Source organism: Ovis canadensis, chromosome 3 (assembly GCF_042477335.2).
Source record: "Ovis canadensis isolate MfBH-ARS-UI-01 breed Bighorn chromosome 3, ARS-UI_OviCan_v2, whole genome shotgun sequence".
Taxonomy (NCBI): Eukaryota; Metazoa; Chordata; class Mammalia; order Artiodactyla; family Bovidae; genus Ovis; species Ovis canadensis.
Window position 1 is genome coordinate 8346198 of NC_091247.1, and position 1078052 is coordinate 9424249.

General features: G+C 49.0%; 20 protein-coding genes, 7 long non-coding RNA genes and 4 other non-coding genes across 82 annotated transcripts; 16 read left to right on the forward strand and 15 right to left on the reverse strand.

Moving 5' to 3' along the window:
• Positions 1-2392: 2392 nt before the first annotated feature.
• AK1 (adenylate kinase 1) lies at positions 2393-15401 on the forward strand. The gene is made up of 7 exons (XM_069582332.1): positions 2393-2662; positions 5869-5907; positions 7429-7464; positions 7649-7812; positions 8605-8721; positions 14718-14909; positions 15163-15401. Exons 2-7 carry the CDS (start codon positions 5901-5903, stop codon positions 15229-15231), a joined length of 585 nt encoding a protein of 194 aa, XP_069438433.1. The 5' UTR covers positions 2393-2662; positions 5869-5900; the 3' UTR covers positions 15232-15401.
• Positions 15402-16413: 1012 nt separating this feature from the next.
• LOC138436568 (uncharacterized) lies at positions 16414-27745 on the reverse strand. Its single transcript, XR_011255480.1, has 2 exons — positions 26412-27745; positions 16414-16678 (listed from the first exon to the last, which is right to left on the reverse strand). It is a non-coding gene; the product is annotated as an uncharacterized lncRNA (long non-coding RNA).
• ENG (endoglin) lies at positions 25594-56238 on the forward strand. The gene is made up of 15 exons (XM_069582322.1): positions 25594-26178; positions 34421-34563; positions 43593-43733; positions 46557-46719; positions 47626-47785; positions 48087-48216; positions 48668-48842; positions 49114-49256; positions 51449-51586; positions 51813-51851; positions 52464-52580; positions 52913-53164; positions 54170-54224; positions 55225-55326; positions 55453-56238. The coding sequence occupies exons 1-15, from the start codon at positions 26112-26114 to the stop codon at positions 55575-55577; spliced, it is 1950 nt and encodes a 649-aa protein (XP_069438423.1). The 5' UTR covers positions 25594-26111; the 3' UTR covers positions 55578-56238.
• Positions 42020-45211, reverse strand: LOC138436569 (uncharacterized). The gene is made up of 4 exons (XR_011255481.1): positions 45030-45211; positions 43847-43908; positions 42602-42657; positions 42020-42508 (listed from the first exon to the last, which is right to left on the reverse strand). It is a non-coding gene; the product is annotated as an uncharacterized lncRNA (long non-coding RNA).
• A 747-nt stretch (positions 56239-56985) lies between the features above and the next one.
• FPGS (folylpolyglutamate synthase) lies at positions 56986-84494 on the reverse strand. Of its 9 annotated transcripts, none has more exons than XM_069582329.1 (16): positions 84141-84236; positions 69573-69664; positions 68001-68129; positions 67856-67909; positions 67707-67771; positions 62999-63113; positions 62770-62850; positions 62579-62640; positions 62402-62504; positions 62009-62086; positions 61639-61786; positions 61435-61524; positions 60260-60410; positions 59859-59934; positions 58552-58618; positions 56986-57806 (listed from the first exon to the last, which is right to left on the reverse strand). In XM_069582329.1, the coding sequence occupies exons 2-16, from the start codon at positions 69582-69584 to the stop codon at positions 57397-57399; spliced, it is 1641 nt and encodes a 546-aa protein (XP_069438430.1). In that variant the 5' UTR covers positions 69585-69664; positions 84141-84236; the 3' UTR covers positions 56986-57396. The 9 variants fall into 9 exon arrangements, with proteins under 9 accessions (XP_069438430.1, XP_069438429.1, XP_069438431.1 ...); XM_069582328.1 differs by having other exon boundaries at positions 69573-69661; positions 84141-84223; XM_069582330.1 differs by lacking the exon at positions 69573-69664 and adding an exon at positions 75498-75793 and having other exon boundaries at positions 84141-84218.
• A 7635-nt stretch (positions 84495-92129) lies between these two features.
• CDK9 (cyclin dependent kinase 9) lies at positions 92130-97514 on the reverse strand. The gene is made up of 7 exons (XM_069582333.1): positions 96380-97514; positions 95818-95899; positions 94930-95020; positions 94411-94577; positions 94125-94296; positions 93813-93961; positions 92130-93068 (listed from the first exon to the last, which is right to left on the reverse strand). Exons 1-7 carry the CDS (start codon positions 96835-96837, stop codon positions 92703-92705), a joined length of 1485 nt encoding a protein of 494 aa, XP_069438434.1. The 5' UTR covers positions 96838-97514; the 3' UTR covers positions 92130-92702.
• On the forward strand, positions 97181-99089 carry LOC138436571 (uncharacterized). The gene is made up of 2 exons (XR_011255482.1): positions 97181-97686; positions 98315-99089. It is a non-coding gene; the product is annotated as an uncharacterized lncRNA (long non-coding RNA).
• Positions 99090-103013: 3924 nt separating this feature from the next.
• SH2D3C (SH2 domain containing 3C) lies at positions 103014-136320 on the forward strand. 3 transcript variants are annotated; one of them, XM_069582334.1, is made up of 12 exons: positions 103014-103923; positions 106320-106788; positions 117890-117929; positions 124720-124848; positions 126280-126734; positions 128246-128370; positions 129838-130373; positions 131330-131445; positions 132425-132596; positions 133173-133284; positions 133655-133861; positions 135672-136320. In XM_069582334.1, the coding sequence occupies exons 1-12, from the start codon at positions 103887-103889 to the stop codon at positions 135845-135847; spliced, it is 2574 nt and encodes an 857-aa protein (XP_069438435.1). In that variant the 5' UTR covers positions 103014-103886; the 3' UTR covers positions 135848-136320. The 3 variants fall into 3 exon arrangements, with proteins under 3 accessions (XP_069438435.1, XP_069438436.1, XP_069438437.1); XM_069582335.1 differs by lacking the exons at positions 103014-103923; positions 106320-106788 and adding an exon at positions 108704-108898; XM_069582336.1 differs by lacking the exons at positions 103014-103923; positions 106320-106788; positions 117890-117929 and adding an exon at positions 120319-120973.
• Positions 136321-139474: 3154 nt separating this feature from the next.
• On the forward strand, positions 139475-143701 carry TOR2A (torsin family 2 member A). Of its 3 annotated transcripts, XM_069582344.1 has the most exons (5): positions 139475-139774; positions 140367-140632; positions 141608-141783; positions 142472-142599; positions 142919-143701. In XM_069582344.1, exons 1-5 carry the CDS (start codon positions 139624-139626, stop codon positions 143161-143163), a joined length of 966 nt encoding a protein of 321 aa, XP_069438445.1. In that variant the 5' UTR covers positions 139475-139623; the 3' UTR covers positions 143164-143701. The 3 variants fall into 3 exon arrangements, with proteins under 3 accessions (XP_069438445.1, XP_069438447.1, XP_069438446.1); XM_069582346.1 differs by lacking the exon at positions 142472-142599 and having other exon boundaries at positions 139493-139774; XM_069582345.1 differs by lacking the exon at positions 140367-140632 and having other exon boundaries at positions 139493-139774.
• On the reverse strand, positions 143637-157949 carry TTC16 (tetratricopeptide repeat domain 16). The gene is made up of 14 exons (XM_069582350.1): positions 157862-157949; positions 157052-157224; positions 156630-156720; positions 156333-156476; positions 154699-154799; positions 154467-154596; positions 152469-152683; positions 151560-151804; positions 151046-151187; positions 149520-149685; positions 148249-148391; positions 147937-148096; positions 146016-146100; positions 143637-144955 (listed from the first exon to the last, which is right to left on the reverse strand). The coding sequence occupies exons 1-14, from the start codon at positions 157877-157879 to the stop codon at positions 143808-143810; spliced, it is 2961 nt and encodes a 986-aa protein (XP_069438451.1). The 5' UTR covers positions 157880-157949; the 3' UTR covers positions 143637-143807.
• Positions 157950-158049: 100 nt separating this feature from the next.
• PTRH1 (peptidyl-tRNA hydrolase 1 homolog) lies at positions 158050-163181 on the forward strand. 3 transcript variants are annotated; one of them, XM_069582349.1, is made up of 5 exons: positions 158050-158296; positions 159168-159387; positions 159828-159960; positions 160103-160148; positions 160252-160740. In XM_069582349.1, the coding sequence occupies exons 2-5, from the start codon at positions 159219-159221 to the stop codon at positions 160432-160434; spliced, it is 531 nt and encodes a 176-aa protein (XP_069438450.1). In that variant the 5' UTR covers positions 158050-158296; positions 159168-159218; the 3' UTR covers positions 160435-160740. The 3 variants fall into 3 exon arrangements, with proteins under 3 accessions (XP_069438450.1, XP_069438448.1, XP_069438449.1); XM_069582347.1 differs by lacking the exon at positions 158050-158296 and adding an exon at positions 158664-158793 and having other exon boundaries at positions 160252-163181; XM_069582348.1 differs by lacking the exon at positions 158050-158296 and adding an exon at positions 158664-158793 and having other exon boundaries at positions 159861-159960; positions 160252-163181.
• CFAP157 (cilia and flagella associated protein 157) lies at positions 160508-166576 on the reverse strand. Of its 4 annotated transcripts, none has more exons than XM_069582342.1 (9): positions 166385-166576; positions 164228-164499; positions 163410-163563; positions 162721-162988; positions 162198-162328; positions 161870-162020; positions 161341-161507; positions 160986-161175; positions 160508-160712 (listed from the first exon to the last, which is right to left on the reverse strand). In XM_069582342.1, exons 1-9 carry the CDS (start codon positions 166546-166548, stop codon positions 160641-160643), a joined length of 1569 nt encoding a protein of 522 aa, XP_069438443.1. In that variant the 5' UTR covers positions 166549-166576; the 3' UTR covers positions 160508-160640. The 4 variants fall into 4 exon arrangements, with proteins under 4 accessions (XP_069438443.1, XP_069438442.1, XP_069438441.1 ...); XM_069582341.1 differs by having other exon boundaries at positions 161341-161510; XM_069582340.1 differs by lacking the exon at positions 160508-160712 and having other exon boundaries at positions 160790-161175.
• LOC138436580 (uncharacterized) lies at positions 163875-165247 on the forward strand. Its single transcript, XR_011255485.1, has 2 exons — positions 163875-164504; positions 164818-165247. It is a non-coding gene; the product is annotated as an uncharacterized lncRNA (long non-coding RNA).
• Positions 166577-172169: 5593 nt separating the features above from the next.
• Positions 172170-242021, reverse strand: STXBP1 (syntaxin binding protein 1). 2 transcript variants are annotated; one of them, XM_069582338.1, is made up of 20 exons: positions 241744-241996; positions 207975-208024; positions 206231-206312; positions 203266-203342; positions 202232-202310; positions 200942-201045; positions 198840-198988; positions 197015-197099; positions 196151-196281; positions 194340-194447; positions 193044-193104; positions 191648-191713; positions 190347-190427; positions 188336-188474; positions 187371-187480; positions 185933-186034; positions 184348-184433; positions 181545-181699; positions 179910-180035; positions 173842-174132 (listed from the first exon to the last, which is right to left on the reverse strand). In XM_069582338.1, exons 1-19 carry the CDS (start codon positions 241778-241780, stop codon positions 179926-179928), a joined length of 1812 nt encoding a protein of 603 aa, XP_069438439.1. In that variant the 5' UTR covers positions 241781-241996; the 3' UTR covers positions 173842-174132; positions 179910-179925. The 2 variants fall into 2 exon arrangements, with proteins under 2 accessions (XP_069438438.1, XP_069438439.1); XM_069582337.1 differs by lacking the exon at positions 179910-180035 and having other exon boundaries at positions 172170-174132; positions 241744-242021.
• Positions 173848-174815, forward strand: LOC138436579 (uncharacterized). The gene is made up of 3 exons (XR_011255484.1): positions 173848-173967; positions 174083-174248; positions 174360-174815. It is a non-coding gene; the product is annotated as an uncharacterized lncRNA (long non-coding RNA).
• On the forward strand, positions 240985-249504 carry LOC138436582 (uncharacterized). The gene is made up of 2 exons (XR_011255486.1): positions 240985-241110; positions 247524-249504. It is a non-coding gene; the product is annotated as an uncharacterized lncRNA (long non-coding RNA).
• A 34737-nt stretch (positions 249505-284241) lies between these two features.
• On the forward strand, positions 284242-338547 carry NIBAN2 (niban apoptosis regulator 2). The gene is made up of 14 exons (XM_069582378.1): positions 284242-284491; positions 318268-318398; positions 321755-321883; positions 325055-325160; positions 326328-326495; positions 331894-332009; positions 332546-332650; positions 332747-332909; positions 334089-334276; positions 334987-335142; positions 335577-335693; positions 335818-335925; positions 336033-336144; positions 336561-338547. Exons 1-14 carry the CDS (start codon positions 284437-284439, stop codon positions 337142-337144), a joined length of 2238 nt encoding a protein of 745 aa, XP_069438479.1. The 5' UTR covers positions 284242-284436; the 3' UTR covers positions 337145-338547.
• On the forward strand, positions 315935-316006 carry TRNAC-ACA (transfer RNA cysteine (anticodon ACA)). Its single transcript has one exon. It is a non-coding gene; the product is annotated as a tRNA-Cys (tRNA).
• Positions 338548-340079: 1532 nt separating the features above from the next.
• On the reverse strand, positions 340080-374478 carry LRSAM1 (leucine rich repeat and sterile alpha motif containing 1). 5 transcript variants are annotated; one of them, XM_069582352.1, is made up of 26 exons: positions 374395-374478; positions 373848-374083; positions 372176-372279; positions 371609-371665; positions 371081-371125; positions 369799-369876; positions 368706-368774; positions 367533-367617; positions 366391-366512; positions 365458-365548; positions 363042-363172; positions 359050-359079; positions 358638-358760; positions 358150-358289; positions 357054-357098; positions 354915-354985; positions 352275-352374; positions 350901-350988; positions 349832-349906; positions 348217-348297; positions 346729-346824; positions 345439-345537; positions 344665-344796; positions 343329-343410; positions 341699-341835; positions 340080-340792 (listed from the first exon to the last, which is right to left on the reverse strand). In XM_069582352.1, exons 3-26 carry the CDS (start codon positions 372245-372247, stop codon positions 340667-340669), a joined length of 2175 nt encoding a protein of 724 aa, XP_069438453.1. In that variant the 5' UTR covers positions 372248-372279; positions 373848-374083; positions 374395-374478; the 3' UTR covers positions 340080-340666. The 5 variants fall into 5 exon arrangements, with proteins under 5 accessions (XP_069438453.1, XP_069438452.1, XP_069438454.1 ...); XM_069582351.1 differs by having other exon boundaries at positions 373848-374007; positions 374395-374463; XM_069582353.1 differs by lacking the exon at positions 371081-371125 and having other exon boundaries at positions 373848-374007; positions 374395-374466.
• A 31-nt stretch (positions 374479-374509) lies between these two features.
• On the forward strand, positions 374510-378745 carry RPL12 (ribosomal protein L12). Its single transcript, XM_069582404.1, has 7 exons — positions 374510-374672; positions 375202-375275; positions 376942-377040; positions 377348-377429; positions 377999-378085; positions 378421-378533; positions 378691-378745. Exons 1-7 carry the CDS (start codon positions 374636-374638, stop codon positions 378694-378696), a joined length of 498 nt encoding a protein of 165 aa, XP_069438505.1. The 5' UTR covers positions 374510-374635; the 3' UTR covers positions 378697-378745.
• On the forward strand, positions 377786-377914 carry LOC138438470 (small nucleolar RNA SNORA65). The gene has a single exon (XR_011256397.1). It is a non-coding gene; the product is annotated as a small nucleolar RNA SNORA65 (small nucleolar RNA).
• Positions 378746-379963: 1218 nt separating the features above from the next.
• Positions 379964-395020, reverse strand: ZNF79 (zinc finger protein 79). Of its 4 annotated transcripts, none has more exons than XM_069582384.1 (5): positions 394642-395020; positions 389589-389674; positions 387442-387568; positions 386822-386917; positions 379964-381938 (listed from the first exon to the last, which is right to left on the reverse strand). In XM_069582384.1, exons 1-5 carry the CDS (start codon positions 394655-394657, stop codon positions 380767-380769), a joined length of 1497 nt encoding a protein of 498 aa, XP_069438485.1. In that variant the 5' UTR covers positions 394658-395020; the 3' UTR covers positions 379964-380766. The 4 variants fall into 4 exon arrangements, with proteins under 4 accessions (XP_069438485.1, XP_069438487.1, XP_069438488.1 ...); XM_069582386.1 differs by lacking the exon at positions 387442-387568 and having other exon boundaries at positions 379964-381633; positions 381717-381938; positions 394642-395014; XM_069582387.1 differs by lacking the exon at positions 394642-395020 and having other exon boundaries at positions 379964-381633; positions 381717-381938; positions 389589-389644.
• A 3888-nt stretch (positions 395021-398908) lies between these two features.
• On the reverse strand, positions 398909-407962 carry SLC2A8 (solute carrier family 2 member 8). Of its 2 annotated transcripts, XM_069582389.1 has the most exons (10): positions 407791-407962; positions 407533-407695; positions 407073-407279; positions 405129-405228; positions 403502-403701; positions 402654-402797; positions 402435-402543; positions 401538-401711; positions 401045-401190; positions 398909-399514 (listed from the first exon to the last, which is right to left on the reverse strand). In XM_069582389.1, the coding sequence occupies exons 1-10, from the start codon at positions 407844-407846 to the stop codon at positions 399377-399379; spliced, it is 1437 nt and encodes a 478-aa protein (XP_069438490.1). In that variant the 5' UTR covers positions 407847-407962; the 3' UTR covers positions 398909-399376. The 2 variants fall into 2 exon arrangements, with proteins under 2 accessions (XP_069438490.1, XP_069438491.1); XM_069582390.1 differs by lacking the exon at positions 401045-401190 and having other exon boundaries at positions 407791-407947.
• Positions 407963-411959: 3997 nt separating this feature from the next.
• GARNL3 (GTPase activating Rap/RanGAP domain like 3) lies at positions 411960-577676 on the reverse strand. Of its 2 annotated transcripts, none has more exons than XM_069580126.1 (30): positions 577477-577676; positions 557015-557180; positions 530870-530939; positions 499210-499284; positions 485692-485791; positions 483954-484072; positions 475250-475314; positions 472824-472887; positions 471837-471863; positions 463946-464021; positions 463213-463311; positions 462052-462155; positions 455549-455657; positions 453419-453464; positions 452325-452431; positions 451195-451310; positions 448921-449025; positions 447692-447766; positions 445066-445177; positions 435836-435934; positions 435369-435485; positions 434641-434816; positions 432979-433137; positions 427028-427094; positions 421414-421521; positions 420096-420214; positions 417574-417712; positions 416385-416600; positions 414806-414932; positions 411960-412429 (listed from the first exon to the last, which is right to left on the reverse strand). In XM_069580126.1, exons 2-30 carry the CDS (start codon positions 557155-557157, stop codon positions 412252-412254), a joined length of 3117 nt encoding a protein of 1038 aa, XP_069436227.1. In that variant the 5' UTR covers positions 557158-557180; positions 577477-577676; the 3' UTR covers positions 411960-412251. The 2 variants fall into 2 exon arrangements, with proteins under 2 accessions (XP_069436227.1, XP_069436226.1); XM_069580125.1 differs by having other exon boundaries at positions 557015-557185.
• On the forward strand, positions 506718-506824 carry LOC138438393 (U6 spliceosomal RNA). The gene has a single exon (XR_011256332.1). It is a non-coding gene; the product is annotated as a U6 spliceosomal RNA (small nuclear RNA).
• Positions 518544-518619, reverse strand: TRNAG-CCC (transfer RNA glycine (anticodon CCC)). The gene has a single exon. It is a non-coding gene; the product is annotated as a tRNA-Gly (tRNA).
• Positions 577677-579579: 1903 nt separating the features above from the next.
• RALGPS1 (Ral GEF with PH domain and SH3 binding motif 1) lies at positions 579580-882078 on the reverse strand. Of its 22 annotated transcripts, none has more exons than XM_069582364.1 (21): positions 881763-882078; positions 867805-867883; positions 848274-848395; positions 845081-845188; positions 830799-830849; positions 781293-781376; positions 766000-766089; positions 763257-763349; positions 745023-745149; positions 633654-633791; positions 631214-631307; positions 626670-626737; positions 608039-608165; positions 606647-606804; positions 604471-604522; positions 592811-592894; positions 591396-591501; positions 589499-589591; positions 589215-589320; positions 588533-588624; positions 579580-580658 (listed from the first exon to the last, which is right to left on the reverse strand). In XM_069582364.1, exons 3-21 carry the CDS (start codon positions 848328-848330, stop codon positions 580656-580658), a joined length of 1731 nt encoding a protein of 576 aa, XP_069438465.1. In that variant the 5' UTR covers positions 848331-848395; positions 867805-867883; positions 881763-882078; the 3' UTR covers positions 579580-580655. The 22 variants fall into 22 exon arrangements, 21 of the variants coding, with proteins under 21 accessions (XP_069438465.1, XP_069438463.1, XP_069438467.1 ...); XM_069582362.1 differs by having other exon boundaries at positions 579580-581439; XM_069582357.1 differs by lacking the exon at positions 579580-580658 and adding an exon at positions 582583-582962.
• On the forward strand, positions 689192-725841 carry ANGPTL2 (angiopoietin like 2). Its single transcript, XM_069582388.1, has 5 exons — positions 689192-690057; positions 702986-703851; positions 719618-719811; positions 721418-721688; positions 724147-725841. The coding sequence occupies exons 2-5, from the start codon at positions 703035-703037 to the stop codon at positions 724344-724346; spliced, it is 1482 nt and encodes a 493-aa protein (XP_069438489.1). The 5' UTR covers positions 689192-690057; positions 702986-703034; the 3' UTR covers positions 724347-725841.
• Positions 882079-903396: 21318 nt separating the features above from the next.
• ZBTB34 (zinc finger and BTB domain containing 34) lies at positions 903397-926406 on the reverse strand. Its single transcript, XM_069582383.1, has 2 exons — positions 926293-926406; positions 903397-906463 (listed from the first exon to the last, which is right to left on the reverse strand). The coding sequence occupies exon 2, from the start codon at positions 906451-906453 to the stop codon at positions 904933-904935; it is 1521 nt and encodes a 506-aa protein (XP_069438484.1). The 5' UTR covers positions 906454-906463; positions 926293-926406; the 3' UTR covers positions 903397-904932.
• Positions 926407-926436: 30 nt separating this feature from the next.
• LOC138436598 (uncharacterized) lies at positions 926437-929853 on the forward strand. The gene is made up of 2 exons (XR_011255492.1): positions 926437-926710; positions 927058-929853. It is a non-coding gene; the product is annotated as an uncharacterized lncRNA (long non-coding RNA).
• A 19203-nt stretch (positions 929854-949056) lies between these two features.
• Positions 949057-977022, reverse strand: ZBTB43 (zinc finger and BTB domain containing 43). Of its 4 annotated transcripts, XM_069582382.1 has the most exons (5): positions 976851-976967; positions 970689-970812; positions 970087-970151; positions 952479-952532; positions 949057-952168 (listed from the first exon to the last, which is right to left on the reverse strand). In XM_069582382.1, the coding sequence occupies exon 5, from the start codon at positions 952143-952145 to the stop codon at positions 950598-950600; it is 1548 nt and encodes a 515-aa protein (XP_069438483.1). In that variant the 5' UTR covers positions 952146-952168; positions 952479-952532; positions 970087-970151; positions 970689-970812; positions 976851-976967; the 3' UTR covers positions 949057-950597. The 4 variants fall into 4 exon arrangements, with proteins under 4 accessions (XP_069438483.1, XP_069438482.1, XP_069438481.1 ...); XM_069582381.1 differs by lacking the exon at positions 970087-970151 and having other exon boundaries at positions 976851-976973; XM_069582380.1 differs by lacking the exons at positions 952479-952532; positions 970087-970151 and having other exon boundaries at positions 976851-977016.
• Positions 977023-1078052: the final 101030 nt, after the last annotated feature.

A 1078052-nucleotide genomic window follows, 5' to 3' on the forward strand; every position in this document is an offset into this window, starting at 1 on the left:
AATTTGACTGCTTGAGATCCTTTGTATAAATAGAATCATACAATATTTGTCTTTTTGTGACTGGCTTATTTCACTTAGCCTAATGTTCTCAAGGTACATCTATAGATACTTGTTGTATTTAAGAAACGGGTTTCGAAGCCTTTAAGGCAGAAGTGAAAGTCTCGCCTTCACTCAGAGGATCCTGTGCCCACGCTTGCTCTCTTTGTTTTGCTTTAGTTCATCAACTTTAAGATACCATTGATTTGATTATAAGACAGAGCTACTTCAGGGACTTCCCTGGTGGTTCTGTGTCTGAGACTGCGCTCCCAGTGCAGAGGGCCCAGGTTCAATCCCTGGTTGGGGAACTAGATCCTACCTGTTGCAACTAATAGTATGCATGCCACAGCTAAAGAGCAAAGATCCCATGGACTGAAAATAAGACCCAGAAAAGCCAAATAAATAAAGAAAAAAGTTGAAAAAACAGATACCATTGATTCAATTGTAAGACAAAACTATTTCAAAGACTTCCCTGGTGGCCCAGTGGCTAAGACTCCACACTTCCAGTGCAGGGCATCCAGGGTCGATCCCTGGTCAGGGAACTAAATCTCTCCTGCCACAATTCAGAGTTCACACGCAGCAGCTAAAGACCCTGTGTGCAGCAGCAAAGATCGAAGACCCCAGGTGCAGCAACTAAGACCCGGCACAGCCTAATAAATAAATATTAAACAAGCAAAACCCGTTTCAGAGATGGTAAAATGGAGAAAAAAATTATAGGGCTAGATTTTACACCACATACACACGTTTAGAATTATTTTCACTCGGGTGGGATAAGATCAATGCAGTTGGGCCCTTAGCCTCTTCCTCTTGCCCACTAGCTACATAGACCTCCGGCTTCCCTTCTTTCGCTGGCTCTAGGCCGGTTGCCAGCTCCCCACCCTGACTGTCTGTACCACTGCCCCTCCTACCTGTCGGTCTGCACTAGTACATGTTCTGTGGCCACTTGCGGGATTCCCAAGAGCAGAGAGTCACACGGATGGTTGACATCATCAATTTGCTTTCCCCAAAGGTTGCGCCCATGCACACAACCACCTACAGCTTTCGAGAGGGCCTTTCAAACAATTTCTAGGGTAGATTGTCTGACCCATGACACCCCTCCCACAGATGGGGAAACTAAAATCCCAACGAGTAAGAGCCTTGTCTGATGTCACAGGTGGCAGTGTTGGGATTAGATCCAAGCCTCCTGGTATCCAGGCTGCTGCTGTTGCTAAAAAGAAGCCACCATCTAAGGTGACCTCACTCTCCTGAGAGTCTTACCCTCTCGCTTAAACACCTTCCATGGCTCCCTAGTGCCTGCAAGACAAGTTCCAGATTCAGCCCACTCTACCATCTGGGGCTGCGGCCTTCAAGGTCGTGATATGGCCTAGCAGTCAAGTGCATGAGTTTTGCAGCTACGTGGCCCTAGGCTCTCTGCTTTGCTATTTCACTGAGCAACCATTGCTGTGTCCCTGTCTCATGAAGAATGCTGGGTAAATACTTTGCTCTCTACCTGGGAACCCCAGGCAAGCTCTTTTACAGCTGTGACCCTCATTTTCCTTCTTTGTGTTTAAGGATTGCAGATGTGGTCTGAGTCCAGTGCTCTGCCCAGCACCTGGTGCCCAGTGAGCCTCATTAATGGGAGCTGTTCTTTGCATCAGGACTATCAGTCCCCATTTGTGCCCACAGCATTCTTAATGTCCCACATCCTCAAGCTGGCCTCACTGGGAACTGCCTGGCAGCTGCATGGGGGCAGGGCTGTTTTTGTGTTTTAAATAATCTCTACACTACCACTGGCTCAGATGGTAAAGAATCTGCCCGCCAAGCAGGAGACGCAGGTTCGATCCCTGGGTCAGGAAGATCCCCTGGAAAGGGGAATGGCAGCCCACTCCAGTGTTCTTACCTGGAAAATCCCATGGACAGAGGAGGCTGGCGGGCTACAGTCCCTGGGGTTAGAAAGAGTTGGACACGATTGAGCATGCACACATGCACACCACCACTGGCTGGGAGATGGATATGTGGGTGATCTTTGGAGTTCTGGGGAGTTACAGTCCCAGAGAAGCTCTTGAGGCCCCTTCCAACAGAGGAGCAGGAATTCTTGGTGGCTGTTGGCCCAGAGACTTAGGGGCAGGATCTGAGGAGAGGCTGGGGGCTTGTCTGGACAGCAAAGCCCCCAGAACACATGCCTTGGTCCCCTCCACCCGGTTCTGGCCTCTCTCTCTGCCATCGATTTGCTGTGGGATTTTATGCAAAGAGCCTCTCCTCTCTGGGCATCAGCTTCCCCAGCGTTCATAGAAGAAGCCCGGTCCGGTCTCCCTGGAGTGATGCGAGTACAGTGGAAGTAACAGAGGAATGAAAAACCCTCGGGAAGCCGTACAGTGCAGTAAGCGTGTGCAGGCACGGCCACCTAGGGGTGCATGGCCTGGCTTCCCGTCAGGGCTCCGCTCCAGTCCAGTGCCCCCTCCCTTCCCGGTCCGCTCTCCCTCCCTGCCTCCCTCCCTCCCTCCCTCCCTGCCATCACGGAGTGCTGGCTCCCGGCATGCCGCGCGCTGCTGACAGCCTTATAAATAGTCGTCTTTGCGGGCAGGCGGCTGGCGAGGACAGGCAGGGCACGCACTGGCCCCTGTGCCCACACTCACCCTTCCCCCAGGTCAGTGTGTGCCCGTGTGTGTGCTTGTGCACGTGTGTTGGTGGGGGCGGCGCCCCTGCCGGGAGTGGGGAAGCTTCACCTGGGGGGATTGTGTGTGTGTGCGTGTCGGGGTCTCCTCAGGCTTCGTGTGGCTGTGTTCGTAAGTGTGGCTTGTGATCTGTAAGTATCTGCCTGGCGGTATTCCCCAGGCTCTGCACTAGATGTCTGTGCCACACTTGTGTATGTCCTGTGGATGGGTGTGTGTGTGTGTGTGTGTGTTGCTATCCCTCCTGGCCTCCGTGACAGTTACCCCTTTGTCCCGCTGGCAGTCCTGGGGCTCCAGGTCCCTGCCCTTGGCCCGTCTCAGCTGGGGACCTGGGAGGAGAGCTGTGGCTGGGCTCCCTGCCCCAGGACCTGGGAAGGGTCAGCCTAGGTGTTGGGAGGAGCTATCCTGGCATGTCATTTTGAGTGCTGGGGGGACGGGAAGCCCCCTGGATGTTTGGCCCCCTGCCCCAGCCTCCTGAAAGGTCAGGGGCTCAGAGGGAGCCCTGAGCCAGCGCGTGGGGCCTTTCCTGAGTGCCATTCAGCTACCTACCTGGGATCCTCCAGCAGCTGGACTGGGCTTGGGGGCTCGTGCCCAGAGAGGGCACCCCAGCTGCCCAAGGTCACACAGCTGAGTGATAAGAGTTGGGACTTGAACCCTAACCAGTTGCCAACCACTGAGAAGGCTGCTTCAGGTCAGGAGCTGGGAGGCCTGGCTCTTGCCCTGGCCTTGCCTTGTGATTGAGGTGAAGTCTCGGTCCCTTTGGGCCTCGGCCTTCTGGGCCCCTCAGCAGGCCACCCAGTCATGTGAGGAGTTGCCGTGGTCCTGAACTGGGGGCCTTATAAGGCCTGGGTGCTGAGGCCGTAACCCAACTCTGCCCTGGACCCTTGGCCTCTGTGAGGACTCCTCACAACACAAGTTATTTTGGACCAAGAAGCGGCAGGTGCCAGCAGGGCAGAGGGGCTTAGGTTACCAGAAGGGGGCGGGGAGGGGTGGGGTCGGGGTCCAGGCCACTCCTCAGGGCGTCACCGCAGGCTGTCCCTGTCCAGGGGGACCCTCTCCCTCCCCCACCAGCAGCGGAGGGCCACTGGCAGCTCTTAGTGTTCCTTCAGCACACTCAGCAGGAAAGAGGCTATAGCTCACACCCCACAGGAGGAAGGATGGTCAGCAAGCTGCTGAAGGACCTAGCAGATGCCAGGCCCAGGGCAGCAGCGAACACTGCCCCCAGTGTGACCCCAGCCGGGCCCTGGAGCAGGTCTCTCCTCCTCCCCAAGCCTCACTCCCCTCCCAAGATGGCTGTGAGGATGGAGTGAGGCCCCAGCCCCATGCTCAGCCAGGGCCAGGCCCGGAGGGGTGGGACACAGGCCTGCAGTACAGCAGAGAGGCTCAGTACAGTGTGGTGTGTGTGATGCTGGAGGCCGGTCACCTGCCAGTGTGGGAGTGGAGGGCAGAGTCCAGGAAGGCTTCTTGAAGGAGGTGGGACCTGAACTGAGTGCTCAACAATAGCTCCTTGGGGAAGGGCATTCAGGTGTTGGGTGCAACATTAGCTGGGACCTGCAGGTGGGACACGATTGTGGTAAGTGAGGGAGCTTCAGGCAGTTCAAGCAGCAGACCCCAGGGGAGGGTTCCCAAGGGGCCAGATTGCTGGGCTCGGTCAGCTACGTTATGGTTTATTTGGGGGATGGAGGGGGCCTCAGGTGGAAGTGTTTCAAGCAGGCAAGGATGTGGTTTGATGCTTGTCAGAGACAATCCTGCAGGTTGCCTGGTGGGGTGTGGAGGTGGGGAGGCCCATGGGAGGCCGGGAAGTGGCCAGTTTCCCTGCTTGGAACAAGGAAGTGGCGGTGAGGATACAGACCGGAGGGAAGTTCTGGAGCGAGAGGGCTGGGACGTGCTTGTGTGGGGTGGAGGTGGGTGGGGAGAAGGGCGTTCATGCTGACCGGCGCCTCTGGCTGGGCGATAGAGCATGTGGCTTCGGATGATGTAAGGGCTGTTTAGAGGCTGGGGCTCTCTGGGGTCTTTGGGCCTGTCCAGGGGCTGTGTTTGTGGGAGGCTGGGGAGAGAGGCCTGCGCTGGCTGGGCAGAGATGAGGGTCCAGGGCACCTGAGGCCAGCAGTGAGAGGGCAGAGTAGGGGCACTGGGCAGGGGTCCCAGGCAGAAGGAATACTGGCCCAGGCTTTGGGGTCAAAGGTTAAGGCAAAAAGGTTCTGTGGTGGTTGCTGGGAGCCTTGGGGAGGGCTGGCGGTGAGGAGTGAAGAAGTGGGAGCCAAAGATGTGTCGTGGCAACTCCAGAGAGACTGATGGGAAGGGGAGAGGGAGGGAGACCTCTGAGCTGTGGATGCAGAGGGGTGGGGTCCCAAGAGGCACTGGGCTTGATTGACAAGCTGAGGGGAAAGTGGGGTGCAAGGTCCTCAGGCAGGGAGGGAGCAGGGGCCATGTCAGGGTGGAAGTTGGGCCTTCCACCCAACTCTGCTCCAGTACAGCAGAGAGACCCAGTACAGCGTGGTGTGTGCGATGCTGGAGGCCGGTCACCTGCCAGTGTGGGAGTGGAGGGCAGAGTCCAGGAAGGCTTCCTGAAGGAGGTGGGACCTGAACTGAGTGCTCAACAATAGCTCCTTGGGGAAGGGCATTCAGGTGTTGGGTGCAACGTTACAGGGGTGGGAGCCGGGGGACCCACTCAGTTGAGAACCGTGCAGGCTGTGGACCAAGTACAGACTCACAGCTCTCTCCCCTTGGGCCTCTGTGTCCCTTTGAGCATCCTGGTCCAAACCACTCCTAGATGAGGACACCTTCCTGCCTCCCGGGCTTTCCTCCTGCTCTGGGGAGCGTTGTCAAGGTGTCGGGCAGACGCAAGACCCAGGGCCTGTTTTCCGGGACTTGGGAGGGAAAGAGTTCAGCACTTGCAGGAACCGCTGTTTATGCCTCCGGCTGTCGCCCTCGCTGTTGGGTGGGCGGGAGGGGCTGCTGCCTGCCCTGCGTGAGACAGGTGAGGCAGTGGAGGCACCCCAACGAAGGGTGACTTCCCTAAGATCTCCCAGCCTCCTGGGCCTCCCTTGCCCTCAGCGGCCCCTCCATCCTCAGAAGACCAGGCCAGGGCCTGGCCCTCACCTTGGGGGGCTGGCTGGGGTCAGAGGCTGGACATCCGAGAAATCCCCGTCACTTGTCTGCCTGTGCCCTTGTCTTACAGAGCGCTGACGTGGCTGCCTGGATCACAGCAGGATGGAAGGTATGGAAACGCCTCTCCTTGCCTGCTCACAGCCTGGGCCTCAGTGTGCCCATCTGTTAAAGGGCTGTGCTTTTGGGAGACATGCGGGGACGGTTTGGAGGTGGCTCTGGAGCTGCCAGAAGGACGTGTCTGGGGGCCTCCGGCATCTTTCTCGGGCCTCTCGGGCCTCTCGCACGATGTACGAGCTCCAAGATTAATTTTAGAAGGAATGAGGCTTCCTTGAGGCTTCTCAGGGCCCCATAGCTCACCTCCTACACTGGTATTTATAGAGCTGAATCTCTGGCTCTTTCTGGAGGGGGGCGCAGCGCTGGTAAGGGAAGGCCTGCCCTGTGGAGAGGCCCCAGGCCTGCAAATGCCAAGGCAAACAAGGACACGCTCCTGCCGCTCTCCCGGAGCAGTGGGGTTGAGTCTTCAGGGTGTCTTGGGCCCTCCTGGCTCCTGCGGGCTGGGTCCTGCAGGGAGATGTGGGCAGAGCGCCCGGCTGGCCCGCCTCCTGGCGACACCACCCATCCCATCCCTGGCGCTGGGTCCTGGCCCAGGCGGCTCTTAAAGGAGCCCAGTGGGCCTGGCTGCTGCTGCCACCTGAGGCTAATAGTCATCCTTCCACCCCCGGGTCTCTGAACATAGGTGTCGCTGGGCTGTGTGGGCACCCCCACCCCACTCCCAGGCTTGTACCCTTTCACATGGCCGCAGACGATGGAAGCCCACGGAAGTCATTCTAGCAGCTCCTCAAGACCCCCGGGAGCTTGCCAAGCTCACCTCCCCATTGGCACACAGCAAGCTCCTACTTCCCTGAGAGGCGGGGAAGCCCGGGCAGCTTGGAAAGAGGCCCCCGCCCCAGTCCCAGCAGGCGCCTGCCTCCAGGACTCAGTCCCTTCTGTATGGTGGGGCTGCGGTCCGGCAGAGTTCTGAGGTGGAGGTTGAAACGCAAGCTCCCTCCCGCCCTCTCTAAGCAAGGGTTCCATGTGCCCACCACAGCCCTCTTCCCCAGCAACTGTCTCCAGGGCAACGCATGTTGTGGTTGCCAACTCCACACTGGTACCGCCTAGGGGAGGCAGGCGATGGGCAGGCCCAGGGCCTGAGGGGGGAAGGCTGGGGGACACAGCAGACCAGGACCATGGGGGCCTGCTGCTCGGTGACAGACCCCCGCATCATGGAAGACTCTAGAGCCAGAGGTGACCTGGCGCCTTGGTCCAGCCGCCACAGGGAGGGGCCGTGAGGGTGGGCGTCCGAGGCCCTGAGCGTCACCCTCATGGCCTGTGCGGAGCCTGTGACTTCCAGGCCTTGGTCCCTGCGGGTCTTTCCGCCTGGATCAGCCTCACCGCCCCGGCCTGTCCCAGTCTCTGCGTTTCCCTCGGCCCGTATCCCTCGCTCCGGGCTGACTCATTTGCCTCTCTGACGCGAACATGAGCGGTATCCGTCCCTCTGCCTGGGACTCAGCACAGGCCTGGGACCTCAGAGGTGCCTCTGGCTCCTTGTCCAGTGACTCACCGAGCTCCGCTTCCCTCTTCTCTCCCACAGAGAAGCTGAAGAAAACCAAGATCATCTTTGTGGTGGGTGAGTCCAAGGCAGGCGGGTGAGGCAGCGAGAAGGGCGCGGCTTCAAACACCTCCCGGTGGGAGCCTGGGCCTGGGGGGCACCCTGGGCTCTGCCCTCCTCCTCGCTGGGTGGCCCGGGCAGACACCCCCGTCCCTGCAGGGGTCCTGCTTCTCAGGGCTTCTGAATGGGTGGGCGCTTGCAGGCGGGCCCGGCTCGGGGAAGGGCACCCAGTGTGAGAAGATTGTGCAGAAGTACGGCTACACCCACCTCTCCACCGGAGACCTCCTGCGGGCCGAGGTCAGCTCGGGCTCGGCGAGGGGCAAGATGCTGTCAGAAATCATGGAGAAGGGGCAGCTGGTGCCACTGGTGAGTGGGCCCCAGCGGGGTGAGGGTTGGGGGGCGGTGGTGGCCCTGTGTGGACACCAGCCAGCAAAGCCCACGGCACACAGGCAGGGACGGCCGTGACCTTCCCTGGCTCTGAACCCCCCTGAGAGTCCTCATTGCTGTTGGCAGAAAATTCCTTCCAGAAGCTCCCAAGAGCCTCTGGGACCTGCCTGCCGACCCTCTCAGCGCCCCTCCCCACATCCCCGCATCTTCACCCCCGGGGCCAACTCTCCACCCTCCCTGCACCCTGGCCTTTCTATCCCCTCACATTCATCACACTCCTTCCTGCCTGGAATGTTCCTTCTTCCTCAGCTTTCAGACCTTCCTGACTCCCTCAGACTTGGGCCAAGACCCGCCCCCCACTTTAGACTCCAGTCGCCCCTGCTGCTCTGCCAGCATATAGCCCATGTCATTCTTGGAAACTATAAACGAGCTGTGTGATGGTCTGTCCCCTCAGCAGACTGTGAGTGTGCTGCGGACAGGGAAGGTCTGCTTTGTTCAGACCTGTGTCCTCAGGGCTCAGACAGGAGGCTGGAAGGAGGGGCCCAGTCATATTACTGAGTGAATGAAGAAATGAATGGATGAATGAATGAATGGGCCGATCAATCAGTTAAGTCTTCGCAATTCAGAGGCTTCCTGGAGAGGGCGGCTTGTTTGGGGAATCTGTGTTAGGGCAGAGAGCGTTTCTGACTGTGGGGCAGCATGTGCAGAGGCTCGAGCGGGGCCTGGAGAAGAGGGGCTCATGACCCTCCCCTTCTTTTGCTGCGCCCCCAGGAGACAGTGCTGGACATGCTCCGAGACGCCATGGTAGCCAAGGTGGATACTTCCAAAGGCTTCCTGATCGACGGCTACCCCCGGGAGGTGCAGCAGGGGGAGGAGTTTGAGCGGAGGGTAAGTGCAACCTGGGGGAGCTGTTACGCCAAGCCGACAGGCAGGAGCTGCTGTGATGGGCAGTTCTGAGACGACAGAGAGATAGACTGACCATCGGACGGTGGCAGGGTGGGCAAGGAGGAAGCCCAGGATTACTCTCCGGAGGCCTTTCTGAAGTCTAGAGGAAATGAGTAGAAGAAGAGGAGGCAGCAGGCTGAGGAGTTCACAAACCTGGCCACGGGTTCCCGTTCAGCTGTCTGAGGCCTTGGGCCAATCATTCTGCCTCTCTGAACCTCCGTGTCTCCAACTGCAAAATGGGGACAGACGTTATCCTTGAAAGGTACCATGGGGGTTAGAGAGAATGCACCCTTCAAAAGTGGGGCTTGGCATCCCGTGAACACACAGTCAGAAGGGCAGGGAGCAGCATGGAAGGTCAGAGGATGTGGGGAGAACAGAATCTGTGGGGCAGGGCAACTCGGAGTACCGTGGGGAGGGAGGTTCAGGCCTGGCTGAGGTCTTGAATGCCATGGCGGGACTCTAGTCTCCTTCCAGGCACCACAGGAAGTCTGGCTGGACAGAGACAGCCTCGAGGAGGAGGACTCTGGGCTGCCTGGCACGAGTGCCCTCCAGGAGGATCTTCTCCAGGGTGGGAACACCTCACCCAAACACGCACATGTACAGGCAGGTGACCACAGGTACAGACAAGCACCGGTACATGCACACACACGTACCGGCAGACACACGTGCACAAGGCCAGAGGCATATGTACACATGTACACATGCACAGAGATGTATGCAGGTATATACAGAGATTGTACACATGTACACACACATACAAATGTACACACACACACAAGTGTGCACACATAAACACACCTCTGATATATGCCAGTATCTCTGATGTCACAGGCCATATGGGGAAACGGAGGAAACTGCGAGTTCCTAGGAAGAGGGAGAGGTCAGCAAGGATGGATGGGGACTCAGGGGCAATTCTCAGCAGCAGGGCCATATATGGGGAGGACCTGACATCTTAGGGGGCTGGGGTAGGACAGACTTCCATCTCCACTGCCTGTCTCTGTGAGACTGGGCCATCTTTGGGCTTCCACAGCTTTGAGCCTCACTCAGTAGGAATATACCATATTTCTTTAAAAAATTTTTTTGGCTGCTCTAGGTCTTAGTTGGAGAAGGCAGTGGTACCCCACTCCAGTACTCTTGCCTGGAAAATCCCATGGACAGAGGAGCCTGGTAGGCTACAGTCCATGGGGTCGCGAAGAGTCGGACACGACTGAGAGACTTCACTTTGACTTTTCACTTTCATGCATTGGAGAAGGAAATGGCAACCCACTCCAGTATTCTTGCCTAGAGAATCCCAGGGATGGGGGAGCCTGGTGGGCTGCTGTCTATGGGGTCGCACAGAGCTAAACACGACTGAAGCGACTTAGCAGCAGCAGCAGCAGGTCTTAGTTGCAACACACAGGATCTTTCAGTTCAGTTCAGTCACTCAGTCATGTCCGACTCTTTGCGACCCCATGAATCACAGCATGCCAGGCCTCCCTGTCCATCACTAACTCCCGGAGTTCACTCAGACTCACATCTATCGAGTCCGTGATGCCATCCAGCCATCTCATCCTCTGTTGTTCCCTTCTCCTCCTGCCCCCAATCCCTCCCAGCATCAGAGTCTTTTCCAATGAGTCAACTCTTCTCATGAGGTGGCCAAAGTACTGGAGTTTCAGCTTTAGCATCATTCCTTCCAAAGAAATCCCAGGGCTGATCTCCTTCAGAATGGATTGGTTGGATCTTCTTGCATTCCAAGGGACTCTCAAAAGTCTTCTCCAACACCACAGTTCAAAAGCATCAATTCTTCGGCGCTCAGCCTTCTTCACAGTCCAACTCTCACATCCATACATGACCACAGGAAAAACCATAGCCTTGACTAGACAGACCTTAGTCGGCAAAGTAATGTCTCTGCTTTTGAATATGCTATCTAGGTTGGTCATAACTTTTCTTCCAAGGAGTAAGCGTCTTTTAATTTCATGGCTGCAGTCACCATCTGCAGTGATTTTGGAGCCCCACAAAATAAAGTCTGCCACTGTTTCCACTGTTTCCCCATCTATTTCCCATGAAGTGATGGGACCGGATGCCATGATCTTAGTTTTCTGAATGTTGAGCTTGAAGCCAACTTTTTCACTCTCCACTTTCACTTTCATCAGGAGGCTTTTTAGTTCCTCTTCACTTTCTGCCATAAGGGTGGTGTCATCTGCATATCTGAGGTTACTGATATTTCTCCCGGCAATCTTGATTCCAGTTTATGCTTCCTCCAGCCCAGCGTTTCTCATGATGTACTCTGCATAGAAGTTAAATAAGCAAGGTACAGCCTTGATGTACTCCTTTTCCTATTTGAAACCAGTCTGTTGTTCCATGTCCAGTTCTAACTGTTGCTTCCTGACCTGTATACAAATTTCTCAAAAGGCAGGTCAGGTGGTCTGGTATTCTCATCTCTTGAAGAATTTCCACAGTTTATTGTGATCCATACAGTCAAAGGCTTTGGCATAGTCTATAAAGCAGAAGTAGATGTTTTTCTGGAACTCTCTTGTTTTTTCCATGATCCAGCAGATGTTGGCAATTTGATCTCTTGTTCCTCTGCCTTTTCTAAACCAGCTTGAACATCAGGAAGTTCATGGTTCACGTATTGCTGAAGCCTGGCTTGGAGATTTTTGAGCATTACTTTACTAGCATGTGAGATGAGTGCAATTGTGCGGTAATTTGAGCATTCTTTGGCATTGCCTTTCTTTGGAATTGGAATGAAAACTGACCTTTTCCAGTCCTGTGGCCACTGCTGAGTTTTCCAAATTTGCTGGCATATTGAGTGCAGCACTTTCACAGCATCATCTTTCAGGATTTGAAATAGCTCCACTGGAATTCCATCACCTCCACTAGCTTTGTTCATAGTGATGCTTTCCAAGGCCCACTTGACTTCACATTCCAGGATGTCTGGCTCTAGATGAGTGATCACACCATCGTGATTATCCGGGTCGTGAAGATCTTTTTTGTACAGTTCTTCTGTGTATTCTTGCCACCTCTTCTTAATATCTTCTGCTTCTGTTAGGTCCATACCATTTCTGTCCTTTATCGAGCCCATCTTTGTTTTTTTTTTTTTTTTTTTTTCTCCGCCCCTCCCCCGGCGTCCCCCCGAGCCCATCTTTGCATGAAATATTCCCTTGGTATCTCTAATTTTCTTGAAGAGATCTCTAGTCTTTCCCATTCTGTGGTTTTCTTCTATTTCTTTGCATTGATCGCTGAAGAAGGCTTTCTTATCTCTTCTTGCTATTCTTTGGAACTCTGCATTCAGATGCTTATATCTTTCCTTTTCTCCTTTGCTTTTCACTTTTCTTCTTTTCACAGCTATTTGTAAGTCCTCCCCAGACAGCCATTTTGCTTTTTTGCATTTCTTTTCCATGGGGATGGTCTTGATCCCTGTCTCCTGTACAATGCCACGAACCTCATTCAGTAGTTCATCAGGCACTCTATCTATCAGATCTAGGCCCTTAAATCTATTTCTCACTTCCACTGTATAATTATAAGGGATTTGATTTAGGTCATACCTGAATGGTCTAGTGGTTTTCCCCACTTTCTTCAATTTCAGTCTGAATTTGGTAATAAGGAGTTCATGATCTGAGCCACAGTCAGCTCCTGGTCTTGTTTTTGTTGACTCTATAGAGCCTCTCCATCTTTGGCTGCAAAGAATATAATCAATCTGATTTTGGTATTGACCATCTGCTGATGTCCATGTGTAGAGTCTTCTCTTGTGTTTTTGGAAGAGGGTGTTTGCTATGACCAATGCATTTTCTTGGCAAAACTCTATTAGTCTTTGCCCTGCTTCATTCTGCATTCCAAGGCCAAATTTGCCTGTTACTCCAGGTGTTTCTTGACTTCCTACTTTTGCATTCCAGTCTCCTATAATGAAAAGGACATCTATTTTGGGTGTTAGTTCTAAAAGATCTTGCAGATCTTCATAGAACCTTTCAACTTCAGCTTCTTCAGCATTACTGATTGGGGCATAGACTTGGATAACTGTGATATTGAATGGTTTGCCTTGGAAACAAACAGAGATCATTCTTTCATTTTTGAGATTGCATCCAAGTACTGCATTTCGGACTCTCTGTTGACCATGATGGCTACTCCATTTCTTCTGAGGGATTCCTGCCTGCAGTAGTAGATATAATGGTCATCTGAGTTAAATTCACCCATTCTAGTCCATTTTAGTTCGCTGATTCCTAGAATGTCGACGTTCACTTAGGTCTTAGTTGCAACACACGGGATCTTTAATTGCAGCATTTGGGCTTTTATTTGCAGCTTATGGGTTCTAGTTCCCTGATCAGGAATCAAACCTGAGCCCCCTTCATCAGGAGTAAGGAGTCTTAGCCATTGGACCACCAGGAGAGTCCCAACACTGTATTTCTCGACCTCTAAGAGGCTGCAGGACCTCAAGAAAGTGTCTATCCTGGCCTGGGACTCAGTTTCCCTGTCTGTGAGATGGAGATTGGCTGGGCTTCCTTCGAGCTAGGAGGCCATGTGTCCTGAAGTCCGATGCCAGGCAGCCCTAAGCATGTCCCGATGTACCAGCTTTGTGACGTCACTTCAGGCCGTGACAATCATGTCTAGAAAATGTGGTCAATGAAAGACCCCATCCTTCCTAGGACTGTTGTGGGTGATGTTGTGGGTGCTGGACTTGGCACAAGGCCCGGCTCCATTGTGTCGGCCAGCCTCTGGACACCTGGTCTGCTTGGCTCTGGTCACCAGGGGGCGCCTGGGCTTCACTGAAGGAGGAACGGTCGACCTGGTCCTTCCAAACCTTCTCTGCAGACGAAATGTTTGTTCCAATGACAGTGACCTTGTTGAAAACCCCCAGAGCTCAGCAGCCCCTCGCCCCTTCACTCAGCCCTTGTTCCTTTGTCAGGTTCCCATCAGCCCTGCAGGTATAAGATGCATCTACCGGCCCTCAGGGGCTCCAGGCCTGCCTGGGAGAGGGATGTTAAGTAAATAACCAGAGGCCCTCTTGAGGCAAGGCTTCCCAGGTGGCTCCATGGCTCTGCCTTCCAATGTAGGAGCTGCAAGAGGGAGGGTTCAATCCCTGGGTTGGGAAGATCCCTTGAAGGAGGCAATGGCAACCCAACCCACTCCAGTATTCTTGCTGGGATTATCCCATGGACAGAGGAGCCTGGTAGGCTACAGTCCATGTGGTTGCACAGTCTGAAGCAACTGAGCACACACACACACACTCCTGAGACAAGCTCAAGGCAGAAGTAATGGGGACTGATTGCAAGAAAGTGAAAGAGCGTGTTAGTCGCTCAGTCTTGTTTGACTCTTTGAGACCCCATGGACTATATAGCTCGCCAAGCTCCTCTGTCCATGGGATTCTCCAGGCAAGAATACTGGAGTGGGTTGCCATTTCCTTCTCCAGGGGATCTTCCCTACCCAGGGATCGAACCCAAGTCTCCTGCATTGCAGGCAGATTCTTTACTGTCTGAGCCACCAGGGAGAGCAATCTCAGAGAGCTAGGGCTGTGGTTGGGGCAGGGGAGGGGGCATCTGAGAAGACTGCCCTAGAGGAATGAGATTTTAGCTCAAATCAGAAGGCGAGCCCTTGGTGTTGAGGGAAAGGGTTTCTGACTGAGGTTCCCAGAATGAGCAGAGGCCTGGCGAGGAGGGGATGAGAGCCCGACCACACCCAGTCATGTGGCTGAAGCCAGGAGAGCAAAGTCATGAGGAGCACGAGATGAGGAGGGCAGGTCAGGTGAGGAGTTAGGCCTTTCTCCCGAGGGCACTGGGGAGCCGTGGAAGAGGCGTGATCAGGGGAGGGGCAGGGCAGATCGGTTTGAGCAAGCTTCCTCAGGCTGCCTTGGGGAAGGGCTGGAAGGTATGGGTAGGTTTCGGGTGGGCCTAAGAAGTGGAAAGTGGAGGAGAAGGTGGCCCCAGGGGGCAGGAATGGACCCTCTGTAAACAGCACCCTGCCCGCAGATCGGACAGCCCACGCTACTGCTGTATGTGGACGCCGGCCCTGAGACCATGACCAAGCGGCTCCTGAAGCGCGGAGAGACCAGCGGACGGGTGGACGACAACGAAGAGACCATCAAGAAGCGTCTGGAAACCTACTACAAGGCCACAGAGCCCGTCATCGCCTTCTACGAGAAACGCGGCATTGTTCGCAAGGTGCGGGCCTGAGAGAAAACCCGAGTCTTTGCCTGGGATGGCCTCCAATTGCTCTCACCTTGGGACAGCCCTCCTGATTGGGCCTTGGTTTCCCTCACTGGTTGGACAAGAGGCTGCTGCCCACTGTGGCTGAGCTTGGGGAGCCTGGCTTGGCTTCTGGGTGGGATTGTCAGCGCCCTGCCTTGGTGGGGTCCACCCGGCCCCCTCACCAAGCCCCGTAGTCATTCTGCAATCATGGCCCGTCTCCCTGCAGGTCAACGCCGAAGGCTCTGTGGACAATGTCTTCTCCCAGGTCTGCACCCACCTGGACGCCCTCAAGTAGCCAAGCTGGAGCCCCCTCCCCAGCGAGAGCCCCGCCCCACCCTCGTCCTGACTCGAGGCCTTCCTGGCCTGAGCTCAGCGCCTCCACCCTGCCCGGCTGAGCACAGGCAGAGGAAGCCACTTTATCCTGTTTTCATGGACAGCCGAGCACTAAAGGAGTTTCCAAGGACATTCAGTTTTATTCCTTTTTCTTTTCTTCCATCAGGGTTGATTCACAGGGCGTGGACGCCCCAGCCTTGAGCCCCCAGCCCCTCCCGCTCTGGTTCTTCGTCAGGGGCCCCTCTAAACCCACTTCAGCTGGCGCCCCTCTCCTTGTTCCAGTGGAAAATCCCCCTTACACAGGGGTGTGCTGGGCCCAGGCTGTGCCAGGCCAGGGGACGCTGGGTGATGGAGGTGGGGTCCTGGTTCTCAGGGGCTCATGGTCAGGCAGAGCTGGGCCCTGGCCTGGCTTCCCCTCTGTCCTTGCTGTGTGACCTTGGCCCTGAGCCCCTTAGCTCTCTGAGCATGTTTTCTGTCCCAAACCGTCGCTGGGGACAGGGCTGGAGCAGGCAGCATGGTCATGGGCTGGGGGTGGGGGTAGGGGCTCCCCGGGCAGGGAGGACAGCACACATCAGCTGGCTGGGTGGGCAGTGAACTGGCCTCCTTGGTGCAAGACGCTCTGAGGGTCTGGACAGGGCACTGGGAATGAAGGGGGGTCATGGTCAAGGGTGCCTCCCTGGAGGTGAGACCTGCAGGATGTCCCACCATGCAGCCCTGGCCAGGTCACAACCTACCCTCCCCGAGCCCATTTCCAAATCTGAATTAGGCTCAGTGCTCCTCCCTCTGCCCCCCACCAAGGTTAGGATGAGAACACACTGAGCCAGGGATGTGAGTGGTCAGTACCACGGCCTGTGGAAACACAGACCTGAGCAGCCTTGGCAGAATGCATTGGGAATGCCTCGGAATACCCCAGAGTCCCCCGGGAGAACTATCTTCCCTCTTCTGTTCTCTTTCATGCCTTGACCTCATCACGGAGAGCGTCTCCCTTGGTGTTCACGTGCCCCTAACACCTGTCCCAAGCCCAGCGACTCCCTTTAAAGCCAAGAGAGCCTCCAGCAGGGCACCCTCAGCTGGGACGGAATCCTGGGTGGGGTGAGGGCAACCCGTGTGTGTGTCCCCTTCTATTTATGGCACATGAGGCTGGTTTTCCGTTTACAGTCATTATTTAAACTTTCCTTTAAAATAAACATATTTAAGTTATAAAAAGTGAGTCTATTGAAAGAAGAACATGAAATCAGTAGATAATAGTATAGGGGAGATAGGTTCTAGAAGGCCCGCACCATGAGGCCCTGGGTGGGGTACAGATTGGTCTTCTGCGGCTGGTTAGTCTGTGAGCCACGCCAACCCGGGCACGCAAGGGAGTCCCTACTCTTTCTGTGACCTCTCACCTCGGGGTCTCCTTGTTGCATCTGTCAAAAGGAAAGTGAAAGTGTAGTCATTCAGTCAGGTCCAACTCTCTGAGACACCATGGACTGTAGCCTGCCAGACTTCTCTGTCCATGGAATTCTCCAGGTAAGAATACTGGAGTGGGTTGCCATTCCCTTCTCCAGGGGATCTTCCTGACCCAGGGATCGAACCCAGGTCTCCCTCATTGCAGGCAGATTCTTTACTGTCTGAGCATCTATCAAACTGGGCTAAAACACACACAGGCGTGCATGCATCTCCTCTGTCGAGGTTGTTAGGATCAGTGTGAGGGCAAGTGGAAAAACACACCCCAAATGATACAAAGCTAAGAGAAATCTACCTGACAAAATCATCTTCATTACCTTTATTTTTCAAGTACAGCTTCATTAATTCAAGTATGTCTTTAGTTTATGAAAACCTAAGCTGACCCCAACTATTCACCATGGAATCACTTTATTAATTAAAAAAAACCAAACCCTTGAGAATTTGGGGGAAAAAACACAAACTTTTTAACAGCTCCACCCCATCCTTGCCACCACAAACCTCCCTGTGAGGGTTTCCTTCGTTCACGTTTGTTCATTCTACTTTCCAGAGCAACTGCTATGCTCACAAGACGAGGTCACAAACCCCCTGGTCCATGTGCAGTGGCTCTCGGAACAAGGGCGGCCATATTCACAAAATTCCACCCTAGCTACTCCACCCAGACCAGCTCTGAATACAGAACTCAGAGGGGGTCTGGGTGGCGGGAGTTTCCTTGAGCTGGAACTCTGAAGTGGGGCCTTGAAGGAAACTAGGAGTATGTTTGATTAGGAATGAGAGGGCCTGGAAGGGCAGAGGGGACAGCTCTGCAGAGCCTCAGAGGTGGAGACAACCCATTGAGTGTGGGGAGGGCTGAAGCCTTAGAGGGACAGAAGCAGATAATTTGATTCATATATATTCTACTTAATTAATATATTTTAATATTTATGTATTGCTGCGTTGGGTCTTAGATGTGGCACGCAGGATCTCCATTGCAGCATACGGAACCTTAGTTCTCTGACCAGGGATTGAACTTGGGTCCCCTGCATTACAAGGCAGATTCTTAACCACTGGACCACCAGGGAAGTCCCAGAGCTTTATTTTTCAATGAACATTTTCAAGCAAACTGAAAACTGAAGGAAATAATATAATGAACCTCCGTACACCAATCACCAACATTTAGTTGGCACTATTTTTCCATACCTCATTGTTTTACTTTTGCCAAACCACTTTTAAGTAAATTACAGATATGAAAACACTTCACCCATAAAGTCTGACTTCAGTATGACTTTACAATAAGTAAGGACCCTTTCCTATGTAACCACAACTCAGAGGTCCAAGAACACTAGGTTAATAGTAGCATTGTGATAGGTAATAATCAGACCACATGCAATTTTCCCCAGTGGTCCCCAAAATACGTCTGTGTCAAACCAGAATGCAACCCAGGACCACACACTGCATTTGGTTGTGATTCCATGAAACCTCTTTTAACCTCGAAGGTGGCGCTGACTGTGAAGGGACCAGTTGTCCTACAGAAAATTCCTTTTTCCAGATTCTTCTGTTACTTCCTCATGGTGGCGTTTAACCAGCTACCCCACCCCTTGAATTTCTTGTAAACTGGAAGTTAGCTATAGAGGCTTCATAGATTCAAGAGAAGTCTTTGGGGGCAGAAATACCGAACAGACTAAGCTCACGAAGGTTTGTTTGTTTGTTTGGCCACACTGTGAAGCATGTGGGATGTTAGTTCCTCAACCGGGAATTGAACCCGTGCCCCCTGCTTTGAGAGCATGGAGTCTTAACCACTGGTTCGCTGGGGGAAGTCCCAGGAAGAGTTTTTAAACCAGGCAGGACAGTGAGACCTGCAGCGCTTCCAGCTGTAACCTTCACACACATCTCCCTGGGCTCTTAGAAAAGCTGACTCTGATTCAGCAGGTCTGCTTTGGGCAGGAGGCCCCAGCTGCGGGTCCACAGCCCCCTACTTTGGGGAGCTCAGAAAGGAGCTGCCCTGTGGAGGCGGGAGCCCAGGGAAGGCGTGGGAGGAAGGGGCATCTCTAGGGTCCGTGTGTGCTCGGCACCTAGTGGCGGGCTGAGAGGGCAGCGTGATGGCCAATCCGAGACTGTAGAAATGGGCACTCTTCAGGTCTCTGGGGACCCTCCCAAGATGCAGGAACATTTTAACCATCTGGAGGACGAATGCAGCCCCTATGTAACCTCAGGGTCTCAGAGAGGAGGTGCTCTCAGGTAGGGAGGTATCCTCAGATGCCCTCGCCCCCGTGGATTGCACCCCTAAGTCTTGGCCTCGGGGGCCCTGAGGCCTGGCCGGAGGCACTGAAGTGGGAGAGGAAGGAAGCGGGGAGCGGAGGAGGCCAAGGCTGTCGCCTCCCAGCCGCGAGAGGGGCCTCGAGTAAACAGGAAGGCCTGGCGGCTCCACGGTGGGGGGGCTTCAGAGGAGGGGTGCAGAGACCCACTGGACACGCGCAGCTGGCCAACACAGGGCTTCCTCTTTGGCAAGCCGACCCAGAGAGGTTGTGTGACTTGCCCCAGATCACACAGCAAGGCAGGGGCACCCCCACCTGCCTCTCCAGCTTCTGCCCCTTCTGGGGGTTGTGGTACAGGGTCTCCCACCTCTGTTGCCCACTGTGGTCCATGGGGTGTTGGAGAGTCTCATCTCTTCTTGGACCTCAGTTTCCCTTTCTATGAACTCGGAGTCCCTACAACACAGAGGTGCTAGAATCCCAGCCCAGCAGAATCCTTCTGCCTCTTAGATGGTCGTCACGGGCGTGGTCATCTAGACCTTGGGCATGGTCAGGTTTTATCAAGAAGGTCAGCACCACCCAGGAGGCAGCATGTACCAGGACCATTTCCCGGGGAAAGAGAGGGAGATAGAGATCCCACTCTTCTAGAATAGAGTCCAGCATGACCTCCGAACCTGGTCACCTCCCTCTACCCTTGGGAGTCATTTGCCCTCTTCAGAGACTCCCCCATCCCTGGGTTCAGAATGCCCCCAACACACACACCCTGGAAACCCAGAATGACAGCCCAAGAGACCCCAAGTTGTGTAGCCCAGGGGTTAAGTTCGTCCATTTATTACACGAACACTTAATGAACACCTGTCATGGGCGAGGCGCTATTCTAAGCGATGGGGATTCAGCAGCAAAGCTTAGGCCCTTACCCTTATGAAACTCTTGTTCTAAAGAGGGAAACAGACCAAATAAACAGTATATGATCTGTCAGAGGGTTTCCCAGGTGGCAGTAGTGGTAAAGAAGCCGCCGGCCAATGCGGGAGACATAAGAGATGTGGGTTTGATCCCTTGGAGGAGGGCATGGAAACCCACTCCAGCATTCTTGTCTGGAGAATCCTATGGACAGAGGAGCCTGTCAGGCTACAGTCCATAGAGCTGCAAAGAGTCAGACACGACTGAAGCAACTTAGCACACACACAATATTGTCAGAGGTTGATATGTGCCCAGGGGGCCAATTGCTGGTGTGGAGAGAGAGAGGGCTGCTTAAAATGTAATGGGACAAGCCCTAGAGCCCATGTTCCACAATAAGAGAAACCACTGCAATGAGAAGCCCGCACACCGCAACTACAGTGTAGCCCTCTCTCTCCGCAGCTAGATGCAGCAACGAAGACCCAGCACAACCAAAAACAAACAAATAAATAAAACGATTTTTAAAAATGCGATGGAAAGTCTTCATTGACCATGTGATATTTGATCAGCAACTTAAAGCGCGAGGAGCAAGCCCAGTGGTTATCTCGGGGGACAGAGTTTCAGGGAGAGAGCACAGCAGGTGCAAAGGCCCTGAGGTGGGCATGCGCTTGGTGCATTCCAGGAACAGCAAGGGGGCCAGCTGGGGTGGACTGAGTGAGTGGCGGAAGAGCAGAGGCCAGAGAGGGGACAGGGGAGTCTCAGGGGCCATTTGAGGGGTGCTGCCTTTCACACTGAGTCAGATGGTTATCTGCAGAGGGTGCTGAGCAGAGGAGGGCTGGAACCTGACTTGGTTTTAACAGATTCTCTTTATAGTGCGCAGAGTGGGCTGGGAGCAAGGGTGGGAGTAAGGAGGGCCAGTGACTGTTATATTCCATGAGGTGCTTGTGGTGGCCAGGGTGGTAGCTGTGGGGTGGTGGGAGCCCCACACACAATGGGAATTTGTCTGGGGAGGAGGAGCCGAAGGATGTGCTTATAGATTGGATGAATGATATAGCAGAGTCAAGGTCATCCTTAAGTCTTGAGCAACGAGAGGAGGGAGCTGTCATGGTCTGAGATGGGGAGACGAGGCAGGAACAGTTGGCAGAGGATGAATAGAGCCCAGTTTTGGACTCGTGAAGTCTGAGGTGCTTATCAGGGGCCTGGAGCCTGAGGGAAGAGTTCCGGCTGGAGACACAAAGCTGGGAGCTGCCAATGTATGAATGGTCTTTAAAGCTATCTGGATGAGGGCACCCAGAACAGTCCTTCCCAAACTGTAATGTACACGTGAATGTCCTGAGGATATTGATTAAACGCAGCTTCTGATTCAGCAGGTCTGGGGTAGGGCCTGAGAGAAGCTCCCAGGAGACGCTAAGATGACACTTTGAGTAGCGAGCATCTAGGGCGTTATATTCTATGCCCCAGACCCACAGTGGGCAATGAAATCAATAGGGTGTCTAGTGATCAGTATTTGAAAGAAAATGGAACAGGATGAATGCCCATCCTAAGGGTATATATATATATATATATAGGTTCACAAAATGTTTGTTTTAATTATTGGAGTCTGAGTCCCTCGGTTTGTGCTGGGACATGACATCATGGTCACAAAGATCTGAGAAAATCGGACTTGAGGGTGAGAATAAACAGAGAAGGGAAGAAGGGTCCAAGTAAGGAAGGATGGGGAGGTACCAGAGAAAAGGCAGATAAGGCAACCAGGGAGGTGGGAGGAAAACCAGGATGGAATGTTCTGGAAGTCAAAGGAGGAAGGACAGGCCCAGATTAGAATTAGCCTCTGCCCCTCCTCCTCAGCCCTGTTGTCCTGTGCACTTGAGCCTCAGTTTCCTCCACTGTAAAATGGGGGTGCGACTGTCTCAGCCCGTTAAAGTGGCCAGGAGGTGGCACTTGGCACAGGGCAAGCGTGTGAATGGTGGTGGGGTGATTCCGATTGTTCTCCTGGGCTTTAGGTTCCTCCTGGCCAGCAGACTGCCCTCCCACTGCACAGAGGTAAAAACTGAGACACAGAACATTTTTTAAAATTAATTCTCATTGGAGAACAGTCGCTTTACAGTGTTGTGTTAGTTTCCACCGTACAGCAGAGTGAATCAGCTATGCATCTACATATAGCCCCTCTTTTTTGAATTTCCTCCCCATTTAGGTCAACAGGAGCACCAAGCAGAGTCCCCCTAGTTATACGTAGATTCTCCTCAGTTATCACAAGACGTGGAGGTCTTGCCTGAAGCCTGGACACCCTGACTCCCAGGCCAGAGCTGTCTTTCCCCGCACCCACACTCTCCCTTGCCTGTGTGGGTCTGGTCCTACTGTTTTCAATAGTTCCTGGCTCCAGGCCGGTGCTGGAGACAGCCCGCCGCCTGGTGGGGGAGTCCCTGGGGGCCGCCTGAAATTCCTCTGGTGGCCTGCGGCCAGGGTAGACGTGCTCCATCCGCTCCTGCAGCCCCGGTCTTCCCGGCCAGCGGGGGAGAGGAAGGGGCACCTGCCCGTGGCGGGGGCCTGGCCCAGACGCCTGGCCATTGGCCGCCTGTCTCTTTGGCGTGTGGCTAGGCGGCACCTGAAAAACGTCTGTATCAGTCGGGGCCCCAGCAGGAAGCAGACGGCACGCTCCAGTGGGACAATTGGAGGAGAGCGGAGCGAAGGGTCTGTTGACACAGGTGTGGGCAGGGTGTAGGAGAGTCACGAGGGACAGTGCCGAAGCCCGGGGCTGGCAGTAGCCATGACCTGACTACCCACAGCCTGAAGGGCTGGGTGGAGAGGGCCAGGTCAGGGCTGTGGCCTCCGGAGCAGACAGGCCACCAATCTGCAGTGACCCTGCAGGTTCTGGCTCCTTCCTCTCTGAGCTGTGCAGGGCTGGCTTGGGGCTGGCGGGGGGGCTGGAGGAGGTACATGTGTCCCCTGGAATGGGGCGTGCATCTGGGGGGCAAAAAGGAGACCACTAACCCAAGGCTGCTCCCCACCTGCAGGACGGTGTCACAGTGACTGTGAGACTCCTTGGGGACAGGCAACCCGGCCCGGAGACTGGCCTCTGCCCCTGGGGACAGGAGCAAAGGCCTATCTCTCTGTGTCTCAGTTGCCCTATGCGTCCCCGGCTCCGCTCCTGCCTTACCTTCTGCAGAACTTCATGCTTTTAATCAGTGAGTCTTAAGGACCAGAAGGTCCTCCTGGGCTCTGTGCTGGGGAAGCAGTGGAGCAGAGACATCTAAGTCCCTGCCCTCGAGGGGCTGCTAGTCGAGCAGACTCACACAGCATGAGGCTGGCTGAGGGGTGGCGGCGTCAGGGTGCCATGGGAGCTTTGGGGTGAGTCCCTTCTCCAGCCCTGGGTGCCCCATCTTCCTCCCTCCACCGGGCCCCTGGGCTCAGGACTCTAGGCCCTCCTTAGGTTTTTCTCTCCCTGGAAGTCACAAACAAGCATGGCCTGGGTCCATCTAGGCCTCTCCCACTTTCTAGAGAAACCCAGTGGGTCTTGCTTACCGTGTGAGAGGGGATGGATTAGCAGCATGAGGGTGGATGGGAGGGCAGTGTTTTCTATTTTTTTTTTTAAAAATATTTATTTATTTCATTGCATGGGGTCTTAGTTGCAGCACGTAGGATCCTGACCATGGATAGAACCCAGGCCCTCTGCATCGGGAACTTGGAGTCTTAGCCGCTGGTCCACCAGGAAAGTTCCCGGGAGGGAGGTTTGAGAGGAGCCTCCTGTGGGGTCCCCGTTATGGCCTCAGATGCCCCAACACCCATTCTGGATAACAATCCCCCTCACCTAGGGCCATCTGTCCTCTCCAAGTTCAGATGGGAGCAGATGGGAAGGAGCAGAGCTTGGAGCCAGGCAGCCCTGGGGTCTCCAACTGGGGTCACTCAAACCTCAGGGAGCCTCAGGTTCCTCCTGTGTCTCTGGAGTGATTGAGGGGATCCAGAGCTGACAGAGGAAGGCCTAGGGTGGGGCCTGAGAGAGGGAGAGTTCAGCTCCGGGGGGACTGGAGTAACTAACTGTCCCTGGGGCATGGACTCTGGTTGGGAGGGTGCCTGGGGAACTTCACAGGCACCCAACCTTCCCCCACTGGAGCCACCCTGTGCCTGGTGATGCCCACCTCCCCATCCCCGAGGCTGCAGGAAAAGGCCGAGGAACAGTCACTCTCGGGGGTCTCCCTCTGCTCTGTCACAGCCTTCCTGGCCTTGCTGGACTGGGATGGGTCTCCAGTGACCCAAGACCCGAGCCTGGCCGGGCATGGAACGCGCAGCCGCAGGGCTGGGCGAGCAAACCTTTCCCCACCTCCACCCAAGGAGCCACACCCGCCCTTCCTGCCCTGGGGGTCAGCTCCTACAGACACAAACACGTTCCACTCGCCCCCGGTTTATCCGGAGGCAGCCAGGGCTCCCACCTTCTCCTTCTTCCTTGGGCCTCGGTTTCTCCATCTGTGACCAGGACAAGTGTAAAGGGGAAAGCCCCTGGCTCTGTCCCCACTGTGGGACGGAAATTCGTCCTCTCCAAGCCCACTCTGCCAGCACCCCCTCTCCAGAACCCTCTGTGACTCCCGAGGCCTTCAGGATACAGTCCTGAAGGCCCCCCACTCCCTGGGACTTCCCTAGTGGTCCAGCGGTTAAGACTGTGCTCTCGATGCAGGAGTCCCGGGTTCGATCCCTGGCCAGAGAACTAGATTCCCACATGCTGCAACTAAAAGTCTCTCAAGCTGTAACTTGAAGATCCTTGCTGTAACAAAGACTGGAGTTTGGCATACTGCAGCTGAGAGCCGGTGCGGCTAAATTCAAGTAAAAACTGCCCCCTCTCCCAGAGCAAGGCCAGAGTCTGCCTCTCTAGGTCTCTTTTCCCCGCCACACCCCTGCCTGACCTGCGGCTGTCAGGCCACTTCTTGCCTCTGTGTCTTTGCTCAGGCTGGTGCCCAGCCTGACTCGCCCTCCGCACCCCTTTTTCCACCCCCTCACCGCAACTCGCCCAGACTCCACAGGCCAGACCTAAATGGTCCCTCCTCCAGGCAGCGGCTTCCTCCTCTGAACCTCCTGGGGCTGATCCTAAAGTGCTACCCGTGACTAGCACCAAGGCGGACATGTAGTTGGTGCTAACTGTTTGCAAATGAGCAAGGGACAGTTCTGGGACTGTCTCCCAGGCTCAGGGAGCGTGATGGGCAAGCCCTTTCTGAGTGCCGGGCCCAGAGCTCTGTGCTATGGCACCTGGACCTACGGAAATCTCGCAACCGCCTGGCGAGGAAAGCATTGTTGTACCTGCTTTATTTCCAGGGCGACTGTGTGGCAGTGGGCTTGTCCTCTGCGCTCTCTGGGCCCTGAGATCTCAGCCCCAGCTGCCGCACTGTGCCAATTTTGGAGCATTGCTCCCCTATCCTGGGCCTCAGGCTCCCTGCTTACAAAACAAGGGAACGCCAGCCCAGTGTCGCACTTAGGGAAACCAGTGTTGGTGCCCGAGGAGACCTGTTCAAACTCCAGCTCCACCATCTTCTTGGGTCAGTGATCGCACCTCATCAAGCCTCTGTGCCCTCATCTACAAAACGGGGACAGCGAGTTCACAGAGCTGAATTCCCCGTGAAGTTCCAGGCCTTGGCCAGGCCTGGCCCCTGATGGTGCCCCTTGGTGGGCTGTTAGGATGGTTCTTTTCATCTGCCCCCCTGGGGCTGCCAGATGTACCCCACCAGCCAGCCGTTGGAGAGGGTGGGATGGAAGGGTGGGGTATGTGGGGAGACGAACCTGGAGCCTGGGTCCTCCCACCCCACTGCCTCCCCCCCAACAAACACCCCCGCCCCAGGGCCCCCCACCCAGCGACAAAGCCTGTGGCACTTCCTCTCTCTGCCTGGCAGGCCGCCTGGCCCGGCCCCTTCTCTAAGGAAGCGCATTTCCTGCCTCCCCGGGCCAGGCTGGATGAGCCGGAGCTCCCATAGCTGACGGTCAGACCCCAGCCTCCATCTGTATCCACAGGCCGGGACCGCTGCTGCCGCTACCACCATCCACAAAAGCCCTGCAGCCTCTCCCCGCTTAAGGCTGGGCCAGCAACCCCCCGGCCTGGCCCCACGCTCCCGTGCCCGCTTCTCCTGACCCCTCAGCCGCCACCTCAGAAGGCTGGAGCAGGGACGCCGTCGCTCCAGCTGCCTGCTGCCCTTGGGTCCCCGCGAGAGCCCACGCCGGCCCCCGCACCCGTCCGCAGCCCTGCCCCTGGACACCGGATAAGGCCCCGCACGCAGACCCCCGGAAGGACAGCATGGACCGCGGCGTGCTCTGCCAGGCCGTTGCCCTGCTGCTGGTCGTGTGCAGCCTCGGCCCCACAAGTAGGTGTCCAGGGACCCGGGTAGGGGGTGACTGGGCCCCCAGGGCACAGACCAGGCCCCGAGTGTTCCCGGCCTCCTCCCTCTGTCCCGACTCCTGCCCAGTGGAGCTGTCCTGGGGTCAGGGGGGTTCTGGACCACCCGAGACAGATGTCACAGGGTGACCAAACATCCCGGTTTGGCAGGATGAACTTTCCATCCTAAACGACTCGGGCAAACAGGGATGAGTTATTTACCTTAACTGGCCTCCAGCTACGTCCAGTTTCTCCCCAGGAAGCCCAGGTCCTAGAGTGCTGTTCAGCCCTTGGCGAGTCCCCTGCCCTCTCTGGGCCTTAAGTTCCTCATCTGAGGCATGGGTGGGACGGGAGGGTGCGCGGTCTCAGAGTCAGAACCTGGGCTCTGGGTTCAGATCTCACGTTGTGTTTCCTCGTGGTGTGATCTTGGGGGACTGCCTTCGGGCCGGTGAGCCGAGCAGAGGATGATAAGAGAAGCCCCCTCGGGGAAAGTCAGTGGCAAGCTGGTTTCTGTTTGTTGTGGTTTTATGATTACGTTCCTCCTCCTTCACCTTCCCTGGGGCCTGTGAGCGGCTCCTGGAATCCTTCCGACTGGGTGCTCCCTCCGCTTACACCCAAGAAGTGTGCGGAATGGGGGCTCAGCCCAGACTAGGGGTTCAGCCTGGGGGCTTCTCCAGGTGGTCATGGCCTCTGCGACCTTCTGAAATGACTAGATGAGAGTTAGCAAGGAGTCAGGGACCCTGGCCCCTCATGCCACTCTCCTTGGGCCTCTCTGTGCCCTGCCCCTCATTTATTTGAAGCCCCCAGATAGCCCTGTGGACACCCCCTCACCTCGGGCACATCCAGGACCTCCTTAAGGGATAGGGATGGAGGGGTGAGAATGGGAACAGAAGCAATGATGATCACCCCCTCCCTACCCTACCCTGTCATTACTGTTATTTAGTCGCTCAGTCGTATCCAACTCTTTGCGACCACATGGACTATAGCCCACTAGGCTCCTCTGTCCACGGGATTTCTCCAGGCAAGAGTACTGGAGTGGATTGCCATTTCCTTCTCCAGGGGATCTTCCCCAGTCAGGGATCGAACCCGAGTCTCTTTCTGTCTCTTGCTTTGCAGGCAGGTTCTTTATCACTGAGCCATCAGGGAAGCCCCTAACTCCAGCCAAGGCATGTTAAGGTCTCTAGTCCTGGGTCTCTAAGCTCTTCCCACTGCTTCACTGACAATACAGGAAACCGAGTCTCAGACATTAAGTGAACCAGCAGGGTTTCGCCCCAGGCCTGTGGCTCCTTTGAGCACTTGCTCCTGATCAGGCAGTGATATGGCAGCCACTCTCCATAAGCTCCCAGTTATCTTCCAAGACGGCTGCTTCTATCACCCCATTTTACAGGAGGGGAAGTGGAGGCTCTGACCTGCTGAGTTCCACACAGTTCTGACAGAAGCTGTACCTGAACTCCACAATAGGCCCCCAGCCATCTTGCCTTTCTCCAGCCTCCCCCACTTTCTAGTTTGATAACACTCTCTTCCTCTAGGTCATCAGAGAAAGACCCTCGCAGCTCTTTAGGGTCGGGTTTTATAGGATGGAAGGCAGTGGTATGCTGGCAAATAGTCAACAGTGGTTTGGGAGAGGTGGGTGGGGGAGGGGGGTTGTTAATGTTTGTTAATATCCATGGTGTCAATGTTCCCACCCAGCTGATTTCAAGCTATCAGCTCAGCAGACTTGGAGTTGGGGCGGCTGCGCCATAATAAAGCTTTATCTACTATTTCCACCACCCAGATATGACAGACGTAGATAACCTTAAGAACACAGATAATATAAGGGGAATAAAATAATTAGGGTTTATGACTTTCAATACAATAGTATACATTTGAAATATATTACACATAAAATATGTGATTTATTTAATGATAAGCTTATAAAATTTAATTTTTAATTATGGCTATGTTTAAGAGCCAGTTGGAAAAACTCCTGATAACATATTAATCTGCTCCTGCTGGCAGGTGCTGGCACCCCAGCGGTCAAAATAAGACCAAAACAGGTCCCCAGATGAATCTAGCCTTCTGGGAACACAACCTGGCAGAATCTTTCAAAACCCGAACTTGTGTAACATCCTTGCCTTCAGAAGTCAGCCCCAAGGGCTTACTTGCCCGACTCAGTAAGGATGTATGGTCCATGGGTGCCTGTAACAAAAGCCAGGCAGTGTCCACCAGCCTGGACTCCATGACATGGCTGACTACGCACTGGAATCTCACATAGCAGTTACCAAGAAAAAGATATTCCCAGATCTACACTGTTGTGGACATCCGTCTGGGACACACTGTCAGATGCTCCTACAGTACTGACTCCAGTTCTATAAAATAGCAGAAACACATACTGTGAGCTTCCCAAGTGGCTCAGCCAGTAAAAAATACTGCCAGCCAATGCAGGAGACACAGCTGACTCAGGTTTGGTTCCTGGGTCGAAAGATCCCCTGGAGAAGGCAATGCCAACCCACTCCAGTACTCTTGCCTGGGAAATCCCAAGGACAGAGGAGCCTGGCGGGCTGCAGTCTGTGGGGTCCGAGAGTCAGACGTGACCAAGCACATATGTGACGTACCGTATGCACGAAGAAAACCCCAACGTCACTGCTCTTTAGCACCAGGCTCCTCTAGACGATCTTCACTTTCTAAAACACACTTTCCTGTCATGCTGGAATTTCTTCTAAGAGCAAATACGTATAGATTTTTTTAAAGCAATTTAACCATATATTCACTCGAGTCCGCTCCTCAAAGAAAATAGATGAGAGTGGGGGAAATGACCTCCCAGCTCCTTCTATTAATTTGGGCCTTGTTAGCATGCTGGTGTCTTTCTTACTGGCTATTGTCTAGCTTTTTAAGGTAATTTCAATGCAAGTGGATCAAATCTGGAAATCTTATGCACCCTTTTTATGTCCCAGAAGTTTTCTATGTTGTCGTGTGGACTCCATGATCATTCCACTGTGGTTCTAGAATATTCTCTCCCTTAAACGTGCCATCCCATCATTTCCCTAATGAATCCTTTGTTGTTGAATACTTAGGTGGTTTCCCCTTGGGGACCAGTTATAAATACCACTTCCAAGCACGTTTTTGGTACATGCATCTTTTCCTGTATTTTGGAGTATTTCACTTGGATAGAGTCCCAGAAGTGGAGGTGCTGGGGTTCGTGGCCCGTGCTGGGTGGCTGGAATCAAAGAGTGTTTCCTAAGTGTGGGTAAGTGCTTACTGAAAGACAGGGTAGAGGTGTGACTTGGAGTCCCCTGTGCTGCTGGCCACCTGTGTGAGAGTCTCCCTAGCCCTGACCCCTGAGAAGGGGCTAGGGATGCAGGACACAGCCTACATATATCCATCCCTAGAGTGCATTCGGGGCAGCCTCTCGTTTGCCGGGAGGAAAGGTAGGTTGGAGCAGGAGCTGTGTGAACCAGGAGACAGGGGTTCCCTGGGACAGTGAGGGCAGGACCATTAATTGAGGTTCTCACTTTGGCCAGATAGTTGGTAACACTAAGCCCCAGAGAGAGAGAAAGAATCGATCTCAATTTCTCATGGGCACCACTAGGTCAGTGCTGGGCCCTCGGAGGACAAGCCTGGTCTATTTATTTGCTCAAGGGCCTAGTGAGGAATCAGGGTGAGCAGGAGGGACCACCTCTTCTGCGTCTCCAGTGTGTCAGGCTGCCTTTTGTCTCTATACCCAGATTACGGATGAGGAAATCAAGGCTCAGGACTAGTGACAGATCCAAGCTGTCTACTGAACTCAGCTTCTTTTCCTTGTACCATGGGTGGCCTGGGTGGCTGTGGGAGGCTTGGAACACTGATCGCCCTGGTTCTGGAGCCCCTTCTTCTAGCTCCAGCCCCAGCTTTGGGGCATCAGCTCTGGAGGCTAAAGAGGACTCTCATCCAGGGCCAAACTGACTTTAATACCTGTGACAAAGGTGGAGATGAAGGCCAGACCACTGCTCTAGGCCTGTTATGTGTACTATCAGACTTAACCTGCACAAAAGCCCGATGAAGCAGGCTCTCCTATTAGCCCCATTTCACAGCTGAGAAGACTGGGGCACTGGCAGGTGAAGGAATTTGCCTGAGTAACATAGCTCAGAAATGAGTATCAGGGGCTCGAGCCCGGGACCTAACCATACACCATAGTGCCTTGGGGAAGACAATGAGGCTCTCTCTGTTGCCAAATCGTCTTACCCCACACATTAGGTTTCTTTCCTGCACCTTAATGGGTCTCCTACCTAGAGAACAACGGGATGGGTTCTGATGAGATTTTCCCAACAGGGTTTTGAAGGATGAATAGGAGTTGAAAAGAAGTGTTCAGGGAGAGGGCACAGAAAGGGCAAGGAATAAGGTATGTTTGATGGAAACGTTCACATCTCCCCCCAGTGGACATAAATAACTGACAGCGGTTTCTAGTTCCTGAGCAGGAATCCTATTTAGCACCATGCTTGTGTCAATTTACCAATGTTTCCACCAACTCACCAAGGAAGGTATTTTAACTATGACCACTCCATTTTACAAGTAATAGCACTGAGGCATGGAAAGGAAGCTGGAAAGGAGCAGAATCAGGATCTGAAACTTCAACATCTCTCAATCTCTACACTTTATGTATTAATTTTTTTTTAGTTGCAACATGTGGGATCTTTAATTGTGGCATGAGAACTCTTAATTGCAGCAGGTGAGATCTAGTTCCCTGACCAGGGATCAAACCTGGGCCCCTGCACTGGGGTTTCAGAGTCTTAGCCGCTGGACCACCAGGGAAGTCCTGGATCCTGGCACTTTTTAACTCCACTCCAGGTTGTGGAGGGTGGCCTTAACCCAGAGACATCAGCAGCCCAGGACAGATTGGGGAAAGGAGTGCTGAGGTCTTGCTGGTGGCCAGGCCCAGGGAGCAGTGGTTGGGCTGGACGCAGAGAAATCTTTGAGGCCATGGTTGGATCCTGAAAGGAGCAAAGGGTGACTGGGTGACTGAAGAAGAGAAAAAGCAGAAAAAACCTCTGTCAAAGAGGACCTGCCCTGATTTCATAGAATGACCACAGCCTCTGTGTCCAGAACACTTACTGCATACCAGGATCTGTACGCGGGTTACCTCATGCAGCTAACACAGCCTGTGCAGCAGGTGCTGGGTGCTACAGCTGGATGGTCTGGGCTCCAGTATGAACCCTGCCACTTAACAGCTGGGTGCCCTCAGGCAAATTCTTGCTGTGGTTGTTCAGCTGCTCGGTCATGTCCAACTCTTTGCAACCCCAAGGACTGCAGCACGCCAGGTTTCCCTGTCCTTCACTGTCTCCTGGAGTTTGCTCAAATTCATGTTCATTGAGTTGGTGATGCCATCCAACCATCTCGTCCTCTGTCACCCTCTTCTGTTTGCCCTCAATCTTTCCAGCATCAGGATCTTTTCCAAATTCTTGACTCTCCCTAATCTTTGGTCTCCCCATGTGTCAAATGGTCATAATAATAGTCCCCATCTTGTAGGACTGCTGCACGCATCAAATGAATGAACTCAAGCAAAGCCTCTAAATAGTCCCTGATGCCCAGGAAACATGATGGCGGCTGTCTTGCAAAGGGGGAAGCTGAGGATCAGAGAAGTTAGGCTCTTGTTCACGGTGACCAGCTGTCCAAGAGGCAGAGCTGGGATTTTGCTCATACCCTCTGGCCCCAGGGCTGGTTTTGCTTGACTGTTATCCTCTCGGCCTCCCTAGGTGCTGGGGGTGGCCATTTGGAAAGCCCCCAAGGTGGCTCTGTGCTTGTGGGTGGGGCAGGAGAGGGAGCAGACAGGGCTGGAGAGGTGGCTCCCCAGTGCTGGGTCTCTCACTCACCCGGTCACCCAGGCCCCCAGCGGCGCCTCCTCCAACCCAGGTCCCAGGAGTTTCCCTTGGTGCCAGGGGATTGTTTTCAGCTTTGTCTGGGCCCGCCTCCGGCTCCAGGAGACAGGCCCCGGGCGTCACACTCCCTCCTGTCTCCCCATTCTCGTCTGCGAGGTGGGGGCGGCCAGGACTCGAAAAGGCCCCAAAATAAATGGACCTCTTATCTGATCTCCCAGCCTGGCCCGTTATCTGATCATTACATAATGGCCAGGCCTGTGGCCTCTCCCGCTGACGGCATGGAGGAGGTGGCCCCAGGCGGCCCCAGCGATCCGGGAGGAACTGGGGTTCCTGGAAGTCTGGGGAGGGGGCAGGGAAAGTCTGAAGGAAGGAGGAAGGCGCTGGGCTAATCTGCGGACCAGACCCCAGACTGAGAGCGGAGAGGTAGATCCAGCCTGGCCCAGTCAGCTGTGTGTGCTGTGTGACTCTGGACATCCTGCATCTCTGGACTATAGTCTCCCATCTGTACAGGAGGAAAAGCAACAGCCAGGAAGCCTGTGTGCTCACTGTCAGGGTCAGGGGGAAGGTGGGGAGCACTGAGGGGCTCGGTGGGTCCCCAGGTAGGGGGGACAGCAGCAAAAGGTACCAGCCCTTGAGTCTAGTTGAGCCTGAAACACCAGTGACCTCCCTCTCTGAAGCCCCACGCCTGTAAGCTGTCCTGTCCCACCACTTCATCGCCCACCTGGGACCAACTGTTCTTCAATGGCCAAAGTCGATCAAACAATTAAAATCAAAAGAACAACCTCTGCAGTCCAGCGGTTAAGACTCTGTGCTTCCACCGTAGGGAGTGCAGGTTCGATCCCTGGCTGGGGAGCTAAGATCCTACAGGCTGTGCGGTGGGGCCAAAAAGTAAAAACAGCAACAAACAGCCATATGCCTTGTCTCAACGGAGTCCTCTCAGTCACCTCTATGGTTTTGTGGATTCTATTCTTGTGTCCTTTTACCAATGAGGACACCGAAGCCCAAAGTGAAGTAGTTCACCAAAGACACATAGGCTAGTAAGTGTTGGGCCTTCTCAGACACAAACCCAGGTCAGCCTGGTTCCAGGGACCTTGGCTTTCAAATGCCCTATTCCACAGGCACTCTGGGGTCCCTGGCACACAGGACAGGGCCAGGGCGAGGACTTCTAAGCCAAATGTTCTTGTCCTGAACTTATCCTTCCCAAGTGGTTGCTGGCGGGTGGTGTGTTGGGGTGGGGGGTGGCCATCTTATGTCCTTCTCTGACCTCTGGGGGTCCTGAGCCAACCAGTGGAAAGTTGGGCAAGGAGACCGGGTTAAGCCAAAGCCAGACCAATAGCCTGGGATTCGGAAGAAGCCTCCCTCCCCCCGATCCTCTGGGCTGGCGTCGGCTGGACGTGCGGCCAGGCCCTCCGCGCCCATCTTTGATCTCCAAGAAAACAGGAAGTGAGCGCGACAAGATGGAGACACAAACTTCCAAACAGTCTCCCCTTCTCTGTCCTCCTTCCCTCCTCCGGAGCGCCCCCCCTTCCCCGGCACATTCCTTCGGACGAGGTGTAGGGGCCTCATTTCCTCTTCCTCCTCTGCTGGGCCGGGGTGAAATTCCATTCCCTTCCCTCAGGACCTGCGTTTCCGGGCAGCAGGCTCTGCGGCCTACTCCGGCCCTGCCCTCTGAACCTGGGCTCTCTCCGCTGAGGCCAGGAGACTCTCAAGCCTCCTTGAGGCTCATGAGGGGAAGTTTTTCCTCCTGATCCTTTGGAGCGAACCAGCCCAGAGGTTTGGGTGCGTGTACACGTGGGCCCTGCTTCACATGTTAGCGTTGCTACATGTAGCAAATAAAAATAGAGGATGCCCAGTGAAATTTTAATTCCAGATAAACACTGAAACTTTTTAGTCTAAGTAAATCCCGTGCAATGTTTGGGATATGCTTATACTTTAAATACGTATTTATTTATTCAAATTTGGACGTCCTGCATTTTATCTGTTGACCCTATACCTACTAGCATTGTGACCTCAGGTAAGAGATTTTTCATTTCTGAGGCTCAGTTTCTTCATCTGTGGAATGAATATTATGATATCTACCTTGCATTGGGAAAATCCCCTGGCGGAGGAAATGACACCCCTCTCCAGTATTCTTGCCCAGAAAATTCCATGGGCAGAGGAGCCTGGCGGGCTACATGGGGTCACAATGAGTCAGACACGACGGAGTAAACAAAGCACGCGCGCACACACACACACCCACACACACACACACACCCCTTGTAAAGTAGCTGTGAGGATGTAATGAAGACCTTAAACAGGGCCAAGCATCCAGTAGGCATTCAGAAAGTGGGAGCAGCTGTCACTACCTTGTTCTTAACTGGTTCTTAACTTGTCCCTCTCTCGCCCTGTGATTTCCCACAGGTCTTGCAGAAACAGTCTACTGTGACCTACAGCCTGTGGACTCCAAGGTGACATACACAATGAGCCAGGTTTCTGAGGGCTGTGTGGCTCAGATCCCCGATGCCACCCTAGAAGTCCACGTGCTCTTCTTGACATTCCTAGGGGTGAGTGCCCAATGGCAGGGTTGGGTGGGGACCCAGAGGATGGTCCAGGGTCAATGAGATGAGGACTCAGTCCCTGGGGTAGTGGGCTGAGTCCTCACCAGGACTTCTGCCAGGATAGTGACATGGGCATCTCACAGGGCCTGTCAGCAGAGCCATTTCTGGGGGTAATCTTCTTGTGGCCTCTGAAACCGTTAGGTCGCCCTGCACTTGTGCAGTGATAAGACGGTGCCCAGACCACCAATATCGGGGGTGTGTGGCCTGCTCCCCACCACGCTGCCTGCCACAAGGACTGTGGGCCTTGATAATCCCCAAACTGCACAAGACCCAGGTGGGAAGGGCTGGGTTTGGCCAGCAGAGGAGCGGAAAATCCAGGCGAGTGGTTGTTCGTGCACCGCTGGTGATGGGGAGCTCACTTCTTCTTAATGGATACGGCTTTGCTCCAGGCAGCCTTGACCTTGAAAAAGTGCTTCTCTCCCTGGAATGTCGCTCATCAAACCCCTGTGACCGGGTTAGGGTCTGGAAACCGATGATTTCACCTCCAAGACTCTCCTCCCCTTACCAAGAAGACCCGCCATGAGTTTGTCTAGGTCCCTCCTGATACTAATAACACATTTATTGAGCACTTACTGTGTGCTAGGTACTGTGCTAGGCCTACTAAGTGCCGGGAACAGAATTAAGCTCCTTACATGTATTAAGCCTCTCGAGGGCCCGTCTGTCAGGGCTCTGTCTCCCCATTTTTCAGAGGAGGGACCTGTGGCAGGCCGAGAAAGGTGAAGCAATATGTCTGAGATCAGAGTTCACTAGATCCCCGGAGACTCCAAACCAGGCTGTCCCCTGGATTCCTCAGTGGATCTCAGTGTTCAGGGGGCACCTGGCCCTCCTGGGCTGGTATCCACACCTGGCCCATGCAGCCTCAGGTCTTGATAGCGATTTAGTGGTATCAGCTCGGGGTGAACTTGTGGTCCCTGAAACTGTTAGGCTACCCTGCATTTGTGCAGTGATAAGATGATGCCCAGACCACCAATATCGGGGGGCCCTGCTCCCTACCACCCTGCTTGCCATGAGGACTGTGGGCCTTGATAATCCCCAAGCTCCAGATAGAGCCAAACACATGTTATGTGGTTTCGATAGCCATTGTAATTTTTTTTTTCAAATTTGGTAATGATAGGGAAAATGAGTTGCCCTCTGCGAGTTCATTTTGTTTGTTTGGATGTTCAGGTCTTGGCCCCTCACCTGGGTGGCTGGGACGCCCCCAGCCCCAATCACTCAGCAGCGGGCCAGAGTCAGAGAAGGCTCCTAGCCAAGCACCCAGGCCCATGGGAGACATGTGCAGACAGACAGCCAGGACCCAGATGACTGGAGCTTTCTCAGGGAGAACAGGGCTGCTCTGGGGTTAGGCAGGGCTTCCTGGAGATTGCAAGAACGCTAAGGGTGGCCAGAGCTCACAGAGTGAAGGAGGCCGTGGGGCTGAACAGAGGACACAGTGAGTGCGCAGAGCGAATGCATAGGCAGGGAGGCGGGCCTCGTTTGGGGTCAGCATCACATGGCTTGCTGTAGCGTGAGCATGCATTTCTCCTCGGGGCACAGCTGGGGAGGTTGACAAGGCCCCATTGCCACAGCAAGTGGCCTGGTCTTTATCTTGTGAACAGTGACAGTTGTTGGAGGATTTTTAGGTGCATGACAAGATGCTGCTGTAACCTGTCACCCTAAACTCATGACAACAGAATCTCCTTGTCACCTTCTGCCTCTACCAGAGAACTCAGTCCATGGAATGTGCAGCTTTTAATTCAAGGAGCCAGGCTGTAGGCTCTAGGACTGCTGAGCCTGTTTGTTTGAGGGGGTGATGGAAAGAGCTGGGGTTTGGGAGATGGGGGCCCCAGTTCTGCATCCATCACTGGTCAGCATCTCATATCGCACTGGGCAGGCAGGGGGCTCCTTCTCTCCAGGCTCCGATAGACACACATTTCTTGGGCTCAGGGACTCACCAAAGAATCACGGAGTAGTCGAATCTGGCCCAGGGCCTGATGTGCACCAGTGACTGTGTATACAAATGAATGAATGAATGAATGTATTGCTATGTGACCTGGAAGGTCAAGAACATGGGCTCTGAAGCAAGACTGTCTTTGCACTGAACCTCATCCCTTATAGGGGCATGACCTTGGGCTACATCTCCAAGCCTTGGTTTTCCATGGGAAATATGGGGCTGATGACCATAACTACCTCACAAGGAGGCTGTGAGAATCCAGGGGGGCAATGTAGGCATCATATTGAGCATGGTTCTGCCCAAAGCCGCTACTTAACGTACAGTAGCTGTGCCTGCCATTATAGCATCTCCTCCGCGGGGCCTACGTCTCTCATGTCAATACTCTCATTTGGCCCGACATGCTACAATGTACCGAGCATCTTCACGTCACTCAACTAATTGGATCCGCACAGGCAACTGCTACCAGGTGGCTGAAGCAGGGACTATGAACGCACTTGCAGAGGGACAGCTGAGGTCTAGCCTCCTGGAGCTGGATGCTCGTGGCTCTCTTGCCCCAAGAGAGCCCACAGTCCCATCGGACCTACTGCAGTAACACGGAAAGAACTGTGGTTTCCCTGGGGGGCACCTTCCTCGCCAGGCAGGCGCCAAGAAGGGGATCTCCAGTCCAACAGTTTCCCACAACCAGTCCTCGCCAGGTGCCTGCTCTGTGTCCAGCCTGTGTTGGGCACTGATGGTACAGAGGCAACGCAGCTCTGGCCATGGCCCTGGAGGCACTCGCAGGAGAGGCAGAGGTGGGCCTCGGCAAGCCCTGGTGCTGAGTCATGGACTTGGCAGTGGAGGGAAGGGGGTGCCAGGGGCTGTGGGCCCCAGGAGGATGATCACTGAATGTGTAAGGAAGGGGCAGTAGGGAAATGACTCCCAGCGTCGAGCCAGACAGAGGGGCGTCAAGGGCATTCCAGGCAAAGGGCATTGCCTGAGCAAAGGCCTAGAGGCAAGAAACACGAGCTGGCAGTGGTGGCGTGGGTGGCGGCTGTCTCAGCAACCAGCCCAATCCCTCCCGACCTATGGCTGCCTTCTGCAAACCCTGGCACAGAGAAACAGTTTCCTGTCCATCCCCGCGTGGCCTCTGAATCCTCAGATTTCCTGTGGGTGGGCGGCACATGAGCTGTGGCGGCCAAGAGCCTCGGGAAAGAGAGATTCAGGGTGTGTGTGTATGGTGTGTGTGTGTGTTCGGGACATTTGCAGACAGATGAGGGGGCCGCTGGGCAGGGGCTCTGTCTCGCTGGGTCCCCAAAGGGCAGGCCGGAGCCTGGATTCCGGGAGGGGGCCCGGGGTCACATCCTGACCCGTGGAGACAGGAAACCGGCCTGGTGTCTCAGCGGTTCCCGTCAGGCCGACTGCACTGATCTGCTATCCTCCTAACAAACCTCAGGCAGCCAGGGCACAGCCAAGACAGCTGCTGATTCACCCCACTTCTGGGCAAACTCAGAGAGCTGACACCGCCTCACCACCCCCAAGCAGGCGGAACTCACAGGGCTCTGGTGTTGATTGCGTCCTGCCAGAGGGGCAGACGAGGTTGCTCAGGCAGAGGGAGGGCAGGGGGCCCCGGGTTCCTCTAGGCCACCCTGTGCAGGGCTGTGGAAGGCAGTGCAGCCCTCAGACTTAGGCAAGGGGGCCCCTGCCTGGGACCTACAATGTGTAGCCCCTCTCCGGCCCTTTTCCAGTTGCACCCCTCTGCCATCCCTCCCCAGCCCCTGCCCTGTGTACCCAGGACTCCAGAACTCCCTGCCCAAATGCACTGAGCCTCCTCCCAGGGCTGGATGGGGCTCCTTCTTGTCCTTCCCTCTAGAGGGGACACTGTATGGCTGGGGTTAGCTCCCCCAGATCTGAGGGCTGCATGCGCTTACTAGAGTGGCATCTATGGTGCAGAGAGCAAGCAGACCTGGCCTGTGCTGGAGCCACTCCTGGAGGAGGCAGAGTGGGTGTCAGCAGTCCTGGCACTGAGTGATGCACTCAGCAATGGCAGGGAGGTTATTGGGGGCTGCGGGGTGAGCATGGCAGAGCTTGACCCTCCAGGATGGTTGTCCACATGTGTCCATGTGAAGAGAAGAGGGGTGGGTTGGGGCCAGGGGCTGTCATATGTGTTCTTGTCCCAGGCCTTGCAGATATTAGGGACAGGCTTGGTGGGAAGGGCATGGACTCGGGGCCAGACAGACTGGGCAGGGACTGCGTCTGCATCTCAGTGCTATATCCCCAGTTTTCAACTCAGGGGCAGTCCCAGAATTGGAAGGATGAGTAAATAGATGGATAGATGGATGGATGGTTGGATGGGTGGATGGATGGTTGGATGGGTGGATGGATGGATGGATGGATGGATGTTTGGTTGGATTGGTGCATGTAGTGGATGGTTGGATTGGTGGGTCAATATTGGAAGGAAGGGGAAATGTAACTGTGTATAAGCATTTGCTGATTGGCCACCTCCATGAGGTTAGCAGTGTTACTGGTTGTTTGGGGGTGTTAGTCTTGTTCTCAGCCAAGCTCCTGGAGGACAGAGTTGTGCCTTCTTTCCTGTCTCCCATTAAGAGCATAGCAGCCCCGGGCCAGGCCCAGTGCTATTCTCCCCGACAGACAAAGAAACTGGGGAAGTAGAAATGACATGGGCTGATCAGGAACCCTCAGCTGGGGAGAGTGGCGTGCCTCTCGTGGGGGTTCTGGAAGCCCACTCTGTAGCCACCTGGCTGGAGACTGACTCCCAGATGCCAAACACTGGGAGCCCCAAGGAGGCAGACGGAATCAAAGAGCCATATAATACTGAGCCTAAACAGATGGGGAGACTGAGGCCCAGAGAGGGGCTGTTGCAGGGAGGCCTGACTGGTCCCAATTCAGCCAACAGCTGCCCAGCCCACATACCCACCTCCTCAGCCCCTAAACTGTGGCCCTTCTCTGGATGAGTGAGCAGGGAGGGAATGGCAGGTCGAGAAAGCCAATCACTGCCATGTGTTTGGCTGGATGTTGGACCACCCGCTTTGCAGGCAGAATGTCACTGAATCCTCACAAATCTATGAAGTAGGCATATCATTCAGTCCATTTTCCAGATCAGGAAGCTGAGGCCCAGAGACAGGAAGTAACTGCCCAGGGTCACAGGCTAATGACTGAGCCCAGGTTTGACTTCAGGTCCGTCTGGCTTTGACGCCCTTTGCCTGCTACGCTGCCTGTAAGTCTGACTCCACTGGGGTGAGCAAAGGGACGGCCGGCTCCAATCTGGCCGGCTCCAGTCTGGCCCTAGGAGGGTGGGGGCTGCAGGCAGGCCTGAGGCTCCACTCCTAGAAGAATTGCTGGAAGCGACTTTCTATAAGTGGCTACTAGCGCTCAGGGCCTCCCCACTGAAATCCCCCTTCCCGCCACTGACTGCTGGGCCGACAATGGCCGCTGTGGGCCAGAGGCACAAAAATAGAAACGTGGTCTCCCGCCCACTGGCTCAGGGAAGGGGCCGGGCAGGCCCCGGCCGGCCCAGGTTGTAGAGCTGGGGGCAAGGGCGTGACTGGCCTGCCCACCTCAGCTGGGCTCCCAGAATTCCCAGGATGCCATGGGGAAGGCTGGGAGCTTGGGATAGGGGACAAGGCAGGCCCCTTTCTTTACCTTTGGACTCGGGGCTGGGAGGAAAGAGGGAAGTCTGCGTGTGAGTGACTGTGTTGATGAGTCAGGGCCACGGGATGGAAGTGTTTGCTATGGAAACCCTGGCTGGGTTTTTCTGGTAACCAGCTGGCCTTTGAGCTCAAGCCGGGAGCTCCGAGACCCCTGGAAACCCAGCTCTCCAGCCTCCCTGACGTTCGACAGGGCTCATTTGCTGTGTGGCCCTGGCCCCTGCCTGCCTCTCTTTGGGCCTCAGCCCACACTCATCCTCCCTCCCCACCCCTAACTCTAAGGGGGGAACTTGGTGACAAGGGAGTGGAGGGATTGGTATGTGAGCCCTGGGAGCAGAGCTGAGTGTCATGACAGATGTCACGAAGTTCCAGTCTCCTAACCCCCTCACCCTCAGCGTGACCCGACGCTGACCTCTGCTTCTCTTCTTTAACTTCCTTTATCCAGAGCCTCACTTGGTTTCGGTTTCCACTCTGTCCTATCCCTGTTTCTCAGATGGGGAAACTAAGGCACAATCAGGGACAGCTACTGTGGGGTGGCAACAGGCATGGATGGTCACAGCGCTCTTTCCTCCCACCTCGGGGGCTGTGCTCTCAGCCTGTGGGCGTCCACCGAAGGGCAGAGGTGGGATTATTCTCCTTGTCCGCAGCAGCCGTGGCACCTCATAACCATAGGACCCATCTATTCGCCATGCATGGGCCGTGAGGTTCACTCCTCTGGGGGAGGACAGACAGGTGGGGCTGGACAGTGATGAACTGTGGGGCAGTCTGGGGAGTGGCAGGGTTGAGAGGGAGGACACGGTCCAGGCGAGCTGCCCAGGGGTCCAGGCACCCACTCTGGCACCATGCTGACAGGTACTGGGTGTCTGACTTCAGCACTCACTTTGGCAGGGGCCCTCCCTGTGCCCAGCTGCTACATCTGTGGAAGGGGAGAATACCTGACCCCGCTTCGATAAGAGCGTGTGCAACACACACACAGCATAGGGCTGGGCACCCGTTAGACTGAACCCTGTGAAAGCACTGACATTTGGTTGTCGCATTTTAATAACTTTATTGTGAAAACATCTGCCCACTTACAGTGTACGGTTGAGGTGTTTTGATCATATACACAGAGCTGTGAAATCATATTTGATGGTTCAAGCTAATAATACATAGGCAATTAGGTAATGAAGCTGGGGTGGGTCCATTCTTGAAGATTCAGACAAGGCAGCAATGCCTGGGCCTTTCCTGACAACACCAAGGTGGGTCTCCCTTCACTTCAGTTAATTTCAAGAACTGATCACAATCCTGGAACAAAATGTCAGCTCTGACATTTGGAGTGGTATTTCTTATTTTGCCAAAATATGATATTAAATCCAATATTTAATCCATAAAGTGTCTAGAATGTACACTAGTTTTTAAAATTGATGACACAAGATATTTCAAAACCCCAAGGTTATAAACCCACTGGAAAACAGAAATTAACAAAAAATGTGAACTTACACAAACATAAATTCAAGATACATCACTCTACTATAAACTAGCGTAAAAGTGATCATTCAAAAATAAGCAACCTAATAGCTCACTAAAATGAAAAAAATATTTATGAAACATTGAAAATGAAATATTATTTGCTTTTATTTTGTTTCAAAGAGCAAACTTACAGAGCATGATCACGGTGTCATTATTAGGTAGTGGAAATATTTCTGTGCAGATTTTTCCAGCTGAAACACTCTGGCTGTCTGACATTAGCTGGGCAAATGGCCAGGAGATAATTAGAAGTTAAATCCAAAAACATTCCACTGATGGCTTCATCTTGAAATATCCATCTCCTTTTTGTTAAGTTTAAGGAGATATGGCGGGGCGGGGGTGGGGGTGTTCAGCTTTTTGTCTCTTTGGAGAGAGATGGCCAGCTTTTGTGAACAGCTGGAGTTTGTGTGTCAGTCAAATGTTTCCATCTGTCTTTGTCCTTATAAGTCCAAGGCAGGGCTTCTGACACTTGCACCTGTCTCAGTTTCAGGAGTCATCTGTTCATGCTCCATTGGTTCAGAAAGTCTTTGAGCACAGCGGGGGTTCTTCTTTCTTTCTTTCTGGCTGTGCTGGGTCTTCACTGTGGCATGCAGGCTTCTTCTTGTTGCGGTGCGTGGACTTGTCTAGTTGTGGCTAGTGGGCTTAGTTGCCCCAAAGCACGTGGGATCTTAGTTTCTCCAACAAGAGATCGAACCTATGTCCTCTGCATTGGAAGGTGGATTCTTAACCACTGGACCACCAGGGAAGGCCCAAAGAAGTCTATTCTTGCAATAGAAACTTTGCCTTGTGGATTGCTGTGTTCTTTTTCTTTCTGGGAATAAAGAGGTATAGAAAAACATGATGGGGCAGGATAGTAGTTGAGAGTAGAGGCCTGCCTAGGTCTAGATCTTAGTTCCATACTTACATGCTGTGTGTGGTCATGGACAAATGGCTTCACCTCTCTGTGCCCTGTTTCTTCATCTGTAAGGGAGAATAACAATGGTAGGGTTGTTGTAAGATTAAATGAGTCAATGTGTAAAGCACTTAGAACAGTCCAAGCACTTAGGAAGCACTGTATAAATGTTAGGTATTAGTTGTTATTATTGTTGTTACGAAAGCATTCTAAATACATACACCATGATCAATTAAATTTTTTAATGCAGTCAGTACCTCTTGAGACAGAAATGATTTCAACTTCACTCAAAATAATGATATTACTCGACAAAACATGAGTATTTAGTACTTTAAAATAGTAAGGCAAATAGGAATACTGCAACTGGGGAGCAGAGTTTGATGCCTCAACACTGCTGCACTGGAACAGAGAAAGGGCACACAGTGCGCTCTAAAGTCACACAGGCTGGTTCACAGCAGGTGTTTAATGGAAATAATAAACCTCAACTGACTACCAAATAAAGTTCAGGCTCATTGCATTTATTCATTTTAAAATATTTATTTATTTGGCTGCCCCAGGTCTTAGCTGTATCATGTGAACTCTTAGTTTCGGCCTGTGGGATATAGTGCCCTGACCAGGGATTGAACCCAGGCTTCCTGCATTGGAGGCATGGAGTCTTAGCCACTGGACCACTAGGGAAGTCCCAGGCATTTTATTTTAAATATAGCAGTGTGTACATGTCAATTTCAAACTCCCAATCTATCCCTTCCTCTGATCATTAAAAAAAAAAGTCTCCTTGGATTTGCTGAGACTCATCTTTCATTTGTTTAGCAAATATTTTCTAGGTACCTGCTTGAGGACTAGGCATTGTGTCGGGCTCTGGAAGACAGGAGTGGACAAGCTGGGCAGGGAGAATGAAATGGAAGCTGACAGTAAATGAGTCAATGCTGCTGACCTGGGTGGCACACAGCCTTTGCAGCCTGACTGATCTGTGTATGTGTCTCTCCCCTTGCCCCCATCCCAGGACATGTCAATGCTGGAGCTGACTCTCCAGACATCCAAGCAAGGTGGCATCCGGCCCCGAGAGGTGCTGCTGATTCTCAGTGTGAACAAATCCATCTTCCTGAAATTGCAGGCACCAGGAATCCCACTCCAACTGGCCTACGTGAGTGTGTTACCTCCAACCGCAGACTCAGGCATGGGCTTTGGGAGGCCCCTGCTGTCCACCTCTGTGGGCCAGGGTCCCCTGCTTCTCTTTTTCATTCTGACATTACTTACCAGGGCCCTTCCTGGTGAACCCCATGGGGCCCTGCCAGAGAGAACACAAAGGGCAACAGAACCTGGGGAAAAGAACACAAACCCGGAGGTGGGAATCAAACGCAGGAGGTGATATATGTGCGTGCGTACATGCTCAGTCGTAGCCGAGTCCAACTCTTTGTGACCCCATGAACTATAGCCAGCCAGGCTCCTTTGTCCATGGAATTTTCCAGGCAATAATGCTGTAGTGGGTTGCTATTTCCTCCTCCAGGGGACCCTCCTGACTCAGGGATCAAACCTGCGTCTCCTGCACTGGCAGGCAGATTCCTTACCACTGAGCCACCTGGGAAGCGCTCAGGTTGATGCACAAATTGGCCAAGTCCAACCCTCTCTCATAGCCTCAGTTTTCCCATCTGTCCAGTGAGAGAACTGGACTCACTGATATTCCTCCATAAAATAACCTTGTCACTGTCTTTGAAAAAGTTTACAAGATGTAAATGTAAAAATATTCAAGCACAGACAAATAAAGGCCAGAAAGAAACCTAACAATGTGTTAACAGTAGTTCTGGCTGGGGAGAGGGATGAGGACCAGAGATCTGCTTTGTTCTTTCCACTGTATTGAATTTGCAAGATTTGCTATAATTTACATGGCCTAAATTGGAGAAAAATTATTTTTTAAAAAATTCAAATTTTAAATGTCAGACACATCCACCAGAGAGAGAGAAGGTCCACTGGCTGGAACTACAGCCAGGGGGCCTCAGGGCTGGAGGAGGTCGGGTGGGCCGGGTGCACGGCCTCGGTCACGTTTAAGGCCCTGGGAGGTGGGACCCCCAGATGCAGCAGCTGTTGTTTACAGCCAGAAAAAGCAGAGGGGAGAGAGCCGGAGCTCGGGGGAGAGCAACGAAAACAAGTGGGAGCGAGACACAGAAAGAAATATGGAAACGGAAAGAGGGCCGGCCTGTTGTGGGAGGAACGACTCTGAGAGACTAAGAGTTCGAGGAGGGGCAGAGGAGGAGGGGGCCTGAAGGCAGGCCCCGGTCCCGGGCTGCCTGGGACGCGGGCCTAGACAGCGAGAGAGGCTGAGGGGGCGCGCGACTGGCGGCAGGAAGCGCAGAGTCAGGCGGAGCGGGCCGGCATGGAAGCCCCCCACCCCACGGCAGGGCAGGCCGAGCGCAGCCAACCGGGAGGACGGAGCGGGACCCACCCCGCGGCTCCCAGAGCGGGCAGCGTTTCTCCCCCTCCCCATTCCCGGACCCTCTGGCGGCCCAGCCCCGGCCTCGAGGCCCGGCGGGGCTCTGGCTGACGCAGGGTACATGAAAAGCGCCCGCCCGCCGGGCCGGAAGGTCGCGGCGGCCGCCGGCTCCGGCCTCGGCCACGCCTTCATCCCCGGGGCTAAGAATACACGGGCCCGAGAGAGGGGGCGGATGGACCGCCCGAGCGGCGCGCGACCTCGGCCCGCAGCTTCCGGAGCCGGCCCCAAAGAGCCGGAGCCTGGACGCCTCTGGAGAGGCCAAGAGTCTCAGCGGGGGAGGGCGCAGAACTCTGTATCAGACCCGGCGCCAAGAGCTTGACAAATGCCCTTTAATCCCTATTACATTCCCATTTTACAGAGCTGACCCTGAGGGTCAGATGGTAAAAGTCCTCCCCCTCACCACCCAACCCAACTCTCTAGCTCCAAACGACTCCCCCAGCCCTTCCATGGGGTGGGGGTGGGCACTGGGCTCCTCACCCAGGTCCTCATCACTTTGCCCCCTTGTTAAAGTCCTGCTCCATTGCAAGTGGACCTTTCTATGATGTCTTGCCTGTTTCCACTGTCAGGCAGTCCCCCCTTAGTATCTAGCCTGAAGCTCTCATGCTTCTGCTGCTTCAGCTTAATGCCCCCGCCTTTGGAGATGGGTGGAAGAGGAACTCTGAGTCCATGGCCCCAGCAGCTTCCTATGAATCCTTTGACTTCTACCCCAGGAAGTCTTTCCTATTTCCTTCTGTAGCCCACTAGAAATGGGCAGTGGAGGCAGTGAGGTGCTGGAGCCACCCAGATTCTCATCTCTGTTCATTCAAGGGACCTGTCTTGCTCCTTTTGTTTCTTATAGAATAATATCCTGTCTTCTGTTGTTTCAAATAACTTGAGGCATGACTGGTTTCTGGATAGTAAGATCTCCCAGGGCAGGGCCCAGTTGTGTGTCTTTCATGCGCTTATTTATTCATCATGTCTTCTATCTCCCCTTCTCCATTTCCATGTGCGGGGAGCACCTGCCGTGTGCCAGGTATCAGGATGAAGCTGCCATGTCAGGATCTTCATTGCTGGTCTCAAGACCCAGCACACAGTCAGACCAATATTTCTTAGTGACTACTGTGTGTCAAGCCCCATGCAGGGGTGGCCAAGCCAGCCACTGTCCCTCACAAGAGCGTGGGGGAAACCGACATGAGCCTCACGATAAGTGCGGACTGAATGAGGATGCTTATGGAGGGGTGGGAGGGTGATGGATGAACATGGATGTGTGTCCACCCAGCCCCCGAGGTGTGGAAGAAAGATGGGGCAGATCTGGCTCTGAGGGGCCCTAGTTACCGGCCTGTGGGCTGGCTTCGGCTCCGCCAGCCTCAGCCTCCTCAGCCCTGGCCTTCTCTGCTCAGCCAACTAGCTGCCTCCCCAAGTTATCTCCTGACCTCTGGCGTGGAACAGAAGGCATTCAGGCCCAGGGACAGCGTCCTGAGCTGCCACATGTCTCCCCAGGACTCCAAACTGGTCTTTCACGATGCCCTAGATGCCAACACCACACAGCTGCCATCCTTCACCACCAAGGACCAGCTCCTCAACTGGGCGAATACAAAGGGTCCAATCGCCTCTGTTGCTGAGCTGAACAACCCGCAAAGCATCCTCCTTCGTCTGGACCAAGGTCTGCCTCCCCAGTAGCCTCTCTGGGTTCAGGACTCTGCTCTTGAGGAATCTGAATTTCTCTGTCTCATTCCTCGGATGTGGACACTAAGGCACCAAGACAGGATGTGATTTGCCCCAGGTCACTTAGGACAGTGGTTACCCTTTCATCAAATGTTAGATTGAACCCTGTGAAACTGCTGCCATTTGTCAGTCTCTTGACCTACAAAAACAGCACTTTCATATTATTTATTGTGTCCCTAGTATGTGCCAAGCCCTATGCCAGGCATCTGGGGACCCTGTGGGGACGAACCCAGATCCTGCCCTCCTGGAGCTGGCACTATGGTAGGAAGATGATAAAAGACAGGTATACAAATTCTGTAATTTCAGGTCATGGTAAATACTCTAAGAAGGATAAAAGGGGGATGATGTACAGGCAGTTGCTGGGTTGCATCCCTAACGTACGCCATGGTTTTATACCTTAAATAAAATGTGTGCTGACAGATGAGGAAACAGAGGCCAGGGACTTGCCCTGGGTCACTCTGCTGTAAGTGGATTTGAACCCGGGTCCTCCCAAGCCCCCACTCTTTGCTGCTCCATCCTGCCTGCGTGCGTGCTAAGTCGCTTCTGTTGTGTCTCTTTATGACCCCATGGACTGTACCCCACCAGGCTCCTCTGTCCATGGGGTTCTCCAGGCAAGAATACTGGAGTGGATTGCCATTTCCTTCTCCAGGGGGATCTTCCTGACCCAGGGATTGAACCTCTGTCTCTTAGGTCTCCTGCATTGGCTGGAGAGTTCTTTCTTTTAAACCCTAGCACCACCTGGAAGCCATCCTGCCTGCCCCACCATTACTGTGGGAGAGGGTGGGCCTGTGTACTAGATGCTAGGCTGCTCCAAGAGGAGACAGAGGTGCGCTTATCTCCGCAGCCTCGAGCTCACCGTTCTCCTGCAATCTGGAACCCCAGAAGGACATGGGCCACACGCTCGAATGGAGCCCGAAAGCCTCGATCCGGGGCTGCCGCTTGGAAGGTGTGGCTGGCCACAAGGAGGCGCACATCCTGAGGATCCTACCGGGCCCAGAGACCGGGTAAGGGTACCAGCCCCGCCAGCCCCGCCAAACCCACCCTCTATAAACCCTCGCTTCTGGCCAAGCCTTAGCGCCCCGGCCTGGTTAGAGAACTGTCACCCCCGCCTATATCTGGGCCCCGCCCATTTCCACGCTCACCCGACAGACCCAGGACCAACCAGGTTAGGAGTGCAGCTGCTGCTCAACCGACCCCAGGTCTTGCTCTGGCCCGGCAATTCCTGGTCAAGTTCCCCAACACTGCCCCACACCCCGCACTACTGCCCTCGCTGATGCGGGGGGGTACATCTCCCCCCACATCCAGGCCCCGGACAGTGACCGTGAAGTTGGAGCTGACCTGTGCTTGGAGAGATACTGACGCTGCCGTGCTCATCCTTCAGGGTCCACCCTACGTGTCCTGGTTAATTGACGCCAACCACAACATGCAGATCTGGGTGAGTCGCTTTGAGACCCACACAGCCCCGTTCAGATCTTCCCGAGGCTCCTCAAAGAAAAAAAAAACAAACTTCCTGCACCATCACCCCAGCCCTGGGCCTTTATATACGATGATCCTTCTGCCCTCTGTGCTCTACCTATTCTTCCTTCAGACCTTCACCTAGATGGCACCTCCTCCAGGAAGCCTTCCATGATCCCTTAGAGAGGCCCCCTAACCCAGCCCACCGCATCAGGGAAGTTTCCTGGAAAGGTGAACTCCAAGCTGAGTTGAAAGACAGACAGGAACCAGTAGATGAGGGGAGGTGGTCCAGGCAGGGGAAACAGCAGGAGCAAAAGAGAGCCTGACTGAGGCCTGGCAGACCCTGGCCAGCCTGCAAGCACACCTTGCCAGGCTGTGTGGCCCCTGACTGTGTCCATAGCTGCCTGCTCTGCCTCTCTCCCTGTCATTAGGCCACTGGTGAATACTCCTTGAAGATCTTTCCAGATAGGATCAACCCTGGCTTCCAACTCCCAAACACAACCCAAGGCCTGCTGGGAGAGGCCCGGAGGCTCAACGCCAGTGTAGTAGCATCCTTCGTGGAGCTCCCTCTGGCCAGTGATGTCTCTCTGCAGACCCACAGCTGTGGTGAGCACCTGGCTCCCTTCCCTTGCCCACCGCCCCCGCCCCCGCCGCCCCCGCCCCCGCCAACCTCCCTTTCCTGGCCCTCTCCTGGGATCTATTGCTACGTCCAGATGCTGTGTGAACTGGGAAAGTTGCAGCAGCTGGTGGGAGCCCCATATTCCTCATGTGCATCTCAGGAATGCTGAGAGTACCTAGCTAGAGAGGCGCTTAGCACCTCAGAGCACAGTGAGCCCCACAGTGACTGTCTGCGGGGGCCCCCTCTGCTACCCCGCAGGCAGTGGGCTGCAGCCCTCACCCACACCAGTGGAGATCACCACTCCCAATAAGGGTTGCAACCAGGAGCTACTTCTGACCCTGATCCAGCCCAAGTGCTCCAGCGATGGCATGACTCTGGTACTCAAGAAAGATCTCATCTCGGTAAGGGAGCTCCTGGCCTCCAGTCCAGCTGACACGGGTAACTGGTCCTTCTTCCGTCCTAATCCAGGAAGGAGGACCAATCACATTCCTCTACAAAGCCTTAGTTTTTCCACCTGTAGAATGGGCTTGATAATGGTCCCTACCAGGTGGTGAGGATTACAGGAGGTCTCACGACCTCACCTGGCGTGGAGCAATGTGTTAGATGCTCAGTCGTGTTTGACTCTTTGTGATCCCATGGACTGTTACCCGCCAGGCTCCTCTGTCCATGGAATTCTGCAGGCAAGAATACTGGAGTGGGTAGCCATTCCCTTCTCCAGGAGATCTGCCTGACCCAGAGACTGAGCCCCCATCTCCTGTGTCTCCTACATTGCAGGCGGATTCTTTACTGCTGAACCACTGGGGAAGCCTTATGTACTTAATACTGAAAGTGACAGTGTTAGTTGCTCAGTCATGTCTGACTCTTTACGACCCCATGGACTGTAGCCCTCCAGGCTCCTGTGTCCATGAAATTCTCCAGGCAAGAATGCTGTTGTGGGTAGCGATTCCATTCTCTAGGGGATCTTCCTGACCTAGGGACTCCTGCATTGCAAGCATATTCTTCACCCTCTGAGCCACTAGGAAAGCCCAAGTTCATACGTACTTAATAATATCACTTTAAAAACACATTTGCTCCCATCATATTGAGATGCCATAATTAGCTCCTCCTCCTTCATTAGACATTTGGGTGTTTTCAATTCTGTAGTATTATAAATATGCAGGAAGTGTCATTGTGCATGAAATTCTTCTATAAATAGAATTGTTTTCTTAAGATAGGTTTCCACATCAGTGAGATTGCTGGGTCAAAAATGAGGGAACATTCTGGAAATTTTGAAACTTGTTGCCAACTAGCTTTCCAAAAGTTGATTCCAATTTTCACTGCTGATTAATAAGAACACTTTGACTCTATCTCCAAATTATTGTTTTTTTGTCTAAAAAACTTTGCTGATGTGGGAGGTAGAACTTGTCTTCCATTCTTGTTTGAGTTTCTACTTTGATTAGTAAGTGTGGACTTGATACCGTGTGACTGAATAATAATCAAAGTCTCTGTAACTTTGTGGCTTGGTATTTTTCTTAAAAAAATTTTTTTTTCAATTGGAGGATAATTGCTTTACAGCCTTGTGTTGATTTCTGCCGTACAACAACATGAATCAACCATAAGTATACATATGTTCCCTCCCTCTTGAGCCTCCCTCCTTTGGTATTTTTCTAATTTCTTTTTTTCCCCTTGATTATTTCTATAAGCTTTTTACATGAAGAAAGACATTTGTGGCCCTTTGTCTATCATTCTTATTGAACTAATCTCTCCTGGTTTGTTATCATTCTTTAAATTTTCACCAGAGTGTTTCTTAATTTGGGGGATGTTTGAAAACATTGGGCCATCCTAGCTGGCCATCTTCTCCTTTGTGATTTTTTTTTCTAGTCTTTCTGAGGCAGGAAATCTCTCTGCCAGAGTCTTGATGAGTCATGCATGTTCTCAGGGATTTTTAGAATGACATTTAACTCTATGTCCATGTGGAAGTGTTTTGGGGTGTGTGGTATCAGGGCCAAGGTGAAGCTCCATCTGTCTGCAGCCCATCTCCCCCTTCTTATCTGCCTCTACCTGGCCCAGCAGATGTCTGGGAGGTGGCAGAGGTGGTGCAGGGATCAGCAATGGCTGGCATTACCGCCATGCAGTCCCAAGGGGCCTGGATGCCATACACTGTGATCCACTGATCTTTGGAACATTACACTCAAGTTAAAAAGAATATTCTAGGTCTATAAATATATGCACAGATAGATGTCTGTGATTTATTATTCAGTGAGAAAACTAGGCTAAAGCCTGAAAGACAGTATGATGCCATTTGTTTAAAATGAGGGGGGAAAAAACCAAACCCACACAATTTCTCTGAATGCATATGTCTAGAACACACTCATGATATCACAGATATTATTGCTAGATACAGAAGTGTGTCAAGTTCAGGAAAAGTAGTAACTCTTAAACGCTGTAGGATGATGAGACCTAATAAAAATGGGGATGAGAGCAGAGGCATGGCTGTGATTCGAGACCCCTGGGGTGTGGTCAGTCCTTGGTGCTGGGGTGAGATGGACAGGCCCTGGGGAGCCCTGTGCCTCCTGACGGTGCCTCCCCCACACCCCCCGCAACCCTGGCCCAGACTCTGCTCTGCACCATCATAAGCCTGACCTTCTGGGACTCCAGCTGCCAAGCTGAGGAAACAGAAGATGAGTTTGTCTTGAGCAGTGGCTACTCCAGCTGTGGCATGGAAGTGATGGAAAATGTGGTCAGTAACGAGGTAAGACCTGGGGTGGGTAAAAGGGATGGTGCCCCCTCCAGGCGCCTCCTGGATCTTCCAGGCAGAGAGGCTTTGGGGAAAGCGGGTGTGGTGCTCAGTAGGAAGACAAGACAAGCTTCGCCATTGGTTGACTCAGTTTCCCCATCCAAAAAAATGGGTGCGTTGGGTGGGATACCCTCTGGCCTCCTCTTGGGTTCTGACAAGCTCCTTGGCTCTCTTCCTGCAGGTGGTCATCAGACTCCTGTCAAGCTCATCACCGCAGCGGGTGAGATGGACGGTCAACGTGCTAACCCATGTGGTCTGGGGGGAGCAGGCCTCAGGAGACTCATGCCCTGATCCTGGCAAGCCAACGTGTCTCCAGTGTGCCCCCATCTCCCCTTCTGTGCAATGGGGGCAGTACTGTTCAGAGTCATGTTCTCAGTCTCTCAAGTCAGAGGGTTCAAGCATGAATTGGCTGCATGGCCTTGGGCAAATCACATAAGATTTCAGGGCCCAAAGGTCCTGTTAATAGGAGGATAAGAAAGGAACCCCCTATGGGATGAGCTGTCACCAACAGGAGACATGGAAAGCACACAGGTCTTGTGAGGAGCAAGTTCTTTTTCTGGCTGTGTGGCTTGTGGGATCTTAGTCCCCCAACCAGGGACTCAGATCAGACACTGGGCCTTCAACAGCAAAAGCACAGAATCCTAACTGCTGGACTGCCAGGGAATTCCTGAGGGCCAGTTCTTGATAAATATCAGTTGTGGTGGGGAAGGGGGAGGTTTAAGGTGAGGAGGAGTGTCACGCAACAACTCTGGACCATGACTCCTGCTCCCACCCCTTAGCTTTCTCCCTGGGTGCCTCCCAGACCCACCAAGCCTCCCTCCCATCCCCACAGAGAAAGGTGCAGTGCATCAACATGGACAGCCTCTCCCTCCAGCTGGGCCTCTACCTCAGCCCGCACTTCCTCCAAGCCTCCAACACCATCGAGCTGGGCCAGCAGGGCTTTGTGCAGGTACTGGACTTGGACTTGACCGCTCAGGCCTGCCGCCCCCTGGGATTTCTCAGAGCCTTTCTTTCTCCCCAGTGGAACTTGACTTCCTAGGGGGAGGAGGGGGCCAGCCTGATGCAGGTTTGTAGGGGTGGGGAGAGCTGAGGTGGGGCTCAGACACTGGTTGGAATGTCACTTCTTCCTCCTCCTTTGCTCCACGCAGGCCAGTAACTGTCCTTCCACCATCAAAGTTCCTGAGCAGGAACTCTAGAACTCTAGCTTATTTCGCGAGAACAGGTAAGGTGGAGAGTTACGAGTTACTGACCGGGCCTCGGTCCCCTTACCTACCCATGCAGGTGAGCGTGTCCCCATCCATCCCTGAGCTCATGATCCAGCTGGAGAGCTGCCAACTGAACCTGGGGCCCGACATGGAAATCGTGGAACTCATCCAGGGCCAGGAAGCCAAGAGCAGCTGTGTGAGCCTGCTGTCCCCGAGCCCTAGTGGTGACATACGCTTCAGCTTCCTCCTCCGTGGCTACTTGGTGCCCATGCCCACGACTGGCATCCTCAGCTGCTCTGTGACCATGCATCCCAGGATTCGGTCCCTGGTGAGTGGGGGCCAGGCCCAGCCCAGCTTCAAAGGTGGCTTCTGGGTCTGGAGTTTCCAGGAAGGGATGTGATAGACCAGGAGGATGTGGAACCAGTCGGAAGAAGACAGCCACAGGCAGACACGTGGCCTCTGGGTACCAAGGGGACTCTTTCTGCCACCTGACAGCATTTGGATGGCTGTGCTATGTCTTGGGACATTGGTCGGATATGCAGCTGCAACCACTATCCATCTGTCCATCCATCTATTATTTCACCCATCTGTCTTCCCACCATCCCATTCAGTCATCATTTATTAGTTGATGCTTCTCACCATCCCACCCAGTCATTCATCCAGAGTCTGTCCATCAGCTCAGTCATCCATCTATCCTTCTACAGTCACACCCAGTCATCATCCATCAATCCATCCACCCTCCCATCTTATCCATATAGTATGATCGCCATGGTAATCTCAACAAGAGACATCAGGGAAGAGGGTTAGTACAAAGGACACAAAATTCTGATTTTCTGCAGTTACTGGTCACAACACTTATACCAGTTCTTAAACACTGGGCCCTGGACACACACACATACACACACATAGTCATCCCCAAGCACTTGCACACAAAAGGGTCTTCAGGATAAGAAGCTTCTGTGGTTGTATGAAGCTGGAGAAGCCTCGGGGACCACTGAGTGGGCTCTCCCTAGGCCACAGTGAGCCTGGGCTTCTGGGCATTCACAAGGATAATGGATGGAGTGCCCCCATAATCCTCATGGGAGTCGGGAGCCTTTCAGGAACTCACAGGAAACACACCAGGAGCAGCTCAGAACTGTCTGGCTGCCACCCTTCCACAGCACAGATCTGCCAGCATTTGCCCAGAGGCCCCCAGCCAGAAGGTGGTGCAGATGGGGCTCAGAGTCAAGGCCCCAGGGTGGGCTGTGGCAGGCCAGGATCACAGAGACAGGGAGGAAGCCTGGAGCTGCCTCTCAAAGACTGTGCCATACCCCGGGCTCTCTTCCTCCTCCAGGAAGTCCACAAGACTGTCTCCACACGCCTGAACATCATCAGCACCGGCCTGCATGGTGAGTTCTAAGTCTCCCCGGGGTTCCAGGGGCTGAGGTCAGAGTGGGGTATAATGGATGCTCAGAGGACCCCAGAGAGCAGGGTCCACAGCTACATCTTCCGCATGGACAGCATTTGCTTGTGACCACCCCACGGGACCATATGCCAGGCCTTTGGCTCTTCTTGATCCCCAGAGTGGCTGGCTGACCTTGCTGGGGGATGGAGCCTTCGGGAATCAGGACTAGACAGGACTTGGGGGCAGTGCTGGCCTCTCTTTCCCTAAGACCCCTAGTGTGGAGGGTGCCCCTCAGCCCAGCTCCCCCAGCCTGTCTTAGTTCCCCCTGGGCCCAGGTGCCCCCTGGGCAGAAGAGTCCCTGACACTGAATGCAGGTGGGAGAAGCATCAGCCCCTTGGCCATCCCACCTGGGCCCGGATGGAGCCCCTACGCCCAGCCTACAATCAAGAAGGCAGGCTAATGACCCCACTGAGGGGATGGGAACTCAGGGGCCTACAGGCAGGCTGCCTGGCCCATAGTCAGACAGCCATCAGGAGTGCAGAAAGAGTGAAGCTTGGGAAAACCCAAGAGAGCTGAAGGGCCTTCAGGGGCGCTCTGGCTTCTACTTTGGTAGCAGGCTCAGAGAGGAGTAGGGACTGACCTAAGGTCACACAGCGGGACTCTGGACTCTCAGGCCCCACTCACACTTTGCTCAGATTATACCATCCAGCCTCCCTAAAAATGTGTCTCTACCAGCCTCAGGAGTCAGAGGCATGGCCCCAAAGGCCTGGCTGGGCCCTTTTAGGGGGATGCTCATAGCAACACAACTTCATGCCACGTGTGGGTGTGATGATCCCATTGGCTAGATGAGGAAATGGGTTCAGAGAAGTCAGGGTCAGTGGCTGAGCTGAGGCTGGCACCAAAACCTGCACTCCTGGCTGCACAACAGGGTGGGGAGTGGGGGTGGAAGTTGCAGGGAGGAGACGGCGGTGCTGACCGCAGCCATCCTGTCCTTGGTGGTGCAGACAAAGGCCTCGTCCTGCCTGCTGTGCTGGGCATCACCTTTGGCGCCTTCCTCATCGGGGCCCTGCTCACCGCCGCGCTCTGGTACATCTACTCGCACACGCGTGAGTATCCCAGGCCCCCACAGTGAGTGCTCAGGTCCCCTCCATCACCACCTGGGGGAGCCCAGCGCAGTCTCTGGGGCAGTGGGGACCCCTGGCCGGGGCCCTGACCTCCACCCCTGCCCCCAGGTCACCCCGGCAAGCGGGAGCCCGTGGTGGCGGTGGCTGCCCCGGCCTCCTCGGAGAGCAGTAGCACCAACCACAGCATCGGGAGCACCCAGAGCACCCCCTGCTCCACCAGCAGCATGGCGTAGCGCCCAGCCAGCCCTCGCCCAGCGGGAGAGACTGAGCAGCCACCAGCTGGGAACCACTGGCCGTGGACTTACCCCGGAACCCCAGCCCCTCCACTTGACCAAGGATGAACCCTGCCCTCTGCACCCGCCCCTGCTGCCTCCCTCCCAGAGGCCTACCACCAGTGGGAGCACCAGCTCGGAATGCCTTGGGGTCCCCCCACCCCACCCCAATGAACCTTCAAACCCAGAGGGCCTGGGGTGCAGCTGCCCGGGACTGCAGAGTGAGAGTCCACTGCCCTGTACGTCCACATTGCTGTAAACACCCAAGAAAGTCCCTGTCATTGTAACCTGGATCCAGCACTCGATGACCCAGGCCGGGCAGGAGTTGAGAACTCCAGGACTCAGTCCAGCCCACCCAGGCTGATGGCGCCTCCTCTGTGGAAACCAAGCCAGCACAGAGCCACCGGCACCTGCTTCCAGCAGTCTCCGCATCAGAACTGGCACGACTCTGGCAGAAACAGAAGCCTAGGGGCACCCAGCCTGGGAGTGGAGTGGGGGAGCCTAGCTCCTCCCTGCAACTGTCACACAGAGACACTCCCCCCATGTCCCCCCCACCCCCCAGGCACTCTGTCCTGGGTCCTCCACTATATACTCACCACCAATAAATCAGACCATGAAACCAGAGCTGGGCTGGGCTGGAAAGGGGGAGGCACCTATACCAGGGAGAGGGGTGACTGTTCTGGGTTCAAATTCTGGGTTCAAATCCCACTTCTGGGCTGTGTGACTGTGGACAGGTCCCATGGCTTCTGTAAGCCAGCCACCATTCTCTTATCTGTGAAACGGGTGTGGGAATTTGTGATCACAAGGTCCCTGTGTTTACCATATGGTCAAGGGACACCAATCCATCCTTTTCATTTCACAGACAGGCCACCTGAGGCTCAGAGGGAAGGACTTGTCCAGGCCACACAACCTGGGCTCCTATGCAGGCCAGCTCTTGGACCAGCCATAGTCCTCATCCCCCTATTATCTGCTGAGGGAGCTAGAGGTCAAGAGTCAGTCAAATGTTTGTGTGTTAGTTGCTTGGTTGTGTCTGACTCCAAGCAACCCCATGGACTGTAGTCTGCCAGGCTCCTCTGTCCATGGGATTCTCCAGGCAAGAATACTGGAGTGGGTAACCATTCCTTTCTCCAGAGGATCTTCCCAACCTAGGGATTGAACCCAGGTCTCCTGCATTACTGGCAAATTCTTTACCATCTGAGCCACCCGGGAAGCCCATCAAATGTTTAGCCAGTGCTTTAAAAAAATTTTTTTGGCCGCATCATGCAGCATGTGGGATCTTAGTTAGCCAGGGATCGAACCCACGTCCTCTACATTGGAAGTGCAGAGTCTTAAAACCACTGGACTATCATGGAAGTCCCAGACAATAACAAAAAGTTCAAAGCTTTAAATCATTTCAGCCACCCTCTGCGCCCTGGGGGGCCCAGGCAGGGACCCTCTCCTTTCCCAGAAGGTCACTGGGAGGAGGAAATCGATCAACCAGCAGCCAACAGCTGGCAGGGACCCAGGCGGGCCCAAGACAGGAAGCAGGCAGGGTAGGAGTAGAGAAGGGCTGGACGGTCAGGGGTGCTCCAACAGCTGGAGAACCAGGAAGAAGAGGCTAGGGGCATCCGGGGCTCAGAGACAGAGCTCAGCATCCTGCCTCCAGCTCTCTATTTCACTGCCTAGAGCCCAAGACCCTGGGTCAGTCTAGACAGAATCAGGAAGGCACAGAAGGCAAATAGTTTAGGAGTTCATGGGAGATGCAGGGCAAACGCCCATCCCCTCCACCTCACTGCCTGGGCTACTGGGACAGGGAGGGCTCCAGCAGCTTCAGGACACCGCCCACCAGGTGCAGGCTGCCTGTGACCAGCACGTGGACGGCGGCAGCCTCTTGGAGTACCATGGCCCCACTGTATGCCACAGGGTGGGCAAGGAGGCCCCGTGGGGGATTGGGCGGCTGAAAGACAGGGTCCCGGCCTTGGGTGATCCACTGCAAGGCGTGGGAGATGCAGCTGAAGACGAGGGAGCTGGCACCGTGGGTGTGGGGTGGGTGAGGCGCCAGCAGCAGAGATGCGGGCCCACCCTGCTCCTGGCCCGGCGTGCTCCAGGGGTCCGGGCTGGCCTGCTCCTCATGCAGGCGACTCCAGTGCTGTTGGTGGGTGAGGCAGCGGAGCAGCACCTGGTCCAGTGTCACTGTGAAGTTCTGTTGGTCTGCGGGGCACAGGGACGGACACATCAGTGAGGCAGCCCGGGGTGGGGGAGGGGAAGCATGCTGTGAGCCCCTGCTCAATGCCAGGCTCTATACAAGCACCGTCCGTCCTTAGCGCTGAGGAAACAGAGGCTGGGAAAGTTCGGTGACTGCTCTTTGTCACAAAGATGGTGAGAAAAGGCCCAGGCAGTTTAGCTTCAATGCCAGGGCTTCTGCCCACGGAGCACCTCTTTCTGCCCTAACTCACTGCCTTTCCCAGACTATCCCCCATGCCCTCTGATGTGGGGCCTGGAGATCTGTATTTTTTAGATTATTAAAAAAAAACTTTTTACATAACCCACAGTAAAAAAGAATACATTTTATAATAGTAACCCAGGACTCACGTGTACACGTATACGTCTAGAAGAGAATGTCATCAGACAGTACCTACCCTTAATTTTGTGCAAGACACACTGACACTCTCTGTTCTATTTAAAATGCTGGTTGAGACCCACTAGGCTGATTTCAAGAACCATCACTGGGCTGTAACCTGCATTTTGAAAACTAGTTTCCCCAATAATTCCTTTTTAGTATTGTAGTCACATGCAACATTCAAAATGTACCAAAGGGTATTGATTTATACGATAAAACAAATCTAGTTCCTACCCAAGACCTCCAGTTTAAAAGCCCCCACTGTCACCAACACAGCAATCCACCTCAGGGCCCTCTGCTGCCTTCCCACCCCAGGGACCATGCCTGTCAACTCACCTGCATTGTCTGTTGATGCCATCTCTACCAGGTTAGGGCAGAAAATGGCATAGTCAAACTGGCAGGGCTAGAAGGCCAAAGGGAGAAGCTCAGTGTCAGGGCCTGAGAGGAGGCCCCCTACCTTGACTTCCACACAGCACCCCCAGAGTCCACATCCATGTCCCCATCTCTAGAGATGCACCCCCCTCCACACCCAGCTGAACTGGAACGCTGCTGCATAAACCCACCCACAGCACTTCCATGACCCCTGCCACCCCATCTGCCTCAGTGTACCCCATATGGCCTGCGGCCTGGGCAGCACGGCCCAACACAGACAGCGAGACAGACTGGAGGGGGCGTGCACATTGGCTTAAGGTGACCCATCTACTGAGCACAAAGGAGCGAGGTCGTGGATATGAAGGACAGATTTAGCATCCAGGTCTATGAAATGGGAAACGATCCCTAGGAACCCTTTCAGCCTTGATAGCCAGGGCAGACTCAGTTTCCCTGGGCACAGTGGGGCCCCTCCCTCTATGCTTAATAGTCCAGTGACCACTTAAACCAAACTTTATTATTTTTTTAATCTTTTCAAGTTAGTGCTTTTATTATCTTGGGATAAATCCCCAGAAGTGGAATTGCCAGATCATATAACATACCAGTTTTTAACTTTTTTGAGAAACCTTTCTATTATTATCCTATTATTATCCATAGCTGCTGTGAAATGATATCCCACTAACAGTTCATAGGTATTCCCTTTTGTCTCCATCCTCTCCAATGCTTACTTTCTCTTGTCTTTTTGATGACTGCCATTCTAACAGGTGTGAGATAATAATATCTCCTTGTGGTTTTGATTTGCATTGTACTGATGATCTGGCATGTTGAGTACACTCTCATATACTTATGGGCCATTATGCTCTATGTGTCTTCTTGGATAAACCAAAGTTTAGAAGCAGGTATCATAGTAACATCTCTGTTTTATGGCAAGGCAAACTGAGGCTCAGAGAAATGCCATCTCTTATCCAGGGTCACATGCCAGTGGCTGAAGGGAACCTGACAAGTGAATCCAGAGCCTGCACCTCACACCACTTACCTGGTCCTGCCTATAATCCTGGTCTTGAGTGTGACCACGGAGGAGAATGCGGGCAGTGACCTCTGACTTGACTTCCCTGTGCCCAGTGCTTTTATAACACAGTTCAGGAGGGGAATGAGCAATCAGTGCCATTCTCCAGCTGAGGAAACAGGCTCAGGGATGAAGGCACGGCTGCTGGGGGTCAGAGCCAGCACCCGAGCTGGCCTCCCTGCTGCCCATACCCCAGCCAGTTCCTCACCTGCAGCACTTTCAGCAGGGCCGCGGAATCCCGGTCCCCAGTGGAGTTGAAGAGCAAGACGCGCACCTCGGACCCACTGGGAGAGGGAAGAGTTAGAGGCGGGGGAGGGGAGGCCAGAGCGGTGACACCTCCCACCACTTCTCCGCGGGCCCCGCCCCATCCTTCTTCCAGAAACTGCCTCTCCTCCCCTACTGTCCCCATCCGACCCTGTCCCCTCGTCCCGCCCCATTCGTCCCCAAGGTTCCTCCCCTCCCCACTGACCCAGCCTCGGCCCTGCCCATGCTCCACCCCTCCTCAAGGTCCCGCCCCTCTCCACAGACCAAGCCCCGCCCCATCCTTCCCGAGGTCCCGCCCCCTCCCCCGGACCCCGTGTCCCCACACTGCCCCTGCCCGCTGCTCACCTGTCCGGCCGCTCGCAGCGGTGTAGCGCCTGGCGGAACCAGCGCACGCAGGCCTGCATGCTGCTGGTGGTGTGCGCGCCGTCCAGGTACCAGGTAAGGGGCCCACGCCGCAGCAACTGCGTCCGACCTGGCCACTCCGTGTGCCGAAGCCCTGGGGTTGGGGAGCAAGGCAGTCCTCCAGGAGCAGCCCCGAGGCAGCCCTCCCGTAATCTCCCACTCCGGTCCTCAACTAACTGCTTGCCCGCACGCAGAACCCTCATTACTCGCCACTCTGATCGGCACAGAAGCCTCTGGTTGGGCCCAAGTCGCTGGGATTAACTGTTTGGCTGCCTTATCGGGTAGAATCTTCCAGGAGGCCCTGAGAGAGGGGCTGCTGTCATATATTAGTCCCAAAATGCAGGCAGAGAACCCTGACTCAGAGAGATTAGGTCACAGAGCGAGTGAGTCCTGGGCTTGTGTGCTCAGCTGCTTCAGTTGCATCGGACGCTTTGTGACCCCCTGGACTTGTAGTCTGCCAGGCTCCTCTGTCCATGGGATTTCCCAGGCAAGAGTACTGGAGTGGGCTGCCGCTTCCTTCTCCAAGGGGAGCTTCCAGACCCCGGGATTAAACCTGTGTTTGCCACGTCTCCTGCATTGCAGGCATATTCGGCACCGCTGAGACCCCAGGGAAGCCCCAAGTCCTGGGGCTGGGATGTAACTCCCTGGCTCCAGGACTGTCTCACAGCCCTGACACAGGGCCTGGCACACAGTGGTCTCCCTGGTACCATCTGCTGAAGGGCTTTAACAGCCACGAGGTCCTACTATGTGCTGAAAGCTTTGAGGGGAAGCAAGAAACCTGAAGAGTATCATTGTCCTCAAGACCCTCATGGTCTCCTGATGATGACAAGCATAATAGTTCTGGCAGCTACCACGGGGCCAGCCAGGCACTTTATCCCATATCCACCAGGCTCTGGACTCAGTCCTTTAGTGACAGCACCTCTCTGTGGATCCTATCATAGTCTCACTTGGCAGATGGGCAAATGGGTTCAGAGAGACTTCACGGACTCAAAGTGCGGGAAGCTTGCTGCCTTCAGCAGAGTCCTTTCTCTTAAGGCACCATTGGCCCCACCTCTCTAATAGGAGACCAAAAGAAAACACCTGAAAGGGGCCCAGCTGGGCAGGAAGGTCCAACTCACCCTGCTGCATGTGGGGCGTGGGCTGGAACACAGGTGCTGGGGGCAGCTGCCCCGGGAGGCTGGGCCTGGATGCCTTCAGCTCCCCAGCATCTGGCAGGGAAGGGAAGGGAGAGGGAGGGCTTTAGTGGGCTTGGTCCTCACCTCTAAGGGCCCTCAGAGGCAGGTCCACCTGTCCCCTGCCCACCCACTGACCTGCCCACTTACCCTGGTAACCTTTCTGCTGCAGCCAGCAGCGGGCCAGCTGCAAGGCCAGGGCAGCATTGGACCGCTGGTGCTCTCCCTCCAGGCCCAGGGTCAGCGGTGGCCCCCCTTCCTCCAGGGCTTGTAGTGGTGGGCACAGGTAGAGGGGACACTGCAGGGGAGGTGGGAAGCAGCTGCTCAGGGGATGGCCCTTCCTGATGTCATCAGCCCTTCCATCTACCAGAACACACTGACCAGAACCCACCAAACCCTGTTCCTAGAATCGAGATGCATCCTAGCTGGATGAACACAGATGAGCAAACCGAGGGCCCAGAGGATAAAGTGCCTCCCCAGTCAGTCCTCCTCTGCCCCCCGGCAGTTCCATCAGACTCACTGAGATCTGCTGAGCCCTGTCCCTTAGCACTGCCAGCGGCTCGTCAGGCTGGAGCACGGTGAAGGCAGGGACGCCACTCTGTGCAGGACACAAACAGTGAGCCAGGGGCTGCCCAGGGTGCTCCACCGCCCATCTCTGGCCCCCACATCCCTGGTTCTGGGCAGCCCATTTAGCCTTCCCCCAGTGGACCTTTGGGAACCCCTCGATGGGGAGACTGAGGCCAGAGATGGGGCTCAACTTGTTCCAGTCCCACATAGAGCTCCCATGAGAATCCAGACCCCACTGATTCCAGGACCTAATTCTGAGTCAAGACACAAATGAGCACCCCCCCCCCTTCCCTGAATCTTGAGGGCCAGGGTCAGGCCATCCATTTACCTCCCCTCCCCAGGTCACCTTAAAAATGCCCCCTTTCTGCCATGCGATCTTCTCCATCGTGTCCCCCAGAAGGCCAGTGTGGTCAATGCCAAGAGAGGTGATCCCGCACACCACAGGCTTCCTGCAGGAAACGAAAGGGCCAGGATGCCCCTGGGCTCCTGGCCACCATCCCTCTCCCCAAGCCATCGGCCTCACCTGATGATGTTGGTGCAGTCGTAAGCCCCGCCGATGCCTACTTCCACCACTGCCAGGTCCACCTACAGAGGATCAGAAGGCATGGCAGGGGGCACAGGGACTCCTGGACGCCGCATGGGAGCCCTTAGCCTGCTGAGATTCCCCTCCCCAAGGTCTGGAACACAGGGTTTTGGGGAGGGGGCCACACACACCTTCTCTTGGAGGAAGACATGGAAAGCCATGAGCGTGAGGAAGCGGAAGTAGCCAGGCATGGAGACACAGCTACTGTCGTCCTGTGGACAGGATCACGTCAGAGCTCGGGGCCACTGCAGCCTCTGTGCTGGGGGAGATGGTGTCCTGGGATGCGCAGCGCCCTCTGGGTCTACCCACCCACTTGAGGTCCCCTACCCTGGCCATCCACCAGCCCTCTGGCACAGGCACCTTGGTCTCCTCCAGCCGGTGGTAGAGGCGCCAAAAGTGCTTGGTGAAGAGCTCGGAGCTTATGGGCTGCCCATTGATGCGGATCCGCTCACGCACCTGCACCAGGTGGGGAGAGCTGTCGAAAGACCCAGGGTCATCAGGCAACTCCCTTCCCAAGACCCTCAGGCTGCCCCCGCCTCCCGCCCCATAGTCAGACCTGTCTTTTGGAAAAACAAATCAGGCTATGTCACTGTCCTGCTGAAAACCCTTCTCACTCCTCATCTCGGCCTTCTAGGCCCCAGTGGGGCTGGTTCCACTGGCCTCCGTGCCTCACCTCTCCTGCATCCCTTGGAAGGTCCCTGTGCCCCCCACCCTCTGGACTATTTTTTAGCTCCTCCAGCCCTGCTTCCTCCCACCCCTGCCCACATACTTTCTATCTCCAGGCCTACCTGTGGGCCTGCCCACTACACAGATCTCAAGTAAGACCACTCCTCCAGCAGACAGAAAGGATCCTCCCCACCTGGCTGGTCAGGAATGCTCTCTGGGCTCCTACAGCACCGCCCCCAGCAGCCCACACCCATCAGCTACTCTGCCAACATCTGTCCCCATAATGTCTGTCTGTCTTCCTGCCCTTGAGGACAAGGCCTCATCAGCTGTGTTCAAGTTGCAGCCCCAGACTGGCCCATGAGGCCACATGGGCCCAAGTTGAAGGCTGGGTTTTTAACCCCTCAAATTATTTTAGATGAGCAATTTGGGGCTTCTATTTGAATCCTCAAAGACCCTCTCATATTATGAATCCTCTCCATTTCTCTATTTTGAACAAAGAACTGTGGAGGGAAAACACACTGATCTGAAAGGACCTCAGTCAGCTGGTTTCAGTTGTTTACAGAGGTCACTTGATAGAACTGGTAAAATAAAAGGAGGCACGCATCTTGAATGCCCCAAGACAAGGGAGTGAAACCTGAGCGATTCACTGGCATGTGAATCGCATGTTAGCGATTCACTGCTTTGCCAGCGATGGGTTTAAGAAAGGCACATATAGCTTCAGGAAGAGGGACCCCATCTATCCCCACCAGCTCACTCCAATCCTCTTTTAGATTTTAGATGCTTGAATGTGGCCAAGACAGGGCGCTGCCCAGCGGGCAAAGCAGCGGCTGAGGCTGGCACAGCGATAGGGTTCCCTTCTGCTGCCCACTAGGGAGAGCTTGACAGGGGCATCATACCCTATGCTTACTGTCTAAGCCCTTACTAGCCAGGCTTTTTGCTCCTTATGGCAAAGATACCCTAACTGATAAATATTTCTGTGTGATTTTAAAACTGTGTAAGGAATTTAAGTTAACAAAAAGATATCTGAGGGGGCTTTCCTGATGGTCCAGTGGTTAAGAATCTGCCTTGCAATGCATGGGACACTGGTTCGATTGCTGGTCTGGGAAGATCCCACATGCTGCAGAACTACCAAGCCCATGCACCAACTATTGAGCCTGAGTGCGGCCACTGCTGAAGCCCGCGTGCCCTAAAGCCAGTGTTCCACAAGAGAAGCAACTGCAATGAGAAGCCCCCACACCACAATGAAGCGTAGCCCCTGCTTGCCGTAACTAGAGCAAGCCCGCACAGCAGTGATGAAGACCCACCACAGCCAATAAATAATAAATAAATCTTAAAAATATATATATAATAATCCCTTAGAAGAAATGGAGTAGCCATCAGTTCACAAAAGAGTCCCAAATGTAGCACTTGGATGCAGTCTCAAAAATGACAGAGTGATCTCTGTTCGTTTCCAAGGCAAACTCTTCAGTATCACAGTAATCCAAGTCTATGTCCCAACCAGTAATGCCGAAGAAGCTGAACGGTTCTATGAAGACCTACAAGACCTTTTAGAACTAACACCCCAAAAAGATGTCCTTTTCATTATAGGGGTCTGGAATGCAAAAGTAGGAAGTCAAGAAACACCTGGAGTAACAGGCAAATTCGGCCTTGAAGTACAGAATGAAGCAGGGCAAAGGCTAATAGAGTTTTGCCAAGAGAACACTCTGGTCATAGCAAACACCCTCTTCCAACAGCACAAGAGAATACTCTATACATGGACATCACCAGATGGCCAACACCGAAATCAGATTGATTATATTCTTTGCAGCCAAAGATGGAGAAGCGCTATACAGTCAGCAAAAACAAGACTGGGAGTGGACTATGGCTCAGATCATGAACTCCTTATTGCCAAATTCAGACTGAAATTGAAGAAAGTGGGGAAAACCACTAGACCATTCAGGTATGACCTAAATCAAATCCCTTGATTATACAGTGGAATTGAGAAATAGATTTAAGGGACTACATCTGATAGACAGTGCCTGATGAAATATGGACAGAGGTTCATGACATTGTACAGGAGACAGGGATCAAGACCATCCCCATGGAAAAGAAATGCAAAAAAGCAAAATGGCTGTCTGGGGAGGCCTTACAAATAGCTGTGAAAAGAAGAGAAGCAAAAAGCAAAGGAGAAAAGGAAAGATATACCCACTGGAATGCAGAGTTCCAAAGAATAGCAAGGAGAGCTAAGAAAGCTTTCCTCAGTGATCAGGGCAAAGAAATAGAGGAACACAATAGAATGGGAAAAACTAGAGATCTCTTCAAGAAAATCAGAGTATCAAGGGAACATTTCATGCAAAGATGGGCTCGATAAAGGACAAAAATGGTATGGACCTAACAGAAGCAGAAGATATTAAGAAGAGATGGCAAGAATACACAGAAGAACTGTACAAAAAATATCTTCATGACCCAGATAATCACGATGGTGTGATCACTCACCTAGAGCCAGACATCCTGGAATGTGAAGTGAAGTGGGCTTTAGAAAGCATCACTACAAACAAAGCTAGTGGAGGTGATGGTATTCCACTTGAGCTATTTCAAATCCTAAAAGATGATGATGTGAAAGTGCTGCACTCAATATGCCAGCAAATTTGGAAGACTCAGCAGTGGCCACAGGACTGGAAAAGGTCAGTTTTCATTCCAATTCCAAAGAAAGGCAATGCCAAAGAATGCTCAGACTACTGCACAATTGCACTCATCTCACACGCTAGTAAAGTAATGCTCAAAATTCTCCGAGCCAGGCTTCAGCAATACGTGAACCATGAACTTCCAGATGTTCAAGTTGGTTTTAGAAAACGAAGGGGAACCAGAGGTCAACTGGATCCAACATCTGCTGGATCATGGAAAAAGCAAGAAAGTTCCAGAAAAACAGCTATTTCTGCTTTATTGACTATGCCAAAGCCTTTGACTGTGTGGATCACAATAAACTGTGGAAAATTCTGAAAGAGATGGGAATACCCGACCATCTGACCTGCCTTTTGAGAAATCTGTATACAGGTCAGGAAGCAACAGTTAGAACTGGACATGGAACAAGAGACTGGTTCCAAATAGGAAAAGGAGTACGTCAAGCTGTATATTATCACCCTGCTTATTTGACTTATATGCAGAGTACATCATGAGAAACGCTGGGCTGGAGGAAGCATAAACTGGAATCCAGATTGCTGGGAGAAATAACAATAACCTCAGACATGCAGATGACACCACCTTTATGGCAGAAAGTGAAGAGGAACTAAAAAGCCTCTTGATGAAAGTGAAAGAGGAGAGTGAAAAAGTTGGCTTAAAGCTCAACATTCAGAAAACGAAGATCATGGCATCTGGTCCCATCACTTCATGGCAAATAGATGGGGAAACAGTGTCAGACAATATTTTTGGGCTCCAAAATCACTGCAGATGGTGACTGCAGCCATGAAATTAAAAGACGCTCACTCCTTGGAAGGAAAGTTATGACCAACCTAGATAGAATATTAAAAAGCAGAGACATTACTTTGCCAACAAAGGTCTATCTAGTCAAGGCTATGGTCTTTCCAGTGGTCATGTATGGATGTGAGAGTTGGGCTATAAAGAAAGCTGAGCACTGAAGAATTGATGCTTTTGAACTGTGGGGTTGGAGAAGACTCTTGAGAGTCCCTTGGACTGCAAGGAGATCCAACCAGTCCATCCTAAAGGAGATCAGTCCTGAATATTCATTGGAAGGACTGATGCTGAAGTTGAAACTCCAATACTTTGGCCACCTCATGCAAAGAGCTGACTCATTTGAAAAGACCCTGATGCTGGGAAAGATTGAGGGCAGGAGGAGAAGGGGATGACAGATGGCTGGATGGCATCACTGACTCAATGGATATGAGTTTGGGTAGGCTCCAGGAGTCGGTGATAGACAGGGAGGCCTGACGTGCTGCAGTTCATGGGGTCACAAAGAGTTGGACACGACTGAGCGACTGAACTGAACTGAACTGAAAAAATAAAAAGACATCTGAGGGACTTCCCTGGCAGTCCAGTGGTTAAGTCTTTGCGCTTCCACTGCAGGGGGCATGGGTTTGATCCCTGGTTAGGGAACTAAGATTCCCTCATACCGCATGATGCGGCCAAAAAAGAAATAAAAAGATATCTGACTTTTCCAGCTGTGTATTTCATTTATCCATTCAAGTTGCTGCCCCCCTCCCCAAGTTCTTTGCATTATGAAAATTAGAGATTGCCATAAACTTGGGCTAATACGCTAAATGCTAACTGAATGTATGTTGAATAAATAAACACTGGGCAGAAAGACATATAGCTGAGTTCCTGTGGGTGACCCTGGCCCTGAGGTGCAGGTGGGATCCAGAGCCCCCCAGACAGCTAGGAGACACCACATCCCTCTGTACCTCAGTACCTAAAGAACCCCGTCTTCAGGCCATAGCTTCGGAGGATACGTTCAGTGAAGGCACACGTGGAGCCCTGTAAAGAAAAGGTCTTGTCTGGGCAGGTCCCAACCCCCGACCCCAGCCCGCGGACGCCCTACCCCTGGGTCCTGTGACTCACCTTCCCCTTGGTCCCAGTGATGTGGATAATGTTCAGTTGGTCCAAGTCCTCCACCTAAGACAGACAGACAAAGTCCCTGCCTCAGGCACAGGACGCACAGACAGAAGTGGGCAGTGGAGGTGGTTACAGGCCCTTCCCACCTTACCTGCAGCCCACTCCGTGCCAAGTACAGCTTCATGGCTTCCAGCTGTGTCTGGGGGTCACCCCGCTCACGCTTCACCATCTCCAAGTAGTTAGCATTGGTCTGCAGGGTGTTGAGTGTGCGCACGGCATCCTGGCGGTGAACCCCATGTAGCAAGTTAAGGCGCATTAGGGGCCCATAGGGACAGAGGCACACAGCATGCCAGTGGCTAGGCCAGGGTACCAGGACTGCCATGCCAGCCCTGGTGTCCCAGCCCAGAGGTTAGGCACCACTGAGAAAGAAGTGGCATCTTTCAAGCTCTGGCAGAAATGGGAGCCTGGGGCAGTTCAGCTTCACCTAGGGAGTGCCAGGCAAAAACAGGTAAAATGACTAGCAGGACTAGGCTTCACTCTCAGGCCTTTGCCCTAATTCCCTCCATGTGTGCATGCGTGTGTGCGTGTGTGCATGCTCAGTCATGCCCAGCTGTTTGCAACCCCATGGACTGTAGCCCACCAGGTTCCTCTGTCCATGGGATTTCCCAGGCAAGAATACTGGAGTGGGTTGCCATTTCCTCCTCCAGGGGATCTTCCTGAGCCAGGGATTGAACCCACGTCCCCTGCATCTCCTGCACTGGCAGGTAGATCCTTTACCACTGAGCCACGGGGGAAGCCCAATTCCCTCCATAGTTCACCACTGTATCAGGCTCCTCCTAAAGTAGGGCCAGAACCACAGAAGGCTAGGATCTTAGAACTGAAGGAATCAGAACTAGGAATTCCTGGAGGCTTCCATGCCTAACCCTGAGGATTGGGATCCCACATTCTGACCCAGAGAAGAGTTGCCTGAAGCAACCAGTTGGTAAAGAGGAGTCTCAGAGGGAGGAAGGGTGTGCCAGCGTTGCCCAGACAAGAAGGCAGGTAGGTATAGCCTCAGGACAGTTCACACTGGGTGGTGGAAGTGGGAGTGATATTTATAATCCTTCAGGGCCTCAATGGCTGGTTGCAGGCCCCACTCGTCAAACTGGGGCCACCTACCTGGCCAGCATCCTGTGCTGGTCTCTGGCAACTGGCCTTTGGCACAGAACCAGGAGGAAGCTTTTTGTTTTCCGTGTTCTTTCACCACCACCTCTGCTCCTGAGTTCTGCCTTCCCCCCAATTCTAAGCACTTGGATCTCCTTCTTCCTGAATCCTGGAGACTCCAACCCACATCTAGACTCCTGGATCTCCCAAGTCTGAACTCCCGAATCCCTCTACTCTCCTCCACCCGCAACTGCTGCTTCGGAGTCCGGAGACACTGTAATAACTCCAGCATCTCAGCTGAGCCGCTAGTCCTACCACCAGGCGTCCCTTTCCTCTCTTCCAACCGCGGTTCACTTCAGCCTCAGAATTTCCAAATCCGGTAGAGCCGGGCCCAACTTCCTGGTGCCTGTCCCCACCTCCAGACTCCAGAAGGTCCCCACCCGACCCGCCCCTCGACCCCTGCGAGTCTCTCGGTCCCAGGCTCCTGGCCACCCTCTCAGCTTGGCGCAGACCAGATGCTAAGTGACCTCAGGCTGGCTCACGAGTCATTGCGTGACCTCCCGCAGGCGGGCAAAGATACCTGATACTCCATGTCCGGCTCCTGCAGCACAGGCCACGCGCTCAACCCTCGCCGCGCTGCGACCCTGGTTGTTGCACCACGCGGAGAAACTGCTGCCAGGAAGAGAGCGTGGCAGCGTGCCCGAGACATAGTAGAGGGGCAGGCAGCTGCACGCTAGGCCCGGACTGAAAAAAATTAAGCTCCTGCGCCCGCCCCCGACACGCCTCCTCTCTTCGCCAATCAGCGCTGCCCATTGAGCCCACTGAGACCAATAAGAATCTGCGGGACGCCATCTTTGTGAGGGGCAGGACCCAGCGCGAGCCGGGGAGTTCGTTCATGTTTGTGAGGGGTAAGGTCCCGCGGGAGTCCTCTGCCTTAGAAAACTACACACTCTTTTCGTCGTCTTCTCCAGGATCTGGCCGCACTCCCCCTACCCCCACCCCCCCCAAATAGCCAGTGCCAGTCAGCAGCCCTGCTCCAGGCCAGAACCAGCTGCGAGCCGGGACCAGTTCAGTTCAGTTCAGTCGCTCAGTCGTGTCCCACTCTTTGCGACCCCATGGACTGCAGCATGCCAGGCCCCCTAGTCCATCACCAGCTCCCGGAGTTTACTCAAACTCATGTCCATTCAGTCAGTGATGCCATCCAACCATCTCATCCTCTGTCATCCCCTTATCCTGCTGCCTTCAATCTTTCCTAGCATCAGGGTCTTTTCCAATGAGTCAGTTCTTCACATCAGGTGACCAAAGTATTGGAGTTTCAGCTTCAGCATCAGTCCTTCCAATATATATTCAAGACTGATCTCCTTTAGGATGGACTGGTTGGATCTCCTTGCAGTCCAAGGAACTCTCAAGAGTCTTCTCCAACACCACAGTTCAAAAGCATCAATTCTTCAGCACTCAGCTTTTCTTCACAGTCCAACTCTCACATCCAAACATGACCACTGGAAAGACCATAGCCTTGACTAGATGGACCTTTGTTGGCAAAGTAATATCTCTGCTTTTCAATATGCTGTCTAGGTTGGTCATAACTTTCCTTCCAAGGAGTAAGCGTCTTTTAATTTCATGGCTGCAGTCACCATCTGCAGTGATTTTAGAGCCCAGAAAAATAAAGTCAGCCACACTTTCCACTGTTTCCCATCTATTTGCAATGAAGTGATGGAACTGGATGCCATGATCTTCGTTTTCTGAATGTTGAGCTTTAAGCCAACTTTTTCACTCTCCTCTTTCACTTTCATCAAGAGGCTCTTTAGTTCTTCTTCACTTTCTGCCATAAGGGTGGTGTCATCTGCATATCTGAGGGTATTGATATTTCTCCCGGCAATCTTGATTCCAGCTTGCGCTTCTTCCAGCCCAGCGTTTCTCATGATGTACCCTGCATATAAGTTAAATAAGCAGGGTGACAATATATGGCCTTGACCTACTCCTTTTCCTATTTGGAGCCAGTCTATTGTTCCATGTCCAGTTCAGTTGCTTGGAATGTTAGGTCCATGAATCAAGGCAAATTGGAAGTGGTCAAAGAGGAGATGGCAAGAGTGAACATTGACATTTTAGGACTCAACGAGCCAGGATACAATGACAGAACTTGTGGACCCCTCAGGGAGGTCACTGAATTGCAGCTCCCAAAACATCCTGACCCAACACAGAGACAACAAACTGCGGGGATGAGGCCTCTGCCCTCACGAATCTGACAGCTCGACTGCGGGATAACAGACCAAAAACCAGGCACCTACAGCTACTGGGCCCCCTAACTATTCCTGGGCAGCCTGGGAAGGCTTCCTGGAAGAGGTGACATCCTGACCTCATGAGCTGTGGAGACTGAGCACAGTTAGTGAGCCCCAGGGTGACAGGATGCCAGATCCAGCAGGATCTTGTGGCCGTATAAGAAATTGAGTTGCATTTAAATTTGGATTACAATAAAATGGTTCTAAGAAAGGGTAACAAGATCAGATTTGCACCTTTGAAGATGTGCTGTTTAGAGAGAGCTGCCCTCAGAGAGGGCAGTAATCTGTCCTACCTGTGGGTGGAGGATCCAGGTTTGTCCTGGAGTTTTCAGAACTTTTTTTGTCTATGACTTAATTTTTTTAATTAATACTTTGGCTCTTTATTTTAAAATATTTTGTTTTACTTTTCTTAATCTTTTTTTACTTTATTTTTTGGCCCCTCCATTACATCCCTGACCAAGGGTTGAACCTGGGCCCTCTGCATTTGTAATGCAGAGTTTTAACCACAGACCACCAGGGAAGTCCCTGTATATGACCTTCTTGGTCCCAACTGCTAGCATGGCAAAAAAGTAGAATGGAGATTCCCTTTCTACAGTTGAGACCTGGAAAGGTGTGTGTGTTTGGGTGGGGGTGGGGAGTTGCTGCAAGAAGCTTCTAGAGAAGTTTGCTCAGATAAAAGGCAGTCGCTTAACAACTGATGGTAGTAGTCTCTTCCTCTTTCCTGCAGACACTGGGTCTAAATATTTACCAGAGACTGTTTTATTTTGAAATAAACACATGTGTTGGAAGATTCTGTCACTGGCTAGACTTCCGCTCTTCATATCACTGCTGGGTGCCCCCACCCCTGCCGCATGGGAGATGGACAGGTCATTGTCTCGCTTAGTTTTCTTCTTTTCTAAAAATCATTGAAACTTTCTTTATACATTATAACTTAATAACTGCATAAAAATTATGATAAAATGGCATTAAATGTGTTTTTTTCCTTTGCTTAACCCTCTCTCTCCCCCCACCTTTGGTAATTCTTATTGACAGCCAAGGAGATCAAACCAGGAAATCCTAAAATAAATCAATCCTGAATATCCATGGGAAGGACTGATGCTGAACCTAAAGCTCCAACACTTTGGCCACTTGATATGAAGAGCTGACTCCCTGGAAAAACTTGATGCTGGGAAAGACAGAAGGCAAAAGGAGGAGGGGGCGGCAGAGGATGCGGCAATTAGACAGCATCACTACTCAGTGGACGTGGATTTGAACAAACTCTGGGAGACAGTGGAGGACAAAGATGCCTGGTATGCTACTGTCCATGGAGTCGCAAAGAGCTGGATGCGACTTAGCGACTGAACATCAAGAACACTGACGACCAAGTGTGTGTCCCACAGTGCGTGTCTGCTCATGAAATCAGACTCAACTAGGGCCTTGCGCTTTTTTATTTCTGGTTTTTCTGGGCCACGCAGCCCAGCTTGCGGGATCTCAATCCCCCACCAGGTATTGAACCCAGGCCACAGTGAAAGCCCCGAATCCTAACCACTAGACTACCAGAGAACTCCCTATAGAACCTTGCTGATGCAAATAAAAAGATAGCGGTGAAAAGAAGAGAAGCAAAAAGCAAAGGAGAAAAGGAAAGATATACCCACTGGAATGCAGAGTTCCAAAGAATAGCAAGAAGAGATAAGAAAGCCTTCCACAGCGATCAATGCAAAGAAATAGAGAAAAACAACAGAATGGGAAAGACTAGAGATCTTTTCAAGAAAATTAGAGATCCCAAGGTAACATTTCATGCAAAGATGGGCTCGATAAAGGACAAAAATGGTATGGACCTAACAGAAGCAGAAGATATTAAGAAGAGATGGCAAGAATACACAGAAGAACTGTACAAAAAATATCTTCATGACCCAGATAATCACGATGGTGTGATCACTCACCTAGAGCCAGACATCCTGGAATGTGAAGTCAAGTGGGCTTTAGAAAGCATCACTACAAACAAAGCTAGTGAAGGTGATGGAATTCCAATTGAGCTATTTCAAATCCTAAAAGATGATGCTGTGAAAGTGCTGCACTCAATGTGCCAGCAAATTTGGAAGACTCAGCAGTGGCCACAGGACTGGAAAAGGTCAGTTTTCATTCCAATTCCAAAGAAAGGCAATGCCAAAGAATGCTCAAACTACCGCACAATTGCACTCATCTCACATGCTAGTAAAGTAATGCTCAAAATTCTCCAAGCCAGGCTTCAGCAATACGTGAACCATGAACTTCCAGATGTTCAAGTTGGTTTTAGAAAAGGAAGGGGAACCAGAGGTCAACTGGATCCAACATCCGCTGGATCATGGAAAAAGCAAGAGAGTTCCAGAAAAACAGCTATTTCTGCTTTATTGACTATGCCAAAACCTTTGACTGTGTGGATCACAATAAACTGTGGAAAATTCTGAAAGAGATGGGAATACCCGACCACCTGACCTGCCTCTTGAGAAATTTGTATACAGGTCAGGAAGCAACAGTTAGAACTGGACGTGGAACAACAGACTGGTTCCAAACAGGAAAAGGAGTGCGTCAAGGCCATATATTGTCACCCTGTTTATTTGACTTATATGCAGAGTACATCATGAGAAATGCTGGGCTGGAAGAAGCACAAGCTGGAATCAAGATTGCCAGGAGAAATATCAATAACCTCAGATATGCAGATGATACCACCCTTATGGCAGAAAGTGAAGAGGAACTAAAAAGCCTCTTGATGAAAGTGAGAGTGGAGAGTGAAAAAGTGGCTTAAAGCTGAACATTCAGAAAACTAAGATCATGGCATCTGGTCCCATTATTTCATGGCAAATAGATGGGGAAACAGTGGAAACAGTGTCAGACTTTATTTTTTTGGGCTCCAAAATCACTGCAGATGGTGACTGCAGCCATGAAATTAAAAGACGCTTACTCCTTGGAAGAACAGTTATGACCAACCTGGATAGCATATTGGAAAGCAGAGACATTACTTTGCCAACAAAGGTCCATCTAGTCAAGGCTATGGTTTTTCCTGTGGTCATGTATGGATGTGAGAGTTGGACTGTGAAGAAAGCTGAGCGCCAAAGAATTGATGCTTTTGAACTGTGGTGTTGGAGAAGACTCTTGAGGGTCCCTTGGACTGCAAGGAGATCCAACCAGTCCATTCTGAAGGAGATCAACCCTGGGATTTCTTTGGAAGGACTGATGCTAAAGCTGGAGCTCCAGTACTTTGGCCACCTCATGTGAAGAGTTGACTCATTAGAAAAGACTCTTATTCTGGGAGGGATTGGGGACAGGAGGAGAAGGGGAGGACAGAGGATGAGATGGCTGGATGGCATCACCGACTCTATGGACGTGAGTCTCAGTGAACTCTGGGAGTTGGTGATGGACAGGGAGGTCTGGCGTGCTGCGATTCATGGGGTTGCAAAGAGTCGGACACGACTGAACAACTGAAATGAAGTGAACTGAACTGATGCAAATGATAATACTTTCTGTATCTTAACATTCATACTCAACAATAAGCCTATCGGGATTCCATAGACTTCCCTGGTGGTCTAGTGGTTAAGACTCCGTGCTTTCATTGCAGGGGGCATGGGTTCAATCCCTGGTCAGGGAACTAAGCTCCTGAATGCTCCAGGGTCAAATAATAAAATAAAACCAACCCCCTCAAAAAAAAACCTAAAAAATAAGGAGGGATCCCTTTAAGACCATTACATAGCAAACAGTTAAGTAGAACCTTTCTGGGCCAGGTACTGTTTTAAATCCATTCTACATAGTTACTCATTTAATCATCAAAACCCTGTGAAACAGGTACCAGTATTGTGCCCTGTTTCACAAGTGAGGAAACTGAGGCCCAGAGAAATAAAGGCACATGCCCAAGTCACAACGTCAGCATTTGAGCTCTACCCCAGAGTGCTTATTCCTAGCCTCTATACCTTCCTCCTGCCCCACCCCCACTGGAGGTGGGGGCACTGCTAGCTCAGAAGCAGTGGCTATCCCATGGTGCATTCCCTACTTGCCTGCAGTGCTCTGCTGCCATGGATAGCATCTACACCAGGGGCTGAAATTTCTGAGGGTGAGATTGCATGGGATGAGGAACAGTTGGGTCCAAGGGTATTTGCATTCCTTCCCCCCAGCATGGGAAACGTTGCAGCCCATCAGTTGTTTGTGCAGAGACAGCACCCCTATTCCAGAATGTCCCCCAGATGGCTGGGTGTAGAGTACCCTGTCATGCTTACTATGTATTTCCCTGGCTGCAGTGAAGTTGAGCTTCTTTCCAGGCTTCTATTTCAGTAAACTGCTAAAACTTCAGCACTTTGGTCACTTTGCGAAGAGTTGACTCGCTGGAAAAGATCTTGCTTTTGGGAAAGATTGAGGGCAGGAGGCGATGGGGACGGCAGAGGATAAGATGATTAGAGAGCATCACCGACTCAATGGACCTGAATTTGAGCAAACTCCGGGAGATAATGGAGGACAGAGGAGCCTGGCACGCTGCAGTCCATGGGATCACAAGGAGTCGGACGTGACCTAGCGACTGAACAACAAAAACAAGAAGCCTTGGCAAAGTCACCCAGTGGCCTTTCCTCCATAGTCTCTAAGGACCACTTCTTTTTTTGGCTGATCCCGTGACTGCTGCGGGATCCCAGCCATCAAAGCACCATATCCTAACCACTGGACCATCAGGGAATTCCCTCCAAGGACAATTTTTATACCCAACGACACCTGGAAATTTAAGAGGGGAAGGAATACAATAGATTTATCTTCTTTGTCATATTCAAACTGTTTCTTTTTATTTTGTTTTTAAATTCTCACTTTTTTTTTTTTTTGGATGGATAATACATCATATCATTTAAATAGTGAGAGGTATGAAAAGGTACACTGGGAAAAGCTTCCCTCCCACCCCAGGTCCTAGCAACCTAACTCCTCCGCCCAAAAGCAAAGTTATGCTTCTTGTGATTTTTCTAGAGACATTTTATGCAATTACAAGGAAATATGAATATATGTTGATTTCTTGTTTATACTCAAGTATTCTTGCCTGGAGAATTCCATGGACAGAGAAGCCTAGTGGGCTACAGTCCATGGGGTCACCAAGAATCGGACATGACTGAGCGACTAACACACACACTTCTTTATACTCAAAGATAGCAGCAGACTATATACATGAGTCTGCATTGAGCTTTTTCCATATAACTTTATATCCTAGACCTTATTCTGGACTGTGTTGCCACATAAGAGAGGCTGTATTGGCAAATTTGCTTTTTTTAAGCTGCACAGTACTCCTTGGTGTGGAAGTACTGTGATGTATTTGGCCAGCCTCTTACTGATTGATGTTTAGGTTTTCAATATTTAGCCATCACAAGCAATGCTATGGTGGGTAACATCACTCCTTCCACGTGTGAGCACATCTGATGGATAAATCCCAGGAAGTGCAATGGCTGGATCAAAGGTGATGTGCATTTGACACTTTCATACAGATTGCCACGTTGTCCTCCATAGGGACAAGGCCAGTTTCCACCCCCATGGCCCTGAGGGGCATGAGCCAGCTACTTCCTCACCAGCGCCCACCATTAGCCAACTCTGATCTTGCCAATCCCATTGGGGGAAACATGTATTCTCAGGGTAGCTATCGTTTGCATTTATTTTATGATGAAGGAGGGTGAGCATTTTTTATCTTTAAAAGTCAGGGGCTTCCCTAGTGGCTCAGTGGTAAAGAATCTGCCTGCCAATGCAGGAGACATGGGTTCGATCCCTGGTCCAGGAAGATCTCACATGCTGCAGAGCAACTAAGCCCTTGGACCACAACTATTGAGCCTGTGCTCCAGGGCCCGGGAGCCACAGCCACTGAAGTGCCCACGCCTCAAGCCTGTGCTCAGCAACAAAAGAAGCCACCGCAATGAGAAGCATGTGCCCTGCAACTAGAGGGCAGGCCCTGCTCTGCACAACTAGAGAAAAGCCTGCTTAGCAACAAAGACCCAGCATAGCCAAAATAAAAAGAATTAATTTTTTTAAAAGGTCATTTGTATTTCTTTAGCATTCCCCTCATCTCCTTTGCATTATGGCTTAAAAATTATTTTTTTATTTGACTGCACTAGGTCTTAGGCGAAGCTGCACCAGGTCGTAGCTGAAGCTTCAATATTTTGGCCATCTGATGCAAAGAGCTGTCTCATTGGAAAAGACCCGAATGCTGGGAAAGATTGAGGGCAGAAGGAGAAGGGCATGATAGAGGATGAGATGGTTGGCTGGCATCACCGACTCAATGGACACAAATCTGAGCAAACTCCGGGAGACAGTGAAGGACAGGGAGGCCTGGCATGCTGCAGTCCATGGGGCCACAAAGAGTCTGACGCAACTGAGTGACTGAAAACTAACAAGGTCTTAGTTGTGGCATGCGGGATCTAGTTCCCTGACCAGGGATCAAACCAGGGCCCCCTGCGCTGGGAGCCTGGAGTCTTAACTGCTGGACCACCAGGGAAGTCTCATCATTGCTTTTTATTTGAAAAGCCACAGATATTTGTGCAAGAAAGTAGCAAAAATATAAAGGAGAAAATCAAAAGCACTTTCATAGTGCGCCCGAAGAACCACTGTTGGTCTTTTGGCGATACTGTGAAGGGGTTCTCATTCTCCACAAAGAACAATAGAAACAAATCCATTGTGTGGAGAGCAGAGAAAACAAGGACTCAGGGAAACTGGCAAGCAGGCCAGTGTCCACCCATGGGAGGCAGGTCTGCAGGCATGCACGGAGGGTAATGAGGGGCCAGGGGGTCATGCTTCAACTCCCCACCCTCCCAAAGGGAATAGGTGTGATCGATCCATCCATCCATGCATTCATTTGGTGAGAAATTGTCTCTGCCAGACCTGGGCTCGGCACTGGAGACACTGGCTTGTGGGGACAGATGACAAGGCTCTGCTCTTGGAGCACCCTGCCCAGGGAGCAAGAGAAGAGTGAAGAATGAAACTTGCAAAGAACAAAGATTTGCGATCTCTGTTTAAAGCCTGTAGGGACAGGAGGCTGGGGACCACAGAGGGAGAGAGACAGCTTGGGGCCACACAGCAGGTCAGCAAAGGCATCATGCTGGGCTATCTAGACTCAGATCTGCCTGAGTTGCTGCTCTCTCTCCTGCCTCATCGGGACAGCTGGAAAAGACTTCAGGACCTGGTCTTGGCCAAGCTCATGCTCACAACTTTTACCTCTGCCTGAAACACCTTTCCCCTAAACTTTTCCTCTTTGGTCTTTTGGGTGGGTTCCTTTAGCATTTATCCCTGGGACTTGCATTGCAATCTCTTTTTAATCCTCCCAAGAATTATAGGAATGAAAGATTATCTCCATTTGACAGGCTGCAAAATGGAGGCTCACAGAGGGTAAGCAGCTCATTCAGAGTGAGCTAGTGTGTGGCAGAGCTAAGACACAAAGCCAGATTTGCTGGCTTTAAAACCTGCCCCAACTCGCCACCACTAGTCTGGTGGTTAATCTCTGCTGTCGATGCGCTGTGTGACCTTTGGCAATTTGCTTCCTATTTCTGATTTTGTCTTGACTTGCAGTCTTCTTAATAGGACAAGGCTGAAATGAGTTCTGTCCCATCTCATAATTTATAGGGGAGGGTGGATCTTAATGATGCCAAGAGTCTCCAAAGGCACTCCAAAGAGCCAGGACTAGAGGGGTTCCGCTGCCCATTCCCCACCCCCACCCAGGGTTCTGTGAAGACCAGAGGAGGTTCAAGCTCTTTGGCAGGTTTATATAGAAGACTAGCATTCAGAAGGGAGGGTACATTTCCAGTGGCCACATCCAGATTCAGACCCTCTGATACATGAGGACTCCCCTCACCTCTGAATGTCAGCTTATATCCAGGGACCTACATGGAAATTCTTTTCTGTCTCTGGGTGAGAAGAAACTTGCCTTAAACAGAATTCCATATCCTCAGTGGGACAGCCTCTCCTTATCCTCACCCTGATTCTGGCTCCAGACGTGTGAATGGATTTAGTGTATTAGGAGGGCAGCGGACCTTTAAAATGGGCCTCCCTCTGACCCTGCGGTTCTACTGCTTCTAATGTTGGCCCCGAGGAAACAAACAACTGGAACTGTGCTCCGGGCCCCACATGCTGTTTATCACCCTCCATCTCAGGCGGCAGGTGACACGGTTGATGACCTGATGACGCCCTTCTTCCTGAACCCCTTTGTTCTCAGCTTCCCGGACACCTCCCCTCCTGGTCCTCCTCTTTCCTGGCTGGGTGAGCCCTGCTGGCTCTGAGTTCTCCCTTCCAACCTCCTCCCATTGGCGGCCAGGGACTCACGCCCCTCTCCCTGAGGTGGTCCCTGCTGTCGCTGGTCACATGTCAAACATGTGACCATGTTTGACTTTCAAATGTCCCTCTTCTCTGGCTCCCGACATGAGCGCCTGGTGACCTCTCAGCATCTGCAGGCATCTCAGCGGCTCCCCAGGGCTTTTCAGTTTGGAGAACAGCTCCACCCAGGGGGCTCAAGTCTAAAGCTAGGCCTCGGGCCTCCCTGGTGACTCAGGGGTAAAGAATCCACCTGCCAATGCTAGAGACACGGCTTGATCCCTAACCCAGGAAGATCCCACATGCCGTGGAGCAACTACTGACCCCATGCCCTAGAGCCTGGGAGCTGCAGCTACTGAGCCCACGCGTCACAGCTACTGTAGCCCCCATGCCCTAGAGCCCATGCTCTGCAACAAGAGCGTCTGCCCCAATAAGAAGCCCACGCACGGCAGCTAGTGAGCAGCCCCTGCTTTCACCGCAACTGGAGAAAAGCAGCGAAGACCCAGCTCAACCATAAACAAATACAATTATAAAAGTAAATAAACAAACAAAGCTAAGCCTCACTGCCATCCCTCCAGGCCCAGGCCATCACTGCTGGTCTAACCTATTGCCTCCTTGCTGTTGTTCCTCTTGACCCCTACAACCGCAATTGTTTCCCCCCTTTTTTAACTTTTTTGTCTTTTTTTGGCCATGCCACATGACATGGAGGATCTTAGTTCCGCAACAAAGGATCAAACCCACACCCCCTGCATTGCAAGTGTGGAATCTTAACCACTGGACCACCAAGGAAATCCCTGTTTAAATCATTAAAAAAAAAACAAAAAACAAAAAACAGATCTCCTCTCTCCTGCTTCAAATCTCCCCATGGATTCTCACTGCACTTGGGATGAAGTCCAAACTTTTGATCTTACCATTGCCCCCAGCCCTGCTGGTCTCCTCTGATTCTCAAACATACCAAGCTCATGCCCATCTTTGTGAAAGTCCACACCTACTGAGCACTTAGCATGAAAGGTATTCATTTAATCCTCACAGCAGCTTGAGGAATACTGTGATTATCCTTCTTAAGAAGATGGGAAATTGAGGCAGAGGGGTTGCTCAGCCAGCCCGAGGTCATACAGAGTGAGCACGACAGAGCCTCAGGGCCTTTGCACTGGGATTCCCTCTGTCCAGAATGATCTTCCCCCTAAAGTTCATGTGACTAACTCATGATCATTTCAGATCTCTGATCAAATGTCCCCTTGCCACATTCTTGCCATCTACCCTTTTGTACCTTTTAGATTTTAAACCATGTGACTGTATCAGCATTTCAAAATAAATGTTTTCTAACAGAGCATTGTAAATTTTGATATAAGAAGCTTGTTAAGGGAACAAACCTTTTGATGACTCAGTATGGACACTGGGATCCCATTTTTGTTCAAATAATTACAATTTAGAAACTAGCCTGGGCATTTTTCTCCTAAAAGGTAACCATGATTAGCTCTGAGAGGTAAGGCTAGAAGTGACTTTTTTATAAGTATATATATATATATTTTTTTCTCTTAAAAAAATTTTATTTAGAGGTGACTGTTACCTTCCTTTCGCTTGTATGTATTTTATAATTTTTCCCCTGGTAACATGCCTAAGTGGGAAAAAGAATGAATGATTCCTTCCATGTTAGGTGACTGGCACTTCAGAGCTCTACTGTTTTTTTGTTTTTAAGATTTTTTGATGTGGCCATTTTTAAAGTCTTTATTGAATTTGTTACAATACTGCTTCTGTTTTATATTTTGGGTTTTTTTTTTTTTTGCCGAGAGGCACGTGGGATCTTAGTTCCCCTACCAGGGATCGAACCCTCACCCCTGCATTGGAAGGCAAAGTCTTAACCACTGGACTGCCAAGGAAATCCCTCAGAGCTCTTCTTGATCAACATTCCTGGTCAGCAGCTGGGAACGCTGAGGCCCAGCAAGGGGCCAGAACTGACCCGGAAGCAGGTGTGGCTCCCAGATGCTCCTGGGAAGTTTCTGGGGTCCCCACTCATAGCCAAGAAGGCCTTTCAAAGGGCACCTGGTGTGTGATGTGGAGCCTTGACATGGGACATGCCACTGAAAGGCTGGCTTCAGTTCCGCCACCTCCCCGAAGGGCCTGAGTGGTCTCTGAGCTGGCCGATCCTTTCTTTGCTCAAACCTGAGAGCAGATTGCCAATTTTCATAGAGGGAAAATAAAGTGTGGAACATGTTTTCTCAGTTTATGACACTCTGCAACCATGATTGTCCTTGGCACCTTCTCCCTGGAGATAAGATTTACAGAGCCTCCTCCTTGCCTGGTGCTGTACTGAGCCCATTTTACAGGTGAGGAAATAGAGGACAGGAGGCAAGGAATCACCTGGGAAGGTCACCAACTAGCAAGTTGGTTCAAGGATTCAGCTCAGTTCCAGCTCTTTTTGATTCCAAATTTAGCCCCTCTGATCAAGCTAGGGAAACCCTGGCTAGTTTTTTTTTTTTTTTTTGGTAACATGGGTTTTCTTAAATAACAATACAAGTTCTTCCTAGATATCAGCACTGTGCAAGGACTTTTACACACCCTGTGAGGGAAGGTGTGTTCTGGGACCCATTTCTCAGGGAAGACAACAAAGGCCTAACAGGGGAAGTGGTGTAGTCATTCTCAGGGGTCTGTAATACCAGGCCTCCCAATGGACATGAGTTTGCGCAAGCTCTGGGAGATAGTGAAGGACAGGGAAGCCTGGCGTTCTGCAGTTCGTGGGGGTGACAAAAAGTTGGGCACAACTTAGTTACTGAACAGCAACCATCGTGCACCCCAGGCATCCCTGGACCCTGCCCACAGCTGCCCTGTGCCCTTGGGGTGCCTGGTCTTCTGGCCAACTAACTGGGCTCTGGCCTTGAGCTGGCTCTCAGTTCAGAGGGAGATGAGAAGCTCTGCGAAATGCCAATACTCCCCAGCCCAGGAAGCCGCCCCTGGTGAGGGGACCACCCTGTGTGTCAGGTCACCTCCCCTCTCTAGGGTCCTGGCCTCAAGAGCCAGGGGGCCTGGCTGACCTTGAAGAAGCCATAACCCCCACCCCCTGGCTTCTGGGGCTGCTCCTCTGTTGCTGGGCGGAAGGTCCTCTCTGTCAGGGGTCAGGGGGAAGCGGCCAGCCTGGTGTGCAGCCCCAGTGGCTGAGCTGGCTGAGCCACAACAGCTGTGCGATCCTCACAGGACCTCGCACAGCCATCCCGAGAGGGCGGGAGGCAATATTGTGGTGCCCATTCTACAGAGGAGGAAACTGAGGCTCAAAGAGGCTAAGCAACTTGTCTAGCGTCTATAGACTCACATAGTACAGCCTGGGGTTCCCACCCCTGGCTCTAGCTGGTCCCCTCCAAGGATGATTCTGCCGCTTCTGAGCTGGTGGTCTCCTTGCCCCCTGAAGCCCTGTCTCCTCATCTGTAAGGTGGGGGTCACAGTCCTGCCGGCCTCAGAGGTCTGGAGGTGAGTAGGAAGAGGGGTGCTAGGCCCAGAGCATAGAGCAAGGGCTCCACACACGGATGAGGTTAGCACACGACTGGGCAACTTCACTTCCACTTTTCACTTTCATGCACTGGAGAAGGCAATGGCAACCCACTCCAGTGTTCTTGCCTGGAGAATCCCAGGGATGGGGGAGCCTGGTGGGCTGCACTCTATGGGGTCGCACAGAGTTGGACACGACTGAAGTGACTTAGAAGCAGCAGCAGAAACCTTCAACAGGCTGAGTCCTTACAAGCTCCTACCCACACCTTCCAGATCTTTAAAATGAAGACAATAATGGTCTCATCATCAAACACAGACAACAGTGGGCATAGGGCCCAGCAGGTAGAGAGCACTTTGATCAGTAGTGCCACTGTTATTATCATCATTAAAATAGAGCTGACCGCTCTTTCTCATAGATCAGTCCAGAGAGTTAAGTCAGACGAAACCCGGTCTGTAAACGGGGCATGGCTCACAGGAGGACCCTGAAGGCCGCCTCGGCCGCCTCCCACGCCTGCTGCCCAGTCCTCCTTCAGAGCTTCCCATCCCCACACTGGGTGGGGGGTTCTGTGGAGCCTCCCGTTGGTGAAAAGGGAGCTGTGAGGCCCATGGGGTTGGGGGCCCTGGACCACCCCAGGCCTTCAGAACAAGGTGTAGGATGACAAGGCTTTTTCCTTAGGTCTCCACAAAGTATGAGGTTATGATCATCACTAATGGCTTGGATCCCTGAGGTCTATCTACACTCATTGCACAGAAGGTAGCCTTAGGGAAGAAGGCTGCCTGTCCAAGGTCACTGTGTTCTCCTACCTGGAAGGAGGCAGTTTTAGCCGAGAGAGGACACCCGGATAGGCCTGGCTCCTCCATGGCTGCTTCCCACCAGAGCTTCTCAGCCACTGGCCAGCAAGTAGCCAGAGGCCTGGCACCTCTCATCCCTGGGCTTCCCGCTCCCCCCACCGGATGGGGCACGGAGTGACCCACGGGTATGGGTATCTTTGCCAAGCCTGCCCTGGGCTGGGCCACAGAGGGGCGGGGGAGCTGGAGGGATTCCCAAGACCTGGCCTTCTCCCATGCCGGCCTTGAGGGAGCATGCCTGGGTGGGTGGGCAGGGGGCTGGGAGAAGATCTCACCTGATAGGCCTCTGCTTTCATCCTGGGATCAGCCCAGGGATCTCTCAGCCTCCCTGCCGGATTTCTGATCGCAGGACTAAGTCAGAATCTTCCTGTGAGTTAAATAACAACCCGGTGAAGGTTAAAGGTGAGCAGGCAGAAGGGAGTACTAGGGAGGGGGCATTTGGAGACTTCCGGGCCTTGAGGCTGGGCTTCGTGCCCAGTGGGGCTGGTTTTATCTGCCTTCTCTTATCACAGCCTACCTCCCCTTACCGTTAAGGCTGTTTGCCCTGGCCCTGCCCGGCTGGGATCCCTGGCGAGGAGGGAGAGGCCCCAGGGCTGCCCTTGACCTAAGGCATCCAGGCCTGCTGGGGGGAGGGCTGAGTCTCCAAATCATTTGATCAGAAAGACGCCAGGACACAGACCCAATTCTCGGCCTATGGGGTGACATCGAGGGCCCAGCCAAATGAGCTGGTACAGGCCGTTCCCGTTTCCCCGGCCTCTCCAGTCATCCGCCAGACCACTGGCTGACTCGCTCTAGTGTTTAGGAGACTCCCAGGTGCAAGGCTGCCTCAGGTGATGCCCCCATGAGGTCCTGCCCTCTGAGAGCATTTATTCCTGGCAACACACCTCCCTTCACAGGTGGGGATGACACTTACATCACCCCAGGGTTCAAGGATAAAGGGGATTAGACTCACACCAGCCGACTTCATCTCAGCCTCCTTTCTGGGGTGTTCTATGGGGAGATGAAGGGTGGGGAGAGACAGGAGCCAGAAGCTCCAGGGTTTAGAACCTGTTTTGGTTGTTTTTGGTTGTTTAGAATCCACCCGCAATGCGGGAGACCTGGGTTTGGTCCCTAGGTTAGGAAGATCCCCTGGAGAAGGGAAAGGCTACCCACTCTAGTATTCTGGCCTGGAGAATGCCATGGACTGTATAGTCCATGGGGTCACAAAGAGTTGGACACGACTGAGTGACTTTCACTTGGTTGTTTTTATTTCAAGTTTAGATTTTTTTTTTAGCTGTGGTGGGTCTTCATTGTTGCACTCTGGTTGCGGCAAGTGGGGGCTACTCTTCGTTGCAGTATGCGGGCTTCTCATCATGCTGGCTCCTCTTGTTGAGAACAGCCTGGGCTCTAGGTGCGTGCAGGCTCAGTGGTTATGGTGCTTGGGCTTGGTTGCTCCAAGGCATACGGAATCTTCCTGGACCAGGGATGGAACCCGTGTCCCTTGCATTGCAAGCCTGATTCTTAACCGCTGGACCACAGGGAAGCCCTGGTTGTTTTTAAAATATGGTTTAATTGCATGAGTAAAAATATTATTTCAGGAAATATGAAAAAACACAGAGAAGCACAAAGGACAGTGCTGGGAGCTCAGTCCCTCAGTCATGTCTGACTCTTGGCGACCCCATGGACTGTAGCCTGCCAGGCTCCTCTGTCCGGGATTCTCCAGGCAATAATATTGAAGTGGGTTGCCATGCCCTCCCAGGAGATCTTCCTCACCCAGGGACTGAACCTGCATCTCTTACGTCTCCTGCATTGGCAGGCTGGTTCTTTACCATTAGCGCCACCTAAAGGCCAGAATCACGATGGTGTGATCACTCACCTAGAGCCAGACATCCTGGAATGTGAAGTCAAGTGGGCCTTGGAAAGCATCACTACGAACAAAGCTAGTGGAGGTGGTGGAAATCCAGTGGAGCTATTTCAAATCCTGAAAGATGATGCTGTGAAAGTGCTGCACTCAATATGCCAGCAAATTTGGAAAACTCAGCAGTGGCCACAGGACTGGAAAAGGTCAGTTTTCATTCCAATTCCGAAGAAAGGCAATGCCAAAGAATGCTCAAACTACTGCACAATTGCACTCATCTCACATGCTAGTAAAGTAATGCTCAAAGTTCTCCAAGCCAGGCTTCAGCAATATGTGAACCGTGAACTTCCAGATGTTCAAACTGCTTTTAGAAAAGGCAGAGGAACCAGAGATCAAATTGCCAACATCCGCTGGATCATGGAAAAAGCAAGAAAGTTCCAGAAAAACATCTATTTCTGCTTTCTTGACTATGCCAAAGCCTTTGACTGTGTGGATCACAATAAATTTTGGAAAATTCTGAAAGAGATGGGAATACCAGACCACCTGACCTGCCTCTTGAGAAATCTATATGCAGGTCAGGAAGCAATAGTTAGAACTGGATATGGAACAACAGACTGGCTCCAAATAGGAAAAGGAGTACATCAAGGCTGTATATTGTCACCCTGCTTATTTAACTTATATGCAGAGTACATCATGAGAAACGCTGGGCTGGAAGAAGCACAAGCTGGAATCAAGATTGCCGGGAGAAATATCAATGACCTCACATATGCGGATGACACCATCCTTATAGCAGAAAGTGAAGCCTCTTGATAAAAGTGAAAGAGGAGAGTGAAAAAGTTGGCTTCAAGCTCAACATTCAGAAAACTAAGATCATGATATCTGGTCCCATCACTTCATGGCAAATAGATGGGGAAACAATGGAAACAGTGTCAGACTTTATTTTGGGGGGCTCCAAAATCACTGCAGATGGTTGATTGCAGCCATGAAATTAAAGGACGCTTACTCCTTGGAAGGAAATTTATGACCAACCTAGATAGAATATTGAAAAGCAGAGACATTACTTTGCCAACAAAGGTCCGTCTAGTCAAGGCTATTATTTTTCCAGTAGTCATGTATGGATGTGAGAATTGGACTGTGAAGCAACTGAGCGCCGAAGAATTGATGCTTTTGAAGTGTGGTGTTGGAGAAGACTCTTGAGAGTCCCTTGGACTGCAAGGAGATCCAACCAGTCCATTTTAAAGATCAGTCCTGGGTGTTCTTTGGAAGGAATGATGCTAAAGCTGAAGCTCCAGTTCTTTGGCCACCTCATGAGAAGAGTTGACTCATTGGAAAAGACTCTGATGCTGGGAGGGATTGAGGGCAGGAGGAGAAGGGGAGGACAGAGGATGAGATGGCTGGATGGCATCACCGACTCAATGGATGTGAGTCTGAGTGAACTCTGGGAGTTGGTGATGGACAGGGAGGCCTGGCGTGCTGCGATTCATGGGGTCGCAAAGAGTCGGACACGACTGAGCGACTGAACTGACCTGAACTGAACTGAAAGGACAGAAACACCTCGAATAACCATAACAATGTTTTAGTGTGATTGCTTCCATTTTTCTTACCAAAGAGCGGAAGCAGGAGATACTGGGTTGGCCAAGAAGTTCGTTCGAGTTTTTCCGTACGGTCTCACGGTAAAACCTGAATGAACTTTCTGGCCAACCCAGTATTTTGTGACCTGCTCTTTCTACCTGTTGTCTTTGAAATGGCTTCCTGTCACAGTGCATATACTTCTTGTCCTTTTGCAAGGCCGCCCAGCATCCTGTCACAGGGCCCTGCTCTACCTGTGCCACCCAGATCCTGGGCAACAGCGTAGCCTTGGCCATCAGCTTGTTAGAGGTGCCCCACACAGACCTGTGAGTCAGGGATCGGCTATGTGCTGACCTTGCGGGAGTGCTGCTCTAACTTACTGAAGCTGATGGGGGCTCATGCTTTTCTACAAGCAAAGTTGCCCTGAACCTCATGGACAAATCAGGCAGAGGTGACATAGAAGAGGGTGGGGCACGATCTTTGAGGTTACAGCCCTGGTGTGGCCACAGTGCCCTGAGCCACGTGGCTCTTCTGTGTTCAGGACAAGAATTAACAGGCATCCTCTTCTGCTGGGCATTCTATGATGCGCTGGCTCCCATCTTAGAATATGCAAGACCAGCTCCTTTCCTGACCCTCCTACAGTAGATTGTTCTACTTCTTGTTTCGGATCCTCTCCTCCTTTTCTCCAGGGATCCTACTGCTCCCAGAGGGGTTTCATCTGAAACAATCCACCCAGCGGCTCTTGCCAAGGTCACCACTGAGGTCAGCATGGCTAAACCTGATGGTCAGTCCTCACCCTCATTTCCTGGGCCTATCAGCAGCACTTGTCTAAGTGACCGATCCTATGTCTCAAAAACACCCTCTGTCTCTTTAGCTCCTGGATCCCACTCTTACAGGCTCCCTCTCTCTCTTTTTTTTGGCCTTGCTGCCTGGTTTGTAGGATCTTAGTTCTCCAAACAGGGATCGAACCCTCAGCCTGGCAGTGAAAGCGCCAAGTCCTAACCACTGGACTACCGTGGAATTCCCTCTATGATCTCTTCTTCTTTTTTAAAGAGTATGACTTTTTTTTTTTAAGTCTTTATTGAATTTATAACAGTATTGCTTCTCCTTTTTTTTTTTTTTTTTTTTTGGTTGCACCGGGCCTTCCTTGCTTTGTCTGGGCTTTTTCTAGTTGCAGCAAGTGGGGCTCCTCTTCACTGTGGCGTACGGGCTTCTCATTGCAAAGTCTTCTCTTGTTGACAAGCACAGGCTCTAGGTGCTCAGGCTTGGGCAGTGGCAGCACGTGGGCTCAGTGATTGCGGCACTGTTTCAGTAGCTGTGGCACATGGGCTTCGTTGCTGTGCTCCATGCAGAATCTTCGAGAACCAGGGGTCAAACCCTTGTCCCCTACATTGGCAGGTGGATTCTTATCCACTGCACCACCAAGGAAGTCCTGCTCCTGTCTTCTGTTTTTATGTTTTGTGTTTTTTTGGCCACAAGGCATGTGGGATCTTAGATCCTCAACCTGCATCCTCTGCATTGGAAAGTGGTCTCAGTCACTTGACTGTCAGGCAAGTCCCCTATGGTCTCCGATTTTTTTTTAAAGAGTAACTCTTTTATACAGTTATTTATTTTTGGCTGTACTGGGTCTTCCTTGCTGGGTGGGCTTCCCTCTAGTTGCGGTGATCAGGAGCTACTTTCTAGCTGCAGTGCTAGGGCGTCTCATTGAGGGGTGACTTCTCTTGTTGGGGAAGACTGGCTGTAGGGTGTGAGGACTTCACTAGTCACAGCACGTGGGTTCAGTACTTGCGGCCCTCAGGCTCTAGAGCACAGGTTAACAGTTGTGTCACACGGGCTAAGTTGCTCCAAGGCATGTGGGATCTTCCTGGATCAGGGATTGGGCCAGTGTCTCCTGCAGGTGGGTTCTTTACTGTTGAGCCATCAGGGAAGCCCCCTTGGGTCTCTTATTTCATCTGTGGCTGTCCTCAACTCCCTGATAACACTGAACCTTGGAGTGTCTCAGTGGGCCTCGTCTCTTCTCCCCTCTTCCTGTGATGGGAGTTTAAAAGCCAACTGCGAGTTCTGACAGCTCCCAAATTTTGTGTGTGTCTAGACTTTGGGGGTCCCTGAACTAGACACCCGATGTATACCTGCCATCTCAGCCTGGATGCTGCAGCCCTCTCCGTCTTGGGAGTGGCAGAAAGTTTATAGGTCCGGTTCTGTACTAACTCTTGAGAGGTTTCATTCAGGCTTGTCTGTTCGTGGGATTCTCCAGGCAAGAATACTAGAATGGGCTGCCAAGCCCTCCTCCAGGGGATCTTCCTGACCCACGGATTTAACCCAAGTATCTTACGTCCTGATCCAGGGATTGAATCCGAGTCTCCTGCATTGGCAGGCTGGTTTTTTACCACTAGTGCCACCTGGGAAACCCATAGTTGAGTTACAGTGTTGTATTAATTACTGCTATACAGGAAAGTGACTCAGTTATATATGTATATACATTCTTTTTCATATTCTTTTCTGTTATGGTTTATCGGAGGAAATTGAAGATAGTTCCCTGTGCTATACAGTAGGCTCTTTTTGTTTATCCATTCCTCATATACTAGTTTGCATCTGTTAATCCCAAACTCCCAATCCAACACTCTCCAACCACTCTCCATCTTGGCAACCACTAGTCAATTCTCTACGGCCCAGATTCCATTTCTATTCCATAGGTGAGTTCATTAGCGTCATCTTTTAGGTTCCACATGTAAGTGGTATCATCTGGTATTTGTCCGACTTTTCTTAGTATGATATTCTCTAGTTGCATCCCTGTTGCAGCAACTGGCATTATTTTCTGCTTTATCCGTTCAGTTGCTCAGTTGTAGCTCTTTGCGACCCCACGGACTGTAGCACGCCCGGCTTCCCTATCACCAACTCCCAGAGCTTGCTCAAACTCATGTCCGTCGAGTTGGTGATGCCATCCAACCATCTCATCCTCTGTTGTCCCCTTCTCCTTCTGCCTTCAATCTTCCCCAGCATCAGGGTCTTTTCCAATGAGTCAGTTCTTAACATCAGGTGGCCAAAGCACTGGAGCTTCAGCGTCAGTCCTTCCAGTGAACATTCAGGACCGATTCCCTTTAGGATGGCCTGGCTGGGTCTCCTTATGGCTGGCGTTTCGCTGTGCATGTGCGCCACATCTTCTTTATTCAGTATCTGTTGATGGACATTAGGTTGCTCCATGTCCTGGCTATTGAACACAGGAGTGCATGTCTTTTTGAATTTTAATTTCATCTGGATATATGCCCAGGAATGATTGCTGGTTTATACGGTCATTCTATTTTCAGTTTTCTGATGAAATTCCATACTGTTGGGTGTTTTTTTAATAATTTTATTTTTGGCTGTGCTGGGTCTCTGTCGCTACTGGGCTTTTCTCTAGCTGTGCTGAGTGGGGGCTCCTCTCTAGCTGCACCGTAACTTCTAGCTGCAGAGCAAGGGCTCCTCGCCGCAATGGCTTCTCTTGTTGCGGAGCGCAGGCTCTAGGGCACATGGGCTTAGCGGCCGTGGCTCCCATGCTCGAGAGCACAGGCACCATAGTTGTGGCGCAGAGGCTGAGTTGCTCCGCGGCATGTGGATCAGGGATTGAACCTGTCTCCTGCACTGGCAGGCAGATTCATTACCATTGAGCCACCAGGGAAGCCCCATAATGTTTTCCACTGTTTTCTTTTTAAATCAGATTGTGGGAATTCCCTGGTGGTCCAGCGGTTAAGGCTCTGTGTTCCCACTGCAGTGGGGCACGAGTTCTATCCCTGGTCAGGGACCTAAGATCCTGACTACCATGCGGTACCATCAAAAAATAAAAACAAACTTGGGATTTTTTTTAAAATCACCAGATTGTGTTCCTCTTTGTACAGCGCTCTCTGAAGGCTTCCTAGGCTTGGGGCTAGAATAGATTCTCCCTAAGCCTCCAGAAAGAACCAACCTTGCTGATGACAACTCCAGATTTCAGACTTTTCTCCTCAGAACAGAGAGAGTAAGTTGGTTATTCTAAGCTGCTGTGTTTGGCAGCCCCAAGAATCAAATAGGCTAGTCATGATTTTTTTCTTCCTTTCACTTGCCCTTTGTGAAGCTGTGACCCAGGTTAATACCTACTAGGAAAGGACAGTTCAAGTAAAAGGTTTTGCCAACCTTTTTTTCCCAGGTCCCCTTTAAGAGGCCTCCACTGGACAGAATGTAGAAAGTGCTTCACATGTGCCCATGTCAGATTTCAGACTCACAGGAGAGGTATTCCCCAGAGTGTGCTGTTCCTGAGTGTCCCAGCTCAGAGCCCACATGGTCCAAGCTTCTGCTAACTGTTCCCTGTCCTCCTGCCCGCCTGCCACCCCAACTCAAGCTACCGCCACCTCCGCAAGGCCCTGGAGACCCTTCAGCTCGCCTGCTCATTTCCTCTTGCCACTCTCTGGCCAGCAGCCTGAGGACTCTTGCAGGTTACAGATCTGTTGTTATTCCATTGGCTAGAAGCCTCTCCAGCCTTCTGTGGTTGGAAGTCAAGTCTGAACACATCTGTCAGCCAAGGCAGACTCTGCCCCGCTGGGTCACCACTGTAGGTGCGGCTCACAGAAGGTCCCCCCAGTTTCCTCCTCAGCAGACTGAGTCCCGTTTCTCATCTGTCTCCCTGCTTTCTCTGACACTGAGTGGAGAGAAGAATAAGGGAGCATCGTGGTACCTGCCGCTTGGGTAGTCAAAAGAGAAATAAACAAGAGACAGAAGTCCCCTGAAGGTATGTCAGGGGACATGAACTGGGACAAAGGGAAGTACCATGTCCTGACAAATCAAGCCTCAGTGGTCAGCTACAGGGTTAAGAGCTGGCGGTCTGAACACAGAACAAAGCACACAGCCGTTTACTGAAAAAGAGTCAACTTTAATTGTAACTGACCAGCCTGTACCCAGGAATGTCTCTGAACAATCAAACAAAATCAACACGATAAAACTGTCCTATCGAAGAAACCAATAGCTTCCGTCGGCCCCAGAGATTCTGAGGGCTAGGCTGAGAGCAGCCCGTTCCCATTCCTGAGGCTGGTTCTGTGCCCCACAGAAGTTTCTCATCCCACAGGGAGGGCCAGGGTGGGTGAGGGACCAGTCCCCTCCTCCCAGCATGCTGGGGTCTCTCAGAGTCACCGGGGGGGCATGCCTCTCCCCCCACCCCAGTCCTGCCCTAAGGTAAAGGGAGGCCCTCTGAGCGTCACTGCCAAAGCCAAGGAACAAGGTGGGCAGCTCAGGTGCCTTCCTGGACTCTCCACCAAAGTTTTACTCCAGTCTGCTCGGTTGATGCCCGACGCCCAGGGTGCGGATTAAATAAGATATGCGCTAGAGGAAAAACTCACATGCCCCATAATCTCCACGCTGCAAGTCACAGAGCAGAAGAAAAAAAACCAAAACCACGGCCCTAACGAGAAGCAATAGCAGCCAGCCCTCAGAAGACGCGCTCAAACTCCGTCTGGTTGGTGGTGGCAGGATTCCGGCTCTGGTTGGTTGACTGCTGGGTGATCTGGCTGCCCTTCCGGCGTGGAGGTGCCAGGTACTCGAACATGGATGTCAGGTGGGTGGAGAGCATGCCCTTGAGGTCCGAGGGCATGGGGTCGGACCAGAAGAAGTCGTGGTTGAGGGCGTCGTCACTGTCGATGCGCTGGGCGGGGTCCAGCACCAGCAGCTTGTCGATGAGGTCCAGCGCGTAGGGGTCTCGCACGTAGGCCTTCAGCCTGTCCTTCACCTTCCGCTTCTGGCCCTTGACCAGCTCCACTTTCTCAAACAGCTCGTACTTGTCCACATTTGGCCACACCTGGGGTAGGGGGGAGGCATGGAAAGAGGGGAAGACTAGTTCAGCAGGGTATGTGACTGATCCACTGGTCAAGTATGTAGTGACTGGATACGTCTCTGTTCAGGACATCCCTGGTGATCCGATGGTTAAGAACTGCCTACCAATGCAGGGGACACGGGTTCGATCCTTGGTCTGGCAAGATTCCACATGCCATGAAGCAACTAAGCCCGTGTGCCACAACGACTGAAGCCCGGGTCTAACGCCAGTGCTCTGGAGCAAGGTAAGCCCCCCGCACTGCAACTAGGGAAAGCCCAGGCGCAGCAGTGAAGATCCAGAGCAGCCAAAAATAACTAAGTAAACACGTACAACTTGCTCAGATGCTTCCAGACCACCCCAGAGCCCTCTGCGGCCAAAGCAGCAGTAACCACAGATGGGACACAGGCACTGAATACCAGGCCCTTTGGTGTGAATCGCCTGGGAGATGTGTGCCAAGTGTGACAGAACCACAGATGTCTCACGGCAGAGATCAGCCCTGAGGTGAGGTGCTCAAGACACCTTGCCGGAAAACCCCAGGAACCAGGGACGCAGCCCAGACCTGACGTCGCCATGGCTAACAGCAGACTGTAAGCCTCCACCAGCCGCCTGTCCAGGTCAGGGTTTTGCCTCTGTTCCGTGTGCCCCTCCTCCCCTGCCAGGGAGCCTCCCCCACCCCTCTCGAAGGTGTGTGGCCTTGGGGGGGCCCCCAGGAGGCAGGCTGCGACGCACCTCGGGGGTGATGGAGCCGCAGAGCTGGCTGATGAGGGCGAGCTGGTGCTGCTCCGTGTTGCCCTGCATGATGGGGCTGCGGGTCCACATCTCCGCCATGATGCACCCAGCACCCCACAGATCAATGGGGGGGCCGTAGTCCCGCTCCCCTGGGAACAAGAGCACACCAGGGAGGGCCCCCTGAGCCCCATGGCCTCCTGAAAGGCCACGCCCCTGGGGCCGATGGCTCAAGAAGCCCTGGCAGTTGGGGTGCTGAGACTGAGCTGAGTGCCCAGCCCCTGCTCCCCTCTGCCAGCTCGGGAGAGTCCTCACCGAGCAACAGCTCTGGGGGCCGGTACCAGAGGGTCACCACACGGTTGGTGTAGCGGTTGGGCTGGCTGTTCTTGGCCAGGCTGAAGGCCCGGGCCAACCCAAAGTCCGCCAGCTTCAGAACCCCATCGCGGGTGATGAGCACGTTAGCCGCCTTCATGTCCCGGTGCAGGATCTGCAGGAAGCACAAGGCGGAGGGTTCCCAGGGATCCCTTAGCCATGCCCACCCCGCTGTGAGCGCAAAGGCCAGCCCAAGCCCTGCTCTCTCCTCCCCAACTAGGGCCCCCACCTTGTTCCTGTGGATGTAGTAGAGGCCGTTAAGCAACATCTGCATGACCCTCTTGATCTCAGATAGTGTGAACTTGACTAAGACGTTGCTCAGTAGCCCAGCAAGATCATGCTCGCAGAAGTCAAACACCAGGTATATACTGCCTTTGCAGCGGTTATAGGGGGAAGCTGAGGCAGGAAGAATGAGGAGGAGAGAGGGGGAGGCATTAAAAAAAAATCAGAAACCTTACATGTAACTCATTTCCTCCAAACTAGCTCCCAACCCCTCCAACCCATGGCCACCCCGAATATCCGGGTACAAATTCCTTCACAGGTAAAACATTTTCTGAGTGCCTTCTCTGGGCTGGGTGCTGTGGCAGGCCCTGGGGAAGCACCTGCTCCGATGAAAAGACCAGAGAAAGCAGTCACAGTTGGAATGTCTGGGTTAAGAAGAGGCAGTGTAAATGTGTCCAGTGTCAACTCCGCAAACAAAGCCTCAGTTTTTCCATCTGAAAATGGGGACATGATCCAAACAACTTACCTTTGGTTCGACAGATCTCAATCAAGTTGACCACATTCTCGTGTTTTAGAAGCTGGAGGATCTTGATCTCCCGCAATGCTGTAATGGGGAACTGGGTGGGAGAAAAGACAGGAGGAAGTCAAAAGTGGGTGAGCACACTACAGACCCAGGAACTGACCATGGGGTCCACGCGAAGGGTCATAGGCTGGGAGACAGTAAATGCACAGGCTCTGGAATTAGCTGTCTCAGATGTCACATATGTAAAACGGGAGTAACTATGTACGCCTCATAAAGAACTGAATGAATGAATCAAAATAATTCAATGAATGATCCGAAACAGTGACACTTCACACAAAGGTTCTGTTACCAGTCATCAGACGCTCCGCAGTTTCTTCACCCTTATAAATTTTAGCCCTATGCCTGCATTTAACCTGCTTGGCAGTTAACAAATATATAATTAAAGAAGCTGGTCTCTGGAAAGCTGAACCAGAACTAACACACGTGTGTGGCAGGAGAGACTGTTGCTTTTCAGCTGAATACCAATCACCTTTTCAAAGCCATTGCATGTAATTATCATTATCATATATATATATTTTTTGCGTTCAACAAAATTAAACCCTAAAGAAAAAGTCTTTAACGACTTCCTAACTTCAAAAACCTAGGGGCACTGGGTACAAGCATGGGCTCCCCCGCCTGGCACCAACCATATTCACCCAAGAATGAAGTATCAAAAGCTCTAAGACATCTGAATTCAAAGACTGAACTGGGAAGTCAAACTTCCTGGAATATGGAAATTTCCAAACACCTAATCTGAATCTATTACGTTGAGAGTCCCCAAACCAGAAAGGTGGAAACGCAACCTCACGCCCAAAGGAGCTGGGAGACCTGCCCACCCCACCCCATACTCACCCCCTCTTTCTCGTTCTCCATCAGTACCTTCTTCAGGGCCACCTTTTGGCCGGTCTTGCGGTGCTTTGCCTTAAACACCTCCCTGCAGGCGGAGAGGGGAGACCCAAGAGGGCTCTTAGAGGACGTTTCCGCAGAGCCCGCCCCTCCCCCACCAGAGGAGGCCCGGAAAGGGAATCCCGGGCGGGGCTGGGCCGGGTCCCTCACGGCACTCGGCTACCCCACCACGCGGTGACTCTGGTCCCTTCTCGAGTCTCAGCCTTCTTCCCTCTGCTCCTTGCGCCTCACTCGGGCGTCTCGCAGAGAGATCCCGCACCACTCACAGGCTCCTCTCTGCAACCCCTCCCTGCCCCCCCATTAAGGGCCTCAGGCTCCTCCCAGCCGGCCGACTCCTTCAGGCCCCGGCGGGGTTGCGGTGCGGCCTAGCGAGACCAGGGGATAAGTTTGCGTCTAAGTGGCTTCCCGACCAACCGGGCCCGGGTCTGGGCGTCCCGACGTCGGCCCGGAGGGGTGCAGGTTCAGGAGGCTCCCGGTCCCTGGGGGTTGAGGGGGGGCCCAGCCTTACCCGAAGGTGCCTTGGCCGATTTTAGCGAGCTTCTCATATTTGGTCACCTCATCACAAAAAGGGCACTCCACCGAGTCGTACTGCTTTGCCATGGCTGACTCCAGTGCGCCGCCGCCGCCGCCTCCAGCCACCACCGCCGCCGCCGCTGCTGCCGCCGCCGCTCCCGCTCCGGGTCCCGCCGCCGTGCTCCAGGCCCCTCCGCGGCCGCGCCACTTCCGCCTCCACGGCCACTTCCGGCCTCGAGGCGCCGACCCCGCCTCTTCCGCCCGCCTCCCGCCGCCAGGCCCCCTGGGACTTGTAGTTCCCGGGAGGCCAGGAGGAGCCGAAGCTGCAGAGGCGCCTCCGCCACCGCCGCTGCCCCCGCCTCCGCCGCCGCCGGCGCCGGCGGTGGCCCCGATCGGGGGCGCGGGGAGCCGGGGCGCCGGGGCTGGGGCTCGAGGTGGTGCGTCCCGCTGCATCGGCTCGGGCCGCCGCCGCCGCCGCTGCCGAAGCCGCTGCCGCTCTGGCGCCCGATCCGGGGCCAGCCGCAGTGCCCTGCTCCTCCTCCTCCTCCGACGGCGCCGCCTCCGCCGGGCTGCGCTGGGCGCCGGGCGCAGGGGGGGTGGGGGGGCGGCCCCCCGAGCCGCGGCCTGGGGGCTCCCTGGCCGGGCCCGGGCCCGGGGCGGCCGGGCGAGGGGGCCAGACGGAAACAGCCGATGAGGAGGCGGCCCGAGAGCCCGGGAGGGGGCGCGTTATAAAGGGGGAGGTGCCCAGGCCTCGCCCTCCCCTCCCCCTCCGCCCGCCCCCTGCCTCCTCCCTTCCACCCTCAGCGGCCGCACCTGCCGCCGCCGCCGCCTGCCTCCCGCCCGCCAGCCGCCCTCGGCGCGTCACCGCCCGCGGCCCCTCCTCCGCCTTCGGAGGTGGGGCCCCGCGCTCAACACCTGGCTTCGGGGCGCGACTTACCGCGTGCCTCAGTTTACCCGCACATGCCAGCCGCAGCGGGGAGTCCCTTCCTCCCCGGCTCGGGATTTCCCCACCCGCTCTCACACCCCACTCTACGCAGGCGAGGACTAGAGGTGCCGAGAGAGCGGCCTCGGGTCCGGGGAAGGGAGAACGGGCCCCGACCGCCGCCTCCCCGGGCCCCCGCCGACCCGCCGTTGATATGGCAACCGATAGCCGCCAGGGGGCGCGGCGACATTGAAGGTGGTGAGCCAGCAACGCCTGGGCCTTCCACTCCTGGATCCCCACCCAGTTCTCTGGGAGACAAGAGATGAGACCCACAGGACTTTGGTTCCTGCCGAGCTGCTCCCTAACTGGTCGCGCCCCGGGTTAGTAGTCACAAAGGTAGCCGGCATTTCGTCGGCCCCTCTTGTGTGCTCTGGAAGTGCTGGGCATTCCTACTGAATCCTGAATCCACCGCCCATAGTCAGGATCACTAACCAATTTTACAGAAGAGCACATTGAGGCTCGGAGAGGTGAGGTCATTTGCTCAAGGTCTCACAGTAATAAAGCTGGGACTTGAACCTTGTCTGTCTGAATCCGAAGAGGATTCTCTTGACTCCGGCTATTTACAGTCTGTCCAGCAGTATAGCAAGTGGTGCTGTTTGAGGCCTGCTGTTGTTATGCCAGGGTACCAAGCCCACCACCGTCCACCATCTCCTTTGATCCTATGCCTGCTTCTCCTACCCTGGCGCTTCTTCCCCAGCAGCTTTCTGATACATTCTGGCTCCAGGAGCCTCCTGTATCTCCTTCCAGCCTTTGACACCCAGCCCTCAACAAGGCTGCCTTCAGACCTCCTCTCCACCCCTCTTCAATCTGCACCCCCCACCCCAGTCCTCCACCAATGGATCTTAAGACCTGTCCTCCCCAGTCTGTCCCCTCCATCTGTCCCCCTGCCAGCACCTATCAGATCATTCTGAAGTGATGTCTGTATGTCTTTCTCTCCACTGTCATCAGGAAAAACCAAACTGTGACATTTGAGGCTCGAAGGAGATCAGCCCTGGGATTTCTTTGGAAGGAATGATGCTAAAGCTGAAACTCCAGTACTTTGGCCACCTCATGGAAGAGTTGACTCATTGGAAAAGACTGATGCTGGGAGGGATTGGGGGCAGGAGGAGAAGGGGATGACAGAGGATGAGATGGCTGGATGGCATCACTGACTCGATGGACGTGAGTCTGAATGAACTCCGGGAGATGGTGATGGACAGGGAGGCCTGGCGTGCTGCGATTCATGGGGTCGCAGAGTTGGACCTGACTGACGATTGAGCTGAACTGAACTGAACCGAACCTAGGCTGTGGCCACACTGCTTCCTACACGCCAGGGCCCCTTGCCTTCAGGGCTATGCTCTCTGGTTGCACCACTGCCTTCTCTTCTGCCAGGAAGGTTCCTGGGTTGCTCTCCAGCTCTTAGCTCACATTAGGAGTCAGGAATGGGTCTGGTAATCCTGGTGTCCCAAGAGACCCTGTTCTGCTGGGAAGCAGGGGGACTGCCCGGGAAGGTCTTCAGGATCAGGTGAGGAGCAGAGAGCCCTCTCCTGAAGGCAGTGTGGACCAGCGAGGGTTTGGGGCAGGTCAGGGAGTGATCTGGGGTCAGTTTCTTGGGTACAATATTAGAAGCAGGGTGACCATTGGCTAAATTGGGGGTGGGGAGAGCAGAGAGTGAGAAAATAATAATAACTGTAGTAATTATAGTTTATGGAGTGAAAATAAATGGTCCAAGCTGTACACTTAGCACTTTATGGGAATTATCTCAATTCTCACTCAGCAATATTATGCTATTATTACCTCTGTTGTACTTAGAAGAACACTGGAACTCAGAGGTGACGTCACTTATTGTTGTTGTTCAGTTGCTAAGTCATGTCTGACTCTTTGTGACCCCATGGACTGAAGCCCACCAGGCTCCTCTGTCCTCCAGTATCTCCTGGAGTTTGCTCAAATTCATGTCCACTGAGTCCGTGATACTATCTAACCAGCTTATCTCCTGGAGAAGGAAATGGCAAACCCAGTATTCTTCAGTATTCTTGCCTGGAGAATCCCATGGACGGTGACATCATTGGCCAGGGTCAAATACCTGGCCAGTTGCCACACTGATATGTAAAGCCAACAGCAGCCAAAGTCTGGTGCCAACCCCAAGCGGTTACCCATGTCAGGACTCTGCCCACCTGGGCTGAGGGTGGAGCAAGGGCACAGTCATGGCACAGCATCGCCAGCTGGGTGGCGGATGCCAGTGGGAGGTGTGGGAGGAGATAATCGCATTGGGTGGGAGGGGGGAGGTCTGCGTGGGTTTGGGTGGCTTCCACCATCAGATTCTCAGGCTGGGGCCCCTGCTTGTTTCTCACAAGCCCTCTCTAAGTTACATCCTGTGGGCAGAGGCCTCAGCAGAAGTTCCGGTGGTGTCATCACCTCCACCCTCCCCGATCCCTGGCCTGAACCCTGACATTGCCAGTCACTTCCCCTCAGGGCGTCGGGCCCTCATCCCTCCCTGCGGGATGATGGCAGGCAGGAACAGTCAGAGCCCTTCAGAAGGCTGCCCAGTGAAAGTGAGAAGAAATTAGATCCTAGCCAGAAACAACTTCTCACCAACTCTGACTTCTTCACTGGCTGGAGGGAAACGTTTCCTGTTTCCATGGATCGGTTAGGCTGGCAAGACCAGGCCTGTGGCCAGTACTCCGGAAATATTTGCTGACTGACTGACCAGGCTCTGAGAGAGCCTCTGGTCCTGCTGCCATTTAGCAGTTATGGAAACTGAGGCACAGAGTAAGAAAGGGAGCCCCTGGCCAGCTGTTTGACCTGGACCTTTGCTCTCTTCCCCTGACCAGGAGCAGGGTGCAGGGCATTTGGAGGGAAGAAGAAGGGCTCCTGGGGGGGTGCACTCTTGTTGCTGATCTACCTGGGGAGACAAGGGGTCACCGGATAGGGGGACATAGAATAGAGAATGGCTGGGTGATGTCCGCAGCAATTCCATGGACCTTCTGCCCACACCAGGTAGGTACTGACTGCATGCCTGGCCCCATGATGTATGTCAGACCTCTGGAACTTTACAGCACCCGTCTTAGAAAGCTGCTGTTAGGGGACTCAAGTTACAGAAGAGGAAACAGTTTCAGAGTGGTAAAAGTGGCCTGCCCAAGGCCACGCAGCCAGGAGCTATGGAGCTGGGATTCAAAGCCAGGTCTCTTTGGCCCCCCCATAGAAGACAACTGAGGCAAGCCATGAAAAGATATCTACTGAGTCCTACAGTTGGAGCAGGCCTGCGGCCAATGTGGAAGCTTGAGGCCAGTGCCTCTGACGATGCATGAGGTCTGTTCAGAACATGCATATAAAGACACAAGTGAGGGACTTCTCTGGTGGTCCAGTGGCTAAGACGCAGCTCCTAATGCAGGGGGCCTGGGTTCGATCCCTGATCAGGGAACTAGATCCCATATGCCTCAACTAGAAGATTCTGAATGCCACAACTTAAAAGATTCCTTCTACAGGAACTAAAGATCCCATGTGCTGCAACCAAGACCCAGGGTAGCCAAGTAAATAAAAATATTTTTTAAAATGACGACACAAGTGAATGTAATACAGATAGTATTCTCAGTGTAGACGTCTGTTTTCATGGCCACAGGATAGTGTGAGAGATGTTGAGTTTGTCCCATTTGATTGATGGGAACAATGAAGCTCAGAGAGGTGACATGACTTGCTTAAGTTCAGGCAGGTGGCCATCTGGACTCAGGTGTGCCTCAGTACAGTGACTATGACATTGAAAGGCTCCAGTCTCTAATTGTCCTTGGCCAGATTGCTGACACCTCTGTCATAGACTGGGGAGGGGAGGACGGAGGGGCTAGAAATCTGAGCAGGGTTCCTGGGGCACTGTGGCCCAGTCTAGATCACAGGGACTCAGTGGAGAGAAAGACGAGCTGGTGGAGGGGTGCATGCGTTCCGAGTGTGGGTCTAGCCCAAGCAGAGGCCTGAGGCTGGAAAGCGCTCGTGTGTTCAGGGCTGTGGAGTGGGGTTGGGCTGGCCTCCAGCGCCGGCTGAGGAGGGCCCGGGGACAGCCACCGGCCAGCAGGTCCCCAGCCGCACTCCCAACAGCCACTCGAGGCGGCACAAAGAGGGCTCTGAGCTCAGTGGAGCCGCCACACTGAGCAGTCACACTGAGCCCCATTCATTCTCCCAGGGATGCGGCAACTACCCTGGCGCCTGGGCCAACGGCAGGGCTAGCCTGGCGCAGGCAAGGCCCCTCCACCACAGCAGCACAGCCTCGCCCTGGCCGTGGCTGGGACTCCCGAGTTTCACCCAGTGTGCCTGCCCCAGGGTATTCCTGACCTGAGCCAGTCTGCCCCTGGCCTGAACCACCTCCATCCTTCAGCAAGAAGTGCCAGGGTGTACTGGCCCAGGCCATCATTTGCTCTTTTTGTCTTCCCAACAACTCCAGGAAGAGGGCGAGAAGGGGGATTACTGTGACCCCATTTCACAGATGAGGAAACTGAGACTCAGAGAGGTAAAGTCTCTCATGGAGGGTCACACAGCAAGTCCGGAATGGGCCTGGCCAGGAAGCCAGTACTGGCTGATGCCACCACTTCAGCAGTGAGCCCAAATCCCTTCAACTGTCTCCTAAGAGAGAAGCTGGGGGATCCACCCTCCAGCTCTCACCAGGAAGACCCCTCTAGCTACCACCAGGCCACCAGCCCCTCTCCCTCTTCTGACAACAACCAGAGATGGGAAGGAGTTAAAACACCTGGGTATCTGTCCAGCCTCTGCTCCTCCTTAGCCTCAGTTCCCTCATCTGTGAAATGGGACGGTGCCAGGATCACCTCACAGCTCTGTAATGATCTGGGGGGGGGGGGGGGCTTCCAGATCCATGTCTAGATCATGGTCGACACTCCGGAGAGGGAGCTGGAGTTGTAACCCCTTTTCCTCCCAAGTCCATGGTCCAGAAGCCCCATCCTTTCATTTGAACTTTGTTCCATCCAGCCCTGTCTGCTGCCTCCATCTCATGGGCTGTATCCCTTTCCCTTCCAGGGCCTCATGTTCCCCCCTGTCCCATCGAGAAAGTTTGGCAGGACTTTCTCCCACCAAGGTCTATCATCCAGCTGCCAGAGGGTGGCAGGCGCTCTAAGTGTGCACGCTAGGACCTCAGACTCCATGGCTGGACAGGCAGGTCCCAATTCCAGGTCACTTGATTTCGGGGCAGGGCCTCAGTTTCCACATCTGTACAATGAGGACAAGAAAAACAGTATTTGCCTCCTTAGGGCAGAAGAACTGAGCCCTTTGGCTGGCCCGTACTAGGTGATCAGAAAACGTTAGTCATTAGTAGTCATTATTTTTATGGAGGATGTACAAGGGGCCCCACCTGACCTTGAACTTCTCCTTTCACACCCCAGTGGGCCAGCCCTGGGGCCAGGATGATAATGTCCGATCATGAGAGAGCCCCCGTGGGTTGACTGTGTACCTTACGCTCGTGCCTATTCTAGAAATTAGGTGTCCAAGTCAGAGGCAGAAGTAATTCTGCACTCAGAGACAGGATCTGAAGCCCCTGGTCTTTCAGGTGCCCCCCAGCAGTTGCTGGAATCTTCCGCAGGTGTCAGGGACAACCTGTGTAGGGGAGGTTTCATTTCCTCATCTCTGTCCTGTACACACACACACACACACACACACACACACACACACACACACACACGGGGATGCATGGTAGAAAAACACCAGGCTGAGGGTTAGGGGCCTGAAAGGGCAGGTTGTTGCTCAGTCTGTGCTATCGACTTGCTGTGTGACCTGGGGGCCTTCTGCCTGCCTGTGTCTCGGTTTTCCTATCCTGTCCTTGTACAGCGGGGTGGTGGACTAAATTATCGCCATGTCCCTGCCAGCTTGAAAAGGACTGACCATGCCTTGAGGGCACTGATTCTGTGCCAGGCTTTTCACCGTGAGGTGGACATTGCAAATACCGCTCACTCACAGAGACAAAACTAAGGCTCAGGGAGGGACTTGTCCAGGATCACACGGTGACAGAGGGGGGCAGCTAAGACTTGAATTTGGCTGGCCTCAGGGCTCGCGGGCCAAACCATGGCACTCCCCTCGCCACCACCGCCAGCACATCCTGCAGCACTGAGGCTTAGAATAAACCCCTCTGCCCACAGGCCTGACTCCCTGCACCCTCCCAGCCCGCTGGCCAGACCCCCCGACAGCGGTTGTCAGGTCCCTGGAGGCCCCCAGCCCAGTAGGCTCTGTTCCCAGAGCCTGCGGTTTCTTTCCCAGACCTTCTAGATCTCACGCGCTTGTGGTCTGCCCCCTGCCTCCCCCCGCTGCCGAAGCCAAGGAGGAGGCCCACAGGGGCTGGGACTTGAGGGGGGGCGCCCTGCCTCCGCCCCCTATGGAGAGGATGGGGAGGGTGGGGCTGTGAGAGTTTCACTGGTTTAAAAATACACAGAGGAAGCTAGTGAGAGGGCGCGAGAAAGGGGAAGGGGAGGTGAGAGAGGCATCCCAGCATTGATGTCCAGAGCTTCAAGTGGCCACTTGCCTTTCGGTCAGGGGCTCTGCACGACTTGCCAAGATGACGGAGGGGACCAAGAAGCCCAGCAAGAAGTTCAGTGAGTGTGGGGTGCCGTTTGTCCGTCTCAGCCTCTCTGCATCCGCTTCTCCCCATTCTATCTTGTTCCTGTTTCTCTTTCTGCCCATCTCTGGCTCTCTCTGGAGGACTCTGATTCTGAGTTTCCATGGTGCTGTCTCTCCATCCCTCTGGCCTAATCTCTCTCTCCAGCTGATTTGGCTCTCCATCTCTGTTTCTCTCTTGTCTGTCTCTGTCTGTCGCTATTCCTCCGTCTCTCCCCACCCAACTGTCAGTCTCTCCATTCGTCTGTGTGTCCTCTGGCTCCCTTTGACCTCCAGGCTGGGCCAGGGAAGACCTCCACGCATTCCATTGCCTGCCTCTGTACTGGTTCACATAGGGGTCTCAGGTTGGGAGTTGCTGGGGCTGGGGTGGGGGGAGGGGTGTGTGCCATGGGTAATGCCCCATGACCCCACCAGCAGTGATGCTGGGACCTAGAGCAACTAAATGAGGGGCCACACTCACCCTTCACTTTCTTCCCCAGGTTGCTGATTCCTTCCTGGTCCCAGCAAACTTTGGCTCCCTCTGATTCTTTTTTTTTTTTTTTTTAAGATTTAGATATGGATTTAGCTGTGTTGGGTCTTAATTATCGCACTCGGGATCTTCAATCTTCATTGTGGCATGCAAGATCTTTTTAGTTACAGAATGTGGGATTTAGTTCGTTGACCAGGGATCGAATCCCAGGCCCCCTGTATTGAGAGCACAGAGTCTTAGCCACCGGACCACAGGGAGGGCCCCCTATGATGCTTTGGATCTGACAGCACATGAGGGGAGTGTACAGGGCAAAGATTATGACTGTATTCCACAGACGAAAGACCCAGAGACTTGCCTGAAGTCATATAGGGCTACGGAGCAGGGCTCAGTCTCACGTCCCTGGACCCTGGACTTCAGTTTCCCTCCCTGCCCACTACTGCTTCCTCCAGACCCCCGGTGCCCGGGAGACAAAACAAGAGGTCTGGAGAAAGGAGGCGATTTGCTCGTTGGCGTAGCTTTCTAAGAGCAGAGCCTCAGCATCTGCTGACAGCGCTTGTCAGGAGGCAGAGGCTATAACTGAGGGTGGGGTGGGGGTGGGCAGGCCCGGGAGGAAAGCCCCAGAGCCCTGACCCCAGCACTCCAGAGCCCCGGGCCCTCGGCCAGGCTCTGCTTGGCTTTCTGACCCTGGGCAAATTCCTGCCCCTCTCTGGGCCTCAGTTTCCTCTCCGTCAAATGGGGCCATCCCACCTATGTTCCACTATGGTCGTGAGGATCTGACGAGGTGGAGGATGCCAAGGAAGTGGGAAATGCCAGGGTGTTTTCGTTTTTGCTTATGGAGGGGCCGTGGTGAAGTCCGGCAGACAGTGGTGGCTAGGAGGAGGGGCAGTCCCACAGCTGAGAGCAGGCAGGAGGGCGGGCGCTCAGGCGCACCCCTGCGGAAACGCGGAGATGGTATCACCCGAGCACTGCCGCCTGAGTCCCCACTAGGGCTCAGCTGACAGGAAGGAGAGAACCGCAGGGAGTGGGACCCTCAGGGACCCGACAGCCCCCTTTTCATTTCATCCGCACCTCAGGGGCACCTCAGAGCCTCGTTCAAACACCCACTCCACACACCCCCCCTCCCGACCCTGACACGCACATCACACACACACGCACACACACACGCACACACGCACACACACATGTGCTCTCATGTCACCGATCTGAACCTCAGTTTCTTCATCTGGAAAATGGGGGATTAAACTTGTGTCATGGAGTTGTGCTGAGAATTCAGGGAAGTAATTAATGAAGGTGGCATGTTTGACAAATGCAAAGGCCTTTATGTGATCGTCATCACCATCTTTCTTCATTACTTCTGACGGCTATGAAGCATGTTATTTACATGCTGAGTTCATGCCTTTCTTCAGTTCTTCCACTGCCAGAGGACAGTGGTCCCCAACCTTTTTGGCACCAGGGACCAATTTCGTGGAAGACAGTGTTTCCACCATCTGGGGATGGTGGGGGGGATGGTTTGGGGATGATTCAGGTGCATTAGACTTAATTGTGCACTTTATTTCTAGTCTAATACCATTGCTGATCTGCCAGGATGTACTGGTCCACAGCCCAGAGGTTGCCCCTGCCCCTGCCATGGGGGATGAATACTATAATCTCTATCTTACTGATGTGGATGAATGGGACTCAGAGAGGTCAAGTGACTTGTCTAAGGTCACAAAGCTAGGATGTGGAATTCAAAGGCTATGGGATCCCAGTGGTGCCATATTATACCGTAACTCCTAGAGGGGGTGTCAGTGAAGCTCCCAACCCTCCTTGAACCCTCAGTAAGTGGAACTGCACAAATGTTTCATTGTTTTTATTATTACTGCTGGCAATGTCATTAACTCCTTTCCCTCCCCTCCCCCCTTCTAGAGTTCTTCAAGTTCAAGGGGTTTGGGAGTCTCTCCAACCTTCCTCGGTCCTTTACTCTGAAACGATCTTTGGCCCCCAACAGTATCCGGCCCCAGGTGGAGGCTGACACCTTTGATGCCACACAGGATGACATGGTGACAGTCCCCAAGAGCCCCGCAGCCTATGCCCGCTCCAGCGACATGTACAGCCACATGGGCACCATGCCTCGCCCCAGCATCAAGAAGGCTCAGGGCAAACGGGCCACCCAGAAGGCCCAGGAAGTTGGCCCTGAGCCCCAAGTGGTACCCCGAAGCCTGCCTGACCCTCCAGCAGCTGAGAAGGTGGTGCTAGAAACCACTGCCTCCAGGGAGGACACCCCAACAGTGGGACCCAGCCCTTCAGCAGTGGAAGTGGACCCCACGAGAAAACCTGAGGATGCCAGGCCAGATGCAGAAGAGGAGCGAGACCCCAAGAATGTGCCCTCAGAAAGGTAGGTGCCCACCAGGGGAGGGTGAGGGCAGAACCTGCGGGGATGGCATCTCCAGCCTCCTGCCAACAGAGCCTGGAGAGGACCGCCCAACACACACATCTGTAGAAAGAAAACAAAACACACACGCACGCATGCGCACACACACACCTACACATTAAGTGCTTACTATAAACCAGGCTTCCCTAGTGGCTCAGATGGTAAAGAATCTGCCTGCAATGCAGGAGACTCAGGTTCGATCTCTGGGTCGGGAAGATCCTCTGGAGAAGGGAATGGCAACCCACTCCAGTATTCTTGACTGGAGAATCTCATGGACAGAGGAGCCTGGTGGGCTATAGTCCATGGAGTCACAAAGAGTCAGACACAACTCGCAACTAACACTTTCACTTCACTTTTCACTACTATAGACCAGGCACTGTACTTAGCCCTTCATGTGTAATTAATTCTCAGAAAAAAAAAAAATCCAGGGAGAGGATACTGTTATTTCCATACCACAGATGAGGAAACAGACTCAGAGAAGAAATGCCATCTGCCCCAGTCAGATTACACATTAGCAAGTGACGAAGTTAGGACTTGACCTAAGACCCACCTGACTCCAACGCCCGAGGCAGCCTTCAGCATGAGCCCTCAGCACTGGGCCCAGCCCAACCACTGGATCCCTGCCCTGGGCCCTCACCTCTGAATCTCTGCCTTTAATTCTGCTGGACAACATTGCTCCCCTTGGTCTGGTAAAGCATTTGTTACCTAACTTGGATCCAGGGTGTGCTGAATTGATGCAAAAATACAAATAGTGATATATGACCGTAGCTCTCAATTAGTAAGTACCTGTTTTACTAGGTGTCAAAACAAATGTTACTCACTGAAAATTCTGTAAAAGATTATATCAGTACTATAACCTGTCCCCCCCCCCCATTTTACAGCTGGGGAAACTGAGACTCAGCCAAGGTTGCAGGGGTGGGATTTGAGCAGGAATCTGCCCGTCTCCAATGGCTGCACACTCATCCATCACATGGTACCCACCACGTTCTAAGCCCTACAGCCCTTGGGAGACCCCTCAGCCCCAACCAAAGCCTTTTCAACTCTCAGAGAGTTTGTCTAAACCACACTGGTTATAATAGATATACTTACTGAAATAAAGAGGGAAAAAGAAAATCTGAGCAAAAGTAAACTCTAGGGTTTGTTTTGGAACCTCTCTTGAGTGATTTTGCCCTGAGACACCAAGCATAGGTTCTGTGTGCTGGGATCATTGGTCCTTCAGTGGGGAGGAGGAGGACCTTGTAGAGGTGCAGAGCGAATCCAGACCAGACTGCCTCTTACTGGCCTTGGACAAGTCTGTTCCCTTCTCGGAGCCTAGCTTTTCTCATCTGACAAATGGGCACAACGATACCACCAACCTTGTAGGGCTGTGGTGAGAATTCAAGAATAAAGTACTTGTAAAAATCTTAGCACAGTGCCTGGCACACAACAAACAACGCAATAAATGGGAAGTGCCTACATTTATGATTTAAAGAACGAATGCTTTTCCACCATCTTTACCTATTCCAGGCTGCCTTCTCTTGCCATCCTCTTAAATTCGGCCTCATTCGGGCGTGCAACAAGGATTGTATGTAGGGGTCTGGCGAGGGTTGGGGAGCGTTGTGCAGTAACCCAAAGCCTGAGATGTTTGCGGAAGCGGGGCGGGCTGGGCGAAGGGGCGTGTCTGGGAGGCGTGGCCTTTCCATGCTGCTTGCGGACTGTTGGGGAAGCTGGCGTTGGAGAGGGGCGGGGCGAGGCGGAGGCGCGTGCTGGGGGCGTGGCCTTCCAACCCTCCCGGACCCTGACGGACGTGGAGGGGGCGGAGCAAGACAGGAGGCGAAGGGCGTGTCCGGGGGCGGGGCACGTCCTTCCCAGAGGGCGGAGTAGACGGTGGAGAACGCCCAGAGGGCGGAGGGGCGTGTCGGAGGCGTGGCCTACAGGCCAGGCTCCGCCCCTGGAGTCCTGCTGTGAGCTCCCCAGCTCCGTAGCCTGAGAAAGGCGGGAGCCTTGGAAACAGGAGGTCCCCGGGTTGCAGGCGGCGACGGCAGGGAACCATGACTGCAGTGGGCCGGAGGTGCCCCGCACTGGGATCCAGAGGGTAAGTGACTGAGCTGGGACCAAGGAGGGCCGCTGCCGGGGACCGGGAGTTGTCTGTGGGGGAAATCTGTGCCCTTGGGACAGCTGACAAACCTGGGTGCGAGTTTAGCATCTGGCACTTTTAAACTTTCTTTTGGTGCAACTACGACCCCGCTTCAGGCTGAGCATCTGCTGGTCACAACAGTCCCAGGAGAGAAGCACTATCACTGCCTCTAGTTTACAGATAAGGAAAGAGGTTTACTTGCCCCGTTTGACACAGCTAGTGAAAGTCAGAACTAGGGTTTAACTCCACCTTCCTGGATCAGACCCCTCAGCAGGTCTTGAGACCCCTTTAGAATGCCAGGTCTAGGAGCCAGCCATCCTCCGCTGTGGGCAGAGATAGTCCTGGCAGTGCCTTGGGGTATCAGGCCTGGCTTAGAGCTGACAGAGGAAATAGGTAGACTCTTCCTTCCTGCCCCTGATCACCTGGGATGTCCCGGGGTCCTGAGGAGGGTGGATTAGCAGATCGGATTGAGCCCCTTCCTGGTGCCCTGGGACCCAGTGTCCCACCTGCCTTAGGCCAAGTAGAAGGCGAGGAACTGTTGAACATTTCTTCTAAGAGCCTGTGAAGTTCAGCTCTATGCCAGAGACAGGAGAGCTGCTTTGCAGGTGTGATCTCAGGCTTGTCCTGCCCTGCTCTGGGCATCCATCTCTCCAGCAGCCAAGATGGGTCTGGGATGGTCTCTGAGGATCCATCCAGCTTGGGGCCGAGGGCATTTGAGAACTGCCACTGAGTAAGACCAGGGGCCTCGTTCCTGAGTGTCCCAACGGGGTCATCCCAGTGGCTGTTCAGCCTAAGCTTGGGGAGATGTGTCCCTCCCCTGCCCCCTAGGAAGCAGGGTGCACCTGGAGCAGAAGGAAGGAAGGGGAAGAGGTGAGGCTGCAGGAGTTTCCTGGTGCCCTGTACTCTGCTGAGATCATGGGGGATGAGAGGAAGGAGGGAGGAGGGGCCGACGACACAGGCAATGAAGGGCCTTTGGCTCCCAAAAAGGAGAGCGCCGCCCAGCCTCCCCCCAGTCCCCAGCCCCTCAGTTGCCTGCAGAGAAACAGTGGCTCTAGAGAGTCCTGACACTCAACCCTTCAGTTCATACTGTAGAGGAGGAAGTGGCTGCTTAGAGAGGGAAGGGAGGTCCCCCAAAGCCCCATACCATAGCCACACCCACACACAGGAATGGTCAGGCCAGGGTCCCACCCGAGGACAACTGGCCGGCCCTGCCTGGAATACTCAGTCCCCTCACCACATGGGCCCTGTGAGGTGGGAGCCTCTATTTGTGGCATTCTACCAGGAGGAGACTGAGATTCAGAGAGAAAATGGGACTTTCCTGGGGTCACGGAGAGATTAATTGTCAGAACCAAGGTTTGATTTTGACCTGACCAGCTCCCAAGCCCAAACTCTTAAAGGCCACGTATCACCTGTTGTAAATAAAAATCTCAGAGCTGTCTCTCTCATTACTTCAAATGGCTTCCCATAACCCTGGAAAGGCGGTAACAGGAGCCCATTTTACAGATGAAGACATCAAGGTTTTGTGAGGCTAACAACTTGCTCGAGATGAGACAGTGGAGCTGGAACTTCATTTTAATAGTTACTGGCATGCAGCTATGCCCTAGACACCCCTCTAGATTCTGGGGAGAGAGCAGTGAGCATAGCAGACAAAACCCTACTCTCATGGAGCCATTCCAGTGTAGGGGAGACAGATGAGAAACCAGATGAATTACCTGGTCGGCTAGAAGAGAAAAGCACTAGAGAGAAAGATTTAAATCAAGTAGGGAAACTGGTCTTGGGGTAGTGGCTGAAAGTTATCCAGGGAAAAATTCTCAGTGAGAAACCGATATTTGAGCAAAGGAGATGAGGGAACAGATCCCCCCTCCCCCCCCCCCACTTTTTTTTACTTGAAATATAGTCGATGTACAATATTATGTTAGTCTCAGGCATCCTGGGAACAGACCCTCTTGATGGCTGGGGAAGGGTATACTAGGTCAAAGGAACAGTAACTACAAAGGCCCTGAGGTGGGAGCATACTTGGCGTATTGGCGGAGCAGCCAGAAAGCAAGATGGGGGCTGGGGAGAGGAGGGGTGGAAATAAGGCCAGAGAGGAAATGGGTTCAGATAAGCAGGGCCTGGAAGGCCCGGCAAGGACCTGGCTTTGACTGTGAACGAGATGGCAGCCGTCGCTGGCCTTGAGCAGAGGACGGCCCCGCTCTGACTTATGTTTGACAAGCACCTCTCCTTTGAGGAAGATTCCCGAGTCTAACTCTTTTCTGAGGTGTCTCACCAGAGCATCCTTCCCTTCCTTCCAGAGACCCGGGCCCCTCCGCTCTCACTCAGGGCCGTTCAGCAGGAAACCTGAGACTTGGAGAAGGTAGCGCCCCATAGGAGAGCCGGGGCACCCTGAGCTGCCTGCTCCCAGCCCTGGTGCCGGGCACTGAGGATAGGCCAAGACGCCCCCCCCCCACCCCCATTTCCTTTTGGAATGTTGATTCTGGTCCAAGAATTCCCAACACTCCCCCGAGTCCCACGACCCTCTCGGCCCTGCAAAGTGACGTCAGTTGCTGGGCATCTGGTAGTGATTACCCACCAGGGGAGGGGGCTGTGGTGGGCCCAGCCCGTTCCGTCTCCTCAGGCTCTGGGCGGCTGGTCCTTGTCTTCCAAAGGGGCCCAGCTGCTCCTGGCTCTCATTTCCTGTGGAGACTTTCTCACAGCCCTCGAGACCCCCAGACGCCTCAGGCTGTGGGAATTGCGCTGGCTCGGGATAGAGGAAGGTTCCCCCATACCCAGCTGGAGCCACATCCCCTCAAACCCTCAGGGGACCCTGTTTACAGAATGCTGGACGCTCAGGGCGTGAGAGCTGGGGATGACGGGGAGCGGTGGGGGGGTGGGATACACCAGCTGCTCAGAGGCCTGCTGACTGTCTTTATAACGTTGAGAGACCCCCTCCCCTCTCTGACCCTCAGTTTCCCCATCTGCTTCTCCAAAAACAGCACCTGTTTCACAGGGTCATTGTGAAGAGTAGACAGAATAGAGCATTTTTCCTAGACATGCCCGAGAAGTGCCAGCACACAGGATGCACGGGCTCGCAGCACAGCCGTGTAGAGGAGAGGAGCCTGGGGCCCAGCGAGGGCGACTCACCCGGCGCCACGCAGCCTCTTCCACCCCAGCTCGGAGCCCTCTCCAGGGCCCCCCGTGTCCTCTTTCTGTTCATGCCCACTCCATGTCCTCTTCCTGATGTCAATTCGGGGCTCCTGGTCTGGTTGAAATATTGGTTTTCGTCGCTGTCCCCTCCCTAGTGTCTCCCTGTCTCTATCTGGGGGCATCCCCATCTCTGGGAGAGCCTGCCTAGCGCAAGGAGAAAAGCAGAACCAACGTGAGTCTCCTCTGAGTAGCCGCGTGCCCTTCTGTGAAGCTGGGCTTCCACACAGGCCCTCAGTCAGTGCTCAGCACTTGCTTTCCCCCTTTGCCCTTGGCCAGCAGCTGTTGAGTCTCAGCAACTTCCGGGACCCAGACCCCTCAGCTCTGCCCTGGGAAGAGTGGCTGCTGCTCTGGCCTCTCCCCACAGGTCTGGCGCCCTCCCTGAGCTCTGCTGGGAAGCTCACCCCTGTCCAGAAGACAGAGGGCATAGGATGGGGGAGGGGAGCAAGGCTGTCTCCAGGACAGTGGTGGCTCCTGGTTCGGGAGAGGGGGTGGGGCAGGGGCTAACGTCAAGGGCCTTCCTGGCAGGGAATCCCAAAGGCCCACGGCTGGGTGTCCCCACAGAGATAGGGCTTTCCACCCCTGGCTCTGTCTGCTCAGAGCCTTGAAAGACTAAGGAGCACAGAGCAGGGCTGTTGCTCTGCTCGGGTGAGTGAAGAAGGGAGAGAATCTCTCTAGCCCCGAGGAAGGGCAGGATGGGAGCTCTCTGGGGTCAGTGTGGGGTGGCAGAGGGAGGAGCCCCAGGGGTTAAGGAACCTTGTACCTTTTCTTCTCATAGGATCCTTACAGCCCTTCTATGAAGACAGTTAAAATATCCCCATTTCACAGATGGGGAAGTTGAAGCTCACAGAGGGAAGGGCGGGGGCAAGTTGAGAAGCAGGAGGCAGAGGCTGGGAAGTGTCCACCTTAAGGCCATATGACCACGCCTCAGGAGCAAACTGGGGGACAGATAGAGGGCAGGAAGACCCCACAGCTCTGCAGGGCAAGGCTGCCCATGGCGAGGAAGGGCCAAAGTGGAAGAGGACAGCAGCCTCTTCTCCAGGGTCCCTGCGGGAGCCTCACCCTTTCTCTCAGGCCAGGATGGAGACCCTAAAGGTAAAGCTCGGACTGAAACCTGCGTTGAGGAAATAAAGGGTAATGGACTGTAATCGCTGGTCATTAATTCAATTAATTAAGCTAATGTATGCAATAAGTGGTATCAGTTATTAGAACAAATCAGCTAATACAGGCAATTAAAGAGGTTGGTTATTTAAATAATTGATGCAGCTGATTAATGGAACTGATTTAGCTCAATTGTCACTATTATTTATTAATTGATTTTACCACTAATATTAGAGGGGAAATGCCTTTGAAATCCATAAAATAAGGGATTAATAAATGAATTAATTAACAGAGCTGACTTTTTAAACATGGAAGCTTCGATTCCTGGATTTAGTCATTACAAAAGGAGGGAGAAAATTCTAGAAATCTCCAAGCAAACTGAGATCTGCAGCCTGAGTAGAAATTCCTCTGACTCTAAGGGAGAGAATTCCTCTGGGCAGAAAGTATATCATGTGCAAAGGTCCTGAGGCTGGAGGCAGTAGTGCTCTTTGGAGGAAGGCTGAGGCCGGAGTGCCTGGAGGACCCTGAGGAAGAGTGGAGGGGTGGCTGACAGGGGCCTGGTCACAGAGGGCCCACCAACCAGAACTAGAGCTTGTCCTCAGGATTGCAGGGACTGCTATGACATTCGTTCATTAAAAAACATCTTCATGGGGTGCCTGGCACCATTCCAGGCAGAACCCAACCCCTACCCTGTGGAGCTGATGTTCTGATGAGAGGAGACAGCACAGGGCAAGTCAGATGAACCCTTACAGAGAACAATGAAGCAGGGCGGGGAGGTGGGGAGCCTTGAGTGGGCTCCCTTCACTTCCAGGTGGGCGGCCAGGGAAGTCCTCACTGAGAAGGGGACACTTTAGTAAAGACCTGAAGGAGGGAAGGGCAGGAGCTCAGTGGATATCTGGAGGGAAAGTATTCTAGCAGAGGGAACAGGAAGTGCAAAGGCCCTGAGGTCGGGACAAAAGGCAGTGAGAAGCTCAGCTTGGCTGGGGTAGCATGAATGAGGGGAGTGTTGTTGGAGAGTGGCGGGAGAGGTGGTGAGGAGCCAGTGTGCAGAGGCTATTATGAGGACTTCAGCTCTTACTCTGAGTGAAACCAGGGGCCACTCCAGTGGGTTGGAGCTGAGGAAAGGTGTGATCTGATTCATTTTAACAGGACTACTCTGGCTGCTGGGGTGAGAACAAGTCACAGGCGCACAGATGCAGGTAGGGAGGCAGTGGCGAGGTGGTGGCTGTAGTCTGGGCAGGTGATGGCCACGGTGGTAAGCAGATATGGCCACCTTAGGTCTTAGAAATCCTGGAATGTTGCAGAGGGGCAGGAAGGGGCCATGGTGAGTTCCCGGGCCTGGGCCTCGACCTGAGCACCCCACTGGTTCTGGCCACCTGATATCCCTGGAGCGGGCACCCCCTCCCCAAGACTCTCCTCCTGCCCAGTGCCTGAGGGGAAGTGGACAGGAAGCAGGAAGAAATGCTGGGGCAATCCCAGTGTCCTGGCCAGTCTGTTCCCAACAGTGGGAGGATTTCCGGGCCTGAATGGCCGGAAATGCTTGGACAGGACACCTCACCCAGGAAGAGCAGGGAGGTGAGCAAGGGGAGGGGTCCCTACTTTACCCCACCCCACCTTGGCTGGACAGAGAGAACTCACTTGGCTTTCGGAGCCTGCAGGGGCCGGGTTGCAGTTTGAGGGATGGTGGTTAGAGATCAAGAAGGACTTTGCAGGAGGGAGGAACAGCCCCAGGGACTCCAGAATGTCAAAACAGGGGGGACTGTTAGCCAGCATCCCAAAGAGGAGCCCCTGGCCTCAGGAGCTAGGGGGAACCCTACATGAAATCGCACCCTAGAAACACACCTCACCCACAGTTTTTATTTTGTCTTGTTTGTAGCTCAGCTTTTTTTGGTTTGCAACTTATTTTGTTAGATTTATCACATTTCAGTTTAAATTTGGGGCTTCTCTATTTGGGGAAGTTTGACCTCCCTCCCTAGTTTGCAGATGGGAATACTGAGGCTTGTGTCAACCAGAGAACCAGGGTCCAGCCTGACGGAATTAATAATAATAATAGTGATGAATATTGGTTGAGGGTACACTCTTCATACATCTCTTAGGCAATAAATGTGAGCTTCTCCGATGGCTCAGCAGTAAAGAATCTGGCTGCAATGCAAGAGACACCGGAGATACAGGTTCAGTTCCAGGGTTGGGAAGATCCTCTGGAGGAGGGCATGGCAACACACTGCAGTATTCTTGTTTGGAAAATCCCATGGGCAGAAGGAGTCTAGTGGGCTATGGGTCATGGGGTCACGACTGAAGCGACTGGGCGCACGTGCACGCATAGTTGCTTTACACTGTTTTTGTATTCGTTTCTGCTGTGATGAAGTCAGTCAGCTATGTGTGTATATATCCCCTCCCTCCCACCCCCACCCTCACCCTCACCTCCATCCCCCCCATCCCATCTAGATCATCACAGAGCACTGAGCTGAGCTCCCCGTGTTATGCAGCAGGTCCTCACTAGTGCATGCGAGCTCAGTCGTATGCAACTCTTTGCCGCCATATGGACTGTAACCCACCAGGCTCTTCTGTCCTTGGGATTCTCGAAGCAAGAATACTGGAGTGGGTTGCTGCACCCTCCTTCAGGAGATCTTCCCGACCCAGGAATTGAACCCAGGTCTTCTGCGTTGTAGGCAGATTTTTTACCCACTGAGCCACTGTGGGTCCTCATTAGCAGCAGTAAACAGCTCTCAAGCTCCTGCTGTGTGTTGGCGGCTCAGCAGTGAATGAGACAAAGTCAGTGCCCTGGTGGAGATGGCAGGTACCTGGACTCAACAAATAAATGGAAAGTGATTGTTTCAGGCAGAGACTGAGGAAAATAAAATGGGGTTGAGGACAGAGAGCGAAGGACAAGGGACAGTTCTAGGCACTGTGGTCAGGGAAGGCTTGGGGACATTAAGCAAAGCCCTAAATAAAGTAGGGGGAGGAGCAAGATTATGTGATAATCTGGAAGAAGAGCTTTCCAGGCAAAAAAACAGCAAGTGCAAAGGCCCAGTGGCCTGGAGCAGAATGAGGGAAGCAGGCATATTTTGGGGGTGGGAATTCATGAGGTGGGCAGTTGGGTCACCATGGGGCCTTGTAGGCTGGGGCAAATATAAGCCTGTTTATGCTTTTTTTTCTGGCATAAAAATGGCTCCTCTTTACTCTCACAAGGGAAGTCTTTGTTTAGATGATAAGTTACGTGGCTGGCTGTTTGCAAGCCATGGAGTAGGGTTTAGATTTTGTTCTTGAGAGATGGAAGGGTTGGGGGGTTGTTTTTGTTTTGCTTCATTTTAAATTAGATGAGATTGGATTAAAAAAATAAATTTATGCTTATTTAATTGGCTGTACCAGGTCTTAGTTGCTGGTTGCAGCACCATCTTGGTAGGTCTTTTTTCATTGCAGCATGCAGGATCATGTGGGATCTTTAGTTATGGCATGTGAGATCTAGTTCCCTGGCCAGGAATCAAATGGAGTCTGGAGTCTTACCCACTGGATCATAAGGGAAGTCCCAGGGTGGGAGGTGTTTGTGCACAGTGGCCTGCCTAGCTTTTTACATGAGCACCACCAGGGCAGCGGAGGGGAGGCTGACCGAGGGCTGTGAGGGCAGACACGGCGGGTGGCACGAGGTCTGCTATGTGCTTCAGGAGGATAGAGAAGGTGCCCCAGATGGGGCAGGTTGACACACAGAGAGAAGTGGTCAGGACCTATTTTGGAAAGAGACCCACAGGATTTCCTGATGGATTGGGCGTGGACTATGAGTGAGAGAGGGAGAACAGAGGACCACAGGGTTTTTGGCCAAACAAAGCAACACGAAGGATGAAGCTGACATCTCCTGAGATGGGAAGCGGATGTGGAGAGCAAGGGCATGGGGGATTGGGTGGGGTGGGAGATCTGTAGTCCTGCTTTGGATGCAAAAGTCAAGTTCAGACATCTGAGAAGAGATGCTAGGAAGCAGTTGGGTTTCTGAGTCTCGTTTTGAAGGGGAAGTCCAGGCTGCATCAGAGAAGGGAGGGCATTTAAGGCTGAGGATTGGGGATGTGGCTCATGGAGGTCCTCACCAGGAAGGATGATATTTATTTGGGAGGAATAAATATGTGTTTATTTGGGAACAACAGCCACCCCTGGCCTCTGACCTCTCCAGGCTCCATCCAGGCCACCCTTGAGGGGAGGGGAATCACGTTCATAGCCAGTTGTCACCAGCAATGACATGGTGATGTGCCGCTGGGTGGGTCCCTCTGATGAGGTGATGAGGGTAGTAGAGCTGCAGGGGAGGAGGTTGAGGCTCAGCCTGGGGCCACCAATGCGCGGAGTCAGGGAAGAGGTGGAGAGTGAACACTGGGAGAGCACAGTGTCCTAAAGGTGAGTCAAGACAGCAAGCAGGCGCTATGTTAAGCATGTGACATTCATCAGCTCCCAGAGGCCCCGAGACAACCCAATGAAACACAGGCTCAGAGAGGCGAAGGGACCTGGCCAGGGTCACACAGCTGGAGAGTGGAGAAGTACCCAGCCTGCCAATTCCAGCAAGTGCTGTCATCCACAGTGCTCAGTCTTGCAGGTGCTCAGTGCTGGCACCAGGCAGGTGGGCAGAGGCTAGCGGCTGAGGAGCCAGCAGGGCTGGGAACCACTCACCTTTCTCTCTCCTTCCAGGGCCACTGCAGAGCCGGAGGCTGGCGGGGACTATGTGAAGGTAAGAGGGGCTGGGCAGGGGACACTGAGGGGGCCCAGAGCCAGTTCCAGGAAGGGCAGAGTCCTTTTCTGGCCTCATTAGAAGTCAGACCTCACCCAGTGTTCTCAGAAGGAGAAGGTTAGGGGTCAGGGCAGCCTAAGGGGTCTGCTTTCACTCCAAGCATCTTCTTCCCAGGACTGCCATCATTCTTTCCTGGCCCAACCTCAGGACTTCCCAGTGTTTTTTCCCACCAGACTCCATCCAGCTGCCAGCTGGACAGGGCCCCAGGGGTGCCCCCAGGGGAAGACGGGCTCTAATCCTGCTTGGTCTCTGAGCTGGAACTGGGAAGTGGGAGCAGGAAAGGATGACTCAGTTCTTCATCACAGATAACACAGTCGCCTTGATCAGAAACTTAACTTGTCCTGAGCACAGGAAATGTTGAAAATGCAGTTTTGAAATAATAATGATAACCACCACAATATGACGGAACATTCTGAGTGCCTACTATGTGCAGAGTCCTGTGCTGGCTGTTGGCCCTGGAAGGGAGTCAGTTCTGAGCTGTTTATACGAATGAGGTCTTTGATTTCTCCCCTCATCACTGGGCCTTCTTGTGCACATGTATGGATGGGAAACTTGAGGCCTAGAGAAGTGCAGTGACTTGCCCACAGCTGCACAGCTACTGCAGGGCTGAACTGGGATTGCTGTTGAAGTTTATTTGCTGCCAAGACCATGGACAGAGCTCTTGGCCTTCCTCATCCGGGAGCACCACCCTGAGCCAGGCCCTCTCTCTGAGTACGGAGCACGGGGCAAGGAGCACCAGACCCTGTGTTTCAAGGGCACCTGGCCCATGTGGGATCAAAGAACCACTCAATGGTTTGGGCTTGTGTTTTGTCATCCAGCGGACCCAAATTTTAGAGTCAGACCTGCTACTTATTTGCCACATGACTTTAGGTGTGTGTGTCACCTCTCTGAGCCTCGGTGTTCACCTATGTGAAATGGGATAACAGTGGTACCTCCAACCCAGGGTTGCTATGGGCTCAATGAATCCATGCCCATTCAGGGGGGCATCTTGTCTGGTTCCTGACCCCAGGGACTTTCCATCACCCACAATACTGCCTGGAAAGCCCTGTGTAAGTGATCAGTAATGAGCACTGTGGGAAGTGCTCAGATTGCTGCCCCTTACCATCAGCAGAAGGTTTGATTAAGAAGCCATTGGGGCTGTGGAGGTAGGAGATGACTTTCAGCTCAGGAGCTGGGAATGAGGAGATCAAGGAAGGCTTTCTGGAGGAGGAGGCATTGAAGCCAAGCCATTGCAATTGACCAGGAATATGCACCAACAGCCTCTCTCCAAACAGAAAGCTGGGAAGGAGATAAAGATAAGCAGAGACGGGTGGTGGGATGATCCAGGCAAAGGTAAGAGTGTGGGTGAGGTCAGAAAGTGAGCTGAGTGAGCCCAGGAAATGCAGCCCAGGGCTATAGCAAGTTGAGCTGGAGCTGCTGCCAGGATTTGGGCCCTGGCTTCTCATCCAGAGCTCTGGCTCACAGTGGGACAGAGGCCTCAGGGAGAACCAGCCCCAAAGCCAGTGGTAGACCACAGAGGCATGTATTTCAGCACCTCACAAATCCCAGTGGCAAGGTAATGAGATCCCCATCACTGATGGTAGTGAGACCCCTGTGAGGATTATTAGCTTTGTATTTTTCCTTTAGTTTATGGGGCTGAAAAATGTAATTAAAAATGCTATAAAAGAAAGAATACCCACACACCAGAACTGATTGAACAGTCCCCTAAAGGATGAACTTAAAGGAATGTTAGTTTTAGCTTTAAGCCTCAGAAGAGAATGGAATCAATAGTCAGTTACCCAAAGTCCATTCCTCATCTTACATGCTCAGCTGCCAGAACTCCAGGGTTCTCAGACCATAATCCAAGTACTTTGATTCTAAGGCAAGGATTCTGAAGTTCCAAGACCATAAAATTTCATGTCCATGCTCAGAGCTTCAGATGTATTTACAGAAAATAATCAAACATCTGAGAGGTGAACAGAGAGGTGAACTCATCTACCTAAGGTCACACAGCCTGCCACAAGATTTGAACTCCAGGCCTGACTGATGCAGTCAGCAATGACTCTTTGCACTGAAGAGCCTATGGCCAAAGGTCCGGATTCTAAGACACTAAGCTTGAAAACAATAGCAGGCATTTCTTGAGTACTTGCTTAATGTCTGGCAGCTTATATGCATCAGCTCAGCCAGTGCTTACCAGAGTTCTGTGAGATCGGCACAGGTATGTTTTCCAGATGAGTAAGTCTGGGCTGCAAGAGAAGGGACTGGTTGGGTGGAGGTGGGGCACCGCTAGTTGAAGCCAGGCTGATTCCCAAACCCCAGAGCCTTACTGAGTTTTCTTCCCCACCCCCAGTCTGTCAATGACATCCCGCATTTCCCAGAAGAGTGTCTGATTCCAAGTCAGAGATGAGAAATCCTGGACTCTGGGAGATTTCCTTAGGCCACAAAGGATTTGGTCAAATGTCTACAGGGATTTTTCCAGCTTTAGACATGGTTTAATTCAAAATCCCTGCCCTCTCCGGGTCAGTAAGGGGAGAGGTGAGTGGGGGAGGCAGGACCCCCCGCCCCCCTCCCCCAAGCCTTTTGCCGGCCCGCCCCATCCTGCTGTCCTCTTGACGTCCCCCTTGGTAGGTCCTCAACTCCGGGCTGCCGGGGCGAGTGGGGCTGGAGGGCGGGGGACTGGGGGGCGAGGGGGCGGGGAGTCGGGGGCGGGAGGAGGGAGGAACAATGGCCCCCTCCCCTCCCGGGGCTGGCTGGAGGGTGGGGTCTCCCCGCCCCGCCTCCCTGCTCCTCCCCCGACAAGGCGATGAGGTAATCGCGCCGCCGAGAGGCACGCGCAGCCGGTGCCCAGCCCGGTCGGTCCCGCGCCCCTGCCCCGCCGGCCGCCGCCCCCTGCACCGTCCCAGCACCGGTCGCCCGGCCCCACCATGACCGAGCGGTGCAGCCTGTGGAGCGCCCTGTCGGCCGCCGCCTGCTGCTTCTACCGCGGCTCCTTCGTGCAGGTGCAGGTGAGGGGGCGGCTCGGCCCCCGCTAGGCGCTCTGAGCTGGGACCCCGGGCGCTCGCCGGGGTAGCTGGGGGAACCTCAGCCTACGGCGCCGTGCAGGGTCCGGCGGGGCAGGGGCTGCGGGCAGCGGGCTGCGGGAGGGGGCGGGGTCGCCCCAGCCTCACCTCTGGGCGCCCAGACGCTCCGCAGGGTGAAGGTCCAGCCGCCCCTCCCGAGACTCGGGGCTGCGGAGGCTGCCGTTCCGGTCGTTTCTGCCTCCTCCGCAGGGAGGAGCTGAGCTGGGGCACTGGGTACCAGGAGATGGGGTCTCCGGCGTTCTGCCGGTTCTCCCGCGAGCACTCCGGCCCCTGCATCTGACCCGGGCAGACTGACTCCCCCATTGTACCGAGGGGCGCTGGGCCGGGCTCCAAAGGCTGAGAGAGGGGCGGGAAGCTGAGGGGATGCTGCTGCGGCTGCGGCCGGAGCGCCCGCGACTCTCCTGCCCTCTAGGTGGGCTCGGGCATGCTTGGGGCGCGGGGCTCCTAGCCCAGCTGGCCGGGCAGTGCGGGACGGCGCCGTGGCGGTGAAAGGGTTAAACGGAAGGGGGTGGAGGGGAGGACTCGGACCCCGCCTCTCTGCGGAGCATCATCTGGGGATGGCTTTGCTTAGGGTTGCCAGACTGAAGGGAGCTAGAGGGGTCTGGCTGGTGCGAAGGGGTTAAGACCTTGACCCGGGGTCTCCACGCTTTCGCCTCCCAAGCCTCCTGGGGGACGCTGGGTGCATCACTTCTGCGCTCCCCCAGGCTCACACACACACACACACACACACACACACACACACACACGCACACGCACACACGCACGCACACTTCGAGCCCGCCTGAATGACTGCCCTGCCGGCGGCTGAGCACAGCATCCCCGCACCCGCCAATCAGGCGCTCGCGGGCCGGGAGGCGGTGAGATCATCTCTGGCCAATAGCAATGCTCCCGGGCGCGGGGATGCTGCATTTGCGCCCCAGCACCCACTCCTCTTGGGAGCTAGGGACCCCCGGGTCGAAGGTGAGGAAGAGGGCACAGGGACCCTAGGGTTCTCTAACTTCAGGTGTGAGGGACGACCCAGTTCGTCGGCCAGATTCTCCCTAACGGTTGACTATGGTTGGAAAAGCGGAGCCCAGTCTCCCACCCCCTATTTATGGCCCAGAGAGGGAAACTGACTGGCTCAAGGCCACACAGTGTCAGGCAGAGTCTTGGGACCCGTTTCTTTCCCACGCAGCCCCCTCCCCTTCTTTGCCCGCCCGGGCCTCCCCCCCTCCCCCCGTCCCTCTTGCTGCAGCTGTGGTCCTGGGGCAACTTCTCAACTGCATGCTCTTTATCAAGGAGGAATCTCCCCCATGACTTGCACTTTTCCCTCCCCAGGGTGTGGTGTGGTTTAGGAGAGGGGCCAGGACCCTGAAGACTAGGGAATGCCATGGAGAAGTGTAGGAACCTGAGAAGGCCCAAATGTCAGCTCACTCTGGAACTCCCTGCCTTTCTGGGGGATCAATTTCTACCCTGGGCAGGGGATGTTCAGAATCCCCGTCTCCAGGCCCTGCCTTTCCCTGAGCACTCATCTATGTCACCCACTCCCACCATCTGTCCCCAGAGCCTTACAGGCTCCTCAAAGCTCAGAATTTTATGAGCCCATGGCCAAGCTGCTCCTGCCACCAATCTTGCCCACCTTGGAGAGTATTTCTTTGTCTTCCCAAGCTATCTGCCTGGAATCCTCTCTGACCCCCTCCACCCTCTTCCCTGCACCCCATCAATGGTTGTCTAAACACCCTTCCCCCAGTCCCCACCCCAACACCCCACCCTGCCCTGCCGTTGCCTGGAACACACTCCAGGCCCTTTCCACACAGCTGATCGAACCTACCCCAATGCTTTCAAAACCCTTTGCAGCTCTGCTGTGGCCTCTGGGTTAATCTCAGCTTTCCAAGACAGATTCACAGCCCTGCCACGCCTGCCCCTGCCACCCCCCAGCCCTTTTGAAGCTTCTTCCTCCACCCCCAGGGCCTTAGCTCTTTCTACAGGGCCCCGACTTTGCCACTGTCTCCCCAGAGCTCTTTCTTGCCCACCTGGTTGCCTGTCTGTCCCCACTGTGATCCTTTTGCTTGGCTCATTCAGGCCTCGGTGGAGACATCACCTCTTCAGGGACTCCCTGACCAGATGAGGAGGGACATGCTCATCTCCTCCTGGAGCTCCCTGTGTGTCTCTGAGCATCCAGAAACCCTAGGATTGCTTGTCAGTATCTGCATAGCTCCTCCAGGGCTGAGGCTGCCTGTACTGATGACCTTGGATTCAGCCCCTGGCATAAGACTTGTCCTAGAGTTGGGGTTCCACCAGTGTGGAAATAATGGAGTCAGAAATTCTAGATCTCTCTGAAGCTGGGAAATGGGGTGTCTTGGCAGCAGTGTAGATTAAGGTAAACTGAGGCAGTAGAAGCAGAGGGGTAACAAATGAAGTGGAAGGGTTAGGCTCTGAGAACTGTGAAAGGTCAGAGGAGGCAGGGAGTGGACTGGAGGCTGCTGGACCCTGGTGAGGAGTGGCTCCTGGGGAGAGATTGCCCTTTGGTGACCCCCTTCATCTGTCTTGCTGCCTGGTCAGTTCTGGGCCAGATCTATCCATCCTGGACCAGCCATCTTTGGGGCCTGGAGTTGGGGAAGGGAGCAATGTTACATATTCTCAGTGACAAGCACGTCTATGGGCTGGTTGCAGTGCTTTGGAGTATTGTATTGTCTCCTTTCATCCTTGCAACCTGGGGAGGCAGGTTCTGCAATTGTACCCATTTTATAGAGGAAGAAACTGAGGCCCCAGGAATTCACACAACATAGCGAGAATTGGGCTGGGCTCTGTGGTGGGAATGTACTTGGCAGCAGGGACTCCCATCTCCCTGTTCTTAGTCGTCCAACCCCAGGCCACAGCAACCAGGAAACCAGGAATCTCCCTCTTGGGCAGGTGGAAAGGGGGATCCTGGGCATTATCCCCAATGAGTGACCTCGGGCTTCCCTGCTGGGCTGGTTGCCCCATCTAGCAGGGATTGGTTGGGATAGCAAGGAAGAAAGGGCTTTGTGAACGGTAAAGGACATCATCACAGATGCCTTTGGCATGGGCCTCTGCATCCCTCTTTGTAGCTGCCTCCTCCACCCCTGTATAATTCACTGTCCCAGAATGTATCCTCATCCACACAGCCCTGTTTTTGTCCACGATTTTACCTGAGTACTTGCTGTCTTATCCACTTGTAGAAATCCTCCCTCCCCCTACTTCAAGATCAGTTTGGTGTCCTTGGTACAAAATGAATTTCGTGAGTGCCATCTCCTCCAAGAAGCCTTCCTAGACCACTCTACCTGGCCTAGACTGCATCTCCCTTTTGAAAGCTACCCAGCTCTTTGCCGCTGTCCAGTACTGTGGTGCTGACTGCAGTCTGCTGTAATACTTGTGTTGCTTTTGCCTCCTGTCTTAGACAAGGAGCTTCTTTGAGGACAGGCTTGTTTATTTCCCTGTCTACCCTGGCAATAATGCAGTGCCCAGCACACAGTAGGCACTTTTTGGTGGATTTAATTGATTCCTCTACACCTACTGGGATAGGGACTCATGGGTGAGAACCTTTCTGGCATCTGTGCCTAAGTGTTCCCAGGGTCCCAGGATGGAGTGAGTTCACCTGGAGTGGGGGAGGTTGGGAAGGAAGGAGGAAGGGGCTTCAGACTGGATGCCAACTTTTGCTGTCTCCCGCCTAGTTCTCCAAGGAGAAGTACATCTTGGACTCATCGCCTGAGAAACTGCACAAGGAGTTGGAGGAAGAACTCAAACTCAGCAGCACAGATCTCCGCAGCCATGCCTGGTATCACGGCCGCATCCCACGTGAGGTGAGTGGGCCCTGAGCTGGGACCCCGGCCCTAGACCCTTCCCCCCACTGCCTTGGCCAATCCCAGACCAGAAAAGCTCTGACTATTGTTCGGTGGGTTCAATCAGAGTAGACTGGGATGAGGTCTAGCTCTGCCATTTAACTGACTGTGTGACCTTGAACAAGTCACTTCACCTCTCTGAGCCCCAGTTTCCTCACCTATAACATGGAGGGTATGGGGTTTCCCTGGTGATCCAGTGGTTTAGACTCTGTTTCCACTGCAGGGGCCACAGGTTTGATCCCTGGTGCTGCAAGGTGTGGCTAAATAAATTAATTAATTAAATGGAGGCTAGTAATAGTACCTACTGTAAAGGTTGGTTGTGAGGATTCCCAGGTGGCTCTGTTGGTAAAGAACTCTCCTGCCAGTGCAGGAGGCATAAGAGATGCAGGTTTGATTCCCGAGTCAGGAAGATCCCCTGGAGGAGGGCATGGTAACCCACTCTAGTTTTCTTGCCTGGAGAATCCCAAACACAGAGGAGCCTAGTGGGCTATGGTCCATAGGGTCGCAAAGAGGCAGACACAACTAAAGTAACTTAGCACGTGAGAATTAAATGAGTTAATGCATGTGAGGTGCTTAACATGATGTCTGGTATGCAGTGAGCTCAATGAACATTGTCCTTTATGGTGGTGGTGGTTGTTATTATTATTAACACTATTATTTTTAGGTACTGTTATAGGTCTATACATCAGCCTCTTATTTGTTTGGTTAGTAAATATCAGCACTTCAATGATTCAGTTTTGATAAGGCCGACTTTCTGGGCTAAGGCATAGGCTTGGGCTAACAGTCACCTGTTCTTCCATTTTTCATGCTTGCTATAAATCTTTGTCAAGTAAAAGCTCTGCCAGCTCCTGTGCTGGGCACCAAGGATGCAGAGATAAAATAGGCGGTGACTTCCCTCGACAGCTGGTAGTCCAGGGTGGGGGTCGACAGGCAGGCAGTCAGAACCCAGTGGGAGAAGCTCAAGAATGGATTGCCCGGCAGGGGGTGTGGGCTGCCCCAATGAAGGAGTGCTGAGGAGACAGGCCATTGTGGAATGGATAGGAGTTCACCAGGTGAGCAGGAATGGGAGGATATTCAGCCCAGAGACATGCCAGAGCCCTGGCTGTTTGGAGGAAGAAGGATGGGGAATTCACTCTGCCCAGTGAGATCCCTGAGAAGGAGTAGGTCTGAGACCTGAGTTTCAGATCTTGGGGACTCCCTTTCCAGAGTGCTATGTTGCTCCATGTCCGAGCCTCTGTGCCCTGACCCATGGCTTCTGGCTGAGATGCACCCTCTGGATCTGAGTCGTTGGGTCCCTCTCCAAAGCTTCAGCTGTCTCTGTTGACTGCGTGCCCCAGACCCCAGGTCTGGCCCTCTTCTACCCTGCTCCAGCCTGACCCTTGCCTCTTGCAGGTCTCGGAGACCCTGGTGCAGCGCAACGGTGACTTCCTCATCCGGGACTCACTCACCAGCCTGGGTGACTATGTGCTCACGTGCCGCTGGCGCAACCAGGCCTTGCACTTCAAGATCAACAAGGTGGTGGTGAAGGCGGGTGAGAGCTATACCCACATCCAGTACCTGTTCGAGCAGGAGAGCTTCGACCATGTGCCGGCCCTGGTGCGGTACCATGTGGGCAGCCGCAAGGCTGTGTCGGAGCAGAGCGGTGCCATCATCTACTGCCCGGTCAACCGCACCTTCCCGCTGCGCTACCTGGAGGCCTGCTATGGCCTGGGCCAGGGCGGGGGCAAGGCTGCCAGCCCTGCCAGCCCCTCAGGCCCCAAGGGCAGCCACATGAAGCGGCGCAGCGTCACTATGACCGATGGGCTCACTGCCGACAAGGTCACCCGCAGCGATGGCTGCCCCACCAGGTGAGTGAGAACCCGCATTCAGCCTCAGTCTTCCCATCTGTCAAGTGGGGGTGTCAGTAATGTGAGTGCTGGTGGGAAAAGGAGAGGCCCAGTCACACTGGTCTGGGGTAAAATGACTGCCCTGGAGCCTCAGTGTGTGCAGAACAAGAAGAGGAAGCTCCCGCCGTGCTGAGTGGGGTGTGGAGCCCAGTCGCTGTCTCAGCTCTGCTACAACTAGCTGTGCGCCCTTGGCCCTGACCTTCCTCCTCTCTTGCCTCCACGTGCTGACCTATAAAGAGCCCTAACTCAGAAAGCTCCCTCGGGTCTGAAGGAGCCCTGAGTGCTGTCCTGTCCCAGGCAAGGGCCTGATCCCTATTGCTAATGCTACGCCACCTCACCCCGCCTAACTTGGCCCAGGTGGGCATCAGAACAGAGCACTTTGCAAACCACCGCACAGGAAGTGGAATGTTTTCAGCGACATTTTTGATGACACCCAGATGTCTGGGGCTTGGTGACACTGGGCCCTGATCCGAGGACAAGCCACAGCTGCAAATCATTCCTGAAGCCCTACTGTGCACCCGGCCCTCTCCTGATGCTATTCTCATCCTGATTCCCACTTCCCCCTGGGAGGTGGCTCCTGTCCACTTTGTAGATGAGAACTAGGCTTGAAGAGGGGTAACTGCTTGCTAGAGAGTCATAGGACCAAGATTCAGACCCAGGTCCACAACTCTAAAGTTTGTGCCCCTAGTTTCTATGGCTTCCCTTGCTGTTTGCAGCAAGACGTGCCATCTTTTGGGGCTTCCCAGGTGGTGCTAGTGGTAAAGAACCTGCCTGCCAATGCAGGCAGACATAAGAGATGCAGGTTCGATCCCTGGGTCAGGAAGATCCCCTGGAATGGGAAATGGCAACCCACTCCAGTATTCTTGCCTGGAGAATCCCATGGACAGAGAAACCTGGCGGGCTACATTCCATAGGGTCACAAAGAGTCAGTTATGAATGAAGCAACTTAGCACTCACGTGCTTGCTTCAGCACTTCGATAGGTCCCATTTCCCTGGGCCTGGACTGCGTGCTGTCAGCCAAGGAACTGCTGGTTGGATACCCTGTGGGGAGTAACCACTTGGCCTGTGGTTTGGAACCAGTGATAAAACAGTGCCAGGATCTATAAGCCATGTGTGCCCAAGGCATCCTGAGTAATAGTGTGGGATCAGTGAGGAGAGACCAGGATGGTGGGTTTGGCTCCCTTGGCCTGGCCATCTTTCTTGCTAACCTCTCTCCCCAGGCCATTCTCCAAGTTGGGGGCAAGGTTCCCAGGGAAGAGAACAGTTGTACAGGTTGTAGACTGAACAAGTCCTTCCTCCTCTGGGCTTCAATTTTTGTACCTGCCAGGTGGGAGGTTGGATGTGATCATTTCTAAGCCTTTTCTGCCTCTGAAGTTCAGCAGATCTAGGATGGAGGCAGAGGTGGGGGTCCTAATGCTAGCTGAGGACCCTGACCTCTGGGCTCCTTGCTCATGAAGGTGTCTGCTCCACAGCACATCACTGCCCCACCCTCGGGAATCCATCCGCAACTGTGCACTCAGCATGGACCAGATCCAAGACCTGCACTCTCCCATGTCTCCCATCTCCGAGAGCCCCAGCTCCCCTGCCTATAGTACCGGTATGGCCAGTGGAGGGGGGCACATGGGGGGTCTGGTGGGAGTGGCCTCGTGTGCCCACATGTGCACTGTCTGACGATTTCCATTACAGTGTTTGATCCTGTGTGCTTCTTCCTCTTATCTGAGAGACATGCCCTGCAACAGTGGATACTAAAACGATCCATGTTGACATGCAAAACATAGCCATGGCTGGTTCATTCTGCAACAATTCATTGAGTCCCTGTTGGATACCAGGCACCGTGGATGTGGTTTCCATGCATTCTCTTGAATGTTACTGAGTCTGGTAACAAGTGAGGAGCCACTTGACCAGGCCCTGTATTGCCTGGGATTTAATGTATCCCTGATTCCAAATGGTGGGATTCAACTGGACTGGTCAAGCTTGCTTTATTTATTTATTTTTTCTTTTAAATAGATCTTTTCAGAGAAGTTCTACATTCACAGCAAAACTGAGCAGAAAGCAGAGAGCACTGTACACTTTTTTTAAAATACAAAGATTATTTCTACTGTAGAAACATGCCACTACTGAATGAAACATGTTCATTTCTGGAAGAAAAAAAAAATAATGTTTTCAACAGGCCATACCACATATTGTCCACATGGCAGGCAAAGCGTGCAGAGGGTCAGCCCAGGGGAACCTTTGCTGGGAAATGCCCTGTTGCCATATAGCTGTCCATATGGGTTGTCACAAATTCTTCTCTAACCATGGGCTCGCCAGCTTGTCGTAACTGCCAACTTGCCTTCCAAACAACACCGCTGAGTGTAAATGTTAAGACGCTGTGCCACAAATTATTTATTGGACAACTTCTAAGCAATGTGGCACAGGGAAGTACCCAGGAGTGAGGATTCGACACCTGGTTTTGAATCCCAGCTCTACCCTTTGCCGGTTGGGTGACCTTAGGCAGGTCAGCTGGCTTCTCTGAGTCTCACTTTTCTCATCTGTAGAATGAGGATCATAAAAGTACTCATGCACAGGATGTTGAGAGGGTTAAACAGATTAAGGGGCGGAGAAGGATCTCGCAGGCAGTTAGAACTCAATAAACATCACCTCTAATTTTGGATGATGGTTTTACTGTTTTGACCGGTGTAGCTCCAGCATGTCACCAGCTCCCAGAACACATGTCCTCAATAAATCCTTATTATTAATTCATTGAGAAATGATTCCACACAGTGAACTCCAGCAAGTGCTTAGCTTCTCTGAATCACAGAAAGCTCCTTCAAGTAGCTCAGTGGTTCCCCAAGGCTGCAGCAGCCTTAGGGTAAGAAAGTCTGACCCCCCGGGGTCCAGGGAATTTGAGAATATCACTGAGGGCTGGTCAATGTGCCAGCGTCAGCTGGGCCTGGCCTGGGTGCAGGGAGGTGGGATATTAGCCCTGTAGGGTGGGTGGAGCTTGTCCTCTGGGAAAGCGGTGGGGGAACCACACTGGCTAGGGAGTCATGGTAACTAGTTGTCTGTCTTTATTTCCCTGCAGTGACCCGTGTCCACGCCGCCCCTGCCGCCCCCTCCGCCACAGCGCTGCCCGCCTCCCCTGTCACGCGCCGCTCCAGCGAACCCCAGCTGTGTCCCGGAAGTGCCCCAAAGCCCCAAGGGGAGTCAGACAAGGGCCCTTACTCCAGCCCCTCCCACACCCTCTGCAAGGCCTCCCCATCACCGTCGCTCAGCAGCTACAGTGACCCGGACTCTGGCCATTACTGCCAGCTCCAGCCTCCTGTCCGTGGCAGCCGAGAGTGGGTGGCAGCTGAAGCCTCTGGCCGCCAGGCCAGAAGCTATGGGGAAAAGCTTAAGGAACTGTCAGAAAATGGGGCCCCCGAAGGGGACTGGGGCAGAACCTTCACAGTCCCTGTTGTGGAAGCCACCTCTTCCTTTAACCCGGCTACCTTCCAGTCACTGTTGATCCCCAAGGATAACCGGCCACTGGAGGTGGGCCTCCTGCGTAAGGTCAAGGAGCTGCTGGCAGAGGTCGATGCCCGGACACTGGCCCGGCACGTCACCAAGGTTGACTGCCTGGTAGGTGCTGGGTGCGCACTGGGGCAGGGGTATACCTCTGTTCTTTGGCTTTGGGACAGGGGTCAGGGTGGTGAGGAGCTGACCCCCACATCCCTAAGTAGAGCGACTGGTCCTGGATCCTAACTTCACGGCTGCCCTTTACTCGCTGTGTGCCTCTGACTAAGCACTTTACCTCTCTGGGCTCCCATTTTCCCCTTGAAAAAAAAAAAAAAAAAGCAAAAGCGGAGATATTCTTGCTTCCTCCAGATGTCAGTTTGGCACTGGAACTGAGGAGTCCTGAAAACTAGTGGTGTCTGGCTCCCTAGGACACTTTTTGAGCTCGGTGAGAGTCAGTTTGGCCGGTCCAGGGACTATAAGAGGCTGGACTCCCCACCCCCACCCACCTAGTGGACAAAACTCATTGTCTAGGTCCATAAATTGTTAATGCCTGAGCCTTTGCTTTGAATGAATCCTGCCCATCTAAGGACCCTAACTTGATCTACGCCTCAGTTTCTCCCTCTGAAGTTTGGTGTGTGTGTGTGTGTGCGTATTGGGGAGGGGAACACTGATTATTTGGTCACACTTGTCTCTGAGCTCAAGAAGAAAGAAAAGAAACAGTGCTGAGATGTGGCGCTGTGAAGAGTGCTAGGCATGAAGGAAGAAGCCCTGGGTTCTAGGTACAGTGTGTGATGTAGGACAAGCCCTTTCCCTCCCTGGACCTTATTTCTTCTGGAATAAGAGTGTCCTGGGCACCTCTGGCACATGTCAGACCCCACTGGGCATTTTCCCATTTATCTTGCGTTTCATAGATGGGGAGAGTGAAACTCATTTGCTCCATGTCAGAGGGTTAGTCATAAACCTGGAATTCAAAGCCGGCTTCCCAGCCAGGCTGCCCTGCTAGATAAAGCTCTCTGACTCCCAGATGGCTTGGGCCAGCCCTGACAGGAAATTAATCAGCCCTCTGGGCGTCCTTGTAGGTTGCTAGGATACTGGGCGTTACCAAGGAGATGCAGACCCTAATGGGAGTCCGCTGGGGCATGGAGCTGCTCACTCTCCCCCATGGCCGGCAGCTACGACTAGACCTGCTGGAAAGGTAAGCGCGTGCACATGGGACTCACCGGGAACCAACCCCCTGGACTACCTCGCTGCTCTTTACTGTGGCCGATTGGCCAATCACAGTCTCTCACCCCAGATCATAGCCACGCCCCCTATCCCAGTGACCAATCGTTTCTGATATCCAGTTCATTCAGTCAGTTCAGTCATTCAGTCGTTCAGTCGTATCCGACGCTTTGCAACCCCCCGTGGACTGCAGCACGCCAGGCCTCCCTGTCCATCACCAACTCCTGGAGTGTACTCAAACTCATACCCATTGAGTCGGTGATGCCATCCAACCATCTCATCCTCTGTCGTCCCCCTCTCCTCCCGCCTTCAGTCTTTCCCAGCATCAGGGTCTTTTCAAATGAGTCAGTTCTTCGCATCAGGTGGCTAAAGTATTGGAGTTTCAGCTTCAGCGTCAGTTCTTCCAATGAAAATTCAGGACTGATCTCCTTGAGGATGGACTGGTTGGATCTCCTTGTAGTCCAAGGGACTCTCAAGAGTCTTCTCCAACACCACAGTTCAAAAGCATCAATTCTTGAGTGCTCAGCTTTCTTTATCCAGTTCCAAGTAATCCTGGTTTCCCAAAGACTGAGTCCTTTATCTCTGAATTCACTTTCTGTATCCTCTTGACCGACCACAATCTGTGAGCCTTGGCCCGCTCATCAGCTCCTGCTTCTCTTCTTTCTTTTCTTAGAACAGCTCTGTCGAATGATTTCCGATGATTTCCGCTGATCGGTCACACGGTCCTCAGCCTGGCGCTCAAGGGTCTCTGTCCCCGCCCCTGACTTATACTGACCAATCAGAACCCCTTAACTTTGCTTTATCCCCGCCCACACTCTGGCCGCGCCCCCTAATCTCATTGACCGGTTACAACCTCTCACTTTTGGCTCTATCCTCCGCCCCTCGGTGCCCAACCACAGGGACCCCAACCCTAAATCCCTGGCCCCGCCCTTCTGACCCGGCCGCTCTAACAGGTTCCACACCATGTCTATCATGCTGGCCGTGGACATCCTGGGCTGCACGGGCTCTGCTGAGGAGCGGGCAGCGCTCCTGCACAAGACCATCCAGCTGGCAGCCGAGCTTCGAGGGACCATGGGCAACATGTTCAGCTTTGCTGCGGTCATGGGTGCCCTGGATATGGCCCAGGTACTGAGGGGCCCACGTAGCACTGGACATAAGCTAGTCTCTGTTGCGAGGAGCCCTGATATTTGTCCCTTTGGGACGGCTGTCTATTGAATCAGGAAGAACTTGAGGACCTTTTAGGCAGCATTGGTGACAGTAACTGGAAGAACTGAGTCCTCTAGGTGCTGACCTGCTTCCAAATAAAGTCTTTCCCTTTCCCTGCTCTCCGTTTCTCCACCTGTAAAATGATTGAGGAACATTATATGAGTTGAAAGAATAAATATAAAGTGGCTAGCGTTTAGCAAGCACTGACTATGCACAAAATACGTTGAGTACTTACAAACACTGATTCCTTAAAGCAGTCTCATGAGGGGAGTGCCTTTATTGTCCTCTCTGAGCCTTAGTTCCCTCATATGTAAAATGGGTTGTTGCAAGGACTTCATGGGAGACCTGTGAAAAGCCATCAGCCCTGTCCCTGAGACCTGAATGGTGATTATACTAATAATTATTATCCCACATCTGGGTGTTGGCTCAGCATACTGGCCTGTGGCCCCAGCAGGCCCCTTCCCTGGCTATTCTCTCATAGTCTGATCTCCCTAGATTGCCCGGCTGGAACAGACATGGGTGACCCTGCGGCAGCGACACACAGAGGGTGCCATCCTTTATGAGAAGACGCTCAAGCCATTCCTCAAGAGCCTCAATGAGGGCAAAGGTACCTCCCCCATCTTGCTGTGTGACCTCGGATGGGTTCCAGCCCTCTCTGGGCTGCCCAGACTCTCCCAGTAGGGAGGATGTTGAGGGCTTGACTGAGCTCTGTGCAGGCCATTCTTACGCTCACTTTCTGCACCTGGCAAATGTGTGTGCCATGTCCAGGTCCAGCCTCAACCCCGGGGCTAGGCCAAGGTGCAGTGGGTTCAGCTGGAGGAATCCAAAGGGGAGCGTTTGTCTCATGAGTCAGAATCCTGGGGGCTCTCTTTGGGACCTCAGGCAGGGCCCTTCCCCTAACAAATCCTTGGTTTCCGGACCTTGGTGGACGGTGGGTTCCTCTGAGACCTCTAAACGCCATGCCTCTCTCCCTGCAGAAGGCCCCCCGCTGAGCAACACCACGTTTCCTCACATCCTGCCGCTCATCACTCTGCTGGAATGTGACACGGCCCCCGCCGAGGGCCCTGAGCCCTGGGGCAGCACGGAGCATGGCGTAGAGGTGGTGCTGGCCCACCTGGAGGCCGCCCGCACAGTGGCACACCATGGCGGCCTGTATCACACCAATGCCGAAGTCAAGCTGCAGGGTGAGTCACTGGTTGCATCTGGGGGGCAAGCCACCGCTGATGGTGCAGCCTGGGCCTCCCTCCGCATAACTGGCTCTCCCTTCTCCTCCAAACATCCCTTCAGATTTGCCCATCCTTCTTTGCTGCCCCATCTCCTTGACTTCTTCTTCTTTGTTTAATTTGTAGGATAATTGCTTTACAGTGTTGTATTGGTTTCTGCCTTACAACAACATGAATCAGCCATAAGTATACATACGTCCCCTCCCTCTCGCACCTCCCTCCCCATCCCATCCCGCCTCTCCAGGTTGTCGCGGAGCACTGGTTGAGCTCCCTGAGCTGTACAACTTCCCACTAGCTCTCTATTTCACATATGATCATGTACGTGTGTCAGTTACTTTCTCAATTCGTCCCACCCCTCCCTGACTTCTTTTTCTCACCCCTTTTCTTCACAATTCAGCAATTGACAAGTAATTGTTAGTGGCAGGCACCAGGTCAGCTTGGGGGACACAGAGATGATTCAAAGAGCACAGTAGCTGTGTATCTTCGCTTCTCTGAGCCTCAGCTTTCTCATCTGTGAAGTGGGCATCCTGACAAGCCCACTTTACAAGGTTGTTTACAAAGCACTTGGCCTGGGACCCTGGGTCTGAGGCAGACTCACCCTGTCTTCAAGGAGCTCTCAGTTTAATCAGAAAACAGAATGCCTTCTCATGGAAGAAACAGAGATAATGGCTTCAGACAAGCTACCTTTTACCTCTTTAAGCAATATTTAAGTCACAAAAGTTCACTGTAGACAAACTGGAAATAACAGCTGAACAAAACCCAGATAAAACAAATCCCCAACAATTAGCTGATGATTGGTAAATGTCGTTTTGGTATACGTCTTTCCTGTCTTTCTTCAGAAAGAACAAAACAAAACAAAAATTTGTTTACATTTACTTACAGAATGTGTATATATTTCTTATGACAAGTTTTGGAGCTTACAGAAAAATACAAAAAAGAAAAGAATCACCCAGTATCTTACCCCAAGTTAGCAGTGATATTTTATCTTCTGGTTATTTTATTGTTTTTTAATATTTATTTATATACATTTATTTATTTGGCCACACCAGGTCTTAGTCAAGGCACACAGGATCTTCCATCTGCACTGTAGGTTGTGGGATGTTTAGTTGCAGCATTTGGAATCTTCTAGTTGTGCCATGTGGGATCTAGTTCCCTGACCAAGGGTTGAACCCAGGCCCCCTGCATTGGGAGTGTGGAGTCTTAGCCACTGGATTACCAGGGAAGTCCCTTTAATCATTAAAAATTATATATTGCAGGGACTTAGTTCCCTGGTCGGGGAACTAAGATCCCACATCCCTCAGGGCAACTAAACCCACAAACCGCAACTACTGAGCCCGCGTGCTGCAGGGAAAGAACCCACTTGCCACAATTAAGAAATATATTTTTTTTTAATTATTGAAAGTGAAAAGTGAAAGTCGCTCAGTTGTGTCCGACTCTTTGCGACCCCATGGACTAGTCCATGGAATTCTCTAGGCCAGAATTCTGGAGTAGGTAGCCTGTCCCTTCTCCAGCGGATCTTCCCAACTCAGGGATCAAACCCAGGTCTCCTGCATTGCAGGTGGATTCTTTACCAACTGAACTATCAAGGAACAGGACAAAGACCAGGTGTTAAACTGCTTGGTTATGTTCATCCACAAACCTTGTGGGATCCCTGGCAGAGATGGGGGGAGGTCCCTTGGAATGGGGCCCTGAGGGATGTGGTGGCTCCAAGTAGGAGCCCCAGCTTCCCTAGCTGGATGGTGGTCACCTGACCCCGTGCCTCTCCCTACAGGTTTCCAGGCCCGGCCAGAGCTCCTCGAGGTATTCAGCACCGAGTTCCAGATGCGCCTCCTATGGGGCAGCCAGGGCGCCAGCAGCAGCCAGGCCCGACGCTATGAGAAGTTCGACAAGGTCCTCACTGCCCTCTCCCACAAACTGGAGCCTGCCATCCGCTCCAGCGAGCTGTGACCCCCACGGACCCTTCCCCTCTGCAGCTACGGGCAGCAATGGGAACAGAAGGGCACAGACCTTGCCCCAGAGCACCCCAGGGACACTGTGACCAGCCTGAGAATATTCCAGGTTCAACTCCAGGATCTCCTGTGCACCTCCAGGGTCTACACAGACTCTGGGCTCCGTCCTACCTGCTCCACACTCACCAGGCTTCCCTTCAGGAAGAACTGGAACCCCTGTTTCTCCCTCCAGTTTCTGCTTCTCCCCTTCCTGCTGAGGGTGCCCTGTGCTTGAGCCACAGGAGGCTTCTTATACCTCCTCACTCTTCTCTGGGCATCTGTTCCCCTCACCCCCACCCCGCCCCGCCCCCTGCCCACAATCCAAGGCTGACACCAAGGCCTCCCTCTGGCTGTAAATACATCTGTCTGTTCTGTAAATATATGTATAGAAACCATGTTCTTTCTTTCATATAATAAACTTTTATGACTCTTTTTTTCTTTCTGTCTCTCGGGGCTTTGGGGTGGAAGTGTCTTTTCTCAGGTGAAAGGTGGAAACAATTCATTCAACAAATACTCATTTTGCACTTGACACGTTTCTAGGTTGTACCAGGAGCCAGAGTTACAGCCAATACCAAAACCCAATCCCTGTCCTAGAGTCTTAACCACCTGGACCACCAGGGAAGTTCCATAATGGGTTTTCAGTGATCATTTATTGATTACTTTGTGAGCCGAAACACTCCACGTGCCTGTACGTCACGGCAGTATCACCATTCCTCACAGGCCAGAAGGGGGATAAATAGCTAATTCCCATCCGGAGGAGAACTGCTGACCTGCGCCCATTCCTTCCCCATTCCCTGCCTCCAGAACCCGAATGTACAGTCCAGCATCCCAGATGTTTGGGGGTGGAAGGGCTTTATGAAATCTAAGATTCCAGCTTCCTTGAGGAAAACAGAACTGGAGGGAGAAGGGGCTTTCCCTGAGTCGTGGCAGCAGAATGAGGAAGGCTGGAATGGGGGCATCCTGACTGGGAGTTCTTGCTTTTTCTCAACAGTGGGAACTACTCACTTCTTTTCAAGTTTGGGAATATGGCCCCAAAAGTGTGTGTGTGTGTGTGTGTGTGTGTGTGTGTGTGTGTGAGGTGGGTGGGGCAGGAATCTTTGAGGAGGGCCTAGAAGGCAGTTGTCTTGATTCCATGGGCAGAGGAGGAGGGCAGTGTGCATCACTACCCCACAGTAGGTTGAGGCCTGGGGAGCCTGGTCACTGAATTTGAAATGTCTGGGGCCCTTTGCTTCATGAAACTTTTACCAAGTTCAGTTCAGTTCAGTTCAGTCACTCAGTTGTGTCCGACTCTTTGAGACACCATGAACTGCAGCACGCCAGGCCTCCCCATCCATCACCAACTCCTGGAGTCTACCCAAACCCATGTCCATTGTGTTGGTGATGCCATCCAACTGTCTCATCCTCTGTCGTCCCCTTCTCCTCCTGCCCTCAATCTTTCCCAGCATCAAGGTCTTCTCAAATGAGTCAGCTCTCCGCATCAGGTGGCCAAAGTATTGGAGTTTCAGCTTCAGCATCAGTCCCTCCAATGAACACCCAGGACTGATCTCCTTTAGGATGGACTGGTTGGATCTCCTTGCAGTCCAAGGGACTCTCAAGAGTCTTCTCCAACACCACAGTTCAAAAGCATCAATTCTTCGGCACTCAGCTTTCTTCACAGTCCAATTCTCACATCCATACATGACCACTGGAAAAACCATAGCCTTGACTAGATGGACCTTTGTTGGCAAAGTAATGTCTCTGCTTTTGAATATGCTATCTAGGTTAGTCATAAGTTTCCTTCCAAGGAGTAAGTGTCTTTTAATTTCATGGCTGCATTCACCATAGGCAATGATATTGGAGCCTAGAAAAATTCAGTCAGCTACTGTTTCCCCATCTATTTGCCATGAAGTGATGGGACCAGATGCCATGATCTTAGTTTTCTGAATGTTGAGCTTTAAGCCAACTTTTTCACTCTCCTCTTTCACTTTCATCAAGAGGCTTTTTAGTTCCTCATCACTTTCTGCCATAAGGGTGGTGTCATCTGCATATCTGAGGTTATTGATATTTCTCCCAGCAATCTTGATTCCAGCTTGTGCTTCTTCCAGCCCAGCGTTTCTCATGATGTACTCTGCATATAAGTTAAATAAGCAGGGTGACAATATACAACCTTGACATACTCCTTTTCCTATTTAGAACCAGTGTGTTGTTCCATGTCCAGTTCTAACTGTTGCTTCCTGACCTGCATACAGGTGTCTCAAAAGGCAGGTCAGGTGGTCTGGTATTCCCATCTCTTTTAGAATTTTTCACAGTTTATTGTGATCCACACAGTCAAAGGCTTTGGCATAGTCAATAAAGCAGAAATAGCTGTTCTTCTGGAACTCTCTTGCTTTTTTGATGATCCAGTGGGTGTTGGCAATTGATCTCTGGTTCCTCTGCCTTTTCTAAAACCAGCTTGAACATCTGGAAGTTCACGGTTCACGTATTGCTGAAGCCTGGCTTGGAGAATTTTGAGCATTACTTTACTAGTGTGTGAGATGAGTGCAATTGGGCGGTAGTTTGAGCATTCTTTGGCATTGCCTTTCTCTGGGAGTGGAATGAAACCAAGAGAGGCTGAATAACATACTGCATCAGAACTTACGCAGCAGCCAGACTTGGGTTCAGTTCACTAGTTGACTGGCCTTGAATAAGGGGCTTAACCTCCTGGGCCCAGATTTCCTCTTCAATAAAATTGGGTCAATAACAGAACTGATCCCTTTGGGCTATTGTTAAAGCACTTGGCGCATAGTAGCTGCTAGGTAAGGGGCCGTCATGTTTCATATGTAATGGATAAATATATATATTTTTGGCCGTGCCCGAGGGTTTCGTGAGATCCTATTTCCCCTACTAGGGATCAAAACTGTGCCCCGTGCAGTGGAAGCACGGAGTCTTAACCACTGGACTATCAGGGAAGTTCCATAATGGATTTTCAATAATCATTTATTGATTACTCTGTGAGCCAAAACACTTCATGTGCCTGTACTTCATGGAAGTATCACCATCCCTCTGATGAGAGGTACTGTTATCATAAGATATACAAGGGGCATGCATTTGTGCTAAGTCTCTCAGTCGTGTCCAACTCTTTGCGACACCATGGACTGTAGCCCACCAGGCACCTCCTTCTATGGGATTCTCCAGGCAAGAATACTGGAGTGGGTTGCCATGCCCTCCTCCAGGGGATCTTCCCGACCCAGAGATCGAACTCGCTTTTCTTACCTCTCCTGCATTGGCAGGCGGATTCTTTACCACTGGCCCCACCTGGGAAGCCCAAGATATACAAGGCACCATATGTTAAAGGCACATAATAGGTACTCACCAAAAGCTATTAGCGCTCTTTTCTCATATAAAAAGGCGGGAGTGGGGAGAGCACAGAAAAGGCGCTTTACAAGGTACCGCACAAGTTTTTGCTACAGTTGTTACGTCACCCTTGGTGATCATAATCCGTCATTTATTATTCTTTCGGGGCTGTGATGGTCCCCCAGTAACCGTGGCCATGGAAACGCAGTGCGCAGTCCCGGATTGGACGGTTCGCGGGCTCCCCCTGGAGGCCGCCTTGCAAAGCCTACGGGGGGACCACGGGGAGGGCTTTGGAGACGGGAGCGAGGGGAGCTGGGAGTTGTAGGCCGCAGGAGGTGGCCGCCGCGGAACGATGCACGTCGGGAGTCGTAGTTCTCGGCAGAAGCGGTTGGCGGCTCCAGACCCAGCTTCGGCCTCACCCGGATGGCGGCTGCGACGCGCAGCTGCCGGCCCTGGGGCTCGCTCCTCGGGCTGATCTGGCTAGTCTCGGCCGCGGCCGCCTCCTGGGATCTGACTTCGCTGCGCTGCAACTTCGGCTCATTCTGCGAATGTGACTTCCGGCCCGACTTGCAGGGTAAGGAGCCTAGACCGGAGAGCCGGGCGGACTAGGGGAGACCTTAGATCCCGGGGTTGTGCCGGGTCCAGACGTGGAGAGTAGACCCAAGGGCAGACCCCACGAGACTTCCAGACGGCCCGGGCTGGAAGTGGGCCCGGCGTTGAGGGACCCTGAGAGCCTGGGGCACAGGACTTGGGGCGAGGGTTTAGGGATGCCTGTTTGGAAGTCAGGATGGAGAGATGCCTTTGACAGCAGAACCCTGGGTGGTGGTCGAGGGTAGGTAGTTTAGACCTCCGCACTGGACTGGCCCATCAGGGGAGAAGCCTGCCTTGAAGGTGGGTAGGAGTCTGGGGCCGACCCTCTTGACAGCTGGCAACCATTTAGGGCTGAGCTGCGATCCAGAGGGCCACCTGTTGGGGGGGCTGCAGAGCTGAGTCAGCCTGAGGCAGAGGACCCCCGCCACCCCCCCCTCCCCACCGCCACCCCCGCCCCGCCAAGGACCTCACTCCCTTGGTCCCAGAACCCAGATTCCCAGACATGACTTTCCGCCTGAAACTGTTCCGCTGCGGACGTGTGTCCTCATCTCCGACAGTTATTCTTGTGGCCCTAGGTCTGGAGTGTGACCTGGCCCAGCACCTGGCGGGCCAGCACTTGGCCAGGTCGCTGGTGGTGAAGGCGCTGAAGGCTTTCCTGCAGGATCCAGCCCCCACCAAGCCGCTGGTCCTCTCTCTGCATGGCTGGACCGGCACTGGCAAGTCCTATGTCAGCTCCCTGCTGGCACAGTACCTCTTCCGGGATGGCCTCCGTAGCCCCCACGTGCACCACTTTTCCCCAGTCATCCACTTCCCCCACCCCAGCCACATGGAGCGCTACAAGGTAGGCGGGTGGTGTCCTGGCCCACCCTCTGCCGGCACTGTAGGGTGACTCCACTAGGGTGGGAGTGAGTCCTGAGCCCAGAGAGGGGAATCCCTTGGCTCCAGGCAACACAGCCAGTTAACAGCCTCAGCCTTCAGGACCCATCCTAAACAAAGCTGAGGGTGCTATCACCTGGCAGGGAGTTCTTGATTTAATACCTGGGGGCCAGTAAAGTACCTTCGTGCCAGGGTTGTTGTGAGGGACGTGGGATTATAGAATCACAGGTGTTATTTATCGAGCACTTACCTTTGCCAGACAACCTGCACTGTCTTCTCTCTGTAAAGCCCTTAGAGTAGGGGCTTTTGAGGCTCAGAGTAAGCACTCAGGAAATATTAGCTCTTTCGACTATTGTTGTTGATTGCAAGGCACATTCCAGGATGATCTGTCTCAGCTGTCACACTCTGTTTTGAAGGTCAGGGAGCAGGAAGGTGCCTTCCCCTTTTCTAGAAAGCAAGAGGTGTCAGGGAAGGAGCCGCCCCGCCCCCACCCCCCCCCCCCCCACAAGGCAGGTGTGAGGCCTGGGTCTGTGTCCCTGTTCTCTTGTTGACTTGCTGTGTGAGCTTGGATTTACTCTCTGCCCCTCTCTGGGTCACAGTTTCACCATCAGCCTCATTAAGGGATCAGTGCTCTTTGGGAGACCATATCTTCCCGAAAAGATGAATGCTTTTTAATATTTATTTTTAGTTATTTGGCTGCATCTGTCTTAGCTGCAGCATGCATGAGCTTTGATCTTTGTTGCAGCACATGAGATCTTTAGTTGTGGAATGTGGGATCTAGTTCCCTGACCAGGGATCGAACCTGGCCCCCTGCATTGGGAACACTGAGTCTTAAGCCACTGGACCACCAGGGAAGCCCCGTTAATTCTTGTTTTGGGAAGGAATCTGGGGTTGGGGAAGCAGCTCCAGGCCCCCTCATACTCTTGCCTCTCTCCCACAGAAGGATCTTAAGAGCTGGGTGCAGGGGAACCTCACTGTCTGCAGCCGCTCCCTCTTTCTCTTCGATGAGATGGACAAGCTGGCCCCAGGCCTGATAGAAGTCCTGCGACCTTTCCTGGGCTCCTCCTGGGTTGTCTATGGGACCAACTATCGCAAAGCCATCTTCATCTTCATCAGGTGGGGCCAACTTTGCAGTGGGCATTGGTGCAGGAACACTTGTCAGAGGTCTCAGCTATCCAGTCTGATCCCATGGTCCCATAGCAGAATACTGTTCCCCCCCAGGGCCCATTTGGGTTCCCCCCCAAAGTCCCCTGTACCCTCACTGGTAACACCGTCATTCAAGGTGTTTAACTCCCCTTTGACATTCTTAAAGCCTGGGTTCAGTCTCTTAATCCTAATTTTTTTTGTGGCACTCCTGCTGGGTTAAGAGTTTTCCCTCTTTTGTGGCCAAGAGGACACAGGCCTGGGAAAAACAGGACTAGAAACCAGTCCCATCTCTGAGAGTCCTAGCTGTGTTTCTTCAGGCAAATCACTTCACTTCTCTGAGCTCCCATCTCCTTTTCTGAACAGCAGGGCCAATCTTAATGCCCTACTGTCCTCCTCGTGGCTGAGTGAGGGAAAGTAGGTAAGGGACTTAAAAGTATCCTATTAATAGAAACTGTAAAGTGCATGGCACAGATAGGCAAAATTCCGGGGTCGTGGTTATGGATGAGCTCAAGAGAGGGAAAGCGGTTCCTGGGGCGTTTTGAATGAGTTTGGCTCCTGCTGGCACTGAGCTGGGCCCCTGGTTCAGGTCCCCTTAGGAGGCATGTGGGAAGCCAGAGCTACATCTTGCCCTCACTGTCTGCGTCCCCCATGGTTTTAGTAACACCGGTGGCGAGCAGATCAACCAGGTGGTGCTGGAGGCGTGGCGCAGCCGCCAGGAACGTGAAGAGATCGGCCTGCAGGAGCTGGGGCCGGTCATCTCCCAGGCTGTGCTGGACAACCCGCACCGTGAGTTCAGCTGAGGACCCCATGCCAGAGGGGCTTCCAGACTGGGGTCTCACTCTCAGATCACACCCAGGGCTGGGCTGGACTCCCTGGGGGTGGGCCAGGCTCTCCCAGGTCAGATGGTCAACCCACCGACCCAGTATTTTCCAGCCCAGGCTTTGGCGCTTGGGGATGAGGGACAGCCTCCCCCGAGCCCAGCACCCAAGCAGGGCTGGGAGGATTCAGGTCAGCAGCCTTCCTGCATTTCCTTCCCTTGAGGGGTGGGCGGGGGCCTGGCTGACCCCTGTGAAGCACAGCCTCTTCCCATGGCTCCGCCCTGCAGATGGCTTCTGGCGCTCGGGCATCATGGAAGAGCATCTCCTGGACGTCCTGGTGCCCTTCCTGCCACTCCAGCGGCACCATGTGCGGCACTGTGTGCTCAACGAGCTGGCCCAGCTGGGCTTGGAGCCCAGGGATGAGGTGGTCCAGGCCGTGCTGGACAGCACCACCTTCTTCCCCGAGGACGAGCAGCTCTTTTCCTCCAATGGCTGCAAGACGGTGGCTTCCCGAATTGCCTTCTTCCTCTGACTCTCCCAGGGGGCATCCCTGTCCTCCTCTACCTGGCCAGGCCGTGAAGGAAAGCCCTGGACCCTCTGCCGGAGGGTCTCTGGTCCTGCAGAGTGGGACCCAGAGCATACTGTGAAGATGAGGAGGGCTGTTGGCTGGGCCATGAGACAGAAGGCCGGGGCAGGCCCTGGCTCTTCACTGGTCTGAGGGCAACTTGGCCTTTGCCTCCTTCCTCAGGGAAATCACCGGTCACCCCAGAATTTCAAGGAGCCTTGACTGCAGCCTGAGCCTTCTTAAAGTGTGAATTGTAACTCAGGGACAGTGGCTCGTGGCTGCTCCCTCCTTTCTCGCTCTGTTCCTCTGGCCCTTGCCCCAGTACCATAACCCCATGCCCCACACCCCCCCCCCAACCCCTCCGTGTCCCCATATGGCAAAACCAGGCTGAGACTTCTGTCTCCGTGAACAGAGGGACTCAAGTTCACACTGGAGCTGAGCTTTTCAAGTTTTTAATTTTGTACATGAAGAAAACAAATACAATAAATTTGGTCACGGGACCAGAGGATGTTTGCCCAGGTTTGATTGCTTCTGAGGGAGGCTGCAGCGCGGAGCAGAGTGGGGAGAATTGCCCTACACTGCAGCAAGAAGTGAAGGGCTGAGCATCCCTTTCAGAGAGCAGCCTTACTGCCGGGGCTGGGCTTCCGTCTTGGGCCCTGGGCGGTCTGCATGTTGCTGAGACTTGGGTTCAGTCCCCAGGGAACCTCGGTCTTGCTGGAACCTGGGCTTGTGCTCTGGCTCTGGGCTGCCTTGGACTGGCTGGGCCTCTGACTCTGAGCCTGGCCCTTGGTGGCCTCAGTGTTGGAGGGGCTCCAACTTGAGTCATAGGAAGTGTTGATCTTGCTGGGGCTTTGGATCATTCTCCAGCTTTGGTCCTGGGTGGCAGCTGCCTTTCTGAGTCTCCAGCTCTGACCATCGGCACCCTTGGACTTTCTGAGCCTCTGCCTTGAGCCCTGGGTGGCCTGGGTCTTGTTGAGCTTTTGCCTTGGGCTCCAGGCAGCCTCTGTCCTGCTGGGCCTCTGGTTTTGAATCTGGACGGCCTCCGTCTTGCTGGGCCTCTGGCTGTGGATGAAGGTGGCCTCTGTCTTGCTGGGCCTCTGGTTTTGAATCTGGGTGGTGTCCGTCTTGCTAGGCCTCTGGCTGTGGATGAGGGCAGCCTCTGTCCTGCTGGGCCTCTGGCTGTGGATGAGGGCAGCCTCCATCTTCCTGGGCTTCTGGCTTTGAATCTGGGTGGTGTCTGTCTTGCTGGGCCTCTGGCTTTGAATCTGGGTGGCATCCGTCTTGCTGGGCCTCTGGCTTTGAATCTGGGTGGCATCCGTCTTGCTGGACCTCTGGCTGTGGATGAGGGCAGCCTCCATCTTGCTGGGCCTCTGGCTTTGAATCTGGGCAGCATCCGTCTTGCTGGGCCTCTGGCTTTGAATCTGGGTGGCGTCCGTCTTGCTGGGCCTCTGGCTTTGAATCTGGGTGGCGTCTGTCTTGCTGGGCCTCTGGCTTTGAATCTGGGTGGCGTCCGTCTTGCTGGGCCTCTGGCTTTGGATGAGGGCGACCTCCGTCTTGCTGGGCCTCTGGTGGTGGCCTGGGGTGGACTTCGTTTCTCTGGGGCTGTGGTTCAGGCTTAGGTCTTTCCTGCTGTCCCCCGAGTCTGAGGACTGTGTCCTTAGCAGTGAGGAGTCAGAGACTGTCACAACAGTGGTGGAAGTGCTCCTGTACTCCTGACCCATACTGGACGTCTCCGTCTCCGAGGTGGACCTGGTTCTGACTGGGAAGGATGTGTCCAGAGAAGCTGTCAGGCCGCCTTCCCCAGACAGTCCCAGGAAAGGGAGGCTTCTAGGCCTCACCTTTGCCTATGACCCAAAGGCCTCGTATGGCCAAGAGGGAAGGCCTCCCAGATCTCTCCAAGCCCAGCCCTCCTAGCAACCTGAGGCCTGCAGGGGAGTCATGGCCAGAAGATAAAGGGCAGAGATGGAGGTCCCCACTGTCCAGCGCTGGCCTCTGCTCTGCTGGCCGCCTCTCGTCCTCTGTGTCCAGCCACCACCAGCACCTGCAGGGGCCTGGCCCTCTGCCTGCAGCAATTCTCTGCTCTACTCCGCCCACACTTCCCCTGGGTCCTAAAAACCCTTCCTGACCCCACTCCAAGGGGGGCTAAATGCACCCCCAGTTCTCAGGACTCCCCTCCACGGTATGGCTCCACTGTCCTAGCTCTCTGTGTCCCTGTGCCCCTTCTTCCCTTCAGGACCAAGTGCTCCCTGGGGCAAGGACTCTGCCATTCATGCCTGCACCGGTGCCCTGCACAGGCTTAGCCCTGGGCGCTCAACACATTTGCTGAATGGCAGGAAGGGGACTAGACGCCCCTATGTCCATCCCTCCCAGACCGCCCACAGCTGCTCCTGGGACTCAGAGCTGCATTCCCGGATTTTTCATTTTGTCCCTTCCGTGCTGGCACCTGGCGGAACTGAGGATAGAAGCCCCCTAGACATGCATAGGCTCTGTGGGGTAGTTTCAGGGAGAGGCCAAGGGGACAGAGAGGAGAGGGACAGAGTTGAGCGGGGAATGAAGGTGGAGCAGGCAGCAACGATGAAGTGCCTCAAGTGAGAGCTGGCTGCGCAAGCTGTGTGCTGGGCATCCCCGAGGGTTCCCTCGCTCCCCCTCCCTGCACCTGCCACCCCCGACCCGGACCCCCAGCAAAGCTGGGATGAGCCCTCCTGCTCCATATATATACAGCAGTAAGCAGAAGAGGCCAGATTCACACCCAGGCCTGGGAGCCTCTGACCCCTGACCTTTGCCCTCCCTGCTGCATTGGCCCACGCAGGGGGACTTACAGCCCAAGGTGGAGCCTAAAGAGGTCTGGCTGATGTAGCTGTCGGTCAAGGATGACTCCTTGCTGGGGGCTGGCTTCAGCTTCTCCTAGGGTCAGAGACAGGCTGGGCAGTTGGCAGGCCGTGGGAGGCCACAGCTCTAGAAGGCCAGCCACTTAGAGCTCCTTGGGGGCTGCAGTTTAGGGCTGGATGGGGACATGGAGCAGTCGACTGGACAGGAGTGAGGGTGGACAGGTTAGACAGGTGTGGCGACGTGAGAAAAGCAGTGTCAAGAGGCTGCTTGGTCCTCATCTCTCTATCTGCAAAATGCAAATTCCAGTGTGGGAAAGGCTTCTGTACGCTGTGAAGTGCTGCGCCCTGCGAAATGGCTAGAGAGGGGCCGAGGAGCTTCTCCACACCTTCCCTGCCTCATCCCACTTCATCTCCCGGCACGTCTGGGAGGGAATGCCCATTGTTATAATTGCCTGGACCAGGAAACGCCTAAGCAGCCTGGCACTTGGCTAAGAGGCACACAAGCAGAGCTGGAATCCAGGTTGGGGAGGGCAGGAGGAGAGTCCATGGCCAGGCCCTTGGCAGCTGGTCACAGCTGCAGGCTATGGCGGGGAACATGTGGTAGTGAGATGGAATGGTCAGGGCTCTGGAGCACTAAGCAGGGAGCCCACGATAACTTCAGGGCATACACAGACCCAAGGTCTGTAGCTCTGTCTCCTAACATGAGCTGGAAAAATATAGAGTTCGCCTTTTCCATGTCTGACAAGGGATGCTGGCACTCCAAGGACTTCAATGGTTAAAGTCTCCCTTGGACATAATTTACTTGCTGTCCATCAGCAGTGGATCAATAAAATGGTAGGATAGCCACAGGATGGAAATGTCCACAGGAATGAGAAGGACCAATCAACTTGGATGCTTCTTACTAACTTGGAAGCTTAATGAACAGAGCCAGAGGCAAACAGGCAGGTACCATCCTCCACTGAGAAGGACCAGTGCACTTGTCAGCAGTTTAGGAATCAGAACAGCCCTGACGGAGGAGGGGCCCAGAGCCAGGTGAGAGGGGCTTCTGGAAAACTGGGAATGTGTTCTTTCTTGAGCTGGAGAATGGAGTCATGGTGGGTATTCAGTTTGTGAAAATTCATCAAACAGTTAGCTGAGGATTCATGTACTTTATGTTCCACTCAGTGAAAAGTTTTTAGAAATGAATCCAAGTGTTAAAATTCTGGGGGCTTCCCTGGTAGTCCAGTGGTTAGGAATCTGCCTGCTCATGCAGGGGACACAGGTTCAATCCCTGGCCCGGGGAGAGCCCACATGCCACAGGGCAACTAAGCCGGTGCACCACAACCCCTGAGCCTGAGCTCTAGAGCCATGACCTGCAACTATTGAGCCCATTGGCCTCGAGCCCATGCCCCGGGTCAAGGGAAGCCCCTGCGATGAGAAGCCTGCATACCGCAGCAAAGAGGAGCCCCCCTCACTGCAACTAGAGGTGAAAGAAAGGGAAGTTGCTCAGTTGTGTCTGACTCTCTGCGACCCCACGGACTGTAGGCTCCTCCATCCATGGAATTTTCTAGGCAAGAGTACTGGAGTGGGTTGCCATTCCCTTCTCCAGGGGATATTCCTGACCCAAAGATCAAACCCAGATCTCCCGCATTGCGGGCAGATCTTTACAGTCTGAGCCACCAGGGAAGGTGAGTGTGGACAAAGTGTAGGAAGCCTCCCTCTATGAGGGGCCCCCATTCTCACCTGCACTCCTTCAGGTGTACCCCTTTACTTGCACATTCTCCACCTCACAGCAACATGTCCCCAGCCCAAGTCACATAGCTGAGTGGTGGCAGAGCCAGCCTCTAGCCAGCCTGCAGCCCTCAGCCCTGGCTTGGGGTACAGTCCTCCCTGCACCTCCAGGAAACCCGGCCCTGGCGTGGGGTACACGTACCTTCTTCCCAGGAACCTGCACCTCTTCCTCTGGGCCTTCTGGCTTTGCCTGCGGAAACTGGAGAGGGGCCTCCATCTCCTTGGGGGTCTCCAGTAAAGGTGGCTCCTGCTTCCAAGAGAGGATCAGGGCCCGGGCCCTCTGTTCCCGATCCTTGAGCCGCCTGCCAAAGCGAGTTGTCAGGGCGCTGGGTAAGCCTCTCTGACTCACCCCGCCCTTCCTAGGACTGGATGGTGGCCTGAAAAGGCAAGTAGGTGCCTTGAGCCCCAGCTGTCCCCCAACTCTGGGCCTGTGGGCCCTCCTGTAGAAACTTACCCCAGGATGTCCTGAGGGGTGCTGGTGTACACCCTGTGCTCCACCATTCGCTCCAGCTGCAACCTAGCCAGGTTCGCCACCTGGCTGCTTAGCACCTCTTCCACTGACATGCCGGGGAAAAGGTTGGTCATCAGTGGAAGTAGCTGCCAGGAAGGAAGGTGACCAGAGTCAGGTGTGGGCCAGGACAGGAGGAGATGGTGTGGCACTGCCCTGACTGGCAGAGTCCCTTCTCAGGGCCGAAGAAGGGAAGAGTTTACAAATTCAGCATCAGTCGCTCAGTCGTGTCCGACTCTTTGTGACCCCATGAACTGCAGCAACCCGTCAGGCTCCTCCGTCCATGGGATTTTTCCAGGTAAGAATACAGGAGTGGACTGTCATTTCCTTCTCCATGGGATCTTCCCAACCCAGGGATTGAACCTGGGTCTCCTGCATTGCAGGCAGACTCTACTATCTGAGCCATCAGGGAAGCCCTTTTATAAACTGTTGTTTCTAAAGGGCCAGACCCTTTGGGCCCGAACTATTGGGAGATCTTGAGAAAGGAACTACGTGAGGGAGTTCTGAGTCTTATCATGGGTTCTAGAGTCAGCCAGAGGAGGGTGTGACCTCCAAGCTCTATGACCTGGGGCAAGGGAACTGACTTCTCTGAGCCCTACCCTCTTCCCTCTGTAGATTATGGGGTGACGATAATGTTACCTGTCTCGTAGGTGTTAAAGAGGGTTAAACGGGGGGATATAAGCTGAAGTGGTTAGAACGGTGCCTGGCTCTGGGTTACCTGCTCAGTTGCGTCCAACTCTTTGTGACCCCATGGACTGTAGCCTTCCAGGCTCCTCTATCCATGGAACTCTCCAGGCAAGAATACTGGCGTGGGTTGCCATTTCCTTCTCCAAGAACAGTGCCTGGCACATAGTAAATGCTCTGGCATCATTACTGTCTTAGCCACTCAGTCGTGCCTGACTCTTGTGACCCCATGTACTGTAGCCCATCAGGCTCCTCTGTCCATGGGATTTCCCAGGCAGGAATACTGGGGTGGGTTGCCATTGCCTTCTCCAGGGGATCTTCTGAACGCAGCAATTGAACTTGTGTCTCCTGCAGTGGCAGGCAGATTCTTTACCGCTGAACCACCAGAGAAGGTACATATACTATGTATGCTCTGGCATTAGCAGTGCTTATCACTGCTAAGAATCCAGGTTTCTTTTAGGGACAGGGTGTATCTTTAGGTGGTCAGAGGTATTGACTCTGGAGCCTACCCTCCTGGCCCAGCAAGAACACACCTTGGGTTGCTTGGGGTCAAGGAGCAGAACAGTGGCAACATCCTGGCGGGCTCCAAAAATGTTCTGCAGGAGCTGCCGGCTCCTGGCGCGGTACAGGTAGTACTGGGGCTTCTGGGGATTGTGCTGGATGGCCATTGAGAAGTGGTTCTCTGCCTTCTGGAACTGCCTGCAGGACACAGTGGGCCACAGGGTGCTCTGAGCTGGGCCACCTGGGAGGAATAGGGGCTGCTGGACCTCCCTGGGGAGTCTGGGGAAAACCAGGCTAGTTTCTGCTCCCTGCCACCAACACCCCTCTTGATGGACCCAACACTTAAATGCTAGTGTAAAGTCCCAAAATAAGTGAACATTTTTATGATCTTGGAATAGGAAGGACTTTCTGAATGTCATAAACCCAGCAGCTAAATATGAAAAAAAAAAAAAACTAATTTGACCACAATTAAATCCCATTATTTAGTAGAAAAGGCACCACAAAAGAAAGCAGCAAACAGGGAAGAATATTTTGCCACATAAGGCAGATAATAAGCAAACTTTCTAGCCTACAAAGAACTCTTATAACCCAAAAAGTTTTTATTGGGTAATTGAAAACCAAATGGGAGAACAATTTAGGCAGACCATAATGGCCAATAAACACATGAAAAAATGCTGTCCTGTACCCACAATTTAAATATGCAAAGTCAATCCAATGCAAGAGAACCATTTTTTTTTTTTTTTTTTGCCTACAGATTAGCAAAGTTAAAAAATAGTGTTAATACTCTGTGCTAGGGAGGTTTGGGGAAATGAAGACTTTCTTTTACTGGGGGAAGTTTATATTGGTTCGTTGTTTTTTTTGAGAACAATTGGGTATCATCTTTAAAATGTTAAAATTTCACACTCAACAATTTAACTTCCAGCAATCTAACTACAGAATTACTAGTATGAACGGATGGAAACGTATGTCTTTGGTCTCATTCCTGCATTATTTATAATTAAAAGAAAAGGAAAACAGCTCACATTCATCAGCAGACTATTGTCTAGAGAAGTTAATTGTGGTACTTCCGCTGAATGGAATACTTTGCAAACAATAAAAGAGAACGAAGTCATTCTATATGTAACAGCCATGGGAAGTAAAAAAGCCTATCAAATATTAGCTTAGCACGATCTGACTTTTGTAAAATGATAGCAATTGTTAATATATGCGTAGAAATCAATCTTGAGGACTCTTTACCAAACTCACCCAGATAGGGGAGGCGTTGGGAGACAGGTATTAGAAGGAACTTCCATTTTCTGAGTCTTATGCTACTGAATACTTACTTTAAAAAATAATAATAATAAAAGCCCAATTACCATAACAATATTCAGAGAAAAGTGAAGGATTTTTAGCGAAAACTTGGAAAATAAAATTGATATTTAGGAGACTTAACTGGGAGAGCAGAGACGTTTTGACCCAGGGAGCCCAAGCAGGCGGCTTCATCCCAGACTTCCCCGGCCCCGCCCATAGCCCAGTATGCCCCGCCCACGGGGCCGCCCCACCCACCATCGGCTCACACCTGCTCTGGTGCTCGCAGAAGCCCAACTTCTCCTGCAACAGGCCCATGCGCAGGTGGGCGCCCTCGTCCCTCGGACTCAGTGCCAGCGCCTGCTGGTAGTCCGCCTCAGCAAAGGTCAGGTTGCCCAGCTGGAAGAAGCAATCTGGAGCGCGGGGACTGAATGGGGATCGCAAAAACCCAGGGCGCAGGAGCAGCGGCCCAGTTGGCTCCACCCCCTAGGAGGCGGGGCCTGCAACTGATAATACCCGTGGGCGGTAGCCAGCCCCTGCAGCCGCTTTTCGGCGCAGCTGGGCACCTCTTTCTAGATACCTGATCTGAGCATTTTGAAGGACTATGTAGCGAGATGGTCTCTCAGACGTTTCCCCGCCCCCCCAACCCCGTAGTGTGTCCGTGGGACACTGAGACTCCTCTTCGGCCCCTTCTCCCTCCCTCCCTCCCTCGGGGCTCTCGAGCGCCCAGTCCAGGCCTTAGAGAGGCAAGGGGCTCACGCAGGGCTCCCCGGGACCCCACTCACCGCCGCGGTTGATGTAGAGTCCTTTCTCCTGCTGCTCGTCCTTGAGCGCCTTGTTGAGCAGCAGCACGCTCTCCTGGTAGGCGCCCTGCATGTAGCAGTGCACCGCGAAGTCGTTGTAGGCCAGCAGCAGTTGGCGCTGGGCCTGCTGAACCAGCTCCTCTTGGTGCTCGCTCATCATGTCCAGCGCCTTCAGGAAGTCCTCCACTGCCAAGTCAAAATCCTGGAGCCGTCGGTACATGGTGCCCCTGCGGGAGAGGCATATGAGAGCCAGAGCACCCCCACCGGCTTGGGGTGTCCCAGAGAGTGGATGCAGCTCTGGGTCCTCTGACCTCTGGAGGTGGCAGGGCGGCCTCCCTGCTCATGCATTAGATTTGGTCTGTGCGGCTCCCCGATTGCTACTGAGCTAGCTTGGTGATTCTACTTTCCTTTACAAATAACTTCTCTCTTTCTTTTTGGGAGCAACGTGCCTGCCAGCCTCTCTGCTAAGGCTTTTTGTACACAGGATGAATGTTTTACCTCCACTGTTTGTTTGAGAAAACCCAGGGTCAGGGAAGTTAAATGGCCCAGAATGAGGTGTTGAGCCCTTGCTGGGGAGGTAGGGGGTGAAAATTCAAACCTAAGCCTCCTCTCCTGGGCTGAGTTGGGCTGAGCCTCCCAGTATAAACTGCTCAGCAGGGTTGGGGGTCCAGGATTCCCAGGTTAACAGGCTGCTGCCTGCCCCTTCTCCAAAAGCGTAGCAGAAACCACCTCCCACGATCCCTCAGTTCTGATGGCGAGCAGGGAAAGACCCTTAGAGACTAGACGGGGAGACTGAGACCTGGGGAGTGTCATGGGCTCTCCTGAGATCACACAGCACATCTGAGGCAAGGCAGGGCCTGGGACCCAAGACAGCATTTCCCCACCCAATACCGGAAGAGGAAGAAGCTGGGGTCCAGAGGGTTGTTCTCAATGGCACAGTTGATGCACTGCAGCGCATGTTGCAACTTGCCCTGCACTGCCAGGACCCCGGCATCTTGGCGTGCCTGCTCGGCCTGGCCCACCATCACCTGGAGCAGCACCTTGGCCTGTGAGTGCTTGGGATCCAATAGCAAGGCACTGTGTAGGTCTCGATAGCAGAGGTTGGGCTGTGGGGGTGCAAGGCAGAGATGGCGTCAGGGCTGCACCCAAGCTGAACTCTTCCGTGTTCACTGTGGGGAGGCAGACCTCTGGGCAGGCCAGCATCATGCCACCCATCTTCAGTGCCCTGCCCCACCCCTCCGTTGCTGTTTTGCCTTTTTTGTCTCTTGAAGGAGGAAGGGAGCATTGTGGGAAAATCCTATCCAAGGGCCCATCCCTACTGGCCCCTTTCCAGATGTGACCTCAGATGAGCCAGGTCTGCCTCAGTGGTTTTTGCTGTAAAATGGGGCTACAGATGCCTCCTCCTTGCAGGACTTCTGCGAGGCTCACTTGAGGTAGGGGGAGGCCATGGTCTCCAGACCATGACTGTCATGTCCTCCCTGTCCTCCCCGGTACACCCTCCCCGACACCTCTGACCTTTAAGCCCAAGACAATTCTAACCAAGAACAGAGTCAGGCCTGGGCATGAGCAGAAAACATCCCTAGGCCAAAACCTTCCACTGGGTGAGCAGGTCAGTTAGTCAGTCAACAGTTTTAGCAAGCACCCCATGTCCTGTGGGGTAATTGGTTGAGGGCAAGAGAGGCAGTGTAGACACTGGGTGGGAGGTGAAAGATGGCAGAAGTTGAGACAGGGCTTTGGAATAGGTGGACTTGGGCTCAAGGGGAGCAAGTTAGCCAGACCATCTGAACCTGCTTCCTCATCTGTGAGAAGAGGACAGTGGGTTGTATCTAATCTCAGAGGGTTACTGTCAGCCTTAGAGACAAATGTGAGTAAAGTGCTTAGAATGTGTCTATGCATTGTAGGGAGCAGCTGCAATCCCAACACTCAACAATAATTGTCAATAATTACTAGTCTACTACCTTTGAAGGAGACTCTCCCATTGAGTCACCTGTGGGACACAAGAGCCCAGCCCCCAGCAGAGGGAGGCTCTTGGTTCCAGCACCCTGAGGACGCCCTGCTCACTTTAGCCCATCACGTTCCTCCCCTTCCCGAGTCTCCCTCCCCCACCCCCCAAGCACCCTGGCCAAACTGGAACAACAGGCCTTGTTCTGGATGCCTCTGTTTTCCACACTCTCACCTCTCCAGCCCCCTAGTCAGTCTCCAGTCCTGCTTCCAAAGGTCTGAAGAACTTGCCCCCCTCCTTGCCACCATCCTGCCATCCTCCCTAAGCCCCACTCCTATCCAGATGGATGGTACCCAGGCTTCCAGTCTCCGGATTTGCCCCTCTGCAACCACCCCCCCAGCCTATATGCTCCCTGGCAGCCAAAAGGACTTTTCTAAGGCCCGCTGCCCCAGGGAGCACCCTTCTGAGGTTCCTGCTGCTCCCCAGGAAGAAGTCAGGGTGCCCTGGGGTTCACGAGATCCTGCCCATCACTCACTCATCCCTGAAGCCCATCCTTCCTTGTGACCCCAAGTCTCACATCTAAGGGATGCCTGGTGGCCTCTGATGGTGCTTCACATAATTAGGAAGTCAGTCCTTGTGTAATTATTTGCTGGGGGCCATTTCCCCTGGCCTGTGAGTTCCGTGAGGGCAGAACAGGCTGAGGCTTCTCACCTTGTGGTCTTCAGGGATTGGTGCAGGCCTGGCAGAGAGCCAGGGCTGAATGATGCTGGAACAACTACCTGATTGGGCAGGAGTGGTCAGCTCTGGTCAGGGTTCAGGAAGGACAGGGCTCCCACCACACTGGGGGCTGTGGCCTCTGGGCTGGTGGATAGCCTAGCCTCCTCCTGTAATCTCAGCACCCAAACAGGGAGGAAGTCCACCCATCGGCCCTGCCCGCCCTGCTCTACCTTCTGGAAGAAGTTGTAGAGCCTGGCCCGGAGGATGTAGACATCCGCATTGGTGGTGCCTTGCTTCACCTCCTTTGTGACGAATGAGAGGCATTCACGATGCTTTTTGAGGGCCAGGAGACAGGCGATGCTGTGGGTGGAGGACAAAGGTGCTTGGTCTGCCCAGTGAGAGGAGCAGGAAGGGGATGCTGAGGGGAACAAAGGCTAGCAAGCTCTTGATCAGGGTGCTCACCATCGATACCGGAAGCAGAATTTCTCAGGCTGGAGCTCAGAGGCTTGGGAGAAGACGGTCAAGGCATCCAGAAAGGCACATTGCTCAAAAAGGCACTGGCCCTGGTGACACAGGGGACTGTCAATCCTGCTTGTGACCCCAGCCCAGCAGCCTCCATGAACTGAGGGATGGCCATCACTGGGGTGGAATGACAAGGGATGGGGACAGAGTCCTTCAGATCAGAGAGAGATTTTAAGAGAGAGAGATACAGACACAGAGAGATACAGAGCTGGGTAGACAGCAAGACACAGAAATATACAGTTAGTGACAGAGAGATAGCAATACAGACGTAGGAACAGGGAGAAAAGAGAAAACCCGAGAGGTGGATCAGAACAGCAGGTCTAACGGTAACAGGCTCCTTCCTGGACCAGGGCTCCAGGTGCCAAGCCCTGTATTAAGAATACAGGAAATTTCTGTATTCTTAGGGGTACATATAACTAAGGGAGTTCCCTGGCTGTCCAGTAGGTAGGACTCAGTGCTTTGACTGCAAGGATGTGTGTTGGGGAACTAAGATCCTGCAAGCTGCCCAGGTGCAGCAAAAAAACAAAAAACCCTAAATTTATCTCATTGGGACTAGGTAACATTCCCCTTTTAGATGAAGGAACTGAGGCTCAGAGAAGCGGAGTGACCTTTCCAAGGGCACACAGAAAGAACAAGATCGGCCTCAGGACCCCCATAGACAGTTTAAGCATGTGGTCTGGTTTTAAGAATGTTTCTTTTTTCAGAGTTGAATAATAATAATAATTATTCCTATTATTTTGGCTGCACAGCATGGCAGTGGGATCTTAGTTCCTGACTAGGGATCTTATCCAGGCCCCACCCCACCCTGCAGTGGAAATGCAGCATCCTAACCACTGGACTACCACGGAATTTCCAGAATTGAATTATTGACATTAAAAACCAAGACATCAAAGTTGTGAACATGGGGGAAAAATCAGGACTTTTTTGGGATTTTATGGCTTAATATCATCTTTATTATGCATTATAAATGGGGGATACTCTTGTCTTTTTAGTGCTGGGAGCCCGTGGACTCTAGGGCTGTGCTGTCCAGTACAATAGCCATAGCCATACAAATTCAAATTGATTCAAACTAAATATCAGTACAATTCAAAAATTAGTTCCTCAGTCACCCTCTTGTCTTTTTAGTGCTGGGAGCCTGTGGGCTCCAGGCCTGTGCTGTCCAGTACAATAGCCACCTGCTGCCCACGGCCATACAAATTCAAATCGATTCTAATTAAATATCAGTACAATTAAAAAATGAGTTCCTCAGTCACACTCGCCACATTTCAAGGGCTCAACAGTTCTACGTGGCTGGTGGCCATCGGAATGGACAGTAATCATCGTGCTAAGTGATCATTGTCACTTCTGCAGAGAGTTCTATTGGATGTACCCAGCCCTGGTGGTGGATGAACCTGGAAGGTAGGAGAGGTCATGAGAAGGAGTGGCAGAAGGGGACACAGACGCAGGGACAAGAAGGTCGCCAGGAAGTCAGGGCTGGCTCTGGGAGCAAGGAAAACCCCCAGAGTTGGAGGGAGAACCAGCAAGCCGGGGTGGGAGGTGGGTGCCTTGTATGGGCCTAGGGCAGCGCCGGGCACCTTCAGGTAAAGCACCAGGGCGAGCCGCTCCAGGTAGTTGTTGTTCTCTGGCTGGGAGTGGTAGGCCTTTCGAAGGTTCTGGGCAGCCGAGGAGAAGTCGCAGAGCTGGATATAAGCCTCGGCTCTTAAGGCATAGAATTCTACCTGAGGGAGAGGGGACCCAGACTGCTGTTCCCCTCCCCACGATCCGCCCTGAGGTTTGCCACTCGGCTACCACAGGGACTCTGTGGCCCTGAGAGGTGAGAATGTAAGCGTGGGACAGCAACTGCCCGTGCCCACCCAAACCCTCCCTCTCACCAGCTGGGGGTCCAGGTGGAGGGCGCGGGAGAAGAAGAGCACGGCCATCTCCCAGTCCTCTTGCTCCAAGCACTGATGAGCTCGATGGTAGCTGTGGGGGACAGGGGGCCACAGGCAGGGGGGTGGCTGGCCCTGACTTGGGACCAGCCCAAGACATAGAGCTGGGGCTTTGCAAATGGGTTGCAAGAATGGGGGACTTGGGTAGGAAGACAATAGGGGTAGACAGAGACCCAGGGAGAGGAGGATGGCCATTCTTGGAGCTCATCCAGCCTTGTTTTTTCGCTGCTGAGATGGAAGAGCCCTATTATACAGTTGAGCTCGCTGAAGCTCAGAGAGGGAGAGTAACTCGCCCAAGGCTGGACAGCATGTCAATGGCTCTGCAGGGAAGGTACCTGGGACCCCTGGGCAAGGGAGTCACTCACTATTCCCTGACTTTGAGGGGCACAGTTAGCCCTGTAGCCTTTGGTTTTACATCATCAAAGTTCTGGAAGATTTGGCTGGTCCCAAAGATGCGCTGGAGGGTCCCCTTTGGCACAGGAATCACCCATGGCTTTGGGATGTGTTGTGAGGGAGCTTTGTCACGCTCCAGACCATCCTGGAACCAAGGAACAGCAAGCTGGAGCAAGCCTCAAAGACAATCCCCACTCCACTGACACACTCTCCTCGGGTGTTTTACAGGATGGGGGAGGGGGTGGAAAGGCGGCCCGGGAGGAGACACAGTCTGGGGTCTGGTGGCCCTCCCAGCCCCATTCCCCTTAACCTCTCTCCGGTCCTGCCTCTCTTTCCTGTGGTCAAGATCTCACGTTCACACTGCTCTCTGCTCTCCTCCTGGTTCCCCTCAGCTTCTACCAGCTACCGACACCCAAAACTCTTCTCTGCAGCTCAGGCCCTGCCCCAAGCCAAAGGCCCTGGGGGTCCAGCAACCTCTTGTGAGAAGATCTGTGTTCCATTAGTCCATAAGTCCTGTCTATCCCACTTCCTACAGATCTCTCAGACACCTCCTCTTCTCTCGTCTGAGTCACTGCCATCTCTGTGTCTATGCCAGCTCCGGCCACCCCTCCGACCTCCCCTCCAGCCGCAGGTCCTAAGACCTCTGTTCTCTGCACAGCAGCTAGAGACTTTACAGAATCGCACAACTGATCTGGCCTCTCCAGAACGAAAACCTTCCCTGCGAAAGCATACGTGGTCACTTCTCCCGCACCCTTTGCCTTTGCCTTAGTCTTCTCCCGCACCTCTCCGGAGTCTGTCATGAGGCCCCTTCGGGGAGGACCCCTGGGCCTGGACCAGCTTACTCGCGATCTTCACTTTCCTCTTGGCCCCCTCCTCCCGACGTTGCTAGGCATCATCTCCAGGACGCCCACAGGCTCCGCCCCCCTTAGCCACGCCCCCAGAATCCCGAGGAGTCCAATCACTGAAATCCAGTTTCAAACCGAGACGGAAAGAGGCTGCGCGCTTAGTTGCTCAGTCGTGTCCGACTCTTTGCGACCCCATGGACTGTAGCCCGCCAGGCTCCTCTGTCCATGGGATTCTCCAGGCGAGAATACTGGAGTGGGTTGCCATGTCCTCCTCGCGGAGATCTTCCCGACCCAGGGATGGAATCCAGGTCTCCCACATTGTAGGCGGATTCCTCACCGTCTGAGCCACCAGAGAAGCCCAAGAATACTGGAGTGAGTAGCCTATCTCTTCTCCAGCGGATCTTCCCGACCCACAACGCTCTAAGAGTTGACACCTTGCAATGGCTTTAGCAAGTTTTTATTAGCTGGGGAAGGCAAGGAAAAGGCTTGCCGGCTTTCCGCAGCGAGGCAGGGTCCCAGGGGTGGGTCAAAACAAGGCACATTGCTTCCCAATCCAGTGGTCAAACAAGGGCTCCGCGAGCCCCACGACAAACCCCGCAGGAGGCGGTGACGCGGCACAGCGGAATGCGCGGGGATGCCCGGACTAGGCCACCGCCCCGCCACTTCCGCCCCTCAGAAGGGTGGCGGCCACGTGGCCCGCCCCGGATTGGGCGTTAGAGGCTAGGGGCTGGCTGACGTCAGGGGGCGGGGTCCGCGTCCTGAAAGCGGGCAGCATGGGGCTGCCTGGCCTCTCGCACGCAGGGCTGTGGCTGAGTCGAGCCATGAGCCGCTGCGTTTTGGAACCCCGGCCGGCGGGGAAGCGGTGGCTGGTGAGTGGAGTGGGGGAAAGCCCCATAGGGACTCCCGGGCCTTAGCTCCAGTTCTGCCACAGTCTCCTGGGCAAAGTTCTCCCCCTTCCTTGTCTTGAGTTTTCTTATCTAAAAATGGGTCAGACGCTCCGATGGGCTCCAGACTTCCAGGAACTCTGCTCCTGCACTGGGGGGCCCTGCCCACCCATACCAGGGGGCTCTTCCACTTGGCCTTCTGGAGTCTTGGAGTTTCTTGGACTCCTCCTCGTGGCCCTAACCCACTCCGGCCGTTTTCCATTTACCTTCCTCTACTCTGGGGCCCCTGGCGGGGGCGCGCTGTGAGATAGATTATGGGGAGAGTTGTCGGGCCTCAGTTTCCCTGACGTCCCCCGCAGGTGGCAGGCCTGGGAAACCCTGGACTGCCTGGCACGCGGCACAGCGTGGGCATGGCAGTGCTGGGGCATCTGGCGCGGCGGCTGGGGGTGGCGGAGAGCTGGGCACGCGACCGGCGCTGTGCCGCGGACCTCGCCCTGGCCTCACTCGGAGATGCCCAGCTGGTCCTGCTCCAGCCACGGAGGCTCATGAACCTCAACGGGCACAGTGTGGCCCGGGCGGGTAAGTTGAGGGCCCCATGTGTGTGCCGCCCAGGAGGGCGCAGGGGCCCGGAGGGGGCATTTCTGGACGGCAGCAAATCGGTTCACCTAGAGCTCCAGGTACCTGTTGAGCTCCAATTGCTGCCTGACCTTGGGTGACTGAGAAGTTGAGAACCTCAATTTCTTTATATGTAGTGGTGGTTTAGTCGCTCGGTCATATCCATCTCTTTGCCACCCTATGAACTGTAGCCCCCCAGGCTCCTCTGTCCATGGGATTCTCCAGGCAGGAATACTGGAGTGGGTTGCTATGCTCTTCTCCAGGGCATTTTTCCCAACCCAGGGACTGAACCCGCATCTCATGTCTCCTGCATTGGCAGGCGGGTTGTTTACCACTAAGTGGGGTTAATTGTGGCCCCTCCTCATGGGAGCCCAGAGTCAGGACAGCCTTCCTGGGCAGATCAGTAGTAACCGGGGCCACTGTTTCCCTGGGCCAAGCGGAGCTGTTTGGACTGACTGCTGAGGAAGTTTACCTGGTACACGATGAGCTGGACAAGCCGCTGGGGAAAGTGGCTCTGAAGTTGGGAGGAAGCGCCAGGTGAGGCCCTGAGCTGGTCAGGGTGGGATACAGAAGCTGACCTCCAAGTGGGGGTAGAGGTGCCGACCCCAGGCTCCGCGGTGGATGGGGTGAAGGGTGCTGACCCAAGGAAGCACTAACTGCCCCCTCCTATCCCTTGAAGGGGCCACAATGGAGTCCGTTCCTGTATGAGCTGCCTCAACTCCAGTGTGAGTCTGCCCCTCCATCCTGCACTGAGTTGGGTGGGCTGGCACAGGGCTCCCCCGACTCCTTCTTACCAGGGCTCCCTGGGCCCCTCTGGCTCCCCCACAGGCAATGCCACGACTGCGGGTGGGCATCGGGAGGCCGACCCACCGGGACGCAGTGCAGGCCTACGTGCTAGGCCGCTTCTCCCCGGCTGAGCAGGAGCTGCTGCCTCCAGTGCTGGAGCGTGCTGTGGACCTGCTCCTGGACCACATCCGCCAGCGGAGCCAGGGGTCTTCGTCGGGCCCCTGAGGCCAGTGGACTTGGCTGTTTGCTCAACTGTCATGTCTGCACCCATCCACCCATCCACAGACATGCCACGCCGGCCTGTGGAGTCTTTTATTTTTTTTTTAATATCACTCTTCTCTGGGCTGCCCCAGGCTGCCTGTGGACTAACGCGGGGACTGTGACCAGAACAGTCCTTCTCTAGGATAGGAGGTTGATCTTCTTTCCGTGTCCTACTTCGAAAGTAGGGAAACTTCGGGAAGACTAAGCTTTTTGAACCTTTTCTGAGGAGCAGAGGTGTGGATCTGTAAGAATAAAGGTGCCAGCTTAGAAGCTGAAGCCTCCATGGGGGGGGTTGGGTCCAGCAGGCTCCCCTCCCAGGGGATGTGTGGGTGCGTCTGGGTCCACTGAGGCCTTGACACACCTTTCTTCAGCCCATTTTACAGATGGGGAAGTGGAGGCTTAAGAGAGGTCCAGCCACATCCACAGAGCCACACAGCTTCAGTGTGGAAGAGCTGTGATATGCACCCAAGGGTGGCCCTCATTCGGCTGTCCCTGGGGCCCCCTGGCCCCCTCACCTCAGGGCTGCTGTACGCCTGTAAGTTGCCCATACGGGTGGTATGTGAGAGCAGCCTGAGGTCCTCAGGGTTGGGTGGGATGTGGATCCGTCGAGGTACCAGACCCAGGTCCCCAGGCCGGTAGGGTACGATGCCGGACAGCTGCTGCAGCAGAGACCCTGTCCTGAGTAGCTGAGTGCTGCTGCCCTGGCTGTGGGGAGGGGACTGGTGTCACCCCCTCCAAGTCTTAGACGAGGAAGCTGAGATTCAGAGCAGCTCCGGGGAGCCAGGCTTCTGGCCCCGGCTCAGCCGAGGACAGCCCTTGGACGAGTCCCGTAGCTGCTTCCTCTGGGGTCACGCGGGGTCATGCACTCACCCCTCCCTGGGCAGGCCACAGGGCTGGCTCTCCCGATGCAGGGCCTCGGCCATCTGGGGGCTCGAGACCACGGCCGAGCCGAGCATAAGCAGCAACTGCTGCAGCATCTCCTTGCGCTGCAGCTGGAACACGACGTCGAAGTCTCTGTCCTCCTTGTTAGGCTGCATCTGCTGAGAAGGGGATGGGTGGGCCTACCAGGTCAGGCCCTTTGTGGCCCCAGCATCCACCACTGGGAAACTCCAACCCCAGTGCCTATTAATCTCAGTATTCCCTGGCTGTGGTGGAATACCCATTCTCCAGATGGGAAGACTGACAACTTCCAGGGCCTCAGAAGCCTTCGTCCAGCTCCTTTGAGACCTCAAATGGCTCTTCAGCATGGAGAATCAGAAAAAGACAGATCTTCCAGGAAACTCTCAGGGGAGAGAGGGGCCCTGGGCCTGGCTTGGCCATCTCTGGTAGTCTGCTTATCTCTCTAGTCCTTGATTCGCCCCCTCCCCATCACCACCACTTTCACCCACTTCCAGTTCACCTGCACGATGTCCTGTAGGAAGGAGGTGGCCTGGGCCAGGGCCGTCTCCAGGCTTGCCCGGACCTTCTGCTCTTTGCTCAGTTGCTGCTGGAGCCGCTGCCCCTCGGCCTGCTGCCGCTCCAGCTGCAGGTTCAGCTGGTCTCTTTCATTCCTGTGCCCAGGACAGGACAGGTCAGCCTCCTCCCTGTCCTAGGACAAGGGGCCCTGCCTTTTCTCTCCAGCCAGCCCTGGGCCTCAGCTTGTGTGACAGACAAAGCCTCCAGGCCCCTGTACAGAGGGGGAGTCGCTGGCCCATGACCACTGAGGGGAGGTTCGCGCGGCTCTGCACCTCAGTGCCTGATTGTCCTGCTGCTGCTTCAGGAGGTCCTGCTCCAGCTGGCCCAGCAGGACGTGCAGCCTCTCGGCCTCGGCCATGCCCTGCTGCAGCTCGTGGCACTTCTCCGTCAGCATGAGGATGACCTGCAGTGTGGGCATGTGGCCATGCTCTGGGCCTCACCGCAGGCCCTCAGCCAGCCTTGCATCCCCCAGAGAGGCCGGCTGGGGCCCTGGGAGCCCGGCACCCGCTGGACTCACCTCAGGGATGCTGCGCACCTGTTAAGTCATCCATGTGGGTGGGGGCCCTGGGGATGGGTTCCCTTTCAACCAGTGATGGGGGCTCCAAGTCAAATACAAACCAGCGATGGGGGCCAGAGCCCTCCCAAGGAGAGCCCCATCACCTCATGGCTGCCTCCCCCATGCCCTGACCCCAGGTCCACCCTTGCAGGGGCCGTATTTGCCCCGAGTACAGGGCCCTAGGTTTCCTTCCTGCTCTCCGTGCCAAGCCTCCTGGGGTGAGGGCCGGGAGTACACACCTTCTGGTGTCCCCGGTTTTTCCTGGCCATGAGCTTCTGGGAGTTCTCCAGCAGCTCCAGCTGTTTGCACAGGTCGTCCTGGTGGCCCCGGAGCTGCTCATTCTCCGCCAGCAGCTGTGTGCCCTGTCGTGTAGTCTTGGCCAGCTGCAGGGTCACTGCGTTGTTCTCTGTGATGGCCCGCTTGGTTGTGTCCCACATCTGGCTCGTGGCCACCTTGCGGAACTCCGTGGCCACCATGTTCACACGCTGGATGATCTCCTTTCTCAGTCTAGGCAGGATGGGTGGGGGTGAGGCGGGGTTTGGGCAGAAGGGGGTCCCCAGAGCACCTAGACCTCTCTGCCCCGTCCCCCACAGGAGGGGCCAGGGCCACCAGCAGGAGCTCTTTATTATAGACTCTTTGTACTATTTTGAACCATGTCCATGTATTGATGAACCATTAAATATAATTTAAGTCGCAAAAAGTGGCACAAGGAAGTCCAGGGATTCTCCAGTGCCTGTGTGAGAACTGGGAACCTATTTCTTTTCTCTCCGCAAATCAGCCACAGTTTCGAGGAACAGCAAGCCAGGGCATCAGGGAGCTAGCATGGTTCCCCCCTGCCCAGATAGAAGGCAAAGGTGTCGGAGACCTGAAGACCTGGCTGTACTTGGCCTCAGTGAGAGGGTCCCGTGCCCGGCAGCAGCCGGCCCACCTGTCCTTGTCCAGCACCGACTTCTTCTCCAGGTTGTGCACATAGTCCTTGTGTTCGTTCTCCTGCTTCCGCAGCTGCTCCTCCAGCGACATGAACTTTTGCGTGAGCTCCTCTTTCTGTAGCCGGAACTCCTCCAGGGCTGCCAGCTTTCCCCCTGCCCCGCCACAGGGCACGGGCCTGGTGAGAGGCCGCCTCGGGAGGGCAGGGTCCCGGGGGTGGGGGCAGCAAGGCTTTGCGTGATGAGGCCCCCCACCCTTCCCCATCCACTAGGGCCAGTCCCCCGTCCCCACACATAATCCTGCCCGCCTTTATGGTTCAGTCTGGAATGCCCTTCCTCTCCTCCCCAAGTCTTCCTAAGCCTGGCTCAGGCTCCACCTCCTCCAGGAAGTCCTCTTTGACACTCTCTACTCTCATGAAGGTGGCAGTGATGACAGCCTCTGACTCCAGACACCTTCTCTGGACCAGGTACTTCTGCTGTCAACTGGAAGGCACAGCCCCCCTTGCCAGCTGGGTGACCTTGGGCAAGACACCCCACCTTCTCGAAGTGCTTCCTCACCTACCCAATGGCAGGTGGTGATGGTGTTTCCTGCCTCAGGATTGCTGGGACCGTTACCATCGAAGATAGTGTGGGAAGCTGCATGTAGCTGTTGTTGCTCAAGGAATATGTATCATCCCCATTTCCCGGGTGGGAAAACAGGGTCAGAGGGAACGGCTGGCCCAAGGTCACAAAGACAGTGGGAGAGCCCAGAGAGACAGAGCCTTGGGTTTCCCACCCGCTGTGGTGTGTGCCCGTAGGCTCACCGGCCAGTGCCCCTCACCAAGGATGATGTTCTCGGTGGTGAGCTGGTCCTTGGTCTCCTGGAATTCGTGGCGCACCTGGGCTAGCTGTGCCTCAAAGGCATCCTTCTCTATCTCCTTGGCCAGCTGCAGGCTCTGGAGCTGCTCATTGAGGTCGGTGATCTCATCCACCCGCTGGTTGAGCGTGCGCTTGAGGAAGGCCACGATCTCCTTCTTGTTGTTGGCCAGCTGCTCAAACTCCTGGCGAAACAGCTTCTCCTGCATAGCCAACTCATCCCACTTCCGCTGGTACCTGAGGTAAATGTGGGGCAGAGGTCCAGGGGCCCTCCAGGCAGTCAGGCTGCTCCCGGGACCTTCCCATAGTGGGGCATTGGAGGTTCCAGCCTCATCTCCCCTGGTCAGTGCTTGTGACCGCAGCTGTTGCCTGTGCTCAGCGCCTTACCTGCATAACATCACTAGGGTGTAAGCTCTGTGAGGGTGGAGCCTTTGTTAGTGTTCACAGTTGTGTCCCCAACACCTAGCGCCTACTATGTAGTAGGTACTCAGTGTGTTTGTTGAATCCACAACAACCAAGGAAGTAGGGACTATGATGATTATACCCATTTTACAGGTGAAGAAACTGAGGTGCAGAGGGATGAAGCATCTCTGAGTTAGTAAATGGCAAAACCAGAACTTGAACCCAAGTCCGTCTGATACCCTGAAGTTAAGGGTCTTAAGCATAATGCTTGCTGCCAGCTCTGTGCCCTGCTTAATACTTTCACACTTCATAACCCCAACTTCTGCACCTGTGATCTTCCCTTCACTGAGTGAACCCCTGTGTTGCCACCTCCGTGGAGCCTTCCTGGCCCTGAGGCAGCATTTGTGGTTCTCTCTTTGGGGCCCTCCTGTAGACTGACCCTTGTCCCACTGGGAAGTCAAGACCTAACTCCTCACATCTCTGTGTTTTGAGGGGCCTGGCAGGGGAAGTTGGCAAATAATAAGTGCCCAATAACCATCTCTCGAATGCATTTTTCCCAAATACATTCCATCTGGTGTTTCCAGCTTGAGGGAAGCATGTGAATTTTTAAGAGTTGTTGTGTAAGTGATTTTCTAGTTTCCAGTGGAATAATGGGTAGAAGCTGTTTGGAAAGATGTTTAACTTCACGACTAACTCAACCAACATCTTCTGAACGGAAGCATGGTACAGGGTGCAAAGCTGGCTGACCCGATCTGTGGAGCAAGGAGGCGGACTGGCTTAGGGAAGTCAGGGCCCAGGGCTGGCCCAGAGCCTCTTCCTTGGGGTGCCTCCCTCTCTCCCTGAGCCTCAGTCTCTCCACCACTTGTCATGGAGATGATTGGAGGGCCTCTCTCGTGGGACCGCTTTAGGGACACAATGAGCGCCAGTCCAGGAAGGTCTCAACATCAGCTGTGAGTATTTGTAGCAACATGTGAGGAGACCTGTCTGATAGTGCTAGTTGCTCATTCGTGCCCGACTCTTTGCAACCCCATGGACTATAGCCTGCCAGGCTTCTCTGTCCATGGGATTCTCCAGGCAAGAATACTGGAGTGGGTTTCCATTCCCTTCTCCAGGGGATCTTCCTGACCCAAGGATCGAACCTGGGTCTCCTGCACTGCAGGCGGATTCTTTACCATCTGAGCCACCACCAAAGGGGTGTGTCTTTTGAGGATCACCCTGAGACTGGGCTAGTGCACAAGTGGGCTTGGCAACTGGAAGAGCCAGTGGGGCCCATAGCTCAGGTGATCACAGCACAGGCATTGTGGGGGTAATGGGGGGCAGGTGGGAGGAGGGGCATGTGGTCACCCGCCTGCCAGGGGGCTGCCATCTCCAATTCGTCCCTCCAATTGAACTCTGCCCTCTTACGTAAAACGCCTGGTTCCAGGGGTCAACTGTGAGGCAGGAGGAATGTAGTCCTTGCCTGGGGAGGGATTAGGCTCTTAACTAGGCACTGGGCCCCTGGAAACTCTGGGAGCTAAGATGGGGCCAAGAAATCCATTTTTCTTCAAAATCATGAAGCCTCCCAATGTTATCTTTGAGGAAACTGAGGCAGGGATGGGGGGGTGGGTCTGGACATCCCCTGGGAGGCCAGAACACAGGGGTCCCCACCGACTGAACCTGCACAGTGGCCAGCTGTGAGTCACTCCCTGACCTGGCAGGACCACCCTGCCCGCCCACCCACCGGGCCAGCCTGTCCTCCAGGTTGCGGATCTGGGCGTGGTAGAACTCTCGGATCTCCTCGTTTATAGGCATTTCCATGGGCTTGTTGGCCAGGTTGGGATCCTTCTTGCTACCTTTCTTCTTCTTGAGCTCGGGCTCTTTGGCCCCCTTCTTTTTAGGAGCCATGGCTGGCGGCAACCACTACTCCAGGGCCTCTTTAAGAGGCCAGGTGGTTGCTAAGGAAGTTCCTCACATACATAGCAACAAGCTTAAGTTGTGAAGCCAGGCTTAAAGGGACCTTCCCTCTTCCTGGCGAAGATGGGCTTCAGGGACCAGCCTCCTGCTCCAAGGCCAACAGCGCCACAGAGGCCATAGGCCTGGGTGTCTTAGACCATGGCGTCTCAGAGACCAGGATGCCAGGCTCACTGGGCACTCTTTCGGGCTCTGGGAGACCCTTCCTTCCCTCAAGAGGAAATTGGTGACATGGGAATATTACAGTGGGTCAGAGCCCTAGAAGGGCTTCCCTTGTGGCTCAGATGGTAAAGAATCCGCCTGCAATGCAGGAGACCTGGGTTCAACCCCTGGGCTGGGAAGATCCCCTGGAGAAGGAAATGGCAACCCACTCCAGTATTCTTGCCTGAGAATTCCATGGACAGAGAAGCGTGGAGGGCTACAGTCCGTGCGGTTGCCAAGAGTCAGACACGACTTAGCGAGTGAACCAGACCACAAAGTCCAGCAGCCCCTCTGGCAGCCGGGTCTCCGGAGGGGAGTGGGTGCAGTACATACAGCCCAGCAGACTGCAGTGTTGGCCCAGGTCAGTGACCTGTGGACTCACAGCACTGCCATCTCTAGGAGGCTCTGGAGGGAGGAAGCCCAGCCCCAAGGGAGACAAGGAAGCCAGCTTTCTTTATAGTCCAACTCTCACATCCATACACGACGACTGAAAAAAACATAGCCTGGACTGTGGTTTCTGTTTTATAAATAAGTTAATTTGTACCTCCAGACACTTTAAATGATTGTTTCTTTCTTAAGAAAACATCTTTACCAATTGTTGTTTTGCCGGAGGGAGGTTGCATTGGGTTCCTTTCCTGTGCCATTCCAGACTCCCACCCAGGCTATCTTATTCAGCTAATAGATATTTACTGAGCACCTACTAAAGAGATCAAACCAGTCCATCCTAAAGAAAATCAGTCCTATTCATTGGAAGGACTGATGCTGAAGCTGAAGCTTCAGTACTTTGGTCACCTGATGTGAAGAACTAACTCACTAGAAAAGACCCTGATGCTGGGAAAGATTGAAGGCGGGAGGAGAAGGGGACGATAGAGGATGAGATGGTTGGATGGCATCACCGACTAGATGGACATGAGTTTGAGTAAACTCTGGGAGTTGGTGATGGACAGGGAAGCCTGGCATGCTGCAGTCCATGGGGTCACAAAGAGTTGGACATGACTGAGCGACTGAACTGAACCGAAGTTCACTGAAGAAAAACTAAACTGAACTGAACTGAACAAAACAGAAACAGAATCACAGATGTAGGCAAAGGGCAGGGGGATGAATTCCCTGGGATGCATTCGGAGATTGGGATTAATATACACTCACTCTCCAGGTAAGAATACTGGAGTGGGTTACCATGCCCTCCTCCAACCCAGACATCTTTCCAACCCAGGGATCGAACTCACATCTCTTATGCCTCCTGCATTGGCAGGCATGTTCTTTACAACTATGGCCACCTGGGAAGCCCCATATATAAGACAGATAACCAACAAGGACCTACTGCATGGCACAAGGAACTCTACTCAATACTCTGAAATAATTTATATTAGAAAAGAATCTAAAAAAGAATGACAGAAGTGTATGTAAGACTGATTCCCTCTGCTGTACACTTCAAACTGCTAACAGCAACACTGTAAATCAACTATACTCCAATACAAATAATAAAGTAGAAATTGTTCTAAGGCATGCAGTAAATGCAGAAACATTTAAGAAAAATCTATAGACTCTCTGCAAGTAAGAGTCTAGTATTTGAGCAACGATGCACTTCCTTCTCAGCTGTGATATATATCATTACATATTATATGTATACACATACACACACACATGCATATTTGCATTTTGCCTGAGGCCAAGGTGCAAACACAGACGCCACAAGATGACACCGTGTTTGACATCATCACAGAGGAGGGGTTGTGCCAGAGACAGGAGTCCGGCCCCTCCTTGCCTGAAACACCTACTGGGACTGATTCTCTTGACCCAAATGTGGCTGAACAGTGAGTAGACATCACCTCCATTTCCTGAGTTATCATTAAGTGCCTGGTATTGCGCCTTCTCTCTTTAAAAAAATAAAATACTTATTTATTTGGGTTTACGGGGTCTTCGTTGCAGCACACAGGATCTTTTCACTGTGGCATGTGAACTCTTAGTTGCGTGTGAAATCTAGTTCCCTGACCAGGGATTGAAGCCAGGACCCCCTGTATGGGAGCTTGAGTCTTAGCCACTGGACCACCAGGGAAGCCCCTGGCCTTGTGCTTTCTCATCAAAGGATTAGGAAAGCTTGGAAGCAGGATCGAAGCCTGTCTTTGGTTAAGGGAAGGTGCCTGAGAACAGTGCTCAGGGCAGGTAGTTCTTGAATGACACCAAGTGCTTGGGGAGTGGTCAGTGTTGAGCCTTGTCAAGTTTCTGGGCGTATCTGTCAGCAGTCCTCCTGATTTCAGCAACGCTATGAAGCTTTCCTTGCCTTGGGCAACTATATTAACCCACTTAGGCCGCCATAACAGAATGCCATACACCAGATGACTTCAACAACAGAAATCTAATTTGTCAAGTTCTGTCTGGAAGTCGAAGGCCAAGGTGTCGGCAGGCTTAGTTTCCTGAGGCCACCCCTTGGCTTGCAGACAGCTGCTCTCGTCCTGTCTCTGCACGTGGTCGGCCAACCCTGGGCATGCGCACCCTTGTCTCTCTGTGTCCTAATCTTCTCCTCTTATAAGGGTACCAGTCAGGTTGGATTATGGCCCACCTTATTGGCCTCATTTTAACTAACTTTTTTTAATGGTTTTGGGCTTCTCTGGTGGCTCAGATGGTGAAGAATACGCCTGCAGTGTGGGAGACCTGGGTTCTACCCCTGGGTTGGGAAGATCCCTTGGAGGAGGAAATGGCAACCCACTCCAGTATTCTTGCCTGGAGAATCCCATGGGGTCAGAGAGAGTCAGACACGACTGAGCAACTTTTCACTTTCACTTCACTGGATTTCTGGCACAGGTCTCCTAAAACCCTTGAAATTTCCTGAGAGGCATATTTTCTGCTCTTCATAACAAGCCCCTTCCCACATACCCAAGTTTTTGCTGCTGAGGTTAAGATGGGAGGGGCAAGAGCTTCAGGGTGAGGGCTGCTCATCAGAAACACGGGGTAGAGGATTAGAAGGTTAGAACTTCCTGCACCTCCCACCCCCAACCCTTAACCTGTGGAGAGGGCAGAGGGGCTGCAGACTAAGTTTCAATTACTAGTGGCCGATGATTTAATCAACTCTATGTAATGACACCTGCATAAAACCTTTTAAATAACAGAGTTTGGGGGGAACTTCTGGGTTAGTGGGCAAAGGGAGGTACTGGGAGGGTGGTGTGCCTGGAAAGGGCATGGAAGTTCTGGGCTAACCACCCCACCCCACCCCCGCCAAGTCCATACCTTGCCCTGTACGTCCCTTCCATTTGGCTGTTCTCTGGGGGTATCCTTTGTAATAAACCAGTCACAGCAAAGAAAGAGCTTTCCTTCATTCTGTAAGTTGTTCTAATGAACTATTGAACCCAAGGAGGGGGTTGTGAGACCCCTCGAATTGTAATCAGCTGGGCAGGGTAGCGTGGGCACCCCTTTGATGTCTGAAATGGAGGCAGTTTTGCGGGACTGAGCCCCTGATCCGTGGGACCTGCACTCCCTGAATAGTGTCAGAACTGACGAAACTGTCAGACACCTAGTTGGAGCCAGAGACTTGGAGAAATGGTGTGAAAAGCGTATTTGGTGTCAGGAAAAAAAAAGCTCACTCCCCTCACCAGTTCTGTGTAATGCAAGTACCTGCGTGTACTCCTCTGGGCAGGCATGGCCAGGAAGATGGGGGCTCCCTCTTCTCTCAGCTCCTAGTCTGGGGTTCATTTCTCCCTGGAAGGGGCAGACGGCCACCCTATCTCACCTTCCCCCTCGCCCATGTTGCAGGATGTCTGTTGCCTATAGGTAGGGCAGAGGGTGTCCTCATACCAGCCCAGAGGATAGAAGTCCCACTCCAGGTGTGGCAGGTTAGGAATACCTGTACCCTGATGGCTCTCACCTCAGCCAGCTCCTAGGATGGAGGTGCCACACCGGGAGGGGCAAGCTGAGAAGAGCAGGGACTGTACGCCGGAGCCCACTTGTACAGTAGGTGTCACTCCAGGAAAAGTAGGTCTGTCCCTAGTCTGGGTGCAGTAGCACATGGCTTCTGCTCTGGGGAAAGGCAGTCTGTAAGGACAGGGTGCTCCACAGCTCTGTCCGAGGGAGCTGATTTTATTTGGATCAGAGCTTTGAAAACTCCTTGTCTAAAGGTGTTATCAAAACCATCGGAGATCTTGGTGGAGAGGGGTTAAGAGAAGGCTGGTAGCCCTGTGATGCAGTCTGGTTTGCTTTAAAAAAAACGTTTATTTATCTGGCCATGGGAGGTCCTAGTGCAGCACACAGGATCCTTGGTCTTAATTTCAGGATGTGAGTTCTTCAGTTGCGGCATGCGAACTCTTTAGTTGGGGCATGTGGGGTCTAGTTCCCTGACCAAAGATTGACCCTGGGGCCCCCTGTATTGGGAGCTTAGAGTTTTAGCCACTGGACCACCAGGGAAGTCCCCAGCACCTGGTTTTTACAGGGTTCTGGTGGCTCAGACAGTGAAGCATCTGTCTACAATATGGGAGACCTGGGTTCAATCCCTGGGTGAGGAAGATCCCCTGGAGAAGGAAATGGCAACCCATTCCAGTACTATTGCCTGGAAAATCCCATGGACAGAGGAGCCTGGTGGGCTACAGTCCATGGGGTCGCAGAGTTGGACATGACTGAGCGACTTCACTTTCCTTTCCTTTCACTTTAGCAGCATTATCTTTGGTGCCACTTTTTCCTCCAAGGAGCGTAATTCTGCTGTCTGTTGTTTGGGTTTCTCCGCCACCTTTAGGGATGGACTTAATTGGTTTAATTCTAAAATGTATTCTTTTGTGATTGGTATTGGGGGAATTCACTTGGCTTATGGATGAGGTCACCATGCTTCATTTGAAATTGAAATATTTCCAGTGTTACCACGAGTCTAACGTAAGGGTCCCCCTCTTCACGCTGGGCCAAACTCATCACAGTCTCCCCAAGTCACCAACAGGCTTCATGCCTTCCAGATCTGAAAGTTCACTGGAAGGCTTGGTGGTGTGGCAGCAGGAAGAGAGAACTCTTAAGACTGATGCAGTGACCTCATCACATGCCCTGAACACACCGGCACCACAGGCACCACAGGCTCACGGAGGGCGCCACCTGCCGAGACGCAGCCTGCCGTCTCCGAGGCTGAGAGACAACTTACATATAGAGACCCAGGACGAGGGAAGAACTGCCCGTTCTCAGGCAGCGCGGTGCACACTCCGTGGATTGTCTGCAGACTCCAGACGGCTCCAGATCCTAGTGTAAGTCGCAGTGACCTGGATCCAGAAGGCTCCAAGCCATGTCAGGGGGCAGCTGGGCTCCTCCCCACTGGACCATCGATGAAGCCTTTCTCCTCCTGCTCCCCAGAGAGAAACCGGGCGGCAAGTCACCCTGGACACCATGAATGGGCGCTGATTTATTTCTTTATTAGACTTGAGTGCTTTAGTACAGAACGGTACAGAGATGATACACGTTTGTGCTTCAATACTTTCAAACACTGAGATTCTGATAATTTCAAGGTAAACAAGTTTCAAGACAGACTAGCTTTTTTTAAAATATCCTTTTGATAAATTATTTTTTATATAAATAACAGAGAAAGGAAAACCAACGTGTTGAACAAACAAGGTCCTGAAGCATGAGCGTCGTTTGGTCAAGGGCAGGGGACAAAACAAGCAGTTGTAACAGGAAGAAACCAAGGCAGGTCCTTACAGTCTGTCCTAAGGAAATAAGATCTCGTAAGGAAGGGGGGGCAGGGAGACAGACCTGAAAACTAATCTGAGTGCAAAGGGGGAAGATTTCAAAGCCTTGAGAAGAGAACGCCACGATGCATCTAACGGGGCGGGCGGAGGATATATTCTGAAAGGGAAGAGGGGGTGGCGGAGAACTAGCACACACACGTTTGCAACGACGATGCCGCAAGACAGTAATATACACACACGGGCTGGGGCGGTTCAAGGGCGTGGGGGGTGGGTGCGGGACATTTTTTGTGACTTCCACTGTCGTTATAGTTCACAGCAGCAGCAGAACAGAGTGCGCTCCCTTCCGGAGAACGAGCCGCTGAGTCCTGAGGATGAGGAGACATCCTTCCTGCGATGGCATCTTTGATTTCTGCATCAACAGCTAAGTTTCATACAGCTACGTCTTTATACAGAGAGTAAAATGATTGTTTTCTTCTTACAAGCATGACGACATATGACCCCACACTACACAAAATAAAGTATTAGGGAGTATCTTAAACAGAGGATGATCTGGGGTGGGACTGGGGTCTGTGTAAACCCAGCAGGCTACTCTTCGTGTAGTTTGAAGCCTCAGGGGCGCGGACAGGAAAGGGACCTCTGAACCAGGAGCCCGCGGGACCCTCCCAGTCCTAGTCCGTTGCTGAGCCATAAGCTCTATCCAGGCTGACCTCACTGAGAAAGAGGAGCTCTGGTGGTGTTGGCGGGTGGTGCCTGGGGAAAGATGGGGTCTGAAGGACCAGGTCTAACTGGAGACCCAGGTCCCCAGTGGAAGCCTGCTCCTCTCTCATGCAGGCATGGTGATAGACTGCAGACAGGACCACAGCGCTGTGGCCGTGGCCAAGGAGGGCGCTGAGACAGGGCACCCAGCCCGACTTCCCGTGGCCCAACCCCCAGCCCCCACCCTCAACACCGGGGGATGGGGGGAGCGAGCCCCTTGGGGAGAGAGAGCAGAGGTCGGCACCAGGGCAAACCTCTCGAGATGTCACCTGAGCTTCACTTCCAAGCTCATGTGAACGAGAGCTGGCACCAAGGGGGAGGAACTGGAGTGAAGAGAAGAGACACCCTCAGTTTGACATACTCCAAGAATGGAAAGCTCAGTGATTCCCAACACGAACAGGAGCGACCCCAAACGGGGTCTTAAAAACACCCAAACGTCTACCTTCCCATACGCAAGCAAATGTGCACACGTCACGCTGGGCTATGTACAAGGTCTTAAATCATGACTAATGGGGAGGAAGTGTCCATTCACCCTAAACGGTTCCAGAAACCCGGTGGCAGCATGGCCCACACCCCAAACGTCTCCTCCAGGATACACATAGAAGGGACTCTTTAAAAAAAATAAAATAAAAAAACAATGCATTCTTTTGTTTCAGACAAGAAGAGGGCATCACCAAACACGAGAACGCAGCGGCGACAGTGCCGGCCGGGCGTGCAGAGCTGGGGGAGGCGATGGAGGGAGGAAGGGGTCAGCGAAGGGACCGAGGCGGTCGGGGCTGCGAGCACTTCGGGGAGAGGGTTCGTTTTTGTTTGGAGGGGTGGCTTATTTTTTAACTGCTTATTTCTTCATCTGTTTTATTCAGTTTCTTCAGCGTGTCCAGCAGTTTCTGTGGGGTGAGAATGTGCGTGGATCCTGGGGAGGCAGAAAAGACCTGTGAGCTTGCTGCCTCTGGTTTCAAACACTTTTCCCCTCCCCTGCCCTTGTCCATTCCCACAGCGGCAGCCGCCCCTTCCCCTCCCCTGGCCTTGGTGAGTGGACAGAGAGGGGGGTGGGGGCTGGGGTTTGGGGCCACGTCACAGCTGGCCCAGGAGACATTTGGGGGCCGTAGGTGAACAAAACATCTCTTCTGGCTCGGGCAGGGTCCCCCGGGCTGTACCGATGAAGGCGCTGTCTCTCCATCCGGGCTCAGTGCTGTCTGCCAGGGGACAGGGCAGCCATCCTTCTAATTCTCTCCTGAACTCAAGGTGAAGCCAGGGAGAGAAGTGCCAAACCACATGGTGGGGGAGAGGGGGCTGAATGAGGCAGGGGTTTGCAGGGGGGCTGTGTGTGGAAAGAGAGGTCCAGGTCGGGAGGAAGGGGGTGGACAGAGCACCCAGGGGAAACCACTGCGCTCTGGGAGCCAGCTGTCTGGGGCTTCGCGGTGGGAGGGACCTCAGGTGTGAAAGGGGGAGGGCCGGGGAACCTGAGGCCTTACCTTGCAGAGACCCGCACATTGTAAGAGGTTAGAAATGCTTGCAAAAACTTAAGCTAATGGAATTAGATATAATTCTACTGCAAAAATAAAAATAAAAATAAATGAAGTCCTTTTTCGTAAAGAGAGAGATCTAATAAGTGCAGTAAAAAAAGATGCATGGATCGTGTGGTTTGGACATGGACTTACTCAAAAAAGCAACAGAAGTGACTGGTGTGTGAGCATGAGGCCTGCACGCATGCAGCAGAAGGCTTCAAAGAAAGAGATCCTGGTGGGAGAGAACTGAACAAAAGAGACCCATCCTTGAAAATGTGCCTCCCTGGAGACGCGGGCAAGGGCGCAGGCCTTCCTGGGAAGAGGGGCCCAGAAACCACAGGAGGCCAGATTTCCACCCTGAGAGTGGGCAGAAGAAGGCTTGGGCAGGCTCCTTGGGAGTGATTCCAAATAGCAGGGTCCGTACGCCTTTGACCGCTACTTGCGCAGCTGACCCCTGATGGCTGGCACTGCAGACCAGGAGAACACTGGAGAAGCCATCTCTGGTGTGAGAGGCTTCTCTGCAGCTCAAGCCCCAGCCACTGCTCTGAGTGAGGAACCAGTCCCTCCCTGGCTGCTTCCCCGAGGGGCCGAGCGTGATGTCCCGAGAGAGTGTGCAGCCTGTGCCAGCCCTGTGCCCAAAGCTGACTCTTTCTGCAGACTCAAGGCTCCTTTGGCAGAGGCGACACCAGTTTCAGCAGGGTATCCCCGTCTCCCTCGAAGACACTCATTTTTGTGACCTTATGAATGTTCCTGCTAGTCCTAAAGGTCAAAGGCTACTCCCCCAATGAGGAAACAGGAATAAATGTTACCAAATTCTGACCAGGACCACTGGCAGAATGAAAGTCTCCAAGTCTCAGCTCGATGCAGTTTAGGTGTCTACAGCTGAAAGATGGCTGCTGGGAACTCTGGGCTGGGATTACCTTGGGGGCTTCCTAGGCTATGCACATGCCAGAAAAACCATCCTTAATGTCCTCCCCCACAGCCATCTGCTGGATTCCAGGAAACAAGAGGAAAGACTTGATTTCGAAGGGAATCAAAAGGCCTCTGATCAGATGTCTAGACCATTTTGCTTCCTAACCTTGCTTCTGTGCAGATTCAGGGCTGGGTGGAGGCCAAAAAGAGGTGAAGGAATTCATTCTTTAGAACTGGATATTATCTGATCGTCTGGTGCTCCCCATCTGTCACTGAAAGCAGAAAACATCCAGGACCAAGGGAAACTGTCAGTTGTTCTGTCATGTCCTACTCTCTGCAACCCCATGGACTGCAGCCCTCCAGGCTCCTCTGTCCATGGGATTCTCCAGGCAAGAGTACTGGAGTGGGCTGCCACTCCTGTCTCCAAGGGGATTTTCTTGACCCAGGGATCAAACCTGGGTCTCCTGCATTAACAGGCAGATTCTTTACCATCTGAGCCAGGACCAAGAGTATCAGGTAACCAGTGAGGCCTCTAGGGCTCCTCACACAGGCAGGCTCCTGGTCCCTGTAAGGTCCCTAACTACCTGGTCCCTTTAAACGATGCAGACCAGCTGGTGTTAATCTGAAATCACCTGAGACCCAATTCCTGCCACGCAATCAGCGATATCGCTTTAATACCCTGGTCAAACTTCTCAGCACCACAAACACTGCAAACCTTCTCACTTGAACCCAAAGGTGGCCGACCATGCAGGCTCTCTAGAACCACTCCGAGGGTCCCCCTTATTCTACATAACTGCAAATCTGAAATGTGAACGGTGATCTTCAAAACAAAGTCATCCAAAGACTGCCAAAGCTTGCGGCCAGACACAGTGAGCTCTGCCAGGACAATATCCTTCCTCCTCACTGACAGCATCTGAAAACCAGAAGAATTCTGACAGATCAGCCGATCCAGCTGGTTCTGGAACTGCCCGAATCAATCCTGCAGACTCAGATTATCGAGGGCAGTGTCAGGGAGTAGCAGGTTTAAACTGCACATTTAAGAGCAGCCCAGGTGAGTGAGATGATCCGCCAGGTGTGGGAAGACACTGGCCTTGCCCACCGGCATCCTACAGATGGGAAAAAGATGCTCACGGCGGTGGGGCATGTTGGTGGCACAGCCAGGCCTAGAAGGCATGCCTCTGCTTTCGATTCTGGGGGCCCTGTGGCCTCCTGCCCCGGGAGGGGCTGTGGAAGGGAATGCTGAAACAGCAGCTGGGCACTGGGTCAGCTCTGAACTCAGATTCAAATCTGAGTCCCACTGAAAAAATGGAACTTATCTGACCCTGATCTAAAATAAAGCAAGGTATTCAACATAAAAGCAAAACAAAAACACTTCTTCCCCCTGTAAGTGCTGTGTAATAGGTCTAAGTAGGCCTTGCAGCCCCTTTCATTAGCTTCTGACCATCTTCTGGACATTCGCTAATAGTTAATCCTTTTAACATAAACCATCCACAGCACCAAGGTGCAGAGCTGATCAAAATATTTCATTTCTTATTTGGGAGGAATGATGGACTGATTAGTGGGGACTGAGCCGAGACTTGGTGGCATCTGTATGCTTAGTTATCCACGCCTGCCCCCTTCGGCCAGGGCCAGGGGGAGCAGGCCTCAGCTACAGGACAGAAAGAGGTCAGAAAAGAGCGGGGGGCCAGGAGGAGGAGGGTCCAGGAGGAGAGGGAAGGGCCAGAAGGAAGAGGAGCCAGGAGGAGAGGGAGGAGCTAGGAGGGTGGAGCACAACACTGGCATCCACACACAGTGCCCATGAGAACACTCGTGGGCCCATGTTCACTGCCAAGCAGGGAAAACCCATTTCTAAAAGCTAAGTTTCTGCTCACACTGATGTGTGGGACACCACCCTGCCTCACCAACACCAACACCCTGTACTGTTCTAGGCTTTAGTCACCTGGACAATTACAACAGAAGTGGGCATGTTGGACATTCATCTGCTTTTTCACTTCCCTGGGATGAGGACTCCGCGCCTTGCTTTTTCTTAACTGAGCTCTAAAATACAACGCTGCCCAACAAAGCATCTCAGAAGCCAAGAACACACAGTCTGGAGTGCTCTCTCTGCTCTAATGGCAGCCAAGGCACTCTGCTGACTGAATGTAAAACAGAACGCAAAGGAGAGGTGTCTCCGATTGCAAGGAATCCCAGGACGAATCCGAGCAGGAGCCCTTGGGGTCTGGGTTTGTGATTCTTTCTGACTCTGCAAGGGGTCTGCCGGGGCTGCGGCCATGTCCTTTGCTGCTGCTAAGTCACTTCCGTCATGTCCGACTCTGTGCAACCCCATAGACGGAAGCCCACCAGGCTCCCCTATCCCTGGTATTCTCCAGGTAAGAACACTGGAGTGGGTTGCCATTTCCTTCTCCAGTGCATGAAAATGAAAAGTGAAAGTGAAGTTACTCAGTCGTGTCTGACTCTTAGTGACCCCATGAATGGCAGGCTACCAGGCTCCTCCATCAGTGGGATTTTCCAGGCAAGAGCACTGGAGTGGGGTGCCACTGCCTTCTCCGCATGTCCTTTGAGAAGTCTCGAAATACAGCAAATGGTGTCCACCTACCTGCCATCTGCATGAGAACCAGACCTCTCTGATTACCATCCTATCAAGGTGCTTCTTAAGGATGACTTTTTTTAACACTTGGTTTTATTCATCACCCACTGGTCTCGTTTTCTAGGCAAAGGCAGCCTGGGCAGGATGGCAGGTAGCCCAGCACCACGGCCAGCTTCACTGTCCTGGCTCACAGGCCCTTGCTGCTCCTCACCTCCGTACTGCCCCGGGGCAGCCAAGGGAAAGAAAGAGGAGATGAACAATCCCGCCTCGAGGGCCAACCTTTAGAGCAGGTCCTTCATAGATGGAGCTCATTCTTTTTAAAATAAACAACCACACTTCTGACATTACCCAGCCAGGGTTCTGATGTCCACTCCCCAGAGAATGGAGGGAGGGCTTGCCAGAGAGTGGGGCAGGGCTGCCTGGTTTGAGTCTCCAACTGAATGACCACATCACAGAAGGTCAGAGTCCGAGGGGCCCTGCGATCCAGCCTCCCTGCGTTCTGCAGCCCAGTGGGCATCACCTCCCCCACTCACACAGGTGCTTGTGGACAAGCTGGGGCTAGTCCTGGTCTGTCTGCTATTCACTCACAGGTGGCTCACAGGGCCACATCTCAGCCTGGGGATGGGGTTGGGGGAGGGGACATTTCCAGGGTCCACGGTCAATGGAGTAGAAAAGGGCATGCACACAAGATGTGGCCTCATCACAGAGTGTGTACTGAAGCTGAGAAACGACTCATACTGCAGTGAGGTCTTTGGGGCTAGTCTGCTGTCTGAAGAGGTCAGGGAGGTTCCCAGCACGATGGAAGAGTGAAAAAGAGACAGCAAGGAACGCTTACTCTCTCAAGGGCAAAAATAAAACCTTGATAACCTACCAAACCCACAACAGGTTCCCAGGTAACTGAGATAAAGGCATGAGCTTGTGGGAGAGGAGACGCTCTTCCAAACAGCACATAGTGTTGAGAACAGATTTCTACCCAAAGGCTCTCAATCTGACTAGGAGACTCCAACTGGAGAGAGGGTAATGCTTCTCAACTCTTGGAAGGATCCACAGGAGAATTAAAAGCAATTACTGAAAGAGCAAATGACTAATAAGTGCCGCTTTCCCTAGACGAACAGGAGACACCAGCTCTTTCCACTGGTGGCTGGAGTTCACCACGAACCAGGTGGCTTACGACCCCATCACCCCTTTAGAAATTGTTCCTTGGGATAAGTGCCTGTCCTGGGCAAAATGTATTGACACATTTAGCTACCACAGACTGGGGGTCTCTTCTGGTGCCCTGTGCCAAGCCTTCCTCATCATCAGGAATTCACCCCACGGCCAGCAGGCTTAGGTGCCGTGCCTGCAGCATCCCTCCAAGTCCAGCCCCCTCCAGAGGGCTGTGCATAGCGGTTGTGATCATTTAAAGCTCAGGGGGCTGCAGCTGTCTGAGCAGCAGGTGACCTGTGGCATGAGCGAGCTGGCAAGCCAGAGCCCAGCGGCGCTCGGGCAGGGTTGGTGAAGGGCAGCGTCAGGACACATTTTCAATCGGTGTGAAGAACTGCAAGCATTTTCTCGTTAAAAGAAAATCAAATAATAAACTGAAAAGGGAAAGAAAAAGAAAAGAAAAGAAAAAGAGTGACGGAATAAATCAAAGAAAACCCTTCAGAGTGGAAGAGTTTCTTTTCTGTAATAAGCTGCTTTTACTTTGTTTCTTTGGCTCTCACTCCATTGTTGGAGCCTGATCCTCAAAAGATACCCTAGAGGACTCCCGGAAGTCGGGGTGTCTCAGGTCCATGAGAAATTTGGTGGGAGTGAGAATATGAGTAGAACCTGCGGGAGAACAGAGGCCGGCTGACTGCTTGAACACAGGTACGTTACAGGAGCATGCCAACTTAGGCCTACGTTTATACAGCCAATGAGGTGCGAGAGAGCGAGCCGCATGCGCACACGCGAGGTGCACACGCGGCGCACGTGCACACGGGCCGCGAGGACGGCGGGCGGGCATGCATGCACATAGCGGGCGGGGCCGCATAGCGGGCGTCAGCGGTCTGCACCAGGCCTCTCCACCCATCTGCACGGGCGACCGTGTCTCCCTGGGTCTCCACCTCCCGACAGGGACCCTCAGGTCAGGCCAGCGTGGAAGAGGGGGTTACAACGAAGCCTGGCTGGGACGCGTCGGCCCAGGAGAGCTGTTTGAGCAGAGATAATTAGCCAACACGTTCATGCAACACGTATGCAAGCCAAGAACACAGAGAGCTCCGCCACGGGGGGCCTATGTAACCAAAAAAGGAGAGAACCCAGGGAGAAATGGTGGCCAGAGAGGCTTCTGGGAGTGGGGAGGGGCAGGGGTGGGGTGGGGATGTGCGATCTGCCCCCTGAATGGTGGGATCTGGAAGCTGAGAGTTGGGAAGACAGTGCCAGGTCCATCTTAATACACACAGGAAGCACCACGTGGACTGATTCCCCCCAAAGTGGAGGTATAAAAGTGACACCTCTTACTGAGCTAAGGGGCAAGGACAGGGCCCAGCCAGGAGAGGAGGTGTGGGTCATCTCTGGTCAGTCAATGTCAAGAGGCACCCTGGGCAGAGGCAACTGCAGTTTGTTAAGGGCACAAGAAAGAAGGCATCTGGAAAAAGCAAAGATTTTTCTCAACGTTTCCTCTTCCGAGCGGAGAAACTGGGGAGGCTCCTGTAGACATGAAAAAGGGCAAAATCTTCTCCTGCTGCCTTAAGTCAGCTCTTAGGAGCTGCAGCTGCTTCTGGAAAACCAGCAGGGATATGATAGACCCTGAAGTGGTAGGAACTGGCTGGGGCAGCCCTCAGCAGAGCCTGGAAGCCAGGCGGATACGTTTTGAGCAGTATCTGCTTGCACGCCTGGTCTGTGTATCTCTAACTGACAGGTACAGGGGCCAGTGCTCATTGACCTGTTCACTGAGCATCTTCTGGACGTGAGGCTCAAGGCCAGGAAACTGATGTGCCCCTCCACCCCAGGGTGTAAGTGGGTGCCCTTAACCCAATTTTGGTGGGTGAGGAATTCACAGCATGGAGAGGGCGGCACTTTTGAGGGGACCCAAGTGGCAGTGGCAGAGCAGGAACATTGAGTCTGTCGGGGCCTGGGACCAGGCACTTCCCACCATGTGGGGCTGCCGCTCGTCAGGAAGCAGAGCAGACCTGAGGAAGGGCCCCTTCACCCCTCCGTGGCTGCCGTCCACAGACGTGTCTAGAGGCAAAGTGTTGCGGGGGCAGCGGAGAACTAGAGATAAGATGAAACACCAAAGCGTGGAATGGAGTCACAGTGCAGTGAAGCAGCCCTTCCCTCTAGAACACATGCCCCACTCACCTATGAGCACTTCCCACTTGCCGTTGGCTTGGGTCACCTCGTAAGCACAGCGCATCTCGTTCAGGCTCACGCCCCCCAGAATGAAGATAATAAGGCGTGGACCACTGCGGTACTCCCCGGGGGCCTTGTTCTTATGCCAGTGCCCATAGCGGGCGCTGGAGAGGGAGGGAGGGGAAGGGAGAGAGAAGGATGTTAATTGTGTATCTGCATATACAGCATTTATACTTCATTATTCCATGACATAATTTCCCTGGTGGCTTAAATTCCAGTAAAGAATCGGCCTGCAATGCAGGAGACCCGGGTTTGATCCCTGGGTCGGGAAGATCCTCTGGAGAAGGGCATGGCAACCCATTCCAGCATTCTTGCCTGAAGAATTCCATGGACAGAGGAGCCTGGCATGCTACAGTCCCACAGGGTTGCAAAGAGTTGGACACGACTGAGCAACTAACGCTTTCATTCCATGACGTAGGACTCATTCTATACACCAGTGACTAAAACGGAGCAGATGCTTAGCAGTGCTGTCTGAACTGGACTACAGTGCAAAATTATCAAGTGCTTTGGCTGCTGGGAGAAGAATCCTCAAGAGCGCCCGTGCTGTGACCCTGTCATTCTCTTAGGAACACGCAGGCAACAGACAGGTTCAGGTTGGCTTTAAAGCCAGGCTCAGTGGCTCCACCCACTGGATGACGGTCCTGGCGTCTCTCCCAAGTTGTAGAGTTCTGGGACACTCTGCTGGAAGGAGCAGCGACCGTAGAGTCCCAGGCCTGTCTGCAGCTGGCACATTGATTCACCAGGCAGATATACACCGCAGGCCTCACAGGGCCACCCCAGCGCTGAGGAGCTAACCTGAGTGAGATCCCAAGAGCTCGTGGCTTAACTGAAGTGGCGGGTCGAGGACAGTGCAGGGAGGAGGAGGGTCTGCCTCGAACTACACGGAGAGGAACTCAGTGCTGTGGGGACAGGCACAGGGAAGGGCCTTCTAGCACCACCCGGGTGTCACCGGGGAAGGCTTCCTGGAGGAGGTGGTGCCGAGCTGCCTCCTGAAAGACCGGCATCTCAGCGGCCAGACAGTTCCCCAGTGCCTCCTCCTCTGCCCTGGCTTTCAGTGGGCCTTCACCTTGGCCTTGGAAACAGTGAGAAATGGGCTGCTTCCAGGTTAAGAAAAATGAGGAAAACAAAAAACACAACGAGGAGAGCAAGGCTCCTCTGGACAGTGGAACCTTCACCCTTCTTCCTGACTTACAACAGCACTGAAGTTACTTCCCAAATCTTAAAGGCCCTGGGAGCCCATCTGGACCAGCCCCGAGGGTCACAGTCATTTTTTTTGCCTGTGAGATCATTTGTCTGCCTTAGTCAACAGTCTGGCTGTGACACCATGTGGGATTTTGTATTCTACTCCAGTGTTGGCAATAAACATTTGGCCTCCACTGGCGTCGGGGTGGGGGAATGTGCCATGCAGGCCTGAGAGTCCCGACGCAAGAGGGGTGAAGAGAGAAGACAGGCAGGGAAAGTATGCGTAGAGGGATGGAGATGCATGTTTAGAAAGTCTGACCTGGGAACCTGGGCCACACAGAAGAGGGCAACAGAGAGTCAAGGGGACCTGTGTTCATAGTGTGAGTCCCAGGGACTGGCCGTGGACACATGGCCCACAGAGCGCAGCAGAAAAGACTTCTGGATGAAGACAGCAAGGTGGTGAATGAGAGGAGGAGCTTTCAAAACACACACGAGGCATCCTGGGCAGCCGAGGAAACACAGAGGGCTGGAAGACTGGGAGACAGAAGCATGGGCTGCTTTCTGCTCACATCTGCAACCTGAGACATGTCTGAGCATCAGCAGGTACATGGACAAGAAGGGGCAGGGGCTGATTTTCCATTATTTTCTGTAACACCTTTATGGACAGGTAATTCATGTATCATACAATTCACTTAAGTTGTAGAATTCTCTGGTGTTCAGTATAGTCACAGAATTGTGAGCCATCACCACAATCAATTTTAGACCATTTTTAGACCATTTCATCACCACCCCCCCCACAAGAAACCCTGTACCTAGCAGCAGTAACCCCTATCTCCCAACCCTCACCCCTGTTCCCAGCAACCACTTATCTACTTCTCTCTTGAGACTTGCCCATTCTAGACATCTCGTATAAACAGAATGATGGAACAAGTGGGCTTTAGTGACTGGCTTCTTTCACTTAGCATTTTCAAGGTTCATCCATGTTGTAGCGTGGATCAGTATTTCATTCCTATCTTTGGCTGAATGATACCCCATTGTATGAATGTACCACATGGTGTTTATCCATTCATCAGCTGATGGACAGCAGGGTCATTCCCACTTTTGAGCTATTATGAATAATACTGCTCAGAAGGTCGGTGTACTGTCATTTTGAATGGGGTGGTTAGGGAAGATGGGAGAAAGTAATAACTGATTAAGGACCCGGAGGAGATAGCAGCCATGTGGAAGCATCTGGGGACAGATCATTTCAGGCAGTGGGGGAAAGCAAATGCAGAGGCTCCTGAGGCAGAATTGAGCCTGGCATGTTCCGGGGAGGGCAAGGAGGCTGATGTGGCTGAAGTGGAGGAGGAATGAGAGAGGAGTAAGGAGTGAGTCACAATGGAACAGGAAGCCACGAGGCGGAGGGCCTCCCGGGCCACTGCAAGGACGTGGCCTACACCCTGGCTGTGACGAGAAGCTGCGGGAGGGTTCTCGCAGGTCACGCGGGATCACGGCAGGATTGCCGTGTAGCGGCCATCCAGCCAGACATGGTCCTGCTCGGCCCTCTGCCCTTACTCAGATCCTCACTCACCTCACGGCGGTGGTGCTGAAGGAGGCAGAGGAGCGGGTGGAGATGTACGGGTAGTGCTTGGTGTCAAGTTTGTCTTCAATAGTGTCCTGGAAAGAAGAGACGGCTTTGAAAAGAGCTGATGGAACCAAGGTAAGACAATTCCAAGGACCAGTCACTTAGCCAAAATCATGCCCAGCTTTGCAGGAACTGGAGCTCCTCTGCCTGCTGGGGGGTGACTCCTGCCCTGCTGGGCGTGGAGCAGATACCCTGGGACCGGCGGATACAAGGAGATGAGTTTATAGGTCTGATTTTGAGAAGTTATTTTTTTAAAACCCTGACTTAATTTTTCTTGCTTCTATTTCAGTTTATTCTCTTTTCCCCCTTTTATATTCCATGTGAGGTTATAAATGTCCCATTCCTCCAGTAGGCTCCTGACCCTGGCACCCATCTAGTAGCCACTACGCACAGGTTTCCAAGGGCCTCTTGTCTGGTGGGTGGATTCGGCTCCCCACCCTCTGCTGCCGAGAAGTCTCCACTCCTGACAGCTACCGTGTGGCGCCCACACACCCCTCTCCGGGGAGAGGAAGGAGCAGAGAGCGAAGGAGGGAATGAGACGGGGGGTTGGCCTACTCTGCCAGGCAAAAAGATGTCACTGGTTTCTAGAAGTCTCATGTTCACCCATCCTTTCCGTTTGTGGGATTTAAAAATAGGAAGCTGACGCACTCTATATATTTAAAATATAGCTATTTTCGCATACAATTCAGTGGGAACACCTGGACTGCTATGAATTCACAAAGGGATCCTGGGCAAGTCTCTTCATTCTCAGGACCTCAGTCCTGTCCAAGGGCAGCAGCTGGACAGACCATCTCCAGGCCCCACTCCAGAGCTCCCGTGGGGCAGGGTTCCACACAGCTTTCTTGACCTTGAACTACAAGGGGGAGGGGAGGGGAGGGAGGGACACCTGGGCTACCTTCACTTCACAGACACAAAACACCTGCTATGCTCAAGGCACGGTGCCAGAGGACACAGCAGGAGAGGACGCAGGGCCAAGGCCTAAAACGAGAACCCAACCCAGCGAGCGGCACGCCAACATGCACAGAGCAGCTCTGACAACCGCTGCAGGAGGCCGGGGAGGCCTCTGTGGTGCTGGGCACTCAGCTACGTGGCGCTCAGTGTGCAGGGACAGTGAGACCGGATGGGGACTTTGCAGAAAGGCAGGATTCAGGAGGCGCAGAGCGAGAACGTGCAGGCAGGGGATGAGTCTGAACAGAAAGGTGCTTGCCAGGGTCTCTGGCTGACGTGACGGGAGCAGTGGGGGGCCTGGGGTCACTTTCTGAATGCCCGCCCTGCTGCTGTGCCCTCGGCGTGGAGCTCGCTACTCATATGACCTTCAAGCACTGCGATACCATTGAGGGGGCCCTACTCTGGGGCTGAATCACGTGGATCTGGGGAATCTGCATCTGGCTGACTGTCTCCTGGGGCCGCTCTGCACAAACCCTCCGAGGCCCAGACGCAAAGTCCCAAGTGTCACTGCCACCTGAGGGCAGGGGAGGCTGAAGCCCCTGGGCCCTGCAGGCCTCGCATGCTCGTCCCAGCCTGTGCTGACCTCCATGATGTCTTTGATGATTGGGGTCCATCGTGAGAGCTGGTAGGTCTGCTCGCTGATACGCTCCTTCCGCTCCGGCTTGCTCCTGCGACGCAGGGTGGACTGAAGGCAAACACATGAGAGGCGGCTCTGAGTCAGCACCTGGGGCCACATGGCCCCGCTGGTCCCAGGGCTCCCAGGGGAATCAGCCTTGGAAAAAGGCTAACACGTGGAGAAGTTTTCCTGGAAAAGCCCAGACTACGCCTGTGGGCTGCAGCCCAAGAATCCGCAGCAAACTTGGTTCTTTAAAGCCTTAAAAAACAGCCAATGTGGGTCAAACATATAAGTACCGTTTTTTACAAAGGCAAGAAGTTAAAAAAAATAGTTTGTTGTCAATTGCTGGCGAAGACTCTTTCTTGAGAGTCCCTTGGACAGCAAGGAGATCAAATCAGTCAATCTTAAAGAAAATCAACCCTGAATACTCATTGGAAAGACTGATGCTAAAGCTGGCACTCTAAAACTTCAGCCATCTGATATGAAGAGCTGACTCACTGGAAAAGACCCTGATGCTGGGACAGACTGAAGGCAGGAGGAAAAGGGGACAACAGAGGATGAGATGGTTGGATCGCATCACTGACTCAATGGACTCAATGGACAGAGAGACCTGGTGTGCTGCAGTCCATGGGGTCGCAAAGAGTCAGACACGACTTGGCCACTGAACAACAGCAGAAGAAAATCCTGCTCTGGTGAGACCTGTCCTTTGATTTTGCTTCAGCAGCACAGGGTGCACTGAGAGAATCACCTCCATTCTCGTTTGGCCCCTTTGTGAACAAGGGTCTGAAAACACCAAATGACTGCCAGTCACAGGTCTCTGGTCTGGTGGCTCTGGAACAAAGCTTCTGACTCTAATAATTAGATTCCAGAAGGAGCCAGCCTACAGCCTGGTTTTATCAGCACTGACTCCCTGCAGGAAGCAGGGTTCCTACAAGCGAGGTTCCTGGTGGGGGGGGGGGCTCCCACCTCAGCCTCTTCTATAGCTTACTGCCTGGGCCCCTAAAACCTGCCCCAACTGGGTCCCGAGTCATTGCCAGAGTAGCAGACTCAAAGGTCTCAAGACGGCCTGACAGCAACCTCACAGAAGATGCCGAGTCTAAATGTCCCAACGGCTGAGCCAGGCTGACTCAAGACACGCGGGATGGAGCTAGTGTGTCTTGGGCTGGTTCACGGGCACAGCTCAGCTTTGAGACCATGCGGTGCCTCTTTGATGTGCCCGCCTGGCTTCCTGACACTACACCTTGATTCTGTTTATACCTCTACACCTGCCTTCCTCTGATTTTATGTTTTCTCTTTCTCAGTGTTGAGTGTGTGTATCATAAGCTGCGTCAAGGAAGTTAGGGGAGAAGAGATGAGAGCCGCTGCCTCCCCCAGGCTTCCCCCACAACAAGAGGCTGGCGCTCACGTCTGTGACGATGGGCACCCCGAGGTGTGCCATGTTCGTGATGATCTCGCTGTCCTCCGGCGGGATCTGAGCGTGCTGGATCAGCTTGTTCAGGTTTTCCTCAGTGATGCCTGCGAGAACAAAACCCTGATCACCATACCAGCCACTGTGCATCGCACATTCAGAAGCAGAGCCAAGTGCCTGGGGTGGGGGATGGCGCCCCCTCTCCTCCTTGGCATCAGTGGGAACTAATCTGCTCATTGTATCTACTTAACTGTAAGACAAGGCAGGGCCAGGACTCCTGTTCAACTCTAGCCACTATGTCCTGGGCTATGACCACCAGCAACTGCTCCTCCTGATCTGTTTTTCTATCTGTCTCCTGCTTCGCAGCCATCCCGGGCCCACGTCACAGTCAGCTTGGACAAGAGTGTATCGGCGTCCATCTTTTTGCACAGTGGACACTTACGGGCAACTATATGTGGGTAAAGATCACTTATTTATGGGCACAGATTGGGGGCTTCCCTGGTGGTCAAGTGGCGAAGACTCCAGGCTCCCAGTGCAGGGGGCCTGGGTTTGATCCCTGGTTGGTGAACTAAAGATCCCGCATCCCACAGCAAGACCCGGTGCAGCCAAATAAAAAAAAATAAAGGCACAGATTACAAATGTGGGGTAAGTTAAAAGTCTCTGGCGGAAACGCTCCAATAAAGTGGCTACACAGCTGATAGACTCTCCCTGCTGTCCTCACCCAGCCCTCTTCTCATTATCCTGTCCCTCTGACTAACTCTAGAATCACTGGGGGATACACAGCCTCTAGCTGCAGCTGATCTGCCTACATTTCTCCGGTGGTAAAGAGCCCCTTGGACCTTCCTATTAGACACCCTTTTCCTTGTCTTTTAAGCTGTTTTCCACTTTGTTCTCTCCCTCCCAGCTGCCTCATTTTCCCCAAGAAAGGGCCTGTCTCCTCTGTCATATCCCACCGTTCCTACCATTCTTCAAAAAGATGTAGAGAAGGATGATGCGGATTTTGTCGTAAGTGCTGACATTTGCATCCAGCAGAATGGGGACAATGGCTCTCATGGGGTCCTTGATCTTCTCCCCTTCAGCATCCGTGCCCATGGCCAGGTCCTGCAGAAAACACACCATGTTGGCCCCATGGCAACAGTCTGGATAGATGGTAATTATTAGAAAACAGGCTGTCCGTGAATGTCTGGGATGTGTGGCTTGGTTGGGGAAGGTCAGTGACAGGTGCTTGAGCTCCCCCACATGCTGCAGTTGATCAGCATGGGTCTCCACGGCATTGGTAAGAGCTGAGGAAAGCCCAAGGTTTCACTTTCCAAAACCAGAGACCACACAGATTTGCCATGTTGTTGAAAGGCAGGCTCTTCCCTCCAGGTGAGTGCCAGTGAGCCTGAGCTGATTCCTCAGGGAAAGCCTCAATCCCGGTAGGTCTCCAGGAGGGACACAGCCCTGCAGAGGCCTCGGGGCTTCAGGGGATGAAAAGCGTCAGTATTGTGAGGTGCCTCTGCCTGGCTAGACTCCTCCTGCTCTGCTTCCCCTGGCACAGAAGGGGGAGCTTTTTTAAAAACTATTCTGGGTTTTTTGAAAACTCTGTTTTTAATCTTCCAACACTTTTAGGGGGAGGAGAAAAAACATGGGCTCCCAAACCTGCACATCTCACTGAGGGAGATGAAGGAAGGGGGAGCTGACAACAGATGAAGATAAAGAGTGGAGCAAGCACAGTCTCTGCCACCCCCCCATCGCCCATGACTCAGGCAAGAGGCAGATCTGTTCTCAACAGGCCTGAGAAAGCAGCACACAGGTCTCGGCACATCAAGAGCCATCTGGTCTTGTTCTGCAGCTTTCTCTGTAGCTCTTACAGAAGTTGCCGGAAGGCTGCCTTTTTTCTCTCAAAATCCCAGGAGTCCGCAACAAGTATGATCTCGAGTTGGGGGATCTCTGCCCAGTCTGGATCAGAGGAAGGCAGGGGCCCCCCCTCTCTGAGGCCCCTTCAGCCCTCAGTGAAGCCTCAACAGACATCTGCTCAGCACGACTGACCCTAATACTCCCTCAAAGTCAAATTGAATGTGACTAGTTCAACAAATACCTCTGGGTACTTATGAAAAAATGTAGACTTCCCAGGGTGAATCTCAACTGCATTTGTACTGGTCTAGGGATAACCTGTCTTCTGGAGAGTCATGTTCTGATGGTGAGGACGCCTTGTGTTTGCAGAGATCCCTGTGAAACTGATGGATTTCAGCAGGACTACTGAGAGAGTCCATGAATCACGGCTCATCTCAGAAACCTAAGCCCAGCCTGTCACATCAAACCAGGGGATTTAGATCTTAGCCTCACACTGAGAACATGAGTTGTTTTTTCTGTGAAAAGAGACCCTTTGGCTGAGGTTTCACGTCATGGGATTCCCCCCTTCCCTTGGACACAGACCCTGGATGAGAATTATCACACACGAGGAATGCAGTGCCAGGATTAGTGATTCCACACAACACTCCTGGAAAATGTGGCAGTTTTGTTATATCCCTTCACAGAGGAAAAAAAAAAACAAGCACATCAAATGAATCAGTGACAGGGACAGAACTCTGATCGTAACTGTGATCAGGGAGGCTGTGGGCGGATTTCTGTCCTTCGGCTGCACTGCCCCCTTTCGGCCTCTAGGTCTCCAAGCTGGTGCGGCCACAGCAGGAGGAAAGGACACTCAGGAGTTAACATCCAGCCAGCTCTGTCGGTGCAGGAGTCTCTTCTGCTATTCCAGGGAGCATCTGGAAAGTCAGACATGCAAACCCCAAGCGGCACGGCATTCCGGACCACTCTAGTCCCTACCATTGAGAGGAACTGCACTGGCTCCAGAGAGCTGAGACAGCAGGATCTAGCAGGCTTTCCCATTTCTGTTTCCTATGATTCTGCGGGGTGTTCAAGGTAGGACGTTAACATTCAGCTGGGCAAGTAAACCAGCCTGGCAGAAGGAGAAGGAAAGGGCCCTACCTGTTCCACCCGGCAGAGTTTATCCACAGTGCCTTGGTAATGCTTCATGCAGTCCTCGGCGAGGTGCAGGTGGGTCGAATACTAGGACGAAATAGAGAGTGTGTGGTCAGGGAATCTCTCGCTGACTCGTGCAGCGTTTGCTGAGTAGCTGCTGAGTATGAACACGGTGCTAGGTGCCTAGGAGTCCCCAGCCTCATAAAGGAGATGAAATATGCGTTCAAGTAGAGAACTGTGTGTCGGGCAGAGGGACAGAAACACCTTCGACAAGAGTCAAGAGGAAGAAGTCCTTTAAGGGGGCAGGCTGGTGTGACAGTTTCACATGTATCCACAAATCCTTTGATACTCCTCCCTCCAGCAGGTGGCGCTCAATGCCCCTCTCCTTAGGGCTGGATTTAGTGACCACTCAGGCAGTGAGTGACTAACACACAGGCAGAAGAGCGCTGCGAGACTCCCAGATCACCTGACCTCCTCTGAGCTCAATCTTGCAGGCCCATGGGGTAAGGAATTGGAAGGATACAGAGAGAAAAAGATGAGGAGAAAGTCTTAGAAAATAAACTCTCTATCCCCAACTTTCTTTTTTTTTTCCTAATAAAAATTGAAGATAGGGGCTTCCCTGGTGACTGCCAATGTAGGAGACTCAGGTTCACTCCATGGTCCGGGAAGATTCCACATGCCGGGGAGCAACTAAGCCTGTGAGTCACAACTACCGAGCCTGCGTGCGGCAACTACTGAAGCCCACACACCCTGGAGCCCGTCCTCTGCAACAAGAGAAGCCACCACAATGAGAGGTCGACACACCGCAACTAGAGAGCCGCTCCTGCTCACTGCAACTAGAGAATAGCCCGCACAGCAACAAAGACCCAGCACAGCCAAAAATGAGTGAGTGAAGTCACTCAGTCGTGTCCAACTCTTTGCGACCCCATAGACTGTAGCCTACCAGGCTCCTCCATCCGTGGGATTTTCCAGGTAAGAGTACTGGAGTGGGTTGCCATTTCCTTCTCCAGAGGATCTTCCCGACCCAGGGATTGAACCCGGGTCTCCCGCACTGTAGGCAGATGCTTTACCAACTGAGCCACAAGGGAAGCCCAAAATAAGTCAAAAATAAGTCAATTAAATTTAAAAGATTGCAGATGACTAAAAACTTGTGGATTTCCATCAATCCATGAGTGTCATGGGGCTTCGAGGAGTCTTGGCAGCTGTTTATATTCATAATCGAATGGACTGTTTTGGATCATCACCCTTGCTCTCCGGCCACAAAGAGTCTGGCGCGACTGAGTGACTGAACAGCAGTAACGACATACCTTGCTGAGCTCCTTCTGGTACTGGGGCATCTTCTTCAGCATCTGGGACAGGTCCCGCATGGTGGTCTGTGGGGAGAGGGAAGCATGTGGTCTCACTCTGATGGCCCTGAGCTAGAAGGGTGGGCGGGGGGTGGGCCCAGGACAGGACAGCAGCAGCACCGACTCCTGAGCACATGTTCTGTAACCACCCCCCCACCCCCCATGCATCTGTTAAACACAAGATCATGTGTTTAGATTTCCATGTCTCTGGCTCAAAAAATTACTGATCCAAATACTGTGACTGTCTTATGGGTGGGGAACTGACTTCCAAGTCTAGCAATTATGTTTTATTTATTGGACCATAAAGTAACTAAGCTTCAAAGTAACAGTTCTTGCCAGGAGAGAGCAATTTTTCATCTCTACACTGCTTTTCTGCATACTCGGCTCAAGCAGTCGTGGCATCAATTCACATTTCATCTCTGTAGAAGGGCCGGAGTTGTGCAGACAGGTAGGAAGCAGTGAGGTGAGAGAAGGCTGGAATCTCACCCTGGCAGGTGGAAGGGGTCTGCTGACTTTCTAACTGGGTGACTGACCTAATCCCATTCATGTATTCAGTAAAAAATTATTGAATGACTGCTACATACCAGGCACTTTTAGATCCTGGAGATACAAGGACAGAAACAAACAGAAAAGAATTTTTGCTTTCATGGAGCTAACGCATAGCAGAGGAGTCATTATAACTGAGTGGATTAGCACTTTGGAGGGACTCACAAGTGTGGGTGCACAGAGCAGGGGCGCCTCCCATTGTCAGAGAAGACAACGCCTGAGCCAAAGGACAGGGACCGCATAAGGCGAGGCTGGGGAAGGAGCTCAGGCATGGCTTCAGCCGTGGTGGGTGGCAAGGAGGAGGGCGGCAGAGATGAGAGTCCATGAGGCCTGATGACCTGGGTGCTGTTAAGGCACGTCCACGGTGGGGCTTGATTCTACTGGGATCGGGAAATCACTAAACGATCCTAGGCCAGGGAGCAGCACAACCAGAGTGGCGTTTCTAAGAGGAATAAACACCTCTGATAACCAGCTGGGAGGAGAGGCCCAGGTGAATTGGGATATGAATTCTGTTGCTACCACAAGCTAAAAAAGGTTTTAGCGAGTTCTTCTGGCAATGTGTATTGTGATCCAGAGCAGTAAATGTTAATCCTCAGGGTTTATAAAGAAGCTGTTTATAAATATTAAAAGATGCGGGTTCCAGGTCTCAATCTTGAATACAAAAATAAGACAAAATGGTAAGAGATGAAGAAAGGACCAGGAACCCCTCCGAGCCCCCAACTCACCAGTCCTATACTGAGGTGTCCTCCTTGCCCCTAGAGAGACAGCAGGGATGAACCCAAAGAGCACTGGAGTATGGGTATGGGTTTACCTTCTCACCAGTATTCATTCTCTTGCTGGAAGAAAAATCCTTCAGAGAACGGGTGACTTCCCTGGAAGAGAGAAGGAGGCAGCTAGGCTTCAATGCGGCACCAAGTGCCTCTATATCGGGGTCCCCAACCTCCGGGATCTAATGCCTGATGATCTGAGCAGGAGCTGATGCAGCAATAATAGAAATTAAGTGCACAGTAAATGTAAGGCACTTGGATCATCCCGAAACCATCTCCTGACCCTGCAGTCCGTGGAAAGATTGTTTTCCACAAAACTGGTTTCTGATGCCAGAACGGTCATGCAACATCCTTCCTTTAGGAGTATGTGGTGACTTTTCCTACCCTAAGGTATAGATTTAAAGTGATTTTCTAAGAGGAGAGAGAGATATGCCATTTTCCTAATACTCTAAACCAGGGGTCTCCAGAGTTGGGTGTACAAGACAATTTGTGAGCAGAAAAGAAAATGTTAGGACATCTATATATATAATTTTACTTCATCCTTTTCAAATTTATGTTTTTGTATATGCTATCAAATATACACATTAGTATGATAAAGCATATATGGAATGCATAAAGAAGGTAACTGGAACTGTGAAGTAACATTTTTCTGAAGTTGAATGACTCCCCCAAGGTTTGGAGAATACTTTCCTAAACAACTATCCCAGGCTATAGTATTTTCTCACTGTTCCTTGTGAATTTCCTGTGGATATTATCAACTCAATGTAGCAGAATGTGTCCTTCTGCAAAAGCAAACTTGTTATCTACAGTTTAACAGCCTATTAAAAACTTTCCAGAGTTAGAAACATTTTGAAACATTTTCAGAGCAAGTTTCTCCCTCCGGTATAGAGATTAGTATATGCATTGACTCTTGCTGAGAAAAGTTTAGGTATAACAACAGGGAGGAAGGGGACATACCAGCTATACATTTAAAAACAAAAACCCTGAACTGTATGTAGTAGATCTTTCAATAGAACAAACTGGCTTCAAGTGTTTAGTGTTTATAAAGCATCTTGAAATGAGAAAAGCTACAAACGCTTTCTAAAAACCCTAAAAGTAACCCTAACACAGAAAGGGTTTTCTAACTTCATGAGATCGGTATAGCCTGAGCTCAGATATCAGAAGGGATTCATCATCACTGGTTAGAAGGTAGGTGACTTAGCAGAAGCAAGGGACTCCTGCCTGCACTGGTGAGCTCTGCCCAAGGTGCCCAGAGAACGCACACTGGCACCCAGCACCCGCGATCCCCCGTGTTGGGGGGGAGCCCTGGGGCCCGGGACAGGTGCAGGGCAGGCTCTTACTGGGACACCTCCGCAATGTGCTTGTGGCGCAGTGCTATCCAGAGGTCGTCGTCCTCGTCCAGGAGCACCTCCTTCACCCGCGCCTCCCCGATGCCGCTCGTCTCGTACCTGGAAGGAGACGTCCCACACAGTTCACCCAGTGCCCTGGTCTGTAACGAATGACTGAACAGCAAGCACTCTGATCACCGGAGGCGTCACTGTCTGCTCCATCTAATGAAGCTAATGGTTTCCTGTCTTTTTTTTTTTTTTGGCCACACCACACATCTGGTGGGATCTTAGTTCCCTGACCAGGGCTGAACCTAGGCCCTCATCAGTGAGAGGCATGAAGTCCTAACCACTGGACAACCAGGGGCGACCAATTTCTAGGGCAGGAAGAGACCTAAAAGTCTGATCAGAGTAAACTGACTTGAAGTTCTGTTCTAAAACCCTCGGGGTCAGTTGATATGTGCTCCACTGGAGCCACCTGGCTCAGGTGCGAAGTCAGGTTATAGGTGGTTTTGGAGGTACTTGGAAAGGTGAGGATCACACTTGTTCCTCCCTGGAAAGGCCTGGGACACCATCCTTAATGTGTGGGATTGATATAGCCTTTGGCAGCTGCCTGCAACAGGCCCTCAGCAAACTGTCACAAGTACAACCGTGAACATATAAGGGAAATAGAGAATTATAGATACCAAAGGGGGAAAGCTGAGATTCAGTCATATTTTTAGAATCTTCATTTTGAAACCACTATCTTTATGGCCGAGGTTATAAAATCAATGACACGAGAACAATATAGTCTGTTCCCATAAAAAGAAAAATATGTTTTTAGAGACTGAGTTTCTGATGATTGCTACCAAGAAAACTGTTCACAATGAAGTGAAGTACAAATAAAACTCAGTAATACGGGACTTCCCTGGCAGTCCAACGGTTAAGATGCTGTGCTTCCGATGCCAGGGATGTGGGTTCAATTCCTGGTTGGGGAACTAAGATCCCACATGCCGCATGGTGTGGCCAAAAATAAATTAATTAATAAATTAATTTAAAAAAATTTGGTAAGTAACTCCTACCGGTATATTTTATCATCATATTTCATGGTCTGCAGTTAAGAAGTTTTAACTCTGAGTAAGATACGCTCTTACACAAGTCAACATATTAACACATCCAAACGAGCTGTGGTGGCTCCCCTGGTGGCTCAGACGGTAAAGCGTCTGTCTACAATGCGGGAGACCTGGGTTTGAGCCCTGGGTTGGGAAGATCCCCTGGAGAAGGAAATGGCAATCCACTCCAGTACTGCTGCCTGGAAAATCCCATGGACAGAGGAGCCTGGTACGCTACAGTCTATGGGGTTGCAAAGAGTTGGACACGACGGAGCGACTTCACTTTAAACCAGCTGTGAATTGAAGTGACATTAGCTGTGAACTAAACATCTCAAGTTCTTGTTCCCCCCAAACAGGCAGAAGTTTCTAGCTGATGGTGCAGTTGCACTTTGGGAACTCACAGAAAAGCATGCAGACTTATTAGAGAGACTGTATGGGGACGTCCCTGGTGGTCTAGTGGTTAAGGGTCTGCCTTCCAGTGCAGGAGATGTGGGTTAGATCCTGGTCAGGGTACTAACATTTCACATGCCCCAAGGCAACTAGGCCTGAAAGCCCATTCACCACAACTCGCGAAAGCCTGCCAGCCACAACTAAGACCCAATGCAGCCAAAACCAAGTTAAAAAAAAAAAAAGGCTATATGAATGTGCCTGCTTTTCCTAGGGTTAACGACATCTGTTTCCTTAAGTTAGAGGTGTGTCTGGTTCATTTGCAAAGCTGCAGTCACGTGTACTTACTTGTATACGTCATTTTCAATAGGCAGCAAGTCGTAACTCATAGCCTGAAAAGTCAGCTCATGCAGGACAGGAGAGCTGGGGTCAAAACCACGGTCCAGGATCAGAAGCTGGGAGCGTGCCTTGTCTGGGCCCTGGAAGGAAGGACAGCCAGGCGGGTTTCATGAGCCGCCCCATACAACTCCCACTTCTCTGACTAGCCCTCCCGTGAAACGTGGCAGCCGGATGTGAACTCTGACCCGGATAGCACTCAGTCCACTTACTGCTGGACAAGGAGGCCAGCACACACCATGTGAGAATCCAGTGTGTCTGTTTCCCAGGAAGAGGGTCCTTTGACGCAGATCCAAAATGCAGGGTGCAAAGTGAGTTTACGAAGGAGAGCATCGACCGGGTTCGGCTATCAGAAGGGGGACCCATCACCCAACCCAGCCAGCCTGGGACAGAGCGGGTTCCCAGAACCTGGGGCTATCAGTGTGTAAGTCACGATAGTGATGGGCTAGTTCTGTGATGCATGTGATAAAATTTCACAGAACTGCACAAACACACACACAAGCACATGTAAAAACTAGTGAAATCTGAGTAAGGTCTGGAGACATAGCAACATCATTTTTCTGGTTTCAACTCCATTCCACTGAGGAGATTCCCAAGACACAGGGCTTTCAGTGCTAACACTGGAGCTCGGCTCCACTGAATAGAACCTGTACCACCTGCCCGAGGGCTTGGGTGTTCGCTTTACTGGAGCTCAGTATGCACAAACAGGGGAACTCATGCACACCCAGTGAGCAAAGGAAGCCAGCTGTGCCCAGGCTGCCCCACAGACACTGTGGTCCCTCGGCAAGAGAACCACGCGGGCCAGGTCAGACTTACCTCCCCCATCGTCGGGTCATCAGCTTTGTAGGCGTCGAGCTTGTCCTGGATTAGCTGAGCCAGCAAAGCGTTGTCCTTGTATTCCCTGACAAGGGAGGGGGGATGGAGGGTGAGCCACCCTGTCCCAACGGATGGCACTATCTGCCCTCAGGGAGGAAGGCAGGACAGTACGGGAGTGTCAAGGGAGAGATGAGCTTCATCGGTATTATTCTTTTACATGAGAATATAATTCAGATTACATGTACGGTTAAAAAGGAAAAAACAAAATACTTAGCTCAGTGCCTGGAATGTACATGATTTTCTAGTTTCTTTAAAAAAAAAAAAAAAATCCAAGTGGAAACAGAGGGGGTCTTTCCAAGCAGCTCCAGATAAAATAGCCACACTTCAGCAGAGGGTCCTAACCACATGTCCTTTCCCCACCATCAGGCTATCTCAGCCTGACCTACTTGATCTTCACTTCCCTCAGTTCAAATTCCCTTGGACCCTGTTTTGTTTTGTTGGAAGTGACATTTCCGCCGGCAGAGCTAGAAAGATACAAGTTGAGAACCTCTGGACCCTCCCTCTTGGCTGAGCCTCCAGTGCCTCCTAAGTTCCTCTGGGTGACGTTTATCATGTAGCTGCTGCCCACCACCTGGCCACCCTTAGTGCAGAAGCAGCTCCACCCCCAGTCCCATCCTCTCAACAAGTGAGCTCCCAGCCCTCATTTCTTAACCTCTGCCGGGTGTCTGTCAGTGAGGACCCTGGTGGGAGGAGGGCTGTCCTACGGGTGCCCATCCCCAGGGACAAAGAGGTGATGAGGCGCCTTGGCACTTCCCGATCAGGCCCTCCGCTCCTCTGGCAGTGCCCCCCCTTCTGGTCGCTTCTCCTTGCATGACTGTGACCCCTGCACTCCCACACCACTGTGTTCACTCCCTCATAGGCTGCCCAGTGATAACCACTGAAGGGCATGACCCCAAACGTGGCACCCAAGGCCTCCAGAAATGGTTTCACCTTGCCCCGCTGCTTGCACGTATGCAGGGTGAGACTACCAGCCCTTCTCAAACCTCCCCTTTATTTTCCAGGGTCATGCTTCCGCTCATCCCAACCATCCACACAAAATGCCCCCAGCTCCTCATCGGTCTACTGAAATCCCGACCTGTCCTTGGCTCAGATGCTGCCTCTGCTCCGAAGCTGGGCTTGCTCCTGTCTGGATGTCCAGGCCCGTGGCCTGCACTGCCCCAAGGCACTGGTCCCGCAGGCCTATGTTGCAGGTGTGTACAGCTCGGCTGTACATTATGCCAGTACACATCTTACCTGCCCGCCTGGGTCAGGGGCTTCTAAGGGCCAGAGGCTGTGTCTTCAGGTTAAGCCCCTCAACCTAGCAGGTAAATGATGAGTGAATGACTCGATCAAATCTGAGGACTGTGTCCTTTGGAGAATTATTCTCCTTGTATTTTATCTTACCCTGAAATGTCTTTTTCAAAGAGTGTATTTGTTTTCAGACAGATTCTTTACCATCTGAGCCACCAGGGAAGCCCCTTTTTAAGGTTAGAAAGAGATAAAAAACTGAAGGAAATCTGGGTTACAGTTACGTGGAGGGTTGTGCTTGGTTATAACTGAATATATGTATTCCATGCCCTTTTCTGCATGTATTAGTATTCACATTAAAAATTTAGAAAATAACAAAAACATTGGAAAATAATCATCAATGTGAGATACTCAGATCTTGACCCTCTGGAGACAACTGCCAGAAAATGGGAAGGCCAGAGGAAGTTCCTCGCTTGGGGACAAGTTCCTTGCTTGGGGGGGGTGGGGTCACCGAAGGCAGCCTGGGGTGCAGCCTTACCCCCGGTATCGCACAGCTGGGTACTCCTTCAGGGTGGCACACAGAGTTGCGATCTGCTCTGCCAGGCGCTCCAGGATCGGATTCTTCATCTGAGCCTTGTGGGGACTGTAGAAGCTTTGGAAAGAGTCAGCAGAGTCCAAGGAATACACCTGAGAAAGGGGAAATATATATATGTATATACACGACAGAGGAGCCTGGCGTGCTGCAGTCCATGGGGTCGCAGAGTTGGATATGACGCAACTGACCAACAATAATAACAAATATATATATATATATTTCCAGAATGGTGTTCCTGCCAAGCCTCGTAGTGAGGCTACAGAACAAGTTTTCATTTATTCTACAAATACAGCTGGGCATCTGCTGCGTGCCAGGCCTTGTGCACTGGGAACTGCCAGTGGCCAAACCATTACTGTCCTCCAGGAGCATGCAGTCTTGCAGGAAAAAGCGGATGAATAAACAATGAAAAAAATGAAAAGTAAATTTTATGGTATGTGGGGAATGGGTAAGTGTATGAGAATAGAAGAAGCAGAGAAAGAATGCCCAAGGGCTGGACAGGGAGGACAGGAGGCCTCCTTGAGGAGGGGACATTTGAGTGAGGGCTTGAAGGAGGTGCAGTTTCTTCCCAGGGGGCTCCCTGAGGAGGGGCTGGTCAAGCCAAGGCCCTGAGGCAGGCATGCCTGTGTCTGATGACTGATGAGGAGCCCCAGAGAGAGCAGGGGAGGGGTCTTGTCGGACCACACAGGCCATTCATTTAAGTTTAAATAAAAGAGGGACAAGCTAGAAATTGTGCTGTGACTGTGGCAAACAAAGGAGCTTTGTATGGATTTAATAATTTCCTATCCTCAAAGTATGTTCTTAGTATTTTTCTCTTTTATCCTTTTTTGGAAGGTTTTGGAGGCTTAAAATTTCCTCTTAAACCAGCAGGCTACCAGCCATCAGTATTCTCTCAGAAGAATCTCTTGATGTGAACTACCCTCATCTTGAAAACCTGAGGTTTAAAAAAAATAATTATCACTTTTCAAAAACATATGGTGGAGAAGGGTATGGCTACCCACTCCAGTATTTTTGTCTGGGAAATTCCATGGACAGAGGAGCCTGGTGGGCTACAGTCCACGGGGTCATTAAGAGTAGGGCACAACTTAGCAAGTAAACAAAAAAATACGTGCACATGTGACATACAATAAACCAAACATAAAAAAACAAAAATAGATGAAATACAATATGGTTGAATATGCTCAAGTTGCATTTTGTTCAATCCAGGTGGTGACAGGGCTCACGGAGAGGAAAAAATAATTCCTGCCCTTGGCTGAGAATAGGCTTTAGGCCAAGTGAGAAGGGAAAGAGACTGTCTTTTGAAAACATTCACACTCTATTTTTTCCATGTCTTCTTACCTAAGAATTCGTCACTCTCTGGCATCTATTATTAGAAGCTGATCCATAAAACCAGGATATGCCACAACCATCTCTTACCTCCACAAAATGCACAGAAGTTGTGCTATTTTTTTGCTTCTTGACGAGGAGGAGGCATTTTAACAAATCTTGAAATACTATGGCATAAATTTTGTACATTCTCTCACAATCAGCTTCACTTTTACTGGTTTAACGACTTTTTTTTTTCCCCAAGGGGAGCAGTTTCGGCACGTGAAGCGTTAATGGCTCATGACGAAGGCTACCATCTGTTCCACGACACGTGACAACTGAGGTTATCTCTACATAAAAACAGCCTCCTTTGCAGCAGATGGGTGTTGTCTGATCCGTTCCCCTCCTCTCCTCCCAGCTCTTTCTGGATTGGCTACTTTTTACTTATTCAAAGAGTCAGCCAATAGGCGTGAACACTGAGCGAGGATGAAATGAACACCAAGAAGGACATGATGGCTGCAAAAAGTCAGAAATAACTGGAGAGTAAGAGTGAGGCACTTTGGGCAGACCCTCTAAGGACGACTGTTTCCATTACATAAACATCCACTCACAAGACATCATTGAGTAATCCCTTCCCCCACTCTCTTTACTGCACCCCTGCCCCACCCTCTCCGACCTGGCTGGAGTTCCTGAGAGAATAACCAGGACGCAGGCTTTCTCTGCCCGTCTCCTCGCAGGCTCACCTGGGATTCATATGGGAGAAATGCAATGTTGATTTCCGTCAGAGTCTTGATGACTTTGGCTGCTCGAGATTTTACCAGCTCGTTAAACAGGGCATCTGGACAAGCTGCCAGGATGACAAAGACGGTAGGGTTTCCTGTCCACTTGCTGGTTCATGTCAACGTTTGCACACGTCTGGTGAATTCTTTATCATTAGGATTTTTAAAAGGCAAATAGGAAGTTCATCCCATCCTACAACCTACTGCCTCTAGGGTATAAAAGGAATGCAAAACCACCTAGGAGGCCCTCCATGTAGAACAAAGAAACAACTGGCAATAAAGGCTGAGATATTGAGAGCTGATTTAAAAAACCACTTTCTGATATTTAGGAGAGGAGAAAATGAACCAGGAGAGGTCAAGAAGGGATCAGGAAAAGGTCTGTAACATAAACGAACACCCCACACCTGAGATATTTATGAAAAATAAAATAAGAAAATCATTGGGCAATGTGATGCAGACACTTTCGCAGGCCTTCTAAGGAACTCAGCTGCACAGGAGACCCACTTGGTGGGGGAACCACAATTTCTCATGACCCTCCTGGGCCAAACAAACAGCTTCAGGTCCCTAGAAATGTGTTACTGTTTTATTATTACTAATGCCATCTACCTGCCTCCTTTGCCACCCATCTTCAGAGCATATAAAACTGTTCTTTGCCAAGACCCTTTTCCCATTTTCTCAATGGTGAGTTTTGTGGGGTTTTCACCAGAGAATATGGGGTGAACTGTTATTTTCACACACTCAACCTATCCAGCCCTATTCATCTCTCTTTGCCGTTAACAAAGACTCACCAAGATGCTCCTGCTCTAGGTTCCATGCACAAAACCTTCAAAAAGCAAGAAAATGGATCCTAGGACAATGATAAATTCTAATACAACACCACCAGGTCAGACTGTCTTTGAATCTACAGCTGAAAAGTAGGTGGAAATGCGGCGCAGTTTATAGTGATGTCTGGAAGGCTATCCTGGGAGCACCAAGGCTGGCACTGGGAAATTCTTCTTGGCGTTAAACACGCTAGCCCTTACAAGAGGGGCTTTTTTTTTTAATCAGGAAGGACTGCATGACCTAGGTTTTGTATTTGTAGGCGTTTGTTTTTCTCTCTTACACAATTTGTCTTTTGAAGAGAAAATGAAAGATAAGGACAAATGTGGGAACAATTCATTTCTTCACTATTGGCCTGACTTGGTTTGGGGTCAGTCTGGCTGTGCAGGAATGCTAGCCTAAAGAGCCGGGGCGGCAGGTGACAGCCATACTCACAGTCAGTGAAGAAGACGTGTGCAGCCCGGTACTTGGCGGTCGGCGGGTCCTTAAAGTCACTGATGAGAGAGTGGACGGACTGTGAAGAGGCAAAAAAGGGAACTGAATCCGATTCTAGGAGCAAATGGGACCCACATCTGAACAGGGTCAAATCCACGCTGGTTTCGAGCTACATGCATAAGATAGCAAGGGATTTCTGATTATAATTCTAACTCATGTTAGGCCATAACTGAGTTCTGAGGACATGAGGATTATTTCAGAGTTTGCACTAACAAAAGCCTCTCTAGTTCATTCCAGAATGACAGCAGCCGTTCTCTGCAGCTACCATAACTTGGGTTCCTAAGAACTGACCCACAAAAGAGCAAAGTGCTCAGAAATCTGCTAGGAGACTCATTGTGATGGAGTCCTGGCAATTTAGTTGCATCTCCAGAAACTCACACATAAGGCATTTTATTTTTTAATGAAATGAAAACTGTGGGGAATTTACAGAGATCAAGACACCTAAGACAGCTAGCAAGCAAGAGCAAGGAGGTGGGCATTGTTTAGATGCTGATTTGAACCAACCACCCAAAATGGTAAGACAAGTAAATCTAAACTCTACTGGATATTGAGCAAATAAATCTGGGAACTTCCTGGCAGTCCAGTGGTTAGGACTCAGTGCTTCAACCACAGGGGGCCCAGATTAGGGAACCAAAATCCTGCAAGCCATGAGGGTGCAGCCCCACAAAAAAAAGAAAGAAAGAAAGGAGAAAAGAAATCTGACAGTGTGAAATACCCAAGTTCTGGAGGTGGATCACTAGATAACGTGATCTCCTACCTAGAAAGGAGTAAATGACATTGGCCTGGCCTGGCTTTCTGCAGCAAGCCTAATGCACTCTTCATTATTCACCAGCCCCCTCCTTCCCTGCTTGTGGATTGCACGCTTAAACAGAGCAATGTGTTAAATGCCTGCTTAACCCAGAAATGTCAGACACGGTGCCACACAGACACCAAGCCAGCACGTGTTTGACCTCAGCTCTTCTAGGAGGGTTTACCTTCTCAGAGGGAGTGATGAGATACACAGCCTCCAGGCTGGGGAGCGGCTCTCTGCGCTTGTTGATGTCTTCCACAACTAGACAACAAAACAGCAGCCCACGGTGAATAAGAGAACAGAACTGGTGATCATGAAACTAGAAGCCATAGAGAGGCCACCTTCCGGCTGGCGCGACAAAAATTGGCAGAGTGAGGAGGAGACTCGATGTCGCTTCCCCAGTGACCACATTTCTGTGTCTCGCCATGCTCAAGGTGGTAGAAAACCCCAAACCTCATCACATGAAATCCCGCACACTTCCCATTTCAGTTCAAGGAATTCCCCGATCTGCTCTGATTAAAAACGGAAACTGCTATCTCATTCTGTCAGGAACAGACTTTTGCCTCTTCCTTCAGTTTTTTTTCTTTTTTCATCTGTCCTGGATAATCCAAGTTCCTTTAGAATTTCCATGTTGGGTTTGTTTTTCAACAATTGGATCGTTTTATCATTTTCCTCTGTCTATCATATGAAGACATTCCAAACATACTCTCTGGATTAAGACGGTTCCTCTCAATAGTTCAAAAACTAAACAGCAAATTCTGCTTGAAGCAAACCATGGGTGTCTGATTTGCTGGTTTCTTTTACAGAATGTCAGCGAGGGGAAAGACAACTTTCTGGGAAAGGCATCATCTCACTAGTCACCTGATAAAGCCTAGGACGCATCCTCTATGCTACACTGTCCTCTGGTACAGAGCCAGCAGGAAATCTAATGGTGCTCTTCTTCCTATGAAGGTGATGTCAGCAAATAAAAGCATCCCTTTAGAAGCATCCCTGTAACACTTGCAAAGATTTTTTACCCTGAATAATATTCAAATTAAATACCAAAATTTCTCAACCATCTGTGTTATCAGGGGTTATAGATTTAAAAAAAAATTTTTAATTGGAAGAAAATTACTTCAAAATGTGTGTTTGTTTCTGCTGTACAAGGCTCATAGATTTTTGAATTTCATATGCCGGTAATACCTCCCCCCAAATATTTTAGGGGGGTGGTCAACAGCAAAATTTAAAATTTTGCCAAGTAAGGACATTTAAAAAAAAAACACAAAACTTCTGTGATAGGGAAGAGTCTGTGTGTAGGAGGGGAGAGGTGAACCCTCATCTACCACAGGATAATGTCTAGCATGATGAATCCAGAGATGATCGTATAAGCATTTATTTAGAAATATCAAAAAGATAACCGGAAGAAAGGCAGAGGGGCTGCCTCTGGGGTGATGCACACTGGGGGATAGTGGAGGAGGAGGGAGAGCAGGGCGGTGCTTTCTTCCTTGCTAGAAGCTCATAAGCTACATTTGGCTTTTTTCCTATATTTGCATTTTTTCCTTTGATAAAGAAAAAAAAAGTTTTAGAAGTTCAATGAAGAAAATAACTTTGCAAGCTCAAAACAGGGGCAAGCCAGGCCTTGGATCACTGAATGACAAAAGTCACACCAAAAATTCCATACTCCCATTTACAGGACTACGGCTTTTGGTGACAGATAAACTAGATTTGGAAATGTGTGTTTATTTTTTTGTTTTCTTTTTTTTTTTAACTTTTTTTTTGTAGAAATGTGTTTTTAAAAATAAAGGAGTCACATCCCAAGTGTGGTTTGTAGCTCACATATTGTTTTATATATATATATATATCTCGATGGGAGCTGCATTGTAAGACATATGTTTCACTCAACGTTTTTTAGGAGTAAAACAAAAAAGGTTAACTTCCTGGTTTGAAATAATACCTCAAAATAGACTGCTTTTCTATCAGTGCTGTTTCACAGATTAAAATACATGATCTCTCCTGAAAGGAGCCCCTAGGTAAAACTTGAGCTGTTCACAAATGTGAAAAAGAGCTTGGGACAGAAGCCAGGAGGGCTGTGTCCTAGTCTCAGGTATGGTGCTGCCCAGGGACCTTGAGCAGGGGATTTATCTTATTTCAAAAACCCATTATTGTGAAATTCTAACACACACTTCAAGGGGTGAATTAAACATAAATATACACGTAATTGCACAAGCACCACCCCATCAGGAAGCAGAACACATCAGCACTGCAGAAGTGCCCCCCCTTCCCCCTTCCCTCATCATCCACACCTCCCCTTTCCCCAAAAATAGAACCACCACGGCGACACGAATGGTGAGCACTTCCCTTATGGCTGTTTGACTCACTTATCCCTATATTTCAAAGCAGTATGGCTTAGCTCTGCCTGTTTTAGGATATTATGTGAATTAAAGCACATTGTTAAGGACTCTTTCGCATCTTGTTTCTTTTGCTCAACATTGTTTATCAGATTTATTCACATTTTGGAATGAGAGAGTAGTTAATATTCATTCCTTGTCTTCACTATGTAATATTCTGTTGTGTGACTGTCCCACAACTTATTGTACCATTCTACTCCTGATGGACCTTTTGGTTGTTCCCACTGTGGGGCTACTATGAGCCATAATCTGTGAGCCTCCTGAGCACACATGCCTGAGTTGTCTAGAACACACATCTAACCGCAGACATGCTGGCTTATAGGGCCTGCATGCCTGAACTCTCCTAGACACCTCCAAGGTTTCTGAAAGTAGCTGTACCAACTCATCATATCAGAGTTCCCTTTCTCCTATATCCTATCACTTGGCATTCTTGTAGTGTAAACACTCCAATCTGAGCACAGAGCAGTATCCCACTCTGGTTTTAATTGCATTCCCCTGACCACTAATGAGGGTGAGCAAGTTTTCATGTATTTACTGGCCAGTTGGATTTCTTCCTTTGTTAGGTGCCACTTTTTTCCCATTGGCTGGCCTGCCTTTTTTCTTAACTGAGCCTTCCTTTTGGCATCCTTTCACAGATACCTAACGGGCACCTAACATTGGATTGGAACCTAGGGATTTGGTGATGAACAAGAAAGCCTGGGGTCTAAAGTCAAGCAAGACAATAACAAACAGGGAGGAGAAAGAACACCCCACCACACTCACTTGTTATCCCCTCGGTCATGATGTCCGTCATCTTACAGCAGGAAGAGAGCATCCTCATGCTCAGCTGGTCTACCACCAGCACCTGGAAGCAAAGGGAATAGTTCACAACCTGGGGGGCACCTGCTGTGACGCTCGCCTCCGCTGACCACGTCAGACTTCAGGAAGAGCCCAGAAACACAGAAATCTGAGTAATCAAGGTTTCCTAGGGGCCAGAAGTTTGCCAAGATACACGCTAGCCTTTATTTCCCTACCAAACCTAGGCTTCGAGGAGAGTCTGCTCTCACTAACATGACTTGATTTTTTAAACTTAAAAAAATTGAAGTTTTTTTGATGACAAAGAAAATAATTACTCATAAAAATGCAAAAGAAAAAGAAATTTCATACACAGCACCCACACTCAGGGCAATCCATATTTTTTCAGTGCATAAACTTTCTCTTTAAGGGAGAATGAACACTAGTGCCACACTGACAGGATGGAAGGCGAGGACTCTGTTGCAGACATCATCAGCATGAACCAGCACATGTGTTGCCCAGGAGTAAACTCTACCTCAATCTAGAAGAGAAGGACAAGAACATGCCATCCTGGTTGAAAAGCATCATACCTGCAGTTCTTCAGCAAACCTTTCCCATCTCCATCTGACAGTGGGGAGAGGAAGCTAAAATAAGGTTATTTCTCTTCTCCTTCTTCAAAGATATAAACCCAGGCCACAGGAGCTAGAAAAATGCGGGCCCCAAAGCATTTTGCTGTAGCACGAGGACCAATCAGGTTTCATTTCATGAGGCAGCTTCCCCAAGGCTAGTTTAAAATTCTCATGTCCACAAGTCCATTACTGACGGGAAGGGTGAGAGAGAAAGGCAGGCAGAAAGAGCTCCCACCTGCTGGCCTCCCACCCTGGGTATGAAGATGGATGCTCTAGTTAAAATGTGATCTCAGGTTTATGAGGTAAGGGTGAGACTTTAAAAGCTTCCTGGTGCCAAGCTGTTCCAAGGCCCAATGAACTTGAGGCTCCAGACGGCAGAAAAACTTGGGGGCAAGAATAGTTAGCATAAGCCCTTCGACAACAACACGCAGAAGTCGAGTGTGCCCTCCTGGTCACTCCAATGCCTAGTCCCAGACGATCAGAGGGTCCTTCAAACTCTGACTTCCTGGATGGATGACAGCATGATTCTGACTTGTATCATCCACTTCCAGGACTGAGGTCATAAGCAGTTAGATTGACTTAAATATTTGTTTCAGGTACACAACAGTTTCCAGCATTGCTCTCAATGTTAAATGAACAAACAAGCTGACTTGGTTTGTCTTGTGTAGCTACAGACAGACAGGAATATGCCAGATGAGGGCTTTTCAGACTATTGCATGGGCTCCATGAGAGGCTTTAGGACCACTGGAGGGGCAAGAAGGGTCCCCTCTTGTCTCCCATAGCAAGCAGAATAATTCCACCTTCTGCTTTAATCAATGGGTTCCAGGTAAGATCCTGTTTGAATTAAAGGGTTCCACCAGGTGCTAGAATGCCCCACCAGGTGATCCTAAAGATAAGCTTCCTGACCCAGAGATTTCCTAACCAGGATCATATACACGGGAGGTACAGCAGATTACCTTTTGCGAGTTCAGAAGCTTTTTGTATTCTCTGGACACAGCAAAGGTCCTCATTTCTCCCCTGCATGCCTCTCCCCAATGCCACCCCATTCGTATTCTTCCCCATGAACTCACCTTCAAGGTCACTTATTGTGCTCTTCCACTTACCTTCCATTCTCCCTTCTTTTTCACCTTCTTTATCACATCATGCATGATCTCTAAAAAGGAGAAAAAAAGGAAGGAAGGAAGGAGGGAGGGAAGACAGGAGGGAGGGAGGGAAGGAAGGAGGAGAAAAGATTTAATGTAATTTCAAGGACTTCCAACCCCTGCCTATGAGACGAGGTCATCTTCCCTCCACAGACCTTGTTATCCTGGGTCGTGCAAGTCAACCAATCTGTCTACTGGGCCCTAATCAATCCACCATAAGGACAGTTCTCTTCCTGCGTCCTTGATTCACTGGTTCTCAGACTTTCTGGTCTCAGGACCCCTTTACATTCTTAAAAATCGAGGACCCCAAAGAGTGTTTGTGTATATGCATAAATAGCTATTGTCATTTGCTATATCAGAAGTTAAACTGAAAAATTTTTAAAATATGTATTAATTCAGTTACAATAACAAACCCATTCTATGGTAACACAGTTGCATGCCATTAAAATGCTATATATATTTTCCACAATAAAACAATTTTACTGAGGATACTGGCATTGTAGTACATTTTTGCAACACTCCCCAATGTCTGTTTTCATAGAAGACAGCTGGGTTCTCCTAGCTGCTTCTGCAATTTATGAATTATAGAGCATTTGGAAAACACTGTGTGTTTGCAAGAGAATAAGAGCAAAGAGGCAGATAACATTTTAGCATTATTATGAAGGTAGTTTTGACCTCAAATTCCCAAAGGGCCTAGTGTTTCAGAATCACTGCTTTAAGATGAGTGAGTAAAATTCTGTGACAATGCCCAGGCCACATAAACTACCCCCCTAAGCTCCAAAAACAGATGTGAAGAGCAGTTGTGATATCCTTCCAGTTCTAAGCACATCTGTGGGATGCTCTCAAACCCCCAAACAACATTTTTGTAAGCCACAGTTTCTGTAATGCCATACCACACCCAAGTCTACCTGGCCACGGAAAGTCACAGGAAACAGCGCTTTGCTACTCTTCAAACCCAGATCACTCACAGGCCTAGAAGGAGTCAGAGGCTAAGAACTGTCTTTAGCAAGTGTGCTTCAAACATTTAGCTTATTCTCCAAAGCACAACAGTCCCCTAACTCTGCTTCTATCTCCAGTAATCTGATATGTCATAAAAGTATTCCAAAAATTTTAAGAGCTTTTTACTTGATTATAAAAACCCACACAATTATTGCAGTAAACTTGGAAAACACAGAAAAGTATAAAGAGGAACACCATGTGTTCCTTGCATGCTATAAAAAAATCAAAGAGATAAATCATTTGTAATCTTGCCAACCTGAGAGGCATAATTGACCGTTTCCTACTCTCTTTTCCCATGAACTTTTACACAGCTGATAACATGCTGTATATATAATCTCATATCATGCTTTTTTTCTCATTACAAAAACTCATTTCTCCATGTTAATAAAAATGCTTCCTAGGATCTTAAATGCCTACATCAGTTCAGTTCAGTCGCTCAGTCATGTCGAACTCTTTGCGACCTCATGTATAGCAGCATGCCAGGCCTCCCTGTCCATCACCAACTCCTGGAGTTCACTCAGACTCACGTCCATCGAGTCCATGATGCCATCCAGCCATCTCATCCTCGGTCGTCCCCTTCTCCTCCTGCCCCCAATCCCTCCCAGCATCAGAGTCTTTTCCAGTGATTCAACTCTTCTCATGAGGTGGCCAAAGTACTGGAGTTTCAGCCTTAGCATCATTCCTTCGAAAGAAATCCCAGGGTTGATCTTCAGAACGGACTGGTTGGATCTCCTTGCAGTCCAAGGGACTCTCAAGAGTCTTCTCCAACACCACAGTTCAAAAGCATCAATTCTTCGGCACTCAGCCTTCTTCACAGTCCAACTCTCACACCCATACATGACCACAGGAAAAACCATAGCCTTGACTAGACGGATCTTAGTCAGCAAAGTAATGTCTCTGCTTTTCAATATGCTATCTAGGTTGGTCATAACTTTTCTTCCAAGGAGTAAGCGTCTTTTAATTTCATGGCTGCAATCACCATCTGCAGTGATTTTGGAGCCCCAAAAAATAAAGTCTGATGCTGTTTCCACACCTATTTCCCATGAAGTGATGCCTGCATAGTACTCCCTAATCTAGTTAGCAGTTTCTCAACAGTCATTCAGATTATTTCCCATGGCTTGGTGTGGTGAAAAACTGGGAACAAATATATCCAATAAGCCAGTGGTTAAGTTAATTAGGTTACATTTGTGCAATGGATACTATGTACCTACTAGAAATAATGATCTGGAAAATACACACTCCTTTACTCAGCATCACTGTTTACTGGTCACTGGACCCAGCACCAGGGATGAACAGCAGCAGACACGTCTCCTCAGAGCTCACATGCCAGTGACAGAAGCAGACAGGACAGAAGGGCAATAGCAGCTTCTCCTCACCAGTGCTGAGGCAGACAGGTAAGGGCAGCAGTAGAAAAGAAAAACCCTAGTGCGGGGAGCAACCTCTAAGAGGGGGTCTGGAGAAGGCGATGGCACCCCACTCCAGTACTCTTGCCTGGAAGATCCCATGGATGGAGGAGCCTGGTGGGCTGCAGTCCATGGGGTCGCTAAGAGTTGGACACGACTGAGCGACTTCACTTCCACTTTTCACTTTCATGCATTGGAGAAGGAAATGGCAACCCACTCCAGTGTTCTTGCCTGGAGAATCCCAGGGACGGGGGAGTCTGGTGGGCTGCTGTCTATGGGGTTGCAGAGTCAGACACGACTGAAGTGACTTAGCAGCAGCAGCAGCAAATGTATGGATACCAAGGGGGAAAGTTGGGGATGGGATGAATTGGGAGATTGGAATCCACATATATATACTATTGACACTATGTATAAAAAAGATAACCATTGAGAACCTAAAAAAAAGAGAGAGATACGGGAGGGATCAGGATTTAAAAAAAAAAAAAAAACAGGAAAAAAAAAAGGCGGGGGGCCAGGGGGGTGTGTGCGGCACTTCCCTGGCTGTCTAGTGGGAGGGTTCCATGCTCCCACTGCGGCGGTGCAGGTTTGATCCTGGTTGGGGAATGAAGATCCTGCATGACAAGGCAGAAAAAAAATGGGACGGTGGGATCCTGCTCAGCCGCTCTGAGGAAGACCCCAGCCCCTCAGAAGCTGGGAAGGAAGCAGGGGGAGGCACAAAGGCTGGAGGTGGAAAAAGGGAAAAGAAGTTGACAGCTTCTTGGAACTAAAGCTGGAGGCCAGATCAGGCGGACCTTGACGGGAGTCTGATCTTATCTGAAGGGCACTGGAAAGCCACGAAGGGCAGGGACGTCATCTGCTGTATTGCAGAGATGAGACTGAAGCGGGGGCGCGGTGAGAACTGAAGCAAGAGTACAGTCAGGACGCCTTCCCGAGGGCCCATCCATGGCTGGTGGCAGTGGAGATAAGGATTGATGCAGACCATTTTTAAAGCCTTTATTGAATCCGTTACAACATTGCTTCCGTTTTATGTCTTTGGTTTTTTGGCTGCGAGGCATGTGGGATCTTAGCTCCCAGACCAGGGATCGAACCCGCAACCCCTGCAATGGGAGGTGAAGTCTTAACCACTGGGCCACCAGGCAACTCCCAAGAAGTGGGTGAATTTCCTTTTATTTGGAGGTAAAGCCAATAGGGCTAGCTGCTGAATTGTGTGTATGGGAAAATAAAGAAAAGAAACACAAAACTCCTAGCTTTTTCATTTAAATAAAGAAATTGATGTAGACACAAAATATTTAGAGGGAGAAGAGAACTGATCTGTTGGAGAATACCCAGAGTCTTTTTTTGACTAAAGATTGAGATGACTAAGATGTCTGAGGCGGAGATACAGGATAGGGGAAGCTTGAAAGATTGACCTTTAGCCACAGTTTAAAATCTGCGTGTTATTATCAAATAAAGGTAGGAGGTAAGTTTGGAGAAAGTCCCAAACTCTTGGCCTTCCCTGGGAGCTCAGTGGTAAAGAATCTACCTGCCAATGCAGGAGATTTGGGTTCGATCCCTGGGTCAGGAGAAGGAAATGGCAACCCATTCCCATACTCTTGTCAGGGGTTGCAAAGTCGGACATAACTTTGCAACTAAACACCACCAACAATAAATATGCTGAGCTTTTGATAAATTCTACTGAATTTTTTCCCAAAAGCACAATTTATGCCCTCATCAGTGCTCTGACTGGCTCTCCAAAATAATGTACTATTAATAGCTGATAAAACATATCTTGAGTTTTGTTTGCAAACGTGACAGTGGAAGAGGGTATTATTACACTATCTTTTTTGTATTGCTGAGGGTTTTTTTTTTCCTGCTACACAAAATTAATTTAAATTCAAGTCACCTTTTGATAGGTGAAGGCAGAGATATAATCAGAAAATCAGAACAAGGATCACAAGTCCTAAAGACTGAGAATACACTCTGGGTTCAAGCCTTCTTGCCTGGTGATTCCTGTTCTGAAATTCTCAGGGCCTGTATTTGTTGTATTGTTGTCAGCCAGTTCTAATCCTGCCCTACATTTTTCTAATCCAATACCGAAAAGGAAACAAGGATTAGAGCCAATTTTAGCATTAAGAATCAAGTAGGTTGGGCTACTTCCTCACAAATAATCCCTGGCAATCACATTTCAACTCCCTTAGAAGTCCTCTTTGTGTGGAGAGAAACAATAAAGCCTTCCGAGGCTGGTCCAGCCAGAGGGTCTTATTTCTGCATTCCAAACCACGTGATTTCCAGGTAAACCATCCGCTCCACCACCACCTGGCCTGAGTATTTGGCACAGAAGACACCAGGGCAGTATTCTTGCCTGGGAAATCCCATGGACAGAGGAGCTGGACAGGCTATAGTTCATGTGGCAGCAAAGAGTCAGACATGACTTAGTGATTAAATAACAACGCTAGGGCAGCTTTAACTTCTGCAAAATTATGAGAACCATGGCCTTGGTTACTCCTTGGAAGAAAAGTTATGACCAACCTAGACAGCATATTAAAAAGCAGAGACATTACTTGCCAACAAAAGTCCGTCTAGTCAAAGCTATGGTTTTTCCAGCAGTCATGTATGGACGTGAGAGTTGGACTATAAAGAAAGCTGAGTGCCAAAGAATTGATACTTTTGAAGTGTGGTGTTGGAGAAGACTCTTGAGAGTCCCTTGGACTACAAGGAGATCCAACCAGTCCATCCTAAAGGAGATCAGTCCTGAATACTCATTGGAAGGACTGATGCTAAACCTGAAGCTCCAATACTTTGGCCACCTGATTTGAAGAGTTGACTCATTTGAAAAGACCCTGATGCTGGGAAAGACTGAAGGCAGGAGGAGAAGGGGATGACAGAGGATGAGATGGTTGGATGGCATCACCAACTCAATGGACATGAGTCTGGAGTGAACTCCAGGTGTTGGTGATGGACAGGGAGGCCTGGCATGCTGTGTCCCTCACAGCCAAAGGGAAAGAATGTAGATTCCTTTTCAACCATATCCTGCAGGTGCCGGGTGACTCCCAAACTCAACAAATTCCTCCCCAGTCCTGAGAAAAAGAGCAGGTGGTCTAGATTACCTGGGACCTGTTCAGACTCACCCAGTATACCAACTGGAGCCCCAAAGTGCAGGCTCTAGGGAGAGCTGCACACCCCTCCCAAGCCCCCACCCCCTGGAGAGCCCTGTCCTTACCACCCCAGGCACCCACGACTGCCCTTGGCAGTGACACGTCAGGGCACCTAAGCCCATGGCACACCAAGACGTCGGAAATAGCATGACTCATACTAGACGGGCTGGAAGCTTGGGAGAAGTGGAGGTGTCACCAAAACCCTCAGAACTATGGGGGATTCAAACAGTCTATGCTCTGTGCCCACAGAGGTCCACGCTGCCCTGCACTCAGCCACTGGAAGTTTGGTGCCTGACTGGAAGGAGGAGCGCCTCCCCTCTGTGGAGGGATTTAAAGAAATGTAAACTCAGGCCACAAGTGCCCTCCACTTTGACCAACACAGAGACAGGGAATTTCGTTAGTTATTTCAGCTCAGTAGTGGTGGTTCTTCTGAAACTCACCCTCTTAAATAAACCTTAGTTGTGTGACGGTATAAGGCTAGTTCTACTTGGACTTCATTGACTATGCTAAAGGCTTTGTGTGGATCACAACAAACTGTGGAAAAGTTTTAAAGAGATGGGAATATCAGACCACCTTATCTGCCTCCTGCGAAACCTGTATGCAGGTTAAGAAGCAACGGTTAGAATCGGACATGGAACAAGGACTGGTTCCAAATTGGGAAAGGAGTACCTCAAGGCTGTATATTGTCACCTTGCTCATTTAACTTATATGCAAAGTACATCATACCAAATACCAGGCTGGATGAAGCACAAGCTGGAATCAAGATTGCAGGGAGAAATATCAATAATCTCAGATATGCAGATGCTGCTGCTGCTGCTAAGTTGCTTCAGTCGTGTCCGGCTCTGTGCAACCCCACAGACGGCAGCCCACCAGGCTCCCCCATCCCTGGGATTCTCCAGGCAAGAACACTGGAGTGGGTTGCCATTTCCTTCTCCAATGCATTACAGTGAAAAGTGAAAGGGAAGTCGGTCAGTTGTGTCCGACTCTTTGCGACCCCATGGACTGCAGCCCACCAGTCTCCTCTGCCTTTGGGATTTTCCAGGCAAGAGTACTGGAGTGGGGTGCCATTGCCTTCTCCATCAGATATGCAGATGACACCACCCTTATGGCAGAAAGTCTTGATGAAAGTGAAAGAGGAGAGTGAAAAAGTTGGCCTAAAACTCAACATTCAAAAAACTAAGATCATGGCTTCAAGTCCCATCACGTCATGGCAAATAGATGGGGAAACAATGGAAACAGTGACAGACTTTATTTTCTTGGGCTCCAAAATCACTGCAGATGGTGACTGCAGCCATAAAATTAAAACACGCTTACTCCTTGGAAGAAAAGCTATGGCAAACCGAGACATATTAAAAAGCAGTGACATCACTTTGCCAACAAAGGTCCATATAGTCAAAGCTATAGTTTTTCAGTAGTCATGTATGGATGTGAGAGTTGGACCATAAAGAAGTCTGAGCACCGAAGAACTGATGCCTTTGAATTGTAGTATTGGGGAAGACTTGAGAATCCTTTGGACTGCAAGGAGATCCAACCAGTCCATCCTAAAGGAAATCAATACTGAATACTCATTGGAAGGACTGATGCTGAAGCTGAAGCTCCAATACTTTGGCCACCTGATTCGAAGAGCCAGTCCATTAGAAAAGACCCTGATGCTGGGAAAGATGGAAGGCAGGAGGAGAAGGGGACGACAGAGGATGAGATGGTTGGATGGCATCACTGATGCAATGGACATGGGTTTGAGCAAGCTCCAGGAGATGGTGAAGGACAGGGAAGCCTGTTGTTCTGCAGTCCACGGGGTCACAAAGAGTCAGACACGACTGACTGACTGAACAACAAGGCTAGTTACTCAGGCAGACGTCACTCCCACCCTCATGACCAAGAGAAAAAATGCCTAAAGCAGCCATGTGCTGTGCTGTGCTTAGTCACTCAGCCATGTCCGACTCTCTGTGACCCCATGGACTGCAGCCTGCCAGGCTCCTCTATAAGGATTCTCCAGGCAAGAATACTGGAGTGGGTTGCCATGCTCTCCTCCAGGGGATCTCTCCAACCCAGGTCTCCCTCATTGTGGGTGGATTCTTTACCAGCTGAGCCACCAGGGAAGCCCAAGAATACTGGAGTGGGTAGCTTTATCCTTCTCCAGTGGATCTTCCTGACCCAGGAATCAAACTGGGGTCCCCTGCATTCCAGGTGGATTCTTTACCAGCTGAGCTATCAGGCAAGCCCAAAGAAGCCATACTCCAGTGAAAATTAATTTTAAAAAAAGAAAGAGAAAATGCCAAGGGAAGCACTAAAATTAGACAGACCAGGGAAACTCCAGGTTCAGCCATTTGTTAGCTGTAGACATTGAGCAAGTGTAAAATTTTTTAGGTTTCAGCCTTCTCATCTACAAAATTATAATACTCTAATGACCTGTTGTGAGGGTTAACGAGACAATATGCCTGGGAAGGTATCTGGCAGGTCCGAGGCACAGAACAAAAGGCATCACTGTGATGTCACCATAAAAAATATGTGATTCATACAGACAATGAAATAAAAAAATTGTAACACTTCACTTCCACCAATTGAGATTTTTAATATAATATAAAAATCCTATAAAAATACATATTTAAAATACAGTTTAAAATAATCACCAAAATATTTAGGTACCAAACTCTACATGTATTTCAGCAGAAACTTCTAAACTTCCCTGACCCACAATAAACATGTGAATATGCTGTGGAATAATGGCACCAATGTATAAGATCAAATTGCCAACATCCGTTGGATCATGGAAAAAGCAAGAGAGTTCCAGAAAAACACCTATTTCTGCTTTATTGACTATACCAAAGCCTTTGACTGTGTGGATCACAATAAACTGTGGACAATTCTTCAAGAGATGGGAATACCAGACCACCTAACCTGCCTCTTGAGAAATCTGTATGCAGGTCAGGAAGCAACAGTTAGAACTGGACATGGAACAACAGACTGGTTCCAAATAGGAAAAGGAGTACGTCAAGGCTGTATATTGTCACCCTGCTTATTTAACTTCTATGCAGAGTACATCATGAGAAACGCTGGGCTGGAAGAAACACAAGCTGGAATCAAGATTGCTGGAGAAATATCAACAACCTCAGATATGCAGATGACACCACCCTTATGGCAGAAAGTGAAGAGGAACTAAAAAGCCTCTTGATGAAAGTGAAAGAGGAGAGTGAAAAAGTTGGCTTAAAGCTCAACATTCAGAAAACGAAGATCATGGCATCCGGTCCCATCACTTCATGGGAAATAGATGGGGAAACAGTGGAAACAGCATCAGACTTTATGTTTTGGGGCTCCAAAATCACTGCAGATGGTGACTGTAGCCATGAAATTAAAAGACGTTTACTCCTTGGAAGAAAAGTTATGACCAACCTAGATAGTATATTCAAAAGCAGAGACATTACTTTGCCGACTAAGGTCCATCTAGTCAAGGCTATGGTTTTTCCTGTGGTCATGTATGGATGTGAGAGTTGGACTGTGAAGAAGGCTGAGTGCCGAAGAATTGATGCTTTTGAAGTGTGGTGTTGGAGAAGACTCTTGAGAGTCCCATGGACTGCAAGGAGATCCAACCAGTCCATTCTGAAGGAGATCAGCCCTGGGTGTTCTTTGGAAGGAATGATGCAAAAGCTGAAGCTCCAGTACTTTGGCCACCTCATGAGAAGAGTTGACTCATTGGAAAAGACTCTGATGCTGGGAGGGATTGGGGGCAGGAGGAGAAGGGAACGACAGAGGATGAGATGGCTGGATGGCATCACCGACTCGATGGACGTGAGTCTGAGTGAACTCTGGGAGATGGTGATGGACAGGGAGGCCTGGCGTGCTGCGATTCATGGGGTCGCAAAGAGTCGGACACGACTGAGAGACTGAACTGCACTGAACTCAAATATTAATATAGAATTGAACAGAAAAAGCCTTATACCACTTCTAAAGAAAGAGACAGGGACCTCTGCTTATCCAGGAAGAGATGCATTAATGCTGAAGCACAAGGCAGAGGCCCCAGACAGTAAGATATTTCATGTCACAACAGGGACACTGGGCTGTATTTCGAAGTTGCCATTACTTAACACTGTTCTAAGAATTGCCTTAGACAAGAAAACAAAACAAGGTAAGAAGAACACAGAGTTATCTGCCTACAGAAATCATGGGAATCAACTAAAAAACTAGTAGAAACATTAAAACCTTTAGCAAGGTTGTTGTTGTTTAGTTGCTAAGTCATGTCCGACTTTTTGCAACCCTATGAACTGTAGTCCACCATGCTCCTCTGTCCATGGGATTTCCCAGGCAAGAATACTGGTTGCCATTTCCTTCTCCAGGGGATGTTCCTGACTCAGGGACTGAAACCAGGTGTCCTGCACTGGCAGGCGGATTCTTTACCACAGAGCCACCAGAGAGGTCACAGATACAAAATAAACACATAAAAACCAAGAGGACTTTCACACGGCAACAACAGGCAGACGCTAGGAAGGCAGCCCCACTGCTTCCTAGCGCACACGGGCTGGGACTCCGCGCCCCGTCAGTTCTGTTCCACCTGCTGCCGGCAATTCTGCTCTGAAGCAACAGCAAGTCTGTCCCTCTTTCCCCGACGGCACTTCAGACATCTGAGGACGGCAACCAAGACTCTCCAACGGTCTTGCTCTGGGCTGAAGATCCTCCCAGCTAAACAAGTGTATCTTCCCAGGGAGACTAAGTTAAGCCTCCACAAAACAGAAAGAAATGGTTCAAATACTTGAAAACAAGCCTTCCTGGTACTCTCAAGCTCCTTCTCTTAGGAAGACACATGCACACAGAAACTGTTGGCAACTAACCACAAACCTCTTTCATTAAAAAAATATATATATATTTGCTTGGCTGCGCCAGGTCTTATTTGCAGCATGCAGGTTCTTTAGTTACAGCATGTGGGATCTAGTTTCTGGACCAAAGATTGAACCCAGGCCCCCTGGGTTCATGAAGTCTTAACCACTGGACCATCAGGGAACTCCCCAAATCTAATTTTTTTTGTCTTTATGATGTTTTAAATAACATAGAAGCAGCACATTCTTGATGAAAAATTAACAACAGAGAGATGAATAGCAACAAAGTGACATTCTCCTCCCCATCCCTACTCCTGACGGGAAACATTCATGGTTTAGGGAATGCTCTTTCAGATCCTTTGCCAGGCACATCCAGGCAAGCACGGGACTCTAACACATAAACCCATGACTCCTTGGCACAGGCCTAGAAGGTAAAACAACTTTCAACGATTCTACTTCTTTGGTGGGTAAGAACACTTCTACTGGAAAGAATTTTAGAGACCATCTAAGGACAGAGTCTAGGTCCTCATTTTGGGATTGAGATGCTCCTATGAAACACAGCCATAGGGAGTGGCCAAGGCCACCAACTGGTCCTAGCGCACACGGGAAGCAGGTCTCTGGATCCCCATCCAAATGCTCTTCCCACTCCACATACTGTCTCTCAGGGGCCAGCATGGACTGGACTCCGCACTGGAACCCGGCGTGCTTTTCTTTGTTATACTGCAGTGATCACCCTGACAAAGTAAAGCAAACCGATGCAGATGGGTTTTGGAGCCAGATGGTTAAGGTTCACATCCCTGCTGCTCCTCCACTTCCTAGACTTGGGACAAGTGACTGAATCTGTGTCAGTTTCCACATCTATAAAATGGGGATGACCACACATGCCTCACAGAGCTACTGTGAGGAGTCAATGATTTGATGTGTGTGAGGCACTTAGTTCAGTCTTAAAATGGTCCTCAGCACTGTCAGCTACCGCCAGCACCATCAGCATCTTTTAGAGGTATCTGATTCTCCTAATCAGGGAGAATCCAGTGATTTCTAATTGGTTTCTTATTGCTTCCCCGTGCAGTTTGTGACACGTCTTCCGTTCTCCAGTTTGCTTCTCTCCATTCAATGACGATGGCTTATTGAACATTTCCGATGTGCCAGACATCATTCCAGGCATTGGAAAAAACCATGATGAACAAGCTAAACAAGATTCCTTCCCGTAAGGTGCTTCCATCTGGTGTGGAGAGGAGAGACAGCCAATTCACACAGGAGACAGGATCGTTCTAGAGAGTGGTGAGTGCTCAGGGGAAATTCTATCTTCTTATAGTTTTATTTACTTATTTGGCTGTGCCGGGTCTTCGTCGCTTTGCTTGGCCTTGCTCTAGTTGTGGTGAGTGGGGGTGACTCTTCGTTGCGGTGTGTGGGCTACTCCTTGCGGGGGCTTCTCTTGCTGCGGAGAGGCCCTAGGCTCGCAGGCTTCAGGAGCTGCAGCTCGTGGGCTCAGCTCGTGGGCCTTGGTTGCTCTGCAGCGTGCGGAATCTTCCCAAACCAAGGATCGAACCCACCTTCCCCTGCATTGGCAGGCAGGTTCTTATCCACTTCACCAGGAGGGAAATCCACAGAGGACATGTTAAAGGTTAAAGAACTAGAGCGTGATGAGGGTTGGGGAGAGAAGGTCCTCTGAGGGGGTGACGAGGAGAGGAGGGATCATCACAAGTGAAGATGTCAGGGGGAGAGTTCTCCAGGCACAGGAAGAGCAGGTGAGATGTCCTCAAGTCCGGGTCAAGGATGGGATGGACTAGGAACAGAGGGACTAGCAAGCTCGGTAGGGGAGACAGTAGCCCAAGGTGGTTGAGAAGGCAGCAAGTGCTCGCCAACGATTCCACAAGTCACTCACTGTATCTGGCTTCTTACTCTAGGCTTCACTTACTCCCTTTCAAACATGACGCCGCCCTCTCTCTCCCTGCACCCTTCCTCTGCCTGTCTCTGGTATCTGGCATAAAATAATGATTTAGCATATGCCTGCAGGATGAATGAACCCCTCCAAATGGCACAGCAGAGCAGTGCTTGCTGGGAGTGAAAGAGCAGCTCTGTTCAAGGCTGAGGAAGGTGAGCGCCAGGGCCGCCACTCTCCTGACAGCTCCCCAACAGACGTTCTTTCCGGGGTAAAGAAAGTGTTTGAAAATGGCTTGTGATGATGGATGCACAATGGTGCAAATTTGCTAAAAGCCATTGAACTGTTCCTTTTAAGTGGGTGAATGGTATAGTATGTGAATTGTATCTCAAGAAAGCTATTTTTAAAAAAATCATCAGAGGGACTTCCCTGGTGGTCCAGTGGTTAAGAATCCGCCTTCCGATGCAGGGAACGATGCAGGTTTGATCCCAGGCTGGAGAACTAAGATCCCACATGCTGTGAGGCAACTAAGCCTGCTTGCCACAGCTACTGAGCCTGAGAGCTGAAAAGAAAGATCCCAAAAGTGCAACTAAGACCTAACACAGCCAAATAAATACATATTTCTTAAAAAGTCATCAGCGAATTTTAGAGGAAAACTTTAAACTCAAATAACAAACGCAGGTTTGCTTAATATGGAACTGTTCCATAGCGTCTTCACCTGAAGACAGGTACCCTGGCATGCTTCTGTAAGGCATGTTATCTAAAATTATAGCCTATTATAATTTGTATCTGAATTGTACTTTGCAGAAGCGAGAGAGACCAAAACAGAGACCTCAAATTGTCAGGCATGGGGCAAGAACTGGGTCCTGCTCCCTATTAACTCAGGGCATGCGTGCTAAGTCGCTTCAGTCGTGTCCAGCTCTTTATGACCCTATGGACTGCAGCCTGCCAGGCTCCTCTGCCCATGGGATTCTTCAGGCAAGAATACTTGAGTGGATAGCCATGCCCTTCTCCAGGAGATCTTCCCAACCCAGGGATCGAACCCATGGCTCTTTTTTTGTCTCGTGCACTGGCAGGCGGGTTCTTTACCACGGAGCCCCCTGGGAAGCCCCCCTATTAACTGCTGAATGACACCTGCTTGATCTGAGAATATTCCTGCTGAAGTCTGCTTTCTGGGTGGCAGGAAGGGGAGAGAAGGGAGGAGGCCCTAAGCATTAGAGGGGGTGGAGATGGGTGGACGAGGGTGTGGTTGCATTGCTCTGGTGAGCACTAGGCCAGATGTTACAAAAGACGCACATGTTCAAAACTTGGGCCGCTGCCAGTATCTGAGGGGAGCGTGTGATGATAAATGCCTGCTTTCCGAGAAACCAAATCCTAACCTCACACCAGTAAAGATGCTGGACAGTGTTAGAGGAATGACTGCTTTCTCTTTCATAGGAAATCCTCATTTTCTATCTCCCTCCCTACCCTCCTTTCATAAGGTTTAGAGTCAAACGGTCAAGGGGCTAGAAGGTTTCTAACACACAGCTTCATGGACCTTAGAATTTTGATTGGTAGAAAGAAAATCTCAAACTGGGGACAAAAGAGGCAGAGAATAGGAGTTTCCAGCCACACTGTAGATACCATGGTCACTTCCCCTTAGCTCCAACCAGAGCTAGTTTCTTCCTAAGGTTGCCTGCACTATGGATAAAAGGAGCTGTGAAGTTACCAGATATACTCAGAAAAATCAAAGTGGGATTCCAAACAATTCATCTCATCTTCAAATCAATAGCTTAAGATAGTAAATACTATTTGTTTATATTAATATGTTGAAACAAAAAGAACAAAAACAGAAAGAAAAATGGTGAAAGGGCAATTAATCTTCCAGGACAGAAAGCACTACTGTTTTCTCGTGAAGTATTGTTTCCTGTTTTATTTTTAAAGTATTTTTATTCTGACTGTACCGGCTCTTGGTTGTGGCGCTGGGGATCTAGTTTCCTGACCAGGGATGGAACCTGGGCCCCCTGCATTGGGAGCTCGGAGTCTTAGCTGCTGGACCACCAGGGAAGTCTCATAAGTAGCACAGAATAAGGCTGTTTTAAAAGAAAAGATTCAAGAATGAGGGCCAATTTTTGTACAAGATGGTGATAAGCATGAAATTATTTGGGAAGGATTCTATATTTAAGAAAGAGAGAGAATGCACATTGCCTTCATGTGTTACCAACAGCAGCAGACCTCAAAGATTAATATTCCATTTCATCTGCCAGCCTGTATCTGTTCCTCTGTAAAACACCTTGTCCGCTATCTTTACAGACTGCAAGAATTCTTCCTTGAACTGCAGGGATAGAGAATAATAGATATTTACCTTGATCCTGGCAGGAACCCAAGATGCGGCTAGTATCTTAAATTGGTAGATATAGCATTTAATGGCTCCGAATCACACTTCTTGACTTAAATGGGAGTTACCCTAAGGACTCAAGGGTTAGGAAAAATATACTTTGGAAAAAAGGGGAGAAGAGTGTTTCATGTCATCCCAGAAACTCAGAGCAGACAACAGTCTAGTGGTTCTCAATGTGGAGTGATTTGCCCCCCAGGGGACACCCAGCAACATCTGGAGGTGCTTTTGATCGTCATGATTGGAGGGTGCTGGGGTACTAGCGGGGCTTCCCAGGTGGTGCTGTGGCAAAGAATTTGCTTGCCAATGCAGGAGGCATGGGTTCGATCCCTGGTTTGGGAAGATTCCCTAGAGAAGGAAATGGAAACCGCTCCAGTATTCTTGCCTGGAGGGTCCCATGGACAGAGGAGCCTGGCGGGCTACAGTCCATGAGGTCACACAGAGTCAGACACGACCAAATGGCTGAGCACGCACACCTATGGGCATTGAGTGGGGAGGGACCAGGAATGCTGCTAAACATCCCACACGCACACGCTCATACAGCCCAAGATATCAATAGTACCGAGGCTGAGAAGCCCTGATCTAGTCCATTTTATAAAGACACAGAACCAGAGAGCAATCAAGTGACTTCTCCATGGCAGCGGTGGTAGAAATCATCTCACTTCCAAAGTCTGAGATTCTGACCGGCTCTAGGATTTAGCGTGTCACAGATCTTCAGGTCTCAGATATTTAAAAATGTGTAATCTCACAGAGCATGACAAGGCCACAAGTGCAGTGCTGCCAGTGGATAGGTGTCCAACGGACAGAAGACAAAAACCTTGGGGGGAAGTTTCCGGAAGGCAGGAAGTGCTCCCCCCACCCACACCACCCCACACACACAAAGGTCTAGTTTCAGGAGGGCTGCTACCTTCTCCCAAATTCAGGGAGCTGCTTACAGTACGATGCCAGGAGAAGAAAACATCCTGCTGGACCCGGGCTCGGGGTCACGCACAGGAAGAGGGTGGAGCCCGGAAGAGAAGAAACACTGAAAATCCAGAGGAGATGGCTGGGTTTGTGCAAAATCTTCACCAAACAAGCAGACTGGGTGATCTTCTCCAGTCAGTCTTCCACACTCTATAGAAAACAGAATCTGCTTCTTACGTTTTCAACTGTTTATTAGTTCTGCAATCCCATTTTTTTAAAGCAGTTTTGAAAATTCATTTGCTTTTGGCTGTGTTGGGTCTTTGCTACTGCGTGTGGGCCTTTCTCTAGTTGCGGTCATCTGGGGCGGCTCTCCAGTTGTGGTGCGCCGGCTTCTCTTGTTGCAGAGCCCGGGCTCTAGACGACAGACAATAGTTGCGGCGCTCAGGCCCAGCTGCTCCAAGGCATGCGGGATGTTCCCAGATCAGGGATCGACCCTGCGTCTCCTTCACTGGCAGGTGGATTCTTTACCACCAAGCCACCAAAGCACCTCCAATCCCACTATTTTTTGTTTTATGTTTCCTTGGCCCGCTTTCCATTTCACTCTGCTGTTTCACATTACCTCCCATTTGAACTCTTGGTTCGTTATTTTTATGTTTGAGGGTGATTTAAATTATTTTCTTTATACCTGTCTTCTTCCAGAATAAATTCTTTACCTGAGTGTTTATGCCACAATTATGTCATTTTTCCATATCAAATGTTTACAAAGTTCCTGTGTAGAGTTTTTTTTTTTCTTTTTTTGCTCAAATTGCCTAGATCAGAGGTAATTCTCTCTCGCTGTCTACTTGTACCAAAATGCACAGGTGGGCTATTTTTGCCCCCTCCTCATTTACCGAGGCATGATTTGAAGACTGCCTTCAGAATACAAGTTGTTTCCACACTGGGCCAATGCCCTTTGCCCAGTCTTCCACTAGGGGATCAGTAGGGGAGAGATGACTTGTGAAATTTGTCTCTCCAAACTGTAATTCAGCAAAATATTCTGAGCCAAAGACCACTCCATTGAGGGTGTATATTGGGGTCCAGGAGCGGATACCCAGTATCAGAAACAAAGACTTTACACTTCACTTGATTTCCTGCTTCACAGTGAACTAATGAGTTAATTCAGCATGAAATTCCTGGATTTGGAATGTCCCAAATTTTTAAAAATTCATTTTTAATTGGAGGATAACTGCTTTACAATGTTTTGCTGGTTCCTGCTGTATAACAACGTGAATCAGCCATAAGTATACATATATCCCTCCCCCCTGAACATCCTTCCCATCCCCTCCCCCAGCCCACCCCTCAAGGTCCTCACAGAGCACTGGGATGAGTTCTCCGTGTTATAAAGCTACCTCCCACTAGCTGGTTAACACAGGGTAGCAGTTTAGATGTTTCAGTGCTACTCTCTCAACTCATCCCACCCTCTCCTTCCCCCACTGGGGCACGTGGGCCAAATTCAGCCTGCTGCTTCTTAGCTTAGACCTTAAGCTAATAACGGCCTTTACAATTTTAAAGGGGTGGAGGGAAAAGCAGCAGCAGCAGAGATCATAGATGGGTCACAAAAACTGAAATATTTAAACACACAGCCCTTTGTGGAAAAAGCTTCCTGACCCTGGTCTTGCACAATGGATAAGAACAGACAAGTATCAAGGCAAATTTCTATGAAAGCCCAGAATACCAGGACACAGTGAAAGATTCAGAGGCGACAATACGGGACATGTACGAAAGATCAGGAAGTCAATGATTCAAAGGCACCTTAAAGGCAACAATGAAAACTAAGATGACAGTGGAGCCAAGTTTTTAAAAGTCTACAGGCAAACAATTTCCAACGCAGAATTCTATGCTCCTCTGAACCATCAGATAAAATAAGTATTTTCACATATCAGATTAAAATAGGTATTTCCAGACATGCAAGGTGATGAATTCTTTCAACTTTTTTACAAATGTTTACCTTGATTTGTTGCTGAGAGATATATTCTCCGGGTATAAAATTCTAGATTAATATTTTGTATTTTTCAGTCCTTCAAAAATGCTCCCCTGCTGTCTTCTAGCTTACGTTGATTCTGACGAGAAATGCGCTGCCATCTTTGTCGCGCTTCTGTACACAACGTGTCTTTGCTCTCTGGCTAATCATTTCATTATTATTACTACTGCTTTTAAGCAATTTGGTGTGTGGTGTGCTGTGGTGTAGATTTCTTCATATTGCTTATGCCTGACATTCACTGAACCTCTTACATCTGAAAGTTCATAGCTCTCATCAAATTTGGAAAATGTTCAGCTAACACTTCTTCAAAGATTATCTCTGATCCTCCCATTCTTTTCATCTTTATATGTATTAGACTCCTTCACACCATCTCCCATCTTGCTGATACTCTCTTGCTTTAATTCCCTTGATCTCTTCTGTTTGCCTTTGAATATTTCCATTGAATGTTTCCATTGCTTTGACTTCAAGTACACTCACATTTTCTTCTGCAATGTCTAACCTGTAACCTTAACTTTTAACAAAAAGCATTTGTGTAGAGAGATAAGAACAAAGATGGAAAGAGGTTAACAGCTGTGAAATCTAGGTAGAAGGTAGATGGGTAATCATCATACTATTCTTTCAAATTTCCACTACGTTGGAAATTTTTCTTAATAAGGGATTGGGGTAGAGGAAAAATGAGGATTCCTCTCTATGAGAAACTGACCAGATCTTTAAGTCTCAGTGAAAGCTTGACGAAGCTTATTACTCTAACTAGATTCACGGGGTCGCAAAGAGTCGGACACGACTGAGCGACTGAACTGAACTGAGAGTTTCAAAGTTCCTTAAAAGGTAAGTAGGAAAAAGAGACAGAGACAACCCCATGATGCACTCAAAACATTTACGTTCAATGTGATCCCCCCGGCAAGATTATGTGAGGTAAACCAAATTTGAAAACTCTCAGTGACCACCTGATTGCCTCATCTTAAAATCCTGAAGCACTTTTATCCAAAACATGGTGAGGTCTGTCGACTGAGTAATTTTAAGCGGTCTGTCTCACAGCAGTCTGTTGTTGAAAGCCCATAGTGTGAAGCTCACACGGAGCAGAGGGAGTCTCTTGTTCAGCACTGTTTCCTTTTCTGCAAATCCCTAGCAGCTAGTACCAGCAATACCCATGTGTCCAGGGACCAGGGAAAGGCCTCTCTCCTTTGCCTCCTGGCTACACCAATGCTCAGGAAGATGGGTAAAAAAATCCATGACAGAAGAGGGTCAATAAGCTTTCTTCACCCTGTCACTCCCAGAGTAGGCGCTCTGAAGACCATCTAAGCTTAAAGGGTCTCCCTTCCGCCATCAGCTGACAAACAGAAGTGGCTTTGTTCCTACTGCCATTAAGGAAGTTCATGAGGATCATCTGAGACTAGAATAGAACCAGCTGGAAAGTCCTGAGCTCCCTCTAAGCACGGTATAAGCAACCTTCCTGCCCTCACTATTGTAACACTCCTAGTAGCTTATCCCTGTCATTGTGAATCTATGCTGGCACAGAACATGAAAATAATACTGTCTTTCCTCAACAGCCACAGATAAGGAAGACCTGCCAATGTCATTCATCAAGCAGACTAGGACAACTCGACTTCCTGCTCTAGATGAGTCTGGACCAGATGCTCCTACGATTTCTTCCCAGAGCCAACACTCCATGATTTGATGGCATCTTGACACAGCATAGCACACAAATCCTCAGAGCCTTGCCTTACAACTGGCTACAATCATTTCCTCTTTCCTCCACAAAACAATCCTGAATAATGAGGTTCAGACAGCCAGGGAATGACTTTAAGACACAGGGGAAACACCACAGTGAGAAGAAGCTCTGAAAAGTTTCCAGCTGCCAAGCCCCTCAGCCTGGAGAGTGGAGACTCATCACTGAATGAAGCCTCAGGCTTGCTCTGGGATGATCTGAGTGTGGGCCCGGGAAGCCACCAAATCGGAGACACGGTTTGGCTAGCCTCCCTTCCCACCTGACTCTCATGCCCCGCTGGCTACTCTTCTTGTGCCTGGGTGTAAATGTCGGAATCCCCTGGGATGCGGAGTGGGGGAACCCAGGCCCCCTTGTCACCCGGCACCCTTTCCTCTGTGATCTGACCCACCCCTATAGCTTCCAACAGCTGAGGACGCCCCAGCCCCAGTGTCTGGCCCAGACCTCCTACACCCCTGCCCTTAATGACAGTCCATAGGGTCCAGAAACACAACACCTACAAAAGGGAACCTTTCCCAGCAAACCCGTTTCTTCTCCTTCATTCATCTCAGTGAACCGCACGGTCTACCATGGGCTGCAGAAGCCAGAAAATTGGGAATCTTCCCCAACGCCATCTCCTCACCCTCTGCATCCGATCGATCACCATAACCTGACGTTTCTACCTCCGAAGACACCTTCAGGTCCCTTTACTTCTCTCCACCTGCCACTACTGCTCCAGCCCTGGCAGCGATCCCCACTCCCACCATCACCACCATAGCTCCTAACCCAACCCTCTGTCCAGTCTCCACACAGCGACTCGAGGTTTCTCCCCAGCCGAAAGCCTTCAGCGGCTTCCCAGTGCTCCTGGAATAGGGATATAGGTCCTTTGTAAGGACAGAAAGCCCTGAGCACCTCTCCAACTCCTGTCTGCATACTCCCTCAGCTCCAGCCAGGCTGAACCTTTCTCATATTCTTGCCAAACCTGGACACTTCTCTATGCGACTTTACTCTCTCCCAGACCCCATCAATATCACCCTCCTCCTGGCCAGCTCCCCTCACCTCCTCCAGGTCTCCCTCGGCCTCCCTCCCTCCCCTGGCCTCTCTGGGGGCTCCGTCATGTGCTGTACATCATCACACCACAGTACCCCCTCTTAAGGCATTTACCCGATGTATTGCCACAGCCTGTGTGAATCTCACTAGGACCAGGTCTCCTCATATACCATCACCTCTGCTGCCCTCAACACAGCTTCTGGCACATAGGAGAGAGTGCAGAAATATTGGTTAAATGAACAAAAACATTTGGTCCCAGAGGCCTCAGAAACATGATGAAATGGAAACAAGCCATGCCATATGGTCCTGGGTTTCTGTGACATCTCAGCAGTCCTCCGAACAGCAGTCCTCCGAACAAGGACTGACTGCTGGAGACTCTGATTCAAACCAATTTTTTTTCTAAAGACTTTTTTTTTTTTGGATATTTGGTTGCACTGGGTCTTCATTGCTACACGGACTTCTCATTGCGGAGGCTTCTCTTGTGGAGCACAGGCTCTAGCGCCAGCAGACTGCAGCAGCTGCAGCAGAACGCCTCGGTGTTTGTGGCTCATGTGCTCCAGAGCACAGGCTCAGCAGCTGTGGTGTTACAGGCTTAGCTGCTCTGCAGCCTGTAGGATATTCTCAGATCAGGGATCGAACCTGTGTCCCCAACATTGGCAGGTGGACTCTTACCCACTGTACCACCAGAGAAGTCCTCCAATGATTTTTTAAAATTTTGTTTGTTTTCCTATCTCTATAAACTTTTTTGTTCCTAAGAAGAAAATAAGCTTTCCCAGTATGGTAATTACTTAGTATCTCATTTACTTCCTACCAGTTCACCTCTTAGGCCAAATCATTAGCAGACATTTAAAGTGAAATGTCAATGGCCTGTGAGAAACAGAAGGAAAGGAATTCTGGAGATCTGCTCTGTGACAGCATGTAATTTGAGCCATTAGTAGTTCTTACTCTGCCCCAGAGACATATATTAAGATCAGATCAGTGTATCTCAGAAGCAATTGTTTTAACCAACACAAACTTTCCCAAAGAGCACTGAGTGGGCAACGACTGGCTGTTACCTGGCAATTATCAGACCCTGTGCCTATCAAAACTATAAGAGATGCGCCTCCTTGACTCTGCTAAGGTTTTATTCATAACCTTGAGCAGACAAGCTTATCTCAGTAATTATAACTGTAAAATAATAACAACCCCCTACAGAGACTCATTGTTTTCTGAGCAGTTGTTTGTATTATTATTTAATGCAGGCTTAAAAGAATTCTGTGATGCTGGGATTAGAATTTCCAATTGAAAAAGAGGTTAAATAACATGTCCAGGTTACCCAGTCACTAGGGGTTGGAACTGGGGCTGTCAGCTAGATGTTCTGTCTGACTAGAACTCTTTCCACTCCACGACACCACTTCTCATTGATTAAAAAAATTTTTTTTTAATTAAAAAAAAAAGCCTGGTGACAATAAGCAAGTAAAACTCATACTTGCTGAAATTCAAATGAAGTCTTGATGACTTCCTTGGTGGTCCAGTGGTTAAGAATCTGCCTTCCAATGCAGGGAATGTGGGTTTGATCCCTGGTTGGGGAACTAAGATCCCATATGCCAAGGGGCAACTAAGCCACAAGCTACAACTACAGACACCCACATGCGGCAAGGACAGCCTGTGCGCTGCAAGGACAGCCTGTGTGCTGCAAGGAAGACCCAGCACAGCCAAAAAAAAAAAAGATAAAAAAAAAAAAAGAAGGCTTGGCTATCTCACCCTAACTTTAGTTCCAGCAACAGCCCTGCTCAGAAGCAATTGACTGGAGCAATCAAATCAGAGGATGGCCCTGGGGGTTGTATGAGCACTTCTCATAGAGGCGAGCCACAGGACTAAGGTTCACGATTTATGGCTGTTGAGTTGCCAGTGATAACTGTAAGATTTGGCCTGACTACTCCACTAAAGAAAAGATTCTTCATTAGCAGCCAAATACCTGTTTGTCTAAGAGGTGCTGTGTGCCAAGAACGCCAGAGGGAAAATCTTTTAGTGCACATTCAAAAAGCCCTTTTTGGCTTTTGTGGCAGATATGCTCTCTTATATCTGATGGGTAACACATGGATGATCCCTGAGTCCCAAACCACTTCTTATGGGAATTTTACTCCAGATTAAACTACTTATCACCCTATCACAAGAGTAACAGCTAGTCCACAACTAAGAATACTGCATGTTAAGAGACTTGGGAGGGGTTATAGGGAGGGAGCCTATGGGATTCAGTCAAAGCTGTACTCAAATGAAGACTAATATCCTTAGATGCTTTTATTAGAAAAAATAACCAAGTGTTTGATTCAAGAAATTAGAATAAGAACACATACACACAGACACACACCACAGAAGGAAGAAACAGATTTTTCAAAAAGACAAAACAGACAAATCTCCTTCCATGAAAATACTACTACTAACAGGGTAGAATGAGAAAAGATCACAACTACTGATGCAGAAGATATTATTTAAATTATACAAATCTAGTTCAATGTTAATAAGTTTGAGAATTTTAGGCTGAAAGGCCTATTTTTATAAGAAAATAGAAATTGCCAAAATTGATTCAATTGATACTGAATAAATAAACAGTAATCAAATACATTTAAAAGACTGGCAAATATTTATCCTCTTTCCTCTAAAAAGCAGCAAATTCAAAAATTTTTATGGATAAATCATTCCTAACATTCAGGGAAAGGAATGTCCATATTATTTGATCTATTCTGGAACACACAAAAAAGATAAGAAACTTCCCAATTCAATACATTGAAGGAGTGAGAAATTCTGATGCAGAAGATCTGAAAAAGATGAAAGACAGAGAAAGAGACACAGAGATGGAGAGAGAGAGGAATCATATATATATAATATACATTATATATATATACACATACATTATATATAATATACATTATATAATATACATTATATACTATACATTATATATATACTATACATTATATATATACTATACATTATATATATATATATAATATACATATAAAATACATAGTATTTAGTTGTTCATTCCATTTATTGAGTGTCCATTATGGGCCAGCACTGTTTTAGATGCTGGGGCTATAGTAATGAACAAAACAAGTCTATGCTCTCATAGAACTTACATTGGGCTGGTGGAGGCCAGGATAAGCAGACAAAACAGTAAGTGTGAAATGTCAGATTTGACAATTCAGCATGGTGAGGGGGATGAAAATTATATAAATTTCAGTTTTACATAATCAGAGGAGAGCTCACTGGTGAGGTAGCCTTTGACCAGGGACCTAATTAAGGGAACAAGCACACAGATATGTGAAAGAACATTTTAGACACAGATAACAACAAATGCAAAGCCCTGAGATGGGAACATACTTGGAATGATCAAAGAGCAGCAAGAAGGCTCCAATACTAATGAATATAAATGCAAAAATATTAAGCAGAATTTAATAAGCAAAATAATAAGCAGAATAAATTCTGCATCAGAATTTCTCACTCCTGAAAAATAGTGCATTGTCTATCAAGAAAGTTTATTTCAGAATATAAGGATTGCTCAACATTATAATTAATTATATTAATTGCTAGATTAAATGAGAAAAACTATATGGAAATTTCAAAAGAAACTAAACCAGTAGTTAATCCTAATTTTACAAACAAAACAAATTCGGGGATGGGTAGGAGAGAAGGAGGGGAATATATGTATACTTATGGCTGATTCACAATGTTGTGTAGCAGAAACCAGCACAACATTGTAAAGCAATTATACTTCAATTAAAAATAAATTTTAAAAAACAAACAAATAGAAACAAAAACTCAAAATAAGCTGGAACTGAAAGGAAGTAAGTTGGACATCACTTCCTTACGGAAGCTTTCTCTAACCTCCCTACGCTTACATCAGACTAATGTCTTGTATCGTTGTAATTCTTATGACAATTGTTAACTAACAAATTACTTGTATTAACTGTAAGACTACCATATTAGAATCCTTTTTAAAAGTGAGGTATTTCAAAAATATGACACTTTTTTTTGACACTTTTAATTAATAAAACTCGGAATGAAGATTCAATTGGAGCATTCAACAGTTTTTAAAATTTAAATGAACTGTCTGAAAGGGCACAGGATGACAGTTGTAACAAGAATAAGTCATTTCTACTAAAACTAAACAGAAAAATAAAGAAGGTAGAAGATTAAAGAAACAGGCAAACTGGTCAGATTGAAGTGTATACTTAATCATCGAGGCTTTCCACCCTTACATTTAAAAGGTAAAGTAAAAACAGTAATTTCAAATGAAAATAACATGTGGATTAAAATGCAAATTGAACAATCTAATTTAAAAATGGGCCAACTGTTTGTGTAGACACCTCTCCAAAGAAGATATACAAGGTCAATGAAAGTGAAAGTGTTAGTCACTGAGTTGTGTCTGACTCTTTTGGATACCAAGGACTGTAGCCTACCAGGCTCCTCTTTCCACGGAATTCTCCAGGCAAGAATACTGGAGTGGGTAGCCATTCCCTTCTGCAGGGGATCTTCCCAATCCAGGGATGGAACTTAGGTCTCCCGCATTGCAGGCGGATTCTTTACCATCTGAGCCACCAGGGAAGCCCTAAATTGTCAACAAGTATGTGAAAAAATGTTCAGAATCACTAGCCATTCAGTTCAGTTCAGTCGCTCAGTCGTGTCCGACTCTTTGTGACCCCATGAATCGCAGCATGCCAGGCCTCCCTGTCCATCACCAACTCCCGGAATTCACCCAAACTCATGTCCATCGAGTCAGTGATGCCATCCAGCCATCTCATCCTCGGTCGTCCCCTTCTCCTCCTGCCCCCAATCCCTCCCAGCATCAGGGTCTTTTCCAACGAGTCAACTCTTCGCATGAGGTGGCCAAAGTATTGGAGTTTCAGCCTCAGCATCAGTCCTTCCAATGAACACCCAGGACTGGTCTCCTTTAGGATGGACTGGTTGGATCTCCTTGCAGTCCAAGACTGCAGACTCTCAAGAGTCTTCTCCAACACCACAGTTCAAAAGCATCAATTCTTCACCGCTCAGCTTTCTTCACAGTCCAACTCCCACATCCATACATGACCACTGGAAAAACCATAGCTTTGACTAGCCGGACCTTGGTTGGCAAAGTAATATCTCTGCTTTTTAATATGCTATCTAGGTTGGTCATAACTTTCCTTCCAAGGAGTAAACGTCTTTTAATTTCATGGCTGCAATCACTATCTGCAGTGATTTGGGAGCCCCAAAAGAGAAAGTCTGACACTGTTTCCACAGTTTCCCCATCTATTTCCACTGAAGTGATGGGACCAGATGCCATGATCTTCGTTTTCTGAATGTTGAGCTTTAAGCCAACTTTTTCACTCTCTTCTTTCACTTTCATCAAGAGGCTTTTTAGTTCCTCTTCACTTTCTGCCATAAGGGTGGTGTCATCTGCATATCTGAGGTTACTGATATTTCTCCCAGCAATCTTGACTCCAGCTTGTGCTTCCTCTAGCCCAGCATTTCTCATGATGTACTCTGCATATAAGTTAAATAAGCAGGGTGACAATATACAGCCTTGACGCACTCCTTTTCCTATTTGGAACCAGTCTGTTGTTCCATGTCCAGTTCTAACTGTTGCTTCTTGACCTGTATATAGGTTTCTCAAGCAGCAGGTCAGGTGGTCTGGTATTCCCATCTCTTGAAGAATTGTCCACAGTTTATTGTGATCCACACAGTCAAAGGCTTTGGCATAGTCAAGAAAGCAGAAATAGATGTTTTTCTGGAACTCTCTTGCTTTTTCGATGATCCAGTGGATGTCGGCAACTTGATCTCTGGTTCCTCTGCCTTTTCTAAAACCAGCTTGAACATCTGGAAGTTCACGGTTCATGTATTGCTGAAGCCTGGCTTGGAGAATTTTGAGCATTACTTGACTAGCATGTGAGATGAGTGCAACTGTGGGGTAGTTTGAGCATTTTTTGGCATTGCCTTTCGAAATGCAAATCAAAACCACAATGGGACACCACTTCAAGACAACTAGGATGACTATAATAAAAAAGACAGATAATAACATGTGCTAAGATATTATGAAATAGGAACCCTCATACACTGGTAGTGGTGCAGTCACTTTGGAAAACGGTTTAGCAGGGCCTCAAAAAGTTAGTTACATTTCCCAGCAATTCTGTTCCTAGGTATCTGCCCAAGAGAACTGAAAACATATTTCAAAAATAATAAATATAGCATAAATTTTTAAAATCCATGAATATAGTATATCTTTTCATCTATTTAAGCTTTGATATCTTTCATCAGTATTTGTAGCTTTCAGCATGCAGATCTGGAACACATTCTTTTCGATTTACACCCAAGTATTTCATGTTTTTTGTTCTACTCTAAATGATACTAATTTAGATTTCAATTCCTAATTGTTCACTGCTAGTATATAGACATACAATATATTTTTGTAAATTGACTTTGTATTCTGCAACTGTGCTAAACTATCTGCAATTCTGCTTACCATACTGTTGCTCCCTTATTTGTGAAGCTAATAATTTTTATTTTCACTCTGAAATATAGAAAAGAAACTAAGATACTAAAAGTAAATTAAAAATGTCAACTCTCAAAGTGATCTACAGATTCAAGACAATTCCAAACAGAATGGCAGAAGAATTTTTTAAATAGAAATCAACAAGCTCATTCTAAAATTTATATGGAAAAGCAAATGAACTAAAAGAACAAAACCAATTTTCAAAAAGAAAAACAAAGCTGGAGGACTCACAATCTCTGGTTTCCAGTCTTACTTTAAAGCTACAGTAATTGAGTCATAGTGGGTTAGTGAAAACATACATAAAGATCAAGGAAACAGAACAAGAAGTCCAAAAATAAACCCACCCAAAGATGGTCAATTGATTCTCAACAAAGAACAAAGACAATTCAATAAAGAAAAAGGATAGTCTTTTCAACAAATGGTGCTGGAACAACTGGACACTCACAGACAAAAATATTTACATGTACACAAAAATGAAAACCAAAAACATTTACATATACACAAAAATGAACTTTCATCATGATTCACAATATATAAGATTAACTCAAAATAGATCAAAGACTAAATATAAAGCCTACAACTATAAAACATCCACAGGAAAACAGAAAAAAAAAAACAGGAAATTTTTGTGAATATGGATTATGTAAAGATTTCTTAGATAGGATACCAAAAGTACAATTCATAAAAGAAAAAATGGATAAACTGGACTTCATAAAAATTTAGAATTTCTTCTATTTGAAAAATACTGTTAATAGAATGAAAAGACATGTCACAAACTGTGAGGAAATATTTGTAATTCATGTATCTAACAAAGACATATACCCAGAATACATAGAAAACCTCTCAAAAAATCAATAATAAGAAAACAGATAACCCAGTAAAAAATATGCAAAAGATTTAGATGTTCCACCAAAGAAGATACAGATGGCAAATAAATACAAGAAAAAATGCTTAACACCATTAGTCATTAGAAAAATGACAACTAAAATCATGCGATACAACTAACTAGGAAAAGGGCTAGAATTTTTTAAACTGACAATACCAAGGACTAACAAGGATGCTGGTAAAAACTGTAAAGTGGTTATGCCACTCTGGAAAATAATTTGACAGTTTCTTGTAAGGTTAAATACACACTTACCACACAACCTATTAATCCTACTCCTAAGTGCGTGCGTGTGTGTGTGTATATATATATCCAAGTGATATGTTCACACAACACCTGTGAATGCTTCTAGAAACATTATAGAAGTATTTGCAATTGCCCAGAGCTGGAATAATTCAAATGTCCTTAAGCTGAAGAATGGAGAAACAAATTGTTGCATATTCACACAACAGACAAGCAGCCAGCAATGAGAAGGGGCAAACTACGGATACATGCAATATGGATGATTCTCAAATGCGCTATGGTAAGTTAAAGAAGGCACATTCAAAAAGCTTTGCAGGGTATGACTTCACTGTTAACGACATTCAGTGCTCACCAGGGGCTGGGGGTGGTAGCACAAGGGAATTCAGGGAGTGATGACCTGTTCTGTATTTTGATTACTGTGGTGGTCATATGATGGCAGGTAAATCTGAAATTTGAAGAACTGTTCACTAAGAAGGGTAAATTTTACCTGGGCCAATTATTTTTTGTTGTTGTTTAGCTGTTAAGTCATGCCCAGCTCTTTTACAACCCCATGAACTGTAGCCTGCCAGGTTCCTCTGTCCATGGGATTTCCCAGGCAAAAATACTGGGGTAGGTTGCCATTTCCTTCTCCAGGGTATCAGGGCTGGAACCCATATCTCCTGCTTGGCAGGTGGGTTCTTTTACTACTGAGCCACCAGGGAAGACCTATGCAAATTATACCTTAAAATGGAAAAAATATGACATATATTTAATATATTTCAAGTATGTGATCTAAGGTTTCTTTTTAAAAAAAAAAGTATAAGAATGAATGAAAATTGCTTCAATCTAGGTGTTTTCTCAACTTCTGACACATCCTATGACTCATGGCCCCATCTGAAAAAGGCAGCATTTTACATACCCACAGTCTCCTCCAAAACTGAAACTACATTCTCTTCCCAAAGAATGTGATTCTTATAAACTACCTGGGGACAAACTGCTAATAGTTAGGAAACAAGAAAAGCAATACATTTTGTAATCCTTGAATCTTTGAAACACTCTGACAAAACTTCAGGGAACAAGAGTAAAATTTGGATTTGTAAATTACAGCATGGATTGACATAACTGAAACATCATCCATTAACATGAAGTAGACAGAGAATGCCTGGCGGGGCAGTGGGTGGCGGGCGGGTGGGTAGAGAATGAAATTCTCCTTTCTCTTGCAATCTCTTTACAAAGCAGAGAGCAGAAAAAACAAAACCCTACGTTTATAGACAGAAATTAAAGGGGAAAAAGTAAAGAAATGAGCAGAATGGGAAACAGAAGTTGCATGTGGTTACTAATCATCCATATGTTCTTCAGGTCTATTCTTCCATTTTCCAGCTCATCTGCACTTCACTCAGGAAGTTTACCCAAGACTTCACTTTCTCCCCCAAAACTGTGGCCCCACAGGATACAGGCAGCCTATCTCTTCTTGAAATCCTCTAACATTTGTACTGACACTCTTGTGGATCTTGTCATAATGATAAGATTGACTAAAAGAACTGTTTCATTGTTCAGTCGCTAAGCTGTGTCCGACTCTTTGCGACCCCCATGGACTGCATACAGCACACCAGGCTCCTCTGTCCTCCACAATCTCCCCAAGTTTGCTCAAACTCATGTACATTGAGTCGATGATGCCATCCTACCATCTCATCCTCTGTCATCCCCTTCTCCTCCTGCCCTCAAATTTTCCCAGCATCAGGGTCTTTTCCAACGAGTCAGCTGTTCACATCAGGTGGCCAAAGTATTGGAGCTTCAGCATCAGCCCTTCCAATGAAGTTTCATGGATGATTTCCTTTAGGATTGGCTGGTTTGGTCTCCTTGCTGTCCAAGGGACTCTCAAGAGTATTCTCCAGCACCGCAGTTCAAAAGCATCAAAAACTGTATTAGATGCTATGCCAGCACTATTTCTTTTAAAACTCATAAAACCACAGGAGGTAGGTGCTACTATTACCCATTTTATAGATGGAGAAACTGAGGCACAAAAAGATTCCATTATTTGCCAAAACCACACAGCTAACAGTAGTAGACCAGAATTTTATTCCAGGTGGTCCAAATCCAGAGTTTTTTCTCTGAATTATTATACACAAAGATTCATCCAACATTTATAAGGATGAAGTACTAATTGTCATACTAAAGACAGATTTAAGAATAAGAGGAGATCCTATTCTTCCCTCAAAGAGCTTCTGGTCTAGTTGGGTGAGACCACAAAGAAGCACGATAACTGGTTATACCCTAAGTGTGTCAGCAGAGTGACATGAAAGGGGGCACAGGATTGTCTGTGTCTGTCACAACAGTGTGAAATGGTCCCATATTTGAGTGTCCCTGTATTCCCTCATAATTGCTACCAGGCTCTGAACAGATCTCTGTTGAATGAACAGCTAACACTGACCCATATCCTCTACTTCTGTTGTACCTGTACCTATTGTCACCCACTGAGCATGGGTCTTTATCTAATATATTCATCCCTGTTCAGCTCAGTTCAGTTCAGTCGCTCAGTCCTGTCCAGCTCTGTGCGACCCCATGGACTGCAGTACGCCAGGCCTCCCTGTCCATCACCAACTCCTGGAGCTTACTCAAACTCATGTACATTGAAAGATATGACAAGAAAGATAGGACAGGAAGCCACAAACTACATTTATCTTGCTCTCGAACATATCCTTAAAAACACTGATTCATTCCATGAATATCTATTGACAGCCAACTATGACCAGCCACCGACAGTTTTTGGTATGGGATACAAGGATGAATCATGTAGTCATGTATGGATGTGAGAGCTGGACTATAAAGAAAGCTGAGTGCCCAAGAATTGACGCTTTTGAACTGTGGAGAAGACCCACAGAGATGTTATGGGGAGGGAGGTGGGAGGGGGGTTCATGTTTGGGAACACATGTAAGAATTAAAGATTTTAAAATTAAAAAAAAAAAAAAGAGTCCTTTGGACTGCAAGGAGATCCAACCAGTCCATCCTAAAGGAAATCAGTCCTGAATATTCATTGGAAGGAGTGATGATGAAGCTGAAGCTCCAATACTTTGGTCACCTGATGTGAAGAACTGACTCATTTGAAAAAACCCTGATGCTGGGCAAGATTGAAGGCAGGAGAAGGGGACAACAGAGCATGAGATGATTGGATGGCATCACCAACTCAATGGGCATGAGTTTGAGTAAACTCCCGGAGCTGGTGATGGACAGGGAGGCCTGGCGTGCTGTGATTCATGGGGTCGCAAAGAGTCAGACACGACTGAGTGACTGAACTGAACTGAACAGGGATGAACATATTAGATAAAGACCCATGCTCTCCCAGAAGCAACATTCAAGGGGATGAAACAATCAAACAAGTACCAAAAGCAAAAAACAACCCAAAAAACTAATTTTAAGTGTAATGAAAAAGATAAAATTAGAGAGTATGATAAACAGTGACTATGAGGTGTTAATTTTTAGACTGGGAAGACCAGGTTGTGAGGGTGACGTTTAAACTGGGAAATTGGTTAAAAAAAAATCTTTGCTTTATTTTTTTAGAGGAAAAAAGCAAAGCTAGAAACCCCTTCCAAAATTAGGAGTCAAAGTTAACAGAATTCTTTATGTCACTGACAAAGAATTGCAAAAATATTTCTTCCAAAATTTTTACCTAACTCAATTGTTATAGAAATGCTGTTTACACATTCACCAATTTCATGTAAAATTAGCCTTTTTTTTTTTGGTAAACAGTGGCTTTATTTCAGAAAATAAATTCTGACCATATGACATATTGGTGTTTTTTTTTTTTTTTCCTGATACTTGTTTCTAAAAAAGGCCATTGCAGGATGGGGGCGGGGTAGGTCTACCTGCATGAAGAAGCGTCACAGTAAAAGGCTACAAAAATGTGATGTCCAGAACACTTGCTTCCAGGACTTTGTTTTAAAGCACCTTATTCGAATATAACATTTGAAGGAATGTAACATTCAACATAACATTCCATATTTCACAACCCTTTAGAGAGCGTATTGGAAGGAAATGGTATACCCAGAAAAATGAAGAAAGTTATTATTATTATTTTTAACTAATGTTGCAAGGAAATGGACACCAGGTTTTAGGAAATTAATTAACGCTGATTTTGGCAAGTCATTTAACTGCTCTGAGCCTCCATTTCTTTCCCACGGGTAAAACGAGGGTATTGACATTAGAAGATCCCTAGGGGTCCTTCCAGTCCTAAGCGCTTTGATTGGCCTTTAAAATAGAAAGTACGTGATTTGGAACATTTACCGCATGGGGTAGGCAGGTGTTGTCATGAACACTTTTTTTTAAAACTTGCTCATTTGGGTTTCAGTGTTTATAACACTTTTCTCCTGGAGTAATAGGTCAGAGAAGGTTGTATAACCGGGAATATTTTGTATATACCAACGAAGAGAGTGAATAAGAAGAAACAGTGACGCCCAAAAGGACCATCACAGTCAAAAATCCCATCTGACAGCCAGAAAGAGACAGAGGAATTGCTCTAATTGGAGAGAATCGTTGGAAAGGAAACTGTCATTTCCACCATTTTCCTTCTATTTCCTTTCTTATCCTCTCCCGCAGAGAAAAGTCCACTTTTAATTCTCTCTCGATTCCAAAAAAGACGGCAAAACCCACAGCAATCCTCTCCCGTTTTCTGTTAAAGATAACGGCCAAAATATTGAAGAGGCACTATTTGCCTGCACAAGATCGCCAAGCTTACTTAGCACCAGAGACGCCGTTTTCCAAATATGACCACCGTCAGCCCTCACTCCGCTGCAGCCCCACAATCTCCATCATCCATTTTTTAAAAATCCATTTACGTCAAGCCTTTCATCCAAACCACGAACAACTATTTCCTCCCTGTAACAGGGGTTTGCGCGGCCCGAAATCAAGCCCCGGCTGAGTCCTGCGAACAGGGAGTCCGTAGACTGCGGTGCTGGGCAGGGCAACTTCTCCCGCGCACCCTAGCGCTCTCCCAGTCTCCCGGGTGATTGAAGACGGTACAGGACCCTGAGAAGATCCCGCCCTCGAAGCCAAGACCCCGGCTCGGGAGGAGGAGCCGGGTGGCCTCGGCCCCGGCAGAGCCAAGCCTTTGGAAACAAACAGGCTTCTCTCCCGCTGCAAGGAGTTGGCCCCTGGGCGGGCGAGCGGCGCGCCTGAGCGCCGCGGCGCGCGGAGCCGGCGCTCCCAGGTGGGTCTCTGCGGCCGGGGACCGCGGCTCCGGCTCCAGGGGAGGGATCTAGGGGGAAGCGGGCAGGAGGACGCAGGCCGAGATCTGGCACGTCACGACTCCACGGAGGAGGGTGGGAAAGAGGGAGGGACTGGGGATGGAAAGAGGAGTGGAATAGAGGAGCTTGGGGGAATAAAGAAGGCGAGAGGAAGAGAGGGGGAAATGGGGAGAAGGCACTCGGGGTGAAGGAGGGGGATAGAGGAGAGGGTAACAGGCCGCAGGGGGGTAAAGGCGAGGTGAAGGGGGAGACGTGGAGCGATGGGAGTGGAGGGAGATGCAGGTGAAGACCCAAGAGAGGGATGGGGAGAAGAGGGGAGGGGTGCGACGAGGGGTCAGGGATGCGGCGAAGGCGCGGGGGAAGGAGGAGGAATGCGGGAAGAGCAGAGCGGGGGAAGAAGGGACGAGGGCCGCAGGAGGCCGGGAGGGACTTCCCTCCGGAGAAGGCGGCGCCGGGATAACGGGACCCTCCCAACCCGGGAGCCTCAGGCCGAGCGGGGAGCGAGAGGCCAGCGCGGAGGCGGCGAGGGGGGCGCGCTGCGGGCAGGTACCGAGCCGTAGCCGCCGCCTGCGGGGAGGAAACCCGACTCCACTTACTCTCTCCGACCACCGCCTTGAGGCCGATGGGGGCCATCGCGCCGCGCGAGTCTCTGGGCTCCTGGCCTCCTCACGCGACGCCCGCAGACACCGCCGCCTCCCCGGGTCGTCGGCGCGCTCGGCTGGATGCCGCCCGCCGCCCCTGCAGCCGCGGCTCGAGAACGACTGACGCGCGGGCGCGGCGCGGGGGTGCGGCGCGATCCAAGCCAGAGCGAGGCTGGCGACCCGCCGGCGCGCGCTCGGGGGCCGGCCCGGCGGGAGGGGCGGGGTCTCGCGCCAGCCGTCGGCGTCACCCGCGCACCTCCGCCAATCGCACTGCGGCCCGGAGGCTCGGCCCCGCCCCCCGAGATGCGGCTGGACGCGAGGCGGTCCCTGGCTGGCGAGAAAGCCGCGCCCTCCCCCTCACCTCACGCGCCGCGCGCGCGGCCTGGCCGTCGCGCGCTCCCGGCGCGCTGAGTCCTAAGGTCCTCTCCGCAGCCTCCGCACCAGAATCCCCGGGCTCCTGGGAGCTTTCCATCACCCCCTCCTTCACTCCCCCTCGCCCACAAAAGGAACTCGGAAGCTAGATCTCTTATTAGTAGTACCCACTCCCCAAGACAACGTAACGTGAGCTTTATTTACCATCTCTATTTCTTTGGGTTCCCATATCCATAAATCCACCATCCACTGAGTCTTAGATGCATCAGCTTATTAAATCACAATAATTGGGCATTGTTTTTAATCCCCATTTTCAGGTGAAAAAAAAAATAGGCTCAGAAACTGAGCACTAGACTTTGTCTTAGGCTGTGCATCATTCATTCGCAAATATTTATTTTTCTCTCACTACTGTATGTAAACCACTGTTCTAGGCGTTGGATCTCCAACCATGTACACGGCAGACAGACATAATCCTAGTCTTTGGGCAACCAAAATCTAGAAATACCTAGGTCCCAAATCGAATAGGGCTATGCTGTGGAACAACTCTGGTCAGTATATCTTTCCTAGAGTCCAAGTTTACCAAAGTGGTCCCATGTCAGTTTTTGCTAGATTTAACTTATGGGGGAGATCGCTTCTGAAATATGAGATAGGGCTCCCCTCTGACTTCAAAGAAAAATGAGTTAAGCCAATCAAAAGTCAAAAAGGACAAGAGAACTAGTCTTAAAAATCAATGAATGCTTATTACATTCTTGGAATAGCTCTGTGAGCTAGGTCCTTTGCTTAATATTGTTAAGAAATATAACATTTTAGAGATGAAGAAATTGAGATTCAGGGAAGATAAGTGCCTTGCTAAAATCCGTCTAGTCAAGGCTATGGTTTTTCCTGTGATCATGTATGGATGTGAGAGTTGGACTGTGAAGAAGGCTGAGTGCCGAAGAATTGATGCTTTTGAAGTGTGGTGTTGGAGAAGACTCTTGAGAGTCCCTTGGACTGCAAGGAGATCCAACCAGTCCATTCTGAAAGAGATCAGCCCTGGGATTTCTTTGGAAGGAATGATGCTAAAGCTGAAACTCCAGTACTTTGGCCACCTCATGAGAAGAGTTGACTCATTGGAAAAGACTCTGATGCTGGGAGGGATTGGGGGCAGGAGGAGAAGGGGACGACAGAGGATGAGATGGCTGGATGGCATCACTGACTTGATGGACATGAGTCTGAGTGAACTCTGGGAGTTGGTGATGGACAGGGAGGCCTGGCGTGCTGCGATTCATGGGGTCGCAAAGAGTCGGACACGACTGAGCGACTGAACTGAACTGAATAGGTGACAAATGAAAGATCTAATTTTACAATCTGAATTCTGAACCATTATTTTCTACTGACTACTAAAGAAGTTGAGGCCTAGAGGAGGACATTCCTAAGGTCACATGGTGAACACTGCAGAAGCCAGGACAAGGGGCCACACGTCCTAGTTCAGCCACCAGCCCCAGGGCAGGAAGATCTGACCATCTTCTCATTCTCATCCCAGTCTACCCTAACAGAACCTTCCTGTGGGTTTCTAGAGAGGGACAATGTTTATGTGTCGTCTCTTAATATCTGGTCTCTGCTTTTTACCCAGGGAAGGTACTGATAGCCTTGGGCTGCCTTTGGAAAAGTAGGAGATAGTTTGTAAATTGCAGGGACCTAGGACACACCAGAGATGCCACGTAGTCCCTCCTTGACGTGTCAACAGATATTGCCCTCAAAGAGCCAGTAATCTAGCTTAGGAGACAGACAGGAATCAAGGAGTTACTGTTCTAGTAAGTGCTGAAGCTGAAGGACAGAGGTTCTGAGGGCGAATAACAGAGCACCTGACTCAGTGGACAAGGTAGGGTGCAGTCAGAGCAGGCTTCCTGAGATGAGCAAAGGGTGGCAAGAGGGAACTGGGAGAGTGTCCTAGGAAGATATACAGAAGGTGTCAGAAATGAGTTTGACTTTTCCAGGAGCAGAGAGGGGCTAATGTGACTGTTAGGGACAGTGTGGAAGGAAAACACCTGGGGTAGACCTTGCTGCAGAGCTCCAGGACTTTCTGGTAGCCTGGAATCTGCCTGGAGACCTCTGCAAAGGCCGCAGAAAATAAAACATAGCAGCTCCTATTTCCTGTAAAAGAAAGGGCAAAGAACTAAATTATTTCCTGCCGATGTGTGCCTGAGATGTTTACTAGGGATGGCAAAAATCAGAACGGATGTTGCTTTAAATAGGATGGTTGGAAAAGGGAGTAGGGTGACAGACTGTGGACTCACTCAGGAACCCCTGACTCAGGAGTGTCAGATTGGAATCTCTCTGTGAAACCTGGCTCAAGACCTCTTGACATCTCTGAGCTATCATTATTCCGTTTTTCTGGGGCACAGGGAGGTCAAGTCACTTGCCCAAGGTCACACGGCTCTAAACGCAAAAGCGGGACTTGCGATCTGACTTTCTAATGCCCAGGGGAGAACGTCCAGCGCCCAGGCGCAGCCCCAGTGTCCTGACTTAAGGACAGGTTTGGATGCGTGGACCGCAACCTCTTGGAAATCTGGACCCACGTGGGTCCACTACCCCGCGCCCCCGGCCAACCTGAGGGCGGGGCGAGGCTGCGGACCCTTGATGCCCTGGGCTGGTCCGAGGTCCCGCCCGCACAGCGGGCAGGTGCGCTGGCAGCTGCGCATGCGCGGCCTGCAGCCTCTGCAGAGCCGAGCGCCGGCCAGCTGCTGGGGGTGGGAAGAGTCCTGTGATTTACTCTCGAGTCACGTGACGGCGTAGAGCCTGCTTGCGGCTTGGCCACTGCGCCAGGAGCCGGGCAGGTGGGGAGACAGATGTAGAACGGAGATGGGAGAAGCTGGCAGTCAGGGAATGGCGACAGGGAGCTGCATGGAGGGACTGAGAATGAGGGAGGGAGGAGAGAGGGGCGGGGGCGGTGAAAGAGGGACCGAAGAGTAGGCATGGGGCGGACCAGGGAGAGACAAAAGCAACTGAGTGCAGCTGCCTCTGCCAAACCTGCTGATTTGGGCCCCCCACATACAAGGGGCCCATTGGAGTACCCTGGGTCCTGAGTCCGAGAATCCGCGACAGTCTCAGGCTTGCACCTGCCTCCCTTCTGCTTTTATGTTGCACCCGCCCCTCCATCCCGCGTTCACCCCCACTCCCTCCTCCTGGTGTCTGGGCCTTTATAGATTCTGCTGCATTCTTTTAAAAGCATTTTCTAAAGAATTCAACAAGATAATGTTTATAAGGTTCTTTATCTAGTAGCGGGAAACTATCAAGACCCAATACCCTTAAGCAACTTATATCGTTAAAAATGACAAAAGGAGTCTGCGTAAATCAGTGCTGAATATAGTTTTGGAGCGTTCCGGTGTCCTGCCTTTTTAGTTGCTGTAGTTCCACTGGCAGAGAATGAAAAAGTAATTGTTTCTAGCGCAGCCACCCCCCACCCCGCGCTGCCCCCCCCCCCCCCCCCCGCACACACCTACAAAGAGCCGTAGAGCCTGGAGTGCTTCTGTTTGGTACAACCTTGCTCGAAAGAATGTTAACAGTTAATAGTGTTTGTTTGAGGTCGGAACACAGTACCAAAAAGGCTTTGTTTTTCAAAGCTTAGGCCAGAGTATCAAACTCAAAGGCCTATAGGGGCCAGGCAGATGTAACCATAGATGTGGCTAAAAGGGAAACACACGCTTAGTGGGGGTGGGAAGGAAGAGGTCCTAACTCAAGCTCCAACCACGGCTGTACATCCAGTGACCAAGGATCATGACTGTAAAAATTTCAGCATCTCCCAGTAAGTTGAACTGTTGTAATGGATTAATTTTTTTTTAAATAAATCACACTGGCTAAACAAAACACATCTAAGGGCCACATTAAGCCCCCAGGTTACCTGCATGCAAACTCTGGGGAGCTAATACCTCTTCCCAAGGGGGAGGTTGGATTCCCCCAAACAGCAGGTTCTAAGGGGCACTGACTTAGCCCACATGCACATAGAGTCTCTGAGTGGTTAGGGCTTTTAGGGAGCAGGGTGTGAGAGCCTGGGCACTGAGCATCAGGACCTTCCTCCATGACCTTGAGAGCCAGGAATGAATCCCTCTGCTCAGCCTGCTCTGGGGCAGCAGATTAGGGCCAACCACTTTTGAATGGACTGGTGAGCACTGTGGTGGCAGCCTCTGAACACAGCGGGTGTGAACAGGTCAGTTTTGCCTGGACTGTGAAAGTCCCATAGCCCTGATACAGCCCAGTTTGAACAAGGGGAGAGCCACACGGAAGTACCCTTCAAATGAAGTCTCAGCAACCGCAAACAGCGGGGGGCTTCAACCAAATTGTATTCAATTCTGAGATATAAAGAAATGTGACATTGTTTACATCTTGTGTATCAGAGAACAGTTCTTGCTTTTTACCCATTAAATTGCCAGGGATCCCAGAGGAAGAAATGTTCATTCCAGCTGGAGAAATAATTTGGTGTAGATATGGTTTGCTTTTGACTGGTGGGGACAGAAAGCTTCACGGAAAAGGTGGCATTTGCGTTGAGCCTGGAGGCTGAGAGAGAACATTAAATCCAATCGAAGAAAAGAGCCTGGGCCCATGGTTCCCAAACTGTGAGGCAGCCTGGGGAGCACAGTGGAATGTTTTAAATACCGGAGAGAAACACAATGATACTTAGCATGTGTTGGACACTGGAAACTACTGGCTGGAAGCAGTTCACAGTTTAACCATTAGACTCTGCTACAGTTGTTTCTATGACAGTATGTTTGGAAACCCGAGTTTTCGACAATTGATATGGTTAAGAAACAAATAACTCACGATGATCTTTATGGAAGAGGAGTCCAAAGTCCACATCTGAGGAGTCCAATCAGATGTGATGGAGTCCAAAGTCTGAGAAGCTACAGATCTTTTTAGTAAGGAGTGGCGGTTAGTTTAGAATTATAATAAAATGAAAGAATACACTATGAGTCCATGCATAAGTTTCAGAAGCAGTCTAATCTGTGGCAATAGAAATCAGGATAATAACTATCTCTTGGAGGTGGAGAGCAAGAAGCATTGACTGGGAAGAGAAAAGTGGGAGCCCCTGGGGCTCTGGAAATGTTCTGTGTCTTGATCTGGGTGGTAGCAACGTAGGTGCATATTTATGTAAAAACTGACTGAGCTTCTCACTTAATTATGCACTTTATTGGATGTATATTACATGTCATTTTTTAAAAAGGGCTTCCTGGAAGATGTGTTGAAGTGCAACTTGAAACCAGTTTGGATGATTATTATAATCATGTATAGAATGCTTACCATATATCTATCAGGCATGCCATTTATTGAGTGCTTATGATACGTGAGACATTGTGTATTATATGTATTATTTTATTTAATCTTTACAGTGGTCCTAGAGGAGGTAAATACCCCTTCCATTTTATGGATGAGAAAACTGAGGTTTCAAGAACGCAGTTGACTTGCCTGGATTACACAGTCAGCCCAGGTTTGCCTTGTGGATGAAAATTCAATTAATAGTCAAAAAGGAAAAATAGAATTTTATTCAAGCCAAACTGAGGGTTGTAATGCAAGAGACAGACTCAGAAGCTTGGAGAACCATTCCACCTGTTAGAAGTCAAAGGTACAGTCATGTACATTTTTTAAGATGAAAAGGAGTACATCAAGGCTGTATATTGTCACCCTGCTTATTTAACTTCTATGCAGAGTACATCATGAGAAATGCTGGGCTGGAAGAAGCACAAGCTGGAATCAAGATTGCCAGAAGAAATATCAATAACCTCAGATGACACCACCCTTATGGCAGAAAGTGAAGAGGAACTAAAAAGCCTCCTGATGAAAGTGAAAGCAGAGAGTGAAAAAGTTAGCTTCAAGCTCAACATTCAGAAAACGAAGATCATGGCATCCGGTCCCATCACTTCATGGCAAATAGATGGGGAAACTGTGGAAACAGTGTCAGACTTTATCTTTTTGGGCTCCAAAATCTCTGCCGATGGTGATTGCAGCCATGAAATTAAAAGACGCTTACTCCTTGGAATGAAAGTTATGACCAACCTAGACAGCATATTAAAAAGAAGAGATATTACTTTGCCAACCAAGGTCCACCTAGTCAAGGCTATGGTTTTTCCAGTGGTCATGTATGGATGTGAGAGTTGGACTGTGAAGAAAGCTGAGTGCCGAAGAATTGATGCTTTTGAACTGTGGTGTTGGAGAAGACTCTTGAGAGTCCCTTGGGCTGCAAGGAGATCCAACCAGTCCATCCTAAAGGAGATCAGTCCTGGGTGTTTACTGGAAGGACTGATGCTGAGGCTGAAACTCCAATCCTTTGGCCACCTCATGTGGAGAGTTGACTCATTGGAAAAGACCCTGATGCTGGGAGGGATTGGGGCAGGAGGAGAAGGGGACGACAGAGGATGAGATGGCTGGATGGCATCACGGACTTGATGGATGCGAGTCTGAGTGAACTCCGGGAGTTGGTGATGGACAGGGAGGCCTGGTGTACGATTCATGGAGTCGCAAAGAGTCGGACACGACTGAGTGACTGAACTGAATTGAACTGATCCTACATCACAGGGCTTCCCGAGTGGCGATCGTGGTGAAGAAGCCACCTGCCAATGCAGGAGACATAAGAGACGAGGGTTCATTCCCTGGGGTGGGAGGATCCCCTGGGGGAGTGCATGGCAACCCACTCCAGTATTCATGCCTGGAGAATTCCATGGACAGAGGAGTTGGTGGGCTATAGTCCATGGAGTTGCAGAGTCAGACACGACTGAAGCCACTTGGCACATACACGTGCGTCATACATCAAAATGACACACTAATGTTTCACATCAAGTTCACCAAATGCATGTAGGCCAGGTAAGCCCAAACAAAGTGAGCAGTAAGTCACCATGACCCCTTACAGAACTGGGAAATAATGCTAGTCTTCTAAGAGGTTACACTGCTGGCATCAGAAGAAAAGAAAAATAAATGATTTCTATAATAAAGTAGGCACTCCCATCTTTGAGGAGGTCTGGTTAATGGATAATGCAGAGACACTGCACCCTGAAGGAAAGGGAGGAGGCCCACACAGACACAGAGAGAATTTTGTGTTTAAATTTTCTTGTCCTGGGGCTTCCCTGGTGGCTCAGCAGTAAAGAAAGGATCCACCTGCCAATGCAGGAGACACATGTTCGATCCCTGATCCGGGAAGATCCCACATGCTCTGAAGCAGTGAAGGCCCTGTGCTACAACTCCTGATCCTGGGCTCCAGAGTCCTCCGTTCTCTGCAATAATGAGAGCAACCCCCACCCGCCACAACTAGAGAAAAGCCCTGGCGGCAGCGAAGACCCAGCACAGTCATAACTAAATAAATAAAATTATTTAAACAAATTTTCTTGTCCTGCCTTAAAATGTAAATTCTCTTTCATCAGTCTGACCCCCAAGTCCAAGCTCTTGGGACCGCCTGCTCCCACCTCCCCAGCTCCTTGGAAGAGGTGGGACTTGGGTTGCAGAGGTTGAGGGAGGAGAAACCAGAGATGGCTCTGAGCAGAGATGGAGGGTACATGGCCCCTTGCAAAACTCTGTAATTAATTCTGGTTTTATAATTTTCTTCTTCTTCTTTTTTTAGCCCTGCCGTGTGGCATTCGGGATCCTAGTTCTCCAACTGGAGATCAAACCCAAGAGCCCTGCAGTGGAAGCACAGGGTGTTACTGAACCACCAGGGAAGTCTCTGTTTTATTATTCTTAAAGAGAGCCCCCCATATTTGTTGAAGCTTTAAGCTCTGGCTCTGAGGGTGTCTGGGAGAACCATTGCCCCGTCGCTGGATTGCAGTGTCACCTTAACCCCCATCCCAGCTCATGACAAGGTGCCCTGAGCTCTTCTTTAACAGATGCACCCCTCCAGAATTAGTATTTGGTAGAGCAGACCCTGATAAGCTCTCAGTATCCCCGGTGGCACTAGTGGTAAAGAACCCACCTGCCGACACAGGAGACATAAGAGACGAGGGTTCAACCCCTGGGTCAGGAAGATCCCCTGGAGGAGGGCATGGCAACCGACTCCAGTATTCTTGCCTGGAGAATCCCCATAGACAGAGGAGTCTGGCGGACTACAGTCCATGGGGTCACAAACAGCTGGACATGACTGAAGCGACTTAGCACACACGGCCTGAGAAAAGCAGGGATGCTTGCTCCCCCCACCCCCCACCCCCGCCCAATTCAAATTAAACACAAGCTGTCTTTCTGGTCACTCTGGCTTCTGGCCTCCTCTCCCCTCCCCTCCTCCCTCCCTCCTTTCCTTCTGTCTACTGTCTTCCCACCTCACTTTTCCCCACTCACTCCTCTCCCTGACAGCAGCTGCCTTCCCACCTTACTCCACAGAATCAGGGCCAAGAGACTTCCCCACCCTGGTACAGACGGAGCTGGACTCTGAGCCTTGGTGGAGCCAGGAGTCCAGTGCTCAGGGTCCCGCCTTCCTGGATCCTCAGCCAGTCATTTCTTTCCTCTTTCCTGGACAGCAGTTTCCCCATTTCCCATATGCATAATCTGGTCCTCAGGCTCCTTGCCCTGAATCGCACCAGCTGCCTCTCCCTCTCTCTGAGTCAAGGGGGTTCCCCTTGGGGATCTGACTTCACTACCTGCCCACCCTGAAGGTATCTTAGGTGCTTATCCCTGGGTCAGGAGGGGAGACAGGCTTTGGTCCTGGGTCTCATTGTCCAGAGGCTCAAGGTTGACTACCCAGACCTGTAGGGCATCCCCAAGTGGAGTCCCTTTGTGAGGTCCTCTTAACCCCTACTTCTTTCCTCCTTCCCTTCCAGACTGTGACCCTCCCTCAGCTGTTGAGAAACCCCTCCTTATATGCACCACAGCCGTGCCCTGCTTTGAGCAGATGTTTCATATACAAAACCAAAATAGCAGTTATTTTGGTGAATGGATCCCCAACAATTTGAAGCCACCTGTTTGGGGCATCCCACCCTGGGGCCTAAAAATGCCTGCCGCCTTCCTTGGCAAGAGCACAACAGCCCAAGAGCAGTTGGAGCATATTTATAAGCAGTTCTCTGCCCTGTTTCGCTGAAAGGCTGCAAACACCCCCTACGCCCCCAGTCCTCCTGCTGATGGGGCCTCACAGGAGACAGGAGGCAGAACTTTGCATTCTGCATCCTGGGTTACAGCTTGCTTTTTTTCTTCTTGGAATTTTCTTCGATGCTAAAAAAAAAAAAAAAAAAAAAAAAGCACCACCAAAAACCGCCTTTACTCTGAAGATGAAATCTCTTGCCATAGGACTCTTTCTCTGAAATCCACTTCTCACCACCTCACCATCCTTATTGCTGACCCAACTTTTGAACCTCATTCCTGCTAAAAGAGTGCCCATCTCCTTCCTTGAGAAGCAAGGTCAAATCCTTTGCCATGCCCAGCATCGTTCCTGATTCCTGTGATTTCCCCTCTGACTGCTGCAGGAAAATCCTGGAATGATGTAACTGAACTATAGTGGGGTTGGGCTTTGTATATTTTTTCCTTCACTTTTCATCACCCAAGTTGCACAGTATACTTTTATTGTTAAAAGTGTCTCAATAGGGAAATGAATTCTTCATGCTAAACCTGCCTGAGACATGAAGTTGTAACCAGATAAAAATTGACATCCTTAAATATTTTTTATTATTAATAAAAGACCAAAGATAAGTGAATCAAATATTCACTCTAAGAAATTAGAAAAATAGCAATCAAATAAAAGAAAGAAGGGGCTTTTCTGGTAGTCCAGTGGCTAAGACTCCATGCTCCCAATGCAGGGGCCCTGGGTTCAATTCCTGGTCAGAGAACTGAGAGTTCACATGCCACGGCTAAGACCCAGAGCAGCCAAACAAATAATTTAAAAATTAAAACATTCTCTTTTAATGTAAAAGAGAAGAGGAGAGAATGAGATGAAAGTTGACAGAAATGAAGTAGGACCGATACTAAAAAGATAAATAAAATTTGTTTGAAAATACAAATAAAATGAGAAAAATCTTTATTAAAGACAAATCAAAACAAAAGAGAAAGCAAAAATCTGCAACATTAGGAGTGAGAAAGGCAGTATAAAAACAGATATGAATGCTATTAATCACTTAAAATATTATGGTAACATGAAATATCGAAAGGAAATGTTTTTCAGCAAAATATAAATGATCAAAATTGACCTAAGAAGTAGAAAATTTTAACAGACAGAACTATGGAAGAGATTAGAAAGATAAGTAAGGTGATTACATTCTGGTGGAGAAATTCACATGTTGAGGTATGGGGACATCATTTTAGCTTATATATGGTTCACCCTGAACTTGGTGTGAATTCAATCAGATTGACTCAAGGCCTATCAAACACACACAGCACATCTACTTTATTTTATTTATTTTTTTTTAAAGGTTAATTTATAAGTTTATTTTATTTTATTTTTATTTTTATTTTTTTTTAATTTTTAGTTTTTTATTTTTTAAATTTTAAAATCTTTAATTCTTACATGCGTTCCCAAACATGAACCCCCCTCCCACCTCCCTCCCCAGAACATCTTTCTGGGTCATCCCCATGCACCAGCCCCAAGCATGCTGCATCCTGCGTCAGACATAGACTGGCGATTCAATTCACATGATAGTATACATGTTAGAATGTCATTCTCCCAAATCATCCCACCCTCTCCCTCTCCCTCTGAGTCCAAAAGTCCGTTATACACATCTGTGTCTCTTTCCCTGTCTTGCATACAGGGTCGTCATTGCCATCTTCCTAAATTCCATATATATGTGTTAGTATACTGTATTGGTGTTTTTCTTTCTGGCTTACTTCACTCTGTATAATCGGCTCCAGTTTCATCCATCTCATCAGAACTGATTCAAATGAATTCTTTTTAACGGCTGAGTAATACTCCATTGTGTATATGTACCACAGCTTTCTTATCCATTCATCTGCTGATGGACATCTAGGTTGTTTCCATGTCCTGGCTATTATAAACAGTGCTGCGATGAACATTGGGGTACATGTGTCTCTTTCAATTCTGGTTTCCTCGGTGTGTATGCCCAGAAGTGGGATTGCTGGGTCATAAGGTAGTTCTATTTGCAATTTTTTAAGGAATCTCCACACACCTAAAGAAACTAAAGACCTATATATAGAAAACTATAAAACACTGATGAAAGAAATCAAAGAGGACACTAATAGATGGAGAAATATACCATGTTCATGGATTGGAAGAATCAATATAGTGAAAATGAGTATACTACCCAAAGCAATTTACAAATTCAATGCAATCCCTATCAAGCTACCAGCCACATTTTTCACAGAACTAGAACAAATCATTTCAAGATTTGTATGGAAATACAAAAAACCTCGAATAGCCAAAGCAATCTTGAGAAAGAAGAATGGAACTGGAGGAATCAACTTGCCTGACTTCAGGCTCTACTACAAAGCCACAGTCATCAAGACAGTATGGTACTGGCACAAAGACAGACATATAGATCAATGGAACAAAATAGAAAGCCCAGAGATAAATCCACACACATATGGACACCTTATCTTTGACAAAGGAGGCAAGAATATACAATGGAGTAAAGACAATCTCTTTAACAAGTGGTGCTGGGAAAACTGGTCAACCACTTGTAAAAGAATGAAACTAGATCACTTTCTAACACCGCACACAAAAATAAACTCAAAATGGATTAAAGATCTAAATGTAAGATCAGAAACTATAAAACTCCTAGAGGAGAACATAGGCAAAACACTCTCAGACATAAATCACAGCAGGATCCTCTATGATCCACCTCCCAGAATTCTGGAAATAAAAGCAAAAATAAACAAATGGGATCTAATTAAAATTAAAAGCTTCTGCACAACAAAGCACATCTACTTTAATCATTACGGTAAAGAATGTCTGTTTGCTACCTAATAGCTCAGCGAACTTCACTCAATGCTCCGTCGCTGTTCAGTGGCTAAGTTGTATCCAACTCTTTGCAACCCCATGGACTACAACACTGCAGGTCTCCTTGTCCCTCACTACCTTCCAGAGTTTGCCCAAGTTCATGTCCGTTAACTCAGCGATGCTACCCAACCACCTCATCCTCTGCTGCCCTCTTCTCTTTTTGCCTTCAATCTTTCCCACTATCAGGGTCTTTTTTAAGGAGTCAGTTCTTCGAATCAGGTGGCCAAAGTACTGGAGCTTCAGCTTCAGCGTCAGTCCTTCCAATGAATATTCAGGGTTGATTTCCCTTAGGATTGACTTGTTTGATCTCCTTGCTTGAGGTCACCGAGAACTTGAGGCCACCCAGAATCCAATGCTCTGTGGCGACCTAAATGGGAAGGAAATCCAAAACAGAGGGGATATATGTTTACACATGGATGACTCACTTTGCTGTACACTGGAGACTGGTACAACATTGTAAAGCAAACATACGCCGATAAAAATAATTTTTAAAAAAGAATGTTTATTTGGAAGATAAGAATATAGCATTCATGCTAACACTCCCTTGGAAATAAGCTTCCCTTCCCTGATACCAGGGTCCTGCTGTCTTGCTGTGTAAGTACTAAATCTGTCTACTGCAACCTTGAAGGAATGTAGTCCTGTCAAGTTGATGTATGTTCTTTGTTCTGTAAGTTAGAAAACTGTACTGGAAACCCACTTCAACAGAGCAGTCCTCAGAGCTATTGAGAGGCTCCTCCTGTGCTGTCATCCTCAGCTTGACTCCAATCAAACTCTTTCCTTTTCTTTATTATAGATTGATTATTGATTATTTCTGTCGACGTTGCTTGGAGTGGGCTTCAGGGTATCAGAGATACCACCTGCAGTCACATAGAACCTACTTAAGAATTTTTTTTTTTTGGCCAGGTTGCTCAGCACTTGGGATCTTAGTTCCCTGACCAGGGATCAGACCTGCACCTGCCCCCTCAGCACAGTGGAAGTGAGCCCCTTGAGCTCCGGGCTTCACAGCGCCCTTCAGATGCTTGGGCGAGTTCTGTCTCATTATCTGAACCTCATTCTGGACAGCCCTGAGTCGTTCTTTTTAATTGAAGTATAATTGATTTACAATATTGTGTAAATATTGTTGCAGTTACAGGTGTATAGCAAAGTGATTCAGTTATACGTATATATGTATATATCTATATTCTTTTTGAAAAAATTTTTTATTATAGTTTATTGTAAGATATTGAATATAGGTCCCTGTGCTATATAGTAGATCCTTGTTGTTTACTTTATATATGTTAACTTACATCTGTTAATTCCACCGGACAGTCCTGAGTTTAATCTGAGCTATTAAAATTTTAAGACTTGGATTCTTAAGAGGTATCAGTACCTTTCCTGGATGGTAGGGACCTGAAAGGACTGAAGCTGAAACTCCAGTACTTTGGCCACCTAATGTGAAGAGCCAGCTCATTAGAAAAGATCCTGATCCTGGGAAAGACTGAAGGCAGGAGGAGAAGGGGGCGACAGACGATAAGCTGGTTGGCTGGCATCACCGACTCAATGGACATGAGTTGGAGCAAGCTCTGGGAGATGGTGAAAGACAGAGAAGCCTGGTGTGCTACAGTCCAAGGGGTTGAAAATAGTTGAAAACAACTGAAGCGTCTGAACAACAACAAAGGACTTGGGGAGAATTTCCTAGGCAGGGACCTGGGGAGATGTTCCTAGACAGAGGAAGCCTAGAAGGAACTTTGGAATGAACTGGGTTGGGTGACCTTATTTAATTTGGCTTAAATTGGAAAGACTGTGTATATATGGTCTGAATAAACTGCTGTGGTGGTCTGGACAAACTGCGGTGGTGGTGGGGGTGGTTTAGTTGCCAAGTTGTGTCCAACTCTTGTGATCCCATGGACTGCAGCCCGCCAGGCTCCTCTGTCCACGGGATTCTCCAGGCAAGAATATTGGAGTGGGTTGCCATTTCCTTCTCCAGGGAATCTTCCCAGCCCAGGGATCGAACCCACGTCGCTCACATCTTCTGCGTTGGCAGGCGGGGCGTCTTTACCACTAGCGCCACCTAGTGGGAAACCCTCGAAGAAACTATTTGACAACTGAAGAAGAGACTGAATTTGGTTCCGAAAAGGGTGTCCTCGGACAATAAGAACCTCTGTCAGTGTCTGAGGATTAACCCTGGTGATGAGCAGCGGTTCCAGAGGGTACCTGTTATTACACTTGAAGTTATTTACAGCTTTCTCAAGGATATACACACAAGCACTGAATATTCAGTGCTCGAAGTTCCTGCTGTGGATTTCGGCTGCAGGCTGAAGAAACCGAGGACGCAAAGAGCAGAACCAACTCAAGGGTGACACCTTGAGGAGCTAAGCTCACAAGCAGCACATGGATAACCTTGGAAATTGTTCAGACCTTATAAAAAGATGAAACTAAAAGAAAATGGGAAATCTCGCCTCTAAAGCTGGGCAGGAGAAGGCAATGGCAACCCACTCCGGTACTCTTGCCTGGAAAATCCCATGGATGGAGGAGCCTGGTGGGCTGCAGTCCATGGGGGTGCAAAGAGTCAGACACGACTGAGCGACTTTACTTTCACTTTTCACTTTCATGCATTGGAGAAGGAAATGGCAACCCACTTCAGTGTTCTTGCCTGGAGAATCCCAGGGACGGTGGAGCCTCGTGGGCTGCCATCTATGGGGTCGCACAGAGAAGGACACGACTGAAGTGACTTAGCAGCGGCAGCAGCAAAGCTGGGCAGCTTCTGGACAGGCAGCCACCCACTAGAACTCCAGCTGGCTTCCTGTACAACACCTGCAAAGTCCATACGATGCAAATAGTTGGTCAAATGGGAAGATCTAAAAGAAGATAAATTATGTCTCGGGTGCTCAGTCACTTCAGCCATTTCTGACTCTTTGCGACCCTATGGACTATGGACTGTAGCCCATCAGGCTCTTCTGTTCATGGAATTTTCTAGGCGAGAATACTGGAGTGGGTTGCCATGCCCTCCTCCAGAGAATCTTCCCAATCCAGGGATCAAACTCCATCTCCTGCATTGCAGGCAGATTCTTTAATGCTGAGCCACCAGGGAAGCCTAGTCTGAAGTGGTCAAAATCTGGAACATTTGACTCACCAAAATTAGGTAACTGGCATGCACAATAGAAAAGAAGTCCTCTATTAAAATCACACTGATAGGATGGGGAGTGTACTTCTGTTGGTAGTTAGAAGCTTCCAAGCATGGTAATGATGCTGGCATCTTTGCAGGAAACTACCCAGAAGTTGTTAGAAACTGCTATTAAACTGGAGAAAAGCTCAGAACCTACCCTCTCCCACTCTCCTCCTCCTTCCTCTCCTTCATTGCCTTCATAGTCTCTCCTTTGTGAACTTCCATATCCTGACTTGTCTTCTCCACCTGCTCCTGCACCTCCAAGGGAGAAGCTGACTGGAAGAGGTGAGCATGCCTTTATGTATATTCCTTGGACTAGAACTGAACCTAAAAATGTAAGGATTTCTCAGACCCTTTACAAGATCCTTTAGGATTTGCTGGGGAATTTGATCTGACATTTAGGACATGTGAGCTAGGATATTCAGATTTATCTCAGCTTGTACATTTGCTAGTATTTGAGAATGAAGCTGAAGAATGGCCACAAGAGGCAGAATGGAAGCTGCCTATGGAAGATTTTCGCAAGCATGAGCCTGCAGAGTTTCACAGATGTAGAGAACTTACTCATATCTTGTGCCAAGACAGCCCCAAAATTTTTCCTAGGAGAACAGATTGGGCAAAGATCCACCAATGTAAACAAAAGCCTGGAGAAGCTACTTTGCTCGGAGTGGTTTGAGAAAACTTTCAATGAGCACTCCAGAATGGCCCCGAAGAGTTTTCAAAACCATCAGAATGGTGCTTCCCTGGTGGCTCAGTGGAAAAGAATCACTTGCCAATGCAGGAGGCACAGATTCGATCCCTGGCCTGGGAAGATCTCATATGCCGAGGAGCAACTAAGCTGGCGAGCCACAGCTACTGAGGCTGTGGTCTGGAGCCTGGGAGCCCAAACTACTGAGCCTACACACCACATCTGCTGAAGCCTGCGTGCCCTAGAGCCAGTGCTCCTCAATAAAAGAAGCCACCGCGATGAGAAGCCAGCACACCACGGCAACTAGAGAGCAGCCCTACTCTCTGCAACTAGAGAAAAGCCCTCATGGCAGTGAAGACCCAGAGCAGCCAAAAATACGTAAATTTAAAAAATTATTTTAAAAATCATCAGAATGATCCAGTTCTGAATTTCATCTTTTTAGGGACTTCCCTGGCAGGCGAGTTGAAGCGGTTAGGCGTCATTTTGGGAGGCTCTGAAGAGCTCCGGTACCATATATAGACCTTTATGACTGGGTGCAGAAAAGAATTCAGCGAGAGGCCAAGTGATAGATAAGAAGTGACTCAGTAGAATAGGATGCTTGTGAAGGCTTCCGAGTGGGTGGGCGAGGGGGTGCTGCACCCTGAGAGCTTACTGGGCTACAGTTTTGTAATCAAAGGAAAAGCGGGGAGGGGGAGAAGAACTTCTGTGTCTTTCTTGAGCAGACGTCATGCTTCTATCATCAGTTCTACCTCCAAGTTGAGCAAGGGCGTTTTCTTGTCCCTACATGGTCAAGCTAGGTCCGCAGGTCATTGTTTATCACATGTGCGGAGAGCATGTCTGAGGGATCATTAACTTAACTGAGCTCACTGGGCAGGAAGTAGGGCTCACACCACCATTGTTTTATTCTTTGGGGGCATATCTTGTGCTTCTGTTGCGTGGTTTTGTTGCTAAGCCAGCCTGTTTGGTTTTGTGGTTAAGCAAACCTGCTTTCTTGAGTAATCCTTAACGTACAGGGGTCTCTCATAGTTTTCTACTTACAATCCCCTAGTGGGATTAACTATTTAATCACCTATTTGTCCCCTTACTCCATCCCTATCGCAGTGGTTAAGACTAAGTCTTCCAATGCAGGGGGTGTGGGTTCCATCCCTGGTTGGGGAGCTAGGATTCCACGTGCCTTGTGGCCAAAAAACCGAAACATAAAACAGAAATAGCATTATAACAAATTCAATAGATACCTTAACATGGCCCACATTTAAAAAATAAATAATCTTTTTAGAAGGATTAGATGAAGAATTGGCAAAGCTAGTTAAAAGGCATGAACCAGACTGGGCCACAGTACACACCGATACGCTTGTCACTATTACAGACAAGCTGTCTAAAATCTTCCGAAAGAAAGAAAGAAAGGAAAAGAGTCACTAACGTCAAGAATGTACAACTGCAACAGCTTAGGGGCTAATTCTGGCCAAAAATGAAATAACCATACTTGTTTTTATTGCAAGAGATCTGGTTATTTCAAACAAGATTGCCATAAATTTCAGTGGGATTTGGAACATGGCAAAACTGAAAAGGAATAGGTGTGCTCTGAGGATCATCAGAGGGCCTTCCTCCTCCTCCTCCTCCTCCTCTTTCTCAGTGCATTAGGGGAAATCAAAATAACAACTGGAGGGAAAACTTCAAAAGCCCTTGTAGATGCTGGGGCTCCGTTATCGATTCTTGAAAGTGAAAGTTGCTCAGTCGTGTCCAACTCTTTGCAACCCCATGGACTATACAGTCCATGGAATTCTCCAGGCCAGAAATACTGGAATGGGTAGCCTTTCCCTTCTGCAGGGGATCTTCCCAACCCAGGGATCAAACCCAGGTCTCCTGCATTGCAGGTGGATTCTTTACCAGCTGAGCCACCAGGGAAGCCCAAGAATACTGGAGTGGGTAGCCTATCCCTTCTCCAGGGGATCTTCCCTACCTAGGAATCGAACTGGGGTCTCCTGCATTGCAGGTGGAGTCTTTACCAACTGAATTATCAGGGAAGCCCTACCCTTATTCCCTATCCTCTCCCTCTGAGTAAACAATCAGTTCAAATAGTAGAGGTTTCTCATTTATCTATGCAAGTTTAAAAATCAGAATCTATGATCTTTCAGTTAGAAACTATCACAGGGAAATGTGTTTCTTCTAGCAAAATGTGCCACAATTCATTTAATAGGATGAGAACTTTTTAAAGCCTACAGTGCGCCTATAGCCTTTTCACTGGAAGGTGAAATGTTTCTAGACTCTGAAAGTTTAGATGCTGATCCAAATCTGTTACTGAAACGTTGATGATTATAAAATCAATGGCTCAAACAGACCAAGAAAAAAGTTGATGACCTGTTGTCACAAGTGCCTAAAGAATTATAATCTTCTTCCTCGGATATTAGAAAAATTAAACCAGCTACTCCAGGAAGATGAGGGGGCGACAGAGCATGAGATGGTTGGATGGCATCACTGATTCAATGGACATGAGTCTGAGCAAACTCTGGGAGATAGTGAAGGACAGGGAAGCCTGGTGTGCTGCAGTCCATGGGGTCGCATAGAGTTGGACATGACTCAGCAACTGAACAACAACTCCTGGTAAGATGACTGTTAATAACTCTAAACCTCTACCTAACATTCAACAGTAGCCACTTTAATCATGGGCATCAAATGATATATAGTGGTAGTGAAAGTCGCTCAGTCGTGTTTGACTCTTTGTGACCCCATGGGCTACCGTCTGTGGAATTCTCCAGGCCAGAATACTGGAGTGGGTAGCCTTTTCCTTCTCCAGGTGATCTTCCCAATCCAGGGATTGAACCCAGGTCTCCTGCATTGCAGGTGGATTCTTTACCAGCTGAGCCACAAGGGAAGCCCATCAAATGAAATAAGGCCTATTATTTACGAATTTCTTAAGAGGAGACTTGTAAATCCTTGTACCAGCCCTTATAATGCACTTACCTTAGCAGTCTGTGTGTGTGTGTTCAGTCGTGTCTGACTCTTTGCAACCCTTTGGACTGTAGCCCACCTGGCTCCTCTGCCCATGGAATTTTCCAGGCAAGAATACTGGAGTAGGTTTCCATTTTCTCTTCTGGAGGATCTTTCTGACCTCAGGGATTGAATCTGCATATCCTGTGTCTCCTGCCTTATAGGCAGATTCTTTACCATTGAATCATTGGGGAAGCCCCATCTTAGCAGTGAGAGACCCAAATGGGAAAGGCTGGAGATTTATTCTCAAGATCTGAGAGCTATAAACAATATTTATGGAACTTCCCTGGTGGCCCAGTGGTTAAGAATCCGCCTGCCAATTCAGAGGACATGGATTTGATCCCCAGTCCGGGAAGATCCCACATGCTGCAGAGCAACTAAGCCCGTGCGTCATAGCTACTAAGCCCACGCTCTGGAGCCTGTGTTCGGAAAGAAACGAGAAGCCACCGCAATGAGAAGCCAGCACACTGCAACGAAGAGTACCCCCACTCGCCGTAACTAGAGGAAGCCCTCGAGCAGCAGCAAAGACCAAGCACAGCCAAAAATAAATAGATATTTTTTAGGCCATGTGATTGAAAAAAGAAAATAGTGTGATTCCCTGACATCCTGTGGTCCCAGACTCACACACACGGCTCTCAGCCACTCCAACTGATAGCTATTTTTTAGTAATTGATTTATGCAGCACCTTCTTAAGTATCCCTGTGGGAAAAGATAGCTGATATCTTTTTGCCTTCACTTGGGAAGCTCCTTGGTGTACCTGGACAGTTATGCCACAAGGCTATGCTGAAAGTCCTACTTTGTTACCGTTGTTTAGTCGATAAGTCATGTTTGGCTCTTTTGCAACCTCAGGGACTATAGCCCGCTGGGTTCCTGTGTCCATTGGGGAAGCCCCACCAACACAGTTGGCAATTATTAAAACATCAGAGCATTCAAAATCTGACACTGTGGAAGCTAAAGGGAATCAGCTTGCTGATGCCACAGCCAAACAGCTTTAAAAACTCATCTTGTTCATCCTTGAGAATGTCCACTGTTCTCTGTTAATCCTGCTAATCCAGTAACAGACTTCCTTCTACAGGCTCAAGAAATTGTCCCTAAAGTAGAGAAATAGATACTGCAACAAAAGAGGGGAATTTTTGACCTTGTCACACAAATATGGGTTGGACTTGATTTATTAAAAAATTTTTTTTCCCCTGGTGGTACAGTAGAAAAGAATCTGCCTGCCAATGCAGGGGACACAGAGGTTCCATCTGGTCTGGGAAGATCCCACAGGCCACTGAGCAATTAAGCCCATGAGCCACAGCTATAAAGGCTTTGCTCCAGAACCCACGAGCTCCAACTAGAGAAAGCCCGCACACAACAACGAAGACCCAGAGCAGAACAGCCACCACAAATAAATAAATGTTAAAAATCAAAGGAAACTGAAACAACAACAACAGACCTTATGGTGCCTGGTGGTGGTGGTTTAGCTGCCAAGTCGTGTCCAGCTCTTTCAACCCCATGGACTATAACCTGCTAGGCCACTCTGTTCATGGGATTTCCCAGGCAAGAACACTGGAGTGGGTTGCCATTTCCTTCTCCATTATAGTGTCTGTTGGAGCACAATTGTCATTACTCCAGTATGTACTTTAAAAATGTATATATATTTATTTGGTCTTAGTTGTAGCATGTGGGATCTAGTTCCCTGGCCAGGGATTGAACCTGGGCCCCCTGCATTGGGAGCATGGAATATTAATTATTGGACCACCAGGGAAGTCCCCAGCATGTATATTATTTAACATAGGGCACCTGAGAAAATTGTCTTATGGAGAAAACAGTATTTTTGGAAGCTTTCTCCCATGGTGGCTGATAAAGTATATGCTCATTGTACTATATGCCCTAAATACCCTCTTGAAAAGCCACTTTATGGGTCACAAGGCCACTTGCCCCTTCCTAAGGGACCCTTTGACATATAAATGTCACCATCTCAAAGATATATATATGTCTTAGTAGTGATCTGTGTGTTTTTACACGAGGTTGAAGTTTTTCCATGCAAGAGACCAACAGCTTTAACAATAGGTAAATTGTTACTGGAGAGGATAATTCCTCTCTGGGAAATTCCTTCCAAGTTAGATAGTGACTAGGGAAACTCAGAAGGCAATGGCACCCCACTTCAGTACTCTTGCCTGGAAAATCCCATGGACGGAGGAGCCTGGTGGGCTTCAGTCCATGGGGTCGCTAAGAGTCGGGCACGACTGAGCCACTTCACTTTTCACTTTTCACTTTCATGCATTGGAGAAGGAAATGGCAACCCACTCCAGTGCTCCTGCCTGGAGAATCCCAGAGACAGTGGGCCCCCGTCTATAGGGTCGCACAGACTCGGACACGACTGAAGCGACTTAGCAGCAGCAGGGAAACTCACACTGCCACACACGTAATTAAATCTATTTGTAACATGTAGCCAACAATGCAGCATTTTCACTGCAGTCCTCACCCACAATCTTCAGGGTAAAAGGAACGAGCAGCACTATCAGAACTCAATTGGCAGGCTTCCCCGGTGGTCTGGTGGTTAAGAGTCTGCCTGCCAACGCAGGGGACACGGGTTTGATTCCTTGTCTGGGAAAATCTCACATGCTGCAGGGGCAGCTAAGCGTGTGTGCTGCAACTACTGAAGCCCTCCCTAGAGCCTGTGCTCACCAATAAGAGAAGCCACTGCAATGAGGAGCCCAAGCACCACAACTAGAGAGTAGCCCCTGCTCACCACAACTAGGGAAAGCCCTCGCACAGCAATACCCAGCACAGCCAAAAATGAATAAATAAATAAATTTAAAAGTATCTTTAAAAAAAGAAAACTCAACTGGCAAAACATTCAGGAGCTTTTAATCTCCCATGGCCAAAAACTCTTCTGTTAGTGCTTCTCAACCTTAGATCTTCATCTTTTGGTAAACACCAGCTGTCTCCTTCTGAAATGACAGCACAATGGCTTAAGTGCCTGGATGAAGGGATATTACGAACCAACCTCAGGCTTCCCTGGTGAGTCAGATGGTAAAGAATCTGGCTGCAATGCAGGAGATGTAGGTTCAATCCCTGCGTTAGGAAGATCCCCTGGAGAAGGGAATGGCTACCCACTCCAGTATTCTTGCTTGGAGAATTCCATGGACAGAGGAGCCTGGCAGGCTGTATGGGGTCACAAAGAGTCGGACACGACCAAGTGATGAACACATACGCACACATGACCAATCTTACTCAAGGGAGATGTATTACATTACTGTCAAAGTCTTATTAAGGTACTTACATGAAAAGTTGATAGGTAACTTCTTTCACAGTGAGTTTTCTGGAAACAAAGATCTTAAAGATCATGGATTATAACCTGGAGATTTTGTCTATTGGAAAAGACATCAGATAGGGACTTCCCTGGTGGTCTAGTGGCCAATCCTGTGTGTTCCTAATGGAAGGGGCCTGGGGTTCAATCCCTGGTCAGGGGACTAGACCCACATGTCACAACTAAAGATCCTGTGTGTTGCAACTAGGACCTGGTACAGCCAAATACATAAATAAATATATATATTTTAAAAAGACATCAGATAAAAGATTCTTTGCAGCCATGTTGGAAAGGACCTTACCTGGTATCATTAGCTAATCTGTGCACTGCCAAACGAAAAAGCGTAGACACATGGATTCACATTTCACATTGAAAAAACCCTCCCCCCTTGATTGGACTTTGACCCTTGTTTCAGACACCCAGTTTCAATCGATTAAGGCAAGTACCACCAAACAAAGATGAGAAGAAAACAATAGCAGCAGCAGACAGCTAACCCAAGAGTCCAGACCAGGCCTATAACCCTCAATCTTGTCAGTACTTTGGGACTGTTTTTAAAAAAATTTGTATTTACCGTACCTATACTCTTGACCCCTTTATAATAACAACCAGCAAGCCCTTTCCCATGTTCTCTTTAATCTTACAGCCTCTCCTGATTTCTTTGCTGCTTTGCATCTGTTCGGTTCCCTCTTGTCCTTAGGAAGGCAAAGCTATTGTACAAGTGTCTCAGCCTCTTGCTGCCTCTGGATATTTTCCCAAGTGCTCTTCCCTTACGGGATCCTTTGTGAGAAATGATGACTCCCTAGCTGTGGTCATCACCAGTTTCACCACGATACCTATCTTTACTGTGACTCATAAAGAAATAAAATTTTTCACATCTTGATATATAGGGAAGTTATTTTGGCCTATACGTGGCTCACTCTGAACTTTGTGGGAAGTAAAACAGCTTGACCCACAGCCTTTCAAAAGCAAACAGCATGTCTACGTCAACAATTAAGGCGAAGAATGTCCCTTTTGAAGATAAGGATAAATAACACCCTTCCTATGGCGTCCATGTTAACATTCCGTCAAAGATAAGGTTCCCTTCCCAGACTCCAGGGCCCTACTGCCTATTTATATATCAAATCTGTCTTTTTTGAAATCTCGAAGGAATGTGGTCCTGTCAATTTGGTGTATGTTCTATTTTCTGGTAAGGTAGGGGACTGTGCTGAAAACCATGCTTCAGTGGAGCGACCCTCAGAGCTCCTGAGAGGCTCCTCCTGGGTTGAAAGTGAAAGTGAAGTCGTTCAGTCGTGATCAACTCTTTGCGACCCGTGGACTGTAGCCCACCAAGCCTCTCTGTCCATGGGATTCTCTAGGCAAGAATAGTGGAGTGGGTTGCCATTTCCTGGGTTATTTGTCCTCAAATTGATTGGACCCAGACTCTTTCCTATTCTTTATTACAGATCAATTATTGTTTATTTCCACTGACAAGTCCAAAAGACTCCAAGTCAGTAGAGGTCAGACTAACAAAAGTACCTTCTAAGATGATGCAATGGTAAAAATACAACATCAGCCATGTAGTATTATAGCCCAAAGTATTCAACCTAAGTCCAATCATGTTAAACAGACAGACAAATCAAGATGGTGGGATATTGTGCAAGACAACTGACCTGGACTCTTTAAAAAAAATCAAAGTCATGAAAGGGGAAAATAAAAGGCAAAACTGTTCTAGGTTGAAGATTAAAGAGATATGACAACCAAAGGCACTGGAGAGTCTTTGATTAGATTCTGGAGTTAAAAAGCCATACCTGGCTTTTCACAATGTCCAGAAAAGGTCATTCTGGGGACAGTTCTAGACATCTGGATATAGACAGTATACTAGATAATATTGTTATATCTAGTTCCTGCTGGGTAGGATAACGGAATTTTCCTGTTGAGATAATGGAATTTTGTTTGTGTAGGGGAATGTCCTAGACCTTAAGAGATAACTTTTAAAAAAAATGTGGTTAGGTCATTTAATGATGTATGTAAGTCAAATCATTACAATGTACACATTAAACATACGGTGCTATATATCAGTTATATCTCAATAAAACTAGAAGATTAAAAAGTGAATTAAAAATGTAGTTAGGGGCTTACCTGATGGTTCAGTGGTTAAGAGTCCGCCTTGCAATGCAGGGGACACCAGTTTGATCCATGGTCTGGGAAGATCCCATGCGGTGTGGAGCAACTAAGCCCATGTGTCGCACCTACTGAAACCTGTGCTCTGGAGCCTGTGCTCCACAATAAGAGAAACCTCCACAGCCGGAGAAGGCTCCGCAATGAGAAGCCCGAGCACTGCAGTGAAGAGTAGCTCCCACGCTCCGCAACCAGAGAAAGCCTGCAAAGCAAAGACCGGTTCAGTTCAGTTCAGCTCAATCTTGTCCGACTCTTTACGACCCCATGGACTGCAGCACACCAGTCCTCCCTGTCCATCACCAACTCCTGGCGTTTACTCAAGCTCATGTCCATTGAGTCGGTGATGCCATCCAACCATCTCACCCTCTGTTGTCCCCTTCTCCTCCTGTCCTCAGTCTTTCCCAGCATCAGGATCTTTTCCAATGAATCTGTTCTTCACATCAGGTGGCCAAAGGATTGAAGTTTCAGCTTTGGCATCAGTCTTTCCAATGAGTATTCTGGACTGATTTCCTTTAGGATGGACAGGTTGGATCTCCTGTCCAAGGGAAACTCTCCTGCCAAGAGACTCTCAAGAGTCTTCTCCAACACCACACTTCAAAAGCATCAATTATTGGGCACTCAGCTTTCTTTATAGTCCAACTCTCACATCCATACTACTGGAAAAACCATAGCTTTGACTAGACAGACCTTTGTTGGCAAAGTTACGTCTCTGCTTTTTCACATGCAGCACAGCCATAAATAAACAGCTTTTTCAAAAAAGCATGTTTTAAAAAAATATAGTTAGGAATGAAGTGTTTGATGTTTGTATTTCACCTTTCAAGTAGCTGAGCAAAAAGTTTTTAAGTGTGTGTGTGTGTGTGTGTGTGTGTGTGTGTGTTTGGTCCAGAGAATCAGGGCCACTGTGAATGACATAGAATACAGGATTGGTAATAGGGACTAGATCTTATGCAATTGCAGATGCTGGTAGAACAGATTGTGCAAGGCCTCTATACCTGCCAGTAGTTGGAAAGGAGAAAAGGACATGAAGTGGGAGAGAATAAGAACAAACTGGAGCTCACATCTGTCTTCCTCCGTTTCCAACCTCAGTGATGCAGGTGACCTTAGGGAGAACTTGTGTCCTTACCTCAGAGCTGTACACATACCTGGCCCAGGACTCAGAGAAGCAAAAGGAGGTGGCCTAGCTGGAACCAGGGCAACTTTAAGTCCAGGTGCTGCCCCAAAACCAGCAAGGCAAGTTAGCAGCTCAGTGACAATCACATGCCAGCTATAACAGAGCCTGAGGCCTTTCAGTTCAGTTCAGTTCAGTTCAGTTGCTCAGTCGTGTCCGACTCTTTGCAACCCCATGAATCGCAGCACGCCAGGCCTCCCTGTCCATCACTAACTCTCGGAGTTCACTCAGACTGAAATCCATCGAGTCAGTGATGCCATCCAGCCATCTCATCCTCTGTCGTCCCCTTCTCCTCCTGCCCCTAATCCCTCCCAGCATCAGAGTCTTTTCCAAAGAGTCAACTCTTCACATGAGGTGGCCAAAGTACTGGAGTTTCAGCTTCAATATCATTCCCTCCAAAGAAATCCCAGGGCTGATCTCCTTCAGAATGGAAAGGAGATCTGGTTGGATCTCCTTGCAGTCCAAGGGACTCTCAAGAGTCTTCTCCAACACCACAGTTCAAAAACATCAGTTCTTTGGTGCTCAGTTTTCTTTACAGTCCAACTCTCACATCCATGCATGACCGCTGGAAAAACCATAGCTTTGACTAGATGGACCTTTTTTGGCAAAGTAATGTCTCTGCTTTTAATATGCTGTCTAGGTTGGTCACAGCTTTTCTTCCAAGGAGCAAGCATCTTTTAACTTCATGGCTGCAGTTACCATCTACAGTGATTTTGGAGCCCCAAAATAAAGTCTCTCACTGTTGCCATTTCCTTACAGTTTAGCAACAGACCACAAGGATCTTTGGAGATAGAGATTAGAATACTGCTCACCTTTGTGGAAAGAGGGAACTAGGTGGGTTTCCAGGGCTGGACATTTTCAGTATATTGATCTGGGTGGGTGTTACACAGGTGATTACATATATAAAAAGGTATCAAGCTGTACATTTCAGATTTGCAATTTACTGTATAATAAGAAAAAAAGATCACCCTAGTTTCTGCGTGGCTTCCTTTGTGCTTGCTCAGTGGTGTGGGTCTCTTTGCAACCCCATGGACTATAGCTCTCCAGGCTCCTCTGTCCGTGGGATTTCCCAGGCAAGAATAGTGAAGTGGGTTGCCCTTTCATCCTCCAGTGGATCTTCCCCACCCTGGGATGAAACTGGCATCTTCCCCACCCAGGGATCAAACCAACATCTCCTGTGTCTCCTGCATTAGCAGGCACCTTGGTAGCAACGGGCTCAGTGGTAAAAGAATCCACCTGCCAATGTGGGAGAGGTGGGTTCCATGGAGTGGCAAAGGGTCAGACGTGACTTAGTGACTGAGCACACAGCTTGTGCCTGTGTCCAGACAACAGAGACACCATCTGGGCAGCTATGGCAAAACGGAGGGGAGGTGGGGGGACCAGCCTGGTGGAACCACAGTGGGTTGAATTGAGAGCAAGAGGGGTCTTCAGGGTGAGCCCCAGTGGAACAGCTGGTCAGTGGCACCAGTGACCGAGATGGGAGGTCTGGGAGAAGAGTGGGACCTCTGGACACCTGCCCAGTCCGCATTTCCTGGGGTGCTGCAGAAGTCAGATTTCCCTTCACGGCTGCATCCAGGTCACCACCAGGGGGCAATGGGTTCCTTCGTGCCCCCCAAAGCAGCCTGAATCCTGCCGCCGCATTGTCTGGCCTGGGAGCAGCTGTGGAGCGCGGCGTCTGGGTGGCCGCCAAACCCCCTGGGGCCAGGACACCATGTACTCCTTGCAAAAGAATCTTGCGGGATGGGGAGGGAAGGAAATTAAGTCCTAAAACCCTGGAATCTGAAAGTTGTGACTCTAGTCCTTCTGCGGCCCCCGTGTTCGCTCCCAAGGGAGCCAGGCTCTGTAAGGCGGTCACAAGGTCTTGCTGCTGACCCTGCGCCTCCACCTCGTCTGCCTCCACTCAACCCCAGCCTCAACCTCGGGGAAGAAAGAGGCTTCCTGCCTTCCTCTCCCACACGTGCTGTTGCTGTGCCCTCTCTTCTCTGGGTATCCTACACATCCCTCAGGGGTCACTTCTTCCAGGACCCTTTCCTTTTTTTACCATGAAAATATATCCTGATGATCATAAGTCAGTAAGACCAGCACAGACAGACAGAGACAGGGCTAAGAATGGGTTGTATGTTTAAAGCACAACCACAGGCACATACTAGCTGGGGCTGGGGAGCTCAGGGTCTAGTCAAACCACCACCGGAACCCCAGAGACCTCCCTTCCCCGACCTCCTTCTGGGGCTGCCTCGCTTCCTCCGTATGCTGGTGTGCGCTCAGTCGCGTCAGTTGTATCCGATTCTGTGCGACGCCGTGGACTGCAGCCTGCAAGGCTCCTCTGTCCATGGGATTCTCCAGGCAAGAATACTGGAGTGGGTCGCCATGGCATTCTCCAGGGGATCTTCCCGACCCAGGAATTGAACCCGTGTCTCTTACTTCTCCTGGAGTGGCAAGTGGGTTCTTTAGCACTAGCGCCCCCTGGGATACCCTTCAATTCCTCCGGAAGCCTTCAAAATCTGAGCTCAACTCAGGAAGGACCGGGTGAGTCGGCATCCAGTGGCCTGAGTCAGAGCCTCAGTCCTCCTGTGAAGGACCCTTTCCTGACCCCAAATCTGGATCTGAGTTGCCCCATCTAATTTTCCCATCGTACCACCGCTTTCTCTCTAAATTAAATTAGTCAGTCTACCTGTCTGATCCCTCAGCTTGTCTGTGGCTCTGAAAGGCAGCGCAGGACCTGGAATGGGCTTCAGGATTCTTTGCTGAATAAATGAAGGGACAGATGAATCTGAGTGAGTAAGCAACCTCTTATAGGTAAGAGGATAGCATCTCAGTTCATCCATCTGGTGTTTTGAATGTTGGTTCAAGTATGGGCACTGACACTTCAAAAAGCTGTATGACCTTAGCAACCATCTTAACCTCTCTGGGTCCTAGTCTCTTTACCCAGATATCACAGTTATTGTAAAGATTCAATGATAGGATGTATGTCAGTCCCTTAGCTTCAAGTTGGCACATAGTATACACTCAGAAAAAAAAAAGACAATTTGTTTTGTATGTGTGGTTAGAAAAAAATGTAAGTAGATGTGCGTGTGTGTACGCAATTGTATCTGTTTATGTAGGCTACACAATAAATTGTTAGCTAATGCCAAGGGTATTAGCCATATTCACTGGAAGGAATGATGCTGAAGCTGAAACTCCAATCCTTTGGCCACCAATGTGAAGAATTGACTTCTTGGAAAAGACCCTGATGCTGGCAGGAGGAGAAGGGGACAACAGAGGATGAGATGGTTGGATGGCAGCACAGAATCGATGGGCATGAGTTTGAGCAAGCTCTGGGAGTTGGTGATGGACGGGGAGCCCGGTGTGCTGCAGCCCATGAGGCTGCAAAGAATCAGACACGAGTGAGCAACTGAACTGAACTGAATGCCAGAGGGGAAAATGGGAGGGAAAGTGAAAATTTTTTTCATTTTGTACTTTATAGGATGCTTCTGTAGTTGAATGTACATTAAGCTTGTTTTACTTTTGTAATAACACAAAATTTAAATGAAAAATGAAATCCAACAGCATATGACAGCATATCATTATTATTAGTCATACAGGAGATGCAAATAAAACCACCACGAGATAACCCGGCTCACCCCCAGAAAGGCTAAATTAAAAGGCTTCACCATACCAAATGTTGGCAAGAATGTGGAGCAACTGGAACTCTCATGCATTGTTGGTAGGGGTGTAAATGGTACCACCATCTTGAAAAATGCTTGACAGCTTCTAGTAAGAGGCATTCTTACCTATGAACCAGAAATTCCACTCCTCGCTGTGACCCAGTCAGCAAGAGAAAAACATATGTCTACAAAAAGCCTTATACACAAATGTTCACAGCATCTTTGTTTATAATAGCCGAAACCTGGAAGCAACCCAGATGACCATCAACAGGAGGATGGGTAAACACTTTGTAGCATATCCATACAGTGGAGTACCAAACAACCATAAAAAGAATGAGCTACCTATAGAAGTAACAACATAGATTAATCTTGGAAAGATAATGTAGAACAAAAGAAGCCACCACACAAAGGAACACGTGTTGCCTTGTTTAATTCCACTGATGTGAAGTTCTAGGATAAACAAGCTGATTTATGGAAGAATGTGGACTGGCCCAAGAGAACATTCTGGGGTGCTGGAAGTATCTCATATCTTGATCTGGGTGATGGTTAAGCCCACATATTTGTTGCTGTTGCCTAGGTGCTGAGTCGTGTCCTGCTCTTTTGCGACCCCACGGACTGTAGCCCGGCAGGTTCCTCTCTCCATGGAATATCCCAGGTGGGTTGCCATTTCTTCCTGACCCAGGGATCAAACCCTCATCTTCTGCACTGGCAGACGGATTCTTTACCACTGAGCCACCAGGGAAGCCCTATACCCAAGTATCTACATGGATAAAAATTAATCGAGCTATGCATAGATGTTCACAGTAGGTTTATTTGTAATAGCTCAAAACTGGAGAAAACTCAAATGGCCATCAATAGGTGAATTGATTAAAAAACCATAGTACATACACAGAGTGTAATACAAGCCAGCAATAAAAAAGACTGAACTATTAATGTACCAAACACCCTGGATGAATCTCAATGATACTGAGTTTGAAAGTCAGACAAAAAAAGAGTATACTGTATAGTTCCATTTTTAAAAAATTCTAGAAGATGCAGACTAAGCTGAAGTGATGGAAATCAGATCAGTGGCAGGTGGGAGAGGGAGGGGAAATCACAAAGGTGCAGAAGGAAACTTTTCGGGGTGATGAGTATGTTTCTTTTCTCTATTGTGGTGATGGTTCTGTGGTTGTGTGCGTACACCAAAGATCATTAAACGGTATGCTTTAAGTATGTGCAGTTTATCAATACTTCAATAAAGCTGCAAAAATATTTTAAAAAATTCAGTGAGAGTTTTGCAGCTGATGTACGTAAATCATGCATCAAGAAATAAAATAGGAAAAAAGAAGCTGTACTTCTGGCCCTGTTACCCAAATTGGCTGGAGAAGGAAATGGCAACCCCACTCCTATATTCCTGCCCAGAAAATCCCATGGACAGAGGAGCCTGGTGTGCTATAGTCTGTGGGGTCGCAAAGAGTCAGACATGACTGAGTGACTAAAGAAAACCCAAACTGGCACTTCCAGCCTCTCCCAGGTTCCACAGGGTCCTTCTTTCTCACCTGGAGGACGTCCCAGAGAATTTCTACAGATCAGTGCTCTGCAACTCAGCTGGTGCACCTGGGATGCACGACTTCTTTACAGTAAATCCTGTTCCATCCATCACAGCCCAGATCAGACAGTGCCTCCTCCACCAGGAAGCTCTCCTGCCTTGTGCCACACCCTCCCAGCACTCTTGGCTCTAAGCTTTATCATGCCATTGTCCACCTCGTATCATCAGAATTAGAATCCAGTGTAGACTGTCTGGTTTCCACTCTAGAGGCTGACAATCATCACCAGAGCAGCCAGCATCTGATGGGTGTGCCCCGCTCTGGGCCAAGCCTGTGTGTACATGGTTAATCCCATTGCCTCCCTACAGCAGTCCCTACAATGATAGGGATTATTAGCTTCATTTTACAAAAACTGAGGCCCAGGATGGTGAGTCAGTCCTCACAGAAAGTTGAAGGATATGCAGACTGCTGTTCACCTTGAGGGCAGCCCTGGGCTTTTCCAGTGGGCAGAGAACATTTCCCAGGATATGGCATCTTTGAAACTCTTCAAAGTGACAGGAAGACACCTTAAAGGGGTAAAGTCTCCCTGTACTTTATTTTTATTTATTTACTTTTTAAAAAGAAGACTTTATTTAAATTATTGCACAGACTTCCCAGATGGTCCAGTGGCCAAGGCTGCAAGCTCCCAATGCAGGGGCCCCAGGTTCAATCTCTGGTCCAGGGACTAGGTCCCACATGGTGCAACCAAGACTTGGTGCAGCTAACTAACTAAATAAATAAAAGAATAAGTGGCTTTACAAAAGAGACTATTGCAATAGGGGTTATGACTATCGCAGTAGGAAAGAGAGACTGGGCTTATTTTCTTTTTTAAAAAATTTTTTATTTTTTTAATTTTAAAATCTTTAATTCTTACATGCGTTCCCAAACATGAACCCCCCCTCCCACCTCCCTCCCCATAACATCTCTCTGGGTCATCCTCATGCACCAGCCCCAAGCATGCTGCATCCTGCATCAGACATAGACTGGCGATTCAATTCTTACATGATAGTATACATGTTAGAATGCCATTCTCCCAAATCATCCCACCCTCTCCCTCTCCCTCTGAGTCCAAAAGTCCGTTATACACATCTGTGTCTTTTTTGCTGTCTTGCATACAGGGTCGTCATTGCCATCTTTCTAAATTCCATATATATGTGTTAGTATACTGTATTGGTGTTTTTCTTTCTGGCTTACTTCACTCTGTATAATCGGCTCCAGTTTCATCCATCTCATCAGAACTGATTCAAATGAATTCTTTTTAACGGCTGAGTAATACTCCATTGTGTAAATGTACCACAGCTTTCTTATCCATTCATCTGCTGATGGACATCTAGGTTGTTTCCATGTCCTGGCTGTTATTAACAGTGCTGCGATGAACATTGGGGTACATGTGTCTCTTTCAATTCTGGTTTCCTCGGTGTGTATGCCCAGCAGTGGGATTGCTGGGTCATAAGGTAGTTCTATTTGCAATTTTTTAAGGAATCTCCACACTGTTCTCCATAGTGGCTGTGCTAGTTTGCATTCCCACCAACAGTGTAGGAGGGTTCCCTTTTCTCCACACCCTCTCCAGCATTTATTGCTTGCAGATTTTTGGATCGCAGCCATTCTGACTGGTGTGAAATGGCACCTCATTGTGGTTTTGATTTGCATTTCTCTAATAATGAGTGATGTTGAGCATCTTTTCATGTGTTTGTTAGCCATCCGTATGTCTTCTTTGGAAAAATGTCTATTTAGTTCTTTGGCCCATTTTTTGATTGGGTCGTTTATTTTTCTGGAATTGAGCTGCATAAGTTGTGTGTATATTTTTGAGATTAGTTGTTTGTCAGTTGCTTCATTTGCTATTATTTTCTCCCATTCAGAAGGCTGTCTTTTCACCTTGCTTATATTTTCCTTTGTTGTGCAGAAGCTTTTAATTTTAATTAGATCCCATTTGTTTATTTTTGCTTTTATTTCCAGAATTCTGGGAGGTGGATCATAGAGGATCCTGCTGTGATTTATGTCTGAGAGTGTTTTGCCTATGTTCTCCTCTAGGAGTTTTATAGTTTCTGGTCTTACATTTAGATCTTTAATCCATTTTGAGTTTATTTTTGTGTGCGGTGTTAGAAAGTGATCTAATTTCATTCTTTTACAAGTGGTTAACCAGTTTTCCCAGCACCACTTGTTAAAGAGATTGTCTTTACTCCATTGTATATTCTTGCCTCCTTTGTCAAAGATAAGGTGTCCATATGTGTGTGGATGGGCTTATTTTCTGTTTGTTACTTTACATGAAAAAAAATTTTTTTTTAGCTTGGCTTTATTTTTAATGAATTAATTAATTTTCCTGCAGATTACTTTGGGTAAAAGGAATTACCTTCAAGTTTTCCAGAGCAGGGTATCCTTGGGAAAAGAAGGCAGTATGGGTTGAGAGCAGACACAGGAAGGCCTTTCCTCGGAGCTTTTTCTTCTTATTAAACTGCCCCTCACTTACAGACGTGGGCCTTTGGCATAGGGGTAGAGTGGGCAGGTTCCTGATTAAACAGCCCAGACATCCTGAGTCTGCCTGGCTTTGCCAGTAGCTAGCTGAGGAGCCGTAAAAATGTCTGTGTGTCAGTTTTCCCCGTCTGTCAAATGGACCCAGTTTTGTCCTACTGGCAGGGAGTAGGGCTTTGAAATGAAGGAGACCCACTCCTGTGACTGCTTTAGCCTAAGTTCCCTCACTTGTGAAACGGGGATACTATTAGCGCAGCCCTCGTGGGACTGTCACGAAGATAAAATATCAGAAGTCCTTGCCCATGCCCGGCGTGTAGGGGCCACTCGGGGTCACGCCCGTGTTCTTACCATGATTGCTACTAGCGAGGATGCCAGCATCAGCTTCACTCCCTGGCCAGGGAAGCTTCAAGCCTAGTTAGTGAGACAGTGCATCTTAAACCCACCTGGCACACTGGGAGGCATTTCTACAGCCAGCACCATTCTCTCCAGAAGCGACTGGGCAGCAGCGGGGTCAGCTCTGGATGAGGGGACGAGGCAGGTGGGGTTGTTCCTTTGCAGGACTGGCCATCTCACCAGAATGCTTGGCATCACTGACCTTGAGGCACTGAAAGTCAGTAGACCTCCTCCTGCACCTCCGTGGACACTAGACGCAGCAGTGATTAAAAATGCCCTCATACACACGTTTCCAAATACCCGACTCCTGGCACTGCCTCTTCACCTCTGCATGAGTGTGCAGGTCAAACCCTTTTCAAAGGTGTCTGGGACTTCCCTGGTGGACCAATGGCTAAGACTCCACATTCCCAATGAAAGGGACCCAGGCTTGATCCCTGGTCAGGGAACTAGATCCCACATGCTGCAACTAAGACCCAGTGGAGCCAAATAAACAAACACTTTTAAAAATAAGTAAATAGGTGTGTCTGGTGGACGGAGTAACAGAGGCTGAATCCAGCCCATGCTGCCCTTGCCAAGCCAGCTAGAGCGGTGCCACGAGGCCATCCCGGTCTGTTGTTGTCACTGGACTGTCCCAATTCTCACAGAAGTGCTGAATGGGGTAAGGTGGCCCGGTCCTGAAAGCCCCCTGCCCCTGGGCCCCTGACCAGCCCTTTCTCACGCAGCAGTGGGGCACACCCAAACCCGGCTCTACGCTCTCCTCACTAAATCTCTCCCTCACCCCCACCTTCTTCTTGGGCCTCCTCTGTTCCTCCCCATGCAAGGAGGTGCCCCCAAGGGGACATCTCAGTCACCCCTCAAGTACTCAGGCACACAGAAGCCAGGATTATTCTCATCTTGTCTGGAAGACCCAGAGGACAAAAATCAGTAAGACTGAAGGGATAGAGGAAGGCCCCACCCAAGAAGCCCCGCCCAGCCTCACCGCAAGTTTAGTCACTCGCCGCGGTGGGGAGGCACAGCCAGCGCTGCCATCCTGGCCAGGCTCTGAGTCACCAGCTGGTGAGGGGCCGCCTCAGCCCAGCAGGAAACCAAGCTTGACTTGGAAGGGGTTGGGCGGAGGTTGGCAGAGCCGAAAACCCCTTCTGGCTGGTCCTGGAGGAACTGGGTGGCTATCAACGCTGGCTCAGCAGCCAAGCTCTCTCTGGGACGTGCCAGGAAGTCAGGAACTGGGCCAGCCTCAGGGTCCCTGCTCTAGGGGGGAGTCTCCCTCTTCAGGGTCGGGGGAGGTGGGAGTTTAGACTTGTGCACCAGTCACTGTGACAACAGAGGGTTCTTGGCAAGGGACTTAGGGCAGGCACATGGCGAGTGTCAGGGGATGCCGGCTGCTACAGTTATCTCATCAGGGCCGTTCGTCACCACGAGTCTCAAAAGGAGGCTTATACCAATCATCTCACTTCTAGAAATACAGCCTCAGAAGATAATTCAGAAGACAAGTGTCCAGTCATAGGCAAATAGTTTAATGGGTCATACGATGCTATACTGAAAGCAGTGAAAGTGTTAGTCACTCAGCCGCGCCCACTATTTGCGACCCCATGGACTGTAGGCCACCAGGCTCCTTGGTCCATGGAATTCTCCAGGCAAGAGTACTGGAGTGGGTTGCCATTCCCTTTTCCAGGGAATCTTCCCAACCCAGGGATCAAACCTGGGTCTCCATAATTGCAGGCAGATTCTTCACCATCTGCTTATACAACCATTAAAACTTGTAGAATTAACCATTTATTAGCATAGGAAGATGTTAATTTTACATATTACATTGTTAAGTGATAAACCAGTGGGTGAGTAAATAGTAGGCATAGTAGAGGATCCCTTTTGTGTCTGAGAACTTTCGGGACTGGGCCATCTGACCCCATTCAGCACTTCTGTGTGTAGCACAGTGTATGACTGCTCTGACGCTGGCCGAGCTGTGTGTGGGGCTTTTCTTCACCTCTTACGCGTTGTCATTTCACCTCACTGACACCGAATTCTCTCTCCTTGAAGATGAGTGTCCCTGCAAAGGGCCTCCTTCACAGAGTGGTAGCCATGACTCAGTGAGGCAGAGGGTGTAACGCCCAGAGCTGGGTATATATAGCAGAAGCCTGCAGTGAATGGGAACTTTTGTGGTCTTCATCATCTCGTTGTTATTATTTCTCACTCCCCACCTATTTGCTGGTACTTCAACACCCCCTCTTCTGACTTTGGGGTTGTTGGGTCCAACTGGGAGTCATGACCTGTGGGAGTGGTGAGCACTCGGTTCTTGGAGGTATGCAAGCAAAGACTCCGTAGAACCAACTATGCTATCAAATGGGGAGTGAAGTGGGAGTGGCCAGGGCAGGCACGTGCGCAGGCAGGTCAGTAAACAAGCCTGCTGAGCCCCAGGGACCAGGTGGGTGTCCACTGCCACATTCCCCTCCAGAGCCCACGATTCACCCAAGCTCCCATTACGTCTGGCACTAGGGATGTCGTTTTGAATGAGAACATCCTTATCCTCGGAGAGGAAGGTCTATTTAAACAAGCAATCATACACAAAATAATTATGACTGTACTGACTGTGAAGGAAGGAGTTAAAGGCCAGTGGGTGAGGTAGGGAGCTGGAGGTCGTTTTAGCTGAGGTCTGGGGGGTGAATTGTGCTGGATGTGGCAAGACAGGGAAAGGGAATCAGTGTGTGTGGAAGCTGTGACGTAGGATAGGGCCTGGCTAGTTCAAGGATGTGAAAAGTCAGTGTGACCTGTGAAGGGCGAGACGAAGAGATGCTGGCAAGGGCCCTAAATGCCATGGTCGGGATCTGACTTTATCACCAGGACAGTGGGAGCCACAGAGGTTATTTTTTGTTGTTGTTGTTATTGTTATTGATTGATTGATTTTGGCTGGGCAGAACACAGGAGTGGGTTCTGAGTTTCCTGACCAGGGATCAAACCCTTAACCCCTGCATTAGAAGTGTGAAGTCTTAACCACCAAACTGCCAGGCAAGTCTCAGCCACAGAAGGTTTGAATCAGGGGAAGAGCATGGTCATCTTTGTGTTTTAGAATCCGGCTGGCTGCCCAGTGAGGAACAAATGGGAGGCTGGAGGCAGGGAGGCCAAAGAGGCTGCTGGGCATTCTACCAGGCTGGTAGTCACGGGGCCTGGACTTGAGTGTGGCTGGGCAGCTGGCCACCGGAGGAGCAAGAAAGGACTTTAGCTGCAGGAGGCCAGGTAACAGTGGAATGGACTTTGAGCTGCATCTCCTTCCATCACCCAACAGTTAATAAAGAGGGGAGGTCTGGGCAGGGTGCCAGGGTCCCTTCCGAGCAACGGGCCATGCCAACTGGAGACACAGTGCTGGACACATGATACGCCTTAAAAACAAGATCCTGATTCATTCACACTCCCTGCTGTTTACCCGAGGTGTTTGTTTTTTTTTTCTCCTGGGCTATTTCAGGTCTGACAGGTTTGTGGGGAGGGCAGAGCTGGGGCTCTCAGCCAACTGGGAGGGAGAGGGACCAACAGGGGAAGGAAGGGACCTCCTCCTTCTTATAAGACCAGGAAGGAGCCTGTATGTTCAGGGGCAAATCCCTTCCCTTCTTCAGGCCTTTGTCCAAGCTCTGGCTCTGACCTTCTGGGCCCTCCCTCTCAAAACAGTCTTCTTCTTCACCTTTGGGTTCTTGTTTCTAAATGTGCTTTAGGGTGGGGTGGGGTAGCCCTAAGGGAGGCAGCTTGGCAGAAGCCACTTCCTGAAGGACTGATGAATCAAGGGCTGTAGGTGGCATCCTGGGACAGGCTGGGCGGGGGGGGGGGGGGGGGGGGAAGGGGGGTACAGCAGTGTAGAGAGGGGGTGGGGGGTAGGCAGGCCCAGCAGGTGGGTAGGAAGGATCCTCCCCTCTTGGCTCCAGGTCTGGACCATTCCTATCCTTTGTCCACATGCCTGTTATCTTCCACCAGGCTCTGGGGCCCAGGGCCAAGGAAAGGGTGTGGGCGAGCCTGGTGGATCGAGATGGCACCCAGAGCCCTGGAGAATACCCCTGTACCTGCCTCTGCCTTGCCAAGTTGAAAGATCCTTCCTGTAGAAAAAAAAGATCTTTAAAGTAAAAAAGAAGAAAGATAGACATTCCAACAGAAAAGCAGAGGACCTGAATAAGGAGAATAACCACCCACAGATAGCCAAAAGATGTATGAAAAGATTTTTTAGTTCAAACTAAAAACTGAACACCAAAACCTCATCAAGTAGGAAGGCAAGGGTTCCCAACCTTTATAGTTGAGAAATTCTCCTGATGGCTAACTTCCTGGGATCCCTTCCCCTTCCTCCTACAGGGCTGATGACTACAATCTTTTGTCTTTCCTTTCAAAAATAAATCATTCTTCCCCCACCCAAAGATCATCACTGGCCTGATTTATTACCTTAAAGTAGTGGAGAGTTGAGAACTTTTAAAGAATTTTACAATCTTCCCAGAATAAAGCTAAAAACTCCATGTTCTGGATGTTCGGGGAGTCTCCTATCTGGTCCCACCCAGCCAGGGAAGGGCTCCTCTTTCCTTGTCCCTGCAGAAGCTTGGGAATAGCCATCAAGCCCTGGGGCTCACAGGGACTCATGCTCCTTGCCTTTGCACACACTGACGTCTTTACTTGGTACTCTCTCTCCTTGCCCACCTATCCAGTGTTTAAATTGCTAAGTGCACACCATGAAGTATCATCTTTTAAAAATCCACTTGGGGCTTCCCTCGTGGCTCAGTGGTAAAGAATCCGCCTGTCAATGCAGGGGACATGGGTTCGAGCCCTACTCTGGGAAGATCCCACATGCTGCAGAGAAACTAAGCCCCTTGTACCACAACTACTGAAGCCCATGCTCCTAAATCTTGTGCTCTGCAACAAGAGAAGCCACAACAATGAGAAGCTTGTGTCCTGCAACAAGAATAGCCCCCGCGTACTGCAACTAGAGAAAAGTTGATGCAGCAGTGAAGATCCACCCCGCCCCCCACCCCCAAAAAAAGAATCCTTATGAAACTTCCTTGGGGGTCCAGGGGCCAGCTTGCCTGCCAATGGACCAGACCCAGCAGTCGCAACTGGAACCCTTTTGTCCCTGGTCTCCTCCTGACGCAGACAACGGGCCAGAATGCCCCGACTGGTAAGAAACAAGAGAATTTATTGACCTCTCTCCCCTTCCCTTTGTCTTTCCTCTCCTTAACCCTTCCTATCCTTCCCTGTTTTTCTAGTCCCCTGGTCCTGGATGCAGGAATCTGGTCGAAGGGCCCTCAGCCTGAGTTGAGGATTGGAGAGTGATCACCTCCTCTTGTTAGAGAACTCAAATTCTGGTTCTGGTCTGGTCTGATTTCTGGTAGGGCCGAGTTCCAGTCCTTCCTTCTCTGGAGGCCCAGGGTCAAGTCCCATAATGCCTGGGTATCTGTAGGTGGCAGGAGACGTCTGTAAGGCCACCCCTTTCACCCCCTCTCCCGCCTCCTCCTCCTTCTTCTTTCAACCTGGCATCCTTTCCTCCCTTGAAATCTTTGATGTTAGTATTTGGATCTGAAGTTCTGTGTCTCTATAGGAGGTTTTCTGAGAGACTGTATTCTTGTATTTAAGGGCTTCCCTGGTGGTGCAGAGGTTAAAGCGTCTGCCTGCAATGTGGGAGATCTGGGTTAGATCCCTGAGTCGGGAAGATCCCCTGGAGAAGGAAATGGCAACCCACTCCAGTATTCTTGCCTGGAGAATCCCATGGACAGAGGAGCTTGGTGGGCTACATTCCACGGGTCGCAAAGAGTCGGACACGACTGAGCGACTTCACTTTCACTTGGTGGCCCGGTGGTTAAGACTCCCAATATTGGGGGCACTGGTTCAATCCCTGGTTGGGAAACTAAGGTCCTGCATGCCACATAAGGAGGGGGAAAAAATCCTTGTAATTGATGATTCTTCCAACAAAGTCATTGTGAGGATTCTGTGAGACAAGGCAGGGAAAGTCTGGTGTGATGCGTAGATGTGGTGTCAGTGAAGTGAAGGTTGCTCAGTTGTGTCTGACTCTTTGCGACCCCATGGACTATACAGTCCATGGAATTCTCCAGGCCAGAATACTGGAGTAGGTCGCCTTTCCCTTCTCCAGGGGATCTTCCCAACCCAGGGATCGACCCCAGGTCTCCCACATTGCAGGCGGATTCTTTACCAGCTGAGCCACAAGGGAAGCCCATTTATTTTTGCTATGCTGTGTGGCTTGTGGGATCTCAGTTCCCCATCTTGGGATTGAACCCTGGAATCCCACAGTAGTGAAACCCTGGAATTCTAACCACTAGACCACCAGGGAACTTCCTGTTTTTCATTTTAAAATCAACTTTATTGAAGTAGAATTTACATGCAATCAAATGTACCCCCTTATAAGTCACATAGTCTGATGAATTTTGACAAATAAGTACTCTTGTGTAACTGCCAAGACATAGACTGTTTCCATTCACCCCCAAATCTCCTCCCTGATTTTTTCTGCAGTCGATTCCCCTCCACCCTGCTACAATTTTGTGTGGACCGAATGAATCTTTAATTCAAGGGGACGGGCCCTATGCTGTGAGGGGAGTTATTCACATGTTTACAGCGTCTTTCCTCTTTCACAAGCTCGTTTGTCTCACATGGGAGGTCATGGGTGCTCAGAAGGTCTAGGTGATGACACGTGACAGAAGGTATCCAAAGCCAAGAGGGGGAGCTCCTGGGCTAGGGGCCTGACACTGGCAAGTTTGTGGGTGTTTTGGGCTCACAGGCCTGTTTGCACCACAGAGGCTGGCAAAAGGCTGGCTTGTGGCCCCACCTTTACCCCAACTGGTCCAAGCCTCCTGGGTGTTCAGATGTCAGATGCCTCAATCTACCCACCTCTCAGGTTAGAGCAGGCCTTTCCAGTGTCTACAGTTTGGGTCATGGGAAAAAGGAAATGAGGCTAGTAGTATCATTTGCTTCTGGTGGCTCAAAGAGAAGCCAGCGTGTCTGCAGACTTGGCCTCTGGCTGGGTTCTGGCTCCGCCTTACTGTGTGACCTTGGCAAGTCACTTTCCCTCCCTGGGCCTCAGTTTCCATCTCTGTAGAAGGACACTAATCATCTCTGCCAGCCTGACTTCAGCTTCACCTCATAGTTCTCTGCTGCATGAATACATCCTGCTCTTCAAAGACTGCGCTTCTGCCCATGCTATCCCCACTCCCTGGAATGCTCTTCCTTAGGATCTGCTGTCAAAATTCTCGTTCTTCTAGCTCGTAGTTCTGGTACTACTCCTTCTGTGATTTTCCTCAAGACAGAATGCTGTGTTCCTTCCTCAAGCTTCTCTATGCTCTCAAGGGCAGGGACTGTGACGAATGACAGAATGGTAGGTTCTGTTTACTGCGATGACCCAACCTGTGCCAGGTGCTGTGTAGTCACTCTGTTATCTCATTTAATCCTCACAACAAAGCATCATTATTCTCAGTGGACGGATGAGGAAACTGAGGTTCTCAATAATGCCACATGTCCTGGGGGCCCAGAGCAAGTAGGACAGCTTGCATCCTCTCTTTTCATCCCCAGCATCTTGTAGAGAGCCGAGCCAGCAGGTGTTTATCACCGAACGCATGAAGAGTGCCTGTGTCCCATTAGTCAACTTCAAACCTACCTTCTGTTGGCGTTGGCAGGCCTGAAGCACCATGCTCAGCAATGTCAGCTTTTATTATCATCGCTTTCTGCTGATGTCACAGTTGCAGTGAGAGCTGTCCAGTTACAGGGTGGGGCACACAGAGAAGTGGGTAATTACGCAGTCACTGGGGTAAGCACACAGTCACTGGGGTAAGCACACAGTCATTGGGGTAAGCAAGAAAAAACGGGATGACCCCTAGGATGCAGTACAGGAGGTCTGATCATCAGCAGCCAAGTATGGCTTCTGCTACCCCAGTCCATTATCTGGGGGTCCCAGGGGTTAACCCAGCTCCCCTACCAGCTTGGGGGATAGTGGGGTAGAATTGAAACACATTCTCCTGGTACCTGTGACCCAACCATGCCCAGCCCCCAAACTCCATGCTGGTCCATGGGTTTTGAATCTGCATCTTTTACAAACCGTACTTTTTTTTTTTTTTCCTATTCCTGACTTGTCCTGTCCCACAAGCCACCTCCGAAGTGAAATACCCATATGCGGAGCCCGAGGAATGAGCGCCTGGCCTTTGAGTCGGAGCTCTCCTTGCCACCTCCCTTTTCCTTGCACTGTTGTGCAAGACGGGCGGGTACACCTTCTGGGGCAGGTCGGATCAAGGCCAAGGAACTTCCTGAGAGCTGGCAGCCGCGGGCGGGGCTGGGGGCAGGGGAGCAGGGGCGGGAGGAGTGCTCCTGGGCGTCGCCTACCGGCCCCGCACGTCCTTCTCGGTGTGGCTCTCTTCCCAAGAGGGTCGGGGAAGGTGGGGGGCGTTGACACCCAGGCTGGAACCCCGCAGGCACCCCCGTCCTTTCAGACGCCCCCCCCCCCCCCCAGCGCCATCTCTTTCTCCGGTTCGGTCACTGTCCGGTGCGCCCCGCTCCGCGTCTCCCTTCCCGGCCTCGCTTTCTCCGACCTCCTCTTTGTTTCTGTCTTGCGGGCGGTCCTTGCATACCCCGGCCCCTGCCCCGCCCGCTCGACAGCCACCGAGGAGGGGGCGGGGCTCGCGTCTGGGGGCGTGGCCTGGCGGGGCTGGGCTGGGTTGGGCGGGGCCGCGGGCTGGGGCGCGAGGCGGAGGCGGCCAGCTAGTGGACGGACGCTACTGGAGCCGGAGCGCGAGCCGGGCAGAGGCCGCAGCCAGGGGCGGCGGGAGCAGGGCGGGCCGGCTCCATGGCGCCAGCGGCGCCTGTCTGAGCAGCGCAGGCAGCGGCAGGCGGCGGCCGGATCGGGCCGCGCGGCTCCTCCTCACCATGGGGGACGTGCTGTCCACGCACCTGGACGACGCCCGGCGTCAGCACATCGCAGGTGAGTCCGGCGCCACGCAGCGCGCTCTGGGGGTCCGGCGGGGAGCCCCGGCCACGCCCCCATCGCTGCCTGCCTGCTGGGGTCTGCGGAGAGTCAGGCCCCGGGCAGGGCGGGAGTGGCCCAGGGCCAAGAACTGTTGTACAAGCTTGTTTCTCCTACGTCTGGGTGCCCCTTCCTGGCTCCTTCTGAGTCCGCCCTTCCCCCTCCCGAGGGGACTCGAACTTCCACCCACCCCTGGGAGCCGCCGGGTCTCTGGATTCCTGGGCACACTCCTGCAGCCTGAGCTGTGGAAGAGGGTCGCAGCCTCCCCACTTCACCTTGGGTATCTTTGCCCGGAAGCGATCCGGGCCCACTCGGCCAGCGTGTCCTGACCTTCCCTGACTGTCCCAGGTCCCGGCTTGCTCTGGCTCCAGACCCAGTACACGTGGCCAAGGCTTCCAAGGGACTGGCCCATCAGGGTCTGAGCCTGAGCCTGGGGAGTGGGCCTAGGAGAGATGGAGTGCACAGGAGGGGTGGGTCAGAACCCGTGTCCCTGGCCTCCGGCACAGCTGGGTGCTTCCGCGGAGGCTTGTTTAGGGGGCTGGTTAAGGCAAGAGCCCAGTCTCCTCAGCCCCCTCCTTCAACCGTGCCAGCTCCCAGCCCTGCACAGTGGCCGCTTCTCAGAGGGGCAGCTGCCCTCTTCCTCCCTGGGAAAGCACAGGGAGTGCTGTAGGGTCCTGGCTCCTCCTTCCCCAAACTCCAGGAATGGAGAGACAGGGTAAGACCCCCAAGCTGCCTGGGAAACTCAGTTCTGGGGGAGGCTGCCAGGGGGAATCCCAGCGTCTGTTTCCCATCTGGGATCTCTTGGACAAGTCTCCTAACGTCCTGGCCCCTTAGTTTCCCCCTCTTCGAAATGGGGTGAATACTTTCTTCTTAATCGGTTTAAGTGAGCTAATTCATATGGCTTACTTAACACAGCTCTGGTGTGGGGGAGACCCCAGTGTGTGGGGTGCTGGTCCATGTGCAATGGTGGGGGCCAGTCTGTGAGAAGGGAGCCTGTTGCTCTTGGCTGAACTTGCCTCTGTCTGGTAGATCTAGCACGCTGTGCCTGCCTACACTTACGATGTGTCCTGCCATCCTGTAGAGTTTCTGCAGCTGTGTTCTGCCCACTCAGACCTCTGGAGAATAGGAACCAGGGGTCTCCCAATGCTGTGCTCCCACCCTAGCTGGACACAAAGATTTGTCCTGTGACTGGGGTCCTGGGCCCATGACGGAGATCCCCTTTTGTGCCAGGCAGGCCTGGGGCTGGCCCAACGGTGGGGGTGATGTAGAAGTGAGTCAGACCCTCTCCAGCATCAGACCAGCAGGGGGTTAAGTCCTGGAACACTTGTTTGTAGGACAGGCCTGGACTCTGGGAGGAGGAAGGCTGGGGCGGAGTCTTCCTGTCCCCTCCCTGTCGGTGGCAGCCTCCTAGGGTTCTGTAACAGTCCATCCATTCATGACCTCCTCCTGGGGCCCTCTCACCCCCGCCTGGGTGGGGTGTGCTGCGCCTTCTTAAGGGGGGCGTTTACCCCCCCACCCCCACACACACACCCAGCTCTGGCTCTCCCCCCTTCCTGCCTCCTGGGCTGAGAACTGCCACCTTGAAGGGGAGGAGACGGAGGCCGCAAAAGGTGAAGTGTCCTCTCCTGGGCAGGCTTGGGTTTGCTTTGTGGATACCAGGCTGTGTGGAAGAGGGCTGGGCCCACTCAGAGCCTGCTGGCCTCTTTCTTCTCAAAACTTCAGTGCTATTAATAGCCCTCTTCAAATGCCTCAAATTCCTGGTCCAGGCTCACCTGAAGGGGCTCCTGCAGTACCAGGGGTGGGAGGGGAGGCAGCCCGCAAGCCTCCAGCCCCCCTCCCATGGGAGGAGGCTGCCTGAGAAATAAACCTCTGGGGATACTGTCGCATCCTCCTTGCCCCTCCCACGGAGCAGCCAGGGCAGCGGGGCATTTTCCTGCAGGACAATTAAAATTCCAGAGCCCTCCCCCTCCAGCCCAGGGCTGCCCTGTAAAGAAGTCAGCTGTGCTCTGATTTCTGAGGCTCCATTCCTGTTCAGGTTCTGTGGCTTGGCCGGTGGCTCTCAGGGCTCCTTGCGCACCCCGAGCAGGTGAGTGCCAGCCTGCAAGTCCTGGCAGGGGTCAGGCGCGCTCCTGCCCATGGTGCCATTTTTTTTTTCTTGCTGTCACGGCACCTTTCATCTTGGAATTTCAAAGCTCCTGGCAAGCAGGGGCTTGTTCTCACACCGGCGGGCCCCATGTGGCTGGTGGCAGGATGAGACTCCTTCGTTCACAGGGGAGTTTGCATGGAGGAAGAACCCTGGCCAGGGAGCCAGGAGGCCTGTGTAATCTCGGGCAGCCACTCGCTCTTACTCTGCTTTCTCGGGGTCTCAGTTTCCCGCTGTGACCGAACCAGTGTGCTCCCTGACGGCCAAATTCGCTTCCGGCTCTGAGGGCCTTGTTGTTCAGTTGCTAAGTCGTGTTTGACTCTTTGCTATCCCATGGACTGCAGGCTTCCCTGTCCTTCACTGTCTCCTGGAGTTTGCTCAAACCCATGTCCACTGAGTTGGTGATACCATCCAACCATCTCATCCTCTGCTGCCCCCTTCTCCTCCGAACCACCTGGAATGTTTCCCACACACCTCAGACTTGAGCCAGCTCAAGGTCTCCTAAATCTCCAGCTTAGGTGTCTAAATCTCAATTTTCTTATCTGTAAAATGGGAATAATGACATCATGCAAGTCTGAAACTTAGCCCAGTGCTTGGGACACAGTAAGTGCTTAGCAAACATCTGCCTTTGTTATCGAGATGGTTCTTTATTCTCTGTTCCCGAAAGGGGTCCAGTGTTTGAGTTTAAACGGAGCAGTTATAGCTGTGGTTAAGGGCTTGTCCAGGGTCTGTCCAGGGTCTGGGGTCAAGGTTGATGCTGGTTTCCTGGATGTAAGAGTCCACCTGGGTTTTGGGAACCTGTGATTGCCTTCTGCATTGGCATATGTGTGAGATGAACATGGGTTCTCTGGAGTGGGTCCGGACGGCAGTGAGTGATGGGGGACCCATGTGACAAGGAAGGAACTAGGACGTGAAGAGATGGGAGGTTAGGCCAGCTCATAGCTTCTTCCTGGTGCAGAGGCCAGGACAAGTGTGGGCGTTCTGGTGACTCCTGTCAGCACTGTGAGAGGGGTTCTTTGCATATGGTCTGAGCCACATAAACCAAGATGGGACAGGTGAGGGAGTGAGCTCACTGTTGCTCAAGGTATACAAGTAGGGGGTTGGGTGCTGCATTCATGGCAGGAAACCTGGCCCTGCCTGGCATAGAATAGTGGGGGATGGGAGGGGGGCTTCTGCCTCAAGGATGGCCTTAAAGGACTCGACTGATGCTCTGGAAATTCTGTTGACCAGGATGAAATTGTGGTGGTCAAGGAACTACCTCCCCCTCACTGCCTACATACACACAGTGCCCTGAGGTTTATTACCTGAGAGCGCTCCTGCTGAAGTTTGCCAGTGCCTGCCCACTTCCCTTCTGCTGGCCTCACCTTTCCCGTTGCTAATTCTTTTATTAAATAGCAGCTTTATTGAAACGCAATTCACCTGCCAGCCAGTTTGCCCATTGAAAGTGGACCAGTCAATGGTTTTCTGTATATTCAGGGTCGGGCAACCATCCCCATGATCAATTCAGAACCTTAGGTCACCCATGAAAGAAACTGTCTGCCCATAAGTCATCACCCCTCCCCCCTCCCTTGCTTCTCCTCCAATCCTTCCCAATTCTAGGCAGCCACTGCTCGTGTTGCGTGATTGCAAAAGTAAGGAACACACAGACAATTTGGGAGTGGCGAAGTGAAAAAAAAATGAGAGCTCCTCCACGTTCAGTCACTCTCCCCAGAAGAAACCCCTCCAGATTGGTGTGTCCGGGTCTCCAAACGCCCGTGGCTGTGTATATACACATTTAGCTCTGTTTACAAAAAGAGGTCCCATGGTATATTTCTGTGGTTTGACTTTTATCCCCCCGTCAGTATATTGTGAGCATCTTTCCATGTCAGAACACGAGCCTGCCCCCTCCTTCTGATGGTGGGTTTCCTTTTGTGCACGGCGCGGTTTGCTTATCCAGACCCCTGTCAACCAACAAGGGGTTGTTTCCAGTGTTTTGCTAGTAACCATGGTGCTGCCCGAACTGCCTTACACGCATCCTGAGCCAGGTTCCCCTATCAGAGCGGTCTCAAAACGAAAACACCTGAGTCACGTTTTGATGGATTGATGCAGAGCCTCTGAAAAGGCTCCCTCCTGACAGCACGTTGGACCATCAGATATGAGAAAAGGGGGTATCTTTTTAATTTATTGAACAAAGTAATGAATATATTTTTTTGTTTGTTTTATGAACTGATTTTAAAAGCCTGCCTTTCCTCCTTGGGCCGTGGTTGTGCCTCCCAGGAGTTTAGCGGTGGAGGCTGCGCCTGTCCAGGTGTGTGGTATCCTGATGCTGCCTTGGGCTTTGCAGGGAGACCACCAGGCCACCGGAAGCAGTGCGCCACCCCCCTCCCCTTCTGTGCCTCAGCTGCTGCCCTTAGCTTAGGTCTGGGTCAGCCCCTGGAGGTGAGGCGTCTGGGGAGATTCGGCCCTGCCCCTGTGTCTTCTTACATAATGTGCTATTGTTGGCGTTGACCCTGCCCTCCCCCCTCCCCTCAGCCTCCACTCTGTTCCTTTCCCACCGCTGGGGCCCGAGCTCCGCCTCGCCTGCTCAGAGCTGCCTCCCACCTCACCCCTCCATCCTTCCCACACACGCTGCCAAAGAGCCTTTCTGGACCCAAACTGGGCTGTGGGCCTCCCTCCCTGCCGCCTGAGGAATGAGGTTTAGAGACAAAACTAGGAGAATCAGTCACCACCATCCTGCAAGAATTCATTCTTTAGTGGTATTTCCCTTCTGTGCTTATTGTTACACACTGCTGAGACCGTGACTCAATTCGTGCCTTGCTCCTTGATGGATTAAGCGATGTATAATAAACATCTCTCCCCGGTCATCAGAACCTCCCTGGAAGCATTCCCCCAAACTCCATCTTGTTCCGCCCAAGGCCATCTGTGCAGACGTTTTTCTTAGCCTTTTCCCCTAAGGCAGGACATCGCCAGGCTCCCCTGTGACTAAATAGGTGGTTTTCAGGGGCACACTGAGTCGCTGTGTTTGTCTCCTTTCCCGCTCTGGTCAGCTTCCCTGCTGAAGAGAGACTCATCCACTTGCCCTCCCCTCCCCCAGCCCACAGCCTGCTCCCACCAGCCTGGGCATTTTGAGGGAGGTCCATTCCTGGGAGCCCCCTGACGCCTCTAAGCATCTTTCCTTGAGAGTGGGCTCAAAGAGGCTGCTGGTGAACTGGGGGTGGGGGGGACCACGGACTGATGTCCATGGCATCTGGGTGTGACCAACCGTATATCTCCTGCTGCTTCTCTGAGAGCAGTCCACTGATTTGTCTCCTGCCAGAGGATGAGAAGATAGAGGAAGGAGGGGCCGCTCCTAACCTGTCCGCTTAGCCCTTGTTTAACTGAGCACTTATTCTGTGCCAAGCCTTCCTTTGTCTCTTTGAATCTATACCCTCCACTTCCCTTCCCAGCATCTTACTGGCCATGGTTGGGAGCACAGGGACGGAGCAAGTCAGTGGCCAGGGAGACAGCATGGAAAAGGGCCCAGAGAGAGGCAGACGCTGAGGAGAAGGGGGCTGGGAAGGGAGGAGCCGAGTGGGAAGAGCGGCATGTGTCAGAGTCCCCCCTCCGGTCATTACTCAGCCCCGACTCAAGTCTGTCTTTGGCCAGTCCTGCCCTCCTGCCGGCGCCCCCTCCTCCTCCTCCTCCGCAGACCAAGCTCATGACTCACTCCAGCCCGGGTCCCCTCCTCGCAGCATCCTTCTGCGGTCGCAGAAATTCCTCAGCTGCTTTTCCTTCCCCTACCCCGCCCCCACCCACTTCCCTGCCTGGGGAAGAAGGGTTTTCTGAAGACGGTGCCGGCAGGGCAGCGTTGGAAGCAAAGATAGAGGTTTCACACCCTCGAGGGTGGAGCCGAGCCATGCCCCCGCTTCCCGGTCGGATCTTGGGGCCTGAGTCACAGAAACGCTGCAATCTTTCTGATCACACCGATTTTTCAAACTGGAAGAACAGGAAGTGCCCATCTCTCCAGGGCCCCTGGTTCCACCCCCAGCCCGGGAACCATCTCAGTATATAGTGTAGATGTGCTTGGGTGGAGGGACCTACCTGGTGACACAGCGGATGGTAAGACAGAAGAAGCAGGGAGTCCTGGGCAAGGCTGCGTAGCAGACTGCTTGGGTTCGAGCCTGAGCTTTGGCACTGGATGGCAGATTGGCCACCCTCTCTGAGCCTCTGTGTCTCCCTTCTGTAAAAGAGGTTGACAGTTCTCAGGGTATAGAATCAAGAGTGACAGCCCCTGCCCGGTGCAGCCCGGGGCTGGTGAGCGATGAGAACATAGCACGTGGTAGCTCTGATGACTGACGCTTCCCGGACAGGCATGGGTCAGGCCTGTCCTGCAGCCTCCGTCCCCCAGGCCCCTGCCATGTGCTCCAGGAAGCTGGCACGTCCCAAGTTGAGGAGCCCCCAGACTCTGGCCCTGGACAGCTGCAGCGGTCAGTAGACATCTGGGGGTGGAGGGCTGAGACAGGCTGTGCTGATGCACCGAGTGGCTCGGTGGCTCATAGTCAACAGCGTTGCCTGCGCTGTGCCCATTGTTGGGCAGGGCCCAGAGAATAAACAGGCAAAAGACAGATGGGAACGTGCCCCCCTCGCCTGGCCGTGTGTCCAGATTTACTTGCTTGATCTGGGTTTCTGTTCACTGATGGCTCTTACGACTCTGACCGATGGCTCTGCTTAGCTCTGTGCCTTTTCTCTCCATCTGTGACCCCAAGACCAGGATCTACTTACAGGCATTCTCTGCTCTGAAAATCCTTTCCTTGTGGTCTTGAGATGCCTCCTAAAGGCAGGGCTGGGTGGGTTTGGATGTTAGAAGTTGAAGGGGAGGGTCCCCATTTGTGTGTCTGTGAGACCCCGCAGGTTCTGCAATGGGCTCTGGCCCCAGACACACTTGGTCATTCTTTTTCATTAACTCAATAGTTATTGATCTCCTACTGTGTGCCAGGCACTGTGCTGGATACCAGGGGCATACCGTGTCCCAAGCTCTTCCACAGCCCCTGCCCATGTAGCACTGCCTGGCTGGCTGCCCCTCTGCAGGCTGAGGGGTATCCTCAGGGGGCAGACCTTCAGTGGGAAAGTGTGAGGGGTAACTGGTCCAGTGGGTGAGGAGGGATGGGGTGAAGAGGAGGGAGCCACAGGGGCTGGCCTTAAAGAAGAGGGGACCTTGTCCTGAGTGTCCTGGGGAGGCCTAGGAGGGTGGGTAAGAGGAGGAGGAGAGCCCAGTGGTGAGAGGGGTCCGAACCAGTATGGATGGGGTATAGTCAGGGTATGTGTGTGTGTGTGTGTGTGTGTATGTGTGTGTGTATTTGACTCTGTGTGTATGTGTATATGGGGTGATGGGGCAACAAGCCTTGGTGATGGTGATGTGTGAGGTTGGGAAGACCTGGTGCCAGTTCTTGATCCCGTGGGATTGATGGACCCCATCAATTTGTTTTGGGCTTCCCCCGTGGCTCAGCAGTAAAGAATCTGTCTACAGTGCAGAAGACGCAATAGACTCAGGTTTGATCCCTTGGTCGGAAAGATCCCCTGGAGGAGGGCATGGCAACCCACTCCAGTATTCTTGCCTGGAGAATCCCATGGACAGAGGAGCCGTGCGGGCTATAGTCCATAGCGTCATAAAGAGTTGGACACGACTGAAGGGACTGAGCACATAGGTTTTATTGAGGTAATCAGTGGTCCTGCAACCCTGCTTATCATTCCCCTGATTATGGGAGACTCCCTTCGTCAGCAACTCTGTGTATGAGAACCTTTTCTTCCAGGGGCAGAATGGGAAGAGGTCTGGGCCTGGATTCCGAGGACCTGACTCTGAGATCTTGTCTCAGTGCCCCTGTCATTTGGCAGATGGCGTCCCTTCTCCGGGCCTCAGGGTCCTTATCTGTCAAGTGGGTCTGCAGTAGCCTGGACGTGCTAGATGGTTGTGAGGCATCAATGGGATGATGTCCCCTTGTCGTCAGTCCTTCCTGTTGGGTATCGTCTGTGACAGGATGTTGGCTGAGGGAGTCCCTCCTCTCAGGAATCAAAAGTGCAGGGCGTGGGCCAGGGCGCTGGGGTCAGGGTCCACATGCAGGGCCAGGGACTCCAGTGGGTAACTGGGCACCCAGGAGGAGCAGAGGAAGAGTGAATTGTAGTTTGGGGACTTCCCTGGACTTCCAGTGACTAAGACTCTGCACTAGCAACGCAGAGGGGTCCAGGTTTGATCCCAGGTCAGGGAACTGGACCCCACATGCCACAGCTAAAGAGGCCACATGCTGCTGCAGTGAGGGTTGAAGCTCCCATGTCCTGTAACTAAGACCCGGTGCATAGATATACATAAATATGTATTTTTTAAAAGATTTTTTTTAAAAAACAATGAATTGTGGTTCAGAAAGTGTGAACCCCACTTCCACATCCACATATCTGTGGCCACGCCGGCCACAGCTGCTCTCCCTCCTTCCCATGCCCCATGCCGAATGGAGCTGATTTGTGTCCAGCCAAGTTTGTTAAGCCAGAACCTTCTAGAACAGGAGTCCCTTGGGCCAGAAGCTACTCACCCTCTTGTGCTTAACCCGCCTCTATTCCTTCCCACCTGCCAGGAGCCATTTACAGGGGCAGGCTGGGAGGCGAGAGCCTGAGGGCTGGTGCCAGGCGACCTTTGGCAAGCCCTGTCTGGCCTCCCTTTGCCAATCTGTGCAGCGGGGCGCAAGCACAGTCTCTAGTGGCTTCCTGGCTCTGACCTTACGGGAGCCTGTGGGCCTTGGGCTGTGTTGAAGGCAGGTGCCTAGCAATTATTTATTGCATAATGCCATCTTGCTGTGGAGGGACGTGCCTTCTCTGAGAACTGCCCTGTGCTGGGTAGAAGGGATGAAGCAGGGACACGAGCCCTGATCTCATGGGCCTCATGCCATCCAAGAAGCTTCCATCAAGCTGAAGGCAGTGTGGTTTGTGTTACAAAGACAGTGGGTCTTTATGTTTCCAAAGTGCATGTTGGTTTTAAACTTTGGTCAGCCCAACTCAAGAGGCAACACGTCCAGCCTTGACAAGGAGGCAACTGGCTTCTGCCCCAGAAAGCCCTGTGGCCTTGGGCAGGTTCCCTTCATAAAATGGGAAGGTGATCCCTGTGACGATTCTGGGAGGCAGTTGTTCCTGGCATGTGGAACCTGCTGGGTACATGGCAGCCCCCTTTTGGCTGAGTCCTGGGGGAGGAGCGGTGTCCTTGGCCTGCCTGGGAATTCAGGAGTGATGGGACTTCTAGAGGGGAGTGGGCTGACAGCCGCACTTCTGTTTCCATTTTAGCTTTTTCTTTTTAGTTTGTGTTTTTGGAAGTATTCCCTGGAGGTGCGGGTGGAAAGGGGGAGAAAAGACAAACAGGACTGGAGCTTGGGGGAGTCCGGGCTCCGCTGGGCTGCGGAGCCATGGTTAGCGTGGAAGGGGTGCTTGCGGTTTGCTTGTGGTCTGGGCTGCTCTGGCCACAGCGCCCCACTTGCCCACGTTCGGAGCTTGCCGACCGGCCGTGGCCGCTCTCCTTTCTCTGGCCCAATCCCTCCTCCCTCGTAGCCGGGAAGGCTCCTTTGTGGTCATCCGACCAGTTCCCTCCTCTGTTTTCGTAACTGAGTAAACTGAGGCCCGGAAGGAGGAGAGAGACATTCCCAGGGTCTCAGAGGACGGGAACCGGGGCCCATTCCATTCCTGGACGCCCCAGACAGCAAAGACAAGTCAGGAAGGAGCGCCAGGCCTGGGTGGGGCCGCGAAGGTTATAATTTTGAACACAGAGTAAACAAACAAGCCCTCCGGCCCTCCGTGAGAGAAGCGGCCCTGTGCTGGCCTCACAGATAGGCCTGTCCACACGCAGACAGCGAGGTGTTGTGGAGGATTAAAAAAAGCCAAGCTCCCTTCCCCTCCACCCCTGCTGCCATATTTTAAGCTGCCAGGAAGAGGAAGGAGGAGAGACCGGACCCCCTGGGACGACCACTGCTCCGGCCGAGGGCACGCTCTGCAGTGTCGGCTCCCTGTGTGGCTTTTGGCAGGACACTTCCCCTCTCTGGGCCTCAGTTATCCCCTCTCTAAAATGGGGGTGATCCCTCTCTCAAGGAGAGGGAGGGCCGCAAAGTGATTTGTGCTGAGTGACTGAACACAGCGAGCCCTTCCTCTCGCCCTGACCTGAGTCTTTGTGGCTGGAGGCGAGGCCCCTCTTGGGGCGGCAGGGTGACTTTCTCAGGCCGGCCTGCTCCTCCTGGGAGACAAACCTCCACTCTGGGTTAGGCTGTCGCTGGCTGACCAGCTTAGCTTTCCTGTTTTCCTGTTGAGGTGGTGGCAGAATTTGGGAGGAACTGCTTCTGGGGGCCTGCCCTGTGGGCAAAGGGGCTGGGCTACAGTCGGGCCTGGACACCCTGCCTCCCCGGGTGGGGGCCCAGGAGACTTCCCGTATGAGGAGGGGGCAGAGCCCCTCCGCTGCCCTCCCCTCTTCTTGAGTACCCCCACTGTGGCTTCTGAGAGTCCAGCGCTGTGGACGGGAGTTCGGCAGCCATGGCCTCCGCCTTGGGCCTCGGTTTACCCTGTGGTTCAGTGAAGGAGATGGATGAGAGTCTCTGGAGGGCCCACTGGGCCCAGTTCTAGACCTGGAGAGGCCCTGGAGGACCCACAGAGTAAGCCCACAGCCAGGAGCTCTGTTCCCTGGGGCCACTCTCAATAGCTGCGTTGGGGCCTCCTCTGGGCGCCTCCCCGGGGTTCTTGCCGGTGACATGAGCACCACGAGGTGGGGCCTCACAGGACAGAGCTGGCTCCACTAGCTGCTAGAACAGTTATTGTAGCTCTTGATGCCTTGGTTTCACCAGCTGTAAAATGGGAATGATGATACCATTTCACTTACATTAGCTATGATTTAATAATATAAAGGATAATTTGCATTATGTGCATTGATCAGTTATGTTTATGCATATTTAACACAGTGCTGGGCATAGTTAATGCTCAATAATGAATAGCTATTATTGACATTTGTTAGTTTAAATTAATTGCTTAGCAGTGAGTGAATGAGTAAATGTCCCGCAAGGTTTCCATCTCAAAGCACAAGATGTTATTTGGACCTGAAGTTATTTGGAAGAAGGATCTGGTGGGTGCTGAGAGTGGGCTCGGAGGGTGGGGCAGATGTGGGCAGGGTCAGGGCCCTGGCTGGTTCTGACTTCCCCTCGGCCAGGCTGGAAGGAGGGTTTGCCTTCCACCTCGTGTCTGAGACCGCAGGCCTGGAGCGCGTGCGGCCAAGCACACAGCTTCCTTCCTCCCGGCGTGTATTCCTCTCTGTCTGACTCACTGGCTTTGAGTCTTTTGTTCTTGTCCTTGAGCCCCAGGGGTGAGGCCTGGAGAGGCAGGGCCCAGGGACTCACTCTAGGATGGGCTGACCCTCCCCCAGCTCCTGACCGCTCTGTGCCCTGGGCCTCCAGGACTGAGCCCTGGTGTGACAGGTGGGGAATGCGACCCCGGGTCCTGGTGCCCCTGCTGACTCACTGTGTGGCCGGCACTGGAGCACACCTTTACCCCTGGCCCTGCCCACCTAGAGCTCAAGGCTCAGCTGGAGAGATGCAGTATACAAGTGCTTACCAGCCAGTCATTAATTAAATAATTATCAGAGGGCACATCATGATGAGATGGCCACGCTCCTAGAGAACTCACCTGCGTGGGCCCTGGAGGTGCTTGTCTGAGGGCTCTCTTGACAATAACTGTCTTTGGCTGCCCAGCTCAGCTTTCCTGTTTTCCTGTTGAGCTGGTGGCAGCATTTGGGAGGAACTGCTTCTGGGGGCCTGCCCCGTGGGCAGAGGGGCAGAGGTCCAGGGACTCACCCAGGGTCCGTCAAGTGACTCAAGTCCCTTCCCCTTTTGGTGTCTCAGTTCCTGGTCAGAAAAATGGACCCTTCCAGGATGGGTACTGTGACAGGCTGGGGTCCTGCCGCTGACCCCACCCAGGGCTTGGGTGGTCATCTGGATTTTAGGACAATGACCATCGGCATTGGGTGCCTCTATAGGCTGGGTGGGGAAGGGCTGCCCAGGGCAGGTGGTCCTCACCACCCGCCCCCACCAGTGGGAGTGATGGCAGAAAGGTGGCAGAAGCCCCTGGTGAATCCGCCTGGCCAGTCCACACCCTGAATTTACCTGAATGCAACCAGATGGTTACATTATAGCTGGGTTACAACAGAAAAAAAAAAGGAGAGCAACAATCTCTGAAAGAAAGTGAAAGTGTTCGTCACTCCGTCATGTCCGACTCTTTGCAACCCCGTGGACTATATAGCCCACCAGGCTCCTGTCCATTGGGATTCTCCAGGCAAGAATACTGGAGTGGGTTGCCATTCCCTTCTGCAGGGGATTTTCCCAATGTAGCAATCAAACCAGGTCTTCGGCATTGCAGGCAGATTCTTTACTGTCTGAGCCACCGAGGAAACTCAAAACAATGTCTATCAGTAAGTAATGTTCAATAGTGTAACGTGTGGCCATTGAAAGTAAAGATGAGCTGGGTGTCTGCAAGTGAATACTAGGTCTGTGTAGGTATAGGAAAAAAAAATGAAAGGAAATCCATCAGTGTGTTAATAGAGATTTGGGGTGGTGGTGGTGGTAGGATAATGGATTATTTAATTTTTTTCTTCCTTCTCTCTCATTGTCTTTTGCATGGTTAATATGTCAAATAAAAAAGAATAGCCTGTATTTTGGGGGAAAATTTTAGTATTTTAACTCCAGAATCAGAGCCATCTTGGCCTAATGAGAGCCTCCACGGGGTGGTTGCAAAGCACAAGGTGGTCCTGGAGAAAGGGAGAGGACAGAGAAGGTTCTGGAAGTTCTCGGGGGGTAGGGGGGTAGAGAAGGTTCTGGAAGTGCTAGGGGTAGGGAGTTGTTAAGCTGGGTCTCGAAGGTCAGGCTGGATTTTGGCCACCAGAGTTGGGGTACAGACAGGTGCCCATCTGTGGAGGGGAACAGCCGGACTGTGGCTGGAGGGGGGTAGGCAGGAGACCGCCTGTTGCGTCCTTGAGAGCCCAGCAGGGGAATCGGGGAAAGGAGCCCTTTCTCATCAACACTTCTTAGCTGGACTTTAACAAGAGGGTTTTATTTCTGCTACTGTGGGGAAGAATAGTGAAAGAAAGTGAAAGTGAAGTTGCTCAGTCGTGTCCGACTCTTTGCGGCTCCATGGACTGTAGCCTACCAGGCTCCTCCGTCCATAGGATTTTCCAGGCAAGAGTACTGGAGTGGGTTGCCATTTCAGTAGAAAGTGTTAACTCTGTGTCTAGCCGGGAGATGCCTGTGGCCGGGGATGGAGGAGTTGGGGTGGGGGAGGGGTTCAGCCAGTGGTGGTGGATTGATTCCCCAGCACAGAGTCTTTCTGCACCAGGCTATCCCCCTGCAGCATGTAGAAAGGCTCCAGAATATTCCATCATGGACCCAATAGCCTGCCTTTTAACTTGCTCAGCCAAACCCCTATTGCTGAACACGGGTTGTTTCTGTTTTCCACTGTTGCAAACAGTGCTCTGTTGAACAGCCTTAATCATTTCCATGGGATTAATCCATCGATCCCATCATTGTTCTCAGTGCCAGGTCGTGTGCGGGTCTTGGGGTGCTCGAGCTGGGGAGGCAGCTTCCCATCCTCACGTAGAGCCTTTTCTGGGAGGAAGGACTCAGCATGGAACCCTAGCCAAGATTAGGGGTGGGGTAGAGACCTTTCTGGGACCCCAGGGAGAAGTGACCCAGACTTGAAGGATCATGGAAGGCTTGTTAGGAGAGGGGGGTGTCTAGCTGAGACCCAAGGGATGAAGGCAGAAGAGTCATAGGCAGAGGGTCATCTCTGCAGAGACCCAGAGCTGAGAGAGTGCAAGCATTTGAGGGAACCGGAATTTCCCAGAAACTGGGGATTATTGCCATGGTTCCTGCTGCCCATGGCAGCAGCACCTCCATGGGCACTGCACGCTGGTGGTCGTTCCTCACAGTGCTGGGGCCTCTGTCCCTCTGTAGGGCTGGGATGTTCTCGTGAGGGACACAGGAGCAGGGTGACGTGCCTGCCCCAGATGACAGTCCTGCAGACACTCCCCCTTTCGCCCCAGCCCCCTCACTGCCCAGGCTCAAGGGTGGAGCCTGCTCAGCTCCAGTTTCCCAGGCCCTGTGCAGGTGCTGTATCATTTGACAGAATCTGCCAGAAGAGGAAACTGAGGATCCGAGCTTAGGTGACGGCTTGGTTTGCGTGCCGGGGTGGTGACCGCGTCTGCCGCTGATGTGTGACCTTGGACTGGCCTGGCTGGCTCCAGATGCAGCCTCACCTTTGTAGGAAGCATCCCATTGGGATGGGAGAGCCGCTGGCAAACACTCCTCCCAGGGCTGGGAAGGGTCTGTCCCCAGGCCTGAGCTGACATTTCTGGAAAACCCCAACCTCTCTCTGTGCCTGAAGATGCCCGGGAGACTGAGTCGAGCGCTCTGGTGTCATCTCACAGTCAGGGACAAGATTTCCTGTGCTCGGTTGCCCTGCTTGGTGCTGGAGATCAGTCATGAATGAGACAGACAGGGTCCCTGTCCTCATGGGAGTAACAGACACCAGTTAATTGCCAAGCCTGAGTTGTGCTGTTGACTCAAGGGGTTCTGCCATGAATGAGGGGTGTGGCTGCCAGTCACAGTTAGAGGAAAGCTTTGAGGGTCCAGGGAGATGAAATCCAGTTCCTTCGCTGGACAGACGAGGAGCTGGAGAGCCAGGGTCACCCGGTGGCCGTCAGGTGCCTGGACTCAGGCCCCAGTGATCTAAAGCCTGCATCGTTGCCTGGAACTCATGCTTAGAATCTATCATTACCGTCCAGGGAGAGATGGGCACCCCCTCCCCACTCATCTTCAAGGGACCCCTGGAGAAGCAGACACAGAAACGTGGGCCTGTTGGCCGAGAGCAGAGTTTCCACAGGCGGGGGACACGCTGGCACCTGGAACGAGGCATATTAGGTGGGGTCCTCTGGCGCTCAAGGAAACCTGCAGCTGCTGACCCCAGGGTGGGGTGGGACCCGTGTCCTCTGCTGGCTACGGGAGTCTTGTTATTTGAATAAACTTTCCATTTTCCATCTGCATAAAACCTCTCCATGCTGAGGGTCGCTGGCATTCCAGCCCAGGATTGGGTTTCCTTCTGGCTCAGCAGCAAAGCTCATGAGTGAATTTTCAGAGTTGATCGTCTTCCTTCTCCCTCCCTCTTTCCCTGGGCTTGTCTCCCTTTGTGGGCCCCCACCCCACTTCCCTCTGGACCCAGGCAGCCAGCACTGCAGGCAGCTGTGTGTGTGTGTGTGTGTGTGTGTGTGTGTGTAAGCGAGGGGTAGAGTGATGGATAGGAGGATGGATGGATGGATGGAAGATAGGTGGAACAGAGGAGAGGTCTGGGTCCTGAGGCAGCTTGGGAAGCAGCTTGGCTTGGTTTTTCCTTTAGGCTTTGGACACAGTAACTGGCACTTGCTAGCGATTGCTTGTTATTAGAACGGCAGCTGGCATTCACTGGGCTCTTCCAACGGTCAGGCAGAGTGCTAGACACGCACACATTCTCTGAGGTAGTCCTCACAAGAGCTGCTCTTGTGCATGCGGTTCTTACCCCCATTTTATGGATAAAGAAACTGAGGTTTGGGGAGGTCATCGGCAGTTGCAGAGCTAGGTCTGTCTGTGTTTTCACTGCCAACCTGCCTCCTGGGACAGGATCTTCTCTGCAGCCTCCTTGCCAATTGGCCATCAGGCTCCTGCTTGTATGCCTCCAGGGACAGGGAGCTCCCTACTCTAATAAGGTCACCTGTCCCACCCCTGGGCACCTGAGATACAAAAGCCCTTGTGGATCCTGTCTGCCATGGTGGGTCACTCAAAACAGGCTCCATTATGGCTGGGGCATGGCTGTGGCTGACTTCCCATAGCATCGCTTTTCCCTGGAATTTTCCAGTCCTTTTGTTGTGAGAGATGAGCTAAGTTCTCCCTCCTTGCCTGTAGCAGTCCTTACCTGGTACTCAGCCCTTTACAGTGTCATTCGTCACATACCGAACAAGCCTGAGCAAACTTGATGCTGACACCATAGAGGTATTTTCATTAGCGTTGAGCGGGATGTCTTAGCCAATTCAGTAAGACAAAAAAGGAAAAACAAAGCCAGTGGTATGAATAGGAGACACCAGGAAAGCAAGACACCGTGGTTCCTCCCTGGGAGAGCTCAAAGCACTTTCCCAGCTAGCCTCGCCCTTAGCCTTGTCCACCTGTGAGTCCACCTGCAGGAAGCAGAGGCTCAGAGAGGCAGGGAGCACGAGAAACTGCGTGGTGAGGAGCAGACACACTGTGGTCCCCCACGGTCTGGTAGCTTGAGGTTTGTCGGTGTTTGCTTTCTGAATCTTCATTGATGTTTCTCCGTGCACTTCCCCTTTCTCCGTGCCTTTGATTTCCCTCCTGCCCCCACCCCTCCCCCCTGGACCCAGGGAGCCAGCCCTGCAGGCGCGCACGTGTGTGTGTGTGTGTGTGTGTGTGTGTGTGTGTGTGTGAAGAAATAGAGGAAAACAACAGAGTGGGAAAGACTAGAGATCTCTTTAAGAAAATGAGAGCTACCAAGGGAACATTTCATGCAAAGATGGGCTCGACAAAGGACAGAAATGGTATGGACCTAACAGAAGCAGAAGATATTAAGAAGAGGTGGCAAGAATACATGGAAGAACTGTACAAAAAAGATCTTCACGACCCAGATATTCATGATGATGTGATCACTCATCTAGAGCCAGACATCTTGGAATGTGAAGTCAAGTGGGCCTTAGAAAGCATCACTACGAACAAAGCTAGTGGAGGTGATGGAATTCCAGTTGAGCTGTTTCAAATCCTGAAAGATGATGCTGTGAAAGTGCTGCACTCAATATGCCAACAAATTTGGAAAACTCAGCAGTGGCCACAGGACTGGAAAAGGTCAGTTTTCATTCCAATTCCGAAGAAAGGCAATGCCAAAGAATGCTCAAACTACCGCACAATTGCACTCATCTCACATGCTAGTAAAGTAATGCTCAAAATTCTCCAAGCCAGTCTTCAGCAATACATGAACCATGAACTCCATGATGTTCAAGCTGGTTTTAGAAAAGGCAGAGGAACCAGAGATCAAATTTCCAACATCCACTGGATCATGGAAAAAGCAAGAGAGTTCCAGAAAAACATCTATTTCTGCTTTATTGACTATGCTAAAGCCTTTGACTGTGTGGATCACAATAAACTGTGGAAAATTCTGAAAGAGATGGGAATACCAGACCACCTGACCTGCCTCTTGAGAAATCTGTATGCAGGTTAGGAAGCAATAGTTAGAACTGGACATGGAACAACAGACTGGTTCCAAATAGGAAAAGGAGTGCGTCAAGGCTGTATATCGTCACCCTGCTTATTTAACTTCTATGCAGAGTACATCATGAGAAATGCTGGACTGGAAGAAACACAAGCTGGAATCAAGCTTGCCGGGAGAAATATCAATAACCTCAGATATGCAGATGACACCACCCTTATGGCAGAAAGTGAAGAAGTGCTAAAAAGCCTCTTGATGAAAGTAAAAGAGGAGAGCGAAAAAGTTGGCTCAAAGCTCAACATTCAGAAAACAAAGATCATGGCATCCGGTCCCATCACTTTATGGCAAATAGATGGGGAAACAGTGGAAACAGAGTCAGACTTTTTTTGGGGGGGCTCCAAAATCACTGCAGATGGCGACTGCAGGCATGAAATTAAAAGACGCTTACTCCTTGGAAGAAAAGTTATGACCAACCTAGATAGTATATTCAAAAGCAGAGACATTACTTTGCCGACTAAGGTCCATCTAGTCAAGGCTATGGTTTTTTCTATGGTCATGTATGGATGTGGGAGTTGGACTGTGAAGAAGGCTGAGCGCCAAAGAATTGATGTGTTTGAACTGTGGTGTTGGAGAAGACTCTTGAGAGTCCCTTGGACTGCAAGGAGATCCAACCAGTCCATTCTGAAGGAGATCAACCCTGGGATTTCTTTGGAAGGAATGATGCTAAAGCTGAAGCTCTAATACTTTGGCCACCTCATGCGAAGAGTTGAATCACTGGAAAAGACTCTGATGCTGGGAGGGATTGGGGGCAGGAGGAGAAGGGGACGACCAAGGATGAGATGGCTGGATGGCATCACGGACTCGATGGACGTAAGTCTGAGTGAACTCTGGGGGATGGTGATGGACAGGGAGGCCTGGCGTGCTGCGATTCATGGGGTCGCAAAGAGTCGGACACGACTGAGTGACTGAACTGAACTGAACTGAACTGAGTGGTTAACCTCTGAGGGCCCAGGACCCAGAACGAGTGGACCCCAAGTATGTCACCTTCCCATCCTCTGAGCAGCCCACTGAGGGACCAGATAGCTGCTATTTTGGTTCTTCTTTTCTGGCCCCCATTTCATGGCATGAAACACATCGCAGAAAACGACTGGGAGCACAGGCGGACACACTGTGGGGCCCCTGAGCTTGTGAAAGACCTCCCTGCCCGCCTGACCACCCCTCCGGTGGCCACCCGCCGGAGTGCGTCCTCCTGTCAGTCGCTCAGGCGTCATCATTGATTGCACTGGCCCCCATCTGCTGAGGCTCTGGGGCTTCCCTCATTTCCCTGATCCTTATGAAACCCCGACCAGGTGGGTACTACTCTTCCTCCCACTTCACAGCCCAGAAAACTGCAATTGAGAGAGAATTAAGCCCCATGTCCCAAGTCCTACAGTTAGTGAGCCAGTGAGGCTAGTATTGGAACCAAGATTGAATTCCAGAACCTTGACACTACGCTCTGCTGTGAAAGTGCCCTTCTTGACCTAGGAAGGTACTCACAGATGTGTGGAACAGATGAATGTTTCGCTGAATGCGTGTCTGAATCTGTGCATTCCGTGTGTCTTCTGCTTGGCACGCTCCCCCTGCCCAGCCGTCCTCCTTCGCCTCACCAGCACCCCTTCATGTCTCGGGGGCCACCTCCTCCTGGAAGTCTTCTCTGATCCTGCAGACTGGGTTAGCCGTCCCTCCTCTGGCTTCTTTTGCTAACCCCAGCCGGGGACTTACCGTGTCCCGTTGTAGGTTTTGTTGACAGTCTGTCTCCTTTGGACAACAGGGACTGGGTGTGTCTGACTCACTCCTGAAAGCTCAGTGCCCTGTGGTTGCTGAATGAATGAATGAATGAGGACATGAAACCTTTCTCAGCCAGCACGATGGAACCCTGACACCCTCACCTGTCCTTGGCTTTGCCCCCCGCCACCCTTTTCATTGACCCTGAGCTGGTCGACAGAGAATGTGGACTGCTGCTTGGTGGCTGCAGGGAGGGGCTCGGTGGTGATGCTGGATGCCAGGCTGGTCGTGGAGGAAGGGCTCAGGCAGGGAGCTCTGCCTGGGCACCTCAGGGTCTTAACTCCAGTGTGGGCACTAAGGGGACAGTGGGCCTGTGGTGGGCACCTGCCAGTGTGAGGGTGCTGTGGCAGAGGGCCCTGGGTGCCCGGTCCAGCCTCAGCGCTCTGCACTTTGGGCTGAGAGCAGGCGTGTGTCGAGGGGCACCACGGCCTCGGGGTAGTCGTGACCAATGGGCAGGCCCCAGGTTACAAGGGTTCAGGCACCAGGGGGCATGGTGAGGAAGAAAAGAAGAGCATGGAGGTGAGGGATGCCGCTGAGAAGCCAGTAGGAACAGGGACTGGGCGGGTGGAGGTTAGTGTTTACAGAATCACCGTAATAGATGAGCAGCCTCTGTGCCTGGCCTGATGACTGCAGCTAATTATCCCCAGTCCACAGAGGAGAATATTGAGGCTCAGGAGAGGCCCCGGACCATTGGGATAGGACTTGTCCCACTTCTGTCCGGCTCTCAAGCCAGGGCTCTCTCTGGGCCAGGAGGATGGGGGACATAGAGCCGGGTGGGCAGAGTGGGGAGGTTGGTCCTCCAGGTGGCCTCTGACCTTCCTTTCCTCCCTGCGTGGCTCTGTTGGCCTGGGATGTGGCCTTGGCCGTGGCAGGTCTGGTGCAGGACACCAGACTGGGCAGCCCAATCCCAGACGTGCTCCCCGGAGTGGAAGGGCCTCCCCTCCCGGTTCTGCCCTGGGTGGAGGGTGCTGCGGGGGCCCTGGGCACCCCTTCTTCACCCGCCCGGCTTGCGTCTGTGTTCCCAGAGAGCAGGGACTCCTGGGTCTAGGCTCCCAGAACAAGCCACCAACTGTCGGGTGGTGCCCGCAGCCGACTCGGGGCTCTGCCAGGCGGCAAGGGAGGGGCCGGAGGGGATGAGAGAGCTTTTGTTTCCCTCTGTTTGTGTCAAGATGGGAATCGACTGCCTCCCACTGAGGCGGCCGCCTCCTCCTCCTCGAGGTGTCAGGGCAGTCCCCGGTGGCCGGGTCTGTGTTCTACCTTTCTGGGGTGGGGGGCACTTCTCTGGGCCTTCACTTCAGCCCCCTCCCTGCTCTCAGCTCTGGTCTCCCAGCACACACACTCTCCCACCAGAAGACCTGCATCGCTGAGCTGTGGTTAAATATTTGCTAAGTGAGAAGAGCTGTAAAGGCAGCTTTGTGAGCGCTCCTGGCTGGCTCCTCCTGGCCCGCGCCCGCCGCTTCCTTGCCCCAAAGCCGCCTTCACGATGGGGGACCCAGCTAGCCTCCTCCTCAGGCCTCCAGGGCCACTGTTTCGGCATCTGAAACCGGGTGACCACCCACCAGGGGCTGTTCCTTCCGCACCTGTTTGTTGAGCACCCACCTGGCCCAGATAGAAGCCTGGTGCTGGGTCTCTGTCTGTAGGGGGTGGTGTAACCGTCATGACACTTGCAAAAAGCCCCCAGGAGAAGCAGGGGCTGCGGTGGTGGAGTCTTCAGGGGACTAGGCTCGTCTGGGGGGGGGGTCCTGAGGGCCAGGCGGAGAGGGTGGGCTCTGGGAGAGCATTCCAGGCCAGAGGCCCCCAAGACCAGAGGCAGGCTTCCTTGCTGGACACTGAAGCCCCTGGATTTGACTCCCTCACTGCCCTCCCGGGAAGCTGGGCCTTGGCTGCCTCTTCTCTGCTCCTGCAGCCTCAGTCTCCCCATCTGCCCAGTGGAGAGCTTGAACTTGGATTTCACAGAGCCTTTCCCAAGTCCAGTGGCCTGATCAGCGTATGTGCCTGGCCCGTTAGTGAGGGAACAAGTCCAGGGCAGGACTTTCACAGGTGCTGAAGGTTATGATAACAGCCACGAACCTTCATAAGGCTCACGTGGCCCTTTGTTAGCAGCAAAACCCAGTATCTCCTGCAGGGCTTTCGTAGTTGCTGAAGGTTATGGTCATAGCCACAAACCTTGCGCTTTGACTGCGAACAAAAACTGTCATCTCCTGAGGGCCCCAGTGAGCTGAGGGCGAGACTCATCTTATGCCCATTTTGTTATTGTTGTTGTTTAGTCGCTAAATCGTGTCTGACTCTGCGATGCTGTGGACTGTAGCCCACCAGGCTCCTCCATCCATGGGGTTTATAGATGAGGAAACTAAGGCCCAGAGAGGCCATTGGGAGCTCAGATTTGCTTCTTGCTTCGAGCTCTGCCCCGAACACACCTGTCTCTGTAAGAAACCCACTCTCTTCTCCTAAAACTGGTGCTATGCTGGGCACCTGGCTTACAGACGTGACCAAGGTGCCAGCCTGACCTGCGGGGCTGCTGGGCGAGTGGGGAATGTGCCAGAAGAGTCACTGAGGACTCCTGAGTGCCTTCTCCATGGCCCGCACAGCTCTCGATACTGGGGTAGAGCAGTGAGCAGAGCCTGGCTGGGCTTCGCGTCCTGGTTTTGCTCGTACGTCTGAGATGCTGGGGAAATCACTTCATCTCTCTGAGCCTCCCTTTCCTCCTCTATAAATGGGTTTAACAGTTAACTCTGAAAGTGAAAGTGTTAGTCGCTCAGTCGTGCCCAACTCTTTGCGACCACATGTACTGTAGCCCGCCGGGCCCCTCTGTCCATGGGATTCTCCAGGTAAGAATACTGGAGTGGAGTGGGTTGCCATTTCCTTCTTCAGGAGGTCTTCCCGACCCAGGGGTGGAACCCAAGTCTCCTGCATTGCCGGCAGAATCTTGACTATTTGAGCCACCAGGGAAGCTCTGGGTGAGGGTTAAAGGAAATAACGTAGATGGTAATTGTTAACACATATGGCAGCTGCCTCTGTGCCTGGCACTGGGCTAAGTGCTGCGTGTATTACCTCATGGCCTGCTTATTATTATAATTGCATGCAAATGTGAAACTGCAGAGCATTGTGATGGAGGAAATGATGTCTGGCTAAGAGTTTGAACTGTATTAACGAGGGGCAAGGGAGCTTCAGGCAGAGGACACAGCACAAGGCATTGGGGAGGGAGGCAGGACTGAGAGCCTGGATCCAGTTTGGCATGGTGTGTTTGCTGAGGGCAGTGTTCCAGGCCCTGTGGCAGGTGCTGAGAGTTCAGCAATAGATGAACTTTGGTCTCCGGGGTCCAGTGAGATCCTTTAAGAAGGGCTTGGTGTGACTGTCTCCCGAGTGTTGCCACAGCCCGAGAGCCTGGGTTCAGGTCCTAGCTTGGAGTTGGGCTCCAGCACTTGACAGCTGGCTGACCTGGGACAAACCAGCAGGTCTCACAGCCTCTGTTTCCTCTGCGGGGGAGGGTGACAGATGTCCCCACCTCCCAGGGCTTGGCCAGGGCTCTGTGAAAAGTTCTCCTGCAGGGTGCTGGGTATCTCCAGTCGGCATCGTGCCTCACCAGGCGTGTGACGCCAGGTGAGCTCCCTAACTGCCCCCACGCTTCCATTTCCCTCTCTGAACACGGGGCAGGGTGGTGGGGTGGTGGGGACCTTCCCTCCCAGGGCTGTCTTCATCTCCACGTGAGGCGTGGATGGAGCTGGCTCATGGTCAGGGGTCGGTCATTCCCAGGCCACAGTGGGCCACGGGCTGCCAGGTTATGGGGAGATGCCTGGCCCCAGGGAAGGGGTACCCAGCAGAAGGTCCCTTCGGGGCGCCTGAGGCCAGTCAGGAGGAAGCTTCGAGGGTGGCAGCCCCCTTCCCCGGGGAGAAGGAGGGCGTTGGGCACTCTCGTAGTCCTGGGACCCCCGCTGTGGCTCCCGGGTTGGGCATTCCTTTCTGCGGTGAGAAATCTCTGGGGTGTGTGTGGGGAGCTGTGTTGCTCAATGGGGTGGCGGCTCCCTACCTGGCTCACGATCGCTGCCTCTGGCCTCTCCCTCTGGGTTTCCTCCTTGTTGGTTCCTCCTTTGTGCCAGGTCAGTTCTAGATGGGTGCTGTCTGGGGCATCAGAGAGGGAACAGGCCTTACCCACCGTGAGATCACTGGGGATGGGGGAGGCTACAGGAGTGGGTGGAGGTCCCATCCAGCCTAGGGACCTCCCGGGAGGAAGGGGCATTGGAGAGTGAGGAGGGAGGGGTGTCCCTGACCTGGGGGAACCCCATGGTGAGGAAGGGCATTCAGGGGTCTGTGGGTGCACTGAGGAGCTGGATCTTTGTCTTCAAGGCAGTGGAAGCCACGGACGCGTTTGAGCAGGGGAAGTTCAGGGTGAGAGTTCTAACAAAAAGATCCCTGTGGCTCCTGTGTGTGGGAAGGACAGGGAGCAAGCCAGGAGTGGAGGTGGGGGACATTTGGAGGCTGTGGCAGGAATAAGCTGGGAGGGGCCTGGGCTGGGGGCGAGGGTAGGCAGTAACTAGTGGTGTAGTCTGGGTTGAGCTCTTCTGGCCTCTTGACCAGCCCCGAGTCAGTTAGGAAGCCCACCACCCTGATGGCCGTGTGCTGGGGGGCACAGGCACCCAGAAGTGGGACGACCCTGGGTCGGCCCCTCGCCCTCTCTGGGCGCTATCCCCATTGGGGGTTCGGCTGTCCCCCTTGGGCGCCGCCCAGTTGTCCTGCTGTCTTCTTGCCTTTGGCTCTGCAGGATTCTAGCTACTGTTTCAGGCTCTTCTCACAGGCGGGCTGCCAAACCCCCTCCCCTGCTGGCCGATGGAGCCTGTCATTACCCCCTGCTTCCTGGCTTTGCCCCTGATTACAGGTCCTGAGTGGGAGCCTTGTCAGCCTTTCTGACCGTGGCCACCCACCCGGCCAGTGTGGTGAGAAGCCCCAGTGGCTGGCAGTCTGCAAGGTGGAGGTGAGATGCATTTGCCAAAACTTTGGTTCCCTGTTAACACTCAGACTGTTCTGGGGTCCATATAACTGACCAGCTGTGTGTCCCCAGAGGAGTCACCTCACCTCTCTGAATTGCAGTTTTCTCCTATATAGAGTGAGGACAACACATGAAATGACTCATGCGAACCTGGGTGCAGCGGGGCTGCCGAGCACGTGGCCTCTGCGGCTATGTGTTAATAATGATAAGAGGGGTGATGGAGCAGAGAAGCCCTGGGCCAGGCACTGGGGGCTGGCATGCTGACCCAGCTCTGCCGGGACCTGCTGTGTGGCCTTTGGAGGGTGTCCCCAGTGCTCTGGACCTCTCGCTTTCCCTGCTCTCCCCAGTGATGGAGATGGAGGCACTCTGGAGTGCTCTGACGCAGGCAAGCTCGGTCCCTGCCCCCACTCCGCCTCTCCTGGCTCTGGGGCGGGTGGGGTTGGTATCCCTGGCTGCCTGCCCACCTCCCCACCCTGGGTCTGCTCCCCCCACCCCCTCCAGCCCCCCCCCCCCGCCCCAGTGCTCTGGGAACCAGGCAGGCAGGTTGTGGGCCTGCCCCGCCCTGCAGGGTGCTGGTTTCAGTCCGCAAATCTCTCAGCCCTGAAACCTGGCCGGCTTCATGGGTGAGGTGTGGCCCCCGAACCCACTGGAGGGACCGGACGGGCCAGGGTCAAGTCTGGCACGGTGCCCTCAGCTCGGGCCAGTCCAGGGCTGGGACCAGCGTGAGGCCCCTGGGGTTGGGCCGGGGCTGATGCGATCTTGGCTGGTGATTGTCCCCTTCCTCCCAGCACCTTGTCAGAGTGGAGGTGGGTCCTAGACCTGGGCCAGATCTGGCCGCTGCCGCTCCCCAGTTGAGGGACTGGGCAGGGCTCAGTTCTCTGGGGCTGGGCCTCCTCGTCTGAAACATTCCTCCAGTTCAGACACCACCTCTCCAGGGCTGAGCTGAAGGTCTGGGGGATGGGCCACACGACACAGGTGTGGCGTGTGCTGGGCTTGGCAGGTCTACGAGAAGGCAAAGCATCTCCTAAGCTTGGCATGGAGGCTCTCGGGTTCACCTTTCTGGGCCCGTTCTCTGTGGACCCCTGTAGCCTTTCCTCCCATCGTCAGCTCAGCAAGCCCCTTCTCTCTGAGCACAATGGCCCCCAGAGTTTCCAGGGGACTTCAGGCCACCTCAGGGCCTCCCCAACTTCTTGCCCAGCCCCCGCTATCTGAGTGCAGGAAGTAGCGTGATCCTTAATGTTGTCAGTTTGGAAAATCAGAGATTAACATGCTTCCGGCTGCCTTGCCTGCTGGTGGTGCTGGCCCTGAAGTTGGGCCAGGCCAGGGTTGCCCAGCCCCTGTTTCAGGGGCCTCTCCCTGGCTTAGAGGAAGCTTGGACAGGAGGTGCTTAAAAGGGGCCCCGTTAGCGACACGCCTCCCCCTCGCCAAGATGAAGTGTATTCTGCTCGTTAGCCCATGAGTGCGTGTTGAGTTGTGTCTGACTCTTTGTGACCCCACGGACTGTAGCCGGCTAGTCTCCTCTCTCCACGGAATTCTCCAGACAAGAATACTGGAGTGGGTTGCCATTTCCTCCTCCAGGGGAATCTCCCCAACTCATGGATTAAATCTCTGTGTCTCCTGCATCTGCAGGCAGATTCTATACCGTAGCTGAGCCACCTGGGAAGCACTCTTTAACCCAGTGATCTTATAAACTGACTAGGCAGATACTGGTGTGCTGTTTGCAGAGGGAGAAACAAAGGCTCAGAGAAGGGAAGTGCCTTGATTAAGCCACACATCGTGTTGGGAGCAGAGTTTAAGCCTAGAGCTGCATGCCCAGTGGAGATGGTGCTGAGTTGGCAAGTAAGGGGTGATGCTGAGTCTTGCTACCCGCACCCCAGTTCTCCAGTCCAGCCTGAGGGGACTGTGGTCAGCTCCCATTCCAAGCTGACTCACCAGCAGCTCAGATAACGGTGCTGAGACCAGCACCCCAGTCAGCTTCTGGGGCCAGCACAGCACTGATGAGATCGTCGTTGAGATTTTAGATCAGCCGAGCTGATAGGAACCCACCCACCCATTTTGCCAGTAGGAAGGTTGAGGTCCAGAGAAGATGGACAAGCGAGTTTCCCAGGAGGTGTGAAGGTTCCCTGCTGGCTCCACCAGACAGGGGCTGGAGACCCCCAGACCACTCTTGGCTCTGATTGTTGCCAGCTGCGTGACCTTGGAAAAGTCACCTTGTCTTTCTGAACCTTGGTTTCCTTATCTGTAGAATGGGACTATAAAACCTGCCTTGCTCACCTCTGGGAGCAGGTGGAGACCCAGCAGGAAAGTGTAAGACAGGGCTTTGGAAATTGTGTTGGGAATAAAGAGGCTTTACGAGGTGGGGTTTTGTGCGGGCTTTGGTGTGAGACTAGGTTTAGAATCCACCTCTTTCACCTTCTAAGCTGAGTGTCTTTCAGAAGGTCTCCAAGTCTCCCTGCACCTCAGTTATCTTATCTATAAACTGGAGGTGACAGGATCTCTCAGCATTACCTGAGCTGTTGAACGTGCCAAAGTCCTACGTGGCGAGGCACCCTGGTCCCTTCTGGGAGTTAGTGCTGAGGGTCCAAGTCAGGAAGACTAGATGGTAAGGAGGGTCCCCCGGATCACCCTCAATGGTCCCAGAGGTGCTCAAGGAGCTTTTGTTGACTATGAGTGAGATGGCCTTTCGAGAGACATTAATCCACCGTTCCAGTCCTGCTAAGAATCAGAGATAAGGATGCAACCAACTTGCTTCAAGGCTTGACTCCAAAACAGCCTCCGGGTCGGGGGAGAGAGTTGTGTGTATTTCGCCCTGGCCCCGACGTCCTGGGCAGTGGCCTCTTCAGATCCCAGCGGAGCCCAGCGCCTTCCTGCTGCGGACATTGCCTGGAGGTAGAGGTCGTGGGTGGGCAGTGCCTCCCTGGGGTCACAGGACACAGTGGTGGCTGGGCACAGAGCCCCAGCCTTCAGGGGCTGCCCTCCTGGGCTCTGAGGAAACCACGAGCCCTGCAGGAGGTCCCAGGAAGGTGCTCAGGAGCTTTTGTGGACTGATGAGGGGCATGACCTTTCGTGAACCATTAACCTTTCTGGGCCTTGGTTTATTACCCTGTAAATAGAGGGTTTATTTACCTATATGCACCTCCAGGCCATTTGAAGACTGAGGGGGTGTGCGTGGGGCCCTGTGTCTGAGTGGGGAGAGCTTGCCTCCTTATTCGGCAGGAGGTGCTGGGAGGGGGCCCCAGGAGGGCCCAGCGATTGGCCCCGGGAGTCCCCCCAGGGTCAGGTGGGAGCCCGGGTTCCCGCGTGTGCCTTGCACAAGGCCAGTGTCCTCACCCCTCACCTCTGTCTGTGCAGCTCCTTCCTTGGGAGCCCTCCCTGTATCAGGTTTCTGTTTATTGAAGAGCTGCTGATCCTTATCATTTTGTGATTCTCTTCCGGGTCCTTTTTTTTTTTTTTTTTAAATGTCGCTATTGGATTTTTTCAAACTGTGAAAGCTATACCTGCTAATAATACTTCCAAGCAAAGGTGAGGGTGGGATGATTTGAGAGAATAGCATTGAAACATGTATATTATCATATGTGAAACAGTCGTCAGTCCAGGTTCCATGCATGAGACAGGGTGCTCAGGGCTGGTGCACTGGGATGACTCCGAGGGATGGGGTGGGGAGGGAGGTGGGAGGGGGGTTCGGGATGGGGAACACATGTACACCCATGGCTGATTCATGTCAATGTATGGCAAAAACCACCACAATATTGTAAAGTAATTAGCCTCCAATTAAAATAAATAATTGAAAAAAAACCCCAAAACTTCCAAGCAGTCTCTGAGCACCATGATTGTGGTTGTTTGATCGCTCAGTCCTGTCTGGCTCTTTGCAACCCCGTGGACTGCAGCACGCCAGGCTCTCCTGTCCTTCACCATCTCCCGGAGCTTGCTCAGACTCATGTCCATTGAGTCGGTGATGCCATCCAAGCATCTCATTCTCTGCCACTCCCTTCTCCTTCTGCCCTTAATCTTCCCCCAGCATCAGGGTCTCCTCCATGAGTCGGCTCTTTGAGTCAGGTGGCCAAAGTATTGAAGCTTCAGCATCAGTCCTTCTAATGAATATTCAAGGTTGATTGCGATTATAGCAGTCACGTTTGTGGAGGTCTGGAACTGGATTCTGGGTGTGCTCATTTTACACACGGGCAACTTGAGCCTCTGAGAGAGCTGGGTAGCTTACAGGGCCGAGGTCTTCAGGACTGGGATTCTGGCCACCTCACGGGGCCTGAGGCGGGAAGGCGGGCTCTGTCATTACCCTCGTATCTCTTCATCTGACAGCACCTAGGCCTGAGTCAGTGCAGGAAAGGAAGGAGGAGATGTGTGGGAAAGTGTGGAAGGTGGGTGAGGCCTGCACTCTGTCCCCTCCAGCCTCTCCCAGCAGCAACCCGGTTGCTGGGCAACCCCTCCCGCCCCGTCCTCTGGGGGAGGGATGCCCTGTGGGCAGTGGTCAGAGTCCGGCATCGGGAGGGGGTCAGCGGGCTGTGGACTAGAACCCTAACTGCTTCGGTCTGGGTATGTGATCTCAGGTGAGCCCCTCACCCTCTCTGGCTCTCAGCCCCCTTCGGGGTGTTGGTGCTCAGGCGCTTAGTCATGTTTGACTCTTTGCGACTCTATGGACTGTAGCCCACCAGGCTCCTCTGTCCATGGAATCCTCCAGGCAAGAATACTGGAGTGGGTTGCCATTCCCTTCTCCAGGGGATCTTCCCAACCCAGGGATCAAAGCCGGGTCTCCTGCATGGAGGTGGATTCTTTATCACTGAGTAATTGGAAAAGCCCTTTGGGATGATGAGGCCCTGAATCCCTGGGCTGTGGTGTCTCCAGAAGGTGTGAGGGGAGCAGGAAGAGCTCGTACAGGCAGGTGTGGAGGAGAGAGGGATGCCTCAGGTCTTGGGGACCACTCACAGACACCAGGAAGGGACACCGAGTCATAAAAGCCCTCTGGCAACTCCAGGGAGGTCACCGCTGCAGGGGGGCAAGGAGGGAGAGAGAGTGGGGTGCTGAGTGGGTCTTACAGGGAGAGGGCTGCCCAGGCTGTGACCCCCCCCCACCCCCACTGGAGCTCAGCAGGCCGGAGGAGCCTTCTCCAGGGCCGGGATGCCCACCTACATCCTCCTTCAGCAGCATCTGGCTGGAGGGGCCACTAGGGACACTTTTCAGGACTCCTCCTTGGGAGCTGTTTGTCCCTGGAGGGGACTGGACGCCCCTACCGCACCTTCCTCCCCAAGGTCTTTCCAGCCCCGACACCTCGCCCCCAACTCCTCATCTTCTGCATCAGCACGTGGCGGTTCCTCCAAGTTGTCTTAGGGTGTCTCTCAGGAATGGGCTTCAGGGCTGCCAAGAAGCCCTCCCATGGCCCTCTTCCCCCTCGGTCTTCCCTTTCCAGCGCCCCCTCTGCTGCCAGACCTCAGCTGAGCCCCCCAGTTCCCTGGCGCTGTGTCGGGACCCTCCTAGTCCCTGACCTCTCTCCCAGCCTGGTCCACAGCCCCCTGGGGTGTGGCCCAGAAGTGGGCACTCAGTAACTTCTTGGCTCAGCCCCTGCCTGTGCCAGGCGCCCCGCTCCTGGGGTTTGTACTTAGTCCTTAGAGACCAGCCTCGCTCCATCTCCCCATACATTAGGCTCCCAAGTTGGGGAGCAGATTTGGATCACTGAGAGATCCCATGTTCTCTGGTCTGTTTGCTTCTGGAATCTCAGGTGGCAAGGAATTTATCTGAAAACAGGCCCAGGTGTGTATGGTTCTCGAGTTCCAGTGGCAAGGCACATCTGTCATTGCAGCTGGGTGAGATGGGCCCAGGGCCCATGGGGTCGTCTTCTCCTTCCCTCTGAGTGAGGCACCCCACGTTTCTGCCTCTCCCCTCTCCACCCTCTGCCAGGTGACTTCTCCGCCCCCGCTGCTCGTGCCCTCCCCTCCTGGACTCTGGTCCCACAGCCTTACTTGGACCCATCTGCATCCCAGCGCGAGAGATCAATTTCCTTCTTCCCCCTAGCTCCAGTGCTCCAGGCCTCACCTTTGCCTTTTGGCTCCATCTGGGTCACCTTGTTCTGTTTTCACTTCTTGGCTTCCTCTCCAACCCACAGTCCCACTCGACATGGGCCTCGATGCCCCTTGAAAGGGTGATTCCTGGGCCTTTTCCTGGCTGGGCCCTCCCCTTCCAGTCCTCCCCAGTCCAGCCTGGGGCCTTCTGCACCCAACCACTCCCTGCCTGGATGTGATGTCTGGGCTTTGTTGACCTGGCAGCTAGGTGCATGCTATGAGTCAGGCAGATCTGGGTTTGAGTTCCTGGCACAGGGTGGGAGCTTCCTCCGGGGGGGTGTCTCCCCGAGGATCAGGGCAGTTGCTGGCCCCTCTGGATATGATGCTGTATCAGGCTGGGTGCACCATGGCCGAGGCAGGCATCCTGGAGCTGTGGCTAGAGGACCTTTGAGATCCAAGGGCCAAACCTACCCATCTTGCCTGTTGGGAGAGTGCCCGCTGGGTGTCTGTTGAGGAAGGGTTGGGACCAAAGCCTGGGCTGGAGGCTGAGAACCTGGTTCTCCTGTCCTGGGTCTGCCACCCTCCTGATCCCTAAAATGGGCAAACCATAGCACCAACTCCCTAGGGTTTTCATGAAGATTCTTTGGGGTCATGCATGTAAACCTTCCCACCCCATCGACTGGGGTTAACACTTAATAAAATGGAGTGACTGTGATGATGACTACATGTTTTATCAATATTATTATTGTCTGCTCTCCTTTGTCGTTCAGTCGCTCAGTCATGTCCAACTCTTTGCGAGCCCATGGACTGCAACACGCCAGGCTTCCCTGTCCTTCACTATCTCCCAGAGTTTGCTCAAACTCATGTCCATTGAGTCGATGATGCCACCCAACCATCTCATCCTCTGTTGTCCCCTTCTCCTCCTGCCCTCAATCTTTCCCAGGGTCAGGATCTTTTCTAATGAGTCAGCTCTTTGCATCAGATGGCCAAATTATTGGAACTTCAGTTTCAGCATCTGTCCTTCCAATGGATATTCAGGACTGATTTCCTTTAGAGTTGACTGGTTTGATCTCCTTGCAGTCCAAGGGACTCTGAAGAGTCTTCTCCAGCACCACACTTCAAAAGCATCAATTTTTCGGTGCTCAGCCTTCTTTATGGTCCACCTCTCACATCCATGGGAGACTTCCCTGGTGGCTCAGATGGTAAAGCGTCTGCCTACAATGCAGGAGACCTGGGTTCGATCCCTGGGTTGGGAAGATCTCCTGGAGAAGGAAACGGCAACCCACTCCAGAATTCTTGCTTGGAAAATCCCATGGACGGAGGAGCCTGGTAGGCTGCAGTCCATGGGGTCGCAAAGAGTCGGACACAACTGAGCAACTTCATTTTCACTCACATCTGTACATGACTACTGGAAAAGCCGTAGCTCTGACTTCGTGGACCTTTGTCTGTGATCCTATTTTCTCTATTTGGCCCCAGTTCATCGCCCCATCTCTTCCCCCACCACCCCCTCCCACCTCATCGTTTTTCAGAACAATTCTCATGGCCTTTGAGAGAGTTCTGGTTGTTTATGGTCTTTAAAAAATAGGCATTCAAAGCAAATTCCTCATTTGTTCTCCCCTTCCTCCCCTGAAAACAGAATCTGAACAGACATGAGCTTGTTCCAGGAAGGGAAGCGCAGGCCTGTGAAGAGGGACCCATGGGCTGAGCTGCCTCTGGAAGGGGTGGAGGGAGTGGGTCTGCCACAGACCCTTGGTGTGGGGTGTGGCACCTCCTCTCAGCCTTCTTCCCCAGCCACCACCTCCTGCCTGGGCCCCAGGACTGCATTCCAGCATCTCTCACTCACTAGCTGGGTGACCTTGTGTCAGTGTCTTAACCTCTTTGAGTCTCAGTGTTCTCTGTAAATGTGGATGACACCAACCACACCCCGCAGAGCGATTGTATGCATGCTAAGTCACTTCAGTCGTGTCTGACTCTTTGCAACCCCTTTGGACTATGGTCTGCCAGGCTCCTCTGTCCGTGGGATTCTCCAGGTAAGAATGCTGGAGTGGATTGCCATGCCCTCCTCCAGGGGATCTTCCTGACCCAGGGATTGAACCTGTGTCCCCTGTGACTCCTGCATTGCAGGCAGATTCTTTACTGCTGAGCTACCAGGGAAGCCCCATAGAGCTATTGAGAGGATCAAATGAAGTGCTGTTCTTGCTGGGTACTCTTGCTATCTAGGGGCCAGCCGTGGGAGGGATGGCGTCGTGTCAGCCCCTTTTTATTTGCGAAAGGACCAGTTCTTTGGAACCTTGAGTCCAAGACTGTTAGAGGTGGTAGGGCCTGTCCATGATTGAGCTGGTCCTCCCAGAGTACAGGGGGAAACTGAGGCCCGGTGAGGGGATCTGCACAGTGGGCCAGCATGGACCCCAAGTCCAGCTTCTCAGGACAGGGAAGTCTTGCCCAAGGAGGAGGCCCCTTGGTGTGGGTCATGACCCTCTCTGGACCTCAGTTTCTTCATCTGTCAATAGGGAGGCCTGGGCAGCGAGTGCTGGGCCTGCTCTTGCACCCTGGGTCATCCCCTTCTCTGTTTAAAACCTGCTTTAGCAGAAGAGAGAGGCCAACAGCCAGTGACTGCAAAGTGGTAGTTAATCCGGTAGATGAGTTCATTTTAGAATTTTTTTTTTAATTGCAAAAAGAGTCATGCTCATAAAATAATTCAAATGCTAAACAAATGAATAAAACAGAACCCGAAACTCGCCCTCTGCTTCTCATTCCCACACTCAGATGTGCCGCCCTTAACAGCCTGGAGTGCTGCCTCCTGGACCTCTTCTTTGAGGTCCCCAAGCATAAATAACTCACATGCACCTACAGGAATAATCTTAAATGCGATGCTGTTCAACGTGGGAGTCTGTAGAGCTCCTGACGCGGCAGAGTGCAGACACCTTCCTTTTGTTACGTGTACCCAGGTCCCCTTCATCTTCTGTCCAGCCTGAGTGAACTGTTGGGTATTGAATCATTCCCACCCCCCATGCACAATTGGCTTGTTTCTGGCAATTTCTGGTGCATTCTGTGGGCTGGATTCCTACAGGAGCAAGGGCCCCCATGCACACTTAGAACTGTGCACACGACCACCCTCCCCCTCCAAACACGCAGTCCCCTCTTGCCACTCCCCCAGCCCCGGTTAGAGTGCCTATTCTCTGCATTCCCGCTGGCCTGATGGGGAAAAGGAAACCTCCCGTTTGTGTTCATTTGCCGGCTGGTGAGACCGAGCGTCTTTTCACTTGTATGCTGGCTTCTGTGTCTCTGTTGGTTTCACCGTCACGGTCATCGCCTTTTCCCGCCCAGAGGCTCACCCAGCCGTGTGTGGGAAAGGCCCCACCCCGGCCAGAAATGCAACGCAGATGCAAGTGCGGAGCCCGTGTGGACGGTTTTATGAGCTGGGATTTGGGGCAAGGCGGATGCCCCTCCCTGGCGTAGAGTCACTGGCCGGAAGCAGTCATGCCAATCTCATAGCCCGTTTGTCCTTCCCTTTCAGAGAAGACCGGGAAGATCCTGACGGAGTTCCTCCGATTCTACGAAGACCAGTATGGCGTGGCCCTCTTCAACAGCATGCGACATGAGATCGAGGGCACTGGGTTACCGCAGGCCCAGCTGCTCTGGCGCAAGGTGAGAGGCTCTGGGCAGGGGTAGGGCAGCCTCCAAGGGCATGGGCAAGGATCCTTCCCTCTCTGGGCCTCGGTTTCCCGTGTTGCTGGATGGTCTCTGAGGGCCCCACCCTGGCTTCTGAATAGGGAGGTGACCTGGTTGTGGCATCATGGCCTCCATGGGCACTTCCTCCTGGGGCCAGCCCCTCCTCCTGCCGGGCTAGGGCTCTGAGTCATCTTGACAGGGCTGGTCCAAGCCCAGCTCCTCCTCTTAGCGTCTATGTGCCCTTGAGCTAATGACCTCACCTCGTGGGGCCTCAGTTTACTCACCTGTGAATGGGGATGGGCATACTTCCTGCGCCAGGTGGCCGCAAGGATTAAAGATCTGTGTGCTGGGTGCCTGGGGCTGGACAGATGCTTGACTGACGTGTCATCATCTCTGGCCTTGTCATGATCCTCTTATCAGTGGTAGGGTCATGTTTGCATAGTAAAGGTTTGTCCAGGAAGCTGCCTGCTCCCCATTGAGGGGTCAGAATGGGCCAGAGGAGGCTAGTAGAGCCTCCCAGGGTGGGGATCCTGTGCTCACCCCTGGCATCGGGGTGGGAATGGCACTGAGGAAGTGAGGGGCTGGCGGCACTGGTGGGGCTGAGCGCTTGGGGTGAGAAGCCAGGCCTTGCCGTTTCTGGGGGTGCTGCAGTGGGCCCTTGTCTGGGTGGTCTGGGAGGGCTTCCTGGAAGAAGGGCCATCTCAGCTAAAGACCTGATGGGAGAAGGAATATCAGACCCAGGCAGTGGCATGTGCAGAGGCCCAGAGGTGAGCCCATGGCTTGCTTGGGATGGTGGAGGGCAGGACTCAAGCCAGGTTCCAGATTCCTGACTTGATTCCTCTTTCTGCCTTGACCCCCAGCCTGGGTGGAGAGAATGTCAGGGCTGTGTGTCAGAGCATCACCTGTCACTTTGATTTGGGGCCCAGGAAATTCTGTCTGGCCTCCTGATATCATGGCCACCTCCCGACCTGGGACAGCAGAGGGCAGCTGTGGCCTGGGTGTCTGGCAGGGGCATACCTATGTGATAGTAGAGAGGGCTTTGGACCCACCTCAGGGAGCTGCTTCCTGCTGGCTGCTTGCTCCCCTGTTTGGAAGGAAATATCACAGGCAGCCTGAATTCCGATAACCCAAGACAGGAGCAGGGTCACCTGATGTGCTCAGCATTTACTCTGCACGAGAAACGCCTTTCACACTCATCAGGTTGAGTGTTCATGGTCAGAAAACAGACGCAATGTGTCAGCAGGAAGACTAATATGAAATCACCCACAGTTTCAGAAGAGGAGGGGTTTTGGGTCCCATTTGCCACTCAGGAAACTGACCATCATGAGGCTAAGTCATGGTAACAATAGAAATCATTCTCGTCATCACTTAAATTGTTTTTGTTAGAAATAATACTGCAATTAATATAGTAATAGTAGTGATAAAAACAACAGTTCTTTTGTGCGGGCGCTGCTCATCCAGCTGGCATGACATGGCTCAGTGGGACTGTGATTATGACCCGGTGCCCCTCCCAGAGGTGGACACCAGGGCTCAGGAAGGTAGAGTTGCTTGTCCAGGCTCCCGAGGCGTCGGCTGTAGGAGCCTGGGGGCCTGTGCTCTCGCCATCCCCCAGAGGTGCCCGTCAGCAGCATCAGAGAGCTTTGCAGAGTACAAAATATTTGGCCTGGGCTGTTTCCTGGGTTCCGCTTCCTGCAGACCTTCCAGTGGAAACACGACTCTGCCATTTGAAAGTCTTAAAAATAAAACCCAAACCCACAGCTGTAAACCAACCAACCAGCCATTACGGGCTGTCCAGGATCTGAGGGTGGACTTTAGGGGGCAGGGTGCCGAGCCCCACTCACCCGGGGAGGCCTGAGGGAGTTCTGGCTCTAAGCCAGAGCGGAGGCTGCAGACCCGGGTGTCTGGAGAGCTCTTTGTGCTCTTTCTTTCTCACAGAGATGGGAGCTCAGGAGCTGGGGTGAGAGTAGGCCCCAGTCTAAATATAGACCACACAGCCCAGGGGAAAGCCCACTGTCGGTGGTGGGGAGGGGGTGCCTGGTGGAGAGGGGGGGACCATTTTCTTTTCCTGTAAATATTTTTGTCCCTGGGTAGGAAGCAGTCTTCGGGGTCCTATTGTTTGAGTACAATGGGCCCTCATTTTCCAGGAATGTTTCGGCATTTCCCCTCGAAGAGTGGCAGGCAGGTTGCTGGGGAGAAGAGGCCCGGTGAGGAGACAGGCCTGGGGGTGGGGGATGCCTCGGGAAGGGCTGCTCACCTCTGACTGCAGCTGCAGAGCTCGAAGCTAGGAGGGGTTAGGCCCCAGTCAAATTATACCTTCTCCCTTTATTACACAGGATACATGTTGCTTTTTGCAGAAGGCCCCATATTTGTTGTAGAGCAGACAGAGGCTTCTGAGAGACAGGAACCTTTGACTGCTGTGCTCCTCCCACCCAGGAGCAGGGCTGTTCCCTCTTGGCCTCCTGTTATCTCCTTTCCGGAAGCTTCCCCGGTGCTCAGTCTGTTTACTCTCCCTTCCCCCTCCCCAAATGTCAGTCTGAGGAGCTGGGAGACTGATGCAGACAGAACCCCAGTAGTGGTCATGGGCAGCTCCTGTGTATTGTACTACCTGCCCGGTGCCAACTGCCTGCGTGATCCCTGCACATGTTGTCGCAGCTGTCCCTGTCCCATTTTACAGATGAGGAAACTGAGGCTCAAAGAGGTGATGGGGCAGGCCTGAAGTCACACCGAGCCTGTGGTAGAGTCAAAGCTAGGGCTTTGCAGGGAGGTCTCGGCGTTACTGCTACCCACGCTGGCCACGAGTCTGCCAGGGTGTTGGTCAGACGGGAACCCTCCGGGATGAAGTCCCCTCCTCCCCCATCTGGGTTCATGGAGACGATCTTGTCACCTGTCAGGGCCGGGGAGGCTCTATGTCAAGTCTGTGTTGCCCTGAGGGGAAACAGACCCAGAGCAGGAAGAGAGATGTGCTCAGGTGCCGGCAGGCGGGCCTGTCCCCTCCGGCCGGAGTGGCCGTGGCACAGTCACACTGCAGGGGGAGTGGACGGGGAAGCAGCCTGCCTCGGGCTCCGGAGACCTTCCCGAGGAGGCCGCCGTGTCTGCTGGGGCCAGGACGGGGCGGGGTCCTGTCTGGCTCCCCTGTCACAGTGCCTGGCCTGGGCTCTAGTCCGGCATCACCGGGCCTCTGGCTGGACCTGGAGTGGGGAGGGGGCCTTCGCTGCTCCCCAGCCTCATTTCCCCATCTGCCAAACGGGCGTTGCGCCGTGCTGCCTCAGAGACCTCAGTGAGGAGTGAGGTCAGGGTGGACAGCCTCAGTCCTCGCCCCTCGCCGCCCACAGGTGCCCCTGGAGGAGCGCATCATCTTCTCGGGGAACCTCTTCCAGTACCAGGAGGAGAACAAGAAGTGGAGGAACCGCTTCAGCCTCGTGCCGCACAACTACGGGCTGGTGCTCTACGAGAACAAAGTGGTGAGGCGCCCCGCAGGCCTTCCAGGCCCGGCCCAGCGCGTCTTCCGTGTCCCCACAGCCCCCTACTCTGCGATCGTTAATGCTGCACGCCCCCCGACTCCTGAACGTGAGACCCCATACCTCCACCCTCAGCCAGCCATCGCACCCGTCTCGCTGTCACCAGGCGCAAAGCTGAGCCTCAGCATCTTTCCCCCAGCCCTTTCCTGCCTGCCCAAAGCTGGGCGCCCCCTCTCTGCATGGCGTCTCACCCATCCAGGCACCCAGCTCGCTGGGGGTCCCCTTTCGCTGTGCCTCTCCTCCAGAAGCAGCCCATCACTGGCCCTGGCCCACCCCCATGGCCCTCCCAATCTCTCCACCACCAGGGCCCTCCTCCCCCCTCAGCCCCCTTCCTGCCTTGGGCTTCCACAGCCACAGCAAACTGGCCATTCCCCTGCCTCAGAGCACTCCTGGGTGCTGGTCCTGTCTTTTTTCCTTCCTGATGCCTCTGCTCGCAACTCCCTGCCCTGAAGCGGGGAAGCTGGGGGAGGACTGTCCTTTTTTTAAAGTTTATTTAGTTTTGGTTCCATTAGGTCTTTGTTGCTGTGTGTGAGCTTTTATCTAGCTGTGGCGAACGGGGCCTGCTCTCTAGTTGTGGTCCGCGGGCTGCTCGTTATAGAGGCTTCTCTTCTTGCAGAACACAGGCTCTAGGGTGCTCAGGCTTAGTTGCCCAGCAGCAGGTGGAATCTTCCTGGACCAGGAATCGAACCCGTGCCCCCTGCACCCTCAGGCGGATTCTTGACCACCGGTCTGGGGATGAGTGTCCTTTGCCTTGGGCCCTCGGGGAAGTCCCACCTGGTTGAACCACAGACCCAACTTCTGCCGCACATTCCTCTAGAAGAGCCAAAAGACAGGCTTGAGCGCCCTGTTTTGAGGCAAATCAGTGTTATTCAGTCACTCAGTCGTGTCCGACTCTTTGCGACCTCATGGGACTGCAGCGTGCCAGGCTCCTCTGTCGTCCACTATCTCCTGGAGTTTGCTCCAATTCATGTCCACTGAGTCGGTAATGCTATCTAACCATTTCATCATCTGCCATCCCCTTCTGCTCTTGTCGTCAGTCTTTCCTAACATCGGGGTTTTTCCAGTGGGTTGGCTCTTTGCATCAGGTGGCCAAAATATTGGAGCTTCAGTTTCGGCATCAGTCCTTCCAGTGAATATTCAGGGTTGATTCCCTTTAGGTTTGACTGGTTTGATCTCTTTGCAGTAGAGTAATACTTTGGCCACCTCATGCGAAGAGTTGACTCATTTGAAAAGACCCTGATGCTGGGAGGGATCAGGGGCAGGAGGAGAAGGGGACGACAGAGGATGAGATGGCTGGATGGCATCACCGACTCAATGGACGTGAGTTTGAGTGAACTCCGGGTGTTGGTGATGGACAGGGAGGTCTGGTGTGCTGCAGTTCATGGGGTCGCAAAGAGTCAGACACAACTGTGCGACTGAACTGAACTGAACTGAACATAAGCAGAGTCAGGAGCAACCAATGCCTCAGGGCAGCAGTTCTCAGTGCACAGAATCACCTGGAAGGCTGGTGTAGAAACAGGTTGCTGCCTGTGACTGATTCATGTTGATGTTTGACAGAAAACAACAAAATTCTGTAAAGCAATTATCCTTCAATTAAAAAATAAATTCAAAAAAAAAAAAAAACACCATGTTGCTGGGCCTACCCTCAATTTGATTCACGTCTGCAATGGGGCCAAGAATATGCATTTCTGACGAGTTCTCATGTGACTTTGATGCTGCTCATCAGGGACCAGTTTGAAAATCTCATTGGTCTCAGCCGCTCTCAAGAAATATGTTGAGTGGTGACACCTAGTGGCAAGGTGCAGCATGGCAGCCCTGCTGTATGAGCGCCTACATCAGAACTATTTTTCCTTCCCACTGGTGTAAGAAAGCAGTTGTTGTTCAGTCGCTCAGTTGTGTCCGATTCTTTGTGACCCCATGGACTGCAGCGTGCCAGGCCTCCCTGTCCTCTACTATCTCCTGGAGTTTGCCCAAGTTCATGTCCATTGAATCAATGGTGCCATCCAACTGTCTCATTCTCCGTCACCCCCTTCTCCTGCCTTCAATCTTTCCCAGCATCAGGGTCTTTTCCAGTGAGTTGGCCCTTTGCATCAGCTGGCCAAAGTATTGGAGCTTCAGCATCAGTCCTTCCAATGAATATATTCTCCTCCCAAGGGGCCTTGTGTGCTCAGGACCTAGAAAGTTAGTGGACAGTTCAGGGTAATCAAAGACCCTGGGCTCTAGAGGCTGACAGGCCAGGTTCATGTCTTAGGTTGGCTACCTTACATACCAGTTATGTGATGTTGGGGCTCGTAATGGTGCTCACCTCTGGATTGTGAGAATTCTGTGAAATACAGCATTCGGGGCCCATAGCACAGTACCTGCTAGGTAATGAACACTAGGCTGGTGTTAGCTGCTCCTTGTAGAGCCAGTAGTAGCAGTGGTGATAACATTAGGTTGGCCAAAAAGTTTTTTTCAGGTTTTTTTTCTGTAAGATGTTAACGGAACACCTCAAACGAATTTTTTGGCGAACCCAGCCGTAATCACATCAGCAGTGCTTACTGACGCTTGCTGTAGCAGGCACTGTGCTAAACCTTACCCAGTTATCTCCCTGGGTCCTTAGGGAGCCCTGTGAGGTAGGCACTATTATCACCCTGGTTTTGTAGATGAGGAAACTAAAGCATGTTGTTGTTACTTAGTTGCTAAGTGGTGCATAGCCTGCCAGGCTTCTCTGTCCATGGGGTTCTCCAGGCAAGAATACTGGAGTGGGTTGCCATTTCCTTCTCCAGGGAAATCTTCCTGAACTGGTGTCTCCTGCATTGGCAGGTGGATTCTTTTACCGCTGAGCCACCAGGGACGTCCAGACTAAAGCACAGGAGATGTTATCCTTGACACACATAGTACTTAGTGAAGCTAGGATTTGAGCCCTGAGCCTGGGTCCTGCTCAGGACACCATGTTGCCTCTAGTCACAGTAATGATCAAACTCCTTTCTTTCTCTTCTTTTCCTCTCCTCCTCCTCCTCCCTGTCTTGGGCAGGGAACACTGAGTGGGGCTCTGGGGCCAGGTAGAGACATGGGGTTTAGGGTTGGCCATACCTGTAGCTGCCTCCACCATCTCTCTTGCCCCCTCCTCAGGCTTATGAGCGGCAGATCCCACCCCGAGCTGTTATCAACAGTGCGGGCTACAAAATCCTCACCTCCTTGGACCAGTACCTGGAACTCGTTGGCAACTCTTTACCAGGTAAAGGGACCACCCATCCCAGGCCAAGTGCCCAGGGATTTGGCCGGAGAGTGTGGGGGTCATTCCTGGTTCTGGAACGCCAAGCTCCATGTTTACAGGAAGAGCAGCTGGGCTAGAGCTGTGGCAAGTGCTCAGCACAGCCTGAACCTCCAAGGGGAGGCCTGAGAGGGGTTTTCCTGAAGTCACCCAGAGAATTGGGGCCACACCAGTGTGAGTCCCACCTAGCCCCCACTTCCTGAGCCTGGTGATCACAGCTGTGCAGGGGGCTTACTCTGTACTCTGCCCCTTCCCTGGGTCCCTGAGGGGTTCCAGGAGAAGACGATCCAGGTGCCCCACTTTGTAAGCTGCCAAGTCAATGCTACATTTGTGGGGAGCCATCCTAGGTGACCCCACCCCATCAGAGACACCCAAAAGCTTTGTGGGATCACGTCTGCCTCTTAGCTGATCCCAAGGAGACCAAGGGGTAGTCAGACCCCCCTGTGTGGGACTTGGTGATTGAGGACTCAGCTGGAGTCTGGTTTTCCTGAATTCCAGCCCCTGCACTGGGAGGGCTGACCTTGGGGTGTTGTGGAGACCCCACGAGGTGCTGTGTGTGTGGTGAGCCTAGCACAGGGACCCAGAGCCAGGACCCAAAGAGCTGCCATTGTCCTGTTATTAACAGGAGTGACCAGGTCACAGCCCAGGACCACTTATCTCTCTGGATCTCAAATATCCATGTGGACAAAACAGAGAGAAAAAATCCCCTTTTATTTATTCTGTATCCCCTGCCCCCATGCCTCCCTCCTACTTTGGACATTTAAGCCACCCTTTGGCTTCTGCAGCTGAAATTTGAAGGGAAACCCAAGACAGTAATGCTTGGCCCTTGACCCTGAGAGTTCCAACCCTGTGTTATTTGTGCCTCCTGCATAGCGTTTAGAACCTGACCCCAGGGAGGTGTATGCATTACCAACTCTAAGAACTGGTGCTGGGGGGCCGGGGAGGGGGCAGGCCTTCTCTTAGCCAAGCTGTGGAGCCTGAGAGAAGCGGCCTCCCCGCTGACTACGGTCATTCTGGGACAGGCCAGCCCCCTCTGGACCTGGAGGGGCAGGGCGAGGGGTCAGCTGCTGGCTGTCCTCTGGCTGAGGGAAGCCACAGAGGGGGGCCGCTTAGTGGGTGCTGTCTCCACAGCGACCACACCGAAATCGGGCTCTGCCCCCATCCTCAAGTGCCCCACGCAGTTCCCGCTCATCCTCTGGCACCCTTCGGCGCGTCACTACTACTTCTGCATGATGACAGAAGCCGAGCAGGACAAGTGGCAGGCCGTCCTGCAGGACTGCGTCCGACACTGCAACAACGGTGAGCCGCCCCTGAGGCCCCGCGAGCTGGGAGGGGGTTACCCGGTGCGTTGCCGAGTGGTGACACCTAGTGGGCGACTGTGGAGTGGCACCCCTGCTCTATGAGCCGTTCTCCTTTTTCTCCTGGGGTTTTAGAAACCATGTTCAGTTCAGTTCAGTCCAGTCGCTCAGTCGTGTCCGACTCTTTGCGACCCCATGGACTGCAGCACGCCAGGCCTCCCTGTCCATCACCAACTCTCGGAGTTTACTCAGACTCAGTGTCCATTGAGTCAGTGAGGCCATCCTACCATCTCATCTTCTGTCGTCCCCTTCTCCTCCTGCCTTTAATCTTTCCCAGCATCAGGGTCTTTTCCAGTGAGTCAGCTCTTTGCATCAGGTGGCCAAAGTATTGGAGTTTAAGCTCCAGCATCAGTGCTTCCAGTGAACACCCAGGACTGACCTCCTTTAGGATGGACTGGTTGGATCTCCTTGCAGTCCAAGGAACTCTCAAGAGTCTTCAACACCACAGTTCAAAAGCATCAATTCTTTGGTGCTCAGCTTTCTTTATAGTCCAGCTGTCACATCCATACATGACCACTGGAAAGACAATAGCCTTGACTAGATGGACCTTTTGCCCTTAACGTCCCTGGTGGCTCAGTTGGTAAGGAATCTGCCTGCAACGCAAAAGACCCAGGTTCAAACCCTGGGTGGGGAAGATCCCCTGGAGAAGGAAATGACAACCCACTCCAGTATTCTTGCCTGGAGAATCCCGTGGACAGAGGAGCCAGAAGGGCTAGAGTCTGTAGAGTTACAGAGTCAGACGTGACTTAGCAACTGAACCACCAACCGCCACTTTTCCTTCTGGTTTTTGGAAACCATTGTCATGCTGCCCTTAACCCTCTCCCCTGATGAAGACTGTTCTGTGACGCTGAGAAAAAAATATAGGAAATTGTTTCCAGAGGGATGCGGTTGTTGAGCTCCTGAATCACAGAGGAAAAACCCTGATTCTGCCACTTCCCAGCAACATGATCTTAGGAGAGCAACTTGCCTCTTGGAGCCTCTGTAAAATGGGGATAATATTTTCTCCTGTCTGAGAGGCTCTAGGAGGATTCACAGTCCTTGTTAAAGATTTTTTTATGGTGTCATTTCTTTCTTATCACTGACCTGCCTGGTAGTGTAGGAACTTCGCTTTCCCCCTCAGGGCCTCTTCCTCGTCTGTAAAGTTACAAGGTCTCTTCCAGCTCACTTATTCATTCAACAGACCTTTCAGTGTTTCTCTGAACCAGACCCAGGGCTGGATGCTGAGAATGCAACGGGGAAGCAAGGCCTGGTCCCTCCCCTCCCCTGGTCCCTCACTGCCGGCAGCCTAGGGGTAGGGGCGACAGATGTTAAACAGATGAGTATACCAGGGGGTGGTGAGTCAGGACTGTGCTCGGTGCTGGGTGGGAGCCACCCAGGGAGCTTGGAGGGTATGTATATACTGGGGGGTTGCTGAGCTTGTATGGGAGGAGGGGTTGATGAGGGCGGCATCCTTGAGGAGGCAATGGTTCAGCTGAGACCTGAAGGATGCATAATTCTAGAACAGAGGGAGGCATGTTCTAGACAGAGGTCCCAGCGAGCATGAAGGGAGGCCTGGTGTGGGGGTGCTTCAGAGGAGGACGAATGAGGGCCTGAACTTGGGAGGGGGTGCCCGGAAATGGGACTGGCGGGGCACTGGGGTCAGATCCGGAGGGCCTCATGAAGCTCACAGGAGTTTGATCAGAAAGGCTTGATTGTCTCTTGGTGGCAGGGTGTGGGGGACGAGGGGCTTTCTGCCCCTGGGGGAGGAACAACCCTGTCCCAGACCCTGAACTTCTCTCCTGGTGACCAGCCGCCCCCATCCCCCACCCCATGCCTGCTCCACCCTCTGGCTGCAGGCACACCTCGGGCACAGGTCCACTTGGAGGCCAGACCATGGGCACCCACGCCTAGAGGCGGATTGTGTGGTGACTTGGCTCACCTCACCCGTCCTCTGTCCTTTCCACTCTCCAGGGCCGCCTCTGCCCCAGCTGAAATCTGCTGGGCGGCAGGAACCAGGTCTTCGGTCAGGCCAACCCCTGCCGCCCACAAAAGGCCTCCTGTTTCCAGGTCCCTGGGGGCCGAGGGGCCAGGACTGGGCAGAGCAATCTGGGTTCTGACCACCTGGCCCGGGGTACCTTTTCTCCTCCATTCCTCCTCCCCGCTCCCTCCCTCCCCTCCATCCCTGGCCCAGGCCCCTCCATCTCCAGGTTTCCAAGGCTAATGGCAGACCTGGCCAGGTGACCCCAGGCCAGGCTGGGTGGGGACCACCCAGTGGGGAGAAGAGCTGCCATTCATTTCCCCACTGCACAATGGCAGTTGTGATCAACTAGATTGCTAGATTATGGGGAGGAATCAATGGGCGGGTCCTGGGTAGAGCTCTTGGCCCTGTGCCTGGCACATAGCGAGCGCTCAGCTGGGAGGCTGAGTGGGTGGGTATGGGTCTGTGGGCAGGCGGGAAGGCCAGGGGAGAGCTGCTGGGGCCGGGTGGGGAGCAGGGGCGTCCTGCAACTCGGTGTCAGGAGCTGATGGGGTGGTTTCAGAGGAGCCTCCCCCACCCCCCACCCGCCCCAGAACTGTGGGAAAGTTCTCAGCTTCCTCAGAGGCTGGGTCTGGAATTTGTGGGGCCTGGAATTGCTCATTCCGGGGGCTGCCAGGAAGTGGGGGGGGGTGGCTGGAGGAGGCCAAGCTGGGTGGACGCCAGCTTGTCCAGGGTCCCCCTCACATCCTGCATTCCTGGAGCAGCTGGGGGCAGCAGGGGCACTGAGCTGGGCTTCGGGGTGGGCCGGGGGTGCTGAGGTCAAGGCCTCTTCCTGTCTGCCTGCCGTCCCCCCCTCCTCTGTGGGACTGAAGAGTGCCGCTTCCTTTCTCAGCCTGACCCCGAGAACCCCACGGGCGGGCGGGAAGCCTCCAGGTCTCGCTGGAGCCACTGGGCCCGGGTTCCAGCCTGGGGCAGCCACCCTCTCGTGACTGTGTGACTTTGCTTCCCTGAACTTTGAGAGCCACCGGCCCCTCTGAGAGCTGCGTGCAGGAACGCGCGTGGGGTCTCAGCCTCAGCCTACCGGGGGCTGCTGTAACAAAGGGCCACAGCCTGGGTGGCTTCAACAGCAGAAGTTAGCTTTTGCTCAGTTCTGGACGCCCCACATCCAGGTGTCAGCAGGCTTGTTTTCTTCTGAGTCTCCTTGACTAGGAGGCAGCCAGCGTCTCCCTGGGGTCACCGTGTAGTCCTCGCTCCGGGTGTGCCCTGTCTCTTTGTCCAGATTTCTTCTTATAAGGACACCAGTCATGTCGGACCACGGCCCGGCCTTGTCCCCTCCTTTCAACTCAATTACCCAAGTCCTGGGCTTCTCAGGGGGTGCTAGTGGTTAAGAACCCTCCTGCCAGTGCAGAAGATGCAAGAGACGCGGGTTCAGTCCCTGGGTCGGGAAGGTCCCCTGGAGGAGGAAATGGCAACCCACTCCAGTATTCTTGCTTGGAGAAGCCCATGGGCAGAGGAGCCTGGTGGGTTTATAGACCAGGGGGTCACGCAGAGTCGGACACGACTGAAGTAACAGCACGCACACGCACGCACCTAAGTTTCCGCATCCAGACACGGCCCCTTTCTGAGCAGCTGGGGGTCAGGACTTCAGTGCGGCACTTTGTCGGGACACAAGTCAGTCCCCAACAGCCAGGCTCAGGGGGAGGGCTCAGGAGGGGCCACCCTCACTTTTGAGTCAGCCCCTCAGCGTGCAGAGTAGGGGTGTCCTGAGGTTCTGAGGCTTCACGTCTGACCAGAGCCTGGGATGTCAGCCACCTCCTTGCTGCTGCCCAGCCTGTCCTGCCACCTGGAAAGCGGCCCCTGCCCAGCACGCCCAGCTTGCTGTCTGCAGAATGCAAATGCCCGTGCATGAGAGAGGCTGCATGTATAATACACAGCCGGATTTTCTAGGCAAAACCTGGTCTCAGGGAGACAGTGCCTCCCTCCTTAATTAAGCCTGCCTCCTCCCCCAGCCCAGCTGGGCAGCACCCACCCCAGGGCTCTGTGGGACCCTCCTGCTCTGCTCCCCCCGTCGCTCCCTCCTGGATGCAGGTTCTGAAATGCTCAGGGCCCCATCCCAGTCCTGGGAGCTGCCACCGCCAGGCTGGGTTCTGGGCCTGTTTGTCCACTGCTGAGCCCCCCTTCAGCCCTGAACGGCAGTGATTCCTGGGTCACCCGGATGGTGGGAGGAGAGGCCCTCTCCATGCCAGAGAGGGGCTTTTTCTCTGTGGGGGTGACTCATTCCATAGTCATCACAGTGGGAGCTGGGATTTTAGAGGCCCCGGCTGCTGTTTGGCTCCGGGGACACAGCGGTCAGAGGCACAAGGCCAGGCAGGGGGCCTCCTCCTGTCAGGCTCTGAGGTGTTTAACCACGTCTTCCCAAAGTCGGATGTTGCAACTTCCTGCAGCCTGTCTCCCCAGCACCCAGGAAGAGGTCCACATCTTGTTCAGCAACCCCCTGGTCAGCATGGGGGAGGTGGGCAAACTCCTCTGGCCCCCCACCACCTCCTCTAACAAAAGCCGTGGATTGGTATTCCCAGCCTCCCAGGTGCACAGCGGTGGTCACAGCGGACCCAGGGCCCCAGGAGCCAGTCGGGGCTTCAGTTTCTGATGCAGGGAGTGCCCCCCAGGCCTGCAACCGGGCCCACGGTGTGGTCCCTGCAGCCCCTCCATGGGTGTGTGAGGCCAGGCTGGTCATAGCTCCCACTGTTCAGAAGGGAACACTGAGGCCCTTTAGGGTTCGATGATCTTCCGCAAGGCTTGGCGAATGATAGCCAGGGAGCCAAACTGGGCCCATCGCCTGTCTGAGCAAATCCAGCTTTATTGGCCCGTTCGTTCACACCCTGTCCGCGCTAACTTTCCTGCTACAGCAGTGGGTGGAATGGCTGGGACAGAGGTCACCAGCCTGCAGAGCTGTGCGCATTTACCATCTGGCCCTCTTTGGGGGGAGTGTGCAGGCCCCTGATGGAGGAAGGGTCTCTGGGCGCCTCTGGCACCCCCTCTGCTGTGTTTTGAGGCCTCTCCTGGTTGGGGGGAGGGTGGGCTCCCCCAGTGGTCCTGGCTCTGCCACTCAGTGGCCTTGGCCCCTTGGCAGTGGCCTGACCTTGGAACCTGTTTCTTCATCTGGGAAAGCAGAAGCAACGACGGGGCCCACGTCTTGGGCTGGTGGGAGGGCTTAAGGAGATGAGGAGGGTACGAAGGAGGGTTGTCTTGCTGCTGCTGGCGGATTGTTACTGCTCTTAACTGTCACTGCAACCTCTCCTGTCGCTGTTACTGCAAGAGCGGTGGGGGCCTCGGGCGGGGGCCATCCTGCCAACCTGCTCCCTCCGTCCCTCTCCCCGGGCAGGGATTCCCGAAGACTCCAAGGTGGAGGGCCCTGCGTTCACGGATGCCATCCGCATGTACCGCCAGTCCAAGGAGCTGTACGGCACCTGGGAGATGCTCTGTGGGAATGAGGTTCAGGTGAGGCCGGGGAGGCTGTGGAAGTCCACCCGGTGCCCAGAGGGTGGACTGAGCACGCTGGCAGGGCCCCGGGGCACTGGCTGCAGGTTTGGACCCAGATGACAAGCTTAGGTTTGGGCGGGTGGAGGCTGAGGTGGGCCACGTAGGTGATTATTTTTGTTCAGCTGTTTCCCAAGCACCGACCCTGGACCAGGGGCTGGGTGCACTGAGAACAGGAGGGCACAGTCCTGACCCCTAGGGAGCTCTCTGTCTAGCAGGAGAAACACATTCGACTTCCACGTGCCGGCGAGGGGGGCTGGGGGAGCATTCTAGATGGGGAGGCTGCGTGTGCAGAGGTCCTGAGCTGGGGCCCCTGCTGGATCCTGCAGGACAGCCAAGCAGATCATCCAGGGCCTCTGGGAAGGATGCTTGGGAGACAGGGCAGTGGGGACGTGGAGCAAAGGGCAGCTTTGAGGGGGGCTTGAGTGGCTGGGTTTGCCGGAATGTGGAGAGGGGCTGGGCACGCTCCAAACCCTGCCCCTGCCTCCCGGTCCCAGATCCTGAGTAACCTGGTGATGGAGGAGCTGGGCCCTGAGCTGAAGGCAGAGCTGGTCCCCCGGCTGAAGGGGAAACCGCAGGAGCGACAGAGGCAGTGGATCCAGGTGGGTGGTCTGGGCGCAGGAGTGGGGGTGGGGGGCCCATGGGTGCCCGGCACCCCCAGCCTGACGCTGACCCCGACGCCAACACCCTGCCCACAGATCTCGGATGCCGTGTACCGCATGGTGTACGAACAGGCCAAGGCACGCTTTGAGGCGGTGCTGTCCAAGCTGCAGCTGGCCCGGCCGGCCATGGAGGCAGTCATCCGGACCGACATGGACCAGATCATCACCTCCAAGGAGCACCTGGCCAGCAAGATCCGAGGTAGGCAGGCCGCCTGCTCCGGCTGTCATCACGGGGCGGGCAGGCTGGGACCACCACCCTTGGGGGTCAGGGCCTCCCTCCTGCCTCTTTCAGGGACCCGTGTACATGTCACAGCGGTGACTTGATTCACTGATTATTTTTTAAAAGCCAGAATTAAATCTGAGCCCTTGTTCTTCCAACCCCTGTGAGTCATTTGGTGGCTGTTATTTCTTTTCTTCGGCCTCATGGTGCAGCCAGTGGGATCTTAGTTCCCTGATCAGGGATCGAACATGTACTTCCACTGCAGGAAGCCTTAACCACTGGGTCACTGGGGAAGTCCCAGGTGGCTTCTGTCTCTATAGACCCAGATCTTGGGAGGTCCCAGCCTTCTGTTCATCTTCGGGCAGTCAGATTTATCACGGGCCATTTTAGCAACATCATCTGGACTTCGGGTGACCCACGCTGAGCCTGCCTGTCCTTTCCCGGGTCAGCTGGTGCTCCTTCCTGTCCTGAGCCTGGTGGGATCCTTTTGCTCGCTGCCGCCTCCCCCCACACCCCCTGGCCATGGCTGTGGCGGTCATCAGTTCCCCGAGGGTTGCTCTCTACCGGTTGTACTCACCATGAGCTGGCGAGGACACTGAGTTGGCATTTATTGTATGGAACAAACAGCATTAGCCGGACAGAGGAGGAGGAGGGACGTCAGAACACCCTTGGGTGAAAATGCCTTGGTGGGACCTCTTGGAGATTGTCCCTGCCTGGGGGAGGTTGCCTTTTCCACAGTTTAGGCTGAGCCAGAGCAGAATTTGGGCTCAGGGTTTGCACAACCCAGAGACTCCTTGAATCCACTGGAGTGTTTTTCATTTTTTCAAAAAACAAAGGAGCAAGATCCCACTCAAGCCCCCAAAGGTGAGTTTTCTCTTCCTCCATCTAAATGGAGAAACTGTTGACCTTGAGACCTTTACATGGCCATTTTCTTCATTTCTTGACGTCATAGTTTCAGGAATTTGAGGATTCGACCTGAGAATGCCTGTTATCTGTGCTCCATTGTTAACCATTCCTCAAGAACCCTTCCCTTTGCTCATGTGGTCACCAGTGGTCTTCTCTAGAGAATGACACAGCCGCTTGCCTCTAGCCTAGGGACCTGGGACGGTGGGGGTTGCTCCTGGGGGTGCCGTCCACTAACCTGCTCCCTCGGCGCAGCCTCCATCCTCCCCAAGGCGGAGGTTTGTGTCCGGAACCACGTCCAGCCCTACATCCCGTCCATCCTGGACGCCCTCATGGTTCCCACCAGCCAGGGCTTCACAGAAGTGCGGGATGTCTTCTTCAAGGAAGTCACCGACATGAACCTGAATGTCATCAATGAGGGTGGCATCGACAAGCTGGGCGAGGTGAGATGGGCCCTGGGTTTGGTTTTGGGTCTGGTCTGGCCCCCGTCAGGCCCTCACTGTGATGAGGGCAGGCCCTTTCTCTCCTGGGCATAACTTGTGAACAGAGGGTCTGCAGGAGGCATGGAGCCGGCCATGTCCACAGATGCCATTTTTGTGCCCCTCACAGATGGAGCCGGCCCCTCTCGCTTCTGAGTTAGCTGGTTCTCGGGTTGAGCGGCCTTCCACAGGCCCCATATCGGGGTGGTCTACTGCCGGGAGCCCCACATGGTTGTCAGGTCTGGGAGACAGAATCGGCCCTGTGACCTTAGCTGCTTCTCCACCCCAAACTGAGGAGTTGCATTGACAATAATAATCATAGACTTTGAGAACCATAGAGGACCCTGGGGATCACAAAAACCCATCTCCAGATTTGGAGGCGGAGGAAACCAAGGCTCAGAGATGGTGAGCGACTTGCCCAGGGCCGCCCAGCACTCAGGCCGGCCTGTCTCCACTCGCTGCGCTGCTGCACCCCGCTCCTGCCTGCAGAGCCTCGGCTTTCCCGTCCCGGGTCCTCCAGCGCGTTCCCTGGCGATCACCACTGCCGGATGGTCTTCCCTGGCGCCAGTGCCAGCCCCGGAGCCTGTACTCAGAGGGCCCAGGGGCTGCGGGGGCTGCCCGGCCCCTCCGGCGGCCCCAGCTCAGGTCCCTCGTGTGTTCCTGCCTCCTTGCAGTACATGGAGAAGCTGTCCCAGCTGGCGTACCACCCCCTCAAGATGCACAGCTGCTACGAGAAGATGGAGCCGCTGCGGCTCGACGGGCTGCAGCAGCGTTTTGACGTGTCCAGCATGTCTGTGTTCAAGCAGCGAGCCCAGATCCACATGCGTGAGGTGGGCACAGGGCTTGCCAGGGCCCTGACTATCCCCGCAATCCTGCATGTCCTCTCCTGCTCCGATCTCTTGGCCATGCTCTCGGATCTGTTTGGATGCCTGTCCCTCTGTCCACCTGGTTAAGTCAGACTCACCTCTTGGGTCTCAGAGACCCCTTCCTCCAGGAAGCCCTCCCTATTCCCTAAACTCCTTCCCACAGGGCCCAGATGCTCTGTTCCCCTGGGGCAAAGAGGGGTGGCGCTGGTGCCTGGCAGTGAGCCAGTGCTCTAGACACAGCATAGGAGTGAGCAAGTGAAAGGGTGTCTGAGTGCCTGGACACCCCTTCCTCCCAGGGGGACACCCCTCCTCCCAGGGAGCACCCCACCTCCCTGGGGTCACCCCTTCTCCCCAGGGGGGCACACCTTCACATGCCCTATGGTACGCTCCACCTCCAGCAAATGGACAACGCCGTGTACACCTTCGAGACCCTCCTGCACCAGGAGCTGGGGAAGGGGCCCACCAAGGAGGAGCTGTGCAAGTCCATCCAGCGCATCCTGGAGCGGGTGCTGAAGGTGAGCTGCCCGGCCGGGCCCTGCCCCTCTGCCCCGGGAAGGAGACAGGGGCCTGGGTGAGACGGGGGTGCTGATGGAGGCCCCTGACCCAGAGCTCCCCTCGCCCCGGCCCCTTTCCCGGCAGAAGTACGACTACGACAGCAGCACGGTGCGGAAGCGCTTCTTCCGGGAGGCGCTGCTGCAGATCACCATCCCATTCCTGCTCAAGAAGCTGGCGCCCACCTGCAAGTCGGTGAGCAGCCCTCCACTCCCGCCCGCCGCCCGCCGCCCGCCGCCCAGAGCCTGACCCGCAGCCCTGACTGCCCCTCTCTCTGCCCCCACGCCCACCCCGGCCGGCAGGAGCTGTCCCGGTTCCAGGAACTGATCTTCGAGGACTTTGCCAGGTTCATCCTGGTGGAGAACACGTATGAGGAGGTGGTGCTGCAGACGGTCATGAAGGACATCCTCCAGGGTCAGTGCCGCCGGCTGCAGAGCCGGGTGGGGCTGCCCTGCCGTGTGGCCCCAGTTAGGACTCTCACTGCTGGAGGGTGGCGGAGGCGGGCGCCCAGAGGCTTCCTGGTGGGGTCAGCTAAGCTACAAAGGGGAGACTCAGGCGGTGGGCCCACTGTTCGTGGTATGGGTCTGGGGCGGTGTCCGGCCCAGTGCCTTAGGTACGTTGAGGGTCCTTGGTACTTTGGGGAGTGTCAGGTGAGTGATGGGGGTTAGGGTCCCACCCCCTGCTTCCCACACTGAGGCCTCGAAGAAGCCTGGTCCGGTCGCAGTGCCCACTCAGGCCGAGGGCTTGTGACGTGGGGCACACGGTGCGGGGTGTACTGGTGGCCGTCAGCACCCCCGCTCAGTGTCCCGTCACCCCTTTCTGCCCCGCAGCCGTGAAGGAGGCCGCCGTGCAGAGGAAACACAACCTGTACCGGGACAGCGTAGTCATGCACAACAGCGACCCCAACCTGCACCTGCTGGCTGAGGGCGCGCCCATCGACTGGGGCGAGGAGTATGGGGACAGCGGCGGTGGCGGCGGGGACCCCGGCGTCCAGGAAGCAGCCCCCGTCTCGGAAAAGCGCCGGCGTGCCAAGCAGGTGGTGTCCGTGGTCCAGGACGAGGACGCGGGGCTGCCCTTTGAGGCCGCCCCTGGGCCGCCATCACCCTCGTCCCCGGACAGCGTCACTGAGCTCCGTGGCCTGCTGGCTGGGGATCTGCGGGCCGAGAGCCCCCCGCTGGCTGGCCCCCTGCTCAACGGGGCCCCCGTGCAGGAGAGCCCCCAGCCCGGGCTGGCCCCCGAGGCCACCTCACCGCCCGCCTCACCCCTCCGGCAGCTCCCGTCCGAAAAGCTCGTAGGCCCCGAGCCTCCCAAGCCCAGCGACCAGGAGACCGGCGAGCAGGTGTCTGGCCCGGGTGGCCGCCCCCCCATCCACACCACCACCGAGGACAGTGCCGGGGTGCAGACCGAGTTCTAGGCAGGTCGCCCCTGGAGCCTCTGTTGGACACAGCACGTGGGCCACTCCCTCCGGGGCCCTGGCTTGGCTCTGGGCGGGGAGCACAGGATCTGTGCCTTCCTGGCGGGGCGGGGCGGGGGCAGGGCTGGTGTGGCACCAAGGGGGCTGGGCGAGGATGGGCCCACTTGAGTCACTTTATGGGTTTGGTCACACTTGGTTGCTCTGTTTTCTCTTCTGTGGGATGATCGTGGCTTTCCTGCTCCGGGGGGGGAGGGGGGCTGGGAGCACTCTGAGTCCGCCCTCCCCGCCTGCCTGCCTCTGCGGCCTGTTCCCCTCGTGGGTCTTGCCATCCATGGAAGGAGGGCGGTGAGAGCTGCGTCCACCGCCTGGCTTCTCCCATCACTGAGGGGGCCTGTTAGAACCAGGAGGCCTGAGCGTTGAGGCCCATCTCTGAGCCCCTGAGGCCAGTTTTGGAGTGGACTCAGGCCTGGCTCTCCCACCCCAGGTGAAGGGACGTGCAAGGAGGGGGTCTTGAGGCTGGGGGGGGGGGGCGGTGCTGGGGGAGGGCTGCCTCTCGAGGTGGGGTGGGAACAGGAACAGCCTGGAATGTGCTGGTCTGGGGCAAGGACGTGTCTGAGGGAAGGAGGGGTGACCTCTGCAGAGGTACTGCTGGCGGGGTGGGCGGGGTACACTTGAGGGGTTGCCGGAAGCTGAGATTCTGCTCGCCTCTACTTGTTGGCGTCTGATCTCTAGGAGTCCCTCTGTCCGGCTGGGCTGGGGATGGGGACACTGCTCAGTGGCAGGGCTGGGCGGGTGTGGACGCTCTCTTCTGTGGGCCACTTCCAAGGTACACGCTGTCCCTCGAAGGAGCTGGCGGGGCTCGAGAGGGGCCATGGTGCCCCAGGACATCACGAGCATTTGGGGCAGGCTGGGGCTCTAATGCCCCGCACCCTGACAACGCCAGGACTGTTCATGTGGCCCTGCTGTTCCCCGCCCCTCAGCTCCTTGTTCCTGAGGGTGAGCGTTAAGTCGCAGTCATCCCCAGGGGCTGGGGCCACCTGGTTTTCCCAGGCCCTCTCTTCTGCTTTGAAGGGAAGGCAGACAGGACAGAAACCTACTCCTTCAGGGTCCTCACCAGCCCCCCACCGCAGCCCTGCATCTCCCATCCCCTGGATCTGCTAACTGGGCCAGGGCCTGGGACCCATGGGACGTGCGGCGCTGGCTGGTGCTCAGGGACCCCCTTCGAGTCCCCTGCAGCCCCAGTCTCAACGCCGAACTAACCTCTGACCAATACATTCCGTCTGAAGATGCTCTCCTCTGGTGCCTTCTCTTGGGACTTTCTGATCATCCTTCCCAGATATTGTATTGAAGATATTATGCAAACTGTTTAAGCTTCTACTAATCAATAAAGTGCTTTATTTAAAGCCAGTGGCCCATGTGTGATGCTGGCTGGGTGGGAGACCTGGGCTGGAGACGGGCCTCTGCACCTTGACTTTCGGGGCTCATTGCTTACAGGTGCACGTGATCAGAGTTCTCCTATGAACCCATTTTCCAGAGGAGAAAACTGAGACTCGGTGAGGAGGGGCACAGCAGGTAGGTGACTAGCCTGATGGCAGCTCAGACAGCTTCCTCTGCTGGGGGTTCTGTGCGGGGTGGGCCTCTGGCAGCTTCGGGCAATGGGGAGGGCAGCTCCTTTATGGCCATGGTGGGCGGGCTCACACTGGATCCAAACAGTGATGCCAGTGTTTAAGGCTCCTGCTCACAAGGCAAGCACTCCTGAGTACTTACCGTGGGCTGTGCGCATTACCTGCAGGACGAGGTAGCCTCCCGGGGATGGGCACCATCATCACACTAGTGTGTAAACTGAGGCCCAGGGGCACGGGGAGCCTGGGCAGAAGTTCTGGGTCATGGGGACACCTCCCCCCTGCCAGCTGGTGGGGACAGGCTACCCCTGTTGGGTAGGCACCTTGGGGGATGGTGGCCAGTGCCCGAAGTTCTGTCAACAAGGGTGGAGATGAGAAAACGGGGGCTCAGCAGGGTTTTTTGCTGTTGACTTTGGCAGGTCATCAAACCCAGCCTCAGACTGCTCACCTATAAAAGGGGCCTCGTGGGCTTCAAGGAGACCCGCCAAATGCCCTGCTCTGCAACGTGGCCCTGCCCATCTCAGGCCGCCATCTCCCCTCTTAGCTGAGTGGAGCTCAGGAGGGGGGGGGTGTGGGGTGTGTGTGTGTGGGGGGGGTGTGGGTGTGTGTGTGGGTGGGTGGGTGGGTGTGTGGGTGGGTGGGTGTGTGGGTGGGTGGGGGTGGAACTTGGAAAGCAGGACTCGGTCCACAAGGGGCTGTTACCTGTTTCAGCCACAGGACTGCCCAGCCCAGCAAGGCAGGGAGAGGGCCTGGCCTGCGTCCCACCGGTTCTCACGCGGGGCCCGGGATGAGCCCGCAGAGCCCCCTGGTGGCCACCGGCCTGGGTCCGGGCCCCCTACTGTCCCTCACTGAATAGGTAGGGACATAGGGTCTGGAAGGCTGGCCGGGGTCCGAGTTATCTGGAGGCAGAGCAGGCACCCCAGCAGGCCTGCCTCTAGCCCAGAGAGAAAGCTGCCCTTGGCTCAAAATGATCTGCCCCCAAAATGCACGACCAAGTTCAGCTCTGCCGCAAGCACGAGGAGCACGGCTCCCTCTAGACTTGTGCAGCGAGCGACCTGCGCAACTGCACGGGTTCGGAGTCAAGATGCTTCTGTCCTGGTTGCAGGGCCCCGGGCCCCCTGGTCTGGGGTAATGGTTACACAGCACACAAGGTGGCCCACATGGCCCCATCTCCTCCGAGGACTTTCCAAGCCCGTCTCCTCCTGAGCCCGGTCTCTCCACCTGCAAAAGGGAGGTGTGGGTAAATTCACACACCTCACCCCCACTTCCCCCCTCCCTGGGCTCCACCAGGGCCCAGTGATGACTCAGGAGGAGCAGGCTAGAGATGGGTTTATTGACGTTCCTGCTTCAGGTCTCTGAAGCTCAGGGTCTGCTCCTGAGCTGCGTGGGGAGAGGAGGTGCAGGTCTATGGAGCAGAGGGGCCCAGAGCTCAGGGCAGGGCGGGGTGGGGGTAAGCAGGGAGGGAGGCCAGGAGGGGCTGATGTTGCCTGGGGCACTAGACCTGCGCTGAACGCCTCCTGGCCAGCTGATCCCAGGACAGGCCACAGCGGCCGCCCCTACCTGGGCCAGGGCTCCCACCACCGCTGCCGAGTGGGACGGCACTGCCCGGGTTCCCCTGAGGAGGAAACCAAGGCTCCAGGAGGGGCTGTGACCGCCGCGGGCAGCTGGGACCCTCGGTGCTGGCTCAGATGGAGGTGCAGCTGTTGCTGGTCCCATCCCAGACCCTGTGGTCCTGCTGCGAGGGGTCCCCCCACCCCCTCTACAGGATTTAAACTGCTCCGTCCTTGGGCAGGAACGCTCCTGTCTCAGCCTGGCCCAGGACGGGGTAGGGAGGCCAGACCAGCCTGTGGGGAACAGGAAGGAGTGGAGCCCCGGGCCCGAGGGTGGCAGAGGCCGGCGCTCAGCTGCTGTGGTAGATGCGGAGGCGCTGGGCGATGTCCTGGCGGCACAGCGGGCAGGTGCGCAGGGGCTGGGAGCACAGCTGGCAGCAGCAGACATGGCCGCAGTTGAGGAAGATCATCTGGGCCTAGGGGTTGGGGGAGTGGGGATGTCAGAGCCCCACCCCGGCCGGTGCCCCGGCCCCTTGTCCTTCCGCCTGAAGATCTGACCGCACGGTCGTCAGACTCCATTCCCCGTCCAACACAGGATCCCACCGCCCTCCCAGGACGTGCTCCATGCCCCCGCCCTCTGTAGCAGCCATTTGGGGTGGGGGGAGGGTGGTCCATTGCCTGTCTCACCAGCCCTGCTGTTAAGAGGATGTGCAGGTTGCTTCCAATTTAGGGATTTTTATGCACTTTGCCTCAAAATGACCCCAACCTTATGGATCACAAGCCGTGGATGTGTCCATGCTTTGCCTCAGCATTTCCTCTTTTTAGGAGAGACAGGAAGCCACCTCTGGGGCCCAGAGCAGGGGTTCGGTTAAATTCATAACCAAGTCCTCCCCAACCCCCGTATCATGGCATTCTCCGGGGCCATCAAAGACCATGGGGTGATCAAACTGTTAACATGTGGCCTTTTCCAAGTAGGATCATGGTGGAGGGAACAGGGGTTTATTTTATATGCTATGTTGTTTTTTTATAACAGCTGTTAATTTTGTTTTTAAAACTAAGAGTTTTGAAAAAAACCTCTCCAGAGAAAATTTTGTTGATATTTAATGACTTGGGAAATTTCCCTGCATGAATTTAAAAAACTCTTCTGTAAAAAAAAAGAAAAAAGGCCCAGCAAATGCTGTCAGTATTGCTCATGTTTTGAGTCTTGGGATCATGGGTCATTTTAATTTCCTGTATTTTCCAAAATTTCTAATGAACACAACATATTTTTAAACTCTCTGCAGAATGAATCACCCATGCCCGAGAGGGTGGCAGGTGCTGGACAGGCGGGTGTGGGGGTGGATGGTGGCCCCGGGGGTTGGGCCCATCACCCCTAGACTTACCTCCCGTTCCAGGCACACCACACACTCTGAGGTCTGTACCTCCAGCAGCTCTGCGGGGGGAGCCGAGGGTCTCACTGCTTCAGGCAGCTCCTCGGGGGCTGTGGGCAGGACCCCGCCCTCGGGTGGCTTCAGCAGCTCTGTGGGGAAAGACAGAGGCTGAGCCAGGGTTCTGACTATCTAACCCCGTCCCTCCCCGGCCCAGCCTGCCTTAAGTGGACAGAGAGCTGGAGGTGGGGGGGGGTGCTCCCACACACCCTCTTGTTTCTCTTTGCTGAGCCTCATTCCCCATCTATAGAGTGGGAGGGCCGGGACCCTGGGCAACTGAGTCCTCTTACCCCTCACACACCCTGAACCCCTCTGGGCTACCCTGCCACTGTCACAGATGAGAAATCAGGGAGGGAAAGCTGCTTGCTGACGGCCAGAGGGCCACCTGGTGGTGGGGCCGCAGGGCCAGGAACCCTGGGTGAGGGGCTCTGGGGGGCGCCCGACCTTGAGCACAGATTCCCCACCAGGGGCCCGGGCACAGGGGGCCCAGAGGAGCAGGGAAAGGACTAGACAGCTCTCAAGGCTGCGCCCCTGCCCTGGGAGAGCCCCCAGCACACCTGCTGCTCCGCCCTAAGCCAGCTTCCTCTGCCCAGGTCCCAAGCGCCCAAAGCAGGACGTGAGAATCCATCTCTCATCACACCACCTGCGCCAGTGACACCCGAGTCTCTTCATCCCTGAGCCCCCTCCCCTCAGAGCACATGTTGTTCAAGTAGTCTGTGGTTTAAATTACTAATTTCTGATAATCAGGGAAAAAAACCTTACGATTTCTTTTTTTTTAAAGCCTGTCACAACCACCCTAGACCTTCTAAGGGCCTCATGGTGCCCCCCAAACAACCGCTGTAGGCGTGGGGGGAGGCACATCTCTATTTCATGGAACATATGTCGAGTCCTGGGATTTGGAGAACTGTCAGGAAGATGCCTGAGGATCTGCTGCCCCGAGCTAAGAAGGAGATGTCCCGCCCCGGCCCCTCCCTGGAGGGCGGCCACGGTCAGGGAGAAGCCCTCAGGGTTAGGGTTAACCTCTCTGCCTCAGTTTCCTCATCCCTCAAAGGAGGGCAGCAGCGGCGCCCACCCCGTGGGGCTGCACAAAGGAGGCCTGACAGTCATCGTGTCAAATGCCTGACACCTGTCCTGCTCGGCAGGCAGGAGACCCTGACTCCTCCCCACACCCCTAACCCCACCCACAATCCCTCCTGCCCCCACTCAGCCACAGCTCCTCCCGCCTCCCAGTCCGCACCACACACATCTCTGTCCACACACACCTGCCCCGGGCGCAGTGCTGGGCACCTGTGGGCACTGGGCCCGGCGGGTTTCTCCCGCTACTCCAGGGCCCCTGAGTGTGTGGTTCCTGATGTCAGTAGGGTGGGTTTAGGGAAGCCAGGAGGGTCCCTCCACCACCATAGGAAAAGCTCATGTTTTCCATTTTGGGGCCTATTTTTCCCATTTATAAATGGCTTCTTTAGGAGATGAGCTTAAGGACTGGCAGGGGTTGGAAGTGGTCCTACTCGTCCTGAAAGGGAAAGAGGTGATGCTCCAGCCACGCCCCCGCGTCAGGGCTCTGCTAGGAGAGGCCGGGCGTCGGTACCTGGCTGGGTCCTGGCCGCGTCCAGCAGCTCCTGGGCTCTGCGCAGGATCTCGTGCTGCAGGCCGGCCTCCGAGACACCCACCTGCGAGGACCGAGGGGGCAGGTCAGGGCCTGGGCACGGCTGGGCAGGGGGCCTGCGGCGCAGCACAGAGCCGCCAGGACCGCCTCCTCCCTGACTTCTGGCACCTTCGACTAGACATGTGGAGGCTGACCGGCCCGGCCATCATTGCGGCGGAAAGACAGGGAAACCAGCACTGGTGACAGCCCCGGTCCAGCAAGTGCAGGGGCTAGGCCGACAGCGGTGGGCTGTCAGTTCACGCAGTCGGGTGGTTCACACCGAGGCCGGACTGCTGCAAAGTGGCCGCACCAGACGCTCAGTCCCTCAGCCTCCAGAGCAAGCGCTCCTGAACTTGGGCAACGTGGCCCACGTAGTCCTTCTGAGCCCTGGTGTCTGTGTCTGCCTCTGTCAAGGGACCAGGCAGTTCAGCAGAGTGGCCGACAGCACGGCCCCTGGGCTGGACGTGGCTCTGCCATGTGACCTCAGGCAAGCTACTACCTTGCTGTGTCTCCATGTCCTCACCTGAAAAATGACGATGACCGTACCTGCCTGCCCAGGTTATTGTGTATGTGCTCTTTGTGAGTCCATGGACCACAGCCGGCTGGGCTCCTCCGTCCATGGATTCTCCAGGCAAGAATGCTGAAGTGGGTTGCTGTTTCCTTCTCCAAGGGAGCTTCCTGACCCAGGGATTGAACCCACATTCTTGTGTCTCCTGCATTGGCAGGCAGACTCTTTACCACTGTGCTACCTGGGAAGCCCAGGTTATTATGAGGATCCGATGAATTTATATGTAAAACACGCTTAGATGTTTATCTAAAACATGCTTATATGTAAAATGCGCTTAACAGTGTCAAACACTGTTAAGTACTCGCCAGAGTCAGTATTTGTCTCTTCTGAAGAGTAAATGAATTCATGCAGAGTGTACCAGGCAGGCGCAGGCAGTGCTGCCGATAGAACTGTCAGCCCAGAGTGTGGGGCAAGGACGGTCCAGATGGCCTCCAAGGACCTGCCCAGCCTATGATGTGAAGATCCCATCTGACAGGGGCTGGCGGAGGGGACAATCTGGGGTCCGCAGCACCTGCGGCTCTGGCTTTTGTAGCCAGGTGACTGGGGGCAGACGGGGCAGGCGTCCTGGCCTGCTGGGAGCAAGGCGGCCCCAAGTCACCTGCAGGCGGCAAGCCTTGCCAAGAACTGCGTGAAGATCAAGTCCCCCCTTGGCCGTCGGGCCAGGGCCCTGCCCGCCTCCCTAGCCTCCCCCAAGGGGCCGCCGCGGTCCACCTTGGCCAGGTCCGCAGGGCCCATCCGGCTCAGCATGGCCAGTGAGAGGCGGTGGTGGGCGAAGACAGGCAGGTAGTGCTCAGCCGACAGCTCCACCAGGAGGGCCACCAGCGGGCGCTCCAAGCCTTCTTCCTGCAAGACACACCCGTGGGGGATGCCCAGTGCACCACAGACCGGGAAAAACCACAAGGCCGTGACTTACCACAGCACACACAGAGTTCAGATATGTGTAACGCGACAGGAAAAATGTATTCTTGGGACTTTTCCTACCGAGACGGCTATGGAAGGGCACAGAGACAGACGCGTGAAGCAGTTGGTTCACTGCCACTCAGTAAACCTGACAAAGCCAGCAACGTAAGTGCCCATCGAGGAGGGGGACTGTTGAAGCAAATGAAATCACCCAGATCTTACATCATCAGATCCAGACACACAAGGAGATCTACACACCCGGGGCTGGAGAACACTACTGTTGAGGCTCCATTTTTATTTAAAAAAAAAAAAAAAAAAAGGGCATGTGAGGAGGGGGAAGGGACCACCCCTGTCCTGTCCGAGCCCCTGCAGTGGTGAGCACACAGCGGGCTCCACCCGGCAGGAACTGTCTTCCCACCACCAGAACCAATGCCGCCCCCACCATTCCTGTGCCTGCCCAGGCCGAGGACAGGCCCCGGTGCACCGGTCACCAGAGATGGGAAGGGAATTCCACCAGACAGATCAGCAAGCTGGCACTACCGGGGCCCAGGGCTCCTGTGGGGTAGGCACGCCCGCAACTCTCACCTGCAGCTTCAAGGACAAGGGTTTCTGGTTCAAGAGCCGCTGATACTGAATCAGCCAGTAATTCTCCTGTTTGGTTTCACTTTGGGCTTCTAACTCTGTCTGCCAAGAAGGAAGCAGACACTGTTAGTTACGAGTCAGTGAACAGAAACGCTGATGGCATGGGCGGCTGTGAACGGCATATGGATGGACTTGGTGTTTTACCAAGAACATCCCTCTCCACTAAGTCTCACTGTTTCATCTGTAGGAACCTGGGCAGCTGACATCTGGCGCCCCTGCCCCCCGCCACCCTGGGCATCATGACTTGGAGGGGAGACACCTTCTCATCTCCCTGTGGGAAAAACAAAGCAGTAGGCAGACGTCCCCTCCCCCCGGGAGGCTCTGCGTGTCCTCTGGGTGCCAGCAGGGGGAGAGCTGGGATGCTAGGGGTAACTCAGCTTCTGGAGGGCACCTTGTCCACCTTCACCCACAAAGCCGGAGCATTGAGAACAGGAGAGAGGGGTGTCCACACAGGACATGGGCACAGAGACAGATGCACAAGGAAGTTGGCTATTCACACGGATTCCTCCACCCCGTCACTCAGGCACGATTCTAGGTGCTGGGGACGGAGGAGTAAGCGCAGCAACAGCAAGAGCATCAGGGCGCTTGGTGCCAGCCTGCTGTGTGCTGGGAGATGCCGTTTTACTCAGTTCTCACAACTCTGTGAAGCAGTCTCGACGTCACAGGTGAGGAGACTGAGCGACTGGCAGAGAGATTAGCAGCCGGCCCAAGAGCCAAGGGCCGCCCCGAGTCAGAGCCAGGTTCAGGCCCAGCTTGGAGCCTGTGCCGAGCCACCAAGCCGGGGCCACGGCTGCACGCTGCGCCGTGGGACTGCAACTTGGGCATCCCCCAGCTCCCTGGGCAGGCCCTCTTGGACCTAGCTAAGTGACTCCCCTTTTCTGGCCTGGCCCTCTCTGGACTGTGGACACACCTCTCTTCGGGAGCCTGTGACCCTGATGGTCACGTCCTGCTGCAGTGGACAGCGAGTCACCAAGGTCCCTGTGGGCGGGAGCCTGGCCATGACAAGGCTGGCCGTGCATAGCACATGTTAACGTGGTCTGTGCCCAGCGGCACAAACATACCACCCAGGCTCGTGCAGGGCTCGGGAAGAGACTGGCCTTGCTGTCATCTGTTCCCGGCACAGGGCCTGGCCCACGGTGGAGCTCAGGGGATGTCTAGGATAACGACGCGTTTCTAAGAACAGTGGGCTTGGAGGGAAAGCCACCCCGCGCACGACATGGATGCCACATGTACCAGGATCTCCCGGAGCTCCTCTTCTCGCTGCGTCTTCTCCTTGAGCAGCTGCTGGAGCAGTGAGCTCAGGGCCCAGCGCTGCTCCGAGATCATCTCCTGCGACAGAAGGCCGTGGCCAGTGCTGGGAGCTCACGGCTCCCCGGCCCCAAGGCACCCGTGGCGCAGTGGCAGGACACCCCTCCAACTGGTTCTCAGCTGGGGGCTGCGGTAGGCCTGACTCCCATCAAGGCTCTGTCCTTGATCTCAGGCTGAGGACCGGGGGAGAGAGTGGAGGTGCCCTTCTCCCCAGCCTGCACCTCCCTTCCCTGGAGGGCGGGCAAGGCCAGGCATGGGATCTAGTGCCCAATGACAGTGCGGTGATGAGAAACGCCAAACAAAGGAAATGACAAGCGGCAGGGACCCTGACTTCGGGCTCACTGACCACAGAGCACCTGGGCAGAAGCAAAGGGCAAGAGGGGTGAGGAGCCCACGCCAGCCAGCATGGTGGAACGGGCATACCCCAGAGAGCCCCATCTGTGTCCACGCTCCACTCCTCTCTTCCTCTTGGAATATCCCATGGAGACCCCAAGAAGGGGAGCTCCACAGCTCCACCAGGCAGGAGATGGGCACCCACCAAGCACAGAGGTTATGCTGGGGGTTGAGTGCCCCTAACCTCGGCAAGGCTGAGGCCTCTCCCACTGATCTCTGATGGCTCCATGACACAGGCTGGGTCTAGGAGACTCCTTCTATTTTATGCAGGGGCAACCTGAAGGCCTGGGGAGGGGAGGCAACCTACCTAAGGTCACACAGCGGCAGACCTGTGACCAGGACTCCAGACCCTAGCTCTCTTCCGCAGTGAGAAACCCATGGGATAAACAAAAACTTGTCCGCTGAGGACAGACACAGGGACAGGGGCAGACAGAAGGCTCTGCTCGAAAGCCGGGCACAGGGCACACGCCCTCTCACACCATGGACCCAGCCCCTCTGTGAACGCCTGGGAAGACTGAGGCACAGAACAGGCAAAGGGCCATCCCTCCGCCCCTCTTCCCCTCCCGGCCCAGGGCACACAGCAAGGGCCAGAGATCAGGGGAGCTGCCTGCAGGAGTGACATGGTTCCTTTCCTCCAAACATCCTGGGGATACCAAGAATGCTGTCCCCTCCGGGGTGTTAGCTGTGAGAACCAGTGCCCCAGAAGCATGGCTTGAGAGAGGCAGGGAGCTCAGTAGCGACCCAGCTCCAAAACAAAGACAACACGGAGATGGAGATGCAGCCTGGTGAGCCTTGGCAATGAAACCCTCCTTCCTCTGACCTTCCTGCCTAGCAACAGGTTGACCCACCCCTAACCTGGGCCTGCGCTGGGCCCGCATGAGCCTTCTGGGGTCGTGGCATCCTCCAGCATCACCGCCTTGTCTGCGGGAGGGCAGCTGAGAGGGGTGGGGGCGCCAGCGGGAGGTCTCATCAGTGGGGGTGGAGTGGGGGGACAGGCAGGCCGGGGAGCCCTAAACATACCTGCAGCGCCTCTGTGTCCAGGGATTTCCTCTTTAACTCCAGCTGTGTCAGCTGCAATAACTCAGTTTCTATTAACTTAATCTAAACAGAAGACGAGACAGGGTTTTTTTTAATTCACATTAACCACGGCTCAGTCCTGCGCCGCTGCTCCTGGATGGCCAAGCGGCCTAAGAATCCTTTCTGGGGGGGCAGGGGGAGGCTCCGGAATGAAGGGGGCTGAGAACCTGGTAAACCTTATCAGCAGGGCTTTAAACAGAATTTGTTAGCTCACGGGGCTGAGTGCTTGTCCTGGCCAGAACTGCTGATCAAAAGCCGGGCACAGGGCCAGCCCAGAGGGGGTGCCCATCAAGGTGCGTGGGACGAAGGGGCTTCCTTCAAGGTGCGGGCCAGAGTGAAGAACAGACCTGGAATTCTCAGAGCCTCTTGCGATCCAGTTCTCTTGCTTCCTCTAGACAGCTGTCCACAGAGGAGAGCGGAGGGGAGCGGAAGGAACTGGATTACAGTAACAATAATATAGTCGCTGACATTCATTGAGACGGCACACGCTAGGACTGTGTTGCGCACTTTCTACGCATCTTTTCCATCGCTTCTCCTCTGCCGTTGGAGGTATTATTGCCTCCATTTCACAGACAAGGAAACCAAGGCTCAGAGATATTAAATAACTTGCCCAAGGACTCACAGCGGGTAAGTGAGTGTGCCTTTTCCTCGAGGTTGTCCCTGCCTGTGGTCTCCAGGGGAACAGCTGGCCTGGTAGGTCAGAACCACCCATAGTGAGAATGTCTAGGGGATCACCACATACCTCCAGGGTGTGAGTGGGGTCTTTTAGTCCTGGGGGTCAGACCCCCACAGCCAGTGACTTCTCTACTCTGAGCCTATGACCTGCGACCTTTGCCCCTATGACCCCACCAACCCCTGGTCAGAGGAATGAGATTCATGTCCGGCAATGTGGGGTTGAAATTAAAGGGGAAATAAAAAGGTAAGTTGGTTTTGGCCAAAATAGAAAAGAAGAAAAAGAAGGAAAAAAAAAAAAAACCATGCAAAATGTGAAATTGAAAGTGTGCTGAATACAACGTGATATGCGTCCTGTAGCCTAAAAGCTCGCTTGTCTCCAGCCACCCTACCACCTGCCCAGGGAGCACAGTGAGCCAGACACAGCCCCGCTGGGTGAGGGCTCGCCCAAGGTCACCTGGGGGTCAGCAGCGGAGGCCACACGGGAGCACGCCCCGGGCTCCACCCACCCAGGTGGGGCGTCACCTGTCCCAGCTCCTCCATCTGGGCCACAGGACGCTGCAGTTCGAGCCGGCTGAAGGGTCCTGCCTGGGGTTGGTCAGCGTGGGGCTGCCCAGGGGTCAGGGCCTCCCTCCCTCAGCCCTGGGCGTCGTGACAAGCAGCAGGCACAGGTCCCACCAGCCAGCACCCACAGTGCTGTCCCAGGCACCTCCAGACACCCCAAGTAGGTGACGCCCCGAGTAGGTGATGCCCTGTGAGGCTCTGTGAGGGGAGGGAGGTGCTGGCGAGACTTCCTGCGGGCCTGGCCTGGAGGAGCCAGGACTCAGACCTGAACTGTGGCCTCTGAAAGCCCACAGGGCAGTCTGGGGGGCAGGGCCGCGCTCACCTGCTTCCGGATCTGCCGATGCATCAGGTCCTTCTTCACCTGGAGAGCCTCGAAGGCTGCCTTCTGCATGGCGCTCTGTGACAGACAGCATGGCTGCTCAGGGGGCCCAAACACAGCCTGCCTCAAAGACACCCTAACCTATGCCTATTTCCTTCTTAGACAACAACTTTTCAGCTCACTTGCTTAATTTTTTAACAAATAATACTTATTAAGCACGTATTACCTGCCGGCCACGTGCTCAGGGCTCTCCCTGTGGTGCACGTGGAACGACCAATGAAGGGGGTGGGGGGAGGCGCCCTCACTGCCCCATTTCACAGATGAGGAGAGTGAGGTTTGGGAAAGTGAGCTGGCTGGCACTGGGACGCAAGTCTGTCTAGCTCAGAGCCTCATCTTAACCCCAAGGCCGGACATCCTCTCTGAGAAATACAGCCTTTTCCTCAGACAGTCGTGCAAGGACTAAGCCCACAGCGTTGTGGGGGGAAGAAGAGAGAGATCGGAGTTGGGGAGGAAGGAAAGGGAGCGATGGGCCTGTGATGGGAGGATGACGTCACAGAGGGAGAAAGGAGAGAAGAGACGAGAGGGTGGGGGAACCCTGATAGGGCGCATGGGGAAACCTGGGGCCTGAACAATTTGGACAGAGGAGGGAGGAAGTCAAGAGGGGGCCTTCCTGGGCTGGTCCACACAGTAGCACCTGCTGTGCGACCCCTAAGCCCAAGGGAGAGCAGATAAAGGGTGGCGGGACTGGAAGGGAGAAGTCAGGGGCTTGTTCCGACTCTGCAGGGGGGGTGGGGGCGAGCACTGCCACCAGATCCTCATGAGGGAGCCCCACACAGCACGGGGAGGGGGTGCCCGGGAAGGACAGCTCTCCTGACTTCAGTAAGTGGAAACCACCACCCAGAGAGCCCTCTCCCTGCCCCTCATCCTGATGGTCTGTGCATTTCTAAACTCTCTGAGCATCTTGGTTCTTATGTTCTCCAGAACAGCACCTCCACATGGAGTTGAGCTGCCCTGCTCTCGGCTCCCTGCACCCTCCCTGTGCCCCCGCCCCAAGCCCTGGGCAAGGGCTCACCTCCTGCAGGATCTGGCTGATGGCTTTGTTCTGATCCATCTGTTGCCACGACAGAATCTGCTGGAACCGCTCATCCATATCAGCCATGCTGCCGGAAAGACAGCAAATTCACTCACTCTCTGAACATTTCCTGAGCACGTACTGTGTGCCAGGCACCTTGGAGGAGATGGGAGATAAACCATTTATTCACTCAGCAAGACTTATGGAGCACCCGCTGGGGGCCACGTCCTGGGCTGGGTGGACATGGGAGTTTTGTCTGAATCCCACAGCCCTAGCAGGGTGGTGGCAGAGTCTGTGTCTCTGGGGCTGGGGAGGTGATCTCTGGGAATCCTCTCTACGACACCCCCCTGGAGTGGTGGCCTGGCTCTGCCCACCCATCCTCCACCGACAGGGAGCTCACGACCTCTCAGGTTAACCTCACAAGCTGAGAGAAAGCTGTCCTTCCTGGCACTAACATCTCACCCTCCACCCCAGTGTTTCTCAGCCTGGCCGTGGACCTGCCCTCATCCCCCTAGAACAAGTCCAGTGGCACAAAAACCCAAACCCTACCACTAACATGCCCATTATTTAGGTACAAGCTTGGTTTTGAGTTTGCGTCATGATAACAGCTGCTATCTATTGCATCCTCATGTGCTGACATGATCACTAAGGTCCATCAAGTCCTCCAGTAACTCTAGTAATAGCTACTGTCATTTATCCCCATTTTAGTGATAAGAAAACCAAGACTGAGAGAGGGAAAATAACTTGCCCAAGACATCACAGTTAAGAAATAGAAGCGGGATGTGAATCCACATCTGTCTGTCCCAAGTGCCCACGCTCCTAAAAACAAAGTCACATCACCTAGAAGGCAGAAGAACCCCGTCTCTGCAGGAACGCAGGGTAGGCTGGCATGCTCCAGGTGCCCGGGGGGAGGAGAGACACAAGAGCGGTCAGAGCTGCTGGCCTGTCCCTGTCTGGGTCTCCTGAGCCTCAAAGGCACTTTGCTCACCTGCTGGGCACTGCAGCTCCTCCAGACACAAAAACAGTGCTGGGGTGAACTTGGAGGGCCAGGCCCAGAGTGGCTGTCAGCGTGAGACGACCCCCTCACCACACCCTTGAGTGCACCCCACTCCTGACCTGTGACCTGGGAGACTGAGTCGCCACAATTTAGAGCACACTGTTTGGGTCAAACCCTAAGCTCTGCCACTGGCTGGTGGTGCTTCCTTAGGGCCCAGTGAGAAAAGCCACAAAGACCAGCAGTCACTTACTCCTGAGGACCTGGCCCGGGGAGGGGTGGCCCACGCATGGCAGGGGATTCCTGTGCCAATGCTCACTCCACAGCTCTGAGCCAGCTCCCCCAACCTCCTCACTCAGGAAGCCCCTTCCTTATCTTACCTGGAGCAGGCCTGCTGGACCAAGTTCTGCCTCTGAGACTCGTAGGCCATCTGGATGAGCCGGCTCTTACAGCTTTCGGTCAGCATCTGCTGCATGGCGGCTGAAGAAACATGTTGGGGGCGGAGAGCACAGTGGGGGAGGGGGGCGGTGCAGGGCTGAGCAGCCGCTCCTGGTGGCCTGTGGGGTCACCTGGCCACCCACCTGACAATCACCCTTGGGAAAAAAATCTTTTTTTTTTAAATTATAGAAGTAACTCCAGCTTAAAAGGCTGATGAGTTACAAGAGACTGAACACACACACACACAATCTCCTACAGTCTTGTCACCCAGAAATATTATTTTGATGTATCTTCTACTGAAGAATTTTTAATGTATATTGATGGATTTACAAAAATTTAAATGAAAGAATTAAAAGCAGGAACCTGAATATTTGTATACCCATGTTCATAGCAACATGGATCACAACAGGCAAAAAACAGGTGGAAACAGCCCAAGTGCCCACTGATGGACGAATGAATAAACAAAACGCGGTCTAAGGACTTCCCTGATGGTCCAGCGGGAAGGAAAGCACCTGCCAGCGCGGGGGACACAGGCTCGATCCAGGAGGAGGCCACACGCCATAAGCAACTAAGCCCGTGCGCCACAGTTACTGAGCCTGCAACACCTAGGGCCCGTGCTCGGCAACGAGAGAGGCCACCGCAGTGAGAGGCCTGCGCGGCGCTCCTCGAGAGCGGCCCTCACTCGCCACAACCAGAAAGACGCCCTCGCAGCAACGAAGACCCAGCACGGCCATAAATAACATTTGTTAAAATGTGGTCTATCCATACATTGTAATATTTCAGTCTTAAAAAGGAAGGGAATTCTGACATAAGCTACAACACGGATGAACTCTGAGGGCGTTATCTGAAAGAAACTAATCAGGGAAGGACACACACGGTATGATTCCACTTGCACGTGGTCCCGAGAGCAGTCAAACTCAGAGACAGAAGGCAGACTGAAAGTAGAGCGGTGGCTCTACGGGGTCTGGGGAAGGGGAGGGGGAGCTCCTATTTAGCAGATGTACAGTTTCCCTTTGGGATGCTGAAAAGGTTCTGATGGGGGTGATGGTGAATAATGCACCATCAGAGCTATTAATGCCACAGAACTATTCATTTACGAGTGGTTACAAGGGTAAGTTTTATGCTTTGTATATTTCACCATAACACAAGAAAATTAAAACGCTTATCACATTAAATATACCTCCTTTCTCACCTTTCATGAATGGATCCCTATATCAACACAGCCATGTTAATAGCACCAACGGAGCACTATGGTGCGTGGACGGTGAAAAAGTGAAAGTGAAAGTCGCAGGCGTGTGCAACATTTTGTGACCCCATGGACTATACAGTCCCTGGAATTCTCCAGGCCAGAATACTGGCGTGGGTAGCCTTTCCCTTCTCCAGGGGGTCTTCTGAACCTAGGGATCAAACCCAGGTCTCCCACATAGCAGGGTGAATTCTTTACCAGCTGAGCCACAAGGAAAGACCATGGATGACTGAAGTTTTAAGATAATCCTCTGTTTCAGCGCATCCAAAGTCTTCTTGTGATTATCAAATGGTACTTCTACAAATATCCCTGCTCAGACATCTTTGTGCACATCTCACTATTTGATCACTTCCTAGAATAACTCTTAGAAGTGCACAGGGGTTCAAGGTCATGAATAATATATACAGGAGTTGCCCTTTCTGCCCGCCAGAAAGATCCAGCCGATTCACACTCCCTCTGGCAGCACACAGGACAGCCTGACACCATATGCCCTCCACCGCTCTAGGTTATTGCCTCTCCATTACTTTTGTTGACCTTTTTCAGTTATAAAAATAACACACGCTTTTTTTTTTTTAAGCTAAGCAATAGGGAAATTTGAAAAGGTGAAAACAAAAGCCCCCTAACACTAAGCCTATTTCCAACCAGCTATTTGATAAACATCCATCTGGCAATACAAACACAACGCTTCTCTATAAATGGTGGATGACTGTGACCTTCAAATTGGGAAATTAATGATCTGACACCTCACGGGGCAAGAGTGGGATGAGATGGTGTACGGGACTTGCCAGTCCACCACTGGGCACACGATGAACCTGGGCTGAGGGTGCATAGAACATCCCATCTTATCACTCAGGCTCTGAAGAACTGCGTGGCACCCACTGCCCTTGTTTGTGTGGACAGTGAAACACCCTGGGACCCCTCAGGGAGCAGCAGGAAGGCGAGCTCCTAGGACCACGAGAGGGGCTGCCGCAGCTCTCAAGGGGAGCAGCCCTGACAGCCATTGTTTACGAAATGCTCGCTCTGCGCCAGCATGATCTTATTGGACCCTCGTAATGACCTGACAAGGAAGATTATTACCTTCTTCCCCATTTTACAGATATGAAAACTGAGGCTCGGAAAAGTCAGGGATCAGTAATGTCCCTTAGGTCATATGGCTATGTGCCTGAGCTGGGATTTTTTAATCCAAGTCTAGCCTGACCCTAGAGCCCATGCCACGACAGGATTTGAAGGACCGTCTTGAGAGGCAACCCCTCAGCGCCCCCTAAAGGTGACCAACAGGGGGATGGGACGGCTGTCCCCTCTGCTCCCAGGACCCCGCCCTACCCCAAGGACTCACAGGCGATCTCACGGCGCCGCAGGTTCTCCGTCTCCTCCTGCGTTATGGACATCAACTGTTCCATTCTTATTCTAGAGAGAAAGCGATCCACGTGTTGAGCAAACGTAACATTTCCAATAGGAAATCTCGCCAGATGACCACCACCTCCTTCAAGAAGTCCTCCCTTATGTATCAAGCTGGACGTGCCCTCTGATATGCCCGTGGCATTATGCACCTCCCCTGGGGCCCTGTTAACTTTTACAGTTAAGAGCTTGTGACATAAAAAGATGAAGATTCCCTTAGGAAAACAGGCCAAGGATGCAGCCAATTCACTGATGCTTAAATAAAAGTGACCTTAAAAAAAAAAAAAAAGGAAAAATGGAAAGATTCTTAATACTGCTAGTGACGAAAAAAGTAAAACTTTCTTTTCACATGTTGGGTTGGTTGAGCTTAAGAAAACGAGATAACCGCTGGCAATGACAATGAAGGTGGAGAAATGGGTACTTCATGCTGCTGAGGGACGTGAACAGTCAAACGTGTTTTGGAAGGCAGTCTGGCAATACCTAGCTAAGTGTTCTTCCAATATTTCCTTCTAAAACGTTCACCCAAGTGCCTAAGGGTATATCTAGAAGACGTTTACGGTCATATTGTTTGTAGTTACAAAACACTGGAAGCCACTTAAATGTTCAGAGGGCTAATTACAATAAATTACGATATAATTATAAAGCTATAGTTATTACAAATAATGAGGTTTTTGGCATGGAAATACATCAGTGAAGTGAAAATTAAAAAGTAGCTGCACGTGTGTGTGTGCGCGCACGCACGTTGCTTGTGTGCACACTATTCCCCACCTCGCCCACGCACACCAAACTGGCACAGTGGTTGGGAGGCGGACAACCTCCTTTACGTTTCTTGCAGGGTCTGACTTCACCAGAAGCAACACGAATCACCTGAGCACTCAGCCCAGGCCCACAGGCTGCTCAAGGGAAGACCACCCCCGCTGCACCCCTGGAGCCCAGGCCCAGCCCAGAGGGCACCGGCTCAGTGTGCTGAATAGTCAATGCCGCCAGCCACAGCTCAGCTCGGCCTTGACCGCCCCCAGCTGCCACAGCCCCCAGCTGAAGCGGGCAGGGTGGTGGGGCCGCAACTCCACACAAGCCCCCCTGCAGGAGGCCTGCCCAGGCAGCCAGGAGCCAGGAAGGCTGGGCCTGTGGGAGGGGAAGCTCCCCAAGCACAGCAGCCAGGTTCACACTGACACTCTGGGGTCCCTGAGGACCAGGAAGGACTCACCCGAACACCCCAGGGAGTAGGGAGTGAGGCCACCCCACCTATCACCTTTTCTGATGACTAAAGTGGGCACCTTAACACAGCCAATTTGCAAAGTGCAGAAAACCCAAAGGGAATGAGACAAAGATCACCACCTCCAATTCCCACCACTCAAAGAGGTTCAGTGGAAACATCTGGGGTGGGTCCTTCTACTTTCTGAGCAGAGATACAAGTAAGTTGTCTTTAAGAAGTGATACACTGTAGATGCCACTTTTCCACCTAGCAATATAGTGCTTTCCTTAACAAGGAATATTCTTCTATAAGACGTTTAACGCTTACAGATTACATGAATTATGTACAGAGGAGTGAACAAATTTTTCTTTCCAGAAATTTCTTTTCTAACTATTTACACTAGAAATACAATTGGACATTAATATACGTACATTCTTATTCATGTCTGAACTTTTCTCAGGACGGTATGTTTTAACAAACTTGAAGGCAGCGATTCTTTTTAATTAAAAACTCTGTAAGGGGGTGAGTCTCCTCATGATAGAGTAAAAGTGTTAGCTGCCAGCTGGGCCGACTCTTTGTGACCCCATGGACTGTAGCCCCTCAGGCTCCTCTGTTCATGGGATTTTCCAAGCAAGAATACTGAAGGAAGTTGCTATTCCCTTCTCCAGGGAATCTTCCTGATCCAGGGATCAAACTTGTGGGTCTCCTGCATTGCAGGCAGAGTCTTTACCATCTGGGCCACCAGGGAAGCCTGAATCCCCTCAAAACTCGAGGAGATCTTTCTGACATAATCCTCGAGAATCACAAGACCTTCTCCCCCAGGTCTGCTCACCCACAGGAAGACAGGCAGTCATAGAGAACGTGCTAGAGCAGGACACTGACCTTTCGTTTTCCAGAGACTTCAGAATCTCGGAACTTTTCTTTTGCCTGTGAAGGAAACCATGAAAAGCCAGCAGTCATTGTTGGGTCCGTTTCCAACAGAACGGCTGAAGGGGGCTTAGGAACTGGGCATTTAGGGCTGTGTTCTCAGGCCAATTCCTCAACCACTCCAAATCCCAGCTCCTCATCTGTGAAATGGGAAGAATAATTTTTTTAAAGCTTTATGGAGTATTGGTAAAGTGTGAACAAGAAAACAGACATAAAGTGCTTCACATGTAAAAAGCAGCCAGCAGAGGGCAGTTTCCTGGGTGCCCCCGGGAGTGGGCACACTGCGCATGGCAGGCCAGCCGGCTCCCGCTGGCACTCAACTGCAGGTGAGGGAGGAGGACCCGGAGGACAGTGAACAGAAGGCTGGAAGCAGCAGAGGGTGTGGCAAAGCCTGTTTCTGGAATCTTTCCCCAAGAGACCCCCAGTTAAACTTTCTCAGGCTTCTTGAGACTTCTATCCAACCTGCTCTCTCCCATCGGAACTTGCTCCCTGCGGCTCTGGCCTTGGACAAGATCTGTTAAGGCGAATGGCTGACCTCAGAGTGACAGGTGACTGGAAAGCCAAAATATTAGAGCAGGATGTGATTTTAACTTGTTAAACCCACTAACTTTACAGATGGGAAACTTGGGAGGCAAAGATCCAATCAGTAGCATCCCCAAGAGGCAAACCTGGTCATCCCTGGATCAGATTCTTTTAAGCGTGTTACTTGCTCAGTCCTGTCCGACTTTTTGCGACCCATGGACTGTAGCCCATCAGGCTCCACTGTCTATGGGATTCTCCAGGCAAGAATACTGGAGTGGGTTACCATCTCCTCCTCCAGGGGATCTTCCCAACCCAGGGATCAAAGCGCGTCTCCCGTGTCTCCTGCACTGCAGGTGGATTTTTTACCCGCTGAGTCATCAGGGAAACCAGATTCTCTTAAAGTCAGTGCCAAACGCAGCACCGAGACCTTGGGTAGAATCAGAGACGGTGAGGGAGAGACTGAGCCCCATGTGGGCATCACGCTGAGGGAGGTCTCTGGGTCTGGGGACCGGGGAGATGGGAGCCTGACCTCTGGTTCTCCCGCAGGAGCTTCTGGATCCGGGTGGAGATGTTCTGCTCTGTCTGCTTCAGCTGCTCCTGCAGCCGCCGACGCTCTGCATCCAGGAAGCGCTGGTGCTCACTCAGGCCCTGCTCCAGCCGGGACTGCTCCTGCGGCAGGACAAGCAGGGGTCTGGGGTCTGCTGGGACCCGTTCAGGAACCGCAGAGCAGCCAGGGGCCCAGGCCCGAGATGAGGAGACCAGGTTTCCTCTGTCTTGCCATCTGTGTTGACTTTGGGCCAAGTCTTCCCCTTGCTAGGCCTCGGGGTATCCACGCACGGGAAGAGCCCGGGCTAGGTGACCTGTATGGACGACTCCTCCCCAACCCTGCGTCCTGTCGGGTGGGCCTGAGAGAGGTCACCCCCACTGCCTTCCCACACCAGAGGAACCACAGCCTGAGTCAGGAGGCCCCCGGCAGAGGGAGCAGACAGGCCTGACCCCACCTAGCCACTCACGAACCTCCTTGACCGTCTGAAGGATCTCATCCTTCTGGCTGCTGCTCTGCTGGAGGAGCTGGGCGTGTTCTCGCTGCCCGAGCTCCAGGCGCCGTTCGAACTCGAGTTTCTCCAGCATCTTCTGTTCCTGCAAGAACGGAGACTCTGGTGATGCTGGCACAGGCTTTAGGGGGTTAGGATGTGACAGCTGCAGGGGATGGGCTCAATCTCTCCAAGCCTCAGTCTTCTCATCTGTAAAGTGGGGACATCCTCCCAACCACCAAGGCTGGGTAGACTGTGGGGAGGTGATATACGTAAGGGGCAACCGTTGCTTCCCCCTCTGACTTAAGAGGTTGGAAGAGCTTGTCTCCTCAAATATAACAGTTGAGATGTTTAATGAGAAGAAAAGTGGCAGAGGACTAAAGACATTTTCTTACCTTCCTCCTCTCATAGTCTGAGAACCTATTCTGGGAAGCAAAAAAAAGATAGTGGTTAAGAGAAGGTGGGCAGCAGGGGTTCTCACTGGCCCAGAATCCCCAGGCAGCCTGACAGCCCTCAGATTTGCAGGTCCATCCAGAGGGACTGCCTTGGAGGGCTGGGTAGAGGGTGGGGGATGAAGGGGCTGGCTGTTTGATAAAGGGTTCTGGATGGTTCTGATGGACACTAGGGTTGAGAACCACGGGGCTTGGCTTAAGAGCTTGAAGTCTTAAGTTCTGGTGATGCAGCTCAGAGAAGGTGTGGGTGTTCAAAAAAAGAGACCAAGAAATGGGTGTCTGACCCCTGGTATGTCGGCACAGCACACCTGCAAGCTACCAGCTCCAGCCTCCAAAACAACTACAAATGCACCAAGGTGTGTGTGCAAGTTCCCTGCAGAATTGTTCAAAAGAGTGAAAACACTGGAAATAACTCAAATGCCCATCAGGATGCAATTGCTAAGTCGCGGTTCATCCACACAGTGGATTATTACACAGCTGTCGAACGATGGGGCATGTGGGCGCAGCTACTGAAGGATGTCTGCCATCTTTCACTGTCTGCACAGCACGATTCCTCTCTTGTAAAAGCACCACCACCAAAACTCAGCTCCCAGCTCTGGGGTGGCTGAGACAAAAGCCACGAAGAAGAGTCATTCATCGGTTCATGGTGACCGCCTCCAGGGGCTGGGACTGCAGGGTAGGAGGGGAGATGCTCACTCCATATATTTCTGTATTGTTTAGATTTATAACAAGGAGCAGGAATTACTTTTGTAGTCCAACATCAGCACATGCATGCACACACACACACACACACACACTTTTTTTTTTTTAAACCAACCAGCCTTTCTATTTAGTTATCTGGTTCTGAGATCAGGATCAAGTGTTGGAGCTGTAAAAGCAGCATCCTATAAAGAAATAAGATTTTCTCTATGCTGAGGTAGGAGTAAAATTTAAGCTTATCTTTAGTTATACAGATAATACCTGATTATATTCTCCTTGTAAAAAACTAAGCAAGGCATATAAAAGTATCCATTGACCACTCCCAGGCCTAATCCTTGTTCCCTCCCACCGTCCCTAGCCCTCAGTTCAGTTGCTCAGTCATGTCCGCCTCTTTGCGACCCCATGAATCGCAGCAAGACAGGCCTCCCTGTTCATCACCATCTCCTGGAGTTCACTCAAACTCACATCCATTGAGTCAGTGATGCCATCCAGCCATCTCATCCTCGGTCGTCCCCTTTTCCTCCTGCCCCCAATCCCTCCCAGCATCAGAGTCTTTTCCAGTGAGTCTCCAGTAGCATACTGGGCACCTATCCTATCATTTTGCCTTTTCATACTGTTCATAGGGTTCTCAAGGCAAGAATACTGAAGTGGTTTGCCGTTCCCTTCTCCAGCGGACCACATTCTGTCAGACCTCTCCACCATGACCTGCCCGTCTTGGGTGGCCCCACAGGGCATGGCTTAGTTTCACTGAGTTAGACAAGGCTGTGGTCCTAGTGTGATCAGATTAACTAGTTTTCTGTGATCATGGTTTCAGTGTGTCTGCCCTCTGATGCCCTCTTGCAACACCTACCATCTTACTTGGGTTTCTTCCCCAGCCCTGCTCCCATGTAAATATCATTATCAGACCTAAGTCCATGCATCTACCTACCTACAGTTTGTGCCTTTAGAAAAAATACATACGTTTGTATGTGTTTCCATATATAAACATAGTTTTTAACGGAGGTATAATTTATGTACTGTAAAATGTATCTTTTTAAAGAAGTGTACAGGTCTGAGTTTTGACAACTGCATATAGTCACGTGACCATCACCACACTCAGATGTGAAGCCTAGCTGGCTACAGTTGGTGCCCCCTCCCAACCTCAATTTGTGGGCTCCCATGGAGGAGCATCAGAGAAGGCAATGGCACCCCACTCCATACTCTTGCCTGGAAAATCCCATGGATGGAGGAGCCTGGTAGGCTGCAGTCCATGGGATCGCTAAGAGTCGGACACGACTGAGCAACTTCACTTTCACTTTTCACTTTCATGCATTGGAGAAGGAAATGGCAACCCACTCCAGTGTTCTTGCCTGGAGAATCCCAGGGACGGGGGAACCTGGTGGGCTGCCATCTATGGGGTCGCACAGAGTCGGACACGACTGAAGTGACTTAGCAGCAGCAGCAGTATGGAGGAGCATATGGGTAGGTGGGTGGGGCACAGAGGCGGTTTCTGTCTGGCCTCACCATCAGAGGCACCCTGGTTACTGTGGGCAACCCTTGCTGAGCTTCCTCCTGCAGCCCTGACCTACTCTAGGCCTCCCCCAGGGACCCAGGGGTCCACTCTCCTCAAGCTCCATCAAGCAGGGAGACAGACAGGAAGCAAACTCTTTCTTGAGTAATTCTTCATGTAATTAGAGCTGTGGTTGTAACAGAGCAGAGCTCTGTGGGGCCTTCCCAGGACAAATCCCCTCCTCCTTCAGTGTCCTCCACCTGCCTCTTGTCTGTAGAGATTTTAGCCAAAGAAGTAACTTAAGAGAAATGAGAAAACACAGAAGCAAAATAGTCAAGCAAGACAAAAATAACTGTTTAGCCATTAAACAAAGGCAAGAACCCTTAGCTCCTCCTCAAAGGCTACAGATAATGTTCTGAGTTGTATTCCTCAGCTGTTTTGCAGATACTGAAACCCCCACCAGGTGGAAAAAATGAGCTATACGATGCCCAGTCTGCAGCCATGACATAAACTGCTCCATCTCACGCAATTCCCAGAACCGGCCTCAAAGAAACGGGAACAAACCGACTCTGGAGTTACAGATGAACTGTACCCAAAACGATCAGGATGCTGCTGATCAGGCAGCCGGATGACCGACTTCAAGATGATGCTCCACACGCGGCCCCCTCCTCTGCCTCCACACCCCTGACACCCCTGCTTTAAGAACCCTTTGCCCCTGACCCATAGTCGGAAGTTGGTTCCTGGGGACATGCATCCAGCTTCTCCCCCAGGATAACTAGCTTCCCCAGTAAAGCTATCCTTCCTTTCACCCAACACTTGTCTTTCAGTGTTGGATTCTTGAGTCATGAGCAGCTGAACCCAAGTTCAGCAACACAGGAAAGAACAAGTTCAGTTCTCCCAGGAAATGCACAGGGCGCTCTGAGAACTTCCATAGATCTGACCTAGGCTGCTGCGTTGTGGAAAGCTTCTCAGAAAATGTGATGTTTCAGCTGGGAACTGAAGGATGAGACTGGAGCAAACGGGAGTGGAGAATCCAGCAGAGGGAACCCCCTATTCAAACACCCTAGACATTCAGGGACAGAGAGGAGTAGGATGAAGCTGGTGCTGGCGAGCTAGTGTGGCGAGGACCCAGAGCAGTCCACTGCCCCCCTCTGATGGTGGCCCTCCTGCCACTGCTCAGAGGCCTAACGCCTGGGCCTTAAATGTGGCAAAGCTAGCTAGTGGCAAATGAGCTAGTGCGCCTAGGAGGCCTTGTGAAAACTTCTACATGTATCTGCTTGGCTGAGTCACTCAGCTTCTGGGATCTCAGCTCCCCAACCAGGGATGGAACCTGGGTCTCGGTACTGAAAGCCCGAAATCCTACCCACGAGGCCACCAGAGAAAAGAAAGAATCTGCCTGCCAAAGCAGGAGACAAGGGTTTGATCCCTGGGTCGAGAAGATCCCTTGGAGAAGGAAATGGCAACCCACTCCAGTATTCTTGCCTGAAAAATCCCATGGGCAGAGGAGCCTGGTGGGCTACACAGTCCATGGAGTTGCAAAGAGTTGGACATGACTTAGCGACTAAACAACAATACCACCAGGGAACCCCCTGCATGTCTGTTTGAAGGGAGGTAAATCCTAGTTTGATGGAGCAATCTGGGGGCCAAAGCTCTGAATGCCCCTGCGTGTGCACAGCCCTCGCACACACACCCCGACCCTCGCCCTTCCTGCTGCCCACCCCACACGCCAGCAGGTGGTGCGCCTTACCTGCCACTCCTCCTCCTCCCTGCAGAGTCTGTCCGTGGGCCCGTCGGGGCTGTCCAGGGAGTTCTCAGCCCCATCCTGCTCCAGGACCGGCAGCAGGTATTGAGAAGGGGGGTAGTACTCCAGCCCCGACTCTGCGAGAGATGGACACAGGCTGACCAGGAGGGAAGGAGACCGCCTTGCAACCCAGAGCAGTCCACTGCTCCCCTCCGATGCTGGCCCTCCTGCCACTGCTCAGAGGCCTAACGCCTGGGCCTTAAATGTGGCAAGCACTCAATAAGCATCAGCTGAGTGAATAAATCTTCCCGCCCCTTGCCTCTTTACCATCCACGTGAGAATGAGATGAAAAATGCCTGAGCTTCATAGAGAAGCCTGGGTTTAAGACTCAGCTTTATCCACAATTTCCTGGGTAGCTGCCTCCTGTATATTTGAAAAGATTCATACACTTTCCCCATTTGGCCTTATTCTTGCTGATTTATAAGTGCTCTTTACATATGATGGTTAATAACCTTGGGTCTATAACATATGTTGCAGCTGTCTTCTTCCAGGCGGTAACTTATCTTTTCAACTTTTTCATTTTGTTGTGTGTGTGCTCAGTCATGTCTGCCTCTTTGCAACCCCATGGACTGTAGGCTGCCAGACTCCTCTGTCCATGGGATTTTCCCAGGCAAGAATACTGGAGGCGGTTGCCATTTACTCCTCTGGGGCATCTTCTCAAGTCAAGGATCAAACCAGGGTCTCTTGCGTCTCCTGCATTGGCAGGCAGATTCTTTACCATTAGCACCACCCAGGGAGCCTGTCTTTTTTAACTTTGATGATAGTATCCTTTTGAGGTAAAGGTTAGATTTTAATGTAGTCAACATCATCCTTTTTCCCCTACCAAAGGATATAAATAGGCAATTCACAAGAAATACTAAAAGTGGACAGTAAACATGTGAAAAAGTATTCTAATATTCAAGGAAATGACATTAAAATAATAATGTTGTTGTTCAGTCACTAAGTCGTGTCCAGCTCTTTGTGACCCCATGGACTACAGCACACCAGGCTTCCCTCTCCTTCACCGTTGCCCGGAGCTTGCTCAAACTCACGTCCACTGAGTCACTGATGCCATCCAACCGTCTCATCCTCTGTCACCCTCTTCCTCTTGTTTACCCATCAGGTTCAGGTCAGTTCAGTTCAATCGCTTAGTTGTGTCTGACTTTTTGCGACCCCGTGGACTGTAGCACGTCAGGCTTCCCTGTCCATCACCAACTCCTGGAGCTTGTTCAAACTCACATCCATTGAGTCAGTGATGCCATCCAACCATCTCATCCTCTGTCGTCCCCTTCTCCTCCCGCCTTCAGTCTTCCCCAGCATCAGGGTCTTTTCCAATGAGTCAGTTCTTCACATCAGGTGGCCAAAGTATTGGAGCTTCAGCTTCAGCATCAGTCCTTCCAATGAACATTCAGGACTGATGTTTCCTTTAGGATGGACTGGTTGGACTCTCAAGAATCTTCTCCAACACCACCGTTCAAAAGCATCAGTTCTTCGGTGCTCAAGCTTTCTTTATAGTCCAACTCTCACATCCATACATGACCACTGGAAAAACCACAGCTATGACTAGACGGACCTTTGTCAGCAAAGTAATGTCTTTGCTTTTTAATAATCCATCAGATTAGAAGACTTTTAAAGATCTCACCAATTGTTAGCGAGGCTGTGGGGAAGAAGAATCCTCTCAGATACTCCTCATGGAATGCAAACCGACGGAGCCTCTTCAGAGGCCATACAGAGCCAACCCTGCTTCCCTACAGGGGATGCTCCCAACAAGCCAGACAAGTGTGGGCTAAAGCGTTTGTTCCAGGAGCAAATGGGAAATAACTTCCAGTGGTTCCACTAGGAATACTCTGCAGCAGTTTACAACAGAGCCACATGTCATGGGACAGGAAAGGCCCGGGACCTGTTCTTAAGTGAGAAAGGTAGGGCACAGAATCACCTGGTGCAACATCTTCTGTGGGTGTTTTTAAATGTTTCTAAGACAGCAAAACCAAAAATTTTACATACACGTTTATACCTGCTATGCTGTGCTGTGCTTAATCGCTCAGTCGTGTCTGACTCTTTGCGACCCCATGGAGTGTAGCCCGCCAGGCTCCTTTGCCCATGGGGTTCTCCAGGCAAGAATACTGGAGTGGGTTGCCATGCCCTCCTCCAGGGGATCTTCCCAACCCAGGGATCCAATCCAGGTCTCCCGCACTGCAGGAGGATTCTTTACCATGTGAGCCATCATACTTCCTCACGTGACAGTCATCTTTCCCTGCTTCTCCTGCCAGATCTGCAGAGCTCTGGGCAGGCAGGGACCCTCAGCTGCCTCGCTGGCACAGAGCAGCCCCAGGGGCCATGGTCTGTGCTCGCTCAGTGAAGGAGGTGGGCTGCCTGGCTTTACCTTTGCAGAGGAACTGCTGAATGGCCTCAGTGCCAGCGCCACACACCTCCTGCGGGGGGTAGACCATGGACAATGCATCGAGGCTCAGGGTCTGCAGACACAAGGAGACCCCTCTTTATCTGTCGTTCACTTCACCGCTCAACACAATCAAGACATAAGATCTTTAAAGAGGTAATCAAGTTCAAAACAAAGTCACCAGTCTGGGCTCTAGTCCAGCATGAACTGGTGTCCTTAAAAGATGAGGCAATCAGGACTCAGACACATTCCAAGGAGGAGGATGGGAGGACACAGGGAGAAGACAGCCATCCAGAAGCCAAGGAGAGGAAGGCCTTAGAAGAACCAACCCCACCAAGACCTCGATCTTGGACTTCCGGCCTGCAGAAGTCTTAAGGCCCCAGCCTGGGGCGCTTTATTAGGACAGCACAGTGTCCCTGGACCGCCCTGCCCTCCACCCCCAGCTCTGACGATCATGGTTTCTGCAGCTCTGAGCTGAGGCTGCTCCCTCCCCGCCAGTGCCCTCCAGCCACTGCGGCTTCCAACCACATCGGCTCCCCTGCTCCTCCCTTAACACGTCCTGGGCTTTCCCGCCTCCTGCCTTTCCCCGACTGTGCCTCCACCTGGAACGCTCCCATGACCCCTATCGACTTCTCCAGGGCTTTCTCCTCTTTCAAGGTCTGGCTCAGACACCGTGTCTTTCTTAATGAACCCATCAGGATTCAGCATGAGCTTTTCACTCTACTAGGAATATGCTTTGCTGCCCCTATTATGACAGCAAGTCACCTAATTCGTCATTCACACTGTTCTCTGTGAGCCCAAGGACCTTGAGATCTCCATGACCCCCATATCCTGTGACCAGGGCAGGCCTCCAGGAACGTGGGAGGGGAGCGGAGGGCAGGCCAGGCAGGCCCCCAGGTGAGAGCATGGCCCACCTACCTCTAGGGTTCGGATGTGCGCCAGCATCCGAGGCAGCCTCTGAATCTCATTCTCACTGATGTCCAGAGTGCGCAGGCTCCGAAGCTCCCCCAGCGTGTCTGGCAGCTCCTTCAGCCTGTTGTCTGGAGGGGTCCCAGTGGCACAGCTCAGCACCCCACAGCCCCTTCACGAGCTTCCGGCCTGACACCTGCCAGGACTAGGTGGAGGTGGGTGCCTCCCTCGGAGCCTGGGGTATACCCCGGCTCCATGAGGAAAAGCGGTGGAGTTTCAACGACACAGGTTCAAGTCCCTGCTCCACCACTTATGAGCTGAGAGACTCTGGAAAACTGACTTGACCTCTCTGGACCAGTTTCCACATAAGTAAAATGGGGGTGCCCACACTATTTGGCCTTATAGGAATACTGAGGGATTCAAAGAGATGATGCATATGAAAAGGTACTCAGCATAGGGCCTATCACATGATGTACCCATGTGAGTGGTTAGTGATTAGTAAACTGTAATCACTAATTACTAATCACAGAAAGCGATTAGTAAACTGGGTGCTCTTATGTTCATCATTATTTACATGTTACAAATGGGTAAACTATGGCACCCTGTGCAGACAGAACTGAAGGAAAAGCAGAAAGGAGCGAGCTGGGGGTGCAGGGAGGCACGTGTTAGAATCCCGGCTCGGTCACTACTGCACTGGCTGGTCTTGAGCAAGTCACGGCTCCCTGAGCCTCGTTTTCCTCATCTGTAAATTGGGGCTAAGACCTCTTTCCTCTCTCACACACACTTGTGGCACCCCCGAGTGTGGAAGCGCTCGCTCCTCACTGGGTGGGAAGGGATACTAAGAATGGCTCTCACCCAGTCAGTCCACACTCTCACCGTCCATCGCCCATGGTTCTAAGCACCAACCTCCCTGTAAGACCTCTCCTCCCTGTAAGGTCCCACCCGGGAGGAGCTGCAGGAACCCTCCAGAAGCTCTGTCTGGTTACCATGGAGTCACACTGACCGCAGAGGAGGTCCGACAGTTTGAGTGACGCCTGGGGGCTGGCTGCTCTCCTGCTCAATGGGTCCCAGGACAGGCACCCTGGGGACACTAGCTGGGTCAGCTCAGAGTAGACCGAGGGTCATGTGGACAGGGCTTCCTGGCCCCCTACCTTTCACATTGAGGGTCTGGAGCTGGATCAGGTTCCCAATGGAACGTGGGAGACAGGTCAGTTGATTCCTTTCCACGTTCAAGACCTAAGAGAGAGGGAGAATGGCAAGAGAAGGCACACACGCAGACAGTAATGCCTACCCTGCTTCTGGCCAGGCGTCACCCGGGCACCACACCCACATCTTTATCTCCCGACAGCCCTGTGAGGAAGACACCAACTGTCACGATCCCATCCGAGAGATGAGAAGACTGAGGCTCGGAGTGGTGAGGTCCGGTGTCCAAAGGCAATGCTAGACTTTGAACCTGGTTCTTGCTGAGGCTGTACCATTTATACTGACCACAAACACCTGATAATAAGGGGATCAGGTGAGGGGGCACGTGATGAAGCTTTGTTATCCCAGAGTGAACAGAAGGAAGCTGAGCTGCATCCAGGCAATGGGACCTGCCCAAAGCTGTGGAGCCAGCAGCTGGTGGAGCCAGGATTGAAACCTGGGCTGACTGGTGGCACCGTGAGGTGAGCGAGGCCGACAGGATGACACATAAAGTAACCATTAAGAATAAACAGATACGATGGGAAGGCACGCACGTTAAAAACAATGTGGCAGATGAGTGTTCGATGAACCCAAGGATGGCTGTAAGTTATTCTCATCAGGCATCCCAAAGTTACAGAAGAGTGACGGCACCAGTTATACAAAACACGTGTGTGAAAAAGGACGGGCTGTCCTCCTCTGTGAACTGGGGATGATGCTGACATGTGTTCAGAGGGGCTGTGAGCAATTAGTTGACGACGCAAGTGAAATGCTTAGCTCGGTGCTGGCATGCAGCGGGCGCTCAATAAATGCAGGGGCTGCCACTGACAAGAAGCAGAAGCGAGACACTGAGCCGGAGAGCTGGATTCACCACTTGGAAATGGTGGACTCGCTGGGCGCTCTTTTTCTGTAAAGTTGTGGGAGCTAATGATGCAATCCCAACGTGCATGCCAAAAATTCGGTGGAGAGATGCCCACAGCCCAGACTGCAAGGCTGGCACCACCCCTGGGCACCTCAATAGTAAAGGCAGAGGAGCCAGCGGCACCCAAGCCCTGGCTGGAGCATGACCAGAACATTCTGGGTCTGTGCGGCTGCAGTTTCTTACTTAGGGGGTCAAAGGTGGGTTGTGTCTCCTGCAGCCATACCTGCAGGGCTGTCAGCTGCCCTATGTCGTCAGGAAGGGCTGTCAGCTGGTTATCATGAAGATCCAGAACCTGTGGAAGGGAGACAAGTGGAACACCCGAAGTCCCGACTGAGAAAGGCCCAGCGATTTCAGGCTCCAGGGAGACGGTGTGGTGGGGGTGCCCCCGGGCCTCTGGTGTTCAAGAGTACCAACCCCTTCCTCCCCAACTAAAGGACCACTCCATCTTTTGTTTTTGTAAGTATTATACCATTTCATTCTTATCTATCCAGTATGTGTACATATTCATGTTGAAAACTCCTCATGGTCTAGATATATATTTGCATAGTAAAAGACTACGAAATATGCAATAAAATATTGATAGCAGTTCTCTAGAGTGTGAAATTATGTTTTAACTGTATTTGCTAATATTTTTAACAACGAAAATGAGCAAAATGGGGTAGGAGATACATATATGTATACATATAAAATACATATAGATGAAATATAAATACACACGAATATGAAAGCTTTTTAATGTTATCTTTCTCCCGCTTATAAAAATAAAGCGTGTTAGACCAGAACAATAAAGAGAAGTAAGAACTACCCCTAGTCCCCACACACCAGCATTGGCTATAAAAATCACTTTGATGCCTCCACTGCCAGTCTCTACACTGCCGCGTGCATACCCTCGGTCACAGCTCAAGTTTATGGGGAACAGCCCGGGGGTCCTGCCTCCCGTCCACTGTGACCATGTCCCAGCCTCTGTCCTGGGGGAGCTGTCAGGAGGGAGTCACTCAGCTCACCGCGCTTCCACGCACTGACTTGCTTCCTCTTGCTTCCTGTCTGGGCCCATTGGTCTCCCTGTTCTCTGCCACTTTGCCTTTCCACGAGTTTACGGTTTGCCTTTCCACCTAGCGGGTAAGCTCCCTGAGGGCGGGGCTTGCGGCTGGTTCTCTGCAACCTCACCGCACACAGGCCCAGAGGAGGCACCTGATAAACCATGCTGATCACGCCCAGAGTCCCGATGACATGAGGCACGTCTGGCATAAACTCTGACAGCTGAGACGTGACGGGAGGGGCATGCTGGCTGCCCCCTGGGAGCAGGGCCCCAGTACCTTGATGGTGGCGAGACTCAGGAGGCTGCAGGATTTAGGGAGCAGGGAGGTGAGCAGATTCGTGTGGACGATCAACACCTGCGTGGGAAAGAGTTTCGGCATGTTAGGCTGAAGGAGAGCTGCAGGGAGGGAGGTTGGAGGTGGGGCAGCTGGCACGGCACTGGGCACCAGTGGTCAGCCTGGCCCAGCGCTCTCTCCTGTAGACATCACAAGCGACGTCTCCAAACACAGGAAAACCAGATGACCGTAAACTCTGGAATCTCAAGACTGAAAGGGACCTCAGAGGTCTAATTCTTCCTTCCATCCCGAGAAGCGATCCCCATGCAGCTGTCCCGACCTTAACGTCCCTCAGCTTCAACAGCATCTGTGGAAAATGTCGTTGTTGTCTAGTCTCTCAGTTGTGTCTGACTCTTTGTGACCCCATGGATTGTAGCCCACTAGGCTCTTCTGTCCACAGGATTCTCCGGGAAAAAATATTGGGGTGGGTTGCCATTTCCTTCTCCAGGGGACTTTCTTGACCCATGGATCGAACCCCGCATTAGCAGGTGGATTCTCTAGCACTGAGCTACCAGGGAAGCCCCTGGTGGAAAACAGAATGATAAATTCCTGCCTCTGAGGGCTGCTAACGCTAAGAGACAGAAAGCACTCAGTCCAGGGCTGGGACATGATCAGACGCTCAATCAGAGTCACATGCTACTATTTTTGTTAGGCGTTGGCCCTTACATGGATACTTTCAATGTCAAGCTCACTCCTCTGTTGGCATAGAACACATTTTACCTACTTGCTCTTAGACACTTCATTTAGAATACTATTACCTACCTGCATACAAAGCTGCAATGCCTTTCTGAAAAATCATTCATTCCACTCTTAACCTTCCCTAATTGACCAGAATGAAATGAGTGTGATTTTTACTATTAATAACAATGTGGTTATTCAGTGTCCACTATGTGGCAGGCACTCTACTCAGGCCATTTACATCTTTATCTCTACCTTCCTGTCACTCATTTAATTCTCACAGTAGCTCTGCGAGTGGAGAACGATGGATGTCTTCCTTTCACAGATGGAGAAACTGAGATGTAAGAGTGTAAGGAAGTTGCCCAATTCAGGAGGGGCCCAGCCAGAGCTGCCTGATGCCAGGGCCTGCTCCCCTGTGAGGACGCCTGCTGCAGGTGGAAAGTGTGCCATTCAGAGAGAAGAGGGATGTCTAGGCCAGGATCCCCACCTGATTTCAAACAAGCAAACATGCCATGAATACTTTTCTGAAAATGTAGATCCGTCTCACCTTCTTCTGCAGAACTTTACATGTTGCAAAAGCCCCAAATGGAATCTAAGATAAGATAAAGAAGAATCAGTGCCTCCCCTCCTGCCAGTGTTTAACCTGTCGAATGGCAGGAAGAAGGGGCAGGAAGTGAGTAAGTCTAAGCCTTGGGAAGGCTGGGAGGAAGCCGCACTGGGTGGTCAGCCCTTCCAATCAGCTGTCAGTGACTTCCCCAACTACCCACCCCATCCCCATCATGAACTCCAAGGGGCAAAAGACAGATCTCTGATGTCCTACAGAGAATCCCAGGCTCTCCCAAGGCCTCAGGAATCTGTGGGCTCATTTTCTGGACTCTGTGACTCTTGAAGACCATGCTGAGGCCAAAAGATCATCTCAGTTTTCTCTCACAAGAACAAAAGCTAAGGAAACATCTCTTGACTAGAGCTTCTGGCCTCTTAAAAGTCTCAGTCCACATCTATCCCAGGGACAGCAGAGCCAAGAAAGAGAGCAGATAAAACTTCACAAGCAGAACACCAACCACCCCCACTTTACCTCGGAGAGTTCACATTTAGAGATGTCAAGAATGTCATCTGCTCCAGCTTCTTTTGCCTAGGGAAAAAAAGAATTTTAAAAAAAAGCCAGGGGTGGGGGCAGTTTCCAGGACTTTACTGGTAGTCCAGTGGTTAAGACACCGCACTCCCAATTCAGGGGGCCAGGGTTCAATCCCTGGTCAGGGAACCAAATCCCACATGCCACAACTAAAAGAGGCAGCGTGCCACAACTGAGACCCAGTGCAGGCAAATAAATCGTTTTAAAAAGAAGAAGAAAGAAAAAGAAAAGGGTTCGAGCAAAACATCCTTCCAGGGTGGACAAATCAGGCAAAGAAACATAGGATTAATGGCTTCAAAGAATCGCAGACACCCTCCTGGTTCAACTAGTCCATTCTGAAGGTGCACCAATGATCCTGGCTTTAACTGGGCTTGAGGTCCGGCAGGGAAGAGTGTGAACAAGTCACACCAAGCGTGGTCAGTCTGCAGAGGGGAAGTGCAGCGTGGAGCCCTGCTGCCTGGGGCGGAGGTGGAGATGGGCATAGACTTGGAGGAAACCCATTTCCCTCACCAGACACATCTGGTACTCCAGGCGTTTCCGAGCCTCCTCGCTGGGTTTCCGCTTCCGGAAGAAGAGTGGCATCCTTCCTTTTTCCTAGAGCGATCTTCACCACACTAGGGTGGAGGAGAGGGGTGAGGCCCTGGGGCATCTGTCACAGCCCCCCAACACCCTGGACAAAGTACAGTAACAAGAGCACGGAGCTCATCTGCTGGATTATATGCTCCTTGAGGGCAGGGCCATGTCCATCGTGACCATCCATCTGTGCCCCGAGCCTGGCACAGCAGGTGCTCAATACCATTTGTTCTTTGTTGACTAAACAAGCAGCAGCAGGATGTGGAAAAGCACAACAGCAAGCCAGGTGACCTGGCTTTGAGCCCACATTTGCCCCTGACCCACTGTGAGCCCCTGACATACCCATTCCCCGTTCAGGGCCCCCATCTCTCCTCCACGTTAGACAAGGGGGTTGATCTGGAGACGTTTCCTCAGGTCCTCTTCAAGGAGGCTTTTTGAGGACTCTAACAGCCTTGGCTGTTGAATCACTTCTAACCCCTGAAACACTATCAGAGTGGCCTCAGGAAACCACCAAACGCCACATGGGTTTAGCCAGCGCTCTCCTTGGTCCTGGGGAACTCAACTACATCGTAACCAAAGGCGTTTCTGAATTATCAATAAATAAAAATTCAAAAGCAATTCTCAGGTAATTTGCCACTCTCCCAGTTATTACAATCCCATTTGATTCTCACCACTGCCCTCTTTATAGTAACAAAATTGATGCTCATCAAGTTCAGCTATCTGGTTATACAGCTAGACTGTAGTCCAAACCTGTAGTCTGGAACCTCTGCTCTTTCAAGTCCTGATCCCGTGGTGTTTGCCCAACTCCTTGGTGCTTCAGTAACTTAGCACACACCCAGTACACACTGTCCTGAACTCACTGCCTGCCCGGTATCAGAAAATGTCAGCACTTGATATGGAACATCAGTGGGTCAGGATGCACTCATACACAGAAGCTTATGGTTAATAGCATGGACACTGGGATGATTTTGCTCGTTTAACTGTTTTTGAATCCCAGCTCGGCCACCCACCAGCCATGTCCCCTTGGCTCACCTCTCTGAGCCTCAGTTTTCTCTTCTGTAAAGTGTGAGTAATATAATGTTCCCAACACCTGGTTCTATTTGGAGCCAGTGATTTCCATATTTGTAAAGCCCATAACACAGTACCTGGCACAGTGTTAATCACATACCACCACACATCTAACAAACATTTATTCAGGGCCTAGGACAGTAGAAAGAGCCAGGCAGAGAGGGGCCAGGGTGGAGATGCAGTTGAAGAAGACATATGCCTCCTCCTCAGGGGAGGGGCAGAGATCACAGGTCTCTGCCGACAGAGGTGTGGGCTGTCTGGGGAGCTGGCCTAGCCTGCAGAGCTGGCTCGGGCCCCTCTTGTCGCCCCACCTGTCTGCAGGGATGGGGAATAATTTAAGACCAGCCCTCCGCCATCTCTCCTTAATGACCAGCTCTTATCCTTCTGCTCCCCAATGGCCACCTCTCTTCCATCCCTCCTAGATCAGCTCTTCCCTATCTGCTCCCTGATGTCCATTCCTCATCTATCTCCTCCCTGACGTCCAGCCTAGATAGGAAGAGCCACACCCATCCTCCCCAGCCTGGAGTGGGCAGTGCCCAACCTTTCTGTGCAGATAAACAGGTCCCCGATGGTTGTTCCCTCGGGTGGACCTGAAGGCAGGCCGATCACTCGCAGGGCTTGGTCATGGACGTGGGGTGGCAGGCCACTGGGCACTGCACGTCCCCTGCGGAGCAGAGTCTGGTCTCCTCCAAACGAAGGAACTGGGGATCGAAATTCAGAATCTCAGAAAGTCATGCAGACCAGGATGACGAAGTCTGAGACTGAAGACCGCAGAATCTTAAAAGAGTTAAGAGTTGGACCGGATTTAGACTCTTAACAAAACTGTTCTAATAGCTAAAATGCATACATCACGAAGGAGTTAGAAGGTGGTCCGAGATCGCTGTGGCCGAGAGGTCTCGGAATGCGACGCGGACCTTAGGAGAGGGGCGGGGCTCTGGGATTGGGTGACTGGGACTATGGGGTGACCCTCAGGTTAAGGGAGAATGGGGAACAGCGGGGCCAAGGATCTCGGGAGCAGTCCTCTGTTGTCTGCCTTCTCAGGGACAACTGCCCCGAACCCCCCTTCAGACCCCCTAGCCACAGCTCACCGCGGTGCCGGGTTCTCCAGCCGCTAGCCTCAGGTGCCTGCCCACAAGCAATATGGCGGCAAGGGCGTCGCTGGAAGGTTGGGCGGAGACGGCAGTTCTCGCGACAGTCGCGCTTTCGGGTCTATATCCGGCGCAAAAGTCCCACCTTCCGGTCTTTCGGCTTTCGGCTCGGAGGAGGCAAAGGTGCAACTTTCTTCGGTCGTCCCGAATCCGGGTTCATCCGACACCAGCCGCCTCCACCATGCCGCCTAAGTTCGACCCCAACGAGATCAAAGTCGGTGCGTGCTTTAGATGTGGCCGGGGCTTCGGGATGCGGCATCCCTCCCCGTATTCCGTCCGGCCCGCGGCCCCTGCCCCGATGGCCTTTCCCACGTCGGGCCTCAAGGCCGCTGCCTCCTAGGGGCCTGCCCTCTGTTGCTGCGTTCAGGGCGCTGTGCGGTCGTGGCCGACTCTCTTATTCTTAATGGGCCTCGGACCTGTGGGGGCTTCGCAGCCCGCACGCCTTAGGGTAAGGTTTGTCTCCGGGCGCTTCTCCCTAGACTGGGTTGGCCGGCGGCGGAACTGCCCCCAAACCGATGCGGTGTGGGCCTCGGCAGCGGTGGCCGAACCCAAGGCCGCCGTCCCACGTGGCGCTTGGAGCGGCTCTCGCCTTGGCTGGAGGGGTGTCTTACTTTGCTCCCCGCTTTTGGCATTTTTCCCAGAAGAGGCAATCGGTGGTGCGGCCAGGCCCGCCAGGAGGACTGCGGAGGGGAGGCTGTGATTTGGGCAACCCCTTCTACGGAGGCACTAATTCTTTCTTTCTTCCAGTGTACTTGAGGTGTACCGGTGGGGAAGTCGGTGCCACGTCTGCCCTGGCCCCCAAGATCGGCCCTCTGGGTCTGGTAAGTCATCCCCGGGGGAGGGGGCCACTTACTAAGTAAGACTCCAGCCTGCGCAGACACGATTGCCTCTGAGGTGCCGTTGACAGGGACAGATTGTCATCCCCTACTAGGCCTCCGAGCCATTGAACTGGCACCAGCTGCCGCAGAATGGTTGTATATAAAGGTGGTTTCTGCTACTTGAACTTGGAGTTTTCGTGTGTCTTAGTTGCTGCTCTGAGGGTCCATGAGGGATGGGATAGAGGAGGTTTTTGAAGTCAAGAGTGAAAACTGTTGTCTGCTTGGTCTACTTCTTAGGGAAATAGCCATATGGCTGCTGGAGGATTGAATGGGGTGTGAAATGAAGACCTTTGTGAATGTTACAGTGAAGTCGCTCAGTCCTGTCTGACTCTTTGTGACCCCATGGACTGTAGCCTACCAGGCTTCTCTGTTCATGGGACTTTACAGGCAAGAATACTGGAGTGGGTTGCCATTTCTATAGAGGATCTTCCCCACCAAGGGATCGAACCCGGGTCTCCTGTATTGTGGGCAGCCGCTTTACAGTAACTAGTATTAACTCTGCTTTCAGTGTACTGATTCATACGGTTGGCTTTACCTGCTGTCCTGGAGAAGGAAATGGCAACCCACTCCAGTATTCTTGCCTGGAAAATCCCAGGTGGACTACAGTCTATGGGGTTGCAGAGAGTCTGACATGACTGAGTGACTAACACACGAAGGGTTGGACTTAATTCGTCTTTTTTTCTTGAATATAATTAGGTCTTTATTTTCTGGGCAGTGGTCTCCTGTCTGAAAAGTTATCCCATCATGGTTTTGCTTAAGCAGTGGCCGCCTTACTCTTTGTTGTCCCTTAGCTCAGCTAGTGCTCACTGGACACCTCTCCTGTTCAGTTCAGTTGCTCAGTCATGTCTAACTCTTTGCGACCCCAGGACTGCAGTACTCCAGGCCTCCCTGTCCATCACCAACTCCTGGAGCTTACTCAAACATGTCCGTTGAGTCGGTGATGCCATCCACCCATCTCATCCTCTGTCGTCCCCTTCTCCTGCCTTCAATCATTCCCAGAATCAGGGTCTTTTCAAATGAGTCAGTTCTTTGCATCAGGTGGCCAGAGGATTGGGGTTTTGGCTTCAGCATCAGTCCTTCCAATGAATATTAGGACTGATTTCCTTTAGGATGGACTGGTTGGAGCTCCTTGCAGTCCCAAGGGACTCTTTTAATAAGAGTCTTCTCCAACAGCACAGTTCAAAAGCTTCCATTTTTCATTGTTTAATCTCCTTTATATAATTCTCTTCAGGGAATTATAAAGTGCAGATGCCCAGACCGCATCCCCATAGGTTGACTAGGATTGGTCAGACACCAGGAACATGGTATCTTTAAAGATCCCCTGGTGGTCCAAATATAAAAGATACCACATAGATCTCTAGGAAAGGGTAGGTAAGCGACATGGCCCCATTGTGGCCTTAAACCTCAAGGTTACAGCCTTGGATAAACTAAACCCGTAGCCTCATTTTTCCAATTTAATTATGGTGATAGCCATACCTTGATTAGGTAGGCACAGTTAAACGTGTTTCAGAAAGCTTTCTTGTGTGCTGCCAAGTGAGAGGGACTGGGCAGATTTTCAGATCGGTTTCGGTTAGGGCACAGTGTGATTATATACCTTGTATTTCTACAGTCTCCAAAAAAGGTCGGTGATGACATTGCCAAGGCAACTGGTGATTGGAAGGGTCTGCGGATTACAGTGAAACTGACCATTCAGAACAGACAAGCCCAGGTACTTGGTTTGAGGGCAGGCAGAGGTGGGGATACCTGGGTGGCAGGTGCTAAAAGCAGTTTTATTTGTGGGGAGGGTTGTTTTAAGAGCATGATGTAAATATTAACTCTTCTCACTGTGGAGACACTGAGCAAATCAGCATTTGCTGGGGAAGGGTAGGCTGTGTTTCTGGTTGTGAAGATTAGCTTGAATGTATATTTGGTCAACAGTGTCCGGCCCCTGGTCCTGAGAGCCGAAGTGCACGGTATTATCGGTTCTTGCTAGAGGGTAGCATAGGGCTTATTCACATGGAGCATCTCTTCTGCAGATTGAGGTGGTACCTTCTGCTTCTGCCCTGATCATCAAAGCCCTCAAGGAACCACCAAGGGACAGAAAGAAGCAGAAAAACAGTGAGTGGTTTTTTCCCCTGGTAATTTGTGGGTGGTGGTGTGTCCAATGTAATAGACAGCTGTACTTGCTCCCTTTAAGGAAACAGGGATGGCACAGGTGTGTTAAGCTGTTACAGAGCCAGGCACTGCCAACAAGTGCCCTGTGGCTCTGCCCAATCACTGCTGTGGAACAGATCCCCTCAGAACATAGAGGAGGGAACTGTCAAACAGGGTGAAGAAACAGATAACCAGTAATTGGGAAGGGCAGCTTCCTAGCTAGATGACGTATGGACAGCTTTAACCAACCTGTCACTTTTTTCTCTTCAGAACAGTCCCTTCCATGTAAGGTTAGCAAAACTTGATTTTGTGTCTAGCCACCCGCCACTGCACCTGACCAGTTTTCTGTTGGCTGGTGCAATCCAGTGGTGAGCTAAAAATAACCCCAGCTTAGGAAACAGGGTTGTTCTTCATGTGGATGACTCTGTGCCGAAAGCATGGGAACAGGCTAGAAATGGATGAGAGAAGATGGACTGTGGTCTGCCCTGGCCTCAGGTGGTAACAAAGCTTTTGCTCTTTTCTGTTTTCTGCAGTTAAGCACAGTGGAAACATCACTTTTGATGAGATCGTCAACATTGCCCGGCAGATGCGGCATCGGTCTCTAGCTAGAGAGCTTTCTGGTAAGAGCAGAACAGTTTGGGGCACCTTAGCTGTAACTTGAGATGTGTTCCTTTAGTGGCCTTTTCCCAATTAGAAGGGGCTTTCTTAACTCTGTAAGACCTGGAATTAGGAGTGTCTTTTGGTTTGAGTCTGGGTATAATGGGATCTGTGGCCAGTTTTGCACTTGGAGATTTTAAATAATACTGAGTGCTGAGTTTTGGATTAGGGGAGCATATTATTCCCGTAATCCATAAAATAGTTACTCCTTATTCCTCTCCTCACCTGTATTCCCTCTGGTATCTGAGAATTGCGAGGGACTGACTTCCCCTCTGACTCCACCTTTTCTTAATGACAGGAACCATTAAAGAGATCCTGGGGACCGCCCAGTCTGTGGGCTGCAATGTTGATGGCCGCCATCCTCATGACATCATAGATGATATCAACAGTGGCGCAGTGGAGTGCCCTGCTGTAAGTCACTTCTGCACTGATATGGTTAAAATTAAGGTGAAGACTGGGGGCGGAGCTAATGTATCCTTTGAGATACTGTAAAGTTCTAGAAATGCTCAATAGTGGGGGATAAAGTTTTTTGTCCTGTTACTGAGAAGTTTCTTTTTTCCCCCCACAGAGTTAAGAACTGCAAAGGAAAAAGGAAAATAAAGGATCATTTGACAACCAGTGGACTTTCTGATGTAGCTTCTTCCTTGAGGGGTAGCCTAGTCTTTGTGGTCAAATTGCGGTCATTGGGCCCAAGGTGACAGATGAAGCCACAGTCTGGACAACAGCATTCTGACCTCAAGAAAACACTGTTGGGCAGAAAGGAAACTTGGGAGCTGAACGTACTAGAGAATATGTGTAGAAGGAGCTCTTCCCAAACCACTTTACTCGGTGGGTTGCAGGCCCAGGGCTTTGCTGTCCATCCCAGCACACAGCTGGGGCTCAGAATTACTGATGGGACAACCAAAGAACCTGATGTTTATGGTCCTTGATTGATCTCAAGTTGATGTAAAAGCGAGGTTAAAGTCTCCCATCCCTGGGTTGGGAAGATTCCCTGCAGAAGGAAATGGCAACCCACTCCAGTACTCTTGCCTTGAAAATTCCATGGGCAGAGGAGCTTGGTGCAGGCTACTATCTGATTTTCTATCTAGAGCTCCTCACTCACTTGATTTGATATGCAACAAATGAACATCAAACACGTAGGTGCTGAGACAAAAGCTTGAAATACCAACCTGGAAGGGGCTTTCTGGGGAGGAATGACAGCCCTAAGATCTTCATTTCTAGTTGCTTTCCTCTCCCATTTTTGCACTGTGTGCGCTCAGACTCGCTGCAGCCCCATGGACTGTAGCCTGCCAGGCTCCTCTGTCCATAGGATCTCCCCATGCAAGAATACTGGAGCGGGTTGCCATTTCCTTCCCCAGGGGATCTTCCTGACCCAGGGTTTGAACCTGGGTCTCCAGCATTGCAGGCAGATGCTTTACTGTCTGAGCCACCAGGGAAGCTTAGGTTTCCAAGAGGGTGTGGAAAACTTTGTTTACTGGAAAGGACCATCTCAGATCTCTGAAGTGATGAAAGGTTCCAGGACATGGGGCAAAGTCATCAAGGAATCAAAGCTGGAGGCCTGGGGTGACAACCATCTCACAGTAGACCACTACTAATCAAGCATCCTTATCAAAAAACACCAGGGAAGCAGCTTATAGCAGCTAGGATCTACACTGCTGGTGTAAAGGACAAAGAAGCAGGCCAACAGGCTAAAGAGCTTGATCCAAGATAACTGGGCTGTCAGGAAGGCGGGAAAAGGAAAAATGACCCACTTTGCTTTGAACCAGGAAAGTATGGCTGCTGTCAGTTGGCCCCAGTCTTGTTAGCCCTCCCTCTAAAGTGAAAGTCATAGAACACGACCATTGTTAACTATACATATTATAACAATATATATTATAGTTAATAGCCTTAGGTCTGTAACATGCTGTGGCTATCTCATTCCAGGTGGAAGAAGATACCTTACCCAGGTGGAAAAAGATAACTTATTTTGTTCTGTACTGGGTAGCCATTTGTTCTCCAAGGGGTCTTCCCAACCCAGGGATGGAACCCTGGTCTGCATTGTAGGGGATTCTTTGCCAGCTGAGCCACCAGGGAAGCCCTCCCTCCACAGGGATTCCATTTAAAGGCAGGCACCTTGCTGAGGGTGCACCCTCAATTGTGCTTTTCTTGACAGTAAATACTTGCCAGTTCCCTTGAACAGCTCAGAAAGTGCAGGCTGTGTGCAGCATCAGGGAGTCTCTTCCATCCCCATTCCAGCAACAACTGGCCCTGGGATCTTCATCCTCACTTGACTCCACTCCCCCATATCTGATACCTTAATGGCCCTATTATGGGGAGTACTTGTTCCCAGCCACTGTTCTTGGTTCAAGCAGAGATGACAGACCACTGCAAGACACCTGCCCTTTTAAGTACAAACCAAGTCCTTGACTCATTCTTTATAAACCAGTGTTTCTAAGTTAAAGGTAAATCTTGAAACCAGTGTAATTGGAGCTGGGCAGTCTATGCTTACCAAGTGTTGATAAAGGAGCACCACACGCAAGGTGTAAAATAGTGACTATTAAAAGGTGCTTTTGCATGTGGCTCTGGGCTAAGCCTTTACGTGAGATGTCCCCAGATGCCTTCAAATTACTGGTCAGGTCCCCATGCACTTCAGTTATGTTCCCAGTTACTCTCCAGCATGGAGTCTCTGATGTCTAATAAAAGCTGAACTACACCTGAAGGCCTTCCCACACGCTCTACATTCATAGGGTTTCACACCAGTGTGAATTCGCTGATGCTGACTAAGGGATGAGCTCTGGTTAAATGCCTTCCCACACTCACTGCACTCGTAGGGCTTTTCTCCTGTGTGAATTATATGATGCCGAATGAGGGCGGAGCTCTCACTGAAGAATTTCCCGCAGTCATTACATTTATAAGGTTTCTCTCCAGTGTGAGTCTTCTGGTGGATTATAAGGTTTGTACTTTGGCTGAATGCTTTCCCGCACTCACTACACGTGTAGGGTTTCTCTCCAGTGTGAGTCCTCTGGTGGTTTGTGAGGTTTGCACTCTGGCTGAAGGCCTTCCCACATGCGTTACATTTGTAGGGCTTCTCCCCTGTATGGATTCTCTGGTGCTGAATAAATGCCGCACAGTAGCTGAAGGCCTTCCCACATTCTTTGCACTTGTAGGGCTTCTCCCCTGTGTGAGTCCGCTGGTGGTTGGTAAGATTTGCACTGTGGCGGAATGCCTTCCCACAGTCGCTACACTCATAAGGCTTCTCTCCAGTGTGGATTCTCTGGTGCTGAACAAGGGCTGAACAGTCACTGAAGGCTTTCTCACACTCGGTACATTTGTAGGGCTTTTCTCCAGTATGAGTTCGCTGGTGTTTTGTGAGGTTTGCGTTTTGGCTGAAGGCTCTCCCACATTCACTGCATTTATAAGGTTTCTCTCCGGTGTGAATCCTCTGGTGCTGAATAAGAGATGAACTCTGGCTGAAGGCCTTCCCGCATTCATTGCACTCGTATGGCTTCTCCCCAGTATGGCTCTTCTGATGCTGAGAAAGGGAAGAACAATAACTGAAGGCCTTGCCACATTCGTTACACGTGTACGGCTTCGCTCTGTGAGGTTTAACTGTACCTGCATTATTCCCAAAGCTCTGTGTGTGTGTGTCACATTTATGGGATCTCACTTCTGTAGGAACTCTCTGTTGTGGAGAAAGGACTGGTCTCAGATTGAGGCTTTTCCCCAGTTCACTGTTCCTGTGCTCTGACACCCCAGAAGGCATCTCTGCACTTGGATCTTGGAATGATTCTTCAGAAATGTCTTGCTCAGGTGGTGAGTCAGATATAATCTTCCAATCTGAAGAAAATTTAGAAAAGTAATTTTTAAAATTCTTTGGGCGGTAGAAGATACTGCAATATGAAGGCTGAAGGAGCTGGGCTAAGCCTGTTTGCGGACTGGTTCCCTGCTTCACCCAGGATGTGTATGTAAGTGTTAGTTGCTTAGTCCGACTCTTTGTGACCCCATGGACTGTAGCCCGCCAGGCTCCTCTGTCCATGGGATTCTCCAGGAAAGAATACTGGAGTGGGTTGCCATTTCCTTCAAGGAATGTTCCCGACCCAGGGATTGCACTTGGGCTGCCTGTTTTCCAGGCAGATTCTCTACCATCTGAGTCACCAGGGAAGCTCCAGGATGCTTCTGTTCTAAACTGTGTGACCAGAAAACTTTTCAGAGACATGAGCACCCTCTGCTCCCTTTTCTAAACAGCAGCAGTGGATCCGGAGCCTGCCGCAGACACACACCTCTCCTGTGCTTCTGCCAAGTCCTGGGGTTGTCCTGAGCTGTCTTCTTACTCTCACAATTCTCAGTATGGTTTTGGGCAGCCTACTTAGCAGGTTTGGAAGCTTTTCACTTTAAAAAGCTTATGACTGATGCCAGCAGGATGAACATTTTCACCTTATCAAATCAGCAAGATTTCAAAAAAATGGTTAATCCTAGAGGGCTGGTAAGGGTGTAGCAGGTGGGATGTCACATACTGAGAGGCTGCATAAACAGGGATGAGCTTTCTGGAGAGCAATCTGGCTGCACCTGTCCAGAGTCTAAAATGCTGACATCAGAATTCCACTTCTAAGAATCTATCCTGAGGAACTAATGAGAAATTATGTAGAGCTGCACTGACATCATTTGTTCTCAACACTACATTATTTGTCAAATGAAAAGCAAATACCTAAATGTTTAATAACAAGGAATGACCATAGTATAGCCAATCAAGAGACACTATTTAGCAGTTAAGTCATGTGTGTAATCTGTGCACTGTAATTGCTTTTGCAGAAAGGTATTTATTGAAAAAACCCTGACAAACTATATAATGTGAAGGTAAGCTGTGTTGTCTTTGGGTTGTGGGGTTAGGCAGGGGTAATTTTTATCTTCTTCAATGCTTATGTATATTTCTAATGTCCTCCAATGACAGTATTATTTTTATAATAAGTTATTGATTATTCCTCTTTGGGACCACATTCATTTTAAGAGAAAACTTTAAAGTGTGAGTTAACATAATATTTGGCAAGTGTTAAAACTAATTGAACCCTCTGGTCCCAGACATCTCTGTCTGTCTCCATAGAGGCTCATAGCTAAGGAGAGTGGAGTTTTAGGGAGGGCAACGGAGCTTCTTTTCTCAAGGGTCAATTTTCCTGAAATGGTTCTTCCTGTTTCTGCCTTATTTAGGAAAACGGGTTAGTTTCAGGTGCCCTTTATTTGGATTTCTATAGAGAACCTTGACCCAGGCTGCCTGGGTTCAAATCTTGGCCCTACCTCCTACTATTGATACGACTTTGGGCAAATTAGTATACCCTGGATTTATTATCTGTGAATGTAGCTCTCTTACAGAATTATGAGAACTAAATGAGCTAAAACACAAATGACCCAGAACAGCAAGTGTTCTATGACTGCTTGTTATTATCTTGAACCTTTGTCTTGTAAATGTTTCCCATTAAGTAGTTTTCCCTGTAAGTTGCATGTGCATTTGAAGCCCAGTCTACCAAGAGCACAGAAGTCCCTGTTTCGGGTTGAAGGTATCTCTATGTCACTTGGTATTAGGCCTTAGATGACTCTGACAGCTCTCAAAAACTGACTGTCTTATCTGAGTCAAAGATGGAAAGAAGAAAAATGGTAATAGAAGAAACAGCAGGAGAAAGGAGCAATTAAGGTTAGGACAGGTTAGGACTCCGTGTTTCCATTGCAGGGGGCACAAGATTGATCCCTGGTTGGGGAACTAAGATACTCATGCTCGGCCACAGAGACAAAAAAAGAAAAGACCATGTGATGTTCATAAACTGTCTTGCCTCAGCTCACCTCCCTCCTGAGTGCTGGCTCCTGCATGCTGCTGCTAAGTCATTTCAGTCGTATCCAACTCTGTGACCCCACAGACGGCAGCCCACCAGGCTCCCCCGTCCCTGGGATTCTCCAGGCAAGAACACTGGAGTGGGTTGCCATTTCCTTCTCCAATGCATGAACGTGAAAAGTGAAAGAGAAGTCGCTCGGTCATGTCTGACCCTTAGCATGGACTGCAGCCTACCAGGCTCCTCCATCCATGGGATTTTCTAGGCAAGAATACTGGAGTGGAGTGCCATTGCCTTCTCCGGACTCCTGTACAAGACACTCTAATAATATCTCAAACCGAATTTACCCAAAAATAGAAGTGGTGATTTTCCCTTTCTAGTCGGTGACTTAGTCAGCCTTTCCATTCACCCAGCTGCTCCGACCAGGGTCACCGTTAATGCCTGTCTCTCATATCCAATTCCTGGTGAGTCTTGTTGGCTGTAACACCAAGTATGCCCTGAATCTTTGTCCTGACCCACCACCACCCTCTTACTGTTATGTCCTAACCAATTTCCCTGCTTCTGGTCTTTAACCCTGAAAGTCTAGTCTCCACAGGTTATCTTCTCAAACACAAATCAAATATTATCCTTTTTGTGCTCAACACCTTCAGTGGCTTCCTATCTTCCTGCCTGGATAAAACCTGAACGTCTTCCATGGCCTCTGAGTCTTATATGATCTGCTGCCCTGCCCAGCACTCTCTCTTGTTCACTGAGTCCTAGGGTCTTCTGATCCTAACACAAGTTAAACTAATTTCCACTCAAAGCTTCAACACATGGTGTGGCCCAGGATGTTCCTTATCCAGACACTCAAACAGCTGGCTCATTCTCTTCCTTCAGATCTCAGCTCCAATGTCACCTCCTCAAAGTGGTCTTTTCTATTCATCTAATCTAGAATAGCCTTCTTGGAGAAGGAAATGGCAATCCACTCCAGTGTTCTTGCCTGGAGAATCCCAGGGATGGGAGAGCCTGGTGGGCTGCTGTCTACGGGGTCGCACAGAGTCGGACACGACTGAAGCAACTTGGCAGCAGCAGCAGCAGAATAGCCTTCACTGGTATTCCCATTCTTACAGTACTCACCACTATTCAATATTCTACCAGTTACTTTGTTTACTCATTTTATTTACGTTCCTTGCAACTCTATAAGCAGGGACTCAATCTTCTCCTCTGTTGCACCTCCAGTAGCTATTAATAAAACAACCCCAGGCATGGACCAAGGAGTGACGCAAAGGCACATCCAAGCCCTGGGTCTGTCTGTTACTGTGGAAGGGTGGGATGGAATAACAGGGAACCCTGAACCCGCCCGTGAGGCTCAGTGATGCCCAAGTGCTCTGTGGGGCCTCAGAGCAGAGGCAGAACACCCCGGGGCAGTGTTTTAGTTACTCTAACAGCCGGATTTAAAACTCCTCCAATTACCTCACTTATCACAGAATTAATACAGTCCTACACTGTCAACACCTTTTTCATATGTATTAGTGTTGTCAAGTATGACAGGTTTTGTTATCCTCATTTTTGAGATACAGAAACAGATGATCAAAATTTAGTGATTTACTCTGAATCCAGGTACTTGATACGCAGCAAGCCAGCTCCTGGTGTATCTTTTATGGGTCCATATCCAAAGTTGCTTCCACACTAATACTCTACACTAATACCTTAGGGCACAGATTTTTCATAGTAACATCTTTTCCCAACTTTTGTTTCTCATAATTTGGTGATCTGAATCTTCTTCAGTAACCTTTTTAGGCTCTTAAACCCCTCTGAGACTGAAGAAACCTTTTCCCAGGAAAATGCAGTTATTGCCACAAAACCCTGCATTCCATCTCTGAAGTTCTATACAGGGTCTTGGGACTCAAGGGAAAAGGTCCTGCCTAACAAGGATGGTGAGCTGGGAAGGGGTGTGGCGAGGGGGAAGGAAGCAGCAGGGGAGTCAGGCTCCCTGTGAAGGGAAGTATTTCAGCAAGTGTGAATGGCGCCTGCAGTTACAACAAGGACTGAGGTGACATGTGACAGGCTGCTTAGAGAGAGGCTAAAATGGGAAGAAGAGAGTGCAGATAAACCCTGTGGAAAATAAGCCAGAGGCTTTGTTTTGTTTTCATTGACTAAGAGCAACCATAATCAGATATGAAAGCATTAGGCTGCATTTTTAGAAAAAGTTAAAATTTTGTCACCTTAAAGCTGTTAAGTTCATTTGTACCTCTGATGCTTTAAGTTTCAAAATATCAAAAGTAGCTGCCCTGCCACAGCTGGGCCTGACCACAGGCCCTGCCAGAGGTCATTTACCTGCAAGGACTGAAATATGAAGGTGAGGGTGGAGTAAGCAGCCTTAGATGAGCAGTAAGACCTAAACATACATAGTAACTATGGCTTCCTGTGCTTTTGTTTTTCCTGAGTTTCTTAGCGTCAGTTCTTTAGAAAATTCCAGCATGGCCATGAAGATGGGGTGCAGAATTCAATAAAGAGTCAGTCAGATAGGGGAGCAGCAGCAGGTGTCACAGGTGAAGGATGGGTAAAGGTGGGCACCCGAGATCCTCAGTGAGGTGACCCTGAAGCAGGGAATGAGCGGGGCCAGCGAAGACGACTCTCATTTCCTGGGGGCAGCACCACCACCTGTGCTTCCACATACCTCCCAGCTTGGGGAGACTGAGGCGACGGTATGGAACAGAGGCCTCTGGAGCCTGACTGGTGTTGCTTCAAACCCAGCCTGGCCACTTTCTAGCTGGGAGGCTCTGAACCAGTGAGTCAGCCTCTCTCAGCTTTATTTTCCTCATCTATACAAGTGAGATAGCAATACCTACCTCCCTTGTTGTTAAAATATTCAAATGTTTTCAAAGGGGCTTTTGCTCCTGAGACTCTGCCTTGCTCACTCACCTGGACAGGCGTTCCTTAGGCCGTCTCCCTCGAGCATCCATGAACCTTCCCTTTGTTCCAACTGGGAGTTCATACCGGGTTGGGAAACTGGAAGTCCTATTTAAAGGGGAAAAGGAGTGGACTTAAGAGATCTGCCCTAAGGATAAATAGCTACCCAGAACTGGGGGAGGGGGAGCAGGTCATTCATTTCATTCACTCAATAAATATGCTGAGCACTGACTTGGTGCTGGGCACTAGGGGACACAGCAGTAAATAAGACAGATGATGGTGCTGAAGTCTTTACAGCATTTCTGAAAAAGAGATAAAGAAACAGCCTCATGGAGGGGTCAAGTCAGAGAGCTAAGCAAGCCCATAAAACAAGTTACTTAGGAAGATGGGAACTTACTGACTATGGAGGACCCCTCCTGGGAAGTAGGAAAATGTGGAGGTATGGCCTCGAGGGGGAGCAAAATGAAACTGCCTCTTTCCCAACCCAGAATGCAGAGACCGTTCATTAGTGAACGAGGAGGAATAAACACTGTCCCTCTGGTGCATTAGAGCCACTCAGGCTCACTCAAGGCTGCGAAGTACCACAGATTTTCAGAACTGAACAGATCCTGAATTTTGAATGGTTTCCTTACCCAGTAAGACCAGGTTTCTGGACTTTTCTGGCATTCCTTCCTCGAACCTGTCCCTTGGAGCAGGGGCCAACTGCCTCCATCCCCCGTGGGTAAAATCTACAGTCACACTGCTGAAAGGTGTGGATCCCTGAAACAACAAGCACAGTCCTTCTTGCCCAGAGCCCTTAGAATGTGAGGGAGGGAGGCTGGCGGCTCTGGGTGTGGTGGTTAGCAAACCTACTAAAGGTCTCTGAAAGGACTTGGGGTAGATCCAGAAAAGCACCACTGATCACTTCCTATATGCCTAACGCTATACTGGACACTGATGCATGAAAATAAATAACAGTCTCTCTGTCTTCACATGTGTATAATTCTTGTAGACTTTATATATAAATAGTAAGAAATATATGTATATCCATGAGCAGTAATTGGGCAGAAACTAACAGGTGCTCGGGAATTAAAGGTACCAACACAGAGAAAACAAAATTAGAATGCGTGAGTTTATGCGGCAAGGAATCAGCTGCAAATCAGCAAAGAATGTGAATGATGAATGTCTGCAGAACGTTGAATAAATATTCCCATGAACTCAGACATCTTACAGTAAGCAGGAGCACCAGGCACGCTTGCAACCACCTGCAACAATGTGTGAAAAGAGAGGGATATTCTAGTTCCTAGGATAATGGAAGAGGAATCCTAGTTGGAGGGTAGGAGGAGGACACTCAGGGAAGACCGCAGAGAGAGAAGGCAACCACCAAGTTGGCCTTGAAGGAGCAGGTTCTTCAGATGGAGAAAGAAAAGGCTATCCAAGGCAGGGGAGGCATCGTGAGCACAGGCGTGGCGGCGAGGACATCTTTATCTATTGTCAGCCTAGGAAATGGTGCCTTCACGTACCTTGTTGGCCATGCCAGGCACCTGGGTGTTATCTCCCCGCTCCCTGCAGTTCCCCACAAGTCAGATGCACGTTTGCTCTCCCTCCGCAATAGCATGAGGGTTCACGCATTTCTGTCCATGCCCCTGCCACTGCCTGGTTTTAAGCCAGTAGCATTTCCCAAATCTTAACTAATCTCCTGATTTCTAATTTTACCTGTCCTTCCAATACATCTTCACACTGAGAAATGCTTTAAATGGGACAGAGGGTCATTTTTAAAAACAATGAAATATTTAAAAACATGGGGGTCTTTTTACAGAAATCAAGAGAGTAAAATCTACTATGAAGATATAAGGGTTATGAACCAAATAACAAATACATAACTCATAAGGGAAAAACTGCAGGAAATACAAGGAGAAATTTAAAATATGATAGCCGTGAGAGATGTTAAATAGCTCAGTTACTGACAGAGTAAATACAAAATAAACCAAAAAATAACGGTATGGAAGAAATGAGTAATTTAATAAGGTTGAGCTTACAGAGCTGCAAAGTGCTACACCCTGCAATTACACTATACCTGCATAATTTGTGTGGAGAAGAGACACAAACTTTATCCTCCATGGGGCCCAGACCAGCCACATGTGCAGACAAGAAGCCAAAGCCACAATTTTGGCATATCTAAAAACATTAAGACCACAGCCAAAAACATTCAATATATCTGAACAAAAAAGGAAGAAAATAAATTATGGATTCAACTCAAGAGGTTAAAAATATTAATTTTAAAATAAATCTAAGGAAAGCGGAAGCAAAAAAAAAAACTACTAAAAGTTTTTTAATAAAGATTAAAATTGATGAGGAAATCCAAGAACAGACTTTCTAAAAATGAAAACAGAGCAATTCCTAGTCTAGTCAAGAAAAAGAAAGGGAGAAGACAGTGCTTACCTTCACAGAAGGACTATGAAATGGAGTTTATTGGAAATAATTCTGTAGAATACTCTTAATGAAATGGGGGAATATTAATCCAATTCTACTAAGTAGAAATAAAGAGGTTTCAAAGCAGGACAAATCATCTCTGGGAAAACAACAACAACAAAAGTATCTAAAAGGACACAAATCGAAATGTTAAGTGTTATTTCTTTGTAGGAGTAAGGGGGACTCGGGGGGGATGGGTAGTATGTTGTCTACATTTTCCATGGTTTCTACAAAGAACATGAGTGCCTTTTGTAATTAACAACCAAAAGCACCCTTAGTTTTTTTTTTTTTTTTAAAGACTGCTTCTTGGAGTAAATTTCCAACTTACTTGGGGCCCTGCTGTGAGACCAGCTGCCATTCCTTCCTCCTCTGTGTCCTCCTCTTGGGGAAGGGCAGGGTCTGGAGAAGGTGGTTCTGGAGGAAGAGAAAGAAACCAATGAGGCAAAAAAGTTCACAGCTCACCAAACTAGAAAGCCTCACATTCTCACTCTGAAGAGCGTGTTCAGATGATATTATAGGTCCCAGGGCTCAGTGGGGCTGAATTTGTAGAACTGCAATGGGGTATAAATTTTCGCATTTCCTTTTCCAGCTCAGAAGTTCCATCAATCCACTCAGACACAGAGAGGCATTAAACTGTCATACTCACAAGCATTCCAGACCCACCACTTCCCAGCAACTTTTCTATGTGATCCCTTGTTAAGTTCCTGTGAAGATTTAAACGCAGACAGAGCAGCTGACACAATGCCTGGCGTGTAAATATACAGCTTACAACTATTATCAATTAAGTTCTTTGGAAAAAGCGGCTCTACAAATTAAAGACATTTGCTTAATCAAAAGAAGAGGTAGTGACCAGGTGGGATTCACCCCAGGAATGCAAGGTTGCTTCAACACATGAAAAGCTATCTATAATACACTGTATTAATACAAAGGAGGGGGGAACCCATGTGATCATCTCAGTGAACGCCAAAAGGCTATTTAAGAGAATCTGACACCTTTCGCTATAAAACACCTCCAGTAAACCAGGAACAGAAGCGGACTTCCTTAACTTGCTAAGAGCCACTTCCAAAAAGCCCAGAGCTAAAGACTGATGCTTTTCCTCTAAGATGAGGAACAAGACAAAGATGTCAGCTCTTGTCAGTTCTAGTCAGTATTACACTGGAAGTTCTAGCCAGAGCAATTAGGCAAAGTCAAGCAAACAAACAAATCAACCGCAGCCAGATTGGAAAGGAAAAATTTAAACTCTATTTGTGAATGGCATGATTTTGTACACAGAAAATCCTAAGAATCAACAGGAAAAACTAGCATAGCTAAACAAGTTCAGCAAGCTTGCAGGATACAATGTGAACAAACAATAAAAAGAGAACTCAATTAAAAATGGGCAAAGGATTGAGTAAATAGTTCTCCAACTATATTTCTATAACTAGCGATGAACAATCTAGAAATGAAACTTAAAAGAGCATTAAAACAACAAAACACCTAGGAATAAACTGAATATAAGAAGTGCAAGACATTACACTGAAGACTACCAAATTTTTAAAAATCTTTTGTCTAATTCTTTTAAAATTAATTTATTTATTGAAGGATAACTGCTTTACAGAATTTTGTTGTTTTCTGTCAAACTGCAACACAATCAGCTGTAAGTATACATATATCCCCTCCCTTTTGAACTTCCCTCCCGTCTCCCTCCCATCCCACCCCTCTAAGTTGATACAGAGACCCTATGAGTTTCCTAAGCCACACAGCAAAGTTTCCATTTTTAAAAACAGCTATCTTAAAGATGATCATGTAAGTTTTATGTTACTCTCTCCATACATCCCCCCTCGCCCCATGTCCATAGGTCTATTCTCTGTCTGTTTCTCCACTGCTGCTCTGTAAATACATTCTTCAGTATAATTTTTCTAGACTCTGTAAATATGCGTTAGTATGATGTTTATCTTTCTCTTTCTGACGTACTTCACTCTGTATACAGGTTCTAGGTTCATCCATCTCATTAGAACTGACTCAAATACATTCCTTTTTATGGCTGAGTAATATTCCACTGTGTATAAGTAACAGAACTTCTTTATCCATTCATCTGTTGATGGACATCTCGGTTGCTTCCATGTTCTAGCTATTGTAAACTGTGCAGCAATGAACAATGGGATATATGTGTTTTTTTCAATTTTTTTTCCCTCAGGGTATACACCTAGGAGTGGGATGGCTGGGTCATATGGGGGTTTTATTCCTAATTTTTAAAGGAATCTCCATACCGTCTTCCATAGTGGCTGTATCAATTTACATTCCCACAAACAGTGCAAGAGGATTCCCTTTTTTCCACACCATTTCCAGCATTTATTATTTGTAGACTTTGATGACAGCCATTCTGACTGGTGTAAGGTGATATCTCATTGTAGGTTTGATTTGCATTTCTCTAATAATGAGCGATGTTGAGCATCTTTTCATGTGTTTGTTAGCCATTTGTACATCTTTTTTGGAGAAACGTCTGTTTAGGTCTTTTTCCCACTTTTTGATTGGGTTGTTTGTTTTTCTGGTATTGAGTTATATTAGCTGCTTGTATATTTTGGAAATTAATCCTTTGTCAGTTGTGAAAACTACCAAATATTCTTACAGGAAACTATAGAAGATCTAAATAAATGAAAAGCCATCCAGGTTCATGGACTGAAAGACAATAATCCTGAGATTGCAAAAATATTCACTAAATTAATTTGGAGTCAATGCAGTCCTATCAAAATCCCAGCTGTTTTGTTAAATAAAAATTTAGGAGCTGCTCCTAAAATTCATATGGAAATGCATGGGACATAGAACCATCAATCTGGAAAAAGAACAAAAGGTGGAAGACTCATATTCACAATATCAAAACTTTCTACAAAGCAACAGTAATTAAAGTAGGGTGGTACTGGTAATGGAGAGACAGATCAGTGGAGAAGAACTGAGAGTTCAGAAATAAATCCATACATTTCTGGACAACTTATTTTCAACAAGAGGGCCAAGAAATTAAATTTCTTTTTAACAAAATAGAGCTGGGACACCTAGATATCTACATGCAAAAGAATGAAGCTGGACTCCTACCTCACATCATCTATAAAAACGAACCCAAAATGGATTAGACTTAAATGTAAGAGCTAAAACTTTTAGAAGAAAATATAAATCTTTATAACCTTTGATTAGGCAATAGGTTTATTAGGCATGATGTCAAAAGTACAAGGAAAAAAAATTAAGTGGGAGTTCATAAAAATAAAAAACTCTGTGCTTTAAAGGACACTATCAAAATGAAAAGACCTGCAAATCATACAACTTCTAAGGGTCTAATATCCAAAATATATACAGAATTCTCCATATTAAAAACTCAACAAAGAAGAACAAATAACCCAACTTAAAAATGAGCAATGGATTTGAGTAGATATTTAAATAAGATACAAAAAGCTAGTAAGTATATGAAAAGATGCTCAACATCTTTAGTTACTGGAGAAATACATATCAAACCACTGTAAGATACTTCACATTCGATTCCTGGGTTGGGAAGATCCCCTGGAGAAGGAAATAGCAACCCACTCCAGCATCCTCGCCTGGAAAATCTCATGGACAGAGGGCTGCAGTCCATGGGGTCGCAAAGAGTCGGGAACGACTGAGCGACTAACACGAAGATAGCTAAAATAAAACAGACGCATTAAAATAAAGTCCTGATGAGGATGTGTGAATGCCTATGTGCTCAGTCGCTAAGTCGTGTCTAACTCTGAGACTATAGCCCGCCAGGCTCCTCTGTCCGTGGGATTTCCCAGCAGTGGGTTGCTCTTTCCTTCTCCAAGGGATCTTCTGAACTAGGGCTCAAATCTGTGTCTCCTGCATTGGCAGGGGATTCTTTACCACTGAGCCACCAGGAAAGCCTGGTGAAGATGTACAGAAACTGAAATTCTCATACACTGCCACTGGAAATGTAAAATGCTGCTGCCACTGTGGAAGACAGCCTCATAGTTCCTCAGAAAGTTAAACAGAGTTACCACAGTTACACAGTAATTCCTCCTTTAAGCATAAACCCTAGCAAAATGACAATATGACCAAAAGAAAAGGTTTGCATGCATGTTTATAACATTATTCATAATAGCGCAAACTGGAAACCACTCAGATGTTCATCACCTGAGGCACAGATAAACAAAACATGGTATAATCCATGTAATGGAATATTATTTGGCCATAAAAAGGAAGTACACTTCATGTTACAACATGGATGAACCTTGAAACATACTAAGGGAAAGACCCCAGACACATATACTGTATGACTCTCCTTTCTTGAAACGTCCAGAACAGGCAAATCCATAGGGATGGAACGATGAATAGCTGGCCAGGGACTAGGAGGAAAGGAGACTGTGGAGTAGTGTGAGATGATGAAAATGTTCTGGAATTAAATAGTCGCGATGGTTGCCTAACTTTGTGAATATAATAAAAGCCACTGAACTGTAATCTTTCAAATTTAGTATTATAGCATGCAAATTATATCTCAATTAAAAAAAAAAAACAAGAGTGGTAGTGTAGTCTTCGGGAACAACTCTAAAAAAAGTAAACAGGTCTGAACACTGGTCTTAGTACAGACTTCATGTTACTGAGCTGTACCTACCCATTGTACGTATTTTCACCTTTGGTACTATGGGGAGGAGGATAATCATCCTGCTTGTGTTCCCGGGTCTCTGAGGGAAGACGACGTGAAATGTTGGATGTGAAATTGCATTTGAGGAGTGACAGACCAATTCCTGGTCTAGAGGAGGACGGCAATGCCTCAGTGGTTACTATTACATACACATTTGTTCTGTTCTGTAAAGCATTCAAGGTGCTTTCAAAAGCATCATCTTATTTGATGCTTACAGTTCTTAGAGGTGAACGAGGTAGTTAACGTCATTTTACCTTTTCCTCAATGAAGAAACACAGGTCAAGAGACCTGGCTGGTACCCCCCGGCTTAAACAGGAATCCTAGCCTTCTGATTCTAAACTCCCAGGATTCGCCAAGATTTCACAATCCAACTGGGCTGAACCCACCCTCAGTATCACAGGAAGCCAACAGGCTCCCATTCTGAGTATCCCTGGTTGCTTTAAGAAGGCTGGAAGATCAGAAGCAATAGAGCAGGCCCTGAGTACGTCTCATTTTCCTTTCCAGGGCCCACTTCTACTTTTTAATGCCATAGGTACGTCAACAAATCAGAGTCAGGAACAGGATACTCAGAGATGATTCAGGACTGAGCTCTTCAATTTTTTTTGACACCATAATTATTCAAAAAAGGACCGTCCCCAACTACTTGTGGAAAGGATAACCGCTGAGTTCGGAACCGGGTCACACAACAGTACTGGCGCGCAGGCTGGAAGCCACGAACCGCTCCAACACTCCTTCTCACCTTCTTCCTCCAGCATCTGGGTCGCACCTCGCGCCACCGCCTCCCAGCAGTTCTCTGAGCGTCGGCGTCGCTTCACTGCGGCCCCAGCCCCGCTTTGGACTCTTCTCGCAGGCCTCTCCCCTCAACGGCCGAATCTGAGACTGCGGGGCTGAGCCGGGTCCGTCCTGTCCGGTGGGTCTTTCATTGTCTCCACAGCCACAGCCGGGCCCCGGCTGGGGAGCCCGTGACACAATTGCCGACTCGGTCTCTAGTGGAACACCACTTGAAAAAGCCCGCTGCCCTCTACGTGAAAAGGCGCCAGGACACGGCTACCGCCCGAAGCTCAGAAAATGCGGTCGCAGGCCCGCCTGTGCGCGAAAGAGGGGCGCGCCTTAAAAGCGTCACTTCCGGACACGCGCACATGCCTCCTTGCGCACGGGACTCCATCTCCCAGAAATCGCTGCGCTCTGTTGCAGACCGATGGCTTTTTGTCGCTCTCGGTAGGAGGCTGTGACCCACACACCTTCGTGGACCGTATTTCCTAGCCAGGCTTCCGGCTGTTTCTGCTCCGAGAATGTGTTTCCCGTCACGCTTTGTTGTACGTGCCACGCAGAGGTCCATCCACCGAATCGAATAACCCGGGCGTCTTCGGTAGGAAGCGACTTGGCCGCTAAGGCTCCGGGAGCGGTGCTTTTAGCGCAGGCGCTGATACGCATCGTCGCGGAGCGCCTGGTTTCTCCTCAATGATTTGACTTGCCCAGGACTGCGGCTCAGCTAGTCCTTCAGCTCAGGGCCCAACCCCAGCCACCTTCACTGGTCTTCGTGAGTCCAACGTAGAGTTTAGGGCGGGGGATTAAAGGAAGTGAGGGCCCCCTCTGTGAACAGAGCAGTCACAGGTTGGGTTGGAACGCTCAAAGTATCCATCGGACGTTCCCAAGAGGGAACGTCTTTCAGTAATTTCAGGGGCAGGAGCACGCTTCATAGAGTTCGATCAGAATTATGGAGGAAGGAGTTTCCTGAGTAGTCGGCCCTTGGAGGCTTCTGTGCTGCCAATCAAAGTGGGCTTCCTCAGAACATTGATGAAAATTTCCCACAAGCCTGTTGATCTTCACTAATCAAGCAATTTTCTAATGATCAATTTAGTTTCAGAGATATTTTTTGACGTTAAGGAGAGAAGAATGTATTACTTGGGCAGCAGAAATGAGTTTGGGGGTCCTGAACCTCTTTCCATTTTGTCTCTGTCCCTCTTAATCACTGGTGGTAGTGTCTTTCCCAATATAATTCTAACTTTGTGGGGTCTTCTATGAACTTACTGGGATTCACTCCAAGAGACAACTCACACCCACAGACCTCTTTGAGATAAAACCTTCTCTACCTTAGGCTTTCAGTGTCATATCTTTCTGGCTTTTCCTACTGTTGATGGCATTCTTATGAGAAGACTACTGAAGTGGTTTGCCGTTCCCTTCTCCAGTGGACCATGTTTTGTTAGAACTCTGCTCCATGACCCGTCCATCTTGGATGGCCCTACACGGCATGGCTTATAGTTTTTTTGAGTTAGACAAGGCTGTGATTCATGTGACCAGTCCATGGCGTCGCAAACAGCTGGACACTACTGAGCAACTAAACTGAACTGAACCTTAGGCTTGTGTGATTTTTAGGCTTACAACTTTGGAGATCAGAAGGCTGAGATGGATCTCCCTGGGCTAAAATCAAGGTGTTTTCCGGGCTCTGTTCCTTCTGGAAACTCTAGGCAAAGAGTCTCTTTCGTTCCTTTTTCCAGCTTCCAGAGGCTGCCTGCATTTCTGGGCTAGTGGGCTAGTGGGCTAGTGGGCTCTTCTAGCTGATGTGTTCTGCCACAGGCTAAGCAGGTGCTAAACCCCTAATAGCCACTAGGAGGTAGAAGAGGGTTTCCTGCCTTACTCTTGCAAACCCACCTGTGGCCACCGGGAGGTAGCAGAGTGCTTCACGTCTCAGTTGGTTCAGTGGCTCAGTCCTGCCTGCCCCTTTGGGATCCCATGGACTGCAGCACGCCAGGCTTCCTTGTTCTTCACTATCTCCTGGAGTTGGCTCAGGGTCAAGTCCATTGAGTCGGTGATGCCATCCAGCCATCTCATCCTGTTGCCCCCCTTCTCCTGCCCTCAAATCTGTCCCAGCATCAGGGTCTTTTCCAGTGAGTCCGCTCTTCACATCAGGTAGCCAGCCACAGTATTAGGTCTTCAGCTTCAGCATCAGTCCTAAAGAATACTCAGGGTTGATTTCCTTTAGGATTAACTGGTTTGGTCTCCTTGCTGCCCAAGGGACTCTCAAGAGTCTCCTCCAACATCACAGTTTGAAAGCATCAGTTCTTTGCCGCTCAGCTTTCTTAATGGTCCAACTCTCACATCCGTTCATAACTACTGGAAAAATCATCAGTCAGTCAGTACAGTTGCTCAGTCGTGTCTGAATCTTTGCAACCCCATGGACTGCAGCATTCCAAGGCTCCCTAACCATCACCAACTTCCAGAGTTTACTCAAACTCATGTCCATAGAGTCAGTGATGCCATCCAACCATCTCATTTTCTGTCGTCCCCTCTCCTCTTGCCTTCACTTTATCCCAGCATCAGGGTCTTTTCAAATGAGTCAGCTCTTCACATCAGGTGGCCAAAGAATTGGAGTTTCAGCGTCAACCACAGTCCTTCCAGTGAACATTCAGGATTGATTTCCTTTAGGATGGACTGGTTGGATCTCCTTGCAGTCCAAGGGACTCGCAAGAGTCTTCTCCAACAGCACAGTTCAAAAGCATCAGTTCATCGGTACTCAGCTTTCTTTATAGTCCAACTCTCACATCATAGTTTTGACTACATGGACCTTTATTGGCAGTGATGTCTATTCTGCTCCGTCCACTGTGTTGTGTTAGGGAATTTCTTGCCATAGGTTCTTAAAACCCAAGATCCTCCTGGAAATTGTTCTGGGGGTGCTAGTGGGTGATGGGATGGATGTTGGTTGGCAGCACACTTTTCTATCCCAGGCTAGGTAAAGCACAGCTTCTGCACCTGTCCTCTGGGGACATTTCATCCTGCCCCACTTCATGGGTGTGTGCTGGACGGTCCTGGACTGGGTTCCTGTGGTAGATACAGGACTGTCAGCTGGGGCTGCCTTAGTCCCTGAACCGTCTTATGCTGTCATGGGAAGGCCTCAAGGAATGTAAGGGAACCTCTGAAGAGTGCATGTGTCCATAGTCCTTGGTACTATAAGTAGGTGCTAGTAGCAATCAGAGGTTGCTGAGGGAATAGGGTAGAAAATAAAAACTTATAAAGATTTCAAATATTCTCCTATGAAGTACCCCCTTGAGCCTCACATGCTACCTTTTTCTCATCTCCACCACAGCCTCCTACCCTCACCCGCACGGTCTCACCACCACCACACGAAACTGATTTGAGCACTTATTCAGTGCTATCCTCGCATCTAAGCGCTTTACATGATCATCTCCTTTCATCCTCGTAACAACCCCACAAGGGAGGTAGCATCATTGTGCCCATTTTACAGGTGGATAAACTGAGGTTTAGGGAGGTTAAGTGACTTGTCCAGGTCTCTCCACTGCTCTGCCCTGGACCACTCCACGCTTCCGCTGCCCTTCTTTCCAGTCTCATTTGGTCTCATTACAAAGCTTAATGTGTCAAGATGGGCATATGATGGAGGTTGCACAACCTGAACAAAGTGAATAAAACAGGTTCTGGAACAAAAAGTCCCCCCTTCTGTGTAGTGAGGCTGGGAAGTGTGTATGTCAGGGGAGAGATCTTTAAAGACAGAGCCAAATTCTAAACAGCGGTTCTGCTTGGAAAGGTGCAGGTGTGAATTTTTTTTATTTATCTGAATAAAGGAGTTAATGTAGAATAGTGCATAGCAGATGGTTAACTGCTCTAAAAACAATTACATTGAAGAAATCAGTGTTTTCTAATTTTCCTATAGTAAATGTGTGTTATACAACAGACAATAAAAGTAATTTGAAAAAAGACTTCTGGCTCCATTAAAGTTAATATGAAGAGAGGAACTGTTTTTTTTTTTTGGAGAGGAACATTTTTTTGCAGGAGGAACTCAATCAAATTTGCTGACTAATGGTTCAGGGGGCTGAACCTGAGGAAGGAGTCAGAAATGACCTCCAAGTGCCAAAGGCAAGCCTGGCTGACCACGAGGAAGCTGATCCACAGATGTTCCTGGCAAGAGTCAGTTCATGGGAGGCCTGCTTTTATGGGAGGGACAAGAAAATGCTCTTCTTGACTGCAGCCCACACAAAGAGCTCATGACCTGATTTTCTGAGTCAAATATTTATTTGGCAAAGTTCCTCCCTGATAATGCAGCCACGTGAGAGGAGATACCACAGGCCATCACCCATCCTCCAAAGCATCTCCAGAAAACCAGGAACCAAGAGCCCCCCTCCTCCGCTGTCACTTTTGTGTCATGATGGAGTCGGCGTGTGGAGGACTGACCACGGGACAGTGAAGCGTCTCCGAGATGTTCCTTCTCCCGGATCACAGGGCAGCAGTAGAAACTGGACCCAGCAGCTGGGAACCTTGTTCCCGTGCTTCACTGGGCAGGAAGGAGGGACCCCAGAGGACAAGGCTCCCAGGGGCTGCCGTCCTGGCTCCTGACTCCCTGGGGACAGCCAGGGATCTGGGCTCCCAGCAGAGGCTCAGTTTGGAGTCACAGGTAGGCCCCATCCCCTCTGAGGCTCAAAGCAGGTGCAGCAAGTTGGGCAGCCGCTCACAAGAAGAAGCTGTCATCGCCCTTCAAAGTGGGCTGTGATTTGCTCCAAAGTCTTCCCTTTGGTCTCAGGGACACAGGCCAGAGTGAAAAGGACACCGAAGATGCAGAAGGCAGAGGCCAGCCAGAAGGCACCATAGGGCCTGAGCACCTCCTGCGAAGATAGAGGCAAGGCTGTGATATGATGTGGGAGCCCACTTGGGCCAGGAACCCTCCTGGGCCCAGAAGCCGAGGTCCCGCCCCGCCGTGCCCAGGCTCGGGGATGTGCAGGAGGGCCTGGTGGGCCGTCCAGAAGCCCGAGCTGAGCACTGTGCAAGCTGTGGATGGTGTGCGGTGGGGACACTGAGCTCACTGTAACGAAGTGACTGCCCCCAGGTCAGAGGCCCACCATCAAGTGACAGCTGGCCTCCAGTCCCCAGGATCCGACTCCAGGGCCCAGAGACTCTCCTCTCTGCTTGATCTGGCCCTGCCCTCTGTGGTTCCTGACGCCTTAGGAGTCTCTCTCCTTGGTGCCAGAGGAAATGGGTGAGCTCTCAGTGGGTGGTGATGGGGTCGTGTGTGCACATGGGAACACTCAGGGCCCATGAGCGGAGGGGAGAGGGAGCAGCGGCCCTGGGCACAGGCGGTGCACCCTCCCCGCCCAGCCCCAGTGTCATCCCAGCTGCCAGAAGCAAAGGCTACCCGCTTCCAGCCCCTCTGCCTCGGGCACCTGGCCACCCCACCCCGCCCTCCTTGAAGCCTTTCTCCTGGCCTCTCAGTGACAGCCAGACCACTCTTAGGTCCCTTGCCACCATCCCCTCCTCCCCTGCCCCCTCCAAGCTCCTGGAATTCCCGTCCCCTCCAGGGCTTTGCTCTGGTCTTCGTGATGAGCTCCCTGGAGCAGCGCAGGCCCTGCGGGGTCCAGGCCAGCCCCAAGCATTCACGCCAATCATGACCGGCCTCCCCTTGCCCCAGCCCAGCCTCCTGGTGGTTCATCCTCCCACCACTGGCCACTGTAGTACCAGCCCTTGTCATAAAGGGGACCCTGTCCATCTCATTCACTGCTGCTCTGGCACCCTAAACAGGCCTGGATGTGGCAGGTACCAGGAGCCCTGGGGGGGAGCGGGGGGAGAACGACTGAACAGATGGCTTGACTGTCTGCACCAGAGCGGTGCCCGCACTGGACCGGAGGCCTTGAGGCTGGGACCACGTCTGCATCAGCCCATCCGCCAGCTAGCGGCAAAATGTGGAACCGAACTGATGCGCCCATCAGCTCTAAGAGGGAGGCACTGTGCCCCTTCTCCGCTCTGAGGCAAAGAAGCTGGTTCAGAGAAAGGGAAGCAGCGTACCCAAGTCGCACAGTGGGAAGCGGCCAAGGTGGGGGCGGGGCCCAGCCTGCACTCCAGAGCTGGAGCTTCTCACGCAGCCTTGCTTCCCGAAGTCCCCAAAGTCCAGTGGGGGAGGAGGTCAGTCCTGCTGTCCTTCCAGCTCAACAGCCTGGAGGGTCCCCAGTGGCCACAGCCTGGGTTCTGTGCCTGCTCCAGCCCGTCTGCTTCCCCACACCCCCGACTAGGATGGGCTCGCAGGCTGGTGGGGCTTCAGCCTGTAGGCAAGGCTGCCAACCCCGAGTCTGTCACAAGAGTAATTCTGAAAAGTACTTTTCTGCCAGCTGTGGCGGGGGAAGCCTGTCAGGGCCTGCACTTACCATGAGGCTGCTGAACTCTTTGGTCACCAGAAAGGCCATGAACCAGTTGGTGAGGACGCAGACGCCGGTGGCCACGCCCTTGACATGCAGAGGGAAGATCTCAGACATGAGGAGCCACGGGATGGGCCCCCAGCCCACAGCGAAGCCTGCAAGGGCAAGAAAGGCCTCAGGTCCGCAGGGCTGGGCGGCCCTCGGCTCGCCGAAGACCGCCCCTGGGCTGAAGTGGGGCCCGGATTCAGCCTGGGGGCTCAGGTCACTCCCCTCACTTCGGAAGCGTCAGGCCTTGCTCTACAGAACAGCACGGGGACGGGGCGGCTCGGAGGGTGCTTGTGGGGTGACGTCAAAGGAGCAGAGCGGGGCTGAGCCGGTGCCCGGCACATGGTCAGAGCTGTAAACCCAGGGCTGAGGCAGAGCAGGCCGGGACTCCAGGGAGCCACGGGAATCTGGCAGCGACAGGGCGGCCCCCTCAACCTCCCCTCAGCCCCCCACTCACCGGCGATGAAGAGGCACATGCTGCCCACTGCCAGCCAGGCCAGCCCCACGTTGGTATCGGCAGGCTCCATGGAGACAGGCGCTGGGAGGTCCACGTGCGAGGAGTTGCTGGGGCCGCCCTCAGTCAGCTTGAAGTAGGCACCAAAGGCGCTGGTGCTGAACACCATGACCACACCTGTGGGTGGAGGGCGGCGGTGGGCAGGGCCGTGGGAGGGCATGAGGCGGCGGCCTGCAGCCCGGGCACGGGGCAGTTGGGGGGCTGGCGGTCAGTGCATGGTGTCCCCGGCAGGCGGCCTGGGCTCCTCCGCGAGGGGCAGTGAGTGGAGACCTGCCGGGGTACCCTCGCTCCAGCCTGGCCCTCCCAGCCCTGGCTTGGCCCTCACACCTCAGCCGACCCCTAGAAGCTTCTGGAAGCAGACCCTCCCTGGCTTTGAGGAAGCAGGAGCAACCACCAGCAGCCAGGCCCACTTCCCCAGCAGCACCGAGGGCCCGGCTGCCCGCGAGGAGCTTCCCTTGCATTGCGTGCTGATCCTTGCCTTGGCCTGCCACCACCTCCATCTCTGTTTCAGAGGGGAAGTTGGCTCAGGTAGTCACTTGCCCAGAGAGGACCCAGGCTTCAAGGCCTCTTCACCCTCAGGCCGTCGGTTTCCTCACTGTAAACCGGGCCCTGGAGGGGCCTTCTCCAAGGTTCTCTGCCCTGGTTAAGGCATGCCTCAGCAGAGCAGTGAGCGCAGGCCTGGCCTGGAGCCAATGCTCCCCTGAAGTCCTGCCCGTGCTCTTGGGGACACTCAGCCCTTGTTCTCCTCCCACAACGTGCTGACCTCAGCAAAGGCCCTCCAGCCTGCAGTGGGAGGCCCCCCGTCGTGCAGAGGGCAGAGCCATCCCCCTGGGGCCTCACCTGACAAGGTCAAGAGCAGCCTCCGCCCGGCTCTGTCCATGATCAGGGCCGCTGTGGCGGTGAACAGCACCTGGATGACACCCACGACGACTGAGGCCAGGCTGCTGTCCTGGGGAGACGGGCCAGGAGGGTCAGGCGGACACCCCGGGACCGGGCCCCACCCACACAGCCTCCCACACGGGTGAGGCAGGCCGGGGCAGAGGTCAGAGGCCTCTTTACCTTGAACTTGGCCTCCTCAAAGATGGTCTCCGCATAGAACATGACGGCATTGACGCCCGACAGCTGCTGGAAGGCCATCAGGGAAATGCCGATGATGAAGGGCTTGTAGATGCCAGGACACTGCAGCTGGGCCACGTGGAAGCCCTGCTCAGACGGACACCAGGCATCAGGGCTTCTCTATACCTCTCCTGAGGGCACCTCGGCTCTGAGCTCCCCACCATTCTGGGGCCTGGTGGAGTGAGGGAGCCTCTGTGTTTTGTCCCAGCCCCACCTGTAGCCTCTGCTTCAGGTCCCCACATCACTTTAGCCTCCCTTCCTCATGGCCCTTCCTGATTTTCTGGGGGATCCACGGAGATGCTCTATGAGCAGAGAACCCAGGGTTCCCGAGTCCCACCAGCCTTGGGTCTGGGTCTGGGCCGAGCACCTTCACCAGCCCCACTGATCCTTACCACCACCGCCAGGCATGTGCTATGACCCCACTTTACAGGGGAAGAAACTCAGGTTAAAGATGGGATGGTCATACAGCAGGTAAGGGGCAGAGACTCAACATTCTCCCTGGTCCTACAGCTTCCTGTTTCAAAATTCCGAGTCCTCAAGTCCCCTGCATTCTCCTTTGATATGGCCTGGCCCTTCTCTTGCAGGGACAGGGAGATCAGGGCTCAGGCTTCCCCAGGGATGGCTAAGACTTGGATCCAGCCAAGTAGTGGCCCACAGGACATCAGTCCCAAGCTCACGGGCCCTTGTGTGTGTGTGAGCACACACGTGTGTAGCTGTGGTGCTGTGCTGTGTTGACCTCTGGGGTGATACTTCCAGGTCCCCCTCCCTGGTGCTGGCTCCCAGCCCCTCACCTGGTGCTCAGCCCCAGTGGGAGGCTCCTCCCAGCCCGGGGCAGAGCCCCACAGGAACTGCATGGCGGCCATGGCCTCCTGGCGCTTGTGCTGAGACAGCAGGAAGCGAGGGGTCTCGGGCATGAAACACATGAGCAGCAGCATGAAGGAGGGGGGCACGCAGCCCAGCACGGCCAGCCAGCGCCACTCGAGTACCCAGCCTGGGGGTGGGGGGGAGAGACGTTAGAGCGGCGTGAGCCAGCCCGGATCTTCTCGGGGAGCACCTGGCCCCTGCCAACCCAGGGACTCTGCTTAAAGGGTGGGGACCCCAGTGTCTTTGCAGGACCCCCCAGGGTTTGTCATTGATGTTGTCATTTTTATTGTTAAGTGTGGAAACAAGGCAGGGGGGTGTATCAGTGAAGGTTTATGCAGCCACTAAACAAAGGTGCTCACTCTGTATTGCTGTGATATACGTGATATACAGCACCATCGGTCTGAAAGGGAGTGGGGGCAAGAGTGTGCACAGGCCTCAGCCGGTAGACTGACTGAGAAGCAGGCAAGGCTGGCTCCTCCGGGAGGAAGGGGGACAGAGAGGAAGCGGGGGCTTTTCGCTGAAAAACGTCAGTCAGAACTCACAGAAGCTGATCAGTGAAAGTGTGGCTTATGATGACCTGGAAGAAATCCTATAGGTGTGACTACACCCAAGTGACCCTGAGTATCAGTGTCTACACAGTGGCTTTGGGACACTGCTGGCCCCACAAGGCAGCTAGACTGCGGCCAGGACTCTGAATGAGAGTCAGGATGCTAAGTGGGTAGAAAGGAAAGACCACAGACCTGCATGTTGTCCACTCCGAGGAACCAGAGGGCACGTGCCCCGGACCCTGCCACTGCCCATCTGGCCCCAAACCCCCATTCCCTCATGGTTCTCAGGCCATCCCTTGACAATTCTTACTGGGGCCTGCTGCCAGGCACTTTTTACAGCGTCAGTTAATTTAATCCCTCAGCAGCCTTGGACTAGGTAAGGTTAATCTCCACGTGAAGACAGGGAACTTGAGGCTCCCAGGGGCAGTTGACTAGGCCAAGGACACACAGCTAGTAAGGGGCATATTCCCCTAATCCGGGGCTGTCAGATATGAAGCCTGCCTTTCCTCTACCCCAGTTCATTCCAGGGTGCCTCTGGAAGCTTCCTCTTGCTTCTGGAAGCTTCCTCATGCTGGCTCCAGCTCTGACCCTTGGGTTCTCTGGAACCTGCCTCCTTCAGGCTGCAAACCCAGTACTGATTCTCAGGGAGACACATTTGCGCCCTCCAAGCTCTTAGGCTAAAGACTTTCCCTGCAGCCCCAGAATCCTCGTTGGTCACCATACAGGGAGGTACTGCTCTAACTCGTCAGCCTTCCCTACACTCCTGGAATGGGCTTCTGCTCTGGGGAGATGAGGACATCACCTTCTCCAGCTCTTCTCAGAATACTGTCACGAGACCCACATGACCCAGGGTTCTCAGGGAAGTGGTATGGGAACGTGGCATCCTGGGCAGTGGCTGTGTGACCTTGGGCAAGTCTCCTGACCTCTCTGAACTTCAGTTTCTACATCTGTAAGATAATCAGACATCCATGAACAGTCACCACAAGAGATAATAAGAAAACCATACCTGCCAGGTAGGCTAGGAGGATGCCTGTGACCACCATCAGCTGCACACAGGAGCCAAGCAGCCCTCGCACCTCAGGGTAGGCAATTTCAGAGATATAGACCTGTTGGTAATTAAGACGAGAGTGTACTTGGGGTCCAGGGGTTCTTAAAACTGAAAACTCTCAGCCATTCAGAGCTGAGGAGAGCCTCGACTGGGGTACTTGCAGGCCCAGGGGACCCCTAACTGCAGGTCCCTGGCCATCAGAGATCCCCACCATGTAATCCACAGCACATGTTTAAAGGGTATATATGTGGACACTGTGTGTGTGTGTGTGTGTGTGCGGGGGGTGGGGGGGGTGCAGAGCTTTTTAAACTTTCATGTAATTGTATACCCTTGACAAAAAGCAAATTCTAACATAGTAGGTGTGTAGAACTTCCCTGGTGGCCCAGTGGTAGAGAATCTACCTGCCAAGCAGGAGATACAGGCTCCATCCCTGGGTGGGGAAGCACCCCTGGAGAAGAAAATGGCAACCCACTCCAGTATTCCCGCCTGAGAAATACCATGGACAGAGGAGCCTGGCGGAGTATAGTCTGTGGGGTCACAGAGGGTCAGATATGAGACTTGGCAACTAAACAACAACAACAGATGTGTGGTGGGCCCACAATTCCGCCTTTCTAACCACCTCCAGGAGACACACAGCTGCTGACCCAAGGACCACACTTTGAGTAGTTCCCTTGGAGTGAAAGCAGGAACTCTCCACCTCACTTGCTACCAGTGACTGCCGCAGCTTCCTCTGGGCTCAGGAGCCAGAAAGCGCTTGCCCATGCTTCTGTGTTATTCCATGTCTTATGTCCATGACTAAGGCAGGTGTGTTTTTGCCCAGTAAAAAAAAACACCAAAAAAATCCAGATATAAAATCCAATCTAGCTGCTGTGTATTACCCAGCAGATGCAGTTGAAATGAGTGGTAGGTGCAAAGGGAGGGATTCTGAGCTACTGCTTTTAGTCTTGATTGCTTAGGGTGTGGGTGGTGGTGGATCACTCAAGCCCACGACGAGCAGCAGGTCACAGGACACCCAGCAATCCCAGCTGCCAGGGTCCAAGTCCTTCCACCGGCCATGCCAGGGCCAGGGCCGTGTATATAGGCTCTCGTGAAGCTGCACAGCCACAGCCCGAGCTAACACCATCATTCCCACCTTATGGGCTCACAGAGGTGCTCTGCCCAGGGCTGTGGTTTCACCCAGACGTGTCCACCTCCAAAGGTAGCCTGGGCAGTGCTGGGTCAGGAGGTGGTGAGAGAGGAGCAGGGGGAACGCCTGGAGGGCCGCTTCCTGAGCAGTGAAGGGGCGTGCCAGGTCCCAACAGCCTCTGCCCCTGGGGACAAACCACAGTGGGATTTTCCTGCTGAACTGTAGCCAGTGGTCTGAAGGCCAAGGGGGACCTAAGCCATCGTGTGAGGCTTCTGTTGACCATCCACAGAGGGCACCTCATTTGTAGAGCCAAAGAGAGGCCCTGTTAAGTGCCATCACTCGGGGTTCAAGAAATAGCAATCACCACTGACTTTGTACTTAAACCAAGGACTTGTGGCTCAGGCGGTAAAGAATCTGCCCACAATGCGGGAGATTTGGGTTCCATCCCTGGGTTGGGAAGATTCCCTTGGAGAGGGGAAAGGCTATCCACTCCAGCATTCTGGCCTGAAGAATTCCATGGACTACAGTCCATGGGGTCGCAAAGAGTTCGACACGACTGAGCGACTTCCACTTCACGTTCCTTTAAGCTTCATCTGTAACCAGGGACGGATAACAACAGCTCTTTCCAAGGCCCCATGGGAGTGTAAGGAACATGGAGCAGGGGAGGGGCATGGTGTCAGGCACTCAAGAGGCCGCAGCCAAGGAGAGAATCAGGCCCAGAGTTCTGCCCCTTTTCCCGGGTCCCAGGGCGCCTGACTGGGAGGAAACACACTCACCGGGGCCACGAGCGAGGCAATGCCGCAGGCCAGGCCAGTAAGTAGGCGGCCTCCAAGCAGCATCCACAGGTTCTGAGCCGCGGTGATGACGGCGAAGCCGGTCACGAAGGGCAAGGCGCAGAGGAGGAGGCTCAGCTTGCGCCCCGCGCGGTCCAGGAGCCAGCCGCCCAGCACGCCCCCGGCCGCGGCGCCCAGGGTCACGATGGCCTGGGGGCGGGGCGACCGCCGGCTGAGGGAGGGGGCACCGGGGGCCCGCGGCCCAACCTCGCCCTCCACCCCACCCTCAGCCGCTGAGGGGGCAGGGGAGATGGGCGACCCCTCTCAGGGGAGCCAGGACATACTCGGCGGAGGGTCTCCATGCCCGCCCAAAGCCAGGCAGCGCGGGGAGGGTCCCGGCACCCGTCTTAGGGGTGGGCGGTGGAAGGCCCCTGAGGGCAGGAGGGTGAGCCCAAGGCCTCACCCCAAACCAGGAGGCTGCATCTTCGTCGAGGTGCGGGGCCGGGGGCGCGGCGCGCCTCAGGCTCGGGATGGCGGGGGAGCTGTAGCCGAGAGCGAAGCCGAAGCTGAGCGGTCCCAGGGCAGCGGCGAAGGCAGCGAGGAAGACGAGGCGGCCGCGGGGAGCGCTGCGGAGACAGGGGCTGTAGGTGAGGGGCAAGGCCTGGGCGCAGAGGATGGAATGAGGCCGCGCCAGCGGACCTGGGTTCCCCCTACTGCTCACCTGCCGCCGGGCGGCCGCAGGAGCGGCTGGGTCTCCTCTTGGTCCTCAGGCGTCATGTCCGCGATCAACGCTTGCTTTGCGGGTTCCCGCGACACGTCCCGCGAGTGCTGCCAGCACCGGCCTCTCAGGCCAGGGCAACCAACAGACAGTGAGGAACGGCTCTAGGCGGGGTAAGGGAGCAGCCAATGGGAACGCAAGGCGGGGTTAGCGGCTGCTCTAGGAGCCGCCCTTCAAGTGAAAGCGGACCAATGGAAGTAAAGAGCCGGAGGGCGTCTCTCACTGGCACCGCCTCCAGGACTGCCATCCAATGTATAGGCAGGGGAGGAGCTTGTATGTGGCGGGGGCTCACACAGCCACCCAATAGGAGGGTGATGCGAGCTCGAAGGCGGGGTCATCTAAGAAACCGCGACCCAAACCGACCAGAAAACGATTCAGAAAACGAAGATCATGGCATCTGGTCCCATCACTTAGAAACAGTGTCAGACTTTATTTTTTTGGGCTCCAAAATCACTGAAGATGGTGACTGCAAGCCATGAAATTAAAAGACGCTTACTCCTTGGAAGAAAAGTTGTGACCAACCTAGATAGTATATTCAAAAGCAGACATTACTTTGCCGACTAAGGTCCGTCTAGTCAAGGCTATGGTTTTTCCTGTGGTCATGTATGGATGTGAGAGTTGGACTGTGAAGAAGGCTGAGCGCCAAAGAATTGATGCTTTTGAACTGTGGTGTTGGAGAAGACTCTTGAGAGTCCCTTGGACTGCAAGGAGATCCAACCAGTCCATTCTGAAGGAGATCAACCCTGGGATTCCTTTGGAAGGAATGATGCTAAAGCTGAAGCTCCAGTACTTTGGCCACCTCATGCGAAGAGTTGACTCATTGGAAAAGACTCTGATGCTGGGAGGGATTGGGGGCAGGAGGAGAAGGGGACGACCCAGGATGAAATGGCTGGATGGCATCACGGACTCGATGGACGTGGGTCTGAATGAACTCCGGGAGATGGTGATGGACAGGGAGGCCTGGCGTACTGCAATTCATGGGGTCGCAAAGAGTTGGACACGACTGAGCGACTGAACCGAACTGAAACCGACCAGTGAGAATGGAGGGTGGGGACTGCATTTGCGCCGGGAACCGCCTCTTAATCTAGCTTCCGCCAGTGAGGCTAGGAAGCCGAATGAAGGCGGAGCACGTGGGTCGCGTCCGGGACTGCCCTCCCTGTCTTTGTGAAGAGCCGCTGACCTCCCTGGGTAGGGTCTGCAGTAATTGCTCAGCGTTAACCTCTGCTCTGAGGCGTGGGCAGCTCTGCCCACCGAGAGCCGCAGGGCGGAAGGTCTCTAAACACCGGTTATGGGCTGGTCTGTTCTCGGATCAGCTGTTGCTGGAGGCGTGGTCCTGAGCGCCGCAGTCCAATTCTTGTGCTTGTGAAGACTTGGAGTGAGGGCGGGAGAGCCCAGGTTGCTGACTGCTACGGAGTCGCAGACTGATGATGACCACGACCTTCGGGTACTGAGAACCCGTTTTAGGCGGGGTCCCCCATGCCGCATAGCTGTGACTGATCTGGGCCTAAATGTTGAGCCCCATGCTGCTAAGTCTGCTAAGTCGCTTCAGTCGTGTCCGACTCTGTGAGCCCCATGGTCTCTGCTAAATTCCCCTCACTTCACAGGTAATCCTGACTTTGGAATCTTCATCTTAATACTTCACCTCCCAATTTTGAGTCCCCTGCGGATGTTAATAGCGTCTCTCTACGTGTGTGCACCCTGGTCACTGGTGGAGGTGAGTATGAAGAAGTCAGGGTGCTGTAGAATGTGGCGATTTGTATGCCACATTCCCTGGGTGCAGGCAGCTGCGGTGGAGTGCTGTGTAATTCTGGCAAGAACCAGGACTAAGAGAGTAACAGGCTTAGTTTCTAATCCCTCTCTGGGCCTCTTTCTCTTCATCTCCAAGTGGAAATAATAGTATCTGTCTTGCAGGAGGGTTAGTTGTAGGGGCAAAGTGAAAAGACCAAGTACATTCCAGATAACTCAAATATTAGGCAGTATAATTAGCGCAGTCACCAGATTGTATTATCTTTCAAGACATAGGCAATCACCCCTCGGTTCTTCCTCGGTGTCTTGTGCTCCAATCGTAAATTCTTATTACAGCGCTAATCATTGCTTGTGATTCACCTGTCTACTTCTCTCCCTTCCCCAATGGACATGATCTTCTGCTCCAGACAGTGGGTACTGGATGTTTGCAGAGGGGATGGATGCTTCAGATTCCAAGGGCAAACTGCTGCTGCTAGACATTTTACTTTGCAGTTCAGCCTGAGGGGTATGCAGAGAGGCTTCTGTAGACAGGGTGATCCAGTGAGCCTAGCTAAGGCCAGCCAGCCCTCCAAGCTATGCGTGTGCACTAAGTCGCTTCAGTTGTGTCCAACTCTTTCCAACCCCATGGACTGTAGCCCGCCAGGCTCCTCTGTCCATGGGATTCTTCAGGCAAGAATACTGGAGTGGCTGCCAAGCCATGAACCGTTCAAACCTGCTCCTGCCCTCTGGCTGGTCATCTCCCTCCCCATGAGTGTGCAGCATTCACTTGGCCTTTGTAAGCAGACACTGCTGCCAGAGCAGGCTCTCGCCTTCCTTTTATAAGCCAAGTCCATCAAACTGTTTAGTGGTGCCCACCCCTTGCCCATTCTACATCCACTCCTCAGATCTGTGACTCTTGTCAAATCATGGGGTGGTTCTGATGCTGCCAGTCTCTTTGGAAGAATGGTCTAAATAGCCCTTGGTTTTTCAATTCCAGGATGAGAAGCAAGAAACTTCAGGGGAAAGAAAAAGATGACAGGAAAAACACACATACAAGCTCATGAGGCTTACAAATTATTTTAACATGAAAAACACCAGCCAGATCCAGCTGACACAAGGTATTCAGCCTGGCTCTATAGGGTAGACAGGGGACAGGGCACAGTTCTGGGGTCAGAGAAATCACAGGTTCAAATCACTGCCTCCTTTTGAACCTCAGTTTCCTTATTTGAAAAATAAAAATAGTAAAGCCCAATCCACAAAGCTTTGGGTGAGGTCAAGACACAGCATGTAGTTGATCTTGTGTTTTCCCCTTTTATATGAAAAGAGCATAACAAAACACAGAAGAACAGGAGCGCTGAATGCTGCAAAGACTGTGAGGAGACTCCTTTGGTTATGGACCACCCCCCGGGTACACTAAAGAAGCACTGTCTTTAGCACTCTGACCTCCTGCCTTCTGCTGAAGGGGACCAGGCAGCCCTCAGCTCAGATGTATCATGTGGGACTCTCTGAGCCACAGGCGGAGAGGAGAGCTCTCCCCACAGGGTGCAAGGCCCACAAGGAGGTAGGGTCCAAACTTCCGTGAGATCTATCAGATCGAGTCATGTCCCGCACAGACCTCCGCAGTAAGTGAGAAGACCTGCAGAAGAACTCAGAGCCACTTCAACAGGGGAAACGGTCTCAAGTTTCTTTTGATGGGTGATATTGGCAAGACGAGATATAATAAAACAGAATGTTAGACTAAAGCCAGAAGTAAGTTATCTTCTTTACACAGATTAAAAAGTTTACAATGTCAGTGAAACTCAATTTTCCTCCTTTGATCTCCCCTGGCTAGATATCTCACTATTTCCTTCGAACTTGGCCAAACTCACATTTTCTTCTCACTTTGAGGATGGAGCAACAGAAGGTGGATACATGATAAGAGGAAGGCTACTCATTTGATTCATGTGAGAGACCAAAGCAGAGCTGAACAGGAGGAGGGAATTTGAGAATGATAATTTTGAGGAGGAAGTTTAACTGTTTCTAGGTTGTATGATTTCACAGTAACAATAAAACAAAAGAAAATCTTGAGACTCTTAACAGGCTCCTATACCTTATTATTTTTTTTTTTGTGAGACACAAGGAGAAAGAAGCAGGAGTTTCTAAGATCTAAAAATTTAGCTTTTCTCAAAAGTCTATAAGCAGGAATGCAGCTGGTTCCAGTCACAGTGAACTGAAACAGCAACAGGGGCTAGAGGTGCAGAAAGAAAACTTATTTATAATAAATTTTTAAAGCAATGGCTTTTCTTTATCTCAATAAAAGAAACACATTTATGTGACAAAACAAAACTGTAATGAAAAAATAACTTTTCCATCTAAGTATATAAAATATAAGAGAAGGTTGCAATAAATAAGAATGAATATTTTTGATTTATTCAAAGTTTCAATCTAAAACCTCAGTGAAATCTACCGCCTTTATTACAAGGGGACTGATGGTTCCTGAACAGAAAGAAAGAAAGGTCAAGAAAGATGGCACCGGACATTGGAGAGTGACCCAAACAGGCCGAGGGTGCAGAAGGTTTGGTCCAATAGATCACACACAGGCTAAAAGCCACATTTTGTTGAGAAATGATGTCAGAACTGGCTAAAGAGTATAAACCTCTGTAAGAAAATTAAACATGGCAAACTTGATTGGGACTCTGTTTACTTCAAATCAATAATGTCTTCATCCGAGAAAGCAGTGAGCTGAAAGGGGCAGCTGCCCCAGACAGGGCTGCCTTCTTGCTCGGCCACAGGGTCTGGGTCGGAGCTGGTCGACTGGTAACGGCCATTGGGATTGGCTTCAGAAGTGGAAGGACTTTCTAGGGAGCTCGATGTGATCCTAGAGGAGAGAAGTCACTGTGAACAGATCCTGGGGTGTACCACTGAGCTGGCTACTCTGCTTCCTGCTCCCCTAAATGCGAGAACCTGTCTTTCCCACCCCCACCATTGTGAGGGAGAGGTGGGCATGTGCAGGAGTGATGCCCACCCCAACAGAGCTTGTGTTCTGCAGGCAGACTGTCCAGTCTCCTGGGTTGTTATGGGTTTTAAAGGCCACTTACATGAGATACCCAGAATAGTCAAATTCATGGAGTCAGAAAGTACACTGGTAGATGCCAGGGGCTGGGGTAGGGGTATGGGTTGGGCAGATGGGGAATTAGTGGTTAACGGGGACAGAGCTGCAGTTTAGGAATGTGAAACATTCAGGAGACGGACGGTGGTGGACGTTGTACAACAGTGTGAATGTACTTGGTGCTGCTGAACTGTACAGTTAAATGTGGTTAAAATAGTATGTTTTATATTATCCGACTTTTACCACCATTAAAAAAAGGGAGAAAAAGGGAAAAAAGAAAGGTCAGTAGTGACACATATGTGTTTGTGAGGCAAACTGGGATAAACCCTCCCCTGGTTCCCCATGGCCTGAGGACAAGGCTGAAACACCTGGCCACAGGCCCACAGGCCCCACCCTGCTGACCCCTCTGGCCTCCTCCCAGCCCTTCATTGCCCTCTATTTTCTCTCTACTCTCAGACACCTGCAAAACCAGTTTGACCAAATTCAGGGAGTTCCTCTGTTCACCAAGGACTCACTGTAGCCTGTAAAAGCCCACGGTCCAGCCTCTGGTTGTTCTTGACCTCACCTCCTTGTCTGTGTTCAAGCTGACCCACTCACTTCCTTCTCTCTCTCTTCAGGACTTTTTCCCCCTGCCCGTTACGCTGCCAGAAGGGCTGTTCCCCCAGCTCCTTCTCATTCAGAGCTCAGCTCCATGCCACTTCCTCCAAGAAGCCTTCCTTGACTCCCAGCTCCCACCTTAAGTAGACCTTTTATCCACCCCACCCCCATCACTTTGTTTTAAACTTCCTTGCAGTGCTGGTCACTAATGGAAGTGATAGCAATTGCTTACTTGTTCACAGGTTTATTGTGTGTTTCTCCACACTAAAATGTAAAGTCCATGAGGGTAGGGGCCTGGTCACATGGCAGGAGCTCAGTGAAAGTGTTGGATTAAAGCCTGAGTGAGTGCCTTCCTCTCTGGGCCAGGCTAATGGCTGCTTGATTTATGAGACTTGGCTCAGCCTTTCCTGATTTTTGGGAACCCCCCTACCCCAAGCATGGAATGGATGGCACACCTCATTCTTCGGTATCACCTGCTGCCCTGGAATGCTGTAATTCTCTATAATTCCGGGGAAGGTTGGCCTTCCCCAGCAGCCTGTGAGCCCCTGAAGTTCAGCTCCATGTCCCCAGCTCAGTACCAGGTGCTCTAAGAATGTGCGTTGCATGAATGAATGGAACTGTTCGGGGAAGCACACTGACTGAAACCGCCCACCCTGGCCAGGCACCATAATAACCATCTGCATGAGTTGTTTTATGACAGGAGATCCTGATAAGGAATACGGAACTAATAAGCCACCACCAACCGGAAGAGTTCGGGAAAGGTCTAAAGGAGACACCACATGACCGTCTACTTCCCAGAATCCCTCTTGCTAGCATCCATCTTGGCTGAGCGATGTGTGCACCATCAGGAAAGACTCTGAATTACAATGATTGGCCAGAGACCACCCGGAAACTAATCCCATCACCATAAAACCCGAGACTGCGAGCCACGCAGCAGAGCAGTACTCCTGGGTTCCCTTACCCTATGCTCTCCACCCGGGTGCCCTTTCCCAATAAAATCTCTTGCTTTGTCAGCACATGTGTCTCCTCAGACAATTCATTTCTGAGTGTTAGACAAGAGCCCAGTTTCGGGCCCTGGAAGGGGGTCCTCCTTCCTGCAACAGAACCTGGACACATGCCCCCTTGGCCTCCACAGAGAAGCAGGCAAGGTGTTTTATGAGGGACACAGAGAACCTCAGGGGACAAATCAGTGGGATTCAACAAATATTCATAGATGTGTGATACTGAACGGCCATCCAGAAAGGATCCACCAGAAGTACTGGAGAGCACTTTTGTTTTAAAAAAGTCTCTGTCAATTTGGTGAGCAAAAGAAGTCTCTGTATTTCAGTGTGCATTTGTTGAGTTGCTAGTGAGACTGCCCCTTTGCCTGGGCCCCTTCCTGGCAGGCTGTACTCTCTGGGGGTCCTCAGAGAGGAGCCGGCCGCTGACCCTCTGCTGCGGCTTGCCCAAGGGGCTGGCCCACGCACCGTCACTCAGCAGAAGGGGCCTTGTGGCTGTCCTGTGACTTGAGGGGCCACCACCCTGAGCACGGGCTACGTCCCTCTTTACCTGTCACTGCTAGTGGACCGCACTGTCCCTGGCTTGGGACCTCCTTGGTTTTCTTCTAGCCGCTTCCGGGCCTTTGACTTGGGCTTTGGTGCTCCTTCTGACCTGGATCCACCGTCATCAGAGAGGCCTGGATAGCAGGGGAGAATCACAGGTCAGAGGGTCATTACCATCGGACTGCCAAGAGACAGGAAATGCCCTTTTTCTCCTGGTTGGGTATTGGTACATTAAGGGGATGGAGGCAGGAAGAACAATGATAAAAGTCTGTATTTGTAAATAATTGATTTTCTCGTTGTCTTGTTGGTAGAAGGTCTTTTGTTTCTGATTAGAACGAATATATGTATTGGGAAAAAATGACTCAGAAGAGTTTAATGAAGGAAAGAAAATCTACAGTCCTACCACTGGAAATTGTAATTCGTCAACTCAGAGATCCAATTTCTGAAAAGCACAGTGGTTTATACAACAATAGTTGGCAAGATCAAGCTTTCTTAGGGAATAATGGGTTAAAAATAGCAATACATACATTTGAAAAGCTCAGTGAGAGGGACCAACTTCAAGAGCCAACCGATTTTGCCAATGTCAAGGTTGCCCTGTCAGGGGGTCTGAATCCCCTTCTCCAGCTGGTCAGGAAGCGTGACCGGAGCACAGGCGTGTGTCCTTGTAGTTTTACACCATGCAGTTGCCAACTCAAGCTTTAAACCAGTTCTTATTGGTTTGCCATCACGCCTCCAGTTTTCCTCATTTTGTTTTCACAACTCTGAACAAAAACCTTTACAACAGTCTAGCCTCTTCACGATTATCATGGTGCTCTTTGTGTCTCTGGTCTGGTCTCTCACCTGTGAACTGGGAGGAGGGCATAGCAGGGACCTGACATTGCTCCCATCCCCACAGACCTGCCCCCTGGCCCAGGGGCTTCAGGAAGGGATGACGGAACTGCACCACAAACATGCAAAAAAGGGAACAAAAATATGCAGAAAATCCCAGACAGATTTACATTTTGGATATACAAGTATGAAATGTTACCTGAGAGCTGGCAGCTATAAGCCCTTCTAGACACTTTTCTAGGATCATACCTATTTAGATTACTTATATTTAAAAAATTGTTATCAGACTAGACAGACTATTTTACAAACTGCCTCCCCACCTGCCCTTCATATGGTTTGCGCACTTTCTATACCAATAAATCTAGACTGACACATCATTGTTGTTGGGTAGACTGTACAGTATTCCTTGGTGTGGGTGCAAGTTTATAATTTCTTTATAAATCCCTTATGATAGGGCTCTTTGCATTTGAGGATAATATCCACAAATGGGCTTCCCAAGTGGCACGGTGGTAAAGAATTCCCTCTGCCAACGCAGGAGATGCAGGTTTAATCCCTGGGTTGGGATGATCCCCTTGGGGAGGAAACGGCAGCCCGCTCCAGTACTTTTACCTGGAGAATTCCATGGACACAAGAGCCTGGTGGGCTATAGTCCATGGGGTCACAAAAAGTCAGACATGACTAAGCACAACCAATACGCGCAGATAAAATCAGCAGGTATCTTTACAAACATCACAAACACGAGAATGGACAGCCATTACCCAGCAGCTCCCTGCGGGTCCTGCTCGCTATTTCTTTGATCTCCATGCGGGACAGGGACAAGGAGTGAGTGACAGGAATGGCTGCGATGCCAATGCCGATGGAGGTGGGTGGGGTGATGACCTTGGAGACTAAGGGCGATTTCAGAGGCCGCTCGATGCTTCTGCCCACCAGGTTTCTGAGTGGAATCTTGTACAGATTTTTGGATTGAATTTCACCTGAAATAAGGGTTCAAAAAGAACGTTAGAACTTTAAGAAGAGCTCATGTTATTCATGAGAGAATATTTCCTGGTTCCTCAACATAATTAGCACGAAAGAAGAATTTATGTCACAGGCTGACCTCCCGCATTTCATTAGGGGCAATAAAGTGGTGGCACCTGCCAGCTCTGTCTTCTAACGGCATCCTGTTCATGGGTGAATGGGACAAAACACCCACTCCTGGTTATGCGTGGGCAGGAGGAAGGAGGCGGCAAGAAAGGCACAGCTGTCCTGCTGGGGAGCTCCGAGCTCTCCTGGCAGCGAGCCATAAAGACGACTCATATGGTGAGAAGTTAGGAAAAGCCTGAGGCAGTAACCATAGCAAAGGTCTGCAGGGTTCAAGGGCGAAGCCAGACAGAGTGAAAGCTGGGTGCTGAGTAATGTGTGGGTTTCATGATGATATCCTTTTAGCTATGAAATTCTATTATATTCTTAACATTCCTGAAGGGAAGATAACTTGCTGGGGCCAACTGCAGTCTCGCTAACCCTCAACTTCCTTCTCCCCTTTGAAACAAGTGTTTTCATAATGGGAATTGTTTGGGGGTGGGGATTATCACAAGGTTTCTTAAGAATGCAACCACACTGCAAGTTTTTTTGTGGCTTCAAATAGTGGGTTCCTTCAGCAGTAATCACATGTCAGTATTTGACAATGAACTACAGGGGCTTCCCTGGTGGCTCAGACAGCAAAGAATCTGCCTGCAATGTAGGAGACTTGGGTTCAATCCCTGGGTCGGGAAGATTCCCTGGAGACAGGAATGGCAACCCACTGCAGTATTCTTGCCTGGAGAATTCCATGGACAGAGAAGCCTGGCAGGCTATGGTCTATGGGGTTGCAAAGAGTCAGACATGGCTAAGCTACTAACACTTTCACCTTTCAGCGAAATCAGAATGGATCAAAACGTCTATCATAAGACAGTAAAAACTGGACTTCACCTTCCCCCAGGGAAGAAGGAAACACTGGAGTATCTCGGCCTGGGGGTGTCTGAGGAGAATTGTGGGCACTGGCCCCCTTGGAGCTGCCTCCGGACGAGACCTCGTTCGCTGATGCGGTTGCTGTGAAGTAGATATCCGACTGGAGAGAAAGAGAAGGCGTTACTGAGCTGTGTAGTTTTAAGGGCCCTGCACCCACCAGCCCTCCTGTCATCACTGCACAGACCCCCAGCTGTCCCATGGGGTCTGCAGTGCAGGAAGAAGCCAGGGAGGCGGCTGCCAGCTCTGGGCTCAGAAGGCTCCTGAGAGCTCAGTCCTCCTACTTCTTATCTACTGGTTGACACACAATAGAAAAGAGCCAATTTCCCACACGCCTTCCACAAATACAGACACAATACACTTCCTTGAAAGGGAGCTTCAGCACCAGAGGTTAGAACTGGGGAAGGTTTGGAATCTAGTCAGGTCTAGGTCCCGGGTGGGGTCGTGGGTCCTCACTCACGAATCAGCAAATACTCAAGCCCACCCACGATGGGCCGGCTTTGGGGCAATGGCGCTGGTGTGTGGCTGGTGGTGGGCAGCTCCTGCGGACTCAGGGCGCTGAGTTTCAGGGGTCTTGCAAGCTGGCTGCTAAACACGGCCATTATTCAACTTAAATTGTGTTAAAAGAACAAAGGAACTAAATATCAAAATTCAACCATTCCTCATTATTTTACTACATTGACAATTCTCCATACTCTTGAGGTAGTTTATACAGTGTCTGTGTGTGGGAGGGGGAGATTGTGTAATAGTGGCTCCTAATGCTGTGTGCTGAGGTGTCACACGGGAAGCTTGAGATCAGTCATGGTGGGACTATTTATACTGTGGAAATCGGCAAATGCTATAAATCAGAGGTTGATTTGTTATTTTGTTGATGGTCTGGACTTAAAGTGATGGAGAAAACATGAATAATGAAGATTAAAATTAAAAGAATACTGTCCAGTGCTGAAATTGAAAGAAGTTTTAGTTTAATAATTTGTATGAGGGTGAAAAATAGTTTAATAGATCACATGTCAGATTTAATGACAACAAACTTGGAAAAAGAATGAACGGGTTGAGATATAATTCCAACTGTAAAATTGTGGTTGAACTGCAGCCAGGGGTTGGCTATGGATAAAGGAAAATCAGTGAAAATTAAAAGAGTAGGACACGACTGAGTGACTAATTCTTGCTGCTTCTTAGTGAAAACAAAAGTGTTTTATGAGAGCCAGTTGGCTAAATGGACTTTGAGATAAAAAGCATTGTATATTTTATTATTAGTTATAAATCATAAGCTATCTATATTTTTATAATCAGTAAAATCTATTTTTAAATTTTAAAACATTTTTCATCAGAGGCTTGCTCTACAATGTTCTGTTGGTTTCTGCTCTACAACAATGTGAATCGGCCATAGGCATACACCGGCCCCTCCTTCCGGAGCCTTCCTCCCACCCTTCCCCATCCCACCTTCTAGGTCGTCACAGAGCGCCAGGCTGAGCTCCCTGTGCCATACAGCACCTTCCCACTGGCCAGCTGTGTTTCACATGGTACCGTATACATCTCAGCGCTACTCTCTCACTTCATCCTGCCCTCCCCTTCCTCCCCTGTGTACACAAAACTGTTCTCTATGTCTGCCCTACGCTGTTCCCTATTCCTGCCCTGCAAATAGGTTCATTAGTACCATTTTTCTAGATCCCATATATAGGTGTTAATATACGATACTATTAGTAAAATTTATAATCAACTGATGTCCATATATATATGAATGTGTGTATACACGCATACCCATTTTCCAAAGATTATTGGTTACACACTTACCAGCACTCTACTGGCACTACGTTAGTGCATAAGATGCTAGGGTCTGTCCTTACAGAACTGTCAGTGTGGGGGTGGGGAGTACGCAGCCTCCCACCACCAAATGTGATGCCCGTTAGGATGGAGCACCGGCTGGCCTGGCAAGGCCATGGAGAGGGTGTGGGGCTGACCCGGAGGAGGGAACCAGAACAAGACCCGGTGGGTTATGCGCCTGCGGTAGAAGACACCTGGGAAGATCTTTGTTCCTGCATCCCTTGGTTTTGCGCACATTGTCACTGGGCATGAATCTGTCCATCAGTCATAGTATGCGGGACACAAGTTCAAACTGAAGACAGACAGCAGCAAAGGAAGAAAGCACTACCTCAAGCTCTTAACTGTTCTAGCCTCGGACTGTCCTCCTGTGACCAGCGGCCCAGGCTCACATGGAGGACTTCCGTTTCCGGCTGCGGGCTGCTCCCCTGCCGCCACCAGTAGGGGTGACTCTGGGTGCTAAGGAGGGGTGTTTTGCAGCCCAGGGTGTTTTGAACCCACACAGGAAAACTCAACCTAGGACTGTTTCCAGCTTTCTCATCTCCACACACGTGTGGTGGTGTCAGCATCAGTCTCGCCACGAAGGTGTCCTCGCCCGCCTGAGACCTTGTGGTGCTGGGGCACCCGAAGCCCCTCAGACAGAAATAAACCCCAGCTCTACTCACCCTGGAGGCCACGAGCTGTAGCTGAGGCACGACGGCCGTGTGGACCAGGTTCCCGTTCACCACCAGGCGGATCTCCATGGAGTCGGTGGTGAAGGCCAGCAGGTAGGGGAACGCACAGACTGCAAGGCAGCGGGGCGTCAGCGCCCAGCCCGGGCTGCGGCTGGGGCGCTGCTGGGGCCCTCTCACACCCACCTCGCTTCTCTCCCCTTCCTCCGCTGCGTCTCTTCCTTCGGGGGCGCATGGCCCTTAGTTCTAGGAGAGCCTCCCTCAGCCGCCGAGCACCTGCCCGCACTGTCCCGGCTTCTCCCGCGTTCCTCTCCCACTGCAGTTCCCCACCTCATCTTCCGGGCACACTGCCCATCCGGGTCCCCAAGACCTTCCCCCTGTGGTCCAGACACGCCCTCTCCTGCCCACGTGCCTTCTGTCCAGGAACCTGGCCTTTACTCCTTCATTCCCTGTCCCTGAGTCACCCTCCCCTACGCTCCTCCTGTCTGTGTGTCTGGGCAGGGGCTGCGTCCTGTTCCTGCTCTCTTGGTTTCACCTGTGACTCTTCCTACCGCTCCCACATCTCTAGCCTTGAACTAGAACAGGGTCCTTAGTGCCCTGGCTCAGACCTGAGACCCATTTCTAACCCTCCCCTCTCTGTCTTACCATAACTAATCTGCACCCAAGCCATCCGGTCCTCCCAGTACCTGCCTCCATCCCTCTGCTCTTCAGTTAAAACTCTATCATGTTTACCTATCAACGAATGCTTTTGAGGACAATAATGTCAATATATGTGGCTCTGATCTGACTCTTGCCAGGCAGATTGCCCAGCTGTGGATCCTGAACCACAGAACCGAAGCACCACCAAAGCACGTCCTGACGTTTCAGTGGCAGGTCAAGTACCAGAGTTTCTGTGACTCTAGACTTTCAAGCTTCAGAATGTGTAAGAAGGCTGCTGAGTGCATTATGCTTCTCTCCCAAGTCAGTCAGAGGTTCAAGGATGGAATCTTTCTAAATTCTCATATATTAGAAGTCAGAAAGTGAGGCCCAGAAATGAAAGGGTACTGCAAGATACCCAAGTACTGAAAATAGATATTTAATTGCTCGCAAAGGCTCACATCCTCAGGCACTGAGGAGACCTGGGAGGAACAATGGGAGACAATAGTCCCTGAAGGGGAGCAAAATGAAAAACAGTTAAAGAAGAAGACTGTTTATATTCATCATACTCAGAGAATTCATGGAAAATTTAGCGGTAAGCCAGCGCTTACATAGGATGGAACAGTTCAGATGTGTCTTTCTGGGGGAAGACCATGATGACAAAAGGTTTCCTTACCAATCGCACAGGGAGCCTGGTTCCAACAGAACTGGAAATCTGACGCAGAGGGTTGAACCAAAAAGGAGCCACCATTAAACGGGCAAACCTTTTTGTAGATGCAACTGTCTGCAACAAAACAACAGCGGCTTATTTTTGTTGGAGACAACACTCAGGCAACTGTAATCAGATAAATGAGACACAGGCCACAAGAAGAGCATCCTATCTATCTGTTCTGAAAGCCAGCACAACCACTGCCACGCTGCCAGATTCTCAGGGGCAGAAGGCAGGCAGAGCCAGAGTAATATTTCTGCCACATGTCGTCATAGCTGCCATTTTTTGGAGAATTTACTATGTGCCAGATGCCAAGCTTTAAAACATTTTCCCCTTTAACCTGTACAAACTTATGAAGTAGATGCTGTTATTACGCTCATTTTGCAGATTAGAGAATCAAGGCAAGGGGCGGTGAAGTAGCTTGTTCACGGCCGCACAAGTCCTGCATGGGGGACAGTATTGGTTGGTTTGCAGACAAGAAGGGGCACTTGATGGCACCCCTGGATGGAGGAAGCTCTCCTACAGGGGATCATTCCCTAAACCTCACTCAGCAGGACATGTGAGGTGGGACTCATACACTCCCTGCAACATTTTATAATGAAAACTTGAAGCCATATGCCTGTATCACCTTCGTGAGCCTGAGCCAGCATTAAAGTAAGGCCAGGTTAACTCAATTATCTGGTTCTTGGCCTGCTCTGAGCTCTAAACACAAGTCCAGGTGGTTCAGACCCTCGTAGAGTGAAAAAGTTTACCAAGAAACCAGTTCAGTTCAGCCACTCAGTCATGTCCAACTCTTTGTGATCCCATGGACTGCAGCATGCCAGGCCTCCCTGTCCATCACCAACTCCCGGAGCTTGCTCAAACTCACGTCCGTCCAGTCAGTGATGCCATCCAACCATCTCATCCTCTGCCGTACCCTTCTCCCGCCTTCAATCTTTCCCAGCATCAGAGTCTTTTCAAATGAGTCAGTTTGTCGCACCAGGCGGCCAAAGGATTGGAGTTTCAGCTTCAGCATCAGTCCTTGCAATGAATATTCAGGACTGATTTCGTTTAGGATAGACTGGGTGGATCTCCCTGCAGTTTGAGGGACTCTCAAGAGTCTTCTCCAACACCACAGTTCAAAAGCATCAATTCTTCAGCTCTCAGCTTTTTTTAAGGTCCAACGCTCACATCCACACAAACGGAAAAACAAAGACCCCTTTTATTGCAAAAGTCTGCCACGTTTTAGCCATGCAAAGTAGTTTTTCAATTATTTTTTAAAACAGCTTTACTGAGATATAATTTATATACCATAAACTCATCCATTTTAAGCATTCAAGTCAATGAACTGTAGTCTGTTTATAGAGTTGAATAACATCACCGCAATCTGATTTGATAACATTTTCATCACCCTAATGAGAAACCTTGGGCCCATGAAGCAGTCTCTCCCTGTTCCTAGCGTCAGAATTGACAGCTGTGGCCCCTCTGTGAGAGGGGAGAGGTCACAGAGCAGAGCTGCTGCGGAGGCCTGCAATGTGGGGCCAGGCTGGGGCGGTGGCCGAGGCCATCTGAAGCCCTGCCTGTCTATCCCTTCGAGAGTCCTGCAGGGCTCAGGCGGAGAAGGCAATGGCACCCCACTCCAGTACTCTTGCCTGGAAAATCCCATGGGAGGAGGAGCCTGGAAGGCTGCAGTCCATGGGGTCGCTAAGAGTCGGACATGACTGAGCAACTTCACTTTCACTTTTCACTTTCATGCACATGAAAGGAAATGGCAACCCACTCCAGTGTTCTTACCTGGAGAATCCCAGGGACTGGGGAGCCTGGTGGGCTGCCGTCTATGGGGTCAGACACGACTGAAGCAACTTAGCAGCAGCAGCAGCAGCAGGGCTCAGGGGCTCCTTTGATGAGACCCCTGTGCCTTGTAAAGCAGTTTCCTTATGCTGTTTTATCATAGTTCTTCTAACAGAGTGAGTGATTAGGACAGAAATTCTTATCAGGGTCAGTTATTGCTTTTGCAACAGTGGACTCACTAGGGGAGGAAAACAAACCTCACTCTCAAAGACCTTGCTCCTGAGGAAGCAAGTGCCCACGAAGGACACCCAGGTCTCCCAGCAGTGCCCTGGACCTGCTGGGCTCACCTGAGGTTGGCTTACGCCTCTCCCCTCTGTCTTATTTTCCTTTCTCCAACGTATCTTTCCCAACAGCCTTATTCTTTCCCAACAGCCTTATGCATGCTGCTTATTCTACGTTTTAGAAAACAAAACCCTTTGCCCTCTCTTCCTCCTCTAGCTGCTGCAACCTTCCTTATTCTTTTCCCTTAATGCAAAATTCATTGAAAGGCTTGTCTGGACTCCCCAGCTCCACTTCCTCTTTCCCAAGCTCTCCTGACCTGTGCAATCAGGCTTTTGTCCCAGCCCCTGCCTGCCTCACAGGCAGTCACGCAGGCCTGGAGCGGGTGACTGGACTGCAGTCCAGAGGTCCTGTCTCCCCCTTTTCCAACGGGATCCGCCCCAGGGAAGTAGAGGGGTCTCCCTCCCAGTGACGAGAGCTGGTGGTCTCAGACCAGCAGGTCTCTAATTCAAAAAAGAAGCCAAGAGTGTTTCCTGAACTCCAGAGCTTGCAGCCCATTCACACCCGTGCACGGGCACCCATGCGTGGCTGGCCCCAGAAGGGTGAGCTCACTGCATCCCTGGCAGTGCCTTCCACTGTTGTATCTCCAGAGCCTGACACAGCCTGGCACAGAGAGGGCCGTCCCTTGTAGTTAAATGGGCCCTGAATGGGGATGAGGGGGACAGGAGTCTAAGAAAGTCACTGCCTTGGAAGCAGCTCAGTCTATGACCTTCCCTCCTTTGACCTTCCCCATCCAGCTGGTGAAGAACAGTATGTAGATTTTAGTTTTAAAACAAATTTCTGTGAAGAAAAGTCCCTTTTGGCACGTGCAAACATTTTTAACTTATCTGAGAGAAAAATTTATGTATAGAAAACTCTGGGTTTCTGGAAGTTATATTTTAGAAAGCAGCAAACTTTAAAAATCAGCTTCAAACTTGGGGAAAACAATCTCCTTCCACAGCTCCTGGCTGGAAAGGGCCTTTCCTGTGGGTGTCAGTGACCAAGACAAGAACGTGGACTGAGATAAGCAGATGGATGTGCACTGTGTGGGGGACAAGTTATAGAAGTCAGCTGGCCACTGGGGGAAACCAGCTCATTCCCTGGATCCCCAGGTACCTGCCAACCTGCCGAGAGAAAGAGGGAGATGGAAACTGAAAGCCAGATACCTGACCCAAAGCAACAGGAGGAAGTGGCGAGGTCTGGGGAGACTGAGTCAGGTCTGGGGACACCCCTGGGATTGCCAAGGTCTGACCCAAGTGAGGTCAAAGATCATCTTCTGATGGCCGGTGGGTCTGTGAGAACAGATACATGCTGATTAAATCCTGAGATGAAACCAGGGCCTGTAGCCAGGAGGTGATCAAAGCCCAAGGAGGTGGAACTTTTAAGGGGCTCCAGGAGCCAGAGGCCTAGTGTGGGACCACCCCCTCAAATCCCACCCCCACCTCAGCACTGCCTGCTAACTCGGCTTCTAATTTTGTGTAGAGAGCTTGCCATCCACATTGTTTCCATGCCCCTCTTTCATTTTGGGACTCACGTTCATGGTCTAAAACTTGCTCTCTTTCTGTTTTTCTTTACCACCTAAAATCACCCCCAGGTGAGCAGCTGGAAGAAAGAAGTATTAATATCTATATCAGTTTTTAAAGCCATAAGTTTTTCAAATAGGTTTTTCAATAAACTAAAAAGACCACACTTTAAAGAGATGAACATCTTACAGAAGTGGCCGCACACAGGTGCGCGCCTACTCTGTGTGTCCCTGGAGACCTGGGGCAGAGGGTGGCAGCAGCTGCAGCAGCCCAGCCCTCTGGGCGCCGGCAGCTGGGCAGCGAGGATCCACGCCAGAGCACATGGCCTCTTGCTGTCACCCTAGGTGTGGCCCTTCTCATCAGATGGGCCAGAAAGATCTGCTGTTTTGAGGAGGGTTTTGACAGATCTGTGGATGAAATATCCTAAAAGAGTGATTTATTGGTGAAGTTCTTTGCTGATTCCCCATAAATCTCAAATTTTGAAAGAGGAAGTTTACCCAATAAATTTCTCTATGGAAAATTACCATTCTTACTAATCAAAGGTTAGTAAGATTAATTAATCATTGTATCTATATTAATTAATTATTAATACATTAATTAATCAATGTATCTGCCCCATGTGCTATAACCAGCATCACCACTCAAAACTGATACAATTCTAGGCTGAAAAAAAGGTTTTATTTAGTTAGACTGCATAGCCTGGGTCCAAGAAAATATCTCACTATCTTTAGCTTTAAAAAGATCCTTTTTTATTGTGGTATCACATTAGCTTTTGAAAAGCTGCAAATCCTTAAGTCCTATTTGATATCTTTGGTCTGCCTGAAACCCATCTGCCACCTGACCCAAACTAATCCAGCTGAGGCCAGGCATGCCAGGCTGAGGCTGATTTCATTAACATCTGAGAAATAGCAAAAAGGGGAAGAGCAATTGTCAGGGCACTGGAGTCAAGAGGGCCCCAAATGTCAAGAGAACCTGGGCTCTGCCGTTTGAGAAAGTCTGTTCACCACTCAGGTGCCTTATCTCCAGATGACAGAGAGTAACAGAAACTGGGTTTTTTTTTTCACTCCGAAATCACTGCAGATGGTGACTGCAGCATGAAATTAAAAGACACTTGCTCCTTGGAGGAAAAGCTATGATTAACTTAGACAGCATATTAAAAAGCAGAGACATTACTTTGCCAACAAAGGTCCATCTAGTCAAAGCTATGGTTTTTCCAGTAGTCACATATGGATGTGAGAGTTGGACTATAAAGAAAGCTGAGGGCTGAAGAATTGATGCTTTTGAACTGTGGTGTTGGAGAAGACTCTTGAGAGTCCCTTGGACAGCAAGGAGATCCAACCAGTCAGTTCTAAAAGGAAATCAGTCCTGAATATTCATTGGAAGGGCTGATGCTGAAGCTGAAGCTCCAATCCTTTGGCCACCTAATCCAAAGAACTGACTCACTAGAAAAGACCCTGATGCTGGGAAAGACTGAAGGCAGGAGAAGGGGACGACAGAGGATGAGATGGTTGGATGGCATCACTGACTCGATAGACATGAGTCTGAGTAAGCTCCGGGAGTTGGTGATGGAAGGGAGGCCTGGTGTGCTGTAGTCCATGGAGTTGAAAAGAGTCGGATGTGACTGAGCGACTGAAATGAACTGATCAGAAACTGAGAAGTCAGTGAGCAGTGGCTGGGGCTGATGGAGCCCAGCGCGGGACACATGGTAGGGGTTCCCTAGATGGAAGCCCCTGCCATCACTTCCACGTCCCAGAGATACCCCAAGGCGACTGTTGTACCATCTCACTGAGAGGTCTGGGTATTGGGAGATACAGGTGGGAAGGCAATTTTTAGCTGCACCCTGGAGCGCAGTTAAGGATCCAGGAACAATGCACCAGATAAACCTAAAGCTAAGTCCCTGTACATTGTCCAGAAAGAAAAAACAACAGTGGATTTTAGCAAGTGGCGATCAAAACACATCCCTTACTTACAGTTGTAACACAGGAGCAGACCAGCTTCCCCGTCTTCGTACACATCAATAGCTGCAACGAAATTAACCTGCAATGAGAATGGGCAATGGTAGTGGGCAGGCTGGACACTGACACTAGGAAAAGATGTTCTCAAGTTTCTGTAAACTCAGGCAAGACCGCAGCCCATGGCGTGGACTTTCTCATCGTCTTTTCAAACCCTTTAAGAAGCTCTATAGGGGAGAGCTCTCTCTATTGGCAGGCCTCCCATTTATACAGCAGGCTCCAGTCCACCAAGCTTTTCTGGCCGGTTATTCCTTTCATTTCCACATCAACCCTGGAAAGTAGATGGGATTGCATCCATTTTACAGATGAGGAAAGCGAGGCTTAGAGAGGTGGAGTCACTCTAATCCCTCAGTGAGGAGGTGCCCCAGCCAGGATCTCCACCAGGTCCCTGGTTCTTTTCCAACCTCAACACCCTTGCCCTTCAGCCACACTGCCTCCTGCCTCAAACACAGTCTCTGTATCTCCAGATCACCATGTCTGCACTTCTTTTCTCCCTTTTTTACTTCTTTCACTTCCTGGGAGGCGGCTTGACAAGATGCAGAGGGTGTTGGAAGCCCCAGCTCTGTGGCTTTGGTGAGCCTCTGTTTCTGCTTTTGAGAAGATGGTTCTCAAGTTTCAATCAAAACTCCAAGCCTCTAAAAATCTCCTCTTCTTTCGCTGCCTCACTTGTCTTCTCAGCCCTGTAGTCTGGCCTTCAGTACCATCAGGGACGCTGCCCTCTCTTAAGCTCCAAGAAGGTTTCCTTCTCTCCAGACTGAAGGCCTCTGACCATGGCTCATCTCTCCATCCATATCTGCACAACCTCTGACAGGGGACAGCTCCTCCCTCTGGCTTCTCTCCCATTTCAGATTCTTCTTCCATTTATTGGCTCTTCTCTCATTTAGAAAAAGCCCCAGCTTGATAGCTTTGGATTTTACTCTGCTCAAAATCTCTAAATCTACAACCTCAGGCACACATTCTGAGCTCCAGCCCAGGTTCCTAAGTCTTTTGTTCTCTCAAATGCAGTAGGTTGAGAAGAACTCAAGGGGCTGGGTGGGGAAGCAGACAGGAGCAGGTCAGACAGCCCCCAGTTGCCAGTACCACTTGCTGCCTCTTGTGGTTTGTGGTAAATGGCCCTCTGGCCCCAGGTCTCCATCTGTAAACTGGTGTAACAGTAATCCTGACACTGCTGGATTTTCATGAAAATTCCATGAAACAAGGCAAACATTGTTGCACAGGACCTGACACAATCAGCATCCCATGGAGGTCTCCCATGACCAATTTCCTTTCAAGCCTCCTCCTTTCTTTTAGCAGAGCTACCCTCAAAGTCTCGGAGGGGTTCCTTTCTCACCCAAGTCCAGAGTATCCTCTTCCTCATCTCACCCCTGCTGCACCCGGGGCTCGACCCCGCCTCCTGGGCTCGGCCCCACCTCTGGACTCGGCCCCACCTCCAGGCGCGGCCATTGTCTCCCTCTAGCTCGGCTCTCTCCAGCCCCTTCCAGCCTCTGGGCTTCCCCATTTCCCAACCCAGGCCCTCTGCCCAGCTGGCCCTCACTGCTCTCACCTAAACACAGCCTTCTCCTCTGAACAGTCTGGCATTGTACGAGTCATCATTAAACACACAGAAATGAAAGGACAGGGTCTCACCCCTCAACAAAATGTCAGAAAAGCTTACAAGTACATAAAATAAGTTATAGTAGAGCCCATACCATAACCATGAGTTGCGGAGGCTCTGTAGGGGTGCAAAACAGTGAGTCCTAGAGGTCAAGGGTGTTGATTCTAGGGTCAGAAGGACCTGGGAGTCAAATGCCAAATACTTCCTCTGCTGCTATGTGTCACAGCCTCTGTTTTAATTATCTACAGGGCGTGCACTGCCGTCTCAGGTTTGATTGCTTGCTGGCACTCTCCTCCGTGCTGGGCTCTCAGCTCTATGAAGCAGTGGCCTTGCTCCGCTATGTGACCCCCTCAATCCCTGGATCAGGACCTGTCAAGTACCAGGAGCAGAGGGCATGCTACCTAGAGGCACGACCATGTAAATGAAATGCCAGCCCTGCCACCCAAGAGCAGTGGGCACGTGGTCAGAGGTTTAACCTCACGGAACCTCAGGGTCTTCATCTGTAAAATGGGAGAGGCTGGAACATCTGCCTCTAAGGGGGCTGAGGATTCCAGGAGGTCACACAGGGCCCGGTAAATGCTCTATAAATATCAGCTGCTGGCATGACTTGGCTCTGGAACCTGCACCACTGGGGCGTATCATGGGAGGGAACAGCCCTCAGGCCCCTAGAGGGAACCCTCTGTCCGTCCCCAGCACTCTGACTTGAATCACTGCCTCCTTCGTGTCCCCAGACTTGTCAGTTAGATGACACTGATGTCAACCAGTGGCTTCCAGCTCTCGTGGGTGCTGCTGTGTCTGCTCTGCACTTTCTGAGGGAGCGGCCGAGCACCACCAGCTGTGTAACCTGGACCTGTTCTCCTCTTCGGGCTGTTACAGGGCTGTGGCTGCCACGTGCTGGGTTTGAGGGCACAGTCCTGGGAGGCAGGCAGTCTGGGCTCAAGTCCTGCCTCTGCTACTTACTGGCTGTGTGGTTTGGGGTAAATAAGTGACTTCTTTCTGAGCCTCAGCCTCTTTTTCTGCAGAAACCGGGGAAAGAATAGCACCTGCCTGTCAGGGCTAAGGGGCCAAAATTTGGGGTCAGTGACCATAGCGTGGACTTAATCACTCCCTCCTCAGGCCCTCAATCACATTTCATCAGACCTTCATTAATACCGAGCATGGTGAGGCCCGGTTCACGTGTACATGTTATATGTACAGATGTTGATACAGATGTTGGTATAGATGTTAGCTCCCGGGCGAGGGACCTCAGAGGAGACATTCATGCAGGAGACATTCTTGACCAGGTGAGGACCTAAGAATTCACTGGGAGAGCTTTTAAAAGATATTCTGGGTTCTTGCTCCTGGACATCTTGATATATAGTAGGTCAGGGTAGGATAAAGACATTCGCCTTTTATTTTTTACTTGATTAAAAATATTTTATCTTATTGCATTTTAAAATAATAAAAGTAATATATGGTGGTGGTGAAAATTCGAAACACAGACTTGTAACAAGTGAAAGAGGTTGGCACTGTGAGGTCAATGTCCAACCTTCCCGCGTGATTCCAGGGTGAGCTCTCAGTGAAGACCAGCTGGGGTCTGGGCAGACAGTCAGGATGGGGACCTGGGCCCAGTGAATAAGCCAGAGACCCGGATCCTGTTACCTCCCTCCGGAGGGGGCCTCTGTTGGGGAAGGAGGCCGGAGCTGGCTGTTGGATCCGGGGCAGTACGTCGGAGTTGGCCTGTTGGTAGAACAAACTTGGTGTTGACTTTCAGAAGGCTGCTCTGGTGCTTCCTAAACAGCTCCTCTCTCAAGCTAGGATTGTCTTGGACCCTGAGGTGGATTTGAAACCTGCAACGGGAATCGAGGGGTCTTGGCTGAGACAAGAGGAGGGGCGGGGGCAGGAAACCAGACCAGCCTGGCCAGCATGGTGGCGCATGGAGGAGGTAGGTGTTGAAGGCTGCTTGAGGCACTAATCACCAGCGAGTCCAGGAGGGTTGGCCTCTCTCCTGCTCCACTGAACTCAGGGCTTGTCCTGCAGGAATGTCTTGGTGAGAAGTAACCCTGTTTCTGCAGGCCGCTTCTACCCGCTCATTAGTTTGCTCATTTCTCTAGGGCTTATCTTTCCAACTAAACAGTAAATTCCACCCAAAGACAAGCCACTGTCTCAGCACCTCTGCCTGCTCAGCAAACATAGCCACTGAGGATTAACTCAGTGGGAATATACACACTGACCCACTCAAATCCCCAGGGTAGTGCTTAACAACACAAAGATGTTTTTAAGTGTTTTTTCTTAGAGAAAAGCTTTGCATTTTTGTTTTACAAAGCATGTTGAAGAAAAGACAGAAAATTTTGGAGGTTTCTCATACCTTCCAGCAAAACAAAGCACAGAAGTCATCAAAGAAAACTGCTTTTAACTCTTTTTTCCCTGGATCTTCATGAATCTTAACAGAAAAAAATCCACAGACACACTCATAAATTATCAAGGTATTAAATATAGGTAAATAACAATAATTTCCAGGAAAAGTGGGTTCAGTCTTAGGAAACTGGTTGCCAGGGAAGGACCGACTCAACAAAGATCTTTTAAGCCATGCTTTTTCTGACTCCTATGATTGGTTGTACAGATTGTATTTTTTAATTTAAAAGAATTTAATTATTCACTTGGCTGCACTGGGTCTTGGTTTTGGCACTCAAGATCTTCAGTCTTTTTGGTGGCATGCGGGATCTTTCATTGCAGTATGTGAACTCTGAGTTGCGGCCTGTGGGCTCTAGTTCCCCGACCAGGGATCAAACCCAGGACCCCCTTTATTGGAAGGGTGGCCTCTTAGCCACTGGGCAGCCAGGGAAGTCCCTGTCCAGAGTTTTGAAAAGCAAGAAGGGGCTAGAACTTTTAAAGGCCAGATTGGGCTCTGAGTCCTTAGAAGACAGCCTTGGGAAGAGATGACAGGTTCCCAGTTGCTGGGATGGAGGGGACCCTCCTGGCCTTGCTAGGAAGAGTGTCAGGAGAGCTTCCATCTCCTGGGTATATAGTAACATCACCTGGGGGAGACTTACAGTCTACTGATTCCCATCCCATACAACCCAAGACTCCTGGTTTAACTGATCTGGGTGTATCAGAGCACCAATGTGTTTAAAGCTTTCTGGGCAATTAGAGCCACAGTTGAGAAGCAGTGTGTACCAGTGGTTCCCAAATTTGCCCACATCACCAGGGGACCATCTAAAAATTCTAAAGCTCATGTCACACCCAAGGCTGGTGAAATTGCTGGGGGGTGGGACACAGGGCATCGGTAGCTTTGAAGTTCCTCGATGACTTCAACGCCAGATGAATTTGGGTGCTACCAGTATACACACATGAAAGGGCAGACTGAGCTGTGATTGATAACAGCTGAAGATAAGTAGGCCTCTTAATTATATCTAGATGTTTCTTTTTCTGATTTTTCTATTTCTTAAAATTTTGCTCTCAGGTGTTTTCTTTAGAGTAATTAGCAACTTTAGTGAATATTTATGTAGGGCTGGTCCAAATTTAAATTGTATTTTTTTAGTTCTTGTAAAACATAATTAAATTCCTCACTCTCTGACACATCTGAACAGGACTGGGGGAAGCTCTCATCAGGAATGACACTCTCCCTGGGTGACATCCTTGTTCTGCCCTGTTCTTGTACCTGAGCTGGAGTGCTGGCCCTGCACCATGCAAACCTCCAGGGGCTCAACTGTCATCAGGCCTTGCCCTGGTTCCCAGCGATAAGTGGGCTGAAGAACTCTGTGAGTTGCTTGTCAGGTTTTGTCCAGATCCAGCACATGGCTGCCCTCTGTGCAGCTCAGGCCAGGAGGTGTAGACCCCCCAGTGCTGATCTGCTTTTCCTCTCTCTCCCAATGGTGTTTCATCCCATCTTCCTTTCCTAATGCACCTCTAAGGGAATGGAGACTCGGGCTATGCTCTCCCCCACCTTCCAGCCCTGTGCTGTGGGTCTGCAGTGCCTCTGAGGGTAACCTGACTCTCCAGAGGCCCTTCTAGCACGAATTACCAAACAAATGTTCTCATTACTGAGTTATTTACAGTGAGTTTTGACACTTCATTCCTCTTCTGTTGGGAAGGATGGAATGGCAGGAGGAGGTGTGGAAAAGCTAAAGAGGGCAGTAGGCAGTTATATGATATTGAACCCATTTGACCTACAAAGATGGCAGCTTCACATGGTACAGCCTAAATATGTATCACAGGTTACTGATATGATAAAGAGCACACAGTTTTAAAGAAACCCTTATTATGGTGTCACAAAGTTAGAAGGTGCAGCTCCAGTCCTTTTGGTTCCTGCTCACCCCCACGTCTGTCGACTCACCCTGCTGGCCTCCACGTGGTGCAGCCTGAAGGCCTCCCCCGTGCTCTCGTTCACCACATCGAACTGGTGCCGGTAAGCCACACAGATGAGGTTATCGCTCTCCTCCGTTGGCCCATCTACCAAGGTCATCACCGCGGGAGAGTCGGACAGACAGATCTCCTATGTGGTGGACAAGGATGGAGGAGAAAGGGGTAAGGACAGAGCAGCCACCCCACTGCCTGCCCCCATCCAGGAAAGGCCCCCTTGAAGAAGGAATTCATAGGGCCTGGACTCCATCTAGGCCTGTTCATGCTGATCATGCTCGGCCACCTTTCCAATGGACTCTGAACTCTGTGTTTAGTGCCTATGAAAACAACAGAAAGATAAGACCCCCTCCAGACAGGGGAACCTTGAAGATTGTATCTAGGTTACTTATCACCTAAGAGAAAACATACACTAATCACCCCTTCCTCCAGACAGGCCATAAATTTTTCTGTATCTATCGGAGTGTAACCTTGGGTTTATTGATTATTGGCTAATTGTTTGACTGTTTGAGCACATAAGCATATAGCACGTGAATGATGGGGTTATTGGGATTGTATTTTCCTTGGTTTATGTAACTCTCAAGGAATTTGGAGTGGTCGGTTCAGACACGTACACATGGGGTATAAAAGATTTTCATAAATGCTGGTCGGGGTCCTTGGCTAAGAGGAGACTCTGCCTTGGGCCCGCCGGTGTAATAAACTGCACTCCACTATCTGCATCGTCCTTCTGAGTGAGTTTGTTTCCTGGAACACGTGGCTACAACACCCTCATTTTCCCACGCCGCCACCCCCCAGGCCCGCTGCTTCTGCAGAGTCCTGTGCCAGACTGGAGCAGGGATAGGTTAGACTGCTCCTTTCTGCAATCTGTCCTCAAGGCTCAGACCTCTGTTCACTGCAAAGGGGAGAGGCCAGGAGACAATTTTACAAAAGGGATTCAACAGTGTAGTCTGTGTTAGCCCTCAGAATGTCCGGTCCTTGTCTTGAGATTTAATAATAATAATGAACATTTTGGCCAACCTAATATATACATCATGAAATGATCACCACAATAAATTTAGTGAATATTCATCATCTCATGCAGATACAAGATAAAAGAAAAAGACATTTTTTTCCCTTGTGATGAGCACTCTTAGAATTTACTCTAACTTTCATATATAACATTCATCAGTGTTGATTATATTTATCATGTTGTATATTATATCCCTGGTACTAATTTATCTTATGATGGGAAATTTTTACCTTCTGACCACCTTCTTCCATTTCACCCTCCCCCCAACCCCTGCCTCTGGTAACCATGAATCTGGTCTCTTTTTCCATGAGTTTGTTTTTGAAGTATAATTGACTTTATGGCTATGTTAGTTTCTGGTGCCCAGCATGATTCCATGTTTCTATATATTTCAAAATGATCCCCCCTAGAGCAGCATCTTTAGGTGTTTACTATGTGAATGAGCTGGATGGAGTCGGAAAAACTCTGTTCGCTTTAGTCTCCCAGGGAAACCAGGGCCACAGGTGAGGGCTTCCCCAGTTAGTTACTGAACCACAGGGCAGCCCCAGTGGATGACAGACCCTGGATGGAAGGAGGGAGTCTGCCTCGGGACACCTTGGCCAGGAGTGAAACAATTTGAAGGAAAAAACCTACCCTGATGTACTGGAATTCTTCAACAGGTGACTCTGACAGAGGAGATAACAGTGACATGCCAGTCACGCCACTTGGCTTGTTGTGTTTCCTTGTGATCAGAAGCAGTTTATTCCGAATGGCAACAACAATCCTCAGCTCTCTGCTATGGTGAGTGTTGATAGCATACAGGTGGCAGCCTAGGAAGAGAAAGAAATGATGCTGAACGTACAAGAGGCGGGAGCCCTCAGCTTTGACAATCTGGTGATATTTAAGAATCCTGGAAATTAAACCTAAGACAGTGAAATGACTAAGGACGTTTTTGCCATGAGGCAAAGTGGGGACTTGAAATAAAAATTAGGTTGAGTTACAGAAAAATTAAGGAAGTCATATTCCCCCTATTCTAGAGTTTGTGGACTTAGATTTACATCCACTGCATGACATGAATTAAACTAAAAGGTGAGCAGAGTTCCAGGAACAAAATTCTAAAAGTTTCTTTTCATAAGTTTGCTCACAGAGGTTAACTCACCTCCCAAACTTGTCAAATAAGACCTAAAACTTCCTCTAGCCCTCAACATGTTTCTCTATAACTTAAGCTTCTCTTAGGGAACAAGTGACACTACTTTTGTGATGTTTCCAAGTGAAAAAACAAATAAAATTCCTCCTCAGATTTTTTTTTTTCAGTAAAATCTGGGCAGTCTGAGAAAACGATTAATTGGATGAAACCAGCAAAATATGAAGAATTGAGTCACCTTTTGTTTTCTCGAGCTTGTTTTCTCTACAGTCACACTTGCCCTTCACGGCCTGCTTGCCCTCGATGCCCCTCTGCACAGCGCTCAGTCTGAAGACAAAGAGGCGGGCATCTTTCCCTGGTGGGATGAAGCAGATGGAGGAGATGGATAGAAAAGTAAGATGACCTGGAAGAACTGAAGGGGCGGACTGTGTAGAAAACTACTACTCAAGAAATCAGGATTTGAGATGTTCCAGAACTGGGACAACAACTGGGACACACCTAACAATGTGATCAAGGACGCCCACCCCTTCTCTCCCTCACCATCCCTGCCTCAGAGAACAAATGGGCTACCAAGGACCTAAGCCCTGGGCACCAGAAGAAAAAGCTGGCAGCGGTGATTCAGCCACAACCCCGAGACCCTTGTGTTGGCCGTAGGCTACACGCTCCCCTTCCTCCCAGAGAACATCCCTCGGGGAGGAGTAGCACCTTTGTCTGCTCTGAGGATCAGAAGGTCCAGCGCCTCCAGCACATGCATCTGCTTCACGGGCAGAGTCTTGTCAAACACGGGCACTGATGGGAGGTCGTCTGGAAAAGAAGCCTGGTTACCCAATGGTGCACCCAGCCCACACTCTCTAGAACCTATGAAATGTGCCTGTGGGTAGTTTTGGACCCCGTTTCTCCCTACGTGAGGAAGGAGGTCAGCTTCTAGATCCTTCCGAAGGGCAACACAGAAAGTTCAAGCACTAGTCCCCTCTCAACTCAAGGAGAACTGGCATTTCTTTCCCAAAGGCATTCACACCTCCATACAGGGAGCGCAACAGCAGGGCCCCGAAGCTAGAGTCTTCTCCTCAGTGTTCATCCAAGAAAAGGCAGCATCTCTCAGTCCCAATTTTGGCTGGGATTATTCCAAACAACCAAATACTAAGTTTTAAAAAGTGCTAATACACTTAGTCATTTCTCTTAAATATTTTCTGATTTTTTGTGTGTGTCATATTTGAAACCACGTCACATCTTAGGTTATTTTGCATACTTCTCAAGAAAGTAAAATTAGAATTTCCTTTTGTATTTAACAAACATCCTATTCCAACATGGCCTATGTCTGAATCAATAGTAGTTTACCTATCATTTTTCAGTATTTCTCCATATAGGAATATGAAATAGTTTTAGACAAAAATAAGAGAAATATCAATTACATTTCCAAAATAACACGAAAAAACTAATTTCAGTGGAAACATCTGGGAAGATCTCAGGGAAATGGATGATTTAAAGACACAGCAAGTACGTGTAGGATTTTAAAAAAATATTTATTTGGCTGCATTGGGTCTTAGTTGTGGCACACAGGCTTAGTTGCCCCACAGCATATGGGATCTTAGTTCCCTCAAACCCATGTCCTCTGCATTGGAAAGCGGGTTCCTAACCACTGGACCACCAGGGAAGTCCTGGGTTTGTTTTTAAGCTTACTTACTGGTATCTTTAATTGCTAGCAATTACTTTGCTGCTTTGGATGGCATCACCGACTCGATGGACATGAGTATGAGCAAGTTCCAGAAGCTGGCAATGGACAGGGAAGTCTGGTGTGCTGTAGTCCATGGGGCTGCAAAGAGTCGGACCCGACTGAATGACTGAACTGAACTTTGCTCTTGGGAGTCCCTTGAGCAAAGAGGACTTAACGAATTTAGCCAGTTCCATAAGCAAAGAGCTTCCCTGGTGGCTCAGGTGGTAAAGAATCAGCCTGCAATGTGGGAGACCTGGGTTCAGTCCCTGGGTCAGGAAGATCCCCTGAAGAAGGGAATGGCAATCCACACCAGTATTCTTGCCTGGAGAATCCCATGGACAGAGAAGCCTGGTGGGCTACAGTCCACAGGGGCACAAAGAGTCAGACATGAGTGAGGGACTAACACTTTCACTTTTACTTTAAGCAAAGGGTCTGTTCTGAACTTGACACAGAATCAGGGCAAGGCAAAGATGTCCCAGGACGTATAGACATTTTAGGCATAAGTGTCTAGGTGATTCTTCACCCGATTCTTTGAAGACACTTAGGTCTTCAAGTGTTCTGCTGTGGGTTTGGGTGTTTCCTTAATTATAATTTAAGTGCAGGAGGCCCTAACGATCTTGACTCTTCCAGAAACCTGTCTGTTTGGGAGTTTATCCCTCCCTGGATGGTGCCCAGGAGGGGGCAGAACTTGCGTCATTAGGATTAGTAACAACACCTACCCCTCACCCCCACCCTGGGGAGGAGTCTCCTGCTCCTGCAGCCCAGTGAGAACACTGGATTTGTCAGAGCACAAAGCCTGCTAAGCTCTTATGAAACAGATGGCTTGTCTCTAGTTGTCCTTCATGATGGGGGTAGCCCATCAAACACTCTCCTTCCTCCAATACCTCAGGCTTTCCCAAGCAGATTCATTCTGAGGCTCTTTGTGGTTCTGTCGGGGCAAGACTCCTTTTTTCAAACCAGGAGATGATCATTCATTTCAGTGCCCATCCCAGCATTTGACTAAATAACTATGATTGTTTCATTAAGGCCAGGCATTTATGCCCTGGGCTTCCTACATATCAGGCCTTAATGCTGTGTTGTAGGTGTCATTTAATGTAAATGTCCCACAATGACCCTATTAGGTAGGAATTTCTAATATTCCCATTTAACAAATGAGAAATCCGAGGCTCAGAGGTGCTGGGAAATTGTCGAAGCACGTGTCCTGAACTTGTGGAACTGAAGTCCATGCAAGGACAAAGTCTGAGCTCTTAGCCGGTGTTGTAACCTAAAAACAGCACTGCATACCCATGGACTGATGGGGTGAGCAAGGGAACAATCCTGATGTTCAGGTGGCTTTGTTGTTGCTCAGTAGCTTAGTCATGTCTGACTCTTTGCAACCCCATGGACTGTAGCACACCAGGCTTTCCTGTCCTTCACCATCTCCAACAGCTTGCTCAAACTCATGTCCATTGCATCAGCGATGCCATCCAACCATCTCTCCCTCTGTCATCCCCTTCTCCTCCTGCCTTCAATCTTTCCCAGCCTCAGGATCTTTTCTAAGGAGTTAGTTCTTCGCATCAGGTGGCCAAATTATTGAAGTTTCAGCTTCAGCATCAGTCCTTCCAATGAATATTCAAGACTGATTTCCTTTAGGATGGACTGGTTGGATCTCCTTGAAGTCCAAGGGATTCTCAAGAGTCTTCTCCAACACCACAGTTCAAAAGCATCAATTCTTCGGTGCTCAGCTTTCTTTATAGTCCAACTCTCACATTCATACCTGACTACTGGAAACACCATGATGCTGGTGCTAAGTCACTTCAGTCGTGTCCAACTCTGTGCAACCCCATAGATGGCAGCCCACCAGGCTCCCCAGTCCCTGGGATTCTCCAGGCAAGAACACTGGAGTGGGTTGCCATTCCCTTCTCCAATGCATTAAAGTGAAAAGTGAAAGTGAAGTTGCTCAGTCGTGTCCGACCCTCAGTGACCCCATGGACTGCAGCCTTCCAGGCTCCTCCATCCATGGCATTTTCCAGGCAAGAGTACGGGAGTGGGGTGCCATTGCCTTCTCCAGAAACACCATAGCTTTGACTATACAGACATTTGTTAGCAAAGTAAAGTCTCTGCGTTTTGATATGCTGTCTAGGTTGGTCATAGCTTTTCTTCTAAGGAGCAAACATCTGTTAATTTCATGGCTGCAGTCACTATCTGCAATGATTTTTGGAGCCCAGGAAAATAAAGTCTCTCACTGTTTCCATTGTTTCCCCATCTATTTGCCATGAAGTGATGGGACTGGATGTCAGGATCTTAGTGTTTTGAATGTTGAGTTTTAAGGCAGCTTTTTCACTCTCCTCTTTCACCATTATCAAGAGGCTCTTTAGCTCCTCTTTGCTTTCTGCCATAAGGGTGGTGTCATCTGTGTATCTAAAGTTATTGATATTTCTCTCAGCAATCTTGATTCCAGCTGTGCTTCATCCAGACCAGCACTTCTCATGATGTACTCTGCATGTAAGTTAAATAAACAAGGTGACAATATACAGTGTTCACGTACTCCTGTGGCTAGATAGGTTTATATATGGCACAGGAAGGAAGAGGAGGCAAGGATATGAGAAAGTGATGTGGGTTCAATGACTGTTTCAAAACTATGGATTCCTTCTTGTAATCTCTTTGTGAAGAAACCATCTTTTAGATGATCTGGCTTTTCTATTACCAAAACAAAACAAATGGTGATAGCATATTTATTCAGTATTTGGTCTCCCTTCAGAGCAGGTTTTGCTACACTTAGAAGGCAAAGAATTTTTAATAGTGACCTTGAAAGGAGCAGGTTCTCAAGGGGATGAGTCTAATGAAATTAAGCAGAGGCTAATCGGATAGAGTGGAACTTGCCCTGAAACGAAATGGGGAGATTCACTAATGGAAACAATTTGTAATAGAATTAAGTGCAGACAAGACAGAAGTAAACAAAGAAATAACAAGATAATTATGGCTTAAAAGCACAACAAAGAATACAAAGAAAGCCTAAAGGGTTATGCTCTTCTCAGCATAAGCGAATTCTGCATAATCAGGACATGAAAGTAATCTGAGTAATACATGTGAGCTGGTGGTGGATATATACGGCTACCACCTGCCTAGACAATGTCCCTCAAGTTTGAAAGGAAAGGATTTCCTGGCAATCACAATAATCCTTATATCGACACTTCCATTAGATTTTGTATCCATAAAGATGAAAATTTCATAAAGGGACTTGGGTAATCTTGGTTTGGATTTTATATTTACAAAGAAGCAACTCAAATAGAATTTTTTTCTGTTTTTAGACAGGTCTTACAAATAATCATGAAATTACTTTCTCTTTCCTAAAAAGGCAAACAGGTAGAATTTGACATTCTTTTCATTGTAAACATTTTCATAATTATTTGTCCAGGACTATGGTTTTGGAAATCTGCATCAAGCTAAAGATGGTAACATTGGTAGAGTTTAACTTAACTTTAATAAAATGTAGTTGGCTAAGAGGAGAGAGCACCAGACGAGGAATCACCTCTGGGTTCTGGTCCCAGAAATGCCACTAATTAGCTGTGTGGTCTTGGGCAAGTCACATAATTTCTTTGAAAGAAAAGTGAAAGTGAAGTCTCTCAGTCGTGTCCGACTCCTTATGCCCCTATGGACTGTAGCCTACCACACTCCTCTGCCCATGGGATTTTCCAGGCAAGAGTACTGGAGTGGGTTGCCATTTCCTTCTCCAGAGGATCTTTCCAACCCAGGGATTGAACCTGGGTCTTCCACATTATACACAGAGCAACCAGGGAAGTCCTTATTTCTTTAGGCCTCTTTTTCTTTATCTGCAAAACTAAGAGATTAGACTAAGCCTCCAATGTCTGTTTTTGTTTTGTTTTTAAATAAATTCTTTTGTTTGGTAATTTGCTACTATCCTTTAGTTGTCCAAGGAGCAGCGGCTGCGGAGGCACAGGAGGGCCAAGAGGAGCTACTCCACGTTCAAGGTCAGGAGAGGCAGCAGTGAGAAGATACCCCTTGTCCAAGGTAAGAAGCAGAGGGTGCACTTTGCTGGGGCGGCTGTGAAGTGATACCTCACATCCAAGGTAAGAGAAACCCAAGTAAGATGGCAGGTGTTGTGAGAGGGCATCAGAGGGCAGACACACTAAAACCATAATTACAGAAAACTAGTCAATCTGATCACATGGACCACAGCCTTGTCTAACTCAATGAAACTAAGCCATGCTGTGTGGGGTCACCCAAGATGGGCGGGTGATGGTGGAGAGGTCTGACAGACTGTAGTCCACTGGAGAAGGGAATGGCAAACCACTTCAGTATTCTTGCCTTGAGAACCCCATGAACAGTATGAAAAGGCAAAATGACTGACAGGATACTGAAAGAGGAACTCCCCAGGTCGGTAGGTGTCCAGTATGCTACTGGAGATCACTGGAGAAATAACTCCAGAAAGAATGAAGGGATGGAGCCAAAGCAAAAACAATACCCAATTGTGGACGTGGCTGGTGATAGAAGCAAGGTCCGATGTTGTAAATAGCAATATTGCATAGGAAGCCTGGAATGTCAGGTCCATGAATCAAGGCAAATTGGAAGTGGTCAAACAGGAGATGGTAAGAGTGAACGTTGACATTCTAGGAATCAACAAACTAAAATGGACTGGAATGGGTGAATTTAACTCAGATGACCATTATATCTACTACTGTGGGCAGGAATCCCTTAGAAGAAATGGAGTAGCCATCCTGGTCAACAAAAGAGTCTGAAATGCAGTACTTGGATGCAATCTCAAAAATGACAGAATGATCTCTGTTCGTTTCCAAGACAAACCATTCAATATCACAGTAATCCAAGCCTATGCCCCAACCAGTAACACTGAAGAAGCTGAGGTTGAACGGTTCTATGAAGACCTACAAGACCTTTTAGAACTAACACCCAAAAAAGATGTCCTTTTCATTATAGGGGTCTGGAATGCAAAAGTAGGAAGTCAAGAAACACCTGGGGTAACAGGCAAATTTGGCCTTGGAATACGGAATGAAGCAGGGCAAAGGCTAATAGAGTTTTGCCAAGAGAATGCACTGGTCATAGCAAACACCCTCTTTCGACAACACAAGAGAAGACTCTACACATGGACATCAACAGATGGTCAACACCGAAATCAGATTGATTATATTCCTTGCAACCAAAGATGGAGAAGCTCTATATAGTCAACAAAAACAAGACCGGGAGCTGACTGTGGCTAAGATCATGAACTCCTTATTGCCAAATTCAGACTTAAATTGAAGAAAGTAGGGAAGACCACTAGACCATTCAGGTATGACCTAAATCAAATCCCTTATGATTATATAGTGGAAATGAGAAATAGATTTAAGAGACTAGATCTGATAGAGTGCCTGATGAACTATGGACGGAAGTTCATGACATTGTACAGGAGACAGGGATCAAGACCATCCCCATGGAAAAGAAATGCAAAAAAGCAAAATGGCTGTCTGACGAGGCCTTACAAATAGCTGTGAAAAGAAGAGAGGCGAAAAGCAAAGGAGAAAAGGAAAGATATAAGCATCTGAATGCAGAATTCCAAAGAATAGCAAAGAGAGATAAGAAAGCCTTCCTCAGTGATCAGTGCAAAGAAATAGAGGAAAACAACAGAATGGAAAAGACTAGAGATCTCTTCAAGAAAATGAGAGATACCAAGGGAACATTTCATGCAAAGATGGGCTCGATAAAGGACAGAAATGGTCTGGACCTAACAGAAGCAGAAGATATTAAGAAGAGGTGGCAAGAATACACAGGAGAACTGTACAAAAGAGATCTTCATGACCCAGATAATCATGATGGTGTGATCACTCACCTAGAGCCAGACATCCTGGAATGTGAAGTCAAGTGGGCCTTAGAAAGCATCACTACAAACAAAGCTAGTGGAGGTGATGGAATTCCAGTTGAGCTATTTCAAATCCTAAAAGATGATGCTGTGAAAGTGCTACACTCAATATGCCAGCAAATTTGGAAACCTCAGCAGCGGCCACAGGACTGGAAAAGGTCAGTTTTCATTCCAATCCCAAAGAAAGGCAATGCCAAAGAATGCTCAAACTACCGCACAATGATTTTGCACTCATCTCACATGCTAGTAAAGTAATGCTCAAAATTCTCCAAGCCAGGCTTCAGCAATACGTGAACCGTGAATTTCCAGATGTTCAAGCTGGTTTTAGAAAAGGCAGAGAAACCAGAGATCAAATTGCCAACATCCGCTGGATTATGGAAAAACCAAGAGAGTTCTAGAAAAACATCTATTTCTGCTTTCTTGACCATGCCAAATCCTTTGACTGTGTGGATCACAATAAACTGTGGAAAATTCTGAAGGAGATGGGAATACCAGACCACCTAACTTGCCTCTTGAGAAACCTATATGCAGGTCAGGAAGCAACAGTTAGAACTGGACATGGAACAACAGACTGGCTCCAAATAGGAAAAGGAGTGCGTCAAGGCTGTATATTGTCACCCTGCTTATTTAACTTATATGCAGAGTACTTCATGAGAAATGCTAGGCTGGAAGAAGCACAAGCTGGAATCAAGATTGCCTGGAGAAATATCAATAACCTCAGATATGCAGATGACACCACCCTAATGGCAGAAAGTGAAGAGGAACTAAAAAGCCTCTTGATGAAAGTGCAAGAGGAGAATGAAAAAGTTGGCTTAAAGCTGAACATTCAGAAAACTAAGATCATGTCATCTGGTCCCATCACTTCATGGCAAATAGATGGGGAAACATTGTAAACAGTGTCAGACTTTATTTTTGGGGGCTCCAAAATCACTGCAGATGGTGACTGCAGCCATGAAACTAAAAGACGCTTACTCCTTGGAAGGAAAGTTATGACCACCTAGATAGCATATTCAAAAGCAGAGACATTACTTTGCCAACAAAGGTCTATCTAGTCAAGGCTATGGTTTTTTCAGTGGTCATGTATGGACATGAGAGTTGGATTGTGAAGAAAGCTGAGTGCCGAAGAATTGATGCTTTTGAACTGTGGTGTTGGAGAAGACTCTTGAGAGTCCCATGGACTGCAAGGAGATCCAACCAGTCCATCCTAAAGGAGATCAGTCCTGGGTATTCATCAGCAGGACTGATGTTGAAGCTGAAACTCCAATACTTTGGCCACCTCATGCAAAGAGTTGACTCATTGGAAAAGACTCTGATGCTGGGAGCGATTGGGGGCAGGAGGAGAAGGGGACGACAAAGGATGAGATGGCTGGATGGCATCATTGACTCGATGGACATGAGTTTGGGTGAACTCCGGGAGTTGGTGATGGACAGGGAGGCCTGATGTGCTGCGATTCATGGGGTTGCAAAGAGTTGGACACGACTGAGCGACTGAACTGAACTAAACTGATCCTTTAGATCCTTTATCACTCATTAGGAGTCTGGAAGAATCCAAGAGACCTGCTGCACAGTCCTTGAATCTAAATGAAATCCCCACCCAAAGTTGAATTCCCTCTAGGGCATGCTCGCCAAGGTCATGTCCTACTGGCGACAGGGAGTTGTCTGCCTTCCTGGGGCAGCTGACCCACCTGACTGTGAGAAGTTTGATTTAATATTGAGTTGAGATCTGTCTTCCTGTCAAAATCTTTTTCTTTCTCTATCCATCAAACAGGTTATCTAAGATCCTTATTGTTTGTTTTAGATACTGAGTATGTTCTGAATTAGAAACCTTAAAAAAAAATGCGCTTTGAGAGAGAGTATATCCCTGAGACAGAGGTTCTAAAGAACCATGTGCTCTTGTAGATTTAAAGTCAAACATTGGAATCATGACAAGTATTCCTGCAAAGGAGATTCTCCTTGCGGGTCATTTGATGTGCTCAGTGCTCAGTCATATGCGAAACTTGCAATCCCATGGACTGTAGCCTGCCAGGCTCCTCCTGTCCATGAGATTTCTCAGGCAAGAATACTGGAGTGGATTCTCATTTCCTTCTCCAGAGGATCTTCCTGACCCAGGGATTGAACTCGTGTCTCTTGCATCATTTGATATCCACAGATTAATCAGAGATTTGGGGAAGGGATGAAATTGTCATGGGTGCCTCCCCCTCTGGCTTGCGTGTTGAAAACAACAGAGTAGTTTTGCAAGGGGATGAAACTCCGCTAACCTCACCGCTGAGGACACATGTATCCAAAGGGAGCTGACCAGTGGTCACCCATCTTAGAAGTACGACAAGTTATACAGAGAGACAGCTAAAGGAGCAGCTACTCACTAACCATCCACTAGCAAGACGCCGGCATCAGTGGAAACCAGCAAGGCCTGGCCCCAGGGATCCGCACACACGGCCTCATGAGGGAAGTTACTGCAGAAACACTGTGGCTCCCAAGGCTGCGGGGCAACACAAGCACAGGAAGGTTAAGAGCACAGAGAGAGCACACCGGCCCATCAGGGGGAAATGCACACATACCACCCGAAACGGCAGCACAGATGCCCCAGACCCCGGGAGTTAGATGGGCTCTCACTCAGTCACCTTTCTTAAGAAAAAAAAGTCTTCTTCCAGAAATGTATGCATCAGGAGAAGGCTGAGTCACGTGTTTCTGGCACTTGTATTATAATGATGCCCTCAAGGGCTAGGGAAGCATCAGTAATGTTTTCTAAGCAAACGTTTCTTTTTAACACTTAGAAGTTGGACCAAATGGTGCCTATTCTTTTTTGGAGATTTCACAATAGTTCTTTATAAAAGGAAGTCCCACCCAACTCTCTAAAAAAGAAGTCAGATTCCTGTGCTGCTGATTCGGCAAAACTATTAAACCATACACAATGCAAGAGGTTGCTATCATCTTAACATGAAAAGGCTTATTGACCCACTTATGGCTATGAAATCTTCAAGAAAAAAATAATGTCTGTTCATAGGAATATGTCGAGGGCTCCGACGAAACCTACTAGTGTTCCCCCACTTGATATGTTCACATCATAGAGCCTTGGTTTCATTCCATGTTGATCGAGCAAGAATAAATAGTCGGCACTGCCTTACTGCTCCCTTGGAGCTGTGGCTGATGCCTGGAACCATTAACTCCCTCCAAAGCATGTGGCTTGGCCTCAAAGGACAAGGACGTCTGTAGAGATTCTCAGGGATGAGTTGAAGTCCAACATCTTCACTTTTACCTGATGCTGTACAAGAGCCTGTGTGCACATGTAAGGTGTGTACATAGGTGTGTTTGTAAGTTCTAAGTGAGCACATGCTGGCACACTCAAAGTAGGAGTGATGGCTCTGAGGTCACCTGCCAGGGTGCTGTTTGGGATGAGGGTAAACGCTGTGTGAATTATTCCTGTCTTGGAAAATCATGCTATACCTTTATGAAACCCACCAGCCTCAAAATGAGTGACCTCATTGCTGAGATAAGGCTCGGGCTGTTGTGAAAGGATCACACAAAGGACGTGAAGATATTTTATAAACTGAAAGAGGGCTGCCCAAGTGCAGGTCATTACTTGGAATGGCATTTCCCTAAGAACTTTTTAAGAAAGTTGGTGCTGCTGCTGAGTTGCTTCAGTCGTGTCCAACTCTGTGCGACCCCATAGACGGCAGCCCACCAGTCTCCCCCGTCCCTAGGATTTTCCAGGCAAGAATACTGGAGTGGGTTGCCATTTTCTTTTCCAATGCATGAAAGTGAAAAGTGAAAGTGAAGTTGCTCAGTTGTGTCTGACTCCTAGTGACCCCATGGACTGCAGCCCACCAGGCTCCTCCATCCATGGGATCTTCCAGGCAAGAGTACTGGAGTGGGTTGCCATTGCCTTCTCTGTTAATAAAGTAACTAAATCTTATTGGAATGTGCTGTCTATGAAGTCCTTGACAACACTACAAATTCTACTATTCAAATGAATAAGCAGATATTGGGAATTTTGGCAACCTTTGGAAAAGATACTTTGCCGTCGGTCTTGTCTTAAATTGGCTGTGGGTTTTCAGCACCGGTTGTATTTTGAGTGCATCATTTTCTTGAAACCAGACTTTGAACAGTGTAGGTTCTACAGTTCAGATATAGATCATCTATACCTTTAGGGCGAAAGTAGATATATTCATAATTCTTTTGCTTTTACAATGGCCACTTCTCCAGTGATACACTGTCTGTGGGGTTGTTCCATTTTATTATCTTTTACATATTCTGAACATAGATATAATGAAGCATGTAGGGTAAGACTTTACAATACAAAATAATGCAAACAATAAGCTCATACTGTGATTTGTTTTTATGTTTTCTCTTCTATGCTTGATGACCACCTAGTTCTTTTTCCATGGGAAGTAGAAATGAGTAGATACTCAGGCCATGAATGAGTTGTAGAGGAGGCAGTGATTGCTCAGCTGTGGTCCTCTGACCAACAGCATCAGCATCAACTTGGGAGAAATGCAAATTCTCAGGCCCACTCAGACCTACAGATTCAGAGGTTCTAGGGGGTGATTCCAACCCACACTGAAGCTTCAGAAATACTGCCCTAGAGCCTTGCTGTTGAGTGTGTCCATGGTCAGCAGCACAGGCACCACGTGAGAGCTTGTTGTAAATATAGGATCATGGCCCGGCTACAGAGCTGTTGATGAGAACCTGCATTTGGTCAGGATGTCCCAGCCGTCTGTATACACACAAGGCTTGAGGCGCACTGCTGAGCTCAGTCTGCCTGTCCAGGCCCGGTCCAGCAGCTCTGCCTCTTTAAGCAAAGGTGCAGGCACACCATGGAAGCCAGGAGGCTCTCACTAAATGCTGCCCAACCTTACCTGGGGCTTCGTCTGCAGACTCTGCCACAGACAAGCTCTTCTTCCTCTTGCCCCACAAAGCTCTTTCTAAGAATCTCAATAACTTCCCTAAAGACACAGGACATTCACAGTTGAACATGAAAGCATCAACAACTCACCTCTTTTTTACAGATCCCCGATGCCACCAAGCTTGATGGAGCGTCCCCTCTCACGATGGATTTCAGCTTTAGTGCCTTACAGAACAGAGATCTTTTTCAGTTTATCAGGCAGTAAAAGCATAAGAATCAACAGTTATGACTTGAAAAAAACTTTTAAAAATGAAACAGGAGTAATTTCAGGCTTGTTTCAGGTTCCCACGCTGCCCTATCACTGAAGATAAGGAAAGGAGTCAGCTGGATCTAATGACGTCAAATGCATTCTGTCATTTCAACTGATCAATATATCAGTACAGGGATTTCCAAACCACCAGTGCTGAAAAAAATCCCCAGGTCCTTCCTCAAACTTGATAAATCAGATTTCTGAAAGTAGAGTCGGGGTGCTATCTTTGAACATGGACCGAAGTTGGAGGCCCTGGTGACAGGGCTCCTGCTTTAGGAAAAGGTTATCTTTGCTGCTAAGCTTTCGTGACTGCCTTGCTGATTAGCTTCCACTTTCAGGTCAGAATCTTGTCTGCAGCAGACAGCTCTTCTCCTCCCTCTTGTGACATGGGACCAATGCAGAAGGCTGTGTCACCTCCAGAACCAAGAAACACTAATGTCACGGAGAAGCCAGGCAGAGAGGGTATGGCTTCCTCCAAAACCTGGAATAGGGTGATGCCCGGGAGCCACCTCCCTGTGATGACTGCTTTCAAGCGGTAGAGGGGAAATCGGGGTCTCCTGTGAGGACAGCTCCCTCCGTGCTGACTCCTGCCAGGGGGCAGTTCAAGGTGCTTTCCCTAAATTGGCTCTCTACTCTTTAGAAGATCCCCAGGAGTCAAGCAAATGGTATGTGCTCCCTTGACAAGAGGGAGCAGGGACTGAGCCCTGTGGCCTCTTGCTCCCAGCCAGCATCACCCCTCCTCATATAAACAACAAGGTCCTACTGCACAGCACAGGGAACTATATTCAATAGCTTGTGTTGAACCAGAATGGAAAAGAATATGAACAAGAATATAAATATGTATAACTGAATCACTTTGCTGTACAGCAGAAATTAACACATTGAAAATCAATTATACTTCAATAAAATTAAAAAAAAAATCTTCCTTATGGTTCCACAATGATCCTAAGAGAAGTGACAGAACTCCTCCAGGAGTGGGCAAACATAATGTTCTTCGCAGAAGGGCCAGCTGATTTGGATGGACTCACAACTCTGTGTCTTGCACAACAGGTGTCAGAAGAAAACCCACCTGTCCTATTCTAACAAACTCTGCCTGGCGGGCCTCCTCTTTCTTCCTCGCTGACTTGGGCGATTCCGGTAAGACATCACTGAAAGATCGTCTATTAAGCATGTTCTGAAAAAGAAAGACAAGTTATGAATTCCAAAGACAGTTATCAAATCTCATTTTTGCCTTCTCTTACTCCACAAACCTATTTGTCCAAATAGTCCTACTTCTGCTGCCTCTATTCATTCACTCAATAAGCATCTGTGGAGCATTGCTCAAGTGTCTGCCCAGGTCTGTGTGAGCCGTGAGGGATTAAGGAGACAACAGGGGGAGAGCTTGCCCCGGGAAGAGCTGAGAGCAGGGGCTCAGAAAGCAAGCAAACCAGCAGCTCCACTTACTAACCGCCTCCCAGAGTGATCAGCCACTATGCTGCACAGCTCCAAGGATGCCGTTCTCAGAGAGGGCACCCCCGGAACATGACATACTCAATTCCGTGTAAACAGGGCCCCCGGACTTGTCAACTCTGTGGCCTTCTGGGTAATTCTGGGCAAGGATGTTAATTTCTGAGTCTCAGTGTCTTTGTGCGGCTAATACCTGTCTCTGAGGTGTGTTACAAAGACTAAGGGAGGAAATGCATGGGAGGTGCTTGAGCACACACTCAGTAAATGTCAGTTTTCCTCCAGACAGCAGTCAGAGAGCTGGGTACATGCTTGCAGTTAGCACGTAGTGGCTGAGCACCTATGCTCTGCTGGATCTGGGCAATGTGGTGGACACAATCTCAGTCCTCATGCAGCAGAGTCTATAGGAAAGATAGATTAAGTAACTGACTACATGACTGGCACATGGATAATTTCCATGAAGGGGAGATACATAAAGCATCTGGAGGCATTAAACGGGGGCACTAGGCTTCAGCTGGGGGCTGAGGAAGGCCTGATAAGGCAGTGATGCTTCAGCTGAGACCTGCAAAGACATCACATACTCCTCTTGGTACCCTTTCTTCATTGGAAGGACTGATGCTGAAACTCTAATACTTTGGCCACCTGATTTGAAAAACCAACTCATTGAAAAAGACCCTGATGCTGGGAAAGGCTGAGGGCAGGAGGAGAAGGGGGCGACAGAGGATGAGATGGTTGGATGGCATCACCGACTCAATGGACATGAGTTTGAGCAAACTCCGGGAGATAATGAAGGACAGGAGAGCCTGGCATGCTGCAGTCTATAGGGTTGCAGAGAGTGGGAGATGACTTAGTGACTGAACAACAATAACTCTCTCTTCATCCTTCCTTGACTTTAAGGAAATAAGGAAATGGGCAGATTGCCAATTATGGCTGGCTATTTAGGGCCCTGGGGTTGGTCTGACCCAAGCCCTGCAAGTAGCTGGGTGCGGAGACCAGCTGGAAATCAAGGGCACCTATAAGATGGCGGTGGTTACTGTGCTGAAGGGAAAGGGTCATACAGGCACCAGTTTGTTCTGATGTTCTTCGTCTCCCCAGGGTGGGGGTGGGGGGCACTTGAGAGCAGACACTGCAGTTATGTTCACATTCAGCAGCAACTTCTGTTGCTAGAGTTTGTGGCCGCACTGATTCTAGGGGAGTGTTCCCACTTGTTTTGTGTTCTTTGTTAGATGTGAGAAATGCTTCTAAACAACGATGATTTCATTCTGCATTAACACTTGTTAGCCACCTTGACACACGGCGATCTTGTAGAATATGGAGACCTCCAAAGAATGTGGGGCCCTCGAGGTGCTGGGCTCCTCAAGGGAGGTGCTGGGCTCCTCAAGGGAGGTGCTGGGTCTCATTAGTGTGGTTACACCTTCAGCCTAGGAAGTGTCTGGCGCAAAGTGGATTTTCAGTAAATGCACAGGAATATTTCAGTGCCTAAATATGGTACTCACCAATAAATCTCCAGAAAACCTTAAGAGAGCGTAGTCTCTCTCCCAAATCCCTATTGGGCCTGTCCATCAGTTCCACAGCACAGGTAACGCTGAGCGGTACCCCTGGTGTCAGCCACCCCAAAGCACTCCACTGCTCCAAGGACTGTTGACTGCCACTCATGCCCCAGCCTGCATGGCGACTTCCACAAGCTTGTTTATGAAAATCGCAGTCTTGTATATGGACATTAAACATTCCCTCTTCCCGCGGTATCCATGAGAGAACCCCAGCCCCTGGTGGCCACGGTCCAGTGTTGACAGCAAGGATCAGGAGACTTTACACTCTTCTAACCAGGACTCATCACAAGGACTTGTGTTCTCAATTCAGACCCCGTGGGAAAGAAAGAAGACAACGGACCCAGGGTTACCTTGTGCACATCTGGCATCAAATCCTGGTATAAAGATCGAATCAACATATCCAGAGTTCGTCGACGTTTCTGGGCAAATGTTGGGGTTTCCAAAGTGGCTTTTTCACCGTTAATTACTAAAATAAATCAAGTTTCAAAGGGAATTACAAATGTTAGGTTATTGAAGAATGTCCTTCTCAAGGAAACTTCTCACAGTAAATCCCACCCATTTCCTAATGCTGTTATTACCCTTTCATGGAAGAATCCTTAAAAACTTGCTAAATTTATCTGTACAAAGCTATACTTCATAGGTATATCTATCTTGCCTTTCCTGTTGGATTACAAGATTCCTGAGCAGAGGGTATAACTAATTATTTGAAGACCTAACACGCACCCAAACCTGCCCTCATCCACCATTCCACCCACCTACTCACCCATCCACTAATATATCCATCCATTAATCCAGCTACCCACCCATCCACCCATCCATCCAACACATAGGCCAAACCATAGGATGCCATTCAATGGGATTAAATATATATTTGCTGGATTTTGTTAGAAAAAATAACACCACCATTGCCCAAGCAGAGTACTGGAATTCTTAGCCCAGTGAAAGTTTCTTCTGGAAGAAAAAGCTGGTGGTTTAGTGGACTACAGACACTGAGAGTCAATGAAGTGGAGTGTCCAGTAACACATTAGAGCACAGAATAGAAAGTGTGCAGTAGTTAGGAGCTTGTGGCTGAGGCAGTTATGGGTTTGAATCCAAGCTGTGCTGCTATCTGGGCAATCTTAAGCAAATTATTTAGATCCTTGGGCCTCAATTTTCTATTATGTAAAGTGAATATAACCACATTTCCTTATGGGGTTGTAAGAACGTGGTACAACACATAAAAGAGCACACAGCTAGGCCTATTGAACTGAACAAATATTAGTTATTTGTTGGCTAGGATGCTAGGTATCGATGAGAACCCAGGAGAGACCTCCAAAACACCATCAGAAAACTAAATACGTTTCTCCTGAAAAATTAACAGAACATGGAATGCAATCAGTGCTTAAACAATGATATCTTCTTTATGGTATCTTGCAAGAATTAGAAGAAATGTATTTTGATGTAGAACGAGGTACAAAAACATTTCAAAATAGAAACTTACATTTCACTAGCAAAAAGTCCCTGAATTCCTGGTGGTCTGTAAACACTGGTGGGGATGGCAAGGGTGGGCCAAAGAGTGGTACGCTTTCCTCTGAAAATATTTTCAGCCTGTGTAGAGAACATTGTAGAGTTAGTTGGTTTTTCTTAAAAGATCATCAACATCTAGATCTTAAATTTCTCCAGTTGCCTATGTGATGTCTTAGGAATACTTCCACAGGAAGAAAGCGTTCTCTGTCCTTCCAGAACCTCAGCCACCATGCAGCAATCCTATCTGCTTTAGGGCAAAGATCAGGTCTTCCTGGATCCTTCATGGTCCAACCCACCAAGCGGCGGGCAAGGTCACCCACCGCAGTAATGACAGCAAAGACCACCACTTGCACCCACTGCACAATAGGGAGCATACCTGGCATTTTAAGACAGAGTATCAGCTGATTCTCAGCAGCCTGACAAAGTAGAGCCGTTACCTTCCTTCCACAGACAAGCCTGAGGCTCGAAGAAGATAAACACTTTTCCCCTAAAGTTTCAAATTTAGTGAGCGACAAGAGCTGGGATTCCAACCCAGGTCTATTTGCCTCACAGTCCATCCTCTTTTCACAACATCATGATAGCTTTTAACAGATTAATTTTTGAGAACAAAAGGATAAACAGGCAAGGATGTAGCCTAGGAAGGAGGGTGCTCTGGGCAAGATCAAACATATCACATTTGTGCCCTCTGTGGAGCACAACCACATTCCAAACTATCCCTGACCCTCGGGTCTACTGCACAGAGCAACACTATATGAAACAGGGGACTTCCCTGGTGATCCAGCGGCTAAGACTTAAGGCTCCCAGTGCAGGGGGTCCAGGTTGGTCAGGGTGCTAGATCCCACATGCTGCAACTAAAGATCCTGAGTGCTGCAACTAACAGCCAGCACAGCCAAATAAAAAAACCCAAATCAAAACAAAACGGTATACAAGACAAGCTTTTCCTGAAGACACAGTCTTTCAAGTCAATCAAGAAATAGGTAATGAATCAAGAGTCTCATAAAATGAATGCCAAATTAACATGTAAACATGAGGATTAGAACAAGCCATCAAGATAAAGTTGTTACCAACCTGTAATTGTCCTTTTGCTGATCATACCTCACTAAGGCAAAAATATCTGTGGTGATGGTTAAGGAAATAAATTAAGGACCTGATGTGCACAGTCAAAAGCTTGTGTTTGGTAAACTCTGGGTACAGGATCATCTTGGACCTGCTCTCCTGGGGTCAGGACACCTGTCACCCTTAGGTTGAGATGGAACTTTGTCTTCTGTAAAAGAGACAGCCAGGGGAGACAGGTCTGACCTCTGCGTGCTCGTCCTTTTGGGAAAGGGCTTCACCTCCAAATCTGTCAGAAAAGCAATATAAATAATGCTATGAAACCACTACAACAAAGCAAAACCAGAACAAAAAGATCAGTTCCCTTGCCTGGAAATATATACAAGATCCCCAATGAAATTAACCAGATATGTCATCTCATACATTTTGAAAGGAAAAGCAGTTTAAATGTGTCCACTGTATACTTTCCCTCTCTCTCCTTCCGGCTTTTAGTAGACAAAACAAACCCAAACAAACCAGTGTAGCTGGTGGCAGTCTCTAGGCAGAATCTACTCTGCTCGTGTTGGGCACGTTGAGTCTAAAATAGTACCACCTCCACCAGCTTTTTTTTTTCTTCTCCCATTCCTTCTCCTCCCCCAGCATCTCCCAGCCCTAGCTTCTCTTAGCTAGGGTTGAAATACCATCCTCTTCAATTCCTCAGAGTGCTCCCACTCTTAGATTTGTCCCTTTGGAGAAACAAACGAGCCCAGTGCCAAATCTTAAACTTATAATGAAAGGAAATTCTAAAAATAATGATGATCTCTCTGTTACTCTGAGTCACCTCCCTCTCCCTCCTGGAATTTTCTTTCTGTTCTGTAAGAAGAACCGCTGCAGGAAGGGAGAAGTATTAGTCCTCCATCCCAGTGACCAGGATAAGATATCACTTATTATTAATGTGTATGTGCATACCTGCTTGATTCCCTGTCCTCATGGCAATTTTCAGCTTTTAAAAACTTACATACTGGGACTTCCCTGGTGGTCCAGTGGCTAAGACTCTGTGCTTGCAGTGCAAGCGGTTTGGGTTCAAACCTTGGTCAGGGAACTAGGTCCCGCATGCCGCAACAAGGATCAAAGATCTCGAGTTCCACAACTAAGACCCAGTGCAGCCAAATAAATAAATGTGCTCAGTTGCTTCTGTCATGTCTGACTCTGCGATCTCATGGATTGTAGCCCGCCAGGTACCTCTGTCAATGGGATTATCTTGGCAAGAATACTGGAGTGGGTTGCCAGTTTCTCCTCCAAGGGATCTTCCTGACCCAGGGATCAAATCTGTGTCTCTTTCAGCTCCTGTATTGGCAGGTGGATTCTTTATCTCTCTGAGCCACCTGGGAAGCCCCCAGATAAATAATTTAAAGAAAAACTTACATTCTGTAATGTTAGGACATAAGCAAACGAGCTAGAGGATACAGAGCAATCTACTTGTAGGTGCCGTGAGTCACAGTGGTCCTAGCTCCCAGCATCCTTACTGGGGTCTCCAGGGAACATGAATAACTAGACCAGAATTTATTGTGAAAAATGCCTGTTAGTTGTCTTTTACTTATTATGGGAAACCTGTAGGTACTGCTGCTTGCCTTTGACTTATTATGGGTGGCATGACAGCTGGGCCTCACTGTCGTGGCCAGTGGCCCAGGACAATGGGGCCATGATTGGGGATGTGTCGGGCTGGCCACGCTCATGCCCCAGGCCTGTCTGAGTGCACTTCTCAGATGTCAAGAGATGGTAATGCAGCAGCCATTCCCAGGACTTAGAATCAACAAAGACACATTATTTTGGCTTTTTATCTCAGCTTGCAAGTTTTTTATACCTAAAGCAAATTTCTCAGAGGATTCACTACCTATAATTCTTCTAATTCCCTTATTATCAGCGGAGGGTAGGAAGTTCCCCTCATTTCATAGACACTTGAGGAAAGGGAAGACAGTTCTGAAGTGAAGAATTCTCTGAGAATAAATAAGTCCATTCATCACTGCAGTGGACAGAGAGAGTGGCTCTTAGGGTCTAGCAACCAAAACAATCAGCACGTGCCAGTCCATCGTAACATCAGGCTTGAGGGTCATTTTAGGTCCAGCGAGGCTAACCCTTGGGAGGGTTCACACAGGCCCAGGATACGTGTAAAGTGGGAGCGGATCATGGAAGGCTTGAAGGCAGGAGAAGGTTCCTCCCCTTCCTGGAACACTATGGTGACGATGTCGTTTCCAATGTGGCGCTTCCTTTCCACCTGGATGTAAATGAACAGCATCACTGAGAAGGCCGCTCACACACGGCACGTTCCCAGGGTTAATGCACTAATGCAGCAAAACAAACTCCAATGCTCACAGAGCCCTGAGCGTCAGTATCTTTGACTCCTTGCCTCCCAACTTCTCCAGCCCATCTCCTGGCTCATCTGGCAGTCTCCTTCACTCCTCTTCCAACTCAGGCCTGCATTTAATCTTCACTGTCCTCCCCCAGGAGCCTCCAAGCAGTCTCCTTGCCTCTATTCTCTCCCACTTTACTGCTCTGATCAGGTTCACTTTCACTCCTGCTTCATCTCCTTAGCCTGGAGTTCAAGGTCCCTGGACCAGAGGCATTGCCCCAGAATTCCCTGGGGACTGGCTCAAATATGCATATTTTAAAATATAAACGAATGCCTTCACTCGTTCTGAAGCATATACTTGATGAGAGTAGTGGCCCTATCTAATCTGACCCCAGCTGACCTTTCCAAAATGATCTTCTAGACCTAGGGCCAATAAATCTTTTTTAAAAAATTAATTTATTTTTTAATTGAAGGATAATTGCTTTACAGAATTTTGCTGTTTTCTGTCAAACCTCAACATGAAGCAGCCATAGGTATACATATATACCCTCCCTTTTGAACCTCTCTCCCATCTCCCTCCCCATCCTACCCCTCTAGGTTGATACAGAGCCCCTGTTTGAGTTTCCTGAGATATACAGCAAATTCCCATGGCTATCTATTTTACATATGGTAATGTAAGTTTCCATGTTACTCTTTCCATACATGTTACTCTCTCCTCCTCTCTCCCCATGCCCATAAGTCTATTCTTTATGTCTGTTTCTCCATTGCTGCCCTGTAAATAAATTCTTCAGTACCATTTTTCTAGATTCTGTATCCATACGTTAGACTACGGTATTTATCTTTCTCTTTCTGACTTACTTCACTCTGTATAATAGGTTCTAGGTTCATCCACCTCATTAGAACTGTCTCAAACGCATTCCTTATTATGGCTGAGTAATATTCCATTGCATATATGTCAGTAAATCTTTTCTGTGAAGGCCCAGACTCTTGACAGTCCCTTGTATGGCAAGGAGATCCAACCACTCAATCCTAAAGGAAATCAACCCTGAATATTCATTGGAAGGACTGATGCTGAAGTTCCAATACTTTGGCCACCTGATGCAAAGAGCCGACTCATTGGAAAAGACCTTGATGCTGGGAAAGATTGAGGACAGGAGGATAAGGGGTGACAGAGGAAGAGATGGTTGGATGGCATCACTGACTCGATGGACATGAGTCTGAGTAAACTCTGGGAGTTGGCGATAGACAGGGAAGCCGGCATGCTGCAGTCCATGGGGTCGGGAAGAGCTGGACACGACTGAGCGACTGAACTGAACTGAACTGAGCAACTGAATGATAACAATGAAGTTCCAGACAGTAAGTATTTTGGGGTTTGCAGATCATACTCTTTACAACCATGCAGCTTTGCTGTTGTGGCACAAAAGCAGCTGTAGACAATTCATAAATCAATGGGCAAGACTGTTTTCCAATAACATTTTATTTAACAAACCACGCAGTCTACTGGATCTGGTCCATGGGCCATAGTTTGCCAAGCCCTGTCCAAGACCTTTGCATAACTGGCCAAGGAGAATGATTCACTTTTCTCCATGGGTCCCTCATGTGTCCCCTATTTTACACTGTAAGCTCCTGAGAACAGGATTTCTACCTGACTCATATTAGATATTACTCTCATTTTGCAAGTGACAAAACTAAGGATTAGAGATGCTCTGATAATTTTACTTCAGTTCAATTCAAGAAGATTTTTGGCAATTACTTCTTAGATATGACACTAAAGGCATAGCCAATGAAAGAAAAATACATAAATTTGACTACGTTAAAATTTAAAACTTCTGTTTACATTAAAGGATACTATCAACAAAGTAAAAAGGCAGCCCAAAGAATGGGAGAAATATTTACAAGTCATATATTCAGTCATATATAAAGAATTCCTACAACTCAACAACAAAAACCCCAAATAATGTGATTAAAATATAAGTACAGGACTTGAATACACAATGCTTTAAAGAAAATATACAGATGGATAATAAACACAAAAGATGCTCAATATCACTAATGATTAGAGAAATGCAAGTAAAAAGCACAATGAGATATCACCTCACACCCATCAGAATAGCTATTTTAAAACAACTCAAACAATAAGCGTTGTTACAAATGTGGAGAAATTGGAGCTCATGCATTGCTGGGTGGTGGGAATGTAAAACAGAGCCACTGCTGGGAAAAATATTCAAAAAATTAAACACAGAACTACCACATGATCCAGCAATTCCAGTTTTGGGTATATTCTCCCAAAATTGAAAGCAGAAACTCAAGCAAATATTCGTACACCAATGCTCTTAGCAGCTGTATTGATAATAGCTGAAAGGTGGAAATGACTCAAGCATCTACCAATGATGAATGGATAAAGAAAATGTGGTATAAAAATGTGGAATACCACTCAGCCTTAAACACGAAAGAAATTCTGACACACGGTACAATATGGACGACCCCTGAGGACACTGTGATAGTGAAATAAGCCAGACAAATAGGAAAGATGTATGATTCCACTTACATGAGATTCCTAGAATGATCAAATTCATAAAGACAGAGAGGAGTGCGGTGGTTGCCAGGGGCTGGGGGAGGGAGGAATGTGGATTTACTGATTAATGGGTACCGGCTTTCGGTTTGAGAAGATGATGAAGTTCTGAAGATGGACCATGGTGAGGACTGCACAACAATGCACTTAATGGAATTAATGCCACTGAACTATCAATTCAGAAGTGGTTAAAATTGTAAATTTTATGTTAAAATGAAAATAAATAAGTGCTGATCCATCAATTGATGAATGGATAAACAAAATGTATCTATAAAATAGGAAATTATTCTGCAATAAAAAGGGATGAAATACAGCTACAGGCTACAACATGGACAAACCTTGAAAACATGCCAAGTGCAAGAAGCTAGTTACAAAAGACCACATACGACCTGATTCCATTTATACAAAGTGTCCAGAATAGGCAAATTGAAAGAAAAAGCAGGTTGCTAGTTACCAGAGGCTATGCAGGGGGGAGTGGGAAATGATGGCAAAGCCATGAGAGATTTCTCTTCCGGGTAATGAAATACTCTAAAATTGACTGTGGTTGAATAGTTGAATAACCATGTGAACATACTTAAGTGGGTAAAGTGAATGGAATATGAAATATGTCTCAAAAAAGCTTTTATATATATATTTAAAAGTAATTATTTAGCTTCTACTCTATACCAGGAACAAAACAGACAAAATTCCTGCCTTCATGGGACATATACTCTAGCAGTAGGCACAGAAATTACATAGTAAACGTAAACAAGTGTTCTAAATAATATGCGTAATGTTAGGTGACAATGTGTGCCATGGAGGAACAGGAGCCGTGCAGGGGCCTGGGGGCGCTGGGGTTGGGTGGGTTGTGGCTTTAATTCAGTCATGGGGTCATTTTAGCAGCTGGCACTTGGGTGGATCTGAGAGTGGTGAGTGAGTCAGCCAGAGGATACCAGGTAGGAGAGAGTTCTGGGCAGAAGGAAGGGCAACTTAAAGCCATGACGTGGAGCAGTATCTGGTGACTTGGGACAGGAAAAGAAGACGATGTGACTGGAAGGGAGGAAACCAGAAGAGCAGTGGGTGAGGGGACCAGAGAGGTATGGAGGTCACTAGGGGCCTTCAGCCACTCTAAGGATCTGGCTTTGACTCTGAGTGAAGAGGAAGGCACTAGGGGTTTGGGAAGAGGCGGACATGCATTTTTAAGGATCACTCTGGCCAGTGGATTGAGAAACACTGTCAGGGCACCAGGGAGGCTGGAGAGGAATTTATTCAGCATGGTAACTGAAGTGTGACAAAAGCTCAGGTGTCACCTGAAGGTCGAGCCCACGGGATTTCCTGACAAACTGAATATGGGATGAGAAGGAAAGACAGGAATCAAGAATGATTCTAAGGTCATTTTGCCCCAGACACTGGAACAGCAGAAGAGCCATCATCAGAGATAAGAAAGACTTTGGGAGGAAGAGGTCTGGAGGAGAGTAGGGAATTCAGCTTTGGACAGACTGGGTGTGAGACGCTGAGCCCAGGGGAGGTGTCAAGAAGGCTGCATATTTGGTCTGGAGTTCCCCCTAGGCTGGCTGGAGATGTAAGTTTGGGTGTCTGTGGCATGGGCTGGGATATAAATGGGTTTGTGAGTGTAGAAAGAGAAGAGAAAGGAGCTAAGAACTGAGCCCTGGGGCTGTCATCACACACAATGAGTCCAGGATCTCAGAGCCACCTTGAGGCAGAGCTGGGCTGGGCCCAGGGCTGACACAAAGCCTGTGCTTTTATCTGGTCCTGAAAGCTACAGTCAGGTTCTGGAGCACTGGGAGACTGGGTGTTAGGGGCAAGGACACCACAGATGTTAGGGAGAAGATAAGCCCCAGAAAGACAAATATCAATACCCCTTTCCTTGCCCCCACTGTGGTTTACTTCGGTGATAGAAGATAGAGATGAAGGAGTTATTGTAAAGCCAAAATCTACAAAATCTTTGTGAAAGTTTGTTTCTTTACATCAGATTTGGGATGTGGCTCAGACTGTTCCACTAGTGTTTTAGATGTTAGGAGATCAAAGAGCCACCGATCTTATGAATCACCAAGATTTTCTGACTGTTACCTTAGGCCCCAAAGAGACCATGGCAGGTACAGAGAGAGGCTTGTGGTTACTGGTCCTTCTCTGCACCGAGAAGGTTCACTGTCATTCTGCACTTCTTTGGCTCTCTTCCTCACTGCTTTATCTTTCTGGTAATAGAGACAAGTTTCATAGTTGTGATTTTCTTCACATCTACTGATGCTGGGCAAGTGGAAGGCCCAAGCACTACCCACAGATCCAGCCAAGATGTTGAACACATCAGTTCATCTGGGAACATTTCAGTGCTCCTGGTGAGCCTGTTTTCTCTTAATATGCTAACAGCCCCTTTCAAAAAGATAAGGTTAAAGTCTGGAGTTGGGCAAAGGTTGAACTGTCGCATTCATTCCTCCTGTCTCCGGCTAATGCCATCATTTGTCACAGGACAGAGGCTATTTTGGTGAATGTACGGGGCTGAAAAGGTCAGGGTTGGGGGAGGAGGAGGGTTATGAAATATTTCAGTGGAATTGTTTCCCTATCATTGTTGAGATGTAAGAGGTCAACATAATTCACGGTGAGTGGGAGGGTCAGCTTGATCTCTCTTCTCCATGTGAACCCAGGATCCTAAGAGCTTCAGCTCCTGAGAGGTGGAGCCTAGTAGTGATAATATAGGTCACCTCAGCCACACAAGGGAAGAAAGGAACTCTTAGACACTTAAGCAAGCTTACTGGGCCGAGGCACTTCCTGCTATGCCTGTCCCTTACCAGCTAGCCTTCTAAAATCAGAGCAAGCTTAAATTCTCCAGAGGGTCTCTACTGCCTGTAAGACAATCCACCAGCTCCTTATTCCAGGCCCCAAACCATCAAACAGAACTAGCTCTTCCTGAGCCCACCACCTGCATGTCCCCAAAGCATCGCTATGTCTCATCATCATAACATCACTTTTTAGCCCAACGATCTGCTTTGTGTCTTTCTCCTACTGGAGTCTCATTGAAATAAGGATTATAAGTGTTTAGAAAAAAGCCCTTTTAGCCCTCACATACTGGCTCTAGGTTCACATTTCTCACAAATCTTTGCTGAACAACTGTTGATTTATGTTTGTGATATTTACTTACACAGATGCCTTCAATGTGTAAAAAAGGGATAAGAATCTCATACAAAGGTAAATGGAACCCCCCAAATCCTTAATAAACCAGCACCATGTATCTTTGTTATATCTAGATTTCATCAAATGGGCAAGTTTTCTCTTGGAAACGGCTAATCTCTGCAGTGGGCAGGGTGTTCTTAAGTAGTTTTTTCCGCAATGGGGCACAGGCCATTGGGGAAATGGTCAGTGTTAACCTCCTGCATTAACCTGAAAAAATCCTTGCAATCATTTTGACAAGACACAGGCACGTGGAGAGAAGTCACAGGATGTGTATATGCAAAACCGTCTGTCAGGGGTCTAGAAAGCCACACTCACACACAGGCACACACACACATGGTCACACAGACACACAGGTACATGACTGTCTGAGCCTTTATCTCCTGAAGGGGCCAGCACCAGTGAGGGTAGTTCTTCCTAAGCCTTGATGAAACTGCAAGCAAACAGCCTGGAAACAACATCCCCAAACTGGTCCTGAAATTCGGCTCGTGTATGAACATCCACAGTCTCTGGTTCTATAAAGTCAGCAATGTGCTCTCCACACTGAGGTCACCGCTGCGTGTTCTGCGTGTTCACACGTACCTGCTGTTTGTTTTCTTTGGAATACGGCAACATGGTAGAAACATGAAACATGATCTCATGCCCTTGGTAGATGGTATAAACAGAATGAATCCCTGTGGTGTCATCTGTAAAATACAATACGCATTTAGTGGGCACAGGGAATTCTGAGGCCATAAGGAAACAGTCTTTATTTGCAGGCTAGAGGAATACAGCACAGTTAGCACATTCCAAAGATCCTATGATCATCCACCTGAGTGGAGGCAACAGTACGGATCCCTCTCCAGCTGAGGCAAGGCTACTGCCCACATGGGGGCCTCTTCATCCCCCTCTAAGCTCTCTTGCTGTCTCATTCATGCCTTGCTTAGCGCAGAAGAGATCACGAGAAGTCTGAGCCCCAAAGGACAGCATGTTACAACTCCTTGCCTTCTAGTTACTGCTGGTGTCTAGGCCAAAGTGAACACAAGATGACATACAAGTAATTATCATGTCCATAAAACAAAAGGAGCTATATCCCTGGCAGCATTGTATAGTGACTAATAGCACGGGGTTTGGAGTTGGGCAGACTCAGATTCGAGTTCTCATTAGCTATGTTCCTTCTGACACATTACCTCACCTTTCTCTGAGCCTCAGTTTCTTAAAATTTGCAAATAGAGATAAAAGTAGTATCTAACTTCTAAGGGTGTCTATCAGATTATCCCAGGAAAGGGAAATGAGGCTGATGGACTCCAGGAGTGACCATGGGCACACAGAGCTTGTTGGGGGAGTCATGGGGATGGGAAGCTGGGCCTGACCACTGGGCCTGAATACTTTGTCCCAGCATCCACCAGTTAAGGTACTCTCAGGACAGCCCTCACAAACTGCCTGACCTTCCCGTATTCAGAATCTGTGAAGTGACTTCAGCATGGGCTGGTGGAGAGATGAAGCCCCCAGAGGCTCAGGATACCTGATTTGAAGTTTATCAAATTTAGGCCAGTCAGCTTCACATCACCTGCCTGGCTTACCTCCAGGACTGGCTGTGAAGAGCAGATAAAATGACAGAAGTGCAAGCACAAGAAAAAACCCAGAAATGCTGTACAGTTAGAAGACAGCATACTCCACCCTGGCTATAAATTCAAATTCAGATGAGGCTGGCAAACGAAACTTCTACAAAACACAGCAGAATGGAGGAGGAGGCAAGCTTACTTTTGGTGTCCAGACCACCACGGTAGCCTGTCCAGCCCTTGAGAGTGATGGTGTCACCCAGCAGATTTAAAAATTTTTGAAAAGCGTCACTTCCGATTTCTGTAAGAAGAGGTCAAGTGTGAACAAAGTGCAGTGTCCACAAGGTCCTAGTTTCTAGCTATGTACTGAAATCCTTTGAAGATTAACTAGGCTCCACGGACATTCCCTCTTCTGGAGACTGTGCAAGGGGCCCACAGTTCCCAGAATCTGAGGGAAGGAAAAACTAGAGTCAGTCTAAGCAACCTGAATGCTGCCAGGCTGGGGTCACAAGGATCTAGTAATGCAGAAGGAAAACATCATTACTATTCCTATTAATAAAGAACAGGTCTTGAATACGAAAAGTGCTAAATAACAGGAAAAGAGGGCCATTTTCTAATTCTCTTAAGCATAAAAATCCCAGAGAAAAATTTCCTCGTTGCTCCTGAGATAACAAATCCCCATGTAATTTTCAGTTACACTGAATCCCCCATGCCAGTGCCTGGCACAGATTCAGTGACCAATGAATATTTGTCAAATGAACGAAACTGAGCAAACGTGTCCTACCGAATTTACTCTGAAAATTTACCCTCCAACTTCATAAAAACTACTGGCTGTTTCTTTGCATTAAAGACTGAGCAGGTAAGATGAGTTGCAATCATCTAAATTGCAATGAGGCGGGGCAGGGTTTCTGTTAGAAAAAGGGGGAGACACTCACCATTGCTGAACATGTCATCATCTGTGAGCTGGCCATCTTTGGCAAAAAGAACCCCAAACTTGAAATTCACAGAGCCCTTACAATGAGACAACAAAAGGCACTGGATTTAATTTTCTCATCAAAGCAGACACAGTTACGAGATGTGCTGGTCATTATTTAGGGACCCTACAGTGACCTCAGTGGCTACTTGCTAGATTACTTCCTCCCCTCCACCTCAATTTTGACCCAGATTAACAACAATTATTTGTTGATTTTTATAGATTTTTATAGCTTATGAGGAAATCCTGTATTCTTCTGTGAGTTCACTGGAAATTTCATTACCAAGGGAGCCTGCAGGATGTCAGGTCCATTCTGCAGCAAAACAGTGCTCAAAGTAAACAGACCCCAGGAGCTCACAGGACTGGCACCACGCTCTGATTAGCCCAGCAGTGGCAGTCTGGAACCCAGCTAGCAGAGAGCTCAGGCTGATTCAAAATTTAACCCCACAATCTGAGGCTAAAAACTCGTGGGCTCTTTTAGAAATAGAAATGGAAACTGAAGACAATGTAGTCTAAAAGCTCATTTGCCCCGATTCCTAAAGCTATTTAATCTCAAGAAGTCACAAAACAGATGTGGGGAGAAAAAGGCAATCAAGAAGTAGCCAGTACAAATGTTCAGTCTACTATCCTCAACATTAAATGTAGGATTAAAATCAGATCCTGTGGGAGTGATAAAAACCAAATGCAAGATGGCAGCTTCTACAGGGAAGAGAGAATAGGATCAGGGAGCTCAATTGTATTTATTTATTTTTTGGCTGCACCACTTGCCTTGCAGAATTTTTCCTGACCCAGAACTGAACCTGGGTCACCACAGTGAAAGCCCAGAATCCTAACCACTAGGCCACCACGGAAGTACTGCAACTGTGTTTTTCATATAATTTTTTCTTAAACTGAGTAATAGGTTCGTAGGTCATCATATTATAGTCTATGCTTTTTTTGTGTGCCTGAAGTATTGCATAATTAAAACAAAAATCTGAGGTTGGAAAAGATCAACTTTTGCAAGGCTGTCTGATGAGGGGATTCTCAGTTGCCAGATAAGCAGCCAACAAAGAACAAAGGTGAGTAAAATATTGCTGACCATATTGGGAAAAAGGCAATCCTTTGATGCCTCTGCCATTTGACCTTACAGAGATCGTTTCTGAACTCAGGGGTCTGCTTCTGGAAAATAGGCCCTAGAGAAAGAGCACAATTCTTAGGCGGAAGAGGAAAGGCTATTTTTGATTCCTCTTCTCCAACCTGTCATGGCCTTAAAGGCCTAAGCCCATGGGTAGACTTGGCCTTGGGAAGTAGACTTGGCCTTGAGATTGTAGAAAAACTAGCCTTGTAGATTGTTTCCGTTGGAAACAGCTAGGGAATGGAATACAATAAGATTAAAATGTTTAAAAATGACACAATATTATAGTGATTTGGTATTAAAAGAAAATTAATATCAAAAAACTAATAACCCTAGTCTCCAAAAACGAAACTATACCCCACTTGGATTTTTAATGCAAGCCACTTCACTCCTGAGGCCTGGGAAGCAATCAGGGTGAACCTGGCCTTTGGCAGAACCTAACCTACTTTTCTCCTTCCCAAGCCTTTGCAGGGGATCTCTCAAGTCATCTAGGGAAAGACCAAATTTAGAGAGGTTTAGCCCATTTCTCCATCAGGGTGTTCCCCTGGAAAAGGAAATAGCAACCCACTCCAGTATTCTTGCCTGGAAAGTCTCATGGACAGAGGAGCCAGGTGGGCTAAAGTTCATGGGACTGCAAAGAGTCGACACAACTTAGTGACTAAACAACAACAGAGTATTGCCAATGGGTCAGAGGTGGATGGGTCAAGGCAGAGCACAGAATTCAGGATGGCTGGTCTGGGAGCATTCAAACTCTGAAAAGCTAAGGGGCTAAGGCTGTACTTCTAAACATTCTTCTGTCCCCAGTACATCTGAAGGACAGATGCATACCCATCAGTAGTAATAATTTTCTATCTAGTGGTTTTTTCTGTAGAGTGAGGAAGAGGGAGGTAGCTTTCAGGATGGTGCCTCACCCAGGGCTCTTGCCCACCATGTGGCCTCAGCTCACACGTCAATCCAGAGAGGACTTCCTGACCTCCAACATGGTCACCCTCCCAGCACTGTTATTCTCCTTCATGGTACTTTGTTTATCTTCTTAATACATCTATTCACACTCTGTAATTCTTTTTATTGAACTTGCATATTTGTCTGTTTCTACCACTAGAACTTGGGCTTCTCTGGAGGCTCAGTGGTAAAGAATCTGCCTGCAGTGCTAGAGATGAAAAAGACCTGGGTTCGATCCCTTGGTCAGGAAGATCCCCTGGAGTGGGGCATGGCAACCCACTCCAGTATTCTTGCCTGGAGAATCCCATGGACAGAGAAGCCTGGCAGTCTAAGCCTGGCAGTTGTGAAGAGTAGGATGTGACTGAAGCAACTGAGCACGCATGCACCACTAGAACTTAAGTCCCATGAAAGAGGGATGGTACATATCTTGCTCTCTGTGGAATCTCCAGGGCCCACTACCGTGCTGGATATTTTGGAGAGGGTTAATAAATATTCATGAACAACTGTGTGTGTAATAAATGAGAAAAGAAACACAAGTGGTCAGATACAACTTATTTTCCACAAGTTGCCTCCACCTCTTCCATATAAACCTATTTTTGGTAAATTTCTTGGGATTTTGTCAAGGATCTCTGTCACTTTGGGGTTCTATCTTTTTTGTAGCTCTTCTCTCTGTTTTTGGGAATGATGATAGCAATCATATGTCTCTATGACTCTGGCACCTTTTCCACTCTCAGTGGTCCCTTAACAAGCACCTACAGTGGTTTGGGGTCTGACAGATAATCTTCTTAGAATAACAGCACAGAGATTAAAGCAGTGGTTCTCAAACTTGAACAGGTATCAGTATCAGCTGGGTGGCTTGTTAAAATAAAGATTGCTGGCCCCATCCCCAGGGCCTCCAATCCCACAGGTCTGGGGTAAGGTCCAAGAATCTGTATTTGTGACAAGTCCACAGGTGATGCTGATGCTGCTGGCCCAGGGACCCCTGTCTGAGAATCACTGGACTGGAGGAACCAACCTGCAGAAGCAACCAGCTCAGGGTCATGTCCAGCTGGGCTGACAGCTAGTAAGCCAAGGGAAGAAGTATTGGGTCAATGACTGAAACAATGAGCCATGAACTAACAGCCCTGTGCTCCACTGAATCCACGCTTTCACTTTACAGACAGGACAACTGAAGCCCAGGGAAGACGAGATGTGCCCAAGCCTGAGACTAAGTGAGGGCAGGACTGGAGCTGGAGGTTGGGAGTCCTGACTTGCGATGCAGTGCTCTTTTCAACACAGGGCCACAGTCTTCTCAGGATGGTTTTGAGTTGAGTGAAGCTGAGAGTTACAAGCAGAAATAGGGCCCATTGCTGCCTGATCACTGGCTGAAGCTTTGGAAAGTTTTTCTGGGGCTGCTCTGTCATTGGCACCAGCATCCTTGCTGAGAGGACCCCACCCACTTCAAGTTCAGTTTACTTCAGTTCAGTTCAGTCACTCAGTCGTGTCTGACTCTTTGCAACCCCATGGACTGCTGCACGCCAGGCCTCCCTGGTCATCACCAACTCCTGGAGTTGAAACTCATGTCCATTGAGTTGGTGATGCCATCCAACCATCTCATCCTCTGTCATCCCCTTTTCCTCCTGCCTTCACTTTCCCAGCATCAGGGTATTTTCCAGTGAGTCAGTTCTTTGTATCAGATGGCCAAAATATTGGAGTTTCAGCTTCAGCATCACTTCAGCCTCCACTTCAGGTGGAGGCTCCCAAAAGACTGGTATTGCAAGGTCTTGGTAAGTACTTGAAATTACAGAGTCTCATTTAGGTAATTTTGTTTCCAGGGCTTCCCAAATGACGTCAATGACTAACAGGGTTGTCTCCTATCTCCAGAAATCAAGGTATCACTGAACAGAATGCACTGTATTTCTGGAGGAGATAGCTTTTATGAGGGGCTATTTGAGGAGGGCATCACTTGACTCGGGACTACCTGCCCATCACAGGTCACATTTTAGCAGCGTTGAACTTGCTGTCATCAGTGCTTCATGAGGCTGGCTGCTACTTGGAGCAGGGGGCCTTGAGGGATGGCTGGGAGTGCAAAGTCTCAAGACCATACCTGGGCTCCTGGAGGGAGGTGACTGGTGGAGGGAATCGTGGGAACTGGTTTTCTCAGGACTTCGGTCCTGCTCAGATACTCACCATAGAAATAAGGTCATATTTGTAATTCCTACTTGTATGGGACTTTACGTTTTTAAGTTCCAAATTTTATGAGACAAAACTCAACATGATTATAAACCAACGTATAGTCATGTTTTGGGGAATTAATAGTATGCTAGGAATTATATTTCTTCTGAGGAAAGTGAAGTGTGAGAGGAAAGAATAAAGGAGGAAATGGGGATGACAGAGACGAGATGGTTGGATGGCATCACCAACTCAAAGGACATGAGTTTGAGCAAGCTCTGGGAGCTGGTGAAGGACAGGGAAGCCTGCTGTGCTGCATTCCATGGGGTCACAAAGAGTCGGACATGACTAAGCGACTGAACAACAAGCCCTACTGATTCCAAAAGAATATTTTGGAATCAAGATATGATGTCTTAAATCAGAACTGCATACCCTCAGCTCCTCGTTACTCTTGTCTGGGCTATGCCTCCATATTTCTGTGTTTCACATGTTCCTACACGTCTGTCAGCCCCTCCATGCCTGTTTGCCTGGGACACCATGTTTTCTCTTGCCAGGGGGAGAGGAGGCTCTCTATACAATGGATTTCAGGACACCAACAACACTCTACCAAATAGCTAACCTTTCAGAAACATCACTAGTATTGTTCATTTTTTCCCTGCTCATCTTTGCAGCTGATTATCACTATAATTGGGAGGAACTGGGATAAATTCAAGAAGTGGGTGGGATTAAAGAAGAGTGCCTTGGCCACACAGCTCACAGGGAGGCTGTGAAGGATGCTGATCACTAGTCACACCTCTTCAAGTACATTATAATGAGTACCCTTGTTGCTGCTAGCAAATATGCCCTTAGTCAGGAAATAAAAATGAGAAATAAAGAGATGAGTTACTCCTTTTTCAAAATTTGGCAGGTCCAAAGACAAGTATGAGAGAATAAACCAAACAGCAAACAGGGGTTCTTCAAGAGAGGGTGGAAGTGGTGAAGTGGGGGAGCATTCGTGTTTCCCGCTGATGTGCATGTGTTCTTAGTTGCTTAGTCATATCTGACGCTTTGTGATCCTATGGACTGCAGCCTGCCAAGCTCCTCTGTTCATGGAATTCTCCTGGCAAGAACACTGGAGTCGGTAACCATTCCCTTCTCCGGGGGATCTTCCCAACCCAAGACTGAACCCAGTTCTCCTGCATTGCAGGCAGATTCTTTACCATCTGAGCCACCAGAGAAGCTCCTTCCTGTTTTCCACGGATACATTTCTGTATTGTTTGTCACAAAGGGCAGGGGCATGTACTATGTGGGTGTGCAATAAATATTTATGAATTAGTAATTCTGAGACATAGAAACTATACATGCATGCGTGCTAAGTTGCTTCAGTCATGTCCAATTCTTTGTGACTCTATGGACTGTAGCCCTCCAGGCTCCTCTGTCCATGGGACTCTCCAGATAAGAAGACTGGAGTGCGTTGCCATGCTCTCCTCCAGGGGATCTTCCTGACCCAGGGATCAAACTCACATCTCCAATGGCTCCTGTACTGCAGGCAGATTCTTTACTGCTGAGACATGAGGGAAGCCTAAAAACTATACATGGTATAACCCTAATCTTAGATAAAATACAGCAAATATATATCAAAATGTGATATTCTACCAATACTAGTTTTCTCTGTGATTTTAGGTGATATTTTCCTTATATTTTTTGTTCATTTCTGCATTTTTCAAATGTTCACCAGAAATGCGTATGACTTTTATCTTTTGCCTTTTACAAGTTGCACATGGAGTTCATGGATTCTTCAGCAACAAGCATGATTGTACATGGATAACAGGTAGATTACAATGTGCATGTCTCCTTTTGCCCATTCTCTGCCACATCCTGCCCGACACTTCCACTAACCTGCCCACGGCGACTCCTGCCAACAATGTGGGGGCAGCCGCTCGGCCTCCTTCTTTGACTTTACATTGCCATGTTCAGGAATCATGAGGTGTCGCTGCCTCAGAGAAACCTCTGTTTGGCCAGTGGGTAAAAGCTACTCCTTATGCTGTGTTACTACCTTGCTTACTTTCCCCAAAGCTCTTGGAATTGTCAGTAGGACTGTGCTTATGTTTGTTTATTTTCTTGCTTAGTTTGTCTTAGCCCAGCAGACTCTAGCTCCATGAAGAAGGGACCTTGCGTTCTTCATCAATGTATCCCCAGCGCCTCAAATAGTACACGGTACACCCATAGTCAGAGGTCAGTAAACATTTGTTGAATCAAGGAATGAATGAATATACATAGAAATCTTTGCCTATAGAAACAACTAGGCTTATACTGTATTGCCCCACAAGTTGTTTTTCTTCGGTAAGTACTGTGTTGTGGAAATCTTTCCCTGCCAGTAAATAAAGATCTACCTCATTTCTTTCAGTGGCATCATACGATTTCATTATTCACTCAGTCCATGAATGATTCACATATCCAACCAAATATCTACTGTGTCCTCTGTATGTGCTATTCTAGGCTCTGAGGATGCAGCAGGGAAGAACAATGGAAGAGTCCCTGTTCTAGTGGGGGCAACAGATAAAAACTGAATAAATGGAATCCATGTGTCAAGAAGATCAACAAACCAGTTAGAAGGGCAGTGGGTAAGAGATATTTTAGTTAAGGGGCCGGGACGTCCTCCCTGAGCAGAGATGCCAATCAAGAGAGGGTGTGACCCAGGCAACGTCTGGGACGAGCATCCCTGCAGTGGGAGCAGCAGGCTTCCTGCAGACGTGGAAGCAGGAGGCCCGGGGCTAGTGTGGAGCTGAGGGTGGAGCAGGGGATGGCCTTATTACACAGGCCCTAGCAGGCTGCAGGGAGGACCTTGGGCTTCATCTGAGGGGAATCGGAAGCCAGTGAGTTCTGAACAAAGGGAGCAGATGGCTTACCATGTTTGGATGCTCTATGAAAACTAGAAGAGAGGACAAGAGAGGAAGCAGGCAGAAGAGCAAGAGGCTCTGCAGAATCCAGGTGGGAGATGGTGGGGCTGGTGGACTAGAGTGGTGGTGGAAGCACTGAGAAGCATGTGAGTCAGGGCTATGTTTTGAAACAGTGTCATCGGAATGTGCTGATGGATTAGATGGGGTGTGAGAGACAGGAGGTATTAAGGATGTTTCCAAGTCTGGCCTCAGCGACTGGACAGGTGATACCGCCGTTTACCAACAGGAACAGTGTACACACAGTCATCGAGTAACTACTCAACAGTTGAGTGATAGTATTTCAGATATTTCTCTATGTTAATCATGCAGTTGTAAAACCTAACATATTCTTTTTTAAGTGGGACAACAGGGAATGGAAACATGCACATGATACGGCATTCTGAATGTGCTAACAGAGTACCTTAGCTTTAATTGAACGAAAATGAAAACCTCATTCCTCACCCTGACCATGGGATTAACATTTGAATGATTCCAAGCAGATTTAAGCAGCTTGATTGTTTCTCTATCTTTATGGCTAGCTGCACAGAAAATTCTGAAATACACCGGAGAAAATATGTCAGTCAAGTCTTTCAGTGATAAGAGACTCGCTGTGCAAATCCACGGAGAGGTGTGTCCAGGGGGAAAGGCTGTGTTCCTGGTGAAGGGGAAGCTCACTGACAAACATCAAGGTGGGGTAGCAGGACCCGGCATCTCGCAACACTACTTACCTCTTGTTCTTCAAGGACCAGCAAGTCCTGTCAAATGAAGTTCAAAAGGTTAAGTCAGGATGAATGGTGATCATTTTATGTTGACTTTCTGTGAAAGCCAAGCTTCATCTACTGTCACTGACACCACTTTTCTCCACGTCAAAATATTCCATTTTTAAGCTAATGTTTACTTTTACTGGGTACTTTTTGGATCCAGTGATTTGTCAGAACTCTTTCCCCTATGCTGGAAGCTGGTTGCTCAAGCTTCCTAAGGGAAGCCTACAGACACCTGATCACAACAGGGCAACTACTGCAGGTAAGTTTTACACACACACATGCACACACACACACACACAGAGGATGGAAGGGAAGCTCATGAGTGAAAGGGAGAGTGTGACAGTGTCTTTGGTGAAAACAGGCATAGAGGTATGACCTAAATAGGCAGAAGGTTGCTATATCTCGTTTTCAGATTTTCCTCTGCAGGATGATTCTACTGGCTGCCTGCTGCCTCCTGGACAGAACCCAGCCAGGCTGCCTCTCCAGCCTCTTCCCATGTCACCCTGCCTGGCATGCCAGCTCCTTGAAGCTCAGCTCTGACACAGAACTGTCACACTGCTAGTGATGGCTGCATTTATGAGTTTCAAGGGGAGAATTTAGAAGCGAAATTGATTGCAACTGTGAGACAAAAGTCTAGTTGCCATTTTTCTGATGGACCATTATTTTGATTATGACTAAACATTTTTCTCCCAAGGCAGACTGATTTCCTTTACCAGTAAGTCCTAAGAAAACAGGACAGCTTTCTGGACACCTGCTATCCTCTGAATTTCTGAAAACGACAGACTCCTAGCCTCCATCTCAGTTCCCATTGGACTCTCAGGTGGGAAGTTCTTCATGATGAGAACCACTGGTGATTCTGGTTGGGATCCTAGGCTAAGAATCACTGATAATTTGTCACTTCTAACACTGTGACCACATTATACAATTATGAAGCACAAAGTTCTGGGTTACCTTTTGTATCTCAGGGTGAAAAATTTCCCTGGGGCCTTTCTCGAATTTGTCCAGATTCATGGCACTGAAATAGAATGGACAGAGTGAGCCGCAGTGTGGTAGAAACTTAAATAATGTGGAGCCAGTCTTAGATCCTCAGCAGAGCTAAGTATTATACCCTAGAAGATCATAGCTGGATTCCTAGAGGGGCCAAAGGAGGTAGAAGTCAACAAGGAGCGATCAATGAAGGAACATACCTGAGTAACCAACCTCGGAGGCTGCCCCGGAGCACTCTCACAGAGAGAAGGGAGAAGTGGGGAGCACCTGCTATAGGCAACCCTAGCTAATCTCCATGATTCTTACTTTTATTTACCAAAAAAGAGATTCACTGACATTTACACAGTAATGAATGATAAGATGAAATGTAATTAAGATGACCTGACATGTTTTTCTTCCTTTGGTAATTCCTCTCTCACTAAGGGCAAAAGGTTGTTCTTAACAAGATTATTCTTTCACATTTTGCTTTAACCAAGCAACTTGAATTTTCTTGAGCTAAGTTCCTCTAGGGCAAAACAAGGTAATTGAACAAAATGATCCCTGACTTCTTCAGCAAGAATCCTCATATCTGTAAATAAAAGGTAAAGATAATAGCTATATTTACAGAGCATTTACTATATGCCAGGCACCCTGCTAAATATTTCATGTGGATTATCTCATTCAATCTCTATGAGGCAAGTACTATTTTATCCTCACATTAAGGATGGGGAAATTGAGGCTCAGTAGTTAAAGAACTAGTTAAGGATAACAAAGCTGTTAAGTCATGAAGCCAAGATTTGAACTCAGCTTATCTGACCCAATAGTATGTATATTTTAATTTTTAAGTTTTCAAGTTGATGATTGTAACAGAGAAAATCTTTTTTTCCATTGGCAGCAACTGTAGAAATTTTAATCTTTGCAACTTTAAAATACTTTCTTGCTGCAGCTTGCTCTGGCTGAGTGGTGGGCCGAAAAGTGAAGGTCTCCTCAGATAACTAAATGAAATTAAAATTCATTGAAATCCCCAGTCTTTAAATATACAGAAGAAAGGAGCTGGAGAAGCACCATTTTAGAAGAAGAAAATAAAAGGATTTTCAGAAATTTAGGCCAATATAATTCAAAGTATGACTCTTGAAGTTCAGATTTAGAAGCAGCAAGATACTTCAGTGCTCAACAAAAAGGTTAACCTCTCCATGGATTCATTCTTAGCTAGGGCTTCAGACTGGCCAGGAGAAAAACCAGGGGGCCTATAGCAGAGGGAAGAAGGTCTACAATTCAAAGACAAAAATCAAGCTTGAAAACAAGGTACAAATGTTTTACTTGTTAATCTTAGGACCCTTTCATCAGCCAGTTGCAATCACTAATGGACAGTCAGGTTCATCACTGTAACAGACATGCTGCCAAGTAACAGTAATAGATGGGAACATGGAAAATACCATTTCCGACCACCACCTGGCTGCAGATGAATAGAAACTAAACTACCAGGCCACCAGGATAAGCTCTCAGAGTCACACAGGACTAGTGTGTGACATTAGTGGTTGATAGCCCAAGCCCTGGAGTCACATGGATCTAGGTTTAAATCCAAGCACTGTAGTTTACCAGCTGTGAGATATCTGTCAAATCCCTTCACCTCTCTGAAGCTCCAATTCCTCCTATGTAGAGTAGTGGTAATAGGTGGTAATAATAGATCCACTTTATAGAGTCAACTTACAGATTTCCTAAAACAATGCTTATAAAACATTCAGCACAGTGCCTGACAAACAGAAGCTACTGTTACTGTAACATCTTAGCTGGTGACAAAGCACCAGGCTGATCTGAGTGGCCGCATTGCCAAGGGGAGGCTAACACCCGACATGGGGGAAAGAACAGAGGGAGGTGGAAAGGTGGGGGCATGAGAAGCAGTTGAGTGCTGAGCAGTGAGCAGTTCCTTCCATTCATTTAGCTTTCTGTTTGGTGAAGCACGTTCTTCTCTGAGAAGCATTTGCTGACATCTGAGTTTCTATTTCCAACAAGAAAAATGAAAGGAAAAAATATTTCTTGATTTTCTTCACAAAATCAAAGTATTTGCACACGTGCAGGAAAGAAACGGGCAACATATGCAGGACAGAAATGCTTGACAGCAAATTTCAGAACCAGCCAGACCTGGACTTGAGCCTCAGTTCCACTACATACCAGCTGTGGCTTTGTCCTCTTAGGCCTCCATTTCCTCATCTATAAAATGGGATAATAGTATACTACCTGCCCTACAGGGTTACTGTGACTACTGAATTAGGTACTGTGTGCCAAGTGCTTAGCAAAATGTCTAGTATATAGCCAAGGCCCAGGGAAATAGTAAGCTGACATCAGAATGCTCATAGGATAAAACCCATTTATGAGAGCCTGCTATTGGGTTTCTGCACACACGTACTCACCTTAAGATGGACTTCACAGAAAGTGTTTTCGTGGGGCTGTAGGGAAGGCATATTTTCTGAGTACCCTAGAAAGTCAAAACAGCAAACCAATGAGAAGCTTGGCAATCTCCATCCCTGGAAGAGTCTTACCTCGTCACATAAAAGAAACCCATGTCTAGTCTTGTTCATGTTTCTTCAAGCAGCACGTATATGAATAAATGTATCCTACATTGGAAAAATTCTTAATTAGGCTCAACAGCACTGGCTCAACAACACCCCCATCCTTCCAACCCCTAGGCACTTACGCTTTAAGCATCTGGACTGCTGGTCTCAGGTGTCTCTGGCATTGTAATGAGCAGATAAGCTGCCTAAACCAGAGAAGGGGTTTGGCCTCTGAGCCAAGGACTGGATCAGCCTCAAAGATCAGAATAAGAAGACAGTCTCTATGTGTTCAATAGGACGCAAATATGATTCCTCCAGGTCAAAAACTTTTCGAACTATAAATCACCTGGCTCTTTCTGAGTTTTCATAATGTATACTTTGATATTTTTCTGTGTTTACTTATTTAAAGTCTGTTTCCTCCTCTCTGAATGAGTACCCACTGTGACTATCTCATAGAAAGTACTCAGTCAATACTGGCTGAAGGAAAGGGACTGAAGGAGGGCTTGCCTGAATGGCTCAGTCCCACATCTAAGCACCCAGGACAGATGAGGCTAGCCTCTTTATAATCTCTCAAAAGTGGTGGCTCCGTGGCGCTGGAGCAGTAAGTGACTGAGAGGAGATACGCAACGTCCAAGGTCAGGAGCGAAGGCCATGAGGAGATACCCCACATCCAAGGTAAGAGAAACCCCAGTAAGACAGTACGTGCTGAGAGAGGGTATCAGAGGGAAGACAGACTGAAACCACAATCACAGAAAACTAGTTAATCTGATCACATGGACCACAGCCTTGTCTAACTCAATGAAACTAAGCCATGCCGTGTAGGGCCACCCAAGACGGACGGGTCATTGTGGAGAGTTCTGACAAAATGTGGTCCACTGGAGAAGGGAATGGCAAACCACTTCAGTATTCTTGCCTTGAGAATCCCATGAACAGTATGAAAAAGCAAAAAGATAGGCCACTGAAAGAGGAACTCCCCAGGTCAGTAGGTGCCCAATATGCTACTGGAGATCAGTGGAGAAATAGAAATAACTCCAGAAAGAATGAAGGGACGGAGCCAAAGCAAAAACAACACCCAGTTGTGGATGTGGCTGGTGATAGAAGCAAGGTCCAATGCTGTAAACAGCAATAATGCATAGGAACCTGGAATGTTAGGCCCATGAATCAAGGCAAATTGGAAGTAGTCAAATAGGAGATGGCAAGAGTGAACATTGACATTCTAGGAATCAACAAACTAAAATGGACTGGAATGGGTGAATTTAACTCAGATGACCATTATATCTACTACTGCAGGCAGGAATCCCTTAGAAGAAATGGAGTAGCCATCCTGGTCAACAAAAGAGTCTGAAATGCAGTACTTGGATGCAATCTCAAAAATGACAGAATGATCTCTCTTTGTTTCCAAGGCAAACCATTCAATATCACGGTAATCCAAGTTTATGCCCCAACCAGTAATGCTGAAGAAGCTGAAGTTGAATGGTTCTATGAAGACCTACAAGATCTTTTAGAACTAACACCCAAAAAAGATGTCCTTTTCATTATAGGGGACTGGAACGCAAAAGTACGAAGTCAAGAAATACCTGGAGTAACAGGCAAATTTGGCCTTGGAGTACAGAATGAAGCAGGGCAAAGGCTAATAGAGTTTTGCCAAGAGAACACACTGGTCATAGAAAACACCCCCTTCCAACAACACAAGAGAAGACACTACACATGGACATCAACAGATGGCCAACACTGAAATTAGATTGATTATATTCTTTGCAGCCAAAGATGGAGAAGCTCTATATAGTCAACAAAAACAAGACCGGGAGCTGACTGTGGCTAAGATCATGAACTCCTTATTGCCAAATTCAGACTTAAATTGAAGAAAGCAGGGAGAACCACTAGACCATTCAGGTATGACCTAAATCAAATTCCTTATGATTATACAGTCATCGTGAAGTTGCTCAGTCATGTCCGACTCTTTGTGACCCCATGGACTATAGCCCACCAGGCTCCTCCATCCATGGAATTTTCTAGGCAAGAGAACTGGAGTGGGTTGCCATTTCCTTCTCCAGGGAATCTTCCCAACCCAGGGATCGAACCCAGGTATCCCGCATTGCAGGCAGACACTTTACTGTCTGAGCCACCAGGGAATAGCTACAGACGATTATACAGTAGAAGTGAGAAATAGATTTAAGGGACTAGATCTGATAGACAGAGTGCCTGATGAACTATGGATGGAGGTTCGTGACATTGTACAGGAGACAGGGATCAAGATCATCCCCAAGAAAAAAAAATGCAAAAAAGCAAAATGGCTATCTGAGGAAGCCTTACAAATAGCTATGAAAAGAAGAGAAGTGAAAAGCAAAGGAGAAAAGGAAAGAAATACCCGTTTGAATGCAGCGTTCCAAAGAATAGCAAAGAGAGATAAGAAAGCCTTCCTCAGTGGTCAGTGCAAAGAAATAGAGGAAAATAATAGAATGGGAAAGACTAGCGATCTCTTCAAGAAAATTAGAGATACCAAGGGAACATTTCATGCAAAGATGGGCTCAGTAAAGGACAGAAATGGCATGGACCTAACAGAAGCAGAAGATATTAAGAAGAGGTGGCAAGAATACACAGAAGAACTGTACAAAAAAGATCTTCATGACCCAGATGATCATGATGGCGTGATCACTCACCTAGAGCCAGACATCCTGGACTGTGAAGTCAAGGGCCTTAGGAAGCATCACTACGAACAAAGCTAGTGGAGGTGATAGAGCTAGTAGAGGATTTGAGCTATTTCAAATCCTGAAAGATGATGCTTTAAAGTGCTGCACTCAATATGCCAGCAAACTTGGAAAACTCAGCAGTGGCCACAGGACTGGAAAAGGTCAGTTTTCATTCCAACCCCAAAGAAAGGCAATGCCAAAGAATACTCAAACTACCATACAATTGCACTCATCTCACACGCTAGCAAAGTAATGCTCAAAATTCTCCAAGCCAGGCTTCAAAATACATGAACCGTGAACTTCCAGATGTTCAAGCTGGTTTTAGAAGAGGCAGAGGAACTAGAGATCAAATTGCCAACATCCACTGGATCATGGAAAAAGCAAGAGAGTTCCAGAAAAACATCTATTTCTGCTTTACTGACTATGCCAAAGTCTTTGACTGTGTGGATCACAATAAACTGTGGAAAATTCTGAAGGAGATGGGAATACCAGACCACCTGACTTGCCTCTTGAGAAATCTGTATGCAGGTCAGGAAGCAACAGTTAGAACTGGACATGGAACTAACAGACTGGTTCCAAATAGGAAAAGGTGTACGTCAAGGCTGTATACTGTCACCCTGCTTATTTAACTTATATGCAGAGTACATCATGAGAAACGCTGGGCTGGAAGAAGCACAAGCTGGAATCAAGATTGCCGGGAGAAATATCAATAACCTCAGATATGCAGATGACACCACACTTACGGCAGAAAGTGAAGGACTAAAGAGCCTCTTGATGAAAGTGAAAGAGAGAGGAAAAAGTTGGCTTAAAGCTCAACATTCAGAAAACAAGGATCATGACATCTGGTCCCATCATTTCATGGGAAATAGATGGGGAAACAGTGGAAACAGTGTCAGACTTTATTTTTGGGGGCTCCAAAATCACTGCAGGTGGTGATTGCAGCCATGCAATTAAAAGACGCTTACCCCTTGAAAGGAAAGTTATGACCAACCTAGACAGCATATTCAAAAGCAGAGATATTACTTTGCCAACAAAGGTCTGTCTAGTCAAGGTTATGATTTTTCAGTAGTCATGTATGGATGTGAGAGTTGGACTGTGAAGAAAGCTGAGTGCCGAAGAATTGATGCTTTTGAACTGTGGTGTTGGAGAAGACTCTTGAGAGTCCCTTGGACTGCAAGGAGATCTAACCAGTCCATCCTAAAGGAGATCAGTCCTGGGTGTTCATTGGAAGGACTGATGTTGAAGCTGAAACTTCAACTTCAACTTTGGCTACCTGATGCAAAGAGCTGACTCATTTGAAAGGACACTGATGCTGGGAAAGATTGAGGGCAGGAGGAGAAGGGGATGACAGAGGATGAGATGGTTAGATGGCATTGCCAACTCAATAGACATGAGTTTGGGTAAACTCCGGGAGTTGATGATGGACAGGGAGGCCTGGTGTGCTGTAGTCCATGCGGTCGCAAAGAGTCAGACATAACTGAGTGACTAAACTGAACTGAACTGAACAGATTAATAATTTGCAAAGGATTTATACTACATGTTTATTTAGTGAAAGAGATTATGACATGGTCCACATGTAAAATTCCCTTTTTAACTGTAGAAGAGTCCGCCTGCCCGTGCAGGAGATGCAGGAGACACGGCTTCTATCCGTGGGTCAAGAAGATATCCTGGGGGAGGAAATGGCAACCCACTCCAATATTCTTGCCTGGAGAATCCCATGGACAGAGGAGCCTGGTGGGCTACAGTCCACGGGGGGTCACAGAGTCAGGCATGATTGAAGTGACCAAGTACAGCACCATGGAATAGGGAGGGAGGATTCAGCCCAGTCTGGATGCTGGTAACATCACCATGAGCTGCCAACACAGATGTGAAGCCCATGGGATTGTGACTGTATTTTTCTTCACGACAAAGAAGTAAAGCTCTTCTCCATCAGCTTTGTTTTGTGGCTTTCCAGGGTCACTCTCCAAGAAAAAACACCTTCCAGTCTATGTTTTCAGTGGAACAAACGCACAGGGAAAGTCAAGTACAAGTGCATATCCGGCTATACTAAGTGAGCACAGGAGGATACGTGCATGCGTGTCAACATCAACCCATTTACCTAGCCTGGGGGTGTGTGTGTGTGTGTGTGTGTGTGTATGTGTGTGTATGTATGTGTGTGATGTCAGGAAGGACACTGCAGTGATTATCTCTGAGTACTTCAATTTTGATCCTCTCCTGTTTTACTTGCTGTATTGTCTGGATGGAATTTTTACAAGGGTGAATCATTTTTTTCCTTTGCGTTTGGAAGGAACACATCCAGAGATGCGTGAGACAGTTTCGAGCAGGGTTTATCCATTTAGCTGTGTTTCTGTTAAACTGGAGAATGTGAGCTCAAGGGAAGAGGGAGGGAGCACTGAGTCACCTGCATCTTTGGATTCCCCACAGCCTCCAGCACTGGCCCTGGGCCAGCACGGGCTCAGTAACTCATCCCCATGCTGACATCCTGCTTTGAAGTGTTCAGCTCCTCACTGCTCTGCAGTGGGCAGCGAACACCTACCCAGCCCTGCAAGATTCAGGGCTGAGAGAAGAGTTCTGGATTTGGGTGCTGGCACTACTCAGAGGGGGTCGAATGCTCCTTCTGCCCATCCTATCTAATTCCACGGTGGTCCCAGGTCTCAATCCCACCTCCCTGACTTCTCTCACCATCCAAGAGTCGTCCCAGAAGGCTCCTGTTCCTTCTGACTGTCCCCCGCCCCTCCCCCAACTCTCTACGTGGCCAGTTCCCTTGCATCTTCTGGGTCTCTTGAACATCAGCTCCTCAGGAGACCTCCCTGGAGGAGCTTGCTTTGGCAGCCTCCCATATCATTCTCTGTCTTAATTTCCTTCAAGCGCTTACACAACTTATAAGGTAATCTAGACACTATCTTTGGAAATTAAAATCAGCAAAACTTTCCCTTGCATGTGCCCTACTCTTCCTCCCCAGAACCTGGCAACCTTCCCAGCGAGAAGGTGAAGGGACAGTTACTTCCTGAGGGAAGAAGACGGGATTGAGAAAGTCTTATTCCAGGCGGAGGCAGCACCAGTGTGGCACGACCCCTGGCTCCTGAAAGGGAGATGGAAGGAAGGAAGAAGGAAGACAGGCAAGCGGAGGGGTTAGGCCCTGGGGCCCTGGGTGCCTGCCTCCTGGGGACAGACCTGGATGGGGGTGGGGTGGAGAGGCCGAAAGGACATCAAGGTAAGGCCTGGAGGCACCTGGACTAGTGCTCACTTCCCAGGCATGGCCTTCCAGAGGATGTTCATGTATAACCTGTTTGAACACCCTGAGGGGCAGTAACTCAGTAGCTTCAGGCATGGCTGATCAACAAGATTAGATATTGGAGATGAAGGCTCTGGCCCCTCCCCTTCTGGCCCCAGGTGGAGAGGCTGGAGTACTTCCAGAAGGCGCAGAGACCTGGGATCAGGTCAGAGGGTTCATGCATTTGGTGACTTCACTACAAGGAGCAAGTGGCCAGGACAAGGACTTCACGGACAGGCGCTCTCCAATGACCCCCCTAAAAGTCAAGAGATTAGTTACATCTCAGAGGTTGCTCCTCTACAACAGAAACCAGAAAGAACCCAGAGGGTCCTGGGTGGACCTCCGGCCACTGTGAGGTCTCAGAAACCCTCTCTTCTCGTACCCAAATATCACTTTCAAGAGGAACAGGGTTAGTGGACAGAAATCCGAAAGGCTGATTATTTGTCCAGAAGAGGCAGTCATCCAAGGAAAACGTTTAAGCCAGAAGAGACTGGAATACTGTAGTAGGCAAGCATAAAATAAGTGGAGGAGGACAGAAAACAGCCTTTTTCTGCAGAAGATAAGAGGCTTTGGACGAAGGCACCCTCACTTCTCAGCAGGGAGCTAAGGAGAAGAGATGATCATGTACACTCTTGGGGAAAACTGGCTCATGTTCCCCAGCATTTTCTTCTAAAACTGTCATTCAAACTTGGTTCAAGAGCAGCCATGCTGATGGTGAAACTGACCCCAATTGCACTGGCATGGGGGGAGTGGTAAGGCCAAAACTGCAGGAAATAATTCATAAGATCTAACTTTATTTTATACCAGATTTTTACCTTAAACCTGCTTAAAATTTTCTGAAACATAGATGTTTATATAAATAGCAGCAATAGAGTACACTGGTTAAGCTGGACTTCGTTAGTCATTAATCATCTCATTAACATATTCAACAGATATTTTTTGAGCTCCTCCTATGTACCAGGCACTGGGCTTGCTGCTAGGGATACTGAGGACAAAGCAGTTAAGTCCCCTCCTTTCATGGAGCTCACAGTCTAGGGAGAGTGACCCCACGAGTCAAAGAATGACATGAGGATTCACTGGGGGCAGTGATGACGGCTCAGCATGGGCCCTGGGTTCTGCCTGGTCTGCCACCTACTGGCATGTAGCCTTGGCCATGTTGGTTAAGCTCCCTAAACTGTAATAACACCTATGTATTCGGAGGACTTAGCTAGCATATAGTAAGTGCTCAGTAAGTGTTAGATTTCACTGTTATTACTATTTTTAATCATCACAAGAAGTTCCTAGCCACAGTTTGTAGTGGTTACTGGAAATTCTTTTTGGGCTTTTTGAAGTTGCTACTTTATTGCTCTATATGTATGCATGTGTGCAAAAGTGTGTACATGTGTATAAAAGTTGCTGTTCTTTTAAGTTTCTGTTATGTCTTTTCTAAAAAGATCTACATAGCAATTTTGATATCCTATGTAGCTGAGACAAAAATCAGCATGTGATTATTTAAATACTGGATTTCAACAAAGGTACCCATCAAGTGGGAATACCAAATAAGAGAACTAACATTTTCTAAGTGTGGTTTGTTTTATTGCTTGTAAAATTATATGCTGTACTTACCAATCTAAGAATAAAATGTTTTAACCTTCAGGCATCTAACCAGTTTAAGATTTGATGACTTGGGACACTGGGTAAATTTTTAAGATCTCACTTAATGTAGTCTTGTTAGTACTCATCATTCTGTCAGCTACAACCCAGAACTTTCCCTACTTTACAAAGAAGAAAGTGGAGGCTCAGAGGGCATGAGAAATCTTCTCAAATCCAACCCAATGAACTTGTTACTGAGGTTTTTTTTTTAACCCTACTTTGCTTAACTCCAATGCTTTGCTCTTTCCAGGGTCCATATTATCTTTAAAAATTTCTCTGAGAAGCAAAGAAAAAAAGACCAAGAGAAGCAGAAAAGGTAAAAGATGAAAGACAGAGGTCAAATATAAGAATTACTAGAAAAAAAATCAGAACAGGAAAAGAAGCAACACTAATGAACATAGAAAAACTTTCTGTGCTAAAGAAAGACCTGTGTCCTTGAGTTGAAAGGGTCTGTTTTCAGCTCAGTCCAGAGCCCACCGTGGGCAGCAGGTATTTGTTAAATCTCAGGTTGCTTTTCTACCTCGTGATACTGATGAAAGGAGCTAAGCCTCTAAGAAATCCTAGGAGCACAGCTGATTCAGCGGTTGAGACTGGCTGGTGGAAACAGGGGTCCCCCAGGGACTGGGCCTGTGTTAGAGTATTATACTCCATTAAATTGTATTTATTTTAGTTGAAGGTGAGTCAGCTTATCACTTTCAGTACCAGTAACAGCAAAGGTTAACACAGTCCTGTATTCCCAGAGGGCAGAGACTGAGGGGGAGGTAATGTCTGCTTAGTGGCTTACGTGGGAAAAGCTGATGTTCAACTCAGAGCATGAAGGTCTCTCCTGTGAAACTCAGAGCAAGGTTTCTCCTGAGAATAATCCTCAATAGGCCCCCTCAAAAATCCTTGTAGGAAAAAAGCCAACAACGACACTGATTAAACTCTGGAGCGGTGCTGAAACTCCAGGGGCAGGTCAGATACTCACTGTTTTCCTCCAAAGGATCGCACGGTATTGAGGGACACGCTGATTGTTTTGGTCAGAGAGGGTCACGGACAGGAAGAAGGGGCTCTTCTCGGCATCGTTTCCAATGTAGTTCTGATGGACTGGAAAAGAGGCAGATTCAGAATGTGAAAATGCAGCTGGCTCCTCTGGGTGCTGGGAGCAGTGGGCGCTGCAGATGGAAGCCAGCCCTTCCCACAGGATCAGAGAATGGTAATCTCCAGCCCAGCTCAGGACGGAACCTGGTGACTATATCCTAATCATGCTTTCCAGGTCCCCCTGCCAGGGATGGGCTCAGGAATGAACATGTGACCCCTTCTGGCCAGTGAGACAAAGGAAGAAGTGTGTCAAGGGGTTTCTGAAAAGGCTTCCTCACTGCTGAAGATGGCCTTCCTTTTTCCCTTGGAGATGGTGGTGTCTAGAAGTGATGCCTGGAAGTACTGCAACCATCTTGTCGCTCTGAGGAGGGCCAGCACAGAAGACATCACTGAGCCTCTGACTCCAGCAACCCCAGAGCCTGCCCTACCCCTGGTCTCTGTTCTCTCCCTTGAAATTTAAGCCAGCTGAGGCAACTGAAGGCACCCAAACTGATGGCACCACTTTTCTCAGAAGTTCTCACCACTCCAGGCAAAGGCTTTCAAGTAATTGGGAAGATAGCAACTTTCCCTCCATTTCTTTCTTTATAAAGAAATATGTTTTGCCAAATAAATGAACTTAGAATAATACAGTGTCTGATTTTTAAAAAGATATCATTTAGGTCCAATTAAATAGCTCAAGTATCACACCTTCTACAAACAAATCAATAAAAATAAATTAATGAGTTAGCCTGATAAGCAATTTCTTCAACTCATTTCTAATCCTGCCATAGTGATGACTCTTCCATTCTCACTACCATCTGTTGCTAACCATGCTCCTGTTTTCATCTTTCCATGTATGATCACATGAGTCCTTCATGTCAAAATGTACACCACTATTCATGACAGAGTTCTTGGTATGTGCCAGGCACCAGGCTTACTGTGCCTCACTGACACTTCTGTTCAAATCTCCTAGGCATATATATATACTAGTAACATCCTTGCTTTAAAGATAAGGAAATTAAGACTCAGAGAAGTGGGAGTAACTGGTATAGGGTTCTATATGGATAATACCAGCCCCAGGAATCAGTCTGTAGTCCTGAGGGCAGGGATTATAACTACCTTTGCCAGAGCACAGTGCCTGGCACATGGCAGGTAACAAAGAAACCCTGGTCCCCAGAACCTATAGCATAATGCCTCTCTGTTCTGTACTGGCCCTGGAGCTCAGCAAATCGTTTCTCTCCTCATTACCTTGAATCAAGTGTTCAAGACCCACTGCAAACTGAGGACAGGCCTTGTTAAGTCTGAAGTTGCTTGTGCCCTGCAAATTTTTCTCATCTTGCAAATCACTTATTCAGACTACTTAATCCTCTGTAACTCCCCAGGGACAAAAACAACTGGCAAAAACTTAAATTAAAAAATTAAAAATATAAGTAACAAATTTAAAACTGAGAAAATCTGCTAGGGCTGAGACTCTGAATCGAATCTTCAAATCTATAGAGGTTACAACTGACCTTGAAATGAAGTGCCCTAACCTCAGTATCCTCTAATCCAATAAGTTTCACATATACAGGGTACCAGAAATTACACTGACACTAATTTTCATTCTGAATATCCTTTCTTCCCAACCACTGGAATGGCATAATTACCTTGTCCTAAAAAATACTTGAAATACCATCTGGTGTGGTATTCTGGGTTCTCTAAGTGCACGTCTGTCCTTCGCCAAGTACCTGGCAGAGCAGTTGCGTTCTGTAATGGAACAAAGTTATGTCATTAAGAGACTTAGAAAGTAGGCAAGGTAGCAATGAACCAGATGCCAAAGAAGCAGAAAAGTCACTGTTAAAAGCTTACAAACAGGGCTGTAACCACATGTTCTTATTAGAAAAGACACCCAGTCTAAACCCACATCATATAAATTTTCTGGAAGTCCTTGGGGTGGAGGAAAAAACACCAGGTGAACCAGTGAGCTAGGCGACTTCTAACTTAAATATAACTTGAATTGAAAGTTTTTTTCCTTTCTGGTACGAAGCTTCCAGGATATCTGGAAGCTGGTGCCCCCTAGAGGCAGGCCCTTCTGATTGTTATCCCTGAAACAGGCACATTTCACCTGGAAAACATCCTGGCATCTTATCTGTGTTCATATTTTTTGTAACATTTTAAAAAATTATCACAAGTAACTCAATTGATATGTAAAATGTGGATAAACATAGTGAATAATCTGAATAATTTGTCCAAAAATAATCATTATGATTGACTTGATATAGTTCCTTCTAATTTTTTCCCAACATTTTCTTACCAAAATGGAATCATACTGAATGTACAGTTTGAAACTCCACTGACATCTCTGTTGCACCATGTGCCAGACTACTGGCAGATTCTTTTCTCATTCTGACATGTCTCTAGAGATTTACTAGACATTTGTGGTCAGTGGTACGTTCTTTATCATGCAGAAGAAGTTCCCTTCAATTCCAAGTTTATAAAGAGTCTTTTCTGAGAAATGGATATTGAATTTTATTAAAAGCTTTTTTGGGGCAATGATTGAGCAAATAGGTTAAATGGGAAAATCACAGTAATGTAATGAATTACCCTAATGGCTCTTCTGATACTGAATCATTCTTAGATTTCTGGAATACACCCTTCTAGGTATTCTTCTGATACAGTTACTGCTACATTTTTTTAAATGGCTATGCATCATATTATTAGATGAATCTATAGTTTTCTTTTCTGTATGTATTTCTGGCATGCCTTCAGGGTTACATTACTTTATAATGTAAGTCAGGATGCTTTCTATCTTGCTCACTGTTCTGGAAATACTGATATTCACGGAAAAGAGCTCTACATGCCAGGTCCTAGCCCACGTACATCACTTTACGTACATCACCTCCATAGTGTCTCCACCAACTCATGAAACAGAGTTGATTTTAGCCCCCTACTTTCAGACAAGGAAATTGAGGCTTAGAGAGGCTAAGTATGTTGCCTAAGGTGGCAGAGATAATAAGCAGTGGAGCTGAAACAGAAATCAAATCCAATGTCAGAATTTTTCTTTTTAAAAATCTTAACCATTACATAATCTTCTGCATGCTTTATTTAATGTTTTGCCTTTTTAATCTATCAAGGGGTAAAAAGTAGGCTAAAATTTCACATATATATATATATACATATATACATATATATATATCTTTACACCGAGGTGTGCCAGTTGGCAAAGAATACACTTGCTAATGTAGGAGACACAAGAGATGTGGGTTTGATCTCTGGGTAGGAAATATCCCCTGGAGTAGGAAATGGCAACCTACTCCAGTATTCTTGCCTGGAAAATTCCATAGACAGGGGAGCCTAGTAGGCTATATTTCATGGGGTTGCAAAAAATCAGGCATAACTGAGCACACACACACATCCACACCCATGTATATAACTTTCTATTTGGCAATAATTTTAAACTTACATAAAAACTGCAAGAATAAGAAGAGTGCAAAAAGCATCTGTCTGCCCTTTACCAGATTTACCTACTGCTAACATTTTACCCAATTACCCACTTGTTCACTACTTTCTCTCCCTCTACACACACACACACACACACACATACTTCTTCTGAATCATTTAAGACAGTTGCATAAATAATAGCCCTTTATTCTTAAATACCGCAATGTGTATTTCCCAAGAAGAATATCTTTTTACATAACCCACGATACGGCTTTATCAACAATTGTAAATGTAGCCTTGATATAATCCTTTAATCTACCATCTGTACTCCAGTTTTGTCAATTGACTCAACAATGTTGCTTGAAGCACTTTCATTTGATGGTCACGTCTCTTTAGACTCCTTTAATCTGGAACTTTTCCATAGGTTTTCTTTGTCATTTATGACACTGACATTTCTGAAGAATGCAGCATACACATACCTCTTATTTTTCTTTTTTTTTTAAATAAAGCACTCCTCATTTGGGGTTTGTATGATGTTTCTCTATGATTAGATTCAGGTGATGCGTGCTTGGTTGGACTACAACATAAGCAAGGATTGTCCTTCTCAGCGGATCAGATTTCAGGATGTCCATCTGTTTCTCATTGGTGACAGTAATGTTGATCACCTGCCCAAAATGTTGCCTCTCAGTTTTGACCTTCTGGTGTGATTCGAGAAGAGCATATAATTGGATTTTGTTCCTCATAGAATCTCTGGCTGATTCATTGTCAACAGTTATTCGTTTTATAACCCTAAACCACAGGCAGTGCTCCTGGTCCACAGCTCTCTTCACTGCGCCACCATGTAGCAGGCAGCTATGACATCACCTGAGTCTAGCAGCCAGCCTCAGGCATCATCTGACCAGACATCGGTGGGGTCCAGCTAAGGCAACTGGCCTTACACCGTCAGACCCACAGTGTATGGTGTCATGGTTCCAAGGCCCTGGATAGGAGACTCTTCAGTCACCAGGACACTTAAGCCTCTGGAACCTCCAACACTTGCATGGCTCAGAGAGCTTCTTCAGCACCCCCAGTGATTTCTTATGGGCATTGAGAATCAATGCTCTATACCAAGGGTTCTAACAGAACCCAGAGGGAGCATGAACTTGGTTGGGGAAAAAAAAAAATCTTTCTTTTCCCTAGCTTTCAACTAAAATTCAGCATTTCATTCAATAATGAACATATGCAAAAAATAAAAGTAGAAGGATAACCTTCTGCTTGATAACCATGTCACCAAAAAACAAAAAAAAAAGGAAAAATCACAGATACTTTCAGAACTCATCCCAGTGAGTGCAGATATCTCAAAATACTGTTGATGCCATTCCCTGCTCAAAATTACAACAGTTATGAGATCTGCTGCTGAATTTGTTAATGTATTCATTGAAAAGCATGTATATTACAGTATTATAAATTAGGTTTAAAAGTAATTTTGATAACTATTTCAATACAACTGTTTTCCTTTGTAATTCCATGTATCTTGTTTCAAGCATAAAACAAATATTATTCTGAGAAGGGGGTTCAAAGGCAGAAGGTAGAAAATGTCCTCCAACTCTAGACCTTCTGCAGCCCTGAATCTGCAGACTTGCCTCCTAGCGCTCTGAGTGTTGGCACCAGCGGAGTGGAATAATGCAGGTGAGGCAAGAGGCAGCATGCTCCTGGGAGTGAGAGATGGGACTCTGGCCGGTGTCATACCCCAAACCTCTATTGAGTACAAACTGTCAATCATGTGTTCTTTTTTTAATGATCAAAAAGATACCTATTTAACTTTCATCTTCACAGAATACTAAACTAAACTGGGGAAAAACCCAACACCCAAAAAGTTGTGAGTCTCACAGAGCAAGACACTTCCTGTCCCTTGTTAAAAGCACATATTATGAGGTGTAAAGACAAGAAAACATGCAGGAACTGACAAAAGAAATGGAGGCTAAGCAGAAAACCAAAAAATCCCTCTGCTCAGGATCCCAGAAAAAAGACTCTGAAAACCAGTTCCAATACCTGATAAGCAGCAGCAATAGACAGGAAAGTGCACAACTCTTTAGTGTAGAGTGAAACGATTTTCAAATATATATATATATATATATACACACACATATATATATATATATATATATCTCGCAGAAGGCAATGGCACCCCACTCCAGTACTCTTGCCTGGAGAATCCCAGGGATGGGGGAGCCTGGTGGGCGTCCGTCTATGGGGTCGCACAGAGTCGGACACGACTGAAGTGACTTAGCAACAGCAGTCTATATATGTGTGTGTACGTATATATATATGTATATATATATACACACACACACACATATCCTTGTGGGCTTTGAAGTTGGCATTAGTGGTAAAGAAATTGCCTGCCAATGCAGGAGATGCAAGAGATGTGGATCTAATTTCTGGGTCAGGAAGATCCCCTGGAGGAGGGCATGGCAACCCACTCCAGTATCCTTGCCTGGAAAATCTCATGGACAGGGGAGTCTGGTGGGCTACAGTACATGGGGTCTCAAAGAGTTGGACAGGACAGAAGCAAATGAGCACGCATGCACATATACCTTTTGTAACTACCTGATCAAGACAGAGAACCTTTTCAGTATCCTAGAAGGTTCCTTCATGCATTTTCCCAGTCAACACTCAATCACACTCTGAAAGGTAAGCACTATTGTGACTTTTATCACCATAGACTTGTTTTACTTACTCTTGAACTTCATGGAAATGAAATCATATCATCTGTATTCATTTGAGTCAGGTCCTTTGTTCTGAGACCTTATGTATGTGACATTCACTTTATCCGTGAAGCAGTAGCTCATTCTTACCTCACTGCTACACAGCAGTCCACGTATGAACTCCAAAATTCATGTATTCACTTTCCAGTTGATGGACATATGAATGTTTTCCAGTTTTTGGTAATTAAGAATAAAGTCATGATAGGGACTTCCCTGGTGGTCTAGTGGTTAGGACTCTGTGCTTCCAGTACAGGGGCCACAGGTTTGATCCCTGGTCAGGGAACTAAAGATCCTACATGCCACATGGTGTGGCCAAATTAAAAAATAAATAAAAGTCACACACAGAAAAGAATAAAGCCACAGTGGACTCTCTTTTCTGTTGGGTGTACATCCTGGGACCCAGAGGATACAGACATTCAGTTTGAGTAGGTATTATCAACAGTCTCCAAGAGGAAGGCACCAATTTACACAATTAGCAATAAATAGAAGAGTTCCAGTTGTTCCACATTCTCTGATCAACTCTGAGCAGTTCAGTGCTTTAAATTTTAGTGGTTTTAGAGTGGGTGTGCATGTGTGCCTGCTACGTTGCTTCAGTCATGTCTGACTCTTTGTGACTCTACGAACTGTAGCTTGCCAGGCTCCTCTGTCCATGGATTCCCCAGGCAAGAATACTGGAGCGGGTTGCCATGCTTTCCTCCAGGGGATGTTCCCAACCCAGGGATCAAACCCACGTCTCTTATGTCTCCTGCACTGGCAGGCATATTCTTTGCCATTACCGCCTCGAATGGGTGTAGTAGTATCCAACTGTTGTTTTAGTTTTACAATAAATTTTAACTATTTTAAGTATGACCTAAATTTTAGAGAAGATTCCAAAGATACAGAAAATCCTACAGCACTTCAAGGTGACAATGAAACATTATTTACTTGATATCAATCAAAAAGAAAGTTAGGAGGAAATATTCTGATGAATACATTTATCAGACAGCTAAACTTTAACATTGCAAATACCCATACTAATTGTATCCCTTTTTAGATAATCATTTGCTAGAAGGTATTGTGGAGTAATTAACTCAAATTCTTCTATACTGCAGACTTGCCTGAACACCTCCACAGGGTTGAATGAGTCTTGAGACTGAATCATTTCTGCATTAGATTCCAAAGCTCACAAAAGCTCCTTGTTGTGTTCCTTGTTTTGTTTTCTTTAACCACATATACTTGTGGGATGTGAAGGACGATGACTGTATATGGCCAAGATACTGTGAGGAGAACTTAATCAAAATCCATGTGTAATACCCCGTTTTATCTGAATGCTCTCTAATATTTGACTTTAAGCAGGGAGTCCACATAACACAAGCACTCCAACTACAAATGAGAGCCATAGTTTCATATGATGCCCGTCATTTTTCAGAGTCCTTTCTAGAGTGAGTTTAATTAATGAGCGAATGTTTTAAAACTGACTTTCCCTCACTTTCTAGACTAAATTGCAAAAGAACACTGGCAATAAAAAGGTGGATCTTTAAAATAATAAATTTAAAAATGTCGACCTGCAAATATAAATATAAGTTGGTTGAAGAAAGTGAAATCACATGAAATTAAAATCCTTTCTTTCTCCCAACCCCCATGTCCTAATCTACTTTCTTTCCCTATAATAACTGTGTCATCAGATTGGTTTGGATAGTTTCAGGTCTTTTTATGCATTTACAAAAATGTGTTTATACATATGCGCATACACTCACATACATACATATGTACACAGACACACATAATCTGCTTTCATAAATGGGGCAGTATTATAGATACTACACTGAAACTTTTTTCCCTAAGAAAAAATCTTAGATTCCTGTCAGTACCTACAGATCTACCTTGTTCTTTTTAACAACTACATAGCTTTTTAAAAAAAATTAAACACTTCAGTTGAGTATAGATGTAAAACCTATGTAAACATAAAAGGGCCTAAAGTAAAAAGTTAAGGTCCTCTAACTTCTTCCCTGACCTCCCATTTCCACTCCAGAAGCAATTACTATTAAATTCTAAGGTGTCCCTTTGGAAATTTTCTTGCATATTAGCAAGCATGTTTACCTTTTTTGTTTGTTTTTAAGGAAATCGGATGATATCAAACAAACCATTCTGGAGTTTGCCTTTAAGTCTAGCACTGTATGGTAAACATTTTCCTATGGTATTACATTTACCACTACCTCATTCTAACAGCTACTAAGCATTCCATTGTATAAATGTATCATGATTTTCAAAATCACTCCTCTACTGAGGTTGTTTCCTGGTTATTTCTTTCCCATTTTAAAACAATGCTTCAATGCACATCCTAGCAGCAGAACTGCTGACCAGATGGCATATGAATTTTTTCTTTTTCTTTTCTTTTATATTTTGGCCATGCTGCATGGCATGTGGGATCCCAATTCCCCAACCAGGGATCCAGTTCACACCCACTGCATTGGCAGTGCAGAGTTTTAATCACTGGACCACCAGGGAAGTTTCAGTATATGTATCTTTAATAATTACTAATTGCCTTCCCAAAGGATTGTACTCATTTACATGTCCCCCAACAGTATGTAATCCCATGGACAGAGGAGCCTGGTAAGCTGAAGTCCACAGGGTCCCAAAAGAGTCTGACACGACTTAGTGACTAAAACAACAGCAGTACGTAAGAGAACCATTCCTGTGCTAAGGAAGATAGCTGTAAAAAGCTGAAAGGCTGTCCCCCTGATTCATCATATACTAATTGCTACACACAAGTGAGCTGTAAGGGAGGTCTCCAGTGATCTACCTGAGGGTCAAATTCATTTTAATTAATAACCTGAATGAGTACGCAGATGGCAGGATAAGCACATCTGAAGGTAACACAAGATTCTCAGGGAGGTTAGCCTATTGGCTAACAGATGACAGATCAAGATGTCAAAAAAACAAATTTGACAATTAGCAATTATGGGACACATGAATAAGATTAAATTCAGCCTGGACAACTGTAAAATCCTGCACTTAGGTACAAACACAAATTGCACAAGTACATGGTGGAGAAGGCCAGGTGCTCTAAAGTAGCAATTCTCTCTCTCTTTTTTTTTATCCAGCAGGAGATGGAGGCTCAGCAACCTTGAATCCTTATCTGGTAAGTGGTGGAGCTGAGGTCTGAACCCAGGTTTGTTTGACTCCAATATGTCTCCACTGCACCATGAAGTTGTCTCACAGAGAAATAACAGCACACATGGAAAAGACTGGGGTAGGGGTGGGGGTGGGGTTAGTATAGTGTAGGTGTCCAATGAGTCCTCAGGCTTTGTGAAAAGAGGAGCGTGTGCATAGCAAGGAAGAGGAGGAGTTGGCCTCCGTGGCGGTGTGGGGCGAGCCCGGAGCTAGCTGTTCATTCCTGAGCACTTCCACCTAAAAGATCTATTAACATGCTCCTCTCATGCGTCAAGGAGCAGCGGCAAGGGTGATGATAAGTGGAACTGAGTCCACATCTTAGGAGAAAACAGCAGATGTCCTGGAATGCTGGAAAGCCTGTCATGTGGAGGAAGGCTCAGCCTTACACTACAGGCTCCAGAAACCATAAATAGAAACTCAGAGTGGAAAATATAGACGGATGGACGCTGTTCAATAGAAAGAACTTTCTAGCAATGAGAGATGCCGAAAAACAGAATGAATTTAGAGTTGTGGTGCAATGGGAAATATATATTTGGTCTTTGGTTCCTGGCACAGAGCTCCCAAAGCCCTTGGAACTTCCTGAGTAATAAACGTGACAGCGGCATCTTTTGTCCAGATGAGGCAACTTTTGGTGGGCCCTCAGCAGCTTCAGGAGGGGCTGGCGGCTCGAAAGACCAAGCTTGATCAGAAGCTTGGAACTTCCAGCCCTACCCTGCAACCTTTGGGGAGGGGAGAGGGGCTGGAAGTGAAGTGAAGTGAAGTTGCTCAGTCACGTCCAACTCTTTGCGACCCCATTAACTGTAGCGAACCAGGCTCCTCTGTCCATGGGATTTTCCAGGCAACAGTACTGGAGTGGATTGCCATTTCCTTCTCCAGGGGATCTTCCCAACCCAGGGCTCGAACCCAGGTCTCCTGCATTGTAGACAGACGCTTTACCGTCTGAACCACAACCTTTGGGGAGGGGAGAGGGGCTGGAGATCGAGTTAATCGACAATGGCTAATGATTTAATCAACCCCACCTAAGTGAGTTTCTGGGCTGGTGTGACATCAAGGCGCTGGGACGATGGTGGACCCAAAGAGGGACAGGAGCTCTATGCCCCAACCCCCATCCCCTGCCCTCTGAATCTCTCCTGTTTGGCTGTTCCCAAGTTGTATCCTTTCTAATGAATGGGCATGGTAAGTAAAGTGCTTCCCTGAGTTCTGAGAGTCACTTCAGTGAATTATTGAACATGAGGAGGGGCGTTATGGGAACCTCTGACTTAGTAGCCAAGTCAGATGGATGTGTGGGGACCCAATACTTGACACCGGTGTCTGAAGTGAGGGCAGCCGGTGGAACTGAGCCTGAAACCCATGAAGTCTGATGCTAGCTCTGGGTTGTCAGAGTTAGAATTGAATTGAACTGTAGGAGGCTCAACTTAGTTGGTGTCAGAACTGGTTGGTATCCAAAGAGAACAAAAACCTATCAAGGAGAGATCAAGTTTCCATTCCTGGAGATAGTATATATTCAGGCAGGGACAGATGAGTTGACTGTTCACAAAGCTGTCACAGGGATTCATGCCTTGGGTTGGGGATGGGCTTAGATGAACTCTGGAGCAGGAAGGTATGGTCCATAGACTGTGCTGATCTGCCAAGAGTCTGTGATGGAGTCGACAGCAGTGGAGAGCAAGTCTTGGGGGATGCAGCCAAATAAACAAATACATATTTTTAAAAAGAACCATTTTTTAAAAAAGAGTGAACCAGAAAGGACCACCTCTTTCCCAAAGACTTCAAGCAAGGCTGCCACTGTGCTGAGTGGAGTGTCTCTGGGGTGCTGAGACCACAAGCCAGGCTTCATGTAAACCCGCAGCTCCATTCTGTATTACTTGAGTGGCTTAAAAGTCTCGAGCTGGGAATTTAGTTTCAAGGTGTCTGGCAAAAGCAAAACCAAACGCTTCCTCTGATTCTGAGAGCGATTCTAATATGCGGTTTTTCCCCACATGGCCTGGGTTCTTTGTGAAAGTGAAAGTTGCTCAGTTGTGTCTGACTCTTTGCAAACCCATGGGCTATACATAAGTCCATGGAATTCTCCAGACCAGAAAACTGGAGTGGGTAGCCTTTCCCTTTTCCAGGGGATCTTCTCAACCCAGGGATCGAACCCAAGTCTCCCGCATTGCAGGCGGATTCTTTACCAGTTGTAATTCAACTCAATTCTGACACTGTCTGCCTAGAGATGGGGTTGGATCCCGCAGGTTAAGGGATCAGTCCCACAAGACTGCTTCTTATCTGGAACTTCAGATGCAAACTGCAGATCCCGGTTGTCACCTGTGCTTCGGATTAACTGGCTGTAGGTTGAAGGTGACTCTCCCCTTGGGTTTGATTAATTTGCTAGAGCACAGACCTCAGGGAAACACTTTACTACCTAGATTGCTGGTTTATTATAAAAGAATATAACTCAGGAGCCGCCAGATGGAAGAGATGCATAGGACAAGGTATGTGGATGTGGCGGCAGGTGTGGAGCGTCCATGCTCTCTGAGCTTGCACCTCTTCTGGAATCTCCATGTGTTCATGCATCCACAAGCTCTCCAAATCCTGTCCTTTTGGGGTTTTATGGAGGCTGTGTCACATAGGCACAACTGATTAAATTATTAGCCATTGGTGATTCAGCTCAATCTCTAGCCCCTCTCCCCTCCTAGAAGGTTGGGGTTGAACTGAAAGTTCTAGCCCTCTAATCACGTGGCTTATTCCTCTAGTGACCAGCCCCTATCCTTAGGAAACTTAGGGGGTTTCCTAAAGACATCATGATCATCCTCACTAGAAAATCCCAAGGGTTTCAGGAGCTCTGTGCCAGGAAGAAGTTCAAGGACCAAATGATATATTTCTTATTAATGAATTGCAGTATCACACGCCCTACCAAGGAGCAACTCATCCTATGCCTTCCATTATTCCTAAAAAGTCATCTTCAAGAACAACAAACAGCACACAATTAGGCAGCCAAGCACAAAGAGAAATAGTACACCATGAGCGTATGCCAGGAGAAAAATCTAACAGACAGAGGGTCATCAAAAACCTCATATGGGAATTATCAGCCATAGATAATAAAACCATTATACTATGTTTAAAGAAATAAAAAACAAATTTGACATTAACTGAAGGGAAGAGCAAACTATAAAAAGTGACCACAAAAACCTTAGAATAGGCAATGGTTTCTTAGATACAACACGAAAAGCACAAGCAACAATACAAAAAATAGATGAACTAGATGTTATCAAATTAAGACACTTTTATGTTTCAAAGGACACAATCAAGAGAGTGAAAAGACAACCTACAGAATGAGAGGAAATTTTGGCAAATCTTATATATGATAAAGGCCTAGTATCCATACTGTATCGAGAACTCTTAAATTGTAATAATAAGAGGAAAATGACTCAATAGTGAAATTGCTTGTAATTTGTTCACCAGATTGAAAAACTTCAGACAGCTGTACTGAGGCTTTTAAAGCACTAACTGCTTTAACAAACTCAGAACCTGAGTCTCAGGTTCCTCCATGATATTTTATCAGGCAGGGTGCTAGCACTGTCCAGTGCTTTTAACTGAAGACCAGCTTGAGACTTTTTAAACCACCCAGGTGATACAGGATGGAGCTGCAAATTACAGGAAGGCTGGCCTGCGGTCATATAAAACCAGCCAAGGGGCTCCAACAGAGCACTCATGCTCATGGCTTTGATGGAAACAAAACGTAAGACGATAGCTAAGCCTTGGTATCGTACTTCCCACAGAAGCAATCCGAGACGGGACTATGTTTTAAACACAACAGACGACAAGGATTTATTAAATCAGTAACTCCACCAAACGGTTTCAAGGATGTTAAGTGAACCACCCAAGGCTGTACTACTGGTGAATTGTGCGGCAGGATTTGAACCCAAGCAGCCTGACTCTAGAACTACTGCTGCCCATGATCCACCATAGGTGAGTTCCAGTCCCTGACCTTGTCCTCTAGTGTGAGGCATGGCCAAGAGACAGGGCCAAGTGAGGAGTGTTTGATAACCAAAGTATGTGGCGATCTTAGGACCACACGTCTGGGGAGGTATGGATTTCCTCTAGACACTGGTCTCGGCAGAGGCCAAAGATGTGTGTATGTCTGACGGGGCAAGCCAGTGCAGTTTGTTCATTTCAGGCTGGGCTGAAGTTCTGTAAAATGTTGGAAGCAGAAAGATGTGCTGTGGGGTTTCTGGGACTTAAGTTCTCCAAGTAGATACTCGGTGTGGTGGCCACTAGATTTCTGAGCACTGGATAAAGAGCACTTGATGCTTCTTCTCCCGACTTAGCTCCTGGGACACCCTTGGTGGCTTGTCTTGTCTCATGAGCAGGACCACCAGGCGATGGCTGTTTCCAAGCTTCAGAAGCAAATTTCCCTGGGAGTTCTTTCTTCTCTGCAGGTCAACTGACATCATTCTGGACAAGAAGTATGTGGGCAGCTACTTGGAGGTTCAGTCCAAGTGGGGACTACCCCTTCTGCCTCCCAGCAAAGGCAAGGTACCACATCTGGGTGAAGGGCTTTGCTAAGATAAGGCAAAAGTGAAGATGAGCAACAACTTCCTGAATGCTGTGACTTTCAAGTTAAATTCACAGCCCATCACCAAAAACATGATTAAGGAGGCAGTCAGGAGGGCAAGGCTGGCCACCCAGCACTATTTATGGGATCGACAACAACCATGATTACTACTATAGCTCTCACTCACCGAACTCTTGGGCAGAGTGCTAATGGCTTTACAAGCTCAGCTCGCCGAATCCTCTCAACAATCCCAAGACTGTTTCCTTCCCCCACATGAAGAATCTGGGCTCAGAAAGGCTGGTTACTCGCCTAGGGTCACACAACTAGGAGATGGGGGAGCTGGCATGTGAACCCAGGCCTGCCTGATGCCAAAGCTGGGGCTGCCGAAACACTGCAGTGGGCTACCTCTCAGAAAGGTAGCAAAGAATAAAAAGCTGGGGGGCTTAGCACTCTGCAGTTCTGGGGGTAGGCACTTAGGGACGGAGCAGACAGTGGAAGATTTAATTGTTTTCGGCTGCGTTGGGTCTTTGTTGCTGAACGCGGGCTTTCTCTAGCTGCGGCAAGCAGGGGCCACTCTTCATGGCTCTGCACAGGCTTCTCATTGAAGTGGCTTCTCTTGTTGCAGAGCACAGGTGGTCTCAAGTAGTTGTGGCACATGGACTTAGTTGCTCCTAGGCATGTGGGATCTTCCCAGGCCAGGGATGGAACCCGGGTCTCTAGTATTGGCGGGTGGATTCTTTACTGGACCACCAGGGGAGTTCGGCAATGGAAGTTTTAACAGAGAAAGGCCAGTGAGGCAAGGCCCTGTGGCCTATGGCACGGATGACCAGCAGAGCCCAGGAAGAGGGCTAGGGCCCAGGCAGTGGCAGACAGGGATGGTCTCCTTTCCTGCTGTCCTCTGAATAAAGATGACACTTTGTAATCACAGTCATTTTTGCCTCTCTCCTGGACCTCGACATTGCTCACGTGGCAGTGCCAAGCGGACCAGTCCAGGAAAGGGGAAGAGCTGGGGTTCTGGGGACCATTCACAAAGGATTATGTGAATTTGTCTTTGGCCCCATTCTGGCAGACCATCTTCCTGTGTCTCCCTGGCTTTATTACTGATCTTTCAAAGGGTACCCTCACCCTATTAATAACACCTTCCATATAAAGAATGATGGTACTTTCCCTTCCAGCAAAGCTCTGGAGAGCCCTACTGACCCTTCCCGGGCTCCCCTCAGGCAGGTCTTCTGTGGAAATGAGGATCACAGGCTGCTCACGGCCATATCTCAGGTGCCATGATCAGGTGCTCAGTGATGTACAGGCCTCCTTACCTCATCTGAAGAGCCGTTTTCCACTCGAAACCTTCCGGCCCTTTGGATGGCTCCATCGGCATCACTGGAAATAAGCTGGGGAACAAAAGAGGACTCAGTTAGGAAGCTGCTTGCAACGCCCCTTCCATCTGTCTGTATCTGCCTAGAAGTAAGTCAGATCCAGCGAGAGCTGGAGGGCCCAATCTGGTAACTGACGGTCTCTTGGAAACTGTCAGTCACGTTCTCACACAGGTGGCCCCATAGTCTTTAGGAAGCTGAAGAGTGAGGAACACCTAGCCCACGAGAGTGGACAGTAAGAGCATCAAATCTAAGTTTGAACATATTCCAACATGGAAAAGCACTGAAAGGACGCTCCCTGAAAATCAACCTTAATAAGCATCATAGGCAGACAAGTGCAGCTCACAGATGGCAAAACCGAAAGCCAAGTCTCAAGTTCATCTGCCTTCACAGGAAAGCCTAAAAAACAATTAATGGCTGGCAGAAACTCAAGGCTCTACTAACATCACAGACAGCTCTTATGCTTCATTCAGTTTCAAACAGTTTCCAAAAGGCCAATTAGCCCTTTCCAAGGCAGGCAGACTGTATTTTAGCTCCAGAAACGTGATTCAGAAAATGAAGATCATGGCATCTGGTCCCATTACTTCATGGGAAATAGATGAGGAAACAGCGGAAACAGTGTCAGACTTCACCATCACTGCAGATGGTGACTGCAGCCATGAAATTAAAAGACGCTTACTCCTTGGAAGAAAAGTTATGACCAACCTGGATAGTATATTCAAAAGCAGAGACATTACTTTGCCGACTAAGGTCAGTCTAGTCAAGGCTATGGGTTTTCCTGTGGTCATGTATGGATGTGAGAGTTGGACTGTGAAGAAGGCTGAGCACCAAAGAATTGATGCTTTTGAACTGTGGTGTTGGAGAAGACTCTTGAGAGTCCCTTGGACTGCAAGGAGATCCAACCAGTGCATTCTGATCAGCCCTGGGATTTCTTTGGAAGGAATGATGCTAAAGCTGAAGCTCCAGTACTTTGGCCACCTCACGTAAAGAGTTGACTCATTGGAAAAGACTCTGATGCTGGGAGGGATTGGGGGCAGGAGAAGAAGGGGATGACCGAGGATGAGATGGCTGGATGGCATCATGGACTCAATGGACATGAGTCTGAGTGAACTCCGGTAGATGGTGATGGACAGGGAGGCCTGGCGTGCTGCGATTCATGGGGTCGCAAAGAATCGGACATGACTGAGCAACTGAACTGAACTGAACATGATTCTAGCTATTAGTCTTCATTCAAGGAGCTCGAAGCCAGAAAGAGACGTGCTTGTGTTCAGTCGCTTCAGTCCTGTCCTATTCTTTGTGACCCCATGGACTGTATCCCATCAGACTTCTCGGTCCATGGGATTTTCTCCAGGCAAGGATACTGGAGTGGGTTGCCATGCCCTCCTCCAGGGGATTTTCCCCAACTAAGGCTAGAACCTGCGTCTCCTGTGTCTCCTGCATTGCAGGCAGATTCTTTACCACTGAGTCATAGGGGAAGCCCAGGAGTTAAGAGGAAATCAGGCCTTGGGCATCAGTCCACAAATCACTGACTCAAGATTTAACTTACTTTCTCCTAAATTGTCTGAATTTCTCAGTAGCAACTTGGGAGAATGACATGTCTTTTTTTCAACTTTTAAAATCTGCCCACAACTTTGCAACAAAGATCTGCCAACGATTTCCATATCCCAGACCCATTAGAACATGCTTGCCCAGAGGGGCACTTCTCACCACTCTAATGCAAGACTCACTCAGTGAAAAGATACAAGGTTTCTTAAGAATGATTATCTCATATTCTAACTTGTATTTAAGAGACATGAAGATGTGAAAATACGTGGAAAATTTTCACTTATCTTCAAGGAAACCTGTTTGAAAATGACTGATAAACTTTCCCCATGATAAATACAAAAATAATAGAATATACTATTTACTGAGAGCTTCTATGTACCATATATTCCTCTGGCCTTAATATTTGAGTCTCATAAAACAATACAAAGTAGATTCTGTCATTATTCTCATTTGTGAGTGAGGAAGCTGAGGCAGAGGAAGGTTAAAATAACTAGGCAAGATTACATTTAGTCTGTGGTACTCCAGTACTCTTGCCTGGCAAATCCCATGGACAGAGGAGCCTGGTGGGCTGCAGTCCATGGGGTTGCTAGGAGTCGGACATGACTGAACGACTTCACTTTCGCTTTTCACTTTCATGCATTGGAGAAGGAAATGGCAACCCACTCCAGTATTCTTGCCTGGAGAATCCCAGGGACGGGGGAGCCTGGTGGGCTGCCATCTCCGGGGTCGCACAGAGTCGGACACGACTGAAGTGACTTAGCAGCAGCAGCAGGCAGGCAATGTGAACACAGGCAGTCAGATTCCAGAAGTCTGTTCTCCCCTGACCTCTACCCTGCTTAACCATCCTCCATGGAATGTCCATAATAAGGTACAGTTTTTATACCTAACCTATATCCTGCAAAATAACTTTAAAAACAAACATGAAGATTTATGTAAATGTTTAGCTTTGATGTCATCTGATCATTACACTGTTGATAAACTGAAAATGGGCAATAGAGGCTTTGTAGTAAAGAATTTAATTTGCCCAGAGAGAGGTCTGGGGGTTTCCCTGGTGGTCCAGTGGTTAAGAATCTACCTTCCAATGCAGAAGACTCAGGTCTGATCCCTGCTTGGGGAACTAAGATCCCACATGCTGCGAGGCAACTAAGCCCAGGTGCTGCAAAGTACAGATCTGCGCACCCAGGAATCCAAGGGCCAAAACTAGACAGAGAAGCCCATATGCCACAAAGAAAGATTCCGCATGCTGCAATGAAGATCCCATGTGCTGCAGCTAAGGCCCAACATAGCCAGATAAATAAATACTTTTTTTTTTTTTAAAAAAGAGAGCGACACCTTTGTTCTGACCTTTATTCTCGGCTCCTGGGAGGTGATCTCTAAGCCCTGGTAATGTCCTACATGAGTGTCTGTTTCCCTGGCAACTACTGAGCCACATGGGAAAGTACGGTGGGGGCTTTGGGTCTCTCGGTGTCAGATCCACCTCTGGATACCAAGACTGAGGTGGGCTTCCCTGGCTGTCACTACTCCACGTGTGCATCACACCCTGCTGCCAGGAGGTGGTGATGCTGCCCGTGACACCATGGGAGAGGACAGCTGGAAGACCTGCATTTGGAACTCTCCAGGCTCTGTCCCATGTGTTTGTTTCCTTGGCTGATTTTAATCTTTTGCTGTAATAAACAGTAAGTGAGCTTAACAGCTTTCTGTACACTCTGAGGTCACATCTGGATTTGGCAAGAGAAAGTGAAAGTCGCTCAGTCATGTCCGACTCTTTGCAACCCCATGGACTATACAGTCCATGGAATTCTCCAGGGCAGAATACTGGAGTGGGTAGCCTTTCCCTTCTCCAGGGGATCTTCTCGAACCCAGGTCTCCTGCATTGTGGGCAGATTTTTTACCAGCTGAGCCACAAGGGAAGCCCTGGCAAGAGAAGAGAGCCGCAATCAATTACTAACATCTGCCATTGGTGTATGAAGAGAGAGGGTGACAAACACATCCTTGCATTAGAAGTTGGTAGACATACTCCTCACTCTAGCAGCGAGTCTCATCAGGGACTCAGAGGCTTGGGAGAAGGGCTGATGGTCATTCACTGATTCACTCATTCATTCACATAACACATGTAAAGAGTGGTGGACTATATTCCAGACACTGCCAGGCACAGGCTATGATGACCTTTTCCTTGGCTGAGATTAGAACAAGAAGCTTATTGCTCATCTTGACCGAAAGGTTCAAGAAGAAGAAAGGGAGGAAATATTTAATGATTTGATGGTTAGAAAGAATTCAGCTCTCTCTGAACAATCATCACAAAATTCTCGAAGACCCTGAACTTCCGCCTCCATCTAACATGTTTAACGCTATCACCGTCACTCTCCCTACCACCAACCATCTCCATAAGCTTGCTGTCATCTCTCCCTTGGGTGACTGCAACCACCTCCTGACTTGCCTGAATAGCCCTTAGCATCACTTTTCTCCAACCAAACTTCACACCAAAGAGCAGGGATTTTGGCATCTATAAATCTGATTGCCCCGTGATCCCAGCTCCATCCTGGCAGCCCCTTCCTTCTCACCAGAGGATGAACATACATGGGAACCCCTCACTTAGAAGGTCTTCCTCTCCCACCTTCCCCTCGTGAACTCCTCATCATTCAATTCCACCACAGTCCCCACTTCTCAGACCCCTTCCCTGACCTCAATGCCTGCGAAAATGCCCCCAGTAAGGCTCAGAGGGGTGCTCAGGGTCCTGGTTGACGTTCTTTTGTGCCATTACCAGATTCATGCCAGATTCTCTCCTCACTCCCTCTGAGAAACTCAGGAAGACTATTTTCTCACCACTGTATACCCAGAGCTATGCTCATTGCCTGGCACAGTACTGATACTAAATATTTATTACACAGGAAACCCATCAATAGATGAATGCCAGATCCTATGGAAATGACCAAAGGGATAGAAGACTGGTGGCAAGATTACCTCCAATCCCGGAAACCAAAGAAAGTTCGTTACTCACATAAGCGATTTCAAAGAGATTCTACCCAGTCTGTCATGAAAGAAAGACCAAAGGGAAGGACAGACCAAATCACCGTGTGCAAGGGAAAGGCAGCCTGAGTAGCAACAGTCCAGCTCGGCAGGTCAGACTGCTGCTGCTGAGCTCACACTGCCAAGGCTTATCTGCCCTGAGGGCAGGTGTCCGGGCAGCAGGTGGGAAGGGGACCTACCAGTCCCACTGGGAAAGTGACTCTCGCTGGCACATGGAATGGCAGCCCCAGAGCTCCCCTGCCCTGCCACCCACCCCCGACCTCACATCAGGCTCAGGCAGTTGGCTAAAAAAAGCCGAGGGTGCCGCGGAGGCTGGTGCGGATGGGGACTGGTCCAGCAGCTGACATGAAAGGGAACAGTGCTCTAGTGAATGAGAGGTTGAAAAAAATAACACTGCAGGGGAAAAATAAATCCATTTAATATGACAGAGAAACTGTTTCCCTCAGTAGTTATCCTTCTATTACTCTTCATAAGCCTCTGATCCAGACAATTAAAACTTAAAAATCTGTAAACTCTTCCTTTTGTTGGAAGGAGATTGGACTTGGGAGTGACACAACATCTACCGGAACCCATCTAAATGTCCAATACTGCACCACCATGGCGCCTCCCCCTAGTCTCTCCATGAGGCACAGAGTCCTGGCTACCACCAAAATCCATTCTCACCATCTTCCACAGTATCGGAATTGTAGCCAGACACACAGCTAGACTACATTTCCCTCAAGGTGGCCATTTGACTTCATCTCCCCACTTGCAGGAGGGTCAAAGTCTCAGAGGCATGCAGGAATCCCAGCCCCTTAGAGAGGGAGTGCTCCCTGCCATGTGCTCTTTCCCTCTCCATGGTTAAACCTCAATGCTGAAACCAGAGAGACCTCCAACCACACTGAAGACAGAGGGTTCATTCCAAGCCTGACTATGTGGGGCAGAGGCATCTGACAACTTAAAATGCCTGGCTGGATGTGACAGATAAATATGCTTGTTTTAAACTGCATTTTGACATTCTAAACCAGCAAGGAACAACAAAGAAAAAAATAATTAAACCTATGACAAGTCCATAATTTAAAATGTGGAAACTGATCTGAGGTATATGAGCACATGTTCTAGAAAATATATTTACTACAAAAAGCAAAGGAAATTTGAGGCCATAGCTAATTGTAATAATTTGGGAAGATACTTGATCTATGAATACGAAACGATCTGTGATCAGCTTTCAGATATAAAGCACAGTTTCTGAATATGGAAATGGAAACCACATCTCACAGGGACTACAGTGAATTCAAAATTAGACACTGAGAAGAAAATGCCCTCCCAAAAGTAAATTAGAATATCAGTTTGAGATAAACAGAGAAAAATGATTAGCAAAAGCACAGAGAACATACCTGGGAGGAAAATGCAAGGAATAACGGACTCAGGTGTTATTAAGATGGTCTTTTGGGTAGACAATGCAAGACTAACTAAATCATTCCCTAGACCAACTACTCTCTGGTGGTCCCTTACTAGTGAGCTAGACCACAACTAGAGAATGCCTTTATTTGCTGCAGAACAGCCTGAGAGGTTCAGAAACAAAGCAGAGGGCAGGCAGTCTGAGGTCTCGCCCCTCCGAGGCCAGCAGAGAGGAGGGAGCTGGCCAGTCTCCTCACACAGGAATATATTTGGCTCTTTGTTATTCTTTGGGAGAAAGGTCCAAAAAGGACATTCCCAAGCATTCTCTGACCTTTGCAAGTGCTCTGTTGACCAGTTCAGTGACCAGTAAGATGTTTTTTATTGGATCAATCCAGACCTGCACTCCTGAAGGATGGAATGAGGTAGAGGGGTAAAATAAGGACGTGGATAACAAGGAGAAAGAAACTCCTTCTAGAGGTCATTAGAGAGAACAGCACAGACACTACAATAAATATCAGTGGGTTACTCTCCCCTGGTAAAGGGAAAAAGACTCAAGGGTTGGGAATACAAATGAAACCCAATTCGCTGGGAGAAGTAACAAAATGGAACAACACAATAAATACAATAAGACAATAAATCGTGAAAAAGAAAGGCAAAGTAATAAGTATTCATGGTCAGTTGGGAGGAAAATGGTGAGAGAATAATAAAATCAGAAGGTAGAACTTAGGAGAAAAGTATCAAAATTTAAAAGTAATGGTACATGGGTAAAGAGATCTACTCACTCCCAAAATATAATAATTATAGACCTTTATTCTAAGATAAAACTATTATAAATAGATGGAGTTTCTAAAATTATAATAGGGGATTTAGTATATTTTTCTCTGATAGGTCAAAGCAAAACTAGCAAGAAATTACAGAGAAATCAAACAATAAAATCAATAAGCATGATTTAGTAGACATATACAGAATTTATCAAGGTACAAACAGAAAATACATACCTTTTAAGGCCATCTATTAAAGCTGTAAAAACTGACCAAATACTGGATAGAAAACAAGCATGAATAAATTCTACAAAAGAAACTGCACAGATGATTTTTTAGTACAGTGCAACTAAATGAGAAATTAATGTCAAAAGGATACGGAAAGGAAATTTTAAAGCATACATCTGAAAAAACTCTTGGGTCAAGTAGGAAAACTAAGATTGGACACTATGCAGACATCAACGATAAGAACAGAACCTATCAAAACAGATAATGGGAGAGATGTTGTATTTACAGGAAAATTCGTATTTCTAAATGATTTCATTATTAAACAAGAAAGAATAAAAACAATAAACTAAAGCATTAACTTCTAGAAGATACAAAAAGAACAATGAGATACACCCAGGGAAAACAAGGGCAAGGAATCAATAAAAGATCAGAGCAGAAATTATAGATTTAGAAAGACAGTAGAAGCAATAAATACATCAGGCCAGGAAGCCTGATCCTGAAAAGCAAAGAGTGCTCACTTTGGGAGCACATATACTAAAACTGGAACAGTACAGAGAAGATGAGCATGGCCCCTGAGTAAGGATGACATGAAAATTTGTGAAGCATTCCATATCTTTATAAATTAAGACTTTGTGATTAACAGATACACACTACTGTACATAAAACAGAGAAACAACAAACGTTTACTGTATGGCACAGGGAACTATATTCAGAATCTTATAATAATCTATAATGGAAAATAATATGAAAAAATATATATACATAAATATGTATATACATAAAATGTTAGGTCTATGAATCAAAGCAAATTGGAAGCGGTGAAACAGAAGATGGCAAGAGTGAACATCAACATTTTAGGAATCAGTGAACTAAAATGGACTGCAATGTGTGAATTTAACTCAGATGACCATAAGGTCTACTACTATGGGCAAGAATCATGGTCATCATAGTCAACAAAAGAGTCCAAAATGCAGTACTTGGATGTAATCTCAAAAATGACAGAATGATCTCTGCTTGTTTTCAAGGCAAACCATTCAATATCACAGTTATCCAAGTCTGTGCCCCGACCAGTAATCCTGGAGAAGCTGAAGTTGAACGTTTCTATGAAGACCTACAAGATCTAGAACTAACACCCAAAAAAGATGTTCTCTTCATTATAGGGGACTGGAAAGCAAAAGTAGGAAGTCAAGAGATATCTGGAGTAACAGGCAAATTTGGCCTCAGAGTACAAAACAAAGCAGGTCAAAGGCTAACAGAGTTTTGCCAAGAGAACAAACTGGTCATAGCAAACATCCTCTTCCAACAACATAAGAGATGACTCTACACATGGACATCAATATATGGTCAATATAGAAATCAGACTGATTATATTCTTTGCAGCCAAAGATGGAGAAGCTCTATATAGTCAGCAAAAACAAGACCAGAAGCTGACTGTGGCTCAGATCATGAACTCCTTATTGCCAAATTCAGACTTAAATTGAAGAAAGTAGAGAAAATCACTAGACCATTCAGGTATGACCTAAATCAAATCCCTTATGATTATACAGTGGAAGTGAGAAATAGATTTAAGGGCCTAGATCTGATAGACAGAGTGCCTGAAGAACTATGGATGGAGGTTCATGACACTGTACAGGAGGCAGTGATCAATTCCATCACCAAGAAAAAGAAATGCAAAAAAGGCAAGATGGTTGTCTGACGAGGCCTTACAAATAGCTGAGAAAAGAAGAGAAGGTAAAGGCAAAGGAGAAAAGGAAGATATACCCATTTGAATGCAGAGTTCCAAAGAATAGCAAGGAGAGATAAGAAAGCCTTCCTTAGTGATCAATGCAAAAAAAATAGAGGAAAACAACAGAATGGGAAAGATTAGAGATCTCTTCAAGAAAATTAGAAATGTCAAGGGAATATTTCATGTAAAGATGAGCACAATAAAGGACAGAAATGGTATGGACCTAACAGAAGCAGAAATCAAGAAGAGGTGGCAAGAATACACAGAAGAACAGTACAAAAATGATCTTCAGTACCCAGATGACCACTCACCATTCTAGAGCCAGACATCCTAGAATGTGAAGTTCAGTGGGCCTTAGGAAGCATCACTATGAACAAAGCTAATGGAGGTGATGGAATTCCAGTTGAGCTATTTCAAATCCTGAAAGGTGATGCTGTGAAAGTGCTGCACTCATTATGCCAGCAAATCTGCAAAACTCAGCAGTGGCCACAGGACTAGAAAAGGTCAGTTTTCATTCCAATCCCAAAGAAAGGCAATACCAAAGAATGCTCAAAATACCACACATTTGAACTCATCTCACACACTAGCAAAGTAATGCTCAGAATTCTTTAAGCCAGGCTTCAACAGTACATGAACTGTGAACTTCCAGATGTTCAGGCTGGATTTGGAAAAGGCAGAGGAACCAGAGATCAAATTGCCAACATCCGCTGGATCATGGAAAAAGCAAGAGAGTTCTGGAAAAACATTTACTGCTTTATTGACTTTGCCAAAGCCTTTGACTGTGTGGATCATAACAAACTGTGGAAAATTCTGAAAGAGATGGGAATACCAGACCATCTGACCTGCCTCTTGAAAAATCTGTATGCAGGTCAGGAAGCAACAGTTAGGACTGGACATGGAACAACAAACTGACTCCAAATGGGGAAAAGAGTACGTCAAGGCTGTATATTGTCACCCTGCTTATTAACTTACATGCAGAGTACATCAGGCAAAATGCCAGGCTGGATGAATCACAACCTGGAATCAAGATTGCTGGGAGAAATATAAAAAACCTCAGATATGCAGATGACACCACCCTTATGGCAGAAAGCGAAGAAGAACTAAAGGACTTCTTGATGAAAGTGAAAGAGAAGAGTGAAAATTTGGCTTAAAACTCAACATTCAGAAAAGTAAGATCATAGCATCCAGTCCATCACTTCATGGTAAATAGATGGGGAAACAGTGAGAGACTTTTATTTATTTATTTATTTTTGGCTCCAAAATCACTGCAGATGGTGACTGCAGCCATGAAATTAAAAGATGCTTGCTCCTTGGAAGAAAAGCTATGATCAACTTAGACAGAATATTAAAAAGCAAAGACATTACTTTACCAACAAAGGTCCATCTAGTCAAAGCTATGGTTTTTCCAGTGGTCATGTACAGATGTGAGAGTTGGACTATAAAGAAAGCTGAGTGCCAAAGAATTGATGTTTTTGAACTGTGGTGTTAGAGAAGACTCTTGAGAGTCCCTTAGACTGTAGGGGATACAACTAGTCAATCCTAAAGGAAATCAATCCTGAATATTCATTGGAAGGACTAATGTTGAACCTGAAATTCCAATACTTTAGCCACCTGATGCAAAGAACCAGCTCACTGGAAAAGACCCTGATGCTGGGAATGATTGAAGGCAGGAGGAGAAGGGGACAACAGAGGATGAGGTGGTTGGATGGCATCACCAACTCGATGGACATGAGTTTGAGTAGGCTCCAGGAGTTGGTGATGGACAGGGAAGCCTGGTGTGCTGCAGTCCATGGGGTCATAAATAGTTGGATATGACTGATCGACTGAACTGAATACACATAACTGAATCACTCTGCTGTACACCTGAAACTAACACAATATGTAAATCAACCATATTTCAATAAAGTAAAAAGCAAAGAAAAACACAAATATATGGATTGATAATAAATAAAATTGCTAAAAAGAAAAGAGATTTTTTTAAAGATGTGAGAGAATATCATATGAGACTATGCAAATATTACCAAAAACTTCAGTGAAATGGAAAATTTCTAGGAAAATATACATAATGAAGATTATTTTAAAAAGAGAAAGAAACTTGAATATACTAATAACTGTAGAACTGAAGAGGTTGTCAGACCACTGCCCCAAAGAGGCAGCCCTGGCTCAGAGAGTCTTTGAGGAGGGGAAGGGTCTTGTCCTTACCTACCAGCCATACCCTCACTCACAGTAATGCAGTTTCCCTAGAGAAGAAGCAAATAGTCGAGTTCTTTTCTATTTGTTTTGGTACACAAGTTCAGGGAAATGTATTAACATACATATATACGTATTTTTTTTAATGTGGACTATTTTTTTTGAGCGTTTTACAATACTGTTTCTGTTTTGGTTTGTTTGTTGATTTTTTTTTTTTTTTTGGCCACAAGATGTGAAGTCATGGCTCTCTGACCAGGGATTGAACCCTCACCCCCTGTGTTGGAAGATGAAGTCTTAACCACTAGACGGTCAGGGAAGTCCCCTAACAAATATTCAACATCAGTAATGTTAAGAAGAAAAGACAAGCTCTTTACGTTATTTACTTTATTTTGTCTAACATCTCTAATCTGGTCATACACCACATACACCAAAGGCTCAGTGCTGGGGAGCACTGAGCCTGAGAGAGAAAGGGGAAAAAGCAAATCAAATCATCAGTTAGGCTCTGCCCAGCCCTGCAAGGGATTCCTTTAGAGATCCTGCACTGGCCAGTACTGGGCCACTAGCCCCATTTAGATCTAATTTTAAATGAATTGAGATAAAGTAAAAACCACCCAGTTCCTCTGTGGCACTGTCCAAATTTCAAGTGCTCAGTAGCCCCAGGTGATGGCCACACTGGACAGAGCAAATGACAAATTTCCACAGTCATGGAAAGTTCTAATGGACAGGACTGTGTGACATGCTGGACCTTGATGCAACTCTGGGTGACCAAGATCAATTCAGTTTCTCAGGCTGAATCACCTCCAGCTACTTGAGTACACTAAAAAATGGTGGAAATTCATGTAATTTAGTATCTGCAGTAGAGGCTTTGTTCCAATCTCAGCTAAATTGATTCATTGAACACTGAACAGTGTTTAATGTCTTACATGTTTTATTTCTGGAAAAAAGTAATCTCCAAGCGCTTATAACCATCTGTATGATTCAACTAATTAACGTAAAAAAAAAAACAGGAAGAATAAAGTGGTATTCATAAAGTACTATAAATAAAAGTATTATTAGCTTAATATTAGAGGCAGTTAGATGAGAATATTTCCTAAATTAATACAAATACATGAATTTTCAGAAACATAAGGCTCTTCTCCTCTCCACTGAATTGCTTTGTTTATTTGGGCTGATGTCTGTTTCTACACCTACAGAAGTGCTAGGATTCCCTGTGATTTCTGCTTATCACGCCCTGCGTACTTGACATTCAGGTATATATAAGTCGCAGAAACAGTATTTTAATCTACGGAAAGATCTTTTAACCGTTATGTAAGTTACATCTTTAAAAATAAGATTTCAGATTTCTATCCCCCATTGCCAACTCCTTTCTTTGACACGAGTGGTTACAAGTGTAGGTTTTAGCATCCAACTTATCAGGTTCAGTTCCACATTTACTAGCTGTGTGACCTTGGGCAAATCACTTGATTTTTCCTCTCTAAGTTTCATTTTCCTTATTTCTAAAATGAGGACAAAAAATAAAATAAAATGAAGACAATGACTGTAGCCACTTCTAGGTTTGGGGAGAGAATTCAATAATATAAAACATGGAATGATCCTAGAATAGTGTCTGGACATAGAATGTGTTCAATCATGTTATAACAACATGTATTTTAATAACAGTATGGTAATGATTAATATAAAAGGCCCTAATTATTGCTAGTATGATTAAAACATTTCAATGAGGCATTTAAACTCTTGGAAAGTCTGTTTAAATGTTTGTCGCTCTTCCAACATTATTGAGAACCTATTTCCCCAGGCCTGTACTAACTGCTGGATTTATAAAGACAAATGCAACATGATCTGTGCCCTAGAGGAACATAGAGCCTAATGGGAGAGACAGACACACACAAATAAACAGATAAATCACACACAACCTGGTTAAATGCCACAGTACAGAAGAAAGTACGGGGCACAGGGGGAGGTCAGATGCTGCAGAGATAACTCTGCCTGAGGGAGCTGAAGGTCTTGTTGTTATTATGCAATTTATTTATTTATTTTTAAAATATTTACTTATTTATTTGCTAGGCTATGACGGGTTTTAGTTGTGGCACTCAGAATCTTTTCAGTTTTGGCATGCAAACTCCTAGCTGTGGCATATGGCATCTAGTTCCCTGATCAGGGATAGAACTGGTCCCCTTGCATTGGGAGCACAGTCTTAACCACTGGACAACCAGGGAAGTCCTCAGTTCAGTTCAGTCGCTCAGTTGTGTTCGACTCTTTGCGACCCCATGAATCGCAGCACGCCAGGCCTCCCTGTCCATCACCAACTCCCGGAGTTCACTCAGACTCACATCCATCGAGTCAGTGATACCATAAAGCCATCTCATCCTCTGTCGTCCCCTTCTCCTCCTGTCCCCAGTCCCTCCCAGCATCAGAGTCTTTTCCAATGAGTCAACTCTTCGCATGAGATGGCCAAAGTACTGGAGCTTCAGGTTTAGCATCATTCCTTCCAAAGAAATCCCAGGGTTGATCTCCTTCAGAATGGACTGGTTGGATCTCCTTGCAGTCCAAGGGACTCTCAAGAGTCTTCTCCAACACCACAGTTCAAAAGCATCAATTCTTTTATAAATATAGCCAGGACTTAGAGGGCTATGGGTAGCAGTCTGGTTGGAAGAGGAATATTAATGTTTGCCTAGCTCTTTACATAACCTTGAGAAGACACCCTCTGTGTAAAGAATCGGTTGAAGATTACAAAGGTGGAATCCCCCCATACCCAACCACACTTTGGTCTGACCACTTGCTTGGCATATTGACGAAACTGTGTCCCCCAGGGTGCTCTGCTACCAGGACCCTTCCTGTCTCTCTCCCTGCCTATGGCCCTTCACTTATGAAGACTGCATTTTCTATCTTTTTATCTTTTTACTTGTTTGCACTGTGTCTTAGTTGCAGTACTTAAGATCTTTGATCATCAGCTGCAGCACACGGGACCTTTAGCTGTGGCATGTGGGATCTAGTTCCCTGACCAGGGATGGAACTTGGCCCCCTGCATTTGGAGTGCAGATTCTTACCCACTGGACCACCAGGGATGTCCCAAGGCTGCATTTTCTAACATAGACTTTGTCTCTCTCCCTGTCCCCATCTTACTCAATGTTTTCTTGGAGAGAAAAAAGAGGTGCTGGAGTGGCTAGGGCTACCTTAAAATGCAGTGCTCATGCAGTAAAAAGATGATTCCCAGTGTTTTATTGTTACTCTTTATATAGACCCAGGGTTTCTTAGCCCAAAGGAAATGGGGGAGAGAAAATAAATTGCCATCCAGCTTTCTGTGATGACCACAGATTTGTTCTGTTTCAGCCAACAGTCAGTGTCCAAATAGGTTTCCCTGTTCTTCTCCATTGGCCATAGAATAGGTAGAAAATGTCGTGATATTCTGGCCATAGGTTGGGAAATCAGTCTCAGATTCATGAATTGTCATCTTTTGTGCTGAATCTTCCCAGATATTTTACTGGGAATTTGAGTATCAGAGACTGCTAGTCAGATATTATTTTAATGAAGAAGCCAAGATGGATAGATATACTTCGAGATCAAAGGTTAGAGTAGAATACTCGTGCTGACTTACCTCAGATTTCTCAATAGAATAGGTGGAAAAGTCACTGCTTGGAAGAAAATGTGTTTCCAGAGTGATGACTTGGTGATTGATAAGTCAGGACCAAGATGGGAGATATAAAGGGAAGTAAAAAAGAAATGGGTAAAAGAACTGGAGAGTGGTCGTGAGGATCTAGCCATGGTCAGGGAGCATGAGCTTGTCGTAGTCCTAGCCACATGGAAACTTGATTCTTTGGACACAGAAGGAGAGAGTGAGTTTACTTAGTAGGGGGTGATTGAGAGCTGGGATTTGACTCAGGGGTTTGTAAATGCAGTGTTGACATGATTAACCACAGATCCCCAGCTAGCATGTGTACCAGAAAGAGCCAGAGTGGGTTCTACATCAGGTATTATGATGACAACACTCTACTAGTGTGGGTGAGAATGGGTTTGGGGTCTTGGGGATGGATGGCAGTCATGAAATCAAGTGAGGTCGTTAGATTTGAGAAAGCAGAAGGGTGTGAGCTCAAGACATCAGAGAGATCACTGTGATGGATGTAGAGTTTGCTGAGGATGGTGGCCAGAGATGTGGATGATAAGTCTGAGCCCAAATCCAGGACCCTGCTGGACCCAGCCAACGTTTATCATCCTTGTTGGAGACTCTTCTAACCGATGTAGGTACTCTGACATGCACCCTGGTACTCAGCACTCTAGCTACCCAACCTCCCAAGTCTTTTTCCTGCCCCTTTGCGCAGGCATAATAGGATGAAGGAAAAAGTGGGAGGAAGAGAACATCCCCTCTGACCTGTCCCTGCAGGCAGTGGAAGTGACCAAGAGTCACCAGGAGAAGGGATCCAGTCAGGGGATGGCTCCTTCCACCCATGTTCAGGCATCATCTCCCCGCCTTTTTTTTGAGGCAGACATTTTGAATCTCTTTCTTCCCTTCTGAGTATTTCTAAGTCAGATGTGTGTGTGTGTGTGTGTGTGTGTGTGTACATGTCTGATTTGCATATGCAGATGGTCTGCTGGACCAGTATTGGTAGTTTTTAAAATCTGCTTATGTTGGAAATCATTTCTTAAAGGTCCTATACATCTTCTAGAATAAGTTGCATTATAGTAGGACTTCCCTTACAAATAGCTGTGAAAAGAAGAGAGGTGAAAAGCAAAGGAGAAAAGGAAAGATATAAGCATCTGAATGCAGTGTTCCAAAGAATAGCAAGAAGAGATAAGAAAGCCTTCTTCAGTGATCAATGCAAAGAAATAGAGGAAAACAACAGAATGGGAATGACTAGAGATCTCTTCAAGAAAATGAGAGATACCAAGGGAACATTTCATGCAAAGATGGGCTCGATAAAGGACAGAAATGCTATGGATCTAACAGAAGGAGAAGATATTAAGAAGAGGTGGCAAGAATACACAAAAGAACTGTACAAAAAAGATCTTCATGACCCAGATAATCATGATGGTGTGATCACTAATCTAGAGCCAGACATTCTGGAATGTGAAGTCAAGTGGGCCTTGGAAAGCATCGCTACAAACAAAGCTAGTGGAGGTGATGGAACTCCAGTTGAGCTGTTTCAAATCCTGAAAGATGATGCTGTGAAAGTGCTGCACTCAATATGCCAGCAAATTTGGAAAACTCAGCAGTGGCCACAGGACTGGAAAAGGTCAGTTTTCATTCCAATCCCAAAGAAAGGCAATGCCAAAGAATACTCAAACTACCGCACAATTGCACTCATCTCACATGCTAGTAAGGTGAAGTCGCTCAGTCATGTCCGACTCTTTGCGACCCTGTGGACTGTAACCTACTAGGCTTCTCCAGCCATGGGATTCTCCAGGCAAGAATACTGGAGTGGATTGCCATTTCCTTCTCCAGGGGATCTTCCCAACCCAGGGATCGAACCTAGGTCTCCCACATTGGAGGCAGATGCTTTAACCTCTGAGCCACCAATGCTCAAAATTCTCCAAGCCTGGCTTCAGCAATATGTGAACCGTGAACTTCCTGATGTTCAAGCTGGTTTTAGAAAAGGCAGAGGAACCAGAGATCAAATTGCCAACATCCACTGGATCATGGAAAAAGCAAGAGAGTTCCAGAAAAAGATCTATTTCTGCTTTATTGACTATGCCAAAGCCTTTGATTGTGTGGATCACAATAAGCTGTGGAAAATTCTGAAAGAGATGGGAATACCAGACCACCTAACCTGCCTCTTGAGAAATCTGTAGGCAGGTCAGGAAGCAGCAGTTAGAACTGGACATGAAACAACAGACTGGTTCCAAATAGGAAAAGGAGTACGTCAAGGCTGTATATTGTCACCCTGCTTATTTAACTTCTATGCAGAGTACATCATGAGAAACGCTGGACTGGAAGAAACACAAGCTGGAATCAAGATTGCCGGGAGAAATATCAATAACCTCAGATATGCAGATGACACCACCCTTATGGCGGAAGGTGAAGAGGAACTAAAAAGCCTCTTGATGAAAGTGAAAGAGGAGAGTGAAAAAGTTGGCTTAAAGCTCAACATTCAGAAAACGAAGATCATGCATCTGGTCCCATCACTTCATGGAAAACAGATGAGGAAACAGTGGAAACAGTGTCAGACTTTATTTTGGGGGGCTCCAAAATCACTGCAGATGGTGACTGCAGCCATGAAATTAAAAGACGCTTACTCCTTGGAAGAAAAGTTATGACCAACCTAGATAGTATATTCAAAAGCAGAGACATTACTTTGCCGACTAAGGTCCATCTAGTCAAGGTTACGGTTTTTCCTGTGGTCATGTATGGATGTGAGAGTTGGACTGTGAAGAAGGCTGAGCGCCGAAGAATTGATGCTTTTGAACTGTGGTGTTGGAGAAGACTCTTGAGAGTCCCTTGGACTGCAAGGAGATCCAACGAGTGCATTCTGAAGGAGATCAACCCTGGGATTTCTTTGGAAGGAATGACGCTGAAGCTGAATCTCTAGTACTTTGGCCACCTCATGAGAAGAGTTGACTCATTGGAAAAGACTCTGATGCTGGGAGGGATTGGGGGCAGGAGGAGAAGGGGACGACAAAGGATGAGATGGCTGGATGGCATCACTGACTTGATAGATGTGAGTCTGAGTGAACTCTGGGAGTTGGTGATGGACAGGGAGGCCTGGCATGCTGCGATTCATGGGGTTGCAAAGGGTCAGACACGACTGAGCGACTGAACTGAACTGAACTGAACTGATATGTATAAATTCTAGAGCCACCAGTTCAGAGAAGCAAAAAAGCCAAGCATGGAGGACATCTTCTCCCTTTCCAGCAGAGCTTTACTAGAGAAACACCAACCAGACCCTGGATAGTGATCAGGGAGCTTTGCATAACCACCAGCCATCCAGATGTTTGGTTCAGAGAAGCTGCGGTACCCAAAAGGACAACGAGAGCTCAGGGTCAGTTGTACATTTTGTATGTTGACAATAAAAGGTCTGAATAACTCTTTGTGTTTGTCTCAAGATTCTGTATTATAAAAAGGAAAAAAAAATCACAAACATGGGAGTTATTTAAAATAATGCTACATATGATCCTGAAAACTGAAAAAAAGAAGCACATCATTTTTTACTATGAAACCAAAATAAAAGATTTAAAAAGCAGCTGTTGTCCTCAATAAGACAGAGGACAATTTTTACAATAAGTGGGTAAAGCTTGTGGAAGTGGGCAAGATAAATGAGGACCAAAAAATGCAAATATAGGATTAAAAAATGTAGGATTAAAATTAAAAATCCTCATCAGAGGAGGAAAATGAAATGTTTATTGTACAAAACAGAGACAGTAATATGTTTATCATTTGAGATGCCTTCCCAGAATGAAGAGGAACAAAATATAAAATAATGAGAACGAAAAGGCAGTGACAGAGGACAGAGGAAAAAGACCTTCCTTACTCTTTCAAGAGGGAAAATGAGCAATAATCAAATATACATCTGAAGAAACTATTCATCCATGACATAAGACCTAGGTTGAAGAATCACAAAGATGCAAGATTTTAGGCAAAATTGCTGAGAAGAGAAAGACATAGAGAAACTATGGGAAACATTTTAAAAATAAAAGAAGAAAGTCTGAGAAAGATCAAGATAGGAAAAGTTACTAAGAAAGAAAATAAACTAAACTGTCACAGGCTTCTTTCTGAACACTAAAAGGCAGAAAGGAACTGTTCTGGCTTGAATGGTGTTCCCTGTGCTCCCACCCCAATCCCCATCCCCCACCCCAAACACCTTTGCATCCACCCGGAATCTCAAAATGTGCCCTTATTTGCAAAGAGGGTCTTTGCAGATGTAGTTAGATAAGTTAAGATGAGTTCACTGGATTAGGGTGGGACTGAAGTCCAATGGCTGGTGTCTCTCTCTCTGTTTTTTAATTAATTAATTTGGTTGCTCCAGGTCTTAGCTGTAGCATGTGAGATCTAGTTCCTTGACCAGAGACTGAACCCATACCCCCTGCATTGGGAGCTCGGAGTCTTAACCACTGGATCACCAAGGAAGCCCCAGCTGGTGTCTTTATAAGAGAAAAGAGGGTGATGCAGATACAGAAATGCAGGCTAGGAGGCCATGTGATGCAGAAGCAGAAACTGAGTGGCGCAGCTACAAGGCAAGGATGTCAGGGATTACTGGCAACCCCTGAAGCTGGAGGAGGCGAGGGACGGTTTTCCCTCGAACCTTCAGAGGGAGTGTAGCCCTGCCAACATCTGACTTCAGACTTCTAGCCTCCAGAACTATGAGAGAATAAATCTCCGTTGTTTTAAGTCATTTCTGTGTTCATGCTAAGTCGCTTCAGTCATGTCTAACTAAGGATCTTTGATCTTTGTTGCAGCAAGAAAACTCTTAGTTGAAGCGTGTAGGATCTAGTGCCCTGACCAGGGATCGAACCTGGGTCCTCTGCATTGGGAGTGAGAAGTCTTAACCACTGGACCACCAGGTAGGCCCTTTATTGTTCTTCTTTACTTAAAAACAAAGTAGTCTCTGGACTTCCCTGGATATCAAATGATAAACCTATAAGAAGTTCAGTCATTTTCACAATGGAAGATTGTGGGGGGAAAAAAGCACACTATTTGGCTCATTCCAGATATGCCAAATCAGAGCCTGAACCTTAAATAAATTCCACAAGTGATTTTTATGCACAGTAAGGGGTACTAGAGGGCATCCCAGGTGGCGCAGTGGTAAAGAATCTATCTGTCAATGAAGGAGACACAAGAGATGGTGTGGGTTTTATTCCTAGGTCAGAAAAATCCCCTGGGGGAGAAAATGGCAACCCACTCTAATATTCTTGTCTGGAGAATCGCATGGACAGAGGAGGCTGGTGGGCTACAGCCTACGGGGTCACAGAGTTGGATACAACTGAGCATGCGCACATGATGACGACAACAAGGGGGCATTGGAGCACAGCTTATAACAATGGGGAGATCACAGAACTTTTAAATAAATGTAACCTACTGTGCAGAAGATGGGAGAGGGACAGGCTCAGCAACTTACAAGCTGTGTGACTTTGGACAAGTTAATTGATCTCTTTGAACTTCAGTAACCTCATCTATATAATGGGGGTAACAAAAGTATCCATAAAACTATCAGGTAGTTGTGAAATTCATATGAGTACATACGAAAAGTGAAAGTGTTAGCTGCTCAGTCGTGTCCACTCTTTGTGACCCTGTGACTGTAGCCTGCCAGGCTCCTCTGTCCATGGAACTCTCCAGGCAAGAATACTGGAATGGGTAGCCATTCCTTTCTCTAGGGGATCCTCCTGACCCAGGGATCCAACCCAGGTCTCCTGTGTTGCAGGCAGATTCTTTACCATCTGAGCTACCAGGGAAGTCCCATGAATACATAATACATATTTTCATTCATACATATATACAAATCTATGTCTATCTCTCTCTCTTCTCAAAAGACTGTCTGGCATTGTACATGCACATCCATGTGAATAAGAGAAACTTAGCCAGGAAATCTATTGAGAATATAAAACCAACAGGATTTGGTAAGAGACTGGATGTGGGCTTTGGGTGATTTCCTGGTTTCTGAAATTAGCAATGGTTAAGAAGGTAAAGCCATTCCCTAGCAGTGTGGTAGGGTAAAGAGGGACGACTGAGTTCAGTAGCGGCCCTTTTAAGGTTCAGTTGCCCACAGGGATGTCCTGTAGGCATATGAACAGATGGCCTTAGATGCTATGGATAGAGACCTGGAAAGCATATAGGGATCTGTGAGTCACCAGCCTGAAGACTGGTACCTGAAGCCATGAGGGTAGGAAAGATCACGAGGAATAGCAGATCAGGTGAGAAAGTTGTCTTGAAACAGTACCCTGAGAAGCATCCAAATGGGAGGATCAGATGGGAAAGAAGGACTCCCTAAAAGAAGCAGAGGAGGTATAGCAGAGATGCAGGGGAAAAACACGAGAGCGCAGAGGCACTGGGGGAGGGGAACGTGTTAAGAGGGCGCATGCGCAGAAAGGTCCGTGAGCTAAAGCCTAGATGCGTCATCTAGACTTGGTAGCACGAAGGTCTTTAGTGACCTTGGCAAGTGCAGGCTTAGTGGGAACAAGAAAGGAGAGAGTTCAAAGGCGAATTCAAAAGAGAATTAGTGGAACTATCGCAGGGATCGAAAAGAGAATTTAGAGTGGCTGAAATGTATTCCTAAAGTAATGATAAAGTCTTCACATCTATTCAGCAAACACAGCTTGAAACTATATTTTAAAACACTGCAACATAAAGATAACTGCAAAAGACCAATTAAAAGACTGAGGCCAAAAAATGTACAATCCTTTTCTTACACATAAAGGAGCCCAAAGTAATGGCTTTAATTAACTATGTAAAATACTTCAATATAAAAAGTTAGAATATTAGTTGTGGCGTGAAACTGGGGGCCCTTTTTGGTAAGTTGGTCACAGCAGGTGACACCAGGTTTGGGCATGATTTTTCCCTAAATTCACCCAGTGGGGGGAATTGGGGAGCAAATTTTAGACCTCACAGATCTTCTCTCTTTCTACCAAGAGAGTGAAGCTGCCACCTGGAGATAGAGGTATCCCCCAAGGAAACAGGACTTGCCCTGAGACAGAAGAAAGCTGAAGACAAGGGTCTCAGCTTGGGGCGGCTGAGAGAGACCCAGATGAAGCCTCAGATACTCTGGGTCCTGCAGCCCTGGGGGAAATCTGTCCCAAGTTGTCTGCCAGGAGGCTGCTAATAAGTTAAAACTGTTAGACTTAGTTCTGAGGGTCTAACAAAGAGCTATAAATGTTCAGAGACCATATGGTGAAAGGTTGGCAAAAAGGTAAGATTCCTTTTCAAGGTAATACCACTAAAAGAAGTAAAAGGATGGCTTTCAAATCCTTGGGTGTGTGTTCATGGCTGCCAAGTACTACATCAAGAAAAAGTTATTTGGCTGCACTGGGTCTTAGTTGCAGCATGCAGGATCTAGTTCCTTGACCAGGGATTGAACCCGGGCCCCCTGCATTGGAAGCTTGAAGTCTTAACTGCTGGATCACCAGATGAATTCCGAGTACTACATCTTTGATCATGCATGCAAGCATGCTAAGTCGCTTCAGTCGTGTCTGACTCTTTGTGACCTTATGGACTGTAACCTGCTAGGCTCCTCTGTCCATGGGATTCTCCCGGCAAGAATCCTGGAGTGGGTTGCCATTCCCTTCTTCAGTCTTTGATCATAGACCTGCCTAAATAAATAAGTAAATACTGGTTCTTAAAAATACCTTCCAGAAAAGAAAATACTTTGTATTCATAAAAACAGTGTTTGTTGTTCAGTCGCTCAGTTGTGTCCGACTTTTCGCGACCCATGGCCTGTAAAACACCAGGCTTCCCTGTCCATCACTATTTTCTAGAGTTTGCTCAAACTCATGTCCATTGAGATGGTGATGTCATAGTTTTGCTCAAGCTTCAGATTTATTTTGCTACAACTGATGATATATACCGCCAAGCCTTGTTGTACTAAAAGTTGAGGGGGTCACATGACAGGACTGGTGTAAGGCAGAGGTCACTTTGGCACGAGTGAGAAGTGAGAGGCAATAGATATTATCAAGCAGGCACCAAGAAAGACTGGGTGTCTGAGACACACATGAGAGTTTTCCTCCATAGTATACAAGAGATCACAGGTAGAAAACTCAATTTGCTGTGAAGAATTAACCAATAATCAGTATGCCAACAGTTTGTATATCTGGTTACAAAAAATATAAACTGTTGTATTAAACACTGAGCAAAATTTGAAAGTATTTATTTGTGTTTAAATATTTATTTATTTGGCTGTTCCAGGTCTTAGTTGTGGCATGTGGGGTCTAGTTCCCTGACCAGGGATCAAACCCGGACCCCCTGCATTGAGAGCAAAGAGTCTCAGCCACTGGACCACCAGGCAAGTCCTGAAAGTATTTTTATAGTGCACCAGGGACCTATATCCCACCAGCTGAAGACCACTGGAGTCACAGAACAAAGACCCCAGGGTTCCAGAAGAAGGTGCAGGAGCCAGAGATTGTGAGCTGATTTGACAGTGCAGTGGCAGGAGGGAGGGTCACCCTCAAGGAGGACGTGGGGGCACACAGGAACGGGAGACTTGTGTGGCCACCAGCAACCTGGCATGAGCTGCCCAGGCCTGTGGGGGAGGGAGTGGAACGTTTGCAGTTCTAGTTTTGAAACTAGAGAGCACACTGGTGCCAAAAATCCCTGGAGTGGCTGTTTCCAGGGTTGATTTTGTCTGGAAAAACTTGGAGGACTTGTCTGATATTCTTATCATAGTGTGTGTTTAGCTAGTTGATTTGGAAGACTTTTGGACCCCAATTAACACAGGGCTCAGTGCTTAAGGCAGTCACCAAATAGCTAGGCAGGAGATGCTAATTCTCCCCAGGTGTAGTTGATCCTAGGAAAATAGGTCACAGAAGCCCTGATCAAAAAGTAGGGGAGGGAGGAGACAAGGGTCAAAACCATTCTGTGAACTAGGTTACCCTCAATGGGGGACAGAGGATGTGCTGCTAAGAGCTAGAAGCTGAACACAAAAAATATATTTTTATGCTCTACCTTACTTTTTAGAAAAGATTTAAAGCATCTTACTGAGATATATCTCACTCAAAGGAGAAAATTAGATACAAAACAAATTTAGAACAAGGGAAAATTAGGTGTGGGTAAATAAACTGAAAACAAGAGAACAAGATTAGGCTGCCTGTTATAGAGTCCTTTAAGGCTGTTCAAGGCAAGCCATAAATAGGGTCCTGAGCGTCCTAGAGGCCAGAGCAAAGAGGAAAAAGCCCATTTAGAGGATTTCCACTGCATATAAGGTTAACAACGAAGCTGCTTTTTGGTCCTGGGAAAATTTTTCTCACAGGCTGTCTTAAAGGAGACACTGCAACAGACTGAGAAATCCTCAAGAGCTTCCTTGCAAGCGACATACCATCCAGAGTCACATGGCTCTTTTCTGATCTGCCCATCAGTGCAAGCTAAAGGCATAACACACAGGCACAGATCAAGAAAAACTCTTGCTTTTCTAAGAGAGGCCAAGAAAAGTGGTCCCTCTAAAGTGCAGGCCAAGTGTTTGCACCTACATTATAGTTGGGCCTAAACCAGGAATTAAATTTAAAACATTTCACACGGACATTTCTTGGGTAATTTTTTTTGAACATTCTTCCTAAAATCAAACTTTTGTTAAGATTTGGACCTAAGAGAGTTTGAAATTATATATTTCAGCTAAGACTTAAAGCAGAGCTACTCTATGCTGTTGATTAAGGACAGAGATGGGTTCCCCAGGTGGTGCTCGTGGTAAAGAACCTCCCTGCCAATGCAGGAGACGTAAGAGACATGGGTTTGATCCCTGAGGCAGGAAGATCCCCTTTAGGAGGGCATGGCAACCTACTCTGGTATTCTCGACTGGAGAATCCCATGGACAGAGGAGCCTGGGGGGCTGAAGTTCACAGGGTCGTACAGAGTCGGACACGACTGAAGCGACTTAGCACACACGCATCCAAGGGCAGAGACGTTTGCTCTAACAATCAACCCAATTTCCTTAGAAAACAGCCTAGGCTCATAGGCTGAGAGATTAAGTACAGGGGCTCTTAGAGTCAGACAGATCTGGGCTTAAATGTTACCTCTACTAGCTGTGGTATCTCTCTGCGATCATCTGATAAATGGGAGTCCATTCACGTCCACCAACATTTTCTGAGCAGCCACAGTGTGTGATGAAATAAAAAACTGTCGATGGTTGTTTGGGAGAATAGGTAAATGCATCTAAAATATTTAGCTCATTGACTGGTACATAGTAAACATTCAATAAACAGCAAAACTAATAAACATCATAAAATTTCTAGTTCCATTCTAACACATAAACATGACTAAGGTCTCAAAGTTCTGCATTACTAAAAATGGTTGCAATAATTTTAGTCTGGAAAATGTTCAATGTAAGCATTACCAACCAGCCACAAAGGCATCAAAATATCAAAAAGAGCACCACAGTTTCTAACCATGTTAACTCGCTGATGCACACATGTGTGCAAAGTTGCTTCTCACTCTTTGCAACCCCATGAACTGCAGCTCACCAGGCTCCTTTGTCCATGGTATTCTTGAGGCAAGAATACTGGAGTGGGTGCCACACCCTCCTCCAGGGGATCTTCCTGACTCAGGGATCGAACCTGAGTCCCTTATGTCTCCTACACTGGCAGGCAGGTTCTTTACACTAGCACCACCTGGGAAGCCCCAATTCATTGATAATTCCAAGATAAATGTTATGTCTTGTGGTACCTACATGAGTCAACCTGTTATCAAAGCCTTAGATATAAGCCAGTTAAATAATAGAGAACATCTGCCAAAATTATGATTCTAGTTGTAGAAGATAGAAGTCATGATGTTTTGATGTTCCTAGGGGAGATATTCTGGTACCTTCACTCATTTCTCAATTCGGTGATACTACATAGAATATAATTCTCCCATAAAATGCCTCTGAAAACAAAAAGCCTACTCAACCCTGAATAGAGAACAAAACTCTGCTGTATTAGGGATGCTGGGCAGGCAGCTAAATCACTCATTAGCCAAGAATCATCTAAAGCACAACAGTCCCACAGGCGTAATTCAAGTTCGTGCCTGAGCAAAAATATAAATGACTATATATCAGACTTCAAAAGCTGTCACACAGTCAAAACCTCAGATATTAAAATCTGCAGATGCCAATCAAGTTCATGACAAACCTTTCTTCTGGCTGCACTCAGTATAGCCAGGTATCCTTTGAGGCCACTCTGAGTTCAAAACAACAAAACCATGCTATCCTCATCGAGAGACATTTATACATTTCTTTCTGATATACCAGGGGAGCAGGCAGCTGGTCCAAATGCAGGCTTGACTCATTTGAGTGCAACTTTAAAAAGGAATGGACAATATGCATGTGTGCTAAGTTGCCTCAGTCATGTCTGACTCTTTGTGACCCCATGGGCTGTAACCCACCAGTCTCCTCTGACCATGGGATTCTCCAGGCTAGAATACTGGAGTGGGTTGTCATGCCCTCCTCCAAGGGGTCTTTCTGACCCAAGGATCAAACCCGAGTCTCTTACGTCTCCTGCACTGGCAGGCCGGTTCTTTACCACTAGTGCCACCTGGGAAGGCCAATGGACAATATACCCTCCTGTTTTATCCTGGATTTGAAATTACCTGCAGATTGTGGCTTCCCTAGAATTACCCAGATGTAGGCTTATGTGAGGATCAGCAGCTGGGCTTGGAAAGGAGAGGCCCATACGGTGCCCATACCATGCATCATTTGTAACACATCAGTTTCTTACCCATTGGGTCAAAGGCCAAGAAAAGATCAATAAAAGCTACAAATAATCTTATGCTTTTCCTGACAGATTTTGATATGAAGCGATGAAGAATGGTCAATGGGGTAATAGCTGTGCCTTGCTTAGAATGCTGCCACGAGAGACCAGACTTTCAATTCATCAAGAAGAAAAACGGCAAACATTTCAGACGGAATGCACTGCAAACTGATGAGTCTAACTATATTGGGGAGGGGGGAAATCATAGAAGCTTGTTTTTCCTTTTCTTTCTTTATTTTTGATGGGTTAGACTATTCTCTAATTCCAACCAAACTGAACCATTCATTCATTCAATTAATTTTTACTAAGTAACTAAAGCTAAGCACTGTGGTTGGTATGAGGGACACAGTGGTAAATCAAGAGCCTTGATTCCTGTTTTTAGAGGGTTTATAATTCATAACATTTTTTATGGAATTTAAAAAAGTGCCAGGGATAACAGTCTACCTGCAGAAGATGACATTTTAACCAGGTGCTTTTAGATGGAGCTTTTAAATCATCTACTCTATGAGGAAATATTATAGACATATTGGAGGCTTCCTTCTCAGCTCATGCTCTTTGAAACTGACTCTTCCCATATCCTTTCCAAAGAGAATCTGCCCACAAACTTTGCTGAGGGGGTCTAGGAGGCCACATTTATACCACATGACACTCCCCCCCCCCACCACCCTACCTTGAACTCAACTGTTTGAATCAAGGATAGATAACTGGACCTGCGGAATCAATACATAACATTCGTTTTGGAATTTGAAATTAGGGTCCGATGAATGGACTACAGTGGACACAGGGACTGTAACACTAGGGGTGGGGTGGGGGACTAGAAGTCAATTTAGTAATTTAAAAAAAACTGAATGAGAATTTAGTATATGCCAGGGCCTAGAAATCTCAAGAAAGACACAGTTTCCACCCTCCCCTCTAGTGGATGAGAGGATAGTTAGTAAACAAATATTGATTGTGATAAACACCATTAAGTAAATAAAGAGGATGCTGAGTTAGAGACCTCCATAATGAGGAGGATGATTTCAGCGAGGGTGATTGGGGAGGCCTCCCTGAGAAGATGGCATTTAAGCTGAGATCAGCGGTGAGCAACGCTGGGAAAGCCCATTCCAGGAAGAGGGAAGAGCACATGCAAAGGACAGGTAGGAACTCAAATTGTTCTAGAGGGGAAAATTAGGCCACCGAAGCACAGTGAGTGAGCAGCTTGTGGGAAGGTGGGAGAGGAAGGCAGAACAGGGACCATGAAGGATCTCTTTGGGCTTTGTAAAGGGTCTGGGCTTGCACTGCAATGGGCCACAGAAGAGATTTATAAAAGAAAAGATACTATATTGCCAACATTTTAAAACATCACTTAAGCACATATCTGTATACCAATGTTGACAGTAACATTATTCATAAGAGCTAATCAATAGGGGAATGGAAAAACAAAATGTGGTATATACACATGATGGAATATTATTCAGCTAGAAAAAGGAATGGAATTCCGATATATGTGACAACATGGATAAACCCCAAAAATATTGAAATAAATCAGACAAAAAAGGGCAAAAGGTGTATAATTCCACATAGAATAGGTAAATTCATTGAGACAGAAGATAAAACAGAGGTTGCAAGGGAGCAGGGGGGATGGGGAGTCATTGTTTAATGGGTACAATGTCTATCTGGAATGATGAGAAATGTTCTGAAAGTAGATAGTGCTGATGGTTGCATAACCCAGCGAATATATATAATGGGCCTGAATTGTACACTTAAAAATGGTAAATTTTATTTTGTGAATATTTCACCATGATAAAAAGAAGTATTAATAAAAACAAACAAACACCGCTGCTGGGAGAAAATGGACTGGAGAGAGGCAACTGTACTGTCGCAGAAGCTGGAGTGCAGAGAGGAGACTGGTACTGACATGCAGAGCAAAGTGAAGCAGAGAAACCACAGGGGCCGAGAGAAACAAGAAGAGCTGCCTGATGGCTTCCCAGTCACATGCAGCCCAGCTGTGATTCCTGCAGTGCATTCCAGCGAAATCCTCCCACACCCTTTCTGTGAATTACGTTATATTGGAGCTGGACTGAGTGGATCTCCATCCCTTGCAAGGAAACCATCCCTGATTCAGGTAGGGAACACAGCTAAGATGCAGCCTGGAGACTCAAAGTTTGAGGCCGCTGGATTCTAAAGCCAGACTACATCCAGCTCCAGGAGAGCAGAGCAGTTGGCTTTTTCCTCCCCGCTCAGTGTCGGGCACCGTGCCTGCCCCATGGTGGGAGCCTTCGACCCACAGCTGTTGAATTAGGGCTGAGAAACTCACCTGTGCGTCTGTAGAGTAGGCGTCTGAGTGCCATAGTCTCTCACCAAATGTATACTCAACTGAAGCCTAGGGAACCAAGCCCCTGCATCCCCCTCATTGCTGATCTGAATGGTCAGTTTCACCCTTCACAAGGACTTCTACCTAATTCACTGAACATCAGAAGAAGTTTATGCTAAAATTTTGATTTTACAGAATCCCAAGGACCCCTCTACAAACACCCAAGATCGACTGGGTTCCCAACAATATTCATCAAATCAAGTGTAAGAAAAATTGAACTGGCTTTCTCACGAACATAGGACACATTATATGGTTTTTAATTTGATAATAATCCGTGTTCATAGATGGGAGAAAACATCTCCTTCCTTAAAATGCTGGAGTCAGAATCTCAAGAGATCCTCACACGCAAAACTGGAACTTGCTCACTGCATCATTCCCAACCCTTGTAACCTCTGGTGGTGGTGTTCAGTCTCTCAGTAGTGTCCGACTCTTTGCGACCCCATGGACTGCAGCACGCCAGGCCTCCCTGTCCCTCATCTCCTGAAGTTTTGCAACCTCTAGCACATGTCATTTCCAACTTGGGAAAACTAGAAATGACCTGATTTTACATAAGGAGGAAAACTGTTCCACAGATCATTGTTGATCACCTTACTGGTCTATCTATCACACATGGATTAAAATGTTAACAACATAACAAGAAGATACTTATAAAATGCAGTTAAATGAAAAAGGAGGCATGCGAAAGTAAATACATAATTTGATTACAACCATGTAGAAATGGCACTTATAGCTATACAAGTTGGAAGGTATCAAAAGCAGATGAAAATACTTGCTGCAAGGTGGTGAAATTATACATAGAATTTTAAACTGTATTTAAAATTTACTTTAAAATATTTACAAAGTCAGTTATAAACACACACACACACACACACACACACACACACAAACTGAGCTGGTCAGTGAGCTGCCTTATCAAGCTGGGGATAACTGATGACCAGTCAGGGATTCTGTAAAGCAGGGTTTTTCCAAGGGTGGTTCTGGCAACAGTGGCATCAACCTTACCTGGGAACTTGTTAGAAATGCAAACTCTGAGTTAATCCCGACTTACTGAATTTGAAACTCTGGGGATGGCATCCAGCAATTTGTTTTAGTAAGTTCACCAGGTGATTCTGATGCCTGTTCAAGCTAGAAAGCACTTCTCTCATGTATGTTCCCAGTCTGATATTCTGTGATTTCCACAAGTCTATAAAGGGTCCATCCTACACACCTATGTTGTCTCCCCTAAACAACACTCTATTTATAAGAGCTCCATACTACTTACTAGATCAGGTTCAAAGTCTTCACCTGAGAGTCAACATCCTACTTGTGCTATCAAATTTCATCTTTTCCACTATGGTTAGTTAACAGGGACTGTGCTTCTGTGCATCATCTCATACAGTCCTCCTGACAACCCTATAAAATAGATAATACTAATAAACCCCATTTCATAGATAAGAAAACTGAGGCCAATCATACAACTAGTAAATGCTGGAACAAGAATGACTTCCAAGCACAAACTCTTAGGCACCACTGAGGTTCAGCGATGTTTACAGAGATAATAAGTAAGGGAACTGGTATATGAAGCCAGGCCTGTCTGATTTCAAAGCCTACCCACTGTGTAACCACTGAGCTCTTTAGCCCTGTACTCTCTGCTGGGCAGGACCATGTGCTCATTGCCCTTCAAATCATCGTTGCCAAGAATCATGCTGTTTGCAAATATCCTCTGTCTATCTTCCTTGTCGCCAACTCATATCCCACAGCCTCCAGAAGGCCTTCCAGGCTGCTTCCCTGAGATGCCTAGCCAGAAGGGGTTGCTCCCTCCTTCTCCCAACCCCCACCAGCGCCTGTCTGTGCGCTTCTCACAATATTTACCAGTTCTGAATTAGCCATGCACACGCTTCTTCAGTAGAGGTGGTGGTCTGAGCTGGCATGGTATCACCAGTGACTGACATAGAACACACACTAACCAAGTCAACCAGGGTGTCTTTTATGTGACTAAATGCATTCTTTAGGTATATTATGTATCTTATCTGCCCAGTAGGAGGACAGCAGGAGCCTTAAAAACAAGGACTTAATCTTTTACTTAATGCATATTTCCAAGAATATACCTGGGCCAGGTACACAGTCAAACCTGTAATATATACTTGAATTCAAGTAGAATGCTACTTGTACATGATTCCAGTACATAAATTTTTCTACTTTTTAAACCCTGCAATTAATGCAGCCTATATTAATACTTTACAAATGGATCCCATTAACTGAGTTTTTGTAAATAGAAATAATAAATTTAATGTTTTTAATAGTTAAATATTAACCAAGAAAATTTTATGAGCATATTTTCCTGAAAATTAGTTCAAATTTCCATGCAACTGGGGAAAAAACTCACAATTCTGTCTTTTAAAAAACTGAGGCTATGATAAAAAGAAAAAAACGAGGCTATGATATATCTTCACTATTCCTCTTTTAAAATGAAAGCATACCCTTTAAAAAAATCAAAACACAAACCCCAATCTCTCTCATTAAGAAAAATATGAATATTTTCAACCCAGATATCTATTACCTATCACAGTCATTTATCTAGTCCACCACATATACTTGTAACAGGGGGGAGAAAAAGAGCTCACAGATATTCTAACTCCTATCACATATCCAGAGATGAAGGGTACAGAAAAATTGGAATATGTATTATAATAATATATAAACCTCAAAAACTAGATTTAGAAACTTTTAGGAACAAGATAACATAAAAGCTAAACGCTACTTTTCCTAATACATAAATCATTTTATTTAATTACATAACACCATGAACAGAGAAAAATACCAAGCCACAACATATTTTTAACACACTGAAAGGCACAGATTAAAAGTACGTAACAGTAAAAACACAACAGATAAAGATGATCAAATTATTATTACAGCCTTTCAATAGTCATTCATTCCCATCCAGTCCTTATACTGTACCCACATGGTCTAACAGTAAATATACAACAAAAGATCTGAAGAGCTTGGCGATCCTCTCTAAATCGAAATCAATGTACTACCACTGAACAGACAGTGTAAACTTACCAGCTCCACAGATCCATAATGTTTCCTACTGAAATCCCCACGTCTACAGCCTAGGTCTTCCGAGACAGAGCTGGAACAAAAATGCTTCATCAGTATTATACATAGCGATCTGGCCACAAACCTTCTGCAAAAATCCACTACCATTTGCAAAAAGGGCTGCTATGGAACAGGCTTGCCCAGCTCCTCACTGCAGGGGAGCCTCCTTGCAACAGACACAGTCCTCAGCAGCCATTGCAGAGCCCGGCTCTCATGGAGCCCTCAGTAAGAAGAAAAACACCCGAGTCATCCTTGGAGGTATAGGCAATGACTGAATTAAATATTTAGTCATTTGGAATCGATTGACATTTCCCAGGCTACTGGTGGTTTATAATTTCATTTCTGTATAACCAGAGGGGAGAGAAACCCTGCAGTAAACTTGAGGCAAGGGACAAAGCTTGCAATTATCTTTCATTTAAAGAGAGCCTCTTTGTCCCAAATATTCTGCATAAAAATAACCAGCATTATGGGATGCTATCTAGGAGACATAAACTTTAAATAGGAGGAAAAAAAAAACTTCAAAATCCTGGTAGGCCCCACCCCCTCCCCTTTTATTTATGACAACATCACAATATGGAAAAAAGACTAGGACTAACAGAAAAATCTCAAAATCTAACTTCCAATTATATTTAGCTTTTTGGATGTGGCAGTAGCTAATACTTTCCTACTCCCTTCCCTTAAGAAATGCTTAAATCAGATAAGAAAAATCACATGCGTCTTTGAGGAAAAACAATTAAAACCAGGGGAAAATTGTTACTGCATTTGCATCTTGAATGCACAGTTACACACTCAAAAGACACATATCTTATTGAATAGTTGGTACAGAGAGGGCCCTGAGCAGTACTCATGAAACCACCAGAGATCCACAAATACAAACAGTTTTAATAAGTTCTGTTCTAATATGTCATGCAAATAACTCTAATAAAACAGAAAATAAAATTTCCCAGGAATGACACATTTAATATATCCCAAATATTTGGGAGTTAACATGCAAAGAAAGGTGCATTTAGTACCTTTTCATCCTTCCTTAAAAGGTAGGCTACATTTTCTAAATTACAGCCCTTCTGGCATGTTCAGAAAGAGACTGACTCTGATGCTTCACGGCCACAGAACTGACTCTCTGCCAGGACACTGTTTGATAGGCTCCAAGAAGGACAGCATGAGAGAAATGAGATTAGAGAGTCTAATGGTATTCCGCTTCCTCCATTTCACAGGGATGGCTGAGTTCATCGTATAGGAGAGATTTAACCTTTTGTAGTCCTCACTGCCTTAGAAGAAACCGTGCAACACATTAATGAAGGCAGCTTGGAAGGGTATGCTGGATACTTACCTAGGCTACCTTCCTGCTGCTAGTGACATGACTTTCCACCGAAAAATCTCTGAAAGAGGTGTAAAAGCTTCCCTCTGTGGCCAGCTCCAAGGTTAGCTATGTCCTCTATGCCCATTTTCTTAGCCCTTTTTGAAAACCCTCCTGGAGAATATTGCTGTTGCCTTACATAACAGTTTCAAGATCCTTCTCCAGCGGCCCTGAGTTACCAAAAGCAAGTGGGCTCCTGTGCGGGGTGCATCCACGCTCTTGAACAGGGGTTGGGCACAGAGCTGATGCTCAATGGTGGCTGACTGAGAGCTGTCTGCCTGGACCTCAGCCAACATCTTCAGTTAAGTTTGGCCCACGACTCACTCATCAACAGAAGCAGCAGCAGTGGTTTCTCACCCAAATGGCCAAAAACATGAAAAAGAGCAAGGATGTGGGGATCTGGGCCCCTCCCTGTGCTGCCCTCAGCACCACAGAGGGGGTTCCGAGACAGCGCCAGCTCCCTAACTTTGCCAATGCCAACACCCAGAAACAAACACAAAACAGTGTGATGACCCTACATCTGGAGCAACCATCTCCTTAGAAGCCTCAGAGAGGGCAGATGATGTCCTAGGGAAACAACTGACAGACATAAACAGAATATCTGCTGTGGGCTGCCCTTTTCCCCTTCTAATTACATTTCATCCAGTACACTGCAGAGAGGGTGCTTGCTGATGACAGGGCCACGCACAACTGTAAGGGAGGCATTTCTAGGGCTACAGGAGGCACTCAAACCAGCCGTAGTAGAAAACCCACCCTCTTCCCCAACTCCCTGGCCCCTTGGCATCCAGCACAAGGGCTGTGTTTAGGGGGACCACCCAGAGCTCTAAGAGGAGCTTGGTTCTCCCCCAAGTCCCCAGAGTCTGGCCCACTGCTAGGCACAGAATGGACACGCAGTAAACGTTTGCTGTTTACTTCACTCATCTTTTGGATCTCACTAGCTGTTGCCTGACAGTGCCCTCAGTGATCACTGAGGCAGGCCACCTATTGACCTTCTCCCTGATAAGCCCCTGGACGTCACTCCATCAGTCCAGACAGGCCTGACCCAAGAGGCAGATAGGGCCACATGCATGCCCAAACCTCCTTCCTTTCCTCTGGGACTTGTCGCTGGACTTCATCTCCTAGCCCCTCTTTCAGGGAGTGTGACCATGTGACTGATTTCTGGCCAAGAGAATACAGACCCAAGTGATGTGCCTATGGGCTCCCATGGGAAGCCTGCCTGCCTTCCCCGTGGCCAGCAAGAGAGGACCACAAGGACCCAGAGGAAGGCAGAGGTCCAAGATGGAAAAAAGCCAGGTCTCTGAATGACCAAATGGAAGGTCATGCCTCCAAGAACATCTGTATTAGAATGTGATGTGAGCAAGAAATAAACATTTAGTTGTGTTCATTACGCACAGTTTGGGGTTTACCTGGTGAAGCCTCTGTGCTACCTGGACTATTACAGAAGTCGGTATCTTGCACTGGGGGTGCTACCATGGCAACAACCTAAAATATGTGGTGCTTCATAGGCAGGCAGCAGCCAGGGAGGAAATGGTCTCAGAGCCTAGAGAGATGGAGATCTCCGTTATACAGTAGCAAACTAGGTGATAAAACTCGCACCTACAATAACTGAGGAGGTGGATCTGTGCTTTCTGAGCCTGTAGCCCTAAGGAATGTGGCTGGACAGGTCAGAGTGAGGCCATGGGCTGGCTCCTACTGACTGACCTTAATAAGGCTTTTTACAAGGAAGAGATGAGCCCAGGTTAGAAGTGGATAGATTTCAAGCAAAGATAGAAGGGACTAGAGAAAGTCTTGAGACCAAGGGCCTCACAGCCTTGAGAAATTGCTGTTTCAGGACCCCACGCAATGAGAATTCTGGCCAGTAAAATATGGGTAGAAATGCAGGGCACCTCTTCCAGACCAGGCCCATACAGGTTTCCCATGAATAATCCTGGCTCTCTTTCCTCGTCCACTGGCTCTGAGAATGGCTGTGAGAACCAAGAAGGATGAAGCTACACTATGAAGGTGCCAGATCCCTAAATGAAGAACACAGAAGAACCCAAGTAGGCACACTCTAACTGGGCTGTGAGATGAGAGGACAGAACTTGTACTGCTTTAAGTCACGAAGGTTCAAGGTTTATCTGGTAGAACAGGTGATTTTATCTTCATGGATATAGCTCTCCACAGGTAACAGAAAGTACTGTAAGAATAAGTCCCACAGAATGTAAACTGATAGAGCCATTATGGAGAACAGTAGGGAGATTCCTTAAAAAATTAGGAATAAATCTATCATATGGCCCAGAAATCTCTCTAATGGACATATATCCTGAGAAAGCTACAATACTACATGACACATTTACCCCATTGTTCACTGTAGCACTATTTACAATAGCCAGGACATGGAAGCAACCTAGATGTCCATCTACAAATGAATGCTTAAAGAAGGTATGTACATATATACAATGGAATATTACTCAGCCATGAAAAAGAATGAATTTGAGTCAGTTCTAGTGAAGTGAATGAACCTAGAACATGTTATACAGAGTGAAGTAAGTCAGAAAGAGAAAAATAAATATCATATATTAATGCATATATATGGAACCTAGAAAAATGGTACTGATGAACCTTTTTGCGGGGAAGAGATGGTGATACAGAGACGCAGATGTAGGGAATGGACTTGTGGACAAGTGGGGGAAGGAGAAAGTGGGACGAATGGAGAAAGTAGCATCAACATGTATACACTATCCTGTGTAAAATAGATCGCTGGTAAGAAGTTGCAATGTAATGCAGGGAGCCCAGCCTGGCACTCTGTGATGACCTAAAGGAGTGGGATAGGGGAGGGGAGGGAGGCTTAAGAGAGAGGGGATATATGTATAATTATGGCTGATTCGCACCGTTATATGGCAGAAACCAACACAACATTTTAAAGCAATTTTCCTCCAATTAAAAAAAAAAGAAGTCCCACAAAAAAGGGGTCATCAGAGGGCTGGTGGGCCAACAACTATTGAGGTCAGTACACTGTGGCCTCCCCTGCCTGTTTTTGAACACTAAGCTTTATTGGGATGCAGTCACACCCTCTGGTGACAGGCTGTCTGTGGTTGTTTCCATGTTTCAATGGCAGAGCTGAGGACGTGCAACAGAGACCTGCAGGGCCTGCAAAGCCCAAATCATTTACGCTCTGGCCCTTCCCAGAAAGTTTGCCCAACCCCTGCCCACAGACGCAAGAATCCCTTTTGCTGGTGTCAGCTCTACCCATAAACTGTGATTAGGATGCCAATGAAAATAGCAGTGTTTATTAGAGTCCATCAGAATCCCTGGGGGAGCTTTCTAGAAATGCAGATTCCCTGGCCCTTTTCCCAGAGGCTGTGATTCAACCTGACTGAGATTTTAATAAGCCGTGGTGGGAACTCTGATGCAGGTGGTTCACAGACAGTGTTTTGAAAAATACTGCTTTTCCAGATGACTCTGGAATCCCTGGGAAACCTGTTAGCCATTCTGTGGCATTTTTATAAGGAAGGACAAGGCCTTGATCAAGTTTTCCCTGAATGGGAGGAGGTGTCACATAGTGCCTCAGGGCAAGGGCCTCAGTCACAGACAGGGGTTCTTAAGCCCCCTGGGCATTAGTTCTCGTGTATAAAATGTGGCTGATCATATCACTTATTTAACAGGGTTATACAGAATAAACTAAAAAGAGCAGATAAAAGTTTATTCTAGGCATAATATCTATTACATGAAAACTACTCAATAAATGTTAGCTATTATTATTGCTCTTTTTATTAGTATGAATTCTTCTCTGGTTGTTAGAGAGTCCTGGAAAGCGGCTGCAGCCTACATGATTATTATTAATAACTTTTAAAGAACTTAAAACAAGATGCCTGTTTTTTCCCCCCTGTGGTGAAACGGGCGATCTAGGGCCAAGCAGCCCCCTAGGGCAGGGCTGAGGGCAGCACCACAGCTCAGCAGACCATCACCTACCTGAAAGTGTTCGCCTAGCAGTGCGACCTCACCTAGAAAATCCTTGGGCCTGAGAGCAGGTCACTAGAACAGGCAGGTGCAAAAAAGAACCAGTAGGTTCAAGTTCCTCACAGACAAGGTGGTCTGGCTCTAAATAGAAATTCTGTTTTAGCAAATTAACGTGTGAGGATGCTGGATCACGCTTTGCAAGCATGAACAGAGCTGAGGACCATCATGTTACATCTCTAAAGAAGGCCTGGGATGAGAGCAAAGATTTCCAGACCCACACAGAGGCTAGAGAAATGACCATTATGTAAATCAGGATCCCGGAAAGCAGGACAATCCCCTGTGAAGAGTAGATGTTATGGAAACTGAAAAAGGGGGGGAAAAGAAAGCTGAAACTCGGCGATACAGTTCCTTACTCAAGTGGCCCAGAGATTAGTGACTGACTCTAACAACTGGCCAGACCCCACTAATCCAGGCCTCAGTCATCTCCAGCCCTGTCGGCAGGGTTAAAACCAACAGAAGAATGAGATTCTTCCTGGATCAGCTGAAAGAAATAGTGAAAAGCAACAGGCTTACCAACAGCAGAGCTCAATGTCAGGAGTGCCAGGGCACCACCTCCACCCCCTTGATAAACAGATAGTAATAGACAGATGGAAGGGATCCCCCTATTTGAGGGACAGAGGAGCTGAAAAATGTGCCAGCTGACAGACTGAGGCTTGGAGGGAAAGCAGGGCCTCCTAACAACAGGTACTAGAATAGCTTACTGCACATAAGGGAGCAGTTGTCTCTCCTTCTGGAGATAATGACAAAAAAAGCAGAGCTGCAATTATACATTAACTTCTAATGATGAAATGGAAGAATCTTGTCCTCTTTTGAAAAGATTTCAGACACCAGGAAGTAGGAAGTAAGCAAGAGGATTTCTGGAGTGTTAGGGTCTCAGAAAAATCTAAGTCTCTGGATTCTTGCTCCAGACAGCATCCTGTCCCCGCACTGAGCATCTGGGTTCCCAGCATTATGTGCTCCTGATCTTAAGTTTAACATCCATTAGTGAACTCCACCAATCATAAAGTGGTCAGATATGCCTGGATCTGAATGTCAGCTCCATGGTACAACAGCTCTGTGGCCCCTGGCAAGTTAGTTATCCTCTCTGAGCCTGTTTCCTCATCTGTAATATGGGCTTAAAATAATCTGTTTCTGTGGGAGGATTAAAAAATATCATAAGGCACTTAGCACACCTGACACATAAATGAAAGCCGGCTATTCTATTCAGAGACCTTGCCTACCTTGGTCATGACCATGCCCCATGCGCCCGGTTCAGAGCAGGCTGCTCCATGAATAGTTATGAATTGATGATAGCTCTTAGGGCTTCCCCGGTGGCTCAGATGGTAAAGAATCCGCCTGCAACATGGGAAACCTGGGTTTGATCCCTGGGTTGGGAAGATCCCTTGGAGAAGAGAACGGCTACCCATTCCAGTATTCTGGCCTAGAGAATTCCACGAACAGAAGAGCCTGGCGGGCTACCATCCACAGGGTGACAAAGACTCGGACTGAGTGACTTTCACTTCACCTCTGGTGGCCTTTGCCCTTGCTGAATGCAGATGGGTTCCTGCCCCCTTCCCCCTTTCCCTCTTCCACCATCCATCTGCCATTGGATATTCTGACATTTCTTTCGGTATATTTGATGTTACTTCCACCATTATTCAGCCATCTTTCTCACTTTAATCTTCATTTCTGTAATATTCTGAAATGCATTCCTCCTACACTATTTCTGTGCCCAATTAAGTTTCTGGACATAGACAGGTGTCCCTAGAACTTACTGGATTCTCTGCTATTACTAAAGTCTTGTGGTAATTCACTGCAAGTTTCCTTTCAATAATGACCTCTACCAGTGCCCTTGGAGTTCTAACTAAAAGACAGCAACCACACCAAACACTGGTGAAGACACAGAGCAACCACACCACTCATAAACTCTGGGTGGGAATGCGCAAGGTAAGCCAAGCCTCTCTGAAAACCAGTTAGCAGTTTCTTATAAGATTAAACACGCACTTACCATATGACCCAGCATTTGCACTCCTGGGCATTTATCCCAGAGAAATGAAAATATATATTCAAAAATATCTATACACAAATGTTCACAGCAGCTTTATTCATGATAGCCCCAAACTGGAAAAAGCTTAGAAATCCTTGGAAGGGCCAATGGATAAAGAACCTGTGGTGCACACACACGTTGGAATGTCCCTCAGCCCAGAAAAGGAGCACAACACTGACAGACGCAGCAACTTGGGCAATGTCCAGGGAGTCGCGCGGAGTAGAAAGGACCAGTGCTAAAAGGTGACATACTGCTGTGATTCCATCACACAACATTCCTGAGGTGACATTCTTTAAAATTATAGAGGAGGGAGGTGGGTTATGAAAAGGTAGCATAAGAGATTCTGTGGTGATGGAGCCATTCTGTGTCATCTGTGATGATAAATAAATGAACCTACACATGATAAGATTGCATGTGACACCAGGGAAACCTAAGGCCAGCGGATTGCATCAGTGACAATTTTCTGGTTGTGACTGATCCTGCACTAATGTTATTATGCCAGATGTTACCACTGGGGGAAACTGGGGAAAGGATACCTGGAATCTCTCTGTGTTTTTCTGATAACTACGTTATAAGAATCTATGATGCTCTCAAAATAAAAAGGTTAAGTTTAAAAACACCTGTATCTGAGCTGAAATTCTTTCACTCATCCCATAAACAGTTCCTGAGCACCTAAGACGTACCAGGTATACTGAGCTAGGTGCTAAACCTAAGATGTGTGGTCCCCACAGTCATAGCACTTACGGTTCAGTGGGAAAATATAAAGGACATTGGACTTCACAGAACAAAAAGTGTGCAAGCACATCACACCTGTGTGTAGCAAAGCTGGTAACTGTACAACAGTCCCCTTTGGGATGTGGGTGTGCAGAGCAGAAGCCTGAAGGCCTGTCATTCTGCTCAGCTCAAGCCCCACCATCCAGGATTTCCCTGGTGACACAGTGGATAAGAAGTTGCCTGCCAATGCAGGAGACATGAGTTTGATCCCCAAAGATTCCACATACCCCAGAGCAACTACGCCCACATACCACAACTATAGAGTAGCCCCGGCTCACTGCAACTAGAGAAAGCCTGCACAGCAATGAAGACCTAAGCACAACCAAAAATTAATTAATTTTTTAAAAGACCCACCATCCAGAAACCTGGGAGCTGCTACCTACAAATGATTCCTACAAAGTGTAATGTCCACACGTCTGCTCCCTCCCTCTCCACTCTCTAGTGACCTTGGCTTCTTTCTTATAAGGTCAAGGCTGAAGGGATTTCCAGCTGAGTATAATTTGGTTTGGGAAACACTGCTCCACAAGACACCTATACGTGCATGACCACAAAGCGTTAAACAGAAACTTGTTTAAGAAGAAAAAATCAGCAGACAACATATGTTGCTGCAGACCTGCCTTGATCACCTGCAGATTTAACTTCTTTGGGGAAATCCCTCCAAAGTCTGTCTCCCTAGGTTCTCCAAGCTTCTCTTCTGAGATTGCCAAACTGTGCGTCCAGCTGTACCCAGACTCTGAAGGCAGGCATGCTGTCCAGAGCAGCATTTCTGAGCAGTACCCCGGCTAGCGGGAATCCTAGAGAATGGGAATCTCCCATCCTCGCTACTCAGAGTGATAGTTTTCCCTGATTTGGTTAGAAATTCAGACTCTTAGGCCCCACCCCAGACCTAATGAGACAAAATCAGCATTTTAACAAGATCCCCTGAGGATTCAAATGCATGTTGAACTTTGAGAAGCACTTGATTTTGGCTCTCAAACCTAGCTGTATATCACACTCATCTGGATTTCTTCTCCAATTTGTTTTATTATGAAATAGTTTAAGATGCAGAAAAATGAATATCATGAACATTATAGATACAATGAAAACCCCTGTGTACCTCTCCTTGATCTCATTTTCATCTCTCTCCTTTGACACAATTCGACTAAACAATTTGGTTTATACTTCCTACTTATCTTTGACATCTGTACCATGTAGTCATAAACCATATGCAGTATTGTTTAGCATGACTTTAAATTTTACACACTTGTATATCAAACCATGACTATCTCCAGCTTCTTTGAACACTTTGCTTTTGAGGTTTGTAAACGTTGATAGCCGTAACTCTAGTCATTGACTCACAGTGCTGTGTAGCCTCCTGCTGTGTCAATATCCCACTGATCCCCCATTCTCCTACAACTGGACATTTCATCAGTGATCATCTCCCATACTCAGCCAGCCAAGTCCTTCCATCTTATGGGTCCTCACTATTTGATGTCCAGATCCCTATAATAGCCTCGTCAGTCTTCTGGCCACCTCAACATACAATTTTAGGGTGGAAGAGACTTCCAGAAATGTGCAGAGACTTCCAGTCCAGAGACTCAAGGATCACTTGGTGTCCAACCTGCCACCTATGGTAATGCATTCTCTACCAGATACTTTAAATATAGCTAACAAGTCTCAATTACACGCTATCGTTTTTGTTATTGTTTAGTTTCTTAAGTTGTGTCTGACTCTTTTGCAACCCCATGGACTGGAACCCACAAAGCTCCTCTGTCCATGGGATTTCCCAGGCAAGAATACCGAAGTGGAATGCCATTTCCTTCTCCAGGGGATCTTTCCAAGCCAGGGATCAAACCTGTGTCTCCTGCATTGCAGGAGGATTCTTTGTCACTGAGCCACCAGGGAAGCCTATTACACACTATTAGTTGGTCCTACGTCTTCAACCTTTCACTTCTTAATTTCCTTATGATCACACCTGGGTCAGTGGTCCTGTCTGGCCCACTCTCTCCCTATCTCAGCAATCCAGCCACACTGCCCTTCTTCCTTTCCTTTAGCCTGCTGAGCATCGTTCTCATCTCAGGACCTGGAAAGCTCTCTACAAACTGCCTCTTCTTCTGATTCTTCTTCTGGACTTCATCCCTACTCCCCAGACAAGAAATTATTAATACAAAGAGGATACTGGATTAACATCTGCCACCCTTACTAGAATATAAGCATCCACAATGACAGGTTCTCTGTTGGTCTTGTTCAGTGCAAAACCCTTACATGTTACATAATACCTGGCACAGATATTAGCTCTTCAGTTCAGTTCAGTTCAGTTGCTCAGTCGTGTCTACCCTTTGCAACCCCATGAATCGCAGCACGCCAGGCCTCCCTGTCCATCACCATCTCCCGGAGTTCACTCAGACTCACGTCCATCGAGTCTGTGATGCCATCCAGCCATCTCATCCTCGGTCATCCCCTTCTCCTCCTGCCCCTAATCCCTCCCAGCATCAGAGTCTTTTCCAATGAGTCAACGCTTCGCATGAGGTGGCCAAAGCACTGGAGCTTCAGCTTTAGCATCATTCCTTCCAAAGAAATCCCAGGGCTCATCTCCTTCAGAATGCACTGGTTGGATCTCCTTGCAGTCCAAGGGACTCGCAAGAGTCTTCTCCAACACCACAGTTCAAAAGCATCAATTCTTCGGCGCTCAGCCTTCTTCACAGTCCAACTCTCACATCCATACATGACCACAGGAAAAACCGTAGCCTTGACTAGACGGACCTTAGTCAGCAAAGTAATGTCTCTGCTTTTGAATATACTATCTAGGTTGGTCATAACTTTTCTTCCAAGGAGTAAGCATCTTTTAATTTCATGGCTGTAATCACCATCTGCAGTGATTTTGGAGCCCAAAAAAATAAAGTCTGACACTGTTTCCACTGTTTCCCCATCTATTTCCCATGAAGTGATGGGACCAGATGCCATGATCTTCGTTTTCTGAATGTTGAGCTTTAAGCCAACTTTGTTGCTCTCCTCTTTCACTTTCATCAAGAGGCTTTTTAGTTCCTCTTCACTTTCTGCCATAAGGGTGGTGTCATCTGCATATCTGAGGTTATTGATATTTCTCCTGGCAATCTTGATTCCAGCTTGTGTTTCTTCCAGTCCAGCGTTTCTCATGATGTACTCTGCATAGAAGTTAAATAAGCAGGGTGACAATATACAGCCTTGACGTACTCCTTTTCCTATCTGGAACCAGTCTGTTGTTCCATGTCCAGTTCTAACTGTTGCTTCCTGATGTGCATACAGATTTCTCAAGAGGCAGGTCAGGTGGTCTGGTATTCCCATCTCTTTCAGAATTTTCCACAGTTTATTGTGATCCACACAGTCAAAGGCTTTGGCATAGTCAAGAAAGCAGAAATAGATGTTTTTCTGGAACTCTCTCACTTTTTCCATGATCCAGCGGATGTTGGCAATTTGATCTCTGGTTCCTCTGCCTTTTCTAAAACCAGCTTGAACATCAGGAAGTTCACGGTTCACGTATTGCTGAAGCCTGGCCTGGAGAATTTTGAGCATTACTTTACTAGCATGTGAGATGAGTGCAATTGTGCGGTAGTTTCAGCATTCTTTGCCATTATCTTTCTTTGGGATTGGAATGAAAACTGACCTTTTCCAGTCCTGTGGCCACTGCTGAGTTTTCCAAATTTGCTGGCATATTGAGTGCAGCACTTTCACAGCATCATCTTTCAGGATTTGAAACAGCTCAACCAGAATTCCATCACCTCCACTAGCTTTGTTCGTAGTGATGCTTTCTAAGGCCCACTTGACTTCACATTCCAAGATGTCTGGCTCTAGATTAGTGATCACATCATCATGAATATCTGGGTCATGAAGATCTTTTTTGTACAGTTCTTCCATGTATTCTTGCCACCTCTTCTTAATATCTTCTGCTTCTGTTAGGTCCAGACCATTTCTGTCCTTTATCAAGCCCATCTTTGCATGAAATGTTCCCTTGGTATCTCTAATTTTCTTAAAGAGATCTCTAGTCTTTCCCAGTCTGTTGTTTTCCTCGATTTCTTTGCATTGATCACTGAAGAAGGCTTTCTTATCTCTCCTTGCTATTCTTTGGAACTCTGCATTCAGATGCTTATATCTTTCCTTTTCTCCTTTGCTTTTCGCCTCTCTTCTTTTCACAGCTATTTGTAAGGCCTCGTCAGACAGCCATTTTGCTTTTTTGCATTTCTTTTCCATGGGGATGGTCTTGATCCCTGTCTCCTATACAATGTCACGAAGCTCATTCCATAGTTCATCAGGCACTCTGTCTATCAGATCTAGGCCCTTAAATCTATTTCTCACTTCCACTGTATAATCATAAGGGATTTGATTTAGGTCATACCTGAATGGTCTAGCAGTTTTCCCTACTTTCTTCAATTTGAGTCTGAATTTGGTAATAAGGAGTTCATGATCTGAGCCACAGTCAGCTCCTGGTCTTGTTTTTGTTGACTGTATAGAGCTTCTCCATCTTTGGCTGCAAAGAATGTAATCAATCTGATTTTGGTGTTGACCACCTGGTGATGTCCATGTGTAGAGTCTTCTCTTGTGTTGGTGGAAGAGGGTGTTTGCTATGACCAGTGCATTTTCTTGGCAAAACTCTATTAGTCGTTGCCCTGCTTCATTCTACATTCCAAGGCCAAATTTGCCTGTTACTCCAGGTGTTTCTTGACTTCCTACTTTTGCATTCCAGTCCCCTATAATGAAAAGGACATCTTTTTTGGGTGTTAGTTCTAAAAGGTCTTGTAGGTCTTCATAAAACCATTCAACTTCAGTTTTTTCAGCATTACTGGTTGGGGCATAGACTTGGATAACTGTGATATTAGCTTTTAGTGGGGTTTTATTGAATTATGAATGAATGAATGAATGAGTGAATAATAGTCAGCCAGCCAATCCTTTGGGGCCACATAAAACAAGATCACTTCTACAGGAAAGCCCTTCCAATGTCTGAAGAAAGCCACTGGGTCCTCTAGGATTTTCCTTCTTTGCAGGGGGCTGGGAGAGACACAGGAGGGTGAGGCCAGCCATACACATAGGTACCCAGAGAAGAGGCGGGGTAAGCACAGGGGCCGCTTCAGAGCTTTCTCAAGGATCAGGCCTGGAGAGACACTACCAGCTGCTCACAAGTCCACTGTCGGCTGCTGCTGGAAGTGAGCAGCGTTATACAGCATATTTGTGAAATTTCGTTTCTGAGTCAGACCTGAAAATACTGTAAATGTTGTCTCAGGTTAATCTCAGTAACTTCGCTTCAGAAGTGAATCCAATGCCAGTAATAGGAGCAAACAAAGAAAATGCTGTGGGGGCCATCACAATGAATACATTGTGACATCATTCACTAGCCATTAGCTAACGATGAGGCTGGCATTTCCTATGTCTAGTGGTTGGCATCTTTCAATAAACAGGTAATATAATTAAGTGCAACAGATCACACTGTAACATTACAAAGTGGATCAGCTGCAAGTGTCAAACTTATCCAACTGTGAACTTAAGATTCTTGCATTTTATTGCATGTAAATTATAGTACAATAAGAAATTACTTTAAAATGTTATACAGAGTAAAAAAGAAACTCTGATGCTAAATTTAAATAAGTTAACATCTGTATGTATAGAGAAATTCCATGTGCGTAAGGGTTGCCTGATATTTACTCAGCCCTGTAATAACCCACCACTAATTTACTGTCTGATTTTCGACAAGAAACAGCCTTTCATGGGGCCTCAGTTCTACAGCTGTAAAATGGGGCTTGATTTACAAATTAATTCAACAAATACTGATAAACATGGGACAGTTCTCATGGGGCTGTTGGATTTAAACAGAAAACACACACTAGCATGGTGAATAGTTTGGAGCTCAACAACTACTTGAAGAAACAGAGATTGTGCATCCATGTGCTTCATTAGCAATAAGGTATGTGCATTTGAACAACACAAAGAAGAAAAAGAAAGTCTCTTTGTGGAAATCCAGAGCTAAGCTAGGCTCTCCTGTGATCTAAAATGCTCTAACTTTAAGAAATATCAGTCAGGGAGGAGAAACTTTCCCTCTACTCTTCATGTTCTGTAGCTGATGCCTGGGAATTAAGCTGACGAAAGACAGATGAACAGAAGAAAAGGCATACAAATTTTATTTCTAATTTTACATGCAGAAGGGCTGCACAGAAAAGAAAACCCCAAAGAGCAGTTAGAGACTCATGTACCATTTAAACAAAGGGCAATAAATTGTGGAGAAGTGACTAGACTTAAAAAAGGGGGCCAGATTTGGGGATTCTGGGAGGGTCAGTCATGGGGAGGGAGCCACGTGGGGGAAAGCAGTGATAGACTGGGTTACTTAGAAAGGCTTTTTCATGTAAACTCACCTTGGTGCAGTCTCTGTCTCTGGTAGCAAGGGCTGTTCTCCTCCTTGGTAAAGAGAGGGGAGGGGGTACCTTCACATAGAGAAATTAATGCCCTGCTTTTAGGCAGATGGGGGCGGGCAGATGTTCTTCCTATATCTGCCTTTTCTCAGCTGCCTTCAGCTCAAAATAATCTTTATGCCAAAGTGGCATTTTTGGGGTGGTGTATCTTGATCTGCTTTATAGCCCATATCAATATGTGAAAAATTCTTAGTCTCAAATGTAAAGGTAAATGCTTGTGGAACTGACTGAATTTTCCCTGGAAATAACCTAGGAGAGGGGGAAGGCTCCTCCCACTGCTTTTTAAATGACCTGTATATTTTATTCTAATTTTTAGGACCAATTTAGATCCCTTGTTACTTAGTAAGTCATGTCTGATTCTTTGTGACCCCACGGACGGTAGCACATCAGGCTCTTCTGTTCTCCATTATCCCTGAAATTTGCTCACATTCATGTCCATTGAGTCGCTGATGCTATCAAACCATCTCATTGTTTGCCGTCCCCTTCTTCTTTTGCTTTTAATCCTTCCCAGCATCAGGGTATTTTCCAACAAGCTGACTCTTCGCATCAGGTGGCTACTCCATACTTACTTGTGCTCTGGTTTTCTCCAGATACATTCAGACCATGTACTAGAAGAAAAGCAGCTTACTCTGTGCTTTTAAGGTCAAACTATACTTGTGAAAGAGTTTCTAAAATGTTAACTTCACCAAGGTACTCTGATCCTGAGATGGTCTACAAAAATGAGACTTTGAGACCAAGGATGAGAGAGTGGAGGGGTGGGGGGATGTTTTTCAAAGAAAGCAAAATAATAGATAGACCAAATTCACAGAAATATAGAAGGCAAAAGGATTTTAACCAAGAACATTTGTTAATATAGGAGATGACAGGAAAACAACCAGCCTCCATCCAAAGCCAAATGGGATTTATAAAGATGAGGGTTAGTTTAGGTGAATTTAGGGCACGGCAGCCTGAACTATTTCCTTCTGCTTCTTATAAGCAATGATTAAAAAGACTATCTAACACTATTTATAGTGTGCCCTCATGGGGTGCTGTACTGTACTTCGAGATGAGGTGAGCACCAAAAATGGGTTGCTGGCCCTTGAGGACTGTAAAATTTGAAAGAATAGAAAATGTGAATAGTCAAAGGAATAAAATTTTTAGTAATGGCATAACCTCCTTGAGGAAAAATGACTGCTGTTAGTGATTGTTCCTCCAGGGGATGTGGAGCTCAGTGGTGTAGCTTCTGTTCCCAGAAAAGGACCAGGACATCCTGGCAGAGTGACACCATACTTCTCCCTGACTTACATCACACAGAGCAGCAAGGCAGTGCTGAACCTTAAGCCACCCTTGAAAGGTGAAGACCCACATTCCTTTCCCTTCCATTTGGGTCACTCACCTCCCTGGGGACCTCACTACTCCTGCACCTTCAAATACTGCCTCTCTGCTAACCCAAACCAAATCTCCAACTCAAAACTTTTTCTCCAACTGCAAGTTCTGACTTCCAACTGCTGGACGTGGTTCTGTGAACCCCCTGGGACCCCTAAAACATAACACGCCCCCCAGGCACCCTCACTCCCACTCCTCACTCACATCTTGGTCAGCAGCACTGCCATGTTCTTCTTAGTCACTTGAGGTTCAAGCTCAGGGTCATCACCCAGATTTTCTCCATATCCAACATCTAATCAGCCTCCAAGCCCTGGTACAGGCCTGCACAGTGTTGCTTTTGATTGGTGCATGTTTGTATGTGAGTACTTGTATTTCATTATTTTTAAAAATTTTTGGTCATGTATATTTTTGGTGTCCTTTTTAAAATTTATTTTTATTTGGAGGATAATTGCTTTACAATGTTGTGTTGGTTTCTGTCATACTACAATGTCAATCAGCCATAAGTATACATATATAAGTATACATATATCCCTTCCTCTTAATTCTCCCTGCCATTCCTCACTCCATCCCACCCATCTAGGTTGTCACCGGGAGCTTAACCTAACTCTATATGTCATTCTTTGAAGAAATAAAGCTCACTTCCTTCAAAATTCACAGAGTCCAAAGGGCCATACAAGAGAAAGTCTCTCCTCTCCTCCCTCTTGGCCCCACGCCCCCTCTCCCATTTCCTCTCCCCACCAGTAGCCTCTACTGTTTAGTGTGTGTCTGCCAGAGATGCTGTGTGCATTTACAAAGAAAGACAAACATATATTCCCTTTTGCCTTTGGTAAATACATTAGTAGTAAACCATTCACAATTCCATTCTTTTTGTTATTTTTTTCACTTAATGTACCTTGGCAATCTTTCCAAATCAGTACCAAAAGAGCTCCTGTAATTTTTTCTTTTGGCTACATACTATTCCATTGAGTAGACACACCATATTTTATTTAACCAGTTTCCTAGGTAAATGGTTTTAAACCTTTTGCTACTAATAATAAACTGCAATATATAACCTGGTACATGCCATTTTGCACTTGAGGATATTTCCAGAACTATACCATGTCTCGTAGTCCTTTGTCCCTCCTTCTCCTTTTCATTTCCACTTTCTCTGCTTTAGCTTAGACTTTCATTATTGCAGAAGGCTCCTAGTTGGCACCTTTGTTCTATTACCTTTAACTTCAGTTCAGTTCAGTTCAGTCGCTCAGTCACGCCTGACTCTTTGCGACTCCATGGACTACAGCACGCCAGGCCTCCCTGTCCATCACCAACTCCCAGAGTTTGCTCAAACTCATGTCCATTGAGTCAGTGATGCCATCCAGCCGTCTCATCCTCTGTCGTCCCCTTCTCCTCCCGCCTTCAATCTTTCCCAGCATCAGGGTCTTTTCAAATGAGTCAGTTTTTCACATCAGGTGGCCAAAGTATGACCTTTAACTTATCCAACAAATATTTAGTGAGCACTTTCTATGTGCCAGACACTTTGTAAAGACCAGGAAGAACAAGAGAATTAAAAAGTAAATAAATAAAACCTCCTTCTAGCCAGACCCATACAAATCCTAGCCTGCCTCACAACTGTCTGAGCTTTAGGAGGCTTTTAATAAATCAAACTGCTCTCTTCTCTGTATTTGGAATCAGTTGAGAATTAGTGACAGGAGTCAGGCAAATGGAAATTGAAACATCAATTTCCTTATTGTTGGAGTTTCATTGGCAAATGTGGCCAAGACCAACAGCCACCTGGGCTTCCTACTACTTCCCCTCATTTAAACCCAGAGGCTTTCTCTCCAGCTCTGTGTTTTTTAACCAAGGAGACTTTTATTCAGGAGCAAACTAGGTTTTAGATAGCTTCTGAGAGCTATTTTAGAATGTTAAATATGTACTGTGGTTAGCTGCTCAGTTGTCTCTGACTCTTTGTGACCGCATGGACTGTAGCCCGCCAGGCTCCTCCATCCATGGGGATTCTCCAGGCAAGAATACAGGAGTGGGCTGCCACACCCTCCTCCAGGGGACCTTCCCATGTTTAAATATGAAATTGCCTAAGTTTGTATAATGCCTTGATTATAAACTCTTTCAAACATATGAAAACTTTCTCCAAAAGATCAACAAGTAAACCACTGCTAATTCAGCCTAGTGATGGAAATGAATCTGAATTGTAGTTTTAAAAAAATCCACTTGTTGCTAGGATATTGTAACTAATCATAGGAAGGACTGATGGTTTTTAAAAAAATAGGCAGGGACTTCCCTGGTGGTCCAGTGGCTGAGATTACCCAGCTCCCAATCAGTTCAGGGGGCCCAGGTTCTGTGCCTGGTCAGTGAACTAGATTCTACATGCTGCAACCAAGACCCAAGGCAACCACATAAAGAAAGAAATACACATTTTTTAAAAAGAGTGGGCAGATAATTCAGATGGGACCCCAGAATTGATGCTTTTGAACTGTGGTGTTGGAGAAGACTCTTAAGAGTCTCTTGGACTCCAAGGAGATCAAACAGGTCAATCCTAAAGGAAATCAGTCCTGAATATTCATTGAAGGACTGATGCTGAAGCTGAAGCTCTAATACTCTGGCCGCCTGATGAGAAGAACTCACTGAAAAAGAACATGATGCTGGGAAAGATTGAAGAAAGGAGGAGAAGGGAACGATGGAGGATGAGATGGTTGGATGGCATCACCGACTCAATGAACATAAATTTGAGCAAGCTTTGGGAGTTGGTGATGGACAGGGAAGCCTGGCATGCTGCAGTCCATGGGTCGCAAAGAGTCAGACATGAAACTGACCAACTGCGACTAAACCGACTGACTTTGCTTCTTGTAGGGTCGGACACAGCCCTGAAATGAGGTTATGAATGAGGAGACATGAGGATGCAAAGAGACTCGTTGTGTGCCTTCTGCCCTCCCTTCCCAGCTGAACCTGCTTTCTCAGAGGAGCCCCATAGCTTCCCGAATCATCAAACTCAACAGAAGATATTGTTTTGATCTTCAAACTTTCTGTTACATTCAACACCTTCAGCCCCAGGTCTGGGTCCCACCACTAAGGATTCTAATTTAATCAGTTCCACGATCCATATTTTTAAAAAAACTTCCTAAGTTATTTTTGTGATTGGTCAGAGAGCACTCTCCTTTCTGAAACTGCCCCTCTGGCTTTTCTGACTCCTTCAAATTATGTTGTCTACTTCCTGAGCCCTCTCACTGCTCACCAGGGAAGCAAGAACTGCCTCCTCTGCCCTGGTAACAGACATTCCCCCCAGAACTAGGAATGGAAATGTGTCCCAGGCTGGGAAACTCAAGTCCTTTCCCAGGGTTCCTCTAACTGATGGGAAAATATATTTTTTAATTAATTTATTTTTAATTGAAGGATAATTGCTTTACAATATTGTATTGGTTTCTGCCATACATCAACATGTATACATCAACATGAATCAGCATACATACAACATGCCATATAGCAACATGAATCAGCCATAGGTATACACCAGGGCTTTCCTGGTGGCTGAGATGGTAAAGAATCTGCCTACAATGCAGGAGACCTGGCTTCTATCCCTGGGTTGGGAAGATTGCCTGGAGAAGGCAGTGGGAACCCACTCTAGTATCCTTGCCTGGAGAATTCCATTGACTGAGGAGCCTGGGAGGTTAGTCCATGGGGTCACAAAGAGTTGGACATGACTGAGTGACTAACGCTTTCACTTTCATACATATGTCAATGGGGAAGATTTGTCCTCTCAAGTAGCAAGTCTGAGAACATACCCCATGCCGCCCAAGATCGTACTCACTGCAGTGGTGAAAACTCGTGGATGGTAGGAGACACGGAGGTCAACAGGCAGAAAGAAAGCAGGCTAAGGAGTGGGAGCTTGAGGGTGTGGACTGACTGTTCCTGGATCCAGTTGACCCTGAGGCACGATCTGTCCCTTTCCTTAGTTTGGTCACATGAACCTACACATTCTCCTTTTACACCTAAACTATTTTGAGATGGGTTTCTGTCACAACCAACAAGCCCCTCTGTAGTTCATCTCTTAGTTGGTTTTTTGGCCTCCTCACTGCACACATCAGTGAAATTAACTTTTCAAAATCAGAGCCCAAACCATCACTTGTCTGTCTCAAAAACCACTCAGTGTCCCACTGTCCTGGGATTAAGTACAACACCTTTCACAATATGTCCCCCCATCTGACTTTCCAGACTTCCTACTACTTCGCCATACAAGTGGCAAATCAGGATCTGGCCATCTAGAACACCCTTCTCCTACCTCTGCTGATTAAAATCTATTCAAGAAAAAGGAAAGAAGGAAGGTTCTCCTCCTTTTTCAAGATCCACTTCACTTTACTCTAAGAAGACTCTTTTTACTAAGAACTTCCTGCCTCCAAAGATGTAATTATATCCCTCCTCAGAACTAGAAGTTCTCAGTTCACATATTATTGAAGCCTGCCCCCAACAGCAGTATCTAACAATCTCTGTCTCATTCTGTCTCAGATTTTGTGCTGCCTCATCTCAAGACCCTCTCTTTAAGGGCAAGACCATCACTCAGTTGCCAGAGTCAAAACTCTGAGGGTCACTTCCTCACCTCACCACCCATGCATTTACCAGGTCCACTCTAACTTTCCTCTTAATTATTCCTTAACCCAATCCCATTGTTCCTGCCACTCATCAGAACACTTAATATCTCTTACCTGGCCACTCTGATAGGTCTCCCGGCTGCTAGCTTTTTTCTTCTGCAATCTAGCTGCCCATTGATACCAGTAATCATTCCAGTATGCAAATCTGACCATGCTCTGCCCTAGCTAAGAGAGTCAAGACCAAACTTCCTAGCAAGGAGGTTAAGCCCCCCACTGCTTATCCCAGGCTCATTGCTCACCACTCCCCAAGAAGCACCAGTCAGACCAGACTATTTGTGGCTCCCCTCAAATCTAGAATGCTTTAATGCTGCTGGCCTTTGCACAGATGGTCCCCTCTGTCTGGGAACGCCTCCCTCGCCTCTGCCTGGTAAAGGTCTCATCCTTTAGGTAGTCCCTCCACTGAGAAATCTCCCTGGACTTCCCTAGGTAACAGCACTTCCACAAGCCCCAGCTTAATCTGGAAGGAGATGCTCCCTCTGCATGCTCAGTGCCTATAACAAGGCCCAGCGCAGCACACAAGTGCTCAGTAAGCTGATTTGTGACCACTCACCTAGACATCCTGGTGACATCCAGGATGTGTGAAGTCAAGACATCCTGGAGTGTGAAGTCAAGTGGGCCTTAGGAAGCATTACTATGAACAAAGCTAGTGGAGGTGATGGAATTCCAGCTGAGCTATTTCAAATCCTAAAAGATGATGCTGTGAAAGTGCTGCACTCAATATGCCAGAAAATTTGGGAAACTCAGCAGTAGCCACGGGACTAGAAAAGGTCAAGTTTTTGTTGCAATGCTGAAGAATGTACTCTACAACTGCACTCATTTCACATGCTAGCAGGGTAATGTTCAAAATCCTTCAAGCCAGGCTTCAATAATACATGAACCGAGAACTTCTAGATGTACAAGCTAGATTTAGATAAGGCAGAGGAACCAGAGATCAAATTGCCAACATCCACTGGATCACAGAAAAAGCAAGAGAATTCTAGAAAAACATCTACTTCTGCTTCATTGACTATGCTAAAGCCTTTGACTGTGTGGATCACAACAAACTGTGGAAAATTCTTCAAGAGATGGGAATACCAGACCACCTTACCTATCTCCTGAGAAACCTCTATGCAGGTCAAGAAGCAACAGTTACAACCAGACAATGAACTGGTTCCAAATTGGGAAAGGAGTTTGTCAAGGCTATATATTGCCACCCTGCTTATTTAACTTATATGTAGAGTACATCATGTGAAGTGCCAGGCTGGATGAAGCACAAGTTGGAAATCAGACTGCAGGGAGAAATATCAATAACCTCAGATATCCAGATGATACTACCCTAATGGCAGAAAGCAAAGAGGAACTAAAGAGCCTTTTGATGAAAGTGAAAGAAAGAGTGAAAAAGCTGGCTTAAAACTCAACATTCAAAAAATTAAGATCATGGCATCCAGTCCCATCACTTCATGGCAAATAGATGGAGGAAAAGTAGAAACAATGACAGACTTTTTTCTTGGACTTCAAGATCACTGTGGACGGTGTTGCAGTCATGAAATTAAAAGATACTTGCTCCTTGGAAGAAAAGCTATGACAAACCTAGAGAGTATATTACAAAGCTGAGACATCACATTGCTGACAAAGGTCCATATAGTCAAAGCTATGGTTTTTCCGGTAGTCATGTACAGATGTGAAAGTTGGACCATAAAGAATGCTGAATGCCAAAGAATTGATGCTTTCGAATTGTGGTGTTGGAGAAGACTCTTGAGAGTCCCTTGGACTGCAAGGAGATCAAACTAGTTAATCTTCAAGGAAATCAGTCCTGAATATTCATTGGAAGGACTGATGCTGAAGCTGAAGCTCCAATGCTTTGGCCACCTGATGTGAAGTGCCAACTCATTGTAAAAGACCCTGATGCTTTCCCTCATTGGAAAGACTGGGGGCAAGAGAAGGGGACGACAGAGAATGAGATGGTTGGATGGCATCATTGACTCAATGGAGATGAGTTTGAGCCAACTCCAGGAGATAGTGAAGGACAGGAAAGCCTGGTGTGCTACTGTCCATGGGTTTGGAAAGAGTTCAATACAACTGAAGAGAGTGAACAACAACAAAGATATAAGAATACTTTCTGGCAGAAAGCAGGCCTTGTATAACCATGGTACCTCACATAAGGCCCAACTTTGTGCTTGGTCAGCTTTATTGATGTGCAGTCAGGTCCTGCTGTATTATTCACTCCACAGAAGCAAGACACCCTGTGGACACTGACATGCCATAAACACTTTGCTCTTACTTGCACAGCTGAGGTTAGGAGAGTGGCACTGGGACTCAGTTCAGTTCAGTTCAGTCACTCAGTCGTGTCTGACTCTTTGCGACCCCATGAATCGCAGCACGCCAAGCCTCCCTGTCCATCATCAACTCCCGGAGTTCACTCAGACTCTCGTCCATCGAGTCAGTGATGCCATCCAGCCATCTCATCCTCTATCGTCCCCTTCTCCTCTCCTGCCCCCAATCCCTCCCAGCATCAGAGTCTTTTCCAATGAGTCAACTCTTCGCATGAGGTGGCCAAAGTACTGGAGTTTCAGCTTCAGCATCATTCCTTCCAAAGAAATCTCAGGGCTGATCTCCTTCAGAATGGACTGGGACTAGACAGGTGCAAATCTCTGCCCCATCACTTACAGAGCAGTGTGTTCTGAGCACGTGTTTCTAACTCTTTTGGACCTCGGCTTCCTCATCTGTAAGATGGAGCCAGCAGTAGTTACCTCGTCGGATTTTTTGGTGAAGACTAAAAAGAGAAAACGCATTTGGTATGTCTGCACAAGTGCCTGGCAGAGGTAGCCAGTAAATCTGTTGAATGAATGAGTTAGTGAATGAGCGGCCTGTAGAATGGCAGCAATAAAGACACATCTCTCTAGTCCGTTTTCCAGAAAACCCAACATCTGGCTCCAGTGAGTCCAGCCCTGACGCCCCTGAATCTGGGGTGCAGCCAAACCCCGCTTTCCCAAACCCCGCCTTCCCCGTTCCCGCCGCAGTTTCGCCAGCCCTGCGGCCGCCAATCACCAAGACCTGGTCCCACCCCTAAACATATTCTCCAATAGATCCTGGAAGGTCCCTCCTCAGGCTGCGGCCGCTGCATCTCATAGGCTGCCCAGCAGCGCTGCTCGCCCCTTTGACTACGTCATCCGCGCGGTGTACTGTGGGGCTTGTAGTAGAGACAGAAGCAGCGCCCCCTGCAGGGTTCGCTTTGAGGGCTGTTACTCTGGCCTGGAGCTTGGGAGGAAGGAGGAACACCATTCCCCTCATTTCACCTTTGGCTGATGAAGCCCAGGTTTCCCTGCTCTCCAGAGTAGAGCGCTAGGCCTGCCTGGACGCTAGTTACCAGCCACCTCCCAAGAAACAGGAGCATTTCGGTCAAATAATTCAGCGTTCACTGAAACTTTAGATTTCAGTTTACAGTCAAGGTGACATTCATTTCCCACATTCATAAATGGACCTACGGGGCCACTGTGGGAAGAATGGCGACATCTCTGAAACGCCAGCAGTGACTCCAGATTTCTCTGATTTCCTGGAAGAGCCCACTGCAGAACTAGCAATCCTGAATTTATCCAAACCCTGTGAACTTTGTCTATTTCAAACTGTATTGTCGCTTAAAATCATGCAAGCTATCAGTGGCTCCCCATTGCCTGAGATATAAAAATTTATACCCTTCAGGGCTTCCCTGATAGCTCAGTTGGTAAAGAATCCACCTGCAATGCGGGAGACCCCCGTTCCATTCCTGGGTCAGGAAGATCCCCTGGAGAAGGGATAGGCTACCCACTCCAGTCTTCTTGGTCTTCCCTTGCAGCTCTGCTGGGAAAGAATCCACCTGCAATGTGGGAGACCTGGGTTGGGAAGATCCCCTGGAGAAGGGAAAGGCTACCCACTCCAGTATTCTTGCCTGGAGAGTTCCATGGATTGTATAGTCCACAGAGCTGCAAAGAGTCAGACATGACTAACGGACTTTCACTTTCACTTTAGCTAGGCATATAAGGTGCTTCATAGCTATTTTGTATTTACTTATGCTAGGAAAGATTGGGGGCAGGAGAAGGGGATGACAGAGGATGAGACGGTTGGATGGCATCACCGACTCAGTGGACATGGGTTTGGGTGAACTCTGGGAGTTGTGATGGACAGGGAGGCCTGGTGTGCTGCAATTCATGGGGTTGCAAAGAGTCGGACACAACTGAGCGACTGAACTGAACTGATGTGTGGTTACATTTAACATTTCTCAACATTTGCTGCATATAAGAATTCCCTTGGGAGCTGTATAAAATATTGGTATCTGTGTCCCACCCTGACTTGCGAATCTTGGGTAGAATGTGCTGGCTTTCTGTTTCATAGCTCCCGGGCTGATTTTGTGCAGCCAGGGTTGCAGAACCACTGGTTTGAGAACCACTAGTTTAATGCCTGTCAACACTGCTGGGACCCATTTCCACGGATCCGAGCCTTTGCTCTTCAGTTTCCTCTGCTTCAGGTGGCTTTCTTTCCTTTTCCTGCCTGGCTGCCGCTCATCCTGACTGGCTAAGTGCAACTGCTTCTCGTTTTCCTCCCTGTCCTCCAGCAGATTCCTTCCTCCTGTAGCACTTTCTACATGCTCCTTTTCTAGTGGCATCAGAGTTATTAATATTTGGTTACTTGTCTGCCTTCCTGGAAAGGCTGTCCCTGGGTCAGAATCTCTGGGGTGGGCCTCAGGCATCAGCTGTTTCTTAAGCCCGATAGGTGATTCTGATTCATGGCCCTCGATGGAATTTAGGCTCGCAAAAGCACCAGGTACAGTAAGCACTGATCATTTTTGTTGCATGGAATCGATGAAGTATCTCTTGTTCTTAAGGCAATCATATTGTTGCAGCTAGTTGCCTTTGATTCCCCTGGAAAGCTAAGCACCCCTGTGTTGTAGTATCCTCTTCTTCATTCATTACTTATTCATTCATCCAGCAAATACTGTACACCCTAACAAAGCCCTGGGGACTCAGGAGAAATTTCATAAGAAAACATAGTCACCACCCTCTGGGACCTAGAATCTATTAATATATTAGTTATAACATAGTTATTATTATCATTTCTTCTGAATAGTAATTGGAATTTTCCCCTTCTAGATACTATTTGATAGCCACAGGTGAGGAGATATCTTATTTCCTTATATCCTGAGTATGTTGCTGGCACACTGAGGACATCCTGTAAATGTTTATTGAATCAAGATACCACATTTCATTGCACTTGTCACAATTTATTTGTGTGATTATTTGATTAATGACTAACTGTTCTATGAGCTATAAATCCCCTGAGAACAGGAGCTAAGTTCTGACACAAGGCCTGGCCAGAGTAGGTGCTCAATGATCATGGCTAAGTAAATACATAAATACATATAAGGCATCATTAAGAAATGGAAATGAAATTTCCCAATCAAGTATCCACTCCCCTCTCCCTCCATACTCTTCCCCCCAAAGATAATTTTCTTCCTGAGCATTAGGGGGTTTCAAGCTAGAGTGAGCATGAGCCCCAACTGAGATGATGCTTCTCTTACTTACTTACAGGTTGACCTGGGCCTCTACTTCAGGGTCTTTAGTTGGCCACGTCTGCAGGGGCTGGATGCCAAAGGACAGAGAGGACTTGGCTTTCCACATGAGGGTCTGTGTCATCTGATTCCCGCAGGGCCCTTTCGTCAGAGGGTCCATCAGAGGGCCTGGAGGCTGCAGTGCTGTACTGAAGCAGAGGGGTTGGGAAAGGCACTGAGGACAGAGAAGAACACGGCCCAGTGCTGGCCTGTTTCCTCCCTTGGGGGCCAGCCCGCCAGTAATAATGGGTGAAGACAAGACATTCCCAAGATCCAGGTGCCCCACCAAGACTGTGCCATACCCTTACTGCACACTGTGACATCACGGCCGTAGAACCATCCAAATCCTATCACATCCCTTAGCAATGAGTGGAGGCCTCCACACTCCCAGGCAGTGGAGTCGAAGGTACAAGGAGGACAGTGAGTATGTGAACCATCACAGACTTCTTTAGAAAAAGGCAGCATCCGCTGAGGAAGGGAAAGCTCGGTCTGGAGTACCTGAAGAGGGAGGACCTCATAGCCATTGTAAAAGGAGTGCCTGGTTTATCTCCCAGCTTCCCATTAAAACAGCCAAGAAGAGCCATAAAAAGAGCCTATGCTGGCAACAATGCTGTAGACAAAAGGACCAAAGTCACATTTCAAGAGTAATGGCAGAGAGGAAGTAAGCAGTAACCACTTGTTGAATTAACAAGTGGATGGTTTATGGGAAGAAACTGAGAAATGCATTGCTGAAACAAGCCTGTTTCTTTCTCCTGAGGAAGGTGGGAAGGTGATACTGGGACAAAAGAGGGCAGCTTTGTTAGCAAATGTAAACATCCCGCTTTTTCTGATTAGAATTATTTTCTGAGCCAATCAACAACATTCTTCCCTCATCTCTACTTCAAGTGAAACACAAATCCAAAGCAAAGAAAATCCATCTATTTGGAAATGGAAAAATAAAAATCAATCTTAGCTAGCACTTATGTAAAAAGGGACTCTTTATACTGTCTTCTCAATAAACGCTATGATGAGGCAAAAGACAAGAGCCTTGGCGGTCTTATTAGTGAGGAAAAGGCCTCTGACAGGGAGCCCCCATCCTGCTGCAGGGTTTAGATGCCAAGAGAAGTGACTCCACACAGCCTGGGTGTTTGGAGCCAGATGGGCACTACCCACTCCCAAGCTGCTACAGTGGTACCAATTATAGGCTGAGGCATGTTGCAAAAGAAAAAAAGGTCACTCTTGCCAGGTTTATAAGTGATGACCCAGCTCCCCCTATCACCCTGCCTGGGTTTGAGAATGCAAGCTGCATACCTGACCCAGGCTGCTGGATAATCTCACCCAGACTGCTGGATAATCTTACCACTTATCTTGGAAGCAACTCGACAGACATGAAAGGCTCAAGCCTTCCACATATGACAAATGGCAAGGAGGGAAGGTTCTGGTATGTTTGTTGTCAGTTATTCTTTATTCACTGGTACCTCAAGTCTTCCAAAACCCAGAGTCCTAGGGGTTATGGCTGCCTTAGCAATAATCAAACAAACAAATAATGAAGCAGGGATCTGGGTGAGAGGCACAGTTTTTCTTTGAACCCTCTATAGATTCTTCTAAATTACAAAAATAACAGTTGTATGCAAAAGATTTATTTTAAAAATGTTCCTTTCTCAATTATGGAAGGTTTGTTTTTTTTTTAAAAAAAAAAAAAAGGAAAGAGAGTGCTCCTATAAGAAACTGATAAGGGAATGAAGGAAGCCGGATGGGGAGATGAGGTTTCATTGTCAGGCGTGAAGGAACAGCTTCCACTCAAGTGGAGGCAGGCTGTCCCATGCAGCAGCATCGTGCCACACGTGACCACCGAGCAAGGAAACGCAGGCAGGGAAAGCAAGACATGTGCATGTAAGACACACACCGGACTTTGAAGACCGAGTACGAATGAAAAAGGATGCAGAATGTCTCAATAATTTTTATGTTGACTACATGTTGAAGATAAAGTGTATGGATTTTAATGTGGCTACTAGAAAATGTAAAAACATATACAGAGCTGGCTTTACAATCTGCTTGACGTTGGTTATGCATCAGAGTTGTCCCACCTGCGATGAGGAGCTGAGGGCCCTGGGTCGAGGGGTGGGGACTGTAAACTCCAGGCCCTCTGCACAGGTGGGCAGAGCAGCTGCAGTAAGCTCGAGGGTAGCCCACCTAGGAAGAGTGGCCACCCAGGTGTGGGTGTTAGGCCAAAGGCGCACTGAAGAGGGGAGGGGAGAAGATTCCAGAAATGGTGACGGGATCTGATGGTATGCATGACACCCCCACTTCCGATTCCTTACCTCTCCCAGTTCACTTTGGTATGATTTCCATCACTCCTCTGTCGATATATTTGCAACTTTTACGTGACATATGTACTGAGCCCGCGCTGTAATTTGCTCTTCTCTCTAATCCAGTCTTGGATATCTTTGTAAATCAGTAAATACAGATACATCTTTAACATGGAACATTACAGAGTAAATACCTATGTTGATTATATTCTTTTAATCTTTAAATACTAAGATTTTTTCATTGTTTTAGCATCTCTATCCCTGTCATCTTTAAAATTATGTTTAGAAACACTTAAATGCTAGTTCTTTTAAACCTTTCCCACTGTCTTTTTGCCTAACTTTACTCTTTGAGTTTTTGAGTTCTTTTTTTATACTCTTATCTAATTTTTTAGCTTCATTGTTTAACTGTTCAGATGCTGTCTCACCACTGTTAATTTTAATCCTTTCCCTCATTTCTGTTATCTTTTCTAGTCTTAATTTTCTAATTTAAAAAAATGTACGTTCCTCTTAATCATCTGACTTATTTTATCTTTCTTGTCTCACGGTTTAAAATATTCAGCAGAGGAAGAACTTGGAAAGATGGCAGAGGAAGCATGCATCTGCACAACTCCTTCCCATGGAAATAAGCAAAAATAGCCCAATACACAGAAGAAAACCTACTGGAAAAAGAGAAGGGAGAAACTCCATGCTATAATCCTGAATATCTGCTGTATGGGCAAGATCGTTCTAAAGGCCAACAGTGCCCGATCTGAGGCATGAGGCCCAGAAGCATGAGCAGCACTCACCAGAAGGTGTTTGTTCTTTTTCCTTTTTCACGGCCCCAGCTTTCTAACAAGAAGTGGTGGCCTAATCTGAGGAAAGGCTGAAGGAGAGAAGGAAGAGTATATCTTAAGAGCCATTTGAACCTCTCAAAAGATATTACCCAAGTACATTTGAGCCCGTGAATCATGGGGAACCCCACTGACCTAGGCCCTCTTTGGAGAAGCCTGTTTGCCCTGAAGTGAGTAGGGGATGGAGAGCTGAACATTCAAGGGGAGACCTGCCATGGGGTCATGTATACCACAGGCACAGGGGACTCTGCAGACAGGAGGACAGGGTGGGGAGAGAGTAAAACCAGATAGCATGTCCCCATTGCCTCTGTCCCCTTCTCACTTCCCAAGAAACATCAAGGCCAGACCTCCAGCGCCAGCTCTGAAAGAGAAGATTCACCATTGCTCAGGGAAGCAGGGGTCAAGGTTAATCTACCCATATTATCAGTTGGGTAAATGCAGACCCAGACAGAGGTGCTTCTACCCAAGATGATCATGCAGGAAAAAACTAGCCCAGGACCTGTGAAAAGAGGTTTATAAAAGACAGATGAGAGTATAGATGGGAAGTTTTTTAAAAAATAGAAATCAAAGGAAACATAACAATAGCTTGGTTTTCTCAAAAAAAAAAAAAAGAGAGAGAGAGAGACAGTAAGAACTCAAAAGAAAAGATCAGATAATACCATAGACAGACTTTTCAAGGTTCTAGGATAAAAATCCCAGACTTTGGCAGGAAAAGGGTTGATTCACAGTGTGGAGGTGCTTTCTGGGAGGGGAGTAGGCCTGAAGGGGAGGAAATGAGGGTGCCTGAGAGTGAATCTCCTTCATGGGCGCTGTGTGTGTGTGTGCTTTCTTCCTGGACTGGAGATGGTCCCCAGTGCACACAGCTTACAGTCTTCTCCTCTGTGACCCCCAAGCCCTCAGGACGACTCAAGCATCCGTATCATGAGTCTAAAGGGATTGCTGTTGTTGTTCAGTCGCTCGGCTGTGTCTGACTCTTTGCAACCCCATGGACTGCAGCCTGTCAGGCTTCCCTTCACCATCTCCCAGAGCTTGCTCAAACTCATGTCCATTGAGTCGGTGCTGCCATCCAACACAACTGTGGCACGAGTGCTGTTTCATACGCTGGGAGGTGGACCCCTGAAGGCAGCAACATGGCACACAAGGTAACAGCGTCTCAGTTCTGACTCCTTCCACAGGGCTGACAGCTCCCTTGGTGCAGGCTGCATGGATCCCTGAGCTGCACTCATAATTCCACAAGGAACATGGGAAACTTCTGGAAGACACACACACTCCTTTGTGTGCTATTTTATTTATTTTTTCTTTTTTTGACCTGGGCCATTTTAAAAGTCTTTATTGAATTTGTTACAATATTGTTTCTGTTTCATGTTTTGGGGTTTGGCTAGGAAGCATATGGGATCTTAGCTTCCTGACCAGGGATTGGACCAGAGATTGAAACTGCCTCACCCACAGTGGAAGGCGAAGTCTTACCCACTGGACTGCCAGGGGAGTCCTTCCCTTACGATCTTGATCTTGTATCTTATTTCCCGTTCAGATTGTTGGCTGAAAACAACCTTAAGCCAAGCACAAGTCTTCATTCTTGCTTATCGGAAAACCATGATCAGCTTTTGGGGTCTGAACTGGCTCAGCAGCCGAAGGAGCAGTAATCCCCACAGAGCTGGGGGCAGCGAGGAGACTTCTATCCTGAAGGAAACTGTCTCCTCCCACACAGTCACTCCCCATCCTGCCCCTTTCTTCCTCTGCAGCACTCAGTGCCCTGGGAGTCATCCCAGCTACTGGTACCCTGTCTGCCTCCCACCCCTCCCCCTACTAAATGTTAGCTCCAAGAGAACAGGGCCCCATCTGCCTTGTTCATGGTGTACCCCGAGTGCCTAGCACAGAGAAGGGCTCGAAAAATACATGTTGAATGCCTACGTGGCTATGTGAAAATGTAAAAACATGTGGAACAAGTTCATTCAGAATAGAGAGACTTCGTGGGGCTGTTTTAACGGCTCTTTTTGAATGAGGTCACTGGTGGCCCTGGTCAGAGCGCTGTGGGACCTGCTCTATTTCTTTATCCATCTCTGACAGGCAGCTGGTCTGTGAGGACTGTGACAAGTGCAGGGAGCAAAAGGAATCCATCTGCCAGGCATCAACCAGGCCTGATGTATGGCACTGATGCTAGGAAAGGCTTAATGGCTGGCAGCGCTTCTAAAGGCACTTTTCTCTCTGGTCATAAAATGTGAGACAGGAATTTATGTCCTAGCTTTCATTTGTATTAAAACTATGGAATCACTGACATTTAACGGTTGGAAAGTCATCTGAGGCTTGATTTCCCAGTTTGACCTCCTCACCCACTAAGACGGCTCCAAGATTGGCGTGCCAGCTACGCAGCAGCCCACTAGTGTGTACAACCAACTTTGGATCAGTGTGTCTTATTTATGTTTGCTGTGATTGAAGAAAGATGCTGTCAGTGGCAGATACTTTGGAACAACTCCCAAAAGTTGGAAGGCTGAGACGTAATTTCCTAACCTGCTTAGCAGTTGAGGGTTCTGGATGTGATTTAGAGTCCACACTCTAAATCAGAGGCACTCATGAGAGACTGATCGGAGCTGGGCAGATGAAGGGAGAGGACACAGGGCACCAGCTTGCTTTAGGAGATCATGACAGAGCTGTTGTGGTCGTGGAGTCAGCAGCGTCTTGGCTCTCTGGCTTTCTGAGGGAGCAGGGGCAGCTTTGGGGATCAAAGCCGAGTTGGTTCTGCTGCTGGCTTCGGTGGCAGCTGCTTCTTGATGGATCAGCTTCTTGTTATGCAGTGGCAGCCTCCCTGATCATCGCAGAGCACAGTGGTTCTAGGGACAGGAGTTGTGCCTAGGAGCTCAGGCTACAGTCTGCTCTCCAGCCCTGCCAAGAAGTCTGTAAACACTTAATTTCCTGTATTGCTATTAAATCTCATTCTGCTTCTACCAGGTGGAGTGGGTTCTGTTGTCTGCAACAGATTACTGACCGATAGGCCTTATATAGTGATGTCTGTCTCACTGGGTTTTGAGCTTAACAGTCTGCGTGATCCTGTGCAGAGGGCAGAGTATGCACAGTCTTCAGGTGGGAGCAGTGGCGCAATCTCCAGTGGGGAAGAAAAAGAGACTGTGTACTTTGAAGGGAAAACATAGGCATTTGGCCTTGAGAGTTTAAAAGAGAGCTTGCTCACAGCACTAGGCCTTTCTGCTCCAATCAGCAAAGAGGTGCTAAAGGGCAACCAAAAGAACATACACTAATTGTGGACACTTCTAATGTCACCGCTATGCTGGAGCAATGACTCTGTGACCACTACCCCTAACTTGCTTCATGTTGTCTTCAGCCTTTTCCAGGTGTGTCACCAAAAACTGTTGTATCCAAAAGTGTACCAAAATCACAGAAGAGCTGAGAAATACCAGTCTATCCTATGGGCTTGCTTCCCAGGCTCCCCAGGTGGCACTAGTGGTAAAGAACTCGCCTGCCAATGCAGGAGACATAAGAGGAAAGTTCCATCCCTGGGTCAGGAAGATCCCCTGGAGAAGGTAATGGCAACCCATTCCATTACTCTTGCCTGGAGAATCCCATGGACAAAGGAGCCTGGTGGGCTACAGTCCATGGGGTCACAAAGAGTTGGAAATGACTGAAGCAACTGAGCACACACATAGGCTAACGTATAGATGGTTTAATGTCTCCACAATAAAAACTTTACTGCATCTCAAGGTCCTGTTAGTTTAGGGTGCACTGGCCGCTAGACTCGTGTACTGAATCCAGTCTGTTTTATCATCCCTTGCACCCACTGTGATTTTAGGTCTAGCCCAGTGTCATGCAGAGAGAGGGCCTAATTCCTTGTTCATATTCAGTTCAGTCAGTTTAGTCACTCAGTCATGTTCAACTCTCTGCGACCCCATGAACCATAGCATACCAGGCCTCCCTGTCCATCACCAACTCCCGGAGTTTACCCAAACTCATGTCCATCGAGTGGGTGATGCCATCCAACCATCTCATCCTCTGTCGTCCCCTTCTCCTCCTGCCCTCAATCTTTCCCAGCATCAGGGTCTTTTCAAATGAGTCAGCTCTTCGCATCAAGTGGCCAAAGTATTAGAGTTTCAGCTTCAACATCAGTCCTTCCAATGAACACTCAGGACTGATCTCCTTTAGGATGGACTGGTTGGACTTCCTTGCAGTCCAAGGGACTCTCAAGAGTCTTCTCCAACACCACAGTTCAAAAGCATCAATTCTTCGGCGCTCAGCTTTCTTTACAGTCCACCTCTTACATCCACACATATTACATCCTTTCAAATGTGAGAGGGCAGCTATTAAGTCCTCTGTGAATTTTCTCTTTTTCAAGTAAAACACACCCCCCGCCCTGAAATTTTTTTTTCTTTACTGGATCATTCCCACCAGACATAAGTATCTTTATTAAACAAAAGCAGAGCACACCAAAACAACAACAACAAAAAAACAGTTTTCAATTCAGACCCCCTCCGGCCCTGCAAAGAGCTGACTGGGGTCACTGTTTCCAGTTCTATCCTTTCATTGTCTCTTGAAGCCAGTCCAGTGCGACTTTCATCCTCACTGTTCTAAAGAAGCAGTTTTGTCAAAGGCCACCTGTGACCCACATGATGCTAAGTCAATGGTCAATTCTTGGCTCTTCACTGGATGACCCAGCAGTAACATTTGACACAGAAATATCATAACCTCTTTCTGTTTTTTAAAACTATTTATTTATACTAATTTCCTCCCTCCTCCAAATTAAATTAGATTGTGTAGCCATGCTACACAGTGGTTTCACATATTAAGTCTCAAAATCTAACTTTTATTTGGGACTTATGTGAACAGTTAAGCTAAGTCTATCAAATCAGAGCCATCCTTCTCACTAATAAAGTTTGTCTATTGATTGCCTTTTCCTAAAATCTCCTGGTATTCCACACATTTTTCTCACAATGTTTTTACCTTTCCCTATTTCACTGTGATTCATAGTCACATTAAAGAACAAAACAAAAACCTTGATGCATTCTTTCAAATCTTTCCTACCTGAGGGTCCACATCTACACTGTCCAATAAGGCATGCACAAACCACACATGGCTCTTGAGTACTTAAAATGTGGCCGCTCTGAACTAAAATGCTGAAGCATAAAATACACGCCAGATTTCAAACACAGTACTGAAAAGAAAAGGAAATTACCTTAATTATTTTTAGTAATGAGTATATGTTAAAATGGTAATATCTGGGGTATATTGAGTTAAATAAGTTACTGAAATAAAATTTTACTATTATTATTTTTTTACCTTTTAAAATATGGCTGCCACTGAATTTCTCTGGTGGTACAGTGGATAAGAATCTGCCTGCTAAGGCAGGGGACACAAATTCAATTGCTGGTCCAGGAAGATTCTGCATACTGCTGCTGTTAAATTGCTTCAGTCGTGTCTGACTCTGTGCGACCCCATAGACGGCAGCCCACCAGGCTCCCCCGTCCCTGGGATTCTCCAGGCAAGAACACTGGAGTGGGCTGCCATTTCCTTCTCCAATGCATGAGAGTGAAAAGTGAAAATTTAGTCGCTCAGTCGTGTCCAACTTTTAGCAACCCCATGGACTGCAGCCTACCAGGCTCCTCCGTCCATGGGATTTTCCAGGCAAGAGTACTGGAGTGGAGTGCCACTGCCTTCTCTGAAGATTCCGCATACCGAGGAGCAATGAAGCCCTCGAGCCACAACTACTGAAGCCTGTGCACCTAGAGCCCATGCTCCGCAACAAGAGAAGACACCACAATGAGAAGAGCACGCACCACAACGAAGAGGAGCCCCTGCTTGCCATAACCAGAGAAAGTCCTTGCACAGCAACAGAAAACCCAGTGCAGCCATAAATAAAAACATAAGTAAAATCTGGCTACTAGAAAATCTGAAATTCCATATGTAATTTTACATACTTGCTATTACTGGAAGCCATTTATTCCTTTTCACTCAGTTCAGTTCAGTTCAGTCACTCAGTCGTGTCTAACTCTTTGCGACCCCATGAATCACAGCACACCAGGCCTCCCTGTCCATCATCAACTCCCGGAGTTCACTCAGACTCTCATCCATTAAGTCAGTGATGCCATCCAGCCATCTCATCCTCTGTTGTCCCCTTCTCCTCCTGCCCCCAATCCCTCCCAGCATCAGTCTTTTCCAATGAGTCAACTCTTCACATGAGGTGGCCAAAGTACTGGAGCTTCAGTTTTAGCATCATTCCTTCCAAAGAAATCCCAGGGCTCATCTCCTTCAGAATGGACTGGCTGGATTTCCTTGCAGTCCAAGGGACTCTCAAGAGTCTTTTCTAATACCACAGTTCAAAAGCATCAATTCTTTGGCACTCAGCTTTCTTCACAGTCCAGCTCTCACATCCATACATGGCCATAGCCTTGACTAGATGGACCTTTGTTGGCAAAGTAATATCTCTGCTTTTCAATATGCTATGTAGGTTGGTCATAACTTTTCTTCTAAGGAGTAAGCGTCTTTTAATTTCATGGCTGCAGTCACCATCTGCAGTGATTTTAGAGCCCCAAAAAATTAAGTCTGCCACTGTTTCCACTGTTTCTCCATCTATTTCCCATGAAGTGATGGGACCAGATGCCATGATCTTCGTTTTCTGAATGTTGAGCTTTAAGCCAACTTTTTCACTCTCCTCTTTCACTTTCATCAAGAGGCTTTTTAGTTCCTCTTCACTTTCTGCCATAAGGGTGGTGTCATCTGCATATCTGGGGTTATTGATATTTCTCCCAGCAATCTTGATTCCAGCTTGTGCTTCCTCTAGCCCAGCGTTTCTCATGATGTACTCTGCATAGAAGTTAAATAAGCAGAGTGACAATATACAGCCTTGACTTGGAACCAGTCTGTTGTTCCATGTCCAGTTCTAACTGTTGCTTCCTGACCTGCATACAGATTTCTCAAGAGGCAGGTCAGGTGGTCTGGTATTCCCATCTCTTTCAGAATTTTCCACAGTTTATTGTGATCCACACAGTCAAAGGCTTTGGCATAGTCAATAAAGCAGAAGTAGATGTTTTTCTGGAACTCCCTTGCTTTTTCAATGATCCAGGGGATGTTGGCAATTTGATCTCTGGGGTCCTTTTCACTAAATAACCACAAACATCCTAGTTATCTTTCCAAGTCAGAATACAGATAGGTATCAATCTTTTTAACAGATGATTAGTATTGTACTGACACATTCCTGATGGACTTTTTTTTTTTTCTTCTACTTTTACAAGCAATCCTACAGCAAACAGCCTTCTACATACGCCTCCTTGGGCAGTCACACCTCATTGCTAACTCATATTTGCTTCCTGTCCTCTCAGATCCTGGCTCTAGAGACAACCAGATGTGTGGTTTATGCTTTACAACATCTCTAAACTTGCGTGCTGCTTTAGAATTTTTTTGCCTAGGAAAACCAGCAGCGGGCCTCACTGTACAGGCCAAATCTCCTAATTTTCCTATAGCGTTGTTTGTCAGACTTCATCTCTGTTCAGATCTTCAGCTCTGGAAACCAGACAACCAAATATAATTTCTCATATTAACCCTCCAAAGCAAAACTAATTTGACTATTGTTTTCCTCCAAGAAAGGAAGCTGGTTTATATTAACTTAAACCCTTTAGTGAATAATAAAAGTTGTTTTTTCCCTTCTCTTAGGGGAAGAGACATAATATGAAAATTAATTTTCGTCTGTTGGCCCTAAGAGCTCATTATGTCAACCCGATACAAGACAGCTCTTAATAGCCTTTCCCAGGAAGACTGCTGTTTTTCCAAAAGAAAATTGACAGTGGCAGATTTATTTGTGATTAAATACTTAAGGGGCTGACATAAACAAAAAGAAAAATGACATAATATAGAGAAACAAAGGCTGTGAAAACAACCCACATTAAAATGCTTGTTTATACTACCTGGAAAAAAAGTTCTCCTGGAAAAAAAAAAATCTAAGAGTCAGGAGAAACATAAGGAAGAAGAAAAGGAGGCAAGCAAATGCATAATGGATAATTGTTCTTTTTTGATTCTGTCTTGGCCTAGAAAGCCATCTTCAGGAATAAGAAAGCATTTGTCTTGGCATCAAATTTGTTCTCACAAGGCATGGGCTCTATGCATTACTAATAAGGAAGTCACTCTGTAGGAAGCAGTATTTGGGAAAGTGAAAAATATGTTTTCTATTTGTAATTCAGAATCTTCTGTCTATGTAGGGCTTTTCTCTCACTGTGGCTAAACTTAGTAAGCATAATTTAACCACTCAACTAAGGTAGTCTTTTACAATGAGTATTTAAAAAATGCAGAAATCCCCATTCGGTGACTCTAGGGTGACATCTGGGAATCTGTAATTTGGAAAGCTTTCCAAATTTAATTGCACTTTTTTTTTTTTTTTGGATAGGGCGCCCATCCAGTATCCATTCCCCTTCTTCTGATGATAGCACTGTGATTCTTCCTTTGGGGAATCATTTCTTTGTGGTCTCTGTGAAGTGATCTAACCACCCCCACCCCCCCGCCCCATTCGCACACATACATACCCTCATCCTGCCCAGTTCTGGCTTGGGTACATGAGCCAAGCCCAGCCAATTAGCATGTTTTATCCCCTCTGATCAAAATGATTGATTCACAGATGAGCATAGAACCCAAGAAATCCAATGAATGTCAAGCCTGGGGTGTGTTCTAGAACCATTGAGAAGGAGGTCTTATAATATCTTTCTGCTAGGATTGTTCACTGATAGAAAGAAAGCCTGGAATCGTTCATTTTCTTTGTCTCCAAGTGGAAAGACTTTGAGAATCAAGTCAATCCAGAAAATGAAAAAAGACTCTTGAGGACATTATTTGAGCACCCGGTTCTATTCTTTCCTAAAGCCTGGTCTGGGCTTCCCAAGCACTGCCAGTGGTAAATATCCCTGCCAATGCAGGAGATGCGAGAGACATGGGTTCAGTCCCTGGGTTGGGAAGATCCTCTGGAGAACGGAATGACAACCCATTCCATTATTCTTGTATGTAAAATCCGATGGACAGAGGAGTCTTGCAGGCTACAGTCTATGGGATCACAAAGAGTCAGACCCTACTGAGCAACTAACACTTTCACCATGAGCTGATGATTCTCCTCTGCTTGCCATTCACAGCCTTTGATAATCTCAAAAAAATTTGAAAAAGTGCTAAGGTACTAATCAGAAAAAGTGTGATGTGTTACTAGTCCAGCCTGTAGCTGAAGAACAACTGTTCAGTGGTGATTATAATCAAGAGGACAGGAGTATGAATTACTTGACCACAATCCAGCCACCAGTTTTCACCTGGTATCAGAGCCACAGGCATTGCTACTGCAAGTGGCAGTGAAAGCAGAATTATTAATACAAATGATGGGTGGTAAGCATAGGGAGGCAAGCTTTGACTTCAGTATTAGGGAAAGATAATAAAGCTGCCCCAATAACAAATGTAGTTGTGGGCTCCCTGAGCTTAGATGTCATAAGCAGAAGTTGGCAAGGGTTTCTGTAGAAGAGATTCCTGTATTATCCTAGAGGAGTGGTTTTTAAATATGTCCTTGGACCAGCAATTAGGATGTTACTTGTGAGCTTGTTACAAATGCATCCACAGATCCATCCACAACCAGAGAATCAGAATCTCAAGGGGGGATGGGGGAGGGACAGGAAACTGTTTTAAGAAGCCCTCTGTATACAGTCGGCAAAAACAAGACCGGGAGCTGACTGTGGTTCAGATCATGAACTCCTTATTGCCAAATTCAGACTTAAACTGAAGAAAGTAGGGAAAACCACTAGACCATTCAGGTATGACCTAAATCAAACCCTTTACGATTATACAGTGGAAGTGAGAAATAGATTTAAGGGACTAGATCTGATAGACAGAGTGCCTGATGAACTATGAACAGAAGTTCGTGACATTGTACAGGAGACAGGGAGCAAGACCATCCCCAAGGAAAAGAAATGCAAAAAAGCAAAATGGCTGCCTGAGGAAGCCTTACAAATAGCTGTGAAAAGAAGAGAAGTGAAAAGCAAAGGAGAAAAGGAAAGATATACCCATTCGAATGCAGAGTTCCAAAGAATAGCAAGGAGAGATAAGAAAGCCTTCCTTAGTGATCAATGCAAAGAAATAGAGGAAAACAATAGAATGGGAAAGTCTAGAGATTTCTTCAAGAAGATTAGAAATATCAAGGGAATATTTCATGTAAAGATGAGCACAATAATGGACAGAAATGGTATGGACCTAACAGATGCAGAAGATATTAAGAAGAGGTGGCAAGAATATACGGAAGAACTATACAAAAATGATCTTTGGTACCCATATGATCACGATGGTGTGATCACTCACCTAGAGCCAGACATCTTGGAATGTGAAGTCAAGTGGGCCTTAGGAAGCATCACTACGAACAAAGCTAGTGGAGGTGATGGAATTCCAGTTGAGCTATTTCAAATCCTGAAAGATGATGCTGTGAAAGTGCTGCACTCAATATGCCAGCAAATTTGGAAAACTCAGCAGTGGCCGCAGGACTGGAAAAAGTCAGTTTTCATTCCAATCCCAAAGAAAGGCAATGCCAAAGAATGCTCAAATTACCACACAACTGCACTCATCTCACACGTTAGCAAAGTAATGCTCAAAATTTTCCAAGCCAAGCTTCAACAATACGTGAACAAGGAACTTCCTGATGTTCAAGCTGGTTTTAGAAAAGGAAGGAACCAGAGATCAAATTGCCAACATCTGCTAGATCATCAAAAAAGCAAGAGAGTTCCAGAAAAACATGTATTTCTGCTTCACTGACTATGCCAAATCCTTTGACTGTGTGGATCACAATAAACTGTGGAAAATTCTGAAAGAGATGGGAATACCAGACCATCTGACCTGCCTCTTGAGAAATCTGTATGCAGGTCAGGAAGCAACAGTTAGAACTGGACATAGAACAACAGACTGGTTCCAGATAGGAAAAGGAGTACGTCAAAGCTGTATATTGTCACTCTGCTTACTTAACTTCTATGCAGAGTACATCAAGAGAAATGCTGGGCTGGAGGAAGCACACGCTGGAATCAAGATTGCCAGGAGACATATCAATAACCTCAGATATGCAGATGACACCACCCTTATGGCAGAAAGTGAAGAAGAACTAAAGAACTTCTTGATGAAAGTGAGAGTGAAAAAGTTGGCTTAAAGCTCAACATTCAGAAAACGAAGATAATGCCATTCGGCCCCATCACTTCATAGCAAATAGATGGGGAAACAGAGGAAACAGTGACAGACTTCATTTTTTGGACTCCAAAATCACTGCAGATGGTGACTGCAGCCATGAAATTAAAAGATGCTTACTCCTTTGGAGGAAAGTTATTACCAACCTAGACAACATATTAACAAACAGAGACATTACTTTGCCAACAAAGGTCCGTCTAGTCAAGGCCATGGTTTTTCCAGTAGTCATGTATGGATGTGACAGTTGGACTATAAAGAAAGCTGAGTGCAGAAGAATTGATGCTTTTGAACTGTGGTGTTGGAAAAGACTCTTGAGAGTTCCTTGGACTACAAAGAGATCCAACCAGTCCATCCTAAAGGAGATCAGTCCTGGGTGTTCATTGAAGGACAGATGTTGAAACTGAAACTCTAGTACTTTGGCCACCTGATGCAAAGAATTGACTCACTGGAAAAGAACCTGATGGTGGGAAAGATTAAAGGCCGAAGGAGAAGGGGACGACAGAGGATGAGATGGTTGGATGGCATCACTGACTCGATGGACATGAGTTTGGATAAACTCTGGGAGTTGGTGATGGACAGGGAGTCCTGGGGTGCTGCAGTGCATGGGGTCGCAAAGAGTCAGACATGACTGAGTGACTGAACTGAACTGAACCTGGGCTTCCCTGATCATCCAGGGGTTAAGTATCCACCTTGCAATGCAGGTGACACTGGTTCAAGCTGAAGATTCCACATGCTACAGAGCAGCTAAGCCCGTGCATCACAGCTACTGAGCCCATGATCCAGAGTGTGAGCTCCACAAGAGAAGCCCTGGAATGACACGCTTGTGCACCTCAACTAGAGAGTAGCCCCTACCCGGCACAACTAGAGAAAGTCAGTGCACCGCAACAAAGAGCCAGCAAAGCCAATAAATAAATGATTTTTCTTTTAACAAAGAAAGGAATCCTTCTTGGTGATTCTCATATATGTCAGGTTTGAGAACAACATTATTAGACTTGAGAGCACTGATTCTCAGTTTCCTAAGCCTCCATCCCCAGAGATTCTGATTGAGTAAATTCGGGGCAGGGCTTGGGGACTTCCATTTCTAACAAATTCCCAGATAATGCTGATGCTGCTGGTCCAGGGACCACACTTTTGAGAACCACTATTTGAGAGGGTGACCTAAGAGATGTCTGAAGTTCCGTTCAGTGTTGAGATTCTCTGATCTTGAGGATTGATGCTGCAGATCCAGTCCTACTGCACAACCCTGCTAGGCTCCATGCGGTGTTGCCGCCAAAATGACCCAGCTCAGCAGTAGAAGAGTGCTTTAAAATAACTCAGGTTCCTCACTAAGTCACAAAAGATGACAGATGTATTTCTTAAAATATAACTTAGAGCAACCAAAACCATAGGGAAACCTATCAGCTACCCTCAGACAAAGTAGGTGTTTCTGTACCTCTGACTGGTCAACACTTCCTAAAGGTTTTTATTTGGGCAGTCCTAACCAGTGCCCTGTGGACCTACTGTCCTTTGCCTCAGTCCCTCTCTTCCTAAATTTACTGCTTCAAAAACTGCAAAAATGCTGGGCAGGACTTTGCTCTGAGGGCAGGGGAGGAGGAAAAACTGAACAGGCAAAGCTAGAATTTTAATGAGACATGGGAAGGAAAAGGTTGCGAACTTTCACGTAGACATTAATCATTTTTGTCCATAACAGTTATGATTTAGTCACGCTTTGTGCCAGACACTGTTTTTAGCACTTTGCATAAATCAGTTCACTTAAAGCTCACATCAATATTGTGAGAGTGGTGTTAACTGTCATTTTACAAATGAGTTAACCAAGGCTCAGAGGGGTTAAGCAACTTGTCCAAGGGCACACACAAAATAAGTGAGATGTTAGAAACCTGAACTTGGGTCTGTGTGGCTCCCAAGTCCTTGTTCTTGAACACTGCCTGATAAGCCTTCCTACCAAACAAGGACAAACACATCTAGGGCAAGCGGCTTCGCAGCACCGGGTTCTCAGCTAGGCCTTCTTACTGCCACCTGCTCGAACCCTCACACCTGGGCCCCTCCTTGCTCCTTTATATCCATTATGAGCTGTGTCTGCCCGCCAGTTCTTGGTGCTGATATGGGAGAGTCAGCAAAGATAGCTGACATCTTGAAAGTAATGCCTTCTTTGACATGATATCATCAAGATGAATGAGTAAATATGGTTAAACCAGATTCTAAAAGGCCCTAAACATGAGGCATTGGCTTTTAAACTCGACACAACAGGAAATGAGAAGCGGTAGAGGACTTTGGAGTAGGGATGGAGGCTCTCTCCCCTGGCTTTCCATCACAGTCACCTGCATCCCACGCCCCATCACCATCCTGGACTTTTGGGAACAACAGGCGGGGGGGTGAGGGACCCACACACCTGTTTGGTTAAGATGTTTCACAGGTGATTCTTCTGTTGGCCCTAAAAGTCCATGATGTCTGTCCAGTACAAGACTGCTCTTCATAGTCTCACTTAGAAGTGAGATGATTTGGATTACTGCATTAAAGAGGTAATTTTTTGTTTGTTTTTAAACTTTTTAGTGTTGTATTGGTTTCTGCCGTACAATCATGCCAATCAGCCATAATTATACGGCATACCCCTCCCTCCCTAGCCTCCCCCCACCCACCCGTCATCGCGTGCCTCCAGGTCACCACAGAGCACCAGGCTGGGCTCCCTCTGCTACACAGCAACTTCCCACCAGCTAGCCATCTTACACGTGAGAGTGTACTTATGCTACTTTCTCCACTCGTCCTCCTCTCACCCTCCCCTACTGTGTTCAAAAGTCCATTCTCTACATCTGCATCCCCACTGGTGGTGGTTTAGTCACTAAGTCATGTCCAACTCTTGCAACCCCATGGACTGTAGCCTGCCAGGCTCCTCTGTCCATGCAGAATCGCCAGGCAAGAATACTGGAGTGGGTTGCCATTTCCCCATTCCTTCCCTGCAAATAGGTTTTATCAATACCATTTTTCTACATTCCATATATATGTGTTAATATACTATATTTGTTTTTCTCATTAGAGAGGTAATTTTTTCCTAAAGGAACAAAAGCAACTGGAGAAATTGTAGATGAACCTTTAACTGTTTTAAGGCAGGGAAGCCTTTGGTAACTAAGAATAAACAAGATGAATAAATTAATAGATTTGACTAAACTTAAAAAAGTAATAGTCTGTCTAAAGCTTGTCAAGAATGTTAGAAGGCAAATAATGAACTGTAAAAATACTTGCTACATATTTGACCATAAAATTAATTCCCTTAATAAATAAAAAGTATTTCAATAAGGAAAGGATAAATAGTCCCAAGGAAAAATGGACAATGTGCATGATACGTATTTCATTTGAAAAACAAATACAGATTGAGTCAATGTGAGAAAAAAGTTTCACCTCACTACTAAATGTGGGAATTCAAGTTAAAATAAGGTACCACTTTGGGAAATATTTATAAATAATAATGCCTTATAAATAATGCCTAGCATTTGAAGATGAAAAAAAAACAAACAGGCATGTTTATATGCTCTTGGGAGAATTGTAAACTGCCACAACTTTCCAGCATTTTGGCCTTATGCTTCAAAGCCTTTAAAATGTTCATTTTCTTGGGTCCAATAATCTCCATCACTGCTATGAATTTCTCTGAAGATGATAACCTCTTACAGACTTACACACAGACAAATGCATGTGCATTCAATGCATCTTTAGTACAAGTGAAAAAGTGATAATAAACTGCATGTATAATAATAAAGTGTGGCTTAAATACATTGTCGTCGAATAAACAAATTATTTTTATAATCAGAAAAATGGTAATTGTTATTTCTAAGGTCTATATGGATAATCCTATTATAAGGATAATATCATGGAGTGTTAAATAAAGGGAAAAACCTCTGGAGGCTGTGAAGTCATTTAGTCTTTCAGGCATAAGGTCATGAAGACAAAGGAGGAGTAAAAGTGAGATTCCAAAGGAAGAGAGAAATTTTCTAAGCCAGTGCTGTCCACTATTAGAAACATTAGTCATAGGTGGCTATTTAAATGGACTCCCTGGTGGTTCAGATGGTAAAGAATCTGCCTGCAATGTGGGAGACCCAGGTTCAATCCCTGGGTCGGGAAGATCCCCTGGAGAAGGAAATGGCAACCCACTCCAGTATTCTTGCCTGGGAAATCCCATGGACAAAGGAGATTTAAAGTGAAATAAAATTTTAAATTCATTTCCTTAGTTGGATTAGCCATATTTCAAGTGCTCAATAGCCACAGGTGGCCAGTGGCCACAGAATCAGACAGCACAGATTACAGAATGCCTCCATCATCACAGAAAGTTCTATTGGACAGAGCTGCTCTAAACATTCTACCGCAGGCCTGGATCCAGCTTTTGACTCATCTCTTCAGCTTCATTTCTTGGTACACTTCCCATCCTTCGTGCTCCAGCAAGAGTGTAAGCATCAGAAGAGCAAAAACCATACCTGCCTCGTGCTCAGGGAAAGGTAATATCCCAGTAATTATCCACAGTGATGTGTGGAATAGCAGATCAATGTGTAGACTGCTGAGACAGCACAGAGCTCAGCCTGGGCTTCAGGGAAGACTTCCCAGAGGAGGAGGGGAAGGCATTACCCAAAGACTAAAGAAAAGACTATTTATTCTAAGAGCATGGTATCAGTCAAGGCTCAGATGAGAGACAGCACAGCATAAGGGAAGAATCACCAGCTGGTCAGGCATTTATTTATTCAACAGATAGTAAACGTCTGTGATGGGCTAGGCTTGAGCCAAGCTCTGATGACAGAGGAGTGAACAGCTACAGTCCCTGTTCTCAGGAGGGTGACACTTTTATCCGGTATTGTGGGAGCACCAAGGGTGACGTGAGGTGCCCAAGAGCCTGGCATCTCATATTCAGGGTCCTGTTTGTTTCTTTATCCTAGCTTTGCTGCCACAGGAGGGCCAGAGTCCCATTTCCTTTCTTTCTCCCGTTCCTCTGCCCCAGCCCCAGTGGAGGCCCTGGGGGATGGAGAACTCTCAGGAGTGGGGAGCAGGGGTAAGGCATGGGAAGGGCAGTGGACAGTGTGGTAAGGCTCTTCCAGCGGACAGCGAGGATGTGGATTTAAGAGGTGGAAGAGGGACTTCGCTGGAGGTGCCAATCCAAGGGCGCTGGGGGTTCGATCCCTGGTCGGGGGACTAGATTCCAACATACTTCAACTAAAGATAGAAGATCCTGCTTGTCGCAATTAATACCAGGTGCAGCCACGGGGGAAAATTTTTTTGTTTAAAATATAAAGAGAGAGATGGAAGAATAAAGACAGAAAAGTGTAGTTGGGGGGCTGCTAGAGTATTCTAGAAGAGACCAGGGACTGAAAAACGGGAGAGACCACTTCAGCGACGTCGGAGCGGGAGAGAAGGCACTCCAAGTTAAGAAGATGCCCTCCGAGGGAAGGAATCTAGCCAGGCAGACGGAGCGCCACAGAGGCCGGCGGGGGAGCGCGTGTCAGCGGGGCAAGGTTCCAGGGAGAAGGACCCGAACAGCTCAAACGAGTTCCCCAGGGACGCGGGCGAAAAGGGCAGGGCAGCCCTGGCAGAGGACAGGCTTCGGCGGGTCAGAAGGGTCGGGCACGTCGGGGGGCCAACGGCCAGGATGGGCGGGGCCCTGAGGCAGCAGGTGTGCTTACCTGAGGGGTCAGGCGGGGAGGCTGGAGCTGGCCCGGGTCCTGGGGCTGCTCAGAGGAACTCCCCCGGTGGAGGGAGACCTTCCTCCCGTAGACGTTAGGGGGGCTATTTCCCGACCTTGTCCTTGAGCATTTACAAGAGGCGGACAGGGCAATTCTCCACAGCCCGAAATCTGCCTAGAGCCAACGGCTTTGCTCGGGGCCTGCCAAGGGACCGACGCTTTTGGGGGCGTCTCGACGGGATGGGATTCTCGTCAGGCGCTTCTCTGAGGCGACTCCCTCCCGCACCTGCCGCTCGGGAGGCCCAGCCCCCCCTCGATTCCCAGCCGCTGGGCTCAGCTCCTTGCCGGATTCCCCTCCGACTCACCCAGTCCCCGCCGAGACCCCTCCTCGAGCCGCGGCCTCGCGGCCCTCAGTCCCCTCAGACCGCCACCCCCCACGTGGCTGGCTCCCCACTTCCGCCCCTCCCGGCCGCACCCCTCCCGGACCGCTGTACCTGGGGCTCTCGAAGCTGCACCCCCTGCGCCGCAGCGCCGCCCTCTTCTGCCGCAGGAGCGCAGCGGCCGCCCCGCCGGGCTCCAGCTCCATCGCCCCGGGCGGGGGCCGCGGGCTCGGACGCACTCGGGTGGGCTCGGGCCTCGGCGGGGCTCGGCGGGCCGCTCGGCTAGCGCGCCGCAGCCCACGCCCCGCCCCGCGCGCCTCAGCCCGGCCTAGGCCCCGCCCCAAACTTCAGTCCAGCCGGCTCCGCGCCCCTCGATGGGGGGGGTCTAGGCCCCGCCCCGGCCCCGCCCCGAGATTGAGTCCCTCCCATTCCCTGCCCCTCAGCTGGCTTCAGACCCCGCCCAACCCCGCCCCGAGCTGCAGCCCCCGCCCACTCAGCGCCTGTCTGCAGGGTCCAGGCCCACCCCTGCTCCGCCCCGCTCTCCAGCCACGCCCCTCTCGCACAGAATCCCGCGGGGTTCGCGAGGCAGGCTGTCAGGAACTCCTCTAGGCCCACCAGCCCAAGATGCCACCCCGATCCCCAGCTCCGTATGGTCCGTGGCCCCCGCTGCTCCCGCTAGGTGGCCCTCAGCACAGACCCAGGCCCTACACACCTCCCTTCCCACTACTGAGCTCTTGGTCGCGGCCTCTGCCCTCACCCCCAAGGATCGGCTCCTTAGAGTCTTCCCTCTACGTCTAAGACCCTCTCAGCTCTTTCTAATATAGCGCCGTCCCCGCTGCGGGCCGCCTTTCCCCGTGTCCCACCCATAGGCAAGGCCTTGCCTTTTCTCTTCCAGCACCCCCCACCTCCAACCCCACCTCCCCAGCCCGGGACTGAGATCTCCCAAATCAAGCTCTGGGCCCGCCTCAACCCAGCCCTAAGGCCCCGCCCACACCCTCGCCTACTCCCCCTCACCTCCGCGGGTACCCAGGTCCTGGCTAGCGGGCTACATTTCTGAGTACCAAATCGAAGCTAAATAGTAATTCTACCTTACCGTCTGCGTTAGCTCGCGGATCTCGCCATCCATCAAAAAACGAGTACTGCTGTCTCCAGGTGGCGTTTGTGATGCCTGCCTGCCTGCCTGCCTGTCGCAGTGAAGCCGAGGGGCTGGAGTTTTGCAGGCTACCAGTTGTGGTGGGCTCAAGTCTCGACTTAGTTTCCTGTACTGTCAGATGCATCCCTCTCAGAGCCCTCGAACAATGTCCTGCATCTGAGGGCAGAGACCCTATCCGGGTAAAGCTGGCGGTCATTGTACCACATAAGTCGTGAGGAGGAGGTGAGCTAGGGACCCTCAGTCAGGGGGGGCTTGTCATAGTGAGGGAGGTGTGGTCATGCTGGCCAGGAACTGGTGGAGCAGACGCTGAGGAGTGTGTGTGTGGGAAGCGTGAACTTGGAAGACACTAGCTGGGAAACTGCAGCAGGTGGGGCCAGGGGTCCCCACGATCAGCTTGGATCATGTTACCCTCTGGTGCACACTCCCTCAACAACTTCAAAGTGCTTTCCCAGGTCTGGACTCCTTCACTGCCGCATACTCCAGCTGACAAGTCAGTCTGGAGAATGCAGGGGAGAGGACAAAATGTAGGGGACTTCCCATTTCTCTTTCCTGCCCCTTGAGACTCCAACTTGGTCCTCCCTTCAGGTTTCCATGAGACAATCGTTGTAAGACAGTCTCCCCCACCCCACTTTTAAGCAAAGTGAGAGTGGGTTTCTGGGTTTTGCACAGCATCATGAACTTCCCCCAACACACCTTTTCAGTCTTGGAGCCCATTACACCCCCAAATCCTTGACTCAGCAATACTGGGTTGCCTCCCTCCCCAACCTTGTCCTGTTCTTTTCTCCTCTTACATCTTCCCACCTTTCCTGCCCACCACGTGTTCAGCCATCTGAAGTGAATCTGCAAATAGCACTGCCCTCTCTCTAAGGCTTCCCCCAATTCTCCGTGTTCCGCCCCCGAGTGCCCACAGCACTAACTCTGCCCCTCCCCGAGGGCACTGCTCCTGTATGTCATTCATGTTCTAGTAATCTCTTATCTGAGTGCCCTCAACTCCTTCACGTCTGTGTCTGGCACAGCAGCTGTTGGCTAAAGGAATGCACGTGACTTTAAAAAACTGAGCAATATTCATTGGAAAACACATTTAATTTCAAAGTAAACAAAAATGTTTATACACTAAAGTATTTAATTAGTGAAACAATTATTATCCGCGTAACAAGCTGAAAAATACAGCGACTTGATACAAGACTGAGGTAACAAAATACTTCACCAAAAATCTAAAGAATCCCACAGAGGGCTGATGTTCAGTGGTTACTGTGGATGAGACAATTCACAAGAATTAGGGAAAGTTCTTACACAACCGCATGCAGGGGGGTCTGCTGAAAAAAAAAAAAAAAAAGACAGCCCGGGAGAGTGCAACGGATTGAACAAGAAACAAATTGAAATGTAAAAATTGATTTTCAACTTACTTGGAGGAATACGTAAGAAATTGAAAACTACTCTCTATGCAACATTTTGAATGCTAAGTGAAAAACCATGCATTTTGGCACAAAATTTATTGAAGATTTTACCACACTAAATTAATCACTACTGTTACTGAATGGTCACAGTTGTTCAGAAACAGATAAAGAGATGAGTGATTGCAGAACTCACAGATGCTCATCGTTGCTGCTGCGAGCAGGGAGTTGGGGGCTGCCCGTGGCGCACACACGTTTGTGCAGCACCAGTGGTGAGGTGGTCCATGGGACAAGTTCTCGACACCCAAGGGAAAGCAGCTCTCGCTCAAGCTGTACTTGTATCTAACATTGAAATTAAAACCAAAGAACTTCTGAAGTAAATACTGTAAGCGTTCTGATGTGACTTTCTCGTTCCACCTTGGAATCCTCACTGTGTCCAGCCATAGCTCTGTACCTGTCTGTCCCGTGCCAACCGGCGACTCGGACAGTAACTGGACTTGCAAATTGAAGACTATTCAGTCTGTTGAGCCTTTCGAAGCCTTTCTGGAGGAATCCACATAGGGTTTCTACCCAGTGCTGGGTAGGGGTTGTCGGGGGTGGGGAGCCAGGGTCTTGCTGGGAGAGAGAAAATGGAGTGGTGAGGACTATTTGTTCATTGAGAGGTCAGCTCCATGAGGGCAGGGCTTAGGTTCATCTTGTTCTCGGCCACTTCAATCCCAGGGAAGAGTCTGGCACACAGGAAGCACTCACTAGAAATGATAATTGATGGACAAATGGGTGGCTTTACACAGAGGGTCTGTTATTTCAAAAGGACTCTTGTAGTTTTTTTTTTTTTTTTTTAAAAAACGTGAAATCACCCAACATGTCAGAATGATGTGGGACTGATTAAAGTGATTTACCAAGTCACAATAGGTAAGTCAGGCTGTGTTTTCAGCACTGTTCACCTGATTCTCAGCATCAGTAATGTGAGTCCAGAACTCTAGACTCTCCACCTATAGAACCAGAGCAGACCTTGCTTGTAAGGGCTTCCTGTTTCGTGAACCATCTTCCACCTGTCAAAGGCATCCTAAAAGACACACTTCTTGGGCTTGGAAGGTGGGAGGAAGACGATGAAAGAAATACTGGCCACATTGGTAAGGAAAAAAATATAAATTCAGTTGGCTAGAAAGAGAGGGTTCTTTCATAAGCAGAACCCCTTCAGTGTCTTCTCTTCAAGGTCCACAGGGGACTGGGTGATGAACTGGCTTCTCCAGGGAGGGGAGGCAGGCCACACTGTCCCACTGGGCACACTCAGATCAGTATTTCTACAGCTTCCCACCAAATCGGTCCTCCACAAACTTTCAGTTGTCAGAATGCACTTGGTTGACCTTGAGTTACAGAACACGTTTGACGGAGAAGAGTGAAAATTACTCCCGGGGAGAGGTGAGTGAGCTGTTTGCATGGCATCATGAGGACACAAGCTATCTACTCCATAGTCTGTAGATAGCACTCTAGAACGTTCTTTCATTCAGGGGTGCCATGATTTCTTTGCTTAAAAAAAAAGATACAACATACACATGCAAGAGACATCACCTTCAATGTTTTCACAGACATTTGTGTACAATGGCGAGTCAGAGAGCAAGACCCAGGAATGCTTCCTTCCAGGGTAAGAACCCACCTGGGGACTTTCCCCTTTGGGGTTTGTGCCTAGCCCTCCCTCTGCCCCTGGCTTGCTATGACTGGCAGCATGAAGGACAAACCAATGTTAGGAAGACAGCAAGCATGGCCCTGAGCCCCTGCTGGGAAAGCCAGGAGCCTTATAGCTTCATCTGCAGGGCTCTTCTGATAAGTTCAAGGTTCGTTACCAGTTCTATGGAGAGTCCAAGCTAAGAATGTTTCCAGGAGGGGACATGGGATCAATTTCAACTAGAGAGAAGACTAAACACTTTGACAGGAACTGCGATTGTGCTATTTCAAAATTGAGCTCAGAAGAAAACATTTGTGAAAGATAAGGAAAATCTGTAAAGGGCAGGGAATGATCTGATTTAGTGGAGCCTGAAATTTAGAGGTTTTTGGATTGGCTTCTATAATATCTCATGGTGGAAAAACCAGGACAGTTTGAAGAGTAGAGAAACTCAAGGAAAGTAGTTCAAACTTTGGACTTTAAAAAAAATTACCAGAGACAGTATCAGTTAAAGCATTAACACTGCATGGTTCTGGTGAGAGGTGTTGGGGTGTCTGTTGCGTTCATTCAGACTCCAGATACTAGTTTGAGCAGTTGTTGGTATGAATTAGGTGTGTGCATCTGACCCCAGCTGCGGGAGAGTGTGCGAAGCACCGATGATGGATAAGGTTTGATGGCCTCAACTTCCCCATTGGGCGTTTCTCCCACCACCAAAGTAGTCTAGACCTTGTTCCAAAGGAAGTTAGAAACTGAGCACAGTAAGGTGCCATCACAAAATAAGATCCCGATGACAATCACTTTCCTCACTAATTTATCTGAATTTTCGGAAAAGTGGTCACCTTTTGATCAAAATACAGGGGTGGGTTCTTTGGCAGTTTTTAAATTGAACTATTACCATTTAGTGGTTAAGGTGTTGTCTTGAAGCATCTTGCCCAGAAACTCTTTTAAGAGTAGTTTGCTGTCTGATCAGTGTGAGCTCTGAAACCACAAGAGTGACAAGGACCCAAAAATCCAGTCTCTTTCAAAAAATCATTCAGGTTTCCTTCTCAGAATCAGGACACCCAGATTAGAAAAAAGAGAGAAGGAAAGAGAAGGAGGAAGAGGGGAGGGGAGAGGGCAGGAAAGGGCTGGGGGGGAGAAGCTACAGTGATAAAGCTACCAGAAATAAAGCTAATCTTTGTTCATGACTTTAAATAAAAATGTATTTGTGCAAAGTAAGTCACTTAAAAACATGACAAGGAGTGACAGGTGAAGGACGTTGTTCACCTGAAGAGCTCTCAGCCGAAACCAGAGCTCTGTCTGCTTCGCAGGGCTTTATTCTCTCGTCACCATGGTCATCAACTATTGTGCCCTTGGACTTGGACGATGGAGAATTTGCTGGTGACTGTGTCTGGGGACAAGAATGGGGGAGCTTAAGGCCTCAGTGTCACTCCCAGGCTCCCCAGTGTAATCAGGAATCCCAGAGGCCCCGCCCTGGCAGTGGAGGCAGAGAGATGAGGAGGGGAGCGAAAGCCTGGCCCTGCGGGGAGAGGTTGGTGCAGAGTAGCTTCCGTGCAGCAGGTCAGGTCACCGCGTACAGCTGGCCTCGAGAAGCTGGCAGAAAGCGGCTCCCATGCTGGCACAGGGCAGGGTGGGGGGAGGGGGAGGAGCAATGGGGGTGGGGGTGCGCCTTCAGACCCTGCGGGAAGGGGCTGGGAGGAAGCAAGCAGGCCAGCGGCCGGCCCAGTCCATGGTTCCGAAGCTGGGTCCTATCTCAGAAGAGCCGACCGCAACAAGGCCTGGGAGGGCCCAGGGGCCCAGGGAGCAGGCCTTCCAGATGAATAGCACCCATAGGAACAGAAAACAAGACACAATTTAAGGCATTGTTTGTTTACAGTAAAAGAATGCGAGGGACCCTTAACACAGGAGGAATCTGGGCTCTCACTCTGACCTTCCTCGGTGGATGCGTCTATCGCTTAAGGTGAAAGCAGGGCCTCAAAGAGGATGAAGTGTGTGATGTCACGAGTCTTGTGCCAAAATGCATGTTTCTCGGATAGTCCACACTCGCTCGTTTGCACGCACACAGACACGGCACGCACACGCAGAGGACGCTTCGGGTGTACAAAATCTGAGGCAGCCCTGTGGGCGAGCGACCCCATGCGCTGGGGTGAAAAGAGCCAGTCCCTAGCCTGTCTCGTCCCTCTGGCCCTCAACATGGGGGTCGCCGTCCACTCTTTGTGCAGGAGAAAGCCCTGGGGACCCAACATGGGCCGGGTGCTCCTGATCGCAGCAGCAGCTGGTGGACAGACGCGGGTCCAGGCTGGGTGGGCGGGCAGGCAGGGTGTACAGTCTGCGGACGACCGATCGAGGCCCCGCGAGGTGGTGCTGCAGAATGGGGGGCATGAGGATGGCTGGGGATCGGCAGGTGGACCCCACACCAGCAGAGCTCTCCGGACTGTGAGGCCGTGTCCCCTCAAGTCCAGGTCTGAGTCTCCCAGCACCCCGCCAGCGGCCTGTGCCCCAATGTGCGCTTGGCCACCAGTCCCAGGCTGGGCTCCCAGAGGCCTCCGAAGTCACGCCAAGTCCTGCAGAGACTTATTCAAATGACATAAGGTTTGCAGGTACCTAGAAGAGAAAGCTCAATCTCTTGTCAAAGTTCCGACCTTTCGGAAGGGGACAGGGCTGGGGGTGGTGGTGGAGGGGTCCCTAAGGGAAGGGTTCAGGCCTCTCTCAGTCAGTTTGTGAATGAGTGGGTGGGGATGGGGAGAGGACACAGCAATAGTAACAGCCGCCATGTGTTAAGGGGCCACCATGTGCCAGGAAGGGCTCTGAGAACCCCACTAGTATTGTGCCCTGAGTCCTCACAACAACCCCAGGAGGCAAGTACTGGAATTATTCCCATTATAAAGATGAGGAAACAGAGGCTTAGGGAGGTGAAGGACACAGCGGTTGAGTGACAAGGCTGTGACATCACCACCCATGCTCTCAACCACTATCCCTGGATCAAAGCACAAATGCATTTGCAGGAAGAGGTGACTGAGCCTGTAGGGTAAGCCCATGCCCCTGGAGAGAAGAGGGGTGGTTAGCGGATGGTAGGAGTTGGCAAGTAGAAGCACAAGGAGAAGGAGGAAGTCTGGGGATGTCAGGAACCCCTAGACCTTCCCATGCTGTGTCCCCAGGACCAGCTCCCAGCTCCCTTTACTGGGGGACCCCCAGCCCCAAGATCACAGTGCTTCTCCTTCCCTTCAAAGCTGCTGACATGCCCCCAGCCCCAGGCCTCCTCCCCAGCATGGCTGTGGGGTTCCAGAAAATCCGATGAGAAGCAATTTCATCAAAAACAAATCCATCTTGGTGTCAATTTGGTCAAAAGGATGAACTGGAAAAAATGCATCTCCTCGCACCAGGAGACAGTTACAAGGATGGTCACGGCAGCACTGTTCAAAATAGTGAGAAGCAGGAAATCATTCTCGGCGTCACGGACAGGAGAAGTGATAAGAAATTACAGACAAATGGATCACAGCTACATACACTGACGCAGAGGAATCCTAGGATCATACTGTAGGAGAAAAGCAAGTCACAGAAGAAGCTATGCAGTAATGGCTCTGTGGTTTTAAAAGAAAATTTTAAAAAATGTACCCCAGGGACTTCCCTGGTGGTCCGGTGGTTAAGAATCTGCCTTGCAATGCAGGGGACATGGGTTCAACCCCTGGTCGGGGAACTAAGATCTCACAGGCTGCAGGGCAGCTAAGCCTGTGTGCTGCCACTACTGAGCCCATGCACCACAACCAAAGTCTGCGCGCAGCCAACGAAAGATCCGCGTGCTGCAACTAAGAGCTGACACAACCAAATAAATACATGAATGAATGAATGAATGAATGGTGAACACGAAAAAAAATCAAAAGTGTACCCCAGATAACACATTAAGAAATCAAATACGTGTGGTAATGCTTTAAAGGAACAGTAAACAAACAAATCAGGAATGCAGTTATGGGGTATAAGTAGGTGGGAGGGAGATAGAATTAGGAAGACACCCCTGGGAGGGAGGTGTTCTAAGGCCTGGGGAAGTCTTGCCATTAGGCTGGGTCGGGGGCACATGGTTATTTGCTTTATTGCTGTGGTTTACACCTTATATACATGCTATCAGTAAGTTTAAGCGTACTCGCTATTGGGCTTCCCCAGTGGCTCAGCGATAAAGAATCCACCTGCAATGCAGGAGACGTGGATGAGGGTTCGATCCCTGGGTCAGGAAGATTCCCCCGGAAGAGGGCATGGTAGCCCATTCCAGTATTCTTGCCTACAGAATCCCGTGGACAGAGGAGCCTGGCCGGCTACAGTCCATAGGGTTACAAAGAGTTGGACACGACTTAAGTGACTTAGAACACAGACGCGCGCACCTATTTCCTATTACCACAGACGATTTTAAGAAATGCAATTCCACAAAAAAGTCATCTCAGGCACTGAGAGTTTCAATGGGAGAAGATGCATTTCTGTATCATCCTTCTCTGCAGCCCCCTTGTATGCCATCGCAGGCAGGTATTGTGGCTTATTTCAGTAATCCCCTCCTGTGGAATATTTAGCTGTTGCCATTTTTATTACATACAGCAGACAGCAGGAATATTTGGTTGAAAGTAAATTAGAGATAAAAAGTATTAAAAAATAGAAGACCTTCTCCCTTAGGTCTAAAAACTGGACAAAAATACTTCAATGTTGCAAAACCTTGCTGCGGGAAGACCGCATTTGCCAGACATGGTATGCAATCCATTCGTCCACACCAAACACTTCCCCTGCTAAGTGGGTTTGACCCAGGTCCCTGCTACCGCTGCGGGGCTGCTGCCTCCCTCAGGCCGCCCCCCCCACAGCCCCCCAGATCAGGACATAGGCTCTTGTTCAGGGCAACCATCCCGCTCCTGCCTGCCCATCCCCTCAGAGCCACGACTGTCTTCGTGGGGCAGACACCGAGGAAGGGCCCGCCTCCCTCTCCGCCCCACCGTCTGTGTGGCCCACTTCAGGGCTTCAGTTTTTGTCACTCCTCGGGGCCCCCTGGGTACAGGTGAGCTTCAGGGCTGTGCCCTCAGAGCCAAGGAGGGGCCCCGCAGTCACCACCTGAGCAGAGCAGAGGGCAGGAGGCTCTTCCTCTCCTAAGGTGATCTGAGGTGGCACCTTGTTCATCACCTTGAGGTGACTGTCAACCCAGGACCCTGGTCTCCTCATCACGGGGATGGGCAGTTACATTTGCTTAATATGAAAAACATGCTCTAGGAACCTCAGAACTATAGTCTCCTGTGTGCTTTTTCACTAATGCTACACACACCACCATGCATACGATCAATACGCATGTGTGTCTGAATACAAATGAGATCGTCCTGACATGCATTTTCACACTTAGGCTTTCTCACTTGTGACTTGCAGCACCCACATCAGGGGCTGCACAGTAGGGACATACTGAGGGTCAGCAAGGTTTCCCGTGGCTTTTCTTTCTCTCTTTCTAAGGACAATGCTGCAGTGAACACTCTCACCACAAGCCTGTGTGTGTATGTGTGAGCATGTGCCTGGGGACAAATTCCCAGCAAGTGAGTGGAGGGACTCAAATGCAATTTATCTTGAGTTTCCCTGTGGGGCCTCAAGGCTATCCCTGTGTTGGTCTTGCCCTCCTGCTTCAGTTTGTCGAGGACTTTCTGCTGATTCTGCCCTTCGAGCTTCTTATCATGTCTAATTTGATCAGCTTGAATACATGTCCACATCTATGTTACAGAGGAAAATCCTGAATGGGCCCACACTGAGCCCAGAATCACGGGACATGCCACTAGAGACCTCCCTCTGCTTCGTGACAACCAGCCTGGGGGCTGAGAAGTCTGTGACTGAGCTGCAACCAGCACCACGGAAGCCCTGGCCCTCCCGGCCCCACACGTCTGATGTGGCCTCCACACCACCATCCTCCTCCTCAAAGCTGCCTCCCTCTAGTCCAGCCCCGATGCTGGCTCTCTAGACAGAAGAGAGGGACCCAGCTCCCCCGCCCCCACCCTCTTCCAGCTCATCCGGGGAACAGGTCAGGGAAGTTCAGGGCCGAGAGCATTGGTTCTGGTCCCAGAGGCCCACACACTGCCTGGGCTGGTGTGAGGGCTGGGCGGCCACCTCTCTCACAAGCCTGGACAGCGGAGTCTCTGCTTCCAGGCCTCTGGCTCAATGGCAGGAGGCTGAGGAAGTCAGGGACCCTGGGGATGCCTGCGGTGGAAGAGCTCAGCGGAGGCGGGTCTAGACTCTGGTGTCTGGCAAGAGGGGGTGAGACCTCACTCACCAGGGGGCTTTAAACCAGGGTCCACCACTTTGTGAGCCTCAGTGACCTCAGCATAAAACGGGGACAATTTGGGAACCTACCCCACAGGGATGCTGGGAGGATTTGGCCAATTCCTGCACGTAAAGCATCTCGCCTCAAGCCTGGTCCTAGGAGGGGTGGCATGGGGGTGGGAGCAAGCCTCAAGCCAGGGCCTGGCAAACCAGCAGTCCCATTGGTTCAAACATGCCAAGGAGTGGGGAGCCCCACTCACCAACAGCCATGGTTAGCCCTCAACAAGTTAGCTATTATCCTTATTCCTAAGGGTTGTGGAGTCAGGGAGACCCTTTGGTCAGGTTGGAGGATGCCCAAACATCAACTTTCAGGGGGACGACCTCAATAGATGCTGTAGCCTGAGCCATGGGGCAGTAGCCCACCTGCCACCTGTCTCTGATGGGATGTTTCTGTGGTGTTTCCTTTAGTAGGAAAGATACAGGAGACAGGTTCAAAGTTCTAGTCTGAAGCTGGGCTTAGTTGTAAGCCAGGTGGGGGGTGCCCTGTCTCATGGGGAAAAGCTGATCAAAAGAGAGTCCCTGGGAGCCTCGCTAATAGTCTCTGCAGGAAGGAGGAAGGCGTGTTTTCTGTGGCCCCATGGCCCCGAGGGTGGGAGAGGGTATTTCAGGGGATGAGCAGGACTTTGGTGACTTTACCTGAGGCCTGTTGCTTTTACAGGCATCATCCAAATGCTTGTGCCACAGGATTGCATGGAATCGGGAGCCAGTCTGGAACTTGTAAACATTGCCTGGTGGTGGAAAGGCCACTGGTTGAGAGGAAGGTCACATGGGAGGGTCTGCCCATGGTGTGAAGGTAAGCATGAACCTGGGTGACTGCTCTGGGGACGGTCAGGAGCAGCCAAAGTCGGGGCGTGTGGAGCAGAAGCCTTCTGTGCCCCTCCGCCCCCTTCTCTCTCAACCATTTTCCCCACCATGGTGTCTTGGGCTCTGGTGAAGCCCGTGGGTCCTTCTCAGAATAATGTGTCAAATGCATAAGATAAAACAGACTCCTCCAGCTTCAAAGTCACTGCCTCATCCAGCACGATGCTATTTATTCCAAGACCCCAAAGCCACAGCTCCAGGGGAGATGGGCCCCAGCAGCCATAGCTGAAAAGGATTCCGACAGCCACGTGCCATGCGCACTGCGCAGTGGACACGCCCACCACGGTCTAAGCAGCTTTTAGGGACTAAGGGGACCCTGTGAACATCAGAACCTAACGTGAAGGGAAAGCAGCAGCCTCAAAAGTCCCTACTTTTGTGTGTTTCAAAACGCACATTTAGCCGCAGAAGGAACAGGGCAGAGAGAGGCTGCAGGCACCAGCTCTGGCCTGCCGCCTACCTTTGTCGGGGTTATTCAGCTGGAATATGTCCGGGTGCTCAGGGTCGTCGGGCAGCTGCACCATCCAGCCCACGACGGAGACCTTCTTACCAGGTGTGGATTTATACTGCAGGGGAACAACAGCATAGCTGGGAGGCCTGTGCCCTCCACTCCCATAGGAAGGCCCACCTGGGCCAGGCAAGCTTCCCTCCCATCCCCACCACCTTTCCCCACCTTCCCCTCACACCCCTAGCAGTTCACACTACATGAAGGCCCAGCACAGGGAGTTCTTTCATGGAACATACGTGTTTTCTGTCTGTGCCCCTCAAGGACTTGGCTCCGTAGTACAGGAGGGTGGATCCTGAGAGTATGACCCAGTACCTGGTCCATGAAGACAGCTAGGGAGGAAGGGGAGGCAGAGTGACAATGTCGCAAGTGGCAGGGGTGGAGTCCCCAGGCTGCCTGATTAGAGACCCAGGCACATGGGCGGAAGGGCGGCCCCTTCTTCTGAGCGGGGCCAGCGTAGGCCTCCTCTCTTCCCTGCCCTCCACCCCTTGGTGCCACTCCACCAGGGCCCAGAGCAGCCAGCGAGACTCCTCAGCAGATCATCAGCCCCAGCCCTCCCTCCCATCCTTGGCTCCTTTCCTCCCAGAGCCTTTCCTTTTCCCACCACATTTAGTGCCAAGGCATAACTTCTATGAGTTCGGGTGACCTGAACCCAGGAATGTCCCAGGGAAAAATGGACAAGTGGAAACCACAGCTTGGAAGAATTGGATTGTCTGTGATGGGCACTCTTGGCTGAGAGTGAATGGCAGCACCTTGAGAGCATTTATGGCTAGAAGGGCTGATGCCCAGCAGGGCCAAACTGCTGGTGTAGCTTTTGTTTCTCTAGGCATAAGGCCTGGAATCCCCGGTTTGGGGCTCCACTCATTGGTTTGGAAAAGCCAGTTCTGCAAAAGCAAAGCAAATATCCCATCGTGGAAGGACAGGGGTTCAGCAGATCGCCCTGCATCACAGCCTGGGGGGCTCCTCTTCACACTGGTAGGGGCAAGGGTACTGCGTTGTCTCAGATGATGAAAGTAGTGGCTTTCAGACCTTTTTGACGACACCCCCACCAAGTGTGTACAACACACAAGCACGGTGTTGTGTGTTGAACCAAAAGAAGCTTCATGAAACCATACTCATCTTCATTATGTGTAAGAAACCCCAACATTTTCCAGTCTATTCTATTCAAAACTATGGGTCAGGACCCCCTGGACTGCCCTCATCGCTTTACCAGTGGGCCAACCAGCATTTGGGACAGCAGTGCTTTTAGGACATGTCTCACTCTGGCTTCAGGATGACTGGGGCCTGGATGCAGGTACAGAGGGTGGCAAGCAGGTCTGTACAGCAGACCAGATACAGGGCCTCACGTTGCAAGATGCTGCGTGACACTGAGTCCAGGGGGCAGAGTGTGGCCCAGGGCTGGGGCGAAGATGCTTCTCACCCGAGAACCTCCTGGGATCCGAAGATGGGGAGCTTTTAGATTGGCTCCCAGACTAGGGGCCTGGCATCATCATGCTGAGTGTCAGTGGGAAGGGGTGTCTCCAAGTGGCCTCATGGGCAGTGGACGGGGTCAAACAGCAACCAGAGACGCAGAGGGAGGCCAGAGCAGACACTGGCAGATGCTGCCTGGAGACTCAGCTCACAGGCGGGTTTGCGGGCAGCCAGTCATGGGTGTCCCAAAGAACGAACAAAGAGGCCTTTGCAAGGGGCTGAGGGGTCACAGAGCCAGGGGCCTCTGGGTTCGGCACAGGGTGACCTGGCGGCTAGTGCTGGAGCCTGAGAGGCCTCTCGATCCCTGGTCTCTGTCTTTTCCACCTCACGTTTCATGATGGTGCTGAGCAGGGAGGCTACTACCTGCACTGGTGATACTTCCCAGGCCGTGCTGACCATCTCAGGCACAGCATCCACCCTGACTCCCGGGGCCTCCAGGCTTCCACCTGCCCTCAAGATGATCACACGGCGACGTCCACCGCCTGCTCACTCTGTGCAGGGCCACACACATGACCTTCCTGCCCAGTCCTCCAGGAGGCAGGGACTATTTTCTCCCAATTTACAGATGTGGAAACTGAGGCCCTGCCCACCCTGTGGCGTGGCCAGGGCTGGGACCCTGGTTGGCCTGTCTCTGGAACCCTTGCCCTCCCTGCCCTCTGCACTCACCGCGGGCTTTCGTCCCTCCTTCAGCAGAGTTTTCCTTCTCAGAGGCCCCTCCATGGTGGGGGCCGCCGCAGAGCTCCCCAGCGTACAGATGCATGGACCAGTGGGGCTGGGCAGAGGGGGAGAACATGGGTCAGACATCACCCAGAGGAGCTGGGGTCAGGCACCCTCTCACCCATGGGGCCAAGAGGCCCCCCACTGCCAGGTCCAGGATGCCACCACAGACCGAGAACTCAACAGGGCTGGGCCAGGCCGGGAAGGGAGGGCTCTGCGGCCACAGAGAGCCTGAAGGAGGGCGGCTCTGGGCTCGCCCACAGCTCGGAACATGCCTCGCCCTTGTCCTTCTGAGCGCTGAGCAGCTCTAGACTTGGGGACCACGCTCGCTCCCTGTAACCCAGCTCCTAGCGTCACCCACACCGTATCCTGCTTCCTCTCCCCCTGCGGATCTTGGGACCGTGCAGCACCCGCCCCTCCTTGTGTTGGCAGGAGCTTGGGAGGAGCAGTGAGGAAGTAGGAGGAAAGGGGGCGGGTGGGGGGACCCTAAACCCCAGGCCCCCAAACCCCAGACCCCGCACCTTTGCCTCAGGGCGCCTCTCTCCCCTCTGCCACGGGAATTAGGGCGCCACCTGCAGGTGAGGAGGCCCAATGCAGCGCCGGCCCAGGCCTCCTTCCAAAGCCCTGGCCTCGGCTCCCTGGATGGCACCTCCTTCAACGCAGCACCTAAGCCAAGCTGCTATCCCTCGGCATCCCAGAATCACTGATCCCATGCCCTAAATATGCAGGACTGCCCAGCTCAGCCACCCCACCCCCCACCTTACGGCATAACTTGGTCATCCATTGAGCAACTGCCCGACACTCTACTCTGGCCTCCCTGCGTGCACTCTTGCCTTCCACATGCTCTGCACACCGCAGCCAGGATGACCTGGGTCCTGCCACTCCCTTCCCTCTCCATCCCTCACCCCTTCCACCCCCCTCCCCCATGCAACCCCCCCAGAGCCTCTGAGACCACCCTCCTCACCGCCTTCTGGACCTGGCTCTGGTCCACCTCTCTGGCCTCACCCGGCGCCCTCTCCCGTCTCTCACTTCTTACAACTTGGACTCTCCTTCACTCCTGGAATCACCCTGCTCCTCCTGCCTCCTGGCCCCATGGACTGTCCTTAGGCTGTGGGTCTTCTTACCCCGATGCCTCCTTTCCCTTTATCTGGCTAGTTCCTATCACTCTTCCAGGCTTTTCTCCAGGTTGGCCTCCTCTCTGGACTAGTGGCACCCATGATTTTCTATTCCATTTCTGTCTTAGCCCCATGGACCGAGGCAGAGGCTGTATCCCTCTCGTCGGCAGCCTCGAACACAGTGCCTGGCGCCCAGCAAGCGCCCTGGAACTACTTGTCGAGTAAATGCTCAGATGAGTAAATGAGTACCTGTAGACGCAGCTCCGGGTTCTGGGAGAATTCCGGACTGGAACGCGCCAGTTGGGCCCCAGCGTGGCATAGAGACGTCCCCTGCTTCAGAGGAAAAGAGCCGAGTTTTAGCAACAGCCTGGGAAGACGAGCCCCTCGTGGAAGAGGTGAGGGCATCTCAGGCCGTGTGATAAGGCGCTCCAGAAACCTCAGCCCCAACGCCTCCCCTGGCCTCCTCGTTCACACTGCAGCACATCCGGGGTCACCTGGAGCACAACATCCCTGGAGCCTCCGTCAGCGCGGGTCCCCAAGCCTCTGGGTAAGTGCTTCCGCAGCCTTCAGTGTTCAGCTTTCTTCCAGTGACAAGGGGATGACTAAAATCTGGGCACACCCCTCATCCCAGTGTGAGGAGAAGAGAAAACACTGTGAGTGAGTGTGAAAGTCGCTCAGTCGTGCCTGTAAAGTCCCAATATTCCATGGTCAATCCAATTAAAAGTGTACACTCATGGACACAGAACTGCGGGTTGTCCTGCATGTTGGCCCAGGGCGGAGGGGGCGGGGCACGTGTAGCATCAGTATCCACCAGGTGCTACTGAATTCCTCCATTTGCTGCATCTTTTCCATCGGACAGGCTCCTTGCTGGCCCCAGATGGTCCCCAGCAAACCTGCTCTGATCCGTTTCAGGGTCTAAGATTTGGTGCTCCAGAACCCTCCGTGGGCTCCTATCGGGCCTCTTTCTCACCCGTAGTTCCCCTGCAGTGAGCCTTTCCAGGGGAAGGTGTAGCGTCCAGGGCAGGTAGGGAGCTGAACCTATTTGGGGGTCAGGCTTCCATCTCTCTCTCTCTTTGCCCTTTCCTCCCTTAGCAGAATGGCTTCCTGTGTCTACTTGGTTCTCAGTCTTCTCCTGACCTCTGCAGTATGGTCTGCTGCCGCTCCTGTTTAGTTGCTAAGTTGTGCCTGACTCTGTGACCCTGTGGACTGCAGCCCACCCAGGTCCTCTGTCTGTGGGATTTTCCAGGCAAGAATATTGGAGTGGTTGCCATTCCCTTCTCCAGGGGATCTTCCCGACCCAGAGATTGATCCCCCATTTCCTGCTTGGCAGGTAGGTTCTTTACCACTGAGCCACCAGGGAAGCCCACAGCATCATAGTCTGTCCCTGGGCTATAGCCCTCCATTGGCCAAACAATGATGCAACTCAACTTATAAAGCCAGACAAGGTCCGCACTCTCTTTTCAGCTGTTCCCTCTACTGTCCACTGCCAGTCCCAGGTTCCTGCACGTTGCCCTGTGGCACTGGACACCTGGTGGTGCGGGGATGTCCTCATTCATCACAGCAGGCGCATCACGCCATCTCTGAGCTCAGGTTCCTCTGAGGGGTGGCTGCGTTGCTTCCTGCCCCCCCATCCTCTGCTCAAGAAGGAACCGTTCTTGATGACAATCTTGGGTTTGTTGTCCAGAGGCCCAAGTTCAAGGTTGGTGGGAGCCTGATGGTCATCCAGGTCGACTGCCCTGGGACCCTGTCCTTCTCATCCGTCAGCCACTCCTCTGTAGGTGACAAAGAGCTGCAGCATGTTCTCGGTCCCCCAAGTCCTCAAGTGTAACGAGTCTCAGCCCTTTCCCCAGCCAACCCTTGTGATATGATGGTTGCAGGCCCACCCCGCCCCCACCGTGCACTCAGAGGCCCTGGCACCTTCAACCCCCGGCCCACAGGCCAGAGTGCCTTCTCTCTTTCTTCACAACTGGGTGTGACACAGCCCTGTGCTTGAGCAGGCTGCACAGGGGCTTAGAGACTGCCTCCGGGCTTGCCTCTTTCCCAGCCATGGCCAGGATCCCTTATGAGGCAGGGCAGGGTCTGACAGTGAACTTTTCTGCAGCGATATTCCTGGGCCCAGAGGATGCCTCCTGGTTTGATGTGCATTCCTGCTCTGAGCTCTGATCTCTCTGGAGTTAAGAATGGAGCCTCCCCTTGCAGAGCTGGATCCTCTGTCCCCTTCTCCACATTTCTTCTTATGAATCTTTGCTCCCGGCATCCCAGGAAAATGTATAACAGTGGACTGTTCCAAGACAGGGCCACGTGGTGGTGGGCGCTGCCGCCTTCTCTCCCCTTTTGTGAGACAATCCGTGGCTGGCAGGACTGACCATTGATAGAGAGCTTTAAGACTTCTGTCCTCCCATGGATGGAGGAGCCCAAGGCTGCAGTCCATGGAGTCACAAAGAGTTGGACATGACTGAGCGACTTCACTTTTCTTTCCACTTTAAGACCTGCATCTTCCAACCAGTCTAGCCTTCTAAGCAGTCTTTTCTCCTTTTCTTCCTGAAGGAGTGAGTGACCCAGAGTGCAGTGGACTGGCAGGATGTGCAGGGATGCCAGGGGTCACTGGGGTGGCTCATGGGAGAGTCACTAGTGAGTGACCGCTCCGGCGCATCAGGCCATTGATTATCTCATGGGAGCTTTGTTTTAGCATCGCTGAACGGGGACCTGAGGCTGTTATGTGAAGACACTGAACCGAGGCACATTCAAAGCCAGGGTTTGAACTCAGGTGTGACCAACTCTCCAGGCTCCTTCCACACTGCTTAGGGTGGGAGCCAGGCTGAGTTGTCACATTTGGGGGAGTGTGCCAGGAGGACTGGGCCCGTGTTTGGAGCCAGCAGCCTGTGGGTGGCTCCCTGGCCTTCTTACAGGTTTCTGCCACAGCGCACAGTCAACGGGCTCGGTCAGTGTCTGTGAGGCGGGATGAGCACAGATTCTTAGACCCCGGGTCTCCTGGGGTTGGGGCCACCTCCCAGGTCCATTGGACCCCCCGACAGAGTCTTCCCCTGGTGGTCTGGGCTGCCTGGCACTTAAGAGCAGCTGCCACCGAGCGCCTGCTTACCATGAGATGGCTGAGTGCTCTCATATGCTGCTCCTCCCAGTTCCGTGGGGGGAGGGGGCACTGTTCTCACCCTGTCTTAGATGAGGAAACTGGGGCTCCAGGAGGGGAAGCCACCTCCTGGCCTGTCATTAGGGATGGGGACACATGTGCTTACAAAGGGAGGATGTCTTTCCCACAGGAAGCCGAGTGCCCCTGTCAGTAGAGCTGCTCCAAGTCAGGGGGCTGGGGTGGGGGTGGGAGTCAGAGCCCACTCCGCCTGGAGCCTGGGGAATGACCCTGGCCTTGAAGGGCAGTGGAATGATGACTTTTTGCCAAGGCCAGCTTTTAGGAGACTAGAGGCAGGGTGGTGGCTGACCTTTCCGCCCAAGGCAAGCCTCGCCAGGCTGGAGGAGGGCTGTGGCAGGTGGGTTGGCTCTGGCTAGGCCTAGTACAGAAGAGCCAGGATCTTCAGCCACTGGAACCAGACCATCTGATCACATCCCTGCTCTGAGAATGTTATTTGAATGTTCAGGACCAGAAAATGCAAAACAAGAGGGCAGTGGTATCTGGTGAACTCCAGAAATCATGGGACTTCTCCAACTGACACGGGGAGCTCCCAACTCTAGAATTACAGACACCTTTTCCAGCAGCACGCTGGGAACAAGTGGCTGAACAGAATGCATCCTAGGAAGGCCATTCTACAGGCCCCTCCTGGGGACAGATCTTGGTGGGGTGGAGGCCTGCAGTTGACCACCTTCCTCATGAGAAGTTTGGTTGGGGGAAGATGTGGGCTCGCAATCAAGCAGAACCTCAGTCCCAAAGGTGTTCAAGAAGATGATGATGAAGAGAAGGAGGATAAAGATGATGGGATGATGGTGATGATGGGATGGTGAGTACCAGGTGCTAAGCAGTCCTGGGTCGTTATCCTGTTTTATCACAGCACTGTTCTTCTCCCTGCCTTATAGATAAGGATTCTGAAGCTTAGAGAGGTGGAGTAACTTGCCCAAGATCACAACACTGGGAAGAGAAAGATGGGAGGTGCCAATGAGGTGGAAGCAGCCAGGGGCCTGCCTGGACCAAGAGTATTCTGAGAGTTCAGAGCGGCCGAGACAGGTCTGAAAGGCAGCTTTCCCTCAACACATATTAGGTGGTAGGTATCTCAGGGGTTAAATTTCATAAAGCTCTGAGTCCCTGTTGCTGGTCCAGGAATGGGGAGCAGGGAGGAGCCTTGGGTAATAATCACACTGAGGCCTCAGTAATCTTGTCTTAGCAGAAGTAGCACACCACCTCCCTAATTCTGTCTTACAAACACAGAGACCCTGGTCAAGGGTTCCCGTGGAAGGGTCCAGATGATGCTGTTCATCAGCAGTGTCGACCTGCACCAGCAAACCCTTGCCCACTGGGCCGGAGCTTGGCCCTGGCCACTTCCTAATGACTCATCCTCATCTGCAGGCAGGAAGCTGCCTTCCTGAGTGCTCAGCCATGCTAAGGACCACACATGTCCCCCAGCTGTCAGCCCCCTGGCGGGAACCTGCAGCAGGCTCTCTGCTCTGCAGGCTTTCTGCAACTCTCACCAAGCAGAGATGCTGAGCCCCGACACACAGGCACCATGAGATACCTCATGCTCCCTTGATGATGATCACAGTGTCCCGCGGCCCCTGGGATTTTCTTTCCACAAGGAGGCACTAACCGAGCTTGGGCAAACCAGCTAAAGCCCACAACTGCCTCCCTGCCCTTCCCTGCATGCCTCCTCCATCAGCTGCTGAGCCCCAGAGACCCATCACCAGTACACGGGCCACGCAGCCATGGCCACCCCCGCCCTTCCTGAGCCCGTGCCTGCCTGAGGAGGGGGCACCAGCTTGGGAGACCAAGAACGCCCATCAGCAGCTCCCAGATGGGCAGGGGAGGCCTGGGTGGGCTGACATCCCCAGCGCTCTTCAGCCCCCTCCCCATGCTCGGTCCAGCTCTGACCCCGGTGTCGGGGGCTCACACGGTCACCCACTTGTTGCCCAGGCTTAGTCCTCTGGGCCCTAGGACATCCCTTCCAGCAGCTTTTATTAAAGGACTTTTGCTGCCTAGGAGTCACATTCTTCTCTGGGTAGTGTCCCTGATCCACTGAGTGGGTCCCTAGGAGCTGTATTTGTACTGGATGCTTAAGTAAGGGGACAGAACAACCCCTGATCCAAGCCAGGTCAATCAGGTTTTATCTCTGGCAATGAGGAATCAGATAGGAGAGGCTGACAGTCAGGCTCTGCAGCTCGGTGAAGCTCTAACATGTAAACTTGGATGCTAAGAGGCATCCCCAATGCGAGCTGAGAGGTCTAGAAATCTGGGCTGCAGACACAGCGGAGAGCACAGTAGATATGCACAGAGAAGAGTAACATGAGATGGAGGAAGGGGCCTGCCCACCTTGCAGGTCCCGACCCTGAGGGGCTGTAGGTGCTGGACACAGAGGTCATGGGCAGAGATTTCTCAGCTACCTGGGAAGCCGTGGCAGCTAGCTGGCAGGGCCCAAGGACAGGGTCAATCAAAAGGTCAAGGACTCTGCCACTCTTCTCTCCCAGAGGAGCCTAAGCTCCTGGGTGGAGTCTCACTTGCCAGACTTCAGTGCCTGACACTGAGAGCAAGGCAAGCGATGGCGCCTTCGGGGGGAACCAAAATCAGAAGCTTGGCCCATCACCCAGCTGGGCTGCCACCCAAGGCAGAGCAGCAGGATGGAGGCACAGAGCGGGATGGGCCTGGGAAACCAGACTGAGGGGTGGGCAAGTGAGGGACACGAGCCCGGGGTGGGGGCTCCTGGGCCTCAGCCACAGGGGGATGGGGTGGGGTGGGGGTGGGGCAGCGAGGCCCTTGGTGAGAGTCATCCTGAAAACATCACTCTCACGCTTGCACTTCAGTTGAAGTGAACCCCTCGCCTCCAGGATCACCCCCCAGAACCTTGCCTCCCTCTCCCAACACGTGGCAGAGTTTGGGGCCCAAGAGGCACCCCTGAACCCTGGCCCATCCCAGGGCATCTGCCAGAGCCTCCTAACCTTCTCCAGGAGGGAGAGGACTGTTTTCAAAGGCTCTGCCTTGGGAGTGGCAGGCCTGGGGCTCTGCTGCCATGATTCCATTTTCCTGGGGCCTCCCAGAGGATGCCGGGAGATTTCAGAGGCGAAAGAGAGTACAGGGCAGAATCTGCATTATCGAATCTCGTCTACACCCCAGAGCACCTGTGGGCCCAAGTGTCGACAGCCCCCTCTTACAAGTGCCTTCCCCACAGTTCGCTCACCCTGGAGTCCGGCAGGCATGTGGACACCTACCTTCACTGCAGTCCATCCATCCCAGGATGACTGAACTGCCACATGGGGGACTCTCTCTTCCCCCTACCCAGTCTTAGACTCCAGTATCGCTTGCTTTCTGGCAAGAGGTTCCTACCGAGTTAAGTTCATACACATCTCAAAGTAAGTTCCCTGAACGGAGCAACTGCACCTACATACCCAGATCTTCCTGTGAGCATCCTCCCTGTAGAGTTGGGGGAATCCAAGGCTCAGAGAGGTTGAGAGACGTGCCCAAGGTCACCACAAGCGCAAGCAGCCCTGACCTCAGCGTCCCCCCTCCCCAACACGGCTGACAACATCCAGAAGCCACCATGACCTCCCCCTGCAGAGGCACACCCAGAACTCCAGAGACCAGGTTCATCGCGGACCCTACCACTCCTGCAGAGACTCAGGGATGCTCAGCATCGCTGGGCCACCTCTCCTTCCAGGACATGGCTCAGGCCTTGCAACCTCCTCAGGTCCCTCGACCCCCGCCTTTGAGGGCCCACTGTAGTTCTTTTCACTCGGTGTCTTTGGACTTCTACTGAGCCATCATCTCTACAGAAGTCACCCCTGAACCTGCCGTCTGACTTGATTCCCCCTACTAGACTTTGCCATCATGTCCTCTTCCCGACCCTCTGTGCACCTGGCGAGTCAACCAAATCTATCTCCCACCCTGGCTGTGAGCTGTGACCATCCCCCTGCTGCAGCCTCCCTCTCCCCCAGAAGGCGGGGTTTGGGAGGGCGGGGCGGGGGCGGGGCAGGGCAGGGGGCACAGGGCGGTGCACTTTCCCCTCCTGCTCCCTTTCCCTCTCCCACCAGAGGGGGCTTCCTCCACGGGTCCCTCTGCCTCCCAGGCTTTCCACCACCCGTATTTTGGCCAGTTCGTCCCATGAGAAGGCTCTTCCTCACAGGCTAGAGGAGACAGGAGGCTGAGTATTTTGTAATGAACTTTGTGACCTGCTTTCCTATTTTACCCCTTACAAGGTGACCCGTAAGCCTTTCTGATTATGTCCTGTTTTTAAAAAGCTAAATGTTATTTTTTCCTGGGTGAAAGAGAAACATTTACCACTTGTAGAAAATTTGGAGACTACAGGAAAAGAAAATAAAGAAACTCACTCAATAACTCTACAAGCAGGGATAGCCAAGATGAATGACCCCATGCACTTCACACACACACACACACACACACACACACACACACACACACGCACACACACTCACACACACACACTCACTCAATAACTCTACAAGCAGAGATAACCAAGATGAATGATCCCATGCACTTCACACACACACACACACACATGCACACACACACACTCTCACACACACATACACACTCAATAACTCTACAGAGATAACCAAGATGAATGATCCCATGCACTTCACACACACACACACACGCACGCACACTCACACACACACACACACTCAATAACTATAAGCAGAGATAACCAAGATGAATGATCCCATGCACTTCATACACACACACACGCACACGCACACACACATGCACACACACACACACGTGTTCATCCCTGTCATCCACTCTGCTTTCTCTAAAAGCCTCACTTAAAATGTTTAACTCCTGGGCTGATACTCTTGTTCTATCAGGCACAAAGAAGCAGCTGTTACCCCTTCCCAGACAGGCCTGCCTAACAATCCCACTCCCTTTCCCCTTTGTGAGGAGGCTGAGGTTGGCTCGAGGCCAGCCTGGGGCAATGTCCACAGCCCCTATGTTTCAAATTCATCAAGGACTCGCAGCACTGAAAATGCCTTCCAGGGCCGCCCCCTCCCTCCCTGGGAAGGCAGAGGTGATGCGGGGCTCTCTCGCCTTTGTGCCACTCCCAGGATGCCCAAGGTGAGAGGACAGCAGGTCGGGGACGTGAGGGGGGTCCCACGCTTGCCCCCTCCCCAATGACTCTCTGGCCTCTGGTTCCCCGGAGGTCCCTGAGCCAGGACCACCACTCTGTCCTCATTCTGGGCCCTGACGATAGGGGAGGGTCTTTGGGGGTCTCTGAGAGCTAAGAAATGACCCACACCGCCCAGGGTCTGGCCACTTGCAGGCTCCCATTTCTTCCAGTCTCTCCCCAAGCCTGTGACTCGCTGAGGCTGAGCTGGATGAGGGACAGGAGGTGAGCGGAGCTCGGAAGTGACCCTTGAACCTCCACTCCACAGGCCCAGCAGGAACAGGACCCAGTGGCCACACCTGGCCCACTCCCACAGAGAGCAGCCCGGAGGGTCCCCAGGATATTGGAGGCTCCACGGGCCTGCTCTTTAAGACTGGCCACTTCAGTTCAAGCTCTGGACTGCAGAGGATCACCCAAAGGCACCTTGGGGCCCTGAGGCTGAAATATCCAGGAGTGTGACCCAACCCGGGGAGACAAACTCACAAGATGGGCCACATGACCGCCCCCTTAGCCAGACAACAAGAACCATCCTGCCTGTCTGTTCACATGGCCTCCAGGCTGACTGATGTGGCCTCAGACCAATGGAGGGGTATGTACTGGTGGTGGTGGGGATCACTGGCCTGGGCCTCCCTGCCACGCATCCTTGCATCTGCTTCCATGTGTCTCCCTGGCCAAGGCCAAGTTTGTCACTAGGGTTGGGGGACTGTTGGGCAAGTGAATTGAAGGTTGTACCCTATAAGTTTCAGGGCTGTGGGGCAAGGTGCTTCCCCCCCGGCCCCTGCCTTGCCTCTGGGGACTGGAGTATTAGGACCTCTTCCCCTGCGGCCCAGCCTTCTCCTGCACCCTCATCTCTGGTTCCAAGGTCACCATCTTCTCATGCAGATATAAGGATGCAGGGAGAGTGCATTCTTACAGCATCTGTGGGGAACAGCAGGTGGGGGTCAGGAGGGGAGGCTCTGTGGATGCACCTGCTGGCCTCTGGGCCAAGGAAGAGTGAGACCTGGCTCCTGGGGAAGAGGGAATCCGCTCCCCTTCAATGAACAGGAGCAAAGTGGCATGGGGGAGGCCAGGGTGGAGAGGGGTCTGGTGGGTTGGGCTCCAGGTAGGCAGAGCCCAGGGGAACATGTGGTCACTGCACTGTGAGAGAAAGAGCAATGTTTTGCAAAGATTTCGAAGGTGAGGTAAAGCCTCTCCAGCTCTCCTGTGGGGTCTTCAAGAAAGTCTCGAATGCTCACATGCTTTTGAGGGAGTGGACTCTTTCTGGGGGACATGAAAAGAGGCCAGTGCAGGACAGCAGTGGAGGCCGGAGGCTGGGCCACGGGGGTGGGGGGCATCTGGTGTCGGGATTGTCAGGGCTGCCTTGAGTCTCCAGAGCAGGTGGTCTCCTGTTCCCCTCGGAAGGAGGGGCCGGACTGTCCCAAGGAGATGAGAAACAGGGGTGGGGTGCTGTTCTGAGGGCCCCGGAGCCAGGCTGAGCATCTGCCCAGGGGGCCGCGGGGGTGACAGTGCTTGCCAGGGAGCGCTCCAAAATGACCCATTAGAGACACTCAGGCGCAGAGTCAATCCACTGCTCTGAGTTGAACCTACCGCTAAATCCCAAGTGGAAGGGAAAGAAGCGAAACACCAAAGCGTGCGGAGTTCCCCTCTGAGTGGAACACAGCACTGTGCCCCTGAGGCGGGCATTCTCTCACCTCCTTCCTCCCTGGCAGCTCCCATCTCAGTCGTGGGGGCTCAGCAGGAACCGTGTCTGCCACCCTCAGAGACCAAACAGCTTTGAATGAATGAAGGAAGGAATAGAGGAGTGAATGAGTGAGCGAATGGATGAGCGAATGAATGAGTGAATGGAGGAATGGAGGAGTGAATGAGTGAATGAGTGAATGGATGAGTGGATGAATGAATGAGTGGAGGAATGGAGGAGTGAATGAGTGAATGAGTGAATGGATGAGTGGATGAATGAATGAGTGGAGGAGTGAATGAGTGAGTGAATGGATGGAGGAATGGAGGAGTGAGTGAACGAGTGAATGGATGAGCGGATGAATGAATGAATGGAGGAGTGAATGAGTGAATGATTGAATGGATGAGTAAACAAAGGAATGAATGCGTGAACGGGTGAACGACCGAAGGGATGAATGAGCCATGAGCGGTCCAGGTCTGGGTGCTATTCAGGATCACTGTCGCCTCGTTGGCCATGTGCGGTTGGGGAGACAGACGCTGGGTTGCCCCAGGAATCCCCTGACTGGCGCTGAGAAGAGTCAAACTTCCGCCAGTCAGATCTGATGTCTGCCTGCTATCTGTCTGGCTCTTGCCCCCCTACTGGGGTGGGCAGAGAGAGGGCAGCAGGCCCACAGAGAGGGGGCCTATGCTCCCCAAATCAGAGCCCAGCAAATGTCCCTCCAGGAGGCCTGGGGCGGGACAGAAAGAGGAGCTCCGAGGGCTCAGGATGTCATCTCCCCCCACCCAGCCACCCACCTAGGGTATCACCAAGACAGACAGACAGGCTGACGGACGTGGGGCCAGTCCCTGCAGTGTCACAGAGGCTCTGGATGAGGCATGGTGATGACCAGGTGGGTCCTGCAGTTGGAGGAGGTGGACGTGGGTCAGCTCTCCCCCGCAGGGGCGGGTGAGGCAGGACCACGCCACCTGTCTGCACCTTGCTGTCCACAGATATGAAACGGGGACATCTTACAGCTAACCCCCGTGCGGAGGGCTTAGGGACTGCACATGGGGAGCACTCAGCAAAGCTCACGGCCCCGGTACCCCGTCCCTCTGCCCTGTGCCCCCCAGCCAGGGAGCTGCACCTCCTCTCTGACCATTTACGATTGTGGGGCTGAGCACCACGGGAGGGGCGTGGGTGTGGGTGTGGATAACTGTGAGGGTGTGCCTGTTTGTGCCTGTCTGTGCATGCAGGCCCCTGTGTACACAGGCTAGAGGAGGGGCTACTTTCCAGGACGATGCAAGCCTACCTCTGTGTCACTGGATGCCCCCTGCTCCCGCAAGAACTTGAGTCCCCATGATGCCCTTCACTGTCGGCGGCACCGAGGTTGCGGGAGCTCCCTGTTCACAGGGTCCCTGTCTTCCCAGAGCCCACCTGGTGCCTGGCACAGAGAAAGTGCCAGCACGTGGAGGAGGGAGGCACGGGGAGGACTTCCTGGGGCGGACGGACTGGCTGCAGGGAACCTTGGGCAGAGACCCCTTGGCTCCCCAGCGCCCAGGACGGTGGGTGTCAGCCAGAGGCCACAGGGGTGCAATGCCCTCAGACCCCACCAGGCGGAGCCACGTGTCCATCTCCAGACCCATTTCTCAGGCTTCTGCTTTCGAGAACCTGCATCTCAGACCGAATCTGTGCTTAGAGGTCTCCTTGGCAGCTCGGCCTGAGGGAGAGGCTCCTGGGACGACTCTGGACCCGAGGATGAGGGGGCCCTGCCAGAGCAGGGGGCGGGACCCCCACCCCACGCCCATCCTGTACAGGCGGCCTCCCTGCCCCTGGGCTGCGCTGACCTGTGGAGCCACGGGGAAGCCCCCGACAGGCTGGGTGAGGAGGGTGGGGCTGGTCTCCAGCTCCCTGGGCAACCCCGAGCGACTCCCTGGGGAGGGAGGCCCAGCCCAGGCCACACTCACCTTTCCAGCCCTGAAGACATCTCTTCACTAAACTCTGAGCTCTCACTACTGCCTGGAAAAGGAACACAGATCAGTGAGCGGGGCGGCCTCACAGGAGCGGGGCCACCAGAGCGGCCTCTTCTCCACCGGGCCCAGGCCCTGAGCTGCACAGACGTGCCAGAGGGACACCGCCTGAGCCCAGGGGTGTCAGTGTGGCTCGGGCTCTGCTCTGCTGCTGCTCTGTCTCACACTCAGCCCACCCCATCCCACGGCTCCCAGGTGGGCCCTCCTCTCCCCTCCCTGCCCTCCTAACGCTGCGGCTGCCAGCACACCAGTCCCCTGGGGTCAGGACCTTAGGTCTCTGTCTTCCACAGGCTCCACCACTGCCCTCTAGGGGCCAGATGACCACTCCTCCCTCCAAAGGTCAGGACTGGACTAAACACGGGCCACGGAGCAGCTACCTAGCACTGGACAGAGGCCCCCACGGAGCGCCCTTTCAGAGCCTGGGGCAGTGTGCACGCAGAGGGCTCAGCTTTCCCATGGCCTGCCCCCCCAGGGCTGACTGGGACTCACCAAGGCCCAGCTTCGGCCACAAGGAAGCAGAGAGACTTTCCTTGGAGGCGCCTGGGTTCTGCCCTCTCTGCCTGGGCTGTCTCGCTGGCACCACGGCCAGGCAGTGGGAGTGGGGAGAAAGAGGGGGGTCCCAGGCCCCCTGGCAGTTCCAGGACACAAGGACTAGTTCAGCCTCAAGCAGGGCACAGGCACACAGGCAGCGAGCTCCCAGGCCCCAGCTCCAAACAGAAAAACCTCTGAGTGTTCGGAGTGGAGGAGCCGAGAGCCGCAGCATCTGGGGATCTCCCGCCTGGACGCGGGACAGCACAGCATCTGACTTGGTTTTCTGTCTCAGGAATAGCAAGCTTGGGCTCAGGCACAGCTCAGAAAGTTTCCTGGATGTAAAAGAGCTGTTCTGCTGCCCAGCCCAATGTTCTCGGGCCAGCATTTCCCAGGGAGGTTCAGAACCCCATCCCATGGGATTCTCCAAGGAGGAGGGTTCCGGCCCAGACAGTGTGGGAACCTTTGGGCTCAGCTGCCTCCTGGGAGACCCACGATGCCCATCAGCATGGTCCAGTCTCTGGGATGAGACCTGCCACCCTGGTTTAATCCAGCCTTTCCCCAACTCACAGACCCTGAACTCTTCTCCCCAGGCCCACCTAGGAACCTCGGGCTACACAGTCCCCAGCTGGCGGAAACCCCTGACCGGGTCCAAGGAGAAGGATCTCCTCCCTGGACGGACAGCAGACACGGGCCTTGCTTGTCACACACTTTCTAGGAAGTGGGAGCCAGGTGCCCCCTCGCGGCGACACTGCCTCAGAGATTGGCCCCATTTCACGGGACGCGAGATTCCTGCACGATTTTCCTGCCCATACCTCCTCTTCCCTCCCACGCGCTGGGGGCCCTCCGCCCTACTGGCCTCTGTCTAGCCTGCTGCCAGCTCCGGGAGGGCTCCCTGTTAAGACAGACACACAGACACACAGACTACAGAAGCACGGCACACTGGAAGGACAGCCGGTGGAGAGTACACCTGTCTGATGGCGGCCTGGACTCCACAGGCAGCGGGCCTGTGACCAGAGCTCACTGCCACCCGGAGGTCCGACACCGCCCCCCCCGGCCCCAGCAGCTCAGCCTCTGTCTTTCTATTGATATAAGCACCATCTCTGGATGGAGTTCAGACATACATTTTCATCCCAGAAGGTCAATTTCTCATCCTCCCTTACTTTGGCTTCTTGGTATGAAGACAAGCGCATGGCGAGCACCCCGGGGCCGCCTTGCTGCCGTCCCCAGGCAGCGTCTCCTCCTTTGCCCTGCGGGCCAGGGTTTGTAGCTCCCCAGGGATGGAGCCCCACGGGGGCAGCAGCCAGCAGGCTTTGGCAGTCGCCTGCCAAGGACGGTGGGTCTCAGGTACGTGTCCGTCCCCCGTTTCTTGCCCCTCTCAGGGCCACTGGCAGGATGAGGACCCAAGGCCCTTTGTGAAGCCTTTGAGACCGGGAAGCAAAGGCCTCTTTGGCTCTGGCGACGCCTGCGGGGAGCCCTCTCTGCGGGGGGGTGCGGGGCCCCCAGGCACTGCAATGACGGAGACAGACACAGACACGCCGGGCCATGGCCCACCCGCTGTCGTGTGCAGGCCGGGGACGCTTACCGAGGGAGAGTCCGTTGGTGACGGCGGAGGAGGAGGCGAGGGCGAGGCCCCTGCGGGGGCTGCGGGGCTCTAGGACACTGTCGTCCAGCAGGTGCCTCGCTTTTTCCGACGGGAATGTCGCGCTTTTACTCTCAACTACACTCAACTGACACATCATACTGGAAAATGGAAAGGAAGAAAGAAGGCACAGCTCCTTATCTACAGAGCAACCGTGGTTCCACCTGCCCCAGGGGCCTGAGCAGAACGGCGCCGCTGCAGGACAAAGACCTTCACCCAGAACCGTGGTCCTATCTCCCCATGCGTGACCTTGGGCAAGTCACATCATTCTTCTGAGCCTCAGTTTCTCTGGCAAACGGAGACTCATGCCCTCGCCCTGCCTGACTCCCAGGATGACTGTGAGGCTCAGGTGAGCAGATGGTGCTTTTGAGTGATGGAGCCGAACAAGCCAAAAGATGGCTGACTCTGTGGTCAGCACGTCTGCATCTGGAGTCGTACACCTGGTCCAAGTCCTTGCTCCAGCCTTACCCACCACCGCCAGGTGCTTCCCCTGTCAGACCTCCGGGCCTCATTCTTACAACACGGATCACGCAGCTACTCCGGAGGCCTGAAGGGGCCCAGTGAGAGGATGCTGGGCGGGCACGTGCCAGTGTATCCAGCACCGAGCAAGCCCCGAACTCTCAGAGAAGCAAGCCTTTTCTCCTCCAGGGCTAGCCTGGGCTGGCTGAGGCTTGTGTCCTTAACGGTAGGAGGACGAAAGGAAGGAAGGAACAGAGAGAAGGAGAGAGGGAGGGACAGGGCAGAAGGGACCCAACTGCTCAGGGATCTGTGCCCAACCCCCTGGGGACAAGCGCACAGCTGCCCACCCACGCTAAGGACCACACATGTCCCCCAGCTGGCCAGCCCCGTGGAGCCGGGGGAACCTGCAGCAGGCTCTGGGCACTGCAGGCTTTCTGCAACTTTCAGCAAGTGGAGATGCTGAGCCATGACACACAGGTGCCATGAGATATTACATGCTCCCTGGAGGACTGTCACGGTGTTTCCTGGACTCTGGGGTTTTCTTTCTACGTGGAGGCACTATCCAAGTTTGGGCAAACCAGCTAGAAGCCCACCACTGCCTCCCCGCCCTTCCCTGCACACCTCCTCCATCAGCTGCTGAGCCCCGGAGACCTGTCATCAGTACACGGGCCATGCAGCCACGGCCACCCCTGCCCTTCCTGAGCCCATGCCAGCCTGAGGAGGGAGCACCAGCCCGGGAGACCAAGAGCGCCCATCAGCAGCTCCCAGACGGGCAGGGGAGGCCCGGATGGGCTGGCATCCCTAGCAGCTCTTCGGCCCCGCCCCATGCTCAGTCCCACCCCGACCCCGATGTCAGGGGTTCTTGCGGTTACCCACTTGTTGCCCAGGCTGTGGCTCTTCCTGTGTCTTGGGACCGGGGGTGTGGGGAGGCTGCCGGCCACAGAGGCGTCCGGACAGGTGGGCCGCCGGCTGAACCTTGCGGAACTGGAGCCACTGGACGGGCCTGTGAACAGAGCACAGAGAGTGAGGTGAGGGCCTGGGGAGGCTCAGGGGAGGTGGGCTGGGTTTGCGGGGAGACCCCTGGCTTGGCTGACAGGAGCGGGCAAGGCTCCTCAAGCCCTGTAGCTGTCTACTCACGAGACCCTGACCCCTCACCCCCAGCTGCCAGGCACACTGTGATACACATAATAAGCCTGACAACAGGCCATCAGGATGGCCAGCATCCTGCTGTGCACAGCGTCCCTGGCCTGACAGCCCCTCTGTTCACGTGGAGGAGAGTGCCATGGATGGACAGGGCAGGGGTGGAGGCGGGGGTCGGCAGTCTGGCCTGTTTCCCCTGGGGCGGTACTTCTCCACGGCCACCCCGCTGGGGGACAGAGTTGAGCCTCAATAGTGTGACTTCTGAGTCCAGGTCCAGGGCCCATACCTCTGTGCCCTTCCAAGGCCAGACTCTCTTCTGAAGCACATGTCCAGCCAAAAGGGATGTGTGCAGGGCTCAGTGGGGACGGTGGATTAACTGGGCGAGAGAGCATAGCCACGCAGGCAGGGTGTCAGACATCCAGGCCCGTCCGTTATTGCCTGGGTGACCTTGGATGAGGTGCTTCCTCTCTGAGTCTCAGTTTCCTCATCTGAAAGTTGGGAACAACGCACTCACCCTGCAGGTGGCTGGGAGAGGTCTTGGGGTAACATATGCAGAGTTTCAGTTAGAGCTCACTCTGGTTTTATTATGATTATGTTACCCTGTCCTCCTCAGCCCCAGTCATGGGGCCAATGCAAGGTCATGAAAGCCAGGGGGTTGGGGTCACAAACCCCACTGAGCCACATTCACAGCTATTTTCTGTGGGGCGCGGTCTAGACCACTGTTGTCTCTTCAGTTTCTGCGGTTGTGATTTGGGAAGGGAGGTCTTCAGGTGTTACCAAGCTGGGTTCTTGGACTCGAATCAACAGAAACGGATAAGAGGTTAGACGAGGAATTCAGGCAAGGCTTTAATCAGACTCACAAGGGAGCGAAAACAAATAACAGGTTCCCTTGCTTGCTCCCCGTGGCGAGGCGATCTGGTTCCTTAAATGGGGTAAGGGCAGGTGCAGATCAGTGGGTCAGGCCAGAGGGGCAGCCTAGGTGGTCTGCCCGCCCCCTGGTGGTGCTGCACAGAGGGATCACGCGCAGTACCCTGCTCCAGGCACCTCAGAAGTGGCCGCTGGATTTTGTTTGAAATTTGCTCCAATTGCATATGCCTGCAGTTATTTTTAGTTCCTCATAGTTTCTTTGTATCTGCTTCTCAGGAGATGTTTGTCCAGGTGCAAACACTGAAGTAAAGAGCCCCAGGTCCCAACCTATGTCAAAGGGAGGTGACCCCAGATGATAGCTGAGAGCCAGGGTTTCCGCAAAGGGGCTCGGTTACTTCCTGCGGAGCACAGTGAATGTGGGGCAAACCAGGGGGTTACTGCCTGGCTGTGCTGGGGAACATCCTGGAGGGCCTGTGAGGCCAGAGGTCCACCCAGGGCTCCCGATCCTCCACCACAAGATGCTGCAGACCCACTAGTGACCTGAGGGTCCCTGGGTCCTCCAGCATGCTTGGCTCATTCTTATTTTGGCATCCACACCAACGACCCTTGTCCCCAGCCTGTCCACTATGGGAAGTCCAGCTTCTGGCACTTCGGAGGGTTCCCGAGGCAAAGAACTCACGAAAATCTCGGGCTCTGAACTCCCACTCCCAGAGACCGTCCCACCCCTCTGTGCCTCCTCCACATCCCACTCCCTGACCCCCACATCCTCTCCGTCACTTCCCTGAGGCCCCACCACCAAGCCCTGCACTAGGTCTCCGCTGTTCCCTTCAACAACTATTTCCAGGTGTCAACCCCTCCTTCAGCGCCCTGCACAACTATCAGACCCTCTCCAAAATGCTGCCACTCTCCTGCCATGAGAACACTGTGCCTGTTGGGTTTGGTTGCACCTCCGGTGATACCAGGCTTCCTGCCAGGCCCCCAGGGAACAGGGACCTCTGCCCCAACCTTCTGTTCCCTCCGAGAGTCCACTGCACTGCTTCCCCTTCTCCTGCCTGGTCCATTCCCCAGTTTATGCTTACACTCTTAATTTCTCACCTTCTGCCAAAGAAGGTTCCCTGGCCCGGCTCTCCTCCCAGGCGCCACACTTCCTCAAAAACCAGCCTGCCCCCTACTCCGCTGCCGCTCCCTCACTCACTCCTCAAGTCACTAAATCTGGTTTCTATTTCCTAATGACATTTCCATTGACCTCCTTTAGGCCAAATCGTCGCGCATTCATTGGCTTCCTCACCAGTGCCCTTGGCAGCTGATACAGGTGATCGCTCCTCGTAAGCCTCTGCTTCCTGGGTGCCTGTGATGTCACTCACGTCTGCTTCTCCCTGAGCCTCTTCGATTGCTGTCACTAAGCCTCCTCCATGGGTTCCTTATTCCCCAGTGGCTGGTATTGTCTACACAAGCCTCCCTCTTTGGCTCCTGGTTCTGATTTAATTCAGCAGGTTGGCTGATGACTCTTAAACCTTTACTGCCATCCTTTTTTGTTGTTGTTGTTTGTATTAAAGAGCAAGGGAGCTTATGGATATGCACAACAGTTACTTATTTTTTAAATATTTATTTAGTTACTTGGCTGCACTGGGTTTTCATTGTGGCATGTAGGATCTTTAGTTGCAGGCATGTGGAAGTTAGTTCCCTGACCAGGGGTCAAACCCTGAATGGTGAGCCTGAGGAGTCTTAGCCACTGGACCATCAGGGAAGTCTCCAGCCAACCTCTTTTTTTTTTTTTTTTTTTTTTTTGAGCCTGAGACCTGCATTTTCTTCTGTCGGCTTGATCCCTTCATCTGAACTTTCCTCAGTTCGGTTCAGTTCAGTTCAGTCGCTCAGTCATGTCTGACTCTTTGCGACCCCACGAATCGCAGCACGCCAGGCCTCCCTGTCCATCACCAACTCCTGGAGTTTACTCAAACTCATGTCCATCGAGTGGGTGATGCCATCAAGCCATCTCATCCTCTGTCGTCCCCTTCTCCTCCTGCCCCCAATCCCTCCTAGCATCAGGGTCTTTTCCAATGAGTCAACTCTTCGCATGAGGTGGCCAAAGTATTGGAGTTTCAGCTTTAGCATCATTCCTTCCAAAGAACACCCAGGACTGATCTCCTTTAGAATGGACTGGTTGGATCTCCTTGCAATCCAAGGGACTCTCAAGAATCTTCTCCAAGATATCTTAAGTTCAGCCAAGGTTGAACTTGAACCCTCTTTCTGTATTTCCAGCCTTGGCTGGAGGCCCTGCTGGCCACTCAGTCACCTGGCCTGGAAGGAGCAGTCATCTTGCTTCCCCAAGACTGTGACTTGCCTTTTCTCTTCTTACTCAGTTCAGTTCAGTTCAGTCACTCAGTTGTGTCTGACTCTGCAATTCCATGGAATGCGCCACGCCAGGCTTCCCTGTCCATCACCAACTCCTGGCGCTTACTCCAACTCTTGTCCATCGCTTTGGCGATGCCATCCAAACATCTTATCCTCTGTCACCCCCTTCTCCTCCCGACTTCAATCTTTCCCAGCATCAGGGTCCTTTCAAATGAGTTGGTTCTTCACATCAAGTGGCCAAAGTACTGGAATTTCAGCTTCAGCACCAGTCCTTCCAATGAATATTCAGGACTGACCTCCTTTAGGACAGACTGGTAGGATCTCCTTGCAGTCCAAGGGACTCTCAAGAGTCTTCTCCAACACCACAGTTCAAAAGCATCAATTCTTCAGTGCTCAGCTTTCTTTATAGTTCAACTCTCACATCCATACATGACTACTGGAAAAACCATAGCTTTGACTAGAGGGACCTTTGTTGGTAAAGTAATGTCTCTGCTCTTTGATATGCTGTCTAGGTTAGTCATAACTTTTCTTCCAAGGAGCAAGCATCTTTTAATTTCATGGCTGTAGTTACCATCTGCAGTGATTTTGGAGACCCCCAAAATAAAGTCTCTCACTGTTTCACCATCTCTTCTTACTCGGCACACACAATCGCCAAGACCCCTAGGTTTTGTACACCCCCTCCCTGTCCCTCTCTCTTGTCCCTGACTGGTCTGAGCTACCACACTTTCTCTTCTTCCTGCAGCCAGTCCGCTGCTGCTGCTAAGTCGCTTCAGTCGTGTCCGACTCTGTGCGACCCCATAGACGGCAGCCCACCAGGCTCCCCTGTTCCTGGGATTCTCCAGGCAAGAACACTGGAGTGGGTTGCCATTTCCTTCTCCAGTGCATGAAAGTGAAAAGCGAAAGTGAAGTCGCTCAGTCGTGCCCGACTCTTTGCGACACCATGGACTGCAGCCTACCAGGCTCCTCCGTCCGTGGGATTCTCCAGGCAAGAGTACTGGAGTGGGCTGCCACTGCAGCCAGTCTGAACTTCTCAGATCCAACCATCATACAGATTCATGAAAGTCTGATGAGTGAAAAGCCTGAAACTGTCAGGGGCATGGTGCTCAAATCCTATTATACTTGGTCATTTCGGCTGATCTTAAAATTCTGAAGACAAATTCTGTGACAAAGTAGTCACAACAAATTTTGAGAAGAACAGCGCAGGACTTGTCCTACCAGTTATCAGACCAAAACGTAAGACAAAAGTAACTCAAACAGTCTAGTGTCGGTGCATGGACAGAGAAACCGTTCAGTGAATCACAAGTGAGAGTCTAGACTTCTTCATGGTGGCGGTGGCATTACAAGCTAAAGGGAAGACAGGGTCTTTTCAGTACATGGGTCTAGAACCATTAGGTTCCATGTGGAGAAAGATGAAATTATTGAGTCCTCCTACCTTACACTATGCAAGTAGATTAATGATATATATATATATGAAAATGCAAAACTACTGGAAAGAAAAAGGAGACAATCCTTATGACCTTGGGGAAAGGAAAGAAACAAAAGGCATAAAACTTCAAGGAAAAAAAAATGAGGGGAGAGAGGCTCAAAAGGAAGGGGATATATGTATAATCATGGCTGATTTGTGCTGTTGTTTGGCAGCAACACAACATTGTAAAGCAATTTTCCTCCAATTAAAAAATAAATTTTAAAAATGAAAAAATTTGGTTAAACATTTCTGTACCAAATCAAGCCAATAAACAAAAGACAGGAAAAGCAACATTAGATGGCAAGGTGTAGTCTGAGAGAAGGAATGTGTCATCCACATCACCATCAAAGTTCCGATTTACAGAGAACTTCAAATACCAGTAAGAAAGAGACAAACTACACCCCAAGAAAATGGGCAAAGGAAACAAATCGGAAATTCACAAAAGAGGAAATGGCCTCAATGACCAATAACTATATGGAAAGATGTCTTAACCTCACTGGTAATCATGGGAATGCAAATTATAGTAAAACTGAGATACACTTTCAACTCACTAGATTGTAAAAAAAAAAAAAAAAAGATTAGCCTGACAATATCAAATGTGAATGCTAATTAAGGGCTCATTTTCGTGTCAAATACTTGAAAGCAATTAGCAATGCTGAGTAAAGATGCCTTCACGGAATCACCATGACCCAGGATTCCAGTTCTGGATGTCTGCCTTCAGGAAACGTGCATCCTTGCACAAGGGGGACACATTTCCTTTCCAAGGACGTTCCAAGTGGAAACAACCTGCATGCCCCTCGGTTAGAGAAATGGATAAGGGAGCTGCAGTGCATTCATTCAACAAATTCTGCAGAGCAGGAAGAAAGGAAGAAATTGGATCTGCAGGTATCCACATGGATACAACGCATATGCCAGAAACATAGGGTCAGCAGGCAGAGCGAGTTGCAGACGAATGTCTAGGTGAATGGCACGATGCCACTTGTGTAATATTTTTAAAAACTAGTATACATTTTTGTATGTATGTGCGCATGCTAAGTTGCTTCAGTCATGTCCAACTCTGTGGGACCCTATGGGCTATAGACCCCCAGACTCCTCTGTCCACGGGGATTCTCCAGGCAAGACTACTGGAGTGGGTTGCCATGCCATCCTCTAGGGGGTCTTCCCAACCCAGGGAATGAACTCGCGCCTCTTATGTCTCCTGCATTGGCAGGCGGGTTCTTTACCACTAGCGCTATCTGGGAAGCCCATATATAGGTATACACGTAGTAAAATACAAAAATCCACACAGGAAAAACACAAAATGGTATGGGGACAGTAGATACCTCCATACGGAAGAAAGGGAAAGGATGGGGTGTAATCTATCTGTAAACATTTTAGGAGATATAAAGCAAATATGGCAAAATGTTCACTTCTGTTAAATATGGGTGGGAGGTACCATAGATATTCTCTTTGTAGAAAGGTTTCATGATTTGAAATGAAATTTGAAAACCGAGTGGACACTTTCTCTGTACCAGGTGCTGTGCTAGGGGCTGTGCTAGAATCCAGGACTATCCTTCCCCACCCTGTGCCAGGAACTGGGGGCTGTACGATGGGGTCTTGGTCAGTGGGCTCCCTTCTGCCTGGTTGCCTAGGCCACCTGGCTAGGTGGCAGGAGATAGTGCTGTCAGAGATGCTCCAGGTCTTTGCTCAAAACCCATCAACCAGGACTTCCTGAGAGCTAAAACTCCATGCTCCCAATGCAGAGGGTCTGAGTTCTATCCCTGGCTGGGGAACTAGATCCCACATGCCCCAAAGAAGATACCTAGCAAAGTCAAATAAATAAAATTAAGAAAACAAAACCCATCAACCTCCACTGTTAGCAGAAGTGTCCTTGCTTAAAATTTCTCAACTCTCCCACCTCTAGCAGGATTGGATATAAATCTTTAAGTTAAAGGGTCCAGAGATAGGAAAGGAAACCGCACACACACACAAAGAAAAAACCAGGTGGAACCAGCTGGGCCCAAGATGGCGATGAATGTGATTTCCAACAGACTCTGAGTCTCCTTGTACCTCCATCTGACTACATTAGCATATTAAATGACACATCCACTGGTGGCCAAGGCTGGACATTAAGGACCAAAGAATAGAAAGGGGGTGGCACTCTACTCCCTTGAAAAAGCCCCATCCCTCCCCCCGGTAGACTAAGGCATCTGCCTCCCCATTATCAGCCCCACTGCTCATCCTTGTGTCTTTACTCTGTTAATTTAGTTGCCTTTTCTCCATTCTTCGGCCACTGAATAAAGCTTCTCATGTGTTGATTTCAGCTTCTGTTCTGTCATTTGCCCACTCAGACCTGAATGGGAGTAAAACCCTCCTCCACTGAGACAGAGAGCTCAGGCTCGGGCTGAACAGGGGGATCCAGAAGACCTAATTTGATAAGAAGAGGGGGCGCTGTCTGAGGTCCCAATTCCAGCCTGCATGTGGCATCATCTCAAGAACTGGGGCTCCGACAGACCAACCCATGACGCTGACGTCAGAGAGTCGTGTCCTGGACTTCGCCAACCCTGGGAGGGTCCATGGGAGCCAGCAAGGACTGCGGCTAAGCTTTGTGTACGCCTGCACTTTCCTGTGAGGGGTTCCACGTTGCTGTCAGCCTCTCTGAGACTGTCATTCTTAACCAGGCCATGTTTGTATCAGAAGCATCTGGAGGGTGTGTGAGAAACGGAGTTTCCTGGGCCCAACCCAGGAGGGTCTAGTTCTGCTGATCTCAGATGGGTCAGGGGTGCTGCTCTTTGGGTGATTCTGATGGGCACCCCGTGAAGAACTTCTGCTCAAAGCACAGGGATGAAAGCAAGTTCTGTCCCGTGTAGCTGCCGCGGGGAGGAAGGGCAGCGTGGAAGCACCCGGCTTTGTTTCTGTTTTGTACGTATTGCTCAATAAGTGAATCCGTGCGGAGGGTGGAATGCGGCTTGTTTATCAGCTGCCTGTACGCAGGATCACAGTCTCGATGCCTGAGTCACTCTGGCTCCCACCCCGGGCTCAGTAAGTATTTTGTAAAGGTCATCTCGCCTGGCTCCTCCCCGTGGTTGGAACCAGTGGTCTCCTAGCATTAATAACAGTGATAATTGAGCTCTGCGGGCCTGGTCTCTGGCTGTGTGTGGTGCTGCCACCCAGAAGGTGGGTACTCGGAGGCGGCCCGCTTTGCAGGTGAGAGAGCCCGTGAGCAGGACCTGGGCCCTGCGCCACTCTCTGGGAACCAGGGGAAGTGGGGGGGGGGGGGCGGGTGGCCCATGGTGGGGAAGGAGCTCAAGCAGTTAGTTCAGAAGTCAGGCGCTAGGGGAAACCTGAGGAAGGAGGAACATGGCAACACATTCGAGGTGATCTGATCTAAGCAGAAGGCACTCCTTGAAGGAAACGTGTGATAGATAAATGTCCAACTGCTGTTCCGGAGGAAGGGAAGGTGAGAGAGACTAACACCTCCATTGCTGAGTCCAGTGACTCCTGAGCCATTAGTACTCCTACAGCCGTCCTGTGGAGACCTCCCCGCCTCCAGCTCACGTGGCCGAGGGGAGCTGGGTTTGCTCCTTGAACCAGCCGCGTGTGCAGTGAGAAGTGGACACTCCGAGGCTCTTCTGGGAACCTCCCTGGCCTCGGCTCTCTCCTCACCCACTCCCTTCCCCACTTGTTTCCCAGAGGTTCCTGCGCCCTGGCTCCGACCCCAGTCAGGCTCTCCCGAGCCTCTGGACGCTTCCACTCAGCTCCTGACTCTCCCTCCAGGCCCAGGCGCGGATCCACCCCCTTCTCCTGGCTGCTTTGGATGGGAGGCAGGCCTGGCCTCAGATGCCCCTGAACTCTGCTGGGGTAAAGTGGGGGGCTGTGATCCCCCTGGGCCCAGGGTCAAAGCTGATGCTGCTCTCAGTGCCCCGGGTCTCTGTCGCTCCCATCCCTGCACCGCGGACCAATAGCAGGACTTTGACGCTGAAGCAGAAGAATTTCCATTCAGCTGGGACCTGGGATGGGTGGGGGGGTGGCCTCTCTTCCAGTAAGTGCTACTGAAAGGCCTCACGTGCCAGCCCCACCAGGCCTGGGCGGGGGGGAAGGCGGGGCATGCCATGTGACAGCACCCGGGACACGTGTCTTCTGGGACCGGTTCGGAGCTGGGTGCTGACAAGTTTGTTCCTCCGTGTCCTTGGGGCAGGGGCGGGGGCGGTGATAATGGGCTGGGGCTCTGGCCTGCCCTAGCAGAGTGTGGTCCCCACTGCCCGGCCCGATATGGCACAAGCAGCTGGAAAAACTGACCACGCGGCTTGACTATCTCAGAGGATTGCTCTATTTTTCCTCAGCATAATTTTTCCATGAATAATCTTTAAGTGGCTGTTTCTTTAGCAGTTTTATTGGAACATATGAGAACTGACAGTCATTGGGGAGCAAGATATCATGAACAAAATCTGGTTTTCATTACACTTCTCTCAAGAAACCAACATGCTGCCCAGCAGGCCACTCACTGATTGGAAGAGAAAAGAGCACAGAGCCTTCTAACGATGGCTCTGGAGTGGGCAGGAAGGATGATGAATGGTGACAGCAAAGAACGTGGGACCCAAAGGCAGACAGGCCTGCACTCCCACTGGTACCTGCCACCTCCTGGCTGAGCGACTTTGGGCGAGTTACCTTGTGCCTCTGAGCATGAATTTTACGTCTGCAAGACAGGGGCACTAAGCCGGCCTGGCAGTACCCTGGTGAGGAGGAAAGGAGAGAGCGCTAGCCTCTCTCCTTCCTAACAACAGCCGGGGGGTGCGGCCCAGGGACTCTGAATTAGAGAGCTGACGCTCTGCCTTCGCAGAGTCACAGTCAAGTGGGGACAGAGACAAGCATCCGGATAATTACACCCAGGAAAGACACCTCCTTTGATAAGAAAAAATAAAGAAATACGGTAATGGCAGGAACTACATCAATTGGATAACTATCACAACTGTGCCAGGGCTGGCGATGGTAATGGGTGACACTCACTGAGCATCTACCAGGGGCCAGAGACTGTGCTAAATCTTTTGGACAGAGGAACTGATGTCAGCGTCAAAGTAACACTGCCTCGCTGGCCCTGATGGCGGCATCTCAATGTTACGATATGGCACCTGCAGTCAGAAGGGTTAAGGAGCTTGCTGGGGCGAGGGGCTGGTGAGCGGTGGGCAACAGTGGCCCTGTGCTCCGTTTGTAATTCTAAAGGAAACGGCTCAGAAGCCACACTCTACTCTGACCTCGGCAGCCTCCGTCTCAGCCGTCACTTTCTCTTCTCAGAGGTGGCCTTGGCTGGGCAGCCAGCACCAGGACACTGCAGGGGCCACGGGCCTCTTCTGCCCACCCACGGGGGTCACAGGAGACAGGTCTGAAACGTCCCCAGTGCCTCCTGTTCCTTCTGTATGTTTCTCTTGGAAGAGAAAGAAATGGAGGGAAAGAACTGGAGGCCCCTCCCATCCTCAGGGGTTAAATTAGACCCTCACTGAGATACAGGGCCCGGTGTGGTGCAGAATTCACGGCCCCGAGGGTGGGAGTTCTCACAAAGGGGGTGACACCCCATCGTTCTGGGTGCACGTGACCCACGCCCGGCCTTCATGGCACCTATTCATCTGAAGCTAAGTAGCTGTGTGTGATTTCCTGCTGACTGTCCTTCCCCACCCCCCACCACAGGAGGCAGGGACCGTGTCCCCGTGCCCAGCACAGGGCTGGGTGGGCAGCTGGAGCACCAGCAGCGTGGGCCGAAAGCACTGGCATGGAGCCCACAGCTCTGCTGAGGAGGACACGCACCCGGATCGGGGAGCCTCGTTCCCACGGGTCCCGGCGGCATCGGAGCAGTCCTGCCCCGGGTTAGCGCTGCCCGATTCAAGCAACCTGGCAGCCCGGCCGCCGCTCAAGGGCTACGCTCCAAGTCTCGCACATCGGAGATTAATGGGAGGCAGCTGTGTCGGAGGGAAACGACTCAATCTGGAGTCATAAGACTCGCGTTCCATCCAGCCATGGCCCCGGGCTGAGCGGGGAGCCGGGGTCCATTCTCCTCGGGCTCTGAGCCTGCGCATCATCCCTGGAGGCCAGGATCACCACTGCCGCGATCTGGAGCTTTGAGAGCACCAGCCTGAGTGTCTGGGGCACAGGGCCCACATCCCTCCCAACTGCAAGGGGTTCCATGTCTCCCCGTATCAATTCATTCATTCTCCATTTCATTTTGTTCCCACACTGGGGCTCATCAGGTCTGCCAGAGCGCTCTGGGCCCTGGGGACCCCTCTGCAGAGGAAAGCCTGTTTGTGTTGAAAGCTTTCTCTGGCCAGGGTTCCTGGTGGAGCCTGGGAGCCGGTGACTTTCACGTTCACACGTGTTCTTTGTTTCTCATACATGCAACTCTTATGGGTCCTTACTGCAAGCCAGGCTCTATCTCACATGTCACTCGGTTTGCCCCGGTTCATTTCCTTCTGAAATATGACATCCGATCACCTTTCAACTGCAGTGAGGCCTGGACGCTTTCTTCTCGCAGCCAGAGGCCCAAGGTCCCAGCTGCAGCAGGGCAGCAGCTTTGAGTCTTGGTTTCTCTGCTTGGCCTTGTCCTTAAGGGGCTACTAGGATGGGAGACTGCAAGGACAGAGCAAACGTGAACTCCAGAGGGAGCCAGCAAAAACTGGTTCCCTGTCCCTGGAGTCCCTCACCTAGGGTCCTCTACCCACTCTGAGAATATGAGGGCAGAAAGAGGGGGGTCACTGCCCTCACCCATGGGGGTGCTCTCTCACTCTTCTCAACCACAGTGAGGGGTCTCCAGCCCCCTCAAGGAACTTGCTACATGTCTCCAGCAGCTGGGAGACCTGGGGACTCTGAGCGCCTCCCTCAGGCCTAGAGTCCACGCGGCTGTGGCCACACCAGGGTTAGCTACACTCACAGATTCACCCGGACCAGGACAGGTGTGGCCTCTCATGGGCCAAGGTGGTCCCTGTGAGTGGAGCTGAGGGCTGGAGAGGACTTCAAGCAGTAAGAAACGCAGTGGGCCCCGGCTGAGGGCCCATGCAGTGCCCCCACTCCGTGCCCTGGAAAAGATCTCCATCTGCTCAGGTCAAGGGGTTGTGGGGTCGCCGGAAAACCCAGGAAAGTGCCTGTGAGAGGAAACTGCACCTGGAGTCGGCACTGAGCGCACGCCATTCTTGGCAACCAGAGCCTGAGGTTAGCCCGACAAGGCAGGTAGAGAGAAGTCCAGAATAGGGGATGGCAACACCCCCACTCCGCAGCCACAGCGGGAGGTCCCTGAAGGGCAAGGGGAGGAGAGGCAATGCCAAAGCATGTTTAGAATCTACTCTTACACAGACTCAGCCTTCTGAGGACCACGCTGGGACAGCACGCCACTCACAGTGTGGCAACGTCATGGGTGCGCCAAGGTGGTCACCCAGGGCAGGGCGCTTCCTGCACTGCACCGATGATGGGGAGCCCAGGGAACTCCGGGGCCCTCTGGTGCATCCTGCTTCTTCTCTGTGCTGGGTACAGGCGACAACCAGTCCAGACCCCTGGGCTTAGCAACTGGCTCTGCCCCTTCCTCCAGGCGCGAGATAGGGGGAGCAAGCAGCCCAGTGCCTTCGCCTATAGGGCAGGTACACCTACCTCCCAAGGCGGGTGGAGATTCACCAGGCAAGCACATGGGGCGGGTTAGAGTGTGCCCGGCAGAGAGTACTCGCTCAATGTGTGTCAGCTATGACTACCCTTAACCTGTTTCCCTACCTGTGAACCAGCTGGTGTGGTTGGTTTTAACACAGGTCCACAAATCCTGACACTCTCTTTGAGGGCTCAGTCTCCCTGCCCTCTCCTTGAGCCTGGCAGGCCTTTGAGACTGCCTTGACCGACAGAAAGAAAGCTGAGCGCTGAAGAATTGAGGCTTCTGAACTGTGGTGTTGGAGAAGACTCTTGAGAGTCCCTTGGACTGTGCAAGGAGATCCAACCAGTCCATCCTAAAGGAGATCAGTCCTGAATATTCATTTGAAGAACTGATGCTGAAGCTGAAACTCCAAGACTTGGGCTACCTTTGCTGACTCACTGGAAAAGACCCTGATGCTGGGAAATTGAAGGTGAGAGAAGAGGATGACAGAGGATGAGATGGCTGGATGGCATCATCGACCCGATGGACATGAGTTTGAGTGAACTCCGGGAGTTGGTGATGGACAGGGAGGCCTGGCGTGCTGCAGTCCATGGGGTTAGAGTTGGACACGACTGAGCGACTGAACTGAACTGACCTACAGAGCATGGCAGAAGTGAGTTTAAGTGATTTCCGAGGTCGGTCGTGCAGACGGCATGATGCTTTGAGGACCTCTGCTCTTGGAGGGCAATACCATGCAACCTTTGGGTTCCACCCCAGCTGACAGCCAGCACCACGCACATCCCGACGGTTCCAGCCCCAACATCCAGTCCCTCTCAGCCTTCCTGTCTTTCCCACTGAGACCCTAGTTGTCATGGAGCAGAGACAAGCCACCCTGGCTGTGCCCTGTCCAGCCTCCTGGCCCGAAAGTCTGTGCCTGTAGTAACATGGCCGCTTTGTGCCACTGGGTCCTGGGGTGGCGGGTTATGTGGCCAGAGTGCCTGGTACAGCTGCTGAGTGTGAGCTGGAGCTGAGGTGAGGGCCCTCTGGCACCCCCGTCCAGTGCTCCACTGGCCATGCCATGCTGCCCCTCCATCTGGTCAGCATCAGAGCCCATCTGTGAGGGCCAGGAGCGAACCTTCCTGAGTGGTAAGCGTGTGCCAGGCACCGTCTAAGGGTTTCTCTGGCCCAGCCACAGTCCATGAAGTAAGCCTACATGAAGTATTTATGGTGCTTTAGTCGCTAAGTTGCGTCCGACTTTTGCGACCCCATGGACTGTAGCCGGCCAGACTCCTCTGTCCATGGGATTCTCCAGGCGAGAATACTGCAGTGGGTTGCCACTTCCTTCTCCAAAGTATTTAGTTATTCCTCTTCCCATTTCACCAATAAGAACACCGAGGATCAGAGGGACCACGCCGATCACCCAAAGTCCCAGAGCTAGGAAGCGCTGGAGCTGGCCTTGCACTCAGGTCGGCCCGACTCCAAGATCTGCCTGGCTTTTAACCACCGGGCAACAGAAGGAAGACAGAAAGGTGTGTTGGCGAGCAGTCCTGAAGGTATAGGAACCTGCAGCCAGCCTGAACTTCTCCATGGACTTGCTTTGCTGCCAAGGAATCTCAGAGAAAACCTGTCAGCTGGTTCAGCCACACGGAGGCGGGGCTCACGAGATCTGGAAATGTCTTCACCGGTTCCAAGGCACACACAGCACCAACTGCCCTCTCTCGGGGTCAATGTTCTTTACGATTTTTGCTCTCCAGGAAAATATTAGTTCATTTATATAAGCTAAACATTACATATGGGGGGAAATGGAAAACGTGGCATTCCTGGCCTTTTTTCTCCCCAGACCAGAAACTGGGAAGGTTTCTCCACTTCCTTTCTCACAGTCTGTCCATCTGCTGGTGTGGAGCTGCTGGCACGGCTCTTCCCCGGGCGGTGGAGAGGGGGGTGTGGGGGCATCGGAGGGACGCAGGGTGCAGCTGCAGCTCAGGGGACCACCTTGACACCAACCGAGGCCCCAGAGACCTCACAGGAGGGCTGCATCCGACACAGAGCCTGTGTCTCCCAGGCAGGGCCGGTGAGCTGAGAGGGGGAGCGAGTGTAGCCACAGAGCGGGGTCAGGCAGCTCATACTGGCCTCCTGGGGCTGCTGTTCCCCTCACTGCCCCAATCAGTTCCTCACACTGTCTGCTGCCCGCCTCCCCAGCTAAGGCAAGAATGAAGCCCACGAGGGCAGGTCTTCTCCAGGCTCCTCAGGGGGACTGGCTCACAGCCGGCCCCTGGCATGTGAAGCCTCCAGTGAACAGACTCTCCTGGGGCCTTTCCTCGGCAGGTGTGGGGTGCCTGCTGGCTGGAAAGAGGCCGGGACTGTAGCCCCAGCTCCCTCCTGAGGAGCCGAGGGAGGCTGCGTTCCTCCCATTCCTGGGACTGCAAGAGGCACATTCCTATCCCTGGTCTGGTCGGGCTCTTGCCACGCAGCCCCATCTAACTGCCAGATGTGGAAGACCTCCCTGGAGCTACCCTTCGTCCCGCTTGCAAGGGACCCCGCAGGTCCCCTCTGCTGTCTGGAAGCCGAGGCTGGGAAGCCAGGACCCCTGATGCATCTAAAGCCTTCCAGACACTTCTGGGCCCTCTGATGGTCCATGAAAACCTTAATACCCTGCTTCCAGGCTGGAGCTGTGGAAAGTCAGTGGCAGACGCGCGTGGGTACCAAGGTCTGCTGGCCTCAGCACTTTGCTGGGAGGAGTGTGGAGTCAGCAAGCAGCCGGAGAACCAGGTGCCCACAGACCCAGCTGGGAGCCCAGAAACCAAGCACCCCACATGCGGGGCTCCAGGAATTCCAGGCCTGGGAAAGGCAGACACGGGACAGAGAAGCACAAAAAGCTGTCTAGCTTCCACAAGAGAAGTGCCCTGAAGCACAGAGAGCTGCAAGAGGGTGTAATGCAAGGTCTCAGCAGGCTCTGGAAACCAGCAGGTAGTGGATTAGGTTTGCAGACCTCAGGGTCTCTGTCTCAACCCCAACTCTGCCGCCATAGCGAGCAAGTAGCCAATGTGTCCACGGCTGTGTGGCTGTGCTCAGATACAAACCAGAGTGGCCTGCATCAGAGCCACGTGTGCCATTCCCCAGTGTAACAGGGGGCCTGACAGGGTCGGGGAGCGGGAGGAGAGAGAGGAAGAAAGATTTCCCCAAACCCGAGTGATGATTCACCGACAGAGGCAGAATCATAACACTGCCAGTAATAACATCATCCTAATAAAGTTACAGTTGAAGAAGGTGTGCTGTGTCAGGCACACGTGATCTTAATAAATTCTCACAACCACTCTCTGAGGGAGGTATTACTATGCCCACTTTACAGATGGGGAAATCAAGGCTCGGTGGGTACACGGGGTGTTCTGTCTGACCCTTCAGATGAGTCCTTCACCCTGCTTGGTGCCCTTGGGAGTCTGGACCCAAGAGGCATCTCTTGGCTCCCTCACCCCAGGCTTCCAGCTGGGTTTGGCTGACGGGAGGCTCCAGCTGCAGATACGGTGGGAGGGCGGAGGAGAGAGGGCAGGGCAATTGGGCTTCGCCTTTCCTCCTCCTTTACCCTTGGCTACCACAATTCCTGCAGAGCTGACCCTGTCCTCTGCGACTCAGCACTTGTTGGAGTTGGTAACAGTTTTTCTTCCCCAAGTCCTTCAGCCTAGAGGTGCTGGGGACTCCGCCGTCCTTGTGTAAAGTATTTATTCCTATTCCCATTTCACCTTCATTAACCTTCTTCCGGTGAGTCATCTGGGGGCAATTCTGTTTCCTGCCAGGACTCTGACTGATGCTGGGGGTTAGTTAACTGGCTGGCTTCTGGTTTCACATGGCCAATAAGGCCAATAAACCCCAGAGCCAGGTGGGGATGAGGGGGGATGGGATGGAAGGAGGGTAGGGCTGAACCTTGAGGAGGCTGGACCTGGGGCCGGATCCCAGCCCTGGTAGCGGTTTCCATCCTAGGCAGGGCTCAAAAGTGAATGCAGGCCCTTCCCCAGTGGTCCCGTGACTAAGTCTCCACGTGCCCGGTGCAGGGGGCCCGGGTTTGATCTCTGGTCAGGGAACTAGATCCCACATGCTGCAACTAAAGATCCCATGTACTACAACTAAGACCCAGTGCAGCCAAAGACATAAGATCGTATTTTTAAAAAGTGAACGGAGCCCCTCCTTTCCTGACCCAGGGCTCGGGGAGTGGTCTGCTTCTGGAGGCCCCCAGAAGCAGTGTTAAGTTTTCTGTACCTGGCTCCTGTCTCCACCCGGGGCACTGGGAGACAGATAAATCCTCCAGCTCGTCGGGCCATGGGGACCTGATGGCACCTGGGGAAGGCCTGAGATGCAGTCATCCTGTTCAGGTGTGCTAACCAGACAGGGTGCAGGCACCTCTTATTCAGAATGATCAGGAGACGGAAGGGCAGAACCCTCTGTATCCAAGCCCACTCTCTGCTCCAGAACCCTGGGATTCCCTCCGGAACAAAGAGCCTTGAGTGGTTAGCATTCCTACACCACTCTGATGGACCCCATCCACCCCTACCCACGGTCGGGTAAACGTGAGCATCGGGAAGGAACACGGCTGACTAAGTGGGAGAAGGTTCTAAAACAAGAAGGCAGAGATGAGACCAGCGCTAGAAACTTCTCTCTGGTCACTGCTGGTGGGTCATCTGCCGTGTGTGGAAGGCACTGAGAGGAGACCATGGGAGACAGTTTCCTATTGGGCTCATGGAACCCTGTGAGGATCAAGTTTAGGCCAGGACTCTGTCTCTTGAGGTGTAGACAGCAGCATCCCCAAGCTGTGTGGATCAACCAGCGTCTCCATCTCTCTGGTAAGTTACCGTGGGACCCTGGGGGTGGGCTAGGGGCAGGGTCTAGCCTACACACTGGAGCTGGAAGAGGCTAGGAAAGGTAAGGCCCCTGGAGGAAACCCCGGAGTCAGGGCAGAGGCCTTGCCTGGCGGGGCCAGTGAGAGGCTGTGACATAGCCTCCTACGGCCCCAGGGTTCTGACACAGCAGCACCGCTGCACCAGCCTGGCTCCAGAAAGGGGAGTGAGTGGTTGGTTAGCAGGTCAACAGGTCAGGGGCAGGGGTCATGACACCAGGCAGCAGCCTGAGACAGCCACCTCCTCACCAAACACTCACCACCTGTCAGACTCTACACTGCATGCCCTGCATGTATCATTTATATTCCAGCGACTCTGGGATGGGAGGCTTATTATCCCCCTCTTATGGGTAAGGAAACCGAGGCCCAGAGGGTGTAAAGTTGCTTGACCAAGACTGCAGTGGCCTGGCACCCAGGTGAGTGTCACATAAGCTCAAAGCAGGAGGAGGAAGTGCAATTGGACCTCAGCCTGCAATCTGATCCTGCCCGGAACAGCAGCAGAGAGCAGCCCTAGCAAGAGTCGGACACGACTGAGCGACTGAACAACAACCAAAAGGAAACTGTCACAGAGACAACTCTGAAGCGGCTGATACCACGTACACGTGGGCAGAGTGCTTTAAAAGCGTGGGTGGCCCAGCCCTCCAGGTGAGAGCTGGTTCCACCTCCACTTTGTGGATGAGGTCCCTGAGGATCGGAGAGGTACGGTGACGGAGCTGGAAGCAGCACAGCTCGAGTCTGACTTCAAAGCCTGGGCCTCTTATCTCTACAGGACGCCATGTGCATTCCAAATATGGGAATAAAACCGATGCCCCAGGAAGGTGAGCCCTCTGTGTGTGGTGGGACCTCAGGCATCCTGTGCACCCCTCTGGGGCTTGTTACCCCGAGCCTGGGTGGGAGGCCTGATGACAAGCATCCAGCTGACCTGGAGAGTGTCCTAGGTTTCTCCACTGAGTGCAGGCCCCCAGCTTGGGCTCTGATCTTGCCTCTGTTGGGTCTCAGACTCTCCCAGGGAGCCCCAGCCCAGAGGTGCCCTACAGGAACCCAGTGTGATCAGAAGCCTGGGCAGGCTGCCGGGGGGGGTGGGTAGGCAGCTGTGAGCAGGGACACTGAGGCTGCCAGCCAGCAAACTGGACTCTGGTCTTTGGCTCCACAGGCAAGGCCAACCCTGGCAGCCATGTCTGGGCCATTGGCGAGTCTGCCCCCACCCGAGGGGCTACGATACCTGCAAGATCTTCCTTGGAAGAGACTAGTCTCGGGGAGCTGCTTCCTGGTTCAATTCGGAGTGACAGTCTGAAAACAAAGATTTTCAAAGAATTAGATGGGCTCCAGGCTGTCAGAGGGGGAACCGGGTGTGTGCAAGCTGGGAACTGGGAAACTGGACTGCTGCTAAGGGCTATTCGGCACGGAGCCAGCAGTGCCCTGAGGTCTGCTCCAGATCACAGACACAGCTTTCCAAAGTCCCCAGGGGATTTCCATGACCAAGAAATGATGGCTAGGGACGGCACAGTAAATAGTGTAATCGTGGCCCCTCATTGCCGGGCACAGATGTGTTCCTGCTCAAGACAACACTGTGAACTAGGAACACCATCCCCATCCTGTAGATGCAAAAAGTGAGGAGCAGCGAGGTTACACAGCTCCCCCCAGATGTGCGGGGCTAACAATTGGCCAAGCAGGAGATCGGGACTGTCTGACCCCAAGCCAGGGGGTTTAATCATTACACTACATTCTCAGATGCCTCCAGAGAGGCATGACATAGTAGTTATTACTGTTTTTCTTTAAAGCATCGATTGAGAAACTTCTGGCTGAAAATGACAGAGTGAAGCTGGATGTCAGAGTTTCCCTCACCCAGCAAGACCAATAAACAATTACAAACACTCAGGAGTAAAAGAGCTCCCCAGCTGCTACTTAACAAGGGAGGGGGCACGAACTTCAAGAACTTGTAGCCAGGGGAAAAAAAAGTGGATTGTGCAGCTGAACAAGAGCCATCACGTGGCCCAGCTCCCATCCTGACCTCGGACTTCTCGGGGGTCTGAGCGGCTTCAGATTCGAGATAGACACGGATGGGGTGGTGGGTGGACGGCGTGGGGGATGCTCTGATGGAAATGAAGGCTCCATGGTGCGGTGGGGGTGGGGGTGCATCATCTGAAACCTGAGGATATCCCTTTCTGGAATGGGATTCAGCCCCCTATTAGATGGAGGAAACACTGATGAAGGCCTTTTAACAGAGTCCCCTTCTCTAGAACAGATGGCTTGCTCCCTGCCTCCAAGGAGCCGGAGCCTTGCGTGCCCCCAGGCCGCACAGAGGGCAGAGACTGAGAACCCCTGTGCCTCTCAGCACAGCGGAAGGAAAACCAGCCCATCCCACACAGCGCAGCAGAACCAGACGGCGCCTCCTTCCATCAGAGCTGTGGACTAGCCAGAGGAAGCCTCTCACATGGGAGCAAGACGGAAAGAAACAGTGGAGCCAACTCAAACATCCTCACAGAAAAAGGAGACAGAGGGAGGAAGAGAGCACTGTCCAGATTGCTAGGCCCAGAGGGCAGCCCCAGGGGACACGGGGAAATCCCCCCAGGTGCTTGAGACTATGGGTTGTATAGAACCAAACCTGAAAAATGAGATGGGAACACAAAAGATGAAAGGGGAGACTGGAGACCCCAGGGAACAAACCAAGGGTAGAAACGAGAGGACTGAAGGATACCAGAGGAGAAACAGATCAACCCCAGTGACTGAGGATGAAAGAGATGGAGATTACAGCCATTATAAAGAAGTTGATGGACATGAAAGGCAGATAGCATCCAGTGTATGGATTCCTGGAATGCCGGAGAGAGAAAAGCCAGAAAATGGTGCAGAAGAAGTGGTCGAAGATAGAAACCAAAAGAATTCCTCTGTGATGAAGAAAGAGCATGTGCCGTTCCAGGGAAAGCTCCACTAGGAGGCAGTCCCCTTGCGAGACTTTTGAACTTTAAGGAATTCTTCCCACGAGGTAGAGAAAACAAGTCACTTACAAGAGGAAAAATCTAGACTGGCTTGAGACTTGTCTATAGCAGCACCCAGCACCAGACGGCAGTGGAGCAGGTTCTCTGTGTCCTGCGGGAGGGAAACCAAGGAGCCCAGCAAGTTAGAGGCAGATGTTTCCACGAAAGATGTGCACGAAAGACGTGCATCAGGGTGTGCGGGACTTGAGCAAACCTGCTTCACGATGAAACCCAGCTAAATAAGGGACTGAGTTAAAATAAAGACTCCAGGAATGGAGAAGTGACAGGTGGTAAGAACTGAAAATGTTTAACTAAAACGATTCCTAAAGAGTAGGAATCATGATTCCTGAACATGATGTGTGTGTTACAAACTTGGAGAAACAAGAAGATAACCAAGGAGGAGTTGGAAGGTGGCGCAGGGGAGGTGAAGGAGGCGGGTAGAGCTTGCTAACGAGCTCATCTTTTATGACCCGAGTCAATGGGCCCTGCTCACCATGGAAATCCAGTTAAAACAGAACTTAGGGACTTCAACCTCGTCATGTTCTTGCTGACCTCTTCTGTTAATCTTAGAAGGCTCTTTTAGGGAATAATATCTATTGTGGAGAAATGTTTATCTGAAGAGCAGCAATTCCTTATGTTTTATTTCAGTTCCTTTTTCTGGTTAAAATAAAATTGAAGTTGTTTTAATTAAAAAATAGCAAGTGCAGTATAATCCAATTTCAATAAATTCTATTCTTGCATCCATCTGTCTATCCATCCTTCTCCATGTGTATATATGCACTTTCTATGCACAGAAGGAGGCCCAGAATAATGCTCATTTCATGCCAACAGTCATGCTTTTTAAGTGGCAGGAATTTGGGTAATTTTTCTTAAATAAAGTAAAATAGACGTTAGACTGAGGAAAACAAAACACTGGTTGGGCTCCTTGGCACAGGGTCTTCAAGGTAAGAGGAAGCCTGAGTCCTCGGAGGTGGGGATCGAGCCGCTGGGTGTGCACTGGGCCATGGGGTGTGGGTCCCTCCAGCAGAGTCACAAGCCCTGGGCATCCTTTGTCACTCCGATCCAGGGCCCTCCTAGGAAGGGACCCCCTCAGTGGTCTGGGCCTGGGACAAGAACACAGCCTTTCTCCCTGGGTGTGCCCATTTGGACCACAACAAAAGGCCTTTATGAAATCCAGGCATTAAGTGCTAGGGGTGTTCACTGTCCTTCAGAATGGAAGGCGTAATTACTCACAATTTGCAGCTTGTCCAAGGATTAGCTCACAGTCAGAAGTATTTATGGACCATTTTTCTCCTTAAAGTATATTAGTGTTAATGAAAAACTACTGTCTTTTTAATAAAATTATTGGCACACGAATGGAAAATGTTATCCCAGAACCTAACTGGGAATAATTTCCCACTCCAGGGTACTCTTTTCAGGAACAGCAAATGCTTTGTAAGTGACAATGAGCAATTTGTGGCAAACATAATTTGAATGGTCATCTCTGGCCCTGATCTACTGTTGTTACGATTACGTAACAGATCAAAATGTATTATATTCTATTTTAACAAAATATTGTACAATAACAACTAAAGATATCACCTCTATATTTCTAAAGACAGTCAAGCATTAGGAGGACCATGTGGGGAGCTTTGGAAACAAATACAGATTTCCAGGCCCCATCCCAGACATGTGGGTGGCTAGAAGGCTTCCTAGGTATCTCTGGCCCATCGTCAGGGCTGAAATCCACTACCGCAGAGCTGGTGAGGGTGGTGTTACTTCAACAGCCATTCCCAAGGTCTTGGTGAATAAAAATGGGTAACCTGAAGGTGTCCCTAGAGGTCACAGTTTCCAACAACTTAGATGAAGAGCAAATCATCAAGCTGACCACATTCTAAAATGTAAAACTGGAAAAGATTACACAATATATTGGAGAGCAGGATTCAGAGAGATTATGCATGCTTTACTGGAAGCAACCAATAAGAAAAGATTTAAAAGAACACATGCAAAGCTGGCGTCTGGGGGGGAAATAGATCAATTACATGATGTCCAAGACTAGCCTTGATAATAGGCTGTGTGAGAAGCCCTGAGGTTCTGAGTTGACCTCAAGCTCAAAATGAGTCAAGAAGATGTCCAATCCATATGGGGGGACATGTAAAGGTACTATACTCCAATAACAACTCAGCAGGAAAAAAAAGAAAGTATGGTGGACAGACTCAACATGAAAAGTCCTCCTTCTCCCCCTAATCACATAGAAATGCTGGATAAATTTCCAGCTGCCACAGATGAAGAGAGAACTGAAAGCCAGAGCAAGTGAGGGGGAGATGAGGCCAGAGGGCCCACCGGGGTCTTTATGGGAACTGGGTGTATTCTATACGTGCTGCGTGGGATGGAGATGGAGCCTCCACTAGCGCCAGGTGGCGAGAGTCCAGCAGCAAGTGGGGGCCCCAGGGAGCTGCCTTGTCCGTGAACAGGCTCTTGAGAACTCTGTTTGGCAGCCCGGAGATGAGTCTAGAAAGCTGCCCTTCCGCTCAGTGCTCTGAGTGGGGAGTCCATCTTGAGAACCTGGAGCATGAAGCCTGCACCACATACTGTGGAGCCCCAATTTTACCCTCCCCACTGGAAAAAGTCACGCCGCGAAGCTGACGGAACACCGTCCTCTGTCCAGAGGGGCCGATGAGGGGCGACTGGGGTGGGAGGAGACGCTCGGCAGCCCCGCTGTGGGCTCTGCGGGGCCCGAGGCTGAGCACTCACGTGCTGGGGCGGGGCGCGGGCACTGCTGCCCAGGAGGCCGGGCAGGGCGGGCACTCACTTGTAGTTGTCGTCCTCCACGAACTTCTGCAGCTCTTCGATGTAGCGCACGGACTTCAGGTACTTCTGCACGTGGGGCAGGGTGGTGAGGTGGTCTGCAGGAGGAGAAGAGCCAGAGGCTTCAGTCTCTCCCCGTCTTTGCCTCTCCCTGTCTCTGGGCCCCACACGAGAGGGACTGAGACATCTAGGCAGTCTTTCAATAGTTGGTGACGAGCCCTTGGGCCGGGCCTGGCCTGGGCACTGGGCACAGAGTGGACCCTCGAGGCATGCCCCCTAGATGGCTGGGCCACAGACCCCACACCCCAAGGTCACCATGGTTCCTTGGCTGAGCAAAGATGGGTCTTGGTGCGGGGTGTGGTGAGGAAAGATGGCCTCCAGAAAAGACCAGAGCCAGATGCATGCCCTCAAACAGGTTTCCATTGGAATAATTGGACTAGTCTCCCTCACCCACCCCACCGGCTCCGTGTGACAAGAATGAATGGATCCTGTTCAGCCTGGTGAGCAACCCAAACCCAGACTCGGGCACAGCCTGAGAGCCTGGCTGCTGCACCCTGAGAAGATGGGGAGGGGCCTCGATGCTTGAGCACCTGCTCTGTGCCAGGCTCTGCCCCGGGTGATTTCTAGAAGCCATCTGGCCTCAACCTTTGCACCTGCCTCATTTCCAGGAATAAGATGCGCGGAGGAGGAAGCCACAATAACTTGCAAGGTCACTCCACTGAGAAGTTTTGACCCGAGTCACCTGTGGCCTCGGCCGCACTGCGCTGTCTGACTCTGTCCTGGGCTGATCCTCAGACCATCATGGTTACTGCACTCTTTCTGAGGGGTCCCCACACGCTCCCCGATCCTCTCTGCCATTCTCCACCGGTTGGGACAGAACTGGTTGAGGAGGGAGGTGGAGGCAGTGGAGGAGGCCCTGAGGAGGAGCGTAAAAGCGGGTGGGAAGGGCCGCTGCTTTCCTGGGGCGGGGGTGGGGGGTTGGCAGTGCATCTGGGTGCCAAGATGAGCCTCTGATGACTCTGCCCAGTAACCGTGAGATCCTCAGCGGGTCATTCAGTTTCTCTAGGGCCTCAGTGTTCTGGTCTCTGAAATGGGGATAAGAACCCCTGCTTCACAATGCTGATGAGGGGGAAGATACAGGTACACAGAACAGCGGTAAGAGTGAGCGTTTCCTGAGCTCTGATCAAACGCTGGGGCAAGGGCCTGGCACACACACACCTCCCTGTTGTCACTGATGAGAAAGCCTCAGAGGAGATAGACTTTTCAAGAAGCAGGGCTGAGACATGAAGCCGCATCTTTCTGACCCTGGAGCCGAGCCTATAATTGCTCTGCTGGCCAGCATGACCAGTGCTGAGGCCCCAGGGAGCGGAAAGGGCCCAGGGAACTCAGGCCCCTTCCTGCTCTCTGCGCAGGAGAGCTGGTCTTCCAGTGCGGGCCTGCCACTCCCCCGCCCCGCAGTGTTTGTTGAAGGGGTACTCCTGAGCGGACCTTTGGGTTTTGTGCCCCACCCCCACAGTGGCCTTCCCATGTGAAGGCAGCTGGCTTCTCCCACCCCGTGTGATGGAGGAAGGGTTGGTCTCTTCTCCTCCTATTTTGCTGCTTCCTGACTTCGACTCCTCCCCTTCCTGTGAAGCTCTGTTCCACGGAGACAAATTACCACAGCTGTACCACCCTTCCCCTCTTCCCTGTGACTTCTGCCATGAGGCGCCCAGGTCACTCAGGCCCATTCCTGGAGGACCTGGGTACCTGACTTCCGGCTGAGCCCATCCCCCAGTGTCCACGTGGCTGCCCCATCGGCGTCTTCAACAATATCTCCTCCATCCATCTCAGATGCACATCATCAGGGTCACCCTTTGGATCTGGTCACCTGTGGCAGAGCCTGGCTAGTTGTTGACCGAGTCAACACTCTTTTCCCTCTAGGCCCACAGCTACGTTGCATTCCTACCTTCCCCTGGACAGACGCAAAGAGTGCCATGTGCAAGTCTGACCCAGAAGTCCCGTTCTTATACGATTCTCTCTTCTTCTGCATCTGCCAGCTGGATGCAGAGTTCCGTGGAGGACTCGGCGCCGTGGGACGCGGTGGAGCCACGTGACAGAGGAGCCTGAGTGCCAGAGTCTACTTGGAGGAGAGCCACTCAGGAGCTGCCCACAGAGCTCTTCATGGATGGAAGACCTGGCTCTGCCACTGACTAGGCGTGTGCCGTTAGAGAGGAGACCGCAGTGTGTGCAGCCCCGGTTTCCCCACCTGTGATACAGGGATGGTGGCGTCTAGTCTGCACAGTCTTTGAAGATCAACATGCTGGCAATGGGTCCAGCACGCATTTGATGCTTAGGATATCAAAATGAGGAGCCTTGGGCGGGGACTACCTGGTCTCCAGAACTTTCTCACTGAAAATGTGCTGCACCCAAAAGATTTCACAATCCCACCAACCAGGGGGACTAACCATAGCTGCAGGAAACTTGTAAGTCAGCAATTATTCGGAGAATATTGTTCATCTGATTGGATCTTTGCTCGTTTTCCATGATGCTGCCTGAGGCAGGATACGCAGAATCTATGTAGATTAAATCCAGAAGATAGATGCCTAAAATCAAAGAAGATATTTAATGATGGAAGGTGTTCATTAATCAGACCGGCACAAAACAGAACTGCTCTGCTAGAAGGTACACGGTGACTTACGGAAAACTGCAATATGATTTGGACTTCAATTCCAATCCCGACTACTAACTGTTCACATAAACTACTCAACTGTAAATCAAACATCTGAGCAACAACCAAAATGAATGCTGGCAAGATTTTAGCATTTTGGGTTCGTACACTCTTCCAGCAACAAGGGTTATTCCCTGTAACCCAGCTGGAAAATAACAGGACATGAAAGGGATGAATGAATACTTGTGTTTTATCAACCACTGCAGTTTAATAGGTCTAAGGTGTCATACCCATGAGAACACTGCTTGAATTCAGGTTTTCATTTATTCACTTAACTGTTTGTCTATTTGTTTATCTATCTTTCCTTATATGCACACACACACACACACACACACACACACCCCAAATCAGAAATAAAGGAACAAAAGAAGAAATCAAAAAAGCAATAGTCCTTGGTACAAAGAAGTAAGGCTAGACAGAGAATTCTCCTGCGAAGGGTGCTTAATAAGAAAATAACGCGTGATGTAAAAACATTGCTGTGATAGGCCAGTAGGGAGCCTCAGCACAGCCTCACGGCATCACCCCAAGGGGAATTCGGGACAAGCTCACTAACCAGAGATGGGGGAAGAGGACTGGCTGTGCAGCGTGGTGCAGCTGACTGGCTTGCTGAGGGCCACACCTCAGAATCTCGAGGTGTGCGTGGACAACGGGTGGCATGGCCTTCCAGCAGCCCCCCTCCAGAGTACTGCCCCTAAACCCATAACACTGGTGAAAAGCCCGAGTAGTGATGCAAAGCAGAACTGAAGGCAGAAAACACTGAACGAGGCAAAGAGGAATGGCTGATATTAATTAAAGGCATGGGCGATTGAGAAGATCTAATGATTACTATCTTCTATGCACAAAGCAATACTGCACCAAAAAATACAAAGCAAAAAAGCGCCAAAAATCAGAAATGGATTCAACAAAGCCACAACTGTGGAGGTGGCTTTTGGTGTGTCTTTTCTAGAATGTGTGTGTGTGTGTGTGCACATATGTATATACATACAAAAAAATACATATACATGTATCTATAGATATATGTATGGATGTGTTCTATATGAATGTATCTAAGTAACAATTAAAAGCTTGGTGTTATATAAATAAAAAGACAATTATTTTAAAATACTCATGGAATGCTTACAAACACTGATTATATGCTAGTCTATTAAAAAAAAAAGCTCAATAAGTTCCAAAAAATAAATGTCATATTATATTCTCTTTGACCTTACATCTAGAATTTAATAATAAATATGGAAAAATTCTAACCATTTGTTAAACACACGCTTGTAAGGAAGTCTCACAGAAAAAATGAGAAATGTGAAATTAAAAGTCTACACAAAGACTGTGCAACGACAGTAAGAACACTAGGTAACAAAATTTATGAGATTAGACCAAAGTGGTAACCAGAGGAAAATTTATAGCCTTAGAAGTTTCCTATTAAACTACTAAGAGTTACAACAAATGTAACTAGCCAGGCAATTAATAGGCAAGGCATGGGTTTCCTGCATGGCTGGACAGCACTGTGCTGATTTTCACACTCACTCTGTCATTTGTCTTTATAAAACCCATTTCACAGAGGAGGAAAAGGAAGTGCAGAGAGCATGTGTAACTTGCTCCAGGTCACACAGCTGGTAAGCAATAGGGGTGGGAGCTGAACCCAAGCCTGCCTCCCCAGAGAACGTGCTTCCTGCCATCACAGTGGACTGCTGGATACCATGAGTCACTCGTCTGCTTTTAAAATAGCTACACGTTTTTTACGGGAAACTGTTAAATCACAGAAACATATGCTAGTACTTCTCCTAGGAGTCTTTCCACTTCCTTTCTTTCTAGTGGCACCATGTTTCCAAAATTTTAAAAAAGTAGAAATCATCTCCCTTGTATCGAAGCTCCGAGTTCGGAAGGTTTAACTCCACAGGTTCATGATTTCTCTTGATTGTTTTTTTTCTCTTCCCATTTGAAAATCTAACTTGGTCACCTCCCCAAGGATTCAGCAATGGCGATCCTGAAAATTCAGCAGAGAGCGTCCCCTAGTGCTGAGCAGGAGATGAGGGGATAAGGGACATGCTGTGCAGACCAAACCCACTGGCTCTGAGCCACAGAGTGAACCTCGGCTCAGGAGCAGGGGCCTCGAGGAGCAGGATATGGGAGACAGGAGAGGAACGATGCTTCTTAGGAATCTGCTACAAGACGGGAACCTCCTCATCTCCTGTGATCCTCCCAACGACCCCATGATGAGGGTTGAGTAGCAAAGTAAAGTTCAGGGAGATTAAGAAACTGGCCTAAGGCCTCAGGAGTGTGTTGGATTCGAACCCAGGTCTCTCTGGCTCCAGCGCCTGTTCGAACTCACTCACTGGTCATGGAATTAGTCATCTTTTCTTAAATAACACCCTCACGCGGAAGGCTTGCCCTCTGCCGCCCTGTGAGGACCACGGCTGGCTTCTCTGCGTCCTCTCAGGTCCTGGCTCTCCAAACAGAGGCGAGGAGAAGCTGAACAGCATCTCCCCCGCAGCCCCTGCCTGTTCCCTGGGGGCATGGAGAGCCCATTACTTCATAAGAGCAAACCCCACTGTACAGTCGTTCATCACCCCACTCCATGAAACATATCCGTTCCCCCAACCTGAGAGTCCAGGCCGAGGCCACCACATGTGAGGATGGAGAGGGCCTCCCAAAGGAGGCCCCCTGGCCAGACCCCAAACCTCGGCACCACCTGACAGAGTCTGCATCTAAACGGCTCATCACTCCCACAAAAGAAACTGCTTCCAAAGCAGGAAATCTACAGTTAATACTGCGTAAGTCCAGGAAAATTCTCAGTATTGTCATCAGTCCATAACTGGCGATATTTAAAAGCCTAAACTGTGATGAAATCATCAGAATAGTCCCTCCCACTTGGACTGGGCCAGTGCTCACTGCAATTAGATACTTATTGGGACTGTTCCTGTATCTGCTGTCTGATGCCCGCTTCAGACTTTATGTAAACCTTTCCGAAGAGGAAATGTCTTGCTCCACGAGCTCAAGTCCCAGGAGCTGGAACAGAGCACACAGGAGCTGCCTGGTGAACATCAGCTGGATGCAGGCCTACTTCAGTCCACAAGATAACTTTATGAAGTACATTCTTATCCTCATTTGGGAGCTAAGAAAGAGACACTGGGAGTCAAGTGATGATTATAATCTGAGTCTGAGCACTCACTATGTGCCAGCTCCTAAACTAAGAGCTTAGCCCTGTTGGTTGATTTGTAATAACCATTCTGTTTTCAGGGAGGCTTTATTTATATCTTTCCCTGGTGGCTTAGATGATAAAGCATCTGCCTGCAAAGTGGGAGACCTGGGTTCGATCCCTGGGTCGGAAGATCCCCTGGAGAAGGAAATGGCAACCCACTCCAGTACTCTTGCCTGGAAGATCCCATGGATGGAGGAGGCTGGTAGGCTACAGTCCAGAGGTCGCAAAGAGTTGGACACGACTGAGCAACTTTGCTTCACTCACTTTATTTCTACGGAGGAAGAGACGAGCTGAGAGCGCGGCACTGCTTGTCTGAGGCCACACAGCTGGGAAGGGGCAGAGGCAGGATTCGAACACATACCAGTCGGTGCAGGTGGCTATACCGTCAGTCCTTCTCTGACCCCAGCCCAGGTTCTCTGGAGCCTGGCAGCAGGCGAGGCAGGACGGGGCACAGCTGAACCCAGAGGCAACCCGGCCATGGCTCTCCCTGCCCGGTATCCCCCTTTGGGGTCAACATTCTCCAGGAGGACTGACCGTTACAAGGTGGCCGTGCTGTCCACCTCCTCCCGTGGTGGCATGTCTGTCCCAGGTCCCGTTGCCAGTGGCCCCCCCATGGGCTGAGGGCCCAGCCAGCTCTGCCACGTGACACGCAGCTGTGGTGGAACTAGGAGAGTGTGAGGCTCGGAGCCAGGAGACTGGGAAGCCTGGCCCTGCCACCAACCAGCTGGGTGGCCTCAGGGAAGCCTTTCCACCTCCCTGATGGTGACTGGGGGCAATGACAGTGGCTGTCAGAGCCTCTCAGCTCAGGGTTGGACCACTGAGGTGCCCTTGAAGCTGAGCCTGTCTCCACAACAAGGCCCCACTTGGAGTGGGTGAGATGCGCCCAGCCGGATTTGCCGTAAGCCATGGATGGCGCCCAGATGCTGACCACATGTGGCCACCCACCTCAGACGGCCAGCTCTGGGAGCTTTTGTCTCGACTGGGACAGCACAGCTGGACCATCTCAGCTCCTTTCCTATTTACACAGCATTACGGCGGCAGAGGACACTGTGTTGTTGACCTTGTTAAGATGGACAGTTACTGGGTCAGCCACTGGCCCTGGCGGCCATGAGGCTGAACGGTGCCGAGGCGGGGGAGGCTAGCCGCCCCTGGAAGGTGCAGACGTGCTGGAGGGACAACCGCAAGGGTAACAGCCACCATCTGTGAGAGGAAAGGGCTGGCTTTGCTTGTTCCACTGCAACCTCACAGCAGCTGGCAGGGCACAATAGGTGTTCTCATTTCTTTATTTTACAGATAAGGGAACGGAAGCTTTGAGAGTAAAAGTGACTTGTCCAAGACCACACAGCTTACAAATGGTAGGAATCGGGATCTGAATTCAGGCCCTCCTGACCCCATAAAGCTTTGGGACATGGATGCTGAAAGCTGGGAGGCACTGGCTGGCACAGGGATGAGGGTCCCAGAGTCAGAGCTGGCACTGTGAAGACCCCTCCTGTGGCCTGCCGCCCACCCAAGGACGCCGCTGGCAGCCAGTATCCACCCTGTGGCTTGCCTGTCTGCAGATTCGACCTCCTGGGAGATGCACAGCTACCCAGAACATGTTCTGTTCCCTCTGCCATGCCCCACCCAGGGCCTGGTGACACTGCGGTGGCTGCAACAGGGGTGCCAACCAGCCTGCCGTGGTGAGGCAGACGGCCCTGGGGGCCGGGGGTGAACAGCCCTCAGCTGGCTCTCCTGCGGACATCTCCCCAGCTGGACTGGTCCCAGTCCCAGGGGCGTGTGGCCAAACCTTCTTCCTGACGGTGAATCCAGGCTCTCCCACCAGGGGTGTCCACAAGACGCCCCGGCCCTGAAGCAGGGGTGTCATGTGGACAAAGGAGGTGCTCTCCTAAACAGACCCTTCTCTCAGGCTGACGGACACCAGGCTTGGTGGCGTGGAGCCTGCTCGGAGCTGGGCGCTCCCAGCCTCCCAGAGCCAAAGCCCGCGGCTGGCACCGGGCTTCACCACCAGCCCAGAAAGTCACTGCTCTCTTGTTCCTTCCATCGCCACCCGTCTCACTTCCATCCCAAGTCTGGTTTTGGTTTTTCTCACACAGCTATCTATTTAATGAGGAAAATTCTGCTGTGTTGAGGGGAAAAAAAAACCCTCCGCAGCATAAAAATATGCCACATTTCCATCTTATGCTTTCCATTTTCTCTCTCTCTCTTTCAAAGTTTCAGATGAAAGACTTTTTTCCATGTTCTCCTGTTCTGCTTTGAAAAGCACACTTTCAAACTTCAGAAATGAAGAGTGCTGGCACCCGGAACTATACTTACGTGGTTTGATCACATAAACTGTCCTGATAAATTTCAAATGAAATAACAGAGCAGCAGCTCATTAGGGTTTTTGGGTTATTTTTTTTTTTTAAAGAGAGCCCAAAGCGATGCCATCAACTGCAAAAGGAGATCTCCGCGGGCGGCTCAGGATCCCTGTCTGATGGAGAAGGCTCTGAGTGTTAATTGGGGCCCACTAATTAGTATCAACCCTGTAAAACATGGACTTCAGAACAAATCCTCATGGAAAGAATATTCCTCAAGTGAAAGGTGTTGGAAGCTGGCTGACATGAAGACAGATGTTTCCCAGGTCTGCAGAAAGTGGGTAGGGCCAGCAATTCGTGTCAGGTGGTCAGTGACCATTTTTCTTAGAGGAGTGTGTGGCCTGGTGTGCTTTTCTTGGTGTTGGGGCTTATGAATCACAAAGGCATGTGAGCGCAGCCTTGTAGCCCATGCAGAATTACCTGTGGCTCGAGGTCCAATGAGGGCACAACCACAGCCTCCCCCTGCCCTGGGGACTACCTGGTTACCTACAGGGACAATGGGATGACCTACTGTTTGCAAAGGTTCTCCTGGAGAGCTGCGTGATTGCTTGCCATGTGCTGGGATTCTGACCAGTAGTAAAGGAGGGCAGGACAGAGGGCATTATCCTGGTGGTTATTATTCCGTTGGTTCTGTACTGGACAGAGTGCTAAGTAAACTACATGTACTATCTAATTTAATCCTCCAGCAACTCTATCGGCAGTAGAGAAGAAACTGGCATGTCTGTCTGCCTAACACCTGTCCCCAGTTCTTTGGGGAACAGCCTTCACCTTTCCTTTGTGGAAACCATATCTTCCATACTTGTGACTTACATGGTAAGCCTGAGGCAATTTCATTCCATCCCCTGCCCCGGGCGGGGTGGGGCGGGTAGAAGCAAAATTTAAAAGTGAACCATTTGGGAAAGGAAAAGAAACACTCCAAATAATTCATAAGAAATTATAATCACAAACTCTCTACAGACAGGATGCAGTCAAATCACCTAATTCAGATAAAAATTCATAGTCTCAAATGCTTCTATTAATAACGAAGAAATATTAAAAAATGAATTTAGTGTTCATTATAGAGAACTAGGAAGAACAAGACACAGCAAAAGAAAGTAGAAGAAAGCAATTAAAAATATAAAACCAGAAATAATGAATTTTTAAAAAAGTCCTGTAGAGTGATAAATAAAACTGCAAGTTGGTTCTGTGAAAAAGTTAATAAAGTCGATAATCATTTGGTATGCATGATGGAGGAAAAAAAGAAAGGAAAAAAACGGATGTGCAATGACAGGGATGTGAGAAGGGATATAATTTCAAATATGGGGGAGATGCTAAAATAGTGTATGCGTGACTTTCATGCCAATGTATTTGAACACGTAGTTGAAATGTGTGCTTATTAGGAAAATCTGTTTTCGCAAAATTGCCTCAAGAAGAGGCAAACCCCCTCAACTAACCAAAGAGAAAGACAAGATTAAGAAAGAGACCATGATTTAAAAGTACAGCATCCAAATGGCTTCATGGAACCCATCCATTAAACCTTGAAAGAAAAATTGAAAGTTATTTAAACATTTCCAGAGCACAGGAAAAGTCAGAAATATTTTCAGTTCTTTTTATGGCTTGACTATGACCATGATACCAAAACCTGGCAGAGATGGAATAAAAAAGAGGCCAATATCATTAATAAAGATCCAAATAAAACACTGGCAAGTACAACTTACCAGTGTTTTAAATAATAATAGTAGCAAGTCAAATTAGCAGTATATCGAAGAACAATAAAGCAAATAGGTTTACTACAGGATTGCAATGATATTTCAACAAGTAATCTTGAGAGATGCTGAAAAGTCGCTGATAATTTCAATACCTATTACTGATAAAGCACTGAGCTAGCAACAGACTTCCTTAATATGATAAAGATACATGGTAGAAACACAAAGGGAGGAGCAACCCCACGTCTAAGGAGCGGTGGCTGCAGGGGGGAGGAGGACCTAAAGGAGCCATCGCACGTTGAAGGTCAGGAAGGGCGGCGGTGAGGAGATACCCTTTGTCCAAGGTAAGGAGCAGCGGCTTTGCTGGAGCAGCCGTGAAGAGATACCCACGCCCAAGGTAAGAGAAACCCATGTAAGATGGTAGGTGTTGCAAGAGGGCATCAGAGGGTAGACACACTGAAACCATACTCACAGAAAATTAGTCAATCTAATCACACTAGGACCACAGCCTTGTCTAACTCAATGAAACTAAGCCATGCCCATGGGGCCACCCAAGACGGGCAGGTCATGGTGGAGAGGTCTGACAGAACGTGGTCCACTGGAGAAGGGAATGGCAAACCACTTCAGTATTCTTGCCTTGAGAACCCCACGAACAGTATGAAAAGGCAAAATGATAGGATACTGAAAGAGGAACTCCTCAGGTCAGTAGGTGCCCAACACGCTACTGGAGATCAGTGGAGAAATAACTCCAGAAAGAATGAAGGGATGGAGCCAAAGCAAAAACAATACTCAGTTGTGGATGTGACTGGTGATAGAAGCAAGGTCCAATGCTGTATGTAAAGAGCAACATTGCATAGGAACAAGGAATGTCAGGTCCATGAATCAAGGCAAATTGGAAGTGGTCAAACAGGAGATGGGAAGAGTGAACGTCGACATTCTAGGAATCAGCGAACTAAAATGGACTGGAATGGGTGAATTTAACTCAGATGACCATTATATCTACTACTGCAGCAGGAATCTCTCAGAAGAAATGGAGTAGTCATCATGGTCAATAGAAGAGTCTGAAATGCAGTACTTGGATGCAATCTCAAAAATGACAGAATGATCTCTGTTCATTTCCAAGGCAAACCATTCAATATCACAGTAATCCAAGTCTATGCCCCAACCAGTAACGCTGAAGAAACTGAAGTTGAACGGTTTTATGAAGACCTAAAGACCTCTTAGAACTAACACCCAAAAAAGATGTCCTTTTCATTATAGGGGTCTGGAATGCAAAAGTAGGAAGTCAAGAAACACCTAGAGTACCAGGCAAATTTGGCCTTGGAATGCGGAATGAAGCAGGGCAAAGACTAATAGAGTTTTGCCAAGAAAATGCACTGGTCATAGCAAACACCCTCTTCCAACAACACAAAAGAAGACTCTACACATGGACATCACCAGATGGTCAACACAGAAATCAGACTGATTATATTCTCTGCAGCCAAAGATGGAGAAGCTCTATACAGTCAACAAAAACAAGACCAGGAGCTGACTGTGGCTCAGATCATGAACTCCTTATTGCCAAATTCAGACTCAAATTGAAGAAAGTAGGGAAAACTGCTAGACCATTCAGGTATGACCTAAATCAAATCCCTTATGATTATACAGTGGAAGGGAGAAATAGATTTAAGGGCCTAGATCTGATAGATAGAGTGCCTGATGAACTATGGACTGAGGTTCGTGACCTTGTACAGGAGACAGGGATCAAGACCATCCCCATGGAAAAGAAATGCAAAAAAGCACAATGGCTGTCTGGGGAGGCCTTACAAATAGCTGTGAAAAGAAGAGAGGCGAAAAGCAAAGGACAAAAGGAAAGATATAAGCATCTGAATGCAGAGTTCCAGAGAATAGCAAGAAGAGATAAGAAAGCCTTCTTCAGTGATCAATGCAAAGAAATAGAGGAAAACAACAGAATGGGAAAGACTAGAGATGTCTTCAAGAAAATTAGAGATACCAAGGGAACATTTCATGCAAAGATGGGCTCCATAAAGGACAGAAATGGTATGGACCTAACAGAAGCAGAAGATATTAAGAAGAGGTGGCAAGAATACATAGAAGAACTGTACAAAAAAGATCTTCACAACCCAGATAATCACGATGGTGTGATCACTCATCTAGAGCCAGACATCTTAGAATGTGAAGTCAAGTGGGCCTTAGAAAGCATCACTATGAACAAAGCTCGTGGAGGTGATGGAATTCCAGTAGAGCTATTTCAAATCCTGAAAGATGATGCTGTGAAAGTGCTGCACTCAATATGCCAGCAAGTTTGGAAAACTCGGCAGTGGCCACAGGACTGGAAAAGGTCAGTTTTCATTCCAATCCCAAAGAAAGATAATGGCAAAGAATGCTCAAACTACTGCACAATTGCACTCATCTCACATGCTAGTAAAATAATGCTCAAAATTCTCCAAGCCAGGCTTCAGCAAATACGTGAACCGTGAACTCCCTGATGTTCAAGCTGGTTTTAGAAAAGGCAGAGGAACCAGAGATCAAATTGCCAACATCCGCTGGATCATGGAAAAAGTGAGAGTTCCAGAAAAACATCTATTTCTGCTTTATTGACTATGCCAAAGCCTTTGACTGTGTGGATCACAATACACTGTGGACAATTCTGAAAGAGATGGGAATACCAGACCACCTGACCTGCCTCTTGAGAAATCTGTATGCACGTCAGGAAGCAACAGTTAGTACTGGACATGGAACAAAATGTTTCCTCTATTTCTTTGCATTCTTGGTTTCAAATAGGAAAAGGAGTCCGTCAAGGCTGTATATTGTCACCCTGCTTATTTAACTTCTATGCAGAGTACATCATGAGAAACGCTGGACTGGAAGAAACACAAGCTGGAATCAAGATTGCCAGGAGAAATATCAATAACCTCAGATATGCAGATGATACCACCCTTATGGCAGAAAGTGAACAGGAACTAAAAAGCCTCTTGATGAAAGTGAAAGTGGAGAGTGAAAAAGTTGGCCTAAAGCTCAACATTCAGAAAATGAAGATCATGGCATCTGGTCCCATCACTTCATGGAAAATAGATGGGGAAACAGTGGAAACAGTGTCAGACTTTATTTTGGGGGGCTCCAAAATCACTGCAGATGGTGATTGCAGCCATGAAATTAAAAGACGCTTACTCCTTGGAAGAAAAGTTATGACCAACCTAGATAGCATATTCAAAAGCAGAGACATTACTTTGCTGACTAAGGTCCATCTAGTCAAGGCTGTGGTTTTTCCTGTGGTCATGTGTGGATGTGAGAGTTGGACTGTAAAGAAAGCTGAGCACCGGAGAATTGATGCTTTTGAACTGTGGTGTTGGAGAAGACTCTTGCGAGTCCCTTGGACTGCAAGGAGATCTAACCAGTCCATTCTGAAGGAGATCGGTCCTGGGATTTCTTTGGAAGAAATGATGCTAAAGCTGAAACTCCAGTACTTTGGCCACCTCATGAGAAGAGTTGACTCATTGGAAAAGACTCTGATGCTGGTAGGGATTGGGGGCAGGAGGAGAAGGGGACGACAGAGGATGAGATGGCTGGACTGCATCATGGACTTGATGGACGTGAGTCTGAATGAACTCCGGGTGTTGGTAATGGACAGAGAGGCCTGGTGTGCTGCGATTCATGGGGTCGCAAAGAGTCGGACACGACTCAGCGACCGAACTGAACTGACTGCTATCATTTAACACTATTTTGGATGAACAAATCAATGAGATAAGATAAAGAAGAAATGTGGTGTAAATATTAAAGACGCACAAAACACTGTCATTACTTTTAGGCTATATAATTAATCATATCAGTTACATAATTAAGTAATCCAGGAAAATCAACTAAAATATATTACAACTAAATAACAGTTAAGTTCAAAGTGGATATACATATGTCACTAATATTCTTGTATCAGCAATCATCAACTAGAAAATGGTAAAAAAAAAAAAAAAGAAAGTGATTTAGCATAAAAACAATACTATAAAACTCCTGGGAGTAAATTTAAAGAGACATATGTAAGACCAATATGAATAAAACTTATTTGGTAGAAAAACTATGTAACATTTAAGGACAGAAATGGTAAGGACCTAATAGAAGCAGAAGAGATTAAGAAGAGGTGGCACGAATACACAGAAGAACTGTATGAAAAAGGTCCTAATGACTCAGATAACCTCAATGGTGTGATCAGTCACCTAGACCTGGACATCTGGAGTGTGAAGTCAAGTGGGCCTTAGGAAGCATTATTACAAACAAAGCTAGTGGAGGCGACAGAATTCCAGCTGAGCTATTTCAAATCCTAGAAGATGATGCTGTTAAAATGCTTCACTCAATATGCCAGCAAATTTGGAAAGCTCAGCAGTGGTCATAGGATTGGACAAGGTCAGTTTTCATTCCAATCCCAAAGAAGAATAAGGCCAAAGAATGTTCAAATTACTGTACCATTGCACTTATTTCACATGCTAGCAAAGTAATGCTCAAAATCCTTCAAGCCAAGCTTCAGCAGTACATGAACCGAGAACTTCCAGACATATAAGCTGGGTTTAGAAAAGGCAGAAGAACCAGAGATGAAATTGCCAACATACACTGGTTCATAGAAAAAGCACGGGAATTACAGAAAAACATCTACTTCTGCTTCAATGACTACACTAAACCTTTGACTGTATGGCTCACAGCAAACTGGAAAATTCTTCAAGAGATGGGAATACCAGACCACCCTACCTGCCTCCTGAGAAACCTCTCTGCAGGTCAAGAAGCAACAGTTAAAACTGAACATGGAATAACAAACTGGTTCCAAATTGGGAAAGAAGTATGTCAAGGCTGTATATTGTCACCCTGCTTATTTAACTTATATGCAGCATACATCATGCAAAAAGCCAGGCTGGCTGAATCACAAGCTGGAATCAAGATTGTCGGGAGAAATACCAACAACCTTAGATGTGCAGATGAAACCACTCTAATGGCAGAAAGTGAAGAGGAATTAAAGAGCCTCATGATGAAGGTGAAAGGGGTGAGTGAAAAAGCTAGCATAAAACTCAACGTTCAAAAAACTAAGATCATGGCATCTGGTCCCATCACTTCATGGCAAATAGAGGAGAAAAAGTAGAAACAGTAACAGATTTTCTTTTCTTGGGCTCTAAAATCACTGCAGACAGTGACTGCAGCCATGAATTTAAAAGATGCTGCTCCTTGGAAGGAAAGTTATGACCAACCTAGACAATGAATTAAAAAGCAGAGACATCACTTTTCCAACAAAGGTTCATATAGTCAAAGCTATGGTTTTTCCAGTAACCATGTATCAGTCTGAGAGTTGGACCATAAAGAAGGCTGAGCACTGAAGAATGGATGCTTTCAAGTTGTGGTGAGGGAGAAGATTCTTGAGAGTCCCTTGGACAGCAAGGAGATCAAACCAGTAATTCTAAAGGAAATCAACCCTTTAGAATATTTGTTGGAAGGACTGATGCTGAAGTTGAAGCTGCAATACTTTGGCCACCTGATTTGAAGAACTGACTCATTAGAAAAAAGTCTCATGCTGGGAAAGATTGAAGGCAAGAGGACAAGGGGACAACAGAGGATAAGATGATCAGATGGCATTACCAACTCAATGGACATGAGTTTGAGCAAAATTAGGGAAATAGTGAGGAAAGGGAAGCCTGGCGCATTGCAGTCCACAAGGTCACAAAGATTCAGACACAAGTGACTGAACAACAAACATATTAAGTAAATAGGGAAGGGATGGGTCCTTTGATAAATGGTACTAGGACAACTGGTTATCCATTTAGGAGAATATAAAGCTGGATGTCTACTTCATTTCTTAAAATATAATAAATTCCAGATGAATTAGGATTGAAATCTAAATAGTTAAGAAGAGTGCTAAAACAAAAGAGAATTTTTTTAATAATCTTGGGGTATACAAAGGCTTAAGTGTGACATGCAACCCCAAAGCCTTAAAAGACTGACATATTGTACTACATTAAACACACACTTGGGATGATCAAAAAATCAGATCATATGCAAAGCTGAAAGTAGGCAAAATATTTTCAATGTATAAGATAGTCAATAGTCAAAATATAAAGAGCTCTCACCATAAAGGAAAACAACATTATAGAAGATGGTTAATAAGGACATGAGAGATACTCAGGCCTCATTAGTGATTGAGGAAGTATACATTAAAACAAGAATTTTTTCCCTCCATTTATCCGGGTGAAAGATTGGTAATACTTAATGCTGGCCAGAGTGCATGGAAATAGTCACTCTTCAATAAGGTTGTAATGTAAAGTGATAGAAACTTTGGGGAGGAGAATTTGGCAGTATTTATCAAAAATTTTAAATATGTATTTTCCAGGATATAGTAATTCCACTTCTGGAAATTTATTCTATACTAATACTCCTACAAGTTGGCAAATATAAACAAGGAATAGTCACTGCACCATTGTTTGTTATTTATGATTATAAAAGATGTCATGGTTTAGATGAATGAATGAATATATATGTACATGTATAACTACATATCCAAACAGGGGAATATTATGCAGCTATTAAAAAGATTAAATATCTATTTCTAAGCACTGACATGTAATGATATCCATAATGTGTTTTTAAGTGAAAAAAAATATGGTATGAGTGACTATACATACACACACATATGAAAGAGAGAATATTTTGTCCTATCTGTTAATGGCAACCATCTTCAGGGATCGAACTTTAGGGTTATTTTCTGTTTTATACAATTGTATATTTTTTTGGTCTTTAGCTATGAAAATGTACTGCTTTTGGAAGTAGAAAAGAGCAAGATCAATGTCTCTTTCTTTCCTCAAAAAAGCACACACATTTTTGGCCAGGAGAAGGGATGTAATAGCAGACCCAAAGGTTTCTCGAGCATTCTAGGCTCCTGTTGAAGACCTGGTCTTCAGTTTTTGATGTAAAGGCCACAAACCTTTACTGACTGCCGGAGATCTGTCTCCAGGCCATCGCTCACACTTTGTTATCACCACTGGTCTCCACCTCCAATCCATTCTGCCCTGTGATTTCCTAAAACCCCATCAAACCATGCCCTTCTCCAAGTTAAAATTACCCAAGGACTCTCCTGCTACAGTGGGTGGGTGTTCATGGCTTCTGGGGTGCATCCCTCGCCTGTGTCTCTGGCCTCCCCTTCCACCCTCTGCTCACGGGATCCTCCAGCTGGGCACCGGCCCCTTGCAATTCCCGGGACCAGCCCTCTGCCTCGTGCCTCTGAGTTTGGCAGAGCCCTGGACTCCCCTGGCCCACTCGGCCTCCTTTCCTGGCTGTTCGCGGGCTCCCCTTGGACTCTCAGACTCGGCACCCTTCCTGCCATTACGGCATCTATCACACACTCTTCAAGGGCCAGGGTCCTGTCTTTCCCATCTCTGCCTTCTCAGGGTGCAGCACAGGGTAGGGGATGACCAAACAGGACGCCAAGTCTTTATCTGCACACACGTGGCTCTTCATTCCAGCCACCGCTATCCCACTGCTCGGTGGACAGGAGTGGCCGTGGCTGCCAAGCACCCACTCCACAGCCACCCCGTTAAGGTCAGCCCTGTAGTTCTGGTGTCTCCAAGCTAAATACCCATATTTCTCAGGGCTGGAAAGGGTTTCCAGAGTAGCTAACGTCACCAAAAGGAAATGCAAGATGATTCCCCCCAGTGAAAGCCTCGGAAACCTGCCTCATGTTGGGTAGAACCGAGGCTGCCCACGTGCCAAGCAAAACACTCTCCAGCTTGTCTTTCCAACCCTGGCTCAGGGACTTGCGCTACTGTGCACGGAAAAGCTCCCTGGACGTCCGAGGCCGCCAGGATCCCAGCCAGAGAGTGAGCTCACGGACGGCTGCTTCAATCACCAAAGTATTTTCCACTTCCCCAAATGCGCTCACAGCATCTGTGACCACACTTCACCTAGTCTTTAAGTATAACAAAACAAAACAAAAAAATCATGGAGGCAGAGGCAAAGCTGTCAGATTCAGTCATTACTCAATGGAAACTGTGTAACAAAATACGACATTCTAAACCTCAATCACCAATCCCTGCATTCTCTGGGAAAGGAGCAACAGATTTGTGGAGGGCTGGCTAGATTCAAACTGATTTTCGCTCTCTGAAAGCAAATTCTTTTCTGATTCTGCTGAAATGAAATACCAAAAGACTCTCCTTGGGCCCCTTGGGAAGAAAGGAGACATCTAAGAACTGATTTGGGGTTTTCAAGCTCAGGTGTTTGGATCTCTCCCTGCCTTTCATGATGGAGACGTGAGGATGAGTCTTGTAGGCCTGTCCCAGGAAACAGCATTCAGGGAGCAGGGGTTCCTACGGCTCCACCTTGGGGGCTCTCTATGGTGCCTTTCTCCAGGTCACGCTGTGTATAAGGTCCACCTTGGCCCAGCCAGGTCCAGGGCCAGCCAGGCCTTTCCCAGTCCTGGGCCACGTTATGTGTCTGTAGGGGACGCTACCCCAATGGAGCCTGGGAGCCAATCCTACCCGGGCAGGCAATGCACCTGCGCCAGAAGTAGCCATGCCCTTGCTAGTTCTGGGATTGCATGCTGGGTGGGAAGGGAGGTTGGAGGGGAACTCAGCTGCCACTGGCTGGGGTCAGGCATCAGGCTGGAAGGCCCACCCACACCTACTCTCTCTGTGCTGCCTCTCCCCTGCCTGCTGGACTCAACACCCTTGGGAAATGATTCAAAAAACCTGACCCCCATGACTCTGGGCTCTTGGTCACCTCCATGAGACCCAGACTTCTACTCTGGTTGGTTCTGCAGCACCAGCTTTTCTCAGTCTTGCCTTCTCCTCTCTACAGGGCACTGCCGTTCTACCAGGGTTTGGGGCCAACGCTGCCCTTGCATACTCAATTGCTCAGTCGTGCCTGACTCTGTGACCCCATGGACTAGAGTCTGCCAGGCTCCTCTGTTCATGGGATTCTCCAGGCAAGAATACTGGAGTGGGTTGCCATTTTCTCCTCAAGGGGTTCTTCTCAACCCAGGAGTCAAACTGGCATCTCCTGCACCTCATGCATTGGCAGCGGGGTTCTTTTACCACCGAGCCACCTGGGAACACTACCCTTACTGAGACATTCATTCCTGGCTACATCAACAGAGGGCGCTTTAGAGATCAGCCCACTCAGTGATGTCCAGCATGAAAGGGCATTCGTGCTACAAATATTTACTGAGCGCTTCCCACATTCTGGGTTTCCCTGATAGCTCAGTTGGTAAAGAATGCTGCAATTGGTAAAGAATCCGCCTGCAATGTGGGAGACCTGGGGTCAATCCCTGGGTTGGGAAGATCCCCTGGAGAAGGGAAAGGCTACCCACTCCAGTATTCTGGCCTGGAGAATTCCATGGATGGTATAGTCCATGGGGTAGCAAAGAGTCGGACATGACTGAGTGACTTTCACACATCCCACATTCTAGACACAGGCATATAGTCAGGCATGGTCCCCGATATCATGATGTATACAAGTCGGCAGAAACATTCAACAGAGGCATTAGTCATACAAATAATTAAGGGCAAAAAACTGCTTTAAAAAAATAATACTCTAGTACAGGCTTACTTTGTAATTATCAATTATCTTTGGGTTCCCATGGGAGACCCCAGAGGAGCCAGTGGTATATGAGATAGAAACGGGAAAGTCCCTGCCTTAGCCACTCTCTTCAGTTCTAAAGGATAGAAAGGACATACAGATGTGGGGGGCCTGAGAACAGAGCTGACCTAGGGAAGGGCATCTTCCCAAGGAGTGTGTCCCAGGTCCCAGGAAAGAGATCCCTCCCTAGACATACCCTGGATAAATATTTGAACAAACAAACAAACAAATTCCTGCAAAAAGCAAAAACAGAACTGCCCCAAAGGAAGAAAAAAAACCACAGAAGTGACCCTGACCCTTTAAGTGAGTCGTAGGGGCCCCTCTAGCTTGGGTCTAGTTGAACCCGACCTTCCACCACAATGACTAACAATGACGTATGGTAACTGCCTGCCCAACTGCTTCCCTGGTGGAGGAGGAGCTTCGCAAAGCAGAAGGGACTGTTTATTCATGAAATGTCAGAACATCTGGTGTTCTGTCAATTGCTTTCACTTTTTTAAGAAGAAAAATATTTTCTCCTAGTTAATTATGGTACTTAAGTATAAAGACCCAAAAAGAGGATATATGATTTTGGATGCCATGACATTTTGGTCAATGTACACTTTTTCCATAAGTTGCTGATGGTGAATGTTTCACCATCGCAGACTGAGGGTAGGAGGAGAAGACGAAGACTTTTGGATGAAGTGTTATTAGCAGATCACATGTGCTCTGACCACACTCCCTCGTCAGCAGTCTGTGAAGCCCAGAAACCCCTCCTGCAGACGCCGCCCAGGAGCTGGGACAGAGAGCAGGCGCCCGCTTGGCGACTTGTACGGTTGTGTTGGATGTGGAGGGTGCAGGCGAGCTCCACGGAGGATAGCCTTTCTGTGGGGCCCCAGGGGAGAGGTCACCCAGGCAGGGACTGTAACAGCACACACAGAGGCGCCTCTGTCAAGTCCAGAGTGGGTGTGGGGAGGGTGCTTCCTGCCGACGACTCCTGGAGCGCCTGGCACCCAGGAAGCAGGAGTCTGCGCTCACTGGAGGTGGGCTGGGTGCGAGGTGAGGGTCCCTGGGGACACCAACAAGAAGTAGGCTGAAAAAAGCTCATCTCAGCTAAAGCAGAAAGCCTGCCTCACGGCAACAGTGAAGGCAGAATATATTGCAAAAGTCCTATTTCCTGGGGGGCAGTGGGCATGGCTCTGGATGAAGGCCCACTCTTCTCCCTCCATCAGGGTTTCCTGACAGCAATCTGGCCTGGCTCTCTCAGCAAGACCCTCAGGTGACCTGCTGACGCACGGGGCCCAGGAGTGGGGAGCTCAAAGAGGCTCCTGGGACAGGAGGCTGCCTCAGGGCACGGGGGTGGAGACGGGAACCTCAGGCAAGTGAGAGCTGGGAACGAAGACCACGGTCATGAGCTCCTACTGTGCACCAGGCTCTGGGCTAAGAGCTGCTGCATCTGTGGAATCTCAAGGAGTCCTTATTTAACAGAAGAGGAAGTGAGGCTCAGAGAGGCCAAGGCGTTTGTCCAAGATCGCACAGCACAGGCATGGCGGAGCCAAGGACGCACCCCAGGCCTCACTTTGGAGTCTGGCTCTGACACTCACCCTTCCTCATCCTGGCCCCAAAGGACAACACGTGAATGTGTGAAGCTTGCCAAGGTGGGGTGGGGACACTGGCATTTGTGGGGTGATCCTGAGCCAGGCCTGTGCTCTGGGGCTTAGACATCTCAGCTCATCAACCAACAGGGCTCCCAGGAAAGCATCATCACCCCCGTCACCCGGATGGGGAAACAGACGCAGGATGGTAGGGAGACTGTCCAGAGGTCTCTTGGATAGTAGATGGAGAAGCCATGATTGGGATCCAGGTTTGGCTGGTCCCAGTCTGTGTTCAGCAGGAGGATGGGGGGATCCTCCTGTTTTGTTTCATGTCAGGAGCTGAGCCCTATGGTCACTGCACTCTGAGATTCTTAGCCCAGGACTGGAGGGCTGAGTCATAGGCCCTGTCCTCAGAGGGGGCAGCGGTCCTTCTGGGGAATGGAAACATCTCCAGGCCAGAACAGGACTTAGTTCCAAGTGGATTAGCAAGGGCTCAGGCAGGAGAGTTTGATTTGTGGCCCACCAACACACTCCAAATGGTGCCTGGACCTGGGCTCTGGGGATTAGTGGTCCCCTGGAGGCCAGCCTGGGAAGGTAGCCTGGGGTGCCACGCAGGGTGGGGGCTCTGGAGCCAGGCAGTCTGTGGGGAGGGCCAACTCTGCCACTGACTTGCTCCCGGTTGTCTCAGAAAAGCTCCTTGGCCTTTCAGGCGCTGAGTTCCAGCCTCTGTAGCAGGGGACGGGGCTCTAATGGTCCCCTCCTCAAGCGGAGGGCTTCCCTGGTGGCTCAGACAGTTAAGATTCTGCCTTCAATGCAGGAGACCCAGGTTTGATTCCTGGCTTGGGGAAAATCCTCTGGAGAAGGGAATGGCTATCCACTCCAGTATTCTTGCCTGGAGAATGCCACAGACAGAGGAGCCTGGTGGGCTACAGTTCATGGGGTTGCAAAGAATTGGACATGACTGAGAGACTAACTTTTCTCAAGTGGAGGTGGGATGAATCAGGTGAGGGATGTTTATCCCCCTGAAGAAGGTCACTGCCCAATCAAGGCTGGGGTGATGTGATGACATCAGCAGAAATGACTCTCAGGCAGATCCAGTCTACAGAGAGAGGAGGACCCAGGTTGCACCTTCCACCCTTTCACATTGTCTGCCAGCCCCCCGCCCAACCCCCCCCTCCACCCCCCCACATCCTGTCACCTCCACGGCAAGGGCTGAACAAGGATGGGGCCACCTTGAGAACATCTCATTCCTGGCTTCTGCCTCCTCTCTAGCCTCCACCTCCACCACAGGGCTGCGAGGGGTGCTCTTGTTTAGGGAAAGGGAACCCTGTCTACCCTTCAGAGTGGCACATGGAATAGGGAGATCCAGGTCTGAACACCCAGCCCATCGGATGACTCCAGGTGAACAGCCCGGCCCCTGGATCTCTCATCTCAATTGCCCTGACCTCACAGGTCCACCCGAGCATCGCAGGAAAGAACGTAAGCAAGCCGACACAGCGCCCAACACACAGTGGGCAGTGCATCTGTCTGTTCACTTGTTCCATCATTCATTCAGTCAGGCATGTATTCGTTTTTTCATTCGCTGGAAAGCTGCTGAGCACTGTTTCCACCAACCTCTGCACCAGGCTCCAGGGTAACTATAGTGAGAAAAACCAGACATGCCGCCTGCCTGCCCTCCTGGGCCTGATGACCAAGCGCTGAGTGGATGCTGGGGCTCCCTCTCGTTCACCGAGACCCTGGATCCAGCAGGGAGCTGGCCACTACTGGACCGGCAGAGAGAGCCCCGGGTCGGTGGTCCACAGTGGGAGAGCTCTTCTGTACTCAGGGACAGGACCCTAGGACGGCTGAATAACTGTACCTTCTGAGGACTTCCCTGCTTTCCATAGAACTTCATTTCTTTACTTCATGTCGGCTTTATTTCTGACACGTGTGCTCAAACAGGTATAACTAACTGTGCATCACAGACACTGTTCCCAGCTTGTACAAAACAACTCGGCATTTTGTAGCTACTGACAAGGAATACAGGGAAGCGGCAGGCTGTGGGCTTTGTGGTCGGGTCAACTGTTCTACGGGACTTGGGCAAATGATTTACTTTATCTGAGTCTTGATTCAGTCTTGATTCCTCCTTATGCAAGAGGAGCATATTCCAATCTTGTTTTGAGGATCAGAGTATGAAAGCATTTACTATGTCAGCCAGAACAACATTGATAAAAAGTGAAAGTGAAAGTGAGGTTGTTCAGTCATGTCCGACTCTCTGCGACCCCATGGACTGTAGCCTACCAGGCTCCTCCCTCCATAGAATTTTCTAGGCAAGAGTACTGGAGTGGGTTGCCGTTTGCGTCTCCAGGGGATCTTCCCAACCCAGGGATCGAACCCAGGTCTCCTGCATTGCATGCAGACGCTTTACCATCTGAGCCACCAGGGAAGCCCACAGTAATGATAATTACAACACTAATGACAAGTATTCCTGCCTTGAGAACCCCATGAACAGTAGGAAAAGGCAAAATGATAGGATACTGAAAGAGGAACTCCCCAGGTCATTAGGTGCCCAATATGCTACTGGAGATCAGTGGAGAAATAACCCCAGAAAGAATGAAGGGATGGAGCCAAAGCAAAAACAATACCCAACTGTGGATGTGACTGGTGAGAGAAGCAAGATCTGATGCTATAAAGAGCAACATTGCATAGGAACCTGGAATGTCAGGTCCACGAATCAAGGTAAATTGGAAGTGGTCAAACAAGAGATGGCAAGGGTGAATGTCGACATTCTAGGAATCAGCGAACTAAAATGGACTGGAATGGGTGAATTTAACTCAGATGACCATTACATCTACTACTGTGGGCAGGAATCCCTCAGAAGAAATGGAGTAGCCATCATGATCAACAAAAGAGTCCAAAATGCAGTACTTGGATGCAGTCTCAAAAATGACAGAATGATCTCTGTTTGTCTCCAAGGCAAACCATTCAATATCACAGTAATCCAAGTCTATGCCCCAACCAGTAATGCTGAAGAAACTGAAGTTGAACGGTTTTATGAAGACCTACAAGACCTCTTAGAACTAACACCCAAAAAAGATGTCCTTTTCATTATAGGGGACTGGAATGCAAAAGTAGGAAGTCAAGAAACACCTAGAGTACCAGGCAAATTTGGCCTTGGAATGCGGAATGAAGCAGGGCAAAGACTAATAGAGTTTTGCCAAGAAAATGCACTGGTCATAGCAAACACCCTCTTCCAACAACACAGGAGAAGACTCTACACATGGACATTACCAGAGGGTCAACACAGAAATCAGATTGATTATATTCTTTGCAGCCAAAGATGGAGAAGTTCTATACAGTCAACAAAAACAAGACCAGGAGCTGACTGTGGCTCAGATCATGAACTCCTTATTGCCAAATTCAGACTCAAATTGAAGAAAGTAGGGAAAACTGCTAGACCATTCAGGTATGACCTAAATCAAATCCCTTATGATTATACAGTGGAAGTGAGAATAGATTTAAGGGCCTAATCTGACAGATAGAGTGCCTGATGAACTATGGAATGAGGTTTGTGACATTGTACAGGAGACAGGGATCAAGACGATCCCCATGGAAAAGAAATGCAAAAAGCAAAATGGCTGTCTGGGGAGGTCTTACAAATAGCTGTGAAAAGAAGAGAGGCGAAAAGCAAAGGACAAAAGGAAAGATATAAGCATCTGAATGCAGAGTTCCAGAGAATAGCAAGAAGAGATAAGAAAGCCTTCTTCAGCAATCAATGCAAAGAAATAGAGGAAAACAACAGAATGGGAAAGACTAGAGATGTCTTCAAGAAAATTAGAGATACCAAGGGAACATTTCATGCAAAGATGGGCTCCATAAAGGACAGAAATGGTATGGACCTAACAGAAGCAGAAGATATTAAGAAGAGGTGGCAAGAATACATAGAAGAACTGTACAAAAAAGATCTTCACAACCCAGATAATCACGATGATGTGATCACTCATCTAGAGCCAGACATCTTGGAATGTGAAGTCAAGTGGGCCTTAGAAAGCATCACTATGAACAAAGCTCGTGGAGGTGATGGAATTCCAGTGGAGCTGTTTCAAATCCTGAAAGATGATGCTATGAAAGTGCTGCACTCAATACGCCAGCAAGTTTGGAAAACTCAGCAGTGGCCACAGGACTGGAAAAGGTCAGTTTTCATTCCAATCCCAAAGAAAGATAATGGCAAAGAATGCTCAAACTACTGCACAATTGCACTCATCTCACATGCTAGTAAGGTAATGCTCAAAATTCTCCAAGCCAGGCTTCAGCAATACATGAACCGTGAACTTCCTGATGTTCAAGCTGGTTTTAGAAAAGGCAGAGGAACCAGAGATCAAATTGCCAACATCCACTGGATCATGGAAAAAGCAAGAGAGTTCCAGAAAAACATCTATTTCTGCTTTATTGACTATGCCAAAGCCTTTGACTGTGTGGATCACAATAAACTGTGGAAAATTCTTCAAGAGATGGGAATACCAGACCACCTGACCTGCCTCTTGAGAAATCTGTATGCATGTCAGGAAGCAACAGTTAGTACTGGACATGGAACAACAGACTGGTTCCAAATAGGAAAAGGAGTACGTCAAGGCTGTATATTGTTACCCTGCTTATTTAACTTCTATGCAGAGTACATCATGAGAAACTCTGGACTGGAAGAAACACAAGCTGGAATCAAGATTGCCAGGAGAAATATCAATAACCTCAGATATGCAGATGACACCACCCTTATGGCAGAAAGTGAACAGGAACTAAAAAGCCTCTTGATGAAAGTGAAAGAGGAGAGTGAAAAAGTTGGCTTAAAGCTCAACATTCAGAAAATGAAGATCATGGCATCTGGTCCCATCACTTCATGGGAAATAGATGGGGAAACAGTAGAGACAGTGTCAGACTTTATTTTGGGGGGCTCCAAAATCACTGCAGATGGTGATTGCAGCCATGAAATTAAAAGACGCTTACTCCTTGGAAGAAAAGCTATGACCAACCTAGATGGTATATTCAAAAGCAGAGACATTACTTTGCTGACTAAGGTCCGTCTAGTCAAGGCTATGGTTTTTCCTATGGTCATGTATGGATGTGAGAGTTGGACTGTGAAGAAGGCTGAGGGCCAAAGAATTGATGCTTTTGAACTGTGGTGTTGGAGAAGACTCTTGCGAGTCCCTTGGACTGCAAGGAGATCCAACCAGTCCATTCTGAAGGAGATCAACCCTGGGATTTCTTTGGAAGGAATGATGCTAAAGCTGAAACTCCAGTACTTTGGATACCTCATGCGAAGAGTTGACTCATTGGAAAAGACTCTGATGCTGGGAGAGTTTGGGGGCAGGAGGAGAAGGGGACGACCAAGGATGAGATGGCTGGATGGCATCACAGACTCGATGGACGTGAGTCTGAGTGAACTCCGGGGGATGGTGATGGACAGGGAGGCCTGGAGTGCTGCGATTCATGGGGCCGTAGAGTCGGACAGGACTGAGCGACTGAACTGAACTGAACTGAATTTCAGCTAACCTCTGTTAGCATTTATTATGTACCAAGGGTTGTGTTCAGTGCTCCCAGGCATTCATTTATCCTTTTAGTCAACAAATGTTTATCAAAATGCTAGATTAGATGCTAGGGAAATGCAAGGAACACACCCGAGACAGCCTCTGCTTCTGTAGGGTTGACCGCCTGGAGGAGGGTCAGACAGTCAACAAGGAACTGAACCAATAAACTGTTCAAGTGAAACTGTGATGATAAGAACAAAAAAGGAGACATACAGTCCTCAGAGTAAATGCCCATTCATACATTTTCTAGACGAGAAAACTAGTGATCAGAGAGCTGAGGCAACTGGTCTGAGGTCACACACTTGGCGAGAGGCAGAGCCGGGCCCCACATCTCATTCAGTGAGTTATTACGCCTGGAACGGAAGCAGTGGGTTGAGATCACCTACAGAGAGCCCCCTGGAACCCAGGGCTCCTCCTCTCATCTAAGAGCCACTGCTCACAGCAAAGGTGGAACCAGAGGCCGAGAGCAAAGTGACTTAGCTGACTCTCCACTGTGACCTTTGGCCCTTTCCGCCCCCAGTCAGAAAGGGAGGGCTTGTCCAGGGTTGGGGGTGGGGTGGTCACGCTTTCCTGGGAAGGCATTGGAGGGAGGAACTCTATAGTTGACAAATGAGTTTAGGAAAGAAATTGCCCCACTGTTGACAACTAACAGTAGCGGGTGTCAGCAGCAGGTGACACCCCAACTGGGAGGCTCCCAAGGAACCCCCGGTGAGAAGATGCGGGCTGCCGCAGGGTCTGGAGTGGCAGGGGAGGCGTGCCTGCCTGGCTCTGCCATTGGCCAGCTCTGTAAGATGAGGGGAATGAGGGCACTTCCTTGGAAAGCCCCGTGAGGCTGCAGTGAGACCAAGGTATGCAGACACTGAGGGTGAAGCTGGACCCTGCCCCCTGCCCCCCACCCAGCAAGCAGGTTTCAGTGATGAAACAGACCTCTCTGGAAGGTGGAGGGTTGGAGCTCTGGTTCTTGGTGTGCTTTATTTACCACAACATTATTTTAACTTCATTTATTTACATATCACCTTCATGATTTTTGCCAGCAAAGCACATCTACAGTATAATTTTTTTAAATTGGGGTGAAAGTGAAAGTCACTCAGTCGTGTCGGACTCTTTGTGACCCGATGGATGACACAGTCCATGGAATTCTCCAGGCCAGAATACTGGAGTGGGTAGCCTTTCCCTTTATTGGTGTAAATAAAGACAAAATTCGCCATGAGTGACGATACCATAACCCACCACCGCTGGCTTGTTTCCAGAACATTCCATCACTCCAGAAGGAACTCCTAGACCAATTTTACTCCCCATCCCCCGTCCTAGGCAAGCACTCATCTACTCTCCGTCTCTATGGATTTGCCGGCTCTGGACATTTCATGCAAGTGGGATCATACAACCTTCGGCCTTCTGTATCTGGCTTCTCTCCCTTAGCATCCTGTGCTCAAGGAGCCCCTGTGCGTCAGTTCTTCACTCCTTCTTACGGCTGAGTAACATTCCACTGTATTGCTGTCGTTCAGTCACCCAGCCGTGTCTGACTCTGCGAGCCCATGACTACAGCATGCCAGGCTTCCCTGTCCTTCACTGTCTCCCGGAGTTTGCTCAAGATCATGTCCGTTGAGCTGGTGATGCCATCCGACCATCTCCTCCTCTGTCGCCCCCTCTCCTCCTGTGTGCATGCGCCATACTTTCTCATCTATTTATTAGCTGCTGGGCCTCGGGGTTGTTTCCACCCTTTCCCTGCCGTGATAGTGCTGCAGTGGACACTCACATGTAAGTTTTTGTGTGAATACTTGTTTCCAGTCCTTTTGGGTATATAAGAAGGTCTGGATTTGCTGGGTTACTATATATTTTTAACCTATTTTTTTGGTGTGTGAAATCTCGAATTTAATTTGCTAACCACACTAATAATGACACTTAGCTATCAAAGTGAGTGAAAGTTGCTCAGTCGTGTCCAACACTTTTCAATCCCCTGGATTATGGTCTGCCAGGCTCCTCTGTCCATGGAACTATCCAGGCAAGAATACTGGAGCGAGTTGCCATTCCCTTCAGGGGATCTTCCCAACCCTGGGTCTCCTGCACTGTAGGCAGATACTTTACTATCTGAGCCACCAGGGAAGCCCTGCAAAGTAAGAGGGGTTATCTATGAGCCATCTAAAATCAGGGGGCCTGGGTTCAACCCTGGTCGGGGAACTAGATCCCGTATGCCACAACTAAGAGTTCGCATGCCACAATGAAGATCAAATAGCCTGTGCGCCTCAATTAAGACCTGGCACAGCCAAATAAATACATCTTTTAAAAGTTCTTAAATAAAATGAGGAGGCCACAAGCAGTGCACATCCACACTCTCGGGAGCTCAGAGCTCATGAACCCCCTCACCTACCGTCCATGAGGCTGACAGCCCTGGTCACGGTGGGGTGGGATCCTGGGACGTGAAGCCAGGTTGGATGCAGTGGTTACATGATGGGTCTAAAGCACTATGGGGGTGGGGGGCACCAGTCAGGCATCAGAGCCAGAGAGGCAGCATCAGAGCTGAGAGATAAGCCTCGAGCCCCTGGGGTCATGGGAGTACGGGGCCCAGAGGAGAGAAGGAGGTGGTCTGGGGCGGGGGGCAGGTGAGGGTGGCCTGGGATTTCAGCAGCAACAAAGATGGCTGCAGAGCTGAAGCCCCAGGAGGGGTCTGGGGCTGGTCACAGGCTGTCCCGTCCTCCATTGGTTGCTCTTAAGGCCAATTCTCTGGGGGCCAAGAGGACAGGGTGAGGCCAAGTGCAGGGGCTGGCCTTGGAGCTCCCTTCAGACAGGCTCCTTCCCGGAGTCCTGCCCCTCTTGGAGACTCCACTTTGGTAATTACGGGACCCTTAGAAAAAAGAGGTTGTTTTTGATGGGGGCTCTTTCATCTTGGACTTAAATTACACATCATGCACTAACATTTTAACTCTGATGTCTTCTGGAATTCAGATGAGACATAAACATACTCCCAGAAGCACAGAGTCTGCATTCATTACTGGGACCACCTTGACCAAATAAGAGGTGTCACCAAATCTATTTATAGCTTAAACATCTTTCCACTGTCTTTCCCCCTTAAAATCGATTGAGGTAGTTCCCGTACAAACAGGAAGAAAGTCCAGAACCAACAGTCATTCATTCACTGGGGATTCATGCCTGGGGGTCGCCAGCGATCAGATCGTGGCAGGGGAACGTGCAGAAAGAGCACAGGGGCTCTGGGCAGAGAGACAGAGTGGACACAGAAATGTAAATTAACAAATAAAAGCTGCCATTTAAAATTCATTACATCATCACATTTAAAATAAGACTGACGCTGCCAGCTAGCAAGGCTGTGGTGAGACGGGAAAACCCATACATGGCTGGCAGTAGGGTACGACGGTACAGCCTTTCTGCAAAACATTAGGGATTAGAAAGTCAGAAGAATTCTGATACCTTTTGACTAAGTAATCCCACTTGTAGGAACATATTCTTTAGGAAACAGTTTTAAAAGAAAGAGGAAACCTTGCACACACACAAAGGTGTCCACTGCAGGGACATCTACACTGGTTAAAAGCAAAACAAAACAGCAAAAATAAGAAGCTTTCTGATATCAAACTAGGGAAACACCTAAGAAAATTAAAATGAACGACAGGACAAAAATATGGAAACGTAAGTGCTCGAACTGGTAGGGTTTTCAGTGCTTTTAAAAAACCAAGGGTCACCTGGTGGTTAGTGCATTTTTAAAAGGAAGGCATTCATCTTTAAGTAAGATAAAACTTTATTCAAATCACCATTATTTACTGTCAGGTTTGCTTCTCACCAAAGCAACAACAAACACACGTATTTGTTATACACACATGTAAATATGAATAGTCAGCAAGTTCCTTACTTTGGGGTTTCCTCCCCAAATACCAGGAGACTTCATGCCTTCCCCTCTTCTCACTTATTTAATTGGTCAACCATCCTGTGGGGCACATGAAAGGCTCGTAAGCCTGCAGTGACTCTGGGAGCATATTTGCAGCGAGGGGCACAGAACTGGGAGCTTCTCCTCGCAGACGGGCCTGCTGACCTCACTCCACCCTCCAGGACGGCTCCTGCCTCCCCCAAGCAGTGCCTGCCCTTCCTGCTGCCCCACCGGCCTTCACCCACGCAGTTAGGTGGGACCACTCTGCCCGGCATCTCAGGCCCACACTTGCAACGGAGGCTGGCACTCACTCGTGAACTTGCCAAACCGCCGTTAATCAGACACTCTACTCTGGGTGCCTGAGACAGAGGCTCCCACACACCTGCACGTTGGGCCTGTCTGTGAGGACCGTGTCCTTACTGGCCCCTGAGTCCCTCTTAGAGCCCCTCTTCCACCTGCTCTGTGGAAGGTGACCAGGCCTCTGATGCTCAGCCTGGGCTTTTGTCACTGCTAGGTAGGACGGCCACCACCTTGGCTAGCCCAAAACCCACCCTGCCACCACGATTTACTTCCCAGCACCTGGGGAGAAGGCAGGAGAAAAGGCATGAGGCCCATGTTCTCCCAGAATGTTCCAGATGGATCAACGAGCATTTCAGAGGGCTATTCCCGTTTTCAGCAATAGACCTCTGTGAGGCTGGGTTTTTGCAAACAGCTGTGAAAAACACCAAGTCCTGGAATGGGCTGTTGAACACAGACTCCAAAATGACAAATCCTTACCAAAGATACATTTACATATAAGGCAGAAGCATGCAGTAAAATTTATGTTGTAATTTTCCATATTCAAAACATTTTAACTAAAGAATTCTTTAAAAAAAAAAAAACTTTAAAAAACCATGTCAGCAAAAGGCTGGAAATTATTCTTATTTGAGAAAAAAAATAATCCTTTATTCTGAGATTATGGCCTGCTTACATTGTTGGTATTAGAATGTTCTTCCTCGGGGAAACAACGATGATAGTTAATATTCTCTTTCAGTTCAGTTCAGTTCAGTCGCTCAGTCGTGTCTGACTCTTTGCGACCCCATGAATCACAGCACGCCAGGCCTCCCTGTCCATCACCATCTCCCGGAGTTCACTCAAACTCACGTCCATTGAGTCGGTGATGTCATCCAGCCATCTCATCCTCTGTCGTCCCCTTTTCCTCCTGCCCCAAATCTCTACCAGCATCAGAGTCTTTTCCAATGAGTCAACTCTTCGCATGACGTGGCCAAAGTACTGAAGTTTCAGCTTTAGCATCATTCCTTCCAAAGAAATCCCAGGACTGATCTCCTTTAGAATGGACTGGTTGGATCTCCTTGCAGTCCAAGGGACTCTCAAGAGTCTTCTCCAACACCACAGTTCAAAAGTATCAATTCTTCAGCACTTAGCTTTCTTCACAGTCCAACTATCACATCCATACATGACCATTGGAAAAACCATAGCCTTGGCTAATTTACTCACCATCAAAAAAAAAAAAAAGTTCGCAGCCTTGTGAGAGTCTCTAAACTTTTCTTTGTGCCCATGAAACCTGAAGCCTGGACCCACTGGCATGAGCGCACATGTGTGTCTCTGGCAGCAGCAGCAGCACGCAGCCCAGTGGCTGGCTCGGAGGGTGCCCATGCTGGAAACCCTGGAGGGTGGCTGGTGATTCAGGCCACCAAGGCAGCCAGTAGGGAGGCAGCTCGTATCTTGCAGGATCTCGCAAACTTAGAAAATATTTGAAGGTTGAGTAAGAAGGAATTTCAACTTGGCACAGATGTCTCAAGCGATTGAGCTCACCTCTTTTTTTCCTGTCAGAGTTTATGCACTGTTGTAGGGTTAGGCACCTAAACCCATCTTACTCGGGGCCTCAGCCCCGCACCCCTCCTCGGCCAGGTGAGTGCAGGTTGCCCGATGCTGCGGGAGGCCCCCAGCCAGTCCAGACACCCGATTTCCAACCTCAGCGGGACCTCAGGCCCCCCCGGACAGTACCCCACAGTCCTGTCCCTCCCTGGTGCTTCTCTTGTTTCCTTTGGTGGCTGGCCTTCCCCAGTGGCTGCCTTCCCCCAGGGCCACTGTCCCTCCCTGGGGGCACCCAGCCTCCTAAGTGAAGGCCTGGCTTCCTGCTCTGTCCTCCTTTGCCCAGCATGCCTTCTCCAGCCTCCTACTCTCCACCTCTGCCAGCAGGGATTCCCAGACTGACCCCACGCTTGTCTAGGTATCTTTAATGCTCCCTATTTATACTCTTTTTTTTTTTTTAAGGTTTAAAAAAAAAGAATATTTCTTTTCTGATTAAAGGGAATTTAGGTTCATCCTGGAAAACAGAAAAGCCTGATGAGAAAAATAACTGCCTGTAACCCCACTGTTGTGAAATAAGCTCTCTTGGGACTTAGGTGTGTCCTTCACATAAACACACTCCTCTGTACAAGCCGACCGCAGGCTGCCCAGAGGTTCTGGTGGATGGTTCCGTTGGTAGAAGGCCCAGGGCACTCATTCTGCAGTGGAAGTGGGAAGGTCCCCACCCCGATAGGCTCCAAGGTGTTGCGTTAAGTGCTGGACGCCCCAGATGCCTTCTGGGAAGGCCCCAAGCCCCGCTGCCAGCCCGTGGCACGCCCTGTCCAGCCCAGTCATCAGAGCTAGGGCTTTACACAGGTGCCAGCCCGCTCCAGGGTCTGGGCGTGGACATGCGCACATCTGACCCTATCAGTCAGGCCCTCTCTGCCTCACCACCTTCTCCAATGCTCCAAGGCTAACACTTAAGTGGGAGGAGGAGGAAGAGGACAGACCTCCTGGGGTGGAGAAGAGGGGCTGCAGTAACCAGAGGGCCCAAGCTCCCTCCCCCTTCCCTCCTACAGGCTTGTTGCCATGACGATGGGAACAACAATCACAGTGGAAACAGCCTACAAGCTGACCTGTGTTCAGAGCTCACCACCTGCCGAGCCTCAAGACCAGGAATCAACACGTGTCACCGGTATTCACCAACGTGAGGACACACTCCACCGAGAGGACCAGTGGTCCAGGCGTGGACATCTGTGTCTATTTTAGCATGCTGTAGCACAGCAGACCCTCAATATCACAGAGCAGAAAAAAGCAGATTCAAAGAGAAAACTGAGCCAGGGTATTAGTAGGATTAGTGAAGACGGTCATGGGGACACACTGCATTGTCTCGGATCATCACAGCAGCTGTTCCATGGACGACAAGGTCGGGGGAGGGTCCAGGCACCCACGGAGTGGTGACCTGGGGTTAGGGTCTGAGCCTGCCTGGCCCCGGTCTCCCGCTGAGGATGCCTCAGCTCCTCCGCCCCTTCGCCCTTGCTCTGCCGACCCAACCGCTACTCACAAAGCACATTTTCTAACTCTGGTCCCGGAGGGGTCACACAACCCAGATGGCTGTTCGGCATCTATCTCCCCACAGGTCTACCCCAGCCCTGTCCTCCTCCACCGGAGGAGCCTCTGTGGCCAGCACAGCTGGGCACACGTCAGGCTGGGTTCAGGAGTGTTTGTATGGCGCCGAGTAGGGACCCCTTCCGAGAAGACCCGGTGGCATGGACGGGCGAAGTCTGCCACCGCCCAGAAGGCGCAGCTTCTTCCTCCCTCGGCGGAGTGACCCAGGAAGGGCAGGTCTGTAAAGTTCTCCCAGCCCCAGGCTGCACCAGCAGCCTCCTGGAGCCTGGGGGCACAGGGCAGCTTGTGGACTTGCCTCAACAGGTCCTGCCCCGTGTCAGCGCAGGGCAGCGTGACCCCGCTTCTGACCAGACCTTCCTCTGAGGCAGGACGAGTCCAGACAAGGCCCTACCGGCCCTGTGGCCTGAACACACATCCCGGGAAGCATCACCTTCCATCCCTTGGAAGGACAGACAGCTGAGGTGCAGGGTGAGGCCGGGGCGGGCAGAGCCATCATGTGGGGCCCAAACTCAGGCAGCTCAGCTCTGCCAGCACCAGAACAGACACGAAGACTTCAGAGTAGGTTTGAGCTACAACTCAACAGCTGATAAAGGTACTGTCTACCTACCACTCACTGTGACCCTACTGCACTAATAATAAGCTGGCAAGTCCTCCTGGCTGAGCGCCTGGTGGGTGTCCAGCACTGGGCTTCCCTGAGGGGGCTACCAGCACTATGCCCCCTTTAGAGGTGTGGACACTGAGTGACAGGGGTGCCCGAGGTCACACAGCTGAGAGGGATCCAGACTCCACCCCTCAGTGGCCGAACTCTGGGCTCTGTGGGACATGCCGCTCTGTGGGCTGATGGCTGGCACAAAGGGCTCTGTATGCCCGGGCCTCTTTGACAGCTTGAGGATGGCGGCAATTAGTGAGCTTGTCAGACAACTACTGTGCGGGGAGAGCCTGCACCCGGGGTGGTCCTGGCTTCCCCTCTAGCACCAGCCTGGTATGGCAGGTGCTGGTCCGCCCTCTCTCATCAGGACTCCCGGCTCCCGGGACGTGCTCCCGGTTCTCCTAGCAGCTGGATGACCGGGGTGCTCCACGAGCACTGGCCCAGCTGCTGGCCTTGGGTTCTGGGGTCCTGTCTCAGCCCTGCCCCTTCCCAGCCCCATCCCTGTGGCCCCGCAACCTCAGCTATGAGCCAAGGGGCTGGAACTCCTGGCTCTGACACTTAAGAAGGTTTTGACTCTGTAGAGACCAGTGTGCTACATACACCGTATCATGGAGTATAAGGCTGAGGACATGAGCACTGTCCCCACCACCTGGACACAGTCCACTCACTCTGCAGCTTGAGGCTCACACTGCACTCCCTGCAGAGCCCTCCGCCCACCTCGGGCCACTCCTCTGTAAACAATCAGTCCCTTGTGATTAAAGGAGGCGGATTCCCGTGGGCTTCCCTGGTGGCTCAGATGGTAAAGAGTCTGCCTGCAGTAAAGGAGACCTGGATTTGATCCCTGGGTTGGGAAGATCCCCTGGAGAAGGAAATGGCAACCCACTCCAGTATTCTTGCCTGGAGAATCCCATGGACAGAGGAGCCTGGCAGGCTACAGTCTATGGGGTTGCAAAGAGTTGAGTGACTTCATATTCCCGAGGCCTGTGGCCAGCCCTACATCACATCTTCCTGAACACGTGAGCAGCCTGGACTCAGAGAACTTGAACAACCCATCGAAGGTCACCTGGAGAGCAAGGGACAGAGTAGAGTCTAACGCCTCGTCTGCCCGACCTGCTGATTACTGGACGCCTGCCCCTCCAGGCTCCGAGCCCCTGGGGCCGGGGACCACGGCCGCTCTGCTCCACCACAGGCACTCAGGAACTAGTTCTTAAATGAAAAAAGGTGATGGGGGCGGAGGAAGGGGGAGATGTGTAAGTCAAGACCCTTTTAGTTGCAAGTGACAAAAACTTGCCTGGAACCAACTTTTAAAGGGGGAAGGACTTTAAGAATCCCAGAATGACTCACAGGACCGGGGAGCTGCACCCCAGAATGGGGGCAGCCCAGGACAGATCCCAGGGAGGCTGATGGGGGGTGGCCCAAGTGGGCGCCTGCAGCCTGCACACAACCCGCTCTCCGCCCCTTGTGCTGCTGAGCCTCAGGCCCTGGCCTCGGTCATTCAGACACTCCATGGGGCAGAGGTCAGGCCACCAGTAGCAGTGGTGTCAGGATCTGACCACGCTGCAACCAGGGCAGAGAGATCCCTCGTCCCTGGCTTCAGAGAGACATAACAAGACAAACAGGCAGAAACTCTGGCCGGCCCGTGAGAGCCTCCACCCCGCCTGGCTGGGGGCTGACGTGCTGTGCTTGGGCCAGATTCGGGTGTGGGTGAGGAGGAGGCCTGTGAGAGCCCCGGGCAGAGGACAGAGCTCAGTAACGCTCCGGAGACCCTCCTCCTGTTTGCATCGCTCTCCTCCCTCTTCACCCCTCACCTCCGCTGCCAGGGTGCCCCTGGCTGGCAGTCCTAGCGGGTCTCATCCCGCGTAGACACCGCACCTCCCCCACCCTTCTGCGCATCTGTGGGAAGTTCAGGCGGCCAGACTGGTGACTCCAAACCTGGGGTCCTTGGATGACTGAGGTTATCATTACTAGGTTATTGCGGAACTGGAGTCCACTGGGCTCCAGACATGAAATGCATTATTCTCTTCAACACCCACCCCCCAGCTGTGCTGTGTTGACTGCCCTTTCCAATTCTGGGCACCTGGTCCCTCAGTGAAATCTGGGCCAGATTCTATAGCTTTGCAGCCACTTCCCATTATTAGCATAGTCGCATTTCAAGATTTAAGAGTCAGTTCTGTTTATCTGAAGACTTGATTCAAACTCAATTCAAAGCTCATCTTTGTTCACTCTCTCCTCCTTCCTGGGGGCCTGGAGGGGACGGAATGGAAGGTTCAGCTCTTCCCCAAGACCATCTTCTTTGTTTGAACCTCCTTCCCCAACACCTTTCAGACTCCAACAGACCTCCCTTGGCCCCTTCTCTCCCAGGGGATAGTGAGATACACTCACAGGGGTCCACCTGTCACTGTCAGGAACACCTGGTCTGGTCTGGGTCCCTCTGATGCAGGTGATCTGGATCTCCAGCCTGACGCCTCCATGGCTAAAAGGAAGCCAGACATCCTTACCCTGCCACAAGGGGCATGTGTCCCGACCCTTCTCTAGGCTGAGTGTCCCTCTGGCTTAGTGCAGTGGTCATCTGGGTGGCCGCAGCTCCTGCCCAACTGCCAGCCTCTGCCCCCTTCACCTGGAGACACAGTAACGTCTGGGGCGGCTGCTGGCATCCTGGGAGGGCCAGAGCCAATGCGACTGGGTAGTGAAGCCACCTCTTCCCAGACACCCATGTTCTCTGAGCCTGGTGATCCCACACATGCCCCCACCAGAAACCTCTCCCCCAGAAATAGTGGCTTCCCTGGTGGCTCTGCGATAGAGAGTCCACCTGCAGTGCAGGAGACCCGGGTTCAATCCCTTGGTCGGGAAGATCCCCTGGAGGCGGGGACGGCAACCCACTCCAGTATTCCTGCTTGGGAAGTCCCATGGACAGAGAAGCCTGGAGGGCTACGATCTATGGAGGCGCAGAGTTCGACACAACTGGGCAACTAAACCACCACGACCACCATCACGCCAGAAACAGGCACCAGCTTCCACGTTCAGTGTGACCCGGATTTCAGGGGCTGTATGTCAATCACCCTCTTTCTCTTCTTCCCCAAAGAGGGAAGGGGGCTGAAAAGGACGCAGCTCCCTGCTCTCAGCTGCTGGGGGCATTACTACGCTCCATGGTAGGCTGAGGGTTCTCACGTGCCTGGTCCCTCCTCTGTAGGAGGCACGATTTTCACAGAGGACTCACCCAGAGCCTCCTGGTTTGGCTCTGGGGAACAGAAGCACCCGTTTCATCTTAAATCACCCTTGCTGTGAAGGGCCCATCCAGGGCCCTCCCTCCTCTGGGACACCCCCCAGAGTCACCGGGGTGGGTGTGGGGAGGCAGCTGAGACTGGAGGTGGGACTGGAAACCACCACCTCAGTTCTGTTCGACAAACATAGTTACTCCCGGCCGGCAAGGTTGGAAGGGCTGGTAGAGCTTGTTAACAAGACGGTGAGGCATTTCTTTTCACCAAACACTAGCAGCATGTTTCACAGAGACAGTCTGTGTTGCAACAGTAAAGAAACGGAGCTCTGTGTCAGTTCTGGGGGGACAAGACCTGGCCCCCGGTGACCCTGGGTGAGACTTCTGACTCTCTGAGGCTCGGTTTCCTCATCTACACGGTGGAGATCAGAGTCATTGTGTTCATGACATGGAGTCATGGGTTCCCTGAGGTGATAAAGAGCTTCACCCGGGGCCCGAACGTCACAGGACACACAGCAGCAATGATCATTTACAGGAGTTCTCAAAATGCAGAGTGAAGGAGAGACAAGGATGGGGTCCTGGGTGCGGACGGGATGCTAAGGCGGCCGGCTCGGTGTCCTCAGGAGCCCAGCCCAGCGCTGGGCGCACGCGGGCCTGTAGCATGCATTTTATGGACTGAGTGGTGTTCTCCTGATTCCAGGAGACTATTAATCTGCTACTTATTAATGAGGTGCTCTGAACACAGATTTATACTGCATTTGGTCCAGCAACCAAAAGAGACTGTGGGTCATTAAAAAAAAAAGAGGAGGAGGAGAGACCTCTCTGTGTGTGGAGGGTGGCAGGCGGAGCCGGCAGCTGACTCCCGGCGCCTGCTGGAGCTGGATGGCGGCCGTGAATGCTTTCTTTCTTAAGTGAAGCTCCTCTCTGTGTGTGCTGAATCACGGCATTCACGGGGGGGAGCAGGGACAAGAGCATTTGCTAAGCGGATACCAGGCATCCGCGGGTGCAGCCTGGTGGGTGGGTGAGGGGGGCGCGGCAGGGGGCTGGAGACCTGGCGGGGCCCAGGCTAGGAAAGGAACCTGAAACTGGCTCCTACATCCACCCCCCGCAATGGTGGACGCAATGGTGGGTACTGGCGTGGAGGAGGCAGGGAGCCCACGTGAACACAGTGACCACAGACCTTGGCGGGGGAGAGAAAAGGAGAGAGGGGGCCCAAAATAGGCTGCGTGTGTCTGGGGCGTCAGCTGGGAATCGCCCCTTCCAGCAAGTCAGGGCTCAAGCATTCTGTTTACCAAACGCTCTGCACACATAGAAACCGGCTGGTCTGGGTTCCATGGTAGAGGGGACAGGGAGAGTGGGTTTCGAGGTGTTGAAAGCTGCTCTGACAATGCCAGGGAGGAGGGCTGGGCCTGGGGGTGCCCATAAGGAGTCTGGCAGAGGAAGAAAGGCCACGGCAGGCTGGCGAGTGGGCGGGCTGGGGGGTGCTGTCCCTGTCGGCGCACCCGTCCCGTGCACAGCCCAGCCTGGCAGGTAGCGGGAAGCGGGGTGACGTCTGCTTCTGCCGGCAGGGCTGGCTCTGTGGAGGGGAGGGGGCGCCACCGCAGCACGTTCTGGAGCCTGTGAGGGTAATCAGAACCAGCTGAGGCGGAGCCGCGCTGCCCCGGGCTGCCAGGAAGAGGGGTTTCCAGTGGCAGGAGCCCAGGGAGTTTCTCCACCCAGGCGCGCTCCCCTGCTCCACTACTAATCTCTCTCCTGGGCTGCGGGTGTTGCGGGGCGGGCCTCCCCCTCGGGGTGCTGTGTCTCCCCCAACCCTCGCCGCCCCCTGTCCTCCTCGTGTGGCCAGGCTGCCCGCTCCACAGGCCTTGCAGACGTGGAAGCACCTTACATGTGTGTCCTCGCTGGTGACAAGAACTCTGCGACATGGGTGCCTGGGAATGCCCGCTTTGCAGACAGGGACACAGAGGCACAGAGAGGCGACATGAAGTGCTCAAGGCCACGCCGCTAGGAGGCGGTGGGAAGTCTGGTTTCAGAGCCCACACTTTGTACTAGTACACGGGTAGGATGATGGTGAAAAAACAAAGCACTTATTACACGGCAGGCACTTCGGATGCCTCTTGTCATCTGGTTCTCACGACAACCCAACGAAACCTAGGTATCGCTTTTACTATCCCCAGTTTACAAAGGGGAAAGTGAAGGCGCAGAAGGTAAGGTGCTCGCACCAGGCCACTGACCAGGAAGGAAAGGCCTTGGGCGCAAACCCAGGTCCCCCTCACCCCAGCACCCACGATTGTGCCACCAAGCCCTTCACTTATCCACCCAACAGCGACGCCAACTGAGCACCCACTGCTATGTGCTGAGCACTGGGGACCCAGGGGTGACGAGGTGACCGCCCACCCTTAGAGCCTGCTGGGGGAAGTGAGAACACCAATCATAACAGGGAACAAATACACCCAAAGTTCCAAGTGTGAAGCAAAGTGTATCTGCCCTGAGTAACACTTCAGAAGGCTGTTTTTGTTTTTTTTGTTTTTTTTTTTATGAGGGGGGAGGGGTGTTTGATAATTTATAAAAGTTAATTCTGGGGGCTTCCCTGGTGGTTCAGTGGTAAAGAATCCACCTGCCAATGCAGGAGACATGGGTTCTATCCCTGGTCCAGGAAGATCCCACATGCCCCGGAGCAACGAAGCCCGTGCAGGACAACTATTAAGCCCGCGCTCTAGAGTTTGGGAGCCGCAACTACTGAGCCCATGTACCCAACTACTAAAGCCCCCACACCCTAGAGCCTGTGCTCCACACCAAGAGAAGGCACTGCAATAAGAAGCCCACACACCACATCTAGAGAGTAGCCCTCGCTCGCCCCGACTCGCGAGAAGACCATGCAGCAATGAAGACCCAGCACAGCCAAAAATAAACAAATAAACATTATTACGGAAGAGTACTTTCTACAAGATGATTTATTATTTTTTTCATGCACCTTTATTTCCTATTCTGTACCCACAAAGCAGCTGGAAGTCAGAGAAATGTTAATAAAATTGGTCGAATGAACCCTGTTTCACAGTTCAGACACCACTTTTCTGCTTAAACACTACGTTTTCCCAGGTGATTTTGGTGGAGGAGAAGGGAAGGGTGACAAAGCCACGAGCTGGCTCCCAGGAACGGCTGCAAAAAGCCAGACCACACTCTCCCGGTGTGGCACGTAACCAGGACCTGCACGTGTGCAATGGCCATCAGAGGTGGGGATGGTCTCGGCTGGGCGCCCAGACTCACCTTCTTGGCAAGCTCGTCGACCCTGAGCAGTGGTCCCCACAGTGCGGTCCACATGGGAACTTCTTAGAAATGCAAACTCTCAGGCCCTACCCCAGACCTACAGAATCAGAAACTCGGAGTGGGGTGGGGGATGAGGCCTGGCAAACTGTTCTAACAAGCTCGCAGGTGATTCCAAAGTTGCCAAAGCTCGCGACTCTCTGAGCTGGGAGGGGCTGAAATGATATGCACCACAGACCCAGTGCTCACTGACTGCCAAGTGTGTGTCGAGGATATAACATGTCAACCATCCCAGGGACTATGGGCACAAACAGCGCTATCCTACAAGGGAAGCAACGAGGGTTGGAGCTTCCCTAACTTGCCCATCCTCGTGCTGCTGGGTGGCTGAGAGCATAAAGCCTGTTACGGTTGTAGACTTGGGAGGCAGACAGGCCCAGATCTAGCGTGGCAGTGGGTCGACTCCCTAACCCCTCTGTACTTGACCTATGTTTATCACTGAAAACAGAAGACAGTAAATAGAAGCTCTCCTGGGAGGTTCTCTTTCTGAGGATTCAGTGAAATGCTCCACGTGAAAGGCTTCCCACCACGCCAGGCACACTGTGCGGGCATGGCAGATGCAGATGTTTCATGAGCGCACAGACCCCGTAAGCCCTGAAGGCCTTTGAGCCCCCACAATTGCTGTGATCAAGTACAGGCACTGACTCTCATGTACTTCACTCGCAAGAGAGCTCTTTAGACCAGGGCACTGCCCTGCTACTCTTATTTAGGAATAATCCTGTTGGATTTCTGGGGCCTCGGCTGGCGAGAAGCAACAGATTCGGAGAAGGCTGGGAGGTGGGAAGGGAAGGTGACTGCTGCCATGGAAAGGAGAGCTAGAAAAGTAACAACAAACACAGCTGCCTGGAGCTTACAGGCGGTAAAGTCAGGCTATTCAAGATGGCTGAGTCACCAAGCAGAGTGTGATTAGCCAAGGTTTTCAGAGGCTCGTGGGCGGTGTGTGTGTATGTCTGTTGAGGGAAGTCTGTGTGAAAAGCTTAATTGAGAATGGATAAAAATTTCAAAGCATTGGATGTTTCGACAGATAACCTGGTAGCTTTCGGTCACCCTGATGATCTAAAATGGCTAGGTCCTTGGAGCCTGGAGAGCAGAGGCTTCCCTGTGACAGAGGCAGGTCACCGGAGTCTGAAAGGCCAGGCTCCTGCCACCAGACTGCCCAAGTTCAAGACCAGTCCGCCATGTAACCACTCTGACCCTGGACAAGTCAAGGAACCCCTTACGCCTCAGTTTCTTGACTTATTTCTCAACTGAAAATGGAGTACTAATAAAGGAACCAATCTCATGGGGATCGACAAGCCCTCAGTAAATGTTACAAGTCACGTCTGCGTGTGCACATGTGCACTGCCCACGAACCTGCTTCTCACCAGGTGAAGAGGATTATCTTCTTTGGTTAAGCAGGCTTCACATGCAGGCTGCAGGTCAAGGCAGGGGCAGGGAGGCACTTCTTTGACAAAAGGACTGCTGGTTGCGACGCCCTGCGGGAGTGGTTCGAGACTGAAGGATGCGCAAAGCAAAGAGGGAAGACTAAAAGAGGCCATCTGGAGAGACACCAAATGACCAGTGCCCTCCTGAAGTCCCAGTATGTTAGAAACCCAGGGTGACAGGGCTCCCAGTTACTGAAGGAGAGCCAGCATTTACTGAGTGCCCACAGTGTGGCAGGCGTTGCACAGGCTATCTGCACTCCCACGGATCCACATACTCCAGCCATCTTGGGAAGGTGGTGTTGCCATCCACAGTTTTTAAATAAGGACACTGAGACGCAGAGGGGACAGGTAACTTCCAGAAGGCACATGGTTACTAAGAGGTGGATGTAGAATTCAAACCAGGCGTGGCCGACTGCCCTCACACCATCACGACAGTCACGGTCCAGAGGGAGGGAGCTGGCCATACACACCATCCTCACCTTCTTCCCACCCTCTCATCAACTGCTGGTCCCTGCCATTGGCCAAACCCAACTGGAAACGAGAAGGCAAGGGAGCCCACGGAGGCCATCCAGACAGGTCAGCCTCGGGGCACAGGGCAGGGTGCTGAAGGGCAGATCCAGACAGCAACTGGAGAATACCCAGCACAGGTGAAGCCTGCCCCTTGCCTTCCAAGGTTTCAGCCTCAGAACTGGCCCAGGGTGGGTGGGAGGGAGGGCAGGGAGGTGGTCTGCACACTTAGTGGGGCTGAAGCAAGCCTTCTGCGCCAGCTGCCCCTACTCCCTGCAGGGCCTGTATGGGGGCCCCTGGGATACCCACCCCAAACCTATTTGCCACAGAAATCAGGGTAGGTCTGGGAGCCTTAAGCCCAGGAAGAGGCAGAAACAGTCCACCCTGATTTTGAAGGGCCACAGCCACAAGTTCTTGCCTCTTCCTGACAGGACCTGCTACGAAGCTCCCCTTCCGGTTTTGGGGCAGCAGAGCCATGAATCTTTGCTGAAAACAATTTTCAGGAAGCCCAAGCGGACCCTGAGCTGCCCACGTCTCTCTAGACAGTAACCTCATGAGCATCTATCTCAGGATGAAAACAAACCAGTTCAAGGAGTGGGGTAACTAAATGGACTTTTCCAGTCCACGTCAGTCTGAAGGGACACAGGATCACATCAACAGCAATTCAAACGTATTTTCTAGACCCCAGGAGCATATCCGCAGCACCTCACCCTCATTCCCAAGTTCCCCCAGTTATTTCTGCAGTGTCTAGGTTGGGGTCTCTTCACTCCTGCTCCTTGTTGGCATCAGTTTCTCCACCCTCCTAGAGGCTGGTGCCCAGCACAACTCAGCTGTCAGAGCTGGCTGTGGTCAGGGCTGCCAGGGACAGCTGCACAGGGTGTGCGCTGCCCAACTAGATAGGGCGGTCATGAGTGTGGGTCACTACCTCAATTCCCGGAACTCTATTTCTATGGTTCTTACGTGGTAAATCTCTGGGTGCTAAACAGTGCAGCTGGATCTTCACCATATCAGAGTCATGCGGGTTTCTGTCAGCTCTTCCTCCAACCTAGCCTCCAACCACTGGTCACTATCTCCTTGACTCTGCCCTGGTGCCAGGCCCCTTGCTTCTCAGTCTCCTAATGCAACCATGCTCTCAGCTCCATTCTTATTCCCTTTGGACCACTCGCCACCCAGCCCCAGGAGGGACAATGAGAAAATATGGAACAGTGCCCCTCATTTTTCTGCGTGCAACCCCCCAGAGGCCTCCACTGCACCCTGAATCCAACCCCGAGACCTCTCCTGGCCCACAGGATCTGCCTGCCTGCCTCCCTCCCCTCTCCTACTCAGCCCCTCTGCTGGGCCACACTGATCTTTCATTTCTCAGAAGGCCAAGTTCACTCCCATCCCATTGCTTTTGCATGTGCTATTCCTTTGCGTGGCTGCCTCCTTCCGGTCTTTGGGCCTTGGTTCACATGACCCTCCCTCCTGGAAGCCTTCCCTGAGCACCCTGTTTAAAACAGCCTCCTTCCCACCCCATCTTTCCTATTCCAGTAACTGGTTTTATCAGTCTGGAAATTATCTCATCTCTTCATTGTCTGCCTCCTCAAAGAGACGCGTGCTCCAAAGGGCCAGGGGCTATGTCTGTCTTGTTCACTGCTGCGTCCCCAGCACCTGGCACTGCAGAGCCATGTGGAATAACAGAGGATGTCCCCTACGAGGGCGGCGGCCTGGCCCTTCGCTTTGCTCCGTGGCTCGTGCTGAGATCTGTGGCCTCGAGTCTCACAGTTCAGCACTGCCTGAGCCCCAGCCTCACCACCACTGTAGTGAAAAGAGCCCCTCCTGCCTCTGCTGACAGCCCTCGCTGCCCGGAGCTCAGGCTGCTCTCTGGAGTCCAGGCCAGACTCCAGCCCTTCCTGGCAGCATCAGAAGTCCCTGTGCCTGGGTCTGCATCCCTGCTCCATCACTTCACCTGGTATGCCCTCAGGCAGGCCACCGAACCTGCCTCCACCTTGTTTTTTCCTCGGCCCAGAGCTGCTGTGAATATGAACGAGGTAATTCACAGCAGCTCTTCGCACCGTGCTTGGCACTGGGCCAGTGCTCACGCAGTGTCAGTGTGTCGTCTCCATTACGAGTTCCCACGATGTTGCCCCCACGTGTTCCTCCCAGGACCCAAGAGCAACTGTCCTCATACCTGCTAGAGCAGATGAGAAAACATTATGTTTTCCCATAATTCAGAGATACCACCATCCCCCTCCACTACACCACCAGTGCTGGCTCATTGCTTTGGACTCCAGTCTGATAACCTTAGGGTTCACTGAGAAAGAGGGAATCATGGATCTACAGAGAAATAGTTCACATCTGTATCCACAGAGATGCCCTATCCCTGAGGAACTTGCTGTTCAGGAGGGCAGATCTACAGTGAACATGACCACAGAGGGGGCGGGGGGTGGGGAGTGAGGGAGGGGGTGGTGGTCAGCGCTGAGCGGTGGGCCTGGGGGCTGTAAACACGCTGCCCAAATACTACACAGAACCTCATGTCGAGTCAAGACGGATTTTTACTGCCAAATGAACGTCTGCCAAACTTCTTTTAAAAAAATAAATGAAAGGCTTGCTGGGTGTTTTGTTTGCTTGTTTGTCTGTCTGAGTGATTTGGGATTCTGACTTTGCGGAGCAGGGAGTGCGGCCCCTCAGCCGGGGCTGAGTTATCCATCGGGTGCACCAGGCACAGGGCTGGGGGCTCGGGACACTATCAGGGGCCCCCTAAAATGTTCTAGCTTCTTTCAAAATGAGAATTAAACAGTGAAGTTTTAGGGCAGAAAATGCTTCAATATATAATGGTAATGTATTTCTCCTTACACCAGCACAGTCACAGAAGATGGTTTTTAGTATTTCTAGTGGGGGAGGCGCTCACAGAGTGCCCAGGGCCGGGGGTCAGGGGAGGAGTTGGGTCCCACCTAGAGCAACACCCACACAGACCCCGGGAGGACTGAGTGAGACGAGGCCAGTGAACAGACCGGCACGATGCCCGGTACGTAGTGAACAATAAATGATGACGGTAATAGCGATCATGTTTTCCCAGTCTCTGCTCCTTCATCTATCAAATGGAGTATCTGCTGCCCTCTCCAGCCCCAGGCCTGCCGTGAGTCTCAAGGGTGATAAAAAACGCCAAAGTGCTTGGGGACAGGCCGTGCCATGCAGAGGAGAGGAGCCAGGACTGGGGACACCACCATCACCCACTTGCACCAGGAACTCGAGTGAGGGGATGTCCCTCTGCTGCCCACCTGCACCTGGCAGGACAGCCCCGAAAGGCCCATTGCAGGCCCTGCCTTCCTTCCTGTACCTGCCTGGCAGACAGAGCAGTGACGTGGGGAGGGCGTGGCTGGGGGGGCACCCAGGAGCCACATCAGTGGAGGCGGGAGTTACTCAGGACCCCCAGAGCCAGCTTGGGGCAGACCCGGGGCAGCCCATCAATGGTTTAGACACAACCTTGCCATGTCAGGGCAGCTGTCTTTCTCTCCTCCTAGCGTGCGCAGTCTCTTAGTTGTATCCCATTCTTGGCAACCCCGTGAACGGTAGCCTGCCAGGCTTCTCTGTCCATGGGATTAACCTGGCACGAATACTGCGGTGGCTTGCCACTTCCTCTTCCAGGACCTCTTCCTGACCCAGGGACCGAACTCCTGTCTCCTGAGGCTTCTATATCAGCAGGATTCTTTACCACTGAGCCATCTGGGAAGCCCACCCCCTTCCTCCTAGACAGACTCCCATGAGGGGGTCCATGCTGCCCCCACCCCTAAGAGTCAGGAACCCGGGATGAGCTTTAAAAGGCTAGTGTTCCCCTGCAGTCATTCAACGGACATCAGTCACGTGCTTCCACGCACCAGGCCTTGAGTGAGATGCTCAGGCCAGAGCCCAGACCGAGGCAGCCCTAGGCCCGGCCCCTGGATCTCTCTGACGACACCAGCCCATCTCCCTGCCAGCACCAGCATCTCTGTTTAGTGGCCCCACCTGACTTCATGCCTGGGAAAGCTCACTCCATCTGTCTCTTGCCAGAAGCCCTCATTTATCTGCTCTGCTGCCCTGTTGGGTCCCAGGACCAATCAGCCAGGTCAGCATCAGCTCAGCGGCTCCTGGGGACGAGAATTTCAGCAGGTGTCTGTCTGTAAGGGGGTTGGGGTCCTCCCCCACAGACTGGAAGGCTGCCTCCAGCCCCTCATTTCCTGAGAGCACAAAGGTCCTACTGACACAGACCACGATGCTCCAGAGGCAACTGTTTTTAAATTTTTTATGTAAGATGGGGATGATTTTAAACAGCTTTGGAAATTTTCTGTGAAGGTTCTGTTATGAAGCTACAAAAGAAAATCAATGAATGCTAAAATTAAATCTCTACTCTCTCTGCTCCTCGGTCTCCCCTCCTGGGGATGAGCCCCCATGTCAAGCAACAGGGTGAGAGGGCAGCGATGAACCAAACGAACAAACATTCCCTAAAATATCGTTATAAAGACAAAATGAAAACTCGTCAACTAAAGTCTCAGCAAATTTTCTCTGGGCAAACTGAGCTGGAGCCCACAGTTGGTGCTCAGATGGGGCTTAATAAGTATTTGTTGCCAAGGTAGCGGATGTGGCAGGTGACGTCCAGGCCTGAGGAGAGGTGCTGCCCTGACTCTGTCCTCAGGCAGGCGGGCTGACAAGTGGGGAATGAGATGGGACTTACGCAAGCTGAAAACAGGCTCTTCAAACTGCTTTTGTAACTGAGCATGTGCCCTGTGCTGACATTTGGATACACTGGCCTGGCAAGCACTTAACAGAAACAGTGACCTCAAAGGGCTTTCGGTGTGCCAGGACAGCCTCTGTGACACTGGGCAGTACAGGAACACTGCCTTAGAATCTTCCCGTAAATGAAGCCCCCTAACTTCTCAGCAGGAAACACATAGCTACCCTGCCAAGCACGAGGCAGCAAGTCATAGGACCCGACCCCAACACTACCAGGAGAGGAGGGGACCAGATGGCTCACTCTCAGCTCAGAGGCAGCTGTTTCATTAAATCAGATGGATGGAGGCTTCTGGCAATTTCACAGCCTTGCCGATGCTCAGACACTCCCCTAGGCCTTCTGAAGACCAGCTGACCGGGAGACGAGGGGCCCTGCCTTTCAATCCCTCATCTATGGGTCAACCTCACTGCAGCCATGATCACTAAAAACTGCCACCTTTCCTCGAATCTGAGAAGTCGTCAACCATTAAATGGGTCGTGTTCTAACAAAAAAGAAACAGTGCTGCCAATTAAACCCTGACATGCTATTAACTTTAAGATGCCCCCTGATTTCAGAGATCTCAAAAACAAGAAAAAAGCATTAAAAGGCTAGAATCAAAGAAACGCAATTTGTTTCCAGGACAACACCATAGCGTGCCTGCTGCTGTAGTGCTCCTGACGTAAGTCTTCATCTTGGTCCCATTTCTGCCTAGCAGCGTGGTCTGCTGTGAGGAACCTCACTTTGCCAAGCCTCACTCTTCTTGTTAGTACAACAAAACAGTAATACTTCCCTCATAGGGTTTCAGGAGAAGAAAAAAAGATACCTGTAAAATACTAAGCTTGATACCCAGCACATCACAGGTACCTACAGTCAGTTCAGTTCAGTTGCTCTGTCATGTCTGACTCTTTGCGACCCCATGGACTGCAGCACGCCAGGCTTCCCTGTCCTTCACTATCTCCCAGAGCTTGCTCAAACTCATGTCCATTGTGTCGGTGATGCCATCCAACCATCTCATCCTCTGTCATCCCCTTCTCCTCCTGACTTCAAAGCCTTCCCGGCATCAGGGCCTTTTACAGTGAGTCAGTTCTTCACATCAGGTGGCCAAAGTATTGGAGCTTCAGCTTCAGCATCAGTCCTTCCAATGAATATTCGGGACTGATTTCCTTTAGGATGGACTGGTTGGATCTCCTTGCAGTCCAAGGGACTCTTAAGAGTCTTCTCTAACACCACAGTTCAAACACATCAATTCTTCTGCACTCAGCTTTCTTTATAGTCCAACTCTCACATCCATACATGACCACTGGAAAAACCATAGCTTTGACTAGACAGACCTTTGTTGGCAAAGTAATGTCTCTGCTTTTTAATATGCTGTCTAGGTTGGTCACAGCTTTTCTTCCAAGGAGCAAACGTCTTTTAATTTCATGGCTGCAATCACCATCTGCAGTGATTTTGGAGCCCAAGAAAATAAAGTCTGTCACTGTTTCCATTGTCTCCCCATCTATTTGTGATGGGACCAGGAAAGTTGAGTTTTAAGCCAGCTTTTTCACTCTCCTCTTTCACTTTCATCAAGAGGCTATTTAGCTCCTCTTCACTTTCTGCCATAAGGGTGGTATCATTAGCATACCTGAGATTATTTATATTTCTCCTGGAAATCTTGATTCCAACTTGTGCTTCTTCCAGCCTGACCGTTCACATGATGTACTCTGCATATAAGGTAAATAAGCAGGGTGACAATACTCAGCCTTGACATACTCCTTTCCCAATTTGGAACCAGTCTGTTTTTCCATGTCCAGTTCAAACTGTTGCTTCTTGACCTGCATACAGGTTTTATAGGAAGCTGGTAACATGGTCTGGTATCCTCATCTCTTTAAGAATCTTCCACAGTTTGTTGTGATCCACACAGTCAAAGGCTTTGGCATAGTCAGTGAAGCAGAAGTAGATGTTTTTCTGGAACTGTCTTGCTTTTTCTATGATCCAATGGATGTTGGCAATTTGATCTCTGGTGCCTTCTGCCTTTTCTAAATCCAGCTTGAACATCTGGAATTACTTGGTTCATGTACTGTTTAAGTCTCACTTGGAGAATTTTGAGCATTACTTTGCTAGTGTGTGAGATGAGAGCAACTGTGCAATGGTTTGAACATTCTTTGGCATTGCCTTTCTTTGGGATTGGAATGAGAACTGACTTTTCTGGTCCTATAGCCGCTGCTGAGTTTTCCAAATTTGCTGGCATATTGAGTGCAGCACTTTCACAGCATCTTCTTTTAGGACTTGAAATAGCTCAACTGGAATTCCATCACCTCCACTAGCTTTGTTTGCAGTGATGCTTCCTAAGACCCACTTGACTTCGCATTCCAGGATGTCCGTCCGGCTCTAGGTGAGTGATCACACTATTGTGGTTATCTGGGTCATGCAGATCTTTTTTGTATAGTTCTTTTGTGTATTCTTGCCACCTCTTTTTAATATCTTCTGCTTCTGTTAGGTCCCTACCATTTCTGTCCTTTATTGAGCCCATCTTTGCATGAAATGTTCCCTTGGTATCTCTAATTTTCTTGAAGAGCTCTCTAGTCTTTCTCATTCTATTGTCTTCATCTGTTTCTTTGCATTGGTCACTTATGAAGGCTTTCTTATCTCTCCTTGTTACTCTTTGGAACTCTGCATTCAGATGGATGTATCTTTCCTTTTCTCCTTTGCTTTTAGCTTCCCTTCTTTTCTCAGCTATTTGTAAGGCCTCCTCAGACAACCTTTTTGCATTTCTTTTTCTTGGGGATGGTCTTGACCACAGCCTCCTGTTCAATGTTACCAACCTCCGTCCATAGTTCTTCAGGCACTCTGTCTATCAGATCTAATCTCTTGAATCTATTTGTCACTTCCACTGTATAAAATCATAACAGATTTGATTTAGGTCATACCTGAATGGTCTTTATTGGTAAAGGTACCGATAAAGTTCCATCTAGTCAAAGCTATGGTTTTTCCAGTAGTCATGTATGAATGTGAGAGTTGGACTATAAAGAAAGCTGAGCACCGAAGAATTGATACTTTTGAACTGTGGTGTTGGAGATGACTCTTGAGAGTTAAGAGTTAAGACCCTTGAGAGTTAACTGAATTAAGGACACCCACCAGCTGGTTAGTGTATGGTAGGTTGCCAACAAAAGCAGGCATACAGAAGGTTTGGGTGAGAAGGCAAATTCCACCGGGATGTGGAGAGGTCCAGTTCCTGAAAAGCAGGAGTAGATTGTATTGAATTAATCCTCTCGTCTTAGACTGTAAGGAGATCCAACCAGTCAATCCTAAGGGAAATCAGTCCTGAATATTCATTGGAAGGACTGATGCTGAAGCTGAAACTTCCAATACTGTGGCCACCTGATGCAAAGAACTGACTCATTTGAAAATATCCTGATGCTGGGAATGATTGAAGGCAGGAGGAAAAGGGGATGACAAAGGATGAGATGGTTGGATGGCATCACCAACTCAATGGACATGGGTTTGAACAAGCTCCAGGATTTGGTGATGGACAGGGAAGCCTGGAGTGCTGCAGTCCATGGGGTAGCAAAGAGTCAGACAGGACTGAGAGATTGAACTAAACTGAACTGAGCAGTCTAGTGGTTTTCCACCCTTTCTTCAATTTAAGTCTGAATTTTGCAATAAGCAGTTCATGATCTGAGCCACAGTCAGTTCCCAGTCTTGTTTTTGCTGACAGCATAGGCTTTCTCCATCTTTGGCTGCAAAGGATATAAGCAATCTGATTTCAGTGTTGGCCATTTGGTGATGTCCACGTACAGAGCTGTCTCTTGTGCTGTTGGAATTGGGTGTTTGCTGTGACCAGTGTGTTCTCTTGGTAAAACTCTGTTAGCCTTTGCCCTGCTTCATTTTGTACTCCAAGGCCAAATTTGCCTGTTACTCCAGGTATCTCTTGGCTTCCTACTTTTGCTTTCCAGTCCCCTACGATGAAACGAACATCATCTTTGGTGTTCACAGGTGCTCTAACAAGGCGTTCGAGGACACACAGTTCTTTTATTCTCTAGTGTCCTGGTGGGTACACTGAGTTGAACCAACCTGCAAATTACTGGGGCTGATATTTCCCAAAAGACTCTGACCAAGAACAGGGAGGGCAGGCAACTGAATTAAGGACACCCACCAGCTGGTTAGTGTATGGTAGGATGCCAACAAAAGCAGGCGTACAGAAGGTTTGGGTGAGAAGGCAAATTCCACCGGGATATGGAGAGGTCCAGTTCCTGAAAAGCAGGAGTAGATTGTATTGAATTAACCCTCTTGTCGGTAACAATGATGAAAGCTGGACAATATACAAAAGACAACTGCTCTTGAAAGCACTTGACAGCAATCCAAAGAAGCAACCAATAGAAGCTGGAGGGGATACGGTCCTTGAAAGACATGAAGCACACTAGGGTATTTCCCTGTTCATGGTGATACACTGAATGATGAAACAGAATGCAGCAGTGTTACCAGCTGGGAAGAAGAGGAAGACATTGGACCCTGAGGATGGAAACTGAAGGGGAAAATGCTAGAAAGGAGATAGCCACAGAATGAGGAGCTCCAAAATTACCATACAGGTTCCCTTGAATCCTTATTTGACTCCTAAATTGTACACATGGACAGAGAGAGAGTTCATAGAGCCTAAAACAAAGCAGTGACTGAGAGGCAGAAAGTTCAGCAGCTGCCTGAAAGATGGAGTCTGGAGTTCAAGCACTGCCAAGTTAAAAGGGCTTAGCCAACAGTTACGGCTCACAATTTAATCCTAGAAAGGCCATGCCTTATTATTAAAACCAGGATTAAGGGTTATACTCTAGGATTACGGGCAAAATCAAAATAAACCTACCTGAACAAAACCTAAAAACTTAGCCTGCCCAAAAGCAAGGTAATACGCCAGTAATTTAACTGCCTGTCAGAACAAAACACACCATTCTGGAGAGAAAGACAGTAAGACGCTGAGTCTTTTCAACATAGGATCCAAAATGTCCAGCATATGATTTTAAAATTACAGCCATGCGAAGAAGCAAGAAAATATGATCCATGATCAAAAGAAACAATAAAATTAGACCCACTGATGACCCAGATGTTGGAATTAGTGTACTGGGATTTTAAAATGTGTCTGTGTGCATGTCTGTATGTGCGTGTGTGTGCGTGCACGCATGAGTGTGTGTATGCTGGGATTCCCAGGTGGTGCTAGTAGTAACAAAACTCCCCTGCCAATGCAGGAGACCTAAGAGATGCAGGTTCAGTCCCCGAGTTGGGAAGATCCCCTGGAGGAGGGCACAGCAACTCATTCCAGTATTCCTGCCTGGATAAGCCCATAGACACACATGCATGCTAAGTTGCTTCAGACATGTCTGACTGTTTGCAGCCCTACGGCCTGTAGCCCACCAGGCTCCCCTGTCCATAGGATTCTCCAGGCAAGGATACTGCAATGGGTTGCCATGCCCTCCTCCAGGGGATCTTCCCAACCCAGGGATCGAACTCGCGTCTCTTAGGCCTCCTGCCTCTCTTACATCTCCTGGAAGGCAGCTTCTTTACCACTATCAGCACCTGAGAAGGAAGCCCCTTAAAATGTGTACATATCATGAATATGTATAGGATTTTCAGGAAATGGAGGACAGAATGAACCAGTGGATAGAAAATCTCACAAGAGAAATGGGACCCATAAAGATAAACCAAGTGGCAATTCTAAAACCAAAAGAATACAGCACCTGATGGAAAACATAATTTGGACAACATTAACACAGATTAAACACTGTAGAATAATGGATCAGCAAACTTGAAGCCAGGTAATAGAAATGATCCAAAACTGAAGCACAGAGATTTTTTGGGAAAAGATAAATAAATGGAGCTTCAGTGACCTGTGGAACAACTCAGGTGTGTAAGCGGAGTTCCAGAAGGAGAAGGGAGAGAGAATTGTATAGAAGAAATATTTGAAAGAATAATGGCCCCCAACCTCCCCACCCCCATAACACATTCCCAAATTCAGTGAAAAATACCAACCCACAGATCTAAAAAGCTCAGTGAATCCCATGCAGAAAAAATACTAAAAAAAAAATCACATCATCATCATATTGCTGAAAATCAAAGATAAAGAGAAATCTTACAAGAAGTTAGAGGAGAAAAGACCCCCCTTTCCATGCATAGTGAAAATGGCATTCCACTCCAGAACTCTTGCCTGGAAAATCCCATGGAGGGAGGAGCCTGATAGGCTACAGTCCATGGGGTTGCAAAGAGTTGGACACGACTGAGCAACTTCGCTTTCCATGTACACAGGAAGACAGCTGACTGCTCCTTAGAAACAATGTAAGCCAGGAGACAATGGAAAGGGATTTCAAAAGTGCTTGCTGAAAGGATAAAATCAATTTGGGATACATGAAGCCTGAAATCCTGCTGAAAGGTTAAGACTCTGGGGCTGCAAGATACAGCATAGCCCCCTCCCAAGCACCCCTGTTTATATAAGCACCCACATCATTCATGCACTCCCACCCCCCTCCCACCCCCAACACATGGTTATCTCAGTAGACCATCCCAACATTCCCAACAGGAAAAAACAAAACAAAACAAAACTGTCAGGAATGTGACAAGATAGAAAAAACATGAAATCATTTATACAAGTTGCGGGACACAATTAAGATTGCTGGTGTTCTGCCACCATGTAAATGTCACACTTTTCTTTCATTCTGATAAAAACTATAAAAAAGGAAAAGAAAGATTCTCTGCTCCTTAAACGCATCAGTCACTGGTCCAGCACACAGGTGGAAATGCAGGGATGGCGCTCACTGAGGGGTCAGGAGGATTCTGAGATGGGGGAGCCATCAAGGTAGCAGCTCGGTGAGGATGTTCTGGGTAAGAGAAGGGAGGGAGAAGCCGCACAATTCCCTGAGCGATGCTGGAGGCTGAGGGCCAGGCATTGTGCTAAGTGCTTCAGACATGTTATCTTAATCCTCACACTGAAGCCCTAGGAGTCAGTATCATCGCTGCCATTTTGAATGTGAGGAAACAAAGTCTGAGAGAGAATCAGGTTGCCCAGGTTAGTGACAGAGCTGGGATTTGAGCACAGTTCACCCTCCCCCATCAGCCATTCGCTATTCACACCTCTGTGCTGGGCTGGATGAGAGGAGAGCGCCACACAGCCCACGCCACCCACACCCCAGTGCTCAGGGGGCTCCCAGACAGCTAAGACAAGCAGAGCCAACATTTGCAGCAGAGTCCTAGCTATTGTGACTTACAATTAACATGTCACATCGTAGCTCATTTTTGCAACAGCCCTTTGAGGTCAATTCTTACACCACCTTCATTTTCCACTTGAGGTAAGTGAGGCTCAGAGCTACTGGTGGGGGAACCAGGATCTGACTCCCCAGCTCACGCTCCCCAGCACCATGCCTGACTACCGGGGTGTTTGCCACCAACAGGCCAGGAGTTGAGCAAAGAAAGACAGGGCACGGCCAACCTGGTGCTCCTCCCCCACTGCATGGGACCCTAGCAACTTGGAACTGGGAAAGCAAATGTGTTTAGCAACCAAGGGACTTAAGCTACACCTATTCCCAGGGGCGGGAAAACCTAGGAATCCCCCTGTCCCAGGGGGTCCCGTGGTGGAGAAGGCAATGGCACCCCACTCCAGTACTCTTGCCTGGAAAATCCCATGGACGGAGGAGCCTGGTAGGCTGCAGTCCATGGGATCATGAAGAGTCGGACACGACTGAGCGACTTCACTTTCACTTTTCACTTTCATACATTGGAGAAGGAAATGGCAACCCACTCCAGTGTTCTTGCCTGGAGGGACAGGGGAGCCTGGTGGGCTGCCGTCTATGGGGTCGCACAGAGTCGGACATGACTGAAGCGACTTAGCAGCAGCAACAGCAGCAGCCGCAGGGGTCCCGTGGCCTCCCAGTCACCTCTCTCTCCAGAGTGTCTCCACCATCGCCCAGCGGCTCTGGGGCCTCGGCTGCAGGGCCTGTCAGTCCAGTCTGCTCAATGCCAGCGTGGCCTTAAAAATAACTGCAGGCAGGAACTCTGCCCTGCTCAGAACCTTTCAGTAGCTCCTGACTGTCCCTGGGAAGAAGTCCCCCTCTGACAAGGCCTTGTCCTCCGCCATGTTCCCCTTCTCTCCTCCAAACCGCACCCCTTTCAGTCCCTCACAGTTGCTCTTGCCTCAGGCTCTGCTCCTGCTGCTACTGTGTAACAAATCACCACCAAAATTCTGCGGCCTAAAATAACCATTTCCTTCCCCCATGGGTTCTGTGTGTCAGGAAGTCAGACGCGGGACACCAGGATGGTTTCTCTCTGCTTCCAGTGGCCTGGGGTCTCAGCAGGAAGACTCTCTAGCTGGGGAATGACTCAATGGCGAGGTGACTCTTCCTCCCATGTCTGGGGGTTGGTGCTGGCTACCAGCTGGGACCTACAACACACGTGGTCTTCGCGTGGCAGCTTCCGGGTAGTTGGACTTCTCTGGGTCCAGCTTGGCCCACGGCTCCAACACAGAGTGTGCCAGCAAACGAGGCAGGCTGCCTTTTTTCACCCAGCCTTGGCAGTCAGGCGGTGCCACTTCCACTGCTTCTTCAAGCAAGTAAGAGACACCTGGATATGAGGGGAAGGAGCAGAGACCCTGCCTCTCAGTGGGAGGAGTGTCAGGGTCTCGCTGCAGAAGGGAGATATTGCCCGGACCGTCTCTGAACCTGACGCACTATTCTCTCTGACTGACAGGCTGTTGTCCTTCCAAACTCACCACCTGCTGACTCACCCTTCAGGTTTCAGCACCACTTTGCGCTACGTGCCCTGACTGTTTGTTCAGGCCTCCTGCTCAGACACTCCGTGTGCCCAGTGCTTCTCGTGTGCCTCAGTCTGCTGTCTGCCTCCCCTCCTGCCTGTGAGCTCTGTGAAGACAGGAATTTTGCCTTTCTGGTGTTGGCTCAGTGAAAGAATTAGTCGCTCAGTAATGTCCGACTCTTTGCAACACCACGGACTGTAGCCCACCAGGCTCCTCCGTCATGGAATTCTCCAGGCAAGAATACTGGAGTGGGCAGCCATTCCCTTCTCCAGGGGATCTTCCTGACCTGGGGCTTGAACTCGGGTCTCCTGCATTGCAGGCAGATTCTTTACCATCTGAGCCAACAGAGAAGCCAGAGCAGATTCTGAAAAGAAAAAAAAAAAACAAAAAACTTTCTGGAGAAGAGAGTCAGAGAGAGAGAGGAGGAGGGAGAGAGAGAGGGGAACATGCCTGCACACAGGCTGTCAAGGGTGCCACTCAGGAGAACTCAGGTGCATCCCAGCCTGCCTTGGCCCCACTGCCATGGTTCCACCAGGACCCTCCAGGCCCTTCAGAATACCCACAGAGTCAGTGGCACCTTCACCCCCATAGTCCCTGTGCGCAGGGTCTCTGTGCCACCCAGCTGTCTGGCTAATGCGGTAGGTAGCCTGTAAGATGCTGGGGTCTTCTGGCAAAGACTCATTTTCTAAAAAGGGATGGAACTGAGAGATGGAAAAGGGAGAAGGTCTGAGCAGGACGGGAGAAACCGAGGCAAGAAGGAAAGTCTGTTCCCTGCAAAGACCGGAGTGGCGATCCCATGGAGGTGAGGACCTCGGAGGACCCATTTTCCCTGGACCAGGAACATGACACCCTGTGCCTAGGGGTGTGGAGAACCCCATTAAAGTTTCTCTCCCAACTGGTAGCCAAATATCATCACCACCACCACCACCACCATCAATCAATTTTTTAAAAAAGGAAAGAAGAGTTACCATCAACATTGCACGTGGCTGTTGTCCAGGCAGAGGACAAACCAGCCCCTGGACGCCCCTATGCAGGACTCGCCTTGGTGGCCCCCAGCAGGTCTGCCCACGCCCACGAATCTGTAGCATCGCTCACTTCGCGGAGTCCAGGGCTGTCTCCTCTCCTGCTCTGACTCTACCAACATTCACGAGCTCATCTCCGCTGCCCTTGGAGGTAGATTACTCATCTCGGCTCACTTACTGATGCACGAGAGGGATGTCCAGAGAGACGAAGTGACTTAATCAAGGCCACTCAGGTGGGAATAGATGGAGCGTCTCTCTGGCGCCTCCCTACCTCCAGCCTGTCCTGAGCCACTGCTTCTCTCTAACTTCACAGCGTGGATCCTGCTGACTTCTGTGAAGACAGCCTGGGGCTCCTCCCCCAGGGTTCAGAGGTGAGGGAAGTCTCCAAGGAGGGAGGCTTATGGGGAGAGGCTGTCTGTGCGGGACTGCCCTGCCTACACGCAGCCCCCCCCACACACACCCGGGGCTTTGCAGGGCAGAGTAGGGGACGGGAAGCGACCCAGGGGAGGACCCGGCTCCCGGCTGCCTGCACAGCTGGGGCGGACCTAAATCCATTACCTGAGTCAGAGGGGACGCTCTCTGCCTCGGCAGAGCGCACCCGGGGCTGCCCGGGCTTTTGGGAGCGGCTGGGCCAGGGAGCAGAGCTGGCCAGGCTGCTCATGCCAAGGAAGGAGAGGGCCCGGAGAAGCCTCCAAAGCAGGCTGGGGCGGGAGGGGCTGGGCCAGCTGGGGCCGGAGCTAGTGTGACATCACCGGGCGGCCCGCCTCTGTCTGGGGCTGAGGGGAGGCCCGGAGCCTTTCTGGGGCCTGGGGGATCCTCTTGCACTGGTGGGTGGAGAGAAGTGCCTGCAGCCAACCAGGGTCAGGCTGTGCTCACAGTTTCCTCCGGCAGCATGTAAAGGCTCCACAAAGGAGTTGGGAGTTCAAGTGAGGCTGCTGCCCACAGCCGAGAATGGACCCTGAGCCCTGAGTGGTGCTGCCTGAGCCCCGGACCTGCAGAGCATGGCAGTGGGGCAGCAGCCTGCCCCCGAGAGAGAAGGCAGGTTGTGAGCCACACGGCAGGACCCCCAGCCAGCCCCACTCCCTGGCTGGAGCCCCGCTTTGGAGCAAGCAGAGGCCAGTGAGGCAGGACTACTCGGCTGCCGACTGGGTCCGGTCTGTGACTTGGGGACCCCTCCTGGAGGCCATGGCCAGGCTGCCCCGCTGACGGCCGAGTGAAGCATGTGAGGAGCGGCCCCGGAGCCAGGCAGGAGGGACGAGGTAAGGGGTAGGCTCTATGGCACCCTGAGGGACACGGGGTGAGAGGCAGCAGCTGGCCCTGGGTCTCTAGGTTCAAGAACTCTGACCCCCTCCAGCTGGGGAGGGGGGTGTTTGCAGCTGGGCCCTCCTGCTTTCACTTGGGAGCCCAACACGGCAGCTGCCGGCACAGGACCTGTGGACACCTGGGCAGAGCGGGGTGTTCGGCGGGTGGGGCTGGGGGGCCGTGAGGTCATGGCTGGGCTTGTGAGGACTTCATCAGTAAGCCTCACTCTCCTTCAGACAAAGAGCCTTTAGGGTGAAAGCAGGCGGCTCCCGGCAGGGTTCAGCCTGCCGGGTGCGGGGTGTGTGCGCGGCTGTGAGCTTGTGTGGAGCGGTTCCCTTGACGGGCCAGCGGGCCCAGGCGTCGCGGCCAGCCGGGCTGGCCCGAGGACTCGCGAAGCTGTTTTTCTGTTTCGGGTTCCCGTGCACCCTGGCTGGCGACTCTACCGCGGCAACAGCAAAAGCAAAAGCTGTCCTGCGAGTGCCAAGAGCCCTTGTTCAGAAAGGTCCCCGGGGGCTGAGCAAACTCCGCTCCCGCCCCTGCCCGGGAGGAGAGGAGCTGAGGGATCCAGAGTCCGGAGGCACTCTGGCTGTGCCTCCACACTGCCCCGGTCTCCGGGCGCGTCCCAGGACACCTGGACCCTCCTCGCAGGGGACAGGACGGGGCAGGGCCCCGGGTCTCCAGCGGGCTGTCCGTGGGCTGGCCAGGACCCGGGAGGATGAGGCTTTCCCGGCACCAGCCAGCGGGACAGCGCAGGCTCTGCATTCCGAGTCCCTTGAAAGCACTCGTTAGATAACATTTCCAAACAGAAATTCTTCGCTGATCCCTCCCTTCTCCTCTGTGATATGTGTGTCACGGGTCAGCAATTGCCTCTGCTGTGGATTAGGAGAGCTCCCAGAGGCCAGTTCGGTTACTTAGAGAAGGATCTCCTTTCACCAGGGCTCTGCGGAAAGTTGAGAATGCCACTTCCGAAGCTGGCCAAATGCTCCCCACATGTATTTTTCTAAATTGAGACAGAGGGAGGTAGGGCTCACAAGCTAGGCTGAGACCCTAGCTCTTCTACCTAGAGCCAAGTGGCGCTTGCTGATCATTTAGCCTCTCTAAGCCTCAGTTTCCTTATCTGTAAAATGGGATAACAGTAGTGCCCTTCTCTCAGGGCACTTACATGGCGCTCACCAACTGGTAGAGTCCTCCACAACTACCCTGTAACGCAGGTACTTGTTAGTCATCACCATTTCACAGGTGAGGAGACTAAGGCACAGAGGTTAAGTGTTGTGTCCAAAGCCACACGCTTCGTGTCGGCACCAGTGTCTGAGCCAGCACTCTGAGCCACACACCATTACTCTCCAGGAGGAGCACAGGAGCATGACCCGGAACGCCTTAGCACAGTGCCTGGTGTGTGGCAAAGCCTCAGAAAACCTCTGAGTATTACGAGCCATAACTATTAGAATCACACAGGGGAAAGCAGAGAGCCGGACTCTGGACACGTCCTGCTGGGGTTGTCAGGAAGTTCCGAAAGGCCCAGCCAAGGCTATGACCACTACCTCCAACCACACTGGGGGGCCACCCAGGAGCCTGTGGAGGGGGGCTTCATGTTGGGGCCACATGTCCAAGTCCTGGAAGTTCATAGGGAGGAAGAGTGCAGACGTACCAACAAAAGGACCACGGGTGCTTCTGATCCCACCCCTACAGGAAGAGCATCCTACCCCTCGCAGGGCACTGTTCCCCTGCCCGCTGGTCCTCTCGCCTGAACCAGCTGGCGAAGCAAGTGAGCTACCGCCGCATTGCTCCAGGGTCCACAGCAGGAGGACCAATGCCAGGCCTGTCCTGGGGTTGCAAAGGAGAGGCAGCGACCCCTCCCCCAGTCTCCACCCCAATCACCAAATCTGTCCACAAGATGGCCAAGTCCGGTGGACTTCATACCGGCCAACAATGGTGCATCTTAGCCCAGGACAGTGGCTTCGCTCCTGTGGCCCCAGAGCTCTCAGTGGTCCCTGAACTCTTGGAAGCATTTGGAAAAGCTGGCATTGAACAGACACTTCTCCAGCACACAGCCTCTGGGGCTGTGGAAGCTACAGGTTTCCTGGCTTAAGCCTGGATCCATAGCGGCTCACTCTGCTCTCTGGGCGTGCGTGTGTGCCAAGTCACTTCTGTCATGTCTGACTCTTTGTGACCCTTTGGACTATGGCCGGCCAGGCTCCTCTGTCGACGGAATTCTCCAGGCAAGAATACCGGCGTGGGTTGCTATGCCCTCCTCCAGGGGATCTTCCCAACCCACGGACTGAACCCGAGTCCCTTATGTCTCCTGCATTGGCAGGCAGGTTCTTTATCACTAGTGCCACCTGGACAGCTTGGGCCAAGCAGAGGCTCTGATTGACCTCACAAGCCTAACATGAGTGAGCTATTCATTACTCAGTAAAGGCAGGCAAAGGTGTGTGAAGCACATGGTCCAGGAGGGGTTTTCGCTAGAACCTACTGGGAAGAGCAACTAAGCCATCTCTTCCTCCACTCCTCATCCCACAGTGATTTACTAAGTACCATTGGGCTAAGTAAGGCACACACATATCTCATTTCATCCTTGCTACAACCTCAGGAGGTAGGTTTCAGTTTTAGCGGCCCGTTTGACAGAGGACAAAACAAAGGCTCAGAGACGGTGAGCAACCTGAGCACCAAGGGCATACAGTTGATGATTCTGTGGGACTTGAACTGGTTGGTGCGGCTCCACAGGCCATGCCTTTCCCCGTCTCACTTCACTGGCCTGTTCAAAGTGTCTCACGGCTTTTGGTTTGGCTGGTGTCCTAGAGACGCTGTACCACTACATCTGAAAGCCATGTGCTCACCCGATTCGGGTGTGCCATCTGTCCTAGAAGTCTACCTCTGAGACAGTACAGGCCTCATCACCACCCCTCTTGCAACTGAGCCTCATCATGGCTACATAGCGTGCTTGTGGTGGTACAGTTAACGAGAGGTGGGACCAGATTCCAAGCCAGGCTGTCTTAGCTCTGAACCCTGCACACCTGGTGATCTCTGTGGCTGCCCCTCACCCCCACCCCCACCACCTTTCACGGCAGCACCATGGAACTGCACCAGCTCAGGGCAGAGCCTTGGGCCCCCAGTCATCCAGGGACTGTTCCCCGAGTCCCTGCTTAGAGACTCCAAGGGCTGCAGAACCCGAGCTCGGGTCTTCAGGGCCTGCACTGGCCACACTTGAGCAATTCCCGAGAAAAGACCCGGGAGCTGCAACTGGCAGCTCCAGCAGAACAAACAGAGCAGGCAGCAGCCCCGCCCAAGGCAAGCACATTCAGCTTCTAGCCTCTCTCTGAGTCACAGCCCACTTCACCCAAACCCATCTCGATCGAGAGCAGTCAGACGGGGGAGGAGGGGCTCTACTTGCCTGAGCCTACAGCCCAGTGGGAAGAGGCAGAAGGTGAATCTAATTCATAGCCGTGGGAGACTCGTACGGAGGAGGCGTGTGGTGCTGAGAGAGACCTGTGAGATGAGCGGTACTGTCCCATTTTACAGAAGAGGAAACTGAGGGTCAGGGGGTGCAGCGCTTCTGCCACGGTCTCTCCACCAGCGAGCCAAAAAAGCGAGGATTCAAACCCAGATCTGGGCCCATCCCGCCCCAGCCCACTGCCAGCCTGGACAAACACACTGCGGCAATCTCAAGAATGAATCAATTCATTGAATAGCATTTCTTTTTTTGTGAATTTATATAAAACACCCCAAATAGAGGGGTCATTCAGATCCTGGCAGCAAGCAGTTTGCGGTGGTAGAAGGGTCACAGCAGAACCTCGTTCTAAGGGTAGTTTCTGTGACAAAAACCACATTCCCACACAACTCCAAGCCATATGACTGCCTTAATAACAGCCTTGCGGGGTGGGGGGCACGCTAAAATGCTACAATGTCCTGTTACACGTACACATCAACCGTAAGCACACACTCTGATCACAGATGTGTTAACGTGCTGGGTGGGGGGAGCCAGGCCTCTCACAATCAAGCTATTGTGTCGGGTCAACGCTCTGGAGAAACCAGACTTTCTAGAGGCCAGCAGCCCCAGAGCCCCCCAACTTCCCCCAGAAAGGCAAGCCCAAGACCACCTCAGGAAAGCCCCGAAGGAACTTGGTTCTTGTCTCTGAGAGACGCCTAAGGACCCGCCCGGCTCCAGGAACGACCGAAGTCCTGCCGGAGATGGTCCACCTCCAGCCTCTGCGAGCAGACGGTGGAATCTCTCAGTCATCACTCACCTCCAGGACCCACTCAGGGACAGGCAGGGAAGGGATCTGGATGAATGAAAGAGGGAGGGAAGGAAGGAGGGAGCCGCAGACCGAGACAAACGAGCCTCTCGCCTCCAGCTGCCACAGTGCTCCAGCCCGGCTGTGCTCCCAGCCCCCTGAGCCGCCCTGTGGGGGCCTGGTACCCAGTGTCACCAGCACCTGCTCTCTGTCTCACCTACTCCTGTGGCCCATTGAAGGCAGGCATCTCCCTTGCTCCTGCTCTATCTGGTCCCCAACACAGTGGCTGGCACCAGAGAAATGCTCAGAAAGTTTGTTCATTGAGGGAATGCCTTGAATTTTCTGTTTAGTAACCCAGGTGCCATCCTGGCTACTGGGTATTCAGAGGGGGAAACCACCCTGACCTCACTTTTAAGAAGCCCATAGTCTGGGCAGAGAACCAGATGACAAGCTGGGTCTCTGGTGCTATGACAGAAGCAGCCAGGGCTGCTCCTGGAAGCTGGAGGAGAGAGGGGGCCCCTCCCCAAGAATGGCCGGCTTCACCGAGAAGGTCAACAAGCAAGGAAGGCAGGACATGGGGAAGGTGCCAAGGCAGAAAGAATAGCACGCGCAGGGGCAGGGAGGCAGGACAACACAGGCTCTGCCTTCCAGCAGGACACTGACGAGGCCTGTGAGGCTGTGAGGCTTAGAAAGATAGGCCTGGAGCAGTAGGCAGGCCAGCAAGGCCCGTGTGGGTAAGGAAGCTGGCTCTGGAGTCAACACATCTCTTCGAAGCCCAGCTCCACTACTTGGGAGCTCTGAGGTCTGGGCAAGGCTCCACCCTTCTCTCTGTTTCCTCATCTGTGAAACGGGGATTATCACAGCCCCTGCCTTATAGAGTTGCTGGGATCGGGGACGGAGGCACAACATGCTCATTGTCCCTGTGCTGGGGATGGGCCCTGCAACAGGGCCGAGGTGGTCGTGGGGCCGGCCACTCAGCCTGGCTGGAAGAGCAGCCCCAGGCAAGGTTTGGATTTCCCAGGAAGCCGCCCCAGGGCACCGCTGTCCACCCAGTCCCTGGCTGCTCCCTGGCTCTCTTGGATCTGTCCCCCCAGATCCAAGGTCCCAGAGCACACGAGGCACGGCCGGAAATGCAGCAGCCAACTCAGGAGCTGGGCTCTGAAATGGCTTCTGCAGCTCTCCGCCCCTGCTCTGCTGGCCGGGGCTCTTGGCACCCGAGGGATCAGTGTGCAGGCTTTGGGATCTTTCAAGATGGCTCCAAAATAATGTACTATGGAAAAGGAACAGCAGCATCCTTGTCTCCCGGCAAAGGCAACCAGCTCCCCGATCCTGAACCACATCCTCTCCTAACACGATGACCTCACAGGATGACCACAACCCACCTCCTGCATGAGCTCAGCCCTGCCCCGGAGCCAGCAACGCACCAGGGGCAACCGTGTCAGGCAGGTTCGACCCTCCACTGCCGCTCTTCCCGGCAAATCTGTACAGTCCTACACTTCCTGCTTCTCTGGCTTGACCGTGTTCCCAGCACCCAGGACAGGGCTGGACCCTGACTGTAGCAACACACGATGGCTGGTTGGCTCAGAAGGCTAAATGGATGGAGGGCTGGCTGGCCAGACAGACGGCTCATTCGAAGGTCTTATGAGAGCTGGACTGGCAGGGTCTGGCAATCAGCTCCAGACCCCCTGGGTGCCCACACTGCCTTCTGGCGGGGATGACTCACAGGCTCCCGGGCTGGGAGGGGACGGCAGTTGGAGATGTGGTTATTCCCTCCCTGGCCTCCAGGCTGGCGGTGAATCACCAGGACAAGCGATGCACAGTCCCTTCCCCCGGGTTTCTAAGGTGAGGACACCGCTGTGCATTCTAGATGTCCACTTTGGGCTCTCACCACTTGGATGATCAAGCAGCTGTTTCTACCATCCAACAAGACTCACCCTTGTGCTGATTTGAAAGCCATTTCTACTTTGTCAGTCAAGAATGACTAGGCGGGAATCTGCATCCTGGCCGTTAAGCAAACAGACAGGCACCTATTATTCACATGGGTTGGAGAGATGCTCCTGATCGAAGTGAAGGCACAGACCTTGCAGTTGACATGGGCTTCCCAGTCCCGATGTTTCCTTCGAGGGACCTTAGGCAAGTGACCTAACGTTTCTGGACCTGGGTTTCTTCTACAAATGCAGATAATAACGCCTGTCTCCTAGGTAAGGGACCAAATAGTTTATTACCCAATGAGGACACTTGTGAGAATAAAATGGGGTGCTATTAATAATTAATAAGACAACAGGCCTCAAGGGGGGCCAACCAGCATGCCCAGTCCCCTATTCATAAGGTTGTCAATGGGGTAGAGCACGGCTGAGCACACCGAAAGTCTATAACAAACAAATGACAGCTGTTATTATCTATCCCATTGGTAATGTGGTCAGCTGAGCCCTCTAGGGCAGTATATTCTGGAATATTCCTTTACCTGGGTCCCTCTGTCATCCCAGATTACCAATTGGTTTGGTACTACCTGACTGACACATCATATATCCCATAACCAGCTTTAGCAGGAAAAACCATTTGTCAACTTTGAAGTTTTGATTTTTTTTTGTTTTGTTTTCTGTCCTGATGCTGGTTTAACATCATGATTCATGCTCGGGTCCACCAAGCTCACTCAAGCACAGCTCAAGTTCCCGGCTGCCTGTCAGGGGCCAGCTGGGCACTGGGCCAGGGGGCAGTTCCAGATGCCCTTGCTGCCTTGGCAGAGGCCCCCTGCCCAGGCCTCCTTCAGGGCCTCTGGCCTGGACTCCTACCTGGCTTCCATCTGTGATCACAGAGTGATGGGGCAGGGCAGGGGGACGGAGGGACAGGCTCTGTGAGCCCCCAGCCAGGAATTCAACATGGACTAATGATGAAACACCATCCTGAGAGCTGATTCAATTCGGGGTCAGCAGTCCTGGGGGTTCCAAGAGCTCTCCTGTTCTCCTCCTTGCCTTAGAGGGAGTGTGGCTGTCAGGGAACAATCTCTCTTGAGTTTCCCTGTCACTTTTATACATTCAACACAGATGTATATTGGGATTCTGTTACCAACTGCTACTTGGCTAAGCTGATGACTTAGGACAAAATGACTCATGGACTTTGAATCTTAATAGCTTCCTTGCCTGCAAGGGGAACAACTGTCAGCTCTGCCATTAGTCTTAAAAGCATCTTTGTGAGAATTAGAACACTGCTGTGATCTAAATATACAAAACTACAAAGATTATGAATGTGAGTTGTGCTCCCTAGAGTTGCATAGTACACAACCTGGGTCACCACGCATGGCCACCCCGAAATAACGGCTTCCCTCCCAGGCCTGTTGGGAGGATGAAGTGAGGCAGTGCTTATAAAGTGTTTGGGTCACAGTGGTAATTGGCTGTCACTATTATTTTTGAAATTGTCTTATTCCTACCCTTTGCGGTGAGAACTCACAAGATGACCTCAGGAAAGTAGCTTTTGCCGCAGGGTAGGACCCACAACTCTGTCTTATGAAAACAGTTCTTCCCACACAGTGGCCCCCCACCTGAGCTGCGGTGCTAAAGGGGACGTGGACCACGGTGTGTGGCCCCACCACAGCAGGCCAAGCAGGGATGCTCAGAGCTGCCCACCAGAGGCTGGGTGGGACCCAAGCCCTTGGGGAGGTGGCCTCCCTGCGCGCAGAGCCCGTCACGTGGCTCGGTCACACCGGCCCCGCTTGTGGGGAGGGAAACCCATGCATAATGGAAACTCCTCACAATACAATGTGGAAAAGCAATTTCAAGAACGGCTTTTATTTTCCTTTTGAAGCCAAGGAAAACAGTTGGATTTGCTTTCCTCTGTTGGTCATAGGAAGAAACTGAGGAGCATCTCTTTGATTAGAGTCGAGTCCTTCTCTGGTCCTAAGACAGTTGGAATGCTGGGGGTTGGGGTAGTGGGGAGTTCCTTCTCTTGGGATGCAATTAGTTGAATAAATACCAAGAGAGCAAAAGTAAGCAAACTCATTACTGCCCATTAAGACCTGCCAAACTTGCAAAAACCTAAGGAAGGGGGCTGGAACCTTGAAGGAAAGTCAATTACTCTAAGCCAGAGGGGGCACAGCCCTTGGTGTCAGGCTGACCCCAGCTCTTGACAGAGTCAGCGCTGGCTCTTGTCTGCCATGTGCTCCCAGCAAATCATTTAGCCTTCTGGGTGCTGGTGGCCCCCTTTATAAACATGGAGGGAACCAGTCTCACTGGATTCCCTGAAACAGTGCCCTGGTTCCTTCCCATCCTTCTTGTAACCCGCCTGGCTCCGCATCACTCCTGCCAAGCCCACGCCTCATGGAAATGTGACAGTAAGACCCCAAATTGTACAGCTTTGCGACAGTTCCCAACAGCAGCAATGCAACAGGGAGCAAGCTACCTGACACCCTCTTGGGCTTCAGTTTCCTCACTCTCAAAATGGGCAGCTCCAAATGTCGTGGTGATTCCATGAGATAACATGTTATGTGAGGGGCCTTGTGAACCTAAAAACTGAACGAGTGTTAACCATCAAGTTTGGTTCTCTTTTTAATCGAACAACTGTAAGAAATGCTCCTTAAAGACTGCATAGTCTCTGACTGCGTCTGCTCGTCTGGAGGCTCCTCGCTCTGCGCCCAGCACCGTGTGAGATGCTAGGGACACTGTGACAACCAGGACCACTCTAACCACTGGGCTGGGAGGTGAGGCCAGACAGACCTCTTGGGCAGGCCCAGCTCTGCAACATAGAACAAGGCCCTCCTCTGTGAAATGAGACAGCTGGTCGTGGGATCTCCTGGGCGGCGGGTGGGGAATAGTAGCATCCAAGGAGATGGTGCACGTGTTGGACACACAGCCCGTGAGTGTGTGTTGGCACATGACACACGCTGTCGCTCGGCTCAGCTGGAGCTCTCACACGGCTATCATGACATCTTCACCTCTAGTTTTAGAAGCACTTCTGTGGCCCTCACCAAGTGTGGGAGAGGGGTTGGATCACCCCATCTCATAGAAGAGGCTCTGCCTTCAGGATCTTAAGTCCAGGGGCACAGAGCTTTGCCCAGGGAAGCCGTGCGAGCCCACACTCGGGAGGGGACAGGACTCAATGGTAAACACTGCCACCCGCCAGGTTTCGAGGCCTGGAGCCAAGTTGTCTCCTGGGACTGTGGCAGTTTTTTGGCCAAGGGGAGCCCTCGCTGGCATCCGCAATCAGCATCACAGAGCAGAGAGAGGCAGGTGAGCCGCCCAGGCTGAGAGGGCGGCTCCTCCTCATTGTTGTGGGTCGGGTGTGGCCCAGGCACAGGAGCAGCTAAAGAGCTTGGAAACTAGGCAAACACTCACAAACTCAGCCCGGTTTCCACCAACGTCACTGCAGCCCTAACCTCACAGTCCAACCCAAGCCAGAGGCTCCTAACACCTTTCTCTGCCTGGCCCAAAAGGCCTGGACTGGCCTTCGGAACCAAGCTGGGGCTTTCCCAGTCAAGTGGAAAACAGCTCATTGTGGCCCTGGGGAGCACAGGATCTGTTTTGCAACCTCCCGCTGTCCAGGCTGCCCACCAGAGAAACCCCCAAAGGGGTCTGGGGAAGACAAAACCTTCTGGTTCTGGGTTGTGGTTGTTATTTTAGTGTAAACTATCACGAAATCAGAAAGTCGTGACTTTACTACTAGAAACCAGATTAAGAAAATTTCTACATAGTCATTAAGAGTTGAAGGTTTGAGTATATAAGGCTAGGGCTAAGTCCTGGTTCTGCTACCTTCCAGCTGCATGAGCTTAAGCAAGTCACTTAGCCTTGCAGAGTCTCGGTTTCCTCATCTATAAAATGGAAATAACAATGGTATCTACCAAAAGGACATTGTGAGAATTCAGTGAAGCAGAAAACCCTTGCAAAACGTTGAGTGCAGGGTGAGGTACACAACAGGCACTCAGGAAATGGATGTTAGGGACGGTAGTAATAAATGTGATTCATGGTCTCCTGTGCACGCCCCCACGCCCTCAGGCAGTCACTTGCCCTGGGCTCCTCTGGCCCTGCGTGCCCCTCTTCCTAGCACTCCCTACTGCATGGCAACTGTTGGTAGATGCGGCTTTTCATTCAGCGTACAAATATTCACTGAGCTCCTGTGTTAGGCACTGTGGGGGCAGGGGGTGGGGGAGCAGTGATGAAAACAGGCAAGCCCCCTGCCCTCAGAGAGCTTTCGTTCACAGGCATGGGTAGACAGACACCACATGTCTGATGGTGACATGGACTCTGGAGGGGGAAGGTGGCAAGGTCACAATTTTAAGTAAGCCGGGAATGTGTCACTGGGAAGGTGATTATTTCAGCAAAGCCCTGAGAGCAGTGAGGGGGCACGCATCCAGGAAGCGGCTGAGAGTTCTGGACTGGGGCAAGTGTAAAGGGCCCTCGCCATCAGCGAGCCTGAAGGACACCCAGGAGGCCAGCGTGGCTGGAGCATGTGAGTGAGGATGAGAGGAGTTGGAGATGAGGTCAGGGAGGAAACAGGGCCAGAGCGGGGGGCCTTAGAGACCTGTCAGCTGCTTCTCTAAGACGAGGAGCCACCAGAGCACTTTAAGCACCAGACTGACCTGATTTGACTCTTTTAAAAGACTCACTCTGGCTGCTGGGTTGAGGACAGCCTGTAAAGACGAGGACAGGAGCAGTGAGACCAGTCTGGTCCAGGCGAGAGGTGAAGGTGGGCTGTACCAGGGGAGGCGGGGAGAAGCAGTAGGATCCTGAGAATAGTCCCAGGATATTGCTGCGATAATCTGGTGGTGACTTAGATGTGGGGTATGATGGGAAGAAAGGAGTCAAGGACGACTCCAAGTTTGTTGGCTGAGAAGAACAGAGTCGCCATTTGCTAACCTAGGGAAAACTGGGATGAACAGTTTGGGATGGAGACTTGAGGAACCCCAGGAATTCATTTCTGGCTAAGTTATGGCTGAGATGCCCGTATGTCAAAGAGGCAGTTATAGACATATGAGTCTGGACTCAAGAGGGGCAGGGGGAAGTCCTCAGACTAGACTGAATGAGATCACCCAAGATGATCACAGCAGATGTCTGAGGACTGACCCCTGCCACCCCCTCCCCACCCAGGATAGGACTGGGCTGGGGGTTGGTGGGGGTGGTGAACCAGCAAAGGAGGCTGAGGAGTAGCCAGTGAGATGAGAGGAAAGGGTGGAGTTTGGGGAAGGAAGTCCCAGGAGGGAGTGATCTGCCACATCCGGCAGTGCTGAGAGGCGAAACATCCGCGAGGACCAAGAACTGAGCCTTTGGTCTGGGAAGAGAGGCCCCTGGTGATCCTGTCCAGGACACTTGGAACTGAGGGGAGGGGGCAGGCCTGATGGGAATGAGCTCAAGAGAGAACTTTCTGGAAATGGTGGGGGAGGGTGTGGGCAACTCTTCAGAGGATTTTGCTAAAAGGGGGAGCAGAGAAATGGAACAGTAGCTGGAGAAGAGACATGAGGTCAAGAGAGGATTTTCTTTAAGCTGAAAGAAATCATGATCACAGGGAAAGAGTGATCATGCCTGGGAGCTGGGGAAGAGCGGCCGGAGCCACGTCCTTGAGTGGGCAGAGGAGTGAGCTGCGCACGTCTGTCCCCTCCCTCTTGGCCTGGCTTGCTCCTCCTCATCCCTCTGGGGTCAGCACGAAGGTCATTTTCTCAGGGAAGCTTTCCTGACCCCTCTGGCTAGGTCAGTTCCCCGTTCTACCCTCCCATCACATTCACCACGTCTGCCTCCTGGCACTCAGGGGCTCTGAGATGATGGGTAAGCCCGCTGAGGGCAGGGCTGGCTCTGTCCTGTTCGCAGCTGCACCTCCAGTAGCCAGCACACCGCTTGGCACACCCCAGGTGTTCCACGGACATTTGGGGAAGGAACAAGTGGTCTAAGAACAGAATTGAAACCAATCTGGTGACACGTGTCTCTTTCCTGCTCCCACCTGGCTAAACCATGTTGCAATGATGGGGACAGTGTGGGTACTGCCTGTTGAAAACAGGTGCGTTTAGCAGAGCTCAGTTGTCTGCTCTGCAGCCTGACTAACACACAGACTGAAGCCACGTGACTGGACACATCTTTCCACTGACGTTGTCCACTACAAACCGAACATGTCCCATACCACATCTAGCGGATCATTCACTTAACAAACATTTGCAGACAGCTTCCTGAGTGCAGCGTCCTGAGGATACAGGATGGAAACAGATACAGTGCTGGCCCTCGGGGAGCACGGATCCATGAAGAGATCACATGGAGTTCAGATTCATCTCATGCGTGATGGGTGTTACAGAGGGCACGTCCAGCAGGAGACTTAACAGTCTGAGGCAGAGGAGCAGAGAGACAGGCCAAGCCTTCCTCTGCCTCCCCTCCCAGCTTCTAGCTGCCCTCCTATGGTTCTTGGGCTCCAGGCCAGGTGCTCGATGAGAGGGCCGCGGGCACTGGCTGGCCCCAGGAGTGGCGGGGCCTGGGCCTGCTGCCTTGCACATGCCCTGGTCCCTTCCCGAATCTTTTCCGCCTCTGCCAGGCCTCCTGTCCCCTCCCGCAGCTCCCAGAAGGGCTGCCTCCTGAAGCAGCGTTTTTGGAAACAGCTGCCCAGCGAGAAGGCTGAGCTCATCTGTGGCACTGGCCGCCGGCCGTGACATAACCATTACTGAGTCTGCTCCTCTGTTTACTTTCAGAGTTTCGTAGGCTCTGCTTGCAAAGACGAACCCCTGGTGTGCAAGGACCATGAGGCCGCTGTGCGTGACATGCTGGTGGCTGGGACTGCTGGCTGCCCTGGGAGCAGCGGCGAGCCAGAAGGACGGCTTGGAGGGCACCGAGGAGGGCTCACCCGGCGAGTTCGTCTACCTGAACAGGTACAAGCGGGCCGGCGAGTCCCCGGACAAGTGCACCTACACCTTCATTGTGCCCCAGCAGCGGGTCACGGGCGCCATCTGCGTCAACTCCAAGGAGCCCGAGGTGCTCCTGGAGAACAGGGTGCACAAGCAGGAGCTGGAGCTGCTCAACAACGAGCTGCTCAAGCAGAAGCGGCAGATCGAGACGCTGCAGCAGCTGGTGGAGGTGGACGGCGGCATCGTGAGCGAGGTGAAGCTGCTGCGCAAGGAGAGCCGCAACATGAACTCGCGGGTCACCCAGCTCTACATGCAGCTCCTGCACGAGATCATCCGCAAGCGGGACAACGCGCTCGAGCTCTCGCAGCTGGAGAACCGCATCCTCAACCAGACAGCTGACATGCTGCAGCTGGCCAGTAAGTACAAGGATCTGGAGCACAAGTACCAGCACCTGGCCACGCTGGCCCACAACCAGTCCGAGATCATTGCCCAGCTGGAGGAGCACTGCCAGCGGGTGCCCGCCGCCCGGCCCGTGCCCCAGCCGCCCCCCGCCACCCCGCCCCGCGTCTACCAGCCACCCCCCTACAACCGCATCATCAACCAGATCTCCACCAACGAGATCCAGAGCGACCAGAACCTGAAGGTGCTGCCACCCCCTCTGCCCACCATGCCCACCCTCACCAGCCTCCCGTCCTCCACAGACAAGCCGTCGGGTAAGTCCTTCCCGACGTTGCGGAGACCCGCAACATCTGGGCCTCAGACCTGGGCACCGGGCCTCTCTTGGCTGTGACCGCAAGCGGGGGAGGAATAGCGGCAAGCTGAAGCCGGGCCAAAGGTTTGTGCAATCCCCCAGCAGTCCCTGGGGCCAAGCTGCTGGAGCCAGCAGGGTGAGAGGGTGGCCACGATCCTCAGATGGAAGCCCCAAGGTAGAACCAGGAAACGGAAGTGTTGGAAGACAGCAAATACTTTCTGGTTTCTGCTAGGAAAATCCCCAGGCGTGAGTTCTCTGGGCTCTGTGTGAGGTGCTCTGTGCTACTAGATAGGATGAGTGCTCCTATGAGTGTTCGTAATGTGCCTGGCACAGAACTGACATTCAGTGAATGTTCATGGAAGAAACAACAGACTAGAGGAAGAGAAAGTGTTATCACAGCAGACATAGGATGAACACGTGGTAGGGAGAGGCCGACTACCCTCCCTAGGAAGAAGCACTTTCTAAAGCCCACACATTTCCTAGAGTCTGCTGCAGTCTAGAATTTTCAGTGATGATTCCACACACTCTTAAATACGTATTTCATCTTAAAACATGGTAATTCTCAGAATATCATGATGGGGGAGGAATGGGGTTGTTGGTAGGTTCTGAAGCTTGACCCAGACACTGGCGCCGGGCACTTTCGGTGTATGCTACCTCTTTAACCCCTGCGGCTCCTTATGGAAGGTTAACTGAGAGGATGAATGACTTGCTCACGCTGGGTCTGAATTCAGGCTTTTCACGTTAAAGCTGGGGCTGACCCCTCTGTGCACTAGGACCCTGGGCATCTGCACCCCGGGCCGGGGGACCATGAGTCCAGCCCCTGGGGTTACTCATCCAGGACCTGTGAGTCTTCCAAACGGGCTGGTGGGTGAGGACTATACTTTGCAGAAAGTAACCACGTATCTGCTTCAGTCAGTGACATTTGTACCACTTCGTTATATAAGCAGGGAGATATTTTTACTGAAAATATCCTGTTTTACACTTATTTCACACTTCTGAAAATAGCCACCAGTACTGGGAAGAGCAGCTTCTTGCTAATTCCAGAGAGGGACTGAACCTGAGTGCAGGAGGGTGGCCCATGGGAAAGACAAGGGTGGCACTGTCTGCAGGTCCGGGGCGGTGGAGTGGCGGGGCGGGGATGTAGGAGCAAGGCATCTTACTCACAGCAAAGCCCTCTCCTGGGTGTGCAGCTTGAGGACTTGTGTTCTGGAGCAGACTGACCTGGGTTCAAATTCTGGTTTTACCACTGATCAGCTCCGGGACATTAGGCAAGTCACTTTGCCCCCCCAGAACCTCAGTTTCCCCATCTGTTAATTGGTGATGGGTTTAATTAGTGCCTACCTGAGGATTAAATGAAATACTGCAAAACATGGTTAGCAGAGTTCTGGGCCCATGGTAAGTTTCATTACATGGCAGCTATGAGTTTCCTCTGATCTTGGTCTTTTTATCTTGAAACAGGAGATTGAAATTTATTAATAAAAGACAGTCCATATTTAGCTCTGCATTCTACAGCTGATGACTGGTTCATTTATTGTTTGTTGTTGTTCAGTTGCTAAGTCTGACTTTCCCGTGACCCCACAGATTGCAGCCCGCCAGGCTCCTCTGCCCATGGGATTTCCCAGGCAAGAATACTGGAGTGGGTTGCCATTTCCTTTTCCAGGGGATCTTCCCGACCCAGGGATCGAACCCACATCTCCCACATTGCAGGGGAATCCTTTACCACTGAGCTACCAGGAAGTTCCACCACAGAGGGCAGAGTATGCTAACACACCTGATAGAGCACGCAGAGGGTAAAACATGGCCATGGGCACCAAATGAAGGCTCAGCTGAATACTGTGATTCTGACATGAGGCAAGCTGACCTCAATGTTTATGCAATAGATCTCCTCTAGCTTAAGCATCTCTGGTTTCTGACTCAACAATCCCAAGACATTCCTGAGCTTGAACTAAGCTGGCAGATACATAGTGGAGGAACAAAGACCTAAGTCTGCATCCAGGGTCTACCTTTTGCTAACTGTTCACTTGTGAGAAAGTTACTTAACTCTTCTGAGCCTCATTTTTCTCCTCTGTAAAATGGGGACAAGAGTCATAACATCACAGGGTTGCTGTGGAAACTCAATGCAATCAGGCATATGATATACATCATGTAGGGGCAGCCAACAATAGCTGAGTCCCTCCTCTTTGCCAATCACAGTGCTGGACTGTGTGAAAATGACAGTCCTAACCTTTAGGAATTTAGTCTGGAGGGAGGTGGCAGATTCATGAATGCATGGAACCCATCTGTGCTGTGTGCTGTGCTTAGTCACTCAGTCGCGTCCGACTCTTCGCGACCTCACGTCTGCTGCCTACCAGTTCTCAGCTCCAAAATCAGCACCTCAGATCTTACAAGGGATTTCGCTGAGAGGGAGCACCTGCAAAGCCAACATTTCCAGAATGTTGTGAAAACTTCTGGGACCAACATAGCAAAGTACCTGACATCAGAATGCAGTGAAAACCAGGGGCCGTGCAGTCACCACGGTAGCGCTACGGGGCGCTGGCCGACCACAGCGGGGTGTATGAGGGCCTGCGCACTAGGTCTACAGTGGGGCATGACTGAGTCTGCCTGGAGTAGAAGGGACAAGCTGCACAGAGTTGGGGACGGCGGTGTTGCCTCCTGAAGGATCTGTAAGAGTTTACCAAGTGGACTCAGGAGTTGGGCAACTGAGTTACGAGGGGGGTCCCCCGTGGAGATAAGTCCGTGCAAAGACCCAGGGGCCTGGCCCTATCCTAGGCCCCTCAAGTGGCCCAGCTCCACTGCTTCTTCACATGCATGATTCAGTCCAGACTGTGTGCTTTCCAAGGCTCCTGGGTGCGACCAACCCCTTTCCCTCCCACTGAAGGAAGCCCACCAGCATGGAGGGAACAGCAGTGATTTTATCATGGAGATCATCGGAATGCACTATAATTAACTTTTTTTTTTTTTTTTAAGCAAAGCCCTCCCAAATGTTGGTACTGATTGTTGGTAACTGCTTTCTCGTGACTCATCTGACTACTGAGCTTTCCACGTGAGGCACATCCCCCATCCTCCCCAGACTAAACACCTGGCTGCGGAAGCTGAAAGGGGCGGGCAGAGGCTGCAGGCCCTCCCCTTTCCTGGTGCTGGACCGGGCAGGAGGAAAAGGCAGAAGGTCTCTCCAGCCAATCAGCAGAGAGCTCCAAGCCAGCCTGTGCTGAGAGCTTGGAGCAGGGTCTGGTGCAGACGAAACTTCCTTCTTTGCTCTGGCCCGACAGTTCCGTAGGCCCATGGACATCACACAGTCACAGACACCTCTGCAATTGAGCACCTCGGCACTCGCGCCCTGGCAGCTTCTAAGTCTCCCATTCCACAGCCTGAGCCACCACCTCTTCCCATTGTCCCAGCAGCTCGGTCGGCAGCACGCCCCTCCCGGGGGGCTGAGGCGGCCGTGGCCACTTATCTGACGCTGCACTCACCAGCTTGTTCCCGGCCAGACGGTAACAGGCTGGCCCCAGGCCAAACCCAGGCCGCTGAGAGCCTGAGTGATGAGGCCCAGGCAAGCTCCTGGCTTCCCTGGCGCCTCACTTGGGTTTTGTCCTGTCTCTCTCCGTCTGGCCAGACCTAAGGGCATTTCCATGAGGGTGATGTTTGTGACGAGACCTGGGCCAAATGGCCCTGCCTGTGGCCCTTTTCCCCGGGCAGGGTGTGTGTGTGTGCCCTGTGGCCCTCTGCCAGGGGGGTCCAGGGGCGGCTGCCGCCCTCCCTCCCCCTCCACTCTTCCTCACACTCACGAGTCCCTGACCTCTTCCTCACCTGCATGCCCTGTGCACGCATGTCAGCCAGATCTGTTAAAGAGGAACAAGGCTGCAGGGGTCACTCTCTAAAGGTCTCAGGAAAGGACAGCATGGAGCCTCGGCTCTGGCCTGCTCTCAAGGTGGTCCTGCGAGGCCTGGGACACGACCCCTCAGCCCAGCCTGGGCACCGCCATGCACATGCCAGCCCTCCTGCCACAGTGCCATCCTAGGGACTGACCAGAGAAGGAAAGAGAGTGTGGCCTCCAGCTGCCACAGGGAAACCGTTTCTAAAATGCAACTTTAAAAATCAAAAGGAGTAGGCATTTCCAGCTGTCTTCTCTCCGGAGAAAAACATAATCAGCTCGGTTTGTTTTCTCAGTGGATAGAGAAGGGACCTTAAAATCATTAAATTTTGGAGCTTGTTAGGAGCCTCTCGGGTCCCCTGGCATAGCCTGCTTGTTCCAGAGTCTGTCGGTGACAGAGCCAACACTGGTCCCAGGACTTGTCACTTCTAGGATATTAAGGTTCAGAGAGGTTAAGCAACTTAGGGAAGACTACACAGCCTTGGCTCAACCACAGTTCAGACCCAGGTCGCATCTTAATGACTCTGGGATACTGGAAATTGCCATGGAAAGCCTGGGGGAAACTGATGTGGATATCATTATATAGATGCTTGACTTGACCTCCAGTGCCAGCTGCCTGGGACCTGACGCTCCATCGCAACTTCATGTACCGGGTTCCAGACAGCTCCCGATAAAAGATCAGCTAGATTTGTGAAGTCTGTTATTAGAACTCGCATGGTTCTGATAACAGAGACATCATCACTGTGAATATAGGATAAAGGAAGTAGACCTAAGCTAGCCTCATAATACAGAGTTCCTAAAACAATGGAGTTCTCCCACAGAAAACACAATATGCACCTGACTCCCCATCAGTGGACCCAGCTGGAGCCGTCGATACCAAGCCTGGGCCAGTTCTCCAGGGTTACTTCTACTCAGCATTTTAATGCCTAGTCTGAAGTCCTGACTTCTTTAAATATGTTAACCCTAAATATATAAAACTCAGTAGCTATGATTTGGGGCCACAACAGGTGGCAATCACTCTGCTTCACAGAGAACACACAGAAATCACCCATCCCTCACGACGGATGTTCCCCGGCCATGGAGCCACAGACAGCCCTAACAAGACTGTTTTCCTAGATGGATTTCTTATATATAGAGAGAGACAGAGAGATAAAGGCGATTTTAACATCACCCTGCAGCATGTGGGATCTTTGTTCCCCAACCAGGGATCGAACCTGGGCGTCCTGCACTGGAGGCATGGACTCTTAACCACTGAACCGCCAGGCAAGTCCCCTCCCTTTATATTTTATTTCCCCCTACGAGGCAGGAAATATGTACATTCAGTTGTGGTCTAAAACAGAGAACGAGATTGGTCACTCGTGTCTTCCATTCCTTCTGGAGGTCAAGCAACGGTCGCTCCGGTGAGGGCTGCTGGTCCCACACGTGTCAGAGGCCCGGTGGAGGGCTGGAGCGAGGCACTGTGAGGATGGTGAGGGTGTGGCCACCCGGCACGTGGCCTTTGGAGTCACAGAGGCCACGGGAAAACCCAGCTCGGCTCTCTTGCCTCCAGAGCCTGCGCTGTTTTGTTTCTAGAATGTTATTGTAATAACAACATAAGACTCCCTAATTCATTAGTAACGACGTCATCCAGTGATATTTCAAAGAGCATTCTTTGCTAGCTTCTTCATAAACAGATGCCACTTGAGTTCGAGTGGGGTCATCTTCCTCCCAGCTTTGCTTTCTCTGCTCTCCTCCTGGGGGTTCCCCGGTGGCTCAGTGGTAAAGAATCTGCTTGCCAATGCAGGAGACACAGGTTCCATCCCTGGGTTGGGAAGATCACTTGGCGAAGGAACTGACAACCTGCTCCCGTTGCCTGGGAAATCCCATGGAGAGTCAAGCCTGGCAGATCACAGTCCACGGGGTCACAGAGAGTCAGACACAACGGAGCAATTGAGCACGTGTGCTCTCCTCCTGGGATACCTTGGAGAAGAGCACCACGGCAAGCTCTCCTCTGTTACTCAGGCACGTTCCAGGGAGGACGTTCGGCTAAATCCTCAGGCTGTTTACAGCCCTGGGAGATAAACCATCAACTTGTTATTGTTACAAGTGGTGAGTTGGCATCCTTCGGCCTGGAAATCCCAACAGTTTGGCACTTGGCAGAATGAATGTAATCTAGAAAATCCTGGGGCTCAGAACTCTCTGGCCAGCTCACCAGTCACAGGAAAGGATTGCTCTGATGGATTTATGCAGTGGACTGCATTGTAAACCTGGGATGCTCCCCAAGAAAAAAAAACGATAAAGGAGGCAGAATTAAGTTAGCATCATACTTCAGTATCTAGTGGGTCGAGCACTGTTATAAAAGTCCCAGTGGTCTTGGTCAGCATCAAGGAAGGAAGGCAGACGTTGAGACTGCCCCAGGGACAATGAGACTACCACCCCACCTCCCCTATAGCACTTCAGATGCCCCTGCGATGACCCTGGAGGAAAAAAAAACATTGGATCCTGGTCTCTCATCACAAGATGAGCCAATGAGCTGCAAGGCCTGGAATGCTTTTATGTCATTTTTTTCAAATGAATAAGTGATTTTCCCAGAATAGATTTTTCTAATAATTTATGTTAAAATTACTGTACACACAGAGAGAAATTTTGCTAGGAACATTTAAGTGATAGATAAAATAGTGTTTTTTTTTTAAATTTCTAAATGTTGAAACCAAGCAATTTTAGGTGGCATGCTAGAGTAACATCCAAAAGAACAGAAAATCCAGTCACCTGGCCCTAGTCGTGTACATATGTGAGAAACGGGCCATGAAGAAACCTGAGCGTCTTGAATTGTGCTGGAGAAAACTCTTGAGTCTCTTGGACTGCAAGGAGATTGAACCAGTCCATCCTAAAGGGAATCAACCCTGAATATTCATTGGAAGGACTGATGCTGAAGCTGAAGCTCCAATGCTTTGGCCACCTGCTGCCAGGAGCCCACTCACTGGATGAGACCCTGATGCTGGTAAAAATTGAAGGCAAAAGGAGAAGATGGGGACAGAGAAGGAAATGGTTAGATAGCATCACTGATTCAATGGGCGTGAATCTGAGCAAACTCTGGGAGATAGTGAAGGATAGGGAAGCCTGGTGTGCTGCAGCGCATGGAGTCGCAAAGAGTCAGACACGACCTGGCGACCGAATACCACCACCATCCTGAGCATGAAGTGCAGGCATCCTACTTCGGGCTGTCTAGGCTTCCCCAGAAAACAGGTTTCATTTCTCAAGGTTTGATCTGGATGCTAATTATCCTCTGCTGTGGAGCGGTCCCTGCTACTGGGTGGATTTATTACTACTGATTCTCAAACTGGAAAAAAACCAGAATGAAGATGGCAAAGGGAGCCCAGCTCACCGTGGCGAGAAGACGGGAGGCAGGGAAAGGTGAGGGGGCAAGAGGTGACTCTAGGCGCTAAACTGGGTCAGCACATGATCACTGCCCTGAGAAGGCAGTAGGAAGAGCCAGGGCATGGAAAGCAGATGTGGAATCCCCGCATCCTCCAGTTCCCAGTCGTGGGACTGCTCCAAACCGGGCCTCATGAGTCTAAAATAGAGTGTGTAAAGCACCCAGCAAGTGAAAGGCTCCACATCCATGGCAGCCATCCTTCTGACTATATTCCAGTAAAGACAGACACTTAAGGCTCTGTGGGAACCCCGAGGACTGCGTAGCTCTTCCAGAGGTGGGGGCAGGCTTCCTGGAGGAGGGCTGAGGACCAGGCAGATAGCTCTCAGAACCACTGCCCCCATCGTCAAGAAACCAGGAAGATCAGGCTTGGTGCTGAGCAGATGTCCTGTGCTCAGAAAGAGGAAAAAGGATGAAGTACAAGAATTGCGTGCCTACCAGTTGGTGGTATGTGGTCAAACCCCAGTGAAATTATATACAGAAAAGTTGATGAAGAGGGGTGTGTGGCATTGGGAAAAGTGAAAGGTGATCAATGAAAGCGAACAAGGTTCTCTAGGAACAAGCCTGTAAACTAATTCCCTCTCTTGGGAAGGGTGAACAGGGTGGCCAACATAGGAAAAGGCGCCTATCCAGGACCTGCGGGGTCGTAGTCAGGGGTCTACAGAGCTCCTCCACAAGGTGCCCTGGGAAGGCTCTCATCGCTGCAGCCAGGGGGTCCAGAGCTTCACCCCACCAGTCTGGGGAGCCTCAAGGAGCTGCTCTGAACCCAGAGAACCCCCCACAGCCCCTCCTAATCTGACTTCTTTTCTTTTTGAAATCGATTTGAAGTCCCCATCTGTCCCCTGCCCAAGGGTACTGGTGGACACCCAAGAGTGGACGCTGTGCTTTTCAAAGTGTTCTCTGGGAAGCAGTGCTGCTTATCTGTCTATCCTGAGGTCAAACAGGCGAAATGGAATCCCTTCAGGCTCTTCCTGGGCCCCAGGGGCTCTTGTTTGGGGAGGTCTCAGAATGTACCAAGTGCACTGAAATATACCCACCTTGCACTACCAATGTAACTTTTACTGTAAAAATTTTGAAAGGAAATTTTTTAATAATTTAGCATTTGAAAGTATTTGGCCAAGAGCAGCACAATTAATTTATAGTTGGCTCTGAGTTCTCAGGAAACATCAGGCATGTTGAGGAATTCTTGGGGAAGTGAGAAAAAGCTAACCTACAAATTGTTTTCAAAAGTAATAACATTTTTGAAGACTAAATTTAATGGACTTGACAAGATGTTACACATTGTAGAAATTTAATTGTATGCTTATAAATTTGGACTTAGCCCCCCTTTTTTTCCCCCATATTTTAGAGTTAACACATTTTTTTTAGGCCTGAAACACTTTTCATAAGCTCCTGAAAAGCATGTCAGCCCCAGGCAGCGGGCTCTGTGTCCGAGGACTTACAGGGCCTGAACAGCAGGCACAAGCGTCTAGACTCTTTGCCCAAAAGAACCAGAAATGGTCCTCAGAGGGTCACCGCTGGGGCAGGTGCTACAGGAGCTTGGCCAGGATGGCTTTGGGAATGTACCAGCTGTTCTGTGTTAGGTCATTGTTTTGTGCTCTGGTTCACTGAAAAGTGGCGACTGATGGAGAATATAGGTGTTCACAACCGAAGTATGGTTTCCCCAGCTGTCTGTATGCGTGTGACTTGGGCAGCACCCGCTCTCCACATCTGGGTGTCAGCTCTCCTGCCTCACCTGGGACGCCAGACAGGTCCTGACACCGGGCGGGGGCTGGACTCACACCTAAGCAGTCCATGTGTCCTGGCGCTCAGATTTGAGTGGAATATTCCAGATCCAATTTCAACAACTAGTCATTTCTCCTGTTAGAAAACCATTTTCAGAGAGTGGCCAAAAGACCTGGAGGCAGACCATCTGTGAGAATAATAGGGACCACCACACGGTTCTCACGTAAAAGCAGTGCTTCCTGGGGACGCCACAGAAGCCCCTCCCAGGGCCCACGCATGGACTAAGACACCCCAGAACTTTCCCCTTAGGCCACAGGCTCCTCTGCGTGGGCTCAGGTGGCCTAGTCTGGAGACATGGGGTAGAGACGCCTGGCAGGCTGTGGGCTGGCAGCGTGGTCTAGGCCAGCTCATGGCCGGGAAGGGCTCTGCCCTCTCCCCAAGCCTCAGGGCACCACAGAGAAGAGCCATAGAGGTCCGATGTCCACCCACTTCTCAGCTCCTGGCCTCGGCCGGTCGGCCTGGTCAGATCTTCATGGGCCACGGTCCCCTGGTGGAGGGATGACTGTGTTGAAAACTGATGCAGGTGGTGAGCCCACTTCTCCACTGGGGCCTAGGTGGGCGAGTCAGGCTGAAGCTGGTCTGCCTCAGACCCACAGGGAGGACACTGGGACTAAGAAGTCACCTGGGGGTCTCGGCTGACTGCAGGCCAAAATCCAGCTTCACAGAGAGGCCCTGCTGTTGGGGGTGCTGAGCCCCAGATGGGCCAGCGATATGTGGCTCCTGGCTTCCTGGGAGGCGAGGAAACCCCAGTGAGGAGGAAGGGAGTGGGAGGGCACTTAGGGCCCCAAACCTGAAGACCTCCAATGCTCACCAGACCCTGGGACTTGGGGGCCCAAGATTTGTCTGTTCTACACTCCCACGGCCAACATCCTGTCTCCCCGAGGCCTCCTGACTCCAGGGCCCGTGTGCCCTCCACTCCCTGTCCTACCCTTCCAGGGAACCACGCAGACTCCGTTCAGCCACGGCACTTCTCTTCACGTGGAATGTGCTGGTCGCAGCTCCGCTGAGAGTGTAAATATGGTCTTTATAGAGAGAAGGCTGGGGCGCTCCCTGCACTCAGAGCCTCAGGGCCGCCGAGTTAGTGTTGGCCTGGCACTCCAGGCAGGGCTGCCCTTTCAGAAGGAGAGCCAAGTGAAACACCGCTGGGCACTCTGCGCTCTCTAAGGAGAGCCCCACCCGCCGCACGCCAAAGATGCAGCTTCATTGACAAAAAAATGTTTCCATTCTTCATCCCAATGCTTCTTTGTGGCCCTCGCCACTGAAATTCTGGCTTTTACAATACGCCTTTATGGAAAACGTCTATCAGTAAATAAGCTTACACTTAGTCTTGGGAATCAAAAAAGCAAATCCAATCGCTTGTTTGGGGTGGACAGCTCTAAAACTACCAGCTTTCAACTGTCAAAGGAAAGGAAACTCGCACCCTCTCTGGCAGCTGCCCTGGTCGGCCTTGAGCTGGGTGCTGTCTTCCAGAGACCCTCAGAATAGTAAGGTCCTTTCTGATTACAGAAGAGGAGGCGGAGGCCCAGTGAGGACCTGCTCAAAGTCACACAGTGAGGAGATGCGGCCACCAAGCTTTGAGCCAAGGGCTCCAGTCCCAGGCACATAGATATCTGAGTCAAAGTCTGACACCTTGCTGAGTCCTTCACGACGATGCCAGGTGCTCAGTCGTGCCCGACTCTGTGCGACCCCATGGACTGTAGCCCACCAGGCTCCTCTGTCCCTGGGGTTCTCCCGGCAAGAACACTGGAGTGGGAGCCACGTCCTCCTCCAGACACCACGCACACATACCAGTTATAGGTTTCTCATCAGAGGCGGTGTCTTGACTCTGTCATTTTAATGCAGCTGCATGACAATCTCCCTGCTGCTGTTTTTCTGCTCCTTTATCATTTTATTGCTGCCAACATTTCAATGCCAAGTATTTTCCCGACTAATTTTCGTCCACCATTTAATTTACTGACCCTTGCCCTGGCGCCTTTAAGAAGAAAAGGGCATGTGTTTGAATGCAGGAGCTCTTCTAGAGCTCTGCAGGGGTGTCTGAGGAATCACTGTCTGGAATGGGAAGTCACACTCTGGATGGGAGGTCCGCAGGGTCATGTGAAGTGCAGCACGCAGGAGACACATGGAGATCTATTTCAGTAACTGCAGAAAATACTAAACATGTCTACACTATTTCACAGTTACCCCATGACTTTAGAAAGCATGCCATACCTACAAGACTTAAAGGAAAGAATTGCTAGGTGTGCCTTTTTTTAAAAAAAAGAGGAGGTGGTCCAGTGGTCAAGAATCCACCTGCCAAGGCAGGGGACACAGGTTCGATCCCTTGTCCGGGAAGACTCCACATGCCATGGAGCAACTAAGCCCATGCACCGCAACCATTAAGCCCTTGCACCCTACAGCCTGTGCTCGGAATCAAGAGAAGCCACCGCAATGAGAAGATGGAGCACTGCAACTAGAGAGCTGCGCCTGCTCGCTGCAACCAGAGAAGAGCCCGAGTACAGCAAGGGAGACCCAGTGTGGCCATAAGTTAATAAATAAACGCACATCTAGGCAATGGCACCCACCCCAGTACTCTTGCCTGGAGAATCCCATGGACGCAGGAGCCTGGTGTGCTACAGTCCATGGGGTCGCTAAGGGTCGGACACGACTGAGCGTCTTCACTTTCACTTTTCACTTTCATGCGTTGGAGATGGAAATGGCAACCCACTCCAGTGTTCTTGCCTGGAGAATCCCAGGGATGGGGGAGCCTGGTGGGCTGCCTAGTCTTTGGGGTCGCACAGAGTCGGACACGACTGAAGCGACTTAGCAACAGCAGCAGCAGCAATGGTAAAAATAAATCAACAAAAAACATTTTAAAAAAGAAAAGGGAGGCTGATATGTCATAAGAAACACTGAAACAGTTAAAATAGTTATAAAACAGGCAACGGACACTAAAACGTAAGCATAGAAGAAAATCAAGAAAGATTTTAAAAGGCACAACACTTTGACAAAGAAGAACTGCAAGTCCTTATTTTCTTAGCCTGGCTGTGGGGCAACGATTAAGACGAGTGTAGGACACGACTGAAGCGACTTAGCAGCAGCAGCAGCAGCAGCAGCAGCAGCAGCAGCAGCAGCAGGAACACAGAGAGAACTCAGCCAGGCCCCTGCCCTGCAGTCCAACCTGCTCAAGGAGCAGAAAGAGGACTTCCGGATGTGGGCTCTGGACACCACCCGGGTGCAGGTACAGCACCTTCCCCCTACCGGCCACGTGACCTCGGGAGTGTCACCCAAGGTCCCCATGCTCTACTGTCTTCATCTGTGGAGGCGGGGGAACCTACCTGGCAGGTGTGTCAGGAAGATCTCAGGTATGAATGCATGGATGGGGCACGTAGTAAATACCCGCAGTGGTGGCTAGTAGAAATATTTTAGTATTACTTTCACTCCAGTCAAGCCTCTCTTAGCTCCAAGGTTTTCCAATCTGGGGTTTGGAGGTTCATTTACCTTCTAATTATCAGCAGAATTGTGTGTCTTTCTGGATAGAGGATCTGAAGCATCCTCCAAACGTTTAAAAGGACTGGTGGACCCAAAACATTTAAAAACATGTGCCTCTTAAGAAAAAAATGGCCTTTTGGAGAAATGTCAAAGGCAAAGCTGGAACTGCTCCTGGAACCCAGACAGGTAGTGCAGGTGGGAGCCACGAGGCTGACTGCCCCCACCCCCTGGGCCTCAAAGACTCTCCCCGTGTGGCACCCCCGCCTTCCAAGCTGGCCTTTCAGCCTGAGGATCCGTGGGACCCGCTGCAGCTCTTCAGGGAGAGGAAGAGGCCCGGCTGCTCGTCTGCCGTGGGTGCTGTTCTGCAGGCTGCTGGACCTTCTGTCACCCGCTTCCACGCCCAACAGGCTCTCTTGCGCATCTGACTCGGTGTTGAGCTGGGAGGCCTCCCACCCCTGCTCCGCGCTCCGCTCCAGCTGCCGGGGACAGACTCCCATTCTCTGCCTGGGTCCCCAGGGCTGGGGGCTGAACACAACCCATTTTTTCTTTTTCTCCGTCATGAATGTTCTTTCTGGAGGTGTGGGCTCCCCTTCTCGGGATGGAAGAGGCACAAGGCAAAGAAGGAGGTAGCTGTTTGTGTTGTATCTGCTACAGGGCGGGTGCTTGGAACCAAGAGGGCTGGCCGACGGGTAAATGGGTAAGCAGCTGCTCCCTGGAGGATGCAGGGAGGGGGTCAGCGGTCAGTGGTGAGTGCCCACCTTTCTTCTCGGTGCTGCTTCTCGGCACAGAGGGTGAAAAAGGCAGTCCGTGCCCTGTGCCCTGCCATCAGGTTCCAGGTGGGGATGCTCACGCACTGGCATGAGGCCTCAGGAAAGGCCCACCTGAGGGTCTGACAGAGACCACACCCAACCTCATCCTGCTTAACCATCACAGAGGACTAATCCAGCCCCATCACTGCCAGGAGGGCGTATGAGAAGTCTGATCAACACAGGAAAAGCTACATACACCTGCCACTTGTGCTTGTCCACAAGCAGAAAGGACTGGACCCACGGGAATACAGGTCGAGAGAAGGCTTCCACCGCCCAGCACAGGACCTGCCGGGCCCAGGACTCAATATTAACAGTTGTTGAACAAACAAACGCACAAATGGAACAAGACAGAGTTATCTTAGGTCTGATCCATTCTCTGTTTAGGACTGCTTTGAAGAGAAGTTGAAGCTGTGTGTGGTGATATTATTTAAAAATACACAGCTCAGTGGCTAGGTCCTGAAAAATATCTGAAGTTTCCTCAGATCAATTAGGATGAATCCAGTTTACTTGGCTCCTAGTGACTCGGGTTTGTGCCCTTTTGCGGACATGACTAACGTTCAAACATGGGAAACCACTGCCAAGGGAAGTTGGGGAGGCGTGAAAGACCTCTCACAGTGACCCCACCTACTCTGACCCGGCTGCCCAAGCTCAGGGAAGTCACAGGTCACAGAACCCCTCTGGTCTCAGTTTCAGAAAGCCATGTATTGGGATGGGCTGGATACCATCCTTTAAGCTCATGGACCTTAAAATGTGAGCTCTGAGTGCCTCCTGGCAGTGATGGGGCTGGATTAGTCCTCTGTGATGGTTAAGCAGGATGAGGTTGGGTGTGGTCTCTGTCCGCCTTGGTGAGCTTGCTCTAGAATATACTGATAGAGCTAAACAGAAATGTTTTTGTTGTTCAGTTGCTAAGTCATGTCGGACTCTTAGTGACCCGATGGACTGTAGCACAGCAGGCTTCCCCTGTCCTTCACTATCTCCTGGAGTTTGGTCCATTGAGTTGGTGATACTATCCAAACATTTCATCCTCTGCCACCCCCTTCTCCTCCTGCCCTCAATCTTTCCCAGAAAGAAAGTGAAAGTGAAAGTCGCTCAGTAGTGTCTGACTCTTTGCAACCCCATGGACTATACAGTTCTTGGACTTATCCAAGCCAGAATACTGGAATGGGTAGCCCTTCCCTTCTCCAGGAGATCTTTCCAACCCAGGGATCGAACCCAGGTCTCCTGCATTGCAGGCTGATTCTTTACCAGCTGAGCCACAAGGGAAGCCCAAGAATACTGGAGTGGGTAGCCTATCCCTTCTCCAGGAGATCTTCCCCACCCAGGAATCAAACTGGGGTCTCCTACACTGCAGGCAGATTCTCTACCAACTGAGCTATCAGGGAAGCCCACTCTTTCTCAGAATCAGGGTCTTTTCCAATGAGTTGGCTCTTCTCATCAGATGGCTTCAGCATCAGTATTGGAGCTTCAGCATCAGTCCTTCCAATGTTTCCCTGGTGGCTCAGATGGTAAAGAATCTGCCTTCAATGTAGGAGACCTGGGTTCAGTCCCTGGATTGGGAAGATCTCCTGGAGAAGGAATGACAACCCACGCCAGTATTCTTGCCTGGGAAATCTATGGAGAGAGGAGCCTGAGGGGCTATAGTCCATGGGGTTGCAAAGAGTCAGACACAACTGAGCAATGAACAAAAACTTAAGTCCCCCCAAAAGATATCTGGAGGCCAGTGTCTGAATCCCAGAAATGTCCCAAAATTTCTGGCTACAGGTTCTGGGCACCACTGGGGCCCCTGTGACCCAGTAGAAGTTCACTTACTAAAGCCTGCAGCAACTGTCCCCAAGCACCGTCGCTGGGAAGGCTGGTGTGGAGTCAGCCAGGCCAGGAAGGGCAGCGAGCCAGGCTCACTGGCCAGGCGGAGCCCCACCAGGTGCTGACAGACGCTGCTGCCCCTCAGCAGGCTCACATATCCTTCTGCCAATAAAACAACTTAGAAAAATCACTCCCGGAATTGCACACAAATATCCCAGCCATCCATACAGTTCCACGAGGTAAACATAAGCTGCCTCTACAGAAGGGGGAAACAGAGGGCTTGGCAAGTAAGGAAGCTCGGCCAACCACACCATGTGGCAGTCAGGGGTGAAAGTGTACGCGGAACCCAAGTGTCTGGGCCCCCAAGTCCTGGGTTCTTGTCTTTACATCACGTTACTTCTCAAACTCACAAACCCAAAGCAGTGCCCTGCAGGCCTGTGGCTTCCAGCCAGAGCCCGGCCTGGGGCTGTGCTGCTCCGGGTGCAGCCGGCGGTGGAGGGGTGGGGGTGGAGAGGGGAGGATGCAACTCGGGGGCCAGGTGACAGGGCGGTCCGTGATGCATGCACACCTGTGTCCCCAGGCCCATGGAGAGACTGCCTGCAGGCCCTGGAAGACGGCCATGACACCAGCTCCATCTACCTGGTGAAGCCAGAGAACACCAACCGCCTCATGCAGGTGTGGTGCGACCAGAGGCACGACCCCGGGGGCTGGACGGTCATCCAGAGGCGCCTGGACGGCTCGGTCAACTTCTTCCGGAACTGGGAGACGTACAAGGTGAGGACACCCACACACACACACACAGAGCGCCAGGGTCCTCGGAGGGAGGCCTGTGTGGCCCCGAGGGAGGTGGACCCTGACAGAGCCAGCAGGTGGAGAGGACTGGCTGCTCCTCCCCTGCCCCACCAACAACTGTGGCGGGGTACAGAGTGAGGGGTCCAGACCACGAAAGCCCCACGGACAGGGCTGGATGTGGGGAGCACTGTGGTCCCAGCTGGGGCTCCCAGGAGAAGACCTGCCCTCGGAGCCCAGAAAGGGCAGGGCCTGAGGCTCCAGGGGCCTTTGAGCATCTCCCACACGGCCCGCTGTAGGGAACTGTGGAGATACTGGGTCCTAGCCCCAGGGTTCAGCCTCAGGGCTCCCAATTCCCAGGGAGCTGAGCGCTCCTCCTCCTTCCGCCCACTCCTGGCTTCCTCTTCTGAACAAAGAGGCCGTACTGAGGACACCCCCGCAAGCAGGTGCTTCTGTTCATCACCTCCTTACTCTCAGGCCAGCCCTGGTGGGGAGAGGCTGGCCTGGACCCAGTTTAGGGATGAAACGTCTGCACAGACAGGAGCAGGCAGAGCAGTGAACACAGCTGAGGCACAGGCTTGATGCCCGCACGCTGACCAGCACCAGGATCGCAGCACCCACACGAGGCTCCGCGGGCCCCACTCCTGCCCTGCTTGTCCTCCAACCCACCTCCTGACCAGCCTGTGCCCTTTGCTTCCTCCTCTTTCTCCACTGCCTCCTAGCTGAGAGGTTCTTAAAGACTCACTTCCCTAACTCCTTCCATCTCCTTTCCACGTTCCCTTCCTCAGAGCAGTTGGCACAGGGGTTACATCTGGGCTTCTTGGCTCAAATCCTGGCTCACGTGCTCTGCGACTCTGGGCCTCTCTGGGCCTCAGTCCACCCACTCTAGGGAGGACACTGAGAGTGCCCCGCTCACAGAGCTGGTGTGAGGATTAAGAAAATAACCTATGAAAAGTTCTGATAAGAGTGCCAGCACATCGTTAAGTGCTTACTGAACACTAGCTATTATTATCATTAACAAATTCAGCTATTTCCAAGACTTCAAGTGGCCACCACCTGGCTGATGACTCTCAAAACTATATGGAAAAATGGTAATATATCCACTGGATTCTAGACCTAGGAGGGATCATGCCTTTGTCAGAGGTCACATCTGTGCCTTAGTTTATAAGAGACTCTTACACACAGCCCCTCCCCAGAGAAAGGAACGGAAACTCAGAGAAGGTAAGAGAATTGCCTAAGGAACTTATGTTGCAAGCCTACTGTGTGCTAGGCTCTCAATTTACCAGGTTACGTGTGTCCCTAGAGCAACCCTGCAGGATGGGTAACGTAGAGGAACCCATGTTCACATGCTGCCCAGCACGGGACAGGTGCTCTCTCAGTGGTCTTGAGTGATGCCTGACTAAGGCTGAGAACATGCGAAGTGACTGATCAAGTGCCAGCCAGGTGGGGAAAACAAGGGATTATATGCAGGCCTGCCTTCTGCTCTGCCTGCTTCCAAGACCCCGCGTCCGGCACTGAGCTGCCGACAGCTGGGCCCAGCTGGCTGAGCACACTGCGTATTCCTCACTGATGCTCTCCGCATTTTCCCCAGCAAGGGTTTGGGAACATTGACGGCGAGTACTGGCTGGGCCTGGAGAACATTTACTGGCTGACGAACCAAGGCAACTACAAGCTGCTGGTGACCATGGAGGACTGGTCTGGCCGCAAGGTCTTTGCAGAGTATGCCAGCTTCCGCCTGGAGCCTGAGAGCGAGTATTACAAGCTGCGGCTGGGGCGCTACCATGGCAACGCTGGCGACTCCTTCACCTGGCACAACGGCAAGCAGTTCACCACCCTGGACAGAGACCACGACGTCTACACAGGTAGGAGCAGTGGGGTCACTGGCAGGTGAAGGGCCGGGGAAAGGGATCAAAGCCCAGCCTCTGACTCCCAGGCCTGAGAACAGGACCATCCCAGGGCCCAGCTGCCCAACTCTGTTCCCATCCCCTGAAGGTCTACTCCTCCGCCCTCTGCCCACAGATCCCCTTCGCAAGGCTGGGTCAGCGTGGCATTTACGGAAAGGGGAAGGTACAGAGGTCCCCGAATGACACACTGGAGGGCCACTCTGGGCCAAGCTGGACATTGCGCTGGGCTGTGCACGGCGTCACTCCCTGCCTGAGCCCCGGAGTTGGGGCCACACAGCCTTCGGAGCAAGGCCGCCCCGCCTCCACGCCCCAGTGCCTCCCAGTTCCTCTGGGCCTGTTTCCACATCTGGGAATGAGGACACGCCTAGCGGGCGGTGGGTGAGAAGAGGGTGAGAAGTTGAGAGTGCGCCTGCAGTGCTCTGCCTGGGACTCGGGAGACTTGGGCTCTAGGCGGGGACAGTCTCTCAGGTGATGTGTTCGTGCAGCGCTGGGGGGAGCTACTGAGAGGAAATCGGGCAGGAGGGACGAATCCACCTGCCCAAGACTGCAGGCCTCAGGGCCGGATCTTTAGTAAATAAAAAGCTAGAGTAAAAACAGAAACCCCTGAGGAGCACACACAGCCCGGCCCCGGGGCTAGACATCAAATCCCCCGCGTGCATCTCAAGGCTCCACCTCAGCTCCTGGGGACGAGGGGCCCTGCGCCCTTGTCAGGTGGCAGAATTCAGGGCTCTTCTGCAAGGGGCTGAGCCCCACTTCAGGCCAAGGCTATCTATTCTCGCAGGCGAACCTGGCCCCCTAGTCCCAGGCTACAGGCTATCCCCCACTTTGATGATGCTAGTGGTAAAGAATCTGCCTGCCAATGCAGGAGACTCAAGAGATGCGGGTTTGACCCCTGGGTCGGGAAGATCCCCTGGAGGAGGAAATGGCAACCCACTCCAGTTTTCTTGCCTGGGAAAATCCCACGGACAGAGGATCCTGGTGGGCTACAATCCAGGGGTTTGCAAAGAGTCAGACACGACTGAGCGACTGAGCCCCAGGAACTCCCTGCTCTTCAGAAAAGCCTGGCTGCCTCCCCACCTCCCAGAGGGGTCCCTACCCCAGGTACCCAGGCGGCAGACGGGGACATGCCCACACCTCCACCTACTCCCTGGCACAGAGCTGACCCTGCCGCAGGGGCCCCCAGGAGGCGGCGTGTCTGCTGAGACCAGGGCTGCCGAGGCTTCAGGAAGATATAACCCTCTGAGCTGGTCGGACACTGGGGACAGAAGGCTGGCTTATAGCCATTATGGGGAGCAGCAGAAGGCTGCTCTGCAACCCCAACCGTCAGGCCCATCCGGCAGCAGGGTCACTGGACGTGAGGCAGTGAGCTCCCTGTCCCTGGAGGCGTGTGGGGCAAGCTTAGGAGGGGCATCCGCTGGCTGAGGGAAGGCTTGGCTGTGGCATGCCCAGCGCCCTGCCCTCTGAATCCAACACAACCACTAGGAGTCCGTGACCTCGGGTCGTAGCCCAAAGGAGCCAGAGAAGAACTCTGGGAAGACCTGGGCTACTGGGGCTCTGGGCGCCCGGCGCTGGGCCTCCTCTCGGCGTTCTGCCTCAGCCGGCCTGCTCCCTTCTCACCTCCCACCATGGCAGCTTCTGGAGTGGAGCCGCCAGCCCCGCTGGGTCGCCAAACCCACAGATCTGATAAGGCAGCCCGTCCACTGAGTGGGGTGCCCCCCTGGGCCTGACCGTGTCTTCCCCACTCCTGGGAAGGGCGATGCCCCTGCATGCCTGCTTGTGCCTTGCCCACACTTTTACTGGTGTTCCGAACTGCTTGTCCTTGGCAGCACAATTGAGCATGATATGAGGGTGCCAGAAACTTTATGAAAATATCTTGCTTTCGTGAAAAAAAAAAAAAAATGCCTGGATGACAGGCTAGGGGGGAATAAAGGAACATTTCATCCTAAACACTTCCTTTGTCACTCTCGGAAGACTCTTTATCTAATAGTTTCAACGAAAAAGAAATTCCTAAGAAAAAACCTTTGGCTCTCAACCCGCCCACCTCGGGTCACTTCCGTTTTCTGCACAAACCCGGGGTGTGGAGCCCTCCCCGGTGCTTGCTCCACAGCTAGCCCTGGGCTAGTACTCAGCCTCCTTCAGCTCCCAGGTGGGTCCTACCTACCTTGTGAGGGGGCATCGCTTCATCCTTGTTTTACAAGGAGTGTTCAGGGGCTCACCAAGGTTAGGTTGCTCGCCCAAGATCACAGAGCCCCAGTCGGAGGGAAGGTCTGAGCAGGTCTGAGGCCCCATGCCCTCTCTGGCATCTTTGTTCCAAATGCCCCCCAGTGGGCAGGGGTCCCTCTGAAGCCCCTCGAGAGCAAACAGCGGACACAGGTCAAACCTCCTCCCTGAACTTCTTACTCTTTCTCTCCTGCAGGCAACTGTGCCCACTACCAGAAGGGGGGCTGGTGGTATAACGCCTGCGCCCACTCCAACCTCAATGGGGTCTGGTACCGCGGGGGCCACTACCGGAGCCGCTACCAAGACGGGGTCTACTGGGCTGAGTTCCGCGGAGGTTCCTACTCGCTCAAGAAGGTGGTGATGATGATCCGGCCCAACCCCAACACCTTCCACTAGGCTGGCCCCCCTCAGGGCCGTGAGGACCGGGACGCTGGACTCTGGTTCCCCAAGTCACCGCAGCAGATAAATGCGACCGATCTCTGTCCCTAATACTCCTCTGCACCTCAGACAGCCCTTCGTGTTTCCAGACAGGACAGGACTGCACACAAGTCTTTCTTTAAGTAAATTAAGTCCCCACAATAAAACACACCTGCAAAGTACCTTCGTAATATACACGTGTGTGAGCCGACCTCGTGCACCTGTATGTATGCCGCATATATATGCGTTTAGATATATACCCGTGCCATATATCTAGATACATATATATAGGTTTGCCGTATATACTGAAACACGCGTATATTCAACTCTCAGACGTTGAGGGCTGCTCACGACAGCTCTGCTCTTAGGAGAAGAGCACTTCATTCGTGTTGTGTTACTTGAGTCTGAGGGCGCATTGCAGACCGCGTCGCTCCAGTTCCGACAGCAGTGCTTGGTGTTCCCCGAGCCTGGCTGCTCCTAGGGCCGGCCACAGTGCTGCCCTCTCACACCGGGCTTCCCAACCTCCTTGCTCAAGATCCTCTTTGGCACCTAACCCAGTTTCAGAATACCCTCGCCTCTCTATTTCTAGCCTTCTCCTTGTTCTCAGGACAGTTCACCACCTCCCCAGCCAGCCAGCCGCCCACCCGCCTGCGCATTTACTCCGCCCCATTCACTAAGTCCCTTCTGCGCTCCAGTCCCAGGCACTCGAGTTCCAGGCACCTTTCCTGTTCTCCTCTCCTGGCCGACTTACTCCTCACCTTTTCTGTACCCCTGTGCTTTCTTCCCGGGCAAGATTCCCTAGCTTCTTAGTAGGAAACAGTCTGGACTCCACGTGGTCAGGAAAGGGAAAGTCAGGCCCCAAAGCTCGCTCTCGGCCGCACGGACAATGGTTAATTTCAGTCTCGTACTTTCCAGCCACACGCTAGCCTACCTGCCATTTTAACCTCTGCAGAAATAATAGCCTACCTTGCCAGAAGATATTCAGCTGAAGAGAAACCACCATCCAATTGTTGGGGGCCCCAAACGGCTACAGACCAAAGGTGCCATGCTCTCAGGCTGACTGGCGTCCACATCTCGTCTCCAGACTACACTTCCCCAGGGACCAGGCGCCTCAAAAACGAGAACTGGCCACTTGCTGTGAGTTAATGAATAACCAGGGGCCACGGAGCCCTCGGTCAGCACATTGCTGGCCCTGAAGCATCAGGCTCGGTACTGCTGGGACTCTTGCCAAGCAGGGAGTAAGGGACAAACAAGAAGGTGAGACCCTCCTGGAGGGCGCATGGGTCAGGGCGGGCGGGTGAGACGGTGGAACGTTTGGTACTGTTTGCGTCCGGCTATGTGCCTATTACCTCAGCAGTCTCACAAGTGTACCATGTAGCACGTTTTGTGTATATAAAAGGGAGGGTTTTTTTTTTTAATATATTCTCAGATTATCCTTGTAATAACACATCTGCAATAAAAGCCGTCTGCGCTATTTGGATGTATCTACACCGTGTGTTATTGTTTTAGAAAGCCTTCCTGGGGCCTCTGACACCACAGCCTCTTTGAGTAACACCAGGAAGAGATTCGTCCACTAAAATCTATTAAATGACACTCCACTCTACCTATCCCTGGTTGCCACCCGCGTCCTCAGGAGTCCCATGACAGAACCTCAGGCCACGAAGGCCCTCTGGAGTCCCGCCTCCTTAAGTCCAGTTGTATTCTGGATGTCTCTGCTGGATATAGGCAGTGCAGTCAACCCCTAAAACACCCTTCCCCAGGTCTGGTCCCATTTCATCAAATGGCACCATCTACTCAACTGCTCTGGGCTTCTCTAGTGGCTCAGATGGTAAAGAATGTGCCTGCAAGGTGGGAGACCCGGGTTTGATCCCTGGGTCGGGAAGATCCCCTGGAGAAGGGAATGGCTACCCACTCCAGTATTCTTGTCTGGAGAATTCCATGTATGGAGGGGCCTGGGGGGCTACAGTCCATGGGATTGCAAACAGTCAGCACAACTGAGCAGGCACGCCTACTCAACTGCTCGGGCCAGAAGCAAGGACTCCTCCCTCTCCCTGGCCATGGTCCACCACCCCTCTGTGCAGGGCCTCTTCTCCGCCTTGGTATAGGCCTTCCTCCTCGCTCCCCTTGACTGAGGCTCCCCACCAGACCAGGAGCCCTGTGCCTTCACCTTCCTCGTTCCAATACGACTTCCACACAAGCTGCTAGAGCCACCTTCAGTGGACAGGGAAGGCGTTTCTGGGCGTGACGGGAAACCCCAAAACCGTAAACGGAAAGACAAGGAATAGGACTAAAGAAAATACCACGTTTTTGCCCTCTGACAAACAAAGCAAAATAAAACACGGCCAAGACTGAAAAGCAAATACTAAATGAGAGAGAAATTTAGGATTGACATTCATGCTCTACCAAGAACTCTTTCGAATTATGAAGAAAGATATAAACATTGTTATAGAAAACTTGGTGAAGCACACACGGTGGAAGACTCACAAAGGGCCAGCAGACGAGCAAAGAGGCAGCAGAGAGGCACATTAAATCAAGCACCGCCCATCACACGGTGCCTGGCGGACTGGCAAAGATGAGAAAAGGTCAATCTCCACGCTGACAAGGGAATAGAGAAGAAACACGTACTCCGTGTACTCTGGATGGAAGTATAAACTGATTCAATACTTTTGAAGAGCAGTCCGGCAATGCATGTATCAAAATTTGAAATGCACTTAAACCTTTGGACTCACCAATCTCTCTTTGTGATAACCAAGCAATGGTGCCATACGAGAGCCTTTTCTGGCAGAGCTGTCGTGTGGAGAGACTGATGCTTACTGAAGCTTACTGAGTGCTGGGAACTGGACTCGTGTCCACGTATGTGACCTCACAGCAGCCTGTGAAGGAGGAACTATTGTTCTCACTCCACAGAAGGGGAGAAAGTGGGGCTTGCAGCCAAAGTGCTGGTAAAAATGTGCCTGCAGGATTATTCCAGAAGGTTCTGGGTGTCAGGCTCTAAGGAAAGAGTTCTCAACTTCCTTCTCCCAAACCCCCAGTCAGTGGTGGGGGTCACAGTGGAATCTGGACACTACCAAGGGTCCTCAACTTTGGCCCAGACCATGCCCACCCCACCCGTGGATACCTGGAGTGGAGTGCGTGGCATGCAAGGATAGAAGGCAGAGGAAGACAGAGCCTAACCTAACCTGTCATTGGTCATCTGTACAAACCTCAGAGCTGCGAGCTTGGGAGAGGGGGATGAGGGGCAGAAACATTTTTTCTCAACTGGTTGGGAATCCAATAAAAGCAGGGCATGACACCACCGTTCTCCAAGCCCCACTCACCCCCATACCCAAAACTGTTGTTGTTGTCGTTCAGTCGCTAAGTCATGTCCGACTCTCTGCAACCCCATGGACTGCAGCACGCCGGGCCTCCCTGACCCTCACCATCTCTCAGAATTCACCCAAGTTCCTGTCCATTGAATCCACGATGCCATCCAACCATCTCACCAAGCCCCACCCACCCTGATACCTAAAACTGGGTCTTGGTCAAATCATACCCCAGCTATGTGGAAGGAGAGGAAGGAATAAGCGCATCAGAGACTAGGAAATCCACTCTCCCTGGGGTAAAACGGCGGAAGGGGAGCAGTTCACCAAACCAACAGCGTCAAAGAAGAGAACAGGGAGAGGAAAGGGTGGTGCTCAGAGCACAGCTCCTGGTGCCCCGGGAGTCGCTCCCGGCCAGCTTGCAGCCCATCAGCAATCAGCCCGACCAAACCCACATCCACACCCCTCCTCCTCCCCTATCCCACCCAGGGACTTCTAAGGGGACAGTCACTGGGCTCCTCCTGCTACTAAGGTCTTCATGGTGAGCGCATCCACAGACAAACCCCGGAGGAAGTCAGTGAAACCCTGGTGGATAGAGGGCACCCACCTGCTGGACTCCTGCAGGGAACATGGCGGGAAGACAGAGAGTGACGCTGAATGGCACCCCTCCCCCGAACCAAGCGGATCTGAGCCAAGACTGAAAACAGAAACCTTTGAACTACTGCAAACATGGGGCGGGAATCCACGACGCTCATAATCCACAGGTGCTTTGTGGGAACTCAAGGGTCCCCTGATCTCCCAGGAGCACCTCATCCATGTATCAGTCCAGGAAAGACTCTCAGTTGCAGTAAGGGAAAGCTAGAGAGCTGGATTAAACAGAAAAAGGGAACATTTTTTAAGTGTAACAAAATGTTAAACAGCCACTCTTTCTGCCTGTTTTACCTGAGGCTCGAAAGGCTAAGGACAAAATAATAGCTGCCAAAGGTTCCCACATTCTGGAGCAAGGTGCAGGACCATCCCTGTGAGGGGGTGGCTCCACAATGGTTCTGCAGCATCAGCTGACTGCCCACCTGGGGCCTATGTAGGAGGCTCAGAAAGTGCATCCCAAGGAGTGGGAGTGAGCGAGGGGGAGAGGATGAGTTGTCCCCATGCTATGCTCCCCACCACCACAGGGAGGGTAGGTGCTCCCCACCCGCGCTACTCAAGTCTGGCGAGAAGAGCTTCCAGGGACCGTTCCAGGAGCCTGGCGTGGGTGAGTGTCAGCACTATCATCTGACTCTTGCCTCAAGTCTGCAGGCTGGGGCGGGAAGCAGTGAGGAGCGGTACTGCACTGCGAGCCAAGGGCAAGACCACAGTGGGGGGCAGGGAGGCCCGGACACGGGTCCTAGGAACCAGGGGGCTGCCTGCATGGAGGGGAGGGGGCAGTGCTGGAGGCCAAGGGGCCAAGGAAGGGCACTGCTCCCACGAAGGGAGCTGAGTCAGAGGTGCCCAGGATGGAAATTCTGAAGCAGCAGCAGCAAAGAAGGAGAAAGGAGAGCAAAGCGAGGAAAAGACAGAGCGTGTGTGCTGGCAATGGGCACGCGCGCAGGCCGCCAGCTCTGGCTCCAACCTCAGGGGCCACATCAGACAGACCTGTCACGTCTGTCCCCACCCCGAGGGCCCCAAAGCTCGTGGCCCAGCGGGGAGGTGGGCTCTGGTGGACTGAGCGTGTGCCTCCCCCAACCCAGGCCTCCTGCCCAGCCAGGCTGTGGGAGCCCAGGCTTCTGAGCCCTCCCCTGGACGGTCTGCAGGGACGTGACTGTTAACAGCAGAGAGACTTTGGGGCCTGCTGAGTTCCCTGGGTTGACTGAGAAAAGAGCTAATCCACAGAGCAGGCTGGAAAGGACACTGGGGAAAAATAAAGTCGGTTTCTTCTTACACCTGATTGAGTCCAGCTCCTTTAATAAGCTGGTTACATAAGGACACGAGGTATCTCCCGGAGTCCATGAGCAGGGACGCAGCTGGGCCTCACGAGGGCCAGGAACCAGAAACTGCCTGGAAGTCCTTCTAAGAGGTCAGGCGGCTGCCTCTCGGCCTCTCTCCCTTCACTTCCCCTTCCCCTTGCCTGCAGGGTCTCTGTTTCTCATTGAGAGGATCTGCTTTTCCCAGCACGGAATTTCTGAGCTCGCGTGTCTTCCCCGACTGAGTGCCAGCAAAGACCTGAAGGCTCTCTCCTCCCCGGCTAGCTCCCAGCCAGGGGACCCAACTGGCCTGTTCCGGCTGGTCATCCACCTCACTTCTGTGGACTGGGCTCCAAGCAGAGCTGTGCGAAAGGCACGCGGCTGCTGGTGCTCAAAGCAGTGGAAGGAGTAGGGGAAGTTCCCAGGGTCCCACGGGAGGAGAGGTCAAAGCTGGCGCTGTTCCCGAGAGGGTGTCTAGGCGATACTCCAGCTGTGGTTGGAGACCAAACTTCGCCAGCTAGATGGATTCTGTCCATTACTCGTTACATCGTGTCCCGTTCCCAGCTCCTCCCCTGCGGACACTTGCCCTCCCAGGCTCAGCTGTGTCACTAAACATGACACACAGCTGTGCCCAGATGGGGCTCTTCCTGCCCTTCCTGGATACGCGGAGTTTCTCAACAGCCTCCATGGATACAGGAGGCCACGAGTCCCCTGCTGCTGGGCTCTTCCAGGCAGTATTTCCTCTAGATAACACTCATGCCACCCACCACCTGTGGGCGGGTGCTTTCCATGCGCCAGGCACCATGTGTGTCTCTCTAAACCTTCACAACTACCCTGTGAGGTGGGTTCTACAATTAGCCTCCCTTCGACATAACAGAACTTGAGGCTCATGTGCCCCAGGTGACTGGCCTGAGAACATGTAGCCGGGGACACTCAGGGTTTGAGCTTGAGCTTGTCTGACTCTTGAGCTCCTGCTTCTGGGAGGGTTAGATCTCAGTCCCCAAAGATGAAATGAAACCACTAAGGCTCCTCCCTCACTCCATCATCGCATCCCTATATGTCTGAGGATCACGAGGCATGGAGTCTGCTGCCCACAGAAGCAGATGTGTGAGGTGGCCAGCCAGCCTGCCTGTGCAGAAGCAGCCGGATGGATGGTAGGGCCCCAGACGTCAGGAAGTCAGGCCAGGGCTGTTTGCCCAATTTAGCCCCATGCTGATGGCAGAGAAGAGTAAGGGCAGTGATGGAGGACATTGCTCAGCTTCCTGGGGCTTCCAGTCCTTTGCCAGGACTCACGGGGCTGGCCCTGCCTTTCTCCTTTTTTCTTGTCAGACAGTCTATGAACTAAGCCTCGCCCTTTGGCATGGGGAGTGTCCCGCTTGTGGCTGGTCTGGCCATCACCTCGTGCACCAATTCCATGCCATCCAAGCCTTGGTCTGCATCCTCTGGAACTGGGTCCCCGCTGTGCCGGCTTGTCTCCCATCTCCACAGCTTGAGGACCCAGGCTTGCTTGGCTAGTCTCTCTCAGATCTCACAGTGAGGCCAGAACCAGCCCCAGTCTGGGATTCTGCCACTTGTGGACACATGTCTTGGTATCTACTGTCCCTGGCGCACTCTGGTGCTCCCGTCTCTCCTGACCTGGGGCATCCCAGAACAGCTCACCCACACATGGGAGCCCAGACACAGATAATCCCTCCCATCTGTGCAGCCTTCCCCAAGCACTTCCACATGCGGCACATCCCCCGCTTGCCAATGGTCACGATACATCTGTCTCCACGGGCTGGTCAGGGGTGACCCCTTCCCCCTGAGGCGGTACGTGTGCCCTCCTGGAGCTGAGGGACGTCTCACATGAGGAAGACGGCTCCCTGGGCAAGGGTGGACCGGCCACACCGGCCCTGACCTGTAGCAGAGCCCCTCCCGAGTGGCTAAGGAGTCCAGAGGGAGTAACTACGAGGGAATGGAATTAGAATTGCCTCTGGAGGCGTGTTTAGACACAGGCCCACACCCCAATCACCTCAGAGAGCGGGGCGAATTAGAAAAAGCACGAAGCTTCCTTGGAGCTGGGGAAGCCGACCCAGCCCGAGGCAAGTGTGCTGGGCGTGGACTTCTGTCAGCGCCTCTCCACAGGGCAGCGCAGAGCTGTGCTAGGGACGCGGGGAGGGGGACTGAGGATGGACATTCAGGGCGAGAGGCAGGAAGCAGGGACAGCTGGGTGGGAGGCTGCACGGCCTAGCTGCCTAGCCCAGGCCCAGGGAGCACAGCCTTGAAGCAGGAAGCAGAGCTTATCTGCACAAAGAACTCGTGGGTGGAGAAATGTGTATGAAAACTACAGGTCCTCCTTCCCCCGTCATTTCATCATAAGTCACTGGTAGGCAAAGGCCAGGGCTGCTGGGAGTGGGGGAGGCGGGCGGGCAGGCACAGCTGGCAGGAGCGCAGTGCAGCCCGGAAAGGCCAGCGCTGCTGGGAGTGGGGGAGGCGGGCAGGCAGGCACAGCTGGCGGGAGCGCAGTGCAGCCCGGAGTGGTCCTCACCAGCACCACCCGTCGTCTTCACCCAGCAATTCCACCTCCGGCCACAGTGTTTCAGAAATACCCTGGCAGGTGAGCAAAGACACACGCACAAAGGTGTTCTCCACTGCAGCATCCGTCAAAGGGGAAAAGTACAAATGACCTAAGCGCTTATCAATTGGGGCCAAACAAATCGACTTGTGTCCAGGCCCCAGTCTGACAGACCACCACGTGGCCATGGGCACCACAGAGCCACAGGGAAGAATGCAGGAGTCGGGCACTTGGTGCCACTGAACAATACCCACCACACTGCAAGGGGAGCAAAAAGTAAGGTGCAGAACGGATTGCTCACCCCAATGTTCCCAGTTTGGTTAAAAAGGGCAAGACTCTTTGCACATGCCCATGTGCCCAGATACTTGTATGTGTGGATTCAAGTGCCTGGGAGGACACACCCACCTGTCAGCACTGGCCACCTCTGCAAAGCAGAGACTTTCTAAGGTAAATAAGTTTTACAACAAACAATGTGTTACTTCTGTCATTTTAAGAGTTTGTAAAAGGATCGCTGGGCTTCCCGGGTGGCTCAGTGGTAAAGAATCCACCTGCCAATGCAGGAGATGCAAGAGACGAGAGTTCGATCCCTGGGTCAGGAAGATCCCCTGGAGAAAGAAATGGCAACCTACTCCAGTATTCTTGACTGGGAAATCCCATGGACAGAGGAGCCTGGCGGGCTACAGTCCAGGGGGTTCTCAGAAGAGTCAGACACGACCTAGCGACTGAACAAACAGCAACAAATGGACACGATCAGTGTGAGCAGAATGGCACCACTGGGTACAGCCTTCCTGGCCCCACGACATGCAGCTCTCGCCCCACTGCCCCCCAGCACCCCAGCCCTGAGCAGGCACTCGTGGACGCTGAAGACCTGGATGCCTTACTCTAGGCCTTTCTGAGGATAACTTCCTGGGACCTTTCGGACCTCGTCAGCTTTGTCCTCAGGCACCCTTCTTGCTCACAGAACAGCTGAAATTCACCACCTCTGCCCTAGAGGATTTCCTCCTCTCAAAAATAGCTTCTAAGAGGGACCCAGAACTTCCTGCTTGTCCCAGAGAGCCATCTGACAGTCTTTTTTCTTATCAAGTTTTTTTTTTTTAATGATAAATATTTTACAGCAAACAATTATTGTTTACTCCATGTAGAAGATTATCTGGGGTTCATGGCATGCAACAATTTTCTCTTTCCAACAACCCCATGAGGTAAATCCTGTGATTATTAACATTTTAAAGACCATGGAGGGAGGCAGAGGGGAAGCAAGTAACATTTCCAAGATTACTCAGCTAATTAGCGGTGGAGTCAGGACCTAAAGGAAAGCGGCTGGCCAGCAGGCCCCTGGCTCTTAACTACTCCAATATACTGTCTCCAAAAAGTAAACAGAAAATAGCATACGTCCGTCTAGTCAAGGCTATGGTTTTTCCTGTGGTCATGTATGGATGTGAGAGTTGGACTGTGAAGAAGGCTGAGCACCGAAGAACTGATGCTTTTGAACTGTGGTGTTGGAGAAGACTCTTAAGAGTCCCTTGGACTGCAAGAAGATCCAACCAGTCCATTCTGAAGGAGATCAGCCCTGGGATTTCTTTGGAAGGAATGATGCTAAAGCTGAAACTCCAGTACTTTGGCCACCTCATGCGAAGAGTTGATTCATTGGAAAAGACTCTGATGCTGGGAGGGATTGGGGGCAGGAGGAGAAGGGGACGACAAAGGATAAGATGGCTGGATGGCATCACTGACTATCGATGGACGTGAGTCTGAGTGAACTCCGGGAGTTGGTGATGGACAGGGAGGCCTGGCGTGCTGTGATTCATGGGGTCGCAAAGAGTCGGACACGACTGAGTGACTGAACTGAACTGAAGGAATCTGAGGATCAATGGCTTGTCCTGAATTTATGGGTTCACAGAGTCCTCTACATAAACAGTCAAGAGCAGGTAGGAAGTAATTCCTTCCTCTTTGCTCCTGCACTGGTCCCTCATTGCAGACGTCAGCTCAGCACCCACAGCCCAAGGGTACACACCTCCATCTTCACCACTAGAAGCCCAGACTCCAGAGACTAAAGACCAGAGGGGGAGAAAAGGAGTCTTTCCCTCCCTAAAGCCTGCTTTCCATAGTCTGGAGCTCAGCCTGAGGCATCTGCTCTGTTTGGGAGATTGTCAATAGCAATCACGTCCTTCTTCTGGGGCGGCCCTACCTCCACAAGGGAGCAGGTCTCAGCTCTGGACTTCCACTGATACAGCAGACCCAAAATACATACAGGAATTGCTGGCTTGTTCCACCACTGTGTAGGCCGCCTTGTGGGGGTAGCTCAGCATTTCCTGATTCCTACAATTAGAACTTGCCTCTCTGTCTCTCTCTGGCCCTGACTGTAACCTGCTCCTAACGCAGTCCTGGGGCCTGCTGTGTCTCCTGCGGCAAGTCCGTGGGCACCTTGAGGACACTGTTTTGCCCTCTGTTTCTGCAGCGTCTCTTGAATTCCCATGGCGGGTCCATACAAAATATGTGTGCAACGGATGAATGAGTACACTTCAGGCAGTTCAAGTCTTTTTTTTTGTTTAAACACTGAGACCCTGAGAGTCATTTATGTGTTGAGTTTTATAGCTGGTTTTGGTCCAGCACAGATGAGGAAACAACAAAGCAACAAACGGGAGGCAGTGACACATGGTGCCGTGGCTGGTTATCCATCGCTGTGCAACAAATCACCACCCCCTCCAGTTAGCAGCTACAATAATGAACATTTGCCATCTTGCAGTTCTGTGGGTCAGGTGTTTGGGTGTGTCGGGCTCACGTGTCCCGTGGGACTGCAGTAAAGCTGTCGGCCGGGGCTGCAGTGTCCGCTTGGGCGGGATCTCCGCTTGGGCGTCATCTGCTTCTGAACTCACTTATGTGCCTCCTGGCAGGCCTCAAACCCTCGCCACCGGCCTCTCCACAGGATTGCCAAATACTCAGCAGCTGGATTCTCCATGGATGTGTGCGCCAAGAGGGAGGAAGAAGACAGCAACACCCCCCCAGGGAAATAGTCCTTTAATAACCAAAGCCCGGAGAGATGTCCCATTACTTCCATCACACTGAACTTGCTGGTAGCAAGTCAGTGTGTCCCACCATGCTCCAGGGGAGGGGCTACAGAAGGAATCACTGGGGGCCGTCTTAGAAGCTGTGCACCACGTGAAATCTCTCAGATTCTCAGGGCTACTTTCTCTCCAAAAGAGACATCCCAATGGCCCTAGGTGAGTCCTGAGGCTGGAGAAACTCTAGCCTTTCCTGCATCCCTAACCCTTCACTTCTTCAGGGCTGGCTGACCCTGGCAGGGCCCTCCATCTCCCATCTTAAGCCCCCGTACCACACAGGAGGGTCCTGGTGACATTCCTCTTTTCCACCCACTCTCTGGTTTCCCCAGAGGGTAAAGAGCTGTTAGCGGGAACATTTGGTGTTTTCTGAGGTTAGCAGGCACTGGGGTCAGACTGGGGTTTGAGAAGTGGTCTCACGATCAAAAAGTGGCACTAGTAAATAGAGAAACTTTTAGTGAGTTTTTCTCAGCTTTTGCAGCTGTAAAATAAGTTAAAAACAACAAACAAACAAAAATGCCTCCCTGAAAGGCTAGTTGGGAGGATTAAATGAAACAATGTGTATGAAATGTTTGGTGCACACGTGTGCTCTAATAGTCATTATTATTACTGTTGGCTTCTAATTAGAAACTCAAAGACTAAAGGTCAAAGACGACCAGTCATCCTGATGACTCTAACCGATTCCTGCTAGGAAAACACACCTTCGCTGGCAGAGAAATGGCCTCATGCTCTCAGGTCCTCCTGGGGATCACACAAGACTGCTTGACCCAGAGAAAACCTGACTGCAAGCCCTTCCTGTGCCCCAGGAGGGACCAGTGTGACAAGGTGCGCAGCTCTGGGCCACAGAGCACGGAAGAAACAAACCTCCCCTCCAGCGTGTTTTCCTCCCACACTGTTTCTCTCCATGGAGACAGAGATGATAAACAGAGGATGCATAAGTTAAGGTGGGTGGAACTCCAGCCGTGAACAAGAAGTCTTGAGTTAAACTTGGTATCCAGCTGGCATACGACTTTGGTAGGTCATAAGTGAAATTGTAGGGATTTCTTCATTTGCAAAATGGGGGTTTTAACAACATCCACTGGCTTTTTAAAAAGTTTTCATTAATTTCTTTATTTTTGGCTGCACTGGGTCTTTGTTGCTGAGCTCAGGCTTTTCTCTAGCTGTGGCGAGCCGGGGGCTACTCTCTAGTTGCCGTACATGGACTTCTCATTGAGGTGGCTTCTCGTTGTTGGGCACAGGCTCTAGGTGCGCGGGCTTCAGTCATCGTGGTACGAGGGCTAAGCTGCCCCTCCACATGTGGGATCTTCCTGGATCAGGGACTGAACCCATGTCTCCTGCATCGGCAGGTGGATTTTTTTTTTTTTTTTTTTTAATCACTGAGCCACCAAGGAAGCCGCATCCACTAGCTTTTTGTAAAAACTGAGCAGGACTCTGAAGTCCCAGAAAAATGGTGGATTTTCAGGTAACAAATCCTGAGATTGCCAAAGTAAAGGCAAAATCCTCTCTGGAAGGGAGAGGTTTGAGATCATATGCAGCTGAAAACTAGACAAAATAACGGGAAAGGATTCCTTCTGTGCAGATGCGTTGTGTCTTTGTGTTACTCCGCTGACTGAGAAGCACACAGCTTACCCCTGCCTGCTGGGCCACTGTGGGGGTGGATGCCTTGATATGGGGGAAGGAGAGGCCTGATCTAAGGCTCTCCAGGCTCAGGAGGAGGGAGGGCGGCAGGTCAGGGCCTACAGCTTGCGGCTCTGGGGTAGAGAAGGCAAGGAACATGGCCCTGGGCTCCAGGGGCAGGCATTCTGGAACACAGGCTTTTCTCTGTTGCCTCAACATCCCTTAGCCAGCCCCAAGCTGTGCTTCCCCAGCTAAGGAAGGAGGAGCCTGGCTCCACACGGGTCCAGCTGGAGAGACAGGGTAGAAAGCAGGAGACAACTGGAGGGAGGGATCAGAGGTGTGCGGCCAGACAGCAGGCTGAGGCTCCAGGAACAACCAGGATGGATCTGTGGAACAAATGAGTATTCCTTGGGGATTCTTGCAAACACGTGGGGTGGGGAAACTGAAGGGAAAAAAGACTGGATTTCCTGCATGTAGAACGGAATTTTTTCAATTGGGCATTAAAGGAAAGGATTGCCCTTAATGCGGACAAGCCTGGGGACAGCTGGATAACACTGTGGTCACCCTGACTTGGGAACCACCCAACTTTGGTCCTGGGGTGGCGGAGGCCCCCACCAAGGGGGAAGCAGAAGCTCTGCCGGCATCCTTCAGCTCAAGCCCTCCTGCCTTGTGGAGGACCATCAAGAGAGCGTATGTCCGTGCTTTCATCTCTGCTCGAATGCACACACATCTTCATCCCCAAAGCCCAGGTTCAGGGAGACGCCATCTAGCTCGTTCTGAAGAGGCATCTCCATCAGGCAGACATGCTCACCGAAGTCTCTTTTAGGTCTTTCCCAGGTTTTGCTCAAAAATGAATTGCTTTCAGAAGGGCTTTCCCTCTCCCACCCCCAGCAATTTCTGAAATACAGTGATGTGCCACAGGCTTCTGCATGGCCACCGGCCTGGCCTTCCCCCTTACAGCCTGATTTTCTCTAAGCCAGGCATCTGCTATCGGCCAGGAGACCCATGTTCCAGGCAAGCCCAAGCCAGGCTCACCTGTACTCTTAAACCCTCCTGATCCTCCACTGCTCGTGGGGGTTGGACCCTGAGCCTCCCACTCCCAGTGTCTAGGCCCTAAGAGACTTCACCTTCCTCTCACTCCAGCTGCTTCTCACGACCCTCCTGCCGTGCGCCCCCAGCATTCTCTACTCTCCAGCCAGTTTTTCCAACAAACGTCATTTTTCCCCACTTCGGGGCTCTTGCGCAAGCTGCTTTCTTCGTCTGGGACGCTTGCATCCCACCTCCTCACCCAGCTTACTCATCTTTTAGGGCCTCTGGCCCCCAGCTTGGGACGGGCCCCCTTTATTTGCTCCTCTGCCTTTCCCGCCACAGTGCTCAGCTCATTTGGTTTCTAGTGCGCTGCCGGTGACCAGATCTGGGCCGTGAGCCCCACAGGAGCAGAACCGGAGTCCAACACCCATCCTGCAAAGGGCCTGGTGTGTGCTGCTCTCAGGCCCAGAGTGGGAGCCCCTCCCTTGCCACCTGTTCTGGGGGTTTGGGGGCATCCCAATTAAACCCTTCTTTTTGGCTGATAACTACTTCTTTTCCAAAGTCCTTCAGATATCCCTCAGTTTAGGTCGGTTAACTTTATACTCTGAATCTGGAAACAACTTGCCTTTATTTTAAACTTCAGTTTCTGTCTGAAAATAAAGCCTTACTTTTTTTTTTTTTAAAAAAAGGAAGGGTTTGTTTGTTTGAAGGAACAGCTTAGATTCCAGAAATGTACTTCACACATTAGAAGTCTGGGTAAATTTACTAAGAATCTAAATGTTCTCTTTACTATTCAGAACTGTCAGGATGCCTACTTTTTGTTCCTTGAGAGAGATCACCATTTTCCTTATTGCCTATAGTTACTTTTAGAATCAGGCTCTAACCCTTTTAAAATCCATTACATTCCTAATTTGATTTAGCTATTTCCTGGAGGGAATTATATGTACTAAAAACCAAACACCCTGTAAGTCAATAAAGCTACTTAGAAACAAATGCTGTAGCTACTCTTCACAGCTCAGCCTGCTTCTGTTACCATTTTGACCCAAACTGGGTATTTACAAGGAGTTGCTATCAGATAAAATTAAGCTACAAATAACTGACTCGACTATTTCCCACCACTGTTTTTGCACTCTGAAGTAAATGGGAATAAACTTTTTGAGACAAAGAGAGTCTTATTTTTAAAATGCGGTAAATTTTTCCCTCGGTGTTTTTTAAATTATGTTTCACGAGAAACAGTGCACCAAAGTGCAGCCAACTGGCTCTAAAATTTGCATCGAAAGGAGCTGGAACACACACCCACACGGTTAATAACTGCTAGCACTGCATGAGGAGATCTTCACATGGAGTAAGGGACACGGGTGGGAACAGTTGGTCCCAGGAAACCAGGCGGTGTCGAAGCTCCCACAGCGGTTTAAAAGAATCGTTACCAAAAGGAAACCCACACTTGCTATCAGAGGCAAATAACCACTGAAGCAGCGTTCAAGGTCTCAAGCAGGAACTAAACGAACACAGCAGCTAAAAATAGCAAGGACTGACCTCAAGTCCCTCCCAGAGCGTAACCCCCTCTCCCCCAGGGAAAGACCTACAGTGAGGACGTTGCCAGGGGAAAAAGAAATGGTTTCAGACATTTTTTCCTATATTGTACTTTCCAGGAATTATGTAACTTTTCCTCTTTTGATAAACAAATCCATCCCTAGGACAAGCTGGGTTTTCAAGAGGAATCTAGTACTAAAACCACAACCTCCATTTGGGCAGGGTCTCTCCACAGCCACAGAGGGCAGGGAGGCCCCAGCTGCCCTCAGGATGGGGTCTTGTTTCATTCTTTTTCATGAAATCGTGCACCCCCACACCCCATCGTAAACCCTCACACAGCATCCTGAGGACAGGAAGCACGGTGGATCCGCCTCCTGTTCTTTCCATCTGACGTGTACGTGTCAGGAGTCGTTCTGGTGCGAGGATGAGAAGTGCAGCCCAGCTGGCTTAAGAGGGGAGGGAGAGCCTCGTGGGGCTGAAAGGGCAGGAGCAGGCCAGGGAGCGGGGCTCACTCGGGGGCCAGCAGGAGGGTCTTCCGGGAGAACAGAGGCCCGCACGGAACCTCTCAGGGAGGACCTGCCAGGGAGGCAGCTGCGATGAGATGACCAAGGACAAGCAGAGGGGGTCTGTCCAGAAACTCAGCGGCGTTGGACTGGGGCACAGGCTACGTATCTGCTGGAAGAGCGGACCTGTCCTTCGGCCTGACGTGGTCACTCATGAGGGGCATCTGGCCAGTTGTCTGAACGGGACTCATCTGAAGGGGAGGGATCTGGAAGCATACGCTTAGTCTGATGAGAAGGGACATAGGTTAGCAAGGGGAGACAGTATTGGTCCAGTCTGCCCTTGGCTGAGGCCCAGTGACCGATCCCTCAGAAGCCCAAGACCACACTGCTTTGTGGTCCACGAGCAGTGTCACAGCAAAGTGCCAAGACGATTTATCCTACTTGTATAAAGTGTATTAATCCCACTGTATTATTAATCACAAGTGTTTTATTATCCCACTATACTAGTGCCCGATGGAGACCACCCACAAGTCATCAGTAGCAGAGGACATGCAGGTGACAATTGAAAGGGGGGATAATGACCTGAGGGTGGAGGTGGCGAGTCGGGAGAGGGCAGCGTCAGAGCTGAGGGCTGACAGCCAGGCCATCTGGGCCGAGGCCTGGCTCTGCCGTGCTCCTGTTATGTGACCCGAGGCAACCTCTCAGCACCTGCTTACTCACTGGGCCATGGTGAGCATTCACTGAGTTGATGCATTAAAGCACCTAGCCAAGTGCCAGGCGCAGAGGAAGCAGAGGATCAACAGCAATTCTAGTGATCATTTTATGAGCGAGAAGAGGTCATCCTTAACCCTGGAGAACCTGCACTAGTTAAACCAGGGGTTGCCCCCACCCTAATGCCACCAACCCATTTTCCGATCCATCAGCCTCAGGCAAGGTGGGAATGGGCTTGGCAGCTGGGCACGCCCAACCATCTACATATCTGAGATGGCAATTCACTGCCGTGGTCACCCAGGTGGAAGGACACTAAGTTCACAGCAAGCTATAAGATGAGAACAGGAAAGGATAAGAAAGTGTAACAGAAAAACAAAAAAAAGATGATAATCAATAACATTGCTTAAGTCTAAACACATGGGAAAAACTTTTACTCCCCTACTAAAAGGCAAGGTCTCTCATATTGGGCCCAACTAAATATGATTTCTGGAGGAGGGCATGGCAACCCACTCCAGTGTTCTTGCCTGGAGAATCCCATGGACAGAAGAGCCTGGCAGGCTGCAGTCTATGGAGTCGCAGAGTTGGACACAACTGAGCGCCTAAGCACACACAAGCACGCACAAATATGATTTCCAAGGATCACACTTAAGACAAAACAACTTAAAATATCAAAATACAAAATACAGTCAAAGATTTATAAAATGAATGCAAAAGAAAAATAAATCAGATTTCACAGAATCAACATCAATGAAATAAAAGCAAATGATAAATGGAATCAAGATCATTTTGTATGGGACCCTTCATAACAAATCTGCAACTGTTAAAAACATCTATTCGGTCATTGATATCCACATGGGATTGGCTCCAGGACCTCTGCAGATACTCAAATCCAGGGATGCTCAAGTCCCTTATGTAAAATGCCAAAGAATTTGCATACAACCTACGCACACCCTCCCCTATACTTTAAATCATCTCTGGGTTACTTATAATACTTAATACGATGTAAATGCTATGTAAATAGTTGCCAGCATATGGCAAATTCAAACTTTGCTTTTTGGAACTTTGTGGATTTCTTTTTTCAAATATTTTCAGCCCAGGGTTGGCTGAATCCATGAATGCAGAACCCAGGGGTATGGAGGGCCAACTGTATATGAAATAATGTAAGGCAGAAACTATTAGAAATGCAAAATGACTCTAACATATATTTCTGTTCTTGATTGACCAGGTTGTCAAAAATGAAAAATCTGAATGTTATAATGTAATTATAAGAGTAACTTGTGAGATTACATCTTCTCCAGCACCCATGAAACATTTACACAAATTGATCTTATATTAAACCACAAGATAAATATCAACATTTTTTTTTTAAAAACCTCAAAAGCATATGGGTCATATATCCTAAAACCAACATGGAAAAAATTAGAGAGACGACTGTTCTTAAAAACCAAAGCCATTTATAGTGGTGTTATCCACAGTAACGCAAAAGTGAAACAGCTCATATGTCCCTCAAATGATGAACAGATAAATAAAATGTGGTGGGGCTCCCCTGGTGATTCAGCGGTAAAGATCCACCTGACAATGCAGGCGACACGGGTTCGCTCCCTGGTCCAGGAAGATCCCACCTGCTGCGGAGCAACTAAGCACGTGTGCCATAACTACCGAGCAGGCGCTCCAGGGCCCGTGCTCTGCGACAAGAAGAGCTGCTGCAGTGAGAAGCCCATGCACCGCCACCAGAGAAAAACCCGCGCGGCAATAAAGACCCAGCACAGCCAGAGATAAGATCAATGGATTTTTAGAAGAATAAAATGTGGTGCATCCATTCAATGGAATGCAATTTGGCAGTAAGAAGGAATGAAACACTGATCACGCTCTAACATGGATGAACCTTGAAAACATAACACTCAGGGAAAGAAGCCAGTCATAAAAGACCACACTGCACAATTCAATTCATATGAAAAGTCCCAAATAAGCAAATCTATGAGGCCAGAAGGTACGTTGGCAGTTGTCTAGGGCTGAAGGTGACGGGGTGGAAGGGGGGTGGCTAGAGGAAAAGGAGTGACTACAAACAGGCTCGGGGTTTCTCTTTGGGGTGACAAAGACATTCCAAAATTGAGTTTGCAGATGGTTGCAGAGTTTTGTGAATGTTCTAAAACCACTGGTTGTACACTTTAAATGGGTGATACATGAATTAAAACTCAATAAAGCCATTTGAAAAAAAACAAAAGCAAAAAACTCAAGCCCTTGGAAATTTAAAACACCACTACCTTAAATAACACTTGCATAAAAGAAAAATTGAAACTATAATTATTGAACACTTTAAAGACTATCGTGAGCATACTATACATTTAAACACGTAGGATACAACAAAAGCATCAATTAGCAGAGGGAAATGTATACCAGTAACTATTTTCCAATGAAAGTAGAAAGAATAACATATACACAAATAAGCCAATAATTTGTTTACAAGAACAAAACAACTTAAGGAAAGCAGAAGAAATGAATCGTAAGAGACAAAAGAATAAATTCCATATTTCATCAAATTTAGGATGTCCTCTATTATAAATTTAGGATGCACCTTTATTTTATGTATCATAAGGAACACTGCTGCCAATTAACCAGCGTCACAATGCTTTGTTACCACCAATTGAAAGATGCACCCCAATTTGAGAGGTTTAAAAATGCGGAGAGAAAAGGCACGTCCTAGACTGATGGAATATAGATTAGAAAGCAGGAAGACAGTGTGACTGATACACAAATACAGAGTCTAATCCTTAGGAAAGACCAACAGACATACCTCTGGCAAAGCAAATTTAAAAAAAAAAAAGAAAGAGAAAATGAAAATGCACACTATTAGGAATGCAAAGCAAATATAAGCCCATATATACAGGAGGTTAAAATGTATAAGCAATTACACAAAACTTTTCAGTCAAAACAAATTAAGTGAGGAAAAACTTTATGCTAATCATTTTGAAAACTTGGATCAAATGAACAATTTTCTACCAAAGTTTAATTTTCCAAATTAGTTTTAAAGGAATTAAAAAACTGAATACGCAATGCTCATAGAGAACATTTAAAAGTTGTCAAAAATGTATCTCAAAACACTTGCACTAGATTTCTGAAAATATTAGGAGCCATATCCATAAAATCCTAATTTCCCTTGTTCTCAGTATTATTTTATATCATAAAATTAGCATAACTGTGAAAACCAAACTATAAGAAGTATTTTTCACCTGTCAAACTGGCAAAGGAAAAAAAGGAATGATAAAGGAAAAAAAGCACATGAAAACACAAAGCATTTGTGCACATGGGGAAAATAGGCAATTTCTTTGCCCTCTAATGTGAACATAAATTGCTACAACCTCCATGGAGAACGTTTTGAAAATATATATGAAAAGGCATACAATTTCACATCAAGTTTTGACCCAATAATCACACTTCCAGGAATCTCTTAGAAGATAATAATCATAATTACACATAGGAAATTTATGCAACAGGGATGGCCACTGCAGAATTTTAATAGCAAAAATGTAGAGACAATTTATGTGTCATTATTAGAGAGCAGATTTCAGTTGGACAAATCCAAGTGGGACTGAGTCACAGTATAGAAATGCAGGTAATAACATTAAATGTTCACAATAGAGTAAACATACAGATTTTATATGCACCCAAACGAATGAAAAGATTTGAAGCAAAATAATGTTTATCTCTGGATAAGATAACAAATGATACTAATCTTCTTATCTTCCTAATTCCTTGCAATAAACACATATTATTTTTGAATCAGTAAAATCAATAATCATTATAACAATTTCATTGAGACAAATCTTACATAATATATTATTAATGCCCAGAGAACCAAAACACAGGGATTTGGGCCTGAGTTCTCCCAGTCCAGTCTTCCCTAGAGGCTCAGAACACTAAAGAGTCTGCTGACAATGTGGGAGACCCAGGTTCGACCCCTGGGTCAGGAAGATCCCCTGCAAAAGGGAATAGCAATCCACTCCACTATTCTTGCCTGGAAAACCCCATGGATGGAGGAGCCTGGCGGGCCCCCATCCACGGGGTCGCAGAGTCGGACACGACTGAGCAGCTGACACACTCCCCCAGTTCAGAAGGACGTGGATAGACCAGTAAGAGTCTCATGATCCTTCTGAGCTACAGGCTGGGGAGGCTTGGGATTCACTGGGCATCTGTATCAGCAGCAGAATATCCCTTGTTCCAGGGCCCTCATCAGGAAGTCCCCATTCTCAGGGAGTACCAACAGCCTGTTCTAACCTGAAGAGCCAACCAATCCCCTCTTTATCCACGACCCATGCTGCTTCGTGGAACTTTCTCAACTAGAAACTGTAAAAACATCTCATCTGGTGCTGAGTAGGTTTCTTAAAAAAACAATAATCCTATTCAGACTCCTACCTAGATAGGGAATACTGGGAACCATCTTCAGGCTTCGGATATATTCCCGAGTCCGCTTGTAATTATCTTCTTTGGACATCAGGTAGTCCAGTTTCTCAAACGTGGTCTTGTCTTTTCGATTCAAAAGCTGGTGGGAGAAAAAGAGTATGAGAGAGAAGACAAAAAAACTAGAAGAAGCTAAAGAGAAAGGATAGCTGTGAACCAAAACTAAAAGGAAACGTGCTAAATGGTATGTCTGTGGTCTGCAGAATCCTGGGTGCAACTAAGCATTGTGAGAAGCTGTGTCTTGTGGAGATGGAACGTTTCACAGCTCAACCTGGTCATTTTTCATAAAACCTTACACTTAGAAGGAACCCTCCAGCGCTATCGAGTCCATTGTTCTGTCTGACACCAGAATCCCCTGCATAATGACCACCACCGTGGTGCACAGACCCCACAAAAATGAGGAGCTCAGAGAGTAAAGCAAATTCCTCAAGGTCACCCAGAGCAATTTCACAGCCCCATTAGGTCTCTCTCCCTGGGTCCACAAATTCTTACTCCTCCTCAACATCTCTGCCATTACTGAGTGAGTGAGTGAAGTCACTCAGTCGTGTCTGACTCTTTGCGACCCCATGGACTGTAGCCTACCAGGCTCCTCCCTCCATGGGATTCTCCAGGCAAGAGTACTGGAGTGGGTTGCCATTTCCTTCTCCAGGGGATCTTCCCGACCCAGGGATCGAACCCGGGCCTCCAGCATTCCAGGCAGATGCTTTAACCTCTGAGCCACCAGGGAAGCCTTGCCATTACTGAAGGCCCCCCAAAATGTCACCCACTTCGCCTGCCCATTCTGTGCACCTAGCCAGGCCATCTCTCCAATCAGGGCTATCTCCTCCAGATCCCCTGTGGTCCACAGCTGTGTCTTATTTACACTGGCTATGGTGTTTTAGTCAAAATAAGCTAAACCTTTTTTCCACATGCTGTCATCTAAGGGGTGATTTAGTTACGCAACTACAGGATAAGCAGATACCCACAGCCCAGAGATTAGAGAAGTAAGATCTTTTATGACTGAGATCTCTGGTATGTAAAGCTGGTCACCAGAGAAAGGATGGCTCTGTATTCATAAGGAGGCTGTCTGGAAGAAAGGAACAGACACTGAGTCCTGGTTCTCCAGACCTGATGCTGTGGTCACCCTGCAAGTCCTACATCAAGGCCCAGTGCCAGGAAATGGCAATGAGGCTCCTTGAATAAAATGGCTTTGAGGAAAGGAATCTAGGCCGAGAGCAGGTTGAAAAGAAGATACGGGAAAGGGTCAGTGGAGAGGGTTAGCTCTGGCACAGCACATGGTTGACGTTGGAAACCCCCAAGTTTAGCTTCCAGGGCCAGCGCCTCTGGGATCTGAGATCCATGGCTGAGCCCAGGAGCATAAGTGGAGAGGGACCCTAGGCCAGGAGCATCCTTGGTCAAGTGTGGTTTTGAGACCCCATGGTCTGTGCAAGGACCGGAACCAGCCACCCTGCCACATCCATTAGACTAACGTAGGCCAGTGGCCAACAGCTCCATCACACAGCAGAAAGGAGAGCAGTACTGCCCAGCATCAGGGGAAGCCAGCCTTTCGAACTGAAGCGGCCCTTGGGGTTCCCAGGACCCAGGTATGCAAATCCCAGGCTGAGGCCATGTCTGGTGCGTTGGGGAATTCAGGCTGCCCTGGCTAATTCCTTGATCCTCAGCCTCTGGAGTCACAGAGGATGCAGCTGTGCAACAGCCCAGCTGAGAAGTAACAGCTTAAGGACTTCAGAGAGGAAAGGCAAAGGAAAAAGCTGAAAGGACGTCCCCAGTAAAGAAGTTGGAGAATAAACAGCGAGTTTTGTGTTTTTTTTTTCCATTGAGAAATTCAGGACACATCAGAGGATGCTACACAGATGCTAGGAACAACGGCTGCTTAACCAGCCTGTTAATTTAAGGCTGTTATTCATCATATTAGCAAATGGACAGGAAATAACACCATCATCTCCCATTTGCTATTTGTAAAGCACCAAAACATACAACTCATCTGATCTTTACAAAGCCCAGGGACAAAGATGGAGCCAGGATGACTGCCGCTATTTCAGGTTCATAATCACAAGGATTAAGTAACTTTTCAGAGTACCCTTGGGGAACTTGATTCAGTAGAGGAGAGACATGTATATTACAGCAACATGGTAAGTAAGTAAGTAGAGATAAGAACTCAGACCAACAGTAGGTAAATTATGGGCAAGGGAAGCATCAAGGGAAGATTTAAAGAGGGAAGCATTTGAAATGAACGTTTAAGGATAAGAAAGTCACTAAATAAACAACATATACCCAGAACAGAACCAGATCCTCTGGTTGTAAATGGCCCCATTGTGAAGTTGAGCAGGCCCCTCACCCTCTCGGCTGGGAGGTCATGTCTTTATTAATGCAACCTAGAAGCCCACTGAATGCTTTGGCAGTCGCCGATGTTCCTCCAGCAGCTCAACAAATCCCTATGTCGTCCTCGTACACACTGCTGCTGAGCCAGACTGGTGTCCAAAGCTGCCTCCACTGGCTCTCTGGACCCAGCTGAGGGGTTGCCCATGTCCCCTGGCATGTCTGGCTGATCTGCCTAGACTGTCAAGTACCTCGATGCACGGCACCACAGAGCTGATGAGGGAGTCATCTGTGTCCTGACATGGACACGAGGCCAACATGATCACAGTCCTGGAGGATGTCCCTAAAGATCCCCTGAAGACTGACCTCCAACCAACAACTGGAGTTCTTTAGTGGAGTGGGCCAACCAAAGGCAGCCGCATTTGCACACTTCCCAAATCTAAAACCAGGCTTCTCCAGACCACACCTCCCTCTGTTAACCTTGCGTTTGCACACATACTTCCTACCCACCCTCCACCCCACCTACACACACACATTCGGAAGGGCAGGGTCTAGTTAACTTCACGCATCTGTTCCATTCTGTGGCCACAAATGAGATTCAGGATGGCATCAGATTTCTCAGCAGGAATGCACAGGATGTTAGAAGGCATGGAAAAGAACATCTATCTCCCAAGCAAGCATTTGCATACTACTTGAGAACTTCCCTTAGCAAAACGAAAGAATAAACCAAGGACTGGAGGGTACGGGATGCAGGAAATGGTGGATCCACACTAGCAGTGGTAAAGGCAGAGGACAGATGAACAGCAAGGCTTAAGAAAGACTGGTCTACATCCTTCCACCCCAGAAGAGGTCTCCAGAGAGAGAGAAGACTCGACAGAAAACCCGATGGGATAGCACGTTGGTGGGAGGAGGAAGGGAACGGACATACTTTATTATGTATAATAAAAATAAAATTAAAATAATTCAAAGATTTTATGTATAATATACATAAGGCCTGGTAAGATATTATATAATATTATATATGTTTATACGTGTATTTTACGTATACATATAAAATATCTGGTAGATAAGCAGTAGCTAGAGTAAGGATTTTTCCTTAAAAGGGGATTAGAAATGCCAGGGAAACAAAGGGATACTCCGGAAAGAATGTGTTATTCACACTTAACCACTTAAGTATGGAGGAGCCATTTATGGAAAACCATACTTACACATTCCTAATAATTAAAACAAGAATACTCATTTAACTCAAGTGATGTAATTATGGTAACATGAGTGTTTGTGAAGAATGAGGGAAGACGGTTTAGGAAAACTAAACCAACATCCATCTTACAAAGAAGTCACCATATACTGTCCAAAGTACCGAGAAATTGCAGCAAAAACACATTGATGGAAATATGGCAGAAACTACCAAAGAAGCTGCTAAATAGCTGAGTGTTTGCCCCTAGGGAGTGATTGGGTTATGCAGAGATGGAGCAATGAGTGTTAGCTGCTTCACTAAGCCTTTCAGTATTTAGTGATTTTTAAAATTCATGTGCACGTATTATGCTGAAAAATTCTTTCAGGATTTAATTTTTTAATATAGGGTTTGTTTATTCAAAAAGAACAGCATTTACTTGTTTTAAACTTTTATTACAAGTAGTGCCATAAACTGAAAACCTCATATGGATTGAGAGTCCTTTAGATTTTAGAGTTTACAGGAAGCCTCAGGAAGAAACCATCAGAACTACTTGCAAGAAAACAACTTATCTGCTTACCTGAGTGAAACAGATACTAAAAGCATTCACATTCAGGAAAAGAGAAACAAGATTAAACAACATAAAGGAAAAGCTCACTAAATACAACAGGCAACTTCGCTTCTGGTAAAGTTTAGAAGTGCTGGGCCACCCTGAGATTTTTTTCCTTCCATAACATTTACTACAATTGTGATCAATTACGTGATTACATCTGTGTTTCACTCAGCAAAGGATGACTCCCATGAAGGCTGTGACCATGCTGGTTATACTCATTCCACAACACCCTGAGTCTGTTACGGTTCCTGACACAGAGAAAATGCTGCCTGAAAATCTACTGAATTAAAAAAAAGAATAAGAAAACTAACGACAACTTAAAAATTCAATTCTTTGGAAATTTCTGAATACTCCAATAATTCTCGAGTAAAAGAAGAACTAAAAGCGAGGGTAATGAACTATTTATAAACCAGAAACATAAAGAACATACAGATCATGATATGTTAAACTATGCGATGATGTCAAAAGTGTGCTGAGAGGGAAAAAATGAATGGTTTTTAGCTCATATAACTAAACAGTATGAATGTAAATGAGCTTAACACTCAAAAAGCTATGGAAATTCGAGGGAGGGGTGAAGTAGGAGAAACTGATTAATATAGATAAAGTCAGAAACCATGTTTAAAACATACAATATAAAACTAAACACCAAAGCTATAGACATGATAACTAAACCCAAGAGCTAAATCTTATTAATAGCAATAAAACAGGTAACACCTCTATGAAGTAAAGTAAAATGAAGAAATATACAACATTAAGATCGAGAAACGGGCATAACTATGTATAGAAACTGAATTAAAATTACAAGGTAAAAATAAATCCCAGCCTTTTGATTTTAAATAATTTACATGGTGACAAATGTCTGCTGCAAGGGATAAATGGGACTCCTCAACCACAGGTTAAAAGCCAGGATGATCACACATCTTGGTCAGATACCTGAAGAAACGTGTTGCTTTTGGAAATGCTCCTTATCATGCTGCTAGAGAGCCTGTATGTGGCACTTATATTTGACTAATGATGAAAAATTCCCCTCTTCTGGTAAGTAGGCTCCATGGAATAAAAAAAAGTCCTCCAAATCCTCTTTATGAGGACGTTGGTAGCTGTTCCCCTGCCTTGAGAGAAACAGTTCTTGATACGTGGAAATGTTTTTCAACAAAGAACGTGTTGCTTCAAATATGTTAAAACTGGCTCAAAATCCTATTTCAATTCCAGTGTCTACTGTTGGTATGGAAAGAATTTTTAGTGCTGTGGATAATCTATGGATCAATGGATTCAACAGACTGAAGATGCAATGAGAAAGGAATGAAACAAGGGCACTTCAGAAAAGTAATTCTTAAATTCTTTAGATATGAACTATTGGCTTCTGAAAAACAAACTACAAAGCCATATAACTAATGTAAAATATTAGATGCAATGGAGACTGTTATAAGTAACGTGAGGGAAAACTGTGACTCTGAAATTTAATAAGTGTTCTAGCAAGCTATCCATATCTGTCTCTGACTAAGGCTATTTTAAATTCTGTAAAAATAGATGTTAACCTGTAGAAAATGTGGTAATGCAAATAATTCCAGTCCATATAAAAGGCAACTGATGTCTCATAGTATCCCACTGATCATCACTCTGGGAATACTAATTTTCTATCCATTTTAAAGATTATTTCAGCATTCTTCACCTGACCATAAAGTAAAGTATTCTCAGTTCTCTTGAAATAAATTTGGCTTAAAACTCAGCATTCAGAAAACTAAGATCATGGCATCTGGTCCCATCACTTCACAGCAAATAGATGGGGAAACAGTGGAAACAGTGACAGACTTTATTTTGGGGGGGACCCAAAATCACTGCGGATGGTGACTGCAGTCATGAAATTAAAAGACACTTGTTTTGTGGCTCAGCTGGTAAAGAATCCACCTGCAATGAGGAAGACCTGGGTTTGATCCCTGGGTTGGGAAGATACCCTGGAGAAGGAAAAGGCTACCCACTCCAGTATTCTGGTCTAGAGAGGTCCATGGACTATATGGTCCATGGGGTCACAAAAAGTCAGACACGACTGAACGACTTTCACTTTCACTTTGCTCCTTGGAAGAAAAGTTATGACCAACCAGACAGCATATTAAAAAACAGAGACGTTACTTTGCCAACGAAGATCCATTTAGTCAAAGCTATGGTTTTTCCAGTAGTCTTGTATGGATGTAAGAGTTGGGACTACAAGGAAAGCTGAGTGCTGAAGAATTGAACTATGGTGTTGGAGAAGACTCTTGAGAATTCCTTGGACTGCAAGGAGGTCCAACCAGTCCATCCTAAAGGAAATCAGGCCTGAGCATTCATTGGAAGGACTGATGCTGAAACTCCAATACTTTGGCCACCTGATGAGAAGAAGTGACTCATTTGAAAAGACCCTCATGCTGGGAAAGATTGAACGTGGGAGGAGAAGGGGAAGACCGAGGAAGAGACGGTTGGGTGGCATCACCGACTCAATGGACACAAGTTTGAGTAAACTCCGGGAGTTGGTGATGGACAGGGAGCCCTGGCATCCTGCAGTCCCTGGGGTCGCAAAGAGCTGGACATGACTGAGTGACTGAACTGAACTGAACTGAATATCTTACTGATTCTCTCACTAATTAATGAGTTAAAATAAAATATTTGACAAATAATCATTTTATACTTGTATGAGTCATTATTTTATCTTTTTAAAAAACAATTCTTTGACAGTTTATATGCACATACAAATAAATACATGCAAACATAAATACACAATGTATGATCTTATAGATCAACTTTAATCATATGTTTCCAGTAATTTTGCTAAGTTTTAAATGAATTATGCTCATGGCAACCCCAAGAGACATTCCCACAAAGCCCAAGAGTAGAGCCAGGAGGATGAGCTTGGTCCTTGAATGGAAGTTTGCCAAGGGTCCATCCTGGGTCCAGAGCTGGTCTGTGTGGCTGAGCCATGGAAAGGGCTGGCTAAGGCATGGAAGAGTCAGAAGCACTATGAGAGGGCTCTGGAAGAAGAGAATAAACTCCATTATGGGAAGGAGGAACCAGGAAAAGGTGATCCTGGAAACTAGTCTTGCTGGGCTTCAACTAGCAGAGATGAGGCCGGCAAGGCCCCAGAGGCCAAAGAAAGTATGAGCAGTGGGCTGACAGTGGGAACACACAGCGATGCTCAAGGGAGCAGCAGTTTGGCAGAACTGTAGGCAGGTGTTCCTTGGACACGACTGGGAAGGTAAGAGAGAGATGGAAACTCGCCATTTGGCAAAGTATGCTTTTGACTAGGTCATTTTGGATACTGTGGACATGTGATGGCCAATTTGACAGCTTATTCTCCTTTTCCGGATCTTTCAACTCAACTTGCCAAGAGGATGCAAATCACAAGCAGCTAAGCATGAACAGTTGAATACTAATCAAAGGGGAAAGAATGAGTTGATTGTGGCTGTGTTTGAACAGGAAATTCCTCTAGCCAGCTCTTGCGTCTCTTCCGCACGTGACCTGGGGCTCTGGGTTGCTATGTTGCTGGTGGCAATAGATGCTCCATTGGCCACAGCTGAAAGGTTTATGGTTTGTTTTTCAGGGCAAGGAAGTAGGTGTGAAGTAGGTATGAAAACTTTCGATATTTGCTGCCATTGCCAAAATGCTTCTATTATGTCCTCTACACCCTGCAAGAATCTCCCTACCCAAAGGTTCTCCTCAAATGCCTCATTCCCAAATGCAAGTTGTCCTGAGAAACACCCACTGGAACACACCAAAACCCCTCTATCACCTAAGCTCAGTATCTTCCCTAACTTGAAGGGATCACTGAAACCTAGAGTTAAAAATCCAAATGACAGCTAAAACTTAACTGACAAAATATTATTATAAAACTAGAAGCAGTGTAGTAGTGTGCATGCTCTGTCATGTCCAGCTCTTTGCCACCCCATGGGCTGGAGTCTACTAGGCTCCTGTGTCCATGGGACTTTCCAGGCAAGAATACTGGAGTGAGTGGCCAGTTCCTCCTCCAGGGGAACTATCCAACCCTAGGATCAAACCTGCATCTTTTCTATCTCCTGCACTCGCAGGCAGATTCTTTACCACTGGCGCCACCTGAGAAGTAGTGCTCAGTTCAGTTCAGTTGCTCAGTCGTGTCTAACTCTTTGCGACCCCATGGACTGCAGCATGCCAGGCCTCCCTGTCCATCACCAACTCCCAGAATTTACTCAAACTCATGTCCATTAAGTCGGTGATGCCATCCAACCATCTCATCCTCTGTCATCGCCTTCTCCTCCTGCCTTCAATCTTTCCCAGCATCAGGGTCTTTTCAGATGAGTCAGTTCTTCACATTAGGTGGCCGAAGTATTGGAGTTTCAGCTTCAGCATCAGTCCTTCCAATGAATATGCAGATGACACCACCCTTATGGCAGAAACTGAAGAAGAACTAAAGAGCCTCTTGATGGAAGTAAAAGAGGAGAGTGAAAAAGTTGGCTTAAAGCTCAACATTCAGAAAACTAAGGTCATGGCATCTGGTCCCATCACTTCATGGCAAATAGAAGGGGAAACAGTGGAAACAGTGACAGACTTTATTTTCTTGAGCTCCAAAATCACTGCAGATGGTGAGTGCAGCCATGAAATTAAAAGATGCTTATTCCTTAGAAGCAAAGTTATGACCAACCTAGACAGCATATTCAAAAGCAGAGACATTACTTTGCCACCAAAGTCTGTCTAGTCAAGGCTGCAGTCATGTATGGATGTGACAATTGGACTATAAAGAAAGCTGAGCACCAAAGAATTGACACTTTTGAACTGTGGTGTTGGAGAAGACTCTTGAGAGTCCCTTTGACTGCAAGGAGATCCAACCAGCCCATCCTAAAGGAAATCAGTCCTGAATATTCATTGGAGAAGTAGTATAATGAAAGTTAAAATGATGGATTAAAAATAGCAACATCAAAATGGTTACAACATACATCAAAAAGAATACCCAGGAGTAAACACATCTAAGGAGGCAAAATACCTGTGGTCTGAAAACTGTAAGACACTGATTAAAGAAATTGAAGATAATACAAATAGATGGAAAGGTATACCATGTTCTTAGACTGGAAGAATCAACACTGTTAAAATGACCATACTACTGAAGGACATCTAAAGATTCAATGCAACATCTATCAAATTGCCAGTGGTATTTGTCACAGAATCAGAGCAAAAATTTTTTTAATTTGTATGGAAGCAAAGAAGATCCTAAATAGGCAAAACAATTTTGAGAAAGAAGACCCAAGCTGGAGGAATTATGCTCCCTGACTGTTGACTATACTATAAGGCTACAGTTATCAAAACAGTGTGGTACTGGCACAAAACAGACATGTATATCAACGGAAAAGGGTAGAAAGCCCAGAAATAAATCCACACACTTATGGTCAATTAATTAATCTACAACAAATGAGGCAAGACTACACAAAAGAGAAAAGACAGTCTCTTTAATAAGCGGTACTGGGAAAGCTGGTCAGCTACATGTAAGAGAATGAAATCAGAACATTCTCTAACACCATATACAAAAATAAATTCAAAATGGATTAAAGACCTAAATGTAAGACCAGATACTATAAAACTCCTAGAGGAAAACATAGGCAGAACACACATTGACATAAATCATAGCAATATATTTTTAGATCCATCTCCTAGAGTGATGAAAACAAAAATAAACAAATGGGACTTAATTGAACTTGAAGCTTCTGCACAGCACAGGAAACCATAAAAAGACAACCTATGATCTCGGAGAGAATGTTTGCAAACAATGTGACCAACGAGGGATTAATTTCCAAAATACAAAAACAGCTCATACAGCTTAATACCAAAAAAAAAAAAGGGCAACCCAATCAAAAAACGGACAGGAAACCTAAATAGACATTTCTCCAAAGAGGACATACGGATGGCCAACAAGCACATGAAAAGATGCTCAACAGCACTAATTATTGGAGAAATGCAAACCAAACTACAACGAGGTATCACCTCAAAACAGTCAGGATGGTCATCATCAAAAAGTCTACAAATACTGGATTTGTAGAGAAATAATAAATTTGCTGGAGAGGGTATGGCAAGAAGGGAACCCTCTTACACTGTCAGTGGGAATGCACATTGGTACAGCCACTATGGAGAACAGTATAGAGACACTCCTTTAAAAAATAAAATTAGAGTTGTCATCTGATCCATCAGTCCCACTCCTGGGCATATACCCAGAAAAAACTCTAATTTGAAAAGATACACACACCACCATGTTCACAGCAGCACTATCTACAATTGCCAAGACATGGAAGCAACCTAAGAATCCATCGGCAGATGAATGGACAAAGAATATGTGGTACATATGTACAATGGAATACTACTCAGCCGTGAAAAGAATGAAATCATGCCATTTTGCGGCAACATGGATGAACCTAGAGATTATCACATTAAGTGAAGCAAGTCAGCCAGAGAAAGACAATTATCATATGATAGCCCTCATATTTGGAACCTAAAATGTTGATACAAATGAATTTAGTTCCAAAACAGAAAGAGACTCACAGACACAGAAAACAAATTCATGGTTACCAAAGGGGATAGAGGCAGTGGGGAGAGGGGGAGAAAAAAAGAAAAAGAAAAGAAGTCTCATGCAAGTTCATGTTAACTTGTTCACTAATTATACAATAAAATTGCTGGAATACTTTCTTAAGAAAAAAAAAAAACAAACACGGTTACATCAGAGCATCCTGCTCTGGAGGAGTGGTGGGTAGAGACCATCCCCCACCCAAAGGATGGGGGGTTGCTAAAAACTGTCTTGAATCAGGCAAGTGAAAACACCAGAGCTGTGTCATAGGACTATCACTCCATGAACAAACAGCGTGAGAAAGAGAGTGAGACCAGGAGCAAGGGAACCACTAGAGGATGATGATATTATCTGGTTATAAATCAGGGGACCTGGCTTATGGGGATGGTGGTCTCTGCCAGTCCATTTGAGAACAGTCAACAAAAGTTGAAAATAATCATAAAAGCAGCAGCAGCAGCCGCTAATACGTATCTAGCCCTTGCTGTGTGCCAGGCATAGTGCGAAACATTTTGTTCACACATTTACTCATTTAACCCTCACTGTAAGAGGCAGGTCCAAGGCTGGCTGACCCTGGGAGTCTGATTCAAGAGTCTGCGCTCCTAACCTTCATAGGACACTACCCCTCATTTCTTGGTCATGTGGGCTGAAAGCCAAGAGCTACCTACCTGAAGTATAGGCTAAGGTGACATTTTCTCATAGGGACTTTTCCTACCTGTGTTCCCTTGGGGCTGCCCCAGGTTGGCCAGAGATTTTCCAGCGGGGGACACTTGCTGGCTCTCTGATTCCTGGGAACAGCTGAGTTCCAGCTCATAAGCAGGCATGAGAACCCTTGCCCCCTGACAGTTGGTAAGGTCTCCATACAGCAAGTTCTCTGCACTCTGCTCCCTGGGCTGACTCTGAGATCATTCTCTATTTCTAGCACATGGTGACTTGTCTCTCTTGGCTTCCGGCTCAGCATTGCTTCTTGGTTTATAATTTGGTTTATTTGTATGTGTGTTTGCAGCAGGTGATTGGGAGGGAAGAAAGGGCTTACTGCTCATCTGCGCAATCTACCATATTGCCTCAAAGTCCAAATAGGTCCACTCAGAAAGCCTGGAACTAACCAGCACTTTCTGGAAACAGACTTTGATTTTAGACACCCCAAGGGTGAGCTGTCAGACAAACACGCGAGAAGAGGGCTCATGGAGCTGGCGTGGGAATGCAGGTGTAGGGCTAGAGAGAGGGATGAGTGCAAGGAGGCAGCCTCCACGGGGGCAAGGAGGAGAAGACAGATGGGGCTTTCCAAGCCGGGAAGACCCCATGGGAGAGGACTCGGATCAGGAAAGGTGAGAGCTGGGCCAGAGCCCCGCCAGACACTTACAGCCCATAGGCGAGAGGGACAAAAGTGGTCAGGGAGGAGCCAGCTGTCAGAACGCAGTGGGGGTGGGGGTGGGGAAGGGAATAAGCTGCGTGAAGAGAGATGTTTCAGGAAGGGGGTGACAGATGTTGTGGCAAAGTGAAGGCAGACAAGGGTGCAGACATCAGCAGAACTCCTGAGAACGGAGAGGCGGGGAGGGACAGGCGATGAGTCATCAGGGGATGTCCTCTCCTCCCCACCTCGCCTCCCATCTGAGCCATGGCTCAGGGAAGCGTGGGACAGCCTTGCCCATCATGACATCCTCCACAGCATCCGAGGGGGCACTCCATTGGACACAGAGGGGAGAGGCACCTCCCACACGAAAGCTGAAAATCTGAAATACATGAACGCCACCACCCATCTGCCTTCCTGGGATACCCGCTCAACGACCCTGTGGCCCCAGATGCCTGAAGTGAGAGTCCGGCTCCCAGGCAGGTCCCCTCCAGGCCACTGCCCTGCAGACCAGGCCTCCTGACCCATCGGCTGTGAATTCCTCCCAGCCAAGTTCTTCAGTTTTCATTTTGCTGCTGCAGATGGGTCAGACTCTCTGGATCAATTCAGTAGGAAAGGGCGAATCCCGATAGGAACATGTACGCAGCAAGCAGAGTGTGTGTGTGTTTAGCTCATGACTGTAACTAAAGAGTGACTCACCCATACTTCGGGAATTCCATACCCTCGGGTCTCTCCTGTCTAAGTCCAGCTCCTCTCAGGACTGCTCTGATCTGAGAAAAGGTCTCACCCTCGTCCCAGCTGTTGTTGCCATTGTTCAGTCACTCAGTCGTGTCCGACTCTTTGTGACCCCATGGACTGCAGCACGCCAGGCTTCCCTGTCCCGTGGGGTCTTCCTGGCTTGGAGAGCCCCATCTATCTTCTCCTTCATGCCCCAGTGGTAGCCGCCTCCTTGAGCTCATCCCAATCTCTCTCTAGCCCTAGACCTGAGTTCCCAGCTGCTCAGGCCTCAAACCTAGGAACTGCCCTCCAGGCCCCTCTTTGCTTTATCTCTGATATCCCATCCTTCACAAATCCCACTGCTTCTGTCTTCAGAATGCCTCCCCTCAGTTCCCTTCTCTCCTGTGCACTGCCACTGCCCCAGTTTAGCCAGCACTGACTCACTCGTGGATTCTGCCCTAACGCCCTAACCCAGCCTCATTTCCACTCTTGCCCCCCTGCACCTCCTCGGCAATCTGCTTTTCACAGAGTGCATGCATGCTCAGTCGTGTCCAGCTCTTTGCAACACTATGGACCACAGCCCACCAGGGTCCTCTGTCCATGGGATTCTCCGGGCAAGAACACTGGAGTGTGTTGCCATGCCTTCCTCCAGGGGATCTTCCTGACCCAGGGATAGAACCCGAGTCTTTTAACCATCTCCTACATTGACAAGTGGGTTCTTTACCACTAGTGTTACATGGGAAGCCACAGAGTTGAAACATTAATTTTAAAAAACACAAAAAGCAACTGTGAACCAGATCGTGTCTGTCTCCTGTTTGATCTTCTCTTCAGGCTGAGCCCCTCCCCAGCGGCCCCGCAGCCCACCCACAGTACCCTCACAGTGTCCCCCAGGCCCACTGTGCTCCGGCCACACCGGTTGTAGAGTTTCTTCCACGATGATCTCTGCACTGGCTGTGCCCACTTCTTGGTGCGGCTGGCTCCCTCTTGTCACTCAGGTCTGAGAGAGGCATTCCCTGAACACGCAGTTGATTCCTACCAATCCTCCTCTTTGGGTCTTCAGCATCACTTTTACTGCTATCTGTCAGCTCTTGGTTCATTACTTCATGCATTCAACACACATTTATTGGTCACTTCCCGCACCAGCTAGAATAGGCATGTGTTTAATCTCCCTCAAAAATGCAGTGTCTCCCTTGGATAACATAAAAGCCCATGAAACAGGGGCTTTGACCATAGCCTCAGGGCCTGGCATGGAGCGGGCAAGGGGAGTTTGATAAATACCTGATTTGCAGAAATGAATAAGAGCCATATGGTACGTGTGCTCAGGAAATCAGAGCTGGCTGGTAGGACTTCTTACTTAGGTCTCGTGGCTTTGAGGCTCCTGATATTCCAAAGTGGGCCTGGCACTGGGATAAATCAAACCCTGTCTGCACTTTCCCAGGCCAGCAGAAGGTGACTCCCTCCCTGTTGGCACAACCGACCAGCATTTATGAAGGGCCTACTATGTGTGGGCCTGTGAGCAAGGTCAGCTTCCGTCTTGTCACAGATCACCAAGCCACTTGTAGTCAGCAGCCAGGCCGACGGGCTGCCCTGCCCACCCAGTAATGACCAGCTGGCCCTCACTGAAGGCCGTCTGTGGGGAAATCAAGTGGCAGGCCTCTTCTTAAACCTGTGACCCCCCCTTCACCCAGGTTTCCCAGATAGCCAGGGTTTCAGGGCAACCCAGGGACAGCACTCAGGGAGCTGGTCACTCCCTGTCCCCAGGGGCCCGTGTGCCAACCTCACATCTCCAGCCCCACTTCCCAGGCAGCGTGGGTGCCCACTCTTCCTTGCCCTATGCCCGGCCTGATTCCAACATCAAGTTCTATCGCAGACAGGCCATCCAGCGAATGGATAAGAATGCGGACGAGTCCAGCAAGGCAGAGCTGAGCTGTGTTGGCTCTGGCACTCACCAGCTCTGTGATCTTGGGCAGGTCACAGGAAGCCTCAGCTTCCGTCTCTGCACAATGAAGCCTATTAAAGCGCTGACCTTGGGGCTCCTACAGCTGGTGTGCCTGCTCCCCTTGCCCTGTGGGCCCATGAGTTCTCACCAGTCCCATATCAAGGGACAGGTGCGGGGAAGCGAAACAGCAGTTTCGGGGCAGCATTTCAATGGCTAATCTCATTAGCAGGAAAAGAAGTAGCAAAAGGATGCAATCGAACACAACAAATGCATAGAAGTCAAATGACCCACTGTAAACTCAGCTGGGCAGTAGGGATACAGAGCAAATATCCAACTTCATCAAGAAGGAAGGCAGTCAAAGAGGGAGGCCAGCCTGTGGGCAGCACTGCAGAACAGACGCCCCATGTTCTCCATCCTGATAGGTGGAGAGAGCGTCAGGAATACTGTGGCATTGCCAACTCCACTGGGCTGGAGGTGGATATGGATAAAGGAGAAAGATGGCCTGTTTGGCCCATTTCCCAAATGCCCTGCACCAACCACTGTCCTTGGACTAACAAGACAGGTGGGCGAAAGGGGAAAGAATGGTCTGAAACAAAGGCTGAATGGCGGGTTTGCCCAAAGCAAACAGCTCCCCACACGAGGCCTTGGAGATGTCGTGCTGTGATCCCCACCAAGTGTATCAGCTCCTCTCTCCCCAACACAACTGCTGGCGGCTGCTATATTTATCTCCTAGGAAACTGCATCTCCCCTTCTTTTACCCTGGTAAGCAGCCCTCCGTAACCAAGAAAACAGTCTTGGTCCTCAGTCCTTAGGAAGCCACGGGGAGATTCCTCAGAAAAATAACAGCTGTTGTTGCCCTGGGTCCCTGCCCTCTGGTGACACACAAACTCAGCTTCCTGGCCTATCTCTAGCTCCTACCAGCTAGATGCCCACTGAGAGGTCAAAGTCAGGGCCAATTCCAGGCGACTGTGGTGGGGGCGGGGGGTGGGCAGCAGAAGCCATGGCCTAACCAAGGAGTAAGTGACCAAAAGGTGGCCTTCAAGGCCTGGCTGCAGCTCCCTGCCTCACTGGCGTGTGTCTCCTCCCTGGGGCCCTCCGACTTCCCTTCCCCAGATCAAGGGACAAGCAGGGAGAAGGAAAACAGCTCTTTCCTGGCAACATTTCCTGAGCTAATCTCATTACCAGAAATGAATGGCAAAAGAAGGATGAACCCCAGGGGCCAGCGGCCCAGCCAGTAGCAGCCGCAGCCAGAACAGAGACTCCACGGCCCGGGGCAGCACCGAGAGTCTGCTTATCTCATCTTCAAGGTTCCTATCGGAGCGCTGCAGACGAAAGAGACAACAGGACCCCTCTCTTGTTCTGAGTGCCAAGAGGCCGTGGGTGCTGTCTTTCCTGCTGAGCTCCGTGGGGTGTGGTGGGGAAGCACGGAGACTCTGGAACAGACTGTTGAGTTTGGTTTCTGCTCTGCCTCCGGGCCAGGGAACCCTGCATGTCCTCCCACTGCCCTGAGCCTCCATCTCCTCATCTGTAATTGAGAACACTGACAACAGCGGTAGCCTCAATGGGGAGCTGTCAAGAGGAAATGAGTTAATACAGGGAAAGCTTTTAGGGCAGCACTGGGCAGATCTGTAAGGAAGAACAGCTGACCCCTGTGGCCTGGAAGGGAGTTAGGTGAGGAAGCTCAGGTTTTCAAATGGGTCCTGGGTGGATATTTCATTCCCGGCTCCCCGGGGAGCAGTGGGAGATTTGTTTTCATACAAAGCCATGATGACTGGTCACCGTAGCACAGGGCTCTGTCGAGCCACAGGGGGCGGTCCTGGGTGCTGCTCTGGCCTGACGCTGCCACCGTCCAGGGCAGGGCATGGCACCCTGGGGAGAACGCTGGCCAAAGCTCCATGGATGGGCCCTGCTCATTCATGACTGGGTGGCATCTCTGTGCCGGACCCTGAGCCACCCTGTTGCCTTGTGCGCTGACCCCCTGCAGCTCTCACTGACTGTGCCACTTACAGGGGTCACCGAGAGTCCCTGTGTTACTGACAGTAAGCTCTGTGCACCGTGAGAATCATCATTCCTTCTTCCGGGCCCACACATAGCTCCCAGCAGTCCAAGAAACAATAGCAGCATCTAAATGATGGAAAATTCATTTGAGAAAGAATCTCCAAGCAACTTTCGAAAAAAGTCTCAGGGTTCAGATGCACTCGGGGAAATCACAGGGCTGGCAGCAGCCACAGAGACCAGTGGCTTCCAAACTTGCTTCTGACCTCCAAAGCCATGGCTCAACTCAAGTTCACCCAGAAGCCCAGGATGTAAAACTGATACAGCCGAGTCGCTCTGGCAGGAATCGTGCCCAGGCGGCCTGCTGGACGCCCTCCCGCCTCTGCCCCAGGCCCTGCTGGCCTTGAGGCAGCTCCAAGGAGCCCCTGGGCTCCCCGAAGCACTGATGGAACACCACAGATTCAGGCCAAGCTCTCTGAGTAGACACGAGGAGACGAGTCCCACAGAATCACTCTGCACAGATGGTGCCTGAACACAGACCTGGTTTTCCGATTCCGGGCTAACACCTCTTGCTCCACTTTGCTGTGGCTTCATCTATGGAAAATTGCAATTTAAAGAAACAAGGCTCGCTTCTGATCACCTACAACATAATCCCTAAGTATTTTACAGGCCCCTGAACCAGCCAAGTCTGAAACAGAGCCCAGCCCCGCAGCCTGGCAGAGAGAAGTTCGGAAATGAGCTGCAGAGGCGCAGCTGATGGTTCCGTACACTTTCCTTCAGTTCTGTGGGACATAAATAGATTTTGAAAGGCTGGGGCTGTGTGGCCGTGAGAGACCCCGGACGAGGAGGTGAGGCCCTGGACCAGGAGGTGAGACCCCAGACTAGGAGGTGAGACCCCAGACCAGGTGGGCCAGGAAGTGAATACTAATGAGAGGTGGAGAGCCATGGCTTCCCCTTGTCAGGCACAGTGCCAAGCTCGGGAGGATAAAGAGGCCTGAGATATTTTTAAAGTATTTTTACAGCAGAAAAACTTTCCTACAGACTCAATTATATAACGATCAGACTCCACCTCTGAGCTGAAATTATCCATGGCCTTCAGGAAAAAAAAAAAATCATTTTTCCCTACATGAGGGTCACAGGTTTCTCCAAAGAAACTCTTGGGATGTACGGTCAGCAGCCCTGGGGCAACTGCAAACCATCAGCCCGGAGGACTTCCCCAGGGCAGTTTGGGGCCAGAGGAGCAAACATCACGCCACTGACCCCACCGTCATACGTGATGCTGTCGGGTCCAGGAGGCGCCTCTCCAGGGGCCCTTCTGACCCCAGCCACACCAGCATCCTCACAGCTTCCCTGTCCCAAAACAGGGTCGAGGTCACTGAAGGGGAGAGTGTGGCCAGGGGACACAATTAACCCACAGTCATCTTGTGTTGGTGGAAAACGGCAGACCGAGAAAGGCTTCTGGGCCTCAGGAACGGAGAACCTCACCCAAGAAGTGACAGCCCAGACGGAAGGAGCAGTCTTAGGGAGATTAACTTACAGCCCAGGTTTTCGTCAGCCTGAAGATGGGCGCGCTCTGCAATGCTGACACCACAGACATGAGAGAATGAAGGTTGTTGAGTTCTAGAAGTTTCTGGGGGGGGAAAAAAGATATGGAATTGATTATTTTGTGCTATAAACAACAGAACAAAAACATACCAAATGCTGTCATATTTATGAAATTCAATTACACTTAAAAATATCTCATGTAGAAAATATAGTTCTAGGAAGTTCATAGAAACCATATGCTCTTTTTCTTTCGAATTGTTAAAAGGTGAGTGTGCATCTGAAACATGTGCCAAATTGCATAAGCTGACCAGCCTGGCTGCTGGACAGAAACGTGGCCCGGGATGAGGTTTGATAGTGTCCTTTCTGCTCCGTTTTTAGATGAATCTCAACTGTCCCAGCAGGCTTCTGTAAACTGGGTCAATGTGGGTCTTCTGTGATCACCTTCATACCCAGCACAAGGGAGGCTGAGGAAAGATGTTATCAATCTGCTGGGAACACGGAGCTCCAGCTTCCCAGACACTGGACCATGCTCCCCTGAATCAGACCCCAAATGAGTGAGAATATTTGGATTTAATTCCATCTCAGACAAGTTCCTCACCACAAGAGCGAGGTTAAGTGCAGAAAAATGTAATTCCTCTGCTCTCGGTTTTACGCTGGGGAAAAACCTGCTATCAGGACGCAGGTTCCCCTTCTCACTCTCGGGAGTCAGTGAAGGCTGTGTAGCCGGCTGGCTCCATGGGACTGAGAGGTCTGGTGCCAACTCCGGTTCCCACTACAGGTGTGTCCTCTGGCAAGTTACCTAAGCCTTCTGAGCCTCCATGTCTTCAGACTTAAAACAAGGAGCCTCTGCTGCATGGGCCGTGCACGTAACCTGCTTGACCAGAACCTGGCATCAGGAACAGCACGCAGCGCAGTGTGGGCCGCCCGTTCTCCGTCAGGAAGACTTGGCCCCAGCCCAACCCCTTCCTCATCACTGTCGCGGGTGCTTCCAAGTAGGTGCCGCTCCCTCTAGTATGTCTTTCCTGACCATGCTCCCAAGTCTAGGAGGTAGAAACCCGCCACCTGTGCGTTCCCACAGCAGCCTGTGCATCTCCTCAGCACCCGGGACTAGATTCCACTCTCATCTGCCCCTCTCTCACCCGGGACCGAGTGTTCCCTGAGAGCAGGGGTGAAGTGGGATCTCCCATCACAGCCCTCGGGCCTAGCAGCACAGAGCAGGACCTAGTAAATGAGCAAATACGTGAGGAGGACTATGCCTAGTCCTCACAGCTGTTCCTACCCGGGGATTTCTCCCTTGCCACACTAGTGACTGCTGCATTTCACACATCTGTAACACTCCCTAACTGCTTCCTGTGGGCAATAATAGATTCTCTGAGGGAGCCGAATTTCATCCTTTGTATCTGAATTGCTGTGCTTGTCACAGGATTCCTTTTAGAGCTGAAGGTCCTCTGGGAGATTATCTAATCCGCTCCTTTCATTTTATAGATGGAAAACCGAGGCCCAGAGAAAGGAGGGGCTCACACAAGACACACCCGGGGCACACAGCATCAGCATGATGGTCCGCCATCGGGAAATGGCAGAGCTTAAGGAGGAATCGTTGCAGGCCCCTCAGGTGGGGACTGTAAACTTCCAAACTGAAAGCACCAGGTGGGCTGGAACTCCGTCCCACTTTCTCTCGTGGCCCAGCAAGAACTCATCAGCAGGAAAAAAGTTCCACTAAGGCCAGAACAGTTCCAGGTACTTCAGGACATAAAAGTGTCCATGCCCCTGCATACTTACAGCCGGATGCACTTAACCTTGCTGTGAGGGACCAGAGACATGCTCCGACTGACTCACTGTAGGGCCTGGGCATGGACACCCACCTCTCTAAGCCTCCCCTTCCTCCTCTGGAAATGGGATGATAATAATGTGAGTGTCAAATGCAATTATTTCTGTACAGCAGCCGCTATGGGGCCTGGCCAGAGAGGGGCTGCACTATAGGTGAGCTGGCCTAGGACCTGCCTGGGAAGACAACGGGCACACACAGCAAGCAGGCAGTAAGCCACACAGAACGATGCTCTGCTGAGGCAGGCAAGCCCTGTGGTCAGGGATGGTGGACTGGGAGGAGCTGGCAGACCGTGTTAAGCAATGAGAGTGGTCCAGGAAGGCCCATGGGATTGCATCCTGGGCTGGCAGAGATGAAGGAAGAGGAGGGGAAAGGTGGGGTGGAGACGTGAGCATGGTGCCCAGACATTGGCCAGGACTGATCCCATCCGAGCAGGGTCGGGAGGTAGGAGTGGGGCAGAGGGGTCATCAGGCCAGGCCTCGAGTGCAGGATGGGGTGCGGTGAGTTCTGCTGACTGGGGACAAGTTGTGCAGGATGTGATGGTATCGCAACCACTGATGCTGAGAGCCACCAGCACTGCCTGGATCTGAATAGGAGGAGGAACAGATCCCAGGGGTAGCCCTGGGGTCCCGGGGAGAGTCTGTGAAAGGCCAGCTTATAAAGGGCAGTTGGCTGCCAAAATCACAGGGCAGAGGGCACCTGCCTGTGCGCACACAGGGGCTGGGAGGCCACGCAGGGGGTCAGGCTGGTCCTGCAGCTGTCTCTGCCTGGGGAAGTCAGGTCACTGCTGCTGGTCTGAACCCTGCCCCGCAGGTCCAGAGCAAACTAGCTCCCGAAGTACCAAGGAAACACATTTCTGAAACAAAAAAGACAGGACAGGAAGGAAAGAAGTAATAATAAAACAGCTTACCTTGGCTATTTTCACAAAATGGCTCAGGATTTCTGCCCTTATTTTTAACGTCTGTGCTGTTAGAATTTCTCGTACAACCCAAAAACTGACCTGGAGAGTCAAACACAGACACACACACACACACACCAAAACGTTGTTAAATGCCAGGCCACCCAAGTTGCCCTGCCTACCACTTCCGTGGGACTTCCAGGAGGTGGGGAGAACACACCCTAGGGCTGAGGAGGTTCAGGGTTTCTCTGACACCCAACCCTGCAGTAGGGGGGTCCCTGTTGTCAGCACCAGATCTCCAACACACACAGCGATGCTGAGAGCAGAAAGTATGTCCATCCTCGTCCAGGGGACCTCCTGGGCCTCCATGACACATGGGTCTCCCTGAAGGGGGTGCAGGGAATTTTGAGATGAAACAGACAGGATTCCTGAGGAGACAATGGATGGGTGGATGGATGGATGGTTGGATGGATGGATGGTTGGATGGATGAATGGACAAATGGCAGACAAAGGGATATGCATGCTGGCAGTACCATCCATGAGATCCACATCCCCAGCCAGACCCAAGGCAAGAAGGACTCAGCTGTATACGAACAATTGTAACCAATTTAATTTTCCAGGAGCGGTCTGCCCAATTATTTATGTGATACAAAAGTGTCTCTCAAAGTTCCGTAAAGCAATGCAGTTTAAAGGACACATTTTTCTGCAGACAGCATATGCCAAAAGGATATACTGGTACTTTTGCTTCAGAATAGCATTCACACTTGACCATACCCGAGCCCCTGAATCCTCTGGTGGGAAAAAGAAAGTCATCCACCAGTGTCTAGTTGACTCAATGAAACAGGAGGCCTTTCATGCCAAGAAACACTGGGCAGTGGTTTGTTTTCCTGTTTACGTTTCACGACTATAAAAACAGGTTTTTTGTGAAACTCGGATGCCCAAGAGAGCAACGACAGCACCACAAAGAAAGGAGAGATGGACAGAGTGCGGGGGATGCGTGGAACGAAAAGGAACGCTAGGCATCTAAAACTTCCATACTGTACAAAGAATCAAATAGTTAAGAATACTCCAGAGTTAACAAAGCATGTTTACTGCTGTGACCACATGCCTTCTCTTTACTGAAATACTGTTAACTTTTCAGCGAGAAAACAAGAAAGGATTAACCAAGAATCAAAATTTGGTTTCTTATATTAAGCAGGAATATTATAGAAAAGTTTTCTCTGCGTAATTATCTGTGGTTGCCTCCAGGACATGCCTGGGTTTCCATAGAATCATTTTTTCCAAGGAACTGCCTAAAATTAAGTTCAGACTCAAATGTTTACTAGCCGGTTACAGAAGAAAGATTTTCTTGATACTAAATGATATGCCCATAAACCTTATATTTTAATACATGCATACTTTTATGCCACATAAATCTCGAGTGTGATAGTTTATATGTACAATTTAATAGATGCTTATGTGCCAAAAAATCACACATATTTAATTACAGAATATGGCAGAGCTGGCTCTGATCTGCAGCACATGGTGTGCAGGGGCAACTGTGGATCAGTTCAGTTCAGCAGACTTTCACAAAGCCCTTACTATGTGCTCCAGGCACAGGGACTGTGAGTCCCAGACCTGTCTGCCCTTGCCTGACACAGAGGAGACCGGAGGAGGCAGGATCCTCCAGAAGTCACTGTGTTAAAAGGTAGCTGGTGGCTGTGGCCATCAAGAAGTTCAGACCAAGCGAACTGGAGTGTGGGGAAGGCAATGACAGAGGGCGGCTTCCTACAGGAGGTCACCTTCCTACAGGAGGTCACCTTGAGAGATGGGCAGACCTTCGGCATGTAAGGAGACCAGGGAGAGCTGAGTGGGCCGATAGGACTGGTGTTGCAGGTGCCCCACGGGGTGGGGGTAGGAGGGAAGCTGAAGCTAGAAGGGAAGTGAGGGCCAGACTGCTGGGGTCAGGAGCAACAAGGGGACACTGTGCTGCATGGGGAGAGTTCCAGAGGCTTCTGGGCACAGGGATGACAGCCGAGACCCTTTTGTGGGGGCAGGGACACCCATCAGTAAACTGATACGAGGGTCTAAGCGAGAGATGGCAGGTTTGAGCTAGGGCCATGCTGCAGGAGATGGAGGGAAGAGGCGAAAGAGAAGGGCATTTCAAAGGGAGAATCAGCATAGTTTTAAACTGTTATAATTCTGTTTTCTAACTACAAAATTTAAGAGAAGCTTAATACAGAAAACAAAGGGACAGAGATAAGCACAAAAGACAGAAGTCATTCGCAAGATCGTTCTCACACACAGACCCCCTGTTATAAACACTGTGATATGTGTCCTTCTTGGAACACGTGTATGTCACGTCTCAGAACATATGTTTGTCTAGTCTTAGAACATATGTCCTTCTAGTCATAGAACCTGTTTCTCTTTTTCAATTAAACTGGTATATATTAATCATACTATCTCAAGGATTTTTATAAGCAAATAAGAATACCAAGGACTTCCCTGGTGGTCCAGTGGTTAAGAATTCACCTGCCAGTGCAGAGGACACAGGTTCGATCCCTGGTCTGGGAAGATACCACATGCCATGGGCAACTAAGCCCGGGCACCACAACTGCCAAGACAGCATGCCCTACGGCCCGTGCTCCACAGTAAGAGAGGCCACCACAATGAGAAGCCTGCTCCCTGTAACCTGAGAGAGCCTGGGTGCAGCAATGAAGACCCAGCACAGCCAAAGATAAATAAATACATGAAATTTTTAAAAATGCAAAATAAATGAAGAAAAAAAATATTGACATTTTTATTTTAGTAGCTGCCAAGTGACTCATCTCAGGGATGTCTCATCACTAAGGAACCTCATACTGCTGGGTAGCTTATTTCGAATTCTTTTGCTGTGATAGATACACACACACACACGTATAATTATACATATATCTTTATACATTTTTAATGAAGATCTGAGGATAAATTCTTTCAAGGTGGGGTGAATTAAAATATGTGTACATTTTCCCAGAAGTATGTATTGGCCTCCACAAGGTTTATTTTGTTGATCCATCAAAGTTGGAGCAGAGTTGTGTTCCCTTATACAAGCCAATACCAGTTATTATGGTTCTTTTTTTTCTTTACTAATGTAGTGGACAAACTAACATCTTACTGCCCGAATTCTACATTTCTTTCATGACTCCTCAGTTAACTTTTTTTTCTTGCACTTTTTTCCTCAGCTTTTTGTTGCAAACATTTTTCAGCCATTTGTACTCTCTGCCTGTGAGCTACGTGCTCTGGTCCTTCAGCCACCTTTCTATCGGGACACTTGTCCTCTAACTCTTGGTTAGTAAAAGGTCTCTTATATCAAAGTGAATGCATTACCCCTTTGTGAGTCATACAGTGTGCCAAGAGTGTGGAGAAACTGGTGCTCTCATACATTGTTTAGGAGAGAGGTTATAAAACTTAAAGGGCCATTTTGAAGAACAACTTGAACACGTCTCTCAAGCCGTTAAAGTTATATTCTCCCTAGAATATTTATCTTACAAACATATAGAAATGTAAAGGGATATGTGCATGCCGGTTCGCCGAAGTACTGTTTATAAAGCAAAGGAACAGGCCCATCAATAGGGAGTAGGTTGCATAAATAACACCGTCACCTTATACTTTGGAAGGAAGTTGTTATGGAAGGAAGGAGACAGTTTATCTACAAGGATTATTTGGAATTCTTCTGCATAGGAGGTTTGTCTAGTCACCTCCATTTATTTATTCCATCATTTGTTTAAAGGGGCTCATGAATATTTATTTTATACTTTTGGGTTATGATGCTTTGTTATTTATTTCATACTCAAAGCCATTTCAGCTTCAGCTACTGACAGCTGGCTTCGCCATGCCCTCAGCAGTGGTTGGTTGGTTTGTTTGAGCACTTTTTCACTCTCAGCAACTACAAGATATAACGGGACTTCCCTGGTGGTGCAGTGGTGAGGAATCTGCCTGCCAATGCAGGGGACATGGGTTTGATTCCTGGTCTGGGAAGATCCCATGTGCTGTCGGGCAACAAAGCCTGTGCACCACAACTGGAAAATAGTCCCCGCTCACAGCAACTAAAGAAAGCCAGAGCGCAGCCACAAAGACCCAACCAGCCAAAAATGAATTAACTAAATAATTAACTTTAAAAAATGCTACAGGTTCATCCTGTACATTTCTTGCCCCAGTCTGAAACCAGCCATTTCTCCAAGAAGCCTTGGCTCCTTTTATTAGATAATGGAATTAGAAACCAAGATCTGGGAGCATATATGCTTGAGCTACTGAGATATCACTGTTTCTAGGTCCTCTCAGATGGCAGAGCAAGGAGATGTGTGTGTGTGTGTGTGCATGTGTGTGCGTGCGTGCCTGTGCACGCACTAACTCTTGTATATACGCATACCTATAAACATTTCTATATCTAACCATCTGTATCTATACTAAACTAAATGAGTATACACTAATGTCTCCAACTCTAATCCATCTCCATATGGATCATTCTAGCCTTCCCCACCTGTTTGCCTGTACCTTCCCACTCCAGCAGGTGGGAGAAACCTGGTTCCTGCCATCTGCCACCCAGCTTCTTAACTGCTCAGTTCCAGGGTCCATGCATAATGGTTTCAGAATGGTTGCCCATCCCCACTTGGGAAACATCTTCACTAGAGTTAAGACCACATACAGGTCCTTTCACCTTTAGTCTCTCAGGCTCCCTTCAATTCCAGAGTTTCTCAGGCGCGCACCTTTCCCCTCACCCTTCTCAGCGTGGTTGTTTCAAACATTTATAATCCAGTCAGGCTCATGCGCCATGTTCTCCACTCCATCCTAGGACCCGGCAATCTCCACAATGAATTTTCTAATATCTGCGTACACTAAGGTTTACTCTTAGTGCTGTCAAGCTCTATGGGTCTCCACGGACGCACAGCGGCGTGTATCCAGCATACAGCATCATACAGAGCAGTTTCACCATCCTAAAAAACTTTCCTGTTCTTCACTTACTCAACCCTCTCCTCTGCTCACGCCTCTGGCAAACACTGATCTGCTTACCATCTCTACGGTTTTACCTTTTGCAGAATTTTTTTCAACATTTTCCCAAACTTTTTTTAAAAAATGGGGCAGGTAATCACATGTATGTTACCTCCTCAGACTATTTTTCTTTCTTCTTTTGGCCACATCGGGCTACTTGCAAGATGTTAGTTCCTGTGCCCTAGGCAGTGAAAGCACAAAGTCCTAACCACTAGGCCTCCAGGGCATTCCCCAGACTGGCTTCTTTCGGCTTGTAATATGTATTTAAGGTTCTTCCCTGTCTTTCTATGGCTTGAGAGTGTATTCTTTCCTTTTTTTTTGGAATGAATACTATTTATTCCATTGTATGAATTTACCAATCTGTCTATCCTTTAACCTACTGAGGGACACCTTACTTTCAGTATAAGACCTTTACAAATAAAGCTGCTATAACCAACTGTGTGTATCTGCATGTATGTGTATAGGTAGACTTAAGATTCCAAATAAACTGGATAAATATCGAAGAATGCAATTGCTGGAGTGTACCATTTTTTCATTCCCACCAGCAGCAAATGCGAGTTTATATTGCTCCAAACACTTGCCAAGAATTGGTATTGTCAGGTTTGGTGAGTTTGTTTTGTTTTGGTTTGGAGGATTTTTTTCTTTTTGTATTTCAGGCATTCTAAAAGGTTGTAGTGTTTGCCATTTTCCCAATGGCAAATAATGCTGAGCATCTTTTCATATGCTTATTTGCCTTCGGTATATCTTCTTTGGTGAAGTATTTATTCAGATCTTTGACCCATTTTTTAATTGGGTTACTTTCTTATTGTTGAGTTTTAAGAATATATTTTGGATTCAAGTCTTATTATATATGTGTTTCACGAATATTTTCCCCAGGCTGTGCTTTGTCTTTTAATTCTCCTAACTGTGTCTTTTGCGAAATATAAGATTTTAATTTTAATAAAGCCCAGCTTGCCAATTCTTTTCTTTTATGGACTGTGCTTTGATGTTATATCTAATAATTCATCACCAACAGTCATGTAGATTTTCTTCTATGTTTAAGTTTTATAGTTCTATGTTTTACATTTAGGTTTACGGTCAATTTTTATTTAATTTTTATGGAAGGCCTAAAGTCTTGCAGGTTCATTTTTTCAAACACAAAAAAATACTTCCAACTATTTCAGTAGTATTTGTTCAAGAAATTACCCTTTCTCCATTAACTGCCCTCATGCATTTGTCAAAGGTCAGTTGCCTATATTTGTCTGGGTCTAGTTCTGGGCTCTCTATTCTATCAACCTAGGTGTCTATTCTTTTGCCAGTACCATACTGTCTCAATTACTATAACTTTACAAGCAGTCCTGAAATTAAGCAGAGTGAGTCCTCCAACTTTGTTCTTTTTCTGGTTATTCTAAGGCTTTAGCCTTTCCATATAAACTTTAGAATCAGCTTGTTGATATTTATGAAATAGTCTCAGGAGACTGGGGTTCAATCCCTGGGTTGGGAAGATGCCCTGGAGGAGGGCATGGCAATCCACTCCAGGATTCTTGCCTGGAGAATGCTGTGGACAGAGAAGCCTGGCGGGCTACGGTCCGTGGGGTCACAAAGAGTTGGACACGACTGAGCAGCTGAGCACGGCACACAGCACATGAAATAGCTTGCTGGGATTTTTAAAAGATAAGTTTACTTATTTATCCACTGCTGGCTGTGCTGGGTCTTTGGTGCCGCTCAGGCTTTTCTCTAGCTGTGGAGAGCAGGGGCTACTCTCTTTTTGTGGGGGCCTCTCTCATTGCAGAGCACCATCTCTAAGGCGTGCAGGCTCAGTAGTGGCTCCTGGGCTTCAGAGCACGGGCTCCATAGTTGCAGCATACAGGCTTAGCTGCTCCATGGCCTGTGGGATCTTCCCAGGTCAAGGATCAAACCTGTGTCTCTGGTGTCGGCAGGTGGATTCTTCAGCACTGAGTCACCAGGGAAGCCCGTCTTACTGGGATTTTGACTGGAGTTGAATTGAGTCTACAGATCAAGCTGGAACAAACCGACATCTTGGTAATGTGTCTTCTAATATATGAAGACAGAATATCTATTTCAGTCTACTTTGACTTCATTAGGATTTTTCAGTTTTTCGCATATAGAACCTGTACATACTTTGTTAGAGTTATACCTAAGTATTCCTTGTGCGTGTGTGTGCACACACTACTGTAAATGGTGGTGTTATTTTTCAATTTCAAATTCCAATTCCTCATTGCTGGTATACAGAAAAGCTTTTATATTGATCTTGTGCCCTGAATCCTTGGTATACTCACTGTGGTTCCAGAAGTTTTAAAAATAGACGCCTTTGGGATTTTCTGCACAGATAATCATGTCATCCTTATTTACTCATTTTGGTTGCGTGGGGTCTTAGCTGCAGCACAGATCGTCGTCAAAATGGCTCAGCAGCTGCAGCATGTGGGCTTAGGTGCTCCAAGGCACGTGGGATTTTAGTTCCCTGACCAGGGTACCCTGCGTTGCGAGGTGAGTTCTTTACCACTGGACCTCCAGGGAAGTCCTAATCATGTCATCTTTGAATAAAGACAGTTTTAGTTCTTCCTTTTCAGTCTAAGTATCTTTTTATTCCCTTGTCTTACTGCACTAGCAAGGACTTCCAGTTCAATGTTAAATGGAAGTGGTGAGAGAGCACGTCCAATCTTAAAGGGAAAGCATCGAGTGTCTTAATGTTAAGTATGATGTCAGCTGCAGGATTTTCTGTAGATGTCTTTTATCAAATTGAGGAAGTTGCCCCTCTATTCCTGATTTGCTGAGAGTTTTTTTGTATTATGAATACATGCTGAATTTCGTTAAATGCTTTTTTTGGGTCGACTGATAAGATGTTATGCTTTTTCTTCTTTAGCCTGTTAAAACAGTGGATTACATTAACTCATTTTCAACTGCTGAATCAGTCCATGCACACATGGAATAAATGCCTCTTGGTCATGGTGCTAGCAAGCTTGTAAAACACATAAGCTATTACGATCAGGATCACTGTTTTGGTGGTAGAGCTAGCACTGGAGTTAAGGCACTGGGGACTAAGATATCCCCGGGGAATTTTCACAACAGTATTAGAAGTGAATAAAGCAGAACAGTTATGAACACAGAGAGCTTTAGCTAATCAACCACAAATGAAAACAATCAAAGCATAAAGTAAAAAAAAATCCAGGTTTTAGAATGCTATCCTTTCTTACAAGAAAGTGACTTTTGCTACAAATTTCTCAATAAGCCCACTCATGGTTTCCTTAGAAACCTGGAGTAAGATGGGAAAGCAGAGGTCCCAGCCTCTCCCTGCCCCCACCACTGGATTCCTGGTACTGCAATAAAACACTGTCTGGTCTCTGCCTGAGCCTCCATGGGCAGGGAACCACCCTGTATCAGGAGAAAGCAACCACCTACCCACTTCTATCCCTTGCTCCCTGCACTTACTGATTAGGCCCCACAGGTTCTATTCAGTCCATTTCCCCATAAGAACCCCTTAATTACGTCCTCTCCAAGCCTTCACATTCCTAGATCCTTCCTCTGATCCTTGTATAACATGCTTTCTTTCCCCTCACCCTCCGACCCTCTGATCACTGTGACACCCCAGTCTTCACATGGGGTGCCAAGGTCCAGACATAACGGTCTAGGAGTGGCTGGATAAAGCATAGGAAAGTGGGATTATCACACAGTTATTAGAACTGAGCCATTCTAGTTTAAACTTTTAATTCAAATTTTTTAAAAAACGACAACACCAATTACTGGTAAGAATATGACGCAACACGAGCTTTCCTTCATTGCTGGTGAGAATGCAAAATGGTACAGACATGATCCAGTAACTGTACTCCTAGGTATTTACCCAGTTTATTTAAAGTCTTATGTCCACACACCAAAAAAAAAAAACCAACATGCAAATGTTTATAGCATTTTTATTCATAATTATCAAAAAGTGGAAGTCCTTTGATAGATGAATGGATAGACAAACTGGTAAATTCAAACACTGAATAGGACTCACTTAAAAAGAAAAGCCATCAAGCCATAAAAATGCATGAATGGATCTTAAATGCATGTGGCTGAGTGAAAAGATAGTCTGAAAAGGCTACATACATATGCGTCCCCTTTTTTTCAGAATCTGGAGAAGTGAACCTTTAATGCTAGCAGGTAGATCAGCATCTGGACCACCGCCTTCCTCTCCACAGCAAATCCTGCCTTATTCTTTGGGCAACTTCAGCATCACCTGAGACCATCACCTTGAGACCATGGCCTCAAGGTCACGTTATCGTTTTGGCAGCTATTAGCACCCACCACTCCAGTCACATTCTTCTCCTAATTACCAAGGACTGCCCTGCATCAGAGACCTGAAGTTCCGGTCTCAGGCCATAACCTTTAAACCTTCTAGTCCTTACTTTCTCCTTGAGTCCACCCCCACCCCTGTGCCCACTCTTCCCTCTTGCCAGACTCTGGAGTCCCTGGCAACCCCTCCCTCCTTAAAAGCAGACAGATCCTCTATCATTTGTCACTTCAGTCCCTTGCCCTGTGGTCCTTCAAAAAGAATCTGCTTTGCTAACTGTGGATGGATCTAACCACTTACCTTCCTGTGCCCCTTTCTTTTGGCTGCAAAGTGCAACTAGAATAAAATCATCTACCCTCATGCCCTGGGGCCACTTTAAAAGCTACAATCTCTATTTCATCTGGTCCACTGGCTCTACTCATGAGTCTTTTATATTTCCAGGGTCAGTTTTCTCTTTTCCCTGGAATGGTTTTTTCAAGCTTTCCCCAACCCCCTCAAGATTCCCTGCTGTGTCCCAGCTTCATCTCCAATTCCATGGAGGAAAGAGGAGCCACAGAACCTCCTCACACCACACCTACAAGCAGACCTGTGTCTGTATCTTTCCTTTCTGCAGACTCGCCTTTTATAACGCAGAGTGCCCAGGTCCCGGCCTCTCCCACCTTTGCTGGAACTTCACTTCATTATGTATACCTGCTCTCTTCTTATCTTTAATCTTTCCTGGTCTACTGGCTCCTTCCATTCAAAATAAGAACATCCCCAAGGCTCTTTCCGCTGAAAAGAAAAAAGGACTATTACCACCTCCCTGAACGTCCAGCCCCTCCAGCCACTCCTCATCTTTCTCAATGGGAGCATCGCCTACATCTGCTCTCTCCATTCCCTCACACCTCCTACGGCTCAGCCTGCTACAGCCCAGCTTCTATTTCACATCCCCACAAAACAGCTCCTGCTGAGCTCACCACCGCTGTGCTGCTAAGACTTTCTTTCCAGTCTTTTTAACTGACCCATTCTGTAGCATCCCCATATCCTTGAGACCCTGATTTCTAAACAGCACCTTTTCTGGAGGATCTTCTCGTCCCCGGCTGCTCGTTCTCAGCTCTCACAGGGGCTTCTCTTGCTCCCAGGGTGATCTCATCCACTCCTGTGCTTCGTTTGCAGCTGATTCAATATCTGCATCTCCATGCTGGATCTTTCCCCTGACTCCCAGACGCAAACATCTGATACCTGCTGCACAGCTGAACTCATACGTCCAAACCCTTTTCATCTCCTCCCTCACAGCTGCTCCTCCTCTGTGCTCACTATCTCAAAGAGAGATGCTGCCAAGGACCAAAGGGCCCCTCCTTGCACCTCCCTGTCATCTCCCTCCACGTCTCATCAATCACCGAGAGCTACCATTTGGTCTCAATATTCTGTTGAGTCCGGCCACTTCACATCTCTATTCTTCACCTGGATGAATGGGACAGACTCCGATCCAGTCTCCTGGCCTCCCTTCCAACTGCCCACACCTCTCCTCTGGTTTTCCCATCCTAATGCTGATTCCCCTGGACTGTCAGCCCCTCCATTACTTCTGTCTCCCCATTTAGACTGTGAGCAAGGGCTAAATCTAGTTTACTATTGACAACCCTGGACCAAAGACAGAGCCTGGGGCGTGCTCAGTCAATGTCTATTAAATAAATAAATGAATGTAACTAGAAGCAATGAGCCTCAGATGAAAGCGGATTTATACAATGAGGAAAGAACAGTTGTTTGGAGGTAGCTTTTGGAAGGGAAAATACTAACACTGCCTCCCAGCTCTGTGATAAATGAGGTCTGGAAGAACCAGGGGGATCCACTGGAGTCATGTTCATAAAAATGGGGGAGGCTTTTCAACAGAGAAACTCATCAGTTATGTGACTTTGAGCAAGTTATTTCATTTTCTAGAATCTCAGCTTTCTCATTCATAAAATGGGTTTAAAATATCAGCCTCACTGGGCTTTGTGAAAACAGAATCAAATGCAGGTTAAATGCTCAGTACAGTGTCTAACTCAGGTGAGTTCAGCCTAAGTGCTCAATAAACTTTTTTTTTTTTTAAAGAGTCTTGATTAAAGCCAAGAAGGAGTGGGAACATTCAGGGGTTAGGCTGATGACGGGAGTTGGGGGCAGGGGGGAAGGGGGCAGTTACAAGAGTGCTGGGGTATCAGCACGAAAGCTCCGAGCAGGAAGAGTGCCAGAGGCAAGAAGGTCTGCGGGGGCCCTGCCATCACTCTCAGCCACTTCCTGCCCGAGCACCGACTTTCCTGGAGGAACTGCCAGTCCTCCAGTCTCACTCCCTGCCACCCAGACCCCTACCCGCCTCCACCGGAAGGCCTGCTTCTGAGACTTGGCCAGACAGAGCCTCGTGTTTCCTGTTGGGGCCATGAGGTCAGGGTGCACAGCAGAGGATCCAAACCCGGGCCATCGTCCCCAGAGTCTCAAGTCCAGGACATGGAATGGAAAAGAGGCAGGTCTTTTCTGCGGGAGTTGCCCTCACAGGGAGCTGCCGAACGCCGTCTCAGAACCAGAAAGGAGGAGGCTGCTTGTCGGGGGCCAGTGCAGAGGAAAGCGGGACCTCCAGGTGGAAGACAGAAGTATTGCCTGAGGTCCCCCAAAAACACATGGAGTCTAGCCTCTCCCTGGGTTTGTTCCATGAGCCAGCAGGGGCTTCCGTCATGAGGAGCTATGTGTATATATCCTGAGCAGAGTGAAAGCCACCCTCCTGGGCAAAGCATTGAGACCCTCTGCCCTGTCCAGCCCCCGCTAATATGTAAGCATCTTATGACCCACACGTGGACTTGTCCAGGCCTCAGAACAGGTTAGCAGCAGAGACCGGACTGGAACCAAGTTCTCCCAATTCCCTGTCCATCTCTTCCACATTCTTCATCTTCAGGACACAATTCCCACCCTACCGCCAGCACTTGGGCCCAAAGCTAACCTTCCTTTCAGCCTGTAGTTCCCATGACACTACTGCTGCTACTGCTGCTGCTAAGTCACTTCAGTCATGTCTGACTCTGTGCGACCCCATAGACGGCAGCCCACCAGGCTCCCCTGTCCCTGGGATTCTCCAGGCAAGAATACTGGAGTGGGTCGCCATTTCCTTCTCCGATGCGTGAAAGTGAAAAGTCAAAGCGAAGTCACTCAGTCGTGTTCGACTCTTCGTGACCCTATGGACTGCAGCCCACCAGGCTCCTCTGTTGGTGGGATTTTCCAGGCAAGAGTGCTGGAGTGGGGTGCCACTGCCTTCTCCGCTCATGACGCTACCACCTGTTTTAGAGCTAATTCTATTAGTTTACTGTGTGTCAGGTGCTGAGCTAAACCTTTTACATCCATGATTCTCATCTGATCTTCAAAAACCACTTGAAATGATTCTTCCTATTTCATATACGATGAGGAAGGTCAGAGGCTGAAAGACAAGCCAAGATCATACCGGTAACAGGTCGCACAGCTAAGATGCACACTCAGGTCTGCTGGATTCCATGCAACCACAGCTTCTCAGACTGCTGTCCTCTAAAGTATTCATGCAAAAACTCGGGGGCTTTGAAGGGCCAGCAGAAAATCCAGTCACTTAACTTAAATGCACTCACTTAAATGCAAATGTATACATGTGTCTATTTGTCTAAGGGCAGGTTCATAGGTGATACATCAGATTCTCAACAACAACAAAAAAACCCATGATTCAAAAAGGGTTGAGAACTTCTGGCTTTACGATGAACTCCCTGGGGCCAAGGCACAGGCCTGGCCCATAACAGACCCCTGGGGAACTCAGCCCAGCCCTTCCGTCCCAGCCATTCCATAAACAAATGCTAAGGGACGCAGGCCCCATGGAGGAGTAGCCACGTCCTCCAGGACTGACCAGAGCACTGGCTCTGGTTTGGCCACAGGGAGCCTCAGATTCCCCAGCAACCTCCTTCCACTCAGCTAATCTTTCTTCTTTCCCACCCTGGCCAAAAAATGCTTGGATGCCTACTAGACACAGACACTGCGCTAAGAGCTCTACCTAGATCATCTCATTTAATGTTTGAAACAACTGTGCAAAGTGAGTACTACCATGATTTTCATTCGCAGATAAGGAAACAGGCTCAGAGAGGTACGTGACCTGCTTGCCTTTAGCTGGAGTCTGATGAGCAGCCTGGTTGACACATATGAAAGTCGGCCAGGAGGGGATGGATACCAATCAGTTCATCTCAGGAAAAGCAGCTCTGGTGGCTGACAGCCAGGCCGTGGGCCAGTTTTCAAGCCAGAGCTGGTACCAGGGCTTCGTCTAGGAACTGCTCTCTAAGTGGCTCACAGGCCGGCAGGAAGACCATCTCTCAGAGCATCCTGTTTGGGAAAAGGCAGCTTTACTTCTGGCTTGCTTCACCCGCTTGGTCCGAGCTGGACACGAAACAACTGTTCGCAGAACAAGCCGCGCTGCTCTTTGCCAAGCTGACCTGGCCTCCGCGTGCAAAGCAGATTACATCAGAGCCCCCAGTGGCCCTCCTCCCGGAGCGCTGTGGCTGATCAGAGGTGGGACTCGGCTGGCTCCCAAATAGTTTTGCTAAGGAAACTATGAATCCCCTGATAGTGTGTACACATCTGGTTGTTTTTAAAAGACTAAGCTCAGTTGAAAAGGAAAAGATTTTGAAAATAAAGAGTAAAAAAAAAACAAAACACAAAAGGCTTCAGAATTTCTCTTTTCAAAACAAACGATGTACAGTCCCTACCGCAGATGTAGCTAGGCCTTCCGTAGTTCCTACTGTATCTCATAAAACAATGGTAACGCGAACTCCAGCCCTGATCAGCTGACTACAAGCTGGTGCCTCTTTGAGGGCTCCCGCTGTGCTTGGGGAGGTAGCCAGCTGAGGCTGGAGAGGCTGAATAATGGTGATGCATAGCACCCGGCATTTCCGAGAGGGATGGCCCAGCTGGAGGGAAGGCCCAAAGGGAACCCAGGCCCAACACTCCGGGCTCCAGTCACATATGCTGTGCAACCTCTAGGCCACTGTCCTCATTTGAAACCAGAGAAACAGAACAAAGAGAAAAGGCTGTCAACAGCCCCATTTGGAGGTTTGGTCTATTCAAGGAGGTCTTGCAGGGTACTTTCTACCAAAGATCATGTTCTGGCAGGTCTGTCTGAGCAATCAGAAGCCCGCCACCCTCCCAACCCCCCGGCTCAGTTGGTCCAAGTCCTTGATAACATTCCTTTAGGTGGGGATGCAGCTTCATACCTGGAGCAAAGGTTCTGAGTAAGCCTCTCTGGTCTGTAGTAGTAGCATGGGTGGGGCCAGTGACCAGGTCATCAGGAATTCAAAGAAATTGAATTCAAGGAGCATTTATTGAGCACCTCATTCTTTCACGCTACACATACTTACTGAATACAGCTGACACTCAGTAAGGTGGTAGGGGAAACAGAGATGAACAAGACAAACACAGTTCCTGCCCTCATGGAGCCCGCAGACTGGCCAGGAAGATGGAGTCTAAAGAGCTACACAAAGTGCGGCCAGACGGGGAAAGGGCTACACGGAGACGCAGAGGCGCAATGAGGGGACACATGACAGGCAGCCCTGACACCGGCTGGGATTCACGGAAGACTCCTGGAGAGGGTGACATTCTGGCTGAGATCAGGTTAGGAGCTGAACAGGGAGAACAGCACGGATGGGGGCCTCATGGGACTGAGACGTGATGAAGCAGGAAAGAGGAGGGAGGCCAGGAAGGCCAAAGCCCACAGAGTAGAGGGGAGGCCAGAAGCCAGACCCACCATGCAGGACCTTGCAGGGCACATTAAGGATGCCTGGAGAACCTTAGCTTCAGTGGAACTGAAAGCCACCGAAATGATTTAGATACAGAAAAGATGTGTTCAATTCCATCTGTTGTGTGAAAAAGGACTGTGATGGCACAAGCATGGATGAAGGTGGGGGGTTCAGGAAGAGGGGTTTGGACTGGGGCCAGTGCCTGGGAGCGAAGCCTGGAGGGGCTCCCAGCCTACGGGGGACAACAGATTACTATCTGCACACGCACGTGCATGGGGTGTTCTTACCTGGTTAAACCTCCGGGTAAAGGCCACGACGTTGGGGGCGAGACTATGTTTCTCCTTCTTACTCCATCCACAGCTGGCTAGTTCCTAGGAAGCACAGAGTCAATTTCAAACAGTGATTCCAATGAGGATGCAAATACAGACGGGCATCTACCTGGAAGGTGGGCCCAGAGGTGGGGAAGGGCTGAACCTTGGCCATCTGTGCCCTCCCAGGGTGGGGAAGAATCTCCTCCTCCTCTAGAGAAAGGGGCTGGGTCCACAGGTAGAGGGGCATCCTGGGACCCCCCCAGAGGCGAGGGTGAGAAGCAGGTTACTTATCTCTACAACCTCAGCCACATCTCTCGGGACTTCTGTGCCCAAATTATTCTCAACCCCACAAGGCCACTCTGCCAGCTCCCTGGGACTAGAAGTCCCTTCTTAATGCAGACTGTCTGATAGAGGGTATAATGTTATAATAAGCAGGATTCACCATCCCCTCCCAGGGCTAACTTAAAATCTGGCTGAAGATTCTCATTGGCCCAGGGACATCCTCCATTCCTGGAATTAGGGAACATTCCAGGCCAAGCCCATTGCTATCAGAGAAGCTTTTGGATGACCTTGGATTCTTTCCTGAAGCTGGCCTCTCCTCTCTCTCACACAAGCAAAGGGGGGCAGGAGGAGAGGTGCCCTTAATATCTTTTTCAGGAGCCTTGTCTCTTTTTTCCTAGCAGGTTTAGCATTATAATTTGAAGAATCAAATGACCTAAATATTACCTATCAGTGAGGTTGGTACCAAGAACCCCCCCTATGTGTGGGCAGGGGACAGGAAGCCTCACTTTTTACCTCACAGAATTTTCACCATATCAGTTTTAATAAAGAAGAAGAGGGCTCAGCACTACTCATCCTCCTGAATGAATGCTCTGAAAATCACTCAGTCGTGTCCAACTCTGCAACCCCATGGACTATACAGTCCATGGAATTCTCCAGGCCAGAATACTGGAGTGGGTAGCCATTCACCATTCTCTTCTGCAGGGGATCTTTCCAACCCAGGAATCTAACCGGAATCTCTTGCATTGCAGGTGGATTCTTTGTCAGCTGAGCCACCAGGGAAGCCTAAGAACACTGCAGTGGGTAACCTATCCCTTCTCCAACAGCTCTTCCCAACCCAGAGATCAAACCCAGGTCTCCTGCATTACAGGAGGATTCTTTACCAGCTGAGCTACCAGAGAAGTCCATTAATTTGGTAGCCATCCCCTTCTCCAGGGAATGTTCCCAACCCAGGGATCGAACCCAGGTCTCCCGCATGGCAGGCAGATTCTTTACCAGTTGAGCAACCAGGGAAACCCAAGAATACTGGAGTAGCCTATCCCTTCTCCAGCGGATCTTCCCGACCCAGGAATCTAACCGGACTCTCCTGCATTGCAGGCGGATTCTTTGCCAGCTGAGCGACTAGGGAAGCCTTGGCTCCCCTTCTGCCCCCCTTCTTTTCTCAGGTAGACATGAGTCTGAGCTGCAGAGTTTACCTCTGTTTACCATGATTCTCCTTGTTCTGAAATGTCTATCTGGGTTTCTTTCCAAATGTATACTACTGAGCCCTCCCACGACCCCACTTTAGAACACATGTTTCCATCAGTCTGCAGATGTGCATCACTGCCCTTTTGAAGTATAATTGTGAAGGCAAGGGCTTCTTTCCCAGGTGGACCCTAAAGCCAGCTCTGAAATGTATGGACTATAATCTGATAGAAAAGAGAATTTGTAAAACTGATATTCAAGGACTGATTGTTGCCCAATTGCTGGTGACAGTTCCCCCCTTTGTTTTTTCCTGAATTCTTTAATAAACAGCGGAAGTTATATACATTTCCATAGGAGGGGGGCTGCACATCGCATGTTTGTAAGTGCTCATTTAATTCAGTGCTTGGGTTTTATTTTTGCACCGTAAGTAACATAGGAAGGCATTCTCGAAGGGAGCAGTGTGGACCTAGCAGACAGACCGAGGTCAGAGTCTGCCCTCCACATATCAGCTGCATTCTGAGAAGAACCTAAATTTTCTCATCTTGAAATGGGTATGATGCTATATTTACCCACGAAGGTCTTCAGAACAGGTAAGTGAGATTAAAGCATACACGGGGCACCTGGTATGTAGCAATTACTTGATAAAGGTCACCCTCCTCTTCCCAGGGTCAGCCACGTGCTGTCAGACATGACTTTAACTCCAAACACTCCCTTCTTTATTCCACATGTGCTCTCACTGCTGTCTTGAATTACTAACACAAATCTATCATTATTTCTCTTTCATTTTGCTGATGTCATGCAGGCAGGAACCAAAGCAGGAACTTAATACATCTGCCCCAAATTTGCTTGATTTGAACATTCCTGGGCTTCCCTGGTGGCTCAGATGGTAAATCGTCTGCCTGCAATGCGGGAGACCTGGGTTCCATCCCTGGATCGGGAAGATCCTCTGGAGAAGGAAATGGCAACCCATCCCAGTACTCTTGCCTGGAAAATCTCATGGAGCCTGGTAGGCTACAGTCCATGGGGTCGCAAAGAGTCGGACACGACTGGGTGACTTCACTTCCTTCACTTCCTTAAGAACTTGATTTAAAACCTGAATGCAGGGACTTCCCTGGTGGTCCTGTGGCTAAGACGCTGCACTCCCAATGCAGGGGGCCTGAGTTCAATCCCTCCCTGGTTAGGGAACTAGATCCCACATGCCACAACTAAGATCCAGTGTGGCCAAATAAATAAATAATTTTAAAAATAAAAAAAATAAATAAAAACTATGTGCAGTTCTTAAACCCTTTCATGCTACAAGACAAGTCATATTCAAAATTAAAAGCTCAACACAGCAAAACACTATGTTTGAGAGATCCCTTGGTAAAAGAGAGTCCTTTCTTTGTTCGGAATCCAAACCCTGTCACTCTTTTCCTTGGGGACCGCTTTCCTGGCACCAGTTTCATCGAGACGGAGGAAGAAGAGAGGGATGCTGAAGCTAACTCTACAGAACTGTGGTGGAGACCAAGAGAGACAAAGCCCGACAAAGGAGGGGACACGCAGGGCGCAGGCCTGGCTCACAGCGGATTCATCTGGGGGATGCACAGGGCATGAGCCTTCCTCACTGCTGAAACCTCCCAAAACCGGTACAGAGAGATTTATCAAGATGTCAAATGAAATAAGACCATTCTAACTGCACTAAAACAAGTCCTGGGCCCAGCCTCTTTGGCACTATTCCTCTTCTGTGTTTGGCCTTATTGGAAAACAAGAGATTCCATCTGTGTGAAGCGGGTTTGGAAAATGTGAAGTAATAGAGCAACACTCCTCCAGTCACTAATGCCTTAAAAAGGTCTACGCTACGGAACCAATTTGAGCATAATTAAGTTAAAATTGACCAGAGGAGACGGGGCTGGTTCTGGAAGGGAGACGAGGGGCTGGGCTGAAGCTGGTAAGGCCCTTGTAGCCTGCATGCTGGAGAGCCAGGCAGCTGCACCCGGGCTGCATGGGGCCTGATCTTGCCCAGGCTGCCACTGGTTCTGAGCTCTCTGCCGAGGTCCACTGGACATGAAAGGACAGGAAGAACCCGGTCAGTCCTCGCCAGCTTCCTGTAGCACCTCTCCTCCACCATGCGGCTGTTTCCCTGGGTCTATCAGGGAGAAACTTTCTGCCACTAAATAAGCTGCCTCCTCTCCCTTCCTCGGGCTTCAGTGGAAGGCAGGTCCCATCTTCTGGGCTCTGGCTCCCTTGCCCTCCCTGCTTGGAGCTCTTGCTCTGATGCCTTTTCTGGTACCTGTATCTTTAAACCTCTTCCTCTCCAGTTTCTTTCCTGCTAGCAATTTAAGAAGCTTAAACATAAGCCTCTCTGGCAAATAATAATAATGGTGATGACATATCACCTTGGCAGTAATAACCAAGGCCATCTTTTCCAGACCTCCGGTTCCTCCAGCTCCCACTCACTCTCTTTCTTCCCTTTTCAGGCCCATCTCTTGAAAGCGTTCCTGGCCACCTCTTTCTTGGTCCCCTGGCGGGGGAACCCCTCTGTTTTCCACTCTCTGTCCTCGCCCCCTAGCTCTGCATTCTTCTGGTTGTCTTCTCACCTCTTGTGCCAGCCCCCCCCCCAATTCCGAGTGGTTTTTCAGTTGCTTTATTCTTTTCTGACACATGTCCCCCAAGTGGTGAAAGTGTTAGTTACTCAGTCATGGGGTTGACTCTGTGATCCCATGAACTGTAGCACAGCAGACTCCTCTGTCCATGGAATTCTCCAGGCAAGAATACTGGAGTGAGTTGCCATTTCCTTCTCCAGGGGATCTTCCCAACTCGGGGATTGAACCCAGGCTTCCTGTATTGCAGGCAGATTCTTTACCATCTGAGTCACCAGGGCTTCCCATGTTTCCCAAGCCCCACCTAAACCTGTCCAAGGGCACCTTCCAGGAAGGTGTCTGCATCCCTTCCAGGAAGATCACACTTCCCCATGGCTTCCAGCACACTCCAGTGTCCAGCCCAAGTTTCTCTTCTGACTCCAGACCAGTAGAGTCAGCCACCTCCTGGCCACACCTTCCTTGGCTTCCCACAGACACCCTAAAATCAGAAGGCCCAGAACCAAAAGAGTGTCTGATCAGCTGCCTTAAATAAAGAACACCTAAAGACATGAGAATCATTTAGACGTTCAGTCAAACAAAGGACAATGTTTATAACAAACTGTCCATGGAAAAAAATCCCTAGCCAGTGTAAAAACAATTTTGTCTTAATATCCCCATCTGTAAGCATTCCCGGGTGAGAACAAGAGTCAACACTGGTCTCCGCTCACCCTGGAAGCTTCTCTGGCCGCCAGCTTTGTGCTTAGGGTTTTAGGAGTCAGATGCCCTGAGGTGGCCTGAGAAAGGCCTGACCAGACTGTGTCTGGGGTCAGTGAGGTAAGGCCCTGGAAGAGGCGATCTGGGGAAGGGGACAAAATTCTTCCAGAAGACCCCCACAGGATCTAAGCCACTGAGCCACAGGCAGCCACACAAGGCCCTTCCACGCATGAGCTAATTCTATCTACAGTCTTCTCCAAATTACATTCCTAAAGCATGCCCACATGGAAAATGTACCACCTCAAGGGAAGGTCACTAAATCTGACCTCAGGGACCACCACCAGGCGGCAGCAGCCAGTGACACCACATTACCATCTTGCTCAATGGCAATCTTTTCCCCTTCTTCCTCTCCCCATATTTCTCCCCATCCTTCCCATCCTGCCCTCTGGAACAATCTTCAGAAGAGCCGGCGGGACAGTCACGCACTAGTCAAAGGAGTTTTAGAAACATCACAGGGAGTGGGTGAGCCACTGAGGTAACTGGGGGGAGACAGCACCAGTTTGTGGGTTGGTTCAGTTCAGTTCAGTTCAGTTCAGTTCAGTCACTCAGTCGTGTCCAACTCTTTGCGACCCCATGAATCGCAGCACGCCAGGCCTCCCTGTTCATCACCAACTCCCGGAGTTCACTCAGACTCACATCCATCGAGTCGGTGATGCCATCCAGCCATCTCATCCTCGGTCGTCCCCTTCTCCTCCTGCCCCCAATCCCTCCCAGCATCAGAGTCTTTTCCAATGAGTCAACTCTTCGCATGAGGTGGCCAAAGTACTGGAGTTTCAGTTTTAGCATCATTCCTTCCAAAGAAATCCCAGGGCAGATCTCCTTCAGAATGGACTGGTTGGATCTCCTTGCAGTCCAAGGGACTCTCAAGAGTCTTCTCCAACACCACAGTTCAAAAGCATCAATTCTTCGGCGCTCAGCCTTCTTCACAGTCCAACTGTCACATCCATACATGACCACAGGAAAAACCATAGCCTTGGTAGTGGGGGTCTAAGGAGCAAGGCATTTCAGAGCTCTCATACCTCACTGCTGGGAATGCAAAATGGTAGAGCCATTTGGGAGGGCCATTTGGCAGTTTCTTTAAAAAAAAAAAAAATCATCTCTTTTTTTTTTTTTTTTTTGGCTGTGCCAAGTCTTAGTTAGAGCATGCAAGATCTTGAGTTTCAGCATGCAAACTCTTCATTGCAAGATGTGAGATCTGGTTCCCTGACCAGAGATGGAACCCAGGCCCCCTGCATTAGGGGCACAGAGTCTTACTCACTGATCCATCAGGGAAGTTCCTGGAAGTTTCTTTTTCATTTTAAGCATACATTTAGCAAGTGACCCAGCAATCTCACTAAAGCAAACATCTGTCCACACACAAAAGAAACATGTTCATGTTTATCTCAATTTCCTCAAACTGAAAACAACCCAGATTTCCATCAGTTGGTGAAGGGGGAAACAAATTGTGATCCACTGTTATAATCAGCCACTACTCAGCAATAAAATGTATCACCCACTGACACGGACATCAGCACAGAAGGATGTCAAAGACTATGCTGAGTGAAAGGAGCTGAACAGAAAAGTGTTACAGGAGTCCTCTTTTACGGCATTCTGAGAAAGGTGGTGACTACAGGGCCAGAAACTAGATCACCGACTGCCGGGGGCACGGGGAACGGGGCGCAGAGAAGCTTTGAGGGGCGAGGCGAGTTCTCACCCTGGATCCTGGTGGTTCCGTGAGACAACGGTCGTCCTGCCTACTGCATCCACAATTTCACTTTCTGCAGTTTCAGTTACCTGCAGATCCGAACATATTAAACGGAAAATCCCAGAGATAAACAATTCACGCGTTTTAAATCATGCACCGTTCTGAAGGGTGATGACATCTCATGCCCTCCAGCTCTGCTCGGTTCAGGACATGAATCATCCTTTGGTCCACCGTGTCCTGCCCGTTCATTAGTCACTGAGTAGCAGGCTCAGTTATTAGACTGATTGTCATGGTGTTGCAGGGTTTGTGTTCAAGTAACCCTTATACTTAATAACGGCCCAGGGATCTTCCTGTTGGTCCAGTGGTTAAGACTCTGAGCTTGCACTTTGATCCCTAGCCAGGGAACTTAGATGCATGCCACGCGGTGCAACCAAAAAAAGGAAAAGAAAATAATAATAATAATAATAATGGCCCCAAAGCACAGGAGGAGTGATGCTGGCAATTGGGATACACGAAAAAAGAAGCTGTAAAGTGCTTTTCTTCTTTAAATGAAAAGGTGAAAGTTCTTGACTTAATAAAGACAGAAAAAAAAAACCACCAAGGTTGCTAAGATCTACAGTAAGAACACATCTTCTAGCTGTGGAATTGTGAAGGAGAAAGAAGAAATTCATGCTAGTTTTGCTGACGCCCTTCAAACTACAAAAGATAGAGCCGCAGTGCACGGCGAGTGCTCAGCTAAGACGGAAAAGACATTAAATCTATATACACGATTTTGAGAGACGCCACATTCACCTCACTTTTCGTGCAGCATCTTGCTATAATTGTTCTATTTATCATTGGTTATTGCTGTTAATCTCCTACTGCGCCTAATTTATAAATTAACCTTTATCATAGTACATATGTAGCATAGGAAAAAAACATAGTCCATGCGACCTTTGAACAACACAAGTTTGAACTGCACAGGTTTACTTTTACACAGATTTTTTCAATAAATCATAGAGTAGCACATGATCTGCAGTTGGCTGAATCTTTTCAGATTCAGAATCTTGGATATGGAGGAACTAGGTACTAGGTGCTCAGTTGCTCAGTCGCATTCAACTCTTTGCAACCCCATGGACTGTAGTCTGCCAGGCTCCTCGGCCCATGGAATTTTCCAGGCAAGAATACTGGAGTGGGTAGCCATTTCCTTCTCCAGGGGATCATCCCGACTCAGGGATCAAACCTGAGTCTCCTGCATTGGCAGGCAGATTCTTTACCACTGAGCCACCTGGAAAGCTCTTAACTAGTATATGTACATTTAAATTGTATGGATTTAAAATGTTTACATATTATATATTTTAATAGTTGCACACATTTAAATACTTTATTTTTTTCTCCAATGTTAGACAATGGATGGATAAAAAGAAAAGAGAATCTATGGGTCCTTGATGTGAGGCATATTCTCTCCTGAATTGGCGCTGGGTCGTTAGAAAATGAATCGCAACACTGGCATGCCACCTGGCTTGGGCCCAGATGACATCTGCACGTCCACACTTACATAGCCATAAAAAAGGATGCTGCCTGTTGGTTTGCAACTTTTAAAGTCAGCCTAAGGAAGGACTGAAGGACTTGGTGCAGCTGCAAGATGTCAGAATGTTAATTTAATTCACTTGACGACGTAAACATATAGCTGACAGAAGTGGTCAGTGGAGGCGACAAGGAGAAGCACAGGAAGTGGGCAGGGAACGGACACTGTGTAAAGCTGATGAAACAAGACAGAGGTTTCAGCGCACCAAGTAAAGTTCCAAAAATAACCAGGGAAAGAGAATCCTCTGGGGAGAGGACCCGGGTAAAAGATCAAAGCCTTGCTTTATAAGCTCGACTATCAAGAAATGATGACTTTGAAACAAACTTTAATAGGTGACATGTTACAATATTACACACTGTAAACTTTCTAAAATAAAATTTTAACAGTTGAGTAAACACTCAAATTACAAAAATTTTATAAACTCATAACCTGCTGATAACCTGTCGGGGTCAACATCTATGACATAAATGTGTCAACATAAACAACAGATAGTTTTCACATGACCTGTACCTTCTGAAGGAGTGCGCCTATCAAATCACAACCAATCTGGACCTTCAGGAAGCATGTCTGTCCTACAGGAAACGGTAGAGCTTTACCCAAAGGAGTAAGAGGAAAAGAGCTGCTAACTGGGGCAGCGGGAAAGTTCCACCAATGGGCCTCCTGCCTTGCTGCCTTAAATCCTCACTGGGACAAAATCAGCTGCGATGAAAAATGGAAGGAAGAGAAAAGGGGAGGAGGAAAGGCCAAAGGAGGCAAGGACGGAAGAGGGGAAGGAAAGGAGAAGAGAAAGGGAGGGATGAGGGAAGAGGGGAGGGAAGCAGGGGGGCGGGGGAGCCAGCTGAGCAGCAGGCCCTGCGCTGGAAGCAGCTCTAGGACCAAAGCTGAGGCCTCAAGGAGCTTAGCGTGCGGCCGGTGGGGGAGACAGACATGGACCCAAATCGCCGCAACTCAAGACAACTAAGGGCGACGGCACTTTCCTGCTTTGTTTCTGAAGGCTGAAGCCCTAAAAGCCTTTCCTAGAATGGAGTCTTCTGAGTGATGTCAGCAGACAGAGAGAGGCATCTTTAGCTCTTTCTTGGGAGAAGGAGCGGGAGAAGAGGGAGAAAGAAGGGGAAGGAGGGTGACAAGAAAGGGTGAAGAGGGAAGAGAGAGGGAAAGACAGCAGTGACTGACGGTCTATGAGACGCATCTGCGTTCATCTGATATCAGAGCTACAGGACTAGCGAAGGACTGAACAAACACGCTCTCGCTCTCTACGTTCCACGGGAGGGAGGAGAGACGAGAAATCTGCGGTAAGTCAGATGATGATAAATCCTTTGAAAAAAATGTTAACCAGGGTGAAGGAATGGGATACTGGAGCAGATGCCTCGGGACGCCTGGCCGGTAAACCAGCCGGAGTGGAGACCGTGAACGAGGTGGGCAGCAAGCTCCGGAGGAGCCGGGAGAGGCTTCCGGGCTGAGAGTTCCAGGAAGGAAGCGCGCGTGGGAAGACCCTGGAAGCTCCGAGCACGGTGGGCACTGAGGCTGGAACTGCTGGAGCCTGGGGAGATGGGAGGAGACGGGCTGTGAAGGAAGGGGGTGGAGGCTTAGAGGGCCGTAGAGACTGGCGTTGACTCTGAGGGGGACGGAAGGGCCCAAGCAGAGCAGCCCCAAGCCTCACGTGGCGCGCAGGGTGGGTTTTACCCACGAGGTGGCGACGCAGTGAACCCAGCCTCCCCGTCAGGGCCCCCTCTGCTGTGCTACAGTCTAGCCTCATACACAGGCAACGTCCTTTTCTCGTGTGAGAGCAAGCCACTTACACCTGCTAGAGGGCTGTGTGTGGAGAAAAGGAGGAGGCTGGCCGGGGAGGAAGGCACTCGAGGGCCTCTGCAGGGCCCAGAAGCCCTGGCCAGACAGACCACAGAGAGGGAAAGAGTTGCCGGGGACAAACGGGTGCCTTCTGCGGAACCGGGGTGCGTGTTCAGGGTAGGGGTCACTGACTGAATAGAAGGAATCCGCTTTTTCAGCTTCTATGCATTTCGATAGAGCCACGCGTTCACAGTCGCTACTGTTTCGTCAAGTCCTCAGACTACCGTCTGCTGAGCAAACATGTAGACTGAGGGTCGGGAAGATGATGCAAAGCTTTCCAGCCCCAGGGCTCTGCGGCTCGGCACAATCGGAACCAGCTGTCCAGGCAGGGCAGCAGCCAAGTGCAGCCCTGTGGACCGCCTCCAGTCCATGTGACGGGGAAAGGGCCCCGTGAGCAGGGCGCGGAGAGCCGCCCGCAGCGCAGCCGCCCGGATCCCGGGCCAGTCACGAGGCCCACAGGGCCACACGTTCACTTCCCACTCTCACCCTGGGGACTGCGCTCAACCCCTTTTCTCCATAGTCTTGGGAAATATTTTTTCCAAATAACATCATTCAGATGTTCTCTTTTTAAAAAGAATACACTTTGGTGGTTTTTTTGTTTTTTTTTTTTTGATCAGGGACCTAGCACGTGTTCACTACAGAAAACTTAAACAACACAGAAAGCCCAGAGAAGAGACCTTAAGTCACCCATCACCCATCAGCCTAACACCCAGAGAACCCAGAATTTACATTCGGTTAATAGTAATGGCAGAAACAAGAGCCAGCTTCACTGAACGCTTACTAAGGGTCAGGCACCACGCCAAGTGTTTTACATACACGTGTCCATTGTTACTGAATTCTCACAACAACCCTGCAGATGGATACTATGACTGCCCCATTTTACAGATGGAAGAAACGAAAGTTTAGTCAGAGGAGTTAAGCAGTTTGCTGAGATCCACTTATGTGGTCGATGTGAGCGCCAAGATTCAAACCCGAGTCTGCAGGTCTCAGGAGCCTGACCTTCCTGGCATCAGAGGGCATCTGTCTCCAGAACAGGGACCCTGCCCACTCCCAGGGCAGGAGGAGGAGGAGGGCTGCACACAGGCACACACACTCACCCTCTCAATGACATTCACACTGTAGGTGTGGTTCCGTCCTTCCTACCGCACCATTACAGACATGTTCTCATGTCTGCCCACTCTCCTTTCATAGGATTCCTCATACACACATGACATCTCCTAAAAGCAATTCATCACATCTGTGTCCTTTTGTTTTCCCAGCTCCAGGAGGACATTTCAGTCTGTCATTTAATTCTCCTTCGGTTTTCTGCAAGAGCTGGTCTGCTGCTCACTGTTTCCACTGCAATTTAAATCTGGTAATCACGTTCACCACTGCCCCCGCCCCCACGCCCCTGCCGCCCCCACGCCCCCGCTGCCCCCACACAATTCAACCCTTCTTCATCTGGATCTCTGCAAACTGCAGTTGTCCACGACACTACCAGGAACACAAGATGAAATTTCTGGGAGTACCTGCTTCACGGGGAGGGCAGGCTCTGACCTAGCTCTCGCACTGCCTTCTATTTTTTGGCCAACCCAAACTTTTCTATGTCTGGTGAGTATGCTAAACACCACGTCGGAAACTGGAAAAGTGAACTCAGAAGTTCCAGGGCCATGTGATTTTACCAGTGGGTCTGATCAGACTTCATCATTAGATGTTTAAGTAACACCTAATTCTTATGCTAAATAATTTATTCCAGAGCACAAAAGGTGATGAAAAGAGGCACCAAACCCAAACACCAATCAGAATAAGCGGGGAAAAAAAAATCACGCAACATGGCCTGGTGGGTTTGTCTGAAAAAATGTAAGGCACTTGCCTGGTGGTAGAGTGAACAGGAATCCGCCTGCCAATGCAGGGGACACAGGTTCCAACTCTGGTCGGGGAAGATTCCACGTGCCTCGGAACAAATAAGCCCATGAGCCAGCCACAACTCCTGAAGCCCGTGCCCTAGAGCCTGTGCTCCAGTACGAGAAGCCCCCACTCGCCACAACTAGAGAAAGCCCATGTGCAGCAACGAAGACCCGGAGCAGCCAAATAAATACACAATTTTTAAATGTAATGATAAGCTATATATTATGAAAACTATTAACATAATAATAGCATATAAATAAATCAGAGAAGGAAAAGGGTCACTTTCCTCTCAGGTACTGAAAAGTAACTAGCAAAATGCAACATTTGTTTGGGGTTTTTAAAAAGAAAAATAGAACTGAGAAGCTCAGTAATATCGATCTCAAACCAAGAGCCGTCAATATGTAACATAACAAGAGGAGAACTGCAGCAGCGGTCCCCAGCCTCTTCGGAACTGGAAGATGGCTTTTCCACAGCCTCAGTGGAGAGAGGATTTGGGGACAATTCAAGCACATGACATTCATTGTGCGCTTTATTTCTACTATTATTACATCAGCTCCACCTCGGATCAACGGGCATGAGATCACAGAGGCTGGGGACCCCTACACTCAGGAATCTGAATTACAGGTACAAACGACAGGTGGGTGCAGCCTTTCTCAACAAGGTTCCGCATCTGAACTGCACAACACAGAAAACGATGTGAGTGACTTTCTTAATTCTCCTAAGCTAGCACACTTGCATACACAGTGGACCTTCAGGAACAAGGCTTAATTCTCTCATGGACCCCTGGTTGAAAAAAAGCCTATACCCCAGTGCTGGCCAACAGCAATATAATGCAAGCCATGTGTTTTAAATTTTTTAATAGCCGTGTTTAAAGAAGAAGAAGAAAGGTGAAATTACTTTCAACTGTTTTATTTAACTCAACATATCAAAATATTATCTTTTCAACCTGTAATCAATGTAAAATATATAAAATTGTGCATGAGATAGTTTACATTCTTTTGTACTAAGTCTCTGAAATCTGGTCTGCTTTCCACACTTACAGAACACCTCAGTTTGGACCAGCCACGTGTCAAGTGTCCAATAGCCACATGTGGCCAGCATCTCGGACAACAGAGCTCTAACCAAGATACAAAGGCAAGACCCTGAAATACGAGAAAGAATTACCGAACTGGAGAGGTCAGGCAGGAGAGCCGAAGATAAACCCAGAAGCCCCATCAGCAGGGCTGGGGCCGGCGGGGAGCCAAGGCAGTCAGTCGAGGATCAGGGAGGAAGGTTAGCCTGGGGAGAGCAGGAAGACAGACCAGGAGAGGCACCCACTCATGACTGATCTGAAGTAGCGGGTTCCTCGTGACCCTGCTGCTGAAGCTCTGTCCCCACCTCCACTCCCCTGCCCCCGCAAAGGGAGGTGAGCTTGTCACTGCACTAACAGATGAGGGCAATCAAGCAGATGGAAAGAAATACGTTCAAAAAAGATGGAGAAAGACATGTGCCATTCACATTGTGATTTCACGTTTTCACGGGGACTTCCTAAGCCAGGAATCCTGGGTTCTGATATCAGCTGTGCCCTGAGCGCCCTCTGAGACTTTGGGCCAGTCCTTCCCAGTAAGGGGGCCCAGCGTCCCGTCTATAAAACACAGTGGCCCTCCATGGTCCTTAAGGTCCTCCCAGCTCTCCCATTCTACGAGCCTGCGAGAAGCAGAGGTCACACGTGTAGCTTAATACAAAAACACGATTAAGTAATAGCTGGCCCTGGAGCCCACGTGACGGCAGCAGTTTTCTTCCCCAGTGTTTTGAGAGGCGCGGAGAGGCTGAGCCTGAGACACAGTCAGGAAGGGGCGGGGGCTCTGGGGCACGCGCTGCTCCTAAGGGATGGGGTAGACTCGACAGCCCAGGGAGGCGGAGGAAGGTGGGGGCAGACGAACAGAGAAAACACAACTGAGGTTCCTGAAAGAGGGCCAGGAAGGGAAAAGAGCGGAGGGGAGAACGGAGGAGGACAGAGGAGAGGAGAGGAATGGAGGAGAGGGGAGGAAGAAGGAAAGAAAAGGGGAGAAAAGAGAGAAGAAAGAAATGCATCCAAAGGTGCTCGAGGTTGAATCCAGTGGACTGGGGTCAGGGAGGGGAGAGGGCGCCCTGGTGGAGCAGGGCAGGGAGGGAGGGGTGTGGGGAGCCCCGAAGGGGCAGCCTGCTGTCCAGGGCGTGGGAGAGGAGCTCGGGGAGAGAAGCGGCGGCCGCTCACGTGGCGCGTCCCACCGGCTCTCGGTGTCCCCAACAACAGAGGCCTCTGAAGGTCCGCACATCAGGAGCAGACACGACCGGCTGGTCAGATGCCAAAGAAGCAGCACTGGCCACCCTACACCAGGGACCCGTTCGGGGAGGCTGAGACCCACACCGTGTGCCCCTCAGCACACCAGCCAGGAGGAGGGCACAGTAGGAGGACAGGGAGACAGCCGACCACCAGCCCCACGGCTCCTGCTCCTTCTGCGAGGCAAGCAGACAAACCAGTCCTGTCCCCGCGCTGAGAATAACAATACGATGAGACTAAAATGATAGCAGCAGCAGCTAACAGCTTACTGCAGGCCAGGCAAGGCTAAACACTACTGAACTGAACTGAATCTGTTAACAATGGCATCTACCAGGAAGGGCTATGATTTTGCCCCCAGTTTACACACAAGTAAAATTGAGATTCAGGAAGAATAGTTCACTTGCTTAAGGTCCCACAGCAAACAAATGACAAAAATGGGATTCAAACTCAGGTTTGTGTGACTCTAAAACCTAATCTCTTAACCACTATTCTTTCAGCCCGGTCAAGCATTATTGCCAAGGTTTTTCACCAACATCTTGAATAACACTGTGCCTGCCAGGTGGATGGCACTGTAGGGGTTAAGAGTGAACAAAAGGGTGAAGGAAGAGAGCCACAAGGCACTGCGTGTTTCCCGCACCTCAGGCGCTAAACAGTGTGCCTGCGGCTACTTTATTGTGCGAGTCTCAAAGCCAGACCATGAAGTAGGTTTCACTATTCCAGTTTTACGGATGACAAAACTGAGGCTCACAGATATGAAGTCAGGCATGCAAGTTTATCCAGGTGATAAATGGCAGACACCACAGCCTGGGCTTTTAATACAGAAAGGCCTCAGAGGTGGGTTTGAGGTATGAGGTAAGCTGAAGAAAGCTGAGCGCCGAAGAATTGATGCTTTTGAACTGTGCTGTTGGAGAAGACTCTTGAGAATCCCTTGGACTGCAAGGAGATCCAACCAGTCCATTCTGAAGGAGATCAGCCCTGGGATTTCTTTGGAGGGAATGATGCTGAAGCTGAAACTCCAGTACTTTGGCCACCTCATGCGAAGAGTTGACTCATTGGAAAAGACTCTGATGCTGGGAGGGATTGGGGGCAGGAGGAGAAGGGGACGACCGAGGATGAGATGGCTGGATGGCATCACGGACTCGATGGACGTGAGTCTGAGTGAACTGTGGGAGATGGTGCTGGACAGGGAGGCCTGGCGTGCTGCAGTCCATGGGGTCGCAAAGAGTCGTACACGACTGAGCGACTGAACTGAACTGAACTGAACTGAACCAGACAAGGGGCCTAGGAGTGGACGACTTCACTCAGAAAAGGCTGACCTCGCCAGGGGGTGGGGGTGGAGAAGCAGCTGTAGAGAACGCAAGGCGAGAGGTTGCACAGGGGCTCCAGGCTGTCCCACCCTAAGGACATCCCCTGACTCCAGCACCGTGCATCAGGCCTGACTTCTGCTGGAGCTGCAGGAGGGGGCCACACGGTGTCTCCAGTCATCAAAGTCACCGTTTCATTCAGTGTAGCACACTGAGTCTCCTCTGCCACCTCCCAGGAACTCGCTTTTTGATAGCACCGTGAAGTCCCCGCACAGAGCAGGATTTCTGGAAACAACGAGAGACTCCCGATGGACCCCAGTGGTGGTTCCGCAGCTGGACTCACCACAGGAGTGAGGCGGGTTTGACGTGGGAACGGTCTGACGGCGACCAGCGACGGCCAGTGAGTGGGGACCGGGAGGAACGGCTTTCAGAGAAGCTGTTTCCTCTCCTGAGAAGCTGAAACAAGAACCGCCTTTCACACGTTTGATCTATACGAGGATACTTGCTGGAATTAGAAGTGTGAGGAAGCCTTTCGCACTCTGGAGCCAACAGCCTCTGAGGTGTGAAACCACCTTTTGTAGGACGGGGAGTAAGGCCATGGCTTCCTTTGATCCCCGCCTCGGGCCTGGCCACCCCTCAACTCTTGTCTGCAGCCCCATCTCACCAGGAACACTAACCTGGTAGTCTCCACCAGGGCCTCCCCTGTCTGTGCCAGGCTCTGTGCGAGGCTTGGGGGCTCGGAGGGTGGACGCGGCACTTACCTCCTGCACTTGCCAATGGAGCAGACTGGTATTCATTCAGAACATGCTGCTAAGTGCCTGAGGACAAGTGCAGGGTGAGCCAAGGAAGTAACGGGGGGCTTCACAGACAAGGAGAGGGGGCCTGGCACTGAGCCAGGGCACTGGGACAGGAGGGCATGGAGGGCAGCCTGTCGGGCAGTGAACAGTCAGTGTCCGGGCCTGGTGGTGGATCCAAGGGCCTGCAAGGCAGCGGGGGCAGGGGGAGCAGACAGTGGGTGGGGTGGGCTGGACAGGAAGGGATAAACCAGGTCTCATGGGGCCTGTAGACTTGGGAAACCAGTGGACATCTTGAAGACACTCGGGGAGGTGGTTAGAGATTTAAAAACTGCAGGGTGGGTGACAGAGCAGGATGGGGCAGAAGGGGGTATGGAGATGTCCCCGAGGAGTAGGTGAGAAGGAGGCGAGAGGGCAGCCTACCTAGGAGGTGACTCTGGGGACTGAGAGAGGTGGAAGGAGGGGGGACAGGGCTCAGGGACTGCCTAGGAGCAGAGAACATGAGAGAGAGGAGTCACCGATGACTTCTTGAAAGAAGCACAGCTCTGCCTACAGAACCAAGTCCTAAGAGCCCTGGGCATGGTGTCTGAGGCTCCACGATGGGACCACCCCATTCTCTAGTCTAATTTTGCATGGCGCCCTTCCCCTCTCCTCTGCTCTGGCCGACCAAATCTGCTCACTGGCCCCTGTACATGGCCATGTTCTTCCCAACCATCTTACCAGGTCCAAGCTGCTCCCTCCACCTGAAACGCCCTCTCTTCTGGTCCTCTGTCCAGACCACAGCCATCTCTCCAGGCCGTGAGCAAGCAAGACCCTCTGGGGGTGCCGTGTCTGTGCCCCGGCTACACGCATCAGCCCCCCGCCCAGATGGTGCTCAGTCTGTTCTCGTTAGTGTGGCCCTTGAGTCCCTTTGACTGCAAGAAGATCCAACCAGTCAATCCTAAAGGAAATCAGTTCTGAATATTCTTTGGAAGGACTGATGTTGAAGCTGACACTCCAATACTTTGGCCACCTGATGCAAAGAACTGACTTATTGGAAAAGACCCTGATGCTGGGAAAGATTGAAGGCGGGAGGAAAAGGGGACGTCAGAGGATGAAATGGTTGGATGGCATCACCGACTCCGATGGACATGAGTTTGGGTAAACTCCAGGAGGTGGTGACGGACAGGGAGGCCTGGTGTGCTCCAGTCCATGCGGTTGAAAAGAGTCGGACACAACCGAGCGGCTGAACTGAACTGAACTGAATGGAACTGCCACTATGTACACAGATTCCTTCCTTTCCCCTCTAGATCTCCTCACTCACCTCGAGTCCCCTGAACACCAGGCAGGGAGCCTCATACATGGTACATGCCAGTCAGTACGTGCCGGACAACTGAATGGTAAGCAGGGAACCGCCATCCCCAGCAGGCCCAGGAATGCCTGCTCAAGCCACAAGAAGATCGCCTGGAAGAACATCTCCGGTAACTACATTCAAATCCACAGCTCCACTCGGAGACCTCACAGTGGCCCCCTCGTGCATCCACCTTCCTCCAGATGCCACTCAGACTCCAGGAGCCGCCTGTAGCGTGACTTCAAATACACAGCCAAGCCAGCTAGGTGTTGCTCTGATTGCCTGCACGTCAGAGGGCCGCGGCTCAGAGCCTCTCACAGCTTCACAATCACCTCAAGGGTGATTCCCCTGGGGCCTAAAGTGGCCTGTGTTGGGGGGAGGTGGCGGTAGGGAGGGGCGGGCCACAGTCAGAGCCCCGAGTGCCCCAGGTCCACGAGGAGGGGACAGCAGCTGAGGAGGGGTGCTGTGCTCTGTAGAGGGGCACAGGGTTAGAGACAGATGACCAAATCCAGCCGCACACAGAAGTGTCTGGGCATTACATTTTGAGAGGCTTTCCCTCTCCAAAAAGTTTATCCACAATGCAGAAGAGGAAAAGGGGAAAAAACAAGAGATCACAACTCATTTTACGAGCCGTTTTCATCCAAGAATCTCATATTTTCCACTGAAGGAAAAGCCAGCCTACATCTAGAGTCAAGCTTTTCAAGACCTACACTCAAGAGAAAGAAATGCTCTCCAGCTGTAAATTAAAGGCCGGCTTTAAACTCTCACTTCCCCAGAGAGCCAGCGCTTCAGAGCTCTTCACGCCCTGCAGGCGGGCCCTGACTGTCCGCCCGTCTAGTCGGAAGGCAAGCAACCCAGGCTATTTGTAATGACAAGCAAACACTAATGAATTTTGGAGCATGTCTGGTGCCTGCGTTTATAGTCCATAAAATCATCTGGCTTCTTCTCACCCATGCTGACATGCCAATGAGGCAACCCCAAATATTTACAGGCAGGAAGGGGCTGCCAGGACCACTCTGTGAGAGGGGGCCCAGGGTACAGGGGACTGCCTCTAACCTCCTCATTACATATAAACCTATATTCATGCTCTGACACTCAGCCTCAATCTTGGCATGCAAAATCCTATTAAACACTATGTACTATTAAACACTATGTTTTTTTTAAACATTAGTCTAACTGTCTCAATTGCATACAGGTAACAACTTAGTCAGAAGTGACCAAAATGGCTTTTCTTTTAATATCAGCCAGATATAAATCAAGGATTTAAAATGCAGTTAAGATTTTTCCAGTCAGGTATATAATTTGTCTAATACACACTACTGAATTCTAAGTGTCTGGAGGAAAATTACTTCCATAAAAAATAGGCAGTTGGTCTGGGGGCACCACGTGTATTCCCAGCCCCCAGGGCAGACCCCTCAGTGCCCATCTACGGCAGAGCCCCTTTCCTGGCAACACCACAGTGACCACCCAGGGGGAAGGGACCGCAGAGGCTCTGGGACTCCTTCCACCCTGAGGAGGTCTCGGGGAGTCGCCACATAACCCAGATGGCCCAGACTGGCCCCTGGCTGTCTGAGTCCTCCAGAGGCCGGCTTTCATCCCCGAAGGAGACACACATCACCAACCACAGGAAGAGTTACTAACATGCAGAGTGAGCTCCTACATAAGGAGATCTTTCTTAACCTCAAATAGCTATGCAGCGTTCACTTCTTAATGGCCAAGTGTCCCACATCTGACCTAAGCCATGTGCAAATAAAGGTTGTCTGAACATGGGCTGTCTGAGGGCATCAATGTGCAGAAGCCATTGCTCATTTAACCGCACCCCCCCCCCATAGGCCCTCACTACCCCCCCACCAACCCCCTCAACCCCAGGCTCCATTCAGAAGCCTGCACAGTACAAACAGCAAAGGCGCTGACTGGAGCAGACAGGGTCTCAGAGCCAGAAGGTCCCCAAGAGGCAGGCGATGTATTAGGACAAGGGGACACTGAGGACACCGGTTCCCTGTTACTCACACGTTGGGGTGTCTGCCCTGCTCTTGACCATCCCCACCTCTCTGGGAACTGCATCGTGCCTGCAACCTCATCACAGGGGCAGTCACGTTGAATGACATGAACCTGACCTCCATTGAGCCATTAATAATTCTCTGTGTATGAATTTGGGCTCTAGGTGGAGGGAGAGGGAAAAGAGACAGCCTGCAGCCTGCAGTCATCCTGTGCATCCCGACCTCTTCCACCGCTCCCCGACCAACCAAGGAGTCACGGAGAGAGGGATCTGAGGGAGGATGGAGGAGACAGGACAGACCGGAGTCTGGTCAGGCTTCCAAGCCTGGATTCCAGCTCTTCTCCGCTTCCGGGTTCCAGGAGATACCCCCTAAGGCTTATGGCAAATTCCCCTTTTTACTGGCAAACTCACCTTTGTCAAGCTGGCTTGTGCTGTTTTCTGATACTTGAAACTAAAAACATCACCTGGTCTCCCACTGTTCTGTTCTCACAGCCCAGCAGCCTGGGTGGCCTCAATGAAGAAAAGGTGAGGAAGCGGGCAGGGTGGGGTGGGGCAGAGGTGGGGGTTGTATGACCTGACAGGGGCAAGTCTCAGAAAGCCCCTTTCTCATGGAAACCGATCAAACAGGAGGCCAGGGACCTCCTTGGGAGAGTCAGGAGCCAGGAACCAGAGGCCAGGGACCTAGTTTCTGGTTCCCAGGGAGTCTGGACTCTGCTGACCTTCCCGATGTGTGGCTTTGCTTCCTGCTTCCCTCCAGAAGGGTCACAGAACTAAGGTCAATGGAGTCAGGGCTGTGAGCTAATACCCCAGAAGTGGGGAGGGTGGAGGTGAAGAGAGCATCCCATCGCACAGGCCTCCAGGGTGATTTGTGTCCCAGGGTGTGGAGTTTTCAGGAAGGGAAAGCTAGCCTGGGCTCAGAAGTTCAGGGACTCAGAGTAGTGAAGTGAAATTTCCTGAGGCCACACAGCAGCAAGCATGAGGCCAGTTCAAACCAGGCGGGCCATACACCAACCTCCATGGTATCAGCTCCACCCCTTCAGGAGATTTCACCTGCCAGCCCTCCTTTCCTGGGGCCAAGAGCAAAGCAGCATTTGTGACTCTCAATAAAAAGAAGAAGGAAATTGTACCTCTTCTCCCATTCCCACTAGAGGGGCTACTTACAGTCTCGGTCCTCAAAGAAGGGTGGGCCTACGGGATGGAGGTACCCTGTCTGACTGAGAACCTCCGTGGACCTGAGGTTGCACACTGGGTTTCAGGCACTGGGGATCTGAACTGTTCTGTGCAGTGAAGGGACATGGATGGTCCTGGGAGGGGAACAAAGAGCTGGAAAGTGGCTGGGATCAGCTGAGGGCCCACAGCGATGGGGCAGCCGATGGGTATTTTAGAGAGTGTGATGACTACAGCACCTGTTAAAGTTGTTAGTGTGGCTCCCAAGGTTCCCTTTCCAGGAAGGCTCTATGGCTCCCTAGCATTCTGAGCGCAGATTCTTCAGGCAGGGGGAATCTGCAGAACTGTTGCCCCATCACTGGCTCAGGGCAGAACTGATGTATATGTTGGGAATAAGCCTCCAGGGACTTACACAGATCTGAAGAGAAAGACCTGGCCTTCCTAAATCTACAGGGCTGGGATTCAAGATTCAAGACAGGTTTGCATCCATCTCAGAGAGACATCTGGGTGACTGTGATAATGACAACTATTTAAACAAAAAGAGGGACTTCCCTGGTGGTCCAGTGGTTAAGAATCTGCCTGCCAACGCAGAGGACATGGGTTCGATCCCCGTCCAGGAAGAGCCCACATGCCTCGAGGCAACAAAGCCCATGTGCCACAGCTACTGAGCCTACGTCCTAGGGTCCAGGATCCACACTACTGAAGCCCGTGCACTTAAAGCCCGTGCTTTGCAACAGGAGGACCACCGCGATGAGCAGCCCGCGCACTGCAATGAAGAGCAGCCCCCGCGTGCTGCAACTAGAGAAAGCCCGCAAGCAGCAAAGGAGACCTGGTGCAACCAGAAAGTCATCAGTTAATTAAACCAAAAAAAAAAAAAAGAGGAAGAGGAGGAACACCAGCAGCAGCCACCTGCTGGGCATAGCTGTTGTTGCAGTCAGAGTGCTAAGTAAGGACTCAAATGCATTATCACACAAATCCTCCCAATAGCCCTAGGAAGGGGCTTTGACTATCATCGCCAGTTTACAGGTGCAAAAACAAAAGTCTAAAGGTGTTGAGGAACCTGCCCAAATCCACACAGCTGGTTTGTGATGGAGCGGGATCTCACCTCAGCTGTCTGAACCATAACTCACGCTATTAACCAGTAGGCCACACGGTCGCCCCAGAGTTAGGTGCTTGAGCCCTGACTCTTGTGCTTCCTTTCTGGAAGGTTCTAGGCAACCAGGGATCCTATCTGAGCTGCACCCTCCTCTGGCGTTCTGGCTGACACTAGGGCCACGTCTCTCAAGGCTGCCCCTTCGGGTGTTTTCTTTTCCCAGCTCCCACCAACTGTCCCAACTTCCAGGGACACTTTGACTCCTAATGAGTCTCCAAGGGCAAGTCAGCCTTCAACATCCCTCCACAAGCCTAGGGGTCCTCCTCGAGGCAGGACCACGACCAGCAGCTCCTGGAATCTAGAATCTGCCAGAGGGCATGCAGATTAGTCCACAGAAGAGCCCAACTTAGACCTTCTGAGAAAGAAGTGATCTAATTTTGCCTTGTCATGCTCCTGGCGCCAGACATCTCCTGTGGATGTCTCATAAGCTCCCCAAATGCAACACCCACAAAACCAAATTCCCCAAGTGCCCACCCTACCCTGTTATCCATGTCCTCTGCCAGCCACTCAGGTGCCCAGAGGCTGCGTGAGCCAGCCATGTGGGAGATTTCTTTCAGTGCCCTGTCCCCCCTGGCCTGGTCTCTCACCTTGGGCCTTGGTGCAAGCTGCCCCCTCTGTCAGGAACATTCCTCCTTCTCCCTAGCACCTGACACCGCCACTTCGTGCCCCAGGTTTACGCACCATTTATACACCATTTGCTCAGACCAGTTTCCCTGAGCCCCCACACCACCCTAAGCCAAGCTGGATGCTCCTTCTAAGCCTCCTATGGAGGAAGTCATGCCCCTAACAGGAGCCCAGACTGCTCTGTGTGCAGGTGCTTGGTGACTTCTCCGTCTTCCCTCCCTAGACCATCGGCACTGCATGGGAATAGCGCCTAAGAACCTAACTTGTTCACCTCTGTGTGTCTGGATCCTGAGGGGGAGTCCGGCCACAGGAGGTGCCGAATAACTAACTTTGACTGAGTGAGTGGCATCCAGGAGCAACCCACGGGAAGTAAAGTGATTTGACCAAAAAAAAAAAAAAACAACAAGTGTTCCATTTCTGAGTGGCGGCTCAACTCTCAGCACAGCAGGTCTCAGTCAATGAGTCGATGACAATGTACTCAACAGGAACTACGTGACCAGCACCACGCCAAGCATCTGAGGGACCAAGATACATGAGGCTTGTGTTTCAGGGTCCTGTGGAATCTAATGAAAACTACAGGCCCCCTCCTCAGTGAAATGAGAGTCACAAAATTATGTGAAATTTTATACACTATTTTTTAATTAAATTTAAATGAAAGAAAAATCTGATTTTCAGGGATCATTTCTCTTATTTTTTCCAAGCCAAAAAAAAAAACATAAAAATTAACACCAACTTCCTGAAAAGAATTAAAAGAAACCCAAACTGTGCCAATAAGACTGCCCCATGGATCCTGCTGCAGTCCGGTTTCAGTGAGGCAATCTCCCGGAGTCAGCGTGCAGCCCCTTGAACCAGACAACCTGCATTCAAATCTGACTCTATCACTGGACAGACCTGGGACTCTGGGCAGACCAATCAATCTCTCTGGCCTCTCATTTGAAAATAAAGGTCATAAAAGTGCCTACCTCTGGTGACTGTTAGTGAGCGACACAAGGCCAGCTCTCGGTAACTAGAGTTATAGATATCATCACTGAACACAAGAAATACACGCCCAACACACACGATGCTCCTTGAGACATGACACCCTGATGCTCTTGAGGCTCTTGAGGTCTTGGTTTACCAACAGATGCTGAACCCTGACTCCCAGGGGAAGGCAGTGGCACCAGACAGTCACTCTCGAGGCCCACAGATGAGAGTCAACCAGTGTTCGATGTCAAGGACCAGCACTGTTCTCCAAGAGCTGGCCGACTGAATCAACGCTGCATCGCTTTCTTCTCTCTCAACCCACTGAGTAAAGCAATGTCGCTGTCTCCTTCACCGACGGGTGGCCCCCAAGGAAGCACTTTTGAGGCCAGACTTCCCTTTCTTTCCAGGGAGAAGTGCAGAGCTCTAGGCTGCTCCAGATTTCTGCTGCTGAGGGCTTAGTGGACTCTGCCACTCCCGGGCTACACGAACACTCCCCCCTACCCCGGCTGTAGGAAGGCCACAGACTCATCCAGCCCAGTCTCCTTTTCTAGAGGGCAGCATGGCCAACACGGCCCCACTTTCCAGAAACATCTCTAATGGAGAATTAAACAGGTCTACCTCATTCACAAGGCCAAAAATATCTAGCAAGTAAGCCAAGTCATGAATAAATTCCTCTTTCTCTGTTGTGTGTGTTTTCCTTTACTTTCAAAGGAAAAAAATAGTAGAACTTCAAGTACTCCAAGACCTGCCGTTCGCAGAGCCAGCAAACTCCTGGGCAGTAGAAGTCGCTCTGCGTTCTGCTCCATTTCATAGCGAAACCTCCTGAGGAGGCAGTAACCCAAGGCCCCAGCGCCGATGAAACGGCAGGCTTTCAAAGCAGGCTTTCAGAACCATCGCAGCCTTTGACATCAACACACACTGGCACTGAACAGCCCAGCCACAGGGGCAGGTGGGCCTTCTTGCTTCATCAAAGCTACAAAACCAGATGTGTTGCCAGACAAAGCAGATGCTTCATCCATACACAGATAGCCTTGACATTCCTTTCAGTCAAAATTTAGCTTGGCAAGGGAACTGTTTGCCATTTGTGAAGACTTGGAAGTTTCTCAAAGAGGTCTGCAATATAAGAATTCTTCTTGGATGCTGACCACACGCAGGTAACAGGCTGCAACAGGAGCTGGCTGCTCTGAGACTATCATCAGCAGTTTGTGTGATGAATTTCAAAGAAAACAAAAACAAAACACGGCAAAGTTATGGATTTCTTCCGTGACCTACTTAAAAATACCAGAAGATGGGTCAGCTATTCTAGAAATGATATCATCTGACACAAGAACTGCTTTAATCTCCTTCCTCTGCCCTGAGCCACAGCTCAGATCAGCCAGGTCCAGGTTATGCAGCTCCACCCGGCTCTCTCCTGTCACCCTGACTTCTCTTGCATGGCAATGCAAAAAGCAGTCCTGAAGGGTATTTCAAAACAAGGCTTTTGTGTTGCAGTAAGTCTGAGTTTTGGAGAATGTCCAGCATTTCCAAGGTAAGACTTCTTCTCCCCTAGAAGGTCTCCCCTCCCCCAGGCACCATTGGAGGTGGGTGCTCCATCCCTTTTGAAGTGTCACGTAATCACTGACAAGGGTCCCATCCCTGCAGCCTCCACCTCTGGTTATGAAAGGAAGACCAAAGAATCTAAGCTTCACTGCTCTCTTTTGGTTTGACATTTTTTTTTTTCACTTAAGCTAGGATCATTGCTAACACAAACAGACATACAGTACAGTAATCAAAAGTTAAAGTACACTTTCATAAATTCCTTTCAAAGGAAAAATATTAGGTAACATAACATAGTTGGCTTAAAGCTCAACATTCAGAAAACGAAGATCATGGCATCTGGTCCCATCACTTCATGGCAAATAGATGGGGAAACACTGGAAACAGTGTCAGACTTTATTTTGGGGGGCTCCAAAATCACTGCAGATGGTGACTGCAGCCATGAAATTAAAAGACACTTACTCCTTGGAAGACAAGTTATGACCAACCTAGATAGCATATTCAAAAGCAGAGACATTACTTTGCCAACAAAGGTCTGTCTAGTCAAGGCTATGGTTTTTCCAGTGATCATGTATGGATGTGAGAGTTGGACTGTGAAGAAAGCTGAGCACTGAAGAATTGATACTTTTGAAGTGTGGTGTTGGAGAACACTCTTGAGAGTCCCTTGGACTGCAAGGAGATCCAACCAGTCCATTCTGAAGGAGATGAGCCCTGGGATTTCTTTGGAAGGAATGATGCTAAAGCTGAAACTACAGTACTTTGGCCACCTCATGCAAAGAGTTGATTCATTGGAAAAGACTCTGATGCTGGGAGGGATTGGGGGCAGGAGGAGAAGGGGATGACAGAGGATGAGATGGCTGGATGGCATCACTGACTCGATGGATGGGAGTCTGAGTGAACTCCGGGAGTTGGTGATGGACAGGGAGGCCCGGCGTGCTGATTCATGGGGTCACAAAGAGTCAGACACCACTGAGCGACTGAACTGAACTGAACATAGTGACAATGAAAACTGTCATTACCCAGACGCACACATCCCACGCCAACCTACACACTTTTGGAGTAGAATGATACCTTAATATGATTTGAGAAAAATATCTGTTTTCTGTAGAAGACAATTTTTAAAATAAAAAATAAATTTCAAAATAAAGAGAGTTTTGATTCTGTTTGTGACAAAGTAAGGGCTTCCCATGTGGCTCAGTGGTAAAGAATCTGTTTGTCAAGGCAGGAGATGCAGGTTCGACTCCTGGATTGAAAAGATCCCCTGGAGTGTGAAATGGCAAGCCATTCCAGTATTCCTGACTAAAAAAATCCCATAGACAGAGGTGCCTGGTGGGCTGTAGTCCACGGGGTTGCAAAGTCAAACAGGCTGAGCACAGAAGCACTTTTATTTCTTCTTTTCATGACAAAGTAACTAATATCAGATTAACCAGGCTCCTCTGTCCATGGGATTTTCGAGGCAATAGTACTGGAGTGGATTGCCATTTCCTTCTCCAAGATTAAGCATAAAAATTGGATAAAATAATAGCAACAAAATCATGGCTATGTAACCATCTCAGAGAACAACCAAAGCAGCTAGGATTTGCGGACCCAAGATCCCAGAAGGAAGGGAAGTGCCCTGAGGGGAGCTCTGCATTAACTGTTATTGCATCCTCTGGTGATACCAAGTATCAGCAAAGGTGCGGAACAACTAGCCTCCTCCCACTGATGGGAATGTGCAACACTTTTGAAAACAGTTGGACAGTACCTAGTAAGTGAACATATACATTCCTTATGACCAAGCAATTCCAGTTCTGGAAATTATATTCAAGAGAGAGGGTGTTTATTTCCAGCGAAAGACAAGTTCAAGGATCTTTTGTGGTAGCACTATTCATAAAAGCCCCAACCTGGAAACAACCAGGAAAGGACAAATAAAGATCTATCAACACTGGAAAGGACAAATAAAAGTAAATCTATACATAAATGGGTGGAATATGATACAAGAATGAAAAAGGATAAAGCTCTTGTTACACACAGCATGATAAATCTCACGCATGTAACGTTAAGTAAAAACAGACAGAAAGTACACACAACACGTCAATCTTTAAGGAAATCAACCCTGAATATTCACTGGAAGGACTGATTCTGAAGCTGAAGATCCAGTTCTCTGGCCACCTGCTGTGAAGAGCCAACTCACTGGAGAAAGACCTTGATGCGGAGAAAGACCTTGATGCGGTGAAAGACTGAAGGCAGGAGGAGAAGGGGACGACAGAGGATGAGATGACTGGATGGCATCACTGACTCGATGGACATGAGTTGGAGCAAACTCCAGGAGATGGTGAAGGACAGGGAGGCCTGGCCTGCTGCGGTCCATGGGGTCACAGTCAGACACGACTGAGCGACTAAAGGACAACAAATACACAATATGCTTCCATTTATATAAAATTCAAAAATAGACGGAGGGCTTCCCCGGCGGTCCGGGGGTTAAGACTCCATGTTCCCAATGCAGGGGGGCACAGGTTTGATGCCTAGTCAGGGAACTAAGATCCCACATGCTGCATGGTGTGGCCAAATAAATAAACAAATTTTTTAGAAAAACCAAAACAGGCAAACTACTGGTAGAGACAGAAGTTAGAATAGTGACCATAACTTGGGTCTGGAGGTAGACTTCTGGGGTGCTTTCATGTTTTGTATCTTAATCCAGCGGCAGCTACATAGTTTGCTACTTTGTAAAAATGCACTGAGCGGCACCTTTCAGACTTGTGCATTTTATGTACTTCTAAAAAATCTCTTTAAAAGATAACTGACTGGACTTCCCTGGTAGTGCAGTGGTAAAGAATCTGCTTGCCAATGCAGGGCACATGGATTCAGTCCCTGGTCTGAGAAAATCCCACTTGCGTGGATCAACTAAGCCCGAGCTCTGCGACTACCGAAACCCAAGTGCTCTAGAGCCTGTGCTCTGAAACAAGAGATGCCACAGCAGTAAGAAGCCTACACACTGCAACCAGGAGTAGTCCCTGCATGCAACTAGAGAAAGCCCCCTAACAGCAATGTAGACCCAGCAAGCGAAACATAAATAAAAAATTTTTAAATATAATGGACTTCAAAGTGAAGAGGAACTAAAAAGCCTCTTGATGAAAGTGAAAGAGGAGAGTGAAAAAGTTGCCTTAAAGCTCAACATTCAGAAAACGAAGATCATGGCATCTGGTCCCATCACTTCATGGCAAATAGATGGGGAAACACTGGAAACAGTGTCAGACTTTATTTTGGGGGGCTCCAAAATCACTGCAGATGGTGATTGCAGCCATGAAATTAAAAGATGCTTACTCCTTGGAAGACAAGTTATGATCAACCTAGATAGCATATTCAAAAGCAGAGACATTACTTTGCCGACTAAGGTCTGTCTAGTCAAGGCTATGGTTTTTCCAGTAGTCATGCCAAAAATTGATGCTTTTGAACTGTGGTGTTGGAGAAGACTCTTGAGAGTCCCTTGGAATGCAAGGAGATCCAACCAGTCCATTCTGAAGAAGATCAGCCCTGGGATTTCTTTGGAAGGAATAATGCTGAAGCTGAAACTCCAGTACTTTGGCCACCTCATGGGAAGAGTTGACTCATTGGAAAAGATCGTGATGCTGGGAGGGATTGGGGGCAGGAGGAGAAGGGGACGACAGAGGATGAGATGGCTGGATGGCATCACTGACTCGATGCACATGGGTCTGGGTGAACTCTGGGAGTTGGTGATAGACAGGGAGGCCTGGCATGCTGTGATTCATGGGGTCGCAAAGAGTTGGACACGACTGAGCGACTGAACTGAACTGAACAGGTAATTATTCAATGCAAATACAAGAACAATGTCTTGAGACTATTACATATGTAGAAGTAAAATGCGTGACAATACCACAAAGAACGGGAGAGAAGTAAATAGAAGTACACTATTGTAAAATTCTTATGCGAGAGTCCGGCTCTTTATGACCCCATGGATTGTAGCCCACCAGGCTCCTCTGTCCATGGGATTCTCTAGGCAAGAGTACTGGAGTGGGTAGCCATTCCCTTTTTCAGGGAATCTTCCTGACCAGGGATCAAACCTGGATCTCTTCCATTGCAGGCAGATTCTTTACAGTCTGAGCCACCAGGAAAGCCTGAAGTTCTTATATATGAAATGATATATTATCGCTTGAAAGTGAACAGTTTTATGTTAAAGATGTATATTATACACCCTAAACCAACCACTAAAATAAATTATAGTTAGCCAATAAAAGAGATTGTAGTCCATGGGGTTGCAAAGAGTCTGACATGACTGAGCAACTGAACTGAACTGAATAAAAGAGAGTAAATGAAATCATGGAATATGTTCAATTACTTAAAAAGAAATCAGAAGAAAAGGAAGAATAGATTTAAATCCAAGCATATCAATAATCACATTTAATATAGTCTAAGTATCTATATAAAAGGCAGGCTTGGTCCGACTGGATAAAAAAGCAGTACTCAATTATACACTTCTCACAACAAATGCACTTGAAATATAAAGGCACAATAGGTTGAAAATAACAAGATTAAAAGTATACATCATGCTCTCTTAGTCTGTTCAGGGTGTTATAACAAAAATACCACAAATAGAATGGCTTATAAATAAGAAATTTATTTCTCACAGTTCCGAAGGCCGGGAAGTCCAATTTTAAGTTGATTGAGATTTATGTTATGGCATAAAATATAGTTAGTCTTGATAAAGTTCTGAGTGAATGGGGGGAAAAAAGGTGTATTCTGCAGCTTCTGCATAGAGCAGCCTATGAATATAACTGAGGTAAGTGGGTTAATAGCATTATTGAAGTCATCTATTTCTAACTGATTTTCTACTTGTTTGTTCTCTTGATTATTGACAGAAAGGAGAGGATATGCTGGTAGACCTGGTGTCTGGTAAGGGCCCACTCACTTCCTGGCTCACAGACAGCGCCTTTCCACTGTGTCCTCACATGCTGGCGAGGATAAGCTAGCTCTCTGGGGTCTCTTTTAGTAGGGCACTAATGCCAGTCGTCAGGGATCCGCCCAAAGGCCCCAGGTTCTAATTCCATCATCATGGGCGTGTGAACTTCAACGTGTGAATTTGGGAGGTTCAGTCAGACCCATGGCACATGCTAACACTGGTCAAGAGAAAGATGGCTATATTATCAAACAAAGTGGATTTCAGAGCAAAGAAGAGTTCCAGACGAAGGTAGGTCATTTCATAATGATGAAGGATAAATTCAACAAGAAGACGTAACAGTTGTAAAGGCTTATGCAGCTAATACTAGAATTTCAAAATGCATTAAAGCAAAATTGATAGAATTAAGAGAGAAATCATTATATAATGGGAGATTTCAATACTCTTCTCTCAATAATCAAGAGAACAAATAAGTAGAAAATTTGTTAGAATACAGATGACTTCAATAATACTATTAACCCACTTACGTCAATAGAATGCTTTAGGCAGAAACTCTAGAATATACTTTTTTTTCAAATTCACTCAAAACTTTACCAAGACTGACCATATTCTATGCCATAACATAAATCTCAGTCAATTTAAAATAATTTCAGACCATACAAAGTATGTTCTCTAACCACAACAGAAGCAGAAGTCAATAGTATAAAATATCTAGTGAATCCCCAAATATTCAGAAATGAAATCACACATTTGTAAATAATTTATGGATCAAAAAGAAATCAAAAGGAAAATTAGAAAACATTTTGAACTGAATGAAAATGAAAGCCCAAAATATTGAAATGTGTGGAATGAAGCTAAAGCAACACTTGAAAGGAAACTTACAGCACCAGATGCTTACATCAGAAACAAAGGGAAGTCTCAAATCACTGACCTCGGCTTCCACTTTAAGAAGCTAGAAGAGCAAATTAAACCCAAAGTAAGTGGAAGAAAGCAAATGAAAATGTGAACAGGGTGGGAGGGAGGTCCAAGAGGGAGGAGACATATGTATACTTATGACTGATTCATGCTGTTGTATGGCAGAAACCAACAGAACATTGTAAAGCAATTATCCTCCAATTAAAAGAATATATGAACATAAATCAATGAATTAGAAAACAAAAAACCAATAGAAAAAAATTAATGGAACCAAGCGCTCTTTCTTGCTATCAATCAAATTGATAAACTTAGCCAAACTCATCAGTGGGGGTGGGAGTGGGGGGAGAAAGGAGACACAAATTATATCAGGAATGAGAGACTAGAAATCATTATAGATCCCATAGACACTAACAGGATAAGAGAATATTATGAACAACTTCATGGGAATAAATTTAACAACCTAGATAAAATAGACAAACTCGCTGAAAAATACAACCAAAGCTCCCTAAAAAAATAACAGACTACTTGAATACTCCACATCTATTAGAGAAATTATATTCATAGTTTAAAAATGTTCCACAATAACCTAGTAATTGCACTCCATGATATTTACCCAGAAGAGATGAAAACCTATAGCCTCATAAAAAATACTGCATTTGGATGTCTGAGCAGCTTTATTCATAGTCACCCCAACTTAGAAGCAACCAAGATTTCTCTCAGTAAGACAGGTATATGGATAAACTGTTGTATATCCAGATAATTGAATATTATTCAATGCTAAAAAAAAAAAAAGAAATGCTAATCAAGCTATAAAAAGACACGGAAGAGCTTTAAATGCATATTACTAAGTGAAAGAAGGCCATAAAACTGTATGATTCCAACTCTATGACAGGCTGGAAAAGACAAAGCTTGGAAACACTAAAAAAGATCACTGGTTGCTGAAGGCTAGGAGAGAGGGATGAATAGGATTTTTCAGCGCAGTGAAATTATTCTTTATGATACTATAATGGTGAATACATGTCATTATGCATTTGTCAAAACCCATGAAATGTATAACACCAAGACTGAACCCTAAATTAAACTATGGGTGCTGGGTAATAATGAGGTATCAATGTAGGTTCATCAGTTAAAGCAAATGTAATCCACTCTGATGTGGACACTGAGAGTGGGGAACTGCTGTGGGCAGCAAGGGGGAAAGGAGTACATGAGAACACTCTCTACTTTCTGCTCAATTTTGTTGTGAGCTAAAACTGCTCTTAAAAGTAGTCTATTTAAAAGGAAAGAACAAAAACCTTTCCACAAAGAAAACTCCAAGTCCAGGTGGCTCTACTGGTGAAACATATCAAATATTTACAAAAGAAATCATACCAATTCTACATAAACTCGTCTGGAAAACTGAAAAGGAAAGAATGCTTCCTAACTTGTTTTATGAGGTCAGCGTTACACTGATATCAAAACCAGAAAAAGACATTTCAAGGAAAGAAAAACACAGACCGGTATGTCTCATCATGAACACAGGTGCAAAAAATTCTTAGCAAAATTTTAACAAATCAACTCCAACAATATACAAAAGGGATTCTGCATCATGACCAAGTGGGGTTTATCATAGGAATGCAAGGTTGGCTTAACATTCAAAAATCAATCTTGTGAATTCTCCATAGCAACAGACAGAAAAAGAAAAATCATATGATTCTCTCTATAAATGCAGGAAAAAATACCTGACAAAACCCTGGAGGAAGAAATGGCAACCCAACCAGTATTCTTGCCTGGAAAATCCCATGGAAAGAGGAGCCTGGTAGGCTACAGTCCACAGGGTCTCAAAGAGTTGGACGCCGCAGAGCAACTGGTCACATGCATACAATATCTACTGCAGATCAAAATTCTCAGCAAATTGGGATTAGGAGGGAAAATCCTCAATCTTGATAAAAGCCATTTATGAAAAACCTACATCTTATAGCTAACATCTCTTTAACAAGTGGTAATGGGACAACTGGTCAACCACGTGTAAAAGAATGAAATTAGAACTTTCTAGCACCATACACAAAAATAAACTCAAAATGGATTGAAGATCTAAATGTAAGACCAGGAACTATAAAACTCTTAGAGGAAAACACAGGCAGAACACTGTCTGACATAAATCACAGCAAGATCTTCTGACCCACCTCCCAGAATAATGGAAATAAAAACAAAAATAAACAAATGGGACCTAATTAAACTTAAAACCTTTTGCACAACAAAGGAAACTATAAGCAAGATGAAAAGGCAACCTTCAGAATGGGAGAACATAATAGCAAATGAAACAACTGACAAAGAATTAATCTCCAAAATATACAAGTAGCTCATGCAGCTCAATACTAGAAAAACAAACAACCCAATCAAAAAGTGAGCCAAAAAACTAAACAGACATTTCCCCCAAAGAAGACACACAGATGGCTAGTAAACAAATGAAAAGATGCTGAACATCACTCATTATTCAGTTTAGTTCAGTTGCTCAGTTGTATCTGACTCTTTGTGACCCCATGGACTGAAGCACACCAGGCTTCCCTGTCCATCACCAATTCCTGGAGCTTGCTCAAACTCATGTCCATCGAGTCAGTGATGCAATCCAACCACCTCATCCTCTGTTGTCCCCTTCTCCTCCTGCCTTCAATCTTTCCCAGCATTACAGTCTTTTCCAGTGAGTCAGTTTTTCGCATCAGGTATCCAAAGTATTCGGGCTTCAGCTCCAGCATTGGTCCTTCCAATGAGTATTCAGGACTGATTTCCTTTAGGATGGACTGGCTGGATTTCCTTGCAGTCCAAGGGACTCTCAAGAGTCTTCTCCAACACCACAGTTCAAAAGCATCAATTCTTCGGCACTCAGCTATCTTTATGGTCCAACTCTCACATCCATGACTATTGGAAAAACCATAGCTTTGAGTAGATGGGCCTTTGTCACCAATTTGTCATGCATTATTAGAGAAATGCAAATAAAAAACCACAATGAGGCATCATCTCACGCCAGTCAGAATGACTGCCATCAAAAAGTCTACAAACAATGCTGGAGAAGGTATAGAGAAAAGGGAACCCTCTTACACTGTTGGTGGGAATGCAAACTGATACAACCACTATGGAGAACTGTTTGCAGATTCCTTAAAAAACTGGAAATAGAACTGCCATATGATGCAGCAATCCCACTGCTGGGCATATACACCTAGGAAACCAGAACTGAAAGAGACATGTGTAAACCAATGATCATTCCAGCAGTGCTCATGGAAGCAACCTAGATGTCCATCAGCAGATGAATGGATAAGGAAGTTGTACATATACACAATGGAATATTACTCAGCTATAAAATAAAGAATGCATTTGAGTCAGTTCTAATGAGCTGAAGCTGAAACTCCAATACTTTGGCCACCTGATGTGAAGAACTGATGCACTGGAAAAGACCCTGATGCTGGAAAAGACTGAGGGCAGGAGAAGAAGGGGACGACAGAGGATGAGATGGTTGGATGGCATCACCGACTTGATGGACATGAGTTTGAGCAAGCTCTGGGAGTTGGCGATGGACAGGGAAGCCTGGCGTGCTGGAGTCCATGGGGCCGCAAAGACTCGGGCATAACTGAGTGACTGAACTGAACTGAATGAGGTGGGTGAAACTGCAGCCTATTATACAGAGTGAAGTAAGTCAGAAAGAGAAACACCAATACAGTATATTAGCACATACATATGGAATTTAGAAAGATACTAATGACGATCCTATATGCAAGGCAGCAAAAAAGATACAGATGTAGAGAACATACTTTTGGACTGTATGGAAGAAGGCGAGTGTGGGATGATATGAGAGAATGGCATTGAAACATGTGTATTACCATATGTAAAACAGACGACCAGTGTAAGTTTGATGCATGAAGCAGGGCACTCAAAGCTGGTGCTCGGGGACAACCCAGAGGGATAGGGTGGGGAGGGAGGTGGGGGGAGGATTCCTGAAAAGGGGGGAGGGACGCCAGTGACTGATTTGTGGCAGGGGCCACCATAGTGTTGTGAACTGACTGTCCTCCAATTAAATAAATAAATTTTAAAAAATGGTGGAGAGTGCTGACAAAACATGATCCACTGGAGAAGGGAATGGCAAACCTCTTTAGCATCCTTGCCTTGAGAACCCATGGAGGGTATGAATAGACAAAAAGATATGACACTGAAAAATGAACTCCCCAGATCGGTAGGTACTCAAATATGCTATTGGAGAAGAGTGGACAAATAGCTCAGCAAAGAATGAAGAGGCTCAGTTCAGTTCAGTTCAGTCGCTCAGTCACGTCCAACCGTCTGACGTGACTGAGTGACTAAACTGAACTGAAGAGGCTGAGCCAAAGCAAAAATAACAGCCAGTTGTGGATGTGACAGGTGATGGAAGTAAAGTCCGATGCTATAAAGAACAATATTGCATAGGAACCTGGAATATTAGGTCCATGAATCAAGGTAAATTGGAAATGGTCAAATAGGAGATGGCAAGAGTGAACATCGACATTTTAGGAGTCAGTGAACTAAAATGGACCAGAATGGGCGAATTTAATTCAGATGACCATTACATCTACTACTGTGGGCAAGAACCTCTTAGAAGAAATGGAGTAACTCTCATAGTCAACAAAAGAGTCCAAAATGAGTACTTGGGTGCAATCACAAAAATGACAAAATTACCTCTGGTCGTTTCCAAGGCAAATCATTCAGTATCACGGTAATCCAAGTCTGTACCCCAACAACAAATGCCAAAGAAGCTGAACGATTCTATGACACCTACAAGACCTTCTAGAACTAATGCCATAAAAAGATGTCCTCTTCATCATGGGGACTGGAATGCAAAACCAGGAAGTCAAGATATAACTGGAGTAACAGGCAAGTTTGGCCTTGGAGTACAAAATAAAGCAGGGTAAAGGCTAACAGAGTTTTGCCAAGAGAACCCATTGGTCGTAACAAACACCCTCTTCCAACAATACGAGAGATGACTCTATACATGGACATCGCCAGATGGTCAATACTGAAATCAGATTGATTATATTCTTTGCAGCCAAAAATAGAGAAGCTCTAAACAGTCAGCAAAACAAGACCAGGAGCTGACTATGGCTCAGATTATGAATTCCTTATTGCCAAATTCAGACTTAAATTGAAGAAAGAAGGGAAAACCACTAGACCATTAAGGTATGACTTAAATCTCTACAATTATACAGTGGAAGTGACAAATAGATTCAAGGGATTAGATGTGATAGAGTGCCTGAAGAACTATGGACTGAGGTTCATAACAGTGTACAGGAGGCTGTGATCAAGGCCATCCCCAAGAAAAAGAAGTACAAAAAGGCAAAATGGTTGTCTTAGGAGACCTTAAAAATAGCTGAGAAAAAAAGAGATGCTAAAGGCAAAAGAGAAAAGGAAAGATATATCTATCTGAATGCTGAGTTCCAAAGAGTAGCAAGGAGAGATAAGAAAGCTTTCCTAAGTGACCAATGCAAAGAAATAGATGAAACAATAGAATGGGAAAGACCAGAGATCTCTTCAAGAAAATTAGAGCTACCAAGGGAACGTTTCATGCAAAGATGCACACAATAGAGGACAGAAACAATATGGACCTAACAGAAGCAGAAGAGATTAAGAAGAGGTGGCAAGGATACACAGGAGAACTGCACAAAAAAGATTTTCATGACCCAGATAACCACAACGGTATGACATGGTACCAGACATCCTGGTATGTGTCTAGGCCAGACATCCCAGAATGTGAAGTCAAATGGGTCTTAGGAAGCATCACTACAAACAAAGCTAGTGGAGGTGACAGAATTCCAGTTGAGCTATTTCAAATAATAAAAGATGATGCTGCGAAAGTGCTGCACTCAATATGTCAGCAAATTTGGAAAACTCACCAGTGGCCACAGGATTGGAAAAGGTCAGTTTTCATTCCAATCCCAAAGAAAGGCAAAGCCAGAGAGTGTCCACAACTGCACTCATCTCACATGCTGGCAAAGTAATGCTGAAAATTTTCCAAGCTAGGCTTCAGCAATAGGTGAACCAAGAACTTCCAGATGTTCAAGTTGGATTTAGGAAAGGCAGAGGAACCAGAGATCAAATTGCCAACATCTGATGGATCATAGAAAAAGCAAGAGAATACCAGAAAAACATCTACTTCTGCTTTATTGACTATGCCAGAGCCTTTGACTGTGTGGATCACAACAAACTGTGGAAAATTCTTCAAGGGATGGGACCATCAGAGCACCTTACCTGCCTCCTGAGAAATCTGTATCCAGGTCAAGATGAAATAACTAGAACCAGACATGGAATAACGGACTGGTTCCAAATTGGGAAGGCAGTATGTCAAGGCTGTATATTGTCACCCTGCTTATTTGACTTATATGCAGAGTACATCATGTGAAATGCTGGGCTGGATGAAGCACAAGCTGGAATCGACTGCCAGGAGAAATATCAATAACCTCAGATACACAGATGACACCACCCTTTGACAGAAAGTGAAGAACTAAAGAGCCTCTTAATGAAAGTGAAAGAGGAGAGTGCAAAAGCTGGCTTAAAACTCAGCATTCAAAAAATGAAGATCATGGCATCTGGTCCCATTACTTCGTGGAAAATAGATGGGGAAACAATGGAAACAGTGACAGACTTTATTTTCTTGGGCTCTAAAATCACTGCAGATGGTGACTGCAGCCATGAAATTAGAAGCCACCTGCTCCTTGGAAGAAAAGCTATGACAAACCTATACTGCATATTAAAAAGCAGAGACATTACTTTGCTGACAAAGGCCTATCTAGTCAAAGCTATGGTTTTTCCAGTAGTCACGCACGGATGTGAGAGTTGGACCGTAAAAAATGCTGAGTGCCAAAGAACTGATGTTTCTGAACTGTGGTGTTGGAGAAGACTCTTGAGAGTCCTTAGGACTGCAAGGAGATCAAATCAGTCAATCCTAAAGGAAATCAGTCCTGAATATTCATTGGAAGGACTGACGCTGAAGCTCCAATACTTTGGCTATCTGATGTGAAGAACTGACTCATTGGAAAAGACCCTGATGCTGGGGAAGATTGAAGGCAGGAGAAGAAGGGAACGACAGAGGATGAGATGGTTGGATGGCATCACCCACTCAATGGACATGAGTTTGAGCGAGCTCTGGGAGTTAGTGAAGGACAGGGAAGCCTGGTGTGCTGCAGTCCATGGGGTCATAAAGAGTCAGACACGACTGAGCGACTGAACTGAACTGAATAGCTACATCATACTGAAAAATGGAAGAGCGGTTTTCTTCTAAGACTAGAAACAAGCCAAGGATATCTGCTCTAACCACTTTTGCTCAACAGGGTACTAGAGATTATAGCCAGTTAGTAAGACAAGGAAAAGAAACAAAAACGTCTAGTCTAGAAAAAAAGAACTTAAACTGCTGTTGTTCACAGAGATGGGCTTCCCGAGTGGCGCTAATGGTAAAGAACCCAGCTGCCACTGCCGAGGATCTGAGAGATGCAGGTTCAAGTCCTGGGTCAGGAAGATCCCCTGGAGGAGGGCATGGCAACCGAACCCAGTACTCCTGCCTACAGAGTCCCACGGACAGAGGAGCCTGGTGGGCTACAGTCCACAGGATCACAAAGAGTCAGACACTACTGAAGTGACTTAGTACATTCACAGAGATATCATCATCTGTGTAGAAATCCTAAAGAATCTACAGAAACAGCTACTAGAATAAGTGAAAGTTAAACAAAGCTGTGGGATACAGATCAATTTATAAAAATCAGTCATATCTCTATAAATTAGTAATGAACAACTGGAATTTAATTTAAACAAGATAACATTTACAGCAGCACAGAAAACTAAATTTTAGGAATTAGTCTGACAAAAGATATGTAAGACCTATACGTTGAAAAGTATACAACATATACTGAAATAAATTATAAAAGACCTAAGTACACAGAACTGCATACTATGCTCATGGTTCCAGTGACTCAATATTGTTAAGATATCAGTTTTCCCCAAAATGATGGACAGATTCAATCCAAAGATTCAACCCAGTCACAGTCATAGCCTGGGGGATTCTATAAAAGCTAACAAACTGATTTTCAATTTTCTATAGAAATGTAGAGGACAACAGCCAAAACAATTTTGAAACAGAAGAACACATTTTAGGGACTTATATTACCTGATTTTAAGAAGACAGTGGAGGGGTGAGTAGAGAGAGGGAAGGACTGCAAAGAGCATGAGGAAACTTTCTGGGTGGACAGTATATTTATTATCTTTATCTGCTGATGGTTTTGCATGTATATGCATACATCCAAACTCATCAAATCATTGACTTTATTTATGCATGGCTTATTATATGTCAGTTATGCCTCAATAAAGCTGAAAAAAATCTCCCTCAGTCCTCATGTCCAGTTTTCTGAGGCCATCATATCATCGGCTCCATTGTGCAAATGTGTAAAGTGAACCTTAGAGTAATAAAGCGACTCAGCGTGATCCCCACTCCAGCACTCTTGCCTGGAAAATCCCATGGATGGAGGAGCCTGGAAGGCTGCAGTCCATGGGATCGCTGAGGGTCGGACACAACTGAGCAACTTCACTTTCACTTTTCACTTTCATGCACTGGAGAAGGAAATGGCAACCCACTCCAGTGTTCTTGCCTGGAGAATCCCAGGGACGGGGGAGCCTGGTGGGCTGCCGTCTACGGGGTCGCACAGAGTCGGACACAACTGAAGTGACTTAGCAGCAGCAGCAGCGTGGTCACACAGATATCAACCTATCCCTTTCACTCCTGAGCAAGGAAAAAAGGCTCTTCTCCCTGCTTCTCATTTATTCAACTAATGATAAGCAGTGATCCTGTAACAGGCCACTGTGGTTGGAGTAAAGAGACATAGCAGTGACAAAAGGTCCTTCCTCAGAGAATTTGACGCACTGCTGGGCCCAGGGCCTTTCTAAGCTGATTTATTAGTCTGTCATTGCTTTTCTCCTTATTTCATATACATCTCTCGAAAAAAGAGAAATACCTTGTTGAGTTTCTCCCTCCCTCCTGGCTGCCCGTGCAATCGCTGTTAAGCATCGCAACACTATGAGATGGGTATCACTGCCACTTTACAGCTAAGGAAACTGCCCAGGGAGGTGAAGGAACCTGCCATGATCACACAGCTGGAGGGCCACAGAGCCAGATCTTCCTGTCTCCCATCCCAGCAAGTCAGGCAGTTGCTCCAGCAGCAAGAGTCCAAACGAACCCTGTTTTCCTCACAGACAAAAATCACAACCAGGCTCCAAGTCCCTGTGGACCAGAACAGCTGTTCACCAAACATTCTGTTTTGCGCTATTAATTCACTTAAAAGGAAATTTGGTTTCTAACCAGCACAAATGTCATAGCCACACTCAAGAAGTTAGAGGGGAAAAAAAAATGAGTCTAGAAATTGCAAAGTGTTGGTTTTACTGGATCAAATGTGCTGCTGGCCTGTGTCTGTAGCCAGATCGGACTCCTGACCCAGCCAGCTCTCCCCACTGTCCAGGCAGGTCTTTTTCTGGGGCTCAGAGAAGTTCTCCAACCTCTGTTTCCATCACGAAGGGAGCTATGGGGGGAAAGCCCATTCCCACTCTGTTTCCACTGTGACAACAAACTCTTGCAAAGGACAGAGCAATTAGTAGGAAATAAGAAGCAAATAACAAATGCAGTAACAGATGAGAGAGACAGCTGCTTGGGCTTCCGGTGCTAAATAGCATCAGCACCGAGATGTGGAGCCACCCTCCCCCATGCCTGGGCCACTGGAGGCACCTGGCCCACCCCCTACTACCCAATTCAGTTTTTTTTTTTTTTAACAGAGAAGGAACAGGACAGTGTAGACGTCAAGAGGACTCAATGGGGCTTTACTGTTATTATTTTTACTACCACATCCTAAATATATTCAACAAGTAACATCAGGCACTGTGTTGGGTCATAGGATATGGGGTGAATCATTCTGGCGCAACCCCTGTGTCCATGCAGTTTATAATCTAGGAGGGAGGCAGACTTGAAACACTAATTATTCAGGCTTTCCAAAGTCATGACGGTTCAGCACAGTGGTGAAAAGGCCTGTACGTGGGCAGTGGCAGACGATGAGGTTGAGAGGGAGCAGAGGGGAGCCTGCTGTAGCCCGAGCTCTAAGCTGCTCACACCACCTCCTGAGACGGAAGGAGGAGTCGCCTGTGATGGGGACACGAAGGGCACCCCGGTGGAGGGCACAGTCTGCAGGAAGGTTGCTGAGATGGCAGGGAAACCAGGGAAGGCTGTGGGGCAGCACAGAGCAGTGGGCTTGCTGCCGGCTCTTCATGCAGAGTCAGGCTGGGAAAGGGGGCGGGTCTGTATCCTCGGAGCAGTGGGGAGCCTCAGGGGGTTCTGGGCAGGACAGGGACACAGTGGGATTTTGGCTTTAGAAAGATGTCTCCGAATACAGAGAGGAGGTTGTCGGGGGGAGGGGGGAGGGAACCAACCATGCGGAGATGTGATCGGAGGATGGGTGGCAGTGACTCAGGCTAGGCTGGGGCAGTAAAGGAAACGGTCTGAGAAAATGGCCCAGCATGTGACCTGAAAGAGGGGTTTTAATGATGTCAGCGAAACCGATCTCCTTTTTACAAATAACTGCCTTGCTGGCGGCGCTCTTCCCTTCTCCCAGGGCCAAATGCTCTGATTCCAGGAGCAGCAAAGACACACAGGGCTTGTCCGCCATCCAACACTGACCTCTGCTTTCAGGAATGCCCGCTTCTTCAGAGCAAGCAAACGGCATCCAGACAAAAGGCCAGAGGGTCAGGTTCCTGAACCCACAGGCAGTGTTTTCCTGAACTGCAACGTGTCATGTGGCCCCGAGCAAAGCGTGTGCTTCAGCGGGGAGTCTCCCAGGCCTGCAGGCCCGCCCCTCAGCAGAGCAGCAGACAGGGGGACCAGCCAGGCCTGAGCGCTCAGCCCTTATTCGGGGAGGGTGAAACCAAGTCTCTCTAGAGTAGGCACCCCCAGGGACCAGAGCTCTATCTGGATACCGCCTCCGCTGTCCCCAAACACTTGTAAATGAGGCCCACCTGTTCCTCCTCCTCACCGGATCTGCCCTACCCCAGGGCCGCAGGGAGGAAGAGAGCAAGGATCCAGGCCGCATGCCCACCCGGAACACCCCCGCGCCTGCCTTCCAGCTGGCCTGTGCCTCGAACCCAAGTGGCAGCTGCTGGCGACACTCTGCCCCCATCCCTCACAAGGCTCCCAGGCTGTGCCCACAGCTCTCCTCTGAGCCATTTCAGGGAGGGACCCTCCTGTCCTCCGTCTCCCCTCCACATCCTGCCCTCCTCGCCCCAGGATGCTCTCACCGTCAGCGGGGCTCACAGTCTCCTTCCAGTCTCCCACCATCATCACTGAGGACATCAGTCCACTGGGCGGCACCCTTGCGCTTCTGGGTCACACTGTACCTCAACCACCCCCCAAAAGACCTTATCCCCCTCCACCTCAGCTACCCAAAGGCGCAGTCAGCACCCCATCCAGCACAGTCATCAGAGCGACCCCAGCTCTGACCCTGAACTCTGAAATCCTCCTTCCGGACCTCCTGGCCTCCCTCACCTGGACAAGATGCTGCCCGCTACCCTGCTCAGCATCAGGACGCTGGGCTCCCTGGGCCCCTACCTGCATCCAGGCCACTTCCTCTGCCCTCTGCTCCCCAAACGCAGAGCACCCCCCTCTGTCACCTGTGTCTTCTTGCCTCAGCCCTCAGGGCAGGCCCCTACCCAGTCCGGGGCCAGGCACCTCCCCACCATTGAGACCACCCTTGCCTCCCCGCAACTGCAGCACAGCTCCCAGACCAGTCTCCCTGAGTGCAGTCGGCTCTGTCTCCCCACTTAGAACAAAGTCCCTAGATATCTCCCACATCTCCCCTACAAATCTGTGCCCATCACTCCCTTCATGAAGCTCCCCCGTGATCCCCAGGCTAGCCAGCTAAAGCTCTGCCGCCTGCTCCTCTCCACCAGCCACTCTCTGCTCGAGGCCCCGAGAGCCCAAATGCTTCCAGTCCACTGTCTGTTTCCATGTCTGCCCCTCACTCTCACAGAAGTGTGCCCACGGCCCCTCCACCTCTGTCTCTCCAGCACATGGCTCACCAACTCATGAAGAAGTCAATGAGTGAGAAATCTGGCAGTGGGGATGGAGCAACGTCGGCAGGGGCAGTGGGACTGGAAGAAACAGGCGCGTGGAGAAGCTTCCCACCCCACTGAGTCTGGTACCCACTGCAGTTCGTTTCCATCACATTCGGGTCTCTGGACACCCATCCATGTGCCTCTGTGACCCTGTGCTCCCCTGCCTGCCAGACGGGAAGAGAATGACACACACATCTCTGGGGAGCTTCCAGCACACCCACATCTCCCGCAAGGGCGTCCCTTAGGAGCACAGGACCCAGAGAACAACAGCTCACCTTTTTTTCTCCCCAGACACTAGGTACCAAGAACAGTGTTAAACTTGGGGAAATATACCATCTGCCTTTGCAGTGTTATTCACGCTGCCTGAAATGTTGTTCCCAACCCCTATCCCATTCCCCGAATCACCCATCAGACAGGATCCCTTTCAGCCTTCCAGGCTCAGTGCCAGTTGCTGTTCAGTCACTCATTCGTGTCCAATTCTTTGAGACCCCATAGACTGTAGCATGCCAGGCTTCCCTGTCCTTCACTATCTCCTGGAGTTTGATCAAACTCAGGTCCATTGAGTTGATGATGACACCCAACCATCTCATCTTCTGCGTTCCCCCTTTTCCTTTTGCCCTCAATCTTTTCCAACATCAGGGTTTTTTTCCAATGAGTCTCAGGTGGCCAAAGTATTGGAACTTCAGCTTCAGCATCAGTCCTTCCAATGAATATTCAGGACTGATTTCCTTTAGGATTGACTGGTTTGATCTCCTTGCTGTCCAAGGGACTCTCAAGAGTCTTCTCCAACACCACAGTTCAAAAGCATCAGTTCTTCAGTGATCAGCCTTCTCTGTGGTCCAACTCTTACATCCATACGTGACTACTAGAAAAACCATGGCTTTGACTTTATGGACCTTTGTCAGCAAAGCAATGTCTCTGCTTTTTAATACTCTGTCTAAGTTTATCACAGCTTTCTTTCCAAGAAGCCAGTGTCCCGACACAACAGCAGAGCGAGTCTCTCTGTGGCCCCAGGACACCGTGAGATGTGTCTCCATCCAGACCTCAGCCTCCCCACCACTTGAGAAGCTAGAGTATGAACTCAGGTCTGAAGGATTCCAAACACAGTGCTCTTCACTGCTCTGCTACTCAGACCATCGCCTCCTCTGGGCCACTGGCTCCCACCCGGGCATCCCTGAATGTTCTTTTGAGCATGAGCTCACATTCAAAATGCACAGAACCTATTCAGAGCATGCGCTGGTGAGGAATCACAGCCTCGAGTGACTGGGAACTTCCCACACGCGGGCACTGCACCGAGTTCTTTCGCGTGAGATGAACACTATGGTTTCCCTCACTTTACACACGAGAAAACCCAAGCATAAAGAGAATGAGTAATTTGTTCACACTCCAAGCTGGGAATGGTGAAGCTGGCACAGCACCCCAGCCTTGCCAGGCTGAGCGTGTGCCGTCTAGCACCCCAAGCAGGATCAGCGGGCCCAGAAGCTGGACTCGGGCAGAACCTGGTGAGTCGAGCACAGAGCAGAGCGTGCACATTCTAAGAACAGTGGTTCACCCACTGATGCTTCATGTTAAAACTAACAACAGAAACAGTTCCGACCTTCAAACTGGTCTCTGAGAAACTGGTAGGCCTTCGATTCCACAGGCCAGGAGGTGGGCATAAGGACAGGCAGATTCTGTAGGGAAGGCTGGCAGAGACAAAAATGCCACGCTGCAAATGTACCCTCTCCCAAGGCAGCTGCCACCGGGACTCCCACAGAAAGACCCCCTTCACCATGCAGCCCTTTTCCTGGGCAGCAGGAATCACCCATCCCTGCAAACCAATCCATCATGGCATGGAGGGGGTTCTAGGCCACAGCTAGCCAGGTAAACATGGCTGAGAGCCATTATGCTGCAAAGTTGTATCTGCATTAACCCACCAGGTTTTGATAAAATCGGTCACTTGCCAGAGTCACCAGGGAATAGTTATGACTCCATATTTGCTAACCTCCATTTTCCTTGCTCTCTGCCAATCCTTAACTCACTGTCTGCCTGGCCTCCTCTGAGCCCTGGGCCGATGCTCTTGCGGCCCCATTGGCAGAAACAAGCAAAGCCACAGTTCTACCCTCTGTTATCAAAAGCATTTGGAAATGTGAATCTTCAAAGACTGTGCTCACCAGGCAAAACCCCAGCTTTGGGGGAAGTGGTTACACCGCAGAACAGGCACCCTGGTAATCACCTCCCCTCCTTGGTAGGCCCTCCCTGGCATCGTGCCTGCATTTGGCCAGAGACTGTTCTGCTACGGTGCCTCGCTCCTTCATTCATTCATGCTCCGCTCATTCAGCACATATTTATCGTGTAGATAGTATGTTCCAGGTGTGGGGATTACAACAGGGTGTCTCTCAGGATGCAACCCTCCAGAACCAAGTGAGCATAAACTCTTTCTCTGCCCTGGTGTGTTCAAAGACCTTTGCGGGGAGGCCAAGGAAGGAGACCCACTTGGGTGTGTAAGTAGTAGGAGGGAGAGAAGATAAGAAGAAAAGGAACTAAAGGCAAATATAACTGCAATTAAATGTTCAACTGTAGCAGTCTGCTAAATAATAACAGTAATACTGATATTATTATTTTAAAACTATCATATGTGTATGTATATATATGTGCGTGTGTGAGAGAGAGAGATGAATAGTACAAAAAAAATAATTATTTAATGTTGTTAGGAACCAAAATTGGCAGGGTAAAAGAAAACATGCCAAAAAATCAAAGGAATTAAGTTAACAATCCGGGAATGCTAGATTTGAACTGGAAAGACCAACACTGTACTGGTTGGGCTTCCACCTGATAAAGTGGCATAAGGAACGATCCTAAAATCTCAGAGGCTCACGGTGACAAGCAGGTCATTAGAGTGACTGCAGTTCAGCTGATCTCTGCTGGAACCACCAGGCTGTACCAAGTTATGCTGGAATTCAGGCTTTGGGTCGGGGTCATGTCACCTTCCGCGTCCTCATTTGGGGACTCAGGCTAAAAGCACAAGAGCAATGGGTCCCTCAGAGAGAGTGGAAGTTCTGAGAGGGCTAGTGAAGCTTCCTGACTTTCAGCGGCTCAGCTCACCACTCGCATCCCATCACTTGGGCCCAAGTCACCAGCATGGCCCAAAGTCCAGGGGTGGGGAAATATACGCCACCGGCTGGGAAGCCATGATAAGGATGAGGAGGGAATAACATCGCCCGTCCAATCATCCAGTCATAAACTCATGACTTTTAGTTTTAAAAAATAAATATCTCCTAGCCTCACCCACCAAAAAGGCCTAAAAGCATCAGCAGTCCAATAGCAATGAAAATGCTCTCCCCAAGGCTGTGTTTCTAAACACTGTTCTCCACTAAAAGAAACCAGGACCCCTGAGGGACTGCCTGACTCCAGGTCTTCAGCAAGAAACCGGTTTATCTTGTATCAAAGAGCAAGGAATTTCTCAAAAAATAATGGGATCATGTTAAAAGGATACAGATGACATGAAAGGGCTCCCATTGGTTAAAGACAGGATAATTTATGCATTATACTTTATACAGTTATACTTTGGCCACCTGACTCATTGGAAAAGACCCTGATGCTGGGAAAGACTGAAGACAAGAGGAGAAGGGAAAGCCGAGGACAAGATGGTTAGATAGCATCACCAACTCAGTGGACATGAATTTGAGCAAACTCTGGGAGATTGTGGAGAACAGGGGAGCCTGGTGAGTGGCAGTTCATGGGGTCACAAAGAGTCGGACACAACTTAGTGATGGAATAACAATTTATGCATCAAAAAGAACAGTGACTACAACTGACTGAAAGGGATTCCCAGCCCTACTCGAAGCCTATGGAATCAGAATCTCCAGGCACAAAGCCTAGGGATCTGGATTTTTTATTTTTATTTTTTATTTTTTTATTTTTTATGGAGCTCTCAACTGATTCTGAAGCACAGCCAAGATTGCAAGGCACAAGTTTCCTGATCTTCTGGGAATCCAGATCACTCAGGGTGCCCCTCTCACTATCAGGTGCCAGCCTCTGCTTCCTGCAAAGTCTTGTCTACATCAAACTGACACGTGTCCCTTACTCACATGCTTCCGACTCTGGGGTGGTCCAGCCGTAACGTGGCAGACATCATCAAGGGGAAAGGTTCCAGTTTTCAGTCTGCTGACAACAATAACAAGAGCAGAGAAGCTGGGACAGCTCCCAGGGTGCTCCTTTTAACCACGGTTTTGACAATGACAATGAGGAACAAATTCTTCCGTTTTTAGCTAACATATCACAGATCTAAAATGGAGAAGTTTGGGGTTTCTCCAGATACCTCGCAGCAGATCATTCTTAATCCTCACTTGGCAGCAGAATCAACTGGTGAGCTTCTACAAAACAGGGCTGACCGTGTTCTGGACTCTAACCCAGAGGCTCAGAGTCCACGGTCTAGGGTGCAGTCCAGGCACCCAGTGTTTCCAAGGCTGCCCAGGTGATTCTGATGTGAGGCTGTGCTTGAGAACCACAGCTCCAAGCGCATCTTTAAAGCAAAACTTGACCGCAAAACTTAATGTCTTGTCACAACTTGATACGAGATACGCTCCTGGCCATGACTCTTGAGAGCCCCCCACCCCTCCCCTCCTACAATCGGCCCTAGCAGCCATGCCTGCGTCCCCGGGCTCACCACAGACTGGGCGGCCCTCCCCGATGTTCAGGGCAGAGAATAAAGCTCCAGGTCAAGCCAAAGCGGAGAACGTGAGCAGAGAGCTAATAATTCAGCTGAGGCAACTGTCACGCAACTACTCCCCCAACAGGCTCCAGGGTGTAGTGCGCTGAGTGGCTGTTGGTTTTTGTTTTAATTAGAAAGAATGTGTAATCCCCACATTAGAAGAAAATAGAGAAAGACTTAAGTCAGCCAGTTCAAAAAATCAAACATAATTCTGCCCCCCCCCCAACTTAATGAATAACACACACACACACACAAATACAAATCACTGCCACGTCCTCACACAAGCGCTGAGCGCAGCTAGCAATACTACTTTCCCCTTGATTTATAGTGCATTAGATGCCAGCTCTAGGAAGGCCTGGATCCTTTGTCTGGCTTTGTATTAAAATACGCTGTTTTTCTCAAAGTCTTAACAACAGCACACTGTCAGAAGAAGGGCATCCTGTTAAGAGTGTTCTGGGGACTTCCCTGGTGGCCTAGTAGATAAGACTTTGCCTTCCAATGCAGGGGACTCAGGTTCGATACCTCGTCAGGGAACTAAGACCCCCACATGCCACGCGTCAACTGAGCCCAAGCGCCACAATGCCTGAGCCTGCACACCAGCACTAAGGAGAAGCCTGTGCACCACAGCGAAGGGCCCGCGGGCCGCAACAGAGACCTGACCCGGCCAAAAATAAACAAGTGGACCAACAAATCAATATTTAATCAATACCGTGGTTTTGACACGTCCCCCGATCCACATTCCTCTTCTCTGAAATCTGCACCCCACTCACAAAGCTGGGTCCGCTCAGCTGTACACGCTTGTCCTGGCCACAAACTCCTGAGCTGAGTCACTGAACCAGTTCTGGACACAGGACTCAGCTGGGCTGGACTGAGATGGGCTGGTCCCGATCTGGAAGGTGGCTTCCACAGACATCACGCAAATGCGGGCCCTTTGGGCAGGCCAGGTTGGACCGCGGGGGCAGACAGAACAGGGCAGGAGAAAGGGGAGAGGGGAAGGCAGAGGCGAGGCAGAAAGCAGGGAGAGAGCGTGCGTCCTGCTCGGCAATGTAGGCTGCCTGAACTCCAGGCCCACAGGTATGGAAAGTGCCCCCTTTACGCTCGTAAATTCTTCCTCTGCCTATTCAGCTACTTGAAATGAATTTCTATCACTTGATAACAAAACCAGAACCGGGACTAAAATAACTGTAAAGCCACGTTATCAACGGCTAGACATTTCCAGAATTTTTTCCAAAGACTAAATTCAACTTTTTTTCTCTTCATTGAATATGCTGTTTCTAAAAATATATGTACGCTTTTAACGTAAATACGTATACATTTTTGCTGCAGCAACTGGCTTCAAAATCAGAAACAAGGCAACCATCAGAATTTGGGATCAACAGAAAAAAAGCTCCTAGGAAATGTTCTCTCCCATCTCCATCTTGAACAGTGAGCGTCTCAGGGGTGACCCGGGAGAAGGCCAGGCCTTAGACTCAGGTGTGGAGGCCAGCCATGGGCACTGACTGCCCCCAGCCCTGACAGAGAGGGCCAGATGCGGTCCCATCCTCTGGAAAAATCCAAACAGCAGGCTCAGAGGATGAGCCCCTTTGAGAATGGGATTCCTGGATGCTCTCTTTGCTACTGCTGCTGCTACTAAGTCGCTTTAGTCGTGTCCGACTCTGTGTGACCCTGTGGACTGCAGCCTACCAGGCTCCTCCGTCCATGGGATTTTCCAGGCAAGAGTACTGGAGTGGGGTGTCATTGCCTTCTCCAGATGCTCTCTTTGATGGGGGCTTAAATCGATAACATGCGTTTATAGAGACTTCAAGAGCGAAACGGGGAAACTTAGTCCCTCTAACAGGACAAAATCCTCCCTCCCCGCCCAAGCGCTGCTAGTACAGAGAACAGGATAAGTACAGACCTCCGGCTGGATGGCTTTAAACACGGGTATGTCCATTAGCGTGATCTGGCTCTGCAACAAAAGAGAACTGGGGTTAGAAGACACTAGGAACCAAAAACAGCTGCCATGTGACTTTGAAACTCTACAGAATAATAACACATTCTGAGAAGTCACACTTTCCCCCTTGAAATAAAAATGCAGATAGAGTAAAAAATTGGGTAGACTTTGAAAACGCCTCTCCCATCCCTTCATTCATTATAAATCTTGATCCACACCCTTCCTTCTTGAATGTGAGATGAACTCCCAATTTAGGGATTGATAATAGTAGCTTGGAGGGTACATTTTTTAGTTTGGATATTTTCATTCTATTTGAGCTTTTGTTTCAAGTCTAAGTTACTTCTACAATTTAAAAAAAGTTGCAGACACAATATTATAAGTTAGAATGTTAAACAGAGACACTCTCTATTACTCTAAAGTTGTTTTTTTTTAAATTGTGGCTTATAGAAAGTATACATTTCTTCTGAAGCCTAAGCCACCTCTAAATTATATGGTGGAGTCCCATTTGAGATGGCCCCACAGACCAGTGTTGGACCATGAACTGTTTATTCCACCAGCCCACAATGAGAGAACTACAGAATCTGAGAGCAAGCATTTGGAAACTTTTATAGCGATCCCCATGACATTTTTATTACATACTTTTTAAAGCATTAGTCCTTTGCTGTTGTTCACTGTTTAGTGGCTAAGTCATGTCCAATTCTGCGACCCCATGGATTGGAGCACACCAGGCTTCCCTGTCCTTCACTATCTCCCAGAGTTTGCTCAAACCTATGTTCATCGATTCAGTGATTTCATCCAACTATCTCATCCTTTGTCATCCCCTTTTCCTCCTGCCCTCAATCTTTCCCAGCTTCAGGGTCTTTTCCAATGAGTTGGCTTTTTACGTAAGATGGCCAAAGCACTGGAGCTTCAGCTTCAGCATCAGTTCTTCCACTGATCATTCAGATTTGATTTCCTTTAGGATTGACTAGTCTGACTCCTTGTTGTCCAAAGGACTCTTAAAGAGCCTTCTCCAGCACCACAGTTCGAAAGCATCAGTTCTTCAGTACTCAGCCTTCTTTATGGTCCAACTCTCACGTCCCTTCATGACTACTGACTGGAAAGGAAAGAAACTGGTCTTTTATCAAACCTAGCTTCAGTTCAGTTCAGTTGCTCAGTTGTGTCTGACTCTTTGTGACCCCATGAATCGCAGCACGCCAGGCCTCCCTGTCCATCACCAACTCCCAGAGTTCACCCAAACTCATGTCCATCGAGTCGGTGATGCCATCCAGCCATCTCATTCTCTGTCATCCCCTTCTCCTCCTGCCCCTAATCCCTCCCAGCATCAGAATCTTTTCCAATGGGTCAACTCTTTGCATGAGGTGGCCAAAGTACTGGAGTTTCAGCTTTAGCATCAGCCTTTCCAAAGAACACCCAGCACTGATCTCTCCTTAGAATGACTGGTTGGATCTCCTTGCAGTCCAAGGGACTCCCAAGAGTCTTCTTCAACCCCACAGTTCAAAAGCATCAATTCTTCGGTGCTCAGCTTTCTTCAGTCCAACTCTCACATCCATATGTGACCACTGGAAAAACCATAGCCTTGACTGGACGGACCTTTGTTGGCAAAGTAATGTCTCTGCTTTTGAATATGCTATCTAGGCTGGTCATAACTTTCCTTCACTAATTTTGTCCACACAGAAAACACACATCTAGTTGAAACGCTGTTCCTGTGGCTATAAGCTCATCAGGTGGCAGTAAGACCAGGTGTCACTGCTGACCATTTTGCAGGCCAAGGCGTGGCCTGGGCTGACTTCCCATGGCCTATACTTCTCTCCAGATGCCACGTGGGGAGCCAGGACACAGTCAACAGATGCCTCTGTGACAGGCCAGGGCAAGGAGCGCTGAGAGCTCTGGATGCCCATGAATGAGAAAAGACGCCTGTCCACTGTCCACAGGGCATCTCGGAAGACACGATGCAGTGAACAGACGTGGGCTCTGGAATTCACAGGGCTCGGCGTGTATCTGGACACCATCACTTAACAGCACATTCTCTTTGACACGTGACTTTTAACTACTCCCGGTTTCAGCTGACACATCTAGAATATGGTGACAACCATCCCTGTCTTATAGGATCACTGTGAGAATTCCAGACAAGAGGAGCAGAACACCTGGTACCTAATAGGTACTCTCTCTCTATACGTATATATGTGTACATATATGACTGTGTGTGTGTGTACACAGGTACCAGGCATTCTGTACCTCTTGTCTTGCATATTCACAAAGATTATATATTTATATGTTTATGTATCAGAATATTTTGGCCAAAGGGGAGTCACATACATGGGTTCATGTTCTGGTATATGGTTCCTGCCCAAAACACCAGATAGGAAATAATGGACTATTAACATGTTTGAACATCTATGTTTCAAAGCTGCTCTAAAAAATACTTAAGGGAGGCTGTTATATTGTCATGAGAAAAAAGCCTCATATCAAGAATTTCTTTTTTTTTTGAAAGTCGCTTAGTTGTGTCTGACTCTTTGCAACCCCTTGGACTATACAATCCATGGAATTCTCTAAGCCAGAATGCTGGAGTGGGTAGACGTTTCCTTCTCCAGGGGATCTTCCCAACCCAGGGATTGAACCCAGGTCTCCTGCATCGCAGGCAGATTCTTTACCAGCTCAGCCACAAGGAAAGCCCAAGGATTTTGGAGTGGATAGCCTATCCCTTCTCCGGTGGATCTTCCCAACCCAGGAATCGAACCAGGGTCTCCTGCATTGCAGATGGATTCTTTACCAACTGAACTATCAGGGAAGCCCTGATGTCAAGAATACATTGGAGAAAAATAGCAACACACATGGTATGTCAACTGTAACCACAATCCAGGGCTTAGGTAGAATTCTGATCACCTCTTGGCACAACTGAAAGGTGACCTGAGATCAGTGGATTTCTGGGAAGCATGGGATGCATCCCAAAGCATACCATCCCCAGGGCTGAGAAGGAGATGAAAGTAAACAGGTGGCTTTGCCTCTCCAAGGGGCTGGGGCTTGTCACGAGCACTGAGGTGAAATGCTGCCGCTACTGGAAGCTCAGTAGCGACATGGATGGCACTGCAGAGTCTGAGCAGTTCCACCTCTGGGTCTATCCACCGACAGCAAGCCAGCCCTGGACGTCAGCATAAAGTGAGTGACTACTGCTCGCTGAAGCCTGCAGGCCTGTGTGTCTGGCCCAGAGATACAGGGCCCAGAGCTCCATCCCAGGTGCAAACAGACTGGCATTTCTCCTGCCAGACTCAAGGAGATTGTTGGCCAAGTGCTCCTGACATGTGGATTAATTCTGCCATCCTGGGGAGCAGAAAGATCTCGTGAAAACAGAAGATTTGAGCTGAGATCTCAGAGGGCCTTGGAAATCTCTCCCGCAATTCAAGTTCACTCCCAATCCGGAAGAACTGGCAGGATGTTTGCAGTGTCATTTAGGGAAAGAACCAAAAGTCTGCTAACGTGAAAATGAGAAAACTTCCTTTCCATCCTGCCATCAGTTCTAGGGTTTGCTACGTGATTTTCCAAATCATGTATTAAGACAGTGACTTTGCATTTCATAATTTTTCAGATGGTTCAAGTTTCAGATATTATTGTCCCTGCTCAGACCATCAGTCAAAATTGTGCTCAGGTATTTTATTCAAGATAAACCAGAAAAACCAGAACAGAGGTCACCAGGCTGAAAATAGACTGGTTGGTCCCAAACACACCATCAGAAACTATTCAGAAGAAGCTCTCCCATTTCTATCTTCTCAGTTCTGGCCCAAAAGGATGCAGTGTCCAAAGCAAGAATACATCAATAAATAGGTAAAATCATTGGGGTATAAATTACATGTCATTTTACTACAAAGCTGAACACATGTAGCAAGGTTGAGTAAGGTTTTGAGTAATCCTCCCTTTGAAGCTGGAGCACTGCAAGGTAGGCAGTTTTACCGAAAGGAAGGGCGTGTGTAGGAGTGGGGACTTGCAGGGCAAGATCAGGGTCCTGTTCCTTTTCACAGCCGGTTCCCAGGCTCCGAGGAGTGTGGCACAGCCTCGACAGGAACAGGAGACGATGAGGCCCTCTGGTTCCTACTGTCATGGGAGCACGTGCCTGTGATGAGGACACGCATAACCGTCTCACAGGTCTCATGACAAGTTTCTTAATGGCCTCTCCTTGTTTTTGAAAATAAAGCCTTCATACAGGATGTCTACTTCATGCAGCACTGAAGAATTGATGCTTTTGAACTGTGGTGTTGGAGAAGACTCTTGAGAGTCCCTTGGACTACAAGGAGATCCAACCAGTCCATCCTAAAGGAAATCAGTCCTGAATGTTCACTGGAAGGACTGATGCTGAAGCTGAAACTCCAATACTTTGGCCACCTGATGCAAAGAGCTGACTCATTTGAAAAGACCCTGATGCTGGGAAAGATTGAAGGCAGGAGGAGAAGGGGATCACAGAGAATGAGATGGCTGGATGGCATCACCGACTCGATGGACATGAGCTTGAGTAAACTCCAGGAGTTGGTGATGGACAGGGAGGCCTGTTGTGCTGCAGTCCATGGGGTCACAAAGAGTCGGACATGACTGAGCAACTGAACTGAACAGGATGTCCAGAGTACAGGAGGTCCATCATTCTGGCCACCTAATGAGAAGAGCCAGGTCACTGGAAAAGACCCTGATGCTGGGAATCACTGAGGGCAAAAGGAGAAGGAGGGCAGCAGAGGATGAGAAGGTTAGATAGCATCACTGGCACAAACGTGAGCAAGCTCCAGGAGATGAAGGACAGAGGCATGCTGCAGTTCATGGGGTCGCAAAGAGTCAGACATGACTGACAGACTGAACAACAGCAACAGGCTGTCCAGTTACACTGGTCACCTGCAACAGCTTCCTTCACCCTAACCCCTTCTCCCATCTCCTTCCTCCCAGCCCAGGGCCCCCTAGAAATCCAGGCTTTTTAAAGAAATAGCCAATCTCCACATACTACAGGAAAATTATCTAGAGATGCGGCCTTCAGAACAAAGAGACCTAGCAGAGCACATCACAGTACCGCCCTAAAGAAAGAGAGCAAGGTGGTTTTCTATGGATAAGTGATAGCAAATCAGCCAAAAAGAAAACAAACTGGTTTCTACATATGCTGAACGTATGTTTTCCCTCTAATGGTGGCTGACTAAATCCCCTCTTTCCAGCCACAAGCTTAGTACAAGGAAGGCTCCCTGTTCCACCCACACTGGGTCCAAATAAACAAAAAAGTTGTTGGCAGAAACAGCGGGCCATCTGATAATAAAAAATATCTATAAATTTGCATTGAGATCACTCCGAATGAGCCCTAGGATGGCTCAGGGAACAAAAAGCAATCGGCTGCAAAGACGCATTCCCGCCTCTCCTCCTAGAGCTGCTGTGTCTGCCAATTTTAGAATCTTGTGTCAAGGAAATGCAAATTAAAGAGGAAGACACCATTTGTGGTCCAACAGCACCATCACAACTAATCGGGCTACGAGTTGCTCTGTTCTTTTTTCAAAGTAATCTGATAGTAACCCATTAAAAACATTAACATTTAATTTCATTTTTAATGTCAAACTTAGAAAAAATCTACAAGAATAATATGATAAACTCTACAACCTTTCACCTAGTTTCACTACTGATATTTATTAACATTTGGCCTCATTTACTTTATTTTTATGTACATAATTATATGAGTATGTAATTTTTTTTTCTGAACCATTTGAGAGTAAAATGCAGATATTATGACTCTTCACCTTTTAATCCAAGAAAAAGATGACCCTCTCACATAATGATAAGATTATTACACTCAAGAAATTTATTGTTGTTACATCAGTATTATCTAATATACAGTCCACATTCAGAATTTTCAAATTATCCCAATACTGTCTTTTATAGCAATTTTTTCTTTATCCAGGATCAAGTAATATGTTTAAATATTATCTCCTATAAGGTGAAATGAGCATACTATTGACTCAGCAATTCCAACACCTACAGAAAGAAAAGCACTGGTTTATAAGAAGACATATGGAGAAAGATCTACATTTAGACACAGAGATGAATATAGATGTTTACTGAACAATTATTTATAGTAGTAAAAATATGCCAGTAATCTAAAAGACCATCAAAAAAGGAACTTTTTTGGAAAAAATTATGGTACATCCAGACTCTGAGATACTATGCAGCCTTAAGAACAGAGGATTAAAATTATACATACGGATCCGGATAACTATCCACGATCTATTGATATAAAGACAAGTTCCAGCACTGCTTTTTGTTCAGCTTTCAGCCACTGGGGAGAAAGCCTGAGATCTAGCTACAGAGCACCCCCACTAGAACAATAACAACCTCCGAAAGGAGTTTAACCCTTTTTACTGTAAAATGACACATTAACAGAAAACCATGCTAAACAAATGCATGATTTGATGACCACCACCCACATTAAGAAACAGCCACTCCAATAGACAGATGCATGGGCCCAAACACGTGTTATATACACACAACAGAGTATTATTCGACTTAAAAGAGAAAGGAAATTCTGACACGTGCAACGACACAGATGAACCTCAAAGACATCATGCTAAGTGAAAGAAGCCACAGAAAGACACTGTATGCTTCCACGTGTGTGAGAGCCCTGCAGCAGTCACATTCACAGACACAGAAAGGAAGTGGTGGAGGTTGTGGGGATGAAGAGTTGTTTAAGGGGTACAGAGTTTGGGGCCGTCATGATGAAAACAGCTCTGAAGATGGGCTGCATAGTAATGTGGATGTTCTTAACACAGATGAACTGCACACTTACGGTGGTGAAGATGGTCAAGTTTGTGTTACATAGAGTTCTCCATGATTAAGAAAGAAAAGAGGAGTCGCCCCAGAGTTCCTCCATGTGCCCTGTCCCAATCACAAGCCCCTCCCTCCCGTGAAAAGTAACCACTATCTTGACTTTCCTCAAGTTCCTCTATAATTTCATCACCCAAGTAGTCTACCAAGACTATGTCTTGGTATTGACCATTCTAGGTTGCCTCAAAGTATATTCTTTCAATACGTAGGCTTGAATCTTTTATTTTGTGACCATCTTCTTAAATTATAGTTTAACTATCTGTTCAGTTTCCTGGTATTCTCCTCTTTCGGGGATTTATATTATCTGTATGTTGGGTCTTCTTTGCCTATCATTAATATTTATCGCTATTTTTCAAGGTCTTCTTATCTCTTCATTTATTTTGATATTAAACTTTTTCCTCCCTTAAGGCATTTTCTGTTATGTTTATCTATTCTTGTGCTCAACTTTCATTTCCAAAATAAGTTTTATTTCCAGTGTTTTCCTAACTCTGCCACCTCATTTCTGAGATGTATATATGTCAGATTTATGTTGTTCATGAACTCACAGTGTGACCTTAACTTCTTCTCTAATTTTGAAATAGAAAGTTACAGTTTTCATCTGTTTTGTGGTATGTCTCTCTGGCAAGGTTTCATCATCTACAGGATTCTCTCCTTACTCTTTTTTTTCTTGTAACAACTGAAAAACTTGACATCAGTAATTTTCGGTAGCTTTCCAAACTTCATATAGCTTTCCTTTTACTTTCATGTCGTCTTCAACAACAGGCAGCTGCTTTTTGAGATTCCACACACACACAAACACAAATTTATTTAAACCTCCCTTTTCCTTAACTGTAACTTTCCCCATCCTGATCACCTTCGGTCTACTCCCAAGCTGAATTCCTCTTTGGTACAGACACTTGTTCTGGAAGTAAGCCCTGGTTGATTGGTTTCAAGAGCTCTTAAGGGTTAGTTCACAGATCTCTTCTACCCATCCATTATCTGAGTGGTCAAAACTCCTTTCAATTTCAGTTGCTATTCTCACATTGACCTGCTAAACTTTCCAGTGAATTCCCATTGGAAATTTTGGGGTTCTATCCCCTAGTCTGTCAAACGCCCCAGCACGTACTTCTGCTTTCTTTTAGACTGAAGCTGATGCTCTGCAGGGCTTGTTGACACCAGCGGCATATCCCCAAGCTACTGGTATTTGAGATTTGATAGGGATAACTTAACACCCAGTTTTATTGTAAATACTGCTCACGGGTTTCAGGGTTTGCTATCTAGCTGTTACGGATATTTTTATGTGGTGATTCAGGGAGAATAAACAACTACGTTGCTGCCACTGCCATCTTCCCAGAATCACTCAAGTGATTTCTTTTACTGGACTCTTGGGTCTGGTTTTTTTCTTTCTTTCATATTATTAGACAGGAAACTAAAATACCAGGTGGTCTGGTTCAGTTCCAACACCTGGCAACTCCCATGCTTCCCCAAAGACCAAAGACTCCAGGGGACCTGGCTTCACATCTAAGCTGAGGACGTACTGGCTCTGGCAGGAGCAGCCAGTTTTTAACACTGAGCTCTCAGAGCACTCGCTGCCCTTCCCTTCAGTCCTCCCAGCTTGGGGCAGGCGCAGCAACACTCTAGGGCTGAGACTAGAAAACCGGGCCGCGGTCTTGCCGAGGGGTCCTGCTGGACAATGCTGTTCTAGGCATGGCCTGTGCCCAGTCGCTCAGCTGTGTTCAACTCTTTGCAGCCCCACGGCCCCATGCATCCACCAGGCTCCTCTTGTCTGTGGAATTTTCCAGGCAAGAATACTGGAGTGGTTGCCACTTCCTCCTCCAGGAGATCCTTTCAACCCAGGGATCGAACCTGAGTCTCCTGAGTCTCTTGCATTCACAGGCAGATTCTTTACCACTAGCACCACCTGTGAAGCCCCAGGTACAGCCTAATTCTCTGCTATTCCATGTGGCAAAGAACTGCAAAGGGATTTTTTGCTGTTGTTTGGCTATGCTGCACAACTTGCCTAATGTCAGTTCCCCAACTGGGAAAATGATCCTGGGCCGCAGCAGTGACAGCCCAGAAGCCTAACCACTAGGCCCCAGGCAACTCCCAAGCAAAGGGATTTTTAAACCTCATGGTTACTTCATCCTTTTCACGAAGCAAGGGAAAAAAAAGTCAAAACTGTAACAAGCAAATTAAAGTAACGAGATTACAGAAGCTATGCCATCAGCCAGCAAGCTCCATGACGTCTTCTAGAGGAGACGGAGGCACCACAGCTTGAGGCCTGAGAGGACAGACTAGCACTGCGCTGCCCAATACAGTGGTCACTGGCCACACGTGGCTCCTGAGCATCTGAAGTGTCGCCAGCACTCCAACCTCAGAAGACACATTGAGCTTGGAGGATTTTATGTGAAAAAATTATGTAAAGTACCTCAATAATTTCATGTTGCTTACAGACTGAAGTGACATTTTTAGACATACATAACATAAGTTAAAGGAGTTGCCTGGTGCCTAGTGGTTAGGCTTCTGGGCCATCACTGCTGTGGCCCAGGTTCAGTCTCCAAGTTGGGGAACTGACATTAGGAAAACAACAGAATGGGAAAGACTAGAGATCTCTTCAAGAAAATCAGAGATACCAAGGGAACATTTCATGCAAAGATGGGCTCGATAAAGGACAGAAATGGTCTGGACCTAACAGAAGCAGAAGATATTAAGAAGAGGTGGCAAGAATACATGGAAGAACTGTACAAAAAAGATCTTCACGACCCAGATAATCATGATGATGTGATCACTCATCTAGAGCCAGACATCTTGGAATGTGACGTCAAGTGGGCCTTAGAAAGTATCACTACGAACAAAGCTAGTGGAGGTGATGGAATTCCAGTCAAGTGTTTCAAATCCTGAAAGATGATGCTGTGAAAGTCCTGCACTCAATATGCCAGCAAATTTGGAAAACTCAGCAGTGGCCGCAGGACTGGAAAAGGTCAATTTTCATTCCAATTCCAAAGAAAGGCAATGCCAAAGAATGCTCAAACTACCGCACAATTGCACTCATCTCACATGCTAGTAAAGTAATGCTCAAAATTCTCCAAGCCAGGCTTCAGCAATACGTGAACTGTGAACTCCCTGATGTTCAAGCTGGTTTTAGAAAAGGCAGAGGAGCCAGAGATCAAATTGCCAACATCTGCTGGATCATGGAAAAAGCAAGAGAGTTCCAGAAAAATATCTATTTCTGCTTTATTGACTATGCCAAAGCCTTTGACTGTGTGGATCACAATAAACTGTGGAAAATTCTTCAAGAGATGGGAATACCAGACCATCTGACCTGCCTCTTGAGAAATCTGTATGCAGATCAGGAAGCAACAGTTAGAACTGGACATGGAACAACAGACTAGTTCCAAATAGGAAAAGGAGTCCGTCAAGGCTGTATATTGTCACCCTGCTTATTTAACTTCTATGCAGAGTACATCATGAGAAATGCTGGACTGGATGAAACACAAGCTGGAATCAAGATTGCCGGGAGAAATATCAATAACCTCAGATATGCAGATGACACCAGCCTTATGGCAGAAAGTGAAGAGGAGCTAAAAAGCCTCTTGATGAAAGTGAAAAAGGAGAGTGAAAAAGTTGGCTTAAAGCTCAACATTCAGAAAACGAAGATCATGGCATCTGGTCCCATCACTTCATGGGAAATAGATGGGGAAACAGTAGAAACAGTGTCAGACTTTATTTTTTGGGGCTCCAAAATCACTGCAGATGGTGATTACAGCCATGAAATTAAAAGATGCTTACTCCTTGGAAGAAAAGTTATGACCAACCTAGATAGTATATTCAAAAGCAGAGACATTACTTTGCCGACTAAGGTCTGCCTAGTCAAGGCTATGGTTTTTCTTGTGGTCATGTATGGATGTGAGAGTTGGACTATGAAGAAGGCTGAGCGCCGAAGAATTGATGCTTTTGAACTGTGGTGTTGGAGAAGACTCTTGAGGGTCCCTTGGACTGCAAGGAGATCCAACCAGTCCATTCTGAAGGAGATCAACCCTGGGATTTCTTTGGAAGGAATGTTGCTGAAGGTGAAGCTCCAGTACTTTGGCCACCTGATGGGAAGAGTTTGACTCACTGGAAAAGACTCTGATGCTGGGAGGGATTTGGGGCAGGAGGAGAAGGGGACGACCGAGGATGAGATGGCTGGATGGCATCACGGACTTGATGGACGTGAGTCTGATTGAACTCCAGGAGATGGTGATGGACAGGGAGGCCTGGCGTGCTGCAATTCATGGGGTCGCAAATAGTCGGACACGACTGAGCAACTGAACTGAACTGAACTGAAGTTAAATAAGAAATATTTTTTAAACAATTTCACTTTTTTAATGTGGCTATTAAAATTTTTTTAATTGCATATGTGACTCAGACTATATTTCTGCTGCTCTAAGAAATCAAAGGCCTTCCTAGGTGATGCCAGTGGTAAAGAATCTGCCTGCCAATGCAGGAGATGCAAGAGTCTCGGGTTCAATCCCTGGGTCAGGAAGATCCCCAGGAGGCGGAAATGGTAACCCACTCTAGTATTCTTGTCTGGAAAATTCCATGGACAGAGGAGCCTGGCCGGCTACAGTCCATGGGGCTACAAAGAGTCTAACACAACTGAGCTACTGAGCGCACACCCAGGATGCCAGAAGTCCTGATTTTAAAGCCCAGACGGACAGTGCCACTTACTGTTCATGTGAAGGGGTGACTTTCCTCTCTGCATATTCACCTGCTCACCAATATTCAGGGAATAATAAATAGACCTAATTTGCAAGCCTTTTGCGAAAAGTAAGTTAGATTAATGCATGTAAACATTTAGTACAAGACCTAGACAAAGGAAGTGTTCCAAAGTGGAAGCTGCCCTTGTTATCATCACCTAGCATCAGGTGAAAAACCAGAAGATGAAGGTTTCAGACCTGGCTCTGCCCACATCTGGTTCTTTGATACAGGTTTAAAAAATAAAATCTCTTAGATCCTCTATTTCTTTCTTAGAAAGTCAGGAGCTAATAATCTGCCTTACTGAGTTGTTCTAAGGACTGAATTCATCTCATCAACATGTATTTACTGAGCACCTACTATGAGCGAGGCACCGTTCTGGGCAATGGGGAGAGAGCAGTGAAGAAGTCAGATCAAGTTCCTGTCCTTCGGGAGGTGGCATTCTAGCGGAGAAGGGCCAGTGAAACACTGTTACGGAATGTAATGTCTGGAGAGATATGAAGGAAACAGAGCAGGGTCAGGGCAGGGCTGTAGAGATGCTACCTTAGTGGGTAAATGCCTCTTCCAGGGCTGACATCTTAAGAGAGATGGTGAGACATGTGGGAAAGCGCCATTAGGACAGAAGGAAGAAGCAGCACCGGGCCCCGGGGCAGGGGGATGTCGGGTGAGCCTGGGGAAGAAAGAGGCAGCCGGTGTGCAGCTGGATAGCAAGGAGGGGCACGAGAGGAGGTTCGGCCAGACCCTGGGCACTGGGGGCCTTGAGAGGAAGGCGAGGTCTCCTAGTACAAGGGGACCTCTAGAGAGTTTCACACAGGTTTTAAAAGGATCCCTCAGACACACTGAGAGAGGTGACCCATGTGTGGGGCTCAGCGTGGGGCTTACCTTGTTGCACCAAGGTAAACATAGGAGCAAGTGATGGCAGAGCAAAGAGATGGGGCACACTTGGCTCCACAGGCCCCCGGACGGCACAACACCTGTTAGGACAAGGGGCCCTGGGATAAGCGGGCATGGTCAGAAACACTGGGGTTCCCCAGAGAACTGCACCCCGAGTCAGCACTGTGCAATCGGGTCACCCCAGAGCCAGTGTCCTCCGTCGACCCTCACAGTGCAAAAGGCAGACAGCAGGTCACAGCTCAACGAGGAGCCTGGTCTGCTCCTCCAACACGAAGCCCCACGGCCACACCCGCAGCAACACAATGGCTAGTGGGAAAGCGATTCTGAAACGTGTGTAATTACAAAATCCATTCAAATGATATTGTCTATCATTGTAGAGAACAGTCATTGTGAAAATATAGAAAGTACAAATAAAAAGAAATTAAATTCCAATCTTCTAGACTCTTACAACCAGAAACCACAGTCAGTAATATGCTTGGCTATATAGATATTCAGATACTTGTAACTATGTAAACATCAAATATTTTCTTATGCAAATATAAATATTTATGTGTGGTGCATGCTTTTTTAAAAACAGTACTATTCTCTAAATTGTGCAGTAACCTGCTCCTTTCACTCTTGTTGTTCAGTCATTCAGTCATGTCCGACTCTTCGCGACCCCATGGACTGCAGCACGTCAGGCTTCCTTGTCCTTCACTATCTCCCAGAATTTGCTCAAACTCATGTCCATTGAGGTGGTGATGCCATCCAACCATCTCATCCCCTGTCATCCCCTTCTCCTCCTGCCTTCAATCTTGCCCAGCAACAGGATCTTTTCCAATGAGTCAGCTCTTCGCATCAGGTGGCCAAAGCATGGGAGCTTCAGCTTCAGCATCAGTCCTTCCCACGAATATTCAGGGTTGATTTCCTTTAGGAAAGATTTGACTGGCTAGCCAGGGTTTGACTGGCTCCTTTCACTTACTATTCATATGTATTGTATAAGCCTTCCAAGGTGGGTTAAATTTTGACAGTGTTTTTACTCTTTCAAAGCCATTTATTATTTTGCTTTTATATAATTGTATAAAATATGTATCATACATTTCTTCCTTATTTCTTTTTCTAATTTTGATCTTCACACCAAGGCAACAAGTATTCAAATTAATTCTCTATACAGATAGATATAGATAGATAGGTATAGATAGATAGGTGTATATAGATAGGTATATATATAGGTTTTTCTACAGACAGAAAAACAAAGGTTTTTCTGCTCAAACAATTTTTCCAAATCGGGTATTAAAATATATCTTCTGAAAATATTTATAGGTTTTTTTCATTTTCAAAAATTTTTACTGAAATAGTTTACAATGCTGTGCTAGTTTCAGATGTCCAATGAAGTGACTCAGTTACACACACACACACACACACACACACATTCATTTTTTACATGCTCTTCCATTACAGGTTAATCTGAGATACTGAGCATAGTTCTCTGTGTGTCCTTTCGGATTGCCTATTTTATATCTAGCATATGCTCAGCTGTGTCCGACTCTTTGCGACCCCGTGGACTGCAGCCAGCCAGGCTCCTCTGTCTATGGAATTTTCCTTAATTTCTCCCTCCTCCCAGATAGCATCCTTTTTTAATGCTCCATGGGGTTCATAAAGTATTCATAAAGAATACTTTATTCAGCAATCCCCTATTGGTGAATATATGGGTTGTTTCCAATTTGAGCAAACAACTGTGAGCGGCAATCACCACCCCCACCCGCCACCCCCCAAGCTTCCTGTGGTGGTGCCCAGCCCCCCACATCTGTTCTGACACTTACAGCAAACTCCTCGGGAGTCACTTTCAGGACATCGAAGACAACGGCGTCGTAGCTCTTGCTGGCATAGTCGCAGCTCTGGCCCTCCAGAGAGTCTGAGCTGCTGCTGCCCTGCGGAGGACAGGGGAAGACGGGGCCACCTGAGCAGTCTGGCTGACCCCATCACTGACGCCCAAACCTCAGAAGTGAGACTGGCAGGACCGTACAGTGATAAGAGCTTCTGTTGTTTAGCGCTTTACTCTGTTTCAGGCACTTCATGGGCATAATCTAACTTAATTCTCATAACAACTCTCTGATGATGCACTATTATTAGTCCCCTTCTACAGATAAGGAAGTAGAGGGCATGCCACTTGCCCAACATATCTCAGCCAGGAAACGGAAGGGCCAGAATGCAAGCCCAGTTGTGTGTCTCCCTCAGTCTCTATACCCCAGCTGCTTCTGGCTGCCTGTGGGGTGACGGCTGAAAAGATACAGCCCACCCTTCACACCTTAGGAGGCCTGAGGAATCATCTGTTTTGTTACGTGTTTTTAAACATCACCTGGTTTCACCTTTTTTTTTTTTCTACTTGAAGTTCATTGCAGGAAATTATACAAAATGTCAAATTGGCTCTCAAGGCTTGTTTCACATAGGGGCCACTTGGAATTCAAAGCCTGTTAGCTGATGAGGTGAGAGGTAACTGGCTGGCTTTGGAGATGGCGTGAAAGTTATATTTAGTAGAGCCCCTTGTTAAGAAGAACACTGTGAGGCCAGCATGTAAAGGAATGGTCTTCCGTTAAAGAGCAAGTTAAACTCCCCAGATGTGGCCAGTTTCATGAAACCCAACACTGCGGGGATCCCAGAACGTTGAACGTACCTTCCGTTCAATCTTACTTAATTTCATCAAATTCTACTTTGGGGAACCAGTCGAGCTTACCACCCCAAAATTGTGCCCGGTTCATAAACGGTTTTATTCGTCTTAACCCGTGAAGAGGGATTTTGTGGTTTCCATTAACCTCAACATCTTGGACTGAGATTTAGAGAATATGCTTTTATTAATTCCCCTTTATTTCACTCTTTCCAAAATGGCTATATCTGGAAAAACTTTGCAACCTTACTGGAAACAGAGGGTTTTTAGGCCAGGGAGGGAAACCAATAGTCAACAACTGAAAATGTGAGGTTAAAAGGAGGAGCTGAAACTTAAACCTGTAGACTTCAATAGTCCTGTGTCATTTAAAGGCTTACAAACGAGTCTACTATACCAAAATCTCTGAGATGATCTTAAGATGCTCTGAGCTCTGAAATCAGACAGGCCTGTTTAGAATGCCAGCTCCAAGCAAGCTGCCGTCTGACCTCTTCAGTTCGCTGTGCCTCAGCGACCATCCATAACAGGGTACCTACTCCCCAGGGCTTTGGCACTTGTATAAAATGCAGCTGACAAAGCAGCTGGCAGGATCCCCTCCCTGGGTGACTGTGTTTCAAGGGACCTGGGAGTGGAGGGCGAGGGGATGGCTATTGCGATGGGACATTCTCCCCTGAAAAGAATGTGTCCTGAACTTCTGAAAAGTAATCAAGACTAATTCTGAATGCTTCTGGAACTGGCCGTCTATTCGATCACTCAGTCTCATGAACTCCGAGCTGGCCGCTACCGATAAATCTCTTTGCACGCTCACGATCCCCTCCCACGGAGCAGCCTGGAGCAGCTGGTGCAGCTGACTTTCTTCCAGGGAGTGTCGTGTCATCGTGGTTGGGACCAGCGGCTCCAGAGTCACAGGGGCCTGGCTGTCAATCCCCGCCAGCTGTGTGATCTGAAGTCAGTTCATTCACCACTCCTTGCCTCAGTTTCCTCACCTACTGACAGGGGGTGAAACAACAGCCCGTGCCTGCTGGGGTTATTGTGAGGATTAAACGAGATCGTGCCTGTGGAATGCACCAAAAAAGTGCCCGGTATATAGTAAGCACTAAATTGTGGGTGTGTATCTGCATAAATATGTCACTGTCACCAAAATGTATTGAGCACTTCAATAAGATATGTATTCATTCATAGGTTCATTTGACACATATTATTGAGCACTCACCACTTTCTGGATACACATGTACGTGCATATTCGTATAGATACATATATACGTACACATATATAGCATATATGTGCGTGGTTGCACTTATATGTGTATGGATTCATATGTATAAACAAAGACTAGAAAAGAAAGAAGTTTTACTCTAGACGGAATGTAAACTGTAAATGGAAATGGAAGTCTGATTCCTCCAGTTACCAAACAGAGTCCATTCCTGGAATTTCAGGTTTTATAACTTTCCTGTAACACCCCACTGCACCTGCCCCAAACACACACACTCACACAAGGGGCCTTATTAATCACAAGCTGCCCCAGGTTCATTCAGTGGTGCTGGTGCTGGTGGTGGTGGTGGTGATGCAATAACTTTATTGGCGCCATCTGGGAATTTTAACAGGGACCCATGAGTCTGCTTTCAGAACCACAGATCAAACTAAGGAATTTTTTTAAAGGGTGATAAGCAATGGATTAACCCCTGTGATTTCTAGCTGATTGCACAGGCTCATTTCAAAAGCCCAACTCGACTGGGAGGGCCTAATGAGCGCGGAACTTAGAGCTCCCCTCTTGCCCATCTGTCACAAGAGCCCGGCGTTACACATCTGACATGGCGGACTCCCTGAGCCTCAGATGACACCCAGCCCTCTGCCCGCCTCCGGTCCATTATGGAACTTGAAAACCAAACTCCCAAACCCCCATGGCAGGGGCCGGAGCCCAGGCCACTCTCGACCACCAGCCCTTACGGCCGTTTCCTCCCGAGCAAGGTAAACAGGAGCGCAGGGCCAGCTGGAAACCCTTCTGTCTGACTTCATCCCGGAATGTGCAACTTACTTATAATCAGCCGCAGCTTGGCTGGGGAAGGTCTGATCCCTTCTTGCCATCAAAATGGAATGTGGCACTTGCTACGACTGGACGGGGCAGGTATTTGCTTTTCTTTGAAGAGAACGACTTCAGAAAACACCCTGCTCCTCAAGGCTGACTGCCTCCCAAATCTCACGTCTGGCGTGGCCGGGGCCTCGGGAAGGCTAAGAATGGTGGCATTCACGGAGCCCTGCAGCCCCCGGGCCTCGACTCAGGGGGCCTGGGTCAGATGCAAGGGCCCCTCCCCACAGCTCGCTCCCCGCCGACCCCGTCCTCCCAGCGCTGTACCTGTGGAGTGGCGGAGGTGACCAACACGCTAGCCATCAGACCATTCCTCTTGTACATAGTCTCCGGGCCACAGGGAGCTTCAGGGCAGCCTCTGTCGGTGACATGACCTGTCTGGAGAAGTCCTGCAAGGCAAAGGCGCTCATAAAAACCAGCCTTCAAACCCAACCTAATCCCACCCTGGGAGAGAGCTGTGCTGGACTCGAGCAGGTGACCCCAGAGGATACCCTCAAAGAAAGATTACAAGCTGTGGCCTTTGGGCTAAATACGGCCCACAAATGTGGTCTGTTAGGCTTGTGCAGGTTTTAGGAATTTTTTTCAAATTAATCACCAATATTTAAAACTGAAAGGTTTCACATAGAATTCTGGGTTTCTGACTTTCCTGGTGGCACTGGGTCCACTTTCTTGCATGATGGCCATCAGCTGGACTGAGCAGTGCTGCTCCTCGTACTGAAGGGCTTCCTAGGGGCGTTCCAGACTCCACTTGGCCTGGGCGGCCACTTGGGAGCCTGCCTGGCCCTCCTAGGTGCCAGGGTTTGTGACCTCTGTTTCAGCCTACCGTCTTCTAAAGGACCAACCCGCCTTACACACCTCAAGGAATTCAACTGATGAAATAACGAACTGATCAAGGGATAAAATCTTAATACACTGGAGACTTTATTTTCATACTTTTTATTAAACGTTGGACTATATCATGAAAATGTTTTCAACAAATCATTTTAAGTATACAGATCAGTGTTTCTTACAGGTGAAATGCTAAAATAAGCTGCCTATAATAGCTAGGGAATATATTTTTAAGGTTTTTGGAATATTAAAAATTAACAACACAAAAAATGTTTAATTTATGAAACAAATATGTTCACATAAATTTGGGAGGGCTCTAGAAAGTATCGCTATTTGAGAAAAGATCTGGTTCACTTACATTACATACACTGTTTTATCCTTTCTTAGCATTAGGTGCCTCGTACTTTAAATCTGTGACAAACCGTGACAAATTTTTAAAGGGGAAGCATTACTGTAAAATGGAAGAATTATGTAGTCCTAAAGGCTGTATCGCTGTACATTTAATTGATAATGTTCTACTTATTTAGACTTTTGAAGAAACAGCCTCTCTTCAATTAAACATTTTTATAATGGAATGGTGTAAACTGAAGTGATAAAGACTGTTATTAAAATAAAATGCTTATACAACAAGACAGGAGACGAAGACAAACTGAATCCACCAGGCTCCCTATGTAGCAGAGTGTTTCATCAATAACAACACAAATACTGGCTACGACTTGCAGAAGCCTCACCACGGGCCACACGCTTTACCTCCAGTGCCTCCTCTAACCCTCACGACATCCTCGGGTGGGTCTTGCTGCTACCTCCACGTTCCATGTGGGGAATCTGAAACCCAGAGAGGTTAAGTAACCTGTGCCCTGCCGTCCCACCAAACCATCGTCATTCAGGACCCGGCTCAAATGTCCAGCATCATTTCCCCTGGTTATCACACCTGAGCCACTCAAACCAGAACCACTGTTCATCTGCCAATAAGCGCATGCCCCGAGTAGGGCAGTTATCACACCACCAAACATCAGAGCACTGTAGCCACCACCAGCTTTTTTAGCAGGTGAGAGCCCAGGACATAATGGAGGCCAGAAAGGAGAAGGCAAAGGGGCCGCCTGGAAGCCAACTGCAATTGTCAGGCAGGCGACAAGGGGCCTCTGCGCTGAGGTGGCAGCAGTGATGTCCAAGACAAGCACACAGGCTGAGAGGCAGTAAGGACAGAAACACAACAGACACTGATGGGGGGAGGAGCGAACCGGCTGAGGATGCACGACTTCTGGCTTGAGGTACCAGGGGATGCTGTGCGCCTCATCGAGAAAAGGAACAGAGGCGGTGTGGCAGGTTTGTGGGGAAAGATGGTGAATCTGATTTAGGACATGCTGAATCTGTGCTGCCCATGAGAAAACCCATTCTGGGGAGCACGGTCAAACCCAGAAGTCTCTGGGAAAGATGGGCTGGGGGAAGATCAGAAAGAAGAAAGTACCAGCCCAATCTGGACTGCCTGTTATCCTCCCAGAGCCCTCAGCCCATCACAGAGCCCTGTGCCACCAGGAAACAAGTCAACAATCAAAAAAGGAGGTCAGTGCAACCTGGGCTCTGTCCCGATACGTCCCCAAACCACTCCATCTTCTTCAACCATCTCCTCAACCACAGTCAATGGGCCTCCTCCCTGCCCTCCTTTATCCCAAAACACTCAAAAGAACTAAGCTGAGCTATAAATGACACCTGAGGCTCAACTGGGGCAAGTTGAGTACGGACAATGGATGACACTGAACTGCTACTCACTTTGTTTGGAGCGATAACAATATGGAGGGTAAGGAGCAGAAGGGCTTTATCCTTAAGTGATGCACCTCACAATTTAGAGGCGAAGTGAATTTGCAATATACTTTCAAATGTATCTGTAAAATACATGTTAATGTTAACAACTGCCATTCACCAACAGTTCTTTGTATCAGTCTCTCAATTTTCCTGAACGCTTGATAATTTTCATACTAAAAAAGAAAAAAGAAAGAAAAGATTGATCAGGTAAGTTGTTCCTCAAAGTTCAGTTCGGTTCAGTTACTCAGTTGTGTCAACTCTGCGACCCCATGGACTGCAGCATGCCAGGGTTCTCTGTCCATCACCAACTCCTGAAGTTTACTCAAACTCATGTCCATTGAGTCAGTGATGCCATCAAACCATCTCATCCTCTGCTGTCCCCTTCTCCTCTAGCCTTCAATCTTTCCCAGCATCAGGGTCTTTTTAAATGAGTCAGTTCTTCGCATCAGGTAGCCAAAGTATTGGAGTTTCAGCTTCAGCATCAGTCCTTCCAATGAACACTCAGGACTGATCTCCTTTAGGATGGACTGGTTTGATCTTCTGGCTGTCTAAGGAACTCTCAAGAGTCTTCTCCAACACCACAGTTTAAAAGCATCAATTCTTCAGTGCTCAGCTTTCTTTATAATCCAACTCTCACATCCATACATGACTACTGGAAAAACCATAGCTTTGACTAGACGGACCTTTGTTGGCCTCAAAGTTAGGGTTAGGGCAATTTCATGCCAAGCCACTGACACCCAACCCTGAAAACACACAGGGGCTCATCCTCACCAGGGAAGATGGGCACCATCCATTTACCCGTCCATCCATTCATTCACTGAGCTCCTACTCTGTGTTCACCTTGTTCTAGCCAGGAGTTCCTACCATTTTTTGTACCTTGGACCCCTTTGGCCATCTGGTGAAGCCTATGGGCCCCTTCTCACAGAGACATTTTTAAATGAATAAAGTAAAATTACACAGGAAACCAATTATACACATGACTATGCATGAAGCAAATTATATTAAAATTCAGTTATTATTTTCAAAGCAATTTATAATGTAGGAATATATGTATTTCTTCAGGTAAGGTTTTATATATATATATATATATCATTGTATTAAATAGCAAGATCTATTGTGGGTCTAATAACAACCATAATTTCAAAGTAGTGACGAGCATAAATATTCTGAGGTGAAAGTGAAGTGAAAGTCGCTCAGTCATGTCCGATTCTTTGTGAACCCATGGACTATATGTCCACGGAATTCTCCAGGCCAGAATACTGGAGTGGGTAGCCTTTCCCTTCTCCAGGGGATCTTCCCAACCCAGGGATCAAACCAGGGTTTCCTGCATTGCAGGCGGATTCTTTACCAACTGAGCTATCAGGGAAGCCCAGTTTCCTGAGCTTCTGAGGTGCGTGCCCACAATTACTACGTGGTATGGAAGTAGCTCCCTGGTGGCTCAGAGGTTAAAGCATCTGCCTCCAATGTGGGAGACCCGGGTTTGATCCCTGGGTTGGGAAGATCCCCTGGAGAAGGAAATGGTAACCCACTCTAGTATTCTTGCCTGGAGAATCCCATGGATGGAGAAGCCTGGTAGGCTACAGTTCATGGGGTCGCAAAGAGTCGGACATGACTGGGCGACTTCACTTCACTTCATGGAAGTAGCTATGATTTTATTGGTGACAAAGTCCCAGGTACTATAAATATTACTGTGATTTATTATCTATGTTAATAACTGAGGGAGATGCTAACCTTCAGTTAAAAGTCAGGGAAAATAAAAATGTCATTTTTTCCCATCCAAATTCAAGGAAAGCTGGTCAAGAACCCTGTTCCAGATGCAGGGAACACAAAGTGAACAGGTCCTGCTCCCTGAGAACTCAAATCCCAGTGCAGGAGTCAAGAGATCACATGTGGACCTAGAAGGTAACTGAGATCTTGAGAGTCTTCAAGGAATAAAATAGGGTGGAAGATGGTATTTGCCAGGGTGGTCAAGGAAGGACTCTGAAGATGCAACATTTGAGCTGGAGTCCTAGGAAAGAATCAGCCATGAAAACCAGTCGGAGTGTTCTTCACAGAGGCCACAGCGAGTGCAAAGCCCGTGAGACGCACAGGAGCTCAGCAGGTTTGTGATGCAGAAAGAGCCGCAGCTGGGGGTCAGTCAGTGGAGGCAGTGGAGAGGCTGGGCCCTGCAGGCCATGGCGGGAGGTTTGGGTTTTACCTGGAGGCCTGGGAATGGTCTCTGACCAGGCGACTGACAAGATCCGATCTCACTGTTTTGGAAGATCATAGTGGCTACTGTGCAGAAAACTGGCTGGGGAAAAAAAAAAAAATAACTGGCTGGGAAGCCAGAGATATGGGCAGTGAAACCCAGTTGGGGGTAAGAGATGGGACTGCTCGGACTGCTGGCCCCAGGGAAAACAGCTGGATCCGGGAGGGGTTCTGGACATGAGACGGATAAGACCTGCTGATGGGTTGCACGTGAGCGGAGAGGAAAAGAGGAGTCAAGGATGAGTGACTTCTACCTCTGGAGCCCTTATGAACAGACAGACGGTGGCCCAAGAACCACCTGGTGCTCAGAAGTCTATCCATTTGTTGGCTCAACACCCCCACCACTGAGACCTGGAGGACCAGTTCTGGGGGTCAGAGTTGGAGATGGCGCACACCTGCCCTCCAGGGTCCTGCAGGGTAGTGGGGGGAGAAAACCAGCAGGGAGCTACTCTCAGCACAGCTGGTGTCACAGACCACAGGCTCACCTTGGGGGTTTAAGATACCACTGAGAAGAGCAATTGCGCTGGTCTTAAATGGATGAGCAGGCGTGTTTTCAGACAAGGGTGGGCCGTGGGCACTCTGTGCATGTGCAGAAGCCCAGAGGTGTGAAACAACACCAAGACGCCAGAGTGCCAGGAGCACAGGGGGCAGGTTCCCCTCCCTCACCTGACCCCAGCCCCTGCCCATCCTAGACTAACCCGGGGATAATAAGCCAGGCAGGGGTCCCCACGGAGTCAGCTTTAACAGATGGACCCAAGATTACAGCCACAGGAAGAGCATCTTGCCTCCTGGTCACTCCCTCAATCCTTCCATAAACTTGGTGATCCTTTCCCTAAGCCCTGTGCAGGGGAGTCAGACCAGCCCCCAAGGAGCTCACTGCAGTCTGACTGCTGTCATCCTGACAATCTATTAGAGATTTACTTTGTTTCAGGCGTTGGCTAAGGGTTTATATGCATTAAAAAAAAATCTTATAAATGAGAAAACAGAGTTTCAGAGAAACTACGCTGTGACCTGGGGATACGTTCTCACACAGCTGCCTGCCTGCGCCCCCTGCTGGACACGGAGGCAGTCTGGCATCAAGGGAAGGGCCGCTGCTGCTGCTACTAAGTCGCTTCAGTGGTATCCGACTCTGTGCGACCCCATAGACGGCAGCCCACCAGACTCCCCTGTCCCTGGGATTCTCCAGGCAAGCAAGAACACTGGAGTGGGTTGCCATTTCCTTCTCCAATGCATGAAAGTGAAAGTGAAGTCACTCAGTCGTGTCCGATTCCTAGCGACCCCGTGGACTGCAGCCCACCAGGCTCCTCCGTCCATGGGATTTTCTAGGCAAGAGTGCTGGAGTGGGGAGCCATCGCCTTCTCCAGGGGAAAGGCACCACCCTGCTAAGTCTGGCCAGGCTGACCTGTGCCAGACAAGCCCAATCTCCCCACCCTCCCCGTACCTCCCTCACCTCTTACACACACACACACTCACGCACACACGCACGCTCGCTCGCTCGCTCAATAAGCTCCCTGGAAACAAAGCGCTGAAGGCAGGGAAAGCGGTTCTCATGATGTAACCTCGCAGGAACGTGGCAGCTGAATCAGAACCACAGAACCGCCGCGTCTCTGGTTTCTGTGTGACAGACTCCGGTCTTGCGTGTGTGGGCTCTCAAAGAGGGGAGGGCAAGTCCCATATGGGAGGTTGGTTTCCTTCCAGGCTTCAACGTCTCAGGTTCAGAAAACCAAGGAAATAACAGGAGACAGTCTGCTGCAGACCACTGGGGAGAAGGCAGAAAAACCACTTTTTCCTGAGTGTGTGGAGGCTGTTTCAAAGAAAATACATACATCCGGGAACATTCGGTAACAAGAGAGTGCTGTCTTCCAACTGTTTCGGACAAGCTCAGAGACAGACCCTGAGCCCCGTGTCCAAGCCCGCTTCCTCACGTGGCCGCCCTGCCCTCCTCTGCAGGCTTGGCCACAGCTGCCCCATCCTCCGTGTCTGAACCGAAGGCGCAGGGGACGGAAGCAAAGAGGGTTGTGACCACAGCTGACGGTTCACGCCACGTCAGGAGAAACGAGTGCGTGTGCTCTCCGTCTCTGCCCTCTCCGGACGCCTGGGCACGTCCGTTCCATGTTACCGAAAGATCTCCCCTGGGGTAACCATCCCCCTAGAGCTGGACCACCTGCCAGGAGCCCAGGAGGGGTGCCCCGTGAGGGCTGGCAGCACTACGGCTCCCTTGCCCCGACCCTCTCCGAGCTGGCCCAGACTCCTCCTGGCCAGCAGCTTCGTCTGGTGGCTTTCAAAGCGAGGCCCTGGCCACGTGAGCATGTGAGGCTCGACAGGCCATCCCTCTGGGCCAGGTTCACCCGTGTCCCATCTACGCACCCCCACCACCCCTTTCCAGCTACCACCACGTGTTCAACATCCTACATCTCTCCTCCTCGCTGAGGGCAGAGAGTGGGCTGGGCCAGCCAGACGGCTGAGGAGGCACCGCTGTGTCCAAGGGCCACTGCGCTGAGCCCCCGGCGGGGAGAGAAAGCAGCCGTGCTGGACAAGAGGGCTGGGTTCCAGACTGAGAGTCCGCAGACAGATGGAAATGAGAGAAAACTTGTGAAACTGAGCGAACCTGGAGAAAAGGACCAGGCAGGGCGTCCCCCAGGGAAGGGCAGCACCTACATGTATGGAGCTGACGTGGGGCCACCCCTGCAAAGGAAGACGACAGCGCAGACCGAGGACCCCCACCCCTCACATGCTGCGTGCTGAGACCAGGGAGGCAGAAACCAACCAGGGTCATCTGTCCTCAGAAAGTCCAGCTGAGGAATGCCCACTCGCCTCAGGGAGAAGGGCTTCCGGAATTCTCTACATAAAAGTAATACATGTGCATGCTAAAATCACATAAACTGGATAAAAAGGGGTAAAATAAACAAGAAAAGTCCCCACAACCCCACCCCGAGTTCCTGTCCCCCAAAGTTAACATGTTCACACAGTATGGGGCAGCACATGTGTACACAGCCACACATGGATAGACACGTGTGTGTGTGTGTGTGTGTGTACACAGCCTGAGGTTCAACAGCCCCACCTCCAAGAGGCTGACAAGCTACAGCCGAAGCAGGACTGGCAGGAGCTAAGAACAAGATAGCTACAGAGCAAGCTCTCAGGCAGGAGAAGGAGCAGGTCACCTCTGTGGCTTAGAGAACAGATAAACCAGGATTTCCGTTCTCATCCATCACTGACCTTATGCCCTGGACAAGCTGCTTGCCCTGGACAAGCTGCTTGACCTGGCCAAGCCTCACTTTCCTCATCTGCGAAATAGGGACAGCTGGGGTGCCGACGGAACAGACGGTTGAGGGGATGCACAGAATGGGGCACGTGAGAAGCGGCCGTGGCACTGTACCTTTAACGACAACTATTACTGGCGTCAACAGTCCTCAACGGCCACTGTCATTCTCCTGGGGGCAGGGTTGGGCGAGGGCAATAATGCTCTTAGTATGAGACAGGAGAAACCACCCCGAGGGCAAGGCAGCGAGAGGAGTGCGAATGAAAAGTATGCAGTGGGGGCGAATGCGGAAACCTGGAAAAGGCCGCCAGTCTGGTTCATAGTGTGGCACCTAAACTAGTTCACCAGGCTAACCTGATCACTGTACCGTGGTTACGTGAGTTAACAGGGAAGTCGGGTGAAGGGCATGTGTAAGTGCTCTGCCCAGTTCTGCAAATTCCTGTGTAGAAAATTACTTCAAAATAAAAAGGTAAATTTAAAAAGGGATCCTACACCCTCACCTCCCACCCCATAGGCCACCCCCCAACGCACACACATAAGCTACACCACCAGGCCTGATGCCAGGGACTCACCATTGCCCACACAAACCAGGATTTGACGGTCACGCTCTGGGGCATGGAGGTTTGGGTATTTTATGCCTGTTATGTGTGGGCGGTTGACGGAGGATGGGATGGAGGGCAGTTTCCTGTAAGGAGCAGCGGAACCCTACCTTCCTCCTAGTCCCTGCCAAGGGCAGAGGAAGCGCTGGTGTGGCTGGGGACTGTCCAGGTCACTGACTGGACCCCGTCTGTCAGGAGCATCGCCAGGTGCCACAGGTGGCACGCCTCTTCAGGCCCCCTCCTCTCACTCCTGCTCTGGGATCCACGGGGGGACAGGGCCCCTACTTGGGCTCAGCTGGCTCTGACTCCCACCTGCAAGGCCCTGAGCACTGCAGCGCCAGAGGAAGGCGAGAATCCACGACATGGAGCGAGCGCAGGGCGGGTGGGACCTCGAGCAAGTGGGAGCCCATCGCTTGCTTCAGCCAGCATTGAGCAGAGAGCCCTGGAGTGGGCACCAGGCGCAGGTGGGCTCACAGAGAGGACCTTTTGTCCTCTGCTGCTGCTCCCCCTCTGACCAGGTGCCTCAGAAGCTCAAGGTGAGGAGGAGGTTGGCGGGACAGGACACTCACCCCCTTGGTGCTTCCTGACAAGTACCACTGAGTCCTGACCCTCATGGACAGCCTGGCGCTTCCCACCAGATTAGGAAGGACACTGTCTCCGGAGAGTAAGCCAGGGTGGGCAAGACCGGGCTGGAGAAGAGGGCCGGGCGTAGCAGCAGTGGTGGGACGAAGCCTACAAGGAACAGAGGGCTCATCCCTCCACGCGACGTGAACTAGGGCTTCAGGGAAACACCCCCTGAGTTTTAAGTCATCTTCCAGGGCCTTCCACATTCCGTGGAGAACACTGAAGGGCAAAGGCAGGTGGGAGGGCAAGTGCTAAAGGGCATGGAGAAAATGACACCTTCCCATCAAACTATATGGGTTCAAGACAATGAGCCAGGCCCACACACTGGTGGACTTTCCTTCTCCTAATCTTGCCAAAACGAGAAAACAAGAAAGAATGTGAACTCTGTCGTATTAATAATATTGAAATACAGGGAACGATGACAACGGCAAACCAGAAATTAAAAGTGCCTAGAAAGTTTGAAGCAAATGGAATCAGATCAAAGAGAAAACTACGAGCATTAGACACATGGCCGCAAAGCCAACCGTCTCCTCTATCCAAACAACAACTGGCTAGAAAATGTAATGGTATAAGGATCTACTAAGAAAGAAAATACATAGAAATAAACTGTAAAAGGAAGCTACAAAAAGCATTTGAAGCAAATTATGAAACTTTACTATTAAACAAAAAAAGAAAAGACTTAAAGGAGAGACATTTCACTCCTTCCGAATAAGGAGAAGATATTGTAAAGACATCAATTCTCCCCAGTTGACCTATAAAGAAAATCCAAATTCATTCTAAATCCTAAGGGGATTCATTCTGGAATTCAACAAGTTGATTTAAAACTTCATCTGGAGAATAATTAAAAGCAGCCAAGAAGTTTTCAAGAAAAGTAAAAAGTATAATGAAAAGGGACCTGTCCTTCCAGGAAGCCCCGTTGATGATAAATGGTCAGAGGACAGAACTTAGTCTGGAAAATAGGATCAATTATACATGAGAATTAGTATCTGGTCAAGATGGCATTTCAAACAGTGGGAAGAATGGATTATTCAATAAATGTTGATGAGACAATTTGCTATTCACTTGAGAGGGAATTTGCTTAACATTTGACCTATGCCACTTATAAGAACGTGTGTGTGCGTGCTCAGCCATTTCTGACTCTTTGTCACCCCAAGGACTGTAGCCCACCTCTGTCCGTGGAATTTTTCAGGCAAGAATACTGGAGGGGGTTGCCATTTCCTCCTCCAGGGGATCTTCCTGGTCCAGGGATTGAACCCACGTCTCCTGCGTTGCCGGCAGGATTCTTTACCACTGAGCCACCTGCTGTTGCTGTTGTTGTGTCACGCACTCTGTGTGACCCTAGGGACTGCAGTGCACCAGGCTTCCCTGAGAAGCCCATATAGTTTTGATAAAGATTAATTGCCATAAAAATACCAAAGGAAACACAAATCATTATGCTTATTATTATTATTATCCTGGGGTGAAGAAGTCCTCTCTAGGGTGAGAAAAAGTTAGAAAATAAAGGAATTTATTGGCAGATTTAACTATGTTTAAAATTAAAACACTTGTATAGGAAAAGACATGAAGAAAGGGATGAAAGTCAGTCAGTAAATAGGATACAGTTCTGAAATGCTGCATGAAATGATGAAGTCCTGTTAATACAGAAAGAAGCCACACATGGGATTTCCCTGGAGGTCCAGTGGTTAAGACTTTGCCTTCCAAAGCAAAGACTTTGCCCCCAACTCTTTGCCTTCCAACGTTAAGACTTTGCCCCCAACTCTTCCTGGTTGGGGAGTTAAGATCCCACGTGATTCTCAGTCAAAAAACTAAAACAAAAAATGGAAGCAATAACTGTGACAAATTCAGTAAAAACCTTTAAATATGTGCCACATTAAAAAAAAGAATCTTTAAAAAAGAAAGAAGCCCCGCAGGAGCTCTGGCTCATGCTCTGCAGAGCGGCCTTGGGCAAGCAGAGCAGTATTTATAGACACAGAAAGATGCCCGCAGATACAGGACACATTCACTCTTATTCATTTGTTCTTTCAGCAAGTATTTGGTAGACAGTCTACACTGTGTCAGGTACTATTCTAGGTATCGAGCATAAAGCAATAAAAAACAGACAGAAATCCCCTGGTCCAGTCTAGTGGGGGGGACTGACAATAAAAGCATTCGGTAAAATTTATGGCACATGAGCTAGTGATAAAGAAGTATAGCAAGGAGAGGGTACAGACAGAGTGGGGAAGGGGTGGGTTTACAATTTTAAATGGGGGCAGTGGTCTAAGAAGTGATTACTGAGAAAATGACATCTGGACATGTTTTGAAATACTTATGTCTACATCGGAACACTCATACGAAAGTACAGAAGGTTACGTACTCAAGTCGTTGGCGTCCCCGGTGGCTCAGTGGTAAAGAATCTGCCTGCATTGCAGGAGACGCAGGTTCGATCCCTGGGTCAGGAAGATCCCTTGGAGAAGGAATGGCAACCCACTCCAGTATTCTTGCCTGGGAAATCCCAGGGACAGAGGAGCCTGGCGGGCTGCAGTCCGTGGGGTCCCAGAGTCGGACACGGCTACGCACGGAACGACAAAGCACACACTCGTGCACTCGAGTCTCAGTGCCAACGCTCGCAGGCGTCACTGTATGCCGTTGCTACTTTCTGCTTTCTGTACACGCCAGTACCTTCCAACTTCTTCTAAAGTAAGTAGGCAGAGCATTTGTGAGTAACACAGCATCTGGAGGGAAAACTGAAAGTGAACCTCCACAGACAAGCACTTCAGGAATGCTCCACTGACACGGATCAGACATGGGAGATTGGAGTCGAATGTCTGGTGCTCTGGTGCCACCTGGTGGTCATCTCTCTAACTGATCGATCTCATTTCCAACCTAAAATCCTCTGGTAATATTAATCCTAATTAACTGATCATTTAAAGCTTCATCCACTTTAACAAGAGCCGACTCTGCCTCACTAGTCAACTTTCTCTTAGAACTGGGATTAGGATCGCTTTTTAAGCAATCAAACAAAGGCTTTAAATCTGCAGTAGTCAGTTTTAAATGTGGGCGTATCCAATTAATATCCCCTAATAATTTCTGGAAATCATTCAAAGTTAGCAAACGATCTCTCTGCAGCTTCAAAGGGGCATAACTCACGGTATGGGTATTTAATACCCTCCCTAAATAAGAAAAAGGAGGATTTATTTGTATCTTATCTGGAGCTATCTTTAAACCCCAGCTTTCCAAGGCCTCAATCAATTCAGATAAAATTTGTTGTAACAAGGCTCTGTCCTTATGAGCTGCCAAAATACCATCCATATAATGTATCAAATATAGATCTTTATACTTTCCTCTAACATTTTGCACAGCTTGGTATACAAATTTCTGACACAAGGTGGGGCTATTTTTCATTCCCTGAGCCCTCTGGTGGCTCAGAGGGTAAAGCGTCTGCCTGCAATGTGGGAGAGACCCGGGTTCGACCCCTGGGTTGGGAAGATCCTCTGGAAAAGGAAATGGCAACCCACTCCAGTACTCTTGCCTGGAAAATTCCATGGACTGAGGAGCCTGGGGGGCTACAGTCCACGGGGTCGCAAAGAGTCGGACACGACTGGGCGACTTCACTTTCACTTCTGAGGTAAAAAAGAGACAAGATGCATAATTGTGTAAAAGCCCACCTGCCCTGTGGACAGGACTGGAAAGGAAATGGGCAACAGAAGGAGCTTTGTGGGGGGGTGTCAGGGTCATGCTGGGATTTACTTAGCTTGGGATTTTCAATGGTGGGATTTGCAATCACAGTTCTATGATGGTGTTTCATTCCTTTGTGTTGACTGCAATGGAGCCTTTCTACGGGGCGGCAGAATGTACTCACTCGAGGGACAGAAATGGAGTGAGAGGTGAGGTAAGCAACACAGAGCTATAACCCAGGCCATCTGCACATATGGAACCCCAAGAAGGCTGGGGGTTCATAGAGGGACAGCGCCTCAGGTCACACTGAGCTTGGAGGCAGAGGGGTCTTCCCCAAGGGGACCACCTTGGGGACAAGGTCCCAGGAGTCTGGCTGGGAGGGGAAGCCACACCCGGGCCCTCAGATGATTAACCACTAACTGAGCACGTGCACAGACCAAACCAGTGCCTCCTCACCGAAGCCCCGGGGAAACTAAGGTGCATCCCACGGGTGGGAGGAAGTGACGATCTCCCCATCTCGACAAGGGTGCTGCCTGGAGTGGGTTTCCTGGGCTTCTCCCCACCCCACCCCCAGGCCCTCCCACAGGCCCCTTCCCCAGGCCCCTCCGTGAGCCCTCTGCTCAGCCGGCTGTGGCGCCTGTCACTCTGGCAAGGACGTCTTCTCTCCAGGTTACCTCCCTGCTTGACCACGAGCCCTGGAAGGTGAGAGTCACACCCACTCATTCACCCTCAGAGAGTCCTGGGTTCGAATCCTACGTGATGGCAAGCAAGCGCCCCTCTAAGCCTCAGTTTCTGCCTCTGTAAAGTGGGGATACAGGACTGTCCTCCCCCCGTGTGGCTATGATGAGGAGGGCGAACAGCACCAGCTGGCACTCGGGAGCAGCAGTGGGTACCAGGCGGCAGTCTAAGCATTTTATACATTTTAAGTTCCTGAACCCAGGCCCTCTCTGTGGAGGGCTGATCACAGCGCCTAGCGGGGGGTAAGAGCTTAACCACTGTTACTTCATTCCCAGTCCCCAGAACAGTACCCAGCAGTCTGCCTTGTTCTCAGTGGAAATGAAGAAACAACTCTCCCACCCTAGCCTACTTCAGGAAGGTGCAAGGTCCGAGCAAGACTACAATGCTTAGGCCGCCCAGACAGACACTTGGACTTCACAAGTGGACTTCAAAGAGAGATTCCTGCTAGCCTGAAAAGGGTGGGAGACTCAGGGAGAAGGGATGCCAACTCCTGGGGCGGGGGCAGGGGAAGCAGCATCACTCTGGGCTTGGGTTTGGCTTACAGAGGACTCAGGTAGAAGCTACCACCCAGAGGGGTGTCAAGTTAAAAGTGGCTGAGACCTGCCTTCACCATCCCTCCAGCCCTGATCTCAGGTGGTCAGGGCTGTGGTCCTGGGAGGAGTGGGTCAGCAGGCAAGGTCGCTGAGGAAAGCTGGTATGAGGGAAGGAGGGGGGCCGACAGGTGCCCAACCTACTGAGAGTCACAGGCTCTACCTGGGATGGGGAGGACATGTTCGGTGCTGGAAGTCTGCAGGCCCTCTGCCACCCCTCCCCAACCTGGCCTCTTGGAAGTGGCTTCCAGCCAAGGATGTGCAGGCTAGAACACGTGCCAAAGGGTGCTGGAGGAGACCGGTGGCCACACTCCACACACCCCGCCCCACCCCATCCCCCACCGCCAGGTGTGCTCAGGGGCTGGTTCTCTCCCTGGACCTTCCTCGTCCCTCCTTCTCCCTCTTCTCTTTTCCAGTCTCATTTTCAATGTCACTTCCTCTGGGACCCGTGCTGGGACCCCAATGCTGCGTCCTCCTCTTACAGGGTTTTAGAGCACCCAGGCCTCTTAGCACTCATCCCATTTGTCTTGAATTACGTTCGTCCTTCCTGATGCATCACAGCTGCGGCCGTGCTCAGCTGCCTCCCCAAGATGTCCAGCAAGAGGGTCACGCCAGCAGCATTAGGAGCGACCCACGGCTTCTGGGGCTCACAAGTCCTTTCCTGAGCACCCTCCCTCCACAGGCTTCCCATATCTGACTCTGAGGTTACAACAGGGCAGAGCCGTCCTCCTGCTCAGGGAGGACAACTGCTGCTCCTGTTATAATGCTTTGGTTCAAGAATGAGATGTTCAAACACAGAAGGTGTTAGAAGCAAACACAACGGATGACCTGAACCTTCATCTTATAAAAAAGAAAAACTCCACAGTCTCCTTGCTTTCAGACGTTTATAAAGACAACCTCCAAAGAAACAAACAACAAAAAGCAAAGTGTAGTAATTTATCTGGGTTGTTTCTTGATATTTCATCATTTTAAATTATACTTTATTGTACTTTTGTTTAAACTACAAAAATAATGTATCTTTGTTGCCATAAGCCAAACCCAACAGGGGTATACAAATAAAAAACCACGAAATCACCCTCCCCCAGAGCCGAGCCCCTTCCGCACACTAAGGTAATCCCATCGGGCAGACAGGAGTGTATTCCTCCAAGTTTTTGTGCCAAGCAACATAAATACATGTAATTAAGTGGGACTCAGACCAGAAGCCCAGGTCAAACCACAAAGGCCTGCGGGGCCCAGCAGATCGTATCACTGGCAAAGCTGCAGGTGTATTGGAATGAGGACAGATGGGTCCAGTGGCTAACTGAGCCACTTAAAGCTCTCCATTTTGAACATTTGGAAAACACTAAGTTGGCCATAAAAATATCGGAGAAGGAGACTAGACAATGCTCCTGGGCAGGGTAGCAGAGTTGGAAGGAGCTCAGACTCTGGAGCCCTGGTCACTTCCTGAGCCCTGTATCTATTGGCTAGGCGACTGCAAGACAGTCACTTAGTCTCTGTGCTTCTCATTCCTCTGAAAAGAGGCGATCCAACAGTCCCTTCCTTGTCAGTTCACTGTGAGAAGAAAATTATGTAAAAAGCACTTTGCACTGGCCTGGGACACACTACTACTGGTCACCAGTTTGCAACCACTGCTGGAGACAAATTATTCTGCAATTTGTTTTTTAAAACCTGATGATGTATCACGGGCTTCCCTCACGTCAACAAGGGGAGAGAGATCTGGTTGCTTTTTGATAAATGCCTAATATGTGGCTGATGGGGTTTCCATCCCTTCCACTTTTTGCCACTACAAACAGTGGTGCAGAGAGCAGCTTTGTACTGCCTTTTGCATTGGGGCTTCTGCAGGACTTGCTGCTCGGCTTACAGATATGGATATTTGATACTCATTCAATATTTTCAGATTATATTCCCCAAAAGTTAGAACAATTCATACTCCCGACAGCAGTGTAAGGGAGCACTCATTTCCCTCAGTCACTTGCTAACATTGGTTTTATCAATTTTTGTGAACATTTTGCCACTTAAAAAGGTACAACAGAAAACTTTTTATTTGCATTCTGGTAGTGATGATCTTTTGAGGCAGAGACTCCCAACTTCTTTCTTTCTCCTTTACTTCTCCAGCAAGAAAACTCCTATTAGCTAAGCACACCCCATGGTCCCTTGTAGCTCGGTGTGGCTAAGCTCTACTCAGTGAGATGTAAATGTTAGTGCTGGGTGAGACTTCTGAGAAGTATGTGAAAGGGAAAGGGCATGCCTCTTCTCCTCTTTCTCCTTCTGGCTTCTAGAGTGCAGATGTGATGACTGGAGCTCAAGCAGCCATTTTGAGTCAGGAGGCAATCTGCTATGGCTGCAAGAGCAGCGAGACATTAAAGGAACCTGTCTCTGTGGTGACTTTGATTCCATCACTCCAACCTCTTTACTCTTTCATGAAATAGTATAAACTCCTACATGTTTCAGTCGTTGTTATGCCAGGGTTATCTATCACATGTGACAAAATCTAGTCCTGATACACCTTCTGATCCCAAAGTCAAAACTGAGCCTTTATTTCTCTTTCTGTAGCACACACAACTAACAGTGCCTTGCTTTTTATCTTCCCTATGGTTAACTTAAGTCTCTGAAAAGTGGAACACTCATTTCCCAACTCTCCTATCCATTCTCCCAAAGGCTTGGGTTTTACAGAGATGGTTTAGAATTTTCAACCTATTATGTTTTCTCATACAGTTCTCCTCTATTTTAAAAGTTATTAATAACACAAAATAAAAATTCCATGTCACAGTAGCAATATCCCATGAGATTAGTCTCTATGAGCTAAGGGGTGCACACCACTCACTGCCCCATCACTCTCCACATCCCCCACCCCAGGAACGCTGCTCTAGTTGTCCTTCGGCTAGAGAACGTCGTCGGACGCTTCCTCGGGCACACTTACCAGATGACATGTTTTATGTCCTCACACGTGTGAAATGCCTTTCTCAGTGACCAGGAGTGTCATCTCAATGGGCACAGCAAGGGCTGCAGCCCTCTCCCTCGAACAGTCTGGGGACCCCGGGCCACTGTCTTCCAGCCTCCAGGGCTGCATATAGGAGGCCCAATGTCAGCCTAATTCTCTCTACTTTGACAACAATCTGTTCTTTCTTCCTACAAAAATTTAAGGTTTTTCTCTTTCTTCTCGGAGTTTAGGACTTTTACTAGAAAGTAGGTCTGAGTGTTGGTTTTTGTGTGGGATGAAAGGATCCGTTTAATCTGAAGAATCAAATCTTTCTTCAATTCAATGACATTTTCTTCTATTGTCTTCCTATTACTCCTCCATCTACTCCTTTTTCTCCTTCTGGAACTCCCAAGACTCCATGCCAGGTCCCGCGGATAAGCTCTCCAAGGCCTTTCCCTGCGGACAGCATCTCACATTTTAGTTCATTATTTCCATTTCTTTTTATTATTTTTCTGGGTTTTGAGGCGTTTCTTCTACTGGACCTTCCAAACCACCAATTAAAGCCATGTTTTTTAGTTCCAGCAAGCCTCTGGTACACTTTAATTGCATCCTCATAATTCTCTGCTTATAAAGGTCTTAAACATCTTCTCCTTCTATCCTGCCTCAAAGGACCCACTGCTCCCAGTGTGAAGCTTGGCTTCCCTCTGTCACTGGCCAGGTCCCCACAAAGCTGTCATGTGTCTCTGCCTGCTGGAGGGTGCAGGTTCACGCAGCCCGTGTTCACGGCAGATTGCTCGAGCTACGGCAGCACTGGCGAGCCTGGACAACTTCTAGCCTCTGTTCAAGGGCACCCTCGTGAGCACACTGTGGTTTTCCTGCTGAGACGTGGGGAGAGGACCCCCTGCCCTGTGGTCCCCTAGTGATGACAGGGGCTAGGAGCATTTCTGCCAGACCCCCTAGGATCCGAGATTGAGCAGTCCCTCTGAGGGCATAGGCAGCAAGTAGGTAGCTGCAGCCCTGCCCATGGAATCCATTTCTCATCAGACTCAAAAGCACAGAGGAGAGGAACCCCACTTCTAGAACTAGACTAACCTAGAGTCAAAACTCAACTCTGCCACTTACTTGCTGTGTGATCTCGGAAAAATGAGTTATCACCCAGTCTCAGCTTTCTCACGTGCTCTTACCTTTAAACCAAGTTATTTCCAACAACCTCCTTAAAGGAACCAATCCCTCTGATATGTAAGTTTCAGGGAACTTGCTTCTTCAAAGCACCGTATGAATTACTTGTACTGTAATCAGGGAAGCCTGGGGCCCTGGCAGGAAAGCATCAGAAATTTTACCTTCTACCACTTTGTGAGAGTAGCTTGACAGAAGGGTAAGGTACTAGGAAGAATCTGAAAAATATTGTAATATTTCAGCTTTTAACACTTTTGTGACTACTCCAACCTGAATAAGATCTCCTAGGATTCTTCTAGGCAGATACTCCCCTGTGGTCATATGTTGTCTCAAGACCTGAGGACCATGGCTACAGAGGGGATGGGTGTTGAGAACCATAAGCAAGTCCATGTTGGTTCCCATCTGGTGACACTTATTGAGCACCTACTGTGTGTAAGGCATGGAGCAAGGCACTGCATGGAATACAATAATGAGCAACACACAGCCCCTGCCTTAAAAGCGCTTGACGTCTAGTCAGGGAGATAAGGGGGAGGTCAAAAAAAAAGCAGACTGCAATGCAGACTGTGGCCAAGGCCACGAGAGGGGGCTGAAACAAGTGTCATACAGTTTAAAAGGAGAACTTAAGTGAGTCAGGAGTGCAAAAAAGCATTTTTAGAAGAGGTGTTGGGTAGGCTGGACAGAACCTCAGGGAGCGAGGAGGGCGGGAGGAAGTAGGCAGGAAGACAGGGGTTGACGAGTAGATCAGAGTCTCTGGAAGACCACGAGCATGTCTTACTCACCTTTGTATTCCTTCCCCCATCCTCCCAGGGCCAAGCGTGACTCCCACCACAGGCTGGCCCTTTCTGACGAAGGGTCTGTAGCAAGGACAGCCCAAAGTGAGGAGGGAAGCTGAATGGAGCGGGGGTGGGCAGAGGTTTGTGGGGTGAGACAAAGACTTGACTGAGGTTGGGAGAAAGGAGATCACCCAAGTCACCCCAACTGTAGGGAGGGTGACACAGAACGTTCGTCTTCTGACCAACAGGAGCAAAAGGATGACGCTGAAACAGTGTGGCAACAAGAGGTTTTGCACGAGGAGAAGAGAGAGAAAGGAAAAAACCCTTATCCAAGAATCAGGAGTGAAAACCCCAGAGCCCAAGTCATCCCAAGAGAAAGCCCCTGAAACACCCTCTGGGTGTGGCTCACTGAGGACACCTGAGTCCCAAAAGCCCCTGTGCTCTCCACAGCCCCACAGGCTCGCCGGCAGGAGGTTCCTCTGACCTCAAAGGCACCCGCTCACCCGTACCAGCCGCACCTCTGGATGCCACACCCTGGCCCTCTGCTCAAGAGGGCACAGGGCACCAGGGTCAGTGAACCCACTTACCAGGAACACGTGTTGGGCTTCATAATCCCAGGCCAACAGGATAAACAGTCCCAGCAGGTCTCTTTCCAAACAGGAGCCTCTGAAAGAGTAGGGGGTAATTCGATTTACACGATGTTCCAGATGGTGAGATTTGTTTCTTGACGCTCAGCAAGGTCAGACCAAATATAGTAAAACAAGATCAGATTCTGAGCCTGTTCTGTGAAATGTCACAAGCCTTCCCCATAGATCAATATGCGACACCATTTAGCCAATCGGGTAGCAAAGCCTGCCCTAAAATCACCAAAGTTAACTTAAATCTCTGTGGTCACTATTCTCCTTTCCCGTCATGCTTTGGATACATGCTGGTGGAAGCACGGGAGGGTCTGCCATGGGACTCCACAGGAAGATGCATTCTAGCAACTGCAAAGCCCGGCCAAGACCTCAGGAAGGGCCCTGCGGGAAAAACTCAGGAGTACCCGGCACAAACACCCCTGCCCTCAGAGCAAGTGGCCAGGGAGGCAGCCCACGTGGCACAGGGCCACGGACAGGCATCCCGCACAGCCGCTGCAGAGGGCCCTGGGGCCGGTCTGCCTTCCCTCCTCCAGACCACCCCCTCTCCACACCCCCCACCATCCCCAGGAGGGCAGCCTCATGACCTCCTCCACTGAGGAAAGCTGACTTCACCTCCCTTGGGTACCTCCTTTAACCTGAAGTTCCGCATCGTCTCCTGGCACCTGACTCTCAACTCTGAGGAAGAGGTGTCCGCCTGAGACCCAAGGCCACCCAGGGCACCACCACCTCCCCACCGGCACCCCACTTTGCACCCTCAGCCTCCTCCACTCTCTTGATTCTTCCCTCTGCCTGAGAGCACCCGAAGTTCTCCCCAGTCTTCCAAACAGCTTCGGCCCTTGAGCTCCAGGCTGCATCCACCCCCACACCACACCACCTTCCCACCACCCATTAGGTCAGCAGGCCCTAACGGCTGAGCTTTGAACATGGTTCACCAGCCCCTCATCTCTCAGCCTCAATAACATCCTCATTCTCCTTCTCCTCCCTCCTGTCTCCTCTGCTTGCCCCCTTCCCTTAGTCCTCCCACTTCCAGAGCTTCCTTGCAGCCCTTCCCCTGGGGTCCCTGGGGCCCAAGGCGCTCAAAAGGCCAGGCTCTGCTTCCCTCTCTGGCTTCAGGCCACCCCCACCCCAGCCCACACTTTGTGTTCCAGAAGCAAGAAAACAACCCAAACACAGGCTGCTGACCCAAACCGACTGAGGCTTCCTCCTTACCCACCTGCTTCTCACAGCCAGGCCCCTGCTTGGGCTGCCCCTTCTGTTATGACCTTGAGCCACAGCTCATCAAACTCTCCAGTCCTTCACTACTAACAGCTGAACATGCATTGAGCAAGTACCTCTTACATACATAAGCTTATTTGTAAATTAAATATACGTTCTAAGGTACTGATATGTTCGTTACTTTACAAAACAAATGCAAAGATCAAAGGAAGAGATAAAGATGAAATATGTTAAAATGATTATTCATCAATACAAAAAAAACTTCCATTCTCACCATTAATAATAATTTGAGTGGAACATGACTGATAAGCTTCCTTCCGTCAGCGTTTTAAATAAACTTCCCATGGAAATGCAACATGCGTGCAGAAGAATGCATACAGGAACACCATGCAAGCACACAGGTCAGAGGAGCCTCACAAAGTGAACACACCCAGGTCACAGGACCCGGATGGGGCGAACACACCACGATCCCCTCCAAAGACCCACCACACCTCCTTCCATCTCTACCAGCCTCCCACGGGTGGCCACCACTCTGGTTTTCAACAGCAGAGGTTACGTCTGTCTATTTACACTTTCTATGAATGGAGCCATACAGGACATGATCTTTTGTGCCTGAATGAACATTATGTTTGTGAAATTCATCCTGATTTTTCATGGCTGTTCACTTACTGTTTTCCCTCTGTGAGAGTTTACCGTTCCTGTCCCCTCTGTACCGACAGACACTGGGACTGTTTCCAGCCTAGGCCGTCACAGGAGGTGCTGCTGTAACCCTTTTGAGTGGCGCCATGTGGTCCATTCGTATGCCTTCATGCTGGGTGGATACCCAAAAGTGGAACTACCGGGTCATAGCTGACTAAATGTTCAGCTTTGTTAGATGATGGCAAGCAGGTCTCCAAACTGGCTAAACCGATCTACGCACCCAGCAGCAGGCTGTGAGCATCCTGGCTGCTCCACATCTTTGCTAGCACTTGAAGTGCTGGCATGCTCAGTTGCACGCCAATCAACTGATTCTTTGCGACCCCACGGGCTGTAGTCCAGCAGGACCCTCTGTCCATGGAATTTTCCAGGCAAAAACACTGGAATGAGGGACTTCCCTGCCGGTCCAGTGGTTAAGACTTTGCCTTGCAATGCAGGGGGTGCAGGTTTGATCCCTGCTTGGGAAGGTAAGATCCACATGCTTCGCGGCCAAAAAAGTGAAAGTGAAAGTGAAGTCGCTCAGTCATGTCCAACTCTTTGCCACCCCATGGACAGTAGCCCACCAGGCTCCTCTGTCATGGGATTCTCCAGGCAAGAATACTGGAGTGGGTTGCCATTCCCTTCTCCAGGGGATCTTCCCGACCCAGGGATCGCGACCGAAAAAGCAAAACATAAAACAGAAACACTGGACTGAGCTGCCACTTCCTTCTCTGGGGATCTTCCCGACCCAGGGATCAAACCCACATCTTTTGCATTTCCTCCATTGGCAGGTGGATTTTTTACCACTGTGCCACCTGGGAAACCCAGCACTTGAAATAGTCTTATTTATTATTATTATTTTAGTGGTCCTGATCAGTAAGATATCACAAAGTCAGTATTATGACCACCTTAAAAGAAGACAAATTAAGAGCCTCTCTCGTGGCTCACAAAACTAAGTGACTCAGAGCAGGAACCCAGGTTTTCTGACTCAAACAGTGTACTGTTTCCACCTGCAGCCACCTCTTCTCCTGGCTAACCCCAACTCCTCTTTCCTCTGGGAAGCTCTCTCTGATCACCCAGCCAGGTAAAACCATCTGGCTTATGGCCTCTGGGCACCTTGTACTCTTCTTTTGTAGCCACTGTCAGCGCTCTAATTAACCTTTCCTACACTTATTTGCTATTATTTTGGACTGATTTTTCCACTTATATACCTCTGCTGCTGCTGCTAAGTCGCTTCAGTCGTGTCCGACTCTGTGCGACCCCATAGACGGCAGCCCACCAGGCTCCCCCGTCCCTGGGATTCTCCAGGCAAGAACACTGGAGTGGGTTGCCACTTCCTTTTCCAATGTATGAAAGTGAAAAGTGAAAGTGAAGTTGTTCAGACGTGTCCAACTCTTAGCGACCCCATGGACTGCAGCCTAACAGGCTCCTCTGTCCATGGGATTTTCCAGGCAAGTGTACTAGAGTGGGGTGCCATTGCCTTCTCCAATTCAAATGCTGCTGCTGCTACTACTGCTGCTCAGTCGCTTCAGTCATGTCCGACTCTGCAACCCCATCGACGGCAGCCCACCAGGCTCACCCATCCCTGGGATTCTCCAGGTAAGAACAATGGAGTGGGTTGCCATTTCCTTTTCCAATGCATGAAAGTGATAAGTGAAAGGGAATTCACTCCATCGTGTCCGACTCTTTGCAACTCCATGGACTGCAGCCTACCTGGCTCCTCCGTCCATGGGATTTTCTAGGCAAGAGTACTGGAGTGGGGTGCCATTGCCTTCTCCGATTCAAATGCTAGTACTTCCCAATTTTATACGTTAAGTAGGCTTACCTGGTGGCTCAGAAAGCAAAGAACTCACCTGCAATACAGGAGACCTGGGTTTGACTCCTGGGTTGGGAAGATCCCCTGGAGAAGGGAATGGCAACACACTCCAGCCATGGACAGAGGAGCCTGGCAGGCTACAGTCCATGGGGTTGCAAAGAGTTGGACACAACTGAGTGACTAACGCACACACAAAGAAAATACTCTTTCCTGGTTGGGCAGTTGGCTCAGCCATCACGCCTCCACCACACAGAGCCTCACTGGAAACTGTCTTCTAATGGACGTGCTCTATGAGCAACACTACATGAAAGGCAGACCGCTGCTGAGAAACTGCAACACACAAATGGAAGTCCACAGGTTTTACAGGTGGAGAATCAGGACGCCTGAGTCTGAAAACCCTGGCAAAGTCCATCTTCCCTCATGTGGAAAGTGGAAAGAGCAGCCTTGATGACCTCTAACCTTCAGATCTGACTGACACTGTATCTGATAAGCACAAAGGCTGCAGCAGTGCTCACTGCAAAAGAGCCCATGGCAGGTACACCCAGAGATAAATTAGAGAAACAGGCTAACTGAAGCAATTAGCATCTTTTGAAAGCATCAAAATAATGCTACATATCAGGGCTTCCCAGGTGGCACTCACAGTAAAGAAACTGATTACCAGTGCAGGAGATTTAAGAGATGAGAGTTTGATTGCTGGGTCAGGAAGATCCCCTGGAGGCATGGCCATTCCAATATTCTTGCCTGCAGAATCCTGTGGATAAAGAAGCCTGGCAGGCTACAGTCCATAGGGTCATAAAAAGTCACAGAAAGCGAAGGGAAACTAAAGAGCCTCTTGATGATCACGAAAGAGCAGAGTGAAAAAGCTGGCTTAAAACTCAACATTCAAAAAACTAAGATCCTGGCTTCCAATCCCATCACTTTATGGCAAACAGAAGGTGCAAACAGTGACAGATTTTCTTTTCCTGGGCTCCAAAATCACTCGGATGGTGACTGCAGCCATGAAATTAAGACACTTGCTCCTTGCAAGGAAAGCTATGATAAACCTAGACAGTGTATCAAGAAGCAGAGCCATCACCTTGCCGACAAAGGTTCACATAGTCAAACCTGTGGTTTTTCCAGTAGTCATGTATGGATGTGAGAGTTGGGCCATGAAGAAGGCTGGGTGCTGAAGAATGGATGTTTTTGAATTGCGGTGCTGGAGAAGACTCTTGAGAGTCCCTTGGACTGCAAGGAAATCAAACCAGTCAATCCTAAAGGAAAACAGTCCTGAATATTCATTGGAAGGACTGAAGCTGAAGCTCCAATACTTTGGCCACCGGAGGCAAAGAGCCACCTCACTGGAAAAGACCCTGATGCTGGGAAAGATTGAGGGTAGGAGAAGGGGACAACAGAGGGTAGGATGGTTGGACGGCATCACTGATGTGATGGACATGAGTTTGAGTGGGCTCCGGGAGTTAGTAATAGACAGGGAAGCCTGGCATGCTGCAGTCCATAGGGTTGCAAAGAGTCGGATACGACTCAGTGACTAAACAATGACAATGCTACATATCAGCCAGCGAGTAACTTCTACTCTTATCAAAAAGTTTCCCCAAAAGAACAAATTCTTATCTTAGTCACCGACCAATCAGCACATACATCAATCCTATACCTTCGCTGTTTACAAGAAAGATCAGTGTTTCCTGATCTCAGACCTTAAACCCATAGTCCCAAATTGAACTCAACTTTTCAAATTATCAGGAAAAAACAACTAAAACCAAGAGAAACTGCTGCAATTACCTTTTCTCCATGAATCTATTTACCTATCTCACCTGTGGCTCTTCCAATGTGTGTCAGAAACCACACCTCAAGGCAGCACGGGCTGTGAGAAAAGACACTTGAGGAGCCCTCTGTGTCTCCCATAGCTCCATCTTGGGCAATTTGTTCACCCTCTCTGAGCTTCAATTTTCTCCTCCGAAGACCAAAGTTGACCCCCACCTACCCCGCCAGACTCAACATGAGGCTAAAAAACAAGGTGTCAGAGACTTTGTAAAGTGCTAAAATATTTTATGATGAAGGGACCTCAGATCCAACAGCTTTCTCGTTTTACAGGTTCAGATCAGTCACTGGGCCCTCACCCTTTATTCCATGTGTCCATGTAATAAATACTTGTAGACTACTTACTCCGTGCCAGAAGCTGCGCCAGGCACGGAAGACCGGATGGTGGGCAGAGAAGCCGTAGTCCGTGGTGTGACAGGATGCATACCCAGTACCGGGGCAGAGGAGACAGATGTGACTCACAGTTACACTGAAGTGCAAGCTGTTACACCTGTGGGCCATGTAAACCATTTGGCTTTTTTCTAAGAGAAACCAGAAGCTACTGCGGGGTTTTAAGCAGACGGAATACCACACTCAGATTGTTCTGGCTGCCGGTTAGCCCTGGGCTAGGCCTTGAACGTGGTGGGGAGAAAAAATGCAGACTCTGACTCTGCAAAGTCTGGGAGCAGGGTGAGAGGAAGCTGACGCCGGTCACACAGTGTTACTACCCGCTACACCAGGGCGCTGTGGGAACCCAGTGGGAACAACCCTAGATACCAGTGGACTCAAAGTGCTAGAGATACGGTGCCTACAGAGGAAAACAAAACAAAACACAGCTCCAGAGAGGGCACAGAACAAGAAATATCAACATAGTGAAAGTCCCTAATTCCGCATAACAGACTTGACTGCCACAAAAAGAGACACACCAAGTTCTCCAGAATTCACTAACTTGTTTTCCATAAATATTTAGCAACTCAGAAATGTATCAAAAGCACAGATTTCCCCTGACCTACTTATCAAGCTCATACAAGAGTGGGTGAGAATTACTGTATCCAATAAATACGAACTTAATTATTCATCATTCTTTCTTTTGTCTCTAATAAGATGATTTTCATGGGAACTTTGTTTTTTCAAGGAAACTTTTGACAGTTGAAGCCAAATATTTACATTTTCTTCTGATTACTCAAGTAACTGTCTTGACCTTAAAATACAATCAGATAATAAAAACATTTAAATCCTAATGAGGGAAAAGTATAATGTTGCATGAGTTTATATTATATATGAGTTTATACTAAAGTCCCATTATTTACATGGAATCACAGAACAGTGGGACAGCAAGAACTTGGGAAACCAGCCTTCAGTTCCTGGACGGGTCTGAGACAGGGCCCACCCACGAGGTTGACTCCGTCCTCCCACTCACCAGCATCTTCTGATTTTGTGGGAGTCCAGCTTGGAGAAGGCAGTGGCACCCCACTCCAGTACTCTTGCCTGGAAAATCCCATGGACGGAGGAGCCTAGTAGGCTGCAGTCCATGGAGTCGCTAAGAGTCGGACACGACTGAGCGACTTCACTTTCATGCATCGGAGAAGGAAATGGCAACCCACTCCAGTGTTCTTGCCTGGAGAATCCCAGGGACGGGGGAGCCTGGTGGGCTGCCATCTCTGGGGTTGCACAGAGTCGGACACGACTGAAGCGACTTGGCAGCAGCAGCAGCAATCTTGTGTGCACAGTCCCAAGGCAGGCTGAGTACTGCCTGCTACCCTGGGTGCTCCCAGCAGCCTGCACCACCCTCTCCACACTTTCCATGTGCAATAACTCACATAACTCATAGGCAATAAGTGAGCATTCCCCCCAAAACGGGCATCCTGACAGCCATGGACGTCAACAGGTTAAGAGAACACTGTTCGAGCTCACCCCGACTGGATGCTCACGACGTGCGAGCACTATGCTAAGCCCTGTTCCTCTCATCTCCTTAAAGTCAGGTAAGACCAGGGGGAGGTAAGTATCATCGTGCTTCCCGTGTTGATTAGGAAACAGAGCAGCGGTTACCTGCCTGAAGCCACAGGGCTTGCAAGTAGGGTAGGGACACGAACCCACAGAGGCCTGACTTCAGGGTCTGCTGTAAGTGCTGCCCCGTCTGCTTCGCTGACACTGAGGTGGTAAGTCTCCTGTAAAGAACACAATGGACCTGAAAGCTCTGCAAAATAATGGTGGGCGGGGGGGCGATGTGCCTCCTCGGGTCTGCACAGTCTCTCTCTCCTCAGAAAGTGCAGGTGAGACAAGCCAGACTCATGCCTCCTGTGGGGAAAAGCCGTGGAACTGATCAGTGCAGGTGATCAAAGAGAAGGGGCTTGGGGTGGTGCTGGGCTGGAACCACCTGTGAGAAGGCCCCAAGCAGAAAAGGGAGAAGAATCACTTGTGGGCCCAAGAGGAAAGCCCCAAGGACTCCTCGAGCACTCTGTGACCTCAGAGCTGGTTTCTCAGACACCGTGGCCATCACCTTCACCACTGACTGGCATCATCACCGCTACACGGAACCCAGAGAAAACAGCCAGACAAGTGCTTCCTGGTGCTGCCCCAACACTAAGGATAATCAAGTACAATGAGCACTCTGTAAGCATCAGTCAGGCACTGCGCTGAGCAGCCCACAGCATTATTTCACTGAATCTTCAACAACAGCCCTCAGGCAGGTAACCCTGACATTCCCATTCTCTCATCACCTCACTGAGACTAACAATCGGGAAGACGCTTGCCCATGGTTACAGAGGTTGTGTGTGGATGAGTAAGAATTGGAACCCAGGTCTAGCCCGAGTTGGAATCTGCTTGGCCACATCACTTGGGGTCCTCTGCCATCACCAATCCCCTTCTGATCACATTCTGTTTGCGCCTGACTCCTCCACTAACTGTCAGCTCCCGGTAGGACACAACTCTTCCATCTCCATGTGGCCAGCACTCAGCAAACAGCTGGGCCCAAAGCAAGAGCACAGCAAGGCTGGTGGATGAATGCCCACAGGAAGGAAGTGGCCCCAGAAATGCCTCAGGATGCCCCTCGCAGAGGCCAACCCAACCACTGCTCCCCATCTCTCATCAGCAACTACGGCCCACCTACTCGGCTCCCTGCAGCCTGCTCCTCCACCAGCCAACCTCAAACGAAGGGTCAGCAGGCACACTTCTGAGGAAGGGGGAGGTGGGCTTCAGCAAGCGTGAGCAGTTCATTCTCGGACTTATCCTTCTTTCTGTTTGCCCGTCTTGTCCTGGACTATCTGGAGCAAATAATTCTTCCCTCTCCCAAGACTCGGTAGGACAAGTACCACCATTCAGACCCCAAACCTACAGCTGGCAGATGGCACACGTGTATCTCGGTCAGCACTCAAGTACCTGGGGAATGAAGCAACAGAGTCCAGAGTCTGGTTTCATCAGAGACCTGAAGACCTATCAAGAAGAGTGTGCCAGCATTTGGTAGCATGACTTGTCTGAGCAGAGGTCCATCACAAGGTCCACCAAGAGTCTACCCTGGAAACGCAGGAGCAAAGAAAGTAGGAAACTTTCCCTGTGCAGAGAGGAGACACGGGCATAAAACCACGCGTGTGATAGCGGGGTGCATGCTCCAATCCAGGCTACTCACACAAGAATACCAAGGGAGCGCAGACAGGAGTGGCCACTTGCAGAAGAACTGAGTGGGTTTCACAGAGGAGGTGGCGAGCCAGTCCCAAACCACAGAGGGAGAAGTCATTGTTTCCTGCCTCCATGGCCCCCACACTGCCCAACTCCGCACCCCCGGGCCCTGTTCCAGCTTCAGTGACCTGTGTGCCAGTCTCCCTGCAGAGCATGTGAGCACCTCATGAGGGCAAGGACTTTGGGCATCTCCTGTGGCTCACCCTCCACCGCCCAGTAAGCGTCTGCTAACAAAGATTATTAATAACCCAGCAGCTACCCTTTGTGGAGCATCTACCAAGACCTATTCCTGCAAGTACTTCCCACACATGATCTCGTTTCTTCTTCACAAAAAGCCCCAAAAGGCAGATCCTATTATCATCATCCATTTAACAGATAAGGAAACTGAAAGGAAGAAAGATTAGGTAAATTGCCCCAAGTCATACTGCCGGTAAGTGACAGCTGCTGGACTTTGAATCATGGGCTGAATGGAAAATCAGTTTTCAATTACTAGTGAACAAATCCCTTTTGCTTTCTCTTTCTGTGTCTGCCTTGCATCCAGATACATGGACTGCCCTTCAGTCTACTGTTCACTGGAACTGGAGCCTTTTCTTCCCTCGAGAAAAACAAGGACTGTCTCTTGTTAGTCTTCTAAACAATGACTGCTGACCATTACTGAGTAAACACCATGGAGGGTGGGGGAGAGTGGAGAGACAAAATTGTGCTCAAGGCATCGGTGAAAAAAAACATCTATTAAGAAGGAACTGTATGTACCAATTAGAACATTTTCCAATGCTGGGACGATTTCCAAAAGAAATCAAGTAAATAAATACAGGACCAAAAGTATGTATAGGATCCTATTCTTTGTGGAAGAGAAAGAATATATAACAAACAAGAAAATGATAATAGTGGTTACCACTAGAGAGAAGACTGGGAACTGGTAGCTTGAGACAAGAAAGACACTTACTTTATAATTTTTCCCCCTTGAAATACTTATCTTTTAGAAAAACAAAAAATCTATGTGTGATTTTCTTTTTAATTCTTAAAAAAAAAAAGATAAAAACATCACTTAAAGAAACTCCTTATTGCCAAGCCTTTTCCAAATGCTCCTTTACATAAGACTGCAACCATGAAAAAAAAATTCTATGTTTGTGAAAACAGGACTGAACTTAATTTGTAGTGAAAGAGGACTGTGAAATAACTTTCATCTTTCATGTTGAGCTTCACCAATTTCACGATAAAGCTGTTGCAACTTTTTTTTTTCTTCAATAAAATGCACTTTGAAGATACAGATATAACATCCATATAAGCAGCAGGGATAAGATGCCACACCTTCTTCTGAAAGTCCCTCATTCATCCCTTCAGCAAGTATTTAATAAGCACCTACTGTGTGCCAGGCAAAGCACTCAACAGGTATTTTTTGATAAACAGCTCGGGTGGTAAAGAATCTGCCTGCAATGCAGGAGATCCCAGTTTGATTCCTGGGTTGGGAAGATCCGCTGGAGAAGGGATGGGTTACCCACTCTAGTATTCTTGGGCTTCCCTTATGGCTCAGCTAGTAAAGAAACTGCCTGCAATGTGGGAGACCTGGGTTGGGAAGATCCCTGGAGAAGGGAAAGGCTACTCACTCCAGTATTCTGGCCTGGGGAATTCTATGGCCTGTATAGTCCATGGGGTCACAAAGAGTTGGACAACTGAGCAGCTTTCACTTTCACTATGTGCCAGGCAAAGCACTCAACAGGTATTTTTAAAAGAAGAACTAAATAACGGTCATCAGTGTCCTCCCTCCTGCCCTGCGGGAAAACATGATTATCAGAATGCCAGAGCTAGGATCACTCTTGACTGATGTTCACATATCCTCGCTCAGCTAAGAAAACTGAGGCCTGGACAGGGGAAGGCCTGATAGAGGTCACACGAGAAGCGAAGGCCTCACAATGACCAGTCCTGCTCTCCTTACATGGAACATCCTATTTTGTTGTGTTGAAAGATGGGAGGTCAGGGAGGGGCAGAAACAGACCCTAACAGCAAAGGCCTAAGACATCAGGTGTCTTCACGTATCTAGCCACGTTTACTCTTCACAGCAACCTCTCAAGGTGGGCATGATTATCCCTGTGTTATAAATAAGGAGACTAAAGCTCTGAGAAGTCAAGAAACTGGTGTGTGAGGCTTCAAAGGCAGCTCTGTCTGACTTCCAGCCAGAGCTCTTACCCTCCATGCTGAAAAGGAAAATCAAGTTTAAAAGGTAGACTGGAGCCATATCACAGAGAACCCTGGATGCGATATTTTCATTAATGAAGTTTCTCTCTCAACCTTGGATGTGGTCACTCAAACACTACCAACCAAAAAGCCAATCCTCTCATTACGCAACACATTTTCTAGCTCTCGTGGACCACCAAGTTTGGGCTTTCCTTTGAACCCACAGAGCACGATCATTACCCAGAGCACAGCACTCTCTGAGTCATTTACACAGTTTCTGCCAGGACAGTACGGGATGATTCATACATGCTGCCTTTAGAGCCTCTGGGTCCTGTCACACGAGCACAGACCCCCGTAAGGACCCACATCTGAGACAACATCCCCATGATGCCACTGGGTCACGCCACAGCAAATGGTAGTGAGAGAGGCCAGCACCATGGCAGTTGGTTCCCCAAAGTCCCACAGTGCCTGAAACAAGGAAAAGTGCGCGTTCATTCAGGAGAAGCCTCCTCCTGCTGCTCTTCTGTCCATGCAACACAGGTGGGAGGGACTGATCACACTGCTGGTGAGCAGAGGCAAGGAGAGGTCACACACTTGGCTATGGGATACTCTTCCAAATAGGAGGGAGTCCCATCATCTTGCTTTCCTCTCTCCATCACATGGAAACCTAACCAAGTTTTGGCATTCCCCTCTTTTGGGTGTCTTCCTTCTGGAATGTGATAAAAATCAGTGTTCATACTTGGATGGGGAAGGGAAATTCCATAAGGCTCAAGTCTGGGCTTCGTGTTCCAATTCAGAGTCCTCACTGGAGTTGGGGTCTAGAGGTCAGCAAACAATGAAATGTTCCGGTGCTTTCCATCTGCCACAGCTCCCTCACAGGCCTCACAGGAAGCAGGAGTCACCATCCCACCACAAACCTCATCCCCACTACCAACCTCAGCCCCACTTCGAACAAGAAGGCGGTCTACCGATTAGAAATCCCCTCCACAGGTTTCCCTGGTGGCTCAGTGGTAAAGAATCCGCCTGCCATTGCAGGAGTCACAAGTGCTATCCCTGATCTGGGAAGATGCTACATACCTCGGAGCAGCTAAGCACATGCAACCCAATGGCTGAGCCTGTACTCTAGAGCCCACAACTCTCTAGAGAGCCACGACTGCTGAAGCCCGCACGCCCTAGAGCCCGTGCTCTGCAACGACAGAAGCCTCAGCAATGAGAAGCCCTCAAACCACAACAAAGAGTAGCCCCCACTCGCTGCAACCGGAGAAAAACCTGCACAGCAACGAAGATCCAGCAAAGCCAAAACTAAATTGATTGATTAAAAAAAAAATCCCCTCTTTCAACCTCAGTTTCCAAACACAATCTGCCCACTAGCACAGAGGCAGCAGACTCATAGCTTTACACAAAGATGTGCTCAGTCTGTTCCACCCTCACAAGCCCCCTGAGGGGCACACAAGGCAGGTACCAGGATGCACACCGGGCATAGGAAGAAACAAAGCTCAGAGGTGAGAGACTCTCCCAGGCAACAAAGAGGAAAAAGCCTATGAACCCTCATTCCTGTTCTGCCCCCTCACCAGGCTGCCACTTTAGTCTTCTGGAGACGACCACTGTGAAGATTTGCAGCAGCCTCCAGATCCCAGGAGCCAGTCGGCCAAGAACCCTTCCACCCTTCCAGCTTCACACTAACTACTCTTCAAGCACACACATTTCTCAACAGCTGATAGAATGAAAGCCAACGGGCGGCCCCCACCCCGCCCCGCCCCAATCGAGGCATGCCCCCTGCAACAGCGACACGAAAAAGCCTCCCCGAGATTGAAAACCAGGGCGCCCCACTTCAGGCCACTGCGAGGCATAGGGGAAGCCGCCGGCCTAGTAACCAGGGCAGCTGAGACCCAAGTCCGACTCAGGAGGAGCACAGGCAAGGCCGAGCTGGCCCTTCCGGCCCAGCGGCGGCAACCCTCGAAGCCTCCAGAATCCTCAGAGAGCCCAAAGCTCCTGCTTCCCCTCAAAAAAAAAAAAAAAATCCCGGCAGGGGAGGAGGCAGCATTCCCTTCTCCCCGCGACCCCTCACTCACCCTCTGCCCGCTGCTCACCTAGGGCCCCCGCTTCCGGACCTGCAACCACTCGGGGCCCCGCCCCCCACCCCTGCAGGTCTCCCCTTGCCCCGCCCCCTTGCACCTGTGGTGTCCTCAAGGCCCGGCCGGTCCGGCCGCTTCGGCCTCACCTCGCAGACCCTCCCCCTGGCAAACCTGTGGTTCCCACCTGGCCCCGCCCCCCCGCACCTGCAGCCCCTCAGCCCTTCCTAACTGCCTCCTCCAGCCCCGCCCCCCGCACCTGCGGCCTTGCCCCACCTCCACACCCCTCACACACACACCTGCCGTCCCCCAGACCAAAATCCCCATCCCCATCATGCACCTAAAGTCCCCCGACCAGGCCCCGGTGCCCCCCAGACCTCCTGAAACAACCGCACCACCACCAGCCCCCAGCCCCGCCTCCCGCCCCGAGGCCCCACCCCGGCCCGGCGGCAGGCACCCCAGCCGCAGGGGCCCGCCCCTCGCACCTGCAGCTCTCTCCGGCCCGGCCCGCAGGGTCCCGCCCCGCCCCGCCGGCCGCTCCTCTCACCGCCCGCTCTCGCCGCCGCCGCCGCCGCCGCCGCAGTCCCGGCCGGTCACCTTGACGCGGGCCGCAGCGGCTGCCGCCGCCTCCTCATGGCCCTGGGAACGGCCCAGGCGGCAGCGGCGACTTCGCTGGGAGGCTGGAGCCGGGCCGAGCCGGGCCAGGGCCGGGCCGGGCCGTGCGCAGCTGGAGCGCGGGCCGACGCGGGAGGAGAGCCGGTGCCCAGCCGCAGTAAGAACCGTCCGCTCCTGAAGGGGGGAGTCTGAGCGGCGGGCCGCTCAGCTAATCGGCGCGCGGAATCGGACCTCTCTCCCCAATCAGCTCATCGCAGAGGCGGAGACACGCAAATCGGCCGGCTGGGCGCGCCAGTGCGCAGCCGCTGCAATCCAGGTCCTCCCTGGCCTCGGCCTCCGCTGGAAGCCTTCAGACGCGGTCTCTGCCTGCAAGGAGGCTCCGCTGCCCGCACACCCCCATCAGCGCCCCGCCACGCCCATCTTCTTCCTAGAAATAGCAGTGCGTCTTATTCCCCATACATCCTTCCAGGCCTCATACGGTTTCCCCTTGAAATCCCTACCTAAGATTCATTTGTTTTTCAACAACACAAAAAAATGGCTTTGTGAGAAACATCACCTGAATGCCCATTCTTTACGACTCGGAGGTAGGCACAGAACACAGAACATCAAAGCCAGAAGAAACCTTCGACAGCCTCGGGTCCAACCCATTTCATTTATATCTGGGCAAAATTAGGCCTCTCGAGGTAAAAAGACTTGCCCAAGACCAGACAAGTACAAAGCTGGGAAATTCTTTCGGCTCCCACCTTTCTCTGTGCCAAGCACGATGAGGTGAGCAGAAAGGTTAAGTCATTTGATCAAAGACCCCGAGATAATAAGTTGTAAAGGCGGCCGAAGCCAGTTCTGTGAAGCCCTGCAAGTCAGAACCACAGAAAATCTCTGTTCTGCCTCCCACAGAATGGAGGATCTATGTCCTACGTTACTCAATGATTCTTGGATGCACAAGCAAGTAGTATAAGTCATTTTTGACAACTTTCGAATTCATTCTGCAGTAATATCAGAGTATGGGAAGACTTGTTACTGTCTTCCCATAGCTGATAGAAGAAAAAGAGAGAAACAAATGAACACAAGAGAAACCGGGTCAGTGGAAATTAATGCATTTCTAAATCTTAAGGGATCTCCGAGGGAAATTTCTGCCATCTTGCATTAAGATAAGAATAATTATCAAAGAAGCTACTTAGCTATTTTACTGAAAGAGAGCAAGAGACAATATAATGCAATGGTTCATTCTGCTCAGAACCTCTCTATTCAGAAATGCACAGAGTGGGGGTTGAGTGCAAAAGCTGGAAACTTTTGACTACCTGAGTCCAAACTCTGCTTCTGCCACCAGCAAGCTGTGTGTAGATGAGTGCTTTACTTAACTGTCTATGGGCCTCTGTTTCTTTCTTGAAAAATAAGTGTGCTGAAAATAGCACCCTCTTCAGAAAGACTGCTGGGAAGATTAAATGAGATGACACGTGGAAGAAGCCCTAGTACCTAACAGTAGCTCAGTAAACATTAGCTGTTGTTATTTCTACCTGTGTGACTCAGGGCAAGCATGGAAGTTCAGCACAGTGTGCATAATATATGCTTTCTAAATGGCATCTCTTATTTTCAAAATGGTTACACATAGCTTCTAAGTTTTCTTCAATTAACATAGATTCTTTTGTAATATATCAAAAAGTTATTGTAAACCCAATTTTAAAATGAGAAAAGGATCTGAATCCAAATGCCAATAAGCATGTGGAAAGATGCTCATTATAACTAGCCATCAGAAAAATGTAAATCAAAACCACAATAACCTCATGCACACGCATAAGGATGCCTGTAACAAATGAGATGGACAATAACAAGGGCTGGTGAGGAGGTGGAGAAACTGGAACCCTCAAACACTGCTTGTGGAACTATAAAATGATGCAACCGCTTTATAAAACAGTACCTTAAAAGGTAAACGTAGGGTTGCCATATGACCCAACAATTCCTATGTATATACCCAAGAAAAATGAAAGCATATGTCCATGTAAAAAACTGGTACACAAATGTTCATAATATCCAAAAAGTAGAAATAACCCAGTGTCCATTAACTGATGAATGGATAAATAAAATGTGGTATATCCATACAACAGACTATAAAAAGAAATGAAATACTGATACATTAATTAACATGGATGAACCTTGAAGCCATGCAAAGTCAAAAAGGCAGATCACATATGATTCCATTTATATAAAATGTTCAGAATAGGCAAATCTATATAGTGAGAGAACAGATTGGTGGCTTGGTGGGGGGTGGTGCAAGAATTGAGGGTAATGGCTAAGGCAGGTGGACTTTATTTTTGAGATAATGAAAATATACTAAAATCAGTGATTGCACAACTCTGTGAATATACTACAAGCCATTGCATTGTATACTTTATATGCATGAATTATATAGTATATGAATTTATCTATAATAGAAAAGCTATTATTACAAGTTATCAGAAACTCTGGTCAGTCATGTCGCTGTCATGCTCTAACACCATGTAACAGGATGTAGACAAGATCCTGACTGCATCTGCTGGGATTCAGATCACCTACAGCGAAAGTGTGATGTGCTGGTGGAATAAGTGGGCTCTCAATGAAGGGGAAGGAACTTTTGAGCTAGGGGAGGAAAGGAGGGCTGGAAAAATCACCAAGGCCAGGCCAGCTGCCTCTGCATAGGCTTGTATGTCATGCAGAGTGAAGTTTTGGGACAGCTCAAGCAGATGTTTTCATTAGAGCTGCTGATCAACAAGGAAGTTGTATAAACAGACTCTAGGGTGGCCCCCCGGAGAAGGCAATGGCACCCCACTCCAGTACTCTTGCCTGGAAGATCCCATGGATGGAGGAACCTGGTGGGCTGCCATCTATGGGGTCGCACAGAGTTGGACACTACTGAAGTGACTTAGCAGCAGCAGCAGGGTGGCCCCCATAATCCTCACCTCACGAGTCTATGGGCTTGTGAGATCCTCTTCCCTGAATGTATGCAGAACCTGACTTACTTGCAATCAGTAGAATAAGGCAAAGATTTTTCAGTGCTTGTGATTATGTTCAGTTCAGTTCAGTTGCTCAGTCGTGTCCGACTCTTTGCGACCCCATGAATTGCAGCACGCCAGGCCTCCCTGTCCATCACTAACTCCCGGAGTTCACTCAGACTCATGTCCATCGAGTCCGTGATGCCATCCAGCCATCTCATCCTCTGTCATCCACTTCTCCACTTGCCCCCAGTCCCTCCCAGCATCAGAGTCTTTTCCAATGAGTTAACTCTTCGCATGAGGTGGCCAAAGTACTGGAGTTTCAGCTTTAGCATCATTCCTTCCAAAGAACACCCAGGACTGATCTCCTTTAGAATGGAATGGTTGGATCTCCTTGCAGTCCAAGGGACTCTCAAGAGTCTTCTCCAACACCACAGTTCAAAAGCATCAATTCTTTGGCTCAGCTATCTTCAAAGTCCAACTCTCACATCCATACATGACTACTGGAAAAACCATAGACGTGACTAGACGGACCTTTATTGGCAAAGTAATGTCTCTGCTTTTCAATATGCTATCTAGGTTGGTCATAACTTTCCTTCCAAAGAGTAAGCGTCTTTTAATTTCATGGCTGCAGTCACCATCTGCAGTGATTTTGGAGCCCAGAAAAATAAAGTCTGACACTGTTTCCCCTTCTGTTTGCCATGAAGTGATTGGACCAGATGCCATGATCTTAGTTTCTGAATGTTGAGCTTTAAGCCAACTTTTTCGCTCTCCTCTTTCACTTTCATCAAGAGGCTCTATAATTCTTTACTTTCTGCCATAAGGGTGGTGTCATCTGCACATCTGAGATTATTGATATTTCTCCTGGCAATATTGATTCCAGCTTGTGCTTCATCCAGTCCAGAGTTTTTCTTGATGTACTCTGCATATAAGTTAAATAAGCAGGGTGACAATATACAGCCTTGACATACTCCTTTCTCTGTTTGGAACTAGTCTGTTGTTCCATGTTCAGTTCTAACTGTTGCTTCCTGATCTGCATACAGATTTCTCAAGAGGCAGGTCAGGTGGTCTGGTATTCCCATCTCTTTCAGAATTTTCCACAGTTTACTGTGATCCACACAGTCAAAGGCTTTGGCATAGTCAAGAAAGCAGAAATAGATGTTTTTCTGGAACTCTCTTGCTTTTTCCATGATCCAGCGGATGTTGGCAATTTGATCTCTGGTTCCTCTGCCTTTTCTAAAACCAGCTTGAACATCAGGGAGTTCACAGTTCACGTATTGCTGAAGCCTGGCTTGGAGAGTTTTGAGCATTACTTTACTAGCGTGTGAGATGAGTGCAATTGTGTGGTAGTTTGAGCATTCTTTGACATTGCCTTTCTATGGGATTGGAATGAAAACTGACCTTTTCCAGTCCTGTGGCCACTGCTGAGTTTTCCAAACTTGCTGGCATACTGAGTGCAGCACTTTCACAGCATCATCTTTCAGGATTTGAAATAGCTCAACTGGAATTCCATCACCTCCACTAGCTTTGTTCCTAGTGATGCTTCCTAAGGCCCACTTGACTTCACATTCCAGGATGTCTGGCTCTAGGTGAGCGATCACACCCTCGTGATTTTCTGGGTCCTGAAGATCTTTTTTGTACAGTTCTTCTGTGTATTCTTGCTATGTCTTCTTAATATCTTCTGCTTCTGTCAGAAGATGTTAAGATAATCGTTAACAGCAAGAGTGAGAGCCAGTGTCCTGGAGGTAGCTTACAAAGAGGCTCTGATCACCTAAGGAAGACAAAGGAAAGACACATTGAATGGTAGGCCGAAAACTGGATTGTTAGTCCAGAGCTCCAGAGATGTCTGACTGCTCAGCCTAGGCAAGTCTGCTTGGTGAAGGTCAGAGCCCTGGTGGGGAAAACCTGGGACTCTGAGTAATGGAGTGTAGACATTTGGATGGATGTTTCTGAGGATATTGCCTCTTCAACATGCAGTTCAGGCCCCTCTGGGCTTGGACACTTTTCCTTAGTAAGCACTGGAGCTACCACTGTGCTTACTGGTTCTACAGAAGCCCTTCCCTGCAGACAACAACTGCTCCTGCCTGCAGTGTTGTCCCAACCTCCTCTCCACGTGGCCAGGCTGATAACCAGAGTTAAATTCCAACATAATCTGTCTGTTGATGCCCAGGGCCTGATAAGGGAAGAAATAGATGATATGCCTAAAGGATGCAAGAATTAGCCAACATGTACGGGTAGGAGCCAGGAGAATACCTCCTAGGGTTGAATTTTGAGAGTGCTTGATCAAGGAAGCTGGAATGTAAGACCAGATAAACAAGAATTTATTGACTTCGGGATATTTTCTCAGGACATGGGATTTAATGCCCTAACAAGGACCCAAGCTACTGGAAAGGCTCTTAGAAGCCTGGGGGGGCGGGGGGGGGGGGCGGAAGTGACCAATTCTCAGCAAAGTGGAAATATCTGAGTTGCCCTGGAAGATGGTAAAAGGAGTGGCTGTGCTGAAATGAACATACACTCAATCCTCATTATTCATGGTCTTCATATTTGTGAATTAGACTATTACTAAAATTTATTTGCAATCGAGAATCAACACTCATAGCACTGTCAAGGTCATTTGCAGATGGGCAAAAATCTGAGTCACCCAATATGTGTCTGGGCAGAGGTCAAACGAGGTAACACTGCCTTCTTGTTTAGCTCTCACACTGTAAACAACTGTCCCTTTCACAGTCTATTTAGTGCCACGTTTTTCACATTTTTGGTACTCTTTCGTGGTGGTTTTGCTGTCTAAAGTAACCCCCAGGAATAGTGCTAAAGTGCTGTCCAGGGTTCTAAGCACAGGAAGGCTTGATGTGCCTTACTGAGAAAGTGATGTGTTAGATGAACTTGGCTCAGGCATGAGATACAGTCCTGCTGGTCTTGTCTTTCCTGTGAACAGATCACCAGTATTTATCATATAAACTGCCTTTAAACAGAAAGACACATAAAACAAGGATATGTATTGACTAGTTGGCAAAAATATTGTGACCAGTGACTCAAAAAGAACCTAACTCTGTTTCCCTTAGGAGCAGTGGTTCAGTATTCACTAACTTAAATGTCCTCAATGACTTTATAGGGCATAACCCTTGAGAGTAATAGATCAACTATACCTCTCAGAAGTAAAGTCTATTAACCCTTCTGGCAAGGAATGCTGGGAAATGTAGTTCTCATAAGTATCCAGACCCTGGGATAGAGGGGAAGGTATAGAAGAAACAGGGAATGGTCCTAAGTTGCTGCAAACAAGCCAGTACAGTAGGTTAAACCATCAGACATTTAAAAAATGTTAATGGTTGCCTTGTTGTTGTTGCTGTTCAGCTGCTAAGTCATGCCCGACTCTTTGCAACCCTGTGGACTGCAGCACGCCAGGCTCCCCTGCCCTTCCCTGTCTCCCGGAGCCTGCTCAGATTCATGTCCATTCAGTCGGCGATGCTATCTAACCATCTCATGTTTGCCTTAAGGTTTCCAGTATTACAATAATTATTCAGAGTCTATCTTCAAATAATATTACATCATTTCTCAGGCAGAGTAAGGACCTAATGACCCTGAGGAAACATGTAATGATGGAAGGAAGCAGTTCTGGTTCCCAAAGCTGAAGGGACAAAGGAAAGTAAAGGTTCTCATCACCAATTAACTGTGTGGGAAGGGGTGTGGTTTTTTGCATACCAACCGGCATTTCTCCAACACCATCCAGGTGTCCTACAGTACAACTCAGTTCTGATCCTGTCTATCCAGAGATAGCATTGAATCCCACAGGTTAAGGGATCAGTCTCACAGGAATGTTCCCCAACTTCAGCCACCATCAAAAGCCCAGATTGTTACCTGCTTCTGACTCAGTTCAGTTCAGTCGCTCAGTCATGTCTGACTCTTTGCGACCCCATGAATCGCAACACACCAGGCCTCCCTGTCCATCACCAACTCCCGGAGTTCACTCAGACTCACGTCCATCGAGTCTGTGATGCCATCCAGCCATCTCATCCTCTGTCGTCTCCTTCTCCTCCTGCCCCCAATCCCTCCCAGCATCAGAGTCTTTTCCAATAAGTCAACTCTTCGCATGAGGTGTCCAAAGTACTGGAGCTTCAGCTTTAGCATCATTCCTTCCAAAGAAATCCCAGGGTTGATCTCCTTCAGAATGGACTGGTTGGATCTCCTTGCAGTCCAAGGGACTCTCAAGAGTCTTCTCCAACACCACAGTTCAAATGCATCAATTCTTTGGCGCTCAGCCTTCTTCACAGTCCAACTCTCACATCCATACGTGACCACTGGAAAAACCATAGCCTTGACTAGGCAGACCTTAGTCGGCAAAGTAATGTCTCTGCTTTTCAATATGCTATCTAGGTTGGTCATAACTTTCCTTCCAAAGAGTAAGCGTCTTTTAATTTCATGGCTGCAGTCACCATCTGCAGTGATTTTGGAGCACCCAAAAATAAAGTTTGACACTGTTTCCCCATCTATTTCCCATGAAGTGATGGGACCAGATGCCATGATCTTCATTTTCCGAATGCTGAGCTTTAAGCCAACTTTTTCACTCTCCTCTTTCACTTTCATCAAGAGACTTTTTAGTTCCTCTTCACTTTCTGCCATAAGGGTGGTGTCATCTGCATATCTGAGGTGATTGATATTTCTCCTGGCAATCTTGATTCCAGCTTGTGTTTCTTCCAGTCCAGCGTTTCTCATGATGTACTCTGCATAGAAGTTAAATAAGCAGGGTGACAATATACAGCCTTGACATACCCCTTTCTCTGTTTGGAACTAGTCTGTTGTTCCATGTCCAGTTCTAACTGTTGCTTCCTGACCTGCATACAGATTTCTCAAGAGGCAGGTTAAGTGATCTGGTATTCCCGTCTGTTTCAGAATTTTCCACAGTTTATTGTGATCCACATAGTCAAAGGCTTTGGCATAGTCAAGAAAGCAGAAATAGATGTTTTTCTGGAACTCTCTTGCTTTTTCCATGATCCAGCAGATGTTGGCAATTTGATCTCTGGTTCCTCTGCCTTTTCTAAAACCAGCTTGAACATCATTAAGTTCACGGTTCATGTATTGCTGAAGCCTGGCTTGGAGAATTTTGAGCATTACTTTACTAGCGTGTGAGATGAGTGCAATTGTGTGGTAGTTTGAGCATTCTTTGGCATTGCCTTTCTTTGGAATTGGAATGAAAACTGACCTTTTCCAGTCCTGCGGCCACTGCTGAGTTTTCCAAACTTGCTGGCATACTGAGTGCAGCACTTTCACAGCATCATCTTTCAGGATTTGAAACAGCTCAACCGGAATTCCATCACCTCCACTAGCTTTGTTCGTAGTGATGCTTTCTAAGGCCCACTTGACTTCACATTCCAAGATGTCTGGCTCTAGATGAGTGATCACATCATCATGATTATCTGGGTCATGAAGATCTTTTTTGTATAGTTCTTCCGTGTATTCTTGCCACCTCTTCTTAATATCTTCTGCTTCTGTTAGGTCCAGACCATTTCTGTCCTTTATGGAGCCCATCTTTGCATGAAATATTCCCTTGGTATCTCTAATTTTCTAACTGGCTATAAATCAGAGGTTCCCACAACCCCCTCCTTGGGCTTGATTGATTTTCTAGAGTGGCTCACAAGAACTCAAGAAACCAGTTTGCTCATGAGATTACCAGTTTACTTTAAAAGATATAGCCATTTGAAGAGATTCATAGGGCAAGGTCCTGAACAATGGAACTTCTGTCCTCGTGAAGTTTGGGGCCTGCCATGGTAGCACATGGAAGCATTCTAGTTCCCTAACTTGTGAGTTCTCTGAACCCCACCCTTTTGGAGTTTCACGGAGGCTTCATTACATCAGCACCGTGGATCAGATCATTGGCCATTGGTGACTGGTTCAGCCTCCAGTCATTTTTCCCTCTGAAGATTCCCAAAAGTCACCTTATTAATATACCAGTTGCAAATGTTATCATTATGATAACATGATGTCCACTTCATCTTTCATCTGTATGGCCCTGAAGCATTTTTTTCCCTCCAGGAACTGAAGGCAAGATACCAAATAGTTTCACAAAAGATGCTACAATTGCTCTAGTTGCCTAGGAAATTCTAGAGTTTGTGGAGCTGTGAGCTAGGAACCATGGATGAGGATCAAATATATATTTCCTATAAATTACAATATCACAGAAAGTTTCTGAGTTATCAGAACCTAAGAGCCCAATGAAGCTGATCCACAGAATCATGAGGAAATGAACTGATTATTGTTTTAAGGCACTAAGTTTGGGGATGGTTTGTTATGTGGCAATAGAAAACTGATACAAATATCTTCACACTCTGTGAGCATTCTGAGAGGTCAGTCTTCATATTTCTTCCCAAAGTCCTCTTGTGACCATCTTCCAATCCTTTTCTTTCAAATCCCTGACCATCTACCCAAACTGTTAGTCATTGCCCATGAATCTATGTATACCTGTACTTCTTGTCCACAAAAAAAATGGGCAACCAAATGCATCATCCGCTGGGAGGATTTCTCTTTACACCATCTCTTGCGATGGCTGAGATTTTTCAGCAGTCCATCTCTAGTGGGTGCCGGCACAGGCAGAGTTTGAGGCCCTAAGTTTAGATTGATGTAGAGGAGGCTGTACAGCAGTATTAGGCTGTTACAGGTATGTAGTCACCTATTCATTGTTGTCGTTCAGTTGCTAAGTCATGTCCAACTCTTTGCGACCCCATGGACTGCAGCACACCAGGCTCCTCTGTCTTTCACTACCTCTTGGAGTTTGCTTAAATTCAAATTCATTGAGTCAGTGATGCTATCTAACCATCTCATCCTCTGTCACCACCTTCTCCTTTTGCCTTCAATCTTTCCTAGCATCAGGATCTTTTCCAATGAGTTGGCTCTTCACATTAGGTGGCCTAAGTATTGTAGCTTCAGCTTCAGCATTGGATATTCAGGATTGATTTCCTTTGGGGTTGACTAGTTTGATCTCATTCAGGAGCATCCTAATTCTAGACATCAGATCTTTAGTGACTGTGAGTCAGTGCTAGATTCAGACCCACTTGCCCTGTGTTCCAAAATCAGGTTTCTAGATGGACCAGGCTGAGGGCTGCTCCAGACCTTGGTGGAGTCCCCAGTACTATCTATCCTGAAGCCCAGTTGGCTGACTTTCCCTTGATACAGACCTCAACATCTTCAGCAATATTCTCTATGAAAAATCCTTTTTCAACTTTGGCATTTCTGTAATAGACACTCCATAAATGTTCATTGAACTGAGTTCTACTGCCTCCCCATGGCCACAGGGTAAAAATCCAAATTTGTTAGCTTGAAATAAAATATACTTGAAGATCTAGCTCCCTATTTATACTCATCTCCTAATAGTTAGCATTCACAAAACATTTACTATGATTCATCTAATCAAATATGTGATCTCATTCAAAAATATAGATATCTACAGGTATAAAATACAGAGGTTAGTATGTACATGTTATTATGTAATGTAGTATCATATGCTGTATATACATTTGTGTACTTTAACCTAAGTCATCTCACACAATATATGTTCTTTTGTAAGTTGCTTTCCCACACTCACCAATATGTCATGGGTATTTCTCCATGCCTTGAAGGATTTATACATTTATATCATCATTTTAGATGATTCTCTACAATAGCATTGTAGGAATGTATCAGAGTTACTGGTAGACATTATAAGGGCTTATAACTTTTCAGTATTATAATTAATACTGGGATGAATGATATTTATATTTATACATCTTCTGTTACTTGTTAAACTATCTTCTTAGGTTAAATTCTTTGAAATAGTACTACAGTGCCAAAGGGAATATACACTTAAAATTTTGAAGTGTGGTACCAACTACTATCTTCCAGGAATGTTATGCTGACTTATAAAACCAACATCAGGGTGTGAATGCCCAATTTTCCGCCACCCTCATCAATGCTGGGTATTGCCAACAGAATAATAGAAAAACAGTCTCTTGTTATTGCTTTGAGTGCTTTCTGCAGATGTAAAATATCTTTATTCTGTACATATCAGCCCTGAGTATTTCTTCTGTGGTTCTTTCTTTAGGTCCTTTCTCTTTTTAAAACTGGACCATTCACCTTTTTCTTAGTAATTTCAAAAAGCTCTTGTTCAATATGTTGCAAAAATTTTTTCTTCTAAACCTGTAGTGTGTTTTCTTGTCTTGTTGTTTTGCTTTTATTGAACATATTTTACACTGTATATAGTCAAACCTTTTTTTTTTTCTTTAGGATTTCTTCTTTTTGGTCTAAAGAAAATCTTCCCCACTGCAAAAGCAAATAAATCATCACCTCCTTGTTTTAAAACTAATTTTCTCATGGGTTCATTTTTCTACAATTAACTATTTAATTCACCTGAATTTTGCTTCATGGTCTCCCTGCTCTTCACTTAGCTGGGCCTCCTCACTCAGACTAAGTCTGTCGGGGTCCCCACTCCCTCCAGTAGGATATGGGTTCTCAAGGAAGCTCAGAATTACTCACAGGCAGTTTTAGCCTTAAGGCTGAAGTCTCTATTTACAGAAAGTATCCACTGGCTCCAACCAATGAATGCAATTTATATTCAATGCAGAAGCAGCAGCATTTGGATGCTTTTTTGCAGCACACCAGGACTGGCAACGTTCATGACACTGTGGTCCTTTTAGGGACAGTAGAAAGGAGTGGTTTCCTGAAATCAAGATCGAGCCACCTGAGTTCTGCCATCCAAAGCCTGAGAGAGTGGTCATGTTAGTGCCCAGGGCAAATGTGCAGGATACCCTGTCCTGGGTCCTCTGCCCTCCAAGAGTTTTCAAGGCTACCAGGCCCTGTTGCTGGCTCTCTCGGGGGAAGTCAGTGAGGCTCTAGCTATCCACACAGACTCCCAGGAAAGACACGACAAAATTCTTTCCAGGTGGGCTTAGGACAGTATATCCAGATAGCAACTGCCACTTGATAAAGGGAAACATTTCCACAAGGAAAAATCTTAAGCAGAAAGGCACTGGGATTACCTTCAGGGTGGAAGTCTCCAGTTGTTACATGGACTGCAGCTGGTGGCAGGAGGTCCCGGGAGCCCTATTCTGGGGAAAGAGGGACCATGCAGAAGAGGGAAAGAAGAGGACTAGCGGTTTAGTTATTGAACTGATAGCATCCGCATCCGACCATGAGCCTGGCCAAGGGCCAGCAGGCAGGAGGGAGTGAGTGAGGGCCCCTTGGGGAGGATGCAGTTGTGCTGAAAAGGGCAAAGAGGAAGTGGAGTGAAGCCAGCAACCAGACCGGTGCCTCCCCTCCCAAGGACGAGACATGCAAGACAGGAATGCCCTGGTCCGGCTGTGTTAGCACCAGCCCTTGTGAGGTTCAGACAGCCTGAGCACCCAGCTCGGGAGAGTCAGCAGGCCCAGGGAGAGCAGGTCGTCAGAGGCAGCGATGTGAGGCTTCCCGGGAAGTTCAGGTGCAAAGGTCCAGCCTCAGAGCCCACATCTATGAAATGAAAGGCAGCTTTTGATTCTCCCATTAATATTTAGAGAAGTAAAGGGAGAGAGTGAAGGAGCTGGGGAGTAAAACAAAAATCAAAACAAAAAACACAGCTGAAAGTAGCTCCAGGGACCCACATGTGTGATGAATGGAACATCTGGCAGAGACAGGCTAGTTAAACTAACAGTCCCACAAAAGCAATTCTTTTGCCAAAGACATGTTCTTCCAAGTTATGGATTCCTCAGTTCCAACAAAATTGTCAGAAACATGCCTCCTAATAATATTTGTTGAAGCCCTGAAGTGGAAGGAGGTGAGCAGACAGAAACAGGAAGACTGTTCCCACAGCCAGGACTCTAGAGAAAATAGCTCAGAGTCACTTTCAGCCTAGAGAAGCCCAAAGAGGGGGCTGGAGGGAGTCAGGGAGGCTGTGATCTGCAGAGTGGAACAGAGAGCCAAAGGGCCAACTCCAGCAAAGCAGTTTTGGGGCTCAGGATAAGGAAGGACTTTCTATTATAGAAAGTTGTTTGTCAAAGGGAGTCAGCCAGTTTCCACAAGCAAGTGGAAACTGGAGATTACTTACAAGGACTGGGATAGGAGTCCTCGTCCTGGGAGGCTTTCCCACCCTTAAGAGAGGGCAAGGGTGGGGAAGGGGGCGGAACTTGAAATGACTTATTCTCTGATTTGCACATTTTAAGAATTGTAAAAATAATTTTATTCATTTCTTTTTGGCTGTACTTGATCTTCATTGCTGGGTAGGCTTTTCCCTAGCTGTGGTGAGTGGGGGCTACTCTCTAGCTGCGGTGAGTAGGGGCTACTCTCTAGCTGCTCATTGCTGTGGCTTCTCTCGTTGGGGAGCAGAGGCTATAGGGCACAAGAGCTTCCACAGTTGCAGCTCCCAGCCTCTAGAGCACAAGCTCAAGAGTTGTGGCGCTTGAGCCCAGCTACTCCAAGGCACCTGACGGTGCTACACACACGCTTGCAGGATCCATCCTAGCTCAAAGGCCCAGGCTACTCACAGCCACTAGTGGAGTCCAGGGGAGTCCAGGGAAAGACAACAGGGCAAATCTTGTGGCAGGACACAAAGAAGAGGCCCAAGGCTCACCAGTGCCAAGGCTGAAACTGAACAGCATTTATTTTTTTTTAGACTCAGGATTTATTTTTTTTTAGATTCAGGGTTTTTTTTTTTTAACTCTGTGTGTGTGTGTGTTTTGACCCAGGCACACAGCAAAGCACCATATCCTAATCACTGGACCACCAGGGAATTACCAAGACTTATTTATTTATTGGCCATGCTGTACAGCATGCGGGATCTTAGTTCCCCTGACCAGGGATCGAACCTGTGCCCCTTGCATTGGAAACACAGAGTCTTAACCACTGGATCACCAAGGAAGTCCCCAAATGGGATGTTTTGAAGACATGTTTTGAGTGTCAGCAATCTTGCTGCCTCCACTACAAAGCAGGTGGGCTTGTCTGCATAGCCTCAGGGGGCAGCCTGATCAGCAGTGACACCCAGCTAGCTGCCCTGAACGAACGAACTGCGATGTCACTAGTCCTTAGAGGCCTTTGTTTTTCAGTCTTTCAGTCATGTGCGACTCTTGGCGACCCCATGGACTGCAGCGCACCAGGCTTCCCTGTCCTTCACTAGCTCTCAGAGTTTGCTCAAACTCATGTCTATTGAGTCAGTGATGCCAGCCAACCATCTTATCCTCTGTCGCCCCCTTCTCCTTTTGCCTTCAATCTTTTCCAGCATCAAGGTCTTTTCCAATAAGTTGCCTCTTTGCATCAAGTAGCCAAGGTATTGGAGCTTCAGCATCAGTCCTTCCAATGAGTATTCAGGTTTGATTTCCTTTAGGATTGACTGGTATGATCTCCTTGCAGTCCAAGGGACTCTCAAGAGTTTTCTCCAACACCACAGTTCAAAAGCATCCATTCTTCAGTGCTCAGCCTTCTATATGGTCCAGCTCTCACAGCCAGTCTGATCAGATTCAAGGGCTCCTTTAGGACAGAGGCAGGAACAGAGAAGCCCTAGTAAATGACCTCCTAGAAAGATGAGGTGAGGGGCACCTGTTTGCTGTCTGAGTTGGAAAGAGATGGAATTCTGTCTCTAGACTTGAGCAGGGTGCCCCGTGCGTGACTGCATTATAATCCACTGTTAATTTAAGCACATACCTCCCCCCTCAACTGCCACTGTAGAATCATAGCATGTTCTTGACCAATGGAAGCTAGAGCAGCAAGCTTTATTGTACACCTATCATTGAGAAGAGCAGTCACCCAGGGAGCATTCCCCAGCATTACCCCAAGAGCGTAGGTTCTGCGACACTGGTTTCCTCTGAGGTGGCCTCCTTCGGCCATTTACTTTGTATTTTGAACTTTGGAGCCCTGTTTGCTGACCAGAATTATGCTAGTTAGGCCTGCCTTGCTGAACAAAAGGAAAATGTCACAGAAATATTTATGAGTCACCGAGGCTTGATGGGTTTTCAAGGAAACGGTCCAGGGATTGGTGGGTACTGACACGGTAAAGGATATCACAGACATCCCTGAAGCCAGGCGGGGAGAATTACGAATTATAAGTGGAAGAAACCTAAGTGAGCACAGATCGTGACTTCAGGACAAAAAATGGCCAGCGACTGCCAATGGCCACTGCTGGCAAGGCAGCTCAATGCTGTCTACATCCCATCTGCTCCAGCTCAGTTTATCTGCTTCAGGTTGTTGTTGTTCAGTTGTTCACACGCGTCCGACTCTTTTGTGACCCCATGGACTGCAGCACACCAGGCTTCCCTGTCCTTCACCATCTCTTGGAGTTTGCTCAAACTCATGTCCATTGAGTTGGTGATGCCATCCAACCATCTCATCTTCTGTTGCCCCCTTCTCCTCCTGCTCTCTTTCCCGGCATCAGGGTCTTTTCCAATAAGCTGGCTCTGCTTCAGGTGGTGTTCCCATTTCCAGGACCATGTTCCCTTGGGATTATTCCTTCGACTCTGCTGAGAGGCTTGCTCAATTCTTCATGTTGGGCAACTTTTTCAGCCTTGTTGCTGTTGCTGTTTAGTGGCTGTGTTGTGTCCAACTCTTTGCAACCCCATGGACTGTAGCCTGCCAGGTTCCTCTGCCCATGGGATTTCCCAGGCAGGAATACTGAAGTGGGTTGCCATTTCCTTCTCCAGGGGATCTTCCCAGACCAGGGGTCAAGCCTGCGTCTCCTGCTTGGCAGGTGGATTCTTAACTACTGAGCCACCGGGGAAGCCCGAAAGGGAAAAAGCAAACCTGCAGAAGCCACCGCCTCACAACTTACCTGAGCCATGAGTCCAACTCCATCGGTTTTTAGACAAACTGCATCAAAAGAGGCTGTTTGGCAAAGGTATGGCTAAAAGCTAGACCTCCAGATTCCCAGAAGACAATGCACTCTCTCCATCATGCCCTTGATACTTGCGGGGTCCCCAACTGGCAAGGAAGCCAGTTCCTAGGTGACTTCTTACACCAACTGCAGTTGCACTGCCCACTTGACTGTAAAGGTGAGAACCTGTTTTACAGCAAGGAACTCAGCTCTATCAGCACAGAAGCCAAGCTTCATCCTGGCCCGCTTCCCAGTCCCACTGTCCTGCTTGACCCTCCCAGAATATGTGTGTTTGCTCATTCATTCAATCCCAACTGCACCTGCTGGGGTTCCAGGCCATGTGCTGAGGGATATACAGGTAAGGGAACGGCCCAGGATCCTTGCTGTCATGGAGCTTGCAGCCTAGGAGAAACATTAATTGAATCATCTCACTAATCAATATACAATTACCGATTTTTTCAGAGCAATGAATTATGCTAAAGGGCAGCAAGAACACAGCTCAATGAACGACTCTCTTAAAGGGGCCTGACCTAGAAGGGCTGCTGCAGGGCAGGGAGGGAGGGCTGAGCTAAAACTGCGGAGGAGGAGTTAACTGGCTTTGAGGAAGAAGACCTGTTACAAAATGCAAGTCTGTGGGCCAAATGACGGAGTGTGGAGCAGCGAAAGTGAAGGCCACTCAGTCATGTCTGACTCTCTGCGACCCCATGGACTACACAGTCCATGGAATTCTCCAGGCCAGAATACTGGAGTGGGTAGCCTTTCCTTTCTCCAGGGGATCTTCCCAACCCAGGGATCGAACCCAGGTTTCCGGCATTGCAGGTGGATTCTTTACCAGCTGAGCTGCAAGGGATGCCTAAGAATACTGAAGTGGGTAGCCCATCCCGTCTCCAGCGGGATCTTCCCAACCCAGGAATCAAACCAGGGTCTCCTGCAACGCAGGCGGATTCTTTACCAACTGAGCTATCACAGAAGCCTATGCGGAGCAGAGAAAGATTTATTTTAGGGCCAAGCAGGGAGAATGGGTGGCTCGTGTTCAAAAACTTTCAACTTCCCTAAAGATTTTTAGGCAAAATTGGAGTGGGGGTGGGGGCTGCAGGGTGTGTGATTTCTTTCTGATTGGTTGGTGCTGACATGGTGGTGCTCAGCCTGAAGTCCTCCACCTGGGTGGGGATCTTAGCTCCCACGGAACTGAAAGGTATATATTGTTATGTGTATTCCTAGAGGAACCAGAACCCTTAGTAGCTGCACTGGTTTCTTGACTGCTCCTGTTACTGCAATCCTTCCCTTAAGTGACTGGCAATGTTTGAATCCGCACTTTGGTGTTTGCAGACAGTCTTGGAGGCTGAAACCTTCTTCCTGCAAACAAGAAACGGGGGGACACGGAAAGGCTTCTGTGGGCCCCACAGGGTCTCATTGGGTTTCAGATAGCTGTGTTAAGAGAAACACTGACTGAAATCGCCCACCCTGGCCAGGCACCATAGAAACCACTTGTGTGTTATTCAAGGACAGGAGGTCCTGGTAAGGAACGGGGAACTAACAAGCCACCATCAACAGGAAGAATTGAGGAAAGGTCCAAAGTACATGCCATGTGCCCTACCACCTTTCAGAATCCTTCTCACTGGAATCCATCTTGGCTGGGCAATGTGTGCACCACCAAGAAGGACCCTGAGTCAGAATGATTGGCCAGAGACAACCAGGAAACTAATCCCATCACCATAAAACTTGAGACAGCAAGCCACACGGCAGAACAGTTCTCCTGGTTCCCTTACCCTGCGGTTCTCCACCAGGGTGCCCGTTCCCAATAAAGTCTCTTGCTTTGGCAGCACGTGTATCTCCTCAGACAACTCATTTCCAGTGTTAGACAAGGGCCCACTCCCGGGGCCTAGAAGGGGTCCCCCTTCCTGCAACAGCTGGAGGCAGCAGACAGAGTGTGTGCACCTCCAAGCTCTGTGCTGGGAGTGGCCATTTCCTACTTCTGTGGGAAGATGGGGCAAGAGTTCGCCAGAGATCCCGGGTGCAGACCTCAGCCCCCAGGCAATCCAGTCTCTGCCACACGTGAGAAAGATCAGAGAGATATCTGCTTCTTTCTCCTCTTTCCAGCACTACAGTGGCACAAGAGCTTCTTATGAAATTCTAACCTTTCAAAAACAGTGGTTACAGAAACTGTGACACCAGCGGATGTTTGTTAGGGCCAGTGAAACTCAGGAGGCCAGAAGGGGCAGATACAGACAAAGACCACAGCACATTTGCTCTAGCAGCATTTTTATTTACAAACAGCAATTTCCATTGACTTTATACCATAAAAAAGCCATTTACAAGCAAGAAACAAGAGTTCAGAACAAAATTAAGCAGCACTGAAATATTCAATGTCACAAATCTAAAACAAAATGAATACAAGAGTAAAATATCATTTGAATAAATAGTCTTAAATTCATGCTATAAAATAATCCTTAATGGCAAGTTACGAGTTGATACAGCATCCGCTTAGCTAGCTTCATTTACTTCATATGGCGATGAAGTGTGGAGTTGTGAGGTTACCAGTTTATATTGCAAGATAATGACACTGTGTTAAGTCATTCAAATTGCTCAACCATTTATAACGGAAAAAAATGTTAGCCCTACTAATCAAAGTGGTGAGAGAGATGGTTTTCACATTAGGAAAATGGTCATTCTCGAACAAACCATATGCTTACCTCTTACTAGAGTCAGGGCAGCAACCAAAGGCTTGGGCAGCAAGTCCAAAGGTTGAATTCACAGCATACTTGTCACTGAGGGGGCAGCAAGAGGTCTGTTTACTGAATCTGCTGCAAGGCTTACTCCAGGACTTGGTCGAGAACCACACCAGCCCTGTCCGTGCCAGACCCAAGGGAACGAGAGAGAAAAGGGTCTCTTGTGGGCCAAGGAGTCAAGCACTGGGCAGAGACCGTGCAGAGACTCTGGCACTTACTAAAAAGACGTGTGTGACGTGTGACGACCATTACAAATTTCGAACAATGTGAATGACTCTTCTGAACTTTCAGTTCAGTTGCACTGAGTAATATGAAATCTATGATTTATGAACTAGATAGTTTCATATAAAGAATTTACATAATTCCCCAATACTTTCACATATAAAATTCAATAAATAACCCTGACCAGTCTAGAAGCACCATTCAAGGGGCAAGCGCCCTTGGAAAATAGTTTAGGTGTTGCATATTTGAGTCCCTTTCAGTGGAGGCTTCACAGGAAACCATTACAGAATTTTAACAGTAAGGACGACGACGACAACAACAAACAGAACGAAACAGAAAATCACAGTGACTAATGGAAACATCGCGAAAATAAAAGACATTGATTTCTTTAAAGTAAAGCTCGTTCACATAGATGATTTCCCCCCCGTCCCAGCCCTTGTTTTGTGTTCCTGCAAACTCTTCCTAGAGGCTATAAAAACAAAAAGTAAAAACAAAACCACACACAAAAATATGCAGGCCTATGGTCTGGGCTAAGGGACAAATAAAGACTTGGTTATAAAACTGCTAGCATTAGAAAAGACATCTAGTCATGCTCTGGAAGATTTAGAAGTTGTCAATTTAGCTCTACAGTATATTCTGCTTAACAGTGAACCGACAGTATCCTTTCTGCTGTTTTTTTTTTTTTTAAAAAGCAACAACAAAAAACAAAACTGCGAAGGCAGAGCCAATTGGGAGGTTCTCCACTGTCCCCAAAATTAACTTGACTTCATATACTGTATTTACAAATATCATTTCTAAATGTATTTACAGCTTTAGTAGAAACTAGAGGGTAGAGAACTGATTAGAATGAAAATAACTGTTTAAAACCACAAACATTAGTAAAAGTAGAAAATTCTTTGTTTTCACAGTTTGTAAGAACAGGTTAAACACCTCTAGAAAAGGACGCTGTCACTGTCTTCACATTGTCTGTGTGTTAGAAAAGGTAGCTCAAGAAGAGACTCAATTATGAACGAACCTGTATGGATTCAGGATATATTTTACCGTAAAAGACTTCTTCACATATCACTTTTGTCTTAACTGTTTCTGCATTTGTTATAAGTGAAACATCTAACCTAAAACTGTACAGAAATAGGGACTTTGCTTTCAAAGACAAAAACAAAAAAGAGTCGCTCTAAAGAGTTACACAGCGGACTTCGTCTGTGGAGACGTGAAGTGAACTTCGGGGAGAGAATGTTTCTGCTGTGTGGTCACGTTAATCCTCCTGGCACATCCTCATGTGACAAGGCACAATTAATTGCTGCTGCCCGATCTGAACGGAGATAAGCTTTCACTGGCCGTGCACACTGAGGAGCACGGCGCCCAGCTCTGCGCTGGCCTGCGCGCGGCCTCCCGCGAAGCCCTGTGGAACCTTACAGTACTGGGTTATGGCTTGAGAATTCACTCTGAGCACTGCTAGCAGTGGAGAAGGTCAAGTGTTAGCAACATGAATGGGAGCAAGTGGAACTTGCAAACTGTGGAATCATTACTCGAGAGAAACGCAATCAATTTTTCTGCCCCTTAACAGTCCCATTACAATGTCTGAACCTGAACTGTACAATCAAAGCAATGTAGATTTTTTTTTTTTTTTGTCAAAGACAATTTTGGATAAGTCACTCTTTGGTAAACTCAAACCAGTTAAACAAATTTACACACACGAAGAACTTCATGTACATAAGGTTAAGACGGACACGGTGACAAGAATCAGGACGTTGGAGGCGCTTGCCCCAAGTGCCTTCCCTCCTCACTTGTCTCGTGTATCACAGAATGCTCTGGAGACCTCTCAGGAGGAAGGCCCCAAGCCTGAGTGAAAAGGAGGTTCCTTCCCTGAGCCTGACCTCTCGTGTCCTCGATTTGGGTGTTTCTTGTCACAAACTTTAATTTGTATCACAACACAAATTTTTTGCATTTAATTCTTTGAAGAAAAAAAAAAATCAAAACCAAACTTGTAAGGAAAAAAAAAATTACAAACATTTACCTGAAACCCCAGAACATATTTAAGTGGGTAAACACTGGGGGTCCAGCCTCCCCTCGAGGCACAGGGCTTTGATAGGAGTTGAACAAGTGCTTCAGGGAGAGAACAGGCCCCGGACTTAGGCAGTCTGACAGGAAAAGGCATACTGTATACCCGGTTAGCAGAAGCCGCTCCTCGAGCAGCAGGACTCGCGTGTGTCTGGACGTACTAACACTGATGTGGAGCGTGGTGGCTCACGCCGTGTGCACAGACCCCCCTGTGCTGAAGAGATGCTACTGCACAGCTACCACCCCAGGGGGGCGGTCACACACAAGGGCCTGAATGATTTTTTTCCCCCAGAACCAAAAAACAAAACAAAACAAAAATCCCCAAACACTCCCCCACCCCAACTCCATTCTTGGTATTTTAAGAGCCAAAAAAGCATGGGAAACCGGCAAACATCTATTTCTGTATTCCTTTTAACTCCTTGCTTCTGAGGTTTCACTTTTGGTTTTTTTTCCTCTTAGGGGGTTTGTGCTATTCTCCTAGGGAGACACTGGTTGTGAATTTAAGGGCCAAGGTTCTCAAAGCAGAAGAGTCTGGAGTGCTGATCTCTTACCAGCGGCCCATGGCACAAACTCAACACTAAACTGCTCACATTACTCTCTGCTAGAGTATATAGTACCAGAGCAATCTTACAGAGCCTGTTTTGTATACCAGAAGCACACGGGTGAACAAAATATAAAACTCAAGACATTTCCTCAAGCACTAATAAAACATTATCCAAATAGGACTCAGTTGTTTTTTTTTTTTTTAAAATACAGTAATGTGTTTGCCAGCACATGCTTTTGAGGTCTTTTTTTCAAGCTATAAACTCAGGAGAGGAAAAAAAAAATTGTAATTCACTTTTACCATTACATTTCACATTTTCTACAACTATACTGACCTAAAAGATACATAACATAAAAAATAGCACCACGTGACCAAAAAAATGGTGACACACAGAGATTTGGTGACACGCAGAGTAAATCAGAGGGCTTTTTAACTGTTGGTTTCTTTAAGCAGGAAACACTGAGAGTGGGGGAGCCGACAAGGCTCTTGTCAGCACACACAATACCAAGATAGATATATTGCTTGCAATTCCCATAGAGTATATCTTTACAAAAAGTACAAATTCCAAGTTCTGCAGTTTCCCTGGGAACTGCATGTAGAAAAAGTTGCTGTGCACCTGAACTGGCTGTTTGAAAAGAGAAAGAAGGTTTAAAGAAAAAAACAAAAACAAAAAACCACAACACTGCTTGGAGAATTTTGTAGACAGAACTACAAATTCCTTTCCTTTACTGCGAGTACTAACTCACGGTAGAGTGATTCGATTTAGTTACCTGGTGTGTGTGTTTCTACAGTACGGAATGAAGGTAGATTCAGAGGCCAGTAAAAACATTGAAAACCACTGCTCCTTTGGGGTTGGCTAATATAACACTACAATATGTAAAAAGGTCAGCACCACGGGTCATCCAGCTTACCTAACTGGACAACTAACAAAAATTCCAAATGGTTTCCAACTAGAGTTGAATACGTTTTATGGCATTTGGTTTCTGTGTTTGTTATGAAGCAGAGCTATGAACACTGTGATTTGCTTTGCTTGCTTTTGGACACAATGATTAACATATGTATGAATACCTATTAACATTCTTTCATAAGGGAAATAAAGGGGCAAAACCCTAACATATTAGGTAGGGACGAGACAGAGTCCAAAGCCCTGTTCACATTGTATTAAATTATATATTCCTCTTACATTCACCTCAACCAGAATAAAATCAAATTTGAGAATGTATATATACTATATATATAATAATCGCTTTATTATATATATATATAAATTGTCTAACTACCCCCTAAAAGTAATTTTAAATTAGAAAAGGTTACCCATTTGTATCAGCTGACGGCATCCCAGTCTCTCTCCATGGAAATGCACTGGCGCCAGGGCACACAATTAGAGAGTAAGCCTCTTGGCAGAGACGGAGGGTCGACCAGTTGGCATAGCTAAATCACTGGCAGATTTTGGATGAAGAGTTCGGCCAAAGAGGAATACTGTCAGCCTGTTTTCCCTGGATACACTGCCCTTCATGCTTTGAGCTCCTTGGGGGAGGGAGGGATGGGGGTGGGAAAGGATAAACACCATGGAGTGTTCCTTCCAGAAATCTTAGAAAAACTGCCAAGAGACCAAGAGATTTCCAGATGGTTGGGAAAACCAAAGATGACAACAAAGCAAATCACAAATAGGCATTGATGAATGTGCTTTGCGTGGGTGCACTATTTTTTTTTTTTTTTACCATCTTAATCAGGAGCATCGGACACCGTGTGAATTTCCATCCGGGAATCCAGGGCCATCTCTGAGGCCGAGGCATCGTTTTCTAGTTTCTGTTCCGCATACACGTCTGTTCTCTCGGGGGATTCCATGCGACTGCGGACTTCCGCCACGCCGGGGTGGTTTTTCCGCAGGTGCTGGTTGAGGGTGCCTTGGAAAGGGAAGCACTTCCCGCAGATCTCACAGCGGAACGGCTTGTCGTCGGTATGGCCCCGGATGTGGTACTCCAACTGGTCCTTCCGCGTGTACTTCTTCCCGCAGAACTTGCACACGAAGGGCGTGATTCCCATGTGGAGCCGCATGTGCCTGTCAAGACTTCCCTTCTGGTTGAAGGACTTGCCGCAGTAGATGCAGATCAGCCTCTCGTTGTACGGGTACCAGTGGCCTCGCGCGCTCCTCTCCCGGGGGCTGCTCTCGAAGCCCGGGTTATTCACCACGGCCTCGCTGTCGGAACCCTGCACCAGCCCCTGCAGATCACTGTGCAGGTGGACGGACAGGGCCCGCTTTTGGCGGGCCCGTCCTCCTCGGAAACAGCTCAGCATGGATCTGGAGGGGCTGGAGTTACTCAAACTTCCGAACGCCTCAGATACACCACCGGCCGGCTGCGAGGCTGCCTGGCAGTAGGAATAGGCGTGCTGGAGCACAGAACCATAGGAACCCACGTTCACGGCCACGACTTGCTCCCCATCAACCATCTCGGTGTGGTACCCGTCGTCTCCCAGGGACGAGCTGTCAGAACAGCTGGGCCGGTCGGACTTCTCCATCTTCACTTTCACCTCGGTGATCTGGCTCTCCCTCCCCAGCAGGTCCCCTTGCTCATGGTCCCCCTCGATTTGGATCTCGTACTCGGAGACGCTCCCACTGCTCCCTCGGTCCGAGTGCCCTTCCTCCTGTAAACGGCTGCTGCGCAGAGCTTTGCTGGGTGTGGTCTCCATCCGCAGATCGCTGCTTGTGGTGGGCTGCCGTACCTGAGAGCAGTATGGCGGGGAGATCTCCACCGGGTTGGCAAAAAAGCTGCTGTCTTTCACTCCGTTGCGGCTCTCCGGGGTCTCTTCCGCACCGACGGTCACCGAGTCCACACCTCCCACACTAATTTTTGAATGGATGCTCTCTAGGATCTGCGTGCACTTGTCAATGACACACTGCATCTGAAGAAAGCTAGCTGCTGTCAGAAAACTGACAACATCCTTCAGCTGCAAGGACATTCTTCCAGTGTAACAAAATGAAAGCAACTGTTCAAACACATTGGGGTTTTTAATCACTGATATTGACAAGCCACTCATGGTACTTAGTGCTGAATGGTCCCGGAAGTAGGGGGAGCTGGCCGCGAGGACGGCTTTGTGGGCTCGGAATGGTTGACCCTGAATGTGGACAATGATGTCACATAGTTTTCCTTGCAGGCGGAGTTCGTTTAGCTGGCTCAGGACGGTGCTGCTGTACTCGGGCACATCAAACTGAATAAAACTGCTGCTGTCCATTTCTACTGACATGAAGCGTAATCTGAGGAGAGAGAGAGTTTCATAATTCACCAGTGACTCCTCACTTAAGTACAAGCCATATAAACACAACCGTGCAAAGAAGACCACCACCACCATCACTATAGCTACTGTACATCTTGGGGTATGCCTGAGCAATTTTCCTCTTACTTTTCAGTCCTTCATGTCTCATTTAATTCACCTAAAGCTACATAACTTAATGATGTTAGCCTACCGTCTTAGCTGCCTTTCATCTTGATTGAAGTAAAACATGTTACACATAGTAGGGCCATCTTTGCTCTAATTGAGAACTTGGTATCCTTTTGAGAAACATATTTTCCCATTTCACCTACCTTTGAGGAGTTGGAGTACTCTGTAAAAGATAAGTAAATTCATTTTTTTTAAATGTTCTGCTTTATGTGCATACTTTCAACTGGTGTTTTTCAAGTATATGGCACACCGGATACACTGAATGGAGCATAAGCCCTTTTTAGTTTAGAATTTGAGTTGCTGTCTTGATGTACATTTTTCCCCCTTCGGCTCTACACACCTTTATCTCCTTTGGGGTCGGTAATTCATAGAGCAAAGCTCGATCTCTTTCAGTGAAGAGGTTTTAGAGGGTAGGAGCAAGAGTGATGGGCATACCAGGAGTGTATCATCCTCTGCTGGTGCTTAAGACATGAACTACCCCCCTGCCTAGAATCCACAGCTCTGATTACTCAAAACTACAGAAGGTGTAGACCTCAGGCTGCATTCTCTGACCACAACCAAATTAGATCTGACATTTATATTTCTGTTTTTAAAGCCCAATCAATAGAAATTTAAACACCTCCTGAATAAGTACTGAATCAAAGAGAAAAATCAATAAGGAATACAGCTGTTTAGAAAATAGGAAAACTCACATCAAATCTGCAGTAAGAAGGGTTTAGGAATGAAATTTATTTATATGTCCAACTTAGTTGACAATGCATCCAAAAAGAAATGGACAGATATGTGATAAAGCAAACAGAGCAAAATGTTAACAAGTGTGGCATCTAGATTCAGTATACAGTTGTTTGTTGTATAATAAAATTCAACTTTTCTGTATGCTTGAAATTTTTCACAATGAAATGCTCGGGTTCTCAAATAACAAATTTTAACAGGCAATATCAATGCCTTAAAACACTTTTATCATTGAAGAATAAAAATAAATAAAATCACTTAAGAGCTTAGAAAAGGAACAATAAGTCAAATCTAAAGAAAACAAAAAAGTAATATAGAAGAGTATTTAATCACACAGACAGTTTTATATTTTAAGATAAGACAATGTGCAACTAAATTTAAGACTCCTTCAGAAAAAGATCCATCAGTGTGATAAATCACATTAGAATATTTTTTAATCACATCAGAATTTGTTAAAACATTTTAGAGAGGAATCCTGTGCCCTTATTTATTCTAGATTTATGATTGAAATCAATCTGAAATCTGAGTGGCATAAATATATTTTTAGGATAACAAAAATTGGCAGGATTAAATGAAAAAGAAACAGAAGTGCTAAAGCACAAATGACCTTCAGGCCATTCACACTAGATGCATGTGCAAACAGGTAAAGCATCTCTGTTCATATGGCATGTATCTGCTACCAGGAAATGGCAAACAGCACAAAGGCGACTGTCAACTTTACCTCAGTAAAGAGACTTCACTAAACAGACTTTCTTTAATATGCTAGAGGAAATAGTAGCAAAAATAACTCATTAAAGGACTAATATATTATGATCAAGTGTAAGGATGGCTCTCTGTAGTCGCTAAGTCGTGTCCGAGTCTCGCGACTCCACGGACTGCAGCCTGCCAGGCTCCTTGTCCATGGAGTTCTCCAGGCAAAAATACTGGAGTGAGTTGCCATTTCCTTCTCCAAGGATGGCTATATATTATGAAGTATACAAATATAACTTACAATCTCAATAAGTCAAAGGTGAAAAACCATATGGCCGTATCAATTCTATACTGAATATGCATTTTAGAAAGTTAAGGAAAGTTAAGTTACTTTCAAAGTAGGGAACAGAATACTCAATAAGCTAGTAAGGCCAGAACAATATTTTCTTAATATAATAAACAGTGTCTACTGCAAACCAATGGCAACATCACCTTGAAAAAGGAAACACATCTGCATTTCCCAAAATGTATTTAGTAGAACATAAGCCCCAAGCTCACCATCACGACTTCCTAGGACTTAAAAATATTAGCATAATAACCCATCTGCAAAGTCCTACGGACAAGAATTCTATTCAACCCAACAGTTTGCAAACTTATTTAACCATGAAGCTCTTCTCTCAAGGTACACATATTAATATTCCAAAGAATCAGTGTTCCCGGGCACACATTCTGGTAAACGCTTTTGTAGAATTCCCGTTAATGCCTGCAAAGCTAGAAGGTTGTTTACCCACTACTTCTTTTACCTAACATTGTTCTTGACGTTCCAGGCAAAGCAACAAGAGAAAACTAAGACATATAGCCTTTAGAAAAGAGGAGGTGAAATTACTTTTCAAGGGAGATACGATCATTTACACAGAAAATACAAAAAGAACTGCTTGAAAAAAATCTGTTAGAATCAGGATCTAATAACAGGAGGATTCCAAAAATTATTATTCATAAAAAACAGGTTAGGTAAGCTAACGACAAGATACAACCAACAACAGTAACAGAAACTAGAGAACACTTGGGGGATAGACAAAAAAATAGGATCTACAAGAAGGAAACTCTAACTCAAATAAGACAAAAACACATACAAGAAGACACACATACGCTTCTGGCAGGAAGATTTGATACTGTGAAGATGAACACATTTCCTGTAAGTTAGTTTATAAATATAATGCAGTTTAATGGGGCATTTTATTAGAAATCTGACAAAATGATTTTAAAATTCATCTAGAACATTGCTGTCCAACAGAAATATACTGTAAGCCATGTGTAATGTTTTCTAGCAGTTAACATTGTTTAAAAGTAAAAATATAAACTTTAAACCATTTTCAAAACCCAATATAGCTAATACATTACCATTTTAAGATCAACATTAGAAAGTTATTCATGAGATATCTTATATTCTTGTTTCTACACTGTCTTTTTTTTTTCCACTTTATTGATTAGGGAACTGAGATACAAGAGAAGGGTCTTACTCAAGGTTACATGGGTATTTCCACAACACTCTTGGAATTTCATTTCTGTCATACTAAGTCGTTGAAGCATGATGTATATTTTATATTTATAGCACATCTCAGTTTGGAATAACTACATTTCAAATGCTCAATAGCCATAAGTGGGCAGTGGCTACCATATTGGGCAACAAAGATCTAGAAGAATAAATACTGAAAAAATTATAGAAAAAGAAAACTACAGCCAAACACACAGATGTCGAAATGGATGAGTAAGCTATAATTCATTCATTTTGTAAATATACACTGAGTGTATGTATTTATACACTGCATAAAAGTACGCTTGGCACTAGGGACCCAGGTGAGCTTCAATTCTTTTGTTGTAAACTGTGGTAAGAGCTGTAAGATCTTTCATAATGGAGGACAGAAGGGTGATACCTCAGCTGAGACCTCAAGGAAGAGTAAAAGTTAGCCAGATATTGGGGGTGCTGCAGGGAAACGTTCCAATCTTCCAGACAGGGAGTCACATGCACAAAGGCTGAGAGGCTGAGTCGGGAAGGAAGGAAATGCTGGAGGACTGCGGCACAGCTAGGGCGAGGAGCAAGGGCAGAGAACACGTGAGGCGGCCAAGGCAGGCAGAAATCAGATGGGCAGGGTGGGCCTTCAGGGGCCGTTTTCAGTCAGTGACAGAGGAAGATTTCTGGAAGTAGAAGCTGCTTGGATAATATGAATAAATAATAATAAAGTCAGATCCCTTCTTCACAACACACTCAAAAATAACTTTGAGAAGGCGTTTCTGAGCACACAAAGACAGATATCACAAGAAAGGAAGATTTAACTATTTAAGTATAATAAAAACTTCTTTACATCTAAAAAATATATTTGTATCATAAAAAAGAGATAAATTATCAAAAGTATACAACATCCATGGCAGAGAATTATAAAACTCTTACAAATCAGTAACAGCCAAACAGGACAACTGAAAAATGAGCAAAGAATATGAACAGATGCTTAAAAAAAATTTAAAATAGCCTTTAAACATGGGGATAAAATGCTTAACAACTTCATCAGTAAGCCAAAATATAAAAATTAACACAAGACACAATTCTTCTTTCTCAAACTGCCCAGGCTTTTAAAAGCACAACTCAGTAGGCAGTGACTATAGGAAGAGAGATGCTCTCATATACGCTGGTAAGCAAATAAAACAAATGCCTTAAAATGGGAATTTCTCTCCACTTAGCACTCTGTACCATCAAAAAAAGTCATGAATAAAGACATAAAAATTTACTCATAACTACATTCAATTACAAAGCAAAGAATGGAAACAACCTGAATAAACGTTCAACAATAAGGGGATTATTAAAGTGCGACACACCTATATACCAGATACCAAGTTACTACTAAAATGATGTTAAAGAAGAATTCAGAGTTCCACAAAATACAAGTACTATGAGGGTAGGAATTTTTATCTGTTATATTAACCATCTGCCAGATAACTGCCTGGCACATGGTGAGTACCCAGTAAAAACGTGCTGAATAAATATAGTCACACAGCAAAAAATCAGATCAACTGCAAATGAACAGGAAGGATTTTTACGGGTGATGGAAATGGTCTAAAACTGAATTATGATGATAGTCTGACAACTTTTTAAGTTTACTAAAAAAGTCACTGAACTGTATACTTAAGATGGGCGTTTTTATATGTAAGTTATACCTTGATAAAGCTGTTAGAAAAATCAGGTGATCACAGAATATAAAGATACTTCTAAAAGTATGTATTTATAAATATTAAATAAACATAGATAATATTGAAGAATATATACAAAACATTTACATTTTGCATTTCTTGGAATGACATATATATATACATACACATATATACATTAAAATCCCAACTAGATGATAATTTGACAGACACTGGAATATAAAATGGTACAAACACTATGAAGGGCATTTCAATAGTATCCAGCAAAATTACAAATGATACCCCATGACTGAGCAATTTTAGCTCTCAGAATTTATTACAGCATAGTTCATGATAAACGACTGGAAACAAACTAAATTCTAATCAAGAGGAGCCTGACTAATAAACTATGATATGTCCATACTAAAGACTACTCTACAACCAAAAAAAAAAAAAAGGAAGCTCTTTTCATACTGTTATGAAACAATCACTATAATATGTTGCTGAATGAAAAAATCAGATGCAGAGCAGTATATATGATACTCTATTTGTACAAAGCAAAGTGAAAACACATATATCTGTGTCAACATATACAGATACGAGCACAATATTTCTGGAATGATGCACAAAAACAAACAGCCTATTGGGAGGGGGAAATAACTGAGTAGCTGAAAGACCCATTAGCTTTCAGTGACTCATTTTAGACTCTTAAAATTTCTGAGCCATGTGGATATATTACTTATTTAAAACAGGTAACATTAAAAAAAAAATTTAAGGCACTTCATCTTGTTTTAAAAAAATAAGATCATAATATATTCATTGGAAGAATTTGAATTCAGATGTGGATTCAAATGATGCTGGATTTCCATTTATAAAACCTTGGGCAAGGTACTTTACAACTTTTCCAAGTCTCAGTTTTGTTTTGTTTTGTTTTTTAATGGTAATAGTCTTTGCCTCATGGGTTGGAAGCAATCTGTACAATGGATGCCTGGCACATGGCAATCAGTGTTATTAGCTACTGAGACTTTATCTAGGGGACAGGATGGTGTAACAAGGAGAACTGGTTTTGAAATTAGACTTGTCTATGAATCCTGGCTGTGCTACTTTCTAATAAGAATAACAACAATGAACGTTTAAATAATTACGTGGCCTTAGAAAAATCTGTTTTTGCCTGGAAAATCTATGGACGGAGGAGCCTGGTAGGCTGCAGTCCATGGGGTCGTGAAGAGTCAAACACGTCTGAGAGACTTCACTTTCACTTTTCTCTTTCATGCATTGGAAAAGGAAATAGCAATCCACTCCAGTGTTCTTGCCTGGAGAATCCCAGGGACAGGGGAGCCTGGTGGGCTGCCATCTATGGGGTCGCACAGAGTCGGACACGACTGAAGCGACTTAGCAGCAGGAGACAAATCAGTTAACTTTGATCTCTGTATGAAAAGCTTGTGGAAGAACTATTAACCAACACAACTGATGTAAAATTGAATGAAGGAAATTCATGCAATGAATGAGTATAATAGCTTAGGTATAAGTGCCTATCTCGTGCTAAACATCTTACATATGTTAACTTCTCTTATCAATCTGAGGGGAATACTACGTTGCCATTTTATAGATGAAAAACTGAAGAAAAGAAGTTAAGACACTTGCCAAAGGTCCCAGTGCTAATGGATGAACTTAGTTTGGAGCCAGAGGTCAGGCTCATAACTACACCAGACTGCCTTCTAGAAACACACCCACTGCCTGGCACCTGCCAAGTGGTCAAATGTTACCTATTCATTACAGTGTTTTCAGGACACACAAGGGTGTGTAAACAGTGACTTTTGGAATTAAAGGGCAAAAGGAAGGTGGGTTCAGGTTTTTAAAAGGGACAGCGTCCTGGGCAAAAAAACAGTAGAAAAAGGAAAACAAAAAAGCATTTCTGAAATAGTGTAAAACTGAAAACAGTTCCACAATGAGGCTTCTTCCTCCATGTGGCTTTTTATCTTCTTCTCAGAAAGCAGAGAACTGCACTTGAAAGAAAATCACTGAAGAGAAAAATGAGAAGACCACGATTAACACCTAAGAGAGGAATTCCATTTTTCTGCAAAATGAGAAAGGAAGTGCTCCACTCTCCTCTCCTTGACATTGACACCTCCTTTCGGCTGTGACAATGAGATTCAGAGAGTCTAGCCTCCAGCTGCTAACAAGCCGACACTCGAGGGAGAAGATTCTCAGAGACTGACACACAAGGAAATTACCGGGAATTTAAGTCCTGGTCACATTACCAGGTTAAAGGGAGCAAAGGCGTAACTGATCACAAGTCTACACCCAGGCCTGACTTATCAGGTCCAGCGGTCCGGAAGTAAAGGAAGTCAGAACCTCTTAGAGAGACATCAGATTCAAGCAGAACCCTCCATACTCCTCTGCATCCTCTGTATTAGCCATTTCCCAGCATGGGCTAATCACTGGTTCCTCGCGGGTCTGGACCTCTCCTGTGAATGGAATGACCGCGGGCCCACACCTAAGTTAGACCACCGTTTAATTTTATCTTTAAAATAACATATACGCATATGGTCAAACTTCAAACTATAGGACAGAAAAATATAAAGTGGGTATCTTCATTCTCCTCAGGTCTCTTCTTCCAAAGATAATCACTGGGCAGCGTTTGTGGGTGTTCTTTCAGAGAAAACTATAAACACATGTCATCATAAACTGTCCTGTACGCTGCTTTTTAACAATGTGTTTAAGGGGCTACCCTGGTGGTCCAGTGGTTAAGAATCTGCCCTCCAATGCAGGGGATGCGGGTTCGATCCCCGATTGGGGAACTGAGGTCCTACGTGCTACAGGATCACCGAAGCCCACACACCACAACTACTGAGCCCGAGTGCCCTGGAGCCCGTGCTCAGCAACAGGAAAAAGGCCACGGCGCCACAACGAAGACCCAACGCAGCCGAAAACAAAGGATCTAATACTCCTTAAAATCCTTCCACGGCAGCGCAAGTTCTACTTCATCCTCTCTTCGGACTCCTTCGGATTCCATGGAGAGCTGTGTCTCCGCGTGCTCAGCCGGTCCCCAGGTGATGCCAAAAGCAGGACACCATTCAAACGGTCACAGCATTTCCTCCTAGCAGAGGGACTGCTGTGTTAGTTTCACATCCATCGATAATGCCAACTCATCTCCCAAGAGGTAGCAGCAACTGTCCTTTCACCAACAGCACATGAAAAGCTTGTACCCCTCCTAACTGCCAACAATGAGTATCAAACTTTCTCACTTTTGCCACACTGACAGGTTACAAGTGGTATCTCGTTGTGCTGTGACTTAATTATAAATGAGGTAGGTCATCTATTCTGGTGTTCAATGGCAATTTGTCTGTTTGTCTTTCAGCTGCCTACTCATCTCCTTTGCCCATATCTGACTCTTTCATTGAATTGTCAGAGTTCTTTGCAAATTAAGAAAATTAGCCTTCTGTCAAACATGCTGCAAGTATTAGATTTAATTGCCATCACTAAATGGCATACTGACTGGGAATTTAAATTATTTTTCTACATTTATAGGAAATATTCAATTTCAATCTTCTACATGCACATAACCAAAGGGAATTCAAATATAAATAAGAGTCCCAGCCTTGTAGTTTGTTACAGGCTTACTGCAGATTCCTCCCGACTCCAAGAGATAGGGGAATGGAATTCATTTTTGATAATGCAGAGAAGTGATTTATATTGCTTTTTCATTTAGACTAAGTTGGCAGCTGCTACAGAAAACAATAATGAATTTGATTATTTCACTCACCAAATACATCAGAATCAGTATTCTTTCACTCAGCAGATTTATCACAGCTCTTTCTGTCCCATTACAATTCGGTCACTCAGTTGTGTCTGACTCTTTGCGACCCCATGGACTGCAGCACACTAGGCCTCCTGGTCCATCACCAACTCCCAGAGCCTACTCAAACTCATGCCCATTGAGTCAGTGATGCCATCCAACCATCTCATCCTCTGTGGTCCCCTTCTCCTCCCACCTTCAATCTTTCCCAGGATCAGGGTCTTTTCCAACGAGTTGGTTCTTTGCATCAGTTGGCCAAAGTATTGGAATTTCAGCTTCAGCATCAGTCTTTCCATCAGTCCTGAATATTTAGGACTGATTTCCTTTAGGATTAACTAGTTGGATCTCCTTGCAGTCCAAGGGACTCTCAAGACTCTCAACAACACAGTTCAAAAGCATCAATTCTTCGGCGCTCAGCTTTCTTCATAGTCCAACTCTCACATCCATACATGACAAAACCACCCCCAATTAGATATTTATGTTGCTATATTTTAATTAAAAAACAAGTATATATAAACTGGATATTTTTCTTCAATACCATTAACACTTATTTTAACAATACTTATTTTGCTTTTGTTTGTAAAATTATACTTTGGATAAGAATGTGAAATACTTCTTTTTTAAAACATACCTGAAGAGGATATTAGTTAAAATGGTCTGCTGGCAAGTCCAAAATTGTCAGCTCCTCTATTCCTTCATAACCCTCTTCTTCTCATTCAACTAATGGACACACAAACCTTTCTGCTCTCCAGTTTCCTTCACTGGAATCCTTTCACACCTCTGGAGGCAGCTCTCACCCTGCACACAGCCCCTGCCACAGCCAGCTGAGGAGACTCTGCCATCACTGGTCCAAACAGTGGGTTCTGGGAAGGATGTGGGCAGCCTTGCCATCCGTCCAACCACCCCCACCCCAGCCTCGGCAACTGTAAAAGGGAATCCCTGCCATCTTCCACCACACTTCTGAGCCTCCCCTCGATACCTGGGAAAGCCCGTTACCACCATTATCAAAAACCAACATTTACGGAACGCTCCATACAAGCTGAGTGAGTTTTAAAGGCCTTTCTGAATCACCTTGACCTTGCGTGAGAAGGCAGGTACTATCACCCTCACTTGAGAGGTGAGGAAACTGAGGCTCCAAGAGGCTACCTTTTTCAGGACTGTTGCAAAGTCTGGCCATCTAGAGCCCCTACACAATAATCCCTTATCCTTGTTTGATTTGCCCAAGGTAACAGCAGGACCACTCAGGGAGGCAGGGGAGTTAAGAAAAAGGCAGGAGGAAAAGAAAGCTTGACCTAGCTCACACTCCTGCCCAAGGGTGGTGGCCAGAGAAAGGGACAGTGACAAGTGACAAATATGCTCCCACTGCTGCCCAGGGCTCTGAGCCCTTCCTCTGTGAGGAGGAGGGGGGTGGAGAAGCCCAAGGGGTGCATTTCAGCAACACCCGCCAAACTTACAGGCGCACACACCCTGTGAGTGAGCAGCCTTAGTTCCAGGAATTTACGACAGCACCCTCTTTCAAGATCAAAATCTCCCTCTTTTCTGGATCAAAGCCACGCGTAGAAGGAAGGCCCTGAGCAGAAAACAAGTCCCAGGTGGCCCTCCAGCTGCGGTATATTATGCCCTCCACACTCACAGCGTTTACTCCCTCTTCCCCATCAGAGCCCTGCACGCTGGCTGGTTTTAACCTGCTTTAAATAAACAGCTATCTTTATATGCTAAAGCCTCTGTTCATTAGAACCCATGGATCTCGGGCTCAAGTAAGCGGTCCTTCTGGTATTCCAGGGTGAAAGTCACAGACAGCACATGCTGCCAAGAAGACTCAAGTTCAGCCCAAGTTCAAGAGAATCCAAAGCAGCACCGGGAGTGGAGTTTAAAAAGCAGGAGCAGGGACTCCCTGGTGGTCCAGTGGTTAGAAACCCGCCTTCCAATGCAGGGCACGCAGGTCTGATTGTGGCTGGAGCGCTAAGACCTCACATGCCACAGGCAGCCAAGCCAGAGCCACGAGCTACTGAGCCCACAAGCTCTGGAGCCTGCTCTCCGCCACTAGAGAGGCCTGTGCGCTGCCACTAAGACCTGGGGCAGCCAAATAAACAAACATTCTTAAAAAAAGAAAAGCAGAAGCAGAGTGTGAGGGGCTACCCAGGACTGACCAAGTAGCGAGGAAGCCAGCTCTGAAAGCACTGAGGAAGCAGCAAGGCCAGCGCAGGCCAGAACCACGCGGGGCCAAGAGAGAGCAGGCTCGGAAGAGCATGGCCACAGGCTGGAGAGCTAGCACAGACTGGATAGCCAGAGAAGGGAGGTCACTCACTCGGCGAGGCAGTGTGGGCACAAGCCACAGGGGAGAGGTGCTGGCCCATCAATTACCATACACGTCAGCCAGGGAGACCCGACTGACCGGCTTGAAGTAAAAGGTGAAGGAGAGGGATCCTAGAAATAAATGTGCACGCACGCTTTGAAAAGAAAACAAAAATCTGATGCAAGACCATATGACAACAAGGCTTAGCGAGTAAAGCTGCCTGAAATCTTTTCGAGCTCCCACCCAAAAAAGGAACATATGACCACACCCAGGCATCAGGACAAGAGGCTGTTCTGAAATGTTACAAACAAGGGAATGATACCCCCAATCAAGAGCCCAAAGCTCACTAGGAATACACACATTTTACCTGAAGGAGCTTTAAAAAAAGCCACTTTGCAAAGACAGAGAAACTGTCTGACCATAATCTAATAGACACAGCTGACCCTGGGAAGGGTGGACAGACACCCGCTCATCACCACTCTGCTCTTCCCCGCAGCCTGCTCCATCCACTGAGTGTGAGCGAATGAGGCGAAAGGGCCATGAGCGCGCTTCTCTGTGATCACGACAGGCTCACATAAAATGCCTGATTCATGGAAAATACAGCTCCCCAAGTTTTCAAAGGTACTGCATCCTTACCCATTTCTTAGAAACCACTAGCACTGAGCGACTTCACTTTCACTTTTCAATTTCATGCACTGGAGAAGGAAATGGTAACCCACTCCAGTGTTCTCGCCTGGAGAATCCCAGGGATGGGGGAGCCTGGTGGGCTGCCGTCTATGGGGTTGCACAGAGTCAGACACGACTGAAGTGACTTAGCAGCAGCAGGGCACGTAAGAAGGGCCCTATTAGTTCCATTTAATGTCATTACAGTCTTATGACAACATTTTTTAAAACTTATTTCGTATTGGGGTGCAGCCAATTCAATGTTGTAAGTTTCAGGTGAACAGCAAAGGGACTCAGTCATACATACGCATGTATCCATTCTCCCCCAAACTCCCCTCCCATCCAGGCTGCCGCATAACACTGAGCAGAGTTCCCTGTGCTATGCAGTAGGTCCCTGTTGGTTATCCATTTTAAATACTGCAGTGTGTACATGTCCAGCCCAAACGCCGTAACTATCCTTTCCCCTCCCCTCCCCACCGCCCCCAGTATGACACTATTTTTTTAAAGATGAGACTACCACCAAAAAATAACTAAATGAAAAGCATGGGTGAGTTTATTTATAATAAAGACATAGGGGCCTTTGCAAGCATGACATAAATCCCAGAAGCAACAAAGACAAGCACAAATACATCTGACAACACAGAAACATATGATAACCCCCACTCCCCATCAAAACCAAAAGATAAATGACGTTTTGAGGGAAAGTACATGCACCTTTGACAAAGGGCTACTTTCCAAATTCCTTAATTTATATTATAACTCAAACAGATTTGGGCTCACACAGATAATCCTACAGAAGAAGGGGCAAAAGATATGAACAGTTCAGAGAAAAGGTGATCAAAAAACATATGAAAAGATATTTAGCTTTATTCATGATCAAGAAATGTGAATTACAAAAAGAAAAAATGACATACCATTCCTAGCCCATCAGACCTGCACACATTTTTAAATGTGTGACAACTATACTCCAATAAAAATTAATTTTAAAGAAGTGTGCAGGTGTAATCCTTAGGGATAATCTGGTAACATAGATCAAGATGTAAGAAGCATTTACTAGGGTCCACAATTAACCACTAAGAATTAAGCCTACAAATACACAGTTCTTACAATAGCATATTAGGATATATGAAACAAGGATGTCTGCTGAGCATTTTTATTCACTATAGCAAAAAAAAAGGAGAGGGGAAATGAGCTCAAAATTCATGGAGAGAAGACTGGTTCAAAAAAACAAAAACCCAATCAACAATGAAACACTACCCAGATATTAAGAATAGACAAGACCTCCCTGGAGGTTCAGTGGTTAAGACTGCTTGCTCTCACTACAGGCAGCATGGGTTCGATCCTTGGTTGGGGAAGATCCCACATGCCAGAAGAAAAAAAAAAGGAGGAGACAGATTTGTATCCTTCGACCTGAAAAGGAGTTCTAATATTTAGCCAGAACAGTGGATGTGGGAGTTGGATCATAAAGAAGGCTGAGCACCGAAGGATGGATGCTTTCCAACTGTGGTGCTGGAGAAGACTCTCGAGAGTCCCTTTGCAAGGAGATCAAACCAGTCAATCCTAAAGGAAATCAACCCTGAATATTCCTTGGAGGAACTGATCCTGAAGCTGAAGTTCCAATACTTAGGCTACCGGATGCAAAGAGCCGACTCCTCGGAAAAGACCCTGACACTGGGAAAGATTGAAGGCAGGAGGAGAAGGGGATGACAGAGAATGAGACCGCTGGATGGCATCACCGATTCAATGGACATGAGTTTGAGCGAACTCTGGGAGATGGTGAAGGACAGGGAAGCCTGGCGTGCTGCAGTCCATGGGGGTCGCAAAGAATTAGACACGACTGAGCAACTGAACAACAAGATATAAAAAAATATGTCTGTACATATCTGATTTCCTTCACATACTTTTCTCAAAAGAACAAGTATGTGCTGTTGTAGCGATTTTGGAAGGAATCGCATGAAACCACTGGTGTTGGTGACTTTTGGGAATGAGGACTAGAGACTGGGAAGAAGAAAGGGGAACAGACTTTTATACTTCTTTGAATTTTTTATCATATAGCTGTATTAGTCTCACTAAAAGTTTTTTTAAGCTATGTTATAGGATTCTACCCAAAAAGATGCAATTTTTAAAACCAAAGAATCTAGAGAAAGATAGGCTGCAGATGGATAATTACTGTATCAAGCAGACAATTACAGAGGCGGAAACAAAGAACTGAGAGAGCAATGACAAGACTGATTACTTTTGATCAAATCTTTAATCCAACAGAACAAAGAAAAACTTCATGGCGGAAGCAATATTTGAACAGGACTTTGCATTTCAAATGGAACAGGAAGAAGACTCCAGGCAGAAGTCTGGGAGAATCAAAGAACAGCGGGGCGAAAATGTACGGTGTCTAGGGCAGTGGCCAGGCAGGCCCCAGGTACAAGGAGTGACCAGGAAAAGAGGAATGCCACGGTGGGAACGTGGACGTCCTTGAATACCAGACTGGAAATCTCAAACTGGATCCTGGTGGCTGCCAATTTGAACACGAGTCCAAAGAAGGACTCAATAGGACTTGGAGACTGAGGTACGCTATCCACTTCGGAAGGCAAGTTAGCTCCACCTCAGACAAGCTGCCTTTAGGCTGCCCTCTGGGCAACTGAACCGAGTTGGCCAATAAACCATTTGGGAGTAAACAAAAACTGTAGTAGCCAAGGACCCATGTGCTAACATGTGGTTACTCAGAGAGAGAAAACAGACAAGACAGCTGAGAACAGATATGCTCCTACTGTAACACGGAATCTCATGAAACAGGAAACATCCACGTCTAGTCCTCCCTTCAACACACCGTTTCACTGAACTAGCACAATTCTGCGCCATGACTTTTGTTAAGCTGTAAGGGCTTCCCTAGTGGCTCAGAGGTTAAAGTGTCTGCCTGGAATGCGGGAGACCTGGGTTTGACCCCTGGGTCGGGAAGATCCCCTGGAGAAGGAACTGGCACCCCACTCCAGTACTCTTGCCTGGAGAATCTCATGGAGGGAGGAGCCTGGGAGGCTACAGTCCATGGGGTTGCGAAGAGTCAGACACGACTGAGCGACTTCACTTCACTTCAAGGAAACTGAGCAATGAAAACCAGAACCTAGACGAGGGCCCTCTTCCCACAGTGCTAACCCATTCCAAAGAGAGCCTAAAGATGAGAAAAGACACTCGCACACCACCTGGGCAAAGTACCCGTAGGAGTCTTGAAATCCCCTCAACAAAATCCCTGGGTCAAGTCCAGGCACTGTTTCCCCATAATGACAACTGAGCAAAAGTACGAGTGTAAAACCTAAGCAACTGAGGTGTGCTGATTCCTGAGCCGGCTGTGCTGCTGAGTGCACGCCCCCACGGGTGAGCTCGCTGCGGGCAGCGACTGTGTGCCCAGAGTCTAGCAGAGAGAGGCCCTCAGCAACCCCAACCAAGCTAGTGGCTCAGCTTTCAACTTTTCCTGCTGAACACCCAAGAGATGTAGGATCATCTCACCAGCAGGAAAAATCTAGCAAGGTAGTTCACTCCCATCTAACCCATAAACACTCTCATTTGCTTCACTTCGTTTAAAAATACCCGGTGACACTTCCAAGAAAGGAAAGCAAGGTTACAAATCTGGAAGTTGTTTAAGGCACCAGGAGGCACCCATTATTCTGCATCAAGATGCTCATGATTCCAAACCCAGATTCGCACCTGCTGGCTTCAGTCACTTGCTGATACTGGAGACACAACTCACGCTAGACTTCATCAGGCACTGAAGACCCTGAAGATCCCTAGTTTTCATTCTTAAACAAAAAGTCATTAAAAAGACTGCAGATGGGAGCACTGGGGACAACAGGCGTGGAAACGGCAGTAACAACGCTATAAAAATAACTTTGCTAGGTATTTCTGCCTGGGTCTAGGTCAAAACTAAAATTGAGCTGTCATGAATTACAATCTAATCCTTCAGAAAGTAGCAGCCGAAAAACACCAGGCCTGCCTGAAACATTGTGGTGCTGCTGAAACCCAACGCAAGAAAAAAAAATAAATAAAATGGCATTCCGTGATGGATATTCATGAAGCACTCATCCTAATTTAAAAGAAAACAAGTCTAGAGTTCTTACTGCATTAATTCATGTGAGCCTGAAAGAACATTTTTATCCAAACTGTGAGATTTCCTACCAAGGCGCTAACATTCTCCAAGTCTGCTCAGCTACACTAATTCTGAGAGCGCAGTGTGGTTTGACAGTGGGGATTGTCTTTCAGTCAGTACAAAACATCAGAAGCTTCTTCTGAGCTTTCCAAGCAGGGTAGGAATGCATTCTTTAACCTGACTGGCAATAGCAGTTACTGAGCTCCACCTGTGTACTTTACGCTAAATGAGCTCTATTTGCTCACTGAATCTTCATGACAACACCATGAGACAGACACTGCAGCTGCACCCATTCTACAGACGGAAAAACACTCAGAGAAACTAAGACCCTCTCCCAGTTCATCCCAACTCACTAATGGCTGAGCCAAGATTTGAACCTAGATTTGACAGTCTCCAAAACCAGGATTCTTCCCTCCTATAAGAGTAAGACTTTAATCCAGGCACAGTGGTGAGAATTAGGGGTTTTATTGGTGCTAGAGCCTTACTGATCACCTTTGAGTGGGGAAAAAAAAAATTCTCACTTAAGGGTGTATCATTACACCATTACACCAACACAGTAATAATTAAGGGGCTACAATTTCTTGTACTTTGCAGCCATTTCTCTGCATAAAGTCCATTCTTTTTACTTCTATGAAGTGGGCAATTAGATGTTTAAAATCCTATCATGAAATAGAAAGCTAAAGGAATAAATTTCAGTTCAAGGAATAAATAAGGAACTTCCCTGTGGTTAAGTGGTCCAGTGGTTAAGAATACGCCTTGCAATGCTGTGAAATGTGGGTTCGATCCCTGGTCCAGGAAAATCCCACATGCTGCAGGGCAACTAAGCCCACGCACGGCAAATACCGAACCTGAGCTCTACAGACCTCGTCACAACTAGAGAGAAGCCCGAGCTCCGCAACGAAGATCCCCATGCCACAATTAAGACCTGATGCAGCCAAATACATAAAATTAGAAAAGGAAAACAAATAACTATGCTTTCTTGGGGCAAAGAGCCCAATCAAGTCAAAGAGTTGCATCTTATCTGCACACTGCTGGCATGTCAAGGGGCACTGGACCTGGAAAATAGATTAAGTCCGAACCTCTTATGCTGAAAGGATTAGAAAAGTTCACCTTGAATTGCTTTCTTCCATGAGGTTTTCCATGCCATCAATACAACCAGAAAATAACCATTAGAAATTAAACTGACTTCAGTTGGTGAGCTTCACTAAGCTAAATTCAGCAGTTTGTCAGCTACAAAACATTAAATGGACACGATCAAGAAGTCTGAAAAACATGAAGCAGAATTCACACTTGAGAAAGATGAAAATTAATGGGAATAAAACATAATGATGCACTCCAGACTCGTGATACAGACATTTCTGACAACTGCTTCAGCTGGAAGGTGGACTGAGGATCCAGAGACACGCAGAAACCCAGAGCTCAGTAGACACACCGAGGTTCAGCAACCTGGCATGTCCCCACCTTGACACATTTACACCTCACAATAATAATGACGATGATGAAAACTTACTAAGAGGTTACCAAGTGCTATAAACTTTGCCACCTCCTTCACATACTTTTCTTCTTCATTTCAAAATCCACAGAACCTTAGGAAATGGCTTTTACTATCCCCACACTACAAATGAGAAAACAAGAGAGTCAAAGACATTATATAAATGGTCCAAGCTCACACGGCTAGTAAGGAGCCCTGCTGGGATTCAGATCCAGACCCGATGCCCAAGCTCATGTTCTTTCCCCACAACCTCCCACTGAAGAATTACATGACTTTTTCTTTTCCATAATCAAGAGCAAATATTCTAATGTTGCGAAGATTCGTTTCACGTTATCTGCACTCAAAAAAGGAAAGCTGAAAACACCAGCCTTAAACAGTACTAGACATCAATGACATATGACAGAAAAAACTGATAATAAAAGAGTCTCCTTTAAAAAGAGAGGGTTCAAAAAAATGTTTATAAGTCATTTACCATCAAAAACCATTAAGTGTTTACATACCTGTTACAAAAGTACAGCTACAATATTAGATAAGTATTAAGACAAAACGCCCTCCAAAAACGCCCCTTCCAACTGGGACAAGAGCAAGCTCAATAACCAAGGAACAAGCGCTGAGTCCTGTGCTTTAGATTCTGAGTGCCACAAAGGCATGGATGGGGGTAGGGCGGTCAGGGAACACCCTCTGGAGGAAGTATATCTTCAGCAGGGGCTTGAAGGAAGTGAAATGGAGAATTTACACAGAGAAGAAAAAGGAGGCCGGTACTTCAGAAGGGGGAACTAGAGGAGCAAGGGCCTAGAGGCAGTCACAAACTCTCTTCTGCAGGAGATAGACGACAAACAGGGAGGAGAAGCAGTGAATAAGGTCCAGGGAGGCGACCAGGGGCCAAACCAAGGAGAGCCTTGAAAAGACGGGGTGGGCACTGACTGGACACAAAGTGGCAGGCAGAGGACTCTGAAAGTGGTATAAATACCATAGCCTTTTAGCTGATGTCCCGGCCCTGAGCCTCCCCTGCCCCTCCTGCGAATGGTCATGACCTCTAGTCTCTGGCCTCTCACCACTGACTTCAGAATGGTTTCAACTTTGGCCTAGTGCTCAAGTTCTTTCAGGAACCAGCCCAGACAATCTTTTCCTCTTATCCCTTCCTATATGCACCCTTCTCCACAAGGAGACTGGTCTATTCATTAACTCCATAGGATCACTGGACCTGACTCTTCTTTTCCTGCTTGAGTCCTACTCATCCTTTAACAGCCAGCTCAAATGCCACCCCTCTCACTAAGCCTTCCCTGACCATTTGGCCTACAGTGACCTCCATCCCTCCTCCCTCTTAAATCTACAGCTCACAGGCTTTTCTCATCAAATCAGTCACCTTTGCACAGGTAGAGTCTTTGCACCCGATGTAAAGCTGCTTGGAGACTGTAAGTGTGCCTCCACGACTTTACCCCACCACATGGAACAGCGTCTTGACATTTAATAAGCAAGCACGCAACTCTTTTTTTGACTTCCAACATTAAGTTTGGCATTAGCATAAAGGAAGGGTGGGGGAGGTGGGGGTACTTCTGAAGTCTGAGACGGGCTAAGAAGCTGTTGCAATAATCCAGATGTCAAGCAAAGACGGCCTGACTAGGGAACAAAGGGAAAATGGGCAGATATAAACAACAAAAAATTTTGTGCGTGCAAAAACTCTGCAGGACGTGACTGACTCCTGCCAGGAACAAAAGCGAGGGATGAATTACGATAAGGCAAGGTTTAGAAAGGCTTCTTGGATTCATTTTAAAGACTTCTGAAACCAAGTGTATTAAGTGGCTATAAAGTCAGATCTGCAAACTCTTCAGTGAAACTGCCCAGTATCTTGAACCAGGGACAGCCCTTCCAATTTCAGACATATATAGACTGACAGAACTGGAAGCGTCTCTAGAGAGCTCATTTAAATACCCTCACTGATCAAAGTGGGAATCTGAGGTCCAACATGGAAGAGGCTTGCTAAAACCTCAAGCCTGAGACTCGCAGACTGCTGACGCCCCAAGGCACAAGCCGCCTAGCTTAGAAGGACACTGTAGACACCCCCAAGGCCAGCCCAGCCCTCCGTAATGGCAGGACCTTCCGAGGGCAAGAGTGACCATGGAGACGTCCAGGGCCAAGCACGACGCGCCGTCGCCTGTTTACCTGGAGAAAAGCGGTGGCATGGGGGCAGGGGCTCGGTTGCAGCCACCAGCAGGGCCGACCCCACGGCCCGGCACGGCTCTCCAGGGGACTTAACCATCCGGCCTCCCGGTACAAAGCGGGAGCGCCCCCCGGGTCCGATGAGCCCGGAAGCAGGAGATCCAGAGACGGCCAGGGCGGAGGCTGGGGGAGTCCGGGGCAGCTGGCTGAGTGCGACCCTCAGCACCGCAAGCAGCGTCCCGACACCGGGGACCAAAGCAGGGTTGGCCCGTCGGGGGCGCGCGCCTGGCCGGAGCAGGTGCCCGGGGCCTCCCGACCCCGCCCGGCCTCGGCTCCAGCCCGCGCCACCCGCCCACCCGCCGGACTGACCAGGCTCGGAGGCTCCAGCCCCGCCGCGCCCAGAGCGAGCCGGACAGCGGCCCGGGACTGCCTCCGACCCCGCCGGCTATGCCCGCGCCTCGCCTGCTGCCCGCTGCCCCCTCTCCGGCGCGCCTCACCTGCCGAGAGCGCCGCGCTCACATCGCCCGCCCGCGGCGCCCCCTCCGCCGCCGCCGGCGCCAGGCCCGTCCCCGCCGCTCCGGCTGCCGCCCCAGCCCGCGCCCCCCGCCCCCGGAAGCGCTTCCCGGCCCCGCCCCCTCGGCGCCGGCGCTTCCGGGCAAGCGCGGAGTCGGGTGCTGGGGACGCGGTCGGGGCCTCTCTCCGGGACTCTGGGTCCCGTATCCCGCCTGGGCCGCTTCCGGAGCCTCGCTGCGGACGAATGGGCGAGCTGCAGCCTCGGTCCCGACTGCGGGAGAGGACCTGGGGATGGCAGCTCCTCGGACCGCGACCTCCCCACCCGCCTTCTCCTCAGCGCCCCCTGCTGGCTGGAGGAGGGTTGCTCCGCGGGGCGCGCCCCGGGCTCCCGGAGCGGAATGGGTAAGACCGCCAGGACCCTCGACCCACCACCGTCACCGGGGACTTGCGCCCACCCTCCGCTTCCGGGACCCCGGATCCCACAGCCCTTAAGATGCCCGCCACTCACCCGGGCCGCGCATGAGTCGCCCGTGCGGTGGTTACTACTGCCTGCTAGACCGGCTCACTTAACCTGGGGCTGATCGTCTCCCTCAAAGAGGACATGAAAATTCCGAACTTTGGGGAATATGAAACTCCTGTCCTAGACCAAGTCTTCAAAAAACGTGCATTTCCAGATCTTTGGAGGACGCCCAATCTTGATACTCCGGTGGGAGTGGGAGCCTCCCTCAACATTTTGCTCTCTGTTTCAGGTGAATTTGACACCTTTGAAGACCTTCCCTTTGGATTTTGGTGGACTCCTGCAAAGTTGTGGCAGAGGTTTATTTTCCTTTTTCTGACTTTGTAATAAAAAAAAAGCTAGGAGTCAAAGAAACTAGCTCCTCTTCAAAGCTTAGACGCCCTCATCCTGCCTCACCCTCTGTGGGCGAGAACTCTCCAGGCTCCGTCCAGGAGTCACCTTCCAATGGCAACGGCCACCCCTTGTTGAACACCCGGCTAGGCGCTGTGTAGACACTTCGAGACGTGACCTCCTTTAATACACAACCCAGGGAGGTGGTGACCTGTTGATATCCCCAGTTCATCAAGGAGGGACATTAAGTAAAGTTCAGAGAAGCTAACTTGTCAAATCTAAAGTCACACAGCCAAATGACTTGGGATGATCTCCCTTGTCCCTCGGACCACAAACTGGAACTGTTTATAGCAATAGACTATTCTGAACGGAATGTTAGGTAACTGGTTCCTAACTGCAGGCACCTGGGCAGAGAATCTCACTCTCTAGTTGCTGTTTCTTCTTGAGCTATGTCCTTGAGATCTGCCCCCCAAAGTGAGGTCTGTGAGCCCAAAGGCATAGGAAGGTATCATCCCGTCAGCCCAGGTTTCCTCAGGAACACTGGGCTGATTCACACACCACATAAGTGAGTTCCTGTTTCCCCACAGACTAGCTGTGGGCTTATCATTTTCACTGATTTTTGCTAAATTGGGGTGTTCTCACCTGTAATATAGAAAGGATTATACAGACTGACATGTTCCCTAGTATTTAACCTTTGTGCCAAGTGTCAAAGTTATTAGCCATCTGTCCATTGGACACTATTTCCCTCATAGAGTTATATTTATTCCCCACCTCATTGGTTCACTCAACTCATACATTTTTCCAGTGCCCTGCTTTTTTCCTCGTCATTTGCCTGATTGTGTGTCATAGTCTCTATTAACTTATTTTAGTTTGAAAATCATCACTTCACAATTAGGGTACATGTTTTCTGTTTTCCTATAATCTTTGTGGCATTTTTTAATGACTTAACTTTGCCTATTTGAAATCCAAAATGAGCCTAGAGGGTGATGTATGGGCCTTCTCTCACAGTTGCCCAGGCTCCCTAGCAGTATTTATGAAATGATGAAACTCACATTTCATCCAGTCAAGGAAGGTTTTGCCGTGAGGAACGTATGCAACAGTGGCACCTGGTGTCAGGCAATATCGGTGTTCCGCCTTCTCTTCTTCCAAGGCACACAGTTCAAACACATCTTTCGTATCATGTGTTAATTGAGATCGGGTAAAAATGTTTGTAAAAGTTCATTCTGCTCCCCCTCCTTTTTCCTCTTCTTCCCTTTCTTGGACAAATAGGGCCCAAGTCTCCACTGTTCATCTGTGCCGTTCCTGAGCACTTGGACAAGTTAGCCAGGTTCTCTGCTCCCAGCCTCTCCTCCTTCCGGCTCCACAAGGGGATCCTTTCTGCCAAAGCTCAGGTCCACTTTGAAATCCCCAGAGTTTGGCAAAGCTTATTGTCTGTTTTTACCTGTCAGAGTCTTTCCAGGACACACATAAGTCATGCTGCTGCTGCTGCTAGGTCGCTTTGGTCGTGTCCAACTCTGTGCAAACCCATAGACGGCAGCCCACCATGCAATCCCGTCCATGGGATTTTCCAGGCAAGAACACTGTAGTGGGTTGCCATTGCCTTCTCCAGTGTATGAAAGTGAAAAGTGAAAGTGAAGTCGCTCAGTCGTGTCCGACTCTTCGGGACCCCATGGACTACAACCTACCAGGCTCCTCTGCACATGGGATTTTCCAGGCAAGAGTACTGGAGTGGGTTGCCAGTGCCTTCTCTGACATAAGTCATGAATATCCTTTAAACAACAACAAAATTAGATGAATTCTTTAGAATTTTCTCAGCAGGACCCACTGGTGTGCCCCTTCCACCTGTCTTACCACCTGAATCGTTCTGGGCCAGCAGGGGGGCGTCCGCGTCTCCAAACAGTCCCAGGGTGTCCACTGACTTCTAGAGCATTCTGGAGGGTCAGGGTTGCACCCAGCGGACCTTGCAGGGTAGAGTGGGTGTTCCACCCAGTCCATGAAGGCCACTCCTCCTGGGAGACTCCTCTGGTCCTCACTGCCTGTGTGACAGGAGCCTCTCTCCTTCATCTGTTAAATGGTGATTCGGCTGTAGTCTTCCCCTCCCACAGCCAAGAGCGGGTAGCAGAGCGCTGTGGCTGAGCAGTGAGGTGGATCCAGTCCTGGTCCTCACTCAGCCACATAGGGCACCGTGGTCTGAGGGGGCGCCAGGCACTCACCCTGCTGAGCTCTGGCCTGTTCATCTGTACAGAGAGTGATGACAGCGACCTCAGTGGTAAATATGATCATAGAGTGCTTCCAACATGGCGCCCTCAGTTATTATTCTTGGTCAGCAAGAAAGCAAGGGAGAAAGGATGACTTCGAGACTCCACCCATTTCCATGAGCCTTTTCTCATTTCCTGGAGAGAGGGCTTGCTCTCTCCTGTCCTCCTGTCTCCCCTGTCCAGTCTCTGCGTGGGCTGTGCGTCATGACACCCACTGGGTCCGGGTGCTGCCTCTGGAGTCCTTCCTTCCTGTCTCTCTCTTCCTCATCTGCTCTCTCCTTTTCCTGCTGACTCTCCCAACACCACCCCTTGTAACGGACTCCCCTGGCACTCTCTACTTCTCCTGTGTAGTAGCCACGATGACAATTAATTAATGATGTATACAATGATGAGTAATATCTGTATCCCTCACCGCTAGCCTATAAACTCCATGAGGATGAGACTGTGTTTGACTTCTTTCCTGCTTTTTCCCCAGTGCTTGGTACTCAATAATTATTTGTTGAATTAATAGATAGCAAGCAGTTACCAGTTTTTGCATCTGTGTTCTTTGAGGGTATGGGCTGTTTTTAGTTGATCCATTTCCTCTGCTCCCTGCAGAGAACCTGGCACTAAATGAGCAGCAATGAAGACTTACTGAGGGGAACAAAGCAGGAGTGAGTGGATGAACTGAGAGAATGAACCCGTTTCTCGTCCCCTTTTCCCTGTATCATGGCCAAGTCCCCCTGTCGCAGGGAAAAGTCAATTCTGACTCCCTGTTGGAATTGTTTCTTTGACTTGTTTTTCATTGGTTTTATTAGTATAATCATAATGGCCTACCTCAGAGAATCCTGCTCCTCTACCTGACTGTGAAAAGTACCTTTGTTCGGAACCCCTGTCCATCTGTAGGTGGCAGGAATGAAGACATTACCATATCCCCTGCCTGAGGCTTGCCATTTTAGGAGCTATTTGCAAGATTAACATCCTTTTGACTTTGTTTCTTCACATTACCCCATCTCTGACCCATAAAAGAACCTGGCAGCCAGACCCCCATAAGATGGTAGTGGAACCCTATACCAAGGCCACAGAACTAGAATCTCTGGAACTGACCAAGCCCCACAGCAACTGTTGCCATGAGCCTCCAGATCTAAACCAGCCAGTTCCCTGATACCATATTGTTCTGTTGTTCAGTTGCTCAGTTGTGTCCAACTCTTTGCGGCCCCATGTACTGCAACCTGCCAGGCTTCCCTGTCCTTCACTGTCTCCTGGAGTTTGCTCAAACTCGTGTTCATTGAATCCATATTAGGTAAAATACCCACCCTGTTACCCACCCTGTATTATCCTAACCAATCACCTAATGCCACCATTCCACTAGGAATTTTCTCCGTCTTGAGGCTATAAAAATTGGCAGTTAGCCCACTAAAGGGGTCAGCTCTCCCTTGAGTGGGCCCATTGTTCTAATAGCCTCTCCTCTAATAAATTTTATTCTCCTCTCATTCTGCCTCTTGTCTGGAAATTCTTTTCCAACCCAAGCACAGACCACAACAATGGTTATTTTAAGACATTAGTCTGGCATCTTGATCAGTCAGCTCTCTGAATAGTCGCATTCCTTGCTTCAATACCTCTTCATTGATCCCTCTGATCCACTGACCTGTCATGTGGTGAGCAGAGCAAGCTTGGACTCCGTAACACCCCTGTCTGTGTGAATGGTGCTGAACAGCTCATCTTGTAGCATCCCTTGATCCACAGGGAGAACAGGTGAGAAGAGAAAGTTCTTCCACATTTGTAGGGAGTTCTCATTTGAAAAATAAGGTTTTCGGGAAATCCACCCCAGTTCCTGCAGAGAACACATCTACCTCATCAAAAAGGGTGGCTACCCTCCAGGAGAGGTTACACAGAGCCACACCACTTGTTGGCCCAGTGCATTTATCTCCCAATTTTCATCAAAGCCATTAATAGCAAAGTTATTAATGGCTCATGCACACTTACACTCATGCAAACTGTGGTGGGCAGTGTTGACTTCTGGTCAAGAGAATGGAGACTTTGGTCAAGAGCAGGAAAGAAGTCAAGAAGTTGCTTTGGGTGAATTACTTAACCTTTTTTTTTTTTTTTTTTACTTTTTCATAGGACAATGGGGCCTAACATTTCTGAATTTCCTCTTTTAATAAACACTCTTGTTCACATTTAGACATTCCTGGAATCAATCGGAAGATACCTTACAATCAATAAGTATATTTAATCTGGTAGGGTTTCTTGTCTCAAACTCAGTCAGTAGGTCCAGAGTATATCTCAGAATCAGTGGCATTTCTTGAAAGCTATGTCTTGAGGTGGACTGAGGCAACTCACATCACATTTTCTCACAGGCAGATGTCTGATTAAACTTGGTAAAATGAAGACATCTGTAAAGATGTATGCTGTTTTCAAAAGGTGACTGAGCCCTAAGTGTTCTAAACCAGGCTCAAACCCGCCAGGCATGCCTTGGATTTCAATGAAGTGAGCAAGCTGCATGTGAAGAGCATTCTTGCGGCCACATGTGTTTAATGTAAAGCCAACATCCTGTCCATCAAACTCTAGACCAGAAGCTTTGCTCCCCTTTCCTCAGAAGTCAGAGGGCTTTGCAGGATGACTTTGATGACCAAGACTCTTTAAAAAAGGATGCCCGGGGAGATGGAACCTTTTCCCCTCAGTAAAATTCCCCAGAAAAAAAATAGTTCCCCTGACCTTAGACATGAGTTTGGCACTTTCTAGAGTTGAAAGCTGTTTAAAAATAAAAGCCAGGGCATCTGATTGTTTGATGGCTTCACTAAAGACTTCAAATACGAGGATTTGGAGACAGGGTATCTCTTTAATCTCTCTTTTTCCCTTCTTACAACAGAATCAGAATGGAGGGGAGCCCTTTGGGAATCAACTCCCTGGGATGACTCTAGGTGCTGCAGAGCGAGGGAGAGAGTCCATGTTTCTTTTAGTCAATGTTAATGAGATAAATTGAGTTTTAGTCAATGTATACATCTGCTAAGAGGCTTCCCTGGTGGCTCAGTGGTAAAGAATCCGCCTGCCAATGCAGGAGATCTGGGTTTGATCCCTGGGTCAGGAAGATCCCCTGGTGAAGGAAATGGCAACCCACTCCAATATTCTTGCCTAGGAAATCCCATGGACAGAGGAGCCTGGTGGACCACAGTCCAGGGTGTCACAAAGAATCAGACATAACTTAGCAACTAAACAACAACAAATACATCTGTTAACTGCCACCATAGCTTTTGTTTTTTTGTCTTTTACTCAGCACAAACAAGGGACTCAGCATCTGGGTGTTAATCCTGCCGCCTAGAGTCCCCATGCATTCTTGCCCTGCTTGTTCACACTGCAGAAATCAGTGACTGGGATGGAACCCTAATAGGAAGAGGTGAATTCACCATACTCAGGCCAGATCAGCTGGGCTGTGGAGGTACACAATGCCTGGGAGACCCTGTCATCACACAACTGTTGTATATCTATTTATTCATTGAACAAGTACTTTTTGAGTGCTACTTAACTGCCAACATTGCTCTAGGCCCTGGGGATGTAGCATTGGACAGGGGAAAAAACAAAATCCCTGCCCTTCAGGAACATACATGCTTTCAGGAAAAGAGAGGTATAAACTAACAAAATATATAGCATGTTAGGTGGTAAAAAGGGCTCGATGACAGAGCTTTATACAAGTTCAAAATTCTTGCCTGACTTCTGTATCAAACCAGAGGATCCTCACAGCTGTCGGGTGAGCAGGGGTGATGGCATCTCTACCTGCCTTCCTGACCTTAATCTTTCTCCCCTGCTGACCCTGAGCTGGGGTTTCCCTGTTGTACCTGCCCTGCTCTGGTAATTTCTCTTTTGCTGCGCTCCTTGAGGATCTGCTCCTCAGCAGCTCCTGTGACTCCTCTGTCCCCTGGTCTCACCTCTGTAGCCCTGCCCACTCTCCCTGGCCTGGCTTTGCTTTCAGATTCAGAGCATCCACTGTTACTAGACACTTGCCTCTTTTCACCATCTAAGAGTGGGTCCCCTAGTAAAGACCATGAGACCCTGGGCCAGGTAATCAAGCTCTGAACCTCAGTTTTCTCATCTGTAAGATGGGCATGGTCTTAGTGCACCTGTCCCAGATGGTTGCTACAGGAATCTCACGAGACAGTAGATGCAAAGTGGTTTTCAGAGGCTTGCATTTAGTGGGTGCCGAATCAGCCGGAGTTGTTCATGCGGGAGGGACTGAGCGAATGGCAGCAAGGCAGGGGGCAGCGCAGCATGGGGGTGCGCCCTGGCTTCGTTTTCTGCACCCCTTCCCAGCCTCCTCTGCATCTCCCCTGTCCTCCCCCAACCCCTGACATTCTGTCATTCTCGGCTCCCCTTTCATCACTGAGTTTAGCTCCATGGAATCTTTGCCTCTGGCCATTTAATGAGAAAGACTTTCCCACTGATCAGCTCCCTCCCTCCCACTGTCATTGCCCGAAGAACAGTCTCTGTTCAAAGGGGATGATGCCTTCCTTGTCAGTCAAGACTCAAGAAGATGGGGCTTATCTTAGACCTTTCTTTATTTTGAATGCACTCATGGCCAAACTAGTCAGTGGGTTAGTTTGTCCTGGGTCCTCCTCTGGGGAGAGGATCTCTGCCCAATGAGAATCAAAGCCCCTTTGTTATCTCCCAGCATGGAAGCCTGGCCCAGCTGACAGTTAGTTTACATCGTAACAATGCCTATTTTTTAACCTGCTCCTCACGTTCACAAGACATTCAGATAAGCGAGTAACCTCTACCCATTCTCCTCTTCCTTTAATAAGCTTCTCATTTCTTTTTCCTTGAGCTCCCTGAGTTTGACCAAATTGGACATGCTCATCTGTTTGGATTCCTTGGCAGAAATTTGGGGCCTGAAGTCTTGTTAGGGGTGGCTTAACTTCTGGTCAAGTGATAAATTAAGAACACAGTTTCTATGGTCAAAACTCACTGAACAAAGACTTCCCTGGTGGTCTCGTGGTTAAGACTCAAGCTGATCTCTAGTTGGGGAACTAAGATTCCACATGCCTCAAGGCCAAAAAAAAAGAAAGCTCACTGCAGAAACCAGGGACATAGAAAGTTAAGAATAAAGATAAATTTATTGGGTGATGAGTAGCTCATTAAGGAAAAAAAAAAGGCTCACTGAACAAAGTTAAGATGCTTAACCTCTCTGAACTTGTTTCCCCATCTGTGAAATGGAGATAAATGTTCTGATTTGAAAGGGTGGTGGGGAGCGGTACAATGAGATAAAGATTGTAATGCACTTTGCAAAGTGCCTCATGTGTGATAAAGCAAGAGTCAGAAGCTCCTATGTCCACAGTGAAGTCTGTAAGGAAAAAGTCTTATTTTCCTGCTGAGGCTTCTCTATCCTGTCTGGCTACCTGGGAGCTCTCACACGCTGAACCCGGGGCATCTGCTGATTCGCCCGTCAGTCATAAGCAGCTTAACGACAAGGACCTTGTCTGGCTCTCACACAATTCTTAGAAGTTACCAGCATTTCCTGTTGTCAGGGACTTCCTGTGACTTGAGAGCAAGGACACTGTCTTGTTTCCCACTGTGATCCCTGCGCCTAGCACCAAGCTCAATAAATGTTTTAAAACCAGGAACAAAGGAAGGATCAAAAGAGGTCAGGCTCTAGCTGGCTCCCACGAGGATGAGATGGTTCAGGATGAGGAATACAGATTGGCAGCACCCAGCGATCATCCCCTACCATGCCAGCCCTCTTTGGTCCTCACTTCAGCCTCCTCTCAAAAGTGCTGCTCACCCTGCCTGTCCACAGAGCTGAGAGACAGGCAGAGCTTACCTCTAAGAAGTGAGCAACAGCAAGCTCCAGTGCTAACCGAAGTGTGTAGCTGATGCAGTTCCCTCTCCCAGTGGGAGAATCCATAGTCACGTAAAACCTTTTTCCTTCAGTACATCGACAATCTTGCACCAACAATGTGTTCCAGAAACCCGCCCATTAGACAGCCATTCCTTTCAATGAATTGTGCACAGCGCTTCTTCTTTAAGGGTAACTTCAGCCTCTAGATCCCTCTCCCAGTTAAATGCCCTTAGCAGAAAGGCCCTCTTGAATTCTAAAGCACATTCCAAAGACAGCCTGACTTTAGCCCTCTATCAGGAGACCCAGGAACTGAGAACTGGAGGAAAAAGTGTAAACATGGCCCTTTCTTTGCTCAGTTAAATTCAAGCTATACTGTTGGCCCAGGAGTCCCACCATAGACCCATCATTTGCTTGTTTCTAGGAGGAGAGGATTCTGTATGATAATCTAGCTCACAGCTGAAATGGTATGCTGGAGGGTATGGTACTTTGTGGAGTTTGAGTTGCGTTTTGGAGACCATCCCATTTACAGAACAGATGAGTAAAAAAGTGAATATGGGGAACTACGATCATACACAAGTGGATGAAGTTCAGAAACATAATGTTGAGCCAAAGAAGCTAGTCACAAGAGTGTGACTGATATACGGCCTATTCACATAAAGTTCAAAGACGGGCAGAATTAGTCTACAGTGCTACTAGGCAGGAAGTGGGAAGAGGAATGAGGGAGGTTTTTTTTTTTTTAAAAAAAACACCACATTTATTTGTCTATGTATTTATTTTGGCTGTGCCGGGTCTTAGCTGTGGCATGTGGAATCCTCAGTCTTCATTGCAGCATGTGATCTTTAGTTGCAGCATGTGGGATCTAGCTTCCTGACCAGGAATTGAACCCAGACCTCCTGTATTGGGAGCTCGGAGTGACCCACTGGGCCACCAGGGAAGGGAATGAGGGGAGTTTTCAGCCTCATGTTTTTTGATGACATGGGTACATTCATTTTGTGAAAACTCACTGAGTTGTATATTTATGATTTGTGCTTTTTTCTATGCTTGATCATACTCTCGAGCGAAGTTGCTCAGTTGTGTCCAACTCTTTGCGATCCCATGGACTGTAGCCTACCAGACTTCTCAGTCCATGGGATTTTCCAGGCAAGAGTACTGGAGTGGGTTGCCATTTCCTTCTCCAGAGGATATTCCCGACCCAGGGATTGAACCCACGTCTCCTCCACTGTAGACAGACGCTTTACCCTCTGAGCCACCAGGGAAGCCCTGATCATATTTTAGTTACCAATAAAAAATAAAAAGTGCACATGGCCAGCAGGAAATCCTGAGGTCCAGGACTGAACCACACAATGATAATGCAAAGCCTTGGGGTAAATTTAAGTTTTAACTAACTCACAGAGCGGTGGAAAGACTAGCACACCCCGACCAGCTTTCTTGTGAACACTAGGCTCATTAAACTCTACCAAGAGGAAATTCTCTTTTCCCAGTGAACAGGGGAGAACGCCTCACCCAGGCTGTCTTCCTCCATCACTCTCTGTTAAGTTCTGTGTCATCCTGAGTTCTGATGGAGGCCCGGGGTCAGCAGCTGCTAGAAAGTGTAGCTGTTGTCTGGAAAAGATCTTTAAGACATGTAACACTTTCCCCTGGAGCAGATAAGGATCCTTTGTGGGGAGGGGCTTCCAACCACAGAGTCTGAGGCTGCCCTGCCATCTTGAAGAATTTCCCCCAAGTGCCACTCTGATCACAGGACAAGCTGCCTCTCAGGCATTCTGCAGAACAATAAGCTGACTTTCATCTTGCCCAAGGCAGGATGATTCTTTGGGGTCTGGACTTTTGAAAGGAGCAGTTTGTGACTCATACAACAAGGAAGAAGCTGTGCTTAAAGTCAGATAAGCTAGTCATTTACCTAAATTCAAAAAGAGAATACAGCTGAATTATCATCGGCCTCCATTTGTAAAGAGGGTTGAGAGACCCCCCCCCAAGGAGCAGAAGCAGCTCAGGTGCAGGTGTGACCGTGGTTCCTGGGCTGCTCAGTTCCTGTCCTGGGCACTAAGCTGTGATAGCTGCTCACGGGTGCTGGAGGTCAGCAGGGTCCCCTCAGTGAATCGGCACATCACAGGTGCCAAGAAGGGAGCAACTTGAATGTGGCCAAGCCAACCTTCAATTGCCAGTGATTTCTGAGGCAGTTCCTGGCTTGGGGTGGCTGATTGTATAATAAAAAGTCTGCCTTGTAAGATGACTGAATTTACAAGAGGACATTCAACCAATATTTGCAGTTTCATACATTCTCATTTGGTATTTGGTATCTACCTCAAGTGAATATTCTGGAGTCTCCAGTCTCTCATCTTGCTACTGACACTCAAGACTTGCTAAAGGCTGTAGGAGGCGGCTCTGACTTCAACTGAACGAACTGGTTGGGTGCCAGGCCCTCTGCTATCAACACAGACATGTAATGAACAACAAGCAGGTCTCTACAACCTTCTGGGCCTCACAGAGCTTAGCAATGTGCATACAAATGATGTCTGCAGGGGTGACACCTTGTAAGATTTTTGGGGGCTCTAAGGAAGAACAGATGATACTGAGATGGGAAAAATGAAAGCTTCTTAGAGGAGGTGGCATTATATTTATATTTACTCTATTTTTTATTTGTTTGTGCCTGGTCTTAGTTAGTTGCAGCCTGTGGAATCTTTAATTGCAGCATGTAAACTCTTAGTCATGTCATGTGGGATCTAGTTCCCTGACCAGGGATCTAACCCAGACCCCCTGCGTTGGGAGCGCAGGGTCTTAGTCACTGGACCACCAATGAAGTCCAGGGGGTGGCATCAGAAGTGGGCTTTATTTGGGGCAGGAGTAATGGGCAGGATTCTGTTGAAAGGAGAGGACATAATGGACATTGGTGGCAGAGGGAATCTCAGTAATGCTCATGGTCATAGGGAAGCTGAGAGCAATTTCAAGGGAATGTGGGATTTGGCCTGAGAGTAAAATAGGTAGGAGAAACAGTGAAAACAAACCAGAAAGGGAGACAAAGTCTATGGTCTGGAGAGGATCACCAACTTTGGTAGGAACTGGGGACCCCCGGGGTGTTTCAGAGCAGTGTGGTGACCTGAGGGAACAGTGAGGTTGACAGATGTGTGTAGGGAGTGGAGTGGGGACAGTGGGCTGGCGCAGTCATCGAGGTAAGAGACAAGGAGGACGATGGTGGGGACAGTCACCTTCCAAACTTTAAACAAATGGGACTTTTTTTTTTTTTTTTTTGCTGCTATACTGCTTGGCTTATAGGATCTTCGTTCCCTGACCAGCCATTGAACCTAGGGCCATGGCAATGAAAGCACCGTGTCCCAACCACCGGACTGCCACAGAAGTCCCTTCAAAGAATTGAACTTAATTGAGTGTGTGTGTGGATGGAGTTCTTGAGACTCCCTGCCAACTATCCTTCCCCTTGTGACCTTCATGTAAGGAAGAAGGTGTTGCCCATTCTTGAGGATGTTGGTGGAGCAATTCTTGAATTACATTAAAGGAATTGCTAGCTGGAATTTCACTGGCACGCAAGGCAGGAGGGTGCATGCTCAGTGCCAGGGGCCAAAATCCCATGGAAGGAAAGCAAGTGTAGAGGGAGCCTCTGCAATTCTTGTTCTCAGATGGCCCTACCTTGGTTAACAACAGCCCCCCAGTACGCTGCTAGGAGTCCAGTCTGCCCCATTTTATCACTGACTTTGAACCCGACCTACCTGGGCTCATGTTGGCTCCTCCCACCAGACACCTGCTCCACACCCAGGAGGCCACACTGGCAAACCTATTATTTGTCACTCAACCCACATAGGGAATGCAGCACAAATACCACGTGCTGGGTCATATCATTCCATTGGGTTCGTTTTCCTAACAGCTCTGATCATCACCCATGAAATCAGATCCTCAGCCTAGGATCCTTCATGACCTTGAGTACCAATACGGTGTAACTGCTGCGAGCTTGGGTTCCAGAGTCAGATGACCTAGTTCAGAGATCTGGCTCTGCCACTTATTTAACCTCTCTGAGCCTTGGTTTCCCCTTACCTTTGAAGCCGGGTTGTAGTAAAGATCTAAAGAGATATCGCACGTCAAGAATGTAGCGCAGAGCCTGGCATACAGTAAATGCTGGATGGTTGACATCCATCACCATAGTGAAAACTTGGCCCCCCAAACCTACCTTTCCTGCTGTATTGCCACAGCTCCTTTCTCATTGCCCCCCTCTGCCTTTCTTTTTATTTTCACTCTGGGTAGGTTGGCCTCTTCTTCACTTGTATTCATGGATCTGCATGCCAGAATTCCACCCAACCTTTCAGGCCCTGCTCAGATGCTGATGGCACTAGGAAGGCCTCGTGTGTGTCCCTCGGTATCCTGTTCCTGTGTGGAGTTTGTGGTACTTCTCATTAGTGTTGGAGAGGTACTAGTCTTACCTGCCTCTAGAATGCGAACTCCAGGAGGGCTGCAATAATTTTCTGTTTTGTTTATTGCTATATCCCCAGCATCCAGGACAACACATAGTGTTGGTTTATTTTTTTAAGCATGACTCTTCTCACTAGAGTGTGCTTTTTGGGAGCCTGTGATATGATTTATTCTATAGTGTCCGTGTTATCCTTGTGAATTCAGTGTGCTGAACGGTGGCAGACAAACTAGGAGAAAAGGATTCTGTTCAAAAGTGGGGAATGGGAAAATCCTGGGAGGCAGAAATAGGAATCACTGATGAGGAAGACTTGCCCTCTTTACCCTCAGGATGAGAGAGATGAGTTAAAACCCAGAAAACCCAGAGAAGCAGCTGATTTTGAGGGTAGCTATTACAGGAAATGGCTGTAACTTGGGTCTTGTCTTACAGATGAATTAAGGTCAGTGGCTTTGACCACATCCACAGCTAGGTTTGTTTGAGAAGTATTCTCTTGAAGTTGATGGTAAAATCTTATTTACAGGCCTGGATTCATTAAGATTTAACCAATTCTAATGACACAGACAGCAAAGGACCTATCCTGAAATGTCCATTTCCTCATCTCCCAGAGTGTTTTTCACAACCTCTGAAGACAGGGAAATCAGTCCTGAACATTCATTGGAAGGACTGATGCTGAAGCTGAAACTCCAATTCTTTGGCCACCTGATGTAAAGAACTGACTCATTTGAAAAGACCCTGATGCTGGGAAAGATTGGAAGGTAAGAGAGGGGACGACAGAGGATAGGATGGTTGGATGGCATCACCGACTCAATGGACATGAGTTTGGATAAATTCTGGGAGTTGGTGATGGACAGGGAGGCCTGGCATGCTGCAGTCGATGGGTTTGCAAAGAGTCGGACATGACTGACTGACTGAACTGAACTGAACTGAAGGCAGGGAATCACCATCTGGCGGCTCAGTCTAGGGCCAGAGCTGGTGGTTGATAAATACTTGGTAAATAAATGAGCAAATGAATAAACCAAAGAATAGACCCTGGAAGGATATAAAGCTACTTTTGAGATATCCCACATGTTTGCATTAATACTTTTCAATTACACACTTTTCAAAGAATAAATGTAAATACATTTACATACAATAAAATTCATAACAGTGTTTTGCAATTTTGAATTTTTCTTGATAAATGATTGTCATGGTGGGAGGGGGCTCTGCAAATCTTTCTAATATTAAAAAAATGACCTTGGGAATTCCCTGGTGGTCCAGTGGTTAGGATTCTGCGCTTCCACTGCAAGGGTCACAGGTTCCATCCCTGGTTGGGGAACTAAGATCCAGCATGCCACATGGCACAGCCAAAAAAAAGAATAAAGTAAAGGTTAAAATTAAAAAAAAAAATCCTTCTACATGAAAAGATTGAGAAGATTTGCCCTGAGATGCTTCTGAAACAGTTTCTGGCAGAACTGCTTAGCACCTTTCAGACAGAACTCCTGTGTGAGTCACAAGCTCACTGCTGCCCTTTCTACTTTTAGACGGTCAGAAGAGCCTCATGCCATGCTCTCTCAGAGTCGATTCACACAAAACAAACTGTCTTTATTGCCTATAACCTGCCCAGTTGTCTAGTCCAGATCCTGTGTTTCCCAACTGCAACATCCTACTGCTATTATTAAGAATACTTAAAGCTCAGATTGCTACAAGCATGTTTTGAGTGTTGTAGAAAAACAACTTTTGGTCCTTAATCAATTGCCACAAGTTTTAGTATTAGATGAAGCACCAAATAACATGTAACCATCTGTTTTAGACAGTGCCAAAATTCACTGAAAATATGCCCTCTTCTAGAACAAGCTTCTTAGCAGAAGTTAACAACAAAAAATATTCATCACTTTCCTTCACTACAGGGCTGGTGTATTTAATAAGGAGTCTGGCAATTCAGTTTATTCTGCTTCCAAAGCAAGTTGTCAACTGTTTTAAGTTACTCTACTGACATTCTGGTGTGAGCCAGACACTGACTTTTCTCTACCAGAAATCATTTTTTTGCTAAATCCCATTGCCCCCTTCTGCCTGACTTTACTTAAATAAACAGCATCAAATATTACAGCTCAGTACTTGCTAAGATACAAAACCTTTCACTTAGGAAAGAGGATCTATACTTACCTTAAAATTCTTAGCTAACAGGCAATTTCAGCATCACTTAGATGACATTCAGTTGGAAGAGGGCCTTTGTAAGATCGTTGGGTATGCATACTTCCTAAGAAAGGTGTCTGACAAAGCAAAAAGTTCATGGCCATATCTGGTGGATAAAGATTCAACAGTAGATCGGCAATTATTATAAAATTTTTAAAATTCAGCAGTATTTACTGACTGTGGATCAGGACCGTGCCAGAGGTTAAAGTGTCTGTCCGCCTGCAATGCGGGAGACCTGGATTCGATACCCTGGAGAAGGAAATGGCAACCCACTCCAGTATTCTTGCCTGGAGAATCCCATGGATGGAGGAGCCTGGAGGGCTACAGTCCATGGGGTCGCAAAGAGTCGGACACGACTGAGCGACTTCACTTTCACTTTCACTTTCTGTTTCTGAGGACCTCACTGTCTAGCAGGGGACATGGGTTTATGTGAAGAATGGCTGGTATACGTAAAATTCCGAGATAGTAACAAAGGCTACAGCAGTTACCTTTAAAATGAAAACGGGATCACTAAGAGTTGGTGTGAATAATTTTCAGGGGTGCTCAGGGAAGGCATCACAGGAGTTATTTTCACAGAGCCTGGAATGATACAAAGTGTTCCAGGAGGAGGAAAGTTAGGAAGTGGGGATGGAAAAGAGTGTTCAAGGCAGGGAAAAGCGTTGTCGAAGGACAGAAAAGTCCGAAGAGGGGAGCCAGGGCCCAAGTGGAGATGGGCAGTTAAGACCAGACCAGCAGCCAGCTACTGTGATAGCGGGACCCTGGATGGCAAGCTAAGGGGTTAAGATCCTCTGCGGGGGATCGGGGAGGTGACAGGACTAGATCTGCTTGGGAGGGGGCAGGGCTTGGAGCAGTCAAGTGAGGAGCTGGGGATGCTGGGAGGGAGTGCCTTGCCCCAGAGGCTGATGGAACAGGGTGAGCCTGCTTGGGGCCCACCAACCCAGAGATAAGCAGGTGCTGCTGGTGCCAAGACCCGGTCTCCTGGAGATAAGACACTAGAGCAGTGGTCAGGGGGCTGAGATAAGCCTATGGCCTTTGGAACCCCTCTCTAGACGATTTACATTCAAAATTTAATATCCAGGGCACCAGCAGGCAGGGCGGGGTTTACTCTGGACACGCTGAGCCAGACAGAACACGTGTAGCTTAGCGGAGCCCAGGACTTGGGCTTTGGAATGCTGGCTCTGTTGGCAGTGTCCTCCTGCTAGACGGTGATGGCACAAGCACCTGCCTTTCACAGTGGGTGTGAGGTGAAGGGTCAGTCCAAGAAAAGTGCTTAGAATGGTGCAGAACACAGTAAGCCCACGTAAATGTCAACTCTATCAAGGGGCAAGCAATTGGTTGATTGTACTATGTGCAAATAAAGCTGCTCTGATGGCAAGAGGGTGGTGGTGGGTGGGTCATGCTCCTTTTCCCTGCCCTTTTCTTGGAGTAGGCCCTGATGCGCCTTTTCTACCAGTTTGAAAATCACTGGACTTTCCACCCCTGGGATTAATTTCTTCATATATTTCCTGAACCTAAGGCATTTAAGCAGGGAGCTACTGGTGCCAGGCCTGGAATTGTCCCTAGACGGAGTCTCTATTTCTCCAAAGAGAGCAGTGTGTGAACCCAAGGGACACCCAGTGAGTCACCCAGCCCCTAAAGGCACTGGAAGGTTAATCTGTCCCAGGTCCTTGCCATCCCGCATTAGAACCCTTGGTCAGTGCCCTACAGGTGGTGAGGGTAACTGCAAATCTCAGAAGCAGACATCCTTCCTAGCTCATGAATAAGGGCCCAGGGAGGGGTTTCCCTGAGGAAGAAAAAAAAAAAAAATCTCCCCTGCAGACTAGGAAGCTGTCATCCTTTCTTGCTACCTAAGGTAGCCTGGGAGAAAATTCTGCCTCACCAGATTCTTCTGAGGAATAAGTGAGCTAATGCAAGTTAGACACTTAGCACATGGTTAAGCGATGAACCTTCTCCTAGGGCTGTTATTTATAGTCTGCAATCCCAATTCTTCTTAACACCTATTAAAGTAGGTATGGTGTTCAGTGGATTGAGTTGGTGCTCAGAGTCCTAAAGATATAGAACTGCATTAAAAAAAAAAAAAACTTTCCAAGAAAGATTCTCTGTATCTTCACATTGGGAGTAGACAAAAGATACCTCACAGATTATGACACACTCTATAAATGAGGTTAAAAATTAATCCTTTCCAGTCTGGTTCAAAGTCACTGCTGTCATTTTAAAGCCTACAATCTCTACTCGGCCAGACCCTGCAGGAATTCCAGCAGCCGGTACAGATTTGGCGTCCGTCCACCACGAGTGGAGCACTGTGCAGCTCAGGAGCTTTCCGAGAACCCTAACAAGTGAGATTTTACTGCAGTGTGGCTGACCCCAAGTTAACAAGACAGGGCCAGCTCTAGAGGCAGCCTTTTGCTTCTATCCATAAAAGTTAGCTATTACATTAGACAGACCATTATACTCTGGGGAGTAACAAGTATCTTATTAAGTTATAAATACATTTAATGGCTTTAGTCGTTTTCTTATTTTGGAATATGAGGAAGAAAAAAAATAGAACTCACCATTTCTAGACTTTAAAAGCCACTATTTTCTTTTTAAACATCTACTTACCTACAATATTGCTTATTTTTATAGTGCCCACATACGCCCCTGAAGGACAGCTGTGCCTCTCCTGTGATGGCATCAAGCTATTTGCAGTGGGACAAGAAAGTGACAGAAGATTATAAAATCAAATGGTTTGGTTTTGATTCAAACTAGTCAAACCAGTTCAGAAAGACCATGAGACTCTTCTCTCCACCTCTGCTCCTGTTCTGGCTTCTCATTTAAGTGGGGAAAAAAAAAATACCATTTGTGCCTATCTTCATTTACCATCCATTCATTCTTTTCTTAAAAAGAACACAAGACAGAGACGGAAGGGAATAGAGCTCTTATCTTTCACGTTCTGTGCTGAGAAAGAACAAATTTAAGATTACTTGCCAAACAGTAAATGACTGTTAAATCAAGTTCAACAAGCTTACCTCATTTCCTGTTGCTGACCTGCGAACTGGTCCATTGACTGTGGGCAAATCCTAGAGCTGAACACCCTCCAGGGCGCCTAGGCGTGGAGACTGTTCTCAAGAAGTGCTCTGGTGGTTTGGTGGGAAGCAGTCCCTGAACTGACTATGAGGAAATCTAAATACACTGCACAGGTGTTACACCCTCCGTCTGGATAACACCCCTCACATCCCACCCCACTTCTGTTCCCAAATACAAATGAGCCACTTCATCCTTTTCCCCTGATAAGAAACGGGGCCTGCCTCTTTACCCTACAGAGGTCTCTGCCCCCGTGGGAGCCGTGTGGGAAAATCTACTTTCTAGGTGGGCTGGACTGGGGGTAACCAGGGGCCTCGGCAGGGTACCCAGGAAGGGCAAGAGTAGAGGTCAGCGGGGTCACCATGCTGCAGGGCCTGAACCGTTTGCCCTTGGTCAGAATAGACAGCCTCACCTCAAAAAAAAAGGCTAGAAATGGTTCTTTTGGACTTCTTCCCATATAGAGAATGGCTAAGCTAGCTGAGGCAATCTGTAGCTGGCTTCAAAATCAGCAGTAGGGAGGGTGGGGGAAACCTCACAACAAACAGTGGTAACAGAAGGTTTGTGTGGGAAGATGGTTAAGTTTGGTCTAAAACAAGCAGTGTCTCTGGTAATGAGCTGTTGTTAGGAAATACGTGTGGCCCTCAGTGCCTGCGGCACTTTTAAAGAGCCCTGTTGCTGCTTCTTGCGGGTTTTCTTGGGGGTGGGGGTTGGGGAGCAGCGGAGGGGAAAGTGAGGTGAAGCAGAGGCCCGACTGAAGGGCAAGGCGGCATCACAGAGACTGGAAAAAACCACCTTTCGAGCGCTGTAGCCACAGGCCGCGCTTCTGAATCTCAGCTCTGCCCGGGAAGCTGCGGTGCCACCTCTGGTAACAGACTCCCCTCCTGTGACTCACAGCTGCTCACATGTTGAGGCGAGGCATCACCTGGGTGCGGGCACAGAACGCAGGCGTAACTCAGCTGGGAGACTGAGCGGCGTTTCATAAGGGATTATTTACAAAGGGTGTGGGCAGGCTCCAGGGACTCCTACGGGGACACTCCAGTCTCTGAGGGCCGGCGAAACCAGGAGTCAGGGCCGAGCCTCGGCTTGAGAGCCCAAGAGGAGGGTGTAGTCCCAGATGCTGGAGTTGCCTGACGGGAGCTGTGCAGAGGGGGCCGGCCTGTCCAGCCACGCCTGGCGGAAAGGAGCCGCGGGCAGTGAAGGCCCGGACTTCTCTCCTCCCACCCACCACGCTCCTCCCAGAGTGTCTCCTGTGGACCCTGACCAGAAGCCGGGACAGGTCCGCAGGGGTGAGCCTCCAAAACGAAGCCCAGGGTGGGGAGGGGATCTGGAGGAGCCAAGGGAGAATAACCAGGAGACCCAAACACCTGACGGGGCTAGCGGGGCAGGGGGCTAAACGAGATCATAAATGCCGGACACGGCAAATGATCAACTCACTACCCATCTGAGCAGGCTAGTTGGCATTTACTTATCAAAAGCCCACAATATAACTTTTATTCTCAGGTGCAAAGGTCAGAATGAAAACAAAGACTTGTGGTCAAATATCCAGAGTGAAAAACAAAACTTTTACAAAGTTGACAGATAACATTTATTAAAACATGTCATACAAAAGGGCATGGTCTCTTCTATAAGAAGAAAATATTAAACAGTAACATTCAATTAAGTAAAACCATGCTGTACACTTAAGACAGCAGTATATAAAGACAAAACTATTCAACTTTTGCAACACAGGCATAACATTTCACAAAATATCAATAAGATATGCACCTAATGATACTCTGCTTATTGTCAAATGGTTTTGTGGTCTAAGAGTCACCTGACTTGCATAAATAATTTTCTAGAAGAAACACTGGGAACCTCATAAAAGGAAAGAAGGCAGCAGCAATTGACATTATGACACAGGCTTCAAGCAAAACTAAAAAAAAAAAGTCACATTTGCAAAATGTGTTCCAGCATCTTCCCAGAGGGTACTATCAGTAGAAATTTGAAATAAGAAACATGTACCTTCGAACACATAAGTTAGCAAAGACAAAAATCCAAACAAACACCCTGGTTTCACTGAACAAAGTGAGTCACAGAAAAGCAACCTAAACCACAAAATTAGTGTGGCACAGAAGGGCTGGAGGGGTGGGGGTCTATGTTGCTTGGTTTTCAGCATTCCTAAATTATCCAGAGACCTTATAAAAGCAAACCCCTGACGTTGGTGTGATGGCATCCTCTCCACCTTCCCCTACCCACCCGGGGTCGGGGGGTGCAGCAAATCCCCCCTCCCCAGGGAAAGCCAGCATTGCTGCTTCTGCTCAGCCCCAACTTCATGTCCACAGCAGCCTCAGGAGGAGGTGTGTGCCTCTGTAGGAAGACGCCACTGAGACTAAGCAGCTTTCCCAGTCAGCTCAGAGTCAGTTCAGTTCAGCAAATGCCCACTTGAGCCGAGGAGACCCTTTCAGGCAGACTCTTTGAGACCAGCAGCCAAAAGAAGGGACTGGGGGGTAACCTTCAACAGCTGAGGAAAGTTATGGCAGTCTGTTCTCAGCCGGTCAGACCTACTTTATCGGGTGGATTATTGTAATGTGTGGATCTAAAATGAAAGGCATAGCATCAGTACGAATATTAAAGACCACTGGTGGTGCCTTCAAGCCCTTTCCCATTGGGACTGGAGAGAAACCACAGTTAAGACTCAAAGTAAGGGACAAACACCTTGGCTGTGGGCCACTGACAAGATCCCTGAAAGACTGGAAACGTTACCTACTGCTCTCCAAACTCAACGGGAAGGAGAAAGATTTTCTAAAGCTGTACTGAGGGTAAGGACAGAGACTATCTGTCCAACCCAGGGTGGGCAGGAGGAAAAAAAAAAAAGTAGTAACACAGTATGATCTCTTAAGCCTAAAAGCCAAGTTTACAAAGATTCACTTTCAATATCCAAACTAAGGCAACCCCCTTACCCCGCCTCTCTGGACATGGCCAGCATTTCAGATGCCCAATCATCTCACGGGGTCTGGTGGACTGATCAGCACCTCTAACTTTTATAAAAAGCCCACTACCACAGAAAGCTTCAAACGGCAGGTGTGAGGAGCTTACATTTTATATTCTACATTTAGTAGCAGATGCACACGTAAGGATTTCAACAGAAGATCTGCTTCTCTTCATAACACGTGAAGTCCCAGCACAACTGAGAGCTTCTAAAACTACCACCAGAGAGCTGCCCCCAGTCCTGTCCTCCTCCTCCTCCTCATTACGCACGACGGCTGCCATGCTGATCTCAACATAACTGAAGGACCGTGAGATTGTTCCAGAATATTTTTATTATACCTCTCAAGACTCTTCTTCCCAAGTGTTCCAACACTCATTTGAGTACAATCTTTAATAGAAACCAGCACATCAAACCTTCCAAACAGGCAGAAATGGTCTGCTCATACTATGAGGGTGACTGGCTTTTGGCCGAACAAAATGGCTACACTGCCTTAGTACTGAAATTAGTAGTAGAAGTGATACAACAATTATTCCTCACATACAATGGCTGGGATCATACCTAAAACCCAATGCTTCTAATATGAGAAAAAGAGAAGCAGCAACTGAGCTTGGCTATAAGTCACCTCCACATTCTCTGTCAGGTAACACAGAGAAATGACTGTTAACTGGTGAAGTTTCAACACTAAGAGAAGAGGGTATTAACATGGCAAACAACCAAGAGGTAATATCTAGTTTCTAGGTTAAAAAAATCAATATATATTTATAATAAAGTTTTAAATACAAAGTGCTTTTTATATATCGAGAATGATACAGTGTTAATGAATAGATCCCTGTTTTGTAACCTTGATTACAAGCGTTAACTGGTAAGTAAATCTTTCCCCTTTCCATATAACTAAATGCCTTGATGGTAGGAGTTTGAGGATCAGAGGCCATTGCCAGCAAAGTTGCTCATTTCAGAGCAAAGCCCAACTTTTAAAACAAAAACTTCATTCCAAGTCCAAGAAAAGTTATTTTTGTTTTCAGGAAAAAAAAAGTTTCCACTAAGAAATAATAAACCATTAAGTTTACGGAAAAGTTGACATAACAGTAGCACCCTGACCCAACCCTGGTGACAGCTTCAGGTATGTTACAGTTTAAAACAACAGTTTAAAAGCTTCTTTTTTAATCCCAAACTTCTGACTAATCCTCAGAAAAGGTGTCAGAATAGCTACTTTTCTTGGGTTGTTTTTTTTTTTTTTTTTTGGTAGGTATAGCTATACAGAGCTTCTGAGAGCTTCTTGTGGCTCAGAGGGTAAAGCGTCTGCCTGCAATGCAGGAGACCTGGGTTCGATCCCTGGGTCAGGAAGATCTCCTGGAGAAGGAAATGGCAACCCACTCCAGTACTCTTGCCTGGAAAATCCCATGGACAGAGAAGCGTGGTAGACTACAGTCCATGGGATTGCAAAGAGTCAGACACAACTGAGCGACTTCACTATACTTCACTATAGCTATACGGACTTGTAAATGTATGCAGCTTTATCTATTAAATGAGAGCAGGAATTTGCAGACAACTTCCTAAAATTAGGAATCTTTCTTTCCCTCTTTTAAAACACATTCCAGCACTCCTAAAGAGCTGGGAGGACCAGCTCAACGTACCCCTCTGTGAGTATCTCTACCAGTGTATTTTCAAAACTCCCCTTTTCTTGAGCAATTGGTTCCCCTCGTCCCCCTAAGTGTAACCTGACACTCAAAATTCTGCTACTTGGTGGCTCTCGTTCTGACAGCTGGAGTGTCGCCGTAGCACTCTATAGGCTCCTGAAGTTCACAGGTAACTCTCAGCTGTGGCTTCCAGCTCCTTCCCAGTAACTGGTCATTGACTGACCACTTCAGGAAGCACCATAATCTAAGACAGAGTGAATGGGCTGGAGCAGCCAATGGTACCGTGGTTGGAGTCAAAGCAGGCTAGAAGTCTACTAGCCAGAGCAGATCCCACCGTGTGGATGCTACAATTAAACAAACAGGATTTGGGACAGCAAACCAGTTAGAAATACCTATCTCTGGCACCCTAGAGAATTACAATTAGAAACAACTGTTCAAACTAAATGTTAGTACTAAAATATAAAACTCTGACTTATCAAGAGTCTGAAACACGTTGTGATGGTGGCATCTTACAGAAATTGGAGCTGGTACCATGAGTTACTTTTTTTTCTTACTTAGAATGTCACCCTCTTAATAATCTCCATAGTTTTGGTTAGAATACTCTTTAGAAAGAACAAAACCAGATAAGAGAGCTCTGTTAATCAACTTAGTATCCTAGGAATCACATTATTTGTAGCTATTACATAAGTAGCATTTCATTCAGTGAAGCAGCTACCAAAATAAACCCACATTACCTAAGTATCTATAGTAAGAGCAAAATAAAATTCCAATATGACCTTGTAATAATGACTGATCAAACACCGCTGCCACCTGAAACGGAACTGGGGGGTTGGAGTCCAATTCCAAGTGCAGGTGTCTCTACCCTCTAGTTCACCAGCTTCATTCCCAAGAAGCCTGAAGGTTCACCTTACCAGGTGTGAGGTGGGCGCACTTATCCCCTTTAGCCACTCCAGGCCGGGAACAGACACATTTGAAGAATTAGATTTTTTAATTGGCCTACTTAGAACTGGTCTTGCAGAAATATCTTCCTTTTTTTTAAGCTTCTCTCATAATAGCAAGTAGCACGCATCATCTGTGCCCAGATTTGCATAATTACCACAGTTTATTTTTGTGCCTGCCACTCAAGTTGTATTCTGCTCAGCCTTTGCAGCTTCGTAGGACTTGGTACAAGCCTCAGTCATATTCTGCTCAGCTTTTGCAGCTTCGTAGGACTTGGTACAAGCCTCAGTCATATTCTGCTCAGCCTTTGCAGCTTCGTAGGACTTGGTACAAGCCTCAGTCATATTCTGCTCAGCCTTTGCAGCTTCGTAGGACTTGGTACAAGAAGTCACATGCCTGTGGAAACTGTCCCTCCACATGAATCTCTTTGCACAGATATTACACTCATATGGCTTTATGCCTGTGTGAATTTTCATGTGACCCACGAGATGATGCTTCATTTTGAATTTCTTACCACAGACCCCACAGCCATAAGGCCGGAGCCCGAGGTGCATGCTCATGTGTCGATCTCTCTGACTCTTGTGAGTGAAACTCTTGCCGCACTGACAAAGATACAGCTTGTCAGTGGCTGAGAATCCTAGGTGGGAAGCTTCCTCTTTAATCCCTGTTACCATCTCAATATTCTCACTGTAGCCCGATGCTAGAGCAGCCTCCTGTTTGTGCCAAATAAGATTCCCATCTGACCGCTCTCCAGAAAACTCTTCCATGGAGGAGCCATAGAAATCCACCTGCTCATCATAATTGCTTTCATCAGCCTGTTCGTCAAACTCTGTCTCCACTTTCTTTTCCCCGATGTGAAAGTCTTCCTCTACCCCCGAGGGCTGGACTGAGTACTCCGTCTGCACTGTGTTGACGGACTCTGTGACCTGGTGCTCATCATAGGGTGCGTGCACATCCATGCCCTCGCATGCCTGCTCAAAGCGCTCGGGCTTCACGTGGATCCAGCGTTTGTGAGCCATTATGCTGGGCTTGCTGTACATGGGCCGGGTGTAGTGGAATTCGGCGCTGTCGCTGGCCCCCTCCTCCCCGTCCTGGCTTGCCATCTCCGTGCTCAGCCGGTCATGCTCTGTGGACGAGTTACTGGGAAGGTATTCGTGCTCAGTGAGCTGAGATGACAGCTCGTCTTTGGTGCTCTCCTCTTCGTTCTCTCCATCCCTCAGTTCCTGGGCTTTGGGGAAATCAGTGTGGCTCCCGGAGCCCAGCTCAAAGCTCTCTACCAGGCCATTGTAATTGCTGCTGCTTGGAGACTGATGGTCACTGCCATGATTTAGCTTCTGACAAAGGACTGTAGGGTTTCCTTCTAAAACCTCAGTGCATTTGTCGACCACATGCCACATCTGGAGGAAGCTCGCTGCTGTTAAGTAACTGACAATTTCTGGAGCAGGCATTACTAGACGCCCCGTATAACTTGACAGGAGAATGTTCTCAAACACTCTGGGATTCATCACATCAGGCAAAACAATCCTCCTGCTGTTTTTCAGGAGTACCTGGTCACAAAAGTAGGGGGAACTGGCAGCAAGAACAGCTTTGTGTGCTCGGAAAATGTGGCCTTGGACAACAATGGACACATCACATAACTGTCCCTGCTGGCGCTGCTGGTTCAGTTTCTGCAGAATGGTGCTGGAAAAATCAGGAAATTCTACTCGAAAAGAGTTTGTTCCAGGCTCCATTTCATCACAAATCTTGTTTGGTGCTAAAAGAGAAAGAAAAATTAGTACTAATTCCAGCCCAAAGAGAAATTTACAGATCACTAAGAAAACCAAGGTTGCATAGTTTCAAAAAAACCCCTGGCCTGTGGGGACAGCGGGGGGGGCCCTTCATCCCCCAGAGCAAGGCTTGCAGGTGTTGAGTGCGCCAAAAGCAAGAACCTCCCACCCTTATTTATGGTATTAACTCTTGACAATGCCTGTGTCTGTGAGAAAACAGAATCCAGAGATATTTGTAAACTATATAAATCCCAAGTAAAACAAAATAAATATTTCTAGTCAGAACAAATACAATACCTTTTCCTGACAGAATTTTTAAGAGGCCTCAAATTCAATCCACACGAGGAAGAACTGTGGAAAGAAGGGGAGCTAGTTGCTTAGTCATCTCCGACTCTACAATCCCATGGACTGTGGCCCACCAGGCTCCTCTGTCCATGGGACTTCCCAGGCAAGAATACTGGAGTGGGTTGCCATTTCCTTCTCCAAGGGATCTTCCCGACCCAGGGATCAAAACCCAGGTCTCCCACACTGCAGGCAGACTCTTAAAGCAGAGGTAAAGTCCCTTAGGCAGAAATGGACTCAGTAACTGCAAGGAACTGAAAGAAGACCACTGTGCTAGAATCCAGGGAGGGGACAAGGGGCCGAAGAGCTGTGATCAGTTCAGTCAGGCCTTTGGTTCCTTAGCACCACAGGGACTAACTCACTGAGCTCCCAAACAACATGGGTTGCTCTAGCTGCTGTCAGAATTCTAGCCCTTTAAGAGCTTCTGATAATGTGAAACAGAACAAAATGGCAAGGCAAGGTACTCTTTCTCTCTGGTAATCTCCAAATTGTTTTAAAAGCTATAGAACAAAGAGTACAGTAAACACTGTCCCTGTCACTGAGTGAACTCAATCTGAAAACAGTTATAACAAAGAAGAAGGGATTGCTTGTCACATTATCGTAAATATACTTTGTGGGGTGAGTCTAACATTACAGACAATTCACAAGAGTGATCAATGAGATGAACTCTGCTAGAGATGCTGCTCAGGCTCTGCAATTCCAGAGAACATTAAAACAAACCAGAAAACCCAACAGATTTATTGGTTTAATTTGTATTTATTTAGCTGCACCAGGTCTCAGTTGCAGTAGGCAGGCTATCCAGATGCAGGCTGCACACTCTCAGCTGCAGCATGTGGGATCTAGTTCCCTCACCGGGGATCAAATTCAGGCCCTCCTCACTGGGAGCCTGGAGTCTTAGCCACTGGACCACCAGGGAAGTCTCTCAACAGATTTATTGGTGCTATTTGTCACTTGGGTCTGATACCATATCTAAACACTGCTACATGGCAGATTTTCTAAGTACCAGAAAAAAGAAGCAGATAACCCAACAAAGGTTGAAAGTTACCTTCCAGAGACAGGGAGAGATACCAAGAGAAGAAACTACCAAAGTTTTTTGAGTAATTACTATATACCAAGGACTATACAGCTGGAACTCCAATACTTTGGCTACCTGATGAGAAGAACTGACTCATTGGAAAAGGCCCTGAGGCTGTGAAAGATTGAAGGCGAGAGGAAAAGGGGACGACAGAAGATGAGATGGTTGGATGGCAGCACCGACTCGATGGACATGAGTTTGAGCATGTCCGGGAGTTGGTGATGGACAGGGAGGCCTGGCATTCTGCAGTCCATGGGGTTGCAAAGAGTTGGACACGACTGAGCGACTGAACTGAGCTGAGGAACTATACACCTTCTCACCTAATTTACAAATGTAGAGGGCTGTTATCTTAAGTTCACTATTTCAAGTAAATTTCCTAAGGCTAAAATTAAAGCTAGTTTTTATTATGTAGGGATTTGAAATCTAGGTTTCTACTACTCCAAAGCCTATGCTATTTTTCCTATCACATCACTGCATCTGCTAAGGAGACGTGAAAATACCAGATTAGTCATTACTAATTTTAAGAGGTAAGGCAGTGTTTCTAGAATTAAGTATTAATTTATTATTTAGAGCTCTCAGAACATTTCACAGTGGCTTTCCAGGTGGCACAGCGGTAAAAAAATCCGCCTGCCAATGCAGGAGACATGTGTTTGATCCCTGGGTCGGGAAGACCCCCTGGAAAGGGAAACGGCAATCCACTCCACTAATTTTGCCTGGGAAGTCCCACGGACAGAGGACCCTGGTGTGCTGCCATCTGTGGGGTCGTGAAGAGCCATGACTGAGCAACTGAGCACACACAGAACATTTAATAATGATTAAAAACAACAACAGAAAGACCAGAAAATAAACTATTTAGCTATTTATAATTTCAAAAGGAAAAGTTAACTACATAAATGCATACAGACTACAGGTATGTAAACTCTCATCACCACAGAATTTTGGTTTTAGCTATTTGGAAAAAAATCGGGAGGGCATAAAACACAAAAAGCTGTTAAAAAAAAAAATCTCTCCACCATTTATTCCTAGTTCTCCTCCCCCACAAAAGAAACCACGATTTACAAACTCCTGTATATATTTCTAGAAACTTCTCTCCGCATGCATCAGAATAAGTGATCTATATTCTTTAAAAACTCCAACCCAAATGGGCTCATTACCTACATTCTACTCTGTCCTAGTTCTGTCACTCAATGTATCTGGCAGAATATCTGACATCCTATAAACTGATTATGTCCCCCAAATGCATGTTGAAGCCCTCCCCCAGTGTGATTTTGTTTGCTTTGGGGGATGATTAGGCCACAAGGGCAGAGCCCTCCTGAATGGGATTAGTGCCCTTATGAAGAGACAACAGAGTATTCCCTTGTCCCTTTCAGCTACATGAAGAGACAGTGAAAAGGCAGCTGTCTACGAATTAGTGAGTAGGCCCTCACCAGAAGCCAAACCTGCTGGCACCTTGACCCTGGTCTTCAGCCTCCAGAACTCGGAGAAACAAATTTCTGTTGTTTGTAAGTCACCCAGTCTATGGCACTTTGTCATAGTAGGCTGAATGGACTAAGACGCCAAAACAGCATAAGAGGAAATTCATTGTATCTGGGTTTCCCTGATGGCTCAGACAGTAAATAATCTGCCTGTAATGCAGGAGACCCAGTTCAATCCCTGAGCTGGGAAGATCCCTTGGAGAAGGGAATGACTACCCACTCCAATATTCTTGCCTGGAGAATTCCATGGACAGAGGAGCCTGGCTGGCTACAGTCTGTGGGGTCACAGAGAGTGGGACATAGCTAAGCGACTAACACTTTCATTCTATTTAATGGCTATATAGTTTTCTCCTATATGAACTTAATGATAATTTAGTCAGCTCTCTTCTCATGGAATTTCAATTGTTTGGGTTTTTGAAATTATGACTGTCTTGGTTTATCTTCGTAAATATCTATAGGGTAATCTCTACCAGTAGAATTCCTGGGTCAATAAAACTAATTTCCAGAAAGGGTGCACCAAGTCACATTCTTACCAACTGTAAATGACAGTATCTATTCCTCAACTTGATCAAACAACACAAAAAAAGTTTGCAAATTTCTCAAGTGAATAATCCATGATTCACTGTTCTGATCAACATTCAATTAATTATGAACGAGACCGATATTCTACTTACATTTACTGGTCATTTGTTTTTCCTATATATTATCAGTCATACTCTGTGTTCAAATAAGTTAAGCAATTCATCTCATTGATTTGTAATTTTTGTAAATTCAGTACATTAACTTTTTGAAATTTGTGCAAATTATCCAATCTTTGCTTTTATAGCTCCAGGGTTTTGTGTTAGACACACAAAGGCATTCCTGACTGCAAGGTTATAAAGTAAAAAGAATTATTTAGACTTTATTCCTGGCACCATTTTTCTTTTAAAGGCATTTAAGTCTTTAATACATAAAGAATTTATTTTGGCATAAGGAGAAGGTTAGGATCCAGTTTTTCCTTTTCCCTCCAAAATGGTACGCCTGTTTTTCCTACACTACTTACTGAATAACTCATCTTTTCCTCAAGATTTAAAATATTTGCTGTGAAATTTTATGTGACTGAGATAAGACTTAAAAACAGTTCTACAAAAAAGACGCTGCAAGTGATGTTAGAGAAAATGGAGTAGGAAGCTCTAGCTGTCAGTCCCTCTACCAAAACAATCAGTAAACTGTTAAGATGATCAAAATCAACCATTTCAGAACTCTGGAATCCGATCAGACACTCAACAGCAACCACAGTAATGCCTGATCAAAGAAGAGGCTGTTAAACCTTGTTAAGAGAGCGAGAGTCCATGCTTCGTCGCTTCAGCCGTGTCCAACTTTGTGGTCCCGTGTATATAGCCCACCAGGCCCCTCTGTCCATGGAATTTTCCAGGCAAGAATACTGGAGCGAGTTGCCATTTCCTCCTGCTACAATCTGCAACAGTGGCCCAGTTTCCAAGAGTACCTAGCTAAAGCCAGGGTGGAGGAACAGTGCTCTCCCAAGACTGGGGCTTTTGCATCTTGGCCAGTCTGGTTGATCCATGCAGCTTTGTCTTGGGCTGCGTGGTTTCCCCAGTAACGTCCATCATAAGATTTTAAAATACACACACCTCTCCCACTATTTCCTGGACCCAAACACTTAAGGAAATCTCTGTCAGGACGCAGCCTACCACAGAGCTAAAGCAACAGAAACTTCAGGGACTACATGCAACAAGGAATACAGACTTTGCAAAACAGTTTGGAAAAAATGGCCATATAGACAACAGCAGCCATCAACAAGACACAAACAAAAAAAAAATCCCCTAGGAAGGGAAGAATCTGATTTTAAGAGCTATCCCATTTGAATACTAAAAATATCCAGTTCTGAACCAAAAACTACACAGAAATACACAAAATACACAAAGAAAAAGGAAAATAAGGTACATTCACAGGGGAAAAAAAATTAGAAACTATCCTTGAGGAATACCAGACATTGTTAAGTGCTAGTTGGATCTGTTAAAGTCAACTGCTGTGGACTTGCTCAAACTGTTAAAGAAAACTATGGACAAAGAGTTCAAGAAAATCAGAACAATGTCAATAAAGAGATCGAAATTATAAAAAGTAATCAAATAGAAATTCTGGAGCGGGAAATTTTAACAGCTGCATTATGGGCTGAATTGCATCCTTCCAATTTCCCTATGTTAAAGCCCTAGCCCTCAGTACTCCAGAATGTGACTATATTTGGATTTAGGGCCTTTAAAAAGGTAAAGTTAAAAGGAGGCTGTTTGGGTGGGACCTAATCCAAGATGACTAGTGTTCTTAAAGAAATGAAATTTGAACAGAGACATCAGGCATGAGTGCAATGTGAACACACGACGAAAAGGGGGCACTTGCAGGCCAAAGAGAAGGGCCTCAGGAGAAACCAAATCTGCCAGCATTTTGCTCTCAGACTTCATGCCTCTGACACTGTGAAAAAAATAACTTCTCATTGCTTAAGCCACCTGGCCTGTGGTATTTTATTATGGTAGACCAAGGAAACAGATACAAGTTAAAAATTCATAAGAGGAGTTCAAAGGCAGATTTAAGCAGGCAAAAGGAAAAAACTTCATAAACTCAAATGTAAAGCAATTGAAATATCCAGTCTGAGGAGTATTAGGAACAAAGAAAAAGAAACACAATCTGCGGTACTATGGAAAACGAAATATACCAACATGCAAATCAGTCTCAGAAGCAGAAAAAATAGAAATGATATAATTTCCTGAATTTGATAAGACATAAACGGTACACATCCAAGAAGTTTAACAAACTCCAAGTAGATAAAGACAGCCACATAAGATACATTTTAAATCAAATAGTGGTGTTGGAAAAAAAACTTTGTGCACAATGTGAGAGCTGCAAGTTAAGTTTTATTTGGGGCAAAATGAGGACTGCAGCCCTGGAGACAGTGTTTCAGACAGCGCTGAGAAACTGCTCTGAGGAGGCAAGAGAGGGAGCTAGGATATATAGGAGGTTTCCAACAAACGACAGGTATTTGGGAAAGTCAAAAGTGTATTGATCATTAAAGAAAACCAAATATGTCAGGCTAAGGAATTTCCCATTTTTCTATGTATGGGAAGAAGAAAGAGTCTGGGCTCACTGAAATCATTCCTCTGATATGCGTGCCATCTATCTGGGGCCAGTATCCTGCATTTTCACATCCTGAGTTCCCTCACTGCTCACCAGTTCACCATCCTGGTGGCTGAAACTGCTATTGACTATGACGTCCTTGTTTACTGATATGGCGGGAAATATTCCATTTCTCAGTGGAAAGTAAGTGACAATGGAGAATCGTGAAAGCAGCAAGAAAGAAGCCACTCATCACCTCAAAGGGATCCTCAGGAAGACCTGGACTTCCCTGGTAGCTCAGACAGTAAAGAGTCTGCCTGCAATGCAGGAGACCCGGGTTCCAACCCTGGGGTCAGGAAGATCCCCTGAGAAGGGAATGGCAACCCACTCCAGTGTTCTTGCCTTGGAGAACTGAATGGGCAGAGGAGCCTGGCAGGCTACACCCTATGGGGTCACAGAGTTAGACACACAACTGAGTGACTAACATTTTCACTTTCAGTAAGACTAACAGCTAACTGCTAATCAAAAACCATACTGTTCAGAAGGCAGCACATGACATATTTAAAGTGCTATAAGAAAGATCTGTCAACCAGGTATTTGATATCTGCAAAACTATCCATTCAAGAATGAAGGAACCCAACGGCTAAAACCGCACTCTCAACACAGGATCAACACAGAGTTTGATCCTTGGTCAGGAAACTAGATTTTATAGGCTACAACTAAGAGTTCACATACTGCAAATAAGAGTTTGCACACCACACCTAAGACCCGACACAGCCAAATAAGTAAATATTTTTAAAAAAAGAGAGAAATTAAGACATTCCCAGATAAACAAAAGCGAAGGGTGTTTGCTACTAGTAGGTTTCCTCTATAAATGATAAAGGTGTCCTTCAGGCTGAGATAAAAGAACACTTGATAGTAATTCAAAGCATACGAATGAATAGGCTACCAGTAAAAGTAACAGCACAGGTATATATAAGAGCCGATATTATTATACTTTTGGTTTACAACTTCTCTGTTTTCCTGAATGATTTAAAAGGCAAATGAATAAAACAATAAGTCTACATTATTGGGCACACAATGTATTAAGACAGGGGTCCCTAACCTCCAGGCAGATCAGAGGTGGCACTGGATTAGAAATAAAGTGTACAATAAATGTAATGCACTTGAATCATCCTGAAACCATCCCCTCCAGCACTGCTCCGTGGAAAAACCATCTTCCATGAAAAAGGTCCCTGGTGCCAAAAAGGTTGGGGACTGCTGTATTAAGATGTAATCAGTGACAATTACAATATGAAGAGGGAGGGATGAAGATGTATAGGAGTTGAGTTTTCACATATTACCGATCAGTCAGTCAGTTCAGCTGCTCAGTCATGTCCGACTCTTTGCAAACGCATGGACTGCAGCATGCCAAGCCTCCCTGTCCATCACCAACTCCCGGAGTTTGCTCAAACTCATGTCCATGGAGTTGGTGATGCCATCCAACCAACTTATTCTCTGTCATCCCCTTCTCCTGTCTTCAATCTTTTACAGCATCAAGGTCTTTTCCAATGAGTCAGTTCTTCACATCAGGTGGCCCAAGTACTGGCACTTCAGCATCAGTTCTTCCAATGAATATTCAGGACAGATTTCCTTTAGGATTGACCGGTTTGCAGTCCAAGTCCCTTGCAGTCCAAGGGACTCTTACGAGTCTTCTCCAATACCACAGTTCAAAAGAATCAATTCTTCAGCGCTCAGCTTTCTTTATGGTCCAACTGTCACATCCATACATGACTACTGGAAAAGCCATAGCTTTAACTAGACAGACCTTTGTCGGCAAAGTAATATCTCTGCTTTTTAATATACTACTTACTGATAATAGCTTGTTGTAAGTTTTAAGATGTTAACTGTAAACCTCAAGATAACTACTAATAACTAAAAATATACATAAAAAGAAAAGAAGGGAATGAAAACAATATATAAAACAAAAATCTCAATTAAAAGGCAGTAAGGGGGACTTCAACAATATGAGAACCGTGAACTCCCTGATGTTCAAGCTGGTTTTAGAAAAGGCAGAGGAACCAGAGATCAAATTGCCAACATCCTCTGGATCATGGAAACAGCAAGAGAGTTCCAGAAAAATATCTATTTCTGCTTTATTGACTAGGCCGAAACCTTCGACTGTGTGGATCACAATAAACTGTGGAAAATTCTGAAGGAGATAGGAATACCAGACCACCTAACCTGCCTCTTGAGAAATCTGTATGCAGGTCAGGAAGCAGCAGTTAGAACTGGACATGGAACAACAGACTGGTTCCAAATAGGAAAAGGAGTATGTCAAGGCTGTATACTGTCACCCTGCTTATTTAACTTCTATGCAGAGTACATCATGAGAAACTCTGGGCTGGAAGAATCACAAGCTGGAATCAAGCTTGCCTGGAGAAATATCAATAACCTCAGATATGCAGATGATGCCAGCCTTATGGCAGAAAGTGAAGAGGAGCTAAAAAGCCTCTTGATGAAAGTGAAAGAGGAAAGTGAAAAAGTTGGCTTAAAGCTCAACATTCAGAAAACGAAGATCATGGCATCTGGTCCCATCACTTCATGGGAAATAGATGGGGAAATAGTAGAAACAGTGTCAGACTTTATTTTTTCGGCTCCAAAATCACTGCAGATGGTGACTGCAGCCATGAAATTAAAAGACGCTTACTCTTTGGAAGGAAAGTTATGACCAACCTAGATAGTATATTCAAAAGCAGAGACATTACTTTGCCGACTAAGGTCCGTCTAGTCAAGGCTATGGTTTTCCAGTGGTCATGTAAGGATGTGAGAGTTGGACTGTGAAGAAGGCTGAGCACCGAAGAATTGATGCTTTTGAAGTGTGGTGTTGGAGAAGACTCTTGAGAGTCCCTTGGACTGCAAGGAGATCCAACCAGTCCATTCTGAAGGAGATCAGCCCTGGGATTTCTTTGGAAGGAATGATGCTAAAGCTGAAGCTCCAGTACTTAGGACACCTCATGAGAAAGAGTTGACTCACTGGAAAAGACTCTGATGATGGGAGAGATTGGGGGCAGGAGGAGAAGGGGACGACCCAGGATGAGGTGGCTGGATGGCATCACCGACTCGATGGATGTGAGTCCGAGTGAACTCCGGAAGATGGTGATGAACAGGGGGGCCTGGCGTTCTGCGATTCGTGGGGTCGCAAAGAGTGGGACACGACTGAGCGACTGAAGTGAACTGAACTGAAGGGGGTTCAAGATGGTGGAGTAGAAGGACATGCACTCAACTCCTCGTGCGAGAGCACCAAAATCCCAACTAGCTGTTGAACAACCACTGACAGGAGGACGCTGGAACCTACCAAAAAGATTTACTCCACGTCCAAAGAGAAAGAAGAAGCCGCTGCGAAACCATAGGAGGGGCACAATCACAATAAAATCTAACTCCATACCTGCTGGGTGGGTGATCCACAAACTGGAGAACAATAATACCAAGGGAGTTCTCCCACTGTCATGAAGGTTCTAAACCCCACTGTCAGGCTTCCCAGCCTGGGGACTCGACAAAGGGACTGGGAATCCCCAGGGAATCTGACCTTGAAGGCCAGCAGGATTTGATTACAAGACTTCCATGGGACTGGGAGAAACACAGACTCCCGTCTTGAGGGCCCAAACAAAACCTTGCGTACACCAAGCCTCAGAGGAAAGGAGCAGTGACTCCACAGGAAACTGATCTAAAACGATCTGCTAGTGTTGGAGGTCTCCAGTGGAGGTGTGGGTCAGCAGGGGCTCACCACAGGGATGGGGGACTGGCAGCAGCTGTCTGGGAAGGTCTTCTTTGGCGTAAACTCTTTTGGAGGTTGCCATTACCCTGACCTTAGAGCCCAGAGCCCAGAGAGCTGGGTCGCCTTAGGCCCAAAAACTACCAGGGAGGGCGCGCAACCCCACCCATCAGCAGATAACTGGATTAAAGCTTTACTGAGCAAGGCCCTGCCCACTGGAGGGAGACCCAGTTTTTCCCACCACCAGTTCCTCCAATCAGGAAGCTTACACAAACCTCTTAGCCTGTTCCATCAGAGGGCAGACAGAAGAAGCAAGAACCACAACCCCACAACTAAAATAAAACCACTTTACAGAAAGTTAATCAGTATGAAAAAGCAGAAAGTTATGTCCCAGATGAAGGGACAAGATAAAATCCCAGAAAAACAAGTAAAAGAAGTGGAGATAGGCAACCTTCCAGAAAAAGAATGCAGAATAATGACAGTGAATATGATTTAGGATCTCGGAAAAAGAGGAGGCAAAGGTTGAGAAGATGCAAGAAATGTTTACCAAAAACCTAGAAGGCAATAAGGGGAACAAAAAACACATAAGATACACAGAAAATAGCTAGAAATAAACAGTAGAAATAAATCCTTCTTTATTAGTGATTTTTTCAAATTAAGTAGATTAAGCTCTCCAGTTAAAAGGCAAGAGACTTGGAGAATGGGTTAAAAAACACGGTCTATACATTGTTTATAAGAGACTCACTTCAGTTACAAAGGCACAAAGATGTTCAAAGTAAAATAATGGAAAAGGTGATTCATGCAAAGAGGAACCAAGAGAGCTGGAGTGACTATATTATTATCAGACAAAATAGATTTTAAGTCAAAAAGGTTACAAGAACAAAGATGGATATTATACATTGACGAAAGTTTCACTCTTTCAAGAGTGTATGACAAAAACATATACGCACCTAACAAAAGAAATACATATGAAGCAGAAACGAGCAGAACTGAAGAGAGAAGCATGCAGATGCACACTAACAGGTGGAGACTCCACACATCTAGAAAAGCAGGACAAAGCTCTGTAAGGAAAGAGAGGCCTTCAACAACATTATAAGCCGATTACATTGAGAAGACACACAGAGAACACAAACAGAAAGGAATGCAGTGGATATGCGCTACAACATGGGAGAATACTGGAAACACTGCACTGAAACATGCTGAACGTTAAGGTAAGCCAGAAACAAAGTACAGATGTTGTATAATTCTACTTTTGTGAAATATCTAGAAGAGACAAATATAGAGAAAGTAGACTGGAGGTTGTCATGGGTTTGGGTGAATAAGGAATGGGGAGTTATTGCTTAATGGACAGAGTTTCTATTTGGGGTGATGAAAATATTTTGGAACTAGAAAGTGGTGCTGACTGTACAATACTGGAATATAAGTCATGTCATGCACAATACTGGAATATAAGTAACCTGAAAATGGTTACAGTAGCAAACTGAATGACATGTATTTTTTACCACATACTAAAAAACAGTTGGAAAAAGGTCATGTAACTCTATTTTTAACTCTGTCAAGATGGTGATAATCTTTGTAATTTAATAAGTATTTGACCTCTACCCTTAAATTTGAATGATTCTGGCACTTCTACATATTCTCTTTCCTTGTAACATGCAAAGTCTAAATCTCTCCTACAGGCTTCCCTGTTATGTAAGCAATATTGGGCTTTCCAGGTAATGCAGTGGTAAAGAACCCACCTACTAATGAAGGATACGCCAAAGACATGGGTTTGATCCCCAGGTAAGGAAGATCCCTTGGAGTACAAAACAGCAACCTGCTCCAGGATTCTTGCTAGACAATTTCATGGAGAGGAGCCTGGAACGCTACAGTCCATGAGGTCGCAAAGAGTTGGACACCACAGCACAGAAGGAAATAATATTTACAAACTCACAGGCAATTGAGGTCTATATAATAGTAGTTGCCATTTCAATTGTTAAGAGTTTCACAGAAGTAATTAACTCACCACAAAAGAACATTTTAAAAAGCCCCACAACATAAAACACTATGTGCAAAGTACCAGGGGGATTTCTAAGACAATGAAGGAATGTCACTATCCAGAGTTTATCATCTGGTAGGGGGATTAAAAAAAAGCACACACAAAACCCCATGCATATAATCCTGTTATTCAATGCAAAGCCTGATATAAGCACCATAAGAGGATTACAAATCAAAGGAATTCAGAGGAGGGAACTGTGGTGTATTCTAAAGTTATACATGGTCACTATAAATTTTGGTGGTCACCAGGCTAAAAGGAAGACTTGCGAGCAGCATGTAATTCTTTCCATCTACTACATCCAAACTAAAAAATATAAGAAACAAAAAGATTAGCCTGAAAAACAGGGATCAGAGTTGTCTTTATGCAACAGATTTTAATTAAGGATCTAGTGGAGATGGGGCCAGGCTAAAAGGAGACCCTGCCCTGGCAACTCCCCCTGCTACACTAGGCAATTGTGGCAGCAGTAATCCTGACAGACGACCAGCAGGCACCTGTTCATCAGGAAAGGCCACAGTTACAGAGGGCAGACCACAGGAAAGGTCGTGCATTCTGGCAACACTCAGAGATGGCTGCACTGGGTACCAAAGGTTGCACACTGCCTCAGCAGAAAATTTTTAAAGACTTGATATGAAAAGGTGGGGCTCATTAGTAGCCCCAGGAAGGAAGCAAAGACATAGCCCATCCTTTGTCAGCTAGACCAAAGAAACACAAGTTGGCCCCTGGTAAAACAATTTCACCAACACAGAACAAATTGCATGGAGCTCAAGTTTGCCTAACAACGTCTCAACCTAGCCTCCAGCCCCAGTTTTTTTTTTTTTTACTCAAGTTATTACACTGATGTCAAGATCATCAGCCCATCCTCCAGCAAAAGAGCTAACAGTGGATTATAACAGCATTCAGGTATAAAGAACCCCAAAATGATCTATCCAAAAGGGGGGAAACTTTCAGACCTGAACAAAATGTTTCCCAACACTGTTTTATTCTGTAAATAGATTCTACAATAACCAAAAAGAAGAAAATAGTAAAATGTAACAAAGAGTACAGTTTAGATAGCCTTTTTAAACTGATGTTTTCCACAAGCATGAAAACATGATTTCTGTGAATGGAAATTTAAGGAAGATAAAACAGTAGAATGATGCAAAAAGAACAAGATATAAGGAAACTAAAAGAGAGCAGAAATTTAAACAGGCGGTAAGGAGTAGAAAATGGAATCAATAACGTGGAAGCACTCTGAGGAATGTTTATGCAGGAGGAGGATAAAAACAGGATAACGGCAAGGTAGAAGATAACAGGACAGGAGAACAGAGAATATAGTTCCAACGTATGGCTAGTTAAGAGTCCTTGAAAGAAAGAACAAAATGAATGGAGCAGAAGGAATAATCAAAGTATCTAAGGGAAGAAAACTTCCAAGTGTAAAACCTTGAGTATTTAGGAGAATCTTACCTCAACAGTGGGAACAAATTAGCTTTAGACAAAATGCAATTCTGGTTCCATTAAATAAAGTTTAAAAACAAGCCTCAAAAGGATCAAAATATTTCCTAGTAACTTAAATGTGTTCCAGAACAAAGCTTAAGGATATTTATACAACACAAAAAATCCAGAACCCACTAAGGTAAAATTTGTGTATGGCATCCTATTAAAATAAAAAAAATCACCTGGCATGCAAAGAAGGAAAATATAATTCATAATAAGGAGAGAGAGAAAAAAAACTGATCAACAGAAACAGACCCAGAAATGACAGACTTCTACAACTGGTAGAAAATTCTACATTTCATATGTCCACAAAAATTAAGCATGGTAGGTACACAGGAAAACTAACAAACACACAGGAACTCCAAAACTGAACTATAAATTAAAAAAGACAAACACTGGCTGGGAATAACAACAGAATTAACAATGCAGAAGAAAAGCTTAGCGACTGAGCAATAACAACAAATAATGTAAAACTAGCCATGCCAAATTCAGAAAATTAGGAATAAGAAATGAAACAAAATGCAATCACACAACAGAAACTTTTTAAAACAGAAGACAATTTTCCCCTAATAAATTTTAATGTCACACTGATTAAAAAAAAAAAAAAGTAACTGTGGAGAAATGACAAAGCACATTCAAATGACTGCCCAAAGCTCCCAGGCCCAGGATATTTTATGGGAAAATTCTTCAAAACTAATTCCTATGTTATATAAACTGTTTCAGAGAAGGAAGAAAGGGGAAAGGGAACAAAGATATAAGAAAACTTGCTATTTTTATAAAACCACAGTATCAAAAATGGACAAAGAAAAAACCTAACTCTCACTTATTAACACAGAAAAGAAAAATTATAAACTACACAGCATTTTGCTTTAATTTCTTGCAGGCTGAGTGTATTATGAGTGTGACACACTGAAGAAACTGAGTTATTGGTACCACCACACTGAGGGCAAGAACTTATTTTCTGGTAAAATTACCACCAGAAGACCCTTTTAAAAGCTTTCTTCCATTCCAGACCACCTCTGGCAGCATGGGCATCACTGCCTGTGCCTCCGTCTACAAGTGATGGGGTAGTGAGAGGTAGATCTGAAAAGAATGACTGGCACTACCCTGCTGAAGGCTGAGTCTGAGCTTTAAACGGGGCACTGGGGGCAGCACTGAAAACTTCTGTGTGACATGCTGTGAAAAATGTTTACAAAGGATAATTTATGGATGGACTTAAAGCAGGAGAAGCCTAAAGCAAAGGCCAATTCTAAGATTTCAGTGAATATGGTCTAGGTTTGAGGCAATGAAAGTAACAATGAATATGGAAAACAGAATCAATGGGACCTACTGAATCTGTAGGCAGGAAGATAACAAGAGTAGGTCAAAGTACACATAATACTATCAAGAAAGTGAAAACATATTTACAACACGGGAGAAAATATACTCAAATCAGGTAACTTATAAGTAACTTGTATACAGAATACATACGGTGGTGGTAGTGGTATGGTATCTGACTCTTGGCAACCCCCTGGACTGTAGCCCACCAGGCTTCTCTGTCCACAAAAATTTCCAGGCAAGAATACTGGAGTGGGTTGCCACTTCCTACTCCAGAATACATAAAAAACTCTTAAAATTCAATAATAAAAAGACTACCCACTGAAAAATGGGTCAAGGATTTGAACAGACATTTCTCCAAGTAGGACACACAAAAGATGTCCAGTATCATTATTCATTAGGGAAATGCAAATTGAAACTATAATGAGCTATCACTTCTCACCCACTTGGGTGGCTGTGATAAGACAGACACTAACGAGTGTTAGAGAGGATGTGGAAGGATCAGGAGCCTTATACACTGCAGTACAGCTGTCTGTTGTCACCCTGTTTGTTTAACCTATATGCTGAGTCCATCATGAGAAATGCCCGGCTGGACGAGTTACAAGCCAGAATCAAGACAGGCGGGAGAAACATCAACAACCTCAGATATGTGGATGGCACCACTCTAATGGCAGAAAGCAAAGAGGAACTGAAGAGCCTCTTGATGGGGGTGAAGGAGGAGAGTGAAACAGGCAAATTAAGACTAAACATTAAAAAAAACTAAGGCCATGGCATTCAGCCCCATTACTGCATGGCAAATAGAAAGGGAAAAAGCGAAAGTAGTGACAGAGTTCCTCTTCTTGGGCTCCAAGATCACTGCAGACAGTGCTGCAGCCATGAAATCAGAAGATGATTGCTTCTTGGCAGGAAGGCGATGACAAACCTAGACAGTGTATTGAAAAGCAGAGACATTACTCTGTTGACAAAGGTCTGTATAGTCAAGGCCATGGTCTTCCCAGTGGTCACGTATGGTTGTAAGAGCTGGGCCGTAAAGGCAGAACACCAAAGAATTGATGCCTTTGAACTGTGGTGCTGGAGAAAACTCCTGAAAGTCCCTTGAAAAGCAAGATCAAACGAGTCAATCTTAAGGGAGATCAACCCTGAATATTCACCAGAAGGACTGATGCTGAAGCTGAAGCTACAGTATTTTGGTCATCTGATGCAAACAGATGACTCATTGGAAAAGTCCCTAATGCTGGGAAAGATTGAGGGCAGAAGTAAAAGAGGGTGTCAGAGGATGAGATGGCTGGACGGCATTACCAATGCAATGAACACGAACTTGAGCAAACTCTGGGAGATGGTGAGGGACAGGGAGGACTGATGTGCTGCAGGCCATGGGGTCGCCAAGAGTCAGACACGACTGGACTGCTGAACAACAATACTGCTAGTGGGAATGTAAAATGGCGCATCCACTTTAGAAAACAGTTCTGTAGCTCCTCAAAAAGTTATATGATAACCTCAACAGGGTTATCATATAACTCAACAACTTTACTCTTTATCTACCCAAGATGAAAACATGATGCCCACAGAAAACACAACGAATATCTCTAACAGCATTATTCATAATGGCCAAAAATGGGAAATGACCCAAATGTCCTCAACTGATGACTGAATAGAACATGGTACATCTATATAGGAATATTATTCCATTTTATTACATACTACATGTATCATAACATCCTTTTGGCAATAAAAATGAAGTATTGATATATACCAGAAGTCCAAACCTTGAAACATCTTGCCAAGTGAAAGAAGTCAGACACAAAAGGCTAAATCTTGTATGATCCCACTGACATGAAATGTCCAGAATAGCGAATTTCAGAGGCAAAAAGTAAGTCAGCAGTTGCAAGAAACCACAGGGCAAGGAAATGAGGAGTGACTGCTAATTGGTTTGTTTAAAAGGGAAGACAAAAATTCTAAAATTAAATTGTGGTGGTGTTCAGTCACTAAGTTGTAACTGACTCTTTGAGACCCCATGGACTACAGCAAGCCAGGCTTTCCTGTCCTTCACTATCTCCCTGAGTTTGCTCAAACTCATGTCCATTGAGTCGGTGATGCCATCCAACCCTCTCATCCTTTGTTGCCCTCTTCTCCTACTGCCCTCAATCTTTGATGGGTATTTGACTCATTGAATATACTAAAAAAACCTCTTAATTGCATATGAATTATGTCACGATAGAGCAGTTTTTAAAAACAGAGTAATGCAAGATAAACTAGTTGGGCTTCCCAGGTGGTGCTAGTGGTAAAGAACCCACCTGCCAGTGCAGGAGACATAGAGATATGGGTTCAGTTCCTTTGTTGGGAAGATCCCCTGGAGGAGGGCATGGCAACCCACTCCAGTATTCTTGCCTGGAGAATCCCATGGACAGAGGGGCCTGGTGGGCTACAGTTCATAGGGTGGAAAAGAGTCTGACACGACTGAAGTGACTTAGCATGCATGCAAGGTAAACTAGTTACCAATCCCACTGGGTAAGCAGGAAAATGTCATAAGCAGTAGGAGAGGTAATCGCATGGACCATTTATTTAATGAATGTATTGTAACAGATTCTATGTAAAGCACTTTATGTATTCTCATAAATTAATCCTCATAAAAAATCACTTGATAAGATATTTTTTACTCCTATTATAAAGAATAAAAGAGAGACAAGAGAGGCTAAACTATGTACCTAAGGTCATATAACCAGTAAGTGATGAAGCTGGAACTTAAATTCAAAACACCAGCTCAGACCCAATAGTCTGAGAGATGAGGCAGTATGGAAGGTAAAGATGAATATTTTCACAAATAACCGAAACAGTCTACAATGTGCAATGCAATCAGAGCAAATTATTCGCCATCTTCAGACTTAATGAAGTACTAGCAATTTTGTGTCACCTTGTATAGATTTTTTTTTAAAATCCAACAGTTCTAAAACAAACACGCCAATCCTAGCTAACTCCCTCCATCATTCCCTAAGATAATCTGGCTTTAAAAAAAATTTTTTTTGACCATACCCCATGGCATGCGAGGTTTGACCAGGGATCAAACCTGAGGCTCTGCAGTGGAGGCTCAGAGTCTTAACCACTAGACCACTAGGGAAGTTCTAATCTGGCTTTTTAAGAGCAGAGGACAAAGGGTAAATATGAACTAGATGACCTCCAAGACCCTTTCCAACTCTGATGAGTTTAATTGTAGCCTACATTTATTATTTAGCTGAGGACTTGTATGTCAAGCTTTATATACTGTTTAAATACCAATTCCATATTCTAAAAACACACATGACAACAGTATAATAGGGGAGGTGACCCACCAGTGACTTTTCTTGAAGCCCTCCAGAGATTTCTTAGTCAGAGTGCACGGTAATTTGCATGCTTACTGTAGAGAGCACATTTAAACACTGTAAATGTTACTTTAGTGAATCTCTAGTCTGGCACAAATGTACAAAAATACCAATACCCCATGCCTACTCAAATACTTTAGCCAAATGCTTTACAGTTCACTAAGCAGACTATATAAACTCAGGGCTGGCAACAGCCTTTATACCATCACACTCATGAGCTAAACTGAAGCTCAGAAAGGTTAAAAGATCTGTCCAAGGTCACATATCTCAGAAGTGGTATGTTAGGATTCAAACAGAAATGTAATTCCAAATCTAATATTTTTCTAAGTGGAAAAAAAAGTGTCACTTAGAAAAGTTTCTTGGAAGTTAAATTCTCTAACAATACAAAGAATGGCAATGATTGGCCTTAAAATGTGCAATATCTACTCAGAAGTAAGAGAACCTTCTGGTCTAATGTAAATACAACTACATTATTATTTCAGTAAAAAAGTTTTCAGTAAAAAATTACTGAAAAAGAAACCACTTTAGTAAATAATTTAAAAAATTGTATTTTTAGCAAGTTTATAGCTTACCTAAAGAAAAGTTGTATTCCTGGGATAAAGTTCTTTATGCCATGACCATCAAAAGACAGCATGAATAAATGACAAAGAGGAACCCATTTCTTAGTTTTGTTTCAAACTAAAATCACAGCGCTTTCTGAAAAGAAAAATCACATTAAAAATGTGAGAGATGCTGGTGCCACTCACTGCGTACCAGTGTCTTGCTAATAAATATTGTATCTGTGGGTGAATGCCAAAGAAAAGTAATCATGACTGATATTTTCTGTTATATCAGCTTTTCTACCTTCTGAGCTACTACCTTTGTATTTTTTAAATAAAGTTTTAATTTTGGAATAAGTTTAGATTTATAGAAAAGTTACAAAAAGTGTTGAGTTCCTGCATAACTGTCACTAGGCTTTCTTTAAATGTTAACATCCTCTATCACCATGGTTCAGTTCAATTACTCGGTTGTGTCCGACTCTTTGCAACCCCATGGACTGCAGCACACCAGGCCTCCCTCTCCATCACCAACTCCCGAAGTCTACCCAAACCCATGTCCATTGACTTGGTGATGATATCCAACCATCTCACCCTCTTTCATCTCCTTCTCCTCCCACCTTCAACCTTTCCCGGCATCAGGGTCTTTTCAAATGAGTCAGCTTTGGACATAAAGAGGCCAAAGTATTGGAGTTTCAGCTTCAGCATCTGATGAATATTCAGGACTGATTTCCTTTAGGATAGACTGGTTTGAGCTCCTTGCAGTCCAATGGACTCTCAAGAATCTTCTCCAACACCACAGTTCAAGAGCATCAATTCTTCAGCACTCAGCTTTATAGTCCAAATCTCACATCCATACATGACTACTGGAAAAACCATAGCTTTGACAAGACAGACTTTTGTTGGCAAAGTCATATCTCTACTTTTTAATAAGCTGTCTAGGTTGGTCATGGAGCAAGGAGCAAGTGTCTTTTAATTTCATGGCTGCAATCACCATCTGCAGTGATTTTAGAGCCCCCTCAAAATAAAGTCTGTCGCTGTTTCTACTGTTTCCCCATCTATTTCCCACGAAGTAATGGGACCAGATGCCATGATCTTAGTTTTCTGAATGTCGAGCTTTAAGTCAACTTTTTCACTCTCCTCTTTTACTTTCATCAAGAGGCTCTTTAGTTCTTCTTCACTTTCTGCCATAAGAGTGGTGTCACCTGTACATCTGAGGTTACTGATATTTCTTCCGGCAATCTTGATTTCAGCTCGTGCTTCCTCCAGCCCAGCATTTCGTATGATGTACTCTGCGTATAAGTTAAATAAGCAGGATGACAATATACAGCCTTGACATACTCCTTTCCCAATTTGGAACCAGTCTATTGTTCCACGTCCACGTCTAACTGTTGCTTCTTAACCTGCATACAGATTTCTCAGGAGGCAGCTCAGGTGATTTGGTATTCCCATCTCTTGAAGAATTTTCCAGTTTGCTGTGATCCACACAGTCAAAAGATTTGGCATTGTCAATAGAGCAGAAGTAGATGTTTTTCTGGAATTCTCACTAGTCAATATCTATGTAATTTTGCAGAATTAAACTACCCTGTACAAAAGTATTTTTTGGCCTCTAGACCATTATCAATCAAATATACCTATATTTTCTAACTGGAACACATTCCTCATCCGCCCCCCCATCCCCACCCCTCTGCAACCCGATGGCTCAGTAGGTAAAGAATCTGCCTGCAATGCAGGAGACCCAGGTTCAGTCCTCCGGTCAGGAAAATCCCCCGGAGAAGGAAATGGCAACCCACTCCAGTATTCTTGCCTGAAAAATCCCACAGACAGAGGAACCTGGCAGGCTCCAGTCCAAAGGGTCACAGAGTCAGACACAACTGAGCGACTGAGCACACTCAGCCAGAGCACTTGGTAAAACCTATTCCAGGATTTTTAAAGAACAAGCTACCTGCTTTATGAAGTTTGATTCCTGCCACAGCTGAATGTTTTACTTAAAACTCCAGGGCAAATGATCCAGTGTGGAAAATTCTTTGCCATTCATTCAAAAGAGAAGTTATTGTTCTAACCACGAACTCTCCACTTATCAGTCACCCTGCTATCGTTGTTGTTCAGTCGTTCAGCTCAGTTGTGTCTCTTTTTGAACCCTTGGACTGCAGCACGCCAGGATTCCCGGTCCTTCACCATCTCCTGGAGTTTGCTCAAACTCCTGTCCATTGAGTTGATGATGCCATCCACCATCTCACCCTGCCATTAACATTACAATAAAGCCAAGGAAATGTTTTTTAACTGCACTCTCATATTCACTAGAATTCAGGATAAGAAGCTGAACCAAGAAAGCAGAAGAAATAGCACTTGCTGTTTTGTATGTTCTACAACATACACAACAAAAGTTTTTTTTCCCCTCAATATGTTACAAATGAGACAAAAATCTCTTTGTATTTTAACTGCAAACATGAATAAGGTAAAATGGAAAAGTTCCTGAAAATAATATAGAGCTACAGTCAACTGATTATAAGCAGCACATTTTCAAATTTCTGAAATCAAGATGTGATGGCCAGGTGGAAGTTCTAACAGTTGTCTCTGCCTTAAACAGTACTAGAGCTTTCCTGAGAGCCTCACCAATGTTTCTGACGACACACAGGACAGACTGTGGAAAAGCACAGGTGTAACTCTGAACTGAAAAGTATTCAGAAGAGAAGGAATAGTAAGGTGGTTAATGAACATTTTAATCAGTTTGTTTCACTTTTCTTCTTTTTACAAATGTACTAGAATATAACTTTAAAATATCTAAGTAAGTTTAAACATGTAAAAAAGCACATGTAATAGCTTAATTGGGCTTCCCAGGTGGTGCAGTTGGTAAAGAATCTGCCCGCCAACGCAGGAGACTCAGGAATCGGAGGTTTGATCCCTGGGTGAGGAAGATCCCCTGGAGGAGGAAAAGGCTACCCACTCCAGTATTCTTGCCTGGGAAATCCCAAGGACTGAGGAGCCTGGCAGGTTACAGTCCATGGAGTCAGTGAGACACTACTGAAGTGACTTAGCATGCACACAGCAGTAGCTTAATTGCCAGAGCTTTCTCTTCCTTTGGCGGTACATAAAATAACCGATGATATCAAGGGATTCAATATGGCAGTAATTCGGCGACTACACCTTATAAGAAAGCTTGATAAGCTAGCTTAGAAACTGACAACCCAGATAAGAAAACATAAAACAAAGGCCTCTCCCACCAGAAAACACATAATAACACATAATTTCTCATTATTATAATAAAAGGACTATTTTTCTTCAAGTGAAAAGTAAAACCATCCTCTAGTTTCCTGCTTATGCAGCAGATTCCTGCACTGAGTCCAGTGAATACAGAGGGAGAGTCAGGGTGCTAAAAGTAGAAATTTTTAACTAAATTCTTTTAACCAAACTCCTTTTCTAAGGACCTCGGCTGTGGAGAGCAGGCATTAAGAAACGTCAGTTCAATTAAATGTTTCTAAAAGCTACAGAATGGAATTTTAAAAATCACATTTTCAAAGAGCTTGTTAGTTTCAGGAATCTGCATTCAACAACTTTTTTGGTACTGTGGTAAAATATACTTAACATAAAATTTACCACTGTGACCATTTAAAGTTTACAATTAGTGGCATTAAGCACATTCATGCAGTTGTGCAACCATCACCATTATCTGTCTGCAGAATTTTTTCATCATCCCAAACTAAAACCCTGTATCCATTAAATAATATTCCATCCTCTCCTCCCCCTTGATGTTGAGCAGGGCCCTGTGGGGCTCCAGGACACTGAGGTCTTTTTGTCCTCCATTTCTCATAGGCAAGACTCCAGCCTCCACAACGTTCTTAGTTCCAAAGGGCAGAACAGTTGCTAATTAAGGGAGGAGCAGCCAAGAAATCACCTGAGGTAAGATTAAAGGGACCAGAGAGGCTCATCAAGATTAGGAGAATGAACCCAAGACCCTGCTTGTGTGTTTGTGCTCAGTGACCCTGCAGAATAGATCCCACTAGGCTCCTGTGTCCATTGGATTTTCCAGGCAAGAATACTCGAGAGGGTTGCTATTTATACCCCAAGGGAATCTTCCCAACCCAGGGACTGAACCCAAGTCTCTTGAGTCTCCTGCATTGGCAGGTGGATTTTTTACCACTGTGCCCCCTGGGAAGCCCACCTAAGACCCTGCACACACCCTAATCTTGTCAGCAACCCCGCCCTTTTGAAACTTTGCATAAGAATGCAAGACTGTTACTGCCTTAATCCTATCACACATCCCAGTTCAGTTCAGTCGCTCAGTCATGTCCGACTCTTTGCGACCCCATGAATCGCAGCATGCCAGGCCTCCCTGTCCATCACCAACTCCTGGAGTTCACTCAGACTCACGTCCATCGAGTCAGTGATGCCATCCAGCCATCTCATCCTCTGTCGTCCCCTTCTCCTCCTGCCCCCAATCCCTCCCAGCATCAAAGTCAACTCTTCGCATGAGGTGGCCAAAGTACTGCAGTTTCAGCTTTAGCACCATTCCTTCCAAAGAAATCTCAGGGTTGATCTTCAGAATGGACTGGTTGGATCTCCTTGCAGTCCAAGGGACTCTCAAGAGTCTTCTCCAACACCACAGCTCAAAAGCATCAATTCTTCGGTGCTCAGCCTTCTTCACAGTCCAACTCTCACATCCATACGTGACTACTGGAAAAATCACACATCCCAGTCTGACTATATAACCTCTCTCTATTCACCTGGGAGTGGGGCACAGCTCTTGAGGCGCTAGCCGTTTGCCTGGCAAAGCAGTAAAGCCACTCTTTCCTTCTCTTCCATGACTCTGTATTTCTGTTGGGCACTGGTGCACAGAGAGCCAAGATTTTGCCAACACCCTCAGCCCCTGGCAAAACTATACTCCACTTTCTGTCTCCATGATTTTGCCTATTCCAGATACCTCATTTAAGCGGACTCATTCAATATTTGCTCTTTTGGGTCCAGCTTACTTCTTCACTGAATACTTTTGTAGAGCAAAGAATGAACCCCAAGCGACTAGGTTTCTCACAATTTAACTGTACATAGTGACATGATCTTCAAACTAAGCACACAGCTCTCCCAGAAATCCTGCTACTGCCCCACGAGCCCCAACGGGCAGAGGATCTCTGACAGACCCTTCCTCAGCCTGTACACAGGCTTGGTTAGGCAGTGGTAACTCAGAGAGCAGGCTCCTTAGAACCCTGGAAGGCACGTGAATGGAGCAAAGGGAAGTAAGAGTCGGCAGCTCTGAAAAACCATGGGTAAGAAAAAGTAAGGATTCATCAAGCTAATTTAGCTTGCTGATGGCCTTCTCTCTGTCCTCCAGAAGCTCCTATACCCTGACCGTTTCGGCGACACCTGTCAGAGCTGAGGTCAGACTGCAGTCTAGCCTCTGATCATGTCACCAGTGTAGGAAGCTTCACAGGGTCATGAGTCACCTGCCATGGCTGAGAGGTCCGGGCAGGCCGCCCCGCCCAGAGAAACCCTCTGAGGAGAGGCAGAAACAAGAGAGAAAGACACACGACTGGCAGAGAAACACAGAATGAGTAAAGAGCTGGACCGACAGGCAGGCCGTCAACCAGAGTAAAGACTAAGAGGGAAACACAGGGTCAAGGGACACAGAAGGTGGAAACAGAAATGAAGACAGGACCCAGATATTCGGAGTTGGGCTCGAGAGAAACACAAAGCTGACAGAGGCCGAGTTAACAGGCATAAAGGGCAGGCGATGACAGGTGACAGACAGCAAGAGAGGTGAAACGCAGAGGTAAAGAGACCAGGATCAGCGAAGTCCCAAGCGCAGTCTTTCTCCTGGCTTTGACTCAAACGAGAGGTCGCCAAGCCGCGCCCACTCCGCGCCCCTGAAAGGCCGGAGGGGCGGTCTGACGGGGGAAGAGGGGGTGGCGGGATCTCTAAGCGCTCTGGCCCGCCGAGGTCCGTCACCGGAGGGTGACCTTGGACGAGACTCTGCCTCGGGGGCCTCGGTGTCGCTGCACGAGCTCCGGGCTGGCCAGAGACCGCAGAAGTGGGACCCGGAGCGCCGGGACTCCAACGGTCCCGCGTGCGGCTTCGGCATCCCGGTCGGCGTAATGGGCCTGACGGTGTCAGCGGTGAGCGCGCCGGAACCTGGAGAGAACCCCTCAAACCTCTCCGGTTTCCATTCCTGCCCCCTTGCTACGCGTGGTCCTGACTCTGCCATACCTGCCAAGGGCTCGGCGCTCACATAGCCCGCCGGTGGGATACTTTCCGCCGCAGCCGGCGCCGGGCCCGCTCAAGCCGTAGCTGCCGCGACCGCCTCAGCCTGCGCCTCCCGCCTCCGGAAACGCTTACCGGTCCCCCCCGCAAAACTGCCAGTGCTTCCGGGGGTGCGTCTGAGAGAAAGCGATGTGCGCATGCGGGACTTGCATTCGGGGCGGGGCGTCAGGAGCGTGCTCCGAGAGAACCCGCGGCTGCGCAGTACAACCCGGAGCAGGTCAGTCTCCCGTAGGTACTCTAGGGCCAAAGCTGACATTTGCGGAGAGGAGTGCTAAATAATCCAAGTCTATGCCCCAACCAGTAACGCTGAAGAAGCTGAAGTTGAACCGCTCTATGAAGACCTACAAGACCTTTTAGAACTAACACCCAAAAAACATGTCCTTTTCATTATAGGGGACTGGAATGCAAAAGTAGGAAGTCAAGAAACACCTGGAGTAACAGGCAAATTTGGCCTTGGAATGCGGAATGAAGCAGGGCAAAGACTGACAGGAGTTTTGCCAAGAAAATGCACTGGTCATAGCAAACACCTTTTTCCAACAACACAAGAGAAGATTCTACACATGGACATCACCAGATGGTCAACACCGAAATCAGATTGATTATATTCTTTGCAGCCAAAGATGGAGAAGCTCTATACAGTCAACAAAAACAAGACCAGGAGCTGACTGTGGCTCAGATCATGAACTCCTTATTGCCAAATTCAGACTTAAATTGAAGAAACTAGGGAAATCCGCTACACCATTCAGGTATGACCTAAATCAAATCCCTTATGATTATACAGTGGAAGTGAGAAATAGATTTAAGGGCCTAGATCTGATAGATAGAGTGCCTGATGAACTATGGACTGAGGTTCGTGACATTGTACAGGAGACAGGGATCAAGACCATACCCATGGAAAAGAAATGCAAAAAAGCAAAATGGCTGTCTGAGGAGGACTTACAAATAGCTGTGAAAAGAAGAGAAGCGAAAAGCAAAGGAAAAAAGGAAAGATACAAGCATCTGAATGCAGAATTTCAAAGAATAGCAAGAAGAGACAAGAAAGCCTTCTTCAACGATCAATGCAAAGAAATAGAGGAAAACAACAGAATGGGAAAGACTAGAGATCTCTTCAAGAAAATTAGAGACACCAAGGGAACATTTCATCCAAAGATGGGCTCGATAAAGGGCAAAAATGGTATGGACCTAACAGAAGCAGAAGATATTAAGAAGAGGTGGCAAGAATACACAGGAGAACTATACAAAAAAGATCTTCACAACCAAGATAATCACAATGGTGTGAGCATTCACCTAGAGCCAGACATCCTGGAATGTGAAGTCAAGTGGGCCTTAGAAAGCATCACTAGGAACAAAGCTAGTGGAGGTGATGGAGTTCCAGTGGAGCTATTTCAAATCCTGAAAGATGATGCTGTGAAAGTGCTACACTCAATATGCCAGCAAATTTGGAAAACTCAGCAGTGGCCACAGGACTGGAAAAGGTCAGTTTTCATTCCAATCCCAAAGAAAGGCAATGCCAAAGAATGCTCGAACTACCACACAATTGCACTCATCTCACATGCTAGTAAAGTAATGCTCAAAATTCTCCAAGCCAGGCTTCAGCAATACGTGAACTGTGAACTTCCAGGTGTTCAAGCTGGTTTTAGAAAAGGAAGAGGAACCAGAGATCAAATTGCCAACATCCGCTGGATCATGGAAAAAGCAAGAGAGTTCCAGAAAAACATCTATTTCTGCTTTCTTGACTATGCCAAAGCCTTTGACTGTGTGGATCACAATAAACTGTGGAAAATTCTGAAAGAGATGGGAATACCAGACCACCTGACCTGCCTCTTGAGAAACCTATATGCAGGTCAGGAAGCAACAGTTAGAACTGGACATGGAACAACAGACTGGTTCCAAATAGGAAAAGGAGTCCGTCAAGGCTGTATATTGTCACCCTGCTTATTTAACTTCTATGCAGAGTACATCATGAGAAACTCTGGGCTGGAAGAATCACAAGCTGGAATCAAGCTTGCCTGGAGAAATATCAATAACCTCAGATATGCAGATGACACCAGCCTTATGGCAGAAAGTGAAGAGGAGCTAAAAAGCCTCTTGATGAAAGTGAAAGAGGAGAGTGAAAAAGTTGGCTTAAAGCTCAACATTCAGAAAATGAAGGTCATGGCATCTGGTCCCATCACTTCATGGGAAATAGATGGGGAAACAGTGGAAACAGTGTCAGAATTTATTTTGGAGGGCTCCAAAATCACTGCAGATGGTGACTGCAGCCATGAAATTAAAAGACGCTTACTCCTTGGAAGAAAAGTTATGACCAACCTAGATAGCATATTCAAAAGCAGAGACATTACTTTACCAATAAAAGTAGGTCTAGTCAAGGCTATGGTTTTTCCTGTGGTCATGTATGGATGTGAGAATTGGACTGTGAAGAAAGCTGAGCATTGAAGAATTGATGCTTTTGAACTGTGGTGTTGGAGAAGACTCTTGAGAGTCCCTTGGACTGCAAGGAGATCCAACCAGTCCATTCTGAAGGAGATCAGCCCTGGGATTTCTTTGGAAGGAATGATGCTGAAGCTGAAACTGCAGTACTTTGGCCACCTCATGTGAAGAGTTAACTCATTGGAAAAGACTCTGATGCTGGGAGGGATTGGGGGCAGGAGGAAAAGGAGATGACAGAGGATGAGATGGCTGGATGGCATCACTGACTCGATGGATGTGAGTCTGAGTGAACTCCGGCAGTTGGTGATGGACAGGGAGGCCTGGCATGCTGCGATTCATGGGGTCTCAAAGAGTCGGACACAACTGAGGGACTGAACTGAACTGAAAGTGAAAGTGAAAGTGAAGTCGCTCAGTCGTGTTCGACTCTTTGCGACCCCATGGACTGTAGCCTACCAGGCTCCTCTCTCCATGGGATTTTCCAAGCAATAGTACTGGAGTGGATTGCCATTTCCTTTTCCAGGGGATCTTCCTGACCCAGGGATCGAACCCAGGTCTCCTGCATTGTAGACAGACTCTTTACTGTCTAAGCCACCAGGGAACTGAACTGAACTGAGTGCTAAACATTTTGACCTATCTCAGCTTGTCTAATAGAGATTATGTCAAATCCTTTACTGGCTACACAGGGCCTTTAGCTTGTAGTGGATGCTCAGTAAGAGTTCAGTGAAGGGACCAATGCCCTCTCAAGCATTGTGCTGGGTTCCTCTAGGAAAAGCCTCACCCCAATTGAATGACTCATAACTGGTCCAGACTATTCGTGATAAACTCATTCTTATTAGCCAATAGTTGGACTAGGCATAGGCATGTGACCAATTTCTGGCCCATAATACTTCTAGAAGCCATCAACTGGGGCTTCTGAAAAAGTTTCTGTTTATTCTGTCCTTGTTTTCAAAGTCCACCAAGACATCTAGTTGAATATGCTCAAGTGTTTTGCATGTTTTATTTTCTTCCTGTCTCTAAGTTTGAAAATTCAGTTACTGGCATGTCCCTGTGATATGACAAATGCTAACGAAGCAGAAAGATTGAGAGAGCCTAGTTCTCAGATGAGGTTAAGCTAAGTCTCAGGTTTGGACTGTGTATCCTTGGATGTTTGTTGTATGAGCTTTACGACTAGTAAGTGGCGCAACTTCAGTTAAGCCCTGCAGTCTGGCTCCAGACCCAAGCTCTCGGCTCTGCAGGACTGCTTTGTCTTGGGGTTTATTTCTGGCAGTGTTATAGACTGCTCAGTTGCTCAGGCGTGTCCAGCTCTGCAACCCCATGGACTGTAGCCTGCCAGGCTCCTGGGTCCACGGAATTTTCCAGGCAAGAATACTGGAGTGGGTTGCCATTTCCTACTCCAGGTGATCTTCCTGACCAAGGGATCAAACCCAAGTCTCTTGCATCTCCTGCATTGGCAGGCAGATTCTTTACCACTGCGCCGCTGGGAACTCTGTTAATAGACTACATATCTCCAAGTATAACAGCAACAAAACAGATAAAATTGCTAGGAGAAATATCAAAAATATGAATTCACAATCAAAAAAACAAAACCCACGGGCAGAGAAGACAATCAGCAGCGTCAGATACATTGTAAGTGTCTAGCTCATTGGAAGGGTTAAATTACTAATGAGGTGCAGCTGGAGAGAAATTCATGAGCTAAAAAATAGATTTGAAGAAAATAATCCAAAAGCCATCCCAGAGAGATAAGGAAATGAGAAAGAGTGAGGTCTGCTGGTGCTGCTAAGTCGCATCAGTTGTGTCTGACTCTCTTTTATGTTAGAAAATAATAAAGTGAATATGAACAAAGTAGTTGTCAAATATTGATGGCTGAGAATTTTCCAGAATCGATGAAAGAGAAGCAGCCTCAGGAAACACAAGGAATCCCAGCTAGGATTGGGGAAAAGAAAACCCAGATCTGGTTAAACTGCAGAACACCAAAGCATGAGATGATTTTAAAACCAGATAAAGAAAGTCAGATTATCTACCATAGAATGATAGTGATACCAACTCCTGGCTACTCAACAGCAATAATGGGAGGAATGATAATAATAATAGCATGAAATAATATCATTAATGGAATAATTGCCTTATTAGATGAGAGAAAATAATCTTATACCTAGAATTGTATACTTAGCAAATAATCTTTCAAAAAATGAAAACATAATACTTTTCAGATCAACAAAAACTAAGAGTTACTACCAATAGAACTTAACTGAAGCATTTCTTAGAAGAAATAAGAAGAAGCATCTCTAAGAAGAAGCATCTGTAAGAAGAAGCATCTCTAAGAAGAAATCTCTTATTTCAGGAAGAAATAAAATGATCCCAAGAGGAAAAACTGAGGAACAGTAAGGATTAGTAAGCAGATAAAATGGCAAACATAGGTAAATATAAACAAACATTAGGGACAAACAAACAAAGCGTAGGATCAAAAAATGTAAAACCAAAATAATGGAATGATAGTATAAAAAAATTACTGAACTGAATGCATTATAAAATTGTGCGTTAGTTAACTATTGCATAACATAGAGCCTCAAAACCTCAGAGGGATACAGCTTTATTTGTTTCTGGTTCATATGTCTAGTGTCTGCTTGGGGTTGGTTAGAAAGCTTTGCTCAGCTTGGCTGGACTTGCCTACATGTCTAGGGTCAGCTGATCTAGGGTAGTTTTGGCTGGGAGCCCTGACTCTGTTCCATGTGTCTCTTACTCACCAGCCAGACAATGGGGATAAATTCTCATGGCAATGGTAGGTACACAAAAGAGAGCAATGGAAATGTATGAGCACATTTTCCAAGACTTTAAAAAATATTTTATTGGCTAAAGCAGGTTACATGACTAAGTAGTAGTGAAAGTTGCTTAGTCATGTCCAACTCTTTGGGACCCCATGGACTATACAGTCCATGGAATTCTCCAGGCCAGAATACTGGAGTGGGTAGCTTTTCCCTTCTCCAGGGGATCTTCCCAACCCAGGGATTGAAGCCAAGTCTCCAGCATTGCAGGCAGATTTTCTACCAGCTGAGCCACCAGGGAAGCCCAAGAATACTGGAGTGGGTAGCCTATCCCTTCTCCAGTGGATCTGCCCAACCCAGGAATAGAACTGAGGTCTTCTGCATTGCAGGTGGATTCTTTACCAACTGAGCTATTCAGTTCAGTTGCTCAGTCGTGTCCAACTCTTTGCGACCCCATGAACCGCAGCATGCCAGGCCTCCCTGTCCATCACCAATTCCCAGAGTCTACCCAAGTCTACTCCCACTGAGTCGGTGATGCCATCCAACTGTCTCATCCTCTGTCATCCTCTTCTCCTCCTGCCCTCAATCTTTCCCAGCATCAGGGTCTTTTCCAGTAAGTCAGCTCTTTGCATCAGGTAGCCAAAGTATTCGAGTTTCAGCTTCAACATCAGTCCTTCCAATAAACACCCAGGACTGATCTCCTTTAGGATGAATTGGTTGGATCTCCTTGCAGTCCAAGGGACTCTCAAGAGTCTTCTCCAACACCACAGTTCAAAAGCATCAATTCTTTGGCACTCAGCTTTCTTTATACTTCAACTCCCGCATCCATACACGACCACCCGAAAAACCATAGCCTTGACTAGATGGACCATTGTTGGCAAAGTAATGTCTCTGCTTTTGAATATGCTATCTATGTTGGTCATAACTTTCCTTCCAAGGAGTAAGCATCTTTTAATTTCATGGCTGCAGTCACCATCTCCAGTGATTTTGGAGCCCCCCCCCACCAAATAAAGTCAGCCACTGTTTCCACTGTTTCCCCATCTATTTGCCATGAAATGATGGGACTGGATGCCATGATCTTAGTTTTCTGAATACTGAGCTATTAGGGAAGCCCAAGGCTATAGTAGAAGGGAGCTATAAAGGATTATGGCAAAGAGTATGCATAAGAAAGCAAAGAATTGGAGCCATTAATTGTATCAGCCAGTTAGAGTGAACCGATTCCACTGTCTATAAAAGTATTGGTTAGCGTTAGACTTCTAATGAAATACGAATGTTAAAATTGCAAGGCTTACTATTTAAAGAATAAAAACCAGAGGAAGAAGAAGAATATTTTTAAAAAGAAGGAAAGTACTTTCCTGGTGGTCCAGTGGTTAAGAATCCACATGCCCACGCAGGAGACACAGGTGCAACCCCTGATATGGGGAAGATTCCACGTGCAACTAAATCTGCGCACTGCAACTACTGAAACCCACGGGCTCTAGAGCCTGTACTCCGCAACAAGAGAAGCCACTGCAAATGGGAAGCCCTGGCTCACCGCAGTTGGAGAAAGTCAGCACACAGCAATGAAGACTCAGTGCAGCCAAAAGTAAATAAACAAAATTTTAAAAGGAGGAGGGGCCTTCCCTAGTGGCCCAGTGTCTCTCAATGCAGGGGGTCTGGGTTTGATCCCTGAGCAGGTAACTAGATCCCACATGCCCTGTGTGCTGCAATGGAAGACCCTGCATGCCTCAACGGAGACCTGGCACAGCCAAATAAAAAATAATTTAAAAATTATGTTGAAAAAATACAAAAAAAAAGAAGGAAAGGGGGAGAAAGGAAGGAAACAAAGGCAGGAATGAAAGAACATAAACAGTGGAAAAATACAAAGCACAAAATAAAGTGGAAAAATAAATTTAAATAGTTCAGTAATCACAATAAGGCTCCACTGGTGGCTTAGTGGGTAAAGAATCCACTTGTAATGCAGGAGACACAGGAGATGCTAGTTTGATCCCTGAGCTGGGAAGATTCCCTGGAGGAGGAAAGACAACCCACTCCAGTATTGCCTAGAAAATTCCATGGACAGAGGAGTCTAGCAGCAACAGTCCAAAGAATCGGATGTAACTAAGTGACTAAGCAGAGCACAGCATATATATTTTAAAACCTAAACCATCTAGTTAAAAGATAGATTGTAACACCAACTTTTGAAAAAATTTAGCTATAAGAATTGATGCTTTTGAACTGTGGTGTTGGAGAAGACTCTTGAGAGTCCCTTGGACTGCAAGGAGATCCAACCAGTCCATTCTGAAGGAGATCAACCCTGGGATTTCTTTGGAAGGAATGATGCTAAAACTGAAACTCCAGTACTTTGGCCACCTCATGAGAAGAGTTGACTCACTGGAAAACACTCTGATGCTGGGAGAGATTGGGGCCAGGAGGAGAAGGGGATGACAGAGGATGAGATGGCTGGATGGCATCACGGACTCGATGGATGTGAGTCTGAGTGAACTCCAGAAGATGGTGATGAACAGGGGGGCCTGGCGTGCTGCGATTCATGGGGTCGCAAAAGAGTTGGACACAACTGAGCGACTGAACTGAACTGAACTGAATGCACAAAGACAAATTCTAAAGTCAAAGAATGGTAAGAGATTCCATGCTGGGTCTCTTTCAGCTGTATCAACATTGGGCAAGGTAGACTTTGAGGCAAAAGCATTGCTTGAAGTAATGTGGTGAATTTTATCATCGTCCTTAATAATTTGCAACTCCTGTAAAAGGCCTGTACTTCCCAACCTGTGGACTTCAGGCTTGGTCACTGACACATGAATAGAAGTGATGAACCATCTATTCTTTCCCTCCGCCACAGGCAGGTCACATCCAAGGTGAGGCTGCTCCTTCCACTGGGTCCTTAAATGAAAATAAGTTAGAATGAAGAGTGGGTAGTGCCAAAATGACCCCAGTGTGCATGCTCAGTCATGTCCGACTTTTGCCACCCCATGGATTGCATACAGCCCACCAGGCTCCTCTGTCCGTGGAATTTTCCAGGCAGGAATACTGGAGTGGATTGCCATTTCCTTCTCCAGGGGATCTTCCTGACCCAGGGATTGAACCCACGTCTCTTGTGCCTCCTGCATTGGCAGGCAGATTCTTTACCATGGTACCACCTGGGAAACCCCACAAATGACCCAAAGGATGTATAACATGAGTGAGAAATTAATCATCATCTTTATAAGCCACCGAGATTTTGAAGTTAGGCGTGGTCATGTGGCTTACTTTGACTAATGTAATATGAAATATGTCAGTTCCAAGTGGATACTTTATGAATGAGTACATGATTCATGCCTAACTTAGCAAAAGATGACTAATAAATATAGGCTACTTTATAATGAGAAAGGTTCAACTCACCAGAAGTACATGATAATTCTAAATTGTGACCATATGATATCATAGCCTCAAATAATGATATAGAGTAAAAATTGGTAGAAATCCATAGATTCACCATCAGAGTGGAGATTGTGGAATTCATGAGTGTTGCCACAAAATATTTTCTTTCTTTCTCCTGGAGAGGATAGGCCTGCCCCTGAACATGGATGTGGCCTTGTGGCTTTCTTTGACCCGTGAAAAAGGAATTGAAATGACCTGTGCCATGTTCAGGTGGAAGCATGGGGAGTCAGTGTGTAGTTCGCCTCCTCACTTTCTCTCTGCCGTGGAGACCAGCAATGCTCCAGAAAGTGCCTGCTCCGTCAACAAGAGTCCTAGAGTGAAAATGGCAGGTGGGAGATCCCTAAGCTGACCAGAGAAAAAAAACCCAGGGTTGGGACTGCATGTTTTGGTTTTTTGGTGGCCAGGGCATGTGGAATCTTAGCTCCCTGACCAGGGGTGGAACCTGCACCCCTTGCAGTGAAAGGCAAAGTCTTAACTACTGGGCTTCCAGGGAAGTCCCTCAGTCCACCATTACTACAAAACAGTTCACCCCAAAATTCAGTGGCTTAAAACAACACTGATTTATTTTTTCACGTATGTGTCTACAGGTCAGTGAAGTTGGACTCAGCTGAGCAGCTGTGCTTCAGGCTGTGGGTCCACGTGAGCCTGGCTCCTCATGGCAGGTTGGGCTCAGGTCTGCCCATGTGTTTCCATTTTGGGATCCAGCTGAAGGGATGGTAACTACCCAGGGGAAACTCTTCTCATGGAATGCAGAGATGTTAAGAGATGAAGCCTCACTGCGCAAGCATATTTTTGTCATTTCTGTTAACATCACACTGGCCATAACAAGTCATATGGCTGAGCCCACAGGCAAGGGGTAAGAAAGTGGACTCCACTTCTAGTGAGAGGGATATGCAAAGTCCCATGGGAAAAGGACACAGGGGATGGTGAGGAATTTGGGCCAATATCTCAATATATCATCATGACTCTGATATTGGAATGAGGAGAATTCAGGGGGGCCATCTATTAATAGGAAAGTGTAGATAAAGAGGAAGGATGAAAAGAACAGAGAGGTATGCAAGTTGGTGAGAGTCCAGGGATCTTTATGGTGTGGCCAGTGAGAAACCTCTGGCGCAGAAAGCAAGAACGTTCATTTATGATAAAAGATATTTCATATGTGAATTTAAGCTGGTTTTTTTCCTTTTGGCTTGAGTGCTTGTGATGTTAACCTCCGCTCTGTCATCCTAGACTTTCAGTAAAGGCTGTTAGACCCACAAAAAGCCCTGCAATAGTGGTGTGTGTGTGTGTGTGTGTGTACATCAAAGGAAGGGTCAAGTTCCTTTGGAGACAATGACAGAAATAGAACAAATTCAACATAAGCTGGCACTTAGATCCAGGAGTAACAAGGACAGGTGCTCCCAGGGTACCTGCAGACATCTTGGAAACACACTGAAGTCTCCACAGGAGAAGATGTGGTGGTTTTAGCTGATCATCTTTGTCTTTTTTTTTTTTTGGCCACACTGCATGTAATGCAGGATCTTAGTTCCCTGACCAGGGATTGAACCCGTGTCTCCTGCAGTGGAAGCACAGAGTCTTAACCCCTGGACCACCAGAGAAGTCCCATGATCATCTTTTTCTTTTAGACCCAGGAGTCTTGCTGAAATCTGGGTTATCACTGGGGGAGGATCAGTATCCGGTTCAAGGGAAGTTGAAGGGCACCTGCAGTGCTCTTCACACACATCCTTCAGGCACGTACTCTGTAGGAGGTGCTGTGCTGAGCGCTTCACATTCATGACCCTGTTAAACCTCTGCAACGCCGTGCAGCCGGCGATGCTATTGTCTCCACTCTACACACGAGGGATCTGGAGCGCTGGCAGATGAGCAAGCCAGGTGTCCTCATCTGGGAGTGGGAGCCCCCAAAAGTTCTGCCCTTAGATGCTGAAGCAAGGGCCTAGAGGTGGGAATGTGGGGGCTGAGAGGGGATCCCTGGCACTGGTCGGTTGGGGGCACATTCTCCTTTGATGACTCCTCGTGAGGCTCAGGCTCTGATCACTGATGCTTCAGTTGCCTGATGAACAGACTGGCCCCAGCCCTCGCTCCGCTCTCTCTAATATCTTTTCATCATGTTCTTAACAGTTACCATGTCTGTGGGTGTCCAATAGAAACATTGAAATAGTAGGCACTTTTGGAGAATGTGCTCCCCCAGCTAAGCTGCTAGGCTCGGAGAAGTGAAGTGCCTTGCCCAGGTATACAGCTGGTGTGAGACGGGATAGGGTATGGAAACTGGGCCGGATGCACCTCCCCTTTCAAATTCATGAGCTCTGTATTAGTCAGCTTGGGCTGTCATAACAAAGTGCCACAGACTGGTGACTGAAACAACAAAGACTGATCTTCCCACAGTTCTGGAGGCTGGAAGTCCAAGGTCAAGGTGTCACCAGGTTTGGTTTTACCTGAGGCCGCTCTGCTCACCTTTGCCAAGGGCCACCTTCTGGCTATGTTCTCATGGGCAAGAGAACTGGTGTTTCTGTATAGCCTAATATCTTCTTCATATAAGGATGTTATATGAAAAGCCTACTCTCAGGGTCTCCATTAGCCTTATCACCCCTCTAAAGCCCTGTTCTGCAAATATAGTCACATCCTGAGGTCCTGAGGGCTATGGCTTCAACATGTGAATTTGTCAGGGACACAATTCAGGTCATCTAGCCACTGACTCAAGGTAGTGCTACCTTGCCTCCAAAACCCATAGACTTGTAGAATGTACACCCACTCTCCACCATGGTATAAACCTGGCCACTGAGACATGAAGAGGAAAAGGGGCTGGCCAGGTTCACACTGGTAGGCTGGAGCAGAGCTGAGACTTGACCCAAATATCTGAGTCCCCCAGAGGTCCCCAGCATCCATGCCCCCGCTTCCCACCAACAGGAAGCTGACTTTCCTTGGGGACTTCACCACCCTGCCCCATTCTCATCCGATGGTTTGAGAGAATTCAGTTTCAGATGAGCCTTGATTTGATTAAGCCAATCAGCTTATCTCATTTTCCTGCCACCTATGATGTGTGCAAGGACAAGCCTGTGACCTTATTTGGACATGCCTGGACTTGTGGGAGAGCTCCCAGAAGAGACTCTCTTTTGTGGGGTGGTGTGGGAGGAAATGAGGTCGAGAACTATTGTAGCTGTTTTATTGCAAGGAGAGGAAGACTTGCAATTGCAGGGGCAATTGTGGGGGCTGAAGATGAGCTTGACAGGCGGAAGGACTTACAAGAGAGTCAGAGATGGATCAGTTTCTCAATGAGAGTCTGCTTCTAGCCTTAACCCACCAGGCTCCTGTGAACTTAAACTTTCTCTTTATTCTTTGTCAGCTGGAGGCTTTGCTTTTATTTTGATTTGCATTTTTTAAATAATTGAGATAGTCTTAATGGACACATAATCTGGAGGGAGTTGCTGGGGGTGTAGCTAGGGGTGCCATTCATCTTTTCTTCCCTCCAGGATTCTGTGTCCACATGTATCAGTAGGAGTTCCAAGTCACAAAGAGCAGGGACTTCTCTGGTCCAGTGGCTGGGACTCCGAGCTCCCAATGCAGGGGGCTCAGGTTTGATCCCTGGTCAGTGAACTAGATCCCACATGCTGCCACTGAGAGCCTAGATGTTGCAACCAAAGATCCTGGTGCCACAACGAAGCCCTGGCACGGCCAAATTAAAAACAAAAAAGACTCAAGGAACAGAAATGGAGCTGGGCTGATTTTGGCAGTAAAGGAATTCACCAGAAAGGTATGAGTGGCTCACACAGTCCCTAGGAGGCTGGAAAAGCAGGCTTGGTGACTACACAGCTGTGCCCACAATCAGGTCACAGAACTAGAGTGGCCAGGACGCTGCTGCCACCCCCGGGGCCACCACCATGACCACTGCTGACCGATGCCCCAGGCTGCGCTGTTGCTGCCCTCATGGCCTTGGAAGCTGGTCTTACTGCAACAGCTGCTGCCACCTCCCTGAGCCATGAGACCAACTCAGAGCCTGGTCCTGTGGCTGCTTCCTAGCTGCAAAGGAGGCCGGGAAAATGACACCCAGCCTTAAAGCCTTCTGGAGTGCGGGTAAAGAATCTGCCTGCAACGCAGGACACACAGGAGATACAGCTTCAACCCCCGGGTCAGGAAGATCCCCTGGAGGAGGGAATGGCAACCCACCCCAGTATTCTTGCCTGGAAAATCCCCTGGACCGAAGAGCCTGTCCGAAGTGTCCAAAGGGCGTCAAAGAGTCAGATGTGACTGAGCAACCGAGCACACAGGGTGGAAAATGAATTCTGCTCCCTTCCAAGCCTCGTAAAATGAGGAATTCCTCAAAAACAGGATGGGAGTCCTTGCTAGGCAGTCAGAAAAATAGGGCAAATGTTCACTACAGGGCAAAAGGAACTGAGATCAAATGGGGACAATAGCTTCAGCAATGTTAGTGGAAATCTGAGTTAGAGAATGTAGCTGGAACTTGGGGCTTCTGACTTCTTCCCCAAAGGGATTGAGTTTCTCTCCTAGTTGTGGGGGAGCCTTTAGACCAGGCAGCCCTCTCCGGAGGGCAGTGATGCTTCATCTTGCTGAGTTACTGCCTGCGACAGGAAGAGAAACAAGGATGAGCTGTTCTTGAGGGCAGGTCCAGGGGGAGGGCCGTGTCTGAACTTGACCTGAGCCCCACCTCACCACATGCAGAGGAGGATGGGAAGGGTCTTGTTTCTACTGCTGTTTCCTCTTTGGGGAATGGATGGGAATCTCCTTCCCCAAGAGGAGACAAAGTCGAAAGAGGGTGTGGTGGGATGGGGGTGGGGGGCAGAGGTGGAGATAACTTTCCCAGGGCAGTGATGCACAGGCAGATGCTTAGGGGACCACGAAGACGACGCAGACGAGAGAAGTGGACCAAGCATTGGCCCGTTAAATATATATGAATATATGTTCTTTTTTAAAAAAGTTACTTCATCTGTGGCTGCGCTGGGTCTTGGCCGCTTTACACGGGCTTTCGCTGGTTGCGGTGAGCAGGGTACTCTTCACTGTGGTGTGCCTGCTCTCATTGTCGTGGCTTCTCAGGTTGTGGAGCACAGGCTCTAGGAGTGCGGGCTTTAGAAGTTGTGGTGCTCAGGCTTCTCTGCTCCAAGGCGTGTGGAATCTTCCTGGCCGAGACTGAACCCTTGTCCCTTGCATTGGCAGGCAGGTTCTTATCCACTGCACCACCAGGGAAGTACTTAACTTCCACACAGATATCTACACCCTCTTTCTGTTTTGCCACTTTTGATGGACACGTGGCATGCTGGCTCTCTTCTGTCTGGTCCTTCTCCAGGTCCTCTCTTTGGCCCCCATGCTCCCCAGTTCTGTGTCCTGGAATCTGAGCGATATGGGGAGCCTGGGAGGATCCCTTTGTCTTCTGGCTTCCCGTTGGTGTGGCCCATGGGGGTCACCAGAGGAGGCTGGAGGCACAAGGAGTGGAACTTGGAAAAGTCTTTTCCAGGCTCTGTCCACATGGAGTCACCCTGGGCTGACTGCCGCCCTTGACTCAGACTCAGCTCCATCAGCAGCGCTTTCTCTCCAGGCCCCCTCCCTGCATCCCTTCAGACTCAGGATGGTAACACTCCCCAGTGTTTACGGCATTGGGGGTTGTATCACTCTTTGTTGCTTTTCCTAAACTCTATCCATACCTTTGTAAATAATCCCACTACTAAACTCTCCTCACCTCCCCAGCTTTGAGCATGTTGTCTATTTCCTGCTGGTACCTCAAAAGATGGAATCAAGGAATGTTTCTCTACCGAAAAATGAAACGAAAGAGCACCTCACATGCAACGGCAAACTGGATTTGAGTGAACTCTCAGACTCCGGACTGAGGGAGACGGTAAGGAATGGTAGGGATTGTGACGAACTGAAGAGCACATGACCTCCCCCACTCCGGCCTGTCGTTGCCATGACAGAGACAGTTCAGCGTTGTCAATTCTTCCCATTTTTAAAAGTAGCAAAACTTCCAGGTGTAAAGTGAGATCTCTTGATTTTTCCAATGTTGGCTTGACTATTTAGAAATCATGCTATGAGGCAGATGGTCAATAGGCCGCACTTGGCCCTTGAAGCACCAGTTTGCAGTCTGTACTCTCAGCATATAGCATCCTGCAGAGTCCCAAACCTTACTTGATCAGAAGAGCCTGCCGGGAGGAGCGCTGTGCCGACCATCAGGAAACCCTCAGGGCCCTGGAGGTGGGAGGGAAGCCTGGCCATGCTATGTCCTCCAAAAAGGCCTAGCGGTAGCACCCATGAGCTTCTAAGTTCTGCAGCTTATAGCCTTGAGTGCCTCCCTGGCTCATCGCGTCTAATATGGGTGTCAGTGGAAAGTAAATTAAATCTGCTAGGCTGTAATCTGCAAATGAAAGATTTTGCGGCAGTAACTAAACAGGGCATTATGTTTTAATCGGGTTTTTAAAATGTTGTTTTAAAAATCATTTTATTGTGCAGAAGCTGGTACCCTAAGAGCTATAATTCCTTAACTAACCATATGATAATGTAATACCCTCTAGTCTAGATGTTCTTACCAGCCAGGGTGTCTGTTTCAACGCTCTTAAACCTATCTATTTTCAGAGTAGAAGCATTCCACCACCTTCCAGTCACTCAAATGGAGAGCCCTGGCAGCAGCTTCTCCATCGGGATTGCCTTTCAACCTGGTTTGAGAGAGAAACAAAATGATTCATCCTTCCCTCATTTTATCTATCATCTATCTATTTTTTTTAAACAAATGGTTATATATTGCTGTCTTAGCGCTTTGCAAACATCAGCCTGATGCATTCTCCTACCAACTTCTTGAAGAAAGTGCTGTTCTTATCTTGATTTTTACAGATGAGCAAGTTGAGGCACAGACAGGTGGAGTAACTGAGAGAGGTCACCCAGCTGGTGAGTGATAAAGGCGGAGCCTGGCTCCTGAGTCCATGCTCTGAACTACCCAGCTGCGCTACCTCTTCTTTCCAGCCTGCTCTCAAAGCCCCCAGGTCATTCATCTTTCCGCTTTCCCCTGTTACCTCTGTCTCATCACCTAGACATTCAGTTATTCTTTTTAAATTTATTTATTTTTAATTGTAGGATAATTGCTTTGCAATGTTGGTTTGGTTTCTGCCATACATCAAGGTATATTAGCCATGGGTGTACATATGTCCCCTCCCTCTCGAATCTCCCTCCCACCTTCCACGCTCTTCCACCCCTCTAGGTTGTCACAGAGCCCCAGGTTGAGGTCCCCGAGTCATCCAACAACTTTCCATTGGCTACCGATTTTACACGAGGGAGTGTGTGTGCTTCCATGCTACTCTCTCCATTCATCTCACCCTCTCCTTCCTCCCCCACCCTTGTCCACAAGTCTGTTTCCTAGTCTACATCTGCAGTGCTGCCCTGCAAATACGTTCATCAGTGCCATCTTTCTAGATTCCATATATAGATGTATTAATATACAATATTTGTTTTCTCTTTCAGATTTCACTCGGTATAATAGGCTCTAAGTTCATCCACCTCATTAGAACTGACGCAGATGCATTCCTTTCTATGGCTGAGTAGTATTCCATTGTATATATGTACCACAGCTTCTTTATCCATCTGTCTGTCGATGGACATCTAGGTTGCTTCCTATTATGTTGTTTTAAGGATACTGAGAGTCTGCTGTGTGTCAGGTCCTGTGCTAAGTGTTGGGGACCCCGCAGTGAGTTGTCCCATTATGGCCTCTGCCAAGTGAGGGGCACAGTGTTAAAAGGGGCACAGCCTGGCAGCCAAGTATCCCTTGGGATAAAGGAAGTGCACCCAGTCCTGCAACAGCCCATGAACACCATTGTCAGGATTAGAAAATGATGCTCCTTGCTCTAGTCACTGTACTGCCACCTGTGGGAGGACAGTCATATAAAGATGAGCATCTGGGACTTCCCTGGGGCTCTGGTGGCTCAGACTCTGCCAGCTTTCCCAAAGCTGGGGGCCTGGGTTCGATCCCTGGTTGGGGAACTATATCCCACAGGCTGCAACTAAAGATGCTGCATGCTGCAAATAAGACCCAGCACCACCAAATAAACAAATAAATAATAAAGACACGCATCTAGGATGACTGTGAACATGATCTGTGCTCTTGGAGTTGTGCACGACCTTCACAGCGGCATGTGGTGAGCCAGAGGTTGGGGGAAGTGCACACTTTTGTTCTGGAGGAACTGCCAGAGAGACTTCCTGTTGGAGGCTGAGATTCAAAGATGGAGAAGGAATAAGTGGGTGAAGAGCGGGGACGATGCTCCAGGCGGAGGGAAGAGCATGTGAGAAGAGCTCTTGTGGGTGGCTTGGTGCTGTGTCCACCTAGCGAGGTTAGAACACATTTCCCAGAATGCCTTTCCCCACGTGCTCTGGGATGGGGTGGACTTCAGGGGAACTTTAGGTGAGGTTAGGAAGACAGAGATGAAGCAGTAGCCTTGGTGAGTCAGGAGCTGTTGCAGCTCACATATGTAGACCTGGGGCAACAGACTTAGAAAGGCTGATTGCCCGGCTCCTATGTGCTGTGCTGAGCTTTGTCACTCAGTCGTGTCCTGCAACCCCTGGGCTATAGCCCACCAGGTTCCTCTGTCTATGGGGATTCTCCAGGTAAGAATACTGGAGTGTTTTGCCATGCCCTCCCAAGCCAGGGATCAAACCCAGGTCTCCCGTGTTGAGCTCGGATTGTTTACTTTTGAACCCCTGGGGAAGCTTGCCCAGCTCCTACAGTCAAGGTCAAATCTCTAAGTTGAATCCCTTAAAATAAAATCATTCCTAGAATCTCTGCTTCTCTGAGCAAAGTGATCAATGGAAGGACTAGTAAGAGATAGGGCTGGAAGGGTAGGCAGGCATTAGTTAGATGGTGAAAAGTCTTGGGGTCACTGATGTGTTTGCTTTATTTAAAAATTGAGGTAGGTAATTCTCTGGCAGTCCAGTGGTTAGGACTTGGTGCTTTCAAGGCCCAGGAGGGAACCAAGCTCCCATAAGACATTTGATGTAGTCAAAAAAATATCTTGACATCCTTTTTTTTTTTTGAGAATTAGCTGACCATAAGTATATCCATTTATTTCTGGGTTCTGAATTCTATTCCACTGAACCATATGTCTGTCTGTATGCCAGTAACTGAAGGGTTTTAGACAGGAATGACACACTTATTGTGTATTTTAAGACTGAAGAGGGAGAGACCTTCGAGGTCTCTACTTACTTGCAGTTGTCCACATGAGAGATGTTTAAGGGTTGACCGTGGAGATTTAGAGGAAGGGGCAGGTTCAAGGTCTATTTAGGAGGAAGAATGAACAGTGGGCTCTGGAACTGCCCTACTGGGGTCAAATCCCTGTCCTGCCATGTGTGCATCCTGTAAACTTGAACGAAGGTCTTGATTCCCCAGCCTCAGTTTCCTTACCTATAAAATGGGGATACTGACACTGGCCTCAGAGCAGTGTTGCAGGGGCACGAGAGTGCCCATAAAACCCTCAGTGCCCGATGCTGAAAACATGCTCAAGACAGAACAGGGGAGGAGGGGCAGGGGTTGAAGTACTGGAACCTCCGTGGTTCCCCAAAAGTCTTCCAGTTCCTGAATCCAGCTCCTCCTGAAGCCTGCACACATTTGTATGGTTGTAGATGGTGGAATTAGAGGTCCTATTTCATTTTTTCCCCCTGTGGAGATCCAGTTATCTCAGCACTCACTTACTGGAAACTCTCTCCTTTCCCCACTGCTCTGCAGAGCTACCTTGTCATTTATCACGTGCTCACGTGTAGAAAGGTCTGTTTCTGGGCCTGCCTTCTTCTGCACTGGTTTTTGTATCTATCCTTGTGCTAAAACCATGCCGTCCTGATTAATTAATAAAATAATTAAATAAAATTAGTAATGGTATAGTAATAATAATTTGACAAATCATAATAATTATTAATAAAAACTTTCTCTTAAATCCTAACTCCTGATGCCTGATGTTCTTGAGTGTCCTAGCTATACTTGGTCAGATTGGTTTTCAGAAGACCCAGGTCAAATCTTGTCGCTCTGTAGCCTCGACTCCTTCAGTGGCTTCTTAAAAGGAACTGAGGCTGAGGATCGAGCCAGGTGTCAGGAAGGAACAGGAACAGGGCCTGAGGCACTCCTGGAACCCAGACAGCGTTCCTTCTCCAGACCCAAGCAGCTTGACTCTCTCCAGCTTGGGCTGTCTTTCATGTCTTTATTATAGAGATCAACGTCCCTCTCTGGCTACTTTCTGTGAGATTTGCTGATTATCTAGAACCTCCACAGTAAAAGGGCCGCCAGGAGCCAACCCTGCAAGCAGGACTCCCTCCTTGAGAGGGATGTGTGTGTTGGGGGGAGGGATTGGCTTCTTAAACATCAATCGTTTTATCCCAGGACACTGTCCATTACTTAGAATAAATAAAGCCATGCTTCATTGGCCCTAAGCCTGCACTTCCCCTGTATCCATACCTTTTGCCACGTAACTCAAGGTCCTTCCCACTTACTCCCCATCCTTCCTTGGTCTTTGCTCTGTGAAACATGGGTGAAAGAGGCCTTGTGCTTTAGCCTGACCCTCTTGTGCTCGGCAGCCTGCTGGCCCAAGGAGAATGAGAGACACGTGGAATGATCACAGAGGCCCCTGCAGCCTCAAGCAGAGCAGTCCAGGGGACCCCAGACTCGCTCAGCCAAACCCAGCCAACCTGTGGAGGTGTGCGTGATTATGAACAGCTGCTGTTAAAGCCACAGGATTTTAGGACGGTCTATTAAGGAGCAATGACAAACCGGTACAGTATCTTCGATGGACTGGATATGGGAGGATGTCACCATAGGGGTTGCAGGCTCAATCTGCGTCATGGGAAAGTTCATCACCAGCCTGGGGCCGCAAGAGAAGTTAACGTTCCGGGCTCTGTGATGCCTTGATCTCCAAAGAGCCATTTATACAAAACTGTTTCCTTCTACCAACCATCAGGGGTTGCCCAGGCGGCGCTACTGGTAAAGAACTTGCCTGCCAGTGCAGGAGACATAAGAGACATGGGTTCCATCCTGGGTTGGGGAGATCCCCTGGAGGAGGGCATGGCAACCCAATTCAGTATTCTTGCTGGAGAATCCTATGGACAGAGGAGCCTGGTAGGCTATACTCCATAGTGTCGCAAAGAGTCGGACATGACTGAAGCGACTTAGCACACTCACACACATCAACTGTCAGAACCAAAATACTGCACTATGAGTGCAGGTGGGTGAGGGCACACAAACACAGCATTAATTCAAGTATAGAATGAGGTTATAGCCCTTGAAAAAGAGGTAAAGTATTAACAGCTAATGATTATGCTATGTTTACAAGATGTCAAATCATGGGCTGAGGATCTCAGCCCAGAATCCTGTGCCCAACATAACACTTTCCATGGGTACCCATGGCAACTTGGATTCAACATGGGCTGAATGTGGGGGCTCCTTTTTATTCTTCCTTCCAGGCTTCTTTCACTGCATAGATTTGGAGGAGATGGGGTTGACCCCACTCCGAAATCTAGGAATAGGCCCTGATGGATTTCAACCCTGTCTGCACATTACAATCACCTAGGGGAACTCTTCAAATGCCCTGGCCTAGGCTTTAGCCCAAGGGACTCAAATGTGCAATTGGGTTTAAAAACCTGGTTTAACCCACTCAAGAAGTCATTTCTCCTTGGCCTTAATTAATTCAAGTAGCCACGTCTGAAGTAATAAAGCTTCCCCAGGCCACAGCCATTAGTACAGAAATAGGCATAAAGCCCACTTTAGACCGGTGTGAGACATGAGGATAAGTTACTGGCACTTTAGGGAAAGAGTATTTCTAGTCCCCCAAGGGAGCCGCAGCTGGCCCTTTCTCCCCTTCTCAGCTGGGTTGGTGCAAATGTGAGACTGGAGCTCTCCTGCAGCCATTCTGTCAGCATGAGGGGAGCAGCCGCCAGGGGACACTGACACTGTGGAAGGCAAAACCAGAAGAAAAAAAGAAATAGGGTACTCAGTGACATCATTGGTCTCTAAACAAAACAAACCCTGAAGCTCACTTTACCTCTGGACTTTCCAGCAATTTAAGCCAATTTAAGTTGGGCTTTCTATGACCTGTAACACAAAGAATCACAGCTGATTTATCTCCCCACACATCAACCTGTGCCTTATCTCAGTGAATGCTACTTCCTTATGTCCAGTTTTGTGGAAACATGTAGGTCAGTAAACATTTTTCTTTTTTTACAACTCCCTATCTGATATGTTCTCAAGGCCTCTGGGCTTATCCACGCATCTCCTCCTGTCTCCTCTGCCCTGGTTTGGGACACACCTTCCCCCATTCCCCATGACACATCTTCCTCCAGCTCCACCTGACTAACGCAATGGCCTCCCAGCTGATCTTCCTGCCTCCAGCCTCTGCGCTGCAAGCATCGCAGGACAGTCACCCAGTCACGTCTGACTCTTTGCTGCAACCCCACGGACTGCGGCATGCCGGGCTTCTCTGTACTTCACCATCTCCCACAGCTTGCTCAAACTCATGTCCATTGAGTCAATGATGCCATCCAACCATTTCCTCCTCTGTCATCCCCTTCTCCTCCTGTCTTCAAATCTTTCCAGCATCAGGGGTTTTTCCAATGAGTCAGTTCTTCACATCAGGTGGCCAAAGGATTGGGGTTTCAGCTTCAGCATCAGACTTTCCAGTGAATATACAGGACTAATTTCCTTTAGGATGGACTGGTTGGATCTCCTCGCAGTTCAAGGGACTCTCAAGAGTCTTCTCTAACACCACAGTTCGAAAGCATCAGTTCTTCAGTGCTCAGCCTTCTTTATAGTCCAACGCTCACATCCATATATGACTACAGGAAAAACCAAAGCTTTGACTCTGTGGACCTCTGTAGGCAAAGTAATGTCTCTCCTTTTCAATATGCTGTCTAGGTTTGCCATAGCTTTGTAAAAAACATGAATCTTCTCACTTCCCCTCTTGCCTCTCATTTCTCAAGGGTGTTCCAGGCTCTGAGGAGGAAGACTCATCCTTCTGCTATAACATACTGTCAGGCTCTCCTTATTCTCACTCCTCTCCAGTGATGTCAGCTTTCTTTCCATTTCTTTTTCCTTTTTTTTTTTCCTTGCCTCTCCACGTGGCACGTGGGATCTTAGTTCCCCAACCAGGGATTGAAGCTGTGCCCCCTGCAGTGGAATCATGGAGTTTTAACCACTGGATGCCCAGGGAAATCCCTCTTTCTATTTTTAATTTCTGAAAAGTGCCAAGAATCTTCTTGCCTTATGACACTTTCACCTGTTCTCCCCTCTGCCTGGAGTGCTTGTAAACTTAAAAAAAAAATTCACATCTTAAAAGTTGAGAGTTATGTTTTATTCAGCAGGAAGTTTTAGAACTTCAAGCCCAGGAGGCAGCATCTCAAGTAACTCTGAGAGAACTGCTGTAATGAGGTTGGGGGCAGGGGAGCCAAGTTATATAGAAGTTTTGCAACAAAGGGCAGGTGGTCTGAACATCAGAAGATTCAGTTCAGTTTGGTTCGGTTCAGTCGCTCAGTCGTGTACAACTCTGCGACTCCATGGACTGCAGCACGCCAGGCTTCCCTGTCCACCACCAACTCCCAAAGCTTGCTCAAACTCATGTCCATCTAGCCAGTGATGCCATACAACCATCTCATCCTCTATCTTCCCCTTCTCCTCCACCTTCAGTCTTTCCCAGCATCAGGGTCTTTTCCAATGAGTCCATTCTTCACATGACATGGCCAAAGTATTGGAGTTTCAGCTTCAGCATCAGTCCTTCCAATGAATATTCAGGACTGATTTCCTTTAGGATGGACTGGTTGGATCTCCTTGCAGTCCAAAGGACTCTCAAGAGTCTTCTCCAACACCGCAGTTCAAAAGCATCAATTCTTCGGTGCTAAGCTTTCTTTATAGCCCAACTCTCTTTTCCATACATGACTACTAGAAAAACCGTAGCTTTGACTAGATAGATGGGCCTTTGTTGGCAAAGTAATGTCTCTGCTTTTTAATATACTGTCTAGGTTGGTCATAGCTTTTCTTCCAAGGATTAATAATCAAAAGATTATTGTGAATTAAAGGAAACTAGATATCTCAAGTTAAGGAACTTGGTGTTTTTCTATGTATGGAAAGATGCAGGAGTCTGGGCTCTCTGAAATCATTCTTTTGATATGCACCTCAGCTGTCTGAGGCCAGTATCCTGTGTTTTCACATTCCAAATTTCCTCAGGACTCATCATAGGATGTGGCTGCAGTTTGGCGGTTGCTGGATGGCAGGTGTTCTTTCCTTCTGGAGTTCCCTCAGGGCTCACCAGCTCACCATCCTGGTGGCTGCAATTGCTGATGACTGTGACATCTTTGTTTACTGAAGGTGAAAAGTGTTAGTTGCTCAATTGTGTCCAACTCTTTGTGACCCCATGGACTGTAACCCACCATGCTCCTCTGTCCATATGATTTTTCAAACAAGAATACTGGAGTGGGTAGCCAGTCCCTTCCCTAGGGGATTTTCCTGACCCAGGGATCAAACCGGGGTCTCCTGCATTGCAGGTAGATTCTTAATCATCTGAGTCACCAGGGAAGCGATTGATGTGGCAGGAAATATTCCATTTCTCAGCTCCTCCTTGTCACTCCCCTTTCTGCCTAGCTGTGTGCGTGGTAAGGTGCTTCAGTCATATCTGACTCCTTGTGACCTTATGGACTGTAGCCCTCCAGGCTCCTCTGCCTCTTCACTTTCTCCTGAGTTACTCCTGTCCATTTTTCAGGTCTCAGTGTAGACGTCCCTTCCTCAAGAAACCTTCTCTGATGCTCTATACCTGCATTTGGTGCCAGGTATTTATTTGGTGCCTACTATTTGGTAGGCCTTGTGCTATGATGAACGAAGCTCATCTGTTCCCTGCCTGCTCAGAATTTTCATTCCAGTTGGGGGAACAGCTTTTAAAAGTTAATGAGCAAATAAAAAAGTTGTTGCAAGTGCCAAGAAGTTCGATAAAGAAAATACAAAAGACTGGGTTAGAAAATAACTGGGCAATCGGGCAGGTGTTCTTTAGAGAGGGAGGTCAGGAAAGGCCTGGGGTGTTCCATGACATGGAGAACTTTTAATTCAGAGAGAAGTGACGGGAACAGCATTCCAGGTGGAGTGAACAGCATCTGCGAAAGAACTGAGCTCAGGAAGAATCTGGCATGTTTGAGGAAGCGCACATGACTGCAGTGAAGTGAGCGGAGGGTGGAGAGAGGGGCATGAAATGAGGCTAGTGAGAACACCATATCAGGGCATTTCTGAATCTGGCAAGGAGCTGAGACTTTTTAATTCAGTGCTTATTTTGGCCTTGCTGGGTCTCTGCTGCTGCATGCGGGCTTTCTCTAGCTGTGGTGAGCGGGTCTACTCTCTAGTCATGCTGCTTGGGCTGCTCGGTGTGGGGGCTTCTCTTGTAGTGGCTTGTGGGCTCTAGAGCACGCGGGCTTCAGTAGTTGTGGTCCACGGGCTTAGTTCCCCCTCAGCATGTGGATCTTCCTGGACCAGGGCTGCACTCATGTCTCCTGCATTGGCGGGCAGATTCCTAACCACTGGACCACCGGGGAAGCCCTAGATTTTATATTAAAGGCAATGGGAGCCATCAGAGTTTTTGAGCAAGGGATGGGTGTGATTCGGTTCCCGTCCTAAGATCCCACTGGCTGTTTGTGAAGCATAGTTGGTAGAGGGCGAGGCTGGAGCTGCTAAAATCCTCCTGCGAAGGTCCTGGGGAGAAGTCTTTGTCAAGGGAAGAGGTGAGAATGGCTTGGACAGAGAAGGTAAGAATGACAATGGGGAAAAGAAGAAAGCTCATGGTATGTTTTAGAGGTGGAAAGGGTCAGGCCTTGCAGAAATATTGACGATGGGGGTGGGCGCAGGGGAGTAATCTGGCTTTGGGGTCTTCTGTCCGCTGAGTGTTTTCATCTGTCAAATGGGCATGCATAGTGAGATAACTAATGCAAATCGTGGAGGCCTGTGCTCACCACGTGCTGATTTCCATGCATATCCTGGTTATCAAGCTGGGTTGGGTCCCCAGAGATCCAAGTCTGAGTCTTATTTAGCTCTTGACCTCAGAGAATGACCGAGTGAAAAATTCACAAAGCTAAATTGTGTTTAAAAATTGTTCCCTGTAGCATCAGCCTTGATTTTCACTGATTCCCTGTTTTCAACCCAGCCCAGAGCTCCCGCGAGGTCTCCAGGTGGCATCCAGGGTGCTGCAGTTCAGCACATGGTCAGCAGATGGCGCTAGAGGCTAAGGGACGGGTCCCCCTCCCTCGGACCCTCCCTGCAGCCCTCCCTTGGCTATTCCTTCTCCTTCCCCATTTTCAGAGCCAACTCCAGCTCCCTGGGCTGCCCTTGCATCAGACTTGAGGGGCTTAAGGCTAGACCCTCTGCAGGCTCCTGGGAATGCAGGCCTATTTCGGAGAAGCAGAAAGAAAGCCTGAGACCCAGCTGGGAGTCTTGAATGGGCCCTACCCTCTCTGGAAGACCTCCCAGGAAATCACTTTATAAATAGGGCAGTGTGGGTCCCGAATGACAGCGAGGTTTTCCTCAGAAGAGCCACTTCATCTGTGAACAAGGGAGCTATGAGACCTCTTAGAGCAGCCCCATGACCTCCGCGTCCATCCTGTGTAAAATATGAAATAAGAGTTTTAATTACCAAGTTTGGAAGCCAGCCGATGCGTTTAATATTTAATGTCTCCAATGCTTCTGCCCCAGGCTTGCCGGCATGGACAGAATTGGGGTTTCCCTTGGGTTGGCTCTGAATGTGCTTGGAGACCGGCCAGGCTGCTGCCTACCCCAACACTTGGAAGCCTCCTGTCGCCCATCCGGGGCCCAGGCCTGCCCTGGGCCTCCCACTCCCTGAGGAACTCCTGCCAAGATGGCCCAGCAGGCCTGTCCCCACTGAACCCAGGACCTGGAGTCCCATGGAGGCATCTAATGCCAGCCTCAGCCCAAGGTCCTGGCAGAGGACAGGAATCAGTGAAGTTTCCTCCGAAGAGGGAAACAAACAGAGACAGACAGACCTGAGTTTGAATTCTGCTCTCCAAAAAAGTAGCTCAGCCTCTCTGGGTATATAAAATTACAAATTTTATAATTTGTAAAGTGGAGAGCGTATTTCGTGCATTGTGGGTTGCTCTGGACAACAGATGGCCGTCTGAGGCTTAGCGCGCGCCTGGAAGCCAGCCCAGCACTTCGCATGTCCTGTACCTTTGGCATCTGCGGTAGTCCTGTGACGTAAGTTGGGGCTGGAACCCAGGACATTCTGACTCCAGAGGAATGGATGAGGTCTCCTAGATGCCACGTATTCTGTTACCTCCGAAATCCTCTAAGCAAACACACTGCAGAGACTTGGAGGAATTTGAGCTTGAAGGGAACATGGCCACCTCGTCCCAGACCCTAGCTTATCCTAGGCTGCATGGCCCTTTATACCTCAGGGACCACCAAGAGCATTGCTAATGGGGGCTCAGAGCAGCAGCCCTAACAAAACCACCCACGCCACTGTTGTTTGCCCTGAATGTCTACTTCTGAGAAAGAAGGGGTGGGCAGGCAAGCTGCATTTGTTGGGCTGATTTGACACTCTTGGAATGGATGGAGTTTTCGGGGCCATCTTGGGGCTGGCCACACACTTTGGTACATCTTTAGGCTCGTGCATCTTTGCTTGTTCTACTGGTTCCTTGTGCATGGATGATAACAAGTGATGGGGTTTGAGGACATCCAGCAGCTGGAGCCACTTATCTTCAAAGGTAACAGAATACGTGGCATCTAGGAGACCTCATCCATTCCTTCTCCAGCACATGAAGGAGGGACAGGCAGGTTGGACAGAGAGAGGTGGGTGACAATGAGCTCCAATTAATTTTATTTTTTTGGCCATCTTCATGGCATGCAGGATTCTAGTTCCACAATCGGATTGAATGTGAGCACCCTGCAGTGGAAGCACAGAGTCCCAACCACTGGACAGCCGGGGAAGTCCTGAGCTCCACTTTACAACCGTCTGATGGGCAGGTGTTGGTGGAGACGTGGAGACCTAGGAATCCTTGTCCTAGTGGAAGGGTGAGCTATGGGGCCAGTGTGGAAGGCATATATCCCAGCAATTCCACTTCTGATCACGTCTTCCAGAGCATCTCTCACACAGGCAGACAAAGAGACTTCCCCAGTGATATTCCTCTAAGTATTTGGTGGTAATAGCCAAGAGCTGGAAACACCCAATATGTCTACTCAAAAAGAAGTAGATAAATCACAGGTGGCATATGCAAATGACGAACACCAGGCAGGGTTCAATGGAATGAATTAGAATGATGTGTATTAACATGGGCAGGTGGTAAAAAGGTAATGCCAAACAAGGTGTCTGGCAGGTACGGCTTATATATGCTGCAATATATATTCTCAAGGCTAACACGCTCACAGACGACAACATAAGAATATTTGCCCGTGGGGAGAGGAGCGAGGGAAGGCAGGGAGTTCAAGAAAGAGGATGGAAGAGACAAAAGCAAAGCAAACAAAGATGCAAGAGGACCTGTGCGTGACTGGTAATCACTGAGTTGAACTGACAGTTGTGAGCAATTGAATGCTGTGCCTTTGTGGTCCAAAGCAGAGAAAGCAAAGAATCAAAGAAAAAGGAGTCAAGGACTTCTATGGTTTTTTTTTTTTTTTCAAATGAGGCCAACAAGCACGTCATATGTGCATGCTCAATCTCTCAGTTGTGTCCAACTTTTTGCAACCCTATGGACTGTAGCCCAGGCTCCTCTGTCCATGGGATTCCCAGGCAAGAATACTGCAGTGGGTTGCCATTCCCTTCTCCAGGGGATCTTCCAGACCCAGGGATCTTCTCCATTGGCAGGCAGGTTCTTCACCACTGAGTCACCTGGGAAGCTTCAACAAGCTTTTCATCCAACCTTATAACAGAATTGGTCACTGGGCTCTTACTGGGTACCAGGCCGGTTCTCCGTGTGTTATGTGGTTATCTCACTCTGTCCTCAGAGTCTCCCATTGAGATATTGCCAATGACCATCTTGCAACAGGGCTCCCAGAGGTGTAGGGAGTTGCCCCAAACAATCTGCTTCCCGTGTAAACCCCGCCTCTGCCATCCCACCTCCCAACCCGGACTGTAATCCAGACCCTTTATGGGGTTTGAATACTTCAGGATGACCTGAAGATGGCGCTGTTGCAGTTGAGGCAAGATAAAGTGAGACTGAGATGGGGATGGGAGAACGTTCCGGGAATGATAACGGCCCTCCTGGGTTTGCAGGAGGTCCTGTTCACCAGCCCTGGAGACAGTACAGAGCAGGGAAGAAGGCAGGGCCACTGATGGCAGAGGAGGGGCAGAATGTCATCTTGGACTGGAAACCTACCTTCCCTCCTTCATCTCTTCCCATTTGGAGGAGCCAGACTGCACAGCCTCCAGGAGACTGTTTTGCAAAGATCCAGGCTCTGTGGAGAGGATTCGCGGCCAAGGATTCCAGGACTGTGCAGATAATCCTCGTTCAGCCTGTTAAAGGAAGAGTCCTCCTGCTCACCCACCCATGGGACACCTGCCTCCACTGGGGGAGGGTGTCTGCAAGGATGCTGCTGCTGCTGCTAAATCGCTTCAGTCGTGTCCAACTCTGTGCGACCCCATAGACGGCAGCCCACCAGGCTCCCCCATCCCTGGGATTCTCCAGGCAAGAACAGATGCTAACTCCCTGCATTTCCCAGGGCTCACTTGAATACAGGATGAACACACAGCCGTGGAGCAGAAGACAAGACACGTGGTGTGTGCTTGAGGTAGGAGCCTGCCAGCCAGGGAAGTCCTAGCTGGGATGGAACTGTCCACCACAGCTGCAGCTGAAATCACTGGGGAGCTGAGAGCATGGGATGCAGGATGCTGGGGGCTCCCCGAAACGCACCCTCCACACTGCAGTGCTCCCTCCTCGTCAGGATCAGGAACTGATTTCAGCTCTTCCCCTCTGAAGCCCAAGCCTCTCTCCTGAGCTTCAGCTCTGCAAACACAGCTGATCCCCTAACATCTGACCTCCCGGATGCCTCACGTGTACCTCAAACTCAGAGAAGCCAAAACTGAACTCGTCACCTTTATGCCAGACTGTTTTTCCCACTAGTTGTCCATCCCACCATCCACCCAGGGACAGCTTAAGACTTATCTCTGACTTTTCCGTGGCTTCCCCTCTCCACATTTCTTGTGTGAGTGCTAAGTCACTTCAGTCATTTCTGACTCTTTGTGGCCCTAGGGACTGTAGCCTGCCAGGCTCCTCTGTCCATGGGATTCTCCAGGCAAGAATGTTGGAGTTGGTTGCCATGCCCCACTCCAAGAGATATTCCTAACCCAGGGATCGAACCCGCAGCTCCTGTGGCTCCTGCACTGAGGATGGATTCTTTACCGCTGAACCACTGGGGAAGCCTTCTCCACATCTCATTGGTCACCAAATCTTGTGGACTCCATCACCTGCCTCGTCTCCCACTTCACCCACCCGCTCTCTCCCTTCCTTCCTTTTTTCCTATCAAATTAAGCAGATTAAAAAGAAAAAGACTGAAGACTACACAGTCCATAAGAGCATGCTCTCAAGCTTTGGTGATAAGAAGACATATTGATAACCTTTCGTAAGGCAATGTGGCAGAATGCATCAATGATCACAAACGTTCTGATCTTTTAATCTAGTTATTCTTCTTCTAAGCATATATCCTGAGAAAATTGTCCTATACTCAGAAAAAGCTGTCCACACAAATATTCTTGACAGAATTGTTTATATTAGCAAAAAGCAAAGCAATCAGCAACAGTGACAACCGCCCCTCACCCCCCTCAAAACTAGATCCTACCTAAATGTTAATGCTAATGGTTAATTTCACTGTTATCCCTCTTCTTCCAGCTGGGCACCCTTCAGTGTTGCTATTCTCCTGGTGGCTACCCTGCACCATTTTTTCTTGTCTGGCTACACGCTCTCTGATGAGGTCTTCCACTCACAGCCTGGGCTATCATCTACATTGACCATCCCCAAATCTTTATTTCTAGCCCAGAGAGTTCTTTCGAACTTCTCACCTGTATATCCAACAGCCAAGAAGACACTATACTAGAATAAACCAAAGCCAGTTCAACCTCGAGAGTCCATAAAACTTCATGCCATCTTCAGCCCCCTGCAAACAGGTGTCCAGTCTCCATGATGGCACCAACCTTTCCCCCCAACATCCAGGCTAGAAATATGTCCACCCTTCTTCCCTTTTTCTACAGCTAACTCATCACCAAGTTCTGCTGATTCTCCTTTCTCAGTTATTCTCCATCTGCACTGCCCACTAGCCCGGGTCAAACCACTTTCATTTCTTGCCACAACTACAATGGCCTCTTATTTGCTCTGCCCTCTTCCATCTTCTTCCCCATTTCCTCTTCCAAAAGGACGAACATGATTAAGTCCTGAGTACATTGGATTCTGGGTTTCCCAGGTAGCTCAATGGTAAAGAATTTGTCTGCCAATGCAGGAGACAAAGATTCCATCTCTGGGTCAGGAAGATCCTGGAGGAGGAAATGGAAACTTGCTTCAGTATTCTTGCCTGGATAATCCCATGGACAGAGGAGCTTGGTGGGCTATAGTCCATAGGGTCACAAAAAAGTCGACACTACTTAGCCAGTAAACAACAACAACATATGAATGTTAGGATCTCGCTTCTGAATCCATTGGCTTGGTGCCTTGCAGTTACTGGTGGGGTTTTCAAGAGAGGAAGTGAGGTGTTTCCACATCTGTGTGGGTGGTCACTCTCTCAACTCAGCTTGAAACCCAGCAATGCCTTCCAATAAGATGAGCTGGCTCTCTTGGGAGGTACCACCACATGGCAACGTCTGAACGCATTCTCTTCTGAATCCAGACATTTGTTTGGGCACCTACTATGTGCCGGGCCACGCATGCTCAGTGGGGGTGATTTCCACCCCCACAGATGAAAATTCATTCTTGCAGAGTGAAAAAATATTAAATTATTTCAGTGTTTTGTGGCTCTCTGAAACTCAACCTTACTCAGCTATAGCTTATTCTTTAGTATTTAATATCTCTAATTAGGGAGAATTGAAATTAAATCAAAAATTTCTTGTTAGAGGAGCCATAATGAACAAAAGGTTGAGAAGTACTGGGGTGGGCTATGATGGCACAGTGGGTACTGAATCAGTCATGGTCCCTCACTGAGCAGAGTCTTCCATTCTGGCGGTGAAGACACACATTAAGTCATGTATAAGGCTGCGTGTGAGGAGCCAGACTTAAAAAGCTGCCTGCTATAGAGCCCATGGGTGTGGCATTTTGTGGCGGGCACAGCTATAGGTACAGAAACAGGTCCATAGTTCTGGGGGCTTGGGTTGGGGGTAGGGCATGAGAGACCTTTGTGGGGTGGTTGTTATTGCTCCTTGTTCAGCTGCTAAGTCATGTCTGACTCTTTGAGACCCCATGGACTGCAGCATGCCAGGCTTCCCTGCGTTTATCTCCTGGAGTTTGTTCAAACTCATGTCCATTGAGTCAGTGATGCCAGCCAACCATCTCATCCTCTGTCATCCCCTTCTCCTCCCGCCTTTAATCTTTCCCAGCATCAGAGTCTTTTCCAGTCTTTTCCAGTGAGCTCTTCGCATTAGGTGGCCAAAGTATTGGAGTTTCATCTTCAGCATCAATCCTTCCAATGGATATTCAGAGTTGATTTCCTTCAGGATGGACTGGTTTGATCTCCTTGCAGTCCAAGGGACTCTCAAGAGTCTTCGCCAGCACCACAGTTTGAAGGCATCTGCAGTGGTAGACGTGTTCTATATCCGATTGAGGTGGTGGTCTCACGACTGTATGTGTTTATTAAAACTCATAGGTATGTACCCTGGAAAAGGTGAATGTTTTTATATACAAATTATATTTCAATAAACTGCCTTAAAACTTCATACAGTATATACAGTGGAGTATTAGACATAAAAAGAAACAAAATTGGGCCATTTGTAGAGATGTGGATGGACCTAGAAACTGTCATACAGAGTGAAGTAAGTCAGAAAGAGAAAAATATCATAAATTAATGCATATATGTGGAACCTAAAAAGTGGTACAGATGAACATGGAACATGTTTGCAAGGGAGATATAAAAACACAGATGCAGAGAACAAAAGTATGGACACAAAGGGGGGAAGAAGGGGGTGGGATAAATTGGGAGATTGGGGTTTGAATATGTATAAAATAGGTAGCTAATGAGAACCTGCTATATAGCACAGGGAAGTAACATAGTGCTCTGAGGTGACCTAAGAGAGATGGAAATTCAAAAAAGAGAGGAAGATATATGTGTACACACAGCTGATTCACTTCGCTGTCCAGCAAAAACTAACACAACACTGTAAAACAGTTATACCCCAACCAGCAAAAACATTGTACAGTAAATGATGTGTTGAGCATCGTGAGTGCTATGCAGAATCGGCGGCAGTGAGAACAAGCAGAGGGTCGTGGACCCGGCTCCACAGGGAGCACTTCTCTGGTCAAGCCATGTTGAGCCGAGCTCTGAAGGATGAGTAAACATTAACCTGGAGAAAGCTGGGTCGTCAGAGCTGCTCCCACTGCACAACCCTAGGGGGAGCCACTACCATAGACATAATTGCATTCCTGGGTTGTGTAATGTCGTGGCTCTGGCAGAGCAGCCCGGGGAAGATGGTGCAATGTGTGCATAGACCCCGGGGCTGCACAGCACGTGATGTATTCCAGGGGTGGAGGGAGGCCAGTGGGCCAGGAGTCCAGAAGATAAGGAAAGATGTAGCTAATGATGGGCTGGTGGGTGGGCAGTGGCTAGACTTTGCAGAAGCTAGTGGTCTCCTGTGAGATGTTGGGAGGGGAGTGACTTGATTCACTTTGCATTTGCTAAATGCAGTGTGGTTGGTGAATGTTAGCAAATGGCAATGTGCCTGCAAAGAAGATATTGAAATCCAGGTGACAGATGATAATTCTTTAAACTATGGCTAAGACAATAGAGATAGATTACTGTAGAAATATTTAGGAGATAAAATAAGCTGGACTTTGTGGTCAGTTGGACATGTGGGATGGAAGAAAGCAAAGGAGTCTGGGGACGTCTGACTTCTGATCTGCCGGCTTGGATTATGAGAGTATCTTCCTGAACTAGAGGACACCTGGAGAAAGACCAGGTTAGTAGGGGAAGAGCCCACATCATTTTTTTTAAGTAGAGTTGTAAGTACCTGTGACAATCATGAGTGATGTCAAGGTAGAGGATATTTTGCGCATATTTGGGTTTCACAGAAAACTCTTCCTTCTGCATCCAGGTGTAAACTCCTTCACCCCAGCCGTTCCTAGTGGAATCAGGGGCAAACATCTGATCTGCAAAGAGCCAAATCAGCAGCTTCAGGACTGAAATGAGGAAGAGACGGAGGGAGAGGACATAGAGGCAGGACAGCACCAGCTTTACTGGGAGGACCACGTGTTCTGTTGCTGACACTCCTGAACACCCCTCCTGCTCTGCCTGAGATCTGACTGTTCACCTTTTATTTAGATTCTGCTTTCGAATTGTGGTGCTGGAGAAGACTCTTGAGAGTCCCTTGGACTGCAAGGAGATCAAACCAGTCAATTCTAAAGGAAATCAATTCAATATTCATGGGAAGGACTGATGCTGAAGCTGAAGCTCCAATACTTTGGCCACCTGATGCAAAGAGCCAACTCATTGGAAAAGACCCTGATGCTGGGAAAGAGCAAGGGCAGGAGGAGAAGAGGGCAACAGGAGATGAAATGGTTGGATGGCATCATTGACTCAATTGACATGAGTCTGAGCAAGCTCTGGGAGATGGTGAAGGACAGGGAAGCCTGGCATGCTGCAGTCCATGCGGCCGCAAAGAGTTGGATATAACTTAACAACTAAACAATGACAAAATCATCTAATTTTGCACTCCCAAAGCCTTACCAAAACCACCGCAGATACACAGATATTTTATCTCTGTACCCCTTCCCCCCAGGTCTGTTGCTCTATTTGCCGACTTTTTCCATCAGTATTTTCATTAGCTTAGTTTTATGGTATTGAAACTAACTTTGTAAGGCAAGCCTCCACCCCCATGGCTAGTCTTCTAGTTCCCAAGTTTCTTGACTATTCTGTGCAATTACGCTTTTAGATGAACCATAGAGTCAATTTCTCAAGATAAAACTTTCCTGGGGAGATTTTATTGACATTACATCAAATTTATAAATTACCTGAGGGGAGATGGACAATTTTGCAATACAGTTCAAGAACGGGATCCATTTCTCCATTGATTCAAGTCTTTTTAAAATATCCTTCATCCAACTTCAGCATATATCTTTGCACATATTTTGCTAAATGTACTCCTCCCCCACCCATGTTTTCTTTTTGAAATTCTTTTAAATTTATTTTTGGCTCTGCTGGGTCTTCACTGCCCCTGGGGCTTTTCTCTAGTTGCAGTGAGTAGGGGCTACTCTCTAGTTGCGTGTGAGGACTTCTCATTGCAGGGGCTTTTCTTGTTGCAGAGCATGGGCTCCGGGGTGCGTGGGCTTTAGCAGTTGCAGCGTGTGGGCTCAGCAAGTATGGTGAACCAGCTTAGGTGTTCTGTAGCATGCGGGACCTTCCTGGACCAGAGATCAAACTGGTGTCTCCTGCATTGGCAGGTCAGTTCTTTACCACTGAGTCACCAGGGTAGTACCTGCTGCTCCCCACCCCCTGGCTTTCTAATTTGCTGTTGCTGGTGTAGTGGACAGGCATCGATCCTTATATTTATCGCCTCATGGTGTCTCTTTATTCATTGCTCTGATTAGTTCTTGTAGCTTTTCGGATTATTCTCTTGGTTTCTCAGGGTGGTCAGAGACATCACCTGCAGATAATGAAAACATTGTCTCTGCCTTGCTGATAGATATGGGACACACTCTTGAAATGTTGCTACCTCGAATAGGAAGAATCTAATGCAGCTTCCAAAGCTGACATTTGAAGAATACTTTTCTGCAGGATGCTAATATTTTTATTGAGAAAAAAAGGCTCTGGGGTCCAGATAACTTTAGACTATACTGGGTTAAATAAGACAAACATGCTTCTTTAATTCAGCAATAATCAGAAAATTCTTTGCTAATATGCCTTGTGTTCTACATTAAGTAACATATCTTCAACTGTGTGTATGTGTGTGTGTGTATGTGTATGTGTGTGTGTGTGTGTGTGCTCAGCTGTGTCTAACTCTTTGTGAGCCCATGGACTGTAGCCAGCCAGGATCCTCTGTCCATGGGATTTCTCCAGGCAAGAATACTGGTGTGGGCTGCCATTGCCTTCTCTAGGGGATCTTCCCGAACCAGGGATTGAACTGGTGGCTCCTATGTCTTCTGCATTCTTAGGTGGATTCTTTACTACTGTGCCACCTGGGAAGCCCTATCTTCAACTGATTGGTCATCAACTCTTTTTTTTTTTTCTTCTCATGCCTTACTGTGTAACATCTCTTGGAACAGGGATCTAACAGGTAATGCTGGAGCTGCTTCTCTAAGGTTTCACCAGTCAGGATGACATTTGCTGTGATTTTTGGAAACACAACTGTTGGGTGAATGAACAAATAATTTTTATCCTGGTAAGACTATTTTCTTCCATTTCTGGCTTACTAAGGGTTTTCTTAAAAAATAGAAATGGAAGTTGAATTTGAGCATGTGATGTTTAGATATCTATGAAGATGGTCATATAATTTTCTGCTTTTGAATTTGTCTAGTGAAACTCCGCCACAATGCCTTACATGTGGTTCAAGATATTCTATGTGGATAAACTGCTAGACTGCATGATTGTCTAATAAACAGCATGAAACTGAGCAGCCAGCAGGTCAGGCCCTCTCAGGGTTGGGCTGTAGTGTCCAATATGACCCTGATTACCTGCAAAAGAAAAGCTATGACCAACCTAGATAGCATATGAAAAAGCAGAGGCATTACTTTGCTGACAACGTTTCATCTAGACAAAGCTATGGTTTTTACAGTAGTCGTGTATGGATGTGAGAGTTGGACCATAAAGAAAGTTGAGTGTTGAAGAACTGATGCTTTTGAACTGTGGTGTTGGAGAAGACTCTTGAGAGCCCCTTGGACTGCAAGGAGATCCAACCAGTCCATCCTAAAGGAAATCAGTCCTGAATATTCATTGGAAGGACTGATGCTGAAGCTGAACCTTCAATACTTTGGCAGCCTGATGCAAAGAACTGATTCATTGGAAAAGACCATGATACTGGGAAAGATTAAAGGCAGGAGTAGAAGGGGACAACAGAGGATGAGATGGTTGGATGGCATCACTGACTCGATGGATGTGAATTTGAGCAAGCTCTGGGAGCTGGTGATGGACAGGGAAGCCTGCTGTGCTGCAGTCCATGGAGCTGCAAAGTCAGGCACGACTGAGTGACTAAACTTACCTGCAGTTTGCTGCCTCCTGGTGGTTACTTGTTATGTGTATACTCAGTCATTTCAGTTGTGTCTGACTCTTTGTGACCCCATAGACTGTAGCCTGTCAGGTTCCTCTGTCCATGAGATTCTCCAGGCAAGAGTACTGGAGTGGGTTCCATGCCCTCCTCCAGGGGATCTTCCCAACCCAGGGATTGAACCGGATCTCCCGCACCTTCTATATCACAGGTGGATTCTTTACTGCTGAGCCATGGGGGAACCCCATAATACTTAAATATCCATGGGGACCATTCTGAGTTCTGTGGTTGGCTGAGACTTTTAGGATAGGAGCAGCAATTCTAGGAATGCTCCAGGTTTGATATTAAATCTGTCAAACCAATCTAGGGAGATTGGGTCAGGAGAGTACTGGGAACACAGGGACAGCCTGCTGCTTGAGGGTCCTGCCCTCTCCGTCTTCCTCTCCACTCCTTTCACTCAGAAATTAAGACACTTGGTCTGACCCCTGTTTCAGAATTTGAACTGAGTGAAGAGCTCAAGCCAACTGCCAATTACATCATCAAGGGTTTTCTTAAAAATCACTTTAAAATTAATACTAGTATCTAGCCATTGTTGAGTGCTTACATTGTACCAAATACTTTGCTAAATTCTGAATTAGATATTATTATTTACATTTTACAAACCAGAAAAGAATCAGAAAGGTTACATCACTTACCCAGGTCACCCCACCAAACCCTGGAAAGTGATGAAGCTAGACTCAGAATTTGGCAGTTTGCCTCCCAAACCCACACTCTTGAATTAAACCAAACTTGCTTTCCAAGAATAAACCTGGGAATGAAATATCACTTTTTACTTGATTCTATTTCTTGATATATTATTTAGAATTTTTATATATAGGTGAGACTTTGTGCTTTATTTGCTTTTGGTATATTTTAGTGCATTTCAGTGACTTGAAAAATTTTTAAAGAATTTAGGCAGTAGCTATTCCTAAAGTGTTTGCTGATTCATCTGTAAAACCATTTGGTTCTAGAGCCTTTGACAATTACCTTAAACTTATTTGGTACAGTATTAGTCTTTTCTTGTTTCTTCCTATAGAGTCAGTTTGAACCATTTGTATTTGCCTGAAACAATTGTCATATTTACCTAGGAGGGGCTTCCCTGGTGGCTCAGATGGTAAAGAGTCTGACTGCAATGCGGGAGACCTAGGTTCAATACTTGGGTTGGGAAGATCCCCTGAAAAAGGAATGGCTACCCACTCCAGTATTCTTGCCTGGAGAATCCCATGGACTGGGAACCCCCAGGGAATCTGACTTTGAAGGACAGAGATATTTGATTACAGAACTTCTGCAGGACTGGGGGAAACACAGACTTTTAGAGGGCACAAACAAAACTCTGTGCCCAGCAGGACCCAGGAGAAAGGAGCAGTGACCCCACAAGAGACTGAGCCACACCTGCCTGTGAGTGTTTGAGGGTTTTCTGTGGTGGTATGGGTTGGTAGTGGCCTGCCTCAGGGACAGGGGTACTGGCAGCAGCAGTTCTGGGAGGCGTATATCGGCATAAGTTCTTTTGGAGGTCTCCAATAGTCCTACCATAGTGCCTGCAGACTTCAGGACTGGGTTGCCTCAAGCCAAACAACTAACAGAGACGTAGCTCAGCCTGTCAAGGCTGTATATTGTCACCCTGCTTATTTAACTTATATGCAGAGTACATCATGAGAAACTCTGGGCTGGATGAAGCACAAGCTGGAATTAAGATTGCCGGGAGAAATATCAATAACCTCAGATATGCAGATGACACCACCCTTATTATGGCAGAAGGCAAAGAGGAACTAAAGAGCCTCTTGATGAAAGTGAAAGAGGAGAGTTAAAAAGCTGGCTGAAAGCTCGACATTCAGAAAACTAAGATCATGGCATCCAGCCCTTCATGGCAACTATATGGGGAAACAGTGGAAACAGTGGCTGACTTTATTTATTTATTTATTTATTTATTTATTTTGGCTCCAAAATCACTGCAGATGGTGAGTGCAGCCATGAAATTAAAAGACGCTTTCTCCTTGGAAGGAAAGTTATGACCAACCTAGACAGCATATTAAAAAGCAGAGACATTACTTTGTCAACAAAGTTCGGTCTAGTCAAGGCTATGGTTTTTCCAGTGGTCATGTATGGATGTGAGAGTTGGACTATAAAGAAAGCTGAGTGCTGAAGAATTGATGCTTTTGAAGTGTGGTGTTGGAGAAGACTCTTGAGAGTCCCTTGGACTGCAAGGAGATCCAACTAGTCCATCCTAAAGGAAATCTGTCCTGAGTGTTCCTTGGAAGGACTGATGCTGAAGCTGAAACTGCAATAATTTGGCCACCTGATGTGAAGAGCTGACTCATTTGAAAGACCCTGCTGCTGGGAAAGATTGAAAGCAGGAGGAGAAGGGGACGACAGAGGATGAGATGGTTGGATGGCGTCACCGACTCAATGGACGTGAGTTTGGATAAACTCCGGGAGTTGGTGATGGACAGGGAGGCCTGGCTTGCTGCAGTCCATGGGGTCACAAAGAGTCGGATACGACTGAGTGACTGAATTGAACTAAACTGAGCTCAGCCCCACCAGTCAGCAGACAATTGAATTAAAGATTTACTGAGCTCGTACTTGCCCACCAGAGCAAGACCCAGTTTTCCCCACAGCCAGTCCCTCCATGATGATACAGTGGAGCTGAATAAATTCAAGGGATTAGATCTGATAGAGTACTTGAAGAACTATAGATGGAGGTTCATAACATTGTACAGGAGGCAGTGACCAAAATCATCCCAAAGAAAAAGAAATGCAAGAAGGCAAAATGGTTATCTGAGGAGGCCTTACAAATGGCTGAGAAAAGAAGAGAAGCGAAAGGCAAAGGAGAAGCAGAAAGATATACCCACCTGAATGCAGAGTTCCAGAGAATAGCAAGGAGAGATAAGAACGCCTTCTTACGTGAACAAGGCAAAGAAATAGAGGGGAAAAAAATAGAATGGGAAAGACTTGAGATCTCTTCAAGGAAACTGGAGATATTAAGGGAACATTTCATGCAAGGATGGGCACAACAAAGGACAGAAACTGCAAGGATCTAATAGAAGCAGAATATATTAAGAAGTGGTGGCAAGAATACACAGAAGAATTATACAGAAAAGATCTTCAGGTCAGTTCTGTCTCAGTCACGTCTGACTCTTGGTAACCCAAGGACTGCAGTATGCCAGGCTTCCCTGTCCATCATCAGCTCCCAGAGCTTGCTTAAACTCATGTTCATCGAGTCAGTGGTAGCATCCAACCATCTCATCCTCTGTCGTCCCCTTCTCCTCCTGCCTACAATCTTTCCCAGCATCTGGGGCTTTTCCAATGAGTCAGTTCTTCACATCAGGTTACCAAGGTATTGGAGTTTCAGCTTCACCATCAATCCTTCCAATGAATATTCAGGACTGATTTCCTTTAGGATGGACTGGTTGGATCTCCTTGCAGTCCAAGGGACTCTCAAGAGTCTTCTCCAACACCACAGTTGAAAAGCATCAATTCCTTGGCGCTCAGATTTCTTTATAGTCCAACTCTCACTTCCCTACATGACTACTGGAAAAACCATAGCTTTGACAAGATGGACCTTTTTTTAAATGACTGAAAGAGATACTTTATTTGATTAAATAGGAAATTGCTATGGGTCTTTTTTAAATTTATTTTTTAATTGAAGGATCATTGCTTTACAGAATTTTGTTGTTTTCTGTCAAACCTCAAGATGTATCAGCCATAGTATGCATATATCAGCCATAGGTATACATATATCCCCTCCCTTTTGAACCTCCCTGCCACCTCCCTCCCCATTTCACACCTCTAGGCTGATACAGAGCCCCTGTTTGAGTTTCCTGAGACATACAGCAAATTCCCATTAGCCAATTTTCCCATTAGGCTATTTTACATATGGTAATGTAAGTTTCCATGTTACTCTCAATATACATCTCACCATCTCCTTCCCTCTCTCCATGTCCATAAGTCTATTCTGTATGTCTATTTCTCAATTGCTGCCCTGCAAATAAATTCTTCAGTACCATTTTTCTAGATTCCATATATATGCATTCGTATATGATATTTATTTTTCTCTTTCTGACTTATAGATGGACCTTTGTCAGCAAAGTAATGTCTCTGGTTTTTAATATGCTGTCTGGGTTGGTCATAGCTATTCTTCCAAGGAGCAGTTCAGTTCAGTTGCTCAGTCATGTCCGACTCTTTGAGACTCCATGAATCGCAGCATGCCAGGCCTCCCTGTCCATCACCAACTCCTGGAGTTCACTTAGACTCACATCTGTCGAGTTAGTGATGCCATCCAGCCATCTCATCCTCTGTCATCCCGTTCTCCTCCTGCGCCCAATGCCTCCCAGCAACAGAGTCTTTTCCATTGAGTCAACTCTTCCCATGAGGTGGCCAAAGTACTGGAGTTTCAGCTTTAGCATCATTCCTTCCAAAGAAATCCCAGGGCTGATCTCCTTCAGAATGGACTGGTTGGATCTCCTTGCAGTCTAAGGGACTCTCAAGAGTCTTCTCCAACACCACAGTTCAAAAGCATCAATTCTTCGGTGCTCAGCTTTCTTCACAGTCCAACTCTCACATCCATACATGACCACAGGAAAAACCATAGCCTTGACTAGATGGACCATTGTTGGCAAAGTAATGTCTCTGCTTTTGAATATGCTATCTAGGTTGGTCATAACTTTTCTTCCAAGAAGTAAGCGTCTTTTAATTTCATGGCTGCAGGCACCATCTGCAGTGGTTTTGGAACCCCAAAAAATAAATTCTGACACTGTTTCCACTGTTTCCCCATCTATTTCCCTTGAAGTGATGGGACCAGATGCCATGATCTTCGTTTTCTGAACATCGAGCTTTAAGCCAGCTTTTTCACTCTCCACTTTCACTTTCATCAAGAGACTTTTTAGTTCTTGTTCACTTTCTGCCACAAGGGTGGTGTCATCGGCCTATCGGAGGTTATTGATATTTCTCCCTGCAATCTTGATTCCAGTTTGTGCTTCATCCAGCCCAGCGTTTCTCATGATGTACTCTGCATAGAAGTTAAATAAGCAGGGTGACAATATACAGCCTTGACATACTCCTTTTCCTATTTGAACCAGTCTGTTGTTCCTTGTCCAGTTCTAACTGTTGCTTCCTGACCTGCATACAGATTTCTCAAGAGGCAGGTCAGGTGGTCTGGTATTCCCATCTCTTTCAGAATTTTCCACAGTTTACTGTGATCCACACAGTCAAAGGCTTTGGCATAGTCAAGAGAGCAGAAATAGATGTTTTTCTGGAACTCTCTTGCTTTTTCCATGATCCAGAGGATGTTGGCAATTTGATCTCTGGTTCCTCTGCCTTTTCTAAAACGAGCTTGAACATCAGGGAGTTCATGGTTCACGTATTGCTGAAGCCTGGCTTGGAGAATTTTGAGCATTACTTTACTAGCGTGTGAGATGAGTACGATTGTGCAGTAGTTTGAGCATTCTTTGGCATTGCCTTTCTTTGGGATTGGAATGAAAACTGATCTTTTCCAGTCCTCTGGCCACTGCTGAGTTTTCCAAACTTGCTGGCATACTGAGTGCAGCACTTTCACAGCATCATCTTTCAGGATTTGAAATAGCTCCACTGGAATTCCATCACCTCCACTAGCTTTGTTCATAATGATACTTTCTAAGGCCCTTGACTTCACATTCCAGGATATCTGGCTCTAGATTAGTGATCACACTATCATGATTATCTGGGTCATGAAGATCTTTTTTGTACAGTTCTTCTGTGTATTCTTGCCACCTCTTCTTAATATCTTCTGCTTCTGTTAGGTCCCTACCATTTCTGTCCTTTACTGAGCCCATCTTTGCATGAAATGTTCCTTTGGTATCTCTAATTTTCTTGAAGAGATCTCTAGTCTTTTCCATTCTGTTGTTTTCCTCTATTTCTTTGCATTGATTGCTGAGGAAGGCTTTCTTATCTCTTCTTGCTATTCTTTGGAACTCTGCATTCAGATGCTTATATCTTTCCTTTTCTCCTTTGCTTTTCACTTCTCTTCTTTTCACAGCTATTTGTAAGGCCTCCCCAGACAGCCATTTTGCTTTTTTGCATTTCTTTTCCATGGGGATGGTCTTGATCCCTGTCTCCTGTGCAATGTTATGAACCTCCATCCATAGTTCATCAGACACTCTGTCTATCAGATCTAGTCCCTTAAATCTGTTTCTCACTTCCACTGTATAATCATAAGGGATTTGATTTAAGAGCAAGTGTCTTTTAATTTCATGGCTGCAGTCACTATCTGCAGTGATTCTGGAGCCCCCCCAAAAAAATCTGTCACCATTTCTATTGTTTCCCCATCTATTTGCCACAAACTGATAGGACTGGATGCCATGATCTTAATTTTCTGAATGTTGAGTTTTAAGCCAGCTTTTTCACTCTCCTCTTTCACTTTCATCAAAAGGCTCTTTAGCTCTTAATGACCCAGATAAACATGATGGTGTGATTACTCACCTAAAGCCAGACATCCTGGAGTGTGATGTCAAGCAGGCCTTAGGAAGCATCACTGCAAATAAAGCTAGTGGAGGTGATGGAAGTCCAGCTGAGCTATTTCAAATCCTAAAAGAAGATACCTTTAAAGTGCTGTCCTCAATATGTCAGCAAATTTGGAAAACTCAGCAGTGGCCACAGGACTGGAAAAGGTCAGTTTTCACTCCAATCCCAAAGAAGGGCAATACCAAAGAATGTTGAAACTACTTCACAATCACACTCATTTCACATGCTAGCAAAGTAATACTCAAAATCCTTCAAGTTAGTCTTCAACTGAGAAGTTCCAGATGTTCAAGCTGGATTTAGAAAAGACAGAGGAAGCAGAGATTAAATTGTCAACATCCGTTGGATCATAGAAAAAGCAAGAGAATTCCAGAAAAACACCTACTTCTGCTTCATTGACTATGCTAAAGCTTTTGCCTGTGTGGATCACAACAAACTGTAGAAAATTCTTTAAGAGTTGGAAATACCAGACTACCTTACCTGCCTCCTGAGAAACCTGTATGCAGGTCAAGAAGCAACAGAACTAGACATGGAAAACGGACTGGTTCCAAATTGGGAAAGGAGTACATCCAGGCTGTATATTGTCACCCTGCTTATTTAACTTATATGCAGAGTATATCATGTGACATGCCAGGCTGGATAAAGCACAAGCTGGAATCAAGATTGCTAGGAGAAATATCAGTAACCTCAGATATGCAGATGATACCACGCTAATGGCTGAAAGTGAAGAGGAACTAAAGAGCCTCTTGATGAAGGTGAAAGAGGAGAGTGAAAAAGCTGGCTTAATATTGGCAACTATATGCACATTGGTACACTGCAGATTTCTAGAACAGTTTTTGTGTTCAGCTGAGAACTGAAACTTGCCCATTTCCCCAACTCCTCCTTTCCCCTCCGCCTCAACCCCTGGCAGTCACCATTCTCCCACAAATATTTATATGTTGTATTTCATTTTATTAAAATTCAATAAAAATAATATTCAAAATATTAAATAAAAATTTCATTCAAAGATATTTCCTCCTTCAGCCATAGGTTATTTGGAACTGTGTTTTTAATTTCAAAATATTTGAGGATTTGAAAGATTTTTTTTTCTATTACTTTGAGTTTATGTTATGGTCAGAGAACATTATAGGATATCGATGTTTAAAATTTGTTAAGGTTAATTTATGACCCCCAATTTTTTATCTTGGTGAATGTTCCAAGCGCAATTAAAAGAATGTATATCATGTTCTTTTTGCACAGAGTTCTGTAAATGTCCAGCAGCACTGAGTGATAGGGATAGATCTTTTATAACCTTGCTAATTTTTTTTCTATGGTTTACTGAGAAGTAAAAGTATTAGTCGCTTAGTTGTGACCGACTCTTTGTGATCCCCGGACTGCAGCCCACCAGGGATTCTGTCCATGGGATTCTCCAGGCAAGAATACTGGAGTGGGTTGCCATGCCCTTCTCCAGGGGATCTTCCCAACCCAGGGATCAAACCCAGGTCTCCTGTATCACAGGCAGATTCTTTACCATCTGAGCCACCTCACCAATAGTAACAGTGAACTGCTCCACTTCTCATTTTAGTTCTATCAGTTTTTACTTCATGCATCTTGAAGCTCTGTTGCTCTGTGCATGCACATTTAAGATTTTTATATCCTTTTGATGGATTAATCTTTTCATTATTATGTAATATCCTTCTTTATTCTGGCAATATTTCTTGTTCTGAAATCTACTTTGTCTGATATTAATATAGCTACGCTAGTTGTCTTTTGATCAGTGTTTGCTGATGATATAACTTTTTCTCTCCTTTTACTTTCAACCTACCCATGTAATTAAAGTGAGTTTCTTGTTGACGGCATGTAGTTGTGCCTTGCATGAGTATGTGTGTTCAATCCCAATCTGACAATGCCTTCTTTTAACTAATATGTTTAGACCTGTCTCCTCCTAATGGGCTTTCTCTTAACATTTTAGTTACCTGTGCTATCACACTGCTCCATATGACCTGGGCCACCTTCAGAGCAAGGCAGAGAGAGAACAGAGGGAGAAAAAACAATGGGAATTTCCCCAGACTCCTTAAACCAAAAGAGCCCGTTTTGTGGTTCATCTGGCAAGAAAGGTGGATTTTCTCTTGGGATTTTAGGAGGCAATGCCAGCAGGTCTGCACCACAGTGGGGCTTTGTGACTGCTTCACTCTTTGGACAGGTTGAAGAGAGGAAATAGAGAAAAAGACACCCCACACTCTAGCTCACAGAGACCTCTTTCTCCAATTCTCTGTCCAGGAAGGCGGGTTTCTCTTGCGTTTCTGCTGCCTGCAGCTGCTGCACTGTTGTGTACTGGGATTACCCTCAGGTGAAAGCTGGATGCAGAAGAGGACGAGAACCCTGGAAACCTACTCTGGAAGAGGCTGCCTATGAGTTTTGGTTCCCCCTTGCCAATCCACTTGCTATCTCAGAGTCCTGGGGCTGTTGACTTTTGTATTGTGTCCAGACATTTGGGGCTTCCCTTATGGCTCAGTGGGTAAAGAATCTGCCTGCAGTGCAGGAGACACAAGAGACGCAGGTTCGATCCCTGAGTTGGGAAGATCCCCTGAAGGAGGAAATGGCAACCCACTCCAGTATTCCTCCTTCAAAAAGCCTGTGGATAAGAGGAGCCTGGGGGGCTACATCCAAAGGTTGCAAAGAGTCTGACGTGAGTGAGTACACATATACTAGATCTTTTAGCTGAAGACTGATGGGCTATGATGGCTTAATTGATCTTCACCAGCACCAGAAGGCCAGAGAAGGTTTTGCAAATTGAGTTGCTGGGTGAAATAGTCCAATAAATTATTAACTGATACTTCCAAATTGTTCTGTTTTTAAAGCTTCTTATTTTAATGTGGACCATTTTTAAAGTCTCTATTGAATTTGTTACAATGTTGCTTCTGCTTTGTTTTTGATTTTGTGGCCACAAGACATGTGGGATCTTAGCTTCCAGACCAGGGATTGAACCTGCACCCCTGCATTGGAAGGCAAAGTCTTAACCGCTGGACCACCAGAGAAATCCCTCAATTTGTTCTGTATCCTTTACAGGCTTCCCAGGTGGCTCTTGTGGTAAACAGTCTGCCTGCAAATGCAGGAGATCCAAGAGGCATTGGTTCAATCCCTGACTCAGGAAGATCCCCTGAAGTAAGAAATGGCGCCCCACTCCAGTATTCTTGCCTGGAGAATTCCATGGGCAGAGGAGCCTGATGGATTACAGTCCATGGGACTGCAAAGAGTTGGACATGACTGAGTGACTGAGTACACACTCATTTACTTTCATCCAAGACCATCCCCAAGAAAAAGAAATGCAAAAAAGCAAAATGGCTGTCTGAGGAGGCCTTACAAATAGCTGTGAAAAGAAGGGAAGTGAAAAGCAAAGGAGGAAAGGAAAGATATACCCATTTGAATGCAGAGTTCCAAAGAATGGCAAGGAGAGATAAAGCCTTCCTCAGCGAGCAATGCAAAGAAATAGAGGAAAACAACAGAATGGAAAAGACTAGAGATCTCTTCAAGAAAATTAGAGATACCAAGGGAACATTTCATGAAAAGATGGGCTCAGTAAAGGACAGAAATGGTAGGGACCTAACAGAAGCAGAAGATATTAAGAAGAGGTGGCAAGAATACATGGAAGAACTGTACAAAAAAGATCTTCATGACCCAGATAATCATGATAGTGTGATCACTCACCTAGAGCCAGACATCCTGGAATGCGAAGTCAAGTGGGCCTTAGGAAGCATCACCATGAACAAAGCTAGTGGAGGTGATGGAATCCCAGTGGAGCTATTTCAAATCCTGAAAGATGATGCTGTGAAAGTGCTGCACTCAATATGCCAGCACATTTGGAAAGCTCAGCAGTGGCCAGAGGACTGGAAAAGATCAGTTTTCATTCCAATCCCTAAGAAAGGCAATGCCAAAGAATGCTCAAACTACCACACAATTGCACTCATCTCACATGCTAGCAAAGCAATGCTCAAAATTCTCCAAGCCAGGCTTCAGCAATACGTGAACCGTGAACTTCCAGATGTTCAAGCTCGTTTTAGAACAGGCAGAGGAACCAGAGATCAAATTGCCAGCATCCTCTGGATCATGGAAAAAGCAAGAGAGTTCCAGAAAAACATCTATTTCTGCTCTCTTGACTATGCCAAAGCCTTTGACTGTGTGGATCACAATAAACTGTGGAAAATTCTGAGAGACATGGGAATACCAGACCACCTGACCTGCCTCTTGAGAAACCTATATGCAGGTCAGGAAGCAACAGTTAGAACTAGACATGGAACAACAGACTGGTTCCAAATAGGAAAAGGAGTATGCCAAGGCTGTATATTGTCACCCTGCTTATTTAACTTATATACAGAGTACATCATGAGAAACGCTGGGCTGGATGAAGCACAAGCTGGAATCAAGATTGCCGGGAGAAATATCAATAACTTCAGATATGCAGATGACACCACCCTTATGGCAGAAAGTGAAGAGGAACTAAAAAGTCTCTTGATGAAAGTGAAAGTGGCGAGTGAAAAAGTTGGCCTAAAGCTCGACATTCAGAAAACGAAGATCATGGCATCTGGTCCCATCACTTCAAGGGAAATAGATGGGGAAACAGTGGAAACACTGTCAGACTTTATTTTTTTGGGCTCCAAAATCACTGCAGATGGTGCCTGCAGCCATGAAATTAAAAGATGCTTACTCCTTGGAAGGAAGGTTATGACCAACCTAGATAGCATATTCAAAAGCAGAGACATTACTTTGCCGACTAAGGTCCATCTAGTCAAGGCTATGGTTTTTCCTGTGGTCATGTATGGATGTGAGAGTTGACCTATAAATAAAGCTGTGCGCTAAAGAATTGATGCTTTTGAACTGTGATATTGGAGAATACTCTTGAGAGTCCCTTGGACTGCAAGGAGATCCAACCAGTTCATCCTAAAGGAGATCATTCCTGGGTTTTCACTGGAAAGACTGATGTTGAAGCTGAAACTCCAGTACTTTGGCCACCTCTTGTAAAGAGCTGACTCATTGGAAAAGACCCTGCTGCTGGGAAAGATTGAAAGCAAGAGGAGAAGGGGATGACAGAGGATGAGATGGTTGCATGGCATCACCGATTCAATGGGAGTGGACTTGTGTGGAGTCCGGGAGTTGGTGATGGACAAGGAGGCCTGGCGTGCTACGGTTCATGTGGTCGCAAAGAGTCAGACACAACTGAGTGACTGAACTGAACTGAACACTATATAAAATTCTTCCCTGTCGTCTTACTGACAACTGATATTCAATTTAAAAATTTTTTCCCATTCTGTTGGGTGAAAGAAAATGGTATCTTGTTGCTTTGATTTCAACTTCCATGTTTGCTAGTGAGGTTTGAGCATCTCTATCAGGCCATTTATATATCCTCATTTGTAAATTGTCCCTTCTTATCTCTTGCCCATTTTTCTACTTGGTCATTTGTCTTTTTATTATTGATTTGTAGAGATTGTAGTCTTTACTGTTTGGAATTTACTGAGGTTCACCTTGTGACTCATTACTTAATCAATTTGTCTTTATGCTGTGTGAGCATTTGGGAAAACAAGGTATTCCCTGTTCAAATTTGATCTATATTTATTAAGACAATCTTGTTCATTTTATTACTTAGGTTGCCTGTATGATCTTTAAAATATTTGATCTGTTAAATTCTGGGATGGTTGTTTTAAAACCTCCTAATCTGGTTGCAGATTTGTGAAATCTCCTCATATTTCAGGTTTTGCTCTATATGTTTTTTTGAGGTTATTTGCCCAGATGTTAGATTCAGATTTATAATCAATCCATCATTCAGTGATTAAGGGCAGAAACTCTGGTGTTATATTACCTGGGTTCCAATCTTGTTTCTTTTTCTTACATAAAATGTAGGTGTGGCTGATTTACTTAATTTTTCTAAGCATAAGATTTCTCATCTGTGAAATGAAGCAAAGAATAGTATTTACCTTCCAAAATTGTTGTGAGATTAAATAAAATGATCCATGTGAGTGTTCATAAATAGCCATTATTACATTTTCTTGATGCTTGTACATTTCATCAGTTGAAAAGTGTTCCTCAGTTCCATTTAATGCTTTTCCCTCTTGAATTATGCCTTTAAAAATAAGAACATTACCACTCTCTCTTCATTCTATTTGAATTTTCCTGAAATATGTTTATCTATCTTAAATCTTTCATCATTTTTAAACTTTTGATGGATTTCTTGTAAAGCACAATTGGCCAAGAGATGGCCAAAGATGGCCACCATGAGTTCTATCTTTCATTATAGGCAAATGTCCCTCCACCCACCAGATGGTGGGATCTGTTTCTCCTCTTGCTGCCTATGGATGGCTTGTATCTTGCCTTCACCAGTTGAAAGCAGAGGAAGCAATATCGTGTCAGTTCCAACTCGATCCTTTAAGATGTCAGAAAACTTCCATTTGTGTTTGGGGGAAGCCAGTAGCCATATTGAAAGAAGTTCAGTCTATAATATTAAGTGATAAAGCACACTTGAAGACAGAGACAGCACTGAGCAACCACACCTGTACGCAAAGTCTTCTTGGACTGACCAGTCCAGCCCAGTCACCTGCAGAATATAGCTGAGTGAGTGACCCCAGTCCATGCCTCCCTGGAGCAGAAGACCTCAGCCAAGCCCTGTTCCCACTCCGGACCCACAGACCTGTGAGAAAAGTCCCAAAAGTTCCTTTGATGTTTAAGTAAACATAAAAGACATATTTGTCAGTTTCACCAAGAACGTTATTGAACAATGTATTCACATTTTGTTCCACTATCTTCTGCCATTTTTCAGGCTGCTTCATATTTCCATCTTCTTAAAATTTTAATTTTTTTGAGCAAAGAATTGTTCCAGGTGCCTTTTACAGTCTTCCTGGGAATTGCAGTTTTTTTCCATTAAGAGAATTTTGTAAGATAAACGAAAATCTGCAGATGCAGGGTTTGGTGAGTCAGGACTTCCCAGCCAAGCTACAGCAGTTTTTGCCTGGTCATTGAAGAAATGTGCAGTCTTGTGTTACCTTGATGGAAGATAGTGCATTTTCTGTTGACTAATTCTGGATACTTTTTGTCAAACGCTACTTTCAGTTGGGCTAATTGGGAGTGGTACTTGTTGAAATTAATAGTTTGGTTTTCTGGAAGGAACTCATAATAGAGGACTGCCTTCCAATCCCACCATCTACACAACATCACCTTCTCTGAATGAAGACCAACCTTTGGTGTGGTTGGTGGTGGTTCATTTCACTTGCCCCATGATCTCTTCACTTCATACTCAACTATATTTCTGCTGGTCTAGGATGTCAGAGGGCTTCCCAGGTGACTCAGCTGTAAAGAATCCACCTACCAATGCAGGAGATGCAGGAGACTCATGTTCAATCCCTGGGTTGGGAAGATCCCCTGGAGGAGGGTATGGCAGCCCATTCTAGTATTCTTGCCTGGAGAATCTCATGGACAGAGGAGCCTGGTGGGCCATAGTCCATGGGGTCGCAAAGAATTTTACATGACTGAGTTCATGGCAAATAGATGGAGAAACAATGGAAACAGTGACAGACTTTATTTTCTTGGGCTCCAAAATCACTGTAGATGGCGACTGCAGCCATGAAATTAAAAGATGCTTTCTCCTTGGAAGATATGTTATGACCAACCTAGATGGCATATTAAAAAGCAGAGGCATTACTTTGCTGACATATGTCTGTCTAATCAAAGCTATGGTTTTTCCAGTAGTCATGTATGGATGTGAGAACTGGACCATAAAGAAAGCTGAGTGCTGAAGAATTGATCCTTTTGAACTGTGGCATTGGAGAAGACTCTTGAGAGTCCCTTGGACTGCAAGGAGATCAAACCAGTCAATTCTAAAGGAAATCAATCCTGAATATTCACTGGAAGGACTGATGCTGAAGCTAAAGCTCCAATATTTGGCCACCTGCAAAGAACTGACTTACTGTAAAAGACCCTGATGCTGGGCAAGATTGAAGGCAGGAGTAGAAGGGGACAACAGAGGATGAGATGGTTGGATGGCATCACCAACTCAATGGACATGAGTTAAAGCAAGCTCCTAGAGTTGGTGATGAACAGGGAAGCCTGGCGGGCTGTAGTCCATGGGGGTCGCAAAGAGTCAGACACAACTGAGTGACTGAACTGAACTGAGGAGAGAGCACAAACACTACTAGAGCTATCACGGGGAAAAAACTGAATGAGCTTTTGGGCCAACCCAATAACAAGTCATTGTTGCTTTAAGCCACTACATTTGGGGGTGGCTTGTCACCACCAAGAGATAACTGAGCCAAGAATAGGGCTAGATTTTTCTTTTTAACTCAAATTGAAAACCTTTGTCTTTTCATAGGAGAATTGAATAATTGGAAATAATTGGTCATGTCTATTTTTGGGGCGGGAGGCAAGACTTGCATGGTCTAGTTCCCTGACCAGAAGTCTAACTTGGCCCTCTGAAGTGAAAGTAAGAAGTAGGAACTATTATTCTCCCCATATAATGGATGATAAAACTGAGGTTGAGAAATTCGACTGAGGATCCGTGGCTATACAAGCAACAGGAGCAGATATAAACCAAGCAGTCAGGAGACCACCAGATAAGAGAGACCCCACAACATCAACAACTCCCATTTCTCCTAAGGTGCTGGGAAGTGGGGTTCTCTTATTCACAAGTGGGTCTTAATTGAGACCACTGACATGGTGCACCACATGCAGCTTTACCAAAAAGCAGTGCTCAGAACACTCACATCTTGCGTCTCCTTGAGAGGGGATGATGGTAATGGCTTCCCGCCCCAGGTACTCAGAGGTCAGGGAAGATGTCCAAGATACTTCACAAATAGGCCAGGTGCAACCAGTTTGCTGCACTGGTGTCTCACCCCTGCTGGCTTTGTCCTTTGAGTTCTCATCCCCTGGGGCCGCCCCTCCTCCCACTTGGCTTTTCTATAGTTCTTTGCCCTGATCAAACCCTCTGCGTTGTTCAGAAGGTGAGAGGGGGGATGATTTGAGAGAATAGCATTGAAATATGCACACTACCATATGTGAAATAGATGACCAGTGCAAGTTTGATGCATGAATCAGGGCACTCAAAGCCGGTGAACTGGGACAACCCAGAAGGATGGAGTGGGGGAGGGGAGGTGGGAGGGGGGTTCAGGATGGGGGGACACATGCATGCCCATGGCTGATTCATGTTGATGTATGGCAAAAGCCACCACAATAGTGTAAAGTAATTAGTCTCCAATTAAAATACGTGTTAATTTAAGATAAAATTTTAAAAATTTTTAAAAAGAAAAAAAAAATCTGGTTTCTAGTCTGCAAGCTTCTGTAACCAAACTGTGGCAGCTGCTGCACTACTGCTGTTCCCCCTCTCTGTTTTTCACTGAAAATTATTTCAGTTACAGAAGAAATACATGCTTGGTGCGACAAAATCAAATAACAGAAGTCTAGAAACTAAGAAGCCAGACACCAGTCTCACTCCAAGGTAACCACCATCAGTGGTTAGTATGTCCTTCAGGAATTTTGTCTACACATATAACACTCACTTGCTTTCTTTTCCTAAACTGAGATCACACCGATTTTCTAGTTGTATACATTCTTTATTAACGTAGCTATACATTGTAGGCATTTTCCCAAATGAATATCCCTCTCTATCTCACTCTTTTAAAAGCTGCATGGTATTCTGTCTATGTTTAAAATAGAGCTATCTAGTAGAAATATGAGTCACACATGTAATTTAAATTTTTCTGGTAGTCACACTGAAAAAAAGAAAATTAAGCAAGTAAAATTAATTTTGATAATATATTTTACTTAATCCGGTAGGTCCAAAACAATATCAATTCAACATGAAAACACTACATAATTATTAATGAGATATTTTACATTATTTTAAAATACTAAGTCTTTGAAACCCATCCTGTATATTACACTGACATCACATCTCAATTTGGACTAGTCCCATTTCAAATGCTGAGTAACCACACAGGACCAGTGGCGACCATCCTGGATGGCACAGACTTTGATCATAATTTAGCTGAGTGCTTGCTGACGGGACTAGAGATTGCTTCCACTTTTTGCTACTAGAAGCAATGTTATAGCAAACATTCTTATGCTTATCACGTCACCCATGCATGTGATTATTTCTGTAGGATAGATTTATAGAAGTGAGGTTTCTAGGTCAGAGAGTTTATGCATTTTATAGTATAATAGATATAGCTAAATTACCCACTAATAAGGCTAAACCAGTTTATACTTCCACCAACAGTACATTAGAGTGACCATTTCCTCACACTCCTGCCAAATTGGATGGCATTCCTTTAGACATTTTTTTTCATCTCTCTCTGCCCTTCTGCATCTGCAAATGAGTGCTGCATCTCATCACACAAGGACAGATCTGTTACAAAGCTGCAGTTTTTTTTTTTTTATTGGCTGCCATTTTCAGCCAGATAGAAGATGCATCTGTCTGGCTAGGTAACAGAAAACCCAGCAAATGCTGGCTCCAACAAATGGGAGTTTATTTTCTCCTGTAAAAAGAAGTCTGGCGAAAGGTGGCTGCTTGTAGTGGTTGGCCAGACTTCTGTAACTGAAATGATCAGTGATGCCTGCAAAGTTCTTTCTGATGCAATATTGTTTTTTAAAAATATTTATTTTGGTCCTGCTGGGTCTTCATTGCTGTGGGTGGGCTTTCTGTAGTTTCAGCAAAAAGGGGTAGCATGGTGTGCAGGCTTCTCTTTGCAGCGGCTTCTGTTGTTGTGGGGCACGGGCTTTAGGGTGTGATGGCTTCAGTAGTTGCGGCGCATGGGCTTAGTAGCGCTGCAGTATGTGGAAACTTCCTGGATCAGGAATCAGACTGGTGTCCCCAGCAGGTGGATTCTTAACCACTAGACCACCAGGGAAGTCCTAATTCAACATTCTTAGCAGGTGGGCTTTTCTTGCCTTAAGGTTACCATCTAATAGTCAACAAGGTGGCTGCCACTACTCCAGGTAACATACCTGTATCCCAGGCAGGGAGGAGGGGAAGGTGGATGGCATGAGCTACTTCTTATCCAGATGCTACCCAGAATATTTACATGTCATTGGTCAGAATTCTGAAAGGCTATCTCAGATGCAAAGGAGGCTGGAGAAGAGAATAACAGCTTTTTTGGCTTATTGTGGAAGGTGGCAAGAGAAAATGGGATTGGCAATGGCTGATGGGTTAGCCAAGAACAGCCCCACTAAACCATCCACCCCTATAGGTCGATGTCAAGCTTTCATGTAGAAAGTCCCACCCTTGAACTCAGGGCCTCGTGTTTCTGGTCCTGGTTGTAGTTACCTTTGGCTGCTCTCGTCCTTTGCTCTCAGCATGCCTGCTTTGTCATTGCAGTATGGTTTGAAACCCAAGCCTCAGGGGTCCTTCTGAGTCCTAGTGGTGTCTGGGGGAAAGGAGCTTCTGGAGTGTTTGTGATTGGCAGCTTCTGACCTGGCTCCTGGTGATACCTGCCTTGTGGTCTTCATGCCTTTGTGACCCCTCTCCTTGAGTGAGACTTCCTTCTAAGGAACAGAATATGGCAGAGTGATGAGATGTCACTCCTGTGACCGGACTACAAGGACTGTGACTTTCACCTTGCTGGTGGTCTCTATTGTCTTCTCAGCTTGTACCCTTTGATAGAGCAAGCTGCCATGCTGGCGAGGCCCATGGGACAAGAAACTAGATACAGCCTCTGGCTAACAGCCCATGAAAAACTGAATTCTGCCAGCAACCACGCGAGTGAGCTTGGAAGTAGATTCTTCACCAGTTGAGCCATGAGATGACTGCATCTGCAACCAATATCTTGACTGCAGCCTGTGAGAGATCCCGAATCAGAAGACCCCGGATTCCAGACCTACATGAAGCTATGCGATAACAAACATTCTTATTTCAAGCCCCTAAATTTTGGGGTAATTTGTTATGCAACAATGCATAGCTGAGAGCGTGCTGTTGGAAGACTGCCTATTTGGGAGCAACCAACTCCTACCTCTATATCAGCTGCCCTTCAAAACCTCTCCCCTCCTCATGAATTGTAGGGCAAAAGCAACTGTGATTAACAGGCAAAAGTAATTTCCAGGCATTCAGAGAGCCCAGAGCCCCATGCACACCTTTCCCATCTTTTCACATTTTCCCATTAGTTCCTGGGATTTTATCTCAGAAGAGAGGCCAGGAATGGAGGTACTTGTATTGCTCTGTGGACTCACATTTCCATGAGGAGCATCCCTGGCCTTTCTCTGCACCCCTCATTGATTCCCCCACAAAAGAGGTGAGACTTGATCCATGCATTTTGGGGCAGGAACTGAGGAGGTGCCACCCAGCCTCTGCTGGGCTCTCTTGACTCCCTGGACCTTCAGGGAGACTGCAGCGCTGGTTGCCCCTAACAGGGGTAGCGAAGGCTTCCCCAAAAGGCTCTGCCCCTGCAGGGGGCAGCCTGCAAGCAGAAGGGGCAATTCAGTTCAGAAGGGGCACGAGGAAGCCCTCTGGGTCACTTAGCGACATGAGGAGTGATGTAGCTGATATCAGATGGGTCCGTCTCTGTGCCTTATTTCTCATTGGCTCCAAGCTCGGCGGGAGAAAGAGGAGTTTTATTCGTTGTCTCCATCTCAAATTTCAATGTATATATTCACAATAATCATGCTTTTAAATGAAGATACAAAGCAAGCTGTGATAGAAAGGAAGGACCAGGCAACTGGGTCATGGTGGGTAATGGTCAAGGGGGGTTGGGATGGGGGTTGGAGTGTGTGTCTCGGTTGTGCCTTTGTGTCCTTGTGGTCGACGGTGACTGTCTGCATCCTTGTGTCCCTCTTAGGGATCAAGGATAGTGAATCCTGCCTCGCCCCCACCTTCCAGCTCTTGTTCCTCTCCTATGGGTTCAACACGCCATAGCTGTACCTTGGAGCATTTGAACCCCAGGTGGGGTCTCTTCCCCGCCAAAGCCCAGGACCCCAGGGAGACTCTGACCCCACACAGAGGGTCTTACCTCTCCAAAGCACCTGCTTGGCAGACTCCCATGGGACCGCGCATGGTGGCGATGAGGGCAGCGACCCCCGCAAGCTGCACGCCAGCTCCTACTGCTTCCTGGCACCCCTGATCTCTGTTCAATGCGTGATTTTTTACGATCGATCTTATATCCGGCACAATCAGATTTACGGCTCCTGCATCTTATGAAATTACACAGATGTTGCTGCTCTGCTTCTCTCCAGGACAGTAAAAGGCAATAACATTCTTGCAGATTTCGACAGCAGGCAATTCAATAAAGGGCCATGTATATTTTATAAGTACAATAAAGACAAGGCTCTCTGCCCGCACTGCGGCCCGCCAGGGCCCAGCCCTGCACTGGGCGGCTGCCCGCGCCCCCTTCCTGTCTGTTTGTCGATCAGGCCTTTTCCACTGTCACACAGGGGACTGGGAAGATTTATCCCCTTTCTGATCCATTATTTAAGTTTGGCTCCAGGGACCCTGCAAAGGGGGCTGTTTAAAATTTAAAGGTGTTTGTGGAACTTAATACTTTCCTCCTCCTGATTTGCACTATAAAATTTTATCTATATTTTTGTTGCCCCATAAAACGTTTCTATCTTATCAGGATGGCTTGTCCTTTTACGGGCAAAACCATAAATACCCGATGAGGTGCATGTTGGCGGAAGGTCTCACAGAGGAGTCCTGGGAGGAGGCAGGAGGAGGGTACCCTGCCCGGTTCTGCCATGGACACCTAGGGTGGTTGGAGTGGTGCACCATACTTCTGAGATTCAGTGTCTTCACCTGTAAGGCAAGGAGAACCAGGACTTCCTCGGTGGTCCAGTGGTTAAGAATCTGCCTTCCAATGCAGCGGACGCGGGTTCGATCCCTGGTTGAGGAGCTAAGATTCCATATGCCTGGGAGCAACCTAGCATAGGCACTGAGCAACTACTGAGCCCTGAGTACTCTGGAGCCTGCATGCCAAGACTAGAGAGAAGCTGGCCTGTGGCAACTAAGACCAAACACAGCCAAAAATAAAATAAATATATTTTAAAAAGTGAGGAGAACCATAGCACCCAGGGCTGCTGTGATTTAGGGAGACAGGGCACCAGTAGAGCTTCCTTGGTACAGGAGGGCCCTGTGCAGCACAGCATGTGCAAAGGCCCAGGGGCGGGAGGTGTGGAGAAAAGGGTTCCCTCTCCAGGGCAGGGTCACAAGGGGCTAGGCCAGGCTGGGAGCAAATGTCTGTGCCAGCTTGCCATTGATGTCACCCAGCCTTGATATTCTCATTTATAAGATGGAGACATGAGGTTCCCATCACATGGGGTGTTGTGTGGATTAATGAGTAATGCCTGCAAAATTACTAGCTCAGTGCCCCGCATGGAGTAACTACTTCACATCTGTCAGGTGTGGCCATTGTTACTGTTGTCATTGTTACCAGGCAGGGTTGGGACTAGGGCGAGGCAGGCGAGGTGCCCAGGGAGCAAAATGTGAAGGGGCCTCCCTCTCGGAGGGCGCAGGTGCAGGTGGGCACCTGGGATCGAAGCCTCCTTATGTTTTAGGCCCTACACTTCTCCCTTTCCTTGCCCTAGCCCTGCTACCTAGATTGCTTTCATCTTGGCTGGTGGGCAGTCATGGTCGATCAGAACTAGGCCTCTTGGATTAGGGGGTGTGGGAGCAGTGTTCTTCAATAGAACCAACACCTCCTAGCGGTCTAAGCGTTACTGGAACAAGATCAGACAAATTTTGGTGTTTTCAAGGCCAAGCCAGGCGCATCCCTTTTGTATGACACTTACTGATGCCTGCTCTGTGCCAGGTGCTTGCTGGGCTCAATAGACTCAGAGAGAAGCACGTATAAGCCCTGCCTTCAAGGGGTGCCTAGTCTAGTCGGGGGGACTGGCACATCCAGCATAAGGGGCTCAGGGGCTGTTATTGCTGTTGTTCAGTTACTAAATCATGTCTGATTCTTTGTAACCCCATGGACTGCAGCATGCCAGGCTTCCCTGTCCTCCACCATCTCCCAGAGTTTGCTCAGATTCATGTGCATTGAGTCAGTGATGTTCTCTAACCATCTCATCCTCTGCCACCTCCTTCTCCTCCTGCCCTCAGTCTTTGCAAGCATCAGGGTCTTTTCCAATGAACCAGCTCTTCACATTAGGTGGCCAAAGTATTGGAGCTTCATCTTCGGCATCAGTCTTTCCAATGAATATTGGGGCTGTGGAGGGGTACAAAAGGGGAGGGACTTCTATTCTGTTGGGTGGCGGTGAGAGAAGTCAGGAAAGGTTTTTTTCCATGTGGGATCTTAGTTCTCCAACTAGGGATCGAACGCATGCCCCCTGCAGTGGAAGTGCAGAGTCTTAACCACTGGACCACCAAGGAAGTACCAGGAAAGGTTTCTTTAAGGGGAGTCTCTCGAGCTAGAGCAAGGACAGGTAGCGGTTTGCCAGAACTGGAAGAACACTCCTCCCAGGGAGGAGCATAAACAGGGCATGGAGTGTGGAATGCACTGACCTGCAGGAAGCAAGACTGAGGTCAGTATCGGGGAGGAACCTGTGTCCCGTGAAGCTTCTGGTGGTCACGGCAGAGGTGAAGGTCCTCAGAGAATGGAAGTGTAGACAAGTCAGCCAGTGCCTCCCAGAGCCTGAACTGGCCAGGTCCTGGGGGCCACTTGTAGAAGGAGTGTCCGCTGAGGCTGGGCAGGTCTCAACACAGAGCCCAAAGCCCAGAGGCGTAAGCCTGGGCAGCCTCACTGCTGCTGGTCAGGCTCACTCTTGGCCAGGGCCCTGATAGTCTGATTGAAAGGGCTCCAGCGTTCAAAGCAGTGGTTCTCAAACTTGGCTCCATACCAGATTGGTGCAGTCCTTTATCAAGTCCCTTTGGCTTCAAGAACTGGAGGGAGGGAAGCCAGATTGGTCAAAGGGTGATGTTGAGCTGCAATCTAGTTATAGCGGAGCCCTCAACAGGGCTCCGGAGCTGGGATGACCCAGGCAAGGAGGCGTGTCTTTGGCCTCAGCCGCAGGTGCTCATTGGCTGTGGTCCATCCCATGGGAAGGAGGCAGTCCCATTGGCCAAGGGCTGTCAACAGGCAACACTCCTGGAAGCTGAGTGAGTGAGGGCCTTGGTCCTGAGCCTCCAGGACACAGCCCCACCTGTCAGTGGGATGGTTGGGTGCCCATCCCAATAAAACACAGGCCAGCCACCTTATACTCTACTATCAATAAAAACAGAAAATAGCATGCGTTGGTGAGGATGTGAAGAAGTTGTGGTAAAATAAACATTCGCATAAAAGTTATCATCAAAACCATTGGCAGGTGCACAGTTCAGTGACAGGAAGTGCGTTCATGGTGCAAAAGGGTTGTAGTTGGTAGGAATGTAAAATGGTATGGTCATTATGGAGAACAGTCTGGCAGCTCCTGAAAAAGTTAAAAATAGAACTAATTATATGATCTAACAATTCTCCTTCTGGGTATATACCCAAATGAATTGAAAGTAACAACTCAAAGAGATGATCTGAACCCATGTTCATAGCAGCATTATTTACAATAGCCAAAAGATATAAACAACACTGGATAAACAAAAGGTACAAACTTCCAGTTATAAGGTAAATAAGTATGAGGAATGTAATGTACAATATGATAAGCACAATTAACATTGCTGTACATTATATACAAAAGTTGCTAAAAGAACAAAATCCTAAGAGTTCTCATCACCAGGAAATTTTTTTTTCTACTTCTTATAGTTTGTATCTATATGAGATGATGGGTGTTCACAAAACTTATTGTGGTGATTATTTCCTGATGTATGCAAGTCAAATCATAATGCTATATACCTTAAACTTATACAGTACTGTACATTAATTATATCTCAATAATATTGGAAGAAAATTAAAAATCCAGACCCGGGGTTTGTAGGAGAAGCAGAGTCTGAGCATCTTATCCTCTGGACAATCCCCCTCTACAAGCATGCGCTCTCCATGAGAACAATTATTTTGCGCAACTATTATTTGTCTGACCCCTTGAGCTCAGAAAATGGCCAAGGGCTGGGCCATTGGGTCCTCACAGAAGCAGGAACAGAGTTAGGAAGGTAAACGGTCTGTTGGAGAGTAAGGCTGTAAAGGGGAAAGGGAGGAGAAATGTTTCTACCACAGCCTTGTGGGGCCACAGTCATTGGTTGGGGCCACCCCAAGAAGAACATGACTTTGGCATGCAAGGATTAGCGGCTGGAGGCTGACAGCTAACTACCCTCCTTGCAGAAGCAGCAAGCTCTTCCTTAAAGGGGTGTCTGAGCTGTGCATCTCCATGTCTCCACAGCTGTCCACTCAAGGCAAACCAGCGAGGTCTCCTCTGGGACTTAGGATTTCAGATCTAGAGACAGGAGAGTGAGGCTCTCTGCACAGCTGAAGCTGTGACATGGTCAACTCTGAAGCCCTTGGTGACAGGTGGTCCGTCCTGTGGACATATGGCCTGAGGGGCAGGGGAGCCGGTTTGTCCTGGGAGACGAGGGTGAAGCAGGCGTGCAGAGAGAAGTGATGAGCCAGAGCGAGGAGCCCACTGCACTCCATTTGCTGGTGCCAGTTGTTCAGGCTCAGCTGTACGCTGACCTTTTCTGCTTGGTGGCTCACCATGTTCTTCTCCAAGATTCTGCCAATAAATCCTCCTTTTGCTAAAACAAGTAGTTTCACAAAATTACTATAACCCAGAGTTTTAGCCATTACAGGGAGAATTTTCTGGGCATGGAGGAAAAGGAGGAAAAAACACAACAGAGGTTGTTGTGGATACAAAGAGGAAACAAGAGGCTACAGAGGAGGCGCCGGAAGAGCTCTGCTGAGGGCTGCCCTGCTCTCCCATGGGTCGTCTCTTGGGAGTCATCAGGACCTTATTCAGAGTGTGGCTGGTCCTTCCTGGATTCTGGGGACTGACTAGTGCAGGGGCAACTGGGACCACACCAGAGACTCCCAAAGGGGGCTTACCATCTCAAGTCTTGATGTGGGGGGGGGGGTCATACTTTTGCTAAATGCTCATTAGCCGTGTGCCAAAAAAATGTGTTTTTCTGGCAGAGACTAAGCGAGCACTGAAACCTCACCATCTTTCATCAAACCCTGGAAATGGTCAAAAAAGACTTATAAGTTAATTAAAATGGAAGTGTATCAGAAAGCAACGAAGAGAATGTCCTGAGCAATAGAAACAGATAGGAATCATTAAAGGAAGAAAACAAATTAAAGTCACACAGGAAGAAGGAGCCAGTTACAGTCACATTATGTAGCTGAAGGATTGCCTCAGATGTGAGCATCCACCAAGAGTCATCCAGTACCTGAGAACATCAGCATTACACAAGACTGACAGGCAGCTCAACAGATCAGGAGTGTCACCTAGGAGGCGGACGACTGAGCAAACGGAAAGGGACTGTGAATTAAGGACACGAGCAGGAGCGTCAGAGATAAAGGAGAAAATTCCATTCACAATAATAGGAAGTTATGAAGCCAAAACAGGCGTTTAGGGAAAGGAATCAACTAGCTTATAAGTAAGAGCCAGACCACGGTTGAATTTTTTAAAAGTTTGCTGACATATAAATGTAAATGGATAAATTTTCATTTTTCAGAAATAAATTTTCAGAAAACAGTACAGAGAGAAAAAGAGATGGAACGTGTGAAAGAAAAGTTAAGTGACATGGAGACTAGGTTCAAAAGTACAAACATCTGTCTACTACAGTTACAGAAACTGTAAAAGTGACACTCCTGCCCTCAAAAATAAATTACCTGAAAACAGATGCGACTCAAGTGAACATGAGACTTCTCATCAGCTCCACTGGATGCAAGAGGGAAAAAAAAGTGTAGGAATGGCTTTAATACACGAATCAGAAGTCACTTTGAATGTAGGATTCTATACCATTATTCAAATTTCAGGATGAAATAAATAAATACATAACAGGTACATAAGAAAGCAAGAAAGATGCTACTCACAGACGCTCCTGGAACTAACTAAAGACGAATTCCAACAAGGAGAAAAGTGAAGTCAGAAGGAAGTTGTGGGTAATATGAGGCAGAGGGGAGGCAACATAACACATGCTGATAATTTTTAACTACTTATAGTGAAGCATTATTTTAAATAACAAGTTGGAAACACAATTCAAATCTAAAAGTGTGTGCATCTGTATACGTGTGTGTGTAGAAGAAAATCAGGAAAATGCCAATTTTTTTCATATAGACTGTTAACTTTAGGTATTTTGTGAAAACACATTTAATAATGGATGTCACCTATGACCGATTCAAGTTGATGTTTGGTAGAAACCAATACAATACTGTAAAGCAATTATCCTTCAATTAAAAATAAATAAATTTTTAAAAATGGGTGTCAACAATTTAAGCATGAAACAGTTTTAAAAAAATAACCATTGAAAGAACAGATATACAATGTATGACAACTTGTAGAAAAATATTTTTGATCAACAACAGAAGAAAAAAGGTGAGGGTATGAATAATGAAGAAGGTATGTTTATCAGTTATCTTTTGCTGAGTAACAAACTATTTCAAAATTTAGCAGCTTAAGACAACATCAAAACAGAATATTATGCTTGAGGACGTAACACAAAGTGAAATAAGCCAGACACAAAAAGACAAATAGCACTTTCACTTACAGGAGACACATCAAGACGTCAAATTCATACAGAAAGTTGAATGGTAGTTGCCAGGGGCTGGGGCAGGGGGGGTTGGGAGTTGTTGTTTATGGATTTTGCAAGTTTTAGTTTTACAAGATGAAAAAGTTCTAGAGATCTGTCTGATACACAAGGTGCCTATAGTTAGCACTACTGAACCATACACTTAAAAAGGGTTAAGATGATAAAACAGAAACCAAAGCTTAAACATCAGTTTACTTGGCTTCTGATTCTGATTCTGTGGATCAGCAGTTTGGGTTGGGCTCAGTGAGACAGACTGGCTGATTTGGGGTGGGACCACTCATACATTTGCAATCAGCTGCCTTGTTGGCTGGGGATGGGCTGGCCTAGTATGGCTCAGGTGGAAGAGTTCTAGGCTGCCCATGGAGGCTCTCATCCCCCAGCTGGCCAGCCCTGGCTTATTCTCAGAACAACTGCAGGTGTCCCCAGAGTGAGGGAGGGCCAGGCTCAGAACTGTCATATTGTTACTCCACTGTGCTTCACTGGTCAAGCAAGTCACAAGGACAACTCAGATTCAAGGAATGGGAAATAGAAATCTCATGACGGAAGAAAAGCAAAGTCACTTGCAAGAGATTTCTGCCATCTTCTGTTCTCCATTTGCCACGCTGTGGTAGACTGCAGAAATGGGCACAAATTACTTACCTCCCTGAAAGGTCCCACAGCCAGTGGGGAAGTGGGGAAGGACGTGGGATTGGAACACAGTCTGATTCCGAAGCTCTTGGACAAGCAATATGTGGAGAATCCACACTCCCCTTCCTCTGGCCTCTCCAGGCTAAATGTGTGCCTTCCTGGCCCCCACATGGACTGGGAATACAAAATTCCAGGGAAACTTGACCTTTCTGGGCAGCTGCCTTTTCTTCTTTTCTATCTTCCTTTCTAAAAAAAAATTTTTTTTTTAATAATTTTACTCATTTATTTTTGGCTGTGCTGGGTCTTCGATGCTGCGCAGGCTTTTCTCTAGTTGCAGCGAGCAGGGCTACTAACCACCGTGTGCAGGCTTCCCACTGCGCTGGTGTCTCTTGTGGAGCACGGACTTTAGGGCACGTAGGTTTCAGCAGTTGTGGCTCTCGGGCTCTAGAGCACAGGCTTAGTTGCTCCACGGCATGTGGGATCTTCCCAGATCAGGGATGGGACCCGTGTCTCCTGTATTGGCAGGCAGATTCTTCACCACTGAGCCACTGGGGAAGTCCTTGTTGGCTGCCTCTTCTTAAGGGCCGGTTAGTTTCCTAATGGATTCTCTTTAGGAAATTCCCAGCTCAGAGTCAGGTGACCTAAAGGGGAAGAAGCTTCTGACTCATACAGAGAATGTGTGGAGTTTTGAGAGGTACAGGTCTAGGGGAATGGAGGAAGAAGACAGCAAACCAGGTAGAAATGGGAACCGAGAGAAGCAGGAGGGGGAGACCAAGACGAGGAAGGAAGGGGACTGAGAGAGAAAGGAAGGAAGGAAGACAGAAGTGTAGAAAGAAGAGGAGCATTTAATTGGAGAAATTGAGGAAGGAATAAATTATGAGATGCAGAGAGGAAAGAAAGAAAGAAAGGGAAAGGCAATGGAGAAACAGAGGCCCAGAACTCAGAAATAGCAACAGAGAGAGATGATAAAAGGATACAAAGTGAGCAAAAGAGAGAGAGAGCAAGAGAAGGAGGGAGCCAGAAGGGAGGGAGGAGAGAGAGAGAACCGTCCGGAAGAAAGAAAGGGGAAGGAGAAAGTAAAAATGAGAAAGGGCCCAACAGATGGAGACAGAAACTGACAGAGAAATGATAGAATGGGACCAGAGAGAGAGGCAGAGGGGAGACAGAAGCAAGCAGAAAGGCAGAGGCAAAATTTGGGGATTGAGGATGCTCTGCTGTCTTCAGGGAGGAAGGATCCTCCCCAACCTGCCGCTAGGACAGCCCCCCACCCCGCCCCCCCAGTACCCACTAGAAATCAAAGGCGGAGGTATTTGGCGCAAGTATTCCTCATTCAAAACAGAACCATTAATGTATTCTAAAAAGCTTTTTAGCTGTGGCCTGCTCTGCATGTTATTAATTTCTTTATTACAGATCTTGTTATTTTCAGAGGTCCCCGGGGACCCATTAACAACGGATTTTTATGGGAAAGAAGTCGGTTAAAGTGGTGGGAATAACTGCTCCTCAGCTCTGAGTCAGTAATCGGAGTTGCACTAAGGATAATGTAGGCTGTTTTAATTTCCAAAATAGCAACAGTTCAGACATTTAATTGCAGTTTTATGCCCTTTTTTCATGCTGCCGAGTGTAAAATATGTGACCAGTAATATATAAACGGCTAACCACTGAGCCACAGACTGCCCAGGGTGTCGCATCTCTCCTGGAAAGAGGAGCAGAGAGGAAGGAAGGAAAGAAAAATGGAAAAGTGGAAGGAAAGGAGGGAGGGAGGGAAAAAAGACCTTAGGGGCGGTTCGCTGAGCTCAAACCAGTGTACTGGTTCATTCCTCTCCGAATCGCCCTCTTGCATTCTCCCAGACGCCTGAGCGACTTCACTTTCGCTTTTCACTTTCATGCATTGGAGAAGGAAATGGCAACCCACTCCAGTATTCTTGCCTGGAGAATCCCAGGGACAGAGGAGCCTAGTGGGCTGCCGTCTATGGGGTGGCACAGAGTCGGACACGACTGAAGCGACTTAGCAGCAGCAGCTGACTATCTCCAGCTCCGTCTTCTAAATTTGAAAACTTTATATTTCCCTCCCTTTTTTTTGCTGCTGCCTCAACGTCCCCCACAAACACGCTGTAAGCACCAGCTCAGGAGACCACAATTGACCAGGTACACCAGTGAGATAAGCTTGGCTGGCCTCAGAAGTTCTCGTTCCTTGCGGACCTTCAGACAAGCCAATGGAATGCACGTAATGAATGCACCAATGAAAACGCACGCAACATTCAAACGCACCAATGAAATCCCCTTGTGCTATTTCTTGTGTACACTCCCCCTCCTCCATCACATCCCCGATAAAGGCAATTGCCCCGAGTCCTCACTGGTACTGATCTCCCTGGGCGCTCCTCTAATGTGATATAATCTTGGCCTATAGTTACTTCATCTCTCAGTTCAGTTCGGTTGCTCAGTCCTGTCCGATTCTTTGCCAGCCCATGGGCTGCAGCATGCCAGGCCTCCGAGTCCATCACCAACTCCCGGAGCTTGCTCAAACTCATGTCCATTGAGTCGGTGATGCCGTCCAACCATCATCCTTTGTCGTCCCCTCCTCCTCACTCCTTCAATCTTTCCCAGCATCAGGGTCTTTTCAAATGAGCCAGTTCTTCACATCAGGTGGCCAAAGTTTCAGTTTTCCGTTTCAGCATTAGTCCTTCCAATGAATATTCAGGACTGGTTTCCTTTAGGACTGGTTGGATCTCCTTGCAGTCCAAGAGACCCTCAAGAGTTCAACACCATGGTTCAAAAGTATCAATTTTCCGGCGCTCACTAAACATAGCATACTGTTTTCCTGAGCTGCGCACACATCCTCTCTTGTGGCGGCGCCTGACTGACCATCCCCTAGCCTGGTGGCTGACATCTAGGAGATCTTTTCTGAGGGGATCCGGTGATGGTGGGTGTGCGGTGCTGAGTGAGGCTCAGCAAGCTACCAGCAATCACTGGGTCTGTGGAGTTGAAAAGCTGCTTGTCCCGGTGCCACCGGAGCCTAACAGGCAATCTTTTTGGAGCTGCCCTGGCACCTGCAGGGCGCTCCTGCTGCCCAGCAAGGACTGTCATTGGAGTCTGATCCCTTGTACCCTCCTCTCCCCCGCAATGCCCCCGCCAGCCCGTCCCCTGAGTCCGGAAGACACCCAGGACCTCTGGGGGCCGCAGCTTCCCAGGTGACTCTCCTCAGCCCCCTCACAGGCCCAGCTGGGGATGGCGAAGCCAAGGCATTGCGGGAGCTGTGGCTCCAGAAATGGGTAACTATTTGGAAGCGGGATGGGTCTTGGCGTCACAGCGTGGCCTCCAGAAGTCCCTGGTCGTGGCCCAGTCTGGTCCTATGAGGCCTGGATCCGGGGACCATCCCAGGGTAGCTTGAACGCTGAGTCCTGCAGCCCCTACTGCTTAGTTATCGCCGGGGCACCTGCCCTCAGGCCTGGGCCCTCCTGGTCTGCTGGTCAGGCCTTCCCTGGCCCAGCAGACTGCCCTCCTGGGTCTGCGGGACCCCACGTTGAGGAGCAGGTTTGAAAGAGGGTTACCGTCAGGCCACATTTGGGCCTGCTGTTCTTATGAGACTAGTGGCCTGACAATCCTTTTGTTTGTAAGCCAGGATGTTTTCCACAGGTAGAAGTACTTCTTTGATTGTGAGGTAGAATTTACTGTAATGTTGTTCAGTTGTGTCAGACCCATGGACTGCAGCACGCCAGGCTTGCCTGACCCCCACCTGGAGTTTGCTCAAACTTATGTCGTGTCCATTGAGTCGGGGATGCCGTCCAACCATCTAGTCCTCTGTCGTCCCCTTCTTCTGCATTCAATCTTTCCCGGAATCAGGGTTTTTTCTAATGAGTCGTTGGAGAAGGAAATGGCAGCCCACTCCGGTGTTCTTGCCTGGAGAATCCCAAGGACGGGGGAGCCTGGTGGGCTGCTGTCTATAGGGTTGCACAGAGTCGGACACAACTGAAGTGACTTAGCAGCAGTAGCAGCAGCAGCTCTTTGCATCAGGTGGATCAGAATATTGGAGCTTCAGCATCAGTCTTTGCAATGAATATTTAGGGTTGATTTCCTTTAGGATTGACTGGTTTGATCTTCTTGCAGTCCAAGGGACTCTCGAGTCTTTCTTCAGTGCTCAGCCTTCTTTATGGTCTAGCTCTCACATCCGTACATGACTACTGGAAAAACCAGATGCTCTGTTAATATAATACTAGATTTTGGGGAAGCAGAGCAATACAGGACAGAATGCAGAGATCTCTGGTGGTAGCTCTGTTCCAGGAAGAACTCCTCTATCTCAATCCTTTTAGGCATTTAGGGGGAGGCCAGTTTCTTCCTGAGTCTTTTGGGCCTTGATTGTTTTCAGCTGGAAATAATCTACATATCAAAGACATATTGTGGCGTGGCAAATTTTGTCCCCCTACCACCCCATTGTAGTAATTTCCCTGAATAAAGTCTAGTTTACCATAAAAAGAAAAAAAAAACTACTTTTCCCAGGGAGGGAAAAGGCTGCATCACCAGCCTCCCTTTCTTTTCCAATCCTTTCTTCCATGGGTTGGCAGACCCCAACTATGTAAGATCTTCTAATCTGTAAGCACCAGGAGAGCTGATATTGCACTAGTTCCCAAACCTAATTCAGTGTCTGGCACACAGTGAAGATCGTCTGAGTGGATGATAGGCATTTTCATTTTTCTCTTTGGTTCCTGCCATTTGTTGTTGGAGAACAACTCTCCAGTGTTCTCAATTTTACACAGTACCAATTGAGGGAGTTTGTGCCTAGGCTATGCATTATCCCCTTTCCCTGAGAATTGCCTCTTGACACCCAGGGGAGGGCACCCAGCCTGTGTTTTATTGCATGACTTATGGCCTTGGGCATAGCCATTGGACCAGTTATGGATATATGACCCAAGCTGAGCCAATCAGATTTTCTTTTCATGCCTTTTGGAGATTTGGCAGCAAATCAGTCTCAATGATAACTTGCATATTTATAAGCTGTAGAGCCATTATATTCCCTGCATTGGAAAATTCTATTGTTTGCTTGGTTAAGCTATGAACACCTCTCCTAGAATTTCCTTCCAGGGTAGAGTTGACTAACAGAAGAATTGGGAAGTGAAGTGAAGGTGCAGTCACTGCTATTATTCTCTGATGGTCTTTGCAGTTAAAAATGGTGACAGACAGATGCTAAGGTATCCACTGGGTCTCAATCTGTCCTCCTCTGTTCCACAACCTGTGTTTCTTCCTGTTCACCAAGAGCAGTAATAGCAACATGAGATACTTAGCAATGGGCTCATAGGGAAGGTAGATACCCAGAGGCAATAGTATCCCATAGATCTCCTACGAGCCCTACTTTGCATTCCCACTTCAGGGGCTCCATATGCTTGGCCTCCTAGATTTCACCCAAGTCAAAGCTTCAGGCATATTGTTTAGTGACTTTGCCTCTGACCTTCTAATTCCCCCTCTGGACTTGCACTTCCCTAGCTCCATCCACAATTGTGTCAGGCCTAATCCCTATAATAAATTCATATCCTATAACACTCACAGTGGGCTTTGCCTCCCTGACTGAGCCCTGACCGATACAATTATTAGGAGTGGTGATGCTTCCAGGGGACCAGAAATGTAAGGATGGGAATCTGACATTGGTTCTCTGAGTAGATTTAGAGGCATTAAAGACACTGTTTTCAGGAATAAAGGGGACATCAGTGGTCCATAGCATATACTGGTAAAGCTGTTACTAAATTATCACCTTTAGACCCCTGGAGTTAAAGCCTATAGAACCCAAGACTGACCAAATAGCTACCCATGCAACATTTCAATGGCAATAAAGGGTATAAAGACTGTGGGGTGGGTATAAGAATATAAGACTGTGGTTGGGAAGAACTGGAGAAAAAGGGTGACGTGCTTAGGACTTTTAATTCCCAAATCAAGATCTGGGTCAAGATCCAGAAAGCATTTGTGTCTATCCTTTATCTCCTAGAGCTGCAGGTTGAGATTTCTGAAAACGAAACCCAAAGGCTGTTCATGTGGATGACTGAAGGATAATGCCAACTAAATTCACACCCTGGAAGTTCTTTTATTAGAGGGCTTTGATTGAGATGGCGTGGGACCCTAAAAACCAAAATGGAGAGACTGGGCATAATCTGATGAACCTGAGAATTGTGACTTCCCAACACTTACCCACCCTTTTGCCAGTGGGAGCATCCCATCCTCCCCTTCTGAGGAGGTTACTTTCCTGGTACTTGGAAAAACTCTAGTGGCCTCTCTTGAGGTGATATTCTTGCTGGGGAAAGGTGATCTTCCTTAAGACTCCCCCCCCGCAACCACATTGCTTCTAGATCTTTTACCAGACTCAAAACATGGCAAGCTTCAAGGGGTCAGGTACAAAGCGTGACTCCTGAAGAGACTTTGCGTGCTCAGTTGCATCTGACTCTTTGTGACCCCATGGACTGTAGCACACCAGTTCGTTGTCTGTGGAATTTTCCAGGCAAGAATGCTGGAATGGGATTCCATTTCCTACTCCAGCTGATCTTCCCAACCCAGGGATTGAAACTGAAATTCCTGAATCTCCTGCATTGGCAGGCAGATTCTTTAGCACTGAGCCACCAGGGAAGCCCAACATTATATACCAAAGGTTTGCAAGATGTCTTCAAGTTGTATCACTGTAAGAATGGAACCAAATGTTGTTGGATCATGATGGAAGGAGTATAATAATGGAGCTTTTGGTTTATACAAATCAAATAAGACCATATAGAAGGCTGCCCATTAATTTCAGTCCTAGGGACACCTCTATCAACCAGCCAGCTATGTGGTGATAGGTTGTTTACTGTGGACCACTTCCAACAAGGAAGGGACAGCACTCGATCCTCACTAGAGCGGGCACTCCGGCTGTGGATTTGCCTTCCCTCTTACAGTGCTTCTTTTGCCATTAGTGCCTTATTTACTGTCATGGTATACTCCACAGTGTTGCTTCTGACCAGATAACTCATTTCACAGCAAATTAAGTGGCAACAGGCTTATGACTTATGGTATCCACTGATCTTATCATGTTCTCCACTACCCTGTAGCAGCTGGCTTGATCAAACAATGCAATGACCTTTTGAAAACTCAGTTATGACACCAGATGAGTGTAATGCTTGTAGACGCAAGGCAGAATCTTTCAGGTTGTGGTATATGCACTGAATCATTGTGACCAATGTGTGGTATCATTTATAACCAGGGTTCAAGGTCTTGGAATAAAAGAGTGGAAATGGGGTTGGTTTCTCTCACCACTATCTAAATAGTCCAATAACCATTGAAATGATCGTTGGCTTTTATTCTATTAATATGCTGTATTACATTGATTGATTTTCATATGTTGAACCGAGCTTGCATTTCCGCAGTAAATCCGACATGGTCATGGTGTCTAACCCTTTTTTTTAAAAGTACTTATTTATTTATTTCTGGTTGTACTGGGTCTTCGTTGCTGCAAGTTGCAGTGAGCTGGCGCTACTCTTTGTTGTGATGCATGGGCTTCTCATTGTGGTGGCTTCTTGCGCAGCAGAGCACAGGCTTTAGGCACAGGGGCTTCAGTAGCTTTAGCTCGTGGGCTCAGTAGTTGCGGCAGGTGGGCTCTAGGGTGCTCGGGCTCTAGGGTGCTCGGGCTCTAGGGTGCTCGGGCTCTAGAGTGCTCGGGCTCTAGGGTACTCGGGCTCTAGGGTGCTCGGGCTCTAGGGTGCTCAGATTCTAGGGTACTCAGGCTCTAGGGTGCTCAGGCTCTAGGGTGCTCGGGCTCTAGGGTGCTCGGGCCCTAGGGTGCACAGGCCCTAGGGTGCTCGGGCTCTAGGGTGCTCGGGCTCTAGGGTGCTCAGTCTCTAGGGTACTCAGTCTCTAGGGTGCTCGGGCTCTAGGGTGCTCAGAGGCTCTAGGGTGCTCAGGCTCTAGGGTGCTCGGGCTCTAGGGTGCTCGGGCTCTAGGGTACTCGGGCTCTAGGGTGCTTGGGCTCTAGGGTGCACAGGCTCTAGTGTACTCGGGCTCTAGGGTGCTCGGGCCCTAGGGTGCTCGGGCCCTAGGGTGCTCGGGCTCTAGGGTGCTCGGGCTCTAGGGTGCACAGGCTCTAGTGTACTCGGGCTCTAGGGTGCTCTGGCTCTAGGGTACTCAGGCTCTAGGGTACTCGGGCTCTAGGGTGCTCGGGCCCTAGGGTGCTCAGGCTCTAGGGTGCTCAGGCTCTAGGGTGCACAGGCTCTAGGGTGCACAGGCTCTAGTGTACTCGGGCTCTAGGGTGCTCGGGCCCTAGGGTACACAGGCCCTAGGGTGCCGGGCTCTAGGGTGCTCAGTCTCTGTAGTTATGGCACATGGGCTTTAGCTGCTCCACAGCATTCTGGACCAGGAATTGAACCTGTATCCCCTGCATTGGCAGGCAGATTCTTATCCACTGTACCATTAGGGAAGTCCCATTATCCTTTTTAAGTTGATGAATTTGATCTCCTAGTATTTTATTAGGGATTTTTACATGTGTGTTCATAAGGGATACTGGTCAATAGATTTTCCTGTCTGGTTTTGGACTCAAGGTAATACTGGTTTTAATAGAATGAGTGGGAAGTGTTTCCTCATCTTTCATGTTTTGGGTGAGTTTGTGAAGGATTTGTGTTCATTCTTTAAACATTTGGTAGAATTCACCAATGAGGCCCTCTGGCCTTAGGTTTTTCTTTGCCAAGAGATTTGATTACTAATTCAGTCTCTTGCTACAAGGTCTATTCAGATATTCAACATTTTGTAAAAAGCCCATTTCAGTATTCTGTGTCATTTTAGGAATTTGTTCATTTCATTTAGATCAATTGTTCATAGTATCCCCTTATAATCTTTTCTTGTTTCTATAAGGCCAGTAGTACTCTTTCCTCTTTATTTTCTGATATTAGCATTTGAGTTTCCATTGGGAATGGGACTTTGAAGGGGCACCAACCCCTTCTACCCCTCCCAATAGCTGCCAGGCTGCTGAGTTTTATTGTAATTTATTGTAGGGCAAACGCAGAGCTAGAGAAGGAGAGATGAGAATAGTGAAAGTTAAAATGCCATAAAGGTTGCTGTTCTTACTGACATCCAGCTATTAGTTTTTTAAAAATAATAGTAAATGCTCTCCAGATTTCTACAAACCTTTGATTAACTTCCAGAGTTCTGAAAAAGTCATTTCTAACAATTTTTGCCAATGTTTTCATTACTTTTATGGAGGCCCTTACATTGTCAGTTTTGCTGATATCACCTCTCTTTTTTCTTAGAAATACATAAAATAATAGTGTTTCTTACAGTTGATGACATCTTAGATTTGATAAAATATTCTAAGCATCAGCTGTAAAACACAACTACCTACCTAATGGGAGTATTAAAAATAATACTAAATACTAGGCAATAAAAAATAGATGTAAATTAAACATCTTAGTTCTTATATAATTATGGAAAATGATAGACATTTAATTATTCTTGACCTTGTCACATCAGTTATTTATGTTAAGATGTAAGGGCAACTACTCAGATAAGATAAACAGAATATGTAAGTTGTGAGCCAATAAAATGGAAAAGGGAAAATTAATAACTCAGTGGAAGGTTGGAAAGAAGGAAGGGACAAAGAAAAACAGTGACGAGATACACAATCTCAAAATAGATGTTATAAATAATTTCAAACAAAATAATAATCACAATAAATGTAAATAAATTAAATTCATCCATTAAAAGATGGAGTTTTTCAGATTGGATTAGAAATTCAGCCATATATCTTATTTATAAGAGATTCAGAAAACTAAGATCATGGCATCTGGTCCCATCACTTCATGGGAAATACATGGGGAAACAGTGGAAACAGTGTCAGACTTTATTTTGGGAGGCCCCAAAATCACTGCAGCTGGTGATTGCAGCCATGAAATTAAAAGACGCTTACTCCTTGGGAGGAAAGTTATGACCAATCTAGATAGCATATTGAAAAGCAGAGATATTACGTTGCCAACAAAGGTCTGTCCAGTCAAGGCTATGGTTTTTCCAGTGGTCATGTATGGATGTGAGAGTTGGACTCTGAAGAAAGCTGAGCACTGAAGAATTGATGCTTTTGAACTGTGGTGTTAGAGAAGACTCTTGAGAGTTCCTTGGACTGCAAGGAAATCCAACCAGTCCATCCTAAAGGAGATCAGTCCTGGGTGTTCATTGGAAGGACTGATGCTGAAGCTGAAACTCTAATTCTTTGGCCACCTGATGCGAAGAGTTGACTCATTGGAAAAGACCCTGATGCTGGGAGGGACTGGGGGCAGGAGGAGAAGGGGACGACAGAGGATGAGATGGCTGGATGGCATCACCGACTCGATGGACGTGAGTTTGAGTGAACTCCAGGAGTTGGTGATGGACAGGGAGGCCTGGCGTGCTATGATTCATGGGGTCGCAAGGAGTCGGACACAACTGAGCGACTGAACTGAACTGAGAGGAGCCTAAATCCAGAGCTGGTAACGATGTAGAGCAACAGGAACTTCTATTCATCGCTGGTGGGCATGCAAAATGGTACAGCTACTTTGGAAGGAAGTTTGGTTGTTTCTTACACAACTAAATGTACTCTTGCCATATGACCCAGCAGTCACAGTCCTTGGTATTTACTCAAAGGAGTTAAAAACTTATGTCCACACAAAAACCTGGATGTTCATAGCCGCTTTATTCATGATTTCCAAGACCTGGAAGCCACCAAGATGTCCTTCAGTGGGTGAATAGATAAATTGTGGCACATTCGGACAATGGAATATTATTATTAAAAGAATGTTTCTAACAGAAATGAGCTATCAAACTATAAAAAGACAAAGAGGGGGGAGTTCCCTTGTGGTCTAATGGTGCTTTTACTGCTGTGGCCCAGCTCAGTCCCTGGTGAAGGAACTAAGATCCTGCGAGCTGCACAGCATGGCCAGAAAAGAGAAAAAGATACAGAGGAACCTTAAATGCATATTTTGCTAGGTGCAAGAAGCCAATCTGAAGGGCTACATACTGTATGATTCTAACTATAGGATATTCTGGAAAAAGGCAAAACTATGGAGACAATAGAAAGATTGGCTGTTGTCAGGGGTAAAGAAGGGCAGAAATTTTTTAAGGCAGGGAAAATACTCTGCATGATATTATAATTATGGACTTAGGTCATTGTACTTTTGCCCAAACCCATAGACTATAAAAATGAACCCTAAGACTATAACCCAACACCAAAAGTGAAACCTACACTCTAGACTTGGGGTGATTTTGATATGTCAATGTAGGCTCATCCCTGTTTAAAAAATAATGTCGTTCTGGTGACTGATGTTGGTAATGTGTAGGGGCAAGGAGTATATGGGAAATCTGTACTTTCCTCCCAGTTTTGTTGTAAACCTAAAACTTCTCTAAAAAATAAAGCCTCTTAAAAAATCAGGAAAGAAATATGGGGAATAGGGATGGGGGAAAGGGGAATAAATTTGACACTTGTGTAAGAAAACTCCATCGAGCCCACTGGGGGATACAGAAATAAGCAAAACAGTTTCTGTTCTTATAAAGCTTACATTCTAGTGGAGGATGCAGGCAAAAACAAGCTAATTTATAATATGTCAGTTCTAAAAAGGAAAAAGGGGGAGGAAGAGGGCTGTGTATGTGCTACTTTACGCAGGGATCAGGGAAGGCCTGACTGATTAGTTATTTGAACAAAACCTGAGGTTGTGAAAGAGTGAACTTAGTGGGATAAGGGAGTTCCAGGCCGAAGGAATAAAAAACGGCAAGTGGAACCATCTTTTGTATATTGTATATTTAAAATAGATACATTATCAGAACTAATAAGATAATTTAGCAAGGTTGTCAGATACAAGACAAATATACAAAAACCACTGGGGTTCCTGTAGAGTGGTAGCAACCAATTAGGACACAGAATGTGAAAAGGATAAAGATTTTATTCACAACGGTAACAAACGTCAAGATAACTATGATTAAAAATAATAGAATATATATAAGACCTATGTATAACGCACATTGTACATTTTTATTGATATAATAAAATCTGGGGCTTCCCTGGTGGCTCAGATGGTAAAAAATCTGTCTGCAGTTCAGGAGACTTGGGTTTGATCCCTGGGTCGAGAAGATCTTTTGGAGAAGGGAATAAAATCTGGTAACATCTACTAAATAATATTTAAACAAACAAAAAAAATTAAACATGTAGATTATGTTTATGAATGGAAAAACTCTGCGCTTTAAAGATAGGAAGCCTCTACAAATTAATATAGAAATTAAATGGAATTCTACACAACATGGTAAATCAACTATATGTCAATTTAAAGAAAAAAGGGGAAAAAAAGAAATTAAATGGAATTTAATACACAGCAAGGTTTTTAAAAGGAACTTGGTAAACTGATCTTAAAATTCCTATGAGGATAAGGGCCAAAAATAGTCAAGACAACACTGAGGAGGAAGAACAAGGGGACAAGTAGATACTTAGCCACATTTATTAGAATGACAGTAGCTGGTGAAACAAATCTCAACATATCTAAGGCTCAAATGTGATAAAACTTTATTTCTGGCTTGTTTGAAACCCAAATCAGATATTCCTGATCAGTGGGCAGCTCTACTTCAAGCAGCAATTTGTAAACCAGGCATCTTCCATTTGACTTTCATTTTCCAAGATTATCATATATGTTTGCATCAAACTATATATGTTGGCAGAAGGGGAAACAGCAAAGGAAGGATCATGCATGGGAGGTTTAATAAGTAGTAATAGAAACGGTATATATTGTTTCCACTCACATCACTGGCCAGAATTCACCTACCTACTTGCAAGAGGGCCTTGTAAAAGGGTAACTGTGAAATAGAGCCCAGCTGTGGTCACAAGAAACAAGAAAAAAGAGGTGTGGCAAAGAGTGAGCCAGTCTTTGTCACATCTGTCATATATAAAGATTTCTTATACAGATATAATCATCAAAACTGTAGTGGTACAGGGATAAATGAATAGATCAATAGAACAGAAAGCAGAACCCAGAAACTGACCTACGAGTGTGTAAGAAGTCTGTATGTGAGAGTGCTCACTTCACAAACCAGTGAGGAAATGGGGAACCATGTAGCATAGGGTGCTTGAACAACTGGCCATCTGTATGGAAGCCAAAGGAAAATAATATATGAATATCAATAAATATATTGTTGTTCAGTTGCTAAGTCCTGTCCAACTCTTTGCAACCCCATGAACTGCAGCACCCCAGGCTTCTCTATCTTTCACTGTCTCCCAGAGTTTGCTCAAACTCATGTCTATTGGATCAGTGATGCCATCTAACCATCTCACCCTCTGTCTTCCCCTTCTCCTATTGCCCTCAATCTTTCCCAGCATCAGGGTCGTTTCCAATGAGTCGGCTTTTCACATGAGGTGGCCCAAGTACTGGAGCTTCAGCTTCAGCATCAGTCCTTCCAGTGAATATTCACGGTTGATGTAAGGCCATACGTAAAAATCTAGGTGACCTGAAGGGTAAATGTAAAAAAGTAAACTAAAATAACTGTTAAGTCTTAGAGAATATCTAATGGTGTTGTTTAGGAAAGGTTTCTTAAACGTGGTAGAGAGAGAGGAGAAGAACCCACTATGAAGGAAGAGAGGGATTAATTAGTCTTTTCTGCTCCATTGTTTTGCCTGTTCCTGTGCCAAAACCACCATATACAAAGACATCCTAAATTTAAAGTGTTTAAACCCCACAAAGTGGGAGAAAACATTTTCAAAATTAAAAAGCTATAAAGGATTAATATTCAGATTATATAAAATAACTTCTTCAATTCAATAAGATAAAAATAAACAACCAAAAGGAAAGCAGACAAAAGACACAGACAGCTAATACACAAAGGAGAAAATGGAATTCCCCATAGAAAAGAAAAAGATGCTCAACTTCGTTAATAATTGGGGAAACACACCAAAAAGATCATTAAGACACTGTATCATGTCCATCAAATGGGCAAACATTTAAAAGTCTGGTAGAATCAAGTATGTATTAATAAAGATGTGGGGGAAAGACTTGGACACTGCTGGTGGGAGGGCAAATTAATGCAATGCCTTTGTAGAGTAATTTGAAAACACAAATTGACAATCTATATACTTCAGGACCCAGCAATGCCACTCCCTGGTGTATTATTCAGAGACATTTTGCTCTTGTACACAAGAGATATTCACAAGGATGCTCACTGCATAAGAAATATGTGCTACTGTACATACATGCCACCGTATGTCTACTAGGGGAGGAAATAAATTATGGTGTTTCCTTACAACGGGTTACTCTTCCTCAGGTAAAATGAATGGACCTGGGCGACATGCACCAACATGAACAAATCTCAGAACATAATGTTGAATGAAAACAAGTTGAGAATGCTTCCATTTAGTGTAAATATGTACATAATGGTATGTGACAACTTATTTAAATATTACAAATATATAACATTATATTTTAATGGATACCTCTATAGTAAAAAGTATAAAAACGTGACTGGCAGGCTATACACCAATTTATAATAATAGTTGGAAGGAATGATGCTAAAGCTGAAACTCCAGTACTTTGGCCACCTCATGCGAAGAGTTGACTCATTGGAAAAGACCCTGATGCTGGGAGGGATTGGGGGCAGGAGGAGAAGAGAACAACAGAGGATGAGATGGCTGGATGGCATCACCGACTCGACGGACGTGAATCTGAGTGAACTCTGGGAGTTGGTGATGGACAGGGAGGCCTGGCGTGCTGCGATTCATGGGGTTGCAAAGAGTCGGACACGACTGAGCGACTGAACTGAACTGAACTGATGAGCTTCTTTCCGGAGAAGGCAATGGCACCCCACTCCAGTACTCTTGCCTGGAAAATCCAATGGATGGAGGAGCCTGATGGGCTGTAGTCCATGAGGTTGCCAAGAGTCGGACATGACTGAGCGACTTCACTTTCACTTTTCACTTCTATGCAGTGGAGAAGGAAATGGCAACCCACTCCAGTGTTCTTGCCTGGAGAATCCCAGGGACGGGGGAGCCTGGTGGGCTGCCATCTATGGGGTCGCACAGAGTCGGACACGACTGAAGCGATTTAGCAGCAGCCAGCAGCAGCAGCATGAGCTTCTTTCAGGGCTCAAACCAAGACCTACTGAGTCAGAATTTTCAGGCATGCACATTTCAAAAAAGCCGTCCTATTTGTTCTGATGGGAAACCCTAGATAAAGAAAGTCACCTAAGACCGTGGATTCAAACTACCACGTTGAATCCCCTGGTCTAAGTGAGTGGGCCTTTTTCCACTAGGTAAAATAGGGATTTCTTCCCTCTGAGAGTCAGCCTGTGGACAAAGGAAAGATCGTGGACAAGTGGACAGGTTTCTAGGAAAAGTCCCACTTCCTGGCTTCATCCTTCAGTAAGTAATACCCTTGGCCTGAACCACTCACATTGGTTCTTCTGGGGTTTGGCGTTAGGAGGTTGGATAGTGAGGAGAGGAACTTGAACTTCCCCTAGAGGCCAAAAGTGTTAATGCTGGTGATTCTCTAAGGCCTCTTTGCATGGTTTAAAATAACAATAGTAGAAAACAACGACTTGCTAAGTGCTAGACACGGTGCAGAAATTATTTGTCCAGAGTCCCTGAGCTAGGGGTTGGCAAAGTCAGGATTCAAGCTCGGGTCTGTCTGACTCCCAGATCTGAGCCACAGGGAATCTTGGGTCACTGACGCTTCTTCAGAGTGTGGCGTCAACTGGCCTTCCCTCCTTACTGCCTGCTCTGATGAGTATTCTCCTCTCCAAGCACAGGGGTGAGCACCAGCTGGTGGCGGTGACAATGCTGTCAGTGGCTTCACGCCCTTATTGTTGCCCTCCCTGCATGGTATTCCCTGAGTATCCTTTCCACCAAACCATCTATACAGCAAGTCCTCATGGATCTTCAGGGTTCTGCAGAATGTACAATCCTGTTAGTTGCTTTCCTCTCATCTTCCCCATTCTACTGTGTACTCCCAAATGTGGGTACTAATTTACTCTTCTCTGTATCCCTAGTTGATGAGCAGAATGAGGGGATGAGTGAATACACGAATGAGTGAATGAATCAATGGTACTGGCGGTGGCAAGTAAATGTAGCAAAGCAGAGAAGGGGGAGATGCAGGTGCCTGCAACCATAGTAACCATGATGTTGCTGTGTGATAGTCCTAGGAAGATGGTAACCATGGCAACACTGATGGCGAGCCCTGTTTAGACCGAGGGCTTAGTACTGCCTGCTGTCCATGCCAAGCCTGACCCACTCAGTGGCCAAACCAGAGGATGGGTACAAGTAGCAACTGTTGTCCTGTTCCCTGTTCTAAACCCCCGCAGAGGGCTGAGTTTCACAGTAGTCACACCCTCTTCCTGAGTGGTCCACAGGACTCTAGAAACACCGGGGTTGGGGGCGAGGAGGTCCAGCCTGCCTGGATGTGGGATGTATGTCCACAGGCAAGGAGAAGTCAGATGGGCAAATGGGTAAGGTGTGATTTGCGCTAAGGGCATTCTTGTTTGTGTGTGTGCCAGGGAAGTGTCTGCTGAGAGTGTGTTAGGGGAAGGGGGACAGTCCCATATGTGTGCCTGGGGCACGGCCAGATGTGTAGAGGGCCAAGTGTGTGGGAAGGGGGAATTAGTCTGCCGCGTGTGTGGCCGCAGTGCGGTGCTTCTGGGAGGTGCGCCATAGAGAGAGAGTGTGCGTACGTGTGTGTGTGTTTGCGCGCCCCAGCGCGCGCGCGTGTGTGCGCTCTTGCACTAGCTTGAGCTCCGTCGTGAGGGGCGGGGTTCTGGCGCCGCGGGGCGGGGACCCTCGGTCCCACAGCGTACCGGGCCCCGGGGTGGGGGTGCTCCGCCCATCCATCACCCGGAGCGCAGCGAGCGAGGCGGATATCACAGTGTCACGGCGGCTCGGCTCGCAGATCTTATCCTCTTCATTTCCGCCTGAACCGAGCCCGCCCGCACTGGCTCCCTGAAGGCTCCATCCATCATGGGGTGGGGAGGGGCGGGGAAAGATGGGGGCTGGACGGGGGGTGGGGGGGTGGCGAGGGGAGGGAAGGGCTGGCGGGAACCAGAAGCGCCATCGGACACCCGAGAAAGGCAACATCAAGACAAGTTGGGGGAGTGGGGCTTTACTGGGTTTGCTTTTCCACGTGGGGGAGGGGATGCTCCCTCGGCCTCGGTGGGGATGAGGCACAGTGACCAGACAGCCCTAGCCTGGAACCCTTGCAGGTTGCTCCCTGAAGGCTCCCGGGATCCCTGGTGCCTGGCCTCACTCTCCCACGATGGGGGGCGGTTGGGAGGAGGGGAGCATGTCTCCACCTCAGCCCTGCGAAGGGTTGGGGGGGTTGTTAAGCGTGGGGCCGCACCTGGACCCTCCGGGGTGACCTCGGGCCGGGGCGGAGCAGGCGGGGGCGGGCGCCCCGGAGGGAGGCCTTATTTCATTTCCCCGCACTGCTGAGGTTTCTGCGAAGTGTCTCTCTCACCTCTTTAAATTTTACGGCGCTTGGCTTGTGGCCGCCGGCCCCGCCCCGGGGAGGAAGCGGGTGCGGAGTCGGGGAGCCTACCGGGCCAAGGGGTGACTCCACCCGGAGGGGCGCGGGTCAGGCCCAGGGCGCCGGACTCTGCGGGGCGGCCAGCCTGAGACTGCCCCCGCCCCGACTCTGGTTCCCTGGGGCCTTCTCGGAGGAGGTGGGGGGTCCGGATTGTCCGGGCCCAGGGGTGGGGCTTGCCTGTAGCTTCGGGCCTGGCCCCGCCCCCTTTCCAGGCTCCGTCACCCGCCACACCTCCCACCTCTGGCTCCTAGTGTGTGGGGGCAGAGGGAGGGTACTGGAAGAGGGAGCCAGAGGAGCAGAAATGGATACCAACTCTGGGGCCCCAGCGGCCTTGCCAAATGTCACTGCAGCTTCCCTGGTGCCCCCAAGTCCGGATCTGGGTCAGGTACAGTCTGCAGATGAGGCAGGCAGGCACGCACGCACGCTCCGGTCCCTGACGGCCTGGCACCTGTCTGGAGATCTGGTTGGGGGCTGAGGATGAAAGGAGGGACTGGGGAGGCAGGTGGGCTCCCACCCTTCTCTCAGGAGCCTGACAGGACTCCTCACCAGGTTCAGGTCCGGTGGGGGTGTGGGGGCGGGGGGACGGGCGGGAGTCTTGCACTGGAGTGCATGGGGGAGAAAAGGAGGTGAGTGGAGGAGAGGAGCGCGAGGGAGGGGAGCTCGAGGGAGGCGTGGAATATCCGAGGATCCCATAGACACCGGCCAATTAGGGTAGAGGAACGGTTTGAACACAGTTAGGTCTGACTCCAGAGCCCCTTTCTAAGATTAATCATTACCTTGGTTTCTCTACAATCTACTTCTTATTAATATGGCCCAGGCTAGGCAATCAAGCAGCCCCAGACACAACTTTGTAACTAGCACATAACCAGAAGGAAACACAGCTCCAAACAGACATTTGGCTCGTCTGGCCTGGCAGGGAGAGACTGCAGCTGCCCAGATTGCCCCTCGTGGGGGGCGGGGGGTAGGCCTCTGGGACACCAGGGTTCAGAGCAGGAGTGGGGGCAGAAGGGCAGCTGCAACTGCCCACCTGGTGGTTGAAGCCGCTGAAGAAGGCTCTGAAACGAGTCTTTTTCTGCATTGACCTGGAGAGGACATGTCCTGCCTAGCACACTCCAGGGAGCTCAACCAGCAGCACGGGGAAAATTGGTCACCTCCACACGACCCAGCAAGGGTCTGTTACAGCCATCCCTCCCCTGCTCCCACACCTGCCCCTGGCTAACGCTCCTGTTTTCCACACTCTTCACAACCAATGTCTCACCAAGGCCTCTGGATTTGTCCTACATGTCTCTCAAATCTGTCCCCTCTCTCTTATCCCTGCCGCCTCAGTCATTGTCCTTACTGCGGTCTCTCCTTGTGTTATTGCAACAAGCTCCTATCCATCCTCGATACTGTCATGACAGTAGGGCCCTGTCCTACCCTTGGAAAACCCTGTAAGGGCTGCCCGCTGCTCCCAGGATCAAGTTCACAGCATCCAGTTCAAGGCTGCCTTTCTTGCCTCCCTCATCTCGTTTTACTAAAATGACCTTGCCTTGCTCCTTCGTGCTTCTGAGCCTATTGTGTGTGGTTCCTTCTGCCTGGAATGCCCTTCTCTCCCTTCTGTACTGGGCTAAAATTTTGTCACCCCAGGCTCAGCGCAAATACCCCTCCTCTGGGAAGACTTCCTGGAGGGAATGCCTCTTCTGCGCTCTCATGGCTTCTGTGCTTTCTTGTCCCCTAATTGTAATTAGCTGTTCGGATTTGTCTGGGTCTTGCACTAGACAGATTGCTCACTGAGGGCAGGACCCTCATTTTGCACAGGAGCTTGAGAACCTGGAAGGAGGAGGCAAGAAGGGATCGCTGATGAACGAAGAAGGGGAACCAGTATTGTTTGGGACCTAGCACCAGGCTGCCCCAGCCTGTTTCTGAACTTCTTTGGACCTGGGACCCTTAGTCCATGATAACTGGGGTATGAAAGTGAAAGTGAAGTCGCTCAGTCGTGTCCGACTCTTTGCGACCAGTGGACTGTAGCCCACCAAGCTCCTCCATCCATGGGATTCTCCAGGCAAGAATACTGGAGTGGGTTGCCATTTTCTTCTCCATGGGTGAGGAGAAATGGGCTGGCCAGTGGCATTGTGGGCTTGCGTGAACATTATTCCTTCACATAAATTCTCTTTCCTCTAAATCCCTCTCACACTGCCCCCAAGGCTGGAGAATACCTACCTGTAATGAAGACTCAAGATTCAGAAATGTTCCACTTTCGGCCTGTGGCTTTTGCATCTCATCCCTTTCCGTCACTGGTTGTCATGGAAACCCGAGTGCAGGAAGCTCCTGCTGGCTCCCTTCCCAGGGTGGGAGCTGCCGGCTGAGTGCCCTATGCAGACTCTGGCTGAGCTGCTGCCGAACTGGCAGCTGGTGCTAGATGGCTGGAGCCTACACACTCTGGGCCAGACTGGGCCTCATCTTTCCTTCCTCAGTAGAAGTTAAGGACTTCCCTGGTGGCTCAGACGGTAAAGCAGGAGACCTGGGTTTGATCCCTGGGTCAGGAAGATCCCCTGGAGAAGGAAATGGCAACCCATTCCAGTACTCTCGCCTGGACAGAGGAGCCTGGTAGGCTACAGTCCATGGGGGTGCAAAGAGTCGGACATGACTGAGTGACTTCACTTCACTTCACTTTAATAGAAGTTTGTGGGTTTATCCCAGAGTGTTGGCCTGAGCCTGCCCCATGCACTTCAAGGCTGCAACCCTATAAACATGTTTCTAGGGGACCAGCAACCCCCTAGATAAACTCAGGTTCAGGTTCTGGACTGATACAGCATGGGTCTTAGTCTTGACTCTGCCACTGGTTGGGTTGGCTCTGTAGTCTTGAGCAAGACATTTGATTTTCTGAGCCTCAGTTCCCTCATCTGTAAAATGGGGATGATAATAGCATCATGGGATTTCCACTTTTGGCAAGATGGTGAACTGGTACTCTGAAAGGCCCTCCCACTGAAATACAACTAGATTCTGCATGAATTACAAAAATAAAGCAAAATGGACCATTGTTTTTAATGAATGCATTGCTGGGTTTGTTAGAAAGTAAGGGAAATCTCTAAGGACCGAACATTGTCTACCAAGAAAAACTGAACAAGGCAATGGGGAGCTAAAACTAAAGCATGACGTTGTCACTAACACGGAAACAGGAAAGTCAGGCTAAATGTTGAGATAAGCACTGTGATAGGCAAATTAAGTTTAGGGCAGAGGCAAGGTGAAAGAACTTAACTTGAAATGCCTGCATTGTGCCAGGGTCTCTTAAAGGGAGCTAAAGAAATTTCAGGTTAATAGCAGCCCCAACTAAATGCAAATGCCTTCAGTAGGAATGCACCTCCAATTTAGGCCCTCAGGATTCCCACAGACTAAATTAAAAATGAGCTAACAATCAGTGATGACCATACTACAAGGAAACAAGCCACTATGAGTGTTAGTCAGCAATATAATAAACAATATGCTGAGATAATACACCCTTCTGCAAATATTTAAAAATATTAAATATTTTTTTAAAATCCAGCTGTATGTTGTCTACAAAAGTTACTCCTAAAAACACAAGGACAATAAAAGGCTGAAAATAAATATCCAAAATGATACATGAGGAAAAGTATCAACCAAAGGAAAGTTGGAGTGACTTCATTAGTATCAAAAAAGAGTCATCAGGTTAAATATTATTATAAGAGATAGAGAGAGTTCCTAATAATGATTAAAGTTTTAATGGACTTGAAAGATAAAACAATTCAACTCATAAAATAACCTCAAAATATACAAGGGAAAAGTGAATAAAACTACAGAGAAAAATGGATAAATCCATGACTGTTATGGAAGATTTCAACATATCTCTTCTCCAACTTGACATATCCAAACTTGAACAAATAGATGTAGATAAAATCCTAAATCCAACAATTAGAGAATACAAAGGGTTTCATCCATACATGGGAAACGTATAAAAAGTGACTACATGCTAGAACATAATACAGTTCTCAATACATTATAATAATCTGGTATCATACAGATCATGTTTCTGTAACCTATAATGCAACTAGATTAAAAGTCAATGATAAAACCATGCATAAAAATATTTCCATGTGTTTTTAAATTAGAAAAAAAATCACACTGAAAAGTTTTAAGTCCTTACGAATGAAGATATTGCATAGCAAAACTTTTACAATGCAGTGTAAGTGGTAGTTTGAGGGAAATTTAGAGCCGTACATGCTTATAGTTTTAAAAAAGAGAGCTGAAAATTAGCTAAGCATCCAACTTAACAAAAATAGAAAAAAAATAAAAGAATGAAAGTAGAGGAAAGAACATCAGAAGTTAATAAAACAGAAAAATAAAGATACGGTAGAAGGAATCAACAAGGCCAAAATTAGTCCTTCGAAAGACTAATAAAGTAGATAACATCTGGTAAAGTTTAAAAAGGATTTTTTAACAGGCATAGATCAATAATATTAAGGATGAGAAAGGAAATATTGCTACAGCTAGAGCAGAGATTTAAAAAAGAATGCCCTATACAGCTTTGTATTAATAAATTTAAAAATAGGTAACTGCACAACTTCTTTGAAACACATGACTTATCAAAACCAGCTTAAGAAGAAAAAAAATCCTGAATAGTCCTATAATCACTAAACATGATTGAATAGGTTGCTAGTCCCACATAGAAAGCATTAAGCCCAGGTGATTTCAAACATTTGAAGAAGAGAAATTACAATTTTATGCAAATTCTTCCAGAGAATAGAAAAGAGGGAACATTCATCAGTTCACTTTGAGGAACCAGTATAACTTTATTACCCAAACCAGGACAACCTCATTCGTGTACCTAAATGCAAAAATCAAGAAAGAGTAGAAGACTGAGTCCAACAAAATATTTAAAAAATCACGACCAAATTGGGTTTATACAATGAATGTAAGCAGTGGTTTACCATTAATATATGTCATATATTAATACAGTATTATTGTTATTACCATATTATAATGTTATATATAATACTTATTACATATTAGTATGTATTATATAGTCTGTAATGATATTAATGTATATAAAATTGTAAATATGTACAGTGACATTAACAGGTTAAAGGAGGAAATCTATGGAGAAAGTTCATTTAATCACAATCAACATTCTTTCATGATTAAAATTCTTACCTTCCTAGGAATATAAGGGAATTTTCTTAATTTGCAAAATTTAACAAAATCATACTTACTAATAAAAGGTAAAAAGCATTATACTTAACAAAACAAGCTAAGGATCTTAATATCCTCCTAATCAACATTTTAGTGAAGGTCCTAGCCAATGTATTTAATATTTAAAAAGAGCAAGAAAGAGAAGAAAAGGAAGGAAAGAAGAATGATTAGAAAGAAACAAAACTATCACTTATAGGTGAGATGATTATCTACATTAAAACAATCCAAAATGATATACCAAGAGATTATTAGGATTAATGAATTTTCAAGGTGGCAGAATATAAAGATAATATTCAAAATGAAATTGCTCACCTCTATACTTATTTATAAAACAATTCAGAAAAAGACATTTAAGATAGCAACAGAAAGTAAGGGATCTGAAAACAAATCTAATCAAAGATGTGCAATACCTGTTGAAGAAAATGATATAACTTTACTGAACAACATCAAAGGAGACCAATAATCAGGGAGATTTATCTTGTTCGGGACTTCCCAGGTGGCTCAGTGGTAAAGAACCCACCTGCCAATGCGGGAGATGCAGGTTCTATCCCTGGGTCAGGAAGATCCCCTGGAGAAGGAAATGATAACCCACTCCAGTATTCTTGCCTGAGAAATCCCATGGACAGAGGAGTCTGGCAGGCTATAGCCCATGGAATGGTAGAATCATGACTTAGCGACTAAACAGCAGCAGTTATTCTGTTTAAGGAGAGAAGGACTCATCGTCCGTATTTTATCAATTCTCCCATATCGATCTACAGAGTGAATGTCATTCCAATCAAAACCCTAATAAGATTTTTAAAAAAATTTTTTTTCGATTTTTTAAGCTGTACCTTGAGGTATGTGAGATCTTAGTTCCCAACCAAGGATCAAACCTCTGCCTGCTTCAGTGGAAGTGCAGAGTCCTAACCACTGGACTGCCCGAGGATTCTCCCAGTAGAATTTTTAAAAATACTTTACTAACTGACTGTAAAATCTAAGCGGAAGACCAAAAACCCAAGACTAGCTGCATACTCCTGAAGAAAAAATGGTGGTTAAACATGCCTAAATGAAACCAGTGGAAACAGTGTCAGATTTTATTTTGGGGGGCTCCAAAATAACTGCAGATGGTGATTGCAGCCATGAAATTAAAAGACAGTTATCAGTGGAGAAATAACTCCAGAAAGAATGAAGGGATGGAGCCAAAACAAAAACAATACCCAGTTGCGGATGTGGCTGGTGATAGAAGCAAGGTCCGATGCTGTAAAGAGCAATATTGCATAGGAACCTGGAATGTCAGGTCCATGAACCAAGGCAAATTGGAAGTGGTCAAACAAGAGATGGCAAGGGTGAACGTCGACATTCTAGGAATCAGCGAACTAAAATGGACTGGAATTTAACTTAGATGACCATTATATCTACTACTGTGGGCAGGAATCCCTCAGAAGAAATGGAGTAGCCATCATGGTCAACAAAAGAGTCCAAAATGCAGTACTTGGATGCAGTCTCAAAAACGACAGAATGATCTCTGTTCGTCTCCAAGGCAAACCATTCAATATCACAGTTATCCAAGTCTATGCCCCAACCAGTAAGGCTGAAGAAACTGAAGTTGAATGGTTTTATGAAGACCTACAAGACCTTTTAGAAGTAACACCCAAAAAAGATGTCCTTTTCATTATAGGGGACTGGAATGCAAAAGTAGGAAGTCAAGAAACACGTGGAGTAACAGGCAAATTTGGCCTTGGAATGTGGAATAAAGCAGGGCAAAGACTAATAGAGTTTTGCCAAGAAAATGCACTGGTCATAGCAAACACCCTCTTCCAACAACACAAGAGAAGACTCTACACATGGACATCACCAGATGGTCAACAGTGAAATCAGATTGATTATATTCTTTGCAGCCAAAGATGGAGAAGCTCTATACAGTCAACAAAAACAAGACCAGGAGCTGACTGTGGCTCAGATCATGAACTCCTTATTACCAAATTCAGACTCAAATTGAAGAAAGTAGGGAAAACCGCTAGACCATTCAGGTATGACCTAAGTCAAATCCCTTATGATTATACAGTGGAAGTGAGAAATAGATATAAAGGACTAGATCTGATAGATAGAGTGCCTGATGAACTATGGAATGAGGTTCGTGACATTGTATAGGAGACAGGGATCAAGACCATCCCCATGGAAAAGAAATGCAAAAAAGCAAAATGGCTGTCTGGGGAGGCCTTACAAATAGCTGTGAAAAGAAGAGAAGTGAAAAGCAATGGAGAAAAGGAAAGATATAAGCGTCTGAAGGCAGAGTTCCAAAGAATAGCAAGAAGAGATAAGAAAGCTTTCTTCAGCGATCAATGCAAAGATATAGAGGAAAACAACAGAATGGAAAAGACTAGAGATCTTTTCAAGAAAATTAGAGATACTGAGGAAATATTTCATGCAAAGATGGGCTCAGTAAAGGAAAGAAATGGTCTGGACCTAACAGAAGCAGAAGATATTAAGAAGAGGTGGCAAGAATACATGGAAGAACTGTACAAAAAAGATCTTCATGACCCAGATATTCATGATGATGTGATCACTAATCTAGAGCCAGACATTCTGGAATGTGAAGTCAAGTGGGCCTTAGGAAGCATCACTACAAACAAAGCTAGTGGAGGTGATGAAATTCCAGTGGAGCTATTTCAAATCCTGAAAGATGATGCTGTGAAAGTGCTGCACTCAATATACCAGCAAGTTTGGAAAACTCAGCAGTGGCCACAGGACTGGAAAAGGTCAGTTTTCATTCCAATCCCAAAGAAAGGCAATGCCAAAGAATGCTCAAACTACTGCACAACTGCACTCATCTCACATGCTAGTAAAGTAATGCTCAAAATTCTCCAAGCCAGGCTTCAGCAATACGTGAACCGTGAACTCCCTGATGTTCAAGCTGGTTTTAGAAAAGGCAGAGGAACCAGAGATCAAATTGCCAACATCCTCTGGATCATGGAAAAAGCAAGAGAGTTCCAGAAAAACATCTATTTCTGCTTTCTTGACTATGCCAAAGCCTTTGACTGTGTGGATCACAGTAAACTGTGGAAAGTTCTGAAAGAGATGGGAATACCAGACCACCTAACCTGCCTCCTGAGAAATCTGTATGCAGGTCAGGAAGCAACAGTTAGAACTGGACATGGAACAACAGACTGGTTCCAAATAGGAAAAGGGGTACGGCAAGGCTGTATATTGTCACCCTGCTTATTTAACTTCTATGCAGAGTACATCATGAGAAACGCTGGACTGGAAGAAACACAAGCTGGAATCAAGATTGCCGGGAGAAATATCAATAAACTCAGATATGTAGATGACACCACCCTTATGGCAGAAAGTGAAGAGGAACTAAAAAGCCTCTTGATGAAAGTGAAAGAGGAGAGTGAAAAAGTTGGCTTAAAGCTCAACATTCAGAAAACAAAGATCATGGCATCCAGTCCCATCACTTCAAGGGAAATAGATGGGGAAACAGTGGAAACAGTGGCAGACTTTATTTTGTGGGGCTCCAAAATCATGGCAGATGGTGAGTGCAGCCATGAAATTAAAAGACGCTTACTCCTTGGAAGAAAAGTTATGACCAACCTAGATAGCATATTCAAAAGCAGAGACATTACTTTGCCGACTAAGGTCCATCTAGTCAAGGCTATGGTTTTTCCTGTGGTCATGTATGGATGTGAGAGTTGGACTGTGAAGAAGGCTGGGTGCTGAAGAATTGATGCTTTTGAACTGTGGTGTTGGAGAAGACTCTTGAGAGTCCCTTGGACTGCAAGGAGATCCAACCAGTCCATTCTGAAGGAGATCAGCCCTGGGATTTCTTTGGAAGGAATGATGCTAAAGGTGAAGCTCCAGTACTTTCGCCACCTCATGTGAAGAGTTGACTCATTGGAAAAGACTCTGATGCTGGGAGGGACTGGGGGCAGGAGGAGAAGGGGACGACAGAGGATGAGGTGGCTGGATGGCATCACCGACTCGATGGACGTGAGTCTGAGTGAACTCCGGGAGATGGTGCTGGACAGGGAGGCCTGACGTGCTGTGATTCATGGGGTCGCAAAGAGTTGGACACGACTGAGCGACTGAACTGAACTGAACTGAAATGCAACCAAGACATATCAAGTGTTAGGAGCTAAGATTGTGTGGTATCGGCACAAGATTAGACCCATAGACCAATACAACAGTAATAAAGGTTCACATGTGTAGAAACCTGACATGGGATAGAACCGGCTTTTCAGATGACTGGGAAAGGATTAACTATTTGATGTAAGGTGCCGGGACTCTTGATTATGGAAACATATGAAATTGGATCCTTATCTCAATCTGTACCTCCAAATAAATTCTTAATGGATTAAAATTTTAAATGTGAAAGTCCAAACTTTAAAATTTAATAAAAAATATAAGAGAATACCTTTATGACTCTGGTAGTGAAGGATTTTGTAAATAAGGTGCACATGCACACAAAGGCATAAACCATAAATGTATGATGGATCAGGCTACGTTCAGTCAGTTCAGTCACTTAGCCATGTCTGATTCTTTGTGACCCCATGGACCTGCAGCATGCCAGGCCTCCCTGTCCATCTCCTGGAGCTTGCTCAAACTCATGTCCGTCAAGTTGGTGATGCCATCCAACCATCTCATCCTCATTTGTCCCCCTCTTCTGCCTTCAATCTTTCCCAGCATCAGAGTCTTTTCCAGTGAGTCAGTTCTTCTCAGCAGGTGGCCAAAGTATTGGAGTTTCAACTTCACCATCAGTTCTTCCAATGAACACCCAGGACTGATCTCCTTTAGGATTGACTGGTTGGATCTCCTTGCAATCCAAGGGATTCTTAAGAGTCTTCTCCAACACCACATTTCAAAAGCATCAATTCTTTGGCACTCAGCTTTCTTTTTGGGCTTCCCTTGTGGCTCAGCTGGTAAAGAATCCACCTGCAATATGGGAAACCTGGATTTGATCCCTGGGTTGGGAAGATTCCTTGGAGAAGGGAAAGGCTACCCACTTCAGTATTCTGCCCTGGGGAATTCCATGGACAGTATAGTTCATGGGGTCGCAAAGAGTCAGACACGACTGAGTGACTTTCACAGCTTTCTTTGTGGTCCAATCTCTCACATCCATACATGACTACTGGAAAAACCATAGCTTTAACTAAATGGACCTTTGTTGGTTAAGTAATGTCTGCTTTTTAATAGATTGTCTAGGTTTGTCATAGCTTTTCATCCAAGGATCATGCATTTTTAAATTTCATGGCTGCAGTCACCATCTGCAGTGATTTTGGAGCCCAAGAAAATGAAGTCTTGTCACTGTTTTCATCGTTTCCCCATCTGTTTGCCATGAAGTGATGGGACCAGATGCCATGATCTTAGTTTTTTGAATGTTGAGTTTTAAGCCAGCATTTTCACTCTCCTCTTTCACTTTCATCGAGAGGCTCTTTAGTTCCTCTTCATTTTCTGCCATAAGGATGGTGTCATCTGCCTATCTGAGGTTATTGATATTTCTCCCAGCAGTCTTGATTCCAGCTTGTGCTTCATCCAGTCTGGCATTTCGCATGATGTACTCTGCATATAAGTTAAATAAACAAGCTGACAAGATATAGCCTTGATGTACTCCTTTCCCAATTTGGAACCAGTCCTTTGTTCCATATCTGTTTCTAACTACCTTCTTGACCTGAATACAGATATCTCAGGGGCAGATAAGGTGGTCTGGTATTCCCATCTCTTGAGGAATTTTCCACAGTTTGTTGTGATCCACACAGTCAAAGGCTTTAGCATAGCCAATGAAGCAAAAGTAGATGTTTTTCTGGAATTCGCTTGCTTTTTCTGTGATCCAATGGATGTTGGCAATTTGATCTCTGGTTCCTCTGCCTTTTCTGGATTTAGTTCAGGTTGAACATCTGAAAGTTCTTGGTTCACACACTATTGAAACCTAGCTTGGATAATTTTGAGTATTACTTTGCTAGAATACGCAGTGAAGTGAAGTCCCTCAGTTGTGTCTGACTCTTTGCGACCCCATGGACTGTAGACTACCAGGCTTCTCAGTCCATGGAATTTTCCAGGCAAGAGTACTGGAGTGGGTTGCCTCTTCCTTCTCCAGGGGATCTTCCCAACCCAGGGATCGAACCCTGGTCTCCCACATTGTAGGCAGACGCTTTATCCTCTGAGCCACCAGATGAGTGCAATTGTGTGGTAGTTTGAACATTCTTTGGCATTGCCTTTCTTTGGGATTGGAATGGAAACTGACCTTTTGCAGTCCTGTGGCCACTGCTGAGTTTTTCCAAATTTGCTGGCATATTGTGTGCAACACTTTCACAGCATCATCTTTTAGGATTTGAAATAGCCCAACTGGAATTCCATCACCTCCAGTAGCTTTGTTTATAGTGATGCTTCCCAAGGCCCACTTTGACTTTGCATTCCAGGGTGTCTGGCTCTAGGTGAATGATCATACCATTGTGGTTATCTGGGTCACGAAGATCTTTTTTGTATAGTTCTGTATATTCTTGCCACCTGTTCTTAATATCTTCTGCTTCTGTTAGGTCCTTACAGTTTCTGTCCTTTAGTGTGCCCATCTTTACATGAAATGTTCCCTTGGTATCTCTAATTTTCTTGAAGAGATCTCTTGTTTTCCCATTCTATTGTTTTCCTCTATTTCTTTGCATTGATCACTTGGAAGGCTTTCTTATCTCTCCTTGCTATTCTTTGAAACGCTACATTCAGATGGATGTATTAAAGACCTTCTATTCCATAAGCTAGAAGAAGTTATTTGTAGCGCATATAACTAGCAAAGAATTTGTATCTAGAATAGAGTTTTTGCAAACAACCCTAGAAATAAATACACCAAAGACAAACAACCCGAAAGAAAATTGAGTGGAAGACATATCCCAAAAGAAAACACTCAGATGTAGGATGCACATCTGAAAAGATGCTCAACCTCGCTGATAGTAGATCCTTTGGGGCAGATCAAAATGGACAAGTACTGTCAAGGATGTGGAGCAATGAGAACTCTTCTTGATCGCTGTTGGAAGTGTAAATAGTAAAATCACTGTGGGGAACACTGTCCGACGAAGCTGACCCTGTGCACATCCTGGCAGCCCAGCAACTCCCCACCAGGTTATGCTCTTGAAAGACTCTAGTATGTGCATCAGGACCCGTGTAGACGGACACTCACTGTAGCGCTGTTTGTTTTAATGAAAGGTTGGAAAAACCCAAGTATCTGCAACAGGGGAATTAATAAATGGAATATTGTATAGCAATGAATAATGGCCACATGCAGTAATATGGATGAATGTTGGCAGCAATATTGTATAAAAAATGGAATTAGTAGAAGACTATGTGTAGTATACTACTAGTATAAAATTCAGAAACATAGAAAACTGAAAAAATATAATTTTATGGGATCAGGAATTAGTTTTTTTTTTTAAGCAAGGCAATCATAAACACAAAATACAAGATAGTGGTTATCTTTGGGATGAGGTATGGAGCAAGTTGGCTGGAATACACAGGAAGGCTCAGTGGTCTTGAGTATGTCCTAGCTCCTGTGTTTCGTAATGCCCTAGTTGGGTTCATAGGTGTTTATCTCACTTCACAACTTATAGTTATAGATTTTGTGTATATATAAAATATAACAAAAAGAAAAATGAAATCCAGTTATATATATATAAAAATAAGGAATAACAATGACCAAAAAAACCCCACCAAAGATTGTAAAATAAAGGGCTGGACAGAGACAAAGATATTAATAGAATGAGAAAGACTAGAGATCTCTTCAAGAAAATTAGAGATACCAACGGAATATTTCATGCAAAGATGGGCTCAATAAAGGAAAGAAATGGTCTGGACCTAACAGAAGCAGAAGATATTAAGAAGAGGTGGCAAGAATACACAGAAGAACTGTACGAAAAAGATCTTCATGACCCAGATATTCATGATGGTGTGATCATTCACAGTCACCTAGAGCCAGACATTCTGGAATGTGAAGTCAAGTGGGCCTTAGAAAGCATCACTACAAACAAAGCTAGTGGAGGTGATGGAATTCCAGTTGAGCTATTTCAAATCCGGAAAGATGATGCTGTGAAAGTGCTGCACTCAATATGTCAGCAAATTTGGAAAACTCAGCAGTGGCCACAGGACTGGAAAAGGTCAGTATTCATTACAACCCCAAAGAAAGGCAATGCCAAAGAATGCTCAAACTACCGCATGATTGTACTCATCTCACACGCTAGTAAAGTAATGCTCAAAGTTCTCCAAGCCAGGCTTCAGCAATACATGAACCGTGAGCTTCCAGATGTTCAAGCTGGTTTTAGAAAAGGCAGAGGAACCAGAGATCAAATTGCCAACATCCGCTGGATCATGGAAAAAGCAAGAGAGTTCCAGAAAAACATCTATTTCTGCTTTATTGACCATGCCAAAGCCTTTGATTGTGTGGATCACAATAAACTGTGGAAAATCCTAAAGGAGATGGGAATACCAGACCGCCTGACCTGCCTCTTGAGAAACCTGTACGCAGGTCAGGAAGCAACAGTTAGAACTGGACATGGAACAACAGACTGGTTCCAAATAGGAAAAGGAGTACGTCAAGGCTGTATATTGTCACCCTGCTTATTTAACTTATACGCAGAGTACATAATGAGAAATGCTGGGCTGGAGGAAGCAGAAGCTGGAATCAAGATTACTGGGAAAAATATCAATAACCTCAGATATGCAGATGACATCAGCCTTATGGCAGAAAGTGAAGAAGAACTAAAGAGCCTCTTGATGAAAGTGAAAGAGGAGAGCGGAAAAGTTGTCTTAAAGCTCAACATTCAGAAAACTAAGATCATGGCATCTGGTCCCATCACTTCATGGGAAATACGTGGGGAAACAGTGGAAACAGTGGCTGACTTTTTTGGTGGGGGGCTCCAAAATCACTGCATATGGATATTGCAGCCATGAAATTAAAAGACACTTACTCCTTGGAAGGAAAGTTATGACCAACCTAGACAGCATATTGAAAAGCAGAGATATTACCTTGCCAACAAAGGTCTGTCTAGTCGAGGCTATAGTTTTTCCAGTGGTCATGTGTGGATGTGAAAATTGGACTATAAAGAAAGCTGAGCTCCGAAGAATTGATGCTTTTGAACTGTGGTGTTGGAGAAGACTCTTGAGAGTCCCTTGGACTGCAAGGAGATTCAACCAGTCCATCCTAAAGGAGATCAGTCCTGGGTGTTCACTGGAAAGACTGATGGTGAAGCTGAAACTCCAATACTTTGGCCATCTGATGCGAATAGTTGACTCATTGGAAAAGACCCTGATGCTGGGAAAGATTGAGGGCAGGAGGGGAAGGGGATGACAGAGGATGAGATCGTTGGGTGGCATCACTGACTCATGGACATGGATTTGGGTAGACTCCAGCAGTTGGTGATAGACAGGGAGGCCTGGTGTGCTGCAGTTCATGGGGTCGCAAAGAGTCGGACATGACAGGGATTGAACTGAACTGAACTGATCTGAAAGTACACACACACATACACACACACACGTGTAGAATGTAGGGGTACCAACATTATTATCAATGCACAATTCAAGACCAAAAGCATTAAACAGAACAAAGAGGAACATTAGCTAATGAAGAAAGCTACATTTCATGGGAAAGATAATCATAAACTTTATTGTATCAAGCAACACAGCAGCCAACTAATGTAAAGTAAAAACTGCAGGGGAAAAACCTCAGTAGTTTATCTTAATGGTCTTCCTGCTCAGTGGGAGGAGAGTCTACCCTGCCATGGTGCTGCCGGCCAGGCCCACTCCTGAGCAGGTGGCTTTGAGCAGTAACCACAGGTGCCCACCTTTCCGAGGGATTTAGAAAGGGTTCAGGGAGTATGGCCAGGCTCCCAGGGATCCTGGTCCAGCCTCCAGCTGAGCTCCTGTATCTGCTTCTCTACTGGCCTCCCAAGTGGACGACCCTACTTCTTCCTGCTTCTTCTTCTGACCTGCCTGAGGTTCATCAGCTTTCTAGGTTCCTAGTCTAGACTGGCTGTGTGAATGTAGTAAGTGGCTGCACCACTCTGAGCTCTGCTGTTCCCTTCTGGACAGCATGAGGCAATGACGCACAGGCAGAAGTCCTGTCTGATAGACGGGGCCAGCCGTGAGAGGGAGGGTGCATTCTGGCTGGCAGTCCCCCTTTCTCCCTGCTTCTCTTGTCCTGGCCTGTCTGAGCCAACCTGCTGGCCAGCACCTGGGAGGCAGCTTAGGACTGGCCACACCTCATGGCCCTGCTGTTGAGTCCTCTCTCCTGTTGTCCTAGGACGCAGCCTCTGCCTCTGTCTCTCCGGCCATTCCAAGGCACTCCTTGGCTTGGAGCCTGGTCTGGAGAAGTCCGCCCCACCCCCTCAGAAGGGCAGAGTGGCATAATATTTGGGGCTTTTCCTGTCTGTCCTGGTCTTCCTTGTAGGCAGAGTTGCTTGTTTACACTGGTGAGTTGCTCTCAGGATCTGCCACTCACAAGCTTTGTGAAGTTGAACAGGCTCCACCTGTCATAGCCTCAGCATGTTCATCTGTAAAATGGGGATGATAATACTTTGAGTGAAAATGCAATGAGATCATATCTAGAGGCACTGGCCTATGATAAGTACTCAGGACTCAGCAGCTGTCATTATTCTGGTTATCATCACTGTTGGCATTATGACTTATTGTTGGCAGAGTATTTTTACAAGCAAAAAAGACCTGTTGCAGTAAGTTGCTTTCTTCCAGAGTTGCAGCTTCACTTTGCTTTGCAGAGCAGGTTTCTGCTCATGTCACAGTCACTCTGTTTGTGGACATTTTTCTGATGGGTATAACTTGATTATTTGCTCATTAGTAACTTGGCACCCGTAATTCACTTTTTCAGTTGAACGCTGTTGCTTATGAAGTACCCCCACTGCCTGGCCCTGCAGCACAGCCTCCCAGTTTCAGCTGTGGGTGAACCAGAGAGGATTCCCTTCCGTGTGTATGGGACCAGAGGGGACCAGAAAGGTACTCATGGCCAAGACCTCAGATGACATAGCTACCAACATCCCTGTAACTTGTGCCTTGAGGCTCAGGCCTGGCTAACTGGTAGGGACAAGCTCCCACTGACTGTGCCCCAGTGCCTCTTCTGGAATGGCGCTGGAGGCCATGGGAGGCCCAGGTGTCTGTTAGTCTCAGAACATGGAGGAAGGAAGGCTGGTGTCCCAGGAAGCCCAGCTCCAGGAAGCTTCCCTGTCATGCCAGGCCCCATGGGAGAGCTTTACACTGTAGCTTTAATGGGTAGGTGGAGCCTTGCCATTGTCAGTGCCGAAGACCACCCCACATCCACCTCTTTCAACGGCTTCCCTGGTGGTTCAGATGGTAAAGAATCTGCCTGCAATGTAGGAGACTGAAGCTCAATCCCTGGGTTGGGAAGATCCCCTGGAGCAGGGCGTGGTGACCCACTCCAGTATTCTGGCCTGGAGAATGCCATGGATAGAGGAGCCTGGTGGACAGTGCATGGGGTCACAAAGAGTTGGGCTCAGCTGTGACGAACGCTGACTTTTCAAGGCCCTTAGGCCCCTCTTGGTTCAGTGTTTTGGGCTGAGTTAGCTTCCGGGCTAGGCAGACGGAGGGGTATCCATGAATAGTCAGGCCCACTGTTTGAGCTCCTGGTTCACTTGCTCATGTGACCCTCACGATGGCTCTGTGCTCATCCTTCAGTTCACAAAGGAACCAAGGCTGGGGGGTGGTTAAATGACTTGCCCAAGGTCACGTGGCCAGCGAGTGGCAGAGCTGGGACTGGAACTTGACAACGTTACACTCACTTCCCATTCTCTGAAGCTGGACAGGGTGGGGTCCCCTCAGACACCAGAGCCCCAGGCACCCACCAGAACAGTTGCCCCCTCATTGGTAGACCACAGGGACTGAAATGATCAGAATGAGATACTGACCCTCACATCCGGGGCCCCCAACTCTGACCTGCATCCTATGTTCTGGAAGCATCCACAAGGGTCACTGCACACTGAGGGTGGAGCTGGATCTTGCCCTGGTGAGGGGGTCCCCTTTGTGTGCCTGGAAACGAGGCTTCCTGGGTCCTGAAGGAGGGGTGCAGGGGAAGGGGCCCGGTGGGGCGGCAGGGTGCCTTGGCAGTCCTCCCCTCACCCCTGTGCGCCTCCCTCTGGGCTCAGGGAGGGCTGATTCCCCAGGAGCCAGGGCATACACTGCTCCCTGAGCCTCAGTTTCCTTATCAATAAAATGGGGGTAGTGCCAGAAGGTGCCTCGCAGATGAGTGTGAGGAGTCAGACAGACCAACAAGGCTGGGAATCTCTGAAGCAAGAAGATGCTGCTCTTTCCCCCTCCCTTTCCCCTCATTTTCCTTCTCCTCTGTCTCTGTCACTGCCCCAGCTCTGGTTCAAATCCCAGTTCTGCCATTTCCGAGCTGTGCTGGCCTCAGGAGTGTTCCTTAACGTCTCTGAGCCTACTTTCTTGTTCTATAAAATTGGAATGCTGAAGAATGCGTGGTATCGTCCATGTAAAGCTCTCGCATGGGGCTTGGCATGCAGAAACGTCCCAGAAGGAGAGTCTCTTCCCTCCTCCCTTCTCTGGCCATGATCTGAAGCCTGCATCATCTCTGCATCATCTCTTGAGCCTAACCCATGTTTCAGCTCTCACCTGCCTGACTACCAGTTGCCACCTCGTGGCCTGATGGATGACTGCAGGTTCAGAAGAAAAATTCAAATGAGCTTCCAGTATGTTTTGGGGATTTAGTATTCAATAGCAAAGTACCCCCAGGGGACGTAAGGAATGAAAGCAGGGTGCTGCCCACAGAAAGGCGCCTGGATATTCTGTGCAGACAGGAGATCTGCGTGAGGGACTCCTGCCCTTTCTTGCTGTTAATAGATTCTGTGCTAGGAACTGCCTGAGCTTCATTCCATGGTTGATTTGGCTTCGATTGGGATGGGAGTTTTTCAAATGAAGCGATAGGGGTTTCTGGAACCATGGCGGGGCACATCATGGTCTTCAATGAATTAAAAGTTATATCTCCTTTATCGAAGGAACGGGTCCCGAGGTTTTTCATTTTTATGATTCCTCTTTAGGCCACAAATAGGCTACCCCGGTGGTTCAGTGGTAAAGCACCTGCCTGCAGTGCAGGAGACATGGGTTCCATCCCTGAGTGAGGAAGACCCCCTGGAGGAGGGCATGGCAACCCACTCCAGTATTCTTACCTGGAAAATCCCACGGACAGAGGAGCCTTGCAGGCTACAGTCCCGCAAAAGAGTCAGACACGACTGAAGTGACAGAGCACGCATGCCACGTACAGGTGCTTCACATACACCCTATTATTCAAGTTTATTCTCAGCTAAATCAGGAGCGTGGGATGCCCGCCTGCCCCTGGCATGCCCAGCGAGGGCATCTCACCTCCTGCCATCTCTGGCCTTAGGACCCTGGGTATGCCCCATCTCACTGGTCCCTCTTGCAGTTCCCACCTCTGAGCACTTGTGCTGTTCCCTCCTCCAGGAGGCTTCCCCTGATCTCCCAGGCACAGCTCATGAGCCCCCCTCCCCAGCTTTGAGGCCTTGGTGCTCCTCTCCGAGCTCCTTCTTATCTTCTTCCCCGACGGGCATGGGTCCTGGGAGGGTCTGCTGTGCAAAGGATGAAGACCAAAAGGGATGAGCAATCACGGGGCTGTCTCTAAGCCCCAGGGGCTGCCCTGCAGTCAAAGCCATACATAGAGCCTCCTGTCCATCCATCAGTGCCCAGGGTCAAGGTCTGCCCAGGGTCTGGGACACTCAGAGGCCAAAGAGGGCATCTGAGGAGAGCAGCGTTGGCCCGGCAGGGTGAGAGGAACTGCGGAGAGCAGGGACTTCACGGTCAAGGGGACGTGGCGATTGTTCCCGCCCCACAGGGCTTCGAGGAGAAAGTGGAACAAGACATGTGAGGCTCAGCACAATGTGGGGCGCACAGCGAACACCCCAAATGGCTGCACCCAGAGCAGTGAGCAGAGCCCCTCGGTCACCTAATTCTCTGCTTCAGTGCCCGTTGAACCATTTAGCAGGTCAGCCATGGGCAGGCCAGCCAACTGCATTGCCCGAGCCCAGGGGGGCGCCCCTCTCATCCTGCTGGGGGACTGCAGCTGCTCTCCTTCAGACCACCCTCCTAATGCCTGTCGGACCACACATCTCACCCCCACCTGTCCTGGTAGATTCGAATTCCACCTAGCTGTTGCCCAGACCTCACCCGCTCCAGTCCAGGCCTTACACCTGAAGTTTTCTCAGGGAAGGCGGCAGTGGTGAGCTCCAGAGGCAGGACCCAGCCAGGCCTCACACCCTTCAGGACCAGCTTTGTAAGGTGGGCTCAGAATCACATTCCTCTCCTGGGACCACCCCTCTCCTCGACTCTAAACCCTCTCCAACTCCAGGTTCCTGGGAAGAATCACCCTGGAGCAAGTTACTGCTCTCCAAGCCTCAGTTTTCTCATCTATACTCTTGAGAGTCCCTTGGACTGCAAGGAGACCCAACCAGTCCATTCTGAAGGAGATCAGCCCTGGGATTTCTTTGGAAGGAATGATGCTAAAGCTGAAGCTCCAGTACTTTGGCCACCTCATGCGAAGAGTTGACTCATTAGAAAAGACTCTGATGCTGGGAGGGATTGGGGGCAGGAGGAGAAGGGGACGACAGAGGATGAGATGGCTGGATGGCATCACTGACTCTATGGACGTGAGTTTGAGTGAACTCCGGGAGCTGGTGATGGACAGGGAGGCCTGGCGTGCTGCGATTCATGGGGTCGCAAAGAGTCAGACACGACTGAGCGACTGAACTGAACTGACAATGGGATAAGGGCTGTTCTGGATTGTGAGGGGCGGTAGGCTGAGGTCTATGACTGGCAGTGGCACGGACTTGGCTAGAATCAGTCCTCTGGAAAGAGGGGCCTGGAGAGTGACCTTGTCTCACAGGCTCTCGTCTCCAGATTGGGCCTACATTTCCTCCCTCTCCCGTGACTTCACGTTCTGGGCTGGGGGTGGCGGGAAGACAGGCAGGAGAGACGGGAGCACTGGATTAGCACAGCCCCCTGTCCACCCCCAACCCAAACATGTTTTAGTGACAGGATTTTAAACGATTGCTGTCGGCGAGAGAGCTGTCAACTCACTGCTGCGGGGTGGGATCGGGGAGGGGGGCTGGGAGGCGCCTCTCACAGAAACCCAGGCCTGGGACTTGGATGGGAGACCCAGGTTAATCCTGCCTCCATGCTGTTGCAGTCTGGACCAAGTGCCTCGATTTCTCTGAGCCTCAGTGAGGCCATTCGGAAGGGAAGAGTTTCCTAGGTCCCTGGGCCTGACCTTGGAGGACCAGGTTGCAGGGCCAGAGTGTGGGCTTGGGGAGGCAGCCGGGGTGATGTCCAGGCCATGGGTTTGCAGCCAAACCTGGTTTTGAGCCACGCTTTTGCTTCCCCTTGATTACTTTGTTGTACCAAGCTGGTCATGTCCTCCTTCTGAGCCTTGGGTTTCCCTTCTGAAAGTGGAACCTTGGAGGAGGCAATGGACAAGCCCAGAAGCCCCTGGGGCTGCGAGTCACCCGAGGCTGCAGGAGAAGGTGGGGTGTGGCCATCCCCAGGGGTTGCTGGTGCCCATGGGCAGAGAGAGGGGCTCCAGGTGCTCCTGGCTGCGGGAATGGGGAGGAGGCCGAGAAGGAGCAGCCAGACGATGGGGGAGGAGGAGAGCATCACGACTTCAGGTCTGCGGGCTTGGGGCCTCCTGGATGCACAGCCAGGCAGAGATAAACAATGATATCTCAGGAGTGGATGCGCAAACGTCTTCACCTACACACAGACAC

What these genes read in the sequence shown, in the direction of transcription:
- AK1 (XM_069582332.1), top strand. An exon ending in CAAGATCATCTTTGTGGTGG is followed by an intron (nt 7,465 to 7,648) that starts GTGAGTCCAAGG and finishes GGGCGCTTGCAG; the next exon opens with GCGGGCCCGGCTCGGGGAAG. An exon ending in AACGCGGCATTGTTCGCAAG is followed by an intron (nt 14,910 to 15,162) that starts GTGCGGGCCTGA and finishes GTCTCCCTGCAG; the next exon opens with GTCAACGCCGAAGGCTCTGT.
- ENG (XM_069582322.1), top strand. Translation starts at nt 26,112, where the DNA reads ATGGACCGCGGCGTGCTCTGCCAGGCCGTTGCCCTGCTGCTGGTCGTG. An exon ending in TCTTCTTGACATTCCTAGGG is followed by an intron (nt 34,564 to 43,592) that starts GTGAGTGCCCAA and finishes CCCCCATCCCAG; the next exon opens with GACATGTCAATGCTGGAGCT. An exon ending in GCCAGCAGGGCTTTGTGCAG is followed by an intron (nt 52,581 to 52,912) that starts GTACTGGACTTG and finishes CTACCCATGCAG; the next exon opens with GTGAGCGTGTCCCCATCCAT.
- FPGS (XM_069582327.1), bottom strand. Translation starts at nt 69,701, where the DNA reads ATGTCTCGGGCACGCTGCCACGCTCTCTTCCTGGCAGCAGTTTCTCCG. An exon ending in GCAGCAGAAAGGTTACCAGG is followed by an intron (nt 61,525 to 61,638) that starts GTAAGTGGGCAG and finishes CTTCCCTGCCAG; the next exon opens with ATGCTGGGGAGCTGAAGGCA. An exon ending in CGCTGCGAGCGGCCGGACAG is followed by an intron (nt 59,935 to 60,259) that starts GTGAGCAGCGGG and finishes TCCCTCTCCCAG; the next exon opens with TGGGTCCGAGGTGCGCGTCT.
- CDK9 (XM_069582333.1), bottom strand. Translation starts at nt 96,837, where the DNA reads ATGCAGCGGGACGCACCACCTCGAGCCCCAGCCCCGGCGCCCCGGCTC. An exon ending in TGGAGAACGAGAAAGAGGGG is followed by an intron (nt 95,021 to 95,817) that starts GTGAGTATGGGG and finishes TCTCCCACCCAG; the next exon opens with TTCCCCATTACAGCATTGCG. An exon ending in GCGGCTCCATCACCCCCGAG is followed by an intron (nt 93,069 to 93,812) that starts GTGCGTCGCAGC and finishes CCCCTACCCCAG; the next exon opens with GTGTGGCCAAATGTGGACAA.
- SH2D3C (XM_069582334.1), top strand. Translation starts at nt 103,887, where the DNA reads ATGACGGAGGGGACCAAGAAGCCCAGCAAGAAGTTCA. An exon ending in AAGAATGTGCCCTCAGAAAG is followed by an intron (nt 106,789 to 117,889) that starts GTAGGTGCCCAC and finishes CTCTCCTTCCAG; the next exon opens with GGCCACTGCAGAGCCGGAGG. An exon ending in AGCGATGGCTGCCCCACCAG is followed by an intron (nt 126,735 to 128,245) that starts GTGAGTGAGAAC and finishes TCTGCTCCACAG; the next exon opens with CACATCACTGCCCCACCCTC.
- TOR2A (XM_069582344.1), top strand. Translation starts at nt 139,624, where the DNA reads ATGGCGGCTGCGACGCGCAGCTGCCGGCCCTGGGGCTCGCTCCTCGGG. An exon ending in GCCACATGGAGCGCTACAAG is followed by an intron (nt 140,633 to 141,607) that starts GTAGGCGGGTGG and finishes TCTCTCCCACAG; the next exon opens with AAGGATCTTAAGAGCTGGGT. An exon ending in TGTGCTGGACAACCCGCACC is followed by an intron (nt 142,600 to 142,918) that starts GTGAGTTCAGCT and finishes TCCGCCCTGCAG; the next exon opens with ATGGCTTCTGGCGCTCGGGC.
- TTC16 (XM_069582350.1), bottom strand. An exon ending in TCTACAACTTCTTCCAGAAG is followed by an intron (nt 152,684 to 154,466) that starts GTAGAGCAGGGC and finishes GCACCCCCACAG; the next exon opens with CCCAACCTCTGCTATCGAGA. An exon ending in ACCCCTCAGGACATCCTGGG is followed by an intron (nt 148,097 to 148,248) that starts GTAAGTTTCTAC and finishes TCGCTTTGGCAG; the next exon opens with GCGGCTCAAGGATCGGGAAC.
- PTRH1 (XM_069582347.1), top strand. Translation starts at nt 158,698, where the DNA reads ATGGGGCTGCCTGGCCTCTCGCACGCAGGGCTGTGGCTGAGTCGAGCC. An exon ending in AAGTTGGGAGGAAGCGCCAG is followed by an intron (nt 159,961 to 160,102) that starts GTGAGGCCCTGA and finishes TATCCCTTGAAG; the next exon opens with GGGCCACAATGGAGTCCGTT. An exon ending in TGAGCTGCCTCAACTCCAGT is followed by an intron (nt 160,149 to 160,251) that starts GTGAGTCTGCCC and finishes GCTCCCCCACAG; the next exon opens with GCAATGCCACGACTGCGGGT.
- CFAP157 (XM_069582339.1), bottom strand. Translation starts at nt 166,548, where the DNA reads ATGGCTCCTAAAAAGAAGGGGGCCAAAGAGCCCGAGCTCAAGAAGAAG. An exon ending in AAAACCGGGGACACCAGAAG is followed by an intron (nt 162,329 to 162,720) that starts GTGTGTACTCCC and finishes CCCACACTGCAG; the next exon opens with GTCATCCTCATGCTGACGGA. An exon ending in TCCTACAGGACATCGTGCAG is followed by an intron (nt 161,511 to 161,869) that starts GTGAACTGGAAG and finishes TCCCCTTCTCAG; the next exon opens with CAGATGCAGCCTAACAAGGA.
- STXBP1 (XM_069582338.1), bottom strand. Translation starts at nt 241,780, where the DNA reads ATGGCCCCCATCGGCCTCAAGGCGGTGGTCGGAGAGA. An exon ending in ACACGTCTTCTTCACTGACT is followed by an intron (nt 201,046 to 202,231) that starts GTGAGTATGGCT and finishes TCATCCTGGCAG; the next exon opens with CTTGTCCAGATGCCCTGTTT. An exon ending in CCAGCTGTGCGATACCGGGG is followed by an intron (nt 197,100 to 198,839) that starts GTAAGGCTGCAC and finishes CTCCCTTGTCAG; the next exon opens with GGAATACAAGGACAACGCTT.
- NIBAN2 (XM_069582378.1), top strand. Translation starts at nt 284,437, where the DNA reads ATGGGGGACGTGCTGTCCACGCACCTGGACGACGCCCGGCGTCAGCAC. An exon ending in GACAGAGGCAGTGGATCCAG is followed by an intron (nt 332,651 to 332,746) that starts GTGGGTGGTCTG and finishes CCCTGCCCACAG; the next exon opens with ATCTCGGATGCCGTGTACCG. An exon ending in CATGAAGGACATCCTCCAGG is followed by an intron (nt 336,145 to 336,560) that starts GTCAGTGCCGCC and finishes TCTGCCCCGCAG; the next exon opens with CCGTGAAGGAGGCCGCCGTG.
- LRSAM1 (XM_069582352.1), bottom strand. Translation starts at nt 372,247, where the DNA reads ATGCCACTCTTCTTCCGGAAGCGGAAACCCAGCGAGGAGGCTCGGAAA. An exon ending in TGGAGTACCAGATGTGTCTG is followed by an intron (nt 371,666 to 372,175) that starts GTGAGGGAAATG and finishes TTTTTTCCCTAG; the next exon opens with GCAAAAGAAGCTGGAGCAGA. An exon ending in TCAGCAGTTCCTCTGCAAAG is followed by an intron (nt 363,173 to 365,457) that starts GTAAAGCCAGGC and finishes CATCTCTCGCAG; the next exon opens with AGTCGGGGCTGGAGTACTAC.
- RPL12 (XM_069582404.1), top strand. Translation starts at nt 374,636, where the DNA reads ATGCCGCCTAAGTTCGACCCCAACGAGATCAAAGTCG. An exon ending in TTCAGAACAGACAAGCCCAG is followed by an intron (nt 377,041 to 377,347) that starts GTACTTGGTTTG and finishes TCTCTTCTGCAG; the next exon opens with ATTGAGGTGGTACCTTCTGC. An exon ending in TCTAGCTAGAGAGCTTTCTG is followed by an intron (nt 378,086 to 378,420) that starts GTAAGAGCAGAA and finishes TCTTAATGACAG; the next exon opens with GAACCATTAAAGAGATCCTG.
- ZNF79 (XM_069582384.1), bottom strand. An exon ending in GTCTCACAGCAGGGCCCCAA is followed by an intron (nt 387,569 to 389,588) that starts GTAAGTTGGAAA and finishes TTGTTGTTTCAG; the next exon opens with GGATCCACACCTTTCAGCAG. An exon ending in CCTAAGGAACGCCTGTCCAG is followed by an intron (nt 381,939 to 386,821) that starts GTGAGTGAGCAA and finishes AATTTTCTTCAG; the next exon opens with ATTGGAAGATTATATCTGAC.
- SLC2A8 (XM_069582389.1), bottom strand. Translation starts at nt 407,846, where the DNA reads ATGACGCCTGAGGACCAAGAGGAGACCCAGCCGCTCCTGCGGCCGCCC. An exon ending in TTGCCTCGCTCGTGGCCCCG is followed by an intron (nt 405,229 to 407,072) that starts GTGAGTGTGTTT and finishes AATTACCAACAG; the next exon opens with GTCTATATCTCTGAAATTGC. An exon ending in CCTCCTAGCCTACCTGGCAG is followed by an intron (nt 403,702 to 405,128) that starts GTATGGTTTTCT and finishes CCCCACCCCCAG; the next exon opens with GCTGGGTACTCGAGTGGCGC.
- GARNL3 (XM_069580125.1), bottom strand. Translation starts at nt 577,568, where the DNA reads ATGGAGCTGGAGCCCGGCGGGGCGGCCGCTGCGCTCCTGCGGCAGAAG. An exon ending in GATCCGCTCCCACTTTACAC is followed by an intron (nt 453,465 to 455,548) that starts GTATCCTGGGCC and finishes CCATCACCACAG; the next exon opens with ATATTTTTGCCTTAGTGAGG. An exon ending in CCAGGCTCCCTGTGCGATTG is followed by an intron (nt 420,215 to 421,413) that starts GTAAGGAAACCT and finishes GCTGCCTTGCAG; the next exon opens with TCTGTGCGTTCCCCTACCTG.
- ANGPTL2 (XM_069582388.1), top strand. Translation starts at nt 703,035, where the DNA reads ATGAGGCCGCTGTGCGTGACATGCTGGTGGCTGGGACTGCTGGCTGCC. An exon ending in GGAACTGGGAGACGTACAAG is followed by an intron (nt 719,812 to 721,417) that starts GTGAGGACACCC and finishes CATTTTCCCCAG; the next exon opens with CAAGGGTTTGGGAACATTGA. An exon ending in AGACCACGACGTCTACACAG is followed by an intron (nt 721,689 to 724,146) that starts GTAGGAGCAGTG and finishes TCTCTCCTGCAG; the next exon opens with GCAACTGTGCCCACTACCAG.
- RALGPS1 (XM_069582357.1), bottom strand. Translation starts at nt 848,330, where the DNA reads ATGTACAAGAGGAATGGTCTGATGGCTAGCGTGTTGGTCACCTCCGCC. An exon ending in GTGGAGGACGACAACTACAA is followed by an intron (nt 626,738 to 631,213) that starts GTGAGTGCCCGC and finishes CTTTGTTTTCAG; the next exon opens with ACTGTCACTCCGAATTGAAC. An exon ending in TTCCAAGGAAGATCTTGCAG is followed by an intron (nt 608,166 to 626,669) that starts GTATCGTAGCCC and finishes CTCTGTTCACAG; the next exon opens with GCCCGTCCAGTGGCTCCAGT.
- ZBTB34 (XM_069582383.1), bottom strand. Translation starts at nt 906,453, where the DNA reads ATGTCAGTAGAAATGGACAGCAGCAGTTTTATTCAGTTTGATGTGCCC.
- ZBTB43 (XM_069582379.1), bottom strand. Translation starts at nt 952,145, where the DNA reads ATGGAGCCTGGAACAAACTCTTTTCGAGTAGAATTTCCTGATTTTTCC.